Raw genomic sequence first — 1,103,678 nt, 5'->3', positions numbered from 1 at the left:
TTGTGATTTGTTGTAGGAAGTGGACTTTGGTCTGAATACAATATAGGTCTAACTGTCTGTCTGATGACGACGAGCAAGGATTAAATATTATATGATGATATTGTATGATGGAGGGGAAGAAAACAACAGATCTGAAAGAGTAAACATACAAAACATGGGATTATGATTGGCAGATTAGGTGTGGGGATTAGGAGGTACAGTAAAGAAGCTCGATTTGATAATCCCACATCCCCATGAGATTTCATACGAATAGATTCATACAAAATGTGATCTTCTTTGTCTCTTCGTATGGGAATGTGTGATTAATGTGGGCCTGTGTGAATGCATTTGGCATTATATGTACTGTAAACTATGTTGTCACAGCGAGCTAAACATTATAATAATATGTAAATATTATCGGTTGTTTTTCTTATATACCTTCCATATACAGACAAAAATCCCACTATTTTACCATGCCTGCTTTTTTTTATACAAGCTTTTTGTATATCTGAACAAATAAAAAATAAATTTTTAAAACTTGCTAAATTAAAACTCACCTATAGACCTAGTCATGATTCCTGCATTTTCACAGACCCTGTAACCAAAATACAGGTATCATTCTGTGTGAAGGGTTCTCTGCGTTTTTGTAGATAAAATCATTAACACTTCCATTGTTTAACACCTCCCTAATTTAAAATGCAAACAGCCCCCATGGCTTAACAACACCCCCAACCCCTCCCAATTTGCTATTACTCACTGATATTTTACATTTTAGTAGATGCTCTTATTCAGAGCGACTTACAGTTAGTGAGTGCATACATTTTCATACTGGCCCCCCGTGGGAAACGAACCCACAACCCTGGCGTTGCAAGCGCCATGCTCTACCAACTGAGCTACACGGAACTACACATATAAAAGGGGTATACCTGCAAGAAAGTGGTAAATAAAAGGCTTTGAAAGGAGGTCATATAAAATCAAATAAAATTGTATTTGTCACATATGCCGAATACAACAGGTGTAGACCTTACCGTGAAATGCTTACTTACAAGCTCTTAACTAACAATGCGGTTCAAAAAATAGAGTTAAGAAAATATGTACTAAATAAACTAAAGTAAAACAATAAAATCAAATAAAAAAGTAACACAAGAAAATGACATAACAGTAACGAAGCTGTGTACACGGGGTACCGGTACCGAGTCAATGTGCGGCGGTACAGGTTAGTCGAGGTAATTTGTAAAGTGACTATGCATAGGGCGGCAGGTAGCTTAGTGGGTAAGAGCGTTGTGCCAGTAACCGAAAGGTTGCTGGTTCTAATCCCTGAGCCGACTAGGTGCCCTTGAGCAAGGCACTTAACCCTAAATTGCTCCTGTAAGTCGCTCTGGATAAGAGCGTCTGCTAAATGACCAATTTATTTTTTATTTTATTTATAAACAGCGAGTAGCAGCAGTGTAAAAACAAAGGGGGGGGGTCAATGTAAATAGTACGCACTACCCTCTGTAGCGCCTTACGGTCAGATGCCGAGCAGTTGCCATAACAGGCAGTGATGCAACCGGTCAGGATGCTCTCGATGGTGCAGCTGTATAACTTTTTGAGGATCTGGCACTCAACACTGCCCTTTTCCACCTGGACAAAAGGAACACATTTACATTACATTTACGTCATTTAGCAGACGCTCTTATCCAGAGCGACTTACAGTTAGCGCATACATTATTTTATCGAACCCACAACCCTGGCGTTGCAAACGCCATGCTCTACCAACTATGCTGTTCAAATCAAATCAAATCAAATCAAATCAAATCAAATCAAATTTTATTGGTCACATGCGCGGAATACAACAGGTGCAGACATTGCAGTGAAATGCTTACTTACAGCCCTTAACCAACAGTGCATTTATTTTAAACAAAAAAGTAAGAATAAAACAACAACAACAAAAAAAGTGTTGAGAAAAAAAGAGCAGAAGTAAAATAAAGTGACAGTAGGGAGGCTATATATACAGTAAAATAAAGTGACAGTAGGGAGGCTATATATACAGGGGGTACCGTTGCAGAGTCAATGTGCGGGGGGCACCGGCTAGTTGAGGTAGTTGAGGTAATATGTACATGTGGGTAGAGTTAAAGTGACTATGCATAAATACTTAACAGAGTAGCAGCAGCGTAAAAAGGATGGGGTGGGGGGAGCAGTGCAAATAGTCCGGGTAGCCATGATTAGCTGTTCAGGAGTCTTATGGCTTGGGGGTAGAAGCTGTTGAGAAGTCTTTTGGACCTAGACTTGGCACTCCGGTACCGCTTGCCGTGCGGTAGCAGAGAGAACAGTCTATGACTAGGGTGGCTGGAGTCTTTGACAATTTTGAGGGCCTTCCTCTGACACCGCCTGGTATAGAGGTCCTGGATGGCAAGGAGCTTTGCCCCAGTGATGTACTGGGCCGTACGCACTACCCTCTGTAGTGCCTTGCGGTCAGAGGCCAAGCAGTTCATTGACTACAGCTCAGCGTTCAACACCATAGTGCCCTCAAAGCTCATCACTAAGCCAAGGACCATGGGACTAAACACCTCCCTCTGCAACTGGATCCTGGACTTCCTGATGGGCCGCCCCCAGGTGGTAAGGGTAGGCAACAACACATCTACCACGCTGATCCTCAACACGGGGGCCCCTCAGAGGGTGTGTGCTTAGTCCCCTCTTGTACTCCCGGTTCACCCATGATTGCGTGGCCAAGCACGACTCCAACACCATCATTAAGTTTGCCGACGCCACAAAGGTGGTAGGCCTGACCACCGACAATGATGAGACAGCCTATAGGGAGAAGGTCAGAGACCTGGAAGTGTAGTGCAAGGACAACAACCTCTCCCTCAACATGATCAAGACAAAGGAGATGATCGTGGACTACACAAAAAGGAGGACCTAGCACGCCCCCATTCTCATTGACAGGGCTGTAGTGGAGCAGGTTGAGAACTTCAAGTTCCTTGGTGTCCACATTACCAACAAACTATCATGGTCCAAACACACCAAGACAGTCGTGAAGAGGGCACGACCACACCTATTTCCCCTCAGGAGACTGAAAAGATTTGGCATGGGTCCTCAGATCCTCAAAAAGTTCTACAGTTGCACCATCGAGAGCATCCTGACTGGTTGCATCCCCGCCTGGTATGGCAACTGCTCAGCCTCCGACCGCAAGGCGCCACAGAGGGTAGTGCGTACTGCCTAGTACATCACTGGGGCCAAGCTTCCTGCATCCAGGACCTCTATACCAGGCGGTGTCAGAGGAAGGCCCTAAAAATTGCCAAAGACTCCAGCCACCCTAGTCATAGACTGTTCTCTCTGCTACCACATGTCAAGCGGTACCGGACCGCCAAGTCTAGGTCCAAAAGGCTTCTTAACAGCTTCTACCCCCAAGCCATAAGACTCCTGAACAACTAATCAAATGGCTACCCGGACTATTTGCATTGACCCCCCCCCCCTCCCACACACTTTTTTACGCTGCTGCTACTCGCTGTTTATGATCTATTATCTATGCATAGCCACTTTACCCCTACCTACATGTACATATTACCTCAATGACCTCAACTAACCTGTACCCCCGCACATTGACTCGGTACCCCCTGTATATAGCCTCGTTATTGTTATTTAGTAAATATTTTTCTTAACTCTTATTTTTCTTAAAACTGCATTGTTGGTTAAGGGCTTGTAAGTAAGCATTTCACGGTAAGGTCTGCACCTGCTGTATTCGGCACATGTGACAAATATAATTTGATTTGATTTTGTATTTGATTTTTGAAATGGTTACTATAGACTGGGAAGAAATAGTTTGCATTAACACTGTAGGTAAAGTAGCCTATGTTATCACAGTGGGCTAGGTATTGTACTGCATTATGTTCTGTGCTGTTTTGCTAACAGACTCAGAGGAAATAATTGGCTCATGTTTGGAAATTGGCCTATAGCAGTTACAGAAATATCAAAGTGAATTGACAAACATCTCAGTCAGTTCGTATGTTTGACAGAAATCTCTAGACAGTGTGGTTTCGTAGCGCCAAGCGATTCTGGCATAGATAGAAGGTATTTAAATAATGTAGAGGCCCATTTAACTAAAATCCCAGTTGGGCAAAGTACATTTTGATACTTCAGTTATAGTTCAGTATAATGTTGATGTATGATGCCTTCCAATAGGAACGGTAAGCAGGTGGTTACATAAACACTAAGTAGCATTGAGAAAAACAAGAGACATTCCACCTTAGCATACCAATTCACACCTCCAATCCATGGATTGTTTTTGCTTAAATCAAATACCTGTGAGAAGTGGGAGGGCAGAGGGGGAGCTAAATGAGTTTTAGTTCAGTTGGCATCATTCATTCCTGTCAGATTTAATGCAGAGGCCTTTGCAGTTTGCACATTAGGCCTTGAAACAAGCCTTAAAGCATAAATTAGAGCAGCTGACAAAGACAGCAAGAAAGATAGTCAAAATACAACAGTCAGCAGCTTGTAGAACACTTACCCAATATGTAGTTAGAGCGATGTTGAAACAGTTGGGAAAAACAATAACAAGTTTAGTCAAAAAAATGAAATAGGCTACAGTCAGACAGTGTTTTTTCCCCAAAGTTAATTAAAAAGGGATAAAATATGTAGATGTGCATTATACATTTTTATTTCATCAGGAGCTTCGATAGATCATCTAGATTAAAGGGTATTTGTGATGTGGTGGTGTTGAAGGAGTCAGGCGCAGGAGGGTAAATCACAGAAAAACAGGCTTTAATCCGCAAAATACAGGTTTACGCAGAACTGCGTCAAACACACTCCAGGGCACAAAACAGGTGCACTGGAAAATACAAGGCACACAGGAAAATACTCCCGTCGAACAAAATACACGAGCTCCACCGAGCTTCACTAACCTTCACAATAAACAATCACCCACAAGGACAAGGGGGCAGAGGGAACACTTATACACTGACTAATTAGGGGATTAGAACCAGGTGTGTGTGATAACGAGACAAGACAATTGTGATGATGATTGGGGCGGCAGTGGTTAGTACTCCGGTAATGACGAACGCCGAAGCCTGCCCGAACAAGGAGGGGAGGCAGCCTCGGCCGAAGTCGTGACCAGGAGGACGCGGAGCAGGGCGAGCCGAATGGCGACGGTGGAAATCCCGCAACAGGGAGGGATCTAGGATATCCCTCACCGGGACCCAGCACCGTTCCTCCGGACCGTACCCCTCCCACTCCACGAGGTACCAGGATGGCCTGGACAGAGTACACCGGGGCCCCCTCGATGTCACCTTGATGGGAGGAACCTCCCGCACCTCAGACTCCTGGAGCGGACCAACCACCACCGGCCTGAGGAGAGACACATGAAACGAGGGGTTAATACGGTAATCAGGGGGAAGTAACAACCTATACGTAACCTCATTGATTCTCCTCAGGACTTTGAACGGCCCCACAAACCGCGGGCTCAGCTTCCGGCAGGGCAGGCGGAGGGACAGATTCCGGGACGAGAGCCAGACCCGATCCCCCGGTACGAAAACCGGGGCCTCAATGCGGTGACGGTCAGCGTTGGCCTTCTGACGACGCACGGCGCGCTGGAGGTGAACGTGGGCAGCGTCCCACGTCTCCTCCGCGCGCCGAAACTAGTCATCCACCGCAGGAGCCTCGGTCTGGCTCTGGTGCCACGGTGCCAGAGCCGGTTGGTAACCTAAAACACATTGGAATGGTGTTAGGTTAGTAGAGGAGTGGCGGAGAGAGTTCTGGGCATATTCTTCCCATGGCAAGAACACCGACCACTCCCCCAGCTGGTCCTGGCAGTAGAACCGCAGGAACCTACCCACATCCTGATTTACTTGTTCCATCTGCCCATTTGACTCGGGGTGGAACCAAGAGGTCAGGCTGACCGAGACCCCCAGACATTCCATGAACGCCTTCCAAACCTTGGACGTGAACTGGGGAACTCGGTCAGACATGATATCCTCTGGCACCCCGTAGTGCTGGAAGACGTGAGTAAACAGGGCCTCCGCAGTCTGCAGGGCCGTGGGGAGACCATGTAGAGGAAGGAGGCGGCAGGACTTGGAGAAGCGGTCCACAACGACCAGGATGGTGGTGTTACCTTGGGAGAGGGGAATATCAGTCAGAAAATCAATACTAAGATGAGACCATGGTCGTTGTGGAACTGGTAATGGTTGTAGCTTACCCGTTGGGAGGTGCCTAGGTGCCTTACTCTGGGCGCACACCGAGCAGGAGGAGACGTACACCCTCACGTCCTTAGCCAAGGTAGGCCACCAGTACTTTCCGCTCAAGCAGCGCACTGTACGGCCGATACCTGGGTGACCAGAGGAGGGTGACGTGTGTGCCCAGAAGATCAGACGATCACGGATAAGAGCAGGCATGTACCGCAGCCCAGCTGGACACTGCAGTGGAGATGGATCTGTGCGTAATGCCTGCTCTATATCCAAGTCCATTGCCCATACTACCGGCGCCACAATGCTGGAGGCCGGGAATATGGGGATGTTGTCTCTGGGCCTCTCCTCTGTGTCATACAGTCGGGACAGTGCGTCTGCCTTCACGTTCTTCGTACCCGGAATGTATGATAGTGTAAAATCAAACCGGGTGAAGAATAGGGCCCACCTGGCCTGGCGAGGATTCAGCCTCCTCGCTGCTCGGATGTACTCCAGGTTACGGTGGTCCGTCCATACGAGGAAAGGGTGTTTCGCCCCGTCAAGCCAATGCCTCCACACGGTCAAGGCTCGGACAACAGCCAACAGCTCCCGATCACCAACGTTGTATTTCTGCTCCGCCGGGCTGAGCTTCTTAGAGAAGAAGGCACAGTGGCGGAGCTTGGGTGGCATACCTGAGCGTTGAGACAGGACAGCTCCTATCCCATCCTCGGACGCATCCACCTCCACTACGAACGGTAGTGATGAATCGGGGTGTGCCAGTACTGGGGCTGAGGTGAATAGACCCCGCAGTTTGCTGAAGGCCAGGTCAGCCTCAGCAGACTAGCGTAACCGGGATGGCCCACCCTTCAACAGGGAGGTAATGGGAGCTGCGACCTTGCCAAAGCCCTGGATAAACCTCCGATAGAAGTTGGCAAAGCCAAGGAAGCACTGCACCTCCTTAACCGTGGTTGGAGTCGGCCAATTACGCATGGCTGAAATGCGATCTCTCTCCATCTCCACACCTGAGGTGGAAATGCGGTATCCAAGAAAGGAGACGGACTGCTGGAAAAACATACACTTCTCTGCCTTAGCATAAAGGTCATTTTCCATCAGTCGGGCCAGCACCTTGAAAACCAGGGACACATGCTCGGCGCGCGTAGCGGAATACACCAGGATGTCATCGATGTAGACCACTACACCGCGACCAAGCATGTCCCGAAACACCTCGTTCACAAAGGACTGGAAAACTGAGGGAGCATTCATCAAACCATAGGGCATCACCAGGTATTCATAATGCCCCGTGGTTGTGCTGAATGCTGTCTTCCACTCATCTCCCTCTCAGATACGCACCATGTTGTACACACTCCTGAGATCTAATTTAGTGAAGAAGCACGCCCCATGCATTGATTCAATCACCGAAGGAATTTAGATTTTAGTCATTTAGCAGACGCTCTTATCCAGAGCGACTTACAGTTAGTGAGAGCATACATTTTCATACTGGTCCCCCATGGGAAACGAACCCACAACCATGGCGTTGCAAGCGTCATGCTCTACCAACTGAGATACAGGGGACCCTATGATAACTAAATCTTATCGTCTCCCTGTTCAGTGGTCGATTATCAATGCACGGACGCAGACCTCCGTCCTTCTTCTTCACAAAGAAGAAACTTGAGGAGGCGGGTGAAGTGGAGGGATGTATATACCCCTGGCGCAGGGACTCGGTGACATAGGTTTCCATAGCCACCGTTTCAGCCTGTGACAGGGGGTATATATGAGTCCTGGGAGGTACAGCGTCTACCCGGAGGTTTATCGCGCAATCCCCCGCCCAATTAGGTGGTAATTGAGTCGCCTGCGATTTAGAGAACGCTTGCGCCAGATCGAGGTATTTAGGGGGAATGCGCACGGTGGAGGTACTGTCTGGACTTTCCACCGTGGTTGCACCAACGGAAACATCTAGACACCTACCCTGACTCTCGCGACCACCCCGTGAGAGCCCTCTGCGGCCATGAGAAGGTGGGGTTGTGGACTGCTAGCCAAGGGATACCTAATACCACAGGGAAAGCAGGAGATTCAATAATCAAAAAAATTACCTGCTCAAAATGAGTCTCCTGGGTGATCATGGTGACTGGTATCGTGACTTCCGTAACAAACCCGGACCCTATTGGTCAACTACTAGTGCTCTGATGGGGAGTGGAATGGATAGGGGAACCAATGTTATGCCTTGACGGCGTGCGAATGCCCTGTCCATAAAGTTCCCAGCTGCGCCTGAATCGACTAGCGCCTTACACTGGGGAACTACCATGAGACCGGGAAAGTGGATAGGTAGGGTACAGTGCGCAGCAGAGGGCTCTGAACAAGTGTGGGTGTTCGATACCTGGGGTGATGCGTGAGTTCCCTGCCTGCCGGCTCCCGGCCCAAAAAAACGTTGACTACAACGTGTGACAGCATTTTTTAGTAATAACTGGTTTGATAAGCCTTATTGCCTTGGCATTTTCATGCTTTAAATGAAATGTAATGAATGTGAATCCATAAGCTAGCAGGGTTATGTTGTCAGCTGAAAAAAGATCCAAGGCCTGAGATATACCATAGAGACATAGAGAGAAAGGGCTTTCATCAGTCGTGGTGGTGAATTGGTCTCAAAGGGAAACATATATGATGCGAGCTGATAGGAGCTAAATCTATAAGATCCAGTGTGTGAAAACAACACCGTAAAAACACATAGTGCCAGGCAGGTCAATCAAATCACATACAGACACAAACCTCTATAACTGTGGCTAAATAAATCCATTGTGAAGAGATTGACGGATGATCCGCGCGAGGCCAACTCTGTGAAGGTAGTGTAGGCTCGGGCTTCACATCGTAAACATAGGAGGGATTACCAAAGGGTCATTCACAAACCAGGTCAATTTTCCAGGCAACAAGAAAGAGATTTGGACTGTTGTATTGATGTGAGTTAAACCCTGTGGAGCACCAGCTTCAAGGGGAGAAAATATCCCCAGGTGTATTATAAGCGAGATAGCAACACACTTGAAATGCAAAATCATTGTTTTGTTCAATTCTGCTTATTTCGGTTCCAGAGTAAAGCAAGTCTGTCTTACCCAGTTTGAATGAGTCATGAGCGGCAGTAGAAACAGTATTAGAACAGTATTGAGCACATGGTGACACAGACAGCTGTAGAAAGAAGGCCAGGACTGAGTGAGAAGTGGGGTACAGGCTCATTATGACAAAGGTCAGAGGTCAACTCCCAGGAGCCTCTGCCGTAGAGTCTGCAATCACTCAGGGTGCGTCTCAAATGGCACCCTATTACCTATGTAGTGTACTACTTTTGAAGAGAGCCCTGGTCAAAATTAGTGCACTAAATAGGGAATAGGGTGCCATTTGAGACATAGCCTCACTCTACCTGGTTTTTGGCCTACATTAAATTCCCATTACAACGAGCTAGGCTCCGGTTTATAGAGGCCACAGTTAATATTAGGTAAGTGTTATATAGGGTAAGGTGTATGGTGTTTAAAGACATAAAGTACGTATTCTGCTGGATTTAACATACTGTAATACCCTATTTCTTAGCATGTTAGGCCTTTTAGCTACTGTACCGGTTCATAGCAACGATTGAAATGCACACCGGAGGCCACAGCTAAAACATGACAGAGCTTACATAATACATATTTGCAGTATTATGTCTTTGTTGTTATACTCTACCAGGTAATGATGGTCTACAACCCAGCTGTAGAACACAAGCTACTATAGCTGTATGGCATTATTATTGATTCATCATGATTAGTATTAAATAGCTAATAAGGCTGATTATTTACTCAAGACAAATATGAATTACTGAGGTGTGAGGTAACATAGGGATCCGTCATAAACGCTCCATAGGCCTTTTTGCTACGTTAGTTTTTTGACAGCCACCATTTTCCTCAAATGCTGACCTGTCACATTTTATTATATTGCAATTTCACAAGTAAACATTTCAGGAGAGAAGCAGAGAAATGTCAAGATTGCAGTTAGAAAAATGGCTCCAATATTCCACTGCTATGCCATCTACATCAGAAAATAATTTACATTGAGATGAGAGTTAAAACATGTCCGATGTGATGAGTTGCACCGCTCTTTTTTGGATGAGCCAGGAAAGGAAATTACAGCACAGCAGTACATGATTTCATTTGAGTAGGCATATTCATTACAGGAAGATACGATTTGACACACACATTTTTTAATCCAAGTACTTCCTAGACTGAAAATGAACATTTTACAATTGACCTTCATTACTTTAACTCACAAACATCATAACTCTTTTTGATCTGACCTACTGAATGAAAATAAATATGCTTTCTTGAATGTGTAAAAATGTAAAAATGTATGCACACATGACTGTAAGTCGCTTTGGATAAAAGCGTCTGCTAAATGGCATATTTGTCACGGTTTCGGCCGAGGCTGCTCCTCCTCCTTGTTCGGGCAGGCTTCGGCGGTCGTCGTCCCCGGAGTACTAGCTGCCACCGTTCGATGTTTCATGTTTGTTTGGTTTTGTCTGTTTGTACACCTGTCCCTTGTTAGTGTTTGATTTGGTTGCCTATTTAGTTTTCGTGTGTGGGGGCAGGTGTTATGTGGTATTGTTAATTGTCAAGCTGTTGCTCTTTTTGTATTTACTCTCGTGTTTGTTGTTTTCCGAGAGTCCGCACTGTGTGCGCTATCTTCATTTTACGCACTGTGTGTGTTGTGCGTAATTTGTATTTTGCCTCCCGGTTGGGTTGGCTGTTCGCCTGTTTGGTGCTGCATTTTGTTAACTAAAGTCTGTTGACGAACGCCCGTGTTTCCTGCGCTTGATTTCCTCACCGCATCTACACTCAGCTACTGACAATATTATTATTAATATTATTGAATCACCTTGAAAGACACTGAGTTATTAGAAGTCCCAAATGGAGTAATTTCTTCATCGAAGCAGGACAGATCATCCTGAAACCAACATTACCAGCCGTCTGTCTTTAAATACTGCCTTAGCTAATTCCCTTCAAAATAAAAAACATCTACTTCTATAAATCCGCTTTAGTGCTGTTAAAATTGGTTATGTAGCACACAATATTCCTCTTCACCGCACTTTCTGCCTTCTGTCTCTTACGGCGTAACAGTATGCTAATTTCCTTGTCTTATGTAAAGAGAAAAGTTTGGGGTCTGTTTAATTCTGTTGTAAACTGTTAAAAGTTAAGTTGGCTCGGCGGCTGCGGTGGCTGGGTCCTCAGGCCGCTGGCTGCATTGTTCCTGTGCATGTTAGTCAGTCTGTGAGCTGTGGTAAAGTTGCTGAGGGAGGCAGGTCTGGAGCCCAGGGGATCCTACACTTACTTCTCAGTCACTCTGTCCCCCCACGGCCACAGAGTCACCATAATGAGCTGCACCACCAGACTCCCATCCCTCAGCTCCCTCTCCGCCCTCTCCTCCCTGCTACCCCCCTATCTCCCCCTTCTCCCTATGGAACTCACTGCCTCACTGCCTGGATTCCTGTTCAAGACCTCACTTTATAATACATATGCAAACACAGTACCTTCAGAAAGTATTCATACACCTTGAGTTTTCCACATTTAATTGTGTTACAGCTTGAATTCAAAATGGATAAAAATGTTTTTGTTTTGTAAGGACACTTGGACACTGTGTTAACAAACCTCCAAACGAGCTTCAATGCCATACAACAATCCTTCAGTAGCCTTCAACAGCTCTTAAACACTAGTAAAACTAAATGCATGCTTTTCAATCGAACGCTGCTAGCACCCGCCCACCCGACTAGAATCACCACTCTCGACGGGTCTGACCTAGAGTATGTGGACAACTACAAATATCTAGGTGTCTGGTTAGACTGTAAACTCAACTTCCAGACTCACATAAAGAATCTCCAATCCAAAGTTAAATCTAGAATCGGCTTCCTATTTCGCAACAAAGCCTCCTTCACTCATGCTGCCAAACATGCCCTCGTAAAACTGACTATCCTACCGATCCTTGACTTCGGCGATGTCATTTATAAAATAGCCTCCAACACTCTACTCAGCAAATTGGATGTAGTCTATCACAGTGCCATCCGTTTTGTCTCCAAAGCCCCATACACTACCCACCACTGTGACCTGTACGCTCTTGTTGGCTGGTCCTCACTACATGTTCGTCGTCAAACCCACTGGCTCCAGGCCATCTATAAATCACTGCTAGGCAAATCCCCGCCTTATCTTAGCTCATTGGTCACCATAGCAGCACCCACCCGTAGTCTGCGCTCCAGCAGGTATATCTCACTGGTCATTCCCAAAGCCAACACCTCCTTTGGCCGCCATTCCTTCCAGTTCTCTGCTGCCAATGACTGGAACGAATTGCAAAAATCTCTGAAGCTGGAGACTCTTATCTCCTCAATAACTTTAAGCATCAGTTGTCAGAGCACCTTACCGATCACTGCACCTGTACACAGCCCATCTGAAATTAGCCCACCCAACTACCTCATCCCTATATTGTTATTTAATTTGCTCTTTTGCACCCCAGTATCTCTATTTGCACATAATCTCTTGCACATCTAGCATTCCAGTGTTAATACTATTGTAATTATTCTGCACTATAGCCTATTTATTGCCTTACCTCCATAACTTGCTACATTTGCACACACTGTATATATATTTTCTGTTGTATTTCTGACTTTATGTTTTTTTTTTACCCCATATGTAACTCTGTTGTTTTTATTGCACTACTTTGCTTTATCTTGGCCAGGTCGCAGTTGTAAATGAGAACCTGTTCTCAACTGGCTTACCTGGTTAAATAAAGGTGAAAAAAAAAAAAAAATATAATAAAGTACTCAGTAATGTGTTGTATTGGATTTGCCCCATAAATAACACTTTGTATTCAGGACAAAAATGTAATTGCTTTGCCACATGTTTTGCAAGATTACTTTAGTGCCTTGTTGCAAACATGATGTATGTTTAGATTTTTTTTTATTCTGCATAGACTTACTTATTTTCACTCAGTCAATTAGGTTAGTATTGAGGAGTAACTACAATTTTGTTGATCCATCCTCAGTTTTCTCCTATCACAACCATTAAACTCTGCAACTGTTTTAAAGTCACCATTGGCCTCATGGTGAAATTCCTGAGTGGTTTCTTTCCTCTCCAGCAACTGAGTTAGGAAGGACACCTGTATCATTGTAGTGACTGGAACTATTGATACACCATCCAAAGTGTAATTAATAACTTCACCATGCTCAAAGGGATATTCAATGTCAGCTTTTTTTTTTGTCCATCTACCAATAGGTGCCCTTCTTTGCGAGGCATTGGAAAACCTCCCTGGTCTTTGTGGTTGAATCTGTGTTTGAAATTCACTGCTTGACTGAGGGACCCTACAGATAATTGTGTGTGGGGGGTACAGAGATGAGGTAGTCATTCAAAAATCATGTTAAACACTATAATTGCACACAGAGTGAGTCCATGCAACTTATTATGTGACTTGTTAAGCACGTTTTTATTCCTGAACTTATTTAGCATAGCAGTGCGGTCGCTTTTACTCATTGTCCCTGTGTAAATATCCCGTTTCTTGTTTTTTTTTCTATTTTGTATATATTTCTCAATTTTTACTTTTCATTCTTTAACTAAATATACTTTCCTGCAACCCGCCTCACCCAACGTGGAAAGGATTCTACTATTTCTTTATAACTTTCATCAAGAACCGTTAGCTGAAAATCGTGTAGCTGCAACTGAATGGCTACCTGTTATTAGTCACCGTTAGCGTCTTCACCACTGTCCGTGGCCTACACTATCCACCAGCCAGCTCTAGCTCTAGCCTGGACAATTCGTCGGCCAGTCTGCACAGCGTGCTATCGACCCAGAACTTATTGGACTTTCTGCCGGAATCACTGGACCCTAGCGCCGGATCATCGCAACCAGCTAGCTAGCTGCAACCTGTTGTTGGCTGATTACCATTGCCCTATAGCAAGCACCAGTTAGCCTTGAGCTAGCCTCAGGCCCATCTCCCGGCTATCTACCTCTCTGTCAACCGGACGGGACCTCCTAGTGTTGACACTGAGCCCCGCCGATCCAACACGACTGGTCTGCCGACGAAATATTCTGATGTGGTTTCAACAGGCTTCCCGTTGCGACAACCACGAAGATCCATCTGCCAGCCCCGGCCCGCTAGCACACGCAAACTACAACTGTGCTCCCTGCTAGCTGTGCTGAAGCACCAATTTGAACTGCTCTCGGACTCACATATTGCTGTTCACTGGACCTTATGATCACTTAGCTGCACAGCTGATGCCTGCTGGACTGTTCCTTTACACGGTACCCTGTCCTGTTTATTCTGTTTAGCCTTAGCCCAAACGTTATCGCTATTTCCAGTTGTTGTCTTAGCTCTCTCTAATAACACCTGTGACTGCTTTATGCCTCTCTCCCATGTCAATTATGCCTTGCCTATTGCTGTTTGGGTTAGTTCTTATTATACAATTTCACTGTAGAACCCCTAGTCCCTCTCAAACTGCCTCAAATAGTTCCTTTGTTCCACCCCCCATACACGCCGAGACCGGCTCAATCGGCTCAATCGGTGCCTCCAGTGACGCTATCTCTTTCATTGTTACCCAACGCTTAGGGTTACCTGAACTGTACTCATATCCTTCCATATCCTTTTCTGTACATAATGGCCTGAATCTTTCCTACAACGCCCGGAGAACTGCCCCCCTTTATTCTATGTACCCAACGCACTAGAAGACCAGTTCTTAAAGCCTTTAGTCGTATCCTTATTCTAGTCCTCCTCTGTTCCTCTGGTGATGTAGAGGCTAACCCAGGCCCTGCAGCCCCCAGTATCACTCCTACTCCCCAGGAGCTATCATTTGTTGACTTCTGTAATCGTAAAAGTCTTGGTTTTCTGCACGTAAATATCAGAAGCCTCCTTCCTAAGTTTGAGTTATTCACTGCGTTAGCACACTCCGCCAACCCTGATGTTCTAGCAGTGTCTGAATCCTGGCTTAGGAAGGCCACCAAAAATTCTGAAATTTCCATCCCCAACTATAACATTTTCCGTCTAGATAGAACTGCCAAAGGGGGTGGAGTTGCAATATATTGTAGAGATAGCCTGCAGAGCTCTATCATACTATCCAGGTCTGTGCCCAAACAGTTTGAGCTTCTACTTCTAAAAATCCACCTTTCCAGAAATAAATCTCTCACTGTTGCCGCTTGCTACAGACCCCCTCAGCCCCCAGCTGTGCCCTGGACACCATATGTGAATTGATTGCCCCCATCTATCCTCAGAGTTCGTACTGCTTGGTGACCTAAATTGGGATATGCTTAACACCCCGGCCATCCTACAATCTAAACTAGATGCCCTCAATCTCACACAAATTATCAACGAACCTACCAGGTACAACCCTAAATCCGTAAACATGGGTACCCTCATAGATATCATCCTGACTAACTTACCCTCTAAATACACCTCCGCTGTCTTCAACCAGGATCTCAGCGATCACTGCCTTATTGCCTGCGTCCGTAACGGGTCCGCGGTCAAACGACCAAGCCTCATCACTGTCAAACGCTCCCAAAAACACTTCAGCGAGCAGGCCTTCCTAATTGACCTGGCCCAGGTATCCTGGATGGATATAGATCTCATTCCGTCAGTAGAGGATGCCTGGTTGTTCTTTAAAAGTAATTTCCTCTCAATCTTAAATAAACATGCCCCATTCAAAAAATACAGAACTAAGAACAGATATAGCCCCTGGTTCTCCTCAGACTTGACTACCCTTGACCAGCACAAAAACATCCTGTGGCGTACTGCATTAGCATCAAATAGCCCCGCGATATGCAACTTTTCAGGGAAGTTAGGAACCAATATACACAAGCAGTTAGGAAAGCAAAGGCTAACTTTTTCAAACAGAAATTTGCATCCTGTAGCACTAACTCCAAAAAGTTTTGGGACACTGTAAAGTCCATGGAAAATAAGAGCACTTCCTCCCAGCTGCCCACTGCACTGAGGCTAGGAAACACTATCACCACCGATAAATCTACAATAATCGAGAATTTCAACAAGCATTTTGCTACGGCTGGCCATGCTTTCCACCTGGCTACCACTACCCTGGCCACCAGCTCTGCACCCTCTGCTGCAACTTGCCCATGCCCCCCGCTTCTCCTTCACACAAATCCAGACAGCTGATGTTCTGAAAGAGCTGCAAAATCTGGACCCCTACAAATCATCTGGGCTAGACAATCTGGACCCTTTCTTTCTAAAACTAGCCGCCGAAATTGTCGCAACCCCTATTACTAGCCTGTTCAACCTCTCTTTCGTAACGTCTGAGATCCCCAGAGATTGGAAAGCTGCAGCGGTCATCCCCCTCTTCAAAGGGGGTGACACTCTAGATCCAAACTGTTACAGACCCATATCCATCCTGCCCTGCCTTTCAAAAAGTTTTTGAAAGCCAAGTCAACAAACAGATCACCGACCATTTCGAATCCCACCGTACCTTCTCCGCTATGCAATCCGGTTTCGAGCTGGTCATGGGTGCACTTCAGCCACGCTCAAGGTCCTAAACGATATTATAACCGCGATCGATAATAGACAGTACTGTGCAGCCGTTTTCATTGACCTGGCCAAGGCTTTCGACTCTGTCAACCACCGCATTCTTATTGGCAGACTAAATAGCCTTGGTTTCTCAAATGACTGCCTCGCCTGGTTCACCAACTACTTCTCAGATAGAGTTCAATGTGTCAAATCGGAGGGCCTGTTGTCTGGACCTATGGCAGTCTCTATGGGGGTGCCACAGGGTTCAATTCTTGGGCCGACTCTTTTCTCTGTGTATATCAATGACGTCGCTCTTGCTGCTGGTGACTCTCAGATCCACCTCTACGCAGACGACACCATTTTGTATACATCTGGCCCTTCATTGGACACTGTGTTAACAAACCTCCAAACGAGCTTCAATGCCATACAACACTCCTTCAGTAGCCTCCAACTGCTCTTAAACACTAGTAAAACTAAATGCATGCTCTTCAACCGAACGCTGCTTGCACCCGCCCACCCGACTAGAATCACTACTCTCGACGGGTCTGACCTAGAGTATGTGGACAACTACAAATATCTAGGTGTCTGGTTAGACTGTAAACTCTCCTTCCAGACTCACATTAAGAATCTCCAATCCAAAGTTAAATCTAGAATCGGTTTCCTATTTCGCAACAAAGCCTCCTTCACTCATGCTGCCAAACATGCCCTCGTAAAACTGACTATCCTACCGATCCTTGACTTCGGCGATGTCATTTACAAAATAGCCTCCAACACTCTACTCAGCAAATTGGATGTAGTCTATCACAGTGCCATCCGTTTTGTCTCCAAAGCCCCATATAATACCCACCACTGTGACCTGTACGCTCTTGTTGGCTGGTCCTCACTACATATTCGTCGCCAAACCCACTGGCTCCAGGCCATCTATAAATCACTGCTAGGCAAATCCCGCCTTATCTTAGCTCATTGGTCACCATAGCAACACCCACCCGTAGTCTGCGCTCCAGCAGGTATATCTCACTGGTCATCCCCAAAGCCAACACCTCCTTTGGCCGCAATTCCTTCCAGTTCTCTGCTGCCAATGACTGGAACAAATTGCAAAAATCTCTGAAGCTGGAGACACTTATCTCCCTCACTAACTTTAAGCATCAGTTGTCAGAGCACCTTACCGATCACTGCACCTGTACACAGCCCATCTGAAATTAGCCCGCCCAACTACCTCATCCCTATATTGGTAGTTTGTTGTAACCAAGTATTGGTGCTAAACTGTGTGTTATTGGATGCTAGCATGCTAGTTAGCTATGGCGTCATAGTTAGCTAGCTGAATAAAGTAAGTTGAGTCTATTCCTTGAAACATTGACCCGCTGTAGTTTACAACAATTCTAATTTCTAAAGTGGAAGTTGGGAGAGTTTTATTCGGGTGGTTCAGTGAAACAATTATAGTTTCTGAGGTGGAAGTTGGAAGAGTTATATTTGGGAGTTTTTTTGGTGAGGGAGGCCCTGCTCTCTCCTTTCCCAGATGTTTAGTTCATTTCATTCCGATCTCTTCTGCATTATTGTAGCCATCTGCTACAGCCTGTCAACTATGCCTCTGCCTATCCCTGTTCTCTCCTCTCCGCACAGGCTACACAAACGCCTCACACCACGTGGCTGCTGCCTCTCTAACCTGGTGGTCCCTGCACGCACCACACACCTGGAGTTCCAGGTCTCAGGCAGCCTCTGGAACTGCCGTTCTGCTGCCAACAAGGCTGACTTCATCCCAGCCTATGCTACCCTCCAGTCCCTCGACTTCCTGGCGCTGACGGAAACATGGATTACCACTGAAAACACTGCTACTCCTACTGCTCTCTCCTCGTCTGACCATGTGTTCTCGCATACCCCGAGAGCATCTGGTCAGAGGGGTGGTGGCACAGGAATCCTCATCTCTCCCAAGTGGTCATTCTCAATTTTTCCCCTAACCCATCTGTCTATCTCCTCATTTGAATTCCACGCTGTCACAGTCACTAGCCCATTTAAGCTTAATATCCTTGTCATCTATCGCCCTCCAGGTTCCCTTGGAGAGTTCATCAATGAGCTTGACGCCTTGATAAGTTCCTTTCCTGAGGATGGCTCACCCCTCACAGTTTTGGGGGATTTCAACCTCCCTACGTCTACATTTGACTCATTTCTCTCTGCCTCCTTCTTTCCACTCCTCTCCTCTTTTGACCTCACCCTCTCGCCGTCCCCCCCTACTCACAAGGCAGGCAATACGCTTGACTTCATCCTTACTAGATGCTGCTCTTCTACTAATCTCACTGCAACTCCCCTCCATGTCTCCGACCACTACTTTGTATCCTTTTCTCTCTCGCTCTCCTCCAACACTACTCACTCTGCCCCTACACAGATGGTAATGCGCCGCCGCAACCTTCGCTCTCTCTCTCCCACTACTCTCTCCTCTTCCATCTTATCATCTCTTCCCTCTGCTCAATCCTTCTCCCTCCAATCTCCTGATTCTGCCTCCTCAACCCTCCTCTCCTCCCTTTCTGCATCCTTTGACTCCCTGTGTCCCCTATCCTCCCGGCCGGCTCGGTCCTCCCCTCCAGCTCCGTGGCTTGATGACTCATTGCGAGCTCACAGAACAGAGCTCCAGGCAGCTGAGCGGAAATGGAAGAAAACTAAACTCCCTGCCGACCTGGCATCTTTTCACTCCCTCCTCTCTACATTTTCTTCATCTGTTTCTGCTGCTAAGGCCACTTTCTACCACTCTAAATTCCAAGCATCTGCCTCTAACCCTAGGAAGCTCTTTGCCACATTCTCCTCACTGCTGAATCCTCCCCCCCACCCCCCCTCCTCCCTCTCTGTGGATGACTTCGTCAACCACTTTGAAAAGAAGGTTGACGACATCCGATCCTCGTTTGTTAAGTCTAATGACACTGCTGGTCCTGCTCACACTGCCCTACCCTATGCTTTGACTTCTTTCTCCCTCTCTCTCCAGATAAAATCTTGCGACTTGTGACTGCAGGCCGCCCAACAACCTGCCCGCTTGACCCCATCCCCTCCTCTCTTCTCCAGACCATCTCCGGTGACCTTCTCCCCTACCTCACCTCGCTGATCAACTCATCCTTGACCGCTGGCTATGTCCCTTCCGTCTTCAAGAGAGCGAGAGTTGCACCCCTTCTCAAAAAAACCAACACTCGATCCCACTGATGTCAACAACTACAGACCAGTATCCCTTCTTTCTTTTCTTTCCAAAACTATTGAGCGTGCCGTCTTTAGCCAACTCTCTTGCTATCTCTCTCAGAATGACCTTCTTGATCCAAACCAGTCAGGTTTCAGGACTGGTCATTCAACTGAGACTGCTCTTCTCTGTGTCACGGAGGCTCTCCGCACTGCTAAAGCTAACTCTCTCTCCTCTGCTCTTGTCCTTCTAGACCTGTCTGCTGCCTTTGATACTGTGAACCATCAGATCCTCCTCTCCACCCTCTCCGAGCTGGGCATCTCCGGCGTTGCTCACTCCTGGATTGCGTCCTACCTGACCGGTCGCTCCTACCAAGTGGCGTGGCGAGAAGCTGTCTCCGCACCACGTGCTCTCACCACTGGTGTCCCCCAGGGCTCAGTTCTAGGCCCTCTCCTATTCTCCCTATACACCAAGTCACTTGGCTCTGTCATATCCTCACATGGCCTCTCCTATCATTGCTACGCTGACGATACACAACTAATCTTCTCCTTTCCCCCTTCTGATAACCAGGTGGCGAATCGCATCTCTGCATGTCTGGCCGACATATCAGTATGGATGACGGATCACCACCTCAAGCTGAACCCTGGCAAGACGGAGCTGCTCTTCCTCCCGGGGAAGGACTGCCCGTTCCATGATCTCGCCATCACGGTTGACAACTCCGTTGTGTCCTCCTCCCAGAGTGCGAAGAGCCTTGGCGTGACCCTGGACAACACCCTGTCGTTCTCCGCTAACATCAAGGCGGTGACCCGATCCTGCAGGTTCATGCTCTACAACATTCGGAGAGTACGACCCTGCCTTACACAGGAAGCGGCACAGGTCCTAATCCAGGCACTTGTCATCTCCCGTCTGGATTACTGCAACTCGCTGTTGGCTGGGCTCCCTGCCTGTGCCATTAAACCCCTACAACTCATCCAGAATGCCGCAGCCCGTCTGGTGTTCAACCTTCCCAAGTTCTCTCACGTCACCCCGCTCCTCCGCACACTCCACTGGCTTCCAGTTGAAGCTCGCATCTGTTACAAGACCATGGTGCTGGCCTATGGAGCTGTGAGGGGAACGTACCTTCAGGCTCTGATCAGTCCCTACACCCAAACGAGGGCATTGCGTTCATCCACCTCTGGCCTGCTGGCTCCCCTTCCTCTGCGTAAGCATAGTTCCCGCTCAGCCCAGTCAAAACTGTTCGCTGCTCTGGCACCCCAATGGTGGAACAAGCTCCCTCACGACGCCAGGACAGCGGAGTCACTCACCACCTTCCGGAGGCATTTGAAACCCCACCTCTTTAAGGAATACCTGGGATAGGATAAAGTAATCCTTCTACCCCCAAAAACAAAAAAATTGCAAAGTGGTTATCCCACTGGCTATAGGGTGAATGCACCAATTTGTAAGTCGCTCTGGATAAGAGCGTCTGCTAAATGACGTAAATGTAAATGTAAATGTTATTTATTTTGCTCATTTGTACCACAGTATCTCTATTTGCACATCATCTCTTGCACATCTATCATTCCAGTGTTAATACTAATTGTAATTATTTTGCACTATAGCCTATTTATTGCCTTACCTCCATAACTTGCTACATTTGCACACACTGTATATATATGTGTATTTCTGTTGTATTTTTGACTTTGTTTTGTTTTACCCCATATGTAACTCTGTGTTGTTGTTTTTATCGCACTGCTTTGCTTTATCTTGGCCAGGTCGCAGTTGTAAATGAGAACTTGTTCTCAACTGGTTTACCTGGTTAAATAAAGGTGAAATAAAAAAAAAATAAAAAAAAAATAGGCTTGCCATAACAAAGGGGTTGAATACATTAACTTATTATGTGATTTGTTAAGCACTTTGATGCAATTCGAGCCACTTAACGGAGACACATCACTCCCTTAGTCCATGTGACAACTATCCCAAATAAGAGGGCTAATTTAACATGCCCATCTTGTTAGGGTTCAATAAAGTAGACATCAAGGCCTGCCAGTTGATTTCAAGAGACAGCCGTTACTCCCCACCACATGCCCATCCTACCAGGGGCATTTTCTGCTGGCATGACCCCCAGCCCATCTGTGTATTGAGGCAAACAGTGGTCTTCTCTCTTTCCAGATCCAAGGCTGGCACAGTGTCCAGCATTCCCCACAGTTTGGGTGTAGGAATGCTACAGCACAACACAGCCATCTTCAGACTCCTAAAGGGCAAATCAGTCATCTGTGAAAAACACAGTAAATACTTACACCACTTCCTACAAATGCCCTTTATCACGACCAGCAATCATTCATGCTTCTAAACCGTCCTCCCCGGGTTAACAACAGCATAGAGGCCTATATTTATAGGGATACACCAGATAAACAATTTGACCTTTTATATAATATGTCAAAAATAATAATAACTCAATCATCAAGTTTGCAGACAACACAACAGTGTTCTAATTACCGACAACGATGAGGCAGCCTACAGGGAGGAGGTGAGAGCCCTGGCAGAGTGGTGCCTGGAAAATAACCTTTCCCTCAAAGTCAACAAAACAAAGGAGCTGATCGTGGACTTCAGAGCAGAGAGAGCACGCTCTGATCCACATCGACGGGGCCACAGTAGAGAGGGTGAAAATCTTCAATTTCCTCTGCGTTACTGACAACCTGAAATGGTCCATCCACACAGACAGCGTGGTGAAGAAGGCACAACAGCGCCTCTTCAACCTCAGGAGGCTGAAGAAATTCGGATCACCGGGGGCACACTGCCTGCCCTCTAGGACATCTACAGCACCCAGTGTCACAGGAAGGCCAAGAAGATCATCAAGGACCTCAGCCACCCGAGCCACGGCCTGTTCATCCCGCTACCATCTAAAAGGCGGAGACAGGACAGGTGCATCAAAGCTGGGACCAAGAGACTGAAACACAGCTTCTATCTCCAGGCCATCAGACTGTTAAACAGTCACTACTAGCCGGCCTCCGCCCAGTACCCTGCCCTGAACTTAGTCACGGATATTAGCCGGATACCACCCGGTACTCTTCCCTGCACCTTAGAGACTGCTGCCCTATGTACATAGTAATTGAACACTGGTCACTTTAATAATATTTACATACTATTTTACCCACTTTATATATATGAGCATGTTTGGGATGCTCTGGATCGACATGTACGACAGCGTGTTCCGTTTCCAATCAATATCCAGCAACTTCGCACAGCCATTGAAGAGGAGTGGGACAACATTCCACAGGCCACAATCAACAGCATGATCGACTCTATGCGAAGGAGATGTGTCGCACTGCATGAGTCAAATGGTGGTCACACCAGATACTGACTGGTTTTCTGATCCACGCACATTCCTTTTTTTAAAGGTATCTGTGACCAACAGATGCATATCTGTATTCCCAGTCATGTGAAATCCATAGATTAATTTATTTCAATTAACAGATTTCCTTATATGAACTGTAACTCAGTAAAATCTTTGAAATTGTTGCATGTTGCGTTTATATTTTTGTTCAGTGTATATTTATATTCCAGACTCTGACATTGCTCATTCTGATATTTCTTAATTTCTTTGTTTTTATTTGGGGGGATTTGTGTGTATTCTTTTGTATTGTTAGGTATTATTGCACTGTTGGAGCTAGAAACATAAGCATTTTGCTGCACCTGCGATAACATCTGCAAAATATGTGTACGTGACCAATAACATTTTATTTGATTAAGAGCGTTTCAGGTCTCTTTGAGGAGCTGCTTGCTGTAGTTTTACTTCTGGCAGGAGGCTTGGACGATGTTTGAACTCCCTCCGACACATTGATTCACTGCCCTTTACCTAAATGTACCTTGACAGAGCTGTTTTCAGAACCCATGCTGACACATCTAGCTCCTATGAAAAGGCCTTGTCATGTTAAATCTCTATTAGGCGCTTTTGACCTGCCAATATTTTATTTAACCTTAATTTAACCAGGAAAGACTCTTGAGACCATTAAATAGAAATGGTAATAGGAAATGTATTGATATAAGGTTGTATTTGAGCATGGCGCTTGCAACGCCAGGGTTGTGGGTTCGTTTCCCACGGGGGGCCAGTATGAAAAATGTATGCACTCACTAAATGTAAGTCGCTCTGGATAAGAGTGTCTGCTAAACGACTAAAATGTAAATGTAAAATGTGATTTAGTATTTTCTGTATACTCGTCATGTCAGTGGAGTTTCTGCATCCTGCTGGTTTAGTGAGCAGGCTAGTACCATTGGCTCTGTAACAGACACAGACTGTGGGTACAATGATAGACTTAAGCCCCATTGTTATAGGAGTAGTTTAAATACCAGCATGTCGTTAATACCCCCACACACTGATTCACACATTCTGACTCCTCACACAGCCTACACACACAAGCAAGCACGAACACAAGCACGCACTCAAACATGCATACAGACACAAAGACACACACACAAAGACACAAACGCACACACGCACACAGACACAAACACACACACACACACACGCACACTCATAGACAAGGCATTGTGCTCTATGAATTGTGCTTTATAACCACTTAAACTCTCCCCCTACCCCCACTGCAATCCCAATAAAACCACAATTATTATTATACCGTAATGTATGGCTGCTGACTACGAGAGAGAGAGATGAGAGAGAGATGAGAGAAAGAGAGAGATTAGAGAGCGAGAGCGCGCGAGAGAGAGAGAGAGAGAGAGAGAGAGAGAGAGAGAGAGAGAGCGAGAGAGAGAGAGAGAGAGAGAGAGACTAGGTCAAAACCACTCTTCCGCCATCTAGGGAAGCATATCCAAAACCATCAATTAACCCCTTTCTACAGGGAGGGGGGGGGGGAAATACACAGACCAATCCCTTTTTATCTGCAACAGTCTTTCTGTCTGGAGTCTGCTACCTAGTCAAGCCCCCCACTATACTAGCTCCACTGAGAATCTTTAATTTGTGTTGTGAGTCTTTCCTTGTTCACGTGGAGGTTATCTTCAGATGTGTTCCTCCCTGACCTTTCCTGCCTAGTGCAATATACATCCCAGGTCCTGGACGTTTGGAGCCGCCATCACAAACTCAGGCTGATATGATTTTAGCCATATTGGCAGCTGAGGTTTAGCCATGTTGGCAGCTGCTAATTCAGACAGTGGGGGCAGATGGAGGATGGACCGAGCGAGAGGGAGAGAGGGAGAGAGGGAGAGAAAGAAAGAGAGAGTGAGCGAGAGAGAGGCAGAAAGAGAGTACTGAGGTGGATGTGGGGCAGGCCTTGTTCAGTGCCTGTGTGAAAAGCAGGGGTCCTGAGGGAGTGGAGCAGAGCAGGGGAAGGGGTTGGTGCTGGGGCTGGGTAGGTGGGGAGGGGTTGGTGCTGGGGCTGGGTAGGTGGGGAGGGTAGGGGTTGGTGCTGGGGATGGGTAGGTGGGGAGGGGAGGGGTTTTGGTGGATTAGTGCTGCCTCAGCATTTGTGCAGTAATGTGATAGCGGGCCTAGATGCACAAAGAAAACACAACTGCTCAAACACTCCCAGTTTGGCCATGAGCGGATGGGGCAGGCAGGCAGAGCAGAGCACCACTGTAGTAATTACCCTTACTAAGCCTAACCTGTACCATTACTAGACTGGGGATGGGTGGGCTGGGGAACTAGGTGTAACAATGATGCTGTGAGTAGAGAAGCAGGTGCAGGTGAAACGTTTAATAAAACAACAAACATGAAACGAGACAGCGTAACAGTGGTGAAATAGCATGAACACAGGAACAATACTGACTGAAGAATGAAAGTAAGGGAGGGACAGATAAAGGGGAGGTATTGAGGAAGGTAATGGAGTCCAGGTGTGAATCATAATGATCTGCACGTGTGTGTAATGATGGATGCCAGGTGTGTGTAATGATAAATCACAGGACCGGTGGTCAGTATTCCGGCAACTTCGCCCACCAGAGGGGAGGAGCAGGAGTAGACGTGACAGTACCCCCCCCCCCCCTCTGATGCGCGGCTCCTGCCGCAGGACTATGCCGACCAGAGGGATGACCCCGAGGATGAGGAGCGGGTCAGTCCGGTCGGCGAAGGTGGAAATCACGGATGATGTTGGGATCCAGAATGTCCTCCACCGGAACCCAACACCGCTCCTCTGTGCCATACCCCTCCCAGTCCACCAGGTACTGGAGCCAACCCCCACGACGCCGGGGGTCCAGTAGGGATCTGACAGCATAAGCCGGACTCCCCTCGTCGTGGGGGACAGCATCAGCTAGGGGACCAGGAACCACCGGCCTGAGAAGGGAGACATGAAAAGAGGGTGAGATACGATAGTGACTGGGCAGCTGTAACCTATACGTCACCTCGTTGACCCTCCGGAGAACCTTGAACGACCCCACAAACCGGGGGCTCAGTTTCTTGCTGGGCAGGCGGAGTGGGAGGTTCCTGGTAGAAAGCCAGACGCGATCTCCAGGGTGGAACACAGGGGTCTCGCTGCGGTGGCGGTCTGCCTGTTCCTTTTGATGATGGACGGCGCGCTGGAGTCTCACGTGAGCGTCGCTCCACACCTCTTCTGTGCGCCGGAACCACTCATCAACCGCAGGAGCTTCGGTCTGGCCCGGGGTCCACGGAGCCAGGGCTGCTGAAATCCCAGAACACACTGGAAGGGGGTCAACCCAGTGGAGGAGTGACGTAGCGAGTTCTGGGCATACTCTGTCCATTGAAGGAATCGTGCCCACTCACTCTGCCGGTCCTGACAGTGACTCCACAGGAACCTCGCCAGCTCCTGGTTCATCCTCTCCACCTGCCCGTTGGACTGAGGCTGGTACCCGAAAGTGAGGCTGATCGTGACCCCGAGCTTCTCCATGAAGGCCCTCCATACTCGTGATGTGAATTGGGGGCCACGATCGGAGACGATGTCCTCCGGAAGGCCATAATGCCGGAAGACCTACTGGAAGAGTGCCTCAGCGACCTGGAGAGCAGTGGGGAGACCAGGAAGAGGGATTAAATGACAGGACTTAGAAAATATATCCACTACCACCAAAATGGTGGTGAAACCGTCAGAGGAGGGGAGATTGGTTACAAAGTCAATGGATAGATGACCAGGGTCGCTGAGGCACGGGAAGTGGCAGGAGCTTCCCTGCTGGAGCGTTCCGGGGGGACTTGGTTTGGGCACATACGGAACAGGAGTTGACATAGCGTGTGACGTCATGCGCTAAGGTGGGCCACCAGTATTTCCCAGAGATGGATTGGGTAATGTGAGAAATACCTGAATGTCCAGCAACAACAGCTGTGTGTGCCCAGGTCAGTAGCCAGTCCCTTATCCCTGTGGGAACTTAAATGCGCTTGGGAGGACAATTAGTGGGTGCGGGCTCCCTCTCCAGAGCCTGACGGGTGTCCACATCTACATCCCAGACCACAGGAGCTACGACTCAGGAGGATGGAATTATGGGCGCATTCTGGACAGGACCCTCCCCCGAATCGTAGAGACAGGACAGAGCATCAACCTTGGTGTTCTTAGAACCTGGGCGATAGGTCAGCGTGAAGGCAAACCTTATGAAGAAAAGGGCCCACCTTGCTTGGCGCGGATTCAGTCTGTATGTACTGCAGGTTCCGATGGTCGGTGAGAATGACTAATGGTTCCTTGGCGCCCTCCAGCCAGTGTCTCCACTCCTCTAATGGCAACTTCACCGCCAGGAGCTCACGATCACCGACATCCTAATTCCTCTCTGCAGGGGACAGTTTCTTAGAGTAAAACGCACACGGGTACAACTTCTGTGGGTTACCCTGTCGTTGAGACAGAACTGCCCCTATGCCTACCTCTGAAGCGTCCACCACCACCACAAAGGATGTCGTGGGATCTGGGTGTTTGAGCACTGGGGCGGAGGTAAAACGTCCTTTGAGTAGACAGAAGGCCTCGTTGGCTGCTGGACTCCACACCAACCTACGGAGAGAGGTGAGAGGAGAGGCGACAGAGCTAAAGTTCCTGATGAAGCGGCGGTAGAAGTTGTCAAACCCCAAAAACCGTTGTAACCCCTTTATGGTGGTTGGAACTGGCCATGACCTGACTGCATCTACCTTCATGTCGTCCATCCTCACACCCTGTGGGCTGATTTGGTAGCCTAAGAAGGAGACCATCCTCTGGTGAAATTGGCACTTCTCAGTCTTGACGAACAGGTGGTTGGCGAGAAGGCGTTCCAGGACTGCTCGAACGTGAAAGATGCGATCCTCCAGGGTAGCCGAGTAGATCAGGATGTCATCGATATACATGGCGGCCGAGCATGTCCCTGAACACCTCGTTAACGAATACCTGGAACACTGACGGAGCATTGGCTAAGCCATATGGCATCACCAAGTACTCGTAGTGACCAGACATCATGCTAAATGCTGTTTTCCACTCATCCCCCTCCCGGATGCGGATGAGATTGTATGCACTCCACAGGTCCATTTTGGTAAAGAACCGGGCCCAGCGGAGCTGCTCGATGGTTGACGGCACCAATGGGAGAGGGTACCGATACTTTGTGGTGATTTCGTTGAGTCCTCTGTAGTCAATGCAGGGACGTAACCCTCCATCCTTCTTGGCCACGAAGAAGAAACCAGCCAATGCAGGGGAAGTGGACGTGCGGATGAAACCTTGTTGGAGCGCCTCTTGAATGTAATCCTCCATGGCCTGTGTCTCAGCCACCGACAGAGGGTAGATGAGTCTGCACGGAGGTGCAGAACCTGAAAGCAGGTCAATGGCACAGTCCCAGGGGTGATGAGGAGGAAGACAGGTGATGCAGGTCTTGGAGAATACCTCCCGCAGGTCCTGGTATACCTCCTGAAGGGCAACCACAGGACTCAACTGACGTGGAGCCACAGGGGACAGGGAAGCAGGTCTTCCAGCATTCGGGTGACCAGTCTGTAATTCTCATGAGATGGTAGGGTTGTGGTGTTGAAGCCAAGGGAGGCCGAGGATGATCTTGTGGACTGGTGCACTGGTAATGAAGAAGGGAGTGTTCTCCTGATGAATGGACTCCACGGTGAGGGTGAGTGATTGAGTGATGTGGGTGACGGATACGGATCCTAAAGGCCGAATATCCAGGGCTTGAACCGGAAAAGGAGAGGAGAGCGGGTATGAGTTGATGTTAAGAGAGGAGGCAAGGGTCTGGTCAATAAAGATCCCCACTCCACGGAATCCACTAACGCTGTAGACACAGTACATGAGGGACAGTCAGATAGTGTAATGGACACCAAAAAGAGCCTAGTAGACAGCGATGAAGATGGAATACTCACTCCTGCCCTAGGGGGTGGAAGATCACGTGACCGTCCCTCTGCTCTTGTGGATCCCGGATTCGGACTTGCTGGACACCTCTAGAGCTTGTGCCCTCCTTGTCCACAGTACAGACAGAGCCCCAGCTGTATCCGTCTGCGACGCTCTGCCGCGGGGAGACGAGTGACCCCTACCTCCATGGGTTTCAGACTTATTTTTTTTATTTCACCTTTATTTAACCAGGTAAGCCAGTTGAGAACAAGTTCTCATTTACAACTGTGACCTGGCCAAGATAAAGCAAAGCAGTGCGATAAAAACAACAACACAGAGTTACATATGGGGTAAACAAAACATAAAGTCAAAAATACAACAGAAAATCTATATACAGTGTGTGCAAATGTAGTAAGTTATGGAGATAAGGCAATAAATAGGCCATAGTGCAAAATAATTACAATTTAGTATTAACACTGGAATGATAGATGTGCAAAAGATGATATGCAAATAGAGATACTGGGGTGCAAATTAACAAAATAAATAACAATATGGGGATGAGGTAGTTGGGTGGGCTAATTTCAGAATGGCTGTGTACAGGTGCAGTGATCGGTAAGCTGCTCTGACAACTGACGCTTAAAGTTAGTGAGGGAGATAAGAGTCTCCAGCTTCAGAGATTTTTGTAGTTCGTTCCAGTCATTGGCAGTAGAGAACTGGAAGGAATGGCGGCCAAAGGAGGTATTGGCATTTGGGATGACCAGTGAGATATACCTGCTGGAGCGCAGACTACGGGTGGGTGTTGCTATGGTGACCAGTGAGCTAAGATAAGACAGGGATTTGCCTAGCAGTGATTTATAGATGACCTGGAGCCAGTGGGTTTGGCGACGAATATGTAGTGAGGGCCAGCCAACAAGAGCGTACAGGTCACAATGGTGGGTAGTATATGGGGCTTTGGTGACAAAACGGATGGCACTGTGATAGACTACATCCAATTTGCTGAGTAGAGTGTTGGAGGCTATTTTGTAAATGACATCGCCGAAGTCAAGGATCGGTAGGATAGTCAGTTTTACGAGGGCATGTTTGGCAGCATGAGTGAAGGAGGCTTTGTTGCGAATATTTATCCAGGAGGAATACATGGGCATCGCTGACCTGAGCAGGTTGCTGAATGGGCTGATGTGCTGGCTAGGAGCTGGAACCTAGGCCGCATCCCAAATGGTACCCTATTTCCTACATAGTGCACTACTTTTGACCAAAGCCCTATGGGACATAGAGAGTAGGGTGCCATTGCGACACAGTCCGAGGCACGGTGGCCAGGCAGGCGGCTAGGCTTTAGTCCCTCCAGCTGAGCTGTACTAAAGGGATTCAGGTTCAGATTCAGGCTCACAGAGTTGTTATTAAGTTGGCATATTCCCTTAAAGGGAGGGGCCGAGAAGGATACTTTTTTAGCCTACTCTGTAAAGGAACCACTTCCTATATTCAATTTATTGATTTATCCCCACTCCCAAGGGTAGTGTCTCCCATTCTGGCTCAGGCTGAGGCTCCCACGTGACACACACATTGTGACTTTAAAAGTTTGTAAAAAAAAATGTTGTTAGCCCTGGTCCCCAACAGAGTGCCGAGCAGAGCGAGCATGGCATAACAATGTTTAATGCAACACATATGGGATGGATTGTGTGTGTAGACGTGTGACATAACAGGCCCATGTGACTCTTTCACTCTCTCACACACACAGACACATGGACACACAGACACACAGCATATGTTTTGCTATCCTTGTGGGGACCTAAAATTGATTTCCAATCAAAATTCTATTTTCCCTAACCCCTAACCCTAACCCTAACCTTAACCCTAACCTTAACCCCTAACCTTAAACCTCTAACCTCTAACCTCTAACCCTAACCCTAAACCTCTTAGCTTAAAATAGCCTTTGTCTTTGTGGGGACGTGGGAAATGTCCCCACGAGGGAGAATATTCCTTGTTTTACAATCCTTGTGGGGACTTTTGGGGATTTCCAGTACCCATGAGGCTAGTAATACAAGCCTACACACACACACACACACACACACACACCTAACCCTAAACCCTAACACACACACACATACTGTACACAGCCCAAACTAACTCCTCACGCAGTCCCAAACTAACTCCTCACGCAGTCCCAAACTAACTCCTCATGCAGAGTCCCTTTTTATTTATTCCGCTCGCATTCAGAGAAAACTTTCCCTTTGAAACATGAGACCTCTCTGACCCACCACCCCTGTGTGCTGCTGCTTTCTACTGAATAAAGCAGGAACACTCAGGGAACACCAGACCCTGTTGTTTCTCTGTCTCTTTTGGATGATATGTTCTAAAGCCTTGTTCACACTGCACACTGGCAGTTTGAAGTGACTCAAATAAAATAAAAATCTGCATATATGATTTGAATCTGATATTTTTCCTGCAGTCTGAACAGCCAGAAAGCACATGGAATCTGATATTTTCAAAGCAGATACAAATCTGATTCCTGCCAATGTGACGTGTCTGAAAGGTCAAATCAGATTTGCCCTCAAGTGTTTTTCTTTTTTTACTGTTATTTGGCATACCTGACAATTTGACAATAACATAACTAACTAGCTTGTTAATTGTTTACAAAATAATTAGTGAGTGTGATAGGCTAGCAAGCCAAACAGCTAGCTAGCTTGTAGACTGTTGTGGCTAGCCAAAAATGACTCATTTTGAAAGTTGGATAATCTTATCCTTTAAGGCTTTAAAAGTGTACTTACACTATGATTTTGAACATTCAAAGCAACCGGGAAACTTCCATGGGTGGCATTGTTGTCACCTTAGCTTGGTTCACAACAACTTCTGAGTGAGAGGAAACACAAGCACAACCACAAATCAGCCTACCCCACATGAAAAAATACTACAGTTTACTATAGAATACTAGAGAACTTACTATTGAATTCTGTACTAAACTGTAGTATACTGTAGAATACTATACTATACACTGTAGTATTCCTCGATCATGTGTAGTACTAACTATAGAATGTTGTAGTATACTGTAGAATACAATAGTAATACTATACTATACTGTCTATACACACCATTACATACTATATATATATATATATATATATATATATATATATATATATATATATATATATATATATATATATATATTTTCGGTCTCAGACATTGCTCATTCTGATATAACTTAATTTATTCTTTTTATTTTGGGGGATTTGTGTGTATTGTTATGTATTGTTAGGTATTACTGTACTGTTGGAGCTAGAAACATAAGCATTTCGCTGCACCTGCGATAACATCTGCAAAATATGTGTAGGTGACCAATAAAATATGATTTGATTTGATTTATAGTAAATACTACAGTAATGTCCGCAAAAACACTACAGTCCGCAAAAACACACAACATACCTAAGAAGACTCAAGGCTGTAATCGCTGCCAAAGGTGCTTCAACAAAGTACTCAGTAAAGGGTCTGAATACTTATGTAAATGTGATATTTAAGTTTTTTTTATTTTTATAAAGTATTACTTGGCTGTAGTCTGCCCTGTATTGCAGAATACTCATAATGAGGGAAAAAACAATTTAATACATTTTAGATAAGGCTGTAACGTAACAAAATGTGGAAAAAGTGAAGGGGTCTGAATACTTTCCGAATGCACTGTGTGTGGCATAATGTTCAGTATCATCACAAAGTCTATTTAATCATTTTGTGAAATAGACTGTGATGATACTGGATATTAAATGCATTAGGTTACTGCATCTTCTGGTGACCTATTGAAAACAGTACAACAAATTTAAGATGGCGTCAACAGACATGGTCGCCCTGTTTCTAGCCCCTAACCAACTTTGTAGTTTTTTGGGGGGTATTACAATATTTCTTACATTATTTGCTTAGAACGTTTCTAGTATTATTACCTACAGCCAAAAATACATTTTGGACATTAGATCGGCAGTCACTCACCAGAAATTTGACATCCCTGACCTGGATCCTTGTTTGGACTTCCCGAGGCAGCCCCATTCAACCCAGGTGCTACACCAAAACGTTGACGCCGAAGAAGAGGGAGGAGAAGTGGGTTGCTAGTCAGGCTCAGGCGGCAAGCAAACCATCCACCACTTCTGAGTACATTACTCGCTAACTAACGTTCAGTCCCTGGAAAATAAAGTAGACAAGCTCAGGACGAGGATTTCCTTTCAGACGCACATAAGGAACTGTAACATACTCTGTTTAATGGAAACATCGCTCTCTCCGGATATATTGTCCCCATCCATACAGCCAGCGGGGATCTCTGTTCATCTTGCAGACAGGAAGAAAGAACTCCCCGGGAAAAACAGGTGGAGGGGTATGTCCCACGATTAACAACTCATGGTGGGATTGTGGTAACATATACAGTGGGGGGAAAAAGTATTTAGTCAGCCACCAATTGTGCAAGTTCTCCCACTTAAAAAGATGAGAGAGGCCTGTAATTTTCATCATAGGTACACGTCAACTATGACAGACAAATTGAGAAGAAAAAAAATCCAGAAAATCACATTGTAGGATTTTTAATGAATTTATTTGCAAATTATGGTGGAAAATAAGTATTTGGTCAATAACAAAAGTTTCTCAATACTTTGTTATATACCCTTTGTTGGCAATGACACAGGTCAAACGTTTTCTGTAAGTCTTCACAAGGTTTTCACACACTGTTGCTGGTATTTTGGCCCATTCCCCCATGCAGATCTCCTCTAGAGCAGTGGTGTTTTGGGGCTGTCGCTGGGCAACACGGACTTTCAACTCCCTCCAAAGATTTTCTATGGGGTTGAGATCTGGAGACTGGCTAGGCCACTCCAGGACCTTGAAATGCTTCTTACAAAGCCACTCCTTCGTTGCCCGGGCGGTGTGTTTGGGATCATTGTCATGCTGAAAGACCCAGCCACGTTTCATCTTCAATGCCCTTGCTGATGGAAGGAGGTTTTCACTCAAAATCTCACGATACATGGCCCCATTCATTCTTTCCTTTACACGGATCAGTCGTCCTGGTCCCTTTGCAGAAAAACAGCCCCAAAGCATGATGTTTCCACCCCCATGCTTCACAGTAGGTATGGTGTTCTTTGGATGCAACTCAGCATTCTTTGTCCTCCAAACACGACGAGTTGAGTTTTTACCAAAAAGTTCTATTTTGGTTTCATCTGACCATATGACATTCTCCCAATCCTCTTCTGGATCATCCAAATGCACTCTAGCAAACTTCAGACGGGCCTGGACATGTACTGGCTTAAGCAGGGGGACGTGTCTGGCACTGCAGGATTTGAGTCCCTGGCGGCGTAGTGTGTTACTGATGGTAGGCTTTGTTACTTTGGTCCCAGCTCTCTGCAGGTCATTCACTAGGTCCCCCCGTGTGGTTCTGGGATTTTTGCTCACCATTCTTGTGATCATTTTGACCCCACGGGGTGAGATCTTGCGTGGAGCCCCAGATCGAGGGAGATTATCAGTGGTCTTGTATGTCTTCCATTTCCTAATAATTGCTCCCACAGTTGATTTCTTCAAACCAAGCTGCTTACCTATTGCAGATTCAGTCTTCCCAGCCTGGTGCAGGTCTACAATTTTGTTTCTGGTGTCCTTTGACAGCTCGTTGGTCTTGGCCATAGTGGAGTTTGGAGTGTGACTGTTTGAGGTTGTGGACAGGTGTATTTTATACTGATAACAAGTTCAAACAGGTGCCATTAATACAGGTAACGAGTGGAGGACAGAGGAGCCTCTTAAAGAAGAAGTTACAGGTCTGTGAGAGCCAGAAATCTTGCTTGTTTGTAGGTGACCAAATACTTATTTTCCACCATAATTTGCAAATAAATTCATTAAAAATCCTAATGTGATTTTCTGTATTTCTTTTCCTCAATTTGTCTGTCATAGTTGACGTGTACCTATGATGAAAATTACAGGCCTCTCTCATCTTTTTAAGTGGGAGAACTTGCACAATTGGTGGCTGACTAAATACTTTTTTTCCCCACTGTAGGAACTCAAGTCCTGTTGTTCTCCTGATCTGGAATAACTCACCATCAAATGCTGATCTCATTACCCCACAATATAATTTTATTTGGTTATTGTCACTGCCGTGTTTATTCCCCCACAGGCTGACAATGTGATGGCTCTCAAGGAACTAAACTGGACTTTGTGCAAACTGAAACCGCTTATCTTGAGGGGTTGCATTTATTGTAGCTGGGGACTTTAATAAAGAAAATCTGAGAAAAATGCTCCCAAAATTCTATCAACACATCTCCTGTGCTACACAGGAGAGAACACACTTAACCATTGTTACTCTCCCTTCTGGGATGGCTACAAGGCACTCCCCAGCTCTCCCCTTTGGCAAATTAGATCATGCCTCCATCCTGCTCCTCCCTGCCTATAGGCAATAACTTAAGCAGGAAGCACCCATGGTAAGGACTGTTCAACATTAGTCTGACTAATTGGAATTTATGCTTCAAGACTGTGTTGATCATGTGGACAACTCCAAATCCATATCTCCATCCATGGCTAATTTAGGAAAGGGACCATTTTAGCTACCTAGCTAGCCACCGGAGGACAACGTCACAACGAGATGCAACAATTCAAAGAAATTCCTGTCAATGACATTTGGCTTCTGATGTAAAGGCCTGTAGTGTGAACAAGAAGTGACCTGACTTCCCTCTTGTTGCCTCCCAAATGCCACCCTATTGCCTTGGTCAAAAGTAGTGCACTATATAGTAGTACACTGTTCTCTTCTCCATAGAGGTATTTTGTTGAACTGTGAACCCACTGCTGTGAACTCACTGTGAACCCACTGCTGACTGCTGACTGGTGAGTGGTAATATACTGCAAAGTGACTTGTTAAGGTAACGTGATGTGTAACGTGTTGTGGTGCATGGAGACAAGCCTGTTCTGTTTGAGCAGTGTGAGCACATCGCTGCCTGATTATCTGGTGTGGAATAGAAGGGCTGCTGGTCCACTGGGGCCTTCTCTGCTGCTGCTGCACATATGTGCCTAATGCATGCAAGCTACTGGAATTCTACTCATCTGCTCAGTATTGAATTGAACGGTTATAAACAAGAGCCCTAGGGAAGCACTAATATGTTAAATGATCTGACTCCAACCTTACTCAACGATGCAGAGAGGGAGAATGTGTGTGTGTGTGTTAGTGAAGCACGGGTTGACTCATAACCCACAGTCTCTGTGGTTATATCTGCGGGGCGGGCGGGTTTAAGGTCATTAAATATTGTATGGATGAAGGGCAGGTGGATGTTGGACGGGTTGAATAAAGAGAAAACAATACCTTAAAAAATCCATAAATGTATCATTCTTGTGTAATTTATATCTACAGTATAGGCGACATTGGTTTTCTTTCATTATTTTAGGCTATCTGGCATTAGTGCGTAAGCCTGAGCTTTAGGGCCTAACTGTACACGTGCCAAATAGCCTACACGCCAATCACCAAATGCTTTTGGGAACGGGCAGAAAAAGTTAATGCCATCCATGGAGGCAAAAGAACAATGTCGGAGTTTAATTCAATAAGAGAAAAGCTGCGATATGGAGAGTTGAAAACAAAGAGAAGGGAGGGTCAGAAAAGTAATGTTTGGGAAAGTGGTAAAAGAGGATGATAGCAGTGGGGGCTATGTTATGTTATGATTGTGAGGCACTATAAAAATTTGACAGTCACAAGACAGGGACTTCAAATTGGCCTATGGCATTTCAAGGAAACTGTTAACCTACTGTTCAGATGGGTTAAATGGAAATGGAAATTTGAAATCTGGACACTGACTGTGGTTCTATAACCTCTCACATAGCCTTAATATGAACTCATGCAGAATTAATTATATCTTGCAGTAAAATGATACACCAAATGTAGGCAACATTTTGACTCAGGAACAGAAGTGGAGAAATATTGATTTCTTTCAGCATCTTGTGAGAATGTGATTGCGCAGTTAGATACCATCTGTAGAGGTGCTATCTTTATCAGCATCATAAAAGCTGATAGCATTTCAAACACTTAAAATATGTATCCAAGCCGAACTGAAATCTTTTCAGAAACATGTTGGGTGGTTTTCACAGTTTTGTACAGTATTTTCTTATAACCGGTCAAATCGTTACATTTTTTAAATGTCAACTAGATTGAAGCATTCATTATATCGATTTATGACATGATTCTGGTGAGCAAGGGTTTATTTAGTCTTCTAGGACAACATATAATGACAGAAGAGAAGCTACAGTACATTCAGAAAGTATTCACACCCCTTGACTTTCCACATTTTGTTGTGTTGCAGCCTCAATTTAAAATTGATTAAATATATTCTTTTTTATCACTGGCCTACACACAATACCCCATAATGTCAAAGTGGAATTATGTTTTTCTAAATTTTTACAAATTAATTACAAATGAAAGCTGAAATGTCTTGAGTCAATAGGTATTCAAACCCTTTGTTATGGCAAGCCTAAATAACTTCAGGAGTAAAGATTTGCTTAAAAAGTCACATAATAAATTGCATGGACTCACTTTGAGTGCAATGATAGCGTTTAACATGATTTTTGAATGACTACCTCATCTCTGTACCCCACACATACAATTATCTGTAAGGTCCCTTTAGTCAAGCAGTGAATTTCAAACACAGATTCAACCACAAAGACCAGGGAGGTTTTCCAATGCCTCGCAAAGAAGGGCACCTATTGGTAGATGGGTAAATATAAATAAAAGCAGACATTGAATATCCCTTTGAGCATGGTGAAGTTATTAATTACACTTTGGATGGTGTATCAATATACCCAGTCACTACAAAGATACAGGCGTTCTTCCTAACTCAGTTGTCAGTGAGGAAGGAAACCGCTTAGGGATTTCACCATGAGGCCAATGGTGACTTTAAAACAGTTACAAAGTTTAATGGCTGTGATAGGAGAAAACTGAGGATGGATCAACAACATTGTAGTTACTCAACAATACTAACCTAATTGACAGAGTGAAAAAAAGGAAGCCTGTACAGAATAAAAATATTCCAAAACATGCATCCTGTTTGCAACAAGGCACTAAAGTAATACTGCAAAAAATGTGGAAAAGCAATTACATTTTTTGTCCTGAATACAAAGTGTTATGTTTGGGCCAAATCCAATATAACACATTACTGTCACGCTCGTTGATGAACGGGACGGACCAAGGCGCAGCGTGATATTCGTACATGTTTATTTAAACTGAATAAACATACAAAAACAACGAAACGTGACGTCAGCAGGCTATACACACAAGCCAAACTCACCGAGCACAAAACAAAAACCCACAACACAGGCAGGAAAACTGGCTGCCTAAGTATGATCCCCAATCAGAGACAACGAGCGACAGCTGCCTCTGATTGGGAACCACACCCGGCCAAACATAGAAATACCAACATAGATATTCACACCCTGACCAAACTAGCTAGAGTTATATAGGCCAGGGCGTGACAATTACGGAGTAACACTCTCCATATTTTCAAGCAGTATATTCCCACCCCACACCATATTTTTAAGTATAGTGGTGGTGCATCATGTTATGGGGTATGCTTGTAATCCTTAAGGAATGGGGAGTTTTTCAGGCTAAAAATGGAAGGGAAGGGAGATAAGCAAAGGCAATATCCTAGAGGAAAACCTGGTTCAGTCCTGCACCCCCTGTCAAAAATCGTTCCGTCGTCTCTAACTGTAGCCCACAGCACATTTTCTATATTAGCAGGTTAGGGTCGGGTGCGGGCCTCAGATTTCACTTCATCACATATAGTCGGGTGGTTGCAGATGGGTTATTAGCAATTGCAGGTAGATGCGGGTGAACAAACAGCTGACCCGCACACCACTAGTGTGTGTGTATGTGTATGTCTGTGTGGATTAGAAAAACTATGGCATTGTAGCAACTGTTCTGATGTTTTTTTATGACATCAAAACCATATAATGTAGAATGATATGACAGGAAATGCATTTCTCAAAGAGGATCAGAGGCACGTGTGTGTGTGTGTATGTGCATGTGTGTGTGTGTGGATAATATATATGGCAGACAGGAAGAGCTATCTATTTGTCCTCCACAGGCGTGCACCTCAGGGTAGAGGAGAGAGGACAGAGGATGTTAGCCATTCCCTATGATGATAGCCAGAGGCCTAGTTCCCCACTATACTACCTACCTTGAGAGAGAGAGAGAGAGAGAGTGTGAGTGAGTGAGTGAGTGAGTGAGTGTGTGTGTGTGTGTGTGTGTGTGTGTGTGTATGTGTGTGTGTGTGTGCGTGCGTGTGCGTATGTCTACCTACCTACTACAACCAACTCAATCTGAAGCGACATGCAGCAGCGACACGTTTTGATTGGAGTGAACGTTAACCTCTGCCTCACTGTAGCGGAGTGGCGGTAGGAACTAATAATGGACACACTGACAAATGTTTCACAACCGTTTAATTTCAAGTGACTGCTTGAAAGTAATGACGTCTCTTTTCATGTATTGTCAGTGAATTACCTGCTTGAGTGCCCTCGCACAATGACACTGTAGATGAGGGATAAAAGGTTTAGAGTTCAGACAGACTGAGTGAAGGGTGTGAGGGGGGGTCTAGACTGCTGAGGACATGTCCTAGTAAATACTTAATGTTTTTATGCGGTATCAGAGCATAAAAACCTGAACAGCCCAGAACAGAACAGAAATAAACACCTGCTATTATATCTTGGCACTGGAACACCCGGCAGACAGACACAGGAAGACATGAGAGAGGAGTGGGAGAATGTGTCTCTCTCTCTCTGTACAATACAGTGTGTGTATAGTACAGGTTGTATGGGTTTTCATATGAGCCCCGGTGCTCATCCAAATTTGACTTCTGCTACATCGATATGATGAGCCGTCATCCTGTTTTTACACTTGTCAAGGAGGGCTGCGGGGAGGGGGGGTCTGCAGGGGGTCTCTCTCTCTCTCTCTCTCTCTCTCTCTCTCTCTCTCTCTCTCTCTCTCTCTCTCTCTCTCTCTCTCTCTCTCTCTCTCTCTCTCTCTCTCTCCTCTACCCAGATGGTTGGCGTGGATAGACAATGCACAGCTGTCCTCTATGTCCTGTGGGATCCTAAATGCTAAAACCCCCTTCTCCTATCTCCCTCTCCCTCCTCCTCCTCCTCCTCCTCCTCCTCCTCCTCCTCCTCCTCCTCCTCCTCCTAACTCCGCCTCTAGGAACATCTGCTGTGTCCACTCAGAGCGTCCAGAGCCAGGACGGCAGACCAAGGAAAGGGAGGGGAGCAGAGGTCAAATCAATCTCAATGCAAATTCAAATGACTTCCTGTGTCCATGCTGCTGTCTTTTCTAGTGGGATTAGGAGGCTTGAATGAACCTCTGTCCTCTTCTGGTCTGGATCTGAAAGGCTGCTGTCCAGCAGTATATTCCCACCCCACACCCCCTAATCACTGTCTGGATTATTCTGTTAGTGTTAAGTCTGGGGCTGCAGTTCAAACCTAGCCTAGCCTGGTCTGTTTGTGTTGTTTTTTCAAGCTTTAACAATGACCATAGGAGTTGGCAAGAGAGCACAAACAGCTCTGGGTACAGGCTAGCCTAGTCTAGCCTAGACTGTGGCAAATCAAATGAACACAGAGAAATGAATGAATACAAGCAACAGGATGTTAGCTACTTTCAACATGATCTCTTTGCAGATATCCTTGGCTGTATCCTCTGTAACTTATTTTGTAATTCTGTCAGCCCCCATATATTATATAGTTATACTCTCCATTCATTTATCTGGCAGGCGGAGGCAGGCAGGCTGGGTAATCACTAAGGCCATTTACATTATGGCTTCCCTCCACCACCATAGGGATTTGGAAGGGCAAACTTCTCATTACAATAGCACTTCTTTAATCACTGGCTCCTCGCCTCTCCATAGTTACTGTGGCTCTCCTCTTCTCCTCTCTCCTCTTCTCCTCTCCTCTCCTCTCCTCTCTTCTTCAGCCTACTACTGCTGCTTTAAAATCACACAGAACCTGGCAGGCTGGCTCCTAAACTACTCTCTGCTGGGGCTGGGTTCTGTCTCAGTCTCAGATATAAATTTTTACATTTTACATTTTAGTCATTTAGCAGAAGCTCTTATCCAGAGCGACTTACAGTTAGTGAGTGCATACATCATTATTTTTTTTTCATACTGGCCCCCCGTGGGAATGCTAAAATATACAGTATCTATCAATCAATCAAACTTTATTTATATAGCACATTTCTTACAGAGGATGTATTTCAAAGTGCTTAACACATCAAATAATAAAAGGTGAGAAAGATATTTTCTATCCAAATAAAAAATTAAGATAGCCAATAATACAATTAAGGGCTCTATTCAATCTGTATCACTGAAGCGTCACAGATTCTGTGATAAAAATGTAAAGGTAATTTCTGATTGAGCCGATATATGCAGCGTTTACCGTGAATGCAGCCTCCGCTGATGCGGGAACATTGACTTTAAATTTCAATCACACTGTCACGATGAACTGCCTCATTGCGGATTGAATAGAGCCCTAAGAGACCAATTAAAATAGTAAAACAATAGTAAAATAACAGTAAAATAACAGTAAAACAATAGTAAAATAACAGCACAATACAGTAATGTAGCAAACAGTGGATGTTCTTAGAATTTCATTGAGCATGAGAAAAACTGTGACTATCTTTACTGACAGCACTGTTATTGTTACTGTTCTGTCTGACTAGAATCCTATCCCATGCATGGCCCACTACTCAATGAAGCGTGAAGGATGTGGATTTAGTCTTACAACATTATTGGTCTGACTGTGATGGAGCTGTAGAGCATTGTGCTGTGTCCATGGGAGACTGCACTTAAGCTGTGTGTGTGACCCAAAGGGTCAGGCCACCTGCGTCCCTGGCACAAATCGTGTGTGTGTGTGAGTGAGTGTGTGTGTGTTTCTTTGTGTCTGTGGGTCAGTGTGTGCATGGAGTTGCGGGTAGCCGGGTACATGATGTGCCTAATCATTATCTGTGGGCTGTGTGTGTGTGTTTGCATATCTGTGTGTGTGTTGTGTGTGTGTGGGTGTGTGTTTGTGTGTGTTCAGCTGGATACAATGCATGCCTGGCCTGCTTCTCACACACACATCGCCTGGTTGGCACCGTAAGGGAACGGGGCTGTCGGGTAGAGTGACGGACACCGTCTGACACATGCCCCTGTGTGTGAGAGTTGTCTGAATGTGTGTGTGTGTCTGAGTGTGTGTCTGAGTGTGTTTGTGTTTGACTGTGTCTGAGTGTGTGTATCTGAGTATCTGAGTGTCTGTGTGTCTGAGAATGTGTGTGTGTCAAAATGTGTGCGTGTGAGAGACGGAGCCCTGTCTCCGGGACAGAGTGGGCGCTGACAGTTAGCGACCGAGACAGATAGAGTGAGGTTGTTTACCCCAGCAGAAGGAAGGGACTGGAAGGTGTCGGGGGCGGAGGGATAAACGGCTGTCTCTGTAATTCCGCTCTGAAAATGTGTTGCTTTTATAAAAGTTTTGGCAAAAGCCCTTAACCGCCCTCCGGCCAGTCATGTCTTTGAACTGTCTAGGCAGAGGAGGGGAGAGGGGCCCTGCTATCTTATGTCCTACAAGCAGTTAAAGTGTAAAAAGGGATTAGAAAATAGAAAGCTAGGTTGGAGGAAAAGGACTGAATTAGAACAGGACCCTTGAGAAAGAGATCAAGAGAGAGGGAGGGGGGAGAGAGAGGAAAGGACTTAAAAATAGAGACAGGAAAGACACTCAGACGGAAGAGGAAAGACAGAAACGGAGTGGCGAAAACAGATGGAGGCAATGGAAGGAGAGAGCGTGGGAGGTAGAGGAGTGAGGGATGAAGGGGTAGAGAGAGAGACGGAGATGTTCTGTACTGTACGGAAAGCTAGGCACACTCCATCCTGCAGAAGTACATACAGCCATAATGAGAGGAGGACACACAGACGTGAGTGAATAATAACCCTGGGATCTGATTTTAGAAAGCTGTGTGTGTGTGTACGTGTGTGTGTGTGTGTGCGCGCGTGTGTGTGCACACAGGCGCTCGTCTGTATGTGCGGTTGAGTGTGTGGGGTGTGTGTCTGTGTACACCTGCACTCGCGTGTGTGTGTGTGCATGTGCATGCGTGTGGGTGTGTGTTCACGCACGTGTGTGTGTAGCCAGATCATGCCCACTTTAAAGCGGAAGCTCATAGTCTTTAGTCGTTAAACCCATTAACTGAGACGTGAAGAAAAGGTCAGACTTTGATACAGTCTTACCGGTAGCGGATGAAAGGTTCATGTTCATGACTAAGTGTGGGCAGAGAGACATTACATCCACTCCAGAACTATGAAAGAAAATTGTTAAATTCAATCAGTGAACTTACTTCTATTGTTTTTATATACGTTTATATTCATACACATTATGTTGATTATCCCTACTCATGTTAGCACGACATGTACCAATGGATATGTACTGAGCCCTTGTTGAATATCAACAAAGAAACTGGAGCAAGGTTTGACACCACAATGACAGCTGATAACGTCCCAGGGCAGGTACTCACAAAGAGTCTCGGAGTACATGTAGCTGATATGGGAGCCGTTTTGCCTTTTAGATCATAATGAATAAGATTATGTGAACGGGGGGACCTCGACCTGATGCTATATCAGCACTTCTACTTTGAGACTCTTTGTGAATCCACCCTTGGCCTATTTCTGTCTCTAGGTCCCAAAGACACGACAGGCACAACATGACATGGGGGCTATCTACATCTACAAGGTGACACCACCCAGCAACCCAGCCTTGAGGAGATGAAGGACAACTCTGTGCCACCACTAATTCTATCAACACATCTCCTGTGCTACACGCGCAACATGGACCCTGGATCACTGCTGCTCTCACTTCCGGGATGAATACAAGGCCCTCCCCTGACAAATCAGATCAAGCCTCCATTTGGCTTCTCCCCACCTATAGGTAGAAACTTGAACAGGAAGCTCCCGTGGTAAGGACTGACCAATCAGAATCTATGCTTCAAGATTGTTTTGATCAAGCGGACTGGGAAATGTTCTGGGTCGCTTCTGAGAATAGTATCGACGTATTCACTGACTGGTTTCATCAGGAAGTGCATAGAGGATAATATAATAACATATGCCATTTAGCAGACGCTTTTGTCCAAAGCAACTTACTGTCATGCTTGCATTTATTTTACATATGGTTGGTCCTGGGAATCAAACACACCACCCTGGCGTTACAAGCACCATGCTCTACCAACTGAGCTACAAAGGACCACAGATGTTGTTCCCACTGTGATGATTAGAACTTATCCAAACCAAAAACTGTGGACAGATGGCAGCATTCGTGCAAAACTGAAAGCGCTTACCACCGCATTTAACGATGCCAAGGTGACTGGGAACATGGACGTGGACAAACAGACCAGCTATGACCTCTGTAAGGCAATCAAAGATGCAAAACAACAGTACAGGGACAAAGTGGAGTCACAATTCAATGGCTCAGAAATTAGATGTATGTGGCAGAGACTCCAGACAATCACACATTATAAAGGGAAAGCCAGCCACCGACACCTCGCTCCCGGACGAGCTAAACACCTTCTTCACCAGATTCGAGGAAAACAACATCAAGCCACCGACACGGGCCCTCCTGCACTCACGAGGACTGTGTGCTCTTATTCTCCGTCATGAGTAAGTCATTAACCCTCGCAAGGCTGCCGGCCCAGGCTGGATCACAAGCCGTGTCCTAAGAGCATGTACAGACCAGCTGGCTGGAGTGTTTACGGACATGTTCAATCTCTCCCTATCCCACTTCTTTGTCCCCACTTCATTCAAGATGTCCACCATTGTTCCTGTACCCAAGAAAGCGAAGGAAACTGAACTAAATGACTATCGCCCCGCAGCATTCAATTTTGTCATCAGGAAGTGCTTTGAGAGGCTAGTTAAGGACCATATCACCTCCACCTTAGCCAACACTCTAGACCCAGTACAATTTGCATATCGCCCCAACAGATCCATGGACGACAGAAATTGCCATTGCACTGCACACTGCCCTATCCCACCTGGACAAGATAAAAACCTATGGAAGAATGCTGTTCATCGATCTCAGCTCAGCCTTCAACACCATAGTACCCTCCAAGCTCATCACTAAGCTCAGGGCCCTGGGTCTGAACCCCTCCCTGTGCAACTGGGTCCTGGTCTTCCTGACGGGCTGACCCCAAGTGGTGAAATAGGCAACAACACATCCACCACGCTGATCTTCAACACGTGCTCAGCCCCCTCCTGTATTCCCTGTTCACCCACCCTGCGTGGCCACACACGTCTCCAACTCAGTCATCGAGTTTGCTGATGACACAGCAATGGTGAGCCTGATGACCAACAACGATGATACAGCCTACAGGGAGGAGGTGAGAGCCCTGGTGGAGTGGTGCCAGGAAAAGAACCTCTCCCTCAACGTCAACAAAACAAAGGAGCTGATCATGGACTACAGGAGAGAGCAGAGAAAGCAGGCTCCCATCATCATCAACAGGCCGCAGTGGAGAGGTTCAAAAGCTTCAAGTTCCTCAGCGTGCACATTACTGACAACCTGAAATTGTCCCTTCACACAGACAGCGTGGTGAAGAAGGTGCAACAGCGCCTCTTCAACCTCAGGAGGCTGAAGAAATTCGGCTTGGCCCCTAAGACCCTCACAAACTTCTACAGATGCACCATTGAGAGCACCCTGTTGGGCTATATCACCACCTGGTACGGCAATTGCACCGTCCGCAACCACGGGGTTCTCCAGAGGGTGGTGCGGTCAGCCCATCACATCACCGGGGGGCACAATGCCTGCCCTCCAGGACATCTACAGCACCCGGTGTCACAGGAAGGCCAAGAAGATCATCAAAGACCTCTGGCACCCGAGCCACGGCCTGTTCATCCCGCTACCATCTGGAAGGTAGAGACAGTACAGGTGCATCAAAGCTGGGACCGAGAGACTGAGAAACAGCCTCTATCTCCCGGCCATCAGACTGTTAAACAGTCACCACTAGTCGGCCTTCGCCCGGTACTCTACCCTGCACCTTAGAGATGACTGCCCTATGTACATAGTTATTGTACACTGGTCACTTAAATAATGTTTACATACTGCTTTACCCACTTCATACAGTGGGGGAAAAAAGTATTTAGTCAGCCACCAATTGTGCAAGTTCTCCCACTTAAAAAGATGAGAGAGGCCTGTAATTTTCATCATTGGTACACGTCAACTATGACAGACAAATTGAGAAAAAAATAATCCAGAAAATCACATTGTAGGATTTTTTATGAATTTATTTGCAAATTATGGTGGAAAATAAGTATTTGGTCACCTACAAACAAGCAAGATATCTGGCTCTCACAGACCTGTAACTTCTTCTTTAAGAGGCTCCTCTGTCCTCCACTCGTTACCTGTATTAATGGCACCTGATTGAACTTGTTATCAGTATAAAAGACACCTGTCCACAACCTCAAACAGTCACACTCCAAACTCCACTATGGCCAAGACCAAAGAGCTGTCAAAGGACACCAGAAACAAAATTGTAGACCTGCACCAGGCTGGGAAGACTGAATCTGCAATAGGTAAGCAGCTTGGTTTGAAGAAATCAACTGTGGGAGCAATTATTAGGAAATGGAAGACATACAAGACCACTGATAATCTCCCTCGATCTGGGGCTCCACGCAAGATCTCACCCCGTGGGGTCAAAATGATCACAAGAACGGTGAGCAAAAATCCCAGAACCACACGGGGGGACCTAGTGAATGACCTGCAGAGAGCTGGGACCAAAGTAACAAAGCCTACCATCAGTAACACACCAAGCTGCCAGGGACTCAAATCCTGCAGTGCCAGACGTGTCCCCCTGCTTAAGCCAGTACATGTCCAGGCCCGTCTGAAGTTCGCTAGAGTGCATTTGGATGATCCAGAAGAGGATTGGGAGAATGTCATATGGTCAGATGAAACCAAAATAGAACTTTTTGGTAAAAACTCGACTCGTCATGTTTGGAGGACAAAGAATGCTGAGTTGCATCCAAAGAACACCATACCTACTGTGAAGCATGGGGGTGGAAACATCATGCTTTGGGGCTGTTTTTCTGCAAAGGGACCAGGATGACTGATCCGTGTAAAGGAAAGAATGAATGGGGTCATGTATCGTGAGATTTTGAGTGAAAACCTCCTTCCATTAGCAAGGGCATTGAAGATGAAACGTGGCTGGGTCTTTCAGCATGACAATGATCCCAAACACACCGCCCGGGCAACGAAGGAGTGGCTTCATAAGAAGCATTTCAAGGTCCTGGAGTGGCCTAGCCAGTCTCCAGATCTCAACCCCATAGAAAATCTTTGGTGGGAGTTGAAAGTCGGTGTTGCCCAGCGACAGCCCCAAAACATCACTGCTCTAGAGGAGATCTGCATGGAGGAATGGGCCAAAATACCAGCAACAGTGTGTGAAAACCTTGTGAAGACTTACAGAAAACGTTTGACCTGTGTCATTGCCAACAAAGGGTATATAACAAAGTATTGAGAAACTTTTGTTATTGACCAAATACTTATTTTCCACCATAATTTGCAAATACATTCATAAAAAATCCTACAATGTGATTTTCTGGATTTTTTTTCTCATTTTGTCTGTCATAGTTGACGTGTACCTATGATGAAAATTACAGGCTTCTCTCATCTTTTTAAGTGGGAGAACTTGCACAATTGGTGGCTGACTAAATACTTTTTCCCCCACTGTATGTATAAACTGTATTCTAGTCATGGCTCATCCTATGTAACTTATTTATTTATAGTTTTATGGATGTTGTGTGTATTGTATTTTTTGTATTGCTAGGTATTACTACGCTGTTGGAGATAGAAACACAAGCATTTCGCTGCACCTGCGATAACATCTTCAAATCTTTGTACGTGACCAATAAACTTTCATTTTATTTGACTACTGAAAGTTTGGTCTCAGTCAGCAGAGAATGTGGTCACAAAAGATTGTAATGATTAACAATTTTCTCCGCTCAGTGCACTATACATTGTACGAGCTGGGGTTCGGCTGGGGCTGTGTACCAAATGGCATCATATTCCTTATAGGGCCCTGGTCAAAAGTAGAGCACTACAAAGGTGATAGGGTGCCATTTGGGACACATCCTAGGCCAATTCACCCCTGTCACCTGAGCCAAATAATAAGGAGCTCAGTGTACTGTATATACACTACTGGTCAAAAGTTTTAGAACACCTACTCATTCAAGGGTTTTTCTTTATTTTTACTATTTTCTACATTGTAGAATAATAGTGAAGACATCAAAACTGTGAAATAACACATGGAATCATGTAGTAACTAAAAAAGTGTTAAACAAATCAAAATATATTTTATATTTGAGATTCTTCAAAGTAGCCACCCTTTGCCTTGATGACAGCTTTGCACACGCACGCTAACACGCACGCATGCTAACACGCACACACGCTCACACGCACGCACGCTAACACGCACGCACACTAACACGCACGCTAGCACGCACGCACGCTCACACGCACGCTAACACGCATGCACACTAACACGCACGCTAACACGTACGCACGCTAACACGCACGCTAACACGCACGCTAACACGCACGCACACTATCTGCAGCACTTACCGTAAGGTTGATGAGTGAAATGTAGTGGGAGCAGAAAGACGCTGCCCCTAGACACTGATCAGTTCTAAGGTCTGTTTAGTCATTCCTCCCAAATAGATTTGGGGAGGCAAAGCTGATCCTACATCCTAGAGCTGTGGGGCGCTAGAGGTAGATGTTGCTTTTAATGACAGATGTAGCCTCAAATTAACCTATTCCTAAACATTTTACATTAAAATTTTACGCTCTTATCCAGAGCGACTTACTTAGTGAGTGCATACATTTTTCATACTGGCCCCCCGTGGGAAACGAACCCACAACCCTGGCGTTGCAAGTGCCATGCTCTACCAACTGAGCTACAGGGGACCTAAACCTAACCATAACCATTAAGAGGATAATAAAATGGCTGACCCTGTACCAGCAGTGAGGGCCAACTTCAACCTGCTCCATGGGGCTGATAGTTACTGGCTGTGGTTGCCAGGGGGTGATTGACCTGTTGGTATCCCTCTCCCCTGTCTGTATCCTGGGCTAGCTGAGTGTGTGGAGTACTGTAGTGAGTGGTGAATGGTGAGTGCAGTGCGGAGTACTACCACCAGCAGCAGTACCACCACCAGCACCACCACCACCAACAGCACCAGCACCACCACCAGCACCACCACCAGCACCAACACCACCACCAGCACCACCACCAGCAGCACCAGCACCACCATCAGCAGCATCAGCACCAACACCAGCCGCACCAGCACCACCACCACCAGCACCACCACCACCAGCAGCAGCACCAGCAGCACCACCACCACCACCACAACCACCAGCACCACCCCCACCAGCAGCACCCCCCCACCAGCACCACCACCAGCAGCACCAGCACCAGCAGCAGCAGCAGCAGCAGCACCACCACCACCACCACCACAACCACCAGCACCACCCCCACCAGCACCACCCCCACCAGCACCACCACCAGCAGCACCACCACCAGCAGCACCACCACCACCAGCACCACCACCACCAGCACCACCACTACCAGCAGCAGCACCACCACCACCAACAACACCAGCAGCACCACCCCTAGCAGCACAACCAGCAGCAGCACAACCACGACCACCACCACCAGCAGCAGCTAAAGGAAGGTATTTACTGATCACAGGATTAAGATCACCATGGGGAGAGGACGACAGCAGGGGCATCAGCGAATGATTAGACTTCCACTAAGCCAAATGAGGATCGGGACCATGGCCAGACAGAGAGGGAGAGAGAGACAGAGAGACAGATGAGGATGAGAGAGGGACAGAGAGAAGATGGAGAGAGAGAATGAGAAAGAGAAAGAGAGAAAGAGAGACAGACGGATATAGAGGGAAAGAGGGAGAGAGAGGGGTGGAGAGGGGAAGAGAGAGAGAGAGAGAGAGAGAAAGAGAGAGGGAGAGAGAGAAGAGAAAGAGAGAAGAAAAGAGATAGAGAGAGGGATATAGAGGGAGAGGGATATAGAGGGAGAGAGGGAGAGAGAGGGAGAGAGGGAGAGAGAGGGAGAGAGGGATATAGAGGGAGAGAGGGAGAGAGAGGGAGAGAGGGAGAGAGAGGGAGAGCGGGAGATAGAGGGAGAGAGGGAGAGAGAGGGAGAGAGGGAGAGAGAGGGAGAGAGGGAGATAGAGGGAGAGAGGGAGATAGAGGGAGAGAGGGAGATAGAGGGAGAGAGGGAGAGAGAGGGAGATAGAGGGAGATAGAGGGAGATAGAGGGAGAGAGGGAGAGAGAGGGAGAGAGGGAGAGAGAGGTAGTTAGATGATAGGGAGGCAGGGGAGAGACAGTTTGAGCAGCTACTGTATTGGTGCTTTTAAGAACACCATGGACTGTGGATGTCCTCTGTTACACTTTCTATTGATGGCAATATGGCATCTATAAATACTGTATGTGGACGAGTGGAGAGAAGTATGCACTCCTTTTTGAAGCAGCCATGTTGAATGGGGAAGTTGCAGAGACACTCCAGCACCCATCTGTCATAGAGTAGAGTAACCAAACTAATAACTAAAATGTGGAAAAAACTGTTGGAGGACTTTCATAATCTCTGGGAATTATCTTGGTCCAAGTTGGCAACATTTTAAGGAGCCTTATGCTATTTTCATCACGTCTCCTCAGCCTGACACAGAATAGTTCACATCTGGACTACTCGATTTTAATAGAATGACAGACTGTGTGTGTGTGTGTACTGTAAGTGTAAGTGTATGTGTGCATGTGGGCGCGTGCGTGAGTGTGTGTGTGTGTTTGAGTGTGTGTGAGTGACACCAGCCCCTTTACTCAATGTAGAGACAGTGTTAAATCTAATCAGAACATTCATTCACCATCCTCAGAGAGGGACACCTCAGTAGACAGGGGAGCTCTGGGTGTTTAGATGAAGACAGAGTTAAGATGAAGGAAACACTCAGTAACAGACTGAGGAGGCAGTCCTCAATGGGAAGGTAAAACCCAAATGAACATGGCTGTAAATACAACCAACCACCAGGGAGACGGCAGAGGAGAGCAGAGAGACACACAGCTTCATCTAATAACATATTTCACAGCAGGGATCTAATCGATACATGAACCAAATCAAACAGAGTTACAAATAAAGAGGGACTGAGGAACACAGCGAGGTAGAGAGAGAGATACAGAGGGAGAGAGAGAGGGGCATAGAGAGGAGTGAATAGAGAGAGGGAGAGAGAGGGAGAGTGAGAGAGATAGATGAGGGGAAATTGAGTTGATGAGGACTCACAGCGGCAGAGGAACGGAGAGGAACGTGAGATGCTGACGGGTACGAGAGATGACTGTTACAGAAGTGAAGACAGCCAAAATGCGGTCGGCTTAATGAGATAGCTCCAGGTAGAAACATCTATTTAGCAATAAGAAGATGTGCAAATATACTGTATATCTGCAGGGTACTGTGACCTGTTTGATGATTTCACACAAAGTCATCTGCAATTCCTAACTAAGTTTATTGAAGGCGGGATGAGTGTGACATGCCCTGATAGATTGGCTTTGACATTCCCCATTCCAAACTGTGATATCATTAATGGGCTTCGCATGAGTAATTCTGTCAGTTATTCAATGTAGCGTGTATCACCTCTGAGGAATTGACAGGTCCTACTTAAGTCAAAAATTACATCTTGAACTTGATTGTAAGTAATGAAGATTGTAAGTGAGAGAAGAGAGGTGAGGAGAGAGAGAGCGGGTGAGAGAAAGAGAAAGAGAGAGGGAAAGAGAGAAAGTAAAAAGTAAAGAGAGAGTGGAAAGAGAGGGAGAGAGAGAGAGAGAAAGAGAGAGAAAGAGAGAGTCTCAAAGAGTAAGTATGACAAGTGGTGTCTACAGCTTTTGACACTGCTTTGCCCCATGTTGTGTAAAACAGTCTTGTCATCGAGGCAGGACCAGGTAGAGAGGGAACGAAAGAGAGGGAGAGAGAAGAGAGAAAAATTATTACGTTTCCAGGCACTACACCACATCAAAGCTTCTCCGAGAGGGAGAGAGGGGCAGAGAGGGGGAGAAGGTGGACGAGAGATAGGGAGAGAGAGAAGTAGGCACAGGATGTTCTAATTAACTTCACAGTCGTCTGCTCCGCCCACTCGGTCCACTCATACATTCTGTGTGTGTGTCTGCCCTGCCCGCTGTCTGTGTGTGCCTTGTAAATTCATCAGTGCAGTGCGCCTGGAGAGAGAGAAGCGGCCCTAACTAACTGTAAGCTAACCAGAGAGGTCTGTCCTCTGCATTGTGGCACAGGGGGGCTCACTCAAACATGGAGAGAGAGGAGGGGGAAATAGGAGAGGAGGAGGGAGAGTGAAAAGAAGAGGAAAAGAGTGTCAAAGGGAGGAAGAAGGAAGTGGGACCCCTGAGGTGTCGCCACGCCCCAGGAAGGAGAAAGAGAAACAAAGACCCCTCCTCTTTTCTGTTGCCTCACACAGCTTTCCTCTCCTCCCCCTTTTTGTCTACTGCTCCCTTCATCTCCTAACTGTGTGTTTGCATTAGAGTGAGAGAAAGAGAAAAAGAGAGGGAGAGGAACCAAGCTGTTCTTTTCTTCAGTGATACTGTTTTGATTAACGGTAAGCATTAGTCTACATTGCACAATGACTAACTGGCTGATTCATATGTATCATTGATAGCAGATATCTTTGAATCCCTGAAACCCATGGGGTAATAATGGCACTGGCACTTAGTATCGTATCAAGCCATTGACACTATCGAGGACTATTGTCTACAGCTGGCAACCCAACCCAATTGTTACAAATTAATTATAAATGAAAAGATTAAATGTCTTGAGTCAATAAGTATTCAACCCCTTTGTTAAGGCAAGCCTAAATAAGTTCAGGAGTAAAAATGTGCTTAACAAGTCACATTTGCATGGACTCAATAATAGTGTTTAACATGATTTTTGAATGACTACCTCATCTCTGTACAACACACATACAATTATATGTAAGGTCCCTAAGTCAAGTAGTGAATTTCAAACACAGATTCAGCCACAAAGACCAGGGAGGTTTTCCAATGCCTCGCAAAGAAGGGCACCTATTGGTAGATGGGTAAAAAAAAAAAGCAGACACTGAATATCCATTTGAGCATGGTGAAGTTATTAATTACACTTTGGATGGTATCAACACACCCAGTCACTACAGGTGTCTTTCCTAACTCAGTTGACGGGGAGGAAGGAAACCACTCAGGGATTTCACCGTGAGGCAAATGGTGACTTTAAAACAGTCTAATGGTTGTGATTGGAGAAAACTGAGGATGGATGTACAACATTGTAGTTACTCCACAATACTAACCTAATTGACAGAGTGGAAAGAAGGAAAGCCTGTACAGAATAAAAATATTCCAAAACAAGCATCCTGTTTGCAAGGCACTAAAGTAATACTGCAAAAAAATGTGGCAAAGCAATTAACTTTTTGTCCTGAATACAAAGTGTTATGTTTGGGGCAAATCCAATACAACACTTTACTGAGTACCACTTTCCATATTTTCATGGTGGTGGCTGCATCATTTTATGGGGTATGCTTGTAATTGTTAAGGACTGGGGAGTATTTCAGGATAAAAAATAAACGGAATGGAGCTATGCACAGGCAAAATCCTAGAGGAAAACCAGGTTCAGTCTGCTTTCCACCAGACACTGGGAGATTAATTCACCTTTCAGCTGGACAATAACCTAAAACACAAGGCCAAATCTACACTGGAGTTGCTTACCAAGAAGACAGTGAATGTTCCTGAGTGGTCGAGTAACAGTTTGGACTTAAATCTGCTTGAAACTCAATGGTAAGACCTGAAAATGGTTGTCTAGCAATGATCAACAACCAATTTGACAGAGCTTGAATAATTTTTTTAAGAATAGTGGGTAAATGTTGCACAATCCAGGTGTGGAAAGCTTTTAGTGTGATGTGGTGATTTGAAGGAGTCAGGTGCAGGAGGGTAAATCACAGAATAACAGGATTTATTACAGAGTTACGCAATAAAGTGTCAAAACAGTCCAGCTTCGCAAAACAGACGCACTGAAACCAAGAAGGCACACAGGGAAAATAACCCGGTGATACAAAATACAAGGAGCTCCACCGAGCTTCACTAATCTCACAATATACAATGACACACAAAGACAAGGGGGCAGAGGGAACACTTATCAGGTACTGATGACGGGAAATGAACCAGGTGTGTGTAATAAACAAGACAAAACATATGGAATGATGAGATGAGGAGTGGCAGTGGCTAGAAGGTCGGTGACGATGAACGCCAAATCCTGCCCGAACAAGGAGAGGAGGCAGCCTCGGAGGAAGTCGTGACATTTAGAGACTTACCCAGAAAGACTCACAGCTGTAATCACTGCCAAAGATGCTTCTACAAAGTATTGACTCAGGGGTGTGAATACTTATGCAAATTAGATATTTTTGGATTTCATTTTCAATAGATTTGCAAACATTTCTTAAAACATGTTTTCACTTTGTCATTACGGGGTATTGTGTGTAGATGGGTGAGAAAAAAACATTTTGAATTCAGGCTGTAACACAACAAAATGTGGAATAAGTCAAGAGGTATGAATACTTTCTGACGGCACTGTAATTCAAATAGGTCAGAGATGGTAGTTGAAAAAAAAAGAAAAAGAAAAAGAAAAACATGTATTTTCCAAGAACAGTATAGAGATGGAATAGAACATTAATTAGAGATGTGACATTTAGGTGAACAGAGGAATGTTACTTCAGCTTGTTACCCTGATTAAAATCATTCTATTTCTCTTTAACACTGAGAATGTTGTCATCTGGGGTTGCGTCTCAAATGCTACTCTATTCCCTAGTGCACTACTGTATGGGGGCTCTGCTCAAAAGTAGTCAAATGTAGTGCACTATATAGGGGATAGGGAACAATGTGGGATGCACCCTAGCTCTTTAGCTCTCTGGAGAAAATTTATGATTTGGGTAAGCTTGTCATGTAAGTCTAAAAGTAACGCTGTTGCTTCGCTAGCTTCATACATATATCCTGACAAACAACACTCGTATTCATGCGCTCCATAATCAAATCAGCTCTGCTTTTCAATTCAATAAGCAAATTTTTTTTTCACATTGCCAGTAGTGATTTAATCCCAGTAAAAGGGTTCGATACATGCTGAGAATAACATTTACTGTACAATGGGTGACCAGAGTCTATTTTTTATGCAGTTTTACAGGCATTACACTCATATCAAAAATATTTTTCAAATAAGAATTGTGGCTCAAATTAATCATATTTCAAAGATGATACATTAGCATGTCCATCAAGCATTGTATTAGTAGTGTATACATGCTGCTGTCTGTGCTGTCAGTGCTGTCAATGTCTCCCTGATAAGTTTGGACCTGACTACGGACAAGTGGAACTGCCAACCATGAGAATCAACTTTTGAACTGTCACCAGAGGAAAATGACCTTCCCTTCGAGGGTCTGGTTTCTCTCAACATGTCCTCCTGTTATATCCTCTAAACAGAACAGAGGAGGCTTTCACTGACACTGTCTTTGTTCCAAATAGCACAAGTGGCGTAGCGCTGTTTTAGAGCTCAGGGATTCTAGAAAGACTGTACAATCTCAACTTTTCTTTCACAAATATGTCTTAAAATGAACAAAATTTGAAATAAACTCAGCAAAAAAAGAAATGTCCTCTCACTGTCAACTGCGTTTATTTTGAGCAAACTTAACGTGTAAATATTTGTATGAACATAACAAGATTCAACAACTGAGACATAAACTGAACAAGTTCCACAGACATGTGACTAACAGAAATTGAATAATGTGTCCCTGAACAAAGGGGGGATCAAAATCAAAATAACAGTCAGTGTGTGGTGTGGCCACAAGCTGCATTAAGTACTGCAGTGCATCTCCTCCTCATGGACTGCACCATATTTGCCAGTTCTTGCTGTGAGATGTTACCCCACTCTTCCACCAAGGCACCTGCAAGTTCCCAGACATTTCTGGGGGGAATGGCCCTAGCCCTCACTCTCCAATCCAACAGGTCCCAGACATGCTCAATGGGATTGAGATCCGGGCTCTTCGCTGGCCATGGCAGAACACTGACATTCCTGTTGCAAGAAATCATGCACAGAACGAGCAGTATGGCTGGTGGCATTGTCATGCTGGAGAGTCATGGATAAGCCTGCAGGAAGGGTACCACATGAGGGAGAAGGATGTCTTCCCTGTAACGCACAGCGTTGAGATTGCCTGCAATGACAACAAGCTCAGTCCGATGATGCTGTGACACACCACCCCAGACCATGATGGACCCTCCACCTCCAAATCAATCCCGCTCCAGATTACAGGCTTTAGTGTAACGCTCATTCCTTCGACGATAAACGCGAATCCGACCATCACCCCTGGTGAGACAAAACCGCGACTCGTCAGTGAAGAGCACTTTTTGCCAGTCCTGTCTGGTCCTGCGACGGTGGGTTTGTGCCCATAGGCAACGTTGTTGCCGGTGATGTCTGGTGAGGACCTGCCTTACAACAGGCTTACAAGCCCTCAGTCCAGCCTCTCTCAGCCTATTGCGGACAGTCTGAGCACTGATGGAGGGATTGTGCGTTTCTGGTTTAACTCAGGCAGTTGTTGTTGCCATCCTGTACCTGTCCCACAGGTGTGATGTTCGGATGTACCGATCCTGTGCAGGTGTTGTTACACGTGGTCTGCCACTGCGAGGACGATCAGCTGTCCGTCCTGTCTCCCTGTAGCGCTGTCTTAGGCGTCTCACAGTACGGACATTGCAATTTATTGCCCTGCCCACATCTGCAGTCCTCATGCCTCCTTGCAGCATGCCTAAGGCACGTTCACGCAGATGAGCAGGGACCCTGGGCATCTTTCTTTTGGTGTTTTTCAGAGTCAGTAGAAAGGCTTCTTTAGTGTCCTAAGTTTTCATTACTGTGACCTTAATTGCGTACCATCTGTAAGCTGTTGCTGTCTTAACACCCATTCCACAGGTGCATGATCATTAATTGTTTATGGTTAATTGAACAAGCATGGGAAACAGTGTTTAAACCCTTTACAATGAAGATCTGTGAAGTTATTTGGATTTTCACGAATTATCTTTGAAAGACAGGGTCCTGAAAAAGGGATGTTTCTTTTTTTGATGAGTTTATATGTTTTGATAGATCAAAGTATCTGCTATCACACCATATACAGTGGCTTGCGAAAGAATTCACCCCCCTTGTCATTTTTCCTATTTTGTTACCTTACAACCTGGAATTAAAATAGATTTTTTGGGGGTTGTATAATTTGATTTACACAACAAGCCTACCACTTTGAAGATGCAAAATATTTTTCATTGTGAAACAAACAAGAAATAAGACACACACACACACAAAAACTTGAGCGTGCATACCTATTCACCCCCCCAAAGTCAATACTTTGTAGAGCCACCTTTTGCAGCAATAAGCAATATTGCAAAAGTATTCATCCCACTTCGCAGTTTTCCTATTTTGTTGCATTACAACCTGTAATTTAAATGGATTTTTATTTGGATTTCATGTAATGGACATACACAAAATAGTCCAAATTGGTGAAGTGAAATTAAAAAAATAACTTGTTTCAAAAAATTCTAGAAAATAAATAACGGAAAAGTGGTGAGTGCATATGTATTCACCACCTTTGCCAATTACCTTCAGAAGTCACATAATTAGTTAAATAAAGTCCACCTGTGTGCAATCTAAGTGTCACATGATCTGTCACATGATCTCAGTAAATATACACCTGTTCTGAAAGTCCCCAGAGTCTGCAACACCACTAAGCAAGGGGCACCACCAAGCAAGCAGCACCATGAAGACCAAGGAGCTCTCCAAACAGGTCAGGGACAAAGTTGTGGAGAAGCACAGATCAGGGTTGGGTTATAAAAAAATATCAGAAACTTCCCACGGAGCACCATTAAATCCATTATTAAAAAATTGAAAGAATATGGCACCACAACAAACCTGCCAAGAGAGGGCCGCCCACCAAAACTCACGGACCAGGCAAGGAGGGCATTAATCAGAGAGGCAACAAAGAGACCAAAGATATCCCTGAAGGAGCTGCAAAGCTCCACAGCGGAGATTGGAGTATCTGTCCATAGGACCACTTTAAGCCGTACACTCCACAGAACTGGGCTTTACGGAAGTGTAGCCAGAAAAAAGGCCAATGCTTAAAGACAAAAATAAGCAAACACGTTTGGTGTTCGCCAAAAGGCATGTGGGAGACTCCCCAAATATATGGAAGAAGGTACTCTGGTCAGATGAGACTAAAATTGAGCTTTTTGGTCATCAAGGAAAACACAATGAAGCATGGTGGTGGCAGCATCAGGCTGTGGGGATGTTTTTCATTGGCAGGGACTGTGAAACTGGTCAGAATTGAAGGAATGATGGATGGCGCTAAATACAGGGAAATTCTTGAGGGAAACCTATTTCAGTCTTCCAGAGATTTGAGACTGGGACAGAGGTTCACCTTCCAGCAGAACAATGACCCTAAGCATACTGCTAAAGCAACACTCGAGTGGTTTAAGGGGAAATATTTAAATGTATTGGAATGGCCTAGTCAAAGCCCAGACCTCAATCCAATTGAGAATCTGTGGTATGACTTAAAAATTGCTGTACACCAGTGGAACCCATCCAATTTAAAGGAGCTGGAGGAGTTTTGCCTTGAAGAATGGGCTAAAATCCCAGTGGCTAGATGTGCCAAGATTATAGAGACATACCCCAAGAGACTTGCAGCTGTAATTGCTGCAAAAGATGGCTCTACAAAGTATTGACTTTGGGGGGGGGGGGTGGGGTGAATAGTTATGCACGCTCAAGTTTTCTGTTTTTTTTGGCTTATTTCTTGTTTGTTTCACAATAAAAAGTATTTTGCATCTTCAAAGTGGTAGGCATGTTGTGTAAATGAAATTATACAAACCCCAAAAAATCCATTTTATTTCCAGGTTGTAAGGCAACAAAATAGGAAAAATGCCAAGGGGGGTGAATACCACAGTAGGTCTAGCACAGCAAATACTTCAATTGTTTAAGCATATGTTGCAGAACAGTGATTACATTTTTTTTTCTGAATATTGACAAAAACATTTACTCAATCAGTGACTGAGTTGACAAGCCACTGACAGAGTTGACAACAGATACTCAAAACAGACATATTTTTGCCTCTTAAAATAAAAGTTAAATACAAATATTAGTAAAATACAGAAAAATCATTCATTTGAAAATCCCCAATAAAAACATAACTATCCTATCAGATTTTACATTTGACAAAAATCTGACAAAGTTACGGAGTTAACAAAAATGCTATTTTTCTTCTTCATTCAAGTGGTATACACAGTAGCTATTCACGCTAATGAATAACACCCCATTTCCTATGTTGTGTACTACTTTTTACCATGGCCCATAATGCACCATATAGGGAATAGAGTTCCATACTGTGTCTATGTCCCTCAGCCAGCCCCTCGGTAAGTGTTCAGTTAGGAATGGGAATAAAACCAGCCACACTTCCAAACTACCACACATCCAGATGCAATGGCCTGGGAAATTGCACTCAAAAGAGAAGCATAACTGGTTTTATTGACTGTCGCAGTGCAATAAAGAATGTATTGTAGTGTTGATGACAATAGATTAGCGACTGTGTGTGTGTGTGTGTTTGTGTGTGGGCACATCTGTGTGTGTTTGTTGGTGTGTGTGTGTGTGTTTGTGCGGGTGGGCGTGCGTGCGTGATTAGACCAGGTGGATAATGAAGGTAGAGACAGAGATCAGATCAGTGGAAAGCTATCCTGCCAGATATACATTTTAAACATTGCGATTATGTGGATTGCAATGGGTGAGATTATGTCATCTCAAAGCTAATAGTATGTTTGATTGTGCCCATTTACTACAGCATGGCATGGCAACATCTGAGATGGAAGTTACTGTAAGCACGCTTGGCAATCAGGTAATGTGTTATTTTGTATTCCCATGAGCTGACAAATTCTCTGCGGTACCAAATATACAGTAATGCTCTTATACAAGGCATGGTAATAAAAATACTTTATGTCAGATTTGAAATTCAATCAAAATAAAGAAAAAGAGTAAATGTAGTTTGAACATGGATATCCCCTCTCGGCACCACAGGTTTCTCCTCTCCTCCTCTACAAATCCCTTCAAATCAAATCAAATCAAATCAAATTATATTGGCCACATGCGCCGAATACAACAGGTGCAGATATTACAGTGAAATGCTTACTTACAGCCCTTAACCAACAGTGCATTTATTTTTAATTAAAAATAAAATAAATAAAACAATAAAACAGAATAAAACAACAAAAAAGTGTTGAGAAAACAAGAGCAGAAGTAAAATAAAATAACAGTAGGGAGGCTATATATACAGGGGGGTACCGGTGCTGAGTCAATGTGCGGGGGCACCGGCTAGTTGAGGTAGTTGAAGTAATATGTACATGTGGGTAGAGTTAAAGTGACTATGCATAAATAATCATCAGAGTAGCAGCAGCGTAAAAAGATGGGGTGGGGGGGCAGTGCAAATAGTCCGGGTAGCCATGATTAGCTGTTCAGGAGTCTTATGGCTTGGGGGTAGAAGCTGTTGAGGAGTCTTTTGGACCTAGACTTGGCACTCCGGTACCGCTTGCCATGCGGTAGCAGAGAGAACAGTCTATGACTAGGGTGGCTGGAGTCTTTGACAATTTTGAGGGCCTTCCTCTGACACCACCTGGTATAGAGGTCCTGGATGGCAGGAAGCTTGGCCCCAGTGATGTACTGGGCCGTACGCACTACCCTCTGTAGTGCCTTGCGGTCGGAGGCCAAGCAGTTGCCATACCAGGCGGTGATGCAACCAGTCAGGATGCTCTCGATGGTGCAGCTGTATAACTTTTTGAGGATCTGAGGACCCATGCCAAATCTTTTCAGTCTCCTGAGGGGGAATAGGCTTTGTCGTGCCCTCTTCACGACTGTCTTGGTGTGTTTGGACCATGATAGTTTGTTGGTGATGTGGACACCAAGGAACTTGAAGCTCTCAACATGTTCCACTACAGCCCCGTCGATGAGAATGGGGGCGTGCTCAGTCCTATTTTTTTTCCTGTAGTCCACAATCATCTCCTTTGTCTTGGTCACGTTGAGGGAGAGGTGGTTATCCTGGCACCACACGGCCAGGTCTCTGACCTCCTCCCTATAGGCTGTCTCATCGTTGTCGGTGATCAGGCCTACCACTGTTGTGTCGTCGGCAAACTTAATGATGGTGTTGGAGTCGTGCCTGGCCATGCAGTCATGGGTGAACAGAGAGTACAGGAGGGGACTGAGCACGCACCCCTGAGGGGCCCCCGTGTTGAGGATCAGTGTGGCAGATGTGTTGTTACCTACCCTTACCACCTGGGGGCGGCCCGTCAGGTCCAGGATCCAGTTGCAGAGGGAGGTGTTTAGTCCCAGGATCCTTAGCTTAGTGATGAGCTTTGAGGGCTCTATGGTGTTGAATGCTGCGCTGTAGTCAATGAATAGCATTCTCACGTAGGTGTTCCTCTTGTCCAGGTGGGAAAGGGCAGTGTGGAGTGCAATAGAGATTGCATCATCTGTGGATCTGTTGGGGCGGTATGCAAATTCGAGTGGGTCTAGGGTTTCTGGGATGATGGTGTTGATGTGAGCCATGACCAGCCTTTCAAAGCACTTCATGGCTACAGACGTCAGTGCTACGGGTCGGTAGTCATTTAGGCAGGTTATCTTAGAGTCCTTGGGCACGGGGACTATGGTGGTCTGCTTGAAACATGTTGGTATTACAGACTCAGTCAGGGACATGTTGAAAATGTCAGTGAAGACACTTGCCAGTTGGTCAGCACATGCTCTGAGTACACGTCCTGGTAATCCGTCTGGCCCTGCGGCCTTGACCTGCTTAAAAGTCTTACTCACATCGGCTACGGAGAGCGTGATCACATAGTCATCCGGAACAGCTGGTGCTCTCATGCATGCTTCAGTGTTGCTTGACTCCCTCTTCTCTCTCTCTCTTTCCTGCTCCTGCCCTGATTCACAATGACTCTGTGCTATAGGTGGAGAGAAAGCACTCAACCAAAACACATTCTTATCCTTTCACCATATCTCTGATTTTTCATCACTCTTTATTCCCGATGCCTCTCCCCTCATACCCAATTTTACTTTCCACCTTTTAATATTTACCACCTTGTCTCAATCTGTTCCTCCTCTCCCTCCCTCCCTCTCTCCCTCCCTCCCTCCCTCCCTCTCTCCCTCCCTCCCTCCCTCCCTCCCTCCCTCCCTCCCTCCCTCCCTCACCTCTCCCGTATCTCAGTCGCAACCTAGTTCGCTCCCCTACCCCCTTTCTGTCATTAGATATCTGAGGCCGCTGAAGAAATGCCTGTCTGACTTCAAACGCCTCACTGTCTGTTCTTCTCCTCCCGTGTCAACTGCTAGGGAGGCATGGCCTAGCTCCTGATATCAACCCTCTCTTCCCCCTTCCCTCTCTTCACTCTCACTCTCTCTCTCTCTCTCTCCTTCATTTTCTCTCTGTCTTTTGGGTTCTATATATCTATTTCTGTTGCTCTCACTCCTTTGCTCTTTATCACTCCCATTCTCCTTCCGTTCACAGTTGACTATATATTTTATGTTGCTTGGGGCTTTCAGGCCTGCGTCCATCTCAGAATGTACGAAAAAGCAAATATTACTTTTACATTAACTAAATTCATGTATTTCACCAATTTGATAAGATGTGCCACAGGGTAATATTATAAGAAATTGAGGTATTGTGTTATGAATACAGGAGCAGAATATAATTGTATAAAAGCATAAATGTACAGAGGGGAAAATACAACTTATGATCTGAGTGGAAGCATTAGAGTGTCAGAATATGACTGCAATGATGTAACCAAACGAAACCTTTTAACAGAGTGGGTTCAAGTTCAGCTAGTGAGTTTCTCAGGGGGCAGAAACTGTCTCCTGACTGGCTGCTATCTGCGGCTCCACAGTGTTTTGAGAGAGTCTCTCTCTCTCTTTCTTTCTCTCTCTCGCTTTCTCTCGACCTATAGCACAGAGTCATTGTGAATCAGGGCAGGAGCAGGAAAGAGAGAGAGAGGAGAGGGAGTCAAATAGAGAGAGAGGAGAGAGATAGAAAATAGAGAGAGAGGAGAGAGGAAGAAAGAAATAGAGAGAGAGAGAAATAGAGAGAGAGAAAGAGGGAGTTAGGGCAGGGACAGGGGAGGTCATGTTTCCCTAATCACCTTCATGTCCATCCAGACACTTCAAAGAGAGGTAGCAATCATGTGATCCACGACATCTGGCAAGAAGGGGAGCACCATCCCCTACAGCTGGTGACACATGCAGCGACTCACAGCAGAGGGGAACGAGGGATGACGAGAGAAAAATTAAGAGGGAGAGAGAAATAGAGAGAGTTCTGAGTGTACTCTGAAATTGAGCTATAATACATTACGGATGCATACATTAAACACAACCATAAAAAATGGAAGCCCTCTGACTCTCTGGCAAGGCATATGTGCGTTTGCAGAGCTACTGTATAACTGAATTTCTAAATATACATTCTGATAAGGGTTGGATTTTTTAGTTTAAGGTCGTATATATGTTTTTTGTTGAATAGAGGGAGAGATTAATAAAGCATTACCATAGGGAGCCCCTGCCTGGACTATCTCAGCTCTGGGGTTCAATTCATTATGAGCAGGTTGCATGTAGGCTACTAGCAGCTGACAACAATGCCATTCAATCATCATTCAGTCAGGCATGTATTGTATGTGGAGCTAGGCACCATGCATGATAAACCGGGCCCTGAGTTTCTGCTGTCCACCGCCCCCAGAGTTCTCCTCCGGTCACTTTGTGATACACAGCTCACTATGGAGATTAGATGTTTGCCATAGTGAGCTGTGTCTAGTCTACCTTTGTTCACTTGGAGAACCAACGTTTCATATGAAAACTGTAAGTCGCATGGTCAGTGTGGAATAATTCAGGGCTCTAATCAGAAAGCCTCAAGTCCATTATAAACGGAACAATAAGAAAAGTACCTGACATACATAATAAATGAATATTCTCTCAGAATGAGTGTCTTCAATCAATCAATCAAATGTATTTTATAAAGCCTTTTTACATCAGCAGTTGTCACAAAGTGCTTATACTCAGACTAAAACCCCAAAGAGCAATCAATGTAGATGTAATAGCACAGTGGATAGGAAAAACTCCCTAGAAAGGCAGTGCTGGCATGAAGCGTACCGTAAGGAGCTGGATCTATATGCTGCTCACATTTTCCCCAGGGTCCCACTGGTCCTATTGTCTCTTATTTGTCCAACATGATAGAATATGCTAATCATATCGCGAATGTAAAATAAAATTACAAATTTGTTGTGTGAATACATAAAACTATCTTTGAAAAAACTAATCAGGAAACCCTTTGAATCACAGTTTCCATGGTTACACCTATAATGATGATTGGATATGAAATCATACATAATGCATATGTATGTAGCCTTTATGTTGTAAGTGTGCCACCATTTCTTGGATGATAATAAGATTGTGTAATAAGATAAGAGTGAATACAGTCTTCCTTCTTATCAAGACAAAACAAAGAAATTACCATAATATTATTAAACATAACATTTTTCATTAAAATAACATCAAATTGATCAGAAATACAGTGTAGACATTGTTAATGTTGTAAATGGCTATTGTAGCTGGAAACGGCTGATTTTTTATGGAATATCTACATAGGCGTACAGAGGCCCATTATCAGCAACCATCAGTCCTGTGTTCCAATGGCACGTTGTGTTTGCTAATCCAAGTTTATAATTTTAAAAGGCTAATTGATCATTACAAAACCCTTTTACAATTATGTTAGCACAGCTGAAAACTGTTGTGATGATTAAATAAACAATAAAACTGGCCTTCTTGAGACTAGTTGAGTATCTGGAGCATCAGCAATTGTGGGTTCGGTTACAGGCTCAAAATGGCCAGAAACAAAGAACTTTCTTCTGAAAATCGTCAGTCTATTCTTGTTCTGAGAAATGAAGGCTATTCCATGCGAGAAATTGCCAAGAAACTGAAGATCTCATACAACGCTGTGTAGATATTCCACAAAAAAATCTGCGTTTCCAGCTACAATAGCCATTTACAACATTAACAATGTCTACACTGTATTTCTGATCAATTTGATGTTATTTTAATGGACAAAAAAAATGATTTTCTTTCGAAAACAAGGACATTTCTAAGTGACCCCAAACTTTTGAACGGTAGTGTATATTTTTTTTATATCCCGTCTCGTTTTCATTTGACCGTTAACCAGATTGTCTCTGTCATATCAACTGAAGCTGTGAATTCAGGTTCCTCTCTGTGTATGTGTGTGTGCGTGCCTGCGTGCGTGCATGTGTGCAAGTGTTTGTGTGTGTTACTGTTTTTGTGTGTGTGTGTATGTGTGTGCATGTGTGTGTGTGTGTGTGTGTGTCGGTCTCTGTCTTTGTTCGGCTGACAGTCTCTATCCCAGCCTTCAGTCCTGAGGGTTCCTCTCTCTTCGTGCATTTGACAGACGCGCCTGCCTTTTTTCAACCCTCCTCTCCACATGGCACTTTCAAGTCCAAGCCCAAACTCATGATTGGCCCCAACAAGCAAACAGGGAACGCTTGTTTACTTCCTGCCAACAAGTAAATATTTTACACTGCCTGCCTCTCATGTAGCAGGATCTGGGCTGTGCTGTCTTGTCAAAGAAACGTAAGTAAGTAAACAATCTGCATCTCCCGAATCAAAAGAAGCCCATCCAGCCGGGCGGGCAGGCAGACAATCTTGTGCCGGTATGCTCAATGATGTAGCTTTAGTATGTGACGCACACAGACCCTGTTCTCCCCCTCTCTCCCCCTCTCCACCTGCCAGACTGAGTCTGGGCTGGGAGAGGAGGGGGAGAGAGGGGAAGAGAGGGGGAGAGAGGCGGAGACATGGTTGGCCACGGCCCAAGAGTGTGTGAGTATAACAAACCATCAACAAACCCCTGCCACATAACAGTATTTTAATTGGGGACTGCATGTTTGCTTGCCAGAGGAATCTGTGTTATTCGGCTCAGCAACATGCACACACAAAATGTTCCTCTTTTTCCACTGAGGAGAGGGAGAATTATAGGATTGCAGGGGATTTGACACTGTAACAGATCCAGCTTCAGAGTGGCCACGTTGCAGCTCTGCGAGTCAGAGCGGAGAGAGTGTGTGTTGCAATTTATTCCATGCATTTGTTCAACGCTCGTGTCTGGTTGCACTGGGTTAGGACGCAGTGACATTCAGCCTGGACTTGGTGTCAGAATGTCTGAGATAGTCAGGGAAAAGTGGGTTCAAATTAACTTGAGGCTAGATGGAATGTACAATTGAGTGTGCCCAAAGCAAAAATAAATACATGTATTACAACACTGGAAATCTGTAATGCTCGCTTAGATCAGGTCAGGCAGCTCATATATCTTCTTCAGCTATGGTTAATGAGTGTGGGTGCGTGCCTGCGTGTGTGCGTGTATGTGTGTGTGTGTTTGTGTGTGTGTGTGCTCGCAACCTGGACTCAGGGGTAGATGTAACATAGTAAATTGTAAATGCGATACACTCCAATTAGTATGATATGTTACGTTTCGTATGGTATGTATTAATTTGTGGATGTCCATCATCCATTTCATATGATATGTTACGAATTACAATTCATATGATATGTTACTAATTGCAATTCGCACAATATGTTACGAATTGCAAATTGTACATTATTTAGAAAATATCCGAAACGTATGATATGTTACGAATTCCAATTTGTTGTGGCTAACGTTAGCTAGGTGGCTAACGCTAACATTAGCTAGGTGGCGTACGCTAATGTTAGCTAGGTGGCTAACGTTAGCTAGGCTAGGGGTTAAGGTCAGGGCTAAGGTTAGGGTTAAGGTTAAGGTTAGGAGTTAGGTTAAAGAGTTAAGATTAGGGTTAGGGGAACGGTTAGCTAACATGCTAAGTACTAAGTAGTTGCAAAGTTGCTAATTAGCTAAAATGCTAAAGTTGTCCATGATGAGATTCGAACACGCAACCTTTGGGTTGCTAGACGTTCACGTTATCCGCCCACCAACCCCGAACAAACACCCTACTTTCGTTTTTGCCTGAAGTAACCTTCTGTCTTAAGTAACCACACTAAACGTAACATATCACACTAATTTGAGTGTCCCGGATTTACATTTACTATGTTATGTCTAGTCTATGAGACCAGGCTGGTGTGTGTTTGTGTGTGTGTGTGTGTGTGTGTGTGTGTGTGTGTGAGAGTGCTTCTCATCTACTCATACACCTCTCAGGACAATGACAAATGAAACAGATGATACCTCTGTAGGAGACAATCTACCACAGAAATTGAGAAAATATGATACACAGACAGCAGTATATCGACAATTGGGACCAAATGTGATTTGACCACAGTGAAATTCCATATGGTTTTTCTATTATACTCATAATGTTTCACGGTAATAATATAGAGTTGATAATAATGCGCCATATCAGAAGAAAACATATAAAAGAGAGCATCCATAAACAGTAGGTTGTGTTTCCTCTATTAACACATTATAAAAGGATAATTTAGCATGGTTGTGTTTTAAATAATTTATCAAGCTTTAAATTAAACTCTTGGGCCTCCAGGGAAAATTGCCTACGAAACTGCCTGCGAAACAGTTATGTACAGCTACAGAGCAGCACATTACCCCAAACCGATGGAAAAACAACAGAGAAAAATGATGCCCAAAGTTCAAAGGAACTTCAATCAGGATACATTTCTATGCTTGATGAATTATTGAGCAACAGCCTGAACGGCCTTGAGTAAGAGCACTTTTTAGTGATGGGCTTTTGAGTAAAACACTGTTTGGCCCACAGATCTAAGCTGAGTTGTCTGCTCAGAGTTTTCAGTAGAGGAATAGAGTACTGCTGCCTATGTATTAACAACCTGCTCTTTAATAATGTGAGGATGTTCAGTGAATTCTCTTTCTTTTTATTTCCATCCCTCTATCTCTCTCTCTCTCTCTCTCTCTCTTCTCTCGTGGTCTGTGGTCTCTCTCTCTCTCTCTCTCTCTCTCTCTCTCTCTCTCTCTCTCTCTCTCTCTCTCTCTCTCTCTCTCTCTCTCTCTCTCTCTCTCTCTCTCTCTCTCTCTCTCTCTCTCTCTCTCTCTCTCTCTCTCTCTCTCTCTCTCTCTCTCTCTCTCTCTCTCTCTCAACACACACACACACACACACACACACACACACACACACACACACACACACACACACACACACATATCAGATATGGAGAACATGATAAAAAAACATTGTAAAGTGGTTATCCCACTGGCTATAAGGTGAATGCACCTATTTGTAAGTCGCTCTGGATAAGAGCGTCTGCTAAATGACGTAAATGTAAATGTAAATGTATAGACAAAGAGATGATTCACCCTGTGTTAATCTCTGCCTGAGAAATATCACTGCCCCGTGACAGCAGCACAGCTCTTCTGTAAGACACTTTCCACCAAACTACCATGTCTACATTTAAGTATATGTTTCCAGGAGGCAAAACATAGTCAAAATTATATTGTTCTGGCAGTGAGGCGAAGATTGTTTGTTACATCAAAGCTGTACCCGAGAGACTGATAAACAGCTTCTATCTCCAGGCCATCAGAATCTTAAACATTCACCACTAGCCGGCCTCCGCCCAGTACCCTCCCCTGAACCTTAGTCACTGTTACTAGCCGGCTATCACCCGGTACTCTACCCTGCACCTTAGAGATTGCTGCCCTATGTACATAGTCACTTTAATTATGCTTCATGCTGTTTTACACACTTTACATGTACAGTGGGGAAAAAAAGTATTTAGTCAGCCACCAATTGTGCAAGTTCTCCCACTTAAAAAGATGAGAGAGGCCTGTAATTTTCATCATAGGTACACGTCAACTATGACAGACAAAATGAGAAAAGAAATTCCAGAAAATCACATTGTAGGATTTTTAATGAATTTATTTGCAAATTATGGTGGAAAATAAGTATTTGGTCAATAACAAAAAAGTTTCTCAATACTTTGTTATATACCCTTTGTTGGCAATGACACAGGTCAAACATTTTCTGTAAGTCTTCACAAGGTTTTCACACACTGTTGCTGGTATTTTGGCCCATTCCTCCATGCAGATCTCCTCTAGAGCAGTGATGTTTTGGGGCTGTCGCAGGGCAACACAGATTTTCAACTCCCTCCAAAGATTTTCTATGGGGTTGAGATCTGGAGACTGGCTAGGCCACTCCAGGACCTTGAAATGCTTCTTATGAAGCCACTCCTTCGTTGCCCGGGCGGTGTGTTTGGGATCATTGTCATGCTGAAAGACCCAGCCACGTTTCATCTTCAATGCCCTTGCTGATGGAAGGAGGTTTTCACTCAAAATCTCACGATACATTGCCCCATTCATTCTTTCCTTTACACGGATCAGTCGTCCTGGTCCCTTTGCAGAAAAACAGCCCCAAAGCATGATGTTTCCACCCCCATGCTTCACAGTAGGTATGGTGTTCTTTGGATGCAACTCAGCATTCTTTGTACTCCAAACACGACGAGTTGAGTTTTAACCAAAAAGTTATATTTTGGTTTCATCTGACCATATGACATTCTCCCAATCCTCTTCTGGATCATCCAAATGCACTCTAGCAAACTTCAGACGGGCCTGGACATGTACTGGCTTAAGCAGGGGGACACAGCAGGATTTGAGTCCCTGGCGGCGTAGTGTGTTACTGATGGTAGGCTTTGTTACTTTGGTCCCAGCTCTCTGCAGGTCATTCACTAGGTCCCCCCGTGTGGTTCTGGGATTTTTGCTCACCGTTCTTGTGATCATTTTGACCCCACGGCGTGAGATCTTGCGTGGAGCCCCAGATCGAGGGAGATTATCAGTGGTGTTGTATGTCTTCCATTTCCTAATAATTGCTCCCACAGTTGATTTCTTCAAACCAAGCTGCTTACCTATTGCAGATTCAGTCTTCCCAGCCTGGTGCAGGTCTACAATTTTGTTTCTGGTGTCCTTTGACAGCTCTTTGGTCTTGGCCATAGTGGAGTTTGGAGTGTGACTGTTTGAGGTTGTGGACAGGTGTATTTTATACTGATAACAAGTTCAAACAGGTGCCATTAATACAGGAAACGAGGGGAGAACAGAGGAGCCTCTTAAATAAGAAGTTACAGGTCTGTGAGAGCCAGAAATCTTGCTTGTTTGTAGGTGACCAAATACTTATTTTCCACCATAATTTGCAAATAAATTCATTAAAAATCCTACAATGTGATTTTCTGGATTTTTTTTCCTCAATTTGTCTGTCATAGTTGACTTGTACCTATGATGAAAATTACAGGCATCTCTCATCTTTTTAAGTGGGAGAACTTGCACAATTGGTGGTTGACTAAATACTTTTTTTCCCCACTGTATATACTGTATTCTAGTCATGGCTCATCCTATATAACTACTGCTGTACACACCATTATATACATATACACTACCGTTCAAAAGTTTGGGGTCACTTAGAAATTTCCTTGTTTTCGAAACAGCGCAAACAGAAAAGCGCAAACAGAACAGCGCAAACTGGCTCTAACCAGAATAGAAAGAGGAGTGGGAGGCCCCGGTGCACAACTGAGCAAGAGGAGTGTCTAGTTTGAGAAACAGATGCCTCACAGGTCCTCAACTGGTAGCTTCATTAAATAGTACCCGCAAAACACCAGTCTCAACGTCAACAGTGAAGAGGCGACTCCGGGAGGCTGACCTTGTAGGCAGAGTTGCAAAGAAAAAGCCATATCTCAGACTGGCCAATAAAAAGACAAGATTAAGATGGGCAAAAGAGCACAGACACTGGACAGAGGAAGATTGGAAAAAAGTGTTATGGACAGACTAATCGAAGTTTGAGGTGTTTGGATCACAAAGAAGAACATTTGTGAGACTCAGACCAAATGAAAAGATGCTGGAGGAGTGCTTGATGCCATTTGTCAAGCATGGTGGAGGCAATGTGATGGTCTGGGGGTGCTTTGGTGGTGGTAAGGTGGGAGATTTGTACAGGGTAAAAGGGATCTTGAAGAAGGAAGGCTATCACTCCATTTTGCAAAGCCATGCCATACCCTGTGGACAGCGCTTGATTGGAGCCAATTTCCTCCTGCAACAGGACAATGACCCAAAGCACAGCTCCAAACTATGCAATAACTATTTAGGGAAGAAGCAGTCAGCTGGTATTCTGTCTATAACGGAGTGGCCAGCACAGTCACCGGATCTCTACACTATTAAGCTGTTGTGGGAGCAGCTTGACCGTATGGTACGTAAGAAGTGCCCTCAAGCCAATCCAACTTGTGGGAGGTGCTTCAGGAAGCATGGGGTGACATCTCTTCAGATTACCTCAACAAATGGACAACTAGAATGCCAAAGGTCTGCAAGGCTGTAATTGCTGCAAATGGAGGATTCTTTGACGAAAGCAAAGTTTGAAGGACACAATTATTATTTCAATTAAAAATCATTATTTCTAACCTTGTCAATGACTACATTTCCTATTCATTTTGCTATATTTCCTATTCAAACTAATTTCATGTATATTTTCATGGAAAACAAGGAAATGTCTAAGTGACCCCAAACTTTTGAACGGTAGTGTATGTGTGTGTGTACAAAACATTAAGAATATTGAATAAAGAACATGTAAAGTGTTGGTTCCATGTTTCATGAGCTGAAATAAAAGATCCCAGAAATGTTCCATATGGGCAAAAAGGTTATTTCGCTCAAATTCTGTGCACAAATTTATTTACATCCCTGTTAGTGAGCAGTTCTCCTTTGCCTGACAGTTGTGGCATATCAAGAAGCTGATTAAACAGCATGATCAGCATGATTACACAGGTGCACCTTGTGCTGGGGCCACTCTAAAATGTGCAGTTTTGTCACACAACACAATGCCACAGATGTTGGCAGAAGTTTTGAGGGAGCGTGCAGTTGGCATGATGACTACAGGAACATCCACCAGTGCTGTTGCCAGATAATTTAATCTTAATTTCTCTACCATAACCCGCCTCCAACGTCGTTTTAGAGAATTTGGCAGTACGTCCAACTGGCCTCACAACCGCAGACCACATGTAACCATGCCAGCCCAGGACCTCCACATCCGGCTCCTTGACCTGCGGGATGGTCTGAGACCAGCCACCCGGACAGCTGATGAAACTGTGGGTTTGCACAGCCAAATAATTTCTGCACAAACTGTCAGAAACCGTCTCAGGGAAGCTCATTTGCGTGCTCATCGTCCTCACCAGGGTCTTGACTTGACTGCAGTTCGGCATCATAACCAACTTCAGTGGGAAAATGCTCACCTTCGATGGCCACGGGCACGCTGGAGAAGTGTGCTCTTCATGGATGAATCCCGGTTTCAACTGTACCGGACAGATGGCAGACAGCATGTACGGTGTTGTGTGGGCGAGCGGTTTGCTGATGTCAATGTTCTGAATAGAGTGCCCCATGGTGGCGGTGGGGTTACGGTATGGGCAGGCATAAGCTACAGACAACGAACACAATTGCATTTTATTGATGGCAATTTGAATGCACAGAGATACCGTAAAGAAATCCTGAGGCCCATTGTCATGCCATTCATCCGCCGCCATCACCTCATGCTTCAGCATGGACCCGTATCGCAAGGATCTGTACACAATTCCTGGAAGCTGAAAATGTCCCAGTTCTTTCTTCCATGGCCTGCATAATCACCAGACATGTCACCCATTGAGCATGTTTGGGATGCTCTGGATTGACATGTACGACAGCGTGTTCCAGTTCCTGACAATATCCAACAACTTTGCAAAGCCATTGAAGAGGAGTGGGACAACATTCCACAGGCCACAATCAACAGCCTGATCAACTATATGCGAATGAGATATGTCTTGCTGCATGAGGCAAATGGTGTTCACACCAGATACTGACTGGTTTTCTGATTCACGCCCCTAACTTTTTTTTAAGGTATCTGTGACCAACAGATGCATATCTGTATTCCCAGTCATGTGAAATCCATATATTAGGGCCTAATGATTTTATTTCAATTGACCAATGTCCTTGTATGAACTGTAACTCAGTAAAATCTTTGAAATTGTTGCATGTTGCATTTATATTTTTGTTCAGTGTTTATATACGGTATATTCCGGACTTTGACATTGCTCGTTCATAATTTCATTCTTTTTACTGTTTGGATTATGTGCCTATTGTTTTGTATTGCTAGGTATTATTACTGCACTGTTGGAGCTAGAAACACAAGCGTTTCGCTGCACCTGTGATAACATCTGCAAATCTGTGTAAGCAACTAATAAACTTTTATTTGATTTGATTTGACATTGGAAAGTTTCAACATCAATCACAGCTACAAATTGAGAGTTAGTTCCTGGGCTCTATGCTGGACTAAATTACTTATTTATACATATTTACTTTGATTGAATAGAGCCTTTTATTAATGAATATCACAGAGCTACAGCTACAGATGGACTATCTCCCCAATAGTATACTCCCAGTCCATGCACAATTGGCTGTGGCAGATGCAAAAGCTTCCCATTGGTTTCACAGTGCCCGCACGCGCACACACACACACACACACTGTCTGGTCTTAAATTATTTATCACTAGCTATGTTTCTATTAACCTGTTCAGTGATTTTTTGGTCGACATTTAGATAGTTTGCATAGAAAATAGATGAGACAATTGCCTGTTAGGATGCATTTCCATTTAACTGTCTTGTGTCGATAAAAAACAGCTGGACGTAATGACGTCACCCCCCAAAAAATATATATATCCGCAAAAACCTACATTGTCGAATAAAAATGTAGTGGTAGAAGTGTTTCCATTACCCATTTAGGCAAATTGTGCATTAATAAATTGGTGACAGCCTGTATACCTTCCCACCTATCTGTTTCATGTCTCAGGTATAGCCTGCGAAAGCCAGCATGTATAGAATGCAATAATTGACTAATATTTGCCATATTTTAATAATTTAATAATGTGCCAACATATCGCCACGGTCTGTGCCATGGTGAAACTTGCACTCCTGTAAATCTGAAATAATTGGATGGTGAAACTTGCCAGCCAACCAGAAAAGCAAGGCGAAGCAATTCAGGCATTCTTGAAAGTAAGGACAATCCTGGTCCTGCAAAGAAACATAATTTTTATATTTTGCAAGCAGTAGGCTTTTAAAATTAAATGTGGAGTGGAGCTTTACAGTTATCACGTGCCCCGCGTACCTTCAAAATGATACCGCAATCATCATTTATTCGAAAAACACAGTTTCCATCATCATTTGTCACAAAGAAAGTTCGACAAAAGAAAAATCCACTCCTGTTGAACGGATAAAAATGTTGTCGATCATTAGAAAGTTTCTCCTATATCTGCCGTTTCCATTACACATGTTGTAATGATTGTTTTTGGCGACATTGCTTTTATCTAATAAACCTGGGTCAATGGAAACCTGCACATTGAGTGATCCACAGGGCAACGTCTGAGAGATCGTTACATGAGATGATGATGTCACCGCTAAGTTTCAGGAAATGCGGGCAGGAGACGGAACTGGATAGGTATGTGTACGTCCCAAATGGCACTCTATTCCCTATTTAGTGCACTACTTTTGACCAGGACCCATGGCTTGACTAGGGCTCTGGTCAAAAGTAGTGCACTATATAGGGAATAGGGTGTCATTTGGGACAGACACAATTTCCCTGACACAAATGATATGCCAGATACCTAAGAGGAAACAACTAATGGTCTGGGTTCAATATTTTTTTTCCAGTTTTTCTGGTCCAAGGTTCTATTTTCAGGGATACAAGGGATAAAGTTGGATGAAGACACACACAAAATCCCTGTAAGGCCATGCAAATTAGTTTATGTGATGTGTAAAATGTGGGTTATGGAGTGTGTAGTGCACAGTGTTTGGGAAGCTTCTCTGAAAATATATTTTACCAAGCTACCAATTACTTCACACTGGAAGAAGTTAAGCTACACTAAAGCTACCCTTATGCAAAATATCGTTACTTTGAAAAAGTAGTTCACTACATCCAAAATTATCATATGTAAATCTGAAATGTCATAGACTACAAATGTATTAAACACAAAAACATGTTTAAAGTGTGAATTAGGCAGGTCTGATGCCGAAAAAGAAAGGAAATAGTCTGTGGTTCAGTGGTTAGCTACATCGCTAGATGGCAAAAAGTTATTGACTACTGAAAACATTTCACTGTTAGTCTACACCTGTTGTTTACGAAGCATGTGACGAATATCATTTGATTAGAAAACACTACCTAGATTTGAATTTAGTTCAACTACCACCAAGCTACTGCAGAAATTAGGTAAATTAATAGTTGTACTACATGTAGTTCACTACTCCCCAACACTGGTAGTGCATGTCTGGGAGGTAGGGGTGTGTCTGTGTGTGTCACAGGAGGCTGCTGAGGGGAGCACGGCTCATAATACAGCCATTACTATGAGCTGTTTCCCCAATTAAGGTGCCACTGACAGCCTGTGGTGTGCGTGCGCGTGTGCGCACATGTGTGTGAAAAGGTCCATGTGTAGGTGCATATGTGTGCTTGTGTGTGTATGCAGCCACATGTATGTGTGTAAGTGTGTGTGGTTAAACCTTGTCAGCAGTATACGTTCAAGGCTTTCTGCCTGCGCTAGCTGGGACTGGGATCATTGCCAGTAGTCTCAACTGAGGGAAGGGCAGTGAAGGCAAGGAAGAGGAGGACATCCTGCCCTCACTACACTCTTAGAAAAAAGGGTTCCAAAAAGGTTCCGTGTTGTACCCATAGGAGAACCCTTTTTGGTTCCAGTTAGAACTCTATCAGGTTCCAGGTAGAACTATTTTGGGTTCCATGTAGAACAGTCTGTGGAAAGGGTTCTACATGGAACCCAAAAGGGTTCTACCGGGAACCAAAAGGGATTCTTCAAAGGGTTCTCCTATGGGGACAGCCGAAGAACCCTTTTTGGTTCTAGATAGCACCTTTTTTTCTAAGAGTGTACACTACCTCTGACCCTGGATTTCCTTCTGTAGACCATGCCTCCTCCCCTGACCGACCGACCCTCCACATACCAAAGCCATAGTACAGCACTTCCTCTACCAGGCCCGTCACAAGCCCTGACGTTTGTCCTACTTACCAAATACGTGAATTATGACTTGGAGTGACTTGCCTCATCAAAATTGTGACTTCAATGATGCAAGGACCTTCAAGGGTTGAGGACTATGATCATTTAAATCCACTGATATGAAGGTATGTTACAGATAAATCTGCATTAGTGCCCACTTTAGCTCTGTGTTAGGACAGATTAAGTGAGTATATTCACAATGTGGTAGAACTCTGTTACCTTGTTGTTGTTTAGAATGTGTGGGCCCTGTAATCCAATCAAGATAAGCATTTGTCCCTAATCAAGGCTGCTTTGTAACTTCATTCTAGAACAAGTTCATCTTCATCAGCTGCTCTGGTAATTGTGTCCCAAATGGCACCCAATTCCCTTTACAGTGCACTACTTTTGACCAGGTTTCCACTCTATATAGGGAATAGGGTGCCATTTGTGACACACACATTGTCTTGTGACCAGATGAGTTTGGATTCAAATTTCAAATCAGGTGTTGGATAAAAGTGGGCGTGTATCCAGATGCTGCATGTGCTAGTCAAATGTACACAGGCCTGCTGTTTGGAATGGACATTGCCTGTGACTCAAATGGCACTCTACTTTTGACCAAGGCGGATAGGGCTCTATATAGGGAATAGGGTACCATTTGGGACGTACCCATTGGCCATCTGTAAAAGGATAACTGCAAATGTATTAGAGGATCAGTCTCCTGTTTTAGCAATAATCTAAATAACCTGGAAAAGCTTCAATCGCAGATAAAGCAGATAACTCGCCAATATGGTCATGGATACCAATATCATGGGGTGTGTAGATGAGAAATGTGTGTGTGCGCGCGCGTGTGTGTATTATGTGTATTAGTGTGTGTATACTGTATAGGCCTATGTGTATACATATGTGTGTGAGTGAGGGGGGAAGCGAGGTGTTATCAGAGCAGAAAAGCAGCACTTCCTCCAAGATAATTCCTGGAAGGGAGCAAATGCTCGCACAAAGACAGGAAGGTAGAGTGTGACGGACAGAGAGGGAGAGGCAGCCGGAGAGTGGGAGGGAGGGAAGGACTCCCAAGAGTAGTGTGAAGCGCTGCAGAATGGGTCACAGTGCGTGGCACAGAACCGGTCACAGGAACCCACAGCCCTCTCAGGGTGGCAAACACTGCCTCTCCTCGACCAATCAGTTTAGTTGTTACTGGGTTTGTTTAGTTGTTAAGAGTGTCCAGGGTTACGGGTTCACATAGCAGATAGATACAAACAAAGCTCTGCAGTGGTGTAGTGGAGGGTACTCACTTCCCACAATGTGTATCAAAGTAGTGTAGTGGAGGTATACTGTACGCCGTATCAATTAATAAGGCTGATGGAATTATCAGAATGTTTAGCTTAAAATGTTGATAAACTATTATTTTGTCACATTTTAGGCACAGCAATGTGCACACAGCGGTAGGCCTAAGTGCACATGTTCCAAAATGCAATGAACAGGAAAACACTGTTATAAAATGTGCACCGCACATGTGAGCTATTTCATGGACAGAGGTGGAGATATCCATTATACATTTAGAAAGAGGGGAGATCTAAAGATGCAACAACTATCATGGGTTGCTAATATGACTAGGATAATGCCTTTGTATGCTAGACAATGAAAGAAAGTTGAAAGAAAACCAATGGAACAGGAGAACGCATATGAGGAAGTAGCCTCCACAAATGAATGGTGGGATTTTGGCTATAGGCTACTTTGCAGTGGTGGGAAAAGTACCTAATTGTCATACTTGAGTAAAAATTAAGATTTCTTAATAGGAAATGACTTAAGTAAAAGTGAAAGTCACCCAGTAAAATACGACTTGACTAGAAGTCTACAGTGGTGGAAAAAGTACCAAATTGTCATACTTGAGTAAAAGTAAAGGAGAATGAGAAAATTTATGGTGTAAAAAGTACATTATTTTCTTTAGGAATGTAGTGAAGTAAAAGTAAAAGTTGTAAAAAATATAAATAGTAAAGTACAGGTACCCCAAAAAACAATTTAAGTAGTACTTTAAATTATTTTTACTTAAGTAGTTTACACCACTGAAAGTCTAAAAGTATTTGTCTTGAAATATACTTACCTATCAAAAGTAAAAGTATAAATCGTTAAAAATTCCTTATATTAAACAAACCAGAAGGCACCATTTTCTTGTTTTTTAAATTTGCGGATAGCCAGAGGCACACTCCAACACTCAGACATAATTTACAAAGTATTTCTATTTAGTGAGTCTGCCAGATCAGAGGCAGTACGGATAACCAGGGATGTTCTCTTGATAAGTGTGTGAATTGGAAAATGTTTCTGTCCTGCTAAGCTTTCAAAATGGAACGAGTACTTTTGGGTGTCAGGGGAAATGTATGGAGTAAAAAGTACATTATTTGTGAAGTAAATGTTGTCAAAAATATAAATAATAAAGTAAAGTACAGGTACCCCAAAAAACGACTTAAGAAGTACTTTAAAGTATTTTTACTTAAGTAGTTTACACCAATGAAAGTCTAAAAGTCTAAAAGTATTTGGTTTTAAATATACTTAAGTATCAAAAGTAAATGTAATTTCTAAAATAATCCTTAAGTATGAAAAGTAAAAGCATAAATCATTTAAAAGGAACAGGAAAAAATATAGCGATACTAATGATAGGCCTAACCTTCTGGTAGATGGAAAGGCTTTCCCAAAAACCTTTTAAATTAAATGCTAACTAGCTACAAATTAGCCTATGCCTACCCTGCAGAATGATATCATGACTATTTGCATCAATCCAGTGGCCATTTGTTTTGTAAACTCCATCTCATGTGCTACAGAACACAGATAACCAAACAACAGTGCTAGGTGCCTGTGGGCTTGAATTAAAGGTTAACTACACAAAAAATCTAAATTCCTTAGATTTCTCCCAGACCTCAAAGGTGGTCTCCTGATGTGGTTTAAACATTGTTATGGACTTACAACATCCAATTTTGTTGTTTTTATATAAAATAAGTGTGACTTGGGAAAAATCTCAAACCTGTGCATTTCTGACTCAGTTGACAGCCTCATTTATCTGTTTCAATTAGCCTACTTGCACAGTACAGCTTGGGTTGGCCTGACTTTGAAAAGACCAATATCGGATTTATCATTTTAGGTCATTCAGAGTGTATGTCACTGTTTCTCATAGAATGTTTCACACAGGGCACCTTTCAATTTTGTCGGGTGGACCGTTTGGCAATTTTTGTAGCAAAATTTGAGTATACCCACTTCTCCAGGAACCAATATACCACTAAAGCCTGGTGTTCCACCCTCCAACCTCCACCCTGTCCTCGCCTCTGTACTTCACCATTGTGTTTTCTCATCTCCTCTCACTGCAGGAGATCTCATTTTATATCATTATCTGTGTGAAAGCAGAGGTTCACAGAAAAGAAGAACACCTCCAGCAGCACAATGAAATATTTATCAACAGTCTCCAGTCAATAAGCTACAGGTAACTGCCAAAATAAAGGAAATACTAGAGTAAATGAGGGATACAAAGTATATTGAAAGCAGGTGTGGTTCCTGAGTTAATTAAGCAATTAACATCCCATCATGCTTAGGGTCATGTATTAAAATGCCCAGTTGACCATTATTTTGGCTACCATGGATAGAAGAAGAGATCCCAGTGATTTTGAAAGAAAGGTATCAAGGAGCATAGGCGGTTTAAAGTGTGTGTGTGTGTGTGTGTGTGTGTGTGTGTGTCTCAGTCACCAGATCTCAACCCAATCAAACACTTATGGGAGAGTTTTCCACCACCATCAACAAAACACCAAATAGAGTTCCAGACACTTGTAGAATCTACGCCAAGGCACATTGAAGCTGTTCTGACTGCTCGTGGTGGCCCAACACCCTATTAAGACACTTTATGTTTGTGTTTCCTTTATTTTGGCAGTTACCTGTACATCACTAAGAATTAGAAATGAACAAGGAGTTGTGCTTTATGTGATTTTTTCTCACAACACTGAACATTTTTTGAGAAAACCCCAATCTCCAGCAGGACGACAAAGGTCGAAGGTCAGAATCACAGACAACTAGTTGAAGAGGAGGAGGAGGAACAGAACAAGGAGGTGGAAGAGCAGAAGGAGGAGAAGGAGAAATAGGAGGAGGTGGAAGAGAGGGTGAAGGAAGAGGAATAGGAGATGAAGGGAGGAGGTGGAAGGGGAGGGAAACGGAGGAGGTAATGAGTGAGTCTGTGTGGAGCCAACAGCATCAGTGTGTATTGTCTCAGAAGGACTTAGCCTTTTCCTGCAGCTCTCCTCCAAACTTCACTTCATCTTCAGTCAGGTGGAGAGGCCTGACAGTGACCCATAGAGAGGGTTTTTCATCCTGTAGTATGGAGTGAAAAACAAACCGATGAAGTGGGAAACTCTGATCCGGCTAGATCTAGGTCCATGACACACACGCTTACCCAAATACCATCTCAATAATACTCCCATGTCACAGCACTGAGAGAGAGAGAGAGAGAGAGAGAGAGAGAGAGAGAGAGAGAGGGCTGCCGTCCATTTGGAACAGCTGGGGCGGGATGCCTGTTAATGGGCGTCAGGGTTAAATCCCATGTTTGGGTTGGTGCGGCCACAGCACCCATGACCGGGACTATTTCCCAGGCCTGTTACCCTGGCCACAGACAGCGCTAACCAGAAGTGAGCATCAGCCTGATGAGCAGCGATAGCGATTAGTGATGTCTGAAGCCAAACCGCAAGGCCCGAGGCCCTGCCGTGCAGAGAAAGGGCGAGACGGAGGGAGAGAGAGAGAGAGGGAGAGAGGGAGAGAGGGATAGAGAGAAAGAGGGAGAGAGAGAGAGAGAGGGAAAAAGGGGGAGAGAAAGAGAAAGAGAGAGAGGGAGAGAGGGAGAGCGAAAGAGGGATAGAGAGAAAGAGGGAGAGAGAGAGGGAAAAGGGGGGAGAGAGAGAGGGAGAGCGAGAGAGAGACAGAGAGGGAGAGAGAGACAGAGAGGGAGAGGGAGAGAGAGGGAAAAAGGAGGAGAGAGAGATCAGATAGGATGGAGGGAGCATGTACAGGAAGAGAGGTGTCAGATTAATTAATTTTAACGACTTTGTTTTGGAGCACTCCATTTTACCCCATCGTTCACATTTCATGTTTAAAAAGTAGCTAATTCTTTTCCCCAGAGAGCCGAAAGTCAAAGTGACTGTTGAGTGTGTGTGTGTGTGTGTGTGTGTGTCTGCGTGAGGGGAATAGAGAATGGTGAGAGACAGATTCCCCATCCTGCCTCCTCTCTCAGCCCGGCTCCTACAGGATGGATTATTTCCGAAGCTGTTTCCTGCTCCGTCTTATTTTAACCCCTCTGCAAGGCTGAATGGAGGAAACTCAACCAGCTGTCCACTTTGTCAGTATACTCCCACACACATACAGTTCCCTTTGTCTCCAGCAGTCACACGTAAACCATACACACACACACACACACACACACACACATATACACACACAAACGCCTACTGTTTACCTTTACACACACAGAGGACCTCCCTTCCCTTTCCTCACACATAAAACCTCATGCCTCTGTCTTATACACTTTCTCCCATTCCCCTTTGTGCCCATAGAGGTCCCTTTTGGTTTCTCCCTGACTGACACACATTAAGTACCAGTGTGATGAGTCAGGCCAGGACACAGTGGGCCAGGCTTATTATTCTAGCCTGTTCACTAGGCAATGGTAGATGGCTTTTTTACACATAGTGGGGAAAAAACAGTGCATTTCCATGGTAAACAGGGGAAAACTTCAACCACTTCTTTTGTGCTTGCTTATTAATGGATTGAATGGAGCTGGCAGTTCTCTAATAGCTACTGTGCACATGGATCCATCAATCTCTCTCTTTATCTCTCTCTTTCTCTCACTCTCACACACAACCACTGACAGACCACAGCTTGGCTCTGAGATAGAGGTTTAGGAGACACTGAGTATTTTTATAGCCAGAAAAATGATCCCTTTACCTGAACTGAAGGTCCTGAAGGCCTGACCCTAACTAACCTATTACAATGGCACAATCCCAGCCTCTCTACAGATCACCCACCCCGAAACCCATATCTATTTCTACCCCTCCCAGAGGAGCGTTACACACAGCTTTAGATGAATTCAAAGACAAGCAGCGAAGACACAAAACAACAAATGAGCTGACACGCTGTAAAAGATCAAAGCGAAGCAGAGAATGACATAGGAAAACAAGAGGGAGTAAGCTCATTAAGAGTTAGTCTTCATAATAGACAAATTAAAACTTTTCTCTGGCTGTTACTGTACTGGAGAGACGGAGGGAGAGAGAAAAACGGAGGGAGGGAGAGATACTGAGGGAGAGAGAGAGAGAAAGGAAGTTAGGGGATTAGAGAGGGAATGTGAAATGACTTTTTAATCATGTCATTAAAACTACTTTGAATTATGCATTTGTCACAATGGTCCTCTCTGAGTGAAGGAGAGAATTAAGGGGGTCCAAAGAGGGAGAAAAAAGCTGACACAGTATATGTATAAATGTCTTCCAATAGGTTTAGCTGGCTAAGCTAATCATGGCTTTTCAAATTGAATGTGATAAAGGTTGCCGGAAGTTTTGGTCAGTAGTGATACAAGAAGATAGCAAGATTCATGTCTAGCAGCAAATGGGGAGCATACATGAGTTATAGCAATAGGAGGCCGATACAGAGAGAACAGGCGAGAGGGGAGAAAAAGAGGGGAGAGATAAAGAGCAAATGGAGATAGCAGGGGGAAGTTAGATAAACACTGCCACTCTCTTTCTTCCTTGCCCCCCCCCCCCCACTCTCCGGACATAAAACAGTGATAAAATAAAATTGTAGGTGAAGAGAGAGAACAGGAAAGATACACCCAGTTATACCCCACAGACTGAGGCAGGCAGGAAGAGAGAGATCGGGTGAGGAGAGGGATACAGAGAGGGAGATTGTGGAGAAAATAGGAACAGACAGAAAACAGAGTGAGGAAAAGCAAAGCGCAGAGCACACGGATAGCCCCCACGGTAAAGCCACAGAGAGAAGGGGACACTGATAGCCCCCACGGTAAAGCCACAGAGAGAAGGGGACACTGATAGCCCCCACGGTAAAGCCACAGAGAGAAGGGGACACTGATAGCCCCCACGGTAAAGCCACAGAGAGAAGGGGACACTGATAGCCCCCCACGGTAAAGCCACAGAGAGAAGGGGACACTGATAGCCCCCACGGTAAAGCCACAGAGAGAAGGGGACACTGATAGCCCCCACGGTAAAGCCACAGAGAGAAGGGGACACTGATAGCCCCCACGGTAAAGCCACAGAGAGAAGGGGACACTGATAGCCCCCACGGTAAAGCCACAGAGAGAAGGGGACACTGATAGCCCCCACGGTAAAGCCACAGAGAGAAGGGGACACTGATAGCCCCCACGGTAAAGCCACAGAGAGAAGGGGACACTGATAGCCCCCACGGTAAAGCCACAGAGAGAAGGGGACACTGATAGCCCCCACTGTAAAGCCACAGAGAGAAGGCGAGAGAAACTCCAGACCCAAACACACAAATCAGGAGGCTATCTAAAAAGGTGTCAGGGAGGGCTAAAATATTAACACCATTAAATGCTGACAGCGTACGGAAACAGGTCGTTACAAAGACAAACACATTAAAGGGAGATTGGGCCTCATGGCCTTGTTGTGTTACTGCCCAATACTCAAACTGCACCACCATATTCTTCTCATTGGTTTCTATTATGTTGTTCTTTTCGCAGACAGACAAAGAAGTCCCACTCTAGCAGAGTTCAGGTGGGCCTTCACGCTTCAACAAACAAAGGAAAGGAGGGGTGCGCAACAACAATGACAAAAATCATGAGAAGGGCTTACCAAGAAAAACGTCCAAAAGTATTAATTCGACGTAAAAAGGAGTTGGCGCACTCAACAAAAAAATCTGAGATGTATTTATTTTAGCTAACTTTAATCCATTGTACAGGATGCGAACAGGTGACTGACGTTTCGACGTCAAGCTGTCGTCTCCTCAGTGTGACCTGACCATTGCAGTTAGCTCCTATTTATAGCCTAGTGGCTCATTGAGACACAACAATGTAAGAAAATAATAATGATAATATGTTTCAAGGTAAATGGCAAATTATAGTACAAAATAATACTAATTTTAAGATAAATAATGTGTCTCGTTAATCAATAGGACAAGTAAAAATATACATACGTGATATTTGGGTCTCTGTGAATCAGGAGACACAGAGACCCAAAAAAATCAAGGCAACAACATTATAGAAACGAAGACAGTGAAAAATCATTGTTTAGCCCCTTAGGATCCATAGTGTCTAAGGAGTACTGCTAGAAGGCCTCTCTTTGTTTTAGTTTACGTAAGATGTCACTTGCTCTTGGTGAAATTTAGACGTGTTCTATGGCTACAACGCGCAGGGAGGAAGGTGATGCAAGTATGGGTAACTGCAGCCCAATATGGCGACAAGAGTATGGGCGAGTGGGTGTGTCGAAAAGAGTGGGTGTATGAAAAGATTATCCGCTAATTGGGCAGATTTGTTGCCATTCAAGAACGCTTTGCGTGGCTGATTAGACTGCATGACAAGTCAATAAGCCGGCGACCAGTGCACCGGGTGTTGAGTTGATGTGCCTGGGGACTGGAAGTGCTTCCTACTCGGTATCACGGTCGTGTCGCAGGCGGTAGCTAACGGGCACTTTTTTCTCTCACATTATTTTATTTCAAGTAGGATAGAAGCCTACACAAGAAATAACTAATATTGATAACCATATAGATGTCACCTTAATGCATACATACAGTCTACTACTCAATGGGGAGGGCATGAACTGCAACAACAACGGGACACAGTGCCCTTCACTCGCATTTAACAAGCACTACAGTCCGGTAACGGCGTGGAAAGTAGCTACCTAGTAGCCGATATCAGTGTGACAGCTGCACACGCATACAACGCATGAAGTACACCCATCATCAATACTTTTAATAAAAAATAAACAATCGTCCGTTTTATAACTGAAAGTGTAAAATTATTTGTGTAAATGATTAGAAGACAGGCGCAGGAATACGTATTAGGGGTGTTATTTACTCCACCTAACACAAACACGTATATGTATATATATATATCAAAGGGATGTAACCCAAACAAAGAGTGAGGTGTAACCTCTACACAATACATGGGACGAGACCCGTAAACAACAAGAGCACAATACACGGTATTCACGAGACCAACAGACATGGGACAATAATCGACAAGGACAATGGGGAACAGAGGGCACATATATACACATACTAATCAGGGGGAATGGGAACCAGGTGTGCGTAATGATACAAGACAGTCCGGGGTTGGTGGTAATGATCTAGTTCAGTGACACCTAGAAGGCCTATGACGTAGACCTCCCGCTGGAGACTAGTGTGCGCAGCGTTCCAGATCTCCTCAGCGCACCAAAACCACTCGTCCACCGCAGTGGCCTCGGTCTGGCTCAGATGCCAAGGTGCCAGGGCCGGCTGATACCCTAACATGCACTGGAAAGGAGTGAGGTTAGTGGAGGAGTGGCGGAGGGAATTCTGTGTGTACTCAGCCCAAGGTAGAAAATCCGCCCACTCCCCCAGCCGGTCCTGACAGTAACACCTCAGGAACCTGCCCACCTCCTGATTGACCCTCTCCACCTGCCCATTAGCTTGAGGACGGTACCCGGAGGTGAGACTGACCGTGACCGCCAGGCGTTCCATGAACACTTTCCATACACTTGAGGTGAACTGAGGATCACGGTCTGACACAATGTCCTCCGGGATCCCGTAGCGCCAGAAGACATGCGTAAAAAGAGCCTCCATGGTTTGCATGGCCGACGGGAGCCCAGGCAGAGGAAAGAGGCGACAAGCTTTGCAAAACTGGGGGGCAGGCAGGTGATGGTACGGCCTATCCAAGGATGAACCGACACAGGTGCCATGTGGTCCCGCACACCCGTGGGCACGTAGGCGCGGTTCTCCGGGCACTGTGTAGGTGCGGGTTCCGTACGCAGGGCCTGCCGTATGTTGGAGTCCATGTCCCACACTACTGGCATGATGATATGGAATGGAGGGATGATGGGGAGGCGATGAGGAGGCAGGCGGGAAAAAAACCTGATGCAGATCCTGGTATTCCTCCGGTAAATCCACTTGAGGGGCGTGGTCCAGACTTTCCACCATAGTGGTGTTGACAGACACCGCGAGACACCTCCCCTGACACTCCTGCGACCAACCCAGCAGTCTCCTCTCAGACCAGGAAATAACAGGGTTATGCCAACTCAACCAGGGGAGACCTAAAATAACGGGGTGCGTGGGGGTGTCGATAATAAAAATGAGTGTCATGGGTCAGCAGAGAAACAGGAACAGTGATGTGATGTACGAGCCCTGTCCCTATTGGACGACTATCCAGGGCTCGAACCGGAATGGGTGACTGTAGGAGAACCAAAGGAATGCATAATGCAGTGGCCATTGATCCCAGCAGCTCCGGAATCAATCAGAGCTAACTGGAGTGAGGGGCTCGGGTATTCAGGGAATTTAATGGGAAAACACACTGGTTGAGGTGACAGAAAAGGAGAGGAGATCTTGCATCCTACCGGGGTTGGAGCAGGGGAATTCCCTGGCTTGTCACCTCCTCGCCTATTAGTGGATAGAGGGCAGGTCGGGGAGAAATGACCCCTTTCTCCACAATAGGAGCAGAGGCCCAGATTCCTTTTGACACATCCATTAGCCCATACTCCGGTCGCCATATTGGGATGCAGCTTAGGTGATGGCGCATTCACGTGCTAGTCAGAACTAGGAGACTCTGAAATGTTCGACTTGCTAACTGGTTGTAGTTATACACTTGCCGCGTTCAACGAATCAGCAAGTCGGAAGTTTCCTACTTCCAACTAGCATGTGAAAGCGACATGAGCCATGGTTGGCTTCTATGCAGTGGCATGCAATAGCATAGTTTGTGTTTTTATTAAGAATGGCAGCCTTATGTTCTGCGATGTGGAGTTTCAATGCTTGTTTAGTTTGACCAATATAAGCAGCCCCGCAAATGCATTTGAGCATGTGTATGACATTTGTGGTGCTATAATTAATGAAGCTTTGGATTTTGTATTCTTTACCTGTTTTTGGATGGTAAAAAATATTATATTGGTCATGTTGTCACAATGTACACACTGTCTGCTCGTAAAAGTGTATTCCTACTCTGCAGCTTGCGGAAGATAGTAGACTTGTGGATTGCAAGATCTAGGAAGTCAATTTTTTCTTGACTTCTCTCTGCCGTGAATTTGAGATTGAGGTCAGATAAAGTCATTTAAGAAATTAACTCTAAGAGGAGAGTGTCAGTACCGTTCCATAACAGTAGGATGTTGTATATGTATATTTTCCAAAGGGTGACATTCTGGAAATATGTATTTTTGTGGACATGAAGGTTTCCTCCCAGTGTCCCATAAATAAATGTGCATCGTTAGGAGTGATGGCAGCTCCCATCGCTGTACCCCGATTCTGTTGGTTGAAACTGCCCGCATATTGGAAGTAATTTGATGTGAGGGCTTTTCAGTGAGAGACAGAATGAAGTTAGATGGCGGTAAGATACCCTCCGGTCTAGTTTTGAGATAGCGAGAGAGTGCTCGTAGGCCTGCGTCATGCGGAATATTAGTGTAGAGAGACTGAATGTCAAGAGTAACCAAGATGCTTTCGGTGTCGCATCTATAGTTATTGATTATCTTAAGCACATCCCTGGTATCTCCTAAAAGGGCTGTCAATACTGGCACAAATTTAGAGATGAAGAAATCATCATACTGAGATAGGGGTTCAATAAGGCTGCTTTTACCTGACACTATGGGATGTTAAGGAGGTTTATAATAAACAGGCAGGGTGTGGCGTAATGAGAAAGTCCTTCTCCATTTCCGTTATCTAACCCTCACCTGTTCACATCCTGTACAATGGATTAGCTAAAAGAAATCCATCTCTGCTTTTTTTGTTGAGTGCTCCAACTCCTTTCTGCCTTGAATTAGTCCTTTTGGACAATTTTCCTGGTAAGCCCTTCTCAGTGGAAATAGGAAATCAACCCAACGCTAGATTGCTTATTGTTCCAAACAGTCCTATTGGACCCAGACAGCAGTCAGCCAAGTGGTCCAGAAACTAGGTTAGAGTCGAGGTTGAGGAGGAGCATGTTAAATTCTACTGCTGCCTAAGACGTGTCTGTATGAAATCCCCAAAAGTCCCCACAAGGATAGTAAAACAAGGAAAATTCTCCATCATCTGGACATTTCCGAGGTCCCCACAAGGACAAAGGCTATTTCAGGCTTAGGGGTTAGGTTTAGGGTTAGGGTTACAATTCGGGTTAGAATTAGGGTCGAGGTTTAGGGTTGGGGTTAGGTTTAGGGTTAGGGGTTAAGGCTAGGTTTAGGTTTAGAGGTTAAGGAAAATAGGATTTTGAATGGAAATACATTTTAGGTCCCCACAAGGATAGTAAAACATATGCTGTGTGTTTGTGTGTGTGTATGTGTGTGTGTGTTTGTGTGCGCGCACATATGTGTGTGTGTATGTGTGTGTGTGCGCGCACGTGCATGTGTGTGTGTATATGTGTGTGTATGTGTGTGTGTATGTGTGTGTGTGAGCGCATGTGCGTGTGTGTGTGTATTTGTGTGTGTGTGTGTATGTGTGTGTGTGCGCACACGTGTGTGTGTGTGCGTGTGCATATGTATGTGTATGTCTGAGATGACTGGGTCCTGTTGCTGTGCTTCCATCCAGCCATACAGTCTACTCTTGTCACTCTGGGGATTGATTCATTTTGTATACAGCACATGAAGTGTGCAGAGAGCTGAGGACAGCCAGTATTATAATCCCCTATGTGAGGCTATGTGAGGAGAGTTAGCGCTATAGAGCTGAGTACTATAATCCCCTATGTGAGGCTATGTGAGGAGAGTTTGCGCTATAGAGCTGAGTACTATAATCCCCTATGTGAGGCTATGTGAGGAGAGTTTGTGTTATAGAGCTGAGTACTATAGTCCCCTATGTGAGGCTATGTGAGGAGAGTTTGCGCTATAGAGCTGAGTACTATAATCCCCTATGTGAGGCTATGTGAGGAGAGTTTGTGGTATAGAGCTGAGTACTATAGTCCCCTATGTGAGGCTATGTGAGGAGAGTTAGCGCTATAGAGCTGAGTACTATAGTCCCCTATGTGAGGCTATGTGAGGAGAGTTAGCGCTATAGAGCTGAGTACTATAGTCCCCTATGTGAGGCTATGTGAGGAGAGTTAGCGCTATAGAGCTGAGTACTATAGTCCCCTATGTGAGGCTATGTGAGGAGAGTTAGCGCTATAGAGCTGAGTTGGGCTGGATGGGGTTCTGATTTGGTCCCAGTCTTCAGCTTTTATGTAAAAACCATTGCTACTTCCAATCTAAAGCAAACAAACATACGGCTGCAGACAACACACGCACGCACGCACGCACGCACGCACACACACACACACACACACACACACACACACACACACACACACACACAATTCAGTCCTATTAAAAATCCTATTTTCCCTAACCCTAACCTTAACCCTAACCTTAACCCAAAAACCTAACCTTAACCCTAAACCTAACCCTAGCTCCTAACCTTAAACCTAATTCTAACCCTAATACTAATTCTAACCTTAACCCTAAACCCCCTAGAAATAGCATTTGACCATGTGGGGACCAACAAAATGTCCCCAGTTGGTCAAATGTTTTGTTAGTTTACTATTATACCACAAGTCCCCACAAGAATAGTTAAACAGGTTCACACACACACACACACACACACACACAAACACAGACCTAAGATAGCCACTATCAAACCCCTCACAAATGATGCTTCCGGAGAAAACGAAAATTAGAGAAAGCAACAGTACACATTTCAAGCAAAACTTTATCTGTGAACAGAAAGATCCATGTGTCATTCATCCGTGGAAGTGACTGGTTCCCATGACAACTTGTCCTTTGAGAAAAAATAAGAAAAAAGACAGTGGCTAACTGAGAAAGACTAGAATAGATGTAACATTTGTATTTGTATTTATTATGGATCCCCATTAGCTGCTGCCTGGTGTCCGGCAAAATTAAGGCAGTTATACCATTTAAAAACCATTACAATACATTCATAACAGATTTCACAACACACTAAGTGTGTGCCCTCAGGCCCCTACTCCACTACCACATATCTACAACACAGAATCCATGTGTACGTGTGTGTATAGTGCGTATGTTATCATGTGTGTGTATGCATGTGTCTGTGCCTATGTTTGTGTTGCTTCACAGTCCCCGCTGATCCATAAGGTGTATTTTTATCTGTTTTCTAAATCTGATTCTACTGTTTGCATCAGTTACCTGATGTGGAATAGAGCTCCATGTTTCATGGCTCTATGTAGTACTGTGCGCCTCCCATAGTCTGTTCTGGACTTGGGGACTGTGAAGAGACCTCTGGTGGCATGCATGGGTGTCCGAGCTGTGTGCTAGTAGTTTAAACAGACAGCTCGGTGCTTTCAACATGTCAATACCTCTCACAAATACAAGTAGTGATGAAGTCAATCTCTCCTCCACATTGAGCCAGGAGAGATTGAAATGCATATTATTAATGTTAGCTCTCTGTGTACATCCAAGGACCAGCAGTGCTGCCCTGGCACCTGACCACACGACTGAATACTCCAGGTGCGACAAAACTAGAGCATGTAGGACCTGCCTTGTTGATAGTGCTGTTAAGAAGGTAGAGTAGCGCTTTATTATGGACAGACTTCTCCCCATCTTAGCTACTATTGTATCAATATGTTTTGACCATGACATTACTGTATATCACTCCCAATCAATATGATTTAACTGTATATCATGTTGTAATAACAGATGAAGTGTTCAGATTAATCAACTTAAGTTTAGGTGTAAAAGGTATGTAAGGTATAGTGATAATGCTGTATGGTGATTGTGCTATGTAGTGATTACCATGTAATGTATGTACTGTAGTCTCTTCTGTTACCCTCCTTAAAACACACACATACATACATAAAATACCATCATTATCATTCATCATTCAGGACTGCATCTCTTCTTAACCTTTCAGACATCCCCCTCCTCACCTTCTCCTCTTCAGTGTCTGAAACACCTGCACACAAACACAGACTCATAATGGATCTCATATCCACACTGTTAGTGGAGGGAGGGAGGGAGGGAGGGAGGGAGAATTTGAGAGGATGTTGGAGGGAAGGAAATGAATATCCCTGAGATTTGGTAATGAGCAACCTGAGAACGACAGAGAGCGAGAGAGAGAGAGCAGACAGAGAGAGAAAGAGAGAAGATAAATAAATAAAGTATATAGAAAGAAGACTTTGAGAGAGGAGAGCAGGAAGAGGCAGAGAGATTGAATGAGAGAATGAAAACGAGATAGAGGGGGAAAAAGCAAAAGGAAGCCAAGCCAAACACAGAGGAAATAATTCAGCTTCATCATTAGTGAGTTTGACCTCTGACCTATCGACATCCCCATCCATCCCAGAATTATCCCCTCACATCGATCCAATGACCTGCAGAGCCATTGCCTTTGTTGTTATCAACTGGTGGGTGGTGCACATATTACTAATGTGTCTCTCAAGATATATTAGGGTAGGAGAGCTTGGGTAAGACTTGAACTCTTCATAAATGAGCTTGGGGTTTTGTGTATGCTCCAAATTGCAGCAACAGCTCTCTCTCCTATGAGGCCTTCTAACACAGATTCATCTGATTACATTGGAGCTTCTGCTATAGCAGAGGGGACACACACAAGCATAGTCCAGGCGGGGAGCAGTGTGTGTGTGTGTGTGTGTGTGTGTGTGTGAGTGCTATAGCACCCTAACACAATCTAATCAGTCATTCAATCAGTGAGCCTGCTCCACTCATGTTCTATCCCAAAGACCTGGAAACCAGGATAAAGTCTGAATAACAAATATACACCACCGTTCAAACGTTTGAACAGTAGTGTATGTTCAAACGTTTGAACAGTAGTGTATATCAAAAATAAAAACCCAGGTTGCTTCTGGATCTGATCTCACACCAGATGCAATTTGTCGGAGCCAATGACAATGGGAGGATCAGAGAGAGCTGTTAACCGCCAGCGCCCTTGAGCCATAGTAGTCACAGTGAGGAGAGAGAGGTTGACACAGGGTCTTGGGGACTCTAATCTGGTCGGACGGCTCATACAAAAACACAATTACCAAAGCAGGGAGGAAAGGTACTCCCTACTGCCCCCAATAAACTGACCAGCTGTACGGTGAGAATGGCTGGAGCTAACAGAGCCTTTAGATAAAAGACAGACGCGCGCACACTTACACACACACACAAACACGCACACACACACACACACACACACACACACACACACACACACACACACACACACACACACACACACACACACGCACACACACACATACACACTGAAAGCCAAAAGGGGAACTAATGCAATCTGGAGGAAAAGGAATAACAAAGAAAGAAAGAAAGAAAGAAAGAAAGAAAGAAAGAAAGAAAGAAAGAAAGAAAGAAAGAAAGAAAGAAAGAAAGAAAGAAAGAAAGAAAGAAAGAAAGAAAGAAAGAAAGAAAGAAAGAAAGAAAGAAAGAAAGAAAGAAAGAAAGAAAGAAAGAAATAGTTGTGTTAGAAGAGGAGTGATTCAGAGGACTGGAGTTTTTTTTCAGGGAAGTTCTGTTTATGCTATGTTCCATCTGTATCATGTTACGTTTCAGTGCTACTCTGATCCATGGGGGCTTAGCCAACAGAGAGAAAGAGAGGGGCGGGAGGCGGGAGAGGGGCTGAGGGAGGGAATATGAGGTCACAAAAGATTGACTTCACCCCTATCCAGAAACTAGTTTTTCAAGAAAACCGAACAATAGAGGACAGAAAAATAGGATTGAGACAGGCCATGTGGGGATTGATAGCACAGTAAAGGAGAGAAATATTGAAAGAGGAAGGTAAGCAGCCCCCAGTTCAATCTCAGGGGATCCCTCCATTGGCGTGGCATCAAAGCACTTCAAAATTGAAAAAGTGAATTGAGAGTGAGTGGGCTAGCAATAGAGGGAGAGGGAGAGAGAGAAGGATGGAGGGAGAGGCCATGGAGGGAGAGAGGTGAGGTTCCCCATGGATGAGCTTTGCCTTTGAATTTGAAATTGGAGACGGAGTGGCAGGTCACTCCACAGCACTGCTGCTAATGCTGCTATCTCAGCTCGCCTCGGAGTGAATGTTCTCTCCTCTCCTCTCTTCCTCCCCTCCCCCTCTCATCTCCTCTCTTCTCAGTCTGAGCAGTGCAGATGGTGCAGTATTAGCCTGCAGATATTAAGAAACCCAAGAGATTGAGCATGTGAGAATGTACTCTCTCAACGCATTATTCATACACATGCATACAAACAATAGAGCCCTATTCAAACCCTCTCTATTACTTACAGTGCACGTCTCACATGTATATTCTCATGTACACACACGCAAACAAGAGAGTACACACACACACAAACATGGGCATACACATACACACACCAGACCTGGGTTCAAATACATGTGTATTTGAGTATCTGGTAGTATTTTCAAATACACAGCCCAAAACACTTTTATTTGAGTAAAAACAAAATAGTTGACCAAATTGTATTTAAATTGTATTTTGTGTTTATTGTGTTTTCAAATACTTATTTCAAATACTATTTTTAAATAGCTGGGGGAAATGTATGGGAGTGTATGAGTCAGTGTATTAAAAAAAATCCCCATAAAAAATACATTAAAATGTTCAACTACTTCTCTTTTCTAATGAAATATATCTGAATACTTACTTCGAATGTATGTGAAAGTAATTGAGATATTTGAAATAGTATTTGAACCCAGGTCTGACATACACACACACGCACGAACGCTCGCACACATGCACACACACACACACCAAGGAGAAAAGAGTCTCGTGCCTCTGCAAATAACCTGCAATTATGTGGCTATGATGTCATTGATTTTTTGCATTGGTTGAGCTGTGCGTTGCCGGGGCTATCAGGAGCCACGGAAAGTGCTTTACTGTGCAGAATACTACTATGCTAATTTAGATCTGGATAAAAGGAAATGTTTTTCTTCACTGAGCACCGCTCCCCTACACAGTTTAGTCCCATTGAATTGAGACTGACCGGCCGATGAATAAAGGACAGCTAATTGACATGCCAGCCGGGCTTTGACTGACACTCTCATTTCTGGCAAACCACCCGACAGGGTCGAGAGAAGCCGGGGTGGTGGAGGGAGTGGACAGAGAGCGAGAGCGAGCGAGAGAGAGAGAGAGAGAGAGAGAGAGAGAGAGAGAGAGAGAGAGAGAGAGAGAGAGAGACAGAGAGAGAGAGAGAGAGAGAGAGAGAGAGCGAGAGAGACAGAGAAAGTAGCCAGGGAGAGAGCAAAGTAGTGGACCGCCAGAGATTGAGAGGAAGGGATGTGCTGGTGGTTTAGCAAAGCCTCTCTGTTCCATTGATTTATTGATAGGCCGGAAGAGAAGAGGGCAGCGGAGGAGGAGAACAGGAGAGGAGAGGAGGAGGAGGGAGAAGAGGAGGGAGAGGTTAAGTGTAAGGAGCTGCTCCCCTCCATTACAAGAGGCCTTTTGAAGCCAACACTGCCAGACAGGAATGCTGTGTCACAAGATCTAATGTTATAAACCTCAAAATCTGATCAAACCAACACCATTAACTGGGCTCTGGCCTTCAGTACAGGGTGAGCACAAGCTCCTCTAATCCAATTCCAGCCAATTCAAGTTGATACTGAGGGATTATTCCACTCAAGGTGTACTGTACATCAGGACCCCTCTAGACCTTACTTAACAAGGTCGAAGAGCTGACGAGGCACACACACATGCATACACACACACCACACACCCTTTCATATTGCATGCACACTTGCATACACTGACGAATGTCACACACACACACACGCCCCTGAGTTTAAAGTAATACATTACTCAATCAGGCAGCACCACGAGAGAGGGAGTGGGCTAATTAAAGCCTTATCAAAACGCCTTGCACTTTATGATGATGGTTGGGTTTCAGGAAACACACCTAATATGATACACACTCTCTCTCTCTCTCTCTCTCTCTCTCTGTTCCTTCTGGCCCTTATTACAACAAATATGATACCCTCAGTTCTCTCTGTTCTTGCCCTTATTGATTTCAGGTCTGATGGTATTAGTGGTGTATTAGTGGAGTGTAGTAGACATTGTTTTGCCGTTGCAAAGAGACCCACCAAGGAGGCCATATGGTGACAGATGTCCTGACCCCCCCACCCTGCTGCACGCCCTGCCTCCCCCACACAGACGGATGTGGAAGATGGGGGGCTCATAATGCGACTGGGATTTAGTGGATTAGCTTGATGAGGCTAATTTGTCTGTGATACACTTCTGTGGTACGACAAGTCAATCTGGCAGCCGGACACAGGAGGGAGGCAGGGAGGGAGGGAGGGAGGGAGGGATAGAAGGAAGAGGAATGAGAGAGGAAGAGAGGGAGACTGTATGCTGCCTATATTAACATAATGTCTTAGAGATGAGCTAGGGAGCATGTAGGAAAGAAAGAAAGAAAGAAAGAAAGAAAGAAAGAAAGAAAGAAAGAAAGAAAGAAAGAAAGAAAGAAAGAAAGAAAGAAAGAAAGAAAGAAAGAAAGAAAGAAAGAAAGAAAGAAAAAAAAAAAGAAAGAAAAAAAGAAAGAAGGACAGACGGTACAGGCCTGTTTTCTTCCAAATTGATCTTTCTCTCCAAATGAGCACTGCAGTGTAGCTAGGCCTCATTTAGACTTAAACATCATCCATTGAAGGGAATCAACAATTCCAGCGCTCTTTTAGACATGCTCACAGCAGCTAATTGGGCAGGTCGGTTAAACGAGGCTGCTGCTACCCGTTGCCGTCACTGCCGCTTCTACCGCGGAATGAGAGAACGAGAAAAAGATGAGGAACGAAAGAGACAGAGGAAAGCTACAGTAAAGCAGCCAGTGTCTGGAGAAACAGAGCAGGGGGAAATCTGCATGACATAAAACAGAAAGCTTGATCAATGGATCCCTCAGTCACCTCGTTAATAACGACCACCGCTTTTATTAAATGTGGATGAAATATTTATACCATGAATATTTCAGAGCCCCAGTAGGGGAATGAGAAGGAGAGGAAGGAAGATGGGGAGCTAGCTAGCCTAGCACAGTCCTCTTAATAACCCCCCCCTGCTACACTCAACCCGTGAAATAGAGATGATGAAAACACCCTGGGCGAGCTGCATTTAAAGCTTCTTATCTCAAGCCGTCTACTGTATCTATTCATACTGTATAAGGCTCAGTGCAGGGCCTCTATGGGTGAAGGCTGGAGGTATAATAAAGAGGTTAGGGACAATGGTGGGTCTATTACATTTCTGTCATTTAGCAGACGCTCTTCTCCTGAGCGACTTACAGGAGCAATTAGGGTTAAGTGCCTTGCTCAAGGGCACATCGGCTGATTTTTCACCTAGTCGGCTCTTGGATTCGAACCAGCAACCTTTTGGTTACTGGCCCAACGCTCTTAACTGCTAGGCTAACTGCCACCCTACAAATCAGTCCTTTACCTCTCGCTCTGTCTGTCTGTCTGTCTGTCTGTCTGTCTGTCTGTCTGTCTGTCTGTCTGTCTGTCTGTCTGTCTGCCTGCCTGCCTGCCTGCCTGCCTGCCTGCCTGCCTGCCTGCCTGCCTGCCTGCCTGCCTGTCTGTCTGTCTGTCTGTCTGTCTGTCTCTCTCTCTCTCTCTCTCTCTCTCTCTCTCTTCTCTTTCTTTCACTTTCTCTCTGAACGTATAAACTATCAGGCCTGCTTAGGTATGCATCATCAAGTGCACATTTTAAGTCAGCCCACCCCTCTCTTTCTCTCCCTCTGTTATTCTCTCTCCTTCTGTCTCATTGTTCCCCCAAGTGTGACAGTTACTTCTGACATTCTGTGGCACACTCCACGGTCATCACTCCCTGAGAGATGAACTGACGTGTGTATGAATTAATGTGTGTGCGTGTGTGCGTGTGTGTGTGGCGGGTGGTGATGGGGGGCGGGGGGGTGTGTGTGTGGGGTGGGGTGGGGGGTGGGGGGGGGGGGGGGCATTCGGTGTATGTGTGTGTCTGTATGTGTGACTGTGTGAAGGTGGATATGTGAATAATTGTGAGGAGGTTTACAGTCTAGTTGGGTATGTGTGCGTATTTGTATAGAAAATATGTGTGTATATGTGTGTGTATATGTGTGTGTGTTTTGGCACACCGTGACAACAGCTCAGAGAGTGTGATGGTTACACATTTTCTGTCAGACTCTTAAAGACCCTCAGGCAGTGTGACTGTCTGCCTCCTGTCCATTGAGGCTGCGCTGCCTCACCAAGCACCCATCATACCCCTCCTGCAAATACTTACTTACCGGCACTTCCCAACAATGCAGAGAGAAAAAAATTGAAATAATAGAAACATTTAAACATGAGGAATAAATAAACAATGAGTAATGATAACTTGGCTATATACACGAGCTACCAGTACCAAGTCGATGTGCAGAGGTACGAGGTAATTGAGGTAGAAATGTACATACAGTGGGGAAAAAAAGTATTTAGTCAGCCACCAATTGTGCAAGTTCTCCCACTTAAAAAGATGAGAGAGGCCTGTAATTTTCATCATAGGTACACGTCAATTATGACAGAAAAATTTAGAAAAAAAATCCAGAAAATCACATTGTAGGATTTTTTATGAATTTATTTGCAAATTATGGTGGAAAATAAGTATTTGGTCACCTACAAACAAGCAAGATTTCTGGCTCTCACAGACCTGTAACTTCTTCTTTAAGAGGCTCCTCCGTCCTCCACTCGTTACCTGTATTAATGGCACCTGTTTGAACTTGTTATCAGTATAAAAGACACCTGTCCACAACCTCAAACAGTCACACTCCAAACTCCACTATGGCCAAGACCAAAGAGCTGTCAAAGGACACCAGAAACAAAATTGTAGACCTGCACCAGGCTGGGAAGACTGCATCTGCAATAGGTAAGCAGCTTGGTTTGAAGAAATCAACTGTGGGAGCAATTATTAGGAAATGGAAGACATACAAGACCACTGATAATCTCCCTCGATCTGGGGCTCCATGCAAGATCTCACCCCGTGGGGTCAAAATGATCACAAGAACGGTGAGCAAAAATCCCAGAACCACACGGGGGGACCAAGTGAATGACCTGCATAGAGCTGGGACCAAAGTAACAAAGCCTACCATCAGTAACACACTACGCCGCCAGGGACTCAAATCCTGCAGTGCCAGATGTGTCCCCCTGCTTAAGCCAGTACATGTCTTGGCCTGTCTGAAGTTTGCTAGAGTGCATTTAGATGATCCAGAAGAGGATTGGGAGAATGTCATATGGTCAGATGAAACCAAACTAGAACTTTTTGGTAAAAACTCAACTCGTCGTGTTTGGAGGACAAAGAATGCTGAGTTACATCCAAAGAACACCATACCTACTGTGAAGCATGGGGGTGGAAACATCATGCTTTGGGGCTGTTTTTTTGCAAAGGGACCAGGACGACTGAAGGAAAGAATGAATGGGGCCATGTATCGTGAGATTTTGAGTGAAAACCTCCTTCCATCAGCAAGGGCATTGAAGATGAAACGTGGCTGGGTCTTTCAGCATGACAATGATCCCAAACACACCGCCCGGGCAACGAAGGAGTGGCTTCGTAAGAAGCATTTCAAGGTCCTGGAGTGGCTTAGCCAGTCTCCAGATCTCAACCCCATAGAAAATCTTTGGAGGGAGTTGAAGGTCCGTGTTGCCCAGTGACAGCCCCAAAACATCACTGCTCTAGAGGAGATCTGCATGGAGGAATGGGCCAAAATACCAGCAACAGTGTGTGAAAACCTTGTGAAGACTTACAGAAAACGTTTGACCTGTGTCATTGCCAACAAAAGGTATATAACAAAGTATTGAGAAACTTTTGTTATTGACCAAATACTTATTTTCCACCATAATTTGCAAATAAATTCATTAAAAATCCTACAATGTGATTTTCTGGAAAAAAAAACATTCTCATTTTGTCTGTCATAGTTGACGTGTACCTATGATGAAAATTACAGGCCTCTCTCATCTTTTTACGTGGGAGAACTTGCACAATTGGTGGCTGACTAAATACTTTTTTTCCCCACTGTATAGGTAGGGATAAAGTGACTAGGCATCAGGATAGATAATAAAGAGCAACAGCAGCATATGTGATGAGTCAAAAAGGGTCAATGCACATAGTCTGGGTAGCTATTGGTTAACTATTTAACTAACTATTTAGCAGTCTTCTGGCTTGGGGGTAGAATCAGTACCGATTGTCGTGCGGTAGCAGAGAGAACAGTCTATGACTTTAGTGGCTGGAGTTTTTGACAATGTTTAGGGCCTTCCTCTTACACCGCCTGGTATAGAGGTCCTGGATGGCAAAGAGCTGGATAGCAGGGAGCTCGGCCCCAGTGATGTACTGGGCTGTATGCACTACCCTCTGTAGCGCCTTGCAATCGGATGCCAAGCAGTTGCCATTTCACGCGGTGATGCAGTCAGTCAAGATATAATAATAATATGCCATTTAGCAGACACTTTTATCCAAAGCGACTTACAGTCATGTGTGCATACATCTTTAGGTATGGGTGGTCCCGGGGATCGAACCCACTACCCTGGCGTTACAAGCGCCATGCTCTACCAATTGGTGCAGCAGTATAACTTTTTGAGGATCTGAGGGCCCATCCTGAATCTTTTCAGCCTCCTGAGGAGGAAGAGGCGTTGTCGTGCCCTCTTCACGACTGTGTTGGTGTGTGCAGACCATGATAATTTGTTAGTGATGTGGATACCGAGGAACTTGAAACTCTTGACCTGCTCCACTACAGCCCGTCGATGTGGTTGGGGGCGTGCTCGGCCCTCTGTTTCCTGTAGTCCATGATCAGCTCCTTTGTCTTGCTGACATTGAGGGAGAGGTTGTTGTCCTGGCACTGCACTGCCACTAATACAATGCATCTCTCTGTGCCCCAGCAGTGTAGGCTGCTGAGGGGAGGACGGCTGGAACGGCGCGAATGGAATGGCATCAAACAAATGGAAACCATGTGCTTGATGTTGTTGATACCTTTCCACCTATTCCACTCCAGCCATTACCAGGTGCCCGTATTCCCCAATTAGGGTGCCACCAACCTCCTGTGTGCCCAACGTATTTATTTATTTCCTCCTCTCGTCTGTTTTCTGCACAAACTCCTCCCCCTCTCTAGTCCTCACTTCCCACGTCTAAATCCCTCATACTTAAGAGAATTCCTACAACAGGAATTCATTGAATATTTGATTAAACAAACAAATTGAGAAATTAATCTAATGTAGGCAGGCTGGAACTGCTAGGAGAAGTTTCCTGTTCTGTACGGCTCCATTACAGCCTAGCATCTCTAGAGGGAGAACACTCCAAGTCATCAGGCCTAGAAGCTATAAAATAATGCCTTACAATAATACGATACGTACTACCGAGGCCCTCTGAGAGCGCTGCTGCTGTTTGATCCAGAGTTATTACCCCAAATATGAAATGAACTTTCTCCACTGGAGAGGAACGCCTGCCTGACTAATATATCTGGCTGTGAAGCTGACAGGGTCCACTGACGGGGTTGGGAGAATTATTACAACAGAAAGAGGAAGCTGGAAATAAAAGGTACAACATTATAGTTCTTGTCATCATCATTACTGTCATCTTCGTCTTCAGAAAAAGTAAGCTGGAAATAATACTTACAAAAGCAGCATCCTCATCGTCATCATTACCATCATCATCTATTAAAACATACAATCTACCTGCAGTGAAGCTGCTCAACATTTACATTACATTCAGCCATCTAACCGTCTCCCGTCCAGAGCGACCCACAGGAGCAACGAAGGCCAAGCGCCCCGCCCAAGGACACATCGACAGATCTCCCACCAAGTCAAACGGGGACCCCGAACCAGCGACCGATCAGCCACCGGCCCAAGCTCCCAACCGCCAGGCCACCAACTATCCAAGATCCCCCCTGTGATGCGTAATTTGAAGGAGTCAGGCACAGGATGGTAAATCACAGTACACAGAGTTTATTCCGTAATCCAGCGTAACCAGTCCAGTGCGCAAAACAGGCGCACTGGAACAAACATGCACACGGGGAAAATACCCCGGCAATACAAAATACTGAGCTCAACCGAGCTACTAATCCTCACAATGAACAATCACCCACAAGGACAAAAGGGCAGAGGGAACACTTAAACACGTACTAATGAGGGGAATATGAACCAGGTGTGTGTAATTGACAAGACAAGACAAATGGAATGATGAGATATGGAGTGGCAGTGGCTAGAAGGCCGGTGACGACGAACGCCGAAGCCTGCCCGAACAAGGAGGGGATGCAGCTTCGAAGGAAGTCGTGACACCCCCACAGTTCCCTGAGAGCTGCCCCTAAACCATCCGATACACCCCCACAGTCCCCCCTCCCCATTGGAAAAATGATATATACACTACCGTTCAAAAGTCTGGGGTCACTTAGAAATGTCCTTGTTTTCGAAAGAAAAGCAATTTTTTTGTCCATTAAAATAACATCAAATTGATCAGAAATACAGTGTAGACATGCTTAATGTTGTAAATGGCTATTGTAGCTGGAAACTGCTGATTTTTTATGGAATGTCTATATAGGCGTACAGAGGCCCATTATCAGCAACCATCAGTCCTGTGTTCCAGTGGCACGTTGTGTTTGCTAATCCAAGTTCATCATTTTAAAAGGCTAACTGATCATTAGAAACCCCTTTTGCAATTATGTTAGCACAGCTGAAAACTGTTGTGCTGATTAAAGAAGCAATAAAACTGGTCTTCTTGAGACTAGTTGAGTATCTGGAGCATCAGCAATTGTGGGTTTGATTACAGGCTCAAAATGGCCAGAAACAAATACCTTTCTTCTGAAACTCGTCAGTCTATTCTTGTTCTGAGAAATGAAGGCTATTCCATGCGAGAAATTGCTAAGAAACTGAAGATCTCGTACAATGCTAAGTACTACTCCCTTCACAGAACAGCGCAAACTGACTCAAACCAGAATAGAAAGAGGAGTGGGAGGCCCCGGTGCACAACTGAGCAAGAAGACAAATACATTAGAGTGTCTAGTTTGAGAAACAGGCGCCTCACAGGTCCTCAACTGGCAGCTTCATTAAATAGTACCCGCAAAACACCAGTCTCAACATCAACAGTGAAGAGGCGACTCCGGGATGCTGACCTTCTAGACAGAGTTGCAAAGAAAAAGCCATATCTCAGACTGGCCAATAAAAATAAAAGATTAAGATGGGCAGTCTGAGATATGGCTTTTTCTTTGCAACTCTGCCTAGAAGGTCAGCGTCCCGGAGTCGCCTCTTCACTGTTGATGTTGAGACTGGTGTTTTACGTCAATAATATCAATTAGCCTTTTAAATGATGAACTTGGATTAGCAAACACAACGTGCCATTGGAACACAGGACTGATGGTTGCTGATAATGGGCCTCTGTACGCCTATGTAGATATTCCATAAAAAATCTGCCGTTCCCAGCTACAATAGCCATTTAAAACATTAACAATGTCTACACTGTATTTCTGATCAATTTGATGTTATTTTAATGGACTTAAAAATAGCTTTTCTTTCGAAAACAAGGACATTTCTAAGTGACCCCAAACTTTTGAACGGTAGTGTATATACAGTGGGGAGAACAAGTATTTGATACACTGCCGATTTTGCAGGTTTTCCTACTTACAAAGCATGTAGAGATCTGTAATTTGAGGGCCCATCCTGAATCTTTTCAGCCTCCTGAAATGTTCTGTATTTATCATAGGTACACTTCAACTGTGAGAGACGGAATCTAAATCAAAAATCCAGAAAATCACATTGTATGATTTTTAAGTAATTAATTTGCATTTTATTGCATGACATAGTATTTGATCACCTACCAACCAGTAAGAATTCCGGCTCTCACAGACCTGTTAGCTTTTCTTTAAGAAGCCCTCCTGTTCTCCACTCATTACCTTTATTAACTGCACCTGTTTGAACTCGTTACCTGTATAAAAGACACCTGTCCACACACTCAATCAAACAGACTCCAACCTCTCCACAATGGCCAATACCAGAGAGCTGTGTAAGGACATCAGGGATAACATTGTACACCTGCACAAGGCTGGGATGGGCTACAGGACAATAGGCATGCAGCTTGGTGAGAAGGCAACAACTGTTGGCGCAATTATTAGAAAATGGAAGAAGTTCAAGATGACGGTCAATCACCCTCGGTCTGGGGCTCCATGCAAGATCTCACCTCGTGGGGCATCAATGATCATGAGGAAGGTGAGGGATCAGCCCAGAACTACACGGCAGGACCTGGTCAATGACCTGAAGAGAGCTGGGACCACAGTCTCAAAGAAAACCATTAGTTACACACTACGCCGTCATGGATCAAAATCCTGCAGCGCACGCAAGGTCCCCCTGCTCAAGCCAGCGCAGGTCCAGGCCCATCTTAAGTTTGCCAATGACCATCTGGATGATCCAGAGGAGGAATGGGAGAAGGTAATGTGGTCTGATGAGACAAAAATTGAGCTTTTTGGTCTAAACTCCACTCGCCGTGTTTGGAGGAAGAAGAAGGATGAGTACAACCCCAAGAACACCATCCTAACCGTGAAGCATGGAGGTGGAAACATCATTCTTTGGGGATGCTTTTCTGCAAAGGGGACAGGACGACTGCACCGTATTGAGGGGAGGATGGATGGGGCCATGTATCGCGAGATCTTGGCCAACAACCTCCTTTCCTCAGTAAGAGCATTGAAGATGGGTCGTGGCTGGGTCTTCTAGCATGACAACGACCCGAAACACACAGCCAGGGCAACTAAGAAGTGGCTCCGTAAGAAGCATCTCAAGGTCCTGGAGTGGCCTAGCCAGTCTCCAGACCTGAACCCAATAGAAAATATTTGGAGGGAGCTGAAAGTCCGTATTGCCCAGCGACAGCCCCGAAACCTGAAGGATCTGGAGAAGGTCTGTATGGAAGAGTGGGCCAAAATCCCTGCTGCAGTGTGTGAAAACCTGGTCAAGACCTACAGGAAACGTATGATCTCTGTAATTGCAAACAAAGGTTTCTGTACCAAATATTAAGTTCTGCTTTTCTGATGTGTCAAATACTTATGTCATGCAATAAAATGCAAATTAATTACTTAAAAATCATACATTGTGATTTTCTGGATTTTTGTTTTAGATTCCGTCTCTCACAGTTGAAGTGTACAGTGGGGAAAAAAAGTATTTAGTCAGCCACCAATTGTGCAAGTTCTCCCACTTAAAAAGATGAGAGGCCTGTAATTTTCATCATAGGTACATGTCAAATATGACAGACAAATTGAGAAAACAAATCCAGAAAATCACATTGTTGGATTTTTTATGATTTTATTTGCAAATTATGGTGGAAAATAAGTATTTGGTCACCTACAAACAAGCAAGATTTCTGGCTCTCACAGACCTGTAACTTCTTCTTTAAGAGGCTCCTCTGTCCTCCACTCGTTACCTGTATTAATGGCACCTGTTTGAACTTGTTATCAGTATAAAAGACACCTGTCCACAACCTCAAACAGTCACACTCCAAACTCCACTATGGCCAAGACCAAAGAGCTGACAAAGGACACCAGAAACAAAATTGTAGACCTGCACCAGGCTGGGAAGACTGAATCTGCAATAGGTAAGCAGCTTGGTTTGAAGAAATCAACTGTGGGAGCAATTATTAGGAAATGGAAGACATACAAGACCACTGATAATCTCCCTCGATCTGGGGCTCCACGCAAGATCTCACCCCGTGGGGTCAAAATGATCACAAGAACGGTGAGCAAAAATCCCAGAACCACACGGGGGGACCTAGTGAATGACCTGCAGAGAGCTTGGACCAAAGTAACAAAGCCTACCATCAGTAACACACTACGCCGCCAGGGACTCAAATCCTGTAGTGCCAGACGTGTCCCCCTGCTTAAGCCAGTACATGTCCAGGCCCGTCTGAAGTTTGCTAGAGTGCATTTGGATGATCCAGAAGAGGATTGGGAGAATGTCATATGGTCAGATGAAACCAAAATAGAACTTTTTGGTAAAAACTCAACTCGTCGTGTTTGGAGGACAAAAAATGCTGAGTTGCATCCAAAGAACACCATACCTACTGTGAAGCATGGGGGTGGAAACATCATGCTTTGGGGCTGTTTTTTCTGCAAAGGGACCAGGACGACTGATCCGTGTAAAGGAAAGAATGAATGGGGCCATGTATCGTGGAGATTTTGAGTGAAAACCTCCTTCCATCAGCAAGGGCATTGAAGATGAAACGTGGCTGGGTCTTTCAGCATGACAATGATCCCAAACACACCGCCCGGGCAACAAAGGAGTGGCTTCGTAAGAAGCATTTCAAGGTCCTGGAGTGGCCTAGCCAGTCTCCAGATGTCAACCCCATAGAAAATCTTTGGAGGGAGTTGAAAGTCCGTGTTGCCCAGCGACAGCCCCAAAACATCACTGCTCTAGAGGAGATCTGCATGGAGGAATGGGCCAAAATACCAGCAACAGTGTGTGAAAACCTTGTGAAGACTTACAGAAAACGTTTGACCTGTGTCATTGCCAATAAAGGGTATATAACAAAGTATTGAGAAACTTTTGTTATTGACCAAATACTTATTTTCCACCATAATTTGCAAATAAATTCATTAAAAATCCTACAATGTGATTCCTGGATTTTTTTCCTCATTTTGTCTGTCATAGTTGACATGTACCTATGATGAAAATTACAGGCCTCTCTCATCTTTTTAAGTGGGAGAACTTGCACAATTGGTGGCTGACTAAATACTTTTTTTCCCCACTGTACCTATGATAAAAATTACAGACCTCTACATGCTTTGTAAGTAGGAAAACCTGCAAAATCGGCAGTGTATCAAATACTTGTTCTCCCCCACTGTATATATATATATATATATATATATATATATATATATATATATATATATATATATATATATATATATAAAAACTCTCCCTCCATTTTATCAACCAGCACATTTGAGTTCAACCATAATATTTGTTGTAATATTTGTTGTATCTTTATTGGGGGATGAAATTGAAATTGTAAACACCTCTACATTGCTTGTTTGAAAAATATCAGATACTTTGAACAATGTTTAATTTTCAATTAATCGAAAATGAGACATGGCAATCTGCACAAAGGCAAAAAGGCCATTTTTAAACAATGGATGAGCTTTTCTTAGTAATCAGCTTGAGAACCATTTAGGGTTCAAGTAAAACTTTTGCATAAGTGAAGCTTTTAGAGAGAGGTTTACTGCTTTTATATTTAATAATCTCAAACCACCAGGTTCATATTTATTATATAAATAGGCACGCTTTATCTTGTCTGGTTTAGCATCCCAGATAAAGTGTAATATTTTTTGCTCATATGATTTGAAAAACGAATCATCAGTAGTACGCAGCACCATACTGTAAGTAAGTGAGTAAACTGAGATATGACTAAGGAGTTAGCCGCTATTCAATATTTTACACCTGCGGTTGCTATATACTTTTACCCATTGAATAAGAGACTCACTGAAATTGGAAAAAATCCAGGCATTTACAGTGCCTTGCAAAATTATTCATCCCCCTTAGCGTTTTTCCTATTTTGTTGCATTACAACCTGTAATTTAAATGGATTTTTATTTGGATTTCATGTAATGGACATACACAAAATAGTCCAAATTGGTGTAGTGAAATGAAAAAAATTACTTCTTTCAAAAAATTCTGAAAAATAAATAACGGAAAAGTGGTGCGGGCATATGTATTCACCCCATTTGCTATGAAGCCCCTAAATAAGATCTGGTGCAACCAATTACCTTCCAAAGTCACAGAATTAGTTAAATAAAGTCCACCTGTGTGCAATCTAAGTGTCACATGATCTCAGTATATATACACCTGTTCTGAAAGGCCCCAGAGTCTGCAACACCACAAAGCAAGGGGCACCACCAAGCAAGCGGCACCATGAAGACCAAGGAGCTCTCCAAACAGGTCAGGGACAAAGTTGTGGAGAGGAACAGATCAGGGTTTGGTTATAAAAAAAATATCAGAAACTTGGAACATCCCACAGAGCACCATTAAATCCATTATTAAAAAATTGAAAGAATATGGCACCACAACAAACCTGCAAAGAGAGGGCCGCCCACCAAAACTCACGGACCAGGCAAGGAGGATATTAATCAGAGGCAACAAAGAGACCAAAGATAACCCTGAAGGAGCTGCAAAGCTCCACAGCGGAGATTGGAGTATCTGTCCTTAGGACCACTTTAAGTCGTACACTCCACAGAGCTGGGCTTTACGGAAGAGCCATTGCTTAAAGAAAAAGATAAGGAAACACGTTTGGTGTTCGCCAAAAGGCATGTGGGAGACTCCCCAAACATATGGAAGAATGTACTCTGGTCAGATGAGACTAAAATTGAGCTTTTGGCCATCAAGGAAAACGATATGTCTGGCGCAAACCCAACACCTCTCATCACCCCGAGAACACAGTGAAGCATGGTGGTGGCAGCATCATGATGTGGGGATGTTTTTCATCGGCAGGGACTGGGAAACTGGTCAGAATTCAAGAAATGATGGATGGCACTAAATACAGGAAAATTCTTGAGGGAAACCTGTTTCAGTCTTCCAGAGATTTGAGACTGGGACGGAAGTTCACCTTCCAGCAGGACAATGACCCCAAGCATACTGCTAAAGCAACACTCGAGTGGTTTAAGGGGAAACATGTAAATGTCTTGGAATGGCCTAGTCAAATCCCAGACCTCAATCCCAATTGAGAATCTGTGGTATGACTTAAAGATTGCTGTACACCAGCGGAACCCATCCAACTTGAAGGAGCTGGAGCAGTTTTGCCTTGAAGAATGGGCAAAAATCCAAGTGGCTAGATCTGCCAAGCTTATAGAGACATACCCCAAGATACTTGCAGCTGTAATTGCTGCAAAAGGTGGCTCTACAAAGTATTGACTTTGGGGGGATGAATAGTTATGCATACTCAAGTTTTCTGTTTTTATGTCTAATTTCTTGTTTGTTTCACAAAAAAAATTATTTTGCATCTTCATAGTGGTAGGCATGTTGTGTAAATCAAATTATACAACCCCCCCAAATCCATTTTAATTCCAGGTTGTAAGGCAACAAAATAGGAAAAATGCCAAGGGGGGTGAAAACTTTTGCAAGCCACTGTATATATAAAATCCAGTCTTACTTTATCAAAGGCCTTTTTTTTTCAAAATCCGCTATGAATACAAGGCCTGGCTTCTTTTTTATTTTATTTATTTTTTATGGTATTTTTTTGTATTTTTTTTCTCTGGGGGAATGGATCAGCTTAATATTGCAGATAGATTGTATCTTCTATCAATGTAATTGTCTGCATCACTTCCAATCCCCCATGTTTTATTTATTTATATATACTCCCCTTTATTACTTTTCAACCCCACCATCCTTTCCCTACTTGGAGTAAATTAGTGAACAACAATGCCCAGGCCTATACTTCCGGTCTATACTTACTATCTACACCTTATGGACAGAGTTAATTTTACAATAATTCTATTATATATATATATATATATATTTTTTTTTTTTTTGCTCCTGAACTTCTTCTACTCTCAACCTCTCCGATCATTTTCATGATGTCCATCCGGTTTGCTTCTATATGCCATATCTTTCTAACTGTGCTCTTTCCCAAAAGCTCCCAACATACAACCTATATACTTATTATGGACACAGTATGCTTACATTATTAGCTATCTTTGTTATTATTTGTTGTTATTTGTTATTAGTCCCATCCTTCAACTCTATTCAATACCTCCCATCTATCTCTTAACACCATCCATATAGGATTTCTATTTGCCATATATATTTCAACCGTACTGTGATGTTTTACAAAAGTTCTGAACCTTTCTATTCTCATTGCTTCTACAGATTGTGAATTAAAAATAAACATTTTTGCTAAAAGTATTATTATATTATTGATTGATTGACTATGACTTTTCAGATCACCCAGTAATGCTATCTGCAAGGTTAGCTCCAGGTAAATATTGTAATCCTTTAGCCATTCCTGGACCTGTGTCCAAAAACAAGCTACAAATGGACAGAACCAAAACAAATGATCTAATGATTCTGTCTCTTCACAGCAAAATCTGCAGAGCTGGGAAGATTGTATCCCCCATATAAATAACATTATATTGGTAGCAAGAATTTTATATAATAATTTAAATTGAAAGATTCTAATTTTTGAATCCGGTGTCGTTTTTGCGTGTCAGTTCATAAACACTATGCCATGGGATCGGTATCGTCAAAGATCTCTTCCCAACTATTTTGCAATCTATATGGGACGGCTGTCAATCCTTTGGTCCTTAAGTGAAACTGATATACTTTTTTATTTATCACAGTTTTCCTTAACCAATTATGTTCTTTAATGCAAGGCTGACAGACAAGTTCCTTACTTTCTCCCCCTTCCACTTTCCTCTTCCACTTTTGCGGTAAGGCTGCAATTATTTGGTTGTAATTTTGGGTAGAGCAGACATTTCCATATGTTTTTGTTAGCTGCATGTGCGACATAACTCCACCAATCCTACCGATGATATCATTTATGAAGATTATTTTTTGACAGAATGTTTAAAAAAGGTATAAAGGTTTTTTGTCAATTAGTATATTTGAATTTAACCACAATATTTGTTGCATTATTTGTTCTGTCGTTTCTGGAGGATTAAATTGAAATTGCAACCAACTTTCTATGGCTTGTTTTAGAAATAGTGATATTTGGGAGATTATTTCCTTTTCAAATAACTTTAAGTGAGAGGTTGTAATCTGAATAAAGGGGAAAAAGGCCTTTCTTGAACATTGGGTGAGACAATCTTACTAATTTGCTTGAGAACCAGTTCGGATTTAAGTATAACTTTTGTATGACTGAAGCTTTTAGTGATAGGTCTAATGCTTTAATATTTAATAATTTCTGTCCTCCGAATTCATATTCATTATACAAATATGCCCTTTTAATTTTGTCTGGCTTGCCGTTCCAAATAAAATTGAATATTTTTTTCTAATATAATTTAAAAAACTGTTCGCTAGGCGTAGGCAAGACCATAAGCAAATAGGTAAACTGGGATAATACTAAAGAGTTAATCAGGGTGATTTTTCCACAAATTGACAGGTATTTTCCTTTCCATGGTAGTAAGATCTTATCTATTTTTGCTAACTTTCTATTAAAATGTATTGAAGTGAGATCATTTATTTCCTTTGGGATATGTTTTCCGAGTATATCCACATCACCATCAGACCATTTTATTGGTAAACTACATGGTAATGTAAAAATTGTATTTTTTAGTGATCCAATACGTAATATAGTACATTTGTCATAATTTGGTTGTAATCCAGAGAGGTTAGAAAATGTATCTAGATCCTCTATGAGGCTGTGGAGGGATTCTAGTTGTGGATTTAAAAGAAAACATGAATCATCAGCATACAATGACACCTTTGTTTTTAAGCCCTGGATTTCTAATCCTCTGATATTATTATTGGATCTGATTTTAATAGCTAACATCTCGATGGCCACAATAAATAGATATGCCGATAGTGGACAACCTTGTTTCACTCCTCTTGACAGTTTAAAACTTTCTGAGAAATAGCCATTATTTACTATTTTACACCTAGGGTTACTATACATGATTTTGACCCATTTTATAAGAGATTCTCCAAAATTGAAATGCTCCAGGCATTTATATATAAACCCCAGTCGAACTTTATCAAATGCCTTTTCGAAGTGTGCTATGAATAGCAGGCCTGGTTTCCCATATTTTCCATAGTGTTCTATTGTTTCCAATACTTGCCTTATATTATCTCCAATGTATCTTCCATGTAAAAAACCTTTCTGATTAGAATGAATAATATCCGACAATACCTTTTTAATTCTATGCGCTATACATTTTGCTAGGATTTTTGCATCACAACACTGAAGTGTAAGGGGCCTCCAATTTTGTAAATGGACTGGATCTTTATATTTTCCACTTGTATCCTGTTTCAGTAATAATGAGACCAGTCCTTCTTCTTGAGTGTCAGATAATCTACCATTTACATAGGTGTGGTTAAAACATGTTAATAACGGTCCTCTTAGTATATCAAAAAAGGTTTGGTATACCTTGACTGGTATGCCATCCAACCCTGGAGTTTTCCCGGACTTAAAGTCTTTAATTGCATCCAGAAGTTCCTCCTCTGTAATTTCACCTTCACATGAGTCTTTCTGAAGGCCTGGCTTCTTAGATGTTTCATGTTTTATTATTTCTAGTAGTTGTCGTATATTATCTCCAATGTATCGTCCATGTAAAAAACCTGTCTGATCAGGATGAACAATATCTGGTAAAACCTTTTTAATTCTAGGTGCTATGCATTTCACCAGTAGCAGGTGAGTGGGTAAAATCAGTGAAGAAGCAATTTAGTCCAATCAACATAAGCTAAATATGATGTGGCTGTCCATGGTTCTGATTTCTGTTAGCGCGTGTGTATGTGTGTGTGTGTGTGTGTGAGTGTGTGTGTGTGTGTGTGCGCGCGCGTTCGTGCAAGTAGAAAAACATGTTGACTCCCCCTACTTGTAGAGAAACGCCAATGCCATCCTCCTACATATATATAGCGGCGGAGGAGATGGCTGCCGTTTTACGGGCTCCTAACCAATTGTGCTATTTTGTGTGTTTATTCACGTTGTTTGTAATTATTTTGTACATAATGTTTCTGCCACCGACTCTTATGACCGAAAAGAGCTTCTGGATATCAGAACAGCGAACACTCACCTCGAACTGGACAAATATTTTTTATTTAATGAGTCGGACGCGAAGGATTTACTCCAGATACCCGACCAGGCCCAAATCCCTGTCATTCGCATGTAGAGAAGACGCCGATACAGGGGATGCAGGTCCAGGCGCATTGTGAGAATTAGTCTACGAGTGGGTAACCCGCCTCTACCATCCGTCCTATTGGCCAACGTGCAATCATTGGAGAAAAAACTGGATTAGCTCTGTTCAAGACTATCCTACCAACGGGACATTAAAAACTGTAATATCTTATGTTTCACAGAGTCATGGATGAACAACAACATGGATAATATACAGTTGGCTGGTTTTTATGTGCATCGGCAAGACGGAACAGCTGCCTCCGGTAAGACAAGGGGTGGCGGTCTGTGTCTATTTGTCAATAACAGCCGGTCCACAAAATCAAATATTAAGGAAGTCTCAAGGTTATGCTCGCCTGAGGTAGAGTATCTCATGATAAGCTGTAGACCACAATATTTACCAAGAGAGTTTTCATCTATATTTTTTTGTAGCTGTCTATTTACCACCACAAACCGATGCTGGCACTAACACCCCACTCAATGAGCTGTATAAAGCCATAAGCAAACAAGAATATGCTCATCCAGAGGCGGCACTCCTAGTGGCCGGGGACTTTAATGCAGGGAAACTGAAATCTGTTTTACCAACAAGAGGAAAAACAACTCTAGACCACCTTTACTCCACACACAGAGACACGTACAAAGCTCTTCCTCGCCCTCCATTTGGCAAATCTGACCATAATTCTATCCTCCTGATTCCTGCTTACAAGCAAAAACTAAAGCAGGAAGTACCAGTGACTCGCTCAATACAGAATTGGTCAGATGACGCAGATGCTAAGATACAGGACTGTTTTGCTAGCACAGACTGGAATACCACATCAGTCACCAGCTTCATCAATAAGTGCATTGATGACATTGTCCCCACAGTGACCATACGCACCCCAACCAGAAGCCATGGATTACAGGCAACATCTGCACTGAGCTAAAGGGTAGAGCTCCCGCTTTCAAGGAGCGGGACTCTAACCTGGATGCTTTTAAGAAATCCCGCTATGCCCTCAGACGAACCATCAAACAGGCAAAGCGTAAATACAGGACTAAGATTGAATCCTACTACACCGGCTCTGACGCTCGTCGAATGTGGCAGGGCTTGCAAACTGTTACGGACTACAAAGGGAAGCCCAGCCATGAGCTGCCCAGTGACACAAGCCTACCAGACAAGCTAAATGACTTCTATGCGCGCTTCGAGGCAAGCAACACTGAAGCATGCATGAGAGCACCAGCTGTTCCGGATTACTGTGTGATCACCCTTGCCGTAGCCGATGTGAGTAAGACCTTTAAACAGGTCAACATTCATAAAGCCACAGGGCAAGACGGATTACCAGGACGTGTACTCCGAGCATGCGCTGACCAACTGGCAAGTGTCTTCACTGACATTTTCAACCTGTCCCTGGCCGAGTCTGTAATACCTACATGTTTCAAGTAGACCACACCATAGTGCCCTCAAAGCTCATCACTAAGCTAAGGACCCTGGGACTAAACACCTCCCTCTGCAACTGGATCCTGGACTTCCTGACGGGCCACGCCCAGGTGGTAAGGGTAGGCAACAACACATCTGATCCTCAACACGGGGGCCCCCCAGGGGTGCGTGCATTATCCCCTCCTGTACTCCCTATTCACCCATGACTGCATGGCCAAGCACGACTCCAACACCATCATTAAGTTTGCAGAAGACACAACAGTGGTAGGCCTGATCAACGACAACAACGAGACAGCCTATAGGGAGGAGGTCAGAGACCTGGAAGTGTGGTGCCAGGACAACAACCTCTCCTTCAATCTGATCAAGACAAAGGAGATGATCGTGGACTACAGAAAAAGGAGGGCCGAGCACGCCCCCATTCTCATTGACGGGGCTGTAGTGGAGCAGGTTGAGAGCTTCAAGTTCCTTGGTGTCCACATCCAAACACACCAAGACAGTCGTGAAGAGGGCACGACAATGCCTATTCCCCCTCAGGAGACTGAAAAGATTTGGCATGGGTCCTCAGATCCTCAAAAAGTTATACAGCTGCACCATCGAGAGCATCCTGACCGGTTGCATCACCGCCTGGTATGGCAACTGCTCGGCCTCTGACCGCAAGGCGCTACAGAGGGTAGTGCGTACAGCCCAGTACATCACTGGTGCCAAGCTTCCTGCCACCCAGGACCTCTATACCAGGCAGTGTCAGAGAAAGGCCCTAAAAATTGCCAAAGACTCCAGCCACCCTAGTCATAGACTGTTCTCTCTGCTACCGCACGGCAAGCGGTACCGGAGCGCCAAGTCTAGGTACAAAAGGCTTCTTAACATCTTCTACCCCCAAGCCACAAGACTGCTGAACAGCTAATCAAACCCCTACCTACATGTACATATTACCTCAATTACCTTGACTAACCTGTACCCCCGCACATTGACTCGGTACCGGTACTTAACTCTTATTTTTCTTAAAACTGCATTGTTGGTTAAGGGCTTGTAAGTAAGCATTTCACTGTAACGTCTACACCTGTTGTATTCAGCACATGTGACAAATACAATTTGATTTGATTTTAACTTCCATCCTCTCAGGCCAGGGGCACAACAGCGTATGAATTAATGGTTGGATCAGAATCGTCATTATAATCATTGGCCGGTACGGAAAATAAAGTGAAACCACAAGTCCAAATCCCTATCTCCATCCATGGCTAATTTAGGAAAGAGACAATTTTAGCTAGCTAGCTAGCGATCCACCGGAGGACAACAACACAACGAGATGCAACAATTCAAGTTGTTTCTTTTATTTACATTTGCTCTCAAATCGATTTGATAGGAGAGACGCCAAATTTAAGCTGGGTTCCCTTGACACTTTTTTTTTCTTTCCAGGACCATTCACAGTTTAGCTCAACACTGATTGGCAAATTTTGTATATGCGCTCTCCTATCTCAACGCTCGGGCACACCACCCAAGCTCCGCCCCTGTGCCTTCTTCTCCAAGAAGCTCAGCCCGGCGGAGCAGAACTACGACGTTGGTGATCGAGAGCTGTTGGCTGTTGTCCGAGCCCTGACAGTGTGGAGGCATTGGCTCAAAGGGGCGATACACACTTTCCTCATCTGGACGGACCACCGTAACCTGTAGTACATCCGGGCAGCGAAGAGGCTGAACCCTCGCCAGGCAAGGTGGGCCCTATTCTTCACCCGGTTTGATTTCACTCCATCTTACATCCCGGGTACGAAGAACGTGAAGGCAGACCTACTGTCACAGCTGTACGACACAGAGGAGAGGCCCAGATACAACACCCCCATACTCCCGGCCTCCTGCATTGTGGCGCCGGTAGTATGGGCGATGGAAGTGGATATAGAGCAGGCGTTACGCACAGAGCCATCTCCACCTCAGTGTCCAGCTGGGCTGCAGTACGTGCCTTCTGTTGTCTGTGACCGTCTGATCTACTGGGCACACACGTCCACCTCCTCTGGTCACCCAGGTATCGGTCATACAGTGCACTGCCTGACTGGAAAGTACTGGTGGCCTACCTTTGCTAAGGACGTGAGGGAGTATGTCTCCTCCTGCTCGGTGTGCACCCAGAGTAAGGTACCTAGGCACCTCCCAACGGGTAAGTTACAGCCTCTACCAGTTCCACAACAGCCATGGTCTCACCTAAGTATTGATTTCCTGACTGATCTGCCACTCTCTCAAGGTAACACCACCATCCTGGTCGTTGTGGACCGCTTTTCCAAGGCCTGCCGCCTCCTTCCTCTGCCTGGTCTCCCCATGGCCCTGCAGACTGCGGAGGCCCTGTTTACACACGTCTTCTGGCACTACGGGGTACCAGAGGACATAGTGTCTGACCGGGGTCCCCAGTTCACATCCAAGGTCTGGGGGTCTCGGTCAGCCTGACCACTGGTTTCCACTCCGAGAGCAATGGGCAGGTGAAACGGGTAAATCAGGATGTGGGTAGGTTCCTACAGTCCTACTGCCAGGACCGGCCGGGGGAGTGGTCGGTGTTCTTGCCATGGGCCGAATATGCCCAGAACTCTCTCCGTCACTCCTCCACTAACCTAACGCCATTCCAATGTGTTTTAGGTTATCAACTGGTTCTGGCACCGTGGCACCAGAGCCAGACCGAGGCTCCTGCGGTGGATGACTGGTTTCGGCGCATGGAGGAGACGTGGAACGCTGCTCACGTCCACCTCCAACGCGCCGTGCATTGTCAGAAGGCCAACGCTGACCGCCACCACAGTGAGGCCCCGGTCCTCGTACCGGGTGATTGGGTCTGGCTCTCGACCCGGAATCTGCCCCTCCGCCTGCCCTGCCGGAAGCTGAGCCCGCGGTTTGGGGGGCCATAGGTTATTACTTCCCCATGATTATCGTATTATCGTGGTCTAAGGCACTGCATCACAGTGCTAGCTGTGCCACTAGAGATCCTGGTTCGAATCCAGGCTCTGTCGTAGCTGGCTGCGACCGGGAGACCCATGGGGCGGCGCACAATTGGCCCAGTGTCATCCAGGGTAGGGGAGGGAATGGCCGGCAGGGATGTAGCTCAGTTGGTAGAGCATGACGTTTGCAACGCCAAGGTTGTGGGTTCGATTCCCACGGGGGGCCAGTAAAAAAAATTATAATAATAATAATAATAATGTATGCACTCACTAACTGTAAGTCGCTCTGGATAAGAGCGTCTGCTAAATGACTAAAATGTAAATGTATTAACCCCTCGTTTCATGCGTCTCTCTTCAGGCCGGTGGTGGCTGGTCCGCTCCAGGAGTCTGAGGTGCGGGAGGTCCCTCCGCCTCCTCTGGACATCAAGGGGGCCCCGGCGTAATCCGTCCGTTCCATCCTGGATTCGAGGCGTCGGGTGGGGGGCCTTCAGTACCTCGTGGAGTGGGAGGGGTACGGTCCGGAGGAACGGTGCTGGGTCCCGGTGAGGGATATCCTCGATCCCTCCCTGTTGCTTCCCTCTGCCCCCTTGTCCTTGTGGGTGATTGTTCTATGTGAGGAGAGAGTAGCTCGGTTGAGATACGTGTATTTTGTATTGCCGGGGTATATTTTCCCTGTGTGGCTGTTTTTGTTTGACGCTATCCAGCGTAACTCTTTATTCTGCGATTTACCCTCCTGCGCCTGACTCCTTTAAATCACCCAGCACACCTTTCAATACTTTCACATTTCACAAAAGCTCTCAACCTATAACCTATATATATACTTATTATGGACACAGTATGCTTTACATTAGTTATCTTGTTGTTATTAGTTGTTGTTATTAGTCCCATCCTTCAGCTCCATTCAACACCTCCCATCTATCTTTTAACACCATCCATATTGGATTTCTATTTGCCATATATTTTTTCAGCTCCTCTTCAGTGTTATTATCTCCATGGAATACAACATCATATAAAATAAAACTTTATCGTCCACACAATTATGGACATTCACAAAAACAGTTTGAGCTATGCAGCATTATCAATAACAAGATCATAACCTTCATCATTTTCATCATCATCATCCTTGTAATTTCAGCAGCAGCAAAAGCAGTAGCAAAATAATCTAATTATTCATCATCATCATCATCATCATCATTATCACCACCATCATGGTTAATGTTTAAATCAATAGTGTGGGCTGGGCTGGCAACAGAGGGGCTGTGCATTACCCAGAGTGGACCAATTTCAAGAGTGCTTTACCAATGTTTTATTACAGCTCAAGGTCAGCTGAGGAAGATGAAGCAGCCTCCCATCTAGCACAGGCCTAATTTATCACTCTCATTCCCCCACTACAACCTCTCTCCCACTGGGGACGCAGGCCGCACCACAGCACAGGGTCCTGGATACTACAGCTGGGGCTGACCTGGGGATGGTTCATTTGTGTGAAACAGATGAAGAGAGAGAATATGCGCGAGAGAAAAGAGAGAAAAAGAGAGAGCGAGAGAAAAAGAGAGAGAGAGAAAGAGAAAGAGAGAGAACATGATAGAGAAAGGGGAAATGCGAGTGAGAGTGTTGTAGAGTTGAGCAACTTGGCAGGGCTCCATCACTTTTTGGAGCTCGTTGTGTTCACCTGCTAAATGGGCTAAACCTTAATAGCCCTCAGGGATCAGGCCGAAGTCTCGGCTCTGATGAAACCCGGGAGATCAGAGGGTTTAATTCTGACTGGACCAGAGACCCAGGGGGCACACACACACACACACACACACACACACACAGACACACACACACACACACCTTCCCGTACTCTACACACACCTCCCACCCTCCCAGCCACCCTCCCTCCCTCACCCCTCCCTCCCTTCCTTCCTCCCTCTCAGATCCAGCCTCTGCTGTCTCTCTCCTCTCAGCACCTCAGGCAGTGGCCTTCCTCTTTGTCCTGGGTCTGCAGAAGTTTATTCTGTGTACACTCCCTCTCAGACAGGCTGGCTCTGTGCTCTGACTGTATGATGGTGCAGGGACTGACTGCAACAGTGCAACAGCAGTGTGCCTGCCTGCCTAGTTGCCTGGTGCCTGGGCTAATACAGATGAAGTGTATCTAGGCCACAGTACAGTCTCATCAGCCCTGCGTAATTAAAATTCAGAGATATGTTCCACCCAAGGAAGCTTTAAAGAACCTCCTATATATAGATAGAGGAAGAGTGTCTCATTAAGAGCTCATTCTTCTCTCAGTCAGATTGTATCCCCTTGCTCATTCTCTCCAGTTAGGACACCCCTGCCCTTTTCTGTTTCATGTGTGCTGGGACTTCAGGGCTGAGGAAGAGTGTGAAGACACTTTCAAAAACACCAAGGAGATGTGCAGGGCCCGAGCGTGAGCAAGGGCAACATTTGTGCCTGTCTGTGAGAGGGAGAAGAGTGTGTCGGTGGGAGGGGAGAGAGAGAGAGAGGAAAGAAAGAGGGAGGGAGGGAGGGAGGGAGGGAGGGAGGGAGGGAGGGAGGGAGGGAGGGAGGGAGGGAGGGAGGGAGGGAGGGAGGGAGGGAGGGAGGGAGGGAGGGAGGGAGGGAGGGGGGAAAGAGAAAGTGATTTTGTATGTGCACTTGTGTGTGGGTGTATGTCTTAGTTTATTTGTTTGTGTGTGTATGTGCTTGAGCTACAGCTCGTAATCAGTTTACACATGCATACGGTGCAGCCTATACATAGACATTCACACACAGAGACATGCACACACACACACAAACACACCTGAATTACCTGGCCTCCTGAGCCCTGTGCCGATAGTCTGTCAGCAGATTCACCTCATAATCCCCAACCCCCGCCCTGAAACAACAGCTGCACTGTACAATGCAGACCCTATAACACCACCACCACCAACTATACAGATAGTAGCATCACCAGGCTCTGTCGCCGCCGGCCGCGACCGGGAGACTCATGGGCGGCGCACAATTGGCCCAGCGTCGTCCAGGGTAGGGGAGGGAATGGCCGGCAGGGATGTAGCTCAGTTGATAGAGCATGGCGTTTGCAACGCCAGGGTTGTGGGTTCGATTCCCACGGGGGGCCAGTATAAAAAAAAGATGTATTCACTAACTGTAAGTCGCTCTGGATAAGAGCGTCTGCTAAAATGACTAAAATGTAAAAAAAAAAAATCACCACCTAGCTATACAGACACTATAACACTAACACCACCAACTATACAGATAGTAGCATCACCACCTAGCTATGCAGACACTATAACACTAACACCACCAACTATACAGATAGTAGCATCACCACCTAGCTATACAGACACTATAACACTAACACCACCAACTATACAGATAGTAGCATCACCACCTAGCTATACAGACACTAGAACACTAACACCACCAACTATACAGATAGTAACATCACCACCTAGCTATACAGACACTAGAACACTAACACCACCAACTATACAGATAGTAGCATCACCACCTAGCTATACAGACACTAGAACACTAACACCACCAAGTATACAGATAGTAACATCACCACCTAGCTATACAGACACTAGAACACTAACACCACCAAGTATACAGATAGTAGCATCACCACCTAGCTATACAGACACTAGAACACTAACACCACCAAGTATACAGATATTAACATCACCACCTAGCTATACAGACACTAGAACACTAACACCACCACCTACTAGATACTAAGCAACAACACCACCTCAGAGGTAGTGTTGTTGTCCTAAAAACAAAGCCTAATGATTTAATGTGATCCCTTGATTTAGAACAAATGGCAGTACTGGTACTGTTAGTTCAGTCCAAGAGCAGAAAGTGAAGTTTTACCTCAATTTCAACCTCCAGGCTGTATAGAGGCTCCACTCCAGGCTTATGTCCCAAATGGTACGATATTCCCTTTATAGTGCTCTACTTTTGACTTGGTCAATCTGGTAATGAATAGTGTGGCTGTTGAACAAGTTGAGGAGACTACATTACTTGGTGTTACCTTAGATTGTAAACTGTCATGGTCAAAACATATAGATGCAATGGTTGTAAAGATGGGGAGAGGTCTGTCCATAATGATGCTCTGCTTTTTTGACACCACACTCCAAAAAGCAAGTCCTGCAGGTTCTAGTTTTGTCTTATCTTAATTATTGTCCAGTCATGTGGTCGAGTGCTTCAAAGAAAGACCTAGTTAAGCTGCAGCTGGCCCAGAACAGAGCAGCACGTCTTGCTCTACATTGTAATCAGAGGGTTAATATAAATACTATGCATGCCAGTTGAGGAGAGACTCAAGAAACAATGTGTTGAAAATTCCAAATTGTTTGCATAGTCAACTTACACACAGCTCTGACACACACACTTACCCCACCAGACATGCCACCAGGGGTCTTTTCACAGTCCCCAAATCCAGAACAAATTCAAGAAAGCGTACAGTATTATATAGAGCCATTATTGCATGGAACTCCCTTCCATCTCATATTGCTCAAATGAACTGCAAACCTGGTTTAAAAAAACAGAGAAAGCAACACCTCATGGCACAACGCCTCTCCCCTATTTGACCTAGATATTTTGTGTGTATGTATTGATATGTAGTCTACGTGTGCCGTTTTTACAATGATTTAGTTCTGTCCTTAAGCTGTTCTTGTCTATTAATGTTCTGTATTATATCATGTGTCATGTTTTGTGTGGACCTCAGGAAGAGTAGCTGCTGCTTTCGCAACAGCTAATGGGGATCCTAATAAAATACCAAACACCACTATATAGGTTAAAGGGTGCCATTTGGGACAACCCCAGCTATAAAGGTCAAGCTGGCAAAGTGGCAGCAACAGTGTTCCATTTCAGGGCTGCAGGGTTCATTGTTATGTACTGACGTGTTTGTGTTCCAAAGTGCTCTGAGTTCGACCCTGTCGAGGCATCTTGGAAGGAGTCAGGGAGAGAGCCTGCTTTGCCTTTCCCACGAGAGCAATGTCCCCTCTCATTTGGGCTAGGGCCAGCCACCAATCACTTCTCAGCTGTTGCATCACTTCCTGAGAAGGAGAAGGAATGAGGGTTGTGTGACAAAGCAGTGGCTGCTGGGGGTGATGTCATCAATAGAACAATGAGGACACAGTTTGGACTGAAACACCCGGCGGAGAACGGTGAAATCACAACGTTCTGAAATAGCAGCACACATCCTGTCCAACCCCACTCCCCCCTCCGCACCCCTTCTCACTCCTCTCTCTCCCCCCTCCTCTGTTATTCTGTGCTATGATCCAAACTGGAGCTGCATTGAGCCGGATTGTGTTTGTATGTGTAGGAGACTACTAAATGTGAGCGAGTCACAGTCGGAAAATAACAGGTTGAAGGACAAACAAAAGCAATTTCAATTTCAAAGCGGCGGGCCAGTCATTCTCTCTCTCTCCGGTAGTGAAGAGAGGGAGGGCGAGCGAAGTGGTGGTATAGTGGTGGTATAATGACACCATGAGGGTGAGAGGTCAGTGCTGTAATCAGTGAAGCTGTAATTGATACACACAGTCCTTCAGCCCTCGAACAACCCCGGTCCCTTCTCTACCACCAGAATGAACGACATCCACACCAGCCGACACAGCAGAGAGAGAGCCCAATGCTGTTATTCAGCTCACTGAGTTTAAAAACGTAGTGTCCGCACCCTGCCCAAACAGCGGAAAACAAAGAGGGGGATGAAGCGGACTAACAGAGAAAGTCTGTGTGAACTTTAATGAAGGTTCAGAGAAGTTAAAGAGCTGCCTGAGCTCTGGGTGTCAGTCAGAAGGGCTTATTTTGTGCCACTAATAGTCAGCGTGGTAATAGGGAGTGGGGAGAGGCATACACTCTGACTCTTCATCCCCCAGCTGCTTAATTTATGCAGCATCTTGCAGTGCTTCTGAGCTGAATAGCAGGCGCGGATGGAATTTGAATTGAAGGGAGTTAGAGGAGTTTGAAGTCACAGTGTTCTATTCTGTTCTGTTCTGAGCTAGGGAAGGGCTAGGGGTGTGTGTATGTGTGTGTGTGTGTGTGTGTATACGTGCGTATGTGTGTGTACCGAGGCATCTCTACAGTAAATACAGGACGGTGTGACGTGTGTCAATGTGCTGATTTCTCACTGTGCTCCTCTCTAATTCCTCTGGGGAGTCATGGCGCCCCTCATGTCTCTCACCTTGGCTTTCAGAGGCTCAACCTGACACTGAAGGAGATTCCCCTTCCCACCCCTCCCCTCTTTTGCCATTCTCCCACACTCCCTACCATCCCTCCTTCCCCTCCCCTTTTCCTCATCCTCCACTCACACTCCCCCTCTTCTGATCCTACTTGCTCCCTCCCTCCCCTCTCCCTCCATCACCCTCTCCCTACTCACTCCCTCCCTCCCTCCTACCACCCCACCCCACCCCTCTCTCAATTCCTCCCTCCCTCCCCCCACCTCCATCCGTCCCACTTCCCATCCTGGTGAATAACAGATATAAGGCATCTACTTCTGTTCTGAACACTGTTTCATTTCTGGCTTCTCCTCTTTTTTCTCTCCTACTGAAGCAATTTGAGAAAAGATGCTTGCTCCAGGGCTACAGTGGCAGAGCCCCTGTTTGATATGCTGTCTGCTGTCTGCCTTTTGAGCTGTCAAGACACGGAGCAGGAATCAGATGGGAGCGCCTAGGTGAGGAGGGATGGAGGGAGGGATGGAGGGAAGGAGGATGGGGGGAGGGAAAAAAACTAAGCAGCATGCTTCCAAATGAGTCAGCGTGGAGATACACTAATTAACCAGGCCATAATTAGAGCTAGGTCTGACAAACAGAAACAGGCTTTCATCCCATCCCCCCATCCCTCCCTCCCTCCATCCCCTCCACTTAGGGTGAATCCGCACTCATCCATGTTCCATATTCCTCTCCTTCTTTTCTCCTCTCCTCTCCTCTCCTTTTGTTTCTTCCTGCCTGTTGAACATGAACGTGAAGGCTCTCCTCAGGATAAATCCCCCTCCTCTCTATTTTAGGTGATCCCCCCCTTCTCTTTCTTATTCTCTTCTTCCTGCCTGTCGAATATGAACATGACGCCTTGTCAAATTTCAGGAGAAATCCCCTTCCGACTTCATTTTGGGTGAATCCTCACTCATCCCCCCTCTTCCTCTCATCCCACCTCTTCTCCTCTTCTTCTCCCCACCTGTCGAACATGAACGTAGGGCTTTTAACTTTTCAGCAGAAAATCAACGCTCTACTTTGGTCAGACTGGGAGTAAACTCAGAGGGGGATGTAAAGTAGAGCAGATGTATCCTACTTCTTGCTCCTCTCCAATTCCCACACTCAATTATATTTATCTGGCTGTGATCTCTTTCACGATGAGAGTGGTCATGATTTCATCTCCTCCAATAATGCCAAGGATAACTATATCACGGAGAGCACTTCCGGAGGACAGTATTGTAATCAAAGTGCATATTGTGTAAAATAAGGTGGATATTGTGTTATTATTTCGCTGTCAGTCCTGGTTTGATATAATCATCAATCATGTTGGTGCTCATAAACACTGTTTGTTCAAATCCGAGAGGTGATATATTTGTTAGAAAATTTGATTCTGGCATGGAGTCATTCATCAAGTCTTCCTCTCATATACACTGCACAGATGACACAAAGCAGATGCCAGGTTCATGGTTGGGTCCCTGTGCTTGAATACATGAGCCTGGAGCTAAAAGGTGTCTTCTATTATACTTCTGAAGAATAATAAATGGGATTGGGTTTCAAATAGCAACATTTGTTTAAATTGGATTCTGAGCCGTTCTCTGTTGCTGAGTCAAGTCCAAGCATCAAAACAGGATGGCATCGAGAGCGTCTGCTTGGTGTGTGTGACAGACACCATGACAGGTGAGGGGGGAGTGTGTGTGTGTGTTTGGGGAAGGGTGGGGGGGGGGCAGTCGATGCAGTCGATGCCACTTCAGATGAAAGGAGGAAAGCTATGAAGGGGAGACGACTAAGAGATTGCATTTGACTGCAAGAAAATGACAATCAAGTTCGATAGAAAACTGTAGGATTAAAAATGTATCATAGGAAAAGATAAGTAGGGTACACCTTTTTTTTACACAAGACACATGTAGAGCACTGCACATATAAACAACCAAACCTGTCATATCATAAGCAGAGACATTAAGGCGAATTACAAGAATCTGTGTGTGTGTGCGTGTTTTGGTCTGATACACAGAGGACAGCTTTGTTGTCCACTACCCTCTCCCCTCCTCCTACCCCCTCCTCCCCTCCTCCCTTCCTCCTACCCCCTCCTCCCCTCCTCCTCACCTCCTCCTACCCCCTCCTCCCTTCCTCCTACCCCCTCCTCCCTTCCTCCTACCCCCTCCTCCCCTCCTCCTCACCTCCTCCTACCCCCTCCTCCCTTCCTCCTACCCCCTCCTCCCCTCCTCCTAGCCCCTCCTCCCCGCCCTCCCTGTATCAGCATATCTCCCGCCCAGGGCTGCTTGGGGCCGTTGGGAGACAGAGGAGAGGAGTGGGAGTAGCGTGCGTAAGTACGTCTGGTCGCATACGTGAATCAAGGCCTGTGTGCGAGCGGGCCAATGTGTGCTCTGCGTACATGATCTCGTGTGTGTGTGTGATAGAGAGAGAAGTGAGTCACAGACAGTCACAACACTGCGCATCCCCCATGACCAGTCAGTCAGATCATTGGAGCAAATAGTGGATGGTGGGGCCGTGTGCAGTACTGAGGGAGAGATGGAAACAGCCAGGCTAGCATTGTTTATTTAATTGAGTTTAAACAGAAAATACTGAGTCAGAGTTGGCAGGCAGGGCCCTGCTGTTTGTTAGTTAATGTGTGTGTTTGGAGAAGAGGACAGAGATGACTATCATAGAGGGAGTTTATGTTGCTGCTTCCTGAGAGAGTGCTGATGGATAGAGTGATGGGGGGCTGACTGGCTGGCTGGCTTGCTGGCTGGCTGAGGGCGACTCTGGCTGTGAGGCTAGTCATGTGAAGTCTCATACAGCACATCACTGACATCATGTGGTTATGTTTAGAACTGCATCTGAAATATGATGCAGTTGCCCATATATACAGTAGATGGCCATAGCGCACTGCTACATTACTTATTAGGTATTGGCAGCAGGGGTTGATCAAAGTTCCTTTCATCAATAAATGTTATACATTTTTAGAATATAATTCAAATTGACTCATTTGTCAATCATAGCCTAACACTCAATTATTAAAACAAACTTTCCCCATTGTAGGCCCACAGCTCCATATTTGACAGCTCTATGGAGGATGTCATTTTAGTCAAGCAATTTCATGTTATTACTTGATAAATTGTATGCTGAACAAAAATATAAAGGCATCATGCAACAATTTCAAAGAATTTACTGAGTTACAGTTCATATAAGGAACTCAGTCAATTGAGATAAATTAATTAGGCCCTAATCTATGGATTTTACATGACTGGGAATACTGATATACATTTGTTGGTCACATATACCTTTAAAAAAAAGTAGGGGCGTGGATCAGAAAACCAGTCAGTATCTGGTGTGACCACCATTTGCCTCATGCAGTGCGACACATCTCCTTCGCATAGAGTTGATCAGGATGTTGATTGTGGCCTGTGGAATGTTGCCCCACTCCTCTTCAATGGCTGTGAGAAGTTGCTGGATATTGGTGTGAACTGGAACACGCTGTCGTACACGTCGATCCAGAGCATGCCAAACATGCTCAATGGGTGACATGTCTGGTTAGTATGCAGGCCATGGAAGAACTGGGAAATGTTCAGCTTCCAGGAATTATGTATAGATCCTTGCGAAATGGGGCCGTGCATTATCATGCTAAAACATGAGGTGATGGCGGTGGATGAATGGCATGACAATGGGCCTCAGGATCTCTGTGCATTCAAATTGCCATTGATAAAATGCATTTGTGTTTGTTGTCCATAGCTTATGCCTGCCCATACCATAACCCCACCGCCACCATGGGGCACTCTGTTCACAGTGTTGACATCAGCAAACCGCTCGCCCACACAACGCCATAAACACTTTCTGCCATCCGCTCGGTACAGTTGAAACTGGGATTCATCCATGAAGAGCACACTTCTCCAGCATGCCAGTGGCCATCGAAGGTGAGCATTTGCCTACTGAAGTCGGTTACAATGCCGAACTGCAGTCAGGTCAAGACCCTGGTGAGGATAATGAGCACGCAGATGAGCTTCCCTGAGATGGTTTCTGACAGTTTTTGCAGAAATCCAGAAACGTCTGTCTGGGTGGCTGGTCTCAGATGGTCCCACAGGTGAAGAAGCCGGATGTGGAGGCCCTGGGCTGGCATGGTTACACGTGGTCTGCGGTTGTGAGGCCATTTGGACGTACTGCCATATTCTCCAAAACGACGTTGGTGGCGGTTTATGGTAGAGAAATGAACTGGCAACAGCTCTGGTAGACATTGTTGCAGTCAGCATGTCAGCATGCCTAATTCCACGCTCCCTAAAAACTTGAGACATCTGTGGCATTGTGTTGTGTGACAAAACTGCACATCTTATAGTGGCCTTTTATTGTCCCCAGCACAAGGTGCACCTGTGTAATGATCATGCTGTTTAATCAGCTTCTTGATATGCCACACCTGTCAGGTGGATGGATTATCTTGGCAAAGGAGCAATGCTCACTAACAGGGATGTAAACAAATTTGTGCACAAAATTTGAGAGGAATAAGCTTTTTGTGCATATGGAACATTTCTGGGATCTTTTGTTTCAGTTCATGAAACATGGTACCAAAATTGTACATGTTGCATTTATATTTTTGTTCAGTATAGTTACAGGGTAGCGACCGCCTCACTTCATGTTTAAAGGAGAGGTAACTGTTATTGAGCTGTCTGGGTATTGAACCGTCTGGGACAACCACATGGTCTAGTCCAGGGTTCTTCAATTCCGGTCCTGGAGGGCCGAAACACCTCTGTTTTTCATCCTCTCCTTCTAATCAGGGGCTAATTCAGACCTGGGACACCAGGTGAGTGCAATTAACTACCAGGTAGAAATAAAAAACAGAAGTGTTTCGGCCCTCCAGGACCGGAATTGAAGAACCCTGGTCTAGTCTATCAGTTGTCACTGATGCTTTGTATCATTCAAATGACCCAGCTTGATGTACTGTATATTTATGTACTAGCTAGAACTTAACTTACAAACACATTAGGAAATTCTCCACGGATTGTTTGAGACTGCCTGACATTTTTTCACTCCTACAATGTGTTTGAACCAACCAGTGTTCCTTTTTATTTTTGTCTTCTATACTGCTCTCGCTCTCCTAATGTGAGAAAAATATAAAGTTATTGTCAACAGCTCCTTTGCTAAAAAAAGACACTCCACCAGTGACCCATAGCAACCGTGTTCCACAAGCTGTGACAACCATTTGAAACAGATGGACCAGAGGACCAGCAAATCACAAAAAACTAAATATGATTATCAACACATCAACTCACATTCAAACGTTTTCTTTGTATATTCACCACTGTACAAAACAAGATTGTTCTACATCAAAAACATATTCTTCAGACATTTTTTATCCTACTGTAATTTTATTTTATTACCGAAAAAGCCAGTAAGTATCTGAAGATGGTAGGCAATTCTAGCTAATTGTTTCATTTTGGCATCAGCCATCATTACCTGAGTGTTCAGGTAGTGTCAGGTTACTCCTGTCTTTCTGTCCAGTGGTGGGGAGTGCACGGGCCTCCTTCACACACCAGGCCTAGGTCTGGAGTGAGCCGCCCTGCCCAGCAATCTGTCACCACCAGCTGGGCTCATTACCCCGGCCCTTCCCCTGTCCCCTGGTAGGACAGACAGAGCTGCCATTCTGCTGTCCGTCCATCAGCCAACACAGACAGATGTTCATTAGAGCCTCATTTCCCCTCCCAATCTATTGGAAAATCTAACATCTATTATCAGAGATGGGCCCTGTCTCTTTAGCCACTCTGCTGTTTCTTCCCATGTCATTGTAACTGTGCTCACTCTGTATGAATCCCACTAGCTGAGGGGTGATAAGAGACGTCAGGCTGAAGACACATATGTTTTTGTTTTCAGCGTTGATCACTTGTTGCTTCACCGTAGATATACAATAAACAGAATGATGGACAGAACACAATGTTTCCATGAGAGGTAAAAGGGAAAACATTTTCTGTGAGGTTTTGGGCTCATTGGATACCAATGGTATGGGAACATCTCCTGATATTATACATGGTCAGGGACAGTGATTTGGGGGGCAGATGGGAGTGGAGATGGGGTGGGAGTAGGGGGGATGGGGTTAGGGGAGCCCCTGCTTGGGCCTTTATCAACAGGCTCAGCCCTCAGCCCAGGCCAAGCCCATGTCACTCAGCAGTAGGATCCAGTTGACCAAAGGTCGGCTCTTCTCTTCCCAGAGAGAGGGGCCTTGTTCCTGCCTACCTGTGATGAGACACAGGCTGCTGACAGAGTAGAGGACTCTCCGGTCCCTCTCCGCTAGAGGAAGATGCTACTCTGTGACATTGAGACTGTGGACTAGCTGCACTTTCCGATCCCTCCCCACTCAACTCTCCGATCCCCCATTCATATTCACAGGCTACCTCTTTACACAACTTGTCACTCAACCTCGCCTCAGAGAGAGAGGGGGAAATAGCTCTATTTGTGTGCGTGTGTGTGTGTGTGTGTGTGTTCACTACACAGGGGGCAATACAGCTATGGGTACTGATTGGGCTTATTGTGCAGCTCTTCTCTAGGTAGATAAAAGCCTAGAGAGCCTGTCTCAGAGTGGGTATATTAACGCTGTCAATAGCATTGTGCTAAGGAATGCTTTGTGTCTGCTACTATATGGACTAGAACCCCTTAGAGGATGGATATAATGTTTAATGGTCAGTTATAGAGGAGGATAAGGAGGAGAAGAAGGAGGAGGAGGAGGAAGAGGAGAGGAGGGGGTAATACAACAATGAATGTCATCCTGGACAGTCTAAAAATGCAACAGTGTACTCCTCAACATCAGGCAACAGCCAGTAATAATAATAATAATAATAATAATATGCCATTTAGCAGACGCTTTTATCCAAAGCGACTTACAGTCATGTGCGCATACATTTTTATGTATGGGTGGTCCCGGGGATCGAACCCACTACCCTGGCGTTACAAGCGCCATGCTCTACCAATTGAGCTACAGAGGACCACAGTAGTTCTATATTATATACTCCATGTGTTTTTGAATAACTGAACATTACAGTAGGTCGCCTTAAATGCAGATAGGCTTTTCTAGGCATTGACGAAGTCCAGATCTGACCAACATATTTATATACAGTACACTTAAGGGGTTAGGGATGATGTAGCAGCTTCTGGTCCCTCTGCCCTGCCAGCCTCCTCTAGACTCCCCCCGGCCTCCCTGGCCTTCCCCAGCCTCCACCGGTACTTCACCAGCTTCCCCCTGGCTTCCCCTGGCCTTCCCCAGCCTCCCCGGTCTTCACCAGCTTCCCCCCGGCCTCCCCTGGCCTTCCCTGGTCTTCACCAGCTTCCCCCCGGCCTCCCCTGGCCTTCCCCAGCCTCCCCGGCCTTCCCCAGAATCCCCGCTTTTTTCTAAGAGTGCAGCATATACACACATCTACACACGTGTACATGCACATGCACTCACGCAAGCACGCATGCACATACACACACACACAGTGTGTGTGAGTGAACACAGTCTCTTTGTCTGGGGAAGCCCAGTCTATTATATGATTAATAGGGCAGAGCAGCTCCCCTCCTTTACCTCATGCTATCTCGCTGCTGAATTTGGAAAAATAAGCAGCCAGTCAGCTAACATGACATACAGAAGAAAAACTCCCCGGCTCACTGGCCTACAGTACAGAATGGGCATGATAGAGCTTAGCTTGCAATGAACCTCTGAGCTAGCGGGAAATAGAGGGAGGATTGAACTGTAAGCTCCATTTTTCTTTTACTGTTATCATACCGGGTATGTTGACTGAGAACACATTTTTATTTATAACATTGGCTGCCGAGGAGAGGGGAGAGGAGAGATGACAGAGAAGAGGGGAGGGGAGGAGACGATACGGGAGGAGACGAGACGAGAGGAGACAAGAGGAGATGAGATGAGACGAGAGGAGACGAGATGAGAGGAGAGGAGACAAGAGGAGAGGAGACGAGAGGAGAGGAGATGAGAGGAGAGGAGACAAGAAGAGAGGAGATGAGACGAGAGGAGACTAGAGGAGAGGAGACGAGAGGAGAGGAGATGAGATGAGACAAGAGGAGACGAGAGGTGAGGAGACGAGAGGAGACGAGAGGAGAGGAGAGTAGTACTTGTGTCCTGAGGTGCTACAGAAAATAGAGAGTAGCACAGTATAGCTTTGAGGTTGATTCTCAGGCCTAACAGAACAGATATGGGTTTGTGTTTTGGTGTGTTGGTGTGTTGGGTCAATGTACTGGGCAGTGGCAGTGCACCCAACCCTATGGTCGGCCTTGATGAGACTGGATTGCCTAACAGAACTGATATTTTCACAGAGAGCTGTAACGATTTCAGAAACCTTTTAAAAAAACATAGTACAACTAAAAAAAGTGCTCAAATGCAAAGCGAGAAATTATTTGAGATCAACGTGACACATAATTTTAACGTCAGAGCTCCCTTCAACATACTTTTGGTTGGCACTCTTGGTTCCATGCCCTTGGTCTCCCATTCCATAATTCCATTTTAGTATTTTTATTGGGTGTGGGGGAAAATATTTGCTGGGCCTTTGACTGCTTACTTTGCTGTCAGTCCAACCATTCATAGGAGACTGACATGGTTTTGAACTGTTTGGTTAACTTAACCCCATTAGTTGGCACTGGTCAACATGGTTTGGAGAACTTGGATGTGAGGAAAAATGGAGAGAAGAGAGGAGGGATGAGAGGAGGGAAGAAAGGAGGGAAGAGAGAAGGGATGAGAGTAGGGAAGAGAGGAGAAAAGAGAGGAGAAAAGAGAGGAGGGAAGAGAGGAGGGAAGAGAGGAGAAGAGGGATGAGAGGAAGGAGGAGAGGAGGAATGAGAGGAGGGAAGAGAGGAGACAGGAGGGAAGAGAGGAGGGATGAGAAGAGGGATGAGAGGAGGGAAGAGAGGAGGGAAGAAAGGAGGGAAGAGAGGACGGAAGAGAGGAGGGAAGAGGAGGGAAGAGAGGAGGAAAGAGAGGTGGGAAGAGAGAAAAGAGGAGGGATGAGAGGAGGGAAAAGAGAAGACAGGAAGGAAAAGAGGAGGGTTTGAGAGGAGGGATGAGAGGATGGAAGAGACAAGAGAGGAGGGATGAGAGGAGGGAAGAAAGGAGGGAAGAGAGGAGCGATAAGAGGAGGGATGAGAGAAGATAGGAGGGAAAAGAGGAGGGTTTGAGAGGAGGGATGAGAGGAGGAAAGAGAGGAGGGAAAAGGGATGAGAGGAGGGAAGAGAGGAGGGAAGAGAGGAGGGAAGAAAGGAGGGAAGAGAGGACGGAAGAGAGGAGGGAAGAGGAGGGAAGAGAGGAGGAAAGAGAGGTGGGAAGAGGGGAGGTAAGAGAGAAAAGAGGAGGGATGAGAGGAGGGATGAGAGAAGGGAAGAGAGAAGACAGGAAGGAAAAGAGGAGGGTTTGAGAGGAGGGATGAGAGGATGGGAGAGACAAGAGAGGAGAGAAGACAGGAAGGAAAAGAGGAGGGAAGAGAGGAGGGATGAGAGGAGGGAAGAAAGGAGGGAAGAGAGGACGGATGAGAGGAGGGAAGGAAGGAGGGAAGAGAGGAGCAATAAGAGGAGGGATTAAATGAGAGATGAGTTGAGGGAAGAGAAGAGGGAAGAGAGAAGGGAAGAGAGGAATGAAGAGAGGAGGGAGTATAGGAGGGAAGAAAGGTGGGAAGAGAGGATGGAAGAGAGGAGGGATGTGAGGAGGGAAGAGAAGAGGGATGAGAGGAGGGATGAGAGGAGGGATGAGAGGAAGGAAGAGAGGAGGCATGAGAGAAGGGAAGAGAGGAATGAAGAGAGGAGGGATGAGGGGAGGGAAGAAAGGAGGGAAGAGAGGACGGATGAAAGGAGGGAAGAGAGGAAAGAAGAGAGGAGGGAAGAGAAGGGAAGAGAGGAGGGAAGAGAGGAGAGATGAGAAGAGGGAAGAGAGAAGACAGGAAGGAAAATAGGAGGGTTTGAGAGGAGGGAGGAGAGGATGGAAGAGACAAGAGAGGAGGGATGAGAGGAAGGAAGAGAGGAGGGATGAGAGAAGATAGGAGGGAAAAGAGGAGGGAAGAGAGAGGAGAAAAGGGATGAGAGGAGGGATGAGAGGAGGAGAGATAGGAGGGAAGAGAAGAGGGATGAGATGAGGGAAGAGAGGAGAGAAGAGGGGAGTGATGAGAGGAGAGAAGAGAGGAGGGAAGAGATGAGGGAAGAGAGAATAGAGGAGGGATGAGAGGAGGGATGAGAGGAGAGATATGAGAAGGGATGAAAGGAGGGAAGAGATGAGGGAAGAGAGGAGGGAAGAGAGAATAGAGGAGGGAAGAGCGGAGGGAAGAGAAAAGAGATGAAGGAGAAGCGGAGGGAAGAGAGGAACGATAAGAGATAGGGATGAGAGAAGATAGGAGGGAAAAGAGGAGGGTTTGAGAGGAGGGAAGAGAGGAGGGAAGAGAGGAGGGATGAGAGGAGGGAAGAGAGGAGGGATGAGAGGAGGGAAGAGAGAAGAGAGGAGGGAAGAGAGGAATGAAGAGAGGAGGGGGTGAGAGGGGGAAGAAAGGAGGGAAGAGAGGATGGAAGAGAGGAGGGAAGAGGAGGGAAGAGAGGAGGAAAGAGAGGTGGGAAGAGGGGAGGTAAGAGAGAAAAGAGGAGGGTTTGAGAGGAGGGATGAGAGGATGGAAGAAAGGAGGGAAGAGAGGAGCAATAAGAGGAGGGATGAAAGGAGGGATGAGATGAGAGAAGAGGGAAGAGAGAAGAAAGGAGGGAAGAGAGGAATGAAGAGAGGAGGGAGTAGAGGAGGGAAGAGAGGTGGGAAGAGAGGATGGAAGAGAGGAGGGATGTGAGGAGGGAAGAGAATAGGGATGAGAGGAGTGATGAGAGGAGGGATGAGAGGAGGGAAGAGAGGAGGCATGAGAGAAAGGAAGAGAGGAATGAAGAGAGTAGGGATGAGAGGAAGGATGAGAGGTGGGAAGAGAGGAGGGATGAGAGGAGGGAAGAGGGGAGGGATGAGAGGAGGGAAGAAAGGAGGGAAGAGAGGAGCAATAAGAGGAGGGATGAAAGGAGGGATGAGATGAGAGAAGAGGGAAGAGAGAAGAAAGGAGGGAAGAGAGGAATGAAGAGAGGAGGGAGTAGAGGAGGGAAGAGAGGTGGGAAGAGAGGATGGAAGAGAGGAGGGATGTGAGGAGGGAAGAGAATAGGGATGAGAGGAGTGATGAGAGGAGGGATGAGAGGAGGGAAGAGAGGAGGCATGAGAGAAAGGAAGAGAGGAATGAAGAGAGTAGGGATGAGGGGAGGGAAGAAAGGAGGGAGAGAGGATGGATGAAAGGAGGGAAGAGCGGAAAGAAGAGAGGAGGGAAGAGAAGGAAAGAGAGGAGGGAAGAGAGGAGAGATGAGAAGAGGGAAGAGAGAAGACAGGAAGGAAAATAGGAGAGTTTGAGAGGAGGGATGACAGGGGGGAAGAGAAGAGGGAAGAGAAGAGGGAAGAGAGGAGGGAAGAGAAGAGGGATGAGAGGAGGGATGAGAGGGGGATGAGAGGAGGAATGAAAAATGAGAGTAGGGATGAGAGGAGGGAAGAGAGGAGGGAGGAAAGACAGGAGGGAAGAGAGTGGGGAAGACATGAGAGATGAGAGGAGGGAAGAGAGAAGAGAGGAGAGGAGGGATGAGAGGAGGAAAGATAGGAGGGAAGAGAAGAGGGATGAGAGGAGGGAAGAGAAGAGAGAAGAGAGGAGGGATGAGAGGAGGGATGAGAGGAGGGAAGAGAAGAGGCATGAGAGAAGGGAAGAGAGGAGTGATGAGAGGAGGGATGAGAGTACGGTAGAGAGAAGAGAGGACGGAAAAGAGGAGGGATTGAGAGGAGGGATGACAGGAGTGAAGAGAGGAGGGTTGAGATGAGGGAAGACAGGAGGGATGGGAGGAGGGAAGAGAGGAGGGAGGAGAGGAGGGAAGAGAGGAGGGAGGAGAGGAGGGAAGACAGGAGGGAAGAGAGGGGGGAAGACATGAGGGATGAGAGGAGGGAAGAGAGGAGGCAAGAGAGGAGGGATGAGAGGAGAGAAGAGAGGAGGGAAGAGAGGACGGAAGAGAGGATGGATGAGAGGAGGGAAGAGAGGAGGGATGAAAGGAGGGAAGAGATGAGGGAAGAGAGGAGGGAAGAGAGCATAGAGGAGGGAAGAGCGGAGGGAAGAGAGAAGAGATGAAGGAGGAGTGGAGGGAAGGGAGAAGGGATGAGAGGAGAGAAGAGAGGAGAGATGAGAGCAGAGAAGAATGGAGGGAAGAGAGGAGGGAAGAGAGCAGGGATGAGAGGAGGGATGAGAGGAGGGAACAGAGGAGGGAAGAGAAGAGGGATGAGAGGAAGGATGAGAGGAGGGATGAGAGGGGGGATGAGTGTAGGGAAGAGAGGAGGGAAGAGAGGAAGGATGAGAGGAGGGATGTGATGAGGGAAGAGAGGAGGGAAGAGAGAATAGAGGAGGGAAGATTAGAGGGAAGAGAGAAGAGATGAAGAAGGAGCGGAGGGAAGAGAGGAGGGATGAGAGGAGAGAAGAGAGGAGGGAGGAAAGACAGGAGGGAAGAGAGTGGGGAAGACATGAGAGATGAGAGGAGGGAAGAGAGAAGAGAGGAGAGGAGGGATGAGAGGAGGAAAGATAGGAGGGAAGAGAAGAGGGATGAGAGGAGGGAAGAGAAGAGAGAAGAGAGGAGGGATGAGAGGAGGGATGTGAGGAGGGAAGAGAAGAGGCATGAGAGAAGGGAAGAGAGGAGTGATGAGAAGAGGGATGAGAGCAGGGATTAGAGGAGGGAAGAGAGGAGGAAGAAAAGAGGGATGAGAGCAGGGATGAGAGGAAGGAAAAAGGGAAGGATGAGAGGAGGAATGAAAAATGAGAGGAGGGATGAGAGGAGGGAAGAGAGGAGGGAAGAGAGGAGAGAAGAGAGGAGGAATGAAAGGAGGGATGAGAGGAGGGAAGAGAGAAGAGAGGATGGAAGAGAGGAATGAAGAGAGGAGGGGTGAGAGGGGGGAAGAAAGGAGGGAAGAGAGGATGGAAGAGAGGAGGGAAGAGGAGGGAAGAGAGGAGGAAAGAGAGGTGGGAAGAGGGGAGGTAAGAGAGAAATGAGGAGGGTTTGAGAGGAGGGATGAGAGGATGGAAGAGACAAGAGAGGAGGGATGAGAGGAAGGATGAGAGGTGGGAAGAGAGGAGGGATAAGAGGAGGGAAGAGGGGAGGGATGAGAGGAGGGAAGAAAGGAGGGAAGAGAGGAGCTTTAAGAGGAGGGATGAAAGGAGGGATGAGATGAGAGAAGAGGGAAGAGAGAAGAGAGGAGGGACGAGAGGAATGAAGAGAGGAGGGAGTAGAGGAGGGAAGAGAGGTGGGAAGAGAGGATGGAAGAGAGGAGGGATGTGAGGAGGGAAGAGAATAGGGATGAGAGGAGTGATGAGAGGAGGGATGAGAGGAGGGAAGAGAGGAGGCATGAGAGAAAGGAAGAGAGGAATGAAGAGAGTAGGGATGAGGGGAGGGAAGAAAGGAGGGAGAGAGGATGGATGAAAGGAGGGAAGAGAGGAAAGAAGAGAGGAGGGAAGAGAAGGGAAGTGAGGAGGGAAGAGAGGAGAGATGAGAAGAGGGAAGAGAAAAGACAGGAAGGAAAATAGGAGAGTTTGAGAGGAGGGATGACAGGGGGGAAGAGAAGAGGGAAGAGAAGAGGGAAGAGAGGAGGGAAGAGAAGAGGGATGAGAGGAGGGATGAGAGGGGGATGAGAGGAGGAATGAAAAATGAGAGTAGGGATGAGAGGAGGGAAGAGAGGAGGGAGGAAAGACAGGAGGGAAGAGAGTGGGGAAGACATGAGGGATGAGAGGAGGGAATAGAGAAGAGAGGAGAGGAGGGATGAGAGGAGGAAAGATAGGAGGGAAGAGAAGAGGGATGAGAGGAGGGAAGAGAAGAGAGAAGAGAGGAGGGATGAGAGGAGGGATGAGAGGAGGGAAGAGAAGAGGCATGAGAGAAGGGAAGAGAGGAGTGATGAGAGGAGGGATGAGAGTACGGTAGAGAGAAGAGAGGACGGAAAAGAGGAGGAATTGAGAGGAGGGATGACAGGAGTGAAGAGAGGAGGGTTGAGATGAGGGAAGAGAGGAGGGATGGGAGGAGGGAAGAGAGGAGGGAGGAGAGGAGGGAAGAGAGGAGGTAGGAGAGGAGGGAAGACAGGAGGGAAGAGAGGGGGGAAGACATGAGGGATGAGAGGAGGGAAGAGAGGAGGCAAGAGAGGAGGGATGAGAGGAGAGAAGAGAGGAGGGAAGAGAGGACGGAAGAGAGGATGGATGAGAGGAGGGATGAGAGGAGGGAAGAGAGGAGGGATGAAAGGAGGGAAGAGATGAGGGAAGAGAGGAGGGAAGAGAGCATAGAGGAGGGAAGAGCGGAGGGAAGAGAGAAGAGATGAAGGAGGAGCGGAGGGAAGGGAGAAGGGATGAGAGGAGAGAAGAGAGGAGAGATGAGAGCAGAGAAGAATGGAGGGAAGAGAGGAGGGAAGAGAGCAGGGATGAGAGGAGGGATGAGAGGAGGGAACAGAGGAGGGAAGAGAAGAGGGATGAGAGGAAGTATGAGAGGAGGGATGAGAGGGGGGATGAGTGTAGGGAAGAGAGGAGGGAAGAGAGGAAGGATGAGAGGAGGGATGTGATGAGGGAAGAGAGGAGGGAAGAGAGAATAGAGGAGGGAAGATTAGAGGGAAGAGAGAAGAGATGAAGAAGGAGCGGAGGGAAGAGAGGAGGGATGAGAGGAGAGAAGAGAGGAGGGAGCAGACGAGGGAAGAGATGAGGGAAGAGAGAAGAGAGGAGAGGAGGGATGAGAGGAGGGATGAGAGGAGGGAAGAGAGGAGGGAAGAGAAGAGGGATGAGAGGAGAGAAGAGAGGAGGGATGAGAGGAGGGATGAGAGGAGGGAAGATAAGAGGCATGAGAGAAGGGAAGAGAGGAGTGATGAGAAGAGGGATGAGAGGAGAGAAGAGAGGAGGGATGAGAGGAGGGATGAGAGGAGGGAAAATAAGAGGCATGAGAGAAGGGAAGAGAGGAGTGATGAGAAGAGGGATGAGAGCAGTGATTAGAGGAGGGAAGAGAGGAGGAAGAAAAGAGGGATGAGAGGAGGGATGAGAGGAAGGAAAAGGGAAGGATGAGAGGAGGAATGAAAAATGAGAGTAGGGATGAGAGGAGGGAAGAGAGGAGGGAAGAGAGGAGAGAAGAGAGGAGGGATGAAATGAGGGATGAGAGGAGGGAAGAGAGAAGAGAGGAGGGAAGAGTGGAATGAAGAGAGGAGGGATGAGAGGAGGGAAGAAAGGAGGGAAGAGAGGATGGAAGAGAGGAGTGAAGAGGAGGGAAGAGAGGAGGAAAGAGAGGTGGGAAGAGGGGAGGTAAGAGAGAAAAGAGGAGTGTTTGAGAGGAGGGATGAGAGGATGGAAGAGACAAGAGAGGAGGGATGAGAGGAAGGATGAGAGGAGGGAAGAGAGGAGGGATGAGAGGGGGGAAGAGGGGAGGGATGAGAGGAGGGAAGAAAGGAGGGAAGAGAGGAGCAATAAGAGGAGGGATGAAAGGAGGGATGAGATGAGAGAAGAGGGAAGAGAGAAGAGAGGAGGGAAGAGAGGAATGAAGAGAGGAGGGAGTAGAGGAGGGAAGAGAGGTGGGAAGAGAGGATGGAAGAGAGGAGGGATGTGAGGAGGGAAGAGAAGAGGGATGAGAGGAGGGATGAGAGGAGGGATGAGAGGAGGGAAGAGAGGAGGCATGAGAGAAAGGAAGAGAGGAATGAAGAGAGTAGGGATGAGGGGAGGGAAGAAAGGAGGGAATAGAGGATGGATGAAAGGAGGGAAGAGAGGAAAGAAGAGAGGAGGGAAGAGAAGGGAAGAGAGGAGGGAAGAGAGGAGAGATGAGAAGAGGGAAGAGAGAAGACAGGAAGGAAAATAGAAGAGTCTTGAGAGGAGGATGACAGGGGGAAGAGAAGAGGGAAGAGAAGAGGGAAGAGAGGAGGGAAGAGAAGAGGGATGAGAGGAGGGATGAGAGGGGGGATGAGAGGAGGAATGAAAAATGAGAGTAGGGATGAGAGGAGGGAAGAGAGGAGGAAGGAAAGACAGGAGGGAAGAGAGTGGGGAAGACATGAGGGATGAGAGGAGGGAAGAGAGAAGAGAGGAAAGGAGGGATGAGAGGAGGAAAGATAGGAGGGAAGAGAAGAGGGATGAGAGGAGGGAAGAGTAGAGAGAAGAGAGGGGGGATGAGAGGAGGGATGAGAGGAGGGAAGAGAAGAGGCATGAGAGAAGGGAAGAGAGGAGTGATGAGAAGAGGGATGAGAGTACGGTAGAGAGAAGAGAGGACGGAAAAGAGGAGGGATTGAGAGGAGGGATGACAGGAGTGAAGAGAGGAGGGTTGAGATGAGGGAAGAGAGGAGGGATGAGAGGAGGGAAGAGAGGAGGGAGGAGAGGAGGGAAGAGAGGAGGTAGGAGAGGAGGGAAGACAGGAGGGAAGAGAGGGGTAAGACATGAGGGATGAGAGGAGGGAAGAGAGGAGGCAAGAGAGGAGGGATGAGAGGAGAGAAGAGAGGAGGGAAGAGAGGAGGCAAGAGAGGAGGGATGAGAGGAGGGATGAGAGGAGGGAAGAGAGGAGGGATGAAAGGAGGGAAGAGATGAGGGAAGAGAGGAGCGAAGAGAGCATAGAGGAGGGAAGAGCGGAGGGAAGAGAGAAGAGATGAAGGAGGAGCGGAGGGAAGGGAGAAGGGATGAGAGGAGAGAAGAGAGGAGAGATGAGAGCAGAGAAGAATGGAGGGAAGAGAGGAGGGAAGAGAGCAGGGATGAGAGGAGGGATGAGAGGAGGGATGAGAGGAGGGAAGAGAGGAGGGAAGAGAGGATGGAAGAGAAGAGGGATGATAGGAAGGATGAGAGGAGGGATGAGAGGGGGGATGAGTGTAGGGAAGAGAGGAGGGAAGAGAGGAAGGAAGAGAGGAGGGAAGAGAGGAAGGATGAGAGGAGGGAAGAGAGAATAGAGGAGGGAAGATTAGAGGGAAGAGAGAAGAGATGAAGAAGGTGCGGATGGAAGAGAGGAGGAATGAGAGGAGAGAAGAGAGTAGGGAAGAGAGGATGGAAGAGAGGAGGGAAGAGGAGGGAAGAGAGGAGGAAAGAGAGGTGGGAAGAGGGGAGGTAAGAGAGAAAAGAGGAGTGTTTGAGAGGAGGGATGAGAGGATGGAAGAGACAAGAGAGGAGGGATGAGAGGAAGGATGAGAGGAGGGAAGAGAGGAGGGATGAGAGGAGGGAAGAGGGGAGGGATGAGAGGAGGGAAGAAAGGAGGGAAGAGAGGAGCAATAAGAGGAGGGATGAAAGGAGGGATGAGATGAGAGAAGAGGGAAGAGAGAAGAGAGGAGGGAAGAGAGGAATGAAGAGAGGAGGGAGTAGAGGAGGGAAGAGAGGTGGGAAGAGAGGATGAAAGAGAGGAGGGATGTGAGGAGGGAAGAGAAGAGGGATGAGAGGAGGGATGAGAGGAGGGAAGAGAGGAGGCATGAGAGAAAGGAAGAGAGGAATGAAGAGAGTAGGGATGAGGGGAGGGAAGAAAGGAGGGAAGAGAGGATGGATGAAAGGAGGGAAGAGAGGAAAGAAGAGAGGAGGGAAGAGAAGGGAAGAGAGGAGGGAATAGAGGAGAGATGAGAAGAGGGAAGAGAGAAGACAGGAAGGAAAATAGAAGAGTTTGAGAGGAGGGATGACAGGGGGGAAGAGAAGAGGGAAGAGAAGAGGGAAGAGAGGAGGGAAGAGAAGAGGGATGAGAGGAGGGATGAGAGGGGGGATGAGAGGAGGAATGAAAATGAGAGTAGGGATGAGAGGAGGGAAGAGAGGAGGGAGGAAAGACAGGAGGGAAGAGAGTGGGGAAGACATGAGTGATGAGAGGAGGGAATAGAGAAGAGAGGAGAGGAGGGATGAGAGGAGGAAAGATAGGAGGGAAGAGAAGAGGGATGAGAGGAGGGAAGAGAAGAGAGAAGAGAGGAGGGATGAGAGGAGGGATGAGAGGAGGGAAGAGAAGAGGCATGAGAGAAGGGAAGAGAGGAGTGATGAGAGGAGGGATGAGAGTACGGTAGAGAGAAGAGAGGACGGAAAAGAGGAGGGATTGAGAGGAGGGATGACAGGAGTGAAGAGAGGAGGGTTGAGATGAGGGAAGAGAGGAGGGATGAGAGGAGGGAAGAGAGGAGGGAGGAGAGGAGGGAAGAGAGGAGGGAGGAGAGGAGGGAAGACAGGAGGGAAGAGAGGGGTAAGGCATGAGGGATGAGAGGAGAGAAGAGAGGAGGCAAGAGAGGAGGGATGAGAGGAGAGAAGAGAGGAGGGAAGAGAGGACGGAAGAGAGGAGGGATGAGAGGAGGGATGAAATGAGGGAAGAGATGAGGGAAGAGAGGAGGGAAGAGAGCATAGAGGAGGGAAGAGCGGAGGGAAGAGAGAAGAGATGAAGGAGGAGCGGAGGGAAGGGAGAAGGGATGAGAGGAGAGAAGAGAGGAGAGATGAGAGCAGATAAGAATGGAGGGAAGAGAGGAGGGAAGAGAGCAGGGATGAGAGGAGGGGTGAGAGGAGGGATGAGAGGAGGGAAGAGAGGAGGGAAGAGAGGATGGAAGAGAAGAGGGATGAGAGGAAGGATGAGAGGAGGGATGAGAGGGGGCATGAGTGTAGGGAAGAGAGGAGGGAAGAGAGGAAGGAAGAGAGGAGGGAATAGAGGAAGGATGAGAGGAGGGAAGAGAGAATAGAGGAGGGAAGATTAGAGGGAAGAGAGAAGAGATGAAGAAGGTGCGGAGGGAAGAGAGGAGGGATGAGAGGAGAGAAGAGAGGAGGGAGCAGACGAGGGAAGAGATGAGGGAAGAGAGAAGAGAGGAGAGGAGGGATGAGAGGAGGGATGAGAGGAGGGAAGAGAGGAGGGAAGAGAAGAGGGATGAGAGGAGAGAAGAGAGGAGGGATGAGAGGAGGGATGAGAGGAGGGAAGATAATAGGCATGAGAGAAGGGAAGAGAGGAGTGATGAGAAGAGGGATGAGAGGAGAGAAGAGAGGAGGGATGAGAGGAGGGATGAGAGGAGGGAAAATAAGAGGCATGAGAGAAGGGAAGAGAGGAGTGATGAGAAGAGGGATGAGAGTAGGGAAGAGAGGAGAGAAGAGAGAAGAAATGAGGGAAGAAAGGAGGGAAGAGGGGAGGGAAGAGTGGATGGAAGAGAGGAGGGAAAAGAGGAGGGAAGAGCGGAGGGAAGAGAGGATGGATGAGAGGAGGGAAGAGAGCAGGGATTAGAGGAGGGAAGAGAGGAGGAAGAAAAGAGGGATGAGAGGAGGGATGAGAGGAAGGAAAAGGGAAGGATGAGAGGAGGAATAAAAAATTAGAGTAGGGATGAGAGGAGGGAAGAGAGGAGGGAAGAGAGGAGAGAAGAGAGGAGGGAAGAGCGGAGGGATGAGAAGAGGGAATAGAGGAGAAAGGAGGGAAGAGAGGAATGAAGTGAGGGGGCAGTAGAGGAGGGATGAGAGGAGGGATGACAGGAGGTAAGAGAGGAGGTATGTGAGGAGGGAAGAGAGGACTGAAAAGAATATGGAAGAAAGGAGGGAAGAGAGGACTGATGAAAGGAGGGAAGAGAGGAAAGAAGAGAGGAGGGAAGAGAATGGAAGAGAGGAGGGAAGAGAGGAGACATGAGAAGAGGGAAGAGAGAAGACAGGAAGGAAAATAGGAGGGTTTGAGAGGAAGGAAGAGAGGATGGAAGAGACAAGAGAGGAGGGATGAGAGGAAGGATGAGAGGAGGGAAGAGAGAAGGGAAGAAATGAGGGAAGAGAGGAGCGATGAGAGGAGGGAAGAGAGAAGATAGGAGGGAACAGAGGAGGGATTGAGAGGAGGGATGACAGGAGGGAAGAGAGGAGGGAAGAGAGGAGTGAAGAGAAGAGGGATGAGAGGAGGGATGATAGGAGGGAGGAAAGACAGGAGGGAAGAGAGGGGGGAAGATTTGAGGGATGAGAGGAGGGAAGAGAGGAGGGAAGAGAGGAGTGATGAGAGGAGGGATGAGAAGAGGGAAGAGAGGAGGAAAGATAGGAGGGAAGAGAAGAGGGATGAGAGGAGGGAAGAGAGGAGAGAAGAGAGGAGTGATGAGAGGAGGGATGAGAAGAGGGAAGAGAGGAGGGATGAGAGGAAAATGATAAGAGGCATGAGAGAAGGGAAGAGAGGAGTGATGAGAGGAGGTATGAGAGTACGGAAGAGAGAAGAGAGGAGCGATGAGAGTACGGAAGAGAGAAGAGAGGAGGGAAGAGAGGAGGAGAGAGAGGAGGGAAAAGAGGAGGGATTGAGAGGAGGAATGACAGGAGGGAAGAGAGGAGGGATGAGAGGAGGGAAGAGAGGAGGGAAGAGAGGAGGGAAGAGAGGACGAAGAGAGGATGGATGAGAGGAGGGATGTGAGGAGGGAGGAGAGGAGGGAAGAGAGGAGGGAAGAGGGAAGGGATGAAAGGAGGGAAGAGATGAGAGAAGAATGGAGGGAAGAGAGGAGGGAAGAGAGCAGGGATGAGAGGAGGGATGAGAGGAGGGAAGAGAGGAGGGAAGAGAAGAGGGAAGGGAGGAGGGATGAGAGGGGGGATGAGAGGGGGGATGAGTGGCGGGAAGAGATGAGGGAAGAGAGGAAGGGTGAGAGGAGGAATGAAAAATTAGAGTAGGGATGAGAGGAGGGAAGAGAGGAGGGAAGAGAGGAGAGAAGAGAGGAGGGAATTGATGAAGGAAGAGAGGAGGGAAGAGATAATAGAGGAGGGGAGAGCGGAGGGAAGAGAGAAGAGATGAAGAAGGAGCGGAGGGAAGAGAGGAGGGATGAGAGGAGAGAGGAGAGGAGGGAGCAGAGGAGGGAAGAGAGGAGGGAAGAGAGAAGAGAGGAGAGGAGGGATGAGAGGAGGGAAGAGAGGAGGGAAGAGAAGAGGGATGAGAGGAGAGAAGAGAGGAGGGATGAGAGGAGGGATGAGAGGAGAGAAGAGAGGAGGGATGAGAGGAGGGATGAGAGAAGAGAGGAGGGAAGAGAGGATGGAAGAGGGGAGGGATGAGAGGAGGGAGGAGAGGAGGGAAGAGATGAAGGAGGAGCGGAGGAAAGAGAGGAGGGATGAGAGGAGAGAAGAAAGGAGGGAAGAGAGGAGGGAAGAGAGGAGGGAAAAGGGAAGGATGAGAGGAGGAGAAAATGAGAGTAGGGAAGAGAGGAGGGATGAGAGGAGGGAAGAGAGGAGGTATGAGAGGAGAGCAGAGATGAGGGAGGAGAGGAGGGAGGAGGGAAGAGAGGAGGGATGAGAGGAGGGAAGAAAGGGATGAGAGGTGGGATGAGAGGAGAAAAGAGAGGTGGGAAAGAGGAGATAAGAGAGAAAAGAGGAGGGATGAGAGGAGGAAGAGAGAAGACAGGAATGAAATGAGTTGAGAGGAGGGATAAGAGGATGGAAGAGACAAGAGAGGAGGGATGAGAGGAAGGATGAGAGGAGGGAGGAGAGGAGGGATGAGAGGAGGGAAGAAAGGAGGGAAGAGAGGGATGAGAGGTGGGATGAGAGGAGGAAAGAGAGGGGGAAGAGAGGAGGTAAGAGAGAAAAGAGGAGGGATGAGAGGAGGGAAGAGAGAAGACAGGAAGGAAAAGAGGAGGGCTTGAGAGGAGGGATAAGGAGGATGGAAGAGACAAGAGATGAGGGATGAGAGGAAGGGTGAGAGGAGGGAAGAGAGGAGGGATGAGAGGAGGGAAGAAAAGGAGGGAAGAGGAGGAGCGGATAAGAGGAGGGATGAGAGAAGATAGGAGGGAAAAGAGGAGGGTTTGAGAGGAGGGATGAGAGGAGAGCAGAGAGGAGGGAGGAGAGGAGGGATGAGAAGAGGGAAGAGAGGAGGGAAGAGAGGAGGGATGAGAGGAGGGAAGAGAGGAGGGATGAGAGGAGGGAAGAAAGGAGGGAAGAGAGGAAAGAAGAGAGGAGGGAAGAGAAGGGAAGAGAGGAGGGAAGAGAGGGTAGATGAGAAGAGGGAAGAGAGAAGACAGGAAGGAAAATAGGAGGGTTTGAGAGGAGGGATGAGAGGATGGAAGATACTAGAGAGGAGGGATGAGAGGAAGGATGAGAGGAGGAAAGAGAGGATGGAAGAGAGGAGGGAAGAAATGAGGAAAGAGAGGAGGGAAGAGAGAAGGGATGAGAGGAGGGAAGAGAGGAGGGAAGAGAGGATGGAAGAGAGGAGGGAAGGAAGGAGGGCTGAGAGAGGGAAGAGAAAAGGGATGACAGGAGGGGAAGAGCGGAGGGAAGAGGGAGGGAAGATAGGAGGGAAGAGAGGAGGAAGAGAAAAGGGAAGAGAGGAGGATGAGAGGAGGAAGAGAGGAGGGAAGAGAGGAAGGAAGAGAGGAGGGATAAAAAGGAGGGAAGAGAGGAGGGAATGGAGGACAGAAGAGAGAACAGAGGAAGGATGAGAGGAGGGAAGAGAGGAGGGAGAGTGGAGGGAAGAGGAAGAGAGGAGGGAAGAGAGTAGGGAAGAGGGAGGGAAGAGAGAAGGGAAGAGAGGATGGATGAAAGGTTGGGGAGAGATAAGAGAGGTGGGATGATAGAGGGAAGACAGGAGGGAAGAGAGGAGGGAAGATAGGAGGGATAATTGAGGGAAGGGAGGAGGGATGAGAGAAGGGATGAGAGGAGAGAACAGAGCAGAGAAAAGAGGAGGGAAGAGGGTAGGGAAGAGAGGAGGGAAGAGAGGAGGAAAGAGAGGAGGAAAGAGAGGAGGGAAGAGAGAAAAGAGGAAGGATGATAGGATGGATGAAAGGAGAGAACAGAGGAAGGATGAGAGGGTGGAAGAGAGGAGTGGAGGGAAGAGAGAAGAGAGGAGGGATGAGAAGAGGGAAGAGAGGAGGGAAGAGAGTAGGGAATTGAGGAGGGAAGAGAGAAGGGAAGAGAGGAGGGATGAGAGGTGGAGAGATGAAGAGAGGTGGGATGATAGGAAGGAAGAGAGGAAGGAAGAGAGGATGGAAGAGAGTAGGGAAGGGAGGAGGAAGAGAGATGGGAAGAGAGGAGGGATGAGAGGAAGGATGAGAGGATAGATGAGAGGTGGGAAGACAGGAGGGAAGAGAGGAGGGAAGAGAGTAGGGAAGAAAGGAGGGATGAGAGGAGGGAAGAGAGGAGGGAAGAGAGAAGGGAAGAGAGGAGGGAAGAGAGGAGGGAGAGAGGAGGGAAGAGAGGAGAGAAGAGAGGAGTGATGAGAGGAGGGATGAGAGGAGAGAAGAGAGGAGGGATGAGAGGAGGGATGAGAGAAGAGAGGAGGGAAGAGAGGATGGAAGAGGGAGGGAGGAGAGGAGGGAGGAGAGGAGGGAAGAGATGAAGGAGGAGCGGAGGAAAGAGAGGAGGGATGAGAGGAGAGAAGAAAGGAGGGAAGAGAGGAGGAAGAGAGGAGGGAAAAGGGAAGGATGAGAGGAGGAGTGAAAATGAGAGTAGGGAAGAGAGGAGGGATGAAGAAGGAGCGGAGGGAAGAGAGGAGGGATGAGAGGAGAGAGGAGAGGAGGGAGCAGAGGAGGGAAGAGAGGAGGGAAGAGAGAAGAGAGGAGAGGAGGGATGAGAGGAGGGAAGAGAGGAGGGAAGAGAAGAGGGATGAGAGGAGAGAAGAGAGGAGTGATGAGAGGAGGGATGAGAGGAGAGAAGAGAGGAGGGATGAGAGGAGGGATGAGAGAAGAGAGGAGGGAAGAGAGGGATGGAAGAGGGGAGGGATGAGAGGAGGGAGGAGAGGAGGGAAGAGATGAAGGAGGAGCGGAGGAAAGAGAGGAGGGATGAGAGGAGAGAAGAAAGGAGGGAAGAGAGGAGGGAAGAGAGGAGGGAAAAGGGAAGGATGAGAGGAGGAGTGAAAATGAGAGTAGGGAAGAGAGGAGGGATGAGAGGAGGGAAGAGAGGAGGTATGAGAGGAGAGCAGAGATGAGGGAGGAGAGGAGGGAGGAGGGAAGAGAGGAGGGATGAGAGGAGGGAAGAAAGGGATGAGAGGTGGGATGAGAGGAGAAAAGAGAGGTGGGAAAGAGGAGATAAGAGAGAAAAGAGGAGGGATGAGAGGAGGGAAGAGAGAAGACAGGAATGAAATGAGGGGGGTTTGAGAGGAGGGATAAGAGGATGGAAGAGACAAGAGAGGAGGGATGAGAGGAAGGATGAGAGGAGGGAGGAGAGGAGGGATGAGAGGAGGGAAGAAAGGAGGGAAGAGAGGGATGAGAGGTGGGATGAGAGGAGGAAAGAGAGGTGGGAAGAGAGGAGGTAAGAGAGAAAAGAGGAGGGATGAGAGGAGGGAAGAGAGAAGACAGGAAGGAAAAGAGGAGGGTTTGAGAGGAGGGATATGAGGATGGAAGAGACAAGAGATGAGGGATGAGAGGAAGGGTGAGAGGAGGGAAGAGAGGAGGGATGAGAGGAGGGAAGAAAGGAGGGAAGAGAGGAGCGATAAGAGGAGGGATGAGAGAAGATAGGAGGGAAAAGAGGAGGGTTTGAGAGGAGGGATGAGAGGAGAGCAGAGAGGAGGGAGGAGAGGAGGGATGAGAAGAGGGAAGAGAGGAGGGAAGAGAGGAGGGATGAGAGGAGGGAAGAGAGGAGGGATGAGAGGAGGGAAGAAAGGAGGGAAGAGAGGAAAGAAGAGAGGAGGGAAGAGAAGGGAAGAGAGGAGGGAAGAGAGGGTAGATGAGAAGAGGGAAGAGAGAAGACAGGAAGGAAAATAGGAGGGTTTGAGAGGAGGGATGAGAGGATGGAAGATACTAGAGAGGAGGGATGAGAGGAAGGATGAGAGGAGGAAAGAGAGGATGGAAGAGAGGAGGGAAGAAATGAGGAAAGAGAGGAGGGAAGAGAGCAGGGTTGAGAGGAGGGAAGAGAGGAGGGAAGAGAGGATGGAAGAGAGGAGGGAAGGAAGGAGGGTTGAGAGGAGGGAAGAGAAAAGGGATGACAGGAGGGAAGAGCGGAGGGAAGAGTGGAGGGAAGATAGGAGGGAAGAGAGGAGGGAAGAGAAAAGTGAAGAGAGGAGGATGAGAGGAGGGAAGAGAGGAGGGAAGAGAGGAAGGAAGAGAGGAGGGATAAAAGGAGGGAAGAGAGGAGGGATGGAGGACAGAAGAGAGAACAGAGGAAGGATGAGAGGAGGGAAGAGAGGAGGGAGCAGTGGAGGGAAGAGGGAAGAGAGGAGGGAAGAGAGTAGGGAAGTGAGGAGGGAAGAGAGAAGGGAAGAGAGGATGGATGAAAGGTGGGGAGAGATAAGAGAGGTGGGATGATAGGAGGGAAGACAGGAGGGAAGAGAGGAGGGAAGACAGGAGGGATAATTGGAGGGAAGTGAGGAGGGATGAGAGAAGGGATGAGAGGAGAGAACAGAGCAGAGAAAAGAGGAGGGAAGAGGGTAGGGAAGAGAGGAGGGAAGAGAGGAGGAAAGAGAGGAGGAAAGAGAGGAGGGAAGAGAGAAAAGAGGAAGGATGATAGGATGGATGAAAGGAGAGAACAGAGGAAGGATGAGAGGGTGGAAGAGAGGAGTGGAGGGAAGAGAGAAGAGAGGAGGGATGAGAAGAGGGAAGAGAGGAGGGAAGAGAGTAGGGAATTGAGGAGGGAAGAGAGAAGGGAAGAGAGGAGGGATGAGAGGTGTGGAGAGATAAGAGAGGTGGGATGATAGGAAGGAAGAGAGGAGGGAAGAGAGGATGGAAGAGAGTAGGGAAGTGAGGAGGGAAGAGAGATGGGAAGAGAGGAGGGATGAGAGGAAGGATGAGAGGACAGATGAGAGGTGGGAAGACAGGAGGGAAGAGAGGAGGGAAGAGAGTAGGGAAGAAAGGAGGGATGAGAGGAGGGAAGAGAGGAGGGAAGAGAGAAGGGAAGAGAGGAGGGAAGAGAGGAGGGAGAGAGGAGGGAAGAGAAGAGGGAAGAGAGGAGGGAAGAGAGGAGGGATATAAGGAGGGAAGAGAGGAGGGATGAGAGGAGGGAAGAGAGGAGGGAAGAGAGGAGGGATGAGAGGAGGGAAGAGAGAAGAGAGGAGGGATGAGAAAAGGGAAGAGAGGAGGGAAGAGATTAGGTAAGAGGAGGTTAGAACAGCACACTTCAGCACACATCAGGTCTATCGCTGGACTGTCGTTCGGGGCTGGGCGGCCGAGGCCGGGGGAGTGGACTGCGCACCCTTAAATAAGGCTTTGTCCACTCTCTGATGGATGGGTTCATGGCCCGAATTGCAGTAATGTCCACTTGGCCTGAGTGTCCCCCCCACCACCACCCCTATCTGCTGAGATCTCAGAAAGGACTGAAACCCGATTCACTTCAATTCATTGGAGTAGAGGTATACTCTGTGCTGGGCTGGGGATATAAAGCTATAACCAGGTATTTTTGCTCTTCACATTCATCTCATGACATATCCTTTTCTGTTTTTTCCAATATTGAGTTATAGTTAGCTAAGCTAAAGATAAATTATACTCTGTCCAAGCTCTCCCAAAGTCCTTGACCTTTAACCAATACTGTAGTAGAATTGCAGTTGCAACAGTTTTTCCTCTGCTATCTCTGTCAATCATGTCAGGCGGCCATCCATCATGGTGCAGGTATTTGTGTTCACCTGGAGCTGACTGAGTGAAGACAAGGGCACATGTTGCTCTGTCAGTCACTGAGTAATGGTACTCCTGGGCCTCCTCCTCGTCTGACCTCCACAACTCACTGAAACTGTCCTCATACCTAAAACCAAACACTGGGCTGACTGACTCTCACCACAGCCACTTACATAATCATATCAAATCAAATTTGCGGGGGGTGCAGTTGCCGTACCAGGCGGTGATACAGCCCGATAGGATGCTCTCAATTGTGCATCTGTAAAGGTTTGTGAGGGTTTTAGGTGCCAAGACACATTTATTCAGCCTCCTGAGGTTGAAGAGGCTCTGTTGCGACTTCTTCACTTCAGTTTGTCAGTGATGTGTAAGCCAAGGAACTTGAAGCTTTCCACCTTCTCCACTGCGGTCCCGTCGATGTGGATAGGGGGGTGCACCCTCTGCTGTTTCCTGAAGTCCACGATCATCTCCTTTGTTTTGTTGACATTGAGTGAGAGGTTATTTTCCTGGCACCACACTCCCACAGCCCTCACCTCCTCCCTGTAGGCTGTCTCGTCATTGTTGTTAATGAAGCCTACTACTGTTGTGTCGTCTGCAAACGTGATGATTGAGTTGGAGGCGTGCTTGGCCACGCAGTCATGGGTGAACAGGGAGTACAGGGGGCTCTGTGCTTATACTATAGCAGCTCTGTGCTTTTCATCACTACCCACACTCAGTACATCCACAGTACTGAGCGTCTACAGATACAGTACATGACAAGTTGAAGCACAAGTAATCATTCATAAAGTACACCTCACATAGTTGAGAGGGAATGGAAGTGAATTAATGATGTGGATTTAATTGACCTTGCATATTCTCCTTGCAATTGGCATATGCCCAATTGCAAGGCTTTCCTTTCCCTGTTCCTGTCCCTGTCCCTGTCCCAGTCCCTGTCCCTGTCCCTGTCCCTGTCCCAGTCCTTGTCCCTCCCTGTCCCCCTTCCTTGTCCCTGTCCCCATTCCCTGTACCCCTTCCCTGTCCCCCTTTCTTGTCCCTGTGCCCCTTCCCTGTCCCTGTTCCACCAACAAAGAGGGAACAGTATCATTTTCTACATTAACATTTGTAGCATATGGTAGCACCTGGAAATAATTACAATTAAATGATGCATGTCACACATAGTACTTTTGCAGCAAAAAGTTTTCATAGTATTTCTTCTTAAACAAATCAAAGGAGCTTTATTGCACCAATCAAAGAAGCGCAGCGCTACTGTATATGTGACATAAGATGCCAGAGCCCAGCATGACCATCAAACGTAAAGACAGAATGACAGGGGAGAGGAGAGGGAAGGCTGGCTGACTGCAGTCATTCTACCATCCTCTACGCCAAACCCATTTGACCCCAAGGAACGAAAAAGCAACAAGAATTTATAGTCCCTGGGTCTGCTAGTTAGACAAACAGGCTGTCCCTGAGATGCAGTAAATAAGCGTTACGGTATGAGGCCAGCGGCTGGAGGAGTAGTCATGGTGAAATGGGAACCATGCTGTCTCCAGGCCCCAGATGACCAAATGAGAGGCTCTGAGGCAGTCGGAGGGAAGGCCAGCAGATGACAGGCAGCCTTAGTCTACAGCCAGCTGAGAAGGACCATGAAGGTAGAACATGTTACTGTATGTTATGTCTCTATGGGGTTTTGATATCTGTGTCCCATATGGCACCCTATTTGACCAGGGCCCAAAAGGAAGCAAACTTTAGATAACTATAGCAAACTACAGCATTGGTTTAAAGGGTTGGAGGTGAGGTGAATTTATTCAGTTTTGATAGGTTTGGATAGTCAACAGACCATTCAGGGCAATTAAGGTGTCTGGTGCTATGCTAATGGCCTGGCCTCAGAGAGATATCTAGATCGGTTAATTCCCAGGGAGCTAGCTACTTAAAGAATGCCTTCACATTGAACCACTCAATAAAGTGGTCTGTGGTTTAAGTCCCCACCTTATTAGCTGATATAAATCTATAGCCCAGATTCTATCTGACTGACTCTGAAATGTCCCCAACTTAATCAAATGTATGTACACCCTAGTATTACCCCCTTCTCTAACTACAGAATCAATTTGGCTGTCAAACCAAAAATAGTCCACACATGAGCGCATAATGAGAGACAGAGGAGAAACCTCTTTGATGGATGAAACCGCAATTCAATTATGTGTCACAGAGTCAGTCAGTCAATCCAGTAGAAAAATTTAATTTCTGAGCGAGAGTGGCGGCTCCCTGTGACCCTACCATGATCCCTCCTGGTCAGCCAGGTCTCCCCCACTGGGTCACTGACCCCTGGGTGTCACCGCACCGCTCCCTTCACCTCCCTTCACCTGGGCCACTCATGCGTGGAACAGTTAGGTTAGGACCAGCCGCCCCATTGAATGGCATTCATAGAGCCAGCTCAATAAATCTGGCAAGAGAAAGGGGGTCTGACCGCTACCCCCTGTTTATCTTACAGACCCCTCTCCTCAGGTGATTCATAGCTTCAGGCATGAAGGTTAATTGCAGGCTGACTGAGAAAGAAAGAAAGAGCACCTGTGTGAGTGAGGTGAGTGAGTGTATCCATTGATAAATGTGTGTGTGTGTGTCAGGTCATACACTCTTAGAAGAAAAGGCGCTATCTAAAACCTAAAAGGGTCCATCGGCTGTCCCCATAGGACAACCATTTGTAGAACCCTTTTTGGTACTAGGTAGAACCCTTTTGGTTCCAGGTCATGTAGAACCCTTTGTGGAAAGGTTTGTACATGGAACCAAAAAGGGTTCTACCGAGTGGTATAAAGTAACTAAGTAAAAATTCACACACTTATCAAAATAACACCTGGTCATCCCTATTGCCTCTGATCTGGCGGACTCACTAAAACACAAATGCATTGTTTGTAAATTATGTCTGAGTGTGCCCATGGCTATCCGTAAAATAATAAAGCAAGAAAATCGTGCTGTCTGGTTTGCCTTCCCCCCTCCTCCTCTCCCCTCCTCTCTCTGTGTGTGGGAATATCCCAGGGTTGGAGGTTAACTAAGGGAAGGTGCTTTTCCTACTAACACCAGTACATTAGGGTCAGGGCTTCTTCACGTCCCCTCCCTCCTCTCAGGTGAAACCTAGTCATGTGTCCAGCCGCCTCCTAACTGTTACTGTCATCACCCTCTCTAATGTAGACCCTTCGCCGTGCTAAATGAGCCCAGCTTTCAGCACAGTATCAGGACACGCCACGGAGACAGGGCCGCCCCCATTTCAACTCACACACACCTGTGTGTCCCACAACATCACAGGCCATTTCCCCTCTCCAAGCACAAACGTCCACAAAATAAACTCAAACAGTAGGTAGGCTATACCAGTGGCTCCCAAACTGTGGGGCACGCTCGGCAGGGGGGTCTTCAACTTACTCTTGAAAGTTGTAATAGTAGAATGCACAAGGTGCAATTTCGAAATTGGGTAGTGCATCGTACATTGGGGATGTTCCCCAATGCTGGAAGGGGGGCTTGAGTGAAAAGGTTTGGGAACCCCTAGGCTATACTATCTGATTTGCAGGACTCTGCTGTCGGGTCGTGTTTGAAAAAAGCGCTCTTTAGTATGGGGAAGGTGTGGTATTGCTATCAACCTGTTTGCTGTATTTAGATTGACAGACTTGTTAAACAGCACATGTAATAAACATGAATGCATGTGCACACACACACACATGCAAGTACACATAAAAACACACACTCATATAAAAATAAATGTAGTTGCTGTAACTGAAACTTTATACGGCCCAGAATGTCCAGGTCTTTCTTTCTACCACCCATCCCACATCATTACACCTCCAGAAACAATAAGGCAACAAACAGCTCAGCGGGATACATCTTATGTAAAGGCAAGAGGGGAAATGAAAAAAAGACACGTGCATGCATATCCACTGCCTCTTCCCCTAAAACTTTGTTTGATACTACACCTGTAATTAATAGCCACAGCATAGACAATACTATTATAAAAACACAAGCAACCCCACCAGACTTCTCCCTGAGAAATTCCAACATTTTCAAATAATTAAAGCCATGGTAATCAGATATGCAGCAGGCGAATGGTCAAGTCAAAGCACTGGTATCTAAAGATAGATATATGGAGCCTTAGTTAACTTATTCCAGGATAATATTCAGCACGAGAGAGGAAAGGAAATGAACGATAAACAAAGAAGACCTTGGCAGGGCTGGAATAATGATATGCCACTCTATCCAATCTACATAAATAAACCCAGCTTGCACAGAACGCTTACAGTTATGGTTAAATTAATTTTTCAGTTTTGAAACATGTTTATGGCAGAAGGCGTGTTTTACATTTTACATGAAATATTTAGTTTAGTTTGGCCTGGCCCAGACCCAGACCCAGTGACTCAGGATAGACACATTCACAGTGCGTGTCCCAGTGTGACATTAACAATCCATCATGGACCCTGACACTAACAGGAAATCACAGGGCTTCCTTAACACATTTTTCTTCATCTCCAGGGCTATCAGATGGGTGGTAATCAAACAATCACCACCAGCAGATCCTTGTTGGAGGGCCTTGTATCTATAGGCCTGATCGGAGCTCAATCACGGTTACCTTTTTCACATTCTACTCTGCAGGGTCTATGTCCGTCCTGACACACACACACACACACACACACACACACACACACACACACACACACACACACACACACACACACACACTCACCTTTTCTACTCTGCAGGGTCGTGTCTGTCCTGACAAGCTGTCGGCCCCTGAGGCCCTTGATCAGATAGCGGCCCGTCTCATTCCCCCTCACAGGCCTGAGCAAACACACAGAGATCCTGGTCTGACCACCACACACACACACACACACTTAACACACACATACACTAGCCAGGGGGTCCAGATCAACACAAACACGGACCGGTGGACTTTTAAAGCAGGGCTCAATGGCTCATTGGGAGCTGGCTACGCTCGGCTGGGCGGTGGGTTGGTTGGTCGGTCAGTGCAGACGTGGAGGTTATGGTGATGTGGAAAAGGGGCAGAGGCCTGAGGTTTGGGCTGTTGGCTGCCTGCACCCAGAACCCAGCCATGGTTGGACTGAAGGATAGGTCTGTCTGAGTTAGTTGGATTTATACAAACACAAAGACACAGTGTGTGTGCCTCTCTGTGCTGTAGTGCTGAGTAAGGATTAGGAGTTTGACATTTGGAAGACATGGAAACTAAGTATTTCAAGGTAAGGTCATTTCCATGTAAAATGACCCATGAGCACCAACATGTGAAGTTCATAAGTGCATGTCAAATTTGGTGTCAAATGAAAGGTAAGATTCTATATTTTTTAGAAATTAAGGCATATATTCAATTAGGAATAAGGAAAGGGGAAAGCATCTACCAGAAAAAGTCTTAAAAGGTATTAGAAATACATCAAAACACAATGATGTTGAAGTAAAGACCCCTGCCAACTAATATCAACACATATTTAGTTTAGGATACATTTTTCTGCCTTATGTAAGTTTAAGAAACATTGCATTGTGTAACGGTTTTGACTTGAGGTTATTTATAGGGGTGCCAGGTAGGTTGTGCCTACCAGAGAAAGCCTGGGTTTCTCCTTTTAGTTTGGGAGGGAATGAGTCCCATCTGGTCCGTCAAGTCACACCAATACAAAGGACTTATGTAAAAGTCAAGATGGAAATATACTTTTCATAAACCCCTTAAACCTTGGAAAGAACTTCAAACAAGTGTATTCTTTTGCGTGGTTGTATTAACAACATAAATGATCACACACACCCACACACAACAATATAACAAATCAATGCACTTATGTTCATTTAGAAATGTCAGTCAGACAATCCGCCAACAGCCCTCCAGCGGAGGAAAGGCCACGAAAACCAACGGAGAGTTGTAGTCCACAGACGCACAGAGTGGATCCAATCCTGGGTAAACTCGCTTTAAGGCCACAAAACACACTGTAAGGCAACAAAACAAACGTAATGGCGAAGCTTCATGAACTGAAGGTAGTACACATCCTCATTCATGTCTCAATCACAACTCCCCTTTTTGCGCAGCTGATGCTGGCTATTTAATGGGGAATTAAAGGGGAAGCGCCCTATTAGAAGGAGAAGCCTTGAGACGGTTCAGAAATATTCAGGGCCGTCACAATTGTGCCTTGAAATTCTGTTACTAAAATATATTTTCTAAATTATCTCCCTCATGAGGAGGGAGGATAATGAAAGTTCACAGATGTAACAAGTAAAGGTATACCCATCAATTAGTTATAGTGTTTTTACTGATTTACATTTTGTTGATTAATTTTTAAGTGATTAAAACATGAAATTCTGTTACCAAATCGGTAACCGAATAAAAAAAGAAATCTGCAACTGAGTTGGCTACAATGGGAAATCATAGTAGTCACAAACTACAGTTGGGTCACCTGCTACTGTCCTCCTTTCCATGTTCAGCTGATAACTGTTTTCTTTCTCTTTCTGTAGTCTGGTGGTCAAAGCAAGAGTGTGAAAAGTCTGGACAACCCCTCTCTCTCTCTACTTCACTTACTGTAGTTCAATATCCAAGATATATTTTTTCAAAGTCAAGGTGTCATATCATAGCTGACAGCCCATTATTTCTGCAGACATATTTGAATCTTAATTTGGAGCAGATATTTAACAGAGTTTTGGGGAAATGTGGTCACATAAAAAACTGATGGAGATTTTACTGAAATTCTGTTACCAAACTTTGCATCTGCACAGTTCTTCCAGTAAATGTGTTTTTGTAAAATGTTCAGTGTAAATTGTCCTTGTGCATGGAGTTGTATGGTTTGTTAAACTTTAAAATCAATGGTTTTTGTTTGACATACATTTTAAGTGAAAAGCCTTTATTGTGGAATTGCCCGTAATCTTACTTGTCTCTCCCTGATAGGAGAATCAAAATCAGAACATTAATATCAATCAAGCACCAGTTATGCAGACTTATCCCATGAATACTAACCATGTCATAACAGCCTGCCACTGGGACAGTACATTTTCACCATCCCTACCTACTACCAACCATGCCGTACACCTTTTCCACATTACTGTCCATGTCCATGAGGGGGAGTAAGAGCCCTAGGTTTCACTCTCTCTTTCCCTGTCTCCTTTGTCTTCATTACCAGCAGGCTCTAATCTTCACCAGCCTACCATTCTTCTCTCATGGCTCATCAGGCCACACATTGTGTGTGACCGAAATGTAACCCTATTCCCTATACTGTGCACTACCTTTGACCAGTAGTGGAATATATAGGGAATATGGTGCCAGTGGGCCCTGGTGAAAAGTAGTGCACTATAGGATGCCATTTTAGACGCAACCATGGCCTGTGAAGAACATGGCATCCCAGTCCCATACTCTCTTCCCAGGCTATATATAATATCATCAGCCATCTCTGATAGCAGGTAGGTATAAAAACTAAATAGGTATCCTGTCCTGCTGGTGAACCTGTGTTTGAGTGACATGGGCAGCCTGTCTCGTTGGTGGGATTCCAGAGGGGCTTCCCAGTCCACTTTAAATGCCCCCTTATAACCGGGGAAAACAGACAGATATTTGTTAATGAATCCACATGCTTCAGTAACTCAAGCCCCCATCCCAGCCCCCCTCCCAGCTCCATCCCATCCCCATCCCAGCCCCCCTCCCAGCCCCCCTGGCCATCCCACCCTACCCTGCCAGGGCCCAGGTCCTCCAGGACTCAGAGGTCAGAGGTCAAAGGCAGAGGTCACTGGGATTTAAGCTACCTGGCCCTGGTAGACAGAGGTTATCAAGGTCCTAATGGAGTTGGTTAAATAATGAAATTAAACAACAGTGTTACAGTGGTGATTCTCTCAGTTACAGAACACACTGGGGAATGATCTGTGAGGGGAAAACAATGTGTGCAGGCTGAATGTAAGTGGTCTCTAATACAAGCTCACATTTAGAGCATTTATACAATGGTATGTGGGTCATCCTAATATATCTACAGCAATTTTATCTGTTTTTCATTTGCTGGATGATGGTGAAATAAAAAGAAAAATAGCCATTCCATCTTACCCAAAGATAAAAGGCTTCAACCAGATATAGGTTTCAACCATACGGTGCAGTATAACATAACATACAAACTTTGACTTTGGTACCGGCACATACAGTACATACTGGATATTACATGTAATGTGAGCCTCAAAGAAACCTGCCTTTGATTTAATGTCTATAAATAAACACACTGTTATGCTATTAGAGCCATTTCAATCAGCTAAGTAAGCAGCAGAAAGGGACAACAATTCTTGTAGGGCACACAAAAACACTGCTGTGTCGCCGCTCAGAGGAGAAGTGTACAGTACAGGAAAGGCCTCTTGATTGAGGATAAACCTCAGTACATGAAAGGCTAGCCTGCCCTGTGTGTGTGTGTCTTTGCTAAGAGAACTATCAAATCACTGTGCCACCAGCAAGACTGGGGCTGCATCCCAAATGGCACCTTATATATATAGTGTGCTACTTTTGACCAGGGCCCTTGACCTATAGTAGTACACCATATAGGGAATAGGGTGCAATTTGGGTGGCAACCTGGATATCAAACAATGTTTCATTTGAGTGAAAATAAAATGTCCCTGCAGTTTCCATAAGTATTTCCTCCCAACGCTTCAGACTCTGACACGGGAACCCAAACAATCGCCCGCGCCGAGCCCAGCCTGCACTTTAATCTTTTGATCAATGGGCCAAATAAATCCATGTTCTCTGTTGCTAATCAAATCAAATATCAGCCAACTAGACACTAGAGTAAAGAATAATAGGAAACGTCCGCAGTGTGTAAGGTCAGTCCTCACAGCTCACAGACGAGTGTGTATGTATGTGTCAATAGAATATGTGCCTGTTGACCAATAGCATATATATTCCACTATAAGTCTATGTAAGCATCATGTAAGCAATGTGCCCATTTGAGGCAGATGAAGCTAGCACCATAGATCAGTGAATGTTGCACACAGTCTCCTAATGGATCTATGGTGCTGAAGGTAAGCCACAGCTCTGACAGTAGAATTATGTTGTATTGTGTTGCAGAATGTAAGCCACAGCTCTGAAAGTAGAGTTATGTTGTATTGTGGTGCAGAAGGTAAGCCACAGCTCTGACAGTAGAGTTATGTTGTATTGGGGTGCAGAAGGTAAGCCACAGCTCTGACAGTAGAGTTATGTTGTATTGTGGTGCAGAAGGTAAGCCACAGCTCTGACAGTAGAGTTATGTTGTATTGTGGTGCAGAAGGTAAGCCCCAGCTCTGACAGTAGAGTTATGTTGTATTGTGGTGCAGAAGGTAAGCCACAGCTCTGACATTAGAGTTATGTTGTATTGTGGTGCAGAAGGTAAGCCACAGCTCTGACAGTAGAGTTATGTTGTATTGTGGTGCAGAAGGTAAGCCACAGCTCTGACAGTAGAGTTATGTTGTATTGTGGTGCAGAAGGTAAGCCCCAGCTCTGACAGTAGAGTTATGTTGTATTGTGTTGCAGAAGGTAAGCCCCAGCTCTGACAGTAGAGTTATGTTGTATTGTGTTGCAGAAGGTAAGCCCCAGCTCTGACAGTAGAGTTATGTTGTATTGTGTTGCAGAAGGTAAGCCCCAGCTCTGACAGTAGAGTTATGTTGTATTGTGTTGCAGAAGGTAAGCCCCAGCTCTGACAGTAGAGTTATGTTGTATTGTGTTGCAGAAGGTAAGCCCCAGCTCTGACAGTAGAGTTATGTTGTATTGTGGTGCAGAAGGTAAGCCACAGCTCTGACAGTAGAGCTAGTTTGTCTTGTGCTGTGGAAGAGGAGCCATTAGGGCTCTAGTATGTCTTGATTGTGCTTGGGTTCTGAGAGAGGAGAGCTAGTTTGTCTTGCGTGGAAGGTGAGCTGGAGCTCTGAGGAACAGAGCTCATCCATCCAGGTGCCTGACAGAGCCAGATAAGCATCTCACCCACGGCAGAAATAACACAGCGTCCTATTGAGACCTGATAATTACAGAGACACACTGCCACACCAGGGCTGATGTATCACCTTCAGATAGCAATCTCACACCCCACCGCTACACACACATGCACGCACACACATGCACAAACACACACACATCAAGTGTACACACACACACATACACACCCACTAAAAGGAGCTAACGGGAAATGAACTTTCCCATTAATGACTGAGCCATTCTTTCAGTAGATAAATTGACCTACAAGGCAATTACGTGAAAGGGCAGTATATCCCACTGCAGTCGTTAATGCGAGTGGTTTATATAAAGTTTTCATGAATTGAAACCATTTCTTCAGAGTTGTTTACTGACGCCACAGGTAGACAGGCCTCTTTCAACATGGCCCATCACCAGATAAGAAATATCCCTGATGAGGTGTGTCAGAGGTGTTACCGCGCTATCTTGTTGTCACCAAACACACAGTCCAAAGAAGCTACACACTCAACAACCTGTCCATGGTCTTGTCCCAACAATTAGTGCAGTAGTCAAACATTAGCAGCGCCCCAGCCATCCTCAAAGCTAACTTTAACCTGTGTGGGCTGAGCATGGCTTTCCAACAGTCAGGCTTTCCTCACCTTCAGCTGTTTTATAGATAGATGTTTCACGTTATGCAGTGTAGCAGTGTGTAAAGTACAGGAGAGGGTCAATGTGTGTGCTTGAAGGGGATCCATTATTTTAGAAATTCCCATCCTTTATCTAATGGGCCTATCTGCTGACAGGACTGGGTGTTCTGAGGCATTGTGTTTCCAGCAGGACTGGCCACATCTGATGCGCTGTTAACCTGGAGCTAGTCCACTGAAGGAGATCACTGCAGCATGTCTGACATTGTGTAGCAGCACTCCCCTGAGCATAAAGTCAGTCCTATGATACATGTATGTATTGTATGATACTATGGTGGAGTCACACAATGGAGGGTCATTTCCGGTATGTGTCCGGGGCTTTTTGGATGAGCACTTCTGAACTATCACTGTATCCGACCATCTTTAAGGCTTTAGCTAGAGTAACTTGACCAGACAAAAGGAATCAATATTTTTTGGACATCACATATGAATTCTGAATCATGAAGTTAAATGTCGGATATGAATACCAGTTCTTGTCCATTGACATTATCCATAAGTAATCATGTGCATATGTAACGTTTTGATTAGCCCCCTAACGAAAACTATCAAAGAAATTCAATGAAACACTACAATGTCAATTTAATAGGACCCCTAAGAAATGTAGAGTAATTGATTCGTAAGGGAAGATTCCATCACTGTGAGTTGATTTATAACCAGGAGCCTCAGTGGGCCAGATAGTGTTGCCTGGAAGTCTGATTCTCTGGTTCTCTAGTCTCCAGTAGACAGTACCAGGCTGGGTGAAAAGGGTTTGTCCCAAATGGCACCCTATTCCCTATATAGTGCACTACTGTACTTTTGACCAGAATCCTTTGTGCCCTGGTCAAAAGTAGTGCACTATGTAAGGAATTGGGTGTATAGATGATTTTCAAGTACATATGTTGTAGAATTAAACACCTATATGCCTTAAAATGTTTATGGATTGAGAACCAGTTGAAGGGTAAATACAGAGCAGAGACATTTATGTGTTTTTCATAACTCCCTGCAGCTGGTCTGGGTATGTCAATGACATGTGATGGAGATACAACTCCTCGTGGTGGCTGTGTGGAGATTGGAGTAACAATGGAACTAGTATTATCATTTGTTTGTGCTTATGACCTGACACATAGCCACATGCACATAATCTCAAGGGCCAGGGAGGATGGTAAATGATAAATGCTTAAATGTATGTGGTTGAGAATGGGTTATGGATGACATGTTTAAACCATGTTTGAGTATTAATTGATATGTTTTATAATGTGTTATGAAATGATAAAGGTAAAACAGAATGAACATGATTGATACTTTGTACTTCAGATATATGTCTGGATAGTGAATATAGTCAATACAGAGTGTGATTGTTCTTTAATGTACGTATGTACATAATTTTTTGAGTCACGCCACTAATAAGATACAGAGGCCCCATTTAGAGAAGCGCAAGTAGCCCCTGTGAGTAGCCAACATGTGATAATGAAAATATGTTATTCATTCACATAGAGAGGAGTAACTATGTATGTTGACTATGCATTTGTGTCTGTATAAAAGGACAGCTCCGGTTCAGGGCAAGCAGTTGCTCCATGGAGCAAGCTCGGCTTTGTTATGCAAATAATAAAAGTCACATTTTTGGATTCACAAGCTCCAGTCTCTTGAGAGATATTTTGAGTTGACTACTTTTGAGTCAAATATTTCTACGACAGGTGCCATTTGGGACACAACCCAGAACATGTGTTTTACAGAGGGTCATCAAAGCCTCCCCAGCCACAGGTAAAGCCTATATTAATCTTAGCCCACTGGGACAGCACTATTGAGGCATAATAAATGGTCCAGGACTGTACCCGATACTCAACACAGTGACGGGTGTAGATATTGCAGTGTGTGTGTGTGTGTGTTTGCATGTGTGTGTCTGTGTGTGTGTTCAAATGAAGGAAATTAACTTCTCTTTTCTACTCCTTTTTTCCTATAGCTCTCTTTCTCTTCTCTTGCAGTCCTTTATGTCCGGCAGTGCCATTCACAAAAGAGCAGAGTATGAGACATCTCATCTTAACCTGATCTAAGAGGCTCCTGTTTCCAAGCACATGTTCTAGAACAGGTAAGAAACTCCACAGGGAACACATAGAAGGTTCTGAGAGCTCTAAATAACCTTTCAACCTCTACGGGATCGGTGTCCCGTATACGGGATGGTTGAGCTAACGTGCGCTAATGTGATTAGCATGACTGTTGTAAGTAACAGCAAACTTTCCAGGACATAGACATGTTTTATATGGGCAGAAAGCTTAAATTCTTGTTAATCTAATTTCACTGTCGAATTTACAGTAGCTATTACAGTGAAAAAATACAATGCTATTGTTTGAGGAGAGTGCACAACAACAAAAAACGTATCACGGCAACTGTTTTGATACATTCACCTCTGAAGGTAAATAATGTACGTACATTCAGTAATCTTGCTCTGATTTGTCACCCTAAGGGTCCCAGAGATAAAATGTGCATAGTTTTGTTTGATAAAATCCATGTTTTTAATTCAAATGTAGGAACTGGGTTCTACAGTTTGAACCCCTGCTGTCTCTGGTTCCACACCCACCCTGCCCAGCCATCTAGATGTGTGAAAGTTAGTGTATAAGCTAATGATCCATCATGTATGACATTCCTGGGAGTGTGTAAACTTACATTTTGTATTACCATATCATTTTTGTATGTTCTCTATAGTTATGTACTTGGAAATGTATCAATTGACGAATTCGGCACATTTGGGCAGACTTTATACAAAATAGTCCAGTATAGCAACGCTTCACTGGATCAATCTGAAACTCTGCGCACACACTGCTGCCATCTAGTGGCCAAAATCTAAATTCCGCCTAAACTGCAATATTATATTGTGGCCTTTTCTCTTGCATTTCAAAGATGATGGAACAAAACAAATAATAGAAAACGCATGTTTTTTTGTTTGTATTATCTTTTACCAGATCTAATGTGTTATATATGCCTACATTAATTTCACATTTACACAAACTTCAAAGTGTTTCCTTTCAAATGGTATCAAGAATATGCATATCCTTGCTTCAGGTTCTGAGCTACAGGCAGTTAGATTTGGGTATGTCATTTTAGGCGAAAATTGAAAAAAAAGGGTCCGATCCTTCATTCTATTATATGAGCTCAACTGTGTGGGAGAGAAGGATGGTGGAGCCTGGAGGATACCCTCACCGTACCCCACACAGACACAGGGAGAGAAAAAAACAACTAGGCTGCTGGCTGCCAAGAGCATGAGGCTGTATGTGGAGGGGGCAGTCAGGAACAAATAATCACTGAGATGGTGCTGCTGAATGTGAACTGAGACCACACAGAACATAGCAAATACAGTTGGCTCTGTCTGTATTGCACATTACTCTGATGAGGTTCCTCACTCAAATAATCCCTCTGAATTGTGATGATAATGCATGTGTGGCTGTGTGTGGTGTGAACATACTCTCCAAAGGGAAGCTATCCTAATCAATCAATCAATCAATCAATTTTATTTTATATAGCCCTTCTTACATCAGCTAATATCTCGAAGTGCTGTACAGAAACCCAGCCTAAAACCCCAAACAGCTAGTAATGCAGGTGTAGAAGCACGGTGGCTAGGAAAAACTCCCTAGAAAGGCAAAACCTAGGAAGAAACCTAGAGAGGAACCAGGCTATGAGGGGTGGCCAGTCCTCTTCTGGCTGTGCCGGGTGGAGATTATAACAGAACCATGCCAAGATGTTCAAAAATGTTCATAAGTGACAAGCATGGTCAAATAATAATCAGGAATAAATCTCAGTTGGCTTTTCATAGCCGATCATTAGAGTTTAAAACAGCAGGTCTGGGACAGGTAGGGGTTCCATAACCGCAGGCAGAACAGTTTAAACTGGAATAGCAGCAAGGCCAGGCGGACTGGGGACAGCAAGGAGTCACCACGGCCGGTAGTCCCGACGTATGGTCCTAGGGCTCAGGTCTCTCAGTTGGCTTTTCATAGCCGATCATTTAGAGTTGAAAACAGCAGGTCTGGGACAGGTAGGGGTTTCGTAGCCGCAGGCAGAACAGTTGAAACTGGAATAGCAGCAAGGCCAGGCGGACTGGGGACAGCAAGGTGTCATCATGCCCGGTAGTCCTGACGTATGGTCCTAGGGCTCAGGTTCTCAGAGAGAAAGAGAGAACGAGAGAATTAGAGAGAGCATACTTAAATTCACACAGGACACTGGATAAGACAGGAGAAGTACTCCAGGTATAACCAACTAACCCCAGCCCCCCCGACACATAAACTACTGCAGCATAAATACTGGAGGCTGAGACAGGAGCGGTCCGGAGACACTGTGGCCCCATCCGAAGAAACCCCGGACAGGGCCAAACAGGAAGGATATAACCCCACCCACTCCGCCAAAGCACAGCCCCCGCACCACTAGAGGGATATCCCCAACCACCAACTTACAATCCTGAGACAAGGCCGAGTATAGCCCACAGAGGTCTCCACCACAGCACAAACCAAGGGGGGAGGGCGCCAACCCAGACAGGAAGATCACGTCAGTAACTCAACCCACTCAAGTGACGACCCCCCAGGGACGGCATGAAAGAGCACCAGCAGGCCAGTGACTCAGCCCCTGCAACAGGGTTAGAGGCAGAGAACCCCAGTGGAGAGGGGAACCGCCCGGCAGAGACAGCAAGGGCTGTTCGTTGCTCCAGCCTTTCCGTTCACCTTCACACTCCTGGGCCAGACTACACTCAATCATATGACCCTACTGAAGAGATAAGTCTTCAGTAAAGACTTAAAGGTTGAGACCGAGTCTGCGTCTCTCACATGGGTAGGCAGACTGTTCCATAAAAATGGAGATCTATAGGAGAAAGCCCTGCCTCCCGCTGTTTGCTTAGAAATTCTAGGGACAATTAGGAGGCCTGCGTCTTGTGACCGTAGCGTACGTATTGGTATGTACGGCAGGACCAACTCGGAAAGATAGGTAGGAGCAAGCCCATGTAACGCTTTATAGGTTAACAGTAAAACCTTGAAATCAGCCCTTGCCTTAACAGGAAGCCAGTGTAGGGAAGCTAGCACTGGAGTAATATGATCAAATTTCTTGGTTCTAGTCAGGATTCTAGCAGCCGTATTTAGCACTAACTGAAGTTTATTTAGTGCTTTATCCGGGTAGCCGGAAAATAGAGCATTGCAGTAGTCTAACCTAGAAGTAACAAATGCATGGATTAATTTTTCTGCATCATTTTTGGACAGAAAATTTCTGATTTTTGCAATGTTACGTAGATGGAAAAAAGCTGTCCTTGAAACAGTCTTGATATGTTCGTCAAAAGAGAGATCAGGGTCAAGAGTAACGCCTAGGTCCTTCACAGTTTTATTTGAGACGACTTTACAACCATCAAGATGAATTGTCAGATTTAACAGAAGATCTCTTTGTTTCTTGGGACCTAGAACAAGCATCTCTGTTTTGTCCGAGTTTAAAAGTAAAAAAGTTTTCAGCCATCCACTTCTTATGTCTGAAACACAGGCTTCTAGCGAGGGCAATTTTGGGGCTTCACCATGCTTCATTGAAATGTACAGCTGTGTGTCATCCGCATAGCAGTGAAAGTTAACATTATGTTTTCGAATAACATCCCCAAGAGGTAAAATATATAGTGAAAACAATAGTGGTCCTAAAACGGAACCTTGAGGAACACCCGAAATGTACAGTTGATTTGTCGGAGGACAGACCATTCACAGAGACAAACTGATATCTTTCCGACAGGTAGGATCTAAACCAGGCCAGAACTTGTCCGTGTAGACCAATTTGGGTTTCCAGTCTCTCCAAAAGAATGTGGTGATCGATGGTGTCAAAGGCAGCACTAAGGTCTAGTAGCACGAGGACAGATGCAGAGCCTCGGTCTGACGCCATTAAAAGGTCATTTACCACCTTCACAAGTGCAGTCTCAGTGCTATGATGGGGTCTAAAACCAGACTGAAGCATTTCGTATACATTGTTTGTCTTCAGAAAGGCAGTGAGTTGCTGCGCAACAGCTTTTTCTAAAATTTTTGAGAGGAATGGAAGATTCGATATAGGCCGATAGTTTTTTATATTTTCCGGGTCAAGGTTTGGCTTTTTCAAGAGAGGCTTTATCACTGCCACTTTTAGTGAGTTTGGGGTCTATACTGTGGGGTCTATACTGTATAGGGGTCTATACTGTGCTAACCATAAACGTTAAAGAAACCGAACGCTCCACTCTATGTGCTCTACTGTAAGGCTGCTTATTCTATAGCAGCACAGTATAGTTCTGCTCTGCTCTGTAGCTAGCTGCCCTTCTCTCTCTGTCGGACCTGCTCTGTAGCTAGTTGTGTTTCTCTCTCAGTCAGACCTACTCTGTAGCTAGCTGCCCTTCTCTCTCAGTCATACCTGCTCTGTAGCTAGCTGTACTTTTCTCTCAGTCAGACCTACTCTGTAGCTAGCTGCTCTTCTCTCTGTCAGACCTGCTCTGTAGCTAGCTCAAATCAAATCAAATCAAATCAAATTTTATTGGTCACATGCGCCGAATACAACAGGTGCAGACATTACAGTGAAATGCTTACTTACAGCCCTTAACCAACAGTGCATTTATTTTAAACAAAAAAAGTAAAAATAAAACAACAACAACAAAAAAAAAGTGTTGAGAAAAAAGAAAAAGAAAAAAAAAGGACCTGCAGGCCTGCTCTGTAGCTAGGGAAACCTGCAGCAGGCAGCATGCTGTGAACATTCCCCTTCCCTTAGTGGCTCGTTCCTGTCTGATTCACCCCAGCACATGGCTCACAGCGGGTAGGACTTCCAGCTCCTCCACAGCAGCCTTGTACAGCCACTGACCTGTGAACCTGTCAGGAGACCCCCTAAAGTTACTCTACTCTACCTATACACAGTGTGGTCTGGACTCTGAGACCCCCTGCCCTTGATGTAATGCATGTACCATACAGGGAGTACATGTGCATGTATTTAAGCCAGCACACCTGTCACTCACTCACTCGGCTGGAACTCACAGGGCTAGAACTCACAGGGATGGAACTCACAGGGATGGAGCTCACAGGGCTGGAACTCACAGGGCTGGAGGGATTTTCCCTGTTTTTTACAGCCGCAGGCTGAGCAGGCTTTTGTTACAGCCCAGCACTAACACACTCGATTAAGCTAATCAATCAAGGTCCAGTAAATACAACAGCACTGGAGAAACGTGATGAGGTTCTTGCTCTATATGCTATGTTCTATACTGTCTGTGGCCTGGCCTGTTTAGCCCCATAGTGACGGCTCAGCCCTGATAGAGTGAGCGGGTCCTGTACAACCCCATAGTGACGGCTCAGCCCTGATAGAGTGAGCGGGGCCTGTATAGCCCCATAGTGATGGCTCAGCCCTGATAGAGGGAACGGGGCCTATATAGCCCCATAGTGATGGCTCAGCCCTGATAGAGGGAACGGGGCCTATATAGCCCCATTGTGATGGCTCAGCCCTGATAGAGGGAACGGGGCCTATATAGCCCCATAGTGACGGCTCAGCCCTGATAGAGTGAGCGGGGCTTGTATGCCCCATAGTGACGACTCAGCCCTGATAGAGTGAGCGGGGCTTGTATAGCCCCATAGTGACGGCTCAGCCCTGATAGAGGGAGCGGGGCCTGTATAGTCCCATAGTGACGGCTCAGCCCTGATAAAGTGAGCGGGGCATGAATAGCCCCATAGTGACGGCTCAGCCCTGATAGAGTGAGCGGGGATTATATGCCCCATAGTGACGGGTCAGCCCTGATAAAGTGAGCGGGGCCTGTATGCCCCATAGAGACGGGTCAGCCCTGATAGAGGGAGAGGGGACTGTACAGCCCCATAGTGACGGCTCAGCCCTGTTAGAGGGAATGGGGGCTGTACAGCCCCATAGTGACGGCTCAGCCCTGATAGAGTTTAGCGGGGACTGTACAGCCCCATAGTGACGGGTCAGCCCTGATAGAGGGAGCGGGGAGTGTACAGCCCCATAGTGACGGCTCAGCCCTGATAGAGAGAGTGGGGACTATACAGCCCCATAGTGCCCTCAGGCCACTACTCTACTATCACATACAGTTGAAGTCAGAAGTTTACATACACCTTAGCCAAATACATTTAAACTCAATTTTTCACAATTCCTGACATTTAATCCTAGTAAAAATTCCCTGTTTTAGGTCAGTTAGGATCACCACTTTATTTTAAGAATGTGAAATGTCAGAATAATAGTAGAGAGAATGGTTTATTTCAGCTTTCATTTATTTCATCACATTCCCAGTGGGTCAGAAGTTTACATACACTCAATTAGTATTTGGTAGCATTGTCTTTAAATTGTTTAACTTGGGTCAAACGTTTCGAGTAGCCTTCCACAATCTTCCCACAATAAGTTGGGTGAATTTTGGCCCATTCCTCCTGACAGAGCTGGTGTAACTGAGTCAGGTTTGTAGGCCTCCTTGCTCGCACACGCTTTTTCAGTTGTGGCCACACATTTTCTATAGGATTGAGGTCAGGGCTTTGTTATGGCCACCCCAAAACCTTGACTTTATTGTCCTTAAGCCATTTTGCCACAACTTCGGAAGTATACTTGGGGTCATTGTCCATTTGGAAGACCCATTTGCGACCAAGCTTTAACTTCCTGACTGATGTCTTGAGATGTTGCTTCAATATATCCACATAATTTTCCTTCCTCATGATGCCATCTATTTTGTGAAGTGCACCAGTCCCTCCTGCAGCAAAGTACCCCCACAGCATGATGCTGCCACCCCTGTGCTTCACGGTTGGGATGGTGTTCTTCGGCTTGCAAGCAACCCCCTTTTTCCTCCAAACATTACGATGGTCATTATGGCCAAACAGTTCTATTTTTGTTTCATCAGACCAGAAGACATTTCTCCAAAAGGTACGATCTTTGTCCCCATGTGCAGTTGCAAACCGTAGTCTGGCTTTTTTATGGCGGTTTTGGACCAGTGGCTTCTTCCTTGCTGAGCGGCCTTTCAGGTTATGTTGATATTGGATACATACTTTTGTACCTGTTTCCTCCAGCATCTTCACAAGGTCCTTTGCTGTTGTTCTGGGATTGATTTTCACTTTTCGCACCAAAGTACGTTCATCTCTAGGAGACAGAACGTGTCTCCTTCCTGAGCGGTATGACAGCTGCGTGGCCCCATTATGTTTATACTTGCGTACTATTGTTAGTACAGATGAACGTGGTACCTTCAGTCATTTGGAAATTGCTCCCATGGATGAACCAGGCTTTTCCCATGATGTCAAGCAAAGAGGCACTGAGTTTGAAGGTAGGCCTTGAAATACATCCACAGGTACACCTCCAATTGACTCAAATCAGAAGCTTCTAAAGCCATGACATCATTTTCTGGAATTTTCCAAGCTGTTTAAAGGCACAGTGAACTTAATGTATGTAAACTTCTGACCCACTGGAATTGTGATACAGTTAATTAAATTAAGTAAAATAATCTGCCTGTAAACAATTGTTGGAAAAATAACTTGTGTCAAAACTATAGTTGCCAAAACTATAGTTCGTTAACAAGAAATTTGTGGAGTGGTTGAAAAACGAGTTTTAATGACTCCAAGTGTATGTAAACTTCCGACTTCAACTGTATCTACAATACAACATCCATGTGTATGTGTGTGTAGAGTGCGTGTCTTATCATGTGTATGTGTGTCTGTGCCTGTGTGTGTGTGTCTCTTCACAGTCCCCGCTGTGTATTTTTTTCTGTTTTTTAAATCTGATTCTACTGCTTGCATCAGTGACCATGGCTCTATTTAGTACTGTGTGTCTCCCATAGTCTGTTCTTGACTTGGGTATTGTGAAGAGACCTTTGGTGGCATGTCTTGTGGGGTATGCATGGGTGTCTGAGCAGTGTGCTAGCAGTTTAAACATACATTCAGCAAGTCAACACTTCTTACAAAAACAAGTAGTGATGAAGTCAATCTCTCCTCCACCATGAGAGGTTTACATGCATGTTATTAATGTTAGCTCTCCATGTACATTTAAGTCCAGCCGTGCTGCCCTGTTCTGAACCAATTGTAATTTTCCGAGGTCCCTCTTTGTGGCACCTGACCACACGACTGAACAGTAGTCCAGGTGTGACAAAACTAGGGCCTGTAGAACCTGCCTTGTTGATAGTGTTGTTAAAAAGGCAGAGCAGCGCTTTATTATTGATAGATCTCCCCATCTTAGCTACTGTTGTATCAACATGTTTTGACCATAACAGTTTACAATCCAGGGTTACTCCAAGCAGTTTAGTCACCACAACTTGCTCAATTTCCACATGATTTATTACAAGATTTAGTTGAGGTTTAGGGTTTAGTGAATGATTTGTCCCAAATACAATGCTTTTAGTTTTAGAATATTGCCACTCCTATTTGCTATATCTTGAATCTAAGCCTACTAGAAAGTGTGTGCCCTCAGGCCTGGAGGGAAGCAAAGGTAATTCTGCTACCCAAGAATAGTAAAGCCCCCTTTACTGGCTCAAATAGCCTGTTACAAACCCTTAGTAAACTTCTGGGAAACATTGTGTTAGACCAGATGCAATGCTATTTTACTGTAAACAAATTGACAACAGCCTTTCAGCACACTTATAGGGAAGGACATTCAACAAGCATGGCACTTCCAAAAAAGACTGATGATTGGCTGAGAGAAATTAATGATAAAAGATTGTGGGAGCTGTTTTGTTAGACTTCAGTGTGGCTTTTGACATTATCGATCATAGTCTGCTGATGGAAAAACGTATGTGTTATGGCTTTACACCCCAGCACCAGGAGCTCTCTCTCTCTGTTGTCAGGAGCCCTGCATCCCAGCACCACGAGCTCTCTCTCTCTCTGTTGTCAGGAGCCCTGCATCCCAGCACCACGAGCTCTCTCTCTCTCTGTTGTCAGGAGCCCTGCATCCCAGCACCAGGAGCTCTCTCTCTCTCTGTTGTCAGGAGCCCTGCATCCCAGCACCAGGAGCTCTCTCTCTCTGTTGTCAGGAGCCCTGCATCCCAGCACCACGAGCTATCTCTCTCTCTGTTGTCAGGAGCCCTGCATCCCAGCACCAGGAGCTCTCTCTCTCTGTTGTCAGGAGCCCTGCATCCAAGCACCAGGAGCTCTCTCTCTCTGTTGTCAGGAGCCCTGCATCCAAGCACCAGGATCTCTCTCTCTCTCTCTCTGTTGTCAGGAGGTGTGTTGATTAACTTGTTTTCCAGATGATCCGAGCATCTAGCTCTCTGCTCTGTATGAGAATGTGGCCACTGTGACCTACCCAGAACCACCTGCCTTTTGTACTCTCACAGCATAGCTAGCTTCTCCACTTTCCAAATACAAGGGTATGTGTGTGTGTGTGTGTGTGTGTGTGTGTGTGTGTGTGTGTGCTGCAGAAACACTCAGTGATGAGTTATTTGCCATTTGGCATGGAGAGTGGAGTAGAGGAGTGGGATGAGAAGACAAGCAGCTGAAGCATAATTAGCTGTAATGAGGCCTCCTAATAGCGGAAAAGCCATCTAGACTGATGCTCCAAACCTAAATAGGCTAAATAAAACCCTGGGAACGAACCCGGGGAACGTCTCTGCAAGCCAGCCTGCCACACATGGAGTAAACTTAGAATAATGTACTTGGTAAAAGAAGTGAAACATCAGTGTATACATGTACTGACTTAAATATTATTACGTATCTACAGTGTATGTCAATTAATATACAGTATTCAGTCTCTCATTCAGTAGGATAGAGGAACCATATAGTTCAGTATAAACGTACACCGCCCAATATTATGTTATCTATAATTTCAATACGCTTTTCTACTTTCTTCTGTCATGTTTGAATAAAACGTCTTATCTAAAATAGTCTATAGCAGTGGAGAATAAAGCCTTGTTCACATTTCCTGATCATAGATTTGATACTTCAATGGATTGGGTGAGCCATTATCGGAGTCAATGGCATTTCACTCTTCTTCAAACGGAGGGATTTGAATAATAATATAATATGACATTTAGCAGACGCTTTTATCCAAAGCAACATACAGTCATGTGTGCATACATTTTTACGTATGGGTGGTCCCGGGGATCGAACCAACTACCCTAGCGTTACAAGCGCCATGCTCTACCAATTGAGCTACAGAGGACCACAAGAATGTTGGATCTCTATGGAGGGGGCGAGAGATGGGGTGATGAGGGGTGTCTGTAGTGAGGGAGAGGTGAGCAGACAGGCCACCCATATGGAGAGCAGCTGATTTTCTGAGCACAGCCCCCCCACCACCACACACACACACCCCTCCTCTACCCCCCGACCCCCTCCTCTACTCCTGAATCCCGCACACTGCTGTGCCTGACAAGGGGATGTCTTTTATGGGGCAGCCAACACAAGCAATTCACAGGCCATAACTCCTTGTCTCAACGGTTTTTGTTTGACCATAAATTACTGGGATAGAGTGCCCAGGGGATCTTATTCATTTAGCTACTAGGATTATTGCTCACGGAGACACAGGGAGCATTTGTGTGTATGGTTTTTGTGTGAGAGGGTATCTGTGTATGAGAGAGGCAATTTGCGGGAGAGAGAGAGAGTGTGTTTGTGTACAGTGTATGTTTGTGCATGTCTGCATGTGTGTGTGTACGTGCATGTGTGCATGTTGTGTGTGCGTTTGTATGTGCATGTGTGTATGCATTTGTGTGTGTGTGTGTGTGTGTGTGTGTGCTAGTATGTTTGTGTGCGTGTGTGTGCGCATGCGTTGGTGTGTGTGTGCATTCGTGTGTGTGTGCATTCGTGTGTGTTGTGTGTGTGTGTGTATTGGGATTGTTCCTCAGCATCAGTGTGTTGTGACCTGGTCTTGAACCATAAAGAGTGGCCGGTGCAGGTTGAATGGTGCTGGAAGGTAAACACAGGGCCTGCAGCTTTAGCCGAGCACTGGGTGTCATTAAGGCCTAACCGTGTGTCACTCACAGCCATGGCTGCTTTATGGGCCACATCAAACCTACACTCTTAGAAAAAGGGGTTCCGTAAGAGAACCCTTTTTGGTTCCAGGTAAAACCAATTTGGGTTTCATGTAGAACCCTCTGTGGAAATGGTTCTACATGGAACTGAAAAGGGTTCTACCTGGAACCAAAAGGGTTCTACCTGGAATCAAAGGGTTCTCCTATGGGGACAGCCGAAGAACCCTTTTTTTCTAAGAGTATACACACACACGCACACACACTCCTGCCGAGCAAGCTTGTCTTAGCACACAGAGCCTACCTGGGGGGCATGTCCTTGGCATTGCTAACACAACATGAGTAGTGTAAGCATGTGTTTGTGTGTGTGCCTGTGTGTGTGTGTGTACCATGTGTGTGTTTCTGTGTGTGTGTGTGTCGCTCTACCCTGCTGCTTAAAAGCTCTGCCAGGGCCAAACTTCATTCTACATCCACTCCATTTCATTCACACTGGACAGGTCTAGAGAGCTATAGGGAGCTCCCCCTGCTGGAGGTCATTGGACCCTCCGCTGCCTCCGGTTTGATTGGCAGGTGGATGTGTTTGGACTATTCCAATACAGTTAAGGGGGGCACTCAGTTTTACACATCATCCCCATCATCAAAGGTCTCTTTACTAGAGATCAATCCATCACTGTAACCTGTGGAATTTAGCTTCAGGACAGGAAACTTTTACATCCGATTATTCTTCAAGACCTTAACCACCACAGCACTGTACATGTAGGAGGCTACATACAGCAGGCTATGGGACAACAAAAAGCCCATTCTGGACTGGAAGATTGAAAAGGACTGATAGAGAGTAGGAGAGTACAGGAGATGACCAAGTGGCTAGGTTTCTGTCTGAGGAGTCGCAGGTTTATCACTGAAACACCGATTTAACAGCAGAGGAGATAGGGTAGTCTCTCTTAACACACCATATAAAATGACGTATAGCCCCATAGCTTTCTCAGAATGCTAGTTTAAGGCAAATCTCAGTCCCCTTAAATGTTTCTCTTTGGTTGTGTAACACTAGCTGTGTGTTATGCTCATAACAAAAGAAGCCTTGGGCTTAGTGTTTTGGAAAAAGTTGGAAAAAATCTTTATGGAGTTGACCCTTCTTACATTTATTTCTGTTGTCCCAGAGTATTTTCCTCTAGCAGTGTCCACGGTCGCCCCGGTCGACTAGGTCAGGTTCTGGCGGGGTCCTGTGTAGACACAGGAAGTGGGGATGACAGGGGCCTCAGCGGAGCAGTGCAGCATGTGATTGGCCCCCACAGAGCTGGTGATTAATGAGCATGGGAACAGAGGGAGTACGTACGGGGCCTCCGGGGGCCACAGCGAACAGCCCTGTATAACTGTCAGTCAGACCTGCTGAGGAAAACACCAACAAGAGCCTCGGAGATGCAGGCCAGTGGCCGTATCCACCACTGTAATCTTATTCATTATTACCTAAAATTGAAAGCTGATCCTAGATAAACACTCCTACTCTGAGACGCTTTGAGAAATACGACCCCAGGTCTGAGGGATAGTGCAGGAGAGAGTCTGTCTGGCCCTAAATATGGTTGCCACCCCCATTAGTCTCCTCCTCACTTAGCTAAACTAATGGCTGTGAGAAGAGAGAGACTACCTCAACTAAATTGTTATAAATGCTACTGTTGTTATTTTTAATTGCATTGAGTGCATGTGAAGTGTCAGTCTTGCCCCCCTGTCATATCACTGCAAAATGAGGACCATAATGAAAATAAGCCTCCGAGCTTGATTGTGTTTTTATTCTGGATATGTTTTTATGTATGTAATGTTGTCTCCTGCTGTAGCAGCCTACTACTGTTAATGATCCAATAAATTCAATCAAATAACCACCTCCATTGTGTCCTCCACTAACTTCTCATAATACTCTTCTTTTTTTTATTATTTTTTTTTAGGGGGTAGATCAGCGTTAATATTGCAGATAGATTGTAACTTCCATTAATGTAATTGTCTGCATCACTTCCAATCCCCCATATGTTTTATTTTCTCGCATTTATATATATATATATATATATATATATATATATATATATATATATATATATACACATATACACATACATACATACAATAATATACATTTCCTTATTTTATTTTTATATTTCCCTTTATTACTTTCCAACCACACCACCCCTAATTGGAGTAAACTAGTGAACAACAATGCTTAGGCCTCTACTTCCAGCTTATACATACTATATACATTTTATGGACACAGTCAATTTTACAATAATTATATTTTGTTTGTTTTTACTCCTGAACTTCCTCAACCCTCTACCTCTCCGATCATTTTCATGATGTCCATCCGGTTTGCTTCTATATGCCATATCTTTCTAACTAACTCTTTAACAAAAGCTCTCAACCTATAACCTATATACTTATTATGGACACAGTATGCTTACATTATTAGTTATCTTGTTGTTATTAGTTGTTGTTAGTTGTTATTAGTCCCATCCATCAACTCCATTCAACACCACCCATCTATCTCTTAACACCATCCAAATTGGATTTCTATTTGCCATATATTTTTCAACTGTACTGTGATGTTTTACAAAAGTTCTGAACCTTTCTATTCTCATTGTTTCTGCAGATTGTAAATTGAAAATAATTTTTTTTGCTAAAAGTATTATTATATTATTGATCGATTGACTATGACTTTTCAGATCACCCAGTAATGCTGTCTGCAGGGTTAGCTCCAGGTAAATATTGCAATCCTTTAGCCATTCCTGGACCTGTGTCCAAAAACAAGCTACAAATGGACAGTACCAAAACAAATGATCTAATGATTCTGTCTCTTCGCAGCAAAATCTGCAGAGCTGGGAAGATTGTATCCCCCATATAAATAACATTCTATTGGTAGCAAGAATTTTATATAATAATTTAAGTTTTGAATCCGGCGTCGTTTTGCGTATCAGTTCATAAACACTATGCCATGGGTACGTCAAAAATCTCTTCCCAACAATTTTGCAATCTATATGGGATGGCTGTCAATCCTTTGGTCCTTAAATGAAACTGGTATACTTTGTTATTTATCACAGTTTTCTTTAACCAATTATGTTCTTTAATGCAAGGCCGCCAGACAAGTTCCTTACATTTTCCCCCTTCCACTTTCCTCTTCCAGTTTTGCGGTAATGCTGCAATTATTTGGTTGTAATTTTGGGTAGAGCAGACATTTCCATATGTTTTTGTTAGCTGCATGTGCGACATAACTCCACCAGTCCTACCGATGATATCATTTACAAAGATTATACCTTTTTTAAACATTTTGTCAAAAAAAAGGTTTTTTATCAATTAGTATATTTGAGTTTAACCACAATATTTGTTGCATTATTTGTTCTGTTGTTTCTGGAGGATTAAATTGAAATTGCAACCAACTTTCTATGGCTTGTTTTAGAAATAGTGATATTTGGGAGATGATTTCCTTTTCAAATAACTGAAAGTGTGAGGTTGTAATCTGAATAAAGGGAAAAAGGCCATTCTTGAACATTGGGTGAGACAATCTTACTAATTTGCTAGAGAACCAGTTCCGATTTAAGTATAACTTTTGTATGACTGAAGCTTTTAGTGATAGGTCTAATGCTTTAATATTTAATAATTTCTGTTCTCATTCATTATATAAATAGGCCCGTATAATTTTGTCTGGCTTGCCGTTCCAAATAAAATTGAATATTTTTTTCTCATATAATTTTAAAAACTGTTCGCTAGGCGTAGGCTAGACCATAAGCAAATAGGTCAACTGGGATAATACTAAAGAGTTAATCAAGGTGATTTTTCCACAAATTGACAGGTATTTACCTTTCCATGGTAGCAAGATCTTATTTATTTTTGCTAACTTTCTATTAACATTTATTGGAGTGAGATCATTTATTTCATTTGGGATATGTATTCCGAGTATATCCACATCCCCATCAGACCATTTTATTGGTAAACTACATGGAAATGTAATTTTTTTATTTTTTTGTGATCCAATACGTAATATAGTACATTTATCTTAATTTGGTTGTAATCCAGAGAAGTTAGAAAATGTATCTATTGTGGAGGGATTCAAGTTGTGGATTTAAAAGAAACATGAATCATCAGCGATCAATGACACTTTTGTTTTTAAGCCCTGGATTTCTAGTCCTTTGATATTATTGTTGGATCTGATTTTAATAACTAACATCTCGATGGCCATAATAAATAGATATGCCGATAGTGGACAACCTTGTTTCACTCCTCTTGACAGTTTAAAACGTTCGGAGAAATAGCCATTATTTACTATTTTACACGTAGGGTTACTATACATGATCACAGCACTGAAGTGTAAGGGACCTCCAATTTTTTTAATGGACTGGATTTTTGTATTTTCCACTTGTATCCTGTTTCAGTAATAATGAAATCAGACCTTCTTCTTGAGTGTCTGATAATCTACCATTTACATAGGAGTGGTTAAAACATGCTAATAACGGTCCTCTGAGTATATCAAAAAAGGTTTGGTATACATCGACTGGTATGACATCCAATCCTGAAGTTTTCCTGGACATAAAATCTTTAATTGCATCCAGAAGTTCCTCCTCTGTAATTTCACCTTCACATGAGTCTTTCTGTATGGCTGTTAATTTTACATTATCAATAGAAAAAAATCTCTACAATTAGCTTCAGTTAGAGGAGATGGAGGCTGTCACGACTTCGGCCGAGGCTGCCTCCCCTCCTTGATCGGGCAGGCTTCGGCGTTCGTCGTCACTGGAGTACTAACCACCGCCGCCCCAATCATCATCACAATTGTCTTGCCTCGTTATCACACACACCTGGTTCTAATCCCCTAATTAGTCAGTGTATAAGTGTTCCCTCTGCCCCCTTGTCCTTGTGGGTAATTGTTTATTGTGAAGGTTAGTGAAGCTCGGTGGAGCTCATGTATTTTGTTAGACAGGAGTATTTTCCTGTGTGCCTTGTATTTTCCAGTGCACCTGTTATTTGCCCTGGAGTGTGTTTGACACAGTTCTACGTAAACCTGTATTTTGCGGATTAAAGCCTGTTATTCTGTGATTTACCCTCCTGTGCCTGACTCCTTCAACACCACCTCATCACAGAGGCGACTGAAACGAAAACATATGCTTAAAGTACTTTGTTTCCTCCTTCAAAATATAACTTGGTGAATTATGGGTGACTCCGTCATTTGTAACCAGTTTCAATAAATTATTTTTGGTAGCATTCCTATGTTGAAGATTAAAAAAGAATTTGGTGCATTTTTCTCCATATTCCATCCAGTTTGCTTTATTTTTATAATATATTACACTTGATCTTTCTTGAATAAGTTTCTAAATTTATTTTTGTTTTTCTCTAATTTATTCTGAGCCTCTATGTTACAGTTTTTATTGCTATCTATCTGTTCTGTTAGACCTTCTATTTCCTTTGTTAGTATGGACTCTTTTGACCTAAATTGCTTTTGTTTTCGAGATGAGTACTGAATTGCATGACCTCTAAAGGCACATTTAAAGGTGTCCCATATAATAAGGGGATTTGCTGTACCTATGTTATGGTTAAAAACAAGTTATCATCCAATAGGCTTTGATAACATTTCCAATATCCTTGACCACGTGGAAATTCAGTAAGAGTAATGTATATGCCAATTATATGATGGTCCGACCGCATTCTGTCCCCCATCAACACTTTTTTAACTTAACCAACGAGAATGACATAAGAAAGAAGTCAAGACGACTAGCTTGATTGAGTCTCCGCCATATATATCTCACTAGATCAGGATATTTCAGCCTCCATATACAGTGAGGGAAAAAAGTATTTGATCCCCTGCTGTTTTTGTACGTTTGCCCACTGACAAAGACATGATCAGTCTATAATTTTAATGATAGGTTTATTTGAACAGTGAGAGACAGAATAACAACAACAAAATCCAGAAAAACGCATGTCAAAAATGTTAGAAATTGATTTGCATTTTAATGAGGGAAATAAGTATTTGACCCCTCTGCAAAACATGACTTAGTACTTGGTGGCAAAACTCTTGTTGGCAATCACAGAGGTCAGACGTTTCTTGTAGTTGGCCACCACGTTTGCACACATCTCAGGAGGGATTTTGTCCCACTCCTCTTTGCAGATCTTCTCCAAGTCATTAAGGTTTCAAGGCTGACATTTGGCAACTCGAACCTTCAGCTCCCTCCACAGATTTTCTATGGGATTAAGGTCTGGAGACTGGTTAGGCCACTCCAGGACCTTAATGTGCTTCTTCTTGAGCCACTCCTTTGTTACCTTGGCCGTGTGTTTTGGTTCATTGTCATGCTGGAAAACCCATCCACGACCCATTTTCAATGCCGTGGCAGAGGGAAGGAGGTTCTCACCCAAGATTTGACGGTACATGGCCCCGTCCATTGTCCCTTTGATGCAGTGAAGTTGTCCTGTCCCCTTAGCAGAAAAACACCCCCAAAGCATAATGTTTCCACCTCCATGTTTGACGGTGGGGATGGTGTTCTTGGGGTCATAGGCAGCATTCATCCTCCTCCAAACACGGCAAGTTGAGTTGATGCCAAAGAGCTCGATTTTGGTCTCATCTGACCACAACACTTTCACCCAGTTCTCCTCTGAATCATTCAGATGTTCATTGGCAAACTTCAGACGGGCATGTATATGTGCTTTCTTGAGCAGGGGGACCTTGCGGGTGCTACAGTCCTTCACGGCATAGTGTGTTACCAATTGTTTTCTTGGTGACTATGGTCTCAGCTGCCTTGAGATCATTGACAAGATCCTCCCCTGTAGTTCTGGGCTGATTCCTCACCGTTCTCATGATCATTGCAACTCCACGAGGTGAGATCTTGCATGGAGCCCCAGGCCGAGGGAGATTGACAGGTCTTTTGTGTTTCTTCCATTTGCGAATAATCGCACCAACTGTTGTCACCTTCTCACCAAGCTGCTTGGCGATGGTCTTGTAGCCCATTCCAGCCTTGTGTAGGTCTACAATCTCATTTTTGACATGTGTTTTTCTGGATTTTTTTGTTGTTATTCTGTCTCTCACTGTTCAAATAAACCTACCATTAAAATTATAGACTGATCATTACTTTGTTATTGGGCAAACGTACAAAATCAGCAGGGGATCAAATACTTTTTTCCCTCACTGTATCTATTAGTTCTAATGTATCCATGACATTCATGATTTCCTTAAGAGCATGAGGGTGATTGTTTGTAGTGTGATTTCCTTTACAGTCCATTGAGCTATTTAAAACGGTATTATAAACTCCCACCATAATAATAGAGTCTTGAATTGCTTGCAGGGTTGATAATTTATTATATATATTGTCAAAGATATGCAGATCATCGTTATTTGGCCCGTAAAGGTTAATGAGCCATATCTGTTTATGGTCCAATAACATATTTAAAATAATCCATCTACCTTGCATATCTGTTTGGACAATTTGCACATTCGGATCGAAATTACTGTTAATTAATATCATCACCCCTTTTGAGTTTCTTTACCCATGGGAGAAGTATATTTTCATCTAGAATTGTTGAATGAGTTTCCTGTAAACAATATATATTATATTCCTTCTCTTTGAGCCTTGTACATATTGTTCTTCTTTTGTTATTATTTGCTAAGCCATTACAATTATAACTGACTATACTTATTTCACCATATACCATAATGAGATACAAGTTTCAAAACTATTTATCATTATATATGTTTGTAAATGTACCAATAAAAAATGTTGATGATAAAAAAAACATGATATTTGCATTGCTACTAAGTAACCCTCCAATTGTTCTCCACTAATTCCCTCGCTAAAGCCCCTCCCCGTCCCAAGTTGGGCCGTCATCCCAGTGATCGGCATACCACCCCCGTCCCTCCGGATCCCTAGGGCCCCGAGAGGCCAGGACCCATCCATCGAAAACAGCACACAGTGCCACCCACAAAACAGAAGCAGGTCAACCGCCAAAAGCATTTCCAATGCTCTCACCTCAATATATATATATATATATATATATTTAAAAATATATATCTATTCAAATATCTTGCATATCTAATTTTCCAGCATTATCAATTAATATGCGTAATAATGTCGGCAGTTCATGCGTAGGATTTTAACCCATAACACGGATTGCCATTGTATTACATTTCATTTTTGACAAGCAATTATTATTTTAGCAAACAATTATTGTGGTTCATCCTATATTCTCCCTAACATCCTTACCTCACTTGCAACAGATGTGGGATAAACACACACGCACATTCTCTATCACACTCAACCCCTTTCCTCCACAATCAACCATAAAATCAGATGCTCAACAGTTGTTACATCCAAGAGCCCAACTCAAGAAAGGACCTGATTTACGAATGCATATACAGTGGGGAAAAAAAGTATTTAGTCAGCCACCAATTGTGCAAGTTCTCCCACTTAAAAAGATGAGAGAGGCCTGTAATTTTCATCATAGGTACACGTCAACTATGACAGACAAAATGAGAAAAAAAAAACCAGAAAATCACATTGTGGGATTTGTAATGAATTTATTTGCAAATTATGGTGGAAAATAAGTATTTGGTCAATAACAAAAGTTTCTCAATACTTTGTTATATACCCTTTGTTGGTAATGACACAGGTCAAACGTTTTCTGTAAGTCTTCACAAGGTTTTCACACACTGTTGCTGGTATTTTGGTCCATTCCTCCATGCAGATCTCCTCTAGAGCAGTGATGTTTTAAGGCTGTCGCTGGGCAACACAGACTTTCAACTCCCTCCAAAGATTTTCTATGGGGTTGATATCTGGAGACTGGCTAGGCCACTCCAGGACCTTGAAATGCTTCTTACGAAGCCACTCCTTCGTTGCCCGGGCGGTGTGTTTGGGATCATTGTCATGCTGAAAGACCCAGCCACGTTTCATCTTCAATGCCCTTGCTGATGGAAGGAGGTTTTCACTCAAAATGTCACGATACATGGCCCCATTCATTCTTTCCTTTACACGGATCAGTCGTCCTGGTCCCTTTGCAGAAAAACAGCCCCAAAGCATGATGTTTCCACCCCCATGCTTCACAGTAGGTATGGTGTTCTTTGGATGCAACTCGGCATTCTTTGTTCTCCAAACACGACGAGTTGAGTTTTTACCAAAAAGTTATATTTTGGTTTCATCTGACCATATGCCATTCTCCCAATCCTCTTCTGGATCATCCAAATGCACTCTAGCAAACTTCAGACGGGTCTGGACATGTACTGGCTTAAGCAGGGGGACACGTCTGCACTGCAGGATTTGAGTCCCTGGCGGCGTAGTGTGTTACTGATGGTAGGCTTTGTTACTTTGGTCCCAGCTCTCTGCAGGTCATTCACTAGGTCCCCCCGTGTGGTTCTGGGATTTTTGCTCACCGTTCTTGTGATCATTTTGACCCCACGGGGTGAGATCTTGCGTGAAGCCCCAGATCGAGGGAGATTATCAGTGTTCTTGTATGTCTTCCATTTCCTAATAATTGCTCCCACAGTTGATTTCTTCAAACCAAGCTGCTTACCTATTGCAGATTCAGTCTTCCCAGCCTGGTGCAGGTCTACAATTTTGTTTCTGGTGTCCTTTGACAGCTCTTTGGTCTTGGCCATAGTGGAGTTTGGAGTGTGACTGTTTGAGGTTGTGGACAGGTGTCTTTTATACTGATAACAAGTTCAAACAGGTGCCATTAATACAGGTAACGAGTGGAGGACAGAGGAGCCTCTTAAAGAAGAAGTTACAGGTCTGTGAGAGCCAGAAATCTTGCTTGTTTGTAGGTGACCAAATACTTATTTTCCACCATAATTTGAAAATAAATTCATAAAAAATCCTACAATGTGATTTTCTAGATTTTTTTCCCTCAATTTGTCTGTCATAGTTTACGTGTACCTATGATGAAAATTACAGGCCTCTCTCATATTTTTAAGTGGGAGAACTTGCACAATTGGTGGCTGACTAAATACTTTTTTCCCCCACTGTATGTCAAGTCCTAAGTGATGGAGATCAGATCCACCCTCTTCACCTGAGACATTTTTCCCAAGTATCTCTGTGCAGTCAGACCTTTGATTATTTTGTGCCACATTGATAAGCCCCCACTCTGATTGTCCGAGTGTGACCCCCTCCCCATGGGTTACTGCTGCCAGTTTTGCCAGCACTGCCACTACCTGGGTGGGGGTACCCCACCGGAATCCCCACCGGCTAGGTACAAGGTCGTCAAGGTTCTCATCAGCAGCTTTGAGAATTTCCTTGTATATTATGCTGTCCCATCAGGGGGCTCTGGCTTTGTAGGACCAACCCTGCCAGGCAGGCTCAGAATCTTGAGGGGGCGGTGCTGCTCTGGTAGGTCTCTGACCGCATTTATTTTTCTGTTTTGGCAGCATATAGTAAACTCACAGCAGGTCCATAAAACAGATGGGGACTTCTCTTTGGTGTATGGGTCGCTCAGTTGGGTGTCTAGGATATAGGGTTGGGGATCGTTCCATCATGATAGGACAATAAAAATAATTATATTAGATTTTAAAATGTATATCCCTCATCTGCACAAAATTGAAAGCTCTCTCTCACAACCCCTGCTCACAGACACACGTTGGTTCTGGGATATGCAACCATTTCCTTTCTCAATCACTTAAAGCCACACTTATTCAAACACAAAAACGCACACCACACCTTCCATTACAATTCCTCCACACATACCCACATACTGTGCCTTCTATGTCTTCTGTTTGCTATGTTTTTATCTCCACAATGTTGGTTGAGTACTTGTGTTCTAATTTAGTTGTATTTGAAGATGTATTATTTTGCTTGTTATCTTTTCTTGTAATACTGTCTTTTCCCTTTATAAAATACTATACCTACTATAAATGTGCTTTATTATTACAATCCCTACCATGGCTAGTATTGCGTGTTCCATTATTTGACTCCTCTATTAGAACTTTCAGAATAGCCATGGAGTAGTCTTTGTGTCGCGGAACATTTGGTTGTCAATATACAGTTTATCGACAACAAGAGCAACACGCTTCCCTTTTGATCTATTTTCCTTGAAGATTGGATACAGAACTTTGCGCCGTTCTGCAATCTCCCTCGGGAACTGATCATTCATGCCTATTTTCGTGCCAGCAAGTCTTTTACCTTTCCTTTTAACCATTACTTTATCCTTAAAAAAAGCAAATTTGGCAACGATTGGACGCTCATATCTCTGTCCTCTTTGTCCGAAACGGTGTACACGTTCGAGTTGGATTTTGTCGACAGCCTCGAGTGAAATTTGAAGCGCTGTAAGAAAGAAGTCCTTCACTATTTTTTCTGTAATCTCTCCCTCTTTTTCCTGGATACCCGTAAGTACTAGATTTTCTCTCATCGATCTAGTTTGTATGTCTAGTAAGGCTTCTCTCAGAAAGTTGTTCTCCTTTTTAAGTTACTTAACATCCGTTTCCATCCTAGTGACTGTCCCTTTTAGTTTTTTTGTATCGCTCTCCATTATCGCAGCTTTTCCGTCACTCATTTCAAGACTCGCCTTCAACTCTTTTGTTTGTAACTAAACTGTTATAAATGCTACTGTTGTTGTTTTTAATTGCATTGAGTGCATGCAAAATGAGGACCATAATGAAAATAAGCCTCCGAGCTTGATTGTGTTTTTATTCTGGATATTTTTTTATGTATGTAAAGTTGTCTCCTGCTGTAGCAGCCTACTACTGTTAATGATCCAATAAATTAAATCAACCAACCACCGCCATTGTGTCGTCAACTAACCTCTCATAATACTCATTAGAAAAAACTGGAAAAAATATCTCTACCTTCACAATGTTCAGTCGCCAAATTTACCCCAAGACCAATAAATTCTACATTACTCAATTGCATGGATTTCTCTTTAGCTCTCTCTGTTTCGTTCACACACTCAAATCCTTTCTCTCCAGATCAAACAGTAGAACCCCCATCATACATCAGACATGTGTGAGGGCAGTAGAGTGATGGAAGTGTCTGAGGTTGTGACAGAGGACTCGTAACTAGGACTCCAGGGCTCCGTCCCAAATGGCACCCTATTCCCTACATAGTGCACTACATTTGGGATTCAACTCCAGGACTCCAGGACCACGCTGTGGGAGGCTGGCATCCATCTCCTCCCCTGGCCATTCACAACATGCTCCAAATAGGAGCTATACAATAATATTAGTGTGAACTTTCTAAAAGGCCAGACAGGCCCAAAATAATTTCCCCCGACAAAGGCTTTGGGTTTGGGTGTGACCCATCCCCCTCTCTGACTAGCTCTTCTACCAAAAACTAAAAACCAATGAGTTTACATGGCAACAGTGTTTTTGTGTTTCAGAATGTCTGAGTCATAGATACTCAAGTCTCACAAATAAAGATGAACATTTATAATAATATCTGTTATTTTTGGATGAGGTATATTTCTATAGATACTATGTATTAGTATACATAATAACATTAAAACGAACAATGTGTTTAATAGTTACACTGTGATCCAGAAAAGGGGTTGTCATTTAATTCTAGATATCATTTTACTGTATCCTTGAGCATAAGTGGTCCGTTATCCTGTGTGGCTTCGCGCTCACAGGAGAGAGAGAGAGAGAGAGAGAGAGAGAGCGAGAGAGAGAGAGAGAGAGAGAGAGAGAGAGAGAGAGAGAGAGAGAGAGAGAGAGAGAGAAGGGGGACAGAGAGAGAGAGAGAGAGAGAGGAGAGAGAAGGGGGACAGAGAGAGAGAGAGAGAGAGAGAGAGAGAGAGAGAGAGAGAGAGAGAGAGAGAGAAGGGAGAGAGAGAGGAGAGAGAAGGGGGACAGAGAGAGAGAGAGAGAGAGAGAGAGAGAGAGAGAGAGAGAGAGAGAGAGAGAGAGAGAGAGAGAGAGAGAGAGAGAGAGAGAGAGAGAGAGAGAGAGAGAGAGAGAGAGAGAGAGAGAGAGAGAGAGAGAGAGAGAGAGAGAGAGAGAGAGAGAGAGAGAGAGAGAGAGAGAGAGAGAGAGCGAGAGAGAGAGAGAGAGAGAGAGAGAGAGAGAGAGAGAGAGAAGGGGACAGAGAGAGAGGGAGAGAGAGAGAGAGAGAGAGAGAGAGAGAGAGAGAGAAGGGGGGACAGAGAGAGAGAGAGAGAGAGAGAGAGAGAGAGAGAGAGAGAGCGAGAGAGAGAGAGAGAGAGAGAGAGAGAGAGAGAGAAGGGGGGACAGAGAGAGAGAGAGAGAGAGTGAGAGAGAGAGAGAAGGGGGGACAGAGAGAGAGAGAGAGAGAGAGAGAGAGAGAGAGAGAGAGGAGGAGAGAGAAGGGGGACAGATAGAGAGAGAGTGTGAGAGAGAGAGAGAGAGAAGATGGGGGAGGAAGAGAGAGAGTGAATGGGGGGGACAGGGAGGGAGAGAGAGAGTCATCTTATTACTGATCCATCCTCACTCTCTGCCACTACAGGTATTGAAGCCTTCATTGATACCAGAGCAGCAGACTAAATGAATCTGACATTCAGTGACTCTCCACCTAAATCACTTCCTCAGGTCAGAGGTCAAAGCCCAATCACTCATTGACCCCTGCCCTGGCAAGACAGTCAGGCCATGTAGTGAAAAAGATTAACAGTACACCATAATCTGTACGAGAAATAAAATGCATTATTAAAAATGATTTATGTTGTACTGTCCATCTCTTTCATGATATGGACTTTACTATGAGGATTCAGCACCCAAAAACATTTGAAATATAATCTGAGAGTACCACAGTCAGCCGTGCAAATTAACTCTGTTCTGATTTGGAAGAGATTTGACATTTCACTGCCCACAAAGCACCATGCTAAATGTGTTGATTAGATCAGAAGGGTATACTACAAAGCTGGATCAATGAGGTAGCCAGCTAACTTGACTAAATATTCTGAAATAACTTATTATTTTTTTAAAGATAAGCTTGAAATGAATATGGTCTATTTAACTCAACAACCAAAAACACATACCTATGTTTAGCTTTCTTAATGAAACCGGAACCTCAATAGTTATTTCTGGCTGTTTATCAATGTTAGCTGGCTAACTCATTGATTCTGCTTTGTAATATACCCCTCTGCTTTGCACAATACTCACAGACTCTCTGTCTCACAGACTGACTACTGTGATGTATGTGGGTCTGGTGTTTTTGTTCCTAGAATGACTCAACATCCTCCTTTAGGACACAGAGTCTGTCTGCTGTTTCTATTCCACTATTTTCACATGAACAACTTTTTTAAAGATCTATTATTTCCAATGAACCCCAGACTTCTGGTTTGAATTTGTGCCTGTGTTTGTCTGTTATCACAATGTCCTCTTGATGATGTATTTATGTCAGGAAGCAGGTTGGCCCATTGAATCCTATTCAGATTCACAGAAGCAGCAATAACAGGCAATATTTATATCATCGGTAACATTGAGGGCCACAACAATTATCCCATAGGTTCATCTGGGATGGGGCATCAACAAAGCAACACCACAACAACGACAAACCCCATGTTAATTCACCCCCATAGAATCTGTAACGGGTCAATGGGAGAGGAAAGAAAGAAGGAGCGATTGTGTTTAGTTTTTGCCACAGCTTCACAAACAGAACAGTGGCACTATAACAAAGTATCCTTTCTGTACCACTTCCTCCTATTCTGATTTGGCTAATTGGGACCTGTTGACAGCGAATCCCATCCGAGCAGGAACCGGCCAATCAGCTGGTAGCGTCTGTCATCCCTGGCACACCGGGCTTCCACTCCCATAAAGCCCTTAGTCTCCATAACCTTGGTGACCTCTGGATTTTTTTATATGGAAAGAAACATTGATTGCGCTTACATAATATCCTCAGAAATAGAAACATTTGGTGAACATAGAGTCATTTGGCCCATAAATCTAAAGTAATCCAAGAGGGAAAATGAAAGTGAAGCATGCACATTTAGCTTGAAACATAATATTAAGGGCTGGATTCAGTCCGTATCGCCGAAGTATCGTGGAAGATAAGTACTATAGCTCGAATTAAATATAAAGGCAATGTTCCCGCATGCTGCAAATGTCGGCTCAATTGGAAATTACCTTTCAATTTTAACGCTGATCTTCTGCAATACTGCCACAATACGGACTGAATCCAGACCTTAGTTATAGACGGTAAAAAACAAAATAGTTTATGATTTAGTGAGAAATTAGTATCAGTGAGTATCTGAAACCTCAAATTATTGGAGTGAAAGTAAGCCATTATTATCGTACTGTAAATGGCTGTTTACTTTTGAGATCACTTGGACCTCTCCCTGCCTGTTGCACTTCTAGCTGTACAATGTCAAGATGCAAGACCATCTAACTACATAAATATGACTGAGAGCTACTCATCTGTCATCACCATTTTTAAACAATCATATCTGGGCCTGCGCCTATCTTTAGAGGAACTGGGGATCTCCACTCCACTCTCCTTTCCAGTCCCCTGGCCTGCAAAACCGCATAGGAGATGCCTGGGGAGTGACGTTCATCACCCAGGTATGAGGGAGAGTAGAAAAAGGAGAGGGAGAGAGCATTCTGGTAAGAGGAGAGCAGGGAGAGGAGGAGAAGGAGGAGGAGGAGAAGACAAGGAGGAGGAGGAGAAGAGACGGAGGAGAAGAGACGGAGGAGGAGGAGGAGGAGGAGGAGGAGAGAAGAGAAGAGAAGAGAAGAGAAGAGAAGAGAAGAGAAGAGAAGAGAAGAGAAGAGAAGAGAAGAGAAGAGAAGAGAAGAGAAGAGAAGAGAAGAGAAGAGAAGAGAAGAGAAGAGAAGAGAAGAGAAGAGAAGAGAAGAGAAGAGAAGAGAAGAGAAGAGAAGGAGGAGGAGGAGGAGGAGGAGGAGAGGAGAAGAGAAGAGAAGAGAAGGAGGAAGAGGAAGAGTAGGAGGAGGAGGGTGCACGCCATGGCCCATTCTTTGTGCTTTTAAATGACTAGCCCTTGTCCTCTGAGTCCATGTTCACACAATAGAGCCTTAACAGGAGCTGTCAGCAGACGACACTAGGGCAAGGAGGAGTATGGGTACTAAGGCTGGGCCTGCAGGATCACATTAACGCCTGTTTGTATGGCCCTGAAAGCTAAAGGCAGCAGTTAAAGGTTGTTTTGTGGCGTTTTCTGAAGGGAACCGATTGCAGGCTTTCAGACCTTGTTTACTTAGTTTGAGCCCCATAGTGGTGGAGAGGTGGAGAGAGTCACGTCACTGGCTGGCAGGGTTTAAAGTGTTTGAGGTTTATGAAAAAAAGGGGCAAGGTGTCCAGCGGTGCTCCACTTTGCACCTGAGGTTTGATCAATATAGCCAAGCGATGACATGTCAATTTGCGCACTACAGGAAGAGATGCTGGGTTGTGAATGCCAGCGCTGAGAGATAGCAGCAGGTGGATTGTACAGTGTATACTCAATATACTCCTTTAAAGTCTGTTTATCCCTCTGCTCTGCCTGCGGTTTTCTTACATTTAGCCTGCTATTTGACCAATGCACCATGAAAACCAATAGTATTTTTGTGTCCCTATTGTGTTGTTGCTTTTGTAATAATGCAATATTTCTGAGTTATTGCACTGTGCACACTACCTATAAGCCAGCTGCTGCCATTATTTGATGTTTGATACATGTCATAAAATGACAAAGACATTTAAGCACTTTATCCATGGGCACAATAGCTGCAGGTTGGCAAGCCTACCTAACATTGAATCACTTTATGATTTCAGGCCTCACTAAACCCTAGGTGGACAGGTGTCTGCTTAGAAAAAAGAGAAACACTCACTAACACAAGATGTCTCTCAGATACAGGGGTGCTGTGGTTACACAGCAGGTTTGGGAATGGTGTCCATTATTCACTTCATTGTTAACTTTTCCTACAATGAGAACTGATCTGCAGTTTCAATGGAATTGACAGATGTATTATTTGTATGTTCATAACATAACAACTCTTTACTGTATGCATTTTGAGCAAACAGATTGACAATGCAGTCATAGTCCGTTGAACGTTCAGGGGAAAGTTCCCTCCATAATGAACACTGAAGACAGCTCAGTGTTTTTTCACTGACCAATAGATGGCACTAATGCATAATATTTTTTAAATTTTTAAATTTTAGTCATTTAGCAGATTCTCTTATCCAGAGTGACTTACAGTTAGTGAGTGCATACATTTTCATACTGGCCCCCCGTGGGAAACGAACCCACAACCCTGGCGTTGCAAGCGCCATGCTCTACCAACTGAGCTACAGGGGACAAGCTGTATTGGACTCTGTAGCCATAACCCTCCCATAAAGCCAACTGCTCTCCACCACTTGTCCCTCAGACACATTAAAGGACAAGGCCAAGGTGCTTTGGCTTGAGACACATCATGGGGTTTGAGACTTGTCCAGGGGATTAGAAGTCAAATTCCAACAAGACCTGTCACCCCCCTCCAACCTGGACTCAGGGGTAGATGTAACATAGTAAACGAAAATCCGGTACGCTCAAATTAGTATAATATGTTACATTTGGTATGGTATGTATTAATTTGTGGATATCCATCATCCATTTCGTATGATATGTTACGAATGACAATTCGTATGATATGTTACGAATGACAATTCGTATGATATGTTTCAAATTTGCAATGCATATGTTATGTTATGAATGGCAATTTCCAAAGTGGAAAGACCAAAGCCAAACTGTGTATGTTGTAATGTTGCAGTGTCACATAAATGTTTTAACATACGTTGTTCTTCTTTAATCAGTAATAAGCTATTCATATACTGTATCCTCCCCCCCAAAATATATACATGTACATTCAACTCATGCTTAGAATACCTTGCCGCCTAAGTCTGTCTTGCACAACACTGGAGTGCTGTGAAGGGGTTGTAACAAGATCTCTCTACACATCATTCACAGTTTTACCCTGTGCTTCTTACACTCCACTTTCTTTTGGCTTTGGACGAATTCAGCATTACGCCAATGCCAACTTTTGTGTGAGTGTGTGTGTGTGTGCATGCGGAATCTAGAAATACCTAGGAATATCCCCTCAGAAGCCCACAGACTAAAGTGTCTACATAATGAAGGTCTTTTAACACCAGTCAGACTGATGGGAGATGGACAGGAGTGAGTGATGTCAGGCTAAGTCTTGATAGCCGTCCAGCTTTCTGAGACACATGCCAGAAACATTCCCATGTTCCTACTCACAAGAGCAGAAAAAGGCTAGTCTTGAGCCATGTACCTACCACCGCACCGTGACCCCTGTATGCCTGGCTACGTCTCGAATGGCACATTATTCCCTATATAGTGCACTACTTTTGACGAGGGCCCACAGGGCTCTGGTCAAAAGTAGTGCACTATACAGGGAGTAGGTTGCCATTTGGGACATTTCCCCTGTCATGAATAGGGCCCTGAACCCAGACCCTGGCCAAGTCTAAGAGAGGTATTAGGCAATGTCAAAACAGCTTACAGCCGATGAATGGTGCTATGAATGGCTTTGGCTATTCATGGAGTCATTCAAAGTGACAGGCCCCCGAGAGGAGCCACTGTCTGGTTCCTGGGCCTAGGGCCGAGGGCCTGGGGCAGAGGGCAGAGGGCCCGGAGCCAGGCTGAGGCTGGCTGGCTGGCCCAGGGTTAACTAACATAGCGTCAGCCTGTAGCCATGGAAAACTCCACAGTGTTTGCATTGGCAATGGAACCTCAGTTTCTCAAAACAGGAGCTGGCTATGCAGCACAATGCAGTCATGTCATAGGGTTTTTATCTATCTCCCTCTCACTCTCTCTCTCTCCCTCTCTCTCTCATGCTCTCTTCCTCTCTCTCCCTCATTCTCTCTCTTCCTCTCTCTCCCTCATTCTCTCTCTCCCTCTCTCTCCCTCATTCTCTTTCTTCCTCGCTCTCTCACTTCCTCCTCTATGTCCGTGAAGTATTTTTGCAAAAGGAACATCAAACCACACCGGAGAGAAAGAAGGGAAAAGGGAAGGAGAAAAGTAGTAGAAGTGCCCAGAGGAAGAAACGTGACACCAATTAGGCGTGTGCAGTAAGGCATCTGACGAGTGTCACTGTGACACTAAAGGTATATGACGTCTCAGAGGATCAAATATAACTCTCAATGAATAAAAAAACGTATCGTTCTTCTGGGAAAAGTAAATACAGTGAGGGAAATAAGTATTTGATCCCCTGCTGATTTTGTACGTTTGCCCACTGACAAAGACATGATCAGTCTATCATTTTAATGGTAGGTTTATTTGAACAGTGAGAGACAGAATAACAACACACAAATCCTGAAAAACGCATGTCAAAAATGTTAGAAATTGATTTGCATTTTAATGAAGGAAATAAGTATTTGACCCCTCTGCAAAACATGACTTAGTACTTGGTGGCAAAACCCTTGTTGGCAATCACAGAGGTCAGATGTTTCTTGTGGTTGGCCACCAGGTTTGCACACATCTCAGGAGGGATTTTGTCCCACTCCTCTTTGCAGATCTTCTCCAAGTCAATAAGGTTTCGAGGCTGACGTTTGGCAAACTCGAACCTTCAGCTCCCTCCACAGATTTTCTATGGGATTAAGGTCTGGAGACTGGTTAGGCCACTCCAGGACCTTAATGTGCTTCTTCTTGAGCCACTCCTTTGTTGCTTTGGCCGTGTGTTTTGGGTCATTGTCATGCTGGAATACCCATCCACAACCCATTGTCAATGCCCTGGCTGAGGGAAGGAGGTTCTCACCCAAGATTTGACGGTACATGGCCCCGTCCATCGTCCCTTTGATGCGGTGAAGTTGTCCTGTCCCCTTAGCAGAAAAACACCCCCAAAGCATAGTGTTTCCACCTCCATGTTTGACGGTGGGGATGGTGTTCTTGGGGTCATAGGCAGCATTCCTCCTCCTCCAAACACGGCGAGTTGAGTTGATGCCAAAGAGCTCGATTTTGGTCTCATCTGACCACAACACTTACACCCAGTTTTCCTCTGAATCATTCAGATGTTCATTGGCAAACTTCAGACGGGCCTGTATATGTGCTTTCTTGAGCAGGGGGACCTTGCGGGCGCTGCAGGATTTCAGTCCTTCACGGCGTAGTGTGTTACCAATTGTTTTCTTGGTGACTATGGTCCCAGCTGCCTTGAGATCATTGACAAGATCCTCCCGAGTAGTTCTGGGCTGATTCCTCACCGTTCTCATGATCATTGCAACTCCACGAGGTGAGATCTTGCATGGAGCCCCAGGCCGAGGGAGATTGACAGTTATTTTGTGTTTCTTCCATTTGCGAATAATCGCACCAACTGTTGTCACCTTCTCACCAAGCTGCTTGGCGATGGTCTTGTAGCCCATTCCAGCCTTGTGTAGGTCTACAATCTTGTTCCTGACATCCTTGGAGAGCTCTTTGGTCTTGGCCATGGTGGAGAGTTTGGAATCTGATTGATTGATTGCTTCTGTGGACAGCTGTCTTTTATACAGGTAACAAGCTGAGATTAGGAGCACTCCCTTTAAGAGTGTGCTCCGAATCTCAGCTCGTTACCTGTATAAAAGACACCTGGGAGCCAGAAATCTTTCTGATTGAGAGGGAGTCAAATACTTATTTCCCTCATTAAAATGCAAATCAAAAAATTTTGACATGCGATTTTCTGGATTTTTTTGTTGTTATTCTGTCTCTCACTGTTCAAATAAACCTACCATTAAAATTATAGACTGATCATTTCTTTGTCAGTGGGCAAACGTACAAAATCAGCAGGGGATCAAATACTTTTTTCCCTCACTGTAAACAATTAAATAATCCATAACTCTTGAATGCACTCTGACAGCCCAGTCAGCCGAGGGTGAAATCAAAGACTGACAGATATTTACTTTGGTTCCCCTGACAGGACTCATCAAGAGGAGAAGATATTATTCACTGTGGCAGGAAGAGCATCTGTAGATGTAACACACAGATAAAGTAGACAGATATTATTATGTTTTCCACTGGCAGCACTTAAAGTACATTGTCCAGATTTTTTTAACATTGATACATCATTATCTTTCAGTTCCTGGCCACCAAAAACACAAAAGCTCTGAAACATGAGATAGACATTCATAAAGTCCTAATTTGGAGCATAACAGGGGATAACTTGCTAGGTCAGAGTATGCTATGAGGATTTTGACACATTACAGGCTGAAAGCTGCAGCAGGTGTCATGGGAGCAGGGTGGGGCCTCTCTCTGGCCCCCGGCGAGCAGCAGGCCTCTCCTATCACACACACAGAGAGTGTTGAGTCTTCTCCAGACTGACCTCGGCCAGGCGGACACACACTCACAGAGGGATGAAGGGAGTTCTATCCACCCAGGGCAGTCCACTGCCAAAAGTTAGAGACAACTTCTAAAGTTACCTGCATAACTTTGTCAAGAATCGTGACAAGAATCAAAACCTTTTCGGGTGTGTGTTTCATCATATTCCGACTGTGTAGATTATTCCATGGCAGTATCAGCCTCTGTGTGTTATTCAGTCTGTATGAGTTAGACTATCTCATCATGTTGTGGTTTGTTCTGGCCTAAATGAGACCATCCCATGTTGTGTTGTGTTGTGGCCTGGGGCCATCTGGTTTAACAGGGCTGTAAGGCGTTGGGCAGAGACCGAGCCTGATGTCTGGATAGTGCAGGCAGACCAGGAGGGGACAGAGAGACAGCCCAAATCACTTCCTCAGATGTCAACCCAAATAAGAGGTTCTATCCTCCAACTACAGCCGAGCTCCCACACTGATTACAGTGAGCATACATACCAGATGTGCTGCACACATGCTTGTCCTGTACTGTATGTTGGGATGGTATTTTAACCTCTACATGGAAGGAATTCAGCCTTTAACATGCTGTTCTCTTCTCTTCTTTTAAACCCTAAATGACAGTGTTTTTAGTGTTTGTGCAATGATGCTGGGAATATATTGAATGGTGGTATTACAGTCAAACAGGTAAATAATTATGACAAATGAGCTCTGAAATACACCAGTGACATGTTTGGGAGAGAACGTTCTCTCCTCCATGTACAGCAAGTGAGTTTGTGTCTGTGTGTCTTCGTGAATTGTGCAATTCAGCAATGAAAATACAGTCCATGTAAATATCCAGAGACTTCATTTGTAGAGGACAAGGTTGATCTATGGTCAGTGTTGTGTTTTTACTACAAATTCTTAGGCCTAGGATTGGAGTAGGTAAAGCTGATCCCAGATCAGAGCCTATGGGCTACATTTAGCCGGAGCAGGTTGAGGTGCACCCAGTGTGACAGGTTTAGAGGGCATAAGCTGTCATTCCATCAGGATTTAGCTTGGCGCTGCCAGAGTGAACATGTTACACAAATTGAATAGAATCAGTTTACTGACAGACAGAGCTCTGTGGAAGAAATGCTGAAAAACCATGGGACTTCAGGGGGAAAAGCAGAGGACTTCAGGGGGAAAAGCAGGGTACTTCAGGGGGAAAAGCAGGGGACTTCAGGGGAAACGCAGGGGACTTCAGGGGGGAAAGCAGGGGACTTCAGGGGGGAAAGAGTAATACGTGTGGATTACAGAGAGAGAGAGAGAGAGAGAGAGAGAGAGAGAGAGAGAGAGAGAGAGAGAGAGAGAGAGAGAGAGAGAGAGAGAGAGAGAGAGAAAGAGAGAAAGAGAGGATGAGAGAGAGAGAGAGAGAGAGAGAGGATAAGAGAGAGAGAGAGAGAGAGGATAAGAGAGAGAGAGAGAGAGAGAGAGAGAGAGAGAGAGAGAGAGAGAGAGAGAGAGAGAGAGAGAGAGAGAGAGAGAGAGAGAGAGAGAGAGAGAGAGAGAGAGATAAACCCAAAAGGCCTGTGGTGTTGATGGTATCCAAAATGAAATGATAAACTGTACAGACCACAAATTCCAATTGGCTATACTTACAGTGCATTTGGAAAGTATTCAGACCCCTTCACTTTTTCCACATTTTGTTACGTTACAGCCTTATTGTAAAATTGATTAAATAGTTTTTTCCCCTCATCAATCTACACACAATACCCCATAATGACAAGGCAGAAACAGGTTTTTAGACATTTTTGCACATTTATTAAAAATACAAAACTGAAATATACTATTTACATAAGTATTCAGACTCTTTACTCAGTATTTGTTGAAGCACCTTTGGCAGAGATTACAGCCTCGAGTCTTCTTGGGTATGACGCTACAAGCTTGGCACATCTGTTTCTCCCATTCTTCTCTGCAGATCCTCTCAAGCTACACAGCTATTTTCAGGTCTCTCCAGAGATGTTCGATCGGGTTCAAGTCCGGGCTCTGGCTGGGCCACTCAAGGACATTCAGAGACTTGTCCCGAAACCACCCTGAGTTGTCTTGGCTGTGTGCTTAGGGTCGTTGTCCTGTTGGAAGGTGAACCTTCGCCCCAGTCTGAGGTCCTGAGCGCTCTGGAGCAGATTTTCATCATGGATCTCTCTGTCCTTTGCTCCGTTCATCTTTCCCTCGATCCTGACTAGTCTCCCCGTCCTTGCCGCTGAAACAAATCCCAACAGCATGATGCTGCCACCACCATGCTTCACCGTAGGGATGGTGCTAGGTTTCCTCCTGACATGACGCTTGGCAATCAGCCAAAGAGTTCAATCTTGGTTTCATCAGACCAGAGAATCTTGTTTCTCATGGTCAGAGTCCTTTAGGTGCCTTTTGGTAAACTCCAAGCGGGCTGTCATGTGCCTTTTACTGAGGAGTGGATGCCGTCTGGCCACTCTACCATAAAGGCCTGATTGGTGGAGTGCTGCAGAGATGGTTGTCCTTCTGGAAGGTTGTCCCATCTCCACAGAGGAACTCTGGAGCTCTGTCAGAGTGACCATCGGTTGCTCAGTTTGGCCGGGTGACCAGCTCTACGAAGAGTCTTGGTGGTTCCAAACTTCTTCCATTTAAGAATGATAGAAGGCACTGTGTTCTTGGGGACCTTCAATGCTGTAGACATTTTTTGGTACCTTTCCCCAGACCTGTGCCTCGACACAATCCTGTCTCGGAGCTCTACGGACAATTGGTTTTTGCGCTGACATGCACTGTCAACTGTGGGACCTTATATAGACAGGTGTGTGCCTTTCCAAATCATGTCCAATCAATTGAATTTACCACAGGTGGACTCCAATCAAGTTGTAGAAACATCTCAAGGATGATCAAAGGAAACAGGATGCACCGGAGCTCAATTTCGAGTCTCATAGCAAAGGGTCTGAATACTTATGTAAATAAAGTATTTCTGTTTATTATTATTTTTCGCTTTGTCATTATGGGGTACCCCACAGAGCCTCAGGACAGCAATACAATTAGACCCAACCAAATCATGACAAAACAAAAAGAGAATTACTTGACACATGGGAAAGAGTTAACAAAAAAGCAGAGCAAACTAAAATGCTATTTGGCCCTAAACAGAGAGTACACAGTGGCAGAATACCTGACCACTGTGACTGACCCAAACTTAAGGAAAGCTTTGACTATGTACAGACTCAGTGAGCATAGCCTTGCTATTGAGAAAGGCCGCCGAAGGCACACCTGGCTCTCAAGAGAAGACAGGCTATGTGCACACTGCCCACAAAATGAGGTGGAAACTGAGCTACACTTCCTAACCTCCTGCCAAATGTATGACCAAATTAGAGACACATATTTCCCTCAGATTACACAGACCCAAAAATTATTCTAAAACAAATCCAATTTTGATAAACTCCCATAACTATTGGCTGCGTTGCTCAGCCCAACAACAGGTGTCATGAGGAGGCCCCAGTCCCAGCCACAGCCCAGCGCTTCACGGGACCAGACTCCCCTCAGGGAGTATATTAGGATTCTATTACATCCCTCTCTCTACCTCCCTCCATCTCTCTCTCCTTCTCTCTACCCCTCTTTACCCTCTACTCTTCTATTCCCCTCTACCCTCCTATTCCTCCCTGTCTTTTTCTCCCCCCCTCTCTTTATCCCTTTCAAAACCCTCCCAAACACCCTCATCACATGGCTTAGTAACATGTAATGAGCTATTCTTTAACTTATATGCTGTGTGAATGCTTCTTCTAGACACCCCAAACGACACACCTCCACTAACCCCCAGACCCAGACCCTAGAGGCCCCAACAGACACTGACATCCCAGGACAGGTGGACTCCTCTGTGCCCCTCTCCGCCCCCCACACAATTCTGAAACCATATCCGGGGCTAAACATCATGCGCCACCGTTCCTCATAACTCTGTACAACTGCTGCTTGTAACCCCTGTTGCCAGGCGACCAAATGTTTTGCTGTTTAACTCCTCCCAGAGTGGTCCAACAATTGCATCACTGAAATGCATTCAGAATTATCCTCCATGGCCCACCACAAGGTTAGTCTCTCCCTCCCTCCCTCCCTCTCTCTCTCTCTCTGCCACCCCTCCTCATCCACACTGTAACCTCTCAGAACCCCCCCTCTTTCCCTCACTTTCTATTTCCCTTCTATCCCTCATTCTCTTCTCTCTCTTCTCGTCTGTCTTTCTTTTCCCCTCTCCCTTTTTGTTTTTCCATTCCTCTTTTTCTCTCTTTCCCTCTCTGTCCCAGACCATAGCCATCGATCACAGGGGCGGACTGAGCCTTGGCCATAGCTAGTCCTGTGTGGACTGACTGGTCGAAGAGAGAGCGGTGGCTAACCAATGGGAATGATGGATTGGAGCTGTGGAGAGACCAGAGTTATTATACACGGAGATGTGTGATAAAAGGCGATGAGATGAGCTTACTGAAAGGTCCCTCCAGCCCTGCTGGGCCTATAAATAGTGAGAGAGTACGTCCCAAATGGCACCCTATTCCTTACATAGTGCATTACTTTTGACCAGAGCCCTATGGGAACTGGTCAAAAGTAGTGCACTGTATAGGGAATAGGGTGCCATTTGAGACTCAGCCACAGCCTGCTTTTCAAACGCTGCTTCTTCAAACGGCCCAGGCGGACTAATGATAAAGATGGGGTAGAGTGAGGCTTTATTGATTCTATCCATCACGTCTTGGGAGACACAGCTATAGGCTGGCGTGTTGATGGCTGTGTGGGTCTCTGCTCTCTCTCTCTCATCCCCATTCTGCGGCAGCAGAATCAAAAGAGAAGAGAACTTGAAATGCAACTCCAGGGTACCAAGCCTTTTAACCACAAGCCTTCCTTGCAGTCAGCATGACAACAGCCTGTTTACTCAGTCACAAACAAAGGTGTAGAGTCCCGCAGAAAACTAGTTCTTCCCTTCCCTGTTATTCTCATACTTAAATGATTTTTGGTTTACTGCTACAGAGACAGCCTCAGGCAAAACTGAATGTGGGTATAAGCTTTAAAATATTGAGTAATTGTTATTCCATGCCGCAAAGCCAGAGATCAATGGGAGAGAGTGAGCTAATAAGAAAGAGAGAGAGACTGTAGAGAGGGGTGAGAGAGAGAGAGAGAGAGAGAGAGAGAGAGAGAGGAGAGGAGAGGAGAGGAGAGGAGAGGAGAGGAGAGGGGAGAGGAGAGGAGAGAGAGGAGAGGAGAGGAGAGGAGAGGAGAGGAGAGGAGAGGAGAGGAGAGGAGAGGAGAGGAGAGAGAGAGAGAGAGAGAGAGAGAGAGAGAGAGAGAGAGAGAGAGCGAGAGAGAGAGAGAGAGAGAGGGATCATTGCTGAATGGAGGGATGGATGGATGTGGAGTAGAGGCGGAGGGATGAGGTCAGAGGGACATGGATCCCTCCATCAGGGGAGTAATGACAGAGAGCAGTTGTCTGCCTCTGGCCTGGCTGGCTGGCCTGGTCCTGGACGCAGCCACACAGATGTGAGATAGGGAGCAACAGCTCAACCCAGAGCAGGGGCCTCAGAGTTAGCTAGCAACTTAGCATGTCCTCATATTCATATCCACACTAGTGACAGAGATCTCAGTGACCCAGCCTCCCTCCCCTCCCCCTATCCTGACAACCCTTAAACAGGGCGAAGAAAGAGGTCATTCTTCAAAAAGACTACCCTACCTGAAAAAATTGATAACACTAAGTAAAACTTCCATGCCCCCAACTGGAAAACTCTGTCTGGGTCAGAAAGGGGGGTTGGACCAATTCAGTCCAATCTTATCCGTCACTGGGCCTAATGTCTTGGCTAACCCCTCGCGAACTGGAGTGGCACAGCAGCATGCCAAAGACTGAGGTCAGCTGTAACTCTCCTACCCAGCCAGCTAGCTAGCACTACAAAATCTGATATTCTCATGAGCCGTTGGGCTTTCTATCCCCCAGTAGTGTTAAAACGTTTTTTTTTTTTTATCCTCCATGCATGGGGTTTCTGAAAAACACGGTCTTGTGAAGTGTCAGGTTTGCCTTGTGAAAGTTTGTCTTGCATCATGTCACCAGGGCCCAACACAAGGCTGGGCGGCTGGGACATATGCCTGCTGTGCCACATTAGTCATCGTGAGTGAGTTCCTGCGTTGAATTGGCAGACTCCAAGGTTCATGATCCTACTGAGAGCAACCTGAATGGCACTCTAGATTTAGCTACAGCAGGTTTTTTTACGCTCCCCTGCCAGAAACTACCAGAGTGAAGGGGCCTTGCTGGATCACTGCTTGGTAGGGTAGAGTGAGGGACGACACATAAGCCCTCACTTCCTTATTCTCATTCCATCTTTCTCTGCGGAAAGTATTATATTCAAGATACCTGAGTCTCTCTCTCTCTCTCTCTCTCTCTCTCTCTCTCTCTCTCTCTCTCTCTCTCTCTCTCTCTCTCTCTCTCTCTCTCTCTCTCTCTCTCTCTCTCTCTCTCCAATTCAATTCAATTCAATTTCAATTTAAGGGCATTATTGGCAGTAGATAGTAAACAAAAGTGAAATAAACAATAAATATTAACAGTAAACATTACACTCAGAAGTTTCAAAAGAATAAAGACATTTCAAATGTCATATTATGTATATATACAGTGTTGTAACAATGTGCAAATAGTTACAGTCTGCACAGTTAAAGTACAAATGGGAAAATAAATAAACATAAATATGGGTTGTATTTACAATGGTGTTTGTTCTTCACTGGTTGCCCTTTTCTTGTGGCAACAGGTCACAAATCTTGCAGCTGTGATGGCACACTGTGGTTTTTCACCCAGTAGATAAGGGAGTTTATCAAAATTGGGTTTGTTTTCAAATTCTTTGTGGATCGCTGTAATCTGAGGGAAATATGTGTCTCTAATATGGTCATACATTTGGCAGGAGGTTAGGAAGTGCAGCTCAGTTTCCACCTCATTTTGTGGGCAGTGTGCAGTGGGCAGTCTTCTCTTGAGAGCCAGGTCTGCCTACGGCGGCCTTTCTCAATAGCAAGGCTATGCTCACTGAGTCTGTACATAGTCAAAGCTTTCCTTAAGTTTGGGTCAGTCACAGTGGTCAGGTATTCTGCCACTGTGTACTCTCTGTTTAGGGCCAAATAGCATTCTAGTTTGCTCTGTTTATTTGTTTGTTCTTTCCAATGTGTCAAGTAATTCTCTTTTTGTTTTCTCATGATTTGGTTGGGTCTAATTGTGTGTTGTTGTTGTTGTTGTTGTCCTGGGGCTGTGTGGGGTCTGTTTGTGTTTGTGAACAGAGCCCCAGGACAAGCTTACTTAGGGGACTCTTCTCCAAGTTCATCTCTCTGTAGGTGATGGCTTTGTTATGGAAGGTTTGGGAATCGCTTCCTTTTAAGTGGTTATAGAATTTAACGGCTCTTTTCTGGATTTTGATAATTAGCGGGTTTTGGCCTAATTCTGCTCTGCATGCATTATTTGGTGTTTTACGTTGTACACGGAGGATGTTTTTTGCAGAATTCTGCATGCAGAGTCTCAATTTGGTGTTTGTCCCATTTTGTGAATTCTTGGTTGGTGAGCGGACCCCAGACCTCAGAACCATAAAGGGCAATGGGTTCTATAACTGATTCAAGTATTTTTAGCCAGATCCTAATTGGTATGTCAAATTTTATGTTCCTTTTGATGGCATAGAAGGCCCTTCTTGCCTTGTCTCTCAGATCGTTCACAGCTTTGTGGAAGTTACCTGTGGCGCTGATGTTTAGGCCGAGGTATGTATAGTTTTTTGTGTGCTCTAGGGCAACGGTGTCTAGATGGAATTTGTATTTGTGGTCCTGGCAACTGGACCTTTTTTGGAACACCATTATTTTTGTCTTACTGAGATTTACTGTCAGGGCCCAGGTCTGACAGAATCTGTGCAGAAGATCTAGGTGCTGCTGTAGGCCCTCCTTGGTTGGTGACAGAAGCACCAGATCATCAGCAAACAGAAGACATTTGACTTCAGATTCTAGTAGTGTGAGGCCGGGTGCTGCAGACTGTTATAGTGCCCTCGCCAATTCGTTGATATATATGTTGAAGAGGGTGGGGCTTAAACTGCATCCCTGTCTCATCCCACGGCCCTGTGGAAAGAAATGTGTGTGTTTTTTGCCAATTTTAACCGCACACTTGTTGTTTGTGTACATGGATATTATAATGTCGTATGTTTTTCTCCCAACCCCACTTTCCATCAATTTGTATAGCAGACCCTCATGCCAAATTGAGTCAAAAGCTTTTTTGAAATCAACAAAGCATGAGAAGACTTTGCCTTTGTTTTGGTTTGTTTGTTTGTCAATTAGGGTGTGCAGGGTGAATACGTGGTCTGTCGTACGGTAATTTGGTAAAAGCCAATTTGACATTTGCTCAGTACATTGTTTTCACTGAGGAAATGAACTAGTCTGCTGTTAATGATAATGCAGAGGATTTTCCCAAGGTTGCTGTTGACGCATATCCCACGGTAGTTATTGGGGTCAAATTTGTCTCCACTTTTGTGGATTGGAGTGATCAGTCCTTGGTTCCAAATATTGGGGAAGATGCCAGAGCTAAGGATGATGTTAAAGAGTTTAAGTATAGCTAATTGAAATTTGCGGTCTGTAAATGTTATCATTTCATTGAGGATACCTCAATGAGGATACAGAGGATACCTCAGTTGGTGTAGCTCAGTTGGTAGAGCATGGCGTTTGCAATGCCAGGGTTGTGGGTTCGATTCCCACGGTGGGCCAGTATGAAAATAATAATAATAATAATAATGTATGCATTCACTAACTGTAAGTCGCTCTGTATAAGAGTGTCTGCTAAATGACTTAAATGTAAAATACCTCTGTAGCTCAGCTGGTAGAGAACGGCGCTTGTAACGCCAAGGTAGTGGGTTCGATCCCCGGGACCACCCATACACAAAAATGTATGCATGCATGACTGTAAGTCGCTTTGGATAAAAGCGTCTGCTAAATGGCGTATTATTATATTATTATACCATCAACACCACAGGCCTTTTTGGGTTGGAGGGTTTGTATTTTGTCCTGTAGTTCATTCAATGTAATTGGATAATCTAGTGGGTTCTGGTAGTCTTTAATAGTTGATTCTAAGATTTGCATTTGATCATGTATATTTTTTTGCTATTTGTTCTCTGTTATAGGGCCAAAAGGATTGGAGAAGTGGTTTACCCATACATCTCCATTTTGGATAGATTGCTCTTCGTGTTGTTGTTTGTTTAGTGTTTTCCAATTTTCCCAGAAGTGGTTAGAGTCTATGGATTCTTCAATTAGATTGAGCTGATTTCTGACATGCTGTTCCTTCTTTTTCCGTAGTGTATTTCTGTATTGTTTTAGTGATTCACCATAGTGAAGGCGTAGGCTCAGGTTTTCTGGGTCTCTATGTTTTTGGTTGGATAGGTTTCTCAATTTCTTTCTTAGGTGTTTGCATTCTTCATCAAACCATTTATCACTGTTGTTACTTTTCTTAAGTTTTCTGTTAGAGATTTTTAGATTTGATAGGGAAGCTGAGAGGTCAAATATACTGTTTAGGTTTTCTACTGCCAAGTTTACACCTTCACTATTACAGTGGAACATTTTGTCCAGGAAGTTGTCTAGAATGGATTGAATTTGTTGTTGCCTAATTGTTTTTTGGTAGGTTTCAACACTACTTTCCTTCCATCTATAGCATTTCTTAATATTATTCAGTTCCTTTGGCTTTGATGCCTCATGATTGAGTATTGCTCTGTTCAAGTAGACTGTGATTTTGCAGTGGTCTGATAGGGGTGTCAGTGGGCTGACTGTGAACGCTCTGAGAGACTCTGGGTTGAGGTCAGTGATAAAGTAGTCTACAGTACTACTGCCAACAGATGAGCTATAGGTGTACCTACCATAGGAGTCCCCTCGAAGCCTACCATTGACTATGTACATACCCAGCGTGCGACACAGCTGCAGGAGTTGTGACCCATTTTTGTTGGTTATGTTGTCGTAGTTGTGCCTAGGGGGGCATATGGGGGAGGGAATGCTGTCACCTCCAGGTAGGTGTTTGTCCCCCTGTGTGCTGAGGGTGTCAGGTTCTTGTCCAGTTCTGGCATTTAGGTCGCCACAGACTAGTACATGTCCCTGGGTCTGGAAATTATTGATTTCCCCCTCCAGGATGGAGAAGCTGTCTTCATTAAAGTATGGGGATTTTATGGGGGGATATAGGTAGCACACAGGAGGAAATTTTTCTCTGTTGAGATCATTTCCTTTTGAATTTCTAACCAAATGTAAAATGTTCCTGTTTTGATTAATCTAATAGAGTGAGTTTGGTCTGCTCTATACCAAATTAGCATACCCCCTGAGTCCCTTCCCTGTTTCACACCTGGTAGTTTGGTGAATGGGACTACCAGCTCTCTGTAACCTAGAGGGCAACCAGTGGGTCGAAAATGTCAATGAGCAGTGCAAGAAAGTATCCTACACAATACGTCTCTGAGTCCATTCCATGAACTTCACAAAGCTACCTGCCAAAGTGATCCCAAATGTTCCCACCTCTAAGACAACTGAAAGCAACATCACCCCTATCAGTGTATGTTCCACAGATCACTGACACACTACCAGTGCTGTAGTACCTAACAGGGTGATGACGGGATGAAACCATGCATGCATGTACCAACACTGCTGTACCTTTCTGATCCGGAGTGAGTCGAACAGTGAGTCTAGTTGGAGGTGTTGACACACACAGCCATTTCAGATGGTTCTCCAGCTGACAATCACCGGAACACCCTGATAAAGTGAGGCTGGGTTATACCTGGCTGTCTGTTGTTACAAGCCCCTGGAATCTCTCTCAGACGATGACAGCGAGCTTAGTCAGTCAAGTGGCCACGCTTTGTAATACATGTTCCATTTAACTGGAGCTCTCCACACACACAAGCTGTGCAGTAGGAGAGAGGAGAGAGAGGAGATAGGAGAGAGGAGACAGGAGAGAGGAGGGGCGAGAGGAGATAGGAGATAAGAGATAGGAGAGAGGAGAGAGGAGAGAGGAGATAGGAGATACTGTAATGCACAGCAACACTGTAGGACAATAGCAGGGCAATAACCAAGCTACTTTATGCTCTGTGTCTTTGTTTTGGGCAAAGCAATGGAACATTCACTGCTCATCGTTTCTGTCTGTTTATGTAAAGAGAAATTGTATGGAATGACTAAGTTAAGTAAGGTGGGTACTGCTGTACGGCTTTGTTTTGTAGCTCAGAGTGAGGCAATCTGTGCTAGATAAAACCAGGAGAACAGTATGTGGTGTGTGAATGCCTATTCCCTATTTAGTGCACTACTTATGACCAGTGCCCATCATTTTGGAAATCTGTTCCCAAGTATTCCCACACATAATAGAGAGACACGTGATCGTGTAAAGATGAAAGCAAGGTTTGAAATATTATATCTACAAATTATTTGTAATTATGTCCCGACCATCCGATCAAGAAAAAAATTGGCCCATGGCTGAATCTACTGTAGTTGATGATCCCTGATGTAGGGAATAGGGTGCCATTTGGGATGCAGCCTACGACTCTCTCTCTCCCCCCCCTGAAACTTTTCCACCACGGTGAGTGTGACGTGTGGTGTGGAAACCTAAGCCGGAATGCACGACCCACCTGATAGCTCTAAATCCTCTCCAAACAGTGAATCAACCCACTGTAGCTGCACAGAGCGGCCTCCAACAATGGGGTGGGCACTCAGTCAATAGGCAACAGCCTTAGCGATGACTGGATATGCTGTTTGATGAGTTCTCAGGTGAATGAAACGACACTGTGATAATTGCTGAAATAAAATAAATACAGTCTGATGCCACAGTGTGTTACGCCAGAATTCAATCCAAGGTGCGTTATAGTGCAGTGCACACGACAGCCGACAATGCACACAATTGCCTTTCAAAGGATTGTATTCATAGTAAACGCTGGGATTTTCGGTTCAAGCGTAAATTACATTTAAAAGGTGCATAGTCGGCTGTCCAGTGTGCTGTTCTATAACCCACCTTGGATTGAATCTCAACCTTAACGTTGTTAATGTGCTGCTCCAATGTCATTAGGGTCATCATTATCCTCAAACGAGACTGAACATTGGTGTAATTGATCATATATTCCAGGCCAGCAGGCCTTCATGCCAATAGAACAGACGTGCTAGCAGAGAACCCAGACAACCATTCACTTCATCTTAGCCACTGTGTGTGTGAGTGCGTATGTGTGTGTGTGTGTCTGCGTGTGTGCGTGCATGAGGGTATGTTCATGTGTGCTTGCATGTGTGAGGGTGTGTGTGTGTGTGTGTGCATCAGGTGTGTGTGTGTGTTTATTTAAAGAGAGACTGTGTGTGATGCAGCAGGTTTAATCAATTTAAGGGGATACCTTTCCTCTAAATGGCCATCTATCTCAGGGTCAGTGACCTTGAACAGGCACCTCTGATTCTGGCAGCAGCACACAGCAAATCCCTCACATCTGCCGAGGAGAGCAGGCACTCATGAGCTGGCTCACAGCACGTAGGGAAAACACACACACAAGCACGCACACACACACACATCACATAGATCACCAAGGCCATATAGAGCGCATAGCGTTCAGGTAGTTACCTCACCTCAGCTTTCCTCCTGAATCCGTTTTTAAAGACTATTGGATATGGTACAGGCCCATTCAATAGGGTTTCTTTGAGATTCAAACGGTTTTAAAACTTAACAGGATTTGTATTGTTTTCTATTTATTTCCAATGAGAGGTAAGGCAGCTTCTGTGGTGAAAGATGGCAGAGCTGGGAGGGAGACAGGCAGTTCTCAATCCCCTTGCTGTGCTGGGATTGGCACACATACGCACACACCAAAAAAGTAGGTAAAAGACTGGTTTCCATTGTGATCCTCTATTGGCAAGTGGCTGCAGGGCAAAACTATTGACATGGGCACTCTGTGCCATACATTCAATCATACACAATGTCCACATCTAACAAATCACTCCACCAGTGGCTTTACACTTGGCTAGGAAGTTATCTCAAGATTTTCCAAGCCTTGCAGGAGTGTTTGTACCTAAGACGGGCAGAAACTGTTTTTATCCCAGCCGGGAGTTTGTTCCACTCTACCACTGCCGTGTATAAAAACGTGTTCTGGCCAGTACCACTCTTGAATCAACATGGCATAAAATGTATGGCACTTCCTCTCGTGCCGTAGGAATGAGAGTCCCTAACAGTACTGGGGGACTATATACACAATTTTATGGGCCAATCCCAGCTTCAGCTGAACTACCCTGATCAACTTATAGCCACTGTAGTTCACTGAACTGAGAAGAACCAACAAGAGCCCTGAGGGTTAAGATTCAGAATGACCCTTGACATTTTATTCTAAGCTGTCTGTAGCTTGTTCTTGATGAACTTGGGGGAGCTACTGTACCAGGTAGTGCACGCATAGTCAAAGTGAGGCTGCACTAACGATGCTGCAAGTGTTTTCAAGGTCCCTTTATCTAGAAATGTAGCTTTTCTGGACAGATCACTTTCTGGTTGACCCCACTACTATTGGCATTTAAAAACATGTCACTGGCTAAATCTATCTGTTTCAGGCACCGTCAATTACATGGCAGGATGAGCACTGTGTAAATGGTTATTTCAGTGGAATGGTTAGGAGCTGCTGTAAGTACACATGTGTGTCCTGAATGTGTGTCCTGAATACAAGAAGAACATTGGGCTGGAACCATGCTTGTAAAGAAAGATACTATACTGTACATACAAGCCCAGAGCAAAAACAAAAGCAAAGAACAAATATTCCCTCTCCTTTTTTCTAATTCACACATACATAGAAACCAACACATCACGCAAACCCATCAAACCTAGTCACGCACACACTAGTGGAGGCTGGTGGGAGGAGCTATAGGAGGACGGGCTTATTGTAATGGCTGGAATGGAATTAATGGAACGATATCAAACACATCAAACATATGGAAACCACGTTTGACTCCGTTCCATTTATTCCATTCCAACCATTACAATGAGCCCGTCCTCCTATAGCTCCTCCCACCAGCCTCCACTGGCACACACATATACCTGTATACACATACAAGACACAGAGACTTCAACATTGTCTCCATCATATCCTTTCCCCTGGAACATGCCCTCATTTCATGTTGATCTGTAAACCATTTAACATGTGGAGGCAGGATTATAAACCTTTTAGGTCAAAACCAACATGTCCCCCATGCCCTCGAACCCCTGAGTGCGGAGGAATGCCAGCCTACCATTACCTGGAGATTACCTGTAATCTGTTATTACTTAACAAAGGGTGGAGAAGCTTCCATGCGAGTCGTCTTAAAAAATCGAATTCACCTGTCAGCCGGGCTTAGGGAGCAGTTTATACAGAGACTCATATTTGTAGGCGAACATGCCTGCATTGTAAGTATGTAGAACAGAGCAAAGATGAATATGTACAACAGCACTCAGAATTGACGCCAGTTCCAGTTTGAATAATAAGGAATCCTACAGGAACTGCTGGTGTCTACAAGGCCAAGTATCACTGTATCTCACTGACAAAGTATGTATGTCAATATTTGAAGAGTATCCATAATATCTGTTTGACCCAGTTCCAGTTTGAATAATAAGGAATCCTACAGGAACTGCTGGTGTCTGCAAGGCTCAGTATCACTGTATCTCACTGACAAAGTATGTATGTCAATATTTGAAGAGTATCCATAATAACTATTTGACCCAAAGAGCATTTAATGTAGGACACCACATTTGTCCCACAAGAAAGGAGATGACAATAAAAATCCTGTTATGGGGGAACTTGGTGCTGAACAGACAGAAAACAGAAAATATTGGTGTGAACTGGAGTAACTTGTCTTTCTCCCCGCGGTGGAAAATTGCTGTTTTGTCTTGCCTAGCTGTGTTCTGTTTTTTATTTGCACAGGAACTGAGAAATGTTCCTTCGGGCAAAGAGCTGTTTTTGGCGATGAGTGTCTCTGGTGTTGTAGTAGAGGGAATGAAAAACATCAATGATAGTTATTTTCAGCACACATGGCAACCCGAACCATTTTCTTTTAATACCAAAATAATAAGTAAGTAAGCCATGTCTTAGTAATTCACCCTGATGCCTGCCACGTGGATTAATTTTAACAGGGACGAGACTCCCCACACTGTGCCTTGAACATTTTTATGGACCTTTTAACCGAGAGAGAGAGAGAGAGAGAGAGAGAGAGAGAGCGAGAGAGAGAGAGAGAGAGAGAGAGAGAGAGAGAGAGAGAGAGAGAGAGAGAGAGAGAGAGAGAGAGAGAGAGAGAGAGAGAGAGAGAGAGAGAGAGAGAGAGAGAGATTATTACTATATAATTACTTACTGTGCGACTACAGCTAAGGTTATAACCTACTGGTCTGTTAGTGTAAGCTAGGTGCTTGGTGAATAATGATGCATACATTGTATTCTCCATATTTCCTAGCAGACTCTGCTGTCCAGATGCCAAAAGTACTGAGGTTGAGGGAGACTGAATCACAAATTGCACCCTATTCCCTATATAGTGCACTATTGGGCCCTGGTCAAAAATAGTGCACTATATAGGGAATAGGGTACTATTTGGAACATAACCTGAGTGTCCCATACATTCTGCCTGTGTCTATGGATGAGCCCTTGGCTGTGTGTAGCACCGGGTGTCTCTGACGTGCAGGGGAGGAATTTGTGACAGGCATATCCCCGGGTGACAGCATGCCATGAGGAGTGAGGATGAACAGGACATCAGATGAAAGGCAGCCTCGACCGCCCCCTGTTTCCAGGTCTTCACATCAGTCAGTACACCCTAATAACTCTCACAGGCCCTGTGGCTGACACACGCCACAACCAAGACCAGGGAGTGTGTGTGTGTGTGTGTTTTTCAAGCGCTAGCATCTGTATGACGTATAGAATATTTGGGTTGTGTGTGTGTGTGTTTTTCAAGCGCTAGCATCTGTATGACGTATAGAATATTTGGGTTGTGTGTGTGTGTGTACTGTTTATACGGATGTGTGCGTTGGTACTGTAATGGAGGCACAGGAGGTTGGTGGCACCATAATTGGGGAGGAAGGGCTCATGGCAATGGTGGGGCAGAATAGGTGGAATGGTATCAAATTCCATTCACTCCGTTCCAGCCATTATTATGAGCTGTTCTCCCCTCAGCAGCCTCCACTGAATGGAGGAAAGCCTGAGGCAAGAGGCAAGTCTTCAGTTGTCACTGAGTTCATTCAGATGGACTCGTGGTTCTATTGTAGTCCATAGGTTTACCCTACAATGTGTTTGGATGAGTAATGCACTGAACAGTAAACAGATCAATGTTTAAAGTGGAACTGACATCGTTTTAGCAATGTGAAATCTTAGTAAAAATCTGTTCATATACACTCCCAGGCAGAATATGACAATTTTTTTTACAATTTCTGACAAGTGAACACTTAGATGTGGTCATTTTCACGTTTTCATCAATTCTTAGAATGTTTGGGAATGATGTATAGTAAGGCATTTGTGAAAATTCTATAGTAATATAGAGGGAAAACGGCCATGCGTTTGGACAATTAATAGACACTGCAGTAAATAAAAGTTCAATATGGCACCTCATGGCAAAGAACTCTCTGAGGATCTGAAAAAAGGAATTGTTGCTCTACATAAAGATGGCCTGGGCTATAAGAAGATTGCCAATACCCTGAAACTGAGCTGCAGCACGGTGGCCAAGACCATACAGTGGTTTAACAGGACTGGTTCCACTCAGAACAGGCCTCGCCATGGTCGACCAAATAAGTTGAGTGTATGAGCTCAGCGTCATATCCAGAGGTTGTCTTTGGGAAGTAGACGTATGAGTGCTGCCAGCATTGCTGCAGAGGTTGAAGGGGTGGAGGGTCAGCCTGTCAGTGCTCAGACCATACGCCGCACACTGCATCAAATTGGTCTGCATGGCTGTCGTCCCAGAAGGAAGCCTCTTCTAAAGATGATGCACAAGAAAGCCCGCAAACAGTTTGCTGAAGACAAGCAGACTAAGGACATGGATTACTGGAACCATGTCCTGTGGTGTTTTGAGACCAAGATAAACTTATTTGGTTCAGATGGTGTCAAGTGTGTGTGGCGGCAACCAGGTGAGGAGTACAAAGACAAGTGTGTCTTGCCTACAGTTAAGCATGGTGGTGGGAGTATCATGGTCTGGGGCTGCATGAGTGCTGCCGGAACTGGGGAGCTACAGTTCATTGAGGGACCCATGAATGCCAACATGTACTTTGACATACTGAAGCAGAGCATGATCCCCTCCCTTCGGAGACTGGGCCGCAGGGCAGTATTCCAACATGATAACGACCCCAAACACACCTCCAAGACGACCACTGCCTTGCTAAAGAAGCTGAGGGTAAAGGTGATGGACTGGCCAAGCATGTCTCCAGACCTAAACCCTATTGAGCATGTGTGGGGCATCCTCAAACGGAAGGTGGAGGAGTGCAAGGTCTCTGACATCCACCAGCTCTGTGACGTCGTCATGGAGGAGTGGAAGAGGACTCCAGTGGCAACCTGTGAAGCTCTGGTGAACTCCATGCCCAAGATGGTTAAGGCAGTGCTGGAAAATGATGGTAGTCACACAAAATATTGACACTTTCACTTAGGGGTGTACTCACTTTTGTTGCCAGCAGTTAAGACATTAATGGCTGTGTGTTGTGTTATTTTGAGGGGACAGCAAATTTACACTGTTATTCAAGCTGTACACTCACTACTTTACATTGTAGCAAAGTGTCATTTCTTCAGTGTTGTCACATGAAAAGATATACTCAAATATTTACAAAAATGTGAGGGGTGTACTCACGTTTGTGAGATACTGTATATAGCCATTGATTCTTGAAGAATATAATTTATAAATGCCTCATGAGCTTAGTTCAACTATCTTACCCCATCCGCACCTAAAATATAAGCTTTTTTAACTCCAATGTTTGTAAATAATTGTAAACAAGCACTGTATAGCCTCAAGACATGGTTAAAACTATCTTTGCATCCATAGCTCTGTCTATGAATTTGAGAGTGGTTACATTTTTTTCAGAGATTCTTAGATCATGCCATACTTCACCATCCAGCAGTTACATACAGTACCTACAGGCTACTATAGGCTTAAATTGTGTAATTACAGAAATCGCATCTAGAGTGAATATCTAAAGAGACAGAAAATTATCAGGGACACAATATCCCATTTAACTGCAGTTTGGGTTTCTCTGTATGATATATATAATCATAATATACTACCGATGGTTAATGGCTTCAACCCAGACGCATTTGTTATTATATTTTCTCTCTAGTGTGCAATTAAGAGAATAATCGTGCTAAATAGAACTGACAGTGACACCCAAATTAGCTTTTTATTTTAAGAGATTCCATGCTGCAATGCTATAGCCCTGCACCCCTAGACCACAGAACATGCTTTAAGTATTTCTTAATAAATATTATACTGATTGATGTCTTACACACTAAGAGCTCATTTCCAGTAGTGGAGAGGGAAGGGGGAAGGGTTCTTGTCCACTGTAAATATTCAGAAGGAATATTTTTCATGGTTAGGTTTGTGTCGGGGGTCTGAGGCAGACCACCTGTTGGACCGCAATGCTGTAACCAGAGAGAGTTTCTAACTTCATTTTTGCACCTATGGTTTGTTCTATGAGAATGTAACGTTACAGTACAGTAGGGTCTTGAGAGAGAGAGAGAGAGAGAGAGAGAGAGAGAGAGAGAGAGAGAGAGAGAGAGAGAGAGAGAGAGAGAGAGAGAGAGAGAGAGAGAGAGAGAGAGAGAGAGAGAGAGAGAGAGAGAGAGAGACTAGTGTTGTCATGGTTAGAACCTTTCCAAATGGCCCTAGGTTAACTATTCTCAATTGTATTGCTTGCAAATAAACTGTGTGTGTTATGTCTGTCTGTCTGTCTGTCTGTCTGTCTGTCTGTCTGCTTCTTATCTCAACAGACATCTGATGGCAGAGCTACTCAGCAGTGTTTCCAAAGGGAGTGTGTACACATGCTCTGAGGAATAGTACACTACACACTTTTATGAACATGGAGGAGGAACTGTGCCCAAACTGAATACATGATGCTAGGTCAGAGCCCCTCCGGCAGCATAATGCAGTATGTGAGAAGTCTCTTCAGCGGCTTTGTCTGTTGAGTGGAAAGCGCATGCAATTTTGATAAGAATTATTAAGATCTCTCGATGCACACCTTTTGGCTTGTTTGAATTCAATCACATGCCCTTTGATTTGTGCAACGCACCCAGTACCTTCTAGCGTCTATAGCGAGCATGTTTGGAGACTGTTACAGTAAATACAATGATATCCTGCCTCTAAAACAAATCCCCTATATCATAGCTATCCAAAGTCTTCATGTTAGTTTAATACAGTACTCGATTCTATATTGAACTTGTACTTCAGACTAGAGAAAGCTTGTCACTAAAGAGGAACAACATTCTTGTGTTTTTTCTTAACCATAGAGAGAGAGTGTGTTAGAGTGATGGCTTGAGAGAGCTAGACGTATTAAAATATGTAGGAAGGCTAATTTCTCTGTTTCTCTGAGCCCCAGGGTGACTGTCTGACCTGCCCTGACTCTCCCTCCACCGCCTGGGGCAGAAAGCGACCCAAGACCTATAGGACTAGTGAGAGGGGACCCCTCACCCCCATCACCTCCAGCCAGACAAAATAACTAAATAGAGAGGTAACCTCAAACCTGACAATGTCCCCACGCTATTATGGAATCTAGAGCAAGGAAAATGAGGTAAATATCAATGGCGGTGGTCTCAAATAGCCCATTAGTCAATGTCTGCAGCAGAGTGTGAGAGCATCAACGTATGGAGCCTGGAGCAGGGGTTGCTCCACCACTGTCCTACTGGAAAAATGGTTGCCGGGCGAAAATAAAGCAACCCGATCTGGGTATAAATCATTAGGAACATTTGTTAACCTAGTCAGTAATTGTGCTTCATTCATCATCAGGTTTTTCCATTTGTCAGGCCCCACAGGTTGCATGGGGTGTCAGTTAGGCCACCGCTGTAGGTAGGTTGGCAGTCCATGCAGCCTTAAACAAGAAATACTAGTGTGCAGAAGCCTACACATGCAACTACATACACACGTATTGTTTTACAGGGTCAGCCATTGTAGTACCACCCCTGCAGTAAATTAGGGTTAAGTGCCTTGCTCAAAGGCACGTAGACAGATTCTTCACCTTGTTGGCTCGGGTATTTGAACCAGCGACCTTTCAGTTACAGGCCCAACACAATGAATGAAGAATACGGAAAATGAAGAACACAGAACACACACAAGCACACATACACAGTAAAACACACACCAGGACTCAGAGTACAAGCCTTGCCAGCTGGTTTCACAAGGAATGTTATAAGATAGTTCAGGAGATAACATTTACTGCTACAATCTTCTATCATCTATTGCCAAATTGTGCAGCTATAATGGCCTACAGAGATCGGTGTCAGCCATTTAATAGGAGTTAATATTGTGTTAACCTTTAAAGTAAATGGCCCTAAAGCAAATACAATCACAAAACTGCAATACAACTGCATATCCTTACCAACTTCAACATATTCAAATGTGATGTTTAAATTAGACACACAATGGGCTTAATTTAGACAAGTTACTGTAGATATATGTAGCAGAGCCGTACCAGGCTTTAATGTTGTATTGTGATTAATCAATTAGCACATATTTTAACTTCCCTGCCTCTCTTATCAACACCCTGCCACCTCCATGCACCTCTCAGCAGACTCAGCCAGGCAGCCCAGAGGATCTCTACTACACACCCCCGGCCTCCTGCTACTCCCACCACACAATACTAGGGATTGGATTATATCTTTCACCTCTTTTTCTTCTTAGAATGCCTCTGTCACGGTTCTCTAAGACCGAACCCAGAAGCAGACCAGGACAAGGTGAGTTGAACGAATGAGAGTGTTTATTTACAGGGAAAAGATGCAGAATAGTCCAGTAGACGGAGCGGGTGGCGGAGATGAGTAGGTGGTGGTGAAGTAGCAGATGAACTGATGGCACGGCAGGGGTTGGGTGAAGGTTCCGGGAGAATGACTGTAGACAGAACAAACGGAGGTAAGTACAAGGCAGGTCAACAAGATGCAAAAAAACAACAAAACTAACGCTAGTACTCTGAGGCTGATACGCTGGCAAAACATACTGTTTATGGCTAACGATCCGGCAGGGAATGGATGTTAGGCCAGAGCCTAAGAAGGGTGATGATCAGGACCAGGTGTGCAGATTGCTGATGGGATGCAGGTGCGGAAATCAAGAGAGCTCCCCGGAGCGTTCCAGAACCCTCGGGAAACTGGAGATCACGAACATAAAAACTAGTCCACAGACAGGACCCGACTCAGACTGCCGGGATCGTTACAGTACCCCCCTCCGACGAAACGCCACCGGGCGGACTCCCGGAGCGCCAGGATGGAGGCGGTAGAAGTCACTGATGAGGTCAGCATCTAGGACCTGTCGCCGCGGAATCCAACTCCTCTCTTCAGGACCATACCCCTCCCAGTCCACGAGATACTGGAAACCCCGGCCCCGCCGTCTGGAATCCATGATGCGACGCACCGTGTAGGCAGGACCACCTCCGATCATCCGAGGAGGAGGAGGAGGAGGCGGAGGAGGCAACAGAGGACTGAGGAAAACAGGCTTGAGGCAGGAGACATGAAAGGTGGGATGGACTCTGAGCGTCCTCGGGAGTTTGAGTCGAACTGCCACCGGATTGATCACCTTCTCCACCACAAACGGACCAATGAACTTCGGTAACAACTTCCTAGACTCAGTCCGTAAAGGAAGATCCCGTGTGGCCAACCAGACCCTATCTCCGATGGTGTAGGTGGGAGCGGGGATCCGGCGACGATTCGCCTGGAGCTGATACCGGTCCGAAACTCTAAGGAGTGCTTTTCTGGCCCGATGCCAGGTCCGGTGGCAACGACGAATATGGACCTGAACAGAAGGCACTGAGAGCTCCTTCTCCTGAGAAGGGAACAAGGGAGGTTGGTAGCCATACAGGCACTGGAAGGGAGACATCCCAGTGGCAGATGTAGGGAGAGTATTGTGGGCATACTCAACCCAAGGCAACTGAGAGACCCAGGAGGTGGGGTTGGAAGAGGCCAGGCAGCGTAGCGTGGATTCCATCTTCTGGTTGGCTCTCTCCGCCTGACCATTAGATTGGGGGGTGAAAACCAGATGTGAGACTGACTGTAGCTCCAATGGCCAAACAGAAGGACTTCCAGACAGCAGAGGTAAACTGAGGGCCACGGTCGGAAACGATATCACTGGGCAACCCGTGGACCCTGAAAACCTCCCTAACCAGGATCTCGGACGTCTCCGAGGCAGAGGGAAGCTTGGCAATTGGCACAAAGTGGGCGAACTTGCTGAATCTGTCCACGATAGTCAGAACGACCGTGTTCCCCTCAGAAGCGGGCAACCCAGTGACAAAGTCCAGGGCCAGATGCGACCATGGTCGCGGGGAATAGGAAGGGGGTGAAGTAGTCCAGAGCTGGGCCGATTGGTACTCTTATTCTGCGCACACACTGGACAGGCAGCAACATAACCCCGAGTATCCTCGGCCATGGCAGGCCACCAAAACGTCTGCGAAGAAACGCCATCGTCCGAGCCACGCCAGGGTGACAAGCCATCTTGCTGGCGTGGGACCATTTGAGGACCGCAGGACGAACCGACTCAGGCACAAACAACCGACCGGGTGGACCGTTACCGGGACCGGGCTGCGTCCGAAGAGCCGCCATCACCTCCTCCTCAATCTTCCACCTAACAGCTCCCACGACGCAGTTCCGGGGGAGAATTGTCTCGGTCTTGGACCCACTCTCCTCCGTCTTGGAGAACATCCGAGACAAGGCGTCCGCCTTGCCGTTCTTAGATCCAGGTCGGAACGTCAGGGAAAAATTGAATCGTCCGAAAAACAACGACCACCTGGCCTGACGGGAGTTGAGACGTCTAGCCGATTGCACGTAAGCAAGATTCTTGTGGTCAGTCCAGACAATAAACGGCTGCTCCGCCCCCTCCAACCAGTGGCGCCACTCCTCCAAGGCAAGTTTCACCGCGGAAGCTCCCGGTTACCCACATCGTAATTCCTCTCCGCAGGCGAAAGGCGACGAGTAGTAGGCGCAGGGATGGAGTTTACTGTCCGTGGAGCATCGCTGCGACAGGATGGCGCCAACTCCCACATCGGACGCGTCCACTTCAACGCCGAACTGACGGTCCGTGTCCGGTTGAGAGAGAATCGGTGCGTTGGTGAATCGCCTCTTCAAATCCAGAAACGCTCGATCCGCCTCCGGATTCCACTTGAAGCTCCTGATACTGGAAGTCAAGGCCGTTAACGGAGCGGCCACACGGCTGTAATCCCGGATGAATCTGCGGTAGAAATTCGCAAACCCCAAAAATCTCTGGAGCTGCAATCTCGTACCGGGCTGGGCCCATTCCAGAACCGCTCTAACCTTCTCCTGGTCCATCCTAATCTCTCCCCTGGAGATGATGTACCCGAGAAAGGATGTCGTGTGGGCGTGGAACTCGCACTTCTCGGCCTTCACGAACAGGCGATTCTCCAACAATCGCTGCAGAACCTGCCGGACATGCTGGACGTGGTCGGAAGGTTCCTTCGAGAAGATCAGAATGTCATCCAGGTAAACAAACACAAAGAGACCGATCATATCTCTCAGGACGTCGTTCACCATACTCTGGAATACCGCTGGAGCATTGGTCAGTCCAAACGGCATCACCTGATACTCGAAGTGACCCATCGGTGTATTGAAACCCGTCAACCACTCGTCTCCCTCTCTGATCCGGACCATGTGATACGCATTGCGTAGGTCTAGCTTGGTGAACACCGTAGCACCCTGTAAGGAGTCGAAGGCAGAACTCATCAAGGGCAGGGGATACTTGTTCTTGACCGTGATGTCATTCAACCCCCGATAATCAATACACGGTCGAAGAGAGCCATCCTTCTTACCCACAAAGAAGAATCCTGCCCCCAGGGGTGATGACGAGGGGACGAACGAGACCAGCAGCTAGGGACTCCTTGATGTAGGTCTCCAAAGCCTCACGTTCAGGGCGGGAGATACTGTATAACCTTCCCTTGGGGTAGACAGCTCCAGGGAACAGGTTGATGGCACAATCATATGGTCGGTGGGGAGGGAGTGACAGAGCCTTCTGCTTACTGAACACTTCCCCCAAATCGTGATATGTCTCGGGAACCAGGGACAAATCTGGGGGTTTAGCCTCAATCACCTGACTGGGAACCGAATGGGGACAGGCAGTCTTGAGACAGTTAGCATGACAATCAAGGCTCCAACTCGTTACCTTGCCCGTCACCCAATCGAACGTGGGATTGTGTTCCTTCAGCCAGGGGTATCCAAGGACTAGAGGAACATGGGAAGACGGCAGAATGAAGAATGAAATCATCTCCGAATGATTCCCGACAACAGCATCTTAACCGGTTCAGTCCTCATCGTGATACGTGCCAGACTACTGCCGTTCAGAGTGGTCGCTTCAATGGCTTCCGGCAATTGCTCCTTGGAAAGCCCCAGCTGTTCCACCAACTCGGCATCAAGAAAGCTTCCATCGGCACCTGAATCGACAAAAGCGTTAATCGCTAAGCTCTGATTCCTGTTCACAAGGGTAGCCGGGAAACGGGGTCTGACAGAGGTACTGAGAGGTTGAAACTGGCTCGCTAAAAGTCCTCCCAACTTTAGCGAGCCGGGCAGTTTGACGACCGCCGGGAACAAGTGGAGATGTAATGTCCCGAGCTACCACAGTAGAGGCAACAGTTGGTCTTACGTCTATGTTGACGCTCCTCCTTGGTTAACCCGTGCCGCCCCACTTGCATGGGTTCAGAATCGGGAGAGAGAACCTCTCCAATAATCCTTTGTGGTGGAGAATGATCGACGTGTTCTGGTCCACCACCCGACCCGACTGGGAACTGAGAAGCTGATCGATTGGACGGACCCCATTGCTTCTCCCTCCTTCGCTCTCGGACTCGATTATCCACCCGAATAGACAAGGCTACCAAGCTGTCCAGGTCACTAGGCTCCGGATAGGAGATCAACTCATCCTTGAGCTGCTCCGACAGACCCTGGTAAAAGGCCGCTTGCAGAGACTCCTCATTCCACCCACTCTCCACAGCCAACGTCTTGAACTCGATCACGAAGTCGGCCACGCTGCGAGTTCCTTGGCGGCGAAAACAGGCGCCTAGCTGCGTCCCTCCCTCGGACGGAATGGTCGAAGAGCTTCCTCATCTCGGCCGTGAACCCCTGGTATGACGCCATGCAGGGATCCTGTCGTTCCCAAACGGCTGAAGCCCACTCCAGCGCTCGACCACGCAGCAACTCAATCACAAAGGCTATCCTAGCCTTGTCTGTGGCATAAGAGTAGGGCTGTAGATTGAACACTAATCCACACTGCATAAGGAAGGAACGGCATCTTCCCAGCTCCCCCTCATATTTATCCGGCGTCGGAACCTTGGGCTCACGGAAGGACACAGCTCCAGAAGCGGCAGGCGAGATGGGTGAAACCGGTAGTGGATCCTCCACCGGAGACTTGCGTTGGTTCTGGACCTCCGTCAGACCGGTAGAAAGGTTCCGAACTGACAACGCGATCTCCTGTAGTACCGTGCTATGATGGCCCAACATCTTCTCCTGATGGGTAATGGCATGGCGAACAGAGTCCAGGTCCGCTGGGTTCATTAATGGCCGGATCGTTCTGTCACGGTTCTCTAAGACCGAACCCAGAAGCAGACCAGGACAAGGTGAGTTGAACGAATGAGAGTGTTTATTTACAGGGAAAAGATGCAGAATAGTCCAGTAGACGGAGCGGGTGGCGGAGATGAGTAGGTGGTGGTGAAGTAGCAGATGAACTGATGGCACGGCAGGGGTTGGGTGAAGGTTCCGGGAGAATGACTGTAGACAGAACAAACGGAGGTAAGTACAAGGCAGGTCAACAAGATGCAAAAAAACAACAAAACTAACGCTAGTACTCTGAGGCTGATACGCTGGCAAAACATACTGTTTATGGCTAACGATCCGGCAGGGAATGGATGTTAGGCCAGAGCCTAAGAAGGGTGATGATCAGGACCAGGTGTGCAGATTGCTGATGGGATGCAGGTGCGGAAATCAAGAGAGCTCCCCGGAGCGTTCCAGAACCCTCGGGAAACTGGAGATCACGAACATAAAAACTAGTCCACAGACAGGACCCGACTCAGACTGCCGGGATCGTTACAGCCTCCTCTTTAACACGTTTTTAAAAGGAAGTGGAGGTGGGAGTATAAGAAAGAGAGAGACAGAGAGCGAGAGAGCGACAGAGCGAGAGAGAAAGAGAGAAAGAGAGAGAGAGACATATTTTCGGCACTTCTGAGGAGCAGGCCCAGGATGTGCTGGAGTGCTGACAGGCGTTATTTTTCCAGCGAGGGCATATTTCATCAACAGGTGTGAGGAAGCCAATGAAAAAATGAGGACAGATAACCCAGGCTGCATGAATGGCCAGAGAGAGGCTGCAGACAAGGCGTGTGTGTGTGTACGTACGTGTTCATTCACAAGACATGCCAAACCTCTTTTCACCTCTTCCACCTGACGAAGGCACTCGTTTCTCTCACCTCACACGCTCCTCTATCTAAAGTAAGCGGATGTTTTGAAAAGAAAACAAGGCCAAGCCGTATCATAATTAGCAGGGAGACATGTACCCTTCCATTTCACAGTCATCTAACCAGTCATGTTCCCTACCAAAACAAACACACAGGCTTCCAGGAAAACGACATACCTCGGGTGGGTGCCTCAAGGCCACCTAACCAGACAGATGCTCTTATAAGGAACCGGACTTAAAAACCTGAAATTCCAAATACAACCAAACAAACTCTCTCCATACAACTTCATTATAAGAGCTGATTGGGCCCATATTCACCGGAGTCCTGATATAGGATCAGTTCAGCCTTTTAGATCATAATGAATAAGATTAAATGGACAAGGGGGAACTGATCCTAGATCACCACTGAGACGCTTTTGAATACGGGCCCTGATGCAAAGATATACACTTCCTTCCTTTTATTAAAAATTCAATGATACTTTGTAAAATGAGTACAGGGTCTGTACAATGGACCCATATTTTCAGTTTGTTCCATTGTCTATTTGTCATGCATTAGGGTCACACAACGTTGCAGTCCCTCTAAAGGACAGGATATGCTGCTGGTTTAGAAAAGAGAGTTCTTCATGCATAATGGATGAATGTCACGCAATGAGTGGCGATCACTAACATCAGGGTAGAGATCATGTGTTATTTACACATATCATCCAAATAATGAGACTGTAAAACCTTTATGCTGCAGCATAAGAGTATATCACAACACAACCATAACAGGATGGATTCATAAGGACTAGGAACAAAGAGTCCTGTCCGCTACGCCAGATGAGCACAACCACCTCTGTTGTGAGAACTCCAAGCTGGCTTTAAAGAGTCAACTCCAGGCAGCAGGCGCAACAATAATATCCTTCCCCAGGGAAACTAAGGCTATCTCACACTGTTCAGGTAGTGGGAAAAGGCCCAGGCTGAGGGCAGCATCCTGCCACTAAACCTGGAAGAGGAAACTAATCCAGGGTCAAAGAGGGGCGGGGTGATGAGTGAGACTTCACATGGGCCAGGGAGAACACAACACTCCCCTCACCCCCTGGTTCATTAAGACCCTGCACCTGGACCCCAGAGTGGCCCTCTGGACTGGAGTATCAAGGTACTTCTGAGGTGTGTGTGTGTGTGTGTGTGTGTGTGTGTGTGTGTGTGTGTGTGTGTATATATTGAGCCGGTGCGGACAGGAAAGGGATGAGCTTTGGATGAGAGAGAAAAGAGAAGGACCAAGGTTAGGCTCATCGGACGCTGGCCGCCAGGCCCCAGAAAAATGATCGCTGTGGTCCCTGCTTGTCCCTCTCACAATTAATAATGGGCCATACATGATCAAGGGCATTTTTCAGCGCTTCTCCTGGGTTTCAGGAGCTGAGGCTGCCAGTTGTCATCCGGTGTTGAGAGCCTAATGCAGGACCATGACCTGATGAAAAGCTGCTGGGAGGGAGGACACCGCTCACACAGACAGACCCACACAGACAGACCCAAACAGACAGACCCAGACAGACAGACAGACCCAAACAGACAGACAGACCCAAACAGACAGACCCACACAGACAGACCCAAACAGACAGACCCACACAGACAGACCCACACAGACAGACCCACACAGACAGACCCACACAGACAGACCCACACAGACAGACCCAAACAGACAGACCCAAACAGACAGACCCAAACAGACAGACCCAAACGGACAGACCCACACGGACAGACCCACACAGACAGACCCACACAGACAGGCCCACACAGACAGGCCCACACAGACAGACTCACACAGACAGGCCCACACAGAGTAATGGGGAGCAGCAAACTAACAATGGAACAGCAAACATCCAATTTTAATAAAAACATTTTAATCCCACAGAAGGACTTATATTACAGAGATCAAATTATGAAATTCATGGCGTGTGTTTAGGAGTATTTATGAAGTATTGTAAGGCCAAAAAAGTGGGTCTCTGTCCTTGAACTGCAACATTTCATAATCCACCCTGTCTCTGTTTACAGACATGTAGCAGCCCCACACAGTGACTCCCCATCCAGGTCTACCACACAGTGACTCCCCATCCAGGCCTACCACACAGTGACTCCCCATCCAGGCCTACCACACAGTGACTCCCCATCCAGGCCTACCACACAGTGACTCCCCAGACAGGTCTACCACACAGTGACTCCCCATCCAGGCCTACCAAACAGTGACTCCCCATCCAGGCCTACCACACAGTGACTCCCCATCCAGGCCTACCACACAGTGACTCCCCATCCAGGCCTACCACACAGTGACTCCCCATCCAGGCCTACCAAACAGTGACTCCCCATCCAGGCCTACCACACAGTGACTCCCCATCCAGGCCTACCACACAGTGACTCCCCATCCAGGCCTACCACACAGTGACTCCCCAGACAGGTCTACCACACAGTGACTCCCCATCCAGGCCTACCACACAGTGACTCCCCATCCAGGTCTACCACACAGTGACTCCCCATCCAGGCCTACCACACAGTGACTCCCCATCCAGGCCTACCACACAGTGACTCCCCATCCAGGCCTACCCTACGGTGGCGACACAGCTGCCGACGCAGAGCGTGACTCTGTTACTGGTAGCATTATCATGCTTAAGCACGACAACGTCATTTATAACAATAAGAACAAATTAGCACAATGGCATCTGTGTACAACATGTGCTTACTGCTTACGTCTCCAAAAGGAAAAACACACACACACACAGGAATGAGCTTCCACCAAAACAGATGTGATTATAACGTCTCTACAGTTGTCTCCCAAACAGAAGAGAGCTCGTGTTTCAGTGCTTGAGGCCTCCTAAATATATATCAAAATACACGAGGCTCCATGTCACTACTGTTTACAAGAAAGTGATTTATGGTTCTTTATGGAGAAGAGAGTAAAATAGTTTGGGGTCGAATTAACTTCAGACACTTTTTTGGTGACTACATCTCAGGCTACTGAGACAATATGTTAGCTCATTATAAATCATTAATGTTAGTTATTTGTTTGAGAAATACTTATTCTAATTAGAGTAATTATTTGTGTTTAAAAAGCCATTATAGAAAATGATTAGGCCTACTTTAAAATCGACAGAGAGCCTTGTTAACAGATGACTAAATGTAGCTTTACTTGTTGCGTTGTTGATCTTGTACCGTTAGTGTAATGCTTTACTGTGCGTTGTCTTTCTTCAAGGTCTCTTCTATTTCAGTCAAGTACCATTCATGAAAAGTACTTCTCAAATTGTATCAATATGTTCAACCATGAAGAAAGTGACATAAATCTAGAGGAGGAGAATACCAGTCAGTAAATGTGTAGGAGGAAGATAAACATTGTTTACATTCTGTCACACAGAGAGGCTGTGTGCCTGACTGTCCAGGACATACAGTTGAAGTCAGAAGTTTACATACACCTTAGCCAAATACATTTCAACTCAGTTTTTCACAATTCCTGACATTTAATCTTAGTAGAAATTCCCTGTCTTAGGTCAGTTAGGATCACCACTTTATTTTAAGAATGTGAAATGTCAGAATAATAGTGGAGAGAATGATTTATTTCAGCTTTTATTTATTTCATCACATTCCCAGTGGGTCAGAAGTTTACATACACTCAATTTGTATTTGGTAGCATTTCCTTTAAATTGTTTAACTTGGGTCAAACGTTTCGGTAGCCTTCCACAATCTTCCCACAATAAGTTGGGTGAATTTTGGCCCATTCCTCCTGACAGAGCTGGTGTAACTAACTGAGTCAGGTTTGTAGGCCTCCTTGCTCGCACACGCTTTTTCAGTTCTGGCCACACATTTTCTATAGGATTGAGGTCAGGGCTTTGTTATGGCCACTCCAATACCTTGACTTTGTTGTCCTTAAGCCATTTTGCCACAACTTCGGAAGTATACTTAGGGTCATTGTGCATTTGGAAGACCCATTTGCGACCAAGCTTTAACTTCCTGACTGATGTCTTGAGATGTTGCTTCAATATATCCACATAATCTTCCTTCCTCATGATGCCATCTATTTTGTGAAGTGCACCAGTCCCTCCTGCAGCAAAGCACCCCCACAGCATGATGCTGCCACCCCTGTGCTTCAAGGTTGGGGTGGTGTTCTTCGGCTTGCAAGCACCACCTTTTTCCTCCAAACATAATGATGGTCATTATGGCCAAACAGTTCTATTTTTGTTTCATCAGACCAGAAGACATTTCTCCAAAAGGTACGATCTTTGTCCCCATGTGCAGTTGCAAACCGTAGTCTGGCTTTTTTATGGCGGTTTTGGAGCAGTGGCTTCTTCCTTGCTGAGTGGCCTTTCAGGTTATGTCGATATAGGACTCGTTTTACTGTGGATATAGATACTTTTGTACCTGCTTCCTCCAGCATCTCCAAAAGGTCCTTTGCTGTTGTTCTGGGATTGATTTGCACTTTTCGCACCAAAGAACGTTCATCTCTGGGAGACAGAACGCGTCTCCTTCCTGAGCGGTATGATGGCTGTGTGGTCCCATGGTGTTTATACTTGCGTACTATTGTTTGTACAGATGAACGTGGTACCTTCAGGCGTTTGGAAATTGCTCTCAAGGATGAACCAGACTTGTGGAGGTCTACAATTTTTTTTTCTGAGGTCTTGGCTGATTTCTTTGGATTTTCCCATAATGTCAAGCAAAAAAGCACTGAGTTTGAAGGTAGGCCTTGAAATACATCCACAGGTACACCTCCAATTATGTCAATTAGCCTATCAGAAGCTTCTAAAGCCATGACATTTTCGGGAGGCACAGTCAACTTAGTGTATGTAAACTTCTGACCCACTGGAATTGTGATACAGTGAATTATAAGTGAAATAATGTGAAATAATAATAATATTGTTGGAAAAATTACTTGTGTCAAGTAGATGTCCTAACCGACTTGCCAAAACTATAGTTTGTTATCAAGAAATTTGTGGAGTGGTTGAAAAACGAGTTTTAATGACTCCAACCTAAGTGTATGTAAACCTCCGACTTCAACTCTACCTCTGTCTTCGTCTAACAGCCTTTTTGTTCTCAGACCTATGAAGAATACGACAGGCCGTCCAACAGGAATAGGAGAATTTCAGTATTCTCACCTTCTTTCTTTGTGTGTGTGTGTGTGTGTGTACAACAGACTGTGTGCATGTACACAATTTGTCTCCTGTCCATATATTCTCATTGACATCTCCTTTGAAGGCCTTTATGGAGGTATGCTGGTGTATTGTTTGAAAATATAAAGCCTATGATGATGCCTTTCTCAGCCAATGGAACTCCTTGCCGCTTAGAACTTTTACAAAAGCCTCAGTTCAAGACAGTAACAAATGCAGTCCCTAGTGGCAACTTGGACTCGACCAGTAGTGACTTTGTTGTCAGAAAATCTCTCTTTGCATAATTTAACATACTAGCTACAACAGGAAATGTTAGAGAGCTGTAGGCTATTATCTAGTTATCCTTACAAGTACAACATTGTAACAGAATTTATATTTAAAAAATGGTTGGACTGCAGCTTTTAGAGACTCGTGACCAGCAGTGAAAGTAGATTTAATTTCTTAATGCTACGGGAGACTCAAGTGCGCCCACGCATTCTTTTTTATATTACAAAAATTACAGGGTAGCCTACTCTGCTGACACTGACAAACAGATCAATAAAAACTATGTGTGATCAATATAATCAGCCTACGAAAAGGGGAGACACAAATACAAAATGACATCAATATAACCTGGAGGAGGAAATTATTGTCCAAAAACAAACAAAAGTGGCACTGACCCAATGATAAAGACAGTGAATATGCACACTCACTGGGGATATGGCCGATGTTCTCAACTCGTGCCAATAGGCTACTGTTCACTAAATTAAGGAAATAATTTTGATAACTAAAAGACAGATTGGAGTCTTTTCATTGTCATGTCTTTACAGCAATAGCTATTTGCTTACCAAACAGTTTTTCCGCGATTGTATTTTTTAATATAGCCTGGTTGGGTCTCTCTGCTTTTCACTGACACTTGCAATTTAACAATCATCTATTTGGTATTTGCAGCGCACACTGCCTAATAGCGGGCCCTTCCGACTGTAGGTCTATGCGATTTAAAATAATCCACAGCTTTTTTTTTTTAGGAAGCTAATGATCCTCTGTGGCCAAATCATGCTTTCTGGTGTAGTAGCCTATTTTGAATGATTTTTCTTTCTTTCTGTATAGACAGGACTAAGCTAATTAGGCTATATAATTTTGGCAATTTAATTCAATTTACTTTAAGGAAAGCCGTATGGACACGCCACCTATGCCTTTTAATGTGGCATAAACACAACCAGTCATGATGTTTTCATCTAATTGTCAAACAATCACTTAACAAAGGCGCTCCTGTAGGCTACCTGCGCACGTTCGTCCACAAACACCTACGTGTATTGTAATGACATTCTGCGATTGTCATTAGGCCTACACTTGTAGCCTGAATTGACGCATCCACTGTTGTCCACGTGCGCCTCGGTGTCAGCCACTCATCTCCGCCTTGTCAGCAAGCGTCTCGGCCACTCATATCCCCTTGACAAAATGTGAGTGTTCTCCTCCAACCACAACGTAATTTGGAGCGAATACCACCCGGTTTACAGCCAATTCGCTAATTTTTCATGCGGCTGACATGTAGTAATGTTAAAATAGCCTAGCGTTTTTTTGGCATGTTGTATTAATTGTGATAGGCTCACATTTTACCGGTGTGGCATACCCCCACTATTTATTTTGCTGGGATGCCATACCGGACCGTATCGCCTTACTTTCACCCCTGTTCGTGACTCGAGTATAAAGGACTCTGACTTGGACTCAAACACAAGGGACTTCGGACTCGACTCGGACTCAAGGTTTACGTCCCATAAAAAAACGATCAGCAAACCAAGTAGGTATCTTGTTCAATAATGAGGACGGTGGAGCTCCAACCATCTGTAGGACAATACAAACCACATGAGCCCCGCTGCAACTACAAACCACATGAAACAGAAAAAGGTGGGGGTGACCAATTCAATCCAGATATGGCAGAGAGATTCAAACATTTGGAAACAGGGCAGCTAGGCGGACCAGATTCCAAACATAAAGGACCACCCCAACAGCACCCTGTGGTCTCCCTCCCCAGAACAGAAGACTAATGGAGTCCCGGGGTCCACAGCATCATAGATAATAGATTCAGTTACAGTGATACACTAAATAACTCAATCACCCTCTCCCAGAAGTGTCAGAGCCAAGGCCAGCTTCTAATTGGCTGTATTTGTTAGGTTGATATCGCCAGGTATTTAAGGAATTTAGACAAAGAAGAAAAAAGAGGGCAAAAGTTGTTGGAAGAGGAGAAGACGGAAGAAAGAGCCTATAGGTCAACAGTAATGCCTCGTGCCTTTTGGCAAGGCAAGAATGGTTCACTAACGGAGGGGGAAGTGTAGTGTTTATTGGTTTCTGCCAGTCCAGTCATAGACGGCAAACACAAGCAGACTGAAACCTGATCAACTGGCATTCTGCCTGGACCAGGCCAGGCCAGCGGGCGGCAGGCGGAGCAGAATGGAGCAAGGCAGCACAGTCTGGGGAAAACAGAGATAAACACAGACCACAGAACCCAGGTCTCCAAATAATCACAAGATGAGCGGGCCAGATAAAAGACAAGAAAGAAAGAGCGAGAGAGAGAAGAAAAAAAGACCACGCAAAAACGAAACACACAAATGCCTGAGCATGCTTTGTGGAGTGAGAGAGACACGAAGGAAAGAATAAACGCAGCCAGGAATAAAAGCAGGGTGATCAGAGATTACTTTCAAGTGTCTCATGGTTGTAGTTTCCTAGTGAAGTTCACCAATGCCGTCCTTTTATCCCCTCCTCCCTGTTCCATCAGGAAAATCCTTCCTTTTTAACTTGATATGCTTGTGAACAAGCCACATTGCTCCAGTGCTGGTCTTCTAATGAACATAGGGCCCACATACAGAGCTGGATCTGTCCATGCCTCGTCCCCGCCATGCCAGCTCCCCAATCAGACTGGAAAACAGGATCCAGCTGCCCACCACACTGTCATTAGAGCAGGCCTCCCTACATCCCTCCATCCCCCCATCCTTAAAACCCCATCTCCAGCTGTAGCCTCATGTCTTGGCTTATCCCCAGTCCCATACCTAGCCTCATTCATAGACCCATCCCGAGCACCAGTCCCATAGCCCCAGTCCCATAGCCCCAGTCCCATAGCCCCAGTTTCATAGCCCCAGTCCAATAGCCCCAGTACCATAGCCCCAGTACCATACCCCCAGTCCAATAGCCCCAGTACCATAGCCCCAGTACCATAGCCCCAGTCCCGTAGCCCCAGTACCATAGCCCCAGTCCCATAGCCCCAGTCCCAAAGCCCCAGTCCAATAGTCCAGTCCCATAGCCCCAGTCCCATAGCCCCAGTACCATAGCCCCAGTCCAATAGCCCCAGTCCCATAGCCCCAGTCCAATAGCCCCAGTCCCATAGCCCCAGTCCCATAGCCCCAGTCCCATAGCCTCAGTCCCATCCCCGGTTCCATGCCTAGCCTCTTGATCCAGGAATACCTGCCCTATATCGACTGGTCACTATCTCCCCTTTCATACGTACAGCACAGAGCCATTGATTGTCGTCAGTGTTGTTGTTTTGGTTAATGTATTTTGATTCCCTATTCAGGGATAAGTCCCCAGTCTTAGATAATCCTTGTGGATATTCACATAGTGTTGAGGTGTGTGTGTGTGTGTGGGGGGGGGGGGAATGTGGGGGGGGGAATGAATTCCTGTCTGATAAACTGATCAAAGTCTGAACTCACCGGTGTGTCTGTGGAGGGATGGAATGAAGAATTGGACAAGGACACACACAAACACCTTACGCAGGCACTCACGCACAGCTGATACCAGCATCAGGGTACAGTAAAGTGAAGATATCTAATATGCTGAGTGAAAAGTAAACACGACACACTGGCATCAGGGCTTCCCGTTCCGCTTACTGTACTGACAAACCATCAGTCTCAAAACACGCCAAAGGCTCCAGTTCAACAGAACAACCTGGCTCTGGAGACACGACACGGTTAGGAACCTAGGCAGGGTGTGGCTGCTCTGCATGGGCCTGACTAGACTCTACTACAGTTCACTATAAAACACATTGTAACCGGATGAAAAACCAGACCAACTACTACTACATGTTAAGTTGCTCTTTGTTCTAGAGATTAACTACACTGAACAAAAATATGAACGCAACATATGAAGTGTTGGTCCCTTGTTTCATGACCTGAAATAAAATATCCCAGAAATGTTCCATATGCACAAAAAGCTTATTTCTCTCAATTTTTGTGCACTAATTTGTTTACGTCCCTGTTAGTGAGCATTTCTCCTTTGCCAAGATAATCCATCCACCTGACAGGTGTGGCATATCAAGAAGCTGATTAAACAGCATGATCATTACACAGGTGCACCTTGTGCTGGGGACAATAAAAGGCCACTCTAACATGTGCAGTTTTGTCACCCAACACAATGTCACAGATGTCTCAAGTTTTGAGGGAGCGTGCAATTGGCATGCTGACTGCAGGAATGTTCACCAGAGCTGTTGCCAGAGAATTGAATGTTCATTTCTCTACCATAAGCCACCTCCAACGTCGGTTTAGAGAATTTGGCAGTACGCCCAACCAGCCTCACAACTGCATGGTATTGTGTGGGTGAGCAGTTTTCTGATGTCAACGTTCTGAACAGAGTGCCCCATGGTGGCGGTGGGGTTATGGTATGGGCAGGCATAAGCTACAGACAACAAACACAATTGCATTTTATCGATGTCAATTTGAATGCACAGAGATACCGTGACAAGATCCTGAGGCCCATTGTTGCACCATTCATCAGCCGCCATCACCTCATGTTTCAGCATGATAATGCACGGCCCATTGTCGCAAGGATCTGCATGTAATTCCTGGAAGCTGAAAATGTCCCAGTTCTTCCATGGCCTGCATACTCACCAGATCAACAGATGCATATCTATATTTCCAGTCATGTGAAATCCTTAGATTAGGGCCCAATGAATTTATTTCAATTGACTGATTTCCTTATATGAACTGTAACTCAGTAAAATCTTTGACATTGTCAACACTTTTAACCTCAGGGAATTAGAGACTGAATACATTTAGCAGAAAACATCCTATAGTAAGCATGTCGCCAGTCAATTTTTTTTGTGTGAGTTGACAAGCCCCATATGATGATTGGATATGTTTGAATTGTGCCCTTCGGAATTCATATTTGTTGATGTGTCGAGTGTAAATACAATCCTTATATATTTTGAAAACTTCTATGAATGGGAGAAAAAAAACCTGTCTGGTTGTGTGGCAGATTGGCGTATAACAGAACGTATAACAGCCTACAACAGACGTCCCTGAGGGCTCTGTTTCTAGACACAATAAATGAACCATTAAATGTGGTTGTGGGATATCAGACTTCTCTCCCCCATACATCACATACCTCTCCTGTGCAGATGTCTTGTGGTCAGAAACGTTTCACAAATCATGTTAAGAAAGATCAGAGACAAAGTGCCATGTGGTTTCCTAGGGAATATTGTCATTTTATTGTGGTGAGGAGATTCTAAGAGATCTTTGAGGAGGCCAAAAGCATGTGAAAACCATAAAGAGAGGCAAATTGGTATTAATGGTGCAGAGTGAACATATAGCAGTTTGGGCCGAGGCTAGCTAGGTCTATGTGTTTGGTCTGGGATACACAGACATAGACTGTTTCCCAAATGGCACCCTATTCCCTATAGTGTATCGCTTTCTTTTTTTACCAGGGACCCCCACTGGGATCTGTTTAAAATTAGTGCACTATGTAGGGAATAGGGAGCCATTTGGGACGCACACAGGAGAGAAAGAGAGACATGCTTGTTTCCCTGCAGGATGGATCTGGTAGAGGCCACAGGGCAAGGAGCAGGCAGATTCATCAGCATCATCAGCCAGGACAGGGTGTCCGAGGTCCCAGAGACCCAGACTGCAGCAGCCCCACAGCCCCACCCCACGCCACAGCACAGCAGCCATGATGGGGTCCAGGTGGAACCGTCCACTCCTAGTATGTGTCCCAAATGGCACCCTGTTCCCTATATAGTGTACTAATTTTGACCATGGCCCATAGCTCTCTGGTCAAAAGTAACGCACTATATAGGGAATAGGGTGCCATTTTGGATGTAGCCCTAGAGAACCCACACAGAGGAGACACTACTTGCACATACAGGGATATGGCTTTTTGATATATGTAACCAATATAAACACATGTATATATATATATAAGTATATTATAAAAATATAAAGTAAATTCATAGATCGTGCTGCATGGTGCAGTTAAAACAGAACATTTACTGAAGAAAATGTGGGTAGAATTGTTTTTTGAAAGGGTTCTGTGGACATCAGGGACAGCAGGGACTGGACCCCATCTGGACCATAAAAATCAAATCAAATCAAAATCAAATCAAATTGTATTTGTCACATGCACCGAATACAACAGTTGTACAGTCGTGGTCAAAAGTTTTGAGAATGACACAAATATTAGTTTTCACAAAGTCTACTGCCTCAGTTTTTATGATGGCAATTTGCATATACTCCAGAATGTTATGAAGAGTGATCAGATGAATTGCAATTAATTGCAAAGTCCCTCTTTGCCATGAAAATGAACTTAATCCCCAAAAAACATTTCCACTGCATTTCAGCCCTGCCACAAAAGGACCAGCTGACATCATGTCAGTGATTCTCTCATTAACACAGGTGAGAGTGTTGACGAGGACAAGGCTGGAGATCACTCTGTCATGCTGATTGAGTTAGAATAACAGACTGAAAGCTTTAAAAGGAGGGTGGTGCTTGAAATCATTGTTCTTCCTCTGTTAACCATGGTTACCTGCAAGGAAACACGTGCCGTCATCATTGCTTTGCACAAAAAGGCTTCACAGGCAAGGATATTGCTGCTAGTAACATTGCACCTAAATCAACCATTTATCGGATCATCAAGAACTTCAAGGAGAGAGGATCAATTGTTGTGAAGAAGGCTTCAGGGCGCCCAAGAAAGTCCAGCAAGCGCCAGGACCGTCTCCTAAAGTTGTTTCAGCTGCGGGATCGGGGCACCACCAGTGCAGAGCTTGCTCAGGAATGGCAGCAGGCAGGTGTGAGTGCATCTGCACGCACAGTGAGGCGAAGACTTTTGGAGGATGGCCTAGTACCAAGAAGGGCAGCGAGGAAGCCACTTCTCTCCAGGAAAAACATCAGGGACAGACTGATATTCTGCAAAAGGTACAGGGATTGGACTGCTGAGGACTGGGGTAAAGTCATTTTCTCTGATGAATCCCCTTTCCGATTGTTTGGGGCATCCGGAAAAAAGCTTGTCCGGAGAAGACAAGGTGAGCGCTACCATCAGTCCTGTGTCATGCCAACAGTAAAGCATCCTGAGACCATTCATGTGTGGGGTTGCTTCTCAGCCAAGGGAGTGGGCTCACTCACAATTTTGCCTAAGAACACAGCCATGAATAAAGAATGGTACCAACTATTCATAGCAGACTTCGGAAAGGCATTTGATAAAGTTCGACTGGGGTTTATATATAAATGCCTGGAGCATTTCAATTTTGGAGAATCTCTTATAAAATGGGTCAAAATCATGTATAGTAACCCTAGGTGTAAAATGGTAAATAATGGCTATTTCTCAGAAAGTTTTAAACTGTCAAGAGGAGTGAAACAAGGTTGTCCACTATCGGCATATCTATTTATTGTGGACATCGAGATGTTAGCTATTAAAATCAGATCCAATAATAATATCAGAGGATTAGAAATCCAGGGCTTAAAAACAAAGGTGTCATTGTACGCTGATGATTCATGTTTTCTTTTAAATCCACAACTAGAATCCCTCCACAGCCTCATAGAGGATCTTGATACATTTTCTAACCTCTCTGGATTACAACCAAATTATGACAAATGTACTATATTACGTATTGGATCACTAAAAATTACATTACCATGTAGTTTACCAATAAAATGGTCTGATGGTGATGTGGATATACTTGGAATACATATCCCAAAGGAAATAAATTATCTCACTTCGATAAATTTTTATAGAAAGTTAGCAAAAATAGATAAGATCTTACTACCATGGAAAGGAAAATACCTGTCAATTTGTGGAAAAATCACCCTGATTAACTCTTTAGTATTATCCCAGTTTACCTATTTGCTTATGGTCTTGCCTACGCCTAGCGAACAGTTTTTTAAATTATATGAGAAAAAAATATTCAATTTTATTTGGAACGGCAAGCCAGACAAAATGAAAAGGGCATATTTACAGTGGGGAAAAAAAGTATTTAGTCAACTATGACATCACGTCAACTATGACAGACAAATTGAGAAAGAAAAATCCAGAAAATCACATTGTAGGATTTTTTATGAATTTATTTGCAAATTATGGTGGAAAATAAGTATTTGGTCACCTACAAACAAGCAAGATTTCTGGCTCTCACAGACCAGTAACTTCTTCTTTAAGAGGCTCCTCTGTCCTCCACTCGTTACCTGTATTAATGGCACCTGTTTGAACTTGTTATCAGTATAAAAGACACCTGTCCACAACCTCAAACAGTCACACTCCAAACTCCACTATGGCCAAGACCAAAGAGCTGTCAAAGGACACCAGAAACAAAATTGTAGACCTGCACCAGGCTGGGAAGACTGAATCTGCAATAGGTAAGCAGCTTGGTTTGAAGAAATCAAATGTGGGAGCAATTATTAGGAAATGGAAGACATACAAGACCACTGATAATCTCCCTCGATCTGGGGCTCCACGCAAGAAGATTGAAGATGAAACGTGGCTGGGTCTTTCAGCATGACAATGATCCCAAACCCGGCCAACGAAGGAGTGGCTTCGTAAGAAGCATTTCAAGGTCCTGGAGTGGCCTAGCCAGTCTCCAGATCTCAACCTCATAGAAAATCTTTGGAGGGAGTTGAAATTCTGTGTTGCCCAGCGACAGCCCCAAAACATCACTGCTCTAGAGGAGATCTGCATGGAGGAATGGGCCAAAATACCAGCAACAGTGAGTGAAAACCTTGTGAAGACTTACAGAAAACGTTTGACCTGTGTCATTGCCAACAAAGGGTATATAACAAAGTATCGAGAAACTTTTGTTATTGACCAAATACTTATTTTCCACCATCATTTGCAAATAAATTCATTAAAAATCCTACAATGTGATTTTCTGGAGAAAAAAAATCTCATTTTGTCTGTCATAGTGTCATGAGCCCTCTCACTCCACCGGGTTACCACCTTAATGTGTTTCCACTATCTTCCACTCTGCTCATCTCTCTCTCTCTACTCAGCCTAACGAGCTCCACCTGTCCCTGCTCTGCTCGGCTCTAATTACTCTGCCAGCTGCGCTGCATTACCCACTAACCTCTCCCAGTATTTAAAGTCCCGTCTCTCAGCTCTCCTTTGTCAGATCGTCTGCTAAGCTCACACCCGGAACCTGTGTGCTCACGCTTCTGGCTCACCCTTGTTTTGTGACCCCGGACCTGCCTGATTCTTGGATACTCTTCTGCCCCAGGAAAACCAGACCTGCTTTCTGCCATTACGACTCCTGACTACTCTTCGACCCCGGTAACTCTGACCAGCCTTCTGCCTTGCTACAACGTATTTGGATTTCCCTTGAACTGTACTTCTGCCTTGTTTCATCCGCCCCGTTGTGTCTGTGTTTCCTCCCCCCCCCCAGGACTTCTGGACCACCAACCACCGGCGTCATCGGACGCACCGCTGCCACTGGGGGGGGGGGCACAGACCCAGCACATTGGACGGGATAACCCCTGGAGCCTTCACTCACTCCCTACTTCCCTTCTCCCTTAAGTTTTAATAAACTTTCTGGTGTGACGCAATTGTGGTCCTCTTGTCGTCTGTCTGAACCGTGACAGTACGATCTGACCATCATGGACTCAGCGCACACTTCCCCCGACATGGAAACCGAAGAACCTGAGCAACCCACCGCCATGCTACGCCTGGAACACACTGAGAGAGAGCTAGGCCGCATGAGCGGCGACATCACCTCTCTGCTTCAGGTCGGCCACCAACAGCATCAGCAGTTCCAGCAGCACCAGCAGCAGTCCCAGCAGCAGCAACAACAACTCGCCAGGATCATTCAACTCCTCACCAACCTTACCCCAGCCAGTCTGCCCACCAGCCCTGCCTCCGAGTCACCTGCCCCGGTCATTTCAGCCGCTGCCCCGGAACCCAAGATTGGAAACCCCGAGCGGTTCAACGGCGATTCTACCCAGGTCCGGCCATTCCTGACTAGCTGCCGACTTCAGTTCTCCTTGCAGCCAAGGACCTTCGCCACGGAGGGGGGCTAGGGTCGGGTATGCCATCACTCACCTGACGGGCCGAGCTCGACTCTGGGGAACAGCAGAGTTCGAACGTCAAACCCCCGCATGTGCAACCTTCGACCTGTTTGCTGAGGAGATGCTGAAGGTGTTTGACCTGGATTCACCAACCGCAGAGGCGTCTCGTGAACTGTTCAGTATTCGACAAGGCAGACGTACAGTCGCAGACCATTCCATCGACTTCCGAACCCTGGCAAGACGAAGTTCTTGGAACACACCATCGTTGGTGGACGCGTTCTTCCATAGCTTGGCTGACTATATCAAGGACGAGTTGGTCTCCCATGAACTGCCTTCCACTCTTGATGAAGCCATCGCACTGACTGTCCGGATCGACAGAAGGATACAGACCCGTCGTCGTGAGAGGGGGCGCCAAGGTCCACCAACTACCGGCATTCGGAGAGGTCCGACTGGGCTCCTGTCAGCTACTGCCACTCACCCAAGTCAGCTTGATCAGTCGGAGCCTATGGAGATTGGGCGAGCCTCTCTCACTCCTGCAGAGCGCCAGCGCCGCTTCACCTCAAACCTCTGCCTCTATTGTGGAGGTGATGGACATCGTGTGGTAACCTGCCCTTTAAAAGCCGAAGCTCACCGGGCATAGGGGGAGTCCGGTTGAGCTCAATGACCATCCAGTCCTCCGACCGCAAACCCTTGCTGCAAGTTCACCTCCGCCTCTCTGACTCTACTCACACCCTGGCTGCTCTGGTGGATTCTGGCGCCCGAAGCCAACATAATGGACATCAAGCTGGCACGCCAACTGGGACTGGAGAACCTCCGTTTGACACCTCCTATTCCTGCCCGGGCACTGGACGGACACTTACTCGGATCGGTCACTCATGTCACGGCCCCGGTCTTGATGGGTCTGTCCGGAAACCATCAAGAAACTATCCAGTTTCACCTGCTCCCCTCTCCAGGCCAACCCCTCATCCTGGGTTACCCATGGCTCCGCCCGGCACAACCCTCAGCTCGACTGGGTGACCGGGGTGATCAGGGAGTGGGGAGAGGACTGCCACCGAACCTGCCTGCTTGCTGCCGCACTACCCCCTCGGCCAGTACCTACTAACTCCGCCCCTGACCTCTCCCATGTCCCAGAATGCTACCATGGTCTCAGAGAAGTGTTTAACAAAGCAAGAGCCACATCTCTGCCTCCTCACCGACCGTACGACTGTGCCATCGACCTCCTCCCTGGAACCGCTCCTCCAAGGGGCCGTCTTTATTCGTTGTCTGCTCCTGAAAGAAGGTCCATGGAGGACTACATCAATGACTCTCTGTCCACAGGATTGATCCGTTCATCTTCATCTCCGGCTGGTGCTGGCTTCTTCTTTGTGGGGAAGAGGGACGGATCTCTTCGCCCCTGCATCGACTACAGGGGACTCAACGACATCACAGTGAAAAACCGTTACCCTCTCCCTCTGCTCACCTCTGCTTTTGAGTTGCTCCAGGGAGCCACTGTTTTTACCAAGTTGGATCTCAGAAACGCTTACCACCTAGTGCGGATCCGGGAGGGAGATGAATGGAAGACCGCATTCAATACACCAACAGGCCACTACGAGTATCTGGTTATGCCTTTTGGCCTCACCAATGCTCCTGCTGTGTTCCAGGCTCTAGTGAATGATGTACTGCGGGACATGTTAAACAAGTTTGTCTTCGTTTACCTGGATGACATCTTAATCTACTCCAGAAACCTGTCTGAACACACCCGCCATGTCCAGCAAGTCCTTCATCGTCTTCTGGAGAATTCCCTCTACGCCAAGGCAGAGAAGTGTGAGTTTCACGTCAAGACAGTGGCCTTCCTGGGGTACATAGTGGCAGAGGGAAGTATCCAAATGGATCCTGCCAAAGTATCAGCAGTCACGTCATGGCCAGTTCCGGAGAACAGAAAGAAGCTGCAACAGTTTCTGGGGTTTGCTAACTTCTATAGAAAGTTTATCCGGAACTACAGTACCGTGGCTGCCCCTCTCACTGCTCTAACCAGCACCAAGCAACCCTTCACCTGGACCCCAGCAGCCGACAAGGCCTTCAGTACCCTCAAGGTAAGGTTCACCTCCGCTCCCATCCTCCAGATGCCTGACGTGGACCGGCAATTCATTGTGGAGGTGGACGCCTCGGATGTGGGAGTTGGTGCTGTGATTTCTCAGTGGGCTGCGGAGGATAGGAAGCTCCATCCCTGTGCCTTTTTCTCACGTCGGTTGTCCCCCTCTGAGTGCAATTACGACATAGGGAACCGAGAGCTGCTGGCTGTGAAGCTTGCCTTGGAGGAGTGGCGTCACTGGCTGGAGGGGTCCACCATTCCATTTCTCGTTTGGACCGATCATAAGAACTTGGAGTACATCCGCACGGCCAAACGGTTGAACTCCAGGCAGTCCCGCTGGGCCCTGTTCTTCACCAGGTTTAATTTCACTCTGTCATACCGGCCTGGATCACGCAACACCAAGCCAGACGCCCTCTCCCGTCAATTCCAGAAGGATGACAACCCCTCCAAGGATCCTGTGTCGATTCTGCCAAGTCCCTGCATCGTAGCAGCTCTGACCTGGGCTGTTGAGGAACAGGTGCTGGAAGCTCTCCGTAACCAGCCCGGTCCCAGCACTTGCCCAGCTGACCGCCTTTTTGTCCCCGAAAACCCTAAGGTCCCAGGTCGTTCAGTGGGGACATGACTCCCGCCTAGCTTGTCACCCTGGCTCCACCCGCACTTACAACCTGCTCGCCCAGAGGTTCTGGTGGCCCGCTCTGAGAAAGGATGTACGGGGAATTCGTCCAAGCCTGCCCCATCTGCAACCAACACAAGTCGTCCTGCCAGCCCCCAGCCGGATTGCTGCAGCCCCTGCCTGTGCCCAGACGTCCCTGGTCTCACATCGCCCTTGACTTTGTCACGGGGCTGCCCCCTTCAAGGGGCAAGACCGTCATTCTCACCATAGTTGACCGATTCAGCAAGATGGCACACTTCATTCCCCTCCCCAAGCTCCCAACCGCCAAGGAGACCGCCCAGGTGGTCCTGGAACACGTCTTCCGGATCCACGGACTGCCAAAGGATGTAGTTTCTGACCGTGGTCCACAATTCTCCTCCGCTTTTTGGAAGGAGTTCTGTCACCTGCTGGGAGCCACAGTCAGTCTGACTTCCGGATTCCATCCCCAATCCAATGGGCAGTCAGAGCGGGCAAATCAGGAGCTCGAGAAGGCACTGCGTTGCATGACTTCACGCAACCCCCACTCCTGGTCGCAGCAATTGACATGGGTGGAGTACGCACACAATTCTCTGACCTGCTCTGCCATCGGTATGTCCCCTTTCCAATGTGTTTATGGATACCAGCCTCCTCTATTTGCCAGTCAGGAAGGGGAGGTTACTTGCCCATCTGCACTTGCGTTTGCCCGTCGATGTCGCCGCACCTGGTCACAGGCCCGAGCCACACTTCTCAGATCCGTTGCCAGCTACACTACCGGGGCCAACCGTCGGAGAATCCCTGCTCCCACCTACCATGTTGGTCAAAGGGTGTGGTTGTCGTCAAGGAACCTGCCACTCAGGGTGGAGTCGCAGAAGTTGGCACCTCGGTTCATTGGCCCATTCCCTATCATAAGAGTGATTAGCCCAACTGCTGTCCGGCTCCAACTGCCTAATTCCATGAGGGTGCACCCCACTTTCCATGTGTCTAAGATTAAGCCCATTCATGAGAGTCCGCTGGTCCCTGCTGCGCCTTGTCCTCCTCCTCCACGGCTCGTCGATGGTGGTCTGGTTTACACCGTCCGCCGCCTGCTTCGGTCCAGACGGAGGGGTAGGGGTCTCCAGTACCTCATTGACTGGGAGGGCTATGGACCTGAGGAAAGGACCTGGGTGCCAGCTAGTCGGATTGTGGATAGGACTCTCATCACCGCCTTCCACCAACGGCATCCTGATCAACCTGCAATCCGTAGGGGCCGCCCCAGAGGGATCCCTAACCGTCCTGCCCGCTCGGCTTCCTGTCCTGTGCCTGATCCTGTCTCGGGACCTGTCCCATCTCCCGACCACGGCCCTCCGGCTTCCTCCGAGGATGAGGGCGTTCGCTCGGACCGTTCGGAGGAGTTCTAGCCCTCCTCCGGCTCCCCTCCTCCCGCCCGGCGTGGTGTTGCTCTTGGGACTTCTGGGGCCGTCCCTTGGGGGGGGGTTCTGTCATGAGCCCTCTCACTCCACCGGGTTACCACCTTAATGTGTTTCCACTATCTTCCACTCTGCTCATCTCTCTCTCTCTACTCAGCCTAACGAGCTCCACCTGTCCCTGCTCTGCTCGGCTCGAATTACTCTGCCAGCTGCGCTGCATTACCCACTAACCTCTCCCAGTATTTAAAGTCCCGTCTCTCAGCTCTCCTTTGTCAGATCGTCTGCTAAGCTCACACCCGGAACCTGTGTGCTCACGCTTCTGGCTCACCCTTGTTTTGTGACCCCGGACCTGCCTGATTCTTGGATACTCTTCTGCCCCAGGAAAACCAGACCTGCTTTCTGCCATTACGACTCCTGACTACTCTTCGACCCCGGTAACTCTGACCAGCCTTCTGGCTTGCTACAACGTATTTGGATTTCCCTTGAACTGTACTTCTGCCTTGTTTCATCCGCCCCGTTGTGTCTGTGTTTCCTCCCCCCCCAGGCAGAGGTGTAGTCCAGGGTATACGCTGGTATACGGCGTATACCTACTTATTTTTCAGTCAGCATTGCGTATACCCACTTCTAAATCCCCCCTGATGCGCATCATTCAGTAATATCTGTGAGTCAGATTGCCTATTTTCTTCCTCGGGGATAGTGAAGCCATGACCCACCCTCCTCTGCCTCTAATTGGCTGGTACTCGCTGCTTTCACTGATTAGATTGGTTAACTTTAGGCATGAGGACTGATGAGCCAATCAGAGGCAGAGTAGGGCGGGTCATGCCGAGGAAAATATCGCTAATACCTCAGGTGCCAGTGAAAAAAAAAAAAAAAACTCAGGTGCCGGTGCCACTTGACTACGATAACGGCAGCAGACCAAACAACGGATGAAGAAAGGACACAAGCGGCGGTGTGCCACCCCAGTTGATGGAAGACATCATTCTGAGGTAAGTTTTAAGGTGGTTTCCAAATGAATCATTATTTTAAACTACTGGCAAATTGCCAGTGACTGCACATTTAGAGGAGAAGAGATGTTGCCGCCAATAGTTAGTGCGAGTCGGCTAACGTTATGAAGCTAGCTACGTAGATTGGGATAATGTGGGGAAACCGGGGCATTGTTGGTTTTCAGTAAGTGTTTAATCAACCCAGTTCATAAGAATTTCATACCAGACTGATGAAACTGATTATCTCAATGTTTATGAAGCTTGTTTATTATTGTAAAGGTCTAAATTATAACGTTAGCCAAGTTACTAAGCCCTAAATTATAACATTAGCCAAGTTACTTAGCCCTAACTAACCTATATGATCTAGTTTAATTGCATAGTAGCTAAGCTGGTAGTTGATTTTTAAGTAAGTTAAAACACAAGAATGGGGACAAATAGTTTAAGATTCAGCCTAAAACAATATTGAGGTCTAATCAGGCTGTCTTATTTTGTATAGGGACAGGTAACCATGAAAAGGAAGGGAGATATTGCAGACTTTTTTTGTAAAGAGGCACAAATCAGGCCCAGATCAGGCCCAGGCAGACCCCACCCCTAAAACCAGCAGCCCTGGCAGCTCTCAACCGGGAGCTAGCCAGGCAAGTCAGTGTGAGCATAGAGAAGGATCCAGTCTACCACCACCAGGTCAGAACACACAGGCAGTAAATTGCATCTCCAGTTTATTGAAAAGTGAAGCCTCACACTGTAACAAAAGGTGATTTTGACAGATTAAGCCTCATTTTGAATTTCTGTGTGATGTTATTTATTTTATTGCCCTTCTATTTATTTTGTCTGTATCCATGTTTGTTTTTTACAATGCTACTGTTATATAACATTTTGTGTTAAATTTGTTGTTTTTTTGTTAAATAAACTCTCCCAAGTATTTCACTCACTAATCTCCTGTATGCTTCAGCTTCACTTGCTGAAAATATTTCCACTTGGTTATGCAGATTGTTAATGTAAAGAGGGGGACCCATGTCTTGCTGATGACTATTGTGATCACAGTAGTGTGTGTGTGTGTGTGTGTGTGTGTGTGTAAGTGTGTGAGAGAGAGAGAGACAGGGAGATGCATAATTAGTTTTGTTGTTGTCTGTAGACATCAATAATGACTGGCCAGACCTGTGGAGTGCTAAACAAACAGAAGACTTCAAATCCAAGAACCCCTGGTTGGGATCCAAAAACAAAAAATTGGGTAAGTTTAGGTAGATTGCTAGTTTGGGTAACTTCTGAAACAGTGGGCACAGATAACTTTGTGTGTGTGTGTGTGTGTGTGTGTGTGTGTGTAAAGGACCATGCACACGTACAGCTGTGGATACAGGAGTAGTTACATTGTTTGTTTATGCTTCGCAGGATGTCTGGTCTGTAGCAGTGTGAACTCCATTGGGATCGACAAGGAGCAAGGACAAGGTGTATCGCTCTCAAGAGAATGGATGAACTTTGAAATTCAAGTGTCTGGCCAGGGAAGTAGAACAACAAGTTTGTCAATCTTGAGAAATAAGGTGAGGAAACATGCGTTGTCCAAGGCCCACACTCAGGCTGTGAAGGTGGCAGAGCAACAGAAAGAAGCTGCCATTGAGAATGCAGTGGAGACTATGACTGAGTCCTACATGAAGGAAACTGAAGCTGTGTTTCGAACAGCCTACCATCTGGCCAAAATGAACCGACCCTTTTCTGACCATGAGAGCCTCATTGAGCTGCAGGAACTGAATGGTGTAAAAATGGGCTCAATACTTCATTCACGTTACAGTGCAACACAAATAATACAACATGTTGCTAGTGAGATGCAGAGCAAAATCATCAGTAGCATTATAGCATCATCCAGTAAGTTAGCTGTCCTAATTGACGAGGCATCTTCTTTAAGTCACAAAGCTGTCATGACAGTTTCTATTAAAGCATCAATTCAAGAAGAAAGCCCTGAGTTCATATTCCTGGAACTTGTTGAACTGGAAAATCAGAGAGCAGATGGCATATTACAGGCGTTACTCACCTGTTTAACTAATGCTGGCTTTACAGAAGAGTGGCTTCATGAAAACTGGGTAACATTTGTATCTGATGGAGCCAGTGTCATGCTAGGAAAGAAGTCAGGAGTAGCAACCAGACTGACTTTGAGATTCCCAAAGCTTTTTGTATGGCACTGCATGAACCATAGACTTGAACTTGCTGTGTCAGATGCAGTTGATGAGGTAAACTCTGTCAATCACTTTAAAACTTTTATCCAGAAGCTATACTCTCTGTATAGTGTGTCAAACAAAAATGAACGTGAACTTGTTAATGCAGCAGCTGAAGTAGGCTCACAACTTCTTCGCATTGGCAGAATCTTGGATGTACGCTGGGTGGCCAGTAGCTTTCGGACTGTTCGTGCTGTTTGGACATCCCTGGGAGCTCTTGTGCAGCACTTTAAAAATGCTTGCAGTGATGAGATGAGGTCCACCAAAGAGAGGCAGATGTACAGAGGTTTGTTAGACCGTGTTCAAAGTCCAGAATTCATTTGTGACCTTGGCCTCATGTACGACACTCTCCATGAACTAAGTCTCCTGTCACAGGAGCTTCAGTCTCGTTCTATAACGCTCCTCAGAGCAGAGCATCTGCTGAAACGCTCAATCAGAGTGATCCAGTCATTCAAAGAGAGTCCAGGTGAGAAATATAGTGAGGCTTTAGAAGCAAAACAGACTGGGGAGTATCGGTCTATAGCCCTGAAAACAAATGCAAAGCTGAAGTCTATCAATCCAGGCCAGTTCTTACAAAGCCTTGTGAACAATCTGGAGAAACGCTTGTCTTTTGAAGATGAGACCATCATGGACCTCAGCATCCTTGATCAGAGTAAGTGGCCATCAAAGCCCAGCATCCGCCATGGTGAAGAACAAGTTAAGCGACTGTGCAAGCGATTTAACTTGTGCACAGACCAAGCACTGAATGGGATGCGGGACCTACTGGAAGAGCCCAGTAGTGAGCCCAAGGACCTAAAACCACTTATGAACTGTATGAAAACATTCCCTGTCGGTACAGCAGAGTGTGAGAGGAATTTTAGCCTTATGAACAATATAAGCTCAGACAAGAGGGCTGTCCTTCTGATCTCAAACATATCAAACTTGATGATGATTAATATCAACGGCCCACCAACTTCCAAGTTTGATCCTAGAAAATATACAAGGACCTGGTTGAAGAGCCATCGTGCTGCCTCTTCGGTGCGTTCTAGACAGTGCAGTGTGAAAGCTCCTGCAGAAAGCAAATTTGTCTGGAATATACTGTAGTATGAGCAAAGGTCAGAAACCCAGTGCTGGGTTGAGAGAGTATATCACTGTTGATGTGTTGTTAATGCATATATTTTTGTTAATTGTTAACTAAATATTGTTGTAACATATTTTGTTGAATGATTTACCGGTAAATGAACATGTTCAAAACAAAGCATATAGCAATATGAACAAGGATGCATTGTCACCTTCAGATTTGAAGTATTTTATTTAAATAAATGTGCAAAAAATAATCGAAACACCATTTCCTGTTTGCCTCATGATAAATACATTTTACATTCATCCAGGCTGCTCTTGTGACCAGTAGTAACTACAAACTGCTCCTAATCAAGTCATGATCATTTTATAATAGTGTGCAAGTAGAAATTACATATTTTTGGGTAAACTAAATCATAGTCTTACATGTCACTGTTTCTAAAACAGGGCTTTTTTCTGGACTACTTAAAAAAAAAAAAGGTGAATACTGAGAGTATACCCACTTCTCCAGGGACCACTACACCACTGCCCCCAGGACTTCTGGACCACCAACCACCGGCGTCATCGGACGCACCGCTGCCACTGGGGGGGGGCACAGACCCAGCACATTGGACGGGATAACCCCTGGAGCCTTCACTCACTCCCTACTTCCCTTCTCCCTTAAGTTTTAATAAACTTTCTGGTGTGACGCAATTGTGGTCCTCTTGTCGTCTGTCTGAACCGTGACACATAGTTGACGTGTACCTATGATGAAAATTACAGGCCTCTCATATCTTTTTAAGTGGGAGAACTTGCACAACTGGTGGCTGACTAAATACTTTTTTTCCCCACTGTATATAATGAATATGAATTCGGAGGACAGAAATGATTAAATATTAAAGCATTAGACCTATCACTAAAAGCTTCAGTCATACAAAAGTTATACTTAAATCCGAACTGGTTCTCAAGCAAGTCAGTAAGATTGTCTCACCCAATGTTCAAGAAAGGCCTTTTTCCCTTTATTCAGATTACAACAACTCATTTGCAGTTATTTGAAAAGGAAATAATCTCCCAAATATCACAATTTCTAAAACAAGCCATAGAAAGTTGGTTGCAATTTCAATTTAATCCTCCAGAAACGACAGAACAAATAATGCAACAAATTTTGTGTTTAAATTCAAATATACTAATTGACAAAAAACTTTATTTTTTGACAGAATGTTTAAAAAAGGTATAATCTTCATAAATGATATCATCGGTAGGACTGGTGGAGTTATGTCGCACATGCAGCTAACAAAAACATATGGAAATGTCTGCTCTACCCAAAATTACAACCAAATAATTGCAGCCTTACCGCAAAAGTGGAAGAGGAAAGTGGAAGGGGGAGAAAGTAAGGAACTTGTCTGTCGGCCTTGCATTAAAGAACATAATTGGTTAAGGAAAACTGTGATAAATAAAAAAGTATATCAGTTTCACTTAAGGACCAAAGGATTGACAGCCGTCCCATATAGATTGAAAAATAGTTGGGAAGAGATTTTTGACGTACCGATCCCATGGCATAGTGTTTATGAACTGACACGCAAAACGACACCGGATTCAAAAATTTGAATCTTTCAATTTAAATTATTATATACAATTCTTGCCAACAATAGAATGTTATTTATATGGGGGATACAATCTTCCCAGCTCTGCAGATTTTGCTGTGAAAAGACAGAATCATTAGATCATTTGTTTTGGTTCAGTCCATTTGTAGTTTGTTTTTGGACACAGGTCCAGGAATGGCTAAAGGATTGCAATATTTACCTGGAGCTAACCTTGCAGATAGCATTACTGGGTGATCTGAAAAGTCATAGTCAATTGATCAATAATATAATAATACTTTTAGCAAAAACGTTTATTTTTAATTCACAATCTGTAGATGTCATGAGCCCTCTCACTCCACCGGGTTACCACCTTAATTGGTTTCCACTATCTTCCACTCTGCTCACCTCCCTCTCTCTACTCAGCCTAACTAGCTCCACCTGTCCCTGCTCTGCTCGGCTCTAATTACTCTGCCAGCTGCGCTGCATTACCCACTAACCTCTCCCAGTATTTAAGGCCCTGTCTTTCAGCTCTCCGGTGTCAGATCGTCTGCAAAGCTCACACCCGGAACCTGTTTGCTCGCGCTTCTGGCTCACCCCTGGTTTTGTGACCCCGGACCTGCCTGTTTATTGGATACTCTTCTGCCTTAGGAGATCCAGACCTGCTTCTGCCATTACGACTCCTGACTACTCTTCAATCCCGGTAACTCTGACCAGCCTTCTGCCTTGCTACTACGTATTTTGGATTCCCTTGAACTGTACTGTTGCCTGTTTTCATCCGCCCCGTTGTGTCTGTGTTTCCTCCCCCCCCAGGACTTCTGGACCACCAACCACCGGCGTCATCGGACGCATCGCTGCCACTGGGGGGAGGCACAGACCCAGCACACTGGACGGGATAACCCCTGGAGCCTTCACTCACTCCCTACTTCCCTTTTCCCTTAAGTTTAAATAAACTTTCTGGTGTGACGCAATTGTGGTCCTCTTGTCGTCTGTCTGAGCCGTGACAGTACGATCTGACCATTATGGACTCAGCGCACACTTTCCCCGACATGGAAACCGATGAGCATGAGCAGCAGTTCCAGCAGCAGCAACAACAACTCGCCATGCTCATTCAACTCCTCACCAACCTTACCCCAGCCAGTCTGCCCACCAGCCCAGCCCCCGAGTTACCTGCCCCGGTCATTGCAGCCGCTGCTCCGGAACCCAAGATTGGAAACCCCGAGCGGTTCAACGGCGATTCAACCCAGGTCCGGCCATTCCTGACTAGCTGCCGACTTCAGTTCTCCTTGCAGCCAAGGACCTTCGCCACGGAGGGGGCTAAAGTTGGGTATGCCATCACTCACCTGACGGGCCGAGCTCGACTCTGGGGAACAGCAGAGTTCGAACGTCAAACCCCCCGCATGTGCAACCTTCGACCTGTTTGCTGAGGAGATGCTGAAGGTGTTTGACCTGGATTCACCCACCGCAGAGGCGTCTCGTGAACTGTTCAGTATTCGACAAGGCAGACGTACAGTCGCAGACCATTCCATCGACTTCCGAACCCTGGCTAGACGAAGTTCTTGGAACACACCACCGTTGGTGGACGCGTTCTTCCATAGTTTGGGTGACTATATCAAGGACGAGTTGGTCTCCCATGAACTGCCTTCCACTCTTGATGAAGCCATCGCACTGACTGTCAGGATCGACAGAAGGATACAGACCCGTCGTCGTGAGAGGGGGGCGCCAAGGTCCACCTACTACCGGCATTCGGAGAGATCCGACTGGGCTCCTGTCATCTACTGCCACTCACCCAGGTCAGCTTGATCAGTCTGAGCCTATGGAGATTGGGCGAGCCTCCCTCACTCCTGCAGAGCGCCAGCGCCGCTTCACCTCAAACCTCTGCCTCTATTGTGGAGGTGATGGACATCGTGTGGTAACCTGCCCTTTAAAGGGCCGAAGCTCACCGGGCGTAGGGGGAGTCCGGTCGAGTTCAATGACCATCCAGTCCTCCGACCGCAAACCCCTGCTGCAAGTTCACCTCCGCCTCTCTGACTCAACTCACACCCTGGCTGCTCTGGTGGATTCTGGCGCCGAAGCCAACATAATGGACGTCAAGCTGGCACGCCAACTGGGACTGGAGAACCTCCGTTTGACACCTCCTATTCCTGCCCGGGCACTGGACGGACACTTACTCGGATCGGTCACTCATGTCACGGCCCCGGTCTCGATGGGTCTGTCCGGAAACCATCAAGAAACTATCCAGTTTCACCTGCTCCCCTCTCCAGGCCAACCCCTCATCCTGGGTTACCCATGGCTCCGCCCGGCACAACCCTCAGCTCGACTGGGTGACCGGGGTGATCAGGGAGTGGGGAGAGGACTGCCACCGAACCTGCCTGCTTGCTGCCGCACTACCCCCTCGGCCAGTACCTACTAACTCCGCTCCGGACCTCTCCAATGTCCCAGAATGCTACCATGGTCTCAGAGAGGTGTTTAACAAAGCAAGAGCCACATCTCTGCCCCCTCACCGACCGTACGACTGTGCCATCGACCTCCTCCCTGGAACAGCTCCTCCAAGGGGTCGTCTTTATTCGTTGTCTGCTCCTGAAAGAAAGTCCATGGAGGACTACATCAATGGCTCTCTGTCCGCAGGATTAATCCGTTCATCTTCATCTCCTGCTGGTGCTGGCTTCTTCTTTGTGGGGAAGAAGGACGGATCTCTTCGCTCCTGCATCGACTACAGGGGACTCAACGACATCACAGTGAAAAACCGTTACCCTCTGCCTCTGCTCACCTCTGCTTTTGAGTTGCTCCAGGGAGCCACTGTTTTTACCAAGTTGGATCTCAGAAACGCTTACCACCTAGTGCGGATCCGGGAGGGAGATGAATGGAAAACCGCATTCAATACACCAACAGGCCACTACGAGTATCTGGTTATGCCTTTTGGCCTCACCAATGCTCCTGCTGTGTTCCAGGCTCTAGTGAATGATGTACTGCGGGACATGTTAAACAAGTTTGTCTTCGTTTACCTGGATGACATCTTAATTTACTCCAGAAACCTGTCTGAACACACCCGCCATGTCCAGCAAGTCCTTCATCGTCTTCTGGAGAATTCCCTCTACGCCAAGGCAGAGAAATGTGAGTTTCACGTCAAGACAGTGGCCTTCCTGGGGTACATAGTGGCAGAAGGAAGTATCCAAATGGATCCTGCCAAAGTATCAGCAGTCACTTCGTGGCCAGTTCCGGAGAACAGAAAGAAGCTGCAACAGTTTCTGGGGTTTGCTAACTTCTATAGGAAGTTTATCCGGAACTACAGTTCCGTTGCTGCCCCTCTCACTGCTCTAACCAGCACCAAGCAACCCTTCACCTGGACCCCAGCAGCCGACAAAGCCTTCAGTACCCTCAAGGTGAGGTTCACCTCCGCTCCCATCCTCCAGATGCCTGATGTGGACCGGCAATTCATTGTGGAGGTGGACGCCTCGGATGTGGGAGTTGGTGCTGTGATTTCTCAGTGGGCTGCGGAGGATAGGAAGCTCCATCCCTGTGCCTTTTTCTCACGTCGGTTGTCCCCCTCTGAGTGCAATTACGACATAGGGAACCGTGAGCTGCTGGCTGTGAAGCTTGCCTTGGAGGAGTGGCGTCACTGGCTGGAGGGGTCCACCATTCCATTTCTCGTTTGGACCGATCATAAGAACTTGGAGTACATCCGCACGGCCAAACGGTTGAACTCCAGGCAGTCCCGCTGGGCCCTGTTCTTCACCAGGTTTAATTTCACTCTGTCATACCGGCCTGGATCACGCAACACCAAGCCAGACGCCCTCTCCCGTCAATTCCAGAAGGATGACACCCCCTCCAAGGACCCTGTGTCGATTCTGCCAAGTCCCTGCATCGTTGCAGCTCTGACCTGGGCTGTTGAGGAACAGGTGCTGGAGGCTCTCCGTAACCAGCCAGGTCCCAGCACTTGCCCAGCTGACCGCCTTTTTGTCCCCGAAGACCTGAGGTCCCAGGTCATTCAGTGGGGACATGACTCCCGCCTAGCTTGTCACCCTGGCTCCACCCGCACTTACAACCTGCTCGCCCAGAGGTTCTGGTGGCCCTCTCTGAGGAAGGATGTACGGGAATTCGTCCAAGCCTGCCCCATCTGCAACCAACACAAGTCGTCCTGCCAGCCCCCAGCCGGATTGCTGCAGCCCCTGCCTGTGCCCAGACGTCCCTGGTCTCACATCGCCCTTGACTTTGTCACGGGGCTGCCCCCTTCAAGTGGCATGACCGTCATTCTCACCATCGTTGACCGTTTCAGCAAGATGGCACACTTCATTCCCCTCCCCAAGCTCCCAACCGCCAAGGAGACCGCCCAGGTGGTCCTGGAACACGTCTTCCGGATCCACGGACTGCCAAGGGATGTTGTTTCTGACCGTGGTCCACAATTCTCCTCCGCTTTTTGGAAGGAGTTCTGTCACCTGCTGGGAGCCACAGTCAGTCTGACTTCCGGATTCCATCCCCAATCCAATGGGCAGTCAGAGCGGGCTAATCAGGAGCTCGAGAAGGCACTGCGATGCATGACTTCACGCAACCCCCACTCCTGGTCGCAGCAATTGACATGGGTGGAGTACGCACACAATTCTCTGACCTGCTCTGCCATCGGTATGTCCCCTTTCCAATGTGTTTATGGATACCAGCCTCCTCTATTTGCCAGCCAGGAGGAGGAGGTTACTTGCCCATCTGCACTTGCTTTTGCCCGTCGATGTCGCCGCACCTGGTCACAAGCCCGAGCCACACTCCTCAGGTCCGTTGCCAGCTACACTACCGGGGCCAACCGTCGGAGAATTCCTGCTCCCACCTACCATGTTGGTCAAAGGGTGTGGTTGTCATCGAAGAACCTGCCACTCAGGGTGGAGTCGCAGAAGCTGGCACCTCGGTTCATTGGCCCATTCCCTATCATAAGAGTGATTAGCCCAACTGCTGTCCGGCTCCAACTGCCTAATTCCCTGAGGGTGCACCCCACTTTCCATGTGTCTAAGATTAAGCCCATCCATGAGAGTCCGCTGGTCCCTGCTGCGCCTGGTCCTCCTCCTCCACGGCTCGTCGATGGTGGTCTGGTTTACACCGTCCGCCGCCTGCTTCGGTCCAGACGGAGGGGTAGGGGTCTCCAGTACCTCATTGACTGGGAGGGCTATGGACCTGAGGAAAGGACCTGGGTGCCAGCTAGTCGGATTGTGGATAGGACTCTCATCACCGCTTTCCACCAACGGCATCCTGATCAACCTGCAATCCGTAGGGGCCGCCCCAGAGGGGTCCCTAACCGTCCGGCCCGCTCGGCTTCCTGTCCTGTGCCTGATCCTGTCTCGGGACCTGTCCCATCTCCCGACCACGGCCCTCCGGCTTCCTCCGAGGATGAGGACGTTCACTCGGACCGTTCGGAGGAGTTCTAGCCCTCCTCCGGCTCCCCTCCTCCCGCCCGGCGTGGTGTTGCTCTTGGGACTTCTGGGGCCGTCCCTTGGGGGGTTCTGTCATGAGCCCTCTCACTCCACCGGGTTACCACCTTAATTGGTTTCCACTATCTTCCACTCTGCTCACCTCCCTCTCTCTACTCAGCCTAACTAGCTCCACCTGTCCCTGCTCTGCTCGGCTCTAATTACTCTGCCAGCTGCGCTGCATTACCCACTAACCTCTCCCAGTATTTAAGGCCCTGTCTTTCAGCTCTCCGGTGTCAGATCGTCTGCAAAGCTCACACCCGGAACCTGTTTGCTCGCGCTTCTGGCTCACCCCTGGTTTTGTGACCCCGGACCTGCCTGTTTATTGGATACTCTTCTGCCTTAGGAGATCCAGACCTGCTTCTGCCATTACGACTCCTGACTACTCTTCAATCCCGGTAACTCTGACCAGCCTTCTGCCTTGCTACTACGTATTTTGGATTCCCTTGAACTGTACTGTTGCCTGTTTTCATCCGCCCCGTTGTGTCTGTGTTTCCTCCCCCCCCAGGACTTCTGGACCACCAACCACCGGCGTCATCGGACGCATCGCTGCCACTGGGGGGAGGCACAGACCCAGCACACTGGACGGGATAACCCCTGGAGCCTTCACTCACTCCCTACTTCCCTTTTCCCTTAAGTTTAAATAAACTTTCTGGTGTGACGCAATTGTGGTCCTCTTGTCGTCTGTCTGAGCCGTGACAGTAGAAGCAATGAGAATAGAAAGGTTCAGAACTTTTGTAAAACATCACAGTACGGTTGAAATATATATGGCAAATAGAAATCCTATATGGATGGTGTTAAGAGATAGATGGGAGGTATTGAATAGAGTTGAAGGATGGGACTAATAACAAATAACAACAAATAATAACAAAGATAGCTAATAATGTAAGCATACTGTGTCCATAATAAGTATATAGGTTGTATGTTGGGAGCTTTTGGGAAAGAGCACAGTTAGAAAGATATGGCATATAGAAGCAAACCGGATGGATATCATGAAAATGATCGGAGAGGTTGAGAGTAGAAGTAGTTCAGGAGCAAAAAAATATATATATATATAATATAATTATTGTAAAATTAACTGTGTCCATAAGGTGTAGATAGTAAGTATAGACCGGAGGTAGAGGCCTGGGCATTGTTGTTCACTAATTTACTCCAAGAAGGGAAAGGATGGCGGGGTTGAAAAGTAATAAAGGGGAGTATATATATAAAAAACATGGGGGATTGGAAGTGTTGCAGACAATTACATTGATAGAAGTTACAATCTATCTGCAATATTAAGCTGATCCACCCCCCCAAATTTAAAAAAAAATAAATAATAAAAAATAATTATGGTACCAACACATCCTCCGAGAGCAACTTCTTCCAACCATCCAAGAACAGTTCGGTGACGAACAATGCCTTTTCCAGCATGATGGAGCACCTTGCCATAAGGCAAAAGTGATAACTAAGTGGCTCGGGGAACAGAACATCGACATTTTGGGTCCATGGCCAGGAAACTCCCCAGACCTTAATCCCATTGAGAACTTGTGGTCAATCCTCAAGAGGCGGGTGGACAAACAAAAACCCACAAATTCTGACAAACTCCAAGCATTGATTATGCAAGAATGGGCTGCCATCAGTCAGGATGTGGCCCAGAAGTTAATTGACAGCATGCCAGGGCGGATTGCAGAGGTCTTGAAAAAGAAGGGTCAACACTGCAAATATTGGCTCTTTGCATAAACTTAATGTAATTGTCAATAAAAGCCTTTGACACTTATGGAATGCTTGTAATTATACGTCAGTATACCATAGTAACATCTGACAAAAATATCTAAAAACACTGAAGCAGCAAACTTTGTGAAGACCAATACTTGTGTCATTCACAAAACTTTTGACCATGACTGTAGACCTTACAGTGAAATGCTTACTTACAAGCCCTTAACCAACAATGCCATTTTAAGAAAGAATACCCCCCCCCCCAAAAAAAAAAAAAAAAAAAAAAACATTAAATAAAACAATTATAAGAAATAAATGGAACAAATAATTAAAGAGCAGCATTAAAAAAACAATAGCGAGGCTATATACAGGGGGTACCGGTACCGAGTCAATGTGCGGGGGCACCGGTTAGCCGAGGTAATTGAGGTAATAGGTACATGTAGGTAGAGTTATTAAAGTGACTATGCATAGATAATAAACAGAGAGTAGCAGCAGCGTAGTCTGGGTAACCATTTGATTAGATGTGCAGGAGTCATGGCTTGGGGGTAGAAGCTGTTTAGAAGCCTCTTGGACCTAGACTTGGCACTCCGGTACTGCTTGCCGTGCGGTAGCAGAGAGAACAGTCTATGACTAGGGTGGTTGGAGTCTCTGACAATTTTTAGGGCCTTCCTCTGACACCGTCTGGTATAGAGGTCTTGGATGGCCGGAAGCTTGGCCCCAGTGATGTACTGGGCCGTACGCACTACCTTCTGTAGTGCCTTGCGGTCGGAGGCCGAGCAGTTGTCATACCAGGCAGTGATGCTACCAGCCAGGATGCTCTCGATGGTGCAGCTGTATACATTTGAGGACCCATGCCAAATCTTTTCAGTCTCCTGAGGGGGAATAGGTTTTGTCGTGCCCTCTTCACGACTGCCTTGGTGTACTTGGACCATGTTAGTTTGTTGGTGATGTGGACACCAAGGAACTTGAAGCTCTGAACCTGCTCCACTACAGCCCCGTCGATGAGAATGGGGGCATGCTCGGTCCTCTTCTTTTTCCTGTATTCCACAATCATCTCATTTGTCTTGATCACATTGAGGGAGAGGTTGTTGTCCTGGCACCACACGGCCAGGTCTCTGACCTCCTCCCTATAGGCTGTCTCATCATTGTCGGTGATCAGGCCTACCACTGTTGTGTCATCGGCAAACTTAATGATGGTGTTGGAGTCGTGCCTGGCAATGCAATCATAAGTGAACAGGGAGTACAGGAGGGGAATGAGCATGCACCCCTGAGGGGCCCTCGTGTTGAGGATCAGCGTGGGGATGTGTTGTTACCTACTCTTACCACCTGGGGGCGGCCCATCAGGAAGTCCAGGATCCAGTTGCAGAGGGATGTGTTTAGTCCCAGGGTCTTTAGCTTGGTGATGAGCTTTGACCTTTAATTAATGGCATCATGTGTATTCTCTCTAATTGAATATAATGTAACACATATACAAAATAAATACATTTTTTATGCCACACTGTAACATTCTGGCTAATATGCTGTATGTGACCTGACCAAACTCAACACATTTGTAACTTCTAACAAAGTTAAATTACCACCAGCAGATATAGCAAGATATCTTGGAAACATTGGCTAAATGAATTTATATCAAAATAAAAATTAGATTTTCTAACTCTACCTTCTAACTCTACCGGTATACTTGATCATAACAATTTATTTAAACCATCTCAAAACAGGTTTTGAAGACATTATCATAAAATTATAAAAATATAGAGTTATGATATATGTAAGTTCTGATGATAACACACTAAGATGTATTTTTCAAAATCTACTTTGTCTCAAAGGAGCCCATGTATGGTTTGTACATAAACACATAACCCTCTTGTAGGTGAGCCGGTAACTCAATAATTATTCATAGAAGTTCATCAAAGACTTTTACCTCACCAAAACATTTTAAAACTGGTGCGTATGCAACCATGCACCAGAATAGACTTTTGTTTCTCCCCTCTCCTAGTTTGTGATGCCTTGTTAAATATGGAAATTTGTGGCAAGTTTGATTTAGGACTGTTTTGACTGAAACAGCAGAAGCTCCTTTTAGCAAACAGCAGAAGCTCCTTTTAGCAATCAATCAAGTAAAACTGAAAGCAGTTATTCTTCTAACCTGACGTGCATCTCTGAGGTATAAAAGAGAGACCTATAAACAATGTTCCTTCTATTTTTTTTCAGCACTGAGCAAATTTCAGGTCTGCTGAGCGGAAACTTGAACATTGTGAAAATTCTGTGCAAACTCCCAGCACACGTTTACTGTAAACACTGAGACTGTACTCGCTTTAAGTTACAGTTTTAAAAGTGGTAAAGTAGGCTACCATGGCTATTTGATCATAATGCAGGCCGACCAGTGGCCTTCCATTAAAAACAATGGAGAAAATGCATCCCATATCATTTTAACATGGAAATAGCTTTTCTATAATTCAGCCTACAGTTGTAGCCAATGTGTGGTGTCCAATGTAGGCCTACATTCATTAGACTTTTGGGGAAAAAACATGTAGGGCTTGACATTAACCTCTTTATCCACTTGTCCTTCAGACAAGGAGGTGACTGAACATGTTGTTGTGTTGTTTGATGCAAGAAACCACTTTACAAAATAAAATGCATTATTATTCCCATACCATTATTACAGAGAATTAGACAAATTATGCTACCATCTGCCTATTGGCTACTTAGCTTATTCAAGCCTGTTTCAAAATACAACACTGCCCTTTACCTGACTTGCTTTTCAAAGATTTGTGCTCTTGTAGGAATAAATCATGCTGACTACAAATATCTATAACTGGGCTAATAACTCAATAACTAGCAAAGGATATTAACAAAATGTGCACAGGTGGCTACATGCAGCTCTCGCTTTGATCTAAAAAACAAGTGCATCTACTCACTACCGCTCATGCTGTAAACAGTCGAGTTCAAAGTAAATGGCACAGATCCAGATATGGCAATGGTCTATTTGCATATAAACCTACTGCAGCTCTGATTGGTTATGCCGCTCTGGTCTGTGTAGAGTACGGGCTGAGTCGTGCTTGTCAATGCAATAGAATCCTACTCTGATGCCTTCTGCCTACAACAAAATCTCTTGCATAGTTAATTTTGCATACTAAGTCTTGCATAGTTCGTTTTGCTGTATTGAAAGTGGCTAATATTGCGTTGATTCGATCACAATTGCCACAGTAAAGGGAAATGTTGATAGTGTTAACTAACAGGGAAACTCTAGAAAGTTGAGTGAAGTTCAATCTCATGCTTCTCTCTATTTTTTCTGCGCGGCTGCGCGGCAGTCTCGGGGCACACACACAGTTCAGAGGGAACATTGCCTATAAATATCCCACCTCGTCCACCTCTCAGACAACTCACACTTACTCATGGAACATGAGGACACCAACAAGATTTTGTTTACACTGCAGCAGTGAAGTCAATTGTCTGTAGTCTTTAACTCTGAGGTACATAAAGATAACACTCATTGGCAATATGGTTCATTTAAAAAACCATATTCTCCAAAATTATGATGTAGGAATGGGGAAATGGAGGAATTTGATCTTTACCCTAAGGGGTAAAACAAAATGCACCGTTTAAGGTATACAGAGTCTGCCACACAGCTGCAGTATACTAGCTAGGGCTAGGTTACCTGGGAAGGTAAAAACTGACTGGAAGGTAATGTGGACCCGTAGAAATATAACCAATAGAATGGCAGTCCACCTATCACAGACCCATTTACTTGAATGGGGATTCAGATTCCCATAATTATATTTCTATGTTTAGACCATAAGGTGAAAACAACCCCGTATCACATCACTTGACAGTGGTAATGCAGCTGTAATACATATGTCAGAACTGCTGATCCGATCCTGCATGGTCAAAACCAGCAACATCATCCCCTTACTACAATCACACAACTGAATCCTCTGGATATCCTTGTGCGTGATCAGTGATTAAATAGGATTACAGTTGCTCCAGTTTGTCCATTATGATTCATTGAGTTTTTTCACCTCTAGGTAAAGCACTGGCATAACAACAACAGCAGTAGAGTGAAAGAGAGAGAGAGAGAGAGAGAGAGAGAGAGAGAGAGAGAGAGAGAGAGAGAGAGAGAGAGAGAGAGAGAGAGAGAGAGAGAGAGAGAGAGAGAGAGAGAGAGAGAGAGAGAGAGAGAGAGAGAGAGAGAGAGGGAGAGGGAGAGAGAGAGAGAGAGAGAGAGAGAGAGAGAGAGAGAGAGAGAGAGAGAATGCAGTTTAAGCCACACCCTCTTCAACATATATATCAACAAATTGGTGAGGGCACTATAACAGTCTGCAGCACCCTGCCTCACACTACTAGAATCTGAAGTCAAATGACTTCTGTTTGCTGATGATCTGGTGCTTCTGTCACCAACCAAGGAGGGCCTACAGCAGCACCTAGATCTTCTGCACAGATTCTGTCTGACCTGGGCCCTGACAGTAAATCTCAGTAAGACAAAAATAATGGTGTTCCAAAAAAGGTCCAGTTGCCAGGACCACAAATACAAATTCCGTCTAGACAGCGTTGCCCTAGAGCACACAAACAACTATACATACCTCGGCCTAAACATCAGCTCCACAGTTAACTTCCACAAAGCTGTGAACGATCTGAGAGTCAAGGCAAGAAGGGCCTTCTATGCCATCAAAAGGAACATAACATTTGACATACCAATTAGGATCTGGCAAGAAATACTTGAATCAGTTATAGAACCCATTGGCCTTTATGGTTGTGAGGTCTGGGGTCCACTCACCAACCAATAATTCACAAAATGGGACAAACACCAAATTGAGACTCTGCATGCAGAATTCTGCAAAAATATCCCCCGTGTACAACGAAAAACACCAAATAATGCATGCTGAGCAGAATTAGGCCAATACCCGCTAATTATCAAAATCCAGAAAAGAGCTGTTAAATTCTATAACCACTTAAAAGGAAGCGATTCCCAAACCTTCCATAACAAAGCCATCACCTACAGAGAGATGAACTTGGAGAAGAGTCCCCTAAGTAAGCTGGTCCTGGGGCTCTGTTCACAAACACAAACAGACCCCACAGAGCCCCAGGACAACAACACAATTAGACCCAACCAAATCATGAGAAAACAAAAAGAGAATTACTTGACACATTGGAAAGAATTAACAAAAAAACTGAGTAAAATAGAATGCTATTTGGCCCTAAACAGAGAGTACACAGTGGCAGAATACCTGACCACTGTGACTGACCCAAACGTAAGGAAAACTTTGACTATGTACAGACTCAGTGAGCATAGCCTTGCTATTGAGAAAGGCCGCCGTAGGCAGACCTGGCTCTCAAGAGAAGACAGGCTATGTGCACACCACCCACAAAATGAGGTGGAAACTGAGCTGCACTTCCTAACCTCCTGCCAAATGTATGACCATATTAGAGACACATATTTCCCTCAGATTACACAGAAGAATTCGAAAACAAACCCATTTTTGATAAACTCCCTTATCTAGTATGTGAAAAACCACAGTGTGCCATCACAGCAGCAAGATTTGTGACCTGTTGCCACAAGAAAAGGGCATCCAGTGAAGAACAAACACCATTGTAAATACAACCCATATTTATGTTGATTTATTTTCCCATTTGTACTTTCCCATTTGTACTTTGCCAATAAAGCCCTGAAATTGGGGGAGAGAGAGAGAGAGAGAGAGAGAGAGAGAGAGAGAGAGAGAGAGAGAGAGAGAGAGAGAGAGAGAGAGAGAGAGAGAAGGAATGCTCCCTCCCCACTCCTTGCAGGAGGCTGCACTACTTCCTGCCTCTCCTCAGCCAGGTGTTGATTGACAGCTAGTAGCTGCTAGTTAGGTGTGATAGAGATCATCTTTACTCTTACACCTTGCTCCTTCATGCTAATGACAAGGAAGCTCGTGAGATAGCGCCAGACAGACAGCATGCTCATTTACAAATCAGGCCCTGGATCCTCCTGTATCTGCAGACAAGGACGTAAATCATGTACGTGTTAAAACAAGAGTGTCTTTGTTTCCTAAACAGGTTTTTCTCTTACGTGAATGTAAATTGAAAGGTTATTTTCATTGACAAACAATGTACACAATGCATGCCCACATACTGTAGCATGGCAGAAATAATAAAACAAATCAAACTGCAATAAAGCTACAGTACACAGAATGGTACAACACAACATAGTTCATGGTTCACACTGACACTATAGACTCCACTCAGACTGTCAGAAGTATTCAGACAGAGAGCAGGTGCAGCCTCTTAGCTCTGCCAGACACTGCCAAGGTCATCAGGGCATTGGTGGGCAACACACAGTGGGCAGCACTCACCGAGCCCTGCCTGAATATACTAGCTGGGGGGGCAGGGGCAGAGAAGGCCCCCTCCACACCAAGGACCCCCATGGCAGACTGGGCCTAGTCTGAGGACTGAGGCAGAGGCAGACTGATGACACTGATGGACATTCCCACAGCGACATCACTGACTGTACTGAGATCTGTACAGTGGTGTAAAGTACTTTAGTAAAAAATACTTTAAAGCACTACTTAAGTAGTTTTGGGGGGTATCTGTACTTCACTATATATATTTTGGACAACTTTTACTTTTACTTCACTACATTACTAAAGAAAATAATGTACTTTTTACTCCATACATTTTCCCTGACACCCAAAAGTACTTGTTACATTTTGAATGCTTAGCAGGACAGGAAAATTGTCAAATTCAAGCACTTATCAAGAGAACATCCTTGGTCATCCCTACTGTCTCTGATCTGGCAGACTCACTAAACACTCTTGCTACTTTTATAAATGATGTCTGAGTGTTGGAGTGTGCCCCTGGCTATCCATAAATAAATAAAAACAAGAAAATGGTGCCATCTGTTTGTTTAATATAATGAATTTGAAATTATTTATACTTTTACTTTTCCTTTTGATACTTAAGTATATTTTAACAATTACATTTACTTTAGATACTTAAGTATATTTAAAACCAAATACTTTTAGACGTTTACTCAAGTAGTATTTTACTGGGTGACTTTTACTTGAGTCATTTTCTATTAAGGTATCTTTACTTTTACTCATGTATGACAGTTGGGTACTTTTTCCACCACTGGATCTGTAGCAGAAATCCTTCTCTGTCCTGATGGATCTGGGGAGAGAGTGTGTATAAGTGCCACAAATGGCCAGGCTAGGATGAGAGGGGCTTTTTCAAGATTAAAAGCAATGGGCTCAAATCCTCGAAATGCATTTGGGACTATTGGCTATTACAATTCAAATATTTATCCCAAAAGATGATGTTGTTGTGTCTATAAAGTAAATAGCTGTAGTGACACAAATGGCACATTCTAGAAATGGACACCAGGGAAACATTTTGATTTCATTCAATTACAGAGGTCCCAGAGAATCAGGACATACAGGGCACATTGGTACCATAATGAACTAGATTCACCCCTAGATTCACACACACTCACACATTCATCAGGTACGCTGCTGCTACTGTCTTATCTACTCTGTTGCCTAATCACTTTACTCCTACTTATATGCACATATCTACCTTAATTTCCTCGTACCCCTGCACGTTGACTCAGTACCGGTACCCCATGTATATCGCCAAGCTATCATTGTTCATTGTGTATTTATTCCTCATGTTACTTATTTTTTTGTTTTTGTTTTATTATTGTTATTTTATTATGATTCTTTATTGTATTCTGCATTGTTGGGAAGGGCCCATAAGTAAGCATTATACTTTTAGTCTACACCTGTTGTTTACGAAGCATGTGACAATTAACATTTGATTTGATTTGATTTGATATGACGGTCATGCTGGTGATATTGTTATGGAGACATACCAGGTGCCTTACGTAATGCTGTCTGTCTACCACCACAACCCAGAGCCAGATGTATAGCTCTGCCACAACCTGTTAAGACACCTGTGAGTCTTTTAGAAAAGGCCGGGCCGTCTGTCCTTGTGGAAGGGATTTCCTGAGCATCCACTGTGTGCCAAAATCCTCACTGATCCAAGGCTTTCTCTATCGCTCATAACTCTCTCTGATACAACTTCCAATAACTTTCAGAACCCAAGATTGCGTAGCAGTGCGGTCGTGTTCTCTTGTGTGTCCATGTAAATAGCCAGTTTTTTGTACTTTTTTTGTATTTTACGTATATATTTCCCTATCACACTTTTCATCCTTCTACTAAATATACTTTCCTGCAACCCGCCTCACTCAATGCGGAACGGATTATATTATTTACTCACCTTTATCTAGAATCTCCAGTTAAAACTAGCCAGCCAGCTAACTAGCTACTTGCTATTAGCCGACGTTAGCGGTTTTCACCCAGAACATCGGATTTTCTGCCGGAATAACTGAATCACTGGATGGACCATAACACCGGATCTAGCTAGCCGCAACCGAATGGATGTCGAATGGATGTTGCTGTAGGCTAATCACCACTGCCCCCGTAGCACCAGTTAGCCTTGAGCTTGCCCCGGCTATCTACCTCTCTGTCTACCGGATGGGAGTAGCCAGCTAACCAGCTAACTAGCTACTTGCTATTAGCGGCTTTTCTCCATTGTCTGTGGCTATCGGACAGTCTGCACTGTCTGCACAGCGAGTTATCGACCCAGAACCTATCGGATTTTCTGCCGGAATCACTGAATCACTGGACCATTAACACTGGATAATCGCAACTAGCTAGCTGCAACCAAATGAACGTTGTTATTGGCTAATCAGCCTTGAGCTAGGCTTGAGTCAGGCACATCTCCCGGCTATCTACCTCTCTGTCAACCGGACGGGACCTCCTAGAGTCAACACGGACCTCCTAGAGTCGACACGGTTTCAACAGGCTTCCCGTTGTGACGACCACGAAGATCCATCTGCTAGCCCCGGCCCGCTAGCACGCGCAAACTACAACCGTGCTTCCTGCTCGCTGTGCTGAAGCACCAATTTGAACTGCTCTCGGACTCACATATTGCTGTTCACTGGACCATATGATCACTTAGCTGCACAGCTGATGCCTGCTGGACTGTTCCTTTACACGGTACCCTGTCCTGTTTATTCTGTTTAGCCTCAGCCCAAACTTTATCGCCATTACCAGTTGTTGTCTTAGCTCTGTCTAATAACACCTGTGATTGCTTTATGCCTCTCTCCCATGTCAATGTGCCTTGCCTATTGCTGTTCCAGTTAGTTCTTATTATACAATTTCACTGTAGAACCCCAAGTCCCTCTCAAACTGCCTCAAATAGTTCCTTTGTTCCACCCCCCATACACGCCGAGACCGGCTCAATCGGTGCCTCCAGTGATGCTATCTCTTTCATTGTTACCCAATGCTTAGGTTTACCTCCACTGTACTCATATCCTTCCATATCCTTGTCTGTACATAATGCCCTGAATCTTTTCTACAACGCCCGGAAATCTGCCCCCTTTATTCTCTGTACCCAATGCACTAAAAGACCAGTTCTTAAAGCCTTTAGCCGTATCCTTATTCTAGTCCTCCTCTGTTCCTCTGGTGATGTAGAGGCTAACCCAGGCCCTGCAGCCCCCAGTATCACTCCTACTCCCCAGGAGCTATCATTTGTTGACTTCTGTAAACGTAAAAGCCATGGTTTTCTGCACGTTAATATCAGAAGCCTCCTTCCTAAGTTTGAGTTATTCACTACGTTAGCACACTCCGCCAACCCTGATGTTCTAGCAGTGTCTGAATCCTGGCTTAGGAAGGCCACCAAAAATTCTGAAATTTCCATCCCCAACTACAACATTTTCCGTCTAGATAGAACTGCCAAAGGGGGTGGAGTTGCAATCTACTGTAGAGATAGCCTGCAGAGCTCTATCATACTATCCAGGTCTGTGCCCAAACAGTTTGAGCTTCTACTTCTAAAAATCCACCTTTCCAGAAATACAGTAAGTCTCTCACTGTTGCCGCTTGCTACAGACCCCCCTCAGCCCCCAGCTGTGCCCTTGTCACCATATGTGAATTGACTGCCCCCCATTTATCCTCAGAGTTCGTACTGCTTGGTGACCTAAATTGGGATATGCTTAACACCCCGGCCATCCTACAATCCAAACTAGATGCCCTCAATCTCACACAAATTATCAACGAACCTACCAGCTACAACCCTAAATCCGTAAACATGGGTACCCTCATAGATATCATCCTGACTAACTTACCCTCTAAATACACCTCCGCTGTCTTCAACCAGGATCTCAGCGATCACTGCCTTATTGCCTGCGTCCGTAACGGGTCCGCGGTCAAACGACCACCCCTCATCACTGTCAAACGCTCCCTAAAACACTTTAGCGAGCAGGCCTTCCTAATTGACCTGGCCCAGGTATCCTGGATGGATATAGATCTAATTCCGTCAGTAGAGGATGCCTGGTTATTCTTTAAAAGTAATTTCCTCTCAATCTTAAATAAACATGCCCCATTCAAAATATACAGAACTAAGAACAGATATAGCCCCTGGTTCTCCTCAGACTTGACTGTTCTTGACCAGCACAAAAACATCCTGTGGCGTACTGCATTAGCATCAAATAGCCCCCGCGATATGTAACTTTTCAGGGAAGTTAGCAACCAATATACACAAGCAGTTAGGAAAGCAAAGGCTAACTTTTTCAAACAGAAAGTTGCATCCTGTAGCACTAGCTCCAAAAAGTTTTGGGACACTGTAAAGTCCATGGAGAATAAGAGCACTTCCTCCCAGCTGCCCACTGCACTGAGGCTAGGAAACACTATCACCACCGATAAATCTACAATAATCGAGAATTTCAACAAGCATTTTGCTACGGCTGGCCATGCTTTCCACCTGGCTACCACTACCCCGGCCACCAGCTCTGCACCCTCCGCTGCAACTTGCCCATGCCCTCAGCCACGCTCAAGGTCCTAAACGATATTATAACCGCGATCGATAATAGACGGTACTGTGCAGCCGTTTTCATCGACCTGGCCAAGGCTTTCGACTCTGTCAACCACCGCATTCTTATTGGCAGACTAAATAGCCTTGGTTTCTCAAATGACTGCCTCGCCTGGTTCACCAACTACTTCTCAGATAGAGTTCAATGTGTCAAATCGGAGGGCCTGTTGTCTGGACCTATGGCAGTCTCTATGGGGGTGCCACAGGGTTCAATTCTTGGGCAGACTCTTTTCTCTGTGTATATCAATGATGTCGCTCTTGCTGCTGGTGACTCTCAGATCCACCTCTACGCAGACGACACCATTTTGTATACATCTGGCCCTTCATTGGACACTGTGTTAACAAACCTCCAAACGAGCTTCAATGCCATACAACACTCCTTCAGTAGCCTCCAACTGCTCTTAAACACTAGTAAAACTAAATGCAAGCTCTTCAATCGAACGCTACTTGCACCCGCCCACCCGACTAGAATCACTACTCTCGACGGGTCTGACCTAGAGTATGTGGACAACTACGAATACCTAGGTGTCTGGTTAGACTGTAAACTCTCCTTCCAGACTCACATTAAGAATCTCCAATCCAAAGTTAAATCTATAATCGGCTTCCTATTTCGCAACAAAGCCTCCTTCACTCATGCTGCCAAACATGCCCTCGTAAAACTGACTATTCTACCGATCCTTGACTTCGGCGATGTCATTTACAAAATAGCCTCCAACACTCTACTCAGCAAATTGGATGTAGTCTATCACAGTGCCATCCGTTTTGTCACCAATGCCCCATATACTACCACTGTGACCTGTACGCTCTTGTTGGCAGGTCCTCAATACATATTCGTCGCCAAACCCACTGGCTCCAGGTCATCTATAAATCACTGCTAGGCAAATCCCTGTCTTATCTTAGCTCACTGGTCACCATAGCAACACCCACCCATAGTCTGCGCTCCAGCAGGTATATCTCACTGGTCATCCCCAAAGCCAACACCTCCTTTGGCCGCCATTCCTTCCAGTTCTCTGCTGCCAATGACTGGAACGAATTGCAAAAATCTCTGAATCTGGAGACTCTTATCTCCCTCACTAACTTTAAGCATCAGTTGTCAGAGCACCTTACCGATCACTGCACCTGTATACAGCCCATCTGAAATTAGCCCACCCAACTACCTCATCCCCATATTGTTATTTATTTTGCTCATTTGCACCCCAGTATCTCTATTTGCTCACCTATCATTCCAGTGTTAATACTAATTGTAATTATTTTGCACTATAGCCTATTTATTGCCTTACCTCCATAACTTGCTACATTTGCACACACTGTATATATATTTTATGTTGTAATTTTGACTTTTTGTTTTGTTTTACCCCATATGTAACTCTGTGTTGTTGTTTTTATCGCACTGCTTTGCTTTATCTTGGCCAGGTCGCAGTTGTAAATGAGAACTTGTTCTCAACTTGCTTACCTGGTTAAATAAAGGTAAAAAAAAAAGTCCTCTCACACTAACGTTGATTGCATCAGGGAGAATGACATAGGCCTGCCATATTCATCACATCTATTTATTGCTTTTATACCCCCCAGAAAAGCAAAGACATTGCTATTTATTTTCTAAGAGGACCCAAAATAAGATGACTTTAAATCATTTCTAATTGTGAGAGTGTACCAAGGGCAACCTCTCAACTCAGCAGAGGACAACGGGCATCTACAGTACATCTTGATCCACAAACAGAATATCCATGGCAATTGCTCATATTTAATCTCATAATGGGTTGGATTTGTAGGTACAGTGCCTTCAGGAAGTATTCACACCCCTCAAAATTTTCCACATTTGTTGTGTTACAGCCTGAATTAAAAATTGATTCAATTTAGATTTTTTTATCACTGGCCTACACTCAATACCCCATAATGTCAAAGTGGAATTATGCTTTTAGAAATGTTTACAAATTAATTAAAAATGAATAGCTGAAATGTCTTGAGTCAATAAGTATTCAACCCCTTTGTTATGGTAAGCCTAAATAAGTTCAGGAGTAAACATGTGCTTAACAAGTCACATAATAAGTTGCATGGACTCTCTGTACCCCACACATACAATTATCTGTAAGGTCCCTAAGTCAAGTAGTGAATTTCAAACACAGATTCAACCACAAAGACCAGGGAGGTTTTACGATGCCTCGCAAAGAAGGGCACCTATTGGTAAATGTTTTTGTTTTTTTTAAGACTTTGAATATCTTAACACCCTTTGAGCATGGTGGAGTTATTAATTACACTTTGGATGGTGTATCAATACACCCAGTCACTAAAGATACAGGCGTCCTTCCTAACTCAGTTGCCGGAGAGGAAGGAAACCGCTTAGGGATTTCACCATGAGGCAAATGGTGACTTTAAAACAGTTACAGAGTTTAATGGCTGTGATAAAAGGAAACTGAGGATGGAGCAACAACATTGCAGTTACTCCACAATACTAACCTAATTGACAGAGTGAAAAGAAAGAAGCCTGTACAGAATAAAAGATTTCCAAAACATGCATCCTGTTTGCAACAAGGCACTAAAATAATACTGCAAAAAATGTGGCAAAGAAATTATCTTTTTGTCCTGAATACAAAGTGTTATGTTTGGGGCAAATATAATACAACACATTACTGAGTACCACTTTCCATATTTTCAAGCATAGTGTTGGCTGCATCATGTTATGGGTATGCTTGTAATCGTTAACGACTGGGGAGTATTTCAGGATGAAGAAGAAATGTAATGGAGCTAAGCACAGGCAAAATCCTGGAGGAAAACTTGGTTCAGTCTGCTTTCAACCAGACACTGGGAGATGAATTCACCTTTCATCAGGACAATAACCTAACACAAGGCCAATTCTACACTGGAGTTGCTTACCAAGAAGACAGTAAATGTTCCTGAGTTGCCTAGTTACAGTTTTAGCATAAATGTACTTGAAAATCTATGGTAAGACCTGAAAATGGTCGTCTAGCAATGATCAACAACCAACTTGACAGAGCTTGAAGAATTTTGAAAAGAATAATGAGCAAATGTTGCACAATCCAGGTGTGGAAAGCTTTTAGAGACTTACCCAGAAAGACGCTGCCAAAGGTGCATCTTCTAAAAAGTATTGACTCAGGGGTGTGAATACTTACAGTGAGGGAAAAAAGTATTTGATCCCCTGCTGATTTTGTACGTTTGCCCACTGACAAAGAAATGATCAGTCTATAATTTTAATGGTAGGTTTATTTGAACAGTGAGAGACAGAATAACAACAACAAAAAATCCAGAAAAATGCATGTCAAAAATGTTATAAATTGATTTGCATTTTAATGAGGGAAATAAGTATTTGACCCCCTCTCAATCAGAAAGATTTCTGGCTCCCAGGTGTCTTTTATACAGGTAACGAGCTGAGATTAGGAGCACACTATTAAAGGGAGTGCTCCTAATCTCAGTTTGATACCTGTATAAAAAAGACACCTGTCCACAGAAGCAATCAATCAATCAGATTCCAAACTCTCCACCATGGCCAAGACCAAAGAGCTCTCCAAGGATGTCAGGAACAAGATTGTAGAACTACACAAGGCTGGAATGGGCTACAAGACCATCGCCAAGCAGTTTGGTGGAAGGTGACAACAGTTGGTGCGATTATTCGCAAATGGAAGAAACACAAAAGAACTGTCAATCTCCCTCGGCCTGGGGCTCCATGCAAGTTCTCACCTCGTGGAGTTGCAATGATCATGAGAACGGTAAGGAATCAGCCCAGAACTACACGGGAGGATCTTGTCAATGATCTCAAGGCAGCTGGGACCATAGTCACCAAGAAAACAATTGGTAACACACTACGCCGTGAAGGACTGAAATCCTGCAGCGCCCGCAAGGTCCCCCTGCTCAAGAAAGCACATATACAGGCCCGTCTGAAGTTTGCCAATGAATATCTGAATGATTCAGAGGAGAACTGGGTGAAAGTGTTGTGGTCAGATGAGACCAAAATCAAGCTCTTTGGCATCAACTCAACTCGCTGTGTTTGGAGGAGGAGGAATGCTGCCTATGACCCCAAGAACACCATACCCACCGTCAAACATGGAGGTGGAAACATTATGCTTTGGGGGTGTTTTTCTGCTAAGGGGACAGGACAACTTCACCGCATCAAAGGGACGATGGACGGGGCAATGTACCGTCAAATCTTGGGTGAGAACCTCCTTCCCTCAGCCAGGGCATTGAAAATGGGTCGTGGATGGGTATTCCAGCATGACAATGACCCAAAACACACGGCCAAGGCAACAAAGGAGTGGCTCAAGAAGAAGCACATTAAGGTCCTGGAGTGGCCTAGCCTGTCTCCAGACCTTAATCCCATAGACAATCTGTGGAGGGAGCTGAAGGTTCGAGTTGCCAAACATCAGCCTCGAAACCTTAATGATTTGGAGAAGATCTACAAAGAGGAGTGGGACAAAATCCCTCCTGAGATGTGTGCAAACCTGGTGGCCAACTACAAGAAACGTCTGACCTCTGTGATTGCCAACAAGGGTTTTGCCACCAAGTACTAAGTCATGTTTTGCAGAGGGGTCAAATACTTATTTCCCTCATTAAAATGCAAATCAATTTATAACATTTTTGACATGCGTTTTTCTGGATTTTGTTGTTGTTATTCTGTCTCTCACTGTTCAAATAAACCTACCATTAAAATTATAGACTGATCATGTCTTTGTCAGTGGGCAAATGTACAAAATCAGCAGGGGATCAAATACTTTTTTCCCTCACTGTACGTAAATTAGGTATTTCTGTATTTCATTTTTTAAAATATATTTGCAAAAAAAAATAAAAACATGTTTTCACTTTGTCATTACGGGGAATTGTTTATAGATGGGTGAGAAAATCAATTTAATCAGTTTTGAATTCAGGCTGTAACACAACAAAATGTGGAATAAGTCAAGGGGTGTGAATACTTTCTGAAGACACTGTAGGTATCTTAACACAATGTGTGAGATAAATTAGACTGTGTGTGTGGGACACTTGTACTTTCTGGGACTTTTATTTTAGTTATTGTATTTATTTTACCTTTATTTAACTAGGCAAGTCAGTTAAGAACACATTCTTATTTACAATGGACGGCCTACACCGGCCAAACCCGGACGACGCTGGGCCAATTGCGCCGCCCTATGGGACTCCCAATCACGGCCGGCCGGTTGTGATACAGCCTGGAATCGAACCAGGGGGTCTGTAGTGACACCTCAAGCACTGAGATGCAGTGCCTTAGACCGCTGCGCCACTCAGGAGCCCGACTTACTCAATCTTCAGTGTAATGTAAAACCTATGGGGCAATAAGGGGTCTACAGTGCTACCCTAAGCCCAGGCAGTCAGAAAGTCCACCCAACATGTTGTCAAAGCATGAGGAATTTATTACGAATAATGGTCAGCTGCGGCTCAGCTCTTTCCAGTCGCAGAAAACGTGGAAAAAATATAAATAATGAATTATCTACACCAGTATCCTTGATCATTCTCAGAATGTTCAGACGTGGTTTATCTCCGAGCCATGCGTTCCCATGGCGACCCCGGCTAAGTCTCCTCTGCCCACACGTCCATTTATAAACCCTTTGGTTTCCCAGTGAGGTCACCTGCTGACCCGGCCATTGATAGCCAATGGTGTGAAGGATTGGAGAGGAGTAGAGGAGAACAAAGAGGGCCTTGAAGCAGCAGCATGTGTACTGTCATACAGAGTCTATAGACCACAGCTTCATGTTGGGCATCATCACTCTCCGAGGACGGAGATGAGGGAGAGGAGGGGATGGTGGTTTGGTGAGTGGATCTGGGCGAGGGGTGTTAAATTTTTTATGTACGGTAGTATTGCAATGACGATACTGTTGGACCAGCTAAGCAGACGTGTTGAGGCTGACTGAACTTGCATGGTAGAAAAAGTTCCTCTACATGAACGGTCAGTTACACTTTATGCTAATTTGTGCTTATGTCTGAACAACCAAGTTCATCTCTCCCAGCCAGCTTTGCAGGTCATGAGTGGGCAATTAAATTGAATGGAAAATGGAGGGGGTGGAGGAGAGGAGAATAAAACAAACCACCTGGATCTATTTATGATTAACACACAGCCGTTCAGCCAGCCTCTCTACTGCTGCTCCTAAACTCTAGAAAACTTCATTACTCTGTCAGCCAATCAGGTGAGGCCTTGAGAAGCAGGGAAGAGAGGATAACAGCAATCACACTGCGGAGGTCACATTCATCATTAGGACTATGTCACCATGCTGTTGCTGCAGTCAAGTGATCCAAACACTGGAAATAAACACTGAAAACATCTATTCTCGTGTGGTTTATAGCACATTATCACTTATGAGTCAGTATCTCGGACTGTGTTCCTCCCTGTGATTTCTTTATCTATCTTAGGTCATTCAGTAGTCCTCCTATTCATGAGTTGTCTGCCAGGAAGAGGATTCCTGTGAATGTCGGTCGGTCATCCCATTATCTGTCAGGTAAAGGCTGGGCCTGGCAGCTCTCTAGAAGCATGAGTCACAGACAGATGGTGTGATAGCTCAGCAGAGCCCCAATCCTTATTAGCTTTGGCAGGGGACCACAGCACAGCTCTCTGGGGCTGCGTCCCAAATGGCACCCTATTCCCAATGATTTGCACTACTTTTGACCAGGGCTCTGGCCAAATACACTATGTAGGGAATAGGGTGCCATTGGGACACAGGGTGGATCTCTGGATCTGGCACGTCCCTCCCTCTTTCTCTCTGCCAGCATGAGCCCAGAGCACCCACCTCCAGTGTGAAGCAGTAAATCACAGGAAATGTAAATACAGGTGAACAGGAAACACACTGCGGAATCAAAACAGTTTTTTAATTGTGTTTTTTAAATTCTCCTTCTTGTTTTCACCACAAAAACAAGAAGGAGAGGGGGGTGGGGGTAGTGATTTCTCAATCGGTGTGTGTAAGGCTTTGACTACTTACAGCTTGTGTGTTTACATCTCAATTTGTTATCATTTCACATTACAATATAATCTCAATCTAATCCCATGTGAAATGATGAATGAATACAGATTGCACTACCTAGAACCGCCGAGCACGCAGAATATTGCATAGCATTCAACATGTGATTCATAGATGCCAGGATAATTTGAAACCAAAGTAGGCCTGTAAAGCTGAACTACTGTACTTGAAGGTAATTTACCCTTTACTCGCAAATGACAGCAATGATCACCACGTTTAAGGCTCATACTTCACCTACCATATGACAAACTGGCATTTTTGGATGATTATCATTAATTACCTCAGCTGTATTGACAAGACAGTTCAATGCATTTCAAATAACAGCACCATGACAGAGCTTTAAGACTGACAAACCGTCCCTGTTAGCCTGAGAAACTTCTACAATCCATCATGCTGTCAGTAGCATAGCAGGGGTTGGGTAAATAGCCAGAGGCTCTGATTAATTATAGGCCTTTGCGGGAGGAGCTGTCACTCACCTTAACTGGGGATTTACGCTATCAAATGTTCTAAATGTCACGACTGTCTCTAGTCCTCTCTCTCTCCATGAAAGCAGAAGTGTGCAGCCAAAAGTGCCATGTTGGAAAATATCACTGTGTGATATTTCAAAGTTAATGCAATCACAGTTATTCAGCTTAGATTATTATAATATCAATGGCTTTCTGCTGATATTTTATAAAATGTCATATCCTCCCCTCTCAACAGCTCAGGGAACTCAAGGGAACTCCAGTCAGTTATCAGTAATGTGTTTTATTTGGCAAAGTACTTAGCTCCAATGGGATTCTCATCACACCACACATCAAAGGCCACAGCTACACATACTGTTTCTCAACATATTTCCTCTCGGCTTGAAATGAAGATAATCTAAAATTTTCCAAACTTAAGACAATGATAGAGGAATAAGCCATCCTGTTAGGTGTGTTTCCATGTTTGCCAAAGCACTGCAGACAATGGAGTGACAGCAGCCAGAGAAATGTCATTCATGGCTGTTTTCTTTGTCTCCTGCTGTTTTGGGTCGAGCTCGCTCTGGAAATGACTACTGTGTTAGAGTGGTGGAGTGTAATATGATCTGGGAATCACTGACCTAACTCAGCTGCTCTCACCTAGTAGGGGGTTCCCTCCATTTTACTCAAAAATATACTAAAATCAAACCTTTACTGAGATTAAGCGTTTAGGGATGAGAAAGGTTCAGAGTGACATTCACAAAAAAAACTGAATATTCACATTTGCATGTTTTTTCAATAGCGTGCCTCGTGTGTGTGTGTGTGTGTGTGTGACAGACTGCACTGTTTGTGAGCTTTGTATTCACAGCAGGTCACACTCTGACTCATCCTCTGTCAACAGAGTATTTCATTACCCCATCCTATCGTCCCCACAAACTATTATCTCTAAATAGAACCTCCACAGCACTTCTTGAACAGTCAGTCAATGGAAGACCTGGGTTCAAATACAACAAATAGTTTGAATACATTGAGTGTTTGCCTAGGGTGCCAGTTGGGCAAGGTGTGCACTTTTGTGACTATTCTATTGGTTCCATTGTGCCAGGCAAAGACAATCAAGCCCTGCTAAAGTATTTGACATGATATCAAATAGTATTTGAACCCAGGTGTGGTCAGTGGTGGACGTTACCAGGAAGCAGCTGGACACATGCTCAGTGTTTTTTTTATTAACTTTCCCTGTACTTCCCCCCCAACGCCAACACTTCTACAATAATCATATACCTGTACAAACACACTTTACCCCCCTAATGTTTCCTGCTTAACAAATCAACTGTACTGTGTGTTTAATTGAGACAGCTGCTCCAGGCATCAAGCAGGGGAAAATATCACTTTACTTCCAGTCCCAAGAACAATGTGTCTCAGTTGACCACCACAGTTAGTCTCAAGTGGCAGCCTATTCCCTATATAGTCCGCTACTTTTGGCCAGGGCCAACAGGGCTATGGTCAAAAGTGGCACACTATATAGGAATAAAGTCAAGACCACCTAGCTGCAATGCAACCCCAGTGAATTCAAGCTAGCTTTAACATGCCTGAGAGGGGGCAAACAGACACTTCAGCCCTCTATGCTAGTAGGGGGCTAGCAGGTCATCTCCATGCACATACTGCTGACTCTTTTCTGATCCTTATCTGTGCAATAATGATTTGGTCAGGCCCTGGATGGAAGCTTTGCTTCGCTCCACAAGTAAAAGCTCTTTAAAGATTGAGTTCTTTGTTATGGGAGGTGCAGGAGAATCACAGGAGTGGGTAGTAGTAGGGCTTAATGGAGAGTGTTTTATTCCATGCGTTTCTCCAATAGCTCGGCCTGGCGCTTGAAAACAGCTTTCCAGCTGAAGTAACCTGGAATTAACAAGTTGTTTGTCTGTGATGAGGTCCATATGCAAAAAAAGAAACACAGAGCTTCCAATTTGATAAATAAAATCATTTGTATTTTCTGTCACACCTCATCCACTTATGTAGCACAAATGTTGAGAGCCTGAAGGAAACCAAATAGCATGTCCTGGTATGAGGCTGTGTTTGTTGGAATCGCATGACCAAGTAAACACCTGAAGGCTAGCTATAGCGCCGCATGCTGCTAAAGATCTCTTTTTTTTTCATGATTTATTTATCTTATGGAGCACTGCAGAAACACTGTCTTATCTTCAGAAATTGATCCAGCTTGAAATGGAAACCTGTAAAAAAAAACAGATTCTCCACCACTGCAGCAAAACAGTCTAAAAGATATCCCCACAGTCACAATGAGTGTGTTGTGCTCACGTTGCGACAGTGGTGCTTGGAGCTGAAGTTTAGGGTGGAAGTTGACAAGAGCGAGTGTGCTTTTGTTACTCCTACAGAGCACTCTTACAGAGCTGAAGAGACAAAACCACTTCCATCTCCAACAACCCCACCCATATTTTCACAGTCGGCAGTCGAGTTCTGGGTTAGCAACGCTTCGCAGAGGAACTGACAGCGAAGACGCTTGGGTACACATCCGTCTACCCTCTTTCAAAATGTCAATCAAAAACTAGACAGACAAGATTTACACTAAAAGAGGAGTCAAGGGCACCTCTTACATCTGGGAGGAGGGAGGAGCACAGACCTTGCAGGTTCATGGGAGTATAGAGTTTTATGAATAGGAGTTTAAACCTGCCTGGAGTGGAACCTTGGTAAATACTACCCTTACTAAGGGAATAATAGGCCGGCCTACATAAGTACAGCAAATACCTACAAACACACGGTCTCAACAGCGAACAAGCACTATGCCACTTTTGACACCAGTGTAATAAACTGAGGGAGGAGCATTAGGTCTCTAGCGGGCCACAAACTTAGACCACCTGACCCAAAGACGAACACCCTAACCACAATCCCAATAAGGATATCCCAGTTGGGAGTGATTGTAAGGTGAATATGACTGTACAGTACTGTACTGTATGTGTTAGTGAAAGGTACAGTGCCTTCGGAAAGTATTCAGACCCCTTGACTTTTTCCAAATTGTGTTACGTTACACTTATTCTAAAATTGATTTAAAAAAGAAAATCCTCAGCAATCTACATACAATACCCCATAATGACAAAGCGAAAACAACTTTTTAGAAATGTTTGCAAATTTATAAAATATTAAAAACAGAAATACCTTATTTACATAAGTATTCAGACCTTTTGCTATGAGACTCGAAATTGAGCTCAGGGGCATCCTGTTTCCATTGATCATCCTTGAGATGTTTCTACAACTTGATTGGAGTCCACCTGTGGTAAATTCAATTGATTGGACATGATTTGGAAAGGCACACACCTGTCTACATAAGGTCCCACAGTTGAAAGTGCATGTCAGAGCAAAAACCAAGCCATGAGGTCGAAGGAATTGTCCGTAGAGCTCTGAGACAGGATTGTGTCGAGGCACAGGTGTATGGAAGGGTACCAAAACATTTCTGCAGCATTGAAGGTCCCCAAGAACACAGTGCCCTCCATCATTCTTAAATGGAAGAAGTTTGGAACCACCAATACTCTTCCTAGAGCTGGCCGCCCGACCAAACTGAGCAATTGGGTGAGAAGGGCCTTGGTCAGGGAGGTGACCAAGAACCCAATGATCACTCCGACAGAGCTCTAGAGTTACTCTGTGGAGATGTGAGAACCTTCCAGAAGGACAACCATCTCTGCAGCACTCCACCAATCAGGCCTTTATGGTAGAGTGGCCAGACGGAAGCCACTCCTCAGTAAAAGGCACATGACAGCCTGCTTGGAGTTTGCCAAAAGGCACCTAAAAGACTCTCAGACCATGAGAAACAAGATTCTCTGGTCTGATGAAACCAAGATTGAACTCTTTGGCCTGAATGCCAAGTATCACGTTTGGAGGAAACCTGGCAATATCCCTACGGTGAAGCATGGTGGTGGCAGCATCATGCTGTGGGAATGTTTTTCAGCGGCAGGGACAGTGAGACTAGTCAGGATTGAGGCAAAGATAAGCGGAGCAAAGTACAGAGAGATCCTTGATGAAAACGTGCTCCAGAGTGCTCAGGATCTCAGACTGGGGCGAAGGTTCACCTTCCAACAGGACAACGACCCTAAGCACACAGCCAAGACAACGCAGGAGTGGCTTCGGGTTCAAGTCCTGGCTCTGGCTGGGCCACTCAATGACATTCAGATTTGTCCAGAAGCCACTCCTGCGTTGTCTTGGCTGTGTGCTTAGGGTCGTTGTCCTGTTGGAAGGTGAACCTTCGCCCCAGTCTGCGATCCTGAGCGCTCTGGAGCAGGTTTTCATCAAGGATCGAACATCTCTGGAGAGACCTGAAAATAGCTGTGCAGCAACACTCCCCATCCAACCTGACAGAGCTTGAGAGGATCTGTAGAGAAGAATGGGAGAAACTCCCCAAATACAGGTGTGCTAAGCTTGTACCGTCATACCCAAGAAGACTCAAGGCTGTAATTGCTGCCAAAGATGCTTCAACAAAGTACTGAGTAAAGGGTCTGAATACATATGTAAACGTGATATTTCCTTCTTTTAATTTTTTTAAAATTAGCAAACATTTCTAAAAACCTGTTTTTGCTTTGTCATTATGGGGTATTGTGTGTAGATTGATTAAGAAAAAAAACAATTCAATCAATGTAACGTAACAAAATGTGGAAAAAGTCAAAGGGTCTGAATACTTTCCGAAGACACTGTACTGTACTGTAGTGTGTGGTAGTGAAAGGTAAATTATTGTAATGTAGTGTATGTGTTAGTGAAAGGTATATTACTGTACTGTACTGTAGTGTATGTGGTGGTGAAAGGCATATTACTGTACTGTACTGTATGTGGTAGTGAAAGGTATATTACTGTACTGTATGTGGTAATGAAATGTATATTACTGTACTGTATGTGCTAGTGAAAGGTATATTACTGTACTGTATGTGGTAGTGAAAGGTATATTAATGTACTGTACTATAGTGTATGTGGTAGTGAAATGTATATTATTGTACTGTACTGTAGTGAAAGGCATATTACTGTACTGTACTGCATGTGGTAGTGAAAGGTATATTAATGTACTGTAGTGTAGTGTATGTGCTAGTGAAAGGTATATTACTGTACTGTATGTGGTAGTGAAAGGTATATTACTTTACTATAGTGTATGTGGTAGTGAAAGGTATATTATTGTACTGTACTGTAGTGCATGTGGTAGTGAAAGGTATATTAATGTACTGTATGTGGTAGTGAAAGGTATATTAATGTACTGTAGTGTAGTGTATGTGGTAGTGAAAGGTATATTACTGTACTGTAGTGTGTGGTAGTGAAAGGTATATTACTGTACTGTAGTGTGTGGTAGTGAAAGGTATATTAATGTACTGTACTATAGTGTATGTGGTAGTGAAAGGTATATTATTGTACTGTACTGTAGTGAAAGGCATATTACTGTACTGTACTGTATGTGGTAGTGAAAGGTATATTAATGTACTGTAGTGTAGTGTATGTGCTAGTGAAAGGTATATTACTGTACTGTATGTGGTAGTGAAAGGTATATTACTTTACTATAGTGTATGTGGTAGTGAAAGGTATATTATTGTACTGTACTGTAGTGCATGTGGTTGTGAAAGGTATATTACTGTACTGTACTGTATGTGGTTGTGAAAGGTATATTACTGTACTGTACTGTAGAGTATGTGGTAGTGAAAGGGGAAGCGGGGATAGAGTCATCATGGCAGTGGGATGACCCAGGGTTCATTGCGAGACCCCCACTGCTCACCCTTTCATCATGCAGCCAGTTGTTGGTTTAGCTCAGACCCCTCACAGCAGGCGTTGGCAGAGACGAGAGACTCTCAGAGTGCGTAGCGAAAGAGGATTTTGTTATGGGAAAGAGAGAGAGGTCTGCCTGTGCAGCATTAAGCATCAAAATATACCATGCTGCCTACACGCTCCAACTATTCCAACTCATGCATTTCTCCGAATTCTCTCTCCACCTGCAGAGCAACTGTAACTGCCAAGACCAGAACTAACAAAGTGTACTGAGTCAAATATAAAAAAGGAACATACCACGCTGAATCCAGCTCTCAGTGACTAATTCTCTCAAACTAAAAGATATGCCACAACACACCAGTGTACAGCACACTCAATTAAGTTGGCGATATCAATTGAATTACATCAAAATCCATAGGAAATGTTATGACAGCATTTATCTTTTAGCAGCATGAGTAGGCCTACAAAGATAACGCAGACGTAAGACAAGAAGGTAATTATATGCTTTATTGAAATCAAGATAAATGAAGCGGTCTCTCCATGGGTGGTCTATTGATTGTAGCGTGGAGAAGAAGCTAGGAGGCCCTACAGACAATTAGCAAGAGCAGCAGACTGAACATCTCTGCTGTACACATTACTCACAGCTGGCCTCTCTCAAGTGTCATTCTTAGTGAGGCACTTCTCAAAAAACCAAAACAGTGCGAGGAGATCCCTGTGCTAGTGAACCCTGCTGTGAATTACACAGTTACATTAGACCTGGGTTCAAATAGTACTTGTTTTCTTTCAAATACTTAGAAAGTGTTTGATTGAGCCTGCCAGGTGTGTCAAAATGTGTGTGTGTGTGTGTGTGTGTGTGTGTGTGTGTGGGTGGAGGGGGGGCGGGGGGGTGGGGGGGTGGGTAATAATGACATTGAAACATTATGCGACAAAACTGAACAGTTGGCCAAAACATCAGTGGACACTCAAAACAAAAATCTAGAGAACTGCTAAAGAAATTAGAATATCTCAAATCATCTAATTCATCAAAGAAACACATGCTAATCACATTCATATCACAACCCCTTGTAATGAAGAACCAAATATAAAAAAAACAGCTCTGTATCAAGGACTCAGGAAAGCCCAATCAAGTGCAGCTAAAATATTAGGAAGAAAATGAATCTACTATTTTACCCCAGGTCTGATTACAAATCCACATGCTCTTAGTAAATGATTTAGAATGGCGAGTCAGAACAGGGTAAAATAAGAGGGATCTGTGGTTTGTTACAAATCAGGGAGATTAAAGTCAAATGAAGAGAAGCTTTACCACTTCAGCACATGGACGCGGGAAGATGTTGGGTTGGGGGTGCTGAGGAGTATTTTTCTCCGCTAATACAGGAGTAATAAAGGCCTAGTTCACTAATTTTATGATGAAAAAAATAATATACAGTTGAAGTCGGAAATTTACATACACCTTAGCCAAATACATTTAAACTCAGTTTTTCACAATTCCTGACATTTAATCCTAGTAAAAATGCCCTGTCTTAGGTCAGTTAGGATCACCACTTTATTTTAAGAATGTGAAATGTCAGAATAATAGTAGACAGAAGGATTTATTTCATCTTTTATTTATTTCATCACATTCCCAGTGGGTCAGAAGTTTACATACACTCAATTAGAATGTGGTAGCATTGCCTTTAAATTGTTTAACTTGGGTCAAACGTTCCGGGTAGCCTTCCACAAGCTTCCCACAATAAGTTGGGTGAATTTTGGCCCATTCCTCCTGACAGAGCTGGTGTAACTGAGTCAGGTTTGTAGGCCTCCTTGTTCGCACACACTTTTTCAGTTCTGCCCACAAATGTTCTATAGGATTGAGGTCAGGGCTTTGTGATGGTCACTCCAATACCTTGACTTTGTTGTCCTTCAGTCATTTTGCCACAACTTTGGAAGTATGCTTGGGGTCGTTGTCCATTTGGAAAACCAATTTGCGACCAAGCTTTAACTTCCTGACTGATGTCTTGAGATGTTGCTTCAATATATCATCATTTTCCTTCCTCATGAAAGTACGTTCATCTCTAGGAGACAGAACGCGTCTCCTTCCTGAGTGGTATGACGGCTGCATGGTCCCATGGTGTTTATACTTGCATACTATTGTTTGTACAGATGAACGTGGTACCTTCAGGCGTTTGGAAATTGCTCACAAGGATGAACCAGACTTGTGGAGGTCTACAATTTATTTTCTGAGGTCTTGGCTGATTTCTTTTGATTTTCCGATGATGTCGAGCAAAGAGGCACTGAGTTTGAAGGTAGGCCTTGAAATACATCCACAGGTACACCTCCAATTGACTCAAATGATGTCAATTAGCCTATCAGAAGCTTCTAAAGCCATGACATCATTTTCTGGAATTTTCCAAGCTGTTTAAAGGCACAGTCAACTTAGTGTATGTAAACTTCTGACCCACTGGAATTGTGATACAGTGAATTATAAGTGAAATAATCTGTCTGTAAACAATTGTTGGAGAAATTACTTGTGTCATGCACAAAGTAGATGCCCTAACCGACTTGCCAAAACTATAGTTTGTTAACAAGAAATGTGTGGAGTGGTTGAAAAACGAGTTTTAATGACTGCAACCTAAGTGTATGTAAACTTCCGACTTCAACTGTATTGATTTTGATTTATCAGGGGGTGCTGCAGCACCCTCAGCACCCCTACTTCCCACGGCTATGCTTCAGTAGCTCCTGTGTTTGTATGAAGACTTCTTGTTGAATCAGTTAACTAGGGTTCATTGCTTAATGTCTTATTCTCATCGTTCCCTGTTGAGCACAAAGTTGCAAAAAAATATTTTTATTATTATTTATTACGAAACATGGAATAGGAAATTAGCACATTATGCCAAGTGGAGTTTGCTTCAATTTTGTCCTTGATCAGTGTGTATAGCATAAGGGTTTCCAAACTGTAATTCTACACGAGACACAAATGTACACCAACAGCAGCTTAAACAGCAACTGTGAGATGTATAGTAGAAATCATAATACTCTCAGGTGGGTATTGACCCCAGAGGTGTTCAACAGCAGACGACAAGTTCAAGTTCGTTACATACTCAGGGGAGGGGTGGTGGTGGTGACGTGTTGTGACCAGGGACCTCTTTCATCTGCTCACTAAAGAGGCTCATTGGAAGGACATGGTAAGCAGTAGCGGTGTGTGGGTAAAATCACCGGGGAAGCCAATCCAGAAGAAAATTCCATATTACAACCTATGTGTTTTGATAATTGCGTTGTTTGCTCTATAACCTGTTGGTTCATATGCTTTGACACCGTGATATACTGTATAGGCCTAAGGCCGAGACAATAAGAAGACACAGTGGCAGAATAAATTCAACGACACCTTTGTTTCATTACAAAACCAACATTTTCAGGCTACTGAACAACTATTGGTTTAGAACCACGGAGAGTTACCGCAAGTCGCAAAGAAAACAGGAGCTGCCTCCACTATTCCAGCACCCTTTCAACTTCAACATTTCAAAATCCTCTAATCACCTATGCATGGTCTAATACAGTAATAACTAAAAGATACTAACAACGATTTAGTCCAATCAACGTAAGCTAAATATGATGTGGCTGTCCATGGTACTGATTTATGTGTGTGTGTGTGTGTGTGTGTGTGTGTGTGTGTGTGTGTGTGCGTGCATGCAAGTAGAAAAAACATGTTGACTCACCTTACTTTTAGAGAAACGCCAATGCTATCCTCCTCTTTCATGTTGTCTAAATGGTCTATGACTCTGTCATACAGTACATGCTTTTAGTTTTTGTTGTCCTAGGCTATCTGTCTAAAATACTTTGTCACTAGCCTAATTTCCTATCATGGGCATTGATACGCTAGGCCAGCTAGTTACCTTTAGCATACTACATCTAGTTACATGTTGAACTTCCATCCTCTCAGGGGCACAATGTATGAATTTATGGTTGGATCAGAATCGCCGTTATAATCATTGGCCAGTACAGAGAATTAAGTAAAACCACAAGTCCAAATCCCTATCTCCTTCCATGGCTAATTTAGGAATGGGACGTTTTTAGCTACCTAGCTAGGCAACGGAGGACAACAACACAACAAGTTTTTTCTGTCAATAATGGCGTTTGGCTTGTGATGTGATTTGTCTGAAGCGAAATCCAAACTGACTTCCCTTGACACTTTTTTTTGATGTGCCAGGACCATCCACAGCTGAGCTCACTCAGTTTAGCTCAACACTGATTGGCTTTTCTTTTCTTTTTTAAATGATCAAGGGAGGCCAAATGCTCGCTGGCTTCCCTTGCGTTCAATGCTAAGGGTGGCAACAATGTCAAACGCTGTCACGATCGTTACATGATGAAGCGGACCAAGGCGCAGCGTGGTAAGCGTACATCTTTATTTACGTACACAACACGAACAAAACAACAAACCAAACGATACGTGAAGTCCTAGGTTAATACACCAAAACAAACCTTACGGAACAAGATCCCACAATAAACAGTGCCAAACAAGCTGCCTAAGTATGGTCCCCAATCAGAGACAACGAGAATCAGCTGCCTCTGATTTGGAACCACCCTGGCCAACATAGAAAACACGAACTAGAACAAAACATAGAAAATCACACATAGAAAATCCAGTCCCCAGAGCCAGGGCGTGACAAACGCTTTCTGACCATTTAACATTTTACATTTTAGTCATTTAGCAGACGCTCTTATCCAGAGCGACTTGCATTCATTTATTGTATTTTTTTATGATGATTTTTTATTGTCTTTTTTTTATTGTCTTTTTTTATACTGACCAGACAGCATCAGATAGATACGCTACACATACTGAGACAGAGGGGCACTGTTTCATTCGCTCAGATGCTTTCTTCGGTGAGGTACATTCAGCCTCTTGCGCATTCAAGGACATTTATGAAACACAGAGAGACAAACGCTAAATAATGTTGTATGTTGTTGTTTTTTGGGGGGGGCAATTTTTTGGGGAAGTCTGCTTCCCTTGGCAGCAATGAACACGCGCCACTGATGATAATGTGGTGGAACATGCTCACTGGATAGGCTGACTCATTGGACAGAGGCTGAGTGGGCGGGCTATGCTCATAGTAAGTCCATGCTCACTGGAGGGACACTGTCAGCTCTGGGACATGCTGTTGACTGGGAGTCAGTGAGGATTGTACACGGTCAGTTGTAGCCATCAGTCAAACACAGCTTGCGTGGAGCCAGTTGGCAAGCCACCCTGAAAGCTCATACAAAGCCACAAGAGATACCTGCAATTTGTCATCGCTATATAATAACATGCAGTCCAAAGTGTCATTAGACCAGACAAGTTTGTGTTCCTGTAGGGGGATGATGTTTAGCTTTTTTTATCAGGACTTTTTCCCCCCATATTTTTACACCAGTTGGCAAGACACTAACATTATAAGGAGACATGTAATCTATCTTGTCTACATTACTTTCATACTGCTTGCATAGAGGGAAAAAAGGGCCAGAGGGCAGTACATTAATTCTTTGTTTGACGAGAGGCTTGGAAGGCAGCCAAGGACTGATTTCTCAAGCGATGCGTGCTGCTGCACACCTCCAGGTAGGAACTAACAGAGAGAGAGGGGATAAATTAGTTTCGCAGTTACACTTTCTCCCAGTGTCGTTTACTTTACAGCCTCACCAAGCGGCAAACAAATTGGCCAGTGATTATACCGCTTTGCTATAATCATTCAGGCAGGTGTCTGAATGGTGAGAGGCCAATCATGCATTGAAGTATCTGCCATGACACATTCCACTGAATTGTAATTACTTCAGATATGGAAGTTTACTCAATGCCTCAATCAATGCCTCATGTCTTTGGATGGTTTAGAATATGACGGTACTACACCACCTCAATGAAAACAAGGATCCTCCAACGTGGGTTCATATGTCATCTACAGTTACAGTACAGTCCCAATTTGCATTAGCCTACTTATCCTGAGAATCTGGTATGATACATGGTAACAATTCTCTGAACTCTTCCAAAACTCTTGTAGTATTGTTTATGTCTCAGAAGTACAGTGCCTTGCAAAAGTATTCATCCCCCTTGGCATTTTTCCTATTTTGTTGCATTACATCCTGTAATTGAAATAGATTTTTGGGGGGGATTTCATTTAATGGATATACACAAAATAGTCCAAATTGGTGAACTGGAATGAAAAAAATTACTTGTAAACTTTTTTTTTTTAAATGTATAACGGAAAAGTGGTGTGTGCATATGTATTCATCCCCTTTGCTATGAAGCCCCTAAATAAGATCTGGTGCAACCAATTACCTTCAGAAGTCACATAATTAGTTAAATAAATTCCACCTGTGTGCAATCTAAGTGTCACATGATCTGTCACATTATCTCAGTATATACAGTGGGGAGAACAAGTATTTGATACATTGCCAATTTTGCAGGTTTTCCTACTTACAAAGCATGTAGAGTTCTGTAATTTTTATCATAGGTACACTTCAACTGTGAGAGACGGAATCTAAAACAAAAATCCAGAAAATCACATTGTATGATTTTTAAGTAATTAATTTGCATTTTATTGCATGACATAAGTATTTGACACATCAGAAAAGCAGAACTTAATATTTGGTACAGAAACCTTTGTTTGCAATTACAGATATCATACGTTTCCTGTAGGTCTTGACCAGGTTTGCACACACTGCAGCAGGGATTTTGGCCCACTCCTCCATACAGACCTTCTCCAGATTCTTCAGGTTTCGGGGCTGTCGCTGGGCAATACGGACTTTCAGCTCCCTCCAAAGATTTTCCATTGGGTTCAGCTCTGGAGACTGGCTAGGCCACTCCAGGACCTTGAGATGTTTCTTACGGAGCCACTCCTTAGTTGCCCTGGCTGTGTGTTTCGGGTCGTTGTCATGCTGGAAGACCCAGCCACGACCCATCTTCAATGCTCTTACTGAGGGAAGGTGGTTGTTGGCCAAGATCTTGCGATACATGGCCCCATCCATCCTCCCCTCAATACGGTGCAGTCGTCCTGTCCCCTTTGCAGAAAAGCATCCCCAAAGAATGATGTTTCCACCTCCATGCTTCACGGTTGGAATGGTGTTCTTGGGGTTGTACTCATCCTTCTTCTTCCTCCAAACACGGCGAGTGGAGTTTAGACCAAAAAGCTCTATTTTTGTCTCATCAGACCACATGACCTTCTCCCATTCCTCCTCTGGATCATCCAGATGGTCATTGGCAAACTTCAGACGGGCCTGGACATGCGCTGGCTTGAGCAGGGGGGACCTTGCGTGCGCTGCAGGATTTTAATCTATGACGGCGTAGTGTGTTACTAATGGTTTTCTTTGAGACTGTGGTCCCAGCTCTCTTCAGGTCATTGACCAGGTCCTGCCGTGTAGTTCTGGGCTGATCCCTCACCTTCCTCATGATCATTGATGCCCCACGAGGTGAGATCTTGCATGGAGCCCCAGACCGAGGGTGATTGACCCTCATCTTGAACTTCTTCCATTTTCTAATAATTGCGCCAACAGTTGTTGCCTTCTCACCAAGCTGCTTGCCTATTGTCCTGTAGCCCATCCCAGCCTTGTGCAGGTCTACAATGTTATCCCTGATGTCCTTACACAGCTCTCTGGTCTTGGCCATTGTGGAGAGGTTGGAGTCTGTTTGATTGAGTGTGTGGACAAGTGTATTTTATACAGGTAACGAGTTCAAACAGGTGCAGTTAATACAGGTAATGAGTGGAGAACAGGAGGGCTTCTTAAAGAAAAACTAACAGGTCTGTGAGAGCTAAAATTCTTACTGGTTGGTAGGTGATCAAATACTTATGTCATGCAATAAAATGCAAATTAATTACTTAAAAATCATACAGTGTGATTTTCTGGATTTTTTAACAGACCTCTACATGCTTTGTAAGTAGGAAAATCGGCAAAATCGGCAGTGTATCAAATACTTGTTCACCCCACTGTATATACACCTGTTCTGAAAGGCCCCAGAGACTGCAACACCACTAAGGAATGGGCACCACCAACCAAGCAGCACCATGAAGACCAAGGAGCTTTCCAAACAGGTCAGGGACAAAGTTGTGGAGAAGTACAGATCAGGGTTGGGTTATACAAATATATCCGAAACTTTGAACATCCCACGGAGCACCATTAAATCCATTATTTAAAAAATGGAAAGAATATGGCACCACAACAAACCTGCCAAGAGAGGGCCGCCCACCAAAACTCACGGACCAGGCAAGGAGGGCATTAATCAGAGAGGCAACAAAGAGACCAAAGATAACCCTGAAGGAGCTGCAAAGCTCCACAGCGAGATTTGAGTATATGTCCATAGGACCACTTTAAGCCGTACACGCCACAGAGCTGGGCTTCATGGAAGAGTGGCCAGAAAAAAGCCATTGCTTAAAGAAAAAAATAAGTAAACATGTTTGGGGGGTCAGTTGTAGAACTGAATGCATTCAACCGAAATGCGTCTTCCGTATTTAACCCAACTCCTCTGAATCAACCACAGTATGTGTTGGATTATTGGAAGCGTAAAGAACTGCTGGGAAGTGAACCGCTAATCTTTTGTTGTGTGAGAGAATGCATTCAGGTATGACACATTCACAGCACGAACCTGCAGGATTTCAACCCTTGTCTCGGCAGAAGTGACATCTCTGAGTTTACTCAACTAATCGTCAGATTTAGAGTCATCTGTCTATTTCACCACACAAATGCTCTGCTGCCTATAACATTTCCAAGTTAGTACAACCTTTGAAAGAACAGCGCTACACAAATCATTACAATTGAAACCTTTTAATGCTGGGCAAACAAATGTCTCACGCTCTTAATAGTTAAAAACATACAGCGAATAGTCAGGACTTACAGTGGCTTACGAAAGTATTCACCCCCCTTCGCATTTATCCTATTTTGTTGCCTTACAACCTGGAATTAAAATGGATTTTGGGGGGGGTTGTATCATTTGATTTACACAACATGCCTACCACTTTGAAGATGCAAAATATTTTTTATTGTGAAACAAACAACAAATAAGGAAAAAAAAGAACTTGAGAGTACATAACTATTCACCCCACCCCACCCCACTCGTCCATAAAGCCCAGCTCTGTGGAGTGTATGGCTTAAAGTGGTCCTATGGACAGATACTCCAATTTTGCTGGCAGGTTTGTTGTGGTGCCATATTCTTTCAATTTTTTTATAATGGATTTAATGGTGCTCCGTGGGATGTTCAAAGTTTCTGATATTTTTTTATAACCCAACCCTGATCTGTACTTCTCCACAACTTTGTCCCTGACCTGTTTGGAGAGCTCCTTGGTCTTCATGGTGCCGCTTGCTTGGTGGTGCCGCTTGCTTGGTGGTGCCCCTTGCTTGGTGGTGTTGCAGACTCTGGGGCCTTTCAGAACAAGTGTATATATACACTGAGATCATGTGACACTTAGATTGCACACAGGTGGACTTTATTTAACTAATTATGTGACTTCTGAAGGTAATTGGCTGCACCAGATCTTATTTAGGGGCTTCATAGCAAAGGGGGTGAATACATATGCACGCACCACTCTTCTGTTGTTTATTTTTTAGATTATCTGAAACAAGTTATTTTTTTCATTTCACTTCACCAATTTTGACTATTTTGTGTATGGCCATTACATGAAATCTAAATAAAAATCAATTTAAATACAGGTTGTAATGCAACAAAATAGTAAAAACGCCAAGGGGGATGAATACTTTTGTAAGGCACTGTACATGTTCTGGACCATTGAGAATGCTAACAATGAGGAAAATAGTTAACCTACATACACAGCACCACATTTTAGTAATTTAGCAGATTATCTTATCCAGAGTGACTTACAAGTAGTGCATTCATCTTAAGATAGCTAGGTGAGACAACAACATTAAAATCATATCAAGCACATTTTCCCTCAACAAAGTACTTATCAGCGTTGTGAGAGTTATTTAAGATACACTTTAAAGAGGTAGGGTTTCAGATGTTTTCAGAAGACGGGCAGGGACCGCTGTCCTAACTTTAGGGGGAAGCTTGTTCCATCATTGGGGTGCCAGGACAGAGAAGAGCTTTGACTGGGCTTAGCGGGAGCTGCCCTCCCGTAGGTGTGGGAGGGGCAAGAGACCAGATGTGGCGGAATGGAGTCCTCGGGTTTGGATGTTGGGTTTGAGCATAGCCTGAAGGTAAGGAGGGGCAGTTACCCTTGCTGCTCCGTACGCAAGCACCAGGGTCTTGAAGATGATGCGAGCTTCAACTGGAAGCCAGTGGAATGTGCAGAGGAGTGTCTGTGTGAGTGTGATTAGTGGGCTCAGTAGGCTGAGTGAATGAGGAATGGATGTCACCAACCTTTTTTTCAAAGTGGTTGACAAAGTCGTCCGCAGGGAAGGAGGAGGTGGAGGATTAAGGAGGGAGGATAAAGTGGAGAAGAGTTTCCCAGGCTTAGAGGCAGAAGCTTGAAATTTAGAGCGATAGAAAGTGGCTTTAGCAGCGGATACAGATGAAAAGAAGGTAGAGAGGAGTGAGTGGAAGGATGATAGGTCCTCCAGAAGTTTAATTTTCCTCCATTTTCGCTCAGCTGGCTGTAGCCCTGTTCTGTGAGCATGCAGTGAGTCACTCAGCCACAGAGCGGGAGGGGAAGGTCGTGCCAGCCAAGAGGAAAGGGGACAGTGAGAGTCAAAGGATGTGGAAAGGGAGGAGAGTAGGGTCAAAGAGGCAGTCAGGAGACAGGAGGGAGAAGGATATAGCAGAAGGGCGAGAGGATAGGATAGAAGAGGAGAGAGTAGTGAGAGATAGAGCAAAGATTTCGGCAGTGCATGACCATCTGGATAGGGGCTGAGTGGGTAGGGTTGGAGGAGAGATGGAGAGAAAAGTTAACAAACTAGTGATCCGAGACACGAAGGGGGGTTGCAATGAGATTAGTAGGCGAACAGCCTCTAGTGAAGAGGAGGACAAGCGTATTGCTTGCCCTGTGAGTGAGAGGTGACTGGGAAAGGGTGAGGTCAAAAGAGGAAAGGAGTGGAAAGAAAGAGTCAGTCGTCGGGAGGTTAAAGCCGCCCAGTACGATGAGTGGTGAGCCATTGTCGGGAAAATAGTTTATCAAGGTGTCAATCTCATTGAGAACCTCTCTGAGGGCACCTGGTGGGCGATAGATGACAACATTGTTAAGCTTGAGTGCAAAAGTGACAGTTACCACAGATAGACAGGTGAGAGAGGGGGGAAATAAAAAATCTCCATTTAGGAGAAATTAGTAGCCCTATGCCACCACCGAGATGACCAGATGCTCTCAGACTATGAGAGCACACAGTCAGATGACGAGAGAGCAGCTGGAATAGCAGTGTTCTCTGGGGTAATCCATGTCTCCGTCAGGGCTAAAAAGTGTAGGGACTGAAGGGCAATATAGGCTGAGATTAACTCAGCTTTATTGACTACAGATCGGCAGTTCCCAGAGACTAGGAATTCCACATGGGTTGTGTGTGCAGGGTACACTAAATTAGAAGGGTTGCAGCCACGTGGTGGGGAGCGTCTGTAAAACCTACAGGGAGAGAAGCGAACTGGGATAGAAAACACACACATACTTCACAAAGCTATAAAAGAGAAAAATTAGATAATCAGAAGATAACTAGGTAAGATACTCAAGTGAGAGAGTGGTGTGGAGCCTTCCTCTCTTTCCTTCCTAGAAGAACTCGGCAGAACGTCTTTGTTTCGGCGACATGACAATATGGCCGCTTACAGCTGCCGCTGAACACACTAGGGATTCTCTCAAGGTAAAGAGAGTGTGATGAACCGGAATTACTTGTCCAATTTCTGGTCTGATCTTGTCTGGATAATGGCATGGCCGGCTCATTTCAACACCTGTTTCAATATTCATTACATTATACAAGTATCATTATGTTTCATACACCATGTCTAACCTCGTCTGTATCGTGTGAAATATAATGCACGGATGAACATAATACAACGCATACTATATAACACAATATAATGCATTAATACGGTGCATGTGAATTTGTTACATCATGTCATTGGGATGGAGTGTGACTTTAGCCTTGCCAGGATAACATCATTGTTGCTTTCAGAGGGAAATTCTCAATTGGGCAAAAGTCTGTCCTATCCTTGACTCCTCTTCTCCGTGACCCAGAAACCATTTAGTGGTTGAGGAGAGTGTCAATTCTTTAGTAGGTGAACGGAGGAGTTTGCTCCCCTCCTAGATTACCTACTTTGGCAGAAGACACACAAGAGTCTCCTCGGGGAGGCTATCGCAGAAGTGTTTTGAAACCAGTCACGCCCCCTTTGAAACAGCAGTAAGAGAGATGGAAATGGGGAAAACCAAACGGAGCCATCAGCACCAGACCCAGAAGCCAGCGATTCGCTCTGCTGTTACCCAGGGGCTCCTAAACACATATACTCCCCTGGTGCCACCTCCAGGGGGGCTGAGTCGACCCAAAGGATCACACAGAATTACTTGGTGTCAGATACAATCAGAGAGGGGTCTGATCTCATCACCAGATCTGGTATGGTTTGGAGGTTCCTGTGAAAATAGGCCTACGTTTTTCATTTTTTAAATCAGCACTCATCAAGCCTAGATAATTATGGTACAGTAATAATCGTTGCTACTAACAATCACCTTTCCTTCCTGAGCAGATGTGCATCCACAAAAAGAGAAATTATAATCCCATAGGAAATAGAAAGATAAATTATAATCCCATAGGAAATACAGTAGAATCAATCAACAAAGGACATATCTATGTGATACACTCACCACTCCTTGGTGATGATATGAAGTCATTTTGTGAGAGTAGTCCAGTGATTTCCAATTTCCAGGCAGATAATAGTTTTTTACAACACAATTACTGAACTATTTAATTTCAAAGTTTTCAAACAAACATTTAATTCATTCATTATTTCTAGCACAGCAACCATTTTGCTCTCCCCTACCTACTCACATGACCCCATACTTAAAGTGACAGGTATCATTTTGGCCAATCAACAGAATTTCAACCCGGTGGAATAAAAGCCATGGCATGGATCTATACATGTACACATTACGTTTCTGTTTTTACCTAGGAATACATGCATAATCTTTCATTCTGTTTCATTTCATTTCACATTTAATGTGGAGACATTAAATCACCCCCACCTCACCTCTGTTTTTCTACAGTCACCACAGCTGTCCAAGCTACTGCTGGGGTCAAAGTGGACATCCTAAATCTACCACCCTAACCTACTGAGACTGACACCTGTTGGCCCCTCTTCATAAAGGCAACAGACAATTTAATAAAGCAGTCGTAGGGCACCGGGTCTGACGGGCGCGGGAGCCGCCTCAACACCTCCTCTCCTCCTCTACTTCTCCCCTCCTCCTTTCCTTACAGACAGGGCGGGAGTGCTCCTCCCAGCCACCAGACTCCCATAATCCTCTCTCAGGTGCTGTGTGTTTGGACAGCTTGGAGGGCACAGGAGTCGTGGACAAAGGAAGTCACTAGAGAGCCAAACCCCACAGGGAGCAGTCAACAGGGTAGGTATAGACAGCACAGTACCAGCCCAGAAAACTGAGGGCACACAATGGATGGCACTTCAGCATAAATGGACGGGGATAAAATAAATCCAGCAGCAGCTCCAGTGCAGTACATGTCTCTGCTGGGGCTTGTTGGTGAGTGGAAACAGTTATGGGGCATTGGCAGTATACATAACCTGTCAGTCTGTCTCGACAGCATTGAACAAGATGACGTAACTAACCTCTCAGCTTGATTTCAGGATAAAAACAAATGTAAAACCATGGACGTGTCACTAGTTTAACATCCGGTTGTCAATGGAAATATCTGACTTGGTTTTATAATGGTGTCTGAGGGCCTTATGGCTCAGGCAGCCTCTACATCCTCTCTAGTCTATCAGAATCCCACCTCATGGCTGGTTACTTTGTAGCACTGTCTTTATTTTTAGACTGATCTGCATTAAGCTGTCCAAAATCATAATTGGAATATACAGACACCTTGACTTCACAGTACATAGTTAGTGTAATATTGGAATAGCTGTGTCACTGACATTGTGTGAGTCACTCTTCTGATCCCATTTAATTAAACCAAATCCCCAACCACACAAAGATAAATTAATGAAGGCTTTAGTCTGGGAGGTCCACAGCCTATAAAAAGGGTGTTGTGTGTATGTGTGAGAGATGTAACGTAAGATTTGTTTTTCAATCTCTCTCTCTGTCTCTCTTCTTCCCTCCTTCACTTTCTTCTCCCCCTCCCTCTTACACCTTGTAATTAAGTACAGTTGTTAATGGTCTTTAGAAGAATGTGATTGTAACATGATCCTGTAATTAGGGATTATTGTCTTTGCATAAATGTAGGGGGGTTGGTTCCCCGGCTGCTCCCAGAGGTGGAGGGAAAAGAAGGGTAACTTTGAGAAGCTTCCAGGGCTTGGTTCTGTTGGTCAACCTTTGAGAAGCTGCAGGGCTTAATTCTGCTGGTCAGCCTTTGACAAGCTTCCGGGGCTTGGTCCTGCTAGTCAGCCCCCCTGAGAGATACAGGGCTCAGAGTCAGCGGACCTCTGGACCCCCTTCTAATCCTTCCAAGCATCCTTTGGGGCCACACAGGACACATTTCCCACGACTAAGAACTGTTGGAAAGCGACTAATGTAAGATACTAAAGCCAGTTCTGTAGAGCCAACAGGGCAGGCAGGACCACCAGTCTAAATGGCAAGCAGTATTCCCTTAGCCTGATCCCAGATCTGTTTGCGCTGTCTTCCTAATGTCATTAGGAGTTGGCTAGACAGCATAAACAGATCTAGGACCAGGCAAGTATTCTCTTACCCAGAGCTTATACACTCCACACAGTATATTAGTCCTCCTACTTCCCCCAGGTGTTGTGGTTGACATACCTGACACAGACTCAGTAGGTGGTACTCTGTAACATCACTGTGGGATTTTGTCCAGGAAACCAGTTTTAATTTACTCTTCCTTTTATTGAATTCTGCGTGTTTGAACAAGCACCAACAAGGCAAGCTCTCTCTCTTTTACCCATCCCATTCATTCACTGAGGGGAAAACAGGGAGTTGATTTCAGTACACAAAGAGAACATGCTGTAAAGTTAGTTACTAAATGATCAAGCATGGATTAATGTCTCCAGGCATGTCAGCAGCACAGCTTGGAAAATAGACTTTATTCATTGTGTCAAGAGATTAATACTGCTTGGAAGAATATTTGCATAAAAACCTTGGCAATCATCATAGTACTGTATATGTAACACAATGACTTCAGATGTTGATATGATTAAAACCACATGACAGTCTGGAGTAGACTCCTCTCTGTATTTTTCCAGTTTTGCTCACTCTAGGGCTGGTTTCCCAAATACAGATTAAGCCCAATTCTGGACTACATAGAACTTTCAGATGTAGATTCTTCTTTGAGCATGCTTTTTAGTCCAGGAATAGCACTTAATCTGGGTCCAGGAAACAAGCCCTACGGTATGTGAGGTTAGTGAGTGATTGTTTGGTTTGGGATTTTTACATCCCTCACTACAGTACTTGCACCTCTCAGTATTTAAAAATACAGCTCTTCAGCCCTTCATCCAACAGTTTAAGATAGCTGGACCATTAGCGTGACTGTCGGATTTACGATAGCTCGTTTCATAGTGAAAACCTGGAGGACTCATAGGGCATTAGCAAACTATCCTCTAAACGCTGGAGAAATTATGTGCTTCAGGTCTGTCGTAAATCACTGTCTTTAAACCAGGCAGGCATCACACACACCCACACACATACACACACAAACACAAGTATAGATGCACACACACACACACACAGCGACAACGTACAGGCTCACTAACGTCATTTCAAATGATCACTAATTTATGGTGAGGCCTAGTGTGGTTGACAGGCCAGGGCAGAGTGGTAAACAGTGCAGCCAGGGAGAGAGGCCTACTCATGAATCACTGTACAGACACACACACACACACACAGAACTAGGAGTGTATATCAAACTCTCACCGACCCACCGCACACTGGGAGTAGAGCGGAGGACATTACAGCACCAACACTTTTACCCCTCAAAACTCACACACTCCCCTCAGACACAGTAAATCAATAGGTCCAAAAGTCAACTGCACACATTAAACTCTCTTAGTTCTAGGTAACTGTAACACTTTTTTTCATATTAGTTCTAGTTAGTAGCTTTAAATTTCAGCATGAACCTCACAGGCTATACTCTAATCACTAAGACCTTTATTGCTGCTCGTTAATTTTCTCACAGAGAGTTTCGGTTGGTAAGCTTCAGAACACTTGTTGTATGTGAGATAAATGAGGCCAGGTTGTATCAGTATGAGTTCATATCTCACAGAAACCAGCATGTTTATAGAGAGACAAATCAAGTCCTAATGAAGTCATCACACTTAGGATGCATCCCAAATGGCACCCTATTCCCTATGTGGTGCACTACTTTCGACCAGGGCCCATAGGGTTCTGGTCAAAAGTAGTGCACTATATATGGAAAAGGGTCCAGTTTGAGACGCTGGCTAAGGGATCGTGGGATAGGCCCAGGGCCTGCATATGTGTCCCATGCCAAACTCTCAGTCAGAGACAAATGAAATAACCAGAACTTCACTAATTATAATTTTTGGGAAAGTAAATAGATGTATCCAACGTCTAGATTTCTTAATTACAACGGTTTCCTGTGGAATTCTCTGCTGACAAAACACTATAAAACTATTAATCAGCTACAGGAGAGAGAGAGAGAGAGAGAGAGAGAGAGAGAGAGAGAGAGAGAGAGAGAGAGAGAGAGAGAGAGAGAGAGAGAGAGAGAGAGAGAGAGAGAGAGAGAGAGAGAGAGAGAGAGAGAGAGAGAGAGAGAGAGAGAGAGAGAGAGAGAGAGAGAGAGAGAGAGAGAGAGAGAGAGAGAGAGAGAGAGAGAGAGAGATTTTAGTGGTCATTGGAACCTATATTTGCCTGATTTCATCATCTTCAAAGAATTTTTCACACTTTTAAGTGTGTGCATCTGTGTTTCTGTCTATGTGTGTGTGCGTATGTACGTCTGATGAAAGTGTGTGTCTGTGAGACTTTCACTCCCATAATCCCCTCACTATGTGGCAGTGTCTACATGGTGGCGGTAAGGCGTGTTTATTGCCATGTCAGCTGTACCCGGGCAGGGAAGCACACACAGAGGATCTGCCCTCATAAAGACTGCTAAACCCATGGAGATATGGCTAAACCCACCTCACATCACATGGGCTGCTGGGAAACGGATGCAGCTGCCCATGCCGCCAAGAATATGATTCTAGATGTGAGTGTGTCTCTGTGTATGAGTATTTGGATGTGTGTGTGTGTGTGTGTGTGTGTGTGTGTGTGTGTGTGTGTGGGGCGCACACCTGCGGTTTGTATGTTCCCTCATTCCCCCCTGTCATTTCCAGGCAGAGTGGTCTTGAGTCTTTCATTCAATACTTGTTCAAAGGGCCTCTTTCTCCCCATTTTTTATCGTCTCTCTTCCCTTCTCTCCATTTCTTTCTCTCTCGCTCTCCTCTCTGTCATTCTATCTTTTTTTCTCACTCTCTCTCATCGTGCAACGGTCTTGACTTTTCCAGTCAAAGGGCAGGATTAGGGCAGGATTGGAGACAGGCCACACCAGTCTCAGTGTCTGTATTAAACATGCTCCTCAGTCCCTCCCTGCCCCAGCCCTCATCCCTCCTTACTCCTCAACGAATGGCCCGGTCACAGGTGAACACACACCACCCCACAACATACACCGCCAGCCCTCCCCAGAGAAGGTCAGTGTCTTACCGTGGCTTTCTGCCTCTTTTGTGTGAAAAAGCTGACGTTTATTAGCACAGATCTGAGGGTATTGTTGCCTTGTCGTGGACATGTCTTAATAGAAGGTAGCTCATGTCAAACCCAAGCCTCCCCCACTTGAAACTGAGCAGGGAACATGTCTTAACCCCACACTGGGGGGTGGGGGAAGAGAGAGAGAGGCATGCTGAATACTTCAATACAGCAGCACTTAGTTTTAGTGCTTAAGTTTCAACTTTTTATTGTTACATGCACTAGTACAGTGAAATGCCTTTCTTTTGTGCTCTTTCCCAACAATGTAGTACTATACAAAAATAATTAAAAAGTAAAGGACAACAAAAACACACGAGAAATAGATATAAGAAGAACACGAGAAAGTAAGTACGCTATATACAGGGTCAGTTCCAGGGTCAGTGCCAATACCATATTTACAATGTGCAGTGATACTGGAGTGGTAGGGTTAGATATGTATAGGGGTAAGGTGACTAGGCATCAGGATATATAATAAACAGAGTAGCAGCAGCGTGTATGATGATTGTATGCGAGTGTGTGTGTGTGTGTGTAGAGTCAGTATGAATGTGTGTGTGTGCATATTAAGTGTGTGAGTGTGTGTGTGTGTAAGTGAGTGTGTAGAATGTGCATAGAGTGAGTGTGTGAGTGCGCATAGAGACAGTGCAAAAATACAAATAGAAGGGTCAATGCAGATTGCCCGTGTAGCTATTTAGCAGTCTTAGAGTTTGTGGACAGAAGCTGTTCAGGAGCCTGTTGGTAACGCCATGCGGAAGCAGAGAGAACAGTCTATGGCCTGGGTGGCTGGAGTCTTTAACAATTTTCTGTCTCTTCCTTCCTCATATAGAGGTCTTGGATGGCAGGGAGCTCAGCCCCAGTAATGTACTGGGTTGTCCACACCACCCTCTGTAGCGCCATGCGATCGAGGGCTGTGCAGTTGCCATACCAAGCAGTGGTGCAGCCAGTCAACATGCTCTCAATGAGGATTTGAGGGCAAATGCCAAGTCTTTTCAAACTCCTGAGGGGGAAGAGGCGCTGTCGCGCCTTCTTCACGACTGTTTGCGTTTGTGTGGACCATTTTAAGTCATTAATGATTTGGACACAGAGGAACTTGAAGCTCTCGACCAACTCCACTGCAGCCCCGTCGATGTGGATGGGGGTGTGCTGTTTCCTGTAGTCCACGATCAGCTCCTTGGTCTTACGGATGTTGAGGGAGAGGTTGTTGTCCTGGCACCACACTTCCAGGTCACTGACCTCCTCCCTGTAGGCTGTCTCATCATCGCTGGTGATCAGGCCTACCACCATTGTGTCGTCAGCAAACTTGATGATATTGTTGGAGTGGTGCGTGGCATGATGCTGCCACCCCCGTGCTTCACGGTTGGAATGGTGTTCTTCGGCATGCAAGCATCCCCCTTTTTCCTCCAAACATTACGATGGTCATTATGGCCAAACAGTTCTATTTTTGTATCATCAGACCAGAGGACATTTCTCCAAAAAGTACGATCTTTGTCCCCATGTGCAGTTGCAAACCGTAGTCTGGCTTTTTTATGGCGGTTTTGGAGCAGTGGCTTCTTCCTTGCTGAGCAGCCTTTCAGGTTATGTCGATATAGGACTCGTTTTACTTTGGATATAGATACTTTTGTACCTGTTTCCTCCAGCATCTTCACAAGGTCCTTTGCTGTTGTTCTGGGATTTATTTGCACTTTTCGCACCAAAATACGTTCATCTCTAGGAGACAGAATGTGTCTCCTTCCTGAGCGGTATGACGACTGCGTGGTCCCATGGTGTTTATACTTGCGTACTATTGTTTGTACAGATGAACGTGGTACCTTCAGGCATTTGGAAATTGCTCCAAAGGATGAACCAGACTTGTGGAGGTCTACAATATTTTTTCTGAGGTCTTGGCTGATTTCTTTTGATTTTCCCATGATGTCAAGCGAAGAGGCACTGAGCTTGAAGGTAGGCCTTGAAATACATCCACAGGTACACCTCCAATTGACTCAAATGATGTCAATTAGCCTATCAGAAGCTTCTAAAGCCATGACATCATTTTCTGGAATTTTCCAAGTTGTTTAAAGGCACAGTCAACTTAGTGTATGTAAACTTCTGACCCACTGGAATTGTGATATAGTGAATTATAAGTGAAATAATCTGTCTTTAAACAATTGTTGGAAAAATGACTTGTGTCATGCAGAAAGTAGATGTCCTAACCAACTTGCCAAAAATATAGTTTGTTAACAAGAAATGTGTGGAGTGGTTGAAAAACAAGTATTAATGACTCCAACCTAAGTGTATGTAAACTTCCGACTTCAACTGTAGGTATTCCTCTCATCTAGGTGGGTGAGAGCAATGTGGAGTGCAATTGAGTTTACATTGTCTATGGATCTGTTGTGGCGCTATGCAAATTGGAATGGGTCTAGGGTGTCCGGGATGATGGAGTTGATGTGTGCCATAACCAGCCTTTCAAAGCACTTCATGATTACAGCTGTGAGTGCTACATGTCAGTAGTCATTATAGCAGGTAGCCTTAGAGTTTTGGGAACATGAATGAATGTGGTTACCTTGAGACGTGGGGATTACAGACTGGGACAAGGAGAGGTTGAAAATGACCGTGAATATGACTGCCAGCTGTTCTGCGCATCTCATGTGAGATCCCATTGAAAGAGGGGGAGTCTGACTGAACCAGAGAGAGGGATTAGCTTAGCTAGCTTGGCTGCTGTAGAGCAAGGGTTTTCAACGGAGGTACTGCAGGGGGTCGCAATAGTTTTTATATATTTTGGGGTGCCCAAAAATATTTTATGAATATCGCTAGCTTCAACAGGCATACCATCCTGGAACACCATCGTGAAAACAATTTGTATGTCTCTGCGTCCAGTATAAAGGAAGTTAGAGGCAGTTTCACAAGCCAACGCTAATTAGCATTAGCGCAAAGACTGGAAGTCTACAGGAAATGTTAGCATGCTAGCTATTCCTGTTCATCCGACTCTGGTGAGGTAGATAAATGGCTTCATTGCCAAAATCTCGAACTATCCTTTTAATATGGAGGAAATTACAGTCACTGGAGCTAATTACAGGTTTCTTTCTGTATTGAAAATTCTTAGGCGGGCCGTCTAGGTGGTCATTTTCGGGATGGAAAAACAGTTTCAGTGTGAACTTAAATGACCAAAACCAGAAAGCATGCATAATACCATCTTTGAGAACTCAAAATCAAATAAAAGCTAGACAGTCGGGGATAATAAAAATAAATGAATTAATGGGATTCAGGGCACTTGATTTTGTTATAATGTTTGAGCAGAGGAACACAGCATTAGCCATGGTAATATACATAGAATTGCAGGAAATTCACTTTAAAACTGCTAATTGTTCTATCAGCTCAATGGAAAAATGTGTAGAATTGCAGAAAAGTAGCTTTACTACATCAACATTTTCTCTATGCCGCCAAAATACCTTTCTAGCTAATGGACCATGTTAGAGTTTACACTACCTCTTCCAATGAACTGTGGGGAGGTCAAAATAATGAAACTGTCTACCAAGTCTATTCATTTTAAAATGTTGATTACTTCTACTTGCCATTATAATTCACCTGATGACAAGATTATATATTTTTTGCTAACATATGATGGGGGTCCCTGGGTCGTCGGTTTGCCTGGGCGGGGTTCCTGGGCAAGAAAAGTTTGAAAATGCCTGCTATAGAGGACTTGGCCTCTCGCTCGCTTGCTGTGCTGAGTCTGTCCACGGGTGTGATCTCCTGGAGAGATAGTGCTTATTAGTGCCACATAAATCTCTGCTCTCCTACTGGGGGCCTCTTGTCATATTTCACAGCCACAAGTGAAGTGGCGGGCCGGGGCGGATGTACTGTACCCAGAGGTGCCTCTCAGCCTCTCACCGAAAATTACTACTATCAGCAGCACACACAGACACACATAACCTCCCACCTCCCAGAGAGAAAGAGGGGGGGTAGTGAGGGAGAGAGAGGGCGAGAGAGAGTGAGAGGGAGGAGAAGGGGGGGGAGAGAGAGAAAGAGAGAGAGAGAGAGAGAGAGAGAGAGAGAGAGAGAGAGAGAGAGAGCGATAAATCTATTTAGCTCCTGCTGTAGCCATTTATATGACTGCATATTGGTCATAACCTTAATGATGGGTCCAGGACGCCCAAGATATTTGTAACAGGGAGCATCGGCTGAGTGTGAATGACAGAAAAGCACTACACAATGTCTGGAATAAGCCTATAATCTAGAGTACAATTCAACATGGTTGTAAATGCCCAAACTGCCTTCAATGGTCCTCTTTGTTGGGGCTGGAGGTAAAGACACTAATTTACATGTAAAGATAAACGTTGTTTACACTGGGTGTACAGAGACTGATGTGGCAGGTAAACGCAGAGGGAATGATAGATACACATGGAGCAGCCGTAAATGTTAGCTAGACACGTATGTACACTTACACGCCCCATATATACACACACTCGGACAGATGCAGACACACATATGCACACACAGATACATACTGCACATGCAGACAAATATGCAGAGCAGCAGACACACATACATGCACTCACACTCCCACATATGCACACAGCCACACACACACACACACACACACACAAACACACAGTGGTCTAATGGAGGGTATATGCAGGTATACCCCTATACCCACTTTTTTTTTCATTGGGCATTGAGAATACTCACTTCTTAATCTCCACAATGCATATCAAAGTAGTGTAGTGGAGGTATACACTGTATCAATTAATAACCCACTGGGCACAGACATCAATTCAACGTCTATTTCACCTTGGTTAAACGTAATTTTATGGAAATGATGTGGAAACAATGTTGATTCAACCAATGTGTGCCCAGTGGGAAGGATGATGGAACAAATCACAAGGTTTAGCTTAAAATGTTGATAAACTATTATTTCTTGACATTTTAAGCGCAGCCATGTGCACACGACAGTATGCCTACACATGAATGTTCCAAAATGCAAAATGCTCACTGCACATTTGAAAACCAATAGAACAGGAGAGCGCATATGAGGAAGTCTTTATAAAATAATTGCCTCCACTTTTCTATGGTGGGATTTTGGCAACTTTGAAGCAAGGTAAGACATGCCTCATAAAAACTGGTTGTTTGGATCCTGGATGATGATTGGACGAGCAGCATTCCAAGCAGTGCTGTATTAGCCGTCACACACACACACACACCTACGCCTGCTAACAGTTCCATCTGAAAATGATCACTGCGCCTCCATAAGAATATCATGTTTATGCTGCTGTCCGAAACATCTCTTGTATTTATCTCAACTCGCACATTATTTCCCCTTGCTTCCAGCCTAGCATTTAGTTTGGTACAGTGAGTGGTTTTCTATGGGTCAGGCTGAGCTGGGTCTGACCTATTCCATGCTCTCATTCTCTGCTGCATGAGAAATGCCTCCTCTAACCAGGCTAGATAGGCTGCAGGGAGTTACCCAGCCCCAATCCCAGCTCACCCTGTCCCAGACCCATTTCAAGGAGCTCTGGGTGATTTTTCTTTCTCCTGAGGAGAGGGGCGGCGAGGGGGGTGAGAGCGATTTAAGGCAGTAAACGGGTTGCGGATCACTGGCATCGCACAGTGGCTCAGTCACTCAGCTCTGGGGAGGGGTGGAGAGGGGTTGGGGGGCTGAGTCCCTCCTGGCCTGAATAGCCACCCTCTCCCACCCACTCCTGCCTCGTGGCCTCCTGGGGTCGCCAGTCCAAACAAAGCCCCTCAGTTCAAAGTGTGGCAGGGCAGTGTGTGTTTGTTTTATAGTGCCAGGTAATGTCATTTCAGCAGCGTGGAGCCCGTGGAGCGTGCAGCGTTTACAGTGCATGCCGTAGCGGGGCCGTGGCCCCTACCTGCCATAGTTTCCCAGAAGGCATTGTGCGGGCTTTGATGCTTTAATGTGCTCTAGCGGACCTCCTCTCTCATGGTCGCTATTGAATTGTGGTGTGAATGAGACACTTACACAATGTGACGCCCCCGTTGCGATCCGTCACTCTGCCGCAGAGTCGTGTTAGCGCATCCCTGTGTGGTAGCAGGAATAATATTGGCCTTTCCTGTTTCCCACAGAGTCTAACTGCCTGGCTGAGATGGTGTGGGGGCCCATCGGGCGCTTGCTTTCTCATGCGCTTCAAGCCGACCCGGCTACTGCGGAAGCACCGATAAATCAGCTTCAGGGTAAACACACCGACCAACCAAACGATCCAACGAGCCCCCCAAAAATCCTGCTCCGCTAAGGAATATGCTGCTTAGATCCACCTATGGATGTGGAATGTGGAACAGTTTAGGGTTCATGGGTTAGTTTATGGGGTTAAAGGTAATTTGATACAGGTTGTGATGTATGTCAGCAATCGACAACGGCATGTTACTTCCAGAGACAGTTGGTTGTAACCGCTACAGTTGTGGTTATGATCATTAGCCTACATAGAGAAATCAAGGACACTGAGGACTGACGCTATGGAAGGATATAATATATCATACAGAAATTAGAATAGGTAAGGGAATAATCATCTGCTTATGAAAACACATTAACAATGTACTATTAATCCCACTGACCAACACTATTTCCCTGATCCATTTCACCTATATAGAGCAGCGTTCCAGACAGACACCTCGTTAAGACACTGTGGTTCTCACAGGGTCCTGAAGATTAGTAGCCCTGGCTGGCTGGGCCCTGATTGCTGGCCCTAGTCTCAGACTGTCTCTGGGTGGGCTGAGTTAAAGTGTCCCTGAGGTCCCATTCGCCTGGAGTCTCCCACCCCAGCTCCCAGAGAGAGAGAGAGAGAGAGAGAGGGAGATGTCCCCTCTTTAACAAGCACACAGCAGCAGCCTGCCTTTCTCACACTGCAGCACAGGCCCTAGCTGTCTGGGTCTGAGACTCCCTCTCTGCTCCTTCAGTCCCTCTCTCCCTCAATCCCTCCATCCCTCCCCGCCACACATTCCTCCAGCACCCAGGCTTATTATTGGAGGAAATTTATAGGGCCATTTATTTAACTGGATTTGAATGACATCGGTTCTGGTTGAGTGGGCCTAGTGCAAACTCCCGGGCCATGTGGGCCAGGGAAAACAGAGCAGGGGATAAATCAAGACTGAGAGCAGAGGAGAGGGAGAGGAGGAGAGGGAGAGGAGGGAGACTTCTCAGATTGTTGTTTTATGCAGGTCTGAGCAGTTGTATTACTCAACAACAAATTTTGTGTGTACGTAAAAATGTAATGGCAAGTGCTGCTGCCCTGCCTCTCTCTCTCTCTCTCTCTCTCTCTGTCCCCCTTCTCTCTCTCTCTCTCTCTCTCTCTGTCCCCCTTCTCTCTCTCTCTCTCTCTCTCTCTGTCCCCCTTCTCTCTCTCTCTCTCTCTCTCTCTCTGCAGGTCTTTCTCTCTTTGCAGATCACTCTGCTGCCTGCCTGCCTGCCTGCCTGCCTTACACACAGGAATGTGTAAAGTTAAAAAAGGAAGCATATTACACAGCAACGAGAGGGCCAAGACCTGGAGGCATGGGGGTGGGAGAATGCCACAAGACACAATAAGTTAGAAGCCAATTACAGTTTTTCTCGATTGCTAAGACACATTTCTTGAAAGCTGCTCTCCTTTTCTCTTAACTGTGAACACAAAACCCAATTTTCAAGCTACATTCACAAAACCTCAGACTCTTCTTGCAAAACCAAACTTTCACCTCAAAACAGTTCAATCTGTGCTCAAAACTGAACTGTTGTCAAATCGTGCCCCGAGTCAATCAAAATAAAAAACACTACTGAACAGTCACTAAACACTACGTAGAAAAATAGAAAACACAATGCTCAGGACATGAAGCTGGAGAAATAAATGTTTATTGTTCACTGTAGGCTAAATGCATGTTGCAAAACAAAAAAAAACTGTGCATTTAGCACTTGTACAAAAAGACAAAACAGAAATCTTGTGCATTTACATGTAGCACTTGTAAAAACAAACAGAAATCTTATGCGTTTGCCACTTGTGTACAGTAAGCCCATGTAAAAATAAAGTACAAAAATATACAAATAAGTGCATTACTCAGCCACAGCATCATGTCTCCGTACTGGGTCAGGCCACAGGACTTCATCCACATCACAGGCCACATTTTGTCTGGCCAGGTAACGGGGGAAAAAACCCCTGGCATGCCATATCCAGGCTTGGCATGCCTCCACACCTATGTCACCACAGGCAAGTCCCATGGCTTGCAGGAGATTTACCCTGGTGTAAGGTTGGCGTTCATATACCTTCCACCGCCATGAGGAGAATAATTCCTCAATGGGGTTTAGGAAAGGGGAGTACGGTGGAAGGCAAAGACTGATAAAACCTTGGTTCATATGGTACCACTCTCTAACCTGGAGGGCTCTGTGAAAACTCACATTGTCCCAAACAACAACATAGATGGGATGCTCATCCTGCTGCCCTAACAAAGCATCTCGCATGTGATTGAGGAAAATGAGGAGCTGGTGAGTGTTGTAGGGCCCCAGGTTGGCATGATGGTGGAAAACCCCATGATTGCTGATGGCAGCACATAATGTGCCATTGCCACCACGCTGCCCAGGAACACCAACAATGGCCCGATGGCCAATCACATTACGGCCTCTCCTTCTCCTTTTGGTGAGATTAAACCCAGCTTCATCCATGTAGATGTATTGATGGGGTCTTTCCATTGCATCCAGTTGAAAAACCCTCTGTAGAAATAGATATCGTTTTGTAAGTGATACGGAAAAAGTGATTTAGGCCACTACAGTAAATCACTACTTAGAGTAATCAACATTGAATGTGTCTGGATATATGCCAACCTGTACATACTGGAATCTTTGCTCTTTGACTCTGTCTGAGTTGCGATCAAAGGGCACTCTGTATAGCTGTTTCATGCGCAGTCTGTTGCGCTTGAGGACACGATCAACAGTAGAGAGGCTGACACTGTTGATACCCTCAAAATTTAAATGGTCCTCAATGATCTTCTGCTGAATTTCGCTCAGTTTAATGGCATTGTTCTCACGGACCATATCAACAATTAGGGTCTCTTGGTGTGGGGAGAACATACCTGTCCTCCCACCCCCATGTGGCAGTCTTTCAATTCTACAAAAAGAGAACATGGAGTTACAAAAAAATATACATGGAATACTAGGCCTACAAACAGTTAGACCAACCCTCCATTACAATACTACAGTACATTGGTACAGTGATGTACTGAAACATATATTTACTTACAGTATACTGTGGTACAGTATATAGTATGTCATACAGTAATTGCTGTCAACATTTACATACTGTACTATAATGTCAAAAAAAGGTAATTACCTGTTCTCTTCTCTAAATCTTCGGATTATGGTGGACACAGTGAATCTACTGATGTTTGGTTGTACCCTTTGTCCAGCCTCCCTCATGCTCATACCATGGACAAGAACATGGTCAATCACAGTAGCTCTGATTTCATCAGATATTACTGTTCTTTGTCTTCGCTGACCACCTCGACCTCCTCTCACACGAACTCTTCCTCTCAGATTTCTATCCATTGTAGGGCCTCACAAACCAGTGCTCTCTGAACTGGCTTACTGTATATGTTCCCTCACATCATTAGCCACAAGTGTGATCAATTTTGAGTTGTTGTGTTCAAGTGGTGACACCTGTGCTCTAATTGTGTTTGACTTTTGTCACCTGTGCTCACCATTATGCAGCACGGGTGCATCACAATGAAAATGTGTTGGCAAGTAATGTCTAAACAGGTGAAAAGTGCTTATGGTTTTGCCAAAAGAGTGATTGATTCAATCAGTGGGTTCAGGCAACTGAGCATTTGGTTCAGACAATAGGGTTTAGTGTTTTAGCAATTGAGAAAAACTGTAACAGGAATTACACCTAGGAGTACTGAGGGAGGCACTGAGGCAGGCAGTAAGATGAAGGCCAGGAGTGCTCCCCAGTCCCTGCTACAAACTCTCTAGTGTAACCTCCTCCACCCCATCTCCCTAACTCCCTGCATGCACACACACACACACACACCCCAAACCCCACAGGTGTCATGGGCTGCTAATCATAGAGCAGAGGGGCAGAGAAGAGCTCCAAGGGAACGGGGTGTGTGCGTGTGGTGGGGGGGAGGGGGCATCTACAGTATGTCTCTGTGTGAGGGGGACAAGGGGGAGGTGCTGTAGTGGAGAGAGGATATGGGCGGGATGAACCAAGTGGACCACCCAGTCACTGTTGTATCCACTATCCATCTCCTCCTATATCATGATGCTTCTACATCAGGCTGTACTGATCCACAATACACATCCCAGATCCATGTCTCCCTCTCACAGAGACACTAACAGCAGGTGGAGCTATACAGCTAACTTATAACACTCTTCAGTTCACAGGGCTCTGACTGAGTGGGTCTGAGTGTCTGAGTCAGACAAGTGCAAATCCCTCATGTAGTCTACACCAGCTGCAGCTGAAGCACGTCAGCCAAGGCACTGACAGATTGTCTTTGTGCTTTAAGCTAGACCGTTTCACCACCACACCACTGCAGGCTGCCAAACATCGGAGGGTGTGGCTGCTGGAGAGGGAGGGAGGGCTGAGCGGAAGTGTCTGGTCTGGTCCCACCCCTCTGAGGCCCTGGGCAGGCTGAGGGGTGATTAGTGTCCCTTGGCCCTGACAGAGGCCCCTGTGGTGGGCTGGGGTAGGGTAGGGTAGGGGGCTGGGGTAGGGTAGGAGCATCAGTAAGGAAGGTACAGTATGGGGAAGGCGTATTGGTGTTAGAGGCAGGGGTTCAGTTTGGGTGTTGTTTAGGGTTAGGGTTAGAGTTGAGACTAGGGTTAGAGTTGAGACTAGGGTTAGAGTTGAGGCTAGAGTTGAGGCTAGGGTTAAAATTGAGGCTAGGGTTAGAGTTAGGATTGCCTTCAAGGTTGGGGCTGACATAAGGGTATTTGGGACAGTAGGTTGGAGAAGCTGGGGCTGGGGGAGGCATGGGTAGGAACTGGTGAAACATGTCTGTAAGGAGCTGGGACTGAGAAAGGCAGAGGAGGAACAATGGGGATTCCCTGGGCAGAGGAGGAGGCCTCATTGAGTTGAAATCTCCATCTCGCTGAGGGGCGTTTACCCCGCACACCTGGGCTCTCTCTGGGAAAAACACAGTAGATACCAGGCACACAAAGGGGGAGGGGGTGCAGGGGGAGGAGTACACAAATGTACAGCATAGCCTATAATTAATCTGTGAAAAAATACAGTGTGAAGCATGTAGAATATGTTTTTTGATGTGAGAGTCGTTTGCATCCGATCCAACACACTTTTATCAGTAAACAATGTGTGTGTTATCCTCCATGATATATTGACCCCATTCGAGTTTGAAACACTCCTGAGGTAACCTGAATCTTGTTTGCACTCCACATCCCACCACAAACAGCCCCTTCCCTCCCCAGCCGGGCTCAGAGCAGGCTCTGCTGCGTAGGCCTGTGCAGCTGCAGATGTGCTGGAGCGTGGACCTCCATGGCCAGTGACTGACACTGACGGCTGTCCCGGGAGGAGGGGGGAGGATGGAGGGCGGGGGGGACTGATAATCCCCATCCACAATAATGACCCCCTGCTTCAAAGCAAACATCCCCCCCCCCCCGCAAACGCCTCCCTACTTTCCAAAATCTCTGCCTCCCACCTATCAAAAACACAGCGGCCCTTCAGATCCCTGTGCGTGTGTGTGTGTGTGTGTGTGTGTGTGTCTATTCCCATGAGAGCCAATGCTCTGCCCACAAAAACTATCTGCTAGGCTTGCAGCCTGGTATCTGTCGCTGCCTCAGTAAGAAACGTGGCCAAAATATTTCAGCAGACACACTCATTAGAGGTCTTGGGGTGGTTTCTCTGTTTGGGGTCCAGGATAAGCCTATCATACATCAGTCATTGCAGACCCTCCACTGTTTCAGCTGAACACAAGTCTGCTTTTCCATCACAACACAGCTGCGCACACACAAACACACAGAGAGAAAATGGTGTGTACCTCACACACCCACAGCTCAACACGGCCTTGTCCTTGGGTCAGTAAGTGGGAAAAGATGGAGTACGCCGTTCTCACCATTCAACACTGACACGACGAGCAGCAGGAATCCCAATGGGAAAACTTTATTTACACATTTGTCGAGGGCAGAACCCAACTTGTTGTTCGCTATCAAAATAATTAACTTTTTCTACTCCGTGAGCAGGAAATATAAAACATGACAACTGTGTCAAAAACACAATACACAGTAATAGATCACAAATACTGTAATGCACAGACAGCATTATCCAATTTCAGACTCGGGATTAGCATAAAATGGTTGCCAAACTATGGTTGCTAGCCTTTCCTCAGAGCTTATCTTAACTCTTTTTTTCCTACAGAATTTACTAATGTCTGCTCTGCTTCCCTGGTTCTCAGGCCCCTCCAGCCCTCCCAGGCCAGGCTAAAGTTTAGACTGAGGCTATAGGCTTCAACAGCTTCAACACCTCGGAGGCCCACTACCCTCCACTCCCCAGCCCACTGCTCTCCACTACCCTCCGCTCCACCACCCACTGCTCTCCACTACCCTCCACTCCACGGCCCACTGCTCTCCACTACCCTCCACTCCACAACCCACTGCTCTCCACTACCCTACCCTACCCTCCACTCCACAACCCACTGCTCTCCACTACCCTCCACTCCACAACCCACTGCTCTCCACTACCCTCCACTCCACAACCCACTGCTCTCCACTACCCTCCACTCCATAACCCACTGCTCTCCACTACCCTCCACTCCACAACCCACTGCTCTCCACTACCCTCCACTCCACAACCCACTGCTCTCCACTACCCTCCACTCCACAACCCACTGCTCTCCACTATCCTCCACTCCTTAACCCACTGCTCTCCACTCCTTATCCCACTGCTCTCCACTCCACTCCACAGCCCTTAGAGCACAGTGTGTCAGTGTCAGTGTCAGACCCCGTGGCCTGACACCCTGATACTCTGACCCAGTGCTCCTGTCAGGGTGAGACCCACTGAGAGCATTCCTGCTGTGGGGGTCGATGGGCTGGTCAGTGGAGGGCGGTGGGGGAGCGGTTGGGGGGCAGTGGGGGAGCGGTGGGGGGCAGTGGAGCAGAGACAACCACCCACCGTGCATTCCACACTGGCTGATCCTCTGGAAGGCTTGCTACTGGCTAATTTGCATCAGTAAACAGGCGAGTGGCTTCCTCAAAGGCCATCCATGGGCAATGGCGCATGATGCGGGAATACCTCTTAATGTGTGTGTGTTGGGGGGTGCTCTGCGCGTATGCATGTGTGTATGTTTCGTCAGATAGCCTGCCACCCAGGGAGACATGTCAGGTAAATATTTCGAGGTGAGCTGAAGTGGACTGATGTCCAGAGAGGTGACCATCTATCTCAAGCTTGCACTCAGCCAGCCAGGCCTGATAGTGATCTGGTAGATGAAGACACCTGATACAGCATTAGACACACTACTCCTCTTTGATGCTGAGGGCACCACAGCACACCATAAACACCAACTTGAACCAAAGAGCCCCAAGCAAACAACTTGTGTGTGTGTGTGTGTGTGTGTGTGTGTGTGTGTGTGTGTGTGTGTGTGTGTGTGTGTGTGTGTGTGTGTGTGTGTGTGTGTGTGAGAGAGAGAGAGAGAGAGAGTCTGTGAACTACTACGTGAAAACTGTTCTCTCATATTGCATAATAGAAAATCTTGATAAGCTGATAAACTAGCAAGACGCAACAAATTGACAAAAATGAGAGTCATTGTTTAAGGTCTAGCTGCTCTAGAGAGAAAACCTACGCCCCATTATACTGTCACGTTTGTAATGTGGTGAGCCAACTGATGAAAGATCTAACTCAAGGTGAATAGCTGTGTATCTGGTGGCAACTTGAGCAACACAGACATGAGTGCATTCCAAATGGCACCCTATTCCCTACATAGTGCACTACTTTTGACCAGGGCCCATAGGGTTCTGGTCAAAAGTTGTGCACTATGTGGGCCCTGGCCAAAAGTTGTACTATGTAGGGAATGGGGTGCCATTTGGGATGCAAACTTACTCATCGCTTCTGAGAGGAGTTCCCCCTCAGAGTTTCCCTCTATGTTCATGCAGTTTGGTTTGGTTCTGAGGTAACTCAGTACAGATACAGGCTTTGGACCCTGAAGGCCAAACACTGACTGTGTGAATGCCAGGAATCAATGAATCCGGTAAGAATTAGCTCCCACAAATATCTCCCCCTCTTCTCCCTCTCTCCCCCCTTTCTCCCCTTCCTCTACCCCTCATGAGGTGCCAGGTGCTCTTACACTCCCGTACCACATAGGGGAGCTACAGCTTTTTACAAATCCTCCTCCGACAGACAGACAGACGGACAGACGGACAGACGGACGGACGGACGGACGGAATCCAATCTGTCCAGCACTCCCCTGATATCCAACGAACCCGAGTTTGGAAATTGCATCGGAAGTCAAAACTAAATTGTCAGTCACTCGCCTAAATGTTTGACATTGAAGGGATCAAAAATATGAAGATGGGTGAAATCATGTTATCAAATCACAAATAATATGCATATCATGCATGAGTGGAGGACCCTAAATAGCTTTTGGAAACTGCACCATTACTGCACGTAATACAATTCATACTACCGGGAGAATCGTCTTAACACTATCAGGAGACCAATTTCAAGGAAACAAAACTCTTCCAATCTTGGTCTGAATACTGGATGGTGGGGACATTATAATTGAATGCTACAAAAAGTTTAATATACAAAAATATACAACTTTAACATTTGCTGATATTAACTGCTTACAACTAACTCAGAGATCCAAATGCAAAGTGGATTGACTACAGTGCTAACAAAAATGGGTGTTTGATCATACAAGGGACTCCATATCAATTACCTCCTTTCATATAACTTTGTTACATGAAAAAGGAATAAAACAAATATAAACGTTTTTAAAAACATGTCACTGTTAGTCCTGTCATATGTAAACACATCTCTGTAGCTATGAGAATGCTATAAGAGAAAGACCGGCTGCGTGCTACGACATGTTCTAATAAATATCATTACATTCAATCTGGGCCAGATATGGCAACCTCTGAGACACACTGTATGAAGACTAATGATCTGAGAAATCGGACCCAAACATAGATTTTCCCTCCCAATTCATTACAGTGTTTTGACTTTTCTTCTGTAACCACAATGGGAGGTTGTGATTGAGAATAATTTTTTGTTGTCTTAGTATCTCAGCTCATTAGTCATAGATTTCACATTTATTTTACACGGTGTGTGAGTGTGTATGAACGAGTGATGTGGGCTCCTGAAATGTAGGTGAAGGAACTAAAAACAGGGAATAAACGCTAGTTTTATAAGGTAGTCAACACTGAAGAAAATCAATGAAAATACATACACGTTGCTTTTTAAAGAGTAGAGTACTGCTGTCCAATCTCAAAGGAGAAAACGGCAGTATAAGCTAATGCTAGGGTGGCTGTACAATAATGTGACTATAGGCTCTGTGAGCAGAGAGGAGGAGGGCAGACCCCTGCTATGGCTAGTATTCACTGCAAGGTAAACACGCATGCACGCACACACACACCATTTTTTCTAAGCATATATGGAAATACAGTATATATGCAAGAAATATTACAATATTTTCCATATCAAGATCCATGTCTCTATAAGCTTGGCACATCTAGCCACTGGGATTTTGCCCATTCTTCAAAATGTTCTGCTGGTGTACAGCAATCTTTAAGTCATACCACAGATTCTCAATTGGATTGAGACTAGGCCATTCCCAGACATTTAAATGTTTCCCCTTAAACCACTCAAGTGTTGCTTTAGCAGTATGCTTAGGGTCATTGTGCTGCTGGAAGGTGAACCTCCGTCCCAGTCTCATATCTCTGGAAGACTGAAACAGGTTTCCCTCAAGAATTTCCCTATATTAGCGCCATCCATCATTCCTTCAATTCTGACCAGTTTCCCAGTCCCTGCCGATGAAAAACATCCCCACAGCATGATGCTGCCACCACCATGCTTCACTGCGGGGATGGTGTTCTCGGGGTGATGAGAGGTGTTGGGTTTGCGCCAGACATAGCGTTTGCCTTGATGGCCAAAAAGTTTAATTTTAGTCTCATCTGACCAGAGTACCTTCTTCCATATGTTTGGGGAGTCTCCCACATGCCTTTTGGCGAACACCAAACGTGTTTACTTATTTTTTTCTTTACGCAATGGCTTTTTTCTGGCCACTCTTCCGTAAAGCCAAGCTCTGTGGAGTGAACGGCTTAAAGTGGTCCTATTGACAGATACTCCTATCTCCGCTGTAGAGCTTTGCAGCTCCTTCAGGGTTATCTTTGGTCTCTTTGTTGCCTCTCTGATTAATGCCCTCCTTCCCTGGTCCATGAGTTTTGGTAGGCGACCATCTCTTGGCAGGTTCGTTGTGGTGAAATATTCTTTCCATTTTTTAATAATGGATTTAGTGGTGCTCCGTGGGATGTTAAAAGTTTTTGATATATTTTTTTAGAACCCAACCCTGATCTGTACTTCTCCACAACTTTGTCCCTGACCTGTTTGGAGAGCTCCTTGGTCTTCATGGTGCCGCTTGCTTGGTGGTGCCCCTTGCTTAGTGGTGTTGCAGACTCTGGGGCCTTTCAGAACAGGTGTATATATATTGAGATCATGTGACACTTAGATTGCACACAGGTGGACTTTATTTAACTAATTATGTGACTTCTGAAGGTAATTGGTTGCACCAGATCTTATTTAGGGGCTTCATAGCAAAGGGGGTGAATACATATGAACGCACCACTTTTCCGTTATTTCTTTTTTATACTTTTTTGAAACAAGTAATTTTTTTCATTTCACTTCACCAATTTGGACAATTTTGTGTATGTCCATTACATGAATTCCAAATAAAAATCCATATAAATTACAGGTTGTAATGCAACAAAATAGGAAAAACGCCAAGGGGGATGAATAATATTGCAAGGCACTGTACCATATGAAGGCTTGTAGACAGTAGACAGTAATATACTGTATGAAGCCTGTAGACAGTAGACAGTAACATACTGTATGAAGCCTATAGACAGTAGACAGTAACATACTGTATGAAGCCTATAGACAGTAGACAGTAACATACTGTATGAAGCCTATAGACACTAGACAGTAACATACTGTATGAAGCCTATAGACAGTAGACAGTAACATACTGTATGAAGCCTATAGACAGTAGACAGTAACATACTGTATGAAGCCTATAGACAGTAGACAGTAACATACTGTATGAAGACCTGTAGATAGTAACATACTGTATGAAGCCTGTAGACAGTAGACAGTAACATACTGTATGAAGACCTGTAGACAGTAGACAGTAACATACTGTATGAAGACCTGTAGACAGTAGACAGTAACATACTGTATGAAGCCTGTAGACAGTAGACAGTAACATACTGTATGAAGACCTGTAGATAGTAACATACTGTATGAAGCCTATAGACAGTAGACAGTAACATACTGTATGAAGCCTGTAGACAGTAGACCGTAACATACTGTATGAAGACCTGTAGATAGTAACATACTGTATGAAGCCTATAGACAGTAGACAGTAACATACTGTATGAAGACCTGTAGACAGTAGACAGTAACATACTGTATGAAGCCTATAGACAGTAGACAGTAACATACTGTATGAAGCCTGTAGACAGTAGACAGTAACATACTGTATGAAGACCTGTAGATAGTAACATACTGTATGAAGACCTGTAGACAGTAGACAGTAACATACTGTATGAAGACCTGTAGATAGTAACATACTGTATGAAGCCTATAGACAGTAGACAGTAACATACTGTATGAAGACCTGTAGACAGTAGACAGTAACAAACTGTATGAAGCCTATAGACAGTAGACAGTAACATACTGTATGAAGACCTGTAGACAGTAACATACTGTATGAAGCCTATAGACAGTAGACCGTAACATACTGTATGAAGCCTATAGACAGTAGACAGTAACATACTGTATGAAGCCTATAGACAGTAGACAGTAACATACTGTATGAAGCCTATAGACAGTAGACAGTAACATACTGTATGAAGACCTGTAGACAGTAACATACTGTATGAAGCCTGTAGACAGTAGACAGTAACATACTGTATGAAGCCCTGTAGATAGTAACATACTGTATGAAGCCTATAGACACTAGACAGTAACATACTGTATGAAGACCTGTAGACAGTAGACAGTAACATACTGTATGAAGACCTGTAGACAGTAGACAGTAACATACTGTATGAAGCCTGTAGACAGTAGACAGTAACATACTGTATGAAGACCTGTAGACAGTAGACAGTAACATACTGTATGAAGACCTGTAGACAGTAGACAGTAACATACTGTATGAAGCCTATAGACACTAGACAGTAACATACTGCATGAAGACCTGTAGACAGTAGACAGTAACATACTGTATGAAGCCTATAGACAGTAGACAGTAACATACTGTATGAAGCCTGTAGACAGTAGACAGTAACATACTGTATGAAGACCTGTAGACAGTAGACAGTAACATACTGTATGAAGCCTATAGACAGTAGACAGTAACATACTGTATGAAGACCTGTAGACAGTAGACAGTAACATACTGTATGAAGCCTATAGACACTAGACAGTAACATACTGTATGAAGACCTGTAGACAGTAGACAGTAACATACTGTATGAAGACCTGTAGACAGTAGACAGTAACATACTGTATGAAGCCTATAGACAGTAGACAGTAACATACTGTATGAAGACCTGTAGACAGTAACATACTGTATGAAGCCTATAGACAGTAGACAGTAACATACTGTATGAAGCCTATAGACAGTAGACAGTAACATACTGTATGAAGCTTATAGACAGTAGACAGTAACATACTGTATGAAGACCTGTAGACAGTAACATACTGTATGAAGCCTATAGACAGTAGACAGTAACATACTGTATGAAGCCTATAGACAGTAGACAGTAACATACTGTATGAAGCCTATAGACAGTAGACAGTAACATACTGTATGAAGCCTATAGACAGTAGACAGTAACATACTGTATGAAGCCTGTAGACAGTAGACAGTAACATACTGTATGAAGCCTATAGACAGTAGACAGTAACATACTGTATGAAGACATGTAGACAGTAGACAGTAACATACTGTATGAAGCCTGTAGACAGTAACATACTCTATGAAGCCTGTAGACAGTAACATACTGTATGAAGCCTATAGACAGTAGACAGTAACATACTGTATGAAGACCTGTAGACAGTAGACAGTAACATACTGTATGAAGCCTATAGACAGTAGACAGTAACATACTGTATGAAGCCTGTAGAGAGTAGACAGTAACATACTGTATGAAGCCTATAGACAGTAGACAGTAACATACTGTATGAAGCCTGTAGAGAGTAACATACTGTATGAAGCCTATAGACAGTAGACAGTAACATACTGTATGAAGCCTATAGACAGTAGACAGTAACATACTGTATGAAGCCTGTAGACAGTAGACAGTAACATACTGTATGAAGCCTGTAGAGAGTAACATACTGTATGAAGCCTATAGACAGTAGACAGTAACATACTGTATGAAGCCTGTAGACAGTAGACAGTAACATACTGTATGAAGACATGTAGACAGTAGACAGTAACATACTGTATGAAGCCTGTAGACAGTAGACAGTAACATACTGTATGAAGCCTATAGACAGTAGACAGTAACATACTGTATGAAGCCTGTAGAGAGTAACATACTGTATGAAGCCTATAGACAGTAGACAGTAACATACTGTATGAAGCCTGTAGACAGTAGACAGTAACATACTGTATGAAGCCTGTAGAGAGTAACATACTGTATGAAGCCTATAGACAGTAGACAGAGTAAAGATATTAATACTGTCTACAGTAGGTTACTTATATCTGAAAGTACATTTTGATCAATTTAAATGAGTTCCAAATTCCTTTCAAACATACAAACACACATGTTGTGATTGCAGAGCTTTTGTAATCATCTCCATTCATTTTGGGACAGGTCACAAATAATTATATTTTCATCCAGTTTAAACCAACATTTCAAATATTAGTAAATGCTTTTAGTTCACGTTTTCGAAAAATGTATCTCACAAATGTAAAGTTATTTATTGCAGACATAATGCAACAAAAAAAATTAAACTAACAAATGTTGACAAATTATTACATAATATTATCCCTCAAATTACGAAGTGAATGCATCATTAGAAGAAGATAAGGATAGTTCAAATGTATTAATGTGATTGAAAATAACCCAAGACATTTACAATAATTGTGTGCCTAAATAACATTACTGTTGGATCACATTTCTGTTAAAATAAGACTAATAAACGGCAAATATGCTAAATGGATATTATTGACAAATGATAGACATTATAGATTGTGTTTTGATTAAAAAAAAAATATATATATACACCTGTGGAAAAAATTAAGAGACCACTGCAAATGTTTCTTAAATCAGCATCTCTACATGTATGACAGCCATTCCATTCCAGTGTCTGTTGAATTCCAACACAGGCACACCTCATTCTACTGAATTAGGTACTGATTAGGTGATCACATGAACCAAATCTTATTAAAAACCACTGCTGTGGTCATCACTATCCTCTTGCAATAGGACCAGCTGGATGGCAAAAACAGTGCTAATAGTACCTCAAAAGTAATATTAATCAAAAAATAACTATTGACCATGCCAAAAGAGTTGAAAATGAATGAGGAAAAGAAGGGTTCAATTCTGGCTTTACTGGCAGAGGGATACAGTGAGTGTCAGGTTGCTTCCATCCTTAAAATTTCAAAGACGGCGGTTCATAAGAACAAGGTCAAGCAGCAGACATTGGAGACAACAAAGCTACAGACCAGCAGAGGGCAAAAACGACTCTCTACTGACCGGGATGACCGCCAACTCATTTGAATGTCACTCAACAACCGTAGGATGACATCAAGTGACCTACAAAAAGAATGGCAAATGGAAGCTGGGGTGAAGTGTACGGCGAGGACGGTTCGAAACAGGCTCCTAGTGGCGGGGCTGAAGTCGTGCAAAGCTAGAAAAAAGCCCTTCATCAATGAGAAGCAAAGAAGAGCCAGGCTGAGGTTTGCAAAAGACCATAAGGATTGGACCGTAGAGGACTGGAGTAAGGTCATCTTCTCTGATGAGTCCAATTTTCAGCTTTGCCAAACACTTGGTCGTCTAATGGTTAGATGGAGACCTGGAAAGGCCTACAAGCCACAGTGTCTCGCACCCACTGTGAAATTTGGAGGAGGATTGGTGATGATCTGGGGGTGCTTCAGCAAGGCTGGAATCGGGCCGTATTGTCTTTGTGAAGGACGCATGAATCAAGCCACGTACAAGGTTGTCCTGGAAGAAAACTTGCTTCATTTTGCTCTGACATTGTTCCCCAACTCTGAGGATTGGTTTTTCCAGCAGGGCAATGTGCCATGCCACACAGCCAGGTCAATCAAGGTGTGGATGGAGGACCACCAGATCAAGACCCTGTCATGGCCAGCCCAATCTCCAGACCTGAACCCCATTGAAAACTACTGGAATGTGATCAAGAGGAAGATGGATGGTCACAAGCCATCAAACAAAGCCGAGCTGCTTGAATTTTTGTACCAGGAGTGGCATAGTCACCCAACATCAAAGTGAAAGACTAGTGGAGAGCATGCCAAGACGCATGAAAGCTGTGATTGAAAATCAGGGTTATTCCACTAAATATTGATTTCTGAACTCTTCCTAAGTTAAAACATTACTATTGTGTTGTTTAAAAATGAACATGAACTTATTTCCTTTGCATTATTCGAGGTCTGACAACACTGCATTTATATTGTTATTTTGACCAGTTGTCATTTTCTGCAAATAAATGCTCTAAATGACAATATTTTTATTTGGAATTTGGGAGAAATGTTGTCAGTAGTTTATAGAATAAAACAAAAATGTTATTTTTACCCAAACACATACCTATAAATAGTAAAACCAGAGAAACTGATAATTTTGCAGTGGTCTCTTAATTTTTTCCGCAGCTGTATATATGAAAGTGATGAAAGCAAGTAATGGAAAATATATAATATGTATATGCTATTTAAATAAATTCATTAATGTGTATTCATTAAATAACGGAATACTGTTTAACAACTCAGTTAATTTAATTTCAATTTTAATCTTTATTTATTTTGCACAAAATTAACTACGAATGTATCATTTTAAAATGAACAGAAACAGAGTATTTTTGTGTGTGTAAATCTAACAGCCGAGCCGAGGGAACTTTTTCATTAGAAACAGGATCCTTTGTTTTCCTGCTGGGCTCAAATGTTCCTCGCTGCCACGACAACAGGCTAATGGATGCAAATGGAGGAAGTGTTTGACATCAGGGAACACAACAGTCCTGCTTGTGTTAGAGCTAGGAGCCATGCAGTCATGTGGTCTGCCTCTGCCTGCCTAACCAGGGTTGCATCCCAAATGGCATCCTATTCCCTATATAGTGCACTACTTTTAACCAGGGCCCATAGGACTCAGGTCAAAGGTAGTGCACGATGAAGGAAATAGGGTGCCATTTGGGATGCAACCAAGGCCACGTAGTCCCCCCATAATCTGTCCCAGACCCCCAGACCCTCCGGCCAACTAGAGAGGTTTCTATAACTGTCCGGTCAGGGGTTAGAGAGTGTCAGTTTAGCTCCCCAGTGAACACAAGGCAACATGCCGTAATCCTCCCATCACCTAATGTTACACTGCACGGGGTCTGCAATTAGCCAGTCGGCCTAAGACACCCACACCCCACTGAGATATAGGGCTAAGGCTGGGACTGGAGCTCTGAGGTGGGGTCCCTGGCGCTGGGCTAGGTATGGAGCTCTGGGCCCATATTCACTAAATGTTTCAGAGTAGGAGTGCTGAGCTAGGATCAGTTTTTCTTTTTAAATCATAATGAATTAGATGGGCCCTGAGCTTGGGCCCAACCCTGGGATGCTAGTGGTGGTGCAGGCAGGCAGGTTTCCATGGCTGTGTGGCGACCGGCCCGGGCCTGGCCACATGGTCCCACATATTTCACTGTCACCACGCTGGCGGGGAAGAGATCAAAACAAACATGTGGTGGCAGGGACGGCCTGAGATGATGAATCACTGTAATCAGTATCAGGCTGCTCATGCTGCTCTCCAATTGGCCGAGCCCAACGAGCTGAGGTTTCAATGGATTCCCTGAGCCGCAGAGTGACTGGCTGTACACAGTGTGATCTGTGACCTGGATCTGAGACTAGGGCTAAGGCAGCAACAGATCGGAGCAGGCTACATAACATCAAATATCCCCTCTTCTTTACCATGGAGCCGAGTCCATAGGTATACTGTGCTGTGGAGACTCTCTGAATGCAGGCAGTTGTGAAGGGGAAGAGGCAGGGGAGAAGTTGCAGGATGGAAGGTAGCCTAGTAGTTAGAGCGTTGGACCAGTAACCGAAAGGTCGCTAGTTCTGTCGATGTTGCCTTGACCCTAATTGCTCCAGGGTCGCCGTTGATAATGGTAGACCCTGGCTGAGACCACACTCTCCGATGGTGTCTCCGGGGACAAAAAACACATTTCCAATTGACACATGCATATTAATACACACTTGTACACGTGTGAAATAGGACAAATATACTCACCAAATTATTATTAAATGTGAATCATACAAGGTGGTGGTGGGTGCTGAGGTGACCCTGGGCTGAGTTAGGGAAGGGAATTGGATTGGCCCCCATTCTCCACATTGTGTAGGGTCCATGTGATTTCCTGCTCTTCATCTGGGGAAAGCAGCGGCGTAGTGGTAGAGGAGCACAGGAAGCAGCAATAATATTTCCCCTCTCTCTTGCCTCCCAGACCGCTACGCCTAAACAAAAAGCTATATTGTAGCTAATTTTCCTGTCTCCTCCACTATGCGTTTCCAATATAGGCATTGGTGTGTGTGTTATAGGGGGGGAATAAGCATTCCAGAGACTGATCCCCAATTTTACTGTCTGGGCTCTGTGTGGGGTGCGCGAGGATCTCATCCCACTGTCACAGAACAAAACGGCATGTTAAAATCCCACAAAACCACCAGTGTTTCACATTCATGGGGTTTGGAGTAGTCATCCTGTTACCCTCCCTGAGGTAGGCCTTTTCCTCTGGACAACCTATGGGACCGGGTGGTGGGGAGGTGGGGCGGTGGGGAAGTGGGGCGGTGGGGCGGTGGGGAGGTGGGGCGGTGGGAAGTGGGGTGGTGGGGAGGTGGGGCGGTGGGGCAGTGGGGCAGTGGGGCGATGGGGCGGTGGGGCGGTGGGGCGGTGGGGCGGTGGGGCGGTGGGGAGGTGGGGCAGTGGAGGAAGAGAAAAAGGAGCTGATGGTTCCAGCTCCTGAAAGGTGCATTTAGAGACTGGACTGACTTAAAAGGAAGAAGTCACTCAGCTGCGTTCAGGAACGCAACGGTAAACAGGATTTATCAACCGCACTGAGTTGGACATGACACCATTAAAACAGCATTCTTAATCTCTGCTGCAGGGGCTCCTAAGGAGGAATTCAGGAAGGGAAAACACACCGTGCTGATAGCTGATACACACTCAACACGGGCCTGTCTGTAATGGCCTTTGACTGGGGTCTGTGGAGACGAGGCTCTGGTTCAAGTTGATGAAAGTAAAGGCCATGACTAGTGAGGAGTGAACATGCAGCAGGCCACGGTAGCAGAGGGCTGGAAGGGAGGGAGGGGAGGAGGGCAGAGAGAGGGGGAGGAAGGGGAGGGGAGGGGGCAGCGAGAGGGGGATGAGCTCCTATAGTGTCTAAGACCCTCTCTGCCAGAAACAACATCAGGCCTTCTCATATTCAAACAAATACAGAGTGAAGGGGGTATCAGGGATGGGCAGAGGGGGGAACGAGGGGGTACAGAGGGGGGAGACAGTGGGGGGGGGGGTGGGGTTCTCTACTACATGATAGTCTATTTAGGCTCATGGGCCTAACCGAGAAGAAGACAGTGGAAGTGGCAGATTTATAATGAGCATAATCTACCATGCTAGCAGATACCCATAGACTTCCAGTCACTGCACTAACGCTAATTAGCATTGGCTCACGAAACTACCTCTAATGTCCTTCATACTGGACACAGAGACATAAGAATTGTATCCACAAGTTCATCTGATTGGGGAAGTAGATAAAGGGCCTCATTGCCAAAATCCCGAAGTATCCCTTTAAGACGTATTAGAGACACAAAGAATCCAGATCCCTCTCAGCTCAACGCAGGTCAGGAGGAAGAAAGCCCTTAATTAATTTGGGAGATCACTGAGGCCTCAGGTTCATATCATCGGTTCTTTGTGCCAGGAATGCAAGCTATTTACGGGCAGCCCAATCGGAGGCGTGGAGAGGTGAGGTGATGACGTCCCGGCCGCTTTGCCACAGATAGGAAAAGGATACTTTTCAAAAGCTAAAAGCTTCCCAGTTTTAAAACAACGGTGGGAGGGAAAGAGAAGAAGTGATTTTGAAAAGAGATCTGATCTGCCCTCCGCTCCTTCAGACATTCCAGGCTGTTTGTGCTCTCTCTCTCTCTCTCTCTCTCTCTCTCTCTCTCTTTTTCTTTCTCACCCTGATAAATCTGCTTAACCAACCCCATGATAACATTCAAAGACTGAACTCAGTATTACCTTTTCTATGAAAACTACAAGACAATCTACAAACATACATCGACAAACACGATAGGCGTAGCTTCATTCGAACAAGACTAACATTGCAATAACCACTTAATAACACAGACATAACACACCATTCCAGTGGGACACAGTAAAAAGCACTACCACGTCTCAACATTAGTGCTCAGGACACGCTCTCAACTACTGCAGTGCTTCTAGGGGAGGCTGTGATTTGGGGATGACATTTGTTAAAATCTTCAATGTGGGCTAATGGCTGCCACTCAGTCGGTCTCTGCCCCAATCTTTCTGACTTAGTCTCTGTGCCTCAGGGTTGCAGGTAGGGCTGCAGGGCTGAATCAGGGCTGAGGTGAGGTACATAGGTACTGGTGAGAGCACTGGGCTTTCTGGCCAGGCTGCTCAGAGGTGTTGAAGGGTACAGTTGGCAGCTGTCAGGCCTATATTTGTTAACTCTGTAAAGACATGTGGAGAAGACCTTCCCTCCCACAATAAACAAACACAGTGGTGGCACAAATCTTCCCAGAGAGAGAGCGAGAGAGCGAGAGCGAGAGAGAGAGAGAGAGAGAGAGAGAGAGAGAGAGAGAGAGAGAGAGAGAAAAAGAAAGAGGGGAGAGGGGGAGAAGGAGTAAATACGGCTTTCCCACTGACTGTTTTTAGCCAGGTAGAGGAAGTGATTTGGTCTAACTTGGTGAACTTTAAATTGTACTGTGGCGGTTATACCTGGGGTCTTGATGGCTTAATGTCTTCAGGTTGGTTTTACGCACTAACTAAGACGGGATACATCATTAGCTTTCAGTCATCAAGCAGCTTTATTTAAAATGGAGGTACAACTTAATAATAGTTTTATGCCTCAATTTATTCATACCAGACAGTTCATCTTTGTAGTACTATTTTCACATTTTGATTGTGAATGCATGTTATTATATTATTTCTTTATGAAGATTTCACATCACCCTCTAAAAACAAACAAAATATCATCAGATTGAAAAAGATGAGAAATGTTTGTGTAAAATGCTGTGATTAAAATTCCCCATTTCTAAATAAGCACATCACTGTGCACAATAACCCAGACATTAGGCCAGATAGAGAGAGAGAGTATGTATAGGGATGAAGCTTTTCAGTTACTCTGTCAATTTCTTATTAGCTCTTAATGTGACAATATGTGTGTACTTTATACATATCCTGTATGAACTGCACAAAGTACGCCCAACATTCAAGAATATAGGCCTTACTTTTGGTCAATTCCCTGATAAAGAAAATGTCGACATATATTTGAGTTCAATTTCCTCTCAGGTGCACCATGTGATGTTTTTAGCAATATGTGCTGGCATCCTTTGGTTCTTTCATCAGGGCCTCTGGGCAATTCTCACTTCTAAACGTGCAAAGCACCTCCTGCTCTTTCCAAACTACCGGTCAAAACGATTAACAAATATAAGTGATTAAAATAAATATCGAACAGTCAAACTTAATTTGCAAAAGTTAGAATGAATATTAGCCTACCACGTAAATAGCAATATAGGCTACTAAATAATAAATCACATCGCTCTCCACAAATGAACAATTACTGGATCCAAATCCTGCTGTGATTTGTTTGCGTGAGAAAATCGAGGTTTTTGCTGTGTTGGAATTTTCCCTGGTCTGGACACTGGGGGATGATGGTCAGAGATCTATCCATTGTGTTCGTGTCCATTGTGTTTTTATGCCCATATCCGTGCTCAAAGATGACCAAAAAGAAAAATGAAAAGGGTTGAACAGGAAAGGTAGATTTTCAAGCCAAAAAGGAAACGTGTTTTACTGTACATTTTCCAAAAGCTATTAATTTTATGTCTTATTCGGTCACATGCAATTTTCATCTAAATCTCACAAAAAGTCCAACAATTTACCAATCACAGATAGCCTATGCAATATTAAGTCTTCACCCAAGGGAGAAACAAAGTGGTTATCAGAAATAGGCTATAAATTGCATCTTGCAAGGAATTGAAAATAGTGCAAGTTAAAGTGCACTGCAGTCAAAGTGTGTTTCATCGCGTGGTCTCAGGCTGGAAAGGTTATCGCCATATATAGGACTAGATTTAGAAACACCTGTTCGCCGGGCCGGCTTTCTGATACAAGACTTGAAAGTAATTTGCTCTAGTTCTTTATGCCTTGTTGTTTCTGCACGTTAGCCCATGTATTCAGGGATTAACCTATGTATTCTATACTTTTAGTTCATTATGTTGCCTTATCGAATTCGTGTTAATTTGTCAAATGATTTTTTTATTATTCGATATAATCTCAGTTTAGACCGCTAGTCATTTATTAATGTGATGTATCTGAATCGAAATCTGAACAAATAGTTATGAACTAACATAAATGAAAATCTAAGAATTGTATTAATGCAGGCTATTAGCCTATATTCATCACAGAAATAACTTAAACATTATCCAATTAAATGTTTTGATGGCTGGTTAATGAAACTTTAAATTCAATCCTCTCATGCGAATGTAATCGAATGCAGACAGTAGCCACATAGGAAGCTAATCAATGAGGAGGCCAATCATTTCTTAAAGTGAAATGGCCTAAAGTAGATTGCACTGATTTTGAAGATGGCAAGTCATAACCTCGATATTTTTTTATTGCATCTATAATGATGTATTAATTATGTATTTTTGTAAGACTGGTTATATGTGCACTATTGGCTGTTTATTACTTCCAAATGTCCGTGGAGAGACTGGACAGCAGCTATTCAGCAAGTCAACTGTCAGCGGTCAACTAGCTGACTTCCTCCCTGTCTGGTTCAAGGATTTAGACCAATATTTACATAGGATAGAATTGTATATATGGAGCGTGCTGGTCGGTCCCAACAGTTTCAGTCACGCTATATGAATGTTAAAATTATTGTTTTATGATCCTTGGACACCACTTGATTTATCGTCTGTTAATTGATCTAAGGTTCTAATTAACATCGAACCGTTTTCTCTCGAGGGTTTTGTAGAAATTGAAAAGATCTGCTAGAAAGTCATTGAAGCTGTATTATGTTCAGAAATGATGAAATTCTTTTTTTATTTCTATAGAACGCGATCCTAAAAAGCAACCACTAAAAGGCTCACTCGTGGTGTGTTAGAGATTTTGTACATTATTTTTATAGACAAGGATCAGTTAGGCCAAAATTACAATAGAGTATTGTATTGAGTCAAGCATGCCGAAGTGTCTAAGCCAAATCCACATCGCACCTAGACGTTTGATAACACACAAAGATAGCAGAGAACATGCCTAAACAGATACTGTGTCCTAAGTTATTTAATGAGGCATGGGCTGGAGCTCTTGTTTTAGCGATGTATTATATTACCACAACATAATAATATTTAGCACAGTGTCGGACCACACAGGACTTACCAAATATATCAACAGGCAACTTCAAACTTTTGACAGCGACAAAAACAACATGCACAGTGATGTCAACAAACAGCAATAAGAATGAATAGACATGCTATAATAATCACTTCTGAACAACAACAATAATAGCCTTGTAATGACTATTATAATTGTCTAGGCTATAGGCCTACCCGTATATTGTTTTAAGATCTAATAAAAATGACTTAAAACCTTATGGCAGGCAACAAATGTCATTTTTTTGGCAGAGCGGTATACATCACTCCTAGGGGTAAATGGAAAGGATAAACGAACTATTGCTTGCGATATACATTTCATTGCGCAAGCATGCATAATGCATAGTGGAATCCAAATATTACTGGGGCCAACATAAGTTATAGCCTATCCTATAAAGAAATACAAAAGGACACTAGACCATGTTACAGAAGGTACATGGGAGAAGGTATAGTAGCAAGTGATGAGGTTGGAAGACTAGAGAGAAATAAATGTTGAAAGGATTTTTCGTCCATGGTATTCACCTCATGCTCACCAAATAGGCTGTCTGTTCAGAGAACGGGACGACTCTCCAAATACATTAATTTGTAATGTATTTTAAGATAAAATAAATAACAAAATTGGCTAAAAACAATTGTATGCTATATTCCAAATCGAACTGTTCAAAATAAATGGCTCTATACACAAAACACACATAATTCAAAAACCTATATAGTACACAATATCACGTGTCCCAAAAAGTGCATAGGCCTATTTTTGATTCCTAATAAAACATTATTGAGCACGATAAAAAAGGTTTTACAAACCACCGGTGTGCACTGGTGGCACAGTTTATATTGCGCCTGTAAACTCGATGCATGCTTTACCCCTCAAAACATTGAATTACGCACGAATTTCAAGTTTTCGAGCCATATAACATTGGCTACTTAAGTGTGTTCCGCTTTATGGAAGTATAAGACACAAACGTGAAAACGTTTCTTTAAAAATAAGAAAAAAGCATCACTACCTATGGGGCTAGTTTGATGGGTTAGGTTAAAAAAAAAATTGATCGGGCACAAATTAGAATATGAAGGAATGAAAATGTGTAATATGTGGATTAACGTACTGTATCTTCAAAAGCACAGGTCTAGAGGGTATATTGCAAACGGAGAACAATGAAAGCTGTTGAATATCCAACATTGATCACAAAATCGCATTTCAAATATGAATATTTAGACTTTTGACTAGATATGAAACGTGTGAACAATAATAGGGCTCCTTCTTGAAACAACATACAAACAAAGACAACTACAAACAGTGAGATGAGTAAAATACGTTGGCTCAACATCACTTGCTTTGTCCCCGGTTTCCTGCATTTGGAGGTCAATGGCACTGCTGTCCCCGCTCGCTGTATCCTTATCTAGACGGAATATCTGTGTCACTGATGGAGATGATGCCCCGGATTAGTACAAGATCCACAGAGGCCTCTTCCGATGCGTCAACATCCAAATAAGGGAATAGCCTATCGAGTATTTCTCAACGAATAGGCTAACTAACATACAGCAGGACAAAATAAGTTACTTTACGCTAATGGGTAAAATAAACACAGTTTACTTTTAAATCAGGCAATCATTCTAAGTTAGGCCTCCACATCATTATTGCTGGGCTAATGTTTGGGTGGGCCTCATTAGTGGTTATAGACTACATCGGAATAACGACAGATACATATTGTCTGCTATGGTGCATTTAAATAGGCCTAACTGAAATATAAAAGATACAAATAAATACAAAAACAGTCATTATGTTTTCCATCATTTGCAGGCTAACTGATCTACGCCGCCCCTGTAGCCTAAGACATGCATTTGTTCTTGTAAATCTGTTTTTTTAACAGCCTAATTCATTCAAACTAACTAACCAGGGAAATCTGATAAGAAGAACACTTTTGAATCCGTTCACAAATAAACAAACAAAGGCTTAATAAACTTTTAGACACATTAACTGAGGCAAGGCATACACTACGCTAATAGGCTACATTATCTAGTATCCAATGTGTGAAAGCCCCAGCAGAGAAATCGTCCTATACTTTCTGAAATAGATGTTGAACTAGATTACAAATGATGTCCTCAATAGAATAAATAATTTAAACGTAAACTACCAACAAATTAAGGCCACTTTGCCCCACGTGCTCAATGAAGTGACTCGGAATAGGCTATAGAGGATTTCGTACTGCACCTACAGACTGGAGAGCTATTTACAATGTAGGCCTATTGCGATTTACTTTCCAAAATACATAGCACTAGTAACGACGACCAGATGCCTCTCAGTGCGCGCAAAAGAACAGCCAAAACTTTAGAGGTAGGCCTGCCACGGTAAACTATGCAAAGAAGCAACAGGCACACCTGGGGGCGCGTTCAGCAGGACGCAACGTTTTGGAACCTTCAGTTTGAAATATGCTTTGTAGAACAAACGCCTCTGTTGACATGTAGTATAAGGAATCACGTCGGCTCTATTCATGGCATTTATATCTGCAACGTTGAGAACGTTTGGCAACTGAACATGGCCCTGGTGTAGAGTGAGGAGCCAGAAGGAGTCATAACAGGATACATTGCCAGTGCTGCGGAGTGTCCCACCAAACTAACCACGCTTTAAATAAATGTAAGATATGGGCTTCAAATGGTCAGGAAATTACAACGAATATGGCCATGAAAAAGGGGCAAAACGTTTGATGCAGTAGCCTATGTCCACCAATTCTTTGAGCTACTGCTATTTTCTGTTATTTGCAACGTGAACGTATACCTAGCTCTAGGCTAGTCTAAAATGTATAATTGTATTTGTAGGTGAAGATAAAACACTCATATCAGGCAACGCAATAGGAAACATAAGATGTTTAGGCTATGTCCATTCATTACCCAAGAAATTAACATAATGTATATATTTTTTATAAACCATTACTCTCATTATTTAGGAAATGTTATGTGTCTGCTCATTCATAGCTTAGTCATGCAAAGCTTCTTGAATAAGTGTTTTCAGTCGCCTCCCGCTTGTGCGCCAAGGCCTTCAAGCGAATTCCTAAAGTCTTCCTATTTGATCAGGTTCTGTATTTTGTCTGTTATCACCTGAGTATTTACAAAGAAAGGACGCTTCCGACATGGCAATGATGAAGTGAGCTGGTATCAATGGCATCATCTGATAAAAATAAGGAAATACAGGGCCATTTTCTTTAGGTGGATTACTTGATCTTTCAAGATAATAAAACAATGTTAGTCTTGCATTTTCTTGAAATATCAAAATAGCACAGTGAACATTTAGGCCGATAGACGATATGCCAATAAAGTAATAATACATATCCTTGTATTATATCCTATCAAGAAATTATGTGGACCTATTTGGCTATCAAACTTGGTTAAGCATTTTAAGATGCTACTGTATAACAACATACTACTTAAGTGTATAGGGCCTATGCTTAGATGCTGTAGTAATTAAATAAATATAAATAATCAGGGATTGCTGGCTAAGGTCAAATAAATGTGTTCCTTTTCAAGGTTATTTGCATGAGTTAATTCTGTTGTCTAAAGATATAGGCTAAATTATATAATCGATCCAAAAGTTCCTTACAATTCTACACTTAAAAACAACAGATCACCACAGTAGTTTATTTATGTTCGATTGCATTAAGACAAACATCCAAAACAAATAGGTCTAATCTGCAAAGACAACAGCCGTGCAGCTAACTAGGTTATCCCATTAGCCCGCTGCAGCAGCGCATTATTAAATCGCCCGTGTAAATGAGACTCAATCCGGGTTGCTATCGCAGTAGCTCAAACAAACATAGCTTTTGTTGCTATTAATTAATTATGAAGCTTGATAAGCTGATAAGAGATACTGTAAAAGCAAGATAAAGGTCAAGTGTCTAGCAAAGCGCACGAGGCAGATATCCTTGCATTAAAGCAGGCTCACAGGGCAGCAGCCCCAGTGTTAATTCTGCAACACTTGCGCTGAACTTTGTTTGCTGACTACAACCCGCCATGGCCAGCCAGCCAGCCACAAACGAACTACCATCCGTTTGAATATAGCTGTAAGCATTGCGATTACAATTGGCAGGCAATAAATAGGATAGACAATAATTTAGTTCACGAATAATAAAATGCTATAATCCATATGGGTTAAACAATTGTCTGACTAATGTCTGATCGTGAGATCAATAGTATTCAAGTATTAAGTGAGGTCGTCGTGTATTGGTTGGTGCAGCCATTGCACCAATTAGGCAATGCATAAAATTGGTGAATGAATGAATCCATGATTCAATGGGAACACCATAACCATAAAGTAATACATTAATCCTACCTCCATAAAAATAGACACAACAGCAATGCCTAGTTCATTTGACGAAAAAGCTCGGGACAACAACGGCCCCCATGCCCAAGGTATTTGGCAATTACGCGCGCTGTCATTGCACAACCAAAGAACCCAAACATATAATTTACTGTAAAATTGCAGCACTTTGAAGCCGGACATCCGCAATGACGGTCTACTTTTTTCCCAAAGTAGATTCAAATTTGGCACATGATTGACCAGGTCTTATTCAAATAAAACATCCAGTCAAAGCGTGCACACTTTTTTTCGAGCCCTGCATGGGAGGCGTGGAGCTCTCACTTTTGACATTCTCTCTCTCTGCAGTAGCTTCTCCTCAAGGCAGACTAGCGAACTCTTATGACATCACCCAGCCACCGAATGGAGGAAGAAGGGAACAGCTCTCTGCGGATGAACGAGGTTATGATACAAGTGGACCTGTTTGGGCATATCAATTGAATTAGTGCAAGGGAAAAGTTTAAAATGTTGACCATATCGTCAAAAAGATTCAGTGGGAATACTTTGCTTTAAAAACAGCGGAGTTGCCTAACCTACTTCGCCAAAAGGTCACTGAATAACAACGAATGTTAGAGGAGAAATGTAAAGCTATTGCAGCATATGTTCCTGCGCATTGTGTCTAGCCATCTGCTTTCTGGAATAGGGCGTAAAGGAAGCAGAGGAGAGACGGATTTCTCGACCTGATTCCTCGCCTATGGACGACAGCGGTCCCCTCTCTCCAAAAGCAAATGCTTTCAGTATAGCCTCTCTGATTTCAGCTGCGGAGCAAGCAGGAAACGCAACATTTGACAAACACGGCACTGGCCTGGACAAGCAAAACCAGCACAACTGTTACAGTTCGTTTAAAATGCACTACAGCACTGTCACCAGAGAAATGGAAGGTACGAGCGCGGTCTTGACAATAACCTTGTAAATATTTGCTTGCGTCAAGTTTGTTTGTTGCTCATCTCAGGTTGTTGTTTTTGTTGTTGTTGTTGTTGTTGTTGTTGTTGCATACAGATGTGATCTTGTTCCTGCAATATACTAAAATTGAGCATCCAGATGTTTGAGTTAGTGTAAATGCATAAATAAAGCAATGTTGATGCTAGAGCAGGCTATAGTGTAAAAGTAAGTTCATATGAAAAATATTCCCGAAAAGTCACATCCAGTATAGGCCATAGGAAAGTTCCGGGGAAAATATGATGCATATGACAATAGGAAGTTATTCATAACTTCAACTAATCATAACTTCTAAAACACTCAGTGTTCATAGGCGAATTATATCTTTATAGAACTGCAGAAGCTTGTCAAAATAGTGGTTTCAGTTGCATTTCAAATCAAAGTGAGTTCTTACATAAGCTACTACCATCAGAGAAGAGAACGAGAACACATTTTGAAAATATGGAATGAGAAGTTAGGGGCGGGGGTACATGGGGCACCCGTGCGTATTAATGGTAAAAAAAAATAGTTGACAATAGGCCTATATCCAACACAGTGTAATTGGGTCCCTTATCCCAGTTCCATTTGGCATGTAATAATAATTCAAGATACATTAACCCCAAAATAATGTTGCGTTTGTTTGTTCATGCATATACGTGTTTGTTTACCTGGTAAAACAGTTTACCCTTCACTGTGCCAGCTAGCCCGTCTATTGTTACAGGAGGACGATGTGGGCGATACCCTTATCCAAAAGTAAATGGGTGCCGGAAAGCCCATTAAAAGGGGCGCACTTCACTGTCAATCAGTCTCGTCCCAAGGCGAGGAAAGACACATTACCTGCAGTTCCTTATCTAAATAGAAATAAGAACCGGTTTTATCGTGAAGGGGAGGCCCTATAGAGAGATAAGAGAGACGTCTGGATTGCAGTGTAGCATACCGCAGTAACACAGCAGAGCCGAGGCCGCCTGGAATACTTTTGAACACAATCCCTCGAAAAAAACAACTTGTGTGTGGGTTATAGTTCTACAAAACCATTTTTGGTCAGGATTGGGAATTATAATTAGGGACGCAGAAAAAACAAAATTCTGAATGATTTTTCTTCGACTATTTGACGTTTTGCGAGAAACGTTGCGAGCGAATTCACTAAAGGCAACAGGCATTTTAGGATTTAGGCTGTAGTTTATTACAGCATTGGATGCAACACCGAGGATTAATGGACGCAGAAAACACTAATAGACGCACGAAACGGAAACTATTTTAAAACTATTCGAAAATCTATAAAGGCTGTTTGACTTTGAAAAAAATAACTCAAGACTACAACTGCTTTCAGTGTGCAACGCATATAGTAAAATACAGCTTTTGGAATGATTTCAGCAATATCCAGTCCGTGGCTGACGCAGCTGTCCCATTTTTGCGATGTTGCAGCCTTCACGACCAGCAGCCTAAGCAGCCTCAACGCACCGGGGAGTTACCATCTCTCTCCGTCCCCCGGGGACCCGTACAGCCAACATGAAACCCACTTTGAGCCATGCCCAGCCGCTCAACACAGCTACAACTACTCGGGGTCGAACCCCGCACAGACCCAGCAGAGCGACACCGGGACTTCCAACTGTTCCTCGTCGTCCCCCAGTTCCACACCGAACAGCAAGTCTCTGGTGAAAAAGAACCCTAAGGTGGCCAACATTAACGTTCAGTTGGAGATGAAAGCTTTATGGGATGAATTTAATCATCTGGGAACGGAGATGATCGTTACCAAGGCTGGAAGGTGAGTGGAATTTACACCATGATACATGCAGGCTTCACTGGGTTGGGCTTCCAGATTCATGTTATGAACAAATATTTAGTTGCCTATTTCAAATGTATCCCATGAGAGCTTACACACACAAAGTAGGCCTAAATCATGAGATATATTGGGAGAAAATATTTAAAGTTGGTGTGTATTTAGTCAACAAATTGATGTTGGTGTGATGCTGCAATGGAAATTACGCAGCAATATCTATTGAAAACATCTCTTAGCTCATTATATTTAGATAAATAAACTATTCACTAATAAACTAGGCCTATTCAATGAATATTCTGTAGTGTTAAATATCATTTATAGTCAGACTGGAACGGAATCAAATATTGGCCTGCAGTTTTTATGTTAAATATTCTCAGAAATTAAGCATTTTGATTTAATTTGGACTAGTGGATACAGTTAAGAGTAGGCTATATCCCCGCAAACATATTTAAAACGGCCTACAAGTGTGGGCAGAGAAAGCTTATTATTTCTGACCAAATTAAAAGTACGATATTCGAAAGGGCGTTGATATTCATCGAACATTTTACGCATGGGTTTTTAGGGGATAATTGTACGCGTAAAGGCCCTTCTGTTTTCCCCTGTGTGAGTCGTGTTTTCCCTGACATATAGGCCCACTTCACATAGATTAAACTTGTGCTTTCCTATCTTATACCGAGTAATAACACCATATCTAAGGCATTTAGGGGATGCTACATGAGATTGTTCAAACAGATAGAGAACGTTCCAGAATTCGCCTTTTTCGGGCAATGGCATAGATGCGGTAAAGAGGTCAATGGAACTCGACCAAAACAATGGAAATGCCATGGAAATGCTTGGGAAAAAGGTTCTGAATCTCCTCATTGCCCCCCAGAAAAATGTGCCTAAATTTGGGCTATTGTTTATATGTGTATTTCACACTATGTTGAGGTAGTAATGCTTGTATGATGCCAACCCCGATACATGCTTATGTCATCGTCACCAATCAACTGTATTACAGTTAAAACAACTGACTACCACCACCGATTTCTGTATGCTAGCTATGCTACCAGCTTATACGAACAAAAGTTAGCATTTAGCAGTCACTTCTTCTAAACCTGAAAAGGGACAACTTCTAAATGTTATGCAGCGAAAACAGCCAAATCGGACTTTAGTAATTACAATGTGAGCCTGTTACAATACATCAATCATGAAGGAGTTGACGAATATCCACTTTGTTCGATCATATTTGTTGAATGTGCGCCAATCCGGCGTCCTTCTTACATTTTACATTTTAGTCATTTAGCAGACGCTTTTATCCAGAGCGACTTACAGGAGCAATTAGGGTTAAGTTCCTTGCTCAAGGGCACATCGACAGATTTTTCACCTAGTCGGCTCGGGGATTAGAACCAGCGACCTTTCGGTTACTGGCACAACGCTCTTAACCACTAAGCTACCTGCCGCTTCTTCTATCCCCCACGGTCTGCGTCATTGACCTCGTTACCGTATCTTTACCGCATCTACGCAGTTCCTTTTGAGCTATAACTATTTATTCTACTGTTACGGTTATGCACCCTTTTCCTTGTGATACCCTCTCAAAATGCACAATTTTGCGCTTTTCAAAAGCTAGCAAGTTTTGCAACAAGTTTTGCATTCAAATACATTTCTACTGTAAACATTCCACGTATTAGTAAAATTACAGGCCTAGGCCTATTTCTTTCTCTGCATAATATGACCTTGATATTTACATGCTGTCTCGTAGGCAACAGAGCAATAAAACAATATTTGATGTAATAGCAGTCAAAAAGCATATTGATGAATTTCGCTATATGACTATAGGCATTATTTATGCAATGTCGTTGGCATTTGTTGCAGGACAATGTAGGCCCACTTGCCATATCTATCAGATTAGTATGAATAACTGCGTTATTTTTTTATTCAATATTTAAAGATTTATTTTAGGATTTGAGCTCCATAAGAGATGGCATTTCCGAAGGCTCAGTTGACCTGCTCTGTGTTATAGGGTGACAGCAGAACAACATCTGTCATTCCAGAGACACTGAGCAACACAGGATCTGAGGGAGGGCACTTTAAAAACTACTTTAGCCTCACCTATCCACAACTGCAGCCTTGAATAGACACTGACGTTAATTGAGCAGGGATTTTAGGATCACTTTCACTGGTTTGGCGGATTACTTCACATACAATAAAACGTTTTACGGTATATGAGACTCCTCACCCCGTCTGCGAGCGTGTGCATGAGGGGAGAGAGAAAGAGAGCATATTTATGAAAGATACGGGTAAAGAAAAAGAACAGTCCCTCGATGCAACGAGTGTGTGTGACTAGAATCCATCAAAGGGCAGAAGAGAAATGCAAGTGAATGTACAGTGTTAAATAAAGCTAAGCGTAATTTGCGTTAACCAAAAATGTAACCATACTCTAACCATACTGAATGACGTCATACACAAAAACTACAACCCTGGGCCTCCTTCTTCCTTGGAAGGCGTCATAACATCATAGGCCTATAACAACAAAATATAGGCCTAATGCAAAATGCATACCCTATAACAATACTATTGTTGTGGCTGTGGGTGAGATAATGTTATCGACTGTTGAAAAAAGGCAAAATGTTGTATTCTAAAAGAATATCACGAAGTATATCACAACATATGACTTATTTCCTGATGGGAATTTGCCAAAATCTCCCAAATCCCACGCAAGTAAACCCACTCAGTGACAAACACTTGCAGATGAACCCATAGACAATGATAGAGCCAAGTCAAAGGCAACCGATTTTAATGTATCATGTGTTTTCTTCTGTCAGGCGAATGTTTCCAACATTTCAAGTGAAAATATTTGGAATGGATCCTATGGCAGACTACATGCTGCTAATGGATTTCCTACCAGTCGACGATAAACGATACAGGTACGTTTTATTTACCAAATGAACTAGATACAAATCTATACCTTTCTTGGGAAATATTTTGTGCCAGTCTACTTTCGCTGCAGTGAGTGTATAGGCTATGGCATATGTTCCAATGAACGTGCATCCAACTAAAAGTATAGGCCCGAGACAAGGAATTGAATTGAAAAACAGAATGTAGGCCTATGAAACCTCAATGAAAATGTTGCTCTTGTTTTTTTCTTCCTTTCGTAGGTATGCTTTTCACAGCTCCTCGTGGCTGGTGGCGGGTAAAGCTGACCCTGCTACTCCCGGGAGAGTTCACTACCACCCCGACTCTCCCGCCAAAGGCGCACAGTGGATGAAGCAGATAGTCTCATTCGATAAACTAAAACTCACTAACAATTTACTGGATGACAATGGACATGTAAGTATTGTAACGAAGACCTTAGTTTACAAAAAAAGGGTTTATTTGAACTGCTTGCATCTGCTTTCAAATGATTTGAAATAGAGTAAAATATTTATATTTTTAAAGCACCTGCACATTCGTTTGTCTTGTGTGCCAAAATGTTTCCACAGGCAGAGTTACTTTTTTCCCATTTCGTTAACTACACCTATACTTTTTCCAGGTTACTCATTCGTGTTGAATAGATCTGGGAAATTATGTATAATTATTTTTGATTGATTTTACATCATTTTAATCCATGCATAATTTGATCAATTTAATCGTGCGTAAAATGGTTAGTGCGTAAAATGTGTTGACTTTCAATATGATTGTGCTTATTAACTAACCCCTGCGTTGATTAGCCATCAGGGGATTATGAAAACACCATTTTTTTTTTAGAGACATCACAATCAAAAAATGTCCATTGAGATTTTTGAGTTTTCATTTTATAACTCAGTTTTGTCCCAATAGGCCTAACCTCTGCCTCTCTCCCGCTACAGATAATTCTAAACTCCATGCACAGATACCAGCCGAGGTTCCACGTCGTCTACGTGGACCCACGCAAAGACAGTGAGAAGTATGCCGAGGAGAATTATAAGACCTTTGTTTTTGAGGAAACACGGTTCACGGCGGTCACAGCATACCAGAACCACAGGGTAAGGATCTCTCTCTCTATATGCTATGCAGATATAATAAACACACATTAGGCCTATATGATAACATCACAACATGATAATAGATGTCTGTTGTAGTGTGTATTTGTTTTTTCACAAACTCACGAACTCTAGGCAGTGTGTTTGCACCATGGGACTATTTAAAAAGTATAACTGAATAAGGCAAAATATAAAACAGCAGGCCTAAAACAACATGATGAACGTGGATCCAGCCTGTTTGCCTCTATTTATAATAATGATGTAAAACTATTAGTAATAGCCTGTATGTAATAGCCTAATAATTTGCATGAAAAATAATTCCATTGACAAACGAATCCTAGATTTGTTTATTCATGTGTGCATGATTTGACCATTACATAATTCCAACAGGGCTCAAATTAACACCATGTAGGCCTACTGCTAGTAAACCCACTATAATGCACTATAACAAAATTACACATTAAGGATCAACCAAATTTAAGAAATGTAAAAAGGGCTATTTGACGTTGCATTGTTCATTTTATGGAGCAACTGATTCTTGCCTTGATCCCCGTTTACTTTTTAATATTTGCTTGTATCAAATAGCTGAACATAATTCCTTTACGTGAGATTTTTGAGACTGAAAGTTGTCTGTATGCACTGATGCCCCTGCACAGCTGTCCAGTTTCTCTCTTTTTTCCTCTGTCTTTCCTGCTCTGTGTTATCTGTTTGACCCTCGGTCTCTAACCGGTCTCCAACGCGCACCGAGGGGCTTTAAGTTTGTTGTTCAACTCATTCCGGAAATTCATGACCACATAACTACATTCACGGATGTGCAAAACTATTGGTCTCATCAATTATAAAAAATGACATGTTCAGTTAACACTTTAATTCAGTGTCAGGACCACAATAAATCACTTGTTAAACTGTAGGCAATTATTATAGAAAAATACGTTTTCTATTTGTATGTTGATAAATGCCTACCTTTATGTTGGTTATAATATATAGGCATATGCTACGTTTCGATAAAAGGGAAAAGGGGAGGGGGTCGCTATAGCGTCGTTCTTTAAGTCAACGTAACGGTAAATGCTTTGACCCTCACTAGTTAGCAGATCTATCAAGCCATAATCAGAAACACGTTCCGCTCTATTTTTTCGTGTCGAGTATAGGAGGCCTAGGCTACTATGTTTTTCATGAATATTACACGTTCGCATGTTTAATCATAGCCTAAATCCAAAAGCCTGGAACAAGCGTGTATATGTCACGTAATGATGTGTTGTTCTGGGTTGGACTTTCCACTTTGACATGAAGGTTTACTTCACTTTGTACTTTTCGTTGTAGATCACGCAGCTGAAAATCGCCAGTAATCCTTTCGCAAAGGGCTTCAGGGACTGTGATCCGGAGGACTGGTGAGAGAACACACACTTTTAAACTCAATTTACTCCATTCATCAATGACAATAAACTGGATACATTTTTACAAAAGTGCATCAAATTGTCTGAACCAGTGAATATGAAATATGTACTAGTCTATTTACAGCAAATGTGATACATAACATGAGTAAATCACATTTAATTATGTATGTCTTGTGGCTCTGTTATCTTCTACCTTATTAGGTCATTAAGATATTGGTGTTTTTGACAGACATTACAGTCAGTGTAACTAAATCCATTCTCTCTCCTCCAGGCCCAGGAATCACAGGCCAGGCTCTCTGCCAATTATGAGTGCCTTTGCCAGAACAAGGAATCCAATGTCTTCTCCCCCACTTCAGAACGGCTCAGAGAAAGGTCTGTAGCCCTCCCTTTGTCTCAGAAGAGGAATATAGTTCATTACTTTCACTGAGAGTGCTATTGAATCCAGGAATTGTTATCTTTTATAACAAAGTACACATTTAATCTCAGTTTAGCAATGCTATAACTGAAATACGAGTAAATGTTTGCTTTCATAAGTGAATATCCATGTAAAATCTTGAACAGATATTACCTACAGTAAATGTAGCTTTCACAATGTAGATTGTACAATTATAAAAATGCCTTTGTCATGCTAATGCTTGGCTTGGCTAATGTGCCTACTTTACAGTCTGCAGCTATCTGTTTGTCTGGTCTGCCTATCTCTGACTGTCTGCTTTGTTTGTTGTTGACTTTAGAGGACAGTAGGCGGGACTATGACCGGGACCCCAATGGCACGCCGATACATGCAGACCCCGCCCACCAGCTGATGTCACGTGTCCTTAGCCCTGCCCTCCCCGTCCAAGGAGGACTCCACGCCATCCCCCTCAGCAGTGGCCGGCCCAGCCCTCCCCACGACCTGCGGATCCCGGACGGCCACCCACTGGCCCCAGACACCCTGCACCACCACCCCTACAAGTACCCCACATCCTACGAACACTACCTGGGGGCTAAGACCCGGCCGTCGCCCTACCCCTTACCCGGCATCAGAGGACACACTTACCACCACCACATGAACCCAGCCACAGCTAACATGTACTCCACCACTAGCGCCCCCGCTAACTATGACTACGGGCCCAGATAATGACTGTATAGCTGTAGCTGGCAGCCACGGCCCACACACCTGGGGTTCGGCTACTAGCTAGCTAGCGCTGTGGAAAAGGAAACACGCAGGAGGGGAGGGACAACAACACAACTCTGTCTTCATGGCTGATGCAACGTCAGGAGGTTAGGAGGTTGGGAGGTTGCGCGGCACGCCCTCGTTGCTGGATACCTCATCCCCTCAGAGAGACAAAAACTGCTGTATTTATTTAAGGGAAACGTATCTTGGCAGGATGTACAGACTGGCCCTCTGAGACTGAGCAGGGGTCAGTCTTGACCTCTGAACTTTGACAGCAATAGCTCTACATGAGGGCACTTTTTTGCCTGCGTGGTAGAGCGGCGCAGACAGTGAGCCAGCTTACAGAGGAAACAGTTTACCAGTGCCCTCTCTTAAAACATGGACGACGCATTATCACGGACTGGAATTGATTTTTTTTTTGTGTTGGATGCACTTTTTGTTCTTTTTGCTTTCAGAAAAGCCATATGTTATTTAGTCAATCAAGCTTCCATAGATAGACCAGACATTTGCATGTTGAGCTCATTGGATAGGTGTTGAAACACCTAAATGTTTTTGAGAAGATAGAACAAATATTTTTGAACCATCTTGAGATGCAGCCCTGAGAAGCTTGTACCATGGCACTGACTTGCAGCAATTCTAAGTAAATAAAGAAGCAGAACTGTTCTGTAACTGTAAAATAAACATTACATTCTTTACTTTTAATTCATAAAGCATCTTTCTCCCAGTTCTCCATTCAAATCCCTGTGTGCTATCATAGGGCCAGGAAAGACCTTGCCTCATTGATTGCATTGTTTCGTTTTCTCAATCCGGATTTACCCAGTTGGTTGATAGTGTTGAGTCAGTGTATATGTGAGAAAGAGGACTAGGAACCTGTGTAAACATTAGGTTGTACACTGATATGCTACAGTTCAAATGTCAGCATCCACACCTGGGACTACAGAATTATTAAATGGTGTGTTGCATAGAGGAATCACGCTAAACACACACATAGTTGCAGAGTAATTTGGCAGATGTCTAGGATCATACTCTCAAAAGTAAACACACACTTGGAAAGGCCAAGCCCATTAATTCCACTTGTGTGTGTGTGTGTGTGTGAGTGTAAGCAAATAACTGAAGAACCTGAACAGACCCCCCACAACAACTGGGCATCCTATTGAGCAACTCAGCAGACTATCTGCCAAAAGCAACAACATCTGATAATCAATAGATTCTATCCAACCCAATCTATTAAATCAAACATTATTTATTATATCAAAGTATTTTCGATTTAAATTGAAAAAGACTGTGTATATGCTGTTTTTAGGCATTTTTTTGCAGCAACCTATCTGTATTTTGACATTTAATGTATTTTAAAATCAAAATAATATTTAAAAAAATGTTTAGGCTATAAAACAAAATAGTTTTGCAGACAGATTTGTCAATTGGTCCAGACAAAGATATAAGTCAAATTTTACCATTGCTACATGAAATTATGAGAAAACAAAATACTGCCCTAAGGATTCAAACGTATTATTGACCAGGGTTCGATTCCCGGCCATTGCAGGGCATCCTGCCTTTAAGAGGGCAGGTAGCCTAGCGGTAAGAGTGTTGGGCCAGTAACTGAAAGGTCGCTAGTTCGAATCCCAAGCCGACAAGGTGAAAAATCTGCCGATGTGCCCTTGAGCGAGGCCAGTAACCCTAATTGCTCTAGAATCACTTTTGATCATGGCAGACCCTGGCTGTGACCCCACTCTATGAGGGTGTTTCAGGTAGGGGCTCCCGAGTGGCGCAGCGGTCTAAGGCACTGCTTCTCAGTGCTCGAAGCGTCACTACAGACCCCCTGGTTCGATTCCAGGCTGTATCACAACCGGCCGTGATTGGGAGTCCCATAGGGCGGCGCACAATTGGCACAGCGTCGTCCGGGTTTGGCCGGTGTAGGCCGTCATTGTAAATAAGAATTTGTTCTTAACTGACTTGCCTAGTTAAATAAAGGTAAAATAAATAAATAATTGGTTATGCAAAAAAACACATTTCCAATTCACACATGCATATTAATACACGTGTGAAATAGCCAATAGGACAAATATAAGCACACATTACCTTACAATCATCTACAATATCAAGAGCAGGAACGGCTTTATAATGACCAGAGTCATACAACCAACCACTTGACCTAACAGAAAAATACCCACCTCATCTCTTCCACACAGACAAGAAGAAAACACTAAAAACATTTCCCCTCAAAGGATATAACACCTCACATTAATTGGGACAGTCGTGGGATATTTTTAGCTAAAAAGTGTCAAAATCTGAAAACAGAAATTCTCATTCCGTGCAGAGCTGTCTCTATTTGAAGTCCTATGAGGGATGCCTTGTTGTCAATGATAATTCCTGCTAAAACATCATGCTGTTTGGGGATCTGGGAGTCGGGACTGTCATGATACAATAGGAAACGTCATGATTCATTTCAATTAGGCCTATGTATTTTTCTCTTCAAACGCATGCAGCTGCGAAAGGGTCCCAAGGTAGAGGAAAAGGACGCCCGCGCGCAGGTTGAGGTTGACCCCTGCCTGTAATGACTTGTGAAGGTATCAAAGGTTAAATAATGTTTCCACTCATTTTACCGGCGACCAATTGATCGTATAATTTCTGTTTAGGGTAGGCTACTAACACAAACAACAGAGGCATTAATATATGGCATTCAGGAATACATGGAATATTTGTTTCTCCTAGAAATTGCTCTCCTTTGAGGCGAATAGTTTTTTTTCTCCCAAAGACTGACTATATCATTTTACCGTATAGGTTAGAAGAACTAGGCCTAAATATTTCCATCATGTTCGAACAAAATTAAGATGTAGCCTACATTTCAATACATGGATAAACTGATTATCAAATGAGCATAGGAAAAACAATAAGCTACTTAAGATTCGAAGTTTATATGTCTAACACTACATTTCTACAAAATAATATAATTTGAAAACATTATTCGATAACTAAAATAATGTAAAGTAGGCCTATAAATAATTATAACATTTACATTGAAAGATCTACATGAACTCAACGATAAAAGTTCGATTATAGGGGAAATTTGGAAGCAAAGAAAGTCACGAAAAGTTTGCCTAGGCCTACCATTATGGAGTGATTCGATATAGACACAAATATAATAACATCTGACCAATAATAACAACAATAATGACATTATTCTAATTATAATTATTATACACATGAACGTTTTTTGTTGTTGTTGAGAAACACATCATCACACATTTCCCTATATCCCCATATTCCTGGTTCGTTCCTGTGACCTGGACAGGAAGTAGCAGTCAGGAGAATTGAGGCTCTCTTCGCGTGAGCTGAACCCCGGCTGGGCGTATGACAAGTGGCCCATCAGGAAGGCGAGGACACTGAGACCCAGGACTCTTCCGTTAGGTCGACCCAGCTGTGTTTATCCTTGCAGCGCTTCGCCTTGATGTGGGTCCAGTGGTCGCCGAACCTGCGCCACTCTCCAACTGTCTGTTCGCTGTAGGCCGCCAGGTGAGGACAGAACAGGGGTCCATGGTCATCCAACTGACGGATAATTACCGCTTCTATCACACAACAAAGGAATCTCACAACAATATTATTATTTATGTGACCGATGATGCCCAGTAGGCTATATCAGAAAATATATTAATACAAATATATGCGTGAGATGAGAGTTCCGACTAAATCCGAAATGACCTTTAGGCATGACAGATTGTGCGTGGCACAACAAATGCACGGTCTTACGCGAGTACATTTCGGGTCGAAATTAGCACAACTCCTAATAAATATTATTGTTGATAATGCACTCTATTGATATTAATTTAATTTACACATCATGCCCCAAAAATACACTGTAAATATGCCACAACCCAACAGAAAGTACGCCTGCTAGAGGAACCAAACGGTAGAACATGTGCAATTAAATACAGCATGGAAAACAGCAGGACACCAATTAAATACAGCATGGAAAACAGCAGCCCACCAATGAAATACAGCATGGAAAACAGCAGCCCAACAATGAAATACAGCATGGAAAACAGCAGCCCACCAATGAAATACAGCATGGAAAACAGCAACCCACCAATGAAATACAGCATGGGAAACAGCAGCCCACCAATGAAATACAGCATGGAAAACAGCAGCCCACCAATGAAATACAGCATGGAAAACAGCAGTCCACCAATTAAATACAGCATTGAAAACAGCAGCCCACAAATTAAATACAGCATGGAAAACAGCAGCCCACCAATGAAATACAGCATGGAAAACAACAGCCCACCAATTAAATACAGCATTGAAAACAGCAGCCCACCAATTAAATACAGCATGGCGAACAGCAGCCCACCAATAAATACAGCATGGAAAACAGCAGCCCACCAATTAAATACAGCATGGAAAACAGCAGCCCACCAATTAAATACAGCAAGGAAAACAGCAGCCCACCAATTAAATACAGCCTGGAAAACAGCAGCCCACCAATTAAATACAGCATGGAAAACAGCAGCCCACCAAATAAATACAGCATGGAAAACAGCAGCCCACCAATGAAATACAGCATGGAAAACAACAGCCCACCAATTAAATACAGCATGGAAAACAGCAGCCCACCAATTAAATACAGCATGGAAAACAGCAGCCAACCAATTAAATACAGCATGGAAAACAGCAGCCCACCAATGAAATACAGCATGGAAAACAGCAGCCCACCAATGAAATACAGCATGGAAAACAGCAACCCACCAATGAAATACAGCATGGAAAACAGCAGCCCACCAATGAAATACAGCATGGAAAACAGCAGCCCACCAACGAAATACAGCATGGAAAACAGCAGTCCACCAATTAAATACAGCATTGAAAACAGCAGCCCACCAATTAAATACAGCATAGAAAACAGCAGCCCACCAATAAATACAGCATGGAAAACAGCAGCCCACCAACGAAATACAGCATGGAAAACAGCAGCCCACCAATTAAATACAGCATGGAAAACAGCAGCCCACCAACGAAATACAGCATGGAAAACAGCAGTCCACCAATTAAATACAGCATTGAAAACAGCAGCCCACCAATTAAATACAGCATGGCGAACAGCAGCCCACCAATAAATACAGCATGGAAAACAGCAGGACACCAATTAAATACAGCATGGAAAACAGCAGCCCACCAATGAAATACAGCATGGAAAACAGCAGCCCAACAATGAAATACAGCATGGAAAACAGCAGCCCACCAATGAAATACAGCATGGAAAACAGCAACCCACCAATGAAATACAGCATGGAAAACAGCAGCCCACCAATGAAATACAGCATGGAAAACAGCAGCCCACCAACGAAATACAGCATGGAAAACAGAAGTCCACCAATTAAATACAGCATTGAAAACAGCAGCCCACCAATTAAATACAGCATGGAAAACAGCAGCCCACCAATAAATACAGCATGGAAAACAGCAGCCCACCAATTAACTATCCAGGCTCTGTCGTAACCGGCCGCGTCCGGGAGACCCATGGGGCGGCGCACAATTGGCCCAGCGTCGTCCAGGGTAGGGGAGGGAATGGCCGGCAGGGGTGTAGCTCAGTTGGTAGAGCATGGCGTTTGCAACGCCAGGGTTGTGGGTTTGATTCCCACGGGGAGCCAGTATTAAAAAATAATGTATGCACTCACTAACTGTAAGTCGCTCTGGATAAGAGCGTCTGCCAAATGACTAAAATGTAAATGTAAATGTAAATACAGCATGGAAAACAGCAGCCCACCAACGAAATACAGCATGGAAAACAGCAGTCCACCAATTAAATACAGCATTGAAAACAGCAGCCCACCAATTAAATACAGCATGGCGAACAACAGCCCACCAATAAATACAGCATGGAAAACAGCAGCCCACCAATTAAATACAGCATGGAAAACAGCAGCCGACCAATTAAATACAGCAAGGAAAACAGCAGCCCACCAATTAAATACAGCCTGGAAAACAGCAGCCCACCAATGAAATACAGCATGGAAAACAACAGCCCACCAATTAAATACAGCATGGAAAACAGCAGCCCACCAATTAAATACAGCATGGAAAACAGCAGCCAACCAATTAAATACAGCATGGAAAACAGCAGCCCACCAATTAAATACAGCATGGAAAACAGCAGCCCACCAATACTGTTTTAGTGGTTTTGTTTATGATTTGCTGTTTTTTACAGAAAAAGATACCAAAATGTAGCAGAAACTCAAACTATTTTGAAAAGAAAAAGCAAATGCATACAAGTTTGCCACAGTGGTTATCACCATGATGCGTTTTTGTATTTTTTTACATTACATTTCTAAAATTAGGGCCATAGATGTTCATTATTTTTCTGCACATTCAGCTCAAGTAAACACTGACATGATTTCCAGTGTTTCCTCACTAGCTAATATCATGCTTTAAATGTGAGTGGGCATGTGGAAAATAGCCTAACCCCAATCAGACAGAAGAATAAGACTTAATAAGAGTGAAATCCTGTGGTATTTCTGTACAGCCTAGCTATGCACACAGATGTCTTCAGCTCCAAAGAAGATCGGATGCCAAATGCTTGCCATTGACGTATGAGGAGCCTCAGGAGAATGAATGATAATGCAACCAGAGGCATCGTTTGACACTCATCTGTATCTGGACCATCTGTTGTGACAGGCCTATCAAAGCGGTGCTCAGTTTGTTCTACCTTTGTGTACATTTCTCCTGCCACACCCCTGCAGCTTGGCATATCTGGGGACAGATATTGAAAACAAGCCGAGGTAGACCTACTGGAGTCGTTTACCTAAAAGTCATGCAGAGAGAGCAGAGCACGTGTTTCATATTTTCTCAAAGCTTTTCAGCAAGCGAAGGTACTACAGTTTATGTTCCATTTGCCATCGCTGACGGACATTTTATGGTGAATATAAAAACCCATCATCACTAGAGAGAGAGCGAGATCCGTGATACATTCATATTAGTGTGCATACGATAAATAATAACTGCTCGGCCCACAAAGCGTGGCATTTTACCTGCTCTCAAGCAGAGAACGATTATTTTCTTACAATCATGGTCCTATTCATTTTCTATTTTATAAACATTCAAGCTCAGTTGATCTCACGTCATCGTCAACACCCAGTAATCCAACCCACCATTAATACGCCAAGGTCTATTCAACCCGTGCTGTAACAGCAGAGGCCTAAGCTAAGCTCAAGACTCTTGACTGAGCAGAGAAAATATCCAGTCACAATGACCCGCTGACCCTTGCCCTCCAAGGCGATGGTGGACACAGCTAAGTGATAAGTGAGGTACAGGACAATAAATCAAAATTAAATGTATGTCAAATACACAGTTTACAGCCGGTATAAAAGGTGCAGTGAAATGCTTATGTGCTAGCTCCTTCAACAAAGCAGAACATTCATCAATAATAACAATGAAAAGAGTCAAAGAATAACAAGTAGTAGAAGAAATAGAAGAGGTAGTATGCATAGTAATAATGGACTGCATTTACAAATATAAATTTGGCAGTGGAATCAATAGTATATAATAGAACAGCAGCGTTGACTGTGTGTGTGTGTGTGTATATGAGTTCTGAGTGTGTGTGTGTATGAGTTCTGAGTGTGTGTGTGTGTGTGTGTGTGTGTGTGTGTGTGTAAGAGTTGGATGTGTGGGTAGTCAGTGCAAATGATTTCTAAGGTGCTATTGTGCGTCCGGCCATCCGGCCCTGTTGTGGGGTCCTCTCCTCTCTCCATTTATTGACTTCCTAAATGATCTATTATGAGGTGATTTACGATGGCCCCCCTCCCCTCCCCTCCTCCCTCCGTTAGCTTGTGGGTCGCTTCTCCATTCAGCACACATCTGCATCAATGAAGCAGCATTTGATTTATCAGAGAATGGACGGAAGCCGCCCCATGCCACTTCTGTTGTTTGTTCAAAGTCTAGAGGAGAAGTAGGAAGCTATTAGAGATTGAAGAAGTCGCGACAGAGGTCACGGACAAAGGTACGGAGAGAGAAGTCGCGGCAGAGGTCACGGACAAAGGTACGGGGAGAAGTCAGAGCAGAGTGGAGGGAAGACAAGGACTGAGCACGCCACAGGGGAGTTAGTTTCATGTAATGAACGGGTTGCTCTTTCCTCTTACTTGGAAAAGAGGAATAGTTTGCTGCTATTATGAACGTCTGGAGCCTTTGATTTCTCTGGCCTTTTCCTGTAGCCTGATGAGCTACTTCTGTCGAGATCATCCCAGGAGAGGGGGCTTTATGAAGCAGAACATCTGTTTGAAGTCCTAGCGGTGTCTGCAGCACGGCCATGTAACACATGAGATCCCTACAAGTTATGTAATACAGAGCTGCTCATTGACTCACTGGGATATTATTAGACACCATTTAAACCCGGTAGAAAAACAAGACTTCTCTGTTTTCTCTGGTCGTTTGACAACAAGTATGGCGGCTTCTCAACTACCCTGACCAAGGAGGACTAGTTAATATTCTACAGTGCAGTGATACATAATGCTTTGTGGATGTACAGAAAAATATATATTTATTAGGCCTACCAGGAAATAGAACAGTAAAAAAAAGCACAACATTTACTTACATATTGTGTACTTTGGGTGTAAAATCATTAACATTTTATTTGTTTCTAAATATTTGAATTTGACACACCAATAATTTCCCCTATAGATAGGCAACATACTACATTTACAAAGAGAAACAGATAGATATTGAAGACCAAACTGAAAATAAAAGACTAACCTCTAACTTTAGCCCATATCCCGACAGGTCCCTATTGTTGAGGGCCAATTGTTCAGTGGCTCTACTTAAACAGCTTTGTCTCCTCTGTCCCAGTCCTGTGGTTAACCCTGTTTGACTGCTAGAACAACAATACAGGATTACATAGCACTTCAGGTGCGATTTATACCTCAAATTCAAGTCCGCACAAGCAAATCTCCTACCAGAGTAGCAAACACAATAAAACAGTTGGATTTGACGAAATAACGTGTTAAAATTCCTTAACATTTTTGTCATTTTAGCAGACGCTCTTATCCAGAGCGACTTACAGTTAGTGAATACATTCTGGTCCCCTGTGGGAATCGAACCCACAACCCTGGCGTTGCAAACGCCATGCTCTATCAACTGAGCTACATCCCTGCCGGCCATTCCCTCCCCTACCCTGGACAACGCTAGGCCAATTGTGCGCTGCCCATGAGTCTCCCGGTCGCGGCCGGCTGCGACAGAGCCTGGATTTGAACCAGGATCTCTAGTGGCACAGCTAGCACTGCGATGCAGTGCCTTAGACCACTGTGCCACTCAGGAACCTTAAGTTGAGTCTCAATGAATTGTAAGCAGAAGAACTAACCCGCCATCTTGACTTATTTACAGCTTTTATTTGGAAGCACAAAGACCTCATCCTGACCTGAACCATCTTGGCTATGTATAAATAAACTATTGGAGAGGGGAAATCTCTAGAGCTGGTACTTCCAGGAAGGTAAGGCCATGATCGGAAATGTCTTCACACTCCGAGCCAGAAGATCCTGCCCAGTAATCCACACAGTCCAGCTATAGTAAGTACAGCACTTTGGTGTCACAGGGAGAGTTGGGATATGCAAAAAAACACATTTCCAATTCACACATGGGTATTAATACACACTTGTACAAGTGTGAAATAGGACAAATATAAGCACCCACCAAATTATTCAATTATTATTATTTCAGATACAGACTGGAGAGAGTATAAGGAGTGTTAACTGTAAAACAGTTGGCATGATTACTGAGGAGAGGACTCCCTCCATACACTCGTAGAAAAAAAAAGGTGCTATGTAGAACCTAAAAGGGTTATTCGGCTGTCCCCATAAGAGAACCCTTTGAAGAACCCTTTTTGGTTCCATGTAGAAACTTTTTGGGTTCCATGTAGAACCCTTTCGACAGAGGGTTCTACATGGAACTCAAAAGTATTCTACCTGGCACCAAAAATAGTTATACCTGGAACCAAAAAGGGTTCTCCTATGGGGATAGCCGAAGAACCCTTTTGGAACCCTTTTTTTCTAAGAGTGTAGGATGAGACATACAGTACATAGAGTCAGTCACAGAGTTGGGGTTCCCACAGAATACACAGAGCCCAGTGGTTCACCCAGTGTCTGAGTCTGAGCTCTGGTTGATTATGGACCAGAGGCTGATGCCTTGGTCCTTAGAGCCCGCAGCCAGCAGCCTGTTCCTGGGGTCCTGGTGGTCTGAGAAGGGCCAGGCTGAGCACCATGTCTGTGTGGTGCTGGAGCACAGCCAGGGGCCGGATCTTCATCCAGCCAAAAGCATGGACACGGTGGTCCCAGCCGGCCGACACAACAATCTTACTGTCCCTCCGGATACACAGCTGGGAGATCCCAGAATTCACCAGGGCTATGGGTTGAACAGCAAAGGCCACAAAGAGAGCAAGCAAGGAAGAGCAGCCATAAGAAATTCATAAACCATACATAGACTGCTCTCAGAGAGCCTTATTCACTAACACAAGCAAGCATGCACGCGCACACACGCGCACACACACACACACACACACACACACACACACACACACACACACACACACACACACACACACACACACACACTGGTCAACACAAGGAAAGCACAGCAATGCACTCCAATGTGGGTATTACATTGTAGGCTGGCTGCTAAAGGTGATGGGTCAGGAATTTTCAGTTGCTAAGTAACATGCGCAAGACGTTCATGCAAAACAGAAACCCATGGAGAGAGAGAGAGAGAGAGAGGGAGAGGGAGATAGACAGAGACAGAGAAACAGAGAGAGAGACAGACAGAGAAACAGACAGAGAGAGAGAGGCAGACAGACAGAGACAGAGAGCGAGAGAGGGTGGTAGAAAGGGAGAGAGAGAGGTGTAGAGAGAGAGAGAGAAAGAGAAAGAGAAAGGGTGAGAGAGGGAGAAAGAGAGAGAGGGTGAGAGACAGAAAGAGGTAGAGAGAGGGGGGGGAGAAAGAGGGAGAGTCGGTGAGAGAAAGAGAGAGAGACAGAAAGAGGTAGAGAGAGAGTGTGTGTGAGAGAGGGAGAGACTATCAGCTGATCTGATGATCGAGGTCCAAGTGGAGGCCTGGATTGTTGTTGAACCTGGCCACGAAACTCCAGGAACTCCTCACTCCAGGGACTCAATCATCTGGCATAAAGCATTATGGCACTAGTGGTGGAGAGAAAATCTCTCACAAGCCGACTATTTGGTTTGGAGTTAGAGGGGACGTTTTCAATGGTAAGAGCAATGAGGCTAAGATACCTTTGTCACAACTTTACGAGGGAGAGAGAGAGAGAGAGAGGGGGGAGAGAGGGAAGAAAGATAGAAAGAGAGAGACCGTCTCGCTGAAATCCTTGTTTGCAGAATGGTGTTTCTTTAAGCACCTCTGATGAATTATATGTGCATTGAAAGGTCTGGTCAACAGCAGAAGAGACCGATAAATACACAGTTGTAACGGCTGCCTGCTCCAGATTACTCTCTGCTCCATTCTCTGATCAATAAGTGCATAGATGATGTCATCCCCACAGTGACCGTACATACATACCCCAACCAGAAGCCATGGATTACAGGCAACATCCGCACTGAGCTAAAGGGTAGAGCTGACGCTTTCAAGGAGCGGGACTCTAACCCGGACACTTATAAGAAATCCCGCTATGCCCTCCGACGAACCATCAAACAGGCAAAGAGTCAATACAGGATTTTTTTTTCAGTTGTAAAGAGGGCACGACAAAGCCTATTCCCCCTCAGGAGACTGAAAAGATTTTGCATGGGTCCTCAGATCCTCATAAAGTTCTACAGCTGCACCATCGAGAGCATCCTGACTGGTTGCATCACTGCCTGGTATGGCAACTGCTCGGCCTCCGAACGCAAGGCACTACAGAGGGTAGTGTGTACGGCCCAGTACATCACTGGGGCCAAGCTTCCTGCCATCCAGGACCTCTATACCAGGCGGTGTCAGAGGAAGGACAACAAAATTGTCAAAGACTCCAGCCACCCTAGTCATAGACTGTTCTCTCAGCTACCGCATGGCAAGCGGTACCGGAGCGCCAAGTCTAGGTCCAAAAGGCTTCTCAACAGCTTCTACCCCCAAGCCATAAGACTCCTGAACAGCTAATCATGGCTACCCAGACTATTTGCTCTACCCCCCCCCACCCCCACCCCATCTTTTTACGCTGCTGCTACTCTGTTCATTATTTATGCATAGTCACTTTAACTCTACCCACATGTACATATTACCTCAACTACCTCAACTAGCCGGTGCCCCCGCACATTGACTCTGCACCGGTACCCCCCTGTATATAGCCTCCCTACTGTTATTTTATTTTACTTTTGCTCTTTTTTTCTCAACACTTTGTTGTTGTTATTGTTTTATTTTACTTTTTATTAAGAAATAAATGCATTGTTGGTTAAGGGCTGTAAGTAAGCATTTCACGGTAATGTCTACACCTGTTGTATTCGGCGCATGTGGCAAATACAATTTGATTTGATTTGATTTGAATTCATCTCTGTAAAGGGGCAAAATTGTGACACATTATAATGGATGGCACTTAGATCACTATCTATGGGCCTACTGCCGCTGACATTCCAAGAGGGGGAACGTACGTGCTCTTCCTAGTTCTTTGACTACACAGCGTAACGCTGGTGTGTTTGAATGGGACGTCCACATCTGGCCCTGGAAGAAGGAATCAAACTGGACAGCATAAAATTGACTTCATTTGCTGTGTCGGAGACTAATGGCCTCGTGCAGGAGGAGACGGCCAATAATTTATCTGCATGCTCCTGTTCCGGACGGGAAAATCAAGAGCCGTTCAGTGCAGCATGTGGAAGATATAAGCCAGGTACTCCCAGTCCCAACCCTAGTGGATAGAGTGGAATGCAATGGGAGAAAGACTACAGAGGAGGAATGTCATTGATCAAAACAACCAATGAACACACATACAAAAGAGAAAAATAACCTTTGATAACTTGTAGGATTAATCCAAGTTCTTACTAGACTTTAGATCAAGCTAATACTAACTAATGGTGTCAACATTGTGAAAAACTGTGTAGCCTGACTAGACTTACTACCCCATGTACAAAACCTACCATCCAACAAAGTGAGGCTGGATGAGGGGTGAAAGATGGATCATGGAAGGCCATTATTACCTCAAGAAATTGGTATGCCCGAACCCCTCTCCATCTGGTTGTCATTACAGGCCTGATAATGATAGGTTAAACTGTCTATTTTTGTTTGTTTTGCTTCCCATAGTTTGTGTCAGGAAAAGGTATTTATTTAATTAAGGGGTCAGTTGTAAGTAGTAGTCCTAAATGGCTGGTCAAAAAAGTAAGTAAGTGTCCATCCATTGTTAGGTTGTAATCCTAATTATTTTCCCTATATGCTGCTGAGATAATGGCTGTAGGGCTGTCCTCTAGCAGAACCTTCTCTAGTCTAGATGGTCCTGTCTCTCACACCTCCCTCCCTCATCCCTCTCTCCCTCCCTTGGTCCTACATCATACACTTCCTCCAGTGAGAGTAGTGATCTACTAGCAGTGTCATTAGCCCCAGCTCTGTCATTAATAAACTCCAGTAGCTCATTCCTGGGATTCGAATAGGCCCTCAATCCTTACAACCCCAACTCTCCTCCTCCTCTCCACCCTATACTATAAAATTCTCATCATCATGAAAATTAATCTTTGGGCCTCATTATTCATTTTTCTGTTTGAGCATCCCTTCCTGGCTTGGGTACACACACATCAGGCCTGCTGTCTAAATGCCAGTGATCTCAGCAGTCAGTTACGACTAGGCAACCTCCTGCTCTGCTTTGTTTTTTTCTACACCTGGGCCTTCCCAACAGCCTTTCCTTTCCCTGGGTTACAGGGTCTGGTCCAATAAAAACTCACACGTCGAGATCCTGTTCTTGGCAATGTGGACAGATGAGACAGACATTCAAAAGGAGCGTCTGCTGTGCTCTTTGGCGCAGCTCGCTCAGGAGGACCAGCTCTTGGCATGGAGCTCTGAGTTTCACGTTGATCTATTGAAACGTCCCATCATCACACAGCTTGTCCGTTCCATGTGGAAGTATTTCTGACACCCCACACAGTTCTGAATCACACTGTGGGCGTCGGTCGGTGGAGGAGATTACAGCCTGTTGTCACCTGGCTGTGCTGTCAGGGTGTCCGGGGCCACATCTCAGAGACAGCTGAAGAGATGGACGTGACCAACAGACAGGTAAGAGCTACAAATGTACCTGCCCTTCAAAACCTTTACAAAACACATGAAACATAATATTTCTTGACACTGGACGGCCTGGCCATGCCTCAGATTAAATGTGAGAGACGGGATCCAAGTCATCCATCCATCAGTCCATCACCCCCATCCCAGATTAGGCATCGGTCTGTAATAACCTGACCTATGCTCCCTGTCGGCTGATAGATGTAGGCCTCACTAGTATTCCTGGTACACAGGAGCAGACCTGGGTTCAAATACTATTTTAAATACTTTGAGCGTTTGCTTTAGCCTGCCTGGAATGCTAGGACAGTCAGACCCATTCTGAAAAGGCCTGTGGAAAAACAGACCCAAACAGACCCGTGCCGATTCGGATCCGAGACTAAAGAGAGAAAGAAACCTCAGACTGGTCGCTGCCAGCACCATCAATAAACTAGTGATACTAGCCAATTGATCCACAGTTACTTACGTGACCTTAAAAACAGCCTAGAACACATTTCTTTTAAACTACTTGTTGTGTTTCGAAGTGTAGCATTTATAAAACTTTGTAGCTTATTGTTGTATTGGTTTTTTCTTTCCTAAAACAATAATTGTCCACCTCACGATTCAGCTGTCGGAGATTTGAGCGCTAAATCCACCAGAGCATAGGCCTAGGCATCCACTGTATATTAATATTACAAAAATATATATAAAGGAAGAGAAGCAGGCCTACCCCTAGAGAGACCGAGATTAAGATAGAGATATGCCGACGCCATGTTCCTGACACCAACGTGCATTCTTTATTCTTTTCAGATAGGCATACAGAAGGAGGCTAATTCGTACATTTTTATCAGAATACGTTTTATAAAGATAAGCATTATATTGTTAGATTAAAGGAGTAACTCTGGTAGGCCTAAAACATTCTTCCATACCTCAAGTTCAACTGTCGGAGAGAGTTGGCGCGCCGGTGTGCACTGCCTTCATAGGCCTGCAGTAGCTAAGCCTAATGATAGCCATACCACACCAAACCTTCACAAACGTTTCTTAACTTTGTTAGGGTAATATCAAAAGTAAGTCAAGTCATTGTTTATAGGGAAAATATGAACAGGTTATTATATTGCGCCATTCAATTACGTTTTGCATCTCACCCTCTTTGGTTTTTCCTTTTCATGCTTTGAGTGTGAGAAGCCCTATAGGCCTACTGGTAATTATATTATATTGTGGCAAACACAACATTACAGTTGGAACTTAATTTGCCCAAAGAAAATGGCTCACCAGAATGAAACAAACCACTTGTTGCATATTTAAACTTAACTGGTTTTGCACCTTCACAAAAGTTTTGAACAGGCTAGGCCTATATTTCAGCAAGTGCCAACAAAGGCAAGTTCCTACCGTAGGCCTACCCCATAAATGACAGCAATAGGCTAATTATATTTATTTTACAACATGCCTTCTTTGAACCTATCTTAAACTAAATACGGAGCACAAAATGAAAAAGACAGTTCGAACTTAATTTAGCCAATGAAAATGTCTCATATTTAAAGAACTGGTTAAGATTCTAATAAAATGTTCATTTGTCACATGCGCCGAATACAACTGCTGTAGACTTTACTGTGAAATAATAACACAAGGAATAAAATAAAAAACACAAGAATGGAGCAATATACAGGGAGTACCAGTACCAGATCAATGTGCAGAGGTACAAGGTATTTGAGGTATATAATGTATGTACATGAAGGCAGGGTAAAGTGACTAGGCATCAGGATAGATAATAATAAGAGTAAAATAAAGAACAGTGTAGCAGCAGCAAATGATGAGTGTAAAACGTGTGTGAGTGTGTTTGTGTAATGTGTATGTATGTGTGTTTGTGTTGTCTGTCTCTCTCTCTCTCTCCCTCTCTCTGCGCACTTCTCTCTACCTCCCTCTCTACCTCTCCATCTGTCTATCTACAGTGGGGAGAACAAGTATTTGATACACTGCCGATTTTGCAGGTTTTCCTACTTACAAAGCATGTAGAGGAAAATCACATTGTATGATTTTTTAGTAATTCATTTGCATTTTATTGCATGACATAAGTATTTGATCACCTACCAACCAGTAAAAATTCTGGCTCTCACAGACCTGTTAGTTTTTCTTTAAGAAGCCCTCCTGTTCTCCACTCATTACCTGTATTAACTGCACCTGTTTGACCTCGTTACCTGTATAAAAGACACCTGTCCACACACTCAATCAAACAGACTCCAACCTCTCCACAATGGCCAAGACCAGAGAGCTGTGTAAGGACATCAGGGATACAATTGTAGACCTGCACAAGGCTGGGATGGGCTACAGGGCAATAGGCAAGCAGCTTGGTGAGAAGGCAACAACTGTTGGCGCAATTATTAGAAAATGGAAGAAGTTCAAGATGTCGGTCAATCAACCTCGGTCTGGGGCTCCATGCAAGATCTCACCTCGTGGGGCATTAATGATCATGAGGAAGGTGAGGGATCAGCCCAGAACTACACGGCAGGACCTGGTCAATGACCTGAAGAGAGCTGGGACCACAGTCTCAAAGAAAACCATTAGTAACACACTACGCCGTCATGGATTAAAATCCTGCAGCGCATGTCCAGGCCCGTCTGAAGTTTGCCAATTACCATCTGGATGATTCAGAGGAGGAATGGGAGAAGGTCATGTGGTCTGATGAGACAAAAATAGAGCTTTTTAGTCTAAACTCCACTCGCCGTGTTTGGAGGAAGAAGAAGGATGAGTACAACCCCAAGAACACCATCTCAACCGTGAAGCATGGAAACATCATTCTTTGGGGATGCTTTTCTGCAAAGGGGACAGGACGACTGCACCGTATTGAGGGGAGGATGGATGGGGCCATGTATCGCGAGATTCTGGCCAACAACCTCCTTCCCTCAGTAAGAGCATTGAAGATGGGTCGTGGCTGGGTCTTCCAGCATGACAACGACCCGAAACACACAGCCAGGGCAACTAAGGAGTGGCTCCGTAAGAAGCATCTCAAGGTCCTGGAGTGGCCTAGCCAGTGTCCAGACCTGAACCCAATAGAAAATCTTTGGAGGGAGCTGAAAGTCTGTATTGCCCAGCGACAGCCCCGAAACCTGAAGAATCTGGAGAAGGTTTGTATGGAGGAGTGGGCCAAAATCCCTGCTGCAGTGTGTGCAAACCTGGTCAAGACCTACAGGAAACGTATGATCTCTGTAATTGCAAACAAAGGTTTCTGTACCAAATATTAAGTTCTGCTTTTCTGAAGTATCAAATACTTATGTCATGCAATAAAATGCAAATTAATTACTTAAAAATCATACAATGTGATTTTCTGGATTTTTGTTTTAGATTCCGTCTCTCACAGTTGAAATGTACCTATGATAAAAATTACAGACCACTACATGCTTTGTAAGTAGGAAAACCTGCAAAATCGGCAGTGTATCAAATACTTGTTCTCCCCACTGTATATATATCTGACTGGAGGAACTTGTCTCTCTGTGCCTGTCAGTAGTGAGCCACAAACTTTGGCTCACTACAAAATCCATATCTATGACACTCGCTCAAAACACACACCAATATCCTCACAAATATGTAACTTACAAAAAAGTTCAAAGATTGTTCATTCCTAAGTCATAGATACCAAGGTTACCAAAGCTCATCTCAGCAGAAGATAATGGCCTCTAGAAGCCATGTGTAATAAATTAAGTTATGTCCTTATCTGAGGTGGATAAGCCCATTTCACAGCCCTTCACCTCCAATGAGGAGCAGAGCAGAGCTACCATCAGCACAGGAACCCACTGTGTTCTGTCAAACTCTGTTTCCCCTCCATCTCAGAGTCGACTCCTTCCCTCCCCCAGCTCGACCTGTTCCACTGCGATGGGTGGTGTTAGGGTGATTACACTGCTCTGGGTGGTGTGGGGTTGATTCCACTGCTATGGGTGGTGTGAGGTGATTACACTGCTCTGGGTGGTGTGAGATGATTCCACTGCTCTGGGTGGTGTGAGATGATTCCACTGCTCTGGGTGGTATGAGGTGATTCCACTACTCTGGGTGATGTGAGGTGATTCCACTCCACTGGGTGGTGTGAGGTGATTCCACTGCTCTGGGTGGATTGGGGGTGATTCCACTGCTCTGGGTGGTGTGAGGTGATTTGTGGACTGGGGTCCTATGGCACTTACAGCTCCTCAGCCTTTATTGTAGCCTCCCACTGTGAACGACTGTTCCTTTATTGCAGATGTGTTTTCTGTTTGGTTAACGGTCTCCAAGTTTTTGATATTTTTATTACCTCTCGCGGGTCGTTCATCAGACAAGGCAGAGCCCCAAGCAGAGCAGAGCAGAGCAGCCACCCGGCAGGCAGGCAGATACCCCAGCCCTCCGCCTTGCTATTGTGCCGTCCACACAAAAATAATTTTGTGGGAAGAAGTGGAGATGGCTGTCTGGGCGTCACACTGTGCTGCACTTCAGGATCATTTAAAAAACGCTTTTTTTCCATCTTCTCCTGATTTACATATTAAAACAAGATTTTACGCTTGTACTGGTCTGAGAAGGACTGAGGACACGTGTGTCTGTGTGTGTGTCTGTGTGTGTGTGTGTGTGTGTGTGAGAGAAATAGTATGTGTGTGAGAGAGTATGTACAGTTGAAGTCGGAAGTTTACATACACCTTTGCCAAATACATTTAAACTCAGTTTTTCACAATTCCTGACATTTAATCCTAGTAAAAAGTCCCTTAGGTCAGTTAGGATCACCACTTTATTTTAAGAATGTGAAATGTCAGAATAATAGTAGAGAGAATGATTTATTTCAGCTTTTATTTCTTTCATCACATTCCCAGTGGGTCAGAAGTTTACATACACTCAATTAGTATTTGGTAGAATTGCCTTTAAATTGTTTAACTTGGGTAAAACGTTTCGGGTAGCCTTCCACAAGCTTCCCACAATAAGTTGGGTGAATTTTGGCCCATTCCTCCTGACAGAGCTGGTGGAACTGAGTCAGGTTTGTAGGCCTCCTTGCTCGCACACGCTTTTTCAGTTCTGCCCACAAATGTTCTATAGGATTGAGGTCAGGGCTGTGTGATGGCCACTCCAATACCTTGACTTTGTTGTCCTTGAGCCATTTTGCCACAACTTTGGAAGTATGCTTGGGGTCATTGTCCATTTGGAAGACCCATTTGCGACAAAGCTTTAACTTCCTGACTGATGTCTTGAGATGTTGCTTCAATATATCCACATAATTTTCCTTCCTCATTTTGTGAAGTGCACCAGTCCCTCCTGCAGCAAAGCACCCCCACAGCATGATGCTGCCACCCCGTGCTTCACGGTTGGGATGGTGTTCTTCGGGATGCAAGCATCTCCCTTTTTCCTCCAAACATAACGATGGTCATTATGTTCAAACAGTTCTATTTTTGTTTCATCAGACCATAGGACATTTCTCCAAAAAGTACGATCTTTGTCCCCTTGTGCAGTTAAAAACCGTAGTCTGTTTTTTTAATGGCGGTTTTGGAGCAGTGGCTTCTTCCTTGCTGAGCGGCCTTTCAGGTTATGCCGATATAGGACTCGTTTTACTGTGGATATAGATACTTTTGTACCTGTTTCCTCCAGCATCTTCACAAGGTCCTTTGCTGTTGTTCTGGGATTGATTTGCACTTTTCGCACCAAAGTACGTTCATCTCTAAGAGACAGAACGCGTCTCCTTCCTGAGCGGTATGACGGCTGCGTGGTCCCATGGTGTTTATACTTGCGTACTATTGTTTGTACAAATAAACGTGGTACCTTCAGGCGTTGGGAAATTGATCCCAAGGATGAACCAGACTTGTGGAGGTCTACACATTTTTTTCTGAAGTCTTGGCTGATTTCTTTTGATTTTCCCATGATGTCAAGCATTATTTTCTGGAATTTTCCAAGATGTTTAAAGGCACAGTCAACTTAGTGTATGTAAACTTCTGACCCACTGGAATGGTGATACAGTGAATTACAAAAATTATAAGGGGAGGAGAAATGCAAGAGAGAGAGAGAGAGAGAGAGAGAGAGAGAGAGAGAGAGAGAGAGAGAGAGAGAGAGAGAGAGAGAGAGAGAGAGAGAGAGAGAGAGAGAGAGAGAGAGAGAGAGAGAGAGAGAGAGAGAGAGAGAGAGAGAGAGAGAGAGAGAGAGAGAGAGAGAGAGAGAGAGAGAGAGAGAGAGAGAGAGAGAGAGAGAGAGAGAGAGAGAGAAGAGAAAGAAAGAAAGAAAGAAAGAAAGAAAGAAAGAAAGAAAGAAAGAAAGAAAGAAAGAAAGAAAGAAGAGAAAGAAAGAAAGAAAAGAAAGAAAGAAAGAAAGAAGAAAGAAAGAAAGAAGAAAGAAAGAAAGAAAGAAAGAAAGAAAGAAAGAAAGAAAGAAAGAAAGAAAGAAAGAAAGAAAGAAAGAAAGAAAGAAAGAAAGAAAGAAAGAAAGAAAGAAAGAAAGAAAGAAAGAAAGAAAGAAAGAAAGAAAGAAAGAAAGAAAGAGCAATGGACAAATAGCATATGAGAATGAGTGAGAGGAGAAGGAGGGGGGAGAAAAAGGGAAGAGGAAGAGAGAGGGAGATATATGTTACTACAGAAGCCACAGGGCTGTGCAGAAGGAGCAGGGGTTATCTGTATGGGAGCACACTGACACTGTGGGACTCTGTGAGGACCATTACTCTCCCATTGGCCTGGCCTGACAGGCAGACTATTACTATTACAGTGCTCGTCACTTTACTCCTCATCTGTATCCCTCCCTGCAGGAGCAGACCTGCTGCTGCTGCATATAGACTCACTGGACTGTCTAACACACACACACACGCACGCACACACGCACACACAGGCGCACGCACACACAGTCGCCTAGTCACTTTATCCCTACCTATATATTCATACCCCTTGACTTATTTCACATTTTGTTGTGTTACAGCCTGAATTTATTGAATTAAATATGGATGTGTCACTGGCCTACACACAATACCTCACAATGTCTAAGTGGAATTATGTTTTTATACTGAACAAAAATATAAAAGGCAACATGTAAAGTGTTGGGCCCATGTTTCATGAGCTGAAATAAAAGACCCCAGAAATGTTCCATATGCACAAAAAGCATTTGTTTATATCCCTGTTAGTGAGCATTTATCCTTTGCCAAGATAATCCATCCACCTGACAGGTGTGGCATATAAAGAAGCTGATTAAACAGCATGATCATTACACAGGTGCACCTTGTGCTGGGGACAATAAAAGGCCACTCTAAAATTAGCAGTTTTGTCACACAACACAATGCCACAGATGTTTCAAATTTTGAGGGAGTGTGCAATTGGCATGCTGACTGCAGGAATGTCCACCAGACCAGTGAACTTAATGTTAATTTCTCTACCATAAGCCGCCTCCAACTTAATTTTAGAGAATTTGGCAGTACGACCAACCAGCCTCACAACCACAGACCATGAGTAACCACGCTAGCCCATGACCTCCACATCAGGCTTCTTCACCTGCAGGATCGTCTGAGACCAGCCAACCAGACATCTGATGAAACTGGATTTGCACAACCGAAGAATCTCTGCACAAACTGTCAGAAACCGTCTCAGGGAAGCTCATCTGCGTGCTCGTCATCTTCACCAGGGCCTTGACTGACTGCAGTTCGGTGTCTTAACTGACTTCAGTGGGTAAATGCTCACCTTTGATGGCCACTGGCACGCTGGAGAAGTATGCTCTTCACAGATGAATCCTGGTTTCAACTGTACCGGGCAGATGGCAGACAGCGTGATGGAGTCGTGTGGGCGAGCGGTTTGGTGATGTCAGAGTTGTGAACAGAGTGCCCCATGGTGGCGGTGGAGTTATGGTATGGCAAGCATAAGCTACGGACTACGAATACAATTGCATTTTATCGATGGCAATTTGAATGCACAGAGATACCATGACGAGATCCTGAGGCGCATTGCCGTGCCATTAATCTGCCGCCATCACCTCATGTTTCAGCATGATAATGCACAGCCCCATGTCGCAATTATCTGTACACAATTCCTGGAAGCTGAAAATGTCCCAGTTCATGGCCTGCATACTCACCAGACATGTCACCCATTGAGCATGTTTGGGATGCTCTGGATCGATGTGTACGACAGAGTGTTCTATTTCCAGCCAATATCCAGCAACTTCGCACAGCCATTGAAGAGGAGTGGGACAACATTCCACAGACCACAATCAACAGCCTGATCAACTCTATGCGAAGGAGATCTGTCGTGCTGCATAGGCGGCAGGTAGCTTAGTGGGTAAGAGCGTTGTGCCAGTAACCGAAAGGTCGCTGATTCTAATCCCCGAGCCAACTAGGTGAAAAATCTGTGATGTTAAGCAAGGCACTTAACCCTAATTGCTCCTGTAAGTCGCTCTGGATAAGAGCGTCTGCTAAATGACAAAAAAAAAAAAAAAAAAAGAAAGAAAGAAAATAAATGGTGGTCACACCAGATACTGACTGGTTTTCTGATCCACGCCCCTACCTTTTTTTTTCAAGGTATCTTTCAATTGACTGATTTCCTTATATAAACTGTAACTCAGTAAAGTCTTTGAAATCGTTTCATGTTGCGTTTATATTTTTGTTCAGTGTAGATATTTTAAAATAAAAATTTATCAAAAATGAAAAGCTAAAATGTCTTGAGTCAATAAGTATTCAACCCCTTTGTTATGGCAAGCCTAAATAAGTTCAGGAGTAAACCATTTTAATGACTACCTCATCTCTGTACCCCACACATACAGTTATCTGTAAGGTCCCTCAGTTGATCACTGAATTTCAAACACAGATTCAACCATAAAGACCAGGGAGGTTTTCCAATGCCTCGCAAAGAAGGGCACCTACAGTGGTTTGCGAAAGTATTCACCCCCCTTGGCATTTTTCCTGGAATTAAAATGGATTTGGGGGGGGTTGTATCATTTGATTTACACAACATGCCTACCACTTTGTAGAGCCACCTTTTGCAGCAATTACAGCAGCAAGACTCTTGGGGTATGTCTCTATAAGCTTGGCACATCTAGCCAGTCTCAAATCTTTGGAAGACTGAAACAGGTTTCCCTCAAGAATTTCCCTGTATTTAGCGCCATCCATCATTCCTTCAATTCTGACCAGTTTGCTAGTCCCTGCCGATGAAAAACATCCCCACAGCATGATGCTGCCACCACCATGCTTCACAGTGGGGATGGTGTTCTCGGGGTGATGAGAGGTGTTGGGTTTGCGCCAGAAGTAGCGTTTTCCTTGATGGCCAAAAAGCTCAATTTTAGTCTCATCTGACCAGAGTACCTTCTTCCATATGTTTTTTCTTTTAAGCAATGGATTTTTTCTGGCCACTCTTCCGTAAAGCCCTGCTCTGTGGAGTGTACGGCTTAAAGTGGTCCTATGGACAGATACTCCAATCTCTGCTGTGGAGCTTTGCAGCTCCTTCAGGGTTATCTTTGGTCTCTTTGTTGCCTCTTTGATTAATGCCCTCCTTTTTTTTTACCTTTATTTAACTAGGCAAGTCAGTTAAGAACAAATTCTTATATAAAATGACGGCCTACACCGGCCAAACCCGGACGACGCTGGGCCAATTGTGCGCCGCCCTATGGGACTCCCAATCACGTCCAGTTGTGATACAGCCTGAAATCGAACCGGGGGTCTGTAGTGATGCCTTAGACTGCTGCACCACTCGAGAGCGCCACTCCTTGCCTGGTCTGTGAGTTTTGGTGGGCAGCCCTCTCTTGGCAGGTTTGTTGTGGTGCCATATTCTTTCCCTTTTTTAATAATGGATTTAATGGTGCTCTGTGAGATGTTCAAAGTTTCTGATATTTTTTTATAACCCAACCATGATCTGTACTTCTCCACAACTTTGTCCCTGACCTGTTTGGAGAGCTCCTTGGTCTTCATGGTGCCCCTTGCTTAGTGGTGTTGCAGACTCTGGGGCCTTTCAGAACAGGTGTATATATACTGAGATCACGTGACAGATCATGTGACACTTAGATTGCACACAGGTGGCCGTTATTTAACGAATTATGTGACTTCTGAAGGTAACTGGTTGCACCAGATCTTATTTAGGGGCTTCATGCAAAGGGGATGAATACATATACACACACCACTTTTACGTTATTTCTTTCATTTCACTTCACCAATTTGGACTATATTGTGTATGTCCATTACATGAAAACCAAATAAAAATCCATTTAAATTACAGGTTTTAATGCAACAAAATAGGAAAAACACCAAGGGGGATGAATACTTTTGCAAGGCACTGTACTGATAGATGGGTAAAAAAAAAACAGACATTGAATTTCCCTTTGAGCATGGTGAAGTTATTAATTACACCCAGACGCTACAAAGATCCAGGCATCCTTCCTAACTCAGTTGACGGAGGGGAAGGAAACTGCTCGGGGATTTCACCATGAGGCCAATGGTGACTTTAAAACAGTTTAATGGCTGTTATAGGAGAAAACTGAAGATCGATCAACAACATCGAAGTTACTCCACAATACTAACTGAAATGACTAAATGTGAGGAGTGAAAAGAAGGATGCCTGTACAGAATACAAATATTCTAAAACATGCATCCTGTTTGCAATAAGACACTAAAGTAAAACCGGAAAACGTGTGGCAAAGAAATTAACTTTATGTCCTGAATACAAAGCGTTATGTTTGGGGCAAATCCAACACAACACGTCACTGAGTACCACTCTTCATATTTTCAAGCATGTTGGTGGCTATATCATGCTACGGGTATGCTTGTCATCTGAAATTGTTTTAGGATAAAAATAAAGAGAATAAAGCACATGCAAAATCCTAGAGGAAAACCTGATTCAGTCTGCTTTCCAACAGACACTGGGAGACAAATTCACCTTTCAGCAGGACAATAACCTAAAACACAAGGCCAAATATACACTGGAGTTGCTTACCAAGACAACACTTTGTCATTATGGGGTATTGTGTGTAGATGGGGGAGAAAAAAAATCAATTTAATCCATTTTGAATTCAGGCTGTAACACAACAAAATGTAGAATAAGTCAAGGGGTATGAATACTTTCTGAAGACACTGTGCATATCTACCTCAATTCCCTCGTACCTCTGCACATCGACTCGGTACTGGTGCCCCGTGTATATACCAAGTTATCATTACTCAATGTGTATTTATTCCTCGCGTTATTATTTTTTTATTATTTCATTATTTTTCTCTCTGCATTGTTGGGAAGTAAGCATTTCATTGTTAGTCTACACCTGTTGTTTACGAAGCATGTGACAAATACAATTTTATTAAATTTTACAGACATTCTATACACTGAGTGTACAAAACATTAGGAACACCTTCCTAATATTGCGTTGCAGCCCCTTCTGCCCTCAGAACAGCCTCAATTTGTCAGGGCATGGACTCCACAAGGTGTCGAAAGCGTTCCACAGGGATGCTGGCCCATGTTGACTCCAATGCTTCTCACAGTTGTTTCAAGTTGGCTGGATGTCCTTTGGGGGGTGGACCATTCTTGATACACACGGGAAACTGTTGAGCTTGAAAAACCCGGCAGCATTGCAGTTCTGGACACACTCAAACCGGGGAGCCTGGCACTTACTACCATTCCCCGTTCAAAGGCACTTAAATATTTTGTCTTGCCCATTCACCCTCTGAATGGCAAACATACACAATCTGTGTCTCAATTGTCTCATCTACACTGATTGAAGTGGATTTAACAAGTGACATCAACAAGGGATCATAGCTTTCACCTGGATTCACGTGGTCAGTCTGTCATGTTCCTAATGTTTTGTACACCCAGATAAGACTCTACCCCCTGAACCTTTTACTATGCCTTTACTGGCTGCCTGAGAAGGATCCCTGGTATTACCTGAGACAGGGAAGAGGAGAGGCGTTATATGGAGGAATACGGTGGGCTCCTAAATCAGTTAAGTGGATGAAAACATAAAGGTGAGCTGATAAAAGCAGAGGGCTCCATATATCACCTCACCGATGGAGGGAGGGAGGGAGGAAAGGAGGGAGGGCGCAGAAGATTTACAGGGGAGGAGGAGAGCTCCTCTCCCCTCCTCTCTTTCTCTCCTCCCCTCCTCCCCCTCTCCTACCCTTCCCACAGGCTCAACATCTTTCTCGGCAAGTATTATTATGTCTTCAAGGTAGAAGTCAAGTGGAAACAAAAATAGAATGCTGGCAGGTATCGCAACCCAACAGGTTTAGAGGGAGCGTATCTCCATAACCATGACAAAATCTATGCTGGTTCTTGTACTGTTTGTACTCCTCTTTGAACCTTAGCTACATGTCCCATCTAGAGGCTGAGCATACCATCTGGCCCCGAGTGATGGTGTGTCCTGCATAGAGGCAAGGCTGAAGAAGGAGAGACACCTTTTCCATATGTGTAAGGGGCCAAGAGAGCCGAAGACACTTTTTCCATCCTCCCCCTCAAGTACTCTTCTCACTTAACAGTATATTTCTCTTTTCAAGCCTTAAACAAATTATAGACAGATCCGTGTATTCCTGATAAACACGTCACTAATGAACGATATTATGAGATTATGAAAACAAATAAAAACAAGTGAAAATCAGCGTTCCCCTGCCTGCTGGCTGGGCTGTGTCGGTTGCTAAGCATTACCTCCTGCTGCCCCTCGGCCTTTGCACTTCACGTTAAGTGTAGGAGCTCCTTGATTGATGATGTCACAGGGCGAAGTTCGGGGAACCCTGGGTAGACACCTAATTCATTATATCCTCTGTAGCCCCTCTACAAGAGGGCTCTCTGCTGGAGTAGGACTGATGCTTCAAGAAAATATTCATCATTATAAAGCACAGCTGGCAAGATAGATGAACACTGAACGGTGCACCCAGAGAGAGTGAGAAGAAAAGTGGGACTGTTGTTCCCCATTCAACCCCATCGCCTAGGCTGTGTCCCAAATGGCACCATATTCCCTATATAGTGCACTACTTTTGACCAGGTCAGTGCACTATATATAGAGTGCCATTTGTGACGCAGCCCTAGTTACCTCCTAGTCTTCTGTACAGACCTAGCCTGGCCTCTTTCAGTGCTCCTAAGCATTGCCTCACCGAGTAGATGGTCAGACTTGACCAGAAGACGGAGTTTTGGGATTTTGAATGTACTCTTCTAATAACCAATGCAGGTCACACATGCTCTTCTGATCTACTGTACGGCATGTGTATAAGCACACCATACTCAACATGCTCATCAACAATCAGTCGGGGGGAGATAGAGAGACAGAGACCATATTAGAGACACATATTTCTCTCAGATTACAGACCCACAAAGAATTTTAAAACAAATCCAATTTTGATAAACTCCTATATCTATTAGATGAAATACCACAGTGTGCCATCACAGCAGCAAGATTTGCGAGCTGTTGCCACAAGAAAAGGGCAACCAGTGAAGAACAAACACCATTGTAAAAACAACCCATATTTATTTGTATTTATTTTCCCTTTTGTACTTTAACTATTTGTACATCGTTACAACACTGTATATAGCCATAATATGACATTTCAAATGTCTCTATTCCTTTGCAACTTTTGTTAGTGTAATTTATTGTTTATTTCTGATTGTTTTATTTAACTTTTGTTTATTATCTATTTCACTTGCTTTGGCAAGCCCCCGCGATATGCAACTTTTCAGGGAAGTCAGGAACCAATATACACAATCAGTTAGGAAAGCAAAGGCTAGCTTTTTCAAACAGAAATTTGCATCCTGTAGCACGAACTACAAAATGTTTTGGGACACAGTAAAGTCCATGGAGAATAAGAGCACCTCCTCCCAGCTACCCAGTGCACTGAGGCTAGGAAACACTGTCACCACCGATAAATCTACGATAATCGAGAATTTCAATAAGCATGGCCATGCTTTCCACCTGGCTACCCCTACCTCGGCCACCAGCTCTGCACCCTCCGCTGCAACTTGCCCATGCCCCCCCCCGCTTTTCCTTCACCCAAATTCAGATAGCTGATGTCCTGAAAGAGTGCTAAATCTGGACCTCTACAAATCAGCTGGGCTAGACAATCTGGACCCTTTCTTTTTAAAATTAGCCGCCAAAATTGTCGCAACCCCTATTACCAGCCTGTTCAACCTCCTTTTCGTATCGTCTGAGATCCCAAGAGATTGGAAAGCTGCCGCGATCATCCCCCTCTTCAAAGGGGGTGACACTCTAGATCCAAACTGTTACAGACCTATATCCATCCTGCCCTTCGAAAGTATTTGAAAGCCAAGTTAACAAACAGATCACCGACCATTTCGAATCCCACCGTACCTTCTCCGCTATGCAATCTGGTTTCCGAGCTGGTCATGGGTGCACCTCAGCCAACCTCAAGGTCCTAAATGATATAATAACCGCGATCGATAAAAGACAGTACTGTGCAGCCGTCTTCATCGACCTGGCCAAGGCTTTTGACTCTGTCAATCACCGCATTCTTATTGGCAGACTAAATAGCCTTGGTTTCTCAAATGAGAAACCAAGGCCTTGGTTTCTCCTCACCTGGTTCACCAACTACTTCTCAGATAGAGTTCAATGTGTCAAATCGGAGGGCCTGTTGTCTGGACCTCTGGCAATCTCTATGGGGGTGCCACAGGGTTCAATTCTCAGGCCGACTCTATTCTCTGTGTATATCAATGATGTCGCTCTTGCTGCTGGTGACCCTCAGATCCACCTCTACGCAGACAACACCATCTTGTATACATCTGGCCCTTCATTGGACACTGTGTTAACAAACCTCCAAATGAGCTTCAATGCCATACAACACTCCTTCCGTGGCCTCCAACTGCTCTTAAACGCTAGTAAAACTAAATGCATGCTCTTCAATCGAATGCTGCTTGCACCCGCCCGCCCGACTAGAATCACTACTCTTGGCGGGTCTGACTTAGAATATGTAGACAACTACAAATACCTAGGTGTCTGGTTAGACCGTAAACTCTCCTTCCAGACTCACATTAAGCATCTCCAATCCAAAGTTAAATCTAGAATCGGCTTCCTATTTCGCAACAAAGCCTCCTTCACTCATGCTGCTAAACATGCCCTCGTAAAACAGACTATCCTACCGATCTTTGACTTTGGCCGCCATTCCTTCCAGTTCTCTGCTGCAAATGACTGGAACGAACTGCAAAAATCTCTGAAGCTGGAGACACTTGTCTCCCTCACTAACTTTAAGCATCAGTTGTCAGAGCAGCTTACCGATCAATGCACCTGTACATCTGTAATTAGCCCACCCAACTACCGCATCCCCATATTGTTATTTACATTGTTATTTATTTTGCTCATTTGCACCCCAGTATCTCTATTTGCACATCATCTTTTGCACATATATCACTCCAGTGTTAATACTAAATTGTAATGATGTTGCACTATGGCCTATTTATTGCCTTACCTCCATAACTTACTACATTTGCACACACTGTATATAGATTTTCTATTGTGTTATTGACTGTACGTTTTGTTTATTCCATATGTAACTCTGTGTTGTTGTTGTTTTTATCGCACTGCTTTGCTTTATCTTGGCCAGGTCGCAGTTGTAAATGAGAACTTGTTCTCAACTGGCTTACCTGGTTAAATAAAGGTGAAATAAAAAAATAAAAAATAAAAAATGTAAACATATTTTTCCCATGCCAATAAAGCCCTTTGAATTGAATTGAATTGAGAGAGAGGTAGATCGAATGAGAGAGAGAGGGAGAGAGAGCGGGAAAGAGAGAAGGAGAGGGAGAGGGAGAGGGAGAGGCATGGTGAAGTGACTGATCAGGGAAAAGGAAAGGTGGGCACCACACCGCATCAACACATACGGAACCAATCCCATCCCGATTCCCGTCTATCCATCCCCTCCCTCTGCAGAGCGCCATGACATCATGGTTCTGGGGCGATGAGCTGAGAGTGATGGATATCTGTATAGGAACATTTCCTTCTGGCCCGAAGCCTCTGTTCATGTTAAAAGCCTTGCACATCATACATCACCGTCTACTGGCATCCCTCCCTGAGCCCACATCTCACGTCTCCCCTCCTCTCTGCTCTGGACAACATATGGAGACACTTTCTCCCTCTGCTTCTCTACTGCTTGACGGCCTCATAGCAAATCAGATTGAAGATTGAGCTTGTTTACCTTCCAGACCCTATTCCACATGCTTACTTTAAAAAAGGCTGGGGAGGGGAGAGGGAGAAGAAACGCAGAGTGAAGACCTAAAAGAGGGGAGGCCTAAACCAAAAGAAAGTGCTACTTAATATGTAATTTAACCTTTTCCAAACGTCCAGCGGCGAGCGTTTAAAGGCCGCCAATAAATCTGTTCTCAGGTCTCAGTCAGTATGATGGAAGATCCCTGCTCTCACTCTCAGTGGCGAGATATATGGAGGAGAGGAGAGAGGAGATGGAGAGAGAGAGAAAGGGGGAGAGAGAGAAAGGGGGAGAGAGAGAAAGGGGGAGAGAGAGAAAGGGGGAGAGAGAGGAGATGGAGAGAGAGAGAAAGGGGGAGAGAGAGAAAGGGGGAGAGAGAGAAAGGGGGAGAGAGAGAAAGAGAGAAAGAGAAAGGGGGAGAGAGAGAAAGGGGGAGAGAGAGAAAGAGAGAAAGAGAGAAAGAGAGAAAGAGGAGACCAGACTCAGTGTCTTTCCCCCCGGTGTGTGTGAAAGGTTGAGGAAACAGCGGGCTGCACTAGCAGGGATCATGTGGATAACGAGGCGAGAGTCTCATGATTGATTGACATAATGTGTGGGCAATATGGCTGCCTAAGTGTGGGGTGGCTGGGCCTAGTGTAGCCCTCAACACTTGGTTAACACATTCACATTCACCCCCCCACCCACGAAGACAAACACATACAGTTCCTCTCGCATGTACAGGCACACTTGCTTGCATGCACACATACTAACACACACCTACATTGTTTAAAACCCACCTCTGCATCTCCCTTTGGCAGGTAAGCTTTTACGACTATCTCCACATTGCAGCAAGTTTCTGACTAGCTCTGTGACAGTTCCAAGACGATTCCTTGCCTGGAGATGAGAGATCAGACTGGAATGATTTATTGTCACCTGGGTCTTGTGCTTTAATGTCAGAATTAATAGTTCTGTTTTCTGGCAGTCAACCCTGAAACTGGATTGGCTTCCAAAATCAGATGAAAGGATAGAGTAAAAGGACCCAACTCAACGAAACCAAAGAAAACAAACAGTGGGACAATTAGCATTGATGTCTGGTGATCCACCCTATACCGCCCAGGGTCAACACACACGCACGTACACACATGAACACACACGTACACACAAACACACGTACACACAAACATAGATTCCTGTTGACACTAAACTCCCCACGCAGACCCAAACCACCAACTGTCCTCAACCAACCGGACGCAATTCATTAAACGTCTTGCATAAGCAGAAAATCATAAATAGTGTAAAGCAAAACATATTAATTAACTGTGAAAATAATTACAGGTCTCTTTAATACGGGGGAAATAAAACTTTTGACAGTATTTATAAAACAGAGGAGGAGGGAGGCGAGGGATCTTTAGATGTGATGCGTAGCTGGCTGGCAGATAGAGAGAGGGCTGGTTGGGTGGCTGATATACGTCTGTTGAACCCCAGCACTTCCACACATTGTAATTACAGTGTTGGGACTCGACGTCCTGAATCGAGAAAGGCGCTAGAAAAATGGCCCGGGACAAGGTATAACTATAAATCACCGCGCCAAGAGGAGTCTTCGCAATTAATTGTTGACATACTGTACCTATTATGTATGCGTCTTGTCGAGGACTCTCGGCCAATCCGTTTATAACCAGTAAAAATATAAACATTTAGGAGGAAGAGAGAGAGGAAGGGAAAATACTAAAACCTTTTTATTTTATGGTTGTAAAGTGAACTGACTGAACTTTACAGTGCAGTGCGATTAGGAAGGTACTGTTAGCTTACTGTAGATACAGGTTGCTGGAAGCTAGAATGAGTCCCAAATGGCACCCTATTCCCTTTATAGTGCACTACTTTTGACCAGGGTCCCCTAATACTTTTGACCAGTAGTGCACTATATGGGGGATAGTGTGCCTTTTGGGATGCACACGTTGACTTGCTACTGGGAGAATAGGACAGTGTATTCGTTACTCTTACATGCCATAGCTTGATACACATATCCCTCCCCAGCTAGGCTTGTGGCATGAGGGAGCTGACTGGGCTCTTGCTGAGCAGGTCAATTATCTTCACCTGTAGGAAGAGGGACAGTCAAACACTAGAAAGCTGATTTCTTAATTTTAAACAGTTATTACATTCAAACTACAGTGAGGGAAAAAAGTATTTGATCCCCTGCTGATTTTGTACGTTTGCCCACTGACAAAGAAATGATCAGTCTATGAATTTAATGGTAGGTTTATTTGAACAGTGAGAGACAGAATAACAACAAAAAAATCCAGAAAAACGCATGTCAAAAATGTTATAAATTGATTTGCATTTTAATGAGGGAAATAAGTATTTGACCCCCTCTCAATCAGAAAGATTTCTGGCTCCCACGTGTCTTTTATACAGGTAACGAGCTGAGATTAGGAGCACACTCTTAAAGGGAGTGCTCCTAATCTCAGTTTGTTACCTGTATAAAAGACACCTGTCCACAGAAGCAATCAATCAGATTCCAAACTCTCCACCATGGCCAAGACCAAAGAGCTCTCCAAGGATGTCAGGGACAAGATTGTAGACCTACACAAGGCTGGAATGGGCTACAAGACCATCGGCAAGCAGCTTGGTGAGAAGGTGACAACAGTTGGTGCGATTATTCGCAATTGGAAGAAACACAAAATAACTGTCAATCTCCCTCGACCTGGGGCTCCATGCAAGATCTCACCTCGTGGAGTTGCAATGATCATGAGAACGGTGAGGAATCAGCCCAGAACTACACGGGAGGATCTTGTCAATGATCTCAAGGCAGCTGGGACCATAGTCACCAAGAAAACGATTGGTAACACACTACGCCGTGAAGGACTGAAATCCTGCAGCGCCCGCAAGGTCCCCCTGCTCAAGAAAGCACATATACAGGGCCGTCTGAAGTTTGCCAATGAACATCTGAATGATTCAGAGGAGAACTGGGTGAAAGTGTTGTGGTCAGATGAGACCAAAATCGAGCTCTTTGGCATCAACTCAACTCGCCGTGTTTGGAGGAGGAGGAATGCTGCCTATGACCCCAAGAACACCATCCCCACCGTCAAACACGGAGGTGGAAACATTATGCTTTGGGGGTGTTTTTCTGCTAAGGGGCCAGGACAACTTCACTGCATCAAAGGGACGATGGACAGGGCCATGTACCGTCAAATCTTGGGTGAGAACCTCCTTCCCTCAGCCAGGGCATTGAAAATGGGTTGTGGATGGGTATTCCAGCATGACAATGACCCAAAACACACGGCCAAGGCAACAAAGGAGTGGCTCAAGAAGAAGCACATTAAGGTCCTGGAGTGGCCTAGCCAGTCTCCAGACCGTAATCCCATAGAAAATCTGTGGAGGGAGCTGAAGGTACGAGTTGCCAAACGTCAGTTTCGAAACCTTAATGACTTGGAGAAGATCTGCAAAGAGGAGTGGAACAAAATCCCTCCTGAGATGTGTGCAAACCTGGTGGCCAACTACAAGAAACGTCTGACCTCTGTGATTGCCAACAAGGGTTTTGCCACCAAGTACTAAGTCATGTTTTGCAGAGGGGTCAAATACTTATTTCCCTCATTAAAATGCAAATCAATTTATAACATTTTTGACATGCGTTTTTTTGGATTTTGTTGTTGTTATTCTGTCTCTCACTGTTCAAATAAACCTACCATTGAAATTATAGACTGATCATGTCTTTGTCAGTGGGCAAACGTACAAAATCAGCAGGGGATCAAATACTTTTTTCCCTCACTGTAAGTAACTAACTATCCCACCCAGGCAAGAAATGGCCAAACAAGCAGTGCCTCCTCCACCCTAGACCCCAGTCACAAACAACGCCCAATCATAGGCTACAGTTGGCCACTGTTCTTCAACCAACACTGAAGAACAGAGGCAGGGCAAACTTTAGGCCGGGTGCCAGTCATTTTCTTGGGGTCTTTTATTTTCATTAATCAAGTTCAAACTTGAATCCCTTGTTTCAGCGCAGCAACAGGAAACTACAACAAAACTTCAGTAGTAAAACACAGTGTGGGGACAGAACAGCTTTACACTTTATGGGCGTCTTACTACTTTCAGCCACTATTAGGCTCTGATCCATCAGGCAGACAGAGCTGTCCTCCAGTCTATAATAAATCCTAATAAGACCTGACCTCCTGACGCAAGTGTCGTTTTCCTGACCTAGACACACTGGCACTGAGTCTGATAAAATACACACAGTCTAATGAAAGCTCATTAGAGAGAGGGAGAGAGAGAGAGAGAGAGAGAAGGAAGGAAGGAAGGAAGGAAGGAAGGAAGGAAGGAAGGAAGGAAGGAAGGAAGGAAGGAAGGAAGGAAGTAAGGAAGGAAGGAAGGAAGGAAGGAAGGAAGGAAGGAAGGAAGGAAGGAAGGAAGGAAGGAAGGAAGGAAGGAAGGGTGAGAGAGAATGTTAGATAGCATGAGGGAAAGCGCGAGAGAGAGACAGAGAGAGAGAGAGAGAGACAGAGAGAGAGAGAGAGAGAGAGAGAGAGAGAGAGAGAGAGAGAGAGAGAGAGAGAGAGAGAGAGAGAGAGAGAGAGAGAGAGAGAGAGACCCTATTAGCTACAGTCTTCTCTGTCTGACTGACTTCCCTATGGCTACACTACTCAGTCTCTTTACCTAGATACACAATCTAATGAGAGAGTCGATCCCTATGGCTACACTACTCAGTCTCTCTGACTGATCCAGAGAGAGAGAGATACATCCTCATTAAAGCTGAAAATAAACATCCTGTTTAACAGACCAATCAGATTAAATATCCTGTTTAAAGGACCAATCAAATTACACATCCCGTGTAACCAACCAATCAGATCAAACATCTGTTTAAGGAAGCAATTTGTATTTTATCGGGGTGTCACATCTGTGCCATGTTTACCCCCGACCTGCTAGCCAGACAAAGAGGGCTTTAAGGAGCTGCCTCCCTCGCTGTGCCTCAGGTGGAGTGTTCTTGTGTGGCACACACACACACACACACTTATGCGCATAAATAAAACACCCACTCTATTAATGAATGCTTTTGCAATAGTAGCAATCCGCTGGCAGCGAGGGGTAAACATTAAACCTGCCTGCCTCCTAAATTGATGGTGCTGCTCCTTCCTTCAATCCCCCTCTGGCTCAGATCTACAACATGCTTTGTGGCTGTGTGTGTGGAGGCATGGGTCTAAATCTATGATTAGGATCCCCTGGGAAAGGCATGGATGACTGTGGGGCAGCCAGGGGTGGGACAAGAGAGTGGGACAGTGATAAGAGAGGAGGTTTGAGGGGGTGTGTGTGAGTGTGCCTGGTATTATTGAGAGTGCCGGGCTTGAAAGCGTCCTGTTGCCTCGTCCAGCCTGTCTCTATAGGCTGGAGTTAATGGTGGCACGTTTGGCTGGATCGAGTGACCAGCCTGTCGCTTTCATGTGAGGCTTCATTAGAGCAGGGTGAGTAACATGAATCTGGAGGCAATAAAGGTGCCTGAAAAGCTGCCTGTCGCCTCCCAGCCCTGCTTCACTGCACACTGACTGGACTGGGCTATGGCTTTCCACAACCGTCTCATACACTAACAAACACTCACATTAAAGCAAGGGGGAAGGTGAAATGTGTAATAATTTGCCTGTCACTGGCTGATGTACTCTTAACAACGCCTACTCACAAGTTTCTATCAGACAGGTCATGAGGAGATGAAAGTTTCACAATATACAGCCCTTCCACAAACTGTGTTGACAGGTGTATTATCAAAAGTTGCACTGTAACTTATGAACAAACAGCAAATATCCAGGACATCATCTCCCTCTCTCGCCCCTTCCCCTGCCTCTCTCACCCCCTCCCCTCCCTCACCCACTCCCCTCTCTCACCTCCTCCCCTCTCCCTCTCTCACCCCCTCCCCTCCCTCTCTCACCTCCTCCCCTCCCTCTCTCACCCACTCCCATCCCTCCGTCTCACCTTCTCCAGGGTGGGCCAGCAGCCATCTCCCAGGCCCAGCAGGGAACAGCGACAGAACCCCACACTGCCTATCCACAGGGTGTCTGTGACAGCACTGCGTCCCTTAGCCAGATCCCACAGGCACACACGCATGTCCCGCCCCTGACTGACAAAACAACACACAGATACACGGGACCATGAGACCATGAGACAGAGAGATAAATATACTGGCCTGCTCTATGAGGAGATTACAGGTGGTTCATCAAAGAGAATGAAGTTGATGTGGCATCTGTTGCTTCAACAAAGTCTACATAGGCCTGGTATTGTCAGTGAGGTAGTTAGTTTGTTACCTGATGAGGGTGTCTCTGGAGTGAAGAGTGTTGAGCCAGATGACAGAGGCTCCAGAATGACCTTCTAGTACCCTGTCAGCTCTCCTGGTGGTCAGGTTCCACACATGGACTGAGCCTTGGCCGAAGCTACACAACACACCATTCAACTTGTTACTATAAGTTTCTATCTGACATTTTTGTCAAAAATGAGTTAGTCACATATAATTGATCTTTAGATGGTTCTTCATATGTCTTTGAAGTTATTTTTTATTTATTTTTAAATCTAAGTGAAAAAAATCTAAAACTAGAAAGATATATCTGCATAAGCCCATTTGAACTTGACGTTAAAAGGTTCTGTCTGCAATCCAATCACAAGCCTTTACAAATACAGACAGACCAATCAGAACACGTCTTTGCCATCTCCCTCTAAGTATGGCCTAGGCTAGTCTAGCCAGCAATAATGGCACTCGAAAAAAATAAAAACACTGTCAGAAATCTTAAAGTAAAAATGTTGTCATATCATTGTTCAGTGATGACAGTAATTAGACTGATGATCTGATATAGAGGTCCAGGACCTCTATATCAGGCGGTGTCAGATGAAGGCCCAAAAAATTGCCAAAGTCTCCAGCCACCCAAGCCATACACTGTTCACTCTGCTATCCGTCCGGCAAACAGTACCGGAGCATGGGCTGTCGGACCAACAGGTGCCGAGACAGCTTCTACCCACAAACCATAAGACTGCTAAATAGCCAGACTGCTAAATAGTCAATAAATGGTACCCGAACTATCTGCACTGCACACTTACTAAAATATACTGTATATACACACGCCATATACACACTCACTCACACACACTACTTTGACACTCACTCCCACACAAAATCCACACACACTACATACGCAAACACACACAAAGACACAACACAAACACACATACACCTTACACACACTTTTACACTCATTACTTACATCCGCTATGACAGGCTACCGACCCGTAGCACTGACGTCTGTAGCCATGAAGTGCTTTGAAAGGCTGGTCATGGCTCACATCAACAGCATTATCCCAGAAACCCTAGACCCACTCCAATTTGCATACCGCCCCAACAGATCCACAGATGATGCAATCTCTATTGCACTCCACACTGCCCTTTCCCACCTGGACAAGAGGAACACCTACGTGAGAATGCTATTCATTGACTACAGCTCAGCATTCAACACCATAGTGCCCTCTAAGCTCATCACTAAGCTAAGGATCCTGGGACTAAACACCTCCCTCTGCAACTGGATCCTGGACTTCCTGACGGGCCGCCCCCAGGTGGTAAGGGTAGGTAACAACACATCTGCCACACTGATCCTCAACACGGGGGCCCCTCAGGGGTGCGTGCTCAGTCCCCCTCCTGTACTCTCTGTTCACCCATGACTGCATGGCCAGGCACAACTCCAACACCATCATTAAGTTTGCAGACGACACAACAGTGGTAGGCCTGATCACCGACAACGATGAGACAGCCTATAGGGAGGAGGTCAGAGACCTGGCCGTGTGGTGCCAGGACAACAACCTCTCCCTCAACGTGACCAAGACAAAGGAGATGATTGTGGACTACAGGAAAAAAAAGAGGACTGAGCACGCCCCATTCTCATCGACGGGGCTGTAGTGGAACAGGTTGAGAGCTTCAAGTTCCTTGGTGTCCACATCACCAACGAACTATCATGGTCCAAACACACCAAGACAGTTGTGAAGAGGGCACGACAAAGCCTATTCCCCCTCAGGAGACTGAAAAGATTTGGCATGGGTCCTCAGATCCTCAAAAAATTCTACAGCTGCACCATCGAGAGCATCCTGACTGGTTGCATCACCGCCTGGTATGGCAACTGCTTGGCCTCCGACTGCAAGGCACTACAGAGGGTAGTGCGTACGGCACAGTACATCACTGGGGCCAAGCTTCCTGCCATCCAGGACCTCTATACCAGGCGGTGTCAGAGGAAGGCCCTCAAAATTGTCAAAGACTCCAGCCACCCTAGTCATAGACTGTTCTCCCTGCTACCGCACGGCAAGCGGTACCGGAGTGCCAAGTCTAGGTCCAAAAGACTTCTCAACAGCTTTTACCCCCAAGCCATAAGACTCCTGAACAGCTAATCATGGCTACCCGGACTATTTGCACTGCCCCCCCACCCCATCCTTTTTACGCTGCTGCTACTCTGTAAATTATTTATGCATAGTCACTTTAACTCTACCCACATGTACATATTACTTCAACTATCTCAACTAGCCGGTGCCCCCGCACATTGACTCTGCACCGGTACTCCCCTGTATATATAGCCTCCCTACTGTTATTTTATTTTACTTCTGCTCTTTTTTTCTCAACACTTTTTTTGTTGTTGTTTTATTTTTACTTTTTTGTTAAAATAAATGCCCTGTTGGTTAAGGGCTGTAAGTAAGCATTTCACTGTAATGTCTGCACCTGTTGTATTCGGCGCATGTGACCAATACAATTCCATTTGATTTGATTTGATTTGATTTGTCCACCCTCCCTCCTAAAAGCCTGGAAGGGATGAGAAAGCCAAGCCAATGGGTTCGTAGCTTCAACCCTGCAGCACACACACACACTTACACACACCAACTAATTAATGGACTGCTGAATGTTAGTTTTTTTCTCTTGCTTTGTTTGCTGTTTTCCATGTTATGTCTATCTCTGATAAGATACCCAGGAAAGGGTTGAAAACAGCCCATATGAATATACAGTATGTAGACTTAGAAATAAGGTTCATGAAATCAATCACTCGCTAATATCAGATATAATTAATATATTAGCCATTTCTGAGACTCACTTAAATAATTCCTTTGATGATACAGCAGTAGCAATACAAGGATATAACATCTATAGAAGAGACAGGAATGCTTATGGGGGAGGTGTTACTGTATATATTCAGAGCCATATCCATGTAATGCTCAGAGAAGATCTCATGTCAAGTGTTACTGAAGTGTTGTGGTTGCAGGTTCACCTGGCACGTCTAAAGCCTATTCCTTTGGGGTGTTGCTATAGGCCACCAAGTGTTAACAGTCAATATCTAAATAATGTGTGTGAAATGCTTGATAGTGTATGTGATATAACAGAGAGGTCTACTTTCTTGGGGACCTGAATATTGACTGGCTTTCATCAAGCTGTCTGCTCAAGAGGAAGCTTCTCACTGTAACCAGTGCCTCTAATCTTTTGAGGTTATTAATCAAAATACCAGGGTATTTACAAACACTACAGGAACAAGATCATCCACATGTATTGATCAACTTTTTACTAATACTGTAGAACTTTGTTCTAAAGCTGTATCCGTACCCATTGGATGCAGTGATCACAATATAGTGGCTATATCCAGGAAAGCCAAAGTTCCAAAATCTGGGCCTAAAATAGTGTATAAGAGATCATACAAAAGATTTTGCTGTGACTCTTATGTGGAGGATGTTAAAAATATTTGTTGGTTTGATGTGATTAATAAGGAGTATCCAGACGCTGCACTTGATGAATTTATGAAATTGCTTCTTCCAATTATTGATAAACATGCACCTGTTAAGAAACTGACTGTTAGAACTGTTAAGGCTCCATGGATTGATGAGGAATTGAAACTGTATGGTTGAAAGAGATGGGGCAAAAGGACTGGCTAATAAGTGTGGCTGTACATCTGACTGGCTAACTTACTGCAAATTGATACATTATGTGACAATATTCAACAAAAATAAGAAACTGTATTATAAAGCCAAGATCAATGATATAAAGAATGATGAAAAAAAATACTTGAGTACATCAAATGAAATGATGGTCAGAAAAACAAATTCAACTCCATCTTTCATTGAAACAGATGGCTTATTCATCACAAAACCATTTGATGTTGCCAACTATTTTAATGATTACTTCATTGGCAAAGTGGGCAAACTTAGGCAGGAAATACCAACAGCGAACAGTAAGAAATCGTATTCATGCATAAAAAAAAAAAATAATGAAAGAAAAGCATTTTAAGTTAGAATTTTGTAAAGTTAGTGTGGGAGAGGTGGAAAAAGGACTGTTATCGATCAATAATAACAAACCTCCTGGCATTGACAACTTAGATGGAAAGCTACTGAGGATGGTAGCTGATTCTATAGCCACTCCTATATGGCATATCTTTAATCTAAGCCTAGAGGAAAGTCTTTGTCTTCAGGCCTGGATGGATGCCAAAGTCATTCCGCTACCCAAGAGCGGTAAAGTAGCCTTTCCTGGTTCTAACAGCAGACCTATCAGCTTGCTGCCAGCTCTTAGCAAACTGTTGGAAAAAATGGTTTGACCAAATACAATGCTATTTCTCTGTAAACAAATTAACAACAGACTTTCAGCATGCTTATGGAGAAGGGCTCTCAACATGTACTGCACTGACACAAATGACTGATGATTGGTTGAAATAAGTTTGTGGGAGCTGTACTGTTAGATTTCATTGCAGCGTTTGATATTATTGACCATAACCTGTTGTTGAGAAAACCTATGTGTTATGGCTTTTCAACCTCTGCCAAATAATGGTTTCAGAGCTATCTATCTAATAGAACTCAGAGGGTTTTCTTTAAATGGAAACTTCTCTAATGTCAAACATGTAAAGTGTGGTGTACCATGTTGTGTCGAGTAAACGTTGCTAATTATGCTGTGTGACCAAGGAGAACCCGCTGACGCTGTATTTTCATCATAAGGTTTATTCATAACAAAGGGTTACAGCGTCGATTTACAGATACCTGCAGATACCTGGAGAATAATCGCCCCATCTCAAATATGATTATTCTGTCGTCCTTTGTCCCAAATAAGTATTTATAATCTTTACCCTGCTGTGGGTGGTTTCCCATACAGACCAATCACCTGTCTCCACACAACAGACTTCCTCTGTTCTATGGTGTCCCTCTAAAACTGCTCCCCCTAAAACTGAATAAACATCCTCTCAGGTTCCACTTTGAAAACATTAGCAAAGTCATAATTCCTCAGATACTACAACTGCAGGGCAGCTCTCTAGGCCCTCTACTCTTTTCTATTTTTACCAATGATCTGCCACTGGCATTAAACAAAGCATGTGTGTCCATGTACAGTGAGGGAAAAAAGTATTTGATCCCCTGCTGATTTTGTACGTTTGCCCACTGACAAAGAAATGATCAGTCTATAATTTTAATGGTAGGTTTATTTGAACAGTGAGAGAGAGAATAACAACAAAAAAATCCAGAAAAACGCATGTCAAAAATGTTATAAATTGATTTGCATTTTCAGCTGGTAGAGCACAGAGCTTGTAATGCCAAGGTAGTGGGTTCGATCCCCGGGACCACCCATACACAAAAATGTATGCACGTATGCGTCTGCTAAATGGCATATTATTATATTATTAAGTATTTGACTCCCTCTCAATCAGAACGATTTCTGGCTCCCAGGTGTCTTTTATACAGGTAACGAGCTGAGATTAGGAGCATACTCTTAAAGGTAGTGCTCCTAATCTCAGCTTGTTACCTGTATAAAAGACACCTGTCCACAGAAGCAATCAATCAATCAGATTCCAAACTCTCCACTATGGCCAAGACCAAAGAGCTCTCCAAAGATGTCAGGGACAAGATTGTAGACCTACACAAGGCTGGAATGGGCTACAAGACCATCACCAAGCAGCTTGGTGAGAAGGTGACAACAGTTGGTGCGATTATTCGCAAATGGAAGAAACACAAAATAACTGTCAATCTCCCTCGGCCTGGGGCTCCATGCAAGATCTCACCTCGTGGAGTTGCAATGATCATGAGAACGGTGAGGAACCAGCCCAGAACTACACGGGAGGATCTTGTCAATGATCTCAAGGCAGCTGGGACCATAGTCACCAAGAAAACAATTGGTAACACACTACGCCGTGAAGGACTGAAATCCTGCAGCGCCCGCAAGGTCCCCCTGCTCAAGAAAGCACATATACAGGGCCGTCTGAAGTTTGCCAATGAACATCTGAATGATTCAGAGGAGAACTGGGTGTAAGTATTGTGGTCAGATGAGACCAAAATCGAGCTCTTTGGCATCAACTCAACTCGCCGTGTTTGGAGGATGAGGAATGCTGCCTATGACCCCAAGAACACCATCCCCACCGTCAAACATGGAGGTGGAAACATTATGCTTTGGGGCTGTTTTTCTGCTAAGGGGACAGGACAACTTCACCGCATCAAAGGGACAATGGACGGGGCCATGTACCGTCAAATCTTGGGTGAGAACCTCCTTCCCTCAGCCAGGGCATTGAAAATGGGTCGTGGATGGATATTCCAGCATGACAATGACCCAAAACACACGGCCAAGGCAACAAAGGAGTGGCTCAAGAAGAAGCACATTAAGGTCCTGGAGTGGCCTAGCCAGTCTCCAGACCTTAATCCCATAGAAAATCTGTGGGACAAAATCCCTCCTGAGATGTGTGCAAACCTGGTGGCCAACTACAAGAAATGTCTGACCTCTGTGATTGCCAACAAGGGTTTTGCCACCAAGTACTAAGTCATGTTTTGCAGAGGGGTCAAATACTTATTTCCCTCATTAAAATGCAAATCAATTCATAACATTTTTGACATGCGTTTTTCTGGATTTTTTTGTTGTTATTCTGTCTCTCACTGTTCAAATAAACCTACCATTACAATTATAGACTGATCATGTCTTTGTCAGTGGGCAAACGTACAAAATCAGCAGGGGATCAAATACTTTTTTCCCTCACTGTATGTTGATGATTCAACCATATACGAGTCAGCAACCACAGCTAGTGAAGTCACTGAAACCCTTAACAAAAAGTTGAAGTCAGTTTTGGAATGGGTGGCCAATAATAAACTGGTCCTGAACATCTCTAAAACTAAGAGCATTGTATTTTCCTAAGTTCTAGGCCTCAGCTGAATCTAAATTACTTGGTGTTACCTTAGATTGTAAACTGTAATGGTCAAAACATATAGATTAAATGGTTGGGGAGAGGTCTGTCCGTAATAAAGAGATGCTCTGCTTTTTTAACATCACACTCCACAAAGCAAGTAATGCAGACTATAGTTTTATCTTGATTACTGTCCAGTCATATGGTCAAGTGCTGCAAATAAAGACCTAGTTAAGCTCAGTGGTGGAAAAAGTACCCAATTGTCATACTTGAGTAAAAGTAAAGATACCTTAATAGAAAATGACTCAAGTAAAACTGAAAGTCACACAGTAAAATACCACTTGAGTAAAAGTCTAAAAGTATTTGGTTTTAAATATACTTACAGTGCGGACATTTTTTATTTAGTCAGCCACCAATTGTGCAAGTTCTCCCACTTAAAAAGATGAGAGAGGCCTGTAATTTTCATCATAGGTACACGTCAACTATGACAGACAAATTGAGAATAAAAAAATCCAGAAAATCACATTGTAGGATTTTTTATGAATTTATTTGCAAATTATGGTGGAAAATAAGTATTTGGTCACCTACAAACAAGCAAGATTTCTGGCTCTCACAGACCTGTAACTTCTTCTTTAAGAGGCTCCTCTGTCCTCCACTCGTTACCTGTATTAATGGCACCTGTTTGAACTTGTTATCAGTATAAAATACACCTGTCCACAACCTCAAACAGTCACACTCCAAACTCCACTATGGCCAAGACCAAAGAGCTGTCAAAGGACACCAGAAACAAAATTGTAGACCTGCACCAGGCTGGGAAGACTGAATCTGCAATAGGTAAGCAGCTTAGTTTGAAGAAATCAACTGTGGGAGCAATTATTAGGAAATGGAAGACATACAAGACCACTGATAATCTCCCTCGATCTGGGGCTCCACGCAAGATCTCACCCCGTGGGGTCAAAATGATCACAAGAACGGTGAGCAAAAATCCCAGAACCACACGGGGGGACCTAGTGAATGACCTGCAGAGAGCTGGGACCAAAGTAACAAAGCCTACCATCAGTAACACACTACGCCGCCAGGGACTCAAATCCTGCAGTGCCAGACGTGTCCCCCTGCTTAAGCCAGTACATGTCCAGGCCCGTCTGAAGTTTGCTAGAGTGCATTTGGATGATCCAGAAGAGGATTGGGAGAATGTCATATGGTCAGATGAAACCAAAATATTACTTTTTGGTAAAAACTCAACTCGTCGTGTTTGGAGGACAAAGAATGCTGAGTTGCATCCAAAGAACACCATACCTACTGTGAAGCATGGGGGTTGAAACATCATGCTTTGGGGCTGTTTTTCTGCAAAGGGACCAGGACGACTGATCCGTGTAAAGGAAAGAATGAATGGGGCCATGTATCGTGAGATTTTGAGTGAAAACCTCCTTCCATCAGCAAGGGCATTGAAGATGAAACGTGGCTGGGTCTTTCAGCATGACAATGATCCCAAACACACCGCCCGGGCAACGAAGGAGTGGTTTCGTAAGAAGCATTTCAAGGTCCTGGAGTGGCCTAGCCAGTCTCCAGATCTCAACCCCATAGAAAATCTTTGGACGGAGTTGAAAGTCCGTGTTGCCCAGCGACAGCCCCAAAACATCACTGCTCTAGAGGAGATCTGCATGGAGGAATGGGCCAAAATACCAGCAACAGTGTGTGAAAACCTTGTGAAGACTTACAGAAAACGTTTGACCTGTGTCATTGCCAACAAAGGGTATATAACAAAGTATTGAGAAACTTTTGTTATTGACCAAATACTTATTTTCCACCATAATTTGCAAATAAATTCATAAAAAATCCTACAATGTGATTTTCTGGATTTTTTTTTCTCATTTTGTCTGTCATAGTTGACGTGTACCTATGATGAAAATTACAGGCCTCTCTCATCTTTTTAAGTGGGAGAACTTGCACAATTGGTGGCTGACTAAATACTTTTTTTCCCCACTGTAAGTATCAAAAGTAAAAGTATAAATCATTTCACATTCCTTATATTAAGCAAACCAGATGGCATGATTTTCTTGTTTTTTAAATTTGTGGATAGCCAGGGGCACACTCCAACACTCAGACATAATTTACAAACAAAGCATTTGTGTTTAGTGAGTCTGCCAGATCAGAGGCAGTAGGGATGACCAGGGATGTTCTCGTGATAAGTGTGTGAATTGGACCATTTTCCTGTCCTGCTAAGCAATTGAAATATAAAGAGTACTTTTGGGTGTCAGGGAAAATGTATGGAGTAAAAAGTACAATATTTTATTTTGGAATGTAGTGGAGTAAAAGTAAAAGTAGTCAAAAATGTCAATAGTAAAGTAGAGTACAGATACCCCCAAAAATGACTTAAGTAGTACTTTAAAGTATTTTTACTTAAGTACTTTAAACCACTAGTTAAGCTGCAGCGGGCCCAGAACAGAGCGGCACGTCTTGCTCTTCATTGTAATGAACTACAGTTGAAGTCGGAAGTTTACATACACCTTAGCCAATGTCACGTTCGTTGAAGGACGGGTCAGACCAAGGCGCAGCGTGATATATGTACATGTTAATTTACACTGAATAAACACACGACAAAACAATAAACCAACGACACGTGAAGTCCAAGGTAGCACACACAACATACCTTACATGGAACAAGATCCCACAACCCACTAGTGCCAATAGGCTGCCTAAGTATGATCCCCAATCAGAGACAACGAGCGACAGCTGCCTCTGATTGGGAACCACACCGGCCAACATAGATATATACATACTAGAATAACACCCATTGAAAACGCACAACAAAGAATATACATACCCTGACTCAACATTTAAGCGTCCCCTGAGTCAGGGCGTGACAGCCAAATACATTTAAATTCAGTTTTTCACAATTCCTGACATTTAATCCTAGTAAAAATTCCCTGTTTTAGGTCAGTTAGGATCACCACTTCATTTTAAGAATGTGAAATGTCAGAATAATAGTAGAGAGAATGATTTATTTCAGCTTTTATTTCTTTCATCACATTCCCAGTGGGTCAGAAGTTTACATACACTCAATTAGTATTTGGTAGCATTGCCTTTAAATTGTTTAACTTGGGTCAAACGTTTTGGGTAGCATTCCATAAGCTTCCCACAATAAGTTGGGTGAATTTTGGCCCATTCCTCCTGACAAAGCTGGTGTAACTGAATCAGGTTTGTAGGCCTCCTTGCTCGCACATGCTTTTTCAGTTCTGCCCACAAATGTTCTATAGGACTGAGGTCAGGGCTTTGTGATGGCCACTCCAATACCTTGACTTTGTTGTCCTTAAGCCATTTTGTCACAACTGAGGCCATCACAAAGCCCTGACCTCAGTCCTTTGGAAGTATGCTTGGGGTCATTGTCCATTTGGAAGACCCATTTGCGACCAAGCTTTAACTTCCTGACTGATGTCTTGAGATGTTGCTTCAATATATCCACATAATTTTCCTTCCTCATGATGCCATCTATTTTATGAAGTGTACCAGCGCTCCTGCAGCAAAGCACCCCCACAGCATGATGCTGCCACCCCCGTGCTTCACGGTTGGGATGGTGTTCTTCGGCTTGCAAGCGTCCCCCTTTTTCCTCCAAACATTACGATGGTCATTATGGCCAAACAGTTATATTTTTGTTTCATCAGACCAGAGGACATTTCTCCAAAAACTACGATCTTTGTCCCCATGTGCAGTTGCAAACCGTAGTCTGGCTTTTTTATGGCGGTTTTGGAGCAGTGGCTTCTTCCTTGCTGAGCGGCTTTCAGGTTATGTCGATATAGGACTCGTTTTACTGTGGTTATAGATACTTTTGTACCTGTTTCCTCCAGCATCTTCACAAGGTCCTTTGCTGTTGTTCTGGGATTGATTTGCACTTTTCGCACCAAAGTACAAAGAAATTCCACAAAATAAATTTTAAGAAGGCTCACCTGTTAATTTAAATGCATTCCAGGTGACTACCTCATGAAGCTGGTTGAGAGAATGCCAAGAGTGTGCAAAGCTGTCATCAAGGCAAAGGGTGGCTATTTGAAGAATCTCAAATACAAATTATATTTTGGTTTGTTTAACACTGTTTTGGTTACTACATGATTCCATATGTGTTATTTCATGTGTCTTCGCTATTATTCTACAATGTAAAAAATAGTAAAAATAAAGAAAAACCCTGGAATGAGTAGGTGTGTCCAAACCTTTGACTGGTAGTGTATGTTCCTTTTTGGTAATCATTTGAGAACATCTAGGCCTAATAGACAGAGAGTCTATCTATTCACTATAATCAAATCAAATGACATTTTATTTGCCACATGCGCCGAATACAACAGGTGTAGACATTACAGTGAAATGCTTACTTGCAAGCCCTTAACCAACAATGCAGTTTTTAAGAAAAAAATAGTCTGGGTAGCCATGATTAGCTGTTCAGGAGTCTTATGGCTTGGGGGTAGAAGCTGTTAAGAAGCCTTTTGGACCTCGACTTGGCACTAGGGTGGCTGGAGTCTTTGATAATTTTTAGGGCCTTCCTCTGACACTGCCTGGTATAGAGGTCCTGGATGGCAGGAAGCTTGACCCCAGTGATGTACTGGGCCGTACGCACTACCCTCTGTAGTGCCTTGCGGTCGGAGGCCGAGCAGTTGCCATACCAGGCGGTGATGCAACCAGTCAGGATGCTCTCGATGGTGCAGCTGTAGAACTTTTTGAGGATCTGAGGACCCATGCCAAATCTTTTCAGTCTCCTGAGGGGGAATAGTTTTTGTCGTGCCCTCTTCACAACTGTCTTGGTGTGTTTGGACCATGATAGTTTGTTGGTGATGTGGACACCAAGGAACTTGAAGCTCTCAACCTGTTCCACTACAGCCCTGTCGATGAGAATGGGGGTGTGCTCAGTCCTCTTTTTTTTCCTGTATTCCACAATCATCTCCTTTGTCTTGATCACGTTGAGGGAGAGGTTGTTATCCTGGCACCACACGGCCAGGTCTCTGACCTCCTCCCTATAGGCTGTCTCATCGTTGTCGGTGATCAGGCCTACCACTGTTGTGTCGTCGGCAAACTTAATGATGGTGTTGGAGTCGTGCCTGGTCATGCAGTCATGGGTGAACAGGGAGTACAGGAGGGGACTGAGCATGCACCCCTGAGGGGCCCCAATGTTGAGGATCAGCGTGGCAGATGTGTTGTTGCCTACCCTTACCACCTGGGGACGGCCCGTCAGGAAGTCCAGGATCCAGTTGCAGAAGGAGGTGTTTAGTCCCAGGGTCCTTAGCATAGTGATGAGCTTTGAGGGTACTATGGTGTTGAACGCTGAGCTGTAGTCAATGAATAGCATTCTCACATAGGTGTTCCTCTTGTCCAGGTGGGAAAGGGCAGTGTGGAGTGCAATAGAGATTGCATAATCTGTGGATCTGTTGGGGCGGTATGCAAATTGGAGTGGGTCTAGGGTTTCTGGGATAATGGTGTTGATGAGAGCCATGACCAGCCTTTCAAAGCACTTCATGGCTACAGATGTGAGTGCTACTGGTCGGTAGTCATTCAGGCAGTTTATCTTAGTGTTCTTGGGCACAGGGACTATAGTGGTCTGCTTGAAACATGTTGGTATTACAGACTCATTTACATTTGAGTCATTTAGCAGACACTCTTATCCAGAGCGACTTACAGTTAGTGAGTGCATACATTTTCATACTGGCACCCCGTGGGAAACGAACCCACAACCCTGGCATTGCAAGCGCCATGCTCTACCAACTGAGCTACAGGGGACATGTTGAAGACTCAGTCAGGGACATGTTGAAAATGTCAGTGAAGACACTTGCCAGTTGGTTAGCGCATGCTCGGAGTACACGTCCTGGTAATCCGTCTTGTGAATGTTGACCTGTTTAAAAATCTTACTCACATCGGCTACGGAGAGCGTGATCACATAGTCATCCGGAACAGCTGATGCTCTCATGCATGCTTCAGTGTTGCTTGCCTCAAAGCGAGCATAGAAGTTATTTAGCTCGTTTGGTAGGCTTGTGTCACTGGGCAGCTCGCGGCTGTGCTTCCCTTTGTAGTCTGTAATAGTTTTCAAACCCTGCCACATCCGACGAGTGTTAGAGCCGGTGTAGTACGATTCAATCTTAGTCGTGTATTGACTCTTTGCCTGTTTGATGGTTTGTCGGAGGGCATAGCGGGATTTCTTATAAGCGTCCGGGTTAGAGTCCCGCTCCTTGAAAGCAGCAGCTCTACCCTTTAGCTAAGTGCGGATGTTGCCTGTAAACCATGGCTTCTGGTTGGGGTACGTACGGTCACTGTGGGGACGACGTCATCGATGCACTTTTTGATGAAGCCAGTGACTGATGTGGTGTACACCTCAATGCTATCGGAAGAATCCCGGAACATATTCCAGTCTGTGCTAGCAAAACAGTCCTGTAGCTTAGCCTCTGCGTCATCTGTCCACTTCCTTATTAACCGAGTCACTGGTGCTTCCTGCTTTCGTTTTTGCTTATAAGCAGGAATCAGGAGGATAGAGTTATGGTCAGATTTGCCAAATGGAGGGCGAGGGAGAGCTTTGTATGCGTCTCTGTGTGTGGAGTAAAGGTGGTCTAGAGTTTTTTTCCCTCTGGTTGCACATTTAACATGCTGGTAGAAATGAGGTAACTACAAATAAGGCCTGCGGGCATTAGGTGAAGAAGGCCTAGGCCTACATGATAAGAGCTGCTCTTACTCAATACGTCATAAATCACACAATATGACAGCTTAATTACTGTAAACACAGAGAGATTCAGCCTTTTCACTCAAGTTTTGATTAACAGGCGCATCTCAAAAGGCAGCAGAAGCACACAGGCTTTTATGTTCTCTGTAGGCAGGGCTGCTCTGGAAATCCAGCCAACCACAAAAATGCAAAGAGGAAATGATGTGTCAATGTCAAATCACACCGGTATGTTGACGACTAGAATGGCTAAGTCTCTGTGATGGCTTCATAAAACACACCAGAGCCAAGAACAAATAGGAAACATGAGAATTGGCCTATTTCGTTTCAACTACTAGACCTCTATAATACTCCTTTTTCAGTGGGTCATCTTAATTTATAATCACCATCCCAGCCCCACCCCTGCCCCTACTCTTATAGACTAACCCTTGCCCTCCACATCGGCACACACTGAAACATAGGTATTTTGGAGAAGCTCATTTCAGAAGGTTAGTGCTTAAATTGTCCATGTTAATCTGTGAAGCGGAGAGACAGACTTCTGGACAGCCTCCCTAATTAAGAAGAGGGCACCACAGTCACGGTTTCACTTTAACCCCTCACAAAGACCACAGTCATCCCCAGGCCCACACCACTATCCCATTACCACCGCTTCAGCCAGGCAGTCACCACTATCACACTAACTATTATACAGAGTCCACTCAAGCAGAGAGAAGGGAGCCACTACTAGTATCCCACAGCTACGCTCCGCTCATGCAGAGAGAAACAGGGTCCCTGAAGCTGGAATCGGTCACTGCATCATCATGACTTAGGCTACCAGAAACCAGAGACCTGGGCTATCCTACATCATATGCATATTATTAGGCCTATCAATGGCTCTACCACAAACGACCTAAACTACCTAATAAAATGAAGCACTGTGCTACATTTGGGTAGGAAAAATGTCAACAGTAATTTGTGAAGATCCATTAGGTAAGCCAGAGGTTGTTGTGAATGTGAATAGGTGGGAAGGCCAGGTTACATTCCATAGCTAGAGCTCGGAGCTGAGCTGTTTCTGTATGTGACAGGGAGGCTCACCCTGATAACAGGTGGATTAAGGTACCCTTATTGTACTCCTGCAGGCCTGCAGCTGTCTCTGAGCTGGGCTGAGACTCCACCAGTCTGGAACTGCACTGTGCTTTCGTTGTGCAAACACTGACTGCCTGGGCCTCAGAACATTCCTCCTGTGACTAACTGCCTGCATGTCAATCAAGCACACTGGCCATGCATGGGGGTGTGATTGGGTGATTGACAAGGAAACTGGTGCAGTTGGGAGTGGGACAATGTCACTTAGTCAATGAGGAGTAGGGCGCCCTCCCACCGCCCAGCCTGCATCCCTACCCAGCCACTTCTACACCACCACTACTACTTCCTCAGTCCACTGTCCTCATCCTCTGTTTAGTGGCGTCAGCATTTCCAGAGCCGTTGCCTGTGATTGCCCCATCAATGGAGCTGTTGTGGTGGATGGTTGTTAGCAAGTCACCCCAAAAAAACAAGTACAAACATGTGGGAGTCTGTGGGAGGCAGCAACAGTAGACAAATAAACAGTCCCGTGACAAGGTGTCACTCAAACCCATTCAGAGAGGCTCTTCAATTGTTTCACGCTAACCTGGAGAGGCAACCAAGCAGACAAAGCGCTAAGTAAGGGCTGTCCCTGTGTGTGACTGTCTCACCAAGCTGATGTGTTTCAAATCAAAACAGGCCTAGCTAGTACTCTAGTCCAAATGTCATATGGAAACCGATGTAAGATGAGAGGATAAATACTGATTTAAAAGTATGTGTGGGTGAGGGATGGATGGATACTTGGATAGTACTGTGCAAATAGAAGTAGCCCCGTCACTGTCTAATGAAAACCTCATCTCCAAAACAGAAACCTTCAATTACCATATTTCCCCATTAATGAACATATAAATATGAAACTTCAGAAGCTATTTTGAATACATTTGGTTGGTCCTAGAGTCATGAAATGTTCAGAGTACATTGAGGGGACGTTACTGCTTTCAATAAATTAATTAAAGTAGGCAAAACATGTTTTCATCAGACAGCGACGCTATACTATGCTGCATGCTATTGGGAAGTACCATCACTGAGTAAAAAAAACACTTATTGGAAGTCTGTACGCCCCAAGTTTTAATAAAACGAAATACCACTACCTTTCAAAAAGTATCAAAACAACAGATAACCATAAAACCAGTGGGTCGGTCAGGAATGTTTCTGATAGCCTACCTGCTGCTGGGTCCCACAATTACAGAGCTCTTATTAAAAAAAAGACATATTAGAAACATCTAGGAAATTACAAAACGGTTAATTAAATCTGTGGGACGAGGTGGAAGGGAATAATAAATCTGATTGACTGATTAATATACCTGAGCTCCTCCGGACCAGAGCGGCCTGCCTGCCCCAGTAGGAAGAGCCAGGCAGCGAGGCCAGGAGAAGATTGAGTCTCCTACTGGCCCTGTAACAGATAAGACAGCTATAGTAATCTGACTCTAAGTCTGTGGATAAAGGCAGTTTGTGTCTTCTCTGCCCCTCTGTCAACACCTGTGGGGTAATTAGGCCTAATTATGAGAGAGAGTCCGCTTCCCCTTCATGTTATTAAATAAGAGCCAGCTTCTCCAGCCAGGTATCTCTCAACACCGGCAAGGGGCTGGCGACCTTCAGATCAAACGCAGCCACTATCTACGGCCCCCTGCTTCGCGGAGCTCGCTGTTATGAAAAGGGGGATTGGATTGGGAGCCCTGTGTCGTTGTGATATGGAGCTTCAGAGCACATTCCTTCCCTGGCTCTTTGGAGTTGGTAGCTAGTTGAGGGGCAGCTACCCACCTGAGCTGCACCCTGTCATATTCTGCCATTCATAAATACGAGCGGGACACACAGATCACAGGGAGGTTGTTATGGAAACTATACCCTGTCTCACAAAACCCATTTCGCGGAGAAGACAGGGCCAGAGTCCCATGATCCCAAGGTCTGATTATAATCATCAACAAATATGAGATTTGATATGCATGATGACCATGACAAGCACCTTGCAGATCATTCACACACATGCATTCTGCATAGGCTGCTTGTACAGGGCATTTTACAATACATTTTACTACAGCTTTGACATACTTGGCTAAATGCACTACAGAGGGTTCCATGGCAAGTAAGAAATCCCTCCTTCAGTGAGATCATACCTCAGCTATTAGTCATTATGTTCTTTATCTGAACAGTCTTATCTTGTGTTTCCCCCTTTTCTCTCCATGGGCATTTCCATTTCACTGACTCTTTAACCATGAGTCAGTCTTTCTTCCAAGACCCTCCCACCATCCCCGCCACTAACTTCAGATTCTCCAGAGGAGAAAATCAACGTGCTGAATAGAGACCCAGGTCCATTATAAAAGTCCAGTTAAATAAACAGCATAGGAAGTGGCAGGGACACACGCCCTTTAGTGTGACTGAGCGGCTGGTGGTGGAGGTATCTGGACTGGAATAGCATAACACCCCAGCCCAGCGGCAGCTAGCCTAGATAGAGGGTGAAGTCAGACAAGTGCACCCACGCCCACTGTCACTCACGGAGTCAGTGGGGGGAAGAGGAGGCATTGTTCCCGTCAATGGCGTGAATGCTGAACTGGGGCTATGGTAGATAACGGATTTAAATGCCATCCAAGCCTCATTTAGGCAGGCAGGCACTGATGGAGCACTTTGTCACTGCGTTGTCCTGATTTAGGAGGGTCCTGACTAAGGCCAACAGGTACCTCCCTCTTTATCTGTTTGTTTTATCACCTAATATCCTCCTTTAGGTGTTTTACCTAAACACTTCAGGATGTAGGGACACAAGGGGATTGGTAGCTATTCATCACCAGCCTACAGCACTCCTCTGGCTAACCCCCTCATGTGCCCTCTCCAAGAAATCAATTAAATCTAGCCTACAAGCTAGACTTTAATCACATTTTTTTGCTCTCAATTTAAACACTGTGCTCATTTGCACTCTAGTATCACACGTATTCTTACTTACACTTATTGTGTGTATCACAAACCATGTGACAGTCTTCCTTGATGATAGTCTGCTACTAGCATGTTTTGAACAGGAAGCAGGAATCTAGCAGGGAATAGTAGCTAGCTAGCTAGTGCTGTAAACAAAGTTAGGAAGCTTTGCTTTAGCTACACAGATCCATTCGTAAACCCAGTCAGGTTTTCCCCCGGGTTAAGACACTACAATGGTCTGTATTGTCTATACGTTATAGAAATTAACATTGTAAAATGCAAAAACAACTAGCTAGCTAGCCCAGCTAACGGTAGCCCAGCTAGTACAGGTGTTCCCAGTGAGTGTGCACAGGCTAGCTAAGTGCACAGGCTAGCAACATTAGCAGTAGCTCTCCAACGAGTCCAAATAATAGTGATGATAGATACTAACAATAGCAAAAACGATACATGATTGTCAGTGTGCATGTAATTGCAATTTAGAAAATTGTGAGAGGAGCACAGGTCACAAATGTACCTTCGCAAAGCGGGGGGAACAAAAACTAGTGCCTTTGAACTTGAAGAACCCTTGTTTTCAAGAGAGTCGTTCTTAGAAGTGCCTAAATGTATAGCAGTTCATGGACTGACTGGCTGGAACAGAGCCCACTGAGTGATGACTTCTTCTGTGGATTTTTTATGGCGGTTGGCAACCAACTTTAAGGTGCCCACTGAGTTACTTTTTCTCTAGTAGTGCAAATGAAATAATTTTAATTTCAAAATATTATCCTACAGTAAATACAATATCAAAACTGCATTATAATATAATAGACAATAACATAATAGAATAGAATGAATGATATATGATATCAGATATGTGTGCTGTGTTTTCAATTAATTAATGGCACAACTTAACCTAATTCATACAGTATGTGTATATGAATAGCCTAAGGACTATCAAAATTGCACATTTATTTAATCTATCAGATTCAGTCATAGCATATGAAATTAAGAAGCCTCCTAAAATGCCACTCAACTTGTAAGGAGGTTATTGACGAATGCCAATTTAGCAGTGCAATCTAATTATTCTCAATCTGAGACCTGGATTTGACTTGCACTAAAAATGTTTGAGACATCGAGTCCCTTCAAAGATTGAGTAAATATTATGTTTCTGGAGAGCACGTGTTTACAAAAATGTGTGAATGCTGCCAAAAGCTGAGGTTTGAAAAGAGATGGGTAAAACCTGCAAAACCTTTGGCCAGGTATAATACTGAGCAAACAGTAGACTCTTTATTTTTTTCATCCTTCTCAGTCTAATTGAGAAAGAGAAAAAAACACAAGCCCCTAATCTACAGAGCACACAGTGTCCTTTCATGAGTGTGCTGGGAGAGACCTTTATTTGTCCATTCCAATCATGGAAAAGAGGAGGTTTCAAGCTCGGCTGGGTCTGAGCAAGAAGATTAGATGAAACCAGAGTGTTTTAAACCTCTTCAGGGGCCATGGATTAAGGCTGGGTGATGGTTATATTGAGCCATTCCCCTGCACTCCGAACAATAAAGAATACAAGCTCACAGGTGTTCGGTCAAAAATACTGTTAGGGACAACAGAAGAATTTGACATGAAGAACTCACATGATCTATTCAAGCACAGCGTAAAATATATTCTCCTTATCCAGGTTCGAAAATATGGCTCCTCCACACACCAACAACACACACTATCATGTATTATCATTTCACATCAACCCAACTGAAAAGACTAAGAACCATTTCATCTACCTATAGCTAATGAGATGGAAGGGAGGAGGGACATGTAGATGGTTATTGGAAGGGAGGAAGAGGAGGGGAGAGGGTGAATGGGGGATGTATCCGGTTGAACCAATTACAGCTAATGGAGGTGACAGGATCGTGACCCCTCAGTGGAGGCCACAGGAACGTGTCTACTGACTGGCCTGGTCAAATGCCATGCCATACCCTGCTCATCATCAATTATTGGTGGCAGTGTCTCGGTTTACCCCGTGGGGATGACAAGGCCAGCCCAGTGCAACTGGGTGCCAGTGCCCTGGCCTCCACGAAGGGGGTACTATGATCATTATTATGCATCCAACCAAGAGAGAAGGGTAAGGAAATCCCTGGACTCTCAAACTCTCTGCCTCCCTCGCTTCGCCGCAGGGGCAAGCAGGTCATCTTACAGCTCATCACCAAATTAGAAAGGCTTTAGGTTGGCCAGACTGGCCAGACCTGTTGTTGTTTGGTCCTGATGGTGCAGCCAAACCGTAGATAGAAATAGAATCAGCTAACCTTCTCCTGACACTCACTCAGCATAGTCTTCTCTTTCACCACAGAGCAGATACACCGACCAACAGTGCAAAACACTGAACAAACTAGACCGCAGCTTAAGTTCATGGAGACATACCGTACAGTAACAGATACCTACAGCGGAGACATACAGTACAAGGCAAAAGTTTGGACACACCTACTCATTCGTAGAATAATAGTGAAGACATCAAAACTATGAAATAACACATATGGAATTATGTAGTAACCAAAAAAGTGTTAAACAAATCAAAATATATTTTATATCCACTGCTCAAAAAAATAAAGGGTACACTTAAACAACACATCCAAGATCTGAATGAATGAAATAATCTTATTAAATACTTTTTTCTTTACATAGTTGAATGTGCTGACAACAAAATCACACAAAGATTATCAATGGAAATCAAATGTATCAACCCATGGAGGTCTGGATTTGGAGTCACCCTCAAAATTAAAGTGGAAAACCACACTACAGGCTGATCCAACTTTGATGTAATGTCCTTAAAACAAGTCAAAATGAGGCTCAGTAGTGTGTGTGGCCTCCTTGTGCCTGTATGACCTCCCTACAACGCCTGGGCATGCTCCTGATGAGGTGGCGGATGGTCTCCTGAGGGATCTCCTCCCAGACCTGGACTAAAGCATCCGCCAACTACTGGACAGTCTGTGGTGCAACGTGGCGTTGGTGGATGGAGCGAGACATGATGTCCCAGATGTGCTCAATTGGATTCAGGTCTGGGAAACGGGCGGGCCAGTCCATAGCATCAATGCCTTCCTCTTGCAGGAACTGCTGACACACTCCAGCCACATGAGGTCTAGCATTGTCTTGCATTAGGAGGAACCCAGGGCCAACCGCACCAGCATATGGTCTCACAAGGGGTCTGAGGATCTCATCTCGGTACCTAATGGCAGTCAGGCTACCTCTGGCGAGCACATGGAGGGCTGTGCGGCCCCCCAAAGAAATGCCACCCCACACCATGACTGACCCACCGCCAAACCGGTCATGCTGGAGGATGTTGCAGGCAGCAGAACGTTCTCCACGGCGTCTCCAGACTCTGTCACGTCTGTCACATGTGCTCAGTGTGAACTTGCTTTCATCTGCATTTCGCCAGTGGCGAATTTGCCAATCTTGGTGTTCTCTGGCAAATGCCAAACGTCCTGCACGGTGTTGGGCTGTAAGCACAACCCCCACCTGTGGACGTCGGGCCCTCATACCACCCTCATGGAGTCTGTTTCTGACCGTTTGAGCAGACACATGCACATTTGTGGCCTGCTGGAGGTCATTTTGCAGGGCTCTGGCAGTGCTCCTCCTGCTCCTCCTTGCACAAAGGCGGAGGTAGCGGTCCTGCTGCTGGGTTGTTGCCCTCCTACGGCCTCCTCCACGTCTCCTGATGTACTGGCCTGTCTCCTGGTAGCGCCTCCATGCTCTGAACACTACGCTGACAGACACAGCAAACCTTCTTGCCACAGCTCGCATTGATGTGCCATCATGGATGAGCTGCACTACCTGAGCCACTTGTGTGGGTTGTAGACTCCGTCTCATGCTACCACTAGAGTGAAAGCACCGCCAGCATTCAAAAGTGACCAAAACATCAGCCAGGAAGCATAGGAACTGAGAAGTGGTCTGTGGTCACCACCTGCAGAACCACTCCTTTATTGGGGGTGTCTTGCTAATTGCCTATAATTTCCACCTGTTGTCTATTCCATTTGCACAACAGCATGTGAAATGTATTGTCAATCAGTGTTGCTTCCTAAGTGGACAGTTTGATTTCACAGAAGTGTGATTGACTTGGAGTTACATTGTGTTGTTTAAGTGTTCCCTTTATTTTTTTGAGCAGCGATATATATATATATATATATATATATATATATATATATATATATATATATATATATATATATATATATAAATAGCCACCCTTTGCCTTGATGACAGCTTTGCACACTCTTGGCATTCTCTCAACCAGCTTCATGAGGTAGTCACCTGGAATGCATTTCAATTAACAGGTGTGCCTTCTTAAAAGTTAATTTGTGGAATTTCTTTCCTTCTTAATGTGTTTGAGCCAATCAGTTGTGGTGTGACAAGGTAGGGGGGGGTTATACAGAAGATAGCCCTATTTGGTAAAATACCAAGTACATATTATGGCAGGAACAGCTCAAATAAGCAAAGATAAATGCCAGTCCATCATTACTTTAAGACAAGAACTTTGAAAGTTTCTTCAAGTGCAGTTGCAAAAACCATCAAGCACTATGATGAAACAGGCTCTCAAGAGGACTGCGACAGAAATGGAAGACCCAGGGTTAACTCTGCTGCAGAGGATAAGTTCATTAGAGTTACCAGCCTCAGAAATTGCAGCCCAAATAAATGCTTCACAGAGTTCAAGTAACAGACACATTTCAACATCAACTGTTCAGAGGGGACTGTGTGAATCAGGCCTTCATGGTCGAATTGCTGCAAAGAAACCACTACTAAAGGACACCAATAATAAGAAGAGACCTGCTTGGGCCATGAAACACGAGCAACAGACATTAGACCGGTGGAAATGTGTCCTTTGGTCTGGAGTACAAAGTGTCTTTGTGAGACGCGTGTGGGTGAACGGATGATCTCCGCATGTGTATTTCCCACTGTAAAGCATGGAGGAGGAGGTGTTATGATGTGGGGGTGCTTTGCTGGTGACACTGTCTGTGATTTATTTAGAATTCAAGGCACACTTAACAAGCATGGCTACCACAGCATTCTACAGCGATACGCCATCCCATCTAGTTTGGGGCTTAGTGGGACTATCATTTGTTTTGACAATGACCCAACACACCTCCAGGCTGTGTAAAGGCTATTTTACCAAGAAGAAATGATGGAGTGCTGCATCAGATGACATGGCCTCCACAATCCCCTGACCTCAACTCAATTGAGATGGTTTGGGATGAGTCGGACCGCACAGTGAAGGAAAAGCAGCCAACAAGTGCTCAGCATATGTGGGAATTCCTTCAAGACTGTTGGAAAAGCATTCCAGGTAAAGCTGGTTGAGAGAATGCCAAGAGTGTGCAAATCTGTCATCAAGGCAAAGGGTGGCTATTTGAAGAATCTCAAATATAAAATATATTTTGATTTGTTTAACACTTTTTGGGTTACTACATGATTCAATATATGTTATTTCATAGTTTTGATGTCTACCACTATTATTATACAATGTAAAAAATAGTTACAATAAAGAAAAACCCTTGAATGAGTAGGTGTGTCCAAACTTTTGACTGGTACTGTACATATAAAAGGGTTTAAATATAAATATAAAAATAAACATTTATTGTGCCGTACAAACTACATTTAAAAACAAAGCCTAAAAATCTTGTCTAACTGCCTCATTCTCGTCTCAAAACAGAGGGGAGAGCAATGTCCTGAAGAGGGACAAAACCCCTCAAATAACACTGTCTGACCCAAGAACAAGACAATTGAGCTATACCACAGTATTTTGTTTTGGATAATGCAGCTAAAAGCAAAAACTCTTAGTGGTCCAGCAGCAGCACACAGTGTCTCGATCTCTGTCGCTACCATGCTGCACCATGCTGTCTTTCCTCTGGTTCCTGATCCCTTACTGACAGTGGAGCAGACTCTCACAGAACTACAGCCACTCAGGGCTACGTCTGCATGGCTGTGGGAACTGGCAAGGCTTTTCAACAGCCGCCACAGCATAAGCTGCCCATTACAACTACCAGGGAATTCCTGGTAACCTCAATTAGTTCATCGTTATATCCAGCTAAACCTTGAGAAGTCTCCTTTTTGTTAGGTGTATCATGTTGTCAGGTAAACCTAGTGATGGAAATACCTGAAGAATAGGAGTAGAGGTATTAGGATAACACGGAGAGTGCTGGGGTGTGTTAAGTTATTGGACCACGTGTATATACAGCAGTGGAGGCTGGTGGAAGGAGCTATAGGAGGATGGGCTCATTGTAAAGGCTGGAACTGAATTATGGAACGGAGTGAAACTTGGTTTCCATATGTTTGATGTGTTTGATACAGTTCCATTCATTCCATTCCAGTGATTACAATGAGCCCATCCTCCTATAGCTCCTCCCACCAGCCTCCACTGATGTACAGTCTACTTCCTAAACCATGTACATTTGAGGTTATTGTCCATCATGTATCCAGTGGATGTGGTCAAGTCTGAAGTCAAACAAACCATCTTGAGGATTAGGGCAGGGCAGAGACTCTATAGGATTTTGGCCAATGGACCACCGTCCAAAGTCTTCCCACAATTTATATTGTGGGACTAAAGTTTGAAGTTTAGCATTCAACGACCTGGTGATTCCAATGATTAATAATGTTTAAGGATTACTTAGGCTCTCATGCCCTGCACACACCTCTGTGTCACGAATTCCGCAGAGACTGCTCCTCCTCCTTGTTCGGGCAGGCTTCGGCGTTCGTCGTCTCCGGAGTACTAGCTGCTACCGTTTGATGTTCTCTATGTTTGTTTGGTTTTGTCTGATTAGTGCACCTGTTCCATATCACGTATTGATTATGTCACCTATAAGTTTCCTTTGGTTTTGTTTGTAGTTGTGTGTTGTTGTCCGCCTGTCCGTTGGTGATTTGTATTTGCTCTCGTGTATTTAGTGTATTGACGCACTGTTTGCGTAATCACTTGTATTTTGTGTATTTACGCACAGTATGCGTAATCGCTCGCCTCCGTTGTGTTGAGGCCCGTTATTTTGTACTGTCGTGTTTTGACTAGTAAAGTCTGTTGGACTAAGCTTCTGTGTCCTGCGCCTGACTCCAACACCACATCCACATCAGCTCGTGACAGAACAACACACCATCCAATGGAGTCAGCAGGAGCAGCGGCGGCGACCGAGTCGCTGGAGGATCGGGTCAGCTGCCAGGACGCCATGATCCAGCAACTCGGCTCCGCCATGCAGGAGGTAATGAACACCCTGCGCCGATGGGAAAGGGGAGGCGTGCCCACACCTCCTCCTACATTACCACCACCATCGGCCAGCCCCACCAGACCAGCTCCGGAATCCAGTGGGATTCGGCTCTCGCTCCCGAGGGCGTATGATGGCACCGCAGCCGGGTGTCAGGGGTTCCTCCTTCAGGTGGAACTCTACCTGGCCACCATATACACCCGGCGCCCTCGGGATCCGCCCTCATCTCCTGTCTCTCCGGCAAGGCGTTGGAGTGGGCCAACGCCGAATGGAGGGGAATAGACGCCGCCACCATCAGCTACGCTGAGTTCTCCCGCCGCTTCAGGGCAGTTTTCGATCACCCTCCTGAGGGTAAAGCGGCGGGGGAGCGTCTGTTCCACCTCCGACAGGGGAAGAGGAGCGCACAGGAGTTCGCCCTGGATTTCCGGACTCTAGCGGCGGATGCGGGGTGGAATGAGAGGGCCCTCATCGACCACTATAGGTGTAGCCTGCGTGAGGACGTTCGTCGAGAGCTGGCCTGCAGGGACACCAATCTGTCCTTCGACCAGCTAGTGGACATGTCCATTCGTCTGGATACCCTGCTGGCCACCCGCGGACGTCCCGAGATGGGGCCATCCATTCCATCCCCCAGCACCTCCGAGCCGAGCCCAATGGAGCTCGGGGGTGCTGGCGCTAGAGAGAGAAGGAGAGAGAACCCGAGGGGGGCCGTCCCCTGCACCAGCTGTGGCCGTGGAGGACACACTGCGGCTAGGTGCTGGGGAGGGTCTCCAAGGAATCGAGGCAACAGGTCGCGCACTGGGGAGTCATTTCAGGTGAGTAGGCGCCCCACTCACCCAGAGCTCTCTGTTGTTCACTTGTGTATACCTGTGGTATTTCCTCAGGTTGCATCTCATTCCCAGCATAAGGCGCTAGTCGATTCAGGCGCAGCTGGGAATTTTATTGATCGGAAATGTTGTTCTAAGTTAGGGATTCCCCTCCTGCCCGTTGATGCACCCTTTCCTGTCCATGCCCTAGATAGCCGCCCGTTGGGATCTGGGTTGATTAGGGAGGTCACACCGCCACTAAAGATGAAGACGCAGGGGGGTCATGAGGAGATTATTCAGTTGTACCTAATTGACTCTCCTGCGTATCCCGTGGTGTTGGGGCTTCCTTGGTTAATCACCCATGACCCCACCATTTCGTGGCAACAGAGGGCTCTCAAGGAATGGTCTGGCCAGTGTGTTGATGTTTAGGTGTTTCCGTTGGGGCGACCACGGTGGAGAGTCCGAACCAAGTGCCCGCAATGCACATTCCCCCTGAGTATGAGGATTTGGCACTCGTGTTCAGCAAGACGAGGGCGACGCGATTGCCACCTCATAGACAGGGAGATTGTGCGATAAACCTCCAGACAGGTGCGGCACTTCCGCAGAGCCATGTGTATCCTCTGTCTCAAGAGGAGACGGCGGCTATGGAAACATACATAGCTGAGTCCCTGAGACAGGGATACATACGGCCCTCCACTTCCCCTGCGTCCTCGAGTTTCTTTTTTGTGAAGAAAAAGGATGGAGGTTTGCGCCCGTGTATTGATTATCGTAGTCTCAATCAGATCACTGTGAAATACAGTTACCCTCTACCTCTGATTGCGAGTATGACTGAATCATTACGCGGAGCGCGTTTCTTCACAAAACTGGATCTCAGGAGCGCTTATAACTTGGTGCGCATTAGGGAGGGAGATGAATGGAAGACGGCATTTAGTACCACCTCAGGTCATTATGAGTATCTTGTCATGCCATACAGGTTAATGAATGCTCCTTCAGTCTTCCAATCATTTGTGGACGAGATCTTCCGGGACCTGCATGGGCAGGGAGTGGTAGTGTACATTGACGACATCCTAGTGTACTCTGCTACCCGAGCCGAGCATGTAGCCCTGGTGCGCCGAGTGTTGGGTAGGCTGTTGGAGCATGACCTGTATGTCAAGGCAGAGAAATGTCTGTTTTTCCAGGAGTCCATCTCCTTCTTGGGTCATCGGTTGTCCGCGTCAGGGGTGAAGATGGAGGTTGACCGGGTGTCAGCCGTGCGTAACTGGCAAACCCCAACCACTGTTAAAGAGGTGCAGCAGTTTTTGGGTTTTGCCAATTACTACCGGAGGTTTATCCGGGGTTTTGGACAGGTAGCAGCTCCCATTACTTCCCTGCTGAAGGGGGGCCCGGTGCGTTTGCAGTGGTCGGCTGAAGCGGACAGGGCGTTTTGTAAACTGAAGGACCTGTTCACTTGGCGCACCCGGACCCCACTTTAGCGTTCCAGGTAGAGGTGGACGCGTCAGAGGCCGGTATTGGGGCAGTACTGTCGCAACGCTCCGGCACGCCTCCTAAGCTCCGTCCCTGCGCTTTTTATTCTAAAAAGCTCAGCCCGGCGGAGCGTAATTATGACGTAGGGGACAGGGAGCTGTTAGCCGTGGTTCAAGCCCTAAAGGTGTGGAGGCATTGGCTTGAGGGGGCTCAACACCCTTTTCTCATTCTGACTGACCATCGGAACCTGGAGTACATCCGGGCAGCTAGGAGATTGAACCCTCGTCAGGCTAGGTGGAACATGTTCCTGACCCGGTTCGTTTTAAGATCACTTACATCCCAGGGTCCCAGAACGGTAAGGCAGACGCCCTGTCCCGGCGGTATGACACAGAGGAGAGGTCCATTGAGCCCACTCCCATACTGCCGGAGTCTTGTCTGGTGGCACCGGTGGTATGGGAGGTCAATGCGGAAATTGAGCGGGCGTTATGCACCGACCCTACTCCCCCAGAGTGTCCAGTGGGTCGGACGTACGTGCCGCTCGAGGTCCGTGATCGTCTCATCTATTGGGCTCATACGTCACCCTCCTCTGGACATCCAGGTATTGGCCGAACAGTGCACTGCCTTAGTGTTAAGTACTGGTGGCCAACATTGGCTAGGGACGTGAGGGTTTATGTCTCCTCCTGCTCGGTGTGCGCTCAGTGTAAGGCGCCTAGACACCTGCCCAGGGGGAAGTTACAACCCCTGCCCGTTCCACAACGGCCGTGGTCTCACCTCTCGGTGGACTTTGTTACGGACCTTCCCTCCTCTCAGGGGAATACCACTATTCTGGTCGTTGTGGATCGGTTCTCTAAGGCCTGTCGTCTCATTCCTATGCCGGGTCTCCCTACTGCCCTACAGACCGCTGAGGCTTTGTTCACCCACGTCTTCCGGCACTACGGGGTTCCCGAGGATATAGTGTCTGATCGGGGTCCCCAATTCACCTCTAGAGTCTGGAGGGCATTCATGGAACGCTTGGGGGTCTCGGTTAGCCTTACCTCGGGTTACCACCCTGAGAGTAATGGGCAGGTGGAGAGAGTAAACCAGGATGTGGGTAGGTTTCTGAGATCCTATTGCCAGGGCCGGCCGGAGGAGTGGTCGGGGTATTTCCCCTGGGCAGAGATGGCTCAGAACTCTCTTCGCCACTCCTCTACTAACTTGACCCCTTTTCAGTGTGTGTTAGGTTATCAGCTGGTTCTGGCACCATGGCATCAGAGCCAGATCGAGGCTCCTGCGGTGGATGAGTGGTTTCGGCGCTCGGAAGAAACGTGGAACACTGCACACGTACATCTGCAGCGGACCATCCGCAGGCAGAAGGCGAGCGCCGATCTCCACCGCAGTGAGGGTCCAGTCTACGCCCCTGGAGATCGAGTCTGGCTCTCGACTCGAAACCTGCCCCTTCGCCTGCCCTGCCGGAAGCTTGGCCGGCGGTTTGTGGGGCCATTTAAAGTCCTGAGGAGATTGAACGAGGTGTGTTACAAGTTGCAACTGCCTAATGACTATCACATTAACCCCTCGTTCCATGTGTCTCTCCTCAGGCCGGTGGTAGCTGGTCCACTCCAGGAGAGTGAGATAAGAGAGACCCCTCCGCCCCCACTGGACATCGAGGGGCTCCGCGTACTCAGTCCGGTCCATCGTGGATTCGAGACGTCGGATGGGGGGTCTACAATATCTCGTGGAGTGGGAGGGGTACGGTCCGGAGGAACGGTGCTGGGTGCCTAGGAGGGACATTTTAGATCCATCCCTCCTGACTGAGTTCCACCGTAGTCATCCTACGCGCCCTGCTCCACGTCCTCCTGGCCGTCCCCGAGGCCGGAGTCGGCGCACGGCTGGAGCCGCGCGTCAAGGGGGGGGTACATTCACGAATTCCGCCGAGACTGCTCCTCCTCCTTGTTCGGGCAGGCTTCGGCGTTCGTCGTCTCCGGAGTACTAGCTGCTACCGTTTGATGTTCTCTATGTTTGTTTGGTTTTGTCTGATTAGTGCACCTGTTCCATATCACGTATTGATTATGTCACCTATAAGTTTCCTTTGGTTTTGTTTGTAGTTGTGTGTTGTTGTCCGCCTGTCCGTTGGTGATTTGTATTTGCTCTCGTGTATTTAGTGTATTGACGCACTGTTTGTGTAATCACTTGTATTTTGTGTATTTACGCACAGTATGCGTAATCGCTCGCCTCCATTGTGTTGAGGCCCGTTATTTTGTACTGTCGTGTTTTGACTAGTAAAGTCTGTTGGACTAAGCTTCTGTGTCCTGCGCCTGACTCCAACACCACATCCACATCAGCTCGTGACACTCTGTATGAGTGACACTGGTAGTTGTAACACCAAAACGAGTGGGAGTTAATTGGACAATCTGAAGCATTGTCATTATTTTTCATTAAACTAAAACAATATAAAATCTTGCACAATGCTGGAGTTTTGTTTCATAAGAAAATCTAGTGTGTGTGTGTGAGAGAGAGAGAGAGAGCGAGAGAGAGAGAGAGAGAGAGAGAGAGAGAAATATTACATGTGTATGGGAGGTTTAGGGTGGGTGGATGTGCAGGACCAGGTATCATGGAAAAAGTGATCCATGGGTTCTCCCAGGTCCTGTTGTTTTTGTTGGGTGTCAGTGCTGAGGTGAGGTGGGCTGTGGGCTCAGGGTGTGAGCAGAGAGATCGCAGGCCAGGGACGGTGAGGAGAGACGGGTGAGGCCGGGCCGCGGGGGAGGCAACCTAACACGCTTTTAATGAAGACCCAGGCCTGTTCAGCCTGCACTGGGGGAGCACAACATAACATAGCAGATACACTGTCACAATCACCACCACCACCACTAAGCCATCCTCCCCTGGACTCGTTGAGAGGGGGAGCACACAGTGTCTGAAGTTAATATTCTTATCAGGGCTTTGTGAAATTCACCCTGCTGATACGGATGGTGCAGCCCTGGCTGGTCTCATGTTCTCATGGTCACTTACTGTAAGAGTCAGCCACAGCAGGGAAAGCATGATTACCCTACTCCTGGAATCGTTCCATATGTACAGTGAAAGTTGCCATTTGTCCCTGTCCCCAAGTTCACATCCAAGTTCACGTCCTCTTGACTTTCCCATCCCATTCAGTTGCACTGGCAGGGCCAAGGCTAAAGGAGAGAGCTCAACACAACAGGATGCTGTGCCAATAGTACAGGCCTCCACATAATGATCACCCTGCCTATACTCTGGCAAGGACTCATTTGTAATAGTGTATGACACAGGGCCAAAGGGTTACATTACATAAACTAATTACTGTAGTTATATATACACTGGCCTATGTGCAATTGTGCATGGATCCTGAGATTTGCCACCCGGCCGTGACACTGATGTCCCTTTTATAGAACTGTCATGCTAAAGCAGTGGAAGGGGAGTCATTTCGGGACTACAGAGGTATACATTTGGAACGCTCTCCACTAGGGTTACACAACAGCTTTATTTATAGGGAGTGTTATAGCAGACAGACGCACACACACGCACACACGCACGTACAGCCAACACATGCCATGCTAGCCATATCTCATCAGATCATTGCGACAAACAAAACACCAGGGATAAAAGAGTACCGGTGAGCTCCAGAACAGAAACTAACCAGTGCATGGCATTGTGTGTGCAGCTTTAATATGCCGGCGGGCGTTCACACCACACAGACAGACAGACAGAGCTTGAGCTGGCTAAACAGGAAAGAGGGAATAAATCAGGACCGCCATCTACAGGCACCTCGGGGCTATCCCAGCATGCAATCTGTCAGCGTCGCACAACGATCTCTGCAGCTCTGTCTCTTTCTGTCTGTGGACAGGAACGACAGGACAGTCAGAGGAGAGAAAACGCAATCTGTTGGTTCTGCCAATCAAGCTATCCCCCCCTCCCCTCCTGGCAGCTAAACCTCCAGCTAATGTTTTGGCTGTAAAGTGAGGAATAGTGTCATGGCGGGAGGAGATAAGTCCTTGATTTATGGCTGTGTCAGACTGATAACACAAGGGCCCCAGGGCAAACACAGGCAGAAGAGATAGATTTGGAAGGAAATTGTCATCTGGAGTTTACACTGCTGCTTGCTTTCCCTTTTCCCTCACTGTTTGGGGAACTTAACACAGGCTCAAAATAAACTGGATGCTTATTTGGGATTTTAAGGTATCGATGAATACTGACATTTATCTATGAATATTTTGGCATAGAGGCTAGACACAAAAATAACCACACAGAATTATAGCATTTCAAATTATGAATAATACAATTTTAATTAGTAATTGCTATATTTTGGCATAAACAGAGCACACCTAAAAAATGAATATGGGGATAGAATACTCTAGAACAGGGTTTCCCAAACTCGGTGCACATTTCTTGAGTTTTTGCCCTAGCACTACACAGCTGATTCAAAAAATCTACTCATCATCAAGCTTGGATGATATGAATCAGCTGTGTAGTGTTAGGAGTGTTAGAGCAAAAAGCAAAACGTGCACCCCTTGGGGACCCGAGGACCGAGTTTGGGAAACGCTGCTCTAGAACATATCAAATAATTATTTGCATGCAAGTGTCTGTCTCTCACAATATTGTGTGCTAGGCTCGTGCCTTGTTTAACCCCAAACACCAGTGCAGGTGTTTATTTGTTAGGAAGCAGAGCAGACCTGCTGAAGTAAAAGGCCTATTCTGCTGATCTGTGGGTTTGGCGCACACACACACAAGCCGCAGCCTACCTGTACTGTCTGACAATGTCCCTTTGTCATGGGAATCCACAGACAACTCATTAACACGCTTTATCAAGGCAAAGTAATAAAGAAGCTTCCTGTGTGGCCAGTCCTGACTAGATGATTTAAGGGTTGAGGTAGGTGATTATAATTACTCTATTTTATTGACGTCTGGAAGTCAAAACCGCAAAAAATGCTATGTCATACGCCCTTATTATTACTATTGGCCAGAGGCGCTGGTGGCCTATGTAGGATTGTGGTGGCTGGCCGGTGGGGTGAACCAGTTTAGACAGAGAAACCTCAGCCCATAGTTCATCTCTCTCTGTCAGACATCCCACTTCCCCTCAGGAGATAATGTGTAATAAATAAAGTTCCATTCCAGAGTGTATCTGTCCTTATCTGAGGTGAATTAGCCCATTTCACAACCTTTCCCCTCCACTGAGGAGCAGAGCAGAGCTACCATCAGGACAGGACCCCACTGTGCTCTGTCAAGCTCAGTTTCCCCTACACGTCAGTTAGTTATAAGCCATGTCTTTACCCAGCTGTAACAGGTGTCTGTGGTTGGATTCAGGGTGAAAGAAGGGTGACTTGTGGATGAACCTTCTATTGAGGCCTTCTATTGGGAACTATAACAGTAGCCAAGATGGGTGCAAATCCCTCCTACTGTAACTCAATGTGGGAATACATCGGTTCAGTTGTTGTGATTGGTTGAGAGAGACAACGTTGAGATTCCAGCCAGGGAGTGGTGATTCAGACTGTTGACTAAGTCACAAACTTTATTAAAAACTGTCAGCTGTTGATAACCTTGGCCTTGAAGGACCTACAGAGATCACCGCCATCAGGATATATATATATAATGTTTTATGACTACCAAATAGCTCCCCTGTGTAAAGCTACCGGAAAGGACATTCATTACATTGCAAGCGCTCCATTCTAGTTCATCACCATACTCATACAAGTTATTGTTTATCACCCATGTTCAAGTTGTTGTTTCAGTCACCATTAAGCTTACCACAATTCCTTCAAGGGGTCTAAAAGCTTATTGTCTCAAACTTGGGAGACCAGACCACACAGTGCAGAATGCTACAGACCAGTTTGAGTCTCTCAGCTTGACTACCCATGAGCAGTAGGGGCTCCTTCTACTTCTTCTCCTTTAAGTCTTCCTGGTACCACTCTCCAGCACTGAGCCCTGTCCCTCCAGGCATTTTAGGCTGTCAGACAGCTCAGAGGGAGACACTGGCAGCACAAGAGCTTGGCCATAATTGGCCCCTATTCATTTCTGAGGGATAATCCTTGCCTGGTTTAGCCTTTTCTGTTTCCAGTGTAATTTTTGCGCGAATGTTTACACAAGGCAGATATCTGTCTCCCTCCTTCACCTTGTAAGGCTTTGGCCCCGGCCGTGGGGCTGTGTACCCTTCGTGTGTGTGTGTGTGTGGGTGTCTGCTCTCCCTGTGCTGGCTGTAAGGGATCAGGGACTAAAGTCACAATGGCCAAGTGAATGTCGACTCACAGTCAAGACTGTCAACTTTCAATGGACTGGATTAAGACACAAAATATCACTGAGCACACCTTGACATTTTGACATGTTCTGTTAAGTGCGTTTCCAAGTTAGATTTATTCTGGTTGCTCCATTTGTTGGAGGGAAATAAAAACACAAACCCTTTTGCTGTTGCAAAATGGATTCAATGTCCCTATTCTTGAGCTACTCAATTCACTTTAATCGCTAGTAGTCTGAGGGCAGATTCCAGATTGACACTATTCAGGGGTGAAGCTGCTTGGGGATCCTAAGGAGTTTCTGGGTTTGTGAGAGCCCTGTCCTTAACCAAACAAACACAGAGGAATTTGTGCCATTGTTGGTGCAGAGGATTGAGTGACAGGGCTGCATAGCAGAGGAGCCTGTCAGCAGAGCTGGGGAGAGGTCAGTGTGATCACTCCTTCTGCTGCGTGCTACTCACTGCACAGCCTCCGACACAGAACTGACCTAACAACTAACAACCAGCGAGACAGACTCCCAGACAAAATACACGCACGCACACATGGACGCAGGCACACGCACACAGACACACAGACAAAGGCACCCATGCACACACAGAGGACATCATTATTTTAATGGGAGTCATCAGTGCAATCTCATATTTTATTCCTTCCTTTACATATAAATAATGCAGTACGAAGCTTCATTGTAAATTAGGCTACTCTATTTACAGTAACTAAAGTTGGTCGACAGGTGTCATCAGACACGCCCTCCCCAGTTGTGGGTTTTAGTGCAAGTCATCATTAGCTGGCGACCTGAAAGTTGAACCCTGACCCCAGTGGGCAACTAAGCATTACGTTCTGCAAGGCTGAGGCGGTTGTCCAATTCAAGACCCAAGGCACTCTGTCTGTATATCAACAACAATGAACAAAGACATTTCAAACATTACAAAGAATTCAGTCACAAATATGATTCTGACTTCTAAATAAAACTGTGCATTTGTGCAGAAAAAACAGGACAGAGTCAGAGATAAAAAACAACAAAGTAAAACAGAGAATACTGTACGATACATTATTTTCTGTATGTAGCCTTGGGGACAGAGGCAGCGTAGTCTCTAGACCAAGTGCCTCATTAAGCAGAGGCATATACTCATTTACCTATCCATGACAAATACAACAGTTAGTCTGTGTTTTGGATGTCCCCAGCCTTGCAGCCCTGCAGTGCAAGACTAAGAGCATGTGCGCTAGCTTTGTGCTGTTCTGTGGGTGATAGAGTCAAGCTGTTCCTGCCGAGCGGGGGTCAGGGTCCTTCAGTCAGCACCCCATCCCTGAACAGAGCACACAGGAATCCCCCCTCCTTCTACACCGTCTCCGACCCCTCCTCCACCTCTCCCCATGGCCTGGCTGCTCCCCTTTCTCTCCCCTCCATCTCTCCCTCCAACTCCCCCCTCTTTCCATCTCTCCCTCCATCTCTCCCTCCATCTCCCCTCCATCTCTCCCTCCATCTCTCCCCTCTTTCCATCTCTCCCTCCATCTCTCCCTCCATCTCTCCCCTTTCTCTCCCCTCCATCTCTCCCCTTTCTCTCCCCTCCATCTCTCCCTCCATCTCTCCCCTCTTTCCATCTCTCCCTCCATCGCCCGTGCTGTGCGCTGTCACTCTCCTCGTCAGGATCATTAATCAGGCCAGGAAGATTAAGCTTCAAACATAAATAAACCAGCCCAGTTCCCTCCTCTTAGACCCCCTCAGCTCCACCACTCCCTACTCCGCTCCACTCAAATCAACTGCATGACTTGTCCAGCTCAATCCAGCACTGCATAGTTCTATGCTTCCAGTGGTTATAGGAAAGGGTGATTGGGTGAAGAGTGGACTGGTGTAAAAAGGTGTACTTGACATGTTTGAAGACTTGAATAGTACGACAGAATGTATGTGACTTTTAAAGATCACAACATTATAATGCCAGTTAAATGAAATAAACAAATGGACTTATCTCAGAAGTTGATGACTCTGAGCTAAACTGCCAACCGTGTAAATACACAATGTTATCACAATGGTCTCCACATATAATCAATAACAGATATCTCAAATATGGATTAAAGGATTAAAATGTGCACCTTGAATGCATGAGGGTTTATTCTTCATACACTGACTTCACTACCCTATCATTTCTTGACCGGCACGTTTTTTGAAGAAAAGAGGGCAATACCACCACCTTTAGGTAGTATTGGGTAATGCCACTACTGTGGCCCGGCCCAGGCAGTTCCCTCAGTCTCCATCTCTCCCATAGAGGGAGGGATTGGGTTGCCAGAGCCTGCTGGCCAAGGCATCCCCACACACAGACTCAGAGGCTGTTATTGCAGTCCCACTGTATTCCTTTGTGCATTGTGGGTGAGAGGGGGACCCCGGCTGGGCCCTGCACTACACCTCTCTGACTGACAGCCAGCCCGCCGACTGTTTGTGTGTGTCCATGGGAAACGGGGTGGTGTCACGGCGGCGACGGCCCTGAGCCCATCCATCAGTGTCACCCGGGCAACGCATGTGTCACTTTCAAGACTAATGGACAGGAAGTACAGGCGGAGAAACAACAATATTTGCAGAATATATTTTAGAAACATTTGTTTCTCGGCTTTCTCTCTCTCTCTTATACAGCTCTGTTGCAACAAACTGGAATGGGCCCTAATCCTGATTTATGGGCTTGTTTATTTAAAGGACCTGGATCTAGAACTCCTTATGGTTTTCAGAGTGGGAGTAGAGGAGAGTACAAACATTATGGGGCTAAATTGGATAACCATGGCCTGGTTAATGTGACCACAAATCAAACCTGACACAAATCTGGCTTTCCCTGCATATAGCATTACAGCCATCACCTGGAGGACCCTGCAATGATAAGACACAGTCAGGCACAAGAAACTGGGCCTCAGTATTCCTTAAGCATCTCAGAGTAGGAGTGCTGACCTAGAATCAGGTCCCACCTGTCCATATAATCTTATTCAATATTACCTAAAAGGAAAAACTGAATACAGGCCCTGAAACGCCGTAGAACTGAGAGCCATTTGAGGCTTACAGAGAGAGCAGCTATGGGATTACATGGACCGTTACAGTGCCTTGCAAAGGTATTCATCCCCCTTGGCGTTTTTCCTATTTTGTTGCATTACAACCTGGAATTTAAATGGATTTTATTTGGATTTCATGTAATGGACATACACAAAATAGTTGAAATTGGTGAAGTGAAATGAAAAAAATTACTTGTTTCAAAAAATTAAAAAAAAACGGAAAAGTGGTGCGTGCATATGTATTCACCCTCTTAGCTATGAAGCCCCGAAATAAGATCTGGTGCAACCAATTACCTTCAGAAGTCACATAATTAGTTAAATAAAGTCCAGCTGTGTGCAATCTAAGTGTCACATGATCTCAGTATATATACACCTGTTTTGAAAGGCCCCAGAGTCTGCAATATCACTAAGCAAGGGGCACCAGCAAGCAAGCAGCACCATGAAGACCAAGGAGCTCTCCAAACAGGTCAGGGACAAAGTTGTGGAGAAGGACAGATCAGTGTTGGGTTATAAAAAAAGAACATCCCACGGAGCACCATTAAATCCATTATTAAAAAATTGAAAAAATATTGCAACACAACAAACCTGCCAAGAGAGGGCCACCCACCAAAACTCACGGACCAAGCAAGGAGGGCATTTATCTCAGAGGCAACAAAGAAACCAAAGATAACCCTGAAGGAGCTGCAATGCTCCACAGCAGAGATTGGAGTATCTGTCCATAGGACCACTTTAAGCTGTACACTCCACAGAGCTGGGCTTTATGGAAGAGTGGCCAGAAAAAAGCCATTGCTTAAAGAAAATAAGCAAACACGTTTGGTGTTCACCAAAAGGCATGTGGGAGACTCCCCAAACATATGGAAGAAGGTACTCTGGTCAGATGAGACTAAAATTGAGCTTTTTGGCCATCAAGGAAAACGCTTTGTCTGGCGCAAACCCAACACCTCTCATCACCCTGAGAACACCATCCCCACAGTGAAGTATGGTGGTGGCAGCATCATGTTGTGGGGATGTTTTTCATCGGCAAGGACTGGGAAACTGGTCAGAATTGAAGGAATGATGGATGGCGCTATATACAGGGAAATTCTTGAGGGAAACCTGTTTCAGTCTTCCAAAGATTTGAGACTGGGACGGAGGTTCACATTTTACATTTTAGTCATTTAGCAGACGCTCTTATCCAGAGCGACTTACATTGCTTTATGAAGCAACAATTTAGTGGTTTAAGGGGAAACATTTAAATGTCTTGGAATGGCCTAGTCAAAGCCCAGACCTCAATCCAATTGAGAATCTGTGGTATGACTTAAAGATTGCTGTACACCAGCGGAACCCATTCACCTTGAAGGAGCTGGAGCAGTTTTGCCTTGAAGAATGGGCAAAAATCCCAGTGGCTAGATGTGCCAAGCTTATAGAGACATACCCCAAGAGACTTGCAGCTGTAATTGCTGCAAAAGGTGGCTCTACAATTGACTTTGGGGGGGGTGAATAGTTATGCACGCTCAAAATCATTATTTTGGTCTTATTTCTTGTTTGTTTCACAAAAAAAAATTGGTAGGCATGTTGTGTAAATCAAATGATACAAACCTCATTTTAATTCCACGTTGTAAGGCAACAAAATAGGAAAAATGCCAAGGGGGGTGAATACTTTCGCAAGCCACTCTATGTAGAATTTAGGAGAGCATTGTCACTTTTTCCCTGTCTCTATGAAGAGGTTCCTTCCCGTGTGCTCAGGTGTGTTCAGAGAAGGGGGTGCTTAACCTCAGCAGCCGGTAACCGTGGCGTCCAGCCCTGAGCGCTTGCTGACATTCATTTTGGTTAGCTCCTCGGCACAGGTAGGGTGGATCCCTACGGTCTCCATCAGGTGAGTGAGGGTGGCCCAACACCTGGAGAGAGACACACAGAGAAACACAGACACCTCATTCATAAAGCTGTCCTTACAGCAACACACATTCTCCCATCTTTAAATTTATCTTATTAGTATCCCACTGCTGCTGTACTGATAAAGGCTCACCTTGTCACAATTTACATGACATCTAATGTCCATTCATTTTGTGTAGATTAATTACTAAATGAATTATTAATCTACAGATGCAACATCTGTTAGTATAAGTATTTTACATTAGACCCAAAATGTTTTTAAAAAGCAGTTTAGCAGTTTCTTAAAAACTAGCCACAACAGAACGCTATCCATGTCTGTATTGTCTATTCTGAGTGCCTATCTAACTCCATCAAGCAGAGTGGTTGACTTACTGGAAGCCCATAGCGAAGGCCTGGGTGACCTCTCCAGCGTTTGGACCGGAGAAGTGCAGGCCCAGAATCCTCTGGTCTCCACCCCGCTCACACACCACTTGAGGCAGGGAAAGAACCAGCGTTACAATTTTGCAACCCTACTCTTAGGGCCGTTCTGACCTTAATGTAACACTGGCTGGTGTCTCTCTCAGCCACAGTGAACTCCAGAGGCTTGTAGAAGGCATGGTACACCTGGACACAAAGAACAACAGAGGGATACATGTCCATTTGTCCACCAACAATACACGGTATAGTATCATTCATTTATGTTATTAAGCCATCACTTATGATTAAATAATGTTACAACATAATTATGTCAAAAATAGAAGTGCCCAAGTGAAACCAGTGTTTATGTGTCCATAGAAGTATCTTACAATACTTGCTAGTGTTAAAGGTAGGCCATACATCTCAGATTGTTCACTAGAACCTAATATTACAATACTATGCTTTCACAACACTTTGCTTGTTTTAAAAAGGTACATTTCAGATCCTGGTTTCATGGTGTGTGTTTTATATTGAGCCAGCGAGCGTGCCGACACAAGTCGTCGTCCAGGCCACGCACACAGGCAGCTGTCAGGACCCATGGTGCACCTCTCCTGCTGCGGTGCTTTAGATCACACAGCGCCTGTCAGCACCTGATACACACCTCAATCAGGCCCTCTGCTCACCTGTCAATCACACACAGGAGCTACGCATCACTCTACAATGAGCCGGGGCTCTCTGGGTGCAGGTGTTAGCAGCTGGCACACTGCACACACACATACATGCATAAAGTAGTAAACAGAGGCACACCTGCATTCACAATCCTGTAAGAACTGAAAGTTTCCTCAACAGACCTCCATTTTCTCAAAGCCTCTTAAAACCAAAAACACTACCATGTTAGTGGTTTAGGATTAGGTTTACTGTACTGTACCTCGATGGAGTCCTTCCCATGTCTGCCCTCAGTCTCCTCCTCTGACAGGCCCACACAGCCATACTCCAGAGGGGTGAACACTGTGGTGGCAACCTACGGACACAATCGATCAGAGAGCACACAAAGCCTTGTTACATCACGTTCCATCAGGATAGACAGCCCCACACAGCAGTGCTCCAGTGGGGTGGGTGGGTGGCAGGCAGGCAGGCAGGCAGGCAGACAGACAGACAGACAACAACAGAAAAGTGATGTTACAGCAGGATAGATAGGCAGAGCCATAATACAGGCTTGTCACGTCGCCTACTGTATCTTCCAACATCTACAATAAAGTGGTCACAAAACAAAGCTACAAAAGACCACAGAAAAGAGGAACGAGACGAGACTAAGAACCCAAACAATGGGCATTTAAGCAATATGTCTGTCATTACGATTGGTTTTGGAATTATCATTTGAAAAAGGGTGCAGACGTGCAGTGTCTACCATTAAAACCATATGAGTCAGACCAGGCGGTATAATCCAGAGAAAACAACTGTTAGGCATTAAAAACACAATGCACAGAAGTGGCACTGATTTAACACACTCAAACAGAAACTGAAAACAAAGGTTTCAAAGGCCTCATACAGACAAGCTGTGGAGAGATGGGGGGAAATTGTGTGTGTGTGTGTATGTGTTTTTTGTTTTACTATTCTTGTGGGGACCAGAAGTCCTCACAAGGATAATAAAACAAGGAACATTCAGACAATTCGGGACATTTTGCCAGTCCCCACAAGGAAAAATGCTATTTTAGGCTTAGGGGTTAGGGTGAGGGTTTCAATTAGGGTTCGAATTAAAGTTAGAGGTTAGGTTTATGGGTTAGTTTTAGGTTTAGGGTTTGGGTTTAGGGTTAAGGAAAATTGGATTTTTTGTTCAATTGTTTGGTCCCCACAAGGATAGTAAAACAAACGTGTGTGTGTGTATGGTGTGTGTGGGTATCTATAGTGTGTGTGTGTGTGTCTATGGTGTGTGTGTGTGTCTATGGTGTGTACTCTATGTGTGTGTGTCTAAGGTGTGTGTACGTGTCTATGGTGTGTACTGTGTGTGTGTATGTGTGTGTGTGTATATCTATGGTGTGTGTGTGTCTAAGGTGTGTGTGTGTCTATGGTGTGTGCTGTATGTGTGTGTGTCTATGGTGTGGGTCTATGGTGTGTAATGCATGTGTGTGTGTCTATGGTGTGTGTGTGTCTATGGTGTGTGTGTGTGTGTGTACTGTATGTGTGTGTCTATGGTGTGTACTGTATGTGTATGTCTATGGTGTGTGTGTGTGTGTGTCTATGGTGTGTGTGTGTTGGATGTCTGCTCACATTGTCGTAGTTCATGAGCTCATTGGTCTGCCCTGCGAGCGAGGAGCTTCCCTGCCTTAATGGCGGTGGGGGTCAACTCAGGACAACCCTGGAAACACAGAACAACACTAATGAGTGACATGAGAACACAGACAGACAGACTGACAGAGAGAGAGAGGGAGGGAAGCAGACAAATAGCGTACATGCATGCATACTGTATGTGCTTAAATGTATGCAGGCTACGGCACACAGACAGACAGTCACAGAGTACACCTCCCTAACACAGGACCTTTGGCTATTTAGAGAGAGAGGGGACAGTTGTGCCTGTGAGTTACTGTGTAGACTAACCTGCAGCCTCAGATTCAGAAAACTTGAATGTCCTCAGAGTCAATTCATTTTGCAGCAGTCATAAAACATATCATATGTAAAAAATTAAAAATAAATAGCAAAGGATATTTACAAGCAAATAGGCAGGGTACGTGCAGTGTCATAGTGCTAAGTGCAATTAGTCTAACATTTTGTTAAGTTGCAGAATTCCATTCGGAATAAAAGAGTACTCAGGCTTGAACACACAACCATGACAATGGCATTGACTAAAGGTTTCTAAACTGCTTCGCACACTGAAAAACAATCCCAGCTTTTGTATTCTCTCAACAATTTTCCCCACGCCACCTAACTGATTGTTAAACACAACAACATGCTGCTTCTGACTGTACTATAATGTACTGATGAGGATTATAATATACTGTGGATGCGTCCCAAATGGCACCTTATTCCCATAGGGCTCTGGTCTAAAGTAGTGCACTATATAGGGAATAGGGTGCTATTTGGATTGCAGATTGTGGCTCTCGATTTACGCTAGATAAATGTAATCTGGAAAAACACCCAAATAGTCTAACAATACAGGAAATTGCAGAGCTGCAGGGTGAATCCTCTCTGAAAGCATTACTTAAGTCATCAGCAACCTGTTTGATTACCACCACTGTTGCACATCCTGTTGTCCAAGACAGCTCCTCTGGCGCTGGAGGTGAGTGTGTGTGTGTGTGTGTGTGTGTGTGTGTGTGTGTGTGTGTGTGTGTGTGTGTGTGTGTGTGTGTGTTTGTGCGTGTGTCTGGTGGTATTTGAGTACCTGTGTTTACACAACATCCCGGTCTGCGTCATAGCAATGTGTTTCTTGGCAGTGCCAGGTGCTCTTCAATGTCTCAACACAAAAAGGTGATCCGTTTGGACATATCGAATTAAATATCAATCCACCCCCTTTTAAAAGTCTCCCACTATGTGAAAAGATGACAGGCATCAGGGCTAAAAGTGACTCATCAAAGGCCTGTGCCAATCTAACTGTCTGGAGAGGCCTGTTTTAGTTAGGAAGCCCACAGCTGGCCAAATAAAAAGACAGGACTGACATTTAATACAACAAGTAGAAAGAGTATTGTGATACAACAGTACAGTAGTTAGAGAGGAGACCTCTTGTGTAGATCTAGCTACAGTGAGCTCCAAATGTATTGTGTCATTGTTGAGTCACTTTTATTGTAAATAAGAATATGTTTCTAATCAGTTCTACATTAACGTGGATGCTACCATGATTATGGATAATCCTGAATGAATCATGAATAATGATGAGTGAGAAAGTTACAGATGCACAGATTTCTGTTGTGTAGATCCAGCTTTATGCCATCTGTTGTGTAGATCCAGCTTTATGCCATCTGTTGTGTAGATCCAGCTTTATGCCATTTGTTGTGTAGATCCAGCTACAGTGCATTCGGAAAGTATTCAGGCCCCTTGACTTTTTCCACATTTTGTTACGTTACAACATTATTCTAAAATGGATTAAATATTTTTTCCCCCTCATCAATCTACATACAATACCCCATAATGACAAAGCAAAAATAGTTTTTTTGAAATTTTTGCAAATGCATAAAAAATAAAACACAGAAATATTACATTTACATAAGTATTCAGACCCTTTACTCAGTACTTTGTTGAAGCACCTTTGGCAGCGATTACAGCCTTGAGTCTTCTTGGGGATGACGCTACAGTTTGGCACACCTGTATTTGGGGAGTTTCTCCCATTCTTCTCTGCAGATCCTCTCAAGCTCTGTCAGGTTGGATGGGGAGCGTCACTGCACAGCTATTTCTCTCCAGAGATGTTCGATCGGGTTCAAGTCCGGGCTCTGGCTGGGCCACTCAAGGACATTCAGACACTTGTCCCGAACCCACTCCTGCGTTGTCTTGGCTGTGTGCTTAGGGTTGTTGTCCTGTTGGAAGGTGAACCTTCGCCCCAGTCTAAGGTCCTGAGCGCTCTGGAGCATGTTTTCATCAAGGATCTCTCTGTACTTTGCTCCATTCATCTTTCCCTCGATCCTGACTAGTCTCCCGGTCCCTGCTGCTGAAAAACATCCCCACAGCATGATGCTGCCACCACCATGCTTCAACGTAGGGATGGTGCCAGGTTTCCTCCAGACGTGACGCTTGGCATTCAGGCCAAAGAGTTCAATCTTGGTTTCATCAGACCAGAGAATCTTGTTTCTCATGGTCTGAGAGTCCTTTAGGTGCCTTTTGGCAAACTCCAAGCGGGCTGTCATGTGCCTTTTACTGAGGAGTGGCTTCCGTCTGGCCACTCTACAATAAAGGTCTGATTGGTGGAGTGCTGCAGAGATGGTTGTCCTTTTGGAAGGTTCTCCCATCTCCACAGAGGAATTCTAGAGCTCTCAGAGTGACCATCGGGTTCTTGGTCACCTCCCTGACCAAGGCCCTTCTCCCCTGATTGCTCAATATAGCCGGGAGGCCAGCTCTAGGAAGAGTCTTGGTGGTTTCAAATTTCTTCCATTTAAGAATGATGGAGACCACTGTGTTCTTGGGAACCTTCAATGCTGCAGAAATGTTTTGGTACCCTTCCCCAGATATGTGCCTCGGCACAATCTTGTCTCGTAGCTCTACGGACAATTCCTTCGACCTCATGGTTTTTGCTCTGACATGCACTGTCAACTGTGGGACCTTATATAGACAGGTGTGTGCCTTTCCATATCATGTCTAATCAATTGAATTGACCACAGGTGGACTGCAATCAAGTTGTAGAAACATCTCAAGGATGATCAATGGAAACAGGATGCACCTGAGCTCAATTTCGAGTCTCATAGCAAAGGGTCTTAATACTTATGTAAATAAGGCATTTCCATTTTTTTTATTTTATACATTTGCACACAAAAAATTTAAAACTGTTTTCACTTCGTCATTATAGGGTATTGTGTGTTGATTGATGAGGAACAATTTTTATTTAATCAATTTTAGAATAAGGCTGTAACCTAACACAATGTGGAAAAAGTCAAGGGGTCTGAATACTTTCCGAATGCACTGTATATGCCATCTGTTGTGTAGATCCAGCTTTATGACTAAATCTCAAATGAATTTAAAAGACAAGCAACAAATTATATGGTGCCTATCTAGCGCATTCATTTGTAATTGAAGAGTGAACTACAGTGTCACTTTAGTAGGCTTATTTGGGCAACTGTAGGTTTTATTTCAGTCTTCCATACATTCCTGAAGAGGTTCATGTTGGTGTTTTAAGGCTGGGTGAGTACGCTGTGAGGATGACGGACATGATCAACACCTACCTCACCGGTATCACCGAAAGCGTAGATGTTCGGCACAGATGTGGATCGTCAGCAGCCACAATTATTTTCCTAGACTCCTTGTTGAGCTTGACGCCAACTTTCTCCAGGTTGAGAGTTTTGGTTTCAGGAGCTCTGCCTATAGTCAAGTATAGGAAAACACAGTCAGAGACTCAATATTACATGACACATTGAGAGAGAGGGGAGGGTACAGGAATCTTGGTTTCTTAGAAAACCTCAGACTGCTCAGTGTTGATAACACATACCATTCAGTTGGCACACTAGTGGGATTACGTTTAAAGCAGGTCCTGCTACTCTTCATCCAACAGAGAGAGAGAGGCAAATATTCAGGAATTAGAAAATAAAACACCTGCACAGCTTGGAGAGGGGGGGTGGGGAAGCGAGGAAGGGTGGCTTGTCTTTTGGCTGGGAGTGAATAATGAGCAGGCGGGGGATAGGAAGGCATCCCATCAGCCATTTGGGGCCCTGGGTGTCATTTCTCCCACTTCCTGCGGTACAGTTGACTGATGCTGTCGAAGCTTGCCCATCTTGCCGCCCCGTCTCCATGGTGACGGGGAGCACCAAGCACCCCTGACACCAGGCCGGGCCCTGGTTGAGGCCCTCTCTACCTCCCTCCTCTTCCCCCTTGCTGCCCCACCTTCTCACTCCCTGCCTGGGTAACACAATAACCCCCCCACCTTGGTAGGGCCCAGTGGTACCCACATAGATGCTATCGGACAACAAGAATAACAACCCCTCCCCCCAAGACCCTTTTCCTGACCTGCCCATTACTGCAGCACGAGTGGTAGAGAGACAGGCAGTAAGGGTGACTTCCTTTCTCAAATACTAAATACATGTAAATTATACCAGTGGGATAGCACAGTGCATAGTTAGATACTGTAGCAAGAGTTGTATTTACAAAAAGGTTGTTCTTAGGAGGTCTAGCCCCACTTTGGTCTCACAGCCTACCCTACCAAATCACAGCCCACCCTACCAAATCACAACCCACCCTACCAAATCACAGCCCACCCTACCAAATCACAACCCACCCTACCAAATCACAGCCCACCCTACCAAATCACAGCCACCCTACCAAATCACAGCCCACCCTACCAAATCACAACCCACCCTACCAAATCACAGCCCACCCTACCAAATCACAGCCCACCCTACCAAATCACAGCCTACCCTACCAAATCACAGCCCACCCTACCAAATCACAGCCCACCCTACCAAATCACAGCCCACCCTACCAAATCACAACCCACCCTACCAAATCACAGCCCACCCTACCAAATCACAACCCACCCTACCAAATCACAGCCCACCCTACCAAATCACAACCCACCCTACCAAATCACAGCCCACCCTACCAAATCACAGCCCACCCTACCAAATCACAACCCACCCTACCAAATCACAGCCCACCCTACCAAATCAAATCACAGCCCACCTTCCAAATCAAATCACAGCCCACCCTACCAAATCAAATCACAGCCCACCCTACCAAATCACAGCCCAGTTCTACCAACCACCACTGAGACTGGAGTCAGTAGGGCTATCCTAGACTAGTGTCCACTCTGCTCTCTCTATGTATAGACTAGACTACTAGAGCCACTCTAGTCTGGCCTTTCCTGCCTTTCTAAGTTTCTCCGTCTATGATCGGAGACTGTTGGAGCGCCACTGATCCATTGTGTGGTGAGACAGAAACAACAGAGGTTCTCCTGATAAGAGCCTTCAGTGAGTGTGGAGCCACACATATGGGCAATGAGAACCAATGACAGGCAGGCCTGATAGGACCACGCTGAACAAAGACTGTTGTAGCACACAGAGGAAATCGCAAGACCCACCAGCTAATTAGCCACAACAAGCTTTCTGGCACGACTTGAAATGAGACCAACTACTGTACATGGTGGCTTATCAGATCAACCAAGTGAACAAAGACAAGAGAAGGAAGTCAGAAAGACTGACTTTTTGGGAAATATATTATTTTGTTTCCAAAAAGGGGTTTCTGAGAAGGCATTCTATTTAAGGCCTAAAATGATAATAAGAGATATGATTGAATGAGATTCCGCACTTTGGCTCAGAGATACTTTTCTGTTTGTCAGAGTGTGGGGAGACTCAGAGGCTTCACATCCAAGCACTTCAGTTCATATTGAGGCATATACCAACCCCTGACACCCTCAGACAGACTTCCACCTCTTTCGGTGTTGGGGGCAACAGAAATAAGTGGGAGAGAAGAGTAACGTGGTACACCCAGAGGAAATAGGCTGTTTCCTCATCTATGCTATTGGCCACCTGGCCTGGGGTGCGGCCCTGAGGAAGGATAGGCTGTGGAAGGCTGTGCATGGAGAAGGATGTAGCCTAGCTATAGCTACAGGACTGGAACAGACAGTCCCACCACTGCAAACAGCCTCCCATCCCTCCCTCAGAGCAGCTCACTGTCTGTCCTCACTTGCACACTTTCCATCACTGATGTAAAAGCATGAATCAATGCAAGTGTAATCATTGGCTAGAGGGAGTTTCCACCATTGTTAAATCCATGACGGGAAGAACGCAAGTGCACACTAAGAAAAGGGTGGAGAATCAGGACACACCCACAGTATTTTATAGCTCCACTGAGGAGGGTACAGACCCAGTCTGACCTGTAGTGTAAAGGGCACATTGGGGATGTCGAGAGAGGCCCACTCATAACTCCCATAGTCTGACAGACACACTTCAAAGGAGAGGCCCAGGAGTGGATGTGGATGTGCTCTCTGCCCTGCATGAGAACACCAGGGTAAAGCCCACAACAGACTGTAGCCTACACTGTAAGAGTAATAATAATAAAGTCATATTCCTCTTAGATCCAATAATAATAATAATAATAATAATAATAATACAGACTGGCGGACAGGGTCTGGTAGTGCTCCAGTTCTCCCTGTCAGAATAAGCAACAGCGGACTTGGAAAGCATATCAACTCCTGTAGAAATGGCACTATGGTTGTGAGTAACCTAATTTATGTTCCATTAACTCCGCCTTCTAGTGAGTTTATACAAACTGTCATCTCCTACCATTCTGATAGATTGGAGACGGTCAGAAAACGTGGTTGTAACGTTAATAATTTGGTTGTTATTCCATTTGTTACCTCAAGGCAGATGCCCTAGGGGCAGAGTGGCCTACAGTCATTGAATATGGCGCTTTTAAATGTTAGAGCAATCACAAGTAAAACCTTTCTCGTGAATGACCTCATTACTGAGCGCAAATTTGTTTGCATGTTTCTCACCGAAACATGGCTGTCATCAGACTGTAGTGGCGCTCTTATTGCAGCCTTATTGCAGCCTCCTTTTTATTGACATATCCTCTGCTGTTGATGTTGCTTTATCTGATCACCACTGTGTATTTTTTACTACCTTCTTGCCCATAGCACAGGGTAATACTGAACACATTATTAAGAAATGCTATCTTAACTCTACAGATTTCATTGAGTGTATGAACAATACTCCACTACCTATTCTGCCTTCTTCTTGTGATGATTTAGTTGATAACTTTAATAGCAAATTAAGGGCAACCATTGATGCCATAGTTCCAGTAAAGTTGAAAAGGGATCCAAACGGAGAGAGATTTGGATGAGTGAGGAAACTAATCAATTAAAGAGAAATTACTGAAAGGCAGAGCGGAAGTGGAGAAAGTCAAAGTTGCAGGCCCATTATGATATTCTGAGAGAGCAACTTGGCATATATAACAAGGCAATTAGAAATGCCAGACAGGCTCATTATTTCTAACGTGATCACTATTAATCCGAATAATTCGAGAGTGCTCTTCTCAACCAGTGATGGCCTGATAAATCCTAACCTTGCAAAACACATGTGAACTTTCCTCAACATCTACAGTGGGGGAAAAAAGTATTTAGTCAGCCACCAATTGTGCAAGTTCTCCCACTTAAAAAGATGAGAGAGGTCTGTAATTTTCATCATAGGTACACGTCAACTATGACAGACAAAATGAGATTTTTTTTTCATGAAAATCACATTGTAGGATTTTTTATGAATTTATTTGCAAATTATGGTGGAAAATAAGTATTTGGTCAATAACAAAAGTTTCTCAATACTTTGTTATATACCCTTTGTTGGCAATGACACAGGTCAAACATTGTGTCAAGGTCAAGGTTTTCCACACACTGTTGCTGGTATTTTGGCCCATTCCTCCATGCAGATCTCCTCTAGAGCAGTGATGTTTTGGGGCTGTCGCTGGGCAACACAGACTTTCAACTCCCTCCAAAGATTTTCTATGGGGTTGAGATCTGTAGACTGGCTAGGCCACTCCAGGACCTTGAAATGCTTCTTACGAAGCCACTCCTTCGTTGCCCGGGCGGTGTGTTTGGGATCATTGTCATGCTGAAAGACCCAGCCACGTTTCATCTTCAATGCCCTTGCTGATGGAAGGAGGTTTTCACTCAAAATCTCACGATACATGGCCCCATTCATTCTTTCCTTTACACGGATCAGTCGTCCTAGTCCCTTTGCAGAAAAACAGCCCCAAAGCATGATGTTTCCACCCCCATGCTTCACAGTAGGTATGGTGTTCTTTGGATGCAACTCAGCATTCTTTGTCCTCCAAACACAACGAGTTGAGTTTTTACCAAAAATTTATATTTTGGTTTCATCTGACCATATGACATTCTCCCAATCCTCTTCTGGATCATCCAAATGCACTCTAGCAAACTTCAGACGGGCCTGGACATGTACTGGATTAAGCAGGGGGACACGTCTGGCACTACGTCTGGCGGCGTAGTGTGTTACTGATGGTAGGCTTTGTTACTTTGGTCCCAGCTCTCTGCAGGTCATTCACTAGGTCCCCCCGTGTGGTTCTGGGATTTTTGCTCACCGTTCTTGTGATCATTTTGACCCCACGGGGTGAGATCTTGTGTGGAGCCCCAAATCGAGGGAGATTATCAGTGGTCTTGTATGTCTTCCATTTCCTAATAATTGCTCCCACAGTTGATTTCTTCAAACCAAGCTGCTTACCTATTGCAGATTCAGTCTTCCCAGCCTGGTGCAGGTCTACAATTTTGTTTCTGGTGTCCTTTGACAGCTCTTTGGTCTTGGCCATAGTGGAGTTTGGAGTGTGACTGTTTGAGGTTGTGGACAGGTGTCTTTTATACTGATAACAAGTTCAAACAGGTGCCATTAATACAGGTAACGAGTGGAGGACAGAGGAGCCTCTTAAAGAAGAAGTTACAGGTCTGTGAGAGCCAGAAATCTTGCTTGTTTGTAGGTGACCAAATACTTATTTTCCACCATAATTTGCAAATAAATTCATAAAAAAATCCTACAATGTGATTTTCTTCTCAATTTGTCTGTCATAGTTGACGTGTACCTATGATGAAAATTACAGGCCTCTCTCATCTTTTTAAGTGGGAGAACTTGCACAATTGGTGGCTGACTAAATACTTTTTTCCCCCACTGTAAATGTGATGAGTTTGCGATATATTTCAAAGATAACCAACATTTTCTTCAAAACAGTTTTTAATTGCATATCTGAAGAAGTGCAAGCTATTGTTAAATCACTCCCTGTTCGCAGGCACCTTACCCACTACACTAAAACTTCTATGGTGAAACCCCTTCTGAAGAAAAGTAATCTAGATTATTCAGTTCTTAGCAATTTTCAGCCAATCTCTAACCTTCCATTCCTAAGCAAAATTTGGGAAAAATTGGTATTCAAACAGCTAAATTAAGTGCCAACTGTATTTTAGAAAAATTCCAATCTAGTTTTTGTGCCCACCACAGCACAGAGACAGCCTTAGGTAAAGTGGTAAATGATCTTAGAGCCAACACAGATGCCAAACAGCTCTCTGTCCTTAGATTTAAGTGCTGCATTCGACACTGATGACCATGATGTCCTTCTGGACAGACTGGAGAGGTGGGTTGGCCTCTTCGATCCACTTCTAAATTGGTTTAGGACCTATTTAACCGGTCAAGACTTTGTCACCCTTGGTGAACATAACTCAGAGAAAATACATATCACATGTGGCGTTCCACAAGGTTTGATTTTGGGTCCAGTACTGATCAGTTTATATACGTTACCCCTTTGCAGCGTTATCAGAAAGCACAGCATTGATTTTCACTGCTATGCAGATGATACACAGCTTTACATGTGTCACCAGAGAATTTTAGCTCCACTGATAAATGATTAGACTATATCAGTGATTTAAATATTTGGATGGCTCACAACTTCCTCCAGCTAAATCAAGACAAGACCGAGATACTTATTGTTGGAGCCAAAGCACAGAGAGAGAATCTAGCCGCACATTTTAAATCACGGGCAATAAAGATAAAACACCAGGTAAAAAACCTAGGTGTTATTTTAGATTCTGAACTAAATTTCAAATCACACATTAGGAATGTGACCCAAATAGCTTTTTACCACCTGAGGAACATTGCCAAGGTGCGGCCATCTCTCTCAGGCTGATACAGAGAGACTCATCCATGCTGTATTACAAGCAGGCTTGACCACTGTAATGCGCTCCTGTCTGATCTACCCAAGAAAGCCATTGGTCAAGTGCAAAAAATACAGAATGCTGCAGCACCGGTACTGACCAAGACCAGACGGAGAGAACACATTACACTGGTTTTAAAGTCTCTGCACTGGCTGCCTGTGAGTTTTAGAATTAATTTTAAGATTCTTCTATTAGTTTTTAAATCAATCCACGATTGTGTACCCCAATACATGTCAGACATAACTATCCCAAAGCCTAGGACCAAGAGGCATGGAGAGGCAGCTTTTAGTTATTATGCCCCTAGCCTCTGGAATAGCCTGCCAGAGAACCTGAGGTGGGCTGAAACTGTGTACATATTTAAAAGAGATCTTAAAACAAATATTTTTAGCTTGTTTTTCCTTGGCGTGCGTTTTATTTGTTCAGTTTGTGTCATTCTTTCATTTTATTATCTTATGTTTGTTGTGTAGTAGTAAATATTTCAGCTTTTATTTTCATTGTTTCTTTGTTTAGTTTTTCCTGTAAAGCACATTGCGTTGCATCTCTCCCCAAAGGTCACCCACATCCTGGTCCCTGTCACATGTCACATGCTCCCCGTCACACGCACAGGCAGAGAGAGAGACACCCGCCCTGGCCTGTCCTGGCTGGTACTGTACAGTCACACACACTGCTGAGGGGTGTAAAGTCAGGCTTTCGGAAACGCGTCGTCTTTGGGACCATCTCAACACAAATAAACTTCTTCCGGGCAGCCAGGCGGAAGTTCCCTCCATTGTGTTGGTTGGCGGAATGAGAGAAATTACATGGTGTGATAAAGAGAGAAAAGGACTGTGGAAAGAGAGAGGTCTGGTGTGGGTGCAGAGCTAAAGACAGACAGGGCAGGCCGTGCAGTGACAGATGCTGCAGGGTGGAGGAGGTGGCGTGGGGTGGCGTGGCCGGGCAGGCAGGCTGGTTTCCGCAGGGCTGGCATGATGGGCAGGAAAGCCCAGAGCAGAGCAGGAGAACAAAGGAGGGAATGCAGTGACCCCGTCCCTGGGTGCATCCTGCCCTCCCTCAGCAAGGCCCAGGACCAGGACCCAGCACTGGGCTGGGTGATTAACACTTCCCCTGGTGATTCCATCATTCACACTTTATTACCTTGTTTTTGGGCTTGATACTCTCTCTGTCTGCTGACACTGCACTCTTTTGTGGATGACAATAAAACAAATGTCTGGAAAGGGAGGGGGACAACAACTAGTGGTTTAACTGATATCTCCGGATACGTCTTTGCAAAGCCTATTGTCTGTTATGTGGCATACTTAACACACGTGATTGCAGCTACTACTAAAATAGTAGTGATGTCTTCCAAACAGTAATGTAATAATTTGTTGGACATTTCTCTTCCTCCCCAGACACACTCACCTATGGCCCACAGCACAGAGTCGAAGGTGTCCTGTTGGTCCTGTCCTGTCTGTTTATCTGTCCAGGTCACCTGCAGTGCCCCAGAGGACAGTTTGTCCACTCTCTTAGGGACATTCCTCCAGAAGAACTTGGTGCCATAGCCTTCCATGTAGTCTGTCACCAGCCCTGCCATTTGCTGCAGCACACACAAGACAAGAGGGGAGAAATTCAGGTTGTTGACAGCTCAGAGTCACCTTTCCAATACTCGACTTGGGAGAACTATTATTCCAAACTTAAAGTCCCAATATCACCAGTACACAATTAATCTATATCTATTTGTAGTGAGAAATTCTATTTTCTCTTAAATATATTTAAAAGCTTCAATACATTTGAGTTAGCATATAAACACAATACAGTATAGAGAAATAAGAAATTAATTCAAATAGTGTCAAATCTATTTGGAAAAAATAGTGATCAGTGCAGTACCTGATCGAACCTCCGGAGGAGGATGCTGCGCACCATGAATGTGGTGTCCAGGCCAACGCCTGTCAGGAAGCCAGCACACTCCAGGGCCACATCTTCATAGCACCATGTTCAGGAAAACAGAACAACACTACACAAATGCTCTCATAGAGGAACCTTGTCTATCTTTAGTCAAAGCAGATGTGACAACTGAGAAAGTGGAGCATAAGAGGCAGAGATAGACTGTGAGGTGACCCCAGTCTAGGAAGGGGTCACCACTTGAACTGCAATTTAGCAGTTTAACTTCAACATTAGGGCCAACTCACTCTGACAATATACAGTGTAACCAGTGACTCATGACCAAGCACATCGGCAGTCAAAAGGATACAACTGGCACCAACCAAAAGTCTGAAAAACAAAAACAAAAATCATTAATCTTACATGTTTTCATTTAGAAGATATCTCTTGGAAGTTACAGTGGCTTGCGAAAGTATTCACCCCCCTTGGCATTTTTCCTATTTTGTTGCCTCACAACCTGGAATTAAAATAGATTTTGGGGGGGTTTGTATAATTTCATTTACACAACATGCCTACCATTTTGAAGATGCAAAATATTTTTTGTTGTGAAAAAAACAAGAAATAAGACAAAAAAAACTGACAACTTGAGCGTACATAACTATTCACCCCCCTTGGCAAAGTCAATACTTTGTAGAACCACCTTTTGCAGCAATTACAGCTGCAAGTCTCTTGGGGTATGTCTCTATAAGCTTGGCACATCTAGCCACTGGGAATTTTGCCCATTCGTCAATGCAAAACTGCTCCAGCTCCTTCAAGTTGGATGGGTTCCGCTGGTGTACAGCAATCTTTAAGTCATACCACAGATTCTCAATTGGATTGAGGTCTGGGCTTTGACTAAGCCATTCCAAGACATTTAAATGTTTCCCCTTAAACCACTCGAGTGTTGCTTTAGCAGTATGCTTAGATTCATTGTCCTGCTGGAAGGTGAACCTCCGTCCCAGTCTCAAATCTCTGGAAGACTGAAACAGGTTTCCCTCAAGAATTTCCCTGTATTTAGCGCCATCCATCATTCCTTCAATTCTGACCAGTTTCCCAGTACCTGCCAATGAAAAACATCCCCACAGCATGATGCTGCCACCACCATGCTTCACTGTGGGGATGGTTTCTCGGGGTGATGAGAGGTGTTGGGTTTGCGCCAGACATAGCGTTTTCCTTGATGGCCAAAAAGCTCAATTTTAGTCTCATCTGACCAGAGTACCTTCTTCCATATGTTTGGGGAGTCTCCCACGTGGCTTTTGGCAAACACCAAACGTGTTTGCTTATTTTTTTCTTTAAGCAATGGCTTTTTTCTGGCCACTCTTCCGTAAAGCCCAGCTCTGTGGAATATACAGTTTAAAGTGGTCCTATGGACTGATACTCCAAGCTTTGCAGCTCCTTCAGGGTTATCTTTGGTCTCTTTGTTGCCTCTCGGATTAATGCCCTCCTTGCCTGGTCCGTGAGTTTTGGTGGGCGGCCCTCTCTTGGCAGGTTTGTTGTGGTGCCTTATTCTTTCGATTTTTTAAATAATGGATTTTATGGTGCTTCGTGGGATGTTCAAAGTTTCTGATATTTTTTTATAACCCAACCCTGATCTGTACTTCTCCACAACTTTGTCCCTGACCTGTTTGGATAGCTCCTTGGTCTTCATGGTGCCGCTTGCTTGGTGGTGCCCCTTGCTTAGTGGTGTTGCAGACTCTGGGGCCTTTCAGAACAGGTGTATATATACTGAGATCATGTGACAGATCATGTGACACTTAGATTGCACACAGGTGGACTTTATTTAACTAATTATGTGACTTCTGAAGGTAATTGGTTGCACCAGATCTTATTTAGGGGCTTCATAGCAAAGGGGGTGAATACATATGCACGCACCACTTTTCCATTATTTATTTTTTAGATTTTTTTAAACAAGTAATTTATTTAATTTCACTTCACCAATTTGGACTATTTTGTCCATTACATGAAATCCAAATAAAAATCAATTTAAATTACAGGTTGTAATGCAACAAAATAGGAAAACGACAAGGGGGATGAATACTTTTGCAAGGCACTGTATATAGTACAGGTATATGTGCTTTTCTATACGATGCACTTGCGAGACATTCATACGTTTTCTTTCAAATTATCTTGAATACTACTGCGCCAAACAAAACAGGGAAACTGGACACAAATGTTTACTCTGAATCTGAGGAATTTAAAAGTGATGAAAATTCTGTTCGAATTTCGGAGGCCTCATTACTCAACTGTAAAATGTCAAGACAGACAGACAGACAGAGAGAGAGAATAAGAAAGAACAGGAAAGGGTGGCGGAGTTGGTAGGGCCTGTCTCTCTGTCTCTGTGTCTGTGTGTGTGCCAGGTGAATCACACCTCTAATCCAGCCCTGCGCTCCACTCACTACTAGCGTTCAGGCTAATCCCTGCGGATGGGGTGTGCCGTGTTCCCGTGTTCCCATGTTCATGGCTCAGTCCACAAATCACTTCGCTGAGTGATGCCCATCACCCGCATGTAGGCCGTGGCTCCGTGGCCTCTCTCGCTCTCCCACCCTCTACCTATCCAGGGCTCCCCACGCTGGCCCAGCCTCTGGCAGCTGAGGGAGCCTGGGGCACACACAAGCCCAGCCAGACCCCCCCCCCCCCCATGCTAGTGCTAACTGCTAAGAGCGTCAGTACCCCGATCATCCTGTCCACCTAATGCACAGCTGCACTTAGTGCACATTGTGAGGTGGCTTAGGGAGGGATTAGGCTAGGAGCTTTAGGCTGATTCCACACTCATCACTGAAACATCTCCTTTCCCTGGCTGGGTCTCTCTCTGCTTGGTTATATTGTATTTCAGAGTGACTCTGGGATCGCTCTGTTCTCCCTCATCCGGGTGATGGTGTCTGAAAGCATTGGTGGAGGTGGTGTTCAACCTCACAAGTGGGTCTCAAAAACACTGCATCCAGATGTGAATGGGGGAGGGGGGCTGATTGTGTAACTAGAAACTACAGAGGGATGAATTCCAGTGGAAAAGACATACTTTACTGTACTGATATCTGCCCAGTAAACGTTGCCCACTCCCCTGGAGGATAAGAAGTACTAGGAGCAGCCTTTCAAACAACAAAGATAACACAATCAAACTTTCAGGGCTTCCATAGGCTACATCCTGATCCAAAGCCAGTAGGAGTATGCCTGACTGTGACAGTTAAGAATTTGCCACTGGCTCTCTCTCTCTCATAGCCTTGGGCCAACCTTCAGCAGTCCAGACAAGAGATAAGTGAATCTGTGTTCTCCTTCGGTGTCTCCTGTGTTTGCCACAATAACGGTACTCTTTCACAAGTGTTCCTTAGAGGGGAGAGCTCTACAGGCAGCAGACTTGATCTGAATCCAAATACAAAGATATAGGATGTGAACTCAACTCCCTAACACAGTGTTGTGACTATAGACAGAGAAAATATAGTGTGTTACACTGTCTCCTTTTGATCTTGCATCTTGTCATCCCAGACTCATTTTCTCAGCTGTTCTGTAGAGGATGAAAAACGATAGCACATTTAAAGCCTGGTTCACTGCCCTTTAGCACTGGAAATTAATTTAAATAAATCCTAAGTAAATATATAATAAAAACAATTTAAAAAGGAAATGCAGTGCATTACCTACTGTAATAAAAGTCAGCATAAAACATATTCTTACACTCATGTCTACACTTCCCATCTATCGTGTTTGTGAGTGTGCTCCGGTCCCTCTAAAGGCACTCATCACTCACCTGGAGCCATCCACTACCTCCGCCAGCCGATCAACCCAAACACCCTCTCAGACCCCACCTGCACAGCTGACAGCACAGCTCCCTCCACAGAGCAGAGCAGCACAACAGCACGTCAACAACAGCTCCTCCTAGGCAGGGAGAGATAGGTCTGAGGAGAGGAGAGTCAAGGGAGGACCTGCTAATGCTAACCCCTAGTAGCCTGAGGGGCAGGCAAGCAGAGGACCAAACTAACAGTAGGCCCCTGCCTAACCACTCCACTAAACTGAACAGCCTGCTTAGGAGACATGCTGAAAGAGGGAAGGACAGTGCAGGGAAAACATATTACACACAGACCATGGTCTGTCCCAGATGGGCTTGTTCTGTAGATGAGTTCCTATTGCCCTCTAGTGGTAAAATGTATGAACAGCAGCCTAGTTTGACGGAAAAAATACCATATCCCTGACTAAAGCAGAGAGGGGTAACAAATAGGTTGTTGCGATAGAAAAATTACGACGGAAATCTATTGTAATGTTTATAATAGCAAGGATTATCAATGAGTAGGCGACTAAGATAACTCTTTACTGTTGGCAGTTACATTACAGCCACACTAACAAACATTACACTCAACCTCCATTTTGTGCCAAGAGGAAACGGTGCGGAGAGACCAATTAGACAGGCGATGACAGGATTTAAATGGCTGGATTGGAGATGTGTTCAGCAAAGGTCGGGACACACACACACTGCTAATCTGAGTCAGGAGTAGAGAGTGACAGGAACATTTAACAGGTACCATAGTAGAACACACTGTGTCCTGGATGGATCATTATGATAGAGCTGTCTGTGTACATGGCACAGCTAAATGCTGATGTACAGTATTGTATGGTTTGTGTATGGTGTGTGTGTGTGTGTGTGTGTGTGTGTGTGTGTGTGTGTGTGTGTGTGTGTGTGTGTTTCACCACATGTACCACTCACATCTTGCCAGGGGACTCTTTCAGCCAGAAGATATCATCACTAGTGATGCCGTGCTCGATTGCTCCAGGGATCTACAACACAGGAAGTAGAAACAGGTAAACACAACAAACACCGTTTGAATCATATTCTCAATACAGCTCCTGGAAAACCATCTGGCAAACAATCAGGTAAGGAAGGTTGGCTTTGTTCTTTGTTAGTCTGTTATCAACAGACAGTAAGCCACAGCCTGTGATACACCACAGGGAGGGAGGCCTATGAGAGGCCGCAGACCCAGGGTGTATCCCAAATTATACCCTATTCCCTAGGTAGTGAATAGGGAATAGGTAGGGTGCCATTTGGGATGCAGCCCCAGACACTGCCACCCTCCTCCACCCAGAGAGAGCCATGTTTCCCCCACCACCATGCCATCAAAAGCTCCAGATCCACTGTGGTGTTATCAGCAGATGGGAGGATCAATGAAGGAGACACCTCTCCCCCTGGTCTGTCTGTCTACTGGGCAAGGACACCATACAGAGGGAGAAGTGGGGTAGGGAGAGAAGGAGAGGACCGAGAGAAAGAGGAGAGATGGAGGTGAGGGGGGAGAGGGAGAGCGAGGACGAAGAGAAGGAAAGGTTAATACTTACATGTGTGGGTACTTTGGCCGCCCCCCAGTTGCAATCACAATGTCCTTGGCAGTCAGTATCATCTGCCAGACAAGGGGGAGAGAAATGATAATGACTTCAATAGGAAAATATGAATATGGCACTGTTGAAATTATGTTTCTTAAATAAAAAATAAATATGGTGAACATTTACATTTTTTGTCATTAACTCCCAGTTTGAAATAGTATTACCTCTTTTCCTGTCCTGGTTAACCCTTTGACTGTGTGCTCATCCACCAGACTTCCTTTAATGTTCAGATACCTCACCTTCCTGTCAAAGAAAAACAACATGGTGACACAATGCAAACACCACAGGAGAACTCATGTGAGATCTTGTGCGAACACCGGGTTTAGCTGAGATAGGTTAAGTACTGCACAGCTACACTGTTAAAGCAGTTTTCTAGCCAAACCGATTGTATATGAGAGTGAAGACAAAGTTTGGAGGAAAGAGGTTAAGCCCCGGATCGCTAAAGCCATTTTCTATGAAACTGGGTCTATTAAATATGAGATTCGGTTGCACAATGTGAACATCTCAGAATTGGGTTGCCTGTGTAAACGCAGCCACAGTGGCTGTAGGTAATGGGGTGTCACTCACTTGTCCTGTAGCTGGAAAATATATGTTCTTATCTAATCTAATGATGGGAATTCAAAAACCATGCAGGCCTCCAACTAGGCTACACCTAAGCTGCTTTCCAAAATAGTTCGAGAAATGTTAGTATCCACAGGTTTCCATTGTTCTCATAATAATGAGATTTGCCAGCCATACTTCTGGGCGTCTTTCACAGCTGTGCCCAGCAGAGCAGCCTGGTGCATGAGCTTTTGGGAATGCAGCCCACGTTCACGCACGTGCCACCAATGCCCCACTTAGTACCTGGAAGGGTAGCATGATATCTTTTTTTTATCTAATATATTAATGCAGATTGTTCACAACATGCACACTGTTTGTTTACTCCGAGACAAAGAAGGAGAAATGCTACAAGTCAACAGTTTTTTGTCCTCCTAGGCCAAACATAGATCTCAAACTCGAAGCGGCATTCTGCCTTCTCCCTCTTGTTTTCAGACACTAGTGTTACCCACCACTGGCGCATGTGAATTGGGTCATTCCTGTTATGCAGTGCCTAGTCTGTCCCCAGGAAATAACACCTCTTATAGTGTAAAATGTGGATTCCAAAAGGCTTAAAATATAAAGTTAGGTGTCTTTACCATAAAAACACAAAGATATGGATCTTAAAGGGCATTTTATTCATTTTGACCATTTGGTTTTCAGTGGATGTAGGCGTTTTTGCCATGTCCCCGGGTGTTATTCATCAACTTATACGAGAAATATAAGCCATTAAATAATAAAATATTAAAAATATGTATTCATTCTTTTATAGTCCTACTTCAAATATCTGTCATCAATACTTTTTTTTCTCATGATTCTCTGTGTCTCTGATTTCACTTTCCACCCTGTTAGTTTAAAAAACAGCCCCTTCCCACAATGACATCATGTTCAGGAAGCGTCAATCATTATTTTGGCGGGAAAACAACAGTGCAAAGCAAATTGAGTATCAACACACTCAGTTTTATTTATATATTTAATGTTTCATGATGTTAGTCAGTATGTCTCAAGCTTAAATGTCCACCATGTTAGCCTATATTAGAGGAACATGTTATCACATTTTATAATTTAAAAATATGTTTGGAAGAAAAGTTAAATTTCTCTTCAAGTGTTCACCATTATGCTAGCTGGATCTTGATCACTCACAGGATCTTGATCATGCTAGCAGGATCTTGATCACTATGGCTAACTTAGCCTCCAAATTTCCACCCTGTTAGGTTCCTGTTAGGCATATGCAACAGGTTGGAACATGCACCTAATAGGGTGGACATTTTGTCAGAAAATATTGAAAATGAATTACTTATGTCAATATATATGACCATTTACATAATACATTTATATTGTATGTATATTTGTATATATTTGTATATATATATATATATATATATATATATATATATATTTGTATATATATATATATATAAATATATATATATATATATATATATTTGTATATATATATATATATATATATATATATATATATATATTTGTATATATATATATGTATATATATATATATATATATATATATATATATATATATGTATATATATAATAATAATAATATAATAATAATAATAAATAATAATAATATGCCATTTAGCAAATATATATATATATTTGTATATATATATATATATATATATATATATTTGTATATATATATATATATATATATATATATTTGTATATATATATATATATATATATATATACAGTACCAGTCAAAAGTTTGGACACACCTACTCATTCAAGGGTTTTTCTTTATTGTAACTATTTTCTACATTGTAGAATAATGGTGAAGACATCAAAACTATGAAATAGCACATATGGAATCATGTAGTAACCAAAACAGTGTTAAACAAATCAAAATATATTTTAGATTCTTCAAAGTAGCCACCCTTTGCCTTGATGAGAACTTTGCAAACTCTTTGCATTCTCTCAACCAGCTTCACCTTGAATGCTTTTCCAACAGTCTTGAAGGAGTTCCCACATATGCTGAGCACTCGTTGGCTGCTTTTCCTTCACTCTGCGGTCCAACTCATCTCAAACCATGTCAATTGAGTTGAGGTCGGGGGATTGTGGAGGCCAGGTCATCTGATGCAGCACTCCATCACTCTCCTTCTTGGTAAAATAGCCGTTACACAGCCTGGAGGTGTGTTGGGTCATTGTCCTGTTGAAAAACAAATGATAGTCCCACTAAGCGCAAACCAGATGGGATGGCCTATCGCTGCAGAATTCTGTGGTAGAAATGCTGGTTAAGTGTGCCTTGAATTGTGAGACACAGAGTAGGTGAACGGATGATCTCCACATGTGTGATTCCCACCAGCAAAGCACCCCCACACCATCACAACTCCTCCTCCATGCTTCACGGTGGGAACCACACATGTGGAGATCATCCGTTCACCTACTCTGTGTCTCACAAAGACACAGCGGTTGGAACCAAAAATCTCAAATTTTGACTCATCAGACCAAAGGACACATTTCCACCGGTCTAATGTCCATTGCTCGTGTTTCTTGGCCCATGCAAGTCTCTTCTTCTTATTGGTGTCCTTTAGTAGTGGTTTCTTTGAAGCAATTCGACCATGAAGGCCTGATTCACACAGTCTCCTCTGAACAGTTGATGTTACTTGAACTCTGTGAAGCAATTATTTGGGCTGCAAATTCTGAGGCTGTTAACTCTAATGAACCCATCCTCTGCAGCAGAGGTAACTCTGGGTCTTCTATTCCTGTGGCGGTCCTCATGACAGCCAGTTTCATCATAGCGCTTGATTGTTTTTGCAACTGCACTTGAAGAAACTTTCAAAGTTCTTGAAATGATCCGCATTGACTGACCTTCATGTCTTAAAGTAATGATGGACTGTCGTTTCTCTTTGCTTATTTGAGCTGTTCTTGCCATAATATGGACTTGGTCTTTTACGAAATAGGGCTATCTTCTGTATACCACCCCCTACCTTTTCACAACACAACTGATTGGCTCAAACACATTAAGAAGGAAAGAAATTCCACAAATTAAATTTTAACAAGGCACACCAGTTAATTGAAGAGTATGCAAAGCTGTCATAAAGGCAAAGGGTGGCTACTTTGAAGAATCTCAAATATAAAATATATTTTGATTTGTTTAACACTGTTACTATATGATTCATATGTGTTATTTCAGTTTTGAAATTCTACAATGTAGAAAATAGTAAAAATAAAGAAAAACCCTGGAACGAGTAGGTGTGTCCAAACTTTTGACTGGTACTGTATATCATTACCGAGCACGCCGTGATGCAGACCCAGACAAAAGTACCTTGAGAAAGAGAGACAGAGATGGCAGAGAGACAGAGAGACAGGGAAAAAGAAGAGGATATAGCAGACATCAGTGAGAGAGAGAAGTGCGTTAAGGAAAAAATGGAACGAGACGAAGAGAGAAGAAAAGACCATAGCAACAACCAGGGCATCTTTTACCCCTCCCCCATTCATGAACATGACCCAATGCCAGGACCTTCAAGGTTAGAGCAAGCTTGAGCTGGGCAGTTGGATGATTTATTAGTCAGGATCTATTTGAGTTGTGTTCACAACAGTTCACAATATTTGTGCTCTATTCTATATTACTAAACATACCCATGCTATTACTAATGTTTTTTGTTTGATTGATTGGTTTATTGATTGATTCATTGAGTGATTGATTGATTAACTGATTGGTCGATTTATTTATTAATTAGTTTACTGATTACAATACTAATAGTGCTTACTGTGTTTTAGGCAAAGATGTCAAGGTCAAAGAAAGACCAACAATTCAAAGAAAAGGATCATGAAAGAGATCAAGAAACTTCAAGCCACCTTGGAAAAACAGAAAAGGAAAAAGGAACTGCTGAATCCGAGAAGAAATCCTTATTTTTGAGGGATGATGTGAGTTGCATGACTACAGGGAGGAAATAAACTGTCACGCAAAATAAAAAGAAGATGCAAAAAAGGTTGCTGACAGACACAATGAAGAATCTATACAGGAAGTTCCTATCAGAAAGTCAAGACTCGATCTCCTACTCTTTCTTCTGCACCTTTAGGCCATTTTGGGTTGTGGCACCCACCGAAGCTGACCGTGAGACGTGCCAATGTAAAACCCACGAGAATCTCCAATTCATGGCTAACAACCTTTATAGCCGTGAGCTTTTATCGTCCACTCACACCCTTGTGAAACCCCCATCAAACAAAGAAATTTCCCTGACCCAATGGTCAGTTGAGAGCTCCAAAGATGAAGAACACAGGACCAATGTTACAGTGAAGAAGGAGGTGACGACGACTGAGGACAAACTTGTCAGTCAGTTCCAGGACAGGCTCTTCAGGTTCAGGCACCACCTTTTCAACATCAGATGGCAGTATGCAGCGTACAGAGAGCTGAGGGAGAGTCTCAAGCACAATGAGTGTTTGACCATGAGGACTTCAGCGAGAATTACTCCTGCAAATACTCCATGGAAGTCCAGTCGGTTCATTTTGGAGGATCGCATCAGCAGGCGACCCTCCACACTGGAGTGTTATATGCAGGAGCACAGCTTTCACCCGTTGCCTTCTGCTCCACCTTCACATCAAGAAGGCATGACCCGCCAGCAATCTGGGCACACCTTGATCCAGTTCTGGAGATGGTTAAAGGAGAGGTACCCAGAAGTTAACCGGCTGCACTTATTCAACGACGGGCTAGCAAGCCAGTATAAACAGGCACAATGAACATGCATCAAGTGATAAGTGTGTAGCCAGGTCACATCAAGTACAGAGACATAACCTGTCTCTGCCAAAGAGATGAGGGGGTCATGGACTGTCCCTGCTTTGAGTTAAAAGAAGCAACTCTAGAAGCTGCTGAGGCTCCAAGATCTGTGTGCACCATTGAAACCCTGTGGCAACCAGGTACGCTGACAACCAGGTAGTATGCCTGATCCCAGAGCCACAGGCACTTAATAAAAGGTCTGTACAAATGGAAAATTCCACTTGGAGGTACATAAAATACCACTTTGGAAACCACTGAGCTACAACTGGAGCAAAGGGACTTGCAGTATGTGGAGGAGGGGGATGGAGTGGAGAAAAGGCGAGAAAGGGGTTGAGTGGGAAGGGTTTTGGAAGGGAGTGAAGTGGAGGAGAGGCGAGGAGGGGTTGAGTGGGAAGGGTTTTGGAAGGGAGTGAAGTGGAGGAGAGGCGAGGAGGGGTTGAGTGGGAAGGGTTTTGGAAGGGAGTGAAGTGAAGGAGAGGCGAGGAGGGGTTGAGTGGGAAGGGTTTTGGAAGGGAGTGAAGTGGAGGAGAGGCGAGGAGGGGTTGAGTGGGAAGGGTTTTGGAAGGAGTGAAGTGGAGGAGAGGCGAGGAGGGGTTGAGTGGGAAGGGTTTTGGAAGGGAGTGAAGTGGAGGAGAGGCGAGGAGGGGTTGAGTGGGAAGGGTTTTGGAAGGGAGTGAAGTGGAGGAGAGGCGAGGAGGGGTTGAGTGGGAAGGGTTTTGGAAGGGAGTGAAGTGAAGGAGAGGCGAGGAGGGGTTGAGTGGGAAGGGTTTTGGAAGGGAGTGAAGTGGAGGAGAGGCGAGGAGGGGTTGAGTGGGAAGGGTTTTGGAAGGGAGTGAAGTGGAGGAGAGGCGAGGAGCTGTTTATCATAAAAGCCCTGATTAGTGTTATTAAACTTTAAAATACAATCCAACTGTTTTACATCTAGCTATGGGCAATACTCACATTTTAATAATCTGTTTTTATGTTGTTTTACAAACTTAGGTTGACAAAAAGTAAATTCAAAATTAAATACATAGAAAGTGATTCTAATTATAAATGTAATGTTTTTTTTAACCATTTCACAGATTTCAAAGTTAATAAAATATCTTTCATTGTTTAAATATTTTGTTCATTATTAGTTCCACTGTTATTGCTTTCCACCCTGTTACGCTTCATTCCACCGTTAGGTCGGTGTTTTAAAATCATAATTGAACAATAGCATCAAATGTTATGTATATCTTTGTGGTAACTTGTAGAGATTGAAGGGGTCAACTTCATACGCAACAAATTTTCACTCTTATTAGGAAAAATGTGACGCAAATAAAGCACTGGTTCCGAAAATAACACGTTTCGCTCAATTATCTTTGATTTATAATGATTTGAAGAAAATAAATGAATGTAATAGAGTAAGGGACATTTGATGTCTTCGAAAATCTAAATCTAGAAATATACACTACTAGTCAAAAGTTTGGACACACCTACTCATTCAAGGGTTTTTCTTTATTTTTACTAGTTTTTACAATGTAGAATAATAGTGAAGACATCAAAACTGAGTTGAAGTAACAGACACATCTCAACATCAACTGTTCAGAGGATACTGTGTGAATCAGGCCTTCATGGTCGAATTGCTGCAAAGAAACCACTACTAAAGGACACCAATAATAAGAAGAGACTTTGCTTTGGCCAAGAAACACGAGCAATGGACATTAGACCAGTGGACATTTGTCCTTTGGTCTGGAGTCCAAATTTGAGATTTTTGGTTCAGATGATCTCCGCATGTGTATTTCCCACCGAAAAGCATTCCAGGTGAACTGGTTGAGAGAATGCCAAGAGTGTGCAAAGGTGTCATCAAGGCAAAGGGTGGCTATTTGAAGAATCTCAAATATAAAATATATTTTGATTTGTTTAACACTTTTTTTGGTTACTACATGATTCCATTTGTGTTATTACATAGTTTTGATGTCTTCACTATTATTCTACAATGTAGAAAATAGAAAAAATAAAGAAAAACCCTTCAATGAGTAGGTGTGTCCAAACGTTTGACTGGTAGTGTATATATTTCTCGCTGATATGAAAGATAAGGTCCTTATGCTTCCAAAACCATAAACACAAGCGATGCGTGTTAACGTTCAGATTGAGCATCGGGGCTCTTAACCAAACTACTCCACACAGAAGACGCCTTCGTCCAATGACTCATGTGTAATGTAATGGAACTGAGTCATGATCAAGGGCTAGGCCAGACATACAGGAAATTAAATATTCAGAAGGAATTTGTGAAATATAACTTTTAAAATATGAATTTTAAAAACTGTGGGATTACACACAGTAACTGAATTTGTATCAGCATGTCTTCTTTATAATTTAGATGGTAGCATGAGTCTTAACCATATGACAATGTGACAGTAGTGACAACTTTATTATTTATTGGGAATGAAGCTGTATAGATCCTTGGTCTTCTTGGAATGGAATATCAAAGACAACACAAAATTCACAAGCAACATGTTCTTTCCAGGCATAGTTTATTGAAAACACACCAAATTGATACTCTACAAATCAGTATTTTTCACGTTATTCGAACAAGCGTAATACTTGCCTCTGGGTTTTAGTAAAATTAACATAATACATTCTGTCACTGTGGCATCGCTCTGATAGCTACGAAAGCATTCATGTACTCTTCTATGAAATCAAACCATGTATTATGTCTATCTTTTAAAAGTTTATAATACAATGTAATACAAGGCAAAAACCCACCAACAGTCTACACTGAGGACAGAGTGAGTGAATGTGTGAGTGTGTAAAATGATAGGGAAGGGAGAGATATAGGGAGGGAGGCTGACAAAGAAGAGAAAAGGAGAGAGGTATGAGGGAATGAGGAGGAACGGAGGGAGGGAGAGATAAAGAGTTATATAAAACACAATGTTATCTTTATGTACCATGGAAAATGTTAAGGCACATGATAGTTACAAACACATTTGCTACTGAGTAGTACAGTTACTTTATTTTGAAGAGTTTGAATCAGTGATATCTACACAGGTAGGTCTTCCTCCTTTGATTCAATTTCTACCCCATTTTCTTGCATTTCTTTCACAGCACAGTCCACAAACCAGCCCATGGACTCATTTCATATGTATATAAGTACAACACCAGATCCTTTGGTTGTGTACTGCAAAATGCAGTCAGGAATAGACAGTCAAAGATTAACAATCCAATGAAAAGCACACAGTTCTGAGGACATACGTCAACATGGAGGACGTTAACATGGGGCTATTATTACGCTACTTTTCTCTGAAATTAAATGTTTATTAATACGTGTACTTTTAATTTGTATCTTATCACATCAGTCTTTGTAATCGCTGTGTAAAATATGCAAGCTTTATAAAGTCACATCACAAAGAAATTCGGACTTCAACGCAGGCACATGCCATTTGCCTATAGCTGACGCATGAGTTAAGCTGTCCTGTAGTGGAGGGCCCCCTCACTGGTCCCAGAATTGGGAGAGAGAGAGAGAGAATGGGTTCATAGTGGAGAGTCCACCTGGCAATGGAGATAAAACAATCACAACATCACTACTAAACCGTTAACCACGTGCAGTTCAGCTTTTCTTCTCTTTTTAAAAGACATCTGCACTACTTCATTTCAATTGCCCCTAGAAGGAACAAAACATATAATAATCAAACAGATTTTGTATACTTCGTACAACGTGATGCAAATTCTGCATTGAACCACATGAAAACTGCTCTCCTCTCCAGATATAAATGACTAATATCCAATTACACCACAAAAATTGGCACTTAAAAATAATATAAACATCTGTACATTTTTTCATGCTTGTTTCAAATAGTTATTTAAAGATGCATTAGTGAAATCAAAGCACATTTTTAGGTTCTCAGCGACTTCATATAATTGCAGTGTGAAATGAAAAGGGAATTGTAACACTTCTGTCTAATTTCTTCTTTCTGTCTATCCCTGCTGCTGCATCCCTCCCTCCCTCCCTCTTTTCTCTCAGTCTTATCTCTTGAGTGACCCCTACTGAACCATCTACTCTCTCTCTCTCTCTCTCTCTCTCTCTCTCTCTCTCTCTCTCTCTCTCTCTCTCTCTCTCTATTAATCTCCTTGAAAGATTTGGAGACCAGGTCATCAGTTCAACTCACCTTTAAAAAGAAAGCTGAATAACAGCTCGTCTTTTTTTTTTTTTTTTTACTCTTGACAGTACAAAATATAAATATGTGATCAGCATGACTCTATAGATTTGATACACACTTAAATGATGTGATTATTTCTGTTTACAAATATGAGATTTTATCCAATGAAAGTCCTTCCCAAACAACCTGTTATGAGTACACAACTAAGACCTTTCTATTGTTTTTTCTGTTCTCTATTTTTTTGCTTTTCTTTGACCCTAATATATATTTATAAAACCAACAAAAATATCTAATGCTTTTCGATTCTACCCTTTGACACCAGGAGCATGTACTTTCCCTTTCTTCATTAACACAATCCATTTATAAACAAAATGTCAAATATTCTCTTCAACTTTAATACATATCAATGACAAACAGCAACCAACCAAGCAAATCATATATCGTCGTCGGCAAACACATATCTCTAGTCTGTGTCGATTCTGAAAATATATTTTAATTTTGTTTCGCTCAACAGCTATAAGTAACCCAACCAAATGCATGTCTTTTCACTTCCCTAACTCCAATCAACACTTGCAGGTGTACAGCTCCTTTAAGTGCCCCTCAAGCATCAAGTCCTTCAAACCACCCCAACCTTCATCTGCCATCTACCACACCAGTCCACACCCCACACTTCTTCAATCCAGAAAACAAAAACAAAAAGAAAGACCAGCAAAAAAATTTAAATAATTATATTACAAACAAAAACAATTTACTGTGCCTCCAGGAAAGACAAACCAACAAAAACAAAAGCTAAATAAAAAGCTAAATTACAACATAGAAAAAAATACTATTTGAAGCGCACTGTCTCTTTTCCTTTCCAACACACTTCCTTTCCTCCCAACATACATCACCTTCTCTCCCCCTGCTTCACACCAGCATCCATCCCTACATTACCATAGAGATAGAGCTCTAGAATACTTGTATCTCTATGACGAGAACTGCTTCCACTCTTCCATCCTGACACCATGCAGAGCTCCTCCAGTCAGAGTCCTTGCTGTTAGGGTACACTACGTCTGTCCATCCAGTGGGGGATGTAGATATGAGAAGTAGTCGTTTTTTGATTTTCTTTTCTTTTTTTATACATAATTTCATTTGCTGATTCAAAAGCATGAAACATTGGCTGTTGGATGATTGTTTCTTTTTTTTTTTTTTCTCTTTCGTTCTTTTACAAAGTCTATCTGCTGATGAGTCAACATCAAAATGAGTTCCATGTGTTATGGCAGTGATGACATGGGAGATCCTATCGTTCAGATGTTACGCTGTCGTTATTTAAGCCTAGAAGACAGAAGAACGGGGAGGGAGGGGGGACACAGGTGGTTATGTCAGAGCTGAAAACCTATAAGAGAGTAGGCTTACGTCCCAAAAGGCACCCTATTCCCTATATAGTGCACTTCTTTTTACTAGAGCCAAATGGGCACTGTTCAATAATAGTGCACTACAAAGGGAATAGGGTGCCATTGGATGCAGGCCGGGTGTTTAAAGCAGTTAAATAATCAAGCTTTTAAAGTAAGTCAGAGGGCACATTGACAATGGTATTACATAATTCCTTCAAAATCACAATACAGAAATCACTGTATTCATACATGCTTGACAGATGTCAAATCCAATGTAAAAGGGAGACAACAGACAGCGAGAGAGATGCTTTGATGACATGTTTGAATGGCAGCTGCTGCATAAAGCCAGCTTTGTTAACACACAAATGAAGCAGGCAATGTCCATTCTTTCGTATGATTACTCTGTCTTACCTCATTGACTCAATGTCCATTCTTTTGTATAATGATTACTGTCTTACCTCATTGACTCAATGTCCATTCTTTCGTATAATGATTACTCTGTCTTACCTCATTGACTCAATGTCCATTCTTTTGTATAATGATTACTGTCTTACCTGACTGACTCAATGTCCATTCTTTCGTATAATGATTACTCTGTCCATTCTAAGAATGTCACTGTTAGATTAGATCCTTTTTTTTTTTGTTAATCTTAATGTGGTGATCACAACCTGTTTTCAGAGTTATTATATAAACTAAATTGTTTTCAGTACTTAATTCTGTACTGATGATCATTCAGTCATATTTCAGTTTGCATTTCAGAGCACCACACAAGGAGTCAATCAAAGCAGTATGGTTGATCCCTTACCTAGGACGATGAGTCATGGGAGTGCAATGAGAGAATAAAGAGACTTACAGCAAGGAAGAAAGACAGCCCTTCACCTCCATATAGCTGTTGATGATCAGCCACCTACCACAGCTTCTCACCCAGAACAGACACACTCAGTGATAAGTCATGGAACAGGAGGACAGAGATGAGCGAGTGATGAGAGGATCCCCAATAGTGAGCTCTAGTGACGCTAACCCAGAGCAGCTAGCCTATCCTAACCTAACACAGACTCTGTAGATATAACCGAGAAAGAGGAGCTGATGTGTGTGTTCATCCAGGCATCCATTATTTATCTGGAGGAGCTCTCTGTCCCAGGGAATAGTGTATGGATTAATGAATGCTGATAGGGAGAGGATAGAGGATACACCATGTTCTTTCCACAGCTTTTCATTAGAGCTACACTGGGAGGAATTGTGTATGTGTGTGCACATGCGTGCGTATTCCATCTAAAGTCTATAGAGTTAATCCCTTTCATAATTTAGAACAAACATAATTTCATCTGAAATAGTCAAGGGAGTCTGTCTGTTTTGCAACAGATGGGTTTTAATCAAACAGGTGCTCCACAACTGTGAAGATGATGCAATTTCATCCAGCTTTTCTCAAGTTTGGTGTCATAAGCCAACTACTGTGGATCAAGCAGGTCCAAGCACAGATAAACAAACAAACAGAAGTGAGGTGTGTGAGGGTTAAAACAGAAACAGCGTGGTGGTGGTGGAGGTAACAAAGAAAGGAGACTAACATTCCAAAAAGTGAAAAACCAACATTTGTAAGACCTACCATGCATGCATTTAGACCCAGGAGTCTACAGGCTGAGGTTTAACGTCACAAGCATCCACCAGTTTGACTGCAGGCCTGTTACTCCTGACATAGTGTTTCCTATTTGTGTCATTCTGCAGCAACGGGAGAAGGGGTTAACAGCAAAACAAAGAGGTCGATAAATATCATCCATAGAGAGGAGTGGAAAGCCAGGGTTAGTTCCATAGCATAAATGTCAGAAAAAGTTATTAAAAACAACAAACCAACCGAACCATGCAAACAAACAAAAACAGAGTGGGACAAAGCAGTTCAAACAGCAGAGTTGCATTTTGGTTACAGGCTTCTCGAGGTCTAGAAAGCAGGGTTGAGCAGTTGTTGCTGTGCTGAAGTAAATTCAAAACAGGAGAGGGGCGGGGGCTGTAGACATGAGAGGAGATATCTGCCATCTCCAGTCCTGTCTGACGGCTAATTTGCTTCAGGAGGTTTTGCAGCATACTGTATCTTGACAAGCATTTGTGTCTTCAAGCTGCAAAGTGTCTGTATAGCTGCCGTTCTACACATGGTAAATACTTTGTGTCATCTTCAGACCAGAATAAAGCTGCGGTCAGATAAGCATGTTAGTTTAAGTTCTATAATTATCTCAAGAAGCAACTGGGGGGGGCTACAGAGAAGGCGAGCAAAATGTGTAAACATCTCTTTTCCCATTCTACCTCATTATACTATGATGATGTCTGATTCTGAACTCATGGTAACCCTTCATCAACCAAGAGGACTTCTAGCTGTGTTAGTATGATTGACCTATCAAACCACCTTCAGTCCTTGCGCCACGCTGACCGATCAAAGCGTGAGAATATAATCCTGTGATGGGAAACACATGACTGAACTGGACGTCACCCTGGTTCAACAGTGAATAAGTCATACCTCCATCTCTCTCTCTCCCACTCATTCACACTGAGTTTTCTCTAGTGATGGGCACTGAGCCACTTACTATGCAGGTGTGTGTGTGTGTGTGTTCGTGGGTGAACAAGGCCTTGGTCATCTCGCTCTGAGGAGAAGTGGAGATGGAGGGGCAGGACTCTTTTAATCAGTCCCAGATTAATTACTTTCACAATCACAAAGCTTACTCAATTATCTGCTGCTTAGCTGTCAGATCTGCTGTCTGCAGTCAGTAAATTGGACTGCTAGATGAGTGGCACCAGGCTCGACAGACAACAACATTAACTGCTGCTGCAGAAAATGAAAATCCAGATTCCTCTTCAAGAAATCGATACGATTTCCTTAGAAAGGGCATGGCATTGACAAATGGGCAAGGGCACTGAAAGAGATGGATTTAGGCTACCTTAACAGAAACGGAGTATCATGACTCGTGTGTTTTAATAGCCTGATCCCTTAGTCACCTATAGTGTAGCTGTAGGTGAGGGGTGTGAGCTGTCACGGGTGGGTCTAGACCAGACGTACCTTTAATGGCTCCCGTTCTGTCAGGTCCACTGACCCGTCTCCACTACTCTTGTACTTGCAGTCCTTGTCTCTCTGGTCGATGGTGGAGTAGCCATCTAATGAGGAGAGAGAGGATCACAGAAATATATCACTTTTAAATACATGGATGGAAACTACAGACGAATAAGCTGCATGCAGCCTTCCAGGACTGGAGCTGTGCATATCTGAGGAAGAACTCGTTAGTAAGAGAGTAAACAAGACAATTGTGTTTACATTTTCATTGAAAAGAGGAGCACTGAGGAGAACATTAAGGTTTGTCAGGTTTTGAACACAGTCATTAGAGAATTGCCCACACCTCCTGTTGCTACTTGTCTGGACTACTGAATTAATGGCCATCCTTATACCAACATCTTGTTAAGAGAGGGGTCTTGCATACAGCATCATAAGTAAAACACTACTGCACTGCATTGTCCACTGTTAGAGCGTCACAACAAGTCATATCTTTGTTCATTCCCAATATTGCCAAAGTTTGCCCTACAAACTTTGTATTATTATTTCCATGTTGGCAGTGGTGTTGTTAGGGTTCTAGAACTGTGAGTAGTTCCTACAGACAAGAACATTCCATCTGAGACTACTAGTATTCCTCATCGGCGATTGAGGTCATGCAAACTCGGTCTTACCTGGACCAAGCTCGTCCATAGGTATCATATCACCACTTCCATTTTTCTTGGTGCCTGAAAAGCATTTATATGCCATTTTTTTATCATGAGCACCACACATTCAATTTGTTTTAATCACGAGCCAATGTTGCTTTCAGGCCAATGGTCCTCAGTCACTGTCTGCTGGTACACTTTAGCAGTAATGCAGGCAGGCTGAGAATGGGTGTAAATGACAACTACACTTTGTGTGTATGCATGGTTGCAAAAAAAGTAACATGGCCAGAAACAAGATGACAAGAAAAGTGCTGTCATGCTCTCGACTCCTCTGTCAATGAGATGTTTCGTGTTTTAGGCTGCTTCAGTACCTCCCTCTATGCACATATCCTACTATACATGCTTGGATTTGTGTTCAATAACACACTATTGGATTAGATAAATCTACCCATGATGCATCATTCTCCCGACCACACCATCCCAAAAGGTACTGACTACCACATGAAGATCACCAAACACTGCAGCATAACAATGAGGGTGAAAGGTTTCAAGCACAGCCCTCCTACAGTAGGTTAACGGCTATGAGTGATAACACACAAAGCAAAGCACAGATAGATAGAACCATCCTCCTAAGCACTCGCTCTAATCAAGGCTTCTGATACAGACAGACACACAGTAACAGCAGCACAGTTTCCTCCATAGATATAGAGCAGTTATTAATATCTATGGTTTCCTCACTCAGTTCACCACAGTAGGCCAGGCCCGGAGGATCCCTAGTCTCGCCTGCCGTCACAGACTGACCTTGGTTCTTCTCCATCAGGGGCAGAGTGGTGTCGTCGTAGCCTGGCTTGCCATTCTTGGCTGCTTTAGGGGTGCCGGTCGCTGTAGGCTGAGGGGGAGAGAGAAGAGACATATGAGTGTACTCATTGTGTGTGTGTGTGTGTGTGTGTGTGTTCTACTACACTGCCGTGTACCTGGAAGTGGCTCTTGTTCCATCCTTCCTTGGTCAGGGCGTTCCTCAGGTCCTTGTAGCTCCACACCATCTGCAGCACGTGGGAGGCGGCCTTGTCCTCACGTGGTGATTGGCTGAGGAAGGTAGACAGGAAGAGAATCAGGGTCAGTATTCACAAAGCGTCTCAGATTTTTATTTTTTTAATTCATTTCACCTTTATTTAACCAGGTAAGCCAGTTGAGAACAAGTTCTCATTTACAACTGCGACCTGGCCAAGATAAAGCAAAGCAGTGCGATAAAAACAACACAGAGTTACATATGGGGTAAAAAAAACATAAAGTCAAAAATATAACAGAAAATATATATACAGTGTGTGCAAATGTAGCAAGTTATGGAGGTAAGGCAATAAATAGGCTATAGTGCAAAATAATTACAATAGTATTAACACTGGAATGCTAGATGTGCAAGAGATTATGTGTGAGATTAGGAGTGCTGATCTAGGATCAGGCCCACCTGTCCGTTCATTATAATTTAAAAAAACTGATCCTAGATCCTACTCTGAGACTCTTTGTGAATACAGAACATTGGGCCAAACCACTGCCAGCAGCTACTGGAGGCTGGAGCCAAATGCAATCAATCTCACATTCAAAGTCATCATCTATCTATTCCTACTAGTGGCCCCAGGTGCTTGCTTTTAATTCATACCCCAATGGCCGCACACATTTCCTTTCATTCAATTCATTAGCTACTCCTTAGCCCTTCTGTTAATTACATGGGAGGGTTCTCCATCACTTCAAAGTAATTATCATGGGTACAGAGAAAACACATTTATCTGGTATTAAATAAAGTATGGATATCAAATCCCCACTGGAAACAAATCTTAAATTATCATGATCAATAGGTTGTAGAAGGAGACAGCTATCCAAACAGCTTCTCTCTGGCTGTCATCGCTCGTTGACTTTATCAAGTAGATCAGTGAAATACAGTGGAAACTGGGAAATCATTAAAACAGCTCCTGAATTCCTATTCATAGTACTTAGTATTCAGGTGAAGTGCACTATAGTTTGTTTCCTGGAAACCAGGCACTGCAAGTTAAGGGCTTATCTATTCAATCTAAGTATTGTTCTACAGATCTAAATAATATGACAAGGAATCCAGTTTATATTACCTTCTATTATTAATGCCCATGCTAGAGTTGACATGAAAAGACACAGTCATCACATTGTATAAGGCCAGAAGCAGACACTCCTGGTCCTTGAGAGATTGCAGAATATATATCATGAATGTAAAAGTGTCACTATGTTATTAATTGAATTAATCGAAGGTCAAAACAATTAAAATGGGTAGGTGGTTAGAGAGACAATAAAAGACCTGCTCTCATGGGGCAGGGAGACTGGTGGTACATGTAGGCCTACATACTGTATGTACAGGTGAAGTCGGAAGTTTACATACACCTTAGCCAAATACATTTCAACTCAGTTTTTCACAATTCCTGACATTTAATCCTAGTAAAAATTCCCTGTTTTAGGTCAGTTAGGATCACCACTTTATTTTAAGAATGTGAAATGTCAGAATAATAGTAGAGAGAAGGATTTATTTCAGCTTTTATTTCTTTCATCACATTCCCAGTGGGTCAGAAGTTTACATACACTCAATTAGTATTTGGTAGCATTGCCTTTAAATTGTTTAACTTGAGTCAAACGTTTCGGGTAGCTTTCCACAATCTTCCCACAATAAGTTGGGTGAATTTTGGCCCATTCCTCCTGACAGAGCTGGTGTAACTGAGTCAGGTTTGTAGGCCTCCTTGCTCGCACATGCTTTTTCAGTTCTGCCCACAAATGTTCTATAGGATTGAGGTCAGGGCTTTGTGATGGCCACTCCAATACCTTGACTTTGTTGTCCTTAAGTCATTTTGCCACAACTTTGGAAGTATGCATGGGGTCATTGTCCATTTGGAAGACCCATTTGCGACCAAGCTTTAACTTCCTGACTGATGTCTTGAGATGTTGCTTCAATATATCCACATAATTTTCCTTCCTCATGATGCCATCTATTTTGTGAAGTGCACCAGTCCCTCCTGCAGCAAAGCACCCCCACAGCATGATGCTGCCACCCCGGTGCGTCACGGTTGGGATGGTGTTCTTCGGCTTGCAAGCTATTCCCTTTTTCCTCCAAACATAACGATGGTCATTATGGCCAAACAGTTCTATTTTTGTTTCATCAGACCAGAGGTCAATTCTCCAAAAAGTACGATCTTTGTCCCCATGTGCGGTTGCAAACCATAGTCTGTCTTTTTTATGGCGGTTTTCGAGCAGTGGCTTCTTCCTTGCTGAGCGGCCTTTCAGGTTATGTCAATATAGGACTCGTTTTACTGTGGATATAGATACTTTTGTACTTGTTTCCCCCAGCATCTTCACAAGGTCCTTTGCTGTTGTTCTGGGATTGATTTGCACTTTTCGCACCAAAGTACGTTCATCTTTAGGAGAAAGAACATGTCTCCTTCCTGAGCGGTATGACGGCTGCGTGGTCCCATGGTGTTTATACTTGTGTACTATTGTTTGTACATATGTACGTGGTACCTTCAGGCGTTTGGAAATTGCTCCAAAGGATGAACCAGACTTGTGGAGGTCTACAATTGTTTTTCTGAGGTCTTGGCTGATTTCTTTTGATTTTCCCATGATGTCAAGCAAAGAGGTACTGAGTTTGAAGATAGGCCTTGAATACATCCACAGGTACGCCTCCAATTGACTCAAATGATGTCAATTAGCTTATCAGAAGCTTCTAAAGCCATGACATGATTTTCTGGAATTTTCCAAGCTGTTTAAAGGCACAGTCAACTTAGTGTATGTAAACTTCTGACCCACTGGAATTTTGATACAGTGAATTATAAGTGAAATAATCTGTCTGTATACAATTGTTGGAAAAATTGCTTGTGTCATGCTCAAAGTAGATGTCCTAACCGACTTGCCAAAACTATAGTTTGTTGGCCTTCCGAATGGCGTAGTGGTCTAAGGCACTGCATTGCAGTGCTAGCTGTGCCACTAGAGATCCTGGTTCGAATCCAGGCTCTGTCGTAGCTGGCCGCGACCGGGAGACCCATGGGGCGGCGCACAATTGGCCCAGGGTAGGGGAGGGAATGGTCGGCAGGGATGTAGCTCAGTTGGTAGAACATGGTGTTTGCAACGCCAGGGTTGTGGGTTCGATTCCCACGGGGGGTATGAGAAAAAAAAAGAAGAAAAAAAAATGTATGCACTCACTAACTGTAAGTCGCTCTGGATAAGAGCGTCTGCTAAATGACTAAAAATGTAAATGGTTGAAAAACAATTTTTAATGACTCCAACCTAAGTGTATGTAAACTTCCGACTTCAACTGTATGTGCATATTACATATGTGTATAGTATAGCTACTATGGAACTGAACTACTGTTGATTGATTAGATTGATCAATCAATCATTACATTCTAAGAAAGACAAACAAATCCTAATCGAAACACAAGAACCTGTTAACGGCCAGACGTTAGCATTGTGCTATGCTACACTATGCTACACTATGCTGAACTCTAATATGCTGTCTTGTACTGTACAGTACTGTGCTGTATTGTTGTTATACTGTGCTGTAGCCAACTGTGCTAGCCAATGGTCATACCTCGTCTTGTTGATGGCCACCAGTTTCTCGATGGCCTGGGCCTGGATGAGGGAGCGTGCGTTCTCGGAGCTGTCCGTCACAATCTCGTGGATGGTGTTGAGGATGGCCACCACCGTGTCTTCCTCCAGGTTCTTGGCTGGCCGCTGCTGACCGCTGGGCAGGTTACTCACCAGGTCCCTCATGGCATAGCTCCCTACAGGGTAGGGGTCGAAGGGCAGGGGGCAGAGGGCACCGTCAAATGTTAATAGAGGTAAAAGGTGTATAATCATTCAGAAGAAAATGGACAAATATCGTTTTTTACATATTGTTTTGATTCATAATAGCATTGTACAAAATGTTTATTAACTAATTAAAACTTTGACTAATCTGCAATAATTCATCAAAAAATATACACAGGTTCAACAATCATATTGTTATCATCACTAGCTAGGTTTCAATCCAATTGGCAACAGATTTTCATGCAAATATTCTCGAACTTTAGACTTCTCTAAAGAAAATATGCAAATTTTCCCACCAGTGGTGCGTTCCCACCAAATGGACTTCTTGTGGATAAAAGTCAGTGGTGATGACGTAATGCACACATGTTCTCATGTACCGAATAAAAATGTGAAGTTCAATGTGTTTCCATCGTCATCTACCGATAGTTTTGTCACAGAAACTGTTGTGTTAAACAGCAAATGTGCCTACTCTGGTCTTGGCATGTGCGCTCTGGCCAACAACTCGCAGATACAGTGTAGGTAGGCTGCAAGTCTACATTATGAGATTATTATGGATAAGAGCGAGAATATTGTAATGATGTAATTTATTTGATATGACTTTACTTGCATAAAAACTGTAGATGGAAACGTGGTTAGTAACAGCTTTCCAAAGTGTTTTACCCCATTGTTGTACTTGTATGCTGTAAAGATAGGCCGTGTGTTAACCATGTGTGGTCAGTTTATGTGGTCAATGGTCATACCGATCAGGTCTTTGTTGCGGCGGTCGATGGAGAGGTTGCGCAGGGCGATGGCCACGGCTCGGACCACCTTGTCAGAGTCAGAACGCAGCAGCTCCACCAGGATGGGAAGCCCCTTCTCCTTCCTCACTGTGGCACGGATGTAGTTGGACCACTGGGGACAGAGAGAGGAGGCAACATGGAGAATATGGATAAACTGTCTGTGAAGAGAGAGGAGGGAACATGGAGGATATGGATAAACTGTCTGTGAAGGAGAGGAGGGAACATGGAGGATATGGATAAACTGTCTGTGTAGAGAGAATACTGGATTTGACTGTTCCAAATAATTACATAGCAGGGCTACAGACTGTCATGTGATGCAATTTGTCTCAGATTAAACAAAAAATAAATTATCTCGTTTTTTTACACAAAACAATATGGTTCAAATGAAAGAGCTCCTTTGATCAACACTGAGATGACATTAAACTGGTGAATTACCAGAACCCGGCCACTGGGTGGCAGTAGTAAACCTAAAACAGACTGTACCTAGTTAAAAAGCTAGGAGAAGGGGATGAAGAGAGGATTTAAAGTAAAAAAGCTTGAGATATCCTCATAGGGAGTGGGGACACGTTATGTCCATCTCCTTTAAGCAGAGGTTTTATGTTTTTTAGCATCAGCCCCAACCCCAGTGTGGACAAGCATTCTGATCAGCCTCTTCTGCTCAAACTACATGAGAAACGATTCTGTCTCTTTATATACAGTGCCTTCAGAAAGCATTCATAGCCATTGACTTATTCCATATTTTGTTGTGTTACACAGCTTCACCTTGTGCAGGGGACAATAAAAGGCCACTCTAAAATGTGCAGTTTTGTCACACAACACAATGCCACAGATGTCTCAAGTTTTGAGGGAGTGTGCAATTGGCATGCTGACTGCAGGACTTTCCACCAGATCTTTTGCCAGAGATTTTAAATGCTAATTTCTTTACCATAAGCCACCTCCAATGTCGTTTTAGAGAATTTGGCAGTACGTACAACCGGCCTCACAATCGCAGACCACGTGTATGGCGACGTGGGGGCGTTTTGCTGATGTCAACATCGTGAACACAGTGCCCCATGGTGGCGGTGGGGTTATGGTATGGGCAGGCATAAGCTACAGAAAATGAACACAATTGCATTTTATCGATGGCAATTTGAATGCAGAGATACTGTGACGAGATCCTGAGGCCCATTGTCGTGCCATTCATCCGCCGCCATCACCTCATGTTTCAGCATGAAAATGCATGGATCTGTACACAATTCCTGAAAGCTGAAAATGTCCCAGTTCTTCCACAGCCTGCTTATTCACCAGACATGTCACCCATTAAGCACGTTTGGGATACTCTGGATTGACATGTACGACAGCGTATTCTAGTCCGCGCCAATATCCAGTAACTTCGCACAGCCATTGAAGATGAGTGGGTCCACAATCAACATTCCACAGTCCACAATCAACAGCATGATCAATTATATGCGAAGGAGATGTGTCGCTCTTCATGAGGCAAATGGTGGTCACACCAGATACTGACTGGTTTTCTGATCCACGCCCGTACCTTTTTTTTAAAGGTATCTGTGACCAACAGATGCATATCTGTATTCCCAGTCATGTGAAATCCATAGATTAAGGCCTAATGAATTTATTTCAATAGACTGATTTCCTTATATGAACTCTAACTCAGTAAAATCTTTGAAATTGTTGCATGTTCAGTATACATACATGTAACTATTTACACCCCTGAGTCAATACATGTTAGAATCACCTTGGGCAGCGATTACAGCTGTGAGTGTTTCTGGGTAAGTCTCTAAAAGCTTTGCACACCTGGATTGTACAATATTTGCACTTTTTTATTTTTTATTCTTCAAGCTCTGTGAAGTTGGTTGTTGATCATTGCTAGACAGCCATTGTCAAGTCGGCATAGATTTTCAAGCCAATTTAAGTCAAAACTGTAACTAGGCCACTCAGGAACATTCAATGTCGTTTTGGTAAGCAACTCCAGTGTATATTTGGCCTTGGTTATTGTCCTGCTGAAAGGTGAATTTGTCTCCCAGTGTCTGTTGGAAAGCAGACTGAACCAGGTTTTCCTCTAGGATTTTGCCTGTGCTTAGCTCTATTATGTTTCTTTTTATCCCCCCAAAAAACTCCCTAGTCCTTGCCGATGAAACACATACCCATAACATGATGCAGCCACCACCCTGCTTGAAAATATGAAGAGTGTTACTCAGTGATGTGTTGTGTTGTGTTGTGTTGGATTTGCCCCAAACATAATGTTTTCCATGTTTTGCAGTTTTACTTTAGTGCCTTATTGCAAACAGGATGCATGTTTTGGAATATTTTTTACATGCTTCCTTCTTTTCACTATGTCATTTAGGTTAGTGTTGTGGAGTAACTACAATGTTGTTGATCCATCCTCAGTTTTCTACTATCACAGCCATTAAACTCTGTAACTGTTTTAAAGTCACCATTGGCCTCATGGTCAAATCCCCAAGAGGTTTCTTTCCTCTCCGGCAACTGAGTTAGGAAGGACACCTGTATCTTTGTAGTGACCCATCTACCAATAGGTGCCCTTCTTTGTGAGTAATTGGAAAACCTCTGTGGTCTTTGTGGTTGAATCTGTGTTTGAAATTCACTGCTCGACTGAGGGGCCTTACAGATAATTGCATGTGTGGGGGTACAGAGATGAGGTAGTCATTCAGAAATCATGTTAAACACTATTATTGCACACAGAGTCCATGCAACTTGTTATGTGACTGATTAAGCTAATTTTTACTCCTGAACTTATTTAGGCTTGCAATAACAAAAGGGTTAAATACTTATTGACTCAATAAGTATTCAGCTTTTTATTGGTAATTCATTTGTAACGTTTCCAAAAACATAATTTCACTTTGACATTATGGGGTATTGTGACACAAACTCTATATTTAATCTATTTAAAAATCAGGCTATAACACAACAAAATGTGTAAAAAGTCAATGTCGTATTAATACTTTCTGAAGGCACTGTACTTAATTATAAAAAAAATCACCAGTGCAGAACAGTGATAGAAAACAGAGCAAAAATGAAAATTGTGGTTTATACATGGTACACATGTACTGTAGGCTACACTTCATACATGTTAAACACAGGTTATGTGTAAGTGTTAAAAAAAATTTACAGCAAGAGATACAAGTTGGATGTTTTCAAATCAATCTAACATCCTGTCAGTTGTGTTGTGTTTTGCCACCGCTGTGGAGGGAGAGAACGACCTGAGCTGAGAGGAACAGGAAGGTGTGAGCATGGTGCTGGAGCCTGGTGATGATTAATGCTGTGGCAACAGATATGTTTACAGCATGACACATAGGTGTCACGATAGCGCTAAAATTTCAAAGCTCTCTAAGCCTAACCAAATTTTTTTATTTTTCCTTTATATAACTAGGCAAGTCAGTTAAGAACAAATTCTAATTTACAATGACAGCCTACACCGGCCAAACCCGGACGACGCTGGGCCAATTGTGCGCCGCCCTATGGGGACTCCCAATCACGGCCGGTTGTGATACAGCCTGGTATCGAACCAGGTGGTCTGTAGTGACGCCTCAAGCACTGAGATGCAGTGCCCTAGACCGCTGCGCCACTCGGGAGCCCCTGAGCTGGTCAAAACATCACACTTTTTGGTACTGACAGTGCAGAGCTCCATTTGGGATAAATGACTTGTGCAGCCTATTGAGGTTCAGAGACCTTATTCCCCATAATCACAGTGTGTGTGTGGGTGTGTGTATATGTGTGTGAGACTCACAGTCCACTGTCCGGCGCTGAGGTTCTGCAGGGCCCCTGCTGCAGCCTCCAGAGTGTTGTAGTTCTGGCTCTCAGTGAGCAGAGACAGGTACAGCCTCACCACTTCCGGCTGGTACAGCAGCTCAAAACCTACAAAGACACACAGAGAGAGAGACATGGAAGTTAGATATGGAGACAGAGAGAGATGTGGAAGTTAGATACGGAGACAGAGAGAGACAGATAGAGACATGGAAGTTATATACGGAGACAGAGAGAGAGAGAGATGGAAGTTAGATACGGAGACAGAGAGGTTAGATACGGAGACAGAGAGGGAGAGACAGAAGTTAGATACGGAGACAGAGAGACATGGAAGTTATATACGGAGACAGAGAGAGAGAGACATGGAAGTTATATACGGAGACAGAGAGAGAGAGAGACATGGAAGTTATATACGGAGACAGAGAGAGAGAGACATGGAAGTTATATACGGAGACAGAGAGAGAGAGAGACATGGAAGTTATATACGGAGACAGAGAGAGAGAGACATGGAAGTTATATACGGAGACAGAGAGAGAGAGACATGGAAGTTATACAGTGGGGGAAAAAAGTATTTAGTCAGCCACCAATTGTGCAAGTTCTCCCACTTAAAAAGATGAGAGAGGCCTGTCATTTTCATCATAGGTACACGTCAACTATGACGGACAAATTGAGAAAGAAAATTCCAGAAAATCACATTGTAGGATTTTTAATGAATTTATTTGCAAATTATGGTGGAAAATAAGTATTTGGTCACCTACAATCAAGCAAGATTTCTGTCTCTCACAGACCTGTAACTTCTTCTTTAAGAGGCTCCTCTGTCCTCCACTCGTTACCTGTATTAATGGCACCTGTTTGAACTTGTTATCAGTATAAAAGACACCTGTCCACAACCTCAAACAGTCACACTCCAAACTCCACTATGGCCAAGACCAAAGAGCTGTCAAAGGACACCAGAAACAAAACTGTAGACCTGCACCAGGCTGGGAAGACTGAATCTGCAATAGGTAAGCAGCTTGGTTTAAAGAAATCAACTGTGGGAGCAATTATTAGGAAATGGAAGACATACAAGACCACTGATAATCTCCCTTGATCTGGGGCTCCGCGCAAGATCTCACCCCGTGGGGTCAAAATGATCACAAGAACGGTGAGCAAAAATCCCAGAACCACACGGGGGGACCTAGTGAATGACCTGCAGAGAGCTGGGACCAAAGTTACAAAGCCTACCATCAGTAACATACTACGCCGCCAGGGACTCAAATCCTGCAGTGCAAGACGTGTCCCCCTGCTTAAGCCAGTACATGTCCAGGCCCGTCTGAAGTTTGCTAGAGTGCATTTGGATGATCCAGACGAGGATTGGGAGAATGTCATATGGTCAGATGAAACCAAAATAGAACTTTTTGGTAAAAACTCAACTCGTCGTGTTTGGAGGACAAAGAATGCTGAGTTGCATCCAAAGAACACCATACCTACTGTGAAGCATGGGGGTGGAAACATCATGCTTTGGGGCTGTTTTTCTGCAAAGGGACCAGGACAACTGATCTGTGTAAAGGAAAGAATGAATGGTGCCATGTATCGTGAGATTTTGAGTGAAAACCTCCTTCCATCAGCAAGGGCATTGAAGATGAAACGTGGCTGGGTCTTTCAGCATGACAATGATCCCAAACACACCACCCGGGCAACGAAGGAGTGGCTTCGTAAGAAGCATTTCAAGGTCCTGGAGTGGCCTAGCCAGTCTCCAGATCTCAACCCCATAGAAAATCTTTGGAGGGGAGTTGAAAGTCCGTGTTGCCCAGCGACAGCCCTAAAACATCACTGCTCTAGAGGAGATCTGCATGGAGGAATGGGCCAAAATACCAGCAACAGTGTGTGAAAACCTTGTGAAGACTTACAGAAAACGTTTGACCTGTGTCATTGCCAACAAAGGGTATATAACAAAGTATTGAGAAACTTTTATTATTGACCAAATACTTATTTTCAACCATAATTTGCAAATAAATTCATTAAAAATCCTACAATGTGATTTTCTGGATTTTTTTTCCTCATTTTGTCTGTCATAGTTGACGTGTACCTATGATGAAAATTACAGGCCTCTCTCATCTTTTTAAGTGGGAGAACTTGCACAATTGGTGACTGACTAAATACTTTTTTTCTCCACTGTATACGGAGACAGAGAGAGAGAGACATGGAAGTTATATACGGAGACAGAGAGAGACAGAGAGACATGAAAGTTAGATACAGAGACACTTTTAGGATAGATACAGAGGGAGACAGAGAGCCAACAGAAAGACAGATTATTGAACACAATTAAAAGAAACAGAGACATGTAGCTCAGATACAGAGACAGGCAATCAGTCTGTGAAACTGCTCACATAATAATACTAATAGAAGTAGGCTATCTTCCCACATAATTATGGCAGGCAAGACTATTAGGTGTATGTCAATTATTATTCTCCCTTTAACACTCTGGTAAATCTCATTAACAGTACGTGATAAACATAACAAACAACTGTGCCTAGTCTACCCAAGTTATTGTTATCGCTGGGTAGAAAACTGTCATACATTTGACAACACTTTAAATGACCTAGTCATTATTCCATAACTACAACGGAATAACCAGTATTACTACTGCTGGCACAACACAGTATTTACTAATACCACTGATAGTTAGTATGGTATAAGTGTGGCCAGAAATTCTTAATAGCTCAGTTACAGATGAAGCAGCCATCAGCCACCCACAGAAGAAGTGGTCTTCTACAGTACCAGATGTAGCTTTTATCAAAGTCCAAATCTCTGCTAATGTGAGCAATGACCTCAGTCATAAAACTCTGCCCTGCTTCTACTGAAGTTAGAGGGAGTGAGTCCCCTCTTATGTTGTTGTGGCATTTCAAACAGGCCTCAGTAATGGCAGTTGTTAGCAAGGTAACGTGGAGCTTGTCACCTTGACCTCAGATTATATGCCTACCACTTTGAAGATGCAAGTCTCTCAGGGTATGTCTCTATAAGCTTGGCACATCTAGCCACTGGGATTTTAGCCAATTTTTCAAGGCAAAACTGCTCCAGCTCCTTCAAGTTGGATGGGTTCTGCTGGTGTACAGCAATCTTTAAGTCAAACCACAGATTCTCAGTTGGATTGAGGTCTGGGCTTTGACTTGGCCATTCCAAGACATTTAAATGTTTCCTCTTAAACCACTCGAGTGTTGCTTTAGCGGTGTGCTTAGGGTCATTGTCCTGCTGGAAGGTGAACCTCCGTCCCAGTCTCAAATCTCTGGAAGAATGAAACAGGTTTCCCTCAAGAATTTTCCTGTATTTAGCGCCATCCATCATTCCTTCAATTCTGACCAGTTTCCCAGTCCTTGCCGATTAAAAACATCCCCACAGCATGATGCTGCCACCACCATGCTTCACTGTGGGGATGGTGTTCTCGGGGTGATGAGAGGTGTTGCGCCAGACATAGCGTTTTCCTTGATGGCCAAAAAGCTAAATTTTAGTCTCATCTGACCAGAGTACCTACTTTTAGTCTCCCACATGCCTTTTGGCGTACACCAAACGTGTTTGCTTATTTTTTTCTTTAAGCAATGGCTTTTTTCTGGCCACACTTCCCTAAAGCCCAGCTCTGTGGAGTGTACAACTTAAAGTGGTCCTATGGACAGATACTCCAATCTCTGCTGTGGAGCTTTGCAGCTCCTTCAGGGTTATCTTTGGTGTCTTTGTTGCCTCTCTGATTAATGCCCTCCTTGCCTGGTCCGTGAGTTTTGGTGGGCGGCATTTTTTAATAATGGATTTAATGGTGCTCCGTGGGATGTTCAAAGTTTCTGATATTTTTCTATAACCCGACCCTGATCTGTACCACAACTCTGTCCCTGACCTGTTTGGAGAGCTCCTTGGTCTTCATGGTGCCGCTTGCTTGGTGGTGCCCCTTGCTTAGTGGTGTTGCAGACTCTGGGGCCTTTCAGAACAGGTGTATATATACTGAGATCATGTGACAGATCATGTGACACTTAAATAAAGTCCACATGTGTGCAATCTAACTAATTATGTGACTTCTGAAGGTAATTGATTGCACCAGATCATATTTAGGGGCTTCATAGCAAAGGGGGTGAATACATATGCACGCACCACTTTTCCGTTATTTATTTTTTAGAATGTTTTGAAACAAGTAATTTTTTTCATTCCATTTCACCAATATGGACTATTTTGTGTATGTCCATTACATGAAATCCAAATAAAAATCTGTTTAAATTACAGGTTGTAATGCAACAAAATAGGGAAAACGCCAAGGGGGATGAATACTTTTGCAAGGCACTGTACATATACAACAAAATCGAGTATCTGAAAGAGAAGTTTATCTGTCCATTTAGCACATTGTAGCAGTCAGTCAGTCAATGGTTGCCTTGAGCTGTGATGTAAACTGTGTAATTACATTATCAGCTATCAGATGGATCGGGCTGGGCAGTGAGAGGCAGAGTGAATATCGACCCCCCTCTCCTTTCCACTACCCAGGTCAGCTCAGGCTGTTTGACATCCCAGAGGAGGAGCACTTCTCATACTGTAGTACATCCACACTAATAGCCCCTCGCTATGGAAGACAGCTTGGCTTGGCTCTATGGACTCAAAACCAAGTGCTTCATCATCAAAATGCATCTGTATTCATATATTTTTATTAACCTTCTGCACTTTAAAGTGTGCAAGTCTAAAGTGGTGGTTCAGAACAGACTGCCTTTTCTTCAGTGTTCTCTGAATAATAGTATTAGTCAGAACACACCGTACGCACGCGCACACACACACACACACACCTCAATTATTCACTTACTTCCACTGAGTTTAAATTAAAGAAAATAACCGTCGGTTCATTCCATGTTATCCAAGGCGTTCATTTCCAGAGGTATATTTCAAACCCCTGTATTATGGGCAAGAACATATATTACATGTTAATGATTAATACACTGTGGTGGGAAAGGCATTCCATACATTTTTGGGTGGAAATGAAAAGAACAGTGAAAGCCTTAGTAATACAAAGAGGTAAAAAACTGCTCGCTTCAATGGATGAGGCCAAGAAACAGACTTGGATATCTGGAAGGGCCATTTACCATCGCCTTAATGAGGGAGAGAAGAAAGATAACAACGTCTAGAGTGAGACAAACGACTCTGAAGCCATGGAGAGGAGGAGACGAGCGGGAGCAGAGCTGTCTATTTCTGCCAGAGCTAGGCTAGACTACATCCAGCTCTGGGCATGAGCAGACCTCTAACTGTCTTCAGGAAATGCACAAACCTCGAATAACCATTTTCACATGTAAAATCTGGGCCTCACACCCATCATTTTGGAGAAAGAGTAAATTAGGGATGTGGGACTGGCTGGCTTTGTCCCTTCATCCTGGGGTTGCCAGATCCAGATACTCCACAGAGCTGTTTCCTGTCAGTGCTCCTGTCCTAATCCTTCCACAGTATCCCTCCACAACCATGTAAACCCATTGTGGTGCATGGAGAGGAGGTTGCCAGTCGTAGCCAAAGAAAGATGCTTGTTTGTGTTGGGGATTCAGGTTTCCTAAGGAGCTCTGTGAGTCAGAGGGAGTGAGGCCACAGTGTGTGAGTAATCAAAGAGAGGCCAGCTAAAGTGTGATTCAAAACAACTGAACTGCCTTTGTCTGGGGCTTAAACAGCATACCACAGCTCGGAAGCAGAACAGTAGAACAGACACAGACAGCGCAATGCTGTAGCAATATGTCTCTCCATACAACTTGGCTTATTTCAGGCATATTCAGTCAGTCAGTGCAGACTCAGCAAAGTCAAGGCCATATATCAGACTCCGAGGCTTCACAGCAGAGGCAGATTCTTTCTGCACCATGTTAGAACCTCCCAGTGCCAAGTTCATTTTTAAATCCAAAACAGCGTTTTAATAACCAAGATTCTGTAAATCTGCAATCCTACATTTCCCCGTTCCCCACTCTCTTGTAATTCCTCGGTCTTGGACTCGTCTCTTCCAGTCCGAGAGTTATGAAGTTGCCTTTCAGAGCAAGGGCTCAGATAAAGTGGCCAAGTACTGTCCCCTCAGAGGCAGATGAGAAAGGAGGGACATTCATGTGGCCTTTAAACTAATTCCTAGAGCTCTCTCTAAGATCTCCACATGTCCATCCAATGAAGATCTGTTCCAGAGCTCTGAGCCCATGTCCACAGTGGACATACAGTGCTATGAAAAAGTATTTGCCCCCTTTCTAATTTTCTCTACTTTTGCATATTTGTGATACTGAATGTTATCAGATCTTCAACCAAAACCTAATATTAGATAAAGGGAACATAAGTGAACAAATAACACAACAATTGCATATTTATTTCATAAACAAAGTTATGCAACACCCAATTCCCCTGTGTGAAAAAGTAATTGCCCCCTTACACTCAATAACTGGTTGTGTGACTGTTTGAGGTTGTGGACAGGTGTCTTTTATACTGATAACAAGTTCAAACAGGTGCCATTAATACAGGTAACGAGTGGAAGACAGAGGAGCCTCTTAAAGAAGGAGTTACAGGTCTGTGAGAGCCAGAACTCTTGCTTGTTTGTAGGTGACCAAATACTTATTTTCCACCATAATTTGCAAATAAATTCATTAAAAATCCTACAATGTGATTTTCAGGATTTATTTTTCTCAATTTGTCTGTAAGTGGACAAATAACACAAGAATTACATATTTATTTCATAAACAAAGTTATGTAACACCCCCTGTGTGAAAAAGTAATTGCCCCCTTACACTCAATAACTGGTTGTGTCAATCTCAATTGGGATTAGGTCTGGACTTTGACTAGGCCATTCCTAAACTTCCAATGTGTTGCTTTTTAGCAATTTTCATGTAGACTTGATTGTGTGTTTTGGATCATTGTCTTGCTGCATGACCCAGCTGCGCTTCAGCTTCAGCTCACAGACGTATGGTCTGACATTCTCCTGTAGAATTCTCTGATACAGAGCAGAATTCATGGTTCCTTCTATTAAGGCAAGTCGTCCAGGTCCTGAGGCAGCAAAGCATCCCCAAACCATCACACCACCACCACCATGCTTGACCTTTGGTATGATGTTCTTACTGTGGAATGCAGAGTTTGGTTTTCGCCAGGCATTACTGGAACCATGTCGTCCAAAAAGTTGTACTTTTGAATAATCTGTCCATAGAACGTTCTTCCAAGAGTCTTGATGATCATCCAGGTGCTTTTTGGCAAACTTGAGTCTACTTTTTGGATCCCATTATGCCTGGCCTAGTCAAAGTCCAGACCTAATCCCAATTGAGATGTTGTGGCAGGACTTTAAACGAGCAGTTCGTGCTTGAAAACCCACACGTCACTGAGTTAAAGCAGTTCTGCATGGAAGAGTGGGTAAAAATTCCTCCACAGCGACGTGAGAGACTGATCAATAACTACAAGAATCATTTGGATGGAGTCATTGCAGCTAAAGGTGGCACAACCAGTTATTGAGTGTAAGGGGGCAATTACTTTTTCACACAGGGGAATTGGGTGTTGCATAACTTTGTTTATGAAATAAATGAAATAAATATGTAATTGTTGTGTTATTTGTTCACTTATGTTCCCTTTATCTAATATTAGCTTTTGGTTGAAGATCTGATAACATTCAGTGTCACAAATATGCAAAAGTAGAGAAAATTAGAAAGGGGGCAAATACTTTTTCATAGCACTGTAGTATCTCTGTAAGGTTCATTTCTATGGTTTGCATTCAAATGGCAGTGCACATTCATAGGGGTTGGATTTAGCACCATAGACATGCACCATATAAATGAAAATTCTAATATCTTTATGAGGCTTTTTTATATGGTTTGCAGTGCATCTTCTAGCTAGTAGGCTATATGGTGATGCTGTACTAGCATAGTATGACCATGACATGTACAGTGTTTGAACTGTATTTACCACTTTCCAGTCATTTGCTAGCGTTGCCTTTGCCTGGCTACCCAAACTTCTTGCTCAGGCTAAACGCTAACCCACAGCCACGGACATTAGTTTCTTCTGCGCAATGAGTCTGGATCTGAGTACCTCCCCAACGATTTCAATAATTCTAGACTGTCTGATTGGTCCCAGAAACCGATGGTTTGGGCCAGAGCCAGAACACACGTGGGTAAAGCGGCATTTTGAAAATTAGTCATTGGCTTTGATACTCTGATTGGTTGAGATGATCCAATCACTGATGACTTCGTTTTGTACAACACCCATCATTTTGACGTCACCACAAACAACGTCCACGACGGCAGTCTGACTGAAGTATGTAGCAAACATAGAGCAGTGGAAGAATTCAGTTTGAGTCGTCAGGCAAGTGTTGCCTGCTAGCTGCCTGCCTGGCAGGTTGTTAGCAGGGAATTATAATTAATGTTGAATAATTAACTATCGCTGTGGCGTGACCTCTATGTCCATCTGGTGCTGGTGCTTAGAGCTAAACACACGCATTGTACCACAAGCATGCATACACACCACGCATTGTACCACCTGCATGCATACACACACGCATTGTACCACCTGCATGCATACACACACGCAATGTACCACCTGCATGCATACACACACGCATTGTACCACCTGCATGCATACACACACGCATTGTACCACCTGCATGCATACTGTGACGTCACGAGAGGCTACACAGCTTTCAGCGGGATTGCTCAAGTAGTGCAAGGAGACAAGGTTCAAACAAAACAAGGATTTTATTATAGGTCTTGGGAAATTAACGAAAATATAACAAAATTCTGTTCTCTTGTGGCTCTTTAAGGGTTAACAGTTCAGGGATGTCTCTTCCACATCCAAAGTCATAATTCTCACTCGCTCAGATAACTTTTCCCCAGCCTTACTGTAGTCCACGTTGCAGCTAGTGGCCAACCCAGCAAAAAGTCCTTCCGGGGTCTCTCACGTATTTCCACCGGTGCATATATCCAAAGGTGAGTATTTCCCAAAGGTAAGTATCTCCAAATCCTTATATTCCTCATGGAAGTGGACGTGCAGCACTCTTGTCCTCCAGAGAGCCCAGGTTGGAGACCGTGTCTCTTCCCTTCAACAAACCTTCAGCTCATCAGCTCCTGATTGGTTTCAGCTGCGTGGGAAGATTGGCCATAGAGGGTTGGAGTTCCCGACCATACCAGCAGATGGAGCCATAGCTGTCTGGGTTTGCAGCCATCTCAGGGGGATGTAACGTCCCTCCAGGACACAGCCTCTCGTGACATCACACATCCCCCTCCTCGGGACCGACGTCCTCGTCGGGGTAAAGGCAGCGAAGAAGGCATCACGCCGGGAGAGGGCGTCCGCATTGCCGTGGTGCTTGCCAGACTGCTCTCTCTTCAACTCCTCCAACTCTAGGACCAGGGACTCAGCCTCCTGTTGTCTCTCCTTGAGTTTCTTACTGAACGCATCAGCCTTGGTTTTAGCAGAGTTTAGCTTCTGTTGAGCAGCTTTCAGTTCCTTTATCTCTCTCTGCCTCCGCATTCTTCATCTTGTTCTCCAACACCTTGTACTTCTCCTCTGCCTTCTTCTGGACCTCCTTACTACTGCGCAGGGTCTCCTCACACTCCTCGATGGTCCTGCGCAGCCTCTCCAGCTCCTCCTGTTGCTTAGGGAAGGAGCTCTGTTGGAGTTTAGCCTGGAGGATATCTAACTCTTCTGTCTTCATGTCTAACTGTTGCTTTAACAAACGATACCTCTCAGCGGTCCCCTTCAGACCAGACAGTTCTTTGTCCAGATTCTGTAGCTCCGTCTCTGTGTCGGTCTGGGCACCTGCCATCCCTATCAGAGCCCGGGCGGGAGTGAGTAACTCGGAGGATTGCACCGGAGCCTTCCCAGGATGAGTCTTGCCTCTCCGTTTCCGAGGTACTCGGGTTATCCTCTCCTGAGACTCTCTCCAGAGTGGGTAAAAGGCTGGGCAGTCTCGTCCAATTAGGACAGGGACGGGGAGGGAATCAACCACCCCCGCCGTCGTGTGTATGGTTCCCCGTGTGCTGGTCATTGTAAGTTCAGTAATGGGGTATTCTCTGGTGTCCCCATGGACACAGGAAACTGGGAGGACTTTCCCCGGGGTCAGACACGTTGGGCCCACCAAATCCTTACGCACCAGGGTGGCCCGGCTACCAGAATCCAGTAAGGCCTCCACATCATGGTGATTCACAGTTACCGGGCAGGTGGGGGGGGTCGATCTGGGCCGCCATCTACGACTCCCAAGAGCGAGGCAAAACGGTGTGTGGGTGCTGAGCTGGAGGACTCCGCAGTGGGCATAGGTTCATCGGCTGATTTCCCACACTGCCAGGAGATATGTCCCATCTCCCCACACCGGTAACACTGTCGAGTTTCCCCCCCTCCTGGTGTACTCTTCTTGGACCCGCCTGGTTTCTGGCTCCCCCTGGAGCCGGGATAAGTCCTGACGCGGCGGGGTTCGAGACCTTGGGGTCCTTTGGACGGGTTCTTCCCATTTGTGGTGGGGCCGCCCTCCTGGGGTCTTTTTCGGGAAGCATTCAGCATCTCCGCTGTGGCCTGGTACTTTTCCACAGCTTCCACGGTCAGATCAGCCGTGGTCAAGGCCTGTTGACTGATGAACCGTTTTTGCCTCATAAGGCAGGGCGCGTAGGTAACGATCCACCACAACGGCCTCCACCACCGCCGCTGCTGTATTCCTCTGCGGATCCAGCCATTTCCTTGCGATTCGGACAAGTTCATGCATCTGCGCCCGAGGAGGTTGGTCTGGTTGGAAGGTCCAGCTGTGAAAGCGCTGGGCCATACCAAACTTTGTGAGTCCATATCTGCTGAGGATCTCAGACTTCAGGGCATCATAGTCAGTAACCTGGTCAGGGCCCAGGTCCCGGACAGCATTCAGCGATTCCCGGTTAGAAAGGGGGGCTAACAGACCAACCCACTGTTGCTTGGGCCAGGCTTCCCTAGTGGCCGTGGCCTCAAATGCATGCAGGTATGCCTCAATGTCATCGGTAGCTCCCATCTTAGATATAAAGTCACTTGCCTTTATTGGGCGGGTATTTTGGACCACCCTCTGTCTCTGCAACTGCAATTCCTCTGCCTTCAGAAGGTTGGCTTTCTTTTGCTCCTCCAAGAGAGCCACGTTTGCTTGCATCTGGGCTTGCTGGCCAGCAACAAGGGCTTTCAATATGTCCTCCATTTCAGTCGGCGGGGTGCCTACGGCCAGCTTGGAAAACTGGGTGATCAAACCTTCGGTATCCTCCTCTGACATGCACTATTAACGCTTGAGCGTGCCCGTATTCTCCACCATCTGTGACGTCACGAGAGGCTACACAGCTTTCAGCGGGATTGCTCAAGTAGTGCAAGGAGACAAGGTTCAAACAAAACAAGGATTTTATTATAGGTCTTGGGAAATTAACGAAAATATAACAAAATTCTGTTCTCTTGTGGCTCTTTAAGGGTTAACAGTTCAGGGATGTCTCTTCCACATCCAAAGTCATAATTCTCACTCGCTCAGATAACTTTTCCCCAGCCTTACTGTAGTCCACGTTGCAGCTAGTGGCCAACCCAGCAAAAAGTCCTTCCGGGGTCTCTCACGTATTTCCACCGGTGCATATATCCAAAGGTGAGTATTTCCCAAAGGTAAGTATCTCCAAATCCTTATATTCCTCATGGAAGTGGACGTGCAGCACTCTTGTCCTCCAGAGAGCCCAGGTTGGAGACCGTGTCTCTTCCCTTCAACAAACCTTCAGCTCATCAGCTCCTGATTGGTTTCAGCTGCGTGGGAAGATTGGCCATAGAGGGTTGGAGTTCCCGACCATACCAGCAGATGGAGCCATAGCTGTCTGGGTTTGCAGCCATCTCAGGGGGATGTAACGTCCCTCCAGGACACAGCCTCTCGTGACATCACAATACACACACGCATTGTACCACCTGCATGGATACACACACGCATTGTACCACCTGCATGCATACACACACGCATTGTAACACATGCATGCATACACACACGCATTGTACCACCTGCATGCATACACACACGCATTGTACCACATGCATGCATACACACACGCATTGTACCACCTGCATGCATACACACACGCATTGTACCACATGAATGCATACACACATGCATTGTACCACATGCATGCATACACACACGCATTGTACCACCTGCATGCATACACACACGCAATGTACCACCTGCATGCATACACACACGCATTGTACCACCTGCATGCATACACACACGCATTGTACCACCTGCATGCATACACACACGCATTGTACCACCTGCATGCATACACACAGGCATTGACCCACCTGCATGCATACACACACGCATTGTACCACCTGCATGCATACACACACGCATTGTACCACCTGCATGCATACACACACGCATTGTACCACCTGCATGCATACACACAGGCATTGTACCACCTGCATGCATACACACACGCATTGTACCACCTGCATGCATACACACACGCATTGTACCACCTGCATGCACGCACGCCTGCATGTACTCCCTATCTTTCTCGCGCTCTCTCTTTCTCAAGGCCTTAGCATGTACTGCATATATTATATAGTTATATATTTTATCTACAGAAAATGTTGACAAACGTGAACGCACTCACACCCCTCCCATCTACACCCAACCCCCAACACACACACAACTAACATCTAACATTATCCACTCCCCTGGGTGCAAGGCTAGAAAGTACATTCCCTGTACATTCCCATGCCTACATGTTTCTCCAGCAGACATCAGTCAGATGAGTGGTGTGTTGCTGTGGCCTCCCTCCCCTGCAGTCACATGCTGAGAGAGCGGGACATCAAACCAGCGAGCTGAGGGACACGCTTAGGCCCGAGATCACTTCTAATTGAGCTGATAGGGGCGGAGCACCAGGTTATTTTTCAAAGCAGAAACGCAGAGACGACAAACTCACAAACGCTGGCGGCTCAATTAGAGGCTTACAGAGTAGAGAGGAGAGGAGAGAAAGCTTATGCTGCAGTCAGTGTGAGGCAAAGTAGGTTACAACAAAGTAAAGTTGAGGTGAGTGAGTGAGTAATGCATACGGCACTGAGTGGCTCATCAATTCACCATTAGAGTAGGGTTCAAGTGGCTTCACTATTGGCTATAATTAAAGTGAAGTTGTTGCGGCTTGACAAGCAGCAAAATGATAATAGATTAACTGACAAACAAGCTAGGACACACACACAGACACACACACAGACAGACAAACACACAGACAGACACAAACACACATCACATTAGCCCTCTTCTGTCAAAAAATCGTTGTTCATCAATCAAAACTAAGTGGGGAGCGTATTGTAACCCCAATCCGAGGCAAGCCTCTCCCAAAGCCTCCCGCTTCTATCACATACAATGTGTGTACAAAACATTAAGGACACCTGCTCTTTCCATGACATAGACTGACCATAGACTGACCAGGTGAATCCGAAGAAAGTTATGATCCCTTATTGAGGTCACTTGTTAAATCCACTTCAAATCAGTGTAGATGAAGGGGAGGAGACAGGTTAAAGAAGGACTTTAAAGCCTTGAGACATGGATTGTGTATGGGTGCCATTGAGGGTGAATGAGCAAGACAAAATATTTAAGGGCCTTTGAACAGGGTACGGTAGTAGGTGCCAGCGCACCGGATTAAGTTTGTCAAGAACTGCAACGCTGCTGGATTTTTCACGCTCAACAGTTTCCTGTGTGTATTAAGAATGGTCCACCACCCAAATGACATCCTTGACACAACTGTGGGAAGCATTGGAGTCAACATGGGCCAGCATCCCTGTGGAACACTTTCGAAACCTTGTAGAGTCCATGCCACAATGAATTGAGACTGTTCTGAGGGCAAAAGGGGTGGTGCAACTCAATATTAGGAAGGTGTTCCTAATGTTTTGTACACTCAGTGTATACTCTACTCCCTTCATATCCATAAGATTACCACTTAAAACCCCATCACATCAAGTGAGGAACATCTGTAGTCTCCATGAAAACACACTTCAATCAACAACAGCTAGCTATATCACTTCATAAAGTGAATACGTTTTTACAGCAGGTCAAAGTGGAGTTTTCCAGTGCCGTTAAGAGAATGGGAGAGAGGGATTAGAGGGTCACATTCTCTGCCTATGAAACACTAGCTAAATAAATAATACTGTTTGAACCGGGGAAATCAGAAGTCATTGGATCCGCATTCCAGCTCTGAAACATATGCACATGTTTAACCCCGCAAGACCCCCTGTGGCTCTGAATGTATGGTTAAGGTTTTCATATCACTGTCTGTGTCATAGATAATGAAAGCTTTCGCAGGGGAAGCCACGGAGAGAGCAGCAATCACATCACATTGTTAGGGCTGCTTTGAAAGACAATAGCTGACCCCGGGTGACCCGCAAACCCGTCAGAAAATATCAGGAAGCGTAATTGAAAACAACAACAACAACAAAATTGAATGCTAGGAAAGTTGGATAAATGCCTGTTTTCAGTTCAGTCGGTTCAAACGAATCAATTTCCTCATCGGTAATGAAGATGAGAGGAGGTTTGAATTAAGTTCTTTACCCACTCTCTCTTTCCATCGCTCTTTCCACATCTTTCTCTCTCTCATTCTCTCCATCTCTATTTTTATTTTCCCTGGCCCTGGTACCAATTCAAACAAAGCACAGCCAGGCCGCTAAGGCCACTTTCAACAACAGCCAGGCCGCTAAGGCCACTTTCAACAACAGCCAGGCCGCTAAGGCCACTTTCAACAACAGCCATCTCACTAGAGCAGCAGGGAGCAAAAGTCAAGCCTTTGAAAAATGCGTATCCTCTCTCTCTCTGTATATTGGCATCTCTTTGGGTATTGGCTTGGCAAACCAAGGGCACAATACAATAGCATATCCAAACAACGACAGTTGGTGGCATTTTGTTGGAAGGTGACATTAAGGGGTCCAGAGAGTAACTGGCGGTCAAGTCCATCTTATGGACAGCTAACTATAGTACTCTAAGGCAGGCAACATACCAATCCGGCCTGCAAGTGGTTTGAGTTGAAAAAAATATATGTTGTGTATATTTTTTTTTTAACTCAATAAACACAATATACTTTAAAATGACTAAAACCAAATTGAAACTGTGTAGAAATAATAATGGACCTACATTTATACAGTTTCTTGACTGTGTCCAGCTTGTTAATAATTTTGACGGCGAGGAAATAACACATTTTCAGTGCGGCATCACGGACCTCGTTGAAGAATGAATGCGGCCCCTGGGGCAAAATGAGTTTGACAACCCTGCTCTAAGGGCATAAAGATACCCCAGAGAGCAGAAAGAGAAGAAAGAGGTGGTGGGTAGAGGTGCATAAACAAACTGCCGGTACCTACTTCCTCTCATCCCTCTGTCTCTCTCCATCATTGCCATTCCACCACTGGGTGTTGGTAGGGTATCAATGGGAAGACACTGTCAAAAGGCTGACAGATACTTGAAAGAGTTTGGATGGCTTGGCTCAATGTGTGTCCTGGATCACAACTACAATGCTGCCATTTTAGGAGAAGACACCAGACATCCTTTCTCCTGTGCAAAAGGGATAATTAGGTCCTGCTGTGGGACCTCAGGATGAGACATCTTCCACGTCTTCCAGACCGGAACTACTGTTAGCAGAGAGACTGTCTGTCACCGGTCTCCCATGGATGCCTCGACGCCGGCCGCCTCAACGGGCCACATTGTGTGCTTGTCACACACTTCAAACATTCCCTTTTCCAGATCCACAGGACATGTTTCTGTTTTCACCATACTTCAGCTGAACAGAAAACAACAACTCAGTGGTTCTTCACCACTGCCCAACAACAAGGTATAAAGGTTGCTGTCTGTGGTTAACCAGAGGATGTGACTTCCAGCGACAACCTTTCTGGATCAACAGTTAGAATGCAATGTGCTCTGGCTTTGTTTCCAATGTTCCTAAATCTAATAGTTCCTAATAGTTTCTGGGCCATCGGTTGAGGAGGATGTCTGTTTATATGAAACCTTGATTACGCAAGACAATAATATCCCTCAGCTATGGCCCTTGACCTGACATAATATCAACGTCTCTCTCCAGGAGGAGCTCCGACTGACCACACGTCATAGGGATGGGCTCATCTATTTCTTTGAGCCAACCTTCAGCCCATCCACACAGTGTCCCGTTAGCTTAGAGTCGCTACATCCTCTCCAGGGCTCAGAGAGAGACAGACACTGGCCATTAGACTGATACAGTGGGGGGAAAAAGTATTTAGTCAGCCACCAATTGTGCAAGTTCTCCCACTTAAAAAAATTAGAGAGGCCTGTAATTTTCATCATAGGTACACGTCAACTATGACAGACAAATTGAGGAAAAAAAATCCAGAAAATCACATTGTAGGATTTTTAATGAATTTATTTGCAAATTATGGTGGAAAATAAGTATTTGGTCACCTACAAACAAGCAAGATTTCTGGCTCTCACAGACCTGTAACTTCTTCTTTAAGAGGCTCCTCTGTCCTCCACTCGTTACCTGTATTAATGGCACCTGTTTGAACTTGTTATCAGTATAAAAGACACCTGTCCACAACCTCAAACAGTCACACTCCAAACTCCACTATGGCCAAGACCAAAGAGCTGTCAAAGGACACCAGAAACAAAATTGTAGACCTGCACCAGGCTGGGAAGACTGAATCTGCAATAGGTAAGCAGCTTGGTTTGAAGAAATCAACTGTGGGAGCAATTATTAGGAAATGGAAGACATACAAGACCACTGATAATCTCCCTCGATCTGGGGCTCCACGCAAGATCTCACCCCGTGGGTCAAAATGATCACAAGAACGGTGAGCAAAAATCCCAGAACCACACGGGGGGACCTAGTGAATGACCTGCAGAGAGCTGGGATCAAAGTAACAAAGCCTACCATCAGTAACACACTACGCCGCCAGGGACTCAAATCCTGCAGTGCCAGACGTGTCCCCCTGCTTAAGCCAGTACATGTCCAGGCCCGTCTGAAGTTTGCTAGAGTGCATTTGGATGATCCAGAAGAGGATTGGGAGAATGTCATATGGTCAGATGAAACCAAAATATAACTTTTTGGTAAAAACTCAACTCGTCGTGTTTGGAGGACAAAGAATGCTGAGTTGCATCCAAAGAACACCATACCTACTGTGAAGCATGGGGGTGGAAACATCATGCTTTGGGGCTGTTTTTCTGCAAAGGGACCAGGACGACTGATCCGTGTAAAGGAAAGAATGAATGGGGCCATGTATCGTGAGATTTTGAGTGAAAACCTCCTTCCATCAGCAAGGGCATTGAAGATGAAAAGTGGCTGGGTCTTTCAGCATGACAATGATCCCAAACACACCGCCCGGGCAACGAAGGAGTGGCTTCGTAAGAAGCATTTCAAGGTCCTGGAGTGGCCTAGCCAGTCTCCAGATCTCAACCCCATAGAAAATCTTTGGAGGGAGTTGAAAGTCTGTGTTGCCCAGCGACAGCCCCAAAACATCACTGCTCTAGAGGAGATCTGCATGGAGGAATGGGCCAAAATACCAGCAACAGTGTGTGAAAACCTTGTGAAGACTTACAGAAAACATTTGACCTGTGTCATTGCCAACAAAGGGTATATAACAAAGTATTGAGAAACTTTTGTTATTGACCAAATACTTATTTTCCACCATAATTTGCAAATAAATTCATTAAAAATCCTACAATGTGATTTTCAGGATTTTTTTTTCTCATTTTGTCTGTCATAGTTGACGTGTACCTATGATGAAAATTACAGGCCTCTCTCATCTTTTTAAGTGGGAGAACTTGCACAATTGGTGGCTGACTAAATACTTTTTTCCCCCACTGTATGTGTGACCTCAGGGGAGGTTTGAGAACAGACTGGCTGGCTGACTGGCTGGCTGGCTGGCTGGTTGGCTGGCTGGTTGGCTGGCTGGTGGACTGACTGGCTGGTTGGCTGGTGGACTGACTGGCTGGTTGACTGGCTGGCTGGCTGGCTGGCTGGCTGGTTGGTTGGATGGCGGACTGACTGGCTGGTGGACTAACTGGCTGGTTGGCTGGTGGACTGGCTGGCTGGCTGGCTGGCTGGCTGGTTGGCTGGTTGGCTGGTTGAATGGCTGGCTGGCTGGCTGGTTGGTTGACTAGCTGACTGGTTGGCTCACTGGCTCTGGTCTGTGTGTGGAGCTCCTATAGAGGTTTAGTGTCAGACTGTGTGCCACAGGGGAGCTCAAAACTCAAATCCTGGAGATTGGGTTGGGGGGAAGGGAGGGGATTGGGGGGCTCCTGGGGCTGGGGGGATAAGCTGAACTGCTCACAAAATGTAGTCGCGGACAGAAAACGGGAGAGTGAGAGATGGAAGAGGATATGGAGTATAGGGATGGATGAGCGAGGGAGGGAGATGGATAGGAGAAAGAGGACGATGGATGGGAGGTGTGTAGGAGAGAGTGAAAAGGAGGAGGATAAGAAAGCAGAGGAGGGGTGGGAGGTGTGTAGGAGAGGCAGAGGGAGTAAGAGGCGTGTGGTGGAGGGCAGAGGCAATGCGCAAATTTCAGGTCTGCTGAGCGCAAACTTGAACGTTGTGAAAATTCTGCGCAACTTCCGGCTCGCTTTTACTGTGAAAACTGAGGCTGTACCCGCTTTTAAGTTAGTTTAACAGTGGTCAAGTAGGCTACTGTGGCTATTTGATCATAATGTAGGCCTACCAGAGTGGCCTATATACAGGCGAAAGAAACGCACACCTATTTAGGCGAGGTGCTGGCTAACGGAGTAGAACACTTGAAAAAGAAAAGGAGAGCCTCTCACTCTAGGAGCTCAGATGCAATAATTTAATAACCATAGTTTGGACAGACAAGCTGTCTTCATCAGGGTATAATGACAAACACTGCGGGTCACTAGTTTATATACTGTCAAAGGACACACACAGGTGTCTGTAATAATGGCCGGGTGTGGCCTGATTCCATTGGTTAATTCACAGATAAACAGAACATACAAAAAACATGAATAGATAGCATATGATCATAGACACAACTTGGCTACATAGGCCCACAAACATTTACAATGAATAGCAAAATCACAATAATCACAAGAATGGCTTCAAATCAAAGTCTACGTTGAGACCGAAGGGACCAAGGGTCTTTAAATTAAATATCCAGGCAGCCTCTCGTTTTAACAATAAGTTGTCGAGGTCACCCCCTCTCCTAGGGAGGGTGACATGTTCGATGCCGATATAACGTAGGGACGAAATCGAGTGGTTCGCTTCCAAAAAGTGGGCAGCGAATGGGTATATCGAGTTTTTGCACCTAATGGTGCTACGATGCTCTGAGGTTCGTACTTTTAATCTGCGCTTTGTTTTACCCACATCATTTTTACCACAAGGACAAGTTATAAGATAAATAACTGCCTTAGTGGAGTACGTAATAACACCTTTGATTGGGATCTGTTTCCCTGTCTGGGGGTGTTTGAAGGATCTACATTTGTAAGTGCCATTGCATTGAGCGCAGCCATTACACTTGTAGTTTCCATCCGGAAGAGGCGCAAATAGACGTTGTGCAGGGATATTTAGAGGTGGTAAATCAGAGTTTACCAATTGATCTCTGAGATTTCTGCCCCGCGAGAATACAACCAAGGGAGGGTCCGAAAACACATTACCAATACTGTCATCGGATCTTAGAATGTGCCAATGTTTGTGAACGATTCCCTTAATTTGTTCAGAGCACTTTGAATAGCATGTAGTTAGAACGCAAGAATGCTTCTTTTTGCGAGACTGTCCTTGAAAGAGATCAGGTCTCGATTTGTTTTGAATTTTCTCAATGGCAGTATTAATCTGACCATTTTTGTACCCCCTCTCCTTGAATTTTCTTTGCGTCTCAGCCATATTTCTGTCGATATCTGATTGACCTACCTTAAAAAACAATTGAGAAAATGCATCCCATGCATAACATTTTAACATGGAAATAGCTGTTCTATCGTTCAGCCTACAGTAGAAGTTAATGTGTGGTGTTCAATGTAGGCCTACATTCCATGAGACTTTTGGAAAACAAAACATGCAGGGCTTGACATTAACCTTAATTATCCACTTGTCCTTCAGACAAGGAGGTGACTGAATATGTTGTTGTGGTATTTGATGGAAGAAACCACTTAAAATGCATCATTATTCCCATACCATTATTACAGAGAATCAGACAAATTATGCTACCATATGCCTATTGGCTACGTAGCTTATTCAAGCCTGTCTCAAAAAACACTGCCCCTTTAATAAAACATTTAAAACGCTCACGATTTGTGCTCTTGTAGGAAGCAATCACTCCCCCATTGCGGACTACAAATTAGCTATAACTGGGCTAATAACTCACTAACTAGCAAAATATATTAACAAATTGTGCACACGTGGCTACATGTAGCTCTCGCTTTGATCTCAAAACAAGCCCATCTACTCATGACCGCTCATGCTGTAAAAACAGTGATGGCAATGGTCTATTTGCATACAGGCCTACTGCAGCTCTGATTGGTTATGGCGCACCCGTCTGTGTAGAGTGCCTGTCAATGCAATAGAATCCTACTCCAAATCTCATGCATAGTTAGTTTCGCATACTAAGTCTAGCATAGATAGTTTTGTTTTGGTATGTTGCATTGAAAGTGGCTAATATTGCGTTGATTCGATCACAATTCCCACAGTAAAAGGAAACATTGATAGTGTTAACTAACGGGGAAAACTCGAGAAAGTTGACTGAAGTTCAATCTCGTGCTTCTCTGCGCACGTTGATATTTATTCTGCGTGGCAGTCCCGGGGGAGCTGCACACCCGCACACGCCCGCAGCTTTGAGGGAACATTGGGATAGAGAGAGGAGTAGAGTATCCGCTTGAACAGAAATAGCATAGGGCTGAGGTTGCCACGGCAACCACATCCTCCACCACTAACAAATCTGTTCCTTAGAGGCCACAGCAACAGGATCACACTGACAGCTGGGTGATGGGAAACAACATAAAAATATATCCTCTTCTTATTTTCCCTCTTAGTCTATTTATTTTGTGAAAGCTGAGAGATTGACAAGCTAAAACGGAAACGAAAGAGAGGGGTGTCAAACCTGTCATTTCAAAGTCCTCGAATAATGCCTTGAATAATTCCTCAGTAAGTGACACACTTCAGATAGAAACGGCACTGCAGGGTTAGAATTAAAGTCCATGTCTTTGATAAGGACAGTATCTTGTGTTCTTTTTAATAACAACCTGTTTGTCTCCCAGACAGTGTTATGTTTCTGAGACAAGAGGTTTGGTGTTCTGCAGCATCACCTTGAGGGCTGGATGGCTGGTGCCGACTGTTTGCCAAGGCTCATCACGTACTCAGATAGACACAAATGGTAGAAACGCCAGCAGAGCACCCAAAACCAAGAGAAAGACAGGGAGGGAGAGGCATCCACAGAGAACTGAGATAAAATACTTGATATTATCGGTCTTGTGTCGCTTCACAAAGCCTGGAAGGCAGAGCAAGAAGTAAAGTTTTCATGAGGCTGCTACACAAGAATACAAACTTACTAGACAGCTGGTCAGCAATGCAGACTTTTGGTTAGGACGAGAGAATTGGCATTCCGAACACGTGATGACTGCATCTGACAAGGATTTGAGAGCGAAACGGGAGGCTTCTTTTTACATTTGGATTCAAGAAAGGAGGAGAGGACGACGCATTGAAAAAGAAAGATAGAGAGAGAGAGCTCGGAGGTAGAGAAAGAAGAGAAATTGCAACTGGTCGACTACAAAGTGAGCTAGTGTATTTTAGATCAAAGCCTGTTAAGAGACTGGACACCTGTCTTGCTAATGGTATCATAGATAGATGAGAGCTAGAAGGCTAAGCTGACAAACGAATGTATCATGTTTGGGGGAGAAGCAATCTTGAGAAAGACCTAAATAGATTATGGTGCAGTTAATTCAGTGTGATTCTGTCTTGGTCAGTGCCTGGGCCATGATGAGAGGCAGAGGGGGGCAGGGACAAATGTGGACGTGTGACTGGGGCTGGCACTGGGGCTCGGATTTGGGATAGGAGAAAAAGGCTGACACGGGGTCTGTAGCTAGGACAGGGACAGATGCAGGCTGGGAGAGATAGGGTGGGCATCAGTGTGTGATGAGGGCAGTGACTGTGTTTGACCATGGAGGGATTTCCCCCGCCATCAAATCAAATCAAATTATATTTGCCACATGCGCCGAATACAACAGGTGTAGACATTACAGTGAAATGCTTACTTACAAGCTCTTAACCAACAATGCAGTTTTAAGAAAAAAAGTTTTAAAAAAGATAAGTAAAAAATACCGGTACAGAGTCAATGTGCGGGGGCACCGGTTAGTCGAGGTAATTGAGGTAATATGTACATGTGGGTAGAGTTAAAGTGACTATGCATAGATAATAAACAGAGCAGCAGCAGCAGCATAAAAGAGGGGGTGGGGTGGGGGGGACAATGCAAATAGTCCGGGTAGCCATGATTAGCTGTTCAGGAGTCTTATGGCTTGGGGGTAGAAGCTGTTAAGAAGCATTTTGGACCTAGACTTGGCGCTCAGGTACCGCTTACCGTGCAGTAGCAGAGAGAACAGTCTATGACTAGGGTGGCTGGAGTCTTTGACATTTTTTAGGGCCTTCCTCTGACACCGCCTGGTATAGAGGTCCTGGATGGCAGGAAGCTTGGCCCCAGTGATGTACTGGGCCGTACGCACTATGTACAACCTTTTGAGGATCTGAGGACCCATGCCATATATTTTCAGTCTCCTGAGGGGGAATAGGCTTTGTCGTGCCCTCTTCACGACTGTCTTGGTGTGTTTAGACCATGATAGTTTGTTGGTGATGTGGACACCAAGAAACTTGAAGCTCTCAACCTGTTCCACTACAGCCCCGTCGGTGAGAATGGGGGCGTGCTCAGTCCTCCTTTTTTCCCTGTAGTCCACAATCATCTCCTTTGTCTTGATCACATTGAGGGAGAGGTTGTTATCCTGGCACCACACGGCCAGGACTCTGACCTCCTCCCTATAGCCTATGTCTGTTTCAGGCTCCATCTTTCACTCAGTGCTTGTGTCCCACATTACATTATACAGTACCATCAACTTTGGCATACACCATACACTGTGGCATGATGAATAGTTGTGCAGAGAAAGATCACAGTCTTACCCTGCACATGTATGCAATCATAATAGCCACGAACACACACGAATACACACACAAACACACACACAATACCCCATCAGCCTCAGCCCTATACTCTGTGAATCTACGGGCTCCATTTTCACTGGCAATATTCTGTGTCTGTGGAGAGGCATAATGAACTTCATGGTCAAGGGCACAACACCTTGTCCTCCGCACCACAGGGGTGTGTTTGTGTGTGTCTGTGTGGGTTTTGCGCTCTGAGAGTAGAATGAAAAAAGAAACAGTAAAGGGGACATGGAGGTTGACTCCATCTCAATCCCTGACAGTCTAAACACATCAGTGAGTCAGAGAGTTTGTAGAAGACTGTTCTAGTGAATATCACACACTATGGTAATGGCCTATGGTTTGTCACCTTGTATGAATAGATGGAATTACAGTTCAAACAGGACTTGACCCTTTCAACGTAAACCCAGGGAATGTACTTAGTTGGCCAGAAGTTCAAACATGGCTTGACCCTTTCAGCATAAAACCAGGGAATGCACTTAGTTGAGCAGAAGGTCAAACATGACTTCACCCTTTCAGCATAAACCCAGGGAGTGTATTTAGTTGGCCAACAGCCAAAGTCTAAACTTTGCATGGCCTTGTGACACTTCCTTCTTGAGGACAGACATCCTTGGGGTGCTTTTACAACATGGCTCCCATTTACAACCTTTTAGGATAAATATTTCATTTCAATACTTTTTTTTACTAAAACATATCACAGTGAATTCCTAGGGGGGCTTTGGTGTGCAAACCTCCATAGTGGCTCTGGCAGCAATGTCATGTTTGCCATTACTATGGTTTTAATTAGATTAAAGCATCTCTTGCAGAAAGTGAAAACAGAAACATCCCGTTCTGGCTCAAAAGGGGCCAAACAAAGGCTCCCATTGGAGGGATAAATCTCCATGCATTCTTCCCTCCTGCTTCTAATTCTCCTCTGTAATTATTGCTCCAGCCATTCTGGTATAGAGGGAAGGTGGGGACGTTAAATCATCCAGAGAGTCGTGATGATATTGTGGGCTATTGTGAATTGGATTCCACCACCCCTTCCTTTCTCCTTTCTCTAGCTCAATCCTGCAGACCACTGTTTAGAGAGAGACAAGGCAAAAACACTGTTTAGAGAGAGACAAGGCAAAAACACTGTTTAGAGAGAGACAAGGTGGCTCTGGTAGAAAATGAGAAACATTTCATTACGGATCTCGCAGGGAGAGAGGAAGTGGTCATGAGGATTGCAGACCACAGGAAGATTAGTGCAATCAGAGATGGCTATCTGCCATCAGGTTTTACACACTCCCACAGTGCCCACCCTGCACACCGACACACACACACACACACACACACACACACACACACACACACACACAAACACATATATGCACACGCACTCACGCAGGCACACACACACCTGACAAACACTAGCTAGCTACTGCTACTGCACACAAAGTTTATTTTCACAGAGCCAAAGCAACAGCGTTTCAACATGGGACCTCCCAGACCTTAGGGTTATCTGAACCCTCAGTGCATTCCCAATGACCCACGGTGTCGGTCTTAAATAACATGGCTTTCTTCCCTTTTTTGGGTTTCATTCTTTCCTTTCATGCTCATTATTTCTGTTCATCATCAACTGTTTGAATGAAATGGCTTGCGGGGGAATTCACAAGAGCAGCGGCGTCTGCTGAGAGGCGTTGACAATTTAAATGATTACTCCACGTCGGTTGTAGGCCCATTTCGTGTTGTTTTTGTTTCAGAGGCGGCGGAGGAGATGAGATACAGAGCCCAGCTGAGTGTGATTGGCATGCGATGGTTGACAGGCTGGCAGCGCCATGCTCCGTTATGACCGAGCATCACAATGGGTGGCATCCCAACAGCTGGCCTCGGAGAGAATAACTTATTTATAATCTCATAGCCGGGGAGCTGCCAGTAATGGCACACTTAAGGGAAGAGGGCATGGTTAAAGGCTCCAAAGCTGGCATTTAAGCTCCCCTACACACAGAAACACACACACACACAACACAAAACGCACAAACACACACACTTGGCATTAAGCGCTGCATTGTTTCTGAGTTCAGAGGACTTATTTCTCCATTGGATTATTTATGTCCATGGAGAATTCTATAGCCTATGTTGTGAATGAATATGGTTACTGGAATGATTACTCAAAGCCAAAACAGTCACTCATCAAATCCCACGCATACACTACTTTATTCCATTCCAGAATAGAGACTGGGCTAGTGATCCCACTAGGCATGATGTTATGGAAGGCTACAGGGTTATTTCTGTGTACACAGACAGGAAGTTTATGTTGTTATACTATTCTACGTGACATGAATGTACATTCACATGGCAGGCCCATCTAATGACAGTGAATGAGAGACAGCTCCTAGTGTTTCCTAGCAGCTAGGCTAAGTCAGACATACATGTTTTATCTGACGGTTGCTGTGAGTGTGAGGTGTGTGTGTGCATGTGTGAGGTGACAGGAGGTGTTTGGCACTGGCCCTGACCAATTAAAGTCTCGCCATTCTGTGAAATCTAACAGCAGAAGGAGAGGACGAGGCGGAGGGGAGGATGGGGAGAGGAGCGACAGACCAATATTTGTGTCTTGGGAAGAGATGAGGAATAACGCCTGTATCTTTGTAGTGACTGGGTGCATTGATACACCATTCAAAGTGTAATTAATAACTTCACCATGCTCAAAGGGATATTCAGTGTCTGCTATTATTTTTGTATATATTTTTTCATCTACCAATATGTGCCCTTCTTTGCGAGGCATTATAAAAACAACTCCCTGGTCTTTGTGGTTGAATGTGTTTGAAATTCACTGCTCAACTGAAGGAATTTACAGGTAATTCTATGTGTGGAGTACAGAGAAGAGGTATTCATTCAAAAATCATGTTAAACACTATTATTCCATGCAATTTATTATGTGAGTTGTTAAGATTTTTCTTACTCCTGAACTTCGTTAGGCTTGTCAAAACAAAGGGGTTGAATAATTGACTCAAGACATTTCAGCTTTTAATTTTTAATTAATTTATACAATTTTCTAAAAACATCATTCCACTTTGACATTATGGAGTATTGTGTGTAGGCCAGTGACACAAAATCTCAATTTAATATTTTTTGTATTCAGGCTGTAACACAACAAAATGTGGAAAAATTCAAGGGGTGTGAATAGTTTCTGAAGGCACTGTATATCAATAGTAGGAGTATGTATTTTGGATGCAATTTGAATGGAAATGATGGAGAGAGAGAGAGTGCTCGCGTGCACACTGATTTAAAGCAACGATTTTCGAGTGATAGGCTGTTTTAAAACGCTGCAGCTGTAATAAAAGAAAATCATATATAAAAAATGAATTTAAAAAAGGTGACCTGAAAGCCAAATGGAGATGTGTAAATTAGACGCACATTCAGATATATTAGTCCTAATATTACTCTAGCATAGGCTATGCTGCAGCAAATGCACCTGTCACAAGAAAAAAAGCTACCAGCTGATGAGATGATGCATGCATTGTGAACTGGGCTCCATACTGAGATGCGCCGTCTGTCCCCACCCTGAGCATTGATGATTGATCATGCAGATAGCAGAGCATAGAAGGAGCATAGAGCATTGAAGCCAGATTAACACATTGCATATAATTTAACAGTTCCATTTCACGTCATGCTATTAATAGAAATAATTGATTATAATTGATTGGTTTCTCAGTTATTTATCCCGGGAAACAGGACTGAGTTTGGGCGGGAAATCTCTGTAAATCTCAGTAACCCGTTTCCCGCTATTAAACCCTAGCTCTCACAGTGTGGGTTCCTAGAGAAAACATAGTAGTGTGAGTGGGGATGGCCTGAGATAGAGTAAGAGATAAAAAAAAGAAAAGAATGTGCTGCGTAAAAAATTGAAAACAAAATAGATTAATCTGTGGCTTCTCATCTCCCAGGACTCTCACTCCCTACTTCTGTTTCTGCTTTTTCAAAACCGCATCATTCCACTGTGCTGCCTCTCTCTCTCCCCACACATCCGGTACTGAAAAAACAAACCAAAGAAAACAGTTTTTCTTTTGAAGCGATTTCCCTCTGCTGTCTGACACACACACACACACACTCCGTACATGACCTTTCCTCAAAGCAAAAGGTTTAACGTTGTGCCGTTTCAATTAACGTTGGGGTGAGTGTTCCATCATCTTGTTGGCTGACACACTCTCTCTCTCCCTAATGAAATGCTTTCTTTTTTCAGTCCTTAATTACTTTTGTTCCAGCGCCTCTGTTCTCCTCTCAGGTTCCATGAATAATGCAATAACAGGAACTTTGGAAGTCCTTTAATGATCTATGTTCTATCAACAGCACCTCTTTATAGTGCAATCAGGCAGGGACAATTAGTTATACACAGAATAACAAACTCATAGTGAATTCAAAATGGCGTCCCTGAAATGATTCATGTCCATAACGTCTTCCTCTACATCCTCACCCGGGTGCAGACCAATCACTACTAGTGTGTGTGTGTTTCAATACACTGCTGGAGACCTATATCTCATGCTGGGTTTTATCGTAATTATAGACTTCTGCCTGTCTGTAAGTGATGTGGACAGACTGTGAACTCTCTCCATTTGACAACAGATCAGGGTTGAAATAAACATGGAATCTCCCACAAATACCTCCCTGTTATTTCAGCTCTGCCAGTGCATTTGGGGAGAAGAGCTGCCCTATCCCCACATTCTCTAAAATAAACAAGGGGAAAATACACTTAATTTACATAGATAAACAAACATGTACTGTAAGTAAAAGTACAACCACAGTACACAGGATTATCATAGACAAATAAACAGTGTAGGTGAATGTGGTCCTCTGTAGCTCATTTGGTAGAGCATCGCACTTGTAACGCCAGGGTAGTGGGTTCGATCCCCGGGACCATCCATACGTAAAAATGTATGCACACACGACTGTAAGTCGCTTTGGATAAAAGCGTCTGCTAAATGGATTTTTTTTTTTAATGTAATATCCTATTTGAATTATCATGGGTAGACTACTGCTGCCATCCTACTAGATACTACAAGATGATTCATCCAGTTGAGCAATAATCCAAGTAGTGTGCAAAGCTGTCATCAAGGAAAAGGGTGGCTATTTGAAGAATCTCAAATATAAAATATATTTTGATTTGTTTAACACTTTTTTGGTTACTTCATTATTCCATATGTGTAATTTCATAGATTTGATGTCTTCGCTATTATTCTACAAATAAAGAAAAACCCATGAATGAGTAAGTGTGTCCAAACTTTTGACTGGTACTGTATGTAGTACAGGTAAACAAAAATAAATAATGGATTCATCCTCATGCATGAAATACAACCGCTCTCCCAAACATGCATCATCTCAACACTATATCCCTAGATGAAAACACAGCAGTAGTCTCTCAGAAGTAAAAACGCAAGACAAGAGGGGGGATTATTTCTGATTGTGTGCCATTTAAACTTTAGCAAATTGCAGCTAGCCAATTGCTACTTTCTAGTGTATGCAGGAGCGGGAGTGTGCGGAGGAGCGGGGTGACGTGAGAGAACTTGGGAAGGTTGAACACCAGACGGGCTGCGGCATTCTGTATGCAACTCGCTGTTGGCTGGGCTCCCTGCCTGTGCCATTAAACCCCTACAACTCATCCAGAATGCCGCAGCCCGTCTGGTGTTCAACCTTCCCAAGTTCTCTCACGTCACCCCGCTCCTCCGCACACTCCACTGGCTTCCAGTTGAAGCTCGCATCTGCTACAAGACCATGGTGCTTGCCTACGGAGCTGTGAGGGGAACGGCACCTCCGTACCTTCAGGCTCTGATCAGTCCCTACACCCAAACGAGGGCACTGCGTTCATCCACCTCTGGCCTGCTGGCTCCCCTACCTCTGCGGAAGCATAGTTCCCGCTCAGCCCAGTCAAAACTGTTCGCTGCTCTGGCACCCCAATGGTGGAACAAGCTCCCTCACGACGCCAGGACAGCAGAGTCACTCACCACCTTCCGGAGACATTTGAAACCCCACCTCTTTAAGGAATACCTGGGATAGGATAAAGTAATCCTTCTACCCCCCCCCAAAAAAAAATATATATATATATATATATTGTAAAGTGGTTATCCCACTGGCTATAAGGTGAATGCACCTATTTGTAAGTCGCTCTGGATAAGAGCGTCTGCTAAATGACGTAAATGTAAATGTAGTGAGTGCAGCCTGTGTTGCAGCTAGCCTAGCGTGCCTAGCGCTTCCAGTGAGCACAGCCTGTGTTGTAGCTAGCCTAGCGTGCCTAGCGCTTCCAGTGAGTGCAGCCTGTGTTGCAGCTAGCCTAGCGTGCCTAGCGCTTCCAATGAGTGCAGCCTGCGTTGTAGCTAGCCTAGGGTGCCTAGCGCTTCCAGTGAGCACAGCCTGTGTTGTAGCTAGCCTAGCGTGCCTAGCGCTTCCAGTGAGTGCAGCCTGTGTTGCATCTAGCCTAGCGTGCCTAGCGCTTCCAGTGAGTGCAGCCTGTGTTGTAGCTAGCCTAGCGTTTCCAGTGAGTGCAGCCTGTGTTGTAGCTAGCCTAGCGTGCCTAGCGCTTCCAGTGAGTGCAGCCTGTGTTGTAGCTAGCCTAGCGTGCCTAGCGCTTCCAGTGAGTGCAGCCTATGGAACATGCTAATTATTCTCCTCACAGCTCTTCTGCTTTACTCAATTTTAGAGCGATAAAAAGGAGGCAGAATCGGCTTACCTCCGTAAAGCACCGCAATTAATTGTAATCTAGTTTAATAAGAGGCCCACTTTAGCTTGCTAATGTGGCTCATTGCAGCCATACAGGAACTGCTATTGACTGAGTGGTTGCCATTAGATATGATGAAGGCGCTGATGTGTGAATACCTCAGCCCACAACACACACACACACACACACACTTCTCTCAACTGCTATATGCAGACAGAAAAACACACGTGCGCACGCGCACACACACACACACACACACACACACACAGGCAAAGCAGAAAGAGATTTGTTGTGGTGGCTGCATGCCAATGTTGTTTGACTGTAGCAACCGGTTGAGGTGTTTATTCTTTAGAAAGGCGAGGAAAAAAGGGCGAAGATGGAAACGTTTCTGCACAGAGACACAAGACAAGTACTCATTAAATCAGTAGAAGGAACAGTACAACAGTAAACAACCTATATTTATTGTATCAAAAGCTTCAGATGGTAGAACAGTACAGCAGTACAGAAAACCGCCTCATCATGGAATAACATTGTGTAATAACAAGTGTATTAGAAATAAGCAGTACAAGATATAAGTAAATAATTTAGATAAGACATTGCTTAGAGTATATGAGTTGACTCTTAAAGTAGGCCTATAGACATATAAAGACTTGGGAAGATGAACCTTTGAGTCTGGTGCTAGCTCAGCTACAGGGTACTGCAACAGTCCCCTGTCTGTTGGTCCTCTCAGGTTCTGTATCTGTAGTGGGCTGGGCTGATCCTAGCCAGGTTTGACAGTAGAGAGGCTTGGAGAGGCTGGAGGAGACTCACTTCTGACAGAGCTGCTTTACCTCACAGGCCCAGGTGATCCATTTGCTTACACCATCTACAACCCACAACCCACCCACCATCTACCCCATCAAATCCAATCTCATCCCATTCCAATCTGCTGCTGGCCAATAGCTGTCTGCCTGTCTGTCTGCCTGAACCCAGAATCAGCCATTTACACCCATCAACACTGTTCCAACACTGCTGAAATAGGAGGGGACTATCTGGCCTTGTAACTAGTTGTGTCCCTGAAACTCATAGGCTACAGAACATGATACATTGGCTGCTAACCAACTCTCATGTAAAGGAGCTGATTCCAATCAAAGCAGCTCAAATGCTTGGGAGTGCTTTACAAAAAGCATGGGAGCTCTGCTAGCCAAAGCTTTGTTATCATATCAACCTAGCTAGCGACATCAAATCAGCAGCAGTCAACTGTCAAGGTGCCGATTTAAGAAGTAACAAAAGCGAAATGGCTCCCTACGCCACTCTACCACGTGTAAGCAAGCACAACACTTGACATCCTTCGAGTCACAACAAACCATCCACGACAACCCAATTTATTTTCTTGGTAGCATCTTTGTCAAAACAAAGATAATTTGGTCATTTCTCTTTAAATAACATTTGATAGAAAGTCAATGGCAGTCATGGATTTGGGATATTCTCCCTTTCAGTGACAAGAAAAGGAGTGACAGGTTGAAGTTGTAATAAGTGAACCTCATTGACAGAACAAGCCTACCTTTTGTGGGTTCTGTGCGCTTGGGTAGATCCAGAGTGTCGTAGTTTTTGTCATTCTCGCCGTTTTTTCTGGCTGGATAGAGCCAGAGAGAACATATGTAAATGTCACATTCAGAGACAACCTGACAGAGTTAACTGACAATGTCCTAGAGACCACTGCAGGACCACACACAAGCGCACGTGCAAGCAGATGAACACACACACACGCACGCACAGAAAGATGCATCACTGCACACACAAGTCTAGTAGCAGCCCTTCATTTTAGATTTACATTTTAGTAATTTAGCAGATGCTCTTATCCAGAGCGACTTACAGTTAGTGAGTGCATACATTTTTCATACTGGCCCCCCGTGGGAAACGAACCTACAACCCTGGCGTTGCAAACGCCATGCTCTACTAACTGAGCTACACTCCTTCCCAGGGATGGCAGGTGGGAACCCCCTTTAAAAATGCAGGGAGGGTAATGGAGCCAGGTGACTACAGAAGGGCCAGCTAATGAACCTCTCTCCATCCGTATCCTCAACAGGGAGGGGACATGCCTATGTCACTATGTGAGATTCAACCTTTAACGTTTCAAACTTACCAGCAGGCTGAGGGGAAACTGCACTGCAGTCTAAAGCTGGGACTAAAAACTAGAGCCCAGGTTATTTTTCACTACCCAAACTTATTCGTCTTACCTGGCTCTCCCCTACCTCTACCCCCGAGATTAGGCTAGGTTTGGATTACTAACACTTTGATGTTTGGGGGCATGACGGAAGAGGTAGAACTACAGTAAGAGTGCAGCAAATGAAGAGGAGAAACAAATGAAGTCCTTCAATCTTTTCATTTTTGGAGGAGACCCAAACTACTAATGCTACAGTAGCTATAAGGGCAGGGGTGAGAGGGTGTGCTGAAACAGGACATGGGGACACTCACCTTGATTAAACCATTCCTCTATAGTTAGCCAAGGAAGCAGCAGCAATGCCAAAAACACAAGCAGGGAGAAGAGAAGAGTAAAAGATAAAATAGGTTGTGAGGATTAGAGGTGACAATAACAAGTAAACACTTCAGTTTAAAGTCAACTTGGGCTGTACATTTGAGAGAGAGAGAGAGCAGGAGAGAGAGAGAGAGAGAGAGAGAGAGAGAGAGAGAGAGAGAGAGAGAGAGAGAGGCAGTAGTGCTGAGTGATTAGTGCTTTTCTAGGTCAGTTCAGTTTCGGTCAGAGTATTACAAAATGATCATAGTTTCCGATTTCGGTTTCAATTATTTTTTTTTACATTAAATGCATTATTAAATAATGACACTACACTTATTTTTGAGCTTTTTAATGGAAGTTCCAAAGCCAAAAATAGTGAACATTCAATTGCCAAAACATAGAAAATATTCCCTTGTCTCTGTCAGGTCCACATTGGGTAGACATGAATAGAAAAATAGGAAATTACTATGAAATAATACAATATTTCAGTTGTGTATATTACTTAGTTTTTATTTGATTACTTTATTATTTTTAATTCCTTCTCATCGCTGTTCAAGCAGTAGCAGCCAAACAGCCAGACGTAATCTCTGTACTCATTTTAATTGTTCTTCTAAGAAGATAAGGCATACTTTCACAAACTGTCTCTATCCCTCCCTCTTGTAGTTGTGTTGTGTACATTCCTCTCTCATGCGGTCTATGCGGTCTGTGTGTATCTAACTTAACGTAGCAAGTGTAAAAGTGTGTCCATTTCTGCCTGAAAACAGGCGCAAAGGATTAGGGTCATTGTAGTTAATTACCACGTTTCTGCACTCAACTAGGTTGAATATTTGCTTAATGAAAACTACAACTCCCTTTTGCCCAGCGTACCAATTCATTCTTGAATTGATTTCTCTCATGAATTACTTGATTTCTCTTAGATGTAAAGTCCCCTATTTCGGGGACCTGCGTGGTTCTGGTACTAGTTCCGACTAACATTTTCACTTATAAATCGATCTGTGGACACCGTAGATCGTAATGGCTCGTATTGAGTGCTAGCCCTTATTCCCACGGACACAGTGAGAATGTCTCTTTTGCCTGTGTGAAGCAGGATGTGACATCTGACACCATTAGAAGCTGGGATGTCCTTCCTACCCTTTCATGCGATTTTCCGACTTTCCATCAACTCCTGGCTGAACCCTATGTCACAGCCACTAACAACATATATGCATGCAATCCTTACATCATAGCGCAGCAGAAGAGTAGTTTCGTCGCTGTAGCACATGAAATCGATTTATAGCCAGTAATCTAAAAGAATTCATAGATTTTAAACAAAAATCCCTTTCTGTTTGTCATAGATGGACTATGAGTTCCTAACGAGTTCAGGAAGCCGGCTCTCAAACAGGCTCTCAAAGTGCTTGATAGGAAGCCCAATAGCCATCATCACTGTCACATCCTTAGAAAGCATGAGCTCCTGAGTTGGGAAAATCTTGTGCAATACACCGATGCATGTCTTGTATTCAAGATCCTAAATGGCTTGGCTCCCCCTCCACTCAGTATTTTTGTTAAACAGAAAACCCAAACATATGGCAGCAGATCCACAAGGTCTGCCATGAGAGGTGACTGTGTAGTTCCCCTAAGGAAAAGCACCTTTAGTAAATCCGCTTTTTCTGTGAGAGCTTCCCATGTCTGGAATACACTGCCATCAGACACACATAACTGCACCACATATCACACTTTCACAAAATGCTTGAAGACATGGCTAAAGGTCAATCAGATTTGTGAACATGGTCCCTAGCTGTGTGTTGCCGCTTTCCATGGCTGTTGTCTGTAACTTGTGAGGTGTGGAAACACTTTGTTGCTTTTATGAATTTTGTCTTGCTGCTTTTTGTTCTATGTTGCTCGGTCTGTATGCTACGTCTTGTTTGTCCTATGTTGCTATGTCTGTATGCTATGTCTTGTTCTATGTTGTTATTGTCTATATTGTAATTGTTTTTAATAACCTGCCCAGGGACTGCGGTTGAAAACTAGCCGGCTGGCTAAAACCGGCACTTTTACTGAAACGTTGATTAATGTGCACTGTCCCTGTAAAAATAAACTCAAACTCAAACTCAAACTCAAGCCAAGCTAAAGTTCTGTGATACAGTGGGGGAAAAAAGTATTTAGTCAGCCACCAATTGTGCAAGTTCTCCCACTTAAAAAGATGAGAGAGGCCTGTAATTTTCATCATAGGTACACGTCAACTATGACAGACAAAATGAGAGAAAAAAATCCAGAAAATCACATTGTAGGATTTTTAATGAATTGATTTGCAAATTATGGTGGAAAATAAGTATTTGGTCACCTACAAACAAGCAAGATTTCTGGCTCTCACAGACCTGTAACTTCTTCTTTAAGAGGCTCCTCTGTCCTCCACTTGTTACCTGTATTAATGGCACCTGTTTGAACTTGTTATCCGTATAAAAGACACCTGTCCACAACCTCAAACAGTCACACTCCAAACTCCACTATGGCCAAGACCAAAGAGCTGTCAAAGGACACCAGAAACAAAATTGTAGACCTGCACCAGGCTGGGAAGACTGAATCTGCAATAGGTAAGCAGCTTGGTTTGAAGAAATCAACTGTGGGAGCAATTATTAGGAAATGGAAGACATACAAGACCACTGATAATCTCCCTCGATCTGGGGCTCCACGCAAGATCTCACCCTGTGGGGTCAAAATGATCACAAGAATGGTGAGCAAAAATCCCAGAACCACACGGGGGGACCTAGTGAATGACCTGCAGAGAGCTGGGACCAAAGTAACAAAGCCTACCATCAGTAACACACTATGCCGCCAGGGACTCAAATCCTGCAGTGCCAGACGTGTCCCCCTGCTTAAGCCAGTACATGTCCAGGCCCGTCTGAAGTTTGCTAGAGTGCATTTGGATGATCCAGAAGAGGATTGGGAGAATGTCATATGGTCAGATGAAACCAAAATAGAACTTTTTGGTAAAAACTCAACTCGTCGTGTTTGGAGGACAAAGAATGCTGAGTTGCATCCAAAGAACACTATACCTACTGTGAAGCATGGGGGTGGAAACATCATGCTTTGGGGCTGTTTTTTCTGCAAAGGGACCAGGACGACTGATCCGTGTAAAGGAAAGAATGAATGGGGCCATGTATCGTGAGATTTTGAGTGAAAACCTCCTTCCATCAGCAAGGGCATTGAAGATGAAACGTGGCTGGGTCTTTCAGCATGACAATGATCCCAAACACACCGCCCGGGCAACGAAGGAGTGGCTTCGTAAGAAGCATTTCAAGGTCCTGGAGTGGCCTAGCCAGTCTCCAGATCTCAACCCCATAGAAAATCTTTGGAGGGAGTTGAAAGTCCGTGTTGCCCAGCGACAGCCCCAAAACATCACTGCTCTAGAGGAGATCTGCATGGAGGAATGGGCCAAAATACCAGCAACAGTGTGTGAAAACCTTGTGAAGACTTTGCCAACAAAGGGTATATAACAAAGTATTGAGAAACTTTTGTTATTGACCAAATACTTATTTTCCATCATAATTTGCAAATAAATTCATTAAAATCCTACAATGTGATTTTCTGGATTTTCTTTTCTCATTTTGTCTGTCATAGTTGACGTGTACCTATGATGAAAATTACAGGCCTCTCTCATCTTTTTAAGTGGGAGAACTTGCACAATTGGTGGCTGACTAAATATTTTTTTTCCCCACTGTACATTCACAGCGATGGGGGCAGACGTTTTGATCGAGAGACCTTTAGAAAATATGTTAATTCTCTCTAACACTAAACATACTAATATGTATTTTACAGTTATAAGGAAGGTGAAATCTTATAGTTAGTCATTTTATAATTTGATTATATTATATTTGGAAAGCATACAAGCCATTTCAAACCTTATTCACACAGTTTTGTTGAAAAGGAAATACTTCATAAGATATTTCATAATTGTATCATATTTGTACTGTGTACTTTGACTTGCCATCAAAAGTGACTACACCTCAGCAATTTATCAAAAAAATTTACAGAAAGGTGAGATTTTAACCTTTCTTGGAGTAAGCCGCATTACTACTCATTGTTTATGGCCCTCTCATGATAAATAATTACTTTTGGGGATTACGTAGATTACATTTTCTATTACATTTAGTTACATTTAACTGGTTTTAATCGCTCAGTACTAAGAGGCAGAGGGAAAGAAAGAGAGCAAGACAGAGAATGGGAGAATATAAGGAACAAAACAAGTACATAGGTTTAAAGGAGACAAGCAGGGTGTAAATCCATTAGCACTCCACAGTTATTTTCTTGGGACAGTGTTCAAAGAGGCTGTGGTGTCAGTGTGCTCGGCTCATTAAAGAAAAAAGTGTGTGTATGGTCTAACTTTACTATGCATTTTGTGTTCCAAAAGTCCTCAGAAGTAAAATAAGGAACATTTGGGGACATTTCGCCGGTACCCAAAAGGAAAAATGTTATTTTAGGTTTAGGGGTTAAGTTTAGGGTTACAATTAGGGTTAGAATTAGGATTAGGAGTTAGGGTTTGGTTTAGTTTTAGGGTCAGGGGTTAAGGTTAGGGTTAGAGAAAATAGGATTTTGGATGGGACTACATTCTTTGGTTCCCACTTAGTAAAACCAATGTGATTGTGTGTGTATCACCACACTGTAGTGCCACAAACAAGGAGAGAGAGGGACAGTCACTGCCACACAAGGCACTAAGCCAGCCACACATAACAGCACAGGAATATAGGAATCAAGAATAAAAAGAGAAATGCAAAAAGAAACCATTAGCATTCACTAAATAAGTTGGGCCTGAAGCGTCTGTTCATGGTAATGGCTCTAACGGCAAGTGTCAGAATTCAGGGGGGGTAATTTAGAGGGTTTATCTCATGTAACAAATTGCTAGGAAAGACTGTGTTGTCTAAACAGCTCTCCTGAAAGATCTGACTCCCCTTCCCGCACGTGTTTAGCTTTTTTAATATAGGCCATCTCTCCTTCAAAGTACACCTCCAGGGCCTGCGAAGGCTAAACACACCTCATTAACTGCTATGTACAATAGCAGCCGCCTGGCTAATTCGCTTGAGATTGCCATCTATAATATTCATCTGTAAACACACACACTTCTAGACACATCCCCCAGTGCTTTCTTAGCCTCTAAATCAGTGGCGTCCCCCTCTGGACCCTGAGGGGTGAAAGGTCAGTGAAATTGGGTCTCACCTCATTGGCTAAGTGATTCATTTCAGTCATTATTTGTTGTGGGAGAGGGAGCTCTGCTTGTTGTTCAGCCATTAGTCAGCCAGTGACTGAGAGGTAGCCTATACTAATTACATACTGTATATGTCTAGGACCAGGGGTAGCCTATACTAAATACTGTAACTGTCTAGGGGGAAACAGCTCTGGGCTAAATTAGGTAAATAGAGCCCTAAAGAGCTGAAATAGTGTATGATAAGCCTGGATACATACAGTTAACTATACAAACTGACATGGCCCATTTTGCAAATAGCATACAGATTTAGATTCCATTGTAACTGAATGCCAGATAAGGAGAAAAGTGATAACTTTTTCTGTGTTGTTGTTAATAGGTGCTTCCTACAGATCAGCCGTCACTGGCGGTCCACGGAAGAGACTCGTTTTGGGACTGGGTCTACGTTTTGGGACTGGGCCTACATTTTGAAGCTGGGCCTACGTTTGGGGACAGGGCCTACGTTCTGGGACTGGGCCTACGTTTTGAAGCTGGGCCTACGTTTTGGGACTGGGCCTACGTTCTGGGACTGGGCCTACGTTTTGGGACTGGGCCTACATTTTGGGACTGGGCCTATTTCTTGGGACTGGGCCTATGTCTCTCCAGTCTCCCTCTGTGTTGTCCTCTCACCTTTGGCCTTCTTCCCTCCAAAGCAGCCTGCATCATCCTTCTTCTTCCTCTGAGGGCCCGCAGAGCCCGGGGCATGCAGAACGGACGGGTCTGTGAACTTCTCGGCCCCTGGGATCTCTTTGTGAACGTGGTAGGACAGGTTCCTCATGATACACACACAGTTCTCCACAGACTGGTGGGGGGGATAGATGTAGATGGAGGGACAATGTCAGCTCAACCTATACAGATTGATCAAGCAATATGATATGAAAGGGACTGGTTATTTGCTAGAAAACTAGCTAGAGAACAGCAAAACTCAGCAGTTAAGAGATCTGCATCCAAGGTATCAAGTGTCTCCAATGAACATATGACATATTGGCAATGCAGATACAGTAATGTCGGTCGGTTTGGAGGCTCACCTTGTTGTCCATGTCTTTCTTGCCCACAGCTGACTGCAGGGCGTGCAGCAGAGCATCCACAAGCCCCTCACACTCCCTTAGTCTGCGCCTCGCCTCGGCCCCGTCCGAACTCACATTCCTGGGGTAGAGAAGGCAGAGAGACAGGGTGGTTAAAGAGACAGATATACACTGGTCAGAGACACAGAAAACACAACCTTCATTTTTTAAAGACCAAAAGCATTTCATTAAAAAGCATCAAGAATATAAACAGCTAGGTTGACTTGCAAACAACATCAAAGATTTTACTGAGTTACAGTTCATATAAGAAAATCAGTCAATTAAAATAAATTCATTAGGCCTTAATCTATGGATTTCACATCACTGGGAATACAGATTTGCATCGGTTGGTCACAGATACCTTTAAAAAAAAAGTAGGGGCGTGGATCAGAAAACCAGTCAGTATCTGGTGTGGGCACCATTTGCCTCATGCAGTGCGACACATCTCCTTCGCATAGAGTTGATCAGGCTGTTGATTGTGGCCTGTGGAATGTTGTCCCATTCCTCTTCAATGGCTTTGCGAAGTTGCTGGATATTGTTGGGAACTGGAACACACTGCCGTACACGTCGATCCAGAGCATCCCAAACATGCTCAATGGGTGACATGTGTGGTGAGTATGCAGGCCATGGAAGAACTGGGACATTTTCAGCTTCCAGGAATTGTGCACAGATCCTTGTGACATGGGGCAATGCATTATCATGCTGAAACATGAGGTGATGGCGGCGGATGAATGGCAAGACAATGGGCCTCAGGATCTTATCACGGTATCTCTGTGCATTCAAATTGCAATTGATAAAATGCAATTGTTTTCGTTGTCAGTAGCTTATGCCTGCCCATACCATAACCCCACCGCCACCATGGCGCACTCATTGACGTCAGCAAACCGCTCGCCCACACGACGCCATACACGTGGTCTGTGGTTGTGAGGCCGGTTGGACGTACTGCCAATTTCTCTAAAACAACGTTGGAGGCGGCTTATGGTAGAGAAATCAATATTCAATTCTCTGGCAACAGTTCTGGTGGACATTCCTGCAGTAAGCATGCCAATTGTGCGCTCCCTCAAAACTTGAGACATCTGTGGCATTGTGTTGTGTGACAAAACCGCACATTTTAGAGAGGTCTTTTATTGTCCCCAGCACAAGGTGCACCTGTGTAATGATCATTCTGTTTAATCAGCTTCTTGATATGCCACATCTGTCAGGTGGATGGATTATCTTGGCAAAGAAGAAATGCTCACTAACAGGGATGTAAACAAATTTGTGCACAAAGTTTGAGAGAAATACGTTTTTTGTGCATATGGACAATTTCTGGGATCTTTTATTTCAGCTCATGAAACATGGGACCAACACTTTACATGTTGGTTTATATTTTTGTTCAGTGTAGTTTGAGTGAATACAGCCTGCAAAGAGGCTCTGTGCAGGCCTTTTCGGAGAGTTTAGTTGTGGAGAGAGAGCAGGAGCTGCCAGGCTCACTGGGGACTTCATTCAAGAAGGTTTCCTTTCCGTGCCATATAATCGCATTACCAACCACCCAGCAAGTCCTGGAGGAGGATGCCTGCCACCACTGTAGAGGGGTTGAGGGGGGCAGTCAAAGCCTTGAGTCCTGCCAGCATGACACACACACACACATTCACACTTGCACACTCTCATACATGCACACACTCAAACAGGATATATGTACATGTGCACACACATACACTTACAAACACAAATGTGTGCATACAGACCCTCTCTTTCAGACCCCCCTCCCACACACACACAAAGGGGGAATCAGTCTCTGGGGCAGACTCCATTAATCTCAGGTAGAGCCTTGGCCATTACACACTTTGGGCTAATTAAAACGAATCTATGGTAGAGAGGCAGACAGTGCAGACCATCTGGGCCTCTATTCCCAAGTCATAAAACATCCCTTTTGGCCCAGAGAAATCACTTCCACCCATAACGGCCACCAAGGTGCATCCAACAGGGATTGATTTGATGGGAGAGTGCATGTGTGTGTGTTTGTGTGTGTGTTTGTGTGTGTGTACAGTAGGTGTGTGTTTGGGCCGACAGACAAAGCGGGATGATTTTTTTTTTTATTGGCAGGCATTTTATTGTCACTTTTTCTAGAAAGTACATCTGTTGTGGGTGTCAATTTGTGCATGTGTGTGTGTTTCAATGTCAATCTGTGTGTGTGAGGGTGTGTGTGAGGGTGTGTGAGAGAGTGTGTGTGTCCATTGTGTGGCCCGTATATCAACTGCCCGGTCTCAGAGGTTAGTCATGGTGACATGTGGCCATAAAGGGACAATATGATGTCCTCTGGGAGTGGGTTTTAGAGAGACAGCCTCCCTGGTGTTGACTGATGAAGTGTTCTGACCTCTGACACCACCATGTCCCTTATCACAAGGTCATAACACATAAAAATACAGTGGGTATCATAAGTATTCACCCCCCTTGGATTTCTTCAAATTTTATTGTGTTTCAGAGAGGGATTCAAATGGATTTAAATGTCATTTTCTTCAATGATCTACACAAAATACTCTAATGTCAAGGTGGAAGAAAAAGTATATATATTTTAAAGATTAATGAAAAATAAAACACTAATATACTGTACCTTGATTAAATAAGTATTCACCCCCACTGAGTCAATACATGTTAGAAACACCTTTGGCAGCTATTACAGCTTTCTGGGTAAGTCTCTAAGAGCTTTGGCACACCTGGATTGTCCAATATTTGCGCATTATTCTTTTCAAAAGTATTCAAGCTCTGTCAAGGTTTTGGGGATCATGGCTAGACAGATATGTTCAAGTCTTGCCATAGATTTTCAAGCAGATTTAAGTCAAAACTGTAACTTGGCCACTCAGGAACATTCACTGTCTTCTTGGTAAGTAACTCCAGTGTAGATTTGGCCTTGTGTTTTAGTTTAGTGTCCTGCTGAAAGGTGAATTCCTCTCCCAGTGTCTGGTGTAATAAAGCAGACTGAAGCAGGTTTTCCTCTAGGATTTTGCCTGTGCTTAGCTCCATCCCGTTTCTTTTCATCCTGAACCCCCCCAATCTTTGCCTACGTCAAGCATACCCATACCATGATGCATCCACCACCACGCTTGAAAATAAGGAGGCAGTTACTAGGTGATGTGTTGTGTTGGTTTTGCCCCAAACATAAGGCTTTGCATTTAGGGCAAAACGTTTATTCCTTTGCCATATTCTGTATATTTGTATTATTATTTTTTACTCTGTCATTTTGGTAATTACTGTGGAGTCACTACAATGTTGTTGATCCATCCTCAGTTTTCTCCCATCATAGCCATTTAATTGTTTTAAAATCACCAATGGTCTCATGGTGACATCCCTGAGCAGTTTCCTTCCTGTCCTGCAGATCAGTTCAGAAGGACGACTGTATCTTTGATGTGTCTGGGTGGTTTAATACATCATCCACAGCATAATTATTAACTTGACCATGCTTAAAGATATATTCAATGTCTGATTTGTTATTGTTACCAATCACTGCCCTTCTTTAGGAGGCTTTTGAAAAGTTCCCTGGTCTTGCAGTTGAATCTGTGTTTGAAATTCAATACCTGACTGAGGGACCTTACAGATTTATGGGGAACAGAGGAAGAGGTAGTCATTCAAAAATCATGTCAACCCCTATTATTTCACACAGAGTACGTCCTGGTAAATTATTATGTGATTTGTTAAGCCAAATTTGACTCCTGAACTAATTTAGGCTTGCCTAAACAAAGGGGTGAATACTTATGCAACGACTATATTTTAGTTATAGAATTTGTATTAATTTGTAAAACTTTGTAGAAATGTATTTTCACTTTGACATTATGGAGTATTTGTGTAGATCAATGACCAAAAAAATCACAATTAAATCTATTTTAATCACACTTTGTAACACAACAAAATGTGAAAAAAATTCAAGGGTGGTGAATACTTATGATACCCACTGTATAGGCCATTTAGCAGACACTTTTATCGAAAGAGACTTAGTCATGTGTGCATACTTTTTTTTTTACGTATGGGTGGTCCCGGGAATTGAACCCACTGTCCTGGCTTTTCAAGAGCCATGCTCTACCAACTGAGCTACAGAAGAGCACAGCTTTAATAACTCAGTCTCTCTCACACACACATACATACATTCATGGACACACATGCACACACACAGTTTTCGAGAGGCAGTAATATTGACACCCTCATCCTCCCAAAAGGAAACACTATGCTAAAAAGCATATAGAGGTTATAGTGACCTAAGCAGCAAATGTGCAGTTCTGTCAAGGCATGAGTAAACACAATCTCCCATACATCAGCAGATCTCCTCACAAATCTGCCTCTGGCCAGCTTACTAGGCAACAGAGAGTGTCATTGGTTACAGTTGCCATGGAGACATACTCGACAGCAGGTAGAGAGAGAGAGCGAGAGAGAGGGAGAGATGGAGATAGAGAGAAAAACAAACAGAAGGATGGGTTAATCTGGAATGGGTTACATTTGACCAAAACAGCAGGGGGTTGGAAGAAAGCGTTGACTTGGATCCTGACCAACAGACTGCAGTGACTGCTAAACTGAGCTAAACTGCAGTGGATTAGGGACTGTGGGTTGGCTTGGATGGGGCTGGGGCAACATACAATATAGATGGGACAGAGGATATCTTTTGGTGCTTTACTACAGTGGCATACTGCCAAAACACAAGGCCCAAGTCACGACAGAAGAGGAGAGAAAGCAGGAAAAAACACTAGTAAATTGACTGAAATTAACCTCAAACACTTTTTGGGGGCAAAATGGACACTATTAGAGAAGTCATAGCCAACATAAAGACATTGTAGCTTCTAAATCTTTATTAGAAACACTATAGGACATTTACATTTACATTTTAGTCATTTAGCAGACGCTCTTATCCAGAGCGACTTACAGTTAGTGCATACATTATTTTTTATTTTTTCATACCCCCTGTGGGAATCGAACCCACAACCCTGCCGTTGCAAACGCCATGCTCTATCAACTGAGCTACATCCCATAGCACTAGTAGAGAGGCCATCCACTAGCATAATTCCTGCAGTCCCATGTGTTACAACATATTGTTTACTTCCTCAGAGGTGGCCAGTTGAGGTTGGAGGCAGCCGTGGCTAGTTTAAAGGTGGGGATAGAAAGCAGGTCTAGTCAAACAATCCCACTTATCAACCTTATCTTCTGGAGGACTATTGGCTTAACTCAGACAACCAGACCAGACTCACTGTCTGTTATCTCCTGTGTGTGTGTGTGTGTGTGTGTGTGTGTGTGTGTGTGTGTGTGTGTGTGTGTGTGTGTGTGTGTGTGAGAGAACTGGCTGATATTATAGCCCTCAGGCTCAAACACTGGCTTCCTGTTTTAACAGGTCAGTCAGTGAGCCAGCTGAATAGATGAGGGCAGTAGTCTTGAGTGACAGTAGCTAGAGATTGGACTAGCTAACTTTTGTCTCCTGATTAACTCCAACAGTTTGATAATGTGTTCCGATTGAGAAAAGGTTTATGGACACAATAATCCACAGCAGCAATACATCTATCTACTAGATACTGTGCATTATGTCATCTGGCCTTGAATCAATTGAGGAGGAAAACAGGGCTCTCTCACCAACCTGTGATCTGATTTTTATAAATCTGATCACTAATTTCTTCCGGTCCAAATCAACCCAACCCAACCCACCCCCCTCCAACCCCTCACAACCTTTTAGCTCAGGGAGAAGGGGACGTGGATTTAAAATGGCTAATGTCGTTATGGGAGAGGTAACCATGGCGATAAGCCCTTGTGGGCCCGGAAGTCCTAATCAAGCATCAGGTTGCTAGGATAGCCTCTAAGGAACCTGAGGCTGTCTGTACAGGGGTCTGTTAATAGCACTGCTAATGGCCACAGCAGCAGAGGACACCATCGATTTTTATCCGTTCATTATCAGATGCACTGGTGGAAAACGTCTTTTAACTCCCTCTCTCATTCAAAGAATAGCCTCTTCAGGTGAAGTGCTGGAGTGAGAGTGGTGGCCTGGCTAGTCCATATGCATTGTACCATGGGCCTGCTTCTGTGTTACTTTAACCATCTTTCATCTGCTTCACTATGGTGGAAGTACCTTTAAGAGGAGTGTGTGTAGCAGGCCTCAAGCAAGCTATTACCTCAGACATCCTGAGGTGTTCTTGAAGACGGTGGTCCACTCTGCGTCGCGGGGCTTGGAGTCCTCGTTGGGCTCATGCTCCCAGCCTGAGTGGGGGATGATGACCTCGTTGGTCATAGTCTGCAGTCCGTGGTTTATAATCACCATCTTCAGAGGCTCATAGGAAGACAGGTTCCACAGGGTCCCTGTGGAGTGGAGGAGGGAGGGAGAGAGGGGAGGTGGGGATTGGGAGAGGGAGAGGGAGAGAGGAAAGGAAATGATTGAGGGAGAGGATGTGGAGGAAAGAGAGATGGAAAGGAAAAACTGTCATTCTTTGATTACTTTCACATCTGAATGAACAGCCATTCATGCAAAATGAAACAAGTTACTAGTAACATACAAAACACAGTGAGAACAAAGTCCTGTTTTGCTCACACAGTGAGGAGATAGACTGCTGTGTCTCACACTGATTATAATTCAATCATTGGGCTTGCGCTTTCTGTAATCTCAGAGAGAGGGAGGGAGGCGAGGACACACACACACACACACACACACGGTGAGGAGAGGTTTAGAAGTACAGCCTGCATGGAGCCTGGCAACAATTGCAATAAAGAGAGAATCAGGAGGGATTAACAAAAATATGCATCGGGGCAAGACCTTTCAGTTTGTGGAAAACTAAATATTATAGAATGACTTCAAAGTCCACATACACATGCCCTACACACACAGGGTCTTTGTTTTAATTACCTTCACTGTAGTCCCCCTCCTCCCTCATCCCTCTCACTCCCTCCTCCCTCTCACTCCCTCCTCCCTCATCCCTCTCACTCCTTACTCCCTCACCCCTCTCACTCCCTCCTCCCCCTCACTCCCTCCTCCCTCTTCCCCCTCACTCCCTCCTCCCTCTTCCCCCTCACTCCCTCCTCCCTCATCCCTCTCACTCCCTCCTCCCTCTTCCCCCTCACTCCCTCTTCCCCCTCACTCCCTCCTCCCTCTCACTCCCTCCTCCCTCATCCCCCTCACTCCCTCCTCCCTCATCCCCCTCACTCCCTCCTCCCTCATCCACCTCACTCCCTCCTCCCTCATCCACCTCACTCCCTCCTCCCCCTCACTCCCTCCTCCCTCTTCCCCCTCACTCCCTCCTCCCTCATCCCTCTCACTCCCTCCTCCCTCTTCCCCCTCACTCCCTCTTCCCCCTCACTCCCTCCTCCCTCTCACTCCCTCCTCCCTCATCCCCCTCACTCCCTCCTCCCTCATCCCCCTCACTCCCTCCTCCCTCATCCACCTCACTCCCTCCTCCCCCTCACTCCCTCCTCCCTCCTCCCCCTCTCACTCCCTCCTCCCTCATCCCCTCTCACTCCCTCCTCCCTCATCCCCCCTCACTCCCTCCTCCCTCATCCACCTCACTCCCTCCTCCCCCTCACTCCCTCCTCACTCCCTCCTCCCCCCTCTCACTCCCTCCTCCCTCATCCCCTCTCACTCCCTCCTCCCTCATTCCCCTCTCCATCCCTCCTCCCCCTCTCCATCCCTCATCCCCCTCTACATCCCTCCCCCAGACAAGGCCTAGTGTGGGGAGGAATAATAAGAACATTGTTTCATCTGGGGTCAGATAGTATGGGCTCCCTCGGCACCGGGATTATTTCTTACTCAGACAACAATAACAGCTAGGAGCTACACCGTTTAGCTAAATTTTCTATACACACAAGCAACACAGTTTCCACCCGGTCAATATTTCCGCTTTCAGATCATGCTGACTGCACTGCACAAATCTAAAAATACCTTTAGTCCCTCTCGTGGGGTTTAAACCACTACCTCCCTCCAACAACAATAAGTACATCTGTAGAGTACTTACAGCTGAAAATGGCCTCCATACTCCATTACCTAAACACCGCAAGGCCATGAGGCACAGAAGGCCTTAGCACTCTGGTAACATGGACCATAGCTTGCCTGATAGGCAGAACTGAGCGCTGTGTCGTTAAGGGAACAACCATGTCGTATTTCTAGAGGTTAATTTTTTCAGTGGCGTGTTACTGTGGCACTCAGGCATGAACAACAGGAGAGGAGACAGATGGCGACTGACTGACTGACTGGCACTGTGAGACTGAACTGCCTGAGAGGCTGCTGGGTTGATTACCTCCAACACTGGCCCATTAGCATCACCCAATTGGCTCTGACAACCAGCAGTAAACACACCAAAAGTAGCCAATGACAGTTAACAGCCCTCCATCACTGGTAGTCAACATTGGCAGGCACAGTGTTTAACCAACTATAGTAACCATGGATAATTAGTGACAGCAAGCAGGCGAGCAACAAGCAGCCAACAGCAGCCAACGATAGTCTACAGCCCTCACTGGAACAATCCACCATCTTTGGAAGTAGTCAACATTAGCAGGCACAATGCAATCAACTGCTACTGTACATTTATTTTAATTAAATGAACAGAGAGAGATAGAGAGAGAGAGACTTACTGTGGGCAATATATACAGAACAAAAATATAAACACAACATGCAACAATTTCAAAGGTTTTACTGAGTTACAGTTCATGTAAGGAAATCAGTCAATTGAAATACATTCATTAGGCCCTAATCCTATGGATTTCACAACAGGGCAGGGGCACAGCCATGGGTGGACCTGGGAGGGCATAGGCCCACCCACTTGGGAGCCAGGCCCACCCACTGGGGAGCCAGGCCCAGCCAATCAGAATTAGTTTTTCCCCCCTACAAAAAGGGCTTTATTACAGACAGAAATACTCCTCAGTTTCATCAGCTGTCCGGGTGGCTGGTCTCAGATGATCCCGCAGGTGAAGAAGTCGGATGTGGAGGTCCTGGGCTGGCGTGGTTACACATGGTCTGCGGCTGTGAGGCCGGTTAGACGTACTGTCAATTCTCTGGCAACAGCTCTGGTGGACATTCCTGCAGTCAGCATGCGCGCTCCCTCAAAATGTAGACATCTGTGGCATGGTGTTGTGTGACGAAACTACACATTTAAGAGTGACCTTTCATTGTACCCAGCACAAGGTGCACCTGTGTAATGATCATGCTATTTAAACAGTTTCTTGATATGCCACACCTGTCAGGTGGATGGATTATCTTGGCAAAGGAGAGATTATCACTAATAGGGATGTAAACAAATGTGTGCACATAATTTGAGAGAAATAAGCTTTTTGTGCATATGGAACATTTCTGGGATTTTTTATTTCAGCTCATGAAAAATGGGACCAACACCTTACATGTTGCATTCATATTTCCGTTCAGTATATTTTATGTACTTTGGCATTTGTTTTGCAGCTACAGTGGGGAAAAAAAGTATTTAGTCAGCCACCAATTGTGCAAGTTCTCCCACTTAAAAAGATGAGAGAGGCCTGTAATTTTCATCATAGGTACACGTCAACTATGACAGACAAAATGAGAAAGAAAAATCCAGAAAATCACATTGTAGGATTTTTAATGAATTTATTTGCAAATTATGGTGGAAAATAAGTATTTGGTCACCTACAAACAAGCAAGATTTCTGTCTCTCACAGACCTGTAACTTCTTCTTTAAGAGGCTCCTCTGTCCTCCACTCGTTACCTGTATTAATGGCACCTGTTTGAACTTGTTATCAGTATAAAAGACACCTGTCCACAACCTCAAACAGTCACACTCCAAACTCCACTATGGCCAAGACCAAAGAGCTGTCAAAGGACACCAGAAACAAAATTGTAGACCTGCACCAGGCTGGGAAGACTGAATCTGCAATAGGTAAGCAGCTTGGTTTGAAGAAATCAACTGTGGGAGCAATTATTAGGAAATGGAAGACATACAAGACCACTGATAATCTCCCTCGATCTGGGGCTCCACGCAAGATCTCACCCCGTGGAGTCAAAATGATCACAAGAACGGTGAGCAAAAATCCCAGAACCACACTGGGGGAGCTAGTGAATGACCTGCAGAGAGCTGGGACCAAAGTAACAAAGCCTACCATCAGTAACACACTACGCCGCCAGGGACTCAAATCCTGCAGTGAAAGACGTGTCCCCCTGCTTAAGCCAGTACATGTCCAGGCCCGTCTGAAGTTTGCTAGAGTGCATTTGGATGATCCAGAAGAGGATTGGGAGAATGTCATATGGTCAGATGAAACCAAAATATAACTTTTTGGTAAAAACTAAACTCGTCGTGTTTGGAGGACAAAGAATGCTGAGTTGCATCCAAAGAACATCATACCTACTGTGAAGCATGGGGGTGGAAACATCATGCTTTGGGGCTGTTTTTCTGCAAAGGGACCAGGACGACTGATCCGTGTAAAGGAAAGAATGAATGGGGCCATGTATCGTGAGATTTTGAGTGAAAACCTCCTTCCATCAGCAAGGGCATTGAAGATGAAACGTGGCTGGGTCTTTCAGCATGACAATGATCCCAAACACACCTCCCGGGCAATGAAGGAGTGGCTTCGTAAGAAGCATTTCAAGGTCCTGGAGTGGCCTAGCCAGTCTCCAGATCTCAACCCCATAGAAAATCTTTGGAGGGAGTTGAAAGTCTGTGTTGCCCAGCGACAGCCCCAAAACATCACTGCTCTAGAGGAGATCTGCATGGAGGAATGGGCCAAAATACCAGCTACAGTGTGTGAAAACCTTGTGAAGACTTACAGAAAACGTTTGACCTGTGTCATTGCCAACAAAGGGTATACAACAAAGTATTGAGAAACTTTTGTTATTGACCAAATACTTATTTTCCACCATAATTTGCAAATAAATTCATAAAAAATCCTACAATGTGATTTTCTGGATTTTTTTTTCTCATTTTGTCTGTCATAGTTGATGTGTACCTATGATGAAAATTACAGGCCTCTCCATCTTTTTAAGTGGGAGAACTTGCACAATTGGTGGCTGACTAAATACTTTTTTTCCCCACTGTATGCTAGGACAAGCTTAAGTGAAGTAAACATTTACAAATCACAGAAAAATGGGAAAACAAATTAAACCTGTGTCTTGAGAAATATGAGATTTACCAAGAAGACTGGGACCTATAATCTGCTGTGGTACATGGTTTTCTTTCCCATTTCATTTCCGGAACCATCCACTGACAAAATAAATTCAGAGTGAGGCTGCGTCCCAAATGGAACCCTATTCCCTATTAGGTGCACTACCCTATTCCCTATATAGTGCAAAAGTACTGCATTATATAGGGAATAGGGTGCCATTTGTGACGCCACCTGGGTCCACAGTCCACACTAACAGCCCATTATTACTGTACATTACATAGACCAGCCTGCTGATATGGCTATGCCATTCCAAGCCCTTCAGAACCAACCATTAAAGGGTAAAATACTGTTTGTGACAGTGACATCCTTCACTTCCTACAGTGAGCAGAGGAGAAAGGCATTTATTTGTGGTGTAGCTCTAATAAATCCCAAACAAGGGCCATAGCTCACAGTAGAGCCAGTCACAATAGCCATAGCTCCCAGTCACAGTACAGTTAGTCTGTTGACATGACTGAACGCTGGCTGGGGGAGTGATAGACAGTCTCCATGTTTCACAGACAGCGGCCATGCAGATTGCAGGGTTTGTAGGGATCTCCCTCTCACTCCCGCTCTCACTTCATCTGATTACCTCTAACACAGTGACATTTCTAAAGTGTGCTGATTCTTTCACATCATACTTTCTTTCCCCAGCTCCCCAGTCCCCAAGAACCTGCTGCCTCATGGATGGACACTCCTCCCTCCATCTCTCTAATCAAATCCCAAGGTAAGGGATGGGAATGAAAGCCAAGCGGGGGCAGGCCAGGGAGAGGGCCAAGGGGAGCTGGGAGTTGTGAGGTGGACCAGGGCTCGACCCCTTTATTAAGTTTACTTCCCTCCCAGTCTCCATCCCAGGACCCTGGGCGGCTAATTCCATTTCCTGGGCGCTGGCTGCTGTAGCCATGCTGCTCTAACAGGCTCATTCACTTAGAGCTGCCCATTACACCTCATCCCCCCACCTGCCATTAATCACAGATTATAGCCTGGGAGAGGGAGGGAGGGAAGGAGGGAGGGGAGAGAGAGGAAGGGAGGGGAGAGAGGGAGGGAGAGAAAGAAAGAGAGGGACGGGAGAGAGAGAGAGAGAGAGCGAGAGAGAGAGAGAAAAGGAAAGAGAGGGATAAGGAAGGTACATGCATATTAGCCATACGGTGGCTAGGCTGTAACTCTCCTGCTGCTGTTACATAAATAAAGCAACACCTCACGGCAAAACACCTCTACCCCATGTGACCTACTTGTTGTGTGTATGTACTGACATGTATGTGTAACTGATAGATGCACACACACTACATGCTCATGTTTTTAAATGTATGTCAATTGTAAAGTATGTTGTCTGTAAGGTATTTTTCATTATGTGTCGGACCACAGTAAGACTAGATGTCGCCATTGGCGTCAGCTAATGGGGAATCTAATAAAATGAGATAAAGCATCACAGCCTAATTGCTGAGCAGAGATGACGGACAGTCCAGGAGAGAGTAGAGGAGGTGGCCTGCCTGGGAGGAGAGTTATGGTACGACAGGCAGGGGGCCACATATATGTTGATTGGGCTGTGTGTATGAGTGTGTCTGTGGATGTGTCTAGAGAGAGTGTGTGTATGACAGGGTTTCCGTTAGCCGGTAATTGACGGCTTTTGTCCGATAAAAAAAATGAAAAGCAGATAAATACAGTTGTTGCTGGCCAAATTGACTGGGCCAGCAGAAAAAACAACGGTAGGCAGGCTATCAGCACGTCACCCACCACTTTAGAATGTGAGCTGGAGGCAGTATGCATTTTGAAAACATATTTAATTGTTTGAAACCTGAATGTTTTACTTCATATTATGAGGCATGTCTTACCTTGCTTGAAAATCCGACCATAGAAACATGGAGGCAATTATTTTATAAAAACTTCATTGGAGGTGCGTGAGTTTCAAGTTTGGGGGAGCATACAATTTATCCTACCATTTCTACCGATCCGCGTGCCAGTTATGATTTTCATATGCACATTTTCGTGGAACAGTTTCATTTCAATAACAACCTTTTCATTTCTCAAAATCATTGTCACGTGGTTAATCATACAAATCGTAATTAAAATTATACAAATATAAAACTTAAAATGCATCTAATGTGAGAGCACCAGCCTCTGCCATATGGACACTGATACACTGTGATCATTTGCGGCTAAATAGTCTAAATGAGTGCATGGAACTCCGAGATGGCCAATGCAGCCGTTGGCCTTTAACTTCCATTGTAAACTAACTAAAAATACATAAAGCCGACAAATAACAACAGTAGAAAATCTACTGATGAAAATGCTGGTTCTTTCAATCACATTAATCTCTCTACTCAGCCTGTCTGCCTGCCTTTCTATCTGTCTTGACTTGAGTTCTCTAGCGAACTTGCAACATTGTATCAACTAGCTTATTCTGGGCCCTCCGAGTTCCCACAGACAGCTGTTTTTGCACAAGGGAAAAGTGTTCAGGTATTTTATGACGTTTCCACTGGATATATGCAATTATCAGATGATAATATTTTGATCTTTCACACAGAGGCTTGGTGATTATTGAGGTGGAGATTGTTGGAAAGATTTTTCAACTAGGCCTGCTGTGAGGAACTACTAGGCCATAATGCACAATGGATGTAAAAAAAAACAGACTTTGTTGACTTACTGTGTGAGGTGAAGAAAAATTGACTGAGAAGCTCAGCTTATTAGTGGTGGAGGTGGTGAGTTAAGACAACAGAAATCAAACATTCCCAAATGGGCACTTTCCTAAATATGCACGCATCAGGCCAGGTAGGCTACTTCTATGCATACTCAGGTGCGCACGCTCCCTCAACATTAGGGGCGGCAGGTAGCTTAGTGGTTAAGAGCGTTGTGCCAGTACCCGAAAGGTCGCTGGTTCTAATCCCCGAGCCGACTAGGTGAAAAATCTGTCGATGTGCCCTTGAGCAAGGCACTTAACCCTAATTGCTCCTGTAAGTCGCTCTGGATAAGAGCGTCTGCTAAATGACTAAAATGTAAATGTAATTAACAAGGCAGAGAAACCAGACACATGCTCATTGCTCACATGGAGCACTCCAAACAAAAGACAATACAAAAATTTACAAGTCATAAATAATTGTTATGAAATAAACCAAAACTTGTTTCTCACAAGTGTAGCAGGTTGTGAACTCTGCAAACAACGTTTCCGCTCCGAGAATGAGAACGGTAAATGACTGTAGGCCTAATTAGTAATCCAATGCATTAACTTAAATTAATGTAACCAAATGATGGGGATTAATGGTACATTTACTACTGGTGACATATGTCATGGGGAATTGATATAAACAACCAAAGGGCAAACAATTCACACAATGAAACAATGAATGCGGGAGACAGCTGAGTGCATTCTGGAGAGTCGAGCACATGCATTTTGGAGAGAGACGCACATATAGGCTATCTTCGCCACACACCCCTCCCCTTCTTCTTGTCTCAACATTTTAAATTATACATTATTTTTATACATATTTTAGATGCTTTTCACTGACAGCCCAATTCAATAATCAGCTAGGCCTTTTGGCACGCACGTTGCCTATGAAAGACTTCCTCATATGCCATTTCTCTCCTGTTCTATTGGTTTTCATATGAACTTTATTCCTCTTCCAGAAGCCAAAGGCACAATACTAGTAATACTAGCAACAATAACAGGTCCTCTGTAGCTCAGCTGGTAGAGCACGGCGCTTGTAACGCCAAGGTAGTGGGTTCGATCCCCGGGACCACCCATACGTAAAAAATTTATGCACACATGACTGTAAGTCGCTTTGGATAAAAGCGTCCGCTAAATGGCATATTATTATTATTATTATATTATTATCCTAGTTGTTGCATCTTTAGATTCACCCTCTTTCTAAGTTTCTAATGGAGATTTTCATCTTTGTCATATATCGCTCAAAATTTTTCTCGTGTTTTCCCACATCTTGGCAAATGTTTGAAAATGACGTTTTATCGGCTGCTTCATTACAGGAGTTGCATGTTATGTTAAGATGAATTACCATAATCTAAATGTGATTTCTGTTGTTCTGAGCACTGTGGGTGGACGCCCTAATGCAGTGGTGTCAAACTCATTACACGGAGGGCCGAGTGTCTGCGGATTTTTGGTTTTTCCTTTCAATTAAGACCCAGACAACCAGGTGAGGAGAGTTCCTTACTAATTAGTGACCATAATTCATCAATCAAGTACAAGGGTGGGGCAAAAACCCGCAGACACTCGGCCCTCCCTGGAATGAGTTTGACACATGTGCCCTAATGGGTTACGCACCCAATGCATATGGGTCTGGTACATTTCTCAAATGGCCGGTGAATAAAAATCTTCCCAGTCACATTTTCCTAACGGAAACCCTGGTGTATGAGTGTGTCTGTGGATGTGTCTAGATAGTTCATATGGAACAGACCCATATGGAACAGCTGGCCCCTGCCTAGATCTCAGCAGGGTTGCCAGGCCACAGCAGTGTGTGTGTGTGTGTGTGTGTGTGTGTGTGTGTGTGTGTGTGTGTGTGTGTGTGTCCGCTCCAGACCCCACACTGTGTAAGCAGCTCAGGGCCAGCAAGCAGGGACCGACACAAATACACACACACACCACTCTTTCCTCACAAACTTTAAAAAGAGCAGAACCATTTCCTGGGCCACGAATCAACTCAAGTGCCACTCCAAGTATCTGCCTGTGCCCTCACTCTCTCCTCTCCTCTCTCCATCCTACCACAGACGGGACTTATATAGAATACATTATGTTTCTGTCTGGAATGGGTGGTGGTGGTGGTGATGGGGGGGTATTTCCATTATGTGCTGTATTGGGGTGCAGGAGGACTGCAGCTGAATTAATCATTTATACAGCGTTCAGTGGTTGGTCCTTTCATGTGGCATTGTGAATGCTGGCCCTCACGCAGCTGCTACCTAGTCCCTATACACTCCCCTTCTACCAAGTCCCTATACACTCCCCTGCTACCTAGTCCCTATACACTCCCCTGCTACCTAGTCCCTATACACTCCCCTGCTACCTAGTCCCTATACACTCCCCTGCAACCTAGTCCCTATACACTCCCCTGCTACCTAGTCCCTATCCACTCCCCTGCTACCTAGTCCCTATACACTCCCCTGCAACCTAGTCCCTATACACTCCCCTGCTACCTAGTCCCTATCCACTCCCCTGCTACCTAGTCCCTATACACTCCCCTGCTACCTAGTCCCTATACACTCCCCTGCTACCTAGTCCCTATCCACACCCCTGCTACCTAGTCCCTATCCACTCCCCTGCTACCTAGTCCCTATACACTCCCCTGCTACCTAGTCCCTATCCACTCCCCTGCTACCTAGTCCCTATACACTCCCCCGCAACCTAGTCCCTATACACTCCTCTGCTACCTACTCCCTATACACTCCCCTGCTACCTAGTCCCTATACACTCCCCTGCTACCTAGTCCCTATACACTCCCCTGCAACCTAGTCCCTATACACTCCCCTGCTACCTAGTCCCTATCCACTCCCCTGCTACCTAGTCCCTATACACTCCCCTGCTACCTAGTCCCTATACACTCCCCCGCAACCTAGTCCCTATACACTCCTCTGCTACCTAGTCCCTATCCACTCCCCTGCTACCAAGTCCCTATACACTCCCCTGCTACCTAGTCCCTATACACTCCCCTGCTACCTAGTCCCTATACACTCCCCTGCTACCTAGTCCCTATCCACTCCCCTGCTACCTAGTCCCTATACACTCCCCTGCTACCTAGTCCCTATACACTCCCCCGCAACCTAGTCCCTATACACTCCTCTGCTACCTAGTCCCTATCCACTCCCCTGCTACCAAGTCCCTATACACTCCCCTGCTACCTAGTCCCTATACACTCCCCTGCTACCTAGTCCCTATACACTCCCCTGCTACCTAGTCCCTATACACTCCCCTGCTACCTAGTCCCTATACACTCCCCTGCTACCTAGTCCCTATACACTCCCCCGCAACCTAGTCCCTATACACTCCCCTGCTACCTAGTCCCTATACACTCCCCTGCTACCTAGTCCCTATACACTCCCCTGCTACCTAGTCCCTATACACTCCCCTGCTACCTAGTCCCTATACACTCCCCTGCAACCTAGTCCCTATACACTCCCCTGCTACCTAGTCCCTTTACACTCCCCTGCTACCTAGTCCCTATACACTCCCCTGCTACCTAGTCCCTATACACTCCCCTGCTACCTAGTCCCTATCCACACCCCTGCTACCTAGTCCCTATACACTCCCCTGCTACCTAGTCCCTATACACTCCCCTGCTACCTAGTCCCTATCCACACCCCTGCTACCTAGTCCCTATACACTCCCCTGCTACCTAGTCCCTATCCACACCCCTGCTACCTAGTCCCTATACACTCCCCTGCTACCTAGTCCCTATACACTCCCCTGCTACCTAGTCCCTATACACTCCCCTGCTACCTAGTCCCTATACACTCCCCTGCTACCTAGTCCCTATCCACACCCCTGCTACCTAGTCCCTATACACTCCCCTGCTACCTAGTCCCTATCCACACCCCTGCTACCTAGTCCCTATACACTCCCCTGCTACCTAGTCCCTATACACTCCCCTGCTACCTAGTCCCTATCCACACCCCTGCTACCTAGTCCCTATACACTCCCCTGCTACCTAGTCCCTATACACTCCTCTGCTACCTAGTCCCTATACACTCCCCTGGGCCTGTCTGGATCACATTACAACACAACTGCCTTTTCTCTGCATTCTGGAGAGGTACTGCTGACACTAGGCCTGGAGCCTGTGAGTCATGCCACGTAAACACATTAACACACACATTCAAATATACATGCACACACACTCCTATCCAAACACGCATGTGCGAGCTCACACGCACACACAAAGGTGCAGCACATCCACTACTCAACTCCTGGGAGAGAGGGAGAGAGAGTGCTCAGCAGCTCTATGAATGTTTTATTACAGTAGAGAATAAGGAGAGAACACCTGTTCAGTAGTTGTTTGCCCACAAATCTATTTTCACTACCGTCTATGAATGGAAAATGAGACAAATGCACTTCACGATCATCTACTTTTTCAGTTATGTGTTTGCTAGAGGGCGTAAATAGCCACAGGCCTATATCCAGGAGGAAGAAGAACAAAGGAGGGAAAGAGCACTACAAATAAAAAATATGAAACCGTTTGGTTAGCTCCACGTCAACCCTTCCCTGTAAGAACAGAACTGGCTGTGGTTTTGCGGACAGCACAAACCCGTTTAAAATGCATGTGGATGACCGAAAAAATACTATTTTTAAAGCCCCCAATTATATTTAATTGTAGAAAAACATGCCCAATGTGGGGCATGCTGTAAACTGATCACACATTGTGACGGGGCTGTTTTCATAGAGGCCTCGCTCTAGCAGCTAAAGCATATGGTCAGGCCTGGGATGGAGAGAAAGAGGGAGGAGAGGAGGGAGAGAAAGAGAGAGAATGAGAACGAAAGAGCAAGATACAGAGAGAGAACGCGAGAAAGAGCGAGAGAGAGAGAGAGAGAAAGAAAGAAAGTGGAGGAATGAGAGGGGGAGGAGAAGGAGAGAGCAAGAGAGAGATGGGGAGAAAGCGAGAGAGATGAATAGACCAAGAGAGAGATGGAGAGAAAGACAGGGAGATATAGGGGGAGGGGTTTTCCTCTGTTCCCCTGTCTTGTGGTGGGAGGTTCTTTTTAGCTGGACACAGCCGTCCCTCCTCCCACACACAGACCTCTCAGTCAGAGTGACCATACATACAGTAGACTACATAGAGATAACCACTACACCACCATGTGCTGCACAAATCTTCTCCTTTATATTCAACAAGAAAAAACAAGTGAAACATCTGTCCTTCACAGACAGTCCTTCCATCCTGCCATTTTCTGTGAAAGCACCATAAGATGTTATTACCGCTTATAGTCAGTCACAACAATGTACAGTGACTTCAGAAAGTATTCATACCCTGTGACTTATTCCACATTTTGTTGTGTTACAGCCTGAATTCAAAATGGATTAAATATATGTTTTTTCTCACCCATCTACACACAATACCCCATAATGACAAAGTGAAAACATGTTTTTAGAAATGTTTGCAAATGAATCGAAAATTATATACAGAAATATCTCATTTAAATAAATGTTCACCCCCGAGTCAATACTTTGTAGAAGTACCTACAGCTGTGAGTATTTCTGGGTAAGTCTCTAAGAGCTTTCCACACCTGTATTGTCCAACATTTGTCAATTATTATTAAAACATTTTTTCAAGCTCTGTCAAATTGGTTGTTGATCATTGCCTGACAACCATTTTCAGTTCTTGCCATAGATCAAAACTATAACTAGGCCACTCATGAACATTCACTTTCTTCTTGGTAAGCAACTCCAGTGTAGATTTGTGTTTTAGGTTATTGTCCAGCTGAAAGGTGAATTCATCTCCCAGTGTCTGGTGGAAAACAGACTGAACCAGGTTTTCCTCTAGGATTCTGGAATATTTTTATTTTGTACAGGCTTCCTTCTTTTCACTCTGTCAATTAGGTTAGTATTGTGGAGTAGCTACAATGTTGTTGATCCATCCTCAGGTTTCTCCTATCACAGCCATTAAACTCTGTAACTGTTTTAAAGTCACCATTGGCCTCATGGTAAAATCCCTGAGCGGTGTCCTTCCTCTCCGGCAACTGAGTTAGAAAGTGACGCCTGTATCTTTGTAGTGACTGGGTGTATTGATACACCATCCAAAGTGTAATGAATAACTTCACCATGCTCAAAGGGATATTCAATGTCTGCTTTTTTTTTACCCATCTACCAATAGGTGCCATTCTTTGCGAGGCATTGGATAAACCTTCCTGCTCTTTATGGTTGAATCTGTGTTTGAAATTCACTGCTCGACTGAGGGACCTTACAGATAATTGTATGTGTGGGGGTATAGAGGTAGTCATTCAAAAATCATGTTAAACACTATTATTGCATGCAACTTATTATGTGACTTGTTAAGCAGATTTTTCCTCATGGACTTATTTAGGCTTGCCATAACAAAGGGGTTGAATACTTATTGACTCAAGACATTTCAGCTTTTCATTTTTAATTAATTTGTAATCATTTCAAAAACATAATTCCACTTTGACATTATGGGGTATTGTCTGTGTTCCAGTGACAAACAATTGCAATTGAATCCACTTTAAATTCAGGCTGTAACACAGCAAAATGTGGAAAAAGTCAAGGGGTATGAATACTTTCTGAAGGCACTCTATATACTTCATACAAAGTGTTACCAAAGCAATCTTGAGCTAGTCCCATGGGCAAACTATGTGTTGTTCAAATCGTCCACTCCTAAAGGTTGACTCCTGACGTGTAAAGCTGCTCTTTACCCTCTCAGTTTCACATGTCCAAAGCAAAACAAAGCCTCTCTCAGATCCCATTCCCCATATTCCTGCTGAATGCGTGTCAAGTCAAGCCAATCGTGTTGAGATAAGTGGTGTGATGTGGTCGGAGAGAGACACACGTCATTTTGTGACATTTAACAAGTCACGGTATTTTCGAAAATACCGACGGTATGATTTTCAATATAGTGGAGCTGCGAGGGTGCTTGCTACGTCACTGCTTATAAGTATAACTATAAGAAATCTAAGATGTGTCAAATGATATCCAGCTCAGGGCTCCAGCTATGCATTTGGTTTGCTAACTTGCTAGCTAAGTAGCTAGATGTCAAGATCAAGCTTCTTGGTTAAAGCAGAGACAATCAAATCCCTCTTGCCTTTATTTTTCTTCTTAAAAACAGCGCCCCTTGTGTGCACATTCGGTAATACCATATACCCCGGCATGGTACAGAAACGGTATGACGGTATGGAAATCAGGATACTGCCCAACCGTAATTCCTATAAAACTAGCCTGTCTCTTAGATATAAAATGCAGGACATGCTTCAATAATGCCTCCAGCCCACAACAGCACAATGCCCTAACAGAGAATAGTACTTGAAATAATAATAGGACATGACTTAGAAATGACGTTCTACAACAGTACAGCAGTGGTATTATTCTGGCTCCCGGTGGCCATGCAGGTTTTAACAACACACCCATGCAATTAATTTGTTATTCAAAAAGGACAATAAGCTTTTGTACATTACAAACAAAAGGCTACTATGCCTAGTATATACTGTCCTATTTACAGCTGCGGAGCTGTAGCTAGTGTTGGTCTATTTACAGCTGCGGAGCTGTAGCTAGTGTTGGACTATTTACAGCTGCGGAGCTGTAGCTAGTGTTGGTCTATTTACAGCTGCGGAGCTGTAGCTAGTGTTGGACTATTTACAGCTGTGGAGCTGTAGCTAGTGTTGGTCTATTTACAGCTGCGGAGCTGTAGCTAGTGTTGGTCTATTTACAGCTGCGGAGCTGTAGCTAGTGTTGGACTATTTACAGCTGCGGAGCTGTAGCTAGTGTTGGTCTATTTACAGCTGCGGAGCTGTAGCTAGTGTTGGTCTATTTACAGCTGTGGAGCTGTAGCTAGTGTTGGACTATTTACAGCTGTGGAGCTGTAGCTAGTGTTGGACTATTTACAGCTGTGGAGCTGTAGCTAGTGTTGGTCTATTTACAGCTGCGGAGCTGTAGCTAGTGTTGGACTATTTACAGCTGTGGAGCTGTAGCTAGTGTTGGACTATTTACAGCTGCGGAGCTGTAGCTAGTGTTGGACTATTTACAGCTGCGGAGCTGTAGCTAGTGTTGGTCTATTTACAGCTGCAGAGCTGTAGCTAGTGTTGGTCTATTTACAGCTGCGGAGCTGTAGCTAGTGTTGGTCTATTTACAGCTGTGGAGCTGTAGCTAGTGTTGGTCTATTTACAGCTGCGGAGCTGTAGCTAGTGTTGGTCTGTAGAACTCATCAGTGCTGTATAATATGGGTGTGACGTTTAAACTAAATTGGGATTGATAACATTTAGAAAAAATCCCTAACCAAAAACCTTTTATTTTATTTTTTACAAAATTTAAATCACAGCCAGTTACCACAAAACTACCATTAACAGGGTCCGATCATCATCATAAAGGAAAAATACAAATTCAACGAATACCTAACACAACAATGCTGTAAGTAGGAGGAGGTTATTTCCCATTTCCCTACGGAAAGTATTCAGACCCCTTCACTTTTTCCACATTTTGTTATGTTACAGCCTTATTCTAAAATGTATTTTAAAAAAATAAGAAAAATCAGCAATCTACATACAATACCCCGTAATGACAAAGAGAAAACTGGGTTTTTGAACTTTTTTTAAATAAAAACAGAAATACCTTATTTACATAAGTATTCAGACCCTTTGCTATGAGACTCGAAATTGAGCTCAGGTGCATCCTGTTTCCATTGATCATCCTTGAGATGTTTCTACAACTTCATTGGAGTCCACGTGTGATAAATTCAATTGATTGGACATGATTTGGAAAGGCACAAACCTGTCTTTATAAGGTCCCACAGTTGACAGTGCATGTCAGAGCAAAAACCAAGCCATGAGGTCGAAGGAATTGTCCGTAGAGCTCCGAGACAGAATTGTGTCGAGGCACAGATCTGGGGAAGGGTACCAAAAAATGTGTGCAGCATTGAAGGTCCCCAAGAACAAAGTGGCCTCCATCATTCTTAAATGGAAGAAGTTTGGAACCACCAAGACTCTTCCTAGAGCTGGGTGCCCGGCCAAACTGAGCAATCGGGGGAGAAGGGTCTTGGTCAGGGAGGTGACCAAGAACCCGATGGTCACTCTGAGAGCTCTAGAATTCCTCTGTGGAGATGCGAGAACCTTCCAGAAGGACAACCATCTCTGCAGCACTCCACCAATCAGGCCTTTATGGTAGAGTGGCCAGACGGAAGCCAATCCTCAGTAAAAGGCACATGACAGCCCGCTTGGAGTTCGCCAAAAGGCACCTAAAACAAGATTCTCTGGTCTGATGAAACCATGATTTAATTATTTGGCCTGAATGCCAAGCGTCACGTCTGGAGGAAACCTGGCACCATCCCTATGGTGAAGCATGGTGGTGGCAGCATCATGCTTTGGGGATGTTTTTCAGCGACAGGGACTGGGAGATTAGTCAGGATCGAGGCAAAGATGAATGGAGCAAAGTAAGAGAGATCCTTGATGAAAACCTGCTCCAGAGCGCTCAGGACCTCAGACTGGGGCGAAGGTTCACCTTCCAACAGGACAACGATCCTAAGCACACAGCCAAGACAATGCAGGAGTGGCTTCGGGACAAGTCTCAAGGACATTCAGAGACTTGTCCAGAAGCCACTCCTGCATTGTCTTGGCTGCCCAGCTAGAGCCCGGACTTGAACCCGATTGAACATCTCTGGAGAGACCTGAAAATAGCTGTGCAGCAACGCTTCCCATCCAACCTGACAGAGTTTGAGAGGATCTGCAGAGAGGAATGGGAGAAACTCCCCAAATACAGGTGCGCCAAGCTTGTAGCATCATACCCAAGAAGACTCAAAGGCTGTAATCGCTGCCAAAAGTGCTTCAACAAAGTACTGAGTAAAGGGTCTGAATACTGCGATATTTCATTATTTTATTTTTAATACATTTCCAAAAATTTCCAAAAACCTGCTTTTGCTTGGTCATTATGGGGTATTGTGTGTAGATTGATGAGGGGGGGGGGACATTTTAATCAATTTAAGAATAAGGCTGTAAGTCTAGGGGTCTGAATACTTTCCAAATGCACTGTAAAGCGCTCCGCCTGTCATCGTCGTTAAACGTTGGAAAAATGGCAGAGTGAGACAGGGAAGCGACAGCAGCGAAGTCCTGTATGGCATTACTTTGAGAAGTTAAATGAGAAGGTGATGAAATGCAAACTTGCGAGGTGGAATTGAGCTACAGTGGCTGTACAGGTGCAATGCTGAAAGACACAACCCATGTTGGCAGCAGTGCGATAAGGGACGGAGTGAGAAAATCAAAGCGCTGATTACAGAAATGATTGCAGTTGATATACAGCCATTGTCAATGGTAGAGTGTGTCGGCTTCAATACCCTAATGACATATCTAGAACCAGACTACAAGATGCCATGTCAAAAAAACGTGACGGCCCTGATGGAGAAATTTTACAATGATTGCTCTGTGAGGACAAAGCTCAAGCTCAGAAAATGGCCTATGTGGCATCGATTTGAGTCAGAAACAGTTATTCTAGTGTCAAAATTGAGTTTGAACATCCATTTACAACAGGTAAATGAAGGTTGGGTTTTGATTTGAAGATGTCCATTTGCCCACTAACATGGGGTGAACAGCTGTAGTGATCTCTATCCAATAGCATAGACAGTGAGACAGACCTGCCTGGCAGCTCCGACTTTGTTTACATAAGACAACATGTCAAGCATTTTTGAACTTGAGAAATACTGCACCAAACACCTTAGTTAGATGTAAAATTGTGCAACTAAAACATCCTCAGCGAAAACGTCAAAATTAATTATAGAGTTATTTAAGATTCAGTCTGGGGATTTTGAGGAAGTTAAATCGTTTATTCTAATGAGCAACAGAAAAACAAACGTGCCAAATGGAGTGTTCAGCGGCTCTTTAACAACAGATTGTTGGATATCTATGAACAGGCTGTCATACGTCACTGCAACGAGCCATCACATTGATGAGAAGTGGGACATGAAGTACGTACTGACAACTGAGAACATGGAGGAGAGGCACACAACAGAGAACCTAAAACGGCATTAATACCATCGTTGCTGAGTGGGTGGGGGACAGCAGTAAGGTGACCGACGTCTGGTAGGGTTTCCACTAGTTACCACAGGCACAAACTCACATTTGTTTAATCTTTTTGGTCTTAATTTAAGGTTGGCCATAAGTTTAGCAGTGTGGTTAAGGTTAAAGTTAAGGTTAAGGTTAAGGTTAGGGTTAAGGTTAGGGTTAGGGTTAGGGTTAGGGTTAGGGTTAGGGTTAGGGTTAGGGTTAAGGCTAAGGCTAAGGCTAAGGTTAAGGTTAGGGTTAAGGTTAGGTTTCAAATCACATTTTAAGAAGAGAAATGGTAGAAATTGGCTTTATGACTTTGTGGCTGTGGTAACTAGTGACGACCGGTAGATAGGTAGCCAGGACTGCGGTAGATTGAACTGCATTGCCCCCTAGCGGTCATACACAGAACCATATTTGGATTGTGAAATCACGTCATAAAAAATAAATAAATGTTTAAACGGAAAAAAAATGGCAGTGTAAATGTTAAGAAAATGTGTACATTTGTCACATCCCTACTGTATAATACTGTAGTAGGTACATGGTATCGGTCTACAGTAACTCACCTCTGCTGCTTCTTGATGTACAGTAGGCACTATAAACGTCTAGGTCTCTGTAACGCACCTGTGATGAGCTCACGGACCTCCATGTCATTGGTCTTCCTCAGCAGGCGGACAAGGGCGGGGATACCATCACAGTTCTTGATGGCCACCTTGTTGTCGTGGTCCTTCCCATAGGAGATGTTCCTCAGGGCTCCGCAGGCCTTGCGGTGGACCTCTGCCTTGGGATGGTCCAGCAGGCTTGCCAGCACCGGGATTCCCTTCAGATGGCGCACATCCTTCTTGATCTTGTCGTTCTCGTAGCACAGGTGCTGCAGGTATGCGGCGGCGTTGGACTTGACCGGGTCAATGGGGTGGCCCAGCATGGCAATTACCTCTTGCAGATCGGGGTCACGCCAGCGCGGGTCCTTGCGGATGCTGTCGATGGAGGGCGAGCGGCGGCCGGCCAGGCGGTCCAGGCTGGCCATGCTCCCCCTCTCGGGCTGGGCCAGGGGGGCCGGGTACATGCCATGGATGTAGGGGTGTCGCTCGTCAATCAGCTCCGCCTCGATGGGGTCCTCGTAACCCCTATAACGGAGAGAGGGAAAAGGGGGGTACGTTTGAGGAAAGATCATGTAACATTGTTCAGAGCATTTCATTTCTCTCTGTGAGGAGTTGTAGTTGTATGTTTTCTGTACATTGGGATAGGATTTGGTCTATGACTGTGAACTTAACACCATCAATACTACTTCTACTACTACTGCTGCTGCAACAGATGGAGAGATCATTTAGTGGGATTTGTATGAGAGAGAGATTTCAGGAGAAAGAGAAGGGGGGATAAGAGTTGAGAAAGGCAAAGTGAGGTGAGAGTGATTGACTGATGGAGGGAAAAAGGAGATAGACACAGGGGTGAAGTAGAGGTGAAAAGACAGGAGTGAGAGAGGAGAAAAGAGGACAGAGACGGAGACGGGGGAGAAACAAGGCTGGTCTGTTATTAACAGCTCTGTCAGAGGGCCGCCCGGCCGGCGTGGCTCGGAAAAACAGCTCCCGTCGATAAGAGAAACAGGCGCCACTTCCTTATTAATCGTCTCTGTCGGCTCAGAGCCATGTTCTCTTTTACCTTTCTCTTTTAATAATGATGGGGGAGCTGGGGTTAGAGTAGGAGAAGGAGGAGAGGGAGAGACAGAAAAAGAGTGAGAGTAGTGACAAAGAGCGAGGGAGAAGTGGGAAGGAGGGAAAGAGAGAGAGAAAGAAAAACAGACAAACAAAAAGAAAGAAAGAAAGAAAGAAAAATATATATTCAATTTTATTTGGAACGGCAAGCCAGACAAAATTAAACGGGCCTATTTATATAATGAATATGAATTCGGAGGGCAGAAATGATTAAATATTAAAGCATTAGACCTCTCACTAAAGGCTTCAGTCATACAAAAGTTATACTTAAATCCGAACTGGTTCTCTAGCAGATTAGTAAGAATGTCTAAGCTAGGGCTGTTACGGTGACCACATTACCGCCACACCGGCGGTCACGAGTCATGATGGCAGTCAAATTCCACGTGACCGTTTAGTCACAGTAATTAGGCTTCTCCAAGCTCTGATGCTGTTGATGGTCATTAGTAGCCTACCAAACTTGCTAACTGCCTAGTACTCAGCACTATTGTCCCTCTAATCACTCTGACATCAATGCAAATGTAATCGAAAACCTTATCAAATACTTCATGAGAGCCAATGAGCTCATGTTGTGCAACATTTCTATAGGTTATGCAATTGCGGCCTCTATTAAAAAGAGGAGGATCCCATCAGCTTTCTATAGGCTAGGCTTACTATATTTATTTCTCAACTTTCCTAATATTAAGCACATTGCTTCTCTTTACAACAGGAGTATAGCCTACCTGGCTGGCATGAAAATGAATCACAGGAAAAGCGTCCTCCATTCACTATTTAAGTGCATAGATGACATGTATTTTTTTCCCCCGCCCCTGTTTCGAGACAGGTGCATAATAATGGTCCATTCTAAAACAAAACAAATTTCACACATATATTATTTAATATATGTAAAGACAAGATTAAATCAAGAATAGTCTGATGGGTGACAATATTAGCCTATCACTTGTGAATGATATATTATAACTTGTGAATGATGCCCAGCTTGTGTGCAGTAAGTCAAGAAAGGCATTCCTTTTTTTGCGATTTTTTCAAATCATAGTCGCACACCTCATGTAGCCTAGCCCATAGGCCTTATATACATTTACATTTTTACATTTTAGTCATTTAGCAGACGCTCTTATCCAGAGCGACTTACAGTTATTGAGTGCCTACATTTTTTTTCCTTTTTATTTTTCATACTCGCCCCCTGTGGGAATCGAACCCACAACCCTGGCGTTGCAAACGCCATGCTCTACCAACTGAGCTACTTTTTCACAACTAAAGTGCCCAAATAACTTCTTAAAATTAAGCCATTTGAGTGAGAGGTGCTTTGGAGCATGCAGCCGGAAGAAGGGAATTATAATTATTATATTCAGCCCAAGGGCACAACGACCACTGGCCGCAAAAGGCATGTTTTTTAGCGGCATTACGGCCACAGAAAGTGGATGACGCCGTGTAATTCGAGGCATTATCAAGTGCTTGTCAAATTGTGAATGAGAGACTGATGAAGTGTGTACAGCCTGCGCAAAAAACAAAGCAGAGCTCATGCCCTTCATGCAACCTTTTTCTAATCATCATTAGAGTCACATCATGCAGCCTTAGAATATTTGTCCCGAAACAGTTTGCCCCGAAACAAAGCGTAGTAGATACAATTCTTACAGAGCTGGAACCCAGATGAGTTTCTCCATTGCAAAACTCATCTGGGACTAACTTCGTTAGCTTGATTGCTAGCAGCTAAGCTAGCAGCTGGTTAGTGGCTCTGTCAAGCAGGCTTCAACCTAACGAAGATTGGTTATTTTTGTCAAAAACAACAAAAACAACAAACGGAGTGTTTCCAGCATACAGTGTTTACCTGCGCACTCCCTGTGGCCCCCAGGAGAGGAGAGGAGAGGCAGCAGCAGAGAGAGAGAGAACCCCACCATGTCCACAGGGAGGCTTGTGACCCAACACTGCCTCACCAAAGACTATGCTAATGCCCTGCCTGTCCTGGCTGCCTCCCTGGGACTGGGCCTGGGCCCAGGTTAGCTTAGCGCCAGAGCCATTAAGGGAGATGTATTCTATTTCTATATACAGTATGGCGGTGGTTAGCAGTTAGTGGTGCCGGTATTCTCCTGTGGTGCAGTGGGTCCCGAGTTAGGCCTACACGCCCCAGATGAGAGCCCCTCTATTCCCCTCGATCCCCTCCAGTCTCTCTCCCCTCCCCAGGCCCCTCCAGTAACCTTCCTCCCCAGCCTTCTTTGGGCTGTGATCTAGGCTCTCTGCTCCACAGGCAGCCTCATCAATTCTCAAGGAGCACACACTGAAGGGGGCAAAAAGTGGAACTCTTCATTTCCATCTCAGAGTGGTGGGGGAGGAGATCTCCCGACTGACAGATCATTAGGGTTCTGAAGTATACTGTAGCCCAGTATTTCCCAACCCTGGTCCTTGAGTATCCCCAACAGTACACATTTTTATTGTAACCCTGGACAAGCACACCTGATTCAACTTGTCAACTAATCATCAAGCCCTCAATAAGTAGAGTGAGGTGTGTTTGTCCAGGACTACAACAAAAATGTGTACTGTTGGGGGTACTGGAGGACCAGCGTTGGGAAACACTGCTGTAGCCAGGCATATCTAGATACTGAGGGGGTTTAATATTACTTTCTTTGTTATCCATAGGTATTCATGGTGCTTTGAGAAACAAAATACAAATCCTAAAATGATTTGACTTGTTCCACACGCTTAGGTTTAAGATAGTAACAGACAGATACTTTATTGTCCTCACAGAGGAAAATAACTATCGTCACGCAAAGTCACCATAATGGGACTATCCCAAGGGGGGTTCCCTGTATTTGGGGTAGGAATGATACTAACTATGATACTAAGTTCTATTCCGCTAGCTCTGTTCTCTCCTCTCCACTCTGATGTCTTTTAATCAGGAAAACAGGAGGAGGCAGAGACAGGAAGTGGGACAGGGGAATCTAATTAGTGTTGCACACTATGCGCCACCGCCTGTAGCCTCCCCTCCACCCCACCACTGAGAGAGTCTTGTTTATCATACTTCCATAACTGGCCAGTCTGTTTGGAGCATCTTTGATGTATGGTGCAACAAAATGGGCGACAGCCCTAACTGAGTGCTGGTGGTTATGGAGCTAGCTCCAGTATTTGCTTGAATTTTAATGATTTTTATGTTAAATATGTGCTTAAAATTTCTCCCGACTGCACTAGTGCACGTTGCAAGGGGAGAATCGCATCATGGTATTGCTGTGTCTGGGGCACATTACTCTGTGGGTTTAAATGAGCCCCTCGGTAACATATCAGCTTTTATGGCAACACTTTTTACATTTTACTGCCAGTGAAATCAATACATGATGAACTGGGAGAAAAAGCTCCTACCCAAGCAGCAATGTAACTAAACACTAAATCCTTATACAGTGAGGGAAAAAAGTATTTGATCCCCTGCTGATTTTGTACGTTTGCCCACTGACAAAGACATGATCAGTCTATAATTTTAATGGTAGGTGTATTTGAACAGTGAGAGACAGAATAACAACAAAAAAATCCAGAAAAACGCATGTCAAAAATGTTATAAATTGATTTGCATTTTAATGAGGGAAATAAGTATTTGACCCCTCTGCAAAACATGACTTAGTACTTGGTGGCAAAACCCTTGTTGGCAATCACAGAGGTCAGACGTTTCTTGTAGTTGGCCACCAGGTTTGCACACATCTCAGGAGGGATTTTGTCCCACTCCTCTTTGCAGATCTTTTCCAAGTCATTAAGGTTTCGAGGCTGACGTTTGGTAACTCGAACCTTCAGCTCCCTCCACAGATTTTCTATGGGATTAAGGTCTCCCGAGTGGCGCAGTGGTCTAAGGCACTGCATCGCAGTGCTAGCTGTGCCACTAGACATCCTGGTTAGAGTCCAGGCTCTGTCGCAGCCGGCCGCAACCGGGAGACCCATGGGTGGCACACAATTGGTCCAACGTCGTCCAAGGTAGGGGAGGGGTTGGCCGGCAGGGATGTGGGTTCGTTTCCCACGGGGTGCCAGTATGAAAAAAAAAAAAAAAAACATGTATGCATTCACTAACTGTAAGTCTCTCTGGATAAGAGCGTCTGCTAAATGACTAAAATGTAAAATGTAATGTAAAAGGTCTGGAGACTGGCTAGGCCACTCCAGGACCTTAATGTGCTTCTTCTTGAGCCACTCCTTTGTTGCCTTGGCCGTGTGTTTTAGGTCATTGTCATGCTGGAATACCCATCCACAACCCATTTTCAATGCCCTGGCTGAGGGAAGGAGGTTCTCACCCAAGATTTGACGGTACATGGCCCCGTCCATCGTCCCAATGATGCGGTGAAGTTGTCCTGTCCCCTTAGCAGAAAAACACCCCCAAAGCATAATGTTTCCACCTCCATGTTTGACGGTGGGGATGGTGTTCTTGGGGTCATAGGCAGCATTCCTCCTCCTCCAAACACGGCGAGTTGAGTTGATGCCAAAGAGCTCGATTTTGGTCTCATCTGACCATAACACTTTCACCCAGTTCTCCTCTGAATCATTCAGATGTTCATTGGCAAACTTCAGACAGGCCTGTATATGTGCTTTCTTGAGCAGGGGGACCTTGCAGGCGCTGCAGGATTTCAGTCCTTCACGGCGTAGTGTGTTAACAATTGTTTTATTGGTGACTACGGTCCCAGCTGCCTTGAGATCATTGACAAGATCCTCCTGTGTAGTTCTGGGCTGATTCCTCACCGTTCTCATGATCATTGCAACTCCACGAGGTGAGATCTTGCATGGAGCCCCAGGCCGAGGGAGATTGACAGTTCTTTTGTGTTTCTTCCATTTGCAAATAATCGCACCAACTGTTGTCACCTTCTCACCAAGCTGCTTGGCGATGGTCTTGTAGCCCATTCCAGCCTTGTGTAGGTCTACAATCTTGTCCCTGACATCCTTGGAGAGCTCTTTGGTCTTGGCCATGGTGGAGAGTTTGGAATCTGATTGATTGATTGCTTCTGTGGACAGGTGTCTTTTATACAGGTAACAAGCTGAGATTAGGAGCACTTCCTTTAAGAGTGTGCTCCTAATCTCAGCTCGTTACCTGTATAAAAGACACGTGGGAGCCAGAAATCTTTCTGATTGAGAGGGGGTCAAATACTTATTTCCCTCATTAAAATGCAAATCAATTTATAACATTTCTGACATGCGTTTTTTTTTTTTGTTGTTAAACTGTCTCTCACTGTTCAAATAAACCTACCATTAAAATTATAAACTGATAATTTCTTTGTCAGTGGGCAAACATACAAAATCAGCAGGGGATCAAATACTTTTTTCCCCTCACTGTATATTCAGGAGGCTGGGGTTGAGTGATATCTTACTAGAATGGTAAAGTCCAGTCCACCCTCACCCCCTCCTGTTCCTCCCAGAATGGTTCCTCCCAGTCTAAGGAATGTGCAATGGAACCATTCCAGGAACCAGAAGGGTTGAGGGTGGACTGGAACGTCAAGCGCCACAAACCTCAAGCTCTGCCTTCAGCCCTGGTTATTAGGAAGGCCCCAGAGCTAGGAGCTCTGCTCTGATTAAGCCCCAGTCATTAAGGCCAGACTGGAACAGGGCTGCTAGCCTGCCTGCTACACTGAGGTTTTGGTCTGGAGGGCCTCTCAGCAAGCCTGGATAAACCAGTCTGAACCCTGTGCTCACCATTGAGAGTAGCATTCAGTCTGGTTGAACCAGGCTACGTCACAGCTGCATGATAGATGGAAAAAGTAATGGGTGTCAGTGAGTAGAGGTTATACAGTACCAAACATTCCTTAGTGAACACCCTGTCTGATCTAATAACACATTCAGAAATACAGTTAGGGGATTCAAATGCTAACAGAAATAGAAGATGACAAGCCAAATCAACACTGCTGTGAATAAACCTCCGAAACACAGAGATAGAGGGGGCATTACCAAATGATGTCTTCATTGCTATCAGATACATGGGCATACATCAACCGTCACACTCTCACACACTGAGAATCAGTGTACAGTTGGGGTTGAAATGGAACTCATTTAGATACAACTGATGCCGGGGTTGGTAAACGGGGTGCGGGCTGTGTGCTGGGAATGTCATCATTTGCATTTAAATTGGCACCATTGTGTTGATATAGGTGGTGTTTATTCACAGGATGTGAAAGACCCTCACCGCCTCTACGTTAAAGCTAGCGCCGCCAGACATGATGCTCGCAGGATGATAACAGAAGCAGCTCACACTCATGTTTAATGGAGCTGCTAAAGTGAGTGAGTGAGTGAGAACGAGAGAGAGGAGAGAGAGAGAGTGTGTAGGAGTGACAGCCAGCACATAGTAAAAAGTCTTCAGTGACATCCGTCTTTTCCTTCCCTGTCATCTTCTGTCAATTATGTAGATCAAATCTCTATTCCTGTGGTCTCTGACCCTCTCCAATCCCTTAGAAGGAGACAAACCTCAAAGGATTAGCAGCGGAGACATAATGTGTCCATCTCTGTTTGGAGGAACATTTCCACATGATTATAAGCTCTCAGTGACTATCCACTATACACACAACAAATTGGTCATGTTCAATGAATGTGAGCAATAACTGATTTATGATTTACAAGAGGCATGGGATGCAAAAAATCTAAGCTTTTGTATTCTAACTGCTTCTGCTGTTTTGATGTCATTATCTGTTTTCACAACATGTGTTTGTTTCTTATCTCAATTAAGTCTGGGGAAGAAGGAAAACACTGTTCAGAACTTAGTTTCCCCATCATTGGACTTGGCCAACTGCTTATGAGAAACCTCAAATAAGACAGAAGAAAGATGTCTGTCTCTGGCTCATGCTAAAAGCTATGCACTTCCTAGTCTTGGCAGGCTCTCAGTGGAGTAGAGTGGTCTCTCTCTCGCTCTCTCTCTCTCATTATAATGTGACATGTCCCCTCTCCATTAAGGTAGATGGGGAGGAGGGGCCCGGAGGCCCCATGACAGGGGGAGGTGGGTAGGCAGTTGCAGCATGGCCCCGGTCGCACCAAGGAGAGATGAGCGATTCGAGATTGGCTCCAGACATGGCCATTGTCTTGCAGAGTTAAAAAGCAGCTATTAATCATGCTGACAACCACACACACACACACATTGAGCCACACAAATGCTCGCTCACACACACAGAGGCACAAATGTACACACAAAGGAAGAGAGCGAGAGAGAGAGTGGGTGGAAACACACACACACACGCACAAAGAGAGACCAAGTGAGAGGGGGGACAGAACACCCACATAATGTACAATTTGTACACACACACCTAACTAAAAACTACAAGTGTGGGAGGCCCAGTTCTTACCTCCTACCCTGTAATAGATTACTATAACTCCACCATTGTGACCTAATGTATGCTTGACGACAGCGCAGGAAGCCATTTTGCGCTAAACATCTTAATTTTCCTTTTCCTTTTAATTGAGGGTTTCCAAAGTGACTAGACGATAAGCTGTAATTAAAGTGCTTTAATTCACACATTCATTACAGCAGCGTCGACATGCTATTCTGTTCTTGGAGACATACTAATGAGTGTGTGTGTGTGTGTGTGTGTGTGTGTGTGTGTGTGTGTGTGTGTGTGTGTGTGTGGTGAGTGAGTGAGTGAGTGAGTGAGTGAGTGAGTGAGTGAGTGAGTGAGTGAGTGAGTGAGTGAGTGAGTGAGTGAGTGATTGAGTGAGAGAGAGAGAGAGACAGAGTGAAAGACAGAGACAGAGCGAGAGAGAGCGAGCGAGCGACAGCACGAGAGAGAGAGAGAGAGAGAGAGAGAGAGAGAGAGAGAGAGAGAGAGAGAGAGAGAGAGAGAGAGATAGTGTGTCATGAGACAGACCAGGGCTCTGGGAGGTTCGCTCCTTGCCATGCGAATTCTAACTTCGCAAAGTGTCTAGTTTTATTACCATAACTGTATTACAGATGTGTTACTGTTTGTTTGATAGGTGACACAGCAGGTGATGGAGCATATCAGTGATGGAGGGTGTTGGAAAGACCGGGAAAGATGGCATGTTAGGTTTCTCCCAAAGAAATTACTAGGGTATTGCCTCGTGAAATTAATCAGCGAGCTAGCCACCTGTCAAGTGCCTAATCAGGTGTGTGTGTGCTTGTGTGTGTGTGCTTGTGTGTGTGTTTGTATGTTGTGAAACATGTAGCGTACAGTACAAATTGCCTGTCACAGCAACCGCCTCTCCTCAAGCCAATAGTGGAGTGAATAATTTTCTGGCAACGTGTGTGTATATGTGTCTGGGAGTGTGTGTGTGTGTGTGTGTGTGTGTGTGTGTGTGTGTGTGTGTGTGTGTGTGCGCGTGTGTGTGTGTGTGTGCGTGTGTATTCCATACATACGGAAGCTCTGATTAAAGGGAAGCACCATCAATCTGTACTTCCCTGCCCTGCGCTAGGCATAAATACAACACACTACCATGCTGCCTTTGAATATGGTGTGTGTGTGTGTGTGTGTGTGTGTGTGTGTGTGTGAGATTAGGAACGTTCCAGACATTCAGCCCGACACTGTCAGAGGCTGCTACACTGCTACTCTACATCACCTTTGAACATCTACATGACAGAAACAACACACACACACACACACACACATAGGATTCCTATCTTCCTCCCTCACAAACCTCCTCAACTCACTTCCCTTAAAACTGGCTCAGGGCCCACATTTAATTTCTCTTCCAATGAAGAGAAAGAAAAAGCACAGAGACATTGGAATAAATCCATATTTTACAGCTCACCGGTAAAAAATAAAAGGTCTTTAAAACACACACTGCTCCCCGTCCTGCTCCTGTCCTAAGTCAAACATGCTTGAGGTTTCTCTCTTGTGCTACAGAGTACAGGAAAAGTAGACATTTGTGTGGCCTGGAGGACTGCACAATCACAAAGGGAGATACTGTGGTGTTATTAGGAGACTGAGGGTCCATTTTGGGGTCTTTGTCAGAGGCTAACTGGCTGTTTTCTGGAAGATTGAGCCGGAAGGTTACAGACCTGTTAATGAAAGTCGAGTGAGGAGGCTCAGGGAAGAAGACGTACAACACTGGAGCCTGTATTTAACACTCTCTCTCTCCCTCTCTTCCTCTGTCTAACCACTTCTTGCTTTCTTTCTCCCTCTCCCTCCATCTCCATACAAGCATTTCACTACACCCGCAATAACATCTGCAAAATATGTGTAAGCGACCAATAAAAATGTGATTTTATTCCCTTTTTCTATGGTATCTCTCTCTCTCTTTCTGTCATCTCTGTTTCCCTCTCCTCCCTCCCTTTCTCTTTCCCCATCTAACTGTGTCTCTGTCTCTCCCTCCCACTCTCTGTCTCTGTTTGACTGCCTCTCTCTCTCTCTCTCTTTCTGTCTAACTGCCTCTCTCTCCCTCCCTCTCTCTGTCTAAGTCCCTCTCTCGCTCTCTCTCTCTCTCTATTTCCCTCCCTCTTTCTCTGTCTAACAGTCTCTCTCTTCTTCTCTGACATAAACACATGTTCAACAGCCATTTGCATGAAAATGGAAATCAAGCTCTCTTCCCTTCAGGCCTTCTCTGTAAGAATCACTCAATGAGAAAATACATCTGTTTATAAATGTACACACACCGTTGTTTCTCGCCCATGCTAGAAGAACAAGACATGTATTCTTAATTTGCCAAATCTTGAGCAGACTATTCTTGTCACGTCTCAGACAATGCCTGTACTGTAGCCATGCATAGAACTAGTCCTCCTTGTGCGTCACCTACAGAGGAAAGAACCAGTGTCTTCTGCAGCGAGGACAACACACATGGCTGGCTACACTCAATCAACAACCATCACAGCTAAGATGCTAATCGCCACCCTGCTCGAGTCTTAATCCTGGACACATATAGTTAACCTGGTAACACTTTATTTTAAGGGTACCTAATAAACCATTTATAACGCATATATATAGTGTGTTCACCATTTATTAATCATTACTCCCACATTTGTAAATGTTAGTAATGTATTTATTCACACATTTATATTTCCTTAAACATCCTGTGTTGTGTGATTATTCTTTTACCAGATACTGCTGGAATGTCTACCAATGGCATGCCCATCTTTTTGTGAGAAATTACACTGGTCACTCAAAACATTTATAAAGTATTTATAAAGTATAAATAGCGCTCATTTTAGATTAGGGACTGCAAAAAGACATAACTAATGATTAGTAAATGGGTTTATAAATGTGGCAGTAATGACTAACAAATGGTGAACACACAATTTATAAATATATTATAAATGGTTTATTAGCCTAAAATAAAGTGTTACCCTTAACATTTATCTAACAAGGAAGACCTGTTTTCAAGGAAAACTAGCCAAGAAAGCAGCTCACATCCATATTTTCGGACACCCTAAACCAGACCAAAACCAGTCCAATCCTATCCTATCTTCCTCTCACTGAACAAAGGACACGTACACATTTTCAGACAACTAAAACCAGACAGCATTCTGTCATGTCTCTCGTTCTCACCTGATGCGTGGTCCGTCGCGGAGCGGCTCTCTCATGGTTCTGCCGCGGTTGGTGCCTGGCAGCGTACCTTGGCGCCGGCTAACGGTGGAATAGTCAGGCTCCAGGTCATAGGGCTCCTCCTCCTCGGGGCCCAGGCTGCGGCGGTCGTCCTCCAGTCCGTAGGGCTCTGGCTGGAAGCGTTCTGGCTGCGACCGGTTCAGATCCACACTGCTGCTGCCCATGGGGACCTGGGGCTGGGCCACGTGGCCATAGTCATCCTTCCGGATGGGTAAGGTCCCGTAGCTGTTCTCCGGCCGATAGCTGTTAGCCATAGCGTAGGGGTAGCGGGGAGGCCGGAAGTTGACGCCGCGGGACAGGCTGCCGTAGTTGTCTGTCGCGTCTCCGATGCCGTAGCCATCGTGGAGGCCGTAGTGGCGCCCACCGTACTGACTCCCGCCAAGGTCGGGGGGGAGCGCGTCACTGTAGGAGTCATTGTAGTTGTTGTAGGAGCGCGTGAGCGTGGAGGTGGCCTGCGGCGTGGTGATGTAGCGCTCGCCATTCTTCAGGTAGCGCCGGTCGATGGAGTCTGTGTAGCTGCCCAGCGGGGACGAACCCTCAGGAAGGGGCAGGCCGTCGGGGCCCAGGGGCACCTGGCGAACCGTCCGCGTGGTCACCGTCTTCACCATCTTAGTCACCTAGAGGAGGAGACAAGGTCACAAAGACACAAATAACAACTGATTACCTAATCCTCATTACATTAGTGGTTCATCAGTTACTACCCAATCTTGGAAGTCTGTGTCATGTGTATGGACCACACCATGAGCAACAGTTGATGAAAACAATGTTGAAGCATTCTGATCACCCAGAAATGACTGTACTAAACAGTACAGTCTTGGTCAAAAGTTTTGAGAATGACACAAGTATTGGTCTCCACAAAGTTTGCTACCTCTGTGTTGATGATGGCAATTTGCATATACTCCAGAATATCATGAAGAGTGTTCAGATGAATTGCAATTAATTGCAAAGTCCCTCTTTGCCATGAAAATGGCAAACTTAATCCCCCAAAAACATTTCCAATGCATTTCAGCCCTGCCACAAAAGGACCAGCTGCCATCATGTCAGTGAATGTATCGTTAACACAGGTGAGTGTTGACGAGGACAAGGCTGGAGATCACCCTGTCATACTGATTGAGTCAGAATAACAGACTGGAAGCTTTAAAAGGAGGGTGGTGCTTGAAATCATTGTTCTTCCTCTGTCAACCATGGTTACCTGCAAGGAAACACGTGCCGTCATCATTGCTTTGCACAAAAAGGGCTTCACAGGCAAGGATATTGCTGCTAGTAAGATTGCACCTAAATCAATCATTTATTGGATCATCAAGAACTTCAAGGAGAGAGGTTCAATTGTTGTGAAGAAGGCATCAGGGCGCCCAAGAAAGTCCAGCAAGCTCCAGGACCGTCTCCTAAAGTTGATTCAGCTGCGGGATCAGGGCACCACCAGTGCAGAGCTTGCTCAGGAATGGCAGCAGGCAGGTGTGAGTGTATCTGCACGCACAGTGAGGCGAATACTTTTGGAGAATGGCTTGGTGTCAAAAGGGCAGCAAAGAAGCCACTTCTCTCCAGGAAAAACATCAGGGACAGACTGATATTCTGCAAAATGTACAGGGATTGGACTGCTGAGGACTGGGGTAAAGTCATTTTCTCTGATGAATCCCCTTTCCGATTGTTTGGGCCATTCGGAAAACACCTTGTCCGGAGAAGACAAGGTGAGCGCTACCATCAGTCATGTGTCATGCCAACAGTAAAGCATCCTGAGACCATTCATGTGTGGGGTTGCTTCTCAGCCAAGGGAGTGGGCTCACTCACAATTTTGCCTAAGAACACAGCCATGAATAAAGAATGGTACCAACACATCCTCCAAGAGCAACTTCTCCCAACCATCCAAGAACAGTTTGGTGACGACCAATGCCTTTTCCAGCATGAAGGAGCACCTTGCCATAAGGCAAAAGTGATAACTAAGTGGCTCGGGGAACAAAATATTCCAAGCATTGATTATGCAAGAATGGGCTGCCATCAGTCAGGATGTGGCCCAGAAGTTAATTGACAGCATGCTAGGGCGGATTGCAGAGGTCTTGAAAAAGAAGGGTCAACACTGCAAATATTGACTCTTTGCATAAACTGAATGTCATTGTCAATGAAAGCCTTTGACACTTATGGAACACTTGTAATTATACTTCAGTGTACCATAGTAACTACTGACAAAAAGATCTAAGAACACTGAAGCAGCAAACTTTGTGGAGACCAATACTTCTCAAAACTTTTGATCACGACTGTATGTTGAGGTGTCCCACCATTCAGAGAGACCACAGATTAATCTCGTCCCCAGACAGCTCTCTCTATAGGGTAGCAATTGAGGCTGGGGACGAGGTTACCCACAGTGAGAGACAGGTGGTTAGGACTGAGACACAGCTTGGACACAGTACACCGATGTAGCCTGTTGAATCACACAGACAGGCCAGTGGGATGCCGATGCCACACAGTGAGAGAGAGGCTGAGGAATGAGATGAGGACAACATTGTTCCTTTAAAGAGTGACCTCTGGAGTCGTTAGTATCACACTGATCAGGCCGCAAGCATTGTCAACAACAGGTCAAAGGTCATGCATTGGGAAACTCAGTGACAAAGGGTCGTACCATTGCCTTTAATTCATTTCTATTACAAATACTTGAGGCTAGGTTGTGTTGGAAGTAAGGCTGAGTTTCTGTGACGTTACAATAATAGTTCCAAGAGCAAAAACATCTATCCATTAGTGCAGTAGCAGTAGTAGATCACCTGGAGATGTTTGTCCTTGCCTAAAGCCTATTCATATATATGTAGAACTACTCATCTGCCTACCAACAGCCAATTAAAGCAACTGTTGTTGGATAGTGGGATAGAGTTAACATGGCAACACAGCGTTCTTCTGGGATGCAGTGCGCAGAACCTTGACTTCCACTGAAGCTGCATGGTCAGAAACTGCACCCCAAATGACACCCTATTCCCTACACAGTCCATAGGGCTTTGGTTAAAAGTAGTGCACTACATAGGGAATAAGGTGCCGTTTGGGACGCATTAAGAGTCATAACTGGTGACTGTGACAGTCTTATAAACACTAGTAAACTGTATATATATATATATATATATATATATATATATGTCTATACACCTTGTCCTTAATAAATCACACTCCTACTTGTCTGAGAGTGGTGAAGCTGTCTGGCAGTCAGGGAGGGCTAGCCGCATCTCGCCTCCTCCGGTGGTTCAGCACCGATACAGAAACCAATTTGCTGCCCAGTGAATTCTGCAGTGGCAATAATTGGCTATTTTGTCCGCGGCTATAAATTAATCTTCAAAATTAATGAGGTTGATGAAAATGAATCGTCATTGTAGGGGGCCCTATGTCTGACTGATACGATTCGTGTTGTGCCTGACAAGATGCACAGAGATGGTTCATTCCCATTCAACTGGCAGACAAGTACTTCACTGAAAGGAGCTTTTTCCCATGAACACAGAAAGAGACTGGTTTCTGTTTAGTTACATTTTCTGATACAACCACTTTGCTGAACTCGTAATTATAATATACCAGGGTATTTTTCCCGTCTTTTCAATCAATGCGATTATTCAGATTTTTATTTAGAATTTTAGCAAAGGCATGAAATAATAACAAGGAACCTCAATAAGGTATTAAACACATCTCCTCAAAAGATGAAGCAGGGAACAAAATGTGAATCAGAAATGCTAAACATTCACACTCATTAAAGTTTAGAAAAAGAGGGAAGAATTTTAATCTTGATCCCACTTTCACAAAGCCTTTAGTTTGTTCACACACTGTCCCTTTCTCAAACTGTGAGGTATTTTAAATTCTAACATGCAAAAAACTGTCTATTTGAAGTCATGTCAAGGTTCCTTTCCTCTGAATAATTACAGTGCATCCGTAACATCTAAAGACCACCCTTCTTTTGTGACTTCACACTACGCTGGCAGAGCTGCTCCCCCTGGCTTTGCATGTAACTCGCACATAATCATCCCTTTCATGTTAAAAATAAAGCCTTTTTCTGATTCTTAACTTAATGAAATAGCTTGAGCACGAGGCCACCGCTGGACTTGAAATAACAGGCTGGCTTCTCTTCTGAGCTGGTCGATTAGGAGACTTTTATTGCCATTCATTTCAATGGAGGTGGGGGTGGTAATTGAGTCCAGGCCTGGGTGGGACTAGGTCTCTTCACTTAAAAGGACCTTATGCCTGCTACACTGTGCTGAAGTGTGGAGATGATCTCTAAGATCTGGGGTTGAGGATTACTACCCTAAACTATACAGCAGTGTTCTTCAATCCTGGTTATGGTCCTAATCAACCACAGGCTGAAAATCTGCCATGGCCCAAACTCCCTCCATCTTGCACAAGGCCGTCTTTCAACTCAGCCAGGGAGAGAAGCCTAGACATACACTTCATGTTTGTACTAACATTACTTCTAAAGAGCCTTCGCTGGTACAGCATGAAAAAAACGCCAGACAGGTTTCAAACAGAACTCTGATCTGCTGGAAGATCACAACACGCTAAACAAGCACTACTGGGACTGGGGATAACGCTTCAGAAAGGGCCCAACTAGATCACTGTAAACAGGCTAAAAGAGAATCTCTAAATGCTGGTGTGTGTGTGTCCGGGCCATGTGGCGAAGGCAGTGCGCTCCCTTGCCGTAATGAAAGGTGCCTGTAGTCAAACTGGGGCCTATGTTTACCAACTGTTAGGCTGTTGAAGGGGGAGGAGGAAGGGAGGGCAGGCGTCACATTCAGTCTTTATAGTGCTGTAACACTTTCACCATCTCTGCCGCATTCAACTTTTATAGACAGACAGATCTCAAACTGACACACCAGCTGGGGGTTAGTGGAAGCATTTAGGGAGGTTTAGAGTCAGGGAGGTGCAAGCGGGAGGGGTTGGGGGTTCACTTCAAGCCACAAACCAGAGGTTTGGATGCCTTTGTGTTCTTTACTGGGTCTGTCTCTGATGGGGAGGGGGTGGTAGTAGGAAAAGTGGTGGGCACCGGGGTGCTGGGTTTGGACTGCGGGGTGATGGAACCTCCTGGCACCACCAGGGTCTCTGTGACGGTCACTGGCAGATACCTGCGGCGGGTGATGGTTTTGATCACCTTGGTCACCTATGGGAAAGTGTTTAGGGCCGAGGTGGTAGTACTGGGAATCACATAGAGAACATTGGCAGTTGTTTGAAAATACATGATTCAACAACATAGGAATAAAAGATCACCAAATTGACTGTTTAGCACTTTGTATCAGAGTGGCTTTCGTTCTTTCCATTAGCACCTTTCTCCTGGTTGTGTTTTATTTGCTTATATGACCTGCCTTAACCCTCATTAACGCCGATCCACAGGACAGGGTGGAATGCCGCTGCTTTTGATTGTTTTCATTGACCTCTTTTAAAGAACAGTGGTAGTGTTTCACCCAACATTCACCATTCAGCCAGAGGGCAGCTGGAGAATGTCCAAAGAAAAGCACAGTGTATTGGGAGGGAGATGGAGGATGAATGTGGTGGAGCCCCTTTCCTTCGTGTGTGTGTGTGTGTGTGTGTGTGTGTGCACGTGCGTACAGTGGGGGAAAAAGTATTTAGTCAGCCACCAATTGTGCAAGTTCTCCCACTTAAAAAGATGAGAGAGGCCTGTAATTTTCATCATAGGTACACGTCAACTATGACAGACAAAATGAGAAAAAATTCCAGGAAAATCACATTGTAGGATTTTTAATGAATTTATTTGCAAATTATGGTGGAAAATAAGTATTTGGTCAATAACAAAAGTTTCTCAATACTTTGTTATATACCCTTTGTTGGCAATGACACAGGTCAAACGTTTTCTGTAAGTCTTCACAAGGTTTTCACACACTGTTGCTGGTATTTTGGCCCATTCCTCCATGCAGATCTCCTCTAGAGCAGTGATGTTTTGGGGCTGTCGCTGGGCAACACAGACTTTCAACTCCCTCCAAAGATTTTCTATGGGGTTGAGATCTGGAGACTGGCTAGGCCACTCCAGGACCTTGAAATGCATCTTACGAAGCCACTCCTTCGTTGCCCGGGTTTGGGATCATTGTCATGCTGAAAGACCCAGCCACGTTTCATATTCAATGCCCTTGCTGATGGAAGGAGGTTTTCACTCAAAATCTCACGATACATGGCCCCATTCATTCTTTCCTTTACACAGATCAGTCGTCCTGGTCCCTTTGCAGAAAAACAGCCCCAAAGCATGATGTTTCCACCCCCATGCTTCACAGTAGGTATGGTGTTCTTTGGATGCAACTCAGCATTCTTTGTCCTCCAAACACGACGAGTTGAGTTTTTACCAAAAAGTTATATTTTGGTTTCATCTGACCATATGACATTCTCCTAATCCTCTTCTGGATCATCCAAATGCACTCTAGCAAACTTCAGACGGGCCTGGACATGTACTGGCTTAAGCAGGGGGACACGTCTGGCACTGCAGGATTTGAGTCCCTGGTGGCGTAGTGTGTTACTGATGGTAGGCTTTGTTACTTTGGTCCCAGCTCTCTGCAGGTCATTCACTAGGTCCCCCCGTGTGGTTCTGGGATTTTTGCTCACCGTTCTTGTGATCATTTTGACCCCACGGGGTGAGATCTTGCGTGGAGCCCCAGATTAAGGGAGATTATCAGTGGTCTTGTATGTCTTCCATTTCCTAATAATTGCTCCCACAGTTGATTTCTTCAAAACAAGCTGCTTACCTATTGCAGATTCAGTCTTCCCAGCCTTGTGCAGGTCTACAATTTTGTTTCTGGTGTCCTTTGACAGCTCTTTGGTCTTGGCCATAGTGGAGTTTGGAGTGTGACTGTTTGAGGTTGTGGACAGGTGTCTTTTATACTGATAACAAGTTCAAACAGGTGCCAATAATACAGGTAACGAGTGGAGGACAGAGGAGCCTCTTAAAGAAGAAGTTACAGGTCTGTGAGAGCCAGAAATCTTGCTTGTTTGTAGGTGACCAAATACATATTTTCCACCATAATTTGCAAATAAATTCATTACAAATCCTACAATGTGATTTTCTGGATTTTGTTTTCTCATTTTGTCTGTCATAGTTGACGTGTACCTATGATGAAAATTACAGGCCTCTCTCATCTTTTTAAGTGGGAGAACTTGCACAATTGGTGGCTGACTAAATACTTTTTTCCCCCACTGTATGTGTGTGTGGTGGAGCCCCTTCCCTTCTTACCAGTTAGCTAGTTCCACATACCATCCAGATAGCTCACTGACTCACTCCTTTACAGCTGGAGCGGATAGATAGTTGGGCTTTAGTTAGCCTTTAAATGTTAGCCATTTCATTCACAGGCCTTGTTATGGTCTGTTTGTTTTAGTGTGGTGGCTGGCTACTGATACTGCTGCCTATACTGCTGCTTGCTTTGTGTGCAAATGTGTTTAGCTTTAAAAAAACATGTTTTTCCAAAAGGAGAGAGATGTGAAAACCTCATGTTTCATCTTGCTGTGCTTGGAGGGGATACTCAGAATGCATTAAAGGAAATGCATGAGCAGTACGTAGCTAGCTAGAGCCTCCTGTGCAAAGGAAGCCAATAATACATCAATTCAAAAGATGAGAGAGTGAGAGAGAGAGATGTGAAGATGAGTCTGGAAACATCACGTGTGCAGGCTTCCATCACAAGCTGCCTAGCCAATCAATTTGCCACAATTATAAAGGAACAGTCAAAACCGTCTCTTCTGAGGCTTAGATCTACAGTGAGGGAAAAAAGTATTTGATCCCCTGCTGATTTTGTACGTTTGCCCACTGACAAAGACATGATCAGTCTATAATTTTAATGGTAGGTTTATTTGAACAGTGAGAGACAGAATAACAACAACAAAAATCCAGAAAAACGCATGTCAAAAATGTTATAAATTGATTTGCATTTTAATGAGGGAAATAAGTATTTGACTTAGTACTTGGTGGCAAAACCCTTTTTGGCAATCACAGAGGTCAGACGTTTCTTGTAGTTGGCCACCAGGTTTGCACACATCTCAGGAGGGATTTTGTCCCACTCCTCTTTGCAGATCTTCTCCAAGTCATTAAGATTTCGAGGCTGACGTTTGGCAACTCGAACTTTCAGCTCCCTCCACAGATTTTCTACGGGATTAAAGTCTGGAGACTGGCTAGGCCACTCCAGGACCTTAATGTGCTTCTTCTTGAGCCACTCCTTTGTTGCCTTGGCCATGTGTTTTGGGTCATTGTCATGCTGGAATACCCATCCACGACCCATTTTCAATGCCCTGGCTGAGGGAAGGAGGTTCTCACCCAAGATTTGACGGTACATGGCCCCGTCCATCGTCCCTTTGATGCGGTGAAGTTGTCCTGTCCCCTTAGCAGAAAAACACCCCCAAAGCATAATGTTTCCACCTCCATGTTTGACGGTGGGGATGGTGTTCTTGGGGTCATAGGCAGCATTCCTCCTCCTCCAAACACGGCGAGTTGAGTTGATGCCAAAGAGCTCCATTTTGGTCTCACCTGACCACAACACTTTCACCCAGTTCTCCTCTGAATCATTCAGATGTTCATTGGCAAACTTCAGACGGGCATGTATATGTGTTTTCTTGAGCAGGGGGTCCTTGCGGGTGCTGCAGGATTTCAGTCCTTCACGGCGTAGTGTGTTACCAATTGTTTTCTTGGTGACTATGGTCCCAGCTGCCTTGAGATCATTGACAAGATCCTCCCATGTAGTTCTGGGCTGATTCCTCACCGTTCTCATGATCATTGCAACTCCACGAGGTGAGATCTTGCATGGAGCCCCAGGCCGAGGGAGATTGACAGTTATTTTGTGTTTCTTCCATTTGCAAATAATCGCACCAACTGTTGTCACCTTCTCACCAAGCTGCTTGGCGATGGTCTTGTAGCCCATTCCAGCCTTGTGTAGGTCTACAATCTTGTCCCTGACATCCTTGGAGAGCTCTTTGGTCTTGGCCATGGTGGAGAGTTTGGAATCTGATTGATTGCTTCTTTGGACAGGTGTCTTTTATACAGGTAACAAGCTGAGATTAGGAGCACTCCCTTTAAGAGTGTGCTCCTAATCTCAGCTCGTTACCTGTATAAAAGACACCTGGGAGCCAGAAATCTTTCTGATTGAGAGGGGGTCAAATACTTATTTCCCTCATTAAAATGCAAATCAATTTATAACATTTTTGACATGCGTTTTTCTGGATTTTTTTGTTGTTATTCTGTGTCTCACTGTTCAAATAAACCTACCATTAAAATGATAGACTGATCATTTCTTTGTCAGTGGGCAAATGTACAAAATCAGCAGGGGATCAAATACTTTTTTCCTTCACTGTAGATGAATCTCTTTCTTCCCTTCAAAATGACTTCCCAAAAGCATCCTCTCTCTAGTCTCTGTGGAATTAAGTGTCCTTAAAAACAGTGACCCTCGTTCCCCAAGCCCAAGCCCTAGCCCTTGATTATGTTTTATTTAGTTGTGTGTGCGTTAGTTCGTTTTTTGTGTGTGAGTGTGTGCTTGTGTGCGTGAGTGAGTCCAATCCCCTACAATAGGATAGCAGCTTACACACAGTGAAACAGAGCGATTAGCTGGTCTGTTTAATTACAAACTCTGTAGTGTCTCTAGTGTGCCAGCAGCTCTACCCTTGGTCCCTCCGTAGGGTCCCTCCCTAGGGTCTCTCCCTAGGGAACCAGACTGTCAGAACAGAACACATCTCTGCTTTACTGGAGATGTGGGGTGAGTCCCAGGCAGCGTCCCAAATGGCACCCTACTCCTTATATAGTGCACTACTTTTGACCAGAGCTCTGGGCTATAGTGCACTATATAGGGAATAGGGTGCCATTCGGCACACATTCCCATTCCATCCGGAAGCACACTGCACTGAGACACTGTCTGGAGAGGTAGTGTGCATGGCGTGGAGCAGGGCTGACTGAAGGGTGAAATCTGTGAGCTGTGTTTAGGAAGGACAGTAACGGTAAGAGTACTGGAGCTGTGGAGCGTTGGGGTGGTTGTGATGCTGTAAGAGTGACAGACAGACTGTGTGACAGGGCTGAGGGGTGTGGCAGCGCGTGGCTGACATGGGCACACACAAAATCGTGACGTGAGTTGATAGTAAAGTGATGAGAGGGGTGGGGGGGGGTAAAGTTTTCCAACTCACCTTCTGGTTAGTTGACATATCCTTATTTAGAAACAACAAAACACAAGAGGGCAATCAAGAAAAAAGAACCTGCAACACAAAATACTGTAGGAGCTGATACAGAAGGAGCACCAACTTATAAGACAACATCTGGGTTTGGGGAAAGGATAGAACACACCTCTGGCTAAAGGATTCCGGGCCTTAGAGATCTTAACTTCCGGCCTTAGAGATCTTAACCTCTGGCCTTAGAGATCTTAACCTCTGGCCTTAGAGATCTTAACCTCTGGCCTTAGAGATCTTAACCTCTGGCCTTAGAGATCTTAACTTCTGGCCTTAGAGATCTTAACTTCTGGCCTTAGAGATCTTAACATCTGGCCTTAGAGATCTTAACTTTTGGCCTTAGAGATCTTAACTTTTAGCTGCTGTGTTATCATAAAACAGCCATCATGTTGTTTTACTGCAGCAACCTGCTACATATATTTCACAGGGTTGTAAGCACCCCAAACAAATTTAAATATAGTGTGTGAGCCTTGAGTTCCTTCTCATCCAGCACATACAGTGAGGGAAAAAAGTATTTGATCCCCTGCTGATTTTGTACGTTTGCCCACTGACAAAGAAATGATCAGTCTATAATTTTAATGGTAGGTTTATTTTAACAGTGAGACACAGAATAACAACAAAAAAATCCAGAAAAACGCATGCCAAAAATGTTATAAATTGATTTGCATTTTAATGAGGGAAATAAGTATTTGACCCCCTCTCAATCAGAACGATTTCTGGCTCCCAGGTGTCTTTTATACAGGTAACGAATTGAGATTAGGAGCACACTCTTAAAGGGAGTGCTCCTAATCTCAGTTTGTTACCTGTATAAAAGACACCTGTCCACAGAAGCAATCAATCAATCATATTCCAAACTCTCCACCATGGCCAAGACCAAAGAGCTCTCCAAGGATGTCAGGGACAAGATTGTAGACCTAAGCAAGGCTGGAATGGGCTACAAGACCATCGCCAAGCAGCTTGGTGAGAAGGTGACAACAGTTGGTGCGATTATACACAAATGGAAGAAACACAAAAGAACTGTCAATCTCCCTCGGCCTGGGGCTCCATGCAAGATCTCACCTCGTGGAGTTGCAATGATTGTTACGGTCCGGCACTGTTGGTCCTGTTCCTGCTGGTTTTCCTTTCCCTTTTTCCCTGTGTGTGTTGTTTGTGTCTGTCTCCCCCTGCTGTGCAGTCCAGTCAGAGGATCTAGGTCAGGGGGCGTGGCCATTCTCTCACAAGATCAGTTACATCCAGCTGCAGCTCGTTGTCAACAATCAACCAGCAGTTATCTACCCGGGCTGGACACCTCTCCAGCGCCAGTTCGTTCCTACACTACCTGTGGTAACTTGGCCCCGTACAGAAGTCTCAGTTTAGTTGTACTCTCTCAGTATTATAGTTGTTTCTGCCACGTTTGTAACCTGTCTCTCCTTCGATTAGATCTCGTCTGTTCCTGCTGCCTGCCTGCCTGCCATTCCCACGCCGCAACCTGCTCTGTTGTCTGATATCCTCGTCATCCAGCCCTCAGGACTACTGGCTCTCCACCCTACTCAGCTCCTACCCCGGCCTGAAGCTACTCCACCCTGTACTGCTTCTCTCTACCATAACACGCTGAATAAACTACATCATAATTCACCCTCTTTGTCCGCGTGTCCGTCTCTGCACCTGAGTCCCCCACCCAAGCCTAATAGAACGAACTGGCCAAACATGGACTCAGCAGAGATGCCACATGAAACAACGGGTGATGGCGTACAACGCGCCCTCCATTCACAGGGAATGTTATTGGGACAACACGACCAACTCATCCGGACTCTTGTGGATAACAACCAGCAGTTGTTGGATCAAGTATCTCATCTCACCTCTCAGGTAGCTAACCTGGTAACACTCACTACCCTTCCTCCCTCTGCTTCTCCTCCGCCTGTTCCTCCTACAGTGGCTCCAGGCTCGGCTTCCGCTCCTGCCCTTCGGGAACCCCCTACAACCTCACCCGAACCTTTCACCGGGGACCTGAACAAATGCCGTGGTTTCCTGCTTCAGTGCCGCTTGGTGTTCCAACAGAGGCCCCTGTCTTTCTCCACGGAATCCTCAAAGGTACATTACGCACTGGGGTTAATGAGGGGCAAAGCTTTGATTTGGGCAGAAGCGGCTTGTTCTACTCAGCAGATTGCCAGCCTGTCGTTTGACGATTTTTCCTCTCAATTGAAAGTTGTGTTTGATCACCCGGACCATGCCGGGACCGCCACAAAGAGACTATTGAAGCTACGACAGGGCACGGGTAGCGTGGCTGAATACGCCATTGATTTTTGGACCTTGGCAGCCGATTCCAAGTGGAATGACGAAGCTCTTCAGGGAGCGTTTGTTAACGGTCTAAGTGACACGATTAAGAATGAACTAGCTGTTCGTGATGAGCCTGCTAACCTTCATGTTCTCGTTTCCCCTGCTACACGAATAGACAACAGGCTACGGGAGAGGAGACAGGAGAGGGGCGGTCGGGTCCACACCGCAGGCGGGGCCCCCTCGCTTTCTGCAGCCCGAGCTACACCACCACTCGGACACCGCCCACACACCGCAGCGGATCCCTCCACGGAACTAGACGAGCCCATGCAGCTGGGCCGTGCTCGTCTGTCCCCTGCCGAAAAGGAACGGCGCATGCGGGCTGGTGAGTGCATGTACTGTGGGGACCGCACTCATTTCCTGGTTAACTGTCCGGTTCGCCCAAAAGACCAAGCTCGCAGGTAAAAGTGGGCATACTTGCGAGTGCTACACCTGACTCAATGCCCACAGCACCCCGTCTAGTTATCCCAGCTACAGTCCAGTTCAGGAATCTATCTCTCCCACTAGCTGCTCTCATCGACTCTGGTGCTGAGGATAGTTTCCTTGACGTTAACCTGGTCACTCAGGCTGAGATCCCTGTTAAGCCCCTGCCTAAGCCTATAACAGTAACCGCTATTGACGGCCATCAGTTTGCCAACATCACCCATCAAACTGTCCCCGTTTCTCTCATGCTGTCCGGCAATCACAAAGAAACCATCCAGTTTAAAGTAGTCTCCTCCTCGGCCTCCCCCCTTATCCTCGGTTTCCCTTGGCTTAGCATTCACAACCCCCATATTGACTGGCAAAACCACAAAATACACAGTTGGAGCACTCACTGCCATTCTGTTTGCCTGGGGTCGGCTATTCCGCCCTCGGTAGGTTCCCCTGCTTCCCCTGTCAAAACCCCAGACCTCTCTTCAGTCCCTGAGGAGTACCTGGACCTGGCCGAGGTATTCAGTAAGTCCAAGGCACTTTCATTACCACCTCATAGGCCATACGATTGCGCTATTGAGTTACTGCCTGGAGCCCCTTTGCCGTCCAGTCGGCTTTTCAATCTGTCCCGTCCTGAGAGAGAAGCTATGGAAACCTACATAGGCGACTCCTTAGCCTCTGGCATCATTCGTCCCTCATCTTCCGCTGTTGGTGCTGGGTTCTTTTTTGTAGAGAAGAAGGACAAAACATTACGCCCCTGCATTGACTACAGAGGACTTAATAACATCACAGTCAGAAATACGTACCCCCTGCCTCTCATCAACTCAGCATTTGAACCCCTTCATGGTGCCACCGTGTTTACCAAACTCGACCTCACGTAACGCTTACCACCTCGTTAGGATCAGGCCGGGAGACGAATGGAAGACTGGGTTCAATACCCCCGCTCGGACACTTTGAATACCTAGTCATGCCATTCGGTCTCACTAACGCCCCAGCAGTGTTTCAGGCCATGGTTAACGATGTGTTGAGGGATTTTCTACACCGTTTGTGTTTGTCTATTTGGATGACATTCTAATATTCTCTAAGTCACAGGATGAACACGTCTCCCACGTCCGTCTGGTTCTCCAACGCCTCATGGAAAATAAACTGTATGTGAAAGCAGAAAAATGTGAGTTCCACCGGCAGTCCGTCCCCTTTTTGGGCTTTATTATCGAGCGGGGACAAGTGTCACCAGACCCTGACAAGATCAGAGCGGTTGTGGAGTGGCCCACACCCACGTCTCGGAAGCAGCTACAACGCTTCCTGGGCTTCGCCAACTTCTACCGCCGCTTCATCAGGGGTTTCAGCCGAGTGGTTGCCCCCTGACCAAGCTCACCTCCCCTAAGGTGCCATTCCTGTGGACGCCTGAGGCCGAGTCAGCCGTGAGTACATTGAAGGAACTGTTCACCACCTCACCTGTTCTTATTCATCCAGACACTAGTTTGCAGTTTATTGTGGAAGTGGACGCCTCTGATTCGGGGTGGGGGCTGTCCTGTCACAACGTTCCCCCACGGACCAGAAGCTCCATCCTGTGGCCTTTTTCTCCAGGAGATTGACCCCTGCTGAGAAGAACTACGACGTGGGTAACCGGGAGTTGCTTGCTGTCAAGTTGGCGTTGGAGGAGTGGAGGCACTGGCTAGACGGAGCAGAGCAACCCTTCATAGTCTGGACAGACCACAAGAACCTGGCTTACATCCAGTCGTCCCAAGAGGCTGAACTCCCGTCAGGCCAGATGGGCTCTGTTCTTCAGCAGGTTCAAGTTTATTTTAACATATCGTCCTGGCACACGTAATGTCAAGCCTGATGCTCTCTCTCGCCAGTTTACAGACAATGAAGACTCCAGCAATCCTGAATCTGTTCTGCCCGCTTCCTGTTTGGTGGCGGCGGTTCACTGGGAAATCGAGTCCCTCGTCCGATCGGCACAAGAGTTGGAACCTGGACCGGCCGATGGCCCCCGACCTTCTCTATGTTCCCGCAGCCGTGCGGCCGCAAGTGCTCAACTGGATCCACACCTCACGCTTCTCCTGCCACCCTGGTATGAACCGTACACTGTCGCTACTGAAGAGGCACTTTTGGTGGCCATCCGCCGAGGCTGACGTCCGGGAGTACGTGGCGGCCTGTTCCATCTGTGCCCAAAATAAGGCTTCCCACAGGGCTCCTTCGGGCCTGCTGCGGCCTCTCCCAGTCCCGAGTCGTCCTTGGTCTCACGTGGGCTTGGACTTCGTCACTGGACTTCCTATGTCTGAGGGTAATGACACCATACTCACCATCGTGGACAGATTCTCTAAATCTGGCCATTTTGTTGCATTACCAAAATTACCATCTGCCAGTGAGACAGCCGACCTCTTTGTCCTACATGTATTCCGTCCCCATGGAATACCTGTGGACATAGTGTCCGATAGAGGTCCACAGTTCATTTCTCGGGTATGGAAGGAGTTTTGTTCGGCTCTGGGTGCCACTGTCAGTCTCTCATCAGGTTTCCATCCCCAGTCCAATGGCCAGACTGAGAGGACCAATCAGGACCTGGAGGCTGCTCTACGCTGTGTGACATCCCAGAACCCGTCCACCTGGGCCAAACATCTCCCGTGGGTCGAATATGCCCACAATTCCCTCACCTCATCTGCCACCGGCCTCTCACCATTTGAGGCGGCTTTGGGGGTACCAACCGCCATTGTTCCCGTCTCAGGAAAGGGAGTTAGCCGTCCCGTCAGTTCAGGATAACCTTCGTCGCTGCCGCAAGGTGTGGGTGGACACCCGTGAGGCTCTTCTACGGACAGCAGAGCGTAACAAGAGGGTGGCGGACAGGCACAGGGTAGTCGCTCCCCAGTTCCAGCCTGGTCAGCGAGTCTGGCTCTCCTCCAGCAACATCCCCTGCGCACTGACTCCCGTAAGCTGTCGCCCCGGTATTTGGGTCCTTTCGAGATCGACTCCATCATCAACCCTTCGGCTGTTCGGTTGAAGCTTCCCCAGGCCATGAGAGTCCATCCTACATTTCACGTGTCCCAGCTGAAGCTGGTCTCCTCCAGCCCTTTGTGTCCGCCTGTGGATCCCCCTCCGCCACCGCGTATTGAGCGACCATCCAGCCTACACGGTGCGGAGACTGCTGGACGTCCGGAGGCGTGGTAGAGGGTTTCAGTACCTGGTGGACTGGGAGGGATACGGTCCCGAGGAGAGGTCCTGGATTCCCCGACGATTTATACTGGATCCGCAGCTGGTGGCTGACTTCCATAGGGACCACCCTGACAAGCCGGGTGGGTAGCCGGGTGGCGCCCGTTGAGGGGGGTACTGTTACGGTCCGGCACTGTTGGTCCTGTTCCTGCTGGTTTTCCTTTCCCTTTTTCCCTGTGTGTGTTGTTTGTGTCTGTCTCCCCCTGCTGTGCAGTCCAGTCAGAGGATCTAGGTCAGGGGCGTGGCCATTCTCTCACAAGATCAGTTACATCCAGCTGCAGCTCGTTGTCAACAATCAACCAGCAGTTATCTACCCGGGCTGGACACCTCTCCAGCGCCAGTTCGTTCCTACACTACCTGTGGTAACTTGGCCCCGTACAGAAGTCTCAGTTTAGTTGTACTCTCTCAGTATTATAGTTGTTTCTGCCACGTTTGTAACCTGTCTCTCCTTCGATTAGATCTCGTCTGTTCCTGCTGCCTGCCTGCCTGCCATTCCCACGCCGCAACCTGCTCTGTTGTCTGATATCCTCGTCATCCAGCCCTCAGGACTACTGGCTCTCCACCCTACTCAGCTCCTACCCCGGCCTGAAGCTACTCCACCCTGTACTGCTTCTCTCTACCATAACACGCTGAATAAACTACATCATAATTCACCCTCTTTGTCCGCGTGTCCGTCTCTGCACCTGAGTCCCCCACCCAAGCCTAATAATGATCATGAGAACGGTGAGGAATCAGCCCAGAACTACACGGGAGGATCTTGTCAATGAACTCAAGGCAGCTGGGACCATAGTCACCAAGAAAACAATTGGTAACACACTACGCCGTGAAGGACTGAAATCCTGCAGCGCCCGCCCGGTCCCCCTGCTCAAGAAAGCACATATACATGCCCGTCTGAAGTTTGCCAATGAACATCTGAATGATTCAGAGGAGAACTGGGTGAAAGTGTTGTGGTCAGATGAGACCAAAATGGAGCTCTTTGGCATCAACTCAACTCGCCGTGTCTGGAAAAGGAGAAATGCTGCCTATGACCCCAAGAACACCATCCCCACCGTCAAACATGGAGGTGGAAACATTATGCTTTGGGGGTGTTTTTCTGCTAAGGGGACAGGACAACTTTATCGCATCAAAGGGACGATGGACGGGGCCATGTACCGTCAAATCTTGGGTGAGAACCTCCTTCCCTCAGCCAGGGCATTGAAAATGGGTTGTGGATGGGTATTCCAGCATTACAATGACCCAAAACACACGGCCAAGGCAACAAAGGAGTGGCTCAAGAAGAAGCACATTAAGGTCCTGGAGTGGCCTAGCCAGTCTCCAGACCTTAATCCCATAGAAAATCTGTGGAGGGAGCTGAAGGATCGAGTTGCCAAACGTCAGCTCGAAACCTTAATGATTTGGAGAAGATCTGCAAAGAGGAGTGGGACAAAATCCCTCCTGAGATGTGTGCAAACCTGGTGGCCAACTACCTGAAACGTCTGACCTCTGTGATTGCCAACAAGGGTTTTGCCACCAAGTACTAAGTCATGTTTTGCAGAGGGGTCAAATACTTATTTCCCTCATTAAAATGCAAATCAATTTATAACATTTTTGACATGCGTTTTTCTGGATTTTTTTGTTGTCGTTCTGTCTCTCACTGTTCAAATAAACCTACCATTAAAATGATAGACTGATAATTTCTTTGTCAGTGGGCAAACGTACAAAATCAGTAGGAGATCAAATACTTTTTTCCCCTCACTGTAGGTACCTACTACCTAATGTGATGTGATCTGTGTGTCAGCTTGGCTTCCCCCAGTACCTTGGTTTCTGTGCGTCGTGTGGTGCCGTCATCGGAGGTGACAACGGACACGTGGGAGGTGGGCGTGCCAGGGTCCTCCTCGATGGTGACCGTCTCCTCCACCATCTCCTGTGGCTCCTGCATCATGGCCAGAGACGTCTGGTTACTGGGGCTCTGCTCCTGGAGAGAGAGAAGGAGAGATGGTTAGGGACTGGAGGAGAGGACACGAGTGGACATAATATACAAACGTTTTATTTAAGGAGATCGGTGTGCCGACCACCTTACGCATGTTATATTATTTGACAGCACAGTTGGAAATGAGAGCGGGAGATACAAACAGGGACAGATAGATGAGAAGGGCTGAGACCGGATATATAACCCCGTCACCAGGGTTACACCCTACTGTATGTGGTCTGCAGCTGAACTTACACACATCCTACAAGGTCTGAGGCTGCACTTTATACGCAGTTACAATATACTCTCATCATCAGAATATGATGTGGCAGAGTGATCTACTCAGTCAGAAGTGGCCGTAGCACCTGTGGGCTGACGATGGTGCCTTACCTAACCATCTGTGTGTGTGTGTGTACCTAAAATAACTTCCTCCATGAGGCCATCCACTACTGTAGCAACACTCTGCATGTCAATCTCTCCTGGCTCAAAGTAAAGGAGAGATTGACTGCATCACTACTGGTCTTTGTGAGAGGTATTGACATGTTGAATGCATCGAGCTGTCTGTTCAAACGACTAGCACACAGCTCAGACACCGGTGCCTACCCCACAAGACATGCCACCAGAGGTCTCTTCACAGTCCCCAAGCAGAACAGACTCTACATGGAACTCTATTCCACATCAGGTAACTCAAGCAAGCAGTAAAATCAGATTAAAAAACAGATTAAATTACAATTTATTGAACAACGCGGACTGTGAAGACACACATACAGGCAAACACACACTCCACACACATATTTTCATATTGTGGTTTATAAATGTTGTATTGTAGATACACTACATGACCAAAAGTATGTGTACACCTGCTCGTTGAACATCTCATTCCAAAATCATGGGCATTAATATGGAATTGGTCCCAACTTTGCTGATATAACATCCTCCACCCTTCTGGGAAGGCTTTCCACTAGATGCTTGCAATGCATGGTGATCTTAGGCTTATCTGCAGCTGCTCGGCCATGGAAACCCATTTCATGAAGCTCCCGACGAACAGTTCTTGTGCTGACGTTGCTTCCAGAGGCAGTTTGGAACTCAGTAGTGAGTGTTGCAACTGAGGACAGACCATTTTTTTTACTTCAGTGGTCCCGTACTGTGAGCTTGTGTGGCCTACCACTTCGCAGCTGAGCCGTTGTTGCTCCTAGACGTTCCCACTTCACAATAACAGCACTTACAATTAACTGGGGCAGCTCTAGCAGGGCAGAAATTTGACGAACTGACTTGTTGGAAAGGTGGCATCCTATGACGGTGCCACGTCGAAAGTCACTGAGCTCTTCAGTAAGGCCATTCTACTACCAATGTTTGTCTAAAGAGATTGCATGGCTGTTTGCTCGATATTATACACCTGTAAGCAACGGGTGTGGCTGAAATAGCCGAATCCACTCATTTGAAGGGGTGTCCACATACTTTTGTATATATAATGTATGCAGTGGTAGAGTAGTGATGTAATAATGTTGTATGATGTACTGTTTTACTGTAATTTTTTGGTGATGGAATTGCCTTAATCTTGTTTGGACCCCATGAAGAGTGGGTATCCTTAATAAATACAAATACCCAGGTTCCATATTTAAAGAAAATTAACGTCAACTAATTACTGTACACCCTCGTAATGTGGAAAATAGGAAGGAACCATTTGCATGCAATCATCGAAAACCAAAGGCAAAGAAAGGAGTGGGAGAGAGATGTACAGTGAGTGCTGGGCAGTGCCACTAAGCTAAGGAGAGAGGGAGAGGGTGGAGTAGAGAGAGAGAGACTAAGAGTGAGAGATGAGTTGTGTTGTGTCATGGTGGGTTTAGCAGAGCTAAAGAGTGGAAGGAGGGCTGGGTGAGGCAGGCAGGGAGTTGATGATGCCAGAGGGACTGCTGGTTTTCTATTAGTCTTTGAAGGTGCTAACAAGTGGGCAGTTCTTCAATGATTAGCCAAGCAGTGTTAGCTAGCTGCTGCCTGTGCAGAGCGGCCATTCTAGCCGGGGTTTCAACGTCTCTCTGCCTCACAGAGACCTGATTTATCTGCTGCCCGTCCGTCTTGCTGATCAGTCAGAAGACTCCACTTTCATGATGGGGATCTTTTCCTCCGTAATCCAACGGGCTGGGCTGTTCGGTGTTTGTGTGTGTGCAGGTGGGGTAACTATTGGCCCTCGGCCCTTCCGGTCATCCGGACACCCTTTTCAGGGACAAAGTCAAACACAGTTTCTCCTCTCGGCGTCACAGCAGTAGAGTCAATTAGTGGGAGTTAATTGTGTGTTGTCATTTACCTCAAAGCAGCGTGTCAGCTCTCCATTATTGGGACTAATGACTGGTAAGAGTACCTGATTTATGCAGAGAGAGACGCTATCATAGTCAACTGTTGTGGGACGTTTGAAAAAGCTAATGACCTATGGTTAATCACTAAAGTAACGTGGGAGGAAAGCTCTCTTTGTAATGGTCCTGAGAATAGAGGAGTGTTTTTTAACCTTTCAACATGATCTAAGGCACAGTTGTACTGTAGGATCAAACCAAAAACCTGCTGTGATAAGAATTGCCCCCATCTCAGTGCATGTGTGTGTTTGCGAGCACGTACACACACAGTAAAGTATGTCTGACACTGAAAATGTGAATAGCCCTTCACCTCTGCAGGGAACTCACAGGCTTGAAGGCTGGCCAGAGGACTGCATATGGCACACGAGTGCATGTGAGCTTGCACGTGTCTGCAAGAAAGAGAGAGAGAGAGTGTGTGTGTTCATCCGTGTGAGGACAGTAAACTCTCAGTCTTGGTAGCTACTCAGCGGACAGGACAGCTCTCCCTGGCTGTATTTTAAACAGCACAACCTTGAACCCCAGAAAAGGCCATCAAAACAGGACTATGTAATGAAAGACTGACAAGCGAGCTGCGGCTAGAGCAGAGCTCCTCTGAGGCCCGCTAGCTGACAAACTGGTGGCTTGATCCCAACGTAATGTTGTGTCAGACTCCACTAAAGTCTATTCTCTCTCTCTCTCTCTCTCTCTCTCTCTCTCTCTCTCTCTCTCTCTCTCTCTCTCTCTCTCTCTCTCTCTCTCTCTCTCTCTCTCTCTCTCTCTCTCTCTCTCTCTCTCTCTCTCTCTCTCTCTCTCTCTCTCTCTCTCTCTCTCTCTCTCTCTCTCTCTCTCTCTCTCTCTCTCTCTCTCTCTCTCTCTCTCTCTCTCTAAAAGCTGTCTGGATAGACTAGCATGTCTGTCTGGAGGTCCAGGGAGAGCGAGAGGGGGCGGACTGGGAGGGAGGCCGATCTGAGTGGGGGAGACAGAGGAGAGATTGGGAGGAGGCAAGGGTGGAAGTCACATCTAAAGGTGACCTTTCGGAGACAGATAATAACATTGGAATGAACACGCACGCATATGCGCATACACACACACACGTCCAAGTGATATGTACTGTTGCCATGATACACCTCCTATGAACGGAAGCTCATACAGATGTGTAATAAAACAGTCTATTACTGTGTACTTGAAAATGATCGGATTACACACATAAGGCCCTAAAAATTGTCAAAGACTCCAGCCACACAAGTCATAGACTGTTCTACTGCTATCGTACGACAAGTCTGGAGCCAACAGGACCCTGAATAGCTTCTACCCCCAAGCCTTAAGACTGCTTAATAGTTAACCAAATAGCTACCGTGACTATCTGCATTGACCACACTTTGCACCAACTCTTTTGACTTATCACATACGCTGCTGCTACTGTTTATTATCTATCTATTCTAGTCACTTTACCCCTTCCTATATGTACATATCTACCTCAATTACATCATACCCCTGCACATCGACTCTGGTACCCCGTGTATATAGTCAAGTTATTGTTACTCATTATGTATTTATTCCTTGTGTTATCTTTCTTTATTTTTCTGTCTGCATTGTTGGGACGGGCCCGAAGTAAACATTTCACTGTTAGTCCACACCTGTTGTTTACGAAGCATGTGACAAATACAATTACATTTTATTTGATATGGAACAAAATCAGAGGTCGAAGGCAATAAGAGCCCTCATAAGCCTACATATCTTTCAAAAGGTCTAGTTTGCCTGAATCAAATACGAGACCTTGACACGAAGGGAGGAACATAAAGTAGTTTCGGTGCCAACTGCAAATTCCAGAATTATAGTTAGGTCAGCAGATGCCATAAAGAAAGAAACTTCTGAGAAAGGCTTTGGTGGTGTTAAACCACTTTGGAGTGAGAAAGGAAAGGAGAGACTGAAGCCTCAGACAGACATGGGTTTGGCCTCGAGGCAGGTGGAGGATTAGTCAAACCTGCACTTTATTCATCCTAGTCTGACCGGATCAGACAGACAGTATGGGGCAGAGAGATCTCTAAGAGTAGGAGACATTTAAACACAGGACAACTCCTGACACCAGGTACATTTACATCATTTAGCAGACGCTCTTATCCAGAGCGACTTACAAATTGGTGCATTCAAGTTATGATAGCCAGTGGGACAACCACTTTATTTTATTTTTATGGGGGGGTGGGGGAGGGGGGGTTTAAAGGATTACTTTATACTATTCCAGGTATTCCTTAAAGATACGGTGTGTGTGTGTGTGTGTGTGTGTGTGTGTGTGTGTGTGTGTGTGCATGTGTACTTAAGTGTACCTGTGTGAGTGTCTCCACTCTCAGCCTGTGCTAGATTAAAAGCTTTAGTGGGGTTCCAGGTACAGGAAATTAGGGTTAGTCAGTGTTTTTTTGTTGCATTCCTCTCTGTGTAGCGTGTTCTCCCTCCTAACACCTTTCCCTAAGTGTGTGTGTGTGTGTATATATGTGTGTGTGTGTGTGTGTGTTAGGCCCACAGTCAGGGTTAAAGACTTCACAGGTTCCTAGTAGACGGGCCTGTGCTCTGTGCTCCACTAATACAGGCCTGTGAAAACTGGCAGGTCTGAGTCACTACCACACAGCATGCTAGTCAGTCAGTCAGGGAATTCCCCTGCAACACGCACAGTGTTCTGGGTCCCGAATGGCACCTTATTCACTCTGTAGTGCACTACTTTTGACCAGGGCAAATAGGGCTCTGGTCAAAAGTAGTGCACTATGTATGACATTTGGGACACAGAACAGTGGCACACAAGGTCAAACAACACAGAGGAGAAGTCTTAACACTACAGCATACGACTATGAACTTCTGAATGAATGAATCTCATTTTGTGTACATTCAACAACAATGAAAAACAAAACAGATATGGAATGTGATAGTATACAATATTATATTTCACTGTATTAGATCTTAGAGACAATAGCTCTCCCATCTCAGGGTGTACATATCTGGGTTGTTCTGGATGAAACAGTGGAGGAGAGAGGTGGTGAGCCAGGACAAAGGAGGGAGATGTAGAGATACAGGAGTGTCAATTAACATCTATCACACAACTCAATAGGCCATAAGGACTGTCCCTGCTAGGAGATAGCGGAGGAGGAGGGAGAGGAGGAGGGGAGAGGAGGAGGGAAGAGGAGGAGGGAAGAGGAGGAGGGGAGAGGAGGGGGAGAGGAGGGGGGAGAGAGGGGGAGAGGAGGAGGGGAGAGGAGGGGGGAGAGGAGGGGGGAGAGAGGAGGGGGAGAGAGGAGGGGGGAGAGAGGAGGGGGGAGAGGAGGAGGGGAGAGGAGGGGGGAGAGGAGGGGGGAGAGGAGGGGGGAGAGGAGGAGGGAGAGGAGGAGGGGAGAGGAGGAGGGAGAGTAGGAGGGAGAGGAGGAGGGGAGAGAGAAGCAAAAGGAGGGCTGCCTCTGTTTAATGTCGCAGTATGAAACTAAAAGTGGAACAATGATCCAAGTAGCTAGGCCTAAAACTCTGCACTTCAGTGTCCATCTTCACTCCTGAATTATGTATGAAGCATCAAGACTGACGCAGAATCCTTGCATTGGGGTTGCAAGAGAAAGAGAACTGAGAAACACTGGGAAACAAAATACATCACCCATGAGAAATGTCTCAAGTTGTTCTCCTGTATAAACTGCTGTTCAGTATAACACTTCCCTGTTCTAAATATCCAAGGTAAAAGACAAAGATGGATTCCTCTAGTCTTACTCCAATACATCTACTGTACAGTAACCAGCGGTTGGAACCGGTTCAAGGACCAGAACAGAAAACCGGAAAATAACAAAAGAAATTGAGGAACAGAAACAGAACCGGGAACGAAAGTGCTCTCTAGTGTTCCGGAACAGAACCATTATTTTAAAAGCATGGGAACCGGTTAATAACGTTATTTTATGTTCCAAGCATTTTTTTCAGTCCCACAATAAACGCTTATGCGAAGCACTCACTTTGTCACTCAGAAACGTCCCCTTCTAGTGTCTGCTTGCCAGCTTTTTCTAGGCTAGTTAAGGATACTATTAGTTCCCACGTTTCACATTGGATTTATTAACTACAAAAAATAGTTACTTTTTTGTTAATCCAGGCTCTGTCGTAGCCGGCCGCGACCGGGAGACCCATGGGGCGGCGCACAATTGGCCCAGCGTCGTCCAGGGTAGGGGAGGGAATGGCCGGCAGGGATGTAGCTCAGTTGGTAGAGCATGGCGTTTGCAACACCAGGGTTGTGGGTTCGATTACCATGGGGGGCCAGTATAAAAAATGATGTATGCACTCACTAACTGTAAGTCGCTCTGGATAAGAGCGTCTGCTAAATGACGTAAATGTAAACGTAAATGTAAAAAGGTAAGACGTGTTTTGAGTTTTGGTGCCGCGCCATAAGAGCTTGTTAGCTAGCTCTGGTCCAGGACGTTGAGCCAACGATCGGACATTTAAAGTTCCTCCATTTTAGCCGCTCCTCCGTAGGTCTCTAGTTAGTATATAATTATGTAATTCGGTGAAGTAATGATAGGTCTACTACTAATATCCTAAATACATTATAATGCACGTCATGATCATGATGCCCAGCGCTTCAAGCTAAGCCTCGTCCATGTCCAGCCCTCTCACTCGCTGTCTCCCCATCCACAAAACTTCAGTCGCACCTCGCGCCCTACACTTGGCTATCCATCAAGAATGTAAACAATAAGCTTGCCCAGAGATATGGAGGAATGTCTTCCTCTACAGTCTCTGACTTGCCCGCTCCGCAGCAAGCGTGGAGTAATTTAATAAGCTAAATGTAAAAACTTTACTGTATGTCGATTTCACAGGATAAAAAAGAAACAGAAAGGAATGATATAAACCAGTACATTTTTGGGAGTTGGAACCAGTTCAGAACTGTATTATGCTGGTCGGAACAGTGGAACGGAAGAAGAAAAATAGTGGTTCTGTTCAGAATGAAATGATCTGAAAATTATTTCTGGCAGGAACAGCTCAGTATGAAGTAGTAACTATTTACACATTTGCAAGTATCTGATGAACTAATGAGAGGCCCTGTGGTTAGTTTTGGAGTAGTTACTATACCTCCAGTAAAGACAGAGCTCATTTGATTCCTGGCAGGCTCTGGGTGCCTGTGATGAGTGTTACCTTGCCTCCATAGGACCTAGGTCTCTCTCCCTGCCCCAGTGCAGTGTGGGTAACAGGATTTCAGTCAGGATCCGTGTCAGCAATCATTACATGGCTCTTACACAATTAATCCCCCAGCAAAGACCGCTTGGGTAACCTTGGGTCATCCAATTTCCCATCAACCCTTCTGTTCTACCGGCTGCCCTCTCAGCACCCCTCCACCAGACTCGAACAGGGTCACATGACAAGGGTTTTACAGGGAACGGATGTGAAACCATGCATTATATTATACTACCCCGACCATGGCCAGTTACAAAAAAATACAAAACTGAGTAATCTGATGGAATACGCCAGCCAAAACAAGGGCTGTTTGTGGAATGGCCTGGAGGTCTGGAAAGTAAGCAGCAGAAGGGAAAAGGAGGGGAAGTCAACAGGAGAAGGAGGGGAAGCCAGAGAGGCAGGCTGACAATGTGTGGCAGCGGCCCAACACAGCCCACTCTCCCTGGGCTGAGGGGAGAGGGGGAACAGCCTGGCTCTGCTGGCCTTCACAGCACAGCTCCAGAGCCAAGTCCCCCCAGCCAGTCACCCAGGCCCCGGCTCAGTTACAGGCAGGTCAGGGGCAGCCCGGCTGGGTCCTAATTGACTGAACATATAGGAAGTGTGGGATCAAACAGACAAACGGGATAGGAGACGTGATCTGTGTTGGCTGGACTGGGGTAGACAGAGGCGTCCCGCTGGTGGACTGGTGACCTCATACTCTGTTTATATACTGTTGTTTACTAACTGTGAATGTATATAATATATTCTCGACATACATATTCAGACCCCTTCACTTTTCCCACATTTTGTTACATTACAGCCTTATTCTAAAATTGATTAAATTGTTTTTTCCCTCATCAATCTACACACATTACCCCATAATGATCCTACAAGCTTGGCACACCTGTATTTTGAGTGTTTCTCCCATTCTTCTCTGCAGATCCTCTCAAGCTCTGTCAGGTTGGATGGGGAGCGTCGCTGCACAGCTATTTTCAGGTCTCTCCATAGATACAGCCAGAGCCCGGTTCAAGTCCGGGCCACTCAAGGACATTCAGTGACTTATCCCGAAGCCACTCCTGCGTTGTCTTGGCTGTGTGCTTAGGGTCGTTGTCCTGTTGAAAGGTTAACCTTCGCCCCAGTATGAGGTCCTGAGGGCTCTGGAGGTTTTCATCAAGGATCTCTCTGTACCTTGCTCCTTTCTTCTTTGCCATGATCCTGACAAGTCTCCCAGTCCCTGCTGCTGGAAAACATTGTCAAAGCATGATGCTGCCACCACCATGCTTCACCGTAGGGATGGTGCCAGGTTTCCTTCAGAAGTGACGCTTGGAATTCAGACCAAAGAGTTCAATCTTGGTTTCATCAGACCAGAGAATCTTGTTTCTAACGGTTTGAGAGTCCTTTAGGTGCATTTTGGCAAACTCCAAGAAGGCTGTCATGTGCCTTTTACTGAGGAGTTGCTTCCGTCTGGCCACTCTACCATAAAGGCCTGATTGGTGGAGTGCTGCAGAGATGGTTGTCCTTTTGGAAGATTCTCCCATCTCCACAGAGGAACTCTGGAGCTCCATCGGGTTCTTGGTCACCTCCCTGACTAAGGCCCTTCTCCCCTGATTGCTCAGTTTGGTTGGGCGCCAGCTCTAGGAAGAGTCTTGGTGGTTCCAAACTTCTTTCATTTAAGAATGATTGAGGCCAGTGATCTTGGGGACCTTTAATGCTGCAAAAAATTTTGGGTACCCTTCCCCTGATCTGTGCCTCAACACAGTCCTGTCTCGGAGCACTACAGACAATTCCTTCGACCTCATGGCTTGGTTTTTGCTCTGACATGCACTGTCAACTGTGGGACCTTACATAAACAGGTGGGTGTCTTTCCAAATCATGTCCAATCAATAGAATTTACCACAGGTGGACTCCAATCAAGTTGTAGAAACATCTCAAGGATGATCAATGGAAACAGGACGCACTTGACCTCAATTTCAACTCTCATAGCAGAGGGTCTGAATACTTATGTAAATAAGGTTTCATGTTTTTATTTTTGTATTATTTACAGTTGAAGTCGGAGGTTTACATACACCTTAGCCAAATACATTTAAACTCAGTTTTTCACAATTTCTGACATTTAATCCTAGTAAAAAGTCCCTGTCTTAGGTCAGTTAGGATCACCACTTTATTTTAAGAATGTGAAATGTCAGAATAATAGTAGAGAGAATTATTTATTTCAGCTTTTATTTCTTTCATCACATTCCCAGTGGATCAGAAGTTTACAAACACTCAATTAGTATTTGGTAGCATTGCCTTTAAATTGTTTAACTTGGGTCAAACGTTTCGGGTAGCCTTCCACAAGCTTCCCACAATAAGTTGGGTGAATTTTTGCCCATTCCTCCTGCCAGAGCTGGTGTAACTGAGTCAGGTTTGTAGGCCTCCTTGCTCGCACACGCTTTTTCAGTTCTGCCCACACATTTTCTATAGGATTGAGGTCAGGGCTTTGTGATGGCCATTCCAATACCTTGACTTTGTTGTCCTTAAGCCATTTTGCCACAACTTTGGAAGTATGCTTGGGGTCATTCTCCATTTGAAAGACCCATTTGCGACCAAGCTTTTACTTCCTGATTGATGTCTTGAGATGTTGCTTCAATATATCCACATAATTTTCCTTCCTCATGATGCCATCTATTTTGTGAAGTGCACCAGTCCCTCCTGCAGCAAAGCACCCCCAAAGCATGATGCTGCCACCCCCGTCCTTCACGGTTGGGATGGTGTTCTTCGGCTTGCAAGGTCCCCCTTTTTCCTCCAAACATAACGATGGTCATTATGGCCAAACAGTTCTATTTTTGTTTCATCAGACCAGAGGACATTTCTCCAAAAAGTACGATCTTTGTCCCTATGTGCAGTTGCAAACCGTAGTCTGGTTTTTTTATGGCGGTTTTGGAGCAGTGGCTTCTTCCTTGCTGAGCGGCCTTTCAGGTTATGTCGATATGGGACTCGTTTTACTGTGGATATAGATACTTTTGTACCGGTTTCCTCCAGCATCTTCACAAGGTCCTTTGCTGTTGTTCTGGGATTGATTTGCACTTTTATCACCAAAGTACGTGAGGTCTGAGGTCTTGGCTGATTTCTTTTCATTTTCCCATGATGTCAAGCAAAGAGTCACTGAGTTTGAAGGTAGGCCTTGAAATACATCCACAGGAACACCTCCAATTGACTCAAATTATGTCAATTAGCCTATCAGAAGCTTCTAAAGCCATGACATCATTTTCTGGAATTTTCTAAGCTGTTTAAAGGCACAGTCAACTTAGTGTATGTAAATGTCAGACCCACTGGAATTGTGATACAGTGAATTATAAGTGAAATAATCTGTCTGTAACTAATTGTTGGACAAATTACTTGTGTCATGCACAAAGTAGATGTCCTAACCGACTTGCCAAAACTATAGCTTGTTAACAAGAAATTTGTGATGTGGTTGAAAAACATTTTAATGAGTCCAACCTAAGTGTATGTAAACTTCCGATTTCAACTGTATCTAAAAACCTGTTTTCACTTTGTCATTATTGGGTATTGTGTGTATTAATTTTATCAATTTTAGAATAAGGCTGTAACGTACCAAAATGTGGAAAAAGGGAAGGGGTCTGAATACTTTCCGAATGCACTGTAGCTCATCCTAATATACCTACTACTGTACACACCACGTATTTATATTCTGGATTCGGACACACGCTCACTAATATATCAACTCTGGATTGTAAATTGGACTCGTTCTGTCATTTCTTGAATTCTTGTTTAGATTTTTGATTATTTTTGTATTTGCGAGACATTCTACTGCACTGTTGGCGCTAGTAACATAAGCATTTCACTGCACCTGCTATAACACCTGCAAATCTGTGTACGCGACCAATAAACTTTGATTTGATTTGACTAAGCTGGGAGTGGAGACACACACTCAGCCCAGTGGAGCGACTGGGACATGAGGTACCATACACACTCAGAGATACACACACACACTCAAATACACACTCGGCCCAGTGGAGTGACATGAGGTAACACACACACACACTCATGCCCGCCGCTACAGGGGAGAAGACCAAAACCCTGACGATGCATCCGAGCATGATGGGACTTTAATCTGCCCTCCTCTGGTGAGTGATCCTGAGCCAAATCTCTCATTCTCTCTCTATCGCTCTCTCTCCCCCCTCCCTTCTCGCTCTCATCTCACGCATGGCCTCCTCGTTTCACAGGCCTGCCCTGCGTCACTCCTCTCTTCTCCCCAGCCACAACCCCCCTTTTTTTAGACCTTTTCTTACCACTTCCCAGAAGCCCCTCCACCACCACCATCCCCATCACCATCCTCGCCACCGCTTTTGTTATTTTGTGCTAAAGAGTCTGGATAAAACTTGGTTGACTGGACATGTTGATGGGCTAGCCGCTAGACACACACAGAGGCCACCTCTGACTTTCATGAAGTGTTGAGTCAAATTTAAAAACCTGTCTGGAACACAAGCTGAGGTCTGTCTGGTGGCCTCACAACAGGAGATCACAGTCCCTTTCCCCCACTGTGATGGAACTAGCTAGCTAACTACTAATGGAAACTCAACCCAACCCATAGCAACATCTGATATGACCCTAATGTCTGCAGGGCTGCAGGGCTGATGTTCATTCTGATTCATTGGCTGAGAAAAAACAGTCACACTTTCCAAGCATTCCTCACACTTCATGGCTTGCAGTCAGACTTGGTTCTGGGCTGCAATCAGCGCTGACAGTTCTCACTGCATATTCTCTCAAATACCGACAGGCTAACCAACATGAGGATAAATAATTTATATAAAGCTGCAGATTTCACATAACATATTGGAGAGGAGAAGAGAGGGGATGGGGGGAATGGAGAGGAAATTAGGGAAAATAAGTCCAACTGTAGCCATGGTATGACATGGAGGCAGCAGCAGTAAAACAATGGGCCCAGGCCTTCTGGGAGGGGTCAGTGCTCGTGGCGGGGTTGTTTGATTGGCTAGGGGGCGTGACGTGGCGGAGAGACGCGGGAGGAATACACCCTCCGCTGGAGACAGAGATTAGCGGTAGCAGGGAATGGATGATGGAGGATGGCGGGGGGTTGTGGATGTGATGATGGCGTAACTTTAGGCCTGTAGCAAGGGGTGTGTAAGACACCCCCCCCCCCATCAGGGGAGGATGGTGGAGGGATGGGGGTGGAGGACCGGACCGGGGGGAAAGAGAGGGACTGTTGCCAGAAGCTCAGTTCATGTGAGGTCTGTGTGAGCTCTGAAGGGATGGAGAGGGACATATGTTCTACTTGTTGTTAGCTAGTAATACTACGAGGCTCATTGTTCGGCTGCCGCAGGATATCTCAATACATGGAATTTACAGACAAGAGGGGAGGAAAAGAGGAACGGAGCCTCCTCCCCCTAACTCCCTGTGTGAGAGGGAAACAGACTTACAGGAAGATACAGTGGAGAGCTCATAACAGGCCCCCCCTCCCGCCTATTACCACAGATACTGTACCTAATATCCCCAGAGAGACAGGATCCTTTACAAAGGGCCGAGATGTCAGCAAAACGCTACCATATTTCTCCAGTCAGTCACAGACAAGGCATAACACAACGGCCATGCAGTACATCAAGATAATGGCTGCTGCTTTTCAAATATGCACTCATTCTGATGCCATTACACCACCGGCCGCTGACCAACTTTTTACGGCTTGCGTGTGAGCTAACCCCGTAAAGACCCAGCCGTACAAACACAGACAGACCTAGCCCCAGCCATACACATATAGTAGGCAGTTGTTTGGCGTCAAGATTTATAACCAGGCTAGGCCCAGGGCTCTCCGTCAGAGAAAGCCCAGCAGACTTACAGCCAACCTTCAACTCAGTGGTGAGATAAGGGGAGGACTGGATATATCTGTGTCTCATAACCATAGAGCTATTGTGCTGCATGGATAAATCTATCAGGACCTGTTATTTATTATTCCTTTCTCTCTGATGAAAGAAATGTGATATTCGAGAGGCATCTCTCTCTCTCTCTCTCTCTCTCTCTCTCTCTCTCTCTCTCTCTCTCTCTCTCTCTCTCTCTCTCTCTCTCTCTCTCTCTCTCTCTCTCTCTCTCTCTCTCTCTCTCTCTCTCTCTCTCTCTCTCTCTCTCTCTCTCTCTCTCTCTCTCTCTCTCTCTCTCTCTCTCTCTCTCTCTCTCTCTCTCTCTCTCCTCTCTCTCTCTCTCTCTCTCTCTCTCTCTCTCTCTCTCTCTCTCTCTCTCTCTCTCTCTCTCTCTCTCTCTCTCTCTCTCTCTCTCTCTCTCTCTCTCTCTCTCTCTCAGCCTAGCAGGGCTGATAGTGGATGGACAGGCTGAATGTGTCTGTGCGTGCGTCTGTCTATATAGGGTCAATGCAGAGCTTTCTCTTTCTGGGGGTCTGTGGATAGACTTAGAAGCAAATTATTTCCATCTGTGCCTACAGCATTTCACACAGCCAGGGTAAAACAGAGCTTAACTGAAATGATGATCAGACAGACTGATCTTCTAGCCTGCCCAGATGGTGGTGGAGAGGAAAGTCAGGCAGCCGTCTAAGTAATACTAAGTGGATGTGAAAAACCCTCCCTGTGACCATGATTTACACTAAAACCAGGTGACTGGAGATACAGGTGAAACATCACTCAGGACAGACAGACTATAAACAACAAACAGAGAGAGAGAGACACACAAAGATAGAGAAAGCAGCATCAATAAACATAATAAACACAGAGAGAGAGAGAGAGAGAGGGAGAGAGAGAGAGAGAGAGAGAGAGAGAGAGAGAGAGAGAGAGAGAGAGAGAGAGAGAGAGAGAGAGAGAGAGAGAGAGAGAGAGAGAGAGAGAGAGAGAGAGAAAAAGACAGAGACAGCAGCGTCATTAAAGGTAGTAATATATTCTGCCTCAGTGCAGTACCATTCCTTTACACTGTGAGAGGTAACTAAGTAGTAGAGCTGTGCTTGATTGGAACTGGGTCAGTATAGGATCTCTTCTGACAGGATTGTGTAATTACTGTTTTAGTTTTAATTACATATTAATAACACTCAACAAAGGGGTTCTCTCACTATTAGGCTAATAAAGAGAGGGGAGGTCTACTGCTTTCTCAGAACAATGAGTGATATAAAAATCAGCAGGGGTCTTTGTGATGGCATGTAAATAGGTGTGTGTGTGTTTGTATGTGTGTGAGAGAGAGTCCTTTAAGATCACACTCCAAGCTGAAAGCTCATCATGAATATTTAAACAAGCCAGATCAGATTTCCTGCATGTAGAATTAGATAAAACACCAAAAAAAATTAAACGCCAAGTGCTTTGGTTAAAAAACACTAAAGCCAGCTTTGAAGCCCTGGTTTATACAAGCCTGATTTTTATTCAAAACATACATTTGTTGGATAAATTAAAAATACCAAAAACAATTACTTAGTATGATGTGCTCAAGCGAGCTGTGAGCATATATCATGAATGCAGAGTAAATCCATTTGGCTGGGGCCATATTGAAGAGGTGCCTTCCTAGCTGCCTGGCTGTGAATATGGCTTGCCTTTGACTATTCCCCAGCTCAGAAGAGCTCCCAGGTCCCCGGGCATTGGGTATGAAAGAGATTTTCTACTGGGTTTGGATATGCAGTTCTCAAAATGTTATTTTCAAAGTCATGCACTATTCATGCTCTGAGTCTGTTGTGTAGCTCTGCAGGTGGCTGGGGTTTGGCTGGGTGAGGAAAGCGGTGGGGAGGGAGGGGAGTGTGCAGATGAAGTATGGATTATCTCCTCTCTATGAGTCTCTGAGTGGTTAAGCCCCTGTGCTATAGCTAGGACCGCTCCCTTTCACAGTTAGCTCAGCTCCCTACTCCAACAACGGTCCAGCATCTGGAGACGAACCCTCCTCTACTCCCCCTCCGCCGCCCCCCTAGAACCATCTCTCCCTCCCCCCTTCCGCCTCCCACAGTCTCAGCTACCGCTCTGGCCCTGTCCGGACCCTACTTCCTGTGCAACAGGAAATGCAGAAGAATGCAGAATCATCAGGCCCCAACAGAGGAACTTGACCTAAAATAACAACAAGCAAGGAGGAATGACAACTGCCAGGCTCCAGTCAGCCTATTAACAGACAGGTCACTGGCCTGACCGACCATCAGGCAGCTAAATTCTGGCTCTCTTCCTCTCAGACACTATGGCTGTGTCTGAAATGGTGCCCTTTTCGCTATATAGTCCACTGCTTTATAGTAGTCTCATACTGTACCTCTGCTCTAACCATTAGGGCCTACCTCCTCAGGCTCGGAACACTAGAGAGAGAGAGAGGGGCAGTAGCGAGTTAATGAGAGTGAGATAAATTATGATTATGTGTAGACTACCTGAACGGATCCAATGTGAAATGCTCGTGTTCATTTTCCGTTGCAAAACATTTTACAACTTTTTGCTACTTTGTGCCCTAATGAATACACCTCTGTAGTAGAGCAGCCTGCTTTCTGTCCAACGAGTCTCCAACTGCATCCCAAATGGGCCCTGGTCAAGTGTAGTGCAATACATAGGGAATAGGGTGCCGTTTGGGATGCAGACAGGGTCTCAGCTCTGTCATTAGCGCCCGAGAGGCAGCAGAGACTGAGAGAGACACTAAAGGGCTTATTGTTGTCCCCCTCAGACAGAGACGTCCGGTGTGCTCCAAGGCTAATTACCCAGAATTCCAGGAACAGGCGGCCTTACTAACGGCTGTCACGGCCACCGCCGCCCCTGTTAAGCAGCTGCCAAATCAGTTTAGTCTCATCTCAACCTTAAGACCCTCCAATTGGCCCAAACACGGGTACTTTCTACCTTTAACATCTGCTTCCCCGCTAGTGAACAGCTAGACCTTATCTGAACTCCATAGATAGATACTGTATGCAGGCCTCTGTGTACTGTTAGGGTATGCCCACCATGAGAATGGTGATCCTAGATATAATAGACTCAGGAGTTACAGTATAACAAACAACCATAGATATTAATGTCAACAGTGCTTTTTGTGCAGACATTTCCATCAGCGTATTATAGTGTGTAAGGTGTTGCGAATGTGAAGTAGGTGCTTTATTGCTTGTACAGCATTATTATGAACAATGCGAATGAGAATCTGGGCATCTGGGCTGTTACTGTGTGGATGCATCCCAAATGGCACCATATTTCCTATATAGTGCGGGCCCTGGTCAAAAGTAGTGCGCTATGTAGGAAATAGGGTGTCATTTGGGACGCAGCTTGTATCTAGACGGGAAGGAAATGCTGAAGAGCTATTCTGCTTTCCTGGTGTCTGACTCTGGAATGCAGCCTGGGCCCCACCCTGGGTTTGGCCTCAGTGGCCTGGTAATCTACATTCAGAAAGGAAGTCATGGAAACTTATACAGTACTACAATACACAACCCCTTGGGCTACAATACACAGCCCAGCTCCACTTTCAACTGTACAGAAAACAACTGACGAAAATGTAGCCTAACTGGTGACCTTGTCTGTGTAAAGCTTACATTACCACATTCAGGAGTCAATGGAGTCCAGTGTTTGCCTTATTTACTGAGGTTATCAGTAGTATCACCTTAAGACGAGCTGCCAGGTCAGACTGGAGTAGCTCTTTGTGTGCAAACGTCCGTTGGGGCCGAGGCACATGCTCTGGGCCACACAGGGAGATATAGGGATCCATTGAGGGGGAGCAGTACACGGTCGCCAGCCTTAAAATAGAGTGTAGGGTGTGGGAGCAGAGTGAGCACTGCAGCCAGACTGGCTCTGCTCTGGGGAGATTTGGCAGAGGAGGGGTGTGCAGTGTTCTCCTTCTCTCACCCTCTCTCTGCAATGAGCTCTGCAGTACTAGAGGGGAGCCCAAAATAACTTTCACTCCCTACCCTCTACAATGCTGCTGGATCAGGATACACACACAGATATCACGCTCAGCTGGGGCCAGCTTGGCTCGAAATTAATGCCACTAATCCAATGTGTGCAAATCAGACCTGGACCACACTCCCACTGTCTCTAGTACACACACATTACTGTATTGCCAACCATCTTTCTCCTGAGAAACGGACTGCTTTTCCAACCATAACACCATGTACCATGATAACAAGCGCTAGAGGGTTGGCTCTGATATGAGAACTCACACACTTGAGGCAGAAGCACCCAGTAAGCTTTTCTCACAGAAAGGCAGAAGTTAGAAAAGCTCAGTGATGTGACTGAGGGAAAAAGCTACTGTACACACTACACAAAGCACAGAAAATACTTGCTGTACACTCACAAATCCTGTCCTATTGTAGCCTTGGTATTCTCCCTCTTCCTTTATACCTCAGCAGCAATGTGAACGACATAAATAAAGAGGTCCGATCTGACTGTGCTAGTTCCCCGCAGAGCATCAAGAAAAGGAGGAATCTCAATGGCCTCAGTCATTTGACACTTGACATATTCACTGGGTTAGGGTTATTCCCTGGGTTAGGGTTATTCACTGGGTTAAGGTTATTCACTGGGTTAGGGTTATTCACTGGGTTAGGGTTAGGGTTATTCACTGGGTTAGGATTATTCACTGGGTTAGGGTTATTCACTGGGTAAGGGTTAGGGTTATTCACTGGGTTAGGGTTAGGGTTAGGGTTATTCACTGGGTGCTAGTCAGAGTAGCCAGACACAGGCAAAATAGGATATCCCCCTCCCTCATCAGCCATAATGAGCATATGTAGGAGGGGAGTCCTCTAAAAACCACTCTGCTCCCTGAATCCTCCTTGGAGAGGCAGAACAACAGGCCGTTCCTCAGCAGTGCCATGTGGCGGCCATCTTGCCAATCCCCGGCTGCATTGGCACACCATCTGACATGATTACGGCGGCCCAGTGCCCCTGCTCTGTAATCAGGACTAGGCTGGGTAGACCAGGGCTGTGACTGAAATGGCACCCTATTCCCTGTACACTGAGTGTACAAAACATGATGAACTGTCCATGACATAGACTGACCTTTTTCCATGACAGACTGACCAGGTGAATCCAGGTGAAAGCTATGATCCCTTATTAATGTAACTTGTTAAATCCACTTCAATCAGTGTAGATGAAGGGGAGGAGACCGGTTAAAGAAGGATTTTTAAGCCTTGAGACAATTGAGACATGGATTGTGTATGTGTGCCATTCAGAGGGTGAATGGGCAAGACAAAATATTTAAGTGCCTTTGAACAGGGTATGGTAGTAGGTGCCAGGCACACCGGTTTGTGTCAAGAACAGCAACGCTGCTGGGGTTTTCACTCTCAACAGTTTCCCGTGTGTATCAAGAATGTTCCACCACCCAAAGGACATCCAGCCAACTTGACACAACTGTGGGAAGCATTGGAGTCAACATAGGCCAGCATCCCTGTGGAACGCTTTCGACACCTTGTAGAGTCCATGCCCCAACGAAATGAGGCTGTTCTGAGGGCATCCACAGCAGGGTTAGACCTGAGAGAGCCAAGCTTGTCCTCAGTGCTTCAGGAATCTATCCACATGCCCCCTCCCCTCTGAGACACTCTCCTCCCCAGCTTTTACTGCAATTACTCTGAGCATCTCTTCACCCGCAGGCCCCAATCACCTGAACACCAAACCAACTACCCACACCACCTACCCACCAGACCCGGCCCCAATCACCAGAATAGTACACCACCCACTCACCAGACCCGGCCCCATTCACCGGAACACCACCAACCACATTGACTGAATGCACAGACCTAGTGCTAATCAAGCCATAGCCCTCTGACATAGAAATGCCATCATAGAACAGTCAGTTGTTTTAGTTACACACTTTAGTGGTCCGTCCGGATATACTCTCTATATTTCATTAAGCTGAAAGTCTGACTGTAACAAAGTAGGACAAGAGCATCAACATTGCGTGCCAGCAACTGGTTAGCTGGGATGACAGGCATGCCGGCCAGGCACCATCCAAATAACAAAATGAGCACTAGCAAATACCAGGAGAACACTCAATCTTGGTTTTGTATTTCCTTGAATCATTGGGGTTAGTGTTGTTGTTTTTTCTCTCGATCGGTGCAGATTTTTATCTAACAACTAAACTACTCTGGACAGATCGACTGCTTGGTGGTGGAATGCCCCAGCCAGTCATGGGGAATATTTCATATAAAGCCTATTGTTGTCTAACCCACTGGGGCCTCAGTGAAGGGCTCAATTTAGGAGAAAAACACAGGAGTGGAGTCCAGGGGACGGAGACCATTAGTCCACTAGCCTCAGGAACGAGCCAGGCAATCTCCAACTGATGAAAATATATCTATTTTAGAGACCATAACAGCTGCATTTAAAATGGGAAGAAAATGGATGGTTATGCAAGTGGTCTTCAAAGCCACTGGAATGTACTAAAATGCAGAATGTCCTAGAGTCGCCTATGATCCAAGAATAATGGAGAATGATTGCAGCCAAATCCCAAGAATCACGACCCATACGCCACTCTGGAGAAAAATACAATGAGTCAATGATCCAGCATTTACTATTTAGACATACAGTGGGGGAAAAAAGTATTTAGTCAGCCACCAATTGTGCAAGTTCTCCCACTTAAAAAGATGAGAGAGGCCTGTAATTTTCATCATAGGTACACGTCAACTATGATAGACAAAATGAGATTTTTTTTCCCAGAAAATCACATTGTAGGATTTTTTATGAATTTATTTGCAAATTATGGTGGAAAATAAGTATTTGTTCAATAACAAAAGTTTCTCAATACTTTGTTATATACCCTTTGTTGGCAATGACACAGGTCAAACATTTTCTGTAAGTCTTCACAAGGTTTTCACACACTGTTGCTGGTATTTTGGCCCATTCCTCCATGCAGATTTCCTCTAGAGCAGTGATGTTTTGGCGCTGTCGCTGGGCAACACAGACTTTCAACTCCCTCCAAAGATTTTCTATGGGGTTGAGATCTGGAGACTGGCTAGGCCACTCCAGGACCTTGAAATGCTTCTTACGAAGCCACTCCTTCGTTGCCCGGGCGGTGTGTTTGGGATCATTGTCATGCTGAAAGACCCAGCCACGTTTCATCTTCAATGCCCTTGCTGATGGAAGGAGGTTTTCACACAAAATCTCACGATACATGGCCCCATTCATTCTTTCCTTTACACGGATCAGTCGTCCTGGTCCCTTTGCAGAAAAACAGCCCCAAAGCATGATGTTTCCACCCCCATGCTTCACAGTAGGTATGGTGTTCTTTGGATGCAACTCAGCATTATTTGTCCTCCAAACACGACGAGTTGAGTTTACCAAAAAGTTATATTTTGGTTTCATCTGACCATATGACATTCTCCCAATCCTCTTCTGGATCATCCAAATGCACTCTAGCAAACTACAGACGGGCCTGGACATGTACTGGCTTAAGCAGGGGGACACGTCTGGCACTGCAGGATTTGAGTCCCTGGCGGCGTAGTGTGTTACTGACGTTAGGCTTTGTTACTTTGGTCCCAGCTCTCTGCAGGTCATTCACTAGGTCCCCCCGTGTGGTTCTGGGATTTTTGCTCACTGTTCTTGTGATCATTTTGACCCCACGGGGTGAGATCTTGCGTGGAGCCCCAGATCGAGGAAGATTATCAGTGGTCTTGTTTGTCTTCCATTTCCTAATAATTGCTCCCACAGTTGATTTCTTTAAACCAAGCTGCTTACCTATTGCAGATTCAGTCTTCCCAGCCTGGTGCAGGTCTACAATTTTGTTTCTGGTGTCCTTTGACAGCTCTTTGGTCTTGGCCATAGTGGAGTTTGGAGTGTGACTGTTTGAGGTTGTGGACAGGTGTCTTTTATACTGATAACAAGTTCAAACAGGAGCCATTAATACAGGTAACGAGTGGAGGACAGAGGAGCCTCTTAAATAATAAGTTACAGGTCTGTGAGAGCAAGAAATCCTGCTTGTTTGTAGGTGACCAAATACTTATTTTCCACCATAATTTGCAAATAAATTCATTAAAAATCCTACAATGTGATTTTCTGGAGAGAAAAAAATTCTCAATTTGTCTGTCATAGTTGACGTGTACCTATGATGAAAATTACAGGCCTCTCTCATCTTTTTAAGTGGAAGAACTTGCACAATTGGTGGCTGACTAAATACTTTTTTTCCCCACTGTAGCTATGTCATGTAAGAACATAAAACAACATTTATATATAGAGCAAACATTATCCCTTAGGTCTAGCATAGCAAATACTTCAATTGTTTAAGAATATGTTGCAAAACAGTGATTAGTATTTATTCAGAATATTTAAAGAAAAAAAATCGATTTTAAGGGGGTTAGCCATCACTGACTGAGTTGACAAGCCGCTGACGGAGATATTTTTGCTTCCAAAAATAAAAGTTCAATACAAACATAAACAAAACAAAAATATATATATACAGTGGGGGAAAAAAGTATTTAGTCAGCCACCAATTGTGCAAGTTCTCCCACTTAAAAAGATGAGAGAGGCCTGTCATTTTCATCATAGGTACACGTCAACTATGACAGACAAAATGAGAAAATAAAATCCAGAAAATCACATTGTAGGATTTTTAATGAATTTATTTGCAAATTATGGTGGAAAATAAGTATTTGGTCAATAACAAAAGTTTCTCAAAACTTTGTTATATACCCTTTGTTGGCAATGACACAGGTCAAACGTTTTCTGTAAGTCTTCACAAGGTTTTCACACACTGTTGCTGGTATTTTGGCCCATTCCTCCATGCAGATCTCCTCTAGAGCAGTGATGTTTTGGGGCTGTCGCTGGGCAACACAGACTTTCAACTCCCCTCCAAAGATTTTCTATGGGGTTGAGATCTGGAGACTGGCTAGGCCACTCCAGGACCTTGAAATGCTTCTTACGAAGCCACTCCTTCGTTGCCCGGTCGGTGTGTTTGGGATCATTGTCATCCTGAAAGACCCAGCCACGTTTCATCTTCAATGCCCTTGCTGATGGAAGGAGGTTTTCACTCAAAATCTCACGATACATGGCCCCATTCATTCTTTCCTTTACACGGATCAGTCGTCCTGGTCCCTTTGCAGAAAAACAATTGGTGGCTGACTAAATACTTTTTTCCCCCACTGTATATATATAAATATTTTTTGTTTGTTTATGTTTGTATTGAACTTTAAACCCTAATTAAATGTAACATATTTGAACCAAAATTCATATTCTATCGTAATCTATCAGGCAGATGGAGTTGACCGTTTATGGTTGTGACCATGGTGATTCCAATATTGTTTGTTTAAATCTATCAAAAGTAGAGAACTTTACAGACCATGAGTGGTCTTGTTGCACTACATGTAATAAGCTGACCCTGCTCATTCCTGATTCATTTAGTATTTTAAACAAATCTGACAGAGTTGACCAAATCTCCGGACACATCTTTTAGGAATCACAGTTTTGAGAGAAATATTATTTAAAAGTCACAGAGGGCTATTGCAAGAAACTACATAAGATAATTTTAAACACTTTTTTGGAGAGTTTGAAATTGGGATCCTTTGCTCCGGACAAGGGCATTTTCAGGTATAGAGCCGACATGGAAATTAATAATATTGAAAATATTTAGAAAATTCCCCCCAAAAAATATGTTCCTTATGAAATTCCCCTACATGTATATTTTAAGCTCAAATAATGCAACAAAATATGTATTTTTTTGTATAAAAATAAAGTTTCCCTGCTGGACAAGGATTGTCCCTACTATTAAGAATACTTGAGCTAATTTCCTGCTATTCTACGCATTTTGCCATGAGGCTGAGAGAAAATGTTGCAGCTTTAAAGCTAATTTCCTGTAATTCAAATGATTTTATGATTTCATATCATTTCTGGAGGGCCATACCTCCGGGGGGATCCCAACCCCCAAAAAATAATAATACAAATATGTATATATACAGTGCCTTCATACCCCTTGAATTATTCCACATTTTGTTGTGTTACAGGCTGAATTCAAAATGGATTAAATCGTTTTTACACACAATACCCGATAATGACAAAGTGAAAACATGTTTTTAGAAATGTTTGCAAATGTATTGAAAATGAAATACAGAAATATCTCCTTTAAATACACTACATGACCAAACGTATGTGGACACCCCTTCAAATTAGTGGATTCGGCTATTTCAGCCACACCCGTTGCTGCCAGGTGTATAAATTGAGCACACAGCCATTCAATCTCCATAGACATTGGCAGTAGAATGGCCCGTATTGAAGAGCTCAGTGACTTTCAACGTGGCACCGTTATAGGATGCCACCTTTCCAACAAGTCAATTCATCAAATTTCTGCCTTGCTAGAGCTGCCCCGGTCAACTGTAAGTGCTATTATTGTGAAGTGGAAACGTCCAGGAGCAACAACGGCTCAGCCGCGAAGTGGTAGGCCACACAAGCTCAAAGAACGGGACCGCCGAGTGCTGAAATGGGTTTCCATGGCCAAGCAGCCGCACACAAGCCTAAGATCACCATGCGCGATGCCAAGTGTCGGCAGGAGTTGTGTAAAGCTCGCCACCATTGGACTCTGAAGCAGTGGAAAACCGTTCTCTGGAGTGATGAATCACGCTTCACCATCTGGCAGTCCGAAGGACGTATCTGGGTTTGGCGGATGCCAGGAGAACGATACCTGCCCGAACTGTAAAGTTTGGTGGAGGAGAAATAACGGTCTGGGGCTGTTTTGCATGGTTTGGGCTTGGCCCCTTAGTTCCAGTGAAGGGAAATCTTAACACTACAGCATACAATGACATTCTAGACGATTCTGTGCTTCCAACTTTGTGGCAACAGTTTGGGGAAGGCCCGTTCCTGTTTCAGCATGTCAATGCCCCCGTGCACAAAGCGAGGTCCATACAGAAATGGTTTGTCGAGATCAGTGTGGAAGAACTTGACTGGCCTGCACAGAGCCCTGACCTCAACCCCATCGAACACCTTTGGGATGAATTGTAACGCCGACTGCGAGCCAGGCCTTATCGCCCAACATCAGTGCCCGACCTCACTAATGCTCTTTTGGCTGAATGGAAGCAAGTCCCCGCAGTAACGTTCCAACATCTAGTGGAAAGCCTTCCCAGAAGAGTGGAAGCTGTTATAGCAGCAAAGGGGGGACTAACTCTATATTAAAGCCAATGATTTTGGAATGAGCAGGTGTCCACTCCTTTGCTATGACACTTCAAATAGAGCTCAGGTGCATTCAATTTTCTTTGATTATCCTTGAGATGTCACTCCAACTTGATTGGAGTCCACCTGTGCCCAATTAAATAGTTTGGACATGATTTAGAAAGAAACACCTGTCTATATAAGGTCTCACAGTTGACAGTGCATGTCAGAGCAGAAACTATACCATGAAGTTTAGGAACTGTCCGTTGATCTCAGAGATATATTTGTGATGAGGCATATATCTGGGGAAGGATATAAAACAATTTCTAGAGTATTGAACGTTTCCAAGAGCACAGGGGAAATGGAAAATTGAAAAAATATGGAACTAACCAGACACTGCCTAGAGCTGGCTGTCCGACCAAACTGAGCACCTGGCAAGAAAGACACACCTGTAAACGCTGCCAAAGGTGATTCTAACATTTATTGACTCAGGGGGTTGAATACTTATCTAATCAAGATATAGAGTTTTGTTTTTAATGAATTTTTTACAAATGTTAAAATTGTTCGTTGACAAAACATGACAATTAAATCCATTTTAATCCCACTTTCTTGTAAGACAACAAAATGTGGAAAAAGTCAAGGAGTGTGAATACTTTCTGAAGGTACTGTATATATCCATGTCCTCGTTCAGCCACAACTCTGAGAAACATAGGATATTACCGTTTTTTTCCGTTCCCGTTGATAGGATAGTCTTGAATGGAGCTCATCCAGTTTGCCAATAGAACAGAGGGCATTGGCGGTCTATTTGCTCGCCGACGTAGTCTCGTCAGGATGCCGGCTCGCCTGCCTCGCTTTTGCCGCCGCTTCCTCTTTCGAGTCCCGGGGATTATGGCCTAGTCTGGAGTAAGCAGAACGTCCAGAGCTGCCGACTCATTGAAGTAAAAACCTCTGGCCAAATCGAGGTTAGGGATTGCTGTTCTGATGTCTAGAAGCTGTTTTCTTAAAAAGTTAAGATCAGCGTAAAAAAACACACAAAATAGCCCGTAAAGCGGCTGCTATCCACTGCAGCGCCATCTTCCTCCAAACTCTTCCAGTCCCCCCCAAAAAAATTATTCCAGTCAGTGTCCCACTGATCTGCAGCAAACACTGTGTGCCAAACCAAGACCCACTTGGTGCACTGCAGAAGCACAGGCTGCCATCTTCTATCGAACAAACAAGGCCTACAAATTCCTCCCATGTTGTGGAGATTAGGGAACACTTCAGTGGAATTCCAAGCCCCATATGTCTGCAAGGTCCTTACATCTCTCACATTACTGAGATGCTGCTGCCTGCATGCTGCCAGCGGGTTTATAGTACCTGTTCTAAACCCAGCATAAAAACACAAAGCGATAGAGGAGGACAGGGGGATCCTATTCCAGTATGCAGCAACAGCGTGAGTACCCTTGCTAGCACTTGTTGGGGGGCGGATGTTATAATCCTTTTTTATTGGCATCCTCCTACCACAACCATCCAACAGAAACCTCCAGACATTCAACTGAGTAAAGAGAAGGAGCCCGTCACATGGATCATACATGACTCATTTGAAGTATTAGACTACAAACGTAAGTGATGTTCTAGTTTACCATTCTCTCTATAGACGTGCATGACAAAACATTATTATTCAGCCCTGGATTATTCTATCAGAAGAAAATATTGTTTCTGAATTGAATCTGAAGAATGAGTACTATGCAGTTCTGAGTTAAAAGTAAAGCAGTGACCACATTCACTAGACATGACAGTAGGCCTATTTGAGCTCTAAGCTCTTGCATAGACGACTGGTATCAGTTACAGCACGCTAAGCTATCCTCCTCGGAGTGAGAAACACCATTAAAAAAAAAAACTATGTTGACGACAATCCGGCAGCAACGACCAAAAACTGCCTCCCCATGTATCAAACCAGGATTATGTTGTCATAGCCTGGGAAATTAGTAAGTGTTTGGAATCACGACCTGTCGTATCGCATCATCTTGCTGCTATCAGAGAGCCAGGCTGAGGCGGGACACACAAACACACACACAGCAAACGTTTGGACATGAAATGTCTTGGAGCCCAGAAACAGAGTTGAAAAAGGCATGAGAGAGATGTGTTCCTTCAAAGCACAGCACCCTCCTGTCAGAGAACCACAGAAACGCTCGGAGACAAGGCAGATGATTGTTGCATCATCAAGGCTGTCCTGCTCATTTCAACTACGGAGGATATCACAGCAGCCAGAAAGTCAACCATTGGACGCCTGTCCATTAGATAGACACAGTCCCAAACACAGCTCTATGATGGAACAAACGTGCAACAAAAACTTGTGTTTGCCTTCCAGATATGAGATGAGTGAGTGATCTCTGTGCAGTTAGACGAAGACAATCATTCTAACCTCTTAAACAGTAAACACCACAAAGACTCCAATACAAAGACATTTTGTAAGTCAATTTCATCATAAGGGATGATATGCTTGATCAAGAAGAAAACTACAAAATGATTGATCCGCATGTACTACCTAGTTGCTTTTCCCAATTGCATTTTACTTCTCTGCTTCGTAATGAAACACATGCTCCGATGGTAAAGAGCAAGAATATACAAGCAAAAATCCATACATCAAATTAAATCAAAAGCCGCAATATAAGCCATATCAAATCCAACCCATGAGACTCACCGTGTCATACCATGGGAGGTGAGGGTAGAGCTATCTGGGTAGGTGTGCAGCCAGCCAGGTATCTTGATGGTAAAGCCCTGCTCTGGAGGATCATCCCAGGCTGTGGAACAGCAGCTTCTCCACTCAGGGAGAGAATGGTAGCTAGCTAGTCTATACTGTAGCTGTAGCTAGATGACCCACTTCAGATCTTCAACAAGCTGTCCCTGTACTGCAGTGCTGCTGCTAACACAGCCAGCATAGCCTGCCCTACAACACACACACTCACTCACACCTAGATGCCCACTAATACACACTGGTAGATACCCACACTCAGGTACTGACACAAGCACACATACACATTCCATATGTTCAATACAAGGACACAAATTACACAATGCATACACACTCCATACATTACACACATATTCTAAGAAACATTACAAAATACAGTTGAAGTTTACATACACTTAGGTTGGAGTCATTGAAACTCGTTTTTCAACCACTCCACAAATTTCTTGTTAACAAACAATAGTTTTGGCAAGTCGGTTAGGACATCTACATTGTGCATGACACAAGTAATTTTTCCAACAATTGTTTACAGACAGATTATTTCACTTATAATTCACTGTATCACAATTCCAGTGGGTCAGAAGTTTACATACACTAAGTTGACTGTGCCTTTAAACAGCTTGGAAAATTCCAGAAAATGATTTCATGGATTTAGAAGCTTCTGATAGGCTAATTGACATAATTTGAGTCATTTGGAGGTGTACCTGTGGATGTATTTCAAGGCCTACCTTCAAACTCAGTGCCTCATTGCTTGACATCATGGGAAAATGAAAATAAATCAGCCAAGACCTCAGAAAAAGAATTGTAGACCTCCACAAGTCTGGTTCATCCTTGGGAGCAATTTCCAAACGCCTGAAGGTACCACTTTCATCTGTAGAAACAATAGTACGCAAGTATAAACACCATGGGACCCCGCAGCCGTCATACCGCTCAGGAAGGAGACGCTTTCTGTCTCCTAGAGATGAACGTACTTTGGTGCGAAAAGTGAACAACAGCAAAGGACCTTGTGAAGATGCTGGAGGAAACAGGTCCAAAACTATCTATATCCACAGTAAAACAAGTCCTATATCGACATAACCTGAAAGGCCGCTCAGCAAGGAAGAAGCCACTGCTCCAAAACTGCCATAAAAAAGCCAGACTATGGTTTGCAACTGCACATGGGGACAAAGATTGTACTTTTTGGAGAAATGTCCTCCGGTCTGATGAAACAAAAATAGAACTGTTTGGCCATAATGACCATTGTTATGTTTGGAGAAAAAAGGGGGATGCTTGCAAGACGAAGAAAACCATCCCAACCGTGAAGCACGGGGGTGGCAGCATCATGCTGTGGGGGTGCTTTGCTGCAGGAGGGACTGGTGCAATTCACAAAATAGATGGCATCATGAGGAAGGAAAATTATGTGGATATATTGAAGCAACATTTCAAAACATTAGTCAGGAAGTTAAAGCTTGGTCGCAAATGGACAATGAACCCAAGCATACTTCCAAAGTTGTGGCAAACTGGCATAAGGACAACAAAGTCAAGGTACAGTGAGGGAAAAAAGTATTTGATCCCCTGCTGATTTTGTACGTTTGCCCACTGACAAAGACATGATCAGTCTATAATTTTAATGGTAGGTTTATTTGAACAGTGAGAGACAGAATAACAACAACAAAATCCAGAAAAACGCATGTCAAAAATGTTATAAATTGATTTGCAAAACATGACTTACCACTTGCTGGCAACACCCTTGTTGGCAATCACAGAGCTCAGACGTTTCTTGTAGTTGGCCACCAGGTTTGCACACATCTCAGGAGGGATTTTGTCCCACTCCTCTTTGCAGATCTTCTCCAAGTCATTAAGGTTTCGAGGCTGAAGTTTGGCAACTCGAACCTTCAGCTCCCTCCACAGATTTTCTATGGGATTAAGGTCTGGAGACTGGCTAGGCCACTCCAGGACCTTAATGTGCTTCTTATTGAGCCACTCCTTTGTTGCCTTGGCCGTGTGTTTTGGGTCATTGTCATGCTGGAATACCCATCCACGACCTATTTTCAATGCCCTGGCTGAGGGAAGGAGGTTCTCACCCAAGATTTGACGGTACATGGCCCCGTCCATCGTCCCTTTGATGCGGTGAAGTTGTCCTGTACCCTTAGCAGAAAAACACCCCCAAAGCATAATGTTTCCACCTCCATGTTTGACGGTGGGGATGGTGTTCTTGGGGTCATAGGCAGCATTCCTCCTCCTGCAAACACGGCGAGTTGAGTTGATGCCAAAGAGCTCGATTTTGGTCTCATCTGACCACAACACTTTCACCCAGTTCTCCTCTGAATCATTCAGATGTTCATTGGCAAACTTCAGACGGCCCTGTATATGTGCTTTCTTGAGCAGGGGGACCTTGCGGGCGCTGCAGGATTTCAGTCCTTCACGGCGTAGTGTGTTACCAATCGTTTTCTTGGTGATTATGGTCCCAGCTGCCTTGAGATCATTGACAAGATACTCCCGTGTAGTTCTGGGCTGATTCCTCACCGTTCTCATGATCATTGCAACTCCACAAGGTGAGATCTTGCATGGAGCCCCAGGTCGAGGGAGATTGACAGTTCTTTTGTGTTTCTTCCATTTGCAAATAATCGCACCAACTGTTGTCACCTTCTCACCAAGCTGCTTGGCGATGGTCTTGTAGCCCATTCCAGCCTTGTGTAGGTCTACAATCTTGTCCCTGACATCCTTGGAGAGCTCTTTGGTCATGGCCATGGTGGAGAGTTTGGAATCTGATTGATTGCTTCTGTGGACAGGTGTATTTTATACAGGTAACAAACTGAGATTAGGAGCACTCCCTTTAAGAGTGTGCTCCTAATCTCAGCTCGTTACCTGTATAAAAGACACCTGGGAGCCAGAAATCTTTCTGATTGAGAGGGGGTCAAATACTTATTTCCCTCATTAAAATGCTAATCAATTTATAGCATGCCTTTTTCTGGATTTTTTTGTTGTTATTCTGTCTCTCACTGTTCAAATAAACCTACCATTAAAATTATAGACTGATCATTTCTTTGTCAGTGGGCAAACGTACAACATCAGTAGGGGATCAAATACTTTTTGGAGTGGCCATCACAAAGCCCTGACCTCAATCCTATAGAACATTTGTGGGCAGAACTGAAAAAGCGTGTGCGAGCAAGGAGGCCTACAAACCTGACTCAGTTACACCAGCTCTGTCAGAAGGAAATGGCCAAAATTCACCCAACTTATTGTGGGAAGCTTGTGGAAGGCTACCCGAAACGTTTGACTCAAGTTAAACAATTTAAAGGCAACGCTACCAAATACTAATTGAGTGTATGTAAACTTCTGACCCACTGGGAATGTGATGAAAGAAATAAAAGCTGAAATAAATCATTCTCTCTACTATTATTCTGACATTTCACATTCTTAAAATAAAGTGGTGATCCTAACTGACCTAAGACAGGGAATTTTTACCAGGATTAAATGTCAGAAATTGTGAAAAACTGAAATTAAATGTAGTTGGCTAAGGTGTATGTAAACTTCAGACTTCAACTGTACATGGCTGTCTACATCCCATCTCCCAGGCTTTGGCTCATCCCTGAAGATGTTGTCTGTCGTAGTACTGTAAGGCGACTGAAAGAAGGGGCATCATCTGCAGTAACCCTCCATCTCCACACCTCCACTCTCAGCCCTCCATCTCCACACCTCCACTCTCAACCCTCCATCACCACACCTCCACTCTCAACCCTCCATCTCCACACCTCCCCTCTCAGCCCTCCATCTCCACACCTCCACTCTCAGCCCTCCATCTCCACACCTCCACTCTCAGCCCTCCATCTCCACACCTACACTCTCAGACCTCCATCTCCACTCTCAGCCCTCCATCTCCACTCTCAGCCCTCCATCTCCACACCTTCACTCTCAGCATTCCGTCACCACACCTCCACTCTCAGGCCTCCATCACCACACCTCCACTCTCAGCCCTCCATCTCCACACCTCCACTCTCAGCCCTCCATCTCCACACCTCCACTCTCAGCCTTCCATCTCCACACCTCCACTCTCAGCCTTCCGTCACCACACCTCCACTCTCAGCCCTCCATCTCCACACCTCCACTCTCAGCCCTCCATCACCACACCTCCACTCTCAGCCCTCCATCTCCACACCTCCACTCTCAGCCCTCCATCTCCACACCTCCACTCTCAGCCTTCAGTCACCACACCTCCACTCTCAGGCCTCCATCTCCACACCTCCACTCTCAGCCCTCCATCTCCACACCTCCACTCTCAGCCCTCCATCTCCACACCTCCACTCTCAGCCCTCAATCTCCACACCTCCACTCTCAGCCCTCCATCTCCACACCTCCACTCTCAGCCCTCCATCTCCACACCTCCACTCTCAGCCCTCCATCTCCACACCTCCACTCTCAGCCTTCCGTCACCACACCTCCACTCTCAGCCCTCCATCTCCTCACCTCCACTGTCAGCCCTCCATCTCCTCACCTCCACTGTCAGCCCTCCATCTCCACACCTCCACTCTCAGCTCTCCATCTCCACTCTCAGCCCTCCATCTCCACACCTCCACTCTCAGCCCTCCATCTCCACACCTCCACTCTCAGCCCTCCATCTCCTCACCTCCACTCTCAGCCCTCCATCTCCTTACCTCCACTCTCAGCCCTCCATCTCCTCACCTCCACTCTCAGCCCTCCATCTCCTCACCTCCACTCTCAGCCCTCCATCTCCACACCTCCACTCTCAGCCCTCCATCTCCACACCTCCACTCTCAGCCCTCCATCTCCACACCTCCACTCTCGGCTGAGGCAAACCTGAACACAGTACACCCCAGTTCACTTTGGGACAAACCCCTGTGACGTGCTCCACACACACATTGGCAGGTTACCCCATCCTTAAACACCCTCCATCCATTACCTTCCAAAATACTTGGGGTTAGAGCACTCACAACAAGTACAATGCCTCTCAATACAAACTCTAGGCAAAGGGGCTGTGGAATCGAGAATAGAGACACATGTGTGCTGGGAGAAGTAGCAGTGCTAATTAGGTTTACTGGTGTATTCTGGAGAGAGAAGACAGGAGCCATGTTAGCCACAGAGAGAGAGCGAGAGCGAGAGAGAGAGCTGCTGTGCTGTTTGGCTCTGGGCTCTGAGCCTGCAGCCTGTATGCTTGTGATTGCACAGTAGGCCCAGCTATAATTTTAGACTGCAGCTTGGGGAGCCCTGGTCCATGTGTGTGTTTGTGTGAGCGAGTGCCCATGGTACTGTACACCATCTCACGGGTGTCCAGTGCCTTGTTCTGACCACGGACATATAGACACACTGTGATTAAGGTCATTTCCACACCACAATATGGTGGGTGGACTATAGCTTTTCTTTGAAAGCTTTTCTTCTAAGTTGGTCTGTCTTTTCTCTGGAGTTCTCCTGACCACTTTTGAGGAGTAGTGCAAATAACTCTAAATACATCTAGCTAGTGGTTCTACTTTGGTTTTATTGTGAAACGTGCTTGGGACATTGGTAGAGTGAAGCATGAGTCTGGGAATAACTGTCCACAACAACATACAGACGAGAAACAAAAACACACACATACAAAGAAACACACAGAGACACACAGAGAGAGACACAGAGATAGACACAGAGACACACAGAGACAGACACAGAGACACACAGAGAGAGACACAGAGACACACAGAGAGACACACAGAGACACACAGAGAGAGACACAGAGAGAGACACAGAGACACACAGAGAGACACAGAGACACACAGAGAGAGACACAGAGACACACAGACACACAGAGACACACAGAGAGAGACACAGAGACACACAGAGAGAGACACACAGAGAGAGACACAGAGACACACAGAGAGAGACACAGAGACACACAGAGAGAGACACAGAGACACACAGAGAGAGACACAGAGACACACAGAGACACACAGAGAGAGACACAGAGACACACAGAGAGAGACACAGAGACACACAGAGAGAGACACAGAGACACACAGAGAGAGACACAGAGACACACAGAGACACAGTAGCTCAATATTTCCCATTTAAATGCACATGAACACAAGTCTGCACATGAACACACATGACATTAAAGTCTCTCTTTAATGTCTCTAGACAGAGATGTGATAAGAAATAATCTTCTTCTCATTATAGAGTAGACAGAGTAGACCAGCCAGGACTCAGTGTATCCTCTGACCTTCATTAGCGCTAGGGAGGCCATTATCAGCCTGTTAGGTTTTAACATGAGTGACATGAGAACATGGAGGAAAGAGAGACAGAGAGAGAAAGAAAGAGACCCCTCTCCAGTCTTCTTCAGTCTCCTGTGACTCCTGGCTGGACGGTTAATGACACTAATATGATGTACATACAAAGGGGCATTCAAATGTGTCCTATACTCCTACTCATTTTTTTTAGTGATCCAATTGATATTTTAGTCATTTAGCAGACGCTCTTATCCAGAGCGACTTACAATTAGTGAGTGCATACATTTTTCATACTGGCCCCCCGTGGGAATCGAACCCACAACCCTTGCATTGCAAGCGCCATGCTCCACCAACTGAGCTACAGGAGGGCCTCACACTCCAGGCTCAGAGGCCACCAGCCTCAACTAGCTCCCAATGACCTTTCAGAGACGTGGCGTGTGAGTGGCTGCAGAGGAGAGGTGATAAGAGAGAGAAAAGGCACGACAAAGAAAGGGAGACTTGATAGAGAGGGGAAGAAAGGAAGAGAGACTTGATAGAGAGGGGAAGAAAGGAAGAGAGACTTGATAGAGAGGGGAAGAAAGGAAGAGAGACTTGATAGAGAGGGGAAGAAAGGAAGAGAGACTTGATAGAGAGGGGAAGAAAGGAAGAGAGACTTGATAGAGAGAGGAAGAAAGGAAGGGAGAGCGGGAGAGGTGATAGGGGGAGTTTGAATGCTTGGAAGGCAGACTGAGGAATGAGCTCTAGAACACTGAATTCTGGAATGTTAGCTGGCTGCTTGGTGACCCCAAACACTCCCTGCAGGCCCTTAAGGCCACAGTCAGTGGTGGAGGAGTGCGCACACACACCCACACAGCTCACTGTCCACTCTTTCACAGACAGGAACAATCCCCCATCGGCACCAGATGCACAGGGACAGAGAGGGGAGGGTCTCGCCGGAAAGAAGAAGGAATCTTATTGGCTTAAAGCGTCTCTTAACTGTACTGAAGTATGATGGAAAGAATCTGGGAAGCTAAAGGAGGTCTGTGTCAACAGGCTTTGTTTGCTTAACTTTGAGAACCTTAGCTGGGTTTATTGCGTGCAAACTCGTCTACACATTCACATTTTGAGGGAAAATCGGCTTTTGTCCATCCCCTGACCCGCCAATCTGTCAAAAGTACCGAGGGCCTCCCTATCCTCTCAGGACGTCAGTTGGTAACCCACGGCAACCCAGAGCAGCACCAGTCATAGGGAAATAAATACAGGCTCAGACTGTAGTGACGGTTGTAGCCAAAGGTGCAGCTATGAAAATATACGCTGTGATTCGTCAACACAGGGATGACTGTGGTCCTCTGTAGCTCAGCTGGTAGAGCACGGCGCTTGTAACGCCAAGGTAGTGGGTTCGATCCCCGGGACCACCCATACACAAAAAAATAAAAAATAAAAATAAAAAAAATGCACGCATTACTGTAAGTCACTTTGGATAAAAGCGTCTGCTAAATGGCACATTATTATTATTATAAAATGGGAGCGTCATTCTTCAAATAGACATGTTCTCCCACTCGACAAAGGGGTACAGACTGAGCTTGGGTGCAGATAATAACATTGCAGTTGGGAGACATAAAAGTACTTCAAGCTACTTTGGTGAATACGGAACAATACCATGATTCATTAGTAGAAAAAATGTAAGTGCACCTTTTAAGTCATTGGCTCTTACTGAGGTCTTACTGACACACATAACAGAAGCCTGGCTGAGTCCCCCTAACAGCCAGCCACTACACTGCATGAATGAGTGGGCCGACATCTCCCACAGTCTCTCTACCAACCCAACCTGGGGCCATCTCCACCTCCATCTCTCCCTGACACCTGTTCTGTCTATCTCTCCACTTCAGCAGACAGACCTGGCTGGGGCTGGCACACAGAGAGCACCATTACTAACTGCACCCACCATGCTCCACTTCACAGCCCATAACAGATAAAAATATAATATTGAGGGTTGGGGGCAGAACTGAGGAGGTGGTGGCAGCATTAGCTGAACCATCCACGGCAGCCATTATGGAGCAAAGCATGCGGCTGAGGAATGTGCGGCTGGCGCATCGCTCCATTGTTCCACCGGGGTCATCTGGGAACAGACTGTGCCAATATCAAGAGAAGATTGGGAGATGAGTAACGATGCTGTGCCATCTCACGTAATGACATATGACAGCTGGCCCTGGATGCCTCTATTGTTAGGACTATAGGAACCATCCTCTCTCTCTCTCTCACTCACTCACTCACTCACTCACTCACTCACTCACTCACTCACTCACTCACTCACTCACTCACTCACTCTCATTGTCTGGCCCTGAAGGGGAGGACAGTTTCCAACAGCATTCTAATTAACCACTGGACCCCATCAACACGTCTCAACTGCCGCTTTGTTCCGTCTGCAACGACAAAACAACAACCACATTCCAACATAACGGGAGGCCAAAGACCGACGTTACCAAACCAACAGGCTATGGGATTGACTGAGTCAGTCAAGACAGTTTGACTGTTGTTGCCAAAGACGGATGTTACAAAACCCTTTCAGGCTAGTGACTGGGACTGAGTAATAGCCCAAGCTAGGAATGTTGTTATCGTTATTGTGGTTCTTTGTAGCTCAGTTGGTATATATTATATTATTGTTATCATTCCAAACACTACTTACAGTGACTTGCGAAAGTATTCCCCCCCTTGGCATTTTTCCTATTTTGTTGCCTTACAACCTGGAATTAAAATTGATTTTGGGGGTGGGTTGTATCATTTGATTTACACAACATGCCTACCACTTTGAAGATGCAAAATATTTTTTTTTGTGAAACAAACAAGAACTTGAGCGTGCATTACTATTCACCCCCCCAAAGTGAATACTTTGTGGAGCCACCTTTTGCAGCAATTACAGCTGCAAGTCTCTTGGGGTATGTCTCTATAAGTTTGGCTCATCTAGCCACTGGGATTTTTGCCCATTCTTCAAGGCAAAACTGCTCCAGCTCCTTCAAGTTGGATGGGTTCTGCTGGTGTACAGCAATCTTAATCTTAAATCATACCACAGATTCTCAATTGGATTGAGGTCTGGGCTTTGACTAGGCCATTCCAAGACATTTAAATGTTTCCCCTTAAACCACTCAAGTGTTGCTTTAGCAGTATGCTTAGGGTCATTGTCCTGCTGGAAGGTGAACCTCCGTCCCAGTCTCAAATCTCTGGAAGACTGAAACAGGTTTCCCTCAAGAATTTCCCTGTATTTAGCGCCGTCCATCATTCCTTCAATTCTGACCAGTTTCCCAGTCCCTGCCGATGAAAAACATCCCCACAGCATGATGCTGCCACCACCATGCTTCACTGTGGGGATGGTGTTCTCTGGGTGATGAGAGGTGTTGGGTTTGCGCCAGACATAACGTTTTCGTTGATGGCCAAAAAGCTCAATTTTAGTCTCATATGACCAGAGTACCTTCTTCCATATGTTTGGGGAGTCTCCCACATGCCTTTTGGCGAACACCAAATGTGTTTGCTTATTTTTTTCTTTAAGCAATGGCTTTTTTCTGGCCACTCTTCCATAAAGCCCAGCTCTGTGGAGTGTACGGCTTAAAGTGATCCTATGGACAGATACTCCAATCTCTGCTGTGGACCTTTGCAGCTCCTTCAGGGTTATCTTTGGTCTCCTTGTTGCCTCTCTGATTAATGCCCTCCTTGACTGGTCCGTGAGTTTTGGTGGGCGGCCCTCTCTTGACAGGTTTGTTGTGGTGCCATATTCTTTCAATTTTTTAATAATGGATTTAATGGTGCTCCGTGGGATGTTCAAAGTTTCTGATATTTTTTTATAACCCAACCCTGATCTGTACTTCTCCACAACTTTGTCCCTGACCTGTTTTGAGAGCTCCTTGGTCTTCATGGTGCCGCTTGCTTGGTGGTGTTGCAGATTGGGGCCTTTCAGAACAGGTGTATATATACCTGAGATCATGTGACACTTAAATGAAGTCCACCTGTGTGCAATCTAACTAATTAAGTGACTTCTGAAGGTAATTGGTTGCACCAGATCTTATTTAGGGGATGAATACTTTTGCAAGGCACTGTACTTATACAGTGAGAGAAATTAGAAGAGAGCCCTCCCTCTCTCACGCGATACTGCGCTGTGCTCCACCACATAGATCTGTGCTAATCTGGAGTGCCAGGCCAGGCTCATAGAGCCCTGCTAAAGAGCTGTCAGAGGAAAACATTAATCCCAGAAGACAGCAGCCAGGAGACAGATGGCCTGATGATGGAGGATGGATCGATGGTCTGTGCACGCCCCACTACTCACTGTCTTCCTTCGGGAGCCATCATCACAGACAGAGGCAGGAAGTGCATGGTATAGATCATCCAAAATTCCAGACAAAACATTTGAGAAAGCAGAGCTTCTTCTTCTCTAGTTCTGATCTGGTCTAAACCGGGCCATGTTGTATGTTTTGACCGGTACAATGTGGTGGTTGGTGCTAGAGGGTGGAGCGGGTTGTAAGCATTTGTCCTCATGTTTCTGGTTGAAGGGAGCCATATGAGGACTTTGACCTCCCCCCTCAGGGCCCTTCTCAAAGGTCCCCAGCTGCAGGAGGGAGGGAGGGGGTAAAGAGCTAAGGTTGGTTCTATAGAACAGATACATACCTGTCAAAAAAGCCCCAGTTCTGTTGAAAGGGCCATACTCTTAACAGATGCGGCTGTTAGACAAAGTAGTAGGCTAGTCATGCAGAGTGCATCCAGAGGGAAGAACAGGGGTGAAATGAACTTTTACTTAAACTCTGAATCAATCGCTGTGGTCAATGGCAATGCTAATGTCCTCCTTAGGACAAATAGCACACAAGTCAATCTTTAAATTCCTTGCTAATCCTATAATAGGCTACCTCTGCATACAGTGAGGGAACACTTGATCCACTGCTGATTTTGTACGTTTGCCACCTGACAAAGACATGATCAGTCTATAATTTTAATGGTAGGTTTATTTGAACAGTGAGAGACAGAATAACAACAAAAAAATCCAGAAAAACACATGTCAAAAATGTTATAAATTGATTTGCATTTTAATGAGGGAAATAAGTATTTGACCCCTCTGCAAAAGATGACTTAGTACTTGGTGGCAAAACCCTTGTTGGCAATCACAGAGGTCAGATGTTTCTTGTAGTTGGCCACCGGGTTTGCACACATCTCAGGAGGGATTTTGTCCCACTCCTCTTTGCAGATCTTCTCCAAGTCATTAAGGTTTCAAGGCTGACGTTTGGCAACTCGAACCTTCAGCTCCCTCCACAGATTTTCTATGGGATTAAGGTCTGGAGACTGGCTAGGCCACTCCAGGACCTTAATGTGCTTCTTCTTGAGCCACTCCTTTGTTGCCTTGGCCGTGTGTTTTGGGTCATTGTCATGCTGGAATACCCATCCACGACCCATTTTCAATGCCCTGGCTGAGGAAAGGAGGTACTCACCCAAGATTTGACGGTACATGGCCCCGTCCATCGTCCCTTTAATGTGGTGAAGTTGTCCTGTCCCCTTAGCAGAAAAACACCCCCAAAGCATAATGTTTCCACCTCCATGTTTGACGGTGGGGATGGTGTTCTTGGGGTCATAGGCAGCATTCCTCCTCCTCCAAACACGGCGAGTTGAGTTGATGCCAAAGAGCTCAATTTTGGTCTCATCAGACCACAACACTTTCACCCAGTTCTCCTCTGAATCATTCAGATGTTCATTGGCAAACTTCAGACGGGCCTGTATATGTGCTTTCTTGAGCAGGGGGACCTTGCAGGCGCTGCAGGATTACAGTCCTTCACAGCGTAGTATGTTACCAATTGTTTTCTTGGTGACTATGGTCCCAGCTGCCTTGAGATCATTGACCAGATCCTACCGTGTAGTTCTGGGCTGATTCCTCACCGTTCTCATGATCATTGCAACTCCACGAGGTGAGATCTTCCATGGAGCCCCAGTCTGAGGGAGATTGACAATTATTTCGTGTTTCTTCCATTTGCGAATAATCGCACCAACTGTTGTCACCTTCTCACCAAGCTGCTTGGCGATGGTCTTGTAGCCCATTCCAGCCTTGTGTAGGTCTACAATCTTGTCCCTGACATCCTTGGAGAGCTCTGGTCTTGGCCATGGTGGAGAGTTTGGAATCTGATTGATTGATTGCTTCTGTGGACAGGTGTCTTTTATACAGGTAACAAGCTGAGATTAGGAGCACTCCCTTTAAGAGTGTGCTCCTAATCTCAGCTCGTTACCTGTATAAAAGACACCTGGGAGCCAGAAATCTTTCTGATTGAGAGGGGTCAAATACTTATTTCCCTCATTAAAATGCAAATCAATTTATAACATTTTTGACATGCGTACAAAATCAGCAGGGGATCAAATACTTTTTTCCCTCACTGTAGGTCTGTGGCGGTCATTACATTTTGTCAGCCTGTAACTGTCATGGAAATAACTGCTGGTCTCATGGTAATTTACCTTTAACCAACAAACACATTTAGCATCTTCGGCCTCCCACGCATAGCCTACAAGCCACTGAGGCAGACCTTTGGAACTTCTACATTTTAAGATGTCTATTAAATCCATTTAATATAGCCTACACCATCACAATAAATCCATTATTTATTTTAGGCAGGTTTAAAGAAACATTATGGTATGAAAAAAAGTCATCCTTATGTTAGGCCCTGATCTGGCTATGCTATATGGCTGTGGGCTACACTAGTTCATTTAGCAGACAAGATTTGCTTATAATTTCTGTGGCATTATTTTATATTATTTTATAGTAATAAAAATACAATTGAACATAGCTGAATAAAATAGAAAATATATTTATCCCAAATTATTTCCAAGGGAATATTTTTTGTTAAGCGGTTAACAAAGTGATAATTTGAAACAGGTCCTCGTATATGCTTAATTTAGAGTTACTTATGCAACTCTAGTTGTGAAGCAAACGTTAGGCTAAATGTTTTGATTTCTAATACATTCTAAGGCTGCATGAGGTGACTAATGATGATATGAAAAAAGTAGCATGAAAGGCCTGCTCTGCTCTGTTTCTTGCGCAGGCTGCACACACTTCATCAGTCTCTCATTCACAATTTGACAAGCACTTTATAATATTCTCACCCATCAGACTATTCTCAATTTAATCTGGTCTTTACATATAGCCTACTAATATATGTGTGGAATTATTTTTTTATTTAGAATGGCCCACAAAAAATGGCATCATACCCTGCACTCGAATATTGTAGTAAAACAGTAAAATGTTTAATATGCCTATAAAGCAGATCCATTTGCTTAATTTTTGCAATAAATATAGCAGCACGAGAAAGCTGGGATTCTCTTTTGAATAGTGGCCAGTCAAAACTCTGTTTTCACACGTGATTGCGCAATGACTGGGCTTATAAGAACACATGTTTCACTAGGCTCTGTAGCCTATGTGCTCTCTAACCATGTTCCAGGCATCCTAGGCCTATAGCCTACGTCTCTGTAGCCTCTGTGCTCTCTACCCATGGGGCGGCGCACAATTGGCCCAGCGTCGTCCAGGGTAGGGGAGGGAATGGCCGGCAGGGATGTAGCTCAGTTGGTAGAGCATGGCGTTTGCAACGCCAGGGTTGTGGGTTCAATTCCCACGGGGGGCCAGTATGAAAAAAATAAAAAATAATGTATGCACTCACTAACTGTAAGTCGCTCTGGATAAGAGCGTCTGCTAAATGACTAAAATGTAAATGTAAATGTAACCATGTTCCAGGGGTCCTAGGCCTATAGCCTACGTCTCTGTAGCCTATGTGCTCTCTAACAATGTTCCAGGGGTCCTAGGCATATAGCCTACGTTTGGAGTTATCAGTCACAAACCTTATCAAAACATATAGGCCTATGGGCTAGGCTACATGATGCATGCAACTATGATTAGGAAAGAGTTGTAAATGCATGTTTCTTGCCTTAGACTGCACACGCTGGGCCTCATTCACAAGTGATAATATTCTTACCCATCAGACTATTCTCAATTTAAATCGTGGATTATTTTCATGCCAGCCAGGTAGGCTAATCTGGTTGTAAAGTGAAGCAATGTGCTTAATATTAGGAAAGTTGAGAAATAAATATAGTAAGACTCGCCTATAGAAAGCTGATGGGATCCTCTTTTTAAGAGGCCATCACAACTCTGTTTTCTCACGCAATTGCATAGCATAGCCTATAGAAATGTTGCGCAACATGGGCTTATAGGAACACTTATTTCCTTCCATGCATCAACCAGCTATGAGGAGCTGGCTCTTGCTGCGCAACAGGTGATCCTATTCTGCTCAAACTCTGAATGCCAGGGCTCTCATAAGCGTTAGTCGTTAGCAAGTTTGGTAGGCTACTAATGACCATCAGTGGCATCAGAGCGCAGTTTTGGAGAAGCCTATTTACCGTGATTCAATGGAATTTGACTGCGGTCATGACCCGTGACTGCCAGTTTGACGGTAATACGGTCACTGTAACAGCCCTACCTCTGCATCAGTTTTTATTTTCAGGTCCCTTTTTTCCCCCTGACAGGACATTAAATCCTTACTATCATTGCTTGTTGAAGTCGAGTACTGGGCTTGGTACTGTATGCGGTGCATTAAGGAAAATCTGGATTGCTGCATGATGTCAATGAGTGTCACATTTTTCTGCCTGTACAGTGATAACATCAACATTACTGTAGCGCCCCATGGCATGCTGTATTGACGGGGAGAAAACACAGGTTTGCATCCAAATGGGCACTCTGTCCCTATACCCTTTATAGTGCACTAATTTTGACCAGGGTCCACTTTATATGGAATATGGTGCCATTTGGGACGTACACATTACCTCTCTCTGAGAAAGAGAGCGAGAGAGAGCGAGAGAGATGTAAGGAGAACCAAACAACAATCTGAGATAGCAGCCTTGAGGCCCAATAATCCAGCGTCGTCACCGGTCATCAAGAAGAGACACGGGGCTCCATCACGCCTCCCCTGTCACCCCCGTCTGCACCCTCCACAGGACAGAGGTAGGCTATGATGGGGCCTCTCTGGGGCCTCTCTCTCTTCCTGCTCTGGTCACCCTCCACAGGACAGAGGTAGGCTATGATGGGGCCTCTCTGGGGCCTCTCTCTCTGCCTGCTCTGGTCACCCTCCACAGGACAGAGGTAGGCTATGATGGGGCCTCTCTGGGGCCTCTCTCTCTGCCTGCTCTGGTCACCCTCCACAGGACAGAGGTAGGCTATGATGGGGCCTCTCTGGGGCCTCTCTCTCTGCCTGATCTGGTCACCCTCCACAGGACAGTGGTAGGCTATGATGGGGCCTCTCTGGGGCCTCGCTCTCTGCCTGCTCTGGTCACCCTCCACAGGACAGAGGTAGGCTATGATGGGGCCTCTCTGGGGCCTCTCTCTCTGCCTGCTCTGGTCACCCTCCACAGGACAGAGGTAGGCTATGATGGGGCCTCGCTCTCTGCCTGCTCTGGGATTGTTTACTCTGTTATCTGCCTGAAGTGTTTATGGTGTTGGAGGCAAGGAGAGGAGGAACTAACTACTCTCATTCCCACGGAAACGGGGCAAGCCCTATCCCCAGAGCAGGCACGCATTAAGTAAATAAGCACTGCATGGGACACAATGGCTGCTCCTCTGTCACTCGCCTCCAGTAATGTGTGTAAGCTAACTCAGTCTCTGCATGGCCTCATCTTAAGGATTTATTTCACAGCCAAAGAGAGAAAGGAACAACACTATCAATCACCAGCACTCATTGACAATCCATTGGAGGTTGCAGTAACCCACAAAACACATTGTAATGTATGCAGGAGGGTTTGCATGAATTTATGCATGCATGCATACAGTACACACACACACACACACACAGAGAGAGAGCAACCATCTCATTATTGCACCACGTCTTTCTCCCCGACACCGTTTATTCCCCAAACACAGAGACAGATATGAAAGCATCCATCTCCAGGCCTGTTTCCTTGCTCGCCTTTTTAATTCCATCAGCCAATGATGACAGCTAGGCAGCCGCCGCAGGAGAGGCAGGAAGGGAGAGGCAGGCAGTAAAAGTCTGCATTCCAAAAGGTACCCTATTCACTATATAGTGCACTACTTTTGACCAGGGCCAACAGGACTCTGGTCAAAAGTAATGCACTATGTAGGGAATAAGGTGCCATTTGAGACGCAGCCAAAGAGAGACAATATGTTTCCGTCTGTGGCCGGGGGAGTCAGTAAGCGAGTGAGTGAGGGAGTGAGTGAGAGAGTGCAGGCCAGGCCAGGCTATATCAGTCACCTTGTCAGCCTGCCAAATGGGTTACGAGAGAGCAGCCGTGGCCTCTCTGTGGCGGCCCCCAGGGTATGGTGAGAGGCGCGCGCGGCATGTCTCCCTGACCCCCCTGCAATATCACAGGACACCCCAGATACCTGATGGCCAGGCCAGCAGCATGTTCATTCTATAGGCCTATACCACAGAGAGAGGGGAGGGTGGGGAGAGTGGGTATTCCCATACCTCCATATCCGGTTACCCAGGCCTGGCACCCACTAAACCCCAGTAGAGTAAGTGGGCGGGGTGGGTTGGAGAGGATGCGGAGAAGTTTCATGTCAAACATCGGCAAGTCACATGGGTTATGTGTTAAGAGTAGGCGTGGGAGCGGAATGGGAAACATGGGTAGTATGGGAGGCATGCCAAACGCTGGATCCATTTTCGGCCAAGCCATCTGGACTGGAGTCACCAGGCACCTCCAAGCCTCCCCCGTTCCCTCCTCACAAGCCTCCCTCCCAGCCTCCCTACCTTCCCCTGCCCACTAGAACAGCACTCATGACCAAACAACATCCCCGGGCAGTGGCCTTTCAGCACCATCTCCTATCTCCACCAGCCACTCACTGTCTGTCCATTCGGGTCACTGACATTTTTGTCTACAATTGTGCCAAACAATGCCGCTCCTCATGCACTACATGTCTTCAAAGCACTGCCTTCCAACACAGAGGCACAATGGCAGCCTGAGCAGACAGACAGAGAAGACAGACAGAGACGAGGAATGGAAATAAATACAGGGATGGTTGGTTGGTGTATGCATCGTCTTCCCCTGCAGGAGAGTGTGGGAGTCAGATTACTTTAATTTCACCCAGGAATCAAACAGCGTCTGAGGGAGTGAAGCCTTAGTTAATACATGTGAAACCCCCATAAACTGTCAGACTGACAGTGGCCCACACTTAACACTAACTCTCTGGCTGTATTCAGGTGGTTTCTCCTTACTCAGCCGTTGAATGGAAAAATCTGGGACTGTGTCCCAAATGGCATCATATTTCCTTAATAGTGCACTACTTTTGACCAGGGCCCAATGTGGGACGCACTCAGATTCTGCACCTGTAGACCTCAGAGGAAGATGATTACTATCTGCGTTTTGGAATATTTTCCTTTTCCCTTTTTCTTCACGGTGAAATCTCCCATTATCCCTTTTTCACAAGGGTGAGCAGTCTTGCCTGCACTAGCGACACAGGCTATTCTGACCAAGCAAATGTTTAGGGAGCCACCCTTTGGTCTGCAGAGAATTTAAAAATAAGGCAAGTTTAAATTTAACTCAGACATGGTCAGACCGACCGAGTCATCAGCAATAATTGAGGGCTGAGGGAGTAATCTTCATTGGGTTAGGATTCATTTAACATAAGCTGCCCTACTGCTGCTGCTTTAAGATGGGTTCAGGACACAGGAACATCTGTGCAATAGTACTCTACTCTCTACTCCCCCTGCCTGCCCTCTGCTCTGTGTCTGTACCTGTGTCTACTCTCTGATCTGCAGCATGTGTAGCTTGACCAGACCACCACAGAACTGTATATCCTCGAGGTATAGAAATAGACTGAGATATCTGATCCCCACACGATACATCACAGCTGAAGCCAAGGGATGGGTGAGGAGGTTAGAGGGGGTTACATAGACCTTTCAACTTTTGGCCCTTAAAAAGGCAGACATCGCTCAAAGATGACAACAAAAACAACAGAAAGACTGCAACAACACTGACCCCTGGGCAATCCATTTAGGGCCTGGGGAAGGTGTGTGTGACAGGGACAACCACCCCCGCAGCAGGTGTTCTCTCACTGAGGAACTTCCAGCCGGGTTGAAAAGGTTGGCAGAAGCGGGTCTCGATGCCAGCGCACCCTAAAGCATGAAAGGCATCTCCAATGGCAACAGAGGTCAGGGACACGCAGCATTCTGCACATCCACACTACATTTTGGGAACGCACCCTAGAGAGGTCACACGTTGGTGACACACTCAGGCATCACTGAGCAATAAGGCCTCATAAGATTACTGGAAATACACATGCACACACACACACACACACACACACAGTATAGTATGAGAGAGTCAAGGGTGAAAAGAACTCATGGATAGAAAGAAAATACAATGATTTTCTTTTGGCTCCAACCCGTTGCCAGTTATCAAGTAGCCTCCATCCTCAGGGCCGCCGTTAACAGGTGATCAGAGCAACATCAATAGTTGACAGGCCAGGCTTTTCTAAGTCCACCCTCCACCCCATCCATCCCAATATACTGCAGAGGGGACTGGGAGGAGGGAGGAGGAGGAGATGGGAATGAGCAGTTGACTTTATTCAAAGCTAGATTTATTGTCTCTGAATCTTTTTTTTTTTATATATACGAGCAGTGCCAAGCTCGGCAGGGAAGAGCGCATTCTCACAGCGTAGGATGCTTTGCAGAAAGACACTTCCAACACCGCACACACACTCAATTTCAAACACACAACAACAAAGACAGTAAAAATCACACTAACAAAAGCACATTCCTCTGGTAGACTAACTGTGCTCCTGAGAAAAACAAAAGGCTGAAATAGTTGTCCTCCAGCAACCACAGCTTCGTTTGGCCCTTACAGGGAGGTTATAAATCCAGTCTTGTGGTCGCCCTGGCTCTTACAACCAATCGTTATAGAGAAACTTCCAGCACATCACTTCCACCGCTCACCCTAAATGGGATCCAAGATATTACATAGGGCTACTGTGGGGGTCATCAACAGAACTCGATATGTGTATAATCTGGAAATCAGAATGTTACTGATAGACTTCCAGTCTGTGGCAACGTGCATAGACTACCCATATATGATACCGATGACTGCTTACAAGGCAGTAGTCCCATCTATATACATCTGTATGCTCTTCTCAGAGTACACTACAGGCTACATATAGTGTAAATAAATAGTTAATTACATTACGTAAAATTAAAATAAATAAAAAATCACCAGGAATTCCCACGCAAAAAAATATTTTCCCAAGTATTCTCTAGAATAAATACATATTGTGTCTCAATGTAATCAAGGTATGAAATTATTGTTATTTTCAAATCCAATCTCTTTTTGGACTTGTGGAGTGGTGGTCAATTTGCAGTGTACAAATTATTATAATTATGTTCCGGCCCCCCCGACCATCCGCTCCGACAAAAATCAGCCTGCGGCTGAATCTAGTTGCCTACCCCTGCTCTAGAGACTAGTAAACACACGCATACACCACACTCCTCCTGAAGGACAATGCAAAAAATACATTATATTTCCAGTTACTGAAGATGTTTTGCGGGAAACTGACAAAAACACTGATGTATAATTTCACCTCCCAGGACAACAAAGCCTCACATATCAAACATGAAACATCATTAACCCTCTATCATCCAGCACAATGACCATATACAAAAGGAAAACACAGGAGAAGTAGAGAGAGATGGAGGAGGAAAAAGATTGAGACTGAAGGTTGAGAGAGCGAGTAATCACAGTACTAACCTGTTTCACTTCAGCAGGCATCATTCAAATCCCTTTGTTAAACCTCCTCCAAAAAAGCTAAAGAATTTCCTTCTTTCTGAAAAGTTATTCCCCCCCCCCTTTTGTCTGTAGTTCCTTATTTCCGTAAGCGCAAAGGCAGCTCAGAGGCAGACAGACATTCTCTCTCTCTCTCTCTCTCTCTCTCTCTCTCTCTCTCTCTCTCTCTCTCTCTGAGAGGGAGGAAAAATGCCTGCTCTTTCCTCTGCTCAGCGGAGATACTGAAATGTTCAGCCGTATGGACAAATCAAAGACGGTAGTAGGAATCCAGTGAAGGAGGGGAGAAAAACAGCACACTCTCTCTCTCTAACAAAAGTTACCCGGAGAGAGGAACAAAACACTGGGTTTAAGAGAAAAGAGGGAAGGAGGAGGGGTGTGTGAATAGAATAGTTCCCAGACAGGCAGCAGTTTCCCTGTGTTGTGAGAGTATAACAGCTTCGACCCTCTGTCTATCTCCCTCCCTCTCTCCTCCTCATGCAGCATCTATGCAAAGGAAGTCCCTGACAGGGGAGTGGGAGTGGGGGGAGCTGACAGACAGATGCAGCTGAAGCATACACATACAGAGAGCCCTGCACTGGCCCCACCCCATCCCACCGACATGCCAAAGGAAGGGGGAGAGAGATAGAGTTCCAAAAAAGGTCCAGTTGCCAGGACCACAAATACAAATTCCATCTAGACACCGTTGCCCTAGAGCACACCAAAAAATATAACTACCTCGGCCTAAACATCAGCACCACAGGTAACTTCCTGAGAGACAAGGCAAGAAGGGCCATCTACGCCATCAAAAGGAACATTAAATCAACATCCCAATTAGGATCTGGCAAAAAAATACTTGAATCAGTTATAGAACCCATTAGCTTTATGGTTGTGAGGTCTGGGGTCCTCTCACCAACCAAGAATTCACAAAATGGAACAAACACCAAATTGAGCCTCGGCATGCAGAATTTTGCAAAAACATCCTCCGTGTACAATGTAAAACACTAAATAATGCATAATTAGAACGATACCCACTAATGATCAAAATCCAGAAAATAGTCATTAAAATCTACAACCACCTAAAAGGAAGCGATTCCCAAACCTTCCATAACAAAGCCATCACCTACAGAGAGATTAACCTAGAGAAGAGTCCCCTCAGCAAGCTAGTCCTGGGGCTCTGTTCACAAACACAAACAGACCCCACAGAGCCCCAAGACAGCAACACAATTGGACCAAAAAAAATCATGAGAAAACAAAAAGAGAATTACTTGACACATAATTAACAAAAAAACAGAATACCTGACCACTGTGACAGACCCTAAATTAAGGAAAGCTTTGACTATGTACAGACTCAGTGAGCATAGCCTTGATATTGAGAGAGGCCGCCGTAGGCCAGTGGATGCTCCTCAGAGGAGGAAGGGGAGGACCATCCTCCTCAGTGAATTGTATAAAAATAAAAATAGTAAAACATTTAAAAAAGTTAGCCTTTTTGATAAAACTATACTAAATATATTCACGTCACCAAATAATTGATTAAACCACACTGTTTTGCAATGAAGGTCTACAGTAGCCTCAACAGCACTCTCTGGGGTAGCACCATGGTGTAGCCGGAGGACAGCTAGTTTCCGTCCTCCTATTGGTACATTGACTTCAATAAAAAACCTTGGAGGCTCATGGTTCTCACCCCCTTCCATAGATTTACACAGTAATTATGACAACTTCCAGAGGACGTCTTCCAACCTATCAGAGCTCTTGCAGCATGAACTGATATGTTGTCCATCAAAGGATCAGATAATTAATCTTGTACTGAAAGCATAAGCTACTGTCACAACTTCCTCCAAAGCTGCCTCCTCTCCTTGTTCGGGCAGGCTTCGGTGTTCGTCGTCACCGGCCTTCTAGTGTCACGCCCTGGCTCTGGGGACTATGTTATGTTGAGCCAGGGTGTGTAAGTCTATGTTTTGTATATCTATGTTGGCCTGAGTGACTCCCAATCAGAGGCAACGAGTGTCAGCTGGTTGTCTCTGATTGGGAGCCATATTTAACTATCGGTCTTTTCACTTTGTGTTGTGGTTTCTTGTTCCTTTTGGTTTGTGTGTATCGAAGGACTTCACGTTTCATTCGTTGTTTTGATCGTGTGATCTAGTTAATAAATATAAATATGTTCACCCGCAACGCTGCGCCTTGGTCTCTCCATGACGATCGTGACAGAAGAAACCACCAAGACAGGACCAAGCAGCGTGAAGAGGAGAGAGGAAGGACCTTGGATCAGGGGAGTAGGAGTTTCGGCTGGGCCACGCTAAGTGAAGAGGAGAGAGGCTGGTCTATGAAGCAATGGATCGAGAGTCTGGCGAGAGCTAGGGAGGCCTGGTCCACGGGGAGGAGAGAACCCCAGAATTTTTTTAGGGGGGGGCTCACGGCGTGGACGACGGGGGCAGCAGGAGGCCGCGATGGAGCGGTCCAGCGGGTGTGAAGAGGAGGCCGCCAGGTTAGGGGGCCACTGGTCACAGAGGAGAGGAAAGTGTGGAGGCACGGCGAGAGGTACTGGGGTGTATTACCAGTCCGGTCCGGCCCGTTCCTGATCCCTGCATAGGGCCAGTGGCGTGTGTCCCCAGTACGGTTCGGCCTGTTCCTGCCTCTCGCACCGAGCCTGTGGTGGCGTCGTCAGCCCTGTCCGGCCCGTTCCTGCTCTCCGTACCAAGTCGGTGGTGCGCGTCGCCAGCCCAGTCCGGCCCATCAAGCTTCCCGCACCAAGCCAGTGGTGTGCGTCGTCAGTCCGGCACGCCGTTCCTGCTCTCCGCACCAAGTCTGTAAGTGCGCGTCGCCAGACCAGTCCGGCCCATCAAGCTTCCCGCACCAAGCCAGTGGTGTGCGTCGTCAGTCCGGCACGGCCCGTGCCTGCTCTCCGCACCAAGTCTATGGTGCGTTTCGTCAGCCCTGTCCGGCCCGTTCCTGCTCTCCGCACCAAGTCTGTGGTGCGCGTCGCCAGCCCAGTCCGGCCCATCCAAGCTCCCGCACCAGGTCAGTGGTGCGCGTCGCCAGCCCGGTCCGGCTCATTCCTGCTCCCCGCACCAAGTCAGGGGTGTGCTTCGTCAGCCCGGTCCGGCCCGTTCCTCCTCACGCATCAAGCCAGGTGTGTGCGTCGTCAGTCCAGCACAACCCGTGCCTGGGTCATGTCCGGGCCGGATCCGCGGAGGCGGAGTGCCCACCGGTCCCTCCCCCTGTTGTGGTTGTTTGGCGCGGCCGAGTCCGCGCCTTTGGGTACTGTCACGCCCTGGCTCTGGGGACTATGTTATGTTGAGCCAGGGTGTGTAAGTCTATGTTTTGTATATCTATGTTGGCCTGAGTGACTCCCAATCAGAGGCAACGAGTGTCAGCTGGTTGTCTCTGATTGGGAGCCATATTTAACTATCGGTCTTTTCACTTTGTGTTGTGGTTTCTTGTTCCTTTTGGTTTGTGTGTATCGAAGGACTTCACGTTTCGTTCGTTGTTTTGATCAGGTGATCTGTTTAATAAATAATATGTACGCATTCAACGCTGCGCATTGGTCCTCCTCCTTAAGCGAACGTGACATCTAGCCACTGCCGCTCCATATCTCATCATTCCATTTGTTTTGGCTTGTCTATTACACACACCTGGTTCACATCCCCTCATTAGTATGTGTATAAGTGTTCCCTCTGCCCCCTTGTCCTTGTGGGTGATTGTTTATTGTGAGCAGATAGTAGCTTGGTTGAGCTCAGCGTATTTTGTATTGCCGGGTATTTTCCCTGTGTGCCTGTTTGTTCCAGTGTGCCTGTTTTGCGCACTGGACTGGTTAACGCTGTATTACGGAATAAACTCTGTATACTGTGATTTACCCTCCTGCGCCTGACTCCTTCAAATCACGCATCACAGCTACAGCTAACTAGCACTGCATAAAATGTGGTGAGTAGTTGACTCAAAGAGAGAGAAATACAATAGTTGAACAGTTTTGAACAAATTAATTTCTTCAAAAATGAAGGAGAAGCAAGAGAGAGAGAGAGAGATAGCTATTTTTCGTTGTATTTTTTTCACTTTCACTTACTTAGCTAACAAATGCAGCTAGCTAGTTTAGCCTACTCAAACAGCCAGCTCAAACAGAGAGGTATGCTATGTTAGCTAGCTGGCTATGGCTATCCAACAGCGTAACACTTCCAAGTCAAGGAAAGCTTTTACTAATTTATTGCCACCGGGGCCCGCCAGTGTAACTGCTAAACTGCTTCCTGTACACTGTACTGCATAATTGTAACAGGTTTACTAAAACATTAGTTATAGTAGCTATGTTGACTATGATGTTAGCTAATATGGTGACAACGATGTAGGCTGTGTGTAGCGGTTAGCGGTTATGTTATGGAGGTTTGGCTTGGAAAGGTTTTTTCGCCTGGTCACAAGCGAATGGAAAAGGTGAGAGGAGGAGAGCGTGTAGATGTGAGAAGGAATTATACAACAAGCAAAGTGATCATGCTGTTTGTACAGTATGTGGCTGCTACGAAAGTGAACTGTGTTTGCGGGTGATCATGGGTGTATTCATTCCGCCAATTCTGTTGAAAAACATTTCATAAACGGAAGCAAACGGAATGAAACAGGGATAACAGGGACATACCTGAATTTGTCCAATAGAAACTCTTGTTTGCAACTATTTGGACTAAATTTGAGTATTATGTAGTAGCCTAAACCTATCGATGTTACATTGAGCTGGGTGAATGGAATATGAATGACAGTCATCCAATATGCTGTAATAGAAATAAAGCCATGCTCATGAAAAAAAAAAATCCTTCCTAATCTTAAATGACACCGACCGCCACTGCCATAGGCAGACCTGGCTCTCAAGAGAAGACAGGCTATGTGCACACTGCCCACAAAATTAGGTGGAAACTGAGCTGTACTTCCTAACCTCCTGCCAAATGTATGACTATATTGGAGACTCATATTTCCCTCAGATTACACAGACCCACAAAGAATTCGAAAAACAAATCCAACTTTGACAAACTCCCATATCGATTAGGTGAAATACTTCAGTGTGCCATCACAGCAACAAGATTTCTGACCTGTTGCCACAAGAAAAGGGCAACCAATGAAGCACAAACACCATTGTAAATCCAACCCATATTTATGTTGATTTGTTTTCCCTTTTGTACTTTAACTATTGTAGTTAATGTAACAACACTCTACATAGCCATAATATAACATTTAAAGTGTAATGTTTACTGTTTATTTCTGATTGTTTATTTCACTTGCTTTGGCAATGTAAACATATGTTTCCCCATGTCAATAAATCCCTTTGAATTGGAGAGAGAGAGAGAGAGAGAGAGAGATACAGCGCTCTTCCCCAAAAGAGGGGAGGGCACCCTACACTGCAAGTTTTTACACACTCTCTCTCAACTCTTTGATCCCTTTCCTTCACTTACTGCACTTGATATGAGGGGGGAAAACTGCCGGCGTAAAATAATTCAGCTATAATACTGTGACCCAAAGTGAGGAAGAATGTTAATCTAATCATGTAAATGTACTTGGCCAAGACTAAGACAGGAGCTCAAGCAAGCGACTTTTCTTTATAGGACACAACTTTGTGAAGGCTTGACTACACTTTGGAAAAAATACCTAATACAAAAAAGGCCAAAATCCTCAGAAGAAAGGGAAATGGCTGAGGTTTGCATTCCCTAGCTGTGCATAGTATTATATCAGTTCACTTCTCTGTGGAAAACAACTACTCGAGTCAGTCTTCAAGAGAGACTATTTTACATAAAACCGCAGTCTGCATCCCAGCATTTTATGATCTTCAAATTACACACTTAATTATTTACCGACAACATAGCCTTTACAATATTCTCACATTACCCATGACACGGTGCTAGGCGCTCTGCAACACTGAGCAGCGCGTAAAAAAAATAAGTTATAAAAAATCCATCGCAGGTCATCAAACACAATTAGTCATTTTCTTGCCTGTCTGTCTGTCGGTCTGTATTTGTCTGGGAACAGCTGGAGAAAAGGTTAATGTACTGCAACATGCCTCGCACTGACAGACACCTCAGCTGAAGCTGCATCTGGTAATATCATGTTTTCTGCTTCCCTGAGAAAAGGAGGAGAGGGAGAGAGAGAGAAGAGAGGGGGAGTGAGAGGGAGAGAGAGAGAAGAGAGGGGGAGTGAGAGAGAGAGAAGAGAGGGGGTGAGGGAGAGAGAGAGAGAAGAGAGGGGGAGTGAAAGGGAGAGAAGAGAGGGGGAGTGAGAGGGAGAGAGAGAGAAGAGAGGGGGAGTGAGAGAGAGAAGAGAGGGGGAGTGAGAGGGAGAGAGAGAGAAGAGAGGGGGAGTGAGAGGGAGAGAGAGAGAGAAGAGAGGGGGAGTGAGAGGGAGAGGGTGACAGAAATAGAGAGAGAGCGAGAGGGAGAGAGAGAGGAACTAGCTAAATCAGTTGACAAGCTGCGAGACACCATCTCCTTCTGGTAAATGTATGCAGGTCTATCAGCAAGGTTGGAACAAGCACCAGTCTGATAGCTACAGTACATGAGGATGTGTGTGCTCACAGTAGCAGAGCCTGCAAAAACGGAATCTCATGACTGTCAACAGTATGCAATTCTTTCCAAGAAAATGTCAACTGAGCAATATTGAGGATGACTATGTTCTCTTCCCATTACTGTAACAAAGGGAGTTTTCTCTCCCTATTCAGTGAAATAATAACATACTAGCCTGCCGGTGTTTGGAAGGCCTAGGAAAGGGCAAGTATAGCTTAGGATGCCTATACCATCTCAGAATGCTACTCCTCCTTAAAACTCATCAATTCAACACCACAATACTTGAATACAATCATTTTGGCACTCACAGAAATCAAATTTAATCACATTTTATTGGTGACATGCGCCGAATACAACAGGTGTAGACTTTACAGTGAAATGCTTACTTACGAGCCCATTCCCAACAATGCAGAGTTAAAAAGTAAGACACATATTTTCTGAATAAAAAGGAAATAGTAACACAACAAAAACAATAACAAGGCTATATACAAGTTGTACCAATACTGAGTCAATGTGCAGGGTACCAGGTAGTTGAGGTAATACAGTATGTACATGTGGGTAGGGGTAAAAGTGACTAGGCAATCAGGATATATAATAAACAGAGTAGCAGCAGCGTATGTGAAGAGTGTGAAAGTGTGTCTATGTGTGTGTGTGTGTGTGTGTGTGTGTGTGTGTGTGTGTGTGTGTGTGTGTGTATGTGGCGTCAATATGCATGTCTGTGTGTATTTTGTGTGTGTGAGTGTATGTGGAGGAGTTTAACTATACTTGTGGGGACCAGGAGTCTCCCAAGAATAGTAAACAAACAAACATTTGACCAATTGGGGACATTTTGTTAGTCCCCATAAGGTCAAATGCTATTTCTAGGTGATTTAGGGTTAAGGTTAGAATTAGTGTTAGAATTAGGTTTAGGGTTAGGAGCTAGGGTTAGGTTTAGGGTTAGGTTTTCGGGTTAAGGGTTAGGGAAAATTTGATTTTGAATGGGACTGAATTGTGTGTCCCCACAAGGTTAGTTAGACAAGACTGTGTGTGTCAGTGCAGTATGTGTGTGTGTCTAGTGAGTTTGCATAGACACAGTGCAAGGGACAATTACGATAAATGAATACATCATAATGGGGGTCAATGTAAATAGTCCAGGTAGCCATTTGATGAACTGTTGAGCAGTCTTATGGCTTGGGGGTAGAAGCTGTTGAGGTGCCTTTTGGTTCCAGACTTTACGCTCCAGTACTGCTTGCCATGCGAAAGCAGAGAGAACAGTCTATGACTTGGGTGGCTGGAGTCTTTGACAATTTTTAGGGTCTTCCTGTGACACAGCCTGGTACAGAGGTCCTGGTTGGCAGGGAGTTTGGCCCCAGTGATGTACTGGGCCATATGCACTACCCTCTGTAGCGCCTTGCGGTCGGATGCAGCACAGTTGCTATACCAAGCGGTCATTCAGCCAGTCAAGATGCTCTCAATGGTGCAGCTGTATAACTTTTTGAGGGCCAATGCTAAATCTTTTCAGCCTCCTGAGGGTAAAGAGGCGTTGTCGTGCCCTCTTCAAAATTGTGTTGGTGTGTTTGAACCATTAAAAGGTCCTTAGTGATGTGGACACCGAGGAACTTGAAGCTCTCGACCCGCTCCACTACAGCCCTGTCAACGTGAATGGGGGCGTGTTCAGCCCTCCATTTCCTGTAGTCCACGATAAGCTCCTTTGTCTTGCCCACATTGAGGGAGAGGTTGTTGTCCTGGCACCACACTGGCAGGTCTCTGACCTCCTCCCTATAGGCTTTCTCATCGTCGTCAGTGATCAGGCCTACCATCGTCGTGTCGTCGGCAAACTTGATAATGGTGTTGAAATCGTGCACGGCCACGCAGTAGAGGGTGAACAGGGAATACAGGAGGGGACTGAGCACGCACCCCTGAGGGGCCCTCGTGTTGAGGGTCAGCGTGGCGGATGTGTTGTTGCTTACCCTCACCACCTGGGGGCGGTCCATCGGGAAGTCCAGGATCCAGTTGCAGAGGGAGGTGTTCAGTCCCAGGGTCCTTAGCTTAGTGATGAGCTTGGAGAGCACTATGGTGTTGAATGCTGAGCTGTAGTCAATGAACAGCATTCTCACGTACAGTAGATGTTCCTTTTGTCCAGGTGGGAAAGGACATTGTGGAGTGCAATAGAGATTACGTCATCTGTGGATCTGTTGGGGCGGTATGCAAATTGGAGTGGGTCCAGGGTTTCTGGGATGATGGTGTTGATTTGAGCCATGACCAGCCTTTCAAAGCATTACATGGTTACAGATGTGAGTGCTTCGGACGGTAATAATTTAGACATGTTGCCTTGGCATTCTTAGGCACAGGAACTATGGTGGTTTGCATGAAACATGTAGGTATTACAGATTGGGTCAGAGAGAGGTTGAAAATGTCACTGCTCTGAGTACCCGACCTGTTAAATCGTCTGGCCCTGTGGACTTGTGAATGTCAACGTGTAGCTGGTGCTCTCATGCATGGTTCAATGTTGCTTGCCTCGAAGCGAGCGTAGAAGGCATTCAGCTCGTCTGGTTGACTCTGGCCACTGGGCAGCTCTCAGCTGGGTTTCCCTTTGTAAGCCGTGATAGTGTGCAAGCCCTGCCACATCCGACTAGAGTCAGAGCCGGTGTACTAGGATTCGATCTTAGTCCTGTATTGATGCTTTGCCTGTTTGATAGTTCGTCAGAGGGCGTAGCGGGAATTCTTATAAGCGTCCGGATTAGTGTCCTGCTCCTTGAAAGCAGCAGCTCTAGCCTTTAGCTCAGTGCGGATGTTGCCTGTAATCCATGGCTTCTGGTTGGGATACAGCTGAAGTCGGAAGTTTACATACACTTAGGTTGGAGTCATTAAAACTCGTTTTTCAACCACTCCACAAATGTCTTGATAACAAACTATAGTTTTGGCAAGTCGGTTAGGACATCTACTTTGTGCATGACACAAGTCATTTTTCCAACAATTGCTTACAGACAGATTATTTCACTTGTAATTCACTGTATCACAATTCCAGTGGGTCAGATGTTTACATACACTAAATTGACTGTGCCTTTAAACAGCTTGGAAAATTCCATAAAATGATGTCATGGCTTTACAAGCTTCTGATAGGCTAATTGACATAATTTGAGTCAATTGGAGGTGTACCTGTGGATGTATTTCAAGGCCTACCTTCAAACTCAGTGCCTCTTTGCTTGACATCATGGGAAAATCAAAAGAAATCAGCCAAAACCTCAGAAAAAAAAGTGTAGACCTCCACAAGTCTGGTTCATTCTTGGGAGCAATTTCCAAACGCCTGAAGGTACCAAGTTCATCTGTACAAACAATAGTACGCATGTATAAACACCATGGGACCATGAAGCGTCATACCGCTCAGGAAGGAGACGCGTTCTGTCTCCTAGAGATGAACGTACTTTGGTGCAAAAAGTGCAAATCAATCCCAGAACAACAGCAAAGGACCTTGTGAAGATGCTGGAGGAAACAGGTACAAAAGTATCTATATCCACAGTAAAACGAGTCCTATATCGACATAACCTGAAAGGCCGCTCAGCAAGGAAGAAGCCACTGCTCCAAAACCGCCATAAAAAAGCCAGACTACGGTTTGCAACTGCACATGGGGACAAAGATCATACTTTTTGTAGAAATGTCCTCTGGTCTGATGAAACAAAAATAGAACTGTTTGGCCATAATGACCATTGTTATGTTTGGAGGAAAAAGGGGGTAGCTTGCAAGCCGAAGAACACCATCCCAACCGTGAAGCACGGGGGTGGCAGCATCATGCTGTGGGTGTGCTTTGCTGCAGGACGGACTGGTGCACTTCACAAAGTAGATGGCATCATGAGGAAGGAAAATTATGTGGATATATTGAAGCAACATCTCAAGACATCAGTCAGGAAGTTAAAGCTTGGTCGCAAATGGGACTTCCAAATGGACAATGACCCCAAGCATACTTCCAAAGTTGTGGCAAAATGGCTTAAAGACAACAAAGTCAAGGTATTGGAGTGGCCATCACAAAGCCCTGACCTCAATCCTATAGAAAATGTGTGGGCAGAACTGAAAAAGCGTGTGCGAGCAAGGAGGCCTACAAACCTGACTCAGTTACACCAGCTCTGTCAGGAGGAATGGGCCAAAATTCACCCAACTTATTGTGGGATGCTTGTGGAAGGCTACCCGAAACGTTTGACCCAAGTTAAACAATTTAAAGGCAATGCTACCAAATACTAATTGAGTGTATGTAAACTTCTGACCCACTGGGAATGTGATGAAAGAAATAAAAGCTGAAATAAATCATATTATTATTATTATTATTATTATTATTATTATTATTATTATTATCTACTATTATTCTGACATTTCACATTCTTAAAATAAAGTGGTGATCTAACTGACCTAAGACAGGGACTTTTTACTAGGATTAAATGTCAGAAATTGTGAAAAACTGAGTTTAAATGTATTTGGCTAAGGTGTATGTAAACTTCCGACTTCAACTGTATGTACATACGTCACTGTGGGGACAACGTCGTCGATGAACGTATTAATGAAGCCGTTGACTGATGTGGTATACTCCTCAATGCCATCAGATGAATCCCAGAACATATTCCAGTCTGTGCTAGCGAAACAGTCCTGTAGCTTAGCATCCGTTTCATCGGACCACTTCCGTATTCAATTTTTGCTTGTAAGCAGGAATCAGGAGGATAGAGTTATGGTCCGATTTGCCAAATGGAGGGTGGGGGAGAGCTTTGTATACCGTCTCTGTACGTGGACTAAAGGTGATCTAGAGTTTTCTCCCCCTCTGGTTGCACAGGTTACATGCTAGTAGAGATGAGGTAAAACGGATTTCAGTTTTCCTGCATTAAAATCACCGGCCACTAGGAGCGCCGCTTCAATGAGCATTTTCTTGTTTGCTTATGGCCTTATCCAGCTCCTTGAGTGCAGTCTTAGTGCCAGCATCTGTTTGTGGTGGTAAATAGACAGCTTTGTAAATAGTATGGTATACAGCTTATCATGAGGTATTCTAACTCAGGCGAGCAGAACCTCAAGACTTCCTTAATATTAGAGATCGCTCACCAGCTGTTAATAAAAGAGACAGACCACCCCCCCGATCTCACCGGACTCTGCTGTTATGTCCTGCCGATGCATAGAAAAACCAGCTAGATGTATATTATCCATGTCCTCGTTCAGCCATGACTCTGAGAAGCATTGTATATAACAGTTCTTAATGTCCTGTTGATAGGATAGTCTCGAACAGAGCTTGTGCAGTTTATTCTCCAGCGAATGCACATATGCCAATAGAACAGAGGGTAGAGGGGATTTCTTCATTCGCAGCAGTCTCATCAGGGTGCCGTCCTCTATATCGTCGTCTGTTCCTTCTTCAAGTGTCTGGGATTTGGGTCTGGTCCGTGATAATCAATGGCTTTCACCTCCGACTCATTGAAGTAGAAGTCCTCGTCCAAATCGAGGTTAGTGATAGCTGTTCTGATGCCCAGAAGCTCTTTTCAGTCATACAGTGCTTTCGGAAATATTCAGGCCCCTTTACTTTTTTCACATTGTTACTTTACAGCCTTATTCTAAAATGTATTACATTATTTTTTTCCTCATCAATCTATACACAATACCCCATAATGACAAAGACAAAACAGGTTTCTGAAATATTTGCAAATGTATTCAAAATAAAAAACAGAAATACCTTATTTACATAAGTATTCAGACCGTTTGCTATGAGACTCGAAATTGAGCTCAGGTGTGTCCTGTTTCCATTGATCATCCTTGAGATGTTTCTACAACTTGATTGGAGTCCACCTGTGGTAAATTCAATTGATTGGACATGATTTGGAAAGGCACACACCTGTCTATATAAGGTCCCACAGTTGACAGTGCATGTCAGAGCAAGAACCAAGCCATGAGGTCGAAGGAATTGTCCGTAGAGCTCCGAAACAGGATTGTGTTGAGGCACAGATCTGGAGAAGGGTACCAAAACATTTCGGCGGCATTGAAGGTCCCCAAGAATATAGTGGCCTCCATCATTCTTAAATGGAAGAAGTTTGGAACTACCAAGACTCTTCTTAGAGCTGGCCGCCAGGCCAAACTGAGCATGCACAATCGGGGAAGAAGGGCCTTGGTCAGGGAGGTGACCAAGAACTCAATGGTCACTCTGGCAGAGCTCCAGAGTTCCTCTGTGGAGATGGGAGAACCTTCCAGAAGGACAACCATCTCTGCAGAACTTCACCAATCAGGCCTTTATGGTAGAGTGGCCAGACGGAAGCAACTCCTCAGTAAAAGGCACATGACAGCCCGCTTGGAGTTTGCCAAAAGGCACCTAAAGGACTCCCAGACCATGAGAAACAAGATTCTCTGGTCTGATGAAACCAAGATTGAACTCTTTGGCCTGAATGCCAAGCGTCACATCTGGAGGAAACTGGCACCATCCCTACGGTGAAGCATGGTGGTGGCAGCATCATGCTGTGGGGATGTTTTTCAGCAGCAGGGACTGGGAGACTAGTCAGGATCGAGGGAAAGATGAACGGCGCAAAGTACAGAGAGATCCTTGATGGAAACCTGCTCCAGAGCGCTCAGGACCTCAGACTGGGGCGAAGGTTCACCTTCCAACAGGACAACGACCCTAAGAACACAGCCAAGACAACGCAGGAGTGGCTTCAGGACAATTCTCTGAATGTCCTTGAGTGGCCCAGCCAGAGCCCGGACTTGAACCCGACAAACATCTCTGGAGAGACCTGAAAATAGCTGTGCAGCAACGCTCCCCATCCAACCTGACAGAACTTGAGAGGATCTGCAGAGAAGAATGGGAGAAACTCCCCAAATACAGGTGTGCCAAGCTTGTAGTGTCATACCCAAGAAGACTCGAGGCTATAATCGCTGCCAAAGGTGCTTCAACAAAGTACTGAGTAAAGGGTCTGAATACTTATGTAAATGTCATATTTACGTTTTTTATTTTTAATACATTTGCAAAAATGTCTTTGTCATTATGGGGTATTGTGTGTAGATTGATGAGGGGGAAAAACGATTTAATCTATTTTAGAATAAGGCTGTAACGTAACAAAATGTGGAAAAAGTCAAGGGGGCTGAATACTTTCCGAATGCACTGTAGGAAACGATGGCGGAAACATTATGTACCAAAAAAGTTAAGATCAGCACAAAAAAATACACAGAATAGTGTAAAACGGCCGCCATTCCCTCCGCCGCCATTCCCCTGAACATGCCAATGCAATCAACACTTCCCAACAAATCCCTTTTCCCTCCTCAATTTCACAAACTCTTTCTCACTCCTTCTCCCCTCTCTCCTCCCTTTCTTTCTATGATTGTGTGTGTCGGTGTTGGAGCCCCCAGACGGCCACACTGCCCAGGTCTGGTTGATTGAGGCTGTGGGAGAGAAAGACAACAGTAGTAGCTCTTATTCTCTGACACATTCCTCCTCTGGCAATAATCATTTCCTCTCCATCCCGCCAAAGCTGCACTCAGACACATGGAGTGTGAGACAGTCCACATTCCAGACCTCACTTCTGCCACTCTGCCCTGCTGTAATGACTTCATGTGCAAAGTCAAGAGGCCCTTGGTCTGCTACTGGCCAAAAGCAGTGCATAACTCGCTCTCTGTCACCCAGACCCACACCTGCCCCAGTCCCAGACCTGCTGGATGGGTAGAAACGGTGCGTGCAATGGGGTTACCATGACAGGGCTGCCATGACTGATGTGACTGATGTGACAGGTATACCTACAGAGCTCCTGGTGCACATACGCTGCTGTCACTGTGAATCCCTGCCAGTCTCTGTGGCGGATGGCAGAGCCGGGGTCCCCTCACTGCGCCTCTGGCCAAACCATATTGGTAGACTATGAGCTTTAACATAGTGTAGAGCAGTGGTTCCCAACTCCGGTCCTCGAGTACCCCCAACAGCACACATTTGTTGTAGCCCCGGACAAACATACATGATACAACTCATTCAGGGCCTGGTGATTAGTTGACAAGTTGAATCAGGTGTGCTTGTCCGGGCTACAATAAAAATGTGTATTGGTGTAGAGGATAATCTCAAGGCTTTAAGCAAGGCAGACACCAACATTTGTCTTGAATGTGTACTTCTTAAACCCAAAATATTGTTGGAATGAAACTTCTGGTCCTGGTTTGCTGTGCCATTTACATGCTTGTAACTCATGCAGTAAAAATGTCGCACCAGTACCTGAAACGTATTAGCATAATTAAAGCAAGGCTTTGAAGAGCCAAACACCTCTAAACTACAAAGCACATGGAGCATTCTGACTGTTTTCAATTTAGCCATCCAATCAGGTGAAGGGGGTCAGGGTCTGGCCTTGTTTGGTTATATACACAACTAGTCAGTGAGGCAGAAGGTCACATTCCTGGAGTGGCACGGGGTCTAGTAAAGGAGAGAGCGAGAGAGACCCCCTTATTTTAAACACATGGGTCGCTCCATGGCCAGCCGTGGCAGGACGTATTGTGACTCTGACTCCAGGTCAAATTAGACTATCATGGTCATCTCTCTAACAGAGACAGACACTTAGTGCTGTCCAGAGACCAGACAGACAAACGCAACACTGCCCCACCACAACCTAAAGCAATACACAGACCTTCTATGAAGCCATCGTTAAGTCCCGGAGGGGGAAAAAATTGAAGCGATTTTCAGAAACTCTTAGTGCTTTTAGCTAGTGAATGCAATGGTTTAGTTGATTGGGATCAAATGTAAAAAACAAATTGTATTTGTCACATGCGCCGAATACAACTGGTGTAAACTTTAACGTGAAATAGCCCTTCCCAATGATACAAAATACAGTGGCTTGTGAAAGTATTCACCCCCCTTGGCTTTGTAGAGCCACCTTTTGCAGTAATTACAGCTGCAAGTCTCTTGGGGTATGTCTCTATAAACTTGGCACATCTAGCCACTGGGATCTTTTCCCATTCTTCAAGGCAAAACTGCTCCAGCTCCTTCAAGTTGGATAGATTCCACCGGTGTACTGCAATCTTTAAGTCATACCACAGATTCTCAATTGGATTGAAGTCTGAGCTTTGACTAGGCCATTCCAAGACATTTAAATGTTTCCCCTTGAACCACTCAAGTGTTTGCTTTAGCAGTATGCTTAGGGTCATTGTCCTGCTGGAAGGTGAACCTCCGTCCCATTCTCAAATCTCTGAAAGACTGAAACAGGTTTCCCTCAAGAATTTCTGACCAGTTTCCCTGCTGATGAAACACATCCCCACAGCATGATGCTGCCACCACCATGCTTCACTGTGGGGATGGTGTTCTCGGGGTGATGAGAGGTGCTGGGCTTGCGCCAGAGATAGCGTTTCCTTGATGGCCAAAAAGCTCAATTTTAGTCTCATATGACCAGAGTACCTTCTTCCATATGTTTGGGGAGTCTCCCACATGCCTTTTGGCAAACACCAAACATGTTTGCTTATTCTTTTCTTTAAGCAATGGCTTTTTTCTGGCCACTCTTCCGTAAAGCCCAGCTCTGTGGAGTGTACGGCTTAAAGTGGTCCTATGGACAGATACTCCAATCTCCGCTGTGGAGCTTTGCAGCTCCTTCAGGGTTATCTTTGGTCTTTTTGTTGCCTCTCGGATTAATGTCCTCCTTGCCTGGTCCGTGAGTTTTGGTGGGCGGCCCTCTCTTGGCAGGTTTGTTGTGGTGCCATATTCTTTCCATTTTTTAATAATGGATTTAATGGTGCTCCGTGGGATGTTCAAAGTTTCTGATATTGTTTTTATAACCCAACCCTGATCTGTACTTCTCCACAACTTTGTCCCTGACCTGTTTGGAGAGCTCCTTGGTCTTCATGGTGCCGCTTGCTTGGTGGTGCCCCTTGCTTAGTGGTGTTGCAGACTCTGGGGCCTTTCAGAACAGGTGTATATATACTGAGATCATGTGACACTTAAATAAAGTCAACCTGTGTGCAATCTAACTAATTATGTGACTTCTGAAGGTAATTGGTTGCACCAGATCTTATTTAGGGGCTTCATAGCAAAGGGGGTGAATACATATGCACGCACCACTTTTCCTATATTTATTTTGTATACATTTTTGAAACAAGTTATTGTTTTCATTTCACTTCACCTATTTGGACTATTTTGTGTATGTCCATTAAATGAAATCCAAATAAAAATCGATTTAAATTACAGGTTGTAATTCAACAAAATAGGAAAAACGCCAAGGTGGATGAATACTTTTGCAAGGCACTGTAATAATACAAAATGTAAATAAAATAGAAACACAAGAGGAGTAAAATAAAATACACTAGAATGGAGCTACAGTATATACAGGTAGTACCAGTACCAGATCAATGTGCAGAGGTACAAGCAGTGGCGGCTGGCCGATAGAGGGCGCTAGGGCGCCGCCCCCTTAAATAAAATTATTTAAAAAAATAAAATAAAAAATAAATAAAAATAATAATAATAATAATAAAAACATCAGTATGTCAATATTTGTGTGTTTGAAATATGGAATGCACACAGTAATATGTGTAAGATATGATAGAAAATCATATTCACTTTCTCTCTGAGAACCTGAGCCCTAGGACCATACGTCAGGACTACCGGGCATGCTGACACCTTGCTGTCCCCAGTCCGCCTGGCCTTGCTGCTATTCCAGTTTCAACTGTTCTGCCTGCGGTTACGAAACCCCTACCTGTCCCAGACCTGCTGTTTTCAACTCTTAATGATCGGCTATGAAAAGCCAACTGAGAGACCTGAGCCCTAGGACCATACGTCGGGACTACCGGCCGTGGTGACTCCTTGCTGTCCCCAGTCCGCCTGGCCTTGCTTCTATTCCAGTTTCAACTGTTCTGCCTGCGGTTATGGAACCCCTACCTGTCCCAGACCTGCTGTTTTCAACTCTTAATGATCGGCTATGAAAAGCCAACTGAGATTTATTCCTGATTATTATTTGACCATGCTTGTCACTTATGAACATTTTTGAACATCTTGGCATGGTTCTGTTATAATCTCCACCCGGCACAGCCAGAAGAGGACTGGCCACCCCTCATAGCCTGGTTCCTCTCTAGGTTTCTTCCTAGGTTTTGGCCTTTCTAGGGAGTTTTTCCTAGCCACCGTGCTTCTACACCTGCATTACTAGCTGTTTGGGGTTTTAGGCTGGGTTTCTGTAAAGCACTTCGAGATATTAGCTGATGTAAGAAGGGCTATATAAAATAAAATTGATTGATTGATTGATATTCGCAACCTTTCCTCTGCCTGTCAAACGCCTCGTCAGCTCTGGGTGATACAGAAAGTGCCCCGAGGAGGCGGGTCTACGTAGCAGTTAAGCCAATTGCTAATTTAAGATATGAATGTATGACATAAAATGTAGCTAATCAGCGATTTTAATTCGAATCCAAGGAGGGCGATTATTTTATCGCCCCAAGCTCGCCCCTGATAAAATAAGGACCGGGCTCCAGTGGCGCCATTTTTACTAGACGACAATGGCGAGCGCAAACGTTACTCCTCCAAGACCCAACCCTAACTCGGTGAAATCTCTCCTCCAAGATCCGTTTGAGAGGAGAACTTTGTCAGAGAAAGTTCGGGTGAAAGAGCTGGGCCCAGATCAACCTGACCTCTCAATCAGACAGCAGGCTAGCGAGAAAGGGAAGCAGTATATGCGCGGCTTCTCCCGTAGCTGGTACACCAGGAAGGCTTGGCTAGCTGGGTGCACTGATGCTAATGCTTTATTTTGCTTTCCGTGCTTGCTTTTTTAAAACGACGGGGTCAGATTCAGCATGGACAGGTACCGGAGTGAGGGATATGAAGCACCTGTCAGAGAAGGTAAAGAAACATGAGAACACCAGGGCACACATGGACAACTCTGTAAAGCTAGCTGTATTAGGAAGGGTGAACATTGCTACGCAGCTGGATGACGGCCACAGGATTGCGGTGAGGAAACACAATGAGGAGGTGGATAAAAACAGGCACATTCTATCCAAAATTATCGATTGTGTGAAGTTCTGTGGGGCTTTTGAGTTGGCCTTGCGTGGGCACGAGGAGACTGACTCCTCGGACAACCCAGGCATTTTCCGGGGCTTAGTGGATTTTGTTGCCTCCCTCGACAGTGTGCTGGAGGAGCACCTGAAGACAGCTACCGTTTTTAAGGGCACGTCAAAGACGATACAGAACGAGCTGTTGGACTGTATGCTGTCAGTGCTTAAGGATTACATCCTGGAGGAAGTAAAGAGTGCTGATTTTATCGCCATTCAAGCTGACGAGACGACTGACGCTTTCCACCCACTGCCAGTTGGTGCTTGTGATACGCTACATCGATGCTAAAAGTAACGTCCAAGAGCGTTTTTTCGAGTTCATTTTGATCGAGAACGCAACCGCCGACACCATCGCTACAGCGCTGCTGGAGAGGCTCAGCACCATACTCTCACATGGACAAAAGGCCAAACTTATTGCCCAGGCTTACGACGGAGCAAGTGTGATGAGGGGAGCCACCGGCGGAGTGCAGCGTAAAATAGTGGATGTGTACGAAAATGCGCACTACGTCCACTGCTATGCACATCAGCTGAACCTCATCATGCAGCAGGCTACTTCACGCATCCCCAGGATCGGTACTTTCTTTTCCGACCTTGCAGGATTTTCTGCTTTCTTCTCCAGGTCTCCCAAGCGAACCACCGTGCTTGACGAAGTGGTTGCGCATAGACTCCCAGAGCCTCTACAACACGGTGGAACTTCCACAGTCGCGCTGTAAACACTGTGTGCGAGTACAGGGATGACCTCCTAACGTGTTTCCAGACCATCAGAGACTCTGGGAACTTTGATGCCCCGACTGTCAGAGAGGCGGGGGCTTTGTGAGGATGCTCGAAGACGAGGCTTTCTGTTTTTCCTGGCACTGTTCCACAAGATCATGCCAAATGTGGACATGCTTTTCAGCCAGCTGCAGAAGAGGAACATCGACCCTGTCTTCATTAAAGCACTTGTCCAGAGGTTCACAGACAGCATGCTAACAATCAGGTAAATAACTATATTTACTATTGGCTGATAAAGATGTTGTTAGAAAGATGAATAGTTCACTTACAACAGTTTAAAAGCCTAAATGTGTCTGGTCATCAAAGTGAGTGATTATCATAGAGCCGTCACAATTATATTTGTTTTAGTATTTTAAAAGGAAAGAGAAGACACAATCAGACGTTGATAATAATGCAGGAAAGTACTACACAGTTTGTAATAATTATTCAGGTGTCCACCAGGTCAATTTCTAGAAGAGGCCTAGTTGTTATTGAAGATTAACTTTATTGCTAAGTGCACAGCAGAACAAAATGATGTTGCATCCCTCTCACAAATGTAATAGAAAAAGGCTTTAAAACGTAATAACATCAGTTAATTATGTACATCACAGGTTAAAAGCAGTTACTAGACATAGTTTGTGTGTATATACACACTATCTGTCTGTCTGTCTGTCTGTCTTATATATATATATATATATATATATATATATAAAAGTCACTGGTTGTGTGTTGAGGGGGAATTACAGTGAGTTAAGAAGTCTGATTGCAAGTTATCAAATTAAACTTTATTTTTGGACCCAGGGCCTCAATTCCCTCTTTGTGTGGGGACAGCGCATCTGACGAGCAGCAACAGCCCATCAAGCGACGGAGGATGCTGGGACCAGGAGAACAACAGAGGTTGGCTATAGAGGTAAGTTGTGATGTAATTGTCAGTGTTTCCCCCTAGAACTTTTTTCAGGCCTGGTAGTATGTAGCCAAAACCCTGAACAATCAGCACCTTGGTAATCATATACTTGAGTTGGACATAGGCATGTGTCAGTCAGGATCACTTGCATCAAAATAGCTTAATTGCAAATTAAAGCTGATGATGTATCTTTTACAGGTATGTGATACCATCCTGAGTCATGCCAAAGAGAGGTTCTCCTTCACCCAGCACCTCATCAGCGCAACACTATTGCACGGAGAGTTGTTCCCACAACACAGTGTGAAGTTCCCCGATACAGCGCTTGAAACAACCGTGGAGGCGTACCCCATATTGAACAAGGCCAAGCTCAAAACCGAACTGTCCCTCATCTATGAGAACAGTGAGTTCAAGGCTTGTAGTGGTGCAGTGCCCCTGTACCAGTTCTTCATGGAGAACAACCTTCAGAGCACTTTCACAGAGACTGCCAGCCTCCTCAAGATCCTCATCACCACACCCATGACAACTGCTGAGTCAGAAAGGTGCTTCTCTACACTGAAAAGGATCAAGACCTTCCTGAGAAACAGCATGACACAGGATCGCCTGAACGCTCTGGCCATGCTCTCCATGGAGAAGAAACTTGTCAGGGACATTCCTGACTTTAATCAAAGGGTCATTGAGAGGTTTGCCACTCAGAAGGACAGACGGGCAAAATTCCTGTACAAATAAGATGACAGACACACACACACAGAGCAGCTCTGGCCGCATGTTTCTTTGTATATAGTTGACCTTAGCATAAAAAAATCCAGTTATATATGGTACTCTAGAAAGTCTTAATAGTGTCTTTGCTAATATTACTGTATATATGTTGTTTTGTATCAATTAATTGTTGCAGTTCTGGAGCACATTAACAATTAGTCACATTTAGTATGATCATAAAATACTGTATGCTATTCTTCCAGTCAAAGGTTTGAGTTCATCCACTTGATATCCATTTCTATATTATACATCCTTTTATACAGTGTAAGATTTCCTATAAACTTTATAATAATTTCATGTTATTGTCCACTTTCCACTCTGTTCTGACAGCATGCCTGTTGCGTTGCCTGTTTACTACCAATGGTGAAAAGTTCACTTTAAATGCAAATGAAAGGCTTGGGTTTGTGTAATATGTTTTTGTGTAAGAATGCCTCAACTTTTTAATATTGGCATTAAATAATTACTGAATGTTTCACTGAGCACTGCTGTCCTGCAGTTTGTGTTAAAATATATCGCGATGGTTACAGGAAAAAAAAAGTATGGCACAGCCCCACCGAGAATATTTTTCACCAGCCGCCACTGGGTACAAGGTATTTGAGGTAGATACTGTATGTACATGAAGGCAGGGTAAAGTGACTAGGCATCAGGATAGACAATAATAAGAGTAAAATAAAGAACAGAGTAGCAGCAGCAAATGATGAGTGTAAAAGTGTGTGAGTGTGCGTGTGTGTAATGTGTATGTATGTGTGTTTGTGTTGTGTCGGTATGCGTTGTGTGTGTGTGCATATGTAGTGTATGTGAATATGTGTGGGTTTTGTGTGGGAGTGGCAATGTAGTGTGTGTGAGTGTATATGGTGTGTATCACAGGAGGTTAGTGGTACCTCAATTACATTTACATTACATTTTAGTCATTTAGCAGACGCTCTTATCCAGAGCGACTTACAGTTAGTGAATACATTTATATATATTTTTTTTATACTGGCCCCCCGTGGGAATCGAACCCACAACCCTGGCGTTGCAAACGCCATGCTCTATCAACTGAGCTACATCCCTGCCGGCCATTCCCTCCCCTACCCTGGACGACGCTGGGCCAATTGTGCGCCGCCCATGAGTCTCCCGGTCGCGGCCGGCTGCGACAGAGCCTGGATTCGAACCAGGATCTCTAGTGGCACAGTTAGCACTGCGATGCAGTGCCTTAGACCACTGCGCCACTCAGGAGATTGGGGAGAACTGGCTCGTGGTAATGGCTGGAGTGGAATGAGTAGAATGGTATCATACACATCAAACACATGGTTTCCATGTTTGATGCCATTCCATCACCTCCGTTCCAGCCATTATTATGAGCCGTCCTCCCCTCAGCAGCCTCCACTGGTGTGTACTGTATATATAGTTGAGTGATTTTGCGTAGGGTCAATGCAAGATAGAGTCAGTGCAGATAATTTGGGTACCATTCACTGACTATTTAGCAGTCTTATGGCTTAGGGGTAGAACCTGTCTCGGAGCCTGTTGGTCTGAGAGCCGATGCTCCGGTTCCGTTTGCCGGACAGTAGCAGAGTGAACAGTGTATGGCATGGGTAGCTGGAGTCTTTGGAAATTTTCCGGGCATTCCTCTGACACCGCATGACATAGAGGTCCTGGATGGCAGGGAGCTCGGCCCGAATGATGTACTAGCCTGTCCGCATCACCCTCTGTAGTGCTTTGCGGTCAAGGGCGGTGCATTTGCCATACAAAGTGGTGATGCAGCTAGTTAAGATGCTCTCGATGTTGCAGCATAGTCCCGTGTAGCTCAGTTGGTAGAGCATGGCGTTTGCAACGCCAGGGTTGTGGGTTTGTTTCCCACGGGGGACCAGTATGAAAAAATATTATGCACTCACTAACTGTAAGTCGCTCTGGATAAGAGCGTCTGCTAAATGACTCAAATGTAAAATGTAAAATGTAAATATAACTTTTTGACGATCTGAGGGCCCATGCCAAATCTTTTCAGCCTCCTGAGGGGGAAGAGACACTGCAGTTCCCTCTTCACGACTGTGCGGGTGTGTGTGGATCACGTTAAGACCTTAATGATATGGACGCCAAGGAACTTGAAGCTCTCGACCTTCTCCACAACAGCCCAGTCAATGTGGATGGGGCGAGCTCTCCCCTCTTTCTCCTATAGTCCATGATCAGCTCCTTGGTCTTATTGACGTTGAGGGAGAGGTTATTGTCCTGGCGCCACACTGCTAAGTCTCTGACCTCCTCCCTGTAGGCTGACTCGTCAGGCCTACCACCGTCACGTTGCCAGCAAACTTGATGATGGTGTTGGAGTCGTGTCTGGCCACGCAGTTGTGGGTGGACAGGGAGTACAGGAGGGGACTAAGCACACACCCCTGAGAGGCCCCCGTGTTGAGGTTCAGCGTGGCAGAGGTGTTGTTGGCTACCCTCACCACCTGGGGCCGGCCCTTCAGGAAGTCTAGGAACCAGCTGCAGAGGGAGGGGTTCAGTCCCAGGGTCCCTATTTTTTTATTTTACTTTACCTTTATTTAACTAGGCAAGTCAGTTAAGAACAAATTCTTATTTACAATGACGGCCTACACCAGCCAAACCCGGACGACGCTGGGCCAATTGTGCGCCGCCCTATGGGACTCCCAATCACGGCCGGTTGTGATACAGCCTGGAATCGAACCAGGGGGTCTGTAGTGATGCCTCAAGCACTGAGATGCAGCGCCTTTGACCGCTGCGCCACTCGGGAGCCTAGATAGGTGGGTGCACCAGGACAGACTGGAATGAAGTACATACACCAGAGAGGGATTTGATCTGAAGGATGAAGGTCTGAGTCACCCAACCCACAGGAATATAAATAGCCTGCCGTACAAAAGGCATCTCTACCTCTGTCTCTCTGTATGTCACAAAAACACTGGGGCACAAGTGATCAACCGTAAACTCTACACCAATGGAATTGGAATGTCAGAGAGAGAGATCAGTACAATATAGCCTAGCTATGTAGACGAGCTAGACAAAGAGAAAAGAGCCAGAGAGGAAGGGGGGCCACATACAAAACGAGCGTCTGCGTTCCAAATGGCACCCTATTCCCTTTATAGTGCACTACTTTTGACCAGTGCCTATAGGTCTCTAGTCAAAAGTAGTGCACTATATAGGGAATAGGGTGCCATTTGGACGCATACAGTGTGGGGAAGAAAAAAATCCACACTGCCGCCGTTTCACAGAGAGGTGATGACACATTTACGGGAAGCGAGAATGTTCCTCCTAATTACACTGGGAGGAGAACGGAGGGAGAGAGGGGTGGAGGGGAAGAAGGGAGGAGGAGGTGTGGTGGACTGAGGCTCAATGTTAGGCTGCAGGTGATTTACGAGAGGCCAGGGGCTCCTGGGCTCTGCCAGTGAGGGATATACAGTGGGGGAAAAAAGTATTTAGTCAGCCACCAATTGTGCAAGTTCTCCCACTTAAAAAGATGAGAGAGGCCTGTAATTTTCATAATAGGTACACGTCAACTATGACAGACAAATTGAGATTTTTTTTTCCTGAAAATCACATTGTAGGATTTTTAATGAATTTATTTGCAAATTATGGTGGAAAATAAGTATTTGGTCACCTAAAAACAGGCAAGATTTCTGGCTCTCACAGACCTGTAACTTCTTCTTTAAGAGGCTCCTCTGTCCTCCACTCGTTACCTGTATTAATGGCACCTGTTTGAACTTGTTATCAGTATAAAAGACACCTGTCCACAACCTCAAACAGTCACACTCCAAACTCCACTATGGCCAAGACCAAAGAGCTGTCAAAGGACACCAGAAAAAAAATTGTAGACCTGCACCAGGCTGGGAAGACTGAATCTGCAATAGGTAAGCAGCTTGGTTTGAAGAAATCAACTGTGGGAGTAATTATTAGGAAATGGAAGACATACAAGACCACTGATAATCTCCCTCGATCTGGGGCTCCACGCAAGATCTCACCCCGTGGGGTCAAAATGATCACAAGAACGGTGAGCAAAAATCCCAGAACTACACGGGGGGACCTAGTGAATGACCTGCAGAGAGCTGGGACCAAAGTAACAAAGCCTACCATCAGTAACACACTACGCCGCCAGGGACTCAAATCCTCCAATGCCAGACATGTCCCCCTGCTTAAGCCAGTACATGTCCAGGCCCGTCTGAAGTTTGCTAGAGTGCATTTGGATGATCCAGAAGAGGATTGGGAGAATGTCATATGGTCAGATGAAACCAAAATATAACTTTTTGGTAAAAACTCAACTCGTCGTGTTTGGAGGACAAAGAATGCTGAGTTGCATCCAAAGAACACCATACCTACTGTGAAGCATGGGGGTGGAAACATCATGCTTTGGGGCTGTTTTTCTGCAAAGGGACCAGGACGACTGATCCGTGTAAAGGAAAGAATGAATGGGGCCATGTATCGTGAGATTTTGTGTGAAAACCTCCTTCCATCAGCAAGGGCATTGAAGATGAAACGTGGCTGGGTCTTTCAGCATGACAATGATCCCAAACACACCGCCCGGGCAACGAAGGAGTGGCTTCGTAAGAAGCATTTCAAGGTCCTGGAGTGGCCTAGCCAGTCTCCAGATCTCAACCCCATAGAAAATCTTTGGAGGGAGTTGAAAGTCAGTGTTGCCCAGCGACAGCCCCAAAACATCACTGCTCTAGAGGAGATCTGCATGGGGGAATGGGCCAAAATACCAGCAACAGTGTGTGAAAACCTTGTGAAGACTTACAGAAAACGTTTGACCTGTGTCATTGCCAACAAAGGGTATATAACAAAGTATTGAGAAACTTTTGTTATTTTCCAGCATAATTTGCAAATAAATTCATTAAAAATCCTACTTTTTTTTCTCATTTTGTCTGTCATAGTTGACGTGTACCTATGATGAAAATTACAGGCCTCTCTCATCTTTTTAAGTGGGAGAACTTGCACAATTGGTGGCTGACTAAATACTTTTTTTCCCCACTGTATCTGCCTGCATGCCTGCCGTCGCTATAGCACTGTGCCTTTGTGTCAATTGTGGCGTTGCAGGGTGTGTCGGTGCGTGCGTGCGTGCGTGTCTGTGTGTTCGTGTGGAGAGCGGTGTGGTGTAGTGCCATCCCAGGGCCAGTCTGAGGTCCATACATCTCACCCACCGACAGCACTGAGATCAAACGATGCACCGTTCCTCTAAAGGAACCTCATAACATTTGCACAGGACAGGGGTAGTCGGTAGTGCACCCCGCCCCAGCCCATCTCTAGCTCAAATGCCCATCTCTATCTCACTAGCTATACTGTCTGAATACTAACCAGATCAAGTTTCTATAGGGTGCCACCACCATTCCCCCCTACTGTGGCAAAAATCTATTTACCACAGTAGGAAAACATACCTGGTATGGGACACAAATGGCACCCTATTCCCTACATAGTGCACTACTTTTGTCAAAGGCCCATAAGGCTCAGGTCAAAAGTAGTGTACTATATAGGGTACCGTTTGGAGCTCAGCCTTGGTTTAAGTGTGTCACTGGTCACTTGCTGTGAGTGAATGAATGAGAATTGAAAGACATGCTTTGTGTCAGTGGTTCCTGGAACACAATATACTGTGTGATAGCATTGTCTTGATATTCTTCAGAAGACATCAATGAAAAAAGGCTCAGAAATCCCCTAGTAGCACTTTAGTAAGTGTTCGATCACAATGAGTGAGAGAAAAAAAGTCATCTGAAATACAGTATGTCTTGGGAAATAGGCAGGCTGGTGTTTACAGAAACCATGACCTTACTAATGCACAGTGACGGTAGCACAGCATGTGATAATATAACATCTTCATTAACAATTCACCAAACATACACTGGACCATGACAACACAGCTCAAACAATCTGTATTAAAATTATCGTTGTGTTTTCTCCATTACCCTCTGTGTGTAGCAACAACAGCTAAACCCAGTCAGCTTAACAGGGATGTTGATGCTAGCTTATTCCAAAGCAGTGAATTATTTATTGTTTGTCTAGTTTTGACCACCATGCTGATGTTCCTCTCCACAGGACATCCATGAATTAGAGAGAGGAGCTCTTTGGAGCATGCTCAAATACACCAGTCAACAGCAGGATCAGGACGGGTCTCCTCCACCTTACCCCTACCAATCAGACAGCCTTTACAAACCTCCCTGTCTACTCTGGGGAGTCCAGTAACCCACTGTTGACATTGTGTTTACACAAGGTTATCTCTCTCTCAGTACACAAAACAACAGGGGCAAAAGTGCATCATTGTATGAACCATTTTGGTGATGAATTTTGGAACATGTTGGAACAACATTGTCAAAGGCTTGCATTGAAAACAACAAACCTGAGAGCCAAGAGAACAATAAGGCAGAATAGAAAACAGCGTCCGCTGCCAGCAATAGAGTCCTAACACTCTCTGGAGTTGAAGAGAGCTCTTTCTAAATCAACGGCTAATCACTTTCATTAAGCATTTACTTGCTATACCATTAATCAGACTCTGGCTGCCTCTCCTCTCTGACCCCAACTTTTAATAACAGAGGGGCCCATCGAGGGCTGCCCCTGCGCTGGAGGCTGGGAGCCCCCGAGCTACGATCCGCTGATCCCAAGCCCATTTTAATCCATCATGCACGGAGGAGAGAGTAGGAGATGTGTGTGTGGCTGTGATAGGAGAAGATAGGAGAGAGATGCCTTCTTCATCCTTCATACAACAGAGAGCCGGGTGAGTTTCACCATCCTCATCCCTCATATACAGTGCCTTCTGAAAGTATTCACACCCCTTGCCTTTTCCACATTTTGTTGTGTTACAGCCTGAATTTAAAATTGATTAAATTGATATTTTTTTATCACTGGCCTACACACAATACCCCATAATGTCAAAGTGGAATTATGTTCTTTGAAATTTTAACACATTAATAAAAAATGAAAAGATGAAATGTCTTGATTAAATAAGTATTCAACCCCTTTGTTATGGCAAGCCTAAATAATTTCAGGAGTAGAAATGTGCTTATCAAATCACATAATAAGTTGCATGGACTCACTCTGTGTGCAATAATAGTGTTTAACATCATTTTTGAATGACTACCTCATCTCTGTACCCCACACATACAATTATCTGTAAGGTCCCTCAGTCGAGCAGTGAATTTCAAACACAGATTCAACCACAAAGACCAGGGAAGTTTTCAAATGCCTCGCAAAGAAGGGCACCTATTGGTAGATGGGTAAAAAAAATTAAAGCAGACTTTGGGCATATCCCTTTGGGCATGGTGAAGTTATCAATTACACTTTGGATGGTGTATCAATACACCCAGTCACTACAAAGATACAGGCGTCCTTCCTATATCTCAGTTGCCGGACAGGAAGGAAGCCGCTCAGGGATTTCACCATGAGGCCAATGGTAACTTTAAAACAGTTACAGAGTTTAATGGCTGTGATAGGAGAAAACTGCGGATGGATCAACAACATTGTAGTTACTCCACAATACTAACCTAATTGACAGAGTGAAAAGAAGGAGGCCTATAGAGGATACAAATATTCCAAATCATGCATCCTGTTTGCAACAAGGCACTAAAGTAATACTGCAAAACATGTTGCAAAGCAATTAACTTTTTGTTCTGAATACAAAGTGTTACGTTTGGGGCAAATCCAAACACATTACCTAGTACCACTCTCCATATTTTCAAGCATAGTGGTGGCTGCATCATGTTATGGGAATGCTTGTAATCGTTAAGGACTGGGGAGTTTTTCAGGATAAAGAAATAAATGGAATGGAGCTAAGCACAAGCAAAATCCTAGAGGAAAACCTGGTTCAGTCTTCTTTCCAACCGACACAGAGATGAATTCACCTTTCAGCAGGACAATGACCTAAAACACAAGGCCAAATCTACACTGGAGTTGTTTACCAAGAAAACAGTGAATGCAAAGATGTCATCAAGGCAAACGGTGGCTATTTGAAGAATCTCAAATATAAAAAATATATTTTGATTTGTTTAACACTTTCTTGGTTACTACATGATTCCATATGTGTTATTTCATAGTTTTGATGTCTTCACTATTATTCTACAATATAAATTAAAAAAAAATAAAGTTAGGTGTGTCCAAACTTTTGACTGGTAATGAATATATATATATATATATATATATATATATATATATATATATATATATATATATATACACACACATATACACAGTGGGGGAAAAAAGTATTTAGTCAAATCGAATCAAATCAAATTTTATTGGTCACATGCGCCGAATACAACAGGTGCAGACATTACAGTGAAATGCTTACTTACAGCCCTTAACCAACAGTGCATTTATTTTTAACAAAAAAAGTAAAAATAAAACAACAACAAAAAAAAGTGTTGAGAAAAAAGAGCAGAAGTAAAATAAAATAACAGTAGGGAGGCTATATATACAGGGGGGTACCGGTGCAGAGTCAATGTGCGGGGGCACCGGCTAGTTGAGATAGTTGAAGTAATATGTACATGTGGGTAGAGTTAAAGTGACTATGCATAAATAATTAACAGAGTAGCAGCAGCGTAAAAAGGATGGGGTGGGGGGGCAGTGCAAATAGTCCGGGTAGCCATGATTAGCTGTTCTAGAGTCTTATGGCTTGGGGGTAGAAGCTGTTGAGAAGTCTTTTGGACCTAGACTTGGCACTCCGGTACCGCTTGCCGTGCGGTAGCAGGGAGAACAGTCTGTGACTAGGGTGGCTGGAGTCTTTGACAATTTTGAGGGCCTTCCTCTGACACCGCCTGGTATAGAGGTCCTGGATGGCAGGAAGCTTGGCCCCAGTGATGTACTGGGCCGTACGCACTACCCTCTGTAGTGCCTTGCGGTCGGAGGCCAAGCAGTTGCCATACCAGGCGGTGATGCAACCAGTCAGGATGCTCTCGATGGTGCAGCTGTAGAATATTTTGAGGATCTGAGGACCCATGCCAAATCTTTTCAGTCTTCAGCCACCAATTGTGCAAGTTCTCCCATTTAAAAAGATGAGAGAGGCCTGTAATTTTCATCATAGGTACACGTCAACTATGACAGACAAATTGAGAATAAAAAATCCAGAAAATCACATTGTAGGATTTTTAATGAAGTTATTTGCAAATTATGGTGGAAAATAAGTATTTGGTCACCTACAAACAAGCAAGATTTCTGGCTCTCACAGACCTGTAACTTCTTCTTTAAGAGGCTCCTCTGTCCTCCACTCGTTACCTGTATTAATGGCACCTGTTTTAACTTGTTATCAGTATAAAATACACCTGTCCACAACCTCAAACAGTCACACTCCAAACTCCACTATGGCCAAGACCAAAGGGCTGTCAAAGGACACCAGAAACAAAATTGTAGACCTGCACCAGGCTGGGAAGACTGAATCTGCAATAGGTAAGCAGCTTGGTTTGAAGAAATCAACTGTGGGAGCAATTATTAGGAAATGGAAGACATACAAGACCACTGATAATCTCCCTCGATCTGGGGCTCCACGCAAGATCTCACCCCGTGGGGTCAAAATGATCACAAGAACGGTGAGCAAAAATCCCAGAACCACACGGGGGACCTAGTGAATGACCTGCAGAGAGCTGGGACCAAAGTAACAAAGCCTACCATCAGTAACACACTACGCCGCCAGGGACTCAAATCCTGCAGTGCCAGACGTGTCCCCCTGCTTAAGCCAGTACATGTCCAGGCCCGTCTGAAGTTTGCTAGAGTGCATTTGGATGATCCAGAAGAGGATTGGGAGAATGTCATATGGTCAGATGAAACCAAAATATAACTTTTTGGTAAAAACTCAACTCGTCGTGTTTGGAGGACAAAGAATGCTGAGTTGCATCCAAAGAACACCATACCTACTGTGAAGCATGGGGGTGGAAACATCATGCTTTGGGGCTGTTTTTCTGCAAAGGGACCAGGACGACTGATCCGTGTAAAGGAAAGAATGAATGGGGCCATGTATCGTGAGATTTTGAGTGAAACCTCCTTCCATCAGCAAGGGGATTGAAGATGAAACGTGGCTGGGTCTTTCAGCATGACAATGATCCCAAACACACCACCCGGGCAACGAAGGAGTGGCTTCGTAAGAAGCATTTCAAGGTCCTGGAGTGGCCTAGCCAGTCTCCAGATCTCAACCCCATAGAAAATCTTTGGAGGGAGTTGAAAGTCCGTTTTGCCCAGCGACAGCCCCAAAACATCACTGCTCTAGAGGAGATCTGCATGGAGGAATGGGCCAAAATACCAGCAACAGTGTGTGAAAACCTTGTGAAGACTTACAGAAAACGTTTGACCTGTGTCATTGCCAACAAAGGGTATATAACAAAGTATTGAGAAACTTTTGTTATTGACCAAATACTTATTTTCCACCATAATTTGCAAATAAATTCATTAAAAATCCTACAATGTGATTTTCTGGAGAAAAAAAATCTCATTTTGTCTGTCATAGTTGACGTGTACCTATGATGAAAGGTACACGTCACTGTATATTTTTCCCCACTGTCTTTGGATGCAACTCAGCATTCTTTGTCCTCCAAACACGACGAGTTGAGTTTTTACCAAAAAGTTATATTTTGGTTTCATCTGACCATATGACATTCTCCCAATCCTCTTCTGGATCATCCAAATGCACTCTAGCAAACTTCAGACGGGCCTGGACATGTACTGGCTTAAGCAGGGGGACACGTCTTGCACTGCAGGATTTGAGTCCCTGGCGGCGTAGTGTGTTACTGATGGTAGGCTTTGTTACTTTGGTCCCCCCGTGTGGTTCTGGGATTTTTGCTCACCATTCTTGTGATCATTTATCAGAGATTATCAGTGGTCTTGTATGTCTTCCATTTCCTAATAATTGCTCCCACAGTTGATTTCTTCAAACCAAGCTGCTTACCTATTGCAGATTCAGTCTTCCCAGCCTGGTGCAGGTCTACAATTTTTTTTCTGGTGTCCTTTGACAGCTCTTTGGTCTTGGCCATAGTGGAGTTTGGAGTGTGACTGTTTGAGGTTGTGGACAGGTGTCTTTTATACTGATAACAAGTTCAAACAGGTGCCATTAATACAGGTAACGAGTGGAGGACAGAGGAGCCTCTTAAAGAAGAAGTTACAGGTCTGTGAGAGCCAGAAATCTTGCTTGTTTGTAGGTGACCAAATACTTATTTTCCACCATAATATGCAAATAAATTCATAAAAAATCCTACAATGGGATTTTCTGGAATTTTTTTTCTCAATTTGTCTGTCATAGTTGACGTGTACCTATGATGAAAATTACAGGCCTCTCTCATCTTTTTAAGTGGGAGAACTTGCACAATTGGTGGCTGACTAAATACTATTTTTCCCCACTGTACACACCTTCATTATGTAATGGTAGGCTCCTTCCACGGTGCAGCCAGCCAGCCAGGGAGATACAACTCCTTAGGATGAGTGTAAAGAGGGGTGGGTCTGTGTAAAACGTTGTGTGTGGCGTTTCGCCCCAATTGACCCCCCGATGCAGGGAGACGGGTGACGGGCCACAGCCTTTCACCTTGGAGCCACAACAGTGAGCCGGCTGTGAGTGATAGCCATGCAGTGATCCGCCTGTAAAAGAGCTAATTCACTGGCTGTCGTATTAAGCAGTTCTCGGTAAATCATGCACGATTTATGAGTATGAGTGGGCATCAACAAGTCAGGGACTTGGTTCAGGCGAGGCGAGGGGGGGAACAAGGCTTACTCAGCTGGGAATCCACATACTGGCACCAAATTATCCCTTACTCAGCTGGGAATCCACATACTGGCACCTAATTATCTCTTACTCAGCTGGGAATCTACATACTGGCACCTAATTATCCCTTACTTAGCTGGGAATCCACATACTGGCACCTAATTATCCCTTACTCAGCTGGGAATCTACATACTGGCACCTAATTATCCCTTACTCAGCTGGGAATCCACATACTGGCACCTAATTATCAGTATTTGGGGCTAAACAGGCAACGAGCCACAGAAATGAATGTTGGCACAATCTATGAAAACTAAATGCATTTTGAGTTAAACATTATGAAAGCAGTGCATGCAGGGAAATGCCCATCCGCAAGAGTCAGGAGTTTGCGCTGTACTGTAAATCAATGGGCCGTGGATGGTGACCACTGACATTTCAGCGGATCATGTCTGCCTCACTTCACATCTCCTTCAACACATTCCCAGCCAGAGAAGTCAACAGCACTAAGCACTCCCAGGCAATGCCCAAACAAGAGCCAAAAGGTCCATGTACCCCAGCCAGGGACTACAGCTCCACTCCCAGGACCCAAACATCATTCAGCCAAGGACTGAGTCACCAGCACTCCCAGCCCAGGCCCAGAAAAGGCCCAAATGTCCTTCAACCTCAGCCAGAGCAGTCACCACAGCTCCACTCCCAGGCACCAACCAGGACCCAAATGTCCTCCAGCCACGGGCAGAGCTGGATGAACAGACACAATCCAATTAGCAGCAAGACCACAAGACAATGGTGAAGTTTTGCATGGCCCGGTGCCCCAGGTGGGTGGAAATGTCACTTAAGGACCAATGGAATTGTCTAAAATGAGCACACTCTGCTCACCCGGGGCCCCGGGCCATGGTAAACTAACTCGACCATTATCAAAAAACACTGGATAGAAGGAGACGGGATTGGATTGGGTGGTGGTGGTTTGTAGGTGAGAGGAGATAAGGAGAGAGAGTGGTGGAATATCATCCCCCCTTTAAAGAGGATGCGTCACCACACCACACCACATTGTAATGTTTACGTCACCATCCAGGCAGCACAACAGATATAATACAAGGGCTTGGATCAGCCACCAGACGCCCAGGAGAATGAGAGATGATGACGAAGAGATGGTGACGATGATTGCAATGAGACAAATACACATACACAGCTCAAATGGAGGGGGATTGGATAGTCGGATCAAGCAGGCAGGTAGGCGGACAGGCAGGCAGGCGATTGAGGCGTGCTGGCATGATTTACCTGCATCACCACCTGCTGCCAGGCCAGGCGTTGGCTGTTAGGTGGCAGGTTAGCGTTAAGCCCAGTCCCTCCCAGCCTGTCAGGGGGTATGTCGGAATGCTCCAGCTGCAGGGAGACGTGGCGTCGCTCCTCCTCCAGGGCCCGGGTCAGACGCTCGAAGCGCGCCTCCTGCTCTTTCACCGAGGCCAGGATACTGGCGGCCGAGCGCACGTCATAATCCTCCATGGCTGAGGGTGACCCGATGGCGTGAGTAAAAGGGGTTGGGTTGGACTGAGCTGAGCTTCGGTGGGGCAGCGGTCAGAGAACAAGGGGAGAGGGGGTGGAGAGAGGGAAGACGCACCAGGTCATTACAGACACTCAACCAGTCTGACATGGTTGGCTTGATGACTGTATTCTACTAAACATGAAGATGCCCATGAAGAAGTTGGAAGAAGGAAAAAACACTTATTCAAATGTGTTGCGAGACCTTAGTTACAGGAAAATATGAGGAGGATATGTTCCAAATACAGAGACGAGACAAATACACGGTTCCACATGCTGTACATGCCAAAAACATGGATGAGCCTTGCACACAATTACATCCAAACAATAGTCTCTCACACTCTTTTACATAGACATTTGGTGGTGGTTCAGGATGAGGTGAGTTTCCACCTGGTGCTATCAATGCAAATGCTAATTTGCAGTACATGCACATATACACCGAGACCCACAGTACATTACCACAGGCATACATAACCAAGATGTCCAAGCATGCTCCACCACAACTGACTTGACTTGTCATCCATGCCTTTACCATACTGTTCCACTCACCCATCATGAGCTTCAGTAAACAAATGCAAAATGATATGTAGCCTACGTCACTGTCAAACACTGGTGTCCATAATAGATGGTGGAATGATATCAAGGGGGTTGATCGCACAATAACAAATGGAAGTAAATACAGTCATACACACAAGTGCGGGCGAACGTGCGCACACACACACACACACACACACACACACACACACAGGGTGTTATGAATACACACCTAGTAGATTAGTAGACTGAGAGGAGTTAGATAACAGACATCCCCCTCTCTACCGATAGTAAAAGGAGTGGAAGAGCCTGATGGCTAGAAGGAAGAAAAGCTAGAAAAGGAGGGAAGGTAATAAAAGATGAGAACAGACAAGGGTTAAACCAGAAATTACATCATTGTTTTCAAAGCCCAGAAAATCAAGTGGAGAAAAAGAGCAATCACTAAGCGACAACAAAAACATAATACACAGTCAACAACGCAGACACTGTATTACATCTGAAACCACACAAGGACATCCATCAACTCATCCTTAAATTAGCTACAACAGAGAGAGTGAGAGAGCGAGAGAGTGAGAGAAAGCGAGAAAGAGAGATAAAGAGAAAGTTAGCTTGGCAGGAGATGCAGATGTGTTGATTAGAATCCTGAGCAGGTCGGATTGCAGTGTGTGACCATGTGCGCGCATGTATGTCTGTAACCAGAACTCCCTGTTCTCCATATAGGAACCAGTGGGTCAGAGAGAGAGAGAGAGAGTGGGTCAGAGAGAGAGAGAGAGAGTGGGTCAGAGAGAGAGAGAGAGAGTGTGGGTCAGAGAGAGAGTGGGTCAGCGAGACAGAGAGAGAGGGTCAGAGAGAGAGAGACAGAGAGAGATGGTCAGAGAGAGAGAGAGAGAGAGAGAGAGAGAACCATATTCCCTTTGACGCACACAATCCCCTTTTGATGTTTGTTTCTGGCTCATCATTTATTTATCCAGAATGGAGATCAGTATGACAACACTCTCATAGCAAAGCAGTGTGGAGGAGCCCACGTCATTTGAAGTTGAGCTCCATGCTGGTGACGGGTCAGGGAGTGGTGAGATGGGATGAGGGGTGTGGCGGTATTGGTGGTTGAGAGGGCTTTCTCATGTTTGTTTTCCCTCTCCACACAGACAGACATGAGAGGCTATGGCCACCATCACACAGCCTCAGCTGTACTTTTCAGGACTATTCCCTTTCAAAGAGATCTGTCAAATGGGGGGTTACTGGATATTTTTTCCACAGCTTTCATCATCAAAACAGTGGTTCTGGTCTATGGTAAATACTATAATAGGGTGATTATTCACGAAACTAGAAAGAAATCCATAGAAGGGTCTTTTGGAGGAAGGATTATTGACATATATTTGACATTTGTATCTTAAAGCATAAATGAGAAATCATTAATTGAAGTTGGGATATTTGTGACATTTTGGCCTTTCCAGGCCTCCTTTAAAACTATAATGTTTTATCTGTAGGTGCTACAAAACAAAGCTGGTGTCATATGAAGCTTTACCACTTTCTCTGTTATATGAGTTGTATTTTGATTTCAATAACACTTCTTACATTAATTTATGAATATTAAAAAATATATACATGAAATACATACATTGAAAATATAACATTTTTGATTTGGCTAATTATTATTATGTATTTTTTAATCGTAAAGCTGATTAGTTGATTTATCTAAAGAGAATGTTGTTATGGTGATACATTTATTTTATGTTTAGCTTGCATTTAAGCGTCAACTAGTTTATATAGGAATTTTGTTAGAACCCTTTTGTAATATTATTTATGCATATTTGTTTATTATCATAAAGTGTATAAATTATGATTAAATAAAAACTAAATAAAATAATGATTTCTATGACACTCCTGACTCCTGTGTGGATTGTGTATCTCTATTTGAACCGCTAACTAGTCAATATATTGTTGAACATAATATACTCTACCGGCCTATCAAATCCCACTCTGGAACTCTCTGCTAGTTATAAAGTTATGGCCCATTTTGTACAGGGAAATTGGTATAGTAGGCAATGTAACCAATCAGAGCCCTCCTTTTACCTGTATCATTAAACATCCTGCAATTCACTCTCATCCTTTTTCATTCACTCTGTTGGTAATATTTACAAATTGGCAGAGGTGTGGACTCAAGTCACAAATTTCATGAATTGAGACTCGACTTGAGACTCGGTTTTGTAAAGTTGTCACTCATTTTGTGACACAGAGTCTCCGTGGATTACTCTCCACGCAGCCAGAGACAGTAGCCGCAGCACTTGCAAAAACAAAAGAGAGACAATTTCAGAATGTAACAGACTGTTACTACAATTTCAGGTAAAATGTTGTTGTTTTTTTATCAGGAAAATGTGATATTACATTATATTATTATTTGTACTGTTAGTCCACGAGACATTTCTGTTTACACTGCCTTGCACTGAGGGGGGAAACTGTTGGGCGAGTGTCGTGCGCTACCTCTAGAGGTAGCGGTCGAGACAAGTTTGCAAGTTTACATTGCAGTATATGTGTAGCCGAGGGTATTTTTGCGAAAAGTCTAGTAAGTGTGAAGACCCTCAGAGTTTACACAGCAGATGTTTACTAATGGTCTGGGGCTGAGGGGAGTGGGAGAGGAGAGCACTCCAAGGTCTCCCCATGTTTAACCCCATCCACCAATAACCAACACTCCTGTTATTTACTACACTAAGTACATGGTAGAACACCCCTCAAAACACACTGGGAGGCCAAGCATAGCATTTTGTGGTGACGATATTATTGGAGAGAGGGGTTAAATCATTTTCATAATATTAAAAGCTAAAATAAACATTAAAATGTCATTAACCTAATTCCACAAAGGATGTGGTCAATTTGACTGCTCTAAAGGTGTAAAAATGAAAAATGAAAATTAAATTCAGTGTATATTCTATTCCACCACAGAGCGAATGCAAAATGCAGCACCTTGCTCTGAGGCTGACTCCTGAGTCCCAGTTATACTGGTGTGGGGCTTTTGTGGGGAAATGTGTTTCAGCACAAACCCTGGGCCTGCATGATGCTAAAAATAGCTGGGTAATAAATGTATTCTCACGCCACGTGGCCACAATTCCAGCGTGCTGGTATTTCTGAGGGGAGATGAGATGCAGCAGCCAGTCAGTTGCTGCCTCACTTCAAAAGACCCCCCTGCCCCTCCACAGGAAAACTCAGCTATAAATCGTTACCACCACATTGATCAGGTCTCCTCATTTTACTTTTGGAATAGGTATTGGTCGTTATCAATAAAACGTCACAATAAGGTACAGAGCGTTCGATTTGCCTGCTGGGGGGCAAGGAGATGCCCAGCTCCGCTAAAACCATTGACAACTACGTGCCATTTTCAAGGGATTGTTAAATAAATGTTAACTATTTTCTTGTCATATTATCACCTCTTGAAGAGCATAGTCAGAACTAACATTTGTTGATTATTCCATGCAAAACCATTGCGCACATTTAGCACTATCAGAGTTATAGCCTACTGCAAGTAACTGCATGCTAATTTCAAATACGTGAGGGTAGCTTCAGGATATCTCTCAATATTGGCCACCATTAATTGGATATTTGAGTGATATAAAATAAGTGAACTATACCTGACAAGTATGAGTGATTTAGGTGAATTTCCCATCCTTTGTCGGCTCTGCCTGTCAAGCAGCCGAAGGGCGCATTTGCCGTGGACATCTTAGCTGATAATGTTTACCTTGCAAGCTACCGGTAGAAACTTTGTACAGTTGGCTAAACATAGTGGTAAGTAGACCTATGACTACCTAGCGAAGTTAGCTAACATGATCACCTTTTGAACATTGTTTTTAAGAGTGTTTAATCACAATTACTGCTGACAAACATGATAGGCTACATTGATTGATGGACCACGTCAAATTGGCTAGTTAACAAGCTAACTTTCAGGGGATAAACTTATTTGATTTGCTTGCCATCTATAGTGGTGTTGACAGTAGTCCAACTGACAACTTTACCAGGACAAGGACTTGCCGATGTCAAGCTCTTTCCAAAAGCCAATCTCTGATGAAGCAAGCTAAATGATACATGCTTAGCTAGCTACATGCCAAATGGATAGGATACCCTCACGTATCTGAAATTACATTATAAATTGATGTTTACTGATCATGAAAAGCATGTAGTTACTTGCTGTATAACTGATGATAGAGCTAAATGTGGAATAATCGGAAATGTGTAGTTCTGACTATGCTCTTCAAGAGGTGACGATAAAACCAAATAGTTATCAAATGTATTTAACAATCCCTTGAAAACAGCATATAGTTGTCAATGGTTTTAGCGGAGCTGGGGGACTCCCTTGCCCCAAAGCAGCCAAATCGAACGCTCTGCACTGTATTGTGACGTTTTATTGATAACGACCTATACCATTCTAAAATGGAATGGCAATACAAGGACTCTTGTCATTTCAGCATACATCATCATGATGAGGCCCTTCACTGTTTAGTGTTCAGCCTTGGGCATTCAAATGCACCTATAGCCACCCACATCCACCCTAACACCCCCTTGAGAGTATAGGACGAACATGATAAGCACATTCCTGCTTCTGCGTTTGAGCCTTAGCCCAACCTCCTGAAGTGTCATAAACCAAGGTTGGATTAGTATTGGCTTGCTTCATTAGCATTTTAGCCTCCTCCAAAAGAGCTTTGAACGCTACATTAAGACGTTTCCAGTGCAAATTAATTAAGCCCCACTTTGAGAGGACTCAACCAGGAACAAAGAGAGAGCCTGGCTTTATATTCCATTATGGAGGCACCCCCAAACCTAGACGTGGGGTGGGCTGAGTGGGAAGGGGGTGTAGGGGAATCGGTGTGTGTGTGGGGGGGGGGTATGGGTAATGGGGGGGGGCACCGTGATGAGGGTAATTGAGTGAGACCATCAGTGCCCGGTATCTATCCAGAGACACTCACCTGATTAGGGAACTGGTGCCACTAAATTCCAACCTATGCACTTTTAGCGCTGACTGCCAATTCCTCCCTTCTAGGGCCCATAATTGCGGCTTAAATTAATTCCTTGTCTAAACCCATCTGATGCCCATCTGATAAGGGAGGTCTCAATGGTACAAAGGGCTACTTAAAAACACCTGCTCCTGTGTATGTTTGTGTGTGTGTGTGTTTGTGTGTGTTTGTGTGTGTTTGTGTGTGTGTGTGTGTGTGTGTGTGTGTGTGTGTGTGTGTGTGTGTGTGTGTGTGTGTGTGTGTGTGTTGGGGGTCTGAGCTCGCTGATGGATAATACATTTTAACAATTAGACGCCAAATTAGAGACATTAAGGGGGCATCGCACAGATTCAAACAAGCAATGATTTCCAGTCCCTTAGGTTACATTCCAAATGGCACCCTCTTCCCTTTGAAGTGCACTAATTTTGACCAGGGCCCATAGGGCTCTGGTAAAAGTAGTGCACTATATAGGGAATATGGTGCCATTTGGGATGCACATTACTGATATTTCTTCAGCCTGTTCAAAATGTCAAAGCCTTTACGTGGGAATGACTGACAGTCTAGTAGTGATTAATAGTCTAGTAGTCAGAAATTCAGTTTTTTAGGCTTCAGGAACACTTTGGAGTCGTACAGTCTTTTAGCACGTTGAATGGCTAGAAAATTGCTGGAATTATTCCCAAACACGAAAAAGAAAAACGTCACTCATTTTAATGGCAAGGTGGTTTGTTACCAAACACGACAATTTTACATTATGACTTGAGTGTTGCGTTCTTCAACATTTTGTCTAAAGAAAAACTGAGAAAGCATGAGAAGACAAAATAACAGGGGATGTTTTCATTATCATCGTCCACTCAAATGGAATAACATCTCCAGAGAAAAACAAGATGGAGCAGAGAGAATAGTGCTTCATTATTAGTATCGCATTGCACAAATTTCTGTCAGAGTGAGAATGAAGAAGGGCTTGGGGAGCGTTAGAGATGAATAGGTATTGGCTTTGGCAATAAAGCAGCAGCAGCACCTACCAGGAACACATTGTCACTTCTAATACATACCTAATATTCTAAAAGGCATCAAAGATGCGACAGTACTAACACAAGCCTGCCAGCCTGTTTTAAATAGCTAGGTAACAGAAGAACAGGTAATCTCACTTGACTTTGAAAATTGACTCTTTCTCTCATCGAACCAAAAACACACCGTCACCCACCCTATCCTCAGTATCCTCCCTGTCCTCTATCGAACATTAAAGTGAATGTTAATCCACTGTAGGATAATCAAAGCTTAGTGAGGAGAGTGGAGAACCATTGCTGATAAATTTCAAAAACTAAGAAGAAAATAAGCCATTGTTTACCATCAATTTCCTTCTACCTTTTTCTTTGAAGCTCTTCTCTGTGTGGAAACTCTGAGACCCAGGCAGTCACACACACGTGGACATTTTGATTTATATTGCTACACACAATATGGCTCTTTGTGTGCTCCCAGTGTTCCTCTAGTCTCTCCACATATGTAGGAGGTACAGTTAGGTCTACTGTGTATAAAGGAAAACCTCTTACCAGTACAGTCCTATATAGTATGCATAATTTCCTTAGGGTTATTTTTTAGTCGTTCAGTTTTTATTGTAATTCTTTAGTTTTTTATGCTCTTATGTCCTCTTATGTTTGTTGTGTAGTAAATATTCCAGTTTAGTTTTTTCATTGTTTTTTCCTGTGAAGCACATTGCGTTGCATTCCATGTCTGAAATGTGCTGTTTAAATTAAACTTGATTTGATTCCCCCTCTGCATAGTATTTTCAGTGAGCTATCAAATTAGACAGAATGTTACAGTGTGGCATCAAATAAGTTTATTTTGTATATGTGTTACATTATATTAAATTAGAGAGAATACACGTGATGCCAGTAATTAAAGCTCAAAGCTCATCACCAAGCTAAGGACCCTGGGACTGAACACCTCCCTCTGCAACTGGATCCTGGACTTCCTGACAGGCCGCCCCCAGGTGGTAAGAGTAGGTAACAACACATCCGCCACGCTGATCCTCAACACGGGGGCCCCTCAGGGGTGCGTGCTCAGTCCCCTCCTGTACTCCCTGTTCACTCATGACTGCATGGCCAGGCACGACTCCAACACCATCATTAAGTTTGCCGATGACACAACAGCGGTAGGCCTGATCACCGACAACAACGAGACAGCCTATAGGAAGGAGGTCAGAAACCTGGCCGTGTGGTGCCAGGACAACAACCTCTCCCTCAATGTGATCAAGACAAAGGAGATGATTGTGGACTACAGGAAAAAGAAAAGGACTGAGCACGCTCCCATTCTCATCGACGGGGCTGTAGTGGAGCATGTTCAGAGCTTCAAGTTCCTTGGTGTCCACATCACCAACAAACTAACATGGTCCAAGCACACCAAGACAGTCGTGAAGAGGGCACTACAAAACCTATTCCCACTCAGGAGACTGAAAAGATTTGGCATGGGTCCTCAGATCCTCAAAAGGTTCTACAGCTGCACCATCAAGAGCATCCTGACTGGTTGCATCACCGCCTGGTATGGCAACTGCTCGGCCTCCGACCGCAAGACACTACAGAGGGTAGTGCGTACGGCCCAGTACATCACTGGGGCCAAGCTTCTTGCCATCCAGGACCTCTATACCAGGCAGTGTCAGAGGAAGGCCCTAAAAATGGTCAAAGACTCCAGCCACCCTAGTCATAGACTGTTCTCTCTACTACCGCACGGCAAGCGGTACCGGAGCGCCAAAAAGCCTCTGTCAGGTAATAGACTAAATTATGTGTTGAATGGAAAATGACTAAAGGCAGGGATAAAGAGAGAGAGAGAGAGAGAGAGAGAGAGAGAGAGAGAGAGAGAGAGGAGCTGCGGTAGCTACCTTTGATGTTTGTCGGGTCTGTCAGATGGCTGGGAGTGGACTGGGGGCAGCTCTGTTAGAGTTGACAGGTTGCTATGATCCACCCGGGAAGATCTGCCTCACACAGTGAAGAGAAAACAAGGACATGGAGAAATAAATAATCAACCACCCATACCAACGGTGCATCATTAAAATATTGCCTTAACATAATACAACCACTACTGGTTAACACACACGGGCATGCACATACACTTGAGTCAGTCACTCTACACTGTACACCCACCCCCACCCCACCCCACCCCACAACCTAATTTGTACGGTAAATGGTCCCGACCGGTCTGAAAGATTAGGGAGTCTTCTCTGGCAGTGGATATAATAACCAGACAGGACGGCAGGGTACTGCTGCTGCTGGGCAGAGAGAGTCTTTGAAGGCCTCAGCAGTGATGAAATCAGACAAGCCCTGACATCCCTTAGCACTTTCCCTCTGCAGTGGTGCAGCCAGCATGGGTTGGATTAGCTCTTGATCATGACTCTCAGTTCCATTACATTACACATAAGAGTCATTGGATGAAGGCGTCTTCTGTACGGGGGAGTTTTGTTAAGAGCCCCTATGCTCGGTCTGAACATTCACACGCATCGTTTGCGGTACGGTTTTGTAAGCATAAGGACCTTATCTTTCATATCAGCGATTAAAGGTTCAATTGATACACACCTTTATAGGGTTAGTGTTCCCACACGGCCATCTCTCCATGTTACATCGCGTGTTTACGGAAGACAGAGGGACCACCTGTGCTAATTAGCTATCTAGAGTGCTCCGAACACCTGTGTGTAACGGAAGAAGGCCACTAGAAACGTGTTGTAACTGAAAAATACTGCCGGCTGCAACTGTGATAAAGCAGGTTAAAACAGTGTACAGTAAGTGTGCATTTGTGAAATTATTTTGATGTGATATGAAAGTAAAGTGCTTTATGTTTCTAGAACCGTATCGCAATTGAGAATCGATTCACGTTTAGATGGAGTATTTGTCTGTTTTGGATGACAGAGCCAGTCTACTTCTGAAAATAACATACAAGGCTCCTTAAGAGTACATCTTGGGCTAGGGTTGGATAGGCAGTCCGACTGCTCCCTTACCACCCTAACCTAACCTGGTTCCTGATGCTGTTAGCAGGGGAGGTTTCCACTGTGGCTGAACCCATTAGATCTTCAACACAGCTACGTTCTATTTGAAATCTGACTCCAGGCCAAATAAGATCCACCATACACTATCAGCCAGGTAATGTTATGTTATGATCGGAGGGGCCCTGGGGTAAATCCCCCCTCCAAAAAAACAACAACATTAAGTCGACTTTCCCCCCCCATCCTTTAATTTCTCGTTGGGTTTGGCGTGGGATTAGAATATCTCTACCTCTCCAGGGAATCCTGGGTTCGAAAGACAGATACGCTTTGAGCACCTTGGATTTCTGGGACAAACTTCAAAAGCCCGGGCCCAGGCTGCATTAGTTATCACACTGCTCACCGCTCAATCCTCTCCAGTCACAGCCCAGGCAAGGCAAGCCCTTGATGGAGGGCTTCAGAATGGGGAGATTACACCCAATATTTCACCAAAGTATTACTAAGTCAACATGCCTTTTACACTACTTAATGCGATACACTCGCTTTATGCACCCCAATCTTTCCAGGTTTTGGCACGCAGACAATGAGAAGCGATTGAGGTGGTATTCAGATCCCTTAAAATCAATACTTCTCAGAGTCTATCCTGTTAGCACTAAACCCGCTGCCGACTTCTTTTGAACGTCATTTGAATTTAACATTTTAATATCTCTGCCATTTGTTAAGTAATGTCCCCGTCTGTCATTGACTTTTCCTAGATAATATTATTAACACAGTGACGTAACACACCTTTCCGCCACACATGAATCTGTCCATTTATGACACACCACAACCATGATTTCTCTGTCACCCCTAACATCTCCATACTGGCACTGCAGCTAACTAAAGACATCTCATGTAATATTAGTGTCTGATACTGTATTGACTACTGCCTTTCAATCCCTTTCAGTCCTACAGTATGCAGAGCATTGCATATTCTATCACAACTTGTCCCATCACCCCACACAATTTGGAGGAGGCCCCTGTGTAATTCTCTGATTAATAATGAATGGGATGGGGCCCGGGCTGACTGAGATGGTTATACGTCCCAAATGGCACCCTATTCCTTATATAGTGCACTACTTTTGACCAGGGCCCATGTGGCTTTTGTCAATAGTTTTGCATTATAAATGGAATAGGATGCCATTTGGGATGCAGCCCCTGTCTGGGGATTGGCTGATTATCTATCCACTTCTCTGCAATGCAGTGTTATCTGGGAGTGGAGCTGGCAGGTAAGAGTGGCCAAGTTTGATCCTCCCTTCTTCTCCTCCTCCTCCTCATCCCCATCTCCCTGGTATCAGAGTGATGGATGATTGGAGAGAGGTAGAGGGGTGTGTGGGTGTGTCTGTCACCAGATAGGCAGTGATGCAGAGCCCTCTGTTCAGAGAAGAGTGTCTCAATTAGAGGAGGAATAGAGAAGGAAACACCACTTCTGTGTGCCACCAGGCCTCCTAAACATCTCATAAAATAGAATATATGAGCATAAAATGTCAACTATGTAAACATACACATCTAAATACAACAGTGAACATGTTTTTTTTATTTTTTATTTATTTTTTATTTAACCAGGTAAGCCAGTTGAGAACAAGTTCTCATTTACAACTGCGACCTGGCCAAGATAAAGCAAAGCAGTGCGATAAAAACAACAACAACACAGAGTTACATATGGGGTAAAAAAAACATAAGGTCATAAAATACAACAGAAAATATATATACAGTGTGTGCAAATGTAGCAAGTTATGGAGGTAAGGCAATAAATAGGCTATAGTGCAAAATAATTACAATTAGTATTAACACTGGAATGCTAGATGTGCAAGAGATTATGTGCAAATAGAGATACTGGGTTGCAAAAGAGCAAAATAAATAACAATATAGGGATGAGGTAGATGGGTGGGCTAATGTCAGATGGGCTGTGTACATGTGCAGTGATTGGTAAGGTGCTCTGACAACTGATGCTTAAAGTTAGTGAGGGAGATAAGAGTCTCCAGCTTCAGAGATTTTTGCAATTCGTTCCAGTCATTGGCAGCAGAGAACTGGAAGGAATGGCGGCCAAAGGAGGTGTTGGCTTTGGGAATGACCAGTGAGATATACCTGCTGGAGCGCAGACTACGGGTGGGTGCTGCTATGGTGACCAATGAGATAAGATAAGGCGGGGATTTGCCTAGCAGTGATTTATAGATGGCCTGGAGCCAGTGGGTTTGACGACGAACATGTAGTGAGGACCAGCCAACAAGAGCGTACAGGTCACAGTGGTGGGTAGTGTATGGGGCTTTGGAGACAAAATGGATGGCACAGTGATAGACTACATCCAATTTGCTGAGTAGAGTGTTGGAGGCTATTTTGTAAATGACATCGCCGAAGTCAAGGATCGGTAGGATAGTCAGTTTTACGAGGGCATGTTTGGCAGCATGAGTGAAGGAGCGCTTTGTTGCGAAATAGGAAGCCGATTCTAGATTTAACTTTGGATTGGAGATTCTTAATGTGAGTCTGGAAGGAGAGTTTACAGTCTAACCAGACACCTAGGTATTTGTAGTTGTCCAAGTACTCTCGGTCAAACCCGTCGAGAGTGGTGATTCTAGTCGGGTGGGCGGGTGCCAGCAGCGTTCGATTGAAGAGCATGCATTTAGTTTTACTAGTGTTTAAGAGCAGTTGGAGGCTACTGAAGGAGTGTTGTATGGCATTGAAGCTCGTTTGGAGGTTTGTTAACACAGTGTCCAATGAAGGGCCAGATGTATACAAAATGGTGTCGTCTGCGTAGAGGTGGATCTGAGAGTCACCAGCAGCAAGAGCGACATCATTGATATACACGGAGAAAAGAGTCGGCCCAAGAATTGAACCCTGTGGCACCCCCATAGAGACTGCCATAGGTCCAGACAACAGGCCCTCCGATTTCACACATTGAACTCTATCTGAGAAGTAGTTGGTGAACCAGGCGAGGCAGTCATTTGAGAAACCAAGGCTATTTAGTCTGCCAATAAGAATGCGGTGGTTGACAGAGTCTAAAGCCTTGGCCAGGTCGATGAAGACGGCTGCACAGTACTGTCTATTATCGATCGCGGTTATAATATCGTTTAGGACCTTGAGCGTGGCTGAAGTGCACCCATGACCAGCTCGGAAACCGGATTGCATGTGTAAGCCCTTGATGGAGGGCTTGCCTTGCCTGTGTCTACAGAGGGCTGAGTAAACATACCAGTGTGAATAGCATACTGACAAGCAAATTAGACCACATCTAATATTACCCTGTACTGTACCAAAAAAGATCCACCATACACTATCAGCCAGGTAATGTTATGTTATGATCGGAGGGGCCCTGGGGTAAATCCCCCCCCCCCCAAAAAAAAAAAAACATTAAGTCGACTTTCCCCCCCCATCCTTTAATTTCTCGTTGGGTTTGGTGTGGGATTAGAATATCTCTACCTCTCCAGGGAATCCTGGGTTCGAAAGACAGATACGCTTTGAGCACCTTGGATTTCTGGGACAAACTTCAAAAGCCTGGGCCCAGGCTGCATTAGTTATCACACTGCTCACCGCTCAATCCTCTCCAGTCACAGCCCAGGCAAGGCAAGCCCTTGATGGAGGGCTTCAGAATGGGGAGATTACACCCAATACACACAATACTTCACCAAAGTATTACTAAGTCAACATGCCTTTTACACTACTTAATGCGATACACTCGCTTTATGCACCCCAATCTTTCCAGGTTTTGGCACGCAGACAATGAGAAGCGATTGAGGTGGTATTCAGATCCCTTAAAATCAATACTTCTCAGAGTCTATCCTGTTAGCACTAAACCCGCTGCCGACTTCTTTTGAACGTCATGTGAATTTAACATTTTAATATCTCTGCCATTTGTTAAGTAATGTCCCCGTCTGTCCTTGACTTTTCCTAGATAAGTATTATTAACACAGTGAGTGTGTTATCAGGTAGGCAGTGATGCAGAGCCCTCTGTTCAGAGAAGAGTGTCTCAATTAGCCTGTACTGTCCCAAGACTGAAATACAATTCTAAGTGGAATAGGAAGCCTCATCATGGGTTTTGTGGACTCCGAATGAGCTCACTTCATTTAGCAGATTCTCTTATCCAGAGAGACATACAGGAGCAATTAGGATTAAGTGCCTTGCTCAATGGCGCATCAACAGATTTTTCACCTAGTCAGCTCGGGACTCGAACCAGCAACTTTTCGGTTCGTGGCCCAACACTTTTAACCACTAGGCTACATGGCGCCCATAAGCCCAGTCCCACCTCAAGGAATTTAGGGTTAAGTCGATTGTATTGAGCAAAGATATGTGTGTGCCAATTATAACAACTAACCTCCACATATTGCACCCTTACTCGAAGACTACCCACAATGTTTTATTAAAGTGCAACTTAGAATCAAAATAACTATGACGTCCACAATGGTTATGGTGAGGCCCCCAAACCAAATTTATAATTCAGGTGAGACAACCTTTACTGAAAGACTGTGGTCTTAACTGTCATTCCATCAGACGTGGTGCTGCATGCTGGCACCCTGGGTAAAAATGTCGCTATTCTGGAGGGGTTAGAAGAAAGTCATGGCCCGAAACAACAAGAACCCACCCCGTGTTCCACCCCGTGTCCATGGACAAAGGTCATCCATTAAACTCACCCTGATGATGGAAAGCAAAGCCCCGACCGACACATTGTACTGAGAGATGTCTGTCCTTCCCATTGTGAAGCCAGTGAGCTCCTAGCTCCTGCAGACCTGAGTAGCTAATTGAGTATTCCATCTGAAAATTACAGTACATCATCATTAGGCCCGGCCGGCTGACGGGGGCTTTCAACGTCAGAAAAGAAAGAAAGAAATGGTTCAATTTGCGGATGATCCCAGAGCTGACCTCTATTAGAGAGAGAGAGAGAAGACAGGGAGGTAAAAAGACCTTGCAGTCAGGCAAGTCCATCAGAACTCAGTCTATGTGGAGGGAGACAGAGAGCCGAATTGAAAATGCCCCACCGGAGAAAATATTTCCTACAACAACAAAGTGGCGCTCTCAAATCTCTGAAGGATTGTGGGAAGGAAGAGGAAGTTGACATGACAGGGATCTTTAGAGGACAGCAGAGGCTATATCAGAAGTAGAGGATGTCCATGGCCCTGTTCCAATACATCAGAAATGTATCCTTCCTTCCTTGTTTCCTTGAGGCAAAGTTACCACCCTGTTGTTTCCACCAATCAAATCAAATCAAATTGTATTGTCCACATATGCCGAATACAACAGGTGTAGACATTACAGTGAAATGCTTACTTACAGCCCTTAACCAACAATGCATTTATTTTTTTATAAAACAACTCAAATAAAAGAACAACAAAAAAGTGTTGAGAAAAAAAAGAGCAGAAGTTAAATAAAATAACAGTAGGGAGGCTATATATACAGGGGGGTACCGGTGTAGAGTCAATGTGCGGGGGCACCGGCTAGTTGAAGTTCCAGTAGCAGAAAGAGATAAATCAATGTTTCCACTCCAAGGAACTCTGTCTGAGATTGCTGCTTGATTACACCACAACACAACTCACCTCTCTGACACATATCACAATACTCCTTCATGCACACATAATGAATCAGGGGAGAATCATGATAACACTTGAGTCTCTATTTCTAAGGTGAAAGAGTTCTAGAAGAAAACTGGAGGCTCTAGTTCTAGGGTGAATTAGTTCTAGAAGAACACTGGAGGCATTAGTTCTAAAGGTAGTGCCACTGTAAAGAAAAATCTTAAAAGCTGTACAATAATGCCATAAGGGAAAAACCCTTGCCCCACTTTCGGTCATTTTACTCTAAAAAAGTGATTTTATGATATCATCATTGATATGAAGTATCAAACATCATATTGGGGATAATATCGGTAACCCAGAACCAAATATTGCCACCAGCCAGTGTCTTGATTTGGTTCTCCTTTGAGGACGAGGACATTTTGTACAAAAATAGGCAAAAAGGTTCAAAGTTATCCCTGAAACGGACCGCAAAAGTCGCAGTATAAAACCAGGAAAGAGGTCAGCGCGTTGAGACCAGCATTCATCATTACACACACTTCAAAGACAGCACAAGGAGTCAGATCACACAGTGATTAGACAGCAGTGTGTGTGTGTGTGTGTGTGTGGGCCCCTCAGGGGTGTGTGCTTAGTCCCCTCCTGTATTCCCTGTTCACCCATGACCGTGCATGATTCCAACACCATCATCAAGTTTGCTGACGACACGACGGTGGTAGGACTGATCACCGACGGCAATGAGGCAGCCTATAGGGAGGAGGTCAGAGACCTGTCAGTCTGGTGCCAGGACAACAACCTCTCCCTCAATGTCAGCAAGACAAAGGAGCTTATCGTGGACTACAGGAAGTGGAGGGGCGAGCACACCCCCATCCACATCGATGGGGCTGTAGGTCGAGAGCGTCAAGTTCCTCGGTGTCCACATCACTAAGGAATTAACATAGTCCACACACACCCACACAGTTGTGAAGAGGGCACGACAGCACCTCTTCCCCATCAGGAGGCTGAAAAGATATGGCATGGGCCCTCAGATCCTCAAAAGGTTCAACAACTGCACCAGTGAGAGCATCTTGACTGGCTGCATCACCGCTTGGTACGGCAACTGCAGGGCACCCGACTGCAAGGCTCTACAGAGGGTAGTGAGTACGGCCCTGTTCTCTCTGCTACCGCACGGCAAGTGGTACCAGTGCACCAAGTCTGGAACAGACAGCACCCCGAACAGTTTCTACCCGCAAGCCATAAAACTGCTAAACAAGACTGCTAAATAGCTCATGAAATGGCTATCCGGACTACCTGCAACACCATTTTTTTTGCAACAACTCTCTTGCACTGACTCTATGCACACACACTGGACTCTACCCACACACTCACACATACTTCAACTGACACCCCAACACACACATACACACTTCATACTGTACGCCCACACACATGACATGCGCACACATGCATACTGACACCACACACACAGAGACATACACTGCGGCTTATTATCAAATCACATGTTATTGGTCACATACACGTGTTTAGCAGATGTTATTGCGGGTGTAGCGAAATGATTGTGCTTCTAGCTCCGACAGTGCAGTAATAACTAACAAGTAATATCTAACAATTTCACAACAGATACCCAATACACACAAATCTAAGTAAGGTATGGAATTAAAAATACATATATGGACAAGCAATGACAGAGCGGCATGGACTAAGATACAGTAGAATATTATAGAATAGAATGCAGTATATACATATGAGATGAGTAGTGCAAGATATGTAAACATTATTAAAGTGACTAGTGTTCCATTTCTTAAAGTGGCCAGTGATTTCAATAGGCAGCAGCAGCCTCTAATGTGCTAGTGACGGCTATTTAACAGTGATGGCATTGAGATAGAAGCTGTTTTTCAGTCTCTCGGTCCCAGCTTTGATGCACCTGTACTGACCTCGCCTTCTGGATGATAGCGGGGTGAACAGGCAGTGGCTCGGGTGGTTGATGTCCTTGATGATCTTTTTGGCCTTCCTGTGACATCGGGTGCTGTAGGTGTCCTGGAGGGCGGGTAGTTTGCCCCCGGTAATGCATGCGGCAGACCGCACCACCCTCTGGAGAGCCCTGCGGTTGCGGGCGGTGCAGTTGCTGTACCAGGCAATGATACAGCCCGACAGGATGCTCTCAATTGTGCATCTGTAAAAGTTTGTGAGGGTTTTAGGTGCCAAGCCAAATTTCTTTAGCCTCCTGGGGTTGAAGAGGCTCTGTTGCGCCTTCTTCACCACACTACCGCGTGGGTGGACCATTTCAGTTTGTCAGTGATATGTACCCCAAGGAACTTGAAGCTTTCCACCTTCTACACTGCGGTCCCGTCGATGTGGATAGGGGGTTGCACCCTCTGCTGTTTTCTGAAGTCCACGATCATCTCCTTTGTTTTGTTGACGTTGATTGAGAGGTTATTTTCCTGGCACCACACTCCCAGAGCCCTTACCTCCTCCCTGTAGGCTGTCTCGTCATTGTTGGTAATCAAGCCTACTACTGTTGTGTCGTCTGCAAACTTGATGATTGAGTTGGAGGCATGCTTGGCCACGCAGTCATGGGTGAACAGGGAGTACAGGAGGGGGCTGAGCACGCACCCTTGAGGGGCCCCAGTGTTGAGGATCAGCGAAGTGGAGATGTTGTTTCCTACCTTCACCACCTGGGGGCGGCCTGTCAGGAAGTCCAGGACCCAGTTGCACAGGGCAGGGTTCAGACCCAGGGCCTCGAGCTTAATGATGAGCTTGGAGGGTACAAGGTGTTGAATTCTGAGCTATAGTCAATGAACAGCATTCTTACATACAGTGAGGGAAAAAAGTATTTGATCCCCTGCTGATTTTGTACGTTTGCCCACTGACAAAGAAATGATCAGTCTATAATTTTAATGGTACGTTTATTTGAACAATGAGAGACAGAATAACAACAACAAAATCCAGAAAAACACATGTCAAAAATGTTATAAATTGATTTGCATTTTAATGAGGGAAATAAGTATTTGACCCCCTCTCAATCAGAAAGATTTCTGGCTCCCAGGTGTCTTTTATACAGGTAACGAGCTGAGATTAGGAGCACACTCTTAAAGGGAGTGCTCCTAATCTCAGTTTCTTACCTGTATAAAAGACACCTGTCCACAGAAGCAATCAATCAATCAGATTCCAAACTCTCCACCATGGCCAAGACCAAAGAGCTCTCCAAGGATGTCAGGGACAAGATTGTAGACATACACAAGGCTGGAATGGGCTACAAGACCATCGCCAAGCAGCTTGGTGAGAAGGTGACAACAGGTGGTGCGATTATTTGCAAATGGAAGAAACACAAAATAACTGTCAATCTCCCTCGGCCTGGGGCTCCATGCAAGATCTCACCTCGTGGAGTTACAATGATCATGAGAACGGTGAGGAATCAGCCCAGAACTACACGAGAGGATCTTGTCAATGATCTCAAGGCAGCTGGGACCATAGTCACCAAGAAAACAATTGGTAACACACTACGCCGTGAAGGACTGAAATCCTGCAGCGCCCGCAAAGGTCCCCCCTGCTCAAGAAAGCACATATACAGGCCCGTCTGAAGTTTGCCAATGAACATCTGAATGATTCAGAGGAGAACTGGGTGAAAGTGTTGTGGTCAGATGAGACCAAAATGGAGCTCTTTGGCATCAACTCAACTCGCCGTGTTTGGAGGAGGAGAAATGCTGCCTATGACCCCAAGAACACCATCCCCACCGTCAAACATGGAGGTGGAAACATTATGCTTTGGGGGTGTTTTTCTGCTAAGGGGACTGGACAACTTCACCGCATCAAAGGGACAATGGACAGGGCCATGTACCGTCAAATCTTGGGTGAGAACCTCCTTCCCTCAGCCAGGGCATTGAAAATGGGTTGTGGATGGGTATTCCAGCATGACAATGACCCAAAACACACGGCCAAGGCAACAAAGGAGTGGCTCAAGAAGAAGCACATTAAGGTCCTGGAGTGGCCTAGCCAGTCTCCAGACCTTAATCCCATAGAAAATCTGTGGAGGGAGCTGAAGGTTCGAGTTGCCAAACGTCAGCCTCAAAACCTTAATGACTTGGAGAAGATCTGCAAAGAGGAGTGGGACAGAATCCCTCCTGAGATGTGTGCAAACCTGGTGGCCAACTACAAGAAACATCTGACCTCTGTGATTGCCAACAAGGGTTTTGCCACCAAGTACTAAGTCATGTTTTGCAAAGGGGTCAAATACTTATTTCCCACTGACCTTCATGTCTTAAAGTAATGATGGACTGTTGTTTCTCTTTGCTTATTTGAGCTGTTCTTGCCATAATATGGACTTGGTCTTTTTCCAAATAGGGCTAGCTTCTGTATACCCCCAATGCCTTGTCACAACACAACTGATTGGCTCAAACGCATTAAGAAGGAAAGACATTCCACAAATTAACTTTTAAGAAGGCACACCTGTTAATTGAAATGCATTCCAGGTCACTACCTCATGAAGGTGGTTGAGAGAATGCCAAGAGTGTGCAAAGCTGTCATCAAGGCAAAGGGTGGCTATTTGAAGAACCTAAAATATAAAATATATTTTTTGGTTACTACATGATTCCATATGTGTTATTTCATAGTTTTGATGTCTTCACTATTATTTTACAATATAAAAATAGTACAAATAAAGGAAAACCCTTGAATGAGTAGGTGTGTCCAAACTTTTGACTGGTAGTGTATATGTACATAGCTACCTCAATTACCTCGTACCCCTGTACATCAACTCGGTACTGGTACTCCCTGTATATAGCCATGTTATTTTTACTCGTTATTGTTATTCATTATTCTGTGTATTTATTCCTTGTGTCACTATTTCTATTTTTTTTATTTTTTTATTTTAACTCTGCATTGTTGGAAAAGGACCAGTAAGTAAGCATTTCACTGTTAGTCTACATTTACATTTTAGTCATTTAGCAGACGCTCTTATCCAGAGCGACTTTACAGTTAGTGCATACAACTTTTTTTTCTTTTCATACTGACCCCCCGTGGGGCACCTGTTGTTTATGAAGCATGTGACAAATACAATTGGATTTTAGTGTGAGTGTGTGTGTGTGTGCGCGCGTCCGACTCCAGCAGGCCGGTTGTGAATTCATCCCAGTGCCTCGTTATCTTCTAGAACATATGGATGATCAGTCTCCCTGATGGAGAAACAGAACTTAGCAGGGAGGAGTTTTCACGCGCTGACAGTTTGAATAAAAGATTCACGCTGGGATTTGTGCATGACAGGGCAACCTAAACCTTGTACTCTTCAATTATGTGACACCTAGTACTGCAGCCCAGGAAGGCTTGTGCAGGGCTCTGCTCTGCTCTCATCTGAATCCATCCAGAAAGACGAGGGAGGGACGCAGGACTTTATCTCAGGTGAGAATGAGAAAGAGAGAGATGTGTCATCGGCAGACAGGAGATCAAACGCTGCTGGGAGGACATTATCGTTTATAGGGCTGTGTCCCAAACGGTACCCTATCCCTTATATAGTGCACTACTTTTGACCAGCCCTGGTAAAAAAAATGTGCATTATATAGGGAATAGGCAATAGGGTGCCATTTGGGATGCAGCCTAGGTCTATTCCTGGTGGTGCAGAGATGCCAAGAGGACTGGTACTGGTACTGGCACTGGCACGCTGGCATAATATTACATTAAAGTTGATGGGGGAGGGGGGGGTTCAGTCTAGGGTTATTTTTCAGAGATGGGTTTTACAGTTCATTACACGACACTAAACATGTTTCACGCCAATTACTGTCTAATTAAGAAGGACATATTTTTAGCATTGGCGAACAGATAAGAGCTCTGTCTGAGGGAAGAAAACAACAGATTCATTGTTGAGAATCTTAAGTCTAATCAGAGTTAATCACTGAAACAAACAAGTGAGGTCAAGGGAACTGGAGCCTGACAGTGAAGCTAAAAGCTATAGGGCATTTTACTGCATGTGCAGAGAATGTGTTTGGTGAAGGTCGTTATGACGGCCATGACACAGACAATGGCATATCATGTCATTGTTTAATTAGCCTCGGAGGAAGGGGGGGGGTCATCTCAAACAGAGACAAGGGATGAGTGTCTCCACCTTTCTCCTTCTCATCTTAACTACTACATATTTTCTAGCCTACTGAGAAAGCACTTACTAAATCACCATTGAACCCTTTAACAGGAGTTGAGTGATGGGTCCAGGCCAACAACTATTGAATTTCACCCCAGGGCCAGGGCATTCAGCAGCAAACTAAAAGGAACTCAGCCCAATGTAATTGGTCATCACTTTTACGCTAAGAAAGGATCTATTTATAGAATGCTGGGTAAGTCACCATTTCCTGAGCTGGGTACGGAAAGTAGAGGAAAGGCAGCTCCACTGGCATCAACAGCCATTTACTGCAAACCACTGGTTACCGGAGCACAAAGCAAGATGACGGCTCATAGGAAACCATGCTAGTACTGCTTTTCACAGCCCTGGCTGTATGTATTTTTAACCACACACTGTAGGCCTATGTGTTTCGTTCTTCTAGTCACATGTGATTGCACTGGCAGGTTTCCTTTCAATCCGTCTATAGAAAAAAATTAAGTCCTCATCATGAGATTTCCAGACAAAAATCCAGGTTGTCTCACATTCAATTATTTGAGTTCGGAGTTTCCATTCTGTCAGAGTAATTCAGGAGCACGAAGAAATAATGGAATTCCTCTTTCAAATAGGAGTTCAAAAAGAAATGGAGGCTTTAATAGAATCCATTTTACATTATTCTCAGATAGCTGGAGCCAGTGCACACATACATTTCCTCATGCCGCACAGTAGTTTCTAAAAAGCATATCCTGGTGAAATACTGCCTGAAAATACAGTTCACTGATGCTGTCCGACTTTATATTAGAGCTCATTAAAACTAAAACATCCCAAGTATTGCTTTTTTCAAGGCATATTTGAGATGTTCTCTAAGTATTCAGGTCCTCCATTCAGTGCCTGCCCACCCATTAAAAAAAAAAGTACAATGCATTTGGAAAGTATTCAGACACTTTTACTTCTTCCACATTTTGTTACATTACAGCCTTATTCTAAAATGTATTTTTTTTTTTATGTTCCTTCATCAATCTACACACAATACCCCATAATTACAAAGCGAAAACAGTTTTTTGCAAATTTATTAAAAATAAAAAACAGAAATACCTTATTTATATAAGTATTCAGACCCTTTGCTATGAGACTCGAAATTGAGCTCAGGTGCATCTTGCTTCCATTTATCATCCTTGACATGTTTCTATAACTTGATTGGAGTCCACCTGTGGTAAATTCAATTGATTGGACATTATTTGGAAAGGCACACACCTGTCTATATAAAGGTCCCACAGTTGACAGTGCATGTCAGAGCAAAAACCAAGCCATGAGGTCGAGGGAATTGTCCGTAGAGCTCCGAGACAGGATTGTGTTGAGGCACAGATCTGGGGAAGGGTACCCAAAACATTTCGGCGGCATTGAAGGTCCCCAAGAACACAGTGGCCTCCATCATTCTTAAATGGAATAAGTTTGGAACCACCAAGACTCTTCCTAGAGCTGGCCGCCCGGCCAAATTGAGCAATCGGGGGAGAAGGGCCTTAGTCAGGGAGGTGACCAAGAACCCAATAGTCACTCTGACAGAGATCCAGAGTTCCTCTGTGGAGATGGGAGAACCTTCCAGAAGGACAACCATCTCTGCAGCACTCCACCAATCAGGCCTTTATGGTAGAGTGGACAGAGAGATGCTTGATGAAAACCTGCTCCAGAGCGCTCAGGACCTCAGACTGGGGCGAAGGTTCACCCTCCAACAGGACAACGACCCTAAGCACACAGCCAAGACAATGCAAAGAGTTCAATCTTGGTTTCATCAGACCAGATAATCTTGTTTCTCATGGTCTGAGTCCTTTAGGTGTTTTTTGGCAAATTCCAAGCGGGCTGTCATGTGCCTTTTACTGAGGAGTGGCTTCCATCTGGCCACTCTACCATAAAGTGGTTGATGGAGTGCTGCAGAGATGGTTGTCCTTCTGGAATGTTCTCCCATCTCCACAGAGGAACTCTGGAGCTCATTCCGAGTGACCATCGGGTTCTTGATCACATCCCTGACCAAGGCCCTTCTCCCCCGATTGCTCAGTTTGGACGGGTGGCCAGCTCTAGGAAGAGTCTTGGTGGTTCCAAACTTCTTCCATTTAAGAATGATGGAGGCCACTGTGTTTTGGGGGATCTTCAATGCTGCAGAAATGTTTCGGAGCTCTACGGACAATTACTTCGACCTCATGGCTTGGTTTTTGCTCTGACATGCACTGTCAACTGTGGGGCCTTATATAGACAGGTGTGTGCCTTTCAAAATCATGTCCAATCAATTGAATTTACCCCAGGTGGACTCCAATCCAGTTGTAGAAACATCTCAAGGATGATCAATGGAAACAGGATGCGCTTCAGCTCAATTTCGAGTCTCATCGCAAAGGGTCTGAATACTTATGTAAATAAGGTATTTCAGTTTTTATTCTATTTTTATTTGCAAGAATTTCTAAAAACCTGTTTTCGCTTTGTCATTATGGGGTATTGTGTGTAAATTGATGAGGAAAATGTTGTGTACAAATTTGTTTACATCCCTGTTAGTGAGTATTTCTCCTTTGCCAAGATAATCCATCCACCAGACAGGTGTGGCATATCAAGAAGCTGATTAAACAACATGATCATTACACAGGTGCACCTTGTGCTAGGGACAATAAAAGGCCACTCTAAAAGTTTTGAGGGAGTGTGCAATTGGCATTCTGACTGCAGGAATGTCCACCAGAGCTGTTGCCAGATAATTTAATGTTAATTTCTCTACCATAAGCAGCCTCCAATGTCGTTTCAGAGAATTTGGCAGTATGTCCAACCGGCCTCACAACCGCAAACCATGTGTAACCACGCCAGCCCAGGACCTCCACATCCGGCTTCTTCACCTGCGGGATGGTCTGAGACCAGCCACCCGGACAGCTGATGAAACTGTGGGTTTGCAGAAACGAAACGAAGTTCTGCACAAACTGTCAGAAACCGTCTCAGGGAAGCTCATCTGCGTGCTCGTCGACCTCACCAGGGTCTTGACACGACTGCAGTTCGGCGTCGTAACCGACTTCAGTGGGCAAATACTCACCTTAAATGGCCACAGGCACGCTGGAGAAGTGTGCTTTTCATGGATTAATCCCGGTTTCAACTGTACTGGGCAGATGGCAGACATGGCCTTGTGTGGCGAGTGGTTTGCTGATGTCAACGTTGTGAACAGAGTGTCCCATGGTGGCGGTGGGGTTATGATATGGGCAGGCATAAGATACAGACAACAAACCCAATTGCATTTTATCGATGGCAATTTGAATGCACAGAGATACTGTGACGAGATCCTGAGGCCCACTGTAATGCCATTCATCCGCCGCCATCACCTCATGTTTCAGCATGATAATGCATGGCCCATGTTGTAAGGATCTGTACACAATTCCTGGAAGCTGAAAATGTCCCAGTTCTTCCATGGCCTGCATACTCACCAGACATGTTTGGGATGATCTGGATCAACGTGTACGACAGCATGTTCAGTTCCCGCCAATATCCAGCAACTTAGCACAGCCATTTAAGAGGAGTGGGACAACATTCCACAGGCCACAATCAACAGCCTGATCGACTCTATGCGAAGAAGATGTGTCACGCTGCATGAGGCAAATGGTGGTCACACCAGATACTGACTGGTTTTCTGATCCATGCCTCTACCTATTTTCTAAAGGAAACTGTGACCAACAGATGCATATCTGTATTCCCAGTCATGTGAAATCCATAGATTAGTGCCTAATGAATGTATTTCAATTGACTGATTTACTTATATGAACTGTAACTGTTGCGTCTATATTTTTGTTCAGTGTATATTATATAATTCATGGATTATGTTTTAAATGGTCATAAAAGTGTGGTAAGCGTGTACATTTTCCTGTTTCAAAAATAATAATAAATAATAATAATAAAAATATTTCGTTTAAAACAAGCCTTTCAGTTACTTACTACTCTGCCCCTCAGTGACTCTGCCAGCAGCAGCAGCAGCTCCGCAGGCACATAGGCTGTGCGACCATTGCTTGGATTGTTTTGAAAGCTATTTGCTATGAGGGGGAACTGCCCCAATGAAATCGCAGGATTTCATAGCATACATTTTAACAGCACAAAGTAAATGGAACATCCTGGGGCGCTCAAATGGGCGCTCAGTCAGAACTTTTGGGTGTGCTCTAGTCTCCCTCTCAATCAGAGTGTGAGTGGAGTTGAGTGGTTGGAAATCCCACTCAGCGCTCACGGAGCGGTCTTTGTGCACTGCTCCACCTCCTTTCCCCGCTCTGCAAAAAATCACAATGCTCACAGGAAAAAAAACTGCCGCTCTAAATTCACTCCATTAATATTTTGTTTAAAAATATAATTTAACAAACACCCCATCTACTTTTGTGACTATTTACCATTTGGTTTTCAAGTAGTCTATAGTAAAAAGCTTCAACATTTCAACAACATGTCGTAGGCTATTAAACGAGGACCTACCGATTATAGGCTATGCGGCCGCTGTGTTTAATTTTGTTTTGGCTTTTTCTCTAATCTATTGATGATCAGACTCTTCAGTTTTAAGTGCCACTGTTGCGCACAACTTTAGCACTGTTACAAACTTAGACTCCTCTTATTTTAAACAATAGCCTATATAGAAATCAAAACATCTCCGGTGCTGCTGCATGTGCTCATTGTCTTTTCATTAATTACACAGGCTGTGACCTATTTCTTGGTCAACTGATATCAACATCTCTGTGCATTAGTGTAGGCTAAATAAATACTACAGAAGAGGCCTAATTAAAATAAAAAAATAAAACATGATGGGCAGAGCATGCCCAGAGCTTGTGGCTGAGCAGTACCAGAGTGAAATTGAAGCTGGAGAGAACGCCAACCTCCCAAAAAATTTAAATCCGCTCCACGCTCCAGCCAAATTACAAACGCTCCGCTCCTCGCTTCACTCCAGCTCCACTCCACTCCACTCACCTCCCCTGCTCCCAGTAAGTCTCCCGTGCCAGACTGCTTACTTCCGCATGTGAGACTAGATCGGCTCTGTCAGGTACAGATTGTGCTAACGCAAAAATAAAAGTGTAATTAACTTGTAAATAAACAATCATAAAAGTAATGGGAGCCTGGGACCTGATAAACCGGACAACTACATCCAACAAGAGTCAAAGGACAGAGGGATACACTAGCTAGAACCTTCTCATCGCGGATCTGGTAGGACAAAAAAGCATGACTGTGTTCATCAGGTTCTACTGTAGGCGACAGGGCGACGTTGTGTGGCCTAAAATAGCATAAAACCGGGTGTATCACAAAGCATGATCAACTTAAATCAGGCACATACAGCAAGTTTTTGAAACATTGAGAAATAGTTTGGTCAATTTTTTGGTCAAATGAACCAGTTATCTACCTCTGATAAGCAGCTAGCTATCTATAGCTACCTGTAGCTGGTAGCCTGCTAGCTAGTTGGCTCACATGCCAATTTCAAGTGTATTTAAACTAACATCGGACTAACTCGAAAACATGAAGTTATTTCAGAATGAAAGTTAATTGGCTTGCGCATCATGCTTTGTGACATTATGTTAGCTATCCCCAGTTAGATAATGTTTTCACTTATTACATCTGCATGTTTGTTGTCCATGATTTTGGAACGAGGTGTTCGACAAGCAGGTGTCCACATACCTTTGGTCATGTAGTGTATTTTTTCTCAAAGAAACTACCAGTAGTTCAAAAACTTGGAATCATATTTCTGTCATGCTGCTTTGTTGACAACTCCAACCACCACCACATCCCCTACAGTTTTAGTCAGAATTATTCCTTCTCCTGGGCCTGTATTAGGTGTAGAGATCTAGGATCAGCTACCCTCTGTCTTATTCATTATGATCTAAAAGGCAAAACTCCTACACTCCTACTCCGAGACGCTGGGCCCTTGTTGTCTCCACCACATACCTTAATGTGACAAAAACAGATAGAGGTGGGCTTTCATAGTGAGAGCCAGGAGGAAGGACGGAGGGATGAGGGAGAAGATGTAGAGGTAACGGGATTCTCATTAATGTTTCATGGATATTATTTTCCTTCCAGGCGCTGTGCTTCTACTCTAGGCAGGGAGAGGCAGACGGACAGACAGACAGTTCTGTTAACTGACTGATGAGTCAGTCTGATTCTATCATGTCTCTCCTTTACTGAACAGACTCAGGGCTTTATGCTTTCAGAATCACTAATCCCAAAACTGTTGGGAGCAAAACAAAACACCTATTTGGAGGCCATGCATGAATGTCTGATTCGTATGAAAAGGGACTGAAACTGAATTTCAATTCAAGCATTCTGTCTTGTGGTGTGGGAAGGTTGTTGTTCTGTACCTTACCCTGGGAACTCCCTTTTACAGATTTGATTGAGTAGAACGCACAGCCCGGGCCAGCTTGAGGCTGCCAATGCATCTCAGTAATGCCCAAAGTTTTATAGGTACAATTTACAGCCAGTGTCAGGGCTTTGGGACTTAGCCTGGACAGAGCAACAATCAAAACCTTGTTTCCCAATAGAATCATTCACTGTTTCATGCCAACTACAATATACACTGAGTGTACAAAACATTAGAAGCACCTTCCTAATATTGAGTTACACCCCCTTTTGCCCTCAGAACAGCCTCAATTCGTCGGGGCATGGACTCTACAAGGTGATGAAAGCGTTCCACAGGAATGCTGGACCATGTTGACTCCAATGCTTCCCACAGTTGTGTCAAGTTGGCTGGATGTCCTTTGGGTGGTGGACCATTCTTGATACACATGGGAAACTGTTGAGTGTGAAAAACCCAGCAGCGTTGCAGTTCTTGACACAAACCGGTGCCTGGCACCTACTACCATACCCTGTTCAAAGGCACTTAAATATTTTGTCTTGCCCATTCACCCTCTGAATGGCACACATACACAATCCATGTCTCAACTGTCTCAAGCCTTAAAATCCTTATTTAACCTGTCTCCTCCCCTTCATCTACACTGATTGAAGTGGATTTAACAAGTGACATCAATAAGGGATCATAGCTTTCCCCTGGATTCACCTGGTCAGTCTGTCATGTTTTGTACACTCAGTGTATGTTTTCATTCAAATAGTCTATAATGCTATTTTGTATTCCAAAAGCTATTCTGGAGATACAACGACACTATAGGCCTACATTGAAGAAGAAATATTGTATCAACACAGTGATGAAGATGCAAAGAGAGGGAGGCCATCTCTATTTGGCAGACGTGTGTGATTTCTAAACACCACTCTCCCTCCCTGTGACATTGACGGAACAAACCTGGAACTTCAGTGGCAACACAACTACAACAAACTCCGATCTGAGAGTTTTAACACGAGCTGACAAAGACAGGCTGCCCTGATGAACAACGTCCAAGACAGCAAGAACGTACCAGGGTACACTCAGCTGAAAACATGAAATACAATGTTCCAGCAAAGACTGATCTTCTGTGAGTCTATAAAACACTGAGCACATTTCTCCCTCTTATCTTTCATGATAATTACTTCTTAATCTATTCAAAGATGGGAGAATTTCTCAGAACTATCTTGGAGATTTAACAGCAATCCCTTGGCTCGGCCGTGTGGGGTGGAGCAGGCTGCCTGCTCAGGAACACCAATTAATAACTTAGCCTTGTCGGTGGAGTCCCATGACAGAGATGAGAGACTTATCTGAGGCCACAGGGACAGCATGGGGAATACCAAACACACGCTCACACACTTAAATGCAAGCACACGCAGAGGACACACACACAGAAGACAGACACCACACACAAACAGAAGACACCACACACACACAGACACACATAGACACACACAGCCAGGCTACATCATAGACATCCTATAATAGGATCTCTAAGGGCGACATGCATTCATCGGTTCAAAACACAATGTAATTTCTTGTGAGTGAAGGTACCGTCTAATTACCAAAAAATTATACACACACCACTGCAGATCATGCGGATGCTACAATATCAAGCCACCTTGGCTAACAACTAAAGCTAAACTCATCATTTCACATTCTTCTGTGATTTCTCTAAGTTTGACATTTAGTTGCCCGGAGCCAAATGTATTACACATTTAACTGTAATACAGGGATCATTTCAGATGCACAAAGTGCTCAGCGTTAGAAAAAACTTTCCAGTCAATCGATTCCATTATGTAAAGAATAGCTTAAAACATAACAACCACTTTTGACTGTGGCACACTGCTCATATAGTTGAACATCCCACCATCTCCTCTGACCTGCCGTTCCTCTACAGCTCTGTTTAGTTGGGGATATAAAGCCTTAGTCTGGTCACATTCTCCAGCCAGGGCAGTACATCTCTATTGGCTCTCCAAAAGCGTCTGTCCTGTGAGGTCAGACCGCGACATGATAAAGTGGTGCTGTCCTCCTCAAGGAGAGGATACACACACACCTGAACACACATTTTCTCTTTCTCTACTCACATACGATTCTCTCTCTCTCTTTGGTTTTAACACACACACACAACCAAAAAGCAAGTGGACTGATATGGGCCCCACTCCCCATCCTTCCCTCCACCGGAGATTCACTTGTTATGGTGTCTGAATAACTACGTTAAGGCACCTGGAGATGGAGGAGGAGAGGAAACAGAGCCAGAGCAGGAAATGGCTGTGATTCACCCAGCCAGCCCCATCACACCATCCATCAACTGAAATCATCCGCCACGCTTGTTTTGGACAATCTGTCTCAATGACATTGAGGAATGCAGGTGCACCAGCAAGAGGAGCTGATCTCACCTGTGAAAACACTCCGATAGGTGTGTCTAACACCCAAAACAGAGCTCAGAGCAATGAAGGATGAAGCAGGGTTGACTAAAGATTTGGTAAAAATATTCACTGATTCACCATGCTTGATGCTATGCCCTGACTGATGTGGTTTATAGAACAATTAATCAAATGGCCACCCGGACTACTTACATTAGCCTCGTTATTGTTATTTTATTGTGTTACTTTAGTTTATTTAGTAAATATTTTCTTTGCTCTTTCTTGAACTGTTGGTTAAGGGCTTGTAAGTAAGCATTTCACGGTAAGGTCTACACCTGTTGTACTCAGCGTATGTGATAACTACAATTTGATTTGATTTATAGTCTGTTCACTGGAGGAGAGATTCATATCCACATTAGGGGATTTTCAGGGAGCAATTCCCTGCCATGTTTCCCCAATACGCATCCATGCACGCACACACACACCTCTGACTGCCCAGTATTGATCAGACAGGGGGAGGGTCTTCTGCTGCAGTGCACATCGCTGCAAAAACAATCCTTTTGAAGAAGAGAGGAGAGAGAGAGAGAGAGAGAGAGAGAGAGAGAGAGAGAAATGCTTCATTCATATGATATTCCATAATATACACACATGTGAAACCAAAAAGACAGGGACGGTAATTTCTGGAACATACAATGGCATTGTTTTGTAAGATAAATGAGCCAAATGATTCCTGGCATAAAGTCAATAGCATCAGATCAAACCCAGTCCAGACGGTAATGGGAACATAATAGCATTTGGGGAATGGAAATTATGGAGCATCCAGGGACAAAGACAAACTAGGGACAAGACATAGTGATCTCATTTCTAAATGATGTACAGTTCATGTACCAGCTGGTGCATTCTCCTGCTCCAATATCCACGGCCATATCACCACTGGTGAAAGGTGCTTCAGCTAGTTAAGACCCAGCAGACAAAAACCCAATTAGCACTGTATCATAGCTGTGAAAGGGATTGTGTTTAGACACGTAATACTTTTGAGATCACAGAGGGTTGTTTACATTCACACCAGCAAAAGTCAACCTTTACTTCCTGCCACAATACAAAATCAAACAGAAATTAACTGTGAAATTGTAAGTACTTTACATAGCCTAAAAACAAACATGTCACCCAGCCTGAGTATTGGGACATAATGGTGAACTGTAGAATTTGGGACAGCGACAACTACTGCTGTAGGGTTACATTTCCGTCTACTTTTGGAGGATTAGCCATTTGTGGCATCCAGTCAAGTGGGGTCGAGGCCTACATCACATCATTTACAACTCCCATCCCATCCCAGTCACGTTGATTCCATTTTTGTCTGCGGTGCATTCAGAGGGGCGTCTTTATTTTTGATGCATCCTTAGGGGCACCAAGGATATTACTGCTCAGATTATTAATATGGGCCTTATTTCTCTCAGGGAGCTCCTGGGGTGTCCTCCCACTGTGCTTCTCCCCGGGGCTCTCCTCTTATTCCCTCCTCTTCCTCATAACACACGCCAACCTCCTCTCCTTGCCACCAGCTCTCCAAACAAGGCAAGTCTCAAGGACTCTTTATTTTGTCAACTGCAGCACCTGCGTTACAGTGCCTTAAATTATCTGGATAGGCCTACATACGCAGTTCATCAGAACTTACTGGCCGCATATAATATACCTACCTACTCTAGTCTGTGGCCAGAAATCAACATTTCATACACCCATACTGTGTCAAATGTGTGTTCCACTGCCATGTACACACTCGCATGAGTAGCCTACATACAGCTAATCCATATCACAAACATTCTTGCTGCCATGACCTTTTCAAAGTTTGCCATCATTTACATTTACATTTTAGTCATTTAGCAGACGCTCTTATCCAGAGCGACTTACAGTTAGTGAGTGCATACATTTCGATACTGCGATTGTATTGCGATTTCATATTCCAAACATATTGCTCACTATATGTCTGCTGCAGAGAGACGAGAGAGAGCCATGAGAAAACAAGTTTAGAACCGACTGTAACCTACGGTATTCATTTCACATACAGCTGCTTTCATCTTGGCATCATACGATTTGATTTCATGGTTCTGCCTGTCTGATGAAATATACCTTCTCTCCCAGTGAGTCTTGGGCTTCAGAGATACGTAGCTAGCTAGGCCCCATAGGTAGACAAGTCAAACAGCTTCACTGAACTTAGAAGTACTATAGCCTGTCCAACACACTGCAATCACTTTAAAAGAGTCTAGGACAATACCAGTGGCCTTGTTTGGCATCACTAACTAGACTACAGACATTGGGGAAAACACAGGTAATCATTAGGGATGGAAATTGCCAGGGACCTCACAATACGATATTATTACGATACTTAAGTGCCGATACAATATGTATTGTGATTCTCACGATTCTATATGTATTGCGATTCGATACTGCGATTGTATTGCGATTTGATATTCCAAACATATTGCTCACTATACAGTGGGGAAAAAAAGTATTTAGTCAGCCACCAATTGTGCAAGTTCTCCCACTTAAAAAGATGAGAGAGGCCTGTAATTTTCATCATAGGTACACGTCAACTATGACAGACAAAATTAGAAAAACATTTTCCAGAAAATCACATTGTAGGATTTTTAATGAATTTATTTGCAAATTATGGTGGAAAATAAGTATTTGGTCAATAACAAAAGTTTCTCAATACTTTGTTATATACCCTTTGTTGGCAATGACACAGGTCAAACGTTTTCTGTAAGTCTTCACAAGGTTTTCACACACTGTTGCTGGTATTTTGGCCCATTCCTCCATGCAGATCTCCTCTAGAGCAGTGATGTTTTGGGGCTGTCGCTGGGCATGACGGACTTTCAACTCCCTCCAAAGATTTTCTATGGGGTTGAGATCTGGAGACTGGCTAAGCCACCCAGGACCAATGAAATGCTTCTTACGAAGCCACTCCTTTGTTGCCCGGGCGGTGTGTTTGGGATCATTGTCATGCTGAAAGACCCAGCCACGTTTCATCTTCAATGCCCTTGCTGATGGAAGGAGGTTTTCACTCAAAATCTCACGATACATGGCCCCATTCATTCTTTCCTTTACACGGATCAGTCGTCCTGGTCCCTTTGCAGAAAAACAGCCCCAAAGCATGATGTTTCCACCCCCATGCTTCACAGTAGGTATGGTGTTCTTTGGATGCGACTCAGCATTCTTTGTCCCCCAAACACGACGAGTTGAGTTTTTACCAAAACGTTATATTTTGGTTTCATCTGACCATATGACATTCTCCCAATCCTCTTCTGGATCATCCAAATGCACTCTAGCTAACTTCAGACGGGCCTGGACATGTACTGGCTTAAGCAGGGGGACACGTCTGGCACTGCAGGATTTGAGTCCCTGGCGGCGTAGTGTGTTACTGATGGTAGGCTTTGTTACTTTGGTCCCAGCTCTCTGCATGTCATTCAATAGGTCCCCCCATGTGGTTCTGGGATTTTTGCTCACCGTTCTTGTGATCATTTTGACCCCACGGGGTGAGATCTTGCGTCGAGATCGCGGGAGATTATCAGTGGTCTTGTATGTCTTCCATTTCCTAATAATTGCTCCCACAGTTGATTTCTTCAAACCAAGCTGCTTACCTATTGCAGATTCAGTCTTCCCAGCCTTGCGCAGGTCTACAATTTTGTTTCTGGTGTCCTTTGACAGCTCTTTGGTCTTGGCCATAGTGGAGTTTGGAGTGTGACTGTTTGAGGTTGTGGACAGGTGTCTTTTATACTGATAACAAGTTCAAACAGGTGCCATTAATACAGGTAACGAGTGGAGGACAGAGGAGCCTCTTAAAGAAGAAGTTACAGGTCTGTGAGAGCCAGAAATCTTGCTTGTTTGTAGGTGACCAAATACTTATTTTCCACCATAATTTGCAAATAAATTCATAAAAAATCCTACAATGTGATTTTCTGGAGAAAAAAAATCTCAATTTGTCTGTCATAGTTGACGTGTACCTATGATGAAAATTACAGGCCTCTCTCATCTTTTTAAGTGGGAGAACTTGCACAATTGGTGGCTGACTAAATACTTTTTTTCCCCACTGTATGTCTGCTGCAGAGAGACGAGAGAGAGCTATGAGAAAACAAGTTTTGATCAGTCATGGAAATATAAGTGCTGAACCCATGTTGGCTCACAAGCTATAGGATGAAAAATACCGGAATTTTGGCTCAGGTACAGCCGACTAGCGCTAGCTAACTACAGTATTTGTACAAATATTGATATAATATCGTCCAAAAATAATATAGCGATATGCAACTGTATCAATCCCCCCCCCCCCCCCATCACTAGTAGTTCTAATTATAAAGTACAGCAGACAATGTATCTTGAGTAAGCACAGCCAAATGAATGCTTGGGAACAACCTTGAGCTTCAAAGAGATATTAGTTTCATGCGTGTTTAGTAGTTAGGCACAACACAATAGCCCTAGTATGCATTTGCAACTAACACAAAGGCCACTCTGTACTGTACGGTACAAGCGCACATGATTACTTTGTTACACTATGGAACACATTTTTATTTTACCCTTATTTTACCAGGTAAATTGACTGAGAACACATTCTCATTTACAGCAACGACCTGGCGAATAGTTACAAGGGAGAGGAAGGGGGATGAATGAGCCAATTTGAAGCTGGGGATGATTAGGTGGCCATGATGGTATGAGGGCCAGATTGGGAATTTAGCCAGGACACCGGGGTTAACACCCCTACTTTTACGATAAGTGCCATGGGATCTTTAGTGAACACAGAGAGTCAGGACACCCGTTTAACTTCCCATCCGAAAGACGGCACCCTGCACAGGGCAATGTCCCCAATCACTGACCTGGGGCATTAGGATCTTTTTTTTTTTGACCAGAGAAAAGAGGGCTTCCTACTGGCCCTCCAACACCACTTCCAGCAGCATCTGGTCTCCCATCCAGGACCAACACTGTTTAGCTTCAGTGGCAAGCCAGCAGTGGGATGCTGGGTGGTATACTGCTGGCAAAATGAATTTGTTAACACTATGGAAGACATGATTAATTTGTTACACTATGGAACACATGATTAATTTGTTACACTATGAAACACATTATTCATTTGTTACACTATGGAACACATTATTCATTTGTTACACTATGGACAGAGAGAGATAAGGTTATACTATAGAAGTGTATATAGGTACAACAACAAGGTTACTCCACAACATATAGCTGCTATTCAGTCAATGACTGCATGAGGTGTATCAGAGAGAGACACCATTGGCTCCAGCATATACAGAGAGGTATACGTGAGAGAGACACCATTGGCTGGCTCCAGCGTATACAAAGAGGTGTACATGAGAGGGACACCATTGGCTCCAGTGTATACAGACAGAGAGGCCTTTCCTTCATGCACTCTGGTCACACCGACTCCCCATCACTATCAGCAGCAGTCAGTGGCGTGCCACAGCACAGCACAGCACAGCACACCACCCACCCCAGGCTGGGGCCCAGCCTATTACTTCACAGGGAGGAGACAGGTTAATGGAAAAGTATTGATTCCCCCCCTCCCCCCCCCTCTGGAGCAGGTCCGTCCGTCCGTACCTCCACCTCCGTATCCTGGATGAAGGGAGGAGGTAACAGTAACACTTCTGCAACTTTGTGGGGTGTTTTTTATTAATTTATTCCGAGACAGCCTGAGGTCATGTGTGGTGTGCGTTAGTGTTTGTGTGCGCGTGTAAGGGTCCAGGGTAGTCTGTGTGTAGTGAGAGAATAGAAAAGGGCTCTGGAAATGTGGAGGACAATAGGGAGTGGAGGGAAGAGGGACAGGTCAGCCTTGCAGTAGTGGACTGCTAGCTTCTTCTCTCGTCTCGCATCTGCCTTCTCGCGTCTGCCTTCTCTCCCAAGCAGAGACTGAGCTTTTCATTCGCTGACAGACCCAGCCCTTTCATTTAGAGTGGGGGGAGCAGAGCAGTTCCATTCCATCACCTCCCAACCTCATCTAGCTCTGTCTGGGCTGTCTGCAGCTCCTTCATAATCAGCTGGCTGGCTAGAAAGCTGCCCTCTTCACACTACTCTTCTTCTGTAGGCCTACATACTCAGGCAGCATTATACAGGAAGCTATATGCAGCTATAGGTGGCAGGTCAATTAGATGGTGCCCTAGGAAGGGTCGGTGGAGGGGGAGGGGTGGGCTCAACTCCAGGAATAGAAATGAGTTTTGGTATGTCACATACACAGACTGAGACACGTAGTAGGAGGTGGTTTCAGGAGTGGGGTGCTGCAGTCTACCAGTCCACCACCTCAGGCACTTTGTAGAATGAGATGACAATGATCAATGGACCTGTGAGTCAGAGAGCTCAGGGACCCCTCTCTCCTTGATGGGTGATCTCTCTGTGGCCCTGGCGGCCCACTGGGGGAACCGTAGTGACTCAGTGGACGGGGAAATGTCATCCATTGAAGATCCAACCAGGTCAGCCTTGACTGGAAACGCTGAGTTTGTCTGATTTGAGTGGGGTGTAGACCCTAAAATCTTAAATGAAATGCATGAACTACATGAATCGATGAAGTGAGGTCATACTTGCATCCTTTTTCCATTGCATTGTGCTGCACAGGCCTTCACACCTGCGTCATTTGCTTGTTGGTTGATAACCAACACTACACAATATTTGTGGAAAAGCAGAACAATCTGTGCACTGTTAGATTACAATAAGTTGTAATATGGTAACATGCTCTTTGATTTCCCAGACTGTTGGTTTCCAATCTGCTTTAATAACGCATCTCTCTGTAGAGAGAATTAATCAAAACAACACTACTAGGTCAATGTGACCTGTTGAAATCTGATCTCAGATCAACTCAAGTGGAACTCCCTCCCTTTATTACCAATTACAGTTTAAGAGCTGGGTTGCCGGGTTATAGGTGGCAGTAGAGATCAAAGAGAGAAACAGAGGAGATTGGACATTACACACCACTACTATTCATCACTGGAGAGTTGCTCAGTCAGACTATTACCAACACCGCTGCCAATTGCTGCCCGGCTGGCATACCCAACAAACCGGCTCCATCCCTTCTCCCCTGGCGCTTACAGTGGCTGTGTACTAAATTGAATCATATTCCCTACATAGTGCACTACTTTGGACAAGTGCCCATCAGGCTATGATCAAAAGTACTGAATAGGGTTCCATTTGGGACGAAGGCAGTGTTTACAATCCCAGGCCTTCTTGGCAGTCAGAAATCAATACTACCCCACCATACACCTCAGACAGAACTGAGACTCTCTCTCTCAACAATGAGGCGTAAATCTCTCTCTCTCATTTAAATTCAATTCAAAAGGGCTATATTGGCATGGGAACATATGTTTACATTGCCAAAGCAAGTGAAGTAGATAGTAAACAAAATGGAAATAAACAAATCAGAAATTAACAGTAAATTCATTACACTCACAGAAGTTTTAAAATAATTCAGACATTTCAAATGTTATATTATTAGTTATGTACAGTGTTGTAACAATGTGCAAATAGTTGAAGAATGAAAGGGAAAATAAATAAACAGATAAATAAAGGTTGTATTTACAATGTTGTTTGTGCTCCACTGGTTGTCCTTTTCTCATGGCAACGGGCCACAAATCTTGCTGCTGTGATTGCACACTGCGGTATTTCGCCTAACAGAATTTATCAATGTTTGATTTGTTTTCAAATTCTTTGTGGGTCTGTGTGATCTGTGGGAAATATGTGTCTCTAATGTGGTCATACATTTGGCAGGAGGTTAGGAAGTGTAGCGCAGTTTCCACCTCATTTTGTGGGCAGTGGGAACATAGCCTGTCTTCTCTCGAGAGCCAGGTCTGCCTATGGCGGCCTCTCTCAATAGCAAGGCTACGCTCACTGAGTCTGTACCAGTGGAGGCTGCTGAGGGGAGGACGGCTCATAATAATGGCTGGAATGGAGTCAATGGTGGTATCAACCACATGGAAACCACGTGTTTGATGTGTTTGATACCATTCCATTACCTCCGTTCCAGCCATTATTATGAGCCGTCCTCCCCTCAGCAGCCTCCACTGGTCTGTACATAGTCAAGGATTTTCTTAATTTGGGGTCAGTCACAGTGGTCAGGTATTCTGCCACTCTGTATTCTCTGTTTAGGGCCAGTTAGCATTCCAATTTGCTCCGTTTTTTGGTTGATTCTTTCCAGTGTGTCAAATAGTTATCTTTTTGATTGAAAATGTAACTTGTAATGCATATGGTGCATCTGTGAGGATAAGCCTGCAGTCAGACTTCATGCCAATTCAATGCCCTTGAAAGTGTGACTCTGGTAAGTAAGAGAGGGAGGGAGGAAGGGGCAGTAGTGTGTGTGTATGTGTGTCATTGAGGAGGCGGCATTTTCTGAGCTAAACTGACCAAGACGCACCTCCAACAACAACACATAAAACCTCACATAATTCTGCCCCAAAACAATAACAATTTCTCTCAACCAGTGGCATATGGGCTTTTTAGGTGAGCGCTGATGCTGCCCTGTGATAAACAGTGCCCAGCAGGAGTGCTAAATATTTTTGCTTGTTCATTCCCAGTACGCCTCTCCAGGGTGCTGTTGGAGAGATGCATCGCTGCGGAGCTCCACCAACGTTTCGAAAAGAAAAAAATTAACATAAATCATGTAGCAGATACCGTATAGGATATGGTAGAAAGAGTATGTGGCCTTTTCTGTAGCCTACAGGCTGGAGATAAAATGTATGACAATGTAATGAGATGGTCACTTTTTACATCATGCAGGTTTCAGCGATCAATTAGCCGAACCTAAATGACGCCCAATCAAATAAGAAATGCGCTGTCATGTTAACAAAACAACATATCCTACAAACAGGACAGGTCAAAGTAAAAATGGACAATCACAACTATTGTCCAGGAGTTTCACCCCATTGTCATGATCAGTGGTTTCAAGTTTGTATCCGTCAATCTTTGACAAGCTGCTCATAGGGAAAAATAAAATACTTCTGCAAACACATTGCAAATAGGCTCACAATAACTCCTGACAAAGTTGGGTAGCTGATATTCAGCCCTTAAATAGCCAAATTGATTAGTCACAGGAATCAGGACTAATAAAACCAAATGCAACGGCCTGTTTTACAAATGTTGGGCATTCATCAAATTCCATTGCGGAAAGTATTCAGACCCCTTGACTTTTTCCACATTGTTAGGTTTCAACTTATTCTAAAATGGATTAAATAGTTTTTTTCCCTCATCAATCTACACACAATACCCCATAATGACAAAGCAAAAACAGGTTTTTAAACATGTTTGCTAATAAAAATAAAATAAAGAAATATCACATTTAGATAAGTATTCAGACCCTTTACTCAGTACTTTGTTGAAGCATCTTTGGCAGCAATTACATACAGCCTAGAGTCTTCTTGGGTATGACGCTACAAGCTTGGCACACCTGTATTTGGGGAGTTTCTCCCATTCTTCTCTGCAGATCCTCTCAAGTTCTGTCAGGTTGGATGGGGAGCATTGCTGCACAGCTATTTTCAGGTCTCTCCAGAGATGTTCAATTGGGTTCAAGTCCGGGCTCTGGCTGGGCTACTCAAGGACATTCAGAGACTTGTCCCGAAGCCACTCCTGCGTTGTCTTGGCTGTGTGCTTAGGGTCGTTTTCCTGTTGGAAGGTGAACCTTCGCCCCAGTCTGAGGTCCTGAGCGCTCTGGAGCAGGTTTTTATCAAGGATCTCTCTATACTTTGCTCCGTTCATCTTTCCCTCGATCCTGACTAGTCTCCCAGTCCTTGCCGCTGAAAAAAATACCCACAGCATGATGCTGCCACCACCATGCTTCACCGTAGGGATGGTGCCAGGTTTCCTCCAGACATGACGCTTGGCATTCAGGCCAAAGAGTTCAATCTTGGTTTCATCAGACCAGAGAATCTTGTTTCTCATGGTCTGAGTCCTTTAGGTGCCTTTTGGCCAACTCCAAGCGGGCTGTCATGTGCCTTTTACTGAGGAGTGGCTTCCGACTGGCCATTCTACCATAAAGGCCTGATTGGTGGAGTGCTGCAGAGATGGTTGTCCTTCTGGAAGGTTCTCCCATCTCCACAGATGAACTCTGGAGCTCTGTCAGAGTGACCATCGGGTTCTTGGTCACCTCCCTGACTAAGGCCCTTCTCCCCCGATTACTCAGTTTGGCCGGGTGGCCAGCTCTAGGAAGAGCCTTGTTGGTTCCAAAGTTCTTCCATTTAAGAATGATGGAGGCCACTGTGTTCTTGGGGATATTCAATGCTGCAGAAATGTTTTGCTACCCTTCCCCAGATCTGTGCCTCGACACAATCCTGTCTCTGAGCTCTACGGACAATTACTTCGACCTCATGGCTTGGTTTTTGCTGTGACATGCACTGTCAACTGTGGGACCTTATATAGACAGGTGTGCGCCTTTCCAAATCATGCCCAATCAATTGAATTTACCACATGTGGACTCCAATCATGTTGTAGAAACATCTCAAGGATGATCAATGGAAACAGGATGCACCTGAGCTCAAATTCGAGTCTCATAGCAAAGGGTCCGAATACTTATGTAAATAAGGTATCTGTTTGTTATTTTTAATAAATTTGCAACAAAATCTAAAAACCTGTTTTCACTTTGTCATTATGGGGTATTGTGCGTAGATTTAGAATAAGGCTGTAACGTAACAAAATGTGGAAAAAATTAAGGGGTCTGAATACTTTCCGAAGGCACTGTAGTAGGCTACACACCAGTAAGCACGAGCCGACATCTTATGGACGTCATTTTCTGGTCCTGTCCGGACTTCTTTTTTTTGCTGTTTTACAAAACGGTAGGCTTACCACATAGATGGGCATTCATTACATTTCAGGCATCACTATAGGCTACATCTCAGTAAGCACGGACTGACGCCAATGCCTTTTGGACGTCTTTTTTGGTGCAGTCTTGACCAGCCTTGATTTGGACCAAACATGGACGTCTATAAATTACGTCTTTTCAACTTTCATTCAGAACCAAAAATGAGCCTGATTTCAATATCGGAAAAATATGTATTCAACATCCGGAAAATATGTACTTTCACCTTTCATTTAGAACCTAAACTGAACCTAACTTGGTAACTTTCAACGTCATTTTGCTTACTGGGACTATTCTAGTTTTGCAGGGGCACCTCATTTGGTCTCGCCTAGGGTGGCAGAACAGCAAGGACTGGCCCTGGTGCCTCATTTGCGTAAGTTCCAAAAGACATTCCTTCTTAAAAGGTCCAATGCAGCAGTTTTTATCTCAATATCAAATCATTTCTGGGTAACAATTAAGTACCATACTGTGATTGTTTTCAATTAAAATAGTCAAAAAGAAACTAAAATAGCTTCTTAGCAAAGAGCAGGACTGTCCGGGAGTGGTCTGAGTGGGGAGGGGAAAAGTGAAAATGTGCTGCTATTGGCAGAGAGGTTTGGAACTCTTTCTTATTGGTCTATTAACTAATTTACCGCATGGTGAAGTCACCAGGCAGGCCAAAACCCACCAAAACCGGCTGAAATTTCAGGCGATCTTTTCAAACAGCTCTTACACTAAAAGGGCATTTTCACAATTTCACAGTATTATTCCAACCTCATAGTGTGAGAAAGAAGACGAGTAGGTGGTCAGTACATTGCAATAAACTTTAGTGAACTACTAACAGAAAATATTTATAAAAATACAAATCTAATCAAAGTTATTGGTCACATACACATATTTAGCAGATGTTATTGCGGGTGTAGCGAAATGCTTGTGTTCCTAACTCCAACAGTGCAGTAGTATCTAACAATTCACAACAATACACACAAATCTAAAAGTAAAAGAATGGAATGAAGAAATACATAAATAAAATAATATATATAGGAGCAGATCAGCATTGTAGATCCGGACGCACAACTGCTACGCGTTTTGACTTCTAGAATCTTCCTCAGGCAGCGTTAGTGCCTCAATGTGGAAATATATATAAAACATAGGAAAATCTTGTTTTTGAATGCACTGGGCCTTAATAACAAAGTTGAATCCACTTGCTCTATACAATATCGCCACTTGAAGAGAAGTAATATCTCCACTTGAAGAGAAGTAATATCTCCACTTGAAGAGAAGTAATATCTCCACTTGAAGAGAAGTACTATCTCCATTTGAAAAAAAGTATTTTCTCCATTTGAAAAAAAGTAATATCTTCATTTCAAGAAAAGTAATATCTTCATTTGAAGATAAATAATATCTCCATTTGTTATGACTAGAGGAGACAGGGATTGTGATTTGAGCAGTGGGACACGACACTGATGACACTGGTCTGGTTTGGTGTGACTGTGGAGAGGCTGTGGATGGTCATGGAGTCCTCCTTTACTGGTATGGAAACAGTGGGTCATCCTGATCTTGAATCTATTTTAAAAAGCCCCTCATTCATGCTTGAAGGCCCCCGCCTAGTCTTATCTCCAAAGCAGCCATTAGAGGTGGGTGACATGGACCGTTTATACTCCCAGATCTAACAGTCATACCAATTAACATTCCTGTACACTTTCCAAACATCTAAGAATAGGACTCTCCCTCTCTTACGAGCACATACAGACACACACACGTACAGAGACAGGCGCGCGCGTGGCAAATCAATCCCAAAGCCGTTGTTATGAGATGAAAAGGACAGAGTTCTACTTAACACTAGAACCGGCTGGCCTTTCAGCCTATAAGTACCCGCTGGTGAACGTAGCTGGGCGTTCTTTAGCAAATGCATCAGATGCATATCAACTTGCAATGTGCGCAAACATAAGCACCAACGCTTGATAAATAGTGTATAAACTATTGTAAAGGATTAATTGCATTAAGCAATATTAGTGGAAATATACAGTATCAATAAAAGAGAGTCAAGGATATATTTTGTATAATTCTACAAAGGCCTAGAAAAAAACATAGGCCTACAGCCTATTTTCGTTTTCCCTTACAATCAAAACATTCCAGTGTAATCCATTTGATCAACTTTATTTGTAGAGTCGATTAGTATAGAGTTATAGTAATTAATAAAGTCCAGTTACAGCTTCTTTTGACAAAGTATGTGAAATTATTTGCTGTATTCCTAAAAAAAAAAAGCACCAGCGCATGAACAATTGTAAAGGATAAATTGCATAAATAAATAGCATATTTTAATTTTAAGTTTATTATGTTACTGGTTTTTGCTTAGTAGCCAGAGCAATGCTGCCGTGCGAGTGATCATGTGCTGAATGCATGGACAGCACGGATATTCTTGGAAAAAGTTAAATTTGGAAATTGAGCTGCACCTATTGAAATATGAGAGCTATTTTACAAAGGTAAGTGTAGGAGGATTTGATAATGTGATGATCCTTTCCCTGCATCTGTAAATTACAAGATGGGCCATCTCTTCATGTACAATTTGACAATTGATAGTCCTAATATTGTCACTCATCAGATTATTGTCTCGTATTATGTGTGAAATTAGTTTGGGTATAGTTTAGGTGTAGTTTCGAGGGGCCGGCTGTGAAGGCTGGCTGGCATCGTTTGTTTCCCCGCTCATCAACTTGGATAGAGTCAAGGATATGTTTTGCATTATTCTAAAGGCCTACTGCAACATGTAGCATGTTTTCGTTTCCCTCAGAATACATTTGATTAGTAATAGAGTTATAGTAAGTAAAACAGTCCCATAACAGCTTATTTTTACAAAGTAAAACGTAAAAGACAAATGGTATCAACCCGCAAGGCACGCAGTCAAATTATTTGCTGCTGGTAAATAGGCATAACACAAACTCAACATTACACTTTTGCCTTTCTAAACTAAATCATTCAGTTAGGCCTAATTTTAATTCAATTGTGAAGTAAGGTGCACAATTATCGCCCATTCATCCATTTGTCATTCATTCAGTGAAGAGAGAGAGACGCATTAGCACCTGGCTGGGTACCAACGTCATACAGCACATTGTCTTGGCGGGTTAAGTTAGGAATAGGTGTGAAAAAAAACAGGTAAAAAGGCTCCAAATACTTTTCTGTTTGAGACAAACGAGCAGTATAAAACACTTTTTTTTTAAATGTACAAAATCAAACATCAGCGTTAAATACACAACAGAGAATGCACTGTTCAGCTTCAGTTACAACACAACGCTTTGGTTCTAAACAAGAGGAAAACACAAGCATTAATCAAACTTTTGTGAAGCATTAACCCTACTCGACACTTAAACATTTCTACTGGTCTGACTTCAGTTGTTACCTCTTTTTATTAAGGTTGAGAAGGGGTAAGGTTGAGAAGAGTGCCTACAATAATTACATACAATAATGCCTACCATTCAGCTGTTTTCTAACCTCATTGTCTGAAGCGTTAACGTTTGGTAGTAAGTGGCTACTGTGCTTGAAATTTAGCTAGCTTGTTGCTACCTGGATAGCTACTAGTAAACAATAGCTGGAACGACCTAGCGAACAGACGCGAACTGGCTGAGTCAATTCAGTGGCTAGCTTTGCACTTGGCTAGCTAACAGTAGCTGCTAGGGGTAGGTTATAACCTACATTTGTGTTTTGTTTTTACATATTGGTAGCCAGAGTCGTTCAAGGGAATTCGGGACATGGGTGACTAGTTAACGTTAGCTTGGCTCTCTCTGTTTGTTCGTGCCGTGAAAGGAGGGGTTTCTTCTTTGTCTGAAAGCAATGGCTAGCTAGTATGCTAACTATTCTAGCTAACTAACTGGCTGAATAAATTGACGACTGACTCGCTCAAGCTGTCGGGACTAACCCACAATGTTAGACACGGACACAAATGATCTGCTTGGCGTGTTGACACACTGGTGGTTTGTTGTGGCCGAGTATTGGTGCTAAACCGTGTTGTTGGAGTCCGGCATGCTAGCTGGCTGTGGCATCTTATGACTAGGTGCCCTGGACGATTTTCACGGAAGAATACTGTACCAAGTTAGCTAGCTGAATAAACTAAGTTAGTCTATTCCTAGAAAACATTGAACCGCTGCAGTTTACAACAATTATAGTTTCTGAGATGGAAGTTGGGAGAGTTATATTTGGGTGTTGTGGTGAGCAGGGGCGGTGTGTTCATTAGGGCGATATGGGCGACGCACTGCCAAACGGGAAAAGGAAGGGATTTTTTTTCTAATCAATTATATCACGGCAACAGTAGTTATCAGTGTTCTAATCTAGACGTCTGATCTGCCACTAAATGTCCAATCAGGCTAAAGTCGTGCTTCAAATGGCCCCGCCCCTTTTGGGGCGATTTCAGTCAGGTTGAAAATCGCCCAGGAGTCTCTCATAGACTCTCATGTAAAATATTTTTTTTTCAAATATCAGAGCTTTCAATACAATCTCTATGGGTTCCGGGGAGGGCTTGCACTTACGCGCTTTCGTCATACGTAACATAAGTAACCATGAACATAACTAAGAAAAAGAGCGGGTAGCAGCGTCAATCAATTCACGTACTACTGTCAAGATGGCTAGCTTTGCGAGGCAAAGATGAAACTGAGGGCTCCACCAACCCTGGTATTTTTCTTGGACTTGTCAACTTTGTGGCACAATTAGATGAGGTGTTTGATGACCATCTTAAAAATGCTAAAGTTTTCAAGGGCACATCAAAAACCATTCAAAACTAGCTACTGGAGTGTATGCTAGCGGTCATGAGGGAACATATTGTGGAGGAGGTGAAGTCGGCGAACTTCGTAGCTATCCAAGCTGACGAGACCACGGACGTTTCTACACAGACACAGCTGGTGCTTGTGCTGAGGTACATAGATAGCAACCACAAAGTGCAGGAGCGCTTTTTTGAGTTCCTTCCCATCTCGGAATCAACCTCAGTCTCAATCGCCAGTGTGCTTTTGGAGAGACTGAACGGTCTTTTTGCCGACGACGAGAAAGTCAAACTCATTGCGCAAGCTTACGAAGCTTACGATGGAGCCAGTGTGATGAGGGGAGAGAAGGCTGGTGTGCAGCAAAAGGTGCGTGAGCATTTCAAGAATGTCCATTACGTGCATTGCTATGCGCATCAGCTGAATTTGATCATTGTCGTAGTAAATATTAAAATGTTATAGCTTGGTCTGACTAAAATCTTGTGCATGACCCATTTTAATGTTAGGAGCTTGTTTTCAGTCAATGCTGTTCCTATGCAAGAACAATGGACAGAGCCAATATCTTCTCAAGGACAACTCCCACGCCACAGGCCACAATCTGGTTGCTCCCCACGAGACTTTCCTTTGAGAACATACACACATTCACACACACATCTCCATGCATACGCACACTCATCCTCATGCCTCACGAGTTACGCACACACACAAACTGCACATCTTTCTACTGGTCGGTGCCTAGGGCAGAGGACTCTGCCGTGCACAAAATGGGGCTTCTACTCTGGACAGAGCAGACCCGCCTCCTACGCTTCGGGAACCAATCAAGGGACTAGAAGAAGGACCCCTTCCTTTGTGTTGCATTGTATAAAGTAATGCTGAAAACTCTGTTTTTGATCCCTTTTCAACTGTCTCGATAAGAGGCAACTGAATGGGTCCATGCATGTAGCTTGAGCAGTACCAGCTATCTCTGTTGTTTAATAAACTGCCTTTTGCTTAAACATATTCCTCTCCGTCTAGCGTCGTTGGTTCTGTACTTCCTCTCCTGTATGGTTTCACCAACATCATGCAGCAAGCTAGAACAGCTTCAGTACAAGTAATGTAGCCTCTCTCTCTCTTTGTCCCTCCCTGTCTGTCTCTTTAACACACACACGCCCAAATCAGTTCACAGTTGATGTTGTTTAAAATAGTTAATTTTCATTTTAAAAAAAGTAAAAAAAAAAAAAATATCTGTTCATGTTCATTTTTACAAATCTATACAATTGGCCAGAATATGGTTGTTCATATTTACAAATCTATACAATTGGCCAGAATATGGTTGTTCATTTTTACAAAGCCATACAGATAGCTGTGTTTACCTTTTCTATAAATTATTTTCAAATTCTGTTTTCAGGCAAAATGTCTATCACTGTTCATTTTCACAAATCTATACAAGAGGGCAGAATATGGAAGTCTATAAACATTTCTTATTACCAATAACTTGCATCAATGTTTTCAGTAGCCTCTATCAAAAGCTCCTGCTTGCTTGTTGTGAATTATGCTCAGGTGCACATATTTCCAATTCAACCATGAGGCCTTTTTGAAGCAAGTAATGTGTATATCAGTATTGACTTATATGCTGCCCCTGTCTTCATGTTGTTGCTGGACATATCTTTTTTTAAATGTGTGTAGGTCACCTAAATCATCAGAAAAATTGCCCCCCCTGAGAATTTTTTCAGGAGCCGCCACTGGTGGTGAGGGAGGCCCCGCTCTCTCCTTGTTTAGTTCATTTCATTCCGATCTCCTTTGCATTATTGTAGCCATTTTCTGTAGCCTGTCAACTATGCCTCTGTCTATCCCTGTTCTCTCCTCTCCGCACAGGCTATACAAACGCCTCACACCGCGTGGCTGCTGCCTCTCTAACCTGGTGGTCCCTGCACGCACCACCCACGTGGAGTTCCAGGTCTCAGGCAGCCTCTGGAACTGCCGTTCTGCTGCCAACAAGGCAGAGTTCATCTCAGCCTATGCTACCCTCCAGTCCCTCAACTTCTTGGCGCTGACGGAAACATGGATTACCATTGAAAACACTGCTACTCCTACTGCTCTCTCCTCGTCTGACCATGTGTTCTCGCATACCCCGAGAGCATCTGGTCAGCGGGGTGGTGGCACAGGAATCCTCATCTCTCCCAAGTGGACATTCTCTCTTTTTCCCCTGACCCATCTGTCTATCTCCTCATTTGAATTCCATGCTGTCACAGTCACTAGCCCATTCAAGCTTAACATCCTTGTCATTTATCGCCATCCAGGTTCCCTTGGAGAGTTTATCAATGAGATTGACGCCTTGATAAGTTCCTTTGCTGAGGATGGCTCACCCCTCACAGTTCTGGGTGACTTCAACCTCCCTACGTCTACCTTTGACTCATTTCTCTCTGCCTCCTTCTTTCCACTCCTCTCCTCTTTTGACCTCACCCTCTCACCGTCCCCCCCTACTCACAAGGCAGGCAATACGCTTGACCTCATCTTTACTAGATGCTGTTCTTCTACTAATCTCACTGCAACTCCCCTCCATGTCTCCGACCACTACTTTGTATCCTTTTCTCTCTCGCTCTCCTCCAACACTACTCACTCTGCCCCTACTCAGATGGTAATGCGCCGTCGCAACCGTCGCTCTCTCTCTCCGCTTACTCTCTCCTCTTCCATCCTATCATCTCTTCCCTCTGCTCAATCCTTCTCCCTCCGATCTCCTGATTCTGCCTCCTCAACCCTCCTCTCCTCCCTTTCTGCATCCTTTGACTCTCTATGTCCCCTATCCTCCCGGCCGGCTCGGTCCTCCCCTCCAGCTCCGTGGCTTGATGACTCATTGTGAGCTCACAGAACAGGGCTCGGGCAGCCGAGCGGAAATGGAGGAAAACTAGACTTCCCTGCGGACCTGGCATCTTTTCACTCCCTCCTCTCTATATTTTCTTCATCTGTTTCTGCTGCTAAAGCCACTTTCTACCACTCTAAATTCCAAGCATCTGCCTCTAACCCTACAAAGCTCTTTTCCACCTTCTCCTCCCTGCTGAATTCCCCCCTCTCTGTGGATGACTTCGTCAACCATTTTGAAAAGAAGGTTGACGACACTGCTGGTCCTGCTCACACTGCCCTACCCTATGCTTTGACTTCTTTCTCCCCTCTCTCTCCAGATAAAATCTTGCGACATGTGACGGCCGGCCGCCCAACAACCTGCCCGCTTGACCCTATCCCCTCCTCTCTTCTCCAGACCATCTCCGGTGACCTTCTCCCTTACCTCACCTCGCTCATCAACTCATCCTTGACCGCTGGCTATGTCCCTTCCGTCTTCAAGAGAGCGAGAGTTGCACCCCTTCACAAAAAACCAACACTCGATCCCTCGGATGTCAACAACTACAGACCAGTATCCCTTCTTTCTTTTCTCTCTTTGATACTGTGAACCATCAGATCCTCCTCTCCACCCTCTCCGAGCTGGGCATCTCCGGCGCGGCTCACTCTTGGATAGCGTCCTACCTGACCGGTCGCTCCTACCAAGTGGCGTGGCGAGAAGCTGTCTCCGCACAACGTGCTCTCACCACTGGTGTCCCCCAGGGCTCAGTTCTAGGCCCTCTCCTATTCTCGCTATACACCAAGTCACTTGGCTCTGTCATATCCTCACATGGCCTCTCATATCATTGCTATGCAGACGACACACAACTAATCTTCTCCTTTCCCCCTTCTGATAACCAGGTGGCGAATCGCATCTCTGCATGTCTGGCAGACATATCAGTGTGGATGACGGATCACCACCTCAAGCTGAACCTTGGCAAGACGGAGCTGCTCTTCCTCCCGGGGAAGGACTGCCCGTTCCATGATCTCGCCATCACGGTTGACAACTCCGTTGTGTCCTCCTCCCAGAGTGCGAAGAGCCTTGGCGTGACCCTGGACAACACCCTGTCGTTCTCCGCTAACATCAAGGCAGTGACCCGATCCTGTAGGTTCATGCTCTACAACATTCGGAGAGTACGACCCTGCCTTACACAGGAAGCGGCACAGGTCCTAATCCAGGCACTTGTCATCTCCCGTCTGGATTACTGCAACTCACTGTTGGCTGGGCTCCCTGCCTGTGCCATTAAACCCCTACAACTCATCCAGAATGCCGCAGCCCGTCTGGTGTTCAACCTTCCCAAGTTCTCTCACGTCACCCCGCTCCTCCGCACACTCCACTGGCTTCCAGTTGAAGCTCGCATCTGCTACAAGACCATGGTGCTTGCCTATGGAGCTGTGAGGGGAACGGCACCTCCGTACCTTCAGGCTCTGATCAGTCCCTACACCCAAACGAGGGCATTGCGTTCATCCACCTCTGGCCTGCTGGCCCCCCTACCTCTGCGGAAGCACAGTTCCCGCTCAGCCCAGTCAAAACTGTTCGCTGCTCTGGCACCCCAATGGTGGAACAAGCTCCCTCACGACGCCAGGACAGCGGAGTCACTCACCACCTTCCGGAGACACTTGAAACCCCACCTCTTTAAGGAATACCTGGGATAGGATAAAGTAATCCTTCTACCCCCCCCTTACCCCACCCCACAAAAAAAAAATATATATATATATATATATAACATTGTAAGGTGGTTATCCCACTGGCTATAAGGTGAATGCACCAATTTGTAAGTCGCTCTGGATAAGAGCGTCTGCGAAATGACGTAAATGTAAATATAAATGGGTAAATGTAAATAGCTCTTGTCCCTGCAGCTGGGAAATAGAAGGTATGGCTGTAAAATGACTTTCTCACTTTTTGGCAGACTTTCCGTGCAACTTGGTTGGTATCTTGAGAAAATTGACTAGAGTGAAACATTCAAAATCAGAAAGGGAAGAGCAGCGTACCCACAGCGAACAACGTACATATTATTCTCTGAATACACCACAAGCTTAATTAGTAGTAATTCAAAACTGCTTGTGTGAAAATATTCTAATCAGTTTGATTGTGAATAAAAACCATACTTTTCCCCATCCACACTCAACCAATTAATTAGCATACCGATAGCAACATAAAACATGTAGGAGTGAAATCCTATCGGGGCACAATTTGAAGAGGCGACTAGAATATTTGCAATGCTGTTTATGGAGAACAAAGTGTATTGTTTACTACATACACTAGATAATAAATCCCCCATTTCTCTCCTTTCACACAATGAAGTTAGGTCTTTGTTCTGCATTTTCAAGATCTGAATTATTAGTAGTGATGAGGTGTAAGGGGTCTGTAATGATTAGAACCATAAAAAAAGGAAATATACTAACAATGTTGAAAAATTAAGTACAGTATTAAAAATAGAATTGGTTCAAATTCTATCCAATCACACACTCACAAATGTACGTGTCTCACAGGACCTTAAATAAGTCAAGGGAACAAATTAGACTTTGTAGAGAAGTCGTAGACAGACGTCCATAGATAGATAGCAGGCTAGTGGAGATCTCAGTATTAAAAGACTCTTAGTAGTAAGTAAGACTAAAGATTACCCTAGACCAGTGGTCACCAACCGGTCGATCGTGATTGACTGGTCGTTCTCCAAGGCATTCCCAGTCGATCACCAAACATTTCTGTAAAAAACCCAACGATAAAGCCTTGCGTTCCTATTTTATTTATTACTTTCAGACTATTGGTGTTAGGAGCACTCGATTCAGCAGCCCCAGCGCCAGGAAGGCAAATTGTTCCTATTTTGAACCATTTCATGTGTCTGAAGGTAGAACTCTGCCTACCCGGCAGGCCCAGAGAGCAAATCAAGTGCACCTATTGTCCTACCGCTGGCCAATCAGATAGCTCAGATCACATTGTCTGCACAGTTTCCTCAAGCCATAGACTGTAAAAAGAAGCCTCGAACGCACAGCAAAGTTGATAATGTGAGATTTCAAAACCATGACTAGTGAGAGACTCAACGAATACAGCAAAGAGCTGCTGTTTTTATGAGTAAATTCATGTTTAAGTTGTTATTCAGCACTGTCAACACTTTGTTCAACACTTTTATAAGCCAGAAAAAACCTGTTCTACCTACTTCCACTCACGCTACAACCAGCACTGCAGCTGCAATGAATGAGTATAGCAAAGTGTTCCGATAAGCTTGCATTGTTAGTATTAGCGGCTTGTGTCTTTTTTAATATCGTGGAATATTTCACTTTCTCTGGTCATAGGAGTAACAACATGAATTGGTGCATGAGGCAGAAATAATGCAATGCGACTTGAGTTTCGCCATCAGCTGGAAGACTGTCTCCTTTTCTCAGAAGGAGGGAGGGAGGGAGAGCGGAGGGACGGTGAGAGTCAGCTAATTTCTAAATGGTCTGAGAAGAACAACATTGGCAGGCCAATTCAAGCATAGCCAATATGCAGTGATAATGTATTGGGCCTATTGCCTACTGTACAAACCTCATTGCTACAGAACTGTTTTTAATTGGTTAATGTTGCATAGACTTACTTTTTTAAGTCATCTGAGCGGTAGATCTCTGCTTGCATTTTGACTCAGTGATCTTGACTCGGAAATAGGTAGGTGACCACTGGCCTAGACTCTCCTCAATACAGAAACTTGAATATGAAGATTCAAATTGAACTTTATGTTGTGCAAATACAACTGACGCATCATCATGATAGAGAAAACATAGAGTAAGCCTCACAAGGGGCTGGTGAGGGGAGGACGGCTCATAATAAAATGGCTGGAATGGAGTAAATGGAGTGCTATCAAACACATGGAAACCAATGGTTTAATACCATTCCATTCATTCGGTTCCAGCCATTACTAAGGTCCCACCAGCCATCTGTGGTAGGCCTACTACTTTCTAAACTGAACAAAAATATTAACGCAACATGCAACAATTTCAAAGATTTTACTGAGTTCAGATCATATAAGAAAATCAGTCAATTGAAAAAAAATAATTAGGCAGGTGCACAGCCATGGGTGGGCCTGGGAGGGCATAGGCCTACCCACTGGGGAGCCAGGCCCAGCCAATCCGAATTAGTTTTTCCCCACAAAAGGGCTTTATTAGAGACAGAAATACTCCTCAACACCCCCACCCTCCCCCCTCAAACGATCCCGCAGGTGTAGAAGCCGGATGTGGAGGTCCTGGGCTGGCGGTTGTGAGGCCCGTTGGACGTACTGCCAAATTCTTTAAAACAACATTGGAGGCGGCTTATGGTAGAGAAATGAACAATTCTCTGGCAACAGCTCGATCTCTCAAAACTTTAGACATCTGTGGCATTGTGTTGTGACAAAACTGCACATTTTAGAGAGGCCTTTTATTGTCCCCAGCACAAGGTGCACCTGTGTAATGATCATGCTGTTTAATCAGCTTCTTTATATGCCACACCTGTCAGGTGGATGGATTATCTTGGCAAAGGAGAAATGCTCACTAACAGGGATGTAAACACATTTTTGCACCGAATTTGAGAGAAATAAGCTTTTTGTGTGTATGGAACATTTCTGGGATCTTTTATTTCAGCTTATGAAACATGGAACCAACACTTTACATGTTGGGTTTATATTTTTGTTCAGTATAACTCTAATTTCCAGAAACTTCTTCAGTATGACTTTAGAAGAGTATTAGATTATATTGTGGCTGGGCGTGACGCTCTGTGCTGCGATGGGTGTGGTCACATCAGCGAGCGAGGCATGAGGCGTGATGCATGAAGAACAGTCATGCAGCCACGCAGACAGCACAGCACAGGAGATCCCAAGATGAGTCACACTAAGGCCCCACGCTGCTCACGGACTCCCCTCACAGCACCACCACTCATCCCAATACTTAATACTGCATCCCAATTACCACCACAGCATCATTATAATAATAATAATAATAATAATAATAATAATATGCCATTTAGCAGACGCTTTTATCCAAAGCGACTCACAGTCATGCGTGCATACATTTTTGTGTATGGGTGGTCCCGGGGATCGAACCCACTACCTTGGCGTTACAAGCGCCGTGCTCTACCAGCTGAGCTACCAGCAGACAGAAATACAGCCAAAGTCACCACCGCAAGGGCAGTGCAATACAATAAAGCACTAGAACAAAACACATAGGCCTATGTCAAAAAGCAACAATACAGCCACTCTACACCACCACAAGGGGCAGGACAATACAATACAGCATTAATACAGAATACTATTCAGCATAATGCAGTCACATAAACCATGACAAGGAAACAACCGTTAAGACCAGGAAGATATAGCCTTTATATACACAGAATACACACATAACTATAAGATAAACAGCGTACAGCTGTGTCCAGCAATGATCAATATATGGCCACAAATATCATAATCTACAAGCGCTAGGTCCAATCCCAGGGAAATGAGGCGGTAGACATTGAACTATACAAACTCTCAATCCCTCCTTTACAATGCAGTGCTCTGACCGTGATACCGAGTTAAGGCATTTAAAGTGGCAAGTTGAGTGCACAGCAAATACACAACGCCCTTGGCTTTGATGTTGCAGAGACCTAATGACTTCACAGTTTATGAGCTGGGAAAACGGGGAGCTGAGGAACTAACCACAGCGCAGCTGCTACTGTAGCCAAGTAAAACTCAACTCCACGATGTACTTCACATCAACAGAGTTGAGCAGCGACTAGTGTGGGCGGACATTGTCCCGTGTAATTGCATGCTATTCTTTGAGTGCTGAAAATGATAAAAACATATTTTTATGTGATTTCGCTAGCTCGAGTCCACCCAGACTAGTTTCCGCTCAACTCTGTTGATTTGAAGTACATTGTGGTGTTTAGTTTTACTTGGCTACTGTGACTGCTGTTACTGCTATAGGCCTAATGTGCTTTCCAAACCCTGTATCTATGATGAATTCAACAGGAGAAGGGAGACTGAATGGAGAGCATGCGTGGCAGAGTAGTCAACATTTAAATCAGTTGGTTCTATACAATAATACCTGTTCTAGTCTGGCTCTATATCCAGTCTACTTTGTGCCTTCACTAAGGAACACTGGTAATGCTGCAGATGTCTCATCTCTTTTCACTCACTAAGAGCATCTCTCTGTGTAGGTTGTTGTGGGAAATTAAATGTTACAAGTGTCTGGCTCTACTAAGTGGAACTGAAAGCATCCGGATTCACACAGACACTTTGGTAACTACATTGATAGACCTAATCATCAACTGGAATAAAGGCACAGGTCTCCAAACAGGGTGTCACACCCTGGCTCTGGGACTCTATATGTTGAGCCAGGGTGTGTTCATTCTATGTGTTCTGTTTCTATGTTGGGAGTTCTAGTTTGTTCATTTCTATGTTGGCCTGAGTGACTCCCAATCAGAGGCAACGAGTGTCAGCTGTGGCTGGTTGTCTCTGATTGGGAGCCATATTTAAACTGTCTGTTTTTCCCTTTGTGTTTGTGGGTTCTTGTTCCGTGTTGGTCTATGTTACCTAGGACGTTACGAGTCGTTTGTTGTTTTGTTCATTGTCAGTATTTATCACTATAGATAAATAAACATGTTCGTTCATCACGCTGCGCCTTGGTCTATTCCGTACGACGATCGTGACAGAAGAACCCACCATACAAGGACCAAGCAGCGTGTCCAGGAGCAGGCAGACTGGACATGGGAGGAAGCGCCGGGAAAGGAGATGGAGAGGTTGGCGATGGCCCAGGTAGGCAAAGTGTGGTCCTGGGAGGACATGCTCGGGGGAAAAGGGCCATGGGCTAGGATTAAGGCCCTGGCGAGAGAGGAGCAGCGGCGTCAGCAGTGTCATCGTCGGACGGACGAGAGGCAACCCCAAAAAATTTTTAGGGGGGGACACACGGCATGGACGACGGGGCTGACGGAGGCAGAAAAGGGGCGTATTCAGAAGGCCACCAGGTTACGGGGGCCACTGGTCAAAGTAGGGAAAGAAGGTTTAGAGGCACGGCGAGAGGTACTGGGGTGTGTTACCAGTCCGGTCCGGCCCGTTCCAGATCCCGGGGTAGAGCCAGTGGTGTGTGTCCCCAGTACGGTCCGGCCTGTTACGGCCCCTCGCACCAAAGCTACGGTGCGCGTCGCCAGCCCGGCCCGGCCTGTTCCTGCCCCTCGCACCAAGCCTACGGTGTGCGTCGCCAGCCCGGTCCGGCCTGTTCCTGCCCCTCGCACCAAGTGTACGGTGCGTGTCGCCAGCCCGGTCCGGCCTGTTCCTGCCTCTCGCACCAAGCCTACGGTGTGCGTCGCCAGCCCGGCCCGGCCTGTTCCTGCCCCTCGCACCAAGCCTACGGTGTGCGTCGCCAGCCCGGCCCGGCCTGTTCCTGCCCCTCGCACCAGGCCTACGGTGTGCGTCGCCAGCCCGGCCCGGCTTGTTCCTGCCCCTCGCACCAAGCCTACGGTGTGCGTCGCCAGCCAGGCCCGGCCTGTTCCTGCCCCTCGCACCAAGCCTACGGTGCGCGTCGCCAGCCCGGCCCGGCCTGTTCCTGCCACTCGCACCAAGCCTACGGTGCGCGTCGCCAGCCCGGCCCGGCCTGTTCCCGCTCCTCGCACCAAACCTACGATGTGCGTCGCCAGCCCGGCCCGGCCTGTTCCTGCCACTCGCACCAAGTCTACGGTGCGCGTCACCGGCCCGGCCTGTTCCTGCCCCTCGCACCAAGCCTACGGTGTGCGTCGCCAGCCCGGCCCGGCCTGTTCCTGCCCCTCGCACCAGGCCTACGGTGTGCGTCGCCAGCCCGGCCCGGCTTGTTCCTGCCCCTCGCACCAAGCCTACGGTGTGCGTCGCCAGCCAGGCCCGGCCTGTTCCTGCCCCTCACACCAAGCCTACGGTGCGCGTCGCCAGCCCGGCCCGGCCTGTTCCTGCCACTCGCACCAAGCCTACGGTGCGCGTCGCCAGCCCGGCCCGGCCTGTTCCCGCTCCTCGCACCAAACCTACGATGTGCGTCGCCAGCCCGGCCCGGCCTGTTCCCACCACTCGCACCAAGTCTACGGTGCGCGTCGCCAGCCCGGCCCGGCCTGTTCCTGCCACTCGCACCAAGCCTACGGTGCGCGTCGCCAGCCCGGCCCGGCCTGTTCCTGCCACTCGCACCAAGCCAGGGGTGCGAGTCGTCAGCCTGGTCCAGCCCGTTCCTGCTACTCGCACCAAGCCAGGGGTGCGAGTCGTCAGCCTGGTAAAGCCCGTTGCTGCTCCACGCACCAAGCCAGGGGTGCGAGTCGTCAGCCCGGTAAAGCCCGTTCCGGCTCCACGCACCAAGCCAGGGGTGCGCATCGTCAGCCCGGTCCGGCCCGTTGCTGCTCCACGCACCAAGCCAGGTGTGCGAGTAGTCAGTCCGGTGAGGCCCGTTCCGGCCCACGCACCAAGCCAGGGGTGCGCATCGTCAGCCCAGTCCGGCCCGTTGCTGCTCCACGCACCAAGCCAGGGGGTGCGAGTCGTCAGTCCGGTGAGGCCCGTTCCGGCTCCACGCACCAAGCCAGGGGTGCGCATCGTCAGCCCGGTCCGGTCCGTTCCTGCTCCACGCACCAAGCCAGGGGTGCGAGTCGTCAGTCCGGTGAGGCCCGTTCCGGCTCTACGCACCAAGCCAGGGGTGCGTATCGTCAGCCCGGTCCGGTCCGTTCCTGCTCCACGCACCAAGCCAGGGGTGCGTATCGTCAGTCCGGCACAACCAGTGCCTGGGTCACCGGTGCCTAATCAGGTACCGCTCAACTGCTCCACAACGGAACTGAAGCTAACCGCTCCTGCTACGTCCAGTTCAGCTCCAGCCAGCGGGGCCAGACCGGACCAGGGGCGCTATGGGGGGAGTATTGGAGGGTGGTGGGCAAGCCCGGAGCCAGAACCGCCGCCGAGGAGGAATGCCCACCCAGCCCTCCCCTGTTTTGCTCTAGTTGAGGCGCGGTCGCAGTCCGCGCCTTTAGGGGGGGGTACTGTCACACCCTGGCTCTGGGACTCTATATGTTGAGCCAGGGTGTGTTCATTCTATGTGTTCTGTTTCTATGTTGGGAGTTCTAGTTTGTTCATTTCTATGTTGGCCTGAGTGACTCCCAATCAGAGGCAACGAGTGTCAGCTGTGGCTGGTTGTCTCTGATTGGGAGCCATATTTAAACTGTCTGTTTTTCCCTTTGTGTTTGTGGGTTCTTGTTCCGTGTTGGTCTATGTTACCTAGGACGTTACGAGTTGTTTGTTGTTTTGTTCATTGTCAGTATTTATCACTATAGATAAATAAACATGTTCGTTCATCACGCTGCGCCTTGGTCTATTCCGTACGACGATCGTGACACAGGGTGACAAGTGGAGTCGTAAAAATAAGCTCATCTCACTCGCTGTCCATGATGAAACACTAATTTACTAATAGTTTAGAAATAGTTTAATATTAATGCTTACTCATTAATGTTAAAAAGTGTTACTTTTGTGAAACATCACAGTACAGTTGAAAAATATATAGCAAATAGAAATCCTATATGGATGGTGTTAAGATATAGATGGGAGGGGTTGAATGGAGCTGAAGGTTGGGACTAATAACAACTAATAACAACAAGATAACTAATGTAAAACATACTGTGTCCAAAATACGTATATAGGTTAAGAACTTTTGTGAAAGAGCACAGTTTGAAAGACATGGCATATAGAAGCAAACCGGATGGACATCATGAAAATGATCGGAGAGGTTGAGAGTAGAGGAAGTTCAGGAGTAAAAACAAACAAAATAGAACTATTGTAAAATTGACTGTGTCCATAAAATGTATATAGTATGTACAGTTGAAGTCGGAAGTTTACATACACCTTAGCCAAATACATTTAAACTCAGTTTTTCACAATTCCTGACATTTAATCCTTGTAAAAATTCCCTGTCTTAGGTCAGTTAGGATCATCACTTTATTTTAAGAATGTGAAATGTCAGAATAATTGTAGATAGAATGAATTAATTCAGCTTTTATTTCTTTCATCACATTCCCAGTGGGTCAGAAGTTTACATACACTCAATTAGTATTTGGTAGCATTGCCTTTAAATTGGTTAACTTGGGTCAAATGTTTCAGGTAGCCTTCCACAAGCTTCCCACAATACGTTGGGTGAATTTTGGCCCAACAGAGCTGGTGTAACTGAGTCAGGTTTGTAGGCCTCCTTGATCGCACACGCTTTTTCAGTTCTGCCCACAAATATTCTATAGGATTGAGGTCAGGGCTTTGTGATGGCCACTCCAATACCTTGACTTTGTTGTCCTTAAGCCATTTTGCCACAACTTTGGAAGCATGCTTGGGGTCAATGTCATTTGGAAGACCCATTTGCGACCAAGCTTTAACTTCCTGACTGATGTCTTGAGATGTTGCTTCAATATATCCACATAATTTTCCTTCCTCATGATGCCATCTATTTTGTGAAGTGCACCAGTCCCCCCTGCAGCAAAGCACCCCCACAGCATGATACTGCCACCCCAGTGCTTCACAGTTGGGATGGTGTTCTTCGGCTTGCAAGCCATCCCTTTTTTCCTCCAAACATAACAATGGTCATTATGGCCAAACAGTTCTATTGTTGTTTCATCAGACCAGAGGACATTTCTCCAAAAACTACGATCTTTGTCCCCATGTGCAGTTGCAAACCGTACTCTGGCTTTTTTATGGCGGTTTTGGAGCAGTGGCTTCTTCCTTGCTGGGTGGCCTTTCTGGTTATGTTGATATAGGACTCGTTTTACTGTGGATATAGATACTTTTGTACCTGTTTCCTCCAGCATCTTCACAAGGTCCTTTGCTGTTGTTCTGGGATTTATTTGCACTTTTCGCACCAAAATACGATCATCTCTAGGAGACAGAACGTGTCTCCTTCCTTAGCAGTATGACGGCTGCGTGGTCCCATGGTGTTTATACTTGCGTACTATTGTTTGTATGTGGTACCTTCAGGCATTTGGAAATTGCTCCCAAGGATGAACCAGACTTGTGGAGGTGTACAATTTCTTGTCTGAGGTCTTGGCTGATTTCTTTGGATTTTCCCATGATGTCAAGCAAAGTGGCACTGAGTTTGAAGGTATGCCTTGAAATACATCCACAGGTACACCTCCAATTGACTCAAATTATTTTTCTGGAATTTTCCAAGCTGTTTAAAGGCACAGTCAACTTAGTGTATGTAAACTTCTGACCCACTGGAATTGTGATACAGTTATTTATAAGTGAAATAATCTGTCTGTAAACAAATGTTGGAAAAATTACTTGTGTCATGCACAAAGTAGATGTCCTAACCGACTTGACAAAACTATAGTTTGTTAACAATACATTTGTGGAGTCACCAGCAAAGCACCCCCACACCATAACACCTCCTCCTCCATGCTTTACGGTGGGAAATACACATGCGTATATCATCCGTTCACCCACACCGCGTCTCACAAAGACACGGCGGTTGGAACCAAAAATCTCAAATTTGGACTCCAGACCAAAGGACAAATGTCCACCGGTCTAATGTCCATTGCTTGTGTTTCTTGGCCCAAGCAAGTCTTCTTATTATTGGTGTCCTTTAGTAGTGGTTTCTTTGCAGCAATTCGACCATGAAGGCCTGATTCACACAGTCTCCTCTGAACAGTTGATGTTGAGATGTGTCTGTTACTTGAACTCTGTGAAGCATTTATTTGGGCTGCAATTTCTGAGGCTGGTAACTCTAATGAACTTATCCTCTGCAGCAGAGGTAACTCTGGACCTTCCATTCCTGTGGCGGTCCTCATGAGAGCCAGTTTCATCATAGCGCTTGATGTTTTTTGCGACTGCACTTGAAGAAACTTTCAAAGTTCTTGAGATTTTCTGTATTGACTGACCTTCATGTCTTAAAGTAATGATGGACTGTCGTTTCTCTTTGCTTATTTGAGCTGTTCTTTTTTTAAATTGTTTTATTTAATTTATTTATTTACTTGTATTTCATGATTTGAAACTGTATTGCATTCAGTCTGAACATTTCATTTCATTTTGCTAAATGGCAAATTATATTTATATTTATATTATATTTTAATTGAATATTCAAATTAAATATTTATATAATCAGTTTCAGTATGGTAAATATTGCATTCATTGTCTGTATCGTTTACAAACTATAATTTCAAGTTTATCAAAGTTTCATATTTAACTTCTCAGATGCATTACATTTTACATTTTAGTCATTTAGCAGACGCTCTTATCCATTCAGATTCAGTTTTCAAATTCAGTTCTCTAAATTTACAACCTGGCTCATAGTTCGTAACAAAGGGAGACCACGCATTACTTAAATGTAAAAAGGAATACATTTATTAAACTAAATAATAATAAATACAAAAATGTAACAAGCTGTGGACGTTTGTAGGATCAGTAGTGTCTGCAGTGTGTGGATGAGTGGAGAGGGTGTTGTATGGTGAAAACAGACCAACAACCAAAAGGTGGAGGAAGCCAGCCTGCCAGACAGGGAAGACAGAGAATGTTGTATGGTGAAAACAGACCAACAACCAAAAGGTGGAGGAAGCCAGCCTGCCAGTCAGGGAAGAGAGAATGTTGTATGGTGAAAACAGACCAACAACCAAAAGGTGGAGGAAGCCAGCCTGCCAGTCAGGGAAGAGAGAGGTGCGCCACATCAGCTGATGATCCTCCCAGCTCTGCCCACTCCTCCCAACTCTGCCCAGCTCCGCCCACTGGCCTCCTGCAACAAGCAGACTACCAATTTGAGCTGTTCTTGCCATAATATGGACTTGGTATTTTACCAAAAAGGGCTATCTTCTGTATACCAACCCTACCTTGTCACAACATAACGGATTGGCTCAAACACATTAAGAAGGAAATAAATTCCACAAATTAACTTTTAAGAAGGCACACCTGTTATTTGAAATGCATTCCAGGTGACTACCTCTGCATCTAAGAAAAATGTTTTGAGTTTGCCCCACCAAGATTGAAATGCTACAATCGCCACTGTCTACACCAGTACTGTTAACACTCCTAACCTTACATTTATTCATAAAGGTTAGGCCTAGAAGTTAAAACAAATGCACTGCAGACCCTCAAATCCAACCCTCATCTACACCAGTTAAAACTCCCTTAAACATTAGCATAGGGCCTATTGCTAACTCTCAAATCCTAAGCTTATCTTCAGGTTGAGATTTAAAACAGTATCTGTAAGCTGTGGCAGATGTATGTATTTTAAACAGCAAGCATAGCACTACTTAAAAGGGTCACCCGCATATATTGGATATCATTTAAAAGGAAAGAAAATCTGCCTGTAAGATTACATTATGTATATCTGCCTGGAGCCACATATCATATAAATAAATAACCCTTCTTAACAAGGTCTCTCACAATGACTAACAGCTGCTTCCATAAATAAAAAGGCAGCGCTAGGTAACAAGTGTATTGTGTATAGAAAGGTCACCCAGTGCTCCAGGTTGAGTTGCAGTGCAGACAGTGCAGTGTTTCTCCAGGAACCATTGACTTGACAAAGCGGCGATGCCTTGACCCTGCCTCAAAGTCAATCTGTTGAAAACTACCTCACCACAAATGACTGTTCACACCTCCCAGCAGCCTGGAAAAAGAATCCATTTTGAGGGGTCAGCGGCAGCGCAGGCATGAAAATGTGCAGCTCAAATGGTAGAATAACAATGTTTTTGTTTGGAGTGAACTGAGATTAGCAGAGGTCGCAATGCACTGTACGGTGGCAGGAGGAGGAAGGGATGAAATATATACTGAACAAAAATATATACGCAACATGTGAAGTGTTGGTCCCATGTTTCATGACCTGAAATAAAAGATCCCAGAAATGTTCCAAACACGCAAAAAGCTTATTTCTCTCAAATTTTGTGCACAAATTTGTTTACATCCCTGTCAGTGAGCATTTCTCCTTTGCCAAGATAATCCATCCACCTGACAGGTGTGGCATATCAAGAAGCTGATTAAAAAGCATGATCCTTACACAGGTGCACCTTGTGCTGGGGACAATAAAAGGCCACTCTAAAATGTGCAGTTTTGTCACACAACACAATGCCACAGATGTCTCAAGTTTTGAGGGAGCGTGCAATTGGCACGCTGACTGCAGGAATGTCAAACAGAGCTGTTGCTAGAGTATTTCATGTTAATTTCTCTACCATAAGACGACTCCCAACATCTTTTTTAGAGAATTTGGCAGTACGTCTAACCGGCCTCACAACCGCAGACCACATGTAGCTGAGGAGTATTTATGTCTCTAATAAAGCCCTTTTGTGGGGGAAAACAAATTCTGATTGGCTGGACCTGACTCCCCAATGGGTGGGCCTATGCCCTCCCAGGCCCACCCATGGCTGCACCCCTGCCCAGTCACGTGAAATCCATAGATTAGGGCCTAATTCATTTATTTGAATTGACTGATTTTGTTATATGAACTGTAACTCAGTAGAATCTTTGAAATTGGTGTATGTTGTGTTTATATTTTTGTTCAGTATATAAACTCCACCACCAACAGATATGGTATTTTTCCTGCTTTCTCTCCCTCTCTCTGAGTCTACAGTAGCAGCTTGAGGTGAATAGAGAAGCATAGAGGAAACTAGCTACAAACTGCAGGTGGGGTTTACAGTGCGTGTCTCAAATGGCATCCTATTCCCATGTAGTGTGCTACTTTTGAACAGGGCCATCAAAACTAGTGCACTATAATATAGTAGAGATACTCCGATAGGGAACAGGATGTCATTTGGGACACAGACTGTATCTCCGATCGAGGCCTAATGCTATCACTAACAAGATGTCAGAGTCCAGCCGTCTTGTCATTTGTGAAGGCGGAGAGAGGAGAACTTTTAAATCTCTTGCAGAGCAGAACAGTCTTTACATCTCTCTCCTCCTGCACCAAGCGAGCCACAAGGCCCGATGCTGATCTGCCCATCTAGAGCCAGGCCATAACTCCTGGGAGAGATACTCATATTCTGTTCTTGTGATGGACTACCTCCCTCCATCAGTATGGTGTGTTCGATCCAGCCACAACTAGTCAGCTATTCCCTTTCTAGCTTGACAAAAGGATATGTCAGAATAAACCAAGTCAGCTGTCTCCTCTCTGGTTACCTTTCACACACACTTTGCCATTCAGTCCATGCCAGCTGGAAAAGGCTATATGGACACTCCTGACCTGCAAACCGATATTTCATTTCAGAATTGGTTAAAATTAGGTTACGGTTAGGGTCAAGGTAAGGGTCAGTTTTAGATTTTGGTTAGTTGTTTTGAAGGTCAGCAGTGTCCTAATAGCCTCTCCCATGCCAAAAAGCCCCAAATGACCAGTTTGAGCAGCCAGACTCAAGATTCACTTTAATTACTTGAGAACATCTAGACCCAGTGTAATGGTAAATCAACGGCTATAGAGACTCGGCTGTGAAAGAGCGAGAGCGAGAAATAGGCTAACCGTCTGGCATCACAGTATAGCACCATGCACTAAATAGGTTCAAGTTTAGCGCAGAGCTCCTAGGAAAACAACTTTGAGGCTGCAAAATGTTAGTCAGGTGGCAACAGAACTGTACTACTTCCATTCAGATCAGAGACATCACCACTGAGGAATAGAAGAAAGCCCACAACAACAACTAAAATCTAACTATCACAGACAATAATGAAGGATAAATTATTTATAGCGTAATTGATTTATATTACTAAACTTTTAACCAGAACCCCCACCATTCGCTGAAGATAAAGGATGTGACAAGAGTCCTGATTGCTACTGGGCCAGTGATAATTGCTATTAGCCTCGGCCTACATTAGATGGTTTTACAGTTTTTACTCATGAGTGTTTAACAGATGAGCACAGGCTCATCGGTGCCTGATCAAGTAAAAAGGCTTGTTCCACATTACATTCAATAGTGAATAGGTGCACTTAACCCAGGGATGAAAATGTTGGAAGGATATACAGGGGAGCTTGATCAATCCTATTTTATTTCAGAATGTAAGGTTAAACATTTTAATATTTTTAAATTCCCATTCAAAGTGGATTCATCTTAGATACAGTTGAAGTCGGAAGTTTACATACACTTAGGTTGGAGTCATTAAAACTTGTTTTTCAACCACTCCACAAGTTTCTTGTTAACAAACTATAGTTTCGGCAAGTTGGTTAGGACATCTACTTTGTGCATGACACAAGTCATTTTTACAACAATTGTTTACAGACAGATTACTTCACTTATAATTCACTGTATCACAATTCCAGTGGGTCAGAAGTTTACATACATTAAGTTGACTGTGCCTTTAAACAGCTTGGAAAATTCCAGAAAATGATGTCATGGCTTTAGAAGCTTCTGATAGGCTAATTGACATAATTTGAGTCAATTGGAGGTGTACCTGTGGATGTATTTCAAGGCCTACCTTCAAACTCGGTGCCTCTTTGCTTGACATCATGGGAAAATCAAAAGAAATCAGCCAAGACCTCAGAAAATAAATGGTAGACCTCCACAAGTCTGGTTCATCCTTGGGATCCAAATGCCTGAAGGTACCACATTCATCTGTACAAACAATAGTACGCAAGTATAAACACCATGGGACCACACAGCCGTCATACCGCTCAGGAAGGAGATGCGTTCTGTCTCCTAGAGATGAACGTACTTTGGTGCAAAAAGTGCAAATCAATCCCAGAACAACAGCAAATGACCTTGTGAAGATGCTGGAGGAAACAGGTACAAAAGTATCTATATCCACAGTAAAACGAGTCCTATATCGACATAACCTGAATGGCCGCTCAGCAAGGAAGAAGCCACTGCTCCAAAACCGCCATAAAAAAGCCAGACTACGGTTTGCAACTGCACATGGGGACAAAGATCGTAGTTTTTGGAGAAATGTCCTCTGGTCTGATGAAACAACAATAGAACTGTTTGGACATAATGACCATCGTTATGTTTGGAGGAAAAACGGGAAGGCTTGCAAGCCGAAGAACACCATCCCAACTGTGAAGCACGGGGGTGGCAGCAGCATGCTGTGTGGGTGCTTTGCTGCAGGAGGGACTGGTGCATTTCACAAAATAGATGGCATCATGAGGAAGGAAAATTATGTGTATATATTGAAGCAACATCTCAAGACATCAGTCAGGAAGTTAAAGCTTGGTCGCAAATGGGTCTTCCAAATGGACAATGACCCCAAGCATACTTCCAAAGTTGTGGCAAAATGGCTTAAAGACAACAAAGTCAAGGTATTGGAGTGGCCATCACAAAGCCCTGACCTCAATCCTATGGAAAATTTGTGGGCAGAACTGAAAAAGCGTGTGCGAGCAAGGAGGCCTACAAACCTGACTCAGTTACACCAGCTCTGTCAGGAGGAATGGACCAAAATTCACCCAACTTATTGTGGGAAGCTTGTGGAAGGCTACCCGAAACGTTTGACCCAAGTTAAACAATTTAAAGGCAATGCTACCAAATACTAATTGAGTGTATGTAAACTTCTGACCCACTGGGAATGTGATGAAAGAAATAAAAGCTGAAACAAATCATTCTCTCTACTATTATTCTGACATTTCACATTCTTAAAATAAAGTGATGATCCTAACTGACCTAAGACAGGGAATTTTTACTAGGATTAAATGTCAGGAATTGTGAAAGACGGAGTTTAAATGTATTTGGCTAAGGTGTATGTAAACTTCCGACTTCAACTGTAGAGTGCCTTCAGAAAGTATTCACACCCCTTGACTTTTTCCACATTTTGTTGTGTTACAAAGTGGGATTAAAAATGATTTGTCATTTTTTGTCAACGATCTATACAAAATACTCTGTCAAAGTGGAAGACCTTTTTTTTTAACATTGTATTAATGAGGAAAAATAACTAATATATCTTGATTAGATAAGAATTCAACCCCCTGAATCAATACATGTTAGAATCACAGATGTGAGTCTTTCTGGGTAAGTCTCTAAGAGCTTTGCACACCTGGATTGTACAATATTTGCCCAATATATTTTTTTTTATTCTTCAAGCTCTGTCAAGTTAGTTGTTGATCATTGCTACACAGAATTTTCAAGTCTTACCATATATTTTCAAGCTGATTTAATTCAAAACTGTAACTAGGCCACTCAGGAACATTCCATGTCGTCTTGGTAAGCAACTCCAACGTATATTTGGCCTTGTGTTTTATGGTATTGTCCTGCTGAAAGGTGAATTTGTCTCCCAGTGTCTGGTGGAAATCAGAGTGAACCAATTGTTCCTCTTTCCACTTCACTTAGCTATATTTATAGATCAGTACAGTATAAGAAAACCAGTCTGTTTTTCCATCTGATATAATTGGAAAAGTAATATGAGAGGGCACGCTAAACCCAAAGACATGGGCTGCATCTCATATAGCACCCTATTCCCAAGTAGTGCACTACTTTTGACCAGGGCCATCAAAAGTAGTGCACTATAATATAGTAGAGATACTCCGATTGGGAATAGGATATCATTTGGGACGCAGACCGTATCTCGGATCGAGGCCCAATGTTCTCAATAACAAGATGTCAGACTCCAGCCGTCTTGTCATTTGTGTGAATTTTGTCAAGGCGGCGGAGAGAGGAGAACTTTTAAATATCTTGCAGAGCAGAACAGTCTTTACATCTCTCTCCTCCTGCACCAAGCGAGCCACAAGGCCCGATGCTGATCTGCCCATCTAGAGCCAGGCCATAACTCCTGGGAGAGATACTCATATTCTGTTCTTGTGATGGACTACCTCCCTCCATCAGTATGGTGTGTTCGATCCAGCCACAACTAGTCAGCTATTCCCTTTCTAGCTTGACAAAAGGATATGTCAGAATAAACCAAGTCAGCTGTCTCCTCTCTGGTTACCTTTCACACACACTTTACCATTCAGTCCATGCCAGCTGGAAAAGGCTATATGGACACTCCTGACCTGCAAACCGATATTTCATTTCAGAATTGGTTAAAATTAGGTTACGGTTAGGGTCAAGATAAGGGTCAGTTTTAGATTTTGGTTAGTTGTTTTGAAGGTCAGCAGTGTCCTAATAGCCTCTCCCATGCCAAAAAGCCCCAAATGACCAGTTTGAGCAGCCAGAATCAAGATTCACTTTAATTACTTGAGAACATCTAGACCCAGTGTAATGGTAAATCAACGGCTATAGAGACTCGGCTGTGAAAGAGCGAGAGCGAGAAATAGGCTAACCGTCTGGCATCACAGTATAGCACCCTGCACTAAATAGGTTCAAGTTTAGCGCAGAGCTCCTAGGCAACCAACATCAAGGCCACAAAATGTTAGTCAGGTGGCAACAGAACTACTTTCATTCAGATCAGAGATATCACATCAAGATAAAGGATGTGACAAGAGTCCTGATTGCTACTGGGCCAATGATTGCTGTTAGCCTCGGCCTACATTAGATGGTTTTACAGTTTTTACTCATGAGTGTTTAACAGATGAGCACAGGCTCATTGGTGCCTGATAGAGTGAAAAGGCTTGTTCCACATTACATTCAATAGTGAATAGGTGCACTTAACCCAGGCTCGAAAATGTTGAAGGCTATTCAGGGGAGCTTGATCAATCCTATTCTATTTCAGAATGTAAGGTTACAACTTTTTAATCATTATAAATTAATGTTCAAAGTGGATTCATCTTAGATATCTATTGATTTTCAGAGTATGAACTTACACAGACCCATGCATCTTGGCCCACCGGTGCTTCACTTTAGCTAATCTAATTCTGGGAGGGAAATATTTATTGTTGTTGCATTTTAAGTGCTGTTCCACTTCTAAGCCGTTCCACTCTGACCTATCCTATATGTTAATCCATGTTTAGAAAACAGCATTCATTAAATCAGGATATGATATCGACACTGTACTTTTTATAACACTTCACTTAGCTATATTAATAGATCAGTAGAGTATAAGAAGACCCGTCTGTTTTTCCATCTGATATAATGGGAAAGGGAATATGAGAGGGCACGCTAAACCCAAAGACATGGCTGCATCTCAAATAGCATCCTAATCCCATGTAGTGCACTACTTTTGACCAGGGCTGTCATAAGTAGTGCACTATATAGGGAATAGGGTACCATTTGGGACGCATCCATAGAACAGCTGTGCAATCAGACCAGACACTACAGCCTATGATATAAATATATTGGTTAGGCCTACATCAGGGCAACTAGGAAATGGGGATGAACTCACCTTTGGCTGAAGAGAAAGACCCATAAAAATGTCAGCGCAGGTGAACATTTATCAGCGGGCCACTACAACTATGCTGCTATACCTGCAAGACAAAACAAGATATGTTTTTTAGGTTGCTTGCTTCATCAGATATAATAGGTCCAGCGTATTGGCAAAATTAATGTACCTTCCGTACTAGAAATATAATAATATGATAAAAATAACAAATTGTGCCGTTCTGGATGGCCAACTTTGCTTTGATTACTGTATTGTTGGGTTTAGAGCTTGCAAGATAGGCATTTCACTGTACTTGTGCACGTGACATTAAAACTTGAAACTTTAAGTAGTTAATTATACAACTGATATGCCAAGATACATTATTCTAAAACATGGTTTGATCTGTTGCCTGGCTGCTAAACCCAGTAAGGGACTTCTCCCATGTCTTTTCACATTTCACACTAATTCTTTCCAACAACCCAGTTGACCTTTGACCCGTCTCAGTCACCTAAGATGATATTTCTATCAAAGATATGGGATTTTATATACTTGTAGGTAATAGACATACACCTAAGAGACAATGACGCTCAAGCCTTAAAAGAGACGGACCTTTAAAAAAGACATCTCATTCAATACAGTGAAATGTCAACCAAGTCTTAGTCCCAGTAGATCTGAGACTAGACTGGTGACCTTTACCCTCTCTATGGGCTTCCTCTTAGCCATGGCTCCACACACACACACACAGATAATACATTGTGGATACACACAGTGGCAGTGTGGTGAGTCACTGACAGTCTGAGCAGGACAATAAAAGAGCACTATTAGGGCTGTGAGCGAGGCTAGCGGTGCATGGAGACTATTGTATATGACAGGAAACCCTGTTGAATCTGCTGTCCTGCTACGCTTAGAGGAAGAGGACAGACCGATACTGGCTGTGAGAGGACAGGACCTCCAGCTGAACACCTGTCATCTCTCCCTCTCTTTTTAATTATCACCCTCAGTCTCTCAGTCTTTCCCCTCTCTCAGTATCTCTCCCTCCCTCTCACCCAGAGCGTAAACAGGGACACACACCAGAGGCCAACAACACCAGGCGGTCCCTCGCTCCGATAGCACATCTGCCAGCAGGCCTTAATCCTACTGTCGTCTGCTGATAAGACAATGCTCCCAATGAACGACAGAGAGAGGGAAACAAGGATTCCTATTTTTATCTGGTTATCCCAAATCATTTCATTCCTGGTTTTGTAGCTCCCCTGATGTCAAATGAAATAGTAATGAATGAAAGGGGAGCTGCAGTAAAAAGTGCATATATAGAAAGTAATTTGCTGCGAAAAAGCAAAAAGCCAGCCTTGTTTAAAATGTGATGACATTTACCATTCCTGGGAGGCCTGTAAAGGTGAACTGGCAGCAGTGGTAGTGGTGGTCATTCACTGATGCCGCACACCCGAATACACACGTGCACACACACACACACACACTGCAGGATCCTTTATGCAACAGCATTTTAGCTGTCATTTTACAGTGGGGGATATTCAGAACACGGATATTCAGATACAGCTCAAGCAAACACAGAGTAAAACTTTCCTTCTAAAAGGTCCTGGGGGATAGGTTAGCGAAGAAGACTGGCACCTTAGAAAAGGGCTCCAAATCACCTCATAGACTGACTCATTATAAAGGCACAGTGGTGTCTGTTAGCTTTAGTAGAAACATCACATGGTTGTATTAAAACAATTTTCCTAGAATAGATCAAAGGAATATAGGAGGGTGGATGATAGCGTAATAAAACATTTGGCTCACACAGAACAGGGCATATACATGACCTGTGTTTGAATGTAGAAATGGGATTCTTTAATGGGTGATCATTTGATTATTTGGTGCCTCTAGGGCAGGGATCAAATCAAATCAAATTTTATTGGTCACATGCGCCGAATACAACAGGTGCAGACATTACAGTGAAATGCTTACTTACAGCCCTTAACCAACAGTGCATTTATTTTTAACAAAAAAAGGAAAAATAAAACAACAACAAAAAAAGTGTTGAGAAAAAAAAAAAAGAGCAGACATAAAATAAAGTGACAGTAGGGAGGCTATATATACAGGGGGGTACCGTTGCAGAGTCAATGTGCGGGGGCACCGGCTAGTTGAGGTAGTTGAGGTAATATGTACATGTGGGTAGAGTTAAAGTGACTATGCATAAATAATTAACAGAGTAGCAGCAGCGTAAAAAGGATGGGGTGGGGGGGTAGTGCAAATAGTCCGGGTAGCCATGATTAGCTGTTCAGGAGTCTTATGGCTTGGGGGTAGAAGCTGTTGAGAAGTCTTTTGGACCTAGACTTGGCACTCCGGTACCGCTTGCCGTGCGGTAGCAGAGAGAACAGTCTATGACTAGGGTGGCTGGAGTCTTTGACAATTTTGAGGGCCTTCCTCTGACACCGCCTGGTATGGAGGTCCTGGATGGCAGGAAGCTTGGCCCCAGTGATGTACTGGGCCGTACGCACTACCTTCTGTAGTGCCTTGCGGTCGGAGGCCAAGCAGTTACCATACCAGGCGGTGATGCAACCAGTCAGGATGCTCTCGATGGTGCAGCTGTATAATTTTTTGAGGATCTGAGGACCCATGCCAAATCTTTTCAGTCTCCTGAGGGGGAATAGGCTTTGTCGTGCCCTCTTCACGACTGTCTTGGTGTGTTTGGACCATGATAGTTCGTTGGTGATGTGGACACCAAGGAACTTGAAGCTCTCAACCTGTTCCACTACAGCCCCGTCGATGAGAATGGGGGCGTGCTCAGTCCTCTTTTTTTTCCTGTAGTCCACAATCATCTCCTTTGTCTTGGTCACGTTGAGGGAGAGGTTGTTGTCCTGGCACCACACGGCCAGGTCTCTGACCTCCTCCCTATAGGCTGTCTCATCGTTGTCGGTGATCAGGCCTACCACTGTTGTGTCGTCGGCAAACTTAATGATGGTGTTGGAGTCGTGCCTGGCCATGCAGTCATGGGTGAACAGAGAGTACAGGAGGGGACTGAGCACGCACCCCTGAGGGGCCCCCGTGTTGAGGATCAGTGTGGCAGATGTGTTGTTACCTACCCTTACCACCTGGGGGCGGCCCGTCAGGAAGTCCAGGATCCAGTTGCAGAGGGAGGTGTTTAGTCCCAGGATCCTTAGCTTAGTGATGAGCTTAGAGGGCACTATGGTGTTGAATGCTGAGCTGTAATCAATGAATAGCATTCTCACGTAGGTGTTCCTCTTGTCCAGGTGGGAAAGGGCAGTGTGGAGTGCAATAGAGATTGCATCATCTGTGGATCTGTTGGGGCGGTATGCAAATTGGAGTGGGTCTAGGGTTTCTGGGATAATGCTGTTGATGTGAGCCATGACCAGCCTTTCAAAGCACTTCATGGCTACAGACGTCAGTGCTACGGGTCGGTAGTCATTTAGGCAGGTTATCTTAGAGTCCTTGGGCACGGGGACTATGGTGGTCTGCTTGAAACATGTTGGTATTACAGACTCAGTCAGGGACATGTTGAAAATGTCAGTGAAGACACTTGCCAGTTGGTCAGCACATGCTCGGAGTACACGTCCTGGTAATCCGTCTGGCCCTGCGGCCTTGTGAATGTTGACCTGCTTAAAAGTCTTACTCACATCGGCTACGGAGAGCGTGATCACATAGTCATCCGGAACAGCTGGTGCTCTCATGCATGCTTCAGTGTTGCTTGCCTCGAAGCGAGCATAGAAGTGGTTTAGCTCGTCTGGTAGGCTTGTGTCACTGGGCAGCTCGCGGCTGTGCTTCCCTTTGTAGTCTGTAATAGTTTTCAAGCCCTGCCACATCCGACGAGCGTCAGAGCCAGTGTAGTACGATTCAATCTTAGACCTGTATTGACTCTTTGCCTGTTTGATGGTTCGTCGGAGGTCATAGCGGATTTCTTATAAGCGTCCGGGTTAGAGTCCCATTCCTTGAAAGCGGCAGCTCTACCCTTTAGCTCAGTGCGGATGTTTCCTGTAATCCATGGCTTCTGGTTGGGGTATGTACGTACGGTCACTGTGGGGGACGACATCATCGATGCACTTATTGATGAAGCCAGTGACTGATGTGGTGTACTCCTCAATGCTGTCTGAAGAATCCCGAACATGTTCCAGTCTGTGCTAGCAAAACAGTCCTGTAGCTTAGCATCTGCGTCATCTGACCACTTTTTTATTAACCGAGTCACTGGTGCTTCCTGCTTTAGTTTTTGCTTATAAGCAGGAATCAGGAGGATAGAGTTATGGTCAGATTTGCCAAATGGAGGGCGAGGGAGAGCTTTGTATGCGTCTCTGTGTGTGGAGTAAAGGTGGTCTAGAGTTTTTTTTCCTCTGGTTGCACATTTAACATGCTGGTAGAAATTAGGTAGAACGGATTTAAGTTTCCCTGCATTAAAGTCCCCGGCCACTAGGAGCGCTGCATCTGGATGAGCGTTTTCCTGTTGATTTATGGCCTTGTACAACTCATTCAGTGCAATCTTAATGCCAGCATTGGTTTGTGGTGGTAAATAGACAGCTATGAAAAATATAGATGAAAACTCTCTTGGTAAATAGTGTGGTCTACAGCTTATCATAAGATACTCTACCTCAGGCGAGCAAAACCTTGAGACTTCCTTAGTATTTGATTTTGTGCACCAGCTGTTGTTTACAAATATACACAGACCGCCACCCCTTGTCTTACCGGAGTCAGCCGTTCTATCCTGCCGATGTAGCGTATAGCCCGCTAGCTGTATGAAATCCATGTCGTCGTTCAGCCACGACTCGGGTGAAACATAAGATATTACAGTTTTTAATGTCCCGTTGGTAGGATAACCGTAATCTTAAGTCATCCAATTTATTTTCAAATGATTGAATGTTGGCTAATAGGATTGATGGAAGAGGCAGTTTACTCGCCGCCGTCGGATCCTTACAAGGCACCCCGATCTACGTCCACGATATCTCCGTCTCTTCCTCACGCGAATGACGGGGATTTGGGCCTTGTCGGGTGTCTGTATGATATCCTTCGCGGCCGCCTCGTAGAAGAAAAAATCTTCGTCCAATACGAGGTGAGTAATCGCTGTCCTGATATCCAGAAGCTCTTTTTGGTTATAAGAGACGATGGCAGAAACATTATGTACAAAATAAATTACAAATAACGCGGAAAAACACACATAATAGTACAATTGGTTAGAGGGCTGTAAAACGGCAGCCATCTTCTTAAACTAGATTCAGGCGCGGGCCGATTTTTTCTTGAGTGTATGGTCGAGAGGCCGGAACATAATTACAAATCATTTGTAGACTGCAAATTCACTGCAAGAAGCCCAAACAGATATAATGTTTGACTAAAACATAATAATTTCAAACTTTGCTTACATTTGTGTACGATCACGTCGTGTCTCTCTACCATGCGTGGGAATACTTGGGAACAGATTTCTTAAATTAAAATCACTTGGAGCTGATTTCCTGGTGTTTTTTACAGTCTTATGTCCAACAATGAAAATTCCACACAAATGTTATTTAAATATTTATTTTTTTGCTCAGAGAACTTGGGTGGAGGGTGAGGAGAGTTAATGAAAGGACCAGATGGACACTAGCTGGAGTAAGGGTCGTGTTGTCACATTCAGACAACCTTAAATCTGAGTGCCAGCCACACTAATCTGACTGACAGGACAAACAGTGCTAACGGCCATTCCATTGGATGTTTGCTTGGACAACTGCTCCTGTCCTGTCCACATGGCCATGGCCAGTACTACCGTTGGACTTCAGAGAACTAGAGGTGACTGATCTCTCCCCATGTCTCTCCTCAGCACTGGGCTCTTCCACACAGCACAGTGAACGGGGAGAGGTAAACAGAGTGACGGGTGAGGTCATTCAAAGGGGAACAGGAATAGGGAACAGGGAGTGGCAGTGTACATGAACTGCCATGATGTCAAGCAGTAAGTATAGTGCTGACTGAGAACTGCGCCAGTCCAGACAGATCCTCAGGTGCTACATTGATAAAACGCTCAAATTAAGCCTGCTTCCTCTAAAAAGCATATTTTACATAAAGGTTAAGAAGCACATGGTTCAAGTGGGGTCAGAGGGGTGCACTGAGGGTAATGCTAAGGGGATAAGAAGGGTCTTACTGAATTTTAATGAGGAGAAACCAACAAGGAAAGGCTCAGGGGAACAGCACTGGCACTGAGTCACTCTCCCTCTCTCTATCGCTAGGACATTGAGATTGTTCAGCATTTGAATATCTCCTCAGTCCCCAACTGTATTTCAAACTGTCAATCTGACACAAACATGCAAGACAATTCATAATTGAAACATACCTGAACATTTTTGCTTTTCAAATACACCACTTAAAAAACATTAATTATATAACTGAATTCATTAGCTAGATTTGTTTTTTAACAAAGTCATTAACATTTTCAAACAAAGCCCAGACACCTCTCTGATTTGGAAAATCAAGCTTTGTAGTTGAATTGGTATGGGATGCAATGGCTTTGAAATGTTTATATAAAGAAAACTTGTCTGTCTACATTCAAATACTTCCAGCTTTGATCGACTGTCCATGCATAAGGACTTATAGATCCATAATTTACAAGATATGAAATACTTATACACAGATGTACTGTTGTGACCGAACAGTGAAAAATATAATTATTGAAGATTTAATCATCAGGTACGGAAGAAGCCGGAGGAAAAACATAGTAAGTCAACATGATTATGAATTTATTCTAAGAAGAATGCGAGTGATCTCCATTGCACTCAGGCTGTTTTCTACCAGCTACCGAGCTCAGGATGTCACACCTACAATGAGAAAACAAATCTGATACCTGTTGAAACACGACCATAGACACTTCCAGTCATACAACAGTGTTAAGCACAGTCTCTTCTTATGGCTAATGGATTAACCAGTCACAACTCACCCACACACTGCTTCCCAGAGCGTGCACAAGAATACACACACCAAAACCTACACACTGATTCCTAGAGCAGACATACACAAACAATGAATCCTGTGTATTCTCGCAGAGCTGTGCCAAAGAGGTTTTTCAGACTATATGTGTAGCCACTTCCCCTCTCCTCACGTCCCTCCTCTCCCCTCACGTTCCTCGACTCCCGTCACGTTCCTCCTCTCCCCTCATGTTCCTCCTCTACCCTCAAGTGCCTCCTCTACCCTCACATTTACATTTTAGTCATTTAGCAGACGCTCTTATCCAGAGCGACTTACAGTTAGTGAGTGCATACATTTTTCATACTGGCCCCCCGTGGGAATCGAACCCACAACCTTGGCGTTGCAAGCACCATGCTCTACCAACTGAGCTACAGGGGACTCACGTCCCTCTCCTCTCGACTCCCTCTCTCCCCCCCTTCCTCCCTCCCTCCCTCCCCTCCTTCCTCCCCTCCCTCCCCTCTCGACACCACCCCTCCCTCCCTCCCTCCACACACGTTCCTCCTCTACCCTCAAGTCCCTCCTCTACCCTCACATTTACATTTACATTTTAGTCATTTAGCAGACGCTCTTATCCAGAGCGACATACAGTTAGTTAGTGAGTGCAAACATTTTTCATACTGGCCCCCAGTGGGAATCGAACCCACAACCCTGGCGTTGCAAGCGCCATGCTCTACCAACTGAGCTACAGGGGACTCACGTCCCTCTCCTCTTGACTCCCCCTCCCTCCCTCCCTTCTCCCCCCTCTCCCCTCTCGACACAACCCCTCCCTCCCTCCTCTCCACACCACTCTCCCTCCTCTCCTCGACTAGACTGTCCCTCCCTCTCTCCCTCCTCTCCTCGATTGCCCCTCCCTCCCTCCCTACCTCCTTCCTCTCCACACCACCCTCCCTCCCTCCTCTCCTCGACTAGACTGCCCCTCCCTCTCTCCCTCCTCTTCTCGATTGCCCCTCCCTCCCTCCTCTCCTCTCCTCTCCTCTCCTCTCAACCCCTCCCTCCCTCCCTCCTCTCCTCTCGACCCCTCCCTCCCTCCCTCCCTCCTCTCGACCCCTCCTCTCCCCTCCCTCCCTCCCTCCTCTCCTCTCGACCCCTCCCTCCTCTCCTCTCGACCCCTCCCTCCTCTCCCTCCCCTCCCTCCTCTCGACCCCCTCCCTCCCTCCTTCCTTCCTCTCGACCCCTCCCTCCCTCCTCTCCTCTCGACCCCTCCCTCCCTCCCTCCCTCCCTCCTCTCGACCCCTCCCTCCCTCCCTCCTCTCCTCTCGACCCCTCCCTCCCTCCCTCCCTCCTCTCCTCTCGACCCCTCCCTCCCTCCCTCCTCTCCTCTCGACCCCTCCTCTCTCGACCCCCCCCTCTCGACCCCCCTCCCCTCCCTACCTCCTCTCCACCCCCCCTCCCTCCCTCCCTCCCTCCCTCCCTCCTCTCCTCCTCCCTCCTCTCGACCCCCCCTCCCTCCTCTCCTCCCCTCCCTCCTCCCTCCCTCCCTCCTCTCCTCCCTCCTCTCGACCCCCCCTCCCTCCCTCCCTCCCTCCCTCCCTCCTCTCCTCCCCTCCCTCCTCTCGACCCCCCCTCCCTCCCTCCTCTCGACCCCCCCTCCCTCCCTCCCTCCCTCCCTCCTCTCCTCCTCCCTCCTCTCGACCCCCCCCTCCCTCCCTCCTCTCGACCCCCCTCCCTCCCTCCCTCCCTCCCTCCCCCCTCCCTCCCTCCCTCCCTCCCTCCCTCCCTCCCTCCTCTCCTCCCCTTGACCCCCCTCCTCTCCCCTCGACCCCCCCTCCCTCCTCTCCTCTTGACCCCCCCCTCCCTCCTCTCCCCTCGACCCCTCCCTCCTCTCCACCCCCTCCCTCCCTCCCTCCTCTCCTCTCGACCTCTCCTCCCTCCCTCCCTCCCTCCTCTCCACTCGACCCCTCCCTCCCACCTCGACCCCTCCCTCCCTCCTCTCCTCTCGAACCTTCCCTCCCTCCCTCCTCTCCTCTCGACCCCTCCCTCCTCTCGACCTCTCCTCCCCTCCCCTCCCTCCCTCCCTCCTCTCCACTCGACCCCCTCCCTCCCTCCTCTCCTCTCGAACCTTCCCTCCCTCCCTCCCTCCTCTCCTCTCAACCCCTCCCTCCCTCCTCTCGACCCCCTCCCTCCCTCCCTCCCTCCCTCCTCTCGACCCCCTCCTCTCCCCTCCCCTCCCTCCCTCCCTCCCCTCAACCCCTCCCTCCTCTACTCTCGACCCCTCCCTCCTCTCCTCTCGACCCCTCCCTCCCTCCTTCCTCTCGACCCCTCCCTCCCTCCTCTCGACCCCTCCCTCCCTCCCTCCTCTCCTCTCGAACCTTCCCTCCCTCCCTCCTCTCCTCCCTCCTCTCCTCTCGACCCCTCCCTCCCTCCCTCGCCTCCTCGACTTCCTTGCCCCCTCCCTCCCTCGCCACCTCTCCTCTCGACTCCCCCTCCCTCCCTCGCCACCTCGACTTCTTCTCCCTCCCTCCCTCCCTCCTCTCGACTCCCCCTCCCCTCCTCTCGACTCGACTCCTCTCCCTACCCCTCCTCTCGACTCGACTCCTCTCCCTACCCCTCCTCTCGACTCGACTCCTCCTCTACCTACCCCTCCCCTCCTCTCGACTTGACTCCTCCTCTACCTACCCCTCGCCTCCTCTCGACTCGACTCCTCCTCTACCTACCCCTCGCCTCCTCTCCTCTCCTCTCGACTTCCCTCTCCCTTGCCTCCTCTCGACTCCCCCTCCCTCCTCTCCTCTCGACTCCCCCTCCCTCCCTCCCTCCCTCCCTCCTCTTGACTCCCCCTCCCTCCCTCCCTCCCTCCTCTCCCCCTCCCTCCCTCCCTCCTCTCCCCCTCCTCTCCCCCCTCCCTCCCTCCCTCTTTCCCCCCAGTCTGTCTCATCAGCCCTCTGACATCCATTTAAACTCTCATTTACATGCTGTTAGTGCTGGAGCCCATCCAGTAACAGAACCCCCATGCAGATACAGACACAGCACAGTGTGGTCAAACACGGGCATTGCAATGAAATTCAAATGGCCTCATTCAGAATGGGGGATCCACATAGCTGTGACTATTATATCAGGGTAAACAATCATATAACGGCAGAATCATATCTTTGTGAAGTGCTGAAGTAGGGTGGATAGACTGACAGGGAGTGCAGTGCTCACTAAAGGATATGCTAATATGCAGCCTTATTCAGCCTTGAGCATGATTGGCACAGTGTGTTGGATAGAATGGATGGTTCTGGGTTGAAAACACATTGCCAAGACAGTGAGAGGAAGAAGAGAGAGGAAAGAAAGGAACGAAAGAGAAAAATAGGGTACCAACTCAACGTGAGCGTTGTATTTTTGTCTTTAAGTGTACTACGCTCTTCGGTGTATAACTCTTATGTAGTGTACATGTAAGGTGATGCCTTGTGACTTAAAGCACATTCAGAATACTTACACACATTTTACACACGCCAACAGAGAGCCTCATTGTGTTAAGTTGCAGTATGCCTAACACAAAAGCACACAAGCGCACACACACACAGAGTGTGAGTGATGCAAAAAGTGGTGTGGTAGTAAGCTAAAGGAGAAGGAACATAACTATTCATTGTGCTTCACTACACAGACTGACATCTCTCTATTATGACTGGGAAGTGACAAAATATCTGCCATTGCCCTGAGATAAATATGTCTCGAGTCACTTTCAGTATGCGTTGTGTATCAACCACAGATCCACATTGAAATCTAATGTTGCGGCGCTCTGCAGTCAGTCAGGCAGGCAGAAGTGTGATTTCCAGAGAGAGGGGAAAGTTAGAGTTGTTGGTAATGGACCTCCACATCTCCCTGTCCTTCCTCATTAGAGAGTTTTCAGTGAGTGTGTCTGTCTGTAAAGCTGTCAGAGCGCATCACCCTCTAGTCTCCATGGTTATTTTGCCTCAGTCAAACTCGTTATAGTCAAAATCAATGGAAGAACGCCTATATCAAGTCCTCATTATGGGGGAGTGTGTTCATTTCAAAATGTCAAAGCAACAGTTAAAAGCTCTGTAATACTGTATGATCAAAGGCACAATACATTACACACCAGGGCCCAGATTCACAAAACACTTCTTACACAAAAACTTAAGAAGCATCTTAAGAAAAAATTTAATAAGTTCATAAGTGCAATTCCTCAACAATATCTTAAGATGTAATGATTTTCCTAAGAACTTCTCAAATACCTTCTTATGAATTTCTTAACTATATTCTTAAGATGTTTGTTGCTAATCAACGGATTTAGCTAGCTATCTAGCTAGCAATGGAAATCATGTTAGCATATTTAATACTGAGATTACTGTTCTAAAACATGTTCTTGGGTTTAAAATAATCAATACTGAAACTTTCAGATGAAGTTTGTGAGTGAATTAAATCAAATCAAATTTTATTTGCCACATGCGCCGAATACAACAGGTGTAGACATTACAGTGAAATGCTTACTTACAAGCCCTTAACCAACAATGCAGTTTTGAAGAAAATAAAAAAAAGTGTTAAGCAAAAAATAGAGAAGTAAAAAATAAAAAATAATTAAAGAGCAGCAGTAAAAGAAAATAACAGTAGGGAGGCTATATACAGGGGGTACCGATACAGAGTCAATGTGCGGGGGCACCGGTTAGTCGAGGTAATTTAGGTAATATGTACATGTGGGTAGAGTTAGTGACTATGCATAAATAATAAACAGAGCAGCAGCAGTGTAAAAGAGGGGGTTTGGGGGGGGAGTCAATGCAAATAGTATGGGTATTTTTATTTTTTTTAACCTTTATTTAACCAGGTAAGCCAGTTGAGAACAAGTTCTCATTTACAACTGTGACCTGGCCAAGATAAAGCAAAGCAGTGCGATAAAAACAACAACACAGAGTTACATATGGGGTAAACAAAACATAAAGTAAAAAATACAACAGAAAATATATATACAGTGTGTGCAAATGTAGCAAGTTATGGAGGTAAGGCAATAAATAGGCCATAGTGCAAAATAGTTACAATTTAGTATTAACACTGGAATGATAGATGTGCAAAAGATGATATGCAAATAGAGATACTGGGGTGCAAATGAGCAAAATAAATAATCATGGGTAGCCATGATTAGCTGTTCAGGAGTCTTATGGCTTGGGGGTAGAAGCTGTTAAGAAGCCTTTTGGACCTAGACTTGGCGCTCTGGTACCGCTTGCCGTGCGAATTAAACATGTTCAATTGCTTTCATGAGCTTATTCTCTCACTGCCCTGAGTATAAAACAAGGGTTTAGCTACCTTGGCATTAAGAACATTTCCCAGAACAAATCCAATAACTTCTTAACTTTTTGCTTATGGAGAAACATAAGAAAAGACGCTAGAACATTTCCAGGAACCTTTTTGAGGAATAGCAACTTTGCTTAACTTTCTTCTTAAGTCTATAGTTAAGGACAAAATGGCAGTTAAGAAGACATTTCTTCTTAAGGTTTTGTGAATCTGGGCCCAGATCAGGAAGTCAGTCATGTTATGAGTAGGAATAGCAGGTTCACAATAGTCTTCATTGATGCTCCTTCTCCCCTTAACCTGAGGCATCCAGAATGTATTATGGATGGATAGATAGGTATACAGTAGCACTGTCTGCGATTGACAGGGAACCTTTGTCAGGAATGCCAACATACATAAAGCAGTCAGTGGAGCTCAGTCAAATCTAAGAGCCAGAAGTCAGAGCAGTGACCTTAGTGATGATAGATGGACTCTCCAGACAAGCTTTCATTCCTTCCTGTACATCTCCATGTGCAGACTCTTCACCATCAGGGCGATATGCTTTGGAGATGTGTTTTATCAAAGCTTACACAGAACATGGTCTCACTCCCTAATGTCTACAGTATTCTACAGCCTGGGCTAAAGTGCAGTGCGGTTCAGATGACATGTCCAAATTCCAGTAGACTCACCCACTTGACTGACTGTGCCAAGGTACCTTTGGTCTATTTAACCAGGCCTTAGAATGAGGGCGCGTAACAAAATACTATAATGTGTAACATACAGTGGCTTCCGAAAGAATTCACACCCCTTGACTTTTTCCACATTTTGTTGTGTTACAGCCTGAATTTAAAATGGATTACATTGAGATTTTGTGTCACTGGCCTACACACAATACCCCATAATGTCAAAGTGGAATTACGTTTTTAGAATGATTTACTAATTAATTAAAAATTAAAAGCTGAAATGTCTTGAGTCAATAAGAATTAAATCCCTTTGTTATGGCAAGCCTAAATAAGTTCAGGAGTAAACATTTGCTTAACAAGTCACATAATAAGTTGCATGGACTCACTCTGTGCACAATAACATTATTTAACCTCTATGGGATCGGTGTCCCGTATATGGGACGGTTGAGCTAACGTGCGCTAATGTGATTAGCAAACTTTCCAGGACATACATTTTACATTTACATTTTAGTCATTTAGCAGACGCTCTTATCCAGAGCGACTTACAGGAGCAATTAGGGTTAAGTGCCTTGCTCAAGGGCACAGACAGATTTTTCACCTAGTCGGCTCAGGGATTAGAACCAGCAACCTTTCGGTTACTGGCACAACGCTCTTAACCACTAAGCTACCTGCCGCCATAGACATGACATAGACATGTCTTATATGGGCAGAAAGCTTACATTCTTGTTAATCTAACTGCACTGTCCAATTTACAGTAGCTATTACAGTGAAAAAATACCATGCTATTGTTTGAGGAGAGTGCACAACAACAAAAAACTTATCACGGCAACTGGTTTGATACATTCACCTCTGAAGGTAAAAAATGTACTTACATTCAGTAATCTTGCTCTGATTTGTCATCCTAAGGGTCCCAGAGATAAAATGTAGCATAGTTGTTTGATAAAATCAATTTTTATATTCAAATGTAGGAACTGGGTTCCTGTCTCTGGCTCCACACCCACCCCGCCTGGCCATCTAGATGTGTGAAAGTCAGTGTATAAGCTAATGATCCATCATGTATGACATTCCTGGGAGTGTGTAAACTTACATTTTGTATTACCATATCATTTTTGTATGTTCTCTATAGTTATGTACTTGGAAATGTATCATATGACGAATTCAGCACATTTGGGCAGACTTGATACAAAATAGTACAGTATTGCAATGCTTCACTGGATCAATCTGCAACTTTGCACACACTGCTGCCATCTAGTGGCCAAAATCTACATTGCGCCTAAACTGCAATATTATATTGTGGCCTTTCTCTTGCATTTCAAAGATGGAACAAAAAAATAAAAGAATACGCTTTTTTTTACCAGATCTAATGTGTTATATTCTCCTACATTAATTTCACATTTCCACAAACTTCAAAATGTTTCCTTTCAAATGGTATCAAGAATATGCATATCCTTGCTTCAGGTCCTGAGCTACAGGCAGTTAGATTTGGGTATGTCATTTTAGGCGAAAATTGAAAAAAAGGGTCCGATCCTTAAGAGGTTAACATGATTTTGGAATGACTACCTCAGTGCTGTACCCCACAAATACAATTATCTGTAAGGTCCCTCAGTCGAGCAGTGAATTTCAAACACAGATTCAACCACAAAGACCAGGGATGTTTCCCAATGCATTGCAAAGAAGGGCACCTACTGGTAGATAATTATTTTAAAATAAAAGCAGTCATTGAATATGCCTTTGAGCATGGTGAACTTATTAATTACACTTTGGATGGTGTATCAATACATCCAGTCACTATAACGATACAGGCGTCCTTCCTAACTCAGTTGCCGGAGAGAAAGGAAACTGCTCAGGGATTTCACCATGGTAACTTTAAAACAGTTACAGAGTTTAATGGTTGTGATAGGAGAAAACTGAGGATGGATCAACAACATTGCAGTTACTCCACAATACTAACCTAAATGACAGAGTGAAACGAAGGAAGCCTGTACAGGATAAAAATATTCCAAAACATGTATCCTGTTTGCAATAAGGCACTAAAGTAAAACTGCAAAGAAATATCCTGAATGCAAAGCGTTATGTGTGGGGCAAATCCAACAAAACACATCACTGAGTACCACTCTTCATATTTTCAAGCATGGTCGTAGCTGCATCATGTTCTAGGAATGCTTGACATCGGCAAGGACTCGGGAGTTTTTTTAGGATAAAAATAAACTGAAGCTAAAGAGCTAAACACAGGCAAAACCGGGTTCAGTCTGCTTTCCAATAGACACTGGGAGACAAATTCACATTTCAGCAGGACAATAACCTTAAACACAATGCCAAATAGGTTATACAGTGGAGTTGCTTACCGAGACGACATTGAAGGTTCCCGAGTGGTCTAGTTACAGTTTTGACTTAAATTGGTTTGAAAATCGATGGCAAGACTTGAAAATGGCTGTCTAGCAATGATCAACAACCAACTTGACAGAGCGTGAATAATTTTTTCAAGAATAATGTGCAAATATTTTACTGTCCAGGTATGCAAACCTCTTAGAGACTTACCCAGAAAGACTCACAGCTGTAATTGCTGCCAAATGTGATTCTAACATGTATTGACTCAGGGGTGTGTAAATTTGCAAAAAATTCTAAAAACATGTTTTCACTTTGTCATTATGGGTTATTGTGTGTAGAATTTTGAATTCAGGCTGTAACACAATACAAATGTGGAATAAGTCAAGGGGTATGAATACTTTCTGAAGGCACTGTACCATAGACAGAGTATAGCATAGTGTTTAGATTTTGCCTCTGGAAAGTTTAGCCTCCATTTATTCCAGTGAAACAAGATAGAATTATAGCCTGTACAACTGAATTTATGATACAGTAAAAATGTAATGAGTGCTGACAAGCTCAATCATTTTCAGAGGCAACAGATAACACTATAATTATCAGGCGAGGAATTAAAGAGTTGGAGAGAGGGAGAGAAAAAGGAAGGAGAGAAAGAGGAAGGAGAGAGAGACAGAGACAGACAGACAGACAGACAGTAAGGGGAGAGAGAGGATGTAAAGAGAGAAATGAGAGAGAGAGAGAGAGAGAAATGAGAGAGAGAGAGAGAGAGAGAGAAATGAGAGAGAGAGAGAGCGCGAGAGAGCGAGAGAGCGCGAGAGAGAGAGAGAGCGCGAGAGAGAGAGAGAGAGAGAGAGAGAGCGCGAGAGAGAGAGAGAGAGAGCGCGAGAGAGAGGGAGAGAGAGAGAGAGAGGGAGAGAGAGAGAGAGAGAGAGACAGGCAATGTGCCCACTGCCCACAAAATGAGGTCGAAACTGAGCTGCACTTTTTAACCTCCTGCCAAATGTATGACCATATTAGAGACATATTTCCCTAGATTACACAGACGCGCAAAGAATTTGAATTTGATAAACTCCCATATCTATTAGATGAAATACCACAGTGTGCCATCACAGCAGCAAGATGTATGACCTGTCACCACAAGAAAAGGGCAACCAGGGAAGCACAAACACCATTGTAAATACAACCCATATTTATGTTGATTTATTTTCCCTTTCGTACTTCAACATTTTGCACATCATTTTAACACTCAGTCAATAACATAACGTTTGAAATGTCTCTATTTTTCTGAAACTTTTGTGAGTGTAATGTTTACTGTTCATTTTTATATGTTTAATTCACTTTTGTTTATTATCTATTTCACTTGCTTTGGCAATGTAAACATATATTTCCCATGCCAATAAAGCCCCTTTTAATTGAATTGAAGAGAGCGAGCGAGAGCGCGCACTTACTGTGTGGTACACAGTGCTTCAGCTAGCCCCCTGCCTATTGCTGGGGCCAGTTAATGGTGGACCTTGGGTGTTAATGTAATAATGTTTGGTTTATTATGGGCTGGTGAGTGTCAGTGTCCTGCCTGCTGTCAGCTCCCAGCCTGATTCATCTGATGCCAGCTCTCTCTCGCTCCCTCTTCTCTCTCTCACACACCCCCCCTCTCTCTAATACTCGATCCTTCCAAACGCTCTCAAACACAGACACAAAATAGTTTTTCAAATGAGAGCCAACCTGAAGCCACAGCGTTCACAGAGACAGACGCTCAGATGTCGATATCAGCCACTGTTTGTCTGATGGCCGGGCCAGGACGGCATTGAAATTCTGAATGCCAGAAGCTATTTACTGGGTTAGGATTAATTAGGAGCCTGTCTGAAATGGAATTGTGGAAAGTAATCAATGGCATGTCTCTCTTCCCGCATTGTTAGCCCAGCCTCACGTACAGTGCTGCTTTTATCCACTCAGGCCATTAGGAGGCTGTGTCAGAGAGAGCGAGTGAGCGTGCGAGAGAGGGAAAGAGAGAGAAAGAGGGGAAGAGAGTTGGGAAAGAGAGAGAAAGAGGGGAAGAGAGTTGGGAAAGAGAGAAAAAGAGGGGAAGAGAGAGAAAGAGAGAATGAGGGGAAGAGAGAAAGAGAGAGAGAGAAAGAGGGGAAGAGAGAGATAAAGAGGGGAAGAGAGTGAGAAAGAGAGAAAGAGGGGAAGAGAGTTGAGAAAGAGAGAGAAAGAGGGGAAGAGAGTGAGAAAGAGGGGAAGAGAGTTGAGAAAGAGAGTGAGAAAGAGGGGAAGAGAGTTGAGAAAGAGAGAAAGAGGGGAAGAGAGTTGAGAAAGAGAGAGAAAAAGAGGGGAAGAGAGTGAGAAAGAGGGTAAGAGTTGAGAAAGAGAGAAAAAGAGGGGAAGAGAGTTGCGAAAGAGAGAGAAAAAGAGGGGAAGAGAGAGAAAGAGAGAGAAAGAGGGGAAGAGCGAGAAAGAGAGAGAAAGAGGGGGAGAGCGAGAAAGAGGGGAAGAGAGAGAGAAAGAGAGAGTGAAAGAGAGAGAGGGGAAGAGAGAGAGAAAGAGGAGAGAGATCCACATCAACACAGTCTCCTCCATGGTCTCCAACAGCAACAAATGCTAAACATCATTAGGGTTGTCCATGCCTCTTCACACATGGCTGCAGGAATGATACTACAAAGAGCAGAGGAGATGAGATTTGCTTTGGGACTGCTATCATGTCAGGCCACAGTGGAGAACATATGCTGTCCCTGTCAGTGACATGTCTGTTCTGCCTCTGCAGGCTCCCCCAACTCCATTAGACAGACAGATGCAGAGTTGAAGAGAGCACAGCTGCCCTCTATGGGTGTAAATAAATCCAACATAAACACAAGGTGGGTTTTTCTCGACGACATCGAGGCTTGCAGGAATAGAGGGGGGATGTTGTTAGGCTCAGGTGTGTATGCAGCACTAATTAGCCAGCTTATCTTGCTAATGTTGCAAAACCCCATTCTTGCCCAGTCATCAAAAGCTGCTCAGTCTTGCAGCACGAAAGGAGAGTCAGTAATTTTTTATGCAGAATTTCACACTGTAAAGTGTGGGGATGAAAGGCTGGGTATTTGGAATTCGTTAACTTATTTTTCCCACTTATAGAAAGCTCCTCCCCCTGCACAGTAGTCCAGATTCTATTGGTGTCGAAGTCCATTGCTTCTCGTGCCAAGTTCAACAGACCGAGAGAGAGAGAGAGAGAGAGAGAGAGAGAGAGAGAGAGAGAGAGAGAGAGAGAGAGAGAGAGAGAGAGAGAGAGAGAGAGAGAGAGAGAGAGAGAGAGAGAGAGAGAGAGAGAGAGAGAGAGAGAGAGAGAGAGAGAGAGAGAGAGAGAGAGAGAGAGAGAGAGAGAGAGAACGAGAGAGAGAAAGAGAGAGCGAGAGAGAGTTAGGGAGAAAGAGAGAGAGAGACTTTAGTGTATACTTTTGCATTCTCAGCTCTCAGAAACAACCCCACATGCTGTGGACCTAAACCATTAAAAAAGAAGCGAGAGAGAACAAAACCGAGATAGAAAGGGAAAAATCGAAATTCCACTACATTTACGTCATTTAGCAGACGCTCTTATCCAGAGCGACTTACAGTTAGTGAGTGCATACATTTTTCATACTGGCCCCCCGTGGGAAACGAACCCACAACCCTGGTGTTGCAAGCACCATGCTCTACCAACTGAGCTACAGGGGACCTGTGATAGATTTGCACAGTGGGCTAAACAAATGGTTGTGTGTCTACACTGAGCTTTATAAAGACTGGAAGACACTGCAGTTCATATTTCTCTCTCAGTACATCATGGTTTCCTGAGCAAGTGGCTGGCCTTTTGTCAGCTATATATGGACCCCCTGGAGAGGATGAATGACACCTCTCTTAAGGAACGCTGAGATAGGAATCCACCCATTCACTTAAACTCTCTTCCCCTTCCTAATCATATAAACCATCATGCCAGTGTTTCTCCCAAGAGCCATGTTAAAAAACAATTGGCCTAAATTTCAACCTCTATCTCAGAAACATCCATTTTCAACCATCCACAAACATAAATTAAATGTTTTTATGTAAAATGTTGTTAGTTGAACACAAAGCAATTCAACGAAATGGAAGACAAGTATCAGTGAACGGATAGATGGAAAAGAAATAGCATTAGAGAGGAATTGCCCAACAGCGCATGTGAATATGAAACCCTGCAAGACAATACAGAATAATAATTACAGTTCAATATGAATATTTCTGTCAGTGGTCAGTGCATTAGTGAATAATTACCACAAGCTGTGTGGACATAAGCGTCGCTAGACAGACTTCCTCCTCTTTCAAGAGAAATAGACGAGAGAGACGAGAGGAGAAAATAGGAAGCTAATGTATATTGGCACCTCCCCAGACTGTTTTGCATATTGAGCCAAGCAGAGTTGGAGCAAATTCCCCTCGTGTCATGAAGGCTGCATATATCCCCCCATTAGAGGTCTGGGAGTCAGGTATCTGGAATGAGATGATCCCTCCAGCCCTCCACCAGCTTGTCCTAGAACACCTCATCCCTGGAGGAGAAGATCTATGAACGCCCTGAAATGAGCAGCTCTCAACAAGTGAATGTGTCCGGGGCACGATCACTGTAGCATGGAGTCTGAGTAGGGGGGCTACGACAACCCCCCCAGCTCTAATGCAGCTAAATCTCACACAACCCAATGTCACAATTAAATCAAGTTATTATGAGTGGTCCACCAGACATCAAAGGCCTTTTGGAACACTCTTAGAAGATGAAGTGCTAATGATATTCATATTTCCCCTCATCTCTGACCACCATGGACAGGAAATAGTCCCCCCTTCCCATTTTCCCACTGGCGTGCCTCACAGTGCACTTGATGGCTGTCATGTTGACCAGGGCCATTGGGCCGAGTGGGGGAGGGTGTTGTCCACTCCAATACAGTACAGTATGGGCTATATGCAGTAGTGGGGGCAGGGTGTCCAGTACAGTAGGTAGAGGGGGCTATCTTTTTTCCCTTCGCCACAGTGGCAGCATGCCAAGCCTTTCTGTAGGCTATTATGTATTTTGAAACACTGATGATTTTTGCCCATCTCTGGGTGCAGTCCAGTCAAGTGCAGCACAGTCCAGCCTAGTACAGTAGTATTAGGGGTTATATTTCTCCTCGTCAGTCTGAAGACCACAGTGCTAGCCTGTCATACTCTGATCAGAGTCTGTCTGTCTGTGGGGTGGGTCAAAGAATCATGCCTGCAGTCACATTAACGACAACAAGCATATTCAGCTATGCCAGCACTCGACCCTGCCAATAACGATTGTCAGCATGTACAAGGCACCACAGCTTCACACTGTATGAGAGCTATAGGTTATAGTCTGTCTGTCTTTGGCTGTATTCATCTATGCAGACATTTTACAGCTAAAGCTTGTTGAGCTAGCGCATATCCACTTACAGTATAGTAGGAGTGGTCATGATAGAACTACATTTCTGGTAGTAGGAGTGGTCATGATAGAACTACATTTCTGGTAGTAGGAGTGGTCATGATAGAACTACATTTCTGGTAGTAGGAGTGGTCATGATAGAACTACATTTCTGGTAGTAGGAGTGGTCATGACATAACTACATTTCTGGTAGTAGGAGTGGTCATGACATAACTACATTTCTGGTAGTAGGAGTGGTCATGATACAGTGAGGGAAAAAAGTATTTGATCCCCTGCTGATTTTGTATGTTTGCCCACTGACAAAGAAATTATCAGTCTATAATTTTAATGGTAGGTTTTTTTTAACAGTTCGAGATAGAATAACAACAACAAAATCCAGAAAAACGCATGTCAAAAATGTTATAAATTGATTTGCATTTTAATGAGGGAAATAAGTATTTGACCCCTCTGCAAAACATGACTTAGTACTTGGTGGCAAAACCCTTGTTGGCAATCACAGAGGTCAGACTTTTCTTGTAGTTGGCCACCAGGTTTGCACACATCTCAGGAGGGATTTTGTCCCACTCCTCTTTGCAGATCTTCTCCAAGTCATTAAGGTTTCAAGGCTGACGTTTGGCATCTCGAACATTCAGCGTCCTCCACAGATTCTCTATGGGATTAAGGTCTGGAGACTGGCTAGGCCACTCCAGGACCTTAATGTGCTTCTTCTTGAGCCACTCCTTTGTTGCCTTGGCCGGGTGCTTTGGGTCCTTGTCATGCTGGAATACCCATCCACAACCCATTTTCAATGCCCTGGCTGACGGAAGGAGGTTCTCAGCCAAGATTTGACGGTACATGGCCCCGTCCATCGTCCCTTTGATGCGGTGAAGTTGTCCTGTCCCCTTAGCAGAAAAACACCCCCAAAGCATAATGTTTCCACCTCCATGTTTGACGGTGGGGATGGTGTTCTTGGGGTCATAGGCAGCATTCCTCCTCCTCCAAACACGGCGAGTTGAGTTGATGCCAAAGAGCTCAATTTTGGTCTCATCTGACCACAACACTTTCACCCAGTTCTCCTCTGAATCATTCAGATGTTCATTGGCAAACTTCAGACGGGCCTGTATATGTGCTTTCTTGAGCAGGGGGACATTGCGGGCGCTGCAGGATTTCAGTCCTTCACGGCGTAGTGTGTGTAATTGTTTTCTTGGTGACTATGGTACCAGCTGCCTTGAGATCATTGACAAGATCCTCCCATGTAGTTCTGGGCTGATTCCTCACCGTTCTCATGATCATTGCAACTCCACGAGGTGAGATCTTGCATGGAGCCCCAGGCCGAGGGAGATTTACAGTTATTTTGTGTTTCTTCCATTTGCGAATAATCGCACCAACTGTTGTCACCTTCTCACCAAGCTGCTTGGCGATGGTCTTGTAGCCCATTCCAGCCTTGTGTAGGTCTACAATCTTGTCCCTGACATCCTTGGAGAGCTCTTTGGTCTTGGCCATGGTGGAGAGTTTGGAATCTGATTGATTGATTGCTTCTGTGGACAGGTGTCTTTTATACAGGTAACAAGCTGAGATTAGGAGCACTCCTTTTAAGAGTGTGCTCCTAATCTCAGCTCGTTACCTGTATAAAAGACACCTGTGAGCCAGAAATCTTTCTGATTGAGAGGGGGTCAAATACTTATTTCCCTCATTACAATGCAAATCAATTTATAACATTTTTGACATGCGTTTTTCTGGATTTTTGTTGTTGTTATTCTGTCTCTCACTGTTCAAATAAACCTACCATTAAAATTATAGACTGATCATTTCTTTGTCAGTGGGCAAACGTACAAAATCATCAGTAGCTCAACTGGTAGAGCACGGCGCTTGTAACGCCAAGGTAGTGGGTTCGATCCCCGGGACCACCCATACACAAAAATGTATGCACTTTGGATAAAAGCGTCTGCTAAATGGCATATTATTATTATTATCAGGGGATCAAATACTTGTTTCCCTCACTGTATAACTACATTTCTGGTAGTAGGAGTGGTCATGATAGAACTACATTTTTGGTAGTAGGTGTGGTCATGATAACTACATTTCTGGTAGTAGGAGTGGTCATGATATAACTAAATTTTTGGTAGTAGGAGTGGTCATTATAGAACTACATTTTTGGTAGTAGGAGTAGTCATAACTACATTTCTGGTATGTTACTTGCCCTGAGATATGGCTGTAGACTCTTATGACATTTTTATTTTTATTTCACCTTTATTTAACCAGGTAAGCCAGTTGAGAACAAGTTCTCATTTACAACTGCGACCTGGCCAAGATAAAGCAAAGCAGTGCGATAAAAACAACAACACAGAGTTACATATGGGGTAAAAAAACATAAAGTCAAAAATACAACAGAAAATATATATACAGTGTGTGCAAATGTAGCAAGTTATGGAGGTAAGGCAATAAATAGGCTATAGTGCAAAATAATTACAATAGTATTAACACTGGAATGCTAGATGTGCAAGAGATTATGTGCAAATAGAGATACTGGGGTGCAAAAGAGCAAAATAAATAACAATATAGGGATGAGGTAGTTGGGTGGGCTAATTTCAGATGGGCTGTGTACAGGTGCAGTGATCGGTAAGGTGCTCTGACAACTGATGCTTAAAGTTAGTGAGGGAGATAAGAGTCTCCAGCTTCAGAGATTTTTGCAATTCGTTCTAGTCATTGGCAGCAGAGAACTGGAAGGAATGGCGGCCAAAGGAGGTGTTGGCTTTGGGAATGACCAGTGAGATATACCTGCTGGAGCGCAGACTACGGGTGGGTGCTGCTATGGTGACCAATGAGCTAAGATAAGGCGGGGATTTGCCTAGCAGTGATTTATAGATGGCCTGGAGCCAGTGGGTTTGACTGACGAACATGTAGTGAGGACCAGCCAACAAGAGCGTACAGGTCACAGTGGTGGGTAGTGTATGGGGCTTTGGAGACAAAACGGATGGCACTGTGATAGACTACATCCAATTTGCTGAGTAGAGTGTTGGAGGCTATTTTGTAAATGACATCGCCGAAGTCAAGGATCGGTAGGATAGTCAGTTTTACGAGGGCATGTTTGGCAGCATGAGTGAAGGAGGCTTTGTTGCGAAATAGGAAGCCGATTCTAGATTTAACTTTGGATTGTAGATTCTTTATGTGAGTCTGGAAGGAGAGTTTACAGTCTAACCAGACACCTAGGTATTTGTAGTTGTCCACATACTCTAGGTCAGACCCGTCGAGAGTGGTGATTCTAGTCGGGTGGGCGGGTGCCAGCAGCGTTCGATTGAAAAGCATGCATTTAGTTTTACTAGTGTTTAAGAGCAGTTGGAGGCTACTGAAGGAGTGTTGTATGGCATTGAAGCTCGTTTGGAGGTTTGTTAACACAGTGTCCAATGAAGGGCCAGATGTATACAAAATGGTGTCGTCTGTGTAGAGGTGGATCTGAGAGTCACCAGCAGCAAGAGCGACATCATTGATATACACGGAGAAAAGTGTCGGCCCAAGAATTGAACCCTGTGGCACCCCCATAGAGACTGCCATAGGTCCAGACAACAGGCCCTCCGATTTGACACACTGAACTCTATCTGAGAAGTAGTTGGTGAACCAGGCGAGGCAGTCATTTGAGAAACCAAGGCTATTTAGTCTGCCAATAAGAATGAGGTGGTTGACAGAGTCGAAAGCCTTGGCCAGGTCGATGAAGACGGCTGCACAGTACTGTCTATTATCAATCGCGGTTATAATATCGTTTAGGACCTTGAGCGTGGCTGAAGTGCACCCATGACCAGTTCGGAAACCGGATTGCATAACGGAGAAGGTACGGTGGTATTCGAAATGGTCGGTGATCTGTTTGTTAACTTGGCTTTCAAATACTTTCGAAAGGCAGGGCAGGATGGATATAGGTCTGTAGCAGTTTGGATCTAGAGTGTCACCCCCTTTGAAGAGGGGGATGACCGCGGCAGCTTTCCAATCTCTGGGGATCTCAGACGTTATGAAAGAGAGGTTGAACAGACTAGTAATAGGGGTTGCGACAATTTCGGCGGCTAGTTTTAGAAAGAAAGGGTCCAGATTGTCTAGCCCAGCTGATTTGTAGGGGTCCAGATTTTGCAGCTCTTTCAAAACATCAGCTGTCTGAATTTGTGTGAAGGAGAAGCGGGGGGGGGCATGGGCAAGTTGCAGTGGAGGGTGCAGAGTTGGTGGCCGGGGTAGTGGTAGCCAGATGGAAAGCATGGCCAGCTGTAGCAAAATGCTTGTTGAAATTCTCGATTATTGTAGATTTATCGGTGGTGATAGTGTTTCCCTAGCCTCAGTGCAGTGGGCAACTGGGAGGAAGTGCTCTTATTCTCCATGGACTTTACAGTGTCCCAAAACTTTTTTGGAGTTAGTGCTACAGGATGCAAATTTCTGTTTGAAAAAAGTTAGCCTTTGCTTTCCTGACTGCTTGTGTATATTGGTTCCTAACTTCCCTGAAAAGTTGCATATCGCGGGGGCTATTTGATGCTAATGCAGTACGCCACAGGATGTTTTTGTGCTGGTCAAGGGCAGTCAAGTCTGAGGAGAACCAGGGGCTATATCGGATCTTAGTTCTGTATTTTTTGAATGGGGCATGTTTATTTAAGATTGAGAGGAAATTACTTTTAAGGAACAACCAGGCATCCTATCATCTAACGTTAAGAGTCTACGACCATGTCTCAGGGCAAGTACTGTATGTGTCTAATGTCCTCGTTGATGCATAATCAAACATACTATAAAAGAGCCTGATAAAACACTGAAACAGTAGTGGATCATTTTTCTCAGAATAATGAACAGCTACAAAAGCAGTGGAAAACAAGAGATCAGTAACATGCGTCGCGACCACAGCACAATCAACATGGCTATTTTTACAAATCGCCCTCAAAAGAAATGTAAACATGCCTTAGTATTATAGGCCGTATCTTAAAACAAATGTACAAACCACATTTATGCTTCCTGCTCTACAGCATAATGATCTACGCTACATTACTTCAGGCCAAACATACATCTGATTGACTGTTTGGTTTCCTCTAAATACGCTATGCTCTTTTCCAAATTCAATAAATAAAGTATATATACACATAGGAATAAAGACTGGGTGAAACAATATGCAGGGGTAAAATTAGTGGTTTGGTTGGTGGAGATTAAACATTGAGCCATTTCCTGGCCACCTGGCCGAATTAAGGCTCAGTTTCAGACCATGAGCCAATGTGCATTCTTTGGACCTGAATTTCATACATGCTAACTGTCTCCCAGCCTCCCATTGTCTCCATAATAAAATAAAGAGTAATATGATTCACTGAAAAACATGTAAGCAAACCTCTCTGACTAGCCACCACCATACACCATCAGTCCCCCTCACATTTCAAAGACAAAGTAATAGTTTTCCAGTGCGCCTTTGTGTACGACTTCCAGATCCTAACGTCGGTACAAATGTCACACTTTACAATATAACAGCGGTTTAGTCTTAGTTAGTTCTTCTGAATTAGAATGCCAGAAATGCAGAAGGTATCTTGTCTCCTGAGTGGCGCAGTGGTCTAAGGCACTGCATCGCAGTGCTAGCTGTGCCACTAGAGATCCTGGTTCGAATCCAGGCTCTGTCGCAGCCGGCCGCGACCGGAAGACTCATGGGCGGCGCACAATTGGCCTAGCGTTGTCCAGGGTAGGGGAGGGAATGGCCGGCAGGGATGTAGCTCAGTTGATAGAGCATGGCGTTTGCAACGCCAGGGTTGTGGGTTCGATTCCCACGGGGGACCAGTTTGAAAAAATAAATAAAATAAATAAAATTAAAAAAAACATATGTATTCACTAACTGTAAGTCGCTCTGGATAAGAGCGTCTGCTAAATGACTAAAATGTAAATGTAATATGAAGCCAACCCATAACAGACACAAAAACTGAAAGCTCAACCAAGTATACACCAACTCATAGGGTTATGGAAATCCTAGTTCACTGCATATTTATGTAATTTAATCATGGCATTAGTTTTCCCAACATCTGTTCTCCTGTTTTCCTCCCCTTCCCATTAGTTACAGTAGTAAGCCTGCCTGCCTGGTCTGCCCTGCCCTGCCTGCCTGGTCTGCCTGCTGCCTGGCCTGTGTGGGTGACTGGGATCCTCCAGAGGGCTGTGCTGTGGCCATGGAGTGAGTTCTGATTAGAGGTCCATACTGGCGTCTGGACGAGGTGCTGAGGGATGAGTTCATTTGTAAGACCCCAGTCGTGTCCAATGTGCAGCGGGCAGGAGGAGTGGGACGCAGGCTTCGCTTTATCGGGTTGCTGCACACAGGAACAGGTGCTTAGGACAGATGACAGAGGAGACGATTGGACTGACACAGAGGAGACGATTGGACTGACAGGCAGGCCAGCTACTGGATGATTGATGAGTTACAGGCTGCGTCTGAAATGGCACCCTATTCCCTATATAGTGCACTACTTGGTCGGGCAGCAGCACACAAGCCTAAGATCACCATGCGCAATGCCAAGTGTCGGCTGGAGTGGTGTAAAACTCGTCACCAGTGGACTCTGGAGCAGTGGAAACGCTTTCTCTGGAGTGATGAATCACGCTTCACCATCTGGCAGTCCGACGGACTAATCTGGGTTTGGTGGATGCCAGGAGAATGCTACCTGCCCCAAAGCATAGTACCAACTGTAATGTTTGGTGGAGGAGGAATAATGTTCTGGGGCTGTTTTTCATGGTTCGGGCTAGGCCCCTTAGTTCCAGTGAAGGGAAATGTTAACGCTAGAGCATGACATTCTAGACCAGCGATCATCAACTAGATTCAGCTGCGGCCCGATAATTTCTTGAGCGGATGGTCGGGGGGCCGGAACATAACTACAAATAATTTGTAGACTGAAAATTGACTGCAAGAAGCCCAAACAGATATAATGTTTGATTAAAACAATCATTTCAAACCTTGCTTACATTTGTATACGATCTTGTGTCTCTCTATTATGTGTGGGAACACTTGGGAACATATTTCTTAAATAAAAATCACTTGGAGCTGATTTCCTGGTGTTTTTCCAGTCTTATGTCCAACAACGTTTGTTTGTTTTTACAAATGTTGTTGTTTTTTGTTGTTTTTGCTCAGAAAACTTGGGGGGGCCAAATAAAACCAATTTAATCCATTTTAGAATAAGGCTGTAACGTAACAAAATGTGGAAATGGGGAAGGGGTCTGGATACTTTCCGAATGCACTGTATCTCCTTCGCATAGAGTTGATCAGGCTGTTGATTGTGGCCTGTGGAATGTTGTCCCACTCCTCTTCAATGGCTGTGCGAAGTTGATTAGCGGGAACTGGAACATGCTGTCGTACACGTCGATCCCGAGCATCCCAAACATGCTCAATGGGTGACATGTCTGGTGAGTATGCAGGCCATGGAAGAACAGGAACATTTTCAGCTTCCAGATCCTTGCGACATGGGGCTGTGCATTATCATGCTGAAACATGAGGTGATGCCAGCGGATGAATTGCACGACAATGGGCCTAAGGATCTCGTCACGGTATCTCTGTGCATTCAAATTGCCATCGATAAAATGCAGTTATGTTCATTGTCCGTAGCTTATGCCTGCCTGCCCATACCATAACCCCACTGCCACCATAGGGCACTCTGTTCACAACGTTGACATCAGCAAAGCACTCACGCACACAACGCCATACACGCTGTCTGCCATCTGCTTGGTACAGTTGAAACTGGGATTAATCCATGAAGAGCACACTTCTCCAGCATGCCAGTGGCCATCGAAGGTGAGCATTTGCCCACTGAAGTCGGTTACGTCCCTGGTGAGGACGACATTTGCAATATGAGCACTTGTTGTCTCTCAAATACATCTTTACAGTTGTTGGTTAGCTAAGCTAGTGAATTTTTGCCATATTAGTATAAACATGACATCAGTCAAAACACCTCAAAATAATACATGGTATTAATAAGATACAACGAGCTGAAACGAGCCACCTACGATTCCACACAAGGCAGCTTCTTGTCATTGTTGCAAGCTATCTGACCGTTCAGAATAATAACAAGACACACACCTTCCGGCCACGTCGATGCGCGTGCAGCATTTGTGACGTTGTCAGCCAACCGTCTATAAGGAATAGGGTGCCATTTTGGACAAAAAAAAGGCTGCTCTGTGCTCTCCTCCAGCTCAGGAATTCACCCCCATCTCCTGCTCTGATCATTATACATGGAAGAGGAATGCATGGAGAATCTGGATGGAGGGGCTGCGTAGCCTACAGGCTGTACCAGGTCCCACTCATCGAATAGTACAAATACTTATTTCAAATCTGTCATGACATATCATTGTGAGGAAATGAAGCAAGACAGTTTGCCTCCTGAAAAACAAGTTTGAGATCATGCAAGAGAAATCACATTTATAAACCATGCAAAGGAAATAATTCACATCGCATGATATCAGTGGCGACCCGCCATTCTGGGCAGGTGAGCCCCACCTGTTTAGCAAAAATAAATAAATAATAATAATTTAAAATGGCCTGTTTTGCATGTTATTCTGGCATTCATTTGTATTACATACAGTTGAAGTCGGAAGTTTACATGCACTTAGGTTGGAGTCATTAAAAATCATTTTTCAACCACTCCACAACTTCTTGTTAACAAACTATCGTTTTGGCAAGTCGGTTAGGACATCTACTTTGTGCATAACACAAGTAATTTTTCCAACAATTGTTTACAGACAGATTATTTCACTTATAATTCACTGTATCACAATTCCAGTGGGTCAGAAGTTTACATACACTAAGTTGACTGTGCCTTTAAACAGCTTGGAAAATTCCAAAAAATGATGTCATGGCTTTAGAAGCTTCTGAAAGGCTAATTGACATCATTTGAGTCAATTGGAGGTGTACCTGTGGATGTATTTCAAGGCCTACCTTCAAACTCAGTGCCTCTTTGCTTGACATCATGAGAAAATCAAAAGAAACAAAAAAGAATTGTAGACCTCCACAAGTCTGGTTCATCCTTGGGAGCAATTTCCAAACGCCTGAAGGTACCACGTTCATCTGTACAAACAATAGTACGCAAGTATAAACACCATGGGACCACACAGCCATCATTCCGCTCAGGAAGGAGACGCGTTCTGTCTCCTAGAGATGAATGTACATTGGTGCGAAAAGTGCAAATCAATCCCAGAACAACAGCAAAGGACCTTGTGAAGATGCTGGGGGAAACGGGTACAAAAGTATCTATATCCACAGTAAAACGAGTCCTATATCGACATAACCTGAAAGGCTGCTCAGCAAGGAAGAAGCCACAGCTCCAAAACCGCCATAAAAAAGCCAGACTACAGTTTGCAACTGCACATGGGGACAAAGATCATACTTCTTGGAGAAATGTCCTCTGGTCTGATGAAACAAAAATAGAACTGTTTGGCCATAATGACCATCGTTATGTTTGGAGGAAAAAGGGGGACCTTGCAAGCCGAAGAACACCATCCCAACTGTGAAGCACTGGGGTGGCAGTATCATGCTGTGGGGGTGCTTTGCTGCAGGGGGGACTGGTGCACTTCACAAAATAGATGGCATCATGAAGAAGGAAAATTATGTGGATATATTGAAGCAACATCTCAAGACATCAGTCAGGAAGTTAAAGCTTGGTCGCAAATGGGTCTTCCAAATGACAATGACCCCAAGCATGCTTCCAAAGTTGTGGCAAAATGGCTTAAGGACAACAAAGTCAAGGTATTGGAGTGGCCATCACAAAGCCCTGACCTCAATCCTATAGAACATTTGTGGGCAGAACTGAAAGCGTGTCCGGACAAGGAGGCCTACAAACCTGACTCAGTTGCACCAGTTCTGTCAGGAGGAATGGGCCAAAATTCACCCAACTTATTGTGGGAAGCTTGGGAAGGCTACCCGAAACATTTGACCCAAGTTAAACAATTTAAAGCCAATGCTACCAAATACTAATTGAGTGTATGTAAACTTCTGACCCACTGGGAATGTGATGAAAGAAATAATAGCTGAAATAAATCACTCTACTATTATTCTGACATTTCACATTCTTAAAATAAAGTGGTGATCCTAACTGACCTAAGACAGGGAATTTTTACAACGATTAAATGTCAGGAATTGTGAAAAACTGAGTTTAAATGTATTTGGCTAAGGTGTATGTAAACTTCCGACTTCAACTGTACATAATTTATGCAGCAGCATACAAGACATACTCTAGAAAGAGGCCAGAGTTTCCGACTTGGAATTCCGAGTTGGATGATGGTTTTCCCGAGTTCCCAGTTGTCTTGAACATGGCAGAAGTCATGCTGGCCCATGGTGTTGCGTGTGAATGTTTATCCTTTTAAGCTTGGAAAAGAGACCCTTTCAGACAGATGTTTTAAATCCTTAAACTCAGACCACACACCCTCTCCACCGAATAGCAGGCAGGGGAAGCAAAATAGTGATTTCTTTGCTATGCTCTGTTAGCCACTGATTCCTTCCAAACCACTCATTGTTGAATTTGCGATTTCCGACTTGTTGTGTAATGTTTATGTCCGATGGCCTATGAGCACCGATATGTTTTATCTATAACGTCTCTTCATATGACAAGGATTGAAAAGTATTTGTCAGTAGATTGTCAACATGATTCATGATGATGACTACTTGTCTAGCTAGATAGCTTGGATTTTGAAAGTATGATGTTGAGATGATCAGTCCATTCAAAGCTATAGTAGATATAAAGTGATTTGACATCATTCTATCTGTGCCAATGACCTTGAGCCTTCTTGGATGGGCACTTCTAATGTAAATCTATTCTGCGGTGACGTAATGTGCCCATGAGTGACAGAACATTGAGCCAATCACGCCGCAACTAGAGAAGATTACCAACGTCTACGCTCTGTGCTTTCGCTGGCTGCCCCTCCACCACAGAAAGCACTGAGCTAGGCTGAAACAACTGCATGAACAAATAGTGCTGAACAAATAGGCATATCGACTACGCCAGTCTTCGCTCGTGCTCATTAACGTCTTAATCGAAATTACGGCTTGCCTCTTATGCGCTCATCGTTCCCTTATGCCATAGTTTGTACATCTACATTTATATATTTCTTATATAGGTCTTATATTAGTATCTTATTCATAATTTTAGGCAATGTTGGAATGATGCATTTCATCGTTTTGCTTACTTTGTGTATTATAATTAGCTCATGTACTTTTCTCCATGAGAACAGGATACTATATAATGCTGTTGGGTCTGTAACCATGTTAGCCAGTAACAGTCTCTTCCCATTCAACTATATTTTTTACAACAAAAATTCTGTAATAGACCCATGTAATTCCAGTTGATATTGCGAGGGTTGTTTTGTTTGCACAATGCGCTGTCTGTGCGTCGGTATATTGTCTATAAAAGTGGATCCTTGTGATTGTATTTTCCTTCCTTTTTAGACCACATAGGCCTACTAAAATTCTTCAAATGGTAGGCCAACCGCATCTCTCTCGCTCACTCTCTCTGTTGTGACTTAAAGAATCATTTATCTGAACTAACATCTGAATTTCTGTCGGTGTCCATTTTGAAAGTGCAGAACGAAGGCCTACCTCGTCGCAGCTCGTTTGCTTGCACTTGCTTATACTAAGCTAAGTGTTAATGACATAAGAACAAACATGTTGAATTTACTGAACATAAATGTAATAATGTTTGTGTATGGTTCAAAACTCAAAACTCATGTCGGCATTCATTATTATTGAAGGGGAATGCGGTTCTTATCGAGTTACACAAATCAACAAGGAGTCAGTAGAAACCATATTTATTTAAGCAAGTGAGCCATTTCAGCTATTGTTTTTTATAAAGGCAGTAAATGAAGCTGAATGAACTGTTTCGCTGACAGACGAGGCTCCGCTCATTGCCAGGTGTAGCGTTGGTAAGGATTCACTCCATGGTGCTGAAAGGAAAGCTCCGCTGTCGGGACAGTTTTATGTAGGCCCTAACAGTTTGTCGGCACCATTTGTCACCATTTGTTATAGTGCAATTAATGTATTATTTAGTGTTGTGTTTTGTAGTGGCTTTGCTGATTTACATGCTAAAATCACAAGTGCATGATATGTACTCACAGTAACGTTACAGTACTTGGGAAAGTAAATTCTAACAGCATGATTCCCTTTGGGAGTTAAACAACAGGGCCCTGCCAATACACTGTTCCCATTATGCCTATCCTGGTACCCTGACAGAGGTGGTGTCAGGCCTGCATGTTCCCCCGATCCGTCACCGCTAGCAACACAACAACCCCCCCACCCCATCAATGTCCTGTTACCGTGACGACTGCCTGAGGGTGGAGGGAGTAGGGGGGTAGTAAACTTTCCACATCACAGAGGGAGTGGAGGAGAGGAGGGACTGGATTGTACATCTTAAGAGATTGATATGGAGCTACCAATTCCACCATGAAGAATTGAGCAGAGAATAAAGCACCATGAAAATGCCTCCACTTCAGCGCCAACAGTTAATCCAAATGATCTCTGGCTAGGCTCTCCTAACTCCCCTACACCTGTTCGCTTGGCCTGGCCTCCAAGAGGGAGAGGGAGAGGGCTCTGCTGCCAACTGGATCTTCACACAGAGGTTCAGAGGGAAGGCAAATGTTGTTGTTTGCTGGCTGAGATGTTTGAAAATCCAATGAGGAGGTTGGAGAAGAGCTCAAGCCCCCTGGTCAGCAGATTCAGCTCAAATGGCAGGAGTCAGCTTTGGTAATATTGACATTTAGAGGATAAGACTAATATAAAATACCAACCACATGTACATAGCTGCTCAAATAACACATTTAGAAACATCCAAGGGATCCTTTCAAGAACAGGACAGATGACTGAAGAAAAATAGAATAATTTACCTTTGTGACAAAATGGCAAAGATAAATATGAAATAGTAGCGCTGAGGGGATACAGACATTACAAACAGACCGGTGGAGAAATCCTTATACTGTGTGATTCCATCTCAGCAGGACATAATTGCGAACCTGATCACCATGTCTGCAGGCAGCTCTTGAGTTGATTTTGTATATGGCAACAATCTAGGCAAGGGACGGAAGAGGGCCTAAGAGAGGGAGGGAAAGAGGGAGAGAAAATAGAGGGGGAAAAGATAGAATAAACAAGAGATCCACTGTGCTTTTTCCTGGGTATGTCAAACTGCCGGTCCTTCACAGGTCCAGAGATCCACATCTACCGTACCACAAGAGGACAAAATGAACCCTCCATCCATAGCACTATCAATCTGCTCAATCTGATTACTACATCAAGAGCTCCGAAGGAAGAGGAAGATTATGGATCATTATTTTATAGGGAGCTTTCTGTTCAATAAAAAGTTGGAATTTGCTGCCATGACTAGTATTGATTTGTATGCAGCTTTTCACTGTGTGATAATACCCAGGCAGCCCCCATTAAACCAGCCCAGCGCAGGCAGGGAAAGGAGGGATGGAGGGATTCGGACACTCATGTCCTCTAGGGTATTCTATCCATTCTCCCCTATTCTCCCTTCAAAGGCATCACAGATGACATTTATATAAGTACAGCCTCAACACACTAAAAGAGGCACACAAAAAATGACAATATAAGTTGAAGAAAAAAAAGAAAATTGTCCATGTCAAATAACTACATAAAAAAAATAAAAAAAATGTCTGACTGAACAGGAGCGCAAGATAATGAAAAAATAAACCGATTTGGTGTTATTTAAAAAGCACAGGGAAAGGGAAGCTAGGCCGCCGAGGTGAAAAAGTCAGCCTGGAGATAAGGAGCTTTAAACAGCTGAATGACCCAGGTGGCTAATACACGGAGGCAGAGAGGCGCTCATCCATGTGTGGATCTAAAGAGTGATATGCGCTCTCTCAAAGCCCGCCCAATTTCATTACAATGCTCATGTGGTAGCTGTCAAATAGCATTGTGAAAGGTCCAATCCCTCAGTGCTGCTTAACCACTTAGCCACGGCCTTAACGGAGAAGGTCCATTTAACATGCACTGGGAGATGTGCATCAGGCTCCCCATTTGGTGTTTATAGTAGTACCATGTGGAAGTATAGGGATCCAGTACAGTATTTGGGGGGGATTTAGCATTACTAACACCCACCAAACCCCAAGCAGCTCTTTCAACTAGATTTCAACTTTGCCACAGCACAATGGCCTCTGTGTGTGTGTGTGTGTGTGTGTGTCATGTAATGTGTGTGTGTGTCGTGTGTTTGTGTGTCATGTGTAGTGTGTGTGTGTGTGTGTGTCTCATGTAATGTGTGTGTCGTGTGTGTGTGGCATGTGTAGTATTGCATTTGTGTGTGTGTCGTGTGTGTCATGTGTAGTGTGTGTGTGTGTGTGTGTGTGTGTGTGTGTGTGTGTGTGTGTGTGTGTGTGTGTGTGTGTCTCATGCCCTACAAAGCGCTGCAGAGTTGTTAGGACCTTGATATTTCCAGGGCACACTAATGGCTGCAGGGTGAACAGGGGATGATGTGGGGGAGAGGCCCAATCAGACAAGCAGGAACCAGGGTTGGGCTGGCCAGGGTGGCTGCTGGGGAATCAGCCATGGTGGGGACTGGACTGGTCTAGTTCAGGGGTCCCCAACTACATTCAGCCGTGGGCGGATGGTCAGGGGGACAGAATATAATTATATAAAATGTGTTCACTGCAAATTGACCGCCAAAAGCCAAAACAGATATTTGACAAAAACATAATCATTTCAAACCTTGATTACATAGGGATACGATCATATATCACTCTCTATTTATGCATGGGAATACATGAGAACAGATGTCCTATATAAAAATGACTGAGCTGATTTTACAGTTTATGTCCACCACGAAAATTCAAAACATGTATTTAGCTAACAAAAACATATGGAAATGTCTGCTCTACCCAAAATTACAACCAAATAATTGCAGCATTACCGCAAAAATTGAAAAGGAAAGTGGAAGGTAGAAAAAGTAAGGAACTTGTCTGTCGGCCCTGCATTAAAATAATATAATTGGATAAATAAAAAAGTATACCAGTTTCATTTAAGGACCAAAGGATTGACAGCCGTCCCATATAGATTGCAAAATAGTTGAGAAGAGATTTTTGACGTACCAATTCCATGGCATAGTGTTTATGAATTGATACGCAAAACGACGCCGGATTCAAAACTTAGAATTTTTCAATTTGAATTATTATATAAAATTCTTGCCACCAATAGAATGTTATTTATATGGGGGATACAATCTTCCCAGCTCTGCAGATTTTGCTGCGAAGAGACAGAATCATTAGATCATTTGTTTTGGTACTGTCCATTTGTAGCTTGTTTTTGGACACAGGTCCAGGAATGGCTAAAGGATTGCAATATTTACCTGGCGCTAACCCTGCAGATAGCACTACTGGGTGATCTGAAAAGTCATAGTCAATCGATCAATAATATAATAATACTTTTAGCAAAAATGTTTATTTTCAATTTACGATCTGTAGAAACAATGAGAATAGAAAGGTTCAGAACTTTTATAAAACATCACAGTACAGTTGAAAAATATATGGCAAATAGAAATCCAATATACATGGTGTTAAGAGATAGATGGGAGGTGTTGAATGGAGCTGAAGGATGGGACTAATAACAACAACTAATAACAACAAGATAACTAATGTAAAGCATAAGTGTGTCCATAATAAGTAAATAGGTTATAGGTTGAGAGTGTTTGTGAAAGAGCACAGTTAGAAAAATATGGCATATAGAAGCAAACCAGATTGACATCATGAAAATGAACGGAGGAAGTTCAGGAGTAAAAACAAACAGAATATAATTATTGTACAATTTGACTGTCCATAAAATGTGTATAGTATGTATGGGCTGGCAGTAGAGGCCTAAGCATTGTTCTTCACTAGTTTATTCCAATTGGGTAAGGGGTGGTGGGGTTGAAAAGTATTGAAGAATGTGTGTGTGTATGGATGTACAGTGAAGGAAAAAAGTATTTGATCCCCTGCTGATTTTGTACGTTTGCCCACTGACAAGGAAATGATCAGTCTATAATTTTAAATGGTAGGTTTATTTGAACAGTGAGACAGAATAACAACAAAAAATTACAGAAAAACGCATATCAAAAATGTTATAAATTGATTGGCATTTTAATGAGGGAAATAAGTATTTGACCCCTCTGCAAAACATGATTTAGTACCTGCAAAACATGATTGCCGACAAGGGCAAAACCCTTGTCGGCAATCACAGAGGTCAGACGTTTCTTGTAGTTGGCCATCAGGTTTGCACACATCTCAGGAGGGATTTTGTCCCACTCCTCTTTGCAGATCTTCTCCAAGTCATTAATGTTTCGATGCTGACGTTTGGCAACTCGAACCTTCAGCTCCCTCCACAGATTTTCTATGGGATTAAGCTCTGGAGACTGGCTAGGCCACTCCAGGACCTTAATGTGCTTCTTCTTGAGCCACTCCTTTGTTGCCTTGGCCGTGTGTTTTGGGTCATTGTCATGCTGGAATACCCATCCACGACACATTTTCAATGCCCTGGCTGAGGAAAGGAGGTTCTCACCCAAGATTTGACAGTACATGGCCCCGTCCATCGTCCCTTTGATGCGGTGAAGTTGTCCTGTCCCCTTAGCAGAAAAACACCCCCAAAGCATAATGTTTCCACCTCCATGTTTGACGGTGGGGATGGTGTTCTTGGGGTCATAGGCAGCATTCCTCCTCCTCCAAACACGGCAAGTTGAGTTGATGCCAAAGACCTCGATTTTGGTCTCATCTGACCACAACACTTTCACCCAGTTCTCCTCTGAATCATTCAGATGTTCATTGGCAAACATCAGACGGGCATGTAAATGTGCTTTCTTGAGCAGGGGGACCTTGCGGGCGCTGCAGGATTTCAGTCCTTCACGGCGTAGTGTGTTACCAATTGTTTTCTTGGTGACTATGGTCCCAGCTGCCTTGAGATCATTGACAAGATCCTCCCGTGTAGTTCTGGGCTGATTCCTCACCGTTCTCATGATCATTGCAACTCCACGAGGTGAGATCTTGCATAGAGCCCCAGGCCGCGGGAGATTGACAGTTCTTTTGTGTTTTGTCACCTTCTCACCAAGCTGCTTGGCGATGGTCTTGTAGCCCATTCCAGCCTTGTGTAGGTCTACAATCTTGTTCCTGACATCCTTGGAGAGCTCTTTGGTCTTGGCCATGGTGGAGAGTTTGGAATCTGATTGATTGATTGCTTCTGTGGACAGGTGTCTTTTATACAGGTAACAAGCTGAGATTAGGAGCACTCCCTTTAAGAGTGTGTTCCTGATCTCAGCTCGTTACCTGTATAAAAAGACACCTAGTAGCCAGACATTTTTCTGATTGAGAGGGGGTCAAATACTTATTTCCCTCATTAAAATTAATTTATAACATTTTTGACATGCGTTTTTCTGGATTTTTGTTGTTGTTATTCTGTCTCTCACTGTTCAAATAAACCTACCATTAAAATTATAGACTGATCATTTCTTTGTCAGTGGGAAAACGTACAAAATCAGCAGGGGATCAAATACTTTTTTCCCTCACTGTATTTGCGAGAAAAATTAGATAGGTGTCTTGTACACCATGAATTATTTTTTTAAACTTTTTTTACTACTGCTCGACTAAAGAAATCTCGGTCGACCAAAAGCCTATCGACCAAACAATCGACCAGTCGACTAAATGGAGTCAGCCCTAATTTAAATTACCTTGTTCATACGTCTTTCTGAGCGGTTAACTGTTAGCTGTTAAACCATGCTCTAAATACTTCATGCCTTGTTGCAAACATATTGATATACTTACAGTAAACAAAGACAGGCCCTGCAGGCTGGAAGCCTTATCCGATTCTGTCTCCTTCCTCAGTATCTATCTGAACTTCATGGCTAAGTTGGATGCTTGGCGGTGTCCCAAATGGCACCCTGTTCCCTATATAGTGCACTACTTTTGACCAGAGTCCTATGGGAACTGGTCAAAAGAAGTGCAATATATATGGAATAAGGTGCCATTTGCGAAGCACTCCTTGTTTCACGTCACCATCACACAGGGGTCAGAGATGATTGCAGACGGGCTAGAGTTGGTCCGGGGCTCATTACCGGCATGGCTGTGCCTTACATTTTCTACTGCTTGAGTAGCGTCACCTCCTACACAATATTGGCTCTAAAATATGATGTGTACCTACTACCGGCACCTAAATATGAAGAGTACCAGCACCCAAAATGAATAGTCACCTAGGGCCTATTTCAGTCCACTTCAAGCAACTTCACTGCACTAAAGGTATTTGGTTTCACACCAACAGTGATTGGAGAGTAGAGTAACCCACTTGAAGCAAAAATAGGTCCACTTGTCCTTTTCTCTCTAGAATAGCTTACATCCCAGGCCTGGTTATCAACCTGTGCTCTACACTAGTATTGATAGAAAAACAATGCTGTTCCATGTACATCTGAACTGGGGAAAGTGTTGGACTCTCACCTCTTGGACCTGGGCTGTCACAGACAAACAAACACACAGCTACAGTACAACCGTATGGCTACACTGCAACTGTTCCCCATACATAGTTTTCCCACATTTTGTTGTGATACAGCCTGAATTTAAAATAGATTACAATGAGATTTTGTGTAACTGATCTACACACAATACCCCATAATGTCAAGTAGAATTATGTTTTTAGAAATGTTTACAAATTAATGAAAAATGAAAAGATGAGTAATTCAATCCTTTTGTTGGCAAGCCTAAATAAGTTCAGGAGTAAAAATGTGCTTAACAAGTCACATAATACATTGCATAATAGTGTTTAACATGATTTTTAAATGACTACCCCATCTCTGTACCCCACACATACAATTATCTGTAAGGTCCCTCAGCCGAGCAGTGAATTTCAAGCACAGATTCAACCATAAAGACCAGGGAAGTGTTCCAATGGTTCGCAAAGGAGGGCACCTATTGGTAGATGGGTAAATATAAATATATATATATATATACACACATACATACATACACACACACACACACAGTGGGGGAAAATAGTATTTAGTCAGCCACCAATTGTGCAAGTTCTCCCACTTAAAAAGATGAGAGAGGCCTGTAATTTTCATCATAGGTACACATCAACTATGACAGACAAATTGAGAATTTTTTTTCCAGAAAATCACATTGAAGGATTTTTTATGAATTTATTTGCAAATTATGGTGGAAAATAAGTACCAAGTCCCTGACTTGTTGATGCCCACTCATACTCATAAATCGTGCATGATTTACCGAGAACTGCTTAACACGACAGCCAGTGAATTAGCTCTTTTACAGGCGGATCACTGCATGGCTATCACTCACAGCCGGCTCACTGTTGTGGCTCCAAGGTGAAAGGCTGTGGCCCGTCACCCGTCTCCCTGCATCGGGGGGTCAATTGGGGCGAAACGGCCACACACAACGTTTTACACAGACCCACCCCTCTTTACACTCATCCTAAGGAGTTGTATCTCCCTGGCTGGCTGGCTGCACCGTGGAAGGAGCCTACCATAACATAATGAAGGTGTGTACAGTGGGGGAAAAAAGTATTTAGTCAGCCACCAATTGTGCAAGTTCTCCCACTTAAAAAGATGAGAGAGGCCTGTAATTTTCATCATAGGTACACGTCAACTATGACAGACAAATTGAGGAAAAATAATCCTGAAAATCCCATTGTAGGATTTTTAATGAATTTATTTGCATATTATGGTGGAAAATAAGTATTTGGTCACCTACAAACAAGCAAGATTTCTGGCTCTCACAGACCTGTAACTTCTTCTTTAAGAGGCTCCTCTGTCTTCCACTCGTTACCTGTATTAATGGCACCTGTTTGAACTTGTTATCAGTATAAAAGACACCTGTCCACAACCTCAAACAGTCACACTCCAAACTCCACTAAGGCCAAGACCAAAGAGCTGTCAAAGGACACCAGAAACAAAATTGTAGACCTGCACCAGGCTGGGAAGACTGAATCTGCAATAGGTAAGCAGCTTGGTTTGAATAAATCAACTGTGGGAGCAATTATTAGGAAATGGAAGACATACAAGACCACTGATAATCTCCCTCGATCTGGGGCTCCACGCAAGATCTCACCCCGTGGGGTCAAAATGATCACAAGAACAGTGAGCAAATATCCCAGAACCACACGGGGGGACTTAGTGAATGACCTGCAGAGAGCTGGTACCAAAGTAATAAAGCCTACCATCAGTAACACACTACGCCGCCAGGGACTCAAATCCTGCAGTGCAGACGTGTCCCCCTGCTTAAGCCAGTACATGTCCAGGCCCGTCTGAAGTTTGCTAGAGTGCATTTGGATGATCCAGAAGAGGATTGGGAGAATGTCATATGGTCAGATGAAACCAAAATATAACATTTTGATAAAAACTCAACTCGTCGTGTTTGGAGGACAAAGAATGCTGAGTTGCATCCAAAGAACACCATACCTACTGTGAAGCATGGGGGTGGAAACATCATGCTTTTGGGCTGTTTTTCTGCAAAGGGACCAGGACGACTGATCCGTGTAAAGGAAAGAATGAATGGGGCCATGTATCGTGAGATTTTGAGTGAAAACCTCCTTCCATCAGCAAGGGCATTGAAGATGAAACGTGGCTGGGTCTTTCAGCATGACAATGATCCCAAACACACCGCCCGGACAACGAAGGAGTGGCTTCGTAAGAAGCATTTCAAGGTCCTGGAGTGGCCTAGCCAGTCTCCAGATCTCAACCCCATAGAAAATCTTTGGAGGGGAGTTGAAAGTCCGTGTTGCCCAGCGACAGCCCCAAAACATCACTGCTCTAGAGGAGATCTGCATGGAGGAATGGGCCAAAATACCAGCAACAGTGTGTGAAAACCTTGTGAAGACTTACAGAAAACGTTTGACCTGTGTCATTGTCAACAAAGGGTATATAACAAAGTATTGAGAAACTTTTGTTATTGACCAAATACTTATTTTCCCCCATAATTTGCAAATAAATTCATAAAAAATCCTACAATGTGATTTTCTGGATATTTTTTTCTCATTTTGTCTGTCATCGTTGACGTGTACCTATGATGAAAATTACAGGCCTCTCTCATCTTTTTAAGTGGGAGAACTTGCACAATTGGTGGCTGACTAAATACTTTTTTTCCCCACTGTGTGTGTGTATATATATATATATATATATATATATATATATATATATACAGTGGGGAAAAAAAGTATTTAGTCAGCCACCAATTGTGCAAGTTCTCCCACTTAAAAAGATGAGAGAGGCCTGTAATTTTCATCATAGCTACACGTCAACTATGACAGAGAAATTGAGAAAAGAAAATCCAGAAAATCACATTGTAGGATTTTAATGAATTTATTTGCAAATTATGGTGGAAAATAAGTATTTGGTCACCTACAAACAAGCAAGATTTCTGGCTCTCAAAGACCTGTAACTTCTTCTTTAAGAGGCTCCTCTGTCCTCCACTCGTTACCTGTATTAATGGCACCTGTTTGAACTTGTTATCAGTATAAAAGACACCTGTCCACAACCTCAAACAGTCACACTCCAAACTCCACTATGGCCAAGACCAAAGAGCTGTCAAAGGACACCAGAAACAAAATTGTAGACCTGCACCAGGCTGGGAAGACTGAATCTGCAATAGGTAAGCAGCTTGGTTTGAATAAATCAACTGTGGGAGCAATTATTAGGAAATGGAAGACATACAAGACCACTGATAATCTCCCTCGATCTGGGGCTCCACGCAAGATCTCACCCCGTGGGGTCAAAATGATCACAAGAACAGTGAGCAAATATCCCAGAACCACACGGGGGGACTTAGTGAATGACCTGCAGAGAGCTGGTACCAAAGTAATAAAGCCTACCATCAGTAACACACTACGCCGCCAGGGACTCAAATCCTGCAGTGCAGACGTGTCCCCCTGCTTAAGCCAGTACATGTCCAGGCCCGTCTGAAGTTTGCTAGAGTGCATTTGGATGATCCAGAAGAGGATTGGGAGAATGTCATATGGTCAGATGAAACCAAAATATAACATTTTGATAAAAACTCAACTCGTCGTGTTTGGAGGACAAAGAATGCTGAGTTGCATCCAAAGAACACCATACCTACTGTGAAGCATGGGGGTGGAAACATCATGCTTTTGGGCTGTTTTTCTGCAAAGGGACCAGGACGACTGATCCGTGTAAAGGAAAGAATGAATGGGGCCATGTATCGTGAGATTTTGAGTGAAAACCTCCTTCCATCAGCAAGGGCATTGAAGATGAAACGTGGCTGGGTCTTTCAGCATGACAATGATCCCAAACACACCGCCCGGGCAACGAAGGAGTGGCTTCGTAAGAAGCATTTCAAGGTCCTGGAGTGGCCTAGCCAGTCTCCAGATCTCAACCCCATAGAAAATCTTTGGAGGGAGTTGAAAGTCCGTGTTGCCCAGCGACAGCCCCAAAACATCACTGCTCTAGAGGAGATCTGCATGGAGGAATGGGCCAAAATACCATTAACAGTGTGTGAAAACCTTGTGAAGACTTACAGAAAACGTTTGACCTGTGTCATTGCCAACAAAGGGGATATAACAAAGTATTAAGAAACTTTTGTTATTGACCAAATACTTATTTTCCACCATAATTTGCAAATAAATTCATTAATAATCCTACAATGGGATTTTCTGGATTTTTTTTTCTCATTTTGTCTGTCATAGTTGACGTGTACCTATGATGAAAATTACAGGCCTCTCTCATCTTTTTAAGTGGGAGAACTTGCACAATTGGTGGCTGACTAAATACTTTTTTCCCCCACTGTATATATATATATATATATATATATCCATCCCTTTGAGTATGGTGCAGTTACACCGAGTCACTACAAAGATACAGGCGCCCTTCCGAACTCAGCTGCCGGAGAGGAAGGAAACCACTTAGGGATTTCACCATGAGGCCAATGGTGATTTTAAAACAGTTCCAGAGTTTAATGGCTGGGATAGGAGATAACTGAGGATGGATAAACAACATTGTAGTTAATCCACAATACTAACATAAATGAAAAGAACGAAGCCTGTAAATACAAATATTCCAAAACATGCATCCTGTTTGCTATAAAGGCACTAAAGTAATACTGCCAAAGATTTGGCAAAGAAATTGAAGTTTTGTCCTGAATACAAAGCGTTATGTTTGGGGCAAATCCAACACATCACATTTAAAAAACTGGAGGCCTCTTACACTTCAATGTTGTGCTGCGAAAGTCCTGACGAAACGCATAGCACATAGAATAAAAAAGGTTTTACTAGATATTGTTCATCACGATCAGACAGGTTGTTTTTTACATGGACGATTTATTGGAGATAATATGACAATTAGTTGAAACAATTAAACATTATGAAACATCAAAGATACCAGGCCTGGTCTTCATAGCAGATTTCGAAAAGACGTTTGATAAAGTACGACTACAATTTATATATAAATGCCTGGATTACTTTAACTTCTGTGAATCTCTTAAACAATGCATAAGTAAAAGCAGGAAATGCATCACCAATGCCTCTACTTCCATTAATTCCAATAAGACTGGTTTTGGATTTCTCCCTGACCAAGATGGCTGCCATTTTTGGTTTATGACACAACCCATCTAGTAATTTAATAGGATCTCTATGGTGCAGCAGGTAGTAGTGTGGTTAAGTGCGTTGTGCCAGTAAGCGAACGGTCACTGGTTTGAATCTCAGAGCCAACTAGGTGAAAAATATGTTGATGTGCCCTTGAGCAAGGCACTTCACTCTAATTGCTCCTGAAAGTCGCTCTGGATAAGAGCGTCTGCTAAATGACTAAAATATAAAAAAATATATGTTCTCCATTGAGTCCAGGACTATGCTTAATCTGTGTCTGGAAAACCAGTCCAGTAAGTAAATGATAACCTGAGTCACACCCAGAATATCGACAAGGAAATCGGACATGACACAACAGAGGAGAAATGTTGAGGCTTTGAATTTGTTTGACTTCTTGCTTGCATTTTCTTTTTGCCTGCTTGCCTGGTTCTCAGAGGCTTGTTTATCGAAATGAGGGCTGTCCCAGACTAAAAAAAATCTTGGTCGACCAAGAGTAAATCGGTTCTTTCGACCAATATTAAAACGTGTATTTTTCCATATATAGACACATCCTAAGTGTTTTAATCAAATAAACTATATGCACTGAGCTTGTCTGATGCTTTAAGCGAACGGTTTGATTAAATAATTAAGACACAAATGACTAGAGGGAGTCCGACCGCAATTGATTTGATTGTGCCGCCCGGCTCAGACAAAAAAAATAAAAACTGGGTGACTGCAGCGACCACCACAGAAAATCAGTGTGTATAACGCTGTCCGTGTTGCTGAAGCTGCAACATAATTACAGCCATTTCTGACTGAAAAGTTACCGAAATCCCTAATTTGTTTAGGAAAAACATTCCCTATTCCCTCAACCCTTGCTCTCTTTATGTGACACAGGTATGCTTCGCATGCACTTGACCAATAGGGCCTGACCTATAGCATATCATAATCCCATCAATAAATTGGTTATAACAAACTCCGAACACTGTAACACATGACAGCAAAATGGATGCAGAGGACGTGACAAATAAACCCATCCAACTTGAAGGAGCTGGAGCAGTTTTGCCTTGAAGAATGGGCAAACATCCCAGTGGCTAGATGTGCCAAGCTTATAGAGACATACCCCAAGACACTTGCAGCTGTAATTGCTGCAAAAGGTGGCTCTACAAAGTATTGACTTTGGGGGGTGAATAGTTATGCACGCTCAAGTTCTGTTTTTTTGTCATATTTCTTGTTTGTTTCACCCAAAAAAAATATTTTGCATCTTCAAAGTGGTAAGCATGTTGTGTAAATCAAATGATACAAACCTCCAAAAAATCAATTTTAATTCCAGGTTGAAAAGGCAACAAAATAGGAAAAATGCCAAGGGGGGTGAATACTTTCGACAGCCACTGTATGTAAAATGTAAAATGTATACGCACACCCCTTTTGTGGCCCAAAACACGAGTAGGCCAAACATGAAATTGAGGGAAAATCTATTACTAAATACTACTATATAGTCTGTCCAACGTTTTTTCCCCTGCTACAATGGGTGAACACAACCACCTACAGTATTCCCCTGATTCCAGGCTGAGTCTGTCATGTGAGTGGGAGGGTGGGATGGTCCGGGACCCAACAGTCCATCTCTCCACCCATGGTGGTTCCACTTCCAGCTCCGTGGCCACTGGGGAAAATTAGGACTTCCAAAGGAATGCATATCAAATTAAGTGAAAGTAATGATTACACGCTTGCGTTCAGATACTGCCATATCGTAATTTCTGAGCTCTGTCACTGTAAAATTCCCTTTCTGCACTACTCTGGAAGATTCCCCTCAAGGATATTTCTCTCAATTTGCTCGGAGAATTTCCTTTTTTCTTTAACGAAGGGGGGAAAATTACTCAAAGTAAAACCATTACACACAGTGTTTCCCTGACAGTAGCAGGTGGCCTATCCACTTTGTGATCTTTCAATACATCATTGTGATGTATTTTACGGATGTTATAACTACCTATTATCTGTTATAATGCACTAGAAGTGTACCTTAAGCCATTATAAATGCACTTTATGTGTGTGTGCCTATTTGAAAGTGTTACCATGTCCGCCTTGCTTCCAGAATCCACACGTCCATATAGGCTAGTCCCACTGACTCTCAGTAATAAACAGTGAATGGTACTACACACAAATCATGCTCTTCATTGGGACCAAGTGACCTCAAATCACAGAGTCCAATAACATCCTTCCTCAGGAGCTCCTCTGGCTCACATAGGAAATGGCCTGTGATACATAGCTAATTGGCTGCCCTTTTAATGTCCTTACGTCACAAGAGAGAGCATTTAAATAAATCTAAATAAAGTGTTCCAAACCGCACGCTTTTCCTTTTTTAGTGCACTACTTTTGACCAGGGAATATGGTGCCATTCGGACACATCCAAACTAGACATGAGGATTGCCCATGAGCAGTGAGCCGACTTTATATCAGGCTGGCTTGTATAGAGAGATTTATATAGCGGGTTGTAAAATGTATCTATAGGCCAGCCGGCCCTCTGAAAAACATGGCTGGACTGGATCTATAATAGTAGTGTGTTGCGTACAAGGAGGGAGAATTCTCTGACAGGGTGATTGATTATATTACTATCAACCTGATATAGAGCAAAACACCAAGCAGCAGCCAGGATTATCAGGGAGTCAGTAATGGACTCAAATAAATCAACCTGATTGTTTATTACTGATGTCCATAAGGGGGCTGTTATAAGAGCAAATTATTATAAAACGGCTCCACATGATGAATTCCACTCAATCTACTCCCATAATGGCCTCGTGTCAACATTACCACCCAAGATGTATTTTCAAATCAAATTGTATTTGTCACATGCGCCGAATACAACAGGTGTAGACCTTAGAGTGAAATGCTTACTTACAAGCCCATAACCAACAATGCGGTTTTAAGACAAATAAGTGTTAAGAAAAAAATGTATAAGTAAAACATATGTAATGGAAAGAGCAGGTGTTCTTAATGTTTTGTATACTTAGTATCTATTCAGAATGACAATTTATAACAACAATGTAATGGTAACCTGCCATTTTCCTATAAAGTGGAAGAAAACTAAAAGGTAGGTCTAACATAACCAAGTAGTTTGTATTGTGAGTTGGCCAGAGAGAGCCATTTAATTAGTCCCAAAGAGAGGAACAGATGGAACAAGCTTACTGCCCCCTAATAAGCACTCATCTATTTTTGCACTCAGTGTAATGAAGGCTGAGAACTAGGGCTCAGGCAACAGGCAAGGGGATGGAAGGCTGCATCCCAAATGCAGCCTTCCATCCCAAATGGCTCCCTATAGGGTGCCATTTGAGGCACAGCTGAACAGAGGGGCTGTTTGTTAGGGGGAGACAGTAGGGACAGATTAAACATGTGGGGAAGGGATAAAATGAAAGTATCAAAACATCAGCTTGACTCTGTAACCTTGGCTGTGTCCCAAATGGCACCCTATTCTATATATTAGTGCACTATAGAGGGATTAGGGTGCCATTTGGGACGTAACCCTTCTTACCATCAGGACCAGGAGGAGGCTGGAGCAGAGGAGGATGCAGACAGAGAGGGGAAGGAGAGTCTTAGATACCTCAGAGTAGGCCTATTCTACTACGTCAGAGAGAGACAACAAACACACAGTGTCACATAGGCTACAGGTCAATACACACACACCTCCCCAGGTGCTCTATAACTGTCTCTACCTGTCTGATATTGTATAGTGACATTTGCAGGCAGGTAACATTGCCTGGGTAAAACCCCACATGTTCTGCCTATCTGAATATTCTCAGGGGTGGTAAGGAGATCGAAACACCCAGAGTGGCCTCAAATAGTCATGTGACTCTTAATCCATCCTGCATTCAGAAGAGGTGTGGTATGTCACAGACAACGGCCACTCTCTCGTTTTATACTATAATAACCCAGCTGCATTATGAACAAACACACACACACACAGTAAAGTTCTGATGTGTTAAGCCTCATGGAAGCCTGTGATATAGCCCTGGCTTAAGACCATAATGAGACTATTTAAATTGGTATAATATAAAAAGCTATTGAGATGGGCATGTAGTAAGACCATCCCAAATATTGCAAACAAACCACTTGTGTGGAACTGATGTTAGTTTAGCGGCTGCTGACTGAGAATAATCCATCATCCATCCCAACTCTCCCTCTTAACGATGCCAAGGTTACACCAGCTAGGGCTGTGACGGTCATGGAATTTTGGATGACGGTTATTGGCCAGCCAAATGGCTCCAGTCACCGTAATAACCATTCGAATAGCAAAAATGTTTTATAAACATGCACATTTTCTCCTCTCCTCCGGTCCTGACTGCATGCCTAGGCAGCCAAGACTCATTTGCTACAACATCTTACTTGTTTCAGCAAGGAGCAACAAAGTGTTATCATGTTTTAGAGTCCATGTTACTCTAGAGTCTGTTACAGCAAGAACGGACTCAACCGCACGAATGCCCGGCCAGCCTGTGTTCAGTCAGCTGTTTATTCCACACACATATATACACAGTGCCTTCAGAAAGCATTCATACCCCTTTAACTTATTCCACATTTTGGTGTGTTACAGCCTGAATTCAAAATAGATTTTTGTTCACCCATCTAAACAAAATACCCCATAATGACCAAGTGGAAACATGTTTTAATACATTTTTGCAAGGTTAAACATTACAGGTTAAACTCAAATAAAGCATACTATTTAAAATGGCAAATAAACCAGGTAAACACCAAACCAGTTCTCAAAAGATAAAGATACAATTGCTTTAATTAGAAACAACAACGCTATTAATAACAATTTTAAAAGCTTCTATGAAAATCTATATTAATCAGAATGAAATCACCATTGGACTGATCCTTCAGCCTTCTTCGACTCAATAACCCTGAAGCAAGAATCAGAAGATAAAAAAAGAATCACAAAAAATGTAAATCAACCAAAAATAAATATTAGACACTTAAAGAATTAGTGCAGAGAAAAGCACCAGGGATGGACAGCTTCCCATATAATTTTATTTGATATTCTGGGACAAAGTAACACCCCTATTCACTCAAATGACAACACATCACTCATTTCAGTGCTTCCGAGTTCCATGTATCAAACAGTTATTTCAGTTATATTTAAACCAGGAAAATCTGGAGAGCCCCTGCAGATTTAAGCACATTTAGGCTTAGCAAAGGGGATGAATTCTTATTGCCTCAAGCTTTTCATTTTGTATTAATTTGTGAAATAATTGAAAAACATAATTCCACTTTGACATTCTGGGGTATTGTGTGTATGCCAGTGACAAAAAAATCTCAATTTAATCAATTTTGAATTCAGGCTGTAACACAACAAAATGTGGTAAAAGTCAAAGGGTGGCACTGTATATAATACTTTTATGAAATTTATTATTTCAGCTGGAAAGTTGAATGCTTCCAAAGTTTTGAATAGAAAAGGCCACTCAAGACGGTCAAAAGCCTTTTTGGCATCAACAGCCATTATTGATAAATCTACATACAGTGGGGGAAAAAAGTATTTAGTCAGCCACCAATTGTGCAAGTTATCCCACTTAAAAAGATGAGAGGCCTGTAATTTTCATCATAGGTACACGTCAACTATGACAGACAAATTGAGAAAAAAAAATCCAGAAAATCACATTGTAGGATTTTTAATGAATTTATTTTCAAATTATGGTGGAAAATAAGTATTTGGTCACCTACAAACAAGCAAGATTTCTGGCTCTCACAGACCTGTAACTTCTTCTTTAAGAGGCTCCTCTGTCCTCCACGCGTTACTTGTATTAATGGCACCTGTTTGAACTTGTTATCCGTATAAAAGACACCTGTCCACAACCTCAAACAGTCACACTCCAAACTCCACTATGGCCAAGACCAAAGAGCTGTCAAAGGACACCAGAAACTAAATTGTAGACCTGCACCAGGCTTGGAAGACTGAATCTGCGATAGGTAAGCAGCTTGGTTTGAAGAAATCAACTGTGGGAGCAATTATTAGGAAATGGAAGACATACAAGACCACTGATAATCTCCCTCGATCTGGGGCTCCACGCAAGATCTCACCCCGTGGGGTCAAAATGATCACAAGAACGGTGAGCAAAAATCCCAGAACCACACGGGGGGACCTAGTGAATGACCTGCAGAGAGCTGGGACCAAAGTAACAAAGCCTACCATCAGTAACACGCTACGCCGCCAGGGACTCAAATCCTGCAGTGCCAGACGTGTCCCCCTGCTTAAGCCAGTACATGCCCAGGCCCGTCTGAAGTTTGCTAGAGTGCATTTGGATGATCCAGAAGAGGATTGGGAGAATGTCATATGGTCAGATGAAACCAAAATATAACTTTTTGGTAAAAACTCAACTCGTCATGTTTGGAGGACAAAGAATGCTGAGTTGAATCCAAAGAACACCATACCTACTGTGAAGCATGGGGGTGGAAACATCATGCTTTGGGGCTGTTTTTCTGCAAAGGGACCAGGACGACTGATCCGTGTAAAGGAAAGAATGAATGGGGCCATGTATCGTGAGATTTTGAGTGAAAACCTCCTTCCATCAGCAAGGGCATTGAAGATGAAACGTGGCTGGGTCTTTCAGCATGACAATGATCCCAAACACACCGCCCGGGCAACGAAGGAGTGGCTTCGTAAGAAGCATTTCAAGGTCCTGGAGTGGCCTAGCCAGTCTCCAGATCTCAACCCCATAGAAAATCTTTGGAGGGAGTTGAACGTCTGTGTTGCCCAGCGACAGCCCCAAAACATCACTGCTCTAGAGGAGATCTGCATGGAGGAATGGGCCAAAATACCAGCAACAGTGTGAGAAAACCTTGTGAAGACTTACAGAAAACGTTTGACCTGTGTCATTGCCAACAAGGGGTATATAACAAAGTATTGAGAAACTTTTGTTATTGACCAAATACTTATTTTCCACCATAATTTGCAAATAAATTCATAAAAAATCCTACAATGTGATTTTCTGGAAAAAAAAATCTCATTTTGTCTGTCATAGTTGACGTGTACCTATGATGAAAATTACAGGCCTCTCTCATCTTTTTAAGTGGGAGAACTTGCACAATTGGTGGCTGACTAAATACTTTTTTTCCCCACTGTATAGTTTTATTAGCATAATAATATTGTATTATACTGAAACATGTTCTTGTATTTGTTTGATTCATATGTATCAAGTCTGGTAATACTTTTGTCATTCTGTTGCTTATGAGTTTTGTTATTATTTTGTCGCAATTTATTAAATTTATGGGTCACATAAGTTGCATAGACTCACATAAGTTGCATGGACTCACTCGCTGTGCAATAATACGGTTTAACATGATTTTTGAATGAATACCTCATCTCTGTACCCCACACATACAATTATCTGTAAGGTCCCTCAGTCGAGCAGTGAATTTTTTTAAACACAGACTCAACCACAGAGACCAGAGAGGTTTTCCAATGCCTCACAAAGAAGGGCACCTATTGGTAGATGGGTAAACATTTTTAAAGCAGACATTGAATATCCCTTTGAACATGGTGAAGTTATTAATTACACTTTGGGTGGTGTATCAATACACGTCCTTCCTAACTCAGTTGCCGGATAGGAGGAAAACCGCTCAGGGATTTCACCATGAGGCCAATGATGGCTGAGGATTGATCAACAACATTGTAGTTACTCCACAATACTAACCTAATTGACAAAGTAAAAAGAAGGTTGCCTGTACAGAATACATATATTCCAAAACATGCATCCTGTTCGCATCAAGGCACTAAAGTAATACTGCAAAAAATGTGGCAAAGCAATTAACTTTTTTTTCTGAATACAAAATGTTATGTTTGGGGCAAATCCAAAACATTACCGAGTCCAAATATATATATTTTTTAAACAGTTATGACGGTTATCATCCATAACTGTCGGTTACACGGTTATACGGTAATTGTGCCAGCCCTAACGCCAGCTAGCAGCCCTGATTTACCATGATTTACATTACCATGATGTGCTAATATAAGGAAGGCTTCCACCTGGACCTCTTTCCATGCACAGTCTATGACATTTTCAATAGGTTTGACTTAAAAAGCTCTGAGGAACATAAACAGATCTAAGCAAGGGATCAATGGAAAGTCAAATGTAATACACAACCTGCCAACCATGGAGGAATAAAATAGGCTGTTGCCAGAGGATATTATGATAAATATGCCGAAACGTATTGGTGTAAATATGACATGGCCTTCAAGGGTTGTCTCCACAGTGCTTTGTGCTGTGTATTCATTTGCATGCGTCTATAGTGGCCGTTTGCATTAAACATGCAGGAGGGTGTGGGCCTGTGGGTTCTGAGGTAAGTGTCAGAGACAGGGTATGCTAAGAGATGTTAGAGAGAGAGCGAAAGAGAGAGTGAACGTCAGAATAAAAGCGAGAGAGAGAGCAAGCGAGTGAGCGAGAGAGAGAGAGCAAGCGAGTGAGTGAGCAAGAGAGAGAGCTAAGTGAGAGAGCTATCCCCTAAAACAGGTCCCTGGGTTTCCCTTGTAATACAAGGTCAAGCGCGGGACATCCACCCTCATTCAATTTAGGTGTGTGGCCATAAATTACACAGGCCTAATGAGAACTAGCAGGCTTTCCCCAGAGACTGGCCATCAGGTCGGTCGGTCCTCGCTATCCAGAATCCTTGGGACGTCCCTATCCCATTGAAGTTGACATTTCAAATGGTTAAGGTAAGGGTTATGGTCAAGGTTAGGGTAGGGACGTCAAGGATTCTGGATAGCACAATCCCAGGTCGGACCCATCGCACAACCACGACTGTCTCACAGATTTCACTATGGTTCAAATTTGGCCATGTCCAGTCTAGCAGATCCATCCAAAGCTGCACTTTAGCTATATACTTGTGTGGGTGCGTTGAAATACAGTGCATACTGCATATCATAAAAGCACTATTAAGCCAATGCAGATCTTTTATATAAAACACAGCATAGTTAGCGGCGCTAAGCACTACGCTGCTGCTATCCAATCAAAGGAAATGGACTCTTTCAAGCTCTTTTTTTCAAAGGTTGTTCTCTTCTACCCACCACCTTTTAAAACAGAAGAGGCACAGACTCTCCCTAATACAAGACCATTAGTGTTAGCAGCTAAGGAAAGCCACAGTATTATCTGGCCTGTCGGAATGGACAATCTGCTCAGATACCCATAGACTTCCAGTCATTGTGCTAACGCTAGTTAGCATTGGTTCGCGAAACTACCTCTAGCTTCCTTCTTACTGGACACAGAGACATAAAAAGGCCAAAATCCCAAAGGATAGCTTTAGTGTAACTTAACTTCTTCCAGTGTGAAATCAATTGTATATAAATATGTGTTCAGAGCAGCTTCCCCAACAGAGTATAGAGGTGTATACTATACTATAGAAACCCCCTAGTCGCCCACTGGACACAACTCAACTGGGTTAGCTAGAGAACATGGCAAATCAAAGAAACACTAGGAGGATCTAAACCAGAGGGAAGGAGGGATGGAAAGAGGGATGTAGGAATGTGAGATTCCTTGGGGGTGTAGAGGCTCTTTTAATCTCTCTATACTTCCCGGTCTTCAGCAGCTGTTGGAGATGGAGGGGTTTAAGACGCCAGGCGCTGGGGCTGAGACCCAGAGAACAGATTAGGATGGAGGGATGGGGTTGGAGGGAGGCGGGTGCTGGTGTCTTTCATCGCCTCTATATGGAACTTAGGGAACATGGAAAAAGTGCCTGACTGTTCTGCAGATCTGGGTCTGTCCTTTCTTACTAATGCAGCAAAATGTCTCCCTTGGTAGAAGCACTGCATCGTGTACAACATGTAGTAGGCCTAGTCTCTGCCTGCCTGGCAGGCTGGCACAAAATGATTCCTTCCTGACAACCATCACCAGCCCCCTCCATTTCACAGCCTTTTCTAGCAAACAACACAATCAAGAGGGAGATTGTTTTTTTCTTTAGCTTTGCTTTGCTCCGTATGCAAGGGAGCCGCTCAGATTCAGAATATTGCTCTTAACAGCTGAATGCAAAATGACTCCGAGCCCAGTGGGAGCCATTGAATGAAAGAGATACAGGGAGAAGATACCCCATTTGGAATCTGCATCAAATGAGGGTCGCACAGGGAGAAAGAGCGAAAACAACAGATTGAGTCGACCCAACATGAACACTAGCAGTAAATAACAGTGATGATTTGTGACCAATTCCATCTTTGATCGTTCTTACTTCTTGATATCGCATTCAAATCAAAGTTTATTGGTCACGTACACAGATTTGCAGGTTATCGCAGGTGCAGCGAAATGCTTATGCTTCTAGCTCCAACAGTGCAGTAATATCTAGCAATAATTTTCCACAGTGGACAGAGATATGTTGCTCGTCTGTCCTGTCACCACTGTTAGATTGAGGTAATTAGGGTTGTATCACTTGTCGAGGAGTTTAATTATTTTCTGATCCACTTCCTGCATATTAAACAGCACCAACAGGAGAACATCTAAGGGTTTAATAGCTGTAGATAGAAATGTATGTTGCATACAAGGCTGGCAAGATGGCAGCATATGGGCGAGGATTATTACAGAACGGCTGGGAAGCTTGAATTAATGCAGTCCCCAAGGTCAAACAAGTACATTCATGAAAATCAAGATGTTCCCTTTATTTCACGCTCTCAGATTTAGCAAGGTTTTCAAAGGTCAGCAATTGAGATTTCAGTCAAGATTATCATTCCAAGATAGGAGAGGGGTAACTAATTCAAAGCTAGTGGACAAAATTCAGACATATAATCCATTCTTTTGGGAGTTTATCTTTTGAAAGATTCTTCAAATAAAAAGAAAGCGGCTTTAAAAGAAAATATACGTTTGCTCTACACCACGGAGTGCTTTTCTGATGGCTGAAAAAAGGTATCATCTTCCACATACTGTACATACGCACCCACTACCTTCGCCGAATACATAATCAGCATATAATATTCAGTACAAAAATTTGAATTAAGTTTGGCTCTGTATCATACTGCTATTAATGAACAACTTCTTGAAATATTTCCAATATCTGATAATTAAGTCAGTAAGTGCTGAGACATCTAGGCCTACCAGTGAGACTAGGTCCTCCTCTGTTTATATGATCTACCAATTTCTGAACTGATATCTGAAATGGATATGGCATCTACCGGGGAACAGAAAATAGTGTCTTTCAGACGGACACGCAGTAAAAATAAGCATTTATTCTCAAACCCCAACAAAAAAATTATATCACATCTCAGTTCACTTGCCAACATGAAAAGCAATTACAAGTCCTATCAAACAAATACAGCAAGCTAGAAAACAGAGAGAACTACCTTCGCATCCAATGCCCTTGAATAGCAGATGCTTCTGCTGCACTGAGCTGGGTAGTGTGTAGTGTTCTGTTCATCAGGTCTGAGAAGAAGAGCCGAGTTGTGTTCAGTATAGAGCAACATAGCAAAACGGTTTGAAATGGAAAATGAAAATGAGTATTTCTCATTGGGCAAGATCAGGTATTCCGTCCTCCCGGTTTCACTGTTTTTCTTTCATTTGGTGCCTAATAAACCCGACCCTGGGGTGACATGCAGCTCAGCCCTTTATCGATATACAGGACCTGGATTAGTCTGGTCTCAGATCTGTTTGTGCTCTATGGCCATCTCCAGTGCTGTCATTATTAAGCCAAACATAACATGACAATAAGTGACATGGAGTTGGCATGATAGCACAAACAGACTGGCAGTCCTCCCACAGACAGGCTAGGTCTGGATGCCATGGTGGGGCCAGCCCAGCCCAGTCAGACATTCCATGGCTAGTTGAGAGACCAGGGCGTGCTGCTCGTCTCTGTGGGAGGAGGAAACGCTGGGAGCCAGGGCATGTGGGAATGCAGATCCTCCAACATCCCACACACACACACACACACCATCCTTTAAAAGAACCCCATTACATTATTCAGCAGAATGTCACGGGTCACAATGGTAAAAGCTCTGAGGCTGGCTGACACCCAGAAAAGGGAGAGAGGAGAGAAGAGGAGGGGAGGGGAGGGGAGGGGGCAGATTTATTGGGCTATGCTGCTATGAACTGAGGGATCTGTCACTTACTATTCAATCCCTTTCAGCTAAACTCTTTCTTAGGGAACATTTGGTGCATTTATGTGAATGTGCGTTTGCACATTCCTACTCTGAGGCAGCGGCACAGCATTCCTTCTCGATTTATTCAGCGTATTATAGTCCATTCATGGTGACACCATCTGTTTGTTGGTGACTCAGTGAGGAAAAAGGGGACATGGCCATGGTGGTAAAAGGAGAGTGACATGTCATTCATCAGCATAAGGAAAATTAGCAAGCGGATGATGCTATTAAACAACAACAACAACGTCTGGGAAAACTAATGCACAAGCTACACAGCAACTACAAAATGTCCTCAGACTAGCACTCTGTGTGAACTCCATATGAATGAACAGATCATGTTAACACAGTATGGAGTATGTCTATACCATACAGTACATAGCTGTCATGGTCAGATGCCATGGCTGTTACTGTGTGCTGGAGCAGAGATGCACCAAGAATGTCTTGCATGTTACCGCTGCCCCGCCTCTTCCTTCATCAAGCGGAGCCCCTTTCCCAGAAGAGCCACCCACGCCCCCCACTCACATGCTCTGAATGATGAAATCAATCCTAGCCCCCATGACACCAGCACAGCGCTGCCTGCCTGCCTTTCCCCTCATCTCTCTCTCTCTCTCCCCATCCCCTCATCTCTCTCTCTCTCCCCATCCCCCCATCTCTCTCTCTCCCCATCCCCTCATCTCTCTCTCTCTCCCCATCCCCTCATCTCTCTCTCTCTCTCCCCATCCCCCCATCTCTCTCTCTCCCCATCCCCTCATCTCTCTCTCTCTCCCCCATCCCCTCATCTCTCTCTCTCTCCCCATCCCCTCATCTCTCTCTCTCCCATATCTCTCTCTCCCCCATCCCCCCATCTCTCTCTCTCCCCCATCACCTCATCTCTCTCTCTCCCCCATCCCCTCATCTCCCTCTCTCTCCATCCCTCTCTCCCCATCCCCTCATCTCTCTCCCCCATCCCCTCATCTCTCTCCCCCCAATCCCCTCATCTCTCTCCCCCCATCCCTCTCTCCCCCATCCCCTCATCTCTCTCCCCATCCCCTCATCCCTCATCTCTCTCCCCATCTCTCTCCCCCATCCCCTCATCTCTCTCCCCCCCATCCCCCCATCTCTCTCTCCCCCCATCCCCCCATCTCTCTCTCTCCCCATCCCCTCATCTCTCTCTCCCCCATCCCATCATCTCTCTCTCCCCCATCCCCTCATCTCTCTCTCCCCCCATCCCCTCATCTCTCTCTCCCCATCTCTCTCTCTCCCCCATCCCCTCATCTCTCTCTCTCCCCATCCCCTCATCTCTCTCTCTCCCCCATCCCCTCATCTCTCTCTCCCCCATCCCCTCATCTCCCTCTCTCCCCATCCCTCCCCCATCCCCTCATCTCTCCCCCATCCCCTCATCTCCCTCCCCCATCCCTCTCTCCCCCATCCCTCATCTCTCCCCCCATCCCCTCATCTCTCTCCCCCCATCCCCTCATCTCTCCCCCCATCCCATCATCTCTCTCTCCCATCCATCATCTCTCTCTCCCCCCATCCATCATCTCTCTCTCCCCCATCCCCTCATCTCTCTCTCCCCCCATCCCCTCATCTCTCTCTCCTCCATCCCCTCATCTCTCTCCCCCATCCCCCATCTCTCTCCCCCATCCCCTCATCTCTCTCTCCCCCCATCCCCTCATCATCTCTCTCCCCCACCCCATCCCCTCATCTCTCTCCCCCACCCCATCCCCTCATCTCTCTCCCCCACCCCATCCCCTCATCTCTCTCCCCCACCCCATCATCTCATCTCTCTCCCCCACCCCATCCCCTCATCTCTCTCCCCCACCCCATCATCTCATCTCTCTCCCCCACCCCATCATCTCATCTCTCTCCCCCACCCCCATCATCTCTCCCCCCATCCCGCTCTCCCCCCATCCCCTCATCTCTCCAGGGCCCACAGTAGCAGAGGGGTCCTGCTTAGTTTGCGCGGCTGGCTTACAAAGCCACTGAGCATAGGGGTGTTCATGGCTACACCCCTCCCCTACCCCCCAAACCGAAGCCTTCTTTCCCACTCACAGACTTGCACCACAAAACTGAGAAAGTTGTCTCTTTCTTTGGGGAGAGAACAGCTTAATATGTGAGACTGGAATGGCTAATTTACATAGAGGAGTGGAGGAATGGAATGTGGCAGATAGATATATGCACACTGCTACAGATCGATGCGCATCACAATCATGTGATGTCACAGTAGCTAGCTGGAGTTCCATGGTTACAGGGCTGCTCTAGTCTGTAGCTCTACTGCTCTGCTGTCACGATCGTTGAGAGACGGATTAGACCAAGGCACAGCGTGGAATGCATACATATTAAAACAAACACTGACAAAACAACAAAAGGCAACAAAACGAAACTATACACAAACAAGCCAAACACACCGAAACACAAACAAGATCCCACAACCCAGGCAGGGAAACTGGCTGCCTAAGTATGATCCCCAATCAGAGACAACGAGCGACAGCTGCCTCTGATTGGGAACCACACCCGGCCAAACATAGAAATACAATACATAAAGTTTCACACCCTGACCAAACTACCTAGAGAATAACAGTCTCTCCAGGTCAGGGCGTGACATCTGCTGACATGGGCCTGCCTGCCTCTAGTTTGATCACTGAAGACCAGAGGCAGTGCTACTGCTAAGCCAACCACCACCCTTAGCAGAAATGGGAGCATGTAAAAACGAGCCTTGCTAAATCCTGCCTGCGAATCCCTCCTCATTTACAGTGTGGATTGTGGAAACAGTGAAGCGCAGTAAGGGGTATTGTGTGTTTCAAAAAGCTATCAGATAGTCCCTCAATGGCAAACTAATTGAAACAGATACGAGGCCAGGACACAACAAATGTGAGAAGTGGGCATTGAATTGTACTGCCTTAATTCAATTTGAGAAATAGTAGTGCCCAAAAAAAGGCTTATGTCTGGGTTTTCAGTTTCAGAATGATCACCCATTCAATTTAGGCTAATTAATACATGTAAATTCCGGTGCTGACTAAGCTCCAATTGTCCAATAGCCTAATTTAGCTTGTCTACTTTTACACAGTGTGTGTGTGCTGGTGCAGCATATCTGGTTTCATGGTTGAGGCAAAGACGCTCATAGACACTGCAGCACTGCCCTCTATGCTGCATAGCTCTGTAGTAACCTAAATTCATTTCATCACAACCATAGCGTACGGTGGCATGGAGAAAAACAGATTTCCAGTGGAGTGCCGGACACCTAAACACATACAGCAGCAACTGAACAAATACAGTGTGGAGAACAAGCATTTGATACACTGCCGATTTTGCAGGTTTTCCTACTTACAAAGCATGTAGAGGTCTGTAATTTTTATCATAGGTACACTTCAACTGTGTGAGACGGAAAATCCAGAAAATCACATTGTATGATTTTTAAGTAATGAATTTGCATTTTATTGCATGACATAAGTATTTGATCACCTACCAACCAGTAAGAATTCCGGCTCTCACAGACCTGTTAGTTTTTCTTTAAGAAGCCCTCCTGTTCTCCACTCATTACCTGTATTAACTGCACCTGTTTGAACTCGTTACCTGTATAAAAGACACCTGTCCACACACTCAATCAAACAGACTCCAACCTCTCCACAATGGCCAAGACCAGAGAGCTGTGTAAGGACATCAGGGTTAAAATTGTAGACCTGCACAAGGCTGGGATGGTCTACAGGACAATAGGCAAGCAGCTTGGTGAGAAGGCAACAACTGTTGGCACAATTATTAGAAAATGAAAGAAGTTCAAGATGACGGTCAATCACCCTCGATCTGGGGCTCCATGCAAGATCTCACCTTGTGGGGCATCAATGATCATGAGGAAGGTGAGGGATCAGCTCAGAACTACACGGCAGGACCTGGTCAATGACCTGAAGAGAGCTGGGACCACAGTCTCAAAGAAAACCATTAGTAACACACTACGTCGTCATGGATTAAAATCCTGCAGCGCACGCAAGGTCCCCCTGCTCAAGCCAGCGCATGTCCAGGCCTGTCTGAAGTTTGCCAATGACCATCTGGATGATCCAGAGGAGGAATGGGAGAAGGTAATGTGGTCTGATGAGACAAAAATAGAGCTTTTTGGTCTAAACTCCACTCACCGTGTTTGGAGGAAGAAGAAGGATGAGTACAACCCCAAGAACACCATCCCAACCGTGAAGCATGGAGGTGGAAACATCATTCTTTGGGGATGCTTTTCTGCAAAGGGGACAGGACGACTGCACCGTATTGAGGGGAGGATGGATGGGGCCATGTATCGCGAGATCTTGGCCAACAACCTCCTTCCCTCAGTAAGAGCATTGAAGATGGGTCGTGGCTGGGTCTTCCAGCATGACAACGACCCGAAACACACAGCCAGGGCAACTAAGGAGTGGCTCCGTAAGAAGCATCTCAAGGTCCTGGAGTGGCCTAGCCAGTCTCCAGACCTGAACCCAATAGAACATCTTTGGAGGGAGCTGAAAGTCCGTATTGCCCAGCGACAGCCCCAAAACCTGAAGGATCTGGAGAAGGCCTGTATGGAGGAGTGGGCCGAAATCCCTGCTGCAGTGTGTGCAAACCTGGTCAAGACCTACAGGAAACGTATGATCTCTGTAATTGCAAACAAAGGTTTCTGTACCAAATATTAAGTTCTGCTTTTCTGATGTATCAAATACTTATGTCATGCAATAAAATGCAAATTAATTACTTAAAAATCATACAATGTGATTTTCTGGATTTTTGTTTTAGATTCCGTCTCTCACAGTTGAAGTGTACCTATGATAAAAATTAAAGACCTCTACATGCTTTGTAAGTAGGAAAACCTGCAAAATCGGCAGTGTATCAAATACTTGTTCTCCCCACTGTATATACTAGGAAGCAAAAAAATGAGTTTAGTTTAGTCTATTAGGATCCCCATTAGCTGTTGCACATGCAACAGCTACTCATTCTGGGGTCCACACAAAACATAAAATATATGACAGAGTACATAACAGTTATAGAAAAGAACATCATACGATTTTACATTACATAAAAAATAAGAGTCATATTGTCAAGACACCAAGAGACAACAAAAATACTTATTCCACAGTATTCATATATACAGTACATATTCATATTTTTCTATACAATACAGTTAAATTAGATATTTAGAAAGAGGAGAGGCGCTGTGATACAATATATTTTTTGTCCGTTTTTTTTTTGAAAGAATGAAAGAAAGAAAGACAGGAAGAAAGAGAAGAAGAAAGAGAGAAGGGAGATAAGAGAAGGAGACAAATGAAGAACAAATCCATGAAAAGAGAGGACATATCCCCAATAACCTAACAGTGTCTAAAATATAGTCACAGACAATGAAAACCACCATTCCTTTTACACTTGACAACAATGTGCCATGCTCTGGTAATTTCTCTCCTTTCTCCTGGAGAAGTATTTGACGGCAGGTGTAGCGGACGTCGCGCTGCTTGCTTAGTGAGTACCGCTTTCTCCTGAGTTGGCTCACACAGAGGCTCGAACCCAGGACTTGTGCTTTGTTAACACACGACCGCCCTCCATGACAATGTACCAACCATTTGAGCTATTGAAAAATATCTAATTCGATAGCTCCATCAGTGACATTTCAAGCTAGCTGTGGAGTGAGCTTACGGTAGGTTCTTAACTCCGTAACACAGGCAGCTGATGCAGGCAGTCCAGACAGCAAAGGCAGCTTGCACTCACCATCATTCAGTCACAACTGGTGAAGGCCCCTCGGTCTAACACTCGATGGAAACCCTCCCCAATACGAGCCTCCTTAGTACCCTCCACCAAACATAAAGCCCTGCATTGTTGAATCTGCTGGCATCTCCCTTGTTCTGCCGTATTCATGTTCTGACAGTATCCCTTTATATTTCCTGCCAGCACTTAAGTAGAGGAAGAAAAAACATTTTCCTGACTTTATGCTATGGCTCCTTTATGAGGAGATGCTGCCTGGCCGCCACATTAAATCAGCTGTCATTTTACTGAACTGACACACCAGAGTAGAGCAGAGGTACTGAGGACACGGACACACATCTGCGTCCCAAATGGCACTCTATTCCTTATATAGTGCACTATTCCACTATGGGCCCTGGTGAAAAGTAGTGCACTATAAAAGGGAATAGGGTGCCATTTGGTGTCTCTTCTTCAAATAGCCATTTTACAGGTTTCAGGGGATAAACATGGGGTGAACATCTTCCCTTTGCCCAAAATACTAAAGGTGTGATATTATTTCTGCACAACGGAGGAGGGAGTTTAGAGGTTCTTGGTCTCTAAACCTCATTATTCTCCAACTCATTTTTGGAGTGCTATGTTTCTGAAATGTATTCAAAACAGTCTTCTAAGCTCCTGCTTATCCCCAGTTATTCTGGCAGTGCAGCCCCTGTGATGGAGAGAGATTCTGGCAGTGCAGCCCCTGTGATGGAGAGAGATTCTGGCAGTGCAGCCCCTGTGATGGAGAGAGATTCTGGCAGTGCAGCCCCTGTGATGGAGAGAGATTCTGGCAGTGCAGCCCCTGTGATGGAGAGAGATTCTGGCAGTGCAGCCCCTGTGATGGAGAGAGAGACAGAGAGAGAGGCGCTCGCTCCACAATATAGTCATGAGCTTCCTTCCTGTGTATGCTAATTAAAAGTCCATTTCAAAACTAATTTCTCTCCTGGTAATAGAATCAGTCCACTGTGTGAGAAAAGCCATCGTAGAATGATTAGAAAAGTGGAATAAAGGAAGTCATAGAAGTATAGGCTTCAGATGAAGGGGCTGACAATCAACAAAATGAAAACAAAAAAGCATTTGCTGAAACTTTTGAGCTAGACTAGCAAGACCACTTTCAGTAGACCAGTTTGATCAGCTTGGGTCAGTGGTTTTCCTGTTTTATTTTGGAAGCATCTCTTGGAGGGTCTTTACTAGTGGATGTCCTTTAGGGTAAAGCAGAGATCAAGGCCCTACTCTCCAGAGGCCCAGGCCAGCAGGCCAACACTCTCAGACAGAACAGTAGGGTTCATTAGGACATACCTTTCCCACAGCCCCTCTTTGTACATGCACAGAGCAGATGGAGATGGTATAGCAGAGCATTAAAACTCCCCCCCTCCCCTCCCCCCTCGTTTACGATGTTACCCAAACAAACAAACAGTTATTTTCTCCTTGAACCATTTAATGATTTCCCTACCTAATTTCACACTTTCAAGCTCCAGTGAAACTGCCAAATAGGAGAGATGCAAGCGTAAAAGCAAAGAAGGCCACAGCCAAATCAACATAATTAAAATAAACAAAAATGCAATCTAATGGATGGCTTCTATATTCATTACCTCCCAAAAGGTCCATTTGCTATTTCATTTTAAATCAACATCAATGCTATGGTTCACTGTAGGGCACCGTTGTGGCAGTCTAGTTAGCGCTTTAACTGTCCATGGCAACCTCCCTGATCTCATGCATGTGAGGACTGGTGAGGGAGACAGAGTCATTCCAAATTCAGCTGTGGTGCAGTGTGGTGTCTGGGCTGACGTACAGACACACACCCGCTCCACTGTTTAGCCTCCCAGGATGGCCCTGTAGTGATTACAATTAAGCAGCTCTTATCCCTGGACATAATCAAGGCAGGGCAGGGCCCAGCAGGGTTAATCCTCAGTACAGCAGGGTCCAGGAGGAGGAGAGGAACCTCTAGCGGTTTTGTCATCGTCTCAGGTCAGGCGGCAACATAACAAACATAACAGGAAACACTTCCATTTCCTGTGTCGAATTCATTAGGCACCAAGTGGAAGAAAATGTAATAAAACAAGGAGGGACTACCTAGACTAGTCTAAAAAGAAACATCCATTTGAATGATCTGTTGCAAGCCCTAATGAATACAACCATGGGCATGGAGGTGGTGACTGTGCTAAAAGGTGCGCTGCTGCAATTTCAATCCACTGACTAGCAGGTCATAGGGGATGTGTTTATTATCAATCCAGGCCATTGCCTGAAGCTGACAGCTGCAGAGTTCATCTTAGGCTAAGTCCCCAGGTAAAAGTGGAAGGGCACAGTGACTGGTTACACTACATAACACTGCTGATTGTTTCCTGGTTAGAGCCATTATCATCCTCAGATTGGGGTGGAGGGAATCAGCCAGGGAATTGACATTCTCTTGATGCGCAGAGGGATTTCGGTATAATTGCTCTACGTTTATGCAGTGTCCATGGGTTGCACTGTGGGGTAGGGTGGACAAGGGAGGCGGATTAACAGCCAGTCAACATGTCACAGTGTAACAGGCCCACTGGTATTCTGATAACGCATTACCACCCAGGTCCCTGCACAGAGGGGAATGATGCTGTGAAATCTTGTTTAAAACCAATTTCTGGCACAGAGGTTGTCTTGGGTCTGACTGCGAAGACATGATTGAAAGCATGTCCTGGCATGGCTTTTGAGGACATTATCACAAGGATATAGAAATACAAGAATAACACCAGATAAAATGAACAAGGCTGCTTTAGGCTGAAGTTACTTTTTTTTCCCATTTCCCTCTAAAATCTCAATACTAGACATGTTTATTCTCTTTGTTTTTATTAATTAGAGGGAATTTGTCAAATAAAATACAAAACGACAACATTGTCACAAACAGCAGCGGTTTTCCCAAATATGCGACTGAAAATAACACAACACAGTACATGTTAATTCACCAGCTAGTAACCCCCACATTCACCAGCTAGTAACCCCCACATTCACCAGCTAGTAACCCCCACATTCACCAGCTAGTAACCCCCACATTCACCAGCTAGTAACCCCCACATTCACCAGCTAGTAACCCCCACATTCACCAGCTAGTAACCCCCACACACATATTTCCTACACTTCATGAGCTTCTATTTAACCCCAGACAGCTAACAATTAATAAAACCTTAACCCCTTACACTCGTGGGAAATGGCCTATATGGATAGGGCTAAATTGAAATGTTTCTTACAGATGAAATGGAAAGCATATTAAAATAGAACAGTTTAGAGATTATGGGAAAATTATTAGACTAAAAAAGGTGAGGACAAGAGTTCACCTGACACAAGACTGAATCCAAACATTACACTGTTGATTTTATGTGCATTTTACATTCACTGTACTTTTCGCCGCATTTGTTGATAACAAAATCTGAAAATACTCTGGATACATTCAGTAACATGATAAGGGTAGGTTCAACAGAAGACAAAAACATGACAAGGATTCGAGTGCTAGGTCTAACTGGTGTTTCCAAGTGGCCACACACCTCTCCAAAGTATGCACAGTTCCTAAGTAATTGTCAATGCACTTTTATGACTCATAGAATAGTCTTAAACTATAAGGTGCTTTTTCAGATCTCCTTTTCTTCACAATACAACAAAAATAGGCTCATTCTGTTCAAGACAACACAGGGTATAACGCCATGTCATCTTGTAAATGTACATCAAACAGTGCTCATAAACATTGACACTGTATATTGCATGAGTTTTATGATATGGAAATGTGAAGTGCACATTTGAACTCACAGGTGTTTGGCTTTCTTGTATGACATCAAAGCGATATTTATTATTATCCTCTAAATCTCATCTTTCAAAATACATAAAGTCCTCTTAATTTACAGAATTTCCCTCACTCAAACAAGAAAAAGTTGCCCCATTAGCGGGAGGGATGGGTAACTTCTTGTCACGCACTGTGCTCAAGTTCAGAACAGCTGACAGTCAAAACCCCACACAGAGCTGTGATGCGGAGACCTTCAGAGACCTTCAGCTTTGAAGTCATGTATAGCATGTTACTGTACAGCCACTGCGTTCCAGTTTAGGCGCTTATCAGTGTTCAAATCGGACATTTTCAACCCGTATACAGGTACAAGTGTAAAGGGTTAACGTAGGTCCTGGTACTATGCTGTGTGTGTTGGGGCTGGCCAGACAGACAAAGACCTAGAGAGTTATTTCCCTTGGCAGGAGGGAGAGGAGAGGCGATGGCCAGTGCAAGGGGTGGATTGAAGGAGCAAACCAAGCAAGCAGCACAGGGGGAAGAAGCACAGCTCTGTCCCCCAGCCCAGCAGGTGTCAGCCAGAACCATAAAGAGTCATTCACTCTTGACCTGGCCTGCCTCTCTCACTACACAGGCAGTCAGCTTAGCCCACAGCTCTGACTGAAACAGTTTCATCTCCCCAATAAGATACTTTGATCAATCCATCAACCTACCGAGACAGCCAAGTGTGATGTTAGTTTATTTATTGATGAGAATGTTCATGCAAGTTGAGGGAATTTAATGTCAAAATGATTTCTCGAAGGTATCAGCTTGACTGATCCGAGCAATATTATCCGAGTAGATGAGCTGCTAGATAAGACACTTTTTCTCACTCTGTCATAGCATTAGGTGGCTTTTCTTTGTACCATTTTTTACAGATTAACCTCTTATAACATCAAGTGCTAAAACATACTCGCTAGCCTTGTTGCAGGAGGCATTCCATTGTACTGCACAAATCGTTTCCATTTCACTGATTCTATTATTCTATAAAAAATATCCACAATGAATCCTCTCAAACGTAGTTGCTGTTTGGCGCGACAATTTTCCCGGGCATGACATGTATTACAATACTGCACTTAACATTAAGCAATAACCACAGAAGCATACAAAATGATGATACAGAGTTACTGCATACTTGAACACAGATACATGTTAGAGTAGGATTCATATAAGCTATTCCCCACAGCATCCACAATCACAGAATTTAATGCTATATGAGTACAACTTAGGCTAAATAAATGGAGAGACTACATAAATTGAACACAAATCTTGCATAAAACAAATCATAATCCACTAATTTAAACAAGGGCCAATCTCTTTTTCAAAGAGCACATACTGGTTTGAGTTGGCACTTATGGTCCAGGCTCTCTGTTTTAGTCCACTCGAATCAATTCTACAAACTCAATTGAAGGAAAGAGAAAGCCTGACATACTTCGTGCACTTAATTAACATGTGAAATCAGGTCCTGACAGTTGCAGCTGAGGGGTTAACATTCCACAGTTCATTGTTCTAGAAGATGAAATAAACTAGAATGAATGGAGAGAAGGAGAGCCCGGGAGAGGTTGTGTTTTCTCTAGCAGGAGGTAAGCTTGGCTTCTTATATGATGTTGAGTAAAGCTTAAACCATGTATTTAGATTGTAGGTAGGTATTGTAGTCAGGTATTATAGGTAGTTTACTTAGGTAGTTATTGTAGGTTATTGTAGGTTATTGTAGGTAATTATTGTAGGTAAGTATTGTATTCGGCGGACCCCGGCGAAGCACGAGTGCTAGCTTGGACCAACAAAGCTAGCTAGCTAGCGGGTAGCTACTGGTAACTTTTAGCAACTGTGGTTAGTTGTTTCCAATGTTATTTCACGCTTAAGAGTACCTGTAATTGAGCCAGCCAGCTACCTACCATTCAGCTGTTTTTCTAACCTCATTATCCGAGGCATTAACGTTAGGTGGTTGGTAGCTGCTGTACTTAATTACAGCTACTGATTGCAGTCTGCCACCCAGTTAGCTGGCGTTGGGTAAGTTTGGCTTTATACATAGCTTGGGCTTTGTCGAGTAAGGCTTAAACTATGTATTTAGATTGTAGTTAGGTATTATAGGTAGGCATCGTGGGCTGTATATTATTAGGTATTATAGGTAGGCATCGTGGGCTGTTGTGGGTAGTTGTTGTATGTAGTTATTGTAGGTTACTTTTGTATTCGGCGGTGCCGGGTGTAGTACGAGCTAGCTAGCTAACTCACCTCCTGGACTAGCTGGCTAGTAGCTATTAGCAACGGTAGCAACTAAATACAGTATCCTTTTAGCCAGCTACATTCGTTCGCAGCGACGCCGTTTCTCAAACAAAGTCAACACAGCAGCCATTGCTAGCTAGCCAACACTACCAGCTGGCTGTACTGTGGTAGCTAAATACAATATCTTTGTGCTAGCTAGCCAACGTTTAATCATTGCTGCGTTATGAAAGAACTAGACACGGACACGAATTATCTGTTTAGTGTGTTAACACACTATTGGTAGTTTGTTGTAACCAAGTATTGGTGCTAAACTGTGTGTTGTTGGATGCTAGCATGCTAGTTAGCTATGGTGTCATAGTTAGCTAGCTGAATAAAGTAAGTTGAGTCTAGTCCTTGAAACATTGAACCGCTGTAGTTTACAACAATTCTAATTTCTAAAGTGGAAGTTGGGAGAGTTTTATTCGGGTGGTTCAGTGAAACAATTATAGTTTCTGAGGTGGAAGTTGGGAGAGTTATATTTTTTTGGGTGAGGGAGGCCTTGCTCTCTCCTTTCCCAGATGTTTAGTTCATTTCATTCCGATCTCCTCTGCATTATTGTAGCCATCTGCTACAGCCTGTCAACTATGCCTCTGCCTATCCCTGTTCTCTCCTCTCCGCACAGGCTACACAAACGCCTCACACCGCGTGGCTGCTGCCTCTCTAGCCTGGTGGTCCCTGCACGCACCCCACACCTGGAGTTCCAGGTCTCAGGCAGCCTCTGGAACTGCCGTTCTGCTGCCAACAAGGCTGACTTCATCCCAGCCTATGCTACCCTCCAGTCCCTCGACTTCCTGGCGCTGACGGAAACATGGATTACCACTGAAAACACTGCTACTCCTACTGCTCTCTCCTCGTCTGACCATGTGTTCTCGCATACCCCGAGAGCATCTGGTCAGAGGGGTGGTGGCACAGGAATCCTCATCTCTCCCAAGTGGTCATTCTCAATTTTTCCCCTAACCCATCTGTCTATCTCCTCATTTGAATTCCACGCTGTCACAGTCACTAGCCCATTTAAGCTTAATATCCTTGTCATCTATCGCCCTCCAGGTTCCCTTGGAGAGTTCATCAATGAGCTTGACGCCTTGATAAGTTCCTTTCCTGAGGATGGCTCACCCTTCACAGTTTTGGGGGATTTCAACCTCCCTACGTCTACATTTGACTCATTTCTCTCTGCCTCCTTCTTTCCACTCCTCTCCTATTTTGACCTCACCCTCTCACCGTCCCCCTACTCACAAGGCAGGCAATACGCTTGACCTCATCTTTACTAGATGTTGCTCTTCTACTAATCTCACTGCAACTCCCTCCATGTCTCCGACCACTACTTTGTATCCTTTTCTCTCTCGCTCTCCTCCAACACTACTCACTCTGCCCCTACACAGATGGTAGCAGCGCCGCCGCAACCTTCGCTCTCTCTCTCCCACTACTCTCTCCTCTTCCATCCTATCATCTCTTCCCTCTGCTCAATCCTTCTCCCTCCAATCTCCTGATTCTGCCTCCTCAACCCTCCTCTCCTCCCTTTCTGCATCCTTTGACTCCCTGTGTCCCCTATCCTCCCGGCCGGCTCGGTCCTCCCCTCCAGCTCCGTGGCTTGACGACTCATTGCGAGCTCACAGAACAGAGCTCCGGGCAGCTGAGCGGAAATGGAAGAAAACTAAACTCCCTGCCGACCTGGCATCTTTTCACTCCCTCCTCTCTACATTTTCTTCATCTGTTTCTGCTGCTAAGGCCACTTTCTACCACTCTAAATTCCAAGCATCTGCCTCTAACCCTAGGAAGCTCTTTGCCACATTCTCCTCACTGCTGAATCCTCCCCCCCACCCCCCCCCCCCTCCTCCCTCTCTGTGGATGACTTCGTCAACCACTTTGAAAAAGAAGGTTGACGACATCCGATCCTCGTTTGTTAAGTCTAATGACACTGCTGGTCCTGCTCACACTGCCCTACCCTATGCTTTGACTTCTTTCTCCCCTCTCTCTCCAGATAAAATCTTGCGACTAGTGACTGCAGGCCGCCCAACAACCTGCCCGCTTGACCCCATCCCCTCCTCTCTTCTCCAGACCATCTCCGGTGACCTTCTCCCCTACCTCACCTCGCTGATCAACTCATCCTTGACCGCTGGCTATGTCCCTTCCGTCTTCAAGAGAGCGAGAGTTGCACCCCTTCTCAAAAAACCAACACTCGATCCCACTGATGTCAACAACTACAGACCAGTATCCCTTCTTTCTTTTCTTTCCAAAACTATTGAGCGTGCCGTCTTTAGCCAACTCTCTTGCTATCTCTCTCAGAATGACCTTCTTGATCCAAACCAGTCAGGTTTCAGGACTGGTCATTCAACTGAGACTGCTCTTCTCTGTGTCACGGAGGCTCTCCGCACTGCTAAAGCTAACTCTCTCTCCTCTGCTCTTGTCCTTCTAGACCTGTCTGCTGCCTTTGATACTGTGAACCATCAGATCCTCCTCTCCACCCTCTCCGAGCTGGGCATCTCCGGCGCGGCTCACTCCTGGATTGCGTCCTACCTGACCGGTCGCTCCTACCAAGTGGCGTGGCGAGAAGCTGTCTCCGCACCACGTGCTCTCACCACTGGTGTCCCCCAGGGCTCAGTTCTAGGCCCTCTCCTTTTCTCCCTATACACCAAGTCACTTGGCTCTGTCATATCCTCACATGGCCTCTATCATTGCTACGCTGACGATACACAACTAATCTTCTCCTTTCCCCCTTCTGATAACCAGGTGGCGAATCGCATCTCTGCATGTCTGGCGGACATATCAGTATGGATGACGGATCACCACCTCAAGCTGAACCCTGGCAAGACGGAGCTGCTCTTCCTCCCGGGGAAGGACTGCCCGTTCCATGATCTCGCCATCACGGTTGACAACTCCGTTGTGTCCTCCTCCCAGAGTGCGAAGAGCCTTGGCGTGACCCTGGACAACACCCTGTCGTTCTCCGCTAACATCAAGGCGGTGACCCGATCCTGCAGGTTCATGCTCTACAACATTCGGAGAGTACGACCCTGCCTTACACAGGAAGCGGCACAGGTCCTAATCCAGGCACTTGTCATCTCCCGTCTGGATTACTGCAACTCGCTGTTGGCTGGGCTCCCTGCCTGTGCCATTAAACCCCTACAACTCATCCAGAATGCCGCAGCCCGTCTGGTGTTCAACCTTCCCAAGTTCTCTCACGTCACCCCCCTCCTCCGCACACTCCACTGGCTTCCAGTTGAAGCTCGCATCCGTTACAAGACCATGGTGCTTGCCTATGGAGCAGTGAGGGGAACGGCACCTCTGTACCTTCAGGCTCTGATCAGTCCCTACACCCAAACGAGGGCATTGCGTTCATCCACCTCTGGCCTGCTGGCTCCCCTTCCTCTGCGGAAGCATAGTTCCCGCTCAGCCCAGTCAAAACTGTTCGCTGCTCTGGCACCCCAATGGTGGAACAAGCTCCCTCACGACGCCAGGACAGCGGAGTCACTCACCACCTTCCGGAGACATTTGAAACCCCACCTCTTTAAGGAATACCTGGGATAGGATAAAGTAATCCTTCTACCCCCCCCAAAAAAAATAAAAATAATAATAATTGGAAAGTGGTTATCCCACTGGCTATAGGGTGAATGCACCAATTTGTAAGTCGCTCTGGATAAGAGCGTCTGCCTAATGACGTAAATGTGCCCTTGAGCAAGGCACTTAACCCTAATTGCTCCTGTAAGTCGCTCTGGATAAGAGCGTCTGCTAAATGACTAAAATGTAATGTAAATGTAATGGTCAAGGCCAAGTCTGTAGACTGCCTAGAGTAGACAAACAAAGCATGTGAACACCATAGAAGTTTCTGTGTAGATTTCACACACACAAGTGACACTTTTTGAATATCCTATACATTTTAGCAATTTTTCAAAACAGGTTGCTTATAGGTCAATCTTGATGCAAGCCTATAAACTGAAGCTGCTGTTCCAACCCCTCAAATGTGTCAAGTGAAATACATCTGCAACATGTTGTAGAGAAGAAGAAAGAAGCATTATTATACAGTATATTCATTCCTATCCACTGGATCTGTGAGTAGCCTACATCTACCTTGACATGTTCCATTAAAACTACATCACTGATGAAGGATTACGTGTCTGTCTGTTGCAGGCCACGGTCTCTGTCGTACCGGTTGCATTATCTAGGCTAACATGCATAATACTGAACACTGCTGTGCTCAGAACTCTGCCAGCTTTCCCATTCAACATCCACTGCTGTACTTTAACCTAGCTTCCATATAGTGTATAATAATAACAACAACTCTGTACAATAATAATGCTAGTTTCAAAGTTCATTCGCCATGTGCACAGGATACAACAGGTGTAAAACAGTACAGTGACATTTTTACTTGAGAGCTCTTTCCCAAAGATACAGTGATAATAATAAATAAAACACCAAAAGAATCGCAGTCAAAGGTTTGTTCCCACTGAAAAAGCCTATAGAAATCCAAAGAAGGTAAATTCAGGGAGTCAGGGATGTTACAATGGACGGCTGCAACAATTGAGTACATATTCACAAAGTCACCTTGTGGGATGAAAAATCATTGGGTCGAAAATGGCAGCAGTCTCAGTTCAGTGTTTTCTAATCAGTTGAATACTGACAGATTCCTTGACAGGGGCTAGGCATTGTGTTGTTAAATCTAGCATACTTAGGAACCATGGTGGCCAAGGCCCCAGGATATCGTATGGAGCGATTTCAGTGCCAACAGAAATTGTATTTGAATTCCATAATTTTGAATTTGTATTAGGATATTGAATTTGAATGTAATATTTTTGATATTGCAATGCACAAATTGAATCATTGAATTCATGATTTGAAACTGAATTGAATGAATATTGCATTCAGTTTTAAAATTCAATTTAAATGTAATTGAATATTCAAATTCTATATCTATATATTCAGATTCAATATGGTAGATATTGCATTTACAGTGCCTTTGGAAAGTATTCAGATCCCTTCCCTTTTTCCACATTTTGTTACGTTACAGCCTTATTCTAAAATGGATTAAATAAATACAAATCCTCAGCAATCTACACACAATACTCCATAATGACAAAGTGAAAACAGGTTTTTAGACGTTTTTGCAAATGTATTACAAATAAAAAACAGAAATACCATATTTACATAGGTATTCAGACCTTTTGCTATGAGACTCGAAATTGAGCTCAGGTACATCCTGTTTCCATTGATCATCCTTTAGATGTTTCTACAACTTGATTGGAGTCCACCTGTGGCAAATTCAATTGATTGGACACGATTTGGAAAGGCACACACACCTGTCTATACAAGGTCTTACAGTTGACAGTGCATGTCAGAGCAAAAACCAAGCCATGATGTCGAAGGAATTGTCCGTAGAGCTCCGAGACAGGATTGTGTCGAGGCACAGATCTGGGGAAGGGTACCAAAAAATGTCTGCAGCATTGAAGGTCTCCAAGAACACAGTGGCCTCCATCATTCTTAAATGGAAGAAGTTTGGAACCAGCAAGACTCTTCCTAGAGCTGGCCGCCCGGCCAAACTGAGCATTCGGGGGAGAAGGGTCTTGGTCAGGAAGGTGACCAAGAACCGGATGGTCACTCTGACAGAGCTCTAGAGTTCCTCTGTGGAGATGGTAGAACCTTTCAGAAGGACAACCATCTCTGCAGCACTCCACCAATCAGGCCTTTATGGTAGAGTGACCAGACAGAAGTCACTCCTCAGTAAAAGGCACATGACAGCCCGCTTGGAATTTGCCAAAAGGCACCTAAAGATTCTCAGACCATGAGAAACAAGATTCTCTGTTCTGATGAAACCAAGATTAAACTCTTTGGCCTGAATGCCAAGTGTCACGTCTGGAGGAAACCTGGCACATCCCTACGGTGAAGCATGGTGGTGGCAGCATCATGCTGTGGGGATGTTTTTCAGCAGCAGGGACTGGGAGACTAGTCAGGATCGAGGCAAAGATGAACGGAGCAGAGAGATCCTTAATGAAAACCTGCTCCAGAGCGCTCAGGACCTCAGACTGGGGCGAAGGTTCACCTTCCAACAGGACAATGATCCTAAGCACACAGCCAAGACAATGTAGAAGTGACTTTGGGACAAGCCTCTGAATGTCCTTGAGTGGCCCAGCCAGAGCCCGGACTTGAACCTGATCAATCATCTCTGGAGAGACCTGAAAATAGCTGTGCAGCAATGCTCCCCATCCAACCTAACAGAGCTTGAGAGGATATGCAGAGAAGAATGGGAGAAACTCCCCAAATACAGGTGTGCCAAGCTTGTAGCGTCATACCCAAGATGACACAGGGCTGTAATTTCTGCCAAAGGTGCTTCAACAAAGTACTGAGTAAAGGGTCGGAATACTGTAAATGTTATTAGCAAAAAAAAATAACCTGTTTTTTCTTTGACATTATGGGGTAGTGTGTGTAGATTGATGAGGGAAAAAACTATTTAACCAATTTTAGAATAAGGCTGTAATCTAACAAAATGTGGAAAAATTCAAGGGGTCTGAATACTTTCCGAAGGCATTGTATTGTCTGTGTATCAAGTTTACAAACTATATATTAAACTTCTCAGATGCATTCAGATTGAGTTATCAAATTCAGTTCCTAAACCAGAGACAACATCCTGGTACTTTGCCAGCCAGGAAAGGTAAAGGTTGAGGAAAACAGATGCTCTCTGTGGTAAACCAAAGCTTCTGCCGTTTTCTGAAGCCAATGTGGCTGGTTGAATTTATTTTCTTCCTATGAATTTGGCTTTAGCGTTTGAACCATTTTGGCTATAAGCTATTACCCCATTCCTGAAAGCTAAGAATCTCTGGAACATGTTGCCCTCTGATGATCACTGGCCGTGCAGGACACGTTAGAAAGGAGTGTCCCAAAAGGATAGCCTTCCACTCCCTATTTAATTGTGTTCTTGTGACTGACTGGGTTAGAACCAGGTCTCCTGCATGTCACAATACTGTGTTAGCCAACTTAGCTAAAGCTCAGGAAGCTAACAGAAGTCTACAAGTCTCCAGCAAGGTTCATCGAACCACTCGGTTACATTTCACCCCGCTTTAACCTCATACTCAAAGATCATGGCACCAATATAACTGACTGGGTTGGAAATCAGACCTACTATACAACAACAACACTTTCTGTGGCAAACAGAAGCAGCAGGATCTGTGCACCCCATTCAATGAGAGTGCAACAGGAGGTAGTTTGGTGATCCATGCATGTGATGAGCAACTTTGCCTGAGACCTGAAGACATGCGTTAGTTTGACTGACGGGGTTCTTACCCAGGTCTCCTGTGCCAGGCAATGCAACATTTCAGGTCTCAGACAAGTTATTAATAACGCGAGCGTGGTCACCGAACCACCATTGTTACACTTCACACCCCTTTTTACCTCCTCTTTGAAGAGACCCATCCAAGTCACAGGACCAATGCCTAGGCTTTAGCTCAGCAGGCTAACAGTCTTAACCCAGTCAGTCACATGTTACCCTTATAATGACTACCCTTGCCGGAGACCTGAAACTAACATGTCTAACACAAACTCACATATGTCAAACAAACACGTCTTCAGATTTCAGGCAAGGTTGCTCATAAAATAAGCATGGACCACCAAACCACGCTCTTTTGATGAGTAACATTGCTGTCTCTTGAAGACTTGTATTAGTGTAGCACAGGGATCATCAACTAGATTCAGCTGCGGGACGATTTTGTTCTTAAGCGGATGGTCGGGGGGCCGGAATGTACAGTTGAAGTCGGAAGTTTACATACACTTAGGTTGGAGTCATTAAAACTCATTTTTCAACCACTCCACACATTTCTTGTTAACAAACTATACTTTTGGCAAGTCAGTTAGGACATCTACTTTGTGCATGACACAAGTAGTTTTTCCAACAATTATTTACAGACAGATTATTTCACTTATAATTCACTGTATCACAATTCCAGTGGGTCAGAAGTTTACATACTCTAAGTTGACTGTGCCTTTAAACAGCTTGGAAAATTCCAGAAAATCATGTCATGGCTTTAGAAGCTTCTGATAAGCTAATTGACATCATTTGTGTCAATTGGAGGTGTACCTGTGGACATCATGGGAAAATCAAAAGAAATCAGCCAAGACATCAGAAAAAAAATTGTAGACCTCCACAAGTCTGGTTCATCCTTAGGTGCAATTTCCAAACGCCTGAAGGTACCACGTTCATCTGTACAAACAATAGTACGCAAGTATAAACACCATGGGACCACGCAGCCGTCATACCGCTTAGGAAGGAGACGCGTTCTGTCTCCTAGAGATGAACGTACATTGGTGCAAATCAATCCCAGAACAACAGCAAAGGACCTTGTGAAGATGCTGGAGGAAACAGGTACAAAAGTATCTGTAGCCACAGTAAAACTAGTCCTATATCGACATAACTTGAAAGGTCGCTCAGCAAGGAAGAAGCCACTGCTCCAAAACCACCATAAAAAAGCCAGACTACGGTTTGCAACTGCACATGGGGACAAAGATCGTACTTTTTAGAGAAATGTCTTCTGGTCTGATGAAACAAAAATAGAACTGTTTGGCCATAATGACCATCGTGATGTTTGGAGGAAAAAGGGGAATGCTTGCAAGCCGAAGAACACCATCCCAACCATGAAACACGGGGGTGGCAGCATCATGCTGTGTGGGTGCTTTGCTGCAGGAGGGATGGGTGCACTTCACAAAAAAGATGGCATCATGAGGAAGGAAAATTATGTGGATATATTGAAGCAACATCTCAAGACATCAGTCAGGAAGTTAAAGCTTGGTCGCAAATGGGTCTTCCAAATGGACAATGACCCCAAGCATACTTCCAAAGTTGTGGCAGAATGGCTTAAGGACAACAATGTCAAGGTATTGGAGTGACCATCACAAAGCCCTGACCTCAATCCTATAGAAAATGTGTGGGCAGAACTGAAAAAGCGTGCAACAAATACTAATTGAGTGTATGTAAACTTCTGACCCACTGGGAATGTGATGAAAGAAATAAAAGCTGAAATAAGTCACTCATATTATTCTGACATTTCACATTCTTAAAATAAAGTGATGATCCTAACTGACCTAAGACAGGGAATTTTTACTAGGATTAAATGTCAGGAATTGTGAAAAACTGAGTTTAAATGTATTTGGCTACAACTCTAATTACTACAACTCTAATTACAAATAATTTGTAGACCGAAAATTGGCCGCAAGATGCCCAAACAGATACTGTATAATATTTGACCAAAAAATAAATCATAATTTCAAACCATGTATATGATCATGTGTCTCTCTATTATGTGTGGGAATACTTGGGAACAGATTTCCAAAATTATAATTACTTTGAGCTGATTTCCTGGTGTTTTTACAGTCTTATGTCCAAAAATTAAAATTATAAAATTATTATTTTGTAAAATATGTTTTTTGCTCAGAAAACTTGGGGGGGCCAAATAAAACCAACTTCAGGGCAAATTCAGCCTGCGGGCAACCAGTTGGGGAATCCTCGTGTAGCAGATGGGAATCTGTGAAACTCACTCCTCAGCCTAAAGTGTCACCCCTTGCGCAATTGAAGGCCCTTTTTAATAGCAAGATGGGTTGGAATGCTTTAGGAGAGTGATCACGTGTGTTTTCAGGGCAGAAGTCCTATTTTCAAGTCTCCGTATGAGCTGAATCAGGGGTAAGCGGTACTCACTAAGCAGGCAGCGTGACGTCCTTTACAATGGTGCCGCTGAACTCGATTCTGCAGTTGCGCTCAGCTCAACCACTGGGGTCGCTGTGGAGTGCGTTTGGGAAGTGAATGTAACAGATAATTTAGGAATCTGTGAAACTCACTAATCAGCCTGAAGTGTCGCCCCTTGGCAATTGAAGAAGGCCTTGTTCAATAGCACAGTGGGTTGGAATGCTTCAGGAGGGCGGTCACGTGTGTTTGCGAGGCAGAGGTCCTGAGTTCGAGTCTTGGTATCCCCCTGATTCAGCTCATACATTAAAAGGAAAAATCCAATCAAAAACTATATTTAGGCATTTTTTTCATTACTACACTGCTAACAGTCCCAAAATGTTTTGTATGTCAAAGCAGTCCGTTTTTCAAGATATTGGACTTTCAAGAAGCAAAGTGTCACTTGCCACATCATCATATCACGCAAACCACATGTGGCAAGTGACAATCCTATATCTTGAAAACTTGACTGCTGACATGCAAAACATTTTGGGACTGTATCAACAGTGGACTAATGAAAAAAATACTAAAAGATAGTTTGAGTGGAGTTTTCCTTTAAGCAAGCAGCGTGTTGTCATTTATGTGAACTTCCTGAACTCACCCCTATAAATCAAATTTCTAGGCTTTAGCTAAGTGGGCTAACACAGTCTTGTGACATAAAGGAACCTGGATCGAACCAAGTCAGTCACAAGAGGAAGATTAAATAGGGAGTGGAAAGGCTATCCTTAGAAGGGCTATTCAACTATATTCTTACGGGGACCAAATTGTGTTTTTACTGAAACTCCTTTATAACGTTTATTGCTATGCTTGTGATAATCATAGAGGGGAACAGAAGGCATGTCCATGCTCCAGAGAGTCTTATCTTTCAGGAATGGGGTCATAATAGCTTATAGCCAAAAACAGTTCAAACACGAGCCAAATTCATAAGAAGAAAATAAATTAAACATGTCAGATTGGCTTCAGAAACCGCTAGAAGCTTCAGTTCTCCTATACCTTTCCTGGCTGGCAAAGTACCAGGATGTCATCTCTGGTTTAGAATCTGAGTGTAGAGAACTGAATTTGAAAAATAAATCAAGGAAACTTGAAATTATAGTTTGTAAACTTGATACACAGACAATCAATGCAATATCTACCATATTGAAACTGAAATTTCGGAAAGTATTCAGACCCCTTGACTTTTTCCAAATGTTGTTACGTTACAGCATTATTCTAAAAATGATGAAATTGTTTATTTCCCTCATCAATCTACACAAAAGACCCCATAATGACAAAGCAAAAACAGGTTTTGACATTTTTGCAAATGTATTACAAATAAAAAACTGAAACAACAAACCCTTTACTCAGTGTTTTGTTGAAGCACCTTTGGCAGCGATTACAGCCTGAAGTCTTCTTGGGTATGACGCTACAAGCTTGGCACACCTGTATTTGGGGAGTTTCTCCCATTCTTCTCTGTAGATCCTCTCAAACTATGTCAGGTTGGATGGGGAGCGTTGCTGCACAGCTATTTTCAGGTCTCTACAAATATGTTAGATCAGGTTCAAGTCCGGTCTCTCTCAGAGACTTGTCCCGAAGCCACTCCTGCGTTGTCTTGGCTGTGTGCTTAGGGTCATTGTCACATTGGAAGCTGAACCGTCGCCCCAGTCTGAGGTCCTGAGCACTCTGGAGCAGGCTTTCATCAAGGATCTCTGTACTTTGCACCGTTCATCTTTACCTCGATCCTGACTAGTCTCCCAGTCCCTGCCGCTGAAAAACATCCCCACAGCATGATGCTGCCACCACCATGCTTCACCGTAGGGCTGGTGCCAGGTTTCCTCCAGACGTGACACTTGGCATTCAGGCCAAAGAGTTCAATCTTGGTTTCATCAGACCAGAGAATGTTGTTTCTCATGGTCTGAGAGTCTTTAGGTGATTTCTGGCTAATTTCAAGCGGGCTGTCATGTGCCTTTTACTGAGGAGTGGCTTCCGTCTGGCCACGCTACCATAAAGGCCTGATTGGTGGAGTGCTGCAGAGATGGTTGTCCTTCTGCAAGGTTCTCCCATCTATAAAATAATAATATGCCATTTAGCAGACGCTTTTATCCAAAGCGACTTACAGTCATGTGCGCATACATTTTTACGTATGGGTGGTCCCGGGGATTGAACCCACTACCCTGGCGTTACAAGCGCCATGCTCTACCAATTGAGCTACACAGACCACAGAGCTCTGTCAGAGTGACCATCGGGTTCTTGGTCACCTCCCTGACCAAGGCCCTTCTCCCCCGATTGCTCAGTTTGGCTGGGCGGCCAGCTCTAGGAAGAGTCTTGGTGGTTCCAAACTTCTTCCTTTTAAGAATGATGGAGGCCGGGGCCTCCCGAGTGGTGCAGCGGTCTAAGGCACTGCATTGCAGTGCTAGAGGCGTCACTACAGACCCGGGTTCGATCCCGGGCTGTATCACAACCGGCCGTGATCGGGTGTCTCATAGTGCGGCGCATAATTGGCCCAGCGTCGTCTGGGTTAGGGGAGCATTGGCTCATTGTGCTCTAGTGACTCCTTGTGGCGGGCCAGGCACCTGCAGGCTGACCTTGGTCATCAGTTGAACGGTGTTTCCTCCGACACATTGGTGCAGGCGGGTGTTAAGAAGCGGGTCATGTTTTCGGAGGACGCAGGACTTGACCTTCACCTCCCGAGCCCGTTGGGGAGTTGCAGCGATGAGTCAAGATTGAAAATGGGGAGAAAAAGGGAGTACAATACAAAATGTATAAAAGAAATGGAGGCCACTGTGTTCTTGGGGACCTTCAATGCTGCAGAATTTTTTTGCCACCCTTCCCCAGATCTGTGCCTCGACACAATCCTGTCTCAGAGCTCTACGGACAATTCCTTTGACCTCATGGCTTGGTTTTTGCTCTGACATGCACTGTCAACTGTGGGAAGGTACATAGACAGGTGTGTGCCTTTCCAAATCATGTCCAATCAATTGAATTTACCACAGGTGGACTCCAATCAAGTTGTAGAAACATCAAGGATGATCAATGGAAACAGGATGCACCTGAGCTCAATTTTGATTCTCATAGCAAAGTGTGTGAATACTTATGTAAATTAGGTATCTGTTTATGTTGAATACATTTGCAAACATTTCTAAAAACCGGTTTTAGCTTTGACATGTGGTATTGGGTGTAGATTGATGAGGAAAAAAAGTAATTTAATCAATTTTAGAATAAAGCTGTAACATAACAAAATGTAGAAAAAGTCAAGGGGTCTGAATACTTGCCAAATGCACTGTGATAGATATATATACAGTGAGGGAAAAAAGTATTGGATCCCCTGCTGATTTTGTACGTTTGCCCACTGACAAAGACATGATCAGTCTATAATTTTAATGGTAGGTTTATTTGAACAGTGAGAGACAGAATAACAACAAAAAAATCCAGAAAAACGCATGTCAAAAATGTTATAAATTGATTAGCATTTTAATGAGGGAAATAAGTATTTGACCCCTCTGCAAAACATGACTTAGTACTTGGTGGCAAAACCCTTGTTGGCAATCACAGAGGTCAGACGTTTCTTGTAGTTGACCACCAGGTTTGCACACATCTCAGGAGGGATTTTGTCCCACTCCTCTTTGCAGATCTTCTCCAAGTCATTAAGGTTTCGAGGCTGACATTTGGCAACTCGAACCTTCAGCTCCCTCCACAGATTTTCTATGAGATTAAGGTCTGGAGACTGGCTAGGCCACTCCAAGACCTTAATGTGCTTCTTCTTGAGCCACTCCTTTGTTGCCTTGGCCGTGTGTTTTGGGTCATTGTCATGCTGGAATACCCATCCACGAACCATTTTCAATGCCCTGGCTGAGGGAAGGAGGTTCTCACCCAAGATTTGACGGTACATGGCCCCGTCCATCGTCCCTTTGATGCAGTGAAGTTGTCCTGTCCCCTTAGCAGAAAAACACACCCAAAGCATAATGTTTCCACCTCCATGTTTGACGGTGGGGATGGTGTTCTTGGGGTCATAGGCAGCATTCCTCCTCCTCCAAACACGGCGAGTTGAGTTGATGCCAAAGAGCTCAATTTTGGTCTCATCTGACCACAACACTTTCACCCAGTTCTCCTCTGAATCATTCAGATGTTCATTGGCAAACTTCAGACGGGCCTGTATATGTGCTTTCTTGAGCAGGGGGACCTTGCGGGCACTGCAGGATTTCAGTCCTTCACGGCGTAATGTGTTACCAATGGTTTTCTTGGTGACTATGGTCCCAGCTGCCTTGAGATCATTGACAAGATCCTCCTGTGTAGTTCTGGGCTGATTCCTCACCGTTCTCATGATCATTGCAACTCCACGAGGTGAGATCTTGCATGGAGCCCCAAGACGAGGGAGATTGACAGTGCTTTTGTGTTTCTTCCATTTGCGAATAATCGCACCAACTGTTGTCACCTTCTCACCAAGCTGCTTGGCGATGGTCTTGTAGCCCATTCCAGTCTTGTGTAGGTCTACAATCTTGTCCCTGACATCCTTGGAGAGCTCTTTGGTCTTGGCCATGGTGGAGAGTTTGGAATCTGATTGATTGATTCTGTGGACAGGTGTCTTTTATACAGGTAACAAGCTGAGATTAGGAGCACTCCCTTTAAGAGTGTGCTCCTAATCTCAGTTCGTTACCTGTATAAAAGACACCTGGGAGCCAGTAATCATTCTGATTGAGAGGGGGTCAAATACTTATTTCCCTCATTAAAATGCAAATCAATTTATAACATTTTTATAACATATATATATATATATACACAGTCCCAGTCAAAAGTTTGGACACACCTACTCATTCAAGGGTTTTTTCCTCATCAATCTACACAAAAAGCGAAAACAGGTTTTTACCTTATTTACAAATTCAAAATTATGGAATTAAAATACAATTTCTGTTGGCACTGAAATCGTGCCATAATATTGTCCCTCAATGCTAGAACTATGGCAAACAAACACATTCATCAATTAGCTGATGGGGCCTGAGGGCCACAGTGGCCTTTCTGAGAAATTATTAGTGTAGCACATGCTTATCTATAATATAAATAGATGGAACTCAAAAAGGGAAAGCACTTGAACCAATAACATCCATCCATAGTTGGTTGCATATGATTCCTGTACTTTCAGTGCTTGACTTGGGCAGGAGCTCACCGGAGTAGAGTACCCGCACCTCAAATGTTCTACTGCTTGAGCTCCTGCGCCTCTTATAGAATAGTCGCTCAAAAGTATTGTGGGGCTCCTACACCTACATATAAACAGTACCGGCACCCAAAATGAGTACCGGCACCTATTTCAGTCCAAGTCAAGCACTGTACTTTCATCTATGTGAATAACTTGTGACACAAACACATACAAACTAGAAAATAAGTTATTTCCATGCATTCGGAGTAGTACTATTGCACATATATATAAATCTAAATTAGGATTTAACGTAGAATAAAACTGCCAACTGGGCAGAAGCTGTGGCAGCAGCTCTCCAGAGCATGACTTGTGACCGACTGCAACAGCTATTTATATTCATTCATACTACACTGCATGTCAATCCCATCCAACCGAATCTATTTTCGCAGGTTGGCATTTATTGGGATGACTCATGTACTGGAAGCAGCTCTGCAGAGTGGTCACTACCTGATCACCGCAACAAAGTCATCAAATTTATTTTAAACCTAAGCCTAATCTTAACTACACTGCTAACACTAATGCCTAACCCTAACCTTAAATTAAGACCAAAAGGCTACTTTTTTCCCATACATTTTTACGATAGACAATTTTGACTTTGCAGCTGGCCCATTGAGCAGAAATCGCTGTTCTGCCTCTACGGCAAGATTCATGGCAAACGTCAACCTGCTTTATTTGCTCACACAGCCGTCACGTCAACTGAATTTAACAAATCAAACTCCTCTATGTTGATGGCGAGACGCATGCATTTCATTATATTGGGCCTATCAGAGTGTGTACATAAAGGGTGTTCAGGCTTCAAGAGGAAAGCCACATAAAACGGATGGTACCCCATCACAAATAATTACAGCTGCAACTCGCAAGTGCCCCCTTTCCAAACTGGGTATATTACAAGTTGAGAACTGAAAGGCAAAACAAACGCTATAGCCCATCTAGACATGACCATGGATACCCAGTCACTCACTCAGCAACAGGGAAACACAAAGAGAGAGGGAAATGATTGACAGGTCACGCCACAGCTAAAATAACATCTTCACATTCATTTGTTACATCTTGGGGGAAAAACAACTGTCTAATGAATATTCGAATGTATTCACCCCATGTGTTACTATAAAGAATATTTGACTGTATTTTGCATTGCATGGGGTTTGCATAAAAATATCATAATTATTTTTGAAGTATTGCAAAGACGCTGCAGGTAGGTAGCCTATTGTAGGTGCCCCGGGCAGACAGAGGCACTTCCCTTCGACACAATCGATGACCATTTGTGTGTTCTTAGATCTGCAGAATCAGGAGGCAGTGCACGACATATTCATTGTTGTATATATTCAGCAAACACACGACATGGATTTGCAATTTTCATGCTTTATGAAACAGTACACTAATGTAAGAGGACAAAAAATCCAGTCATATTCTACAATCTCTGTGGTTACTCTATTACAATCGATATATGTCGTTAAGCATTATATGGCATGAGATAAGCAATCTACAATTGATAATAGGCTGGAATGGTTATTTTATCGAATGCAATTTTGTTTAATAAAAAAATATTCATTTTACTAGTGTACAATTAAGTGCCATAAATATACACCAACTCCGCGTAAGATACCCCACAACACTCCACACTGGCTCACACATCCTTCAATCTCGATTACAATCGCAAAGCATTGTAGCGTGTACGACTACGTAGGAATAATAGATTATGTTTGTTCTTCTGCTAAAATGAAAACGATACTCTTGAATCAAATTTCGACGTTTTCTATATAACCAGGAACATTATAGCACATTTCTTACCTTCTACTCCTCCCTTCCACTGGAGTTTAGGGATAGTACGCGCACGCAGGAGCTGTGTAAACTTGGCGATGCAATCACCAGATGGTTCCTTGCGCTGGTTAAATAAATCACCTCACACTTCTAGCCTATTCTTCTTCGTCTATGAATTGTACCTCAAAAACGTCGACAACATACATGACCAATCCGAATAATGATTTCTTCTCTTTTCAATGTTTTTTGTAGCAAACGACAGCGCTACTGTTATTCTCGTACGGTGCCCGAGAATAAGTGTGTAGTCCGTGATTGGTTTAGCCAATGTTTTATTTGCTCAATATATGGAGGGTTAAGCGAGAGGACAAATAATTATTCCTTACTTAAAAAAATTCAGTCTATGATTCATTCAATATGAAATCAAAGCAAGTTATTTTTAACTACGCTATTTATAGTCTAATTCTGTCCCATCTCCAAAAACAAAACAGAAATCACTGTGAAACGTCGCAAATTCTTCAATAGCGTCAAATAGAGTTTTGACAGCAAATTTTTGTTTAAAAAATAAAGTCTGTCCCTGACCCAAACCTGTGGCCTCAATTGCCCGTTTCAAACTGCTCTCTTACACAAACAGCGCCGGTGCAACAAAACTGTCAGAGCGAACATATAATTTGAATCCCACCCCTATCACGGAGCCTTCGAGGAACTCTATTATGATTGGGTGAACCTACTTTCAATTAAAGCAGAGACAGAATATCTCTTACGTGGTTGGCTTAAAAGCCGTCAATCTTTGCATAAACTGAATACTTTGCATTCTACTTTGAAACGAATGAACTCACCTGCATATGATCGAATTCATAATTTGTAGGCTATGTATCCTGAACTAAAATTTAAACGCAACATGTAAAGTGTTGGTCCCATGTTTCATGAGCTGAAATAAAATAACCCAGAAATGTTCCACAAGCACAAAAAGCTTATTTCTCTCAAATTCTGTGCACACATTATTTACATCCCTGTTAGTGATCATTTCTCCTTTGCCAAGAAAATCCATCCACCTGACAGGCGTGGCATATCAAAAAGCTAATTAAACAGCATTGGCATTACACAGGTGCACCTTGTGCTGGGGACAATAAAAGGCCACTCTCAAATACACTACATGAACAAAAGTATGTGGACACCTGCTCGTCAAACATCTCATTCCAAAATCCTGGGCATTAATATGGAGTTGGTCCCCCCTTTGCTGCTATAACAACCTCCACTCTTATGGGAAGGCTTTCCACTAGATGTTGTAACATTGCTGCAGGAACTTGCTTCCATTCAGCCACAAGAGCATTAGTGAGGTCGGGCACTGATGTTGGGCGATTAGGTCTGGCTCGCAGTTGACGTTCCAATTCATCCCAAAGGTGTTCGATGGGGTTGAGGTCAGGGCTCTGTGCAGGCCAGTCAAGTTCTTCCACACCGATCTTGACAAACCATTTCTGTATGGACCTCGCTTTGTGCACGGGGACATTTTCATGCTGAAACAGGAAAGGGCCTTCCCCAAACTGTTGCCACAAAGTTGGAAGCACAGAATTGTCTAGAATGTCATTGTATGCTGTAGCGTTAAGATTTCCCTTCACTGTCTGGAACTAAGGGGCCTAGCCCGAACCATGGAAAACAGGAGTTCAATGGCGGCGAGCTTTACAATACTCCAGCCGACGCTTGGTATTGCGCATGGTGATCTTAGGCTTGTGTGCGGCTGCTCGGCCATGGAAACCCATTTCATGAAGCTCCCGATGGAGAGGTCTTGTGCTGACGTTGCTTCCAGAGGCAGTTTGGAACTCGGTAGTGAGTGTTGCAATCGGGGATTGACGATTTTGACACGCTACGTGCTTCAGCATTTGGCGGTCCCATTCTGTGAGCTTGTGTGGCCTACCACTTCGAGGCTGAGCCGTTGTTGCTCCTAGACGTTTCCACTTCACAATAACAGCACATACAGTTGACTGGGGCAGCTCTAGCAGGGCAGAAATCTGACTAACTGACTTGTTGGAAAGGTGGCATCCTATGACGGTGCCACATTGAAAGTCACTGAGCTCTTCAGTAGGCCATTCTACTTCCAGTGTTTGTCTATGGAGATTACATGGCGGTGTGCTCAATTTTATACACCTGTCAGCAATGGGTGTGGCTGAAATAGCCAAATCCACTAATTTGTAGGGTTGTCCAAATACTTTTGTATATATAGTGTATGTTTTGTCACACAACTCAATGCCACAGATGTCTCAAGTTTTGAGGGAGGGTGCAATTGGCATGCTGACTGCAGGAATGTCCACCAGAGCTGTTGCCAGAGAATTTAATGTTAATTTCTCTACCATAAGCCGCCTTCAACGTCATTTTAGAGAATTTGGCAGTACGTCCAACCGGCCTCACAACTGCAGACCACATGTAATCACGCCAGCCCAGGACCACCACATCCGGCTTCTTCACCTGCAGGATCGTCTGAGACCAGTCACCCGTACAGATGATGAAACTGTGGGTTTGCACAACTGAAGAATTTCTGCACAAACAGTCAGAAACCATCTCAGGGAAGCTCATCTGCGTGCTCGTTGTCCTCACCAGGGTCTTGACCTGACTGCAGTTTGGCGTCATAACAGACTTGAGTGGGCAAATGCTCACCTTTGATGGCCACTGGCACGCTGGAGAAGTGCGCTCTTCACAGATTAATCCTGGTTTCAACTGTACCGGGCAGATTTCAGACAGCTGTAGGGCTTCATGTGGGCGAGCGGTTTGCTGATGTCAACGTTGTGAACAGAGTGCGTCATGGTGGCGGTGGGGTTATGGTGTGGGCAGGCATAAGCTACAGACAACGAACATAATTGCATTTTATCGATGGCAATTTCAATGCACAGAGATACCGTGACAAGATCCTGAGGCCCATTGTCTTGCCATTCATCCACCACCATCACCTCATGTTTCAGCATGATAATGCACGGCCCCATGTTGCAAGGATCTGTACACAATTCCTGGAAGCTTTAAATGTCCCAGTTCTTCCATGGCCTGCATACTCACCAGACATGTCACCCATTGAGAATGTTTGGGATGCTCTGGATCGACAGCGTGTTCCAGTTCCCGCCAATATCCAGCAACTTCGTACAGCCACTGAAGAGGAGTGGGACAACATTCCACAGGCCACAATCAACCAGTGGTGAAAAAAGTACCCAATTGTCATACTTGAGTAAAAGTAAAGATACCTTAATATAAAATGACTAAAGTAAAAGAGAAAATCACCCAGTAAAATACTACTTGAGTAAAAGTCTAAAAGTATTTGGTTTTAAATATACTTACGTATCAAAGGTAAATGTAATTGCTAAAATATACGTAAGTGTCAAAAGTAAAAGTATAAATCATTTCAAATTCCTTATATTAAGCAAACCCAAAACAATTTACGGATAGCCAGGGGCACGCCTCAACACTCAGACATCAGAGGCAGTAGGGATGACCAGGGATGTACTCTTGATAAGTGTGTGAATTAGACAATTTTCCTGTCCTGCTAATCATTCAAAATATAACGAGTACTTTTGGGTGTCAGGGAAAATGTATAAAGTACATCATTTTCTTTAGGAATGTAGTGAAGTAAAAGTAAAAGTAAAAGTTGTCAAAAATATAAATAGTAAAGTAAAGATACCCCAAAAAACTACTTAAGTAGTACTTTCAAGTATTTTTACTAAAGTACTTTACACCATTGCAATCAATAGCCTGATCAAATCTATGTGAAGGAGATGTGTCGCTCTGCACGAGGTCACAGACAGGCAAAGGGTGGCTATTTGAAGAATCTCAAATATAAAATATATTTTGATTTGTTTAACACTTTTTTGTTTACTACATGATTCCATATGTGTTATTTCATAGTTTTGATGTCTTCACTATTATTCTACAATGTAGAAAATAGTAAAAATTAAGAAAAACCCTTGAATGAGTAGGTGTGTCCAAACTTTTGACTGGTACTGTATGTGTGTGTAGAGTGCGTGTGCTACTATTTGTGTGCGCATGCATGTGTCTGTACCTGTGTTGAAGAGGAGTGTGACAACATTCCACAGGCCACAATCAACAGCCTGATCAACTCTATATGATGGAAATGTGTTGCGCTGCATGAGGTAAATTGTGGTCACACCAGATACTGGCTGGTTTTCTGATCCATGTCCCAAAATCTTTTTTTAAAGTATCTGTGAACAACAGATGCATATCCGTGTTCCCAGTCATTTAAAATCCATAGATTAGGGCCTAATGAATTTATTTCAATAGACTGATTTCCTTATGTGAACTGTAATTTAGTAAAATCTTAGAAATTGTTGCATGTTGCGTTTTATAGTTTTGTTCAGTGTAGCATAGATCGGCTACTCCTTCAACGAAGTAGAGTTCGCTGGAGAGGCATTGATGGATGGCCTATGCTTGTCATATGCATCTGTTGGTCACAGATACCTTTAACAAAATGTAGGGGCGTGGATCAGAAGACCAGTCAGTATCTGGTGTGACCATCATTTACCTCGTGCAGAGCGACACATCTCCTTCACATAGATTTGATCAGGCTATTGATTGCAATGGTGTAAAGTACGTAAGTAAAAATACTTGAAAGTACTACTTAAGTAGTTTTTTGGGGTATCTTTACTTTACTATTTATATTTTTGACAACTTTTACTTTTACTTCACTACATTCCTAAAGAAAATGATGTACTTTATAAATTTTCCCTGACACCCAAAAGTACTCGTTATATTTTGAATGATTAGCAGGACAGGAAAATTGTCTATTTCACACACTTATCAAGAGTACATCCCTGGTCATCCCTACTGCCTCTGATCTGGCGGACTCACTAAACACATGCTTCGTTTGTAAACGATGTCTGAGTGTTGAAGCGTGCCCCTGGCTATCCGTAAATTGTTTTGGGTTTGCTTAATATGTCACGCTCTGGCTCCGGGACTTTGTGTGTTGAGCCAGGGTGTGTTCGTTTCGTGGTGTTTTGTTTGGTTGGGTGGTTCTATGTGTTGTATTTCTTTGTTGGGTTCAATGACTCCCAATCGGAGGTAACGAGTGTCAGCTGTCGGCTCGTTATCTCTGATTGGGAGCCATATTTATCTGTATGTTTTCCTGTGGGTGTTGTGGGTTTTTGTTCCAGGTTCAGTCTTTGTCACTGTTGGACTTCACTATCGTCTTTTGTTTTGTATTTACGTGCTTTACTCATTAAAGTCATCATGTTCACTCAACGCGCTGCGTATTGGTCTGCTCCCTTTCAAGACGGTCGTGACAGAAAAACCCACCATAAAAGGACCAAGCAGCATGTCCAGGAGCAAAGAGACTGGACATGGGAGGAGGCGCCTGGTAAGGAGATCGAGAGGCTGGCGATGGCCCAGGTGGGCAAATCGTGGTCCTGGGAGGACATGCTCGGGGGCAAGGGACCTTGGGGAAGATCAAGGCCCTGGCGGAGAGGAGCAACGGCGTCAGCAGGGTCATCGTTGGAAGGACGAGAGGCAACCCCAAAACGTTTTTGGGGGGGCACATGGCTTGGCGGCTGGGCAGCAGGAGGCTGCCACAGGGAGACGTGGAGAGAAGGCTATCGGATTACGGGAGCCATTGGCGAGTAGAGGAAGGGAAGTTGTTGCGGCACGGCGTGAGAGACTGATGTGTGTTACCAGTCCGGTCCGGCCCGTTCCTGATCCCCAGTTAAAGCCAGTGGTGTGTGTTCCCAGTACGGACCGGCCTGTTCCTACTCCACGCATCAAGCCCACGGTGTGCGTCGCCAGTCCAGCCCGGCCTGTTCCTGCTCCACGCACAGAACCTACGGTGTGCGTCGCCAGCCCAGCCCGGCCTGTTCCTGCTCCACGCACAGAACCTACGGTGTGCGTCGCCAGCCCAGCCCGGCCTGTTCCTGCTCCACGCACAGAACCTACGGTGTGCGTCGCCAGCCCAGCCCGGCCTGTTCCTGCTCCACGCACAGAACCTACGGTGTGCGTCGCCAGCCCAGCCCGGCCTGTTCCTGCTCCACGCACAGAACCTACGGTGTGCGTCGCCAGCCCAGCCCGGCCTGTTCCTGCTCCACGCACAGAACCTACGGTGTGCGTCGCCAGCCCAGCCCGGCCTGTTCCTGCTCCACGCACAGAACCTACGGTGTGCGTCGCCAGCCCAGCCCGGCCTGTTCCTGCCACTCGCACCAAACCTACGGTGCGCGTCGCCAGCCCGACCCGGCCTGTTCCTGCCACTCGCACCAAACCTACGGTGCGCGTCGCCAGCCCGGTCCGGCCTGTTCCTGCCACCCGCACCAAGTCTACGGTGCGCGTCGCCAGCCCGACCCGGCCTGTTCCTGCCACTCGCACCAAACCTACGGTGCGCGTCGCCAGCCCGGTCCGGCCTGTTCCTTCTCCCCGCACTAGCCCTGAGATGCGTGTCCTCAGCCCGGTACCTCCAGTTCCGGCACCACGCACCAGGCCTACGGTGCGCCTCAGACGGCCAGTCTGCCGTCTGCCCAACGGCACCTGAACTGCCCGTCTGCCCAACGGCGCTTGAACTGCCCGTCTGCCCAACGGCGCCTGAACTGCCTGTCTGTTCAACGCCGTCTGAACTGTCCGTCTGCCAAGCGCTGCATGAACTGCCCGTCTGTACGGAGCCTGCAAAGCCGCCCGTCTGCCATGAGCCTTCAGAGCCGTCCGCCAGACCGGAGCCGCTAGAGCCTTCCGCCAGACAGGATCAGCCAGAGCCTTCCGCCAGACAGGATCAGCCAGAGCCTTCCGCCAGACAGGATCAGCCAGAGCCTTCCGCCAGCCATGAGCAGCCAGATCCGTCAGCCGGCCATGAGCAGCCAGATCCGTCAGCCAGCCATGAGCAGCCAGATCCGTCGGCCAGCCATGAGCAGCCAGATCCGTCGGCCAGCCATGAGCAGCCAGATCCGTCAGCCAGCCATGAGCAGCCAGATCCGTCAGCCAGCCATGAGCAGCCAGATCCTTCAGCCAGCCATGAGCCGTCCAGCCAGGATCCGCCAGAGCCAGCCAGCCAGGATCCGCCATTGAGTCCGGTGCTGTCCCTTAGCCCGGTGCTGCCCCTTATCCTGGTGCTGCCCCTTAGTCCGGTACTGCCCCTTAGTCCGGTGCTGCCCCTTAGTCCGGTGCTGCCCCTTAGTCCGGTGCTGCCCTTTAGTCGGTGCCGCCCCTTAATCCAGTGGGGTTTAGTTGGGGGTGGTCATGTGGAGGAGGCTACGTAAGCGGGTAGTGACTTTGGTGGGGTGGGGACCACGGCCAGAGCCAGAACCACCGCCGAAGAGGTATGCCCACCCAGCCCTCCCTTGTTTAGCCTTATTGAGGCGCGGTCGCAGTCCGCGCCTTTAGGGGGTACTGTCACGCTCTGGCTCCGGGACTTTGTGTGTTGAGCCAGGGTGTGTTCGTTCGTGGTGTTTTGTTTGGTTGGGTGGTTCTATGTGTTGTATTTCTTTGTTGGGTTCAATGACTCCCAATCGGAGGTAACGAGTGTCAGCTGTCGGCTCGTTATCTCTGATTGGGAGCCATATTTATCTGTATGTTTTCCTGTGGGTGTTGTGGGTTTTTGTTCCAGGTTCAGTCTTTGTCACTGTTGGACTTCACTATCGTCTTTTGTTTTGTATTTACGTGCTTTACTCATTAAAGTCATCATGTTCACTCAACGCGCTGCGTATTGGTCTGCTCCCTTTCAAGACGGTCGTGACATAATATAAGGAATTTGAAATGATTTATACTTTTACTTTTGACACTTACGTATATTTTAGCAATTACATTTACCTTTGATACGTAAGTATATTTAAAACCAAATACTTTTAGACTTTTACTCAAGTAGTATTTTACTGGGTGATTTTCTCTTTTACTTTAGTCATTTTATATTAAGGTATCTTTACTTTTACTCAAGTATGACAATTGGGTACTTTTTTCACCACTGGTTGATTGTGGCCTGTGGAATGTTGTCCCACTCCTCTTCAGTGGCTGTACGAAGTTGCTGGATATTGGCGGGAACTGGAACACGCTGTCGATCCAGAGCATCCCAAACATTCTCAATGGGTGACATGTCTGGTGAGTATGCAGGCCATGGAAGAACTGGGACATTTAAAGCTTCCAGGAATTGTGTACAGATCCTTGCGACATGGGGCCGTGCATTATCATGCTGAAACATGAGGTGATGGTGGTGGATGAATGGCAAGACAATGGGCCTCAGGATCTTGTCACGGTATCTCTGTGCATTGAAATTGCCATCGATAAAATGCAATTATGTTCGTTGTCTGTAGCTTATGCCTGCCCACACCATAACCCTACCGCCACCATGACGCACTCTGTTCACAACGTTGACATCAGCAAACCGCTCGCCCACATGAAGCCCTACAGCTGTCTGAAATCTGCCCGGTACAGTTGAAACCAGGATTAATCTGTGAAGAGCGCACTTCTCCAGCGTGCCAGTGGCCATCAAAGGTGAGCATTTGCCCACTCAAGTCTGTTATGACGCCAAACTGCAGTCAGGTCAAGACCCTGGTGAGGACAACGAGCACGCAGATGAGCTTCCCTGAGATGGTTTCTGACTGTTTGTGCAGAAATTCTTCAGTTGTGCAAACCCACAGTTTCATCATCTGTACGGGTGACTGGTCTCAGACGATCCTGCAGGTGAAGAAGCCGGATGTGGTGGTCCTGGGCTGGCGTGATTACATGTGGTCTGCAGTTGTGAGGCCGGTTGGACGTACTGCCAAATTCTCTAAAATGACGTTGAAGGCGGCTTATGGTAGAGAAATTAACATTAAATTCTCTGGCAACAGCTCTGGTGGACATTCCTGCAGTCAGCATGCCAATTGCACCCTCCCTCAAAACTTGAGACATCTGTGGCATTGAGTTGTGTGACAAAACATACACTATATATACAAAAGTATGTGGACAACCCTACAAATTAGTGGATTTGGCTATTTCAGCCACACCCATTGCTGACAGGTGTATAAAATTGAGCACACCGCCATGTAATCTCCATAGACAAACACTGGAAGTAGAATGGCCTACTGAAGAGCTCAGTGACTTTCAATGTGGCACCGTCATAGGATGCCACCTTTCCAACAAGTCAGTTAGTCAGATTTCTGCCCTGCTAGAGCTGCCCCAGTCAACTGTATGTGCTGTTATTGTGAAGTGGAAACGTCTAGGAGCAACAACGGCTCAGCCGCGAAGTGGTAGGCCACACAAGCTCACAGAACGGGACCGCGAAATGCTGAAGCGCGTAACGTGTTAAAATCGTCAATCCCCGATTGCAACACTCACTACCGAGTTCCAAACTGCCTCTGGAAGCAACGTCAGCACAAGACCTGTCCATCGGGAGCTTCATGAAATGGGTTTCCATGGCCGAGCAGCCGCACACAAGCCTAAGATCACCATGCGCAATACCAAGCGTCGGCTGGAGTATTGTAAAGCTCGCCACCATTGAACTCCTGTTTTCCATGGTTCGGGCTAGGCCCCTTAGTTCCAGACAGTGAAGGGAAATCTTAACGCTACAGCATACAATGACATTCTAGACAATTCTGTGCTTCCAACTTTGTGGCAACAGTTTGGGGAAGGCCCTTTCCTGTTTCAGCATGACAATGCCCCCGTGCACAAAGCGAGGTCCATACAGAAATGGTTTGTCAAGATCGGTGTGGAAGAACTTGACTGGCCTGTACATTGTAATATTGTTGTATGGTGGTATTATACATTTTGTATTGTAGATACGTAGCGGTGTAATAATGTTAAAAGATGTACCGTTTTATCTTTTGTTTTATTTGTGATGTACAGTGCATTCTGAAAGTATTCAAACACCTTCCCTTTTTCCACATTTTGTTACATTACAGCCTTATTCTAAAATTTATTAAATTATGTAATTTTTTCTCATCAATACCCCATAATGAAAAAGCAAAAACAGGTATTTAGACATTTTTGCACATTTATTAAAAATAAAAAACATAAATACCTTATTTATTCAGACCCTTTACTATGAGACACGAAATTGAGCTCAGGTGCATCCTGTTTCCATTGATCATCCTTGAGCTGTTTCTACAACTTCCACCTGTGGTAAATTCAATTGATTGGGCATGATTTGGAAAGGCACACACCTGTCTATATAAGGTCCCACAGTTGACAGTGCATGTCAGAGCAAAAACCAAGCCATGAGGTCGAAGGAATTGTCCGTAGAGCTACGAGACAAGATTGTGTCGAGGCACAGATCTGGGGAAAGGTACCAAAAACAGCATTGAAGGTCCCCAAGAACAAAGTGGCCTCCATCATTCTTAAATGGAAGAAATGTGAAACCACCAAGACTCTTCCTAGAGCTGGCCTCCCGGCTATATTGAGCAATCAGGGGAGAAGGGCCTTGGTCAGGGAGGTGACCAAGAACCCGATGGTCACTCTGACAGAGCTCCAGAGTTAATCTGTGGAGATGGTAGAACCTTCCAGAAGGACAACCATCTCTGCAGCAATCCACCAATCAGGCCTTTATGGTAGAGTGGCCAGACGGGAAGCCACTCCTCAGTAAAAGGCACATGACAGCCCACTTGGAGTTTGTCAAAAGGCACCTAAAGGACTCTCAGACCATGAGAAACAAGATTCTCTGGTCTGATGAAACCATGATTGAACTCTTTGGCCTGAATGCCAAGCGTCACGTCTGGAGGAAACCTGGCACCATCCCTACGGTGAAGCATGGTGGTGGCAGCATCATGCTGTGGGGATGTTTTTCAGCGGCAGGGACTGGGAGACTAGTCAGGATCGAGAGAAAGATGAACGGAGCAACGTATAGAGAGATCCTTGATGAAAATCTGCTCCAGAGCGCTCAGGACCTCAGACTGGGGCGAAGGTTCACCTTCCAACAGGACAACGACCCTAAGCACACAGCCAAGACAATGTAGGACTGGCTTCGGGACAAGTCTCTGAACGTCCTTGAGTGGCCCAGCCAGAGCCCAGACTTGAACCCAATCTAACATCTCTGGAGAGACCTGAAAATAGCTGTGTAGCGACGCTCCCCATCCAACCTGACGGAGCTTGAGAGGATCTGCAGAGAAGAATGGGAGAAACTCCCCAAATACAGGTGTGCCAAGCTTGTAGCGTCATACCCAAGAAGACTTGAGGCTGTAATCGCTGCCAAATGTGCTTCAACAAAGTACTGAGTAAAGGGTGATATTTCATCTTTTACATTTTAATCAATTTGCAAAAAAATCTAAAAACCTCTTTTTGCTTTGTCATTATGAGGTATTGTGTGTAGATTGATGAGGAAAAAAAACAATTTAGTCAATTTTAGAATAAGGCTGTAACGTAACAAAATGTGGAAAAAGTCAAGGGGTCTGAATACTTTCTGAATGCGCTGTAAGTGCCTTAATGTGTTTTGACCCCAGGAAAAGTAGCTGCTGCCTTGGCAGGAACTAATGGGGATCCCTAATAAATACAAATGGCTGTGCGAAGTTGCTGGATATTGGCGGGAACTGGAACACACTGTTGTACATGTCGATTCAGAGCATCCCAAACACGCTCAGTGGGTGACATGTCTGGTAAGTATGCAGGCCATGGAAGAACTGAGACATTTTCAGCTTCCAGGAATTGTGTACAGATCCTTGCGACATGGGGCCGTGCATTATCATGCTGGTGATGGCAGCTGATGAAAGGCACGACAATGGGCCTCAGGGTCTTGTCACGGTATCTCTGTGCATTCAAATTGCCATTGATAAAATGCAATTATGTCTGTTGTCTGTAGCTTATTCCTGCCCATACCATAACCCCACCGCCACCATGGAGTACTCTGTTCACAACCTTGACATCAGCAAACCGCTCGCCCACACGACGCCATAAACGCTGTCAGCCATCTGCCCGGTACAGTTGAAACCCGGGATTCATCCATGAAGGGTACACTTCTCCAACGTTCCAGTGGCCATCGAAGGTGAGCATTTGCCCACTGAAGATGGTTGACACCGAACTGCAGTCAGGTCAAGACTCTGGTGAGGACGACGAGCACGCAGATGAGCTTCTCTGAGACGGTTTCTGACAGTTTGTGCAGAAATTCTAAACCGCTGCGCCATGGAGATTTGATGAATAGTATGGAAAAAACGTATACTGTAAATAAATATAAAATGCTGCTTTTCATTTATGACCAACAGATGTCACTAATGTGCATTGTGTTAAAAGCTCCAAGTAATTGAACAGTTTTTCGGCCCAATTTTGTGAACGCCCCAAATGCTTCAGAAAGCCTTGGCTTCCCATCACAAGTTTCAATTAACTGCTTGTACCCCCAAAGGCTCTCCAAACACATGGACTCTTCTCAGTAGCCTCAATCAATCGACCATGCGCAAAACATTTATTCTCAAACAGCTGGTCCCCGAAGCAGCACAGACCAGCCATCAACTTCAAGACAACGCTCTCATCTGCAGATAGGATTTAAGAAGGGGCGGTTTTATACGTTTTACATGTTTCGCACTAATTGTGGTTCCACAGGAAACACTGACCAAAACTAACTATGGTTCCTAACCGGTCACACTTGCATTGCCAAAAAATACTTATATCAACTAATTTAAATGCTCTATCAACTAACTTAAATGATTACATTTACATAAACTGTCAAACGTAGCTAATAGTCAAATCAAATCACATTTTATTTGTCACATACACGTGTTTAGCAGATGTTATTGCTGGTTTAGCAAAATGTTTGTGCTTCTAGCTTCGACAGTGCAGTAATACTGAAATTAGAAATCTGAAAAATCTCCATAACCTTCACTCAGGGGTTTGTATCAGCCAATCACAGTGTATTTTGCTAGACGGTTACGCCTACTACGTTATCTTAGGGTGCACGCGATTTACGCCCGGGCCATTCTGGGACCATCAACTGGGTAAGTGCAGTTCACATTCGTTCAATGACATTGATCTGAAAGTGCCGGTCTATCCTACCAGCAAAACAAATCAAATGCACACACCACGACGAAGGGTTTGTTTGGAGGCTGGAAAAAGATGGTGGAAGCGGACGATGAAGTGAATTCTGAATCCACTGGCGGTAGTCAAGGAGAATTGGAGTATTGTCCAAAAGAATGGAAACGGAGCAAAGTAGGGTACAGTGATGAGAATGACCCTTCTTATCTAGTAGGAGTACGGTTTGTTAATAAGGAACAGCTGAGCAGAGTACCAATCTTGAAGAAACCATTTGAGATATCCAAACTGGTGGAGAGAGTGCTGGGTAAAGTGAAAGCTGTGAGGATCACGAGAGGCGTGCTTGTTTAGATTTTTTTGTGCTAGAAGGAACGATTTGAAACGTTTGACGTGTCGTGTGCGTCTCTTCCGAACAGGGCACTCCTTAAGGGGGTTATATCTGTCGTCTCGTGGGAAGTTGATGGTGTGATTGATGCACGTCGGATGAATCGGGTGGTGAATGGTGAAAAAGTTTAGAGTCTCTGTTCTTTAGTTTTTTGATATGGAGTCTCTCCCTACCCAAGTGCAGTTGGGGTATATAAACTACAGAGTCAAAGCATTTATCCGAAGACCAATGCAGTGTGATCATTGTAAAGCTTTTGGTCATGTTTCAAGTGTTTGCAGAAGGGAGAAGCCAAGATGTCCAAGTTGTGGAAAAGATAATATCATGTGTTTTAAAAGTGAGGAAAATGTGACATGTTGCAATTGTGGTGGAAACCATGAAGCTACATCTTTCGATTGCCCGACAAGGGGGAAAGAATGAGGTTGCCAAAGTCAGGGCAGTCCAGATCATTTCATATGCAGCAGCTGTTAAAAGGGTTGAGGGTTTGAATGGTGCTCCTTAAGAGTCCATGGTGGTGGATAGGCCTTCGCTGCAGGGGTTGCCTTTCACCAGCAGGACCCTGACATTTTAAAGGTTAAGAAGGTGGACTTTGTGGCCTTTATAGCTATGGTGATTAATGGCACTGCCAAGGTGGAGAAAAGGTCCAGGAAGATAGATGTCATTGTGGATGCGGCAGAGCGGTTTCTCAGCGGAGGAGTTACATGGAATATTGGCACAAGCTGTACCACCCTCTCAGGCCCTAAGGGAGATATGGAGATTTGAAAGAAGGAAGAAGTGGGAGTTTCCTTTTGGTTTTTGTCAATGTACTATTTTTATCTGGGGGGATTAAGTTAGTTTCCCTATCACATATGGATTTTCTTTTTACCTTGTTTTGGTCTTTAACCCGTCCAGTTGGTGGCGTCAATACACCTTTTGGGGTTGTAGTCTGCCATAAAACCCACAGAAGAAGAAGGGTTTGTTTTGTTGTAATGTTAGCCAACCGAATGAATTGATCTTCAGCAGCAAGTGGAACAGTGAGTACTTTTACACTTCACTTTACTCAAAGTAACGTTAGCTGGGTAGGCAGGCAGATGAATGATCATATTTTCTTACATATTTTGTAATGTGTCACATAACAGACCGGTAGCAAAGTGTTGTTACGTGCCTGTTTTGTCTTTGTTGGTGTGACATCTAGCTAACGTTAGCTAGCTAGCTTGCTAGTTTGCTAACTCACTGCAATCTGTGCTTGATCAAAGTTGCTGGCTATAATGCGCATTTTGTTGTCATGGTTCTCAGATTTAACATTTTTTGTTCACCATTGCTAAAAACGTTAAATCTCTAATCATTGTAACTAATGTTGTTTGCTGGTAGCTGTTAAAGGGGACTAGAAAGGAGAACTCACCAGCTAGCTGTCTGCTCTGCTCCTCTAGGTCACTTATTAGTTGAATCAGGTGTGTTGTAGTGCTGGGTTGGAACAAAAGCCTGCACACTCTTTAGTTAAGTGGTCACCAGGTGCTGACCTCTTGTAGTGTCATTTGAGTTGTAGGAATCTGCTGATGGTTGAAAGTCATATTTTTTCAAATAATTTTGCCTAACCTAATCACTTCTCTATCAGGTTACAATAAGGTGTGAGGACACATGAGGGTTTGTCAACAATATTGCTGTCCTGTATTGAATAGGTATTTCAATCAGTATTAGGCTACCGTTTGGATAAGGTTAGGGGCTTGGCACAGCTGTGGCAGGTGAAATTGCTACCTGGACAGTCCTGTATGATTTAGGTGGTTTGTCTCCTTTGTAAATTGAACCTAGGCCATGCTATAGTGTAGGGTGGTCTTGGGAGGTCAAGACCACCCTTCTCCTTTACTCAAGACCACCCTTCTCCTTTACTCACTTTACTATCATTTTCTTCCAGCCCTTGTCAACATGTCCAAGCTTTGAAAGTTACTGTTCCCAGTGTGAGAGAGCATCCCCAACCACTAACACCCCCATGTGTATCATCTTCTTTAAGTTTGACCCTCGGCCTGCATCCAAAAATGCCTACAGGTAAGGCCTCTCCTCCCGTCTGTGTACTATTACCACACTTTTCATATAGCCTAGTATAGCTTAGTCTGGACGGCTCTCATTTTACGTCAACTGGAGGCCTATATTCAGATGATGGTTTAAAAAGATGCACACTTCCAGATGTTGAACAAATCTGAATCTTAAAAAGGAATCGGAGCATCATTGAGTTTGACGCAGGGGACATTCTTCTCATCTCCTGATATATTCTGAACAAAAATACAAACGCAACATGTAAAGTGTTGGTCCCATGTTTCATGAGCTGAAATAAAAGATCCCAGAAATTTGCCATACTCCCAAAAAGCTTATTTCTCTCAAATGTTGGCACATATTTGTTTACATCCCTGTTAGTCAGCATTTATCCTTTGCCAAGATAATCCATCCACCTGACAAGAGTGGCATATCAAGAAGCTGATAAAACAGCATTATCATTACGCAGGTGCACCTTGTGCTGGGGACAATAAAAGGCCAATCTAAAATGTGCAGTTTTGTCACAAAACACAATGCCACAGATGTTTTGAGGGAGCGTGCAATTGGCATGCTGACTGCAGGAATGTCCAACAGGGCTGTTGCCAGATAATTTAATGTTCATTTCTCTACCATAGATCGCCTCCAACGTCTTTCAAGATAATTTGGCAGTACGTCCAACCGGCCTCACAACTGCAGATCACGTGTATGGTGATCTGTGGGTGAGCGGTTTGCTGATGTCAACAGAGTGCCCCGTGGTGGGGTTATGGTACGGGCAGGCATAAGCTACGGACAATGAACAATTACATTTTATCGATGGATTTTGAATGCACAGAAATACAGTGATGAGATCCTGAGGCCCATTGCGATGCCCATTTTGTTTTTAAAGTTTCTGTGACCAACAGACTCATATCTATATTCCCAGTCATGTGAAATCCATACATTAGGGCCTAATTTATTTATTTCAATTGACTGATTTCCTCATATGAACTGTAACTCAAAAGAATCTTTGAAATTGTTGCATGTTGCGTTTTTATATTTTCCCTGTGTCCCTCAAAGGCGTTTGGAGTTGCTACACTTCAGCACTAGCCTATCTAATTAAGCACCCAAAGCAGTGATAAGAACCCGAGATAATCTGTGGTGCCGTCTCTCACTGGATGTATGAAAAGCCATGCAGCATCCAAACTGAATTGCTCCATTTCAATTAAACTGAACATTTCAGTTTGGATCCAGGCTAATTCAAAGCCTCCCAAGCAAAGCACAGTGAAACACCAGGTACCATCCGCTAACCTTTCCTACAGTCACTGCTGATTTCTCTCAGTGAAGGTCCTTTGCGGGCAGACGCCAGTGGTAGAGGAGCAGTCAATGCAATTTAAAGCCCTGCTTGTAATAATCCCCTGGGCTCTGTGGAGCGCTCTCTCTACCTGGCCAGGGTCTATCTCTGCCTTTGCCTCTGGGAGATTGCACTAGCCTAAGGCGATCACAGTGGATGTGTGTGAGCAATGACTCACTCTGGACCAATGGGATACGTGTAACCTATAGGCCTAGCTAGCATCCTCACTGTGGTTGAATTGAGTGCATGTAGGCCTACGTTATGTCAGTGAGCGGAATGGCAAAATAACTACAAGAATGCTAAATTAATCTCTTGTGTAACTAGTTTTCCTCCATGCACCCAAATACTGCCAACATCCCTGCCTGCCAACAATGTTATGTTCTGAATTCCCATTATGCCTATGTATTGCTTCGCCATCAAATTATTAGTACTTTCCCTTGCAATACAGGAGCATAACTTTCATGAATGGAATGTATCTTGCTGAAATATTAGCCTTTCCATTGACCTTGTCTCAAATATAGTCAGGAATAAATGACAACGAAATTGTATCATTCTCTAAAATGGCACTCTCTCTGCATAGCTGGGCCCTGTTAGTTTTCTTGTTGTTTCTCTCCTAGTGATTCCCACAGGCTCAGATAAACAGATGGATGCTCTGCTCTCTCCTGTGTAAAATCATTAGTGTTTGCTTTGTTTCTGGGACAGTGTCACTGCAACCGGCTTTTGCATCATGAGCCTTTGATGTACAGAGGTTGACCCCAATTAGGTCACTTTGCTTTATTTGTTCTTAAAGAAATCCACCTCCCTCTGAACAAGATTCATGGGATTGGGAGCCGCTGGCAAAATACAATTATTGCGGAGGTCATCATAGTTCAGTGGCCTAATCTCTCTTCCGTAACCGTGCACCACGAATAAACGCGTCTCAGTGGAACTATTTAATCCTCATCACTTTGACCTGTGACACCGGCATTACAACCAATACGTCTCAGGTAGTTGGCTTCGAAAAGGGACGTGGGTGAAAAGACAAACATGCGTGTTCTGTGTGTCTAATTGATCATGAACGCGTAATGGCGATGCACCACTTGGAACGCACATCATTATCTGGGAACAGTGTGTACTAGCAGAATTTTCAACAGAGGATGCAATTATAAAATGTAGACTACATGGAATATTCTAGGTTGACTGTTTACTTGACTGTTTGTGCATTAAAAATCAAATCAAATGAATTGGTCACATACACATGGTTAGCAGATGTTATTGTGAGTGTAGCGAAATGCTTGTGCTTCTAGTTCCGACAGTGCAGCAATATCTAGCAAGTAATATCTAACAGTTCCACAACAAATACCTAATACACACAAATCTAAGGAATGGAATAAGAATATATAAATATATGGATGAGCAATGTCATTGTCAGAGTGGCATAGGCTAAGATGCAATAGATAGTATAGAATACAGTATATACATATGAGATGGGTAATGCAAGATATGTAAACATTATTAAAGTGACATTATTAAAGTGACTAGTGTTCCATTTATTAAAGTGGCCAGTGATTTTCAAGTCTGTATGTAGGCAGCAGCCTCTCTGTGCTAGTGATGGCTGTTTAACAGTCTGATGGCCTTGATAGAAGCTGTTTTTCAGTCTCTCGGTCCCAGCTTTGATGCACCTGTACTGACCTCGCCTTCTGGATGATAGCGGGGTGAACAGGCAGTGGCTTGGGTGGTAGTTGTCCTTGATGATCTTTTTGGCCTTCCTGTGACATCGGGTGCTGTAGGTGTCCTGGAGGGCAGGTAGTTTGCCAAAGGTGATGCATTGTGCAGACCGCACCACCCTCTGGAGAGCCCTGTGGTTGCGGGCGGTACAGTTGCCGTACCAGGCGGTGATACAGCCCGACAGGATGCTCTCAATTGTGCGTCTGTAAAAGTTTGAGGGTTTTACATTTCTTCAGCCTCCTGAGGTTGAAGTGACGCAGTTGCACCTTCTTCACCATGCTATCTGTGTGGGTGAACCATTTCAGTTTGTTAGTGATATGTACGCCGAGGAACTTAAAACCTTTTACCTTCTCCACTGCTGTCCCGTCGATGTGGATAGGGGGGTACTTCCTCTGCTGTTTCCTGAAGTCCACGATCAAGTCCACAATACCTGACTGGATATTGCTGTTAGGCCTATCTCAGGTTAGATAATGTTAGAACTATATGTTATATTATAGGCCCACACATTTTGTATACATAAATTGAGCCCACGTCTTGTAGAGCCAGCACAATAAATATGTTTGGCGAGAAATCTGCAACAGTTTTTTAACTTAACGGCCCCTGCGACATTCAATATAGGCTACTTCTACAAACTACTGTTGTCACGATACCAGAATTTTTACAATACCAGGTTTAGTATCACTACTGTATACCGAAACAATACCATGGCATGGTTCATGTTTTCACTCTCAAAATCACACTTTTTAATAGAACATCCAATTTTGTTCTCCACAACAATGCTGAGACTACTTGAAGTCTGGGAATTTGTAATTTTTTTTTAGATATCCTTTAATTCAAGTGTGCGTACAAACCTCAAATCACTCACAATGGGCCCACAGGCCCCACTGTGCAAGGCCACCTCTCACCCAAATCCACATATCTATGGCAGCTTCTGCTGCCTCAGAAACCCCACAATCGTGTTTGTGCGGCTGTGTGTGCGTGCAAGGCTAGCGGGTGATTCATGGGACAGTAGCTAAACAGTAATGTGCAGTCACTAAGTCATGCACTATTGCCTTGCTAAATAAATGACAGTTGTGCAGCGTTAGTAAAAAGTCACCAGAGATTAATGTCAAACGCAGCATTAGCATCAACAGTGATAGTCTGTTAGTGTGGTGAGTGGCACATTTAAGTCCCATTTGTTATGGGATAACTACTGAAAATGGCAGTAAGTTGTAATGGTGCTGGCTCACTATAGGCCTAGGTTTCAGTTAAAGTACTGGACTGCACTAGGTTATTTCATTTCAAGTTTAGGATTGTAGAAATGCTTATGTTTATATTCACAGAGCTCCTTTCTCCTATGTGTGCTGTCTGATAGGTGTTCTCCCCCCATTCTTCCATATCTTTCTCTCTCTATTGGAGACACTTTGGTTGAAGGCTTGCTGGCAGGCTCCACTACCTCGACGAAAACAGCGAGACTGCAGCATAGTCAGGGGATTAAAACGCCAGATGTCACTGGCATCGGGAATCAATTCAAGGCTATACGCCAATTCATGCTCTTAATGAGCTACTGTTGGTCGAGTCTCTGGAATGGAGAACTGGTCAGCTGAGTGTGTAAGAGGGCTGATATGGGAGAGAGGAGGCGTGGGTTATCATGTCATTCTTTCTCCCCCTACAATCCTGCCTGAATGTGAGGGGTGATTTTATGTAGCCAAGGACTTGGCATAGCCTAATCACTAACGTCATTGTCCAAACGTTGGTCTGATTGGGAAGTGAATTCTGTGGCCAAAGACTAGTCGTAATAATTTATGTTGTCAATGTTAGTCTGATGTCTGAGTGAGCTGCCACTGGAGGTGATTTGGCTCTAGAGGGCTGTCAGGGGAAGGCAGCACATTTAAGGGTCGCACACATCGCACCGAATGTGGATCTCCCGTTCGTCTACTGATTGTTCAGTGCACTGTTGTCGTCCGACTGCAAAAAAAAAATATGCGATTCTACGTTTTCACTCGGTTCGAAAGTAACTCTCTGCAGGCAAACGATATAGCTGTGTTTGAGGCCTTATTCTCCAGCCGTCCACTGGATCAATCTGATACTGGCCTTCAGTAGCCTCAGCCTCGCGCTGACATGGTCCTTTTGGACCTCTGAAGGTAGAGCATTTTAGATTCTTTGTCGCTTTTGTATTATGGATTTGATGTGATGTTTGCAGTGGTGTGGGGCCTGAAAAAACCCATCTCTTAGTGATCTATGTGCTCTGCAGCAGTCCAAGGTGGGTGGAGAAAGTCAGCAGGGGTTGTAATGTTGTTGCGGTAAGGTAATCGAGGTACATGGAGAGGCAGAGGAATGGGTTACATCCCAAATGACACTATATTCCCTATATAGTGCACTACTTCTGACCACAGTCCTATGTGCCCTGGTCAAAAGTAGTGCACTATATAGGGAATAAGGTTCCATTTGGGAGGCATCCATGATGTTGGATAGTGACAGCACAGCAGCTTTCTCCTGCTGATGGGGACCCGGGCTGCAGAGCGGAACTTTACTGTGTCCTGAGGGGAGGAATAGTGCACACACAGACAATTAGGGAACATGCAACCTCAGTCAGGAGCTCAGCTCAGTTAGGTCTGCTACACGGCACAGCACGGCATTTCTCTCTCACACTTATTCACTCATGGGTGCAGAATGCAGCCTGGCAAATGAGGACACAGGCTGCTTCCCAAATGGCACCCTATTCCCTTCATAATTCACCACTTTTACATGGGCCCTGGTCAAAAGTAGTGCACTATATGGGTGCCATTAGGGCAACAGACACACACTCCCAGGGCTCAGTCTCTTCGATTTAAAGATATGAGACCTGGAGAATGTCAAGATGGATACCACCACTAGGTTATGGCATTAAAGAACATTACCTTAAGTGGTCTACCATGGTCTCCCTCGTAACTCTATTTCTCTCTCTTTCTCTTTTCCCCTCAGGCTAATTTTGGCTGCAAACAGAGATGAGTTCTACAACAGGCCAACCAAAGCTGCAGACTTTTGGGCGAGCAACAGCGAAATCCTCAGCGGTAAGTATCTGCACTTGACGTTGAAGTGGCAGAAAAACACTGGTGATAGAAATCGTTCTGGAGAGGACTACCCTCTGTTTCCCGTTCTCCCTACTCTGAGAGCCTTTATTTCACCACAACCCGTTTCAGCTCAGCTAGAATGCGTTCATGAGCCAGATATTGGATTCTTTGTCAACAGACCAATTCTGAGAGGAATTTAATGCGCTGAGCTTCCCAATGATTCATTCCATTCTTTATTAAGAGCATAGCCCTGCTACGGCATATTGACTGGGAGAACAAAGGCATCTCCTTGAGTTAAAACTGTTTAAAAAAACAAACGGGTGGAAGGCTAAGAAGTAGAATTAGAATGAGTGTCCGGTCATGGAGCAAGGGCATTGCTTCTTCTCTGTTTCTGAGTGATTCCTTTAATTTCCTCTCCCTCTCCTCACTAAAGACTAGGAAGTTGTTTTGTTCAACAACCTCTTTATAGTATTTTCACATTTCTGAGTCAAGTACTTATTTTGTCATAACACAGGCTATGAGTTTATTTCCCCTAGAAATCTAGAGTGGCACTGTTGGAGTTCCAGTAATTTCGGTTTGCGAGGGATTAGGGTATAGGTTTGGAAATGAGGGCCTGCGCGTGAGGTTTTATGTTGGCCTGGGATTGAGTCCTCATAATTGTATTAGTTTTATTCAAGGTTAGTTACTTACTGTTAAATCTTTTGAAATTCATTGACTTGTCTCTTCCCATTGCCTTTCTTCCCATTGCCTTTGAGTCACCTTGTACCGTACAGGCGCAGGTCATTCCTGGACCCTGCAGTAAACGACCTTTAATTGACTGATGTCTCCGTCAGATACACAATACAGCCCAGCTAGGAAATCAATCATCCTTCTTCCCGTCACAGAGAAATGTCCTGACTTGTTCATCCTTCTCCTTTCCCTCTGTAATCGGGGGGTCAGACTCCAGTAGCAGCCATTTAATTGATGGCTGCTTTTATGTGGCGTGGCAGAAATGAATAAGTGTGGCCGGTAAGGCTCTTATGTAGTGCTGGGGGTGGAGGGGTGGTGGTAGGGCTCTGATCTGGTGTTGAGGGACAGTGGTAGGGCTCTGATCTGGGATGGGAGGGGAGGGTTGGTGGTAGGGCTCTGATCTGGTGTGGGGGCGGAGGGATGGTGGTAGGGCTCAGATCTGGTGTGGGGGCGGAGGGACAGTGGTAGGGCTCAGATCTGGTGTGGGGGCGGAGGGACAGTGGTAGGGCTCAGATCTGGTGTGGGGGCAGAGGGACGGTGGTAGGGCTCAGATCTGGTGTGGGGGCGTAGGGACAGTGGTAGGGCTCAGATCTGGTGTGGGGGCAGAGGGACGGTGGTAGGGCTCAGATCTGGTGTGGGGGCGCAGGGACAGTGGTAGGGCTCAGATCTGGTGTGGGAGCGGAGGGACGGTGGTAGGGCTCAGATCTGGTGTGGGAGCGGAGGGACGGTGGTAGGGCTCAGATCTGGTGTGGGGGCGGAGGGACGGTGGTAGGGCTCAGATCTGGTGTGGGGGCGGAGGGACGGTGGTAGGGCTCAGATCTGGTGTGGGAGCGGAGGGACGGTGGTAGGGCTCAGATCTGGTGTGGGAGCGGAGGGACGGTGGTAGGGCTCAGATCTGGTGTGGGAGCGGAGGGATGGTGGTAGGGCTCTGATCTGCTGTGGAGGGACGGTGGTAGGACTCTGGAAGTTGATGGATTATGCAGCATGTGGATGTTTGTCCACACAACCATCGTAGTGTGATCTTACAGTTAAAACATTTATCAATGTTCATTGCCATTTTAATTCATATTTTGCCTCACAGAACTGAGTGACTTCTAAAACCTTTTTCAAGAACAGCGCATGCATAGTGGCACTGGCTGTCTTCATGTTTGTCTGCTCTAATCCCACTCTAGGGGAGTAAGCTCTGGGGTTCCTCCAGCTCCCTCTCTACCCGTCCCCAGGGGCTTCAGGCCATGGCTCTCCTCTCCTCTGTTCCCTGGCTGTCTCAGTGGACCCATATTGATCATGTGGAAGTGTAGACTTACTTTTAGTCATGTAGTGTATGTGGACACCTGCTCGTCGAACATCTCATTCCAAAGTCATGGGCATTAATATGGAGTTGGTCCCCCATTTGCTGCTACAACAACCTCCATTCTTCTGGGAAGGCTTTCCACTAGATGTTGGAACATTGCTGCGGGGACTTCCTTCCATTCAGCCACAAGCGCATTAGTGAGGTCGGGAACTGATGTTTGGCGATTAGGCCTGGCTCGCAGTCTGCGTTCCAATTCATCCCAAAGGTGTTCGATGGGGTTGAGTTCAGGGCTCTGTGCAGGCCAGTCAAGTTCTTCCACACCGATCTCGACAAACATTTCTCTATGGACCTCGCTTTATGCACGGGGGCATTGTCATGCTGAACAGGAAAGGGCCTTCCCCAAACTGTTGCCACAAAGTTGGAAGCACAGAATCGTCTAGAATGTCATTGTATGCTGTAGGGTTAAGATTTCCCTTCACTGGAACTAAGGGGCCTCGCCCAAACCATGAAAAACAGCCCCAGACCATTATTCCTCCTCCACCAAACTTTACAGTTGGCACCAGTGGCGGCTCCTGAAAAAATTCTCAGGGGGGGCAATTTTTCTGATGATTTAGGTGACCTACACACATTTAAAAAAAGATATGTCCAGCAACAACATGAAGACAGGGGCAGCATATAAGTCAATGCCAGAAGCATTTATTGACTGATCTCAAAAGTGTTGGCTTACAAAAGCAAAATAAGTTATCACAGTAAAAATAATCAAGGGTGTTCTTTCACATTCCTCAACACTGCATAAACAATATGCATTTCCATAAACAAATGAAATATCAGCTGAAAATACAGCATCTTGGTATTTGTTCAGATTGCAGGATCAACAAGAGCTTTTACCACATTTTTGCCTCATGGTTGAATTGGAAATATGTGCACCTGAGCATAATTCACAACAAGCAAGCAGGAGCTTTTGATAGAGGCTACTGAAAACATTGATGCAAGTTATTGGTAATAAGACATTTTTATAGACTTCCATATTCTGCCCTCTTGTATAGATTTGTGAAAATGAACAGTGATAGACATTTTGCCTGAAAACAGAATTTGAAAATAATTTCTAGAAAAGGTAAACACAGCTATCTGTATGGCTTTGTAAAAATGAACAACCATGTTCTGGCCAATTGTATAGATTTGTAAATATGAACAACCATATTCTGGCCAATTGTATAGATTTGTAAAAATGAACATGAACAGATTATTATTATTTTTTTTACTTTTTTTTAAATGAAAAATAACTATTTTAAACAACATCAACTGTGAACTGATTTGGGCGTGTGTGTGTTAAAGAGACAGACAGGGAGGGACAAAGAGAGAGAGAGGCTACATTACTTGTACTGAAACTGTTCTCTTCTCTCTTTCAATGCAGAAAAGCGGTCAATTACTTTCTCATTGAAATCAGGCATGCTGAGGACTAGTTCCCTCTCCATGGAAAGCATGGCCAGTGCATTCAGACGTTCCTGGCCCATTGAATTTCGCGAGGAATGTCTTAACTCGTGTCAAAGTTGAGAAACATCTCTCAGCTTCAGCTGTTGTCATGGGAGTAGTTATGAGGATGTTCAACAGAGTCACAGTCTCAGAGAACGTCTCCTGGAGGTTGTAGCTCATGAGAACCTGGTACAGTGCCAGTGCACCACAGTTTGACTTTCTCGTCGTCGGCAAAAGACCGTTCAGTCTCTCCAAAAGCACACTGGCGATTGAGACTGAGGTTGATTCCGAGATGGGAAGGAACTCAAAAAAGCGCTCCTGCACTTTGTGGTTGCTATCTATGTACCTCAGCACAAGCACCAGCTGTGTCTGTGTAGAAACGTCCGTGGTCTCGTCAGCTTGGATAGCTACGAAGTTCGCCAACTTCACCTCCTCCACAATATGTTCCCTCATGACCGCTAGCATACACTCCAGTAGCTCGTTTTGAATGGTCTTTGATGTGAACTTCTTTCAAAGAGACAATCGAGTTGCACTGAACGCTAGCCATCTTTTGATAGTAGTATGTGAATTGATTGACGCTGCTACCCGCTCTTTTCTTAGTTACGTTCATGGTTATGTTACGTATGACGAAAGCGCGTAAGTGCAAGCCCTCAGAAACCCATAGAGATTGTATTGAAAGCTCTGATATTTGAAAAAAAGATTTTACATGAAAGGCTATGACAGACTTCTGGGGCGATTTTCAACCTGACTGAAATCGCCCCAAAGAGGGCGGGGGCCATTTGAAGCACGACTTTAGCCTGATTGGACATTTAGTGGCAGATCAGACGTCTAGATTAGAACACTGATAACTACTGTTGCCGTGATATAATTGATTAGAAAAAAAATCCCTTCCTTTTCCCGTTTGGCAGTGCGTCGCCCATATCGCCCTAATGAACACACCGCCCCTGGTTGGCACTATGCATTGGGGCAGGTAGCGTTCTCCTGGCATCCGCCAAAACCAGATTAGTCCGTCGGACTGCGAGATGGTGAAGCGTGATTCATCACTCCAGAGAACAAGTTTCCACTGCTCCAGAGTCCAATGGCGGCGAGCTTTACACCACTCCAGCCGACGCTTGGCATTGCACATCGTGATCTTAGGCTTGTGTGCGGCTGCTCGGCCATGGAGACCCATTTCATGTAGCTCCCGATGAACAGTTTTTGTGCTGACGTTGCTTCCAGAGGCAGTTTGGAACTCTGTAGTGAGTATTGCAACCGAGGACAGAAGATTTTTACGCGCTACGCACTTAAGCACTTGGTGGTCCCGTTCTGTGCGCTTGTGTGGCCTACCACTTTACGGCCGAGCCGTTGTTGCTCCTAGACGTTTCCACTTCACAATAAAAGCACTTACAGTTGACCGAGGCAGCTCTAGCAGGGCAGAACTGACTTGTTGGAAAGGTGGCATCCTATTACGGTGCCATGTTGAAAGTCACTGAGCTCTTCAGTAAGGCCATTCTACTGCCAATGTTTGTCTATGGGGATTGCATGGCTGTGTGCTCGATTTTATACACCTGTCAGCAACGGGTGCGGCTGAAATAGCCGAATCCACTCATTTGAAGGGGTATCCACATACTTTTGTATGTATAGTGTACCATCCTGCCTCTGCACATGCTTCCCTTAGTTACCTTGTCTCTCATAGAAACACACATCTCAGTGTGAGATAAGTGATTTGTAGTCGTAAGTGACATTTTAGGTCAAGATTAACAGCCTGTGTCGTATGGCTCTTTGCCTCTAAGTTTATTCAAGTTCTTGTACAGTATCAATAACTTGGTATTCATACTGTAGCAGGTTCATTTTCTCCAAGTACAATACAAGGTCAAAACGGCAAGAGACTAGCAAATCACACCAGCTGTAGTAAAACAATCTATATTCCTCTTAACGCTATACTGATTTTCTTATTCCCTGTGTAAGGGTATCACCTCACTCCACGTCCAGACAAACAGAATGTATGAGTAGATTAATCTATTCAGCGTTTTCAGAGTTCCGTGCTCTACATTCTAATGATCAGCCAGGCTCCCATGATAATGAATGCAAGGCAGAGGCCTGTCTGTCTATCTGTCTGTCTGTCTGTCTGCTTATCAGAAACCCACTGCTCAGCCTTAACTTGATTTAAATAAAGTACAAAATCACCTCTGGCTTGAATGTTTTTGCATTTATTTTCCCCTGTAACTTGGAGAGAAGTTAAACTAAGCAATCAGTGATGGCTTGGAGGAGGGCGAAACATTTGTCCTTGATTTGCTTCTTCTAGAAAGAATAACTTATTATCATTAATCAACTAATCTCTTGTCTTAAGGGTAGACCTGCAGCATTATTGTCAGCAGTACGTGATCGCCATTATTGATACAAGTATTCAGACCCCTTCCCATTTTCCACATTTTGTTACGTTACAGCCTTATTCTAAAATGTATTCAATATTTTTTTCCCTCATCAACCTACAGACAATACCCCATAATGACGAAGAAAAAACTGGTTTGTAAATGTTTGCAAATTTATTACAAATAAAAAAACAGAAATACCTTATTTACATAGGTATTCAGACCCTTTGCTATGAAACTCGAAATTGAGCTCAGGTGCATCCTGTTTCCATTGATCATCCTTGAGATGTTTGTACAACTTGATTGGAGTCCACCTGTGGTAAATTTAATTGATTGGGCATGATTTGGAAAGGCACACACCTGTCTATATAAGGTCCCACAGTTGACAGTGCATGTCAGAGCAAAAACCAAGCCATGAGGTCGAAGGAATTGTCCGTAGAGCTACGAGACAAGATTGTGTCGAGGCACAGATCTGGGGAAGGTACCAAAAATGTTCTGCAGCATTGAAGGTCCCCAAGAACACAGTGGTCTCCATCATTCTTAAATGGAAGAAGTTTGGAATCAAGACCCTTCCTAGAGCTGGCTGCCCGGCCAATTCGGGGGAGAAGGTCCTTTGTCAGGGAGGTGACCAAGAACCCGATGGTCACTCTGACAGAGCTCCAGAGTTCCTCTGTTGAGATGGGAGAACCTTCCAGAAGGACAACCATCTCTGCAGCACTCCACCAATCAGACCTTTATGGTAGAGTGGCCAGACGGAAGCCACTCCTCAGTAAAAGGCACATGACAGCCCACTTGGAGTTTGCCAAAAGACACCTAAAGGACTCTCAGACAATCAGAAACAAGATTCTCTGGTCTGATGAAACCAAGATTGAACTCTTTGGCCTGAATGCCAAGCATCACGTCTGGAGGAAACGAGGCACCATCCCTACGGTGAAGCATGGTGGTGGCAGCATCATGCTGTGGGGATGTTTTTCAGCGGCAGGGACTGGGAGTCAGGTTTGAGGGAAAGATGAATGGAGCAAAGTACAGAGAGATCCTTGATGAAAACCTGCTCCAGAGCACTCAGGACCTCAGATTGGGGCGAAGGTTCACCTTCCAACAGGACAGCGACCCTAAGCACACAGCCAAGACAACGCAGGAGTGGCTTCGGGACAAGTCTCTGAATGTCCTTGAGTGACCCATCCCAGAGCCCGGACTTGAACCCGATCGAACATCTCTGGAGAGACCTGTAAATAGCTGTGCAGCGACGCTCCCCATACAACCTGGCAGAGCTTGAGAGGATCTGCAGAGAAGAATGGGAGAAACTCCCCAAATACAGGTGTGCTAAGCTTCTAGCGTCATACCCAAGAACACTTGAGGCTGTAATCGTTGCCAAAGGTGCTTCAACAAAGTACTGAGTAAAGGGTCTGAATACTTCTGTAAATGTGATATTTCAGTTAAATGTTTTTATAAATTTGCAACAATTTCTAAAAACCTGTTTTTGCTTTGTCATTATGGGGTATTGTGTGTAGACTGATGAGGAAAAACACGATTTAATCTGTTTCAAAGTAAGGCTGTAACTTAGCAAAATGTGAATACTTTCCGAATGCAGTGTAGCATTCAATCTCACTAGTCAGTTACACCTGTTGTTCTATTTTCAGTCATGGAGGTGTTAAAATGTGAAGAAGATTCATGTGGGAGTTATGTGATGACGTGGAGTGTGATATGGTTGTTGTGTGTTGTCAGGGCTAGACCTGGAGGAGGGGAAGGAAGGAGGGTCATGGCTGGGGATCAACAAGAGGGGCAAGCTGGCCGCACTGACCAATTACCTGGAGGGAAGGCCCAATCCAGACGCACAAGGAAGAGGTGAGGACCAATCAGGAAGAGAATGTCCACTGAATAGTCTGATATGTGCATGCGTCTTTAACAGACATTCGTGTTTTTAATATTTCATTCCTCGTAAAGCTTTATTCCTAGAAAGCCAACACTAACGTGAAACTGGTATGGTCAACTGCCTTTTTAAGGATTCATTCACTAGCATTAGAACCACAGTAAGGGAATAGTAGTGTCAGTTAGCCTCCCTCTCCTCGTGTGTTCTCCAGTAGCTCTCCACTGTCGTTTCGTAACACAGCTGTCCGCACTGCAGATGCTCAGCCCCCTGAGGGAAACACCTCTTTGTGTAATAGCAGCTTTCTAATTTGTTTATTTTCTTTAAGGCCAAATGTCAAGCGTTTTTCCTGACACACTTAACCGCTGTAGTGCAGGTCCCCCCACTTGGGGAGCAGCCTGTCCTCCTAACACCTAACAAATCAAATCAACGTTTATTGGTCACAGTTTAGCAGATGTTATAGTGGGTGCAGTGAAATGCTTATGTTACTAGCTCCTAACAATGCAGTAAAATGTCAAACAAGTACACAAATAATAATTTTTAATAAATGAAGTACAGATAAAAACAAGAAACAAGAACATCGGGGTGAATCCAATTAACAGCCCAAATAGCACTGTAACAGTAATCCAAATGCAATCTATAAGTATCTACACCAGAAGAATTTACACAAGATATACTAAGAAAGATATGTACAGCAGTAGATATATTGGAGTGAGCTATGTCAAGAATCCAGTATATAAATACACAGTACTAAACTAAATATGCGGTGTGTATAAACAGTGTAACTATGTAAATACAAAGTACATTAGTATAAATATTAAAATGAGCTATGTTGGGAATACAGTATTTAAATACTCTGTGTGAAACAGGAAGTGTCAAGTGGTTCAATGTCTCTGACGTGGGACAGCAGCGTTGGATTGTGAGTGTGTATGTTTGTGAGTATGAGGTGTGTGTCATAGCTTGTGTTTTTTGTGTGAGTGTGCGTCACATGGGAGACGGCTAGTGATGGCTGTTCAACAGTCTGCTGGCCTGGTAATAGAAGCTGTTCAACAGTCTGCTGGCCTGGTAATAGAAGCTGTTCAACAGTCTGCTGGCCTGGTAATAGAAGCTGTTCAACAGTCTGCTGGCCTGGTAATAGAAGCTGTTCAACAGTCTGCTGGCCTGGTAATAGAAGCTGTTCAACAGTCTGCTGGCCTGGTAATAGAAGCTGTTCAACAGTCTGATGGCCTGGTAATAGAAGCTGTTCAACAGTCTGCTGGCCTGGTAATAGAAGCTGTTCAACAGTCTGCTGGCCTGGTAATAGAAGCTGTTCAACAGTCTGCTGGCCTGGTAATAGAAGCTGTTCAACAGTCTGCTGGCCTGGTAATAGAAGCTGTTCAACAGTCTGCTGGCCTGGTAATAGAAGCTGTTCAACAGTCTGCTGGCCTGGTAATAGAAGCTGTTCAACAGTCTGCTGGCCTGGTAGTAGAAGCTGTTCAACAGTCTGATGGCCTGGTAGTAGAAGCTGTTTTTTTTGTCTCTCGGTCTCGGCACTGCTGCACCTGTACTGACTGTAAATAGACAGTAGCCGAGTAAGCAGTCTGTGGCTCGGGTGACTGAGGTCCTTAATGATCTTCTTGGCCATCCTTTAACACAGAGTGCTGTAGATGTCATAGAGAACAGGCAGCGTGCCCCCGGTGATGCGTTAGGCTGAGCGCACCACAGTGCTACATAACATGGAAACAGATCTCCGATGTCACTCAGTCCACGACCTATGTTACATATTTTACCTCGAATATCCTCCACATAACTGCGTCATATTTTGCTTAATAAGCAGTGTTGTTTAGATGATCTTGGATGATATAACTAAATGTGTGTGTTTACGAAACCAACTAAGCAGCCTACTGATAAGTCTACTCTTGCTATGTGTAGGGGTCCTGGGCTTCCCTAACTGGTCTGCAACCTCTCTGAAAGTGTGCATTTAGTTTGAAAAGTAAGAATAACGTTGATTCTTTGTGTTGAAGGGTTCCTGGTGTCTAACTTCCTGACGGATCAGATCCAGGACAGCTACTCCTACCTGACGAGGGTGTCATCTGAGGGACATCTCTACAACGGCTTCAACCTCCTCACAGCTGAGTTCAAGTGAGTCAAGGGTTTGGGCAGACTGATCAAAACTAGAGAACATGGGATGGGTTGATGAATATTTTCGCTGAGGTTTTGCCTTACCGATCAAAATAAATAAATAAAAAAAGCCCACCTCAATGCCCACCTTATAGGATTCTGATCGACAATGCTGTCTCAATTATTTCATTTCCTAAGGTACAGCCAAGACATGCAATTCGACCCCTAGCCCAAGGCACATAGTTCTCAGAGAATTTTCCACCTAGCCTGTCAGACGTTAACATGTAGCTATTTATAAACTGCTTATACTTGTCTGTCTTTTCAAACCTCCATGATGTGTCTAGGAGTGGATTTGACATTGGGTATAATAAGTCTCTGTAACCATGTGTTCTCTCTGTTCTGGTCTCTTGTGGGACTGGCTGAGGATGAAGCAGGGATGATTGCCTTATCTCCAGGGTCCATCAGACTGAATAAAAGGCATGAGCTGTAGCCACCTGCTCTCTCTCTCTCTCACGCGCTCTCTCGCAATCTATCTATCTATCGATCTGTCTCCCTGTCCATCTTCACACACAGAAGTACAGAATAAACCTTGAGCTGAAGGGACCATCATTAGAATTCTGAGAGAACACCTGTTCATTTTTTTTCCCTTTACCAGCCTGGCTTATGAGTGTGAGTCAAAAGCTCTGAGATTTTTTTGAAAAGGGGAACCCAGACAATAGTAAAATTAGGGAACCCCCTCCCTTTCTGTTTTCTCTCACTCTCTGCAGCAGACAGGTGGGATTTAATTTGATGGACTTGCGTCATAGACTAGAGGAAACTAAGACAGCTGTCATGAACAGGGCTTTATAGACATGCCATCGGCATGGCAACAGGGTTCTAGGTCTCATTTTGGAGGTCAGGGTGTTCAGGAACAACATTTCCCACTTCCTGCTGGGGGATGCAGAGTTTTTTTCCCTGTGGACGAGTGGTCCTGATCCATATATCCTGCTAACATGGCCTAGGGCAGGAACAGCACGGCATGAGAGCAGCTCTCTCCTTTAAACCCCGCCTCCATTGTTTTCAGGTATTGTTCATTTCTCCCCACCTATAAGCTTCTCTCCACTCTCTAAATGCATTGCGCTTATTATAGCAGGTAGATCTCAGCAGGTCGTGGTTTGTTGTGTCGTAACAGCAAAGCTATTCAGGAATGCAAATGACCTGATTAAGACCAGGAGTTATGTCCATGTTGTATGACTCCTGCTGCTGCCCCCGCGGTAAGAGACTTATCGAAAGGAGACATCACTGCCACTACAAATGTACACGCACTTACACACACCCACACACACACACAACATGAGATGTCAGCTGAGAGAGAGCAACAAGCAATGTGTTTATTTGATGACGTATGCTCTGGCCTGGTCAATCATCTGCGTCTGAAATCACTCCATCCCGCTGTCTGCCTGGGCCCATGGAGCCTCCTGTAGACCCACAACTAGATGTATGGATACTGCCAGATGGGACGCCACGGTACGCAACACCATAATAAAACAGACAAGGGATGGCAGCTGCTGTGACTGTAATGGATTTGTATGTAGACCTTTTTAATAAAGGCTCATTTATAGAGCTATTAGTTTCCCCCCCTTCTGCACAGTGAAACAACAGTGATGTGTGTTGGTTAGAGACAACCCAGAGGAAATACTGTCTGTCTGCGGCTGCTCTGTTTCTCAAACGATAGTTGTCTTGTCTCTTGCTTACAGAGGAGGCCCTATATTACAATTAGTGGATTTCTCATCCATCCTTAACCAATGACGTGACGATTTGTGATATGGGGTTGAATGGCGACGTGGGACAAGATGTGTGGCAGCCATTTTAAACATAATCTCTATTTCTTCCTGTTGTATAATATTTATGCTCATCATGGGGATGCAGTAATAGGAAAGGCGTATACTTGTATATTTATCACCCAACTGAATAGAAATGTTAATCTCTCAACTTCAAGTCTGTATTGGCATGATTTATATGATGCCTTCCCTTAATTATGTTGCTTGTTAAACCAATATTGCCTTGATTACTAATCCATAGCTCCGTCTATGGGTTTGCATTCTTTCAATTCAGTTAATGACTTTGCATGCATTCGTTTCCCATCTGACTGAGCCTTGCCTTGGCGGCACTAAAGATGTATATTTCAAATGCATCATCTCAACTTTTATCTCAAATGCCCTGAATGTAATGTTGTTAGCACTGACAGCCAAGCAGCACTCGATAATGTCACTCTTATTTTTCTTTTTACTTTTCTAGTGCTTCTTTTGACTTTGACCCAATCTGTTCATATTTATTCATTCAAGACTGTGTGGTGGTAGAAGATTATCCCTTTAATCAGGAGCAAAGACTCCCTCAGACTCTTAACTGTCATCTCATGACATCCCACAATGCAATGCCAGCATCCCTGAGCCTTCCTAATACCCAGCCGAACTCAGTATATGTTTAAAGTATACATTCTCAAACACTTTTTAGAAAGTGGGTCGTGAGCGTGGTCTGAAACTGGTGTAGCTTTTGGCAGGCGTTTTGTTTTTCCTTTAAGAAGAAAAACAGCAGTAGATCAGATCGTAGCATCATTCCTCGGCTGGTTTCCGTGGTGTATGGTCCATTTAATATTCTCTTAGTGTCCCCCAAAGCCAGTATCCTATCCTCGGCTAAAGCACAAAACAAATGTACAGAAAGCAGTAATAGCAAAAGGCCTATAGTCCCTTAGCTGAGCTCTGCATCTAGAGCATGGAATGGCACTTCAGTGCCCATGTGTAAAGCCAAATGTCTTAAAAAAAGAAGTAATAGTTCATTTTGGCTCTGAAAATGTTAGTTTGGGATAATATTTGGAAATTGGCAGTGTTCAAAAAGCATCTGCTCTGCATCCCTTCACCTTTCCGCTACTAGGCTACTCTGTCTAATTTACCAAGATGTTGTAATGGAATTCTGATTATATACGGGCCATTTGAGTTGACCTGGGAGATTCCATTACGTTTTAAAGACCCTGGCTCTTTCCTTAAGACTCAGGCTCAGCTGAAGTTGACTGGCTTTTCTTTGTTCACAAAGGAACTAGGTATGACTGTTCACAGAGTAACTAGGATGTGATGGTCAGATCAGATGTTGCTATGGGTGGTCTTGCTGTTGGGATTAGAGCTGCTGTCTTTCTCAGTCAGCCGTTTAGCCCTGTTGCTCAACTTGGGCCTCTAGCTGATCATGAAATGCATAAAACTGCATCAGAGAAATTGTTTACCCTCGGACTCGCCAAGATACTTCCCACCCCCGACCCCACTGATGGTTCTAAATGCTCATTCGACCAATGTCAAAAACATCAGGCAGCTCGGCACAGCAGCAAGGAGCAAAAAAAAGGCACTACTTAAACACTTCAGAATTATGGACTGCATTCCATTTAAAAACATCTACTATCCTGAATGGGGATTATCATTCTGGCCAGCTAGATCTTCAAAGTGCTGTTTCTAAAGCTTCACAGAACTTTCTCTTTTCGTTGGTTTGTTCACGCTGCCCAGTGCTAGCTGCCACCTCCTGTGGTTTCCTCATCTCAGCTCACATATCCATGCAGCAGAAATTATGAGGTTTTGATATTCTTGCCAGAGTGTGTGGATATCAGAAATACCTCTTTCCATTGTGCTTTTGGGTGAGACTACTGAGCTTAGGTCTCAATGTGTCCAAACAGTATATGAGAGTGTTTGTCTGGGTTGGGACCGAGAGTAATCTTCACAAATAGCTCCAAATAGCTCCATCCCTCCCCAGCCCAATGAGCCCAAAGCACCATTTGGCCACCTCTCTGTAGGGTTGCAGTTTTATATACACATCAAGAGAGGGGTTACTTGTAAAGAAGAGTATCAAAACTGAGTCATCATCAGGCAGTGAAGCTGCAAATATTGTACCCATGGAAGGAAGCTACAAGACAATATGTAACAAAATGGTTTCTGTCATTACTGTAGTTACCATCTGTTACATTACTGTAGTTACCATCTGTTACATTACTGTAGTTACCATCTGTTACATTACTGTAGTTACCATCTGTTACTTTGGCAAAAGTGTTTGTATCATTCTGGTTTTCATTAGCTAGAGACTTTGATATCCTTTGGTTTGGTGTGAAGATGGTGTCATTTTAATAAGATGTCTTTCATCATTTTCCCACAGCCTTTGTACTAGCACACTGACTGACCGGCCCTTTTAAATTCCTCTGCCCAAGGACATTTACACCAGATGAGAAACAGTAACACAAACAGATACCCTTTGCACAGGAGCAAGGTCTACTCTTTTCCCGGCTTAATTGCTTATTGTGGCATAAACAAATTTACAAGCTCTGACAGGCAAATTAGCTTCTAATTAATTGGAAGGGATAAGCATTTAGCGGACAGCGGAACCCCTCATGTCAAACGTTTGATTTTGTCAGTCCCTCTGTCTGCGGCTATTTGCAGATGTTATTATCAAACGAGTCTCAATCTCATGCCAGGAGAGTAATCTTCTCTATTCTCATATAACTCTTTAGAAAAAGCTCATCTCGGGGATGGAAACAAACATCAGTCTTGACGGTTTTCTAACTTTTGACCCTAGCCACTGACTCCACAGATCAGAGCCATAGCAAGTATCTGCATATATTCTATTCTGGAGTGGCCAGACGTTCTCCACCAGGGGACCAGGAGGTTAGATATTGATGCAGTGTTGCACCAGTCTACACATTTGACTGATGATGCTACTGATGGCTGTCAGAAACTGACAAGGCAATTAATTCACTTACAACACTTGTTTTGGTTGTCATTAATTCAGTTTCCTGTACTGCAGTTGAAAAGACCTTCATGTTGGAGAGGTGTTCCAAATAGAAGTAGGATCTCTTTAAGTCAGGACAGGGGACAGGAGAGCTCTAAACAGAGTCAAGGTCTAGTTAGTTAGACTGGAGGACGATTTGCAACAGTCTACAATTTTTTTTAAATCACCTCATCTGATTGGAAAATATTGCTACAATTTACCATTGTTTAGTTTTTATCTGGCATTTCAATTGCCTTTACAAATGCGGCGGCTCCATTAATCACTGCTAAGCAAAGTTGAGCAGAAAATAATAGCAAATTGTACAAAGCATTGTTCAGGTATGAACCCACGGATGATTTAGGATGACCCTCACAATTAAACAGAACTTTTAATCGGTCACCAACTTGCATCTTTAATTTCCTCTCATGGTGTCCAATGCAGGGCCAAAGAAGACACTGTGTGTTATTATGGAAACAGAGGCAACACCGAACCCATCCGTCTAAATCCAGGTCTGCATTTCTTAATTTGGAATTGCTTTTGCATTAATGTACTATTATTTGTGTGTGTGTGTGTGTGTGTGTGTGTGTGTATAATTGTACTATATTATATAATTGCACCATACAAGCCATGCTTTGGAATTATTTGCATGCAGGATTTTGACTATAAGCCTCTGTATGTAAGTGCACGTTTTGGGGGATAACATGCACGTTTTGTAGGAATCTCTGTTCTCTAGCAATGCTGTGTGTCTGCTCCAGCAGGAATCTATGGTTTGAGTAACTCCCTGTTGGAGACTCCGTGGAGGAAGCTGGAGCATGGGAAGAGACTGTTCACCGGTGTAGTGAACCAGCCCTTGCCCTGTGACAGTCTGGTCCAGGACCTGCTCAACATCCTCAACAACGAGGAACTGTGAGTTCACCACACACTCGCTATCAATAATACAGTCAATGTGACACAGTAAATTCTTCATCAATACATGTACATGCACACTCAAAACACTACACATGAAGACACATACCTGTACACTGTGTAGTTTAGTTTACATTTAGGAGAAATCAATGTGACATGGCGTAATATACATTAAAACATATGCATACATACTCACTAACGCTCGTAAGATATTTGGGAGTAACTTACAAGGACATATAAATGTGTCTGAGGGTAACACTTCTGCACATTTACTAAGGCTATAAATATGCTTACTCATTATTGGTTTGCGAGTACCACAGGTGGACATTCAACATGGCTACATGGGGAACAAACGTGAACACACTATTTGACTAAGAGAACGTATAGTCCTGCACACATTACATGAATGTGCAATTAGGAAAATAGTATGCTGCTGTTGCTGGAATCTTGCGCTTTTATGTTGACTTAATTGCAAAGCTTTTAGTCAGTGAACTTTTGCTCTCAACAGACTGCACCTACCTTTCTCTCTAATAGGTTTATCAGCTCCACAATTAACAGCATGTAGTGCTGAAACGTATGTCCTATTATATAACTTATTTTGAAACTTTCAGTTCAGTAAAAACTTTATATTCTGTTTTTCTCCATGCAACTGGTAACACTAAAGTTGTGCTAAATAGTTTTACTTTCTCCAATTGGTTCCAATCCCAAACTCTTAAAAGTCAGGAGGTTTGAGGGAGAAGTTGAGAACCGTCTTTTCTGAAGGTACACCCCTTTCTGTTCCAAATCTCTGTGAAAGTCAGAGGAGGTTTGAGTGAGAACGGTTTCTGTCTTTATTCTTCAGGAACACTCCTGACCCGGCCCAGGAGAGCCAGGGTGAAGGGTACAGCAGCCCCATGCTCCGGGTCCTGTCCTCCGTGTGTGTTCGATCCCCACATTACGGCACAAGGTCAGAGTCTCCCAGTCCATGACACCAATTAGCTAGGCCAGAGTCCTAGAGATACAATATAATACCAGAGTGGCCTATGTGATAAACCTTGCCAATGTCCAACCTAGTGTTCTTATTTAATTCTGTGCTCCCAGTCCCACCAATTGGCTCTCCCAGCTGTCTTGCGGGGCCTGCCCTCAGAGGTGAGGGCTGTGCTTGTGGGGTGTAAGAGCAGGGACATATTCATAAAGCACCCAGGAAAACTAAAACAATTGGTTCTTATTTGACAAATCCATGGTCGTCTTCATTAGTGTGCATCGTAGCAAAGGGCAGACATTTTGCAACGAAAATTAGTTTCTTATTGGACAAATCCAGTTAGTACCTCTGTTTCAGTCCGTTTAGCTCTGTTTGCTGCGTAATAATTACGCCCCATACATCATACAGTCCCTCAAGCATATAGTCTCATCTATAACCAGCATGCCCCTGGCCTCCAGTGTAGTGTGATAATGAAAGGTGATTAGGGAGCTCTTCCCCAGCATCACAATATGTGTTTTCTCCATATTTGTAATGCATAAGCCTCTGTTGTCGTTTCACCCCTCTTATTTATCTGATGTTTTGTGTCTCTGCCTGTTTCAGGACCAACACCATTATCCTCATAGACGCATCAGGGAACGTGACCTTCACAGAGCGCACCATGCTCAACTGTGACATCAGCCAATGGAGCACAAGCTCTTTCCAGTTCAAACTCAAGGACTGAAGATGGCTACATGTGGCTATATGGGAATCACACTCTGTGCCTTTCTGCATCCCTCCTCCTCCCTATCCATCCTTCTCCCACAGTAAGCTCTGGCTTCACTGTAGTGGAATGAACTTGAATATTTATTTTTATTTTTCCATTTAAAATGGTGGTGGGAGAGGAGAGACAGTGAAATTATGAGATTGATTGTAATTGTCTTTGGGAAATATATTTTAGCTTGGCTTAGACATATATGTGTGTGAATTTATCAAATCATACATTATGGGTGTTATTTTATCTTAAATTATATCAAAGAACTTGCTATTCTCATTAAAATATTATTTTGAATTATGTGCTTAAAGTGATTTTATTGCCAAATAAGAAATACATGTAATTGAACAAACTAATAGTAAATTATTTACATTTGACATTTTATCTATTTACTCAGCTTTGTTGCTGAGGAAGACCAGAACTAAACGGTTGATCATAAGTCATTTCTGGCTTTGTGCCTCAGACTGCCTTCTTCTAGGCGAGTTGGTTTGTATCTCAAGAGTGTAAAATGGTAAAACTCATAGAAGCAGCAGCAGCCATCACCATCCTTATAAAAAGCTGTCATAAGAATGACAGGTTTGGTTTCCTAAATGTTAATCTCATGTGTTGTAACTTTCCTGTGACAGAATTATGAAGGCATATTACGACAGCCTACCTTGTACTATAATAATTATCATTGCCCCGGATTTTGACTTCGTGATCCAGATTTGCTAGTTAAAAGTTAAACACAGAGGAAAGCACTTGAATTTATTTTCTAAATGGTAAGCAAAGTGTTTTTCGTTTATATTTTCCGCCTTATTCCACATACTGCATAGGAGAAACAGATTGCCTTGCTGTGAAATAACTGAAAGGATTCCTTTTTTGTCACTCACACCTTCAGTGTTCTGTCTGTGGTTCTTACCCACTTACAGTGGGGGGGAAAAAAGTATTTAGTCAGCCACCAATTGTGCAAGTTCTCCCACTTAAAAAGATGAGAGAGGCCTGTAATTTTCATCATAGGTACACGTCAACTATGACAGACAAAATGAGAAAAAAAACATCCAGAAAATCACATTGTAGGATTTTTAATGAATTTATTTGCAAATTATGGTGGAAAATAAGTATTTGGTCAATAACAAAAGTTTCTCAATACTTTGTTATATACCCTTTGTTGGCAATGACACAGGTCAAACGTTTTCTGTAAGTCTTCACAAGGTTTTCACACACTGTTGCTGGTATTTTGGCCCATTCCTCCATGCAGATCTCCTCTAGAGCAGTGATGTTTTGGGGCTGTCGCTGGGCAAAACGGACTTTCAACTCCCTCCAAAGATTTTCTATGGGGTTGAGATCTGGAGACTGGCTAGGCCACTCCAGGACCTTGAAATGCTTCTTACGAAGCCACTCCTTCGTTGCCCGGGCGGTGTGTTTGGGATCATTGTCATGCTGAAAGACCCAGCCACGTTTCATCTTCAATGCCCTTGCTGATGGAAGGAGGTTTTCACTCAAAATCTCACGATACATGGCCCCATTCATTCTTTCCTTTACACGGATCAGTCGTCCTGGTCCCTTTGCAGAAAAACAGCCCCAAAGCATGATGTTTCCACCCCCATGCTTCACAGTAGGTATGGTGTTCTTTGGATGCAACACAGCATTCTTTGTCCTCCAAACACGACGAGTTGAGTTTTTTACCAAAAAGTTATATTTTGGTTTCATCTGACCATATGACATTCTCCCAATCCTCTTCTGGATCATCCAAATGCACTCTAGCAAACTTCAGATGGGCCTGGACATGTACTGGCTTAAGCAGGGGGACACGTCTGGCACTGCAGGATTTGAGTCCCTGGCGGCGTAGTGTGTTACTGATGGTAGGCTTTGTTACTTTGGTCCCAGCTCTCTGCAGGTCATTCACTAGGTCCCCCCGTGTGGTTCTGGGATTTTTGCTCACCGTTCTTGTGATCATTTTGACCCCACGGGGTGAGATCTTGCGTGGAGCCCCAGATCGAGGGAGATTATCAGTGGTCTTGTATGTCTTCCATTTCCTAATAATTGCTCCCACAGTTGATTTCTTCAAACCAAGCTGCTTACCTATTGCAGATTGTCTTCCCAGCCTGGTGCAGGTCTACAATTTTGTTTCTGGTGTCCTTTGACAGCTCTTTGGTCTTGGCCATAGTGGAGTTTGGAGTGTGACTGTTTGAGGTTGTGGACAGGTGTATTTTATACTGATAACAAGTTAAAACAGGTGCCATTAATACAGGTAACGAGTGGAGGACAGAGGAGCCTCTTAAAGAAGAAGTTACAGGTCTGTGAGAGCCAGTAATCTTGCTTGTTTGTAGGTGACCAAATACTTATTTTCCACCATAATTTGCAAATAAATTCATGAAAAATCTTAACAGTGCTTAACAGTCAGTTACTCTCACAAATTTGAATGACTGTTTCAAGTGTTATGTGTGTTGACGTGTACCATTGATGAGGATCCTTCATTGGTTTTGGGGTTTTATGTAACTGACCTCAGGTATCCATAGACATATAGAAACCCCTGTTTACCATGTCACTGGTCTTGATATAAATTGTGAATAAAGTACTTTTTCATCTGTATTGTAGACTCAATCTATATTGCAAATGTATAGTATTCTTTCAAGAATATACACTGCTCAAAAAAATTAAGGGAACACTTAAACAACACAATGTAACTCCAAGTCAATCACACTTCTGTGAAATCAAACTGTCCACTTAGGAAGCAACACTGATTGACAATAAATTTCACATGCTGTTGTGCAAATGGAATAGACAACAGGTGGAAATTATAGGCAATTAGCAAGACACCCCCAATAAAGAAGTGGTTCTGCAGGTGGTGACCACAGACCACTTCTCAGTTCCTATGCTTCCTGGCTGATGTTTTTGTCACTTTTGAATGCTGACGGTGCTTTCACTCTAGTGGTAGCATGAGACGGAGTCTACAACCCACACAAGTGGCTCAGGTAGTGCAGCTCATCCAGGATGGCACATCAATGCGTGCTGTGGCAAGAAGGTTTGCTGTGTCTGTCAGCGTAGTGTCCAGAGCATGGAGGCGCTACCAGGAGACTTGGAGGAGGCCGTAGGAGGGCAACAACCCAGCAGCAGGACCGCTACCTCCGCCTTTGTGCAAGGAGGAGCAGGAGGAGCACTGCCAGAGCCCTGCAAAATGACCTCCAGCAGGCCACAAATGTGCATGTGTCAGCTCAAACGGTCAGAAACAGACTCCATGAGGGTGGTATGAGGGCCCGACGTCCACAGGTGGGGGTTGTGCTTACAGCCCAACACCGTGCAGGACGTTTGGCATTTGCCAGAGAACACCAAGATTGGCAAATTCGCCACTGGCGCCCTGTGCTCTTCACAGATGAAAGCAGGTTCACACTGAGCACATGTGACAGACGTGACAGAGTCTGGAGACGCCGTGGAGAACATTCTGCTGCCTGCAACATCCTCCAGCATGTTTGGCGGTGGGTCAGTCATGGTGTGGGGTAGCATTTTTTGGGGGGCTGCACAGCTCTGCTCGCCAGAGGTAGCCTGACTGCCATTAGGTACCGAGATGAGATCCTCAGACCCCTTGTGAGACCATATGCTGGTGCGGTTGGCCCTGGGTTCCTCCTAATGCAAGACAATGCTAGACCTCATGTGGCTGGAGTGTGTCAGCAGTTCCTGCAAGAGGAAGGCATTGATGCTATGGACTGGCCCGCCCGTTCCAAAGACCTGAATCCAATTGAGCACATCTGGGACATCATGTCTCGCTCCATCCACCAATGCCACGTTGCACCACAGACTGTCCTCATCAGGAGCATGCCCAGGCGTTGTAGGGAGGTCATACAGGCACGTGGAGGCCACACACACTACTGAGCCTCATTTTGACTTGTTTTAAGGACATTACATTTTTTTTACATTTTTAGTCATTTAGCAGACGCTCTTATCCAGAGCGACTTACAGTTAGTGAATACATTTTTTATTTATTTTTTTATACTGGCCCCCCATGGGAAACAAACCCACAACCCTGGCGTTGCAAACGCCATGCTCTATCAACTGAGCTACATCCCTGCCGGCCATTCCCTCCCCTACCCTGGACGACGCTGGGCCAATTGTGCGCCGCCCATGAGTCTCCCGGTCGCGGCCGGCTGCGACAGAGCCTGGATTCGAACCAGGATCTCTAGTAGCACAGTTAGCACTGCGATGCAGTGCCTTAGACCACTGCGCCACTCAGGAGCTCAGGAGCTGATCCAACATCAAAGTTGGATCAGCCTGTAGTGTGGTTTTCCACTTTAATTTTGAGGGTGACTCCAAATCCAGACCTCCATGGGTTGATACATTTGATTTCCATTGATAATTTTTGTGTGATTTTGTTGTCAGCACATTCAACTATGTAAAGAAAAAAGTATTTAATAAGATTATTTCATTCATTCAGATCTAGGATGTGTTGTTTAAGAGTTCCCTTTATTTTTTTGAGCAGTGTTCTAATCAACCAGTTCTATTAGACAATCACAAGCTTATTAAAGCAATGTGGTGTATGGTTGGTAGCTGAATATGCTGTGATCATTGCAATTTTAATGTTTATATACTGAACAAAAATATAAATGCACATGCAACAATTCATTGATTTTACTGATTTACAGTTCATATGAGGAAATTAGTCAATTTAAATAAATTAAGCCCTATCTATGGATTTCACAGATATGCATATCTTGGTCACAGATACCTTTAAAAAAAAGGGGCCTTGCAATTGGCCTCTGGATCTCGTTACAGTATTTTTGTGCATTCAAATTGCCATCGATAAAATGCAATTGTTCGTTGTCTATAGCTTATGCTACGGACAATACCATACCATAACCCCACCGCCACCATGGGGCACTCTGTTCACAATGTTGACATTAGCAAACCGCTCGCCAACACGTCGCCATACTCGTGGTCTCCGGTTGTGAAGCCGGTTGAAAGTACTGCCAAATGCCCTAAAAGTAAGTGGGAGGCGGCTTATGGTAGAGAAAGTAACATTAAAGTCTCTGGCAACAGCTCTGGTGGACATTCCTGCAGTCAGCATGCCAATGACATGCTCCCTCAAAACTCTTTCTGGGATATTTTATTTCAGCTCATGAAACATGGGACCAACACTAGACTACATGTTGCATTTATATTTTTGTTCAGTGTAGTATATTGATTGTGATTTATGCACCAATTTGTAAGTCGCTCTGGATAAGAGCGTCTGCTAAATGACGTAAATGTAATGTAAATGTAACTCGCAGACTTTTGGCTCTTCAGTGAACACGATGGCTATGTCTGTACATTGTATTTATGCAGATTATAAACAGCGGGGTTGTAATCTAATCAGTGTATTGATTATGCATCAAAACAAATATCTAATTTGTTCATCAATTCTAAAGTATCTGAATTGATGCACCGATAGCTACTTTGCATACAATGTTACTGGTGAAGATGATTGCCACCTATCGACAGTATGCGGCCACTGCACTTCTCAACCCAACTGTGCCTACCGTTCTGTTTGGCAAATGTGATCTATTCTAATGTTTGATTGGTCTATTTATTCCGGCAGTATTCCGTCCCGGGGAAAGGTCTGCCTTTGTCGGTTGTTGATTGGTGTGCTCACCTGGAACTAAATGGTGAATGGACTCATGATCCGTCAATCTTCGAAAAGCCGGTATTGGGGGTTGAACTTCCGAAGCAGTCTGTAGCTGTCTGCAAGATGGCGGAACGGGGAAGGGATCTGTCTGTCCTCATCAGAAGAATAACATAATTTATATTAGCTAGCTAAGAAAATAAAATTGAGTGAATTAAATATAGGTGAGTGATCAAATGTGGTCTTTGTTTCTGTATTTAATGTTTTGCCTAGTCATTTTGACACCTGATTGTGTAGCTAAATCGCTTAGCTTCAAGTTTGAACTAAGCTAGCCAATATAAATGGTCGTCTTTTCAAATCGTTCAGTTTGGAAGGCGCCCCATATTGCTAACCAGTAGCTAAAGTTTTTGCATTAGTTGACTTTGCAGGGTGAATCGGGTTTGCCAAATATCTTGCACAGGCAGCAAGCTAACGTTAGCATTCTGCAATCAAGCAAGGATTGCGAAGACTCACTCATATCTGTCTGTGCCTGGCCTGTGGTGCTAGCATTAGTTAGCCATCTTAAAAGTGGTGCATAGCTGCCACTTGGCAACATTCTACAAGGCATACAGTAACGTATGTCAAAATCATTGTACCTCAATGTTGCTCTATTGGCTTCAATCATTGACTGTGTTGTCTTGCTTTTTCTAGCTCTGACAGAGGATTCGCCAGTGGAGGATGAATAGTGCCTAGATCCGAGCAATATAAGCTGAATGCATTGTGATTTCCAATAATTGAGACAGTGATTCTAAAAAACTGTCTACATTAATGAAAAGAACAATGTAGTCAACTTAGCATATTCAACACTGGTACATGGTCAATACAGGGAAGTGTTATTATTTTTATTTTTTTCGAAGTCTTGTGTGCAATGTGCTTCTGCATGCGTTTTAGCTGAAAGCTTATGAGAAATAGTTGCCAAAACAAGAATCAGGGTGACCCATAGAGCAGTTGTATTTAGTGATTCATAAGACGCAGTCAACATGGAGATAGATGAAATATTACCCCCCTTACCGTTGGAGCCACCTGATGATTTTAACTCGGAGGGCCTTAATGGTAAAGCGCAGCCTCCACCACCCCCCCTGCAAACGTCCAGTGACGCAGAGGAAATGGACGTTAGCTCTGGTGGTGATGGACACACACACACCCCAGCAGGGGGCCTGGGGCTCCACACCAAGGGCTCCATAACCTTCATTAATAACCTGTCAGATGAGGCCGAACCTAGCACCCCGTGTCCTACAACAGCCCGCCACGCACCCCCCGTCACCAAGTTCTTGCCAGACCTCAAGTTACTCAGAGACATTAAGATCAGTGTCAGCGTCGTAGATACCAGCAGGAGCAAAGATAGGAAGGTGCTGTACACAGGAATAGGTCAGGAGGGTGGTGGTGGAGGGGAGACCAGCTCAGAGGGCCTTAATGGTGAGTTTCATGATGCTGATACAGAGCCAGGGGCAGTGGATAGTAGGTCAGGGCTGGGGAATGGGGTGGTCGGTGTCAGTGCAGGGAGGAGAGGGGAGGAGGCGGAGGCAGACCCGGAGAACAAAGTGGAGTTTGCGGTCCTAGATGAGCTGGAGGACTTCAGTCAGGACTTCCTGGACATGGAGGATGTGCAGCAGGGGGGGTTCAGGTCAGAGGTCAAAGTTCAACAGGAGCACGCTGACGAAGTGAACCTAAATAACTCCTATGAGGTACGTAACCAAAGGGGCCCTGTCTTTGCCTCTGCAGAGCCTCGTCATCGTCCACTTACTGATCTTTTGTGCCCGTTTCACACTAAAGGGCTAACCCAAACCGTACTGTGCTGGCTTGAATATTTTCCTTTCACATCATCCTTTCTAGCACAGTTCCAGCAACTGGAGGATGCGTTACAATGCCAGCCCAGTACGGTTTGTCTCTGTAGTGTGAAAAGTTTATAATGGTTTATTGTCATTCATGCTGACATTTTTATTCCAATGTCACCAGCAAAATGTCAGCTTGTGCATCCTTTTGATTCTTGATGGAAGCAGCAGAAGTTCCATATCTTTCCTACTGGAGATTGACATAGTTGGTATGCTAAGTGTCTTCAACAGTACTCTTTTAACCATAAGGTGCTGACAAGATGGCATAGCCCTAGCTAAATGGAAAACAGGAGTCATGACCGGTTAGGGCTTCCCCCCATCCCACCCCACCCCTTCTCCCCACCCTCAACGACTGTCTTTTCCAGGAGGACTTTGATAATGATGTAGACGCTCTGCTGGAGGAGGGCATGCCTGTGCCCAAAAAGATGCGCCTTGCAGAGGGGGCTGCTGAGTATGCAGGGGACAGTGACCACGCATCCGACGGGGATGTGGAGGGAGGTGTTCAGCCCATGATGACCAAAATTAAGACAGTCCTGAAGAGTGAGTGGTGGATGTCTGGCACTGATCTGCCTTTGGTAAAGGTGTATCTGAGTCTGGCACATATTGATGTTGTGCGTTCATATCATATCTTACAGCGAGTGGCACACATTGGTGTGAGAACATTGATGGTGTGTGGTGTGTAGTCGTTTCTTTGTCTAGTGGCAGATTGTGTATGTATGTGTTGCAGATGTGTTTCATGTGTAGCGTCTCGTGTGTTTGGTTGCAGATGTTTGTGTGTAGTGATGTGTTTGTGTTTCCCAGGTCGTGGGCGTCCACCCACTGAGCCACTACCAGACGGATGGATCATGACATTCCATAACTCTGGCATTCCAGTCTACCTGCACAGAGAGACCAGAGTGGTGACCTGGTCCAGACCTTACTTTCTGGGGACCGGGAGCATCAGGGTAAGACGTGGAATACATAAGACAGATAGAAACCTGTTACTGCTGTACATTTTAAATCTTTTTTTTAGAGGGTTAGTAACATGTCAGGAACCCCATTGTTATACACTCTATACTGGTGTAATATTTGTGTTTTGGTAGGAATGTTCAAGCTAAAGGAATAAGGACGGATATCAATAATTTCTCTATTCTCAAACAACGGTAACAACCGGCTTCTAACCATGACCAAACCTCTCTTGCCCCTGTGTACAGAAACACGACCCTCCCACCAGTAGCATTCCCTGCCTGCACTATAGGAAGATGAAGGATCACGAGGAAAGGGAACAGAACGGAGAGGTGACACCCAACGCTGAAGTGTGTCCGGTGAAGCCTGGGAAGGAGGCAGACTCCGTGGAGAGACCAGACGAGCCTGACTCCACGGCCCAGGAGGACGCTACCGCTGTGGGCCTGGGGGAGGGAGAGGTGGAGGCGGAGATAGAGACAGGCCTGGTCACAGATGTGACCATAAAGGGGTGCCCTGTCCTGCATGGCAAGATGCCCCACTCCTTTGAGATGGCCCAGGGGGCTCTGGGACAGGTCAGGGCCAAGGTGGAGGTGTGCAAAGATGAATCGATAGGTAAGGGTCAACACACTCCATGATGAGCAATTGACTTGCCAGCAGGTAGTAGTTTTGAATGCCATGGCTGATGGTATGTTTGATTTCTTGTAAACGTAGAGGATAAAAGTGTGTTGGTGGACGTGGGCATTGAGGTTTTCTAGACTTTGATAGAACATTTCATAAGAAGAATGGCTATACACGTTAATTAAAGCAACAATTTAACCAATACCCCTCCCTTATTGAAAACCTGCCAGAAATTGAGGAGTTCCGCAGCTACCTGGAGAAGTGCTTTGACTTTGAACAAGTGACTGTGAAGAAGTTCCGTACTTGGGCAGAGCGCAGGCAGTTCAACAGGGACATCAAGAGGAAACAGGCTGAGTCAGAGAGACCCATGCTGCCTGCCAACCAGAAACTCATCACTCTGTCTGTATCAGATACCCCGACCAAGAAAGGTACTGGATACATCTGAATTGTCACCCTATTCACAGGGCCTATAGGGCTCTGGTCAAAAGTAGTACACTATATAGGGAATTAGGGTGCCATTGTGGATGCATCCATAGTCGAATAACTATTTCAGTGAGGAGTATTGAGGTAATCTCAACTCTTTCTTTTCTTTTTCTCAGAGTTTGTCATTAACCCAAATGGGAAATCTGAAGTTTGCATCCTACATGAATATATGCAACGTGTCCTAAAGGTCCGACCTGTTTACAACTTTTTTGAATGTGGTAAGGCCCTCTTTTCTTCCCCCCTTCATGATGTTGATTTCCACTAACTTGTCCAAGTGACATGCTTTTCCTAGTACAAAACAAATCACCAAAGCCCTGGCTGGAGAGCTGGCATCATGCAGTTAACACCAAATGAATCCTGTCTTTTCTATATCCCCAGAGAACCCAAGTGAACCCTTTGGAGCCTCTGTCATTATAGAGGGAGTGACATATGGCACAGGAACTGCAAGCAGTAAAAAACTTGCCAAGAATAAAGCTGGTACAATACTCTTATCTCCTGTCATTATTTTAATGTATATCCTCTGAAGCAGCTGCAAAGGCTGTATGGAAACTATAAGATGTGTTTAAGTCATAAACAGACCGTTTGGCTTGTTGTTTCACTGATGTCTTCCCTGTAGCTCAAGCCACACTGGAGATCCTCATCCCTGACTTTGTGAAGCAGACGTCTGAGGAGAAGCTGGTAGAAGGGGATGAGCTGGAGGTATCAGCCTGCCAATCATTGGAAAGGCATTTAATTTAGTCACTGTCTGTGTTTGGTCTGATAACATGTCTCTTTTATAACATTTAACTTTACCAGCGGGTTGGTAGGCTGGATGAATACTAATGTCCATTCATGCGTTTTTTGTTTCCTGCAGTATTTTAATCATATCAGTATTGAAGATTCAAGGGTGTACGAACTGACCAATAAAGCAGGCTTACTCTCGCCATATCAGATTCTACACGAGTGCCTTAAGAGGTAAGACTCAAGACATGAGGTGTAAGAATAATTGAAATTCCTAGTTCTGATCTGATTTAATCTATTAACCTTGAATTTCAACCATATATTGTGCCCTGCAGAAACCATGGAATGGGTGACACCAGCATCAAGTTTGAGGTGATCCCAGGAAAGAACCAGAAGAGTGAATATGTGATGACGTGTGGCAAGCACACCGTGCGCGGATGGTGTACGTTACCCCCACACTGACCCTCCAGTCACCACAGCAAGTCCCAGATCTAATCTGCTCCCTACCACTCTGTGTTAATGTAGTGTAAAAGCAGCATTACAAGTGCTCTATGTGTTCTGTCAGAGCCATATATAGAGAATTCGGCCAACCTTTACACTGGACACCATGTTTCTGCCTTTGTATATACAGTATTATGGCTCTGATTTGTCCTGCTCAAAGCCGCTCTGTGTAGTGTAAATGTGTTAGCATTACAAATGGGTGTAATCAATGTATTTGTCTTATTTTTCAGGCAAGAATAAGCGTGTGGGGAAGCAGCTGGCGTCTCAGAAGATTCTCCAGATGCTGCACCCCCACGTGAAGAACTGGGGGTCACTGCTCCGCATGTACGGCAGAGAGAGTAATAAGATGGTGAAGAAGGTAGGTGCTACCTGTACACCAGGGTTTCTGTTAGGAAAATGTGGCGCCAGACATTTGACCGGCAGCATTTTAATTTACCGGACAAAGTAAATATAATTAAATTGCCAAAATGATATAGCCTAAATAGCTTAGTCCTGTCTATACATAAATACATAACATCATTCAAAATAGGCTACTACACCAGAAAGCATGGTTTGGCCACAGAGGATCATTAGCTTTTAAAAATAATTTCCTCCTCCAGGTTAGATGGACGTCATATTCTGTTTGTCTCCCCTTCTCATAGGCCCAGAGTAGGCTACCCTGTAATTTTTGTCGTATTAAAGAAATATTCTGCTAATGTTTCCAGTCATATAAAATGTAGTAGATTTGCATGAAATGTGTTTATGAAAGGCCAACATTATCCTGTGTTATAGCCTATGGTCTGCCTACTCTATACTCTAAATTATGACTCCAATCTAATCATCACATTAGGAATAGTAGGCTATTTTACCTAAGTCTGCAAATGAGGATGCATGGAATGCTTTATTATAAAGGTACATTTTTATGGTGAAAATAAGTTTCCCCAAACTTGAAACCCACGCTCCGCTTATGTAAGAATAACTGTCCACATTTACTTTTCCTCAACTAACAAGACGAATAACAAACAGCAAAATCACTAGCCTATGTCAATCTACTAACCCCCATAGTAGAAAAGTTTACCTATTCTATTGGTCAGCTTGTCGTTCTGTGCGAGAAATAAATAGCCTATTCCAAACAGACTCTGGGACAGTTGTGGGATGATAGGCTACATCCAAAAAATTTTAAAAGCAATGAGGCTGATGCAACAGATCAGAACGTTTAGCTTAAAATGTTGATAAACTGTTATTTCTTCACATTCTAAGCGCAGCAATGCACACAAGGTAGTAGGCTACCCGCGAATGTTAGTTCCATAATGCAATTAGCGGGAAAACACCATTGTGAGGGGTTTCATGTGACAGAGATAAAAATATCCATTTGAAATTTAGAAAGAGGGGATATCTAAATATGCAACAACTAGCATGGGTTGCTAATATGACTAGGATTGTGCCTTTGGCTACTGCACAATGAAAGAAAGCTGATTTGAAAACCAATAGAATATGAGAGGAAAGGCTACTTGTTTCAATGGCATATGGAAGTCTTTATAAAATAATTGCCTGCATGTTTGGTTAGATTTTGGCTAGGCTACTTTGAAACATGGTAAGACATGCCTCAATATATAGTAAAACGTTCAGGTTTCAAACAATTGAGTATATGTTTTCAAAATGCATACTGTCTCCAGCTCATTGCAAAGTGGTGTGTGGCGTGCTGAAGCCTGCCTAGTTGCCGATGCACTTGAATAGCGAATGGGAAGCGTATTCAATTTACTAGTGGGGGTGGGGGGAAGGGAATAGTAGGCCTAGCTCTTTTTAATCATAGCCATGTTTGTTCGTTTTTTTACACGTGATTGCCTTTAGAATTGTTGCACAATGATTGGGCTTATTAAAGCGTGTTTCACTCCAGCAGCAACAAACAGCTGTTTGATGAGCTGTAGCAGCATCTCTCCCGCTATATCGACTGGTATTTCAATCAATGAATAATCAAAAATGCATTATTTCGCAATGGGATTTTTTTTTTCTTTTTCTCCTGGACAATTGACCGGCACCAATTATATTTATCGACTTAAAAAATGTATATAAACTCAGCAAAAAAAGAAACTCACTGTCACTGTCAACTGTGTTTATATTCAGCAAACTTAACATGTGTAAATATTTGTATGAACATAACAAGATTCAACAACTGAGACACAGACGTGATTAACAGAAATTGAATAATGTGTCCCTGAACAAAGGGGGGGTCAAAATCAAAAGTAACAGTCAGTATCTGGTGTGGCCACCAGCTGCATTAAGTACTGCATTGCATCTCCTCCTCATGGACTGCACCAGATTTGCCAGTTCTTGCTGTGAGATGTTACACCACTCTTCCACCAAGGCACCTGCAAGTTCCCGGACATGTCTGGGGGGGAATGGCCCTAGCCCTCACCCTCCGATCCAACAGGTCCCAGACGTGCTCAATGGGCTTGAGATCTGGGCTCTTCGCTGGCCATGGCAGAACACTGACATTCCTGTCTTGCAGGAAATCACGCACAGACCGAACAGTATGGCTGGTGGCATTGTCATGTCAGGATGAGCCTGCAGGAAAGGTACCACATGAGGGAGGAGGATGTCTTCCCTGTAACGCACAGCGTTGAGATTGCCTGCAATGATAACAAGCTCAGTCCGATGATGACACCGCCCCAGACCATGACGGACCCTCCACCTCCAAATCGATCCCACTCCAGAGTACAGGCCTCGGTGTAATGCTTATTCCTTCGACGATAAACGCAAATCCGACCATCACCCCTGGTGAGACAAAACTGCGACTCGTCAGTGAAGAGCACTTTTTGCCAGTCCTGTCTGGTCCAGCGATGGTGGGTTTGTGCCCATAGGCGTCATTGTTGCCGGTGATGTCTGGTGATGACCTGCCTTACAACAGGCCTACAAGCCCTCAGTCCAGCCTCTCTCAGCCTATTGCGGACAGTCTGAGCACTGATGGAGGGATTGTGCGTTCCTGGTGTAACTCGGGCAGTTGTTGTTGCCATCCTGTACCTGTCCCGCAGGTGTGATGTTCGGATGTACCGATCCTGTGCAGGTGTTGTTACACGTGGTCTGCCACTGCGAGGACGATCAGCTGTCCGTCCTGTCTCCCTGTAGAGCTGTCTTCGGCGTCTCACAGTATGGACATTGCAATTTATTGCCCTGGCTACATCTGCAGTCTTCATGCCTCCTTGCAGCATGCCTAAGGCACGTTCACGCAGATGAGCAGGGACCCTGGGCATCTTACTTTTGGTGTTTTTCAGAGTCAGTATAAAGGCCTCTTTAGTGTCCTACGTTTTCATAACTGTGACCTTAATTGCCTACCGTCTGTAAGCTGTTAGTGTCTTAATGACCGTTCCACAGGTGCATGTTCATTAATTGTTTATGGTCCATTGAACAAGCCTGGGAAACAGTGTTTAAACACTTTACAATGAAGATCTGTGAAGTTATTTGGATTTTTACGAATTATCTTTGAAATACCTTTTTGCTGAGTTTATATATGTGTGTGTGTGTGTGTATATATATATTTATTTAGTTTTTTTGCCGGCTAACGGAAACACTGCTGTACACCTCGTATACTGTACCTCACCACAGCCACTCCACTGCTGTTGGGTCAGATAGGGTCATATAAACTTCAGCTCATCTTTGGCAAAACTGATTTATTACTGATCTGATGGCATATGCTGCTCCTCTTTCAACCAGAAATCTCTCTCATTTCTATTGATGTTGTTTTTTATGTGTTCTTTGCAGGAAAATTCAGACAAGAGTGTGATTGAACTTCAGCAGTATGCCAAAAAGAACAGGCCAAATCTTCACATCCTGAACAAACTGCAAGAGGAGATGAGGAAACTGGCTAAGGAGAGGGTAAGGGTTACCCATGGAGTCGTGGTCAAAAGTTTTGAGAATGACACAAGTATTGGTCTTCACAAAGTTCGCTGCTTCAGTGTTATGAGATATTTTTGTCAGATGTTACTATGGTATACTGAAGTATAATTACCAGCATTCCATAAGTGTCAAAGGCTTTTATTGACAATTACATTAAGTTTATGCAAAGAGTCTATTTGCAGTGTTGACCCTTCTTTTTCAAGACCTCTGCAATCCGCCCTGGCATGCTGTCAATTAACTTCTGGGCCACATCCTAACTGATGGCAGCCCATTCTTGCATAATCAATGCTTGGAGTTAGTCAGAATTTGTGGGGTTTTGTTTGTTCACACGCCTCTTGAGGATCGACCACAAGTTCTCAATGGGATTAAGGTCTGGGGAGTTTCCTGGCCATGGACCCAAAATGTCGATGTTTTGTTCCCCGAGCCGCTTAGTTATCACTTTTGCCTTATGGCAAGGTGCTCCATCATGCTGGAAAAGGAATTGGTCGTCATCAAACTGTTCTTGGATGGTTGGGAGAAGTTGCTCTCGGAGGATGTGTTCTTAGGCAAAAATGTGAGTGAGCCCACTCCCTTGGCTGAGAAGCAACCCCACACATGAATGGTCTCAGGATGCTTTACTGTTGGCATGACACAGGACTGATGGTAGCGCTCACCTTGTCTTCTCGGGACAAGGTGTTTTCCGGATGCCCCAAACAATCGGAAAGGGGATTCATCAGAGAAAATGACTTTACCCCAGTCCTCAGCAGTCCAATCCCTGTTCCTTTTGCAGAATATCAGTCTATCCCTGATGTTTTTCCTGGAGAGAAGTGGCTTCTTTGCTGCCCTACTTGACACCAGGCCATCCTCCAAAAGTCTTCGCCTCACTGTGCGTGCAGATGCACTCACACCCGCCTGCTGCCATTCCTGAGCAAGCTCTGCACTGGTGGTGCCCCGATCCCGCAGCTGAATCAACTTTAGGAGACGGTCCTGGCGCTTGCTGGACTTTCTTGGGCGCCCTGATGCCTTCTTCACAACAATTGAACCTCTCTCCTTGAAGTTCTTGATGATCCGATAAATTATTGATTTAGGTGCAATCTTACTAGCAGCAATGTCCTTGCCTGTGAAGCCCTTTTTGTGCAAAGCAATGATGACGGCACGTGTTTCCTTGCAGGTAACCATGGTTAACAGAGGAAGAATAATGATTTCAAGCACCACCCTCCTTTTAAAGCTTCCAGTCTGGAGTATATGCAAATTGCCATCATCAAAACTGAGGCAGCAGACATTGTGAAAATTAGTATTTGTGTCATTCTCAACTTTTGACCACGACTGTAGAAGGAGCTCCAACTAGAACCTGGGTCTCTGGTGTTAACCTCTGCATTTGGCCTCGTCATGAGTTTCTTTCTAGAGCAGGGCTCTCCAACCCTGTTCCTGGAGAGCTACCCTTCTGTAGGTGTTCACTCCAACCGCAGTTGTAACTAACCTGATTCAGCTCATCAACCAGCTAATTATTAGAATCTGGTGTGCTAGATTAGGGTTGGAGTGAAAACATACAGGATGGTAGCTCTCCAGGAACAGGGTTGGAGAGCCCTGTTCTAGAGGGTTCTACCTTTCACTCTGATAACCCTGTCAGGCTACCTAAGCTGCACGGAGTCCGGTGTTGAACATAGTGGAACCAAGTAGGATTGGGCCGATTATATGATTCAATCGAATATCATGATATTTGACATTGACGATAAATTGTGAAGTGCAAGATGATATATCGTGATGTGCAAGGCTATACTCTATTTCAGGGTTTCCCAACCCTGTTCCTGGAGAGCTACCCTCCTGTAGGTTTTTGCTCCAACCCCAGGCATTACTAACCTGATTCATCTTATCATTTTACATTTACGTCATTTAGCAGACGCTCTTATCCAGAGCGACTTACAGTTAGTGCATACATTATTTTATATTTTTCATACTGGCCCCCCATGGGAATCGAACCCACAACCCTGGCATTGCAAACACCATGCTCTACTGAGCTACATCCCTGCCGGCCATTCCCTCCCCTATCCTGGACGACGCTGGGCCAATTGTGCGCCGCCCCATGGGTCTCCCGGTCGCGGCCGGCTACGACAGAGCCTGGATTCGAACCAGGATCTCTAGTGGCACAGCTAGCACTGCGATGCAGTGCCTTAGACCACTGCGCCACTCGGGAGTACTGATAACCTGCTAATTATTAGAATCAGGTGTGCTAGAGTAGGGTTGGAGCAAAAACCTACAGGACGGTAGCTCCAGGAACAGGGTTGGGCAGTCCTGCTCTATTTGAACTTTACAAATCAAAACTGTGCAGTTTTCAGTTAAGTTGTATCAATATGTTGAATATGAAGTCTAAATTAACGAAGCCTTATTTTTTTGCCATACTAAGATTATTTAATGAGAATGCGACTATAATATTGTAAATAAGCACAAATGGCACAGTCTGGAATTATCTAGCCATTACCGGCGCAAAACGATTATCGGATATCGCGATATTTGGAGTAGCATATCGTAGAAGAGGTCTCCCCAAATATTATCCAACCTTAGTACCTAGACTAAATTCTTCTGGCCTTTGCTCCATTTGCCATGTCTCTGCACTGTCGTGTTCCTCATATTCCCTATGGTTACTCCATCCGTACCTTATATTTCAAAGACACTAAGGAAGGAGATTTGGTAAATTATGTTTATGTAAGTGTACCCTGGATTATGATCTTGAATTATGTTTTTTCCAGGTAAGTTTCTCACAGGTTGGCGCAGCAGTTCAAACTGTTGACATTTTCTGGGGTGTATTCATTAGGCACCAAACATTAGGAAACGGACTGAAACAGGGAGGAACTACCTGAACTTGTCCAATAAGAAATGCTTGTTTTTTTTTCTGGTGCAAAACATTTTGCTACAGTGTGCCCTAATGGATACAACCCTGATGTGTCTTTATGTTGTGCTTCAGGAGGAAACCAGGAAGAAGCCCAAGATGACCATAATGGAGTCAGCCCAGCCTGGCAGTCAGCCCCTCTGCACTGTTGACGTCTAGGAACTATCACTGCAACCAACCTAACATGGCACTGACAAATGGTAACCATAGTCACTGTCCGATTTAAAAGCCACTCCACCAATCTATCATCCAATTATGCATCATTATAAAATGGCAATACAACTCGACATTTATAGTATAGCGGTGGTCATCTTATCTTAGCACTGTTTCTCCAAGCTGTTTATTATTTTACTCCAAAGGTGTTTTTGATTCATTGTTAGTGGATAGGGTAGGAATAAGACAAATGCACTAACAGACAGTAGAGTTAACACCATCTACCTCTAGATGCAATCTCTACGCAGTGGCACTTCTATAAATTGAACCATAGGGGTTGCAGACAGACCGGTTGAAATGACTTGACATGTATCTATGAACCACAACAAATATTCAGCCTGTTTACTGTGTGTAGTAATAACTGCTGACAACCACTAGACTCCTCCCCCTCCAATTATATTGCATTGATTTGAATTTCTAATACACTCCAAATATAACCTAAAGTACCTGATACTTTACGGAGACTGAACATTTCTAACAGGTTTCCTTGTATGCTTAAAGCATTGCCTATTCCAAGGGATTAGTTTGCGCTCTCTGCTTTTGCTTTACAGGTACGTTGTGGAAAACTAATTTATATGCTGTTGTCATTGGAAATTGTTGATGGTTGATGTCGTGTATAATTTGGATGGTGATTAGGGTTTTTGATGAGTATGCTTCGGCTAAAGAAAGGCCAGCTTACGTTTTCATTTACACGTGAAATTTGTACCTATTATGTATTCAAATGCATTGTTTGCTGTCTAATCATATACTTGTTACATGCTCATTGTGTTAGTACGAGAAATGCATTTTGAACTGATTAGGGAACGGACGTTCATCTCGAGACGTATTAAGCGGAACTAATGATTTTAATTGCCTTTTTTTGTTTTGGAAGTACAGGATGAAACATATCAATGGACAGCTGACAAGGCTGATCTGTCTAGCTAAGATCCTGTTGCCACGTTAGCACTGCAGACAGAACACAAGCACCAGGGCTTGGAGTACTGTAGTCATTGAGAAGTGATTGAGGAGATATACAAGGTAGTTACATATTTAAGAATACCTATATTTTTGTTTCTGCGTTTAGGTGTAGCCGCTTCATTATTTTTTTAGACTATTTAAAGCAAAACAATACAACATGCAGACCATCTTACTATCTGGTACAGTTCAGCTGCTGTGATAGCCATTTTGCATCATGATAATGTGGCCGGTGACACTTTGCTTCTTGAAAGTCCAATATCTTGAAACTTGACTGCTGACATGCAAAACATTTTGGGACTTTATCAACAGTGGACTGATGAAAAAAAAAATACCAAAAGAGAGTTTCTCAGTGGATGTTGCATTTTAAGGACCCATAAACTGATAGGAAAACAATTGGCAACCTGTTGCCTTCGTTCACCCATTTCATGTAGGGCTCCCCAGAGCATTCACATGGCCCAAGTCCCCCTTAAAGGGAAATGGAAAGACCAAGCCTCTCTTACTTGATACAGCATTTGTTTAGCCTGTTTTAGTATTTGTAATAATATGATAAGACAGTAATATTGAAAAAATTGCCTTTAGCATATATGGATTTTAAATAATTGTCTAAGGTTTTGCATACGTTTGTTTGCAATCATTGTGACAACTGATCGTGTGTGTTCTGATCAATCACATCTTCAAGCATTGATGTGTAGAATGTGGAACTGCGATCCTCTCCTCAAAAGGCAATCTATGAAAATGAAGTTGGCACACTTTACCTCTAACAAAATACGATCATGTCATTATTATTAAATCTGATAGCTAAAGGAGCAGTGTGAACCAAAGCTTAGTCTTATGCATTTTTATAGAATACTGTAGGTTGCTGCACATGATACATAAGTAAATAAATATGAGGAAAGGAAAAAAAGATGCAATACCTACTAGAACAAAATATAAACTTCTGTGCATTCGTTGTGTGAAGTATTTCATTTGTGTAAGGCTTTTCCTGAATGTCTACAGCATCTAACATTTCATCTTACATGGGCACAAGGCTGCTGTGTTAAGAAAATATGCTTTTTACACTTGAAGTTATTTGCTAGATATTGCTGCCTAGAAAATGAAGTATGTAACTGCGACTTGGGATCGCTGACTTCAGTGAAATTTGTTTATGCAAATAAAATAGTAATGACTAACTTTGGCTGGCTCCTGCTTTGAAATGACCCCTGCCTGTATTAGTCATCATTAACAAGGGCTTATTTTACTGGGATCTTTTTATTTTTAAGTTGTAAAACAATATTATTACGCATCAAGATAACCAAGGCAGTATTAAACAAATGCAGTGTTATGTTATCCTGCCCCTAAATGGTACAGTATAAGAACTACAGAATCCACATATGGAAAATGTTATTGGATATTAACGTGTAGAACCAGTAAGTAGAAAACCGTTAACTTGAAATGAGCAGATAGTGAGACTGGAAAGGGTCAAAGGTTGTAGTATTAAGTTGTGGTGGTTGTCTCTTCCAGCTTCTCGCTAGTGCCCTGGGTCATTTCTTCAGGTTTCTCACTGCTACTCTTGGAGCTGTAGTCCACCCTCTCAAAGAGCAGCAGCATCTCACAGTGCATGGTCTGGGGGAAGAGGTCCACAGCCATGGCCCGCACCGGACGGAACGGAGCTCCACGTACACGGTTGGAGGGAGCCCTGCACAGACTACACAGAGATCGAATTTAGAACCAGAATCCCCATGGAGAAGACATACTGAATGTATGGCCTGCAAGTGCAGAATGAAAAAGGACAGGGTATTATTACTCACTCTATGAAGTTGTTCATGGCTGCCTTGGCATTGCATGCCACATAAACCAGCCTTTTCAGATGCTCCGCTCTTCTGATTGCCAGAATGACCTTTGAATCTAGATTGTAGACAATCAATTACTGTATGTCCTTTCACTCAATTGAAATATACAGTGCACGGACAAACTGATTGTGTGTGGAAGAAAAGCTTCAGTATATTTTGTAACATACGTAAACCCGCTCTGGGTGGGTCCACGATAGCTGTGATGCTGGGGGACACGACAGCGTTGAGCACCATCTGGAACACGTCTTCAGCCTTTCCACAGTGGAACTCAATGTTACTCAGCCCTGAAACATTTCAGTCACAGTCAGGTTCTCTCTCATGGCACTACAGCAAATGGATTGATTAGGCAGAGGTCAGGGAATATTCAAAAGAGTTTGGATATTAGATTTGAACATGTACTGTATGTCAGGCATAACTCCTGGGCACATTGGTCAAGCGGCAGTAGACGCCAGGCACCAATCTGATTACGCCTCTTACCATTGATCTTCGCGTTGACTTTGGCATCCTTCACCGCTTCCTGACACATCTCTATCCCAATCACCTTCCTCACCCTCTGCAGGACACAGTGTGCGGCACAGTGTCAACAGGGACTATTCCATTTCCATACAGATTGATCCATACAGTTGTAATCAGGGTTGTGTTAAATACCATTTCAGTTTACTTCCTTAACTGAAATGGAATTGACTCCCAACCCTGCATGTAAAGTATGTAGGATGCCATGTCTTTATAAGTCAACGAACACATTTCTCTTGTTCTCTGTAGTACCTTAGCCAGGGAGATGCCGATGGTTCCTGTCCCGCAGCATATGTCCAGCACAGTGCTGTCCTTGTCCAGTTGGGCCCATTCTCCTACAGCTGAGTACAGCACCTCTGCTGCCCCTGTATTCACCTGGTCCGTGACATACAGTGGGTATCATAAGTATTCATCCCCCTTGGATTTTTTCATATTTTGTTGTGTTACAAAGTGGGATTGAAATATAATTAATTGTGATTTTTTTTTGGTCATTTACCTACATAGGATACTCAATAATGTCAAAGGGAAAAGAAAATTATACACATTTTTACAAATTAATACAATTGTAATAACTAAAATATAGTAGTTGCATAAGTATTCACCCCCTTTGTTTAGACAAGCCTAAATTAGTTCAGGAGTAAAATGTGGCTTTACAAATCACATAATAAAAAGTTACACTGAACAAAAATATAAAACGCAACATGTAAAGTGTTGGTCCCATGTTTCATGAGCCAAAATAAAAGATCCCCGAGATTTTCCATACGCACAAAATGCTTATTTCTCTCATTTGTTTACATCCCTGTTAGTGGGCATTTCTCCTTTGCCAAGATGATCCAACAAGTGTGGCATATCAAGAAGCTGATTAAACAACATAATCATTACACAGGTGCACCTTGTGCTGGGGACAATAAAAGGCCTCTCTAAAATGTGCAGTTTTGTCACATAACACAATGCCACAGATGTCTCAAGTTGAGGGAGCGTTCAACTGTAACCACGCCAGCCCAGGACCTCCACATCCGGCATCTTCACCTGCGGGATCGTCTGAGACCAGCCACCTGGAGATCTGATGAAACTGTGGGTTTGCACAACCAAAGAATTCCTGCACAAACTGTCAGAAACCGTCTCAGGGAAGCTCATCTGTGTGCTTGTCATCCTCACCAGGGTCTTGACCTGACTGTAGTTTGGCGTCGTTACAGACTTCAGTGGGCAAATGCTAATCTTTGATGGCCACTGGCACGCTGGAGAAGTGTGCTCTTCAAGGATGAATCCCGGTTTCAACTGCACCGAGCAGATGGCAGACAGTGTGTATGGCGTTGTGTCGTGCCAGTCATCCGCCGCCATGACCTCATGTTTCAGCATGATAATGCATGGCCCCATGTCGCAAGGATCTGTACACAATTCCTGGAAGCTGACAATGTCCCAGCTCTTCCATGGCCTGCATTCTCACCAGACATGTCACCCATTGAGAATGTTTGGGATGCTCTGGATCGACATGTACGACAGCGTATTCCAGTTCCCGCCAATATCCAGTAACTTCGCACAGCCATTGAAGAGGAGTGGGACAACATTCCATAGGCCACAATCAACAGCCTGATCAACTCTATGCGAAGGATATGTCGCGCTGCATGAGGCAAATGTTGGTTTCACCAGATACTGACTGGTGTTCTGATCCACGCCCCTACCTTTATTTTAAGGTATCTGTGACCAACTGATGCATATCTGTATTCCCAGTAATGTGAAATCCATAGATTAGGGCCTAATGAATTTATTTCAATTAAATTATTTCCTTATATGAACTGTAACTCAGTATTTTTGTTCAGTGTACATGGACTCACTGTGTGAAACAATAGGGGTTGACATGATTTTAGAATGCCTACCCATTCCTCTGTCCCTCACATACATCTGTAAGGTCCCTCAGTCAAGTATTGAATTTCAAACACAGATTCAACAACAAAGACCAGGGAGCTTTTCGAAAGCCTCATAAAGAAGGGCAGTGATTGGTAGATGGGTAACAATAACAAATCAGACATTGAAGCATGGTCAAGTTAGTAATTATGCTGTGGATGATGTATTAAACCACCCAGACACATCGAAGATACAGTCATCCTTCTGAACTGAGCTGCAGGAAGGAAGGAAACTGCTCAGGATGTCACCATGAGGCCATTGGTGATTTTAAAACAGCTACAGAGTTCAATTGCTGTGATGGGAGAAAACTTAGGATGGATCAACAACATTGTACAATAATGACCTACAGTGCATTCGGACAGTATTCAGACCCCTTGACTTTTTCCTAATTTTTTACATTACAGCCTTATTCTAAAATGGATTAAATTGTTTCCCCCCCTCAACAATCCATACACAATACCCCATAATGACAAAGCATTATAAATATTATTAAATCTATAAAAAATGATAATCTGAAATATCACATTTACATAAGTATTCAGACCCTTTACTCATTACTTTGTTGAAGCACCTTTGGCAGCCATTACAGCCTTGAGTCTTCTTGGGTATGACGGTACAAGCTTGGCACACCTGTATTAGGGGAGTTTCTCCCATTGTTGTCTGCAGATCCTCTCAAGCTATGTCAGGTTGGTCTAAGAGTCCTTTAGGTGCCTTTTGGCAAACTCCAAGCGGGCTGTCATGTGCCTTTTACAGAGGAGTGGCTTCCGTCTGGCCACTCTACCATAAAGGCCTGATTGGTGGATTGCTGCAGAGATGGTTGTCCTTCTGGAAGGTTCTCCCATCTCAACAGAGGAACTCTGGAGCTCTGTTAGAGTGACCATCGGGTTCTTGTTCACCTCCCTGACCAAGGCCCTTCTCCCCCGATTGCTCAGTTTGGCCGGGCGGCCAGCTCTAGGAAGAGTCTTGGTGGTTCCAAACTTCTTCCATTTAAGAATGATGGAGGCCACTTCTTGGGGACCTTCAATGCTGCAGAAATGTTTTGGTACCCTTCCCCAGATCTGTGCCTCGACACAATCCTGTGTTGGAGCTCTATGGACAATTCCTTTGACCTCATGGCTTGGTTTTTGCTCTGACAACTGTAGAACTCTGTCAACTGTAGAACCTTATAGACAGGTGTGTGCCTTTCCAAATCATGTCCAGTCAATTGAACTTACCACAGGTGGACTCCAATCAAGTTGTAGAAGCATCTGAAGGATGATCAATGGAAACAGGATGCACCTGAGCTCAATTTCGAGTCTCATAGCAAAGGGTCTGAAGACTTACGTAAATAAGGTTTTTCAGTTTTTTATTTGCAAACATTTCTAAAAACCTGTTTTTGCTTTGTCAATATGGGGTATTGTGTGTAGATTGAGGAGGAACAAATGTCAGTTAATCCATTTTAGAATAAGGCTGTAACGTAACAAAATGTGGAAAAAGTAGTACTTTCCGAATGCACTGTAAATGACAGAGTGAAAATATTACAAAACATGCATCCTGTATGGAACAAAGCACTAAAGTAATACTGCAACAACAACAAAACTGCAAAGGAATACACTTTTTGGCCTAAATGCAAAGCCTTATCTTTGGGGCAAATCCAACACAACACATCACTGAGTAATTGCCTCCTTATTTTCAAGCATGGTGGTGGCTGAATCATGGTATGGTTATGCTTGATATCGGCAAAGACTGGCGAGTTTTCCAGGATAAAAAGAAATGGAATGGAGCTAAGCACAGGCACAATCCTAGAGGAAAACCTGCTTCACACAATACACTGGGAGAGGATTTTACCTTTCAGCAGGACAATAACCTACAACACGAGGCCAAATCTACACTGGAGTTGCTTACCAAGAAGACAGTGAATGTGGCCAAGTTATAGTTTTGACTTCAATCTGCTTTTTGACTTAAAATTGCTGTATAGATATTACCACCAACACCTTGACAGAGGTTGAAGAATTTTTAAAATCCAGGTATGCAAAGCTCTTAAGAGACTTAAAAAAAGACTCACAGCAGTAATCGCTGCCAAATGTGGGGGGGTGAATACTTATCTAATCAATCAAGTGTTCTATTTTTCATTAATCTTTAAAAAACGTTAGAATTTGTCATCCACTTTGACAGAATATTTTGTGTAGATCGTTGACAAAAAAGGACAATTACATCCTTGTTATTCCCACTTTGAAACAATAAAATGTGAAGAAATCCAAGGGTATGAATACTTATAATACCCACTGTATTTTAGTTTGAGTAGTATGAGTTTATAGTGCTGTACCTCAGAGACACTAACTTTGAGGCTCTTAAAATGGCGGAGGAAATACAACATACAGTATCTCTATATAATGAAATATAATTTAAAAAACAATGCCAAATGGACTGAAGATGGTAAGTAAATAGGTGAAGACTCTACAGCTACGATACGTGACATGGGATACTAACCTGGAAGAAAGAATGGGGGGATATCCTGAACTTCAGGCCAAGAAGCTCCTCGTGAATACACTCCTCTCCAACTACCAGCTCACACGGCAAGTCCTCCGGGTTAGGGGATTGCCTTAGTGAACACAACATTATCTGTCAATCACAACATTTCCATGTGCATTCTCACACCGTTAAATTGTTGTTTTTCTAATGATCTTACCTTTGTCCCTCTGACACAAAGTACAGAGCGGTTACACCACTCTCTTTCCCGTCACCCTCTGTGAAATACTCTTTCATTGAGCTCTTCAGGGCGTTTAGTTCTTTTTCCTCAAGTTTCTGCAAAGTAGAAAAAGCAAGAATAAATGACAGGATTTGAAAGGAGAGTCACTACACTTATATTGTTCAGCTAAAGAATCCAGCGATAAATACAAGTTTGGGCTGTGGTACAGAAATGTACACATTATGATCTAAGAATCATTACATTCTTTATTTATAATAATATAATATGCCATTTAGCAGACGCTTTTATCCAAAGCGACTTACAGTCATGTGTGCATAAATTTTTTTGTGTATGGGTGGTCCCGAGGATCGAACCCACTACCTTGGCGTTACAAGCGCCGTGCTCTACCAGCTGAACTACAGAGGACCACAATAAGGCCCGAGAAGGTGTGGTATATGGCCAATATACCATGGCTAAGGGCTGTTCTTATGCACGGCGCAATGCCTTATTGCTATTATAAACTGGTTACCAACGTAATTAGAGCAGTAAAAATAAATGTTTTGTCATACCTGTGGTATACCGTCTGATATATCACGGCTTTCAGCCAAATCAGCATTCAGGGCTCGAACCACCCAGTTTATAATGTATTATTAACCACATTGAAACATGTTTTATTTGTACCTGTGGGTTAAAGAACACCATAGCCATGGCCTGCTTGGTCCTTGTGGTCCGCACTGTTAGCTGCTTCCAGTGGCCCTCGTATGTCTCAGGGCTGTACACTGAGTATGGGGTTGTCCTGTTTAGATAAACAAAGTCCAAATGATGGGTCAAAAGAAGTGATAACATTATTTACAGTTGAAGTCAGAAGTTTCCATACACTTAGGTTCACAAGCATTTCGCTACACCCGCTATAACATCTGCTAAACACGTGTATGTGCAGGTAGCTTAGTGGGTAAGAGCGTTGTGCCAGTAACCGAAAGGTCGCTGGTTCTAATCCCCGAGCCGACTAGGTGAAAAATCTGTCGATGTGCCCTTAAGCAAGGCACTTAACCCTAATTGCTCCTGTAAGTCGCTCTGGATAAGAACGTCTGCTAAATGACTCAAATGTAAAATGTAAATAAAATTTGATTTGAGTCATTAAAACTTGTTTTTCAACCACTCCACACATATCTTGTTAACAAACTATTTTAGGCAAGTCGGTTAGGACATCTACTTCGTGCATGACACAAGTAATTTTTCCAACAATTGTTTACAGACAGATTATTTCACTTAATTCACTGTATCACAATTCCAGTGGGTCAGAAGTTTACATACACTAAGTTGACTGTGCCTTTAAACAACTTGGAAAAGAAGCCACTGCTCCAAAACCGCCATAAAAAAGCCAGACTACGGTTTGCAACTGCACATGGGGACAAAGATCGTAGTTTTTGGAGAAATGTCATCTGGTCTGATTAAACAAAAATAGAACTGTTTGGCCATAATGACCATCGTTATGTTTGGAGGAAAAAAGGGCGAGGCTTGTAAGCCGAAGAACAGCATCCCAACCGTGAAGCACGGGGGTGGCAGCATCATGCTGTGGGGGTGCTTTGCTGCAGGAGGGACGGGTGCACTTCACAAAATAGATGGCATCATGAGGAAGGAAAATTATGTGGATATATTGAAGCAAGATATCAGTCAATAAGTTAAAGCTTGGTCGCAAATGGGTCTTCCAAATGGACAATGACCCCAAGCATACTTCCAAAGTTGTGGCAAAATGGCTTAAGGACAACAAAGTCAAGGTATTGAAGTGGCCATCACAAAGCCCTGACCTCAATCTTATAGAACATTTGTGGGCAGAAATGAAAAAGTGTGTGCGAGCAAGGAGGCCTACAAACCTGACTCAGTTACACCAGCTCTGTCAGGAGGAATGGGCCAAAATTCACCCAACTTATTGTGGGAAGCTTGTGGAAGGCTACCCGAAACGTTTATCCCAAGTTAAACAATTTAAAGGCAATGCTACTAAATACTAATTGAGTGTATGTAAACTTCTGACCCACTGGGAATGTGATGAAATAAATAAAAGCTGATATAAATAATTCTCTCTACTATTATTCTGACATTTCACATTCTTAAAATGAAGTGGTGATCCTAACTGACCTAAGACAGGGACTTTTTACTATGATTAAATGTCAGGAATTGTGAAAAACTGAGTTTAAATGTATTTGGTTAAGGTGTATGTAAACTTCCAACTTCAACTGTACATCTAGCACCCCCATTTTGCTAGCCTGGTGGTCCTAGAGCTGTTGAAGCTATATAGTTGACAACCAGAAGAGTTGGCTATACAGCAGAAACAGATCTGAGGCCACCAGGCTACTGTATTGCCATGTGCAGCGTTATTTTTGATTCCTTCTGGTTGCATGCTAAAACCAGTATGTAGCTCAAATTGTGTATATAGGGCAGATATGATACAGTGGACAGAATATTTAACTGAGACGTGACATTGAGTCTTGTGATCAGGGCGGGATCAGTGCAGGACAGAGATGAGGCCTCCCTCTCAGTAAGATGTCATTAATACCTGATGAATTTCTGGAACTCACTGACCACTCTCTTGGCCTCAGTGGTGACGTGGATGCTGTCTGAAGGTCCCACCACGGCACAGGAACCCCCTTTGTACTTCCCCAGTCTGAAGCCTATGGTCTTATCCTCTCCATTCGCTCCAATACCAATGACAAACTCACACTTGTTCCTGTATTCAATCTGCATGATAAGAGTAGGGGAAAGAAGAAGACGACTCTTTTCAAAGGGATGTTTAAGGTCAAAGTTCAGCATGTGCATACCCAGACAGGGAGTGCAGTTAGTGTATGTATTTCGTTAAGACACCAGGTTGTCAAACCCCTTGCTGGTAGCTGAGATACTCATTTTCAGCAGGATGATCAAAATGCCAGAGTGCATTTGGACTTAGTTAAATCAACCCTACAACTAAAAAGCCCATAATGATTTCAGCTTCTTGATGTAGTCACAGAAAACCTATGCAGGCTGGGACAGCAAAGGTTCACCCCAGGTTGCCAGGGCAGGCAGCCATATGTAGGCCTATTATAAACCATGGAAAGTCCATGGAAAATAAGAGCACCTCCTCCCAACTGCCCACTGCACTGAGGCTAGGAAACACTGTCACCACCGATAAATCTACAATAATCGAGAATTTCAACAAGCATTTTGCTACGGCTGGCCATGCTTTCCACCTGGCTACCACTACCCCGGCCACCAGCTCTGCACCCTCCGCTGCAACTTGCCCATGCCCCCCCCGCTTCTCCTTCACACAAATTCAGACAGCTGATGTTCTGAAAGAGCTGAAAAATCTGGACCCCTAAAATCAGCTGGGCTAGACAATCTGGACCCTTTCTTTCTAAAATTAGCCGCCGAAATTGTCGCAACCCCTATTTCTAGCCTGTTCAACCTCTCTTTCGTAACGTCTGAGATCCCAAGAGATTGGAAAGCTGCCGCGGTCATCCCCCTCTTCAAAGGGGGTGACACTCTAGATCCAAACTGTTACAGACCTATATCCATCCTGCCCTGCCTTTCGAAAGTATTTGAAAGCCAAGTTAACAAACAGATCACTGACCATTTCGAATCCCACCATACCTTCTCCGCTATGCAATCCGGTTTCCGAGCTGGTCATGGGTGCACCTCAGCCACGCTCAAGGTCCTAAACGATATTATAACCGCGATCGATAATAGACAGTACTGCGCAGCCGTCTTCATCGACCTGGCCAAGGCTTTCGACTCTGTCAACCACCGCATTCTTATTGGCAGACTAAATAGCCTTGGTTTCTCTAATGACTGTCTCACCTGGTTCACCAACTACTTCTCAGATAGAGTTCAATGTGTCAAATCGGAGGGCCTGTTGTCTGGACCTCTGGCCGTCTCTATGGGGGTGCCACAGGGTTCAATTCTTGGGCCGACTCTATTCTCTGTGTATATCAATGATGTCGCTCTTGCTGCTGGTGAAGCTCGGATCCACTTCTATGCGGACGACACCATTTTGTATACATCTGGCCCTTCATTGGACACTGTGTTAACAAACCTCCAAACGAGCTTCAACGCCATACAACACTCCTTCCGTAGCCTCCAACTGCTCTTAAACACTAGTAAAACTAAATGCATGCTCTTCAACCGAACGCTGCTTGCACCCGCCACCCGACTAGAATCACTACTCTCGGCGGGTCTGACCTAGAGTATGTGGACAACTACAAATACCTAGGTGTCTGGTTAGACTGTAAACTCTCCTTCCAGACTCACATTAAGCATCTCCAATCAAAAGTTAGATCTAGATTCTGCTTCCTATTTCGCAACAAAGCCTCCTTCACTCATGCTGCCAAACATGCCCTTGTAAAACTGACTATCCTACCGATCCTTGACTTCGGCAATGTAATTTACAAAATAGCCTCCAACACTCTACTCAGCAAATTGGATGTAGTCTATCACAGTGCCATCCATTTTGTCACCAAAGCCCCATATACTACCCACCATTGTGACCTGTACGCTCTTGTTGGCTGGCCCTCACTACATATTCGTCGCCAAACCCACTGGCTCTAGCTCATCTATAAATCACTGCTAGGCAAATCCCAGTCTTACCTTAGCTCACTGGTCACCATAGCAACACCCACCCGTAGTCTGCGCTCCAGCAGGTATATCTCACTGGTCATCCCCAAAGCCAACACCTCCTTTGGCCGCCATTCCTTCCAGTTCTCTGCTGCCAATGACTGGAACGAACTGCAAAAATCTCTGAAGCTGGAGACTCTTATCTCCCTCACTAACTTTAAGCGTCAGTTGTCAGAGCAGCTTACCGATCACTGCACCTGTACACAGCCATTCTGAAATTATCCCACCCAACTACCTCATCCCCATATTGTTATTTATTTTGCTAATTTGCACCCCAGTATCTCTATTTGCACATCATTCTTTTGCACATCTATCATTCCAGTGTTAATACTAAATTGTAACTATTTTGCACTATGGCCTATTTATTGCCTTACCTCCATAACTTACTACATTCGCACACACTGTATATATATTTTCTGTTTGTATTTTTGACTTTATGTTTTATTTACCCCATATGTAACTCTGTGTTGTTGTTTTTATCGCACTGCTTTGCTTTATCTTGCCCAGGTCGCAGTTGTAAATGAGAAGTGTTCTCAACTGGCTTACCTGGTTAAATAAAGGTGAAATAAATTTATTTATTTAAAAAAAACTGGTCGATCGAGTCCTGGATGCTTATTGGCTGAAAGCCGTGGTATACGAGACAATATACCACGGGTATGATGCAAAATTACTTGTTTACTGTTCTAATTACGTTGGTAACCGGTTTGTGGTATATGGCCAATATACCACAGCTAAGGGCTAAATCCAGGCACTCCGTGTTGCGTTGTGCATAAGAACAGCCCTTAGCCGTGGTATATTGGCCATATACCACACACCCTCGGGCCTTATTGCTTAAATATAACATCCTGGGGGTCTTAAAACAACAGTACTCAGAGAGAGGTTTCTACAGTATGGCATTGTACCTGAGACGGAGATGGGCGAATGTCTTCCAGAGGGCAACACATTCTCTTGTACTTCTCCTTCTGCACAAACAGCCAGGGCAGCATCGCTTTGTTGGTGTTGCCTATTTCTCTGAACAGAAAAGGGGAGGACATAATAACATGATGTACAGTCAGTTTTCCTTTGTGTAGTTTGAGTAACACACTTCTCTGCAGGCAATTGTTATTAAAGACATACTCAAATAAAGACATCCAATTGTTCCGTTCATTAGAGCAAAGGAAGGACCAGATAAAGGCCTTAAAGTCATCTATAAACTATGAAGTCATCTCATTAGTACATTTCTGTGGTGTCTTTCATGTTAGGATATAATAAGACAGGATATAATGCAATAGACTGCAGTAATCCTATCGATGCCCCACTTGAGGCTATTCTTGTGAAGTGAACCAGAAGCCACACATGGCATGGGCCTATACACGTCTCTTTACCTGGCCAGTCTCTGCAGAACCCCCTCCACCTCCTGCTCCTTCCTCCTCAGCTGCTCCTCATAAGGCACGTTCCACAGGGGCGTCACCACGTTGGCGATCTGTACGCTGAGGGGTGCCTCATCCTCCTCTGCCTCCTGCCGCTTGGAGGGGGGCTGCCCGGCACCCCCAGCCTCATCCCGCCCCCTCTTCCTGAGCATAGGGTCCGCCTTGGGCTTGGCCAGGCGCACACTGAGCACCCGGCCCTTCCACTGCATGCCGTGCACCATCTTCATGGCCTTGTCCCTCTCCTCCTCGTTCTTAAAGGTGACGAAGGCAAACGTCTGCTTCCCGAACAGTTTGATCTTGTGTGGGTTAAGGCGATGCTTCTCTAGGAACTTCTTCAGGTCATTGAAACCGATGAATTTGGGAAGGTTCTGGATCTCCACTTTGAAGATCTCAGAGGTGAAGAGGTCCGCTTGGACGTAGCGGTAAAGATTATTAGGGTCGGAAGAAGCTGCTTCTTCTCCTCCACCTTCAGCTTTGGGTTCATCTGTTTTCACCCCATCTACTGCATCTTCTTTGGGTTCATCTGTTTTCACCCCATCTACTGCATCTTCTTTGGGGTCAGATGTCGTCTCCTCTTTCAGTGATGGAGAAACAACCACTGGGATGTCACCAACATCTGTCATGTTCTGTTTGGGGGGATAGTTGACATCATTAACAAAAGTATGCTTCATCTGGACTATCAGTCTGCATTTCATAAGTGACATTTGAAAATACACATATCAGACATGCACTATTTCTGCACTGCTTTCTTTAGGTATGCACCAAGGAAGTTACAGATCTTACAGAGTTGTTACAGTTACAGTGAGTGTAGCAAAGTGGCTGAGATTTAGCAAAGCAAATTAACAAAAGCACGAGCATAATTTAGCACTGAAAAGAACGGCTAGCCTAGGATATTACTATACAGAAGAGCAAACAAGAAAGTTACCTTCACTTTTGCTCTTACAGCTCTGACAAATAATATTTGCTTATGGGCAATTCACTTCTGACTAGAAGAAACTGCGGGCTGCCATGTTGTGGGACACGTGCAAAATATGAACTTTGACATGATGCGATATTTTTTTTTTAATGACTTCACTATATATTTCCACTGACAATTTATTGAACGCATTCTGCATGATTCCTGCTAATTGTGTTATATTGGGATGATACATCTAGAAACATTTTTTAACATTTTCCGACACAGGAAGTGACGAAGCTGCTAGATCTACAAAAATGTCATCACAGATAGACCAATGAGCCCGATATTTCACCGGATGTATAAATGTGAAGCATCCGGTTGATTTGTCCACTCACTACCAAATAAGGTGATGAGCAGAAGCCAAGTGCCCGGCAGTGGGAGAAGAACGATATGGATTTTGGTCGACATTCTGCTAATTTTCTCATCGATTAAACATTTGATCTCTATACGATTTTCTGTTTCCAAAACTACAATATGTATCAAACAGAGTGGACTGCGTTGTTTAGAAGGAGTGCAAGGGCGAATTGAGTTATTGCACTTCACAGCGTAGGCGTTCCCTAATGGAAATATGCAAATAAATGCTAGAACGCGCCAATAGAATCTCACTAGCTCGTGCTTGGCTCTGCCCACCTTCTTGCTTGTTCTGCCCACTATGATTAATTTACTCCCATTGGAAACGACAGGCTCTGGTCTATCTTGGGTTAGTTATAAAATCTCTTTGGTTGCATGGTATCAGGTTGTTACTTTTGTTGACATTTTAGCTAGCTACGTATTTATCCAATGTTTCAAACACACATGCCAGTTTTGAAGATATGCAGCAACCTTTTACATAGTTATGAAATGCCTAGAGTAGACTTTGAAGTGCACTGCAAGCAAATAACCATATTTAATAAAGAAAACAATAATAAACAGAGTGTAATCATGTTCGTAATTATTGTATTTGGTAAAGAGCATTTTATACGTTTTATAAGTTATTTTATGGCTCAATGTAAAGCCCTTTAAAATAGTGTCGAAAGTGGAGGGGTGCTGGAATGGGGAGAAACGCGAATAGGACATTTCGGCGCGCGAAATCTACAGCAGGAAGAGAGGAACGGCGAGTTTTTGGTTTTGAATCAATCTAACTAAATTCCATAATCTACAAACATCTACATTAACATGGCAGATCCGAAGGTGAGGTTATGAGTTTTGAACATATTTATGTGTCGTGCATTTAATTAAATGTACATTTTATTTCAATCGTGATGTTTTGCTTGGCATTCTCAAAGTTTATCTTGCTAGGGTTGTACCCGGGAAGATAAAAATGCCGGGTAGGGATGCTGATTTTTAACAACCTTGTTATACATCAATATTGGGGATAAAAAAAAGTGTAAATTGGCCTCAAAACAACATTTACCAGACAATGGTAAATCAGTTATGCCTTTGTATGTGTCAAAAGTGGGCAACTTAATATTTTGCCGCCCTTCTTTATAACTGGTCCAAAGCTAGCTAACGTTAACTAGCTAGCCAACAGCAAACTAGCCAGGCATTAGCTAGCTAACAAGTATATAATCGTGCCACCACTACTTTCACAATTATTATTTAAACGTAATATGTATTTGCCTGCGATATCACTTGGACAGTATTTGGCTTTGGTAAGAGTTGTCGAACGTAACTCTTACTGTACAGTAATTGTTACTGTTAGCCAGTCAGTTGGCAACAAGAAGCCAGTTCCTCAGACATTAGCTACAGTAGCTAGATAACATTATTTTATTATTATTCATTGCGTCCTGAGCTTACACTGTTTGTTTGCATTGATTTAACAGAGTGGGTAATTGCATTTACCTAGCTATGTGTCAGTGACACAATAGCCAAACCTTTGTTTCATCTCTAGTTAGCTAACGTTAACCTACTACTAGCTGGTCTGGTGCTTTCGCAATGGCCTAGATAACGTTAGCAAGCTAGCTGGCTGGCTAACTCCAGGCCGAAAGAAACTAGCGTCAACTTTATCAGTGATTGTTTATCCATTTAGCTAAGTAACTAGCTAGCTATGATGTAAACATTGACATGCTATCTAAGTTATGACAGTTATATAATAAAGCAGATAACTTAATTATTGCTATAAAAAAAAAGACAACGGTTGATTTGAAGTAAGTGGACAATCACAAAAGTAACTTTTCTGTTACCTGGACAACTAACTTTAGGTAACTAGTAACGTACTGTATGTAGCTAACGTTACTGTTTGTACATGAAAGAGGTAGACATGTGCAGTCAGCTACCAACAAACTAGCTTGACAAGAATGTCAGCAAGCCATCTACTGTTAGCAAGCTACAGTATTGCCGTAGGATTTATTTACTAGCTGCCTGAACAAATTTATAAAATGGGCCCGTTGGCTCCACGTTTTGGAGTACTACTGTGATGTCTAGCTACAACTTAGCTAGCAACATCCCATAGTCTTGTATGGATCCATGTTGCTAGCTAAGTTGTAGCTAGCCATTACAGTACACTCGAAAGCATGGAGCCACACGCGCTCCTTTCATACATTTGGTTCATGCAGCTAGTAAATATATCCTATGGCAGTAGCTTGCTAGATGGCATGCTGATATTCTTGTCAGATTAGTTTTTTAGTAGCTGACTGCAAATTTGGCTAGCTCACATGTAACTACTTATGTTACTAACTAGCTAAAGTTAGTTGTCCAGGAAACAGAAACGTTATTGTCAATCTGCTTCACCTTCCTTTCATCCTCCTGTAAGGAGTGTTTGTCTGAGTAGTTTTATCACTGATTATGTAATGCTAGGCCATATTACAAGTTCTGTAGTAAGTGTGAGATCATATTTACATTTTAGTCATTTAGCAGACGCTCTTATCCAGAGCGACTTACAGTTAGTGAGTGTATACATTTTCAGACTAGCCCCCCGTGGGAATCGAACCCACAACCCTGGCGTTGCAAACGCCATGCTCTACCAACTGAGCTATACGGGACTACACTATATGGATTCGCAAGGCCTTTTGTAAAGTCATCCAGCAGCAAATGTGCTTGGCTCCGCACCAGTGACACTGTTTAGTTGCCACAGCAAATTGCACACAAAAGATAACTTCCAAAGCCTGATCTCTCAAATCCCTCTATTCACATCCCTCTGCAGTCAGTTGGTGGACCCTACTGTTTTTACAGTCTGAAAAACGGACTTGTAAAGTACATTACACTAACTTGAAAGGACATGACAATCCACGTGGAACCACAAGCCCATTATTTTTATTCTCAATTTATCAATTTGAACTCTAAATGCTGTCCTTAACATGTTTTCAAATAATACTTTTTTAATAGGAAACACCAGAAGAGCAGGAGACTTCAACAGACAATGTAGAAGAATCAAACCACGATCCCCATTATGAGCCCATCGTGTCTCTTCCAGAGCAGGATGTGAAGACGCTAGAGGAGGACGAGGAGGAACTGTTCAAAATGTAAGCTGATGCTGAAAGATTTCCCTTTGAATAGCCTAACTCATTGAACAATACAAAATGTGTCATTCTTTTAGGGCCGAATCCTAACTTCAAATTGATAAATTCATAAACAGTTCCCTTAGTCATGCACTGTCAATTGGAGACTAAGTGAAATGTTAACTTAAGTAGAAGTTAAGATTTGTCTCAAGTGTTATGAAACTATCCAGCCCTCTGTCACCCAGGTATTGATACTGATTCCCTCCAAAGCCTCAGCATTCTACCAATATTGTCTCTCCCCTCAGGCGGGCGAAGCTCTACCGCTTTGCCTCTGAGAACGACCCACCAGAGTGGAAGGAGCGAGGCACAGGCGACGTCAAGCTCCTGAAACACAAAGAGAAGGGCACCATCCGCCTGTTGATGAGGCGAGACCGGACCTTAAAGATCTGTGCCAATCACAACAGTGAGTCACTGAACGCTTCCTGTCTCAGGCAGTAGCGTTTATCACTGCAGTGCTGTCTTGTCGGACAGAAACCTGTCCATTAACCCATGCATTGATGTTGCCTGTCCACTGAATTGTCATTTTGAGTATGAGATGATGGTGAGATATAAGCAAAACAAGTAATTGTATAGATATTACATTTTACATTTACATTTTAGTCATTTAGCAGACGCTCTTATCCAGAGCGACTTACAGTTTTAGTGAGTGCATACATTTTCATACTGTGATTCTATGGGTCAGTGGCCTAAATCCTTTTAATCTTTCTGCTCTTTCAGTTTTCCCTGTGATGGAGTTGAAGCCCAACGCCGGCAGCGACAGGGCATGGGTATGGAACACACTTGCCGACTTCGCTGATGAGCATCCCAAACCTGAACTCCTGGCAATCCGTTTCCTCAATGCAGAAAGTGAGTGTGACAACACATCTATTTCAGTCACTGCATTAGCTTTTTACAATTCAGTCGGCTTCCCATGCTAAAAGTGTGATCTGTCAAAATGTGTGGATGGGGTTTAAAATAACTTTTGTCCTTTTCAGATGCTCAGAAATTTAAGGTGAAGTTCGATGAATGCAAGGAGGAAGTCCAAAAATCTCAAGACGGATCAGGTTGGTGTACAATTATTTTTTATCACATTATTTTTCATAGCCAGTATGCAGACAATTCTGTTCTCTGCCGCTCACTCCAACCTGGAACTTTTTATGTCTGCTAAATTAACATGTAGAATGCAACAACTCACTGGCTTACTATTAGGCTAGTGTTAGTATGTTCACACTTAGAATTGTTGTCGCTGCAGTGTTAATTACAAAAAACAGCCATTGTGACCTTCTGAACATGTTAATCACTACCCAGTTTAGATAACCGAATGTATCAGTGGAACAAAAATACTTGTGAAACACTCAAGATGGAATACTCTGTCATTCAAATGGCAGGCATCCCCAATGCCCCAAAACAAGCTCTTACATGAAGAAGACTGTTCCCATCAACCCTGTTGTTGTAGTGTGGAGCCTGTCTTGGCCAACATGTTTGCTCCGTCATCGGGCCACCATGACACACCAGACTTACAAATAGTTAATATCATCTTTCTGTTCTCTGCAGGAGAAAACACTGACAGTGCAAACAAAGTGGCAGAGAAACTGGAGGAACTATCTGTAAAAGACGACAAGACCAAGACAGAGGATAAGAGGGAGGAGAAAAAGGAGAAAGCGGCAGCAGAAGAGAAGAAATGAAACCAAGAACTTGCTTTACTGATCTTCAACTTGTCATTTTCCTCTTTTTCTACAATAGACTCTAAAGAAACTGAATTTGGACACTTGCATATTGATTTATTTAGTTTTTTTAAACGATTTGTTTACCTCGAGAGATCACAAGACCTTGGTGCCGCAAAAATATTATCCATTCATTAAAATGTGCCCCTCCCCACCCGCCCTGTCCTTTTTCCATCATGGAAAACAAGTTGTCTGTTCTGCTCATCTGTCACTCATACTCATTTCAGACAGATGTGGTGTATTACCTGTAAAAAAAAATATATACATATAAGGCTCATGTTTTATATGAACCCCTTTCAAACTGCCCCTTTATTTACCACTTTCAAATTGAAACGGGTGGTGGGTGTTAATCCATGTGGGCTGTTTGCATTTCAAATTAGGGAGGTATTAAACAATGGAAGTGTTATTGTATTTACCTGCAAAAAAGCAGAGCACCACTGGGTGGATTCGATTATGCTTGGCTGGGGGGCACCAGTCTATGGCCCGTGACGTGAATGGGCAAAAGCGGTGAGGGAGAAGCGCCCTTCTCAAATATAACAGTAATCTGTGATGTTGTCAACAAGGAAGCATGGTGTATCGTCCAGAAACGTTTATTTTTCCATAAAATGTTAGAATTTTCTAACTAGATTTAATTGGGAAGGCAGGTAACTAATCACATTTGCATGTGAAAACAGAATCCTACTCATTACGCCATGTGCTTAATTACGTCACTTTTGTTTTGAGCTGGCTTTCACCTGGTGCAAAACACACCTACTCTCATTCACACAGATCCGATACCTGTATTTTGGTTACAGCAGGGTTTCCCAAATTCTGTCCTCTGGACCCCAAGGGGTGCACGTTTTTGTCCTAGCACTACAAAGCTGATTCAACTCAACTAATCATCAAGCTTTGAATCAGCTGTGTAGTGTTAGGGCAAACACCAAAATGTGTGCCCTTGGGGTCTGGAGGACCGAGTTTGGGAAATGCTGGGTTATAGGGACTGTGAAAATGCAGGAATCATGACCAGGTCTTTAGGTGGCTTTTCATTTGCCATATTTTTTACCCCTACCCCTTTCAGATATACCAAAAAGCAGGTAAAAATAAGCAGTTGTGGTACATTAATGGGGTCTTTGTATATGAAAGGGGTATCAGTGTCAACTTGGCATACTGTGAAATGAGGCTTGTGATATTGGTAATTCCCACATTGGGTAAGTCTTTTGTTATTCAGAAGAAAAGTTAGCTTATAGGGAAGAGGACTGCTTGTTAGCACCACAAGTATGGAAAACGGGCAGTGAGGAGCGGTCATGTCTTGGCACGAATCTCAATATGGAGGCATCCTCTCTTTGTATCCTCTCCTTCATCTTTACAGATCTTAATACAGGCAAAGGGAAAGCAATGTGGTGGATGCTTACCAGGCAGGAATTTGCGTTCACCTGTTGACTTTGTTCAGGGATTGGCAACTCTAGTCGGGAGACTGATTGGTGTCACACTTTTGCCCAGCTAACACACCTGACTCCAATAATCAACTAGTCATGATCTTCAGTTTAGAATGCAATTCGTTTAATCAGCTGTGTTTGCTACGGATGGGGAAAAAGTGTGACAACTCTGGCCCCTGAGGACTGGAGTTGCCCATCCCTGGTTCAGGTGAATGAGAGGAAATTAGTAGAGGAAGACACTTTGGACCATTGAGATGCAGCCGTAGCTTGGTAAAATCAGGTGTACTCTGGGAACTGTAGTCCGCTGCTCGCTCAGAGGTGCTACTGCAGATGATCTCATTCACTTAATTCAGCAAATCAGAAAAGTGTTTATGATTTCGTTTCATTTTGTTGTTGTTGAAGACTGATCACACCAAATCAAAATTAATGACAACGGTTTATCAGACTTAAGTGTAGGCTACAGTACGTTCTGGCTTGGGTCCCCTTCTCGGTGGCTCAAGTTTGTTTTTAGGTCATAATGCATTCCCTCAAAACTGAAACTAAAGCATGTAGAAAATATATAGTGGAAGAGTGTATTGATGCAGTATCAGGTGTGCTCACCGTCCTAACCTGTCCCCACTAACTGTGAGTTGACCCTGCATCGAAGTGCCAGTGCATCTGTAAATACATGTGCATGGATGGAATGTTGCTTTTCATTTGCACTCAAATGGTTTAAGATGTTTCCTCCACCTTCCAATAAAAGCTCTCAAATACCTTTTTGTCTGTCTTTGCTATTTTATGTGGAGTGAGGAATAGGGCTTTGACGGTGATGGATTTTTGGATGACGGTTATTGGTCAGCCAAATGACCGTGGTCACCAGAATAACAATTTTTTGTATTTTTAGTAAAATATGCACATTTTCTCCTATCCTCCACTCCTGACTGCATGTGCTGCTGCTATAGGGAGGGGGTGTTGCCTAGGCAACCGAAGACTCGTTTGCTACAACACCTTGCTTGTTTCAGCAAAGAGCAACAAAGTTGTCATGTTGTAGAGTCCATGTTACAGCAGAAACGGACTCAACCGTACGAATAGCCGGCTGTCCCGTCTTCAGTCAGCTGTTTATTCCACACAATTTTTTAAACAGCTATGACAGTTATTTTATTATCATGACGGTCTTCATCCATAGCCGTCGGTTACGCGGTTATACGGTAATTGTGCCAGCCCTAGTGAGGAATTCCTAAGCGCATTAGAGTCAGTTCGGTATGGAAAGTCAATGCTGTCTGCCTTGCAAGATGGTCTGGAATAAAATGTTTATACACAAATTATCCAGTAAGATATGTTCTAATACATATTCTAATACATTCCACCAGATGGTGCTGTTTCGGAGGACGTTAAAAAGAACTGAAATCTCATTGAACAAATACAAACATTTTGATCTGTGTCCCTGAAATGAATCAACATCAATCTAGTGAATCCATAGGCTTGACAAACATTTTTTTATTCTAAATCTGTCATCAAGTGGCAAATATTTCCTTTCAACAAAAAGAATAAAGCATGTATATTAACAGTTTTTCCAATATACTTTCTATATATTTTTTCCCCATTCATATGACAAATGTTACAAAATACTACATCTGATTATGATAAGCAAGACATACAGCAACAGGTATTCTGCAATAGTTCATATTGTTCAGGTGAGGTGACTTGGGACTCGAATCAAACTTCAGTGTTAAGGATTGAATCAAGCTCTTGGTGAAATATCCATCAGACAGCAAAGCACAGCAAAAATAAATCTAAAGGAAGAATAACAACAATCACTTTTGTCATATGTGCTTCTGTGCTTGAAGGGGAAGGTTCAAATATGTATCAACAATGTTGGGTCGGTCACCTGTAAGGACCACAGGTGAATTTGAGTTAAATATTTTAATTCCCACAAAACAGGTGATCATCTCAATATTAAATTAAAACTATTATGAGACAAGTGACCACCCAATACTGTATTCAACTGAAAATAGTATGGCATATTAACCTAACAAGCCACGTTTAATATAATACAATTAGGGTCTGCTATGGGGTTGGACCAGTTGTTATCAATTTGTATCATCATATTTGAAGCTTATGGTCTGCAATTGAACCGGTAATATGAAAAGATGGAGAACTGGAATGGTATGTGCCACAAATAAGAGGCTAAAAGAACATTACATGGCAAGGGGTATTCTCTTCTGTACTCTCTCCAATGTGAGGGTCACATACCAATATATACATCTATTACACGATATCTACAATTATGGTACTTTCAGGTAAAGTGAGTATCTCAATGAATAGGTAAAATAATTTCTTAAAAATTAGTCTACCATCCATAAGTGGGACCATTCAGCCATAAGCATGTTTAGAATTATTGGTGGCATTTCATAGGTGGTTGTCCCACAGTGCAACCTGGCTACCGGTCATATTCTATTAGATTTCTTTGTGCAGTAAACATCATTGACCTCTTGAAAGGCCACAATGGTAATTTAATGGGTGCGGTGTGTAGCTGCAAACAAAGAGTCATTTACATCCATGTAAATTCTGTCATCAACACTAACAACGTGCAAATGACCAGGTGACATTTCTCACCTCAAATGTTCTGAGCCTTTTACAAACAAGAAAATAAAGATACAAAACAGAGGGAAACTTTCAAGCTACATTTAATCAGTGTTTTTTTTAAGGAACAAAAATAATAGATGTATGTACCTATCAAACTATATCTTATTTTCATTAGTGCACAACAAAAAAAAAAACAGTCCCATAGTTTTATCTATGACTTTCCTCATGTCTTGTAATTGCATTAGTTTGCTGTGCCAGACAGCTGCTGAAAGTAGATGGATGTCAGGAGCACCCAGAGCTTTAACAGAATCAGGGTAAGAGACACCTTTGGCACTTTTTAACCTAACTTTTTTTTAATGACATCTGCTTTGTTTGACTTTACATTGCTTCATCAATAACGTATTTTACACTGCAAAATACAACAAACTAGTATACCCCCTTCCCTGTATGGGTTATGGTACTTAATAATTAATTCACTTAGGTTATAAATTATCCAAAAAAATCCACTCAAAATCCAAACATCCATTCCAAGCTTGAGTATCTGTATAAAAAGCAAGATGTATCAAACATTTTCGAAAGGTTGGGTATAAAAAAAACAAATCAATAAAAAAAACTACTAAATAAAAATGAGTGACAGGTTTTCATGTTGTAACACAGCTGAAGACTTCATTGATTTTCAAGGTTTTTCCACTCTTGATATGAATCATAACAAAACACAATTATACATGGCTTTAACATAACTTATTATGGGTAGACCTATTTTACAAAAAATACTAAGTCACAAAAGTAATAAATTGCCTATCAGATGTTTTGGCTGTGCATGGCTGACTGGCTAGCTGGTGGGAGTTGTACTGAATATGGTGAGGACCGTTTTGTTGAGGTATTCAGGATGGATCACAGATAACAGCCACCTCTGTAACACTCAGTAGCAGAGGCTTTTGTGTATCTTCTTAGCACTGGTCTGTTACGGCAGGTCACTCTAACATAACATTGAAATCAATAGATAGGATGTTGGACTATGTTACTGATAACTGTAGCTTATGGTATACTTAAGCAATAAGGCACGAGGGGGTGTGGTATATGGCCAATATACCACGGCTAAGGGCTGTTCATATGCACGACGCAATGCGGAGTGCCTGGATACAGCCATTAGCCGTGGTATAATGGCCATGTACCACAAACCCCCAAGGTGTCTTATTGCAATTATAAACTGGTTATAAACGTAACTAGAACAGTAAAAATAAATGTTTTTTCATACCTGTGGTATACGGTCTGATATACCACGACTTTCAGCCAATCAGCATTCAGGGCTCGAACCACACAGTTTATGAAGGGAAATAAATACTGGAGCTTAGCTAGAGTTGCGATGAATATGCTCCTGTACTGTAAGCCCTAAAACACCTCCTCAAAACTCATAGAGGATAAATGTAGAGTTGGAGACATTCAAGACCTGTGTCTCTGAGTGCAACACAGCACTGTTGTATCACCATTTAACAGTTTGATATCCATTCTAGATTGTATTGATCTAACACTGACTGGTGCGATGTGATCTTCTCTCTTTGCTGCTCAGTAATGGCCAACATGTTGTTGATGGACAAGACAGACACGGTCAGTTGGACAGGATATGTGAAGCACCTTGAATTCATAAGAGGTATGCTGTATGCTTGAATCCAATGGAGTGATGCTGTATGCTTGAATCTAATGGATTGATGCCGTATGCTTGAATCTAATGGATTGATGCTGTATGCTTGAATCCAAAGGTTTGATGCTGTATGCTTGAATCCAATGGAGTGATGCTGTATGCTTGAATCTGATGGATTGGTGCTGTATGCTTGAATCTAATGGATTGGTGCTGTATGCTTGAATCTATTGGATTGGTGCTGTATGCTTGAATCTAATGGATTGGTGCTGTATGCTTGACTTATTGAGTTGGAGGTGGCTCGCCATACCATTGCTATTTCAGAGAATGTTTCTGAACAAAGACATGTGGCATCATCTGTATGTGTTTGGGTGTCTGGGTGTTAACTTCTCGTGGCCTGGGTGGGTGGTTAGTGAGTGTGATCAAACAGAACAGCACCTAGACCGCAACTGAGAGACGCTGTAAACAACACATTTAAGATCTTATTCAGACTGTCCACTGATGAGCAACGCAACAAGCCACAAAATTCAACAACACACTCAGTACAAACCTCAGCCCTCTTTAGGTTGAAGTTTCTCCTTTCCCATCAAACACACACTTATCACAGCCCACTCGTCTAGTACAGACACATAGAGACCAAGGGCTAGGCCCGGAAAGAGCAGAGGTCCTCTGATTGGCCAATAATTCCCAAGTAGGAAATGCTATGTGCCCCTGATTGGTCAAAATCTAATAAAAAAAGGTCAAAGGTCGAAGAGAATCCTCTCTGTGTAGCACGGTTGTTGTTGTCATTGGATGTGGATGCCATGAGAATGCTGCCTCCTCCCTCAAGATTTGGCGCCCCGGGCCCCAGCCCTTTCACACAGATATCTCATAGGTGGTGCCACCCACCCCGGTCACCTTTTTGACATTACTGTGGCGGCTAGGGCTGAGAGTGGTGCCCTGGGCACTGGAGCTGTTGGGCCCTAGATGGCAGTCCGTTTGCCCATTCACTTTACTTTGCATCATGGCCTCTCTGAATGGGGAGAAAAAAACAAGAGAGGGCATAGTTATTTGAAGTGAGAACTAACTTAGCTTTAGATATAATCTCTCCCTCCATCTACATACATGCACATGCAGTATAAACACAGATTACATGGAAAGGTAATTCCATTGTCACACCAGAAAATCTGCGTATTGTTCTCGCATGCATGTTCTGGTGGTGTTAGTAGTTGGTGTTGTGTGGCTGGTCCCAGGAGCATGCAGTATGGAAATGACCATGACACTAGTTAGAGGAGTAATGAAACACATGCCAGTGTACCTGCTGGTGCTAGCATAAATTACCATGACTGGTGTATTCATGACCCAAAAATCTGAATTACATTTGGTGAAATAAGGGGTAAAACCATAGTTTGTTGTTAGTGATAATGTAGGTTTGTATGGATTTTCTGTAGGTGCTAAAAACATGCATAGAGAGATGTAGATGTTAATGTTCCCTTCCCAGATGGAAGAGAGTGACAGGAGGGAGAAAAGCATGCAAACAGAAGGAAATTATGGTGGGGTAATGCAACTTTATTCATCATGACAGACAACTTAGAAAAATACTTCCTATGAAGGCAAAACAATAAAATCCAGTGACATATATCATGCACAGTACTTAATTAGGATAAAAGGGTATAATATCTGAAGGAAACTGTATGTATACAGATGCTACATGTTAACACCTAGCCTTAGCTCTCCGAGGCTCACTACTCATCCTGTGTGGGGGACTAGAGCCCATCCACCGCTGGTTTCTACCCAGTCAGCCAGCAGGGCATCAGAGCTTCAGGGCTTCCTGTGGGGAGTGAGTTCTGCTCCCCTACCCAGCCCCTCAGCTCATTTCATGCACCCCAGGAGACGTTAGGGGTATGTTAGGATTCGTACCTTGGGCCACCCAGGCGGGGTGAGTCTGTCCTCTCCAGGGCGTGGATGAAGGAGAGTTTCTTGTGGGTGTAGGAGGGGGATCGGGGCATGGCGGGGGAGTGGTGGGGCTGTTGGGCCGGGGAGCGGCAGAGGGGCTCAGGGGCCCTGCCTCCCTGCATGCTGCTGTCAGTGTGCAGGGAGCTGGAGGAAGTCCTGGGGGCACGTACCAGAGAGGAGCCACCAGAGGAGCGCAGCACGGGGGTCCGAGGCCCATAGCTCACCACCCCCACCCCCATCAGGTTGTCCCTGGAACCTCCGTAGGCTGGGGGCGTGGGGCCTCTGGAGCTGGGGCCCCGGGGACCGTCGGGGTAGCAGGCGCTGGGAGGCAGGCCGTACCCTCCAGAGCTGTCGAACATGTCCTGAGCCTGGGCATAGGCCTGAGCCTGGGCATAGGACTGAGCCTGGGAGCGCCCCCCGTGGTGCAGCAGCTGCAGCTTCTCCCTCTCCTCCATCTCTTTACGCTCCTGGATGGAGGCCATGATGGTTTTGGAGAGGTTGTCGTAGCGCACCGGGGACAGGTCCCGGTCCTGGGGGGACTGCCTGCCCCTGCTCAACCCCATCCCCCTGGAGCCCAACACCGGGCTGAAGCTGGGGGGGACCTGCTGCCTCTGGATCTGAGGTTCAGGCCCCCGCACGTGGCACATTTTGGTTGGCAGGAAGGGTGAGTGTGAGCCCATAGAGGGCATGCCGGGGTGGGCTATGCACTCGGCTGCGGTGGCTGGGGAAATGCTGGGGTTGAGCAGGCTGTCGTAGGAGAGGCTGCTGTTGCGGTTGGACAGTGGGGAGAAGACGCTCTTGTAGGGGGTGGCGGTGACTGTCTCAGGCTGCAGGACAGGCAGCTGGCCCTTGTCCCTGCGCTGGTAGGCATGCTTCAGGCTGAGGGAGCTGGAGGTGATGGGGTAGGAGTCCAGCTGCAGTGGGGAGGACTGGAAGGATCGGTGGAGAGGGGCGTTGCGGTAGTCAGGCAGGTCCAGGTTGGGCTCTGAGCGGTAGTCGACATGGCAACGGCCCTCCTCCAAGATGGCTGACGCCTTACAGTGGTCATCAGGCATTACAATCTGACAACACAAAACAACACAGAAGTAGTGAGGAATATGGACTATTATTTTGACTAGCCATACTATAATGAAAACATTTTTATAAAAAATTTAAAGAGCTGTTAATTTATATGCAGTCACCCTCGCAACTGTGCAGGAATACAGCAAAAGTATTGGGTAAGCCTGTTTGCAATTACTATTACAATTCAGTCATTTAGTCTGACCTTCTCCCCTGCCGCGTGGTAATGGACTTTAGGGATGGTGCCGAACGAGGGCCGGTACTTGTACATGGCCGGGGAGGAGGGATGGGTCTTGCCGGACAGGGAACTATCTGGAAGGGGAAGACAGAAAAGACAATGTTACTGTGAGAGACAGACTATTATCTGGTGTAAGGATGTAAGCATCCATTTTATGGTGTGTTAGAATTGATAGTGTTGTCATCATCAGAGCCTTTCATATCTCATTATGTTGTGAAAGCCATCTCAAGCTAAAACAGAAAGGCAAATGGAGGAAAGAATAGACATTCAGAAACTAACATATACAGACAAAAATCACAAGGAATCGTCCTTGCATGGAAATCCTTGCTTTGACTTTTTCGGTACAACAGACACTGGACATGTCCTAGCAATGTTGTTAGGTAAATCTTGTTGTGATGCAGTGATTTTGTCATTGCAAATAATGCAGTAACATACAACACCACCAAGTGGCAGTAGAGCAACAGTGATTGAAATAACTGTCAGGAAGGAGCTCCAGACATAATGCACCCATGACACTATAGATCAGGAATGGGCAACTTTGATGGGGGTGGGCGCCACAAAAAATCAGAACTCATCACGAGGGGCCGCAGTGGCTTGCGGGTCTGCATACCCACATCCAGTCTATAACAAATCTGGAGCAGATTGACTGAACCAGGCCCATTCATGACAAATTACACTTAATTTCTACTCGCTGATGAAGAGCCATAGAGGCCTGCCATGCTGGAGTTCATTCATCAAGCCCAACTAGCTATAAGTCACTAACTAGCACTGAGATGGAGCGCTTTTAGGGGGCCAGAGAGAGCAGTTTGGGGCAATACACCAGAGAGAGAAAGAAACAAAAAGAGACAGAGAGAGAAACACAGGGAGAGTGAGAACGAGGGAGAGAGATACACACTAGTGATTTGCGGGTTGACTCATAACCTGCAGTCCCGCGGTTATATCCCCGGGGTGTGCGGGTTTAGGGTCATGAAATATTGTGTGGATGAAGAGCGGGTGGGTGGCGGGCAGGTTGAATAAAGAGAAAACAATGCATTATTGTGCAATTCATATCTATAGGCTACACTGAGGTTTCTCTTTCATTATTTTTTATCTGCCATTATAAACTGGGTGGTTCGAGCCCTGAATGCTGACAGCCATGGTATATCAGACCGTATACCATTGGTATAACAAAACATTTATTTTCACTGCTCTAATTACGTTGGTAACCAGTTTATAATAGCAATAAGGCACCTCTGGGGTTTGTGATATATGGCCAATATACCACAGCTCAGGGCGGTATCCAGGCACTCGTGCATAAGAACAGCCCTTAGCCGTGGTATATAGGCCATATACCACACCTCCTCGGGCCTTATTGCTTAATTAGAGCGTAAGCCAAAGCTTTAGGGCCTTACTGTACGTGCGCCAAATGCTATCGGGAACTTGGGCAGAAAACGTTGATCCACTGAGGCAAAAAGGACAATGTCATAGCTTAATTCAATAAGAGAAAAGCTACGAAATAGGGAGTTGAAAATAAAGAAAAGGGAAGGCCAGAACAGAAATGTTTGGGAAAGATTTTGTAAAGTGGTAAAAGAGGTTGATAGCAGTTGGGAGTGTGATGTTATGTGTGATGATTGAGGCGCTATACAACTTTGAAAGTCACAAGACTGGGACTTCAAATATGGCACGTCAAGGGATCTGTAGTCTGCTGTTTAGATGGGTTAAATGGAATAGTAACTGAAATCTGGGCACTGACTGTAGGTTTATACAGTGCCTTCAGAAAGTATTGATACCCCTTGACTTATTCCACATTATGTTGCGTTACAGCCTGACTTCAAAATGGATTAAATAGATTTCTCACCAATCTACACACAATACCCAATAATGAGAAAGTGAAAACATGTTTATAGAAATGTTTGCTAATTTACTGAAAATGAAATACAGAAATATCTAATTTACATAATAATTCACACCCCTGAGTCAATATTTTGTAGAAGCACATTTAGCGGCGATGACAGCTTTGAGTCATCTGTATCAGCTTTGCACATCTGGATTTGGGGATTTTCTCCCATTCTTCCTTGCAGATTTTCTCAAGCTCTGTTAAGTTAGATGGGGAGCAGTGGTGAACAGCAATCTTCATCTTTCTACAGATTTTCAATGGGATTCAAGTCTGGGCTTTGGCTGGGCCACTCAAGGACTTTTATGTTGTTCTGAAGCCATTCCAGCGTTGTTTTGGCTGTATGCTTGGGGTCATTGTCCTGTTGGATTGTAAATCTTTGCCCCAGTCTAACATCGTTCGCACTCTGAAGCAGGTTCTCATCAAGGATTTGGCTGTATTTGGCTCCATTCATTGTTCCCTCTATCCTTACCAGTCTCCCAGTCCCTGCTGCTCAAAACCATCCCCATAGTATGATGCTGCCACCACCATGCTTCACGGTAGGGATGGTGTTGATGGGTAATGAGCTGTGCCTGGTTTTTCTCCAGACATAGCGCTTTGCATTCAGCCTAAAGAGTTCAATTTATGTCTCATCAGACCACAGAATATTTTGCCTTATGCTCTCCGAGTCTTTCATGTGCCTTTTTGCAAACTCCAGGTGTGCTGTCATGTGCCTTTTTCTCAGGAGTTGCTTCTGTCTGGCCACTCTCTCATAAAGCCCAGATTGGTGAAGTGCTGTGGAGACTTCAGGCAGGTTCTCCCATCTCAGTCAAGGAACTCTGTAGTTCTGTCAGAGTGGTCATTGGGTTCTTGGTCACCTCCCTGAGGCAGAGTTGCAAAGAAAAAGCCATATCTCAGACTGGGCAATAAAAAGAAAAGATTTAGATGGACAGTCTGAGATATGGCTTTTTCTTTGCAACTCTGCCTAGATGGTCAGCATCCCGGAGTCGCCTCTTCACTGTTGACATTGAGACTGGTGTTTTGCGGGTACTATTTAATGAAGCTGCCAGTTGAGGACCTGTTTTGAACGGTAGTGTATGCCTCATCACAATTCTATCTCGGAGATCTACGGGCAGATCCTTGGACTTCATGGTATAGTTTCTGCTCTGACATGCACTGTCAACTGTGGGACCTTCTATAGACAGGTGTATTTCTTTCTAAATCCTGTCCAAACAATTGAATTGGCCACAGGTGGACTCCAATCAAGTTGTAGTGACATAACAAGTATTATCAAAGGAAATTGGATGCACCTGAGCTCAATTTGGAGCGTCATTGCAAAGGGGTATGAATGGTTATGTAAATGAGATATTTCTATATTTCAATTTCAATAAATGTGCTAAAATTTCTAAAAACATGTTTTCATTTTGTCATTATTGTGTGTAGATGGGTGAGAGAAAACATTGATTTAATCCATTTTCAATTCAGGCTGTTACAAAACAAAATGTGGAATAAGTCAAGGGGTATGAATACTTTCTGAAGGCACTGTAACCTCTCGCATAGCCTAATATAATACTAACTCCTGCAGAATTAAACATTTCTTGCAGTAAAATGATACACCAAATGTACATTTTGACTCAGGAACAGGAGTAGAGAAATATGATTGATTTCTTTCAGCATCTTGAGAGAATGAATGCACGGCTAGGGATCGTCTGTAAAGGTGCTATAGTATTTTATTTATTTATTATTCTTTTTATTCTCTCCCTTTTTCAATCCAATTACGATCTTGTCTCATCGCTGCAACTCCCCAACGGGCTTAGGAGAGGCAAAGGTTGATTCATGCGTCCTCCGAAACATGACCTGCCAAACCGCTCTTTTTAACACCCGCCCAACCCGGAAACCAGCCACACCAAAGTGTGTGAGGAAACACAGTTCAACTGACAACCGGAGTCAGCCTGCAGGCGCCCGGCCAGCCACAAGGAGTCGCTAGAGCGCGATGAGCCAAGTAAAGCCCCCCCCCGGCATAACCCTCCCCTAACCCGGATGATGCTGGGCCAATTGTGCGCCACCCTATGGGTTGTGACACAGCCCGGGATCGAACCCGGGCCTGTAGTGATGCCTCAAGCACTGCGATGCAGTGCCTTAGACCGCTGTGCCACTCGGGAGACCCCAAACGGATAGTATTTCAACCACATAAAATATGCATCAAGCCGAACTGAAATCTCGAACCCCTCGAACTGAAACCAAGGAACTTGAAACTCTCGACCCACTCCACTACAGCCCCGTCGATGTTAATGGGGGCCTGTTCGGCCCGCCTTTTCCTGTAGTCCACGATCAGCTCCTTTGTCTTGCTCACATTGAGGGAGAGGTTGTTGTCCTGGCACCACACTGCCAGGTCTCTGACCTCCTCCCTATAGACTGTCTCATCGTTGTCGGTGATCAGGCCTACCACTGTTGTGTCGTCAGCAAACTTACTGATGGTGTTGGAGTCGTGTTTGGCCATGCAGTCGTAGGTTAACAGGGAGTACAGGAGGGGACTAAGCATGCACCCCTGAGCGGCCCCAGTGTTGAGGTTCAGCGTGGCAGACGGTTGTTGCCTACCCTTACCACCTGGGGGCGGCCCGTCAGGAAGTCCAGGATCCAGTTAAGAGGGAGGTGTTTAGTCCCAGGGTCCTTAGCTTAGTGAATAGCTTTGTGGGCACAATAAACAGCATTCTCATATAGGTGTTCCTTTTGTCCAGGTGGGAAAGGGCAGTGTGGAGTGTGATTGAGATTGCGTCATCTGTGGATCTGTTGGGGCATTATGCGAATTGGAGTGGGTCTAGGGTATCCGGGATGGTGCTGTTGATGTGAGCCATGATCAGCCTTAAAACCAGCATCAAAACACTTCATGGCTACCGACGTGAGTGCTACGGGGCGGTAATCATTTAGGCAGGTTACCTTTGCTTCCTTGGGCACAGGGACTATGGTTTTCTGCTTGAAACATGTAGGTATTACAGACTCGGTCAGGGAGAGGTTGAAAATGTCAGTGAAGACACTTGCCAGTTGGTCTGCGCATGCTTTGAGTACCCGTCCTGGTAATCCGTCTGGCCCCGCGGCTTTGTGAATGTTGACCTGTTTAAAGGTCTTGCTCACATCGGCTACCGAGAGCGTTATCACACAGTCGTCCGGAACAGCCGGTGCTCTCATGCATGCTTCAGTGTTGCTTACCTCGAAGCGAGCATAAAAGGCATTTAGCTCGTCTGGTAGGCTCGCGTCACTGGGCAGCTCGCGGCTGGGTTTCCCTTTGTAGTCCGTAATAGTTTTCAAGCCCTGCCACATCCGACGAGCGTCAGAGCCGGTGTAGTAGGATTCAATCTTATTCCTGTATTGACGCTTTGCCTGTTTGATGGTTCGTCTGAGGGCGTAGCGGGATTTATTTTAAGCGTCCGGATTAGTGTCCCGCTCCTTGAAAGCGGCAGCTCTAGGCTTTAGCTCGATGCAGATGTTGCCTGTAATCCATGGCTTCTGGTTGGGATATGTACGTACGGTCACTGTGGGGACGACGTCGTCGATGCACTTATTGATGAAGCCTATGACTGAGGTGATATACTCCTCAATGCCATTGGATGAATCCCGGAACATATTCCAGTCTGTGCTAGCAAAACAGTCCTGTAGAGTAGCATCCGCGTCATCTGACATGCTGGTAGAAATAAGGTCAAACAGATTTATATTTGCCTGCATTAAAGTCCCCGGCCACTAGGAGCGGCGCTTCTGGATGAGCATTTTCTTGTTTGCTTATGGCATTATACAGCTCGTTGAGTGCGGTCTTAGTGCCAGCATCGGTTTGTGGTGGTAAATAGACGGCTACGAATAATATAGATGAGAACTCTCTTGGTAGATAGTGTGGTCTACAGCTTATCATAAGGTACTCTACCTCAGGCGAGCAATACCTCGAGACTTCTTTAATATTAGACATCGCGCACCAGCTGTTATTGACAAATAGACACACACACCCGCCCCTCGCGTTACCAGACGTAGCGTCTCTGTCCTGCCGATGCATGAAAAATCCTGCCAGCTCTATATTATCCGTGTCGTCGTTCAGCCACGACTCAGTGAAACATAAGATATTACCGTTTTTAATGTCCCGTTGGTAGGATATTCTTGATCGTAGATCATCGATTTTGTTTTCCAATGATTGCACGTTGGCCAATAGAACGGATGGTAGTGGAGGTTTACTCACTCGCCTACGAATTCTCAGAAGGCAGTCCGACCTCCGCCCCCTTTTTCTCTGTCTTTTCTTCACGCAAATGACGAGGATTTGGGCCCGTTCTCGAGAAAGCAGTATATCCTTCGCGTCGGACTTGTTAATAAATAAATAAATCTTTGTCCAGTTCGAGGTGAGTTATCGCTGTTCTGATGTCCAGAAGTTATTTTCGGTCATAAGAGACGGTAGCAGCAACATTATGTACACAATAAGTAAAAAAATAAGTTACAAACAACGCCAGAAAACTAACAAATTAGCACAGTTGGTTTGGAGCCCGTAAAACGGCAGCCATCCCCTCCGGCACCATCTTTCTGTTCTGTTGGGCAAAAACTGCTCGTTGATGAGAGAGGTCGAAGGACAATGGCAAGAATCATGCAAGCTAACAGGTGGGCCAAAAACAGACAAATAACGCCGCAGTACAACAGTGGTGTGCAGAACGGCATCTCGGAACGCACAACTCGTCGATCGTTGTCACGGATGGGCTATTGCAGCAGACAACCAAACCCGGGTTCCATTCCAACTTCGGGCGGTTGCGGGTGCGGGTTATTAGCGATTGCGTGCAGGTGTGGGTGAACAAACAGCTGACCCGCGCATCACTAATTCACAGAGAGAGAGAGAGAGAGAGACAGAGAAATGTGATGACTTTGCATAGATTGCCCATTATTACCTTCGCTGGACGTCAGCTGGCTCTTCAGCTGGTTGTAGCGGTCAGCTTTGGGGGGTAGTGGAGGCTGGGTGTCTAGGCCTTTGTCATCCAGGGTCAGACCATCCAGACTGATCTTGGACTTGACAGGGGAGATGACGAGGGGTTAAATGTGGTCTTAAAAAGAACAGCAGGTGGAAGAACAGAACCGGGGATAGGACTAGGGTTATGACTGGGGACAGGGTTAGGTAAAGGGACTGGCTGGGAATAGTACAGTTGAAGAGGACTAGAAAGATGTCTAGGTGAAATATAGATAATAGGACTGGGAATAAAAGCAGGGATAGGACATGGAATAAGACTAGAAATATGACTATTGTATCTACTGAATGTACTGAAGCTTACTTTAGACCGGAGGATGCTGGTGTGGATCCCGTTGTCGCTGACCTTGATGCTGATCTGTTTGTCAGACAGGTCTGGTCTAATGAAGGGGGGCTTGATGGAGACAGGGGGCTTCTTCCTTGGGTCCACACCATTGTACCTATATAGAGGAGAGGAGAGACGACTCATCATATGAGAGTTAGCCTGAGTCCCAGATTTGTTTGTACTGTCTTGCCAACTCCTGTGTTATTGTCAAGTGACAATGACATAGGAGTTGTCAAGACAGCACAAACATATCTAGGACTCAGGCTATATGGGAGTATGGGGCGAATTCAATGGTGGATGATGACTTTAATAAAACCGTTTCAGTCCCCACCTGGGTATTGTCTATCTGAGGCTATCTATAGTGTTAATTTTAGCAGTGTAATATCTCCCAAAAGTTATCCTTAATCAGGCTCTGAGGTCTGGCTCCTGAATGTGTGAACGTGTGTTTGTGCTGTACTTGATTTCCCCTTAACTGTTGTTCTACAAAGTGATTCAGTTCTCCCAGCCATCTGCCTTCCTCTGGGGGTGGCTTCATCCAGGTAGAAAACGCACGCACGCACGCATGCGTGCACACACACACCTCTCTTTGGACATTGCTGCAGTTCTATCTCAGCAGTCTACTCAGAATGACTACATCAGAACGGGTACCGTGGCAACCCCCTCGGTCTTCGTTACCGCTGACTTTTTAATGCCCGTCTGTCCGGCTCCCACCACCCACACCCCCTGACCTACAGTAGGAAACCATGTCCTGCTTACCTGGGCGCCAGGGGAGCACACAGGACATACTTGATGTTGTCACAGCAACCCCGCGTGAAGGGATTTACTCCTCCACGGAACTTGCCTGTCACCTGAGGAACAGAATGCTTTGTTAGAGTGGGAGGAAGAAGAGATGCAAGGCCAGAACACACACGCACACACACACACAGCTAGAACTAGCTAGCAGATTTGAGTTGGCAAGTGAAGCTGCAATGCTGATATTGTGTCCTGTATGATACATGATAGAATGTACTGTATGTTTGTGAGTGTGTGTGTGTGTGTGTGTCTGGGTAAGCTGCTCTTAGGTGGGCCCCTTCTCACCTGTTCGTTAGTGGTGCGACCTCTGGCGACGAGGACCATATGGAAGCCTGTCAGGCCCATGACTGGAATGAAGAAGAGCCCTGCTATACACATCACCACCAGACTGGACATACGTAGTCAAGGAGAGCACAATGTTGTTAGGAGCCATTTTAGCAGCTGCAAACCAACCAGCGCTGCCACCAATGACTGTATGGCTGCCACTGAGCCATTCAGACAACTATTTTAGAGAGGAGGAATTTCTCTATACAACAATCAATCATTATCACAATCCACCCGCAAGGATGTGATTGTCAACCCATAGAAAATGAGGGGGGTCCTTTCTGGTGGTCCATTTTAATGTTCAGACACACTTTTACCCAGGCCCTTCAGAACATAACACAAAAGGCCCTAGTTTTGATACAACAGAAGGTGAAACGAGACCCAGCTGGCGTCAATGTGGAAGGATACGTGATGGTGGTGTGCAGCGTGCCCAGCCGCTCCATGTGGTGCAGCACGAACAGCATGCCGAAGGAGAACACGCCCACCATGTGGATGCTTAGTGACAGCAGGAACAGGAAGAAGTAACGGTAGTTCCTACGCCCGATACAGTTGTTCACCCAGGGGCAGTGGTGGTCAAAGTCCTGAGGAGAGAGAAAGAGATGGGTGTTCAGGATGGTGGAGAGATGCAGTTGTTCAGCCAGGGGCAGTGCTGGTCAAGGTCCTGGGGAGGGACAGAGAGAGATGGATGGGTGTTAGGAGATGGTCATAGGGTAGAGTGGAGATAACAGGATCATACAACTCTACATTTACATTTACATTTTAGTCATTTAGCAGACGCTCTTATCCAGAGCGACTTACAGGAGCAATTAGGGTTAAGTGCCTTGCTCAAGGGCACATCGACAGATTTTTCACCTAGTCGGCTCAGGGATTAGAACCAGCGACCTTTCGGTTACTGGCACAACACTCTTAACCACTAAGCTACCTGCCGCCCTCTATACTACATGATAAAAGCTCTTCAGTGTATTCACACACTCGACAGAGATGTTTCAATCAATTCCATCATCTCTGATTGCATAAGTCAGATTTCTGAGGTCTGGAATTTTTACAAACATCTACCATACTTTAGCTGACTTTGTTTTTGATTGTGGTTGAGCGTCTACTGAAGAGCACAGCACCAGTGTGAGTAGTTTGTCTGAAATATAGGAGGCTGCCTCACAACCTTCAGTTCAAAGTCAGATTTGAACTCTTTCATGGAGAGACAGACTGTACAGGAACACAGCTGGAGAGTAGGGCTTCAAATGGGAAAAACAAAAAGTTATGAAACCAATCTTCTGTTTTACTGAATGTTGCTTGGATGTGGTGTAAAACATGATTGCAATCCAATAAGGAATAACATTGTTCACAGACAGTAGATTGACAAGTCTTGTCTGTGAACACATACCATCAGTCAGCTGTCACACATAGAAACAAGGCTAACACCACATTGTAGTGTCAACGGCTGACAAATGGGCTAGCGTGTGGTGTGTGTGTGTGTGTTTGTCTGTGTGTGTCTGTCTGTGTGTATGTGTGTGTGTGTGTGTGTGTATGTGTGTGTGTCTGTGTGTGTATGTATGTGTGTCTGTGTGTGTCTCTCTGTGTGTCTGTGTGTATCTGTCTGTCTGTGTGTGTCTCTGTGTGTGTGTCTCTGTGTGTGTGTGTGTGTGTGTGTGTGTGTGTAAGTGTGTAAGTGTGTCTGTCTTACCTCCACACAGTTGTCACACACGCTGCAGTGAGAGCAGCGGGGTGGTCTGTAGAAGTGACAGGTGGCACACCATTTCATCCGGACCTGAATTCCTTTGATCTCCACATTCTTGTAGAGAGGAGCCCGGAAATCATCGTCCTTGTCCTCGTCCTCATCCGCTGTCACAACGGGAGAGAACACGTTAGCAGGCAAGTACACACGTGCGCACGTGCACACACACACACACGTACACACAAACATCTGATTTACGATTCCATTTGACAGGGGCAACAGGAGGTAGACTTAAATTAAGCTAACTCCCATGGTTAGCTGTCTGTACAAATTGACATTTTATAAAAACACTATGCATTTTGTAGCCCACATATTTGGCATCAAATCAAATCAAAATTAAATGTATGTCAAATACACAGTTTACAGCCGGTATAAAAGGTGCAGTGAAATGCTTATGTGCTAGCTCCTTCAACAAAGCAGAACATTCATCAATAATAACAATGAAAAGAGTCAAAGAATAACAAGTAGTAGAAGGAATAGAAGAGGTAGTATGCATAGTAATAATGGACTGCATTTACAAATATAAAGTGGGCAGTGGAATCAATAGTATATAATAGAACAGCAGCGTTGACTGTGTGTGTGTATATGAGTTCTGAGTGTGTGTGTGTATGAGTTCTGAGTGTGTGTGTGTGTGTGTGTGTGTGTGTGTGTAAGTTTGTGTGTAAGGGTTGGATGTGTGGGTAGTCAAATAATTTCTAGGGTGCATATAGTCTCTCAGTTGCAAATAGTCTCTGAAACAAGGTAGTAAACACACAGTAATGGTTAAAGCCCAGAGGGCCTGCATTCAAGTTGGATGACAAAAAAAAGAAATCACATCAACTCCACACCGCTGTTCATTGCACTGCCCCTGTCTTTCTGAACGAGTACATTTCCAGAGGTTTTGTAGATCTTTGCACAATGGGCCACTTTACAATCTTTTTATTTCTATGTGAAGTGTATTGCTCTGGAGTGAGATAGGAAATAAAATGTGATGTCTTTCGGTTCATCAAAGAGCCCATTCAACCTGAAGGCTGATCATCATGGGACTCGGGAGAGCGGCTTCTGAACAAGTACACTCTGAAAACACACACACACACACACACACACACACACACACGCACACACACAATCCTACTGAGAGACTTCTCGGTTGTTATGAGTTTTCAGACTCTTCAAATAGATTTAAAAGGTAACCGACTGAGAAACTGAATGTAAACATCTCCCCTGCAGTCTGCTTTTTCAAAACAATCCTCAGCAGACAAACTAATGAGAGGCTTTATCATCCAATACACAATATAAGCCTTTACATTTCAAGGCTTTACATTATTATATTTGAACCTGGTAGTCACATTCACTGTACATACGTCATTCACAGATTTACACCAATTGAAGGGAGAGGAATAAGATGACAGCTCACGAGGATTGTATTGACAGGGTAGGATCTACGAAAAATGCCCCTAAGGCCATACCTCTCCTAGGAGCAAGGATTTAACTGCAATTTGTTTCTCCCCACACAGATACAGTGTGTGGAGGCAGGAGCAGTAGGATTATCCATGTTCCACAGGCATCTCACTATAGTGGATATGTGTTTCCCTCTGAGAGAGAGAGAGAGAGAGAGAGAGAGAGAGAGAGAGAGAGAGAGAGAGAGAGAGAGAGAGAGACAGACAGACAGACAGACAGACAGACAGACAGACAGACAGACAGACAGACAGACAGACAGACATGCAGACATGCAGACAGACAGACATAAAGAGAGAGAGACCCATTCATCTCATACAGACACTTTCAGTAGAATAAGGAAACTGACCTCTGGGGAAGACTCCAGGGTCCATGAAGGTAGCCATGCTGAAGTTGGCCAGCACAAAGAGGAAGACGACGCCATTGTAGAGAGGCACAGCGGGGGAGATCGTGTTGGTCAGCCAGGGGCACCTGGAGAGGAGAGGAGAGAGGACAGCCGTTAGGAAACTCCATTCATAGTTCATTCATACATAGTGATATCTGAGGATTCAGAGATAGGAGGCACACAATGAATGACGCACAAATGCACACTTGGATGCGCACATATATTTAAATATGTTGATAAATACTGATCCATTCTGATAGAGGATTGTAATCTGCCTATGAAATGAGGGATGGAGGGAATATGCAAATAGGTGACTGCTTCACGCCCCTCCCCCTCCCCCTCCATACCCACCCCCATCACCTCTACCACACACACCACCTCACACATAGCTTCACACACAGTCAACAGCAGAAACAAGATTTTCAGTATCTTTAATCCTGTGCAAATGGGAAAACGGAAAGCCTTGCAAAAAGCCGGACATGGTGTAAAACTGGAATTGCTTCTTCGCCTCTTGAGATTCAGAAATAATAACAGTGGCATCATCAGCCATACGTGGGACAGACCAGATCTCCTCTCAGCCTCAGATATAAAAGTGAATGAGAGATGATGACATATGAGGAAAGGGCTATACTTGGGCGCAGGGCTGAGCTATATTACAATGTCTAACATTTCCTGGAATTAGAGAGAGAGTTGCAGACAAACCGACAGACAGACTTGGCAGGGAGACAGACAGACAGTGTGTTGCCGCTGTGGAATGTACACACTACCCTCACACACTACCCTCACACACTACCTCACTAAATCCTGGTTGAAAGATTCCTGGAATCAGGAGGGAATAAGCACAACATCTGTGACTCCACCTACTGGGAATTCTGGGAAACCTAGTCCAGGACTAAAACAGAATCACTTAGACATTTTGTGCGTCAAGCTTGATCTTTTCCACAGGCTTATTCATCATCACATACTGTGAAATATGCAAAAAATACCTGGAAAATGCTGCTTTCAAGAATACCAAGTATTCCAATTTTTATCACTGCACACATTTTAATTGGACCTGTAGGTTGAAATGTCAAGACATTGTATGAGCCTAGAAAAGGTCTCTATGCCTCATCGCTTCTGCAGGGTCTCCTTCTAGAGGCCTACCTGAGCCACAATGCAGGGTGGTTAACTGTAGCCAGCCATAGATACACTGTAGATAGATTCGATAGATTCCATAGACAGACAGACAGACTGGGTTTTCTGTCGGTCTAAATGAGTGAGCAGTGTTAGTGTACACAACATGCATAAATTAAATGTCTCATGGGGGAGGCAGCGGTTTCGAGGAAGCACACTTCTTTGATCATGCCCGCTCAATCAGCATTACTGCTTTACACACACACAGTGCACACATACTGTATGCACACACACGCACACAGCACCCATTTCCTGGCATCTGTTAATGGAGATGATCCTCTCTCCATCTTGCCTCTCCCTACCCCCTCTGCTCTGTTCAATTATTCAGAGTGGAGGCTGTACTGTAGGTAGGAGAATGGGGTGCTGTGCTAGCAGGCCTGGGGGAGCATGGTGACTCACAGTGATCCCCAGCACCCAGCCTCTGCTCTGGAGGAGGGCCAGTCAACCAGCACCCAGCCTCTGCTCTGGAGGAGGTCCAGTCAACCAGCACCCAGCTTCTGCTCTGGAAGAGGGCCAGTCAACCAGCACCCAGCACCCAGCCTCTGCTCTGGAGGAGGGCCAGTCAACCAGCACCCAGCCTCTGCTCTGGAGGAGGGCCAGTCAACCAGCCTCTGCTCTGGAGGATGGCCAGTCAACCAGCACCCAGCCTCTGCTCTGGAGGAGGGCCAGTCAACCAGCACCCAGCACCCAGCCTCTGCTCTGGAGGAGGGCCAGTCAACCAGCACCCAGCCTCTGCTCTGGAGGAGGGCCAGTCAACCAGCACCCAGCTTCTGCTCTGGAGGACGGCCAGTCAACCAGCACCCAGCCTCTGCTCTGGAGGAGGGCCAGTCAACCAGCACCCAGCTTCTGCTCTGGAAGAGGGCCAGTCAACCAGCACCCAGCACCCAGCCTCTGCTCTGGAGGAGGGCCAGTCAACCAGCACCCAGCCTCTGCTCTGGAGGAGGGCCAGTCAACCAGCACCCAGCTTCTGCTCTGGAGGAGGGCCAGTCAACCAGCACCCAGCTTCTGCTCTGGAGGAGGGCCAGTCAACCAGCACCCAGCCTCTGCTCTGGAGGAGGGCCAGTCAACCAGCACCCAGCCTCTTCTCTGGAGGAGGTCAAGTCAACCAGCACCCAGCCTCTGCTCTGGAGGAGGGCCAGTCAACCAGCACCCAGCACCCAGCCTCTGCTCTGGAGGATTGCCAGTCAACAGCACCCAGCTTCTGCTCTGGAAAAGGCCCAGTTAACCAGCAACAGGGACCATAACCACCACCTGTATCAGTGCCCATGTGGGTAGTCTGTTCCCACAGCTTCTGTGAGTATGGCAAAGCAAAGCTACATCATGTGGGTAATACCAAGGAGGTAGTGTAGGGAGAGAGAATCCTATAGGAGTACAGTCCACTGGTCGACCCCTGCCCTGCTTTCAACTAAATATGCCCCCTTGTCATGCAGATTAACAGCCAGGATTATACATACATACTACATACATACATACATACATACATACATACATACATACATACATATACTACCAGTCAAAAGTTTGGACAAACCTACTCATTCAACGGTTTTCCTTTATTTTTTACAATTTTTTACATTGTAGAATAATAGTGAAGACATATGGAATCATGTAGTAAACAAAAAAGTGTTAAATCATATTTTATATTTGAGATTATTCAAATAGCTACCCTTTGCCTTGATGACAGCTTTGCACACTCTTGACATTTTCTCAACCAGCTTCACCTGGAATTCCCACATATGCTGAGCACTTGTTGGCTGCTTTTCCTTCACTCTGCGGTCCGACTCATCCCAAACCATCTCAATTGGGTTGAGGTCGGGATTGTGGAGGCCAGGTCATCTGATGCAGCACTCCATCACTCTCCTTCTTGGTCAAATAGCCCTTACACAGCCTGGAGGTGTGTTGGGTCATTGTCCTGTTGAAAAACAAATGATAGTCCCACTAACCAGATGGGATGGCGTATCGCTGTAGAATGCTGTGGTAGCCATGCTGGTTAAGTGTGCCTTCAATTCTAAATAAATCACTGACAGTGTCACCAGCAGAGCACCCCCACACCATAACACCTCCTCCTCCATGCTTTAAGGTGGGAAATACACATGCGGAGATCATCCGTTCACCCACACCGCGTCTCACAAAGACACCAAAAATCTCAAATTTGGACTCCAGACCAAAGGACAAATTTCCACCGGTCTAATGTCCATTGCTCGTGTTTCTTGGCCCAAGCAGGTCTCTTCTTCTTATTGGTGTCCTTTAGTGGTGGTTTCTTAGCAGCAATTAGACTATGAAGGCCTGATTCACACAGTCCCCTCTGAACAGTTGATGTTGAGATGTGTCTGTTACTTGAACTCTGTGAAGCATTTATTTGGGCTGCAATTTCTGAGGCTGGTAACGCTAATTAACTTATCCTCTACAGCAGAGGTAACTCTGGGTCTTCCATTCCTGTGGCGGTTTCATCATAGCGCTTGATGGTTTTTGCGACTGCACTTTCAAAGTTCTTGAAATGTTCCGTATTGACTGACCTTCATGTCTTAAAGTAATGATGGACTGTCGTTTCTCTTTGCTTATTTGAGCTGTTCTTGCCATAATATGGACTTGGTCTTTTACCAAATAGGGCTATCTTCTGTATACCTCCCTACCTTGTCACGACACAACTGATTGGCTCAAATGCATTAAGAAGGAAAGAAATTCCACAAATTAACTTTTAAGAAGGCACACCTGTTAATTGAAATTAATTCCAGGTGACTACCTCATGAAGCTGGTTGAGAGAATGCCAAGAGTGTGCAAAGCTGTCATCAAGGCAAAGGGTGACTATTTGAAGAATCTCAAATATAAAATATATTTTGATTTGTTTAACACTTTTTTGGTTACTATATGATTCCATATGTGTTATTTCATAGTTTTGATGTCTTCACTATTATTCTACAATATATATATATATATATATATATATATATATTTTTTTTTTTTAATGAGTAGGTGTGTCCAAACTTTTGACTGGTACTGTACATACATACATACATACAGTGCATTTGGAAAGTATTCAGACCCGTTGACTTTTTCCACATTTTGTTACGTTACAGCCTTATTCTAAAATGGATTAAATAAATAAAAATCCTCATCAATCTACACACAATACCCCATAATGACAAAGTGAAAACAGTTTTTTAGAAATGTTTGCACATTTATTACAAATAAAAAACAGAAATACCTTATTTACATAAGTATTCAGACCTTTTGCTATGAGACTCGAAATTGAGCTCAGGTGCATCCTGTTGTTTCCATTGATCATCCTTGAGATGTTTCTACAACTTGATTGGTGTCCACCTGTGGTAAATTCAATTGATTGGACATGATTTGGAAAGGCACACACCTGTCTATATAAGGTCCCACAGTTGACAGTGCATGTCAGAGCAAAAACCAAGCCATGAGGTCGAAGGAATTGTCCGTAGAGCTCCGAGACAGGATTGTTTTGAGGCACAGATCTGGGGAAGGGTACCAAAACATTTCTGCAGCTGCTTTGTCATTATGGGGTGTTGTGTGTAGATTGATGAGGGGGAAAAAACTATTTAATCCATTTTAGAATAGGGCTGTAACATAACAAAATGTTGAAAAAAATCAAGGGGTCTGAATACTTTCCGAATGCACTGTACATACATACATAGCCTAGAGCTTTAACTCACTGGCCATTGTGTTGGTGGTTTGATGCTAGGCCTGTGGTGATCATGAAATTCTGTCAGCCGGTTATTGTCATACAAAAGTCTGCCTGTCTCATGGTAATTTTGTGTCAATTAACATAAACACGTTTAGCATCTCCAGGCCTCCACACATACAAGCCACTGATGCGTGCCTTTGGAACATCTACATTTTAACAAGTCTAATTAATCAATTTAATATACACCATAACAATAAATCCATTATTTATTTTAGGTAGGTCTAAAGAAAAGAAAATGTATTTCAGATTAACAGAATATGAGTCGGCCTACTTACTGTATGTTAGGCGATCTGGCTATGCGGCATGCCATAGGCTGTAGGCTTGTTCATTTAGCAGACAAGATGTGCTTTTAAGTCCCATGTTATTATTTTATATTATATGATTTTATAGTAAGAAGAATATAATTGAACTTCGCTGAATAAAATAGAAAGGATATTTTTCCCATTCTGGAGCGAGTGCGCATATAAAGGCTATGTTGAGCATAAAAGTGATTATTTGAAACAGATCCTATAGGCTACGCTAGATTTAGAGTTATTTGGCAACTTTAGTTGTGAATGATACAAACCTTAGAATGTCTTAGAAATCAGAACATACAGTGGGGAAAAAAAGTATTTAGTCAGCCACCAATTGTGCAAGTTCTTCCACTTAAAAAGATGAGAGAGGCCTGTAATTTTCATCATAGGTACACGTCAATTATGACAGACAAATTGAGAAAAACAAATCCAGAAAATCACATTGTAGGATTTTTAATGAATTCATTTGCAAATTATGGTGGAAAATAAGTATTTGGTCACCTACAAACAAGCAAGATTTCTGGCTCTCACAGACCTGTAACTTCTTCTTTAAGAGGCTCCTCTGTCCTCCACTCGTTACCTGTATTAATGGCACCTGTTTGAACTTGTTATCAGTATAAAAGACACCTGTCCACAACCTCAAACAGTCACACTCCAAACTCCACTATGGCCAAGACCAAAGAGCTGTCAAAGGACACCAGAAACAAAATTGTAGACCTGCACCAGGCTGGGAAGACTGAATCTGCAATAGGTAAGCAGCTTGGTTTGAAGAAATCAACTGTGGGAGCAATTATTAGGAAATGGAAGACACTGATAATCTCCCTCGATCTGGGGCTCCACGCAAGATCTCACCCCGTGGGGTCAAAATGATCACAAGAACGGTGAGCAAAATCCCAGAACCACACAGGGGGACCTAGTGAATGACCTGCAGAGAGCTGGGACCAAAGTAACAAAGCCTACCATCAGTAACACACTACGCCGCCAGGGACTCAAATCCTGCAGTGCTAGACGTGTCCCCCTGCTTAAGCCAGTACATGTCCAGGCCCGTCTGAAGTTTGCTAGAGTGCATTTGGATGATCCAGAAGAGGATTGGGAGAATGTCATATGGTCAGATGAAACCAAAATATAACTTTTGGTAAAAACTCAACACGTCGTGTTTGGAGGACAAAGAATGCTGAGTTGCATCCAAAGAACACCATACCTACTGTGAAGCATGGGGGTGGAAACATCATGCTTTGGGGCTGTTTTTCTGCAAAGGGACCAGGACGACTGATCCGTGTAAAGGAAAGAATGAATGGGGCCATGTATCGTGAGATTTTGAGTGAAAACCTCCTTCCATCAGCAAGGGCATTGAAGATGAAACGTGGCTGGGTCTTTCAGCATGACAATGATCCCAAACACACCGCCCGGGCAACGAAGGAGTGGCTTCGTAAGAAGCATTTCAAGGTCCTGGAGTGGCCTAGCCAGTCTCCAGATCTCAACCCCATAGAAAATCTTTGGAGGGGAGTTGAAAGTCTGTGTTGCCCAGCGACAGCCCCAAAACATCACTGCTCTAGAGGAGATCTGCATGGAGGAATGGGCCAAAATACCAGCAACAGTGTGTGAAAACCTTGTGAAGACTTACAGAAAACGTTTGACCTGTGTCATTGCCAACAAAGGGTATATAACAAAGTATTGAGAAACTTTTGTTATTGACCAAATACTTATTTTCCACCATAATTTGCAAATAAATTCATGGAAGAGGTCGGGAGAGGTTGTGTTTTCTCTAGCAGGAGGTAAGCTTGGCTTCTTATATGGTGTTGAGTAAAGCTTAAACCATGTATTTAGATTGTAGGTAGGTATTGTAGTTAGGTATTGTAGGTAGTTTATTTAGGTAGTTATTGTAGGTTATTGTAGGTATGTATTGTATTCGGCGGTGCCCGGTGAAGCACGAGGCTAGCTAACCCACTACCTGGACCAATAAAGCTAGCTAGCTAGCGGGTAGCTACTGGTAACTTTTAACCACTGTGGATAGTTGTTTCCAATGTTATTTCACGCTTAAGTGTACCTGTAATTAAGCCAGCTAGCTACCTACCATTCAGCTGTTTTTCTAACCTCATTATCTGAGGCATTAACGTTAGGTAGTTAGTAGCTACTGTACTTAATTACAGCTACTGATTGCAGAAGACCAATGTATTCTTGTCTGCCACCCAGACAGCTGGCGTCGGGTAAGTTTGGCTTTATACATAGCTTGGGCTTTGTCGAGTAGGGCTTAAACTATGTATTTAGATTGTAGCTAGGTATTGTATGTAGGCATCGTGGGTTGTTGTGGGTAGTTATTGCATGTAATTATTGTAGGTTAGCATTGTATTCGGCGGTGCCGGGTGTAGCACGAAGCTAGCTAGCTAGCTAGCTAACTCACCTCCTGGACTAGCTGGTGAGTAGCTATTAGCAACGGTAGCAACTAAATACAATATCCTTTTAGCCAGCTACATTTGTTCGCAGCGCCGCCGTTTTTCAAAATAAAGTCAACACAGCAGCCATTGCTAGCTAGCCAACACGACCAGCTAGCTGTACTGTAGCAGCTAAATACAGAATATTTGTGCTAGCTAGCCAACGTTTAATTATTGCTGCGTTATGAAAGGAACTAGACACGGACACGAATTATCTGTTTAGTGTGTTAACACACTATTGGTAGTTTGTTGTAACCAAGTATTGGTGCTAAACTGTGTGTTATTGGATGCTAGCATGCTAGTTAGCTATGGCGTCATAGTTAGCTAGCTGAATAAAGTAAGTTGAGTCTATTCCTTGAAACATTGAACCGCTGTAGTTTACAACAATTCTAATTTCTAAAGTGGAAGTTGGGAGAGTTTTATTCGGGTGGTTCAGTGAAACAATTATAGTTTCTGAGGTGGAAGTTGGGAGAGTTATATTTGGGAGTTTTTGGTGAGGGAGGCCCTACTCTCTCCTTTCCCAGATGTTTAGTTCATTTCATTCCGATCTCCTCTGCATTATTGTAGCCTTTTGCTACAGCCTGTCAACTATGCCTCTGCCTATCCCTGTTCTCTCCTCTCCGCACAGGCTACACAAACGCCTCACACCGCGTGGCTGCTGCCTCTCTAACCTGGTGGTCCCTGCACGCACCACACACCTGGAGTTCCAGGTCTCAGGCAGCCTCTGGAACTGCCGTTCTGCTGCCAACAAGGCTGACTTCATCCCAGCCTATGCTACCCTCCAGTCCCTCGACTTCCTGGCGCTGACGGAAACATGGATTACCACTGAAAACACTGCTACTCCTACTGCTCTCTCCTCGTCTGACCATGTGTTCTCGCATACCCCGAGAGCATCTGGTCAGAGGGGTGGTGGCACAGGAATCCTCATCTCTCCCAAGTGGACATTCTCAATTTTTCCCCTAACCCATCTGTCTATCTCCTCATTTGAATTCCATGCTGTCACAGTCACTAGCCCATTTAAGCTTAATATCCTTGTCATCTATCGCCCTCCAGGTTCCCTTGGAGAGTTCATCAATGAGCTTGACGCCTTGATAAGCTACTTTCCTGAGGATGGCTCACCCCTCACAGTTTTGGGGGATTTCAACCTCCCTACGTCTACATTTGACTCATTTCTCTCTGCCTCCTTCTTTCCACTCCTCTCCTCTTTTGACCTCACCCTCTCACCGTCCCCCCCTACTCACAAGGCAGGCAATACGCTTGACCTCATCTTTACTAAATGCTGCTCTTCTACTAATCTCAGTGCAACTCCCCTCCATGTCTCCGACCACTACTTTGTATCCTTTTCTCTCTCGCTCTCCTCCAACACTACTCACTCTGCCCCTACACAGATGGTAATGCGCCGCCGCAACCTTCGCTCTCTCTCTCCCACTACTCTCTCCTCTTCCATCCTATCATCTCTTCCCTCTGCTCAATCCTTCTCCCTCCAATCTCCTGATTCTGCCTCCTCAACCCTCCTCTCCTCCCTTTCTGCATCCTTTGACTCTCTGTGTCCCCTATCCTCCCGGCCGGCTCGGTCCTCCCCTCCAGCTCCGTGGCTTGATGACTCATTGCGAGCTCACAGAACAGAGCTCCGGGCAGCGGGAGCGGAAATGGAAGAAAACTAAACTCCCTGCCGACCTGGCATCTTTTCACTCCCTCCTCTCTACATTTTCTTCATCTGTTTCTGCTGCTAAGGCCACTTTCTACCACTCTAAATTCCAAGCATCTGCCTCTAACCCTAGGAAGCTCTTTGCCACATTCTCCTCCCTGCTGAATCCTCCTCCTCCCCCCCTCCTCTCTCTCTGTGGATGACTTCGTCAACCACTTTGAAAAGAAGGTTGACGACATCCGATCCTCGTTTGTTAAGTCTAATGACACTGCTGGTCCTGCTCACACTGCCCATACCCTATGCTTTGACTTCTTTCTCCCCTCTCTCTCCAGATAAAATCTTGCGACTTGTGACTGCAGGCAGGCCGCCCAACAACCTGCCCGCTTGACCCCATCCCCTCCTCTCTTCTCCAGACCATCTCTGGTGACCTTCTCCCCTACCTCACCTCGCTGATCAACTCATCCTTGACCGCTGGCTATGTCCCTTCCGTCTTCAAGAGAGCGAGAGTTGCACCCCTTCTCAAAAAACCAACACTCGATCCCACTGATGTCAACAACTACAGACCAGTATCCCTTCTTTCTTTTCTTTCCAAAACTATTGAGCGTGCCGTCTTTAGCCAACTCTCTTGCTATCTCTCTCAGAATGACCTTCTTGATCCAAACCAGTCAGGTTTCAGGACTGGTCATTCAACTGAGACTGCTCTTCTCTGTGTCACGGAGGCTCTCCGCACTGCTAAAGCTAATCTCTCTCCTCTGCTCTTGTCCTTCTAGACCTGTCTGCTGCCTTTGATACTGTGAACCATCAGATCCTCCTCTCCACCCTCTCCGAGCTGGGCATCTCCGGCGCGGCTCACTCCTGGATTGCGTCCTACCTGACCGGTCGCTCCTACCAAGTGGCGTGGCGAGAAGCTGTCTCCGCACCACGTGCTCTCACCACTGGTGTCCCCCAGGGCTCAGTTCTAGGCCCTCTCCTATTCTCCCTATACACCAAGTCACTTGGCTCTGTCATATCCTCACATGGCCTCTCCTATCATTGCTACGCTGACGATACACAACTAATCTTCTCCTTTCCCCCTTCTGATAACCAGGTGGCGAATCGCATCTCTGCATGTCTGGCAGACATATCAGTATGGATGACGGATCACCACCTCAAGCTGAACCTTGGCAAGACGGAGCTGCTCTTCCTCCCGGGGAAGGACTGCCCGTTCCATGATCTCGCCATCACGGTTGACAACTCCGTTGTGTCCTCCTCCCAGAGTGCGAAGAGCCTTGGCGTGACCCTGGACAACACCCTGTCGTTCTCCGCTAACATCAAGGCGGTGACCCGATCCTGCAGGTTCATGCTCTACAACATTCGGAGAGTACGACCCTGCCTTACACAGGAAGCGGCACAGGTCCTAATCCAGGCACTTGTCATCTCCCGTCTGGATTACTGCAACTCGCTGTTGGCTGGGCTCCCTGCCTGTGCCATTAAACCCCTACAACTCATCCAGAATGCCGCAGCCCTTCTGGTGTTCAACCTTCCCAAGTTCTCTCACGTCACCCCGCTCCTCCGCACACTCCACTGGCTTCCAGTTGAAGCTCGCATCTGTTACAAGACCATGGTGCTTGCCTATGGAGCTGTGAGGGGAACGGCACCTCTGTACCTTCAGGCTCTGATCAGTCCCTACACCCAAACGAGGCCATTGCGTTCATCCACCTCTGGCCTGCTGGCTCCCCTTCCTCTGCGGAAGCATAGTTCCCGCTCAGCCCAGTCAAAACTGTTCGCTGCTCTGGCACCCCAATGGTGGAACAAGCTCCCTCACGACGCCAGGACAGCGGAGTCACTCACCACCTTCCGGAGACATTTGAAACCCCACCTCTTTAAGGAATACCTGGGATAGGATAAAGTAATCCTTCTAACCCCCGCCCCCTAAAAAAAAAAATTTGTAAAGTGGTTAACCCACTGGCTATAGGGTGAATGCACCAATTTGTAAGGATTTCTTTTTCTCATTTTGTCTGTCATAGTTGAAGTGTACCTATGATGAAAATTACAGGCCTCTCTCATCTTTTTAAGTGGGAGAACTTGCACAATTGGTGGCTGACTAAATACTTTTTTCCCCCACTGTATATGGGCTGCATGATGTGACTATAGGCTATTGATGATTTGAGAACATCGCAAAAAAAGCTTGCACTCTGCTCAGGCTGCACAGCTGTTCTCTCATTAAGTTATCATATTATCATCCATCAGACTATTCTCAATTTTATATTGTCTTTACTAATATGTTAAATTAGTTTCGATTTAGATTGGCCCATTATCAAATGGGCACGAACAGGGGCAGGGGGAAAAAAGACATGTCATCCGCCTATGCACTCGAATAGTGAATCTAGGCCACTTTCCCACCTGTTCGTTCCGGTAGGCTCCTCCGGTTATTTCACTCCATGCATCAACCCGGTTATTTCACTCCATGCATCAACCACTGTTGTTTGAGGAGCATGCAGCCTCGCTGCTCGACAAGTGATATTCTGCCCAAACTCTGTATGCCATGGGCTCCCCAACTCTGTTCCTGCAGCTACCAAGTGCTTAATTTGGGAAACAAAGTGAAATCTGTTCGGGAACATCGAAAGTAACATGTTTTCACAACTAAACATATTTCATTAAACTGTTGACAGCTCCTCTCTCTGCGTGCTTGAGAAAGTAATGAAGGAGAAAGGGGAAGAGATGGAAACGCACGGTGGTGAGATATTCTGTAGCTAAAGGTAGTCTAATGTGTCACCCTATTAATTCTGAAAATATAAAACATTCCCTATTACTACGCCATTCAAAATCAAATACAAATTCACTATTGTAGGCTAACTCTATAAGCTGCACTGCACAATCAATGAACCAACAGCGTCACCTAGGCCTATAGGTTCTTTCCCAGACTCATGAATAGAAACCAGTCCATCCAGTATACATAATAATACAGCCCACACTCAAAAGGTGATTAATAGAATTTGTTTAATTTTAGAATATAGGCTAGACCAATTAAAGACATCTTAAATCATTTTTTTTTAAAATGTTTTTCTGCTGTGCATAATATGCGGTAGGCTATGTATTGTATAACAAATGGCACAATCATTATTTTAATTCCGGTGTTTTTCAAGCTTGGGCTCATATACACTACTGGTCAAAAGTGAACACCTACTCCTTCAAGGATATTTATTTATTTTAAACATTTTTATACATTGTAGAATAATAGTGAAGACATTATTCTACAATATAGAAAATTGTAAAAAATAAAGAAAAACCCTTGAATGAGTAGGTGTTGTAAAACTTTTGACAGGTAGTGTATCTGTATAAGCTCTACGCATATGGGTGTTTTGAATGAATCATCACCTTAGAAAGCGCTGTCCATTTCGTTGTTAGGCTTTGAAACAACATCCACAATGACCATGTTTTCCACTCAGTTTCAACCTGTTGTTGAACTTCTTTCTTCAAATTGATCAATCACAATAAGGGTACTTTTAAAAGCACAATACTGTTTTGATGATAAGTGTTCGATGTGATTTTTGATTGCATTGATGTCAGAGTGGTTAGAAGGACAATAGAGCCTTGAGTACCAGGCCATTAGCGAGTTGGATACTACCAACGCATGTCCTGAGTGCTTAAGAGGAGATTACCGTGACTCAACGGTCACATGGAATTTTACTGCGGTCATGACTCATGACTGCCGGTGTGGCGGTAATAGGATCACCGCAACAGCCCTAGTGTGACCCAGCTTGGCCTTTGACATAACCCATCGGCATGGTGTGTGTATGCGCGCATGCACGCGTGCGTGTGAGAGAGAGAGAGTGACCCAGCTTGACATTTAACCTTAGGTCCCCCACTCTTCTCTCCGCTATAGAGAAATTAACTGTTGCGGTCCGAGGAAAACACTGTCACAGGGTGAGACAGTACAGCTGTGGCAGGCTGGCTGAATGGCTGGATGGCCCTTGCAGATGCAGCCAAGAGTGAAACAATCAAGATCTTTGTCTGTCAGTGAACTGAGTGAGGAGAGAACACAAACAGCAGCCAGGGATGCAGAGGAAAGGTTAGGTCAGCCAGCTCTACCAATACTAATGATCTCTCCTCTCACATAACACCATACAGTACTTAGCCTACTCACTTCTAACAACATGGGTTTAGTTGGGGGTTAACAGAACAGAGATCAACTAAGTTCTACAATGGTAGCTTGGGAGACATTAGTTTGGCTTCAAACTGGCTTCTGAGAGATGTTAGTTTGGCTTCAAATTGGCTTCAATTTGGCTTCTGGGAGATGTTTGTTTGACTTCAATTTGGCTTCTGGGAGACGTTAGTTTGGCTTCAAATAAATTATCACGGAAAAGCAATACATTTTACAAAGCACAGTCATTCCAGCTGAAAGAGGCCATTTTAAGATTACAGGAGCAGACCATGCAGTGGGTGGAAAATGTGACTCAGAGAGTAGGATACATAATTAAGGCCACAGACATTTGTTAATTAAGTGGCAACAACAAATCACAACTGAACAATTATCAACGGCAATCACAAGTCTGTTTTACAATGCTAAAAAATAGGGTAATTTTTTAAACAAAAGTTTAAACAATGTTTTCCCTGTTTGGCGATGAGCTGAACCAAGAGGCTCACAACACACTGCTGGTGCCAAAAGTGTTCTAATGTAATGAGTCTGGTTCTAGAACCTGGGCACTGGGGAGGAAGAAGGCCTGCTGCAATCACCATGGTAATGAACCAGCCAGCCGCCACAATGTGACTGGAAGGTAATGAGGAGCTAGGAGGCCTTTGGCCAGTCATCTGCATTCTACAGGACAGGCTGGCCAATCAGCCTTCAGCAGACAGGCTCATGGCTGGGTTCTCAGGCCAGACCTGTAACCCAGACAACACACGGAACACAGATAAAACAGATGAATGGATCAGATGACAGGAATAAAATGAAATGAAAATCATATTTTATCATCGCCCTGACTCCCGAATACATCCTGCCAGTGCCATGGGAGAAAGATAAGCAAGCAGTGAAGATTATAGAGAAATAAACCACAGTTCCCCGGGCTAGCAGGCCCCGTTAATTACTAACACTCACTCATATCGATCTATCAACAGCCAGCCAGCTATTGTACCGGCAAAGGGCAGCTCTCTCTGGCAGCAGACCTCATTTATCTTCATATGGGATCTCTCTGTAATATCAGAAACACCATGAGGATGTGCTGTTGCTGAACCTCTGCTGCTCTGTTCCTCCTCCCCACAAGGCAAAATGGCTCACATTATTAGAAAGTAACTTCTGACCATGAGGTGAATCTTAATTTCCACTAAGTCAAACTTTCACTAAGTCTCCCATTGACATCAATGCATAATTAAATGAACATTTGACTTAAGTGGAAGCTAGGATTCGGCTTGGTCTTTACCTAGCTGAGTAAAGACCAGGCCCTGGACCAGAGCCAGAGAAGTCAATTAATCATAACACTTCTGTAACAGTTTGAGAGCTTGGGACTATAAGGTTCTATTTGCATTTTGGTCCAAATGGACATAGCTCTGTTCTGTTCAATGCTCTCTACCTACAGTGGCTTGCGAAAGTATTCACCCCCCTTGGCATTTTTCTTATTTTGTTGCCTTACAACCTGTATTTAAAATTGATTTTTTGGGGGGTTTGTATCATTTGATTGACACAACATGCCTACCACTTTGAAGATGCAAAATAATTTTTTGGTGAAACAAACAAGAAATAACACAAAAAAACAGAAAACTTGAGCGTGCATAACTATTCGCCCCCCCAAATTCAATACTTTGTAGAGCCACCTTTTGCAGCAATTACAGCTGCAAGTCTCTTGGGGTATGTTTCTATAAGCTTGGCACATCTAGCCACTGGGATTTTTGCCCATTCTTCAAGGCAAAACTGCTCCAGCTCCTTCAAGTTGGATGGGTTCTGCTGGTGTACAGCAATCTTTAAGTCATACCACAGATTCTCAATTGGATTAAAATGTTCCCCCTTGAACCACTCAAGTGTTGCTTTAGCAGTATGCTTTGGGTCATTGTCCTGCTGGAAGGCGAACCTCCGTCCCAGTCTCAAATCTCTGGAAGACTGAAACAGGTTTCCCTCAAGAATTTCCCTGTATTTAGCGCCATCCATCATTCCTTCAATTCTGACCAGTTTCCCAGTCCCTGCCGATGAAAAACATCCCCACAGCATGATGCTGCCACCACCATGCTTCACTGTTGGGATGGTGTTCTCGGGTGATGAGAGGTGTTGGGTTTGCGCCAGACATAGCGTTTTCCTTGATGGCCAAGAAGCTAAATTTTAGTCTCATCTGACCAGAGTAACTTCTTCCATATGTTTGGGGAGTCTCCCACATGCCTTTTGGTGAACACCAAACGTGTTTGCTTATTTATTTCTTAAAGCAATGGCTTTTTTCTGGCCACTCTTCCATAAAGCCCAGCTCTGTGGCGTGTACGGCTTAAAGTGGTCCTATGGACAGATACTCCAATCTCCGCTGTGGAGCTTTGCAGCTCCTTCAGGATTATCTTTGGTCTCTTTGTTGCCTCTCTGATTAATGCCCTCCTTGCCTGGTCTGTGAGTTTTGGTGGGCGGCCCTCTCTTGGCAGGTTTGTTGTGGTGCCATATTATTTCAATTTTTTAATAATGGATTTAATGGTGCTCTGTGGGATGTTCAAAGTTTCTGATATTTTTTTATAACCCAACCCTGATCTGTACTGTAATAATAATAATAATAATAATAAATAATAATACTTCTCCACAACTTTGTCCCTGACCTGTATGGAGAGCTCCTTGGTCTTCATGGTGCCGCTTGCTTGGTGGTGCCCCTTTGTGTTGCAGACTCTGGGGCCTTTCAGAACAGGTGTATGTATACTGAGATCATGTGACAGATCACGTGACACTTCGATTGCACACAAGTGGACTTTATTTAACTAATTGTGTGACTTCTGAAGGTAATTGGTTGCACCAGGTCTTATTTAGGGGCTTCATAGCAAAGGGGGTGAATACATATGCAATAACCACTTTTCCGTTATTTATTTTTTAGAATTTCTTTAGACAATTTTTTTTTTTCATTTCACGTCACCAATTTGGACTATTTTGTGTATGTCCATTACATGAAATCCAAACAAAATCCATTTAAATTGCAGGTTGTAATGCAACAAAATCGGAAAAACGCCAAGGGGGATGAATACTTTTGCAAGGCACTGTATATAGTATTCTAAATACCCCAATTCATGTTGTTAAGTTCAAAAGAATACAAGATACAAATCGCTGACACCATTCAAACCAATGAGAGTTTGGAAATTTAAAGCCAATTATCTCAGAATCATCTTTTTGCAGATAGAACTTATAGTCCCAAGTGCTCGAGTTGTTTAGATAGAGAGGATGGTCTAGCACTACTTCAGTCTTGTATTGTGTAACCCTGCAGCCTTACTCAAGACTCAGATCATGTCTACACTTGCTGTATTGATTGTAGCCAGATTCCATGCAATTGTTATTGGACGTTTCTGTCGTAGCAGAGATGTACAAAAAAACAAACAATGATTAGATAGTGAGCTTTTAGGTAATCTGTATATGAAGTGTACGAACAATGTTCAAGGGATGAACACCACACCACAAACACGCTCTAAATTCCATCTATGCGTGTTGGTTAAAATGTGGGATTTCAGACAGCAAGCTATATAGCTTCATCCTTAGAAAGGCTTGATTCCTCAGAGTCCCTACCCATTGTGAGTATTACTGTACCTCCCATATCCTCTCAGGCCTCACCTTTCTCCAGGAGGGGAACAATGCCCCTATTGAGGTCTACCCAAGGACAGTGACAAGCCTCACCCAGTGTTAGCTTAGGGACAATAAAGATATTCACATAATAGACTCACCCCCACCCCACCTCAGCTCAGGGACCTTCACATGATAAAACCTCATTTCAAGTATACACTGACAGACTCCAGTTGGTGTTTGTCAGTATCGTTCTTGCATATTATCTTCAGCGTGATAGGTTTGAGTCAGTTGATAACGCTAAATCTGAAAGAACATTTCCCACCAATCTAACTGACATCTTTTCTCACAGTAATGGAAAACATATAAGTGAAAAAATAAGAAGATTTGAGCAGAAAGCTGCCGGCTTTGAAGCTGCTTTTATCTGCTGGAGTGGTTCTGGGAGGGGGAAAAGTGCGAGGGCAACGTCTGAGAAACCATCAAAGGGAATCTAGATTCAATCTGGAGTGCTTTCTGCATGCTTTCATCTGAAATAAAAATAGAAATATGACTTGGCTCCTCATACCAAACACTGAGGATGAAATGACAGACATATTGTTTGGCTCTATTGTGACTAGATGAATCAGAAAACAATCAAATCACAAACGTAAATGTATAGTAACACCCCTTGCCCATTGTTAGTGAGGGCATTTTTGAAGGTGGCGCTACTCTTGCATTGGGCAGAGAGAGAAGAGCTTGTGGGGTTATTGCAGGTTTCCACTCTTCCAGTTTGTCTGTCTGTGTGTCTGTGGGATTGTGCGCTCATTAATTAAATTGTTAGTTAGGGTCATCCCAATGGGCTGCAGATGGAGACCATGTGTTGCTCCAGACTGCCCACTGATCCCTCATGTCCTGAGATGGCCAGGCTCAGTCCTTGCCACCCTACCAACCCACAGAGATAGCCAGGCTCTGCCAGTGCCAGTGTAGACCAGGGTCATGTCCAGTGTGGAGAAAACATGTTGAAATGGGGATGTACCACTTGAACTTAGGGTTGTTTCATTTCAAGCCTTGAGATCTGCAGCACAGCACTGATTATTTTATCTTTCTCTTATACCCCTGGATACCCCTGAATATTCCCCAATACCCCTGGCTGCCATAGCGTCCTGCAATCTCAATCCCAGCTCTTTCAAATCATCAAACCTTTCTTTTTCATCAGTCTCATCTCCACCAACATATATTTTCCCACCATCAAGCAGGAAGTAAGAGAGAAAGAGAGAGACAGAGAGCTTTTGCCCTATTTAAGTTACTTTCACTAGTAGTCGAACTCTCACTAACTCTCAGTGGTCAGATAACTCAGTCTTCACATCACAGGGTGTAGGAGCAGCAGCGGCCCTGTTCACTGTGGCGCCCTGAGAGCTCGCTTTGTGTCTCTAATGCATGCACACTTCTTTGACACACCACTCTGTGCTTACACACTTCACTTAGTATTCCACACACACACACACACACACACACACACACACACACACACACACCAACAGGCCCGGCTGTCAATGGAGACAGCATAGATGTTAAAACAGCCTGTAAAATAACTGGTGACAGCGGGTCATACATGAAGTGATTCTGCTGAAGGAAGGAAGGGGAGGTGAGAAGCAGGAGATGAGGTGAGGAGCAGAGTTTGTTTACTTGTGAGATAGCTAGGTATCTTAAGCTCGTTATTATTAATATAAATGACTGGAGCCATTTGAGATCCTCTGACCGATTAAACTTCCACTTCAGCTATGTATACAAATGACGGAAGAGAGAGAAAGAGAGAGAATGAGCGAGCGAGAGAGACAGAAGGAGAGAGAAAGCCTTGGCTAAAGGCTGTTGTTGCTCTATGACTAAGAAGCTGAAATGAGAACCTGTGCTGCTGTCGCTGCTAAAGAGAGCACACGGTATTCCAGCTATGAGGTAAAAGCAATTACATTTACATAATTACATAACAGCCGTATTTGAGACTAAATAAAATGCTTTGCACTGTTGATCTTTATGTACTGTATTTGCATATGTAAAGGAAGAAAATTAAATACTGTCACTTGAGGCTATTTCAATACCCTTCAAACTCAAAAGTGATTTATTAATGTTATATTAAACTAATACTTATCACACACAGATGTATTACACATGAGATGTCATTGTTGGCACCTCAGCTTGATGCAGCCTATAGGGAACATGTTTGTCATTTCCACAGTGGACAAGCACCTCAACTGACAGGACATGCTAATATGTTGAGCATCATGCTGAGACTCAGAGGTGTGTGCTAGGGCCACACTCACCACAGCACAGTGGCCCCTAGGGTCTCCACGTCCACGGCTACAGGGACTGAGTCAGTCATGATGAGAATACGGCAGCAGCAGCAGTACGGGGGAGGAGGAGGATGAGGACACAGCACCAAATACTGGTGGATTTGACTAATAAAAGAATGGACGACCTGACCAGAGAGATCCAGGACCTAAAGAACAGTTTGCAGTTCTCCCAGGGTCAGCTCGATGAGTTCAAACAGGAGAACGGCAAGATTACAGCAATCTGTAAGTCATTGAGAGAGGACATCAGTTTGGTCTGTGAATCCATGATAACAATGATGGATAAATCATTGTATTCTCGAGGGAAAATCAAGGCGTAACAACATGGTTGTGGACGGAATTGCAGAATCTCCACGAGACCTGGACGGAGTCTGAGGACAAAGTGAGGGAAATGATAAATAATAATAATAATAATATGCCATTTAGCAGATGCTTTTATCCAAAGCGACTTACAGTCATGCGTGCATACATTTTTGTGTAGGGGTGGTCCCGGGGATCGAACCCACTACCCTGGCGTTACAAGCGCCGTGCTCTACCAGCTGAGCTACAGAGGACCATGAAATGATCTCTGAGAAATTGAAGATGGACCACAGGAAGATTGAGGTGGAGAGCGCCCACAGGACTGGAAAACCCACCACCGGCCCAGGTGACAGGCCCAGGCCGATAGTGGTTAAGTTCCTGAGGTTCAAGACAAGGTAGCTGTTCTGGAAAGAGCCAAGAACTTGAGAGGAACGTATATCTTTCTCAACGAGGACTATCCTGAAGCTGTGTGCCAGAAGAGGAAAGAACTTATCCCAGCCATGAAAGCTGCCAGAGCGCGTGGGGACATTTCTTACATCTGCTATGACAGGCTCATTGTCCACCCTCTCTCCCAGAAGCCTGGAAGGGATGAGAGAGCCAAGCCTATGGGTTCATAGCTTCAACCCCGCAGCACACACACACCCGAATTGATTAATGGACTGCTGAATGTATATATTTTTGTATCTTGCTTTGTTTGCTCTTTCCAGTATTTTGTCTATCTCTGATAAGCTACCCAGGAAAGGGCTGAAAATAGCCCATATTAATATATGTAGCCTTAGAAATAAGGTTCATGAAATCAATAACTTTCTAACATCAGATAACATTCATACAGTTGTTCATACGGAAGTTTACATACACCTTAGCCAAATACATTTAAACTCAGTTTTACATAATTCCTGACAATTAATCCTAGTAAAAATTCCCTGTCTTAGGTCAGTTAGGATCACCACTTTATTTTTAGAATGTGACATGTCAGAATAATAGTAGAGAGAATGATTTATTTCACCTTTTATTTATTTCATCACATTCCCAGTGGGTCAGAAGTTTACATACACTCAATTAGTATTTGGTAGCACTGCCTTTAAATTGTTTAACTTGGGTCACACATTTCGGGTAGCATTCCACAAGCTTCCCACAATAGTTGGGTGAATTTTGGCCCATTCCTCCTGACAGAGCTGGTGTAACTCTGACACACACACTTACCTCACCAGACATGCCACCAGGGGTATTTTCACAGTCCCCAAATCCAGAACAAATTCAAGAAAGCGTACATTATTATATAGAGCCATTATTGCATGGAACTCTGTTCCATCTCATATTGCTCAAATAAACAGCAAACCTGGTTTCAAAAAACAGATAAAGCAACACCTCACGGCACAACACCTCTCCCCTATTTGACCTAGATAGTTTGTGTGTATGTATTGATATGTAGGCTACGTGTGCCTTTACATTTTTTTTATGTAGTTCTGTCTTTGAGCTGTTCTTGTCTATTAATGTTCTGTATTATGTCATGTTTCATGTTTTGTGTGGACCCCAGGAAGAGTAGCTGCTGCTTTTGCAACAGCTAATGGGGATCCTAATAAAATACCAAATACCCCCCCTCTGAGCCCCCTACCCACTCCCCTTAAACTGCTCAACTTCCCCCGGCCTACGACACAGTAAGCACCACAGGGGGGCTGGGACATAACCAGCCCTGCAATTACTCACCCATCGCGCACACACACACGCACACACACACACATCTTGTAGAGACATTCCACTGACCCTCTTCTGTAAGACATCACATAACAGCGCCTGTTTCCCTGATGAAATGAAACTGTAAATAATAAACATGGCAATCAATGTCACTTAACCTGATGAAAACCATATTACATTATCCTGAAGTTAACACACCTGACCATGTCAGACTGTGGCTTGGTTCCTGGTCTAATCTACCTAAGAGGGAATGACGAATGAGGGCATCTGTGGCATGTCCTGTATGTATGCGCTTTAGGATTCGGATTGACCATGACCACAGCCTGCGTCCCAAATGACACCCTATTCCCAGGGCCCATAGGGCTTTGGTCAAAAGTAGTGTACTATGTAGGGAATAGGGTGCCATTTGGGATGTGACCACAGAAAACCAGAGCAGCACAGAGGCCAATTGGAATAAAGAGAGCACTTAGGCAGAAGTCATTGTGGCTTAGCCCCACTGGTAAATATGTGGGAGTATTTAGACCACAGTGGCAAGGTCAAATTGTCTCCCTGCCAATGCCACAAGTGTGCTGTAACCCCATCTAGACACAACACACCAAAGGGGGATTCTGCAAATATGGAGACTTGGAGAGACCACCACAGCATTTAGTCCTCTCCCCATTTGCCTGTCTGACAAGTGCATATCTGAGTGGCAGAAGTTGGCTTACCCAGCATCGCATTCCTCATCAGTCTTATTCTAAGCTCAGACTGCAGGCAGTTGTTGGGGCCTACTGCATGTGTGGCCACCGTGACATCCCTGCCAGAGAGTTATGTCTGAAACAACCAATGGGCAGATTCCATCAATCTTGTATACTACGCGTTTCTTCATTTAACTCAAGGCCATGGTTTAAATGAAAAACAAAGAAATTATAATGAAAATGTAAATCAAATTCCTGAGGCAGCCATCTTTACTCTGTCCTTCCCATGTCAAATTGTCTTTTAAATAATCTAGCTGGCCGGAGTTCAACATATTTCAAAAATAGTTTCACCTTCACTAAATTGGAATATCCTGCTACTTTCCTTCTCCTACTACTAGGTTGCCAGGCCTCAGCCTTACAGCACACTGGGCTGAAACCTGAGGAGGACAACCAGAAATACTAGACAACAACTCAGTCTCTGGGCCCTGCTGAGAGATAGGGCGGCAGGGCGAGGGAGAAAGTGAGAGGAGGGAGAGACAGAGAGAAAGACAGCGATAGACAGCGAGAGACAGAGTGAGCAAGAGAGCGAGTTAGAGTGCTATGAGGTGAACTGGGACCTGTCTGTCTGTCTCTCTCCTTGACCTTGACTGCTACTCGGTGATGCTGTGCCCCTTGGCTGAGTGCACCGACCCCCCCGCCTCCCTTACCCTTCCAACCCCCTGCCTCCTCTGACACAGTCATGACTGTTATGCCTTTGATCTCCCAGCGACATCTGCGAGCCATTCTGTGCGAACGAGCGAGGTCAGACCAATTCTCCAGTCACATCCTTCAGGAAGCTGAAGTTGAGCAGGACAGGACAAGACTGCCCCCACATGCTGTCCAACCTCTCAGACCACTCTAACCTCCCTTCTCCTGTTTAGTAGCAGTCGGCAGTACACTTAAATACTGTGTTTATGTAGTACAACTGTTACTCTGCCAACAGAACAGAGAAGATAAGAATGAACTGTCCCTGCATGATAGGCACAACATGGTGTGTAGATGATATTAAGCAGTGTCTGCCATGTATTTAGTTTTATTTTAAAACAAACAAACAAACAAACAAACAAACAAACCACTGCCATGATGATCATAACACAAGGCCGTGTATTTCTCAATGTTGGCTGGTACAGCAGAGTTGGCATGGATTTATTGTTCAGCATGCCATGCCTTCTGGTAACATTGTATTTACAATGCAAGCAACAGCTTTCCTAACACTGATTAAATGGACATAAGGCGTGGTTTTCACAACACAATCCTCCCCCCGTGCCAGGATGGGTTCAAATCCTCTGGCTCCCACTCATCGTCACTAGAGGAACAACATATTTAACAAACACAATGAGATCAGTTGTACATGTGAATGTCTGATTCTCAAATTATTCTTTTTTGTTTGTTGTTGGCTTAATTAAACAATCAATTCTCAGTGCTTATCTTAAAATATTTTTCACAATGAGAGTGCACATAATACAATTCATATCCTTCACAGTATATACAAGGTAAGGGGCTAAAAAAGGACACTGGAAAATGTCTTCCTATCTTAAATCCAGTTGTGTTGCAGTGTAGTGGAAGACTCTCTCTATGGGGGCCACCAGCCTAATGAACTGTTCATCAATCTGCTTAATGTATACATGGAGGAGAGGCCTTGGCCTGCCAGCAGCAGCAGACTAGAGAACACACAGGGTGGGGATGTCAAACAGACGAGTGAAGAGTCTGCCGGTAAAAATCACTGACGTTCCCTCTTCCTCTCTCTCATTTCTCAAGCCAAGCTTCCTTGGTCTGCAGACGTTGCTATGAGGTAACTGTGACTGATTCTCTGGCTAGATGAAGAGAGTGGACATTGTGATGGAGAGCCAAGTGTCGGAGTGACAGGAGACAGCTCAATGCACTTATTCCACATTTTGTTGTGTTACAGCCTGAATTGAAAATTTATTAAATATATATTTTTATCACACATCTACACACAATACCCCATAATGACAAAGTGAAAATATTGAAATATTGAAAATGAAATACAGAAATATCCCATTGACATAAGTATTCACACCCCTGAGTCAATACAGCTGTGAGTCTTTCTGGGTAAGTCTACTTGCACATTATTCTTTAAAAAATGCATCATTTTCAAGCCGATTTAAGTCAAAACTGTAACTAGGCCACTAAGGAACATTAAATGTCGTCTTGGTAAGCAACTCCAGTGTATATTTGTGATTGTATTTTAGGTTATTATCCTGCTGAAATGTGAATTTGTCTCCAAGTGTCTGTTGGAAAGCAGACAACTAGGTTTTCTTCTAGGATTTTGCCTGTGCTTACCTCTATTCCGTTTATTTTTATCAACAAAAAAAACTCCCTAGTCCTTGCCAATGACAAGCATACCCATAACATGATGTAGCCACCACCATGCTTGAAGATATGAAGAGTGGTACTCAGTGATGTGTTGTGTTGTGTTGGTTTTGCCCCAAACATAACGTTTCGTATTCAGGACATACATTTCATTTATTAGCCAAATTTTTTGCAATTTTACTTTAGTGCCTTGTTGGAAACAGGATGCATGCTTTGGAATATCTGTATTCTGTACAGGCTTCCTTCTTTTCACTCTGTCATTTAGGTTAGTATTGTGGAGTAACTACAATGTTGTTGATCCATCCTCAGTTTTCTCCTATCACAACCATTAAACTCTGTAACTGTTTTAAAGTCGCCATTGGCCTCATGGTGAAATCTTTGAGAGGTTTCCTTCCTCTCCGGCAACTGAGTTAGGAAGGATGCCTGTATCTTTGTAGTGACTGGGTGTATTGATACACCATCCAAAGTTGAATTAATAACTTCAACATGCTCAAAGGGATATTCAATGTCTGCTTTTTTTTTTACCCATCTGGAAAACCTCCCTTGTCTTTGTGGTTGAATCTGTGTTTGAAATGCACTGCTCGACTGAGGGACCTTACAGGTAATTGCATGTGTGGGGTATAGAGATGAGGTAGTCATTCCAAAAATCATGTTAAACCCTATTATTGCATACCGAATCCATGCAATTTATTATGTGACTTGTTAAGCACATTTTTACTCCTGAACTTATTTAGGCTTGCCATAACAAAGGGGTTGAATACTTATTGACTCAAGACATTTCAGCTTTGATTTAAAAAAAAAAAAATTCTAAAAACATAATTGCACTTTGACATTATGGGGTATTGTGTGTAGGCTAGTGACACAACATCTCAATTTAATCCATTTGAAATTCAGGCTGTAGTACAACAATGTTGAAAAAGTCAAGGGGTGTGAATACTTTCTGAAGGCACTGTAGCTGCCGAGAGAGAGATACGGATGGAGGAATGCACTCTCCACATTGAGTAACACCTTAAACCCAGCAAAGCCAAGTGTTCACTACTGGTTTAAACTCTGCAGGATAATACATTTTTTAGGAGATGCTAGATCTTTATTAGATCTTTGTTAAATCTTTATTAATATCTAATGGATATATCATGATTTTACATAATAGCGAAAATGATTTTCTGACTCAAACCCTCAACATTGATGTCCAAAAGCTTTAAGGTCGAAATTTCGTGATATAAAACTTTTATGTTGCATATATTTGAAAATGTTTACATTGGTCAGCCCAAAATTGCTTTTTAATTCTGTTATGGATTTTAAAAAATGTCCTGTTACCATGTCATTTATAAAGAGAGATTGGGGATGGCAGCTCTGTGATATCATATTCCTCTCCTCACCTCTCCTTTCCCTCTCTCCTCTGAGATGGAGCTATTTGAAACGCTTCTGGGATCAAAATGAAATGTGACAATCTGGTGTTTATTGTGCAGAGCTTTTCAGGGTCTCACTCTTAACACCTATACAGACATAAATAATAATATAATAATAAAAATATGCCATTTAGCAGACGCTTTTATCCAAAGCGACTTACAGTCATGTGTGCATACATTTTTTGTGTATGGGTGGTCCCGGGGATCGAACCCACTACCCTGGCGTTACAAGCGCCGTGCTCTACCAGCTGAGCTACAGAGCACCACTGCTGAGTGCGTGCCAGATGGGCTGGTCCATATTTTGCCTATTGGGCCTGTTTAATTTTGTCATTTTGCGCAAAATTAGAATTATCTGGCTAATAATGGGCTCTTCAAATAATAAAATGGGCTGTTGTGGGGGCTTCGAGGTAGAAAATGGGCTGTTGTGAGATACTCAAGGAAGATTTCTTTTCCCAGTCCGCCCCTGGTGCGTGCTACATGGAAGCCATCATCACACGTCAAAGTGGGGTTCCATCTTTCTGTGACGGTCTAACGTGCTATTGAAGTAAGGGCCACATTGGGAAACAAAGGAGTCCTTTGACAGAGCGAGCTGCAACTAGACACAACAATGACTCTATTTAGCAATTAAGCCTGGCAGCGTTAGGTTGGGAGAGCTCCCAGGACTGCAATGTTCCCTGTTCTCTTACTCGGAATGCAGAGGAGAGGAGAGGAGAGGGGGGTTGGTTTGGTGGCGGTTGAGGGAAAAAAGGGGGGTTCAATAAACAGAGCTGGCACAGGGTATTCTCTCTGTACCCCAGAACCACACTCAGTTACATTGAGAAATGAAATGACAACACAGATATGACTGGGCACATTCATAGCGAGAGGAACCTCTTTAATCATGGATAGTGTAACATCCATATATGCAATATTGAGAGTGTCAACACGTTAAGTACTGAGTTGCATGTATTGAGTTGAGTGCATCACTCCACAGCTGTCAGAGAGACCCATCGAAAAGCACAGGAGGTTGGTGGCACCAAAATGGGTTTTCCTACAGTCTGTGGCCTCGCACTGAGCTAAAGGGGTTTGGTTCGGAACTTGACCCAGGCCAGACAGGAGAGATGAGTGTCAACTCCAGGCCAATATTTGCCTCCACCTATCCAGCTCTGTCCTGTTAGACCCCTGGATGGGGTCAGATCAGACGTAGACACTTTTCAACGGTGGAGGCTGCTGAGGGGAGGACGGGCTCGTGGTAATGGCTGGAGGGGAATGGTATCAAATACATCAAACACATGGTTTCCATGTTTGATGCCATTCCATTTACGCCGTTCCAGCCATTATTATGAGCCGTCCTCCCCTCAGCAGCCTCCACCGTTGAAAAGTGTCTACGTCTGATCTGACCCCATCCAGGGGTCTAACAGTGGTCCTCTGTAGCTCAGCTGGTAGAGCACGGCGCTTGTAACGCCAAGGTAGTGGGTTCGAACCCCGGGACCACCCATACACAAAAAAATTTATGCACGCATGACTGTAAGTCGCTTTGGATAAAAGCGTCTGCTAAATGGCATATTATTATTATAACAGGACAGAGCTGGATAGGTGGAGGCAAATATTGGCCTGGAGTTGACACTCATCTCTCCTGTCTGGCCTGGGTCAAGTACCGAACCAAACCCCTAAAAAAAGTGTCTCCCCACTTTAGCTCAGTGCGAGGCCACAGACTGTATATAAACCAGCCATATCTGTCTGTTGAAACATAAGAGGGATGGATTGCACAGAGGAGCCTAAATACATGGTGGTGGTGGTGGCAAGCAGGGAGGAGAAAGGATACCGTGTTAGCAGTCAGTCCCAATTTGCCCCCTACCCCTTGGCTCTAACCCTTCAATGTTTGCAGATCTGAAGAGTGGATATACACTCTTAGAAAAAAGTGTTCCAAAAAGGTTATTTGGCTATCTCCATAGGAAAACCCATTTTGGTTCCAGATAGAACCATTTTTAGTTCCAGGTAGAACCCTTTTAGTTCCAAGTAGAATCCTTTACACAGAGGGTTCTACATGGAACTAAAAGGGATCTACCTGGAACTAAAAATGGTTCGTCTCACTGCCTGGGAGTAGACTGCATTATTCCACTGACAGGCACGAGAATAGTGACTCCTAATGATGGAGCAATATGTAGCTAAGGGCCGAGGCTGTGAAATGCTTAGGGGCCGCCACCATTCTCCAATTCACAGGCACGCCTGACTGGCTGGCAAGAGCATGGCTGTGTCTGAAATGGCACCCTATTCCCTATGTAATGCACTGCTTTTGACCAGGGCCCATAGAGCTCTGGTCAAAATTAGTGCACTATATAGGGAATAGGGTGCCATTAGGGATGCACCCCTGGAGCTCTGAGGGGGAAGCTTGGCTGTGCTGCAGGATAAACGCTGATGTCAGTTAACAGCAAATTCAATCAGGGGGATACAACAATCCTTAACCAAGCTTTTTACCAGAACAAAATATATGCCCTTAGGTAGCATATCCCTTCATTAAACCGTTGAGTGATGCCTGGGCGTGAATACTGCTGAATGTCTGAATGTAGTTTAAAGTAATGCACTGGAGTATGTGACAGAATGAAGACTGATGATCTTCATCAAGATGGCTATGTGCTTCTCAGAGAGTCAAGTTCCCTCATATTTACCTGGGAGGAGAATCAATTAATAAATGAATGAATGGCTGGATTGAGGAATGAATGAACGAAAGAACGAACGGGCAAGTCAATAGGAATGCAGCTAATATAAAGCACCATTCCATTTCCCAGCAGTATAGTAAATAATGTTATTTCCCCTTCACAGCAGAGGGTTACATTGTCTATTTGGCCTTGATGAGAGGTTTGAGAGTCCATGCATTTATTTGCTATGGGTGATGAGAGGTTTCTGTCAGGGTTGAGTGTAGAGGTGGTGTAGAATCAGGCGCAGGACACACAGAGGTTACGAACAGCGTCTTTAGTAAAGTCCAAAATGAGCCAAACACGGCAACAGGCTACAGGCGAACTTTACGCACAACAGTAAAGTATGCTAAGGCGCACAAAGTGCGGAACTCTCTCTCAAAACACAAAATACAGAGAGAACAGAAAATGTCGAACTAGCACACAACGTGACACGGAAACAATTACACACAACACCTGACCAAACTCAAGAGAACTAAATAGGACACCTAATAAACACTAATAAGGAACAGGTGTAGCAACACAGACAAAACCAATCAAACATAGAAACATAGAACGGTGGCAGCTAGTACTCCGGAGACGACGACCGCCGAAGCCTGCCCGAACAAGGAGAAGGCGCAGCCTCGGCCGAAACCGTGACAGTTTCAGAGTTATTTGCTATGGGTGATGCACAAGTAGCTGTTAACTGAAGGTTAATGAGAGTAAACAGCAATTGTTGCCGTTTAGCTGGAGCACCATGCAGACCATTTAGCATGAAAAACAGAGCCTCCAAAAATCCCCCAAAGCAGCAGGGTGAAACACTCTGAAAACAATGTGGCTAGTAGAGGTGTGTTTATCCAAGGCCAAATACTATTTAAGATATCAGTACTGTATAGTTAACTAGGGTCTCTGCTCTCTGCTTGGAGAGCACAGGACCTCTGACCACTGCAATGTCACCTATAGCTCTCTCAGAGCAGAGCAGCTGTCCACACAGTATTACATAACACCATTGCCGCGACCCAAATGGCACCTTATTCACTACATAGTGCACTGCTCTGGTCAAAATTATTGCACTATATACGGAATAGGGTGTAATTTGGGACGCAGTCCTTGAATGTTATTACTGACTGGCTCATTATCCTGCCATTACGCCTGAGGGTGAATGTTCTCTGTAGCCACACACCAGGGCCCTGCAGGTGAACTATCTCTGTACTTGCTCCCTGTGTGTGTGTGAATGTTCTTTCTAACCACACACCAGGGCCCTGCAGGTCAACCAGCTCTCTACTCTCACTGGGCCTGCTGCTGGTCTACTGCTGGCTATATTACCCCCTCTCCAACCATGGCTCTGTTAGAGTTTGGAGGCAGCGCACGCACGTACGCACACACGCACACACAGCATCGGAGTGAAGTGAGCATATCCACCGGGTCCTGAAATAGCCCCACAGCTTCCTGTTAATCCCACATGAACAGGTGCTTCTATTTAAAGGATCAAATCCTCACCAATCCACTCCTGGAATCCTAAACATTCCTGTCTCACTCACTGTACCCTATACATGTTGCAGCCAGGCCAGGGAAACAATGCCCTTGATTCCAGGGTTGATTTAGGGTTATTGGGACAATCACTTAGGAAACTGCTGCAGCTCTCTCACCACCACCACCCTTCCCATAGAAAGCAAACAACTATAATGGCGATTAGTCTTAGTGCTTCGACTGATCTCAGGTTTAAGGGGACACACCTGAATCGGCTTAGAGTGCACAGCACCAGGTCAAGCCTGTGCTGTGGATGTCCAAAGGCAAGAATGGCTGAGCGCTGACACTGACATCCATCAAAGGCAGAAGTACTGTACAGTCAGTATTCAGCACTTCTCTCACTCACTGCCATTAACCATGAAAAATGTCCATCCTGCATTATGGTGGCAAGGCTAGTCTTTTCCCATCTTTGTCAGCTTCCATCCAGCCTTTCTGTGATCCGCACTCTGTGGACAATCAATACTGTCATCGGTCATTGGACTCTGAGACAAATTACCAGTATCATCTTGCTATAGGTTCTGTGAAAATAGAATTTCATATTTGTTTTGTCACATATTGTGAAGAAATGTATATGTAAATGTTTTGATGTAAAACGCTCTTGCTACATTAGGGGGAAAACATGTAATTTGCATACGAATTGGAATACGACATAAGCTCATCAAGTCTGCTGATTACAACGATTGCACAGTACCATGCACTGGAGTTAACAGGAGAGAGAAGATACAGCTTCGTCAGGATTACCTGAACTCAAAGGGAAGCTTTATCAGCCTTATCAGCACTGTCTGCACTTCTACTCCGCTTTGTAAGAAAGATATAAGGGAATGCGTCTCAAATGGCACCCTATTCCCTTTATAGTGCACTTCTTCTGACTAGAGCCCTGTCAAAAGTAGTTTACTATAAAGGGAATAGGGTGGCATTTGGGATGCATTCAATGAGAAAGAAGAGTTCTGTTCTGCACTGCAAGTCATTAAAAATGGGCAGCTAGGGGAGAGATTTCCTCTCATTCTCCTGTGAGGATGAGGAAACGTCTCAGGCAGGTTCACTCATAGTGCTAAGGTGACTTGGCTGACGCTCGCAAGGGAGGGAGAGAGAGAGGAAGGGAGAAGGAGAGCGAGAAACCAGGTTTACTTTGGGTGTTCCGCTGTTTTCTTTTGCCTTCAGGGCTCATGATGAAAAACTGAGAGCTGCCGACGCCAACAGACCACCACCTGGCAGCCCAGCCACTGAGTGAAAGGGCAATATAGCGTGCAGGTTGGGGCTTTCAGCTTTGACAACCACATGAAGGATTGATCCTCCTGACCTTCAAGTGGAGGGTTAGGGTAGTCATAGTAATATTTTAGTAAAGGGAAACTGAGGCTTCTAGGGTTGGGTGTGAAGCAGGGAGCGTTTTAGCTCTTCACTCATTTCTATTTTTTCCCAGGCCACAATTTGTCACTATTTCAACACCACTATGTCTCTCAACTCCACCATGTTAGGGGAATATATATAATGGCTCTGGGTGCTATTTCAAAAACCAAATTGCTGAAATAAAAAACATTTCTTCCAAGAATGAGAGAGTGTTCCTGATTCGACCTAGAAACGAAATGTGCTTGGCGTAATCTCTTGTCGATCTGCAGGGAGGTCAGAGAACAAACAGACAAATTATATTTCAACAGTCTCAATAGGTTATGTCATTACCATTGAAAATAAGGTTAACAGCTTCCTCTGCCTGCTATTCACACAAGCAGAATGGAGAGTCTGCTATTAACACAAGCAGAATGGAGAGTCTGCTATTAACACAAGCAGAATGGAGAGTCTGCTATTAACACAAGCAGAATGGAGAGTCTCCTATTAACACAAGCAGAATGGAGAGTCTGCTATTAACACAAGCAGATGGAGAGTCTGCTATTAACACAAGCAGAATGGAGAGTCTGCTATTAACACAAGCAGAATGGAGAGTCTGCTATTAACACAAGCAGAATGGAGAGTCTCCTATTAACACAAGCAGAATGGAGAGTCTGCTATTAACACAAGCAGAATGACGACCTTTCAAAATATGAATTTCGTACATACTGCCTGTGTAGTCTTGTCTTTGTCAGAGCACAATGGGACAGGCATCAGCTCAACATCTGTCACAAAGGCGTGACGAGCCCATAGTAAGAGAACTATGCCTTTATGGCTTTCTTAAAAAGCTGTGCACGTCCTCCTTATCTCAACTTGGCCTGACCTGACATTAGCATCAGGATAGTGCACAGTGCACACACTCAAATCGTAGTCAATAGATCCACAACCTTGTTCATGACTCGAAGGTTTCCAACTCTGACTGAAACACTGTAGGAAACAGACACCGAAATACATTTTGGATGGAAAACAGTGAGTTCAGTTTACACTCAACATTAGGTAGGCCTACACATTAGGTAGGCCTACACAGTCCCTGAGGGGTTCCCTTTGAGTCGATGCAGACATTTGGGTCTGGCTTATTATGACTTATCCAGTCTGAACCTCAATCTCATCACCAAAGGCTGTAATGCTACTGTACCCTCTCAGAGCAGAGCTGGCAGTCAAACACTCACTACTTTATGCTCTGTTTCTCAGCCCTGAATCACTGTGACTCAAACCCTGCAAATGAGTGTCTCCACTCACTGAGAGGCAACAGACAGACAGAGAAGGGCAACACTGATGGAACAGAGATGTCTGGTGACATCAGTGAAGTTATCGTATACTTGGGGAGGAAGACACAAGAGGGTCTGTCATTGTCACTTGATATGAGGAGAGGTGGTGAGACTTCATCTCAGCCATCAGATGGGTAGTAACAATGCCATGCACTCAGTGCTGCTCTCAGTCCACACACAAACCAATGATCTGGGAAATCCCTACAGACATGAAGAAAATATTAAAAAACAGACAGGCTGCCAATTCAGAATTCAATCCACACTATTAAGACTGCAGTGCTCAGCAAATACTCTGGGAAAATACTGAGACAGAGATGCTCTGATCGGACGTTGGATTGATACTAGGACACACAAGCACTCACACACCAAAGGTCAACAAAAAAGCATAGTAGAATTGAAAAAGTCTGACAAATAATGAAAGAGGCACTGTAGCAAATAACATATTTACTGCAGAGATTTCCCATGCTGCCCAGGCTTTGGAATACACAGAGTTTACAAAACATTAAGAACACCTGCTCTTTCCATGACATAGACTGACCAGGTGAATCCAGGTGAAAGCTATGGTCCCTTTTGATGTCCCTTGTTAAATCCACTTCAATAAGTGTAGATGAAGGGGAGGGGACAGGTTAAAGAAGGATTTTTAAGCTTCGAGACAATTTAGACATGGATTGTGTATGGGCAAGACAAAAGATTTAAGTGCTTTTGAAAGGGGTATAGTAGTTGGTGCCAGGCACCGGTTTGTGTCAAGAACTGCAATGCTGCTACGTTTTTCACACTCAACAGTTTCCCGTGTGCATCAAGAATAGTCCATCACCCAAATGACATCCAGTCAACTTGACACTGTGGGAAGTATTGGAGTCAACATGGGCCAGCATCCCTGTGGAACGCTTTCGACACATTGTAGAGTCCTTACCCCTACGAATTGAGGCTGTTCTGAGGGTAACTCAATATTAGGAAGGTGTTCCTAATGTTTGGTATACTCGGTGTATATATAAATCTGTTCAGACAAAATATATGTACTCGTACAAGGACACACACACAAATTAGGCTTCAATAGCACATAGATCAAGACACTGCTCAAGGACACACAAAGGTTGGGCCTCGATAGCACATAGATAAAACAAGAATATTGTCGCTGTCTGATGAAAACCTTGTAACAACATTTTTGCCAATTGTATATATTTGTTTTGTATCGAAAGCAGTAACTCTCCTCAATGTACTCCGAACATTTGATGACTCTAGGACTAAATAGCTTCTGAAGTTTCAAAATGGTGTGTTCGTTAATGGTAAAATGTGGCAGTTTTTTTCAATTTCCTGAAAAGTGTCTGTTTGAGATAAGAGGTTTTCACCCGACAGCGACAATATTTTTATCAACATGTATTTTTACCACCTTCCTCGTCCAGCACTTCTTATCACTGAGTGCTCTCCTCTGTTGTGAGGCAGATCATTGCTGTGGGGTCTTATGTAGATATATTGAGCTACGAAGTGTTAAGCAGCCCTCCAGCTAAAGCATTAATGAACTCCCCAAGGCTGCATGCATGGAATAAATAAATACCTCTGACAGCGGGAGAAGAGGAATTAAACATTTCCATTTAACAACATCTCATATATCACACCATGACAACAGTGGTGCAGAGCAAATGTGAAACAGTTATGTAAAAAAAAAAATGTCTGGATAATTGAGGCTGGCCTGTGCTTCACCTCAGACCGCATCACAAATGCCCAGTGGAGGTTCGCCCTCAGGTGAGCCGACAATGCATCTCTGATTTACGGAACAGAGGATTTATTTGTGTCCACAGAGAATGGCCCCTTCAGGCACCCTTACTGCCTCTCACAGGGACATGATGGACCTCGCCCTGGAATTGACCTGGCGTCAACTCACCCTGCTTCTGAGAATCCAACACCAATCACATGTATTCAAACATTCACAATGAGGGTGAACGACAGGGAAATAAAATGAGGCTTTAAAAAAATGTTGGCTAAACATGAACAAAGCTGAATCTACTCCTAGCGACTGGCTGAAGCTGAAACACATGCGTCCGTTTGTCCTCCCCATGAACACGGCTGGATGCAACAGGACACAGAGGGCAAGTTTCTGATCCCACTTCCAAAGAAATCAGCCAGCCAGCCAAAACCTCCACACTCCACCAGACTTGGCAACTAACACAGGTTACAGCAAAGGGAGGCACTGAGGGGCAATGAGGGCCTTTTTTGCCTTTTCCTCCTCCATGAGTAAATGCACGTTTTATCTGACTACAACTCCCATCCTGCTGGCTGGCAGACCATGTGAAAAGTCTCTGTGCCAGTTAAAAGACGTTAAATCAAAACTGGGATTCCTGAATGTGAAATATTGCTTCTCCTGTGTGAAGCTGAGGCACAGCAGATTTCTGCACAGACAGCTGCCTGAAGGAGGATGAAGTTGGAGAGCTATGTTAACTCCGCTGTGGTATTACAGCATTAGTTATGACTCTTCGACATCACAGAAAATATGGCCTCTGCCAAAGTAATGTCACTATTCATCGGATAGAGAAATGACTGAGACATTTAATTCTCTTTCTCAATTTAAGATGATGGCCGACTGCCAAATAGAGCAGGGGGGGACTGCAACAGTATGCCTATTCTGGTTGGGCAGTAGAGAGAGAGAGGAGAGACAGAGAGAGAGAGAGAGAGAGAGTGTAGTTAGAGAGGTTCTTTCCCAGTCATTCTGTCTGAAAGAGGCAGAACTTCATGATTAAGGCCAAGCTTTGAAATGGAAATCTGCTTCATCTGCTTCCACAAGCTGGCCATGCCTCAACCTGGCCCAGCCTGACTGTAAATAATCATAGGCACATTGTCAGATAACTGATTGTAAGTCGCTCTGGATAAGAGCATTTCTTAAATGATTAAAATGTAATGTAAATGTCCCCCTTTTCTGACCCAAAAAGGTACAATTAGTGCATTACTTTTACTTCTTTATAGTCCCTGTGATGTTTTTTTCTGCTGTTTGGTGTCAGTGCCTAGGAGCGTACTAAAAGACTCATTCTGTCTGTCTACACTGCTGGGGAAATGGGGAGTGTTAATTGTTCCACTCCTAACCATTAACCATAAAACTGATACAGAAGAGCAAGCCTGCAGGCCTAAATCACACCCTATTCCCTATAGTGCACTACTTTTAGCCAAAGCCCAGGCTCTGGTAATATGCAGGACCTTGGGGGATCTTGGTTGGCTGCCTGAAAAGAGGGATGCTATTGTTGCGTATTAAAAGACCCGGTCTGTCTCAGAGTGAGAACGCTTTTTAAAACTTGCGTTGACTGTAAACCCTCCTTCCTACTTAGTCTGGGAGTTCTCACTCTGAGACAGACAGGGCCTTTTAATACGCAACAATAGCATCCCTCTTTTCAGGCAGCCAACCAAGATCCCCCAGGGTCCTGCATATTACCAGTGCGTTCGGAAAGTATTCATACCCCTTGACCTTTTCCATATTTTGTTACGTTACAGCCTTATTCTACAATTGATTAAATTGTTTTTTCCCCTCATCAGTCTGCACACAATACCCCATAATGACAGCAAAAACTGGTTTTTATACATTTTTGCAAAAGAAACCTTTAAAAAACGGAAATATGACATTTATATAAGTATTCAGACCCTTTACTCAGTACTTTGTTGAAGCACCTTTGGCAGCGATTACAGCCTCGAGTCTTCTTGGGTATGATGCTACAACCTTGGAACACCTGTAATTGGGAAGTTTCTCCCATTCTTCTCTGCAGATCCTCTCAAGCTCTGTCAGGTTGGATGGGGAGCGTCGCTGCACAGCTATTTTCAGGTCTCTCCAGAGATGTTAGATCGGGCTCAAGTCCAGGATCTGGCTGGGCCACTCAAGGAAATTCAGAGACTTGTTCCGAAGCCACTCCTGTGTTGTCTTGGCTGTATGCTTAGAGTCATTGTCCTGTTAGAAGGTGAACTTTCGCCCCAGTCTGAGGTCCTGAGGGCTCTGGAGCAGGTTTTCACAAAGGTTTTCACTAATATACATTTGCTAATATTTCTAAAAACCTGTTTTCGCTTTGCCATAATGGGGTACTGTGTGTAGATTTATGAGGATTATTATTTTTTAAATACATGTTCGAATAAGGCTGTAACGTAACAAAATGTGGAAAAAGTCAATGGGTCTGAATACTTTCCGAATGCACTGTACACTAGTACTAAAACACAAATCTCTTTTAACAATTAATAAAAACGTACGCTAACAGTTTATGAGTAAGAGAGTATCTAGGATTTTTTACAACTACACCTTTACATCACACAGTCACAGCAGAGCCTGTAGCCATTTCAGTTGAGCTCACCGGCTCATTCCGCCCTCCTTCCAGGTTTACAGTTCAGTCATGAATGAATGGGGCTCTATTGAGCCCGGGCCCAGGGCTGTCTGTCTGCTGCCTGCCTCAGCCCACAGTGGAAACTATGACCAGCCACCAGCAGACAGCCAGACAGACAGACAGACAGACAGACAGACAGACAGACAGACAGAGAGACAGAGAGACAGAGAGACAGACAGAGAGACAGACAGAGAGAGAGCGACCGTGGGGCTCGGTTAGCACCAGCGTGGGAGGCAGGCCTGTATCACCAACCCTTCAAACATACAGCCATCTGCATTTCTCACACTGTATAATGAATCCAGGGTTAAGGTGCAGGGAATACATTTATGGTATTAACAGTATTAGCACAGTGCTTATGACAACAGGAGCTGTGCAGGACCAGGTAATGAATAGCTACATGGCTCCAGTGATATGGCTCTCATGAGAGCAGCCAGGGATTTCACTGGGGGTTTTGGCAGAGGAAAACATACTCTGCCTCTCCTCCAGGGTTTAGGAGAGCCACGTTACCGCAGGCACATATAACTGAGTGTTTGTCCTCATTGGAGACATACAGGGAGGATTTCATGAGAAATATCTGACTGTTCTTGATTGAAATAGCTCTGACTGCAAAACAGTATTTTTGCAAAAGTAGAATTCAGTTGTAGAGGTGAAACTCAGTTTAATCCAAATGTTCCATGGTTTATTGAATGACACTCTGGAGGCTAGTGGATAACTTAATTTTTTTCATGTTTCCTTCTACTACTGAGCATGTCACCACTCAGTACAACACCATGATGTATATTTGAGTCAGTACAACATCCTGATGTATATTTGAGTCATAACTTCCCAAAAGACATCTGTCTGACAAGTCAGTACAAAGAACATGTACAGACAACTGACTAGGGAAGTGAGACTGAAGAATGTTGTGTTTATTTCATCCCACAAAACTCCCTCATTACAAAATATATGTATTATGCAACCCTGAAAATGTGTATGTAGCCTACTATTGTTTGCTTCGGGCTCTCTGGCGTGAGCCTCAGGAAAGAGCTTGTTCAGAGGGCACCGACATGGCACACATGCCCAGAAAAGGAAGCATCACTCACTGCCATAGAGGACCGCTACCCTACCCCATGTCCTATGCCACCCTCAAATCCGTCCAGTGCCATGAACCAAAATAGTATATTTTTGTAATTGTGCGGAAGGAAGACAAAGTTAGCTGTGCAGTGAAGAGTGTTAAATATTTTGTGCGGTCCCTCCCGTCAGTGTTCAGGGGCAAAAAGCTCTTATCAGAATCTGCAGGATGATTCCAGGTCAGTTTAGAGATGCAGGTGAGAGAGAGAGAGAGAGAGAGAGAGAGAGAGAGAGAGAGAGAGAGAGAGAGAGAGAGAGAGAGAGAGAGAGAGAGAGAGAGAGAGAGAGAGAGAGAGAGAGAGAGAGAGAGAGAGAGAGAGAGAGAGAGAGAGAGAGAGAGAGAGAGAGAGAGAGACAGGCCCCTCTATGCCCTCCCAGTTGGCTTGTCTGTCCCTTTGGCTCTGTACTGTCCTCCCAGTGCACCATGGCTCCATTACCTTTCTAGCCTTCTCTTTATGGACCCGGGCAGGGAGCAATCATGAAAAAGCATTTATTGATATTCAATTCAATTCCAACTGTGATAACATCCATAGGGATAATTGGCTGTAAACCTTCACCTTCATCGCAACCTCCCTTTTCTCTTACTTACGCTGTTCAATGATTCATGGTCGTTGAAGTCCACTGACCTCAGCGACACACTTTATGATCCAGCAGGCATATACAATAGTACAAGGGCATCTGAGATAATGTCCAGATAGATAGTGTATGACAATGGAATTGCATTATCTATTGTTCTGAATCTGACATCAACAGAACTGGTAGAGGCTGGTTGATCCAGTACAGTGTGTGTAGGAGTGATGGAAATAGAAGGACCAATGAGAAAAGCGTAAAGTTTGGGCAGAGACACCAGCTGCAGTCTCCAGCCACCTAGTCAGCTGTTTCTCCTGGAATTCAAAGGCTGCTCTGTCGCCTGGCAACGCAGCTATTTATGGAACCCATTTAAATGTCATCTTGAATTTCATACAAACTTCTCTTGCCATCTATTAAACTTCAAACATCAATTAAGTCAATTGCAGCAAACAATTCAGCGATTCATTCCTATAGTCTGATCATTTCTAATAATCTGATACAATTGAACAACGGCAACCATAATGGAAACTTGAGAGGCTCGAATATGCTCTGGCACAGCGGGTGGTACCATTCTGTGTGTGAATCATCAATCCCTGTACTGTTCTTTTTTTATTCTCTGAAACTATGAATCGCTGACAAAACCACTGTTTCTTAACTGCATCTAACTGGTGAGCGACGTATGATGTTGGGGAAAACCAGACATGCGATGTATTAAATTAAATGCCATTCTAAGGCAGTGAAGGGCATAATAAACTGTGTTACTAGGGCAGGGGTCGGAAACAAGTGGCCCCCCAAAGTTTATAGCAACAAAAAAAAAAATGCAATCTTTTTTGGGGCTTAGTTGTGGTTAATTTGCAGTGTACAAATTATTATAATTATGTTCCGGGCCCCCGACAAAAATCATCCTGCAGCTGAATCTAGTTGCCTACTCCTGTAATATGGCATCATGGTGGCCTTGGCACCAGGCCAGCCAGAGGGCTACAATTAACAAGTGATTTTAGCTTGTAATGTGTGAACATTGAGTTTGTTAATCATAAGGGAAGACCAAGGAAGAGAGGACCAAATGAGCCCACTGGTAAGAACAGCATGTCTCTGTGGTTAGGTGTACAAATAAATACACACTTACACTCAAATCACACGTGCGAGAATTCGAACACCCACGCATGCACACACTGCAGAGTTTTCCATGGTTTTAGTTCGTTAGTAGACCTTTATTATGCAGTCCTGTAGGCTTCCACTCTGTTACCTCTTTCAGTAAGCTAATCAGAGGAGAGACAACACAAAAGGGAGGGAGAGAGAAGCACAATCACTAGGCTCAATGATATGTGAAGTTCTGTCTCTACTCTACTGTACTCTGCAGTTTGAATTGAGGCCTAGCTGCCTAGCTTCAGCCCCCAGGGATTACCCAGAGAAAACTAGGCCTTTAGTTCAGAGTCACCTTGCAATTACTTCACTGTTCAGTCCCATTTATAGCACAGAGAGGTCACAGTTTGACTCACTAATACACACATTCAGTCCCACATTCACCCCAAAACACAATGACGATAACATTAACACTTGGCACTTTGGCCCTGGTCTGACCCCTCATTGTGTCACTCTGGACTGTGGAGTCCAGTTTGTTTTGTTTTCTGAACCTGGCTGGTCATCTGTTTGGGCTGTCTGTTCAAGTCTTTGCGAGAGCGAGAAGAAAAGTAACCTGAACCTTTGTGTTTGAATGGCTGTGTTTGGAATTCACACTGCAGCTGAATGGACCGACCGGTGTGTGTGTGTCTTGTCTTCACACTGCTGACACAAGCTTTCTCTCTGTCTCGACACTCACTTCTGTCCCTCAGGGCCTACCTAGTAAAATAGGCCTGACATGACCCTTAACCAGCACCATTCAAGGGATTACTGTATTTCTAGACCGGTGACACGTAAATTATTGCTTGTAGTGCATTTTTTTGCAGAGAATAGAGAGTTAAACGCACATTTTAAAAATAGAATGGATGAAAGCCTTTTGGCTGAAATCCAACACTAGTAGACATGATCTGGTGGTGTTCTACAACGGTCCCTGATGGGAAATAGAACCTGTATCTTAAAGTGCTGACTTGCACACATTACAGACTCCAGCACAATACAGCCCCAGGCAAGATCAGATTTGTGCATACAATTCTACAACTGTGTTATGGGCGGCAGGTAGCCTAGCGGTTAAGAGCGTTGGGCCAGTAACCAAAAGGTTGCTGGTTCGAATCCCCAAACCAACTAGGTGAAAAATGTGTCAATGTACCCTTGAACAAGGCACTTAACCTTAATTGCTCCTGTAATTCCCTCTGGATAATAATAAATGTTGTCAAAAGGTTGTGAAAATGACAATGGTACAGAAGAAAGACAATGTCACTGCATTGATTCAGCAACCCATCATGTCTTCTGTGGATGACATTGACTTATAAAGTAAAAGCTGCAATATGTAACTTTTTGGGCGACCTGACATAGAAATGTACATAGAAATGTGTGTTATAGATCTGTCATTCTCATTGAAAGCAAGTCTAAGAAGCAGTAGAACTGTTCTATGTGCGCTATTTCTATGCTACCTGTTCTTAAGTTTAGTTTTTGCTTTTTTACTTTCACTTTCAGTTTTGTACACCCACTTCAAACAGCTGAAAACACAATATTTTGAGTTATGGAAAATATATTTCACAGCGGTTTAGATGGTACAATGATTCTCTACACTATACTTGCTTGTTTTGTCACAAACTGAAATTAGGTGAACTATTAGAATTTTAGCAACCAGGAAATGGTGGAGTGATTTCTGCATAGTGCATCTTTAAGAGTTTAAGTGAAATGTTTTTGTTATTTTGTTGTTCAAGCTGAAAATCACATCACAGGAAAACAGTAATTTTTTTTAAACAACATAACTCCCATGTGGAGTTCACCGTGAATGTGAGAGAATACACTGTGGTATCATCAAGTCTGCTGCAACACAACATCACCTATTTCAGTGAGGTCTGCTGCATCACACAACACCACGTATTTCAGTGAAGTCTGCTGCATCACACAACAACACATCACCTATTTCAGTCCCAGACAAACAGGCAGCTGGTCAGGGAGCGGAGCAGAGCAGGGACAGAGAGTCACTCAGAGCCCCATTTTGCATGCCAACACAGAACTCACACAATGACATCCCTGACTTTGGACCAGCCTTACTATAGACCTTGATTGGTCGATTTGTGACCTCCCTCGTTTTAACACCTCGTTCCAGGCTCAGGGCCTCATCACATCCCCCCAGAGGTCATCAGGGCATAAGGGGAGCCATTTCATGTTAAGTGTCTGTAAAACACCTTTACTACAAGGTGGTTCAAATAATTTCACTAAAAGGAGCTTCAAATCATTTTGGAAGTTATATGTATAACTGTGATTGTGTTTTTGAAAAAATCCCCTCAGCCCGGTGGAGGATGCAGGAAAGGAAACCGAAACGGAAAGCAACAGAGTCAAATCAAGCTTACTTACTTGTGGGCTGTGAGACAGGATGTAAGGTTTCAGAAACCACTGACTCTCAGTTCTCAGCATAAGCTGCCTCCTTACCGGTCTCTGGTTCCTCCTGCTGCCACTGTTTTTACAGCGAGAGAATACAATGAATAAATGCATAACTAGAGCTGTATGTACAGTGGGGAGAACAAGTATTTGATACACTGCCGATTTTGCAGGTTTTCCTACTTACAAAGCATGTAGAGGTCTGTAATTTTTATCATAGGTACACTTCAACTGTGAGAGACGGAATCTAAAACAAAAATCCAGAAAATCACATTGTATGATTTTAAAGTAATTAATTTGCATTTTATTGCATGACATAAGTATTTGATCACATACCAACCAGTAAGAATTCCGGCTCTCACAGACCTGTTAGTTTTTCTTTAAGAAGCCCTCCTGTTCTCCACTCATTACCTGTATTAACTGCACCTGTTTGAACTCGTTACCTGTATAAAAGACACCTGTCCACACACTCAATCAAACAGACTCCAACCTCTCCACAATGGCCAAGACCAGAGAGCTGTGTAAGGACATCAGGGATAAAATTGTAGACCTGCACAAGGCTGGGATGGGCTACAGGACAATAGGCAAGCAGCTTGGTGAGAAGGCAACAACTGTTGGAGCAATTATTAGAAAATGGAAGAAGTTCAAGATGACGGTCAATCACCCTCAGTCTGGGGCTCCATGCAAGATCTCACCTCGTGGGGCATCAATGATCATGAGGAAGGTGAGGGATCAGCCCAGAACTACACGGCAGGACCTGGTCAATGACCTGAAGAGAGCTGGGACCACAGTCTCAAAGAAAACCATTAGTAACACACTACGCCGTCATGGATTAAAATCCTGCAGCGCACGCAAGGTCCCCCTGCTCAAGCCAGCGTATGTCCAGGCCCATCTGAAGTTTGCCAATGACCATCTGGATGATCCAGAGGAGGAATGGGAGAAGGTTATGTGGTCTGATGAGACAAAAATAGAGCTTTTTGGTCTAAACTCCACTCGCCGTGTTTGGAGGAAGAAGAAGGATGAGTACAACCCCAAGAACACCATCCCAACCGTGAAGCATGGAGGTGGAAACATCATTCTTTGGGGATGCTTTTCTGCAAAGGGGACAGGACGACTGCACCGTATTGAGGGGAGGATGGATGGGGCCATGTATCGCGAGATCTTGGCCAACTACCTCCTTCCCTCAGTAAGAGCATTGAAGATGGGTCGTGGCTGGGTCTTCCAGCATGACAACGACCCGAAACACACAGCCAGGGCAACTAAGGAGTGGCTTCGTAAGAAGCATCTCAAGGTCCTGGAGTGGCCTAGCCAGTCTCCAGACCTGAACCCAATAGAAAATCTTTGGAGGGAGCTGAAAGTCTGTATTGCCCAGCGACAGCCCAGAAACCTGAAGGATCTGGAGAAGGTCTGTATGGAGGAGTGGGCCAAAATCCCTGCTGCAGTGTGTGCAAACCTGGTCAAGACCTACAGGAAACGTATGATCTCTGTAATTGCAAACAAAGGTTTCTGTACCAAATATTAAGTTCTGCTTTTCTGATGTATCAAATACTTATGTCATGCAATACAATGAAAATGAATTACTTAAAAATTATACAATGTGATATTTTTTTTTTTAGATTCCGTCTCTCACAGTTGAAGCGTACCTATGATAAAAATTACAGACCTCTACATGCTTTGTAAGTAGGAAAACCTGCAAAATCGGCAGTGTATCAAATACTTGTTCTCCCCACTGTATGTGCCGATCCAGGTCTGTGGTTATTCATAACCAGAGCTGTGTGTATGTGCCGATCCAGGTTTGTGGGTATTCATAATCAGGGCTGTGTGTGTATTCATAACCAGGACTGTGTTGTGTGTGTGTGTGTGTGTGTCTGCTCATGCATGTGTGTGTGTGTGTGTTAACTTGGCAGCCCCACAGAGACATATGACAAGCCTTCCCAAAACAGCCAGAGCTCTTCTAGCTGTTCCAGATTTAATGAGTCAGGATACTCCTCTCCTCTGTAACATAGCTACCAATCCCTGTCATAATACACACTTCCTTACATCTTGGCATGAAGGGGACTGGCACAATCACAGCATCAGAGCAGCACTAAGACACTCCACACAATGTCATACTCAAAGAATTAGAAGAGAAAAGAAGACTGATAGCTCTAATGAAGAAACAGGATTGATACAGCCTGGAAATGGCTTCTCACGAGATGCCACTATGATCCATTTACAGGTAGCTACCATAAGCCCATCAGCTGAAAGCAAGAGGTTCACATGCAGTATATCAGTTTCAATGGCCACTAACATATTGTAGTAGCTGCAGTATGACATAATATAACTATGTCAGTGCGATCAAACCATTTCGAGTTTTTGATAACCCGAGTTAGAATACCTCATGATAAGCTGCAGACCATACTATTTACCAAGAGAGTTTTCATCTATATTTTTTATAGCTGTCTATTTACAACCACAAACCAATTCTAGCACTAAGACTGCACTCAACAAGCTGTATAGGGCTATAAGCGAACAAGAAAATGCACATCCAAAAGGCAGCGCTTCTCGTGGCCGGGGATGTTAATGCAGGGAAACTGAAATCTGTTTTACCTCATTTTTACCAGCATGTCACCTGTGCAACTAGAGGCAACAAAACTCTAGATCACCTTTACTCCACACACAGAAATGCATACAAGGCTCCCTTGCCCTCACTTTGGCAAATCTGACCAGAACTCTGTCCTCCTGATTCCTGCTTACAAGCAAAAAGGACTAGGAATGCTTCGCACATCAGTCACCGGCTTCATTAATAAGTGCATCGACAACTTCCTCCCCACAGTGACCGTACGTATAGCTCCCAACCAGAAGCCATGGATTACAGGCAACATCCGCACTGAGCTCAAGGCTAGAACGGCAGGCAGCCTAGTGGTTAGAGCGTTGTGCAAATACCTGAGCCGACAAAACCTGTTGATATGCCTTTGACCAGCAAGATAAAAGGAGTTAATTGTGAACTACAGGAAACACGCACACCCCATGTATTTAGCCAAGTTATCGTTACTCATTGTGTATTTATTCCTCGTTTTATTATTTTTCTATTTTTCCTCGCTGCATTGTTGGGAAGGGCCCGTAAGTAAGCATTTCACTGTTAGTCTACACCTGTCACGGATGCCGCCGAGGCTGCTCCTCCTCCTTGCTCGGGCAGGCTTCGGCGTTCGTCGTCCCCGGAGTACTAGCTACTACCGCTCGATGTTTTCGATGTTTGTTTTGTAATGTCTAGTTGGTACACCTGTTTCGTATTCTGTATTGATTATGTTACATATAAGTTCCCTTGTTTTATGTTTGCCTTTGTGTGTTATTGTCCGCGTGTCCTGTATGTATGGTTGGCATTGATCATCCTGTTTATTACGCACTCCGCGTATTATCCTCCTCTTGTGTTTTGGAGGCTTTTGTTATGTGCGTATTTTTGGAAAGTAAAGCAGTCGTTACTGATCTTCTGTGTCCTGCGCCTGACTTCACCGCTGCATACACTTCAGCATTTTGACAACACCGGTTTTTTATGAAGCATGTGACAAATAACATTGGATTTGATTTGCTGAGAAAGGCTGTATGCATTCCATAAACCTGAGCATACTGTAATCTGCAACATTACATACAGTAGGTAATTGCTTGCGTTACTTATGAACTCCTTAAGTAAATATTGCTTGCTGATGCACTTGACTTATTTTCCATCTAAACTCAGTGATCTGGGCTATTTTGTTTGTAATATCAAAGTGATGAGGTCCATCTGGCTGGGACAGACAGAGCTCCCCTACTCAGCATGCCTGTCGTAGAGGAAGAGCTGAGTCACATAGTGTTGTGTTGTGCTCTGTCTGCAGTGACAGATAGCAGCAGCACACCCGCCATGCAGGTGCCATCCAACAAGTCCCTGCCCCACTCTAAGCCCTGCTTCATCTGTCTCATTCATACCCAGTGGAGCTGGGAGCAGGGAGCAGGGAGCAGGGGGAAGTTAGAGTGAGTCCCAAAATGGCACCCTATTCCCTATATAGTGCACTACTTCTGATCAGAGCCCTGGCTATGGTCAGAAGTAGTGCACTATATAGGGAATAGGGTGCCATTTGGAACGCAGACTGAGTCAGTCTGCTGAGGAACACCAGGTGTTCAACACCATATGCAAAATGCACTGCCAATGCTGTGTGACTACTTAATGAGAGCAAGGCAACAACTTCCAGACAGACATCACATGGTGGTAGATACAGTACTGTAGGGGTAGACTACAATTGATACTTCGCTTGAACTCGATCTGCCGTAAGAGCTACATAGCACTGTCATTACAATGACATAACCAGTGTCATTATTTACATTTATATAACAAAAAAAAGTAGCACACTCTTAGGTCTCTTAGGTGTGTGTCAGCTCATGCTTTTTACTAGATTATTTACATTCATGACATTCATTTACACACCGTCATCATCACACAAACTGTTTAGGTAAGCTAGTTAGCTAACGATGTGCCTAGCCACTTCGGCTAGCTGACCTATAAACAAAGGTTTATGTCATGATAATGTTGATGTAATAAGGTGGCGTCAGCTGACATTGTTTATGACTCATTAAGTCATTTTTATTACTGTGTTATAACAGATGACCTTATGACAAAAGGGTAAAGTAAAGCGTAATAAAACAAATAAACCCTCAGACAACAGTGTTTGCAGACCTCTTATCCGTGATGTGAACTTGTACTTGTCTTCTGAACAAAGTATGGTATGATGGAATTTAAGTGGAGTGAGGGAGAGAGTCGTCAGAGCTGTTCACACAGAATCTGGCCAGGATTAGTGAGGCAAGCTCTTGAGTTTGTACACAGAGAGAGGTGATAAAATGTCCTCTGGATGTGGAGATAAGGTCTGGCTACCAGCTAGCTCTACTGAGCAGCTACTGCTACTGGGACTACTGTTCTCCCCAGCCCAGCCTGCCTGCCTGCCTCTCATAAACTTACAGTGTGTTAAAGCCTCAATCTGCAATTTCTGACCCCCCAGTCTAACCTTGCCACACCATTCATGGAAATGACCATAAAACAGTTGGAAATATTGCAGATTGTGGATTAGCAACGCCCATGCACAGGGAAAGACGGTGTTAGGAAAAGCCATGCATAATGTTACATATGTATTAAGGCAGGTTCAAGAATGTAGGGCAGTGAGGGGACTCAGGGGAGTGTAGCAACTATTGTCTGAGGGAAATAGCAACTCTGTGGTGTGTGAGTGTGAGTGTGTGTGTGAGATAGAGAGAGACAGAGAGAGAGAGAGCGAGAGAGAGGGATGGAAAGTTGGGCATGGCTTTAAGCGGTTGTTCGTGTCCGACACCGATTGGCTGATTGACAACTGCCTGGCTGCCTTTCAGCTCTATTAAACGTTTCAATGAGAGAGTGGCCATGCTCCAGTTACGAGATAGGCCTCACTCAGTCACCACTTAGCCCGGCAATCTGGAGAGCAGCTTGTGAATGAGCCGGAGAGGTGTTTAAATGACACTGGCTCGCTGAGCCCTAATGGCCGACACAGAGACTGGTATGTATTTGAACCCAGGTCTTATGGAAAACAAGACCTGGGTTGAAATACTATTTGAATTCATTTCAAATACTTTAGTTGGGCTTGCTTGAGCTTGCAAACCCCTCAACTGGTTGTTTCGGCCTGTTGTTCCCGAAGTTTTATTTTGTTTTATTTTGTTCATAAGAGTTTGTGTCAACACCTGCTACCAACTAGCCAGCTAGCTAGTTTGCAATGGAGCCCGCTTTGCTTGGAATAGCTAATGAAATTTTCCAGCGCTGTAGAAGCTGTGTTTATTATGCTCTTGTCCGGGAAAATCTGGAGTTCCAATGCGGCAATTGTTTGCTTGCGAAGGATTACAAGAATGAGGTGGCTATCCTTAGCAAGCAAATTTCAGTTCTGAAATAACTTCTCGGGAAAATGCAAATTGGAACTTTCTCGTCCTCAACTGCTGTGGCTGGATGCCGCTCGGGCTTGATGGATGTATCTTCGCTTGGCATCTGTCCCTATCAGAATGGCCTGTGCTACTTGGAACTTGCCTGCCAATGAAGTCGTCTCCATCTGCTTCTCCACGTCCATCTTGTAGTGGAATAGACAGAGAACAGCAAGAGGATTGTTCCAATCAGCGCTAGTCCCATGTCACAAGTTGTGGAAACCGAAGGCAGCGGCATGCTTCTAAGCAGACTGGAGAGTCTGCGAGAGGTCCGGAGCAGATTGACATGAGGAATAGCTTCGCCCCCCTGGTGCCTGACGTTGTATTGGGCAGTTCAATGGTGAGAAATGTCTCAGTCCCTGAAGCAAAAACGTTGCGCTATCCAGGAGCACGATTACAGGACCTCAATAAGCTGCTCCCAAACATTTTAAACCTGCATCAGGAAATGGAGTCTATCATAGTTCATTTTGGATTCAATTACATTATGAAGGGCAGCTCATAACAGCTGAAGATGGATTTTAAAGAACTGATTGGGTCTCTGCTTGACATCAACAAACGCCCCATAATATCTGGTCCTGTGCCCTCCCTAAATCGTGGCATTGAACGTTTCAGCAGACTTTTAGCCCTCCATAACTGGCTATGTAACTACTGCAGCTCTGTGGGTGTAACACTTATTGACAATTTTGATACCATCTGGAAACAAAGCTTGTTTTATAAGGAGGATGGGATCCATCTAAATCATTTGGGTTGCTGGATCCTTTCACAGCATTATAAGGCTGCGTTGAGACAACGACTTATCAATGACCCAAGCCCAGCTCAGTTAATCCCTACCATTGTGTCGCTGAGTTAGCTAGTTTGGTCAGGGTGTGAATATTCTAGGTTTGTATTTCTATGTTTGGCCGGGTGTGGTTCCCAATCAGAGGCAGCTGTCGCTCGTTGTCTCTGATTGGGGATCATACTTAGGCAGCCAGTTTTCCTGCCTGTGTTGTGGGATCTTGTTTGTGTTCGGTGAGTTTGGCTTGTTAGAGTGTATAGCCTTCCGACGTCACGTTTCGTTGCCTTTTGTTGTTTTGTATGTTTATTCAGTACAATAAACATGTATGTATTTCACGCTGCGCCTTGGTCTGACCCGTCCTTCAATGTCCGTGACAGGCGGCGTGCCCTGGTAGAAAGTCAACTGTGTGCAGCTCACCCTGCACTAACATAAATAACATGAGCATGTCTACTTCTGCTAAGCTTCCCACTAAAGCAATGAAAACAATCAAGCATCCCAAAAAAGTGCTACAAATAGGCCACGTTAACATATGTAGTTTAAGAAACAAGGTTCATGAATTCAATAATTTGTTAGTAACAGATGACATTCATATTCTGACAATCTCTGAAACTCACTTAGATAATACCTTTGATGATACAGTGGTAGCAATACATGATTATAACATCTACAGAAAAGACAGAAATGCCAATGGTGGAGGTGTTGCCATTTATATTCAGAACCACATTCCTGTAAAGCTTAGAGACGATCTCATGTTAAATACTGTTGAAGTAATATGGCTACAGGTTAATCTACCTCACCTAAAGCCCATTCTTGTGGGAAGCTGCTATAGACTACCAAGTGCTAACAGCCAGTATCTGGATAACATGTGTGAAATGTAGGGCTGACCCCAATTAGTTGGTTGGTCAATTGTTTGGTCGTTAGGATGTTGGTCGACCGAGATTGTTTTAGTCGAGCAGTAACAAATATATATATATATATATTTGCGCCCATCTCAGTGAACTAATCCATTGCGGAGGCCTAGACTAAAAGCCAATTTATGCTTGATCTGAAAATGTGGTCGGAGGCTCCATATGGAGGGTGTGACGCAATTACGGAGCCTCCAGAGGCATGCAGAGGCCAAATCGAGCTCCCTACCGCATCGCCATACGCCTCCCAAATGTTTCTACTCCACATTGACATGATTGGTTGACGGCAGGTGGGGGCGGTACATTCTGTAGAAAACAACTCACTTCCTTGACAACAGCTCTGCACTGCTCCACGAAGCGCAATAATTATGAATGCCCTGACTTCTGCTGAGGCCGTATCACTGGAAATGCTGCATGGCCAATGCAGACGTCGGATTGACCATGCGCCCAGATGCACAATGCACTTCTCTCTCCAGAATGCGCTCTCTCCCGCCAATTTGTGCACATTCATTGTTTCATAACTTCATTGTGTGAATTGTTTGTGTTTGATTGTTAGTGTATATCAATTCCCCATTACATATATCACCAGTAGTACATTTACCGTTAATTCCTTATTTCTAATCTACAATGTTTGTTACTTTGGTTACGGTAATTTCTGTTAATGCATTCAATATTATTATTCTAGTCTTCCCGTTCTCATTGTCGGAGTGGACAGAATGTTTGCAGAGAGCACAACCTATGCTATACTTGTGAGAAACAAGTTTTGGTTTATTTCATTCCATTTACGAGTTCTGTCAATTTAGTCATTGTCTTTTGTTTGGGGCACTCCTGTCAATGTTAAGTAAGGACACGCATGCATAGAAGTAGGCCTATAGGCTACCTGGCCTGCGTGCAAATATAGGCATATAAATGTGCCCATTTGGGGATCTGATTGTATTTTTGATTGGCTTAACACACCACCACTAATGACCTGTGGCGCTTCTCAAAGTAATGTTTTCTTCACCTCAAACAGCAAGCAAACAAAGTCTGTTTTTACATCCATTGAGAATTACAATTGTTCCTCAATGTACATGAAAAATATTTCCAGCTCTCTCCCTTTCGATAACCACTCAGCGTGAAAGGGAAAAATGTCATATTCTGATACAGTGGAAACGTCATAAAATAGGCCTACCTGATTACTTATTTTCAGTGCTTGACTTGGACTGAAATAGGTTCCGGTACTCATTTTGGGTGCTGGTACTGTTTATATTTCAGTGCAGGAGCTCCACAATACTTTTGAGCTGGAGAAGCTCAAGCAGTAGAACATTTGAGGTGCCGGTACTCAGCTCCGGTGAGCTCCTGCCCAAGTCAAGCACTGCTTCTTATCCCTTGCGCAAATAGCCTACAGCTGTGTCTATCCCAAGCTCATTTGCGCGGGAAACTCTGAGGACCCAGAATATTTTATACAATGTTGCAAGTTCGCTAGCGCAAGCTTCGGCCGGACCTAAGTTAATAGTTGATACAATGTTTCAAGTTCGTTGCAGACAGGCCATGTGTAGCGAATGTGATTTATAGAATATGTATTTTTATCAGGATATTTTCTACCTGCAGGCTGCAATGTTTTTATTTGTTGGCTTTATGTAGGCTATTTTTTACATAGTTAGCAATGGCAATATAAGTTACTTTTCAGGTTTGTAACATTTTCATTTAGATTTGGATAAAATTTTAATTAACCACATGACAATTATTGTTATTCCATATGATAAAGGTTGGCGATTCCTCGTGTAGCCTATTACTGGCAACTTCAGGAGAGAATCTGCAAAAGCCAGCAGGAGCGGCTGGAGAATAGTTGGGTCAGGTTACGTTTTTCTTCTTCTGGGTATCTAGATCTCTGGAGCCCTCTTGAGGCATTTGTCTTATTCCACCGTAAGCTTAAAGCATCAGACAAGCTCAATGCATATAGTTGATTTTATTAAAACACATAGGATGTGTCTATATATGGAAAAATACACGTTTAAAAATGTATTTCAATCGATTGGTCAAAAGAACAGACGACTTTCGGTCGACCAAGATTTGTTTTAGTCGGGGACAGCCCTAGTGAAATGCTTGATAATGTACAGTGCATTCGGAAAGTATTCAGACCCGTTGACTTATTCCATATTTTGTTACGTTACAGCCTTATTCTAAAATTGATTCATCAATAATTTTTTTCCCTCATCAATCGTCACAATACCCCATAATGACAAAGCAAAAACAGGTTTAATTTTCTTTGGCAAATGTATTAAAAATAAGAAACAGCAATACCTTATTTACATAAGTATTCAGACCCTTTGCTATGAGACTCGAAATTGAGCTCAGGTGCATCCTGTTACCATTGATCATCCTTGAGATGTTTCTACAACTTGATGGTAGAGTGGCCAGACGGAAGCCACTCCTCAGTAAAAGGCACATGACAGCCTGCTTGGAGTTTGCCAAAAGGCATCTAAAGGACTCTCAGACCATAAAAAACAAGATTCTCTGGTCTGATGAAACCAAGATTGAACTCTTTGGCCTGAATGCATAGCATCACGTCTGGAGGAAACCTGGCACCATCCCTACGGTGAAGCATGGTGGTGGCAGCATCATGCTGTGGGGATGTCTTTCAACGGCAGGGACTGGGAGACTAGTCAGGATCGAGGGAAAGATGAACGGAGCAAAGTACAGGGAGATCCTTGATGAAAACCTGCTCCAGATCGCTCAGGACCTCAGACTGGGGCTAAGGTTCACTTTCCAACAGGACAACGACCCTAAGCACACAGCCAAGACAACGCAGGAGTGGCTTCGGGACAAATCTGGGAGAAACTCCCCAAATACAGGTGTGCCAAGCTTGTAGCGACATACCCAAGAAGACTTGAGGCTGTAATCGCTGCCAAAGGTGCTTCAAAAAAGCAAAGGGTATGAATACTAGTTTTTTTTTTTTTATAATACATTTGCAAACATTTCTAAAAACCTGTTTTTGCTTTGTCATTATGGGGTATTGTGTGGAGATAGATGAGGGAAAAAAACGATTTCCCTCCCTCCCTCTCTTCCTCACTTACTCCATCCCTCCCTCCTTCTAAACCACCTAAGGCAGACTGAGATGTGTGATAGAAGCATTACACTGTCATTCTGCCAGTCTGAAGTAGCTTTTCCATAGAAATGGACAAGAAATAGCCAACAGATTATGAATATATTTAGAACACCAGAGCACCATTCTATAACAGGAAGCAGAACTGTTGACTACGTTCATAGAACTACTTGAACCATGTTAACTTAAACTGACTCAATTTGAATTTCTCAGCCTACTGCCTTCCTTAGAATATGAACAGGAACATTATTATAAAAGATAGACTCTGGTCCAACGAGTATCCAGGAACAGATCACGTTGTGGTTTTCCCTGTTAAATCCCCAACTGTATATCAAAATGTAATTAGCTCATGCCTCGTGTATAATCCATGAGGTGGCCAATCAATATCCTCATTCATTCTGACTGAGCTTCATCCAACCCCCCCCGCCAGATAGACAGACAGGGGCATGAAGAATGCCAGCAGCAAAAGGCATCTCCCTCCTCAACATTCCTCTCAGGCAGGCTAGCTAGCGCCTCATTACTGCAAAGACCATAAAGCAGGGAAGGCCCTCCATTTTAACACTGAGCTGCCTGGGAGGCAGAGTGGATTCATAACACTACTGGTGTGTGACCGCTCTGTCTATCCCGCAGGCTAACTCACACTGTGTTCCCACCCCGCAAGCAAAGCAACAGCCATTAAAGCCCTAATGGCAACACAAGCCAGTTTAATTGTGTAGAAAAGGTCACAGAGGAAGGATTTCACTTTCCCCACAACCATGGCTGGTTTTACTCCAGCTTCTGCTTAATTGTCTGACTAAAGCATTTCAATCTCATTAGAGATTAAAAAACAAACCCTGGAGACGCTTATCATACGTCTGTCATCTGAAATGCCACTATAATTTATGATTAATTAGCCTACATGTTCAATATTATAAAGCAAAAAAAAACATATAGTTATACCGATGAGTGAGTATGGCAATTTTTCTCTCTATGTCACTGTTTTAGTCTTTTCGCCACCACTCACAACAGCACACCACCTTGAGACCTGTGCCAAGGTGTTGTAAAGCTGTGTTAAGCAAGGAGGTCGATGTGAGGGCAGGACCTGGGGTTCCCTCTGTGGATGTGGCATTGGGCCCAGTGGAGCAGGCCAGTTACCTGGACCAGTAAGCAAAGCTCCAGTTAGCTGAATCACTCCACCACTCTGAGGTGCCTATAATCCAGTTTTACTCAACCTTTTATGAAATGCTATGTACGTTTTATGAAATGCTTATGTACTGGTAATTAATGTGTTATGTATGATTTATGAATGTGTTATGAAGTCCTTATGTAGGTACCCTTCAAATAAAGTTGCCCCTTCTTTATACCAGGGAAGCAAATGTTGCTCCTGTACCAAGCACTGGCAAGCTACAGTCCTTCCTTATTGGAGGACCACTTACATAAAACTAGCACAGAGAACTGACTAAATAGGTGTCATCTAACCAGTGGAAGGACCGGTCAGAAACATCCCAGGGACCGGTGTTGGTCCACAGACTGGAGGTTGAGATATAGTGCTAATACACAGAGCCAGGTCAGGGGGCCATGCCTCGTCTGCTGTCTCCATCTGCCACCACACCTAAGCTGGGGGTCCTGTCATGCCAGCGGCCCCCCGAGGCCAGCTGTCCCTCCATCCCCCGGTCTCCCTGTCCCCCCTACCGGGAATTCTTCTTAGACTCAGTCCCACCTGCCCACTAGACACAACAACACAAGCCAACAGGACCCTGAACAGCTTCCACCCCCAAACCATGACTGCTAAATAGTTAGTTAAATAGTTAACCAAATAGCTACCCTGACTGTCTGCATTTACCCTTTTTGAACTAACTTGTTTTGACTCATCACATACGCTGCTGCTACTGTTTAATATCGATCCTGTTGCCTAGTCACTTTATTCCTAGTTATATGTACATATCTACCTCAATTACCTCGTACCCCTGCACATCGACTCGGTACTGGTGCCCCGTAAATATAGCCAAGTTATAGTTACTCATTGTGTATTTATTATTAATTGTATCATTACATGTTATTACTTTTCTATTATTTCTCTATTTTCTTTCTCTCTGCATTGTTGGGAAGGGTCCATAAGTAAGCATTTCACTGTTAGTCTACACCTGTTGTTTACGAAGCATGTGAGGAATAACATTTTATTTGACGCCCCATAGCTAATCATTGCTTCCAATCCCCCCCAACCAATTTGTTGATGTTTACATTTGAGACAGTGCTTTGGAACACCAGGTGTGGGTTCTGATTCCTCAGCATTACTTCCTGTTTATACCCCTCCAGTGGGAGTGTCCATTATACATTAAAGGATTTAAAGCAAACTCAACCTGGTGGTTTCCAGGAATGAATTAGACTAGTCCCTGATTGGTTTATATATCTTGTCAGCACCTGGATCATTACCCTGCTGACTGAGGTCTCTCCAACACACCACATCTTTACCTCAGTCAATCATTTAAGCCCAAGTTAAGCTTAAGCTAATTCCTCAGCTGGGTCGTCTAGCTAGTACAAAGCTAGTACATAAAATCAGCAAAGCCAGTGGTTATGTCTGAAATGGCACCCTATTCCCTATATAGTGCACTACATTTGACCAGGGCCCATACCCTATTCCCTATATAGCGCACTATTTTTGACCAGGGCTCGTACCCTATTTCTTATATAGTGCACTACTTTTGAACAGACCCCTACAGGCCCTGGTCAAATGTAGTGCACTATATAGGGAATATGGTGCCATTTCTCACCAGGACCAGGGTTGCATGGAGTCAGGGTTGCTTTAGGAAGTGTTTTGTTCTCATAGGAGGCAGCTGCAATGCTGTAGCAGCAACTCCTGAGCTATACACCCATCAACTTTACATACCGCCAAGCCATCTGAAAAGACAAAGTAAAGTTCCCATCGAACCATCAAACATTAACTAGCTAGACAACTCTGCCCTGAATACAAAGGATGATGAAACACTAAAGGGGGGTAACCTAGGCCTCATTTTTAAGCATTCTGCAATCTGCACACATTCTCAGCTGTACATTCTCAATTTGTGATACCCTGGGTATTAGTGAACAGCGATTAAATAATATGCTTAGCGATGTGGGACAGCAGACAGGCCTAGTCGGAGATAAACAGCACAACCCTAAATGATATCATTACCGAGGAGGAAGAGAGAGATTGTCAAGTGGAGGATAAACCCAGAGAAATTTGAAAGGCTTAGAATAATATAATAATAATAAAAATATGCCATTTAGCAGATGCTTTTATCCAAAGCGACTTACAGTCATGCGTGCATACATTTTGTGTATGGTTGGTCCCGGGGATCGAACCCACTACCCTGGCGTTACAAGCGCCGTGCTCTACCAGCTGAGCTACAGAGACCTTAGAACTGCTGAACACTTACCAGATGAATCCCGTCTCCTAGAAGAATTGCCCTGTCCCGAAACTGAATACAAGACTTAAAATGCAGGAGGTGTTTTAACATAATGTAACAAAGGCACAAAAGAAGAAACACAGAATGATTTCCACTCCCCAAAATAAGCACGGCTAAGAGCACGGCTAACCTCCATCTTTTACAGCAGAGCATCAGGGAAAACCAGAGGGAACAAATTGCATGTTGCTTGCCACTAACGCCATGTACAATACTTCTGACTGGAAACTATTTTGGATGGAGAATCCATTTGTAAAGAGAGAGAGTAGTACTACTCCTGTCTGAAGTGCTCCAGCAGAATGATGGTAGTGTTGTGTCCCAAATAGAAACCTATTCCCTATTTAGTGCACTACTTCTGACCAGGTTCTGCTCACTGTGAGCTTGCATAATGTTTACTAGAATAAACTATTTGATATAAATCAAATGTTATTTGTCACATGCGACGAATACAACAGGTGTAGGTAGACCTTACCGTGAAATGCTTACTTACTTACTTACAAGCCCTTAACCAACAATGCAGTTTTAATAAAATAATAAAATATTTATTCAATAAACTAAAAGTTTAAAAAAGTAACAATATAATGTATTTTTTATTTTATTTATTTAACCTTTATTTAACCAGGTAAGCCAGTTGAGAACAAGTTCTCATTTACAACTGCGACCTGGCCAAGATAAAGCAAAGCAGTGCGATAAAAACAACAGAGTTACATATGGAATAAACAAAACGTACAGTCAATAACACAATAGAAAATCTATATACAGTGTGTGCAAATGTAGTAAGTTATGGAGGTAAGGCAATAAATAGGCCATAGTGCAAAATAATTACAATTTAGTATTAACACTGGAGTGATAGATGTGCAGAAGATGTGCAAATAGAGATACTGGGGTGCAAATGAGCAAAATAAATAACAGTGTAAATAACAATATGGGGATGAGGTAGTTGGGTGGGCTAATTACAGATGGGAAGTGTACAGGTGCAGTGATCGGTAAGCTGCTCTGACAACTGATGCTTAAAGATAGTGAGTGAGATGTGTCTCCAGCTTCAGAGATTTTTGCAGTTCGTTCCAGTCATTTGCAGCAGAGAACTGGAAGGAATTGCGGCCAAAGGAGGTGTTGGCTTTGGGGATGACCAGTGAGATATACCTTCTGGAACGCATACTACGGGTGGGTGTTGCTATGGTGACCAATGAGCTAAGATAAGGCAGGGATTTGCCTAGAAGAGATTTATTGATGACCTGGAGCCAGTGGGTTTGGCGACGAATATATAGTGAGGGCCAGCCAACGAGAGCGTACAGGTCACAATGGTGGGTAGTATATGGGGCTTTGGTGACAAAACGGATGGCACTGTGATAGACTACATCCAATTTGCTGAGTAGAGTGTTGGAAGCTATTTTGTAAATGACATCGCCAAAGTTAAGGATCGGTAGGATAGTCAGTTTTACGAGGGCATGTTTAGCAGCATGAGTGAAGGAGGCTTTGTTGCGAAATAGGAAGCCAATTCTAAATTTAACTTTGGATTGGAGATGCTTAATGTGAGTCTGGAAGGAGAGTTTATGGTCTAACCAGACACCTAGGTATTTGTAGTTGTCCACATATTCTAAGTCAGACCCGCCGAGAGTAGTGATTCTAGTCGGGCGGGCGGGTGCAAGCAGCGTTCGATTGAAGAGCAGTTGGAGGCCACGGAAGGAGTGTTGTATGGCATTGAAGCTCGTTTGGAGGTTTGTTAACACAGTGTCCAATGAAGGGCCAGATGTATACAAAATGGTGTCGTCTGCGTAGAGGTGTATCTGAGAGTCACCAGCAGCAAGAGCGACATCATTGATATACACAGAGAATAGAGTCGGCCCGAGAATTGAACCCTGTGGCACCCACATAGAGACTGCCAGAGGTCCAGACAACAGGCCCTCTGATTTGACACATTGAACTCTATCTGAGAAGTAGTTGGTGAACCTGGCGAGGCAGTCATCTGAGAAACCAAGGCTATTTAGTCTGCCAATGCGGTGATTGACAGAGTCGAAAGCCTTGGCCAGGTCGATAAAGACGGCTGCACAGTACTGTCTTTTATCGATCGCAGTTATTATATCGTTTAGGACCTTGAGTGTGGTTGAGGTGCACTCATGACCAGCTCGGAAACCAGATTGCATAGCGGAGAAGGTAGGATTTGAAATGGTCGGTGATCTGTTTGTTAACTTGGCTTTCAAATACTTTCGAAAGGCAGGGGAGGATGGATATAGGTCTGTAACAGTTTGGATCCAGAGTGTCAACCCCTTTGAAGAAGGGGATGACCACGGCAGCTTTCCAATCTCTGGGGATCTCAGACGATACGAAAGAGAGGTTGAACAGGCTAGTAATAGGGGTTGCGACAATTTCGGCGGCTAATTTTAGAAAGAAAGGGTCCAGATTGTCTAGCCCAGCTGATTTGTAGGGGTCCAGATTTTGCAGCTCTTTCAGGACATCAGATATCTGAATTTGGGTGAAAGAGAAGCGGGGGGGGGGGGGCATGGGTAAGTTGCAGCGGAGGGTGCAGAGCTGGTGGCCGTGGTAGGGGTAGGGGTAGCCAGGTGGAAAGCATGGCCAGCCATAGCAAAATGCTTATTGAAATTCTCGATTATCGTAGATTTATCGGTGGTGACAGTGTTTTCTAGCCTCAGTGAGTAGCTGGGAGGAGGTGCTCTTATTCTCCATTACATTTACATTTTAGTCATTTAGCAGACGCTCTTATCCAGAGCGACTTACAGTTAAGTGAGTGCATACATTTTCATACTGTGAGTGCATACATAAGTGAGTGCATACATTTTTTCCCTGTGGGAATCGAATCCACAACCCTGGCGTTGCAAACGCCATGCTCTACCAACTGAGCTACATCCCTGCCTGCCATTCCCTCCCGTACCCTGGACGACACTGGCTAATTGTGCGCCACCCCATGGGTCTCCCGACAGAGTCTGGATTCGAACCAGGATCTCTAGTGGCACAGCTAGCACTGCGTTGCAGTGCCTTACACCACTGCGCCACTCCATGGACTTTACAGTGTCCCAAAACTTTTTGGAGTTAGCGCTAGAGGATGCAAATTTCTGTTTGAAAAAGCTAGCCTTTGCTTTCCTAACTGATTGTGTATATTGGTTCCTGACTTCCCTGAAAAGTTGCATATCGCGGGGGCTGTTCGATGCTAATGCAGTACGCCACGGGATGTTTTTGTGCTGTTTATGGGCAGAATAACAATAACGAGGCCATATACAGGGGGTACCGGTACTGAGTCAATGTGCAGGGGCACAGGTTAGTCGAGGTAATTGAGGTAATACGTACATATACACTACCGGTCAAAAGTTTTAGAACACCTACTCATTCAAGGGTTTGTCTTTATTTTTACTATTTTAGAATAATAGTGAAGACATCACAACTATGAAATAACACATATGGAATCATGTAATAACCAAAAAAGTGTTAAACAAATCAAAATATATTTGAGATTCTTCAAATAGCCAGCCTTTGCCTTGATGACAGCTTTGCACACTCTTGGCATTCTCTCAACCAGCTTCATGAGGTAGTCACCTGGAATGCATTTCAATTAACAGGTGTGCTTTCTTAAAAGTTAATTTGTGGAATTTCTTTCCTTCTTAATGCGTTTGAGCCAATCACTTGTGTTGTGACAAGGTAGGGGAGGTATACAGAAGATAGCCCTATTTGGTAAAAGACCAAGTCCATATTATGGTAAGATCAGCTCAAATAAGCAAAGAGAAACAACAGTCCATCATTACTTTAAGACATGAAGGTCAGTAAATACGTAACATTTCAAGAACTTTGAACGTTTCTTCAAGTGCAGTCGCAAAAACCATCAAGCGCTATGATGAAACTGGCTCTCATGAGGACCGCCACAGGAATGGAAGACCCAGAGTTACCTCTGCTGCAGAGGGTAAGTTCATTAGAGTTACCAGCCTCAGAAATTGCAGCCCAAATAAATGCTTCACAGAGTTCAAGTCACAGACACATCTCAACATCAACTGTTCAGAGGACACTGTGTGAATCAGGCCTTCATGGTCAAATTGCTGCAAATAAACCGCTACTAAAGGACACCAATAAGAAGAAGAGACTTGCTTGGGCCAAGAAACACGAGCAATGGACATTAGACCGGTGGAAATTTGTCCTTTGGTCTGGAGTCCAAATTTGAGATTTTTGGTTCCAACCGCCGTGTCTTTGTGAGACGCGGTGTGGTTGAAATTATGATCTCCGCACGTGTAGTTCCCACCATAAAGCATGGAGGAGGAGGTGTTATGGTGTGGGGGTGCTTTGCTGGTGACATTGTCTGTGATTTAATAAGAATTCAAGGCACACTTAACCAGCATGGCTACCACAGCATTCTGCAGCAATACGCCATCCCATCTGGTTTGGGCTTAGTGGGACTATCATTTGTTTTTTTTCAACAGGACAATGCCCCAACACACCTCCAGGCTGAGTAAGGGCTATTTGACCAAGAAGGAGAGTGATGGAGTGCTGCATCAGATGACCTGGCCTCCACAATCCCGACCTCAACCCAATTGAGATGGTTTGGGATGAGTCGGACCGCAGAGTGAAGGAAAAGCAGCCAACAAGTGCTCAGCATATGTGGGAATTCCTTCAAGACTGTTGGAAAAGCATTCCAGGTGAAGCTGGTTGAGAGAATGCCAAGAGAGTTCAAAGCTGTCATCAAGGCAAAGGGTGGCTATTTGAAGAATAGCCACCCTTTAACACTTTTTTGGTTACTACATGATTCCATATGTGTTATTTCAGAGTTTTGATGTCTTCACGATTATTCTACAATGTAGAAAATAGTAAAAAAATAAAGCAAAAACCCTTGAATGAGTAGGTGTGTACAAACTTTTGACTAGTACTGTAGGTAGGAGTAAAGTAACTATGCATAGATAATAAACAGCGAGTAGCAGCAGTGTAAAAAAATAAATAAATGCAAATAGTCATGGCTTGGGGGTAGAAGCTGTTAAAGGAACCTTTTGGACCTAGACTTCGGGTGGGAGAGACACTGAACAAATATTGGCCATCCACTTGAGTGTCTACTTAGTCCATGTGTAAGCTCTGCTCTCGATGCACACTCACAGCCATGGCAGTGGCCTAACACAGCATAACACTGCAGTCTCAAGCAATGACAAACATGAATACCGTACTCCACACACTGGGTACAGGCATTCCCAAGGTATCTTGATCATATCTCCAGTATACCTCTCTGAGATGTATGGTTGCAGGGGCTATTAAGAGGAGTCCGATCCATGGCACCCTCAGTCCCAGCCCCAGTGAATAAAGTAGCTGGTGATTTATACTGGACACACTGGCCTGCCATACCCTCCCTGCTTTTCCGTTATGGGCTATTTACCCTGAGACCAGGGGTCAGTCTGAACTCTAGCCTGGTGAGGGGTTTTCCAGTCTGCTGTGTCGTGTGAAGGATTAGTGGGGGTGTGGATGATGGTTAGATGGGATGGTGATAGTTCAATGGAAACAATTCTATGTTAAAACCCATTCTACGCTAAAACTGTTCTATGGGACCAGCTGGCTTTGGCAGACTCACTAATGGACACAGCGTTTAATCAGGACTTTAGAAATTACCTCTGAGAACACACAAGGGGATGCAAGCCACAGACAGGGACAGGGACAAATAACACTGGCTGTGGCTCATGACAGTGCTGTCTGAGTCAACCATGTTGATCAAGACAGAGATACAAGCACTCAGTGGCTGACTTAGCTCCCATCCCTCTGATGTTTAGTCCTCAGTATGAAAGCCTACAGCAGTGCAGCTGGTGTGTCAGGATACAGACTGACAGACGACAGACACCACCTCACAGCTCTGACAAAATAGGAAGTGGAGGCAGACTCCGCCACTTGCAACACTGACAGACAAGTTCCAGCCCAACCCATCCCCATCCCCCTAGCCAGATGGGCTATTTCAGTGAGGTCACCCAGACAGAAAAGCAGCAGGACAAACAGAAAACATCCTTGGTCCAGATGAGATAAGAAATAACTGATACTCCTTCTAAACCCTTCTGCCCATAGTATCCTCCTGTCATCACAATGCAGGGAAGATATCTACAGACTTCCAAACACACACTATCAGAAAGAATGGCTGGAATGAGCCGAGCCATAACACATTCATTTGTAAATAGTTATTTTAGTGGTCAGTATGTTGCCATCCAACTGGCGATAGATTTTCATGCGAAATTCAAAAATCTGCATAAAAACAATATGCACATTTTCCCACCAGACGTAGTGCACATAAAAGTACATTTTGAGGTTAAATTCCCATGTACCGAATAAAAAATACAAGTTAAATGGGTTTCCATCTCATTTTCATTCTACTGATGGTTTTCTAACAAAACAAATGTGCGTTATATAGCGAATGTGCCCACTCTGGTATTGGCATGTGCCCTCTAGCCAACAGCTCGCATATACAGTGAGGGTATAGCCAACATGATGAAATTATTATTGACTAAAGAGCAAAAATATTATAATAAATAAATGACAGCCAATCATCGATGATCATGTCACCAGAATAAGACCCTCAATATTTATGGGAAAGGAGCATCAAGCTCATCACCTTGCACTTTCACCACCCTGTGAAGTTCATCATAATTTATTCAATCTGTAGCCTAATAAACTGTATGCTTTCCTGAGTCGTAGTGGGAGGACCACACAACATATCATCGCGTGACTCCAAATTTACTTCAATATGATGGTTTTATATCAACATTTGCACATTAAAGCGTTTCCACCACCATTTCTCGCATATACATCTTACAGACACAAAAAGATCCCACCTAGCGAATTTAGTTTTGTCGACATTTGGAAAGATTACCGACAAATTATCCTTTTCCATCAGGCCTGTCATAAAATGTTTTATTCGACATGTACTTTACTCGCATTAAAAAGGTTGGATGGAAACCTGGTTAGTGGTGTAAACATGCTGGTAACATCGACAGGATTGTATCTAGCCAAGTAGCCATTTTGTCAGTGAGTCAATATTGGTAGATGAGATGGAGTATGAACAATAATTTCATACTGCTGTTGAGAAGAGTCACAGTTATAGGACAATGACTCCCCGGCCTCGGGTTGTGCTTGGATAACAATTATTCAGATTCTAAAGTCTTCTGCACAGCTTCAAAAATCACCCAGCCAAGGAAAACATTTATCCCAGAGGAAATCCATTGCTAAGCATTGTCTGGACATTTTACCGCGAGGGGATTTCAATCCCTAGAAGTTTTAGACTAATGTTTCTGTCAAATGGGCTGGCCAACAACAACCGCTAACAAAACTTCCTCTATTAAAAAACACAACTTTAGTATTCCTATTAAATCATGACTGACACTGGAGTTTAAATAAAAATAATTTAATTGGGGCTAATATAATTTAGTATCATGCAGGCTCTCAAAACCATTAGAACTGGTGCCAAGTGAGATACAGATTACAGTTCTGCTTGGCGGGCGGCGGTACCACTCAACATGCAGCTCACAAGCTGTTTTCATCTTAAACGGAGGAGAATCAATTTGGTCACACATTACAGTGTACAGCAGTATAGTAGGCATTGTCTGGTCACCAAAGATTCTGCATAAAAATCAACTACTGCAAATCCAGATGATAGTAAACCATTACAGAATTAATTCACTGACAAAAATATGGCTGTTATAATATGGCTAGATAATAAATCAACTCAACAAAAATTCTTAACCACAAGGTATTTTCAGGTAAGATTAATGAGTGCTCCTTCAACTCAGGTCTCCACAGTCAAATCATTCCATGTGCATGGGGCTATCTCATTGCACTCAGTCTATTCAAACTAAGTAAGGTAGAAAACAAACAGACAAATACAGAGTGCCGTTTCACCACTCGCCCACCGCAGAGTATAGCAGCCAGGTTAGGGATGCTATACCCAGGAGGTTTACCTTATCATTACCATGGAGACTATGATGAACCGATTGGTCAAGCTAATGGGATAGAGAAATCATGTGATCAAATGTTTATGATGTTGGATCTTTTTTTATAGATTCTTTAAAGACTTCTCATTGACACGCTGGTTCTCTGTGCCCTTGGATGTGTTTTCTGTAGTCTCCTCCTGAGATAAGTAAGACTTGTATCTCTCAGTGTGACTCATCAGTATTCATCCCTCTCTGTGGCCGGCTTTATAACTGAAGCACTCCCAGCTGACAGCACAAGACACTGTAAAAGATGACACTATGACTGAGTCCCAAATGACATCCCATTCCCTATATAGTGCACTACTTTTGACCAAAGCCCTATGGGCCTGATGAGTCACACTGAGAGATACAAGTCTCAGGAGGAGACTACAGAAAACACTTCCAAGGGCACAGAGAACCAGCGTGTCAATGAGAAGTCTTTAAATAATCTATAAAAAAAGATCCAACATCATAAACATTTGATCACATGATTTCTCTATCCCATTAGCCTGACCTATAGGTTCATCATAGTCTCCATGGTAATGATAAGGTTCAACCCCTGTTCAGGCACTTGGTACAGAGACAGAACAGGAAGGAGAGAAGGAGACAAGAATCATTCCTTACACAGGAGGACTTTAAAGTGACATCTTTTACTCTGCTTGAAAAAGCTTGAAATCACTCAACATAATAACAGGTCCTTTAAAACAATCATCAACAGCATTACTATCTTTATTCTGTGAGCGTGTGTGGAGTGGACAGACAACATCTGCCTAATGTAGGTAACATTAGGCAGATCATTTCTCATGCATTTTAATACAGAATTCACACCGCATATTTGTTGTCTTTCCTTTCGTAAACTATCGTAAGCTATGTGACAGTAGCTATAAGAGCTCCTCAGAACTACTACAAAGGCCGAGGCCAAATAGAGATCCTAGAGTGGCGAGGCTAGTCCTTGGGTTTCTGGCTTCAAAGCCTCATGACCACTCGCATTTATGTCACTCTGCTCGTTACAGATGACTGAGCACCACAGCTCTTTCTGATGTGCCCATCTCTAGGGTCTTCTAAAGATGGACTTCAATGACAATGGCCAAAGATATGAAAAGGCAACACACTCATAACCCCACACTCGATCGGCTTATCCATCTCTTTCTCCCGTGTCTGTTCCTATGGCTCTCTGGAGTACTCGAGACGTAGGCTACACTCCTAACTACACACGTCTCCTTTTATAACTGTGAGACACAGTGAGACAGACACAGCTGCACTCCAGGCCTTCTTTCTATCTGTATAAATGGCTCCTCTAGCACAAGGTGTCAGAGGCAGAGCTCTGTTTCAACGAGGGGGCAACAGGGAGGAGACACCCAGGGAGGGAGCGGTTGGAAGTCTAAATCAATCCCACATGTTCTCAGGAAGAGTATTTTCCACCACCAGGTGGAGAGCAGACACCCTGTACTCCCAGTCCCAAGCACCTCACTCCCCTTTCCCGCACTTTTTCAGCCACACTGCAGCTTTGAGCTGCTCTGACTACATACAGATGGCTTCATTTAGCCAAGCCATGGCATCACAGGGCATGTTATTTTTGACTGAGCTCATAAAAAGTTCTGAAGTAGCAATGCGTTTCAAATTTTGAAGGCAGAAAAGCTCTCTCCCTAGCTTCGACAAAATAAAGGAATTTCCCCCCTACTGTTTGAGGCATTGTGTTTGTCACATTCAAGGCAGAATGCAAAACGGCACACAAAAACCCAAGCACAACAAAAGGTTGCGTCTTCTCTCTGAGTTGGGGAGAAACGGGACAGCAGCAAAACAGTTTGAGCCATCAAATAATTTTAAAGTCCAATAAGGCTCAGATCAAAACATATAAACATGATTCAGGTTAAACCTCCGCTGCTTTTAAATCAATGCCAAAAACAAGGAAACATCGATCCCAGTCTTGTTAAAAGCACTTGGTCAGGCGCAGATGGAATTACCGTATACACCACTTAAGTCCTCATTACATCCACTTACACACAGCCATGCACACACCCAGTCCGTTTCAAATGCCTAGCTGCCACAGCTTATAAGAATTATACATAGCACTCATTTCAATAACAACCTGTGCACGGCCGTGGTTAATGTAATGGAGGGCAGGCATGAGGCTGTGGTTTGCCAGGCAGAAGGAACCTACTCTGTTCAGGATGCCAGACACGACCAGGGAAGCTGATCCATCAGCATTATCTTAACCTAGTTGTCAGGCAGTGACAGGAGGCTAGGATGGAATCAGATTAGATGACCCAGCCTTTTATTCACCGGCCTCATTCACTCATCAATACCAATGTAGGGTGAAGATGTAAGGCATGCTTGTCTGTCTTTTATGTCAACCCTCTCTGACCCACTGCAGACAGGCTGTGGCTGGTTGGGTCTAGTGATGGGGTATGAAGAAGTGGCTGGTCTAAGACATTTATCTGTGGGGAAGCAAAAGCTGGACATGCCATGGTTATGGAGGAGAGGGATCTGATTTATGGTAGTACCCTGCCATGGCCCATGGCAGATAACGACTGGGATATTGCCCTCCCTGTGAGAGGGTGGAAGAGAGGGGGAAGCTGGGAGGATGGGTAGGGGGAGGTTGAGGTAGATAACATGGATATCAACCCATAATATGTAGTTAACAGAGTCATTTGGGAGCTTGCCTTTATATTATATCAAAACTCCTGGTCTGAAATATACATTTGATCTAATTACTGTCACGTAGCCTGCAGCAAAAATTATAAGAGCAATGAAAGCCAGATTTAGACGTATCCATCTTGGAGTGTGTAAACCCCCATCGGAGAGAGAGTGAGAGGGAGTCACACTGTCTATTGTTTGAAAGAAGTCTTTGGTGTTTTGTTGCATTGATGCCATTTCTCTACCTTCATCTTCAGTGGAAAAAAGTATCTTCAATTGTTTGTCAGTTTCACTACAGACCCAAACAAACACAACAACACGCAATCATGAAACCTAGATAGTATAAAATAAAATATAATATAAATGAAATGAATTTATAGGCCTACCTCACGGTCAAAAGTTTTAGAACACCTACTCATTCAAGGGTTTTTCTTAATTTTTACTATTTTCTACATTGTAGAATAATACTGAAGACATCAAAACCATGAAATAACACCTATGGAATCATGTAGTAACCAAAAAAGTGTTAAACATTCTCTCAACCAGCTTTGTGAGGTAGTCACGTGGAATTCATTTCAATTAACAAGTGTGCCTTCTTAAAAAAAGAACACACCTCCAGGCTGTGTAAGGGCTATTTGACCAAGAAGGAGAGTGATGAAGTGCTGCATCAGATGACCTGGCCTCCACAATCCCCCGACCTCAACCATATTGAGATGGTTTGGGATGAGTTGGAGCGCAGAGTGAAGGAAAAGCAGCCAACAAGTGCTCAGCATATATGGGAACTCCTTCAAGACTGCTGGAAAAGCATTCCAGGTGAAGCTGGTTGAGAGAATGCCAAGAGTGTGCAAAGCTGTCATCAAGGCAAAGGGTGGCTATTTGAAGAATCTCAAATATAAAACACTTTTTTGGTTACTACATGATTCCATATGTGTTATTTCATAGTTTTCTACAATGTAGAAAATAGTACAAATAAAAGAAAAGCCCTTGAAAGAGTAGGTGTTCTAAAACTTTTGACCGGTAGTGTAAATCGGAAACTCAAGCTACCATAATCATCCTTAAGTTTCTATTGAATCCCTCAATTATAAAGAAGTATGGATGAGCTGAGCTCCAGTTGAGTTGTCAGTGGACACCATACCCATCTATAGCATGAGACCATACACTACCCATCTATAGCGTGAGACCATACACAACCCATCTAAAGCATGAGAAAGTGGAAACAGAAGTGACCTAGATAAATTGGGGAGGGGAACAGTTAGTGTTATAGGGTTTATGTAAACCTTTACCTTAAAATTGAACTCTATGGTTTGTGTGTATGCTGCCAAATCTGATGAGTGTATTCAGCCCCAAGACATTTGATAATGAGGAATTACAGTTCATCCTATCTTACTGTATGAGAGAGAGTATATAGTTATCGTTTCATGATTGATTTAAAAAATATATAGTCCGTTTCAAGATTTTTGATTTGTCCATCAGCCATCAAGCAACTAGAGACTGTACAGACATGCTGTAGATCAGACATCAACTTCCCTGGTCAAATAAATAAAGACACATTCCTGGTAAAAAGAAACTGTGATAGAAAGAATATAGTGTAGTGAAAAAGAGTGGGGTTCAAGTCTCAATGACCATGCAGTCATTAGTAAGCTCCACGAGGGAGCCAACATTAATATGAACTAATACAGTACATACAATTAAAACAATTATTTTCCATTTTATTGAAGGGTAGTAGAAATACATGCACAATAAAATCAACATTCCTTTTATATATCGACCTGTGAGTGATCCTCATTCCTCCCATGTTCTTGCTGTAATATAGTACATGACTGTAAGGAGCCCTTTGAGAGCGAGAACAGCACAACATTTACATTTACATTTTAGTCATTTAGCAGACGCTCTTATCCAGAGCAACTTACAGTTAAGTGAGTGCATACATTTTCATACTGCCCCCCCGTGGGAAACGAACCCACAACCCTGGCGTTGCAAGCGCCATGCTCTACCAACTGAGCCACAACCCAGCACCAAATTAATCTACCAGACCCCTCCATAGCCCGAGGTGCTGCTCATAAAAGAGGAAATATGGATGAAATTGTATTGCTATTTAATCTGACACGGCTAGCCACAGCATACATACAGACCCAGTCATGCTAAAAAGCCGTTCAGGGTACTACCATAAATCAGATCCCTCTCCTCCATAACCATGGCATGTCCAGCTTTTGCTTCCCCACAGATAAATGTCTTAGACCAGCCACTTCTTCATACCCCATCACTAGACCCAACCAGCCATGGTGAAACCTAAAGATGCATGTATCTCCCCAAACCTGAGGACAGACAGTTGTGCAGCGATTGTATGAATCCCTTTAGGCTGTGAATGCCTATTTTGGCATTGCGGTTCTCAGTGAGATTATCAGCATCTATATGACACACAAGACTGAAGTGTCCCCTATCCTATCTCTCTCATGTTATCGGCAGTATACCAATCCTGTTAACCTCATCTCTGATGTTAACTCACTGTGACACTGCATGAGGAAGGAGAGCTCTGCTCTTTCCTGGGTGGTGACAGGATTGAAAGGCTGTATGGATGGAGATGGAGAGAGAGAGAGAGCGAAAACGAAAGAGAACGAGAGCAAAATCTGAACTCTAGTGATAATCTAAAAGAGAGGATGAGATATTCAAAATCTAAACGACACAAAGAACAGGATGGGTGATTTAGCAAACCAGACAGACAGCCTAAATGTCATCATGCTATTATAATACAGCAGGCTTATATCCTTTAAAATCATATCAAACAAACTGTGCTGATATCACTTTGCCCATATCAAAACAAACAATGCAGATGAAATGACTAAACTAACATCAAATCCACAGGGAGCACCACAATCAAACACATTAATATACTATAGGAGAGTGGAGATCTGGGCTGGGCTCTAATGGTCGCTAATACACAGTACTTAGAGACACTAATGAATAGAACAGCATTAGTGCTTACTGAACCTCCCAATAAAGAGAGAGGACAGCAGCAGCGCTTACTGAACCTCCCAATAAAGAGAGAGGACAGCAGCAGCGCTTACTGAACCTCCCAATAAAGAGAGAGGACAGCAGCAGCGCTTACTGAACCTCCCAATAAAGAGAGAGGACAGCAGCAGCGCTTACTGAACCTCCCAATAAAGAGAGAGGACAGCAGCAGCGCTTACTGAACCTCCCAATAAAGAGAGAGGACAGCAGCAGTGCTGCATAATCACACACAGTCTGTGTCCCAAATGGCACCCTATTCCCTATAAAGTGCACTACTGTTGACCAGACCCAACTATTTAGGGAATCAGTGCCATTTGGATTAAGATCATTGGGGGGATGTATATTTAATTACTCTCCTAAAAGTTCAATTAATGTGGTAGAGAAGAGATTACCACAATGTTTTAAAACACTACAGACACCAGGGAACATCAAGCACTTAGCCCTGGATGTTGGCCTCATGTTGGGGTGAGTAAGTATAAGATTAAAGATACCCCTGGTTCGCTCTATGACGTCCTAATGCATCGTCATACACATGAACAGAACTGTCACAATGACCGATTTTTGTTGCATTGTCCGCACTAGCATACTATATAGTTAGAATGAAGCAATGTATTGGGCATTCTAAGTGGTATTCTAGTATGGACATTTGAACGAACACTGCACATACCAGCAGAGTAATAGCGGTCATGGAGGAAAAGCCTACTTGCAATGACTGAACAGAGTAATTAATCAGGAAACAATGGAGTCTACAGGACGTAACTTGAGTATCGTCCCATTTAAATGAATCTATATTGTAAAGGAGGAAACAGATGTGGAAGTCAAAGATTAGATTTCTCTGTCTGTCCACGTTGCTCTGGCTCCCATGCCAATGTGTACTTACATGACTCCCTGGGATATATTTTGCCTCTAAACACAACCAGCAACCTCTTCTATAACTTATTGCCATAAAAACAGCTGAAAGCAGTTCCCATCCGCATGATCAATTGATAGTGTCCAGAAATCCATCTCACCCCCCTCTTAAAAGGGGATATTGGTCTTCGACAGCAAATGATAACAGTTAGCTTCTGCATTTTTATCCATGGCAGGTATAAAATGTATTGGACAATGGGCATATGGTCAAGGGCATGGGGAAAGACTTTATACAAAGTGTTTGTGTCAGCACCCAGTCCAATGTTATACCACCTCTTGTTTCTGGAGAAACACCAGAAGCTGGACCTATGTGGAGGAATCAGGGAACCTTGTCACATGGCATTATGAGCCTTATGTGAATGAGTGAATCATATTGTGGTCGTGGAGGACAGACATACTGTAAAGCCACTGACAGAGAATCCAGGCACAGCAGTAACTAACACTGGGCCAGAGCTCAGCTGGCACTCATACTATTCACACAGTGTCTCTTCCTTCATGCCTGATATGACACTTGTGTGAAGAGCTGGCAATCACATGGCCCATAATGACTTACTCTATGGCTTGGAGGAAGTAGCTGGCTCACAGCTCTTTAAACATAGTACATGTGTGGCTTCATCTATGGGGTCTACTGCTGTGTGTTGTGTTGTGGAGCATTGAGGTGCATTGTGGAATGTTGTGGTGCACTGTGGAATGTTGTTTTGCATTGTGGTGTATTGAGGAGCATTGTGGTGTATTGAGGAGCATTGTGGTGTATTGAGGAGCATTGTGGTGTATTGTGTATATCATATGTGTGCCCTACAAATGTTAGAGTGGACTTGTACAGTTTTTCCACCCCAGGGGTTCCATTATACATGACCCAATCCTCTGAACATTTAGCTGCACGAGGAATCAGAAAGCAAAGCAACGCCAGAGTAAAATCCTAATCCTTACCCTCCATACCCATCTGTTGGGGGTCAATGATAGGCCCATCTATCTAGCCCTGAACACAGCTTGACTGGAACCCCTGCTGCAATAGAGAAGCTGGTCAGCAAAACCAACAGAGGTCTGGAAGATTGGAGAGGGACCTGAGACAAGTTTTCCACTGCACTGTAACAACTACTGTGGTGCCACTGCAAACAACAAACACATCAGGGCTACAGCATTAGCCTACTTCTTCATCTGATCATTTGTCTATGCAAAGCCTCTTACAGCCAGGGAGGAACCAGGGAGTTGATTTTGACGCTACAACCTAGATAGCTGGGCAACAGGGCAAGCCAAGTCCATAGGTTTCCTTTAATCTAAACCATTAACCCACAGTACAAAAGCCATGCTACACTCTCAGCCTCCCTCTAATTTATATATATATATATATATATATATACACATGACCCAATCCTCTCTTCTCCAGACCATCTCCGGTGACCTTCTCCCCTACCTCACCTCGCTGATCAACTCATCCTTGACCGCTGGCTATGTCCCTTCCGTCTTCAAGAGAGCGAGAGTTGCACCCCTTCTCAAAAAACCAACACTCGATCCCACTGATGTCAACAACTACAGACCAGTATCCCTTCTTTATTTTCTTTCCAAAACTATTGAGCGTGCCGTCTTTAGCCAACTCTCTTGCTATCTCTCTCAGAATGACCTTCTTGATCCAAACCAGTCAGGTTTCAGGAATGGTCATTCAACTGAGACTGCTCTTCTCTGTGTCACGGAGGCTCTCCGCACTGCTAAAGCTAACTCTCTCTCCTCTGCTCTTGTCCTTCTAGACCTGTCTGCTGCCTTTGATACTGTGAACCATCAGATCCTCCTCTCCACCCTCTCCGAGCTGGGCATCTCCGGCGCGGCTCACTCCTGGATTGCGTCCTACCTGACCGGTCGCTCCTACCAAGTGGCGTGGCGAGAAGCTGTCTCCGCACCACGTGCTCTCACCACTGGTGTCCCCCAGGGCTCAGTTCTAGGCCCTCTCCTTTTCTCCCTATACACCAAGTCACTTGGCTCTGTCATATCCTCACATGGCCTCTCCTATCATTGCTACGCTGACGATACACAACTAATCTTCTCCTTTCCCCCTTCTGATAACCAGGTGGCGAATCGCATCTCTGCATGTCTGGCAGACATATCAGTATGGATGACGGATCACCACCTCAAGCTGAACCCTGGCAAGACGGAGCTGCTCTTCCTCCCGGGGAAGGACTGCCCGTTCCATGATCTCGCCATCACGGTTGACAACTCCGTTGTGTCCTCCTCCCAGAGTGCGAAGAGCCTTGGCGTGACCCTGGACAACACCCTGTCGTTCTCCGCTAACATCAAGGCGGTGACCCGATCCTGCAGGTTCATGCTCTACAACATTCGGAGAGTACGACCCTGCCTTACACAGGAAGCGGCACAGGTCCTAATCCAGGCACTTGTCATCTCCCGTCTGGATTACTGCAACTCGCTGTTGGCTGGGCTCCCTGCCTGTGCCATTAAACCCCTACAACTCATCCAGAATGCCGCAGCCCGTCTGGTGTTCAACCTTCCCAAGTTCTCTCACGTCACCCCCTCCTCCGCACACTCCACTGGCTTCCAGTTGAAGCTCGCATCCGTTACAAGACCATGGTGCTTGCCTATGGAGCAGTGAGGGGAACGGCACCTCCGTACCTTCAGGCTCTGATCAGTCCCTACACCCAAACGAGGGCCTGCGTTCATCCACCTCTGGCCTGCTGGCTCCCCTTCCTCTGCGGAAGCATAGTTCCCGCTCAGCCCAGTCAAAACTGTTCGCTGCTCTGGCACCCCAATGGTGGAACAAGCTCCCTCACGACGCCAGGACAGCGGAGTCACTCACCACCTTCCGGAGACATTTGAAACCCCACCTCTTTAAGGAATACCTGGGATAGGATAAAGTAATCCTTCTACCCCCCCCCCCCCACCAAAAAAAATAAAAAAAATAAAATACAAATAAAAAAAATAAAAAATAAAAAATTGTAAAGTGGTTATCCCACTGGCTATAGGGTGAATGCACCAATTTGTAAGTCGCTCTGGATAAGAGCGTCTGCTAAATGACGTAAATGTGCCCTTGAGCAAGGCACTTAACCCTAATTGCTCCTGTAAGTCGCTCTGGATAAGAGCGTCTGCTAAATGACTAAAATGTAAATGTAAATGATATATCCTGAATAGTTTAGTCGGGGCAACATTTGAAACTATTTGCTTTACGTTGCTGTTCAGGTTGCTGCTGTTGTTGTTTTTTGATGATTTTCTATTTGTTGTCTGCTAATAATTACATGCACCAGTTTTACTTTTAAACAGCTGCTTTTAACAGCATGAAGGAGAATGGTGTCATGGAAAAAAGGCTGATATCATAATCATCACATGAGATAATGTTGCATCTTATGATTTATTTATCACATCATGACTGCATGAGAACATCTGATGTTCCGTTTAGCAAAACATATGAGTCACACAACCGCTGCAGGACAAATAACATGTCATGTGGTGTGGCAAAGCATCACTTTACAGTCTCTCTAAACCAGCCAGAGTAGAAAGTGCCACCTATTTGACCACATAAGACAATATATCACACCAGTTCAGTCAAACCACCAGTCTACATAAGCAAATAGACTCAGCTGTAAATCTATGTGCAGATTCAAATTTACAGCAGGCCTGGGCTGTACTTCAACGGTTACAATCAGATTATTAGCCTGTCAATAAACTATACACTTGAAGTAGATCACAGGGTCAATCAGGAATGCAATCCATGATGTGGGACCATATGTGCGTTTGTGTGTGTGTGTTTGTGTGTGTGACTAGAACAAAACAAATAGAACAAAACGAATCTGGGTGGAGAAAATAACCTTCAGAAAAACGTCTCTCATTGTAAACCACACACATTTCCATAATGAAGGTGCAGTGGTACGGCTTGAAACACTACAACCTTCAGAGCGCATGCACATGCACTTGAGTGACAGCAGTAAATGTCCCGTTAAACACTTCGATGTAGATTTAGAAGGCAAGGCAGTATTCCTATTCAATATTGAACTCATCCATAATCCAAGTTACCAGTTGCAACAATATAACAATTCGCAGCTGTGTTGCTTGCTTGCTGTGCCCGTAGAACTAAAGAAGGAGCAATTAGCTGGCAAGTATGGCGGACTACGGCTTCATAGCAACCTATACCCGCTATGTGTCCAATGACGTTTATTCTAGAAAGAAATGCATTTGGAAAACAAATATAGCCTAAAGTGGGCCTACATGTAATAAAGGAGTTTCTACTATAATGCCTCGACACACCTAAACATTGTTACCAAAACGAGTACAAGACAATAATAGCCGGTAGCCTGTGTGGTGCAGTCAAAACATTTTATAAAACCATTCATAACAGCATAAAGGTCCGACCCGAAAAAGCAGTCTGAACCTCTCCAACAAAAACTTATATCAGTAATAGCCATTGGTTACCACCAGATCATCGGACCTAGGCTAGGACTGATACTAATGAGGACGCTTTACTATGTGTAGACTATTAACAGAAGCATTTAAACAACAATAAAACTTACGTAAAAACGAAGAATAAGGTGGTGGATCCCACAAGAAAAGTGGCTGCAGTAGATACCGGGATGTATTTGGTGGGTTTAAATCTCTTTCCAACGCTGTTGGGCATTCTGTAATTTCCACATTCCTCAATTATTTATTCCAATTGGAGACGGTATACAGATGTAAAGATCCAGTCTGCAATATCTACATTTAACGATTCAGCCTATCTGTCTTTATTACCGTTAAACGCACACAGATCCAAAGACAGACAAGCAAAAAATACTGTGCTCCGAAATACTAGAAATCCTACTCTAGCAATCCAGCCCACGAGTGAGGTCACAGAACCGCTTGAAAGGTGGAGCCTCTATGCCTAGGTTGACGATAACAATATAATATATTTTAGACCTACTTCTATGCAAAACGAAGAGGACTGTGATGGGATGCTTAGGTTACAGCCAGGGGCCACAAGTTTTATTCACCCTCAAATCGGATTTTATATATTTCATAAAAATACAAATAAATGTTGCACATCTAAACCAGTCACTTACCACTATCGTTTTATGCAACTTCTGTTATATATACATTCATTTTTACTTTGGCCCCACTGTGAAGGTAGAGAGTGAAAATCCTAGAGATACACATTATGTATTATAAAAGGACCTCCACGATCTCTCTGCTCCCCTGCTGAATTTTCAAGTCTTTGGCATCTGTTTCATGGGCTTTGCGCGCCCTCTAATGGTGAATCATTGTTCGTTTTGTCCAGCGCCTTCGCGTATCGTAATATCTGCGCTAGCTGGTTCTTTGGCTCTAGCGAGACACCATAGTTCCAAGCACTGTGTGTTCTCCTTTTGAGTTAGCTAAGTGATTCCAATTAGCTTCATAATCTTTGACTGGATTTATTTTTAGCTAGCGATTAAAGAGTCGTTGGAGGGTATTCACTCTGTTCCTGCACATAGAAAAAATATAAATGTATGCACTCACTAACTGTAAGTCGCTCTGTATAAGAGCGTCTGCTAAATGACTAAAATGTAAATGTAAATAGAAAGTGTGTAAATCCATAGACCAGATCAGAGGCTGATCTAGCTAGGTCAGGATTAACAGCTCCTCGAGACCGCGCTGGCTGCTCAGTTATTGAAAGGAATCTCTCTACTACACACGTTGGGCGGCATTGGCAAGTTAGCTCGCTACCTAGCAAATGCAAACTACACAGAACCGATAGGTTTTCACAACATGTCATATCGGAGGACAATTAAAATAGTGTGTGGGTTCGCTGGCGGATCAGCAGTGCTGGTTGTTGCGGCTGCCGCAGCTCAATACCCGGGCTGTTTCGGCCACACGCGAGCCGCTCAGTGGAGCCTTTTCAATGTTTTGCAAGCTGCACAGCCAGCGGGGAACCGCACTGTTGCATCTACTGGACATGCCTGGGACTTCAACTGGGATAAGTATGCCTCCTACTATAAAACACCAAGGGCGGTCTGATCTGATCATGTGGGTCAAGTAGTTTAGTCTGACTGAGTCAGTGTGATTGATTGATATTAGCAGCCAGCGACAGCATGTTGACAGCCTGACAGGTGACTTCTCTTTGCATGTTATCAAGAGAAATAAACCACAACACACATCACTGCTTTGTTCCCTTTGTACTGTACCAGGCGGGACCTGTCTGCACTGTTGACACATGGGAAGAAGAAGGAGATCTTCAGTGAAGACCCAAGCTCAGAGCAGGACAAAGCCAAACCCAAAGCCACACGCAACATCCTCCTCATCAGACACTCCCAGTACAACCTGAGTGGCTTTGGGTTTGGAGACCATGAGAGAATCCTCACCCCTTTAGGTTGTGTACCCTGTGCTGCTGTGTACTCATGTTGCTAAAGGCTTGAAACATAGACCTAGTTCTCCACTCTACTCTCCTGCTCAACAGTTGAGTTTTATTGGATAATAAGTGTATATTCAGCAGCACTCAATAGAGGTGCTGAAAGTGGTTCACGAGTGCAGTCTGCTAATTTTTGGGACTGTGTTGGTGTTCTGCAGGTCGGGAGCAGGCTGAGTTTACTGGTCAGCAGTTGGCTGCCCTGGGGCTAAAGTATGACATCATGGTCAGGGCCACCGAGACGGCCAACATCATCAGCAAATACCTCCCAGGTCAGAGCCGTAGACCGGCAGACTTTGCGACAGACTTTACAGCTGAGGCGTATGCCGGAGTATATACAATAATCAGAGACATACTTGTGTTGTCCCACGAGACTAACCAGTACTGTACATCAGGAGTGACCACATCTCCTTCTGGAGAGCTACCATTCTGAAGGATTTCCCAGACTGAATCTAACACTCCTGATTCAACTGAATCCATAGACCATATGGTTGAATCAGGTGTGTTTGTGTAGAGCAGGAGCAAAAGCCAGCAGATCCAATAGCTATTCAGGAGGAGGGCTGGCCACCTGCTGTTATACATGTTATTTACATCACCTGATACCAAGGCTCTATCTGATAACAGCCTCAGAAGCTTTGATCTCTGATTTTTCAGATGTCAAAATGATTTCATTAATCATGATAGATAAGTATTTCACTACTCACCGCTAACTAACTTTAATCTTCTGGTATGTTATTGTTTTAGGGGTAGAGCTGGTGAGCTGTGATTTGCTAAGAGAAGGGGCGCCCATCGAACCTGTGCCTCCTGTCACCCACTGGAAGCCAAACGCCGTGGTGAGAGACGCCCATTATGGATTCTCAACGGGCTGTGTGTCTGTCATATTACCTCCTGTTCAGTGTCCCTTTCACTTGTTATCTATACTGAACAAAAATATATACGCAACATGCAACAATTTCAAAGATTGTACTGACTTACAGTTCATAGAAGGAAATCAGTAAATTGAAATAAATTCATTTTTGCCCTAATCTATTGATTTCACGTGACTAGGCAGGGGCGCAGCCATGGGTGGGCCTAGGAGGGCATAGGCCCACCCACTGGGGAGCCAGGCCCAGCCAATCAGAATTAGTTTTTCATTACACAAAGGGGCTTTATTACAGACAGAAATACTCCTCAGCTCCACCCCTCCTCAGATGATCCCGCAGGTGAAGAAACTGGATGTGGGGATTCTGGGCTGGTGTGGTTACACATGGTCTGCGGTTGTGAGGCTGCCAAATTCTCTAAAATGATGATGGAGGTGGCTTATGGTAGAGTAATGAACCTTCAATTCTGTGGCAACAGCTCTATTGGACATTCTTGCAGTCAGCATGCTAATTACACGCTCCCTCAAAACTTGAGACATCTGTGGCATTGTGTTGTGTGACAAAACTGCACATTTTAGTGGCCTTTTGTCCCCAGTACAAGGTGCACCTGTGAATTGATCATGCTGTTTAATCAGCTTCTTGATATGCCACACCTGTCAGGTGGATGAATTATCTTGGCAAAGGAGAAATACTCACTAACAGGGATGTAAACAAATGTGTGCACAACATTTGAGATGAAGCTTTTTGTGCTTATGGAAGATTTCTGGGATCTTTTATTTCAGCTCATGAAAAATGGGACCAACACTTTACATGTTGCATTTATATTTTTGTTCAGCGTTTATATTTTTGTTCAGTATAGTTACAGCTGTCTGCTTGTATGCATCATTCAATGCAATGAGAATACATAATTCAATGCAATCCAATGAGAGGTCAGAGGTCAGCTCAAACCCTCGTCTTACACGACCACTGTGGACCTCTCTACCGCTCTACAGCAGTACCGCGAGGATGGAGCCCGGATCGAGGCTGCCTTCCGCCGCTACATCCACTGCTCTGACCCCAAGCAGAAGGAGGACAGCTATGAGATCATCGTCTGTCATGCCAATGTCATCTGCTATTTTGTGTGCAGGTGTGTTGGTCTCCCCAGGCAGGCTGAAGCTGGAGCAAAGCCTCATTCAACAAGACGATGCTAATCATCATGATGACTTTGTGTAGCAATTCCACTGTCTTATATCTTTTGCATTTCGTGACTATAATGATGTGCTTGCCAACATCCCATGACAGATGTGTATATTTGTTAGACCAGGGTGTATCGGTTGCTCTAACAGACTCTCTCTCTTTCTCTCTGTGTCTCAGGGCCCTGCAATTTCCCCCGGAGGGCTGGCAGAGGATTGGGCTGAACAACGGCACCATCACCTGGCTCACTGTGCGCCCCAGCGGCAGGGTGGCACTGAGGACACTGGGAGACTCAGGGTTCATGCCCCCGGACAGACTCACACGGACCTGACCACGTTCCACCTACAGTATTCACTCGTTCTCTCTCTGAGAGGTTCAGATGTTGGTCGCAGGGTGATCTGAATGGCTCTTGATTTCTGCTTAAGTGTCTTGAAAGTTACTTTTTGTGTTATTTATGAGATATGCTGTGGTGTTTTGTTGTGATCAACTACCCTGCCATCGTTTGCCAACTAGGGGAGAGTGGGGTAAGTTGAGCCACCCCTTGTTTCAAGGAAACCATACACAAAATTAATCATGTGACCAAATATTTAGGAAGAGGGCATCATTTCATGAAGTCTGTGAAGGAAGAAACCATATGGTAAGCAAGTTAGGGCCCAAAAATGGATTTTCACAAAGTCAAATGAATTTGTGTTATAGGTTTCATGATAATTTGGAGGGTACTTATATTTGTCCTATTTCACACAACTACAAGTGTGTATTAATACACATGATTTGGAAATGTTTTTTTGCGTATCTCACCTCCCCCTGAGACACACTCAGAGAGTGGGGTCACAGCCAGGGTCTGCCATGATCAACGATGACCGTGAAGCAATTAGGGTTCAGTGCCTTGCTCAAGGGCACATCAGCAGATCTTTTTACCTTGTCGGCTCTGGTATTGGATTTCAGTCACTGACCCAACGCTCTAACCGCTAGGCCAGCTGATGCTTGTATCTAAACCTAAGTAGATCGTTTTAAGATAGTTTTATACAGCAGTTGGGGGTCTCTATAAGCTACAATATGAGGTCCTAAACTTAGCATGAAAGTGCATCCTTGTAGCTGTGTGGGCTAATATAGTCAACATGTTTGCCTTGCGGTAAGTTGAGCCAATACCACCATGACTCATACAAATTATGATTGCATTTTGTCCGTTTTATGCATGATATGCATATACTTTTTGCAATGTGTCATGCATATGAACTCAATATAGTGAATTTGTATTGTTACAGAGCAGACCTCATCATGTCTGTGTATACAAACGTTAAGCAAGAAGGGATCTAGCCCCCCCTTGAGGTTCTTGACAGAGCAGCCAAGGAATGAAAAAATAGACTGAATGACACTGAAGAGGTACATTGACAAAAAAAAAGAAACAAACATGTACCTGTTTGAAAGAGAGGCTGTGGCGGAGGCACACAAGGTCTTATCTGATGACATGGAGTATGAGCTTGCTAAACATATCAAGAATCTCGCGGACCAGTTTCATGGGCTTAGTAGCCTCAAATTTAGAGAACTTGGCACAGCGAAACATCCCTGTCCCAGATAACTGGTCAAGAAATGGAAGGGTAAGTGATATTGAACAGCGAGATCTATATCTGAATGTAGGCATACATTTCAGATATTCAATATACCACAACCCCCATTCCATGAATTCAACTTTGACCTACCAGTACCACTACCCACTTACCCCAAGGCGGCTCAACTTACCCTGTCCCTATACTCAACTTACCCCGTACCTGGGGGAGGTTGTGCCAAGAGACCACTTTCTGGACAAGCTATGTTTTCAAAAATGTCCAGGGATACACAACATCCTGAAATATATGTAGATATCTTTGTTAGAAAGAATACTATATTTCCCTTGACACACTGAATGTAAAAAATTGCTCAACATACAGAATATGTTGTGCCCTTCCTGTCTTGATTTTGTATTAAACTGAAGGGGATTTTGTATTGAAGCAGGTTTCTCAATGAACTGTTGCTGTAACCACGCCCTTCTTAACTCCAAAAGCTGATGTGATGATGACTGCCAGGGCCCACTCAACACTCATTATGAATGTAAACAGTATGCGAGTTTCAAAGACAAAGTGACAGAAGGATTTTTAAACCAAAATCGTTCTAAATCTGTATGGCTTATTTACTGTAATGCTGTAAATGCTTATCATGCTCAGTCCTTTTGTATTTGGATCAAGGCTTCCTCTAAGGAGGTTTAGATACAGTTGTGTTGTGTTCAGTAGAAACATGCAATAAAGGAGACATGGTCATGTAAATGTTTTGTGTTCCTCAGTAGTACACCAAAAATAGGGTTAGCGTTAGCTCAAGCTGGGACAAAAGCAATGATATTGTCTCTCACAGCGAATCTGATGCACCTTAGTGTTGGCACTACAAAGCTTGAAGGGATCAAATTACAATTTAATATTTGTTAGTAATTTGAAAAGTTTATGAAGTGGCACACTAAAGGCACTAATATACAGTAGTAGAGAGAATAAGGGTGCTACCGCCATTTCAGGCAGTATTAGAAAGTGCTCAAAGGACAACAATTCAAAGATGAGGAAACTGTTTTATTGATTAGTCGAAAGCAAATTAGGATCTGGGCATACAGAAGAGGAGAAAATTCACTATGAAATTTTAAGTTTTAATCCTTTTTTTAAAGCACAGAATGCCAAAGCACAAAAAGTATGTACCAAAGTACCAAAACGAAATCTGTGTCACCTGTGAGCATGAGAACGACAATACAATCCTCTCCATGAAATAGTTTGTGCCTCTAATCAAGATTTTTTATTCACATTCAATATTACTCACATCTCTCATACTAAGAGTGACAATCTATATAGTAAGGGTGATTCCTATTCAATTTGGATTGACAGCTGTTGATTTCAATATTCAGCTTTGCTGGCTGGCAGACCATTATTTTTACAGCAGTTTGTAAATTGACCTTATTTTAACGGTGATAGCTATCTTCATAGAGTTTAGCTATGTCAGGTTCTTGCACATTCACATTGTCAGCCATTGATTACACATGAGTAAAAATGTCTTTGTTGCACTCTGCAGTAACCTCATGTATAGCTTGGCATTACTCTCAGACACCTTTAGAAAAGCCAAGAACAGTTCAATAGGTTGACCTTTCAGCTATTGTGTGAGGCCGACAGTCGTTAAAAGAGAAGCTAAGTGTGAAGACAATACAGAAATTACATGATGCACAAAAACAATGGTACCTGGAAAATGAAAACATCTCTATTTATTAATTAAATAACAAAATAAAAACATGGAAGAACTCAGTGCACTATCATTTCCCCCATGTTTGCTTTGCAGCCATTTGTTGGGTGAGCTGCAGTAGGATGGTGGTTGCTATGCTGTTGTCAGGATGCATCAACTTTGACCAAACTGGACAGGTTGTGGCTAACTGACTGGTCCATCGTTTCAGAAAATTAAGGCAATTCCTGAACTTAGAAGAAACAAAATAACTGGCAGTTGGTTTAATACACACATAAAAAGTTGGTTTTGTGCTACTGACTGACATTCCAAAAATAATTATTCACAATATTGACATTTCTTTTTACTTTTTAAAAACATCTATTTTCAGTTAGTGAATCCTACCGAGGATTCTATTCTGAAGTTTAACGAACATCTACTCAATGTTTTGGGGAGTGCAGCTGTATTACTGGTTATTCAAAAAGTCGACTGAGCTATGATACAGGTGTGTCACACTTACTATGAATAATATTAATTGTCAATTCAACACTCATACAGTACGAAGTACAGACTGAAGGAAACCTGTTTCTTTTTTGACTTTTTTTTTGTCTGAGTGTACATCACGACCTGACATACTGAGAATCTTGTATGTATGCAATATATAGAAGTAGTACCATACATAATTAATACAAATCTTCAAGACACTTGTGCATATTTTGTTAGGTACATGGTTTTGAGCTCTGGCATATTTAACCACCATGGTGGCAGGGCTGTAGCCTATTGTTTCTGGCCGGGGGGGTTAGGGTCGGTCAGGGCTTGGGAGTTGGCTAGGGGTCGTTGAAGTGCCTGAGGCGGATGCGCTGGATGTAGCTGGCATGTGCAGGGCTGTAGCGGTTGGGGCTGGTGAAGTCTGGAGCGCCTGTGTGCCGGGCGGGACTGAAGCGGCCACCGGCAGGGGACACCAGGCTGCTGACAGGAGAGCCGTGTGTGAGGCGAGAGACCTGATGTACCCTGGGTCTGCTTTTTACCACTGCAGGGCTGGGCCAGCTGAAAGACAAACAGAAACAATACCACCATCAGTCTGCATATATTTGGTTGTTTTCATACGATAGCAACTGAAATTTTAAGCACTCGTCAATGTGTTTCCATATTTACAAGGCAACTCGCAGGCAGTGACAACTGTTCATATGCATGGAGACATGCATACCTTTGCATGTCTGATGAGGTGTATGTCTGCATTGTGCTTTTCCATTTCTGAATGCTGGGGAACTTCGAGGGGTCGAGGTCTGTGGCTTCTATTGCCGACAGGACCTCTCTGTCCAACTTGGTTGGTGAATCCCTGAAACACCAAAGACAAAACAAGAGAGGTATGTTGAACATGCTGGCAGATTTGAATTCTGCTGTTGCTTGCTGATGTCTGTAAGCAGGAAGTCATCCCACTGTGCATCATTATTTCCCCCACCAAATACATAACAGCTCGCCTCTGCAGTCAGCTCTAGTACATTATCCTTAATTATAAACTGGGTGGTTTGAGCCCTGAATGCTGATTGGCTGAAAGCCGTGGTATATCAGACCGTATACCATGGGTATGACAAAACATGTATTTTTACTGCTCTAATTACACATTGGTAACCAGTTTATAATAGCAATAAGGCACCTCGGGGCTGTGTCCTAAGGGCTGTGTCCTAGCACTCCGCGTTGCGTAGTGCATAAGAACAGCCCTTAGCCGTGGTATATTGGTCATATACCACACCCCCTCAGGCCTTATTGCTTAATTAAAAACCTCAGAACAATCACCCTAATTCTCATCACTCACCCTTCAATGAAAAGTCTTCTTCTTCTGATGCGAGGTGGGGTCCGTGCTAGGAACTCTTTGGAGTTGTCCAGGGACTTATAGGAGCTGGATGATCCTGAGCTGCTCAGATCCCTCCCCCCGTGATCCCACGACTTAGATCTGGCGCAGAGTGTGCGCCCTGACACGGTCCCTGGCCCCAGCACCCTAGTCCTCGGGCCCAGAGCCTCCAAGCTCTCCTCAGCCACCAAATACTCCTCCGAGCTGCCGCTTCCACCACTGGCCCTGTCCTCCACCCCTAGCACCACCGCTCCCTCCACCTCCCCCCTCACGCAGGTCCCCCTCCACATGCCCCCCTCCCTGTCCCCGGACTCCGAGCTACAGCCCCTCTCAAACAATGAGTCCTCATTGGTGTCACCCCCCAGTGTGAGACGGCCCACCCCGGATGCCAGGTCGTCCCGAGAGAGTCCTTCCCTGTGCCCACCGTGCCTGTGTCCCCCGCTCCTCCTCCTCTCCCTGTCTCTGGTGGTGCTGTCCACCCCATCCTGCAGGGACATCCTTCCATCCTGCAGGGACATCCTTTCAAACTCCACCATCAGGTTGGAGATGGGCGACAGCAGGCAGGAGGGGGACGAGGAGGCGCGGGGGAACACCATATCCCCGTTGTGAGTCCTCTCTGCCCCCATGGAGTGGCACAGGCCCAGGCCGTTGTTGCAGACGGGCGAGAGGAGGCTCTCTGACACGGAGGAGCACAGGAGGTCTCGCTCGGCAGCCGTCTCGATGAGGTCATCGGGCAGGATGTGGAACTCACGGAGGCCCAGCCCACCCACAGCACCCACAAGACTGTCCTTAGAACACGCTGAGGAGGTAATGCTGGTGAGTGCCGTGTTCTGACGGTTCTTCATCTCCTCCAGGCTGATGTCATCACCCTCGTCCAGGAAGGCCCCCACTGAGATGGAGTTGCAGAACTTCTTGGGCTTGCCTGTAAATGGCAGAGAGGAGGGGAAAATGTTCATGTGAAGCTACAAAAAATGCATTTACTGATCAATCTAAAGTTGTATGGGAGCATCAATTCAAGACATTGATGGCTGTATCATCGCTCTCATTTCTCAAACTTGATCATCTGAATTCAATACCAGTACTATACAGTTTATCAATAGCAACTGGTGGGGATAACATTACCTGGGGAAGAGGTTCTGAAGCGGTTGCTGGTTTTGTTCTCCCCATCCTCTTCGTGTGCACGCTGACTGAAGTCCTTCTTGTTGAGGTACTCCTCCAGCTTACGGAGGCCGTCTACAGAAGACAGGTCTGTAAAACTGTCCAGGAAATCCCAGTACTCAGCCCAGGGGTAGCCCAGCTCTCTGGCAAGTTCTCTGTGAGGGAGGAGAACATAACATTGTGGTTGGAGAAGCTGGTAAAGGATGAAGTAGAATGGCAGAAAATACACTAGATCCTTCTTCTTAATTTAACTGTTGTTGTTGAACTGGTGGCTTTCTAGACGTACCTGCCCACTCTCTCTGCTCCATGGTCAGGGTCAGACTTCAGGATGTGCTGGAAGTGCCCCGCCCTGTCTCTGGGGGGGGTCTTCCATACCCGGCGGAACTCATCTGCCTGCAAGGGGGACACCAATTCATCTTACATACAGTGCATTCAGAAAGTATTCAGACCCCTTCACCTTTTCCACATTTTGTTACGTTACAGCCTTATTCTAAAAAATCTACACACAATACCCCATAATGACAAAGCAAAGAAATATTTCTAGACATTTGCACAAATTTAATAAAAAAACGGAAATATTAGATTTAAATAAAGTATTCAGACCCTTTACTCAGTACTTTGTTGAAGCACCTTTGGCAGCGATTACAGAATTGAGTCTTCTTGGGTATGACGCTACAAGCTTGGCACACTTGTATTTGGGGAGTTTCTCCATTCTTCTCTGCAGATCCTCTCAAGCTCTGTCAGGTTGGATGGGGAGCGTCGCTGCACAGCTATTTTCAGGTCTCTCCAGAGATGTTAGATTGGGTTCAAGTCCGGGCTCTGGCTGGGCCACTCAAGGACATTCAAAGACTTGTCCCGAAGCGACTCCTCCGTTGTCTTGGCTGTGTGCTTAGGGTCGTTGTCCTGTTGGAAGGTGAACCTTCGCCCCAGTCTGAGGTCCTGAGCGATCTGGAGCAGGTTTTCATCAAGGATCTCTCTGTACTTTGTTCCGTTCATCTTTCCCTCGATCCTGACTAGTCTCCCAGACCCTGCCGCTGATAAACATCCCCACAGCATGATGCTGCCACCACCATGCTTCACAATAGGGATGGTACCAGGTTTCCTCCAGACATGACACTTGGCATTCAGGCCAAAGAGTTCAATCTTGGTTTCATCAGACCAGAGAATCTTGTTTCTCATGGTCTGAGTCCTTTAGGTGCCTTTTGGCACACTCCAAGCGGGCTGTCATGTGCCTTTTACTGAGGAGTGGCTTCTGTCTGGCCACTCTACAATAAAGGTCTGATTGGTGGAGTGCTGCAGAGATGGTTGTCCTTCTGGACGTTTCTTCCATCTCCACAGAGGAACTCTAGAGCTCTGTCAGAGTGACCATCGGGTTCTTGGTCACCTCCCTGACCAAGGCCCTTCTCCCGATTGCTCAGTTTGACCAGGCGGCCAGCTCTAGGAAGAATCTAGGTGGTTTCAAACTTCTTCCATTTAAGAATGATGGAGGCCACTGTGTTCTTGGGGACGTTTAATGCTGCAGAAATGTTTTGGTACCCTTCCCCAGATCTGTGCCTCGACACAATCCTGTCTCGGAGCTCTACGGACAATTCCTTCTACCTCACGGCTTGGTTTTTGCTGTGACATGCACTGTCAACTGTGGGACCTTATATAGACAGGTGTGTGCCTTTCCAAATCATGTCCAATCAATTAAATGTACCACAGGTGCTCCAATCAAGTTGTAGAAACATCTCAAGGATGATCAATGGAAACAGGATGCACCTGAGCTCAATTTCGAGTCTCATAGCAAAGGGTCTGAATACTTATGTAAATAAGGTATTTCTGTTTTGTATTTTTAATACATTTGCAAATATTTCTAAAAATCTGTTTTCGTTTTGTCTTTATGGGATATTGTGTGTAGATTGATGAGGATTTCTTATTTTTAATCCATTTTAGAATAAGGCTGTAAAATAACAACATTTGGAAAAAGTGAAGGGGTCTAAATACTTTCCGAAGGCACTGTACATCCTGTGTTTCTACAACAGCTTCCCACATGAAAATATAATGAGTTAAAAAAATATAGAAATAAAGTGTGAAAATGGGTGAAAAGAAGAGTGCGAGTTGAAAGAGGACATAATGTGACAATTACCTTAGATGGGCTGAGTGGGCCAACGAATGCCCTAACTGACATCACTGGATCCATGGGACTTCGTGTGAGCCTGGGAGCCAGCGAATGATGAAGAGTTTCTGATGGCTCAGGTGACCAGGGAGCACCAATGACAGGCTGGGAAGAGTTGTCAGTGGCCCTCAGTAAGGGTATATAACAGCGATCTGTGGGTGACAGAAGAGAAGGTGCTTTGGGGTAAACAGGGAAGATAACAAAAACACAAGTCCTGTGGTTGAGAGGAAGTGCACTTACCTTCCAAATAGTCACATATCTTCTGTTTCACCTCTTGGGTTTTGTTTTTCCTTTCACAAATAACCTGTCAGGAAACCAAAGTAATGTGGATCACTGAGCAGTCGGTAGCTAGCTTTAAAAAATGTATACACTACTGGTCAAAAGTTTTAAAACACCTACTCTTTCAAGGGTTTTTCTTTATTTGTACTATTTTCTACATTGTAGAATAATAGTGAAGACATCAAAACTATGAAATAACACATATGGAATCATATAATAACCCAAAAAGTGTTTAACAAATCAAAATATATTTTATATTTGAGATTCTTCAAATAGCCACCCTTTGCCTTGATGACAGCTTTGCACACTGTTGGAATAAGAGGTGTTCTAAAACTTTTGACCAGTAGTGTATATCTGGAGCAACTCACATCAGATGGCTTCTGGTCATACTTGTTCTTGCAGTTTTTATCCGTATCAGGATGTGAACACAGGACATTCACCACATCTGGACAACCAAACTTACAGGCAAAGTGGAGTGGTGTCTCAAAGCCCTGGGACAGACACAACCAGAGTTACACATATACACTATGAACAGAGGCAAGTCAATCCAGAACACACAAGTCGCTTACAGTTCAACTTAAAAAACACTGTAGGTCTGCACTCAAAAAGTAGCTTCATTTTTCAGTTTCTTAAAATTATTTTGTCTGCACAGGGGAATCGGCTAAAAGCCTTGTCTGCACAAATGTTTCGGCTAGAAGCCTTCTTCAGTGTTAAACCTACAATTAAATATATCAGCAGGTACATATGGAGAAAGGGTGAGACAAGGGGACTCACAGCTTTGTCTGGAGTATTGACGTAAAGGTCTATGATGTATCGGATGCGTTTCTGCAGCATGGCCTCCAGGTCATCAGGGTACATGAGCCTCATGAAGTCAGGATTCTCTAGAGTGTCCAGCAGGAGCTGGGCGACACCCGGCTGGTTCTCCTTTGCTGCCACGTGCATCACGTTGTACCGGCATCCCTCCTAGGAACACACAGCGGACATTGATGAAGGAAATTAGTGCAGGTCAGTGTTGGGTCACATCTGGTTTGTCACAGCCATTTCCTACAGGGGCCTGGCTTGAGACTGGGCTGTGGTTAGAAACATTAATTCATTCGGTTGGAAAATGGAAAACTAATAGGGTTGATACTTAAATTGTCAGAGTAATAGATCAGTTCTGTTACAACATGGTCAACAAAATGACTGAGTCATATCTGGAGGAATCATATCTGTCTATGTTGTTGACTACCTATTTTTGTGATACTTCACTGTAATCATGGTCCTCTGTAGCTCAATTGGTAGAGCATGGCGCTTGTAACGCCAGGGTAGTGGGTTCGATCCCCGTGACTACCCATACGTAAAAATGTATGCACACATGACTGTAAGTCGCTTTGGATAAAAGCGTCTGCTAAATGGCATATTATTATTATCATCTGCTCCCTGACTCACCTGCACAACAGTGGGGTTGTCTCCAGAGCCGATGAGATAGCGTGGGTTGCTCCAGACCAGCTCACTGAAGGCCACCTCATCCCCCTTCTCCACAGCCTTCCTCAGCTTGGCTGTCAGGTCCTGGCAGCGAGGGCTCTTGAAGCTGTTGGCCCTCTCCCTATTGATGGTGTCTACCTCCATGACAGGGACGTTGTCTAGTGCCACAGACAAGAGAGATGGAGACGACAGATTAAAACAGAGGTCAGCAGAATATGTGATAAACAGCTTACTCGTTTCAAATTTGGACGAGTCCAAGAAATGAAATGCCATCCAAACACCCTTGAAAAGCACTGACTTTGCATATTTTTCAAGCTAATGTATTTTTTGTAAGGAGAGAATAATTGTCAATCTCAGCCCAGCACTCACCCTTGCAGAAGACCAGGCCTGGTTTGACAGGGGAGACACAGGGGGTGGATTTACTGGGAGAGGGGTAGTAGTCACAGATTCCCTTGGCAAATTTCTCAGCATCGTCTCGATTGGAGAAGGCTTTAAAGCGAGCTCCTTTCATCATCTTAACAGCCTGAAGAGCCTCCTTCTTATCGCCATACACGTGGGCCCTCTCTGGAACTGAGAAAAAATAAACATTAAAAAGGTATGTTTAGATAGGCTATAGATAGCTCTTTATATCTACCTACAAATAGAAACATTCCAGAATGTAAACTGGATTTTATTGGTCAGTTATTTTGCCGACATTACAAGCAAAGCAGTTCAAATTCTTACTCCAAATGTTTTTGTGGCCATGCTAATGCAGAAAGCCATAAGGTGACAGGTGCTATGGATCTCAACCACTGAACAGCATCATGTCATAGAGAAGCAACATAAAATGTTTGAATTGGACCTTAGCGTGGTGTGACAGCATGGTCAACATACAGAAGATGAGCACTGCACTCTGTGCAACCCAATAGCTATCCAGCCAACAGTTCTCTGCCTTTGCATTTCTGTATGTGAAAATATATAATGACAAATACACTTTTGACTGATTAACAGCCCAAAGTGTAAATTGCAGGGATAGTTTACATCAGCCCAGGTGAAATAACAGTTTCTTACCATTTCTAGCCAAGACATCCTCCCACAACGGACACACTCCATAGAACATTGGTGACACTTGTGCCATCTTTGAAGGAGACTCTGCTGTAGACTGAGATCCAGTGTCTTCCCTACTGATATTACAAGGGGTCCTTGACTTCACTGTCAGGCCAAGTTCCTCTTCCTCTGGGGGATTGAGCCCCATTCCGTAACCAAAGTCCACCTCATCACTGACAGCCTTAGGAGAGTCAGTGCCAGTGGGTGCTGATGTGGCACATGATGGCAATGGTTTGGCCTGCTCTGCAGCGCTGGCGGCCGCTGCACTGCTGCTTGTGGCTGGGCCTGCAGTGGTGGCATTACTGCTGCTGTCCGTCTCTGTGGCGCTGCTGCTGCCCTCGGCTCCCACCAGGACGCGGGCCAACTTCCTCTCGAAGATGGCACGGGTGGTGGCCGTGATTGGGCCGCACTTGAGGTCGGCCCTGGTGAACTCCTCTCGCAGCTCGTCTGAACTCAGCCCTCTCAGCCTGCTCAGAACCACCTCCATGCTTCAGCTAGGCTACCTGCGCAGTCAGAGGGGAACACATCATATGATATCACATTCAGATACAAACTGCTGTGTAATGATAGTGACAGTATAATACAATATAACAATGGTTAATGTGCCTAATGCTACTTCTTAATGCTTGCATGGCTAGGAAATAGATTTTTGACTGTATTTAGGAAGAAGAATGAAACAGACACCCCTTTCAGGGCTCCAGAGTGCAACCATTTGACTTCGGTGTGCGAGTAATTTTTTAAAATTTTGATTGAGGTACCTGGTCACCTCAATCAAAACGTCCTATTTTTTGGGCAGATAAAACCATTAATTTGTTCCAACAGTAAAGTGCATTACTCTCATGATTCCTGTAATAAAAGTGTCTGCCCTGCCGCTGTTCCTGCCTGTTTCTCTGGGACCGGCTGCTGTAATGCGCGAGCCTCTCACACTCTCTCCCCACTCGTGTGCCCCTCGTGATTGTATAACATTTAAAAATGCAATTGTAGGGGGAAAAAACTACTTTGGAGGCAACTAGTTGTCCATATTAAAGAGAGGATGGTCTCTGCTTTCTGAAGGTATAATAGTTCTCAACTATCACTATTGAGCTCAAAGCACACTGTTTTACAATCAAGATATCTGATATAGCTTTGAAATACTGAGCTTGCGAAATTTCGCATCGGCCATGGCGAGTACACTAGGCCTTATTGCAAAAAAGTGTTTGACATTACATTTACTGTTTCCATGGCTACTTGCAGTAGGTGTTATATTTAGAGTTAGCTATCTAGCTAATGTGTTTTGAGTTTCCACTTCCTCAGGTGATGAATTATAACCAATTGAATGAGGCCTATATACACTGCTCAAAAAAATAAAGGGAACACTTAAACAACACAATGTAACTCCAAGTCAATCACACTTCTGTGAAATCAAACTGTCCACTTAGGAAGCAACACTGATTGACAATACATTTCACATGCTGTTGTGCAAATGGAATAGACAACAGGTGGAAATTATAGGCAATTAGCAAGACACCCCCAATAAAGGACTGGTTTTGCAGGTGGTGACCACAGACCACTTCTCAGTTCCTATGCTTCCTGGCTGATGTTTTGGTCACTTTTGAATGCTGGCGGTGCTTTCACTCTAGTGGTAGCATGAGACGGAGTCTACAACCCACACAAGTGGCTCAGGTAGTGCAGCTCATCCAGGATGGCACATCAATGCGAGCTGTGGCAAGAAGGTTTGCTGTGTCTGTCAGCGTAGTGTCCAGAGCATGGAGGCGCTACCAGGAGACAGGCCAGTACATCAGGAGACGTGGAGGAGGCCGTAGGAGGGCAACAACCCAGCAGCAGGACCGCTACCTCCGCCTTTGTGCAAGGAGGAGCAGGAGGAGCACTGCCAGAGTCCTGCAAAATGACCTCCAGCAGGCCACAAATGTGCATGTGTCTGCTCAAACGGTCAGAAACAGACTCCATGAGGGTGGTATGAGGGCCCGACGTCCACAGGTGGGGGTTGTGCTTACAGCCCAACACCGTGCAGGACGTTTGGCATTTGCCAGAGAACACCAAGATTGGCAAATTCGCCACTGGCGCCCTGTGCTCTTCACAGATGAAAGCAGGTTCACACTGAGCACATGTGACAGAGTCTGGAGACGCCGTGGAGAACGTTCTGCTGCCTGCAACATCCTCCAGCATGACCGGTTTGACGGTGGGTCAGTCATGGTGTGGGGTGGCATTTCTTTGGGGGGCCGCACAGCCCTCCATGTGCTCGCCAGAGGTAGCCTGACTGCCATTAGGTACCGAGATGAGATCCTCAGACCCCTTGTGAGACCATATGCTGGTGCGGTTGGCCCTGGGTTCCTCCTAATGCAAGACAATGCTAGACCTCATGTGGCTGGAGTGTGTCAGCAGTTCCTGCAAGAGGAAGGCATTGATGCTATGGACTGGCCCGCCCGTTCCCCAGACCTGAATCCAATTGAGCACATCTGGGGCATCATGTCTCGCTCCATCCACCAACGCCACGTTGCACCACAGACTGTCCAGGAGTTGGCGGATGCTTTAGTCCAGGTCTGGGAGGAGATCCCTCAGGAGACCATCCGCCACCTCATCAGGAGCATGCCCAGGCGTTGTAGGCAGGTCATACAGGCATGTGGAGGCCACACACACTACTGAGCCTCATTTTGACTTGTTTTAAGGACATTACATCAAAGTTGGATCAGCCTGTAGTGTGGTTTTCCACTTTAATTTTGAGGGTGACTCCAAATCCAGACCTCCATGGGTTGATAAATTTGATTTCCATTGATAATTTTTGTGTGATTTTGTTGTCAGCACATTCAACTATGTAAAGAAAAAAGTATTTAATAAGATTATTTAATTCATTCAGATCTAGGATGTGTTATTTTAGTGTTCCCTTTATTTTTTTGAGCAGTGTACCAAATTAGTGCACAAAAAGATTAAGGCAAAAAAAATCTACTAATTCTGGACCCTACTTTCATTAACACAAAATTCATAATCACTGGATTAAGTTGCATGTCAAGATATTTTGAATCATGCATTCCTGCTTGGACATGATAGATGTAACAACTTATTTATTGAATATTTTTACATTTATATTTTAGTCATTTAGCAGATGCTCTTATCCAGAGCGACTTACAGTTTTAGTGAGTGCATACATTTTTTCATACTGGCCCCCGGTGGGAATCGAACCCACAACCCTGGCGTTGCAAGTGCCATGCACCAACTGAGCTACAGGAGGCTAATATCATTTACATTTTAGTAATTTAGCAGAGGCTCTTATCCAGAGCGACTTACAGTTAGTGCATACATGTTTTGTTTTTTTCATACATACATCATCTCAGTAGTCTATTACACTTCTTAATAAAGCATTGTGAATGACTTTATAAAATGACTCAAATGTATTCTATTTTGTGTCGCTGGTACCACCAACTGAAAAAGTTCAATGTTAGTCTGGAGCCCTGCCTTTTGAGCTAATTGACAAGTGTACCTTATTCCCCATGATCCTCAACAGACCATAAGTAGGTCTCTGCCGTCAAATGAATGTTTTAAAGCATAGCCTGACTCTGTATATGATAAAACCCCGAAATAAACTCCGTCATCCTTTCTAGATCAAATAGTGAAGTAACGCAAGTCTACGTGCCGCTTGTTTTTTTTTGCAGGTTCACAAAACATGCAAGCCATGAAAGGAAGGGGCGATTCGAAAGCTTCGCACACAAAAAAAGCTCCGATCATATTCTAGATTTGGACGGAATAAAGCACGTTAAAAGCCTTTTGCTTTCGATGTTTTTAAACGTCCTCGATTTCAGAGAAATCAGGGAATATTTACAATCTCCGTCATGCTCACGCCCAAGTGCCATTCCTAATATCTATTTTCATGCATTAACAATCTGATATCTCATGTCTTCATGGTGATGCTATCGATACAAGCTATCTCAACACAGATTTGATGACAAATGTCGTATCTACCTACTTACCAGACATCATCTTAACTGCTTATCGTTCATGATCTGAAATATATTTTAATATTCAGCAAAGATAAACTGTTGAAACAGACACAATGCTCAAGTCAAGGTCTGGAATCGTCTCATTGTTTACAAGACATTGTGCGCATGCTCACTTCTAAGGGAGGGTTCATGCTCTCAGCTGAGAGATGCTATGTTAGTTCGTTAGCTAACAGTTCAAACCAAGCTAGTAATGGTGTCGCTAGAAACAGTTCACTGTGCAAGCAATGCACCTTGAAAGGCAATAATAAAGTGACATTGGACACCTATATGTAAATGCCGTGCGCTAACTGGGTTCAAGGCAAACAAGATTGATTAATCTCACGTCATTAGCTAGCTGGCTAAATTAGTATTCTGGCTCGCTGGCTAGTTACACCGGAAGTTTAGCCTAGACGCTAGCAAGCTACCCACTTTCCATATAACGTAGGTAGATAGTTATTTTTGGATATGCTGAGAAAAGTATACCCTCACCAACATAAAATCATTTTAATACTTAAGAAAAAAAACACCAACTAGCTACCTAAATTAGCTAGCCGTGTAGTTATGACAAGTGCGTGACGAAGGAACCAGCTAGCTAACGTTAGCTAGCCATACAACCAACAACAGTTTGCTGTGCTACATTTAGTAAACAAGTTGGATAACGCATTAATATATTCTGTTAATGCAACGACTGGTACGTTTGGACTTGGAAATGTAACTTATTCCGCAGTATTTCATATGATAACATAATCAACGTTAGCATGCACACCTCCTTGCTCTCCACCTGCCCTCACCGCGACGCTTTCAAAATCTGTTGAGAAAGGACCCAGGTTGACTAACAATGCCTGATCGAAATTAAGACTGTACTGTGAACAGTCTGACTGCAAACCATAGTTGCCAGACAGTCTGGGAAACAACCTAGCATAATATAAATCCTAGAAACAATTGGATATGTACCTCCAAATATAAAAGACATCTATGGAAAAGACAGTTTCGAAAACTGGATGAAGCATGGGATCAATTGATTGACTACTTGATTCATCAATTATAAATCCTACAGCCTACCTATCAAATGTTAGTGAATGAAATAATGGACAACCATTGATGAATAGTGCAACTTTATGAGATAAATACAATCTCCCAATGAATCAGTTTAGCAGGTCTATGCCCCTCTTTGCAGATTAAAAGATTGAACGGCAAATACAGCAAGGTTTATGTACAGAACTCTTTTATCCCTGCTCCATGTACCAACAAATGTTAAGTATTCAAATATGTAGACAACAGTGAAAGGTAGCTTGGAAGATACAGTCAATGTTGTATAGATTCAACAAGTCAATTTCGAACAGATTGTTTCAAACCCTTCTTCAAAAACACAGTATGAGAGCTGTTAGTTATTACCAGTCAACTGAACACAGCTTGCCCTTCGACTATAGGTTTTCCCTTTGCAGATATGTAATAAGCATGTTATTACAGTGTGGTTAAAAATAGTCTATTTACTTTGACTGGCAAGATACATGTTGTCTGGAAATGAGTATATCGGCATTTAAAACAGTCACATTACAACTGCATGTGCTGTAGTTTATGGTGTCCATTGCTGTCTACATTTGGACTTAACAGTTTGAATAAATATGCTTTGCAAGTTGCATATCATAACATATCATTCTCAAATGTTTTTGCTCATCACACTATTACATAATGATCAAAGTCATTCAATTATAGGAAAAAGTAGAGAAAAGGAAGTATATTCGTATATATTATATTAACCTCTGCAAAGAATAAACAGTTTTCCTTGACAGCAAATCAACCGCAAAGGAATTAAACAAGCAATTAAGGGGCAGGCATTTTCTGTAAATATGAAACCATAGTAACAAAAATGAATACATTTGAGCGCATCTCACTAATAGAAGTAGTAACATTTTGCGTAAAAGTTCTCTTACACCTTCCCCTCCCTCAAAGTCAGTTACAGTAAGCTCTCTCATTAATTGTGCAACATCGGTTGAGACTACCCAAATATTGAACATTAAACCATTCAGTTTGGATCTGCAAACAGCATAATCATACAATATAACCTATATTACATCTTGTACACCTGCTGTCAATTGAAATAATGATACGTTCATTCATAACATTTAGTCCTTTAACAGCATACAAAAGATTCCTTAAGGCTATGCCATACACATTACTACAGTCCAAGCCAGCCAGACAAACTCCCAATTTCATACATAGTTAAGAATTAATTTTCCACAAAGTTGCAGAGCCCACAATGATATGTTGATAGCAAGCTTTAAAAAAGAACGAGAAGCAATTCAAAACTGAATAGATTGATGTTAATGAAATGAACTGAAATGTGAGGCGTACTAAAAGGAGAATGATAGTGATTCACCACAAACAGTTTGAAAGCCATAGGGGCATTTGACCAGACGACTCCCTAAATCCCAAACCAACTCCTAGCCTACACCCTGATAAACTTGTGTAAATCTGAGGCGGTGGAATATGGTTATTGCTTCACCGTGCCTTCTTATAGGCCTAGTATACTTTTTGCCATATTGTTAACATTTATCCAATCAGATCTACAGGTGTGTCTAAGTGGAGGGACTAAGGGTCGATTTGGATTTCAACAAGTTTATGGAACGAGTGGCTCCTCTCATTCGCAGGCACAGAGATATGTAAGAACAGTAAGAGGGACTACAGTATGCTTATAACAATAGTCAATTTCTGCAGGCTTTAAACTGTCTCACTTATCTTACCGGAGCATGAGAAAGTATATCAAAAGTACCAGTATGCGTAAATAAACTAACAATGTAGTTGTCACGGTCATTTAAGGTTCAATATTGTCATTCCTGAATTGTAAATAAATAAATATGACAAATGACAGCCGTAACAAAAAAATAGACAAAGTCCAAATAAAGAGTAAAGCTATGGTTATAAGTATAAATTACTTTATCCAACCACTGTCTGTGCTGATTTGATAATAATGCCAAATGTTGGCAGCAATTGATAAGAAATGGAAAAAACAGGTTAAAAAAAAAGGTGCCCTTGTGGATAAAACTCCACTCTGTGTGTCTGCCTGAGAAGATGCTGCATTACGATGGCTGTGGCTCCTCCTCCTCCTCCTCCTCCTCCTCCTCCTCTGCTCCGCCGTTACTGTCCACCTGGTTTAGAGGGGGGGATGTTATGGAGTCATTCTCCAGCGGCACCCCCAGTCGAGTCAATTCCTCCTCTGCGTTATTCCATGACATCATGGACTCGTGCACGGTGACTGTGTGCTCCTCCATTTGTTTCTGAAGGCTGTCCATTTCATGCCTGCAGGAAACATACAACATTCACTTTAGTGTTCTGGCATTTAATTCCTATTAGAGAATTATAATACACCATCCACATGTGAGACAAATACCTTTTGAGAGTAAAGGATTTCTATTATGCATACATTCCTATTCTTTGTCTTCCATTATGGTTATCAGAAAACACACAAGCTATTTTGAGTAACATGAGCTACAAAAGCATATTATCCGTACTCAGTTTACAACAGCTATAAATGGTGCAGTGAAATGCTTACGCGCTAGCTCCCTACATTGCAGTACAATAATCAATATCAATAATAATCAAAAGTCCAATAACAAATAACAGGTTTTCCACTCCCAGAAGTTAAAGGAAGACATAGGTGGTCAGTTCTTACTTGAGCTGGCGCAGACAGTTGTGCAGGTTATTGAGGGGCTCCTTGTTGACAGAGGCAGAGGGCTTGAGCAGCTCATCCAGCAGGGAGGCAGGCACAGGGCAGTCTGGGATCTTCACCGGGGTCACTGGGCTTGATGGGTTTGATGGCTCCATCCTCTGCTGCTCAATGAGGAATACAGCACAAAAAGGAAACTCGGCATACTGTGATATAGAGTGCCTTCAGAAAGTTCTCACACCCCTTGACTTTGTCAACATTTTGTTGTGCTACAGCCTGAATTTAAAATGGAATTGAGATTGAGTCACTGGCCTACACACAATACCCCATCATGTCAAAGTTATTAGAAATGTTTTAAATTGTTATTAAAAATGAAAAGCTGAAAATGTCTTGAGTCAATAAGTATTCAACCCCTTTGTTCTGGCAAGCCTAAATAAGTTCAAGAGTAAACATTTTCTTAACAAGTCACACAATAAGTTACATGATTTTTGAATGACTACCTCATCTCTGTTCCCCACACATACAATTAATTATCTGTAAGGTCCCTCAGTCGAGCAGTGAATTTCAAACACAGATTCAACCACAAAGATCAGTGAGGTTTTCCAATGCCACGTAAAGAAGGGCACCTATTGGTAGATGGGTAAACATTTAATAAAAAGCAGATATTGAATATCCCTTTGAGCATGGTGAAATTATAAATTACACTTTGGATGGTGTATCAATACACCCAGTCAATAAAGATACAGGAGTCCATCCTAACTCAGTTGGCAGAGAGGAAGGAAACCGCTCAGGGATTTCACCATGAAGCCAATGTTGACTTTAAAATGGCTGTGATAGGACAAAACTGAGGATGGATCAACAACATTGTAGTTACTCCACAATACTAACTTAAATGACAGTGCAAAAAGGAAGCCTGTACAGAATAACAAATATTCAAAAACATGCAACCTGTTTGCAATAAGGCACTAAAGTAAAACTGCAAACAATGTGGCAAAGAAATTAACTTTATGTCCTGAATACAAAGCGCTATGTTTGGGGCAAATCCAACACATCACTGAGTACCACTCTTTATATTTTCAAGCATGGTGGTGGATGAATTATGTTATGGGTATGCTTGTCATCGGCAAGGACTAGAGAGTTTTTTTTAGGATAAAAAGAAACGGAATAGAGCTTAACACAGGCAAAATCCTAAAGGAAAACCTGATTCAGTCTGCTTTCCAACAGACACTGGGAGACAAATACAACTTTCAGCAGGACAGTAACCGAAAACACACGGCCAAATATACACTGGTGTTGCTTACCAAGACGACATTGAATGTTCCCTAGTGGCCTAGTTACAGTTTAGACTTAAATCGGCTTGAAAATCCATGGAAAGACTTCAAAATGGCTGTCTAGCAAGGATCACAACCAACTTGACAGAGCTTGAAGAATTGTAAAAATAATAAATGTGCAAATATTGTAAAATTCTGGTGTGCAAAGCTCTGTTAGCTCGGTAATTGCTGCCAAAGGTGATTCTAACATGTATTGACTCAGGGGTGTGAATACTTATGTAAATTAGATATTTCATTTTCAATACATTTGTTAAAATGTCTAAAAACATGTTTTCACTTTGTCATTATGGGGTATTGTGTGTAGATGGGTGAGAATATTATTTTTTAAAATCCATTTTGAATTCAGGCTGTAACACCAAAATGTGGAATAAGTCAAGGGGTATGAATACTTTCTGAAGGCACTAAATATACACTCAAGTGTGTTTATTGTAACAACTTTTCATACCCCTTTATCAATCCACAAAACATATACCCATGTTATACCTGGATGAGTTGTATGTTCTACCTACCCTTTCTCAATTTAAAGCTGCAATATGTAACTTTATGGTCGACCCGTTGAAAGCAAGTCTAAGAAGCAGTAGATCTGTTCTATGTGCGCTATTTCTATGATTCCAGTTCTTAAATTTCGTTTTGCGTCCTTTATTTTCGGTTTTGTACACCAGCTTCAAACAGCTGAAAATACAATATTTTGGGTTATTGAAAATATATTTCACAGCGGTTTGGATGGGAAAATGATTCTCTACACTATGCATTGCTTGTTTTGTCACAAACTGAAATTAGGCGAACTATTAGAATTTTAGCAACCAATAAAAGCCGCAGAGTTTTCTGCATATTGCACCTTTAACACACCAACAATATTGAAATACCATTACTACCACAGGAGGTTGGTGGCACCTTAATTGGGGAGGACAGGCTTGTGGTAATGGCTGGAGCGGAATAGGTGGAATGGTATCAAATGCCATTACATTCGCTCCGTTCCAGCCATTATTAAGAGCCATCCTCCCCTCAACAGCCTTCACTGAATACAACTGACGTAAAAATAAAAAGGTGCCAAACCTAACCCTGTTCTTCCTACTTAGTCTCAGCCAGGTAGCAAAAACTCAGTCCCAGGTAACTTACCTTCCGGAGGCGGTTCTGTTTGAGGTCCAGTTTGAGCTGCTGGTTCTGCAGCAGAACAGTCTTCATGCTGTTCCTCAGCTCCCCCACCTTGGCCTGTAGCATGAACTTATCCTTTCTGGTGCTGCTCAGCTCCTCCTGCACAGACTCCAGCTCCACCTTAATGCCCTAGAACACAGAGCAAGGCAAAGTCATGCACAAAATGGCAACACAATGAACAATGACAGAGAGTTAAGGTGATACTAAAGTATGCGTCTATGGTTTAGAGCTGTGGCGCTAGCCAGCTCTGTCCTCCTCAGCACCCTGGTTGTGTGTGTGTACCTGTAGAGATGTCTGCAGGCTGTCCAGCTCCCTCTGGCTGCACTGATCCACTAGCTCCAGCTGCTGTCTCTGGGCCTCGATCTCCCTCTGCCTCTGCTCCACCTCCCACTTCAAATCCTCCACCTGGGGGGAGAACACAGTCAAGTCAGTGACCGATGTCTTTTTCAACAAACAACTTCCTTATTCAAGGTCCTGGGTTGTGTTCAGTAGGGCACACCATAGCAAAACAAAAATGTGTGTTCTTATTGCAAAAGTTCAGGTAGTACCTCCCGGTTTCAAAACGTTTTCTCCCTACTAAACAGGACCATGGTTGTGTCTATTGCATAGCGTGGTGTGGTATAGCTAGCTACCTCCTGGTTTGTGAGGGGCTGCTTGCTAAGCTGTTCATCCAGCTGTTTCTGGAGGATCTGGAGCTGGAAGTGGGCCTCTGACAGCTCCTCCTGGAACCTGGACACCTCCTGAGAGTGTTTCTCATCCTGAGCCCTATGTAGGGGAAGGAAAGGATGTTAATGTGAAACAGGGTTCAAATCAAGGAGAGACATAAGATCAAAACAAAAAGATTACTTAGAGTTAGATGTGTTTATTCCCTAAAATACAAGGACCGAGCATGCCCCAATGATTCCATCAACTCATAAGGCTAATCAAAATCGTATCTTAAATCTGTTAAACACAGCAGCATCATTCCAAGCCTTATTCATTAATAACTATAAACTGCAAATTGAGACTCACTGTAGTTTGTGTGCCTCACTGTGCAGGGCTTTGACCAGCTCTTCTTTGGCCTGCAGGTCCTTCTTGATCTCACACAGCTCCAGCATGGCTGCCCTGTAATGCCGTCTGTTGTGCGCAGCCTCTGCCTTAGCTGCTGCCACCTAGTGGACATAACACACATTTACAGTCTGTCTCCAAAGGCTTCTATGGAGTACATTACAGTATGCTACAATGTGGTAATGTAATGACTTTCTAAGACTATGTCGTGGCTGGGCCAGTCTGTCTCCTTCAGGGGCTTGTATATGTGTGTAATGCGTTACAATGTGTTAATGATGACAGATGATGACTATGTTGTGGCTGGGTCGGGTTAGGCGTCTTTACCTGCTCTTTCAGGTCCTTGACTTTGGCCTTCTCCTTCTCCAAGGCGACCTGTAGAGTCTGGACCAGCTGCTTCATCTGCTGGTCTTCCTCCTCTTTTCGTTTTAGTACAGCTTGCACCTGTGGAGAAGGGCAAAGAAGAGAATAGAAAAAACAATCCGTTTGTTAGCGTTTTTATGAAAAAGAGCAACCACAGACTCATAGAATGGTGTTACTGTTACTGCATGGGTAAAGTCATTCAATTGATCAGTGATAGAAGTAACTGAGAATGTACGATTGAAGCCTTTCACCTGGAGGTTGAGCTGGACCAGGTCGGCCTCTCTCTTGGCCAGGGCAGTCTCTAGAATATTGGTATGCTCCCGCAGTGAATTATGGGACTGCCCCAGTCCCGTCAACTTCCCTTTCTCATGCTCCAGCTCCAGGGATAACTTCTTGTTGGCGTCTTCCAGTCGTCTAATCCTCCTCTTGAAGCATCGCGCCTCCTGCAGCTGTGGGTGAAAAATATATACGATTTTACAATCAAGGAAACTGAGACGCACAAGGACCATTGGCTCTGAGTAATTTTCAGAGTGGTTAGGATAGTAAAACACACATTTCTGTTGGACATTTGCGGACAATGGACAATAAAGTAATCTTCTCTTACATCATCGGGCTGGTGGAGTGTATTTATAGCCTGGTTAAACCAGACAATGTAAAGCAACGGTGAAACGTAGCGAAATCTGTTTGGATGCCAGGATAGTGTATTTAATTGTCATTGCCCAGACTGGTCTCACCTCATCCTCCAGCTCCATTACTTTCTCCTGTAACTCTTCCAGCTCAGTGCTAGTGAGGGAGATGACCTCCTGAAGCTCCTTCTCCAGCATGGCCTTGCTGTGACTCACAGCCTGGAGTTCACTCTGCAGAGCCTCAATCTTATCCTGGAACAAGGATAAGAGGTTTAGATCAGTATTCAAACATCACAGTTGGCTACGGTTGTGCTGTAATCTGTTATTAGTATGGCCACAAGTTTTTCCTGATCACATGATCTGACCAGAAACAAACTCTGGACCCTAGTTCCTGGTTGTCATGTGATGAGGAAAAACTCTGGGTCCTGATTATAAGGTTAGTACTGAATGTACCTGCAGGGCCTGGTTGTTTCCGCCGTCTGAGACCTGGGCCTTGAGTTTGACCAGCTCTGCCTCGGTGGTCTGCTTGTCGGCCAGGGCCTCTTGGAGCCTGCGACTCAGGATGCCCACTGCGTTCTCATAGGCCTTGTGCTTGGCCTTCATATCCTTCTGCGCGCTGGTCAAATCTGTCCCCAGCCGCTTCATTCTCACCTTCTGCTCTGAGATGGCCCTGAGAGAGGAAAATAAAACAATTAGACACATTAGTGCACATCTAACCAATCTGAATAAAATAGATTATCCTGTCTGAGTAAGAGAGATTCTTATTCACGTTCATATTCTCATGCCATTTACACAGATTCATAGTAAATCTGTTTGGGTCATTACTATGGGAACCAAGCTGGTTACAGAAGTCTGTCTGGCTGTAGAAATGTTGTGTGACTCACTTCCTGGCTTCGGACTGCATCTGGTCCACCTGCTTCTTCAGGCCCTCATTCTCCTCCGTCACTGCTGCTAGCTGGCTCTGGTCAAACTGTAGTGACTGTTGAGGGACATCAAACACACACTGATTATTATCAAATGCCTATCAAAGAAAGCCAGATAAGGCAATGGGATATGTAATGCAAGTACTGCCATGAGAGTAATGCAAAGAAAAAGCTTAGAAAAAACATAGAGCTGCTAGGAAGTCAGGCTTGTGTAGGATGGGGTCATGTACCTGTATCTGATTCTCCAGCTGATCCCTCTCGGTCTGCACAGACTGCAGGTGGTTCTCCAGGCTGTTCATCTGCTGCTGGACCCGGACTACCTCCTTCTGCATCCGGCTCTGCTCCAGCTCAGCTTTCTGTTTCTCCCCATGGGCCTCCAGCAGCTCTTGTTTCAGCCCCTTCACCTCTGACACCAGACGCTTCTTAGTGGACTTCAGCTCACTGATCAGCTGCTCCTTGGAGCTGGCGTCCCGGCGATAGGCCTCCACCATCACCTGATGGGTGGGAAATGGGAAGAGGTGTAAAGAGTCGAGTCCTGTGTGTGAATGTGTGTGTACACACAATCCTCCCAAAAGCAAACAAGGGACACAGGATAGGGAGTGACAAGCACCTTTTGCTGCGTGAACTGCTCTTTCAATTTCTGAGCTTGTTTCTTCAGGGTGCCGTAATCCTGCTGCAGAGATCCAATCTAAAACCAAAAAGGAGAAGGCGTTTACTTTCTACTTAAGATCAAACACAGTGGCTCAACAGCCTTAGAGGAGTGGGATTAGACCTTCTGGCTCCATGGTGGTTTGTTTCTCACCTGTGAGGATTTGACTTGGACCTCCTGCCTGAGCTGATCAAGGACATCGGAGGCCACCAGCACCTCCTCCCCCAGCCTCTCCGCCCCCTCGTCCAGCTGACTTTTATCAGCTCTGGCTGCCTGGAGGGCCACCTCCAGCACAATCTTCTCATTCTGCAGGTACTGGATGTTCTCGTCCTTGGCGTTGGTCTCTGTCTGCAGCTCTGCCAGCGTGGCCTCTAGCTCCAGGTAGCGGGCCTCCAGCTGGTTGATGGACTGCTCTTTGGTGTGAAGGCTCTCCTGAGTGGCTGTCAGCTGTCTCATCAGCTCCAGGTGCTCCTTCTGGAGGGCCTCCAGCTGCAGGTCCTTCTGCGATAGGGTCACCTTCATCTGTGGGGGACACAGAGAGGGGTTACATTAGGCAACTGTTGTCCCAAATAGCAAAACAGTGAGCGGACATTTACTTTTTCTCTACGTATTGGACTTTGTTTTTGTCCAGCTCCTGATATTTTTATAGATGTGTGTAAAAAACCCTCCATTGATTTTAATAAACTTCTCCGACTGACAAATTACCTTAATTTGAACAATCCGAAAACATGCCATAAGTGATTTCATAAACCAACAATTAATTATTTACCTGCTCTAGTTCCCTCTCCAGTGAGCTGGCGGTGTTGGCCAGTTTCTGTAAGTGCTCTCGCTCCTCCTCAAACTCGTCCAGTTTGTGCTGGAGGTCGTCCTCCACCATGCTCTTGGCATCCTGGATCTGCTGGTAGGCAGCTTCCTGGGTCATCATGTCAGCCTACGGCCAGAGGGAGGGGAGAGGTCAGATAACACACTGCTTGTGTTTTTTTGTGTCAGTAAATCTTGTATTATTTTTCAACCAACCGTAACACATTATAAACACCAATCACACAACCTGTCGTATTTTCCCAATTTTAAAAGGGGACAGACCTCAATACTCTGCAGCTGTACAGCGATGCGCTCCTTCTCTTTGATGGAGCGATGCTGGGTTTGTGTCAGCTGGTGGGACAGAGTCACGTTCTCCAGCTTCAGGTGCTCCAAGGCACCAATCTGGGTCATCTGCCCAGCCTGGGAAAAACACGTCAACTCCGTAACACGTCAACTCCGTAACACCTCAACTCAATAGAAGCAAGAGACACATGTTACGAAACAGCCCTTCTCACAGACAACCTTACCTGCATGTTGGCCATTTCGCCCTGGAGCCGGACCCGAGCCTCCTGGGCCAGCGCTAGCTGCTGCTGGTACCACTGGCGGACCTGTTGCAGCGAGTTGATCTCTGCCTGGGAGGTCTTCAACCTGCTCTGCAGGGTGGTGCGCTCTAGCTGGACCTGCTGGAGCTGAGTCTGGAGACCACCCATCTGTTGACGCAACTCCTGGACTGAAGGAGGACAACACCATAAGAAATGATTCACAGAATTTGACAGAAATGTATTGCAATCATAAATACCCCAATATTGTATTAATATTATTGTGAGGAGATGCTGGTATGAAAGCATGATGCCCATACTAGGCTCTCGATCCATCCAACTCACCAGCGTTGTCCCTGGAGGTGACGTTCTGCTGCATCTCCTCCACCTTCCCCATGAGTCTCTGGTACTGCTCCTCAGCCACCTGCAGGTCATTGCCCAGCGAGGCTAGGCCAGCGTTCTTGCTCTCCAGGTTGCCCTGCAGCTCCACCATGGCCCTCTCCAGCTGGAAGCAGCTCTGGCGCAGGGTGGACACCTCCTTGTTGAGGGAGCTCTGCTTCTCCAGGCTGGCATGGGACTGCTCCACCTGGGCCTGTAGCTGGGCGTTGACTGTAGCCAGCTGGGCCTGGAGCTCAGTCTTCTCTTTCAGAGCCTGGAGAGGAGACGTGGAGAGAGGGTGAGGGAGTGAACTCCAGTATTCCCAATGGCTTGTGCAGGGAGGGATTGTAGGGTGTTAGCCTAGCTATTCCAGTGAAGGTAAGTAAGTCTCAACATGTGGTAAGTTGAGTGGTAATTACCTTAGCTATGTTAAGAGTATAAGCCATCATAGACACACCACACTGTGTTAGTTAGTTACCTGGTTGGCCTCAGAAGACAGAGACTCTAGCTGGCCCTCCAGTCTCATCTTCTCCTTCAGAACCTGGAGCATTTCGTCATGTCCCATCACAGAGCTCTCCAATGACACACTGTAGGAAACAGGAAATTAACCAATTGAGCAGGAAACAAAAAATTGCACAATTAAGTGCTACTGGAACCTTCTAGCAAATTCCATCAATTAATGGTAAATGATTACTGGAAAAGTATAATAGCAATGTTCTAAAGCTGACTAACGTCCTTGTTTATTTAGCTGGAGTATGCAACAGCAATGTGCTTATGTTATTTACTAGTACTACACCAGTCAGTCTCTGTTACAGAAGAGCTGTGTGCTGGTCAGGTGTACCTGCTGGAGAAGCTGTCCCTGCGGCTGCGTGGTGCCCCAGTCCCCTCCCTGTCCTGCTCCAGCTCCAGCAGTTGCTGCTCATCGCTGGCAGCCTGCAGCACCTCCCGCAGTGATGGGAAGTTGCCCATGGCCTCCGGAACGATCTCCCTGCCCGCCACCGTGTAGTTCCCTCCTCTCTGCCTGCCCACTGCCAGCATGCCGTAGATCCCAGTGCCGCTGGTGGAGGTGGACACGCTGCTGTAGGTAGAGCTGTCGCTGTCATTCCCATCCCCACCGGGCCTCGACCCCATCCCTGACTCGATGCCGGGATCCACCTCCGAGGTGTTGTCCTGGAGAGACATTGATGAAACCAGCGGGGCCTCCGAAGAGGTCATCTCCATGGAGCCAACCTCTGACATCATGCTGACCTCTGACAGGGTGGATACAGAGCTCAGGTTGGACCCCAGGGAGGAGTCTGCAGACGTCCTGACCACGCCGCCGCCTCCTCCACCATCACTAGTGCCCCCTGCTGGCTCGGGGGTCTTGTAGTCGGCCAGTGAGTGGATCTTGCTGGGGCGGGGTGACCGTGACTTCTTCTCCTTGGCTGGGGGGATGCCCAGGCTGCCCAGCTTAGGTCCCCGGGGGACGCTGGTCCTCAGGAAGGAGTACTCGGTGGTCATGGAGGTGGTGCTGGCCCGGGGAAGAGCCTCTGGGTGCATCATGAGGTCTGGGTCCAGAGTGCTGAACCCACTGCGGCTCTTTGGGGTAGAGCGGTAGGACTGGAAGAGGAGAGAGGGGTGGCGTGAGAATGAGCAGAAGACGTAGTCTACTTCAGCCCAGTGTTTCCCCTAGCTTGTTCTTGTGCGGGCACCAATAATCAACATTCAGGGCCGCAAACACCAGACCATTCAACTGAGACTAATAGAGGATAATTTTAATAGGTGGTGGACGTCAACAAAACTAGGCAAGAAGGCCTGCCATGCCAAAAATAATAGGGGGAACACTTCGCTTCAATTCAACTCTGTGCAGCTTGTAACTGACAGCTTTATCCTGATGAATGTCTGCCTGGTGACTGACACTGTTCACACACTCACCGTCTCCTTGTGCCTCTGCACTCTGTACTGTTTGAGCTGCTCCTCCAGGCGTCGACGAGCATCATGGCGGATCTTCTCCTCATTCTCCAGCTCCAGTGATGGCTCTTTGGCAGCTACAGGAAATGCAAGTTTAACAAAAAATAGAAGGTCCTAACTGCGACCCCATTCAACACAGAATAGGCTAACAATACCTTGGACATTGTCATACAAGCATACAATTCATTTTAGAAGGAAACCACAACTACGTGTGGAATGCACCAATTTGTAAGTCGCTCTGGATAAGAGCTTCTGCTAAATGATGTAAATGTAAGACTACTTTGTCCCTACAGTTCAGAGCCATTTAAAAATTAGAAATGAGAGTGCTTGTATGACATTATTATCCATCCACCATGGTTAGGAGTGAAGCTGCATGCAACCCAGTCCTAACAAAGCCAGATGAGTCACTCAGTCCATCTATTAGTCAGTCCACTCCCAGATCTTATTTTCAGGTTAGTAAAGTGTGACACACAAAATAGTTTGGCTTGCGTGGTTAGTGAGTTTGCAAACAGTAGGTGATAAGCCTGATTGCTGATTCTCTGACTGCAATTGGCCAGGTACACTGATGATCAACCATGAGGTGTCAGTCAGTGCAACTTAGAAGTTAGCATGAGGACTTCCTGATTGCAGCATCATTTAAAGCAGAATGCACTATGAACGGAACAGAACGTGACACTATAAAATAGTTAATGTGACACTGTAAACATTCTATGTGGGAGTGGTTAGCCTTTCACAGTCAACAAAAAGCTTGAGGCAAAACAAGCCATATTCTGTTATGTAACGAATAAACTTAAAATACTTTACATATCATGGTATCTGTAAGCCTAGGCCATCATCCAAAACAACATTCACAACAAACCACACAAGTAAAGGATTAGTTCAAATACAGCCACTAAGTTCCCAACAGAAGCACCAAGCAATTAAATGACCACGGGGTTTGCACAAAGTAAGTGGGCTTAAACCACTAAAGCAGATACCCACTGGATCCATCTCTTTAATGGGAGTGTAGTTAGCACAGGCAAGGAAATTAAAATATGGGATGGGGAACTCAAGTCAGTCTCTGAGGCAACATCCCAGAGCAATAGGTGGTTAAAATACACGGGGCAGGGACGGGGGGGGGGCACTCACTGCAAGTACAGGTTACAGTATGCTTACACAATTCAGTCTCCTGCATAGGCATACTCAGTCTGAGCGACTGCAATGCATCACCCTTGTGAACAGGGCCCTCAGCACTAGCTCCCTCAGACTTCTCTAGCATGGGTGGTGGGATAGCGGCCACACCTTGGGATGGCTCTTTGGACTGGGGGCTGACAGGTGGGCTGGTGCCCTGGGTAGCAGGAGGCAGGGGGCCATTTGGATGGCCGTCCCCTCCTGCGCTTGGCCGCGGGCCCTCTGCCACTCGTTCTCCATTTGGCACCACGTCTGCCTTAACAAAACCTGCAACAAGGGAGTGGGGTGAGGTGGGTGGTTGACAGTGGAGCATGTCAGTAAAGACGGTAGATTCCGCATACATCCATCCAGTTTGTATTTCACAACACAATGAGAGTGGATTGTGATATACTTGATGTTTAAAAAAAGGACTAGGAGGCTAGGCTCTTTTGAATGACTTAAAGTCAATTGTGGCTTTCACGGGTAACCGGTCAAACAAGCTTTGTCAAGCCAGAATAGCTCTATAGGAACTGGAAGTGGCAGTTTAATACTATTCATTTTGTCATTTTTATTGAAGGCGAGACGTGTAGGAATAACGACGGCATGCCAATATGCCTTAGTGCAGTTGAGGTGACTATGAAGTGACAGTGGCGTGTGGGTGAGTTATGAGGCAAGGCTCAGAGCTGTGTCCAGACAATCCTGCAATTCCACACATAGGCCATCTCTCTTTGTACTTGAGGCAGCCAAGTAATAACCTTTTCTCTGGCCGGTCGCACACAAGCATGTCATGCATAGCTTGGAAAGAATACTGGTGGAAGACAGAGGAATTCCCTCCATATAAGGAGTTCCTATTACTGCAGATCCCCCACAACAATAACAATATTTTCACAATTATGTCCTGTGAAAAGAATACAAACATTCAGTTATGCTTTATTAACTTAGTTTAGGGCTCATTTGAAATGAATTTCTCTCTTACAATTAACTGGTTGAGGAAGAACACTCCATTGTTTGATGAGAGGATGGAATAATTAAATCAGTCAGCAGTAGGTCAGAGTCAGACAGCTTCCCTAGAATTACTACATTAAAATACAAAACAAATCACATCACTTGAGGGCAGGCTAAAGCATTAACTAGGGCAACAACTCACCATTAAGAACATCCCCCGACGCTGTCGGCTTGTCCAGCACTCCTTTCTTCAGTAGCTGAGAGTCGCTCACCACAGGATCAGCACCACCCTCTTTGGACTGTGGTATCAGGTCTAGTTGATGGATTTCTCCATTGGTTGTCTCCATCTCAGCAATGACTGAGTTGTGGTATTCCATTTGCATACAGAATCAAATGATGTTGCACTAGAGCCCATGGAAGGGATATGGTAGTCACAGGGTGTAGCTATAATCCTTTCAAAACATTTTCTTCCCGTTTGTTCAGAGTAAAAGATTGAATGCAATGCAATTGAAGCGTCCAAGGAAGAACACCCCCAAAGAAATTGGCTCCCCTGAAAATGTATAACATTAAGGTTTAGTTAGTATGAGCATTATAAAGTATTCAGTCTGATCAAAGACAGTAATCTAAATGCAAACTAGGCGTAATCTGACAGGATTTGCCACCATGATGGTGTAGCGCAGATGTAGCACAAATAAAAAGCGGCATGGCCTGCATTACTTATGAATACCATTGCAAATGTATTAGGGATGGGCATTCCAAGTCTTTTCTGTGAGCTGGAAAATTTGGCTCAGTTCACCTAAAAGAGCTGTTAATTTGGCTCCCAAACACCTCTTCAGTAATGCTTAGAAATTGACCTAAAACCATGAACAAATTGTGAATCTCTAAATTAAAGCCTAAAACGTTGTCTACCATTATGTAAGATCGTGAAATGTGAGTTAAAATACATTTTTATATGACTAAATGATTAGATGAAAAGTTTGTACTCATAGGCACATCATTAAAAACGTATGTGCGGGGCTAATAAAGAACAGTAAGGGACGCGCACTGTTTATGCTCCCAATTCACTGCTTTATTGACTACGTTTCGATCTGTCAAATTATTAGATGGCCTGCAAAAACTAATATAGACAACTATCTAAGTGGATTTAGTTAACATTACTAAATATAGCTACCTAACTTGACCAAATATGCCTTTGCATATTGCAATCAAATAGCTACAAGGCGAACCAGTCTTGTATAGAAACAGATAGCTATTCGGCAGCTTTACCACACATTCGTTACCTTGCTTATTTCCCAATTTGTAGGTAACGTTAGCCACCCAACAATATTATTGCTAACTAGCCAACTGCAATGACAGCAGCAGCCTCGACACAACTTGTGTGTCACAAGCTAACTTTAGCTAGGTGGTTAGCTAGCTAGCTAGCCAGCTAAACAGACATATGGCAAGTTGCTGGCTAGTTCGCAGATTCAACCTGTCAAGCAAAGACAGCCTAACGTTACGTTTGCTCGATAGCTAGCTAATATTCATTAGCCACATAGCTAACACGGGACTATAATTTTTCTACGCCCAGATATCACACCAGTTCACGAAGTTGTGTAATGTATAAATCACTGTAGATTGTGAAATTATGAAAAGGTTTAATAAATAGCCAAAATAGATATTCATTTCTGACATGACAATAGTTCAAATGCAAAGAAAATGTTTATAAAGCCAACCTTTTTCAGACGCCTCTTCGTTCTGCTTCTACGTGGCTAAATGGATTCCATTCTTTTACGTGTTCGACGAGCAACAGGATATTTGACATCGTTTTGTGAATTGATGTCTACTAAACACGTATTAAATAATTATGTCTTTTGAATTTATATATTACTCATTATTATTTTTCTGTATCTAATGATGTATAAATGATCAACCTATGCATGGAAATGAGATACATTTAAACGGCAAAAATGCCAGACTAGTTGCTGCCCGAACTGTTATCATGAACGGACAACCGGCCCTTTGTAATTATCAGAAAAACATTGAATCCCTCTGGCGGTCGTGAAGTATAACTGCGACCTGTTATTAGAAATTCAATTGGGTGCTAGCTACAATGTTTCCAGTTTTGTCAGAACTGTAACAAAATGTTGCTGGGAAAAACTTTTATTTCATTTGGTACAACAAGCAATGGTATCCAGGATTTAATAACAGCAACCCTCATGTTGCCTGCTCACATCCCGCCCGGTTTTTCCCGTTGGACCCAGGATTCAAACTGGCAACCCTCATGGTTGCTGGCGCCCCTCGCTAATCGCTAGGCTAACTGTCGCCCCCTGATTTCATCATGAGGGAGCACACAGAAGCAGTTCCTCAGCCCCCCTCATTGCTAGATAACAACTATGGGCAAATTTAAGGCTCTCCTTCAAAACAGTTTCTTCATACATTTTTATTCAGATTTATTCTGCTTTTTTATTATTGAAGAAACACATGGTATGCACAGTTACATTTCCATATATGGTAGCAATGAAAAAAGTGTCAACAATAAAAACATATTTTTTATTGTTAATATGGTATCCTCTAGAATTTCCCCAGCTTGTCTGTTCTTTGAGTAGAACCTACATAAAAAATTAGTACAGTTTAGAATACTACAGTACCTACTATAGAATTATGTAGCAAACTGTAGTATAATGTAGAATACTATTCTACACACTGTAGTATCCCTTGATCATGTGTAGAACATCCTATAGAATGTTGTAGTATACTGTAGAATACTATAGTAAATACTACAGTATTATCCACAAAAATACACAGTAGTAAATACTACAGAAATATCTGCAAAAGCACTACACTTTTTAAAGTATTGTAAATGCTACAGTATTTTATCCCCTCCCCCATATCCCAATTTGTGCCACCCATAAGTGAGAAACCTACATACCACGTATAGACCATATTGTGTTCCATACAGGTAGGTCTACATACAGTAAGTGGAAGGCAAAACTGCCCTATGTCTAACAGGCTACTGTGGTGTAGACTACACTGTCATCAGGTGGTGCTGCTGCCTGTTTGAGAGGGCAGACAGACAAGTACTGGTGAAGAAGGACTGAGAATCATTTTGTTATGATGGAATATATTGTTTGGAAGTTCATAGTGTAAAGAAGTTATAATGGTGATACAGACATGACATTATGTTTAAACAATCAATCCTTAGTTGTATTGCTTCTACAGTATGTAGCTTAATTAATAACACAATGTGTAGCTATGGCTAGAATACACAGCTGGATAAGTAACAGTACACAACAAGGTTCATCTGAACAGCAGCAGCCTTACCCTGGTCTGTACTTTCTGTCGGGTCATGTTCTTTAGGATGACAGTGCAGTCCCCTGTAGCTCAGTTGGTAGAGCATGGTGCTTGCAACACCAGGGTTGTGGGTTCGTTTCCCATGGGGGGCCAGTATGAAAATGTCAGCACTCACTAACTGTAAGTCGCTGTGGATAAGAGTGTCTGCTAAAATGACTAATTTCTAAAAATCTGTATGTCATGTCATCATTGTCAATAAATGGGTCCTGCTGGTAAAAAGACACAACTGGAGGTTAACAACACAAGCCTAGATCCAAATGATGAAAACATTTATTAGGCTACACTACAGAAATACTTTCAATAGGCCTCTGATTACGAATATAATCAATTTTTTAAATTTCAAGTCTGTAGAGCAATCTTCTAGAGATGTTGCAAAAATGCAACATTGGCCTTCAATAGCATGTATATTTAGAAAACTGTGAAATTCTATAAAAAGCACATAAAAATGGATCAAAAGCATGGAAAATATAAATGTTATGGAAAATATGGTCTAATGGTATATACATCTGAAATGAAGTCATATTTTGTCTGAAATACCTAAATTGATTAACTTGACCAATCCAAATGTTTGTATTTTGCTACCAATAACATAGTTCCTCTCATTTCAGTTTATGTGGCAAAACAAGCAAGTATAGTGTAGAGAATCATTGTACCATCTAAACCGCTGTGAAATATATTTTCAATAACCAAAAATATTGTATTTTCAGCTGTTTGAAGCTGATGTACAAAACCGAAAGTAAAAGATGCAAAAACGAAACTTAAGAATGGGCAGCATAGAAATAGCACAAATAGAACAGATCTACCGCTTCTTACATTTCTATGTGAAGTTATTCGGGTCACCCAAAAAGTTACACATTGCAGCTTTAACTTGGGGAGATAACCTCCTATCTTACTTATTTACCTTAAAATGAATGGTCATCAACCGCAGTATTCTGATCTCATAAACCACACGTTGTTTTGGAAATATAAAAATTTTTGTTATTTTGATGCAGAGGGTACATCAAAGTTACTGTTGAAGTATTTGGTTGTCCATATTTGAAGAATTTGGAAGGGAAACAATCCCTCTAACTTTTTTATCAATATATGAATATGTCTCTGTTTGGCAAAAATGTAGGCCCAGCTCTGGCTCAGAATGTGTTTTTCTCCATTTCTTTATTTTGACATAATCACTACATCTTAGAAAAGACAAAAACAAATATTTCAAGTCATGTACTTGCATGGATGGCTTAAAACGTATTATTATGTAGGGGACCAATGTGGTCTCAGACGAGTGTACAGGTTTCTAATATTTCAGAGGCTATTGATGCCACAAAAACCATACCGACACACAACAAATACTACTAAGAGATACAGGTAACTGCCAAAATAAAGGAAACACTTGAGTAAACGAGGGATACAAAGTACATTGAAAGCAGGTGATTACACACAGGTGTGTTTCCTGATTTAATTAAACAATTAAAACATCCCATCATGCTTAGGGTCATATATACACTGAGTATACAAAACATTAAGAACACCTGCTCTTTCCATGACATGGACTGACCACGTAAATCCATGTGTAAGCTATGATCCCTTGTTGATTTCACTTGTTAAATCCACTTCCATCAGTGTAGATGAAGGGGAGCAGACAGGTTAAAGAAGGAATGTTAAACCTTGAGACAATTGAGACATGAATTGGGAATGTGTCCCATTCAGAGGATGAATGGGCAAGACAAAATATTTAAGTGCCTTTGAACGGGGTATGGTAGTAGGTGCCAGGCGCACCAGTTTGTGTCAAGAACTGCAACGCTGCTGGGTTTTTCACGCTCAACAGTTTCCAGTGTGTATCAAGAATGGTCCACCACCCAAAGGACATCCAGCCAACTTGACAACTGTGGGAGGCATTGGAGTCAACATGGGCCAGCATCCCTGTGGAACGCATTCGACACCTTGTAGAGTCCATGCTCCGAGTCCATTCCCTGTGCCCAAGGAAGCAAAGTTAACCTGCCTAAATGATTACCGCCCCGTAGCACTAACGTCAGTAGCCATGAAGTGCTTTGAAAGGCTGGTCATGGCTCACATCAACAGCATCATCCCGGATACTCTAGACCCGCTCCAATTTGCATATCGCCCCAACAGATCCACAAATTACGCAATCTCAATCTCAATCGCACTCCACACTGCCCTATCCCACCTGGACAAAAGGAATGCTGTTCATTGACTACAGCTCAGCGTTCAACACCATAGTGCCCACAAAGCTCATCACTAAGCTAAGGACCCTGGGACTAAACACCTCCCTCTGCAACTGGATCCTGGACTTCCTGACGGGCCGCCCCCAGGTGGTAAGGGTAAGCAACAACACATCTGCCACGCTGATCCTCAACACTGGGGCCCCTCAGGGGTGCGTGCTTAGTCCCCTCCTGTACTCCCTGTTCACCCACGACTGCGTGGCCAAACACGACTCCAACACCATCATTAAGTTTGCTGACAACACAACAGTGGTAGGCCTGATCACCAACAACGATGAGACAGTCTATAGGGAGGAGGTCAGAGACCTGGCAGTGTGGTGCCAGGACAACAACCTCTCCCTCAATGTGAGCAAGACAAAGGAGCTGATCGTGGACTACAGGAAAAGGCGGGCCGAACAGGCCCCTATTAACATCGACGGGGCTGTAGTGGAGCGGGTCGAGAGTTTCAAGTTCCTTGGTGTCCACATCACCAACAAACTATCATGGTCCAAACACACCAAGACAGTCGTGAAGAGGGCACCTTTTCCCCCTCAGGAGACTGAAAAGATTTGGCATGGGTCCCCAGATCCTCAAAGAGTTCTACAGCTGCACCATCGAGAGCATCCTGACTGGTTGCATCACCGCCTGGTATGGCAACTGCTCGGCATCTGACCGTACGACGCTACAGAGGGTAGTGCGTCAGAGGGTCAAACTTCCTGCCATCCAGGACCTAGATACTAGGCGGTGTCAGAGGAAAGCACAAAAAATTGTCAAAGACTCCAGTCATCCAAGTCATAGACTGTTCTCTCTGCTACCGCACAGCAAGAGGTACCGGAGCGCCAAGTCTAGGACCAAAAGGCTCCTTAACAGCTTCTAGCCCCAAGCCATAAGACTGCTTGAACAATTAATCAAATGGCCACCCGGATTATTGACACCCCCACCATTTGTTTTTACACTGCTGCTACCCGCTGTCTATTATCTATGCATAGTCACTTTACCCCTACCTACATGTACAAATTACCTAGGCTAACCTCTACCCCTGCACATTAACTCGGTGGGTATAGAAAGTCACCACCCCCTTTCAAAATGTTCACCTTTTTTTGCCTTACAGCCTGAAATGAAAACACATAAAATCTGACTTTTCCGGATTTACTTACACACAGTAACCCACAATATCCAAGGGTGTTTCTTTATTTGTACTATTTTGTAGAATAATAGTGAAGACCTCAAAACTATGAAATAACACATATGGATTCATGTAGAAACAGAAAAAGTGTTTAACAAAACAAAATATATTTTATATTGTCACGATCGTTGAGAGACGGGTCAGACCAAGGTGCAGCGTGAAAAGCGTACATGTTTATTAACTCAATAAACATACAACGTAACTTGAAGTCCTCCGGCTATACACATACAAGGCTAAACGGAACAAGATCCCACAACTAAGGTGGGCAACATGGCTACCTAAGTATGAACCCCAATCAGAGACAACGAGCAACAGCTCTCTCTGATTGGGAATCACACCCGGCCAAACATAGAAATACAACCTAGATCTACCACATAGAAATACACTAACATAGATCTCAACAGAAAACTCACACCCTGACCCAACCAACGAGAGTTCTCTCGATCAGGGCGTGACATATATTTGAGATTCTTCAAATAGCCACCCTTTGCCTTTATGACAGCTTTGCACACTCTTGGCATTCTCTCAACCAGCTTCATGAGGAAGTCACCTGGAATGCATTTCAATTGTGAGAAATAAAGCTAAATTAGTGGTAACCTCTGGTAGTCAATCTCAAAGCTCCCTTCAGCTTCTTGAGTTTGAACAGAGGGGTTGTCTGTAGGGTCCGTAGTTGGAGTTTGTCCTGTTTTGTGTAATAAATATTATGGCATCGTTAATTGACCAGTGTACCAGGAAGAGACAGGGTCAACTGAACATACAGTACATGAAAATAAAAATAAATATCCATGACCCATATGTTTTATATAACATAAGACAAAGTAAATGTAACTTGACAGTAAAGGATTGTTCTGCATTCACTAGTGCTAGTGGTGGTGATAATCTGGGTTGTGGTTTGTGGTTTGTGGATTGACTGTGATCTGAACAGGCATCTTCAGGTTTCCCACACTACACCAGTACCAGACAGTATTTATAATCTTCAGTCCACTCATGATCACCAATAAAAAAGAAATGTGTTTTGGTGGAATCCTTGATCTGTTGTAATTTCACTAATGTTACATCTAAAGTCCCATAATTCCGCTCCACCCAAGAGCCACCTTTCCTGCACCACTTCATATCTCCAGTGGTATTAAAGTAACAACGTACAGCGACACTCCCTCTTTCAACTCCAGTCACATGTTGTTGGTTCACATAAAGTCCTGCTGGAGTACCTGAACACAGAGATACAGTGAGTCAGAGGTAGGCTATTTTGTGTAACCTGTAATTCCAAACTGAATCCATGCTATATCATTGGGCACAAACTGGTTGAATCAACGTTCTTTCAATGTAATTTGTAAATGTATTGTGACATTAAATCTACATTAAAAATACATTGGATTTGTTGTTTTGAGGGTGAAATTTCAACTACAGGATTATGTCAACATGGTAACCAAATTTCAACATAGACACACCTTGTATAAAATATGTTGAATTTGTACCTTTAAAACAATGTCAGATCTTCAACGTTATATCCACATTGAAATGGCGTGGTGTGCCCACTGGGATGTTTCACTATTGTTTCACTATGCTGATAAAAACAACATGTTATGTAATCATGTTTGCCAAAAGGCTCGAGAAACATAATACAGACTCCAAAAAGATATGGGAACGATTCTTGCTTTTACATAAAGGAATATCATGGCCATGAAGTACCACATCAGAATAAAACCAATAGGCTGGGCAGCACCTCCTACTGGAGAGTTAATCTATCTACAGCTACTCTTTGGTCTCCCATCCAGGGTTTTAACCAAGCCCTGCTTAGCTATGATATTTGTCACTGACTATTACCAATGTGCTATCATGAGATTTTTGAGAAAGACCACCTCATAAGTAAATAGATTCACTGTTTCTATCAAAGTTCCAATGGGTAAGTTTCACAGAGAAAATTAAATGTGACCATACTTTATCACTTACAGTATATATCATCAATGATGCTATTGGCAATGTCACCAACAGTTATTGTTTCAATTCAACCTAGAATTCAACTAAAAATAGACAATACAATAGTGCTATGGTTTCAAGCTCTGGTTGATTTAAAATGTTATGATATTTAGTGATATGGAATTGTGTTTGGTTGTCAATGCAACTAAATATCAACATTTGAAGGATATGTATATTCTGCTTGGATAGTTCCATCTGTGCCACTGACTTAGTCTGGCTTTAATTCCAGTTTGTCTCCAAATTAATAATGAATATGTTGGATAAACGTCTCAACCAAATACTAAAGTTAAAGAATATGACTAAATCAAATCAAACATTATTTAAAGTGCTTTTAAAGTTTGATTTTATTCTATTTAGATTTTGGGTGAACATATCAATTATTTAGTGTATCCAACATATAAACTATTAATTTGTAGACATACTGGAATTAATGCCAGTGGCACCGATGGAACTATCCAAGCAGAAGATAAATCTCCTTCAAATGTTGATATTTGGATGCGTTGACAACCAAACACAATTCGATATCACGTTTGTAATACAGTAAATAGCCTAAAGTTAAGGCTATCTTACAAACTAATGTAATATTCAACCTTAAAATGAGTAACACATCCATGGACGCATTTTGAGGTTAATGTAACTATAAATGTCTTCTTATTTAATCATATAAAGCGTGCATGTTCAAGATAGCATGCATAGTTTTTGCAGGTCTGTGGAGATCTTCACAATTGCTAATAATCTGTGCAGCATCTCGAACGGCATTGATCACTTGCACCATGTACTTTTAATGTAATGTTAACTGCAATCAAGGTAATTTGGTTCTGCTAGTAGTTGAAGCACAGTAATCTGTTGTATAAATAAACAAAATATCTGACATTGTATTCCCATTTGAACTTTGCTGCGCTTTAAAATGGTTGAAAGCGCAATGATAGACATTTGGTGACAACTAAACCAAAAATCTGACATTGTTTTTCCATTGGAATTTGGTTGTGCTTTTAGATGGTTAAAAGCATAGGGATAACACATTTAACTTAATTTTGGCTGTCTTTTTGAATGGGTGAAAATATAGTCGCTAATGAAAATCTACACACCCCTTGCACAGTCTTCACATTTTGCTGCCTTTAAATTGATTTATTTTTCCTACCGATCTACACAAACCCACTCACATTTTCAAAGTAAAATAAACATTTTAGAAAACATTTCTGATTAATGAAAAATAACAAATGAGGATGTATTGAATGCCTAAGTCTTCACACCCCAGAGTTAATACTTGGTGAAAGCACCTTTGGCAGCCATTACAGCTGTGAATCATTTTGAATAAGATTATACCAACCTTGCACACCTCTTACGGCAATATATACAGTGGAGAGAACAAGTATTTGATACACTGCCGATTTTGCAGGTTTTCCTACTTACAAAGCATGTAGAGGTCTGTAATTGTTATCATAGGTACACTTCAACTGTGAGAGATGGAATCTAAAACAAAAATCCAGAAAATCACATTGTATGATTTTTAAGTAATTAATTTGCATTTTATTGCATGACATAAGTATTTGATACATCAGAAAAGCAGAACTTAATATTTGGTACAGAAACCTTTGTTTGCAATTACAGAGATCATACGTTTCCTGTAGTTCTTGACCAGGTTTTCACACACTGCAGCAGGGATTTTGGCCCACTCCTCCATACAGACGTTCTCCAGATCCTTCAGGTTTCGGGGCTGTCGCTGGGCAATACGGACTTTTAGCTCCCTCCAAAGATTTTCTATTGGGTTCAGGTCTGGAGACTGGCTAGGCCACTCCAGGACCTTGAGATGCTTCTTACGGAGCCACTCCTTAGTTGCCCTGGCTGTGTGTTTCGGGTCGTTGTCATGCTGGAAGACCCAGCCACGACCCATCTTCTGTAGCTCAGCTGGTAGAGCACGGCGCTTGTAACGCCAAGGTAGTGGGTTCGATCCCCGGGACCACCCATACACAAAAATGTATGCACACATGACTGTAAGTCGCTTTGGATAAAAGCGTCTGCTAAATGGCATATTATTTTTATTATTATTTAATGCTCTTGCTGAGGGAAGGAGGTTGTTGGCCAAGATCTCACGATACATGGCCCCATCCATCCTCCCCTCAATACGGTGCAGTTGTCCTGTCCCCTTTGCAGAAAAGCATCCCCAAAGAATGATGTTTCCACCTCCATGCTTCACGGTTGGGATGGTGTTCTTGGGGTTGTACTCATCATTCTTCTTCCTCCAAACACGGCGAGTGGCGTTTAGACCAAAAAGCTCTATTTTTGTCTCATCAGACCACATGACCTTCTCCCATTCCTCCTCTGGATCATCCAGATGGTCATTGGCAAACTTCAGACAGGCCTGGACATGTGCTGGCTTGAGCAGGGGGACCTTGCGTGCGCTGCAGGATTTTAATCCATGACGGCGTAGTGTGTTACTAATGGTTTTCTTTGAGACTGTGGTCCCAGCTCTCTTCAGGTCATTGACCAGGTCCCGCCGTGTAGTTCTGGGCTGATCCCTCACCTTCCTCATGATCATTGATGCCCCACGAGGTGAGATCTTGCATGGAGCCCCAGACCGAGGGTGATTGACCGTCATCTTGAACTTCTTCCATTTTCTAATAATTGCGCCAACAGTTGTTGCCTTCTCACCAAGCTGCTTGCCTATTGTCCTGTAGCCCATCCCAGCCTTGTGCAGGTCTACAATTTTATCCCTGATGTCCTTACACAGCTCTCTGGTCATAGCCATTGTGGAGAGGTTGGAGTCTGTTTGATTGAGTGTGTGGACAGGTGTCTTTTATACAGGTAACGAGTTCAAACAGGTGCAGTTAATACAGGTAATGAGTGGAGAACAGGAGCGCTTCTTAAAGAAAAACTAACAGGTCTGTGAGAGCCGGAATTCTTACTGGTTGGTAGGTGATCAAATACTTATGTCATGCAATAAAATGCAAATGAATTACTTAAAAATCATACAATGTGATTTTCTGGATTTTTGTTGTAGATTCTGTCTCTCACAGTTGAAGTGTACCTATGATAAAAATTACAGACCTCTACATGCTTTGTAAGTAGGAAAACCTGCAAAATCGGCAGTGTATCAAATACTTGTTCTCCCCACTGTATCCATTGTTTTTGTCAAAATTGCTCAAGCTCAGTAAATTTGGTTGGTAATCATTGAAGGACAGCAATATTCAAACCTTGTCTCAAATATTTAAGTCAGGACTGAGACTGGACCCTTCAGGAACACTCAACAACTCTTGGAAAGCCATTCAGGTGTGTCTTTGGCATAAACATTTGCGTAATTGTTCCGCCAAAAAAATACAACTCCATCCCAGGGTTAGGTTTGCAGAAGAATACCGCAGGTTTTCCTCTAACCTTTTACCTGGGCTTTGCTCCTTTAATATGACTTTTGATCCTGACAAACTCCCCAGTCCCTGCCAGTGACCAGCATACCCATAACATGATGCTGCCATCACAATACTTGAAAATACAGATGATCAACAACATTGCATTAACTCTACATTACTGGCCTGTATGAGAAAGAATTTACTCCATTCCAGTGGTGGAAAAAGTACCCAATTGTCATACTTGAGTAAAAGTAAAGATACCTTAATAGTAAATGACTCAGGTAAAATTGAAAGTCACCCAGGAAAGTACTACTTGAGTAAAGTCTAAAAGTATTTGGTTTTAAATATGCTTAAGTATCAAAAGTAAATGCAATTGCTAAAATACACTTAAGTATCAAAAGTAAAAGTATAAATCATTTCAAATTCCTTATATTAAGCAAACCAGATGGCACCATTTTCTTTTTTTAAATATTTACGGAAAGTCAGGGGCACGCTCCAACACTCAAAGCATGTGTGTTTAGTCAGTCCACCAGATCAGAGGCAGTAGTGATGACCAGGGATGTACTCTTGATAAGTGTGTGAATTGGACCATTTTCCTGTCCTGCTAAGCATTAAAAATGTAACAACTACTTTTGGGTGTTAGGGAAAATGTATGGAGTAAAAAGTACATTTATTTATATAGGAATGTTGTGAAGTAAAAGTAAAAGTTGTCAAAAATATAAATAGTAAAGTACAGATACCCAAAAAAACTTATTAAGTAGGACTTTTAAGTATTTTGACTTAAGTACTTTACACCACTGCTCCATTCTGCTTGCAACAAGGCCATTAAGTTATACTGCAAGACAACACGGCAAAGATATTAACTGTTTGCCTAAATTAAAAACTACAGATTTGGGTCAAATCCAATACACCCTCTGTATTTTCAAGTATTGTGGTGGCAGCATCATGTTTTGGGTATGCTTGTCACCGGCAGGGACTGAGGAGTTTGTCAGGGTCAAAATAAATATGAAAGGATCAAAGCCCATGTAAATAGGTAGAGGAAAACCCGCCTCAGTCTTCTGAAAACCTAACCCTGTGATTGAGTTTAATTTTTTACAGCGGGACAATTACACAAGTTTTAATGCCAAAGACACACCAGAACGAATTTCCAAGAGGTGTTGAGTGTTCTTTAGTGGTCCAGTCTCAGTCCCGGCTTAAATTTGCTTGAAAATCTGAGACAAGGTTTGAATATTGCTGTCCATCAATGATTCCCAACCAAATTTACTAAGCATGAGTAATTTTGGCCAAAACAATGGATATACAGTATGTTGCCCTAAGAGTTGTGCAAAGTTGGTAGAATATTATTCAAAATGATTCACAGCTGTAATGGCTGCCAAAGGTGCTTCCACCAAGTATTAACTCTGGGGTGTGAAGACATCTTCATTCTTCTATTTTTATGCAGATTACCTACTACAAGGACATGTAGGTTACTATTCCTAATTTCACGCATGGTGCATTGAAAGTGTATATTTTGTCAAAATGATTGTGGACAAATTGGTCTGACTCTGACTGTCAAATTGTGAGCGCTTCAGTACAACCCCCTGTGATTTCTGCATGCGGGTCCACGAACGATGAATGCGCGCCCCCGAGACTTCAGGTGAATGGGGAGCGAGAGCGGGTTATGGTTCAGTGTGCGTCGGGGAAAAGGAAGAAATAAAGAAAATGAACTGCAACAGCTCGTTCTGGGCACATGTGTTCATGACAGCGTATTTACTATGGGTCACGGGATGTGTTGCACAGAAAGTAAGTAATACATGTCTGCTCTTTGTTTACAGTCTATATTTTGCCTCATAAAAAAGCACAGTGATTTGTTTCACGCGTCATCGGTCTTATAGTTTAGTGACTGGCTGAAAACTTGTTAAGCAAGAATGAAACATGTATTAAGTTTCCTTGTTGTTGTTGTGTTGTTGTTGTGTAGCTAGGTATTTTCCACCCAGGGAAAGACAGAATATAGACTTTCCTGGGTAATTTGTCATTACTGTGAGAACTTGATGCACTGAATGCACTGTAAACGTATTGTAGCAGAGTAGTCCGGTATGCATGTGAACACCACCCGTGCATACACAGGGCTCACCTCTCCAGAAGTTTGAGTATAGTTTTACATGAATAATCACTTTTTAGTAATCTAATACCATTATCTTATAAAAGGATCTACTACCCTATCGAGTGCTACAAAAAGCTTATTGACATGCATTTCAATAGGAAGCTTTCAATAGTAATCACCCCAAGTTCAAAGTCATGCTGGGTTCGTAATTGAGGAAAATAAGTCATTATTTTATGTGATTTCCCAGTTGATCATGTTGTCAATCTATGCATAATTGTATATAACTGTAAGACATCACACATAAATATACATCAATATTCGGCTATAGCCAGGTGTGTTTGCACTTTTTGACAATCTTAAACATCAGCTGGCAGTACTCTCTGTAAGGCTGCATTTTCCAACCATGGGGAGGAAAACATCCCATGACACTGAGCATGCACTCTATCTTCTTGTCCTCAACTATATCTAGTAGAGTTAAAGGCAATGGCATGCAGAGTCAGACAGAGAGAGCAGTGAAATGAGAACCACATGGATGAAGCCAGAGCAGGGCATGTTCATCTCCTGTTGGTCTGAGTCTGACTCACTCTCACTTTGTGGTGAAAACAACCCTCCTGCCTGTCTGCCTGTCTGCCTGTCTGCCTGTCTGCCTGACACTGACATGGACTTCATGACTTTATTCCTGAACAAGAGCTCTCATGAATCACCCAGTACATACTGTAGAGTGGAGACGCCTGACTCCGGCTCTCTGTTATACAACACACAGCACTTTCTGTCTGACAGGGTTCCTAGTACAGTAGTATGTAAGTGGAAACCAACCGTTCCCTTACTATTCATTATCAGTGTTACATGGCACTGGATTGCATGGTATGATCAGTGGCTTTTTCCTGGTTATTGGGTTTCCACATCCACACTAAGTTGTATGGTGCAACACACCTGAAACATGTTTAGCATAGTGGAGGCTGCTGAGGGGAGGACGGCTCATAATAATGGTTGTGCACCAGAGATGATGGTGCAGCAGAAGCAGTCCAGGTGACACTCTGGTTTGGGTTTCTTCTCAATTTGGTCCAATTCCCAAACTAGGAAGAAACCTGTGTGTAGGCTACATTCTTATTAATATCTTCTCTCCTCTTCTGAGTGTTCTGTATGTGAACATCTGACACTGTAGTATTGACTTAAATAGCATAAGTATATGCGCAGCATCTGGGGAGAATGAAGCTATTGATCTGCCACTGTACTGTAAATGAAATATAAGGCAGAGGCGTCAAATGACCAAGTGAATCCATAACATTACCGTGTTATATAGTGTCTATGGGCCATGGAAGTGTGGTATTTAATTATGTTCAGTTATTAGCATTTGGGAAAGACTTCCCTAATCTGTTCAGTGCTTACAGGTGATTAACAGAGTCCGGCAGAAGGCGTTCTTTTTAATCACCAAATTCTTCCTGACAACTTTGGCAGCAGTCAGAATGAAGCAGTACTATAAAATAATTTACCCCACTTACTATGTGGTTTCAGGTGATGTAGCCTACTCTGTCTCCGCAATGATTTGAGTGTGACACGGCCATTGTATGTACAGTGCATTCGGAAAGTATTCAGACCCCTTGACTTTTTCCACATTTTGTTACATTACAGCCTTATTCTAAAATGGATTAAATAAAACATTTTCCTGATCAATCTACACATAATACCCCATAATAACAAATTGAAAAAACAGAAATACCTTATTTACATAAGTATTCAGACCCTTTGCTATGAGACTCGAAATTGAGCTCAGGTGCATCCTGTTTCCATTGATCATCCTTGAGATGTTTCTACAACTTGATTGGAGTCCACCTGTGGTAAACTCAATTGATTAGGCATCATTTGGAAAGGCACACACCTGTCTATATAAGGTCCCACAGTTGACAATGCATGTCAGAGCAAAAACCAAGCCATGAGGTCAAAGGAATTGTCCGTAGAGCTCCGAGACAGGATTGTGTCGGAAGATTTGGGGAGTTTCTCCCATTCTTCTCTGCAGATCCTCTCAAGCTCTGTCAGGTTGGATGGGGAGCATCGCTGCACAGCTATTTTCAAGTCTCTCCAGAGATGTTAGATCAGGTTCAAGTCCGGGCTCTGGCTGGGCCACTCTAGGACATTCAGAGACTTGTCCTGAAGCCACTCCTGCGTTGTCTTGGCTGTGTGCTTAGGGTCGTTGTCCTGTTGGAAGGTGAACCTTTGCCCCAGTCTGAGGTCCTGAGCGCTCTGGAGCAGGTTTTCATCAAGGATCTCTCTGTACTTTGCTCCATTCATCTTTCCCTTGTTCCTGACTAGTCTCCCTGTCCCTGCCGCTTAAAACATCCCCATGGCATGATGCTGCCACCACCATGGTGCCAGGTTTCCTTCAGACGTGGCGCTTGGCATTCAGGCCAAAGAGTTCAATCTTGGTTTCATCAGACCAGAGAATGTTGTTTCTCATGGTCTGAGAGTCCTTTAGGTGCCTTTGGCAAACTCCAAGCAGGCTGTCATGTGCCTTTTACTGAGGAGTGGCTTCCGTCTGGCCACTCTACCATAAAGGCCTGATTGGTGGAGTTCTGCAGAGAAGGTTGTCCTTCTGGAAGGTTCTCCCATCTCCACAGAGGAACTCTGGAGCTCTGTCAGAGTGACCATCGGGTTCTTGATCGGGTTCTTGGTCACATTCCTGACCAAGGCCCTTCTCCCCTGATTGCTTAGTTTGGCCGGGCAACCAGCTCTAGGAAGAGTCTGGGTGGTTCCAAACTTCTTCCATTTTAGAATGATGGAGGCCACTGTGTTCTCGGGGACCTTCAATGCTGCAGAAATGTTTTGGTACCCTTCCCCAGATCTGTGCCTCAACGCAATCCTGTCTCGGAGCTCTAGGGACAATTCCTTCGACCTCATGGCTTGGTTTTTGCTTTGACATGCACTGTCAACTGTGGGACCTTTTATAGACAGGTGTGTGCCTTTCCAAATAATGTCCAATCACTTGAATTTACCACAGGTGGACTCCAATGAAGTTGTAGAAACATCTCAAGGATGATCAATGGAAACAGGATACACCTGAGCTCAATTTCGAGTCTCATAGCAAAGGGTCTGAATACTTATGTAAATAAGGTATCTCAGTGTTTATCTTTTATAAATTTATAAAAGGCAGTTTTCACGTTGTCCTTATGGGGTATTGTGTGTAGATTGATGAGATTGAAAAAAAATATCAAATTTAGAATAAGGCTGTAACGTAACAAAATGTGAAAAAAGGGAAGGGTTCTGAATACTTTCCAAATGCACTGTAAATATTAGTTCTGACCACACACTACTACAACACTAGGAAGGAGAATCTCTAAGGCTACGAACTGTCAAGACTCGTCCCCATCCACTGTGACTGAGTGGCGGTGAGCAGTAGAACTCTTAGAACTGAACAACAAAAGCCCTTGGTATATTGAATTGTCAGCGTCCCCAGCTTTAGTTTCTGTGTGCGTAGGGTGCTCACTATCTTTGCAATTATCTGCCTGATGGGGCACTCTAAATGATGGCTTTGTCCTCTTGGCCTCTTTTGTATTAAGTTGATTTTTGGAACAGCGTAAACAGGCTTGGAATTCAATGCATCAACCCCCTAAAGGAAATCGTTCAACTTTGATAAATCCACCACCCGAACATCTAGACAAATGAGAACCACCCTAACATCTAGACAAATGAGAACCACCCTAACATCTAGACAAATGAGAACCACCCTAACATCTAGACAAATGAGAACCACCCTAACATCTAGACAAAGGAGAACCACCCTAACATCTAGACAAATGAGAACCACCCTAACATCTAGACAAATGAGAACCACCCTAACATCTAGACAAATGAGAACCACCCTAACATATAGACAAATGAGAGCCACCCTAACATTACATTTACATTTTAGTCATTTAGACAAATGAGAACCACCCTAACATCTAGACAAATGAGAGCATGTTTGACATTTAAGTTATGAAATATTACAGAATCTTTTCATAATTTCATTGCTTATTCTAATGTTGATTTTTAAATGAGCATCCATTTGATAGAGGGAACAACCCTAAAGATAGAACCACTGACGAATTCATCCCTTAGCTAAATGTTTAAAGTCCATAAAGAAACTAGTTCATACTGTAAACACATATTGGTCAGACAGTGAGGTTGGCATGGTGGTAAATAAACTGTACTGTTACTTTAAGTGAGATGAATGGGCCAGGCAGAGAGAGGGAGCGAGAGGGAGAGAGAGAGAGAGCTCTAGCTGCCCTGCTAGCTGGCCTGGCTGTTCTGGCTGTGAGTGTTGTTGTCATCCTGCATGGTGGGGCTACTCGCTCAGCTGCTGAGAGATTAATTACTCAGGATGCATCCATTCACTGCCTGGATCACATTCCAAATCTGGAAATTATTTCTCCAAATTGGTCCGAACCACCATGGAGACATAACACTGACTGACTGCATCCATCAACATGCTTTACTTCCTAGGCTAGGCGTCCTTAGTTAATGACTGTTACTGCAACCTCCTCCTATCCAGAGAGGAAGAAAAATACAGGGAAAACTATGTTAATTGGTGTGTGCACCACAAATGTGGAACCCCATATCCAACATCCCGCCCACCCAGCCACATATCTATGTGGAGTTGGAGGGTTCACCACCACCACAATACTGAACATTCCACTGTCTCATGCAGAGCAGAGAAAATGTGTGGCCCCAACATTGACAACCAAAGATTATCGTGGCCTTGATGTTAATTTGTAACGGTCAGTATTTTGTGTGGTGATTAGAGTATGAGGACTCTGTTCTCCCAGGTCAGTGGCGACAGCTTCAGCTAGAGCCCAATCAGGAAGCTCACCAGTTGTTTGTAAACTCACCCTGAGTGAAGATGAGAGCACGGGATACCTGCATACACACACACCATACTTATTGTATAACTTGTGGGCTCGTGTATCAGTGCCTTTTCACAGCTGTGGACGGACAACACCGGGTGCAAGACAGACAGACATACAGAGGAGCTGCTGAGCCCTGGGTTATATAACACTTAAACTGGGAGTTGGCATAGCTGAAGCGTCAGCCTGTGGAGCAGTGTCACTTTTCTACTCCAGTAAACAGCGCCTGGAAGGATCCCTGCCCCCTTGAGGGGCCCGTCTGGCTGTTTAGGAGCCAGTCAGGGGCTGTTTGTGCATGTGAAGGAGTGAGGGAATGGAATGAGTGAGTGTGTGACAGCGATCGCTATGGGATGTCGAGCCGCTGTTTCAAGGGTTTTAGCTGGGGGTACTCACTAACCTGTTGTTAAGGTTCAATTCCTCTGTAAGGTCTTCAGTTGTTAGGGAGAGTGTTCAAAATTCATTTTCCAAACAGCAAATCAATCATAGGGATATACTTTTAGTAGGCTTTGTATAAAGTTCGAACCATATTTCAGGTAATTTGCAGTTCTGGAAATGTTGTTCCGACAAAGGATTCAAGTTGCTTAACGATATCAATATTATGGTCAACCTCAAACTAATCACAGGGTTTCATTTGACATTCTAATGCACAAGTCATTCTACACAATTATATGCTTGTTTTCTCTACTTTTGTACAGGGATCTCCGTGTGGCACAACTGGGGTGCGATGACCGACCAGCAGGGTCTTATGTAAACTTTCTGCCTGCTCCTACTTATTAACATCACTTCATTAAAGTGTTATCTCCCATCCCACCATGAAGTGGTGCAACCAAATGGCACTGCTGCCCGTTGTTCCCCATGAGAAAAGGCTTCCTTAAATAATGACCGCCCTGGTTGCCACTGCCAGTGTTAGAGGCCTGTGTCTGTGATGTAACAGAACTGGGATGTTTGGCTTTATAAGAATGTCCCATTTCCAATTTACACTGTGGCACTGAGGTCATTCATGTGTAGTCTACCATGTACGTCACACCACAGTGAGGGTGGCGGACCTCCAGATAGCCAGCCCAGTCCTAGTGCAGCCAGAGCCAGGGAAATGACACAGTCCCTGTCCCTCCCTCCCTCCCTGACACAGTTCTCTCTCTTTCTATGTAGCCCACACACTGTCAATAGAAAGAGCCTGGCTACACAAAAGTGGATTTGGACACTTATATTGGTCACGGAGACAGACAAACACCCCCCATGTTGCCAAGCTGTTCCCTTCATTCTATAGGGTATTGCACAATACCACTACACTGCACAACACCGTAGAGCAAAAACGGAAATTGGCTTACTCTCTGCAACCTCTCTGGGAATGGCATTTGACCAGTTGAAAATGTCATCCGCGTAATTATGTATTGTTGTTGTGGCGTTCATGACATGAGTTCCTAGTAAGTCCAAGGCCATTTTCTCTTTTGCACCTTACTATGACATAATGCTGTCACACTAAACAGCAGAGAAAGCATTGAGAAAGAAAAGGCTATTTTACAACACTCTTAGAACTAGTTGGGCTTCAAAGTACTGACTGTGCCTTGATTCTTGTAATTTATCACTGTTATATAAGCCTCTATCACTATCAAGTTGTATTTACCACTGCATAAATTAGAATTTGTTTCTGTAATTATTTCATTTTGGTGCCTAAACTTGACAATGAGTGGACTGTGTCCATAGCAATAAAATGTTTACAACTTTAAGTTAATCTTAAAGAGCCACTGAACACACCGATTGGCACGTGTGTTTTTCTGTTGCTCATTAGAAAAACAAGATTTAAATCTTGGAGGTGTGTTTCCGATTCCGCGTTTGGTTAATGATGTTTGTCCCCCATCAGACACTGTAGACGCAGAAGCCTATTTCACGTTTTCGCTGAGGATGTTTTGGTTGCGCAGTTTTACATCTAACTAAGGTGTTTGGTGCAGTATTTCTCAAGTAAAAAAATTTGCGACATGTTGTCTTATGTAAACGAAGTCAGAGCTGCCAGGCAGGTCTGTCTCACTGTCTATGCTATTGGATAGAGAGCAATCACCACAGCTGCTCACCCAATGTTAGTGGGGAAATGTACATCCTCAAATCAAAAACCCAACCTTCATTTACCCGTTGAGACGCACGGATGTTCCAAACTCCGTTTTAGACGAGACTGACTTTATGTCAATTTTGACACTGGAATAACTGTTTCTGACTCCTATCGATGCCACATAGGCCGTTTTCAAAGGGATTTGTTGCTTTTTAAAGGCAGTCCTTCTTTAATTTCTTTAACAGAAGCTGTTATTAGAGTTTGTCAATAATATTTAATACAAACCAAAAACACATACTGGATAACAAGCACAACACATGATAAGCTGCTTGGCTCTTTCCCATGCATATAATATACGTATTTTCCCATGGTTAGTAATGATAGCTGAGATAATACACTGTTGCAATGTTTTGATCCAATGTTTTTAATCCAATGTTGTTCACCAACATATTGCAAAAGTGTTGAGTCATTAAGCGGGCAGGATAGGGAGGTCTGAAACAGATTGAATACATATGCTGCTACGTGATGATCAAGCGATCAGGACTGAGGACTATCACACCTCTGGCGTGATATGCATTCAATATTTTGTATTCAATATTTTCGGTGCATTCATGTGCTTTGAAAACACCTCTTTCGTTAACTGTACAGAACACACACACATATGTATGCCCTTACTGCCCTCCATCTCTCTGTAAGGGACATTCTGACCTGGCTGTGAGGCTGCCAGCTGTATCAGCAATAGAGAGGTCTTTGAGTTGCAGTCAGAAGGACGGAGGGGGTTGCTGGGGCCAAACCTAGCAGCAGCCTCTCTCATACAGTCATGATTGAAAAATACATCTAGATTTAGCTTCTAAGAATCTGAGGAATGCCTTTGATAAATGCATGCATATGGAGAGATGAGATGGGTCATGTAGCGGCAATCAAAGCGTCTATCTGGAGTTGGTCGATGGCAGTGGTGCTGGTGCTCCTTTTACACACACACACACACCATACACACACACCGGGTCTTGAGTGCGTTTTTAAATGTGTTCCCAACCAGACTACTAGTGTTGCCTGTGGCATTGGCTGGTTTTTTACCTGTCTGGTGGTGGAGGCTGTGCTGGTTGATCCCCGGCTAGGTCATCGCTCAGTTCCCACAGTCCAGAACCTGGGCTGAGAGGAAAGCTCATAAACACACCAGCCCTCCTACAAAGGTCTGGACCTGAGCTCTGGGCCCAGCGGCTCCAGCCACACATCTGCCTCTGCTTAGCCAGGCTGAGGTCCCCCTCCACCTTCCACCCAACACACCTGGGAAGCATTACAGCCAGCTCAGCGTGTTTTAAGAAACCCTTCCCAGGGTTACCCAAGCACAGGCATGCAAGGCACCGCCACCGCTTTGATATACTAGCTGGCAGAGGAGGGTTGAATAGTTCAGGTCTGGATGCAGTTAATTGTTTTTTAGGCAATCTGCAATTCAGCTCAACTGTGTTATTTGTTTAAAAGACAGCCTTATTTGTATTATATGTCCATGTTGTACTCTACAAAAAGTCCCTAGACGTTATTTTTTTTTAATGTCTGCTGATTTTCTGTAAGTCTTTAACAAGTGCTGGTATACAGTAGAGATGTCGATCATTAGAGATGCTAGCGTTTTAACGTACACTCCTGTCCCCCTCACCAAGCCCATGTATGTTTTTATTGCAGGTCTACTTTGATTGTGGAGCTAAGGTGGATGTTGTGGAAGTCCAAGGCCTCATCCTGTCTCCTGGGTTTCCCTTTAACTATTCCTCAGGGACCCACTGTGTCTGGCAGTTCTTTGTGCCTGTCGGCCACCAGCTCATACTGGAGATATTTGACTTTGATGTGTTCGAGAGCCATGACCCCTCCACCCAGTACACTGCGATCTCTAACTTGAAAGTGGAAGATGCTGAGGCTGACGATGGGGTAACGTTCCCATCTGGGGGTCCTGTCACAGATGAAAATGTGTCAATGCTGGCTAAAGACGCCCCTGTACCTAAGGCTCAGGGGGGCAGAGCGAAAGCCCACCAGTCCTCCTTCCAAAATGACAAGGTCAAGCAGGTGGTGGTGCAAGAGCAGTCCACCAAGATGGAGATCGCCAAAGTCTCCAACTCTGCTAAAAGGTCCACCTCTGACACTGCATCCCCACATCCCCCCTCACACCTCCTCCTACCCAGGGCCCAGGCAGCGGTGAACTCAATCACCTCTCCTCTCCTCAGAGGCGACCCTGACCTAAATCCTACCCCTAACCCCAGAGCAGCAGCCCCAGACCTGGCTGTGATTGTAGACAAGGCCACCACTGCGACCTCTCCGCCCCCCACGGACACAGAGTTAGTGAGCCCTGAGACCCAGCAGTCGGTGGTGGACGCTTGCCCCCACGACGTCCTCTACATCTCGGACCTCCTCACCTTCTCCTCGCGCTTCTGTGGCTCCAACCGGCCCTCCAGCAGCCAGCTGGTGTTTGGCTCCAGCCAGGAGATGGTAGAGGTCATCATGGAGTTGATCACCACCACCCACTGGGGCCGCGGCTTCGCCCTGCTCTTTCACTACCACAACCGGACAGAACTGGATGGAGATGACCCCCGGCACGCCTACGCCCCTGCCGGGGCCAGCAAGATGGACTCTCTGCTGGCCGCCATGAGCGGAGCAGCCTTCTTTGCCATGGTGCTCACCAGCGCTCTGTGCATCATTTTCAGGTATGTAAAAGCATTCAGAGAGAGTTGCTGTGATATGATATCCCTTTGTCACACACGTGTTGTGTTATAAATAGGTTGCTCTGACTCCCTGATATCGAACCAGCACCTCAGGGGTGACATGCAGAGAGAAATGTGCCAGTGTGACCGGTGTTGTACATTGTGTTTTGATCGGCTTACATATACAGTGCATTCGGAAAGTATTCAGACCCCTTGACTTTTTCCACATTTTGTTATGTTACAGCCTTATTCTAAAATTGATTAAATTAAAGAAAATCTTCATCAATCTACACACAACCGGTTATTCAAATGTTTTGCACATGTATTACATATAAAAACAGAAATACCTTATTTACATAAGTATTCAGACCCTTTGCTATGAGACTTGAAATACTCTCCCGAGTGGCGCAGTGGTCTAAGACACTGCATCGCAGTGCTAGCTGTGCCACTAGAGATCCTGGTTCGAATCCAGGCTCTGTCGTAGCCGGCCGTGACCGGGAGACCCATGGGGTGGCGCACAATTGGCCCAGCGTCGTCCAGGGTAGGGGAGGGAATGGCCGGCAGGGATGTAGCCCAGGGTTGTGGGTTCGATTCCCACGGTGGGCCAGTATGAAAAATAAAAATATTACGTATGCACTCACTAACTGTAAGTCGCTCTGGATAAGAGCGTCTGCTAAATGACTAAAATGTAAATTATTGATCATCCTTGATGTTTCTACAACTTGATTGGAGTCCACCTGTGGTAAATTCAATTGATTGGACATCATTTGGAAAGGCACACACCTGTCTATATGAGGTCCCACAGTTGACAGTGCATGTCAGAGCAAAACCCAAGCCATGAGGTCGAAGGAATTGTCCGTAGAGCTCCGAGACAGGATTGTGTCGAGTCACAGATCTGGGGAAGGGTACCAAAATATTTCTGCAGCATTGAAGAAGTTTAGAACCACCAAGACTCTTCCAAGAGCTGACCGCCCATCCAAACTGAGCAATCGGGGGAGAAGGGCCTTGGTCAGGGAGGTGGCCAAGAACCCAATGGTCACTCTGACAGAGCTCCAGAGCTCCTCTGTGGAGATGGGAGAACCTTCCAGAATCAGGCCTTTATGGTGGAGTGGCCAGACGGAAGCCACTCCTCAGTAAAAGGCACATGAGAGCCTGCTTGGAGTTTGCCAAAAGGCACCTAAAGGACTCTGATCTGATGAAACCAAGATTGAACTCTTTGGCCTGAATGCCAAGCGTCACGTCTGGAGGAAACCTGGCACCATCCCTACGGTGAAGCATGGTGGTGGCAGCATCATGCTGTGGGGATGTTCTTCAGCGGCAAGGACTGGGAGACTAGTCAGGATCGAGGTAAAGATGAACGGAGCAAAGTACAGAGAGATCCTTGATGAAAACCTGCTCCAGAGTGCTCAGGACCTCAGACTGGGGTGAAGGTTCACCTTCCAAGAGGACAACAACCCTAAGCACACAGCCAAGACAATGCAGGAGAGGATTCGGGATAAGTCACTGAATATCCTTGAGTGACCCAGCCAAAGCCCGGACTTGAACCCGATCTAACATCTCTGGAGAGACCTGAAAAGAGCTGTGCAGCGACTCTCCCCATCCAACCTGACAGAGCTTGAGAGGATCTGCAGAGAAGAATGGGAGAAACTCCCTAAATACTGGTGTGCCAAGCTTGTAGCGGCATACCCAAGAAGACTCGAAAACTGTAATCGCTGCCAAAGGTGCTTCAACAAAGTACTGAGTAAATGGTCTGAATACTTATGTGATATTTCTGTTTTTTATTTATAATAAATGTGCAAAAATTTCAACCCATCTGTTTTTGCATTGTCGTTATGGGGTATTGTGTGTAGATTGATGATGGAAAAAAAGAATATATTTGTAAAAAATAAAAATTGTACTTTTTATCACTTTTACCCCCAAATTTCGTGATATCCATTTGGTAGTTACAGTCTTGTCCCATCGCTGAAACTCCCGTATGGACTCGGGAGAGGCGAAGGTCGAGAGCCATGCGTCCTCCGAAACACGACCCTGCCAAGCCGCACTGCTTCTTGACACTGCTTGCTTAACCCGGAAGCCAGCCGCACCAATGTGTCGGAGGAAACACTGTACAGCTGGCGACCGACGTCAGCGTGCATGCGCCCGGCCGCCACAAGGAGTCACTAGAGCGTGATGGGACAAGGACATCCCAGCCGGCCAAACCCTCCCCTAACCCAGATGACGCTGGTTCAATTGTGCGCCGCCTCATGGGTCTCCGGGTCGTGGCCGGCTGCGACACAGCCCGGGATTGAACCCAGATCTGTAGTGACGCCTGTAGCACTGCGATGCAGTGCCTTAGACCGCTGCGCCAATTTTGTTTATAAAAAATTTAAAAAACGTAACAAAATGTGGAAAAAGTCAAGGTCTGAATACTTTCCGAATGCACTGTAACAATAATCTTGCTTCACATAACAGTACAATAACAAACGCAATGAACACTATAGCTTCTAGGCTTAGGCTAGCCAACTTTCTCAATGACAGCCAGGCGTTACATACAGTACAGTACATGACATGCACTTGCGAACTGCTAACAGTAAAATATCGTCAAAATATCTTAACAAACAAAACACATGACATACCTGATAATAACAGGAAAAACTTGCTGTGCTGCCCTTATACGCCAACTCCTCTGCAAAGTACAAATTCACAGGGGGACATGAGTAGCCCAATGACGATGTAGCCTACAGTAAAAAGTACAATAGTTAGCTAACATGTACAGTATGCATAACGTAACAGATAAAAAAGTTCATAAATGTATGAATATCCCAATATACTGGTAGAAGACCATAATATTGCACTGTCAAGGACCATATAAACTCATTATGTGTTTTAACATGTAGGATTGATTATGACTTTCATGGCACAATTTTACTGTAACCTACCTCTTCCACATGGGTAAAGTAGACAGGGAAGAGGTAAGGGGGGCAGGGGATGTTTATGAGGGGGAATACAGGAGGAGAAGGAAGTGTGCAACATTAAAAAGGGCACTGACAACAACAAAAGGAATCTACAGTAATATCAGGCATGGAACTTTTCAGATTTTGTGTAATTATACAATATGAAATTCAACACTTGGTACACCAGAACATTTTGTTTTGTCATACACGTGTGATTGCTTTCCCTATTTCCCAGAGACATACAGTTCTCAAGCATAAACAAGACCATGCACAATGTGAATGATTGTCTCTTCATGATCCCTGTAGTTCACCTGTGCAACATCTTCAGGTAAAGCAAGCCATGCAGAAAGAATGGAGTCATAAAGATACCTTTGTCAGACACGTTTTGTACTATAAATACATTTCCCTGACAACCTGAGACATGCAGTTCTCAAGCATAAACATAAACAAGACCGTGCACATTCTGCACAATGGCAAGAATTGTCCTTTTATGACCCTCTTATGTCTTCAGTTCCTTGTCATCCAAGGGAGATGGCACAACTGTTGGGTCTTTGATGTTGGCCAGTGTAACAAAGATTCCTCCCATGAATGAGATGTAGCCGTGAATGGGATAGTCTACCAGTCAGTCCTCCTCCTCCACTAGTGTGCTGCTGCTGCTGATGGCCTGCCTGTTGACTCAGCTGGAGGCCTGGGTTGGTCCCTGATGTGACCCAGTGAAGGGGTCGGCTGTATCTGCCTTGATGTGCAGCATTCTCACCATTTATACAGAGAGAGGGAGAGGGAGCGAGACACGGAGGGAGCGATACGGAGGGAGGGAGGGTGAGGGCCATTCAAGGTGCAGCACCTGGCATCGATTCCAACTGACAAAGAGAAATGCAGCCATACAAAAGCCAGCAGGAGAAAAAGGAAGGAAGACAAGGAGAAGCGGAGATCCTCGTGCTGCTGTGCTGTGAGCCTCTGTCCTGCCCAGGTGCCATGGTGGTTGTTTAATAGAACAAGAACAACATACAGTATCAGAATATGTAATTTACAGGTTGTTCTCTCGGTCAATCCCATTTGGAGACAACAGTAGCACATGCTGCTTGTATTAGTTCTATCAGGGTGTAATATTATCCATGCCAGGTGACTAAATGAGTATCACCGTTTTACTCTACCGGCCTGATTCACATCTCTAGTTCCCTCCAGGAAGGTTTAAATTCCCATACATAAAAAACATCTATCTCTATGTAAATTCCCCTCAATCTAGTCAACCCAACTCAAAGGAAAAGCAATGTTTTTTTTTATTACTTGTGAAATGTTAAATTTTTCTCAGCTTGAAAGCATTCTGTTTTGAAAACAAAAATACACACAATACTTTATGATATACTGTAGCAACATACATCGCCGTGAAATAGGTTGTACAGTAGAAATATGTTATTGGTTATTCTCCAAAACCGATGTGTGGCTGTTGAGCACAATAAGCCCATTTGTGTAGTTCTTACTTCTTGCTGTTAATGAAAGGGAAATGGAAAACACACTTCTAATAAAATGAAAGTCTAATTACCAGGAACAACAACACACGCATAAAACATGATCAGGAAGCCAAGAAGGCCATTTCCATCATGCGTAGTATTTTTTTATATATACTTTTTATTTTACCCTTATTTAACCAGGTAAGTTGACTGAGAAGCTGCAGCAACGACCTGTACAGCCATGCATGGTTGAGAGAAATCCCCCATGCATGTTGGAGAGCAGTTAGAGTTGTATTAGTCCCGTCCTGGCACCATGTTTTTAATTGTACCAGAAATGGGTACACAAAAGCATTTAGATCTCCGTTAATGAACAGAATCCCCTCATAGCTGCTGGAGCTGTTTGTATGTAGTGAGTTAGTTAGCTAGACTGATTATGTTTCGAGGAAGAACCTCAGTGAAGGCAATCCGTTCCAGTTTCTAATTGTGGGAGAATATGGTCATTTTGTAAAACATTTTGGAGAACAGTTGCCCTAAATAACAGTCAAGCTTTCACAAATAGCATGAAAGAGAATGTCGCCAAAAGTCAAGAAAGTAAATAATGGTTTTCAAAGATATGTTAAACAGTTTAAAAAATGCATAACTGAAATGTTGTGGCTCTTTTTGTTTTTCAGACCTAAACTATGTCCGAAATCAGCCAGCTCCTGCTCATCCAACAACTCTGAGGTAAACGGAAAACCACCCCTGTGTGTGTGTGTGTCTGTCTGTCTGTCCAGACATTCCTCTGTAGGCTAGCTTCTGACTGGAATCAGGGAACATTTACTTCATATCCTCTAGACTACAGTCACTGGAACAAATGCAAATACCCTCCGCTGGCCTGGCGCTGTTGTTGTCCAACTTCTCCCACGCAGGGCAGGCAGCCTCAGAGGTAGACTGACTGGGGTCAGACTGACTGACTCACACATACACACACTGGACAAGTTACACTTCCCTATGACACTTCTATTTGGGATTGAACTTTAGTGTGCTAAGAAGGAACAAAGCAAAACAGTCCTACAAGTTCTGGTCTCTTTTAGTATTGTATTGCCACTAGATCATAATACCCCACTGGTTATCAAAACATTTTATGAATTGATCAAAACAACTTCAGTTCATGTCTGTATTTCAGTGCTGTGCAGCCCTACTCCCTTGGTGTATGTGCTGTGGTAGGCAGCTGTAGTAGTACATGCTGACTCTAAATTGCAGGTGCAGGAGGGAGTGCAGAACTCTGGAGCTGATGTCCGTGAGCTGCAGCTGGTGGCTCCTAATCAGCCCGGCCTGGAGGTCCCTGACATGGCAGAGAACGACAACAACCACTCCCTCAGCATCACACAAACAGGTGGGTATGCACACGCACGCATTCATGCATGCATGCTCACACACACACACTCTCTGTCTATCTCCTCTCTCTCCCTCTAACACTCCCCTGTTTTCCCCTCTGCTTGTGCTCCAGCCACCTAGCCTAGTGAATCCCCTCTCTCCCCTCTCTCCACCTGCCCTCCATGATTGAGGGGTACCGCTGGGGTGTTTGGTCAGGTTCCAACCTGGCTGACAATTACTTTATCTGCCCCTAAACTGAACTTACATGTTCAGCATAATTGGGGCACTGTTATTTCATTCAGCTGTGAAACTATGACATAAAAATGGTACACTGGGCCTGACTGTCAGACCTCCAACACACAGTAATAGAGCTGGTAGGATTCTAAACAGTAATAGAGCTGGTAGGATTCTAAACAGTAATAGAGCTGGTAGGATTCTAAACAGTAATAGAGCTGGTAGGATTCTAAACAGTAATAGAGCTGGTAGGATTCTAAACAGTAATAGAGCTGGTAGGATTCTAAACAGTAATAGAGCTGGTAGGATTCTAAACAGTAATAGAGCTGGTAGGATTCTAAACAGTAATAGAGCTGGTAGGATTCTAAACAGTAATAGAGCTGGTAGGATTCTAAACAGTAATAGAGCTGGTAGGATTCTAAACAGTAATAGAGCTGGTAGGATTCTAAACAATAATAGAACTGGTAGGATTCTAAACAGTAATAGAACTGGTAGGATTCTACACAATAATAGAGCTGGTAGGATTCTAAACAGTAATAGAACTGGTAGGATTCTACACAATAATAGAGCTGGTAGGATTCTAAACAGTAATAGAACTGGTAGGATTCTACACAATAATAGAACTGGTAGGATTCTAAACAGTAATAGAACTGGTAGGATTCTAAACAGTAATAGAGCTGGTAGGATTCTAAACAGTAATAGAGCTGGTAGGATTCTAAACAGTAATAGAGCTGGTAGGATTCTAAACAGTAATAGAGCTGGTAGGATTCTAAACAATAATAGAACTGGTAGGATTCTAAACAGTAATAGAACTGGTAGGATTCTACACAATAATAGAGCTGGTAGGATTCTAAACAGTAATAGAACTGGTAGGATTCTACACAATAATAGAGCTGGTAGGATTCTAAACAGTAATAGAACTGGTAGGATTCTACACAATAATAGAGCTGGTAGGGTTCTAAACAGTAATAGAACTGGTAGGATTCTAAACAATAATAGAACTGGTAGGATTCTAAACAATAATAGAACTGGTAGGATTCTACACAATAATAGAACTGGTAGGATTCTAAACAGTAATAGAGCTGGTAGGATTCTAAACAGTAATAGAGCTGGTAGGATTCTACACAATAATAGAACTGGTAGGATTCTACACAATAATAGAACTGGTAGGATTCTAAACAATAATAGAGCTGGTAGGATTCTACACAATAATAGAACTGGTAGGATTCTACACAATAATAGAGCTGGTAGGATTCTACACAATAATAGAACTGGTAGGATTCTAAACAGTAATAGAGCTGGTAGGATTCTAAACAGTAATAGAGCTGGTAGGATTCTACACAATAATAGAACTGGTAGGATTCTACACAATAATAGAACTGGTAGGATTCTAAACAATAATAGAGCTGGTTGGATTCTAAACAGTAATAGAGCTGGTAGGATTCTAAACAGTAATAGAGCTGGTAGGATTCTAAACAGTAATAGAGCTGGTAGGATTCTAAACAATAATAGAGCTGGTAGGATTCTAAACAGTAATAGAGCTGGTAGGATTCTAAACAGTAATAGAGCTGGTAGGATTCTAAACAGTAATAGAGCTGGTAGGATTCTAAACAATAGAGCTGGTAGGATTCTAAACAGTAATAGAGCTGGTAGGATTCTAAACAATAGAGCTGGTAGGATTCTAAACAGTAATAGAGCTGGTAGGATTCTACCACAGACTGAATGAGTAGACATATTTTCTCATGATCACGGCCATAGAATGGCTCTAAATGACTAAAATGTAATGTAAATTACTGTTACACACCTGAAGTAATGTTTAACACTGGTGCATAGGAGAATCGGTGTGTAGTAGAATTCACCAATACAGCTCAAAATATGTGAAATCATTAAGGTATTCCGTGTGCACAGTAGCTGCATACATTTAATCAATAACCTGTGTGGAAGGAAATTGGCTGCAACATTACTGTCCACGCATTATGTTCCTGAGTCATTTGAAAATGTATTTCTTCTGTGGGAATATGTGAGGCCAGCTTGTAGTGGATGTAGCTGAGTGAATGGGAGGTGGGAAGTGCAGCATTAGAAGTCTCAATGGAAAATGGCTTTAGTTTTGGAGGACTGGGTTTATCCCAGAACAATCCAAAGGCTCTCTCATTGTAGCTGATCCCACAGAGAGATTTACAGGTCGTGACATTTAACCTATATAACAGCGTGAGAGCATTAGGAATACCATGTTTCTCCTCACGCTGAGTTCAACCATGTCACTATGAGTTTTGTTCTATTTTTAGCACCCTATTGTAATCTTTCAAGAATGAATTAAATTAAGTACATTATTTTTGGTTCTCGGCCTCCTTGGGTTATTCCTTTTCATGGTTTGAGTGTGAGTACCTTTTGAACTCACTATGAGTTAACAGAAATATGAGTGGACAAGTACTGTGGCTACACAGTGTAGTAATATACAGTAGCCTATGGAGACCAATCTGTAACAATCCATTTCAAGTGCTCTTTTAGGGACAAGCAGTGGAAGTTAGCGTAAACTAAGGTTGTGCCTTCAATGTAGCAATGTTTTAATTGTAGGCTGTCACTATACAAGTAAATGATTCAAAAACAAATATCCCTTCCTTTCCTTCCCAGGTTCCCCGGTCAGTGTTGGTGGTGATATGTCCGAGCATGCTGAAGTGGACCTCTCATCCAGTGGTCTCACGGAACTGGACTTGGGAACAGATGAGGTGTTTATCATTTCATCTGCGCCCAGTCCGAGCAGCAGACTGCTGTTCTCGGCCCATACGGTAAGGAGCGAGGTGAGGCAGGTAACCCAGAGAACCTCATCTAGGGGTGGCATGACACCCAGACAGTAGCAGAGAACCTCCACTAGGGGTGGCATGACACCCAGGCAGTAGCAGAGAACCTCCTCTAGGGGTGGCATGACACCCAGGCAGTAGCAGAGAACCTCCTCTAGGGGGGGCATGACACCCAGGCAGTAGCAGAGAACCTCCTCTAGGGGGGGCATGACACCCAGGCAGTAGCAAAGAACCTCCACTAGGGGTGGCATGACACCCAGGCAGTAGCAGAGAACCTCCTCTAGGGGTGGCATGACACCCAGGCAGTAGCAGAGAACCTCCTCTAGGGGTGGCATGACACCCAGGCAGTAGCAGAGAACCCAGGAGATTGGAGGTAGGAGAGGGTTTGACTCAGCATTTTTGCTTGTGCTCTATTGGAATAAGAATTGTCATAAGGCAGGCCTGGCAGATATTAGAGAGCTGGCGAGCTTTCCTGCAGCCTAGCCTAATGGATGTATTATCTGGGGAGTCAGTTTCCCAGCTTCAAGTGTGTGTGTGTGTGTGCGCTGTTGTGCATTGTGGTGCGTGGTCTGTGTGTGTGTTTCTGTGCACGCTGGGGGGGGGGGGTCTCGTCTAGACTATGCGAGCTGTTAGTGATTCTTAGTAAGGATTATCTCGCTTTCTGAAAGGAGCAACCCCTTAAACCTCTACCCCCCCCCCAACCTTACCCCTACCATGATTTACTAGCTGACTGAGGGGGGGATACGTGACTGATGTGCCCTTCACCACTGACCTGCCATTTATATCAGTGAGACACCTACCGTATAGCCCTAGACCCACATTTACAAAGACTCTGAGGCGGTTTCCCGAACACAGATTAAGCCAAGCCCTGGACATGGAGATTCTCCATTGAGTTTACTTTTGAGTCCAGGACTAGGCTTAATCTGTGTTCAGAAAACCGACCTTCAGAATAGGAGAACAGATCTTGTTTTAGGTCCCCCCCTGTCCATATAATTCTATGAATTATGATCTTAAAGGCAACACTGATCCTATATCAGCACTCCTACTCTGAGAATCTTTGTGAATACGGTTCTTGGAATCATAGAGGTAGGAATTACTGACTGCACCCACTACCAGGCAGCACTTTGTTGTTGTTTTGGATTACATGCCTGATTCAATGGTTTGCTTGTTGCCCTTTTTAGGTCAACTGTGATTGGAGGTGCAGGTCAGTGCTTGAATATAATGCGACCTCTGATACTATCCAGCTATTTTTATCCAGTTTGTGAGTCTCTCTCATCCAAGCCAATGTCTCATTTATGCTCTGATGCCACTGATGGAGAAAACTCCATTGACTGAGTGCTCAAGTCAATCGAATATGCATTGTATTCACACAGTGTCTCATTTTCCTATGGTCAAATAAAATTATAGAATAATCACAGGTAGGTGTTTTCAGAATAAGAAGTGTGTTGCCATGGCAGCAGTTTGTAAACAAAGGCACTGTGTAAACATTGCTACAGCGGGTTCACTGGGTTTGAGCGTTTAACCTCTTTCAGATGGTTTTCCATTTGTTTACTACTCCCCATGAACACAGACACTGCATGGTGGATTTGATAGAATTATATTTGATTCATTTTTTGTGTCTCCCTCCTCTCAGCAGCGGGAGAGGTTTCTGAGGCACAGTGACACCGGCCCTGGCCCTGTCAGTGACTGGCCCTCTCCAGACCCGGCTGCCTCGCCCACAGAGACCCGGGCTGCCCAGGATGGCAGTGCCAGCTGTGCCCGACCCCGGGCCTGGAGCGTCCGCACTTTCCAGGACTTCCTCCCTCCACTGCCCCAGTTACACAAGAAGTGGTGCAGTTGGAACTCCACCAGTCCCTTCACTAAGCTGGTGGACAGCGTTAGTAGCTCATATGTTATTGGTCTTTCAGTAGTGTTGTTGAATAATAGTCACACCATCATAAACTGTATTTCTTTACATTTGATATTTAGCAGACACTTTTACCCAGATTGAATTACAGTCATGTATGTTTCTATGTGGATTATTTTGATATCTCATTTTTCAAGACTCAGCGCAGATGCAAAAAACAATGAGTGTCATGTTGCAATGCAGAGAGATATGTGCTGACTAGATGTTGTTCCCCCCAGGCCCCATCCAGCTTCGTGTCAGACTGCCGTGGGGAGGACAGCAGGAAGGTATTCTCCGACCCCCAGCTGGAGGCCCAGGATGACAGTAACGCCTCTGACTCCTCCATGAGTAATGCCTCGTACCCCCTCACCCAGCCCGCCCAGAGGCAGCGCCGCCTAAACTCCACGAGCAACATGCGGCGCTCCCACTTCACCGGGCCCTGCTTTGGCCTGCTCTCTGGGTCCAGTCTCTCAGAGAGCACCAAGACCCCCGGGGGCCCCCTCCTCCAGGCCTCCCCGTCCCAGCCCAGTAACAGTACCTCTGGGCAGGGGCAGCCGGAAGGGGTGCAGGGTGGGAAGCGCCGTGATTTCCCAGCCGAGAACGACCACGTCAGTGTCCCTGTTTTTGCCATCTGTGAGGAGGAGGACCGGCAGCCCCTGATCCTGGCTGAGCACCTGGGCCAGTCCTCCATGCTGAACGGACTGAGCTGGGGGGTGTATGAGGCGAAGGGGCCTGCCGGCGGAAGCCCCAACCCTGGCCCTCAGAGCGCAGCCAATGGCCCCCTCCTCCAGAGGGGGAGGTCAGAGTGGAGGCCATGGGGGAGTCAGGCCTCAGGAGGGGCCAGTCCTTACCCTCTGCCTCACCCCTCTGACTCATACACAGCCACCAATACTAACGAGTTAAAGTCCACCTTTGTGCACAGCACAGCCAATCAGATCCAGATGCCTTCCCTCAGCCAATCAACAGTGCCATGCAGTGTGACGGGCAATGAGATGTGACCAGTGACAGTCCAGCATCCAGCCCATGTGACAGGAGAGCAGACAGACAACGCATGGACTCCTGGGTTGGCCCAGCAAAGCAATAATGAACTATTTTTAGTGCCACTTTTGTACAATGCTAAAACTTACCTTTTTGATTACTGTAATCAACTTATGACATTTCTACATTCTTGAAGTCAATGGCTTCATGGTGACAAAATTGATGTTTTCATATTAGTACCCACTATGTATATTTTTATAAAGTTAAAAGGCCCAATGCAGCCTTTTTTGATCTCAATAAATAATTTCTGGGTAACATTTAAGTACCTTACTGTTATAGGTTTCCATTAAAATGTTACGATTTTTGTGAGCAACAGTAAGGGCCAAATGAATGCAAACTCCACACAAAAAAATTAACAATTGTTAAAACATTTCTAGCTTCTATGGGTAACAGGGTTGACGTGTTATGCTCAACCCACTCAGTTTACCGCCACAAAACACCAGAAAATGCCCAAAAAGTGTAGAACCTGCTTTTACACTATGATTTGACTATTAGATGTTCAATGTTTCTTTTAGATTTTTTTTAAAGGAATAGTTTCACTATATTAAAACGAGAGTTCAGTTCACGTAACAGGGTTGACCTTAAAATGAGGGACAGGTTTAAATGTTTTCTTAAAATGAATCACATTAAATTAATAATAATCTTCAGAAATTAACAACAAAATAACTAGGGCTGAGAAATGTTGGGGTTAAGTGGGTTAAAATCTTCCTGAAAGTCAGAGGGCTCACAGAGGGTGCACGGAGGGACTTTAGCAAGTTTTTATTCATATAAAAAGAATCTGATTGATTGAATTCTCCATGTGGTCTATATTAAAGGGCACTTCATTGAATATAACAGGCTTTTAACATTCTATTCAATATTGGTGCACAATTTCTACTTCAAATATCAAAGGGATGCAAGGGTTACACGTTCAAAACACTGGAATTAGGCTGATGGGCATAAATTCCCCCATCCAAATGAACATTAATCCATGCATTAGGCTAACATCAATGGTTTGACATTTGAGAGTCATTATTTCTAACATCGATAGAACCTACACTTTCCAGTGCCGTAGGGATACTAAGGGAGGGAGTGGTTTGTGACATAAGAGCAGCTGCTCACCAATGTCAGCTAATACCGCAGTTACACCTCCAACACATCTGCTATGTGGATGTCGGCCAACTCTGACATCCGCATAGATTGAATCCAGGCCTTAGTTTCAACAGCTGTTGTACAATATGATACAAAACACAGGAAAACTACATTTTGACTGCAATGGGCCTTTAAAACATCATCAATACATGCTGTTTACCACACAAAGGCATTTTCAGCTTCTGTATAATAATTTAAAAAACTTTAGATAATATTGAATATGGATGGAAACATTGTTAGAATTTTCCAAGACCAGTTAATTTCCCAACTCATCTGAGTACTTTTGTACCAGTTAAAGGCCCAGTGCAGTCAATAGTTTTTATTGTATTTTGTATCGTATTGTACAACAGTTGATGAAAGTTACATTGTAAAAGTGTGAAGAAAATGTGATCATTGTTATTCCTAATAGTTGCTAGTTGAAAATACAATATTGACAGGACTTTCTAATCAGCAGGATTGCATGGGCGGGAGTTTCGGCTTTCCATTGTGACATTCCCATGTGGTAAATTGGTTAATAGACCAATAGCAAAGAGATCCAAATCTCTCTGCCAATAACAGCTAGTTTTCAGTTTTCCCTTCCCACTCCCAGACAGTCCTGACAAAATTCTTGCTTGAGAATATTTTTTCTGCTAAAAAGCTATTTTTGCCCATTTGAATGGAATCTATTACAGTAAGGTACTAATTGTTACCCAGAAATGATTTGATTGATATAAAAACAGCTGCATTAGGCCTTTAATCCATGTAATTATTTTTATGCTTGTGTGTTTTGTGCTGCCTTGTGTGAACGTCTGCCTTTTGTCCAACAACCATGGGCCTCGGAGCGGTGAGTTATATTAGTGCCACAGAGCTCCATGGGGATGGGATATGCTTACACTACTACTCTGTGCCCTCCAGTGTTAAACTGATGTAGATCACATGCAGTATATTAACGTCAACGCTGCAAGAATGTATCCAAATGTATTTCTAAGGCGGACATTGGATTCTAAAAGGGAATTGATCATTGTAAAAAGAACTTAATTTCAATAGAAGTAAGCATATATGACTAGCTATAAAGATAAATGTAGCAATTGCAACAGAAAATAAATAGGGTTGGTGGAAATTTGTGCAAATAACTTTTAATAAAGGTTATCTACATAAATTGCTGCTTCAGTTTTTGATAATTTGATGTCCATTGAAAGTGGTCAATAGCAAGTCATGCATCTTAAACACGAGGGAACACATTTAGCAATCTTTTATTAGTGCAGTAAAACAGAGGTTAGAGCCATATACCTAACAATAAGTATTTTGGCATTACTAATACAGGGGGCACAAAAAGCTCAAAAGGCATTCAACTAGGAATGCACAACTCCAGTTCAAGAATCACAGTCCCATTTGTTTTCATTCATACCTGGCTCTATATTGATAAATCAATACCACTTTATTAAGTTGATTGATTAATTGATCAGAGTGCAGTGCATACAGCTGGTTGAACTCCCGGGTCTAAATTGGTCGCCGACTGACAGAAATGGGAAGAAAAAACAAACAAAACAGCAGCCACTTTCAACCCTGAGGACCAGTTGTGTTCCCCTGCATTAAAAACGTAACTGAGCGCTACTCTACATGCCCGTCCAGTCAGTCCTCCACTTATTAGAATCCACAGAACATAAAAGTACAGACTGGATTGTTTTGAATGTCTCGGGAGCTTTGATGAGGTAGAATGAAACTTGCCCCAGCCAGGCCTTTATACTGACTGGTCATACTGTTAGTACAGAGCATCTTGGTCCAGACTTTCTCACGAAGTGAGTCAATATTTTCTCTAGAATACAGCGTTTTCCTCTGAGAATGCAAAGCACCCTCCAAAGCCTCCTTAACACCCATTCCTGATCGATGGCTTGCACTGTTGTTGGCTTAGGGTTCCCCGATCCTCCTGTTATAATTAAGGTTCAGCTCTGCTGTGGGGAGGGATCGGCTGGCTGGGAAGTGTTGTGCTGAGCTATTGCTTGAGCCTCTGAGGAATGCCACAGTGTGAACACACAACAGGGAAACAGTGACTTAGGGCTCTATTCAATCCGTAGTGCTGAAGACGCGCTTTATAGCGCGATTGACAATTAAAGGCAATGTTCTCACGGTCGCGGAGACGGCATTCACTGTAAACGCTCAGCTCAATCGGAAATTACCTTTACATTTTTACGCGGATCTTGCGCGATACGGATTTAATCCACCCCATAAGATCACAAATAAGGATATGAGCTCAGGCAGAAAGCATGCCCATTATTTGCACCCCTTTATACCAGCCCAAAAGAGTCGGTCTGGGAGTGTGAATATTGCCACTAAACAGTCCCAATGAGGGTATATTGTTACATAGGTAGAGTTTCAGCTCCAATCCTGAGTTCCACACACATTGATTGCACAAGGACATTTCTCAATGGATATTGTAATATTAATCGAGGTTACAGGACAGAGTTGTAGCCTACACCATTTCTGCAGTGCTTATTACAGGTCGGCTTGGGGCTGGGATTCAAACAAACGCAGATAAAGTACCAGTGTGCTCCGATGGACTTTTAAAGGTAATTTCTGCCTGAGCAGACATCATTGGCCTTTACAGATAATGTGATCTCCATGAACATTTGGGAAGTTGCCTTCAAAAGTCTATCGCTTGTGAACAGGTCGTTAATCTGTGTTTGTTTGAAACCTAATTGTAATCTTGGTTAAGTATTCAAATGAGTGATTCATCCTTTCAATGTGTGCGAGCTGAATTATAAAGTAAATAGCCTCAAAGCTAGACATGAACAGTTTGGACATTCTAACTACTTTTTACACTTAAATCATTGTTGTCAATTTAATGTCACAATTTACAAAATCAAAGTCTGATAGAACTATAATCTATTTAAAATTACATACGAATACACAAGGTATTAGATCAAAGTGAATAACATTGCACTTCTTTGAAAGTAAGTTTTTAACTGCAACAGAATCTAATGACTTGCATACAAAACTTTTTCTTCTTCTTCTGTACTCTACTTCACTACTAACAACTTAAGTTATATATTGAAAAGTAGGAAAAAGATAAGGCCTCATGAAGAAAATAGTATATCAGGCCATTCTAGCTAGACTAAAGGTTTGCAGACATTGGGCCAATTTGACTTCCATTGTGATTTGTCAGTAATTTACAGAGAATGTGACCGATCTCTCAGAACGGTAAGAGACAAGTATCTACTGTTGTGGTTCTACACAACATTATGGACATCTGGTTGTTGATAGTGGTCTTCTAATAAGACAACGCGGAAGTAAGACGCAGCCAGTTGTCTCGGTTGATCTATAAAGTGACACACCTGTATCTCGGAGTACTGTGTAACTGCAACACTTTGAATAAGACAGGCAGGATATCACACAACTAAGGCTGCGTTTACACAGGCAGTCCAATTCAGATCTTTTGCACAATTATTGGCAAAAGGGGCTGATCTGATTGGTCAAAAAGACAAATGAGTGAAAAATATCAGAATTGGGCTGCATGTGTGAATGCAACCTAATTGTCTCATAATATAATCCTAGAGTATTTAGACCACCCCAGCAGTTCTTCTACAGCAAGAATACAGCGACATGTCTGGCAGCGTGAGACTTTCACACCTCTAGTCTCTTTTCTAAGAGCAATAGAGCCCACTTTCAGTCTCCATTGTTAGAAGTGGCTAAATGTTATTTTCTTCAATTCTAAGTCGGTGAGTGTGCTTTCACTGCCAGATAAGAATGCCTGACCAAACAGCAATGTGTTATTTCCTCAAGAGTTATGGGAAATTGTACCAATTAAGGTTTAACTGATGAGGTTTGACCAAACCATGGTACTTGTTCCTCTGTCTCCAAAACAATACAAACATAGCACAATAAAGAGTTAAATACCCCTCTGATAAACAAAACTATAGTAAGATCTATCCAAAATGCTCCAAGGTAACACTTCCCTATGGCAACATAAATATAGTGAAAAACAAGTCCTTCATTTGGTCTTGCAAAACAGAATGGCAATCCTTACTAAGAAGTATGATAGAACCAGTATGATCAAGTTGTTGGCTTAATTAATATATTTAGCCAACATCACTAACTTAATATAATGCAACAAGGAGGAGGAACAATTTTACCCCCTAAACTCTAGTCTAGCAAACCATTGTGCATTCTAACAAAAAAAAAAACAGCTTTGGCTGTTAGTACTAATCTAGGTCTGAGAAAGCTTCTCTAACGCACCACTTTAAAAATCAGCTTTATGTTGATTATCCTGAGCAAAGCATATAACTGAATACCCTGCTTTTCCCAGCCTCAGATAAAACTACATTTCAACACATAACCCTTATCCCTGCCGGAAGAACTGAAATCCTATACAACTAACTGTCACATTGATTCTTGTTCAACCCTGATATACGCAGCTTTGACAGGGCTTTTTGCCCTTGTTGGGAAATCCACGTCAAACTAGAAAACGAGCAGAAATCCCCCTTTTCCCAAAACTAAGTACAACTCCCTTTTCCAATAAATACAGATTGCATTGTCTTTTCAGTTAGCAGTCTTATTAATATGCAGAAGCAGCAACGGTCTGAATTCAAAATGGTGCCACTGAATATCTGTCATCCATATATATGAACCACAAGAAACCTCAAAGTCTGTATATGCATATGTATTTTGATAACATAGCTGTGCTTCAACCTAGTTTGTTTGGGGGAAGTTTCTATAACTAACATAAGAATACTATTTAGATGTTTAGAACAACACACTAAGCGGTTAAGTAGGAAGCTCTAGATTCTAATTCAAATACATAATTTACCAAGATATCTAAAGTACTACACCACAAGTTAAGAGAAAGAAAAACTTAATCCGTTAACTACTCGGTTAACTACTCAGGCACACGGAAATAGGAAAAGTATCAACAACATCCTACTAATATCAATATGAGTCTTATACTGTCACAAAAGATGGCATTTCATCCTGTGTAACAGCACATGTATGGCCAAAGTCCATTCTGATTGATAACAGTTTTTTATCCCTCACCAAAAAGGACATGAAGGGCAATGTTGATCATATTCCCCATAAGATATCAGTCTGTCATCATCATATAGGGGAATCCGCTCTTACTGTGTGGAGTGCATAGCATTATCCCACTCACCCCTACTATATCTATAACACTAGGCTGGCTAACCATGACCTAGCCAGTCTTCTCAAAAGAGTTTGATTGTAATTTCTGCATATAATCAAATGAATAAGTCTATAAAGCCTGTGAGAGAACTATAAGTTATATTACCTAAGAGAGATACCTTTCTTCAGGGCAAGGCACTGCTTAATAAGGGAGTAAAATGATCAGAGAGTAATAGAGGAGATCCTTGGAAGTATGTGTTCGCTCCAGTGATTGGAGAGGAGCCTTGCATAGCAGGTCACCCACGAGGCTCTTCAGCTCTTGAAACGGGTCTGCTCACATATGTGGTTGAATTTCCTGCAACAAAGTAAAAGGAAAACAATACAAACGTGTCACATCTTGTACCAGAGGCAGAGCTGCTGTGTGAGGAGCTGTGAAGTGTGAAGGAGTCATTGTAGCTTTCCTCTAACACCAGGTGTGATTGGCCAAGTTTAAACAATAACGCCCTCTGTTGGTAAAATGCATGTACAGCCACGCAATAGAACGCATATCTATCAAAGGAGGCTACAGAGGGGAGGACGGCTCATAAGAATGTCTGGAATGGAGTGAATGGAACGGTATCAAACACATGGAAACTACGTGTTTGATGTGTTTGTTACCATTCCATTTACAGTGGGGAAAAAAAGTATTTAGTCAGCCACCAATTGTGCAAGTTCTCCCACTTAAAAAGATGAGAGAGGCCTGTAATTTTCCTCATAGGTACACGTCAACTATGACAGACAAAATGAGAAAAAAAAATCCAGAAAATCACATTGTAGGATTTTTAATGAATTTATTTGCAAATTATGGTGGAAAATAAGTATTTGGTCAATAACAAAAGTTTCTCAATACTTTGTTATATACCCTTTGTTGGCAATGACACAGGTCAAACGTTTTCTGTAAGTCTTCACAAGGTTTTCACACACTGTTGCTGGTATTTTGGCCCATTCCTCCATGCAGATCTCCTCTAGAGCAGTGATGTTTTGGGGCTGTCGCTGGGCAACACCGACTTTCAACTCCCTCCAAAGATTTTCTATGGGGTTGAGATCTGGAGGCCACTCCAGGACCTTGAAATGCTTCTTACGAAGCCACTCATTCGTTGCCCGGGCGGTGTGTTTGGGATCATTGTCATGCTGAAAGACCCAGCCACGTTTCATCTTCAATGCCCTTGCTGATGGAAGGAGGTTTTCACTCAAAATCTCACGATACATGGCCCCATTCATTCTTTCATTTACACGGATCAGTCGTCCTGGTCCCTTTGCAGAAAAACAGCCCCAAAGCATGATGTTTCCACCCCCATGCATCACAGTAGGTATGGATGCAACTCAGCATTCTTTGTCCTCCAAACACGACGAGTTGAGTTTTTACCAAAAAGTTATATTTTGGTTTCATCTGACCATATGACATTCTCCCAATCATCTTCTGGATCATCAAAATGCACTCTAGCAAACTTCAGATGGGCCTGGACATGTCCTGGCTTAAGCAGGGGGACACGTCTGCACTGCAGGATTTGAGTCCCTGGCGGCGTAGTGTGTTACTGATGGTAGGCTTTGTTATTTTGGTCCCAGCTCTCTGCAGGTCATTCACTAGGTCCCCCGTGTGGTTCTGGGATTTTTGCTCACCGTTCTTGTGATCATTTTGACCCCACGGGGTGAGATCTTGCGTGGCGCCCCAGATCGAGGGAGATTATCAGTGGTCTTGTATGTCTTCCATTTCCTAATAATTGCTCCCACAGTTGATTTATTCAAACCAAGCTGCTTACCTATTGCAGATTCAGTCTTCCCAGCCTGGTGCAGGTCTACAATTTTGTTTCTGGTGTTCTTTGACAGCTCTTTGGTCTTGGCCATAGTGGAGTTTGTAGTGTGACTGTTTGAGGTTGTGGACAGGTGTCTTTTATACTGATAAGAAGTTCAAACAGGTGCCATTAATACAGGTAACAGTGGAGGACAGAGGAGCCTCTTAAAGAAGAAGTTACAGGTCTGTGAGAGCCAGAAATCTTGCTTGTTTGTAGGTGACCAAATACTTATTTTCCACCATCATTTGCAATTAAATTCATTAAAAATCCTACAATGTGATTTTCTGGATTTTTTTTCCTCAATTTGTCTGTCATAGTTGACGTGTACCTATGATGAAAATTACAGGCCTCTCTCATCTTTTTAAGTGGGAGAACTTGCACAATTGGTGGCTGACTAAATACTTTTTTTCCCCACTGTATATCGTTCCAGCCATTACTATGAGCCTGTCCTCCCCAATTAAAGGTGCCACCGACTGCCTGTGATATATATCCATACAAAATCTTAAAACTTGGACTATGGAGACCTATTCAGAAAATAATGGAAGACCACATGTAACTTACGTGGCGTGGTGTGCCTTGACTTGAGTACGGCAGTTGCGTCCCCAATAACAGTCAGGCCGAGACGTCACAGCAGCTGTGGGAATGAATATCAAACAAATTAAAGCTTATTTCATATCCAATCAATTTTTATTTGTCACATGCGCCGAATACAACAGGTGTAGACCTTACAGTGAAATGCTTACTTACAAGCCTTTAACCAACAATGCAGTTAAGAAAAATAAGTGTTAAGAAAGTATTTACTAAAATAAACTGAAGTAAAAAAAAAAATCAATAAGTAAAAAAATAAATAATTAAAGAGCAGCAGTAATATAACAGTAGCGAGGCTATATACAGGTGGTACCGGTACAGAGTCAATGTGTGGGGGCACAGGTTAGTCGAGGTAATATGTACATGTAGGTAGAGGCAAAGTGACTATGCATAGATAATAAACAGAGTAGCAGCAGCGTAAAACAGGGTGTGGGGACAATGCAAATAGTTCGGGTAGCCATTTGATTAGCTGTTCAGGAGTCTTATGGCTTGCGGGTAGAAGCTGTTAAGAAGCCTTTTGGACCTAGACTTGGCGCTCCGGTACTGCTTGCCGTACGTTAGCAGAGAGAGCAGTCTATGACTAGGGTGGCTCGAGTATTTGACAATTTGTAGGGCCGTCCTCTGACACCGCCTGGTATAGAGGTCCTTGATGGCAGGAAGCTTGGCCCCAGTGATTTACTGGGCCGTACGCACTACCCTCTGTAGTGCCTTGCGGTCGGAGGCCGAGCAGTTGCCATACCAGGCAGGATGCTCTCAATGGTGCAGCTGTAGATCCTTTTGAGGATCTGAGGACCCATGCCAAATATTTTCAGTCTCCTGAGGGGGAATAGGTTTTGTCGTGCCCTCTTCACAACTGTCTTGGTGTGTTTGGACCATGATAGTTTGTTGGTGATGTGGACACCAAGGAACTCGAAGCTCTCAACCTGCTCCACTACAGCCCCGTCGATGAGAATGGGGACGTGCTCAATCCTCCTTTTCCTGTAGTCCACAATCATCTCCTTTGTCTTGATCACGTTGAGGGAGAGGTTATCATCTCTGACCTCCTCACTATAGGCTATCTTATCGTTGTCAGTTAGCAGGCCTACCTCTGTTGTGTTGTCGGCAAACTTAATTATGGTGTTGGAGTCGTGCTTGGCCATGCAGTCATGGGTGAACAGGGAGTACAGGAGTGGAATGAGCACGCACCCCTGAGGGGCCCCCGTGTTGAGGATCAGCGTGGGGATGTGTTGTTACCTACCCTTCCCACCTGGGGGCGGCCCATCAGGAAGTCCAGGATCCAGTTGAATCCAATGAATAGCATTCTCACGTAGGTGTTCCTTTTGTCCAGGTGGGAAAGGGCAGTGTGGAGTGCAATAGAGATTGCATCATCTGTGGATCTGTTGGGGCGGTATGCAAATTGGAGTGGGTCTAGGGTTTCTGGGATAATGCTGTTGATGTGAGCCATGACCAGCCTTTCAAAGCACTTCATGGCTACAGATGTGAGTGCTACGGGTCGGTAGTCATTTAGGTAGGTTACCTTTGTGTTCTTGGGCACAGGGACTATGGTGGTCTGCTTGAAACATGTTGGTATTACAGACTCAGTCAGGGACAGGTTGAAAATGTCAGTGAAGACACTTGCCAGTTGGTCAGCGTACGCTCGGAGTACACATCCTGGTAATCCATCTGGCCCTGCGGCCTTGTGAATGTTGACCTGTTTAAAAGGTCTTACTCACATCGACTACGGAGAGCGTGATCACACAGTCATCCGGAACAGCTGATGCTCTCATGCATGCTTCAGTGTTGCTTGCCTCGAAGCGAGCATAGAAGTAGTTTAGCTCGTCTGGTAGGCTCGTGTCACTGGGCAGCTCGCGGCTGTGCTTCCCTTTGTATTCCGTAATAGTTTGTAAGCCCTGCCACATCCGACGAGCGTCGGAGCCGGTGTAATACTATTTAATCTTAGTCCTGTATTGATGCTTTGCCTGTTTGATGGTTCGTCGGAGGGCATAGCGGGATTTCTTATAAGCGTCCGGGTTAGAGTCCCGCTCCTTGAAAGCGGCAGCTCTACACTTTAGCTCAGTGCGGATGTTGCCTGTAATTCATGGCTTCTGGTTGGGGTACGTACGGTCACTGTGGGGACGGCGTCATCGATGCACTTATTGATGAAGCCAGTGACTGATGTGGTGTACTCCTCAATGCCATCGGAAGAATCCAGGAACATATTCCAGTCTGTGCTAACAAAACAGTCCTGTAGCTTAGCATCTGGGTCATCTGACCACTTCTGTATTGAGCGAGTCACTGGTACTTCCTGCTTTAGTTTTTGCATGTAAGCAGGAATAAGGAGGATAGAATTATGGTCAGATTTGCCAAATGGAGGGCGAGGGAGAACTTTGTACGCGTCTATGTGTGTGGAGTAAAGGTGGTCTAGAGTTTTTTCCCCCTCTGGTTGCACATTTAACATGCTGGTAGAAATTAGGTCAAATGGATTTAAGTTTCCCTGCATTAAAGTCCCCGGCCACTACGAGCGCCATCTCTGGATGAGCATTTTCTTGTTTGCTTATGGCCTTATACCACTTGTTGAGTGTGGTCTTAGTGCCAGCATCGGTTTGTGTTGATAAATAGACAGCTTTAAAAAATGGTGTAGTCTAAAGCTTATCAGGCGAGCAAAACCGAGACTTCCTTAATATTAGATTTCATGCACCAGCTGTTATATCTTGCCGATGCACCGAAAACCCCACCAGCTGTATGTTATCCATGTCGTCGTTCAGCCACGACTCGGTGAAACATAAGATATTACAGTTTTTAATGTCCCATTGGTAGGATAGTCTTGATTGGAGCTCATCCATTTTATTATCCAATGATTGTACGTTGGCTAATAGGACTGATGGTAGAGGCGGATTACCCACTCGCCATCGGATCCTTACAAGGCACCCAGACCTACGTCCCCGATATCTCTGTCTCTTCTTCATGCGAATGACGGGGATTTGGGCCTTGTCGGGTGTCTGAAGTAAATCCTTCGCATCCGACTCATTAAAGAAATAATCTTTGTCCACTACGAGGTGAGTAATCGCTGTCCTGATATCCAGAAGCTCTTCATTCAGAAGAGACAGTGGCAGAAATATTATGTACAAAATAAGCTACAAATAACGCTAAAAACACACACACACAAACAATAGCACAATTGGTTAGGAGCCCGTAAAACGGCAGCCATCTCCTCCAGCGCCATTCATTGTATTGATGTATTGTGATTGCTGCCAAATGAATTGCCTCTGACGACATCAAAGTTCTCTGAATCGGAATTGTCCTCTCCCAGTATCTAGCAGTTAGAGCAGGGATTCCCAAACTTTTTTTGGCCCACAACCCCATTTCGATATCTGAAAATTCTCAAGACCCCAACCATGTGAAAAGATTTATGTAGCCTAATTAACAGCCAATGCTTACTTTTTTATTTGAGGCTATGGCAGAAAATTGAAAAACATTCTAACAATATTTCTGATCATCTTAACTCACCATCACATACTTTTAATGTGGGGCTATGACAGTCAATTGCAAATTAGTCTGACATAATGTGTCTTCTCGCCACCACTAATGAGATGAGGATGCTCGACGCATGTCGCGTCGGAGCTTCTCAAAGTCAAGGGGCGTGGTCGACAGTGCACCGCATCTCTGCGGTCACATCCAACTGGATCGATATTTGGTTTTAATGCAGACGAGATCACAGAATCCAGCTTCACACAGATATGAGCTGGCGAAGGGTACCCTGAGTTTTATGGTGCTTTCAAGAAAACGGGGAACTACGAGGTCAAATCATGACGTCAGTGATCTTCACGTCGGAAAGACGGGGCTCTAGAAAGAGGCTAGAGTTCCCGTTCAAAAATATTGATCAACACCGGAGCTAATTTTTTTCTGAGTTCCCAGTTGTCTTGAATGCACGGAACTCTGAGATTTCTAAGCTCCCATTTCCGAGTTTCCAGTTGTTTTGAACGCGGCATCAATGCTCAGAGGGAGACGGAAGGTTATTTCCTTTGAGTCAGGAACCAAAACACCTCCGTAGTGACCCGTGAATGCATTCGGTCACGACAGCTCGATCAGCTGTTCGAGTTCACTTACCGGCATATCAACTGAGCCAGGATCACAGTGAAACGGATTGGGAAGTACAGTTGAAGTCGGAGGTTTACATACACTAAGGTTAAAACTCGTTTTTCAACCACGCCACAAATTTCTTGTTAACAAACTATAGTTTTGGCAAGTCGGTTAGGACATCTACTTTGTGCATGACACAAGACATTTTTCCAACAATTGTTTATAGACAGATTATTTCACTGTATCACAATTCCAGTGGGTCAGAAGATTACATACACTAAGTTGACTGTGCCTTTAAACAGCTTGGAAAATTCGAGAAGATTATGTCATGGCTTTAGAAGCTTCTGATAGGCTAATTGACATCATTCGAGTAAATTGGAGGTGTACCTTTGGATGTATTTCAAGGCCTACATTCAGACTCAGTGCCTCTTTGCTTGACATCATGGGAAAATCAAAAGAAAACAGCCAAGACCTCAACAAAAAAAATTGTAGACCTCCATAAGTCTGGTTCATCCTTGGGAGCAATTTCCAAACGCCTGAAGGTACCACGTTCATCTGTACAAACAATAGTACACAAGTATAAACACCATGGGACCACACAGCCGTCATACCGCTCAGGAAGGAGACGCGTTCTGTCTCCTAGAGATGAACATACTTTGGTGCAAATCAATCCCAGAACAACAGCAAAGGACCTTGTGAAGATGCTGGAGGAAACAGGTACAAAAGTATCTATATCCACAGTAAAACGAGTCCTATAGTCGACATAACCTGAAAGGCCACTCAGCAAGGAAGAAGCCACTGCTCCAAAACCGCCATACAAAAGCCAGACTACGGTTTGCAACTGCACATGGGGACAAAGATTGTACTTTTTGGAGAAATGTCCTCTGGTCTGATGAAACAAAAATAGGAGTGGCCATCACAAAGCCCGGACCTCAATCCTATAGAAAATGTGTGGGCAGAACTGAAAAAGCGTGTGCGAGCAAGGAGGCCTACAAACCTGACTCAGTTACACCAGCTCTGTCAGGAGGAATGGGCCAAAATTCACCCATCTTATTGTGGGAAGCTTGTGGAAGGCTACCCGAAACGTTTGACCCAAGTTAAACAATATAAAGGCAATGCTACCAAATACTAATTGAGTGTATGTAAACTTCTGATCCACTGGGAATGTGATGAAAGAAATAAAAGCTGAAATAAATAATTCTCGACTATTATTCTGACATTTCACATTCTTAAAATAAAGTGGTGATCCTAACTGACATAAGACAGGGAATTTTTTACTAGGATTAAATGTCAGGAATTGTGAAAAACTTAGTTTAAATGTATTTGGCTAAGGTGTACGTAAACTTCGGACTTCAACTGTAGGTCCCAAAGTGCTCTTCCAAGCGTTGTAGGTGAGCAGTAAATCACTCGTGTGGGACACTTCTTGACAACGTTTACTAACAGTATTCTGGATAGTTGCTCATATCCCGCTTAAGGTCTTATTCGGGATAAGTTGTTTACATGCACCTTTGATATCCCGCTCATGAGTATCCCTGTATCCATGAATAAACAGAATATTCCTCATTTAAGTATATGGGTTGAATGGAACAGTAACTGAAATATGGACACTGACTGTAGGCCTACAATGAGGGAAAAAAGTATTTGATCCCCTGCTGATTTTGTACGTTTGCCCACTGACAAATAAATGATCAGTCTATAATTTTAATGGTGGGTTTATTTGAACAGTGAGAGACAGAATAACAACAAAAAAATCCAGAGAAACGCATGTCAAAAATGTTAAATTGATTTGCATTTTAAATGAGGGAAATAAGTATTTGACCCCCTCTCAATCAGAAAGATTTCTGGCTCCCAGGTGTCTTTTATATACAGGTAACGAGCTGAGATTAGGAGCACATTAGGTGCTCCTAATCTCAGCTTGTTACCTGTATAAAAAGACACCTGTCCACAGAAGCAATCAATCAGATTCCAAACTCTCCACCATGGCCAAGACCAAAGAGCTCTCCAAGGATGTCAGGGACAAGATTGTAGACCTACACAAGGCTGGAATGGGCTACAAGACCATCGGCAAGCAGCTTGGTGAGAAGGTGACAACAGTTGGTGTGATTATTCGCAAATGGAAGAAACACAAAAGCACTGTCAATCTCCCTCGGCCTGGGGCTCCATGCAAGATCTAACCTCGTGGAGTTGCAATGATCATGAGAACGGTGAGGAATCAGCCCAAAACTACACAGGAGGATCTTGTCAATGATCTCAAGGCAGCTTGGACCATAGTCACCAAGAAAACAATTGGTAATACACTACGCCATGAAGGACTGAAATCCTGCAGCGCCCTCAAGGTCCCCCTGCTCAAGAAAGCACATATACAGGGCCGTCTGAAGTTTGCCAATGAACATCTGAATGATTCAGAGGAGAACTGGGTGAAAGTGTTGTGGTCAGATGAGACCAAAATCGAGCTCTTTGGCATCAACTCAACTCGCCGTGTTTGGAGGAGGAATGTTGCCTATGACCCCAAGAACACCATACCCACCGTCAAACATGGAGGTGGAAACATTATGCTTTGGGGGTGTTTTTCTGCTAAGGGGACAGGACAACTTCACCGCATGAAAGGGACGATGGACGGCGCCATGTACCGTCAAATCTTGGGTGAGAACCTCCTTCCCTCAACCAGGGCATTGAAAATGGGTCGTGGATGGGTATTCCAGCATGACAATGACCCAAAACACACGGCCAAGGCAACAAAGGAGTGGCTCAAGAAGAAGCACATTAAGGTCCTGGAGTGGCCTAGCCAGTCTCCAGACCTTAATCCCATAGAAATTCTGTGGAGGGAGCTGAAGGTTCGAGTTGCCAAACGTCAGCCTCGAAACCTTAATGACTTGGAGAAGATCTGCAAAGAGGAGTGGGACAAAATCCCTCCTGAGATGTGCGCAAACCTGGTGGCCAACTACAAGAAACGTCTGACCTCTGTGATTGCCAACAAGGGTTTTGCCACCAAGTACTAAGTCATGTTTTGCAGAGGGGTCAAATACTTATTTCCCTCATTAAAATGCAAATCAATGTATATTTTTGACATGCGTTTTTCTGGATTTTTGTTGTTGTTATTCTGTCTCTCACTATTCAAATAAACCTACCATTAAAATTATAGACTGATCATGTCTTTGTCAGTGGGCAAACATACAAAATCAGCAGGGGATCAAATACTTTTTCCCCCTCACTGTATAACCTCTCACATGTAGCGTAATATAATATTAACTCCTGCAGAATTATGCATTTCCTGCATACAAATGTTAATTTTGTCTTAGGAACAGGAGTGGAGAAATATTATTTATTTGTTTCAGCATATCTCGAGAAAATGTGAATGCGCGTGTAATGCCTTATCTTTGACACTGTTATGCAAGCAGACTATTTCAACCACATAAAATATTCACCCAAGACGAATTGAAGTCTTATCAGAAAAGTGTTTAGTTGTTTTCTCAGCTTTTCATTTCATTTAAACCGGTCAAACTGATGACATTTTGCATAAGCCCAATCTTTCCACTGTTTTGGAGTTATTGCGTTTTCTACCCGGTTCCTAAACAAAACAGACAACTTTACCGGTTTTAACTAGATTACTAATGCATTCATTCTATCGATGTAAGACATTCTGGTGAGCACTACTTTATTTAGTCTTCTGGGGCAACAAGTTGACAGAAGAAAAGCTGCATGTATCTAACTATAGTTGACAAAACAAATGGCCTACCAAATGTCGGAAATTATAAGCAGACACTTGTCTAAATTAGGGGTGAAAGTAGCCAGTAGTAAATTATAGTGAATAAATTATAGTAGACTCAATTATTATGGTGGACCGAACTGCGCAGGTAGCCTACTTTTTGAAGTGATTTGTTTGACAATCAGATGAAAACATCACACAACACCCATGATGTATAACTGAGCCTGTGCAGACCCCAAAAACAACATGTTTACATGTCACAGTATCCCGTCTTAGATCAGCATATCCCAGGCATCTTATCTGGGTTTCTCGTAACCAGGATACAAGCTTTTTCGGTGTTTATATGTGTCAACTCAAAAACAGAATACTAGAGTATGCTGAATAACAACAGGATATTGGTGTGCATGTAAACGTGGTCAATGATGCCATTTCTGTTAGAAACATGCACACCCGAGGGAAGGGGGCATGGTTAGCTTTTGAAAGACTATCCAATAAGAATGATTTAACTCATCTGTAGAATGTTTTTGTATTCCCCTTGCATGCTTGCGTTCAGTTCATTCAGTTTCCCAAATATGTCTGTTACATAGGCAAGGATTACTTTTCCTTTTCATTACACAGTATGTCAACCAAGTCTTTTTTGTTGTTGTTTTTTTTTACATCCATTGTGAATAACAACAGTTCCTCTCTCAATACGAAAAATATTTCCAAAACTCTCCTTTGATAACCACCAAGCCTCGGTGTAAAATAGAACATTGTCATGCTCTGATCCCATATCTCCACAGTTTTGCAAACAGGCGTGCGCATAGTGTATGTGGTTTGATGTAGTTTATAATAAAAGTTACCTGCTACAGTATATCTGAGTTCTGTGCTCAGCTCTTTTACCGCCAGTTGCTCTCGGCGTATCATACAATGCGTCCATATGGCAGAGGGAGACATTCATAACTAGAGTGCAGAGGCCTGCCCGCCGTCCCATCATAGATGGCGCTCCATCTGTGCAAAAGCCCACCACTCGATTCCATGGAATCTGTTTTTCATCAATATAGCCATGCAGCACGCTGAACATCCCCTGTGCCGTTTCATGCTCGGGAATCATGAGACAGAACAATATGTCCTCGTAAATAGCATCCCCTGACATGTATAGCGAACAAAAGTCAATGCATGCGCATCTCGGCCCTCACAGCTAACGTCCATTTGGAGAGCACAAATTGATTGTTAGCAATAGCATACATTCTTAGTTTAACAGTTATCTAACAAAAGGTATTGACGTGAGTTTCTGTGCCTCTGACTCCCCACACATTGTTTTCATCATATCAATTGCGGCCGGTAATATCAAAGTCTCTGCAATACTATGTGGTTTCATAGCGTAGCGGGCCTAGCCATTTACCGTGCTGCCTTTTCCCATGATCTAAAGGCGCTCTCTGGATGAATTTTATCTTTTAGATTTGAATAATTTTCATTTCAATTTTTAAGGTTAACCACATTACATTGATTTTGAGATACAAAGACGATATTATAATTAATATACACTACCGTTCAAAAGTTTGGGGTCACTTCGAAATGTCCTTGTTTTCGAAAGAAAAGCAATTTCTGTCCATTAAAATAACATCAAATTGATCAGAAATACAGTGCAGACATTGTTAATGTTGTAAATGGCTATTGTAGCTGGAAACGTCTGATTTTTAATGGAATATCTACATAGGCGTACAGAGGCCCATTATCAGCAACCATCAGTCCTGTGTTCCAATGGCACGTTGTGTTTGCTAATCCAAGTTTATCATTTAAAAAAGGCTAATTGATCATTAGAAAACCCTTTTGCAATTATGTTAGCACAGCTGTAAACTGTTGTGCTGATTAAAGAAGCATAAAACTGGCCTTCTTGAGACTAGTTGAGTATCTGGAGCATCAGCAGTTGTGGGTTCGATTACAAGCTCAAAATGGCCAGAAACAAATAACTTTATTCTGAAACTTGTCAGTCTATTCTTGTTCTGAGAAATGAAGGCTATTCCATGCGAGAAATTGCCAAGAAACTAAAGATCTCATACAACGCTGTGTACTACTCCCTTCACAGAACAGCACAAACTGGCTCTAACCAGAATAGAAAGAGGAGTGGGAGGCCCCGGTGCACAACTGAGCAAGAGGACAAACACATTAGCGTCTAGTTTGAGAAACAGACACCTCACAGGTCCTCAACTGGCAGCTTCATAAATAGTACCTGCAAAACACCAGTCTCAACGTCAACAGTGAAGAGGCGACTCCGGGATGCTGACCTTCTAGGCAGAGTTGCAAAGAAAAAGCCATATCTCAGACTGGCCAATAACAAGAAAAGATTAAGATGGGGAAAAGAACACAGACACTGGACAGAGGAAGATTGGAAAAAAGTGTTATGGACAGGCGAATCGAAGTTTGAGGTGTTCGGATCACAAAGAAGAACATTTGTGAGACGCAGACCAAATGAAAAGATGCTGGAGGAGTGCTTGATGCCATCTGTCAAGCATGGTGGAGGCAATGTGATGGTCTGGGGGTGCTAAAGTGGGAGATTTGTACAGGGTAAAAGGGATCTTGAAGAAGGAAGGCTATCATTCCATTTTGCAACGCCATACCCTGTGGACGACGCTTGATTGGAGACAATGACCCAAAGCACAGCTCCAAACTATGCAATAACTATTTAGGGAAGAAGCAGTCAGCTGGTATTCTGTCTATAATGGAGTGGCCAGCACAGTCACTGGATCTCAACCCTATTGAGCTGTTGTGGGAGCAGCTTGACCGTATGGTACGTAAGAAGTGCCCATCAAGCCAATCCAACTTGTGGGAGGTGCTTCAGGAAGCATGGGGTGAAATCTCTTCAGATTACCTCGACAAATTGACAACTAGAATGCCAAAGGTCTGCAAGGCTGTAATTGCTGCAAATGGAGAATTCTTTGACAAAAGCAAAGTTTGAAGGACACAATTATAATTTATACTAAAAACCATTACTAGTCAATGACTACATTTCCTATTAATTTTGCAATATTTCCTATTCAAACTCATTTCATGTATGTCTTCATGGAAAACAAGGACATTTCTAAGTGACCCCAAACTTTTGAACGGTAGTATATATATATATATATATATATAAAACCAGTCAAATGTTGACACACCCACTCATTCCAGGGTTTTTCTTAATTTTTTACTATTTTCTACTTTGTAGAATAATAGTGAAGACATCAAAACTATTAAATAACAAAAAAGTGTTTAACAAATCATAATATATTATATATTTGAGATTCTTCAAATAGCCACCCTTTGCCTTGATGACAGCTTTGCACACTATTGGCATTCTCTCAACCAGCTTCATGAGGTAGTCACCTGGAATGCATTTCAATTAACAGGAAATGTCTTTCCTTCTTAATGCGTTTGAGCCAATCAATTGTGTTGTGGCAAGGTAGGGGGGTATACAGAAGATAGCTCTATTTGGTAAAAGACCAAGTCCATATTATGGCAAGAACAGCTCAAATAAGCAAAGAGAAACGACAGTCCATCATTACTTTAAGACATGAAGGTCAGTCAATACAGAAAATGTCAAGAACTTTGAAAAGTTATTCAAGTGCAGTCACAAAAACCATCAAGCGCTATGATGAAACTGGCTCTCATGAGGACCGCCACATGAATGGAAGACAGAGTTACCTCTGCTGCAGAGGATAAATTCATTAGGATTTACCAGCCTCAGAAATTGCTGCCCAAATAAATGCTTCACAGAGTTCAAGTAACAGACATCTCAACATCAACTGTTCAGAGGAGACTGTGTGAATCAGGCCTTCATGGGTCGAATTGCTGCAAAGAAACCACTACTAAAGGACACCAATGAGAAGAAGAGACTTGCTTGGGCCAAGAAACACGAGCAACGGACATTAGACCGGTGGAAATGTGTCCTTTGGTCTGGAGTCCAAATTGGAGATTTTTGGTTCCAACCGCCGTGTCTTTGTGAGACGCGGTGTGGGTGAACGGATGATCTCTGCATGTGTATTTTCCACCGTAAAGCATGGAGGAGGTGGTGTGATGGTGCTTTGCTGGTGACACTGTCAGGGATTTATTTAGAATTCAAGGCACACTTAACCAGCATGGCTACCACAGCATTCTGCAGCGATACGCCATCCCATCTGGTTTGGCCTTAGTGGGACTATCATTTGTTTTTCAACAGGATAATGACCCAACACACCTCCAGGTTGTGTAAGGGCTTTTTTTACCAAGAAGGAGAGTGATGGAGTGCTGCATCAGATGACCTGGCCTCCACAATCCCCCGACCTCAACCCAATTGAGATGATTTGGGATGAGTCGGACGGCAGAGTGAAGGAAAAGCAGCCAACAAGTGCTCAGCATATGTGGGAACTCCTTCAAGACTGTTAGAAAAGCATTCCAGGTGAAGCTGGTTGAGAGAACGCCAAAAGTGTACAAAGCTGTCATCAAGACAAAGGGTGGCTATTTGAAGAATCTGAAATATAAAATATAGTTTGATTTGTTCAACACTATTATTATTATTATTATTCTTCTACAATGTAGAAATAAAGAAAAACCCTGGAATGAGTAGGTGTGTCCAAACTTTTGACTGGTACTGTATATTAAAAAATCCTCAGGATTTTGGAAATTCTCCCGCGACCCCATTTCCATATCAGGCGACCCCATTTTCATTTGCGACCCCTAGTTTGGGAATCGCTGAGTTAGAGGCTGCTCTCGCTCACCAGGAAGTGCAGAGGCAGGGATGTTCTGTCTGTATTTGTAGGCCAGCTCCCCGAAGGCTCGCAGGCCACAGCAGAAACACAGTATGGCGTTACTGTTGATGCGATAATCTGGGATACAAGAAGTGGAGAGAAAGAGAGTTACTAGTGTGTCCCAAAGTGAGTTGGAAGGACGCTCTGCACTGTCAGTAGGACTGAGAACCATGTTCAAGATTGGCAGCTTAAAGGTGGTTACAGCTCATCGTTTTTGCAGTTACGAGATATGGCGATAAAAGACCGGGAAATGGTGTCTCAGGAAGCACATTTATATGACGTAGAACTTTTCTGAGATGTGCAACTGCAAAAAAGACAACCTGGAATGCTTCAATCTCAAGCTTTATGTGAGGTGAAGAGGATAGTGTCAGACTGACCAGACAGATAGAAGGTTCCCTGTTGCAGGCCCTGAAGACCCTCCTGTAGCATGTCCCTCCACGACATCCCCCTGGCTGACAAGTAACTCTATAAAGGAGGAAGGATGACAGGTTATATATTAGACGTTAGTGATCACTGTAGTAGAGAAGTTAAACAAATGCAAAGGAAATACATTCACTTAAACTGGGTTATGTAACCAGGAGCCGGTTTCCCAATTCCCAGACACAGATTAAGACTATTCATGGACTAAAACAGTAGAAGTACCTGGAGGATCTCTGATTCATAGTTATTGCTGTTCAGAACACCATCCAGGCATTTGTCTGTAAGGTTGAGTTCTGTGGACGAAGACATGTATATTATATTTCTCATACTGGTAAACATGTTATATTATGTGTAAGACATAGGGACGATACAGGCAATATCTTGGTAAATTTCCACCACTATTGTCAATAAACTAACCGCAATGATAGTGTTACCTCAGGAATCCCTCAAAAGCACTGTTTAACTTGCCATTAAATCAGCCCAGTGCGAAGTTTCTACCTGTTTATCTACTATGGTCAATATGGTCAAACCTTATTTGCGATCAAGTACTACAACTTGATACCAATTCTTTTAACCTTAAATTACCTTTTTGTTCAACCTTGAATGCTTTAGTTACTGTTGAAAATATTAGTGACAAACTTTGAAACAGTGGAAGTGCTTAGTAAATCTAGGAGTACTAGAGCAGAGACGCACCACTGAAACGTGCTAGGCAGCCTTGACAGCCGATCCTCTGGCAGCCCCAGTACATGTGGCAGAAGGGCCGCAGGCACGCCACACCTGGCCAACACAAAGAACCACACCCATCAGCACATTCAGCCAAAGCAGCCTTGCCATTGGGACATTAACATTGACTGACAGGCCTGCGGGCCACTCACATTGCTGAGCAGAGAGATGCTGGCCAATGAGCTCGGCGCGGCGGTCTGGCATGGGCTGCAGGCAGCATGTGCAGATTACATGGCTGCCCAGAGGAGGACAGGTGTAATCCTGAGGAGCTGCAGGTGGAGGACAGGACACAGAGAGACATGTCCTCTGGGTCAAGGTCCTGAAGGCTGCACACTGTACTATCCTTACAGAATCTGCAGATGGTCAAAATAGCACTACAAGCATTCTCTTTCATTGTCCAGGTGAGTGCAACATATTGATAGTTAATTTGATCTGTAAGTGCACTACATTGTGTTGTCATAACTCCCTAATCAACCAACACAACATAGAACGCTTACATATCAGATATAAAAGCATTACATAAATGTAATCCGTTACCATGAGCAACAGATGGGCACATAGTTCAATACCTGTAGTGGGGACATCAGAGCATGTTGATAATGCCCCGGCCCCAGGGGGTATCCCTGCCCTATCCTCAGGGGTTGGTGGTGCTGGTCCTAGAGGAGCTGGTCCTGTGGCCCACAGAACTTGGCAGACCTCCTTCCTGTAGCCTGGACACTGTCTGCACATCACAAAGGGCTGGCTGTGGACACACAACAACAGGAAGAATGTTTAATAGGGAGAAAAACAAACCACACACTAGGGTTGTTGCAGTGACCATATTACCGCCACACTGGCAGTCACGAGTCATGAAGGCAGTCAAATTCCACGTGAACGTTGAGTCACGGTAATTAGACTTCTCCAAGCTCTGATGCTGCTGATGGTCATTAGTAGCCTACCAAACTTGCTAACTGCCTAGTACTCAGCACTATTGTCCCTCTAATCACTCTGACATCAATGAAAATTGATTTATTGTGAAGGTGTAGGCTACATTACATGGATTTATTAGCCTTTTTTTATGTAGATGTTCCAAAGGTCTGCATCGGTGGCTTGTAGGCTATATGTGGAAGCCAGGAGATGCCAAATGTGTTTATGTTAATTAATGTGAGGCCGGCAGTTATTTACTTGACAATCACCGGCTGACTACATTTCGTGACCGCCACAGCCCTACCACACACTCTTGGTCACACATACGGTCACAGAAATGGTCACACACAGCTACTCTTATGTCTGACCCAATATCGGAGGTGTCACTGTCATTGTCGGAGAGCTCAAAGAGATAATCGGAGCTGCCCTCTTCATCAGAGAAGGAACGCTCAATCTTTGGCTGCAGCATGTCCCGAGTTATCTTGTTCCGGCTGTCCATGCTCTTCAGGTCCTCCTCACTACGACACTTCTCTGTGGACACAGGGTCAACATTTCCATGATTTATTTGGGTCCATCCACACAACAAGAGATACAAAGAAAAGCCTAAAATCAGTAGATATTTGGGGCAAGGCACAAAAGACAAGGAGACACAGACAAGACGTAGACACAAATAACGAGTTTAACATGGGGAAGAGCTGGTCACTATCCCCAGTAGTGTTTATGGGGGTACAAGGGTAGAGTAGGGCAGATTGGATACAAACCTGGGTGTTGGATAAGGTAGGCCTCCACCAGGTTGTTGAGGATGTGGTTCTTGCGGATCCTCTCTACAGGGCAACGGCAGGTGGGGCAGAGAGACGAACGCTCCATCCAGTCAGAGTAACACGCAGCACAGAAGGTGTGCATACAGGGCTGCAGGCTGCATGGGGGACACACAGGGAGCTGATCACATGAACTATGAAACACGCAGTAGAGGCAGCTTTCTGTCTTATAGAACGGAATTAGAATTAGTAGGAATTATAAAATGTGTTTTGTTATTACGACTCTTGATATATTATATTTATTGAAACATTGCCATGTTCATCTACTGCGAGGAGCCACAAGCAATGAAACAAGAGGAGTGGGCCTATTTTCTAATGTAGTAGCAGTAGGTAGAGTCTTGCTGTACCTGACACAGTCATGAAGTAGGTCCTGACAGATGACACAGGTGAGTGACTCTTCCATCTTGTCAGTCTTGGCTCCTTCCACAGTCACAGCAGCTTTTCCCAACAGATCTCTGATAAGAGAAGCCTTAGCTGGGCTGGGGCTGACCACCGCAATACTGGAGGTATGTGGCAGTCCAAAGTCATAGTCCTTATCTAGGAAGGGAAAGGGGGAAACACTGTTACAATCAAGTGTCACCAACCAAGTGTCAATATCCCACAATGTAATGACACAATGCACTGACCAGCACTGTCAGTTTTCCTCCTCTTTCTCTCTGGCTCCATGTCCCCCTCCTCCTTATACAACATTGTGACTCTGTTCTGGGCTTCAGTCTGTCGTGCGTCTGTTGAGCAGAAGAGGTTAGTGTTGTGCTGCCCAGCCTTGCCATCAGCAGCAGAAGGGAGAGAGGATGCACAACATTTAGGACCCTCAGAACATGAGACAGAGAATGATCAAAAGCCCATGAGATTGGGGCAAATTCAGTTATCTGTGCCTGTCTGTGAATATGGGAAGATTTACAAGTAGTAGTAATCATAAAAGTCTGATCATAAAAGTCTGGCATAATATCAGAGGGTAGTAGGTACCTGGCGCCGACGAAGCTGGCGGCCTCGCGACTAGCTCTTAGGAAACTTTGCAGTATTTAGTTTTTTTATGTATTTTTTAAAAACATTATTAGCTCAGTAAGTGTTTTGCATCATTACATACAGCCGGGAAAAACTATTGGAGATCAGAGCGGCGGTAACTCACCAGCATTACGACCAGGAATACGACTTTCCCGAAGCAGATCCTTTGTTTGCTCTCTCCAGGGCAACTGAACTGATTCCAGCGGCTGACCCAAAACATCGCCGGCGGAGGAGAGGCACTCGGTGCGGCCTGCTGGTTCGACTTAGGAGGCGCGCACACCACCCACCGCTTCCAAGTATTCTACTCGCTAATGTTCAGTCTTTGGTTAACAAGCTCGACGAACTACGGGCAAGGATTTCCTTCCAGAGAGACATCAAGGCCTGTAACATACTCTGTTTCACGGAAACATGGCTCTCTTGGGATATTCTGTCGGAATCGGTCCAGCCAGATGGGTTCTCAGTTCATCGCGCAGACAGGAATAAATAGCTCTCCGGAAAGCAGAAGGGCGGAGGTGTGTGTTTCATGATTAACAACTCATGGTGTAATTGTAGTAACAGAGGAACTCGAGTCCTTCTGTTCATCCGACCTAGAATATCTCACAATCAAATGCCGACCGTATTATCTCCCAAGATAATTTTATTTGGTTATAGTCACGGCCGTGTATATCCCCCCTCAAGCCGATACCACGACGGCCCTCAAAGAACTTCACTGGATCTTATGCAAACTGGAAACCACATATCCTGAGGCTGCATTTATTGTAGCCGGGGATTTTAACAAAGCAAATTTGAGGACTAGGCTGCCGAAGTTCTATCAACATCTCGACTGTTGCACTCACGCTGCTAAAATCCTCGACCATTGCTATTCGAACTTCCGGGATGGTTTTAAGGCCCTCCCCCGCCCTCCTTTCGGCAAATCTGATCACGACTCAATTTTGCTTCTCCCTTCCTATAGGCAGAAACTAAAACAGGAAGTAGCCGTGCTAAGGACTATTCAACGCTGGTCTGAACAATCGGAATCCACGCTTCAAGATTGTTTTGATCACGCGGACTGGGATATGTTCTGGGTAGCTTCAGGAAATAATTTAAAACGAATACACTGAAATGGTGACTGAGTTTATCAGGAAGTGTATAGGTGATGTTGTGCCCACTGTGACTATTAAAACCTACCATAACCAGAAACCGTGGATAGATGGCAGCATTCGCGCAAATCTGAAAGCGCGAACCACCGCATTCAACCATGGCAAGGTGACTGGGAATATGGCAGAATACAAACAGTGTAGCTACTCACTCCACAAGGCAATTAAACTGGCAAAACATCAGTATAGAGACAAAGTGGAGTCGCAATTCAACGGCTCAGACACGAGACGTATGTGGCAGGGTCTACAGACAATCACGGACTACAAAAGGAAAACCAGCCACGTCGCCGACACCTCGCTTCCAGACAAGCTAAACCCCTTCTTCACCCGCTTTGAGGATAACACAGTGCCACTGACGAGGCCCACTACCAAGGCCTCTCCTTCTCCATGGCCGACGTGATTAAGACATTTAAGCATGTTAATCCCCGCAAGGCTGCCGGCCCAGACGGCATCCCTAGCCACGTCCTCAGAGCATGCGCAGACCAGCTGGCTGGTGTGTTTACGGAATATGTTTACATATTCAATCCCTCCCTTTCCCAGTCTGCTGTTCCCACATGCTTCAAGATGGCCACCATTGTTCCTGTACCCAAGAAAGCAAAGGTAACTGAACTAAATGACTATCGCCCTGTAGCACTCACCTCTGTCATCATGAAGTGCTTTGAGAGACTAGTCAAGGATCATATCACCTCTACCTTACCTGTCACCCTAGACCCACTCCAATTTGCATACCACCCCAATAGATCCACAGACGATGCAATCGCCATCACACTGCCCTATCCCATCTGGACAAGAGGAATACCCATGTAAGAATGCTGTTCATTGACTATAGCTCATCATTCAACACCATAGTACCCTCCAAGCTCATCATTAAGCTTGAGGCCCTGGGTCTGAACCCCGCCCTGTGCAACTGGGTCCTGGACTTCCTGACGGGCCGCCCCCAGGTGGTGAAGGTATGAAACAACATCTCCACTTCGCTGATCCTCAACACTGGGGCCCCACAAGGGTGCGTGCTCAGCCCCCTCCTGTACTCCCTGTTCACCCATGACTGCGTGGCCAAGCACACCTCCAACTCAAATCATCAAGTTTGTAGACGACACAACAGTCGTAGGCTTGATTACCAACAATGACGAGACCGCCTACAGGGAGGAGGTGAGGGCTCTGGGAGTGTGGTGCCAGGAAAATAACCTCTCACTCAACATTAACAAAACAAAGGAGATGATCGTGGACTTCAGGAAACAGCAGAAGGTGCACCCCCCTATCCTCATCGACGGGACCGCAGTGGAGAAGGTGGAAAGCTTCAGGTTCCTTGGCGTACACGTCACCGACAAACTGAAATGGTCCACCCACGCAAACAGTGTGGTGAAGAAGGCGCAACAGAGCCTCTTCAACCTCAGGAGACTGAAGAAATTCGTCTTAGCACCTAAAACTCTCAAACTTTTACAGATGCACAATTGAGAGCATCCTGTCGGGCTGTATCTCCACCTGGTACGGCAACTGCACCACCCACATCCGCAGGGCTCTCCAGAGGGTGGTGCGGTCTGCCGAACGCATTACCGGGGGCAACCTACCCGCCCTCCATGACACATACAGCACCCGATGTCACAGGAAGGCCAAAAAGATCATCAAGGACATCAACCACCCGAGCCACTGCCTGTTCACCCCGCTATCATCCAGAAGGCGAGGTCAGTACAGGTGCATCAAAGCTGGGACCGAGAGAATGAAAAACAGCTTCTAACTCAAGGCCATCAGACTGTTAAATAGCCATCACTAGCACATTAGAGGCTGCTGCTGCCTATTGAAATCACTGGCCACTTTAAGAAATGGAACACTAGTCACTTTAATAATGTTTACATATCTTGCATTACTCATCTCATATGTATATACTGCATTCATTTCTATAATATTCTACTGTATCTTAGTCCATGCCGCTCTGTCATTGCTTGTCCATATATGTATATATTCTTAAATCCCATTCCTTACTAGTTTTGTGTGTATTGGGTATATGTTGTGAAATTGTTAGATATTACTGCACTGTCAGAGCTAGAAGCACAAGCATTTCGCTACACCCGCTATAACATCTGCTAAACACGTGTATGTGATAAATACAATTTTATTTTATTTGAGAGCTGTCCTTGAATTTGGGGATTTTTAAAGAGGTAAGGGAGAGTGAACAAAGCTGGCACAATTAAGGGGAGACCATGCTATACTGGTCCAAGAATTTGAGGGGGAAGGCGGCAGGCTTCACAATTAACCAAAACATAGATTTACTTCCCAGTCCCTGCTCCCCCCTCAATGAGCACCATAAAGAGCAAGTGAAGGCCAGGTGGAAAGCCTACCTAAGGCAGAGGAGTGCAGGAGGGAGGCTGCAGAGGAACAGGCTGTGGAGGAGGAGACTGTGTGGAGGAGGTGGGAGGAGGTGGAGGGCTTGGGTTCCTCCAAGGCCTGCTGCTCCCGTGGAGGTCCAACAAGGAATGGCTCCACAGACACACACACTGCTGCGGTAACAGGGAAGGTCTGGGCTTTCTGCTGCATTACTGAGCATCTGGTGGCACCACCTGACATGGTGAGAAAGGGTGGTAAGCAACAAACAAGCTAATTAAGAGTTAGCAGTCAAATATCACATTGATTTGGGTATTTTCTACTTACCAATTGTGTCTTGTGAGAATGTCCTCTCTGGTTTTATGGTCTGATACATGTAGGCAATGTCTATAGGAGCAAGAGATTGCACACCATTGTTATACTTTACTCACTTGAAAAAACAGACGACTCATTCTTCATGAGAAAAAACAAAACAAGGAAATGAAACTTCTGAACTATTAAAAAGACGACACCAGGCCCATCCATATTGACTCAGAACAAATATAAAATCAGTTGAGCACGTGACTGCAAACAGACAACAGATATACAACAACGGCAGTATTTCATGAGGATATTCAATAAATATCAGGTCAATAAAAGTATATCAACCACATTCTACACATCAATTGTTCAAAGTGTTCTCACTTTCTGTTTCCAAGCCTGGTACAATCAGATATTCATTGCAAATAAAAAACAACTACACAAAATAGTAAAGCTGTCAAGCAAATCAGAGTTAATCTCAAGAAAATGGAAGTGCAGTTCTTGGAGAGAGTGGTGGGCAGGAGCGAAATTGCCACCAACCTGACACACCCACTCAACCAGCAGGAGTACCAGCTCATACCTTCAGGCCGCCGATACAGAGTCCATCTTTATAAAACCCTTCACAAAACCGCCAGAGCCTAGAAATCATTTCACTCCCACCAGTATAAGTCAATTGAATAAATAACTGCTCAACCCTAACTAAATTATGAACTGTATCCACGTGTTGTCTGCTGTAGTTATTGCTTGTGATTTATGTATGCATTTATGTACCTATTGGTGATGCTGTGTTGTTGTTTGGTGAGATGCAAGACACATTTCCCAAAAAAGGGACACACAAATTATTATTGAGGCAAAAGTTTGTGAACAATTTATGAAATATCCCCAAAAAGGGAAAATATTACTCTTCCTTTGATAGGTCATTCTTGGCCAACTTGTCCAACTCAGTTTACACACATTATGCAAGTTCACTGTGTACAGTATGCATTATATAACCAAGTTGGCAGCACTGGAAGGTACACAGGAAAACAAGTGGCCTAAAAGACCTGTATGCACTAAATCAAATCAACGTTTATTGGTCACGTGCACATGGTACAGTGAGATGCTTACTTGCTAACGCTCCTCGACAATGCTTAACAATGGCGTGCACTATGCACTACTAGGGTTGCAAAACTACCGGTAATTGGCCCAACGCTTTAACCGCTAGGCTACCTGGTGCCCTGGTCTATGGCAATCTATTGTAACTTTGGTGTGAATAACTTCACAATTTTTTTAAAATATTTATTTATATAGAATATTCATTTTTTTCATCTTTATATAAGTGTTCATATTGTCCATGACTTTCTAGTGGATACTCCATATGGTTAAAGAGAAAATTGCCTAATTAAAAAAAAAAAGAAGCATCTAATCAACAATGGCATCATTTTCAATTAACTCTGCAAGTCTTCCAACTATTGATATTTTTTCCACAACCAGTTTGGCACCAAAACATTTACAACAAAGACATAGTAAAATAAATAAGTGTGTTAAAAAAAAAATATATTTCAAGCTGAAACCCTCATATTAAACACGAACGGTTTTCACTAAGTTGATGGGTTATATTTAGGATAATGCTTTGTGTCATTCTATTTGTTATATTAAAATGATCTTATTTTATATATTTTACATGTTATATAAATTCCATAAAATCCAGAAAGTTTTCAAAATTCCAGTAGTTTAGTGGTAAACTTAGAAAGTTACTATTTACATACTCTCACTTTGCAACCCTATGCATTACTCATTTATACACACTTTCTGAAGAAAATAAGGAACAGGTTATATTCTTTCTACAGCTTAGCTACAATACTCCCAAAAGGGTTCTTTATACATTTACAGATGGATCTTAAATTTGATCACCCTGTTGTTGCAAGAAAATTCCTGCACAGCAGAAAATGCAAACTTGTAGTGTATTGGTGGTTTAAAAAGGCTTTAAAAGTTTTTAATTTCTGCATTAAAATTCAGACTTAATTTGCCCTAACAATAAATGCATAAACCCCTACAAAAATGACAGAGCGAAACACCCCAATCAATATTGGAAAAAACGTACTTTGCCCTGGTTCGTTTTTCCTGTATACAAAGTAGATGACGTCTCCATTCTGCAGCATATGAATCTGCTTCTTCACCAGCTTGGACATGTTAATCACTGTACCATTGGTGCTAGAGGTGTGAAAAACAAAACAAAAACACTGGTCTGTCATTGTATTCAATCAGCAGCCTTGGAAGAAATCCAAGACTAGAGAGGACTGTGTCTCAGTTTTAGCTAGCTAGAAAAACTTTGCTGCAGTTATTACTATAGTAACAATGAACAGTGCATTGATTAAATAGTAGCTTCTCTTCATGGGATATATAGGGATGGAATCGTATCCTACACTATTGAGATACTACACTGTCACATTCCATCTTTTTATTGGAAAGGTATCCACAATATTCAGGAGCAAAACAGTTCGAGCTGCCACTGTGCTCAATGATGTAAAGCCTAAAGCTTACTGTATGCTTCCCAGTCGAAAAAGTTCACGCATATACAGTGCAAAAGTATTCACCCCCCATGGCGTTTTTCCTATTTTGTTGCATTACAACCTGTAATTTAAAATGGATTTTTATTTGGCTTTCATGTAACGGACATACACAACGTAATCAAAATTGGTGAAACAGGAAAAAAATAACTTGTTTAAAAAAAAAAAATCGAAAACAATAAATAACGGAAAAGTGGTGCGTGCATATGTATTCACCCCCTTTGCTATGAAGCCCCTAAATAAGATCTGGTGCAACCAATTACCTTCAGAAGTCACATAATTAGTTAAATAAAGTCCACCTGTGTGCAATCTAAGTGTCAAATGATCTCAGTATATACAGTTGAAGTCGGAAGTTTACATTCACTTAGGTTGGAGTCATTAAAACTTGTTTTTCAACCACTCCACAAATTTCTTGTTAACAAACTATAGTTTTGGCAAGTCGGTTAGGACATCTACTTTGTACATGACACAAGCAACTTTTCCAACAATTGTTTACAGACAGATTATTTCACTGTATCACAATTCCAGTGGGTCAGAAGTTTACATACACTAAGTTGACTGTGCATATAAACAGCTTGGAAAATTCCAGAAAATGATGTCATGGCTTTAAAAGCTTCTGATAGGATAATTGACATCATTTGAGTCAATTGGAGGTGTACCTGTGGATGTATTTCAAGGCCTACCTTCAAACTCAGTGCCTCTTTGCTTGACATCATGGGAAAATCAAAAGAAAACAGCCAAGACCTCAGAAAAAAGATTGTTGACCTCCACAAGTCTGGTTCATCCTTGGGAGCAATTTCCAAACGCCTTAAGGTACCACGTTCATCTGTACAAACAATAGTACGCAAGTATAAACACCATGGGACCACGCAGCCGTCATACCGCTCAGGAAGGAGACGCGTTCTGTCTCCTAGAGATGAACGTATTTTGGTGCGAAAAGTGCAAATCAATCCCAGAACAGCAGCAAAGGACCTTGTGAAGATGCTGGATGAAACAGGTACAAAAGTATCTATAGCCACAGTAAAACAAGTCCTATATCGACATAACCTGAAAGGCCGCTCAGCAAGGAAGAAGCCACTGCTCCAAAACCTCCATAAAAAAGCCAGACTTGCAATTGCACATGGGGACAAAGATCTTACTTTATGGAGAAAGGTCCTCTGGTCTGATTAAACAAAAATAGAACTGTTTGGCCATAATGACCATCGTTATGTTTGGAGGAAAAATGTGGATATATTGAAGCAACATATCAAGACATCAGTCAGGAAGTTAAAGCTTGGTCGCAAATGGGTCTTCCAAATGGACAATGACCCCAAGCATACTTCAAAAGTTGTGGCAAAATGGCTTAAGGACAACAAAGTCAAGGTATTGGAGTGGCCATCACAAAGCCCTGACCTCAATCCTATAGAACATTTGTGGGCAGAACTGAAAAAGCGTGTGCGAGCAAGGAGGCCTACAAACCTGACTCAGTTACACCAGCTCTGTCAGGAGGAATGGGCCAAAATTCACCCAACTTATTGTGGGAAGCTTGTGGAAGGCTACCCAAAACGTTTGACCCAAGTTAAACAATTTAAAAAAGGCAATGCTACCAAATACTAATTGAGTGTATGTAAACTTCTAACCCACTGGGAATGTGATGAAAGAAATAAAAGCTGAAATAAAATCACTCTACTATTATTCTGACATTTCACATTCTTAAAATAAAGTGGTGATCCTAAGTGACCTAAAACAGGGAATGTTTACTAGGATTAAATGTAAGGAATTGTGAAAAAATGAGTTTAAATGTATTTGGCTAAGGTGTATATAAACTTCCGACTTCAACTGTATACACCTGTTCTGAAAGGCCCCAGAGTCTGCAACACCACTAAGCAAGGGGCACCACCAAGCAAGCGGCACTATGAAGACCAAGGAGCTCTCCAAACAGGTCAGGGATAAAGTTGTTGAGAAGTACAGATCATAGTTGGGTTATAAAAAAATATCAGAAACTTTGAACATCCCACAGAGCACCATTAAATCCATTATTAAAAAATTGAAAGAATATTTCACCACAACAAACCTGCCAAGAGAGGGCCGCCCACCAAAACTCACAGACCAGGCAAGAAGGGCATTAATCAGAGAGGCAACAAAGAGACCAAAGATAACCCAGAAGGGCTGCAAAGATCCACAGCAGAGACTGGAGTATCTGTCCATAGGACCACTTTAAGCAGTACACTCCACAGAGCTGGGCTTTACGGAAGAGTGGCCAGAAAAAAGCCATTGCTTAAAGAAAAAAATAAGCAAACACATTTGGTGTTCGCCAAAGGGAATGTGGGAGACTCCCCAAACATATGGAAGAAGGTACTCTGGTCAGATGAGACAAAAAATTGAGCTTTTTGGGCCATCAAGGAAAACGCTATGTCTGACGCAAACCCAACACCTCTCATCACCCCGAGAACACCATCCCCACAGTGAAGCATGGTGGTGGCAGCATCATGCTGTGGGGATGTTTTTCATCGGCAGGGACTGGGAAACTTGTCAGAATTGAAGGAATGATGGAAGGCGCTAAATACAGGGAAATTCTTGAGGGAAACCTGTTTCAGTCTTTCAGAGATTTGAGACTGGGACGGAGGTTCACCTTCCAGCGGGACAATGACCCTAAGCATACTGCTAAAGCAACACTCGAGTGGCTTAAGGGGAAACATTTAAATGTCTTGGAATCCAATTGAGAATCTGTGGTATGACTTAAAGATTGCTGTACACCAGCGGAACCCATCCAACTTGAAGGAGCTGGAGCAGTTTTGCCTTGAAGAATGGGCAAAAATCCCAGTGGCTAGATGTGTCAAGCTTATAGAGACAAACCCCAAGAGACTTGCAGCTGTAATTGCTGTAAAATGTGGCTCTACAAAGTATTGACTTTGTGGGGGTGAATAGTTATGCACGCTCATGTTGTCTCATTTCTTGTTTGTTTCACACATAAAAAATATTTTGCATCTTCAAAGTGGTAGGCATGTTGTGTAAATCAAATGATACAAACCAGGTTGTAAGGCAACAAAATAGGAAAAATGCCAAGGGGGTGAATACTTTCGCAAGCCACTGTATTATGACTACATTTTGTGAAGTTTTGGATTTCCGGCCGCGTTTGGCAGGGTTTTTTCGGCTGTTCGAGCACACACATTTTTATCTTAAGGCTTGTCAAAGATTGGTAGCCGAAGTGTACGCCCCTTCGGTGATTGGTCAACAGTAGGGATTCTTCAATAAAGTGTTTGTTGTCATTCAACGACAGACAACTAGTTTTATTACTTCAGAAATACTGCACCAAACATCTTAGTTAGATGTAAAATTGCACGACTAAGACCTCTTCGGCAAAAACGTCAAAATTAATTATAGATTTCTTGAGTTATCTTAGATTAATTCAGACTATTCTGAGGAAGTGTACATGTTGCCATGGAGTTTCAAGAGGGACAAACAGTAATATTGCCGCTTTTTTCTGGTTTATTTTCAACCGAAGGTATTTTAAGGAAGTACGCGAGCACAGACATTCACGTCGCCTAGCCAAGTTCTGCTAGCAGCAAACCGAACCCATGTATGCGGACGCCTTAATGCAGTATGCGTGTACAGTAGAGAAATGCGCGTAGAGAAGATGCCTTTCACCTTGCTGACTTATTAGCGCATGGTAAAACACAACCTCTTTAATTGATGGTTAGTGCCATTTGCCAGCTGGTTGCTTTACACTGAAAATTAGACTACACTGTGATGTGCAGTGCTGGGCAGGCAGAGATATGTTCAATCCACCATGAAATACACTGATCAGTCACTACAAACAGGATTACAAACAAAGACAATCTGCATAATACATTTTCCTATAACAATAAAACATAAACCCAGGTTAAAATCTATTTAGCCTACCGGTAATTAACTAAGAAGCAAAATGCTCTACATTATCATATTATCGCATTGTTATACATTCATAATTGATCAGTTGATGCTTGACAAATGGACCTACATTGAGCCTATAGGCTATACAGTACTTGAAGAAAAAAAGAGACTCCCTTCATACCTCGTGTCCTCCAGCCACACCAACCCTGAGCTCTTATCTTGCACTATCTTACAGTGATCCCCTGAGACCAGTTTGTTAGAAGGAAAGGAAAGATCACAGCCTGGTGAAATAAAAAGTTAAATTATGGTTAATAAAATGCAAAGAAAATCACAACATAGTCGATGACGACTATTTTCAACATGTCTTGAAGAAGCTTGATTTTCTCATACGCTAGGCTACTGTTTGTGCTATATTGTATGTAAAAAGCATCATTTTGTTTACGTCATGTTACTGTAAACAAGAACAGTTAGGGCCTACTCATTACCTATTTTAAAAATAGCAGGAAAACAAGTATTTAGGCAATGGCCACATGGCTGATGATATCTTCACGAGTGGGCTTGGAAATATCACATTTAGATTGTACGACTATGCTGATTTATTGTTGATGCATTCCTCTTCTTCTTTTATACCATATTGTGGGCGCTGCATAACATACTATCTCATTAGGCTCAGTCTCTTTGTACTGGAAAGCAGACTCCTGGAACTCGATATAAGAGAGCAGAAAGACACAGACAGAAACCTAGGAGATATAACCTTTCCTTGGGCAAAAAACATACAATAAACTAGCCTACTTAATATTCTGCACACGTTCTCAATAGACGGCTTTGTTATCATCAGAGGGGGTGTCTAAGTTTGGTGAACTAAAGACTAGGGGTATTGTGCCTTGAATTAACTGGTTTTTATTAAAGAGCCCAGACACTGCCCGGCTCTCACGTCTAGGATATGGTATTTGTCTATAAACATCAAGACATTTATAAACAAGATCCTCAAAACAAGCAACATACACTTAATTAAAAGTGTTCAACTATTTTTTTTTTTTTTAAAACACACACTTTTATGAAAAGTTTGTGTCTTATAGAAGTTATTTACACATTATGAATGTGCAAGCAATAATCATTAATATTTATAACATGGCATTTTGGTAGACAATTTATAGATAATTGTTAGTTATTGTCCTACCGCATAACTTTCTATTTCTTTCATAAATTAGCCTACAATATGGTAGCGGAGTTTCTCAACTCCACGATATGTACAAGTAGCTAACGTTACATATCATGGAGTTGAGAAACTCAGCTAACAATATGGTGAAGTAACTGTGTTAGTGTCACTGTGTGGGATAGTAATTTTACCTTTTCGTCGCCCGACAGTGCATTCCCTGTTGACAAGCAATACTTCAGATTGAGTGTCCATTTTTACTAACTTCCCCCACGGTTGACTCCTTCCACGCTTCTCCATGTCCAAAGCTGATTTGTTCCAGTTTTCTATTTTTTTATTTCACCTTTATATAACCAGGTAGGCCAGTTGAGAACAAGTTCTCATTTACAACTGCGACCTGGCCAAGATAAAGCAAAGCAGTGCGCTAAAAACAACACAGAATTACATATGGTATAAACAAAAACGTACAGTCAATAACACAATAGAAAATCTATATACAGTGTGTGCAACTGTAGTAAATTATGGAGGTATGGCAATAAATAGGCCATAATACTAAATTGTAATTATTTTGCACTAACACTGGAGTGATAGATGTGCAGAAGATGATGTGCAAATAGAGATACTGGGGTGCAAATTAGCAAAATAAATAACAATATGGGGATGAGGTAGTTGGGTGGGCTAATTACAGATGGGCTGTGTACAGGTGCAGTGATCAGTAAGCTGCTCTGACAACTGATGCTTAAAGTTAATGAGGGAGATAAGCGTCTCCAGCTTCAGAGATTTTTGTAGTTCTTCCAGTCATTGGCAGCAGAGAACTGGAAGGAATGGCGGCCAAAGGAGCTGTTGGCTTTGGGGATGACCAGTGAGATATATCTTCTGGAGCGCATACTACGGGTGGGTGTTGCTATGGTGACCAATTAGCTAAAATAAGGCGGGGATTTGCCGAACAGTGATTTATAGATTACCTGGAGCCAGTGGGTTTAATCAAATCATGATGCAATCTCCGCTTTAAAAACACGCTACTTCGATCAGTGGCAGCAAATACGTCATCCAATAATTTAACCTAACGTTAGCTAGCTAACATTACTTTAGTTGAGAAATATGGGACACTTTCTAGCTAGCCAACTACTTTTCCCTTAGCTACAGATTATCTGGTGTAGCAAACTGTAGCTAACGTTAGTTTAGCTGGGAAGTATAAACAATGAAGCAACCACCCTGTCTGGAACAAGAAACGTCAGGCTAGCTAGCTAATGTAAAACATTTGATTAACAAGGCATTGAGTAAGTTCATCTTAGAAGTAAGTCAATCAAACAACTCAATGGTGGACATGCGACAACAAGCAACTTTGTTTTCAAAATAAACCTAGCTAAAGCTTGCTACTAGTTGGCTAGCTAACGTTAGCTTGTTGCAAAGCTAGCTAGCTAGCAATTAAACTCAGGTGCTAGAAAGAAATACAATTTAGCTACCTTGAAAATAGAGTTACTATACCCTCAAAAGCACGATTATTTCGTTCGGTTATTTTTGCTTGAAGATGTTTTGTCCCTTCATTTTCCAGTTTGGCGCGCACACACTAGTTCACTTCCTGGCAACCAAAGGTATTTACAGGCATCAGCTGGAGGAGGGGCGGGGAAAGTAATCTGAGAGAATGAGGTCTAGGCCCTTTTCACGATGACGTCATCTAACTTCCGCCTTTCCGCGTAGCAGGTTAACTTCACTTCCGTTCGCCCGTAACCTGAGACTTCTCTTCTGAGGTACGTTTAAGTTAAATTAGTAAAGTTAAGAGTAATAATGTTTACGTATATGCAATGGTTTGTAACTTGCTAACGTTATTGTTAATTCATAATTGTTCACTGCCTTAGTTACTTAAAAGTGGGCTAACGTTAGCTAACAACAACTTAGTACCAGATACCGATAACGTTAAAAGGTAGCGTTACATTGCTGCCTGGCTGTAATGTAACAAGTTTACTTAGCTAGCTATCTAACCCTTTGTTAGGCAGTTAGTTTATTCATGAATGTATAGTAACTCACCTATTCAAATACTGTTGTGCATGATAGCTAGATAAATATTGATTCCTGGTCAAAGCTGAATGTTAATTTAGCTGTTTCTTTTCTCCCGGTGTCTGTATCGCAACAGTATCCCATCCAACACCGAAGCATGGCACAATCTTCGAGAAGATGCTATTGCAGTGTACCATTTTGTTCAAACAACAAACAGAAATTCCCGTATCTTCCCGTAAAAATCTCCTCAGCTCAGCAGGGAGGACACTCTTAAGACCCAGGCCATCGCCCGGCTGAGGATTTTAGTCGAGAGGGCCATACGGAGGGTGAAGGAGTACCATATCTGGGATGGGCTTGTTCCTCTTTCCACAGTGGGTTCAGTGAATCAGCTGTGGGCCATCTGCTCCCTCATGTCGAACTATCAGGGACCTCTTGACATTAAAGGAGACAAACCAGTCTGATGTTTTTGTCAACTGGAAGTTGTATATTTCCTGAGTAAGCTAGATGGGCTGTAAATAGAAGTACTTTTATATTACTGTATTGTATGTACAAAAAAATGTAAATATGAATTAACTTTGTTGGTAATTTAATTGATCTAATGTTATACTGTATGTTTTTGTTAAGGGTAATAACTTTTTCATAGCTATTAATGAACCTAATGTGATATATTGTAAAAATATCCAACTATTAACCATGTTATGTGCTTATGTGTCATGGCACTGATGGAACTATTAAATATATGTTTGCAAGCAACTGCTTCCAATCCTTTTTGATTTTGGTAAGAGCATTTACAACATCGCAATCCTTTTCAAAATTTGTATTTCAATACATAGATATACAGTATATAACACAATTAAGTTCATTTGCAGTTAAAGAAAAACATGTCGACATTTACATCACAATCCTTTTCAAAATGTGTGTTTCAGTACATAGGAGATATACAGTATATGACAAGTTAATTTGCAGTTAAAGAAAAAAATGTCAAAGGTTCACCTTCCACATTTACCTTAACACTATTTACACATAAAATTCTGCCTTATGTTTTATAACTTAAGAAGACATCCATGTAGATGTTATAATAGAAATGATCAAGCTTCTGTCGCATTGAGTGGATAATCTCCTCATCCCTAAAGATTCTCTCAACTGTGAAGTCAGTGCGGGTATCTGTAATGAAGTCACACCACTGAAGTCCGCTTAAGGCGAGTTGGCCTTGAACCTGATAGTAGTATTTGTGGCTCTTCTTAAGGCAGGCCTGGCCTTTAACTGTGATCAGGTGTTTAACTTGGGTAACATTTTCAACATCGCAACTCTTAACCTCAGCAAGACCAAATGGTGGTGCTTCTGTTGGGCAGAAGACTTTAGCATCCGGGCTGGCTGCAAGGTGAGGTGAATCAGGGTGGATGATGACCCCGCATTGTTTCAGAGAGACATCACAAAAATCAGAATATTGCCTCAGTATCTCAGGTTCCAGATCCAACCCTCTTCTCATAGCAGCTGTCTGAGGAGTTCCTCTCAGAATGCGGGTTGCCAAAGCCTTGGCAGACAACTCCCCACGAACATGGCATATTTCACGGAATCTGCTGGCTGTCAGTCGGGGTTTGCGTACCTGGCTCCACAGCTGGCATTCTGACTGCATTCTTGTTTCTGCTTCAATAGCAGCAGACATCTCCTCTGACACAATCAGGCTGTCCAAATGACATTGTTGTATGTAGTTGGGCTCAAAATCAATGGGAAATTTAAAGTTGTAACCTTCAATAGGCAACTGAGGAAACTCACTGGCACCAGGGTGTTTAATAATATCTCTACTTAATTCTAGAGGGCACTGGTAAGAAAGCACAGACCCAAATGGCACAGGGCCAAATTTAGAGTCCACCAAATTAAGGCCCTCAAGCCCGTGCAGCAATTTGCAAATCCCTGGTTGTGGACGGATGTCTTTCAGTTTCTCAGCACTGGCCATGACGTGAGGATCCGGAATAGGCCCTGGCATGAAAGTGAGATATGTCAAGTTTAGATTTCATTAAATGCCACCTTATCTTTTTCACTAAAAAAGACAACCACACTCATCCAGTCTCGTACATGCTTCTAATACAAATAAAAAAATATCCACTGAAAGTCTATATAAAAAGTAACAAATAATAATCACTTTTATGTTTGTATTATTTTAGAAATGCACTAAAGTCTTTGTGCTCTAGTACAGGCGGGGCTCATTCAGACTCACCATCATAGGCTCGGTACAGTGTGCACTTCACACCAGCTCTGACACTTGTTTTTTTCTTAGCCGCTGGTTTACACACCGCCATATCATTGGTGGCCTCTGGTACAATTCCCTGTGATATAATAATGATGAACAATACATTGTCAAAAGTCAATACAAACTGCAAAGTTCTGCATCAGTGTAACAAATAATGTCTGACCTGTGTCCTAGGCCGGTGCCAGGTCTGCAGTGCGCTGGTGCATGACAGAGGCAATGGCACTGTCTTAAAGCCCATGGTAACATAGTGAGCACTTTGAAAAAGAAGTGCTACTATGTGATTACATAGTGCTTTCCCAGCAGAGCAGGAACATGACATGTGATTGAGTACCGCAGGAACCTCTGCAGAGTCTAGTGTAACCTGTTCATAGAGACATAACAATTAGTGCTGTACTTACAAAACATTTTTTCTGCGTTTCATTATAAACTACTGTACACAATTTTCAAAACCCAATTTCTTTTTTTTAATTAAGAAAAATTGGCTGTTCTGAAACCTTTGACAAGTAGTGCCAACACTTATCGAAAATTTGAACATTTTGAGTTATCACAGAATCTTTCCCAGTCTTTATTGCCGTCAACAATCCACATCGGTTTGTTAGAATTTCGTTGTGTATTAAGTTTAATGATACAAAATCAGAGCTCAGACTGAGAAACAAACTGATCCACAGTGGAACATTGTGGAATCATTCTTATTAAATCTGCAACCGCAGCAAAACACAACAAAAGAAAACTTATCTATCTTAACCTATCTTATCATAATGTTAGAGAACTGTTTATCTGAGAAACCTGAAGCCGATGAGCCTCCTCATTTTTCTTCATGGACCTGTAACATCGCCCTCTCACTGTCACCTCACCGTTAACTACACTTGAGACTGTTTCAATACAGTGATTGGGAGAAAGGGCGCAGCATTAGCCATTAATACATTACTGACTCTTATCTTACGGTCGATACAAACAGCAGTAATATTAAAAGAGGCTGCAAAACAGAAACTCGTCAGCTCATAACCTTCGCTAGCATAGGGCTAATTTAAGCTAAATAAAGATAAACACGTACCTTCATAATCAAACAGGTAACCTTCAACGAAGAACTTGTAGCCTTTATCAAGCTTCGATCTTGAAGTAAGGGACCACTTGTCAGCAAGTCGTTCTACGTCGTTAAGTCGTATTGGTGGCAGATGTGAAAGGGACTGGGTGAACTCCATAATGATGTGCTACTAGCTAAGCGTTCCTAAGCGACACCGGATGTAAACATAACCTGCATCGCGGCAGAACGGAAGTTGTCTGACGTCACGTGAAAAGGGCCTCATGCCTGCCATTCAACCACCACCACGCGAAGAAGAGAATACTTCTTCTTCTTCTTCGATGATGTTTAACGACGGTTGGCATCCAATATGTTGCATTACCGCCTCCTACTAAACTGGAGCACAACTCCCTTATATTTTGCTTGAAAAATTATATTAAAATAAAATAAAGAAATACCCTACCATCAAACACTACACTCACAAATTAAAAAAAAGTAATAAAATAAAAGAAACCCCACCCTACTCCACTGTTTAAATCTATTTTACCCTCAACCTGAAAGAATGGGACATCACCACTTAACACACCCTGTAACTCTTCTGATGTCAAGTCTTGCACACCCAAATACCTCTCTGCAGCTGCCACCCCAACCTCAATTTTCTTCGATTTACGTTCCATCCCTGCAGTACAATTAATAACCATTGCTATAAATGCTAAAAATCCAATCTTACTGAAACATATATCACTTGTTGGCCTATCCCTCTGTACTGGTACAGATCTACTACTCTCACCACTCCTCCCCCTTGACCCATCTTCCTCTACTTTCTTCACTGCCTCAGCATATGACAACTTCTGCACTACTCTTACCCTGGAAACCTCAACCTGCCTCTCTCGCACGGAACATGTCTGATCCCCAGCCCCATGGGGATCAGTGCTTTCCCCAATGCTACACATTCCTTTGTCTCATGCCCTTCTGCACACTTCTCACACCTTAGAACCTCCCTCCTACACACTGCTGCCACATGCCCATAAGTTTGACACCTGTAACACCGTAATGTGTTCGGCACATTAGCTCGTACAGGATAACTTATATATCCTAACTTCACTTTGTCGGGCAAAGACTCAACTTCAAAACTCAAAAGAACAGACAATGACTCTTCTGTTTCCCCACTCTCGCCACCCTGTTTGCGTCGCACCAAACAACGAGCATCACAAACACCGGGAATCTTCCCCTTCAGTTGGTCAACTTTTACATTTACTGCTACCTCAGTAATCACTCCTTTCAATGGTGCCCTTTTCTTGAGAACGAAACACTTCATATCTCTTGCCCCCATTTGTTTAACTCAGAGCGCCTTCTCCCTCTGACCAGCAGAAACACAAACAATTATCACTAGACCACTTCTGGTTACCCTCACCGATTCCACTACACCCAACTATTTTTTCACCCACCCTGAAACCACAAATGGATCATCCAAAAGGCAAGGGTCCACCTTTTCCACAAACTTCACTCCTACTGTCACAGACTCATCTTTATCCTGACCCTCTGTGCAATCCTCGGGCTCCGAGTACTTCACCACACCTACCACCTCCGATACTTCACCCTCATTCACTTCCATTTCTCCTCCTGTCATCAGCTCACTCTGCTTACATTTTCTACCATTCTTCTTTAACAAATCTTCTCCCTTTTTCCCGCCATTTTTAACCGACTCAAGCTCACAATCTTCCTCCCTCTCTCTCTTAGACCTCCTCTGCCTCTCTATTTCCCTCCATTCCTCCTCCGTATTCCAAGTATATGTCTCCTTATGATAATACTGCACTGACATACATTTTGTTCTTGCTTTCTCAAGGGACGCCATTTACGAGGCTCTCCAACCGAATCTTTGTCTAAAGTTCGCACCATGGGACTCTGGCATCACTGCCTAGCTCTCAATTTTCTTATCTTGTTCTTGGCTAACCCGTCCGAAAAGTTCAGCACTCTCTCGCTTCGCCACAACCTACTGCTCCCGTGTTCTCGGTCAGTGTCGCGCAATCGCCCGTCCTGTATCGAAGTCTGGCTTCCAAGAAGAGAAAATAAACACCTGCTCGTTATTTAATTAGATTAGGAATGTAGTCGTGTTCTTATTTGCAACTTTGTTTAGCTATTTAGATTTACCACTTTTCCCCCAGTAAATGCAAATCAATGTCAAAACCCTGGATATACAACCAGGGGTTCATTGGGAATTTGGAGATGAGGGAGGCCTATATGGGGGAGGGGAGGGGAAGCTAAGGTTAGGGTTAGGTTTGTTGTTGTGGTTGAGGCTAGGGTTAGGGTTGAACTGAGATGTGGACATGAAGTTAGGGTAAGGGTTAGGGTAGGGTTAGGGTTAAGGCTAGGATTGAACCGGAATGTGAACATGAAGCTAAGGTTAGGTTTAGGAGGGGTTCAGTTTGTGATGGTATCGAACCTTAGGTTGCACGAGCCTATTGCAGCTTCCTGCACTGTCTGTTTTAGGGAAAATCAGTCTGGTCTGGAGAGGCTGGGGGACCATGGGGCGGTTGTTTGCCAGAGAGATCAACGGAGTTCAAGAGCTCATAGGAGTCAGCTTTGACGGTTCAATATGAGGAAGACAAGGGCTGATGTAGTGCTAAGGGTAAACAAGTAGAATAAATAATAATAATGCATGCAAATGCATCAATAAATTAAATAATGAAATAATGAAAAATCACACCAAGGGATCAAAGGGATTACGTTTTGTGAAAATAATTGTTACGGTAAAGTGCTTAATTTAAGAATTACAAGAGATTAAAGACAAAATGTTGAGACAAAACGAGACAGGGCAACTCAATCATATTCTTTCCTGAACTTCCTTCTCCTGTTGGTGGCCCTTCTGGTGCTCCTAATTGGGCCTCCAGCCCTCCACCGACCCCACCAGGCAAAGGCTGTATATTAGTTTTTGCCATTCAAATGCCAACCCTAACCCTAGCTCCATGTCCACATCCTTTTCAACCCCTCCCCTACCTTCAACCACAACCCTGCCCCAGCTTCAACTGGGCCCCGTGTAGCTCAGTTGGTAGAGCATGGTGCTTGCAACGCCAGGGTTGTGGGTTTGATTCCCACTGGGGGCCAGAAAGAAAGAAAGAAATACATGTTTTGTATGCACTCACTAACTGTAAGTCGCTCTGGATAAGAGCGTCTGCTAAATGACTAAAATGTAAATGTCCACATCCTGGTTAAATCCCAAGGCTCAACCACAACCCTAACCCTAACCTTATCTCCAGTGATATAGTGGTAAAAAATAGGTGGGTAAACTATGATCGCAGTTCGCAGTGAATAAAGTAACGCTCCCTATACTTTCAATGCATTTTTCTGCAAAAGGTGGGTAAATCCTCCCACTACACCACTGCTTATCTCCAACCCTAGCTCCAGCTTTATCCTATTTTACAGTACTGGAGCTTGGCTCCACCTGGCTCTACCTTTGATCCAGAAGGAAAGTACAATCAAAGTAACAATGCAAAAAATTATAATATGTGTGGCACTTTATCAGGCAATGATGAATAGTACCACGCCTTAGTATCATAGACTGTCCATTTATTAGATTACATATCCCAAATCATTCCACACACCAACTGCATCTTTCAGTGCATTCCAACCCCAACCAAGACAGAACCTCTCTTTACTGGGATCAGGTGGTGTACTGACAGCCCATGTCAAGCCTATCACCAGAGGAACCTGTCGGTCGGTCGGCCTGCAGACAGCAGTGACGTGAGTTAGCGGGCCAGGCTGAGGCAGCAGCAGTCAGCTCACCTCACCGCGACGGTCCTAAGATGGATGGAGGATCCCTGAGGGTCCCCGGCCGGGTCAATGGACGTCTCTTCTCTGTCTGTGTCTGATAACAGAGTGTCAGCCTCTTTAATCTCATTGCCTGTCCGTTTGTGCTGCTCTCCTCTCCTGGCTCTCCTGTCTATCTGCTGCTAGAGCCAGGTGTTATCACTTTGGATGGGGCAGAGTGACAAATACCAGTTCAGAAAAAGAGGTGTGTGTGTGTGTGTGTGTGTGTGTGTGTGTATGTGTGTGTGTTTGTTGGGGGTTTGGTGAAATAGCAGCAGGCGGCCCTTGCCTCCGTGTCAAATGCATCTATCTAAAATGTGATTTATGGATGAGGACCTAAAATTCCCCTTACAGTAGCTTGGGGTTGAATAATTATTCTAATGATGGGGGAGATGATATCTGTTGGCTTTGACATTCATCTTCAGACAGAATGGTCTTCTCAGATGACAGGTGACTGAAATCGCGTCTATTTCTTTCATATTTGGAGTATTCCCTTTCAATCCTGATATCTCTGATGTGATTTCTTTGGAATCAACACCAGGAATTAATGCTTGTGAAAGATATGTGGGAAACATTGAGAACCTTCCTTTACAGTAGAATGTGTTCATTTTGTAGACTGTATAGGTACCTTTGTATTAGTTCCTATATGAATATACACATTACATTTAGTCCTATCATCACATACGGTTATTATATGGTTATCTACCTTAATGAAGGAACTGTATTTATAATGAAAATTATGAAGCTGTTTGGAGCTGTATTGAATTGACTCTGTAATCAATGATCTTAGTTTAAGCCTCTCACTACAACTTTACAGGATCTCTCTCATGCTCTGATTGTGTGTGTGTGTGTGTGTGTGTGTGTGTGACTCACTCTGACTCAGTGTGAACAGAACAACCATGCTGTCAGAGAGCTCTGGGAGCACTTGGTCCAGAAGGGACCACTAAAAACTGTGATATAGGATTTTTATAAACTTAAATTACAAGTGTACTAATCTTTCCTGTTTAAGAAACACCAAAGCGTCTGTGTAATAGAAATAGCAAATTAGTCCTTAATGCAGGACTAATCTCTGCAATTCCCCCTCTTCTCTTCTCCGGCAGACAGGCAGTGCATTATTAATGAGCAGAGTGGAGGCTGATGAGTGCAGGGGCCTCTCCTCACTAATGCATTCATTTCTCATTGTTAGCTGTCTGTCTGGAAAAGACAGCAAGGGGCGTGGCAGTCACACAAACACATGTACATGAGACATACACAGCCGCTAACGGAACCCCAACCAATGTTTTTATTTTTTATTTTATTAGTTAGGATAGTAGAATACACAATATGCGATTTCTAAATTTGGTAGTGCATCAGCAGTTTTCCTCTTGTTATGTCAGTCACTGACAGTCACTCAATTAGCCCATGTCAGCTAACATTTTATAGATTGCTAGGTAAGTTAGTCTAGCCAGCTATCTAAACCTTGTAGTGTAAATGTAAGTCGCTCTGGATAAGAGCGTCTGCTAAATGACTAAAATGTAAAAAATGTAGTAATCATGGCTGAAATACTGACCGCAAGGCACGTGCCCAGGGGTCCTGACCTCCAGGGGGCCCCCATTGATTTTGTTAGTCACTCTCACTCAGATATCATATGAACATTGCGTTGGTCATAGCAAAATGTGTAGAATTGCAGGCAATTACATTTAAAACTGAAAAGTTTCTCTCCATCCCATGGCAAAATGTGTAGAACTGCATTAATATTAAAACTGATACATTTTCTCTATGCCCCACGGAAACATTTGTAGAATTGCAGAAAATGTACTTTAAACAGCAACATTTTCTCTATGCCCCATGGCAAAACGTATAGAATTGCAGGACATTAACTTTAAAGGTACAATGCAGCCGTTTTTATCTCAATATCAAATAATTTCTGGGTAACAATTAAGTACCTTACTGTGATTGTTTTCCATTTAATTGGTAAAAATAATAATAAAACAATTGTTCTTAGCAAAGGGCAATTTCTCAAGCAAGAATTTAGCTTGGACTGTCTGGGAGTGGTCTGAGTGGGGAGGGGGAAACTGAAAATGTGCTGTTATTGGCAGAGAGGTTTGGAACTCTCTTTCTTATTGGTCTATTAACTAATTTGCCACATGGTGATGTCACTATGGAAGGCCAAAACTCCATCCTACCAAAACAGGCTGAAATTTCAGGCTGTCTTTTCAAACAGCTCTTACACTAAAAGGGCATTATCATCATTTTCAGAATTTAACAGTATTATTCCAACCTCATAATGTGGAAATATATATATATATATATATATATATATATTGTATATTTATATATAGGGGACCAGTCAAAAGTTTAGACACACCTACTCATTCAAGGGTTTTTCTTTATGGAATCATGTAGTAACCAAAAAAGTGTTAAACAAATCAAAATATATTTTATATTTGAGATTCTTCAAATAGCCAAGTGCAGTCACAAAAACCATCAAGTGCTATGATGAAACTTGCTTGGGCCAAGAAACACGAGCAATGGACATTAGACCGGTGGAAATTTGTCCTTTGGTCTGGAGTCCAAATTGGAGGTTTTTGGTTCTAGTGGGACTATCATTTGTTTTTCAACAGGACAATGACCCAACACACCTCCAGGCGGTGTAAGGGCTATTTTACCAAGAAGGAGAGTGATGGAGTGCTGCATCAGATAACCTGGCCTCCACAATCACCTGACCTCAACCCAATTGAGATGGTTTTGGATGAGTTGGACCGCAGAGTGAAGGAAAAGCAGCCAACAAGTGCTCAGCATATGTGGGAACTCCTTCAAGACTGTTGGAAAAGCATTCCAGGTGAAGCTGGTTGAGAGAATGCCAAGAGTGTGCAAAGCTGTCATCAAGGCAAAGGGTGGCTACTTTGAAGAATGTAAAATATAAAATATATTTTGATATGTTTAACACGTTTTTGGTTACTACATGATTCCATATGTGTTATTTCATATAGTTTTGATGTCTTCACTATTATTCTACAATGTAGAAAATAGTAAAAATGAAGAAAAACCCTTGAATGAGTAGGTGTGGTCAAACTTTTGACTGGTATTATATATACACTACCGTTCAAAAGTTTGGGGTCACTTAGAAAAGTCCTTGTTTTCCATGAAAACATACATGAAATGAGTTTGAATAGGAAATATAGCAACATGCATAGGAAATGTAGTCATTGACAAGGTTAGAAATAATTATTTTTAATTGAAATAATAATTGTGTCCTTCAAACTTTGCTTTCGTCAAAGAATCCTCCATTTGCAGCAATTACAGCCTTGCAGACCTTTGGCATTCTAGTTGTCAATTTGTTGAGGTAATCTGAAGAGATTTCACCCCATGCTTCCTGAAGCACCTCCCACAAGTTGGATTGGCTTGATGGTCATTTTTACGTACCATATGGTCAAGCTGCTCCCACAACAGCTCAATAGGGTTGAGATCTGGTGACTGTGCTGGCCACTCCATTATAGACAGAATACCAGCTGACTGCTTCTTCCCTAAATAGTTATTGCATAGTTTGGAGCTGTGCTTTGGGTCATTGTACTGTTGTAGGAGGAAATTGTCTCCAATCAAGCGCCGTCCACAGGGTATGGCTTGGCGTTGCAAAATGGAGTGATAGCCTTCCTTCTTCAAGATCCCTTTTACCCTGTACAAATCTCCCACTTTACCACCACCAAAGCACCCCCAGACCATCACATTGCCTCCACCATGCTTGACAGATGGCATCAAGCACTCCTCCAGCATCTTTTCATTTGGTCTGCGTCTCACAAATGTTCTTCTTTGTGATCCGAACACCTGTACATAACACTTTTTTCCAATCTTCCTCTGTCCAGTGTCTGTGTTCTTTTGCCCATCTTAATCTTTTATTTTATTGGCCAGTCTGAGATATGGCTTTTTCTTTGCAACTCTGCCTAGAAGGTCAGCATCCCGGAATCGCCTCTTCACTGTTGACGTTGTTTTGCGGGTACTATTTAATGAAGCTGCCAGTTGAGGACCTGTGAGGCATCTGTTTCTCAAACTAGACACTCTGTCACGGTTTACTAAGCCAGAACCCAGAAGCAGACCAGGACAAGGTAAGTGGTGTCAAAGGTGAGTGTTTATTTAACTGATCCACGGGTGATGTTGAATAATCCAGGGAACAGAGCGGGCGGCGTGGATGAGTTGTAGAGGGTGCAGTGGTTGGTCCAATGATGGCTCGGCAGCCGCCGACCATCAGGCAGAGGTTGGGTGAAGGTTCCGGACGAGTGACTGTAGGGAGAACAAAACGGAGGTAAGCATACAACCAGCAAACAAGGTGCAAAACAACAAAACTAATGCTCTAAGCTCTAGGACTGATCCGCTGATAAACATACTGTTCATGGCTAACGATCCGGCAGGGAATGGATGTCAGGTCAGAGCTTATGAAGGTGATGATCAGGGCCAGGTGTGCAGATTGCTGATGAAATGCAGGTGTGGAAATCAGGAGAGCTCCCGCCTAGCAACGTAGCCCGGCAACCAGGCAGGGAGCGTTCCAGAACCCTCGGGAAACTGGAGATCCCGAGCAGAAAAACTAATACACATACAGGAACCGACTCAGACTGCCGGAATCGTTACACACTCTAATGTATTTGTCCTCTTGCTCAGTTGTGCACTGGGGCCTCCCACTCCTCTTTCTATTCTGGTTAGAGCCTGTTTACGCTGTTCTGGGAAGGGAGTAGTACACAGCGTTGTACGAGATCTTCAGTTTCTTGGCAATGTCTCGCATGGAATAGCCTTCATTTCTCAGAACAATAATAAATAGACTGACGAGTTTCAGAAGAAAGTTATTTGTTTCTGACCATTTTGAGCCTGTAATCGAACCCACAATTGCTGATGCTCCAGATACTCAACTAGTCTCAATAAGTTTTCAGCTGTGCTAACATAATTGCAAAAGGGTTTTCTAATGATCAATTAGCCTTTTTAAATGATAAACTTAGCAAACACAAAGTGCCATTGGAACACAGGACTGATGGTTGCTGATAATGGGCCTCTGTACACCTATGTAGATATTCCATAAAAAAATCAGCAATTTCCAGCTACAATAGCCATTTACAACATTAACAATGTCTACACTGTATTTCTGATCAATATGATGTTATTTTAATGGACAAAAAATTGCTTTTCTTTCGAAAACAAGGACATTTCTAAGTGACCCCAAACGTTTGAACGGTAGTGTATGGGCCTTTGAACGGTAGTGCTGGGCCTTTAAAGCTGCAAATTAAAAACGCAAAATGTTTTCTCTGCCCCATGGAAAAATGTGTAGAATTGCAGAAAACTTGCTTTAAAACTGAATTTTTAAAAAACATCTCCCCATGGCAAAATGTGTAGAATTGCATGATATTAACATTAAAGCTGCTAATTTTTTCTCCACCGCCAAAAGGGGGGCCACTAAAATGTTTTGCCTACGAGGGGGGGGGGGGCCCAACCAAATGAGAAGAGTGGAGGCTGGCCACCCCCCAGCCATCCTCATGTACTTTGTGCCCCCTCAGATTATTGGGGTGCATGATGCCCCTGCTACCATGGCTATGCCCCCATAGGATGACAATGCCCCAATCTACAGGGCACGAGTGGTCACTGAATGGTTTGATGAGCATGAAAACGATATGCCATGCCGCTCTCAGTCACCGAATCTCAACCCAATTGAACACTTATGGTAGACAACGTTTTCCAGCACCATGGAAAAAATTTATTGCCCGTGCTACAGACGGCTAAATTGGTCCGCTAATACATGACTAGTAAAGGCTCTGCACTACTTTTGTAAAAAAAAAGTAGCTAGTTATGAGGTTGGGAGATTTGGAACCTATCTGGGCTAGCTAAAGCCAACTTCATAAAATTGCTAGCTAAGTGGCTAGTAGTATTACAGAGAGACAACAATTATTATTATTTTTTTTTTATTTTTTTACAGGACAAATCTGAGGGGACATATGCCCCTATGCCCATGGTGCTGGAAAACGTTGTCTACCATAAGTGTTCAATTGGGTTGAGATCCGGTGACTGAGAGCGGCATGGCATATCGTTTTCATGCTCATCAAACCATTCAGTGACCACTCGTGCCCTGTGGATTGGGGCATTGTCATCCTATGGGGGCATAGCGCCTCTGCATGGTAGCCAAAATAATGGCCAAAATAATGGGCAACTGGGCATTTTTATACATGACCCTAAGCATGATGGGATGTTCATTAATTAAATGACTCAGGAACCACACCTGTGTGGAAGCACCTGCTTTCAATATGCTTCGAATCCCTATTTTACTCAAGTGTTTCCATTATTTTGGCAGTTACTTAACTGTGTATAACAGTGGAGGCTGCTGAGGGGAGGACGGCTCATAATAATGGCTGGAATGGTGCAAATGGAATGGCATCAAACACATGGAAACCATGTGTTTGATGTATTTGATACTATTCCACCCATTACGCTCCAGACATTACCACGAGCCCAACCTCCCCAATTAAGGTGCCACCAACCCCCTGTGGTGTATAATTCTCTCTCATCCTAACAGGTGAGTGTGTTACTGATGATGGCCAGTAGGGGGCAGAGTCTACTTCATCTTTGTTGATACCTCCACTGGTAAAATCCTCAGCAGGGTGGAGTTTCGAGACATTCAATAGGCATGGAAAGACTCTCAGTAAAGGTGTGTGAGAATGTGTGTAGGTGTTTGTTATTATCAGGGTCAGAGAATGACAGCCTTCCTCTGTCCCAGTCCAGCTGCACTCTGATCCTCTGGGGTTTCTGTCTCACTGTGATGGGAAAAACTGGCCCTGATGGGGCGCTTGCTTCTTATTTACTTTCATAATAATATACATTCCACCTTTGAATCCTCATCCCTCCCTTCCTCTGGGCAGACTCTGGTATGACACCCATGAACCAGCTTGTATTGTCCCCAACCTCAACGTCCCAGCTGTGTGTCCCTGAGTTGAGGCCCTCAGAGCCCAGGACCCATCGCCAGGCATCAAACATCTCTGGGTTGTCAGGAAGCTGCTGTAGCTCTTCACTGACTCTCACACTGGTCAGATCCTCAGACAGGATGAATCATGGGTTGGCAGTCCAGAATCAAAGGAGCTGAACAGAGAGAACTAGAGATTAGAACTGGTCATGATATCAGGACTGACCAGGAGAGAGGGAACTTGTAATTAGTAAAAAAAAGAAACATCATTTATATTAGTTTATTGTCTTTGAACACAATACTTGTTGTTAATCTGTTTATTGTAGTACAGTGTATTTGGAAAGTATTCAGACCCCTTGACTTTTTCCACATTTTGTTACGTTACAGCCTTATTTTAAAATTGATTAAATTGTTTTTTCCCTCATCAATCTACACACAATACCCTATAATGACAGAGCAAAAACTGGTTTTTACAAATGTAAAAAAAAAAGAAATGTAATATCACATTTACATGAGTTTTCAGACCCTTTACTCAGTACTTTGTTGAAGTGCCTTTGGCAGCGATTAGAGCCTTGAGTCTTCTTGGGTATGACTCTACAAGCTTGGCACACCTGTATTTGGGGAGTTTCTCCCATTCTTCTCTACAGATCCTCTCAAGCTCTGTCAGGTTGGATTGGGAGCGTCGCTGCACAGCTATTTCCAGGTCTCTTCAGAGATGTTCGATCAGGTTCAAGTCCGGGCTCTGGCCAAAGCCACTCTTGCGTTGTCTTGGCTGTGTGCTTAGGGTCGTTGTCCTGTTGGAAGGTGTACCTTCGCCCCAGTCTGAGGTCCTGAGCTCTCTGGAGCAGGTTTTCATCAAGGATCTATCTGTGCTGTGCTCCATTCATCTTTCCCTCGATCCTGACTAGTCTCCCAGTCCCTGCCGCTGAAAAACATCCCCACAGCATGATGCTGCCACCAACATGCTTCACCGTAGGGATGGTGCCAGGTTTCCTCCAGACGTGACACTTGGCATTCAGGCCAAAGAGTTCAATCTTGGTTTCATCAGACATGAGAATGTTGTTTCTAAGTGCCTTTTGGCAAACTCCAAGCGGGCTGTCATGTGCCTTTGTCACGTTCGTTGAGTACAGGATTGGACCAAGGTGCAGCATGGTATGTGTACATGTTAGTTTATTGAATAAACACCGAACAAAACAACAAAAGCAACGTAACGTTAAGTTCTAAAGGCTAACATCAAACAAGCGAAACACACAGAAACAAGATCCCACCACATAGGTAGGCAACATGGCTGCCTAAGTATGATCCCCAATCAGAGACAACGATCGACAGCTGCCTCTGATTGGGAACCACACCTGGCCAACATAGATCTACAATATCTAGATCTTACACATAGAAATTCACACCCTGACCAAACCAACTAAAGAAAACCGGGCTCTCAAGGCCAGGGCGTGACAGCCTTTTACAGATGAGTGGCTTCTGTCTGGCAATTCTACCATAAAGGCCTGATTGGTGGAGTGCTGCAGAGATGGTTGTCCTTCTGGAAGGTTCTCCCATCTCCACAGAGGAACTCTGGAGCTCTGTCAGAGTGACCATCGGGTTCTTGGTCACCTCCCTGACCAAGGCCCTTCTCCCCCGATTGCTCAGTTTGGCCGGGCAGCCAGCTCTAGGAAGAGCCTTGGTGGTTCCAAACTTCTTCCATTTAAGAATGATGGAGGTCACTGTGTTCTTGTGGACCTTCAATGCTGCACATATTTTCTGGTACCCTTCACCTGATCTGTGCCTCGACACAATCTTGTCTCGGAGCTCTACGGACAATTCCTTCGACCTCATGGTTTGGTTTTTGCTCTGACATGCACTTCACCACAGGTGGACTCCAATCACGTTGTAGAAACATCTCAAGGATGATCAATGGAAACAGGATGCACCTGAGCTCAATTTCAAGTATCCTAGTAAAGGGTCTGAATACTTATGTAAATAAGGTATTTCTGTTTTCTAATTTCTAAAAACCTGTTTTCACTTTGTCATTATGGGGTATTGTGTGTAGATTGATGAGGATGTGTATATTTTTTAATCCATTTTAGAATAAGGCTGTAATGTAACAAAATGTGGAAAAGGGGAAGGGGTCTGAATACTTTCTGAATGCACTGTATAAGAACATATTGATTAAGTACAAAATAAGAACATATGTTTGTGTATTTCAAGTTCATTTAGAGAAGATCATACATGTTCCCTTACTGTTTGTCTGAACAAACAGGTAAGTAGGAACTTAGACTAACAGTTAAAATATACTCACTGAATGTCACAATCCCCTGCATCTTCTCCCAGACTCTAAACTGCAGGTTGCCCAGGTGTTTGGCCATGTCTATCAGCGCTCCTGAGACCAGCTAGGGATCTGGCAGTGTGCACTGGGCTGTGGAAGAATATTCAGGAGTCAATGTTGCTGTGGGGTTGGGTTCAGAACCACAGAGAAGAGAGAAACAGGAGGCAGATCACTTACCTTTTCACTGTGGCCTTGTAGTTCTGCAGGGGAAAAAAGGGAATCATCATGAATGTACTAAAATCTAATCAGTTACAATATTGTCTGCGTTTTACCGAGATATTGCTCCTTACCTGAAGGAATGAGATGTCTTCAGCTCTCAGCTCCTCCTCTATGGCTTTGATTGTGTCTGAAAGTGATGATATCTCTCTGTTCATTTGATCAACATTCTTCTTCATCATCTGACTCTTCTGCTCCTCTTCCTCCCTCAGTGCAGCTATCTTGGCCTCCTCTTCCTCTTGTAGAAACTGGTGAAGCTTCTCAAACTCCTCGTTAATCTGCCTTGATGTGTGCTGGGCCTGGCTCTGGAGACAGTGCGAGGAAATATATTGATAGAATTCATTCTCATGTCATTTTTTCTTATCATCATTCTCACTAAGCCAGACACTCTCTGTGTAATTTCAATACACTTCTATTGCATTGTAACAACACGTTCTTACCTTAATATGTTCAGCTGTTTGATCACAGGTTAGTTTAACTTCATTAAAGACGCTCAGCATCTCCTGTAAGGGCTTTCAGATTCAGATTCAGATTGTTTAATAGTCACCTGTATAGGATTGCAGGTGTGATTGCAGGGCACAGTGAAAATCTTAGGCTTAGAGCTCCAACAGGGCAGTCTTGAGTTCCTCATACAATGAAACATTGACACTTGCTATATTGTTGTTGATCAAATATTGTTGTCAATAAAATAAAGTAGTGTATCCACCATATGCAGCTTGGCAACAAGTGTGAGTCCAATTTGTTGCGATTGGTTTCCTACTTCTGGCACATTGACACACAGCTGGTGATGTCGTTAAATATAAATGTAATTTGTCAAAACTAATAAATAACATTCACAGAATTTGAAAGATATGGTAATTCTCTGTTGGGGAAAATTCTTGAAAATATTCAAACATTTGTGTTCACGTAGTATAATCACCCGCCGTTATGTTTATGATTATTAGCATCCTCATAGACTTAAAAAGCATCATAGCATTTGGTAAAAAGGATCTAAGGAAATGTTCTGTTTTGGACCTGGGTAAAATAAATCTGTCTGCCATCGCACTACGATGCTCCAGGCAGATACTGTGGAGGGGGTGGCTAGTGTTGGCCTTTATACTCCTGAGCTTCTTGAGGATCGCTTATCCATGATGGCTGGAAGGAGGAAAACAACCATGTTCGATCAGGAACTGGGTCAAGTGGGTGAGGATACATGAGGTGGATAGGCATATCCAGTTACTTGCAGGTGCACAAAGAGTAAAGTCATAAAATAAATGTCAATTATTTCTTAACCATTGTTACACAAATCAGTTAATAAATCAGAATTTGCGCCAGCTGAAAATAAATAGAAATAAATGTAAACCTTATGATCCTCTGCAGCCTCTTCTACTGGTATGCAGTTATGCTTTTTATGTTTTTTTGAATCCCAACACACCACACAGATAGGCTGTTTATCCTTCAGACAGAAGAGCTTGAGTTTCTCAGTCGGGGTCTCAACTTAGTTAGTTAGTTAGCATAGTAGAATCCACAACGTGCAATTTTGAAATTTGGTAGCGCATCAGCAGTTTTCCTCTTGTTATGTCAGTCACTGATAGTCACTCAATTAGCCCATGTCAGCTAACATTTTATAGATTGCTAGGTAAGGTAGACTAGTGAGCTATCTAAATCTTGTAGTAATCATGGCCGAATTACTGACCGGGCAAGCAAAGCACATGCCCAGGGGCTCTGACCTATAAGGGGCCCCCATTGATTTTGTTAGTCACTGTCACTCAGATATCATATGAACACGGCATGTCATGGCAAAATGTGTAGAATTTGCAGCAACATCTCGAATATTACACGCATGAACACACACACGCATGCACACACGCACGCACACACACACACACACACGCACATACATAATTCTTGCAGAATAATGCATAAAACATACCACCACCATCAAAAAATGAATTAAGAAATCACTTAACACAATTGTGAATCTTTGGCAAGTTGTCAGACAGCAGGGATGTGATTACAAATTAGCTACAGTGGGGAAAAAAAGTATTTAGTCAGCCACCAATTGTGCAAGTTCTCCCACTTAAAAAGATGAGAGAGGCCTGTAATTTTCATCATAGGTACACGTCAACTATGACAGACAAAATGAGGAAAAAAAATCCAGAAAATCACATTGTAGGATTTTTAATGAATTTATTTGCAAATGATGGTGGAAAATTAGTATTTGGTCAATAACAAAAGTTTCTCAATACTTTGTTATATACCCTTTGTTGGCAATGACACAGGTCAAACGTTTTCTGTAAGTCTTCACAAGGTTTTCACACACTGTTGCTGGTATTTTGGCCCATTCCTCCATGCAGATCTCCTCTAGAGCAGTGATGTTTTGGGGCTGTCGCTGGGCAACACAGACTTTCAACTCCCTCCAAAGATTTTCTATGGGGTTGAGATCTGGAGACTGGCTAGGCCACTCCAGGACCTTGAAATGCTTCTTACGAAGCCACTCCTTCGTTGCCCGGGCGGTGTGTTTGGGATCATTGTCATGCTGAAAGACCCAGCCACGTTTCATCTTCAATGCCCTTGCTGATGGAAGGAGGTTTTCACTCAAAATCTCACGATACATGGCCCCATTCATTCTTTCCTTTACACGGATCAGTCGTCCTGGTCCCTTTGCAGAAAAACAGCCCCAAAGCATGATATTTCCACCCCCATGCTTCACAGTAGGTATGGTGTTCTTTGGATGCAACTCAGCATTCTTTGTCCTCCAAACACGACGAGTTGAGTTTTTACCAAAAAGTTATATTTTGGTTTCATCTGACCATATGACATTCTCCCAATCCTCTTCTGGATCATCCAAATGCACTCTAGCAAACTTCAGACGGGCCTGGACATGTACTGGCTTAAGCAGGGGGCACGTCTGGCACTGCAGGATTTGAGTCCCTGGCGGCGTAGTGTGTTACTGATGGTAGGCTTTGTTACTTTGGTCCCAGCTCTCTGCAGGTCATTCACTAGGTCCCCCCGTGTGGTTCTGGGATTTTTGCTCACCGTTCTTGTGATCATTTTGACCCCACAGGGTGAGATCTTGCGTGGAGCCCCAGATCGAGGGAGATTATCAGTGGTCTTGTATGTCTTCCATTTCCTAATAATTGCTCCCACAGTTTATTTCTTCAAACCAAGCTGCTTACCTATTGCAGATTCAGTCTTCCCAGCCTGGTGCAGGTCTACAATTTTGTTTCTCGTGTCCTTTGACAGCTCTTTGGTCTTGGCCATAGTGGAGTTTGGAGTGTGACTGTTTGAGGTTGTGGACAGGTGTCTTTTATACTGATAACAAGTTCAAACAGGTGCCATTAATACAGGTAACGAGTGGAGGACAGAGGAGCCTCTTAAAGAAGAAGTTACAGGTCTGTGAGAGCCAGAAATCTTGCTTGTTTGTAGGTGACCAAATACTTATTTTCCACCATCATATGCAAATAAATTCATTAAAAATCCTACAATGTGATTTTCTGGAGAAAAAAAATCTCAATTTGTCTGTCATAGTTGACGTGTACCTATGATGAAAATTACAGGCCTCTCTCATCTTTTTAAGTGGGAGAACTTGCACAATTGGTGGCTGACTAAATACTTTTTTTCCCCACTGTATAAAACACCTCAAACACCCACAATGCCAATCAATATCTCCTAATTGGATCAAAGATGACTCATGACAGCTGTATAAAACATCAAACAACTAATTAAATTAATAAATGGGAAATAGACGCTTAATGTTGCCAAATGGGAACCACAGGAGCTGACTCAAGCCCTCTGAAATCATCTTGCTGACTCTGGCTAATTGCTGGAGGATGTCCTCTTAACTAACTGTGAAAAGCTGTGTCTAATTAGCGCAACATTAATCAGGCATTAGCATGTTATCACAAGGTTAACTTATCAGTAGGAGACAGAGGCAGTTGGAGGTGCCAGCCATCACACACTGTGCACTGGGCCAACACTGCCACAAGGGGTAGTGCTTGTTCTATGCACGAATCATCGTAAACTGATCCTGCAGATAAAGCTGAACTGAGTAGGAGGTTTAGAGTGGTGTATATGCAGTGATTTCAGATGGCTGATTTCTTTTTTAAATGTCAAAAATCTATGCAAGCAAGCCATTTCCTATTGCTGGTAGTGCACAGTAAGGATAAAAAAAGAACATTAATTCAAATGGGCATTCAAAGGTATTGATCTGCTTCTAATTTTCTGTTAAAGTATTTGAATGTCAAGGGCATTAACATGGCTTCTAGCATTACAGTGTCTGTCTCAAATGATCCACACAATCAATGCCAAGCAATTGTGTGCTTGGTGGAGCAGTTGATTCTGCTAATAAATATTGACTAGATGGTTATTGCATCTTGATTGTTCCACTAGTGAGATGTGAATATACAGTCAGTTCCAAAATTATTGGCACCCTTGATAAAGATGAGCAAAAAAGACTGTATAAAATAAAAAATACAAATATTGAGCTATATTGAATGCTCGGTAAAATTGGAAAAATATATAATTTTATACTAATACGATTGATCAGAAAAGTATATACAATGCTCAAAAAAATAAAGGGAACACTTAAACAACACATCCTAGATCTGAATGAATGAAATAATCTCATTAAATACTTTTTTCTTTACATAGTTGAATGTGCTGACAACAAAATCACACAAAAATTATCAATGGAAATCAAATTTATCAACCCATGGAGGTCTGGATTTGGAGTCACCCTCAAAATTAAAGTGGAAAACCACACTACAGGCTGATCCAACTTTGATGTAATGTCCTTAAAACAAGTCAAAATGAGGCTCAGTAGTGTGTGTGGCCTCCACGTGCCTGTATGACCTCCCTACAACGCCTGGGCATGCTCCTGATGAGGTGGCGGATGGTCTCCTGAGGGATCTCCTCCCAGACCTGGACTAAAGCATCATGAGACATGATGTCCCAGATGTGCTCAATTGGATTCAGGTCTGGGGAACGGGCGGGCCAGTCCATAGCATCAATGCCTTCCTCTTGCAGGAACTGCTGACACACTCCAGCCACATGAGGTCTAGCATTGTCTTGCATTAGGAGGAACCCAGGGCCAACCGCACCAGCATATGGTCTCACAAGGGGTCTGAGGATCTCATCTCGGTACCTAATGGCAGTCAGGCTACCTCTGGCGAGCACATGGAGGGCTGTGCGGCCCCCTAAAGAAATGCCACCCCACACCATGACTGACCCACCGCCAAACCGGTCATGCTGGAGGATGTTGCAGGCAGCAGAACATTCTCCACGGCGTCTCCAGACTCTGTCACGTCTGTCACATGTGCTCAGTGTGAACCTGCTTTCATCTGTGAAGAGCACAGGGCGCCAGTGGCGAATTTGCCAATCTTGGTGTTCTCTGGCAAATGCCAAACGTCCTGCACGGTGTTGGGCTGTAAGCACAACCCCCACCTGTGGACGTCGGGCCCTCATACCACCCTCATGGAGTCTGTTTCTGACCGTTTGAGCAGACACATGCACATTTGTGGCCTGCTGGAGGTCATTTTGCAGGGCTCTGGCAGTGCTCCTCCTGCTCCTCCTTGCACAAAGGCGGAGGTAGCGGTCCTGTGCTGGATTGTTGCCCACCTACGGCCTCCTCCACGTCTCCTGATGTACTGGCCTGTCTCCTGGTAGCGCCTCCATGCTCTGGACACTACGCTGACAGACACAGAAAACCTTCTTGCCACAGCTCGCATTGATGTGCCATCCTGGATGAGCTGCACTACCTGAGTCACTTGTGTGGGTTGTAGACTCCGTCTCATGCTACCACTAGAGTGAAAGCACCGCCAGCATTCAAAAGTGACCAAAACATCAGCCAGGAAGCATAGGAACTGAGAAGTGGTCTGTGGTCACCACCTGCAGAACCACTTCTTTATTGGGGGTGTCTTGCTAATTGTCTATAATTTCCACCTATTGTCTATTCCATTTGCACAACAGAATGTGACATTTATTGTCAATCAGTGTTGCTTCCTAAGTGGACAGTTTGATTTCACAGAAGTGTGATTGACTTGGAGTTACATTGTGTTGTTTAAGTGTTCCCTTTATTTTTTTGAGCAGTGTATATATATTTTTTTAAAGATAGGGGTCAAAATGATTGGCAACCCTGTTTTCGGGACTCCAGCACCCTCCCCTTGCGTGAATAACAAGACTGAGCCTTTTTCTAAAATGTTTTATGAGATTGGAGAACACATTGGGAGGGATCTTACATCATTCCATCGTCTGCACTTATGGACTGCCCTCTTCAATTCAAACCACAGGTTTTCAATGGGGTTCAAGTCCGGAGACTGAGATGGTCATTGCAAAATGTTGATTTTATGGTCAATTAACAATTTATTTGTGGAATGTGATGTGTGCTTGGGGTTAATGTCTTGCTGGAAGATCCAATTCTGTCCAAGTTTCAGCCTCCTGGCAGAGGCAACCTGATTTTTGCTAAAATGTCCTGGAACTTGGTAAAGTTCCTGATGCCGTTGATCCTAACAAGGGCCCCAGGATCAGTGGAAGCAAAATAGCCCCATAAGGTCAAAGATCCACCACCATCTTTTACAGTAGGTATGAGGTACTTTTCTGCATATGCTTCCATTTTACGATGCCTCTTTCTCTGAGCAATTGTATTAGCATACATATTTTGCGAGCATACAATATAGCTCAGTATTTGTATTATTTAGTTTACACAGTCTTTTTTACTCATCTTTATCAAGGGTGCCAATCATTTTGGACCTGACTGTATCTAAAACAAGACAGCATGGGTTCTCTGCAATCAGAGGACATTTTCAGTGAAACACATTGCAATTTTGTTACTCATGCGGGAACAATTTGGTATGAATTGTACATTTTATTTCCCAACGTGTTATGGTAAACTAGACGATAAACAATGAGATCATTTATAGAGTACAAAAAGGCCATAATGTGATATCTGGATGCATTGTCATTATATGTATAACGGACACATATACTGAACAAAAATATAAAAGCAACATGCACCAATTTTTATTTTTTTCTGAGTTACAGTTCATATAAGGAAATCAGTCAATTTAAATGAATTCATTAGGCCATAATCTATGGATTTCACATGCCTGGGCAGGGGCGCAGCCATGGGTGGGCCTGGGAGGGCATAGGCCCACCCACTTGGAAGCCAGGCCCACCCACTGGGGAGCCAGGCCCAGCCAATCAAACTGAGTTTTTCCCCACAAAAGGGCTTTATTACAGACAGAAATACTCCTCAGTGTCATCAGCTGTCCGGGTGGCTGGTCTCAGACAATCCCGCAGGTGAAGAAGCCGGATGTGGAGGTCCTGGGCTGGCGTGGTTACATGTGGTCTGCGGTTGTGAGGCCGGTTGGACGTACTGCCAAATTCTCTAAAACGACGTTGGAGGCTAAATGAAAATGACATTCTCTGGCAACAGCTCTGGTGGACATTCCTGCAGTCAGCATGCCAATTGCACACTACTTCAAAACTTGAGTCATCTGTGGCATTGTGTTGTGTCACAAAACTGCACATTTTACAGTGGCCTTTTATTGTCCCCAGCACAAGGTGCACCTGTGTAATGCTCATGCTGTTTAATCAGCTTCTTGATATGCCACACTTGTCAGGTGGATGGATTATATTGGCAAAGGAGAAATGCTCACTAACAGGGATGTAAACAAATTTGTGCACAACATTTGAGAAAAATAAGATTTTTGTGCATCTGAAAAATGTCTGGGATCTTTTATTTCAGCTCATGAAACATGGGACCAACACTTTACATGTTGCGTTTATATCTTTGTTCAGTATATCTATTGACCCAAAGGGAGGAGCTGCTTTAGCATTTTGTTCTGTTTTGTTCTGAGTTCTTCATCAATGAATGTCTCCCAAGACTCTCATCAGGATTCAATAGAAGAAGAGCCATAGTACCGGCACCTCCACCTCCACTGGTTCTTCCAAAGTCACTCATTTGTCAAAGAGCCCGGGAGATCACAGGCTGACAACTCTCCTGTGCCTCCCTGACTGTCAAGCCCTCTGCCTGCAAATCAAAGACAAAAGAACAGAGAGAGCAGAGAGCGCAGTCTCAGCCATTACATTTAGAGACGATGCTGCGCCATTTAAAGCCCCGGGCGTGCCCCTTTGAAAATGCCTATTAGCCTGGGTGAGAAAGATTACAAGCAAATAAAATGACATTCATTGTGATATTGGATTTCATAATACCCTCAGAATTGTAATTACACCGCACTTATACTTTTCATTTAAAACCATTCTGCCACAACAAAGAAATATTAGGGGAAGGGAATGAGCAGGTTAGTCTTTCTATTCGGTGAGCGCAAATTGGAGCCTGTTTTTCTAGACATAAAATAATGAGACAAGAATGAAGGTACTAATCATAATCTAATCAGATGAAAGAGCGTGGTTTATTAATGTGAAATGGGAGGCATTATTTTGATCTGTCACGCCTATTGTAGCTTAGATCATGCTGAAAAAAGGCATTGTATTACCTATGCTGCATGTGTAGTGCAGAAATTGTATTAGAATGAATGGATCAAATTCACTACAATACCCCTGGAATGCAATAAGTGTATCGATGGACTCTTTTTTTCTAACAGCTATTTTCTCCCCAACATCAATCTCAGGACTCCTGTGGGCTATAGCCTACCACACTAAGGCTATATGCGACCTATCTGTCAGGGCTGCTCTCTCCCATGCTCTAGCCCCACAATGCAACATTCTAGGGAGAGAGAATGTGCAGGCATATGCTGCCTGGCTGAAACCAACAGGCAGAGGGAGAGATAAGAGACATTCTTGGGCGGCACAGAAACAAGGCCTGGAGAGGGCCTGCTTGATAGCAGTACTTGTTGTTCTGATGTGTTAAATAGCTGGCCTTCAACACCCCAGTCAATCGCTGAGTGAGGAACTATGTAGCCAAGGGTTGTGTGAGATAGCCAGATGGCTGAAGTCAATGGAGCTTTGCCTGGGCCCCTTTGTGTCACACCGCAATAATTATGGACTTGGCTGCGCAGGCTGGAGTCGCTGGCCGTGGACCACACATTAAGTAGGATTAGGATGAATATATTCCTAGTTTAATAATCATCAGATAAAACCAGGGGCACCACAAAAATCTGAGGGGACACAAAGCATGTGAGGATGGCTGGGGGGGTGAGGATGGCGGAAGTTGGAGAATCTTTTTTCAAACACCTGAAACAGCTTATTCCTGCAATCTAGACCCATAATCATTCTGCTTAATTCTATGTAAAAAAAAATATATTTTTCTGCATGTCTAAGCATACCTCTTGAGCTGTCTGTATCCTCCTGATTAGTGTTTCTTTTTTTTAAAGAAACAAAATATGCTTCTCTGCATCTCCGCTAAAATATTAAAACGAATGTGAGTCTTATTCAGTACATTTAGTAATTGCTTGCTTTTCTAATGTCTACCAACCTTGCCAGCAAGCATGCCAGGTAAGATAGTTAGAAAAGTTAGCTACTCTAACTTGATTGATAGCCTGAAATGGCTTCTTGGTAGCTAGTTATGAGGTTGGGAGACTGGAAACCTATCTGGGCTAGCTAAAGCCAACTTCATAAAATTGCTAGGTGGCTAGTAGTATTACAAAAAAAAAAAAAAAAACATCTAAATATACAGTACCAGTCAAAAGTTTGGACACACCTACTCATTCAAGGTTTTTTTTTTTAGAAAAATAGTGAAGACATCAAAACTATGAAATAACACATATGGAATCATGTAGTAACCAAAAAAGTTGGGGGATTGTGGAGGCCAGGTCATCTGATGAAGCACTCCAACATTCTCCTTCTTGGTAAAATAGCCCTTACACAGCCTGGAGGTGTGTTGGGTCATTGTCCTGTTGAAAAACAAATGATAGTCCCACTAAGCCCAAACCAGATGGGATGGCGTATTGCTGCAGAATGCTGTGGTAGCCATGCTGGTTAAGTGTGCCTTGAATTCTAAATAAATCACAGACAGTGTCACCAGCAAAGCATCCCCACACCAAAACACTTCCTCCTCCATGCTTTATGGTGGGAAATACACATGCGGAGATCATCCATTCACCCACACCGCATCTCACAAAGACACGGCGGTTTGAACCAAAAATCTCCAATTTGGACTCCAGACCAAAGGACACATTTCCACTGGTCTAATGTCCATTGCTTGTGTTTCTTGGCCCAATTAGGTCTCTTCTTCTTATTGGTGTCCTTTAGTAGTGGTTTCTTTGCAGCAATTCGACCATGAAGACCTGATTCACACAACCCCCAGTTGATGTTGAGATGTGTCTGTTACTTCAACTCTGTGAAGCATTTATTTGGGCTGCAATTTCTGGTAACTCTAATGAACTTATCCTCTGCAGCAGAGGTAACTCTGGGTCTTCCATTCATGTGGCAGTCCTCATGAGAGCCAGTTTCATCATAGTGTTTGATGGATTTTGCGACTGCACTTGAAGAAACTTTCAAAGTTCTTGAAATGTTCCGTATTGACTGACCTTCATGTCTTAAAGTAATGATGGACTGTCGTTTCTCTTTGCTTATTTGAGCTGTTCTTGCCATAATATGGACTTGGTCTTTTACCAAATAGAGCTATATTCTGTATACCCCCCTACCTTGTCACAACACAACTGATTGGCTCAAACGCATTAAGAAGGAAAGAAATTTCACAAATTAACTTTTAAGAAGGTACACCTGTTAATTGAAATGCATTTCCAGCTGACTACCTCATGAACCTGGTTGAGAGAATGCCAAGAGTGTGCAAAGCTGTCATCAAGGCAAAATAATTGAAGAATCTCAAATATAAAATATATTTTGATTTGTTTAACACTTTGTTGTGTTATTTCATAGTTTTGATGTCTTCACTATTATTCTACAATGTAGAAAATAGTAAAAAATAAAGAAAAATCCTTGAATGAGTAGGTGTGTCCAAACTTATGACTGGTACTGCACATACACTACCGTTCAAAAGTTTGGGGTCACTTAGAAATGTCCTTGTTTTCGAAAGAAAAGCAATTTTTTTGTCCATTAAAATAACATCAAATTGATCAGAAATACAGTGTAGACATTGTTAATGTTGTAAATGGCTATTGTAGCTGGAAACGGCTGATTTTTTATGGAATATCTACATAGGCGTACAGAGGCCCATTATCAGCAACCATCAGTCCTGTGTTCCAATGGCACATTATGTTTGCTAATCCAAGTTTATCATTTTAAAAGTCTAATTGATCATTAGAAAACCCTTTTGCAATTATGTTAGCACAGCTGTAAACTGTTGTGCTGATTAAAGAAGCAATACAACTGGCCTTCATGAGACTAGTTGAGTATCTGGAGCATCAGCAATTGTGGGTTCGAATACAGGCTCAAAATGGCCAGAAACAAATAACTTTCTTCTGAAACTCGTCAGTCTATTCTTGTTCTGAGAAATGAAGGCTTTTCCATGCAAGAAATTGCCAAGAAACTGAAGATCTCGTACAAGCTGTGTACTACTCCCTTCACAGAACAGCGCAAACTGGCTCTAACCAGAATAGAAAGAGTAGTGGGAGGCCCCGGTGCACAACTGAGCAAGAGGACAAATACATTAGAGTGTCTAGTTTGAGAAACAGACACCTCACAGGTCCTCAACTGGCAGCATAATTAAATAGTGCCTGCAAAACACCAGTCTCAACGTCAACAGTGAAGAGGCGACTCCGGGATGCTGACCTTCTAGGAAGAGTTGCAAAGAAAATGCAATGTCTCAGACTGGCCAATAAAAAGAAAAGTTTAAGATGCGTAGTCTGAGATATGGCTTTTTCTTTGCAACTCTGTGACCCCAAAACTTTGAACGGTAGTATACCCTTTGTTGGCAATGACACAGGTCAAACGTTTTCTGTAAGTCTTCACAAGGTTTTCACACACTGTTGCTGGTATTTTGGCCCATTCCTCCATGCAGATCTCCTCTAGAGCAGTGATGTTTTGGGGCTGTCGCTGGGCAACACGGACTTTCAACTCCCTCCAAAGATTTTCTATGGGGTTGAGATCTGGAGACCGTCCTGGTCCCTTTGCAGAAAAACAGCCCCAAAGCATGATGTTTCCACCCCCATGCTTCACAGTAGGTATGGTGTTCTTTGGATGCAACTCAGCATTCTTTGTCCTCCAAACACGACGAGTTGAGTTTTTACCAAAAAGTTATATTTTGGTTTCATCTGACCATATGACATTCTCCCAATCCTCTTCTGGATCATCCAAATGCACTCTAGCAAACTTCAGACGGGCCTGGACATGTACTGGCTTAAGCAGGGGGACACGTCTGGCACTGCAGGATTTGAGTCCCTGGCGGCGTAGTGTGTTACTGATGGTAGACTTTGTTACTTTGGTCCCAGCTCTCTGCAGGTCATTCACTAGGTCCCCCCGTGTGGTTCTGGGATTTTTGCTCACCGTTCTTGTGATCATTTTGACCCCACAGGGTGAGATCTTGCGTGGAGCCCCAGATCGAGGGAGATTATCAGTGGTCTTGTATGTCTTCCATTTCCTAATAATTGCTCCCACAGTTGATTTCTTCAAACCAAGCTGCTTACCTATTGCAGATTCAGTCTTCCCAGCCTGGTGCAGGTCTACAATTTTGTTTCTGGTGTCCTTTGACAGCTCTTTGGTCTTGGCCATAGTGGTGTTTGGAGTGTGACTGTTTGAGGTTGTGGACAGGTGTCTTTTATACTGATAACAAGTTCAAACAGGTGCCATTAATACAGGTAACGAGTGGAGGACAGAGGAGCCTCTTAAAGAAGAAGTTACAGGTCTGTGAGAGCCAGAAATCTTGCTTGTTTGTAGGTGACCAAATACTTATTTTCCACCATAATTTGCAAATAAATTCATTAAAAATCCTACAATGTGATTTTCTGGAAAAAAAATTCTCAATTTGTCTGTCAAAGTTGACGTGTACCTATGATGAAAATTACAGGCCTCTCTCATCTTTTTAAGTGGGAGAACTTGCACAATTGGTGGCTGACTAAATACTTTTTTCCCCACTGATATATATATATATATATATATATATATATATATATATATATATATATATATATACAGTTGAAATCGGAAGTTTACATACACCTTCCCGACATTTAATCCAAGTAAAAATTCCCTGTTTTAGGTCAGTTAGGATCACCACTTTATTTTAAGAATGTGAAATGTCAGAATAATAGTAGAGAGAATTATTTCTTTCAGCTTTTATTTCTTTCAGCACATTCCCAGTGGGTCAGAAGTTTACATACACTCAATTAGTATTAGGTAGCATTGCCTTTACATTTTTTAACTTGGGTCAAACGTTTCGGGTAGCCTTCCACAAGCTTCCCACAATAAGTTGGGTGAATTTTGGCCCATTCCTCCTAAACAGTTCTATTTTTGTTTCATCAGACCAGAGGACATTTCTCTAAAAAGTACGATGTTTGTCCCCATGTGCAGTTGCAAACCATAGTCTGGCTTTTTTATGGCGGTTTTGGAGCAGTGGCTTCTTCCTTGCTGAGCGGCCTTTCCAGTTATGTCGATATAGAACTCGTTTTACTGTGGATATAGATACTTTTGTACCTGTTTCCTCCAGCATCTTCACAAGGTCCTTTGCTGTTGTTCTGGGATTGATTTGCACTTTTCGCACTAAAGTACGTTCATCTCTAGGAGACAGAATGCGTCTCCTTCCTGAGCGGTATGACGGCTGCGTGGCCCCATGGTGTTTATATTTGCGTACTATTGTTTGTACAGATGAACGTGGTACCTTCAGGCGTTTGGAAATTGCTCCCAAGGATGAACCAGACTTGTGGAGGTCTACTATTTTTTTTCTGAGGTCTTGGCTGATTTCTTTTGATTTTCCCATGATGTCAAGCAAAGAGGCACTGAGTTTGTAGGTAGGCCTTGAAATACATCCACAGGTACACCTCCAATTGACTCTAATGATTTCAATTAGCCTATCAGAAGCTTCTAAAGCCATGACATCATTTTCTGGAATTTTCCAAGCTGTTTAAGGGCACAGTCAACTTAGTGTATGTAAACTTCTGACCCACTGGAATTGTGATACAGTGAATTATAAGTGAAATAATCTGTCTGTAGACAGTTGTTGGAAAAAATTACTTGTGTCATGCAGAAAGTAGATGTCCTAACCGACTTGCCAAAACTATAGTTTGTTAAAAAGAAATTTGTGGAGTGGTTGAAAAAACCTAAGTGTATGTAAACTTCCGACTTCAACTGTATATTTGTTTAAATAGGACAAATCTGAGGGGGGCACGTGCCCCTGTGCCACCTATGGGCATGATCCCTCTGGATAAAACTAATACAAATTAATCTTTGGTTAATGCCCAGAACAAGTATGCTATAAATTAAATCATTTTTTATAGTAGTTTTGGTATCCCCAAAATAGTGTAAATATAAAAAGCATTGTAACACTGAGCACATTGATAGTCTCTGTTTAAAAGACTCTGTATGGTCAGTCCAACGTCTGCAGTGGCCATACAGTGTTTACTGCGATGCGGCCTCCGCGTAAGTCAGAGCAAACATAATTTGGGCGCTTCGCTGTTGTCAAGGAATTGAGTTTGTGTTTATACACGACCTCCCGTCCCCACCTTCTGTCAACCAATCATGTCAATGCGGAGCTATACAGAGCCCTCCGCATTGTTACAACATTTGAGAGGCGCACGGCACGGAGCTTGATTTGGACTCCGCAAGCCTCCAGAGGCTCCGCAATTGCGCCACACCCTCTGTAAGGAGCCTCCGGATCACATTTTCTAGCAAGCATAAATTCACTTTTAGTCTCATGCAGGCCATTTGTTTTGTCCGCTTTGCATCTCTGCTCTGATACAATATGTTTATTTTTGTTGTTGCAGTAAGAAACCCCCCCAAAAAAGAAAAAAGAAAAACATATATAAAACGATGCCACTTTGTGTTGGTTCGAGAATCATGCCACCAGCTAGAGTGCTGTGTTTCCGTCATTATGACACAAGCAAACAGGAAGCAAGCGATGTGGCCCATTTAATGTTGTTACGTGTGCACATAAGGTCTGCAGGACAAGACAAGAATTTTGAACGTGTTCCAAGTCTACAAAGGCCCGTGTTGAATAATCTGCAAACAATCCACTTGGCAAGCCTCAAGTGGAAGTGCAGCCCTTAAGCTGTAACATTACCGAACAGAGAGCGATAAGATAGGGATTGTTATCTTGTGCATGGAACTCCTGCACATATAACAGATAAGCGCTTTTCAAAGTGTGCTCCTGCCAGACAGAGACAGCAAGCCCTCTTCAGAGGCCAGGCTGGGCCATGGGTGAAATGTCCCATCTTCCTGCTAAAGCCGGATTCATGAAGGATCTGCTCTGGATCTCTTTGTTGCCCTGTGCACACAGATTGTACATCGAGAGCAGATTGTATACCAAGAGCAGATTGTCCACAGAAAGCATTGTACACAGAGAGCAGATTGTACAAAGCAAACAGAACTAATACCAGGATATTAGACAGTTGGAACGGTCAGGTCAACTGTGTGTCAATGTGTTTCACCAATACAATCAATATAATGAAGGACTGAATATGGAACAACAAAACAACAATAATGAAAATGCATTGGACTACGATAATAGTGAATCTGATTTAATATCAGTATGGAGAAATAAACATCTTATCTTACACTATGTTATATAACATAGTCATAACATAATGATAAAGCCATTAATGATATATCCATGTATATCCTAAAGCAATATTGTAATGAAATTATTTATCAAAGTACACAATAAACATACAGTATTAGAAACAACAAATGTAAAACCTATAATAACTCACACGCAAGGGACTGTATTTATATAGAGACTGTTTCTACAGTAGGCCTATGAGGCTTGTGTTGCCTGGCTGCAAGAGGAATTCAAACACCACATTGTACATGAGGGACAAAATGTAATGAATACTCTCTGCATGCACATTACATTTACATTTTAGTCATTTAGCAGACGCTCTTATCCAGAGTGACTTACAGTTAGTGAGTGCATACATTTTTCATACTGGCCCCCCGTGGAAACGAACCCACAACCCTGGCGTTGCAAGTGCCATGCTCTACCAACTGAGCTACAGGGGACCTATATCACGATGCTGGCACCTTCCATGTAGCTTGCTGACTGTAATTTAAACTGAGGTTGTATGGGAACGGTCCGACCTCTAACCATACCAAGCTGAGACCAGAGAAGAATGATATCAACTGATACCATTCCCTTCTGTGTGTCTGTAACATGCCATAACTTGTCACCGCCCACCCAGGCAACAACAGCACAATCTCCAGAAATGTATAAAATATGATTATTATTATTTTAATCTCAAGAACAGTGGACATATTGTATGTTATATTCTGTATGGAATTTCAAATCAAACGTTATTTGTCACATGCGCCGAATAGAACAGGTGTAGGTGGACCTTACCGTGAAATGCTTTCTTATGAGCCCGTAACCAACAATGCAGAGTTTTAAAAAGTTTGTAAGAAATATGTGCTAAATAAACTAAAGGAAAAATAGTAACACAATAAAATAATAATAACGAGGCTATATACAAGGGGTACTAGGTCAATGTGCAGGGGTACGGGTTAGTTGAGGTAATTGAGGTAATATGTACATGTAGGTAGGGGTAAAGTGACTATGCATAGATAATAAACAGAGAGCAGCAGCAGCGTATGTGAAGAGTGTGAAAGAATGTGAATGTACTGTATGTGTGTATGTGTGCGTGTGTTGGAGTTTCAGTATAGTATGTGTGAGCGTGTGGTTAGAGTCCAGTGAGTGTACATCGAGTCTGTGCAAGAGAGTCAGTGCAAAAAATTATAATAAATAAGAATAAAATAAGGGGGTCAATGCAAATAGTCCGGGTAGCAGGTGGCTTGGGGGTAGCAGCTGTTAAGGAGCCTTTTGGTCCAAGACTTCGCGCTCCGGTACCACTTGCCGTGCAGTAGCAGAGAGCACAGTCTATGACTTGGGTGGCTGGAGTCTTTGACAATTTTTAGGGCCTTCCTTTGACAACGCCTGGTATAGAGGTCCTGGATGACAGGAAGCTCGGCCCCAGTGATGTACTGGGCCGTACGCACTACGCACCTTTGGGTGGTGATGCAACCAGTCTGGATGCTTTCAATGGTACAGCTGTATAACCTTTTGAGGATCTAAGGGTCCCATGCTAAATATTTTCAGCCTCCTGAGAGGGAATAGGTGTTGTCGTGCCCTCTTCACTACTGTCTTGGTGTGTTTGGACCATGATAGGTCCTTAGTGTGTGGACAACAAGGAACTTGGTGCAATTTGTGCAATAGATTGAGAGAGATTGAGTGAAAAGAACTCCACTGTTGGAGGAAAGGAAGACCCCATACATTGGAGCCAAAACACGAGGTGCATGCCATATACAGTTGAAGTCGGAAGTTTACATACACCTTAGCCAAATACATTTAAACTCAGTTTTTCACAATTCCTGACAGTTAATCCTAGTAATAATTCCCTGTCTTAGGTCATTTAGGATCACCACTTTATTTTAAGAATGTGAAATGTCAGAATAATAGAAGATAGAATGATTTATTTCAGCTTTTATTTATTTCATCACATTCCCAGTGGGTCAGAAGTTTACTTGTGTCATTAGTATTTGGTAGCATTGCCTTTAAATTGTTTAACTTGGGTCAAACATTTTGGGTAGCCTTCCACAAGCTTCCCACAATAAGTTGGGTGAATTTTGGCCCATTCCTCCTGACAGAGCTGGTGTAACTGAGTCAGGTTTGTAGGCCTCCTTGCTCGCACACGCTTTTTCAGTTCTGCCCACAAATGTTCTATAGGATTGAGGTCAGGGCTTTGTGATGGCCACTCCAATACCTTGACTTTGTTGTCCTTAAGCCATTTTGCCACAACTTTGGAAGTATGCTTGGGGTCATTGTCCATTTGGAAGACCCATTTGCGACCAAGCTTTAACTTCCTGACTGATGTCTTGAGATGTTGCTTCAATATATCCACATAATTTTCCTTCCTCATGATGCCATCTATTTTGTGAAGTGCACCAGTCTCTCCTGCAGCAAAGCACCCCCACAGCATGATGCTGCCACCCCTGTGCTTCACGGTTGGGATGGTGTTCTTCGGCTTGCAAGCGAACCCCTTTTCCTTCAAACATAACGATGGTCATTATGGCCAAACAGTTCTATTTTTGTTTCATCAGACCAGAGGACATTTCTCCAAAAAGTACGATCTTTGTCCCCATGTGCAGTTGCAAACTGTAGTCTGGCTTATTTTATGGCGGTTTTGGAGCAGTGGCTTCTCCTTGCTGAGCGGCCTTTCAGGTTATGTCGATATAGGACTCGTTTTACTGTGGATATAGATACTTTCGTACTTGTTTTCTCCAGCATCTTCACAAGGTACTTTGCTGTTGTTCTGGGATTGATTTGCACTTTTCGCACCAAAGTACATTCATCTCTAGGAGACAGAACGCGTCTCCTTCCTGAGCGGTATGACGGCTGCGTGGTCCCATGGTGTTTATACTTGCGTACTATTGTTTGTACAGATGAACGTGGTACCTTCAGGCGTTCGGAAATTGCTCCCAAGGATGAACCAGACTTGTGGAGGTCTACTATTTTTTTCTGAGGTCTTGGCTGATTTCTTTTGATTTTCCCATGATGTCAAGCAAAGAGGCACTGAGTTTGAAGGTAGGCCTTGAAATACATCCACAGGTACACCTCCAATTGACTCAAATTATGTCATTTGGCCTATCAGAAGCTTCTAAAGCCATGAAATCATTTTCTGGAATTGCCCAAGCTGTTTAAAGGCACAGTCAACTTAGTGTATGTAAACTTCTGACCCACTGGAATTGTGATACAGTGAATTGAAATAATCTGTCTGTAAACAATTGTTGGAAAAATTACTTGTGTCATGCATCCTAACCGACTTGCCAAAACTATAGTTTGTTAACAAGAAATTTGTGGAGTGGTTGAAAAACAAGTTTTAATGGCTCCAACCTAAGTGTATGTAAACCTCCGACTTCAACTGTATATGTGAGGCGGGTCAAACAGATTAAATCAGGGTTCCCCAACTGGAATTTGGCCCGCGGGTGATTTTATTTGTTCCAAAGTATTCCCACGCATAATAGAGAGATATACACTGAATTTACAAATCATTAAGGACACCTGCTCTTTCCATGACATAGACTGACCAGGTGAATCCAAGTGAAAGCTATGATCCCTTATTGATGTAACTTATTAAATCCACATCAATCAGTGTAGATGAAGGGGAGGAGACAGGTTAAAGAAGGATTTTTAAGCCTTCAGACAATTGAGACATGGATTGTGTATATTTGCCATTCAGAGGGTGAATGGGCAAGACAAAAGATTTAAGTCCCTTTGAATGGGGTATGGTAGTAGTTTTTCACGCTCAACAGTTTCCAGTGTGTACCAAGAATGTTCCACCACCCAAATGACATCCATCCAACTTGACACAACTGTAGGAAGCATTGGAGTCAACATTGGCCAGCATCCCTGTGGAACGCTTTCGACACAAGCAAGGTTTGAAATTATTATTTTTTTGTCAAATATTACATCGGTTTGGGCTTCTTGCTGTCAATTTGCAGTCTTCAAATTATTTGCAATTATGTTCCGGCCCCCCGACCAGCCGCTCGGACCGCGGCTGATGATCCCTCGAATAAATACTTATGAATATCACACATCACCCAAGGGGGGATACAGATAGAGAAAGTAAATCATAATTCTCATTCCGCTGCTAGGAAAAACTTCTGTCCCTGTCTGTCTGGTGCCCAACAGCTCAGAAGCGATCCCTGCAATGAGCCAGGCAATGCTCGACCACAGCTCCAGAGAAATACGGTCACGACAAGATTCACATTCAAATAAACATTGCTCATGACAAGCCATGTTGTCACCAGCTGGCAGTCTACCCCATTGGCCGGTGTAGGCCGTCATTGTTAATAAGAATTTGTTCTTAACTGACTTGCCTAGTTAAATAAAGGTAAAATAAAATAAATAATAAATAACAACACTGAGCCACTTTTTATAATAATAAATAATAATAATAATAATAATATGCCATTTAGCAGACGCTTTTATCCAAAGCGACTTACAGTCATGCGTGCATAAATTTTTGTGTATGGGTGGTCCCAGGGATCGAACCCACTACCCTGGCGTTACAAGCGCTGTGCTCTACCAGCTGAGCGTCTCAGTAGCTAATCATGTGCGACCAGACATGAGCCATGTATGGGGACGATCTGTCGTGAATATTTTTTCCCTCCTTTTATTTAAAGAAACCTAATTTCATCCATAAGTATTTAGAGGATCCCATGCCACCCCCTCCCCTGGTCCTCTCCTACCCACACAAAGAACAGGGAGGTTGGCGGCGCCATGCCAGCCTGTGGGCCCTCAACCAGGGAGAACCACCTCCACCCAACCAGATGCACCCAGCTGCATAAATGTTATTCGTTTTTACGGCTTGTGTACATAATACCGCCAGTGTGGGAGAGTGAGGTTCCACTAAACCGTGGAAAAAAAATCCTTAAAAAATGAATGAAAGTGGGAAAAATATTTTGGCTGCCTGGTGGCTCGATCTGTCTGCGGCCCCCTCTCCCTCCTCCCTCCTCCTCTTCCCTGTCTCCGTCCACACCTCACTCTCTGAGACTCGACTGTTTGAAATGTGCTGATATATATATTCTGTCTCTCTCTCCAGCCGGGCGGGTCTTTGCACAGCCCTACAGCAGTGTGAGGTGGCAGGCATATTTGCCATTGGGCCAGAAGTGCAAAGACATTAGACAGCACTTTGTCACTGGGGCCTGGAATTCACAATGTCTGGCTCAGTCTAACTCTGTTGAGTCCTCAACTGCAGTGCTGACTGTCCTGGATACTATCCGTGGGCTATCTGTTGGCGTTGAGGGCTATACAAAGATGAACGATGTACAATACACACAGACACCACGTGACTAGTGTTAACGATCCACTGTAAAGCCAACCAACCTTCCATGTTCCCTCTTCCTGGTTTAGATATACAGTGAGGGAAAAAAGTATTTGATCCCCTGCTGATTTTGTACGTTTGCCCACTGACAAAGAAATTATCAGTCTATAATTTTAATGGTAGGTTTATTTGAACAGTGAGAGATAGAATAACAACAAAAAAATCCAGAAAAACGCATGTAAAAAATGTTATAAATTGATTTGCATTTTTATGAGGGAAATAAGTACTTGACCCCTCTGCAAAACATGACTTAGTACTTGGTGGCAAAACCCTTGTTGGCAATCACAGAGGTCAGACGTTTCTTGTAGTTGGCCACCAGGTTTGCACACTCATCTCAGGAGGTACACATCTCAGGAGGGATTTTGTCCCACTCCTCTTTGCAGATCTTCTCCAAGTCATTAAGGTTTCGAGGCTGACGTTTGGCAACTAGAACCTTCAGCTCCCTCCACAGATGTTCTATAGGATTAAGGTATGGAGACTGGCTAGGCCACTACAGGACCTTAATGTCCTTCTTCTTGAGCCACTCCTTTGTTGCCTTGGCCGTGTGTTTTGGGTCATTGTCATGCTGGAATACCCATCCACGACCCATTTTCAATGCCCTGGCTGAGGGAAGGAGGTTCTCACCCAAGATTTGACGGTACATGGCCCCGTCCATCATCCCTTTGATGCGGTGAAGTTGTCCTGTCCCCTTAGCAGAAAAACACCCCCAAAGCATAATGTTTCCACCTCCATGTTTGACGGTGGGGATGGTGTTCTTGGGGTCATAGGCAGCATTCCTCCTCCTCCAAACACGGCGAGTTGAGTAGATGCAAAAGAGCTCAATTTTGGTCTCATCTGACCACAACACTTTCACCCAGTTCTCCTCTGAATCATTCAGATGTTCATTGGCAAACTTCAGACGGGCATGTACAGTGGGGAAAAAATGTATTTAGTCAGCCACCAATTGTGCAAGTTCTCCTACTTAAAAAGATGAGAGAGGCCTGTAATTTTCATCATAGGTACACGTCAACTATGACAGACAAATTGAGATTTTTTTCCCCAGAAAATCACATTGTAGGATTTTTTATGAATTTATTTGCAAATTATGGTGGAAAATAAGTATTTGGTCACCTACAAACAAGCAAGATTTCTGGCTCCTTCCATCAGCAAGGGCATTGAAGATGAAACGTGACTGGGTTTTTCAGCATGACAATGATCCCAACCACACCGCCCGGGCAACGAAGGAGTGGCTTTGTAAGAAGCATTTCAAGGTCCTGGAGTGGCCTAGCCAGTCTCCAGATCTCAACCCCATAGAAAATCTTTGGAGGGAGTTGAAAGTCCGTGTTGCCCAGCGACAGCCCCAAAACATCACTGCTCTAGAGGAGATCTGCATGGAGGAATGGGCCAAAATATCAGCAACAGTGTGTGAAAACCTTGTGAAGACTTACAGAAAACGTTTGACCTGTGTCATTGCCAACAAAGGGTATATAACAAAGTATTGAGAAACTTTTGTTATTGACCAAATACTTATTTTCCACCATAATTTGCAAATAAATTCATTAAAAATCCTACAATGTGATTTTCTGGATTTTTTTTCCTCATTTTGTCTGTCATAGTTGATGTGTACCTATGATGAAAATTACAGGCCTCTCTCATCTTTTTAAGTGGGAGAACTTGCACAATTGGTGGCTGACTAAATACTTTTGTCCCCCACTGTATATGTGCTTTCTTGAGCAGGGGGACCTTGCGGGCACTGCAGGATTTCAGTCCTTCACGGCGTAGTGTGTTACCAATTGTTTTCTAGGTGACTATGGTCCCAGCTGCTTTGAGATCATTGACAAGATCCTCTTGTGTAGTTCTGGGCTGATTCCTCACCGTTCTCATGATCATTGCAACTCCACGAGGTGAGATCTTGCATGGAGCCCCAGGCCGAGGGAGATTGACAGTTATTTTGTGTTTCTTCCATTTGCGAATAATCGCACCAACTTTTGTCACCTTCTCACCAAGCTACTTGGCGATGGTCTTGTAGCCCATTCCAGCCTTGTGTAGGTCTACAATCTTGTCCCTGACATCCTTGGAGAGCTCTTTGGTCTTGGCCATGGTGGAGAGTTTGGAATCTGATTGATTGATTGCTTCTGTGGACAGGTGTCTTTTATACAGGTAACAAGCTGAGATTAGGAGCACTCCCTTTTAGAGTGTGCTCCTAATCTCAGCTCGTTACCTGTATAAAAGACACCTGGGAGCCAGAAATCTTTCTGATTGAGAGGGGGTCAAATACTTATTTCCCTCATTAAAATGCAAATCAATGTATAACATTTTTGACATGCGTTTTTCTGGATTTTTTTGTTGTTATTCTGTCTCTCACTGTTCAAATAAACCTACCATTAAAATTATAGACTAATAATTTATTTGTCAGTGGGCAAATGTACAAAATCAGCAGGGGATCAAATACTTTTTTCCCTCACTGTAAAGGTAAATGGTACCCTATTCTCTAGTGCACTACTTTTGCTATGTAGGGAATAGGGTGCCATATCTGACGCAGATACTGTATAGTCTAGCGATGATCACTGTCTGGGGTGTTGACTGTTCCCTCTTGGAGAGCTGGGTCTGAACTCCCAACCTAAGCAGAACCCGACCAAATCACCAAGCCCAGCGGAGTCCGGAAGCCCTCCGGCCCACAGCAATTCCAACACGATCATGGGGCCTCCAAGTCTCATGACCAATCTCCATTTCAAAACACCCTCCAAATGGGAACTAATGCATTAGCCCTGGCTGTGGAGAGCGCTGCATTGCTGCTGAAAATGGTTTCATACATGTTTTATCAGGGGGAAAAATAGTCTTGGACCGATCCATTCATTCGTTGCCAATCTTATTAGTTTGGCACAGCGTTATTAGCTGCCATTGTGACTGAAGAAAGCCCCCGGGCCTGCCCCTCTGTACGCTGGCTTTGGGGT

General features: G+C 44.3%; 12 protein-coding genes, 1 long non-coding RNA gene and 3 pseudogenes across 25 annotated transcripts; 7 read left to right on the top strand and 9 right to left on the bottom strand.

The window, feature by feature from the left end:
* Window positions 1-239,963: 239,963 nt before the first annotated feature.
* On the top strand, window positions 239,964-242,082 carry LOC121530645. Of its 2 annotated transcripts, none has more exons than XR_005994053.1 (3): window positions 239,964-240,399; window positions 241,529-241,624; window positions 241,783-242,082. It is a non-coding gene; the product is annotated as an uncharacterized LOC121530645 (long non-coding RNA). The 2 variants fall into 2 exon arrangements; XR_005994054.1 differs by having other exon boundaries at window positions 239,964-241,147.
* An 85,550-nt stretch (window positions 242,083-327,632) lies between these two features.
* Window positions 327,633-337,423, top strand: LOC121530644 (T-box transcription factor TBX1-like). 2 transcript variants are annotated; one of them, XM_041835762.2, is made up of 8 exons: window positions 327,633-328,380; window positions 329,843-330,182; window positions 332,999-333,100; window positions 333,332-333,503; window positions 334,022-334,177; window positions 335,495-335,562; window positions 335,840-335,940; window positions 336,300-337,423. In XM_041835762.2, the coding sequence occupies exons 1-8, from the start codon at window positions 328,194-328,196 to the stop codon at window positions 336,683-336,685; spliced, it is 1,512 nt and encodes a 503-aa protein (XP_041691696.1). In that variant the 5' UTR covers window positions 327,633-328,193; the 3' UTR covers window positions 336,686-337,423. The 2 variants fall into 2 exon arrangements, with proteins under 2 accessions (XP_041691696.1, XP_041691695.1); XM_041835761.2 differs by having other exon boundaries at window positions 329,792-330,182.
* A 9,408-nt stretch (window positions 337,424-346,831) lies between these two features.
* LOC121587190 lies at window positions 346,832-389,656 on the bottom strand (annotated as a pseudogene).
* A 21,578-nt stretch (window positions 389,657-411,234) lies between these two features.
* LOC121587189 lies at window positions 411,235-432,119 on the bottom strand (annotated as a pseudogene).
* Window positions 432,120-439,135: 7,016 nt separating this feature from the next.
* LOC121530643 (armadillo repeat protein deleted in velo-cardio-facial syndrome homolog) lies at window positions 439,136-783,373 on the bottom strand. 2 transcript variants are annotated; one of them, XM_041835760.2, is made up of 21 exons: window positions 782,777-783,373; window positions 698,295-698,376; window positions 638,368-638,460; window positions 630,746-630,845; window positions 629,719-629,998; window positions 548,576-548,734; window positions 530,647-531,320; window positions 519,129-519,631; window positions 499,850-500,033; window positions 493,695-493,812; window positions 493,297-493,468; window positions 486,498-486,569; window positions 455,160-455,287; window positions 451,376-451,526; window positions 450,418-450,610; window positions 446,795-446,906; window positions 446,622-446,709; window positions 445,848-445,901; window positions 445,189-445,283; window positions 443,752-443,864; window positions 439,136-442,089 (listed from the first exon to the last, which is right to left on the bottom strand). In XM_041835760.2, exons 5-20 carry the CDS (start codon window positions 629,941-629,943, stop codon window positions 443,763-443,765), a joined length of 3,030 nt encoding a protein of 1,009 aa, XP_041691694.2. In that variant the 5' UTR covers window positions 629,944-629,998; window positions 630,746-630,845; window positions 638,368-638,460; window positions 698,295-698,376; window positions 782,777-783,373; the 3' UTR covers window positions 439,136-442,089; window positions 443,752-443,762. The 2 variants fall into 2 exon arrangements, with proteins under 2 accessions (XP_041691694.2, XP_045082767.1); XM_045226832.1 differs by lacking the exons at window positions 629,719-629,998; window positions 630,746-630,845; window positions 638,368-638,460; window positions 698,295-698,376; window positions 782,777-783,373 and adding exons at window positions 487,412-487,429; window positions 535,622-535,816; window positions 595,875-596,402 and having other exon boundaries at window positions 446,559-446,709.
* Window positions 783,374-796,694: 13,321 nt separating this feature from the next.
* Window positions 796,695-821,591, top strand: LOC121530642 (transport and Golgi organization 2 homolog). 2 transcript variants are annotated; one of them, XM_041835758.2, is made up of 9 exons: window positions 796,695-797,026; window positions 797,905-798,035; window positions 804,001-804,089; window positions 811,659-811,778; window positions 813,804-813,921; window positions 819,118-819,185; window positions 819,432-819,582; window positions 820,424-820,528; window positions 821,144-821,591. In XM_041835758.2, the coding sequence occupies exons 2-9, from the start codon at window positions 797,980-797,982 to the stop codon at window positions 821,262-821,264; spliced, it is 828 nt and encodes a 275-aa protein (XP_041691692.1). In that variant the 5' UTR covers window positions 796,695-797,026; window positions 797,905-797,979; the 3' UTR covers window positions 821,265-821,591. The 2 variants fall into 2 exon arrangements, with proteins under 2 accessions (XP_041691692.1, XP_041691693.1); XM_041835759.2 differs by having other exon boundaries at window positions 796,699-797,026; window positions 819,435-819,582.
* Window positions 821,592-826,975: 5,384 nt separating this feature from the next.
* LOC121530639 (microprocessor complex subunit DGCR8) lies at window positions 826,976-841,085 on the top strand. 2 transcript variants are annotated; one of them, XM_041835754.2, is made up of 14 exons: window positions 826,976-827,093; window positions 827,560-828,593; window positions 829,106-829,280; window positions 829,542-829,684; window positions 829,934-830,297; window positions 830,534-830,731; window positions 830,903-831,004; window positions 831,165-831,263; window positions 831,403-831,485; window positions 831,640-831,740; window positions 831,842-831,948; window positions 832,238-832,365; window positions 835,746-835,859; window positions 838,822-841,085. In XM_041835754.2, the coding sequence occupies exons 2-14, from the start codon at window positions 827,889-827,891 to the stop codon at window positions 838,903-838,905; spliced, it is 2,403 nt and encodes an 800-aa protein (XP_041691688.1). In that variant the 5' UTR covers window positions 826,976-827,093; window positions 827,560-827,888; the 3' UTR covers window positions 838,906-841,085. The 2 variants fall into 2 exon arrangements, with proteins under 2 accessions (XP_041691688.1, XP_041691687.1); XM_041835753.2 differs by having other exon boundaries at window positions 831,403-831,506.
* A 60-nt stretch (window positions 841,086-841,145) lies between these two features.
* trmt2a (tRNA methyltransferase 2 homolog A) lies at window positions 841,146-853,917 on the bottom strand. Its single transcript, XM_041835755.1, has 12 exons — window positions 853,807-853,917; window positions 852,837-853,507; window positions 852,375-852,483; window positions 849,386-849,567; window positions 847,513-847,627; window positions 846,832-846,947; window positions 846,633-846,744; window positions 842,511-842,633; window positions 842,223-842,298; window positions 841,913-842,029; window positions 841,704-841,800; window positions 841,146-841,600 (listed from the first exon to the last, which is right to left on the bottom strand). Exons 2-12 carry the CDS (start codon window positions 853,502-853,504, stop codon window positions 841,390-841,392), a joined length of 1,926 nt encoding a protein of 641 aa, XP_041691689.1. The 5' UTR covers window positions 853,505-853,507; window positions 853,807-853,917; the 3' UTR covers window positions 841,146-841,389.
* A 965-nt stretch (window positions 853,918-854,882) lies between these two features.
* Window positions 854,883-860,393, top strand: LOC121530641 (ran-specific GTPase-activating protein-like). Its single transcript, XM_041835757.2, has 6 exons — window positions 854,883-855,009; window positions 857,143-857,279; window positions 857,561-857,718; window positions 858,033-858,161; window positions 858,290-858,358; window positions 858,849-860,393. The coding sequence occupies exons 1-6, from the start codon at window positions 854,995-854,997 to the stop codon at window positions 858,977-858,979; spliced, it is 639 nt and encodes a 212-aa protein (XP_041691691.2). The 5' UTR covers window positions 854,883-854,994; the 3' UTR covers window positions 858,980-860,393.
* A 3,727-nt stretch (window positions 860,394-864,120) lies between these two features.
* Window positions 864,121-955,227, bottom strand: LOC121530637 (palmitoyltransferase ZDHHC8B). The gene is made up of 11 exons (XM_041835752.1): window positions 954,934-955,227; window positions 879,665-879,786; window positions 877,828-877,985; window positions 876,555-876,727; window positions 876,108-876,210; window positions 875,787-875,878; window positions 875,010-875,145; window positions 874,632-874,749; window positions 867,837-867,943; window positions 866,537-867,633; window positions 864,121-865,649 (listed from the first exon to the last, which is right to left on the bottom strand). The coding sequence occupies exons 1-11, from the start codon at window positions 955,035-955,037 to the stop codon at window positions 865,493-865,495; spliced, it is 2,367 nt and encodes a 788-aa protein (XP_041691686.1). The 5' UTR covers window positions 955,038-955,227; the 3' UTR covers window positions 864,121-865,492.
* A 516-nt stretch (window positions 955,228-955,743) lies between these two features.
* Window positions 955,744-961,098, top strand: LOC121530636 (serine/threonine-protein phosphatase PGAM5, mitochondrial). 2 transcript variants are annotated; one of them, XM_041835750.2, is made up of 6 exons: window positions 955,744-956,352; window positions 956,560-956,741; window positions 956,939-957,049; window positions 957,522-957,610; window positions 958,630-958,763; window positions 958,991-959,229. In XM_041835750.2, exons 1-6 carry the CDS (start codon window positions 956,141-956,143, stop codon window positions 959,139-959,141), a joined length of 879 nt encoding a protein of 292 aa, XP_041691684.1. In that variant the 5' UTR covers window positions 955,744-956,140; the 3' UTR covers window positions 959,142-959,229. The 2 variants fall into 2 exon arrangements, with proteins under 2 accessions (XP_041691684.1, XP_041691685.1); XM_041835751.1 differs by lacking the exon at window positions 958,630-958,763 and having other exon boundaries at window positions 958,991-961,098.
* Window positions 961,099-961,380: 282 nt separating this feature from the next.
* LOC121530635 (ankyrin repeat and LEM domain-containing protein 2-like) lies at window positions 961,381-974,817 on the bottom strand. 2 transcript variants are annotated; one of them, XM_041835749.1, is made up of 13 exons: window positions 974,767-974,817; window positions 969,994-970,532; window positions 969,313-969,513; window positions 968,908-969,101; window positions 968,254-968,442; window positions 967,848-967,970; window positions 967,441-967,504; window positions 967,171-967,352; window positions 965,329-965,435; window positions 965,007-965,197; window positions 963,849-964,806; window positions 963,240-963,371; window positions 961,381-963,079 (listed from the first exon to the last, which is right to left on the bottom strand). In XM_041835749.1, the coding sequence occupies exons 2-13, from the start codon at window positions 970,514-970,516 to the stop codon at window positions 962,860-962,862; spliced, it is 3,084 nt and encodes a 1,027-aa protein (XP_041691683.1). In that variant the 5' UTR covers window positions 970,517-970,532; window positions 974,767-974,817; the 3' UTR covers window positions 961,381-962,859. The 2 variants fall into 2 exon arrangements, with proteins under 2 accessions (XP_041691683.1, XP_045082766.1); XM_045226831.1 differs by lacking the exon at window positions 974,767-974,817 and adding an exon at window positions 973,992-974,474.
* A 281-nt stretch (window positions 974,818-975,098) lies between these two features.
* LOC121530634 (golgin subfamily A member 3-like) lies at window positions 975,099-991,475 on the bottom strand. Of its 2 annotated transcripts, none has more exons than XM_041835748.2 (24): window positions 991,236-991,475; window positions 989,723-990,070; window positions 988,582-988,863; window positions 987,391-987,503; window positions 986,318-987,075; window positions 985,955-986,063; window positions 985,444-985,750; window positions 985,087-985,289; window positions 984,842-984,979; window positions 984,528-984,689; window positions 983,912-984,280; window positions 983,720-983,797; window positions 983,340-983,603; window positions 983,071-983,165; window positions 982,640-982,856; window positions 982,295-982,438; window positions 981,812-982,009; window positions 981,525-981,641; window positions 981,165-981,304; window positions 980,786-980,918; window positions 980,436-980,558; window positions 980,118-980,282; window positions 977,674-977,831; window positions 975,099-977,300 (listed from the first exon to the last, which is right to left on the bottom strand). In XM_041835748.2, the coding sequence occupies exons 2-24, from the start codon at window positions 989,901-989,903 to the stop codon at window positions 977,081-977,083; spliced, it is 4,674 nt and encodes a 1,557-aa protein (XP_041691682.1). In that variant the 5' UTR covers window positions 989,904-990,070; window positions 991,236-991,475; the 3' UTR covers window positions 975,099-977,080. The 2 variants fall into 2 exon arrangements, with proteins under 2 accessions (XP_041691682.1, XP_045082765.1); XM_045226830.1 differs by having other exon boundaries at window positions 988,708-988,863.
* Window positions 991,476-1,003,220: 11,745 nt separating this feature from the next.
* LOC121530633 lies at window positions 1,003,221-1,025,377 on the top strand. Its single transcript, XM_041835747.1, has 7 exons — window positions 1,003,221-1,003,349; window positions 1,012,255-1,013,264; window positions 1,018,317-1,018,368; window positions 1,018,888-1,019,020; window positions 1,021,867-1,022,021; window positions 1,023,667-1,023,909; window positions 1,024,158-1,025,377. The coding sequence occupies exons 1-7, from the start codon at window positions 1,003,269-1,003,271 to the stop codon at window positions 1,024,914-1,024,916; spliced, it is 2,433 nt and encodes an 810-aa protein (XP_041691681.1). The 5' UTR covers window positions 1,003,221-1,003,268; the 3' UTR covers window positions 1,024,917-1,025,377.
* A 1,926-nt stretch (window positions 1,025,378-1,027,303) lies between these two features.
* Window positions 1,027,304-1,062,951, bottom strand: LOC121530632 (E3 ubiquitin-protein ligase CHFR). 5 transcript variants are annotated; one of them, XM_041835741.2, is made up of 18 exons: window positions 1,062,759-1,062,951; window positions 1,061,487-1,061,689; window positions 1,060,318-1,060,417; window positions 1,055,819-1,055,928; window positions 1,053,763-1,053,822; window positions 1,053,453-1,053,671; window positions 1,049,602-1,049,700; window positions 1,049,323-1,049,512; window positions 1,048,919-1,049,073; window positions 1,048,526-1,048,688; window positions 1,047,821-1,047,993; window positions 1,047,404-1,047,520; window positions 1,047,222-1,047,305; window positions 1,046,751-1,046,821; window positions 1,046,486-1,046,573; window positions 1,046,079-1,046,186; window positions 1,033,572-1,033,644; window positions 1,027,304-1,031,533 (listed from the first exon to the last, which is right to left on the bottom strand). In XM_041835741.2, the coding sequence occupies exons 2-18, from the start codon at window positions 1,061,590-1,061,592 to the stop codon at window positions 1,031,491-1,031,493; spliced, it is 1,959 nt and encodes a 652-aa protein (XP_041691675.1). In that variant the 5' UTR covers window positions 1,061,593-1,061,689; window positions 1,062,759-1,062,951; the 3' UTR covers window positions 1,027,304-1,031,490. The 5 variants fall into 5 exon arrangements, with proteins under 5 accessions (XP_041691675.1, XP_041691676.1, XP_041691677.1 ...); XM_041835742.2 differs by having other exon boundaries at window positions 1,062,781-1,062,951; XM_041835743.2 differs by lacking the exons at window positions 1,055,819-1,055,928; window positions 1,060,318-1,060,417; window positions 1,061,487-1,061,689 and having other exon boundaries at window positions 1,062,759-1,062,950.
* A 14,021-nt stretch (window positions 1,062,952-1,076,972) lies between these two features.
* LOC121587188 lies at window positions 1,076,973-1,081,541 on the bottom strand (annotated as a pseudogene).
* Between the last annotated feature and the right edge of the window lie 22,137 nt (window positions 1,081,542-1,103,678).

The sequence above is a fragment of the Coregonus clupeaformis genome, chromosome 18 (genome assembly GCF_020615455.1).
Source record: "Coregonus clupeaformis isolate EN_2021a chromosome 18, ASM2061545v1, whole genome shotgun sequence".
NCBI classification, from domain to species: domain Eukaryota; kingdom Metazoa; phylum Chordata; class Actinopteri; order Salmoniformes; family Salmonidae; genus Coregonus; species Coregonus clupeaformis.
This window is presented reverse-complemented; position numbering and strand designations above follow the sequence as displayed.

Excerpts from the sequence above, each read along its gene's own strand:
- LOC121530644 (XM_041835761.2), top strand. The coding sequence starts at position 328,194 with ATGGACGACAGCGGTCCCCTCTCTCCAAAAGCAAATGCTTTCAGTATA. Across the intron at positions 328,381-329,791 it reads TGTCACCAGAGAAATGGAAG|CAATATCCAGTCCGTGGCTG; the intron begins GTACGAGCGCGG and ends GAATGATTTCAG. Across the intron at positions 333,504-334,021 it reads TACTGGATGACAATGGACAT|ATAATTCTAAACTCCATGCA; the intron begins GTAAGTATTGTA and ends CTCCCGCTACAG.
- LOC121530643 (XM_045226832.1), bottom strand. The coding sequence starts at position 595,898 with ATGATGCCTGCTGAAGTGAAACAG. Across the intron at positions 455,288-486,497 it reads GCGCACAGAACCCACAAAAG|GTTTTGAGCTGCTGTACCAG; the intron begins GTAGGCTTGTTC and ends GTGTCTTTGTAG. Across the intron at positions 450,611-451,375 it reads CCGCAACAAAGACCTGATCG|GGAGCTATGCCATGAGGGAC; the intron begins GTATGACCATTG and ends CCTACCCTGTAG.
- LOC121530642 (XM_041835758.2), top strand. The coding sequence starts at position 797,980 with ATGTGTATCATCTTCTTTAAGTTTGACCCTCGGCCTGCATCCAAAAAT. Across the intron at positions 798,036-804,000 it reads GCATCCAAAAATGCCTACAG|GCTAATTTTGGCTGCAAACA; the intron begins GTAAGGCCTCTC and ends TTTTCCCCTCAG. Across the intron at positions 811,779-813,803 it reads TCCAGACGCACAAGGAAGAG|GGTTCCTGGTGTCTAACTTC; the intron begins GTGAGGACCAAT and ends TTTGTGTTGAAG.
- LOC121530639 (XM_041835753.2), top strand. The coding sequence starts at position 827,889 with ATGGAGATAGATGAAATATTACCCCCCTTACCGTTGGAGCCACCTGAT. Across the intron at positions 828,594-829,105 it reads ACCTAAATAACTCCTATGAG|GAGGACTTTGATAATGATGT; the intron begins GTACGTAACCAA and ends TGTCTTTTCCAG. Across the intron at positions 830,732-830,902 it reads AGATACCCCGACCAAGAAAG|AGTTTGTCATTAACCCAAAT; the intron begins GTACTGGATACA and ends TCTTTTTCTCAG.
- trmt2a (XM_041835755.1), bottom strand. The coding sequence starts at position 853,504 with ATGACAGATGTTGGTGACATCCCAGTGGTTGTTTCTCCATCACTGAAA. Across the intron at positions 852,484-852,836 it reads GTTCTGCAGAGACTGGCCAG|AGAAATAGGCAACACCAACA; the intron begins GTAAAGAGACGT and ends TTTTCTGTTCAG. Across the intron at positions 842,299-842,510 it reads TCGGCATCTCCCTGGCTAAG|AGGGTGAGGAAGGTGATTGG; the intron begins GTACTACAGAGA and ends TGTGTCCTGCAG.
- LOC121530641 (XM_041835757.2), top strand. Across the intron at positions 857,280-857,560 it reads GAGGAGGAACTGTTCAAAAT|GCGGGCGAAGCTCTACCGCT; the intron begins GTAAGCTGATGC and ends CTCTCCCCTCAG. Across the intron at positions 858,162-858,289 it reads CCGTTTCCTCAATGCAGAAA|ATGCTCAGAAATTTAAGGTG; the intron begins GTGAGTGTGACA and ends TGTCCTTTTCAG.
- LOC121530637 (XM_041835752.1), bottom strand. The coding sequence starts at position 955,037 with ATGCCCAACAGCGTTGGAAAGAGATTTAAACCCACCAAATACATCCCG. Across the intron at positions 875,879-876,107 it reads GTCGCACCACTAACGAACAG|GTGACAGGCAAGTTCCGTGG; the intron begins GTGAGAAGGGGC and ends TCTGTTCCTCAG. Across the intron at positions 875,146-875,786 it reads TGTGCTCCCCTGGCGCCCAG|GTACAATGGTGTGGACCCAA; the intron begins GTAAGCAGGACA and ends TCCTCTATATAG.
- LOC121530636 (XM_041835750.2), top strand. The coding sequence starts at position 956,141 with ATGTCATATCGGAGGACAATTAAAATAGTGTGTGGGTTCGCTGGCGGA. Across the intron at positions 957,050-957,521 it reads CATCAGCAAATACCTCCCAG|GGGTAGAGCTGGTGAGCTGT; the intron begins GTCAGAGCCGTA and ends TTATTGTTTTAG. Across the intron at positions 958,764-958,990 it reads ATCTGCTATTTTGTGTGCAG|GGCCCTGCAATTTCCCCCGG; the intron begins GTGTGTTGGTCT and ends TCTGTGTCTCAG.
- LOC121530635 (XM_041835749.1), bottom strand. The coding sequence starts at position 970,516 with ATGGAGGTGGTTCTGAGCAGGCTGAGAGGGCTGAGTTCAGACGAGCTG. Across the intron at positions 967,505-967,847 it reads ATGACCAGAAGCCATCTGAT|GTTATTTGTGAAAGGAAAAA; the intron begins GTGAGTTGCTCC and ends GTTTCCTGACAG. Across the intron at positions 964,807-965,006 it reads CTTCAGAACCTCTTCCCCAG|GCAAGCCCAAGAAGTTCTGC; the intron begins GTAATGTTATCC and ends TGCCATTTACAG.
- LOC121530634 (XM_041835748.2), bottom strand. The coding sequence starts at position 989,903 with ATGCAAATGGAATACCACAACTCAGTCATTGCTGAGATGGAGACAACC. Across the intron at positions 987,076-987,390 it reads TGCAGAGGCACAAGGAGACG|TCCTACCGCTCTACCCCAAA; the intron begins GTGAGTGTGTGA and ends CTCCTCTTCCAG. Across the intron at positions 983,604-983,719 it reads AGCAGTTCACGCAGCAAAAG|GTGATGGTGGAGGCCTATCG; the intron begins GTGCTTGTCACT and ends CCCACCCATCAG.
- LOC121530633 (XM_041835747.1), top strand. The coding sequence starts at position 1,003,269 with ATGAACTGCAACAGCTCGTTCTGGGCACATGTGTTCATGACAGCGTAT. Across the intron at positions 1,018,369-1,018,887 it reads GCTCATCCAACAACTCTGAG|GTGCAGGAGGGAGTGCAGAA; the intron begins GTAAACGGAAAA and ends TCTAAATTGCAG. Across the intron at positions 1,023,910-1,024,157 it reads TCACTAAGCTGGTGGACAGC|GCCCCATCCAGCTTCGTGTC; the intron begins GTTAGTAGCTCA and ends TGTTCCCCCCAG.
- LOC121530632 (XM_041835741.2), bottom strand. The coding sequence starts at position 1,061,592 with ATGGAGAAGCGTGGAAGGAGTCAACCGTGGGGGAAGTTAGTAAAAATG. Across the intron at positions 1,047,994-1,048,525 it reads AGTGACACCTCCGATATTGG|CCAGCCCTTTGTGATGTGCA; the intron begins GTCAGACATAAG and ends GTGTGTCCACAG. Across the intron at positions 1,047,521-1,047,820 it reads CTCTGATGTCCCCACTACAG|CTCCTCAGGATTACACCTGT; the intron begins GTATTGAACTAT and ends CTCCACCTGCAG.